The sequence below is a fragment of the Emydura macquarii genome, unplaced genomic scaffold (genome assembly GCF_026122565.2).
Source record: "Emydura macquarii macquarii isolate MOO-44397 ecotype Brisbane River unplaced genomic scaffold, CSIRO-AGI_Emac_v2 contig_480, whole genome shotgun sequence".
In the NCBI taxonomy this organism is placed as follows: Eukaryota; Metazoa; Chordata; order Testudines; family Chelidae; genus Emydura; species Emydura macquarii.
This window is the reverse complement of record NW_027130617.1, coordinates 7,017,702-8,171,134: the sequence shown is the minus strand read 5'-3', so window position 1 is coordinate 8,171,134 and position 1,153,433 is coordinate 7,017,702. Positions and strand designations below refer to the sequence as shown.

The 1,153,433-nt window shown below is 39.2% G+C and overlaps 2 protein-coding genes, 4 long non-coding RNA genes and 1 pseudogene across 26 annotated transcripts; 5 read left to right on the top strand and 2 right to left on the bottom strand.

Annotated features, from left to right (window-relative positions):
- Nucleotides 1–54,714: 54,714 nt before the first annotated feature.
- On the top strand, nucleotides 54,715–95,409 carry LOC137146849 (uncharacterized). Of its 2 annotated transcripts, none has more exons than XR_010918067.1 (3): nucleotides 54,715–54,784; nucleotides 84,599–84,652; nucleotides 94,922–95,409. It is a non-coding gene; the product is annotated as an uncharacterized lncRNA (long non-coding RNA). The 2 variants fall into 2 exon arrangements; XR_010918068.1 differs by lacking the exon at nucleotides 94,922–95,409 and adding an exon at nucleotides 86,808–87,041.
- Nucleotides 95,410–144,236: 48,827 nt separating this feature from the next.
- LOC137146759 (uncharacterized) lies at nucleotides 144,237–250,307 on the top strand. Its single transcript, XR_010918038.1, has 3 exons — nucleotides 144,237–144,314; nucleotides 173,593–173,761; nucleotides 249,772–250,307. It is a non-coding gene; the product is annotated as an uncharacterized lncRNA (long non-coding RNA).
- Nucleotides 250,308–309,184: 58,877 nt separating this feature from the next.
- PTBP2 (polypyrimidine tract binding protein 2) lies at nucleotides 309,185–382,513 on the top strand. Of its 7 annotated transcripts, none has more exons than XM_067538412.1 (14): nucleotides 309,185–309,340; nucleotides 311,104–311,134; nucleotides 334,677–334,752; nucleotides 349,682–349,854; nucleotides 350,381–350,524; nucleotides 354,516–354,680; nucleotides 354,762–354,872; nucleotides 363,768–363,963; nucleotides 377,935–378,089; nucleotides 379,547–379,580; nucleotides 379,999–380,091; nucleotides 380,757–380,973; nucleotides 381,080–381,157; nucleotides 381,313–382,513. In XM_067538412.1, the coding sequence occupies exons 1-14, from the start codon at nucleotides 309,333–309,335 to the stop codon at nucleotides 381,443–381,445; spliced, it is 1,614 nt and encodes a 537-aa protein (XP_067394513.1). In that variant the 5' UTR covers nucleotides 309,185–309,332; the 3' UTR covers nucleotides 381,446–382,513. The 7 variants fall into 7 exon arrangements, with proteins under 7 accessions (XP_067394513.1, XP_067394516.1, XP_067394515.1 ...); XM_067538415.1 differs by having other exon boundaries at nucleotides 309,215–309,340; nucleotides 377,950–378,089; nucleotides 381,316–382,513; XM_067538414.1 differs by having other exon boundaries at nucleotides 309,215–309,340; nucleotides 377,950–378,089.
- A 108,960-nt stretch (nucleotides 382,514–491,473) lies between these two features.
- Nucleotides 491,474–981,693, bottom strand: DPYD (dihydropyrimidine dehydrogenase). 12 transcript variants are annotated; one of them, XM_067538402.1, is made up of 24 exons: nucleotides 959,781–959,862; nucleotides 946,983–947,093; nucleotides 934,112–934,250; nucleotides 911,954–912,036; nucleotides 823,281–823,368; nucleotides 806,901–807,062; nucleotides 788,073–788,269; nucleotides 783,765–783,846; nucleotides 779,150–779,237; nucleotides 737,075–737,182; nucleotides 733,613–733,782; nucleotides 731,382–731,592; nucleotides 718,638–718,822; nucleotides 708,706–708,921; nucleotides 668,945–669,109; nucleotides 638,686–638,754; nucleotides 632,905–632,988; nucleotides 606,810–606,930; nucleotides 602,762–602,881; nucleotides 569,659–569,801; nucleotides 551,537–551,716; nucleotides 511,268–511,411; nucleotides 499,191–499,331; nucleotides 491,474–492,931 (listed from the first exon to the last, which is right to left on the bottom strand). In XM_067538402.1, exons 3-24 carry the CDS (start codon nucleotides 934,151–934,153, stop codon nucleotides 492,761–492,763), a joined length of 2,970 nt encoding a protein of 989 aa, XP_067394503.1. In that variant the 5' UTR covers nucleotides 934,154–934,250; nucleotides 946,983–947,093; nucleotides 959,781–959,862; the 3' UTR covers nucleotides 491,474–492,760. The 12 variants fall into 12 exon arrangements, with proteins under 12 accessions (XP_067394503.1, XP_067394504.1, XP_067394499.1 ...); XM_067538403.1 differs by lacking the exon at nucleotides 934,112–934,250 and adding an exon at nucleotides 913,570–913,616; XM_067538398.1 differs by lacking the exon at nucleotides 934,112–934,250 and adding an exon at nucleotides 956,369–956,443 and having other exon boundaries at nucleotides 959,781–959,830.
- Nucleotides 832,837–869,240, top strand: LOC137146845 (uncharacterized). 2 transcript variants are annotated; one of them, XR_010918063.1, is made up of 3 exons: nucleotides 832,837–832,961; nucleotides 848,546–848,618; nucleotides 869,112–869,240. It is a non-coding gene; the product is annotated as an uncharacterized lncRNA (long non-coding RNA). The 2 variants fall into 2 exon arrangements; XR_010918064.1 differs by lacking the exon at nucleotides 869,112–869,240 and adding an exon at nucleotides 858,965–859,496.
- Nucleotides 906,012–907,304, top strand: LOC137146786 (rabankyrin-5 pseudogene; annotated as a pseudogene).
- Nucleotides 981,694–1,131,683: 149,990 nt separating the features above from the next.
- Nucleotides 1,131,684–1,135,833, bottom strand: LOC137146758 (uncharacterized). 2 transcript variants are annotated; one of them, XR_010918037.1, is made up of 3 exons: nucleotides 1,135,699–1,135,833; nucleotides 1,133,383–1,133,481; nucleotides 1,131,684–1,132,767 (listed from the first exon to the last, which is right to left on the bottom strand). It is a non-coding gene; the product is annotated as an uncharacterized lncRNA (long non-coding RNA). The 2 variants fall into 2 exon arrangements; XR_010918036.1 differs by having other exon boundaries at nucleotides 1,135,685–1,135,815.
- Nucleotides 1,135,834–1,153,433: the final 17,600 nt, after the last annotated feature.

The window sequence follows — 1,153,433 nt, the reverse complement described above, 5'->3', positions numbered from 1 at the left end:
TCATGATTTCACACATGCATACTTACAATATGTCTATTTGGACACTAATGGTCTGATTCTGGTCCTACAGTGGTGTAACTCAGTTGACTTAAATGGAGTTGCTTCTGATTTATGCTAGTGTGAGAGAGATCCGAATCGGATCCTTAATGCAGCTAAAGAATCCCAGAAAGAAGCTGTGTTGATAGACTGAAATAACCATACCATAGGATTCTCAGCTGAATTGGTCTTAAATCTTAAAATGCTTCTAGTATGATCTGAAGGATGAACAAAGGAATCTGTTGCTTATTCTGGTCAAACCAGCTCCTCTCTCCCTACTTAAACTCTATGTGCAAATGGGGCCCGTGCATGGGAATTTTCCTACTCTGTGTTTAAATCCTCTGCCTTAACTTTTCATTAACAAATATTCTGTGCATCTAAGAATCCTTTAGATGTGGCATTGCATCATCTTAACAGAGCTGCTATGGTTCACCCACTCATATTTAGTCAATAGGTAATTCTATTTAGGAAGTATTTATATTTTAATTGTACTGTAGACTTAGACTCCTTTGAAAATGACAGAATTTGGCTTTCACTTGGTTGGGTTGTTTTGTTTTTGTTTTTGAATAACAACAATTTCTGCAAAATTTTTAAAGTTAAATCGTTCTTAGACTACTATAAATAAAATAGTCTGAAATCATGAAAAAATATTTACCCCTCTAGATCATAGTTAATTGAAATAATCCATATTTTACATTTGGGGTTTATTATTGTCCCAGAAAAAAGTTTGTGTCTGAACTATTGATTTATATATCAAGATAAGTCCAATAAAGATGGCTGAATTATAAGCACCATAAAATGAAGACAGCAAAGGACATTTAATTATAACTGTGCTGCCAGTCACCAATATAACAAAAGAAAAAATGCTGACTTACAACACAAAGTTACAGGCCTGATACATTTAGTGTAATAAAGACGTTGTATACACTCAAACTGTATTTGTTTGAAATAATTTGAAAATCTACATTCTCTGTTTTTTCAGGGAAGATTTTTTCTGCGTTATTAACACGCTTAGCAAAAAAGCATAATTTTTCTATGAACCTTTGATTTTGATCATAGGTTAAGAAAAAAACGTCCTCCTTTACAGCAAAAAGATATGTTGCCTTAGAAAACTGATTGTATGAAACAGAAGAATGTATAATTGATGTGTGTGGCTGGATGGATGGTAAAATAACAATACCATCCATTAGAGATGAGAGCTGCAACAACTCAGGCAGTGAGGCAGTATGTATTTTATAGGTCACCTGGGCTCCATTCAGATCTACAGGTTGCTATTCCTTCTCCATACTTGAAAGCATTTAATGGATTATTATAAAAGAAAAAAGATGGTATGCAATAATGGTTTAAATTGAAGCTCTGTGTATATATGTGTGACTTCTAAGTGAGTGCTTCACTTTTAAAATTCTCCCATGGCATACTTGGAAGTTTACCAGAGCATGAAGGAATCAAAACAATGAATTAAGAAGCAGAGTAAAGGACACTGATTAGTGTAAGTCTTTGTTTTCTTTCTTAGTACAGACAAATATAAGTAAGGCGTTCATCAAGAAATAAACTATTCCCTCCATCCCAGAATTATTGTCTGTAACCTTTAAAATATTTTGCAGTTTATACTTGAAGCATCAAAGCAAGAAAAAAGAGGTTTCAGAATTAAACTTAAAGAATCAAGAAATTACAAACTGAAAGCTCATTGATAAAATCATGAAATCAAACAGAGAATACCAGCTTGCCTGGAAAATGCCTATTTCATACCAAAACTAATATAAGCTGTAGGATGGAGAATCTTCTCAGCTTTGTTACTCTTGAGCATAAATGTCATTCCTGCCTTTGATTAGTAGTATTTTACAAATCTAATGGAACATAATTTTACCAGGTTTCCCTAAGTGAAAGCCATAGCATGATTACATAGGCAGTCCCATCTAATTTAGTATAATGCTTACAATATACAAGCAAATGTACTTAGGCATTTCAAATGAAAGATTGTCTGAATGCCATTCAGACAATCAGTGAGCAGTGCACACCCTGCAGGAAGATTTTGCCACAGAGATGTGCATTAAAATAGCTGTTTCCTGCAGCCACAAATAACTTAAAATGAATGCTCCTCTCTGGTATCTAGACGTGAACACAAGCCCAATTGTCCTCTCTTACGTTGGTGTAAGCAGCTCTGAAGACAATGGACTTACACAGGTGAGTTGAAGAGAAGCAGGCACAACTTTTTTTTTCCTACTAAGAAAAGGGCAGCATTATTCTTAAAAATTGGATTTTATCATAATATTAGGTACATCTTATGGCACATCATATAAATAGTGAGATGACCTGTATAATGAATGTTGCATTACCCAATGCAAAATAGTGACACAATGTACCAAACATGAAGACTAAGAGTTGGAATCATCTTTTTTTTTTTTTTTTTTAATTTCACTGGGTTTGTGACTAGATATACGGAGCAATAAAGAGGATATATTATTGCTACTGCAAAGGCTGATCTGAAATCTAAATTTTTCAATTTTTAAAATTAAGCCCATCCAACTGTCTTTGGGTGAACATATGCTTTTGAAAAAATAAAATCCAGAACTAGTTACATGTTGCTATCTAAAGATAGTTTACTTCAGAAATCATATGCTAAATATAATATAAATGCTGAACCTATAAAAAAATTATCTGCACTCCCCTCCACATGAAATGCTAAAATAAAAAAAAGGCTTTACATTGTGTCCTGAAGTTCAGCAGGCTGGACTTTGGTCAGACCAATAAGAGAAGAAATTACAAAGCTGAGGGCCGTTAACCGAAAATGCCCTGCCATCAGAGCATCTAAACATTTGAATCTAGGGACTGTTCATCTGAGTGTGTTGTCCAAACTCAACTGTCATTCTGGGAGAGGACAATTCTCAGGAAACTGGTAGAGCAGGTCAGAAAATGTATTTTCAACGCTGCAAAAAATTTTGAGATTTCAATTTTTTTTCATCCCAAATCAGAACAAAAAGCAAAATTTTCATTTCCCCAAAAATGAAATTCTGCACCAAAAAAAAATGTGTTTCATGTCAATGGCCATTTTTCATTTTGATAAATTCAAAACCTTTCATTAGCTGTTGACCTTTTTAAATTTTTTATAGAAAATAAAGTAAATTTCAAAACTAAAGTAACTTTGAAATGAAGAAACTTGATTTTTTAATCCAAAAATATCTAAATGGGATGTTTTGACTATTTTTTTATACTATTTTTTCATATATTTTTTTAAGAATGGTCACCAAAATTAATGTTTTTTTTTAATTAGTTTTTTTCAAAATGAGGGAAAAGCTTCTGACCAGCTCTAGTAACTAGGAGCCCTTAACTTTTTAAGGCTTTAAAGCATCTCATTACACAGTACAGAACATCACAATATCAAACACCAGTGAATAACAGGCCTCCTTGAAAAAGCAGTATTTAATCTTAGGGCTTGTTTACAACTGAAAACTATTTCAGATTACATTTTTCCCACTTGAATCAGGAATAACTTCTGAAAACAGTGCAACAACACTTTAGGTTTGCTGACTTAAACTACTTCCCATTTTGAATCATTGTGTCCACACATTGCTGCACTTTTTTGAAATAAGCAAACAGCATCCATGGTGTAATGTTCTGCATCTAGGCTCTGTGCATTCTGGGATTTTTCTTGCAGGACACTGTAGGATACCTATTAGAATTCTGGGAGTTGGGGGTCAAACTAATAAATTCCCATGATTCCCCTCCTGATATCCCATCATTTGTCTTTCTTTTGTGAGCCAGCACTACTTTCAAAGTGCTGTCAGGCAGCATAGAGGAAACTCTGTTGAGCACTGTGATCCTGATGTTTATTAATACAAAAAGGTTGATGCACATGCTTTGGCAGTCACAGAGCCAGATGTCTTCAGATGCTTTGGGAGATAGCCACGGCTATGCTGTGGTGATACAGATAAAGGAAGAGGAGGACGAAATGAGCAGTTACTTGTGCATGAACTTTTTCTGGAGCAGCTTCATTCAGTAGCATTGCTTCTGGGATTAGCCAGCTAACACTGTCTAGCAGGACAGGATAGTGATGCAGAACTTGGATGACCAGCACTGGCATCACAACATCAGGATGACAAAAGCCACTTCCCTGGAAATCCGTGCAGAACTCCTCCTGGAGCTGCAGTGTTAGCACAGATACAGAAGCGCTCCCCTTAGTGATGACCACAGGCTTCCCCATGCTATCTGGAAGCTCACCACCCCTGATCACATCTGGTCCAGGCCTAGCCAGTTTGGTGTTGCTGGATCAGCTGTCGGGGTTGTTGTCATGGAGGTGTGCATTACTATCAAGAAGGTGCTGTTGCCTCAGGTCATGAATCCTGGAGGTTATTGATGGATTTCATAGTTAGAGTTCCCAAATTGTATTGGGGCCAATGATGGGACCCATGTGCTTATTCTTTGACCCCGCACCAGGCCTCAGAATTCATCAACAGAAAGGGGTAAATTTTCATGATGCTATGAGGCCTGGTTGAACACCATGGAAGTTCACCAATAGCTATGTAGGCTGGGCTGGAAACCTGAATGATACCAGGATCTTTAGACACTCAGGCCTGTGTTCTGCAGTGAGATATGAAACTTTTGATCCCAGGACCATGATGGACATTAATAGTGGTGTGATGCCTACTGTCATTCTGGAAGACCCAGTTTATGCTTTCCTTCCCTGACTTACGGAACTGTTTACTGGACACTTGAACGGGAGAAAGGACTGTTTAACTATGCCCTGAGTAGCTGCAAAATGACTGTGGAGTGGGCACTTTGAAGTCTGAAGTGAAGATGGTGGTTCCCTCATGATAAGGCTTGAGGATGCTGACCAATATCTGCCAGCTGTGATAGCTGCTTGCTACATTTTGCACAACCTCTGTGATAGCAAGGGAGAAAATGTCTCTGATGAGGGGGAGGTTGGGGTGGAGAGACTTTCTGAACAGATGTTATGAACAGCCAGAAAGGTCGCCTCTGTCAAATATTGCAACTGATCAGTGGCATAGGGTCAGTGATAACATTGTGCCCTTACTTTCAGGCGAGGTTGTAGTTGAAAAGTGTGTGTGTGTGTGTGTGTGTGTGTGTGTGTGAGTTCGTTCACGCACCTTTATGCAAGGATTTTGATTTTTTTCAACCAAGTAGTAAATAGATCTGTAAATAATCTTTTTTTTTAACTACAATATAGGGCAAATTAAAAACTAGTACAAATTAAAAACCAAAAGTGCTGAGCGAATATATATTTGTTTTGAAGCGATAACAAACTTGGGTGGGTGAGTGGAGCCATAGCAATGGAAGGGCCTGTTGCTTATAGTTGTGGGAATTATGAGAGTGTCCCAGTATCCATTGCTCTTTGTGTCTTGGGCTGTGGCGTGGTGAGGGAAAGACCTGTTGGAGAAATGGTTCTCCATTCACTTCCTCGTAGAGGATGACTGAGTAGTTTAAATGCCCTGTGAGTGTGGAGTATTCAATGGTTCATTAGCAATACATGCTCTTTGTTCCCTGCTTAAGTTTTTCTGATGAATTCAAGCCATATACTAGGGGCTAGATTCTGATTTCATTTACACTGGTGTAAATCCAGAATAACCACGTGAAAGTCAATGAAGTTGCTGTGGATTTACAAAGGCATAACTGAGATTAAACTCTGATCTATATGTATGCAGACAAGTACAATGCAGTAACCATGATTGGTCTGGAGTCAAAGTGACAGCAGTTGCAAGTACTTTCATGAGAGCCACTATTAGGGAAACCATTTCCTTTATTTTCATGTGTTCAGAATTGCTGTCATCTGCATTGCAACAATGCAGACAGCAGATTGAATCCTGTTCTACTAGATCAGGGGTGGCCAACCTGTGGCTTGCGAACTGCATGCAGCTCTTTGGTCATACAAATGCGTCTCCCCGCATTGTATGGGGCGCCAAAAAGTTTTTACTTTCAAATGTGAAATTGACCAGCTGCCGCTGAAATTGACGGATCAGCACGAATTTTCGGCAGAGGGTAAGGTAAATGTGGCTCTTTGCGGTATATATAGCTATTTTGGGGCTCTTTGTCTCTGACTGGTTGGCACCCCTGTACTAGGTGGACTATTTATTTCTGTTCTCTGAGCACATATTGGAATAGTAAGTGCAATGACAGAAATAATTAACAGATGTTAGCATAAACTCAAAGACTTGTCTTCACTAGCAGATTTTTTCTAAAGTTTTCCACCAGTTCAGCTCCAGAGGTGATACCCTAATGTTGCTACCACTGCTAAGATGCCAGGAACTGCTAGTGCTTTAACCACTGTCTTCTACATCTGTTCTGAACAGACTTAGGCAAGCATGATTATGGGAGCCATTGGTGCCTTAGCTAGGACTCTCACCATTTTCTACCACCTCTGGAGCTGAATTTGTGTTCACAACAATATTTGGATACAATCCTTAGGCTCATTCTTTTCTTATATTGCTGCCTGCCACATCTCAGTTATTTTGCCAAATTTGGGCCTATGAACCATATCTTTTTCCTTTCTAGATAATATCTTCGTGTTTAAATATTTATTTCTCTATACCCTAAGCAGAGATGAGCCAATCAGCCCAGATGAAGCAAACACCAAAACACACCTTATCCCAGATATCAGACTGAAGCTTTTTTGTGATTTGAAAAAGTTCAGCTAACTTTTTTTCTCTCCTGATTGTTCAGTTGCTAAAGATGAAGTCAAGAGTGTTACTGCTGATTTACAGTGGTGTAACTGAGATCAGAATCAGGCCACCATAGTACATACAGAGGTACTGCTAGGCATTTGACTGCACCTACACCAGACCCTTTTCATAATTCAGTATAGTTAACACTATATTTATTAAACATAACCAAAAAACTTATTTTTTCCAAGGTATGAGGAGATCAGTATCAGAGCACAGAGGAATTACATAACAATGAAAATAGTCTCAATCATTTCATCTTAAAAAACACAATAACTGTCATTCTAGACATAATCCAATGCTCATTGAAATAAATAGGAAGTCTCTTAGTTGACCTCAGCGGGCTTTGGATCCAGCCCTGTATTCCCAAAAATATTTTGTTCTGTTTCCACATATGAATTAACAGAATCTATTTCAGGAATGTGAAAAATTCAAATCTATGATTTATAATCCAGATAAATTTACAATCTCCATTAGTATCGGACTGGTAAATGGCTTGCTTCTCTAGTTGATTCATTAGTTAGTTTTTCACTTGGGAGCCTCAAGTACTGTAAATTCCAGAGCTAATCTTTAACTAACCCTAAAAACTTCTCTTCTAATTAGTAATGAGGGAAACTCAAAAGCTTTATTGATTTTTAGTAGCCATCCATCTTCAATGTATGCTTCCGAAGTTCAGGATAGTACCACACTTTCCCCTTTTAGACTTCACCTTTTCCCTCATGCAATCTTCTTCTCAAACTGGGTCTGATTCTGTGAGGTACCAAATGTCTTCAACACCCATTCAAGTGAATGGGAAATGAGATTGTTCACATCATAAGATGCTCTCAGGAACTTGACAATACGTGTCAATAGACATCTAGCTGCTTTCTAACCCCTGAAAGAGAAGTTAAAATAACTAGGTATGGTATTTTAAAGGTATGATTATGACTAATCTTTTTTCAGTGAACCAGCTTCTTACTAGTTAATTTTCTATCACATAAATTAGTGTGCTTTGTTTTGATTTCATGCTTCCTGTTGCATGTTGTGTCCTTGTAAACAGTGTGAATAAATGCAATATTGTATTTCTCTTTGAATGCACAATATGCTTGAGGAAACTCTTTGTTCAAGCATTTCTTGAGACATGATGCTAAACATAAGATCTATCATGGACATCCACATCCACAGTAGTTGGATAAATAGGAATGTTGGAATCACAGCGCCAGAAATAAGGGAAACAATTTATTCCAGGGCAAGCTAGGGAATCTGTGCCTCTTTGGTACAACTTTGGGTGCCTTTGTTCACACCATGGCCCTGGTCCATAGGCTATTGAAAACAATGGAGAGTCACCCATTGACTCCAGTGGGATGTAGATCAAACCCCATATGTTTGAGTGCTGAATAGATGTCTTGCAGCAAAATTGAGACAATTTCTATAATGTCAGATATTAATATTGCATCCCTGTTCTGTGCCTTTCCAAACTCCTTTATGCTCCCTTTAGAGCCAAAGCTGGATGCAGAAGTCACCTGAGTTCAACATCTGTATACTAAGCATAGAGATAGTTATCAAGGAATTATTTTTTTAGCAGTTATACCACATGCATATAAAGTGTTTGGAACACTCTGTTTCTACATGAAAGTCCTCTTCTGTGAAAGGCTTTACTGAATAGTATTTGTCTGAAATTTTCTACTTTGAACTGCAAAAGAGCAAAAGATGAAACTCATCTGCTGTGGTTTACCTCAAACCTTAAAAGATTCCCACTATTAATTATCTCAGGACCTATTCCTTTGTCTCTATTTCATAATTATAAAATTGTCCAGAAACTGGACACTAGACTATATAGATTCCTTGGTCTGCTCCTCTTTGACAATTTCCATAATGATATCAAACATATTTGACCAGTAGGCAGAGGGGAGGTGATAAAAACAATTTCTTTGCAGATTGTAAGCTAATTTACTCTTTTTCCTTACTCAGTTCTTGAAAGATACGCAGAAAAAAACTATTCAAATGGGGAAAAAACTCCTTTTTCTAATTATTTCCATTATTTTTTCAATAAAAAAGTCCACTCAGTCAATATGGGTCCATGCTGTGGTCTCTACTATTCCTCCAAGCCAGATATGTCTCTTTGGAAAAAAATATCCCTCTACTTGAATGCAAAGTTTCCTGATCACTTGGTTGTTGTGACAGTAGCAAATTTTAATTATTATATCACAGGTATAACTTATTTTGGTCCAGTCCTGTCAGGTTCAAATGTGTGTTGGACTTGTGGGATAAACTAGAACAAATTGCAGAGTTTCACAGACCTCTGCATAGCACCTGCCATTGTGAATTATCTCCCCGAAGACAGCAAATCCTCACAGCTGCAACAGGGATTCTCTTTTCAGAGGCTGAGAATCCAAAAGAGCAACTGAGATGGGGTCAGTATATGTGAATGGTTCAGGCTGCTGTGGCATTCTACACTGAGGCATGACTCAAAGTCTTGAAGAATACGAATTTTTCCATAGACTTCAGTGGGTTTAAGATCATTGGGAAATTTTCTGGAAAAACTGAGATTTTCTCACAGAAAAGGGCAAATCATTCTGATTAATTTGTCTGATCTGCTTTAGGTATAAACCCTCATGGTTCAGTGTATAAAACAGCCCCTTGATGGGGTTGGGAATAAAGTTCCTCTATGAGCAGAATTTTCTGTAAATGTCCATTCTGAGAGTTTCTTGCATCTTTCTTTGAAGTTTGTGGTACTGGCCATGGGTGAGAAATAGGATACTGGACTAGAGGGGTCACTGGTCTGATCCATATGGCAGTTCCCATGTTCCTATATAAAAGGGAATTTCTTATTTTCATTTTTACTGGTGCTATTTAAAATCCCTCTTCTGTATTTATTGCTATCCAGCAAATGCATATCAACCGCAGCAAGTCTTCCTGCTAGTCACTGAACAAACCTCCAGAAAAAGCTGACTGAATAGGGAAATGCTTCCTTAGAGTGCTAACAACTACATAGAGAGAGGATTTTAACACAGCTACAACACATTTGCCTTCAGTTATACCCATTTGACCCCACTAAATTCAGTGAGGTTGTATTCGTGTAACTGAGGACAGAATTTAGCCCCTATATACTAGAAAGAAGAAAGAAAAGAATATGATCAAGAAAAAAGGAACGTGCCACAGGTATAGGGCAAATTCAACTTAGACCCTTTTTAGTTTCTTTTGAATGTGCTCTTTTTGAGGCCATTTTTTACTACCTTCCATGCCTTTCTGGGTGGAACCCCACAATTCTACCACTCTTAGATTGGGGCTTGGTCTACATTGGTTGCAGATTTCGGCAGCAGTCAATGGGAGATACGCAAAGTACAGTACAGTACGTACAGTACAGCTATGTAAAGTAACTTGCATATCTCCCGTCGACCTACTAATGTCTACTTACTGTGGCGTCTCCACTGCACTGCGCTGATGGGAAATGCCCTCCTGTCAAAGCAGCGCTATGCTACTTGCCGGGGTGGATTTACGGAGTCGACTTCTGGGTTCGATTGAGCGAGTCTTTACTGTTGCTCAATCAAGTCCCGCAAAATTGATCCTGCACTGCTGGCTGTGCCGCCGGCAGTGTAGACATAGTCTGAGCCTCTGGGCTGCAGCCCCCTCTGTTTTCCAACAGTGATAACATGACATAACTGTGTCTGTCTGGCACTTGTACACATTTTTCCTCCATGAGCCTCTGACAGTATCTGATTAAAGTGACTCAAACAGCTGCTTCAAAACAAAATATTATTTAGTTGCCCAATTGTACATGGCACACAGAACACAGGGTAAAAACAGTAAAGTTCTGTATACATATTTTCCCATATTTAAACCTTAATCTTTTCTTGCAAACTTTGGTAAGTTCCATTCAGCCCAGTTATGTCCGTCTCAGAGAGACTGCTTGCTGCAGTTTCTGGTTATCTATCAGAGACTCATCTCTAGCCCCTGCTGATACAGCAGTGGTTTAGCATCCCCTTTGATCAAACGTGGAAAAGGTAGACCTTGTTATCCTGGCTGGATCCAGGCAGGGGCATTCCTTAATTAATAGTTCCCTCATTTTCCTCTTAAGGAGTGTTATCTCTATCATTGCTTTGTTTCCTGTTTATTTTCCCCTCAGCAGTCTCCTTTGAATCTAACCCAATGCAGTCAGGCAGGATAACATCAAACTAATAAACTAAGATGCTTATGACATTTACAAAAATAATACACAACTCCCTCATTCTCCACAGAAGAGCAAAATGGAAAGGAATAGTTAGCAGAGAAAAAAAAGAAGGGAAAAGGGGGACAGAGGAAGAAAGGGAAGGGAAAGGAGAAGACGAGTACAGAGGATAGAAGAAACCTTGCATACGTTTTGGCAGTGCAAGGTAAGGGGAACATTTGGGAGATCAGCCAAAATTCTAGTCAGTCAGTCAGTCAGTCAGTCACTTGTGTGTCTATATTTAATAGTTGTGAGTGAGCTTTTTAAAATCTGGATCCTCTAGTGTAAGTAGGCATAACTCCATTAACTTCAGTGGTGCTGTACCAGTTTACACTAGCTGATGAGCTGGCCCTTGAGTTGTTATACTGTAATTTATGGGGTGGTGTGATAGTACATAATGTGTACTTAGCTGGCAAAGGAGTGTGAGTGAATAATTTCACAATAATTCATTCTCCAGAATATTTTTTGGTTAATTAAAAATACTGTATGTATGTGCGAGCGAGAGGGAGTGTGTGTGTGTGTGTGTATGTAATATAAAAGACATTTTATGCAGTTTCATCATCCTCAAGAACATTTAACAAAGTTCTTCCATTAGGATTGGGTGAACATGCTGATTGACTTGGTATTTTCTGTTTGTTTTCTTTATTCCTATGCAATAGTGGTAATGCATACCACAAACTCTAGAACAGTGGTTCTTCAACTTTTTTAATTGTGTGGATCAAATCATAAAAAACACTTTTCAGGACCACCCTGCTTGGTTCTCAAAATCTTTCCATTTGACAACTACCACAAAGACCTCTACAACTCATTGGCATTTCACAGACCATAGGTCGAGAACTTCTATTCTAGAATAAAATGGACTTTCTATCTGTGGTAGATAGTGATATGCTGTAGACATAGAGTGGTGGCATCATACAATCTCTCGTGATGTGTCACTCATTCTTATGATGGGTAATGTATTTCTCTAATTATTTTAAAATAATGGCTCATGGACACAATAATTCACTGCAACATCCCAAATATATTATGGAATACTGAGATTTCTCCCTATTAAGGATGAATTTGTCACCATTAGACCAGGATAATTTCCTATAATTTTTTTACTTTTGGGCAATATACATTTTAGGGGGAGGGATGTTTCTCTTTAACAGTTTCCAAAACATCACCAAAAGATATGTGATGTGAGCAGGCAGCATAGGAGACTCCTTCCATGATCACACCAACTTTGAAAAGATAGAGGCTAATAGAGCATTAGATCTGCTGGGAGCAGCAGCAAAGCCAGAGAAGGAATTCAGTCACAAAGCAGAATTAGCAACTAAGATCAATAAATTGTATGCCTCAAACAGAAGTACTGGCCAAAGAAAGCTATGATGGACAAACAGCAGGGCCTAGAACAAATAAAAAGCTATAAAATAAATTTGGCTCTGAGGCTACTAAGCAGAAAACAGTAGAGAGCAGTATGGAGCCATCTTTGACACAGGAGGCCAGCTGACGAAAGCTAGGCATCCCAAAGTATAACACAGAGGCCCATATGCTGATGGAAGTCCAGATTTCGTGTTCTCTTTGGGCCTGCTTTCTATTACCTTGTATAGGGAGCAGGGCCAATCTTGCAAGAAAATGCACACAGTAGTCAATAGTGTTACGATTTTTCAGGTATCTCTACTTTCATTCTCCTTAAAGCCTAGAGCTGTATCTTGTTTGAGGGAATATTTTTTGTCAGCTGGGAACAGCTTTGTGAGGACACTAAGTATGTTTGGTTTCATTTAGATTCTGTAAAGGATATATTAATCAACGTTCCATTGCCTCAAATCCACACAAGTTCAGTCTGAAACTGACTATACACTGTGTGTTCATTGTGGTATAGCTGCCCATTCTCCTTTTGGTGTCTGGTTTGTTTTTGGGATCCTCTCGTACTCCTGATCTGTTTTGCTGGATTTTAATCTAATTGAAGTAAAGATGGAGAACTATTTAAAAAGATTAAATATAACATTGCTTTTTGAGGACAAAAATTGTCTCTTTTGGCACTTTACTATTGTCAGTAGATATCTGTGCCTTATTTTAATTAAAAGGTATGAAAGAAATTAGCCAGAACAGTGTCTGTAAATGAAACCCTCATCCTGTCTTTGTTAATCATTATCATAAGGTAATGCTGGCCTTCCAGAATGATTAGCCCTAGTCACTCAATATCAGTCACAGAATTGTGTATTTTTCTGATAATCAGATCTTAATTTGAACAGGTATATAATATGAAAAGAATGTGAACATTTAAACATGGGAATCGATGTTTCTCATACTTATGCTGGGCCCTTCTCTCATGCAGCATTTATTGTTCTGCACCATGTCATTAAGGAGCAGGACAGCAGTTTTCTGGGCCTGAAGTTGAAATGCAGAAACCTTTAACTAACAATCAGGATTTCTCCTTTCTTAGAATGAGTTAAAAGGTCATCCATTACTTAAGGCCACCTCTGTCAAATTAGCACTAGTCTTCTTCCATCCCTGCATCAAGTGAGTTTTTAGAATAAAACCGATCTTCTCCTAAGGCACATACCCCTGGGCATTAAAGAAAGATGCTGTGATATTCGGTATCAAAAAGGTTAAATTCATAGGATTATATGTAAACATTCATTTTACCCTGGCTAACCTGTAAAGATTTCATTTTGCTTCATTTATCTTCTCTCTTACCCTATGCTAAACAATCCCTGGCTTCGATGAAAGAATCATGTCTCCATTCATTTCCTATCTTGCTGAATTGCCTTCGCATTTCCTATCATCTGCACATAATCCTATTCTCTCCATTATTGTCTTAATACCAAGTACAGCACAAGATAATGGATAGGCACTGTAATAACAGTGTGGCCTGTAGGAGCCCCTCGAGGGAAATATCTTTGACGCCGGTTGAATATTAATGTATCCCAGGTCCCTGATCTTCCTCTTTCACTTCATCTCCTGTTTTCTAAACTACATAATGACTTTCATATACATGACAAAAGCATTAGAACAGAAAAAGACTCATTGATGAGCAGCAGGGCTGTGTGATATTAAGAAGCACTATTCTCAGTTCTTTGTATGATTTTTGACCACCATCAGAGACTGTGTACGCAGGTAATTTCTGATTTGAATGATACAGGCATAAAGAAACATTATCATACTCTGTTAATCCAAATGCCCATCACAGGCTCTGCATGAAAATAAATTAAAATGTAATTCTTCAATAATGCATCTGTCTACAGGATGATTTTCGGCAGATTAAAAACAAACAACTTGATATCACTTAGAATAGCTGGTGGATTGTTTCTGAGAAGCTTAATCATCAACAGATTATGAATGGAACAGTAAATCAAAGCAGGGTATGTTAAACCATGTAGATTGTGTTGTAGCTACAATTTATTGTACATAATTTTTTAATAAACAAGAGAGAATTGATTTTTGTGAGCATAAACATTGAATCCTATGAGAATTTAGCTTCTATTATTGAAAAGGAATGGGAATGGTGTTATGCAATAGCAATAGCAATAATCTTTCATTCCTTTTAGAAGAAACAGAAGTTTGTTTCCTGTGGCTTTGCCTTTTAGGCAGTATTACCCCCTTTTCATTGTTCTTTATTTTCTGTTTTGACAGAACCCCCTTCTTTTGCCATTGGCAGCTGTTAACAAGAACGAATTCTAGCACAGAAAGTGGCAGGTAGGACATTTTTTCTGGAGCCTGTACACCAGGATTGTTTAGAAGGTTGGCCAAGTAGGGAGTAGCCAAAAATCTCCCCTCTTTTCAGAAATAAAATTAACAAGCTTGCTTACCCATGTGAATTCTCTTAATTAATTTCTAAATATGGAGGGCTACTTGCAAACTTCACCAGTTGCTTGTGTGCATGATGGGTTTAATTTTTTTAGTGAACCTCATGACATGCAGGGTTCTTTAGAAATCATGCCTGCCTGCCTGATGTCAGCAGAATTAGAATCAACACAGCTTTTGACCATCAATCATTATAGATAATATCTGAAGAGAAATGATTTCAAATAGAGGCAGCCAAGAAAAGAATACAGGGGATGCAGAGGAGTATCAGAGGGGAGAGAAGAGTCTGGGAGACCTTAGATCAAAAGCAAATAAATGGCACTTAAAAGTAACAATAAGATAAATTTTGGGGTGAATGGCAGAGTCAGTGGTGTAAAAGTTTGTTTGAAAAGGCAGATTTACCAAAACACAGACAGGCATGAATAGAGAAAATGCACAGGCATTCTGTGCCTCAAGAAAGGATTGCAGCTTTTTTCCCATTCATTGGTAAATTCCATATCTCCCAGTGAATAGATGCGGCCTAAGTACCTTTCCTTTTCAGGACCCTATTAATTAGTGCTAGATCCTAACTCAAGCTAGAAAGGGGCAGTTGTGGGGCCAAGAAAATGCCACATCAAGGAAAGTGACTGAAGCCATACTAAAAAGAAATCTGCCCCAAGAGGAAAAGAGGAGACAGTCTGTCTATTCCTGTGCCGACATTGTTTTGTTTTTATGCTTTCACTTTATTTAAAGATAATTAATTTGATTTTTTTAGTTCTTATGTTGTTCTATTTTGAAAATGTGTGGTGTTGAGGAGTAGTCTAATATTAGATTATAATGTTCCTGCATTTTAAACCATGCTCACAAAGAGAAAAAGAATTAATATGCAGCTGCAAGGCATTGCACTGTACCTCGAAGATCAGAAGCTGTCCCTTTAAAACACAGTGTTGCCAAATCCTGTTGCTTTCATTATAAATGTGATGTTTTTATTTCACATGTGTTTGCTTGCCAAGTAAAAGTGACATCCTTTGTAACCCTGGTAGCGTGGGAGCCCAGTCTAAGATATTGTAAACAAGAAGGTGGGGGAGGGAGGAGAGAGAAAACTCACTTTACTATTTTTAAAACTCACTCAAAAATTGTGGGGTCTAAATTTAGAACATTTCTCTAAAAGCTTTGAGATCAGTTTCCAGTTGTCCCTTTAAAAAAGCAAGTCCTGGGCTACTGCTTGTATTATTCTTATTTTTTATACATTAGTTTAATTTCAGGTTTGACCTTTTGCTTTTTTTTTATTATAAAAAAAATAAAGTCACTTTGAAACAAAACAAAAACAAAAGGTCACTTTGAAACAAAACTAGAACTTTTGTTTGAAAAATGTCCAAATGAAACATTTTGACAATTTCAAAACTTTTTTCAATTTATTTTTTTTAAATCAGGAGATTCACGGAAACCTTTCAGATGAACAGTTTTTGACAGATCAGTATTTTCTGATTAAAAAAAATAGGTTTTTTGTCAGAAAATTTCCGACCAGCTCTAGTCCGAACATCTTTCAGGGCCAGGGAAAAGCCCACATGGTGGTGGTTGCTGCTGGAGTCGCTGTGTGTGGCAGTAATGGTCATGGTGGTTATGATCTATTACTCATCAATAGGATGAGTGTGCTGCTGCCCAAAGAAGGCTGCCACATTGAGTAAATTGCACAGTGAAAAGAAATGCCCAAGAGGGGTAGCATGGAATTGTATGAATAGCTTATTTCTGGGACCCAGAATGTAGACATTTCCTTCGAGCTGAGGAAAATTCCTGTTTCCTGCTATAACAATTTTGCAACTTTACCAGATGCTGTGGTGACCCAGGAACCTCTTGATGCCAGTTGGCAGAGGGCATAATGGGGACATAAGGAATTTCCTGTGCCTGTTATGTAGACTGTTGTTCGTCAAAGAGTGTCATGTGAGGTCTTTAATAAAAACCGGTATCACACTGGTCATCATGATAATTGTGAAATGTATGTACAGATACTATGTAAGGAGTTTATATAAAAATATATTATTTTTATACTGGAAATTATATTCTTAAAGTATGAACTTGGGGGTTGGTTACCAGGAAAGGTGAAAAGCAGGTTTTTCTCCAGGCAAGAGATGTTTATCCATCTATCTGTTTGCATGTAAATTGAGTGTTGTCTGGTTTACAATGGGCAGCCATCAGCTTTCTAAGTCAATGCTAATGAAAAACTGGCTGGAGACTTCAGAGGAAATGTACAGGAAGAGGTAAACTTTGGGAGAGGGGAGAACAGTATCTTGAGGTACCCATCCAAAGTTTGTTCTGGTGTATTTAGGGGGCAAAAAGGACACCCTGGTATGCTGTACCTGGGAAATAAGCAGACAGGAGTTTGCTTCATTAGAAAGGGATTTCACCCAGGCTTGGTTGAAAACACTGGAGAGAATTTTGGGTGAGATAAGCTTCTTTAACTAGGAGGATAACTTGTTAATTAAGTTTAGTCTCTAGAAATGTGTTATGATTTTGTTTCATATGTAACCATTTGTTCCCAATATTCTTACTCACTGTCACTTGAATTTCTGTTCTTTGATAATAGTTATTCTTGTTTTCACTATAAATATATCTAAATGTGTATGTTTAGCAGAGCTGTATCCAAAGGTGTAATTGATAGGGCATGCTGTACTGTTCCTTTGGGAACAGCAGACCTGGTAATTCTGGGACTGTCCAGTGAAAGAGGGGCTGGACACTACAGAGAACGCTCAGCAGAATCAAGGGTCGGTGTGTGCCTATTGCTAACCTGTACGGAATGCGTGTGGCCTATGGAGGCCTGGAAGGTAGTGCTTGTGTTGCTAGAAGCTGATGGTTTCAGGGAGCCGATGAACAGTAAGGGCAGGTGGTGGTGAGGCGCCTCACAACGCTTGGTATTGTGATGCTTCCTATCAACAGTTGCTTTAGTCCACACATTCACTTCTCATCACTTTCATTTCAGTTTACCATGGACCGTGAATGTGAGCAGAAGGGTTGGGAAGAAACTCCTTGCACGTGTTGCGTGTGTGTTCAGAGGCCTGGCACAACTTGGCTCTTACTGTTTCATTTGTACATACTATATTTACTCCACCCATATTATTACTATTAATTCTTATTTGTAGCATGGTAGCACATAAAGACCCCAGGTAAGATAGAGGCCCCAGTACGTTAGATTTGCACAAGTGCATAGTAAGACACATTCCCTGTCACAAGGAGCTTACAATATAGATAGACAAGACAGCAAAGGATAATCTCTCAGGGTAGACTGGGCCCTTTAAGGAGGAACTGGTGCAGCCCACCTGAGCCTCATTAACAGCCCTGATAGAGGGTATCTGGTGTCCTTAAAGAGCCAATGGGAACAGGAAATGCAAAAGAAGCTGTGCTGAAGTGATGCTGCAGAGTGTTTAGAGGGCTCTTGCAGGCTGCTGGAGAGCCTGAGTTTTCAGTGACTAAAAGATGTGCGAGACAGCAGGGTTAGGGGCCAGCCAGAGAGTGGTACTATTTGGGTTCTGGGACGTGGTGGTTCCAGACGTGGTAGAAGGGAGGTATATAAGCCCTAGAATGATCAGGGCCTTGTTCCCTGTGGACTGAGGGGAGGTTACTATAGGTTAATGAGAACACCTGGAGCCAATTAAGACTTTCCAGGACCCGATAAAAATCCCTGCTCCAGCCAGGCAGTGGGTGAGAGGAAAGAGAGCTGGTGGGAGTGTTGGAGGACTGCAGTGATTGATGGAAAGACCAAAGAACCAGCTGAAGGAGAACGCTGGGAGGGAGGCTTCCCTGCCAAACCCCTGGCTCAAAGGTGCAGAGGCCTGAGGAAAGAGGAGCCTGCCAAAAGGGGGGGAATGGGAATGAGAGACTCCCCCAGGCAGGCAGACTGGAAGAGACCCTGACCAAGAAGAGAGGGGTAGGGAATCCCAGAATCTGAAAGGGCAGAGGGGGAAAGTTGCACATAGCTGCTATTAATAGGGCTCTTGGGTTGGGACCTAGAGTAGAGGGCATGCCTGGATCTCTTTCCCCTCCCCCTTCTCCCCACTGGGCATTACCAGAAAGACCAACACACAGAAACAGGAGCAACGGGTGGCGCCCTGACTGTCCACAAGAAGGAAAAGCAGAGCCAGCAATTTGCCACAGACTCCACCCAGGTAGGACTGGGAGTGGCCTGCCAAAAGCAAGGGATGACTCCAGCTGGGAAGGCTTAGGAGTGGCCCAAGAGGAGGATTCTCATCTGGGAGAAGCCCCAGAACAGAGTGGTGTATATTAATAAACTACATCTGTTTCAAGGATTCTGGATTGGTGGAGTTTATTTAAGGAGGCCTAGAGAGGGGAAACTGAGGCAAAGTGTTGCAGAACTACCCCAGGCTATGAGAGGATGCTTGAGTGGTAGCTGTCCTGTCACAGGAAGTACAAAAAAAAATCCTTATTTTACAGATTGGAAACTGAGGGACAGAGATATGAGGGCCCCAATCCTGAAAACAGTTGCATATGTGCTTAACTTTATGCATATGAATAGCCCCTTTGAAGCTAGTGGAACTACTCGAGGAAAGTAAAGCGTGTCCATAACTGTTTCCAGGATAGGAGCATAAATGACAAGCCAAGATAACACAAAGGCTGTGGCAGAATCAGAAACTGGACCTATGCCTATGAATCCCAGTCTAGTGTATTAACCACAACAGTACTCTTCCTAGTATGCATGCTAGACCAGCTTTAATATCAATTAGAAATAGATCTATAGGCTTTTGCTTTGGGCTCCAGTACATGTCCTCCCTCCCCGCCTGAAGGAGGGGCATTTGGTTGGACTGCAGGGAGAATGTACTGTTCCTGGAAGGGAAATGTGGAGGAGCAGTGCCTGTGCCTGAAAAATGCCTTCCTCTGACCGCATTGGGTCTGGGGACTGTTGCAGATGGCCAAGAGGGAGGGGAAAGACGAGCATCTGCTGGAGCCGCTCTCCTTGGGTTTTGCTGCATGCTTTTGGACAACCAGGGCAGAAGGGTGGTAGTGGATTGGCTCCCATGCCCCACCACTGATAGTTTACATATTTCTCTGCACTGCCCCAGGCTCTTACCATTTCCCCTCCCTGTAGCTACAGATAGGAAGCTGTTTCCAGGATACTGTGGGTCTCACTGATCACCTGATTTTCAGGACTGGGAAGAAATTTTTCTCTTGGGCCAAAATGGCTGAGGTCCAGTGGATTTTTTTTCACCTCCCTGGCAGCCTTGTGGAGGCACATCTAGGATAAAGAAAACTAGGCCTTAGAAGCCTAATATTAAAAGAAAATATAGGGAAATGTAGTTGTCACAACTTGTTGCCTGTGTCCAGTGTGGATAAAGGTGAAAAGTGTCAGCTTCCAGAGGTAAATGATATCTGGGATTTTAGCTGATCGACCTTGTATCTATAACAAGGGAGGCCTGAAGTCTTCTGAAACAGAGGCTCCCTGGGCATCCTTTACCCTCTCGTTCCTCCCAGAGGTGTGGGGAGAGTTAGAGGACTCAGAAGTGAGCTGAGTCCTAGGAGTAGACCAGGGAAGGGGAGGGCTCGGCCGCCAAGTTATCAGTTATGTGGTGTGAGCCCTGTAATGTGACACTGTACCTGGTATGTGAGATGGGTGGGCATATGTTGCCCCCATGTAATGTTGTGTTAATATAGTTGCAGCTTGCCACTTAAAATCCATTCCAGTGTCTGTCTTTCATTCACCTGCATGTCCTGAAAAAACGGCCAGTGTCGCAGATGATGATGATGTCACCTATGCTATGGTCAAACACGCTAACAGTCAGTCTACATAGAACTTTCAGAAATCTTCTATCAATTTCTCTCTCTCTCAACTGTACTATTCTGACTTGTTAATTATTAGATTTTTTTCAATTTACTTATCCATCTACAATATTTTGTCCATAATATTCTTTTTAATCACAATGACTAAGTCATTGTCAACTGAACTGGGAAGGTATCAGTGACTCTGGCACATCATATTTTGCCTACTATGTCTGATGTACAGCAGAAAGATCTTTTACATGGACTTCTAACAATTAAGATGACGCTTTGCTGTTCAGAAATGGTTTTATGAATTAAAACAACGTCAGTTTAAAAGCATTTGGTCAGATATTTAAAAAAAAAAAAAAAAGATTAGATTCTGAATTATATAGTTGAAATAGCAATTCTTTATGAGAAGTGAAACAAATTTTAATATGCATTGCTAGACCTTGTTTAGCAGTTACTGTGCCTCTTCTTTTGTAAAGACAGTAGCTAGCAGTAAAAAGCTAAATAAATCATATGGTTAGTTTACCTAAACTTTTCTCTCTGTTTAAATTAGGGTGCTTTTTACTGTTGCTTTTAATTGAATAAGCTCTCTGAAATGATTTGCTACCTATATTTAAATATATTCCCACAGGGGATAACAATCAAGTCCTTTTCAAGTATATACTGTAGAAATTTGAAATCAATTGCTGATCTTAATCCAGACATTACTAATTTCACGTTTGTATGTAAACACGATGGCCAGATCCTCCTAGCAGAAAATAACAAAATGGAGCTCAGTTTGGAAAAATGCAAACTAATACATTAGGGAAAATAATCTGAAAGACATTCAAGAAGAGGGAGAAACCTAGGAAACAAATACTGCTGAAATAGACCTATGGCTAAAAATGGCCAACAAATGAAACATGAATTCAATGCAATATGGCTACAAAAGTTTTGGGCTGAGTACAGAAAGGCGTGTTGTCATGGAGCATGGGGTAGCTCTGTAAGCTTTTGGTATCATTGCACCTGGAAATCTTGGAAAATGAGCCAATGCATTACTAGAAACAAGTGATAAACTGCAGAGGGTTCAGGAAGGAGCAAGAAATTTGTGACTGGTGGGAAAGATGAATAAAGTGAGATTAAAATAACTAAAGTGATCATTGCTTAAAAAGTCAACCTTTGTTGATGGATATCATATAGTTTCCTTAGTTATTTCTAATTCTAAGTATAGGGAAAAACTGCTGTGGTATCTGAGATTGGTTGCTACTGGCAGGTATTGACATCTTTGAATGGTGCTGATTGTAAATTTGTCTACATTGGCTAAGCTGTATTTAAGGGAGACAGTACACAAGTCAAACATTTTGAAATCCTTAGATAACAAGGACAGAGAGTTTCTGCTGTTCAGTGGGGTACATGGACTTTACCGGGAATAATGCAATGTAATTATCGAGACCCTATGCTGAGTATGTATTGTGCTGTGGAATAGTCTCCCAAGAGAAACTGTGGAATCCCAATCACTTGGAAATTTTAAAACTAGAGGTGAGATAACTAGACTTGACACAACATTGAAAAAATGGTTTGTAGGAAATAATCATGCATCTGCAGGACATAGACAGGATGATTTGATATATCCTCTGAATGATATGATCATATGTGCTTCTTGGGTCCAGAAGGCATGTATAGTCATAGAATCAGTGGATCTGAAATATGGAAAACAATGGGCTTCAAATTCTATGCAGTTTTTGGGAACAGAAGGTAGGTATGCATAATCATTGAATCAACAGGCTTTAAATTCTGGACTGGTATGTAAATGACAACATGTTCAGTGAAGCGCATACATGTGGAGCCACCAAACATGCTATTGTACAGTACAAAAACTGCTCAGGTACACAGATGGTTGAAGTAATGTAAGTTTTGATTTATTGCTGCTGCTGCATTAATAGGCCTCCCTTGCTTGTTCATAGTTTATGCATATTTGGATTGTACAATGATAGTCAGATACTGTAGAAAGCTGTTAAATAGTTTGTTTATGAGCAGCTTAACGAATAGTTTGATTTATTAGGCGTGATTCCTGATTGATTTCCCTCCTCCTCCCCACTTGTTTTCTGAGATTTTATGGGAAACAAATGATTCAATTCTAGATCCTTTGGGGATTTTGCCCCTGCATGTATATGTTTAAGAAGACTATAAATGTTAAGAAGACTATATCCTCTGTGTTGTACAGCAGATACATATTAATTTACACCCCCGCCCCTCAGTTTCCTGACCTGTTTCAGTCTTTGTTTGTTTAAGTTGCTTACTAGAGATAAACACTTGGATAACATATTGGGAGTGAAACTGCTTATGGTGACTCCCCACTATAATGCAAACTCTCCTAGGCACAATATTGTTCCTGTTTCCAAGGCTTTTGTATATAACCAGCATTCTCAAAGGTTCTTGTTTAGTGAACTCATTTCTGCAGTCGTCATATCAACCTTCCATTCTCTCAGAAATGCTGATGGACAGAAAGCTCTCCCTTCAGACAGTGATGCAGGAACATTAATTATTGTACTACTTTTAAATTCCTAACCTGGAACTTTATAACTTTCTCTTTAATGGACTTCTATGTTGTGCTATTTGGAGATTAAAGGGAATTCAAAAAACTCTACCAGAATTTTCTGTCTGGTACACATCTCCACACTCACATTCATGTTGTTCTCAAATCAATCCGTAGACTCCCTCCTGGTAAAGCTTCAGGTTCTTTTTAAAAATGTGATTGGTCTCTTTAGAAGGTTCAACATCTCCTTAATCCCACCATCGAATTAACCCTGCTGATACTGTTAGTATTTTTGTAATGAAATGTAAAGATAAATAAAACTGTGCAATTTGTCCTTTTCAGAATTTCGGTACAGCTGAACTGACATGCAAAATTGTACCAGCCCTCATGTTGTCAAGAGATGTCCTAAAAAAGCTTTTATCCCTCATTATCATCTGGAACAATGGCTATGTCTCTAAATAATTTTAGGCAAACAGAAATGTGTGATTCTTGGCTAAAAAGGAGGACATCTTATGCGGCATACGCTTCTCAGAAATATGAACTCTTGTCTTCATGTTTAATGCCCTGCTGTTTACAAGCCTGAGATCCTCTTGTAAACATACACTTCCTCGCTGTGCCCTTGAACATCTTCAGAATTTAACACTGTACTATTCATGAACATGAATACTATATTCTTGCCTTTGTCAGCATTCAGTGCCCTGCTGTTCCTGTCTCTTAAAATAAACTCCCTTTTTTCATGTAAAAACCATGAGGCCTGACTATAATTCTTGTACTGCTGCCCTTCCCAAAAGAATCTTTCATTTTGCCCCATATAACTTTCATAGCTAACACATTCTTTTTTCAGAAATTCAGAATATAAATACTCTTATAGCACATCTCCTAAATCAATGAAGTACTGCACACAGTAGTTAAACCTTCATGAAAAAAAAAATCACTGTCAAGCAGGCTTTGAACAATAGCTATAAACTAGATGGAGAGAAATTTGAAACTATGGATAATTTATTACCTACATAGCTCTAACTACTGTACCACTCACCAGTAACTATGAGAAACCTCCTTTTAATGTTTTTTTTCTTTTAGTGGGGAAGCATTTATGTAAAAAAAAAAAAAAAAAAAAAGTTGACCATGAGACCATAAAAGAAGCAATGTATACATTTGTAAAATGCCTGTTTTTAAAACAAGGGACTAAACTATAATCTCAATAACCAAATGGACACGGTATCTGGAGAGACAGCATTCCCAAAGGCAAAAGCTGCAAGGGAATTATTTTCAGATCAAAATTGCCCTTAAATAATTCAGATTGCCTGCTTTTAGAAGACAGCTGGTCTGCTAAAAGCAAGTACTAATTTTTGGAGTTTCATACTGCGTTTGCTGTGTGTTGTGTTGTCCCAGTATGCTGCTATAGCATGTTGTGGCAGATTGTGTTGCACTATCTTTCAGGTAATATTCTCACCCTTACTTGAAGTGGTTATCTACCACATAATGAAAGCAATGAAGGAAGTAGAGGAAGATGTTAGTCAAGTAGCTAGCCACTTAGTGGTTCTTATTGTGGTTCTTTAACTTTTAAAAAGTATTTGGGGCATCTCTGTTTTATGCACCCAGCTGGTAGGTCCAGAATCTATGGAACTTGCCAATGTGACATATGCTGACATTCACAAAGGTGGGGGGAGAGTAAAAGGATCTGATTTTAGTAGCCATAATATCATTCTTTTCTTTGTTTATCACAGATAACATTTGTGGAGAATCAGCATACAAAAAACTTCTGCTTTTGCAAAATGAAATATCAAATCAAGTAGAAAAATCTCAATGAATTAATAGAGAGGAGTTGAAACTACTCTCTGACCCATTCTCAAATTGATGCTCTTATCATTAAATAGAAACTAGCCATTATTTCTCATACAATAAAAAAAAAAAGCCTATGGTGTCCTTAAGTGCCCAAATCAAGGGACTATTAGCACGATATATTTGTTGAGCTCAGTTGTGGAAGTACAGAATGAGGAATGTTTGCTCAAGTAGCCAGAACCCGAACTTTATAGGGTTAATTCATGGAAGTTAGTCACTGTCTTGACTAGGGATGGTGTGAAATTGCTCTGCCCTGGAGAGAGCTCTGGAGATGTTGAACTCTTCCAGCTTCCCAGCGTGCAAGGGGACAAGGAAAGATGCACCATTCTGTTTCTTCCACATGCCTAGCTAGCTCCACTAGCTGTTATGCAGTGGGGAAGGACTGTGTCTATGATTCCCCTTAGCCTCTTCATGGGACACATGAAGGAGAATAGGCTCCTTGTCTTCGCCTTCACTCCTATGCATTGGTACTATGTCATTAGGATATGGATGCAGGAATGCCTCTTATGAATTATGACTCATAGACTTTAAGGCCAGAAGGGACCATTACGATCATCTAGTCTGACCTCCTGCACAACACAGGCCACAGAACTTCACCCTCCACTCCTGTAATAGACCCCTAATGTATGACTGAGTTACAGGACATTATGTGATTGGTTTGGCTATAGACTGGCTACACATCATATTTTATCTTTGTCTCTCTGTACATACATCATGTGTAGGGAATTTAAACATCTCTCCTGTAACCGTAACCTAATAGCACTGAATCCTACAGAAATCAAGGGTGTAAACATCCTGCTCATTCCAGTGCTGATGTAGATCATGTATTTAAGAAGTGTTTATTTTAAATACATCTGTGGCAATTTTCAAACTAAAATATCTTGAGCCATCTGAACCATTTTTTTCAATATTCTAAAAGCCTAGATAACACAGCTGCTGAACCTGTAAAACTTTGCTTTTGAAAACTCGCATTTTTAGTCTTCTCCTGCTGATCTTGGCAAAAAGAAGAGCATTTGAAAGAGAACTCATTCTTTCTAAAGCTCTGTTTCTCAGAATAGATTAAATAATCATAAAAACTTCCATGTGCAGACTAGCTGTCTGTGTACTGCGCTTCAGACAAATTACATTAACTTGGCCAAAATGTTGCAATCTGGTTTCTTAATGGGAATGCTGGTGACAAAAGTGTAAATTGTGAAAAAGTTTGTCTTTATTACAGCAGTCAATGAATATGCTGAAGGAGTTCTTACTGCCCATACATGGTACTAAAGACATCTGCTGACAATGTGTGAATAACTCATTTTTTGGTTCACTGGAAGTTCTGAAAAGTTTGGGCTGAAATTAAACTGAAATTTTTCAGAATTTTTGGCGAATTAAAAAATCATAAACAGTTGGGTTTTTTTTCTTTGTTTTTTGTGTGTGGATTGAACAAAATATTTCATGCAAAATTAAATACTTTATTTCAGGGATTTAAAACCTTTTTTTAATAAAAACAGAAGAAATGAAGGACTAGATTCAGAAAATTCCCTGGAGCAGGGACTTAAGCTCAGGTCTCCCTATTCCCAGGGGAGTGTCCTAACTACTAGGCTGTAAGGTGTTCTTGGGAGGCTCTCTCAAGCTCTGCTGTTGGAGCTGTTCCACTTGGTAGAAATAATTAAATATTAATTAGGCCAGAGGGAGAGTGAGAGTGACTCTAGTTTATAGCCTGGTGGTAAAAAGAAAAAAAAAATCAGAAATGTCAAAACTAAACTTCTGATTTTTTCCCCTGAGTAACATGAGTTGCTGAAATCAGCATGAATTTGTGAAATGTTTCAGTCAACCTGAATTTGCATTTTGGGGGTGGGGTGTGGCAACTAAAATTTTGGTTGAAAAATTTTGCCCAACTCTATTTATAATAGTTTTTGCCCCCCTATGGATATGTGATTACTGCTCCATTTTTCTGCTATACACTATATTCCAGCCTTTTTCTTCCTTCTAGCACTGCTTGTGGCAGAAACTTGCACATCCAAAGATGAGCCCCTTAGGTCCGAATCACGCACCATGGAAGTTAATGCAAGTTTTATCATAGTCTTTAAAGTATGTGTCTTAGACAGTCATGCAAATTCTTTACCCTTAGTTATCTCTGTGATTCTGGTACAAGAAGGTAGCTACCAAACTCAGATCTTCCATGTAGCTATTCACAAAAATTTTACAATAGGCCACTGGACTACTGTCTTCAGCTGGATCATTTCAAATTCCCATGAAATTCCTAGAAAAGCAACTTAACTTTCAACTTGCAAAATTTTTTCATTAATTTCAATGACCCAGATAAGCATACTGTCTGTAAACTTTTTATGTTGATACTACACATGTATTACTGACATTTGGTATTAGTGGAAGAAATCATAATCTCACTTGGATTAAAATGTTGGACAAGGTCAGGAGCAGGGGCCATTATAATTTTCCACAGGTGTGTTGTTAATCGCTTTTATCAAAAGAAAACACTTAGCTAAAATGGAAATTTAATATAAAAGCTATACTAGAGGCAAAATACAACTTTTTATATTACCATTTATATTTTAACACACAGTTTACTAAAAGGAATATAATATCTCTATGTACGCAAACATATGCATATGATATGGATACTCTTTTCTGTGGTTTAGCTGAGTAACCAAATAAATTACTGCTTTATGTTGAAAATGAAAATGGAATGAATCTCAGCTAGGCATTTGGGTAAGGTGAATTTTCCCACCTCAAAGTTATATTTTCACTTTCAGTAAAGAGCAACACACTGTAACCTCACTTACAGCATAAATGATTGCAATGAAAGAGTGTGTTATTTGAAGGACCTTATGAATCCAGAAATAGAGAGAAGAGAATGGTTTGATAAGTAAACTTTCTGTGCACCAGTCTGGCCTAGCTGGGTTGAATAGAGTGAAAGAAATGTTTTACAGATTGTAACAGAGTAATGCTGAAGCAGCTATGCATCTGTATCTCTTGCTGACCTCGAATAATTCATGAACTGAAGTATATTGCTACTCAAGTTTGTCAATACAATTTTAAAATGGGGGAAAGAGTAAATAATTTATTTGAAGATTATAACAAGGTCATCTTAAATACTTAATCAGAATGGCATTTGGTGGGATTGCATCTTGCTCCTTAGGCCAAGCATTCCCTTCAGTGTTACTGACTGCAGATCCATTCTGATGCAGACCATGTTTATTGGAAGGTGAGAGATGAATACATGCATTATAGCATGAGAGTTCTTAGAATGAATAATACAACCCAAGTAGAGTAATCCTGGCTATGTCACATTACACTGATGAAATCATGGACATTCTAAGTGCAGAGCCCTGACCCTGTTAACAGAATTTAGCTCAAATTTGTCTGTCACACTTACTTTCTCTGATGCACTTTTCTTTGTGAGCCTGAATGTGAAAAAAAGTGTTTGTCTGTAAATGACCTTTTTATGGTAGGTTTGCCCTGTATTTCAGTTTAAAGCAGAGGTTGAAAGCTTAATAAATTGTATTGAAGATATTTGTCTCCTACTGAGGAAGCATAGAGTGAGCTGGAATCAGAATTCTCATCCTGTTCTTATCAAGTACAAACAGGAACTTTTCCCAACTATGTCAGATTCTTCAAGGGCTAGCATCATTGAATAAAAAAAATGAGTGTTTTGGGAGTGTAGGTGCCCAAAAGCCATTACATGCTTACAGTAGGTGCTGGTTGGGAACTTGTGACAGGTTTCATTTCAGTTGAAAGTAAGTTCATCTCTAGACATATCTTAAAACATAAGCCTCTCTTATGAGTTACCACTTTCTTGATCCTTTACTGAAAACCTAATGTTACAATTTTGATTTAAAAAACAAATAAACAAATAATTGATTCAGCAAACATATGATTTATTTACTTGACTTGGCACCTGTGCTATTTTTTTTCTCCTGTGTAAAATTTGTGTTTTCAGCCAAGTGTTTTGTTTTGCTTAATTTCTTCTAAGGGTAAGTAGTAACTAACAGAGAATGTCTGCATGGTGAATCGTCTCTTTTTCATGCAATCTTCAAATTATATAACTTCTTATGCCATGACATCTCAAAGAACTTCACAAAAATGTGACAATTTAGTAATGCAGTCTGTGACACTAATGCATGGAAAAAAAGGGAAAACAGGAAGTTTCAGTTTAAATATCAAGAATGGTTGCATCACTGGGTAGAGAGATCTAGAAACAAGCTTCTAAATTATGAAAGTAGCTCAATAACACAGTGTGATATAGTTAGATCCTGCTGAGGCAAGTAGGGCAAACTTCTTGTTTTAAAAAAATCAAACACAAACTGTGCTAGAATAGAGTAGCTAAAAATAAGAATCTGAAACTTTCCAGCTTACATTAATGTTACTACAATGCTTTAAACTATTACTGTGTTATAAAAATATTGTTATAAGGGTCAAGAGATCTTAGAGTATTTTAGCATTTTGTACGAGTTGTAGTCTTTGATGTTAACTTTGCATGCAGGGAGAGAAGCTAAAAGGCATAGAAGAATCTAAATGGGACAAATCAAAGGAATGAATAAGACTATCCACATAAGTTAGACAGAATTGGGGACAGATGGAGACCAGTGTTTAAAGAAGAGCTAGTAAGATGAGTAATGAATGGGGCTGGATCATTCAGATATTCTAGACCTATATTTAAAGGTCAAGGGGATAGGTAGTTCTTGTTTTATGTATGAACCTTGATACGCCAGTATCTAAAACTGTATCAGAATGAGTAAATCTGGATGCAGCGATGGAACAAAGCAAGTGGTGATGTCAGCTAGATTAATGGTAAAAGCAGGAAAGTGGGATTTCCTAATTGTCTGTTTTTCTAGGGCAGAAGATAGACACATTCTACAGTGGGAGGCAGGATATTATCATTATATCTACTGATCACTTACTGTGCATGATAGGAGTACTAAAGGCCACTACAGAAGCATGTCTAATGACATACTTGTTAAATAGATGAAAAACAATTTCTAATATCTCTTGAGCACTAACACTGGATAACTACTAGAGCTGGTCAGAAAATTTTAATCAAAACAGTTTTCTGTCAGAAAAAGTTTTGACAAAATTGAAATTTTTCATAAAATTGTATCAATTTCAAACAAATTTTGTTTGGAAAAAATTGTTTTGTTTTTTTTTAAACAAAATGTCCCATTTTGACAATTTCAGAATGAAAAGTTTTGATTTTTTTAATTTCAAAATGAATTTTCACTTCAAAATGTATTTTAGACATAAAATTTTTTAAAGGGGTTGAAATTGAAATAAATTGGTCCAAAATGAAATATTGATAAAAATTTCATGAAAAAATTCAAAATTTTGGCTTTCCATCCCGATTCAGGATGGATTTTGTTTTTAAATGTCAGCATCACAGAATGGAAAACCTGTTTTCTGACCAATTCTAACAGCTACTGTTCTTTGCCCATTTAGGGATTTCATGAAAAACATGCAGGATTAGTCAATGTACTAAAACACTCCAACATTCCAGAAAACAGGCTGAACCTGAAAAGAGGCTTGCCAGGCCGATGTCAGTGCCACCCAACTTAGGTTTAGAAGCTTATCTGAAGAACTCGAGAGAAAAGAGAACTCCGGCTTCAGGTGTTACACCTCTCCTTTGTCTCTGATAGCTGTTGCTGTTTCAGAACCTCTGAAGGTACTGTATGAAGTCATGTCTGCAGCCAATGAAAAGGGAAAGGACACACCTTAAAGACGAAGAAAATGAAGATCCCAAGAAGAAGCACAGTATATTTACTAGACAGCCTACAGAAAGAGTCAGAATAATCATTTTAACAAGTTTGACAGGTCCAGTTGTCTGTGCAGTCCACCATTTAAAACTGTGTTTCTGATAGAAATATGTTAGAAACATAGAAATAGATATTATAGAAAATTTCCATGGTTCTGGAAAGGTGTTTCTGTAGCTAAAAAAGGCGGGATGTCCTGGAATACTCTTAGAGTTAATTTTATGGATCTTTCCAAACCTGGTGGTAGTGCAACCCATCGTTGTAGAAATGATTATGTGGGTTACTTCCAGGGCATTGTTAGTGAAGCATGCATCTTTGTTGTCATCTCACTTGCTTATCTGTGCTCCTGCTTGCACTATACAGTGCAACACTGAAAGCAAGAAAGGCATCTTACATTTGAAAGTGAGGGGAGATGAAGAGGGTTTGGACTACTGGAGCAGTAGGCCAGGCTGCATTACTTATTATAAATTCCAAATGCAAGAGTAAAGCAAAGTTTCTGTGCAGAAAAGTACATCTGATCTCAACAGTCCTCGAGTATAGCCAGCAGCGCAGACAGTCAAGAGGCTACAGAAAGAATAAATAGGGAGCTACCTTTAAGCAAAGTGAGCTTTGCTACATACTCTCATTTCCAACCTATGCCTCTGACTCCCCTGGATATCTAGCACACTCCTTTGTAGTTATGAGTTGTGGCTCTGGTACAGGAGCACATTTTGGAGGAGACGTTTGCATACATAAGGTTCCCAGGAACAGGGGGAAGCAATGCCAAGTTGGTACTGAAGAGAAATAACATCTTCCAATCTTTATTTTGCTCTTTGTTAATTTGCTCTTCAGGAAAGTGAAATTTGCTCCTGACAAGACCTAGTCCTAAGGCTAGAACTGAAGCACATTCTTACTGGAATGGGATGTACAGCATAGGATATTATTGATAAGGAGTTGCACACAGAATGCAAAATATTAGGTACTGAAGTACTCTGTTTACTGAGATGCTGACATCATTCCAGGACATAATTCATGGCATAGAAGATGTTATACAGAGTTCCCTGAAAGATGCACTAAAATATGTACGGGAATAATTATGTGGTGAGGTGAAACAAATACTAACCTTGACCTCCAACACTATTCTGTACCACCTCTATGCTGAGAGAAAATTATAAGCTTTTTATAAGGTAATAAGAGAAAACCGAACAAAAGCAAATAGAATTCTGGCTTATCTGCCTCTGGCCTCTTCACTCACACAAGCATGTGCTGTGCAGGAGAAGTAGGAGATGAGGAGGGAGCGAGGTGAGAAGGATTTTGATTGTTGGGGGAGGAGGTATTATAGAGCAGGAGACAAAATGATGAAAACCATGCTCCCAACATGATTTATGATTAAATAAAAAAAAAAAAAAAAAAAAAAAAGGAAAATCCTCTGTTTCAGGCATAAGGAATGCATTAAATGAATGTTTAAGGGGTGAAGTTATAGGATGCAGAAGACAGAAAAGAGTAAATAAAATCTATAATATTCCTTGCAGGTTTTTACACATATTGTATAAATAAAATGTAGCAGACTTTCTAGTAGGGCTTCAGGATATTGTTGCTAGGGGACAAGCATACAGAATAATAAATGCAGATCAGCATTACTGTAAAGTCTTATGAAACAAAAGGGATGATAACTTTTCTTTCCTTAAAAAAATTATTAGAGGAAAGGTGTCAAAAAGTCTACAGGAAGATCCAAGATTTCCGGTGAAGAACTGTTGGCTCCTTGAACTAGTTGATGTAGGTTGATGGCAGGACCCTGACCTTGAACTCTTATTCATGGGAATAATGTCTGAGAAGTCAAATCATATACAGAACTTGTAGGATAGTAGAGAAGCAAACTGTTTCCACCATTTTAGATACAATACTGATACATATGTTTAGAAGTACCTAACACAAATGGATAGGCATTAGTGGCTCCCTCCACTGCAATGCACTTGCATTAACTTTTGTTCCCCACCCTTTAGGGAAGAGACAGGAAAAGTACTAAATAGATAACAGAAATTATACCATGATGATGCCAAATTTTATGAAGAGAAGATACACAAGGAACAAATATATATGTATGAAGTCTAGAAAAGGAAAGGCTTGGTACCTTAAAGGTACTGTGAAATGTGAAAGTAAAAATGGAATTATTCCCAGACTGCCAAGAGATATGGGAAAAGCATTATTCAAAAGAGATGAGACTAGCAGGAATCTATTCTCCAGATGTGGTTTCTTTTTGAAGTTGTGGGCTTTATTGTGGATAGGTTTTGGAACATTTTGATAAGGTGCAACATGAAGTCTTGGAAATATTTGTGAAAAACCATTTCACAATAATGTGCTGGAAGGCTCTTGTTAATCCCTTGATCAAACTCCACTGCTAGATTGGTGAGAGGTGTAGGGTGACTTTCCTACTTTTAGTGGAATTTAACCCTTCTCTGGATAATGCTAAATCATCCTTGGTGGGGATGACTCATCTTGGGACGTGGAGCATAAAAATACTTTTGAAGTGCAGATTTGTAACGTGAATTTTGTAAGGTGTATAATACATGGTATTTATGCAAAGTTTGGGGGAGCTTCTATTATGCTGGGAAGCACTTCCTAAAATCCATCAGATCTGTCATGCTTAGTTAAGGACTCCACAGAGCCCATAAATTACTTATAATAACTAATTCTGATGTAGTCAAAAGCCACCATTTTCATAAAGACAAAAATCACTCCAATGTGATATTAGCAGACCGTGCCACTTTGGAATTATGATGAGCCAAAACAGTTAGGAAAGATGTTTTAAATAGTAAAGTCAAATCACCTCATTTAAAGAAAAATGCTCCAATCTCCCAAACACCAAAATTTCAATAAAAATTTTATCGTGCCCTAAAATCATTCATGTAGTATTTCAGGCAGATGACATTAGTTTTGGTGAGTGTGTGTGAATGAGACAAAATGAGGCTCATAAAGGAAAGTAAAAATCAGGTTTTCTTAATAAAGTTGTAACTGGAGTTAGTAGATTCTGAACCATGCCATATGACGGGTTAACCTTTTGTAAACCAGACCAATTTTATACCATTAGGGTCAGGAAATAAAGACCAGTCTCTTACCATCACTTCTGGGGACCACACTTTTACTGCAAAAATTTTAGAAAAGACGTTAGAAATAAATGAATCCATCTAGTGGATTTTTCCATCACCAATACTTCGTCTATATTGTAATTAAATACTAATGATCAAGGGCCATATGCTCCATTCTACCTGTAATGCATGGAGGGAAGCAGAATGGCTCTAGTCTCACAGAGGAGAGTGAGATTGGGGTGCCTGAACAGGAGGAAAAGTTCATTAGGTAATGTTTCCCTCAGACTGCATAGCAACTTCTTTGCCCTTTATAACAACTATGCAGGAATTCTGCTTCATCATGCAGCAGGTATGGGAGGTGCTAGTGGGAGAGTTAAGTAAATAGGAAAACTGACGTTCAGTGTATGCAGTATGTTTCCCTCTTAAAGCAGTGACACTTATGATGTATTTGTATCAGTAACCTCTTCAGAGATTTCAGATATCCCAGAGTATTTGGTGGTAGAGTCCCTGACATTGGCAGCATGGCAGACTAAAAGGAGACCTCATTATAGTCTGAAATCTGCTGGTTCTTCCTTGTGTATTCCCATGAGTGTTGGTTATGTGTCAGAAACCAGGCCACGTTGCTTCCTGCTGCACATAGCCTATTAGTCCTGGGTAGATGATGTCTCAGACTGGTAGCTCTTCAAAGGCCATGCTGCTTGGGAGATCTGCTCTCCATCTCTACTTATGTTTGAGGCAGGCAGGAGAGCATATGGTCCCTAATTCTACCCTCAGATCCTGTATATAATTGATATGAACTTCAGGCCAATGGGAACTGTGTGTGTGAATGCATGATTTGGTTCTAAATATTTTTACAAGTTTGCACTCTAGCCTACTCTTTCTCTGCCACTGCCCCATGCTGGGACCACCAACTGCTCTGTCCTCCCCCTTCACTTTCATTCCTCTCTGCAGGGGTCTTCCTTGCCTTATCTGACACTCCCATGAAGGTGTTCCCTGTTACTCTTTCTATCTTCACTCCCCATTTAGAGGTTCTATTCTATTCTATTCTATTCAGGTTCTTAGGCCACTTCCATTGCTCTAAGCCTCTCTGTTTTTTCCTCCTACTTTGCACTCCCTTCATATGTTCTCAGGTAGGGGGTTCTCTACTCCTCCATACTCTTTCTTCCATTCAGGTTTCTTTAGTGCTTTTATTCTTCTACCTCTTTAGACTCTTTCCCTCTTCGCCACCCCACATGCAGTAGTGTTCTGTGGCAGCTGGTCTGGGTCTGAGACTGGCAGTGGCAGATGGCCCTGAAGCAGACACAGCTTCTCTGGCAGTGAGTGGGTCTGTTTCCTCATGGCTTCTCCAGCTTTCTCTCACAGCCCTCCAGTGTTGGGTGGGAGAAGATGGCTCCTTTCATGGAAACATCCTCAGCAGCAGAGTCTAGTAAAAGCTCTAGTCCAAGCTTTGAGACATCCTGGTTGGACCACTGCTGACAGGATCACATGCCTACCCAGCTCTCTGTGCACTGCTGGGAGAGTACAGTGAACACAGTTTGGTAACTGCTCCAGCACGCTTAATCTGGCAAGGAAACAGTGTGATCAAAACAGCCAATGCCTGATAATGTCATCCACCTGTTTCATGAGTACATTTATTCCTCTGGTGGAAATGAATTCTGGCACCTTTTGTATAGAGACTATGCTGCATCAGAAATCTCAGAGAAGAAGGCTGGTGTTGTCATTCTGATAAATCCGCCACATATATACTTGTGGTGGGGGAGGGGTCATTAAGGTGGATATTTGTGAAAATGACAGTTTGCTGTGATAACTGTGATAGCCTTTCACTGCCTGCCTTGTGTTCTTGTGTTACATGGTAATTTTCCAATAGTATGAGAAACTAGTTTAGTGACTCCTGATATATACGCTGTTTTGAACTTCTGTGTGTTTGAGATGCATGATACAAAATATATCACATGGTTTAAGACATTGCATTTGGAATATAATTGTCCCCTCTTTAGTTCTAGCTTTCTAGTGAAACTAAGTGTTAAATTTTGTGTTGTTATTCATGTTATACATCTCTTTATCATACTTGTCAGTAAAAACCGGTAGACACAGAGCTGTGGCATTTACTCACAGAACTACAGCTACTAGTGGTTGGCAAAGTAGCAGTGTAAAAATAATTTGCATTAGAGCTAATAACATAAGTCTGCTGGAAGAGACTCCAAAATCTGTTAAACAAACCAATAATAATGGTTGTTAATTACATGGGTATTTTAGTCAGAATAACTGGTTTTCATCTGAAGTTTAGAGTAATGTATTTGTGGACTGTAGTACTGTACCCACAATTTTAATTTAATATACTATACAGTGCTTTCCGTTAAATGTCAACATTTGTCAATGGTTTCACCACCCTGGTGTTTGAGACATTGCATTTCTCCCATACTAGGAATGGGAAAATAACTGTAGTTTCTCACACTGGACTGTAGTAACTTTTGTTAAATGCTGACTCTTTTATTGTGACCACTGTAGGTGTCCCTTTGGAGAATAAGCTGTTTTCTTAATCTCCAGTGTTTAAATGTCTTTTCAGAAACCTTTCAGGTGTAGCTTACATTTAGGGAAGAAATTTTAAAGGGTGGACCACTGCACCGCTTGAAAAGCTAATGCCAAAACTATATTCTTGATTCCACCCCATTGTGAGCTTAATTTACCTTCCATAGGATAGTAGCTTCTTCAAAATAAAAATGTCAGAACTGGGGAGGAAAATATCCCACAAAACCCAGAAGTCTTTATAATGTATGCTCATTGTAAGACCATAACATGGAAAGCATGAATACATTGTTTTCTCATAGGTGAACATGCACATTATTTTCACGTACAGTACATTCTTGCAGTTTTTATGTGATGATAGAGATTGATTGGCACATGTAATATTATTGACAAGTAAATAACATCTTTTTTACAGAATCCCTGACAATACAAGGATTCTGAGTAGGATTATTATAGAGAAAAAGTGAACAGCATTTACATTTACTGTGAGCTATACAAGAAACAACGAATCAGTCCATACTAAGTTCATTTAGCCATATTTTACATCTCCTAGAACTGGAATTCTGTAGCCTACAAAACAATTTATATTTTATCTGTACCATCTAATTAATTAAATGGCCCCAGAGTACCAGACTCACAAATCTCGTTAATAGCTGAATACTGAAATAAAGGCTGTTCACCCCTACTAGAATAATATTTGCATATCCCCACCTGTGATGGGTAATAAGTACCTGCCACAAATCAGAATTATGAATTTTGTACGCCTAACAAAACCGCAGGGGAAATTATACCTCAGACATTCCATAATAATTGCAGCTAAGCTGTTTAGTGCCATCCATTTATTCTGCCTGAAGTGTTTAAAGCAGCAACAGTTGTAAATGAATTCAGGCACACATTTAAGAGAAAATGTTTTTAAAAGTTTTTCTGTCTTTCCATGTGTAATTATCTTTATAGAATATTTAGCGTGAGTTAGAATTCACTCACATTTAAACTTGTAAATGAAAAAATAATATTTTTAAAGTACATTTTGTAGGAATGCTGTTTAATTTTGTTAATGAAATCTAGGAAACAACTAAGGCCACAGTTACCATGTTGGTTCCCTAGAACGGGTGATACAGTATATCAATAAGCAGAGCTAGTGGTTTGATTTTTGCATTGCTTCTTTCCCCAATATCCCAAATTCCAGTGTGGGGAATTAAATGTAAAATCTTGCACAAAGATATACTGCAGTGTAGATATTCTTTCATAGGCCAGGGAATTGGGACAGTAGAGTAGGCTGCAGAAGTTGCCTCTGGCTTGTTTATTTTCATGACAGGAGAGGCAGCCATGTTTGTGAAAGGAAACTGAATGAAAGAGCTATAAAATGCAAGTGGTTTATGTTATATACACATAATAATACAGGATGTTACATTTATATAGTAACCCAAAGGGTCCCAAAGCACTTTATAAAGCATGGGCCCTATTCTGCAATCCTTATTAAGACTAAAAACTCAGACTGAGGAATTGGGTCTGTACTTTGTAAAGTGCTTTGGATACCCTTTGGATTCAAAGTGCTGTATCAATGTATGACATAACTATATTTGTGTGTGTGTGTATACGGCATATGTGATGGGGCGTTGCTGTGTGAATGATTCATTGAAAGGTGAAAGACCACTTCTGGAGGTGATCCAAAGGGCTTTAAGTAAAATGATGGTTAAATTGTTCACAAACAGTCCTTTGAAGCCCTGAAAAACTGTTGGACTCCTGCTGCTTTTTTCCCCTCCCCAATGTTTGGCTTAGTATATGGGCCTGATCATAGAAAAATAATACAATTTAGCTGTGTTTACATACCAGGAAGTGATTTGATTAATAAGTAGACCTACTAAGTCAATTTGGTACTACCAGAGATGGTCCTGAACTACACAGCTTGGATCTGGATCCAAACTTCTCAAATTTCTGAAGCTTTTGGACCTATGGTTTTGAGTTGGGACTACCTCTATCTCCACTGTGACGTGGGCTAGCTTTCAGAGCTGTGCCAATCATGACTGTCAACTCTCTCTCTCTTTTTTGGCCAGGATTTACCCTGGTTATTGAAGTTAATCCCAGCAGTTGACAACTGCAACCAGAATCCTGGCAGCTATCTGAGCTTCCTGAGGTTTATTTGTTTTTGGTTTTTTTAATAAAAAGAGCCCCCCAAATAACCCATCATGTTGTCCTCCCACCATTAGGGAATCTCTACTGCACAAGAAGCCAGCTGCTGAATGTTTCCCTCCTTTTAGCCCTCCCTGCCACATCTGCTCTGTGAGCCCAGAGCGGAGTGGAGCAGAAAGCAGCTTAGAGCTGAGGCAAGGAGGAAAGGACCAGCCTTCTGCTTCCTGGCCAGTACAGTAACATTGGCAACATCAACCCAGCCTCTCTTTCCTGCCTTCCCAGAATCAACAACTCTCAACCACAAGCTTGAGAGGAGGGGGTACAAATGGAGGGGAAAATGGGGGTTTCAAAGGAGAGTAACATGACCCCCTGTGTTTCAAGGAAATAAAGAAAACCCATGTAAATAAGGGACAGCATTGTACTGTGTATCCTTTGAAGCTAGAGATATGTGAAGAACTGATTTCTTTTGTATTTGCTGGAAATTCTGAAAAAAGCCAAAAAAAATACCATTTCAGACTTTTTGAAATATTTGGCAAATGTTTCATTGAGTTTTTGAGTGCTTTTATGTTTGTTTTTTGTAAGAAAAAAAAAATTGAAGGAAAATTTTGAAATGAAATTTTTAAATCAAAGTCAAAACCTTGTTTTTAAAATATTGAAATGAAATGGTTTAACTTTTATTTCATTTATTTTTTACAAGAACAATTCAATGAAACCCACATGAATTTGTTGAACATTTCAGTGTCACCGAATCTATATTTTTTGCTGAAAAATGGTTTGGCTGAAAAATTCCACCCAGCTCCATTTATTGCGTGAAATCACACATTTATTCAGTATCACAGCATGCAATCCTTTGCAAGTCTTGTTATATTAGATGGTGGTGGTTTTTTTTTTAAATTCAGCTTCAGCTTTAAAATTAATACATGAAAATTTCTGCTTTCATTTTTTTATAAAGCTTCTAGCCCCCATGGTTGCAGAGAAAAGCATTTAAGCACTCTAAATCTTACAGGATCAGCAGGCAAATAAAAAGGACCCGCATTGTTTTAATTGTGTAAATCTTATGATTTTCAGAGGTCTGACTCATGATTTTTGTATGCTTGGGGTTGGCAGTGCTAATGATTCCCATTAAAATATAGGACTGGCAGTCATTCTGGGCAAGAAGGAAATGGAGAGAGAGTCCATTTCCCCAGCCAGGAAAGACAGAAGAAGTTTCCCCCTCCCACCACAGCAAGGGAGGGAAAGAGAGAAAAGGGGAGATGTCCTGTTCTACACTCAAGGAAGGAGAGAGGCAACAGAAAATGCAGGAGATGGGGAAATAGGTCTATTTCTCCTTTAGGGGTCACAAATCACTAAGCCTCCCTCAAGAAACCAACCATAGGAAGAAGAACCTTTTGAAAAAGATTTTGTGTGGGATGTTCATCAGTTTGGATAAACATTCAAACTTCTCAAGCATCAAGGACTTTTTAAGGACTTGGATTAATATATTCACAAAACAGGTGATGAAAAATTCAGTAAAATACATGACACAGTCCTCCAACAGCTGGGGGGATCTAGTGGAGAATTATTCCTGGAAACATACTGGCGACTATCGCTGAGTTCTCCTGACAACACACATTCTCTTCGGAAAAAACAGCACCATGAAAATGAAGTTCCTATTCCTATAAATTTCCACATTTGTATGCTAAGAGTGTAGCAATCATTTTTACTAGTATTCTAGCAAAGGATTTAAAATAATAATTAGGATTTATGAGTTCAAAAGGATGCAGTGAGTCACAAGGAAGTGATTAAGGCAATGTCTGCACTGATGGTGGTAAAATCGCTGCTGTCAGATCGAGTTATCTGGATCGACCGAGTGGTCAGGGAAGACCGGTTCAGTGGATCCAGAAGTCGATGTACTAAAACCACATCCTCAAGTAGCGTAGCACTGTGTCGATGGGCATGCGGTTCCCATCGGCACAGTGCAGTGAAGACAGCGCGCAGAAGATAAACACAGAAGTCGTTGGGAGTTACGCATTTTCTTTGCTTACTTTGCGTAACTCCCATCGACTGCCACTGAATCGCCGAGGTAAGCGTACACCAAGCCTAAGTCAGGTTGTCTGTGTCTTTCTAAGATGAGATCAGTGAGTCTGTGGGTTTTAAAAAGATATTTTATAGTCTATTACCATGATTAAAAGAAGTTTGAAATCACATTTTATATTTGTAAAGGACTAACAGGCAAGGTCCCTATGGATTGTCATATGCTCATAGACTTTAAGGCTAGATGGGACCAACATAATCATCTAGTCTGATTTCCTGCAAATTGCAGGCCACAGAATCTCACCCATCCCTTCCTATAATCGACCCATAACCCGTGGCTGAGTTATTGAAGTCCTTAAATAATGATTTAAAGACTTCAAGTTACAGAGAATCCCCCATTTACACTGGTTTAAACCAGCAAGAGACTCTTGTCTCATGCTACAGAGGAAGGAGAAACCCATCCCAGAGTTTTTGCCAATCTGACCTGGGAGAAAATTCCTTCCTAACCCCAAATATGGTGATCAATTAGGCTCTCAGCATATGGACAAGACCCACCAGCCAGACACTAAAGAGGATTCTTCCCCAGGTAACTCAGAGCTCTCCCCATCTAGTACCCCGTCTCTGGCCATTGAGGATTTTTGGTGCTAGCAATCGAAGATGGGCCACATGCCATTATAGGCAGTATCATCATACCATTCCCTCCAAAAAAGTATAAAACTCAGAGTTGAAACCAGTTAGGTTTTTTGCTACCCTGGGAAGACTATTCCAGAACTTTACTCCTCTAATGGTTAGAAACCTTCATCTAATTTCAAGTCTGAACTTATTGATAGCCAGTTTATATCCATTTGTTCTTGTGTCAATATTGGAGTTTAATTTAAATAACTCCTCTCCCTCCCTGGTATTTCTCCTTCTGATGTATTTGTATAAAGCTATCATATCTCCCCTCAGCCTTCATTTGGTTAGGCTCAACAAGCCAAGCTCCTTGAGTCTCCTTTCATAAAGTAGGTTTTCTATTCCTCTGGTCATCCTAGTAGCCCTTCTCTGGACCTGTTCCAGTTTGAATTAATCTTTCTTAAATATGGAAGACCAGAATTGCACACAGTATTCCAGATGAGGTCTCAACAGTGTTTTGTATAATGGGAATAACACTTCCCCGTCTCTACTGGAAGCATGTCAGCTGATGCATCCTAGCATTGCATTAGCCTTTTTCATAACCACATCACATTGGTGGCTCATAGTCATCCTGTGATCAACCAATACATCCTGGTTTTTCTCCTCCTCTGTTGCTTCCAACTGATACATCCCCAGATTATAGCAAAAACTCTTGTTCTTAATCCCCAAGTGCATGGTCTTGTATTTTGCAAGAATAATTTAATCCCATTTGTATTACTCTAGTTTTCAAGGTCCTCCAGATCATATTGTATGATATTCCGGTCCTCCTCCGTATTGGCAATACCTCCCAACTTTGTGTCATCAACAAATTTTATTAGCACACTCCTACCTTGTGTGCTGATTCTGAATGAAAATGTTAACTAAGATTGGTCCCAAGACAGGTTCTTCAGGAACTCCACTAGTAACCTCGCTGCAGCCTGACATTTCACTTTTCAGTATGACCTGTTGTAGTCTCCCCTTTAACCGGTTCCTCAACCACTTTTCAATTCTGACATTAATCCCCATCTTCTCCAATTTAACTAATAATTTCCCTTGTGGAACTGTATCAAATGCCTTACTGAAATTGAGGTAGATTAGATCTACTGCATTTCCTTTCTCTAAAGAATCAGTTATCTTCTCAAAGAAAGAGAACAGTTTGGTCTTGCACAATGTACTTTTGTAAAAACCATGTTGTATTTTTTCCCATTTACCTCTATGTCCTTAACTATTTTCTCTTTCAAAATTTGTTCCAGGACCTTGCACATAATTGAGATCAAACTAATGGGCCTGTAGTTTCCCGGATCACTTTTTTCCTCCCATTCTTAAAAATAGGAGCTATATTAGCAATTCTCCAGTCATAAGGTATGACCCCCGAGTTTACAGTTTCATTAAAATTCCTTGCCATTGGACTTGTAATATCATGTACCAGTTCCTTTAATATTCTTGGATGGAGATTATCTGGGCTCCCTGATTTGTTCCCATTAACCTGTTTGAATCTGACTTTCATCTTCAGTGTGGTAATTTCTACTTCCGTATCCTAATTTCCATTAGCCACGCTGCCACTGTCCCTTCTCATTAGCTTTATTAAAAACTGAGGCAAGTATTCTTTTAGGTGTTGACAATTGAGGCATGGCCCATTAACCTCCATCCCACCATCAGTGTGTAGCGGTCCCACTTCTTCTTTCCTTGTTTTCTTTTTATTTATATGCTATAGAACATTTTACTAATGGTTTTAATTTCCTTTGCAGGGTCCAACTCTGCTTGTCTTTTGGAAGTTCTCACTTTATCTCAACACTTTCTGAACTCCAGGAGGTAGCTTTCCATGCTGATCCTTCCCTTATAGGCTTTCTGCTTTCTCTTAATAACTTGTTTGAAATCCTCGTTCATGCAGTTTGGTCTGCAACCCTTCCCGACAAATTTTTCCCCTTGCTTGAGATGCATGCTTCAGCTAGTTTTCTGCAACTTTGACTTGAAGTAATTCCAAGTCTCTTCCACAATCAGATCCTAGAGTTCTTCAGTCCACTCCTCTTCCCTAACTGATTCCCTTAATTTTTTAATGTTTACCCTTTTGAAATCAAGGACCCTACTTACAGATCTATTTTTGTTTATCCTTCCATTTAATTTAAACTCAATGAGTTTAAATCACTCAAACCAAGACTATCCTCTACAACCAGTTCTTCTATGAAATCCTTGCTACTTAATCTACTACTTAATACTTGCTACTTAATACTAAATCTAAAATGGCATCACCTCTTGTTGATTTGGTGACAATTTGGCGAAGAAACGTGTCAGCTATCACATCCAGGATTATTTGGGCCCTACCATTATTAGTAGCACTTGTTGTCCAAACAAGATCTGGAAAATTAATGTCTCCCATAATTGCACAATTCCCAGTGGTATTTATTTCATTAAAATATTAGAGGTCTCTATCCATATCCAGATTGGATCCTGGGGGTCTTTAGCATACCCCAAGCACTATCACAGTAGAGTCTCTGGTAACTTTCTTCCCCAAAGCAATTTTGACCCAAACAGATTCTGTTTTATCCATTCCATCAATTCTAATTTCTTTACAGTCTACCTTATCATTACTACACAATGCTACTCCACCACCTTCACCTTTTATTTCTGTCTTTCCTGAACAACAAATAGCTTTCAATACCTGGGCTTCAGTCATGGCTATTCTTCAACTATATTTCTGCTATCCTGATAATATCTGGCTTCAGTATCTGCACCCGTAGTTCTAGTTCCTCCATTTTGTTACCCAGGCTCCTTGCATTGATGTACAGACATCTTAGTTGTTTCTGCTCAGCTTTGCCCAGATTCCTCACCTGATTAGCTACAGTCATACTACTGCTAGTATCGCTTACCTGACTATTAGTCATTGGTATTGGCACTTTCTTTCTTGATGTCCATTCACCTACCCTCTGTTCCTTTCTCCATTGTTGTATCCTCTTGTCTTACTTGATTTTCCTCCCGCTCAATGTTAGCATCAGGCATGGATATTACAGGAGCATCTCCCAACCGTCTCTCCTGAATTCCTAGTTTAAATTTCTTTTAATCAATTGTGCCAACCTCCAGTCCAGAAATCTATTTCTCTCCCTATTCAGAAGGAGACCATCCCGTGAGAACAGTCCTCTGTAAATGCCTCTCAGGGGTCGAACATCTCAAAGCCCTTCTTATAGCACCATTGCCTGAGCCATCTATTGATCATCATAATTTTGTCTCACCTTCACTTTCCTCCTCTTGAGATAGGTAGAATCCACTCAAGATCACCTAAGGCTCTATTTCTTTAAGCATCTTTTCCAGTCTGGCATATTCTCCAGTGAGAATCTAGCTGTATCATTTGTTCCAACATGACGGACAATCAATGGATTCTTTCTGCTCCCATTAGGATCCTCTTCAGCCTCAGGTTCACATCCTGTAACTTAGCTCCTGACAGACAGCACATCCTTCTGTTCTTCAGATCAGCTCTGGTTACAGGTCTGTCTGTCTGTTCTTAGTAGGGAGTCCCAATCACGTAGACCTGCCTCTTCCTGGTGTTGGTGTGATTCTCCAGCCTTTCCCCTTCTGTTCTTTCTGGCTACAAGTTCTCTTGTCTTTTGTTCTCACTTGAAATCTTCTGCGAATCATCCTCTGTCTTCCTGGGGCTCTGAACTCTGTCTATCTCCATTGACTCTCCCCCTCTTTTTGTAGGACTAGTCACTTTTCTCTTCTTCCTTTCCCTCCCACCTTACTGCCTGCTGTGCCCCTCCTTCATTTTCCAACTCAAACTGTTCCTGAGCCCTGTTTCTCCCTCCCTAATTAGTCTTTTCCTCTGCCTAGTTCTCAGTCTAATGTTTCCACCGGCCACTTTCCTTATCCAGCAGTCTATCCTCACCGTTGTCTAGTTCAACTTGCATCTGCAAGTCTTGAGTTTTCCTTTCAGCCTCCTCTTGCCTTTCCTTCCTCATCTGCTCAGATCCCCTTTGAAACTCAACCAGTTTCTACCTGTGTCTCCTAACCTCAGCTATTTTCTTCCATCAGCTCTATCAGGCAGCATTTCATACAAACAATGCACTTTTCAGTACCCACTCCAGAATACCATATATGCTGCAGCTACAACATGCAGTCATCTTCTTTGTGTCTTCCATTCCTTGTGTCACTACCACTGCTGCCTCTGTAGCTGTCATAGTCTTCCCTCCAAGCTCCTGTCAAGGAGAAAAAAGAAAAAAAGCACATGTACACACAAAACAAAAAACAGAATACCACTCTCTCCCGCCCCCAAATTCCCCTTACAAACTCTCCTCAAAATCACCTGTTTTCAGCTCTGCTCCGCTGTTTTCAGCTGCCTCCTGTGCTGCTGTTCCACTTTGCTACATAAATGACTATGAAAACCAAACCATAATCTCATGCTAATTTAGATATTTGCCCAGGGCAATAAAGAAGGCCTTTATTGCAACTAGATTTCATGAAAAAAGTTATATTTTTATCTTGGAATACTACAGTATAGTACAGTATACGGGTACTGTAGCCTGGAAAACAATTACTCTGAAAAATTCTTAGGGGTCATGGGAGATAACTAACCGAACATAAGGTTCTAGTGCAATGCTATAGCTAAGGCTATGTCTATACTTGCGTGTTTCCCTGGGTATTTGTCTGTGTACTGCTAGCACATGTCCCATACCTGCACAGAATGTCCATATATGCTGGGCTGGGAATGGGTATATGCTGTGCATGGGTATACTTGCATCCACATTGTCACTTTTTCGGTATGCAATGGTAGTGCTGCCATTTCAGGGATGGTATCCCAGAGCCCTTTGTGTCATCTCCTTATTGCATGTTGCTGGCACTGTATATTACCTTCATACATTTGATGTTGAAAGTTGCTGGTCATCTCTCCCTTATGCCAAACTGCATTGAAGACATGGAGCAAGTCCATTATTGTGGTTCTGCCTCTTCTACTGCTTGCAGGACAAATGTTCATGTGATCCAGTACTGGATACTGGATGGAATGGGTTCAGAAAAATCTGGGATGCCAGAGGTGGCTGGCTGACAGGGCAAATGAAAATCCACTGGGGTCACATGGAACACATGAGTTGAATGCCAGGATTGCAATGATATGGGTGCATCATTGCATCTGGTTCTGGACAACAAGCATGGAGTAGTGGGACCACATCATCTTCGTACTTGGGATGGTGACCAGTGGCTGCAGAACTTCTGAACGAGGAAGCATTGTGTGAGCAGCTTGCACCAACCTTCCAGTGTCAGATCACTTGATTTCTGAAAACCATTCCAGTACAGAAGGGGTGGCCATTGCCCTTTGGAAGCTGGCAACACTTGACGGCTACTGTTGGGTGGTGGTTGTAGTTTTGCCATGCTATCAGTATTGTAATGTACACATGGGTGGTCGCCATAACTGAAGTCCCTGAAATTATAGCAGGATATCAGAGGATGGGATTTCCAAACGGTGCAGGGCCATCAATGGAACACACATCCCAATACTTTGTCAATTGAAATGGGCCAGTGAATACGTGAAAGGTTACTATTCACTCATCCTCCAAGGCTTAGTGGACGATAAGAGTCAGATCATGAACATCAACATTGGACACATGGGAAAAGTCCATGGTGCTCAGGAGGTTGGTATTGTACCACAGGAGAAGGGACTTCGTTCCCTAGAAACGACGTGGCTCTGTGTGGTGTTTCTGTCCCAGCAGTTATTTTGGGGGACTCTGCATAACCACTCCTAATTTGGCTTATGAAGTTATACCTTGACATTGCCAACCCAAGAAAAAGGGAATTCAGCTATAGACTTGGTAGCTGCAGAATGATGGTGTACTGTCTGGAAGCTCATTGGTGATGCTTGCAGACCCATCTGGATGCTAATGTAGCCAACATGGTTCACATCATTGTGGCATGGTGTGTCTTGCACAACATATGTGAAGCTAAAGGGGAACACTTCCACAGCAAATGGCAGATCTGGTTTTCAAAGCCTGTACTGGCAACTGGAGACCACCCATGTGCACACTGCTCCTGTTTCCTGGCAGTCCAGGGAAAAGTATGATGCAATTTGCTTGCACATTATGGATCAGACGTGTGGAGCCACAAGGTGACACAGGATTGTGCCAAGAGACATTATTTGATACTGTGGTGCTGCATGGAAAAGCTCAATAGAGCGTTGCGACGTACAGTACCTCCATGTGTTTTAATCCCCTGAGCTAAAGTTAATGTACTAACTGAACGCACACAATTGAGTGAGGGCCCTCAAGGTTAATACCTTCAGCTGTGGTTTTGTGATGCGGACTGTGTATATGCATTTTAATGTCATTGATGAGCAATAAGTTCCAGAGGGGTGGCCATGTTAGTCTGTATACAGCAAAAACAACAAGAGTCCTGTAGCACCTTAAAGACTAACAAATTTCTGCAGGCATAAGCTTTCGTTGGCTGCATTTGCATTTCGTCTTCCATCTGACAAAGTGGGTTGCAGCCCAAGAAAGCTTATGCCCGCAGGAAATTGTTAGTTTTTAAGGTGCTACAGGACTCTCATTGTCTTTAATGATCAGCCATGTTTCTGTTATACGTTAACAGCTCTGTTTCAGGATGCTTTATGGGGAGCATTTAAGATTGCTAAAGTAATTTTAAAAATAGTTCTTTAAGGTTTTGGTAGGGACTTCACAGATTCCTTCTTCACAATGTTTTCTGACATTGTTGCTCACAATGCTTATTAGGTGCTATGCACGATCGCTTTCCTGGCATGAGTACTCCCAGGATTGCAAGTGGGGACTGTTTGATGGGGGTGAGGGGTTGTAAAAGCACTGTTCAGTGTCATTTATCTTCACTGTTAATTTAGGTTTGTTTCCTTTGTCTCTATTGTCTAAGTTGTTAACAGAGCCATAAAGACACTTCAGTTAACTTGCTCTTCTGGTTTTTCATTCTGGTGCTTCAGACAGCAATAATTATTCCACAGCTTAGTTCATTTGTCATGAACCCTGCTCTGTGTGTGTGTGTGTGTGTGTGTGTGTGTGTGTGTGCGCGACAGCAGGAAATTCACAGCTGGGGTGGGACAGAATTCGTTGCATTTCTTTGGCACTACACATTTACAGAAATCAGTCATGGGCTGTGAATCCTGCTGACCCATCACAAACACATGGGAAATATAAGGGTGATCTTGCTCTGAAAGCAAGGCACACACACAAATGAAATGAACAGTAATGTTTATTTACAGACATGCAATGAACATAGAAGTAAAACAGTTTGTGACAGGAATAAATGAACAGAAACCCTGGACAAATTCCCTGAGAATTGGTCAAACATTACTGTCTGTGGACATGTCTCCCTGCCTTTCCCACCCCAACTGCAGAATATTGTCAGGGTGGGGGCAGAAACATGGATGTTTTGGGGGCCAAACACAGCCTGGAGTACAGAGGCTGGATCAAGCTCATTGTTCCCCTCCTGCATGCTCTTTGGGAGTGTTGGTGTTGTTCCTCTGCAAGGGGTTTTGGGTGTCAGTGTAGGATGTTGTATTGGGTGTCCAGCATGCTCTTCCCTGGCAAGGTGTGTGTGTGGGAGGATTCACCACCTCAGCAGCAGCCTGGCTGGCAGCTGGAGGATGAGGAGTAGAGGGATGATGATGAGGAGGGGAGAAACTGCCTGTTCCTGGAGAGGAGTGCTGGACAGGTGCCAAAATCATTCTGCAAGCAGTTGTGCCAGTGACTGCCTGAATGCTCAGTCCCATTCCCTCTGGGCATATTCCTGCTTCATGAATCAGTTCATCAGTGCCTCCTTCTGCCTCAGAGCGTGAACTTCCCATGCCCTAAGGAACTGCTCCTGACAGTTTCTATCAGTGCCAATGAGCAGGTCCTCCATCTTCCTCTGTTATCTCTGCAGTGCTGTTCCTACCCCATAGGCAGAGTTGTTTCCCTATTGGTACTGGAATTCCCTGGCAAATCATAAACAAGGTTAGCATTATATTTTATTTCTCCTTTGAAGGAACCTAAGAAATCCCTCAACATAATGTAACTGTGCTGACAAAGGCCACAGTGTTGATGCTGTGTAGCATCCCAGGAATGCTACTGTTACAACTTCCTTCCTTTAGACTACTTTTGCGATCCACGAGAAAGGAGCTGAGGGTAAAAATGTTATGATACCTACAAAACTGTTGTTACAGTGCACCAAGGGACCAGTTGGGATGGGGTTCAGTTCCTTTCAGGGATTATGTTACTAGTTGCCTATTTCTTCTTTAAAGACTGGCCATCACTTGGAGAACAGAGCAGTGTTCAAGGTACCAGAGTGGAAAAGAGAAGTGGCTGTTTAGGCCTGTGGAGGACACTGGTCACCTATGCCAGACAGATTTTTCTGCTAATTGTCAGGCCTCTACATATTGCTGAACAGGGGGATTAGGGGAGCTACAAATGTTCCCATGGAAGAGGAACAGAGTACCACCGAAATGTCCACCCACCCTCTAGCATCCCCACCTCACCAGAAATTCTGGCCCCTGTGTCCACCAAATAGCATTAAAAGTAGTAGGGAAACAGTTGCAGCACAAGTGTATTTTCTTCCTGGAACTTATGGATTAATGCTGCAAGCCAGTTGCCTCTCCATTGCCGAGGGACACAACATGGTGTGTGTGCCACTGCTGGAACGGATGCGTCCCCTACCCCTGCTTCTCTTGGCTTCTGTAGAGTGGCTGGCTCAGCATGGGAAGGGACCAGACACCACGCACTGGGAAGAGCAATAAACATTTGAAATGGTCACAGGGAGAAAGGACTGTTAGGATGTTCCTCGGATAATCAGATGGTTCCCTTTTCCTTCCCAGATCTAGATGGGCCCATACACAAGCAACCAAACACCTCCCAGCCCCCTTCTGCATGGCTACTGTTCATCATTAGTAGGAAAGGTAAGGGCAGGGAGAGAGGAGTAATGCTGGGTCTTTGCACAAGTGTCATAAAACTGTTCTTTTTCCATACCCAGGTGCTTTCAGAACCCACCTCTCCCTCCCTTCCTTCCTATCCTCCCAGTCCATATTGCCCAGGAACTATTGCTTCCAAAGTGTTTGCCAAGAAATGTACACATGGGCACAGTGGTTGCTCATTAGTAAAGTTATAACTTCTGCTAATTTATTTACAGTGGTCATGGGATTTCAATAAAATCATTGATTTACAGCCATATCTTGCTTGGGGTCCCTGTTGGGGTGAAGCAGAGGTGAAGAGGGTTGTGGGGAGCTGGCTTCAGGTATGTATTATTGGAGTAAGAGGGGATATTCCTGGGGAATGCAGTGGTGTATTGTAACTTGGGTTCTGGTTCCTGTAGTGGCTCAGGGTTGTCCTCCGGGGATTCCTCAACTGGGTCCACTGGGTAGAGGTGCAGAATCACATGCTCCTCTTTCTCTGAGTCTCCCAGGCTTCCTCCAGGACTTCCTCTGAGGTATTTGGTGCCTTCTCACCCTTCTTGTCATTGATGTCTTATCGTTTGGTGAGGCCAACCGGGGTGGTGGTCATGAGTGACCTCAGGGTATGTATTTGCAGCCTTGGAGGACACCCAGTCCAACTCATGATAATATGAGCATGTGCGAAGTCCCCTCCTGGAGCAGTTGTTAGTGTCCTTTGCCCTCTGGTATGGGAGCCTCAGTTGCTTCATGTGCTTCAGGCACGAGGACAGAGTCTGGTGAAGCCCTGCCTCCTCCAGCTTCCATGAAATGTCCAAGTACAGGTGCATATTGCTGCTGATCTGGGCGAAGTTGTGGAGGATGGTGTACTCTAACCACACATTGATCAGCACCCGCGTGTGACCAGGAAGTAGCTCTTGGAACATGATCCATGGTCACCTGTGCTGATCAAGAGAGTTCATGGGAGAACTGATCTGAAGTGCGCAGTGCAGGTCACTGATACTGCTGGCAATGGGTCAGGGACCTTTATACCTTTTGCGGCCTAAAGGAATCAATGCATTGTAAGCATGGCCCTTGAGGACTATCGCTACCGATGACCTGGTACAGAACCCTTGACACGATCCACACTGAACTATAGAACATGTGTAGGGCCATGCCATAGCAGAAGTGTGTATATACCCACACCCTTCATGCATGCTAGCATTCACTCTGTGCGTTCTACTTGAAGAACATGCTTCAGATGTGGACAATAGGAGGGTTATGGCACAATGACGCACATGTAAATATGTACAGGTCCATGTGTAAATGTAGTCAACAGGGTAAACATGAACCTTGGATGTATTAATAGGGAGATATCAATATCAAATAGGAGTAATGAGGCTGTATTCCATATTAGTGGGATACTTTGTCCAGTTCAGGGGTCCCCATTTCAAAAAAGATATTGAAATATTGAATGAACTTCAGAAAACAGTTACAAGAATTATGAGATCTGGAAACCATGCCTTATAGTGAGACTAAAGATGCTCAATCTATTTAATTTATCCAAGAGAAGGTTTAGGGGTAGCTTGATCATGCTATACTAGTACCTAAATGGGAAGGAGATTTTTGGTCATAGATGGGTCTTTAATCTAGCATTAAAAGCCATGATAAGATCTGAAGACTGGAAGCTGAAGCTAAGCAAATTCATACTAGAAATAAGGCACACATTTTTAACAGTGAGGGTAACCATTGGAACAATTTATCTAAGAATGTGATGAATTCTCCATCACTTGAATTCTTTAAATCAAGACTGGATTGCATTTTAAAATACATTTAATAGCTCAAACTGAAGTTATGGGCTTGATGCAGAAAGTATAGGGTGAGGCTCTTTGGCCTGTATTATACAGGAAGTCAGATGATGATAACAGCCCTTTTTTGCCTTACGTTCTATGAATATACTATACTATTCAGTAAACTTTTCTTCTACAGTGAACAAATTAAAGATTATTGCAAGAGAAAATGGATACCAGTTAATACTTCGAAATTTATATTTGTGATACTGATGGGATGTAACCCTTTCACACCATCTCTTAAAGTGTTTAAAGGAGCTGGAGAGCTCAATAAGTGCATCCAATTACACCTAGAGGAGGGGCAAGGATGAATTTGGGATGAGACCCCACTGGGAAGGGCTGTGTGGCTAATATAAGTGTAGGCCTTCAGGCTAAAGAAGAGGGAGAGGTCCAGGGGGAAAGTAGGCCTTGGGAGCTTCTCCCTTGAGGGGAAGCTCTGGAAAAGGCACAAGAAAGCTGGGTTGTAGAGCAAAGGGGCAAGGTTTGGAAAGCGGGGCTTGGGGAAAAGGCCTGGACTAAAATGGAAAAAAACAGCAGGAAGGAGCTTGTACCTGCCTATCATGATCCATGGAACTAGAGTCAGAGAGAGTGTTATTGACTGGACACCAGGTATGAAGGGAATGTGCAGAGTTAGGCTGGAAGCAACTCAGCTGGATGTACAGAACTGTGTGCATGATTTAATAAAACTCCATGTGGTCAACTCAACTTGCATTCAGAGTCCCTGTTTGCAAATGAAATACCCTGAGGCTGCCACTGCAGGGAGTGAGCAGGTTGGGGGGGTGGGGGGGGAGGAGACTCCTAAACCAGGCCTGGAAGAAAACTCTAGGGAAGATGCCTGGAGGGCCAATGGTTTGGAGAAGTCCCTGAGACGTAGCACTGTGTGATAGTGAGGAGGAACTCTGCCGAGCTTGGGAGAGTGGTGAAGTATGTGCAGAGGATTGAACTGGAGAAGGATAGAAGAGCTTTGGTTCCTTTGTGTGTGGATATCATTACCCTGGAAGGGATGAACTTAAATTGTGAGTTGGTTGTGGGGGCTGGGTCCTGGGAGGAGGAACCACTGAAAGACTAGAGCTGCTATCACTAAGGGGTGAGGCCATGAGGAGGTGCTCTGGTGGTGAGTCCCCTGCCTGCCTCCCTTCAATGATTATTAAAATAACTTGTGAAAAGGAGGATTTATGAATTAAGACAACTTGGGATCATCCCATTTGTGCCTTGGAAAATTATTTGCCAGTGGCTCCTTGTGATGATTATAGCTGTGATTCAGCAAAGTTTTAGATTTTAAAAAACATTCCCAGTTCAGCAGCCATCTGTAGACCCCTTTGCAGCGTGGTTTGTCCTTCCTATGCACACAGTGCCCCTCAACATTTGATATTTTATTTTTCAGTTTTCTTCTAATGGACAGTAGAAAAAAATGCCGATCCCTTAAGCTTTAAGGCTTAAAGCAAAAGTTTTAGAAAGTTATAAGCAGCAAAAAACAGGTTAAAATGGAAATAGTTATGCAGTCGTCTCCAGAGCAGCTACTCTTGCAATAATGCAAACCAGCTAAATGTTGTACAGCATTAGCAACACTATTATACACATTTTATCCCATTTCCTGCTGTATTGGTATCAGCTTGTCTCTGCCCGGAAGGCAGATCAGAAGCTGATGTTAGTGTTTTTTCCATATACTATTATGCAGACGATAATCTCTGATTGATGAGGTCATGCCCTGCTACCTACAAAGAAACACATGTCCCCCTCTTAGAGTTAAACCTAAGGCTGCACTTGGCAATCAGTCAGCAATTACTGGTAATAACTAGCAGGATTTTGTTATGCTTAATTTTTTCTTTCTTTTTTTTTTGGTAAACCTCCTAAGGATTTCTGCTTATGCTTTCAATCTATGAACTTTTTCATGTTTCAGCTTATGCTATATTTTAATAGTTGTGATAAAGAGACTATTTTCTCCTTTACCATGCACCTCCTACTGATATTGTCATTTTTGTTCAAGCTTATGCAGTCCACGTTTCATTTAAACCACCCCCTCCTCCAAATCTAGTCATTCTTTCATTCTTATAAGATAGTAAAAGGCAATATTGCTTTGATGAAATTTGGCAGGTAAGAGGATCTAGCTGAATCATCTCAAACCCCTGGAGTTTTGGGCTTCTAGCTATTATAGCTGATCAGCTATGAGTATTCAAAAATTGGTCCTTTGTTTGCACTAAATCTCTGAGCCATCTGTAGCATGCAGAAGCCACAGCTCTCTATAGTTCAAAATGAATATTTAAAAGTTCAGTCTAAGTTTTTATTTGTAGCTTTTTAAAATCTTTTTATCCCATCTGTTTTGTCTGAGTGGTTATGTTAGACATTACTACAGTCAGCTCAGAGTCTAGAGTTTGACACACATCCGATTTTTCCTTTTTTTTTTAAACATAGTTTACACAAAAATAATCAGGAGCTAGACAGATGCCTGTATTGACCATTATTAATAGCCAGTTTTATTTTTTTTAGATTGATATTCTACTAATAGAATTAGTTGGACAGTGAGTAGCTGCAGACAACTGGATCCCCTCCTTTCAGTCCTATGCTATGTTCCTGGAGTCCTAGCACAGACATAATTTCCAGGATTGGGAGAAAGAAGTACTAAGGACTTGTCTACTCTGGGGCCGCCAGGAAAATTAATCCAAATTAACTAAAGGTATGAATTTGAAGTGGATTAGTTAAACCACATTAAATCCCTGTATGGACACTGTTGAGAATTAAAGTGAACTGAATTCAGTTCAGTTTAAACCCAATTCAGGCCACTTTAGTTCTGAATGAGGGTGTTCACACAAAGGTTTAATGAGATTTAACTGATCCAGCTCAAATTCACTTTTAATTAACTTGGATTAACTTTCCTGGATGCCCTTTTGTAGACAAGCCCTAAGTGTTATTAGTTCAGTGTGGCTGAGACAGAGAGAGAGGGAGGGGAACTGTCATAGGGTTGCTGGCCCCAGTAATTGAAGTAGATTCAGCATCCCTGGGTGACAGCAAGTGCTCTCATTTGGCCAGTTAAGGGGGTAGGGCAACACCTGAGACCTATAAAGTATCAGAAAGAAACTGTGAATCAGGATTGCCTAGGACGGTCTGGAGAGACCCACTGAGTGCGATTGTTCCTGGGAGTCAATGCAGACTGGTTCAGTGAGAAGGGACAGGTGAGTTTAGGGAAGTCCCAAAAGAAAGCAGAAGGTGGTTCCTCGGAGAAGAGTGAAGGCCGGTGAGCAACAAGGGAGGTTTGTTGGTTGGCATAAAGAAACAGAACTGGAGAGGGCTCAAGACAAAAGGAGGGAATTACCTGTTAGTTCTAAACTGGAGCCAAGGTAAGCAGTGGAGAAGTTTATGTGCTGACATCTCTTGGGCCAGAGGAGCAGTAAGTGGGCCAGGGGGAGTGAGGGATCCTCTCAACAGAGATGCTGCGCTCCAGTTGGAAAGGCTGGGGTGGATGTCCTGGTACGAGGACAGGTAAGGAGTGAGAGTGCCCAAGCATCAGTGTATGATCTGGGGGACATCATGGGATGAGATGTCTTGAGCTTTAATGACTGCTTGCACTGGGGTGAGACGTGAACTATGTTTGGGGCTTTTGGTCGGGACTCGGTGAACTCTACTGTTTGGTAATCAGTTGGCCCCAAGGAAGCAAATTATTTAAGCAAGAGAGCCTGAGGTGGATTCATTGGAGACTCTGAAAGGGGAAACTGAGAGAGGCCCTGCTTGTTATGCTGCAGCCTGTGTCAGGGCAGCACTCCACATGAGGCTATCCTGTGACAGGAATCTTCACAACACCAAATCTGGCTTGAGTCTCCACTGCAAACTTGTTACTGTAGGTAAAATCAATGGACAAAACTACCCAACTTTACGAGCAGCTACATGTGTATGGGTGCAGCTTAAATACTATTTAAGAAGCAGCCTACTGACTCGGGCTTTGCATCTCTGTTCTTGCATTCTTTAGTTTGTGTCATGGCCCTACAGAGCTGCAAACTGATTCCTCCATCCTTCTCCAGTCCTGGGCAGGATGTAGCCTTCTGGTAAGGATGGGAATGGGGTGAAGTGCAGCACCAGAATAAACAAAATGACAAAAATCATCGAGAAGGCAAAACTAAAGTACAGAGGGGGGGAAAAAGCAAGTATGCTAGGAGGTGGCACAGGGAGCTGGATGACACTCACATGCCAGTTTATCACAAAGGGGCCCAAGAGAGAAGAGTGGGGTGGCTTGATTTTTATATAGTGTGTGTAGAAAATAGAAAAAATGAATAGGCAACAGCAAGTTTATTCAAAGCACCCACTCATAAAATAGTAATTCAGTCTTGAGTTTATTGTATATACTATCATCGCCAGCTTGAGTCGGATTCAAAATTTAATTAAAAAAGCACCTCAGAGCAAGCTAGTTGCTTTCCTCTCTGGGTTTGACGGTCCAGTTAAAGGCATCTATTGTGATAAGTGCTTGTAAGAACAGGAGCTTCGTACTCCTCTTCATGATAGCTGGATGCTCCTCCTTTATTAAAGCATTCCTCCATTCTGGTAAATCATTCCTCCTCTGCTTTCATTGTGTGTCCTGTCTTTGGTTGTGGTGGAATGTTTATTGGATTCCTGATGTGTAAATGAATCACTAACCGTAATGGACGTATTCTCCTGAATAAGTTATTACCCAACCTCCCTTCCCCCCCCCAAAGAAATCCTTGCCTGGAAAAATGACCTAAATAATCTCTTCTGTGGTAACTATTTATAAGATGTCCATTTAAAAAATGTTGTTTTCTTCATAGCCTTGAGTGCACAGTCTGAAATTTCAGCAAGATATACCATGTGGGGGTTGGGGAAACTCTCTGTCCCAACAGGGTATTAAAATGTCACACACAAATTGTAAATTTACCAAGTAAGATGCCTCCTGATAGCCAATATTTTTGTCTGAGCTTAAATTGATGAGGACCGAGATACTGGTTATAAAACGTGATGGCAATACTGTAGGCATGTAAAGCCAACCATTTCATTTCTCTTCCCCATGCTCCAAACTAAATACAAAGTCTTCTTGGCTGATCAGAAGTACATTCCTTAGTCACTACTGAAATCATTGGTAGTAACTGGAGTATTGGAGCCTATAAATCCGGCAGACTGTATTCTTAACAGCATATTTTCTACATTTGTAGTATGACTAAAATGAGAGGAGCAAGGAGAAAACTGTTCCAGGTTATCATGCCGGAATTCTTCAGTAGAGTAAAATATATGTTTTTGTTTTATATTATATGTATCTATTGTATTTAATAATAAATTAAAATATTCTTACTGCTTGGATCTCATACTGTAGCTTCTAGGAGCTTGTACAGCAGTAAATGAGATTAAGCTGTAACACAAGTACCCAAAGCCTGTATGTTATGTAGCTTGACATGATTAGGCCTAAGGCCTTGGTGGTAGGCTTGCATAATGAAATGACCTATGAGTGACCTTAATCACCAGATTAAGCACATTGATAAACAAGCTGATTTGTGAGACACTGCAGAGCATGGGTTTGCAGAATTTTCAGGTATTTGGGGGGCTGTTGCTATGGCATAGGCGCTAAGCATTGACCACAATAGTGGTGGCACGGTAACCAATTGACTTATGTGCTGAATGATTGATACAAATGTTGAGTTAATGTAACCTATAGTAATTGAGGGGGGGACAACCCTAACAGTTAGTAAGGCTCAGAAGCTTAGATAAGGCAAGAAGGTTGGAGTAAACATGAATACGTATATATCCTAAGGGGCATTTCGCATATCCCTGAATAAAAGGGCTTCCCTACAGTTCAGACCTGTAGGGAACGTCAGAATGAAGAACATGTACTGAGGTCTGTGGCTCCGTCCCATCTCACTTACTCCAGGTTCCCCACCATGGAGTAAGTAATGCCATTGCTGGACATTGTGTATTGTCATGCTCTCCTTTGTTCTGTAGCAGCAGGTATACTTTTGCTTATTGTGATAATACATTTAGTGTGTTTTGAAGCCTGTATCACCTCTCTGTATCCCATGGGTTTGATTCAAGTAATAATTTTGATACTATAGCCAGTCTGCAACTGAAACTCCTCAGACTACCACATGTTCAATTCTAATCAATATAGATTAGGCTACAAGACTCAAACTGAGGCAGAAAGCTCTTGTATATAGATACTACCTTTCTAACTTTCTGGAAGGATGCTTGCTGATAGGTGCTACTTGGACAATTTACTGCTTCCTAAGTAGGGGGATGTGTGTTCATTTCTTTTCATGCTAGCTCTTCATAATGTGGGCTGGTTGCTTCAGCAATCTTCAGTCTCTTATATGAAATTCTACAATCTCCACTCTCCTTTTCACTAATCTACTATGTGTTTCTATAATATTATTCCATCTGCTCTTTAATGATGAAGCTATTATTTTTGCTGAATTGAAATAAACCAGGGCTGGATTAGTAATTGTTGCTGGTAGTAATACCTCAGTCAGGATCAGAGGCAGAGTTCTGGAACTCTATAGGAATCATTGCTGAATGAGCATTCACAATATATAGAAGTAGGCAAAGAGGTCTGTTTGAGTGGAGTATTTCACATCTTACTGGGAGACATGAGTCCAGCAGCAGCAGATATACCTAACATACTGACATACCTAATGTAGAGAAAAGGTAAACCAGATTTTTCTAGAAAACAATTAGTTTCTCCAGAAAATTATTTTCTAAATTATTTCCATAACTTTTCCATAGTTATTCTTTCCAAAAATCTCTCTTGAAAATCAGAACTGGATTTCATCTACAGCCTTTGACGCTTCTTTCTCTTAAGTTTATTAGATCCAGGCAACGTAAAGCAGATCTGCCAAAATAATCATATATAGGCACTTATTAATTGCAACTTCTTCCGACCTGTCAGCTAACCCCATTCTAAATGAGAGTGCCAACTTCCTGCTAATGTTTCATAACCTTATTTTAATTCTGAAGTCTGATCTAAAGCCAAGAGGAGTATTATCAGTGACTTCAATGATTTCTGGATCAAGCCCAGAGGGCTTAGCTCAGTCAATGCCTTACGCAGAATTTACCTAGTCAAAACACCAATTGAAGGAAATAGAGAATTTTGCCTGAGTAAGGCCTTCAGATTTATGCCCACATAATGTAAAATAAAAATGTAGCAAACATGTTAAGACTATTTTCTCTTAAAATGCAGAAGTTTATCTTCCCAGAGGCAGAGCTCATGTGCCAGCATTGATCTATGATGTGCATCACATCATCAGCAGAGATCATTCTCTGAATGATTGGTATGAGCAAAAAATAACAGCAAATAAGTTAGAAATATCTAACTGGATGCCTTATACCTCATGTAGAATTTCCACATCCTGTTTTTAACAGCTCATTTCATCTTCATCCTCTCTCCTTGATGCCCAGGTTTGTCTCCACTAGAACTTTTTACCTTGAATGGCATGCCAGTTAACTTGGGGTAACTAACACCTTTGTAAAGGCTAATATGAATACACCCCCAAATGTTTGTTCCAGATTACATTGGGTGTAAAATACAGGGAAAAAAAGGTAGTGGTTTTTTTAAAACCATGGGTTGGCTAACACATGGTTGGTGAGGCTTTATCTATACTGTACTGATAATGTGGATGATGGGCACTCAGGCCTGGGTTAGCCTAGTCCAAAGAAGAGCATCCCCGCTGCAAAACCCTACCTGTGTTGTGTGTTCACTGTGCTCCTCTGTGTGTGTTTGAGGGCATGTCCCATGGTTCTCAGTGCTTAGATTCTCTGAATTAGTTGTGTCAATTGTAGGAGAACTTCTGTCCTTGGGGAGAATTTTGGGAAGGGTGCTGCAGAACGGTTCACACTCGAGTGATTTTTAGTTTGCATCCTCATTACAAAGTGGGTAGGTTCCAGATTGAGTTAAAGTGGAGCCCATGCCCCCAGGTGAATCAACTAGCGTGGTCTTAAAGTGCCTCCAAACCCAGGTCAGAGGGGTGTGTGTATGTGGATGGTTAGTGGAGTTAAGGCTTAAACCTGGATAAAAGCCTGGATTAACTGTGTGGTGTAGACATACCATAACAGGAGGTTAAACTACAACTGTCTTGTCTACGCTAGTATTTTAACAGTTATCACCTGCTAGCTAACATGGTTAAATACCTTTTCTCATAGTGAAGACAAGTTGTAGTTTACCCAAAAAATCCCATGTAGACAATCCTGTGTGTTCATTAGGAGAAAGCTAATTCATTACACAGCTTTCCGCCCCCCCTCCCCCAATGAAAACAAGACTTGTGTCCTCACCAACTCTCAGCTTTGCACTTTTTACGTTAGTCCCTGTGTATTTCTCATGCACTAAATGCTAAGCATTCTGTCTTTCAACTCCCTTCTTCAAATCTACTTTTAGTGCTATATGAAAAATAAACAATAAATACAAGCAGTCATTCTATTTATTAGGGGCAATAAGCACCTACCACTTGGGACCAAATTCTGCCCTTGCAAGCACCACAGGTTCAGTTGAGCTCAGTGAGAATCTATGTTCATAATTAGCTTCAAAGGGTTTTTGTTTTTTGTTTAAATTATGGATCACCTTTCAGATGGGGAGCACCCAAATCAATCACATTTTAGGAATCTCTATTTTTTTTTTGTCATCAGTAACTATACACTGAACAATGAGAAGATAAATAAAACAATATAACATGTATCTTTAGTGTTTTCTATAAGGGTTACACCTTGTTAGTCTTTTGCATGGATATGTGGAGTAAATTTTTAATTTAAATTTGTAAAATATAAGATAGAAAATATTTAGGGAATGATGAATAAGTGATAATTCAACCTTTAGTTTTCTTTCCTTTGGGTAATTAGGGAAGCAAATGAAAAAGAATAATTTATGGATTAAAAGAGGAATGAAATCTATTTTTCTAGTCAGTGCTTTCTTAAGAAAAAGACTTTCAGAATACTGTTTAATAAGAAATTAGGGCCTGATACAGTTATGCAAACTCTGTCTTTTGTTGCAAAAAAGAGGCAATTTAAGCATGGTTTTGTGACACATTCAGGTGAAATCACATTAATTTCACCATTGCAAAAAATAGTTTTTTCACCTAGAGATTTGTGAGTACAAAATTTCACTAAGTGAGTCCTGGACTTTGCAGCTTTAACTCTGATGAAAATGTAAACACAAAACTGATACAAGTTTCTTTTTCTTTGATGAATTTAAAAGCCTGTAGGTTCTTACTATGCTACCATACTTCTTGAAGACCTCTTCTCCTCTCCCCCCCCACAACTCCCTCTTGAGCAGCAAGGTTTCTTGAAGCATCCCTGTTGTCACCTAGCAGTCCCCAGTGATGCCTTTTTCCTCAATAAATACATATTTTTTAAAACTAGTGCTTTGTAAAACTCCCTTCCTATAACGTATGTGGCTTGTATGTTTCAAATCTTTGTTGAATGAAAAAAAATTGAATCCTTTCACTGTAAATAAAAGGTTGTTTATTTCCTAGACATTATTCATTTTCATCTTCACTATCTGCCTTACAGCATGGCAAAATACTTGGACAAAATCCTCCACCATTGTACATTTGTAAAATGATTGTTGTTTTTCAGCAGTGCAGGATTTGTTTCATGTAGTTCTTCTGTTCAGTGGTGCACTTAGGGACATAAATATAAGTTTGTCTCTAGCCCACGGCTTTCAGAAATGGAACTTTAAAACTAGGTTCCTAAAGTCATATTTAGGCACCTAAAATGGCCTGACTTTCAAAAATGCTGAGCACCTAATGGTTTCCATTTAGGTCAATGCGATCTATGCTACCCATGCTACTGCAGCTATGTTGCTATTTATACTTGAGATAGGTCGAGTAGGTGTATTTGACCGAGGGAATCATACAGCTAATTCATAGTGTAGATGTAGCCACACACGTTCTCCCTCTCTCCCTTTTTTATCTCTTATTCCAGGGACAAGCAAATAATGATGATATTTTACCACAGGTATGTCTTGGGTGGTGTTATACTCCACTTACTTCAGTGCAAATCAGATGAAGTTTGTGAAAATGTTAATACTTGATATCTACATAAACCAAGTGTTTGAAAGTGTATCAATGGCAAAATCATGCCTGAACATACAACTTTAATACATCCGTGAACACTGCCACATAATTTCTGTAGCACAGCCATGATAAATTAAGCCTCCTTGATGTAGAATTACATCACAGAATACATGGAATACTTCATTATAATCATAGTTTTCCTTCAGAATCAGTCAGATGAAACCTTGCAGTATTGACACAGAGGCATGTGCTTGATCCTTTCTGTATGGTATTACATATAAAATAGAATGAATGAGCACTCAAGTCAGAAGTTAGCCAAACCTTGCATGACCATGTAGCAACCAAGAGTGCCAAATTAAAGTATTTAAAAAATGATGAGTTAGGCCCCCAAAGATAATGAAATATTTTAAAATGATGCATTTAGGGTTCTTTTTTATATACCTTCTGGTTTTTGAGCTTTTTTCTGCAGCCATAATTAAAGCTGAGATTCTCATGTAATTATATGATTCCAGGAGCTGGGGTTTTAAGAAAAACACAAAATATGGCAAGACTTGTGACTACATTGTAAGAGTGGGCAACACTGAACAACAGTAGTGAGAAATGGCTTCCTTCACTTCCATCTGCACTGCCTGGATTGGGAGCAGGAGCAGCATTTCAGGGAGCACGCCCAGGAATGAGGATGCAGACATGTGCCTCTCCTGCTTGCTGTATCTTACCGTACTGGGGAGCTTGAGACATAGCTGAGAAGGGGGACTGAAGAGACAATGGCCATTCCCACAGAAGATCAGAGCAATTGCTAGTGATTCTGTAGTCTTGAGTGTTTGCGGGGCTGATGTAAACTCAATCCACTGAAGCATACAGCCTACTTACATGGGCTGCATATTCATGAGGACCCGCCTCATGCAAATTACCTGGTATAACTCCTATTGTCACAATACTAATTCTAAAGATTTTGGTGCATCTTTCGCTGTCAAATGGGACTAAGTTTTTTAGACGCAAACTGCCTATCTTTACAGCAAGCACTGCTGTCACTGGTGGTTGGTAATTAGGGGCAAATGGGACTCAGTCCCCTCTATTTAAATTGCCTTTTATTCCTGTAAACAAACACAAACTCTTGGTGGCACATGCCTTTCTAACCTCCATTCTCTTCATCAGCACACCAGAGAGAACAGCAGGGGGAGGGAGGTTATGGCAGCCAGCCTCTAGCCCTTCAGTGCAGTACCATTAGCTTTAGAGGTGGAAGGGACTGGCAACATCTAGCAGCTTCAGTACAACAGCACTACAGAGCGCAGCTAGGGAACGAAGGATCAGGCAGGGCAGTGGAGGTCAAAAAGCACTTCCCTCCATTCAACATACAGAGTAGGGCTGGAAAGCTGTACATGCTGAAGGCAGTCTTTTTAGTCCCTTACTGGGTTAAACTGTATTTGTTCCAAGTGTGAGGGCATGCATAGCCTCACTATAGGGCTCTCCCTCACCCTAGGGGCAGTACCAGGAACCCCAGATGGGAAAACTGAGGCAGGAAGGGGGAAATCATTGGTGGATTTTATTTGGGAGATCAGAAATGGTTTTGTGTATGTGAAGGGGTGGGGGTCAGAAATATTCTTTCCAGGTGTTGGGTGGGGTATCTGATTGCCTGCCTCAGATCCATCCCTCGTTTTGGGTACATGCTATCACTGGTTACAAGAAGTTTAAAAGTTTCCACAGAAGGGAAATATGAATGACTCTGAGGAAGCATGTATTAAGCCTCAGAGTAGCAAAATCAGTTCTGTATGAGAAGCTGCTTTTTTTAAATGGATTTTTAAGGAGAGCCGCTTAAATTTTTGACAACTTTTTTCCGTGGGAAAATGCCATTTAATCAAAATTAAAATGTTTAGTGGAAGCCTATTGCTTTTGACAAATATGTTGGAAAGGTTTCTCAGATCCATGATGGAATTTCTGGAGATGGGGAAGGGAGAGACCCCTCACCCCAGAATAGCCAGCCTTGTAGTTAGGGCACTCATATGATGTGTGTGTGGGAGACAGGTTCAAGTCCCTGTTTGAAGTCAGACAGCAGGGACTTAAACCTGGGTCTCCCATTCCAAGGTTCTGTTTCATAGATTCCAAGGCTAGAAGGGACCACTGTGACCATCCTGTCTGACTTACTGTCTAACACAGGCCATAGAACTTCCCAAAATAATTCCTAGAACATGTATTTTAGAAACACATCCAATCTTGATATTAAAAGTTCAGCGACTGGAGAATCCACCATGATCATTGGTAAATTGTTCAAATGCTTAATTACTCTTACAGTTAAAAATTTACTTCATTTCCCGTCTGAATTTGTCTACCTTCAACTTCCTTCCATTGGCTCATGTTATACCTTTCTCTGCTCGACTGAATGAAGAACCCATTATTAAATATTTATTCCCAATGTAGGTACTTATAGACTGTAATCAAGTCATCCGTTAAGTCTCTCTTTGTTAAGCTAAATAGATAGACTCAAGCTCAATCACTATAAGGCATGTTTTTTCTAATCCTTTAATTATTCTTGTGGCTCTTCTCTGAACCCACTCCAAATTATCAACATTCTTCTTGAAAAAAAGTTTAGTTCTGGAACAAAACCAAATTGCAAAATTTTTCATGAATCAGAATTGCTGTTTTCCAGCCAGTCTGAATTCTGAACTGCAGCTCATGATTTTATTTACTGAACTTTCTCTTTAGTAAAAACAACCAGAGTCCTGTAGCACCTTAAAGACTAACAAATTTCTGCGGGCATAAGCTTTCATGAGCTGAAACGCACTTCGTCAGATGCATGAAGTGGAAATCACAGATAAGAGGGGTGTGTGTGTGTGTGTGTGTGTGTGTGTGTGTATCTATATATGTATATATATATACATCCAAGGGTAAGAAACATAACAATGGGGAGGGTAGGTGTTAGCAAAGTCCATTCAGTTAGAGTAGATGAGGCCTATTCACAACTATTGATTAGAAGGTGAGAATGTGTGAACAGTGACAATTACTTCTTGTAATGAGAGAACCATTCCAAGTCCCTGTTCAGACCCAGTTTGATTGTGTCAAGTTTGCATGAGAGTTCCAGCTCTGCAGTTTCTCGCTGAAGTCTGTTTCTGAAGTTTTTTTTTGTAGAAGTATGGCAACTTTCAAGTCAGCTACAGAGTGTCCTGGGAGATTGAAGTGCTCTCCTACTGGTTTTATGGATGTTACCATTTTTTATGTCTGATTTGTGTCCATTTATTCTTTTGTGTAGTGACAGTCCAGTTTGGCCAATGTACATGGCAGAGGGGCATTGCTGGCACATGATGGCATATATTACATTAGTAGATGTGCAGGTGAATGAGCTCCTGATGGTGTGGCTGATGTGGTTAGGATCTGTGATGGTGTCACTAGAGTCAATGTGCAGACAGAGTTGGCAATGGGGTTTGTTGCAAGGATAGGTTCTTGGGTTAGTGTTCTTGTTGTATGGTGTATGGTTGCTGGTGAGTATTTGCTTCAGGTTGGGGTACTATCTGTAAGCAAGGATAGGCCTGCCTTCCATGACTTGAGCGAGTGAGGAATCATCTTCTAGAATAGGTTGTAGATCCTTAATGATGTGTTGGAGAGATTTTAGCTGGGGGTTGTAGGTGATGGCCAGTGGTGTTCTGTTGTTTTCTTTGTTGGGTCTGTCCTGTAGTAGGTGACTTCTGGGTACCCATCCGGCTCTGTCAATTTGTTTCTTCATCTCTCCTGGTGGGTATTGTAATTTTAAGAATGTTTTATGGACCTCCTGTAGGTGTTTGCCTCTGTCTGAGGGATCAGAGCAAATCCGGTTGTATCTTAGGGCTTGGCTGTAGACAATGGATCGTGTAATGTGTCTGGGGTGGAAGCTGGAGGTATGAAGGTATGTGTTGCGGTCAGTTGGTTTTCAGTATAGGTGGTATTAATGTGACCATCCCTTATTTGTATTTTAATGTCCAGGAAGTGGATTTCTTGTGTGGACTGGTCCAGGCTGAGGTTGATGGTGGGGTGGAAATTATTGAAATCCCGATGGAATTCTTCGAGGGACTCTTTCCCGTGGGTCCAGATGATGAAAATGTCATCAATGTAGCATAGGTAAAGAAGAGGTGCTTGAGGACAAGTTTCAAGGAAGTGATGTTCTAGGTCAGCCATAAAAATGTTGGCATACTGTGGGGCCATGCAGGTGCCCATAACTGTGCCACTGACTTGAAGGTATAGATTGTCTCCAAATCTGAAGTAATTGTGGGTCAGGACAAAGTCACAAAATTCACTACCAGGTGTTCCATATCATCATCAGGGAAAATGTTCTTGATGACTTGTAGACCATCTTTGTGGGGAATGTTGGTGTACAGAGCTTCTACATCCATAGTGGCTAGGATGGTGTTTTCTGGGAGATCACCAATGGATTATAGTTTTCTTAGGAAGTCAGTGGTATCACAAAAATAGCTAGGAATGCTGGTGGCATAGGGCCTGAGGAGAGAGTCCACCTAGCCTGACAATCCTGCTGTGAGAGTACCAATGCCTGAGATGATGGGGCGTCCAGGATTCTTGGGTTTGTGGATCTTGGGTAGTAGATAGAATAACCCTGGTCGGGGCTCAGGAGGTGTGTCCATGTAGATTTGTTCCTGTGTTTCTTTAGGGAGTTTCTTAAGTAGATGTTGTAGTTTCTTTTGGTATTCCTCAGTGGGATCGGATGGTAGTGGCTTGTAGTGTTGGAGAGCTGTCTGGCAGCCTCCTGTTCGTAATCCGAACTATTCATGATGACTACAGCACCTCCTTTGTCAGACTCTTTGATTATAATGTCAGAGTTGTTATTGAGGCTGTGGATGGCGTTGCGTTCCGCATGGCTGAGGTTATGGGGCATGTGATGTTGCTTGTCTACAATCTCAGCTTTTGCACATCAGCGGAAACACTCTATGTAAAAGTCTAGTCTGTTGTTTCGATCATCTGGAGGAGTCCATGCAGAATTCTTCTTCTTGTAGCGTTGATAGGAAGGTATCTGTGGGTTAGTGTGGTGTTCAGTGGTGTAGTGGAAATATTCCTTGAGTTGGAGATGGTGGAGAGTATGATTCCAGGTCACCGCAGAACTGTATCATGTGGGTGGGAGTGGTGGGACAGAAAGAGAGTCCCTGACACAAGACAGACTCTTCTGCTGGGTTAAATGTATAGCTGGATAGATTTACACTTGCCCCCCCCCGCCCATTGTTATGTTTCTTATCCTTGAATGTATATATATACCTCTTACTTGTGATTTCCACTTCATGCATCTGACGAAGTGGGTTGCAGCCCACAAAACCTTATGCCCGCAGAAATTTGTTAGTCTTTAAGGTGCTACAGGACTCTCATTGTTTTTGCTGTATACAGACTAACACGGCTACCTGTCTGGAACTTTTCTCTTTAGTGGTGTTTACAATAGCTAGATCACCATAGCCACAGTTCAAATGAAGTTCAGCTTCTCTTTGGAAGAGAATAAATGGCAGAGAATTCTGGGATCGATTTTATTTGTTTGTCATATTCACTGATTGATCATGAAAATAACTGGTTTAAGGTGTTGTGATTTACACAGAGAGGTTTATGAAACCCCAGATGACAAGCACATTCAAATATTTAGTTGTTTTTATAAATATGAAGAGATTTTTAGTCTACATAATTACTGAACTTCTTGGATTTCACAGGGCTGTATGTGTGTACTTTCTAAACGTTTAGAATGGCAAATGTCATTAAAACATTTGCCAACATGTCCACTGTGTCTTTTTAGTAGACCTTCAACATTATTCATTCAAATCTCCCTGCATTTGCATGCATCACCTCGACTACATGGCTTTAATGCTGTTGTCTGTTTTGTTCTGCTGTCAAGAATTCAGCTATCGTGTCTTCACTGAAGTATTTCTATATTACAGCTCTGAGGTCAGGTCTGCTTTATACGCTCAAGAATGAGCTCTAGGACTTGGGGAAAAAAATCTATTCTACATTAGCTAATTTTTCGCGTCTGTGGCACCTTGGTGAAGAGTAGTCAACACAGTTTAACAATACATTGTGCAACAATAAATATTTTATTGGGTATATGATCTGCACAATTCACAAGTTTGATTTTTCTGTGGGAGTCTGAATTTGTAATATTTGGTGAATGCACACTTTTAATATACTGTTCTAAAATCACTATGATACAAATGACCTGCTCTTTAATAAAAGCTGTAGACATTATCTTCATTTTATCCTACACTCAAACTCTAATAAAACTATTTTATTGGGGTTGGGGGAGAGGTGATTGAAGCAAGAAATATCACTGAGATTTCATTAGTAAATAGGACATTATCCTGGGAACAATGGATAATTCACATTTGTAAATTATAGCATATTCTTTTCACACACAAGGTAACTTTAAGAAGGTTTTTAATCTCTCTGGGTTTGTACATGTTTTTGTATGTATGTATTTAATGTATGTGTTTTGAATTGGACTGTATTTTACATTTTACTCTGTTAGAATTAATTATGTCATTTACTTGGTATCCAAGTTTGCAGTTACTGTACTTCCTAGAAGGAGTAATAAAAAAAGAAAATTTGTTTACTTTCACTCCACAATTTTTTTAACCTAGTTTGCATTCATGGCTTGATATATAGGGAATGAGGGCTGGAAATTTGTTTCATGCTTCAATATAGCAATAGTTCAGGTTTTTACTGTTGAACACTCATGGAGGCTATATGTGATCCAGGAGACAAATGTTTCCTTCCTCATGCTAGAGATCTATCACAGGATGTCTAGGATGTGAAGGAAGCTGGAGGAGAGAAAAAGGGATCAGAAGCACTACTAGCTGCTATGGGTTGCAGGCCCCCTCAGACTCTAGGACACTAGCCTGAGCTGGGATTTAGACCTTTTTCTGACTATAAGTTTGGTCACTCTGACTCAAGGCTCTGAGGTATGGGCCTTATGAACTGTATTAAGTGGTTCCTTCCCCGTCCTGTCACCTAGGGGAGGGAGAGAAAGAGAGCCAGCAGTCAGCCTGCCTTTTAGAACAATAAGAGAAATAGAAACTCTGACTGCCAGTGTCAATTTAGAGGCAACCTTAAAGGCAATGTTGTCTTTTTGGTAGTGTTATTTTTGTTTGGTTTGGCCTCCACCACTTCTCAGTTCCTATATAGCTGCAAAATTCCCAGCTGTTCAGAACAATTAGCTGTTTACCCGAGTAGACATGACCATATTTGCTGTTGACAAAATAGCTTTCCTGGCTCCTGTAATGAAGAACTTTAATTTCACTCCTTTAAATGTCATCCTCCTTCCTAGTGCCTGTCTTTTGCATCTCTTCCTTTCTCAAAAACACTAGATCAAGTAACTTCACTGAAAATAAACAGTTCTTGATGTTTCATTAACTTCCTCTTCCATTTTTGTGTGCTTAGTGACTAGAACATCCTTAAAACTACTTTAAAGACAATGCCTTTCCTGCCGTGTAGGCTTTCTCTTGATAGTTAGAATTAAAGACATTTTCTCCCATGAATCCCTCTGCCATTTATTCCCCTCTTCCTCCTTTCTTTTTGGCTTTTTCTCCTCTTCTCCATTCTTTTTTTCCCTGTTCTTCCCTCCTAGTGAAGGAAATATAGTATGACTGTACTGAGCTGCCCCTCGCTTATCAGTAAACTCACCTTTCGGAAAGATCCACCTTTTCTCAGTGTTTGAAGTTGGTAAGAGTTAGCCTTGTCATCCTTCATAAGATCCCCCTTATTGACTATACCTCCATGGTTGACTGCTGGATTGTACAGAATGAGTTGTGTTGCAAAGACAAGAAATGCAGTACTGACTCTGTGCTTGAACAATTGGAAAAGAGAATTCAGAATCCCAAAAGACTCTGAGTGATCAATCAATTCTGAATAAGTGAACTTCTTGCCTTGGGATAAGGGCAATAACAAGTTAGATCCTCGGCCATATCTCATGGATAGCCCTGTCACCTAGAAAGTATACAATAAAAAGGTAATTATATCTGATATAAAAGAAAGAAGGTCATTGTCAAATTAGAATAAACACAACATAGCAGTAAACCAACCATCTATAAAACCAACACTCAGACAAGCTTGCCCATAAAGAATGGTTCTCAATTTTATGTAAAATAGATTTTATTTCAAACACCCCTCTTCCAAAGTCACTTAATGAAATGAGTGTTGTGGGTTTGAGTTTTGTAGACTAATGTGGCAACATTACAGTGCACTGTTATGACATAAGGATGCTTAGGGCTCAGCATTAATAGGTGAATTGTGCTGATGATGTTCTTTGCTGAAGGAGTCCATTAGCTGATCACTGTTTGCAGGATACGGTTGGCTTCATGGAGAGGCTATCCGCAGAATAGAAGGAGGCGATCATGTGCTCTAGCCCCATACTCTGCTTTTTAACTATGCACATGTACATCCACAGAGTACGCAGTTTGCATCACAGTTGGAAAAAGGAGGCAGTGCAAACAAACATCATCCCATTATCTTCAGGTTTTGACAACTGTTGCAGTTAAACACCAAATCCATACCAGAGTGAATTTAGGTTCACCTAGACTTTTTATATACAGAAAGTGATTCTCAGGGTCACACTTGCTCACAATAAAATGATCTTGCATACAGTATATTTTTTTCTGTGATAGAAATTTCACTACTGTATCACATAGAATCTGTTTTCTCAAGCAATGGAAGCGCATACATGAATCAAAACAGTAATATGTTTGTTTCTGTTGCTGTCATCATGGTATATTGACATAAACTAACTTTGGACACTGATACAACAAAGCATTTAAACAAGTCCTAATCTTTAAGTATGTGAGGTAATCCCATTGATTTCAGTAGGATTTAAATCCTTTGCTCGATTGAGGTGATGATGTAGAAATACTCGGTTAATCAAAAACAATAGTTCCAGGTCAGTAGATATACGTAATCATTCACTTCTGTTTCTGAATTGAAAAGTCCCAGATTATTATTTTCTCTCACATAGGTGTTCTACTTGTCTGATAAGTATCTTGTTTGTACTTGAGTTTGATAGCTAGCTACTTAAAACCCAGGCCTAGATTTTTAAAGGTATTTAGGTGTTGCGGTGCTCTGTGTTTCAACGCCAAAGTGATTTAGGTCTCTAAATCCCATTTTTCAAAGAGGGGTTTAGGTACTTGAGTCTAAATCCCTTAACTGTCAATGAAATTTAGTCTCCTAAATGCCTACATCTCTTTTGAAAATGAGATTTAGGTTTCCAAATTAGTTAGGCATTGCAAGAATGAGTGAAGCACTGCCTCCATACCATTTAAAACCCTGGACCCCAGTTTTTTATGTAGTGAGATGGAATAGGAGAGGTCAGAATCATCCACAATTCTTTCAAAGAAAAAGGCGGTGTGCCAATGCAGCCAGAAAAACATTCTCTATAACATGCCAGACAGTGACAGCCACTGCTCTGACTTCTGCAATAAATCTCATTGATACACAATTGGTGCAATGGGTTGTAAAATACAGTGCAATTTATGGAATCATAGAATATTAGAGTTGGAGGGGACCTCAGGAGGTCATCTAGTCCAACCCCCTGCTCAAAGCAGGACTAACCTCAGCTATATCATCCCAACTAGGGCTTTGTCAAGCCTCAGCTTAAAAACCTCTAAGGATGGAGATTCCACCACCTCCCTAGGTAACCTATTCCAGTGCTTCACCACCCTCCTAGTAAAAACCTTTTTCCTAATGTCCAACCTAGACCTCCCGCCCTGCAACTTGAGACCGTTGCTCCTTGTTCTGTCATCTGCCACCACCGAGAACAGCCTAGCCCCATCCTCCCTGGAACCCCCTTTCAGGTAGTTAAAGGCCACTATCAAATCCCCCTCACTCTTCTCTTCTGCAGACTAAACAAGCCCAGTTCCCTCAGCCTCTCCTCATAAGTCCTGTGCTCCAGCCCCCTAATCATTTTTGTTGCCCTCCGCTGCACTCTCTCCAACTTGTCCACATCCTTTTTGTAGTGGGGGGCCCAAAACTGGACACAATATTCTAAATGCGGCCTCACCAATGCCGAATAGAGGGGAATAATCACTTCCCGTGACCTGCTGGCAATGCCCCTCCTAATGCAGCCCAATATGCCATTAGCCTTCTTGACAACCAGGGCACACTGCTGACTCATATCCAGCTTTTTATCCACCATTACCCCCAGGTCCCTTTCTGCAGAGCTGCTGCCCAGTTCGTCGGTCCCCAGTCTATAGCTGTGCATGGGATTCTTCCTTCCTAAGTGGAGGACTCTGCACTTATCTTTGTTGAACCTCATTAGATTTCTTTTGGCCCAATCCTCCAGTTTGTTTAGGTCACTCTGTATCCTATCCCTACCTTGCAGGGTATCTACCACTCCCCCCAGCTTAGTGTCATCCGCAAACTTGCTGAGGGTGCAATCTACCCCATCCTCCAGATCATTAATAAAGATGTTGAACAAAACCGGCCCCAGGACCGACCCCTGGGGAACTCCGCTTGTGACCGGTTGCCAGCTAGACATGGAGCCATTGATCACTACTCGTTGAGCCCTATGCCCTAGCCAGTTCTCTATCCATTTTATAGTCCATTCATCCAACCCATACTTCTTTAACTTGCCGATAAGAATACCATGAGAGACCGTATCAAAAGCTATTTTTACAATTTTTTATTTTTTTGTGTTAATGTGGTGACTAGGAACTCTGATGAAGGATCAGGACTCCGGGGACTAGGCTCCATACAGACCAAGGAGCGCACACTCTGTACAACAGAGAAGATGCCATATAGGTGGATGAAACAGACAAACTGAATGGAGTGGCAGGGGAGGAAGAAGTAACAATAAAATGAACAGAGTTAGCAGAAAAGCAGAAGTCACAGATCATTGCTTGGAACTGAATTGGCTAGAGATAATACAGTGACTCTGCATTATCAATGCTACTACATTATCAATGCCTATGCATCAAAGTATTAATTAGAAGAGAGGTAGAGACCAGGCAAAGATGGCCTTTCTAAACAAACACTAATTAAGATAAATTATATTCACAATAAATAGTTTTTTAGGCCTTGACTTTGAAGCAATCAATCAGCTGTTGGTCTTGGTTCTTTAGAATTTTGTTCAGGGGAGAAAGAAGGCTGAACTGTCCATCCTTGTCATTAAAATAAATAGATACAGGTTAATATAACAAATGTTCTATGATCTGGATAACCCGTTTTTAGCAAGTGGCTGGATGATATTGACAACGAGTTGTTCAGCAAAAAGTGTTCTTTGGATGTCCAGAAACATCGTGTAGCATTAGAATTAGTGGTAGAAATGGAGCAGGATGCAAATATTGAGATAGCAGGGAACCTAGGAAGGAATGTGACTATTTATTCCTTTTTCAATTTTTTCCCTTTTTCAGGTTAATTTTCTTTATAAAACTATTAACCCATGGCAATTAACCAGCATGATGAGATTTCAGCCAAATAATAAAACTAAAAAAGGACAGTTGCAAAACACAAGCTTATTCTGGTACAGTAGATTGGTGTGCAGACACAGAATCTAAGGCAGCTCATTAAGATGTAGTGGATGGTCCCTAGATATTATAGTATATTCAGACCAAACATATTTTGCTTCAGTTCTCTTTTTAATTAGGAACTTAAAGATAAATAATTTTTCTCTTTGCTGTGTAATAACAATCAGGGGCAGGCAATGCCCTGAGTGCCTTGCCCTAAATATTATAGCTCTAAATGTTCAAACAAACACTGTTTCCTCTTTCTTTCGATTTGTTAACTTAAGATGAATGACTCTGCTGTCATAGCCTGTCAGTGCCATGCAATGAAAATGAAATCAGTGGCAGTGGCCTATGTGCTCAACCACTCAGTCTATCTAGCCTTAGACATTAGAACAGAAACTTCAATACAAAAATAATTCCTATTCATTAACTTTCTAGAGCCTCTTGTCATTGTGGAATCACTGCAGCAAGTTGAAAATGATGTATGAAAGGAATAATTCTGCCTACCTAGTGCAGAGAGGTTGGGGAAGGAGACCATGCTTAGCAATCATTGCTATGCTGATTCTAGCAATGTTTAGTGCAGTCTCTGAGAGGCAAACTCATCAACACCAGAAGATTCAGGCACAAGAAGAAAACTAATTATTTTTAAGAGTGTGTTTGTTTGTTACTTTGCTCATTTTATCCAGCACGGCTTTCCCTAACCAGAGTTATAGCTTTTACTTGGGCAGCGGACTACATGTATTTGTTTAAAGTTTTGTTATAGTTTAGGGATCTCTTTGATTTTACAGCATAAGAGACCTTGTTTTTCCCCTAATCTCAAAATGGCTGCCTGAAGAGCCAGGAAACCATAGAGCGGTCTTTCCTGTACTATCATTGGAACATACACTGTAGTCCAGGCTAAGTCCATTTAGATGGTGGGTAGGTAGTCAAATATCTAATCACCGATAAATGGCTACCTCCATATTTAGGTGCTGACATGTTTAAGAACCATATACATTGGGGGGTGGGGACTTGTCTACCCTGAGAAGTTAATGCATGGGTAAGCTAGGATGTGAATTTAAAGTGCCCTAGCTATTCTGCACTAGCTACCCATGTGAACACTCTTACTGAGCACTAAGTGTGTCCTCAGGCAGTTTAGTTTAAGGCACTTCGGGCTTGTCTACCCAACCCCATTGTTCAGACTAGGGGTGTGCGAATTGCAGCGTGCCACAGTGCTGTGCTGTAACTCTCCAGTGTGGATGCTGCTAGTGCGAACTAACAGATACGTAGTTCGTATTAATGTAGTCCTGTCTGAAGTTCCTAAGGCATAGTGTTTAGGACATCAGGATCCCATGGAGCTACAGTGTAGCATTGAAACTTCTTCAGCCTCCTCAGACTCCTAGATTATTCAATTTTTTTGTAATGTGCTTTTACTTATGTGATTTTAAGGTCAGGCTTTTGTAATTTATGCACTATTTAACGATTATATTGTTAATACTTATATACAGACTAGTGAGCAGAAGCAGATTGTTTTTCCTTTTAAGTTTGTTTTGAACAAATGTAAGTAGTTTTTTTCATCTCCACCTCTATTTCTATATCATATTTTAATTTACTGTGATGCTCAGTATTTCTTCAGCAAAGGTAACCAACCTCAGAAACAATTACCTTACACTGCTTTACTTACAAACTGCAACTCCTTTATTACATTTAGTATGATATCTAATACGTTTTTGATGTTTTCACACAAATGTACTCAATTGCTGAAGACTAAATTTTCAAAACTATAATGAGATGCTGCTTTTTTGTCCTTTCTTTCTCTGAAAATGTTTAAACACAGCCACAAACCAAACAAGCCCAAACTCCACTATGTTGCAGCCTCCAGCGCTATACCTCCTGTTCAAACAAAACTCTTGTTTTCCTTTTTGATCTTCAGAAATCTACCATCAGAATTTTTCAAACACTGCAATGCATTAAACACTACAGCAGATGGTGCTTTTTGATGATGTCTTTCTACATGAAGCAACATTTTGTAGTGTATGCTGCATTATCAAAAAATCAAACATGTAATTATGCAAATATGTATGCCTTTATAATAATCAAGTTTTATTGTAAATGGTTGATGCACATCAATTTGATCCTGTAGTGCTGCTTTAAGTGCAGTTTAAGTGGCTTTTCAGTGTACCCAGAGGCAACACAAATGCATCTCTGGAATATTAATAAAATCCTGAATCTCTGAGACACCAACTGGTATAGCATTGCTTATCCTGATTGAAACTAAATGCTAATCCTTTCCTTTTATTTAAAAAAAAATCCCCTTTGTTATTTAAAACACTGATATTAGTGTGATATGAAGGGCCATTTTATTTCAAATTGTATTGTAATGTAGTTGTTAAAATAATGCCTAATCATACTATATTCAGTTTCCACAATGTAAATTTGATGAGACATGAATCCAATAATTTTACAGCCATGAATATACTGATGTATTTTAACATGTCCAGTTTTTCTAATTCTGTAATCTTATATAGCAAATATCTGTGTTCAGGTTTCAATCTTGGATGCTGTAGTCTTCTAAGTAGCTGATTCCTGAATGTTCGGTAGAGATGGGTTTGACTATAAAATTTGTGAAGCTTAATATTTCCGAAAAGATTTTTTTTCAATCAGGATTTCAACATCCATAATGAAGCACAAACTTTATTACTGGTCTGATCTGGCTTTTACACGTTGGGTGTCATTACACCAGTGAAGTTAATCATCTCGCTAATGCACATGCACACATTCTGTTGTGGTTAAACTAAGCAGATGGACTGAGGATACTGATAATCCATGATTATAAATTCTGTTTTGCTTTTTTGTTCCTCATGATGTGAAAGGCAGGATACAAAAGGAACAGATTATGTTGCTTGTGAGGGGAAGTAATAGCTCTATAATGTCCCTCTTCTCCTTCCAGTTCCTTTAGGCTGGATGTTTGCTTTGTTTATTGGGTTTGCTATAAATAGAGGCTCTGTTTGCCTGTATCCCTTCTTCATAAAGTAAAGCATGTCTGTACTCCTTTCCTTATGTTCTCCTGGCTTTCCCCAGACCTCTCCAGAGTTAATTTTTTGTATCCTCTGTGCAGCTTGATTTCCCTTTATTTTGAATTTCTTCTTTTGATTTACCTTTCCTTCAGTCTAATTCTCTCACTTCCCTTAACTGATAATTTCACTTCATAGTGCTCACTCCTGTGTTTCTACCCTTTGTCCCCGCCTTGTCTTTTCTCAACACTATTTTTAGCTCACTCTTTTGTGTGTTGCAACCATCTCCACTTTTTCCTGTGAAATATTTTCTTCCTTCTTTTCCATTCTTCTCTTCCCTCCGCTTTAGCAGCTGTTTTCCAAACCCTTTTCCTAGTTTTCCCATTTAGTTTCTTAATCTTGCCCCAAATGTTGTTCTTCCTCACCTACTTCCCTCTCTCTTTCCTTTACCATATCTCTGTCTTCATTCTCCCTGTTGTTCATTTCCCCCCGTTTGTCTCCATTCACAGTCATTTGAAATATTGCAGGAATTAACTGCCTTTATGAAATTTTATTGACATTGCTGTGAGAACAGCTACTGTCATGATATTTTCACTGCCAAGTCATCCCCTGGACCCAGAGGATAAGAATTTCTTAAGGCATCAAAACATAGCTTTAGAATTCACCCAGAATATTGACAAGCAAGGTCTCAACACAAAAATCCAAACGATGATGTCTGGAGTCACTTTCTCATTTTCCATAGAATTGGCAAGATCTAGTGGCATTCTCTTTCAAAAAGAGAGGATTTCCCCATCCCTAATTAGCACCCTTGTGTATTGGGACATCGAAACTGTGAAGACAAAAGGTATTTGCATCTGAGCATACACGAGGCCCAAACAATTTATAGATATAGTTTTCTATATTTAATATATAAAATCACAGAAACGTTGATTTTTACAGTGAAATGCCATGGTAATCAAATCCTGAAGCAATAAACTGGCTTCTCATACCAAATGGATAGATGACTGTGGGAGGTCAGATTTGATTGGGGGAAAAAAATTAGGGAAAAACCTACTTTCAGGAGACTAAAAACAAAAGAATACTTCCAATGAAATTTAAAAACTATGTAAATAATAGAAACCACTTTTGCAAGTATAAGTTGCCCCTCTCCTTCAAACACTGTAATCTTTCTTCTAGTCTGTGCCATCTAGAATGTGAAATTTACTTATTAATCTCTTTTAAAGGAAGAAAACTGCACAAACTGAAGCTGAAGGAAATGCACAAACATCTCAAAGTTAAAACTAAACTCAATTTTTAAGATAGAAATTTTAAAAATTTCAAGTATTTTTAATAAGGGTAACAAACTTGATTTAGAAAAATACATGCATTAATATCTGATAGCATCCCTTTAAATGTATATCTTGTATATCCATAGTATTAAAGCAAATAAGCTGCTTGACTAACCTTGTTTGATTATGCAGAGAAGAAATCATCTAGATGTTTGAAACTCAACGAGTGAGTGGCTTTTATCAGTACTCTAAATCTGTTTGTATCAGAAAAATCAATAGTACCACTGCCTTTTGATTGTGTTTAATATGTAAATACCAAACAATATCCTGCTCAGCTTCTGATTTAATTTCAGCCTCTGTGGCATTTCAAGCTCGGTATAAGGATAAAAAATAATAGTAATATAATCCACATCCAATGCCTTGATTTCAGTAGCAAAGCAAATCGTGCGATCACATACTTTCTGAAAGTTTTTTCATAAAGATTTCTTCTGTATCAGAGAATGCTACAAATGCAATTCACCTAGGTCTTATGGGTGACAAAGCTTTAATTAGCAGCCTATAGTTTTCTAATGTGATTTTGCACTTCTAAAAACAGCAACAGAGATCAAGATATACTTTCATAAATGCCAGTTTTAATTACATTACTGATGGTTTGTAGGCTTCTAGGCTTTCCATGTAACTTTCTGAAAAATATGTTGATACGTGAAGGAGATGAGGTCTGAAACATTTAAAAATTGTAAATGTTATCTGGTCAACTGTCTTTAAATAAGAGGATGATGTACAGAATTTCATAAAATGTCTTCATTTTCATACTACAAATCCATGACCATATAACAGCAAATAAACCATATAGAAAGTAATGCTCAGTAATTGCCTGGTGCTTTGTTCTATACATGAAAACATCTGATTAGAGAGGTTGCTAGCAATTTGCCAGAGATTTGCATGCAAGCAAATTCAGACAAAAAATTGGGTTTACTACTTCCAACTTTTTGCATGGTATATAGATCATAGTATCCCATGATTACATTTTAAAATAAATTTCTCCCACTTCACCCACCAACCCAACTACTCTGATGGTCCACCTTTCATCCTGCCTTGACAGATTCCAACACTTTGGATTGTATTTTTTTGAAAGAATAAGATTTAGAGAAATTCAGTTTCTTTAGAGATTACATATCCAGAACTCTGGATCCTGACCCATCCTCATTCTGATTTTCAGGAAAGTTCTAATATGAATTTCACAATTTGGACCCCATCACTAAGTGTAATATTTCACAACAAACTATTCTGATAATTTCTGAACATACCTTCAAATGAGATTCAATTATCAAAATAATGGTTTCATTTACATGCTATAGATTCTACCATTTGCAAATATACCACTATTCTTGGGGTGATGCATCCATATCCAAGTCTGAAGCAATAGCCACACAAGTGCATATACTTTATGTGGTAGGTCTTACTCTGAAATAAAGCCTCTATGTTGAAAATAAAATAATAATTTTTGGAAAACAAAGCTATATTAACAGCAGTATTGGATTTTTTTCCTAGCAAACTGTACCAAGTCCCACCATTTGCCTTCTATCTTGAAATTTCTCAATACAGAGGTGAAATATAGGCCTGCATTATATTTTATTCCTTGTTTTCTATTTCTTTTTAAAATATACAGTATAAAAAAGGAAATTCAAAAAACCTCACTTATTGAAGATTCTGACTCTGTCTGATTGTGGATTTAATAAATGTCAAAAAACAAGAAGAAAACTGGAAGACTCTCATCACCCCCAAAAGCAGAAAACATCAAATTCAAGTGCCATCAATACTCTAAACTGAACTCCATCCTCTGAACAAACATGAGCCTTTATTCATCCCTAAGGAAGAGATGGGGTTTTCTGTGTAGCCTAAAGGTCTACAGATTCTGGCTTGCTTTCTTTTTAAAGCAAGTGTAACATTTACGTTGTCAGCAACTGCCCCTCTTTTTAAATAGAGGAGCTCCAGCTTGAGTTCTGCTGGTTGCAACTGTGGCAGTATTGCACAGTGAAGAAGGTGGTCTCTCAAATAGATGGGTTCCAAGATCTGTAGGTCTTTATAAGTGAAATTTGACACCTTAAATTTCACAATGAGACAGACAAATTTACAGCACCCACTTTAGTGTTAGCTAGAGAAATAATATTTTAATGTTTCTTATAAATGCTGTCTTTCCAGGAAGGTTTTTCTTTTGGTTTTGTCATTTGATCTGTTTAATTTTTTTCCTCCAATCATCCATGAGGGACAAAAAACATAGTATGTGATTTATGAAACCAATCACAACTAACACAGTTCATTTAGTAAGCCAGAGAATAAATAAAATTTGTAAGAAGCAATTGAATCATTTTGAAAGAATCCACTGTCTGTTCTATGGACAGAAAAATGTGGTGAATAAGACCCTGATCCTGCTAGTGGCTTTGTATGAGTGGACTCCTGTGACTTCAGGAAGCCCCATTGACATCAGTGGCATTCCTCAGGGGCACAGGGTTCCAGCTACATGGACCAGGTCATGGGATTGGGGCTTCAGTTCTGATTAGAAGCATGTATAATGTTCAGATCTTCTAGTTTAGGGTTTGGTTATGAATCTGAAATTGAGTTTCCTTGTGTGTTTGAATAAATCCAAGCTGAGTTTCAATGGACTCTCCTTCACATGAATGCTGGGGAAGGATTTGTGTTTCTCGGTAAGAGCCAGGTAAAACTTGGTCTTTTGGGTGACACTTTTGTATTTTCTGGTTTTAATCTGACACTTAGGTGGCATGAAGCCATATTTTCCAATATTGCAGAATTTCTCGTAGTTCCAGTGTACTGTGTTTTGTCTGCTAAAGATTCAGTTAGACTGTGTTAACATTTTTGTGGTTGGTGCACAGGTCTTTTCCAAACTAAGTACAGGGACAGTAGTGTATTGTACTTTACAACAGGACCAAAGAATATACCTACCTTAGGGTAGTGAGGCTAGCTAGAACTGACAATCAAACGTTAAATAATTAAATTGTTTTAGCTATTAATTGTAAGTGAGTTGTTTTAATTACACTTTAATAATGCCATGCCCTTTATAACCCAAATTAATGTTTTCTGTGTCTCTGTTTTTGAAGTACGTGTCAGTTTAATTAAACTATTAATGGTAGACAGATTTTTAAGTACTTTATATTCTTCATTAAATTGTATCTGTTCAACAAGCATAAACAGGAAAATAGACTTAGGAGCAGATTCACGTTCTGCCTGATGAATCATTCATCATCAGATAAGATGATGAGGCTTGTTTGTTTTTCTGTATGCTCCCAGTGATAAACAAATACACTTTTTTGTACTATAATAGTCATTGGGGGGGGGGGGGGAAAGACTGCTCATTTTGAATATTATCAACAGGCCTGAAAACTGTTGGTTGTGTTTATGGTAAAGCCAATTAACAGACTGCTGTCTTCAGGGTCTGAGGTCGTTCAGACAGTCCATTTTTGTTTGAGGTGCTTGTTAGTGAAATATTTTTGTGGCCTGAGATATGATACTCTCAGGGCAGTGTGACTGTGGGAATGATGAGTATTTTTGTTAGCCTTGCTGTGTTGCCTAATTGCAACTAGGATCTATTAAGATGTATTTGATTTGGCAGAAATTTATACTTTGTAAAGCAAACATTGAACAAAGCAGAAACCTCAGCTGGATTCAACTCAAGAGAACTAATCAATAATTATTCTTTGAAGATTAAAAAGGGGTGGAAGTGTGATGAGTTCATTCCTTCTCCAGTGATGAGATCATTCCTTCTCCAGTGATGAGATGTGCAAATTATAACAAGCGTACAATTGGCGAACACACCAAAATTGGGAAACAGGGAAGTGAGACTTCATTTATAAGAGACATGTATACATGCCATTGTATAGAATATAGACAGTCAAAGCTGTGTCATGTTATAACGGAGACAACTATGTCCTTCCTTTTGTATGGCAGATCAATCAATAGCTGGGCATGTGATCTTGTTCACTATTATGTTAGTAATGAAACCCTCGTGTGATGTGACAACTGTAGAATAACATTTGGTCACAAAGCTGGTGTTAACAAGCACAACTGGCACCCTGGTTAGACTGATTTCTGGTCTACTTTCACAGATTGTCGATAAATGCACTAAACAACAGGCTGCTTTCTTTGAGAACAAGTTATATTAAGTCATCATACACTTGGCAATGGAGCTATTGTACCATACTCTTTCTTTTTTATTAGAGTAGGGCAAAGTGGAGAGAGACATTTCTTTTGTGACAAATGAAATCACATTTCCTAATAGAAACTTTGCATTCGTTGTGCAGTGATCATATAATTACCTTTCCAACAGACAAATTCTGATGCACTTTACAGGCAGACAGTTAGATGCAAATGCTCTTCCTATAACCTCCAATATTCTTTTGTCTGATAGAGCAACATCTGCTGCAGAGAGTACTCTGTGGCCTGTTTATACTCTCCAGAAGCACTACACCACAAGTGGAATAAATATTGTCTGGAGGTAAAATGAGATTTTGGAAGCTCTCCACATATTGTCCAGGGACACATGCTTGATCACATTCAATAACTGTATAATTTATTACATTAAACAAAATGTCCAAATTCAGCCTTTTATTGGACCAACTTCTGTTGGTGAGAGAAACAAGGTGGGACCGGTGTATCTACAACTATAAGGCATACAAATTCAGTTTTGTTATATGCAACTCTCCATTCAGATGAGAATTGTGCCCAGTTCCATGCTGTATACCCAGCATGTTCTATCTCACCCTCCTTATGAAAATACTTGAAAGCTAGATTACGGCTTGGTCAACGGACCTGTGCAGGGGAGTAAGAACCTCCAACTTATCCAGGCTACCTGGACCTTGGGTCTGTGCATGTAGGAAGCAAGTAGGTGTGGAGGGATAGAGCCAAAATCCCAGCCATCTCCTATCTCCTATTCACTGATAAGTAGAAGATAGAGCCAGCTGGTGTTTGGGGTGTCATAGCTGGCATAGTATGTAGACTAACAGCAAATCATCCCCTGTCTCTTGATACCCTGCTCCCACTCTGGAGCAAGAAGGAATCAGGAGAGGAGTCGCAACTCGGTGGCATGTGTCTGTCACAACATTTCTTAGGGCTACTTTTGGGGGGCTTCAACTTTTACGTCACTCTTTATTCAGAGCTGTGCCTAAAGTAGAAATCCAGCACTAAATAGTTCCTCAAGAATTCTTGCTGACATCTCTTGAACAAAGAGTATCTATTGAATCATGGTGCCATAGCTGACAGACCAAAATGAAAACTAACTTCAAAATATCATTTTGACCATGGAAAAATGATCTGCTCTCCAAAACAAGGGCATCCCCATCAGCCTTGACAAACATCCCATTATGCAAGGCCTAACCTTGGTCAACCTGATTGCTGACCGAGTTTCCAGACACAGTATGGCTTCCTGATTTTTTTCCTCTGATTGTCCCTTTCCAAAAATAATTTACAATTTAGAAAATAGAAGAACCCTCAAATATAAGTTGGCATTCTGTCAATCTGCTGTTTTAAAAAATGAGAGTTGTCAATGTGGGAAATTATGATAAAGGAGACGCATCAGAGTAGAACTGGCCAGAATTTTTTTATCATAGAAAATTTTGAGAAAACATTAAAAAATGTTATTTTGAAAATTTCTATGGACAATATTTCTTTTCATTGAAAAACTGAAAACCAAAAACTTCTGACTGAAATCCAAAAGCTATTGATTTGGAAACTTTTTTTATTCAGAAGTTTTTAATTAAAATGAAACATTTCAACATTCCTGAATGAAAAGATTTCATTTTGGTCTACACATCTGTCCTGTTTGCTTTGAGCTAGTCCCATTTCACATTAAGAAACTGTTAACACGTGTCAGCAGGGTGCACATGGACAGTTAGCCTGCAGCAGGGTAGTGTGAGGTAGAGTCACACCCAATGGTGCTGCAGTCTAATTGTTTGTGTAGACAAGCCCTAAGTTTCTCCAGAAAGATGGAATGGTGCACAATGCCTAAATTAATTTTGTGGAAGAAGATAACGCAAGAAAATGAACTGGAATAGGCTGAGAAACACAAAAGATGTAAAAGGCTATGCTTTCTTAAAAAAAAAAGAAAAAAAAATCTCCATAACAAACCTCACAACTTTCACATGCAGAAAAAGTTTGCTTCGGTTTGTATTTTGCTCAAAGCATGTTTCAAAAGTTGTGCTATGCAGGGAATCTAAGATTTCAATATATGTGTTTAAGTCAAACATATTGATCTAGAAGGAGAGTGTTCTTGAATCATAAGCTTGCTAGCTTACTCAGTAAGGCACCGTTCAAGAGTAGAAGAGCTTGTTTTTAACCAGTTTATCAAATATTGATTTCGAGATGAGGATTTCTCTGTACGAGAAGCTGAGCGAGGATTACTAATGCCTCTTGCCTCTACACCACTCAAAACTTTCCATGCTGTAACTCTTAAAAGATTAGTTTCACTATCAATACATGTGCTGCTTTGATAAATGCATTGGCAGAATTCATTGGAGAGGGCTATTTTTAATTCCTATGTTTCATCTCCTCCCCTTCTTCTTAATTGTAGCCTCCTGGGGAGAAAGAATGACTTTCTTTGAGCAGACGTGCATGATACTCCAGGGGACTGGTTGGTAGAGAAGCTATAGCTTCATAAGATCAGAGAGCAGGTGTATTGCAAATTGTGTAGTCTTGGTATATTGGTCATAGGAATTCTCTATGAATGCTTGAGCTTTGCTGGATCATAAAGAAGACATGGATTACGTAGCTTCATCAGTTCATTTATAGACACTTAGTAGGAGAACTGTAGTTTGAGGATCAAGTTAGCAGTCATGCCCTGAATTAGTTTAACTGTGTCAGTTGTAAGAATTGTGTTTGAATGCGACAGCTCCATGAGGACACAACCTAGGACCTTTTCCTGCAAGCTGCTGAGCACTGTCAACTCCCATGAACTTTAGTGGAAATTGATGGGGCCAGAGCAACTTGCAAGAGAATCAGGCCCTTAAGGAATTGCTGGTTATAAAGGCCACTGGAATTAACAAGCTCTCTAAATGTAATTTGCAATCTTACCTGGCTTCATTATCACTATATCATTATAACCCTATTTCTCCTTTGTCGTTGTGTGTATATATAACTTCGGGACTTGAACAGATAATGAAGCAGATAATCAAACAATCAGTTTGTAAGCACCTAGAAGAAAATAAGGTGATAAGTAAAAGTCAACATGGATTTGTCAAGAATAAATCATATCAAATATCAAATCAACCTAATATCTTTCTGTGACAGGGTAACAAGCCTTGTGGATGAAGAGAAGCAGTAGATAGATATGTCTCAACTTTGGTAAGCCTTTTAATACTATCTTACATGACTATCCCATAAACAAACTAAAGAAATATAGCATAGCCGAACCTACTATAAGATGTGTGTACAGCTGGTTGGAAAAACATATTCAGAGTAGTTATCAATGGCTCAGTCAATCAAGGTGGTAGGGCATATCAAGTGGAGCATTTCAGGGCTTGGTCGTGGGTCCGGTTCTATTCAATATCTTCATAAATGATTTGGATAATGGCATAGAGAGTACACTTATAAAGTTTGTGGACAATACCAAGTTGGAAGGGGTTGAAAGTGCTTTGGAAGACAGAATTAGAATTCAAAACGATCTTGACAAACCGGAGAAATGGTCTAAAATAAATCAGATGAAATTCTGTAAGGACAAATGCAGAGTACTGCACTTAGGAAGGAATAATCAATTGCACAAATACAAGGTGGGAAATGACTGCCTGGGAAAGAGTACTGCAGAAAAGGATTGAGGAGTGGTAGTGGATCACAAACTAAATATGAGTCAACAATGTAATACTTAAAAATAAAAAACATTCTGGGATGTATTAGCAGGAGTGTTGTAAGCAGACATGAATAGTAATTCTTCTACACTACTCAGCACTGATAAGGCTTCAGCTGGAGTATTGTGTCCAGTTCAGGGCATCACACTTTGGGAAAGATGTGGACAAATTGGATAAAGCTCACAAGAGAGCAACAAACATTATTAAAAGTCTAGAAAACATGATCTAGGAGGAAAGATTGAAATAATTTGGTTTGTTTAGCCTGGAGAAGACTGAGGGGGGACATAACTCTTCAAGGACATAAAAGGTTGCTTATAAAGAGGAGGGTAATAAATTGTTCTCCTTAACCACTGAGGACACGAGAAGAAATAATGGGCTTAAATTGCAGCAAGAGAGATTTAGGGTAAACATTCGGAAAAACTTCCTAACTATAAGGGTACTTAAGTACTGGAACAAATTATTGAGGTAGGTTGTGGAATCTCCATTGTTGAGGTTTTTAAGAACAGGTTAGACAAACACCTGTTAGGGATGGTCTAGATAATACTGAGTCCTGCCTCAGTGCAGGGGACTGGACTAGATGACCTATCAAGGTCCCTTTCAGTCATACATTTCTGTGATTCTATTATTTCATTTTTTCTATGAAAAACTTTATAGGAGAGCTTGGCCAAGAATAATATGCCCATTATCATTTTGAGTTCTACAGAGACACAGCAATTTAACTATTTGGCCATTTTGCTGGTTTGTGTTTTTGTTTTTAAATTTTATTTATTTATTTAACATGATTTGTTTGGGTTCATGGCTCTGAGAAGCACAACACAATTTTTTCCATGGCTTAAATCTATTGACGAAAGGCTCAGATATATTGCTGATGTGGTAGCAAGACTGTTCAGCTGTCAATGGAGTTCCTAAGGGATGAATCTTCTGTGCTGGAGGGTGGAAATCAGAAAATAAAATCCTAGTTGCCACAGCAGACTGGGTTCAAGCAACAGTAGCTGTGGTAAATAATAAGTGTGATCAAATAACACAGAAGATGGATGGTTGGCCAGAGCAAATGTGAAAGAATTATACATTTGGAGGAACAATCTGTGCAATCTGAGAGGAGATGGAGAAACTCGACAAGCAGTTGCTTTTTCTTCTAGACTCATTTTGTACATCAGTCTTTTGAAGAGACACTACCACAGAAATTACTTTGTTACAGGATGGCTGTGTGGCGTGTTTCTAGCTATACGGCTAGAAAATATTGCATTCAGTTATATATATTTATAGAGGTGCAAAGTACAGTGTGTACAAATAGGTTTTGTGGGGACAAGGAGCATACCAAATTATTTATTTGATAAGAATATATATTGAATTCTAAATGGGTTTAAAATATTTTCATAGGTAAGATTAAAATGTATTTCTACTTCAACAGTAAAATTGCTGTTGATTTTTGAGAAATGAAAAGAGCAAAGTGCAATTATGAACAGAGATGTGTCTTTATAAATGCCATCCCGGCATTTTGTGTTTGTTTTTCCATCAGTTACTTCATATCAGATTTGTTCAATTTACAAGTCAACATAATCTTTTCTTAGTGCCTTCCCTGCAGCTCAACCTAGTTTCTGAAAATTAAGCTTAGTTGTTTATGAATTGCATTTTACTTCATCACCAATCTTCAGGAAAATATACACATTCTGGAATCAGAATAAAGCTGCCAATGTTGGTGACGTCGCATGAGGCAGGATATGCTACATCTTACTGTTCCAAACCTATGCTCGCTCTTCTGTGCTGAAAAAAAATAAAAACGTACGTTTGTTAGCAAGCTGAACAGGTATGACTCACAAGACACAGCCCAATCCCCTATTGATTCATGTGCTGAACTCCCATTAACATTAATGAGTGTTATGGAAATTTTATTGATGAGAGAACAAATGCTTTAAGACGTAGATAAGAGTAGTAACAAGTTGACATTTGTATAGAGTCACTTTTCTGACTGTAACAATCAAGTAATTGAAGTTTAGACTCTCTGAAAATAAAAACTGAATAATGTGTTTATATTAATAGCTGGTAAAATGTAGTGAGGAACATTCACTCTTTTATAGAAGGAGATAGTCAGTACCTCTGTTTGGGAGAACAAGATGCCGTCATCTCTCCAATGAGTGGTTGTTAGACTTACGCTCAATAAAACATCTCTTGACCCCAACTCTCTCTCTAATCATCTCCCAGCTTTCATCTTTCCTGAGGGGAAGGTTAGTGAGAAAATTGTCTTGAGGGAAGCTCTGTCATTATCTGGAGTCCTCTGATTTCCTTGACTCCTTTTAGTCTGATTTCTTTTTTAAGCCTCCATGGGCATGAAAAGTGGATGATGTGGGCCTGGTTGGTCAGTGATCTCTTTCTAGTGACACAGATGATGCTGACTCTTTAGGTTTTTCAGCTCTTTTTCATCATGATCAGCTCTTTTAGACCATGTAATCTAGATCTATTCAGGTGGTTGGAGACAGTTACACAGTTAATGTGGCTCAGCTCGTTCTACTCCAGAATGGTGTTAGCAGGGGCATATTGCACTGAGGACTGTTTCACGTGGGATACTGAAATGTCACCCCCCTGTCCAGTGTGCATGTGGGAGACCATTTAGGCTCCAGTGCTATCAATAGGCTGATGACTGTTAGTAGTCATACTAGTATTACATTAGCACCTAGGAAATCTGGAAGCTGCCATTCCTCAGGGTCTCAGTCAGCTAGGTGCTTTACAAATAAACAGTGGGCACCAGCCCTGCCCCAGAGAACTCACAGTCTAGGCCATAACACTTAGCTCTTTAGTTCTTACTCATCAGATATGTACAGTACAATTTATCTGTTTTCCCAATTTTTCCCCAAGATTGGGATGAGTGAGGTAATGTCTGAATTTCCATCCAAATCAAGTTGACTGGATGAGGAAACTACCCACAGAAGATGGCAGCTCAGCTGAGGGATTCATAATGCAGGGTCGCTGAGGAACAGAAGCAGACTGATTTCCAGGTAGCAGCAGGAGCCAAGAGTACTCTCCCCACCCCCAATGGATCTTGATAGAAATGTTATAACCTTCTTTTAGCTGTAGTCCTGGCTGAAGTCCCCCATCCTTTGTCACCCCACATTAGATTATTTCAAGATGCTCTATTTAGGACCACTTCTGAGGAACAATTAGAACTCTCCGCCAGCAGAGAGTGATGCTACACACTTCAGTAGTGTCTCTTGCATGGAACACATTATTCCTGCGCTCCATAGACTGACTGCAATGGCTTCCAATCTTTTTCCAGGTTTACTTCAAGGGGTTGAGTTTTTTATCTATAAATCCCTTTACAGTTAGGGTCTAGTCAGGCCTTGGTTAAAGAATCGGCATCATAGGCCATGTGTAACCTTTGGGTGAGCTAGAATTTACTTCACAGACCTTCTCCAGTACCTAAAAAACCCCAACTCCCATAAAAAAAAAAAAAAGCACATGGAGTCTCAGAATTCAGTCACTTAGGATTTTCAGCAAGGATTGCATAGGGTCAGCTTGCCCACAACCAAGAACAAAAGGAATGAATTTAATTTTTAAATACCGACTTTATAAAATCTTATAATGATAAACAAACAAAATAGCAGCTTAATTTCTGCAACATAAGGCTACTTTATAATCCACATTACATTATCTTCACAGTTATACATAAGCATAAATAAAGAAAAATTAAATCTAAACAGGTCAGTTCTCACAGAAACACAGTGAGAATAACTCAGAGTTCCCAAAAGCTTAAGTTGAGTTCACCTGAATCTCAGTTACAGTGTTTGATCATGAAAATCTATACAGTCTGCTGAGTCAAAAGCACTACAACAGTATCTCCTCTCCTCTTGCAGGTAGAAACCTCCAACTGGAATCCATGCAGACTCTTCCTCCTCCTTTGCTGAAATTACTTAGTTAGCTAGTCAGCTAACTAATTAACCAAACACTCAGATTAAGTATATAAATAAAAAAAGGTTACATGAAAAATACAAAACTGAGAATAGCAAAATATAAATGACTTTCCCTATCATCCTATTTAAATAAGAGAAAAGTTGGTGAATCATACTCATTGGTTGAGGCAATTTAAATAAAACCATTTGGCTAAAACTAAATCACATTCCAAATATACAATTAAAATAAAAGAAATTAGTTTTATCTCCCGATTTCCCCTTTCTTTGATGAATACTGCCAGGGCTTCTCTGTTAAGGGTTAACAGCATCACTAATCTGCTGCAAAATGCTTCTAGGGTGGGCAGCGGGGGAGAAAGCAGCCTGCTTCCTACTCCTGTAGCTCAGCTTCTCCCAGCCCCCAAGGGACACATGGCCTTTTGTAAAGCAGCTGCCCTGACTACTTGTTCTTGATGGAGTCTGAGTCCAGCTACAGGGGACCTACTGAGCAGAAACTTCTGGATGTGGAGTGCTAACTGCATTTGCCTAGCAGCAATGACCCAGGCACCGCTCATTCCTACCCCACTCTCTTCTCTATAGATCTCTTAGAGATATCTCCCTGTTTGCATGTGTAATCCATGTGCTTTAGGACCTGACCTCCTGCAGTCATATGATTCCATCGGACTCTAACCTTTTATTTAAAAACTAACTTTTTACACCTTGTTGTGAATAAAATGTGACTTAATTGTAACCAATGTGGTGCCGAGTCTGCAGAGAGCCTGAAACAATAGCTCTAGGAGAGGTGAATTTCCCAATATATCTCAAAAGGGTGTTGTTTTCTATGATGAACGGCTAGAGGATCCCCCTGCCAATCTGCACCCCTACAGAGGACAGTGTGTGTGCACCAGCTGCAGGGGTAAGCATTGCAAAGCCTCCCTGCTATCACTTCTGCCTCTTTGGGAAATAGAAGGGGACTCCTGCTGCTTTCCCACCCCCTTCCAAGGGGCCCTCTGTCACTCATGATGGGTGAGGGGGAAGCGAACCCTTATGCCCTTCTGAGGGGAAGGGAGTGACCTTGCCACTCCAAGTGGGAGGCAGGGCCATGGCATAGGGGAGAAGCTGTGGGGCAGAGCTATGGAAGAGTCCTGTGTCTTGGTATGCCTAAGGCTGCCAATTACTTTAATCTGGGTCTTGGTCCAGCCTTTTTTTCCAGAGTTCCTCACTTCCTATGTTCCATCCCAAGAGTTGAGATCAATTGGGGTGCTCTCATTGACAATCCCTAGATATGTCTGGTGTGGGGAAGAGAGGGAGCACTGAATAGCCCATTCTCCACAGAGTGTCCTTGCCTCTGAAACTTGCTTCCTACATTCTTCTGATCCAGCCTGAGTTACATGACCTTCTTTGCAATTAGCAAGGCCTGGCTACTTACTCAGTCTTTTCTCCTGTGGGGTTGTCTTCCTGGCATGTTCCAGACATTGTGTCAATTTAGTTACGTTTTAATTTCTGTCATGTTCATAATTGTACTCATGTGCCAAGAGATCAGCATAGATAGCTTGATAAACTGAAAAAGCTAACAGCAAATCTAATCAAGTGAACATCCTTTGGTTTTGATGGCTTTACTTCTCCTTGTTTCAAGCCCAGGAGGCGGCCTTAAAGCTGATGAAAAGATAAATTCAATTACACTTAAAACTCACTTTGGCTGTTAGTACTCATACTGCCCTTACCTAGCTTTGCCATCCATCCTATTGCAATCGTTTAAATTTGCCCCAATAGTAGTTTGCCTATTAGCTTTGCTAATGAATTTACTAGTGCAAAAGTCCACTTGCAGGGCTATCCTAAACATAGTGAATGTAATTATTTAGCACAAAACCAGGGCAGCATCTCTTTCTCTCTTGACAAGAATAATTCTTTATTCTCTCATTAGCCATGTGCTTTGGTCTCAGTAAACCAGTTATTGACCTACTCTTTTAAGGAGCTTCACTCTAAATGCTGTTTCCCTTATTTAACTCAGACAAGTTCCTATAATTTCTCCTCACTGTGCAGTACTAGCATGTGAAAAGTAACCATTGTTCATTTGTTGTGAGGAAAAGTAGAAGACAGGAAGCTATTCTTAGATGCTCGGCCTCCTGAGCCCGGCTTGCTTTTCCCTGGTTATAATGGATACAAAACTGTATGGGGCTTAGTAGACATCATGTAAACGCTATAGGAAATCTGAGCCAATGAATCATGGAGACAGACCCCTACTGAGTACTGTGTGTCTGAACAGACTGCAGATAGAAAACCGCTTAAGCAAGTGGCTTTCATATGACAAGACTAAAAAAAATTAGAAATGAATAGAGAAATATTTGACTCAAATTTTTAGTCATCTTAGAATAACAGAGTACAACTGAGCTGTGATACATAAACCACTAATTACTCTCAATACACTGAAGGCCTATATAGAATTTTTTGTATGTGCATAGCTTCTGTCACTATTTACTTTTTAAAAGTCCCATCACATTGGTTTTTATGTCAGTAAGATGTGACAAGACTCAGTAAGATGAGACTTGCATAGCGTAATATGAAACAATATCATATTATGTGTTAGAAATTAGAAGAAAGCTACAGGGTTAAATCCAGAGCCTTGCCCTCCCTTCTGAATATAAAATGAGTTAAAATCAAGTGGCCCTATTCTTCCTTCTTAGGAGATGCGTAACTCACACTGAATCTCTGGAGTGGGGAGGGCAGGGCTCTCTATCTACAGGCAAGCTAATTTCTTTAATAGAAAAGCTTTTAGGGTAAGTGTTTGCTAGCAGAAAGTTTACTTTGCAAGATGCTGGTATTTTTCCACTTCTCCTAGGTAGATTCAGGAAATAAATGCTTTATTTAAATTTTAGCATTTGTCTGTAGGAATGTAATAGTGCTGCAAAAAGTTAATAATAAACATCTCACCTTGGGGAAACTTTGTTAACATTTTTATTATATCTTTTGTTTGAATAATGATGCTTTAATATATCTCTTTCTTGACTGCGATTCCCAGAGTCCTTATAAGAGTAATTTGGCTTGACAGCTGAAGAATTCTAAGCTAAAGGAGAGACAAATTAGGAAGGAGTCTTTTGGGGGGAAAACAAGATGGAATGAACTACTAAGTATGGTGTGAAGAGTTCAGAGGTACAAGCTTCATCTTGAGATTCAGGAATTTCTGTGGCCCAATTCTGCAGTCTTATCTATGATGGCAGACCAATGGACCCAATTGTTTTCCATGGGACCCCAAGCAGGCACAAGGCTCTGCTCATGTGTCTCAGGTGGTAGGATCAGGACTTATATTCATATCCACAATTCATGCACACTTTGTGTAACTCCATTGAGATCAATGAAAATATGCCAGTGTAAAACTGGTGTACTAAAGCAGTGAGACAAGCCCAATATTTCTCAGATTAGCCCGAGGTAACAGGGAGGCTTGCCTATAAGGACTAGAGGGCTTAAGGTTAGCCAACCCTGATTATGTTGGAGGCACACTTGAGTTGGATCAGGTGATTCCACTATAAGACCACACTTACCTTCACAGATCCAAAACACACCAAGAAATTTGTTATCAACAGCCACGCACTCAGATACCACAGAACATCCTGTATCTTGGCAAGGGGTTAGACTAGATGACTCTTACAGTTTCTTCTAGCCCTATGGTTCTATGATTCTAAGAGTAGCAGTGAAGGGGTGGAGGTGTGTTGCTTGCTGAGATTGCCAGAGGCAGAAGGGTTGGCAGTAAGTTGAGAAAAAGAGACCCCAAAGGACAGAACCTAACTCCAGCATGATAATGGTTGTGTTGCTTTCAGTGTTGGGTGAATGAATGAATAATGACTAAAAGCCTTGCCAGATGGGTCTGTGAGACTATTTATTTGGTGTGAATGCAATGGGAAAACCCTGAAAAGGGGAGAAATTGTTAGCAGGTCACCATAGAGTGACGTCAGGCTATATGGGGGTGCATAGGCAGCAAGTGACCACACTATGCTGGAAAACTGCACTTCTCCCCCACCCTTCCCAAAAGCCAACCAAAATCTTATAAAACAAAACAACCCCTCGTAAGATTTTGCTATAGAAGATGCTAGAAATTCGCCCTTGCAGTGTGTTGAATGTCTCTCAGAAGAGAGAATTTGTTCTAGATGCCATCACTTCTCTGCTATATCACTGAGACTTATTTGAGATTGGAGCAATGCCAAGGCTATGCTGCACAGCCCCTTCCCCTACCAAAGTGAATGTTAGATCTTGATTTCAAAATGGTAAAAGACATCACGTTTTTCCAGTTTACCTAGATATTTCTGGATCACTTTGTTGCTTTCTGCAAATCCAAGCTAGTAAGTTAATGTGAAATGCATCTGTAAGTATAGAAAATAAGACAACTGCCTTTCTTAAATTCCATCCCCATATTTCTTCCTACCTCTAATAGTCATTGATTTTTGATGGGAAATGATTTGGCACTGAAATATTATATCATAAATTGAAAGAAGATGATTAATAAATCTCATTTCTTGCCAAGTGTTCCAGTTATATAGTCAATAATTAAAACTTACAGTTTAGTTTTTAGATATTTGTTACAAATAATCATATTTGAGGCCAGTTTAAATTTAGACAGAGAATCCTATTAATAAACCATTCTTTTCTAGGATTGTTCCTAACTGTAGGTTTACATAGATTTATTCAGTTACCTTTTAAACTGGAAATCAGAGATAAGGATCCAATATGACATTGTAATAAAACTGAATATCCCTATATTATGTATAATATATTTGATGCTTTCACAGTTAGATAATAGATAAGTGAAGAATGATGCAAAACATGGTGTGTTTGATATGAGACAGCTATACACTTTGAGCTTAGTTTTGCCTATGCAGAGGTAGAACTGTGCTGGGTCTGGGAAGAAGTGCATTACCCAAGACTTTTAGTTGAAAATTGAACAAAAATATTTAAGGTAGCTGTGAGATACATGCCTATATAGAACTGCACAATGCCATTTTTACAGTCACTTTTTAGATTAGAGCTTCGCTTTAAGATGGATTTGGGCTGTGGCTTCCTCTTTATTCTTGACTTCAACTAGCCTCATTAGGCCATTTAAAAAAAAAAGGCACTTCTACGATATTTTGTAGACTTTTGATTACAGGATTTTTAAATGACCTCCAAGAAGCCCTTACTTATTGCAGCTTGTTGAGACTTTCGGGAACTTATAACTAGAGTTATTATTTTTACTATTATTGTTTACTGGTAAAGAGGTATCAAGACTGAGGCCCCAATGTACTAGGGAACACATAGAAAGACATTGGCCCTGCCACAAAGATCTTATAATCTACCAGTTAGCAAAACAACGGGAAGGAAAGGGAGAGGAGGGACAAAGGAAACGGTGATTTCACAGGCTCGTTCTGAGTACAACTTGATAGGTTTGAAAACATTTTTTTCTTCAATGTAAATACATAAATAAATGTAAACCCCTAATGCTCCTCAGACTAAGATGCTAATTTTGAAGTATTGCAACAGAAGTGGTCTTGAGGTGAAAATTGAAGGCGGAGCCAAAATCATGATATTGTATGAAATATAAATAATTAAGAGTCTGTAAATGAATGTGACTTATTTTGCTCCAGTATTCATCAAACAGAAAGGAGAATCTGTCTCAGCATGCTGTAAGATTATCATTAATTTTTAATAGCACTAATGTTTATTAGTGACAGATGATTGATTTTAAGTGCCTCGTGAATAATAAATAATGATGTGAATTTCTGGTGTCCGCCTTAGATTTGTATGCAAGGCCAGTGGGAGTAACATTGCATCAGTTCCTAGACATATGCTATACTATAAGCTTTAAGACTTCTCACATTTTAGTACTAAGAAACTTGCAATGATTTTTTACCCTTTCTTAGGTCACATAGATTGTTCTGAAGCCTCAGGATGATGGGAAGTTCATCACCGCTCCTTTGGCTAATCCAGGACTGCTGGAAGGTGCATTATTCACTCTAAGGCCTTGTTGCATTTCATAACACTTAAACACCTGTGTCCATCAAACAGAACACACAGGATCTCAGCCAGAGCTGTTCTTGACTTTGTAATTTCATTGACTGACAGTTTAATATCTATTTATTTTCACATCTGACTCCAGTAGAGACAGGCTGGCATCCTGAATGTCAGGCTATTATGCTGACAACTGTGTTTTTTCATTATTTTAGGGAGGAAAAAAAGGTTCTTCATAAGTAAAGAGTTCTTTTCAAGCACAGTAACTATAATAAAGACCAAATTATAGTTCATATATAATTGGCAGTAACTAGTGATAGGTTACCTATATATATTTATATGAGAGAGGGGGCATACAATTTTAGCTTTACTAGTAAACTAACTCTTTCTTCTACTCTGAAATGAGATGTATAATTATATTATTTAAATAGCTGAAACAGCTGCCATTACTATAGTATTTTATAAACAGTGTTTTCTTTGATGAAATTAAATGTTTTAGAATAGAGTTTCTTATTTTGATCAAGTCTTGTTCAGCCTCTAAACAGAAATAAGTCATTTTGCTCCATCAAGATTCTGGAATATTGAAACTACTTAAGAAAATTTTTCAAGAAAAGTAAAATATAAATAAAATCTTTAACCAAGGCTGTGATGGAATTCAGAAAGAGGAAAGCGGAGTGTAAAAATGCTTTCACACTGGGCACTGGCCAAAAATGATGATTCTGGTATAATGTTCTCCAGATGCTAGGGGGCTAAACCAGTTCAAAACTGCAGTTGCTTATATACTGTCTTTTACTCCATACCCTATAAACAGAAAATTGTTTTTAGTTCAGTGAGTTGTGATTAGTATTGTAATTATTCCAACTCACCAGAACTTCTTAGATAGACTTTGTGGATTCTCTTATTATAGCAAAAACTGGTAACTGTGTATAGCACTCACTTACATGGTGCACCCACTAGACAACGGCCTTATTATACACAGTTGCACAGACCTACTTCATTCCCTGAAATATTGTATTACACCGGATAAGAAAGAAATCAACATCTCTTTGTAAAACACTTTGAGATACTTGGAGTATGAAATACAAATTCCACTCTGTTCAGAAAATAATTATTCACAAAATTAACAGCTTTACCTTTGTAGTGTATCTCCATGGAATCATATTAACTTCAGTCTGGCTTCTTAGCAATTACAATGTAATTACTATAATTAATTTTTAAGAGTCCTGCACTGCATAGTTTTGGAGAGTTTATGCTCTAGTCTTCACTAGTAAATCATAGGGGTCAGATCCCAGTGCCTGCATAGCCTGGCTATATGAGAATTTGAACTGAGTGCAGGGTAGTACAAAGATATGCTGGGCGGAGGGGAGGACGTGAGGAGCAGGATCTTTCCTCTCTACTTGGGTGCAGAGCTCAGAGCATAATGACCTATAAGGCAGCCCACTATATTTTATGTTGGGCTAGTGTATCTGTGTAGGTGTGGATGAATTCGCCACTCATTACCCCTTCCATTGCTCCTGCCTCAACCCAAATCCCCCCCTTCGTCTGCTCTCTCTGTGCCTGGGCTGTCCCCAAACAGTGCAGCTTTGCACTTTGCTCTTACTACTTTCAGTGCCTTATAGCACTGAATAAATAAAGAGGCTTTAGCCCAGAAAATGCCACAGAGAACTTTGGACTTTTCATTCTACTTTTCTGTAATGTCTCATTGCCTCCATCAGAATTACACTAATTACACAAGAGGATACCGTCAGAGGAGACCTCTCAAAACCAGAGGTGATGTAGTTTACAAACTGTTGCAATACAAATGAAAGATCTTATGAGTTAGCTTTTTGCATCAACTTGGATAATGTATGTGTTTTTTCTAGCTCTGTTTTTATCCTTTTGCACTTCATCTGAGAGACTGTAAGGCAAAGAAGTTTCCTTGCACGCTGAAAACATTTAGGAGCAGATTTTCTGTGTCATTTAGGCACCTAAAGATGCAGATAGGCACTTAGTGGGATTTTCACATTTGCATCTGTAAGTGCTTAAATACCTTTAAAAATCTGGCCTTTGCTGTGCTAAGGCATTATTTGAATTCAGTGCAGTCTGCTATACAAGTAAGTGAAGGGGCAACATTTTGACTACTGGTGAATGATTGGTTGGTGCTTTGAGTATGTTTAGCATATTGTCAAAAGTGTAGCAAGGACAAATGGGAATCTTACATGATCATAATGTTTCTACATATATACACAAAAAATAGAACATGATTTTAAAAGCTAATGCAATTTTCTAATATAATAACATCTTTAATAACAATATGATTTCTCTGCAGAGATATAAACAAACAGAATGCAAAATGAGAATACCATAAAATAGATGCTTTATTTCTAGGATTTGAAGTACACTTGCCTTGAAACATATACCAACTTTAAATAATCACCAATAATGCAATACAGAAGTTTAGTTTCCTTTGTTACATGGATATAATGTATTGTGTAATTCTCTTATTACCAAAATAATTTATAACATGTTTCATATTTCTGTAGCCACATGTAATATCTGACCTAGAATTTACCATCACTGATTACGGAGATCTAGAAATGGGAATGAAATGGTGGAATTTATTTATGTGAATTGGAAGCTGGAGTACTGATAAAGTGAACATTTACAGGAGGGATGTTCACTGGCATTAGATGTTATAGTCATCTCATGCATTTTACTGGAGTCTATTGCTTATATTTTGCATATAGGTAGCTGCTAGCTGAATTGAAATGAACTGTAATAAAAATTAAACTTAAAAATTAAGTTTGTCTCCTTTACAATACAAATAGGCAAAATAGTTCAGCTAACATAAGAGCTAACCTGAACCTATACCCAAAGCTCCAAGTAAATTAGAACTAAAATATTGTTTGGATTTAAAGAAATAATATAGGTTTTATTGATGTAATTTGTATTATCTTTTCTTCTAATTACTTAATTAATTCATTCTTCTTGTGTGCCTTTGCCTTTCCTCATTTCAGATGATATTAGAAAACACTGGCATTCTCACAAATGACTTTTCTCATACAATTTTCAGTCTAGTTTGTTTGTTCATGTATTTATTGATGCATGTGTGTATTTCTTTTAATCGGTATTAAATTTGTTGACTTCTAAATGATCGACCCCTTGTTCTTTCATTCTGAGAAAGGATAAACAGGTGTGCTTCAATGAATTTTTTTCCACACAATTCATTATTTTGCATGTCTTGATTATGTCCCAAGTTATCATCTCCTCTATATACTAAGGGCTAGATCCTTCTCTGGAGCTATACAGATTTACACTAACTCAAGAGCTGGCACTAATATTTTTAACATTTCCTCATATGGAAACATTTCTAAGCCTCTCATATTGTTTTTCCTATGTCCACCATTTACACTATCCTGCTCTGTCTCTCGACTCATCCTGTCCCATAGCCCAGTGTTTCCCAACAACCAGTCTGTGGACCAGTCCATGTCCGCATTCTCACCGGTCACTGAGATTTCCTTCACACAGAATATTAATATTTTTTTAAAAATTTGGTACTTGCATTTTACATTACTGTGTTCATTCAATTATTTTTTAACATTAATCATAATACATAAATCAACAGACTGGCTTGACATTGGTTGTCATGGTGCTGATATGCAAAGCATGGTCATGGCGCATTTGTTGAAAGGAAGTAGTTAGCGGTGAGCAAAATTTAAGTTCTTGCAAAAACATTTACTTTGCTTTGACAAGGACATTATCTGTTTAGCTGTTACCTCTGGATTGATTTCCTACTCCACCCTCCACCTCCCTGAACTAACAAAAGTTCAGAAAAACATAATAGAGATGAGAGTGACTCTGAACATGATAAGGAAGAAGGGTTAGAAAAGAAAAGGAAGCAGTTTGGCCTTCAATTGAAAATACAATTAGTCTTACATTAAGTATGGTTTTGTTGCAAGTGAGGATGTAGAATGCCCAAAACCTGTTTGTGTGGTGTGTGGCATGACTCTGAGCAATGACGCTATGAAAGCATCAAAAATGATTTGACACCCTGAAACCAAACATCCAAATTTAAAAGAAAAGCCAGTGGAATTCTTCCAACGGCAGCAAGATGAAGTGAAGAGGTAAAAGAAACTATTGCACACTGCTGTAACATCAAATGAAGGTATGTTAAAAGCATCATAGCTGCTGTTCCTACGCATAGCTAAATGGAAATTGCCATTTACAGTTGGTGAAGAACTAATCATTCCTTCAGTAACAGATGCCTGTCGCAAAGTCTTTGGTTATGCGGCTGCCAAAAAAGTGAGATGCATTTCACTGTCAAATGATACTGTCTCATGTCAAATCACTGATTATTGCAGAAGATATCAAAGCTCAGTTGATAGAAAGGGCGAGAGCATCAAGCTGGTTTGCAATTCAATTGGACACTTCTAATGCAGCAGTTCTTACTTTTTATGTGCACTATGTCTATGAAGGTGCATTTCACAAAGATCTACTTTACTGTGAAGAACTGCCACAAAACACAATAGGTGCTAAAATCTTCCGGGTCCTATATAAATATGAGACAGGACATGGACTTCAGTGGGACTGCTGCATTGGAATTTGCACTGATGGAATGGCTGCAGTGACAGGCAGACATTAAGGTGTAGGGGCAAGAATGATGGAAGTTGCACCGACTGTTCAAGCAGCACACTGCTTTATTCACTGAGAGGTCTTGGCAGTCAAGTCTCCAGAGATTAATGAAGTCCTTGGTATAGTTGTTGAAATTGTGAATTTTGTGAAAGCAAATGGTCTCAATTCTTGCATCCTTGCTACAATGTGTGAAGAAATGGGGTTTGAACACCATAACTTACTTTTACATGCTGAAGTGTGGTGGTTATCCTGTGGCAAAATATTAAACAATGTGTGAATTGCGTTGTGAACTTGAAGCCTTTCTATCTCAAAAGAAGTCTCCTCTGGCAGCATACTTTCAGGATTTACAATGGCATGCCAAACGTGCATATTTGGCAGATATATTTGATCACTTCAATCAGCTCCATCTCTCTATGCCGGGAAGTATGTCAAGTGTCTTGGTATTGACTGACGATATCACAGCCTTTTTAAAAAAAAAAAAAAAAAGGTCTGTCGCAACTGTTATGACATGTTCCCATCTTTTGCATTTCTGGCTATTGATGACAGTAAAGTTGTGTATCCGCCTCCTCTCCTATGTGAAATAATTACATCCCATCTAAAATCAACTCTCTAAAAGTTCAAGGACTAGTTTCCCATCAGACTCTGATCCATGGAAAGGAAAGCAATGGAGTGGTGGCCCTGTGTTGGTAAGCAAGTAAGAAATTCTTTGCATGCAGATAATACAAAAAAGAAATGCCTGGCAATACTGAAAAACAGCAAGAAATACCAGTGAAACACTGTGGTTTTTTTTTTTGCGAGGGGGCTTGGTTTTTTCCCCATCTCAAGCGATCCATGACAGTTTAGGAAGAGAGCAAGCTGGTCCCTGGTATCAAAAAGGTTGAGAAACATTGCCATAAGCCACCCTGGGTATAACCCAGCTCGCTATGCCATCCAGTCTTAATTCTTTCCAGTCCCTACATAGACTTTCTCTTGATTTTAAGCACAGACTCACATTTCCTGGCTCTTTGCAGGTTCAGCATCTCCTACTGTCCTCCTTCCTTCCCAGCAGATGGATGGGATAGTTGGTCAAGGACATATGTTTCTAATAAGTTGAATAGAACATCAGTGTGGAAGCTGAAGTCCCTGAATACCAGTGCGTGGAATTTTAAGGAGAGAACAATTATTTTTGCCTTTCACTTTCACTGAGTGATCCCTTATGTTCTGCTTGATTAAGGACCAGAGAATTTGGCCCCTCATATGAAATATTTATTATACCTACCTTTACTACAGTATCTATGACCCACCTTGCCACATGCTATGGAATAATTCTGATGCTCCCGTTCTTTTATTTCACAGATGATCAAAATAGTGTGCCACAGATGTTCCCCTTATTGTTAAAAAGTGCAGTTTGATGTCATTTATCAGGCTGAATGTCCTTTTACCTTACACAAGGCAGGTTTAAATCTTGAACAGGGCACATAGTTCAAACTTGTCTCGAGCCTAGTAAGAAAGTAATTACTCAGTTAGTGAGAAAGATCCTAATATCATTACCGAATAATCTGAATGCCCAAGAAATGGCTGGCTATTATTTTAAATGGTTTCAAAATACATTTAAAAAAAATCTTAAATTCAAATCCATAAGGAAATAATCCAGGTTATCATAAAAAGTGTTCTGAGATAATCCTATATGTCAGAAGTAGATGTCATTCTGCTAAACTAAAAGGGACAACAATATTGAATACTGAAGGTCAGTTAAGGTGGTATGTTGGTTTTAGGTACTACTATTAAAGATCCAACTGTATTACCGTTACATAACATTGTCCCACCAAACCCTGTAAAAACTGCGACAGCAAAGCATGTCTGTTGCACACACACTCTGCTTTGTCTCCATAATTCTGAGATCTTTGATTCTTCCTTCTTTTTTTGTGTAACAATTTCTCTGAATAACACTAGATCTTCGCTCTGCTTCTGCCACAGTGCATCCAAAAGAGTCATATGTTACAATTGCTGTCAATGCTGTGAACTAGAAAGAACCTCGCATTTCTGCCTCCCACATATGACATAAGCTACTTTGCAAACAATTGTTTAATAGTTTTGAATTGCTTAGGAAATTGGTAGCTGATTCCATTTGTATAAAAGGCAAGCTGCTATTGTAATTGCACAATATGCTTCACACTATTATAATGTTTTCTTTGTTTTTCAATGAAATGCAATTTCTCTCTGTCCATCCATCCATCCATGACCTAATGGTATAAATGTTCTACAGACTGGACTCATTCGTTTAGGAGCAAATATTGCCCCTCTCTCTCTAGCTGCAGAGGCTCCTCCTGCAGCGGGATCAGTGTGGGAGGTGATGGCGTGGGGCTGAATTCCTGGGGGGTAGGTGGCATGTATACATACTGTTGTGGCACAGAGCTGAGATTTGCAGTGATGCGCTGTTAGCTGCAGGGGTTGGTGTAAGTGAGTATGGAACTATGGGAGGAGGAGGTAGGAGGGTTCACTGCTATGGAAAATGTCCTCCTTTTTCACCACATGTGTAATAGAGGAGGGTGTTAAGGCTCTATGGCCTGGAGGAGGATTCTACCCCCACAGTCCTCTGTTAAACTATTTGTTGTATAGCCCGGTACTTGAGCTGTGTGCTGCCTGCGTAGATTTGGCCCTTAATAACAGAGCCACCTACTCACAGATGTTAACAAATAGTAGTAGTAAAAGAATGCACATTAAAAGCAGCTAGCCAAGATTTAATTTAGAAGTCTGCATGAAATCAATGCAAACTTTAAAGAAGAGATGAGGGGTAGTTTAGCAGATTTTGCTCTTTTAGTGTATCCATGCTCAAACCAAGTGTATATGTTGTTCTTTTCTATTCATTTTCAAGCCAAACTTTATTTCCAATAGATCGAATAAAAGAGGGTCAACTGCTATTCCTGTCTAGAATTTGCAGACTGGTTTTAGGATAGGGTTCCCTTTAAGGTATGCACCTGTGTAGCTACATGCATCCTTAGAAGGCTCTGCCCTATGCTCTTCTAGTGGCGCTCCCCTTGCTGTACCAGCTATAATCTCAGAGCTTGGAGAATGAAGGAAGCAGGTGAAAGCTACAGCTTCCTGCTCTGCCTGAAATTTGGCAGGCCTGGGGAAAGCATGCCGTGTGTGAAGATTCTGATGGCATTCTCCCATGATTTAGAGGGGGAATAAACATCCTGTGCCCTACCTTTAGGTGCAGGACTGGGAAAATCATCCTGCTCCCCCCTCCAATCTGCAAGGTTGAATTATTATTGATCTTTTAAGGAGAGGGAAGTAGGGAGCAGAGGCAAAGTGGCCCAGACACTACTGCTGGGGTTTTTTTAAGTGGGGGAGGAAGGGAACAGAGTGGTCTATGTGCTGCTTCTATTTTCTCAGGAACAGAGGTAGGAGCCAGGGAGAAAACCAACCCCGGGGTGCTGTTCTTTTTTCAGAATGGGAAGGGGAGCTAGAAAGCAAAACTGACCCGGGAGCTCTTTTTAGCCAAGGTGCAAGGAAGGTAGTCAGGAATGAGCCTGTGTACAAGGCTACATGTGGAGGGGTTGGTCGAATGTGTGAGTGGATGCATGGGTGCATGGAGAACTAAGTCTCTTGAGTGCTCAGAAGAATCCTTTTTGCATTTACTGCATCTGTCTCCTATGGCTTCTCTTTGGTGAGGAATGTTACCAAATGCAACTTTTTGGTTGTAAAAATGATAGAAGAACTGCATGCAGATTTTCAGAGTGAGTTTTAAGATAAAACCAGTTATTTGTCTGTGAAAATGGCCTTATCTTTGTTAAACAACTGTGGGGGAGAAAAATCATGGAAAATCTGCAGAATATTTCTCTTTTCCAGAATCAGAGGAAAAATATAATTTTATGCAAATTGTGTGAATGATTTTGCACAAATTACAGTCTCGCTGGAGCAGAGGTGTCCAACTGTGAAGTTTCTCACTAGTACGGAAATGGAAAATTTACCACTTGTGGTGACTGTAAAGATAGACGTAATGGAATATTAGTATTGAAGTAACTACAGTAATGCCTGTGTTGAGCATGCTCAGAGGCTCAATGTAAACTAGATGTTTCTAGAAGCCTGAGCAGAATCAGGCCAAAATTTGAGCTGCAGTTTAGCTGACTTGAACAACACCCTAATGTCAGTGCAGGCAGTCACAGGAGAATCACCCAAATGTATGAGGAACCTCATCAATCAGCATGATTTCTTTCCCATCACCCTCCTGGCTGCTGGTAAGGAGGGAATGGCTGGGTAAAGGGGGCATTTCTGCAGTTCTCTCCATACCTGTGATTTCTGATGCCATGTTGGCCCCTTGGTACCATTATTAGCTGGCTAGATTAGAGCTCCCTAAGGGAACTGGTCTGGTAGACCTCCAGCCCAGGAGTAGATTAGCACATAGCTACAGCCAAGGATTTGGGCCTCAGCTGAGTTCAGTACTCGGACACTTAATAAATGAGCCATGTACTCGCTCCAACGCACCTGCTTCCCCAGTCCTTGCTGAACTTTTTAGTAGTAAATTCTGCTGGTCAAAAGGTCCGTTCCTGTTACCCACTACAATGTTAATAACAGATTCTCTGACAGCAGCAGGACAGTCTGGTACTGCAGGTAGCTGGAAGGGCAGATTGATTGGAATGAAGTTCCCCCTAGCCTCTTTTTTTATAATCTAGAGTGGCCTAGAAATGCAATGCCCAGGCCTAGAGCTAACAGGCTACTAATGAAACCTACCTTTTAATTGAAAATATAACTCATGAAATTGCAGCGTGTCCAGCTGAATTTTACTTTTCTGCCAAATGGAAATAAAAACAAAGTAATTCAATTTTCTGGTTCTCTTAATGCTGTGAAATTTCTCACAAGCTCTATGTAAATGTTGTAATGGTCTCTCACACAAGTTAAGTAAGTCAAAATACTAAATATGTCTTCTTTATGGCTGGAGGGGCTCTTTTCAGAAAATCTTAACTTTCTTTCTCTGGCATTTGGATGAAAATCCCAAACATACAAACACTTAAATTGAGAATTTACATCTCTCCTTTCTGGAGAACCCTGGCTCTTTTTGAATGAAATGTTTTCAAAATGCTGTTTTCCATGCTGAATGTTTTCTCCCCTCAGTCAGGGCCACTGATGATTTCACTAGCCTAAAGTTAGACTTACCTCACACACACTGAAGTAAGATTGTGTAATGGCCATGAAATGAGCCAAGTGTTCCTTTCCTTTCAGCACTTTTGTTGGTTCCCATGACTGAAGCAGTTTCTTCCCTGATAGTTTTGTGGTCTAATGTTAAGGCAGTTTTAGAGCTTAGTCTTCCTTAGAAGCCACATGGGGGCATCAGGGCTGTAGTAAGCTTAAAAACTGAAGTTTGCAAGCTCCAACAGGAGCTTCTTTGTAGCCTATGTGAATATTTTATGAAAGTATTTATTTTGAATCACATGATGATGAGACATAGGCCTAGATTAATAACAAAAGAATTTTTTTTCACAGAAAAGAATTTTTATTTATCAATTTCCAAATCTTTATTAATAGTTGAGCAAAAAGTGATTAAGTACGACAGTGTAGAAATACCTAACAGACAGGCTGGGCTGTTGATGGAATCCCAAACTTTTTTTAAAAAATAAACAAATGCAAAGCCCATCCATATGACCTATTGGAAGTGTGTTACAACGCTCTGAAGAAGGTCAGGATTTGATTGCTAGCATCTCCTTTCCTGGACTAGTAATCTGCTTGAGAGTACTATGTGCTTTGCTTTCAGGTGGAGGGCAGTGCTTCACATCCCTTTTACAGTGAAACTTTTGGTTGATCAAGGAGTGGCTGTTGCACAGTTCCTTCAGGGGAAAGAGGACAGTGAGGTGGTGGTGGTGTGGCAGTATTTCAGGTTGCTATCCGGGATGCAAGGGATACCTTGCATTAAGAAAACATTTAAAAACTGAAAGATTGTCTCTCTACCCATTATCCCTTTTATAAATATTTGGCATCATGCACTCTAAATGTGATACAAGGGATATGAGTAGAAGAGTTGAAATGCTTTTATTAGTAAAATATCAGCTTTATATAATATATATTCAAAAGCAGATACTCATTTAAAGGGGATATTTAATATAACACTGTTCGTTTTTTAAATTTTCTTATACATCTTACCACTATCTGAGGCAATGCTCCAGTGACTACTGAAATATAATAGCTGCTTTCTTTCTCAGTACACAATTTGACAGCATTTATTCTTTCCTTCAGTGAACATAATTACTTCACATATGGAACCTGTGATAGCCTACAGGCATATGAGAGAAACCAGAATCATACAATCTGTCCCCTTTGTGAGCTTAATTTACATTCACAAGTGTCATTTTAATAGTGCTGGCAACATGTAGGATAAAAATTACAGGTCAGCTGCAGCATGTCACAGGGAACTGTGCTTAAGTCAATAACATGGTATTATTACATTCTGGATAATTTTACAAGGAAGATCTCACAGGAGGAATTTGACCCCTATTTCTTAGTTTTCTGCTTTTTGGTTTTCCCCATAAAGTAATTCATTTAGAAATGAATGTTGCAGAGCTGCAAACATACTAACGGTTTGTCTGCAGCATATATTTGTACTGTGTACCATATCCTTGAGTATAACTTTGTAACATCATTTATGGTCAGAGTGCAGTTGGCATGTTTTAAAGTTTGCATTGTTAACTCTTACAAATGTTTTTTGTTCTGATTCATGCAATCAAAATACTAAAACTTATAGCCTTCTGCCCTTTAATTTTGCTCAGTTGACAGAGAGAGAGGTTTTAGAATATTGTGTTACTGACCCTTTTCAGGCTGGCTAACGTAGCACAATACCAGACGCTTTACAGTGTCTTGTAAAAAAGAAAATTGGTGTGAGAGACTGGGAGAGAGGCTGTGTGTACAAGTATACAAATAGTATGCAATTTCCCCTTCCAGCACCAACAATATAAGTAGAGATGCATCAAATGGGCTGTTTAACTGCAGGTGAAAATGTCCATATTTGGATGTAACGTCTTGGATACTGCCACCAAGCCAAAGTTATTTCTGGTTACAATTGAAAGTAAATCTGAAAAATATTGATATATTATGGAATATTTTCTCAGAAAAGTAATCTATTACTGATTACTAAATAATAAGTCATGACCTCAAAAGGTTCCAAAATCTGTTTTGAAAAGCACCCAGAAGTTCATATGCTTAACCAAGGTATTTCCAGTCTTCAGACCTTTTTGTGTATATGTGCGTAAAAACACACACACAACCATTCACTTTCTCTATCCAGCATTCATTACTTTCCTCTCTGCAATGAGCACCTCTTACTTGCCATAAATTTTTGTTTATTCTAATAGAACAAATTATTCTAATAGCTCACATTTTTTATTATTTGTGTCCATTTCACCAAAAATGTGCGTCATTGAGTGAAAAACTAGGATGATTACAAGTGAAGATTATTATGTTGCACATAATTTCTGCCTAACTCCACTTAGCGTCCTACGCTTATAAAGACTGCAACAAAATAGGAGTAGAGGGGGTGATGTTTCATGTGTATATTAGTAAGACCATTGCTGGAATACTGTGTCCCATTAAAGGATGCTGAAAAATTGGACATGACTGATTTGAGTACTAGAACATGTGTCTTAAAATCAGCGGCAGGTCAATCTACTTAGGTCATCAAAAACTATTGTCTATAAGTACCTATATGGAGAGAATATTTCTGATATTAATGAACTTTTTAATGTTGTAGATCAAATGCCAATGGGTGGAATTTGAAATTAGACAAATTCAAATTGGAAATAAAATGCAAATATTAAGTCTATAGAACAGATTAGCATGGGAAGTAGCAGATTATCCATCATTCATTCTTGATTGAAAGACGTCAATGTCTTTCTAAAAGATATGGTTTAGTTCAGCCAGAAGTAATGGGTTTGATGCAGGAATTCTGTGTGAAATTCTATAGTCTGTGTTATGCAGGAGGTCAGACTAATCAGAATGGTCCCTTCTTAATTTTAAATCCATAGAGACAAATCCTGAAGACTTTATTCAACTTTTTATTAGGAAAACTCCCATTTGAGTCAATGGAAGTTTTCCTGAAAGAGGGCCTGCAAGATTTGGCCTAAGAAAGAAAATAACATTCCAAAAAACTTTTATCTTAAGCAGTTTTCAGTTTTCATAGAATCATAGGACTGGAAGGGACTTTGAGAGGTCATCTAGTCCAGTCCCCTGAATTTATGCAAGGACTAAGTGTTATCTAGACCATCCCTGACAGATGTTTGTCTAACCTGCTCTTAAAAATCTCCAATGATAGAGATTCCACAACCTCCGTAGGCAATTTATTCCAGTGCTTAACTACACTGACAATTTGGGAAAAACTTCCTATGTCCAACCTAAACAGTCCTTGCTGAAGTTTAAGCCTGTTGTTTCTTGTCCTATCTTCAGAGGTTAAGGAGAATTTTTCTCCCTCTTCCTTGTAACAACTTTTTATGTACTTGAAAACAGTTATCATGTCCCCTCTCAGTTTTCTCTTCTCCAGACTAAACAAACTCAGTGTTTTAGTTTTTCCCTCATAGGTCATGTTTTCTATTTCTTTAATCATGTTTGTTGCTTGCAGTTTTGCATTTACCTGTTAGGCTTTCAAGCATGTAATAATTTGTCAGGAAGCAAAAGATATGGAAAGCGGAGTGATGATATTCTTTCTGTCCCTAGAATATGATTCTCTTTTAATTTGTGGTAAAATGTCAGTCACTGGGGAACGGAGCAATGTATGTGCAAGTATAAACCTAGTCATGACTCTTAATAGGCATCTGAAGAATCTTACTGGAAAGCATCCAAGGTGGATTTTAAAACAAAGGTGATACTGCCATAGCAACACCACATTCACTGGGATACCCCATGGATACACTATTCTCAGACTCCAAAAATAATACAATATTTGCCTGTAGAATGAGAATGCTCTTTGTGGGTTTTTTTTCACAAAAATTGACAGTCATGGTCATGTTCCTACGGGACTGATGTTCCTACCTCTGAAAACATCTCACAGTTGGCACATCATCCCTGACAGAAGCTTCAGTGGCAAGCAATTGAATGAGCCACAGACCAAACTGCCTTCTCAGATCTAGACCTGGACCCTCCCCCTCAGCCCTGGTGCTGATTCCTTCTTGTCAGGTACAAAGCACATTGTTATGGTGCTCTGTGGATGCTTTCACTGCTGCCTGTTCTGCGGAGACATGTTGTGGAGGTCTTCAGTCTCCAATGCTGTCAAGAAGGTATCACTTTTCATAAACACTAAATTCATTTAAAAAAAACAAAGTTTATCCATGAAAAGTGCACAGACTTCTGTATTAATGTAGAACTAAGCAAACAATTCCAAAGCCAAAGCAAAATTGACAACTTTTAGGCATGTTGCTTGTTCCCATCGGCAATGGAATTACAGTATATTAAATGACACCATTCCATCAGTCAACTGGGAGGATGTAATTGGGAAGCCAGCTAGTTTAATCAAAGACTTCTAAAGCTCAGGAGTCACCAAGTGTTTCTGCCAGGCATTGAGGTGTTAAATAAACCTTTTATATTTTCTGCTGTTTAGTGCCCATAAAAAGTGCCAGACTGGAAACCAAAGTCTGGTGTATATCATAGACTCATAGACTTTAAGGTCAGAAAGGACCATTATGATCATCTAATCTGACCTCCTGCACAACGCAGGCATATCCACATAAATACATTCCTCAGCCCTGTTGAGGATGGATCACCTCTGTGGGTGAGCATGGCTTGCCTTTCGTGTCCATTCAATGGCTTTGTTCTCTGCTGAGACTGCTAAATGACTAGATGCTGCTCTGCTGGCAATTAGTACCTGTTTGGCTGAGGTTTTTGTGAAGTAGATGGATGCTTATCTGCCAGGAAGTAGACTGAGACCACCAACTGATTTCAGATTAGCTACTGGACAGCTATGGGGGGCGAAGGGGGTAATGACTTTCATTCACAACCGACCTGGATCAGATTAGAATCTATGATAGGGTTTGAACATAATCTGTCATTTTTGCTTTTAACCCCTTTCCCCACCCACCCCCCAACCCCAGAAATAAATAAACCTAGTGAAATTTTGTACAGCTGAGTTTTTCTTGAGTCAAAGGAAAATCCTGCACTAGACTGGGAATTGGCAAATCGGCCCTTGACTTGCCTGACAACAATTGCTACTGTTTCTTTATATTGTCCACAATCCATCATGCCCTCAGAATACATGTTGTTCACTGTTTTGGTGTCATTATCACAGACAAAAGTTCAGCTGATTAGTTCAGCCAGTCTTCCATGCCTCACATATGGAAAGTCAAATAAAGAAAAACCAACAGATTATATATGTGCCTTTTTCATGTATCACTCAGAGGATGAAGCTGAAGAGAGATGGTGGGTAATGTGACTTTAAAGTAGATGAAGTGTTTTTTGTTTTTTTTCTCCCAAACTGTCATTTAATATTATTTCTCCTCCTTCTCTCTTAAAAAAAGACATCTGATCTGATTTGTCCATAAATACAATATCAAACACCTCCTCTATGCCTTAGATGTAAAGCACAGCTGTATATGTGGCACTGCTGATTCATCTGTAGAATGCTCTGCATGTCAGTTGTTTTACACAGTGTGGGTTAGCAGAGGAATCTACTAGAGAGAAAGGCAGAGTCTACAGCATAATTAAAAGGATTTTTGCCTTCCCACTGTTCTCCGTTATCTAGTCTTCTTGTTATGTTTCCTCTGGTTTTTCATCTTCCTGAAATGAAAGTTTACAGTTTTGGGGGCAGAACATCAGACAGTTTTTAAAGTGCTAATTGCCTGAAGATTGTTCACAAATATTTTGTTGCTATTAGCAGGTGAAATGGTTTTGACTCCAGTGACTCAAGGGACATCTTCAGCAGCCTGTTAGCTCTCGTGACATATTTTACTGAGGGCATATTAGTGATACTCCAATATCATTGCTCCTTGCTTTGCAAGTGCCCAATGGACTATTTTGTTTTAAAAGATTGCTCTGGTTCCTATACTTACGGTTGACTTTGTGTATGTATGATTGAGTGCATGTATATGTGTATGCTTGTGTGTATATAGGTATGAGAGAGAGCAAGAGATTGGAAGAATCCTCATAATAGCTTGCTCTAATTTTGGGGGTTTCCTTTGTGTCTTATAAAATAAAACCTTTACCTGTGTCTGCACGCTTATAAAATTCTAGCTTTGTTTATACATGAAACAGTTTTTAAGGCCTTTTAAGAAAAGGTGTGCAGTACATCTATCTGTCCTTAACTACAGCTTCACAAAATATTTCTCTGAATTAAAAAAAAAAAAAAAAAAAAAAAAGTTAATAGCAGCAATCCTGCACATACACAGCTTCCCCTTCCTATTTTCACACACATTTCTACCTTGCCCTCTCATTCCCCACACCCATATATACCCAGTCCCTTCCATTTGCTCGTGCTTATTCATATACATTCATCTATACACTCATTCCACTCAACCTTTTTCACCACATCCACTCAAACACATACCCACACTGAACCCTACTTTCACCCACCCAGTTGCACATCATCCTGTGTGTGTGCTAACACACACGCACACACCCTGCACTCAGCTACCCAGTCCCATTTCTCCATGCTTACATCGACCCCCCTACAATTTTACTTTGGCATTCACACCCATATGCTGCCTACTGTTGTCCGTGGGCTTGCATGTGGTGACATAGTAACACACACAACTGCTCAGGCATCAAGTCCCCATTAACTCAGCTATTCTCTCATTCATTATCAGTCACTCACCCACCTATCCTTTGTCACCCATGTTCTTGCATATGCCACATCCACACATAACCATGCCCACATTCTGCCCAGGGGACTGGTGGGGAGAGAGGGGTTCTTCGGCTTTTATAGGCAGGATCACTGGAAACCCCATTCATAGTCCTTGTTTATCTATGTCTGTCTGTAGCAGTGTGTCTCAGATGTGGCCGCATGGGACCACCAGTGGATTTTTTTGTGTGGCCATGCCTCCAAAGCATGGGCGGAGATTGGTGAGGGCAAAGTAGCACGCCTCCCCCCATCCACCTCCCCCTCCCTCCCCCCGCAGCACCCAACTGTTGCTCCTGAATAGCTATTACCAATGGCAGAGATGTGCTGCCTTGGTGTTGGCACTGGTGCCGCCAGCAGGGATTGGCGCCCCGAACCGCACAGCTTCCTTGGTGGTTGTGGACAGCACCTCTGGAGACACGTGGGGCTGGTGTGCATGGCACAGGAAGCAGCTCTTGTCAGTGGAGGCAACTGCAGTGTTCGGTTGCCAGGGCACTTCCCGGGGAGCTCCCGCCCAGCCAGGGCCCAGGGAGCCTGGGACTCCACAGGCGGCCAGGCAGTTCCTGACCCACCTTCCCTGCTGTGGGCTCTTGCTGAAGGACTGCAGGAGGCAGGGACAGAGAGATGGGTTTGTCAGAGTGGACACCTGCACTCTGAGGCCACCAAAAAATTTGTTGAGACCCCCGGTCTATAGCATGGTCCCCATAATAGTATCTGAGGATTTTCCCTTGGTAGTCCATTGGGTAGGGAGCGAATGACACAATGGAAGAAAGAGCTATGGCAGAAATTAATGTTTGGGGGCAGCTGTGGGGTGTTGTGGGGTCCAACAGAAACCAAGAATTGATTCTTGGCGGTGCAGAGCTGACTCAAGGCACAAAGTTCAGCTCTTAAGATTCCTGAGCCAGCCAGGCCCAGTACAGACTTGCTAAGTGACTCCTGGAATACAGATGCAAAGGTAGTTGCTTGAGCATATCAGGGCAGAATTCTGGTCCTTCTTGGTTGCCAAGTGGCATCACTTCTAGTGTGGGGCCCTCAAGTCCTTTGCAATTTTTAATTAATATTTATTTCTTTAATATTTTACTGTTGCTGCTCTTAAGAGCCACCTCTCATAGTGGGCAGTGTCAGACTCCACCTGGATTTCAAATGTTGCCCTGGTGTGTAATTTGGCTGGAGTGAGAAAGACATAGTAACCTTAGACAATTTTACAAAAAATGTTAAAAGGAGCCATTTTGAAGGCCTTTTTACCAAAAGTAATTGTTTAAAGGTTTTCAGAACAGACAATGTATGTGAACTGCATGTAAACCTAGATGTTTGAAAGCAGGAGGATTTGTTTCTTTGAGGAGAAATTAAAAATATCCACCTTTATGATGGAATGCTGACTGCAATGAGACTGTCATTTCCCCATCATATTGAGAGAGTTTTCTGGCTTTAATTAGAAGGAGGAAGAGGACATTGAACCCTTCATAAGGCATATGTTTATACAATGAGTTCAATGGGAGTTGAAGATGCTCTGCACCTCCCAGAATCAGGCCCATAATCTTTTTTTTTTAATCTGTAGATCATAATCCAAAATGAAGGCAAAGTCACTTACCTAAAAGGGGAGGAGGATCCTTACTTTAGATGGGAAAACATGCATATTCATTATAAAACAAAACAAAAATAGTTTGGCCAAAAAAAAGAGAGTAGCTTATGTTAGGGCCACCTGGGAGCCCTTTGTGTGAGTTTTGGCCATTTACTCTTCAATAAAACATGAATGCTTACCATAGCAACCACAGAAGCACATGGTACATATGCTACCTCTGAGACACAGAATGCTTTAATAAAGACAGACACTCACTGAAGAAAGCCTAACAAACACGTGGACTTTTACAGTGTTTTACCAGAAAACAATCTTTCTGGAAGAAACATTTATGTTTTCCTAGTAACTGTTTAATAGTTAACACAATATGCCATAATACTTCCTTTGTTTCTGTACACGTGTGCTGTTGGAAATAGAGTTGTTTGACTAGAATGAGCATGGTGAATGGCTATATTGCAGGCAGAGAAGCAGTGCTGATGGGGATTCAGTCATATTACTCTTTTGTTAGTGCAGTGGGACTAGAGGAAGTAAGCTTTGTTGAGTAAAACTCACTATCCGTAATGGTTCTGGGCAAAACCAGATATTAGCCTATTTGCATATTTTTATTTCTGTGCTGTGAATGCCTTCCTTGACCTTCCCATCATTGTGCTAGGCATAGTATTTACTTAATTTATTTTTATCTTGTGTACTGTGTGTGCGCGCGCGCGCACACACACACACACACACACACACACACACACACTGCAACTCCCTGCCACGGAAGAATCTTGTAATTGTAAGTAGGTATTTTTGAACTGAGCCCTTTAGATTTATCCATTTAACCCTTATAGGTCAGCAGACAATTTTGCAACAGATTATTTTTTGCTAAATCCCAGGGCTAAATTCAGTGGAATTTAATCTATTTACGCCATGAATGAATTTGGCCCATTTTCCTACTTAAAAAAAAGAAACATTGCCCAACACTTCACAATAATTAGAAATTTGAATTTAGAATGCTACTAGAACTGCCTACTACTAAGACTCCCCTCTGCTATGTAAAATTTCAAACAAAATATTTATTGTGAATGTATCCAATTAATCATGTATATTAATTACAATTGTCAAGTATTATTCATCTGTTATAAAACAAATTCTTTACTCAAGAATCATACCAAAATAACATTATTTTTCAAACAGAAGTAACTTAAATTGAAATAAGACCCTCTAATACCACCATCTGTACAAGTAAATTACTTTCAGAGTAATTAAATATGCATATCTGGGCTGTGTATTGTGCAGATGAACCAAGTTTTATTGAGGCAATATGTTTATAAATCCCTTAGGTATTAAAGATGAAGAATCAATGCCATTTTGTATTCATACAACCATGAATAAGAAAAAAAATGCTTTTTTGGCTGTTGCATAATTTTTAGGAATGTATATTTTTATTAACTTTTCCTTATTAATTAATATCTTTGGCAAATAGCAAATATGTTCACCATATCTATTATTCTGACATTTCACAGAGACTTAGAGCTCCATAAGATATTTTAATGTTGTATGTATGTCTGAATTTATGACCGTGACACACTTGCTTATCTTCTGCAGGTTCCCAGGAAACAGAGCAATGCTGTGAATCCGATATCATTACATTGACTGAATTCATTATTGTTGGACTCGCCCCTCCATGAAATAGCACTATACAGCCAACTGCAATTCATGGTCACAGACCTTTATTGGATCATCAGGGTTTATAGTCCATAACAAATACAAATACAGAAAGAAACAATAATATGATAAATCTGATCTACTATTCCACGTTGAGATTTTGTCTCTGTCATGTATGCCAGAGTATATGATTGACTGACTACCCTTTGTTAAGGGGCAGCTTGTGCCCTGCAAATGGAGCAGTCATTTAGGATTTAGAAAATTGTGAAGCACGTGCTGACTAACAGAAGCAGGGCCTCAATAGAAAGTACTGTTGGTTATGGCTTTAACTGAACATTAGTTGCTGTTACACCTATTACAACATCACTGAGGTTTTTCTGGTTCCTAGAGGTGTGTGGCAGGTGAACTGGGACCACTAAACACTACTGAAACATTCAGCTAAACAAAGCTGGCAGCAGGAGTTCTGTTTTCCAAGCTGAATAATCTAGCCAATTTTTCAGGCAAAGTTATCTTAAAAGAAAGTCAAAATGTCTATATTTGGACATTATAATCCATTCTTTAAGGAGACAAGATGGCCATTTATATGCCTACCATACAATAACAGTCAAATTGAGCATGGAAATGCAGGATTTGGCCAATCCATATTTGCAAATTAGTCTCTCATAGTTCACATAAAGCTTGCGCTTTAAATATTGCAAAATGTACATCTATTAAGCATATAACTTCTTATGATATCAGCAACAAACACAGGGCAATAGCTCAGTTTTTGATGTCTCTTTATATTTAAACCCAAAGCAAAATTAAAAGATGATCTCAAACACACAGGTGAAGGGGCTGCATTTCTGTGGTTTAAACCTTGTACTCATATAAGTGAATCTGCATGGAGGTGTCATTTAAGATCAGCTGGTTAGTTTCCCAGGTGGAAACTTGACCAGACCTGCAGTGTGGAAAGTTAAAGAGGGAGGGGGAGAGTTGCATTCCCAGGAGCACAGGCATGGGCCCCTCTTCTAGAAGAAGAAGATGGGAGTTGATTGGCCCCCACCGCCCTCATTAATTTAGTCTTCTTCCCAGGCTTTTTTCTCCCCTTATCTGTCCAACCCTTCCTCCCAGTAGTTGTAATGGAGGAGCTGAGTTTTTAAGATGCTTCATGTCTGACTGATCATCCATTTTGAGATCAGGAAGAACTTTTGTCCTGTTGGGGCCAAATTGACAGAGACCCAGTGGTTTTTTTTCCTTCCCTGCAGAATCATGGAAGCATAGCAGGTCAAATAGTAATAGGACTCAGAAATTAATATTAGTAATTTGTAAAAATGTTGTTTTTAATTCATTGCAATGGGTGGCTGATGTCTGCTTTTAGGCCAAAAAGGCCTGCTCTCAGAGGTAAAAGAAACCTGGGGCCTGTGGGAGAAGGGGAAAACTGAAGTTTTCACAGACCAAGGTTCTCCTCTGATACTCTTTATCCTGTGTAGGTGAGAGGATTCAGTGAATTGAATCGTAGGAGTAGGCTGAAGAGAGTCTTCCCTGAGTTATGGGTTGTACAGTGTGAGCCCTATAACCGCTGCCCAATACCTACTTAAATGTCTGGTATGTGACAGACAGTGGAGGCAGGCCATAAAGCTGTGTGAATAGCTGATTTTTCCAGTCACTGGAAGGTCTACCTGTTTAGGTCTAATGGAAACTGAAATTTTTCAGACGTTTCAACTAATCAAAAAAGTTGGGAAAATGTAGTTTCAGTTGAAACAAAACATTTAGTTCAACCCAAAACTAAATGTTTTGTGTTTGGACATTTTAAATCCTTTTAAATAAATCCCCTTGTGAATCTAGCTCAAAAAATCAAACACTTCATTTTGATAATGTTGATCTGTTTAGACACTTCTGGAATTTTTTTCATTTTGACCAAAACGGTTTGCCAGAACTGACACCAATTTGCAAAATGTTTAGTCAAAAGAAGTTTTAGCCAAAAACTATTTCCCAGTTGTAGTATAAAGTCCCTCCCCAGTGTTTAGTTAATAAAGTTGTAGCCTACTGCTTAAATCCATGCCTGTGTCTGTCTTCATTCACCTGCGTATCCTGGCCAGTGTGCTGCTGCTTTTATGCACTATGGCTTACTTTAGAAGGCAAGCAGTGATGCATGCCTACGTAGCCAAGAGCAGGACTATGATTTTTTTCTAAAATTTACACTACAGCAAATTTATTCCAAGTTTGGGACAACAGAGTGCATCATCTGGTATAATTAGGTTTGGCAGAATTTGATTTTTATTTTTTATTATTTTGGCAAATATCCATGATTATTTTAAAGTTTTTTTTATTTCATTGATTTAAATTTTCACAGTTCTGGGAAATTATGGGAGGGATCATATAATAATTTAATGACTGTAGACATTGAGATTCAAAGTTAAACTTTATAACCGTTTAAACACAAATTGTCAGCATCGTATGTCAAAATATACAAAGAAAATAGCTTTAAATCAAACTCTAGTAAGTTCTCAAGCAGCATTTTTCTTTCTTTGCTTATCTGTAAATTTTGATTAATATCAATGGAAATATTTGTTCTGGTGTGTGTGTGTGTGTGTGTGTGTGTGTGTGTGTGTGTGTGTGTGTGTGTGTGTGTGTGTGTGTGTGTGTGTGTGTGTGTGTGTGTGTGTATAATTTTTTTCAACAATTGTCGATAAAAATTGAATCCTTCCAAGCCTACGTATAATGTAGCAATACGATGAAAGGTCCATGTACTTTCAAGCACGGTTTATGTTAGAGATGGTCACACTCACCTATGTCTGTCTGGTTACTAATTTACAGCCCTAATTCCTTTTACACAAACACCCTATGACCTGGGGGTTTCAACTCTTAGCCAACTGATTCCCTAAGATTTGCATCTCTGTGAATGACCTTTAGCTATACTGTGCTGCTGAACCTCACCAGCTCCTGCCTGGCCTGCAAAGCATGGCACCTCTATGTGCTTTACTTCAAAAGCTTGTCTGCTGTAGCTGTCACCAGACTTTCTCACCAAGGAGGGTTTCACAGTATGCAGGGAAAAACAGCACATATTAATACATCTGTTTTCTCTTGCAGGATCAGTGGGTGTGAAGAAAATCTGGAGGGCACATGGATTTGGAAGGGAGTATGAAGCTTTTCATCCCCTGAGGTACTGGCTTTTTGGCAGGAGGTAGTGTGCACAAGCTCATAGGGCCCTATATAGGCCATGTACTATAGACTTCTACAGGACTCACTAGTAGAGATGAATGTTGAGATCAAGGTGTGTGGTTTGTCTCATTATAGGTGTAACCCCCTCTGAATATATATTATTCTAAGATTCTAGGGGACTCAGCGTGGACTATAGCAGTAATGACTACAGAGGCTCAGGACTCCGTTTCTTAGATTGCCTAGAGTCCAGGATGGCACTAGAACAGGTTGGAAGCTACTACCAGACTCAATCATCAGCCAGAATTCAGACACAAAAATGGTTCGGTTTTACTTTTGGTTTTGGTTGTGTTGGAATGGAGCAGAGAGAGAGAAACATCACAGACTGGGATGTCCCCGTTAAACTTCCCATACCTACCCAAAGAGAAACTTTGAATTCTGTTGATGGTTACTGGGTTGTTGAAGGATGTTAGCCCAGCAGAGTCTAGCAGCCCAGGAGGCTGAGGAGTGATTCCAGGTGAGTCTAACAAGAACCATCCTAATGGCTATAGTGACCATAACATAATAAAATATTAACATCCCTGGCAGAAAGGGGGGCACACCAAAGCAGCCCAACATGGTAGCATTTAATTTCAGAAAGGGGAACCACACAAAAACAAGGAAGTTAGTTAAACAGAAATTAAAAAGCACAGTACCAAAAGTGAAATCCCTGTAAGCTGCATGGAAACTTTTTAAAAACACCATAATATAGGCTCAATTTAACTGTATACCCCAAATTAAAAAACACAGAGCACTAAAAAAGTGCCACTATAGTGAAACAACAAAGTAAAAGAAACAGCTAGAGGCAAAAAAGTGGAAGTTAAATCCTATTGAGGAAAATGGAAAGGAGCATAAACTCTGGCAAGTGAAGTGTAAAAATATAACTAGGAAGGCCAAAAAAAGAATTTGAAGAGCAGCTAGCTAAAGACTCAAAGTAACAGCAATTTTTTTTAAGTACATCAGAAGCAGGAAGCCTGCTAAACAACCAGAGGGGCCACTCGATGATTGAGATGCTAAAGGAGCACTCAAGGCCATTGTGGAGAACTAAATGAATTCCTTGCGTCAGTCGATCTTCCCAGCTGAGGATATGAGGGAGATTCCCCACACCTAAGCCATTCTTTTTAGATGACAAAACTGAAGAACTGTTCCTGATTGAGGTGTCATTAGAGGAGGTTTTGGAACAAATTGATAAATTGAACAGTAATAAGTCACCGAGACCAGATGGTATTCACCCAAGAGTTCTGAAGGAACTCAAATGTGAAATTGCAAAACTACTAACTGGTATGTAACCTATCATTTAAATCAGCTTCTGTACAAGATGACTGGAGGATAGCTAATGTTTTTTTTAAAGGACTCCAGAGGCTATCCTGGCAGTTACAGACCGGTAAGCCTAATTTCAGTACCAGGCAAATTAAAGAATAGAATTATTAAACACATAGATGAACATGATTTGTTGGGAACAGTCAACGTGGTTTTTGTAAAGTGAAATCATGCCTCACCAATCTACTAGAATTCTTTGAGAGGGTCAACAAACATGTGGACAAGAATGATCCAGGGGATATAGTATACTTAGATTTTTAGAAAGCATTTGACAAGTTCCCTCATCAAAGGTTCTTAAGCAAATTAAGCTGTCTTGGGATAAGGGTGAAGGTCCTCTCCTATATCAGTAATTGGTTAAAAGATAGGAAACAAAGTGTAGGAATAAATGGTCAGTTTTCAGAATGGAGAGAGGTACATAGGGATGTCTCCCAGCAGGTTGTACTGAGACCAGTACTGTTCAACATATTCATATATAGAACTCAGGACCCATACCTCTGGGTTGAGGGGAGAAGCTGCTCCAAGAAGCAAGCAACAGCGAGAAGGCTTAAGCCACACTTCAGGGCTGTGGTCACATGGGGACAAGGGACCAGCAGTGAAATTCAGAGCTGGATACAGATGCAGATTCTGAATGCATGCATACACATGCTCCTGGTGCAAAATATATGTATATATTAGGGGAGTTCAGACGCAGTGTTTTGGTTCAAGTCCATGCTATTGTTAAAACATTCATAAATCAACATTGTTGGTGCTGTTGCATGATTTCCATTAATTGTGTCATCCAGGGAAAATACATATGGAAATGACATTACATCACAGGTCGTTCATTGGGTATCCTGTGTTATGTTAGGGGTACTCGAGTTCTCTCAGATCTATAAGCACTATCTCCCATTTATACTTTATTTTCCCCTATCTAGTTTCCAGGTACTTAGACAAAATTGAGTAAAAAAGCCTACACCTGAAAACCTTTACAGTGCTTTTAAAGCTTTAAAAGCTTTTTTGCTGAAAAGGTGCCTATTTTCTTATCATTTTTTTTCTGGAAAAAAACATGATTTGAGGTTCCTTTTAGGCAGCTGCATTTCATTGTGATACATTATGCCAGGGCACATCAGTCACACACAGATTTTATGGAGGGAAAAAATGCCCTTTTCAGATGGCCCCACTCACCCCAACCTTTGAAATGTGGAGGTTTTACAAAAAAACCCTACTTACCAAAAGCATTATGATACTCAAACTCTATGACTGTATATTCCTCGATTACATAAATATTACTATTTAAGGAGGAATATAGAACTTAATGTGGAGAATTTTAGTCATTCTGAAAAAACCCCGTTTTTCACCTTTACCGGTGTATTTTGATTTTTGATTTTTTTTGTATTGTTTTGTTAGCAAAATGGTCCTATTTCTTAGGGTTACCATAAGAGGAAAAACAGGCTGAATGTAAATGAAAATGCGGTGCCTAAATGAAAGTGGGCTTCAGGTGTCACATAAGAAGCACTGTACATTTCCATTTTCTCTGATCCTCCACCACGCATAAGATTTCACCTCTTCACCTTTGAACAGATTGCACTAACTTTGATCTTTAGTTTTGTTCAACTCCAAGGAAGAAGCTGCTTGAAACATGTTATCATTTAGATGTTCGGTTTTTTTAAAAAAAAGATGATTGAAAGCTGTGCCCTGGACTAAAAGCTGTAGATTTTTTTATTTGAAGATGGGCTTTGAAGCTAATGCATTATCAAGAGCTGTTTCTGTATGTAACAAAACACAGATGTTTAATTATTTTAATTGGCTTTTTAACACTGAATTCCATTTTATTCAAACATTTATCTGCAGTAATGCTGTATTTAAAATATTTTGCCCTTTCTCTGTTTTTGTTCAGACTTCTTTGCTTATGTACTAAGGCTGCTATTTGAACCATATTAATAGCATGATATTAATTCATGATACTGGCATTTAATCTATTATTATAATTGTTATCTAAGCCAAACAATTTCTTAATTTTTCTTCAAGATCTGGGAACAGGTAACAGGACAAAGTGTGAAGTATGAGATTGTCAAGAAGTCACTCTTAAAATAGCAAAAATACAGATAATGCCAAAATAGAGCGATCCACTCAGTCATTGCCATAGCTGTTGTTATGCTACTGCAAGCCAAATATTCACCTGAATGTTTAGGTATTTTAAATCACAGGAGGTATTGTTTGCAGACATTCCTCCTATCTCTCGTTGCAGAGTGGCTGCCAGAGTCCAGGGTTCTCAGAAAGTTGTGATTCAAGATGAGTTCTAAGAGCGGGCAAAGGTTTGAGATTGTGTTCGGGAAGATTATTTTATTCTAAATTGGTTTACCCAAAATGCTCTCTCTGGCCTTGTAGTGAGGCAGAGTGGCCTCCCTCCAGACTCCAGAGTGAGGGACCACTACCCACCCTGCCTCTCCCAAACCTGCCCCGCCTTCCCTCACTGGAAGAAGCCAGTCGGGACAGGAAGTATAAAGGGAGGGCCCTGTAGCTCAGCTGGAGCTGGAACAGGGAAGGAAGTGGACAACTATTAGGAAGCCAAGCTCCCTGGCGGGATCCCAGCGTAGGCATAGTTTGACTTGTATATTTGAGGGGACTGGGAGGGAGGATGAGCAGCAACTCCAGGTGCTCCTTGCCTGCGGGTCAGTTTCCCACATGGGCTGTGCTGTCAGGCAACAGGAGCTGCTCTTCTGCCCTCCCCTTATGCAGACCATGTGGGGGAAACAGGCCAGCAGGCACAGAGCTCCTGGCATCACCACCTGCCCTGTGCTCCCCACCCACCGAACATACCTGTGCGGGGAGGAATCAGGGTTAAGGGAGAAATCTGGGGGCCGCCCCCACACATCGCCTCTGCCATGTAGCCAATTTGGGGGAGGAGGAATGTCCCCCATACTGCCCTCAGTCTCCGCCCCTGGATCATGGACCAGCAGCTGAGCAGACCAGAGCCCTACTGACCAAAGAGGTGGAGGGCTCCAAGGAGTTGCTGGAAAGGATGCCACCTGACTGTGAAACAGCGAGATGGAGCTTGGTGCCAATGGAGCAACGCAGGCAAAGTTGGGCAGGAAGTAGCCCAGGAGAACCGGACTTCAGTCTGGTTGTACTGATGGAAAGTGAGGCAATATGTTTTTGTTTCCCTGCTGACCCAGTGGTGGACCACCTGCCACTAACAGGGACCTGGGCTGGGACCCAATGGAGTAGGGTGGGCCAGATCCCCCTATCCCTCTTGCCATTCCCCCCACATACACCTGGGGTTGGCCGCGCACTTTTCCTATGCCAGAAGGTCTGTACCTGTTGATCGCTATTTTCCCCAGCCAAGAAGCTGCAGGCTATAGACTGCTTGTCGCTCTGTCCCAGTCAGTGAGCCTGACTATTGTTGCCTGCAGTAGTGAGGCAGAGTGTCCTCCCTTCTCGTGTGACAGTGAGGGACTCCTACAGACGCATTCCGTCCTTTTCTTCTCTGAGTCTACCACCAAGAGCACCTATTTTGAGGTTGATTATGGTACTAAGGATGCCCATCACTACTGTTAGTCAGTTGGCAGATGCTGTCACTAACTTCCAAAGTCGCCATTCTGTGACCTCTGACAATGTTTTCTCAGGTGAGGGGTTCTTCCCTTGCAATTCACTTCCCTTGGCAGCTGTTAAATCCAGATTAATAGTCACATTTAATTTTGTTTAGCATTTGATTCCTCTTGTTTTGTTCTTAGCTTTGCTTTGCAAACAGATTATCTCCCCAGTGACCGATCATAAGACGTCTGAAGTTTGTTTTTCCCTTAAAGTTTGTATCATAAAGATTGTTACCTCAAAAAAAATGTAAGACTCAAATGACAGAAATTAGGAATTGCAGAGAATTAATAAGAGAAGCAAAGGGACACACAGATAAATTTATGGTCAGCAGATTTGAGGACAAAAAGGAGGAGGTTTTTAAAATATATTAGGAACAAAAAGAATCCTGACAATAGTATTGGTCTATTACTAGATGGAAATGGTAGAATTATCAATAATAATGGAGAAAAGGGAAAAGTGTTCAATAAATATTTCTGTTATCTATTTAGGGGGAAAAAACAGATGCTATGGTCTCCTCGTATGGTAATGATACTACCCATTCCACTAATATCTGTGGAATGTTAAACAAACACTATGAAAGTCAGACATTTTTAAATCAGCAGGCCCAGATAAACTTGCATCCAAGAGTTTTAAAAGAGTTGGCTGAGGAGCTTGCTGGACGATTAGTGTTGATTTTCAATAAGTCTTGGAGTACTGAGGAGAAGACTGGAAGAAACCTCCATTTGCAAATTTTTAAAAAGGGTTAACAGGACGATCTGGGTAATTATAGGCCTTTGAGCCTGACATTGATCCTAGGCCAGATAATGAAGCAGCTCCTACAGGTCTTGCTAAAGAATTAAAGGATAATGTAATTAATGCAAATCAACATGGGTTTATGGAAAACTCATCCTGTCAAAATAGCTTGATATCTTTATTTATGATGAGATTACAAAGTTTGGTTGATAAAAGTAATAGTGTTGACATAATATATTCAGAAGTCTGTAAAGCATTTGACTTGGTACCACACAACATTTGATTTAAAAAACTAAAATGAGAAATAAAAATAAAAATTGGCTAAAACATAGGTCTCAAAATCTATGTTAAATGGGGAAGCACAATCAAGTGTGTGTGTTTCTAGTGGGATCCTGCAGAGACTGGTTCTTGGCCCTACACTATTTAACATTTTTATGAATGACCTGAAAGAAAACATAACATCACCACTGATAAAGTTTGCGGATAATACAAAAATTTAAAGAGTTGTCAATAATGATGAGGACAGGTCACTGATTTAGAGTGATCTGGATCACTTGGTAAACTGGGTGCAAGGAACCAATATGCGTTTCAATATGACTAAACATAAATGTATACATCTAGGAACAAAAATGTAGGCCATTCATATGGGATGGGGGAATGTATCTTGGGAAGCAGTGACTCTACAAAAGATTTGGGGTTTGTGATGGCTAGTCTGCTGAATATGAGCTCCCAATGTTATCATGTGGTCAAAAGAGCTAATCAGATCCTGGGATGCATAAATGGAATCTCAAGTAAGAGTAGAGATGTTATTTTACCTCTGTATTTGAGACTGGTACAACCGTTGCTGGAATACCATGTCCAGTTCTGGTGCCTGCTATTCAAGAAGGATGTTGTTAAATTGGAGAGGGTTCTGAGAAGCGTGCCGAGAATGACTTAAAGGATTTAAAAACATGCCTTATAGTGATAAACTCAAAGTTTAACTTAACAAAGAGAAGGCTAAGGGGTGACTTGTTTACATTTTATAAATACCTACATGTGAAACAAATATTTGATAGTGGGCTCTTCAATCTACCAGAGAAAGGTATAACATGATACCATGGCTGGAAGTTGAAGCTAGACAAATTCAGAATGGAAAGAAGGCATACATTTTTGACAGTGAGAGTAACTAATCATTGGAAGAACTTACAAAGGGTCGTGGTGGATTCTTTATCACTGACAATTTTTAAATCAAGATTGGATGCTTTTCTAAAAGATATGCTTTAGGAATTATCTTGGGGGAAATTCTATGGCTTGTGTTAAATTGGAAGTCAGACTAGATGATCACATTGGTCGCTTCTGGACTTCTATGGTTTCATGAAAAAAGTCATTAAAAGAAACGATGGTCTGCATATCATATCTAGACTGAATTTGTGGAAAATCTATTCTACATAGACATCATTCATGTTATTACTTATGGGAATAAGAAAAATCTTACTTTCCTCAAGCACCCGTCTTCTTCCCAGGAATCCCTGTTTTCCCTTGATCCTTTTTCAGGACACCATGCCAGAGAATAAAGTGTCTCATTTCATCCTTCCCTCCCCAACCTTAGTCTGCCTGGATACCATCAGTTATACTTTTGGTACTTGATCTGTTTTCCCCCATTCCCATCTCCACTTCCAAAGGTATTTGCATAGATAAGCTCTCTCTGAAGGATCTGATGATGTCTTGTCTTATGCCCAAATCTATTTAAGACTGGGTTTGCTGCTTTGCATAAACAGGTTAGGTCCTGTTTTTCCTATTCCACTGTTATAATCTCACAAGTTATTTTGAAAATGTGCTTTCTGTCTTCCAGTCCCATCTTCCCATCTTGTTTCCTCTCATCAATGAGCCACACTTGTGAACTGCTTCCATGCTGACCAACTTCTTTTGGTGTCTGATCCATTTATACACAGTTGTTCATTATTCATCTATCTGCTTTAGATCCACAATGCCTGGTGGCAAGAGCTACCAGCAGGTTTCAACTGGCTAGTAGCAGATTTCAAAAATCAGATTGCCTTCTGGGATGAGGTATTGGCAGTGCAAGATTTTGTCAGCTGCAATAGAAACCAGTGTGTTTATGATGGAATTTCAAGATCTCTCACGGAGCAAGAGCCACTAACCAGAGTCAAGAGAAAATCAGAGCATAGGGGATGACCTACAGGAGGACAAAATAGGTCTTAGAGGCCATCAAATAATTGTCAATTTTGTGAGTAAATAGACCACATTATGAGAGACTGCCCTCGTGCATGTCTGCAATATTTAAAGGACATAACCTTGGTGCCCAGCATTATGTCCAGAAATGACCTTGGAAGCTAGTGAGAACACGGCTGCCACATCCAAAACCTCGGGTCCCAAAGAATGCCTCTCAAGTGTCATGACCTGTTCAGAGATGTGAAGCCTGACCCACTCTGGTTGGCAGCACAGATAGATCTATGACCAGGCAGAGCTAACAGAGCACCAGGCAGTGGCTTCAGCATCTGACTCTGCAGCCTGATAAAACCAGCCTGGTTCTTGTGAAATGTTTTCTGATGGGAAATCCCTCCAGGAAGTACAACTGGTGCCATTCAGAGATTTAGCAACAGTGACAAATATCCTAAAATTCATGAGGTTTTTGATTTTTTGTCCACATACAGGGCTAGCATCTATTGGGCAACATGAGTCATTCCACCCCAATTAAATAAGCAACATTAGCACAACATTAACCACACAACATAAATTAGCACAACATACATGTATTTTAAATAATAAATTAAAATACTTTGGAATATTACATAAAATAATTTACATAAATAATAAAAATACATAAAATATTACATAAAATAAAATACATTGGAATACTGAATTAAAATACTTTGGAATATTAATTTCCCCATGTACACATGATTTAAATATGAATGTATATGCAAGGATCCACTTTAAGAAAATAGAGCATATTTTGGCACTTGGTGATCATATTCCCATAACATATTTCCTTTAAAACACTATTATCCATAATTTTAAGAGTAGTTGGTAGTTGAAAGCTGTCCTTATTGTTACACTAAGGAAGTGAAATCTACACTTGTTAGACTCTTATTTCATCCTGTTTCCCATATTCTCACCTTTTTGGCCCCTCTAACTCTCATGCCTGTAATGAACTCCATTTAGCTTCCCTGCAGTAGGACCTTGTCTTTATTAATCACTGACCCAGCAGCATGAAGCTGCACAGGAGACCAGGTTACATTTTTTTCCCCCTGGGTTTTCTACTTACTTCAGCAGTTATAACTTCTAAGAAACTGCAGAACAAACAAGTAAAAAAGATCAGGGAAATAGCTTGAAAAATAATGTTTAAAAGATGTCTGATTCATTGTACTCAACTTTCCACTAGCTGCCAACTACTGACTGACAGGTGAATTCTTAGGAAAAAGTTAATGAGATGAGATCTTTAGATATTGATTGTCCAATGCTATGTTCTCATTGACCAGTTAGTCTTTTTTGCTGTTTCAATAGCTGTGGACAAACTTCTAATGACGAACAGCGGAGACCTCATGACTGAAATCACATTTAAAGTAAGTGGAAATTACTACACCTTGGTCTAACATGTAGCAGAGTAGCTGCCCCCACCCAGTCCTGCTGTGTGTCAAAGCCTTTTTCTCTACAAATGCTTTGCTCCACAAAAGAAAAGCTAACAGGTTCCTGTTATCTTGATGTCACCTTTTTTTTTTTTTTCTTTTTTAGCAAATGATTCCTTCTCTTAAAAGCTCAAGTTTGTTTCCTTTCTTTAAGAACTGTTATTCCTGGCATTGTGATTCACAGAAAAATTCTATTGAGTTCTTTGGTTCAAAGTACAAAATATGCTCTGTGGTTTATTTTGTACCCCAACATATTCTAAATTGGCAATACATATAATAGTGAAAATGGCTGCAAATTCTATAGGGCTTGATCTTGCAAGTGCTGAGTACCCTGGCCCCAAGCTATGATTCAGGAAGGCACTTAAGTGTGTGCATAACTTTAAGCATGTCCAATTCAAATAAAGGGGACTACTCGTGTGCATAAAAGTACCTGCATGCTTATGTGTTTTGCTGGATCAGGCTAGCAGATTGAGCCCTTAACAAAGGCTGTAAAGAGAGAAAATAAAATAAAACTAGAGTCACTCCTGGTTACTCAAACACAATCCAGCTTTTAAAAAGCTGCTTTTGATAATTAGACATTTTGTGTACTACAGCAAGACGTGAATTATAAAAATGCTAATAATAATGTAATTCAGTCAGGGTACCCTTGAAATTAGACCTCTTACTGAAAGGTTGCACTGTATAATGATAGTACTCTGCCATTTGTTTCACACATTTAACACTTCAGAATGGGATTTTTTTTTTAAATAAACAACCACCCCAAAACTACCAGATGTTCCAGTGACCCTGAATGTCGACTTTAAAAGAAGACACAGTAGGATATTATGCCAAGGTCAACTGCACAAATTAATCTGTATTATTCTGCTGTCACATTCTACCTCATACTACATGTGAACAAGACCTAGGGCTTTTGCATTGTTAGGGTGCAAGTATTTTTCTACGGGGGAGGTGGGGAGAGGGATGGCTTTCAGGGTAGAGGTTTTGAACCCACTGCCACTAACTAGGGTTATCAGATAGCAAGTGTGAAATATTGGGATGGGGGTGGAGGGTAATAAGCACCTATATAAGACAAAGCCCCGAATATTGGGACTGTCCATATAAAATCCAGACACCTGGTCACTATACCACTAACCTTCAACTCACCCTGAAGTAATTAGATTCTTGCTTGAGTAATTTGAATGAAAAATGCAGCATTTTTATTGGGGTTGGGGAATGGGAATTAACACACTAGTAGAAATACACTGGTAGAAGTAGAAAGAAGAGTGGTCTTGACAGTAAAATACAAGAAAATTTGGCTGTTAATTACATCTCTTCAGCATTTAATGATTTAAACAAACAAACCTGCTCTGTATATTTGTATTCATTGTACTTTTATGTTTACTTAAATATTAGTGACCAATGAGACCCGAGTCATTGTTTACAAACAATTTCAAGTGATAGTTTACTCAAAATAGTCTTTTTTTGTCTCATTATAAATCCATTCTTTTTCCTGCTCCTTCACTTCTGAGTTGCAGCTGCAAAGATTGCAGGATGTCAGTGTCCCCAAAATTGAACCTGTGATTTGTTTTTCATTGATTTATGGGCTTGTAGTCAATAGACTTTATAAAGGAAAGTATCAGACTAAGCAATCAATCAAAGATAAGCAGATTCCTGTCCTTTAAAAGCATTTCACCCCAATAAGAGAGGGCCTCATTCATCTTTTGCAAGCACTCTTGCAGCTTGTAATTGAGAAAGAACTCATTGCTGTCGACAGGCAGTTTTGCTACAAAACTAGTGTTGCATCTGAGCTGAGATTTTTAAAATTCATGACATTGGAGCCTTCACTGCCATATCATTTGCAATCTCTAAAATGTTAAGCTTTCTCTTTGCATAATTATTGCCAGTTATTTCTCTCTGTACTGTGTTTTCAAGGAAATATTGCTGTTTTAAACTCCATAGGTATGGATTGTAGTTCTGTAAAATTAGTATTTATCATCTTTTATCAGTCTACAAAACAAAACATAAAAGATTTTGTTCCCATTTGTTCTTGTAGTAGCTTCTGAATTTTCCCTGCAAATAAGGCAAATGTTATCATGCATGTTTTGCTGTTAGTAGCACAGATGGTGTGCATATGCAGATTGGTGATTTTCTAATCCATATAGTGGCACTTGGGAATATATGTAAGTATTGTAATAATGCATTAGTCAGGAGTGATGTTATAACACACTGAGATCATACACATAAATCTAAGACATCATGTCTAGACACTCCAGGGAAGATGGCCTGCCATGGGTTAGAGGAGGCATTAAGGAAGTGCAATATTTCAAATATGATGGGAATATAATGCAATTTGCAGACTTTAATAAAACCATTGGGGAATTAATTTCAGTAAGGGTACGTTCTATCCAAAAAATCTTATTCTTAGTTTGCTTCATGGATAATCAGAATGAGAAACGCTTTACCTGTTATCTCAGGCATAAACACAGTATGATATCTGTAAATTGTGCTAGATCTTTAATGTGCTGAATATGAAAATAATTCCTTTATAGGTAGTGCTTTTGCCATATAAACCTGCATTATGCAAACAATGCACAGACAGAGTAAACCTTGGGGATTCAGAATTTGAAGAGTTTACAAATTAATCTCATAAGTGTTGGTTTGAGCATGCTCAGAGTGCCCTCAGCTGTAAAACCTGACCAACTGAATCTGCAAAGTTTTAATTAGTAGCTTTTTTATAATAAAATATTAAATTAAGATGTTGAATTTATACTTGTTTTGCATATGTATTTCCTTTCTGCTGAAAAGTTATAAATTTTTTTTTAAACTCCCTTCGCTATGTTGGCTGACTGACTATTTTGCTGTCTGTATATTTCTTGGCATATAATTTTAATCAACCAACCTGTGTTTAAATTTTTGCCAGTTGATAGCTACTGCTAGCAATTGATAGCTAGCTGCAAACTTGCAGTACCATTCCAGCAATGCTGTGATAAAAATGTCAATTTAAACCTGGCCAAGGATGACAATCATAAGTATTTTCAGTAGAGAACTCAAATGGAATATATAACACGAGAACAAAGTTTGCTTTTGGCCTGTGAATATATGTAGGAATTTAAGAGATTCTTATAATAGTAGTCCTATCAGTTAGATCCCCACTTAAAGGTTGTCTTCAGTAATAGCTCCATCAACCCAGCCATCCCATATCATTGGAAAGTCTGACAGAGAGCCTTTAACACACCTGAAGATTTTCAATGAAAATTAACTCTGTAGCCATACATACCTGGTCATAATACCCAGGGCCATCCCTACAGGGGTACGGGGCCCATAGCAAACCACACTGTGTGGGCCTCCCACCCAGTCCCAGCGCGAAGTTGGGACCCTGGCGGCAGCCACCTGCCTCTTGCCCGGTCCAGCGTGGCCCCCCAAAGTACGGGGCCCGGGGCAGTCACCCCCATTTGCCCTACCCTAGGAACAGCTCTGATAATACCCAAGGGAAATTTGTGGAACCCCTCCCGCCCACCATATGGTTATTTCTGGAGAGACTTTATTAGGCCTTGTTTTAGATGTGGCTGCTTAGGTGTTTCTTACCAATATCTTAAGTGCATTCACACATCAGTCTGAATGATATTTTTACTCAACCCATAACGAGGTTTCATCCATCTCATAACCAATGAGTACCAAGGATCTAGAGAGTGGAATACTTTGGAACCTAAGTCTGAATATTAGAGGCTTAATGATATATTAGGTTTTTAAATGTGCACGTGTTTCATTGGAGGGATATCACTGGAAGCGGAGAGGTTGTGCTGGGAACCCAGACCAACAGCAGAGCCATGGGGCCTCCACATGGATAGCTATGGCTTCCTGTTAATTTCCTAGGTTGGTACCATGGCTTTTTCATAGGTGGACCTATTCCCTCCTCTCCCCCAAATTATAATGCAGGAGAACCAGCATGAGGGGATTCTCTTGGATATTTCCTCGTTCTAAGCCCTCCTGTGGCCTTTACTATGGGAAGGGCAATTTGGCTCTTTATTATCGTATTTACCCTCTTTTTTTGTCTCTTCCTTCCATCCATCCAAATTCTATCAATCTATTCTTCTTCTTTACTTTGTTATATATTCATTTCTGTAGCTCTCATCATCACAGTAACTTTGGCTTCCATAGCATGTTAAGGATCATTCTTTAAACTTACTTTTGCTGTCAAGGCCAGAAATGTTTATCTCAAAAAGCCTTTTTCTTTCCATCTTGCCTTATATTGGCACTAGACGTTTGCTGAAATCTTTATTCCACCTATGTTGTACATTGCCTCTTTTATGGTCTTCCTAATTTCTTATTTCCAAAAATTAAGACTCCAGAAGGTCTGAAATTTAATCTTCAGTATTAAAAAACAAACAGCAAACTTGTTATTTTTGGGATGTATTGCTTATATCAATTTTTGTAAAGGAACTGCACCACTGATTGAATTCCATTAAATATGATCATTAGCATTTGCCATAAATGCAATAAGAACCAAATCCTGAACTCAGCTTCTACCATGAGTAGCCTGCCCAGGCTCTGGACACATGTAAGGTCAGGGAGAGGAATCCTCTTCCCCATGGAGGCCTCTTCAGTCTAATACCTAGTAGTTTCTATCTATCAGATGGCCTCTTGCAAAGATAAGAAAATCCGTGAAGCAGTAGATCCTGCAGTCAGCCCATACCTCCCACCCACTTCACACTTTTTCTCCCAGAGAGATTGCACACAGTTTGGCTGTGTGCCACGCAGATGGTTCTTCCTTTTCATCATTTCCTTCTGAATCCAGCCCTCTCGACCTTGAGCAGTAGAATCAGACTAGTTCCATTGCCAGGGGCTTTCCACGGAGGAACTGACATGGAGTGGGGGCTGAATTTGCCCCTCTCCCTGATGGTGATGTATCCAAATATGTTCTGGATCAAAGGCAGTGTATGGGCCAGATTTTCCTCTCATGGTGTAAATCAGGAATATCCCCATTGGGGCCAATGGCATTTCACCCATGTAAACATGGTGTAAGTGAGAGAAGACTCAAGCTCATCATAAATCAGTGCAATGTAAATGTGCATAATGAGTTGGAAGATATTGCCACCGTGCCCATTATCTCCTTCCCTTTGGGTCAACTGCCATTGTGCAATTAGCCCCCGATGGGAATACAGCTTTCTTAATCATTTCTGAGACTTTAGTTCAAGTTTTTTCCATACCCTAATCATGAGGAATGCAGAAAAGCTAAATGAATTACATTGTACTCCTGCAGACATCCTCCTATAGACCCAGAAAGCCAGACCTTAACCTTGCACTTTGTCTCTTGACTGATTAGATGAACTGGAGTCTTATTGTAGCTTGCAAACCTAGAGCTTTTCCATGATGGCAGTACTATGTATCTGAGCTCACCAGTGCCTTACACATGTTGTCAATTTGCTTTATCTGTTTTAAGAAGCTAGACATTTTAGAGCTGCTATCACATCTTATAAATAATATTGATTCTGCTCAGGCTCACTATTTAATTCCACATCAGCTCACCTTGTTTATCAAATACCCTACTTAGGAAACTCAAGACATGATTCTCTACTTCCTTATATCACTTTTATATTGTGTAAATGTAAAACTGATGTAACTAGTGGGGAATCAGGCCTTCTGAATATAAATGACATCTAAATTGCTACATTAAAATAATTTTCAAATGTTTGGATTCAACTGCCAAATATAGAAAATCAAAGTAAAAGCTGAATCTAAGTCCATATCTTATCTCAGATATTGCAGATAATATAGGACAATATAATATGAATATGGACTACTAGGAAAGCCTGAAATAATGTCATGTAAGTTGCAATATGTAGGCTGAAAATAGAAAATTAACAATGAATTTTCTGCCAAAGCTCTGAATAAACTGGCATTTTAATTCTGGTTTGCTCCTTAGGATAATTTTATTTTATTTTCAGAAATGTTTTTTCAGAAAAACGAATACAATTTAAAAATAATTGTTTAAAACAGCAGTTTTAGGTGATCAGATAAATATATTCTAGACAAAGCTGTTCATAGACGTTTGCCTACTGATGGACTGCAGTGGCTTTAAGCAGATATGGTTATGTCAAAATTCATGGTTTTTCTGTTTTTTAGACATCCTTCCTGCACCAGTGTTGGTACACAAAGTGGAACACAGTCTCTTCCATTCCTCTGTCATTTTCTGCTGCTTCCTTTTGGAAGAGCTTTTAAAACCATGTAATTTACTCACTGGATTTCACTGGTTTCTAGGATGTTACAGTTCAGTGTCTTAACACAAATATTGGTAAGTTTTAATACACATTTTCCTGAACTTTCTTTTGAAATCCATAAGAAGTATAAAGATTGTGGTACAATGATATTGTGTTCTGAAATGAACAATAATGTTAGAAAATAAGGGGACACAATTAAAAGCTAAGGTCAATGTTCCATACTTCACTTGCTCCATTATGTCCAAGTGACATTATATTACATTATATATGAGTAGCTCAATTCTCAAAAGTTAGTGCCAAAACCAAAATCCTGTGTTTTCCAATGAGGCAACATTTTAAACACATTCCCATGTCCAACCCCATATTTAGAAGCTGTAATCAGCCTTTGGGTTTTACTGTAAATTCTTATTTTATGTGCTTAAATGTCACTTTGAGCTCTGAATTTGAGATTTGGGGATGCTATTACAGCAAATCTGTTTGAAATATAGGCGTTGTGTGAAATGTCTGAAATTAGACCTTGTATGGTGTAGTATACAATTGACTCATTTATATGTGCAGATGCAACAATGAAAGTTAAGAGGTTGCTTTTTAAATCTGTGGTATATTATATAAATAATAAGAAGAATGCAATTGTTAGCCTCAATATTGAATTTTCAAGCTTTTGTAGATTTGTGTAACATTTACATGTAACTTTAAAAAAATTCATTAATTACCTTCACATTTTAGCAAAATCAAAATATCATGTTGCTCAATTACATTTTATGTAGGGAGGAAACACTGAATAACAGTTATAAGAAGGTGAGCCTGTGGATTCTTAAGGAAATTATGAGGAAAATTAATTATGGAAATTAGATTTTATAATTTTTCCTTCAAAATCGGTCTCATATCATGGCGGTAACACTTGCTTTTCTTTCATATACATAGTGTATTTTCTATAGAAACTAGACAGAAAATATTCACTTTTTTGCTTTTCAAGGGATGCCCATAAGAATTTGTGGTAGGCATCTAAATGTGGAGGTAAGTAATAAACAGGTATTGACTTCTGTTGAGATCAATATTGAGATTTGTTGACCTAAAGAGGTTAAAATTGACTGAAGAGTGGGGCAGTAAATCTTGTAATTGACCAAAAAGCAGAAGTCAATATATGTATTATTATACACATTTTTCTTTTGGTGGAGATAATAGGGGTGGAGTGGTTTTAAAACTTTAAATTTATATGGCCATGATAGGTGTATTTTTTGTTATTTAGCCAAGTGATATAGAATTCCTGGATTTTAAAAAAAATTATAGCTGCACAAATCATGTTGTAGAATTAAAGCTCATATCAGCCGTCTAATCAGAAGACCTTATTTTCATTGTTTTATAAACACAGCTATAAAAGATTTTCATCAGATTAATATTTGACATATAAGATCTCTATGTAGCAGTCATTTTTACCTAAGAATAGTGAAGGAAGGAATTTGGGGATGGAGGGGGAAAAACTGTTTTGAGTTTTAAAGACTAAAGGGAAAAAAACAGATTTATGTATTTTTAAGGTACAATTTGATGCTCATATAATTCAAAATTGCAAAATGTTGTTAAACTTTTGCAAACCACTTTCACTCTAGGTCTGTCTTTGTTTTTCTACAAAGCAAGGAGTTCCTTGATTTTATAAAATGTTGGTAATGCAAAAGTATATGTTCAGTTCTTTCAAGCATTATTAACATTGTCAGGCTTGGTATGCTTCCATTCTAAACATATTTTGGTCTGCATGCTGTATTTTAGTTTGTGTGCTTGAATTGACTATCCATCCATATTTTAGATCACCCATTAAATTTAAATTCTGTCTGCTCACATTTTAGTCAATGCATTAGTCCATTGAGTGAAATATCACTCATGGAGTATGCTTTTAAAAACTGGAGAAAACTGAAACCTAACACCCTGAAAAACATTTAAAAAACCCTAAAAGAATGTCAACATTGTGATTTAGAATCATAAAAGCCACAATTAAGATAGAACATGAGCAATTTCTAATACTACACGACACCTCCTTGCCCAGCTTTCCAATGCATCTATTGTGCCTCACTGTTGGAGAACACACTGTATGGCTCACATACAGTAGACACCTCAAGGTTCTTGGACGATACCATCAACAGTGCCCCGAAAGATCTTCTGAATCAAGTGGAATGACCAATGCACCAACATCAGTGTTCTGTCCCAAGTCAAAGTCTGCAGCATTGAAGCTATGGTCATCCATCACCAAGTGCATTGGACTGGTCCTATTCTTCAAATGCCAAAAAGTCGACTCCCAAAGCAGGTCATGGCTAATGTTCAAGCAGCGAGCAATAAAAGTACTTCAAAGACACCCTCAAAGCCAACATGAAGAAGTGCAATATTGATATAAACTCGTAGGAAAACCAAACCCTCAATCGACCAAAAGGGAAAAGAACTTTGTGGCAAGGATGCCAGTATTTTGAGATTAAATAGAGACAACAGGAAATCAGCAAAGGAGGAAAGAATGCATCACAGCCCGACTTCACAATCCAGATCCTTTCCTTCCATTGGAAAATGTCTGTCCCAACTGTGACAAGGTATGTGGATCCCAGATAGGTCTCATTAGCCACCTGTGGATTCACTAGCAATAACCGACTATTATTTTATTGGAAGACAATCATCCTTGAACTCTGAGGGATCACTGACAATATATTTCTTTCTTTCAGTGGTTTTAGATTTTTGGCTAGTGAGTTACATTTACACCTACTTGTGTCTTTGCTACCAACAACCATGCTCCAATTTAACAATTTTAAAAATTTTACTTCAAACTCCTTTCCTCCATTCTCCCTGATCCTTTTATCATTCTTCTGTGGTCTATTCAAATACTCTCACCAAAATCCTGTTCCTTATCCATTATTCAAACTATGTCACCCACATCTGAAGGTCTAATGCAAAACCCATTGCAGTCAGTGTAAAGACTCTCACTGACTTTAGATATCTCTAAAGTCCTAACACCCTCCTTGCTTAGTATATCACATTGAAACTGCTTCTACTCTCATTCAAGGCCCCTGCCTACATCTTTGACCTCATCCTGTCTCCTGCCATGTTTCTCCCCACTTCCTCTGCTTCTCCAGTAAGAATGACACTAACCACAATCCTACATCATATTAATTTGCAGTTTCCTTTTTCATTCTTCTAGTGAGAGCTGGACCTGAATTCACAAATTTCGGTGCCCCCCAAAATACATTTTTGGGAGAATTAACTATTCTCCAAAAGAAATTTGCCAAACTCTACATAGGGGTCCTAATAAGCAAGCAGGGTTTAAATGGCAGTTATGATCATTTATATATTTGTTGTTGAGGTGCGGTACAGGACCGATCAAGAATACAGGAAATAATTCACTTTACACTCCTGAGAAACATCATCATCACTCATGCCTACATAATACCCCAAAGAGTTTTCTTATTGATTCCAATAATGTATCTGATGAAATGATGAAATATCCTGGTTTGAGCAGGAAAATCGGACACTGAATGAAGTAACTTGGAATCCAAATATAGACAGCCAAATTCTTGCAATGTTCCAACTTGTCTTATCCTTATCAGCCACTCCAGCATCTTCTCAAAAATCTGTTGAAACATTTGGAGGCAGAATACTATGAAATTGCTCTTTTGAAGCACAACCCATTCTGGGAACACGCTGAATTTTCAGAAACCATAGTACTTTGCTGTGTTATTGCTCACCTTGCCACATTTCCCTTCTTTTGTGTTTGCTAAATTCTTATGTCAGTTTAAAATATTCTAATAACTTTTGATGATCAAAATCTTCCAGGGTCACAAAATTATTCTCCAGCCTACTGAAGCTTCATGTGACTCTTCCGTAAAGACAATTTCCAGCCTCCCCCTTTGCCATGCACATGCTATTAAACAACATACATTTAACTAGATTCATTGCAATCTGTCTTATTAGTTGGCATGAGGGTGGTGATGGGGCTGATAGCATCTCAAATATATAGTCATGATGTTGAAGTGATGTATCTCATCCTGCTCTTATTGACTTCAATTGGAGCAGGCCCATGGATATTGAGTGATTGTTAAAAACGGTAAGTGATAATTCTCAGATCCTGTGTCTAAACTCTCACATGTGATTGTTACGGAAAATCAGCTGCAGTTAGTTTTATGAACTGCTTAAATGACTTCATTTCCTGTGATGGTCTCCATGTATAAATGTATTCTCAACAAGTGAGCTGTAAAATTAGCTTTGTGAAGTAAACAAGGAAATGCTACCTTCAACAATGTGCTTTTCTTCAAAACCAGAGTAGCGCATTCTGTCTCATGCTGACTGAGACATACCTCATTGACTTGGATGTAGTATTTAAGTAAAGTATTTGCAAGATAATATATTGGCTTATCTGAGCTGCTAAAAAGTGGATTGAATGTTTCATCTTAAAATAACAAATGGTTTCCAGTTGGAAAATAGTAAATCTGTGACTTCTCCAGGAGTACAGCATGTTACCTTTTCTGATCATGATGAGTTATTTGGGCTTGCAAATGGGATATTATATGATACAATGTCATATAGTGCCATCTAGACATATTAAATATACTTTTTAAAAGTGCTGCTGTGGTCTGTGCCAGTGTTAGTGTTAAAATGTCTATAGTGTTCTTGAACCAGCAAATCTCATAATCAGTCAGTCAATCATAATTCTATTCTGTAGTTTTTGATATCAAAGATTTTTTGACTGCTGCAAAATTTTTGGTTGAGTTAGGGATATAAATAACTGATAATAGTCTCTCCATTGTTTACTTCTCACATCAGAAGTGGTTGACAATAGAACAGTATTGAACAAGGAAAAATCAAACTGCTTAACTAACTCACTTACAAAAGGGTGTGGGAATAGTGAAATTGTGCATATGGGAATATTTCCAGCTTTATTAAGCTTGTAAGTCTAAAGAAAGCTTTGTTAAAGTCAGTGGAGGATGCTAGAGAGAAGAATTAGAAGAACACCAATGAAAACAGATTTCAGCTGTTCCTTGAGCTTCATGGGGAAGGCGGTGCTTTAAATTTTTTCTAAAGCACAGAGTGCACCTGTGGCACTATGTATAATACTACATAGTTATGAGAATATTGTTTTGAATTTTCTCTCTGACTGCAGCCCAGTCTACCTTTTAATAAAGCTGCTAGCATGTGACCTGCCATGTGCACTGCTTAGTGGTGGCACATATTCATCAGTGCCTGGATGGCATGTGCGTGTTTGATTCTGTACTTGTTAACCATAAACTACTTGTCCAGTGTATCACTCAGTTATATGCAGGGAGAAAGAAACTCACTAAAAATCCTCCCATAAAACAAGGTCAGTGCTCAAGCCAGATCATCTTTCTTTTCCTCCCACACTTGCAGTCTCTGTTGTATTCAATAGTACTGTTTAGGGTCCTAGCTCTCCGCTCGCTGTTGCTCAGATGTATTTAAAAGAGGATTTCAAATGGCTGGTTTTTGTTGTTTAATCCTTGCTCCACTCCCCTTGCCCCACAAGCTCATGAGCTTGCTGGTTCACCAGAATTAACAATTGAGTTAACATTTGCACCTCTAGTTAATAGTAATTATGGCCTGTGCCTTTGAGATATGAATGATCCGTTCAATTCAGACATTTGAAATTAAAGTGAAGTTACCAGTGACTTATTACATTGAATTGGGGCAAACAGAAAAGTGTGGAAGGTGCCTACATATAATAATCAGAAAATATTGACCTTTGCTGGGGTCAAGATCACAATTTATTAGCTGGAGAGGTAAATATTGACTGAAACTTTGGACAGCTGCCTCCTCTTTCCCCCATTTTTTTTTTTTTTTTACAGCCCAGTGAAGATTGCAGAGAATTTGCTCGATAACTCAGTTGCCATGTAATGAGTTAGAGACCCATTTTTGCATTTTGCCTGCACTTTATGCTCATTTTTTGTTATGGCCCTCCTGAGAGCAGAGACTCAGAGTATGTACACACTGACAGAGGCAAATTTGCCACCGTCAGATCGATTTATCCAGAATGATTAAGTGAAGTGAAGACCCGCTCAATTGATCCAGAAGTCGATTTAGTAAAACCACCTCCCCAAAAAGAGTAGCGCTGCGTTGATGGGTACGCATTTCCTGTTGGCGCAGCATAGTGGAGACGGTGCGCAGAAGAGGATTTAGGAAGTCTACGTAACTTATGCAAGCTATTCCACATAGCTTGAGTAACTCCCATTGACTGCCCCCAGATTTCACTGTAAGTATAGACATTTTAGAGGGACATTTTAGAGGGATATTTAAAATAATGCTAATTATTGGGGTTTTTAAAAATTGATTCTGCTCTTTGGAAGCCACAAACCTTTTACTGAAATAGTTTTCTGATCCTAAAGCCTTTTAACAGACTATTCCAACCTCAAACTGACTGTACACATTTCTTTACTTTCCCTCACACTCTTTCGGACATCTAAGAATCCATTTTGTACTATTTAAAGATACCATGGTATTTCAACAGCTCTCAGAAGGATTTCCTCAGAAGTGGTGACTCCTTGTGCCACTGACACCCTTTTCATTCCTGAGAAAGGGTTTTTCAGTTGAATTATTCACCATCCTCAGAGAGCTTTATTTGGCTAGAATTGACATCTCAACACTATCCTGCTATTCTGTCTGGAAAAACTAGGATTTGTCAGATTTTACTCTATCTAACAGCTGTTTCATTCTGCTGATGGGCTCTGACATATTCAGCAACATCAGGTGGTAGTAAATAGGCTCCTTTTGTAGTATAGGTTTTCTAATCATTAAACAAACCATTGTATTTCTTGAGCAAACCCAGCTTCTTACAGTTGGGGTTAAATTTAAATACTGATTATCTAATTATATATTTCAAAACACAAAAAAACCTTCTACCAGAGAAAGTGTGTGTTATTGCTAAGAAACAAGTTTTGGGCTCCCAAGGTATTTGTGATCCTATTCTTTACAGCCTGCCTGATTGCTCTGATTTAGGATTAATTCCCAATTCCAGGTATTCTGAGACGTTTCTGAATTAGTCGTATGTAAAAACTTATTGCTGCAGCTTTAGCATTTAATTTTTTAAAGAAGATTTGTTTCCCTTATCTGCTCTTGTTACTAATATTTTTATGATATTGCAATGATGATGTGCTCAGTGTTTTACAGACAGACTAAAGAAAATGATCCCTGCCCCAGTGAGCTTGGGATATCCAGTAATTCAGAAATAGATAACATTGTTCAGACACAAAGCATACCTGAGCACCATCCCTAAGCAACCAGCCCAAGCTAATGCCAACATTTTACAATGTTCAATTAACCTGGATTCATAACCGCCTCTCCAGCACGACCAGAGATTATTCAGACATGGGTCTAGGTCCAGCTGCACTCTTTTGCTGTGGGCTTCAGTGCCTTTTCTCATATTTAATTTCTCTGGGTCAGATCAGGACCTTCTGACACATACACATATCTCCCACTTTCCACTTGGAAGGAAGGGCCTGTCAGCCATCTCTGTAGCATATCCCTCCTTCAGTACCCAGTGCAAAAGCCAGCATAAAGTTAGTACAATCACAGGCTACAGTAACTTTGCACTGAAGCCCCCTCCTTCGGGAGGATTCTGGAGGCAGCTGTCAGAGAAGCCACAGCAGGCTCAGAACTGCTGTGGAAATACAGGGCCTCCTGCATGTATGGCCCTGTGCCACACCCATCACAACATATGTGGGATCTGTGGGCCAGCCACCTGCCTTCTTTCATGTCAGGGAGTGATCAGGTACTCCGTTGTAACTGTCTTTTCCCCCTCTATGGGTATGGCAACCCAGCAATTAAAACCCCCCAGCTGGTCTGGGCCAGCTGACTCGGGCTCATGAGGCTCAGGCTAAGGGGCTGTTTAATTGTGGTATGGAAGTCCAGGCTTGAGCTGGAGCCTGGGCTCTAGGAGCCTCTGAGGTGGGGGACATAGCATAAGGTCTACACCACAATTTAACAGCTCCGCAGCTTGAGCCCCATGAGCCTCAATCAGCTGGGGTTATTTAATTGCAGTGTAGACATATGCTCTGTCTGAGTCTCGGCTAGTTCTACATTCATTTCTATTCAATGTTTTCCCTCTCCTTTTCTCATTATTCTTCCCCCATTTCCTTAGATGACAGGCTTTTTTTCCTTTTCTTGTGTCCTTGAAGTGTGGCAATTGTGGTGGAATCTCCATCGTTAGAGGTTTTTAAGGTGTGGCTTGACAAAGCTCTGGCTGGAATGATTTAGTTGGGGTTGGTCCTGCTTTGAGCAGGGGGTTCAACTAGATGACCTCCTGAGGTCCCTTCCAACTGTAATCTTCTATGATTGGTTTTTAGTTTCTGAATATACCCTTATAAATTTTTTTTTTTTTTTTTTTGCTGTTAAAGGCCTCTTTTCCAAGGGACAGTGCTGAAGTGCAGTAGGGTCCTATGTATTTTTAAACATTACAAAATAACTGAAGCTTTTAGCATGCCAAGATTACTTACTGAGAATCAAAAATACTCTTCTAAAGCAATTTCTAGATTATGCTGGAAAATCCACTGATGAGCAGAGGCACAGAAAAGTATCAGTAGCAAATTCTCATAGTTAAAGAGTAAAGTCATAGATAATTCCCATCATCTATATGTACCAGGAGGACATAACTCTTTAGTTCAGATATATGTTATAATCTTGCTGTGCTTTGAAAACCACAAAACATAATAACTTAAACTGATTATGGAATTAAGGTTTCCCTGTCTAGAAAATGTTTTAATCATTTTACAGAACTGGAGCTTTCATTTCAGTGTAGCTACAATTTAGGAAAAGAGAGATTAAGTTTCACACTGAATATTTAAAAGGGATTAAATCTGTCTAGCATAGTGCCGTGTATATGACCTGATCCAAAGACTCCCATTGACTTCAATGGGCTTTGGATGAGGCTCATATAACACTTTTTGATTTGGGTTTAGAGCAGGGTAAAAATGCTAAAGGAAATGAGTTTGAAGGATTTAGCACAGTTCCCAATGGACACAAGAATCTACATCACAAAAGTGTTGTATGGGCCTGATCCAAAGCACATTGAAGTCAGTGGCAGTCTTTGGATCAGGTCATATATGCTGCACACAACTTGACATAATTTAAAATGATTGGCAGCTTTAGGAGAGACCAAGCAAAGCTCCAGACTGGAGACTATGTATGATTATTTAAAATTGTCCTTTGCCTCAATCTCTTCCACAAGTAAAATCTCATCCATTTGGGGTTCTAGTTTGAATAATAGCATGTAAGAGCTACAACAATCTACCTTCTATTCTGAATGCCAAATTGCACCCCTGCCAATTTAACAAATGCATTCACTGTATTTAAGTTTAAATGGTTCACCTTCCTTTGCTCCCTACCTGTCAGCTGCAGGGTTCTCCCCCCATCCCTTCCTCTATGGTCCAGCATTAAAGAGTTTTAAACAAGGTAAGGGCTTTGTTATACAGACACCTCAGCCTTCTTACACTGGCATGGCAAACACACCATGAAAAAATCTTTTAAACATTTTATTAAAGATACAGAAAAGAAGTAAAAACCAGTTAAAGCATTTGAATGCAAAATATTAAGTAAGGCTTTCATTTAAACAACATCTCTTCCTTTTCCCTTCAGCTGTAGCGTATTTGGGGCAGGGGGAGGGGAAATGGCTTTGTTTGACAGTCTCTTCGATATTAATAACTGTCCTTTATTGGGGGAGGTTGGGGGAGAAAAGTTGGTCTGGAGCTATTTTTATTGCTGCTGCTGTTAAAAGTCTGATCCTGTTTCCTAGAAGACAAACACACCCAAGAGGGGAGAGAAAAGAATAGCCAAGGGACAAAATGCAGCTTCTGTCTTTGGTGTTGATTCTCACTTGCAACCTCACTACTGGAGAGAAACAGGCACAGCACATAGATTATTAGCCACTCTGAGTTCTGGCAAACTTGTATCAGCATAAGGTGGTTTAGGGCACTGCTTTTAGTGGCCTCTCTGATCACCAGCTTCCAGCAGTGGTTGGCCAGCTAAGCCAGGTTCTTATTAGACAGAAGGTAAAAGGAGAGGGTTAGAAAAAAGAAGAAATAAGATGGGGAAAGAAAAGGACAACTGTGTGTGTGAGGGGAGGAAGGCAACAAAGTGTCACATCATCCTAAGTGTTCAGGATTCAGCCAGAGCCAGTGGAGGTGGCAAGGTCCCTTTCTCTGGTGCCATCAGCTTAACGTATGTCTCAAGATGATGAAGGCCTAGTATCACCATATATCCTGGGGTGCCAGGAGATGGTGGGGGTGGCAGCAAAGATGGTAAAGCTCACTTCTTCTCCTTCATTTCAGTCAGCAATTGTTGCATTTTCTTAATTCCCATTCCCCCCCCCCATCTTTTCTCGTAAAGACTCCAAAAGGGAGTAAAGTGAGGAACAGCCCCTCCCCTTATTATTTTGTTCACCAGTTAGGCCTCATTTCTGACACACTAATTTTGGTTTATTGATTTCTGGTGCCCCATTTATCTTGTTTACCAGCTTTGCTCTTAACACAGTCCTTTAATTATAGTATATCAGTAGGCCTATTTGTTTGGACTAATTTAGTCTTTCTATATCACTTTTCACCTTTTCTTGTCAACATTTATTGTTATAGATTATTATGATTTAACTTCTACTCATTTCTTACAGTTGTGTTTACAATTAGGGTGAATCTGTCAGCCCCATTATTACAATAGATCATGCTCTCCCCATGCTGCCTCCTCTTAGAGTTCAGCAGCCAGGTTGTCTTTGTGGGGAAAAAAAAATCCAGTCCCTACCACCACAGCTCTGACAGGGTGCTGTTAGCAGCTATAAAGAGAGTCCCTTTTAAGAGCCAGTACCTGGTCACATGCAGGGCACTGGCTAGTTAGAGTGGGAGGGAGTTAAGTAGTCTGATTATGTTTGGAAGGTTAGTGAGGATTGCTTGCACCTGTCAGTGTCTGAGTTAATGAGGTAATTAATGCACCAGCTGGATAGCTCAGAGAAGCAAGCAAGCAGTATAGAAAGCTGAGTCAGGGAGCAGGAGAGAGGCCCCTTTTATCTGCTGCTATATTTTGTTGTACCTGGAACATAAGGTAAGAAATACTAATGAAGACACTTGGTGAAGGTACCTGGCGGCGTGCATGTGTTTAATCACCAGAAGGGCATACTAGCCAGGGTTTCCAGAGCTGGAGGTAGAATCTGTTTAGGCAGCTGAATAGATTTGGTTGGTTATTTGTGGCATGGAGCTCAGGTGGCCTGGGAAGTTGGCTTTAAATATCTATCATACATAATAATTAATCCAGTTTTATATGTCACATCACAAGTGATTTAATAATTATAATTTATTTGCCTTTGGAAATTCCATTTAGATGCATCATCTGATTTTCAGCAAGGTCCTGCACATTTTTACCTTAGCTTCCAGCCGGGTTGAATGATATATAAAGAGGTCATGACTCTGAAGTCATGCCACAAATCAGGGTTCAGCCTGGATTAGAGCCTCATCTGCTGTAAACTGTCATAGCTCTCCTAAAGCCAACAGTCATGAACACTTATCCCAACTGAAGATCTGCCCAAGATTCTGCAGTTCCCCATTTATTGTTATTCCAACCACTAGACCATCACACCACTTCCTCTAATTTTAGAGATTTATTGAAAATAGGGAGATTTTATTCTAACAAATGTGCTCCAGCCACTGCTTCAAAAGCTGCCTGAAGATTTTACTCTGTCTCTCTCTCGCACACACACACTCACTCGATACACAACTGTGATGGGGTACAACCTGGACTGGGGGACCACTGAGCCCTCCAAACCCACCAGCCTTGGTTGTCTCTCACACTGTAATGCTGATGTCAAGCTCCAAGCCTCTGACAGGCACTGCACTTACACAGCTATTCACAGGCAGGGACACACCCAACTAAGTTATATAGGTGATCTCCCAGCCATTCATGAGCCATCAATAGAGAGGCTTAAGGCAATTTTCCCCCAGCTCCACAGTCTTGCACCCCAGAAACATAGTCTTGCACTGCTCAACTCCTAAGTTTGCCACTTTTTCATAGGAAAGTGGACATGCACCAGCCTTTGTAACCTGAGCTGAGGTACCCTAAGCACTTCAACCAAAACCACACTGTTTGAGATAAAATATAAAGCAAATGTATTAACTACAGAAAGCTATATTTTAAGTCATTATAAGTAGCAGGCATAAAGATCAAAGTTGGTTACCTAGGAAATAAAAATAAAGATACAGTCTAAATTCTAACTTAGACTAAGCAAGATTTGAATCAAACAGTCTCTTGCCCTAACAGATAGTACAGGCAGCTTACAGTTCCTCAGTACACAATCTGGGCTCCCTTCCAGCCTGGGACCAATCTCCCTAGTTCAATGTCTTTGTCTTTCATCTGATCTTCCAGATGTTGGGGGGGAGGGGAGTAGAGAGTCCCAGTGATGTCATTGCAACTCTTTTATACTTTCTTCCAGCTGCTAGAAAGATCCTTGTGGGCTAGTCTGCCCGCAAAGCATACATGCCTTCTCTGAGGAGTCCCTGGAAGAGTGGATCTTTTTGATGAGCCATTAACACCTGTCTGGCTCATCAACCTCACAATATATTTAGTAACAGACATAGCAATACTTCATAACCTCACACACAATGATAGTACGTACAGTCCAACAGGACATTACCTCATAAGGTATGCTTTGTACAAAATATATCATAATCATATGACAGTGGTGAATATGGGGGTTTCTGGGTATTACTTGGAGTTAGAGTGTGTCACAAACCCCCCGTCCAGACAATTTAGTTTAATTTAAATTTAGATTTTGCCCTAGCCAAATAGTGATGTGCCCTGTATTTTTTACTGGCAGATTATGATTTACTAACTCCATTCTGGGGGTTAAAGAGTGCATGACCTTTCTCCATATTAATATTTAAAGCTTACCTTGCACATGAAATCAGACGCTGACACAAATCTCACAGGACTAAAAGGTTTCTAACCTTTCGAAGAAGCAATGCCATATTGAAATATGTATTACTAAATTCAAAACAGAATATGTAACAAATGTCCCACTAGTAGATATCAGAGTTTGCCAATTTCATTATATGCAAGCAGTTTCACAAAAATCTATTTTTAAAGTGAATTGCAGTACCATGAAAGCCAACACTTGACATCATAGCAAAGGCCAACAGCATAACATGAGGCACTGCAGCAACAAGAGTAATTTTGCCACTCTGCCCTATGTGGAAGAGCCATTTAGTGCCCTTTTCAAAGTAATACATAGATTTCGCTCTTTTTAAAAGGTGAGTGTTTACTTATTTTTTTTTTTTTTTACAAATGCAATTTACAATTATTAAGGAACCAGGTGATTTTGTTTTTGCAATTGTACCAGCTTAACATGGGAACACCTCGCAACTAACACAGTTGACGAAAAAGAGACCAGAATTATTTAATAGAAAACCAAATTGTTGATCCTGTTGAAGTGTAGTACTAATCTGAATGCATTTACTTTTCACAATTTAGCCATGCATGCAACTTGTCACTATAAAAAGACATTGTTTAAACCAAAATGATCTGTTGATCAACATTTGCAAAGCTTTTCTGCATATATCTAAGCATTACACTTGAATTAAAAAATGTAGTTGGCTAAGAGTAGGGGGTGACCACTCAGTTTCACATCCCATTTTGGGTGTACTCAGACCCTCAGTTTGAGCATGGTGTTAGTTCTTCATCCTGCTAAAGGTCTAATTTTGGGCTAAATTTTGAGTGTTCCATAGAACTCTTTTCAGTTCTGTTCTTTGGGGAATGCAATGGCAAACAAGTATAGACTTGGCATAATTCAATTTTTATTTTTTATAATTTTGATGGATGATATTGATGTTTATTTTAAAGCATTTACATTTTTATGTATTTAAGTTTTCATAGGAGAAATTATAGGAGAATCAGACAACAGTGTATGTGTGTGAGGTCAAATAGTAATTATTTAATTACAGTAGATGTTGAGATTTTAAAAAAATTAAAGCTTTATAATGGTTAAAACAGAAATTGTCATCACATGTCAAAATATACCAAGTAAACATCCTTAAAGCAAACTAATAAATTCTCAAGGAGAATTTTTTTTTTACTTTGCCTATCTCAGTTTTGATTTTCATAGAGTGTGTGTGTGTGTGTGTGTGTGTGTGTGTGTGTGTGTGTGTGTGTGTGTGTGTGTGGTGAAATCAACGTTTGTTGACATTTACCGGTAATAATGTAATCCTTTCAAGCTGAGTTTTACAGCATGACCTGAAGATGGCAATGGAATGAATTTTCCTTTTCTCTCTTGCATTGGAGTTCCAGAATCTCTGGTCTGCAGCTGAGTAGGCTTTACCTCTTGTTCTCTTGAGTCTGTACTAGAGTTATGATTTAATGCATTTTGCCTGATGGTTATGGAGGGTGACTGAAACAGAGGTGGCCATTGGCCTATGAACGCTTTGTATATCAGTACCAGAACTTCAGATTGAATCTGCTAGTGGGCAGGAAGCCAGCAGACTGCAGAGCATTGCTGTGATATGTTGTGTCTTGTCCATTCCACTTCTGAAAGTGATGTAACAGTTGTAGTTCTTTCATAAGTTTCTGGTCTAGGCCAAGATAAAGGGAGTTATTGTAGTCCAGCCTTTAGGTGCTGAATGCATGAACTACTGTGGTCAAATCATTGTCTGATGAAAGAAATGGATGGAATATTCTTTCAAGGTGGGTGAGGTGAAGAAATTCTTTTAGTGATGACAGCTTTTTGGTTCTCTAAATGTCAGTGGTAAGTCATTCCAACATGATGCCAATGCTGCATATGTTTGGAAGGAGCCCACCATGTTACTTTGACATACAAGACATTTTGACTTAAGAGTAATATTGCAACTGTAGTAGTGATATGGAGCCTATCAAGATGTCCCTCAGAATCACAGATATTGACCATGACAGTCTGTTGTATTCCCCAGCTGTTAGCCAAGAGCCAGAATTCTGGTAACCTCTGATCACGCTCTGACTGCTCTTCATCCTGCCATATATATATATATATATATAGTAGCTGTCAAAAGAAGGAGGATATAGGGACTGCTCTTTGGGAACTCTGAAGGCCATGTCAGAGTTGGCAGTGAAGGGGGAAATAAAGTACAATAGAAATATTTATAGCTTCTGATTAGTCAGCAATGACAAGGGAACCACAAAGGTATGGATGTTTTTGCTTTCATTGCAGTTCTATACACTTTGACTGTCTCTGTTAGACTGGTTTTACAATCAGCTAACAAAGAATTTTCCTCTAAATCTGTAACTACTGGTGCTTCTTCTAAGATTCCTGTGGAAACTATATTTACTGCAATTCAGTCTCTACAAACAAGATTTGATCCATTTGATTCTAAGTCAGATGCTGTTTCACTTAGCATGACTAATTTAAATTAAATCTCAGAAATTTAAATCTCAAAAGGTTTTAGTGAGTCACAAGCACAACTTGAGAGCATGAAATCACTCAGAAGAGTAATGATTAAAGACAACATAATACTATAGAGAGAACTTGAGAATCTGAAACTTTTTGCAAAGTCATACAAAATTCATATTTTAGGTATTCCTGAAAACATAAATGGGACTGAACTAACTGATAAGCTTTCTGGTCTACTGGTTTTGATCCTCCTATTCATATTTTAGATTTTTTCATATTCCCATTAAGTCCCCCTAAATATTCTTTTGATTCAGTGCCCTGAACCAGGATGCTCATGACTTCTTTAGGATCTACACTTGATCATGAATGATTCATAAATTGAGCTTGGAAAACTAAGGTGAACATCTCTTTCAATGCTGAGAGAGTGAACCTCTTTCTTAACACTAACTAAACAATTCCAACAAGAAGAAAGATCTTTCCAACAAGAAGAAACACTCAGAATTTCAGATTCTTCTATCTGTTAGGTTTCCAGCTAAACTCAGATTCATTAAGAAATTACGAGATTATTTAGATATCTGGGTGAAATCTTTCAGAGAAACTTTTTGTCATAGAAAAGTGCAGATTTGTTGACATTGAAATGTTTCATTACTTTATGTTGGTTTTGCCAAACTGTTCCTGTCAAAAACACTTAAGTAACAAAAATTCTGAAAAAGTCTAAACATTTTGTTTTGACTTTTTCAAAATGAAACTTTTTTTTTTTTTGATTGAAATGACTTTTTGTTTTGAAATTTCCTTCAAATTTATTTTAAAAAACTCAAAACATTTAAAATGCTCAAAATCAAAATGAAAAATTTTTGTTTCAGGTCAGATGAAATGTTCAGTTCAATCTGAAATGGATTTTTTTTTTTTTTTTTTTTAACTTTTGAGTTTGCTGAAAATTTTGAAAAATTTCTATTTTGGTTTAACTCAAAATGGTTTTTCACCCAATTTTTTTAAATTCACAGTGAACTGAAAAATGAATGATTTGCACAGTTCTAATTCTTTATCTTATAAACATGATCAGATTAATAATTTATTGTTATCCTGATTACACAAGGACAGCTGACTATATTAGAATAAATTGTGAAAGCAGCAGTGGATTCAGATGTTTGGGCAAAATGGACTGCACAATATTTCTTCTGTTTAATTATTAAAAGTAAATTTTGAAGGGAGAGGTTTTTATGGCATTCTTATCATAGTGGAAAGTATATAAACCAGAGAATTGGGATATTGGTAACTGTCGCCTTCCTTCTTGACTCTCCAAGCTCCGTCACCATGCCTCGGGAGAAAGAAAGGCCTTGATAATTATTACCTTTCCTTTGTAAAATATAGGTAAACCTATAGTTACTGGGGTTCTTGTTTGTGGAACATTATTGTGTATGTTTATACAGATGGTGCTTCATACCTCAGTTTGTATAACGGGCATAATTATACATATGTACCTCCTTTGTAAAATGCTCTGAGATCTACAGATGAAAAGTGCTATAAAAGAACTAGGTATGATGATGATGATGCATCTTGTTTTATGCTTTTATACACAATTTAGAGTATATAAACATGGTAGGAGGAGGAAGGAGATATGGTTACAATGGAGAAAGGTCAGCACAGAATGAAGAAGTAGATACTAGACCCAGGATTCCCCTTTGGCCATTCCCCATCTCCTGTGCTAGCACTGCACGGAGAGATTTTACAATTTCTCTTTTAAATGGAAGGTAGGGTGAGAGACAGCATATGGGGATAGCTGTTGAGATAATAAAATACAATAAATACCAGTATAACAAGATGAAATATGTATTGGCTTGTAGAGCAGACATTGATCGTTGTTTGATCCTCTGCAAAAGGCGGTTTAAACATAACCAGTAAATTTAAAGTCAAAGCACATGCTTTTCTTTCTAACCACTTTCTTTTGCCTGAAAAATCTTGATCTCATAGTTAAACTGTGAGAAATGCTGGGGGGAAGTATTTTCAAATGAGGGCAACCAGGGTCTCTGTCTCGTAGGACCAAGATTTTAACTGAGCTTGTGTTAATTACAGTTGCACTTACTGTTAGGCCAGCTCCACGCTGAGTTAAGGTCTTCGGTCTTTTATCTAACCCTTCCTTTTCCTCTGTTTGTTCTTCAGATAGGATGATAGGAACCCCTACAGTATGCAAATGTATGATGCATTCTTGTTTCTTTAGACATAAAAGATTTTTTTTAAAAAAAGGCTTGTTGAAGATATGGCAATAAAGATGTAAATCTTCAGAAACAGCAAAACTACACTTACTTTGGCTCTTCACAAATGAGGCATGGCTTTTATAAAGAGGAGTTTGTTAGGAAACCCACGGAGAGCAGAGTTTCCGTAATAATTTGCCAGAAAAAAAAATCTGTAACACATGTCACTGTATTTTCTTCAGAACTGCAATCCTCATGGGACCAAAGTCTTTACTACTTAATCACTGCAGTAATTAGAGATGATATTGGTGAATGTTAGTTGAACATTGTGTCACTTTAAATGTTAAAGAACTTTCACATTATTTTCCATTTCCTTCATTCAATATTCTCATCTGTCCACTGTCTGATTAGATACTAACAGAGCTGACCTTTCCTCTGATGCCTGGTTGGCTTTGCTGTGTGTGTGTTAAAAGCTGCATTGGGTTGCACTGATATAAGGAGAGAGTAAATTACAATATTTATTATTTTTACAATGATTTTTCAAAAAACTAATATAGTGATTAGTACACAAGATATATTATGTAAAACAAAACATTGAGAACCATACAAAGAATTCCACTGACATAACATACAATGCCTTGAAACCTGCAAGATTTATATGGGATGTATTACATTGTGGGATCAATGATCGGAACTACAGTAATATAAATAATGATGAGCCATTAAAACATGCTAAAAATCCATACACACAGATATGATTAAAGCATGTTTGAGGGAAGTAAACATCTGTAAATCCAGAATAATTTAACTAAATTCTGGGATCTGACTAATTTATAATTCAGGGAAAGATACAGAGAACCCCTGATTCTGAGCACCCTGAGGGGATGCTCTAACTTAACATACTGTGACCTCCTATGGGCCCTGGGAAGCAGAGAATAGCTGTAGTGTTCTGCAGTTCAGCCATGCCCTCTCCTATACATATGCTCTGCTCTGACCACTCCTCCTTTCAAACTCAGAGCATGGTTGGTGTAGAGAGCCCTTATTTCAAGTCTGTAATAACCAGGGAGGCTCCCCGTACAAGGGGTATTCTCAGGAGTTGGTTTTTGCCCCCTTTATGCTGCAAATGCAGCATAAAGATGCCTTAGTGCTCTGTAGCTGAGAGTAAAGAAGGCAACCAAGTGGCTAGTCAAAAGCAAAAATCATTGCAAACCACTGTCAAAAGAGTTCTTTTTAAATATAATCTTTTCACATATATTATGTTTGTCTGCTTCCCTACATTTCAGATCCCTGCTTGTCAACCTTTTAGCTACTATGTAAAATAGGTGCAAAATAAGCCTGACAGAAGTGGCTGTAAAACTGAAATTTAAGTATGCAAATATCATTCACTTGCCTAGTATCAAATAGCACAAACTTCTTTAAATGACTTATCAGAGACAGCAGTACACAATGGAAGATCTCTATGGCTATTCATTTAGGCTGAGTTTTGTCCTTTTACACTTTTGATCTTAATCTTTATTTTTCAAAACATCAACTCAAAGTTTTTTTTGTGAGTGTTGCTTTCTTGAATAGCCTTTGATGAAGAGATGGAGCCTTTCAAAGGTTAGATCTAGACAGCAGAGCAATGGCACAGCTGTGATGCATTCCCCCCCTCCCCTGACCTTACATGGCTTAGAGTCCTTCTTGATGTTCATATTGTTGAAACTGGCTGAACTGTCTCTCAGGATCTGCTTTGGTCTTTGCCAAAAAGCAGCTTTAAATTCCATTCCTTGCCCTTAGATTCATTTCTTGCAGATTGAAACAGAAAATCAGTGGGATCTAAAGTTCACCTTAAATGACAAGTTTTATGACTAAAGACCTCTTTTGAGAAAATGTGACAGGTTATAATGGCTTTTGAAGTGCTTCAAAAAGAGGGAAATATACAATGTTACATGCCAAGAATGAAAAATAAAACATACTTATTAGCATCATAAGTACTAACAGCAATTATGCTTCTAAATACTTACTCCACTTTAAACAAATCTTTGCTTTGAGTCATGCACATTATATTGCTAAAAGATAACATAATAATTTTGGGTCAATTATAGCTGATTTACTGTTGTTTGATTTTAAAAAGTATGAAATCTGAAAGGTGCACACTAAAAACATCAGCAAAATAGAAGCACATGTACCAGCCTGTGTTAATTGTTGTTTATATTATGGTAGTACCAAAGGGCTCCAGTCAGGGATTGAAGTTCCATTATGGTAGGCATAGTACAAACACTTCTTAATGAGAAACTCCCTGCCCAAAAGAGTTTATAGTCTAGATTATGATCATAGTTGTGCAGTGTAACTATTCTGCAATTCACTGGCATTCTACGTTAGTTTACATGCAGACATACTGTGTGTGACAAAGATCTGGTTACTGTACAGTAATGATACAATAATCAATTTTATAACTGACACTCTGGCTTTGTTAGGGAAGTAATAATACCAACACACATGTACCAATTCCTGATTTTTCTCAAATATGAGAAATGCACACACAAGGTCTAACTGAAAGGAGGAAAATCAAAACTAATGCGTTATAGAAACCAATAAAACTTGCCAAAATAGCTTTCCTATGCAGAATAGTATTAAAGTTTTAAGGTCTGAAATCTGTAACATACTGTAGATGTCCCCATTGCCATAGTATCTGGGTAACTCACAATCTTTAATGTACTTATCCTCACGATATCCTTATAAGGTAGCAAAGTGCTATTATCTCTTTTTTGCAGATGGGAATCCAGGCACAGAGAAGCTAAGTGACTTGTCCAAGGTCACACAGGAAATCTCTAATGGAGCAGAGACTTGAACCCAAGTGCTTTTGAGAGTGTTTCACCTTCCTCTGCAACACGGTGTGTGGGTTATTTGCCAGGATTATCTGGGTATACCTCATTTAATCATTCCCCTGCCATTGCATAGGGCCTTGATCACTGGTACACCTCTGTCCGTCCTATTCTCTTCCTGTGGCACATGACAGTCTAGTCTCCTGTGGGCTGTAATATTTCCATCTAATTTTGGTTGTGGGTTAGTGTGCAGGTGCTGGGTAGTGTTGGTGGCCTATTATATATAGGAGGTCAGTGTAAACCTTTGGGCATTACTCCCACCCAATTGGAGCCCCTGGACTCACCCAGTTATCAACACTGGATGGATCCAGCACAGGTCTCCCTGTCTTGGTTCTTGCAATGGACCCCACCCTTTTTGGGCCTCCTTATATTTCGTTACTGTTGGGGATCAAAAGGAAAACAAATATTCCACTGCAATTGAGAATGAAATCTCCCTGGTGCCAACTCACAAGAGAAACAGCCTGTGGTATCTCCGTTCTTCAGGAATACCCGTGTAGTATTTTTACAAGTGCCCTCCTGCTGGGTAGCCGAATCAGGTTTTCCCTGTCAGGTTTACCTGGGAAGTTTTCTGCACTCCTCATGTGGTTGGAGAGTCGTGATCTTCAGTATGGGAGTCCCTCCTGCTGCTTCAGGAGTCACTCCAGCCACTTGTGGCTCACGGGTGCCTTCCCCCTTTGCTGACTGCAACTTCCTCTTTATTTAAAGGCCTCCTTCCTGTCATGCATGTTTGGCAGGGTGGAAGAGTGGGGCTACCTTGGCACACAGAGCTCTCTAGCCCCTTCCCTATCAGTATCAGTACCTCATCACAGTCAGATTAGATGATCTAGTGGTCTCTTCAGGCCTTACACTTTATGATTCCTAAATTCTAGGCTAGTGTCCTCTACTTGGCCAGCCAATGTACCATTGAGAGTTTCCTTTCCAATGGTGTACAGCTCCTATTTTGAGACTTGGAGGGTCCCAGAGATACCAGGCCTTGAACCTGTTACTGTTGCTGGACTGAATGTTGCTGGTGACAAGAAAGGATAATTTAGAGGAAAAATTCCACAACTTGTGTTTTACATTTTCCTCCAATATTAGGTCTTCGTAGATTTTAAAACCAGGATACAAAACTATGCACAAAAATCTCAAAAATGATGGACAAGCAACAACACATTATAAAAGAACCTGTTTATCTTTCCATTTGGTTAACCTAAAAAAAGAAGAAGAAACTTAGTTTGGATAACTTGTAACAATGGCATTCCTTCAATATAATACTCTTGTCATTTTTTATTAATCTTTATAATTGATACTAATCTCATACTGCAATTTGTAAAAATCTCTCTCCAAATTCTGTTATATTTGTATTTCCATGGATACAAATAAGGAATACATTTTTAAACAGGTTTTGCTATACAAAGTCCGAAAGGCTCAGCTATTTAAACTCAGTTTCGCCTTATAATTGGTCACTGATTAATTAACAAAATATTTTCCCCAAAATATCCCTGCGCCCACGTTGTGAAGTATGCAGCCATGGCACGTAGCAACATTGAAATAAAATGTACCTTTAAATTTACTATGGTGACATATTTTATTCTTGTTATTCTTGCAGCTGTGATAAAATAATACCCAAAGAAGTTAGTTTGCTATTTACACAGCTTGTCTCTTACTTTAGGAGTAAAGACTTGCAGTAGGCCAATCAGATTATATCTGTCATAGTGTCACACAGCTTTATAGTCTCAACCTCTGGAGAACCTAATTACTTAAGTATTTCTTGAATAAATTTAAGAAACAGTCACAGTCCATTTGTAAAAGAACATCTATTACCTCTGGTGTAAAATGCTTTGCCAGAGGTTGGGATAATAAAAGCCGCATGAATGTCAATCCTATTACTAAATGGCCAGGAGACAGTCTATATGGGATGTACTTAAAAAATAAAATAAAAAAAAGTATAAGGAAAAACCTGAATGGCTAAAAAACTGGATCAACATGGAAAGACCTTGTGACTAGATGTGCACTCTGAGAAGTTTGCCTGAACACTTGTTGTTGCATTTTAGAGAAAACTTGAGTTCAAACCTTAAACTGGGGCTGCGCCTTCAGGTTTCAGAAGCTGCCAAAAATAGTGGTAATTGCGTAAAGCTGAATATCTTGGTATTTTTATTTGTGTTTGGTTTTCACAGGTTTTAATGACTCTGAGACCAATTTTTATGGGCAATATAAAAAGAGGTCTGGTCTTCTCATGCTATTTACATCATCTAGGAACTGAAACATTACGAGAAGACTAGCTCTCACATTATTTTACAATGTGTCTTTCAAAAAAGCCAGTGAAAAACTTATATGCACATAGCATGCAGAGTCACATTCTGCTCTGATATACATCCTTTGTAAACCCATTGGGATGCATAGGGTATACACAGAATTTGGTCTTGGTACAAATTGGTACGAGGCCCCAACCAACAGCTTTGTCTAAAACTTTGTTCCATTTGAATTCGGATAGCAGGAGGAATTACATATCATATATTAAGAACTAAATTCTGGACAGTAGTATACATCCTGAGTACTGGGTAATACTCTGTTCTATTGGGCAGAGAAAACCCTCCTCATCACATCCACTGAAGTTTTGTGCTGGATTTGGTAAAGTAATCCTACGTTTTTTCAGTTTCAATACAGTCCAATTGTGAAGTTTGGGGCACCAGGTTAAAAATGAGCCTTGTAAGAGAAGAGACAAAACTGTTAATTGAATCTCCATTGTTATAGATATTATGTTATTTCTTATATTGCAATGCTCTCCATCTCTTTCTAATCCCATGATGTAATTTATCCTGGCCTGTGAAAAAACACATCCTTTTCTCATCTGAAATAAGTAACCTTTATGTCTCTCTGAGACCTCAAATTCCTTCTTTCCCCCAAAAAACAAAGCATTTGGTTTCTCCAAGGAAAGGAAAAAACAATTGAAATATACTCTACTTTCATATGGTCATTTTTAAGTATTATTCTTGCTGTTGTCAAAGAAATTCCAGCGTGTTGGAAAAAAACACAGACTATAAAAATAAGCTTTACTTTTTAAATCTGTGTCATAGTAAATTGTCATGGAGTTTTGTAAAAATATAAAATTGCCATATTTTCTTCAGAAAAATATAATCACTGGTGAGAGAGGTCTCTTACACTACTTTCTCAATTTCGGCCTGTGGTACCAGACCAAAGGAGAACCACAAAAGTGTAAATGTTTATCTGTTAAAGCAGCTAACCCCCCACCCTAAATACTCTAAGTATTTTAAATGTACCTTACATTAAATTATAATGTAATCTAAGTGAAACAGTTCCTAGACATGTTTTAGGTTTTGAAACACAGATTAAGGTGGACATATGAGATTCAACTAAAATTACTAACCAAAAGAGTGATTCTTTGGAGTGGTCTATTTCCCCTAAGTTGGAGTCATGCATGCAGAAATAGAGGGACTTATGTATCCAGAGCACAGGTTCAAGTACAGCACAGGTGAAAGCTGCTACCAATTGTTTTGTGCCCTATGGCTATGTAAAATGAGTTTGTGCCCTCGGTCCAGTTCCCTATGTCTAGTTCATAAATACCATCACCACAACTGTCCCCCTTGTTGGCAGTCTTAGCAGAGAGGTCAAGGACTGAATGGATATGGAGACTGAGTTATCTTCTCAGTCCTTTGATGGACTTTCCTAGATCTGTCTCTGTTACCATAGTTTCCATTTTGTTCTCTAGATAAGAAAAAGAAACATTTTAGTCTGTAGTTCACAGAGGCCTTGATCAGTCAATTGACATAGGTTCCCTGCCTGCAGTGAGATTTAAGGGAGTGAGAACTGACTATGCGGAGGCCTGTAGCGTGGAGGTAAAAATCAGTCTTTTTTATTTTTGTGCTTGCTTTTTAGGCTTGTCTCTCTTGCTTGGTAACTGCTGTGCATTATAGTCACACATGAGGAAAAGGACACATTTAATGCAGTTAGACAAGATCTCAGGATACGGTGTATAATTCTTGGCTCATTTCAGAAGCTTGCAGTTTTTTTCTCCATTAATGTGCCTATTAAGCTTCACCCCTTTTTCTGCAGCATCTTTAGACAGTGTCCCACTAACGATAGCTTTCCCCCTTCTCCCTGGGCTCGCAATTCAACTAAAATTTCAGGGCAGCAAGGACGATATCTTTCCTTTACCAATGCATAAAGGCATCATGTGCAGTTAAAACCAAATAATAATAACCCTTCTGTACAACCAATGGCTGACTTCAACATTATTGGTTTTGGTTTTTTTAAAGATCCATAACTGTCTTAAAATCACTGTTCCCTCCAGCACCAGAAAGGCTATAAAAATTTCAGGGAGAAGCCTTTACTGTCTATCACTACTTCCTATTTTATTGTCAGTGGCGATTTCAATTCATTTTATTTCTGTCAGTGTCATTTCAACTTCTCTCCTCAGCTCAGTCTATATTGTGGCCAGAATTCAGTAGTAATGCAGTTATATAAAAGGAGCAGAAACAGAGAATATTATTTTTATTTTAATAAATAGGTACCAAAAAGCCCATCTGCCAAAATCCAGTGCAACAAAAATTGTTAAAAGACAGCATGTGTTTTCTCTTAACCTATTTGCTGTCCTCTGCTCAAAGGGTAGGGAACCCTATTTATTTTCTGTCCAGAAGAGATGTTTTAACTTCCATACAGAGCATGACAGAGCATGACTACTCATGATTTAATTTCTTCACTTTCATATCCATTCCAGAATTATACAATGATTCTCACAGAAATGTAGGGCTGGAAGGGAATTTGAGAGATCATCTCGTTCCAGCCCACCGCACTGCATCAGTACCAAGTATACGTAAGCCATCCCCGACAAGTGTTCATCTAACCTGTTCTTAAAAACCTCCAATGAAGGGGATTCCACAGTCTCCCTTGACAACCTATTCCTGTGCTTAACTATCCTTATAGTTTGAAAGTTTTTCCTAGTATCTAACCTAAATCTCCCTTGCTGCAGATTAAGCTGATTACTGCTTGTTCTACCTTCAGTGGAATGGAGAACAATTGATCACTATAATAGCCCTAAACATATCTGAAGACTGTTATCAGGTCTCCCACTCAGTCTTCTTTTCTTAAAACTAAACATGCCCAGATTTTGTAACATCTCCTCATAGCTCAGGTTTTCTAAACTTTTTATCATTTTTGTTGTCTCCTCTGGACTCTCTCCAATTTGTCCACATCTTTCGTAAAGTGTGGTGCCCAGAATTGGACATAATACTTAATCTGAGGCCACAATACTTAATAGGAGTATTATACTCATAATACTTAATATGAGTGCAGAGTAGAGTGGGACAATTACCTTCCATGTCTTACACAGGACAATCCTGTAAATACACCCCAGAATGAAGTTAGCCTTTTTCATAACTGCATCAAATTGTTGGCTCATACTCAATTTGTGAGCCACTCTAACCCTTGGCTAACATGACTAACCCATCTTGTTTTAATGTACTTCTAGATTGATTTTTATATGTTAATGTTTGGGACAAAGTAAATGACAGCAAAAAAGTTTAGTTGCCCACATAAAATCAAAAGGCCTGAGCCTATTCTCAGGTATGTATGTGAGGCAACCATTGAAGTCAACAGGAAACCATGTGTGTATATGCAATGGCAAAATTTCAGCTACCAGTCACGCCACAGCCAATGGTACTAACCAAAATGTTTGCCCTCTGGCTAATCTAATAATCTGTCATTTAAATAATGACCCTGAGAACCACATTCTCTCTAGGACATAATCAGTTTCCAATCCTACCTGTCTAGAAACAATGATTCAAGTTGGTGCAATTACTCAGAAGAAAAGAGACATCCTCATCCTTTCAAGAATTCTAACAGACTGATATATGGAGGTGAAGTGAATGGATGAGAGTAAGACAAGGATCAATGACTCTTTGAGGTTTCCTTACTTGTTTCTATAGAGATGAAAAATGTGTAGTATGAACTGCTAACACACGGCTTCTTGCATTTTACCCTTCCATTTCCTATCAACTAAATCAATGTGCAGCAGATATCCTGCTGGGACTACAACCCCATCCTTAAATTCTGTTCCTGTGGCCTAACCCACAGGATCAAATAGGCTTCATCTTGCTCTTTCCCTTGAGGATTTTCTGCCTACCTAGAGAAGATTCCTTAACACTTTCAATACTTGCCTTCCAATTTTCCAGTTCAACGCAGCAACATAATGGACCTGAAAGGGACTGTCTTAAACTCTGTCTTCTCTCTGAGTTTTTCACAGCTCCCCTTATCCAGACCCTGTACCTGGCTCCTTGCAGGCTACAGGCTACGTTTTGTGCTCCTGTTACTTTCTGGTTCTTTACCATTAGTTCTGTTTCTCCTTAGCTTCTTGGCCTCTCTTCCCATCTATAGCTTAATACAATGGGCCACAGGAGACCCCTCTCATCACAATTTACAGCTCTTACGTCTACCTTGCATATGGTATGAAGAACTTGCCCTCTTAGTATGTGGCTTTTCTCGTTTTGTGTTATAGCACTGCTAAGAGCTCATCCTAATCACCTTGATTAACTAGGCTACATTAAAAGCTGTGTAATACCTATACTTCTACAAGTATAACTAAGACCTCGACTAATTAATATTAATTAACCTTAATTATCTAACCTCACAAACCAAGGAAATGGGGCTACTGTGATCCCATGGCTAACACTGCTAGGTATTATATACTTCACTGAATATGCTATTTTACTGAATAGACTCTATATTGCTGTTACTGAGCTCCCTGTGCATTGTACCTAATTTTTGACATGTGGGAAATGTAGAACCTTATAGTGTGTGTTGTAAAAGCCTTGAGTTATTCACTCTTGTTTCTGTGTTTCTGATACTGTTCCAAGAGTGCTGTGTCTCACCCTGAACCGTGATAAGACTTCTCTCTCTTAGGACCGGCTTTAGCCGTGAGCAATGCAACCAGCTGATTTGAGCTCTGTGTCGTGCAGGGAGACTTCATTCAGATGCAACACACTGGCCAGACTGTCCCCTGTTTCCAACTCTGGGAACTCTCTGCCTGATTTCCCAGTCTAGTGAAACATACCAGAGAGGAAGGCAAGTCACCCCTCGGCTCAATCCCACCATTCAGCAGCAGAATTGGGGAGGCAGCTCTACAGTGTTTTCACCTAATCTCCCTTCACCCTGTAATAGGACTGGGAGGGCAGCACCTTTCTGTCCAGTAGGACAGTAGGAAAATAGGGAAATGTGATCTGGATGAAATTACTATAAGGTGGGTGCACAACTAGTTGAAAGATCATACTCAAAGAGCAGTTATCAAAGGTTTGCTGTCAAACTGTGAGGGCATATCTAATGGGATCCCAAAAGGGTCAGCCCTGGGTCTATTATTATTCAATATTTCATTAATTGCTTGGATAATGAAGAGGAGAGTATGCTTATGAAATCTGTAGATGACACCGAATTGGGAGGCGTTGCAAGCACTTTGGAGGACAAGATTAGAATTCAAAATTACCTTGACAAATTGGAGACTTGATCTGAAATAAACAAGATGAAATTCAATAAAGACAAGTGCGAAGTACTGCACTTAGGAAGGAAAAATCAAATGCATAACTGCAAAGTGGGAAATAACTGGCTAGATGGTAGTACTGCTGATCTGGGGTTCATAGTGGATCGCAGATTGTATAAGTCAACAATGTGATACAGCTGTGAAAAAGGCTAATATGTTCCAGGGTGTATAAACTGGAGTTTCATATGTAAGACATGGGAGGGAACGGTCCTGCTCTACTTGGCAATGGTGAGGCCTCAGCTAGAGTATTGTGTTCAGTTCTGAATCCACACTTTAGGAAAGATGTGGTCCAACTGGAGAGAGTCCAGAGGAGAGCAATAAAAATGATAAAAGATTTAGAAAACTTGGCCTATGAGGAAAGATTAAAAAAACTGGGCATGTTTAATCTCGAGAAAAGAAGGCTGAGGGGGATCTGATAAGTCTTCAGATATGTTAAGGGTTGTTATAAAGAAGAGGGTGATCAGTTGTTCTCCATTTTCACTGAGGGTAGGACAAAAGGTAATGGTCTTAATCTGCAACAAGGAAGATTTTGGTTAGATATTAGGAAAAACTTTCTAATGAAAAGATAATTCAGCTCTGGACTAGGCTTCCACCAGAGGCTGTGGGATTTCCATCACTGGAGGATTTTAAGAACAGGTTAGACAAGCACCTGTCAGGGATGGTCAAGGTATATTTGGTCCCGCCTCAGCACAAGGCACTGGACTTGGTGAGCTTTCTAAGTGCCTTCCATCCCTATATTTCTATGATTCTATGAAAAGAGGTAGGCAGCTCCCAGCTTGATTTCCTCTCCTCTTCCCCAACCTCCCCAGATCATAAAAGCTGCCCCTGCTCTTTCCCATACAAGATCCCCTATATGGATATTTTGGCACATTGACAGGAAAGGAGAGAACTCTTTTGTTGGCTCTGAGAGCTCCCTCTGCTGAGCTGTCACCTACTGATAGCAGAGAACTTTAGTTTGAGTTGTCATTATAATTTCTTTAATGTAGACAGTATGTTCCCCGTCTTGCAGTGGGACCTGTTTACAAATGCATTGGGAAACAGGTGATCACACAATTGTCCCCAGGATGGTTAAACCACAATTTAGTATTAGTCTTGTCTGGGCCTAATTTTGTTTAGCCATGTCCCCAAACCCAGCAAAAACCCTTGTACGACCTCCTCCATGCCAGTACAACTGTATTTGTAATTTGTAATGGACACTTTAAAGTGGGGTTTCATTTCCTTTTCTTGCTATATCTTTTTAAAGGGTCCTTTTTGGCTTTAAAATTTGTGAATCTGTTAGTCACTTCGGGCCATTTAGGAACTGATTTTCCTCTCACTTCCACAGTTTTGCACCACTGACTTTGATGTATAATTCCACTGATTTCCAATGAGTTGCTTCTGGTGTTTCTCTACTAGTGTAAGCGTATGTTTACCATGCGGAGTGAAGTTGATTTATTTTAAATCGACTTTCACCTGCAGAATTTTAGAAGTTGCAGGAGCTTGACCACACCACGCTCATTGCGTCGGGGTATTGCGTCCCCACTAGCTGCGCTTGAGTTGAAAATCAAAGCCGTGCACCGTGGGTAGCTATCCCACAGTGTAACTAGATGCAGAGGCTTTTGGGAAGGTTGCCATCCTCCCATGATGCAACATGCTCCCTCCCCCTCCCTTCTTGTCCCAAACAAATGGATAAATGTTGTTTTTGCATCGTTTTTCTAAACCCTTCCGTCTGTGCCATACGCATGCCGTTGCCGGAGAGGCATGGAACACGCTCAGCTCTGCACTATCATTGTGAGTGTCACAAACACCTCACAACTTATCCTGCAGTACTTTCAAGGCCGAGACAGGAGCCACAGTGTGGAAAATTGTGATGTTACTGAGGCTGCCCTGCTACAAGTCATAGAGAGAAACAATTCCCATTTGCTGAAGGCTGTCATGCAGCATCTTTAGTGAGTGGAGTGCCTGTTCTGGTCACAGGAAACAAGTACTGACTGGTGGGACCACATCGTTACAAAGGTGTGGGATGATGAGCAGTGACTGAAGAACTTTCATATGTGAAAGGCAACTTTCCTTGACCATTGCGCAGAGCTGTCCCCAGCCCTGAAGCGCATGAATACTTGCTTGAGACCTTCTCTGATAGCGGAGAAGCAAGTGGCCATTGCTCTGTGGAAGCTAGCAACTCCAGACTGCTACTAGTCTGTTGGGAATGAATTCGGAGTCGGTAAATCAACCGTGGGAGCTGCTGTGATGCAAGTGTGCAGGGCGATTAATAGACTTCTGCTAAGAAGGGTAGTGACGTTGGGAAATGGGCAGGGCATAGTGGATGGATTTGCCACAATGGGGTTCCTAAACTGGGGGGAGGGGCAATAGATGGCACTCATATCCCTATCTTAGTACCGGACCACCTTTTCACAGAGTACATAAGCCAGAAGGGATACTTCTCAATGGTGTTGCAGGCCCTTGTGGATCACAGGAGATGTTTCACCGACATCAGTGTGGGGTGGTCTGGATGGTGCATGATGTGTGCATCTTTAAGAACTCAGGGTTGTTCTCTAACATGCAGGCGGGCACTTTCTTCCCTGACCAAAAAATAAATATTGGTGATGTTGAAATGCCAATGGTGATCCTGGGGGATCCTACCTACCCCTCATTCCCCTGGCTAATGAAGCCATTCACTGGGCACCTGGACCGCAAGAAGGAGCATTTCAATAATAGGCTCAGTAAGTGCGGAATGGTGGAATGTGCATTTGGCTGCTTAAAGGCAAGATGGCACAGCTTGCTCACTAGGTTAGACCTAGTGAATGGAACATCCCAACTGTTATCTCTGCCTGCTGTGTACTCCACAACGTTTGTGAAACAAAGGGTGAAAAGTTCCCCTAGGGTTGGGTTGTGCAGGCTAATAGGCTGGCCACTAATTTTGAGCAGCCAGATTCCAGTGCTATGCTAAGAGCCACCCACAGAGCTCTGCGCCTCAGGGAAACATTGAAAACCTATTTTTGGAATGAACCGTAGTAATGTATGTCTCAGTCTGTGCCTTCCGTTCCCATCCCCCACCCTTGCACCATCGGGTCCCCTCCCCTTCTTTTCCTGCCAGCAATCCCCAGGCTCCCCATGAATAAAGAGAAATATTTTTTAAAGCAGTAAAGTTTTATTGGTGATCAGTTACAGGAGGAGTGGGGGTGAGGGGAGAAAGATAATTTAACCTTCTCTTAAGGCTGCTTGGTCAGCCAGTGCAAAGTGTGAGTGCAAACAGTAAATCATGCACATTCCTAGTTCTTAAAGGGGCCATCGTCTCTTTCAGTGTGCCTCCACTGGCGTGGAGTGCAGTATGTACTGCACCCTGCTCAACCTCCTCCTAGAGCACTTGGGGGTGGGGGCTGGGAAACAGCTTGTTGGCTGAGTGTTTTGCAGGGGCTGCAGAGGGAGTCTGTCCTGTCACTGCTCTTCCTGGAGCTCTACCAGACTCCTCAACGTATCAGACTTATCCCTCATAATACACAACATTTCCTGTTGCGTTGCACGCTCCTGCTCCTGTGCTGATTTTTCTGTGTTCCATGTCCATGTTTAGTTTTTCTAACAAGGACATCCTCCAGGCTCTGAGCTCTGTGTCAGCAGCCGCGGAGGTGTTCATTAGTTCATTGAACATGCCATCCTGATTTATCCTCCCCTTTCCCCCCCTTCCTAATTTGGAAAAGGCGCTTTGTGGGAGTGAAAGCTGGGGAGAAGGCCGAGGTGTCCACAGTAAGGAAAACAAAGCACAAAGTTGCCATCATTAGCTAACCCCATGGAGTAAAAGAAATGTAATAATGTAGAAAGAGCTCCCTTTCATATTCACAAGGCAGAGCCAGACCTGCATACCAATCTACCTATCACACGGATAGGAGTGCCGTTCCAGACATGGTAAGTAAGGGAACTTTGCATCCATTACAGGGAAGTCTGTATAGCACTAAATTCCCCAATCCACACATAACCAAGGAGAAGGATCATTGGGCTCCCATTTACCATCCCAAAGACTGGTTTGGGAGGAGGTGATGAAAAAGGATTGGAGGAGGGTGTGGGTGAAGTGTCGCTGGAGAGGAAAAAAAAAAAAAAGGGGGCACCAGTTCCTGGACCCTTAACGCCCATGCCAACAATATCATAGTTGGGAATTGTCTGGGTAGGGGCCCAGGGACACTTGTGTAAACTTGCACCATCTTCCCTAGGTGACCATGTGTGATATCAGTCTCCTGAGGGTAATACAGGTGGAAAGGGAAGATCTCCTGCAAGCATTGGGGTACAGGCCTGGCCCTTATGCTGCTATGCTATGTTCCACAATGATGCCTGTTCATTTAATAGCAGAGTGGCAGGGAAAAGTGTCCTACCTTGGTGAAAGAAATAAGGCTGCTCTCCCCAGAAACCTTCAGCAAAGGATTGCAGAGTTCCTACATGAAAGTTTCCTGGAGATATCCACAGAGGATTCTCGGAGCATCTCTGTACACATAAATAGTCTGTTCAGGGCGTAACCCTCAGCTGAAGTTTTCCAACCCCCAGGAAGCCCATCCCCACAAAAACACAAACTCCTTTTTCCCCAAAATGAAGAAGCTGGACTGGGGACATGACGACAGAAATGTGATTTGCTATACACACTCACCAGATGTGCCTTCCCCGGCATCTCGGTCTGTAACGCTGTCCTGTTCCTGACTGTGCTGCTCTGGGGCAACTAACAGGTCCTGGCTCTCTGGGAGAATGGATATCCGGCTCTTCTGCCCCCTGTTCTCATCCTCCTCATCCACAGAGTCCTCCTCATTCACCCTGGACTAGGATTCTTTGGAGCTATCAATGCTGCGTGGTGGTACAGGGGTGGGGTCACCGCTGAGAATTGCATTCCGCTCCTCATAAAAGCAGCATGTCTTTTTTGATGAGCCAGAATGAGTGTTCACCTCCCTCATTTTCTGATATGCTTGCTCTTTTGGTTTTAACGCAGCACTGCTGCGTGTCCCTGTTGTGGCCCTTCTCCACCATACCATGCAATATCTCCTCATAGATATCTAAATTTCTTTTGCTGGCTCGGAGCTGAGCTATAACAGACTCTTCTCCCCACAAGCTGATGAGATCCAAGACCTCAGGTCGACTCCAGGCTGGAGTGTGTTTGGGGCATGAAGTCGCCATGAGCAGTTCAGCTACAAAGCTCTCTCCACACTGACCAAACGGGAAATGGGAATTTAAAATTTCCCAGGGCTTGAGGGGAGAAGCTATTTCCTGTTTATGTGGCCATAGTGCAGCAGAGTGTGAATGTCCAGCGTGGTCACAACAGAGAATTATGGGATACCTCCTGGAGGCCAATAATGTCGATTTACATTGCGCTGTGCCTACACTGATGGTCGTTTGACCTATAGAATTTGACTTCAGTGCTACGGCACTTGTGGAGGTGGTTTTATTAAGTTGAATTTTATCACGATTTAGGTCAGCGGAACTGACATGGCAGTGGATAAGCATACTTTAGGTGGTCGACATAAGCTGTGTTATGTCGACCTCCATTGTCAGTTAGACCAGGTCTAAGTTAACTACTATTGCAAATATAAGGGAACATCCTCATGTTAATATTCTCTGCCTCTCCTCTTCCCCCCCCCTCCCCCGCTATTACAATGTCTAGAGGTTTACAAGTTTTACATTTGGATTTGACTTCTTTCTAGTCATATTTTCATTACTGAAGAAAAGTGACAGCACTCAAGATTGTACATTCTTTTCCATGTCCAAACCATTCTCTTTCTGCATTGCTGCTTATTAGTAATGCCGATGGTCTGGGAAGTGCTAACCTGTATCTGGTTTCCTTAGCTTTTATCAACCATAAAAGGGGCACAAGTATAGTATGAGGCTCATAGTGATTTGTTTCCTAAGTGCAGCATGTTCTAAAGTGCCCAGTAATGTACAATATATGGAAAATGTCAATATCTGTTCAAATATATAGAATGCTACAACGTGCCGGAACCTTACACAGAAAAAACGAGGACTTTTTTTTATATTCAGTTTCCTAGGTGCCAAATTTCCTTGGTTTTCCCCCTTAGGTTTTTCAGTCTGTTATTGCAGTATGTCACAAAACAAACTTCAGGCATTCTGCTGGCTCCTTTCCCCAGTTTCATGTGATATAGGAGAGCAATTCACTGACCTCTCACCCTCATGGAAGGACCTGTCAGGGACTTTCCCCAGGCTCACGTTTTTGGTTCAAGAACAAGTTACAAAAATAAGAGTTCCTGGAGGGTTTTAAAACCTATTTTCTTGTTATCTAGGGTTCTGTTAAAGCTTTCCTGTTAAGAAGCTTATAGTAATATAAATAACCTACAGAAAAACTGGCCCTCAATCTGCTTCTATAAATTCCTACAGGTCCATGGGTTGCAGGAATTGGATATTGCAACCACCAGCACCTGCAGGCTTCTGAGTTAGAGATAACTATCAGACAATTCTCTCCTATCAAAAATACTCTCTTGTATTCAAAATGGAGATTGGAGAGGGGGGAAAAGGGAAGAGATGAATCAAAGAAGTGCATTCAGAGCAGAGAAAGGGATCAGGTGTCCTACCTGGAGTATGGGTGAGGAAAGAGGCCTCTGGGTCTCATAAATCCAGTAGCTGAACTACAGCTAGCCTTTTCCCCCACAGTGCCAATAACTGGTTTAGTGAGTTCCTTGGCTGCACTTCTTTCCTCGTTATAAAATGTACACTTCTTCCCTCCAGTTTGTGAAGGTCCAGGCCATCACTTTATCTTCTGGGGCCACTTTAGCAGAAGTAGAAGCCATTTTAGTAACAGCAGCTTTGCAGACCATGTGGTATTTCTCCTATTTGTTTGGCTTTGTACTGTGTACCGCTTTTAGGCTGATGGCACTGGAGCACCACTGTCAGGATGCGCTGTATACTGCAGCGTTATACCACTCTGGCTTTCAGAGGTGCTCGGGAAATAATGAGCAAAAACTAATTAAGAAAAATGAAGTACAGTAAGTTCAGCGAGTTGCATCGGAGTGTGAAATGGATCCATTGTAAAAGAAAATAAAACATGGTACAGTGGCATCGCAGGAGCTCCAAATTCTTAAAGGGATACTGTCAGATTTCCAAGATACCAGAGAACAAATATACACACAGGACTTGTTAAAATGTCTGGAATATTATGAATCATATTTATCACTGTAGTTCCTTGCCCAGCCAGGATCAGGGCCCCATTGTGTTGGGCACAGACTAAGAGAGAGTCTCTGCCCTCCCTGAAGGGCTTAGAATCTAAATAGACAAAACAGACAAATGGTAAGGGAAAAGGATATAGCATAGGAACAGAGCAATCAATGTGGTGGTAACGCACATGGTGATTTTTGGGAGGAAGGGGGTTAATTAGGAAGGTTGAGCAGAACAGAGCAGGTGAGAAGGGGAAAGGTATGAGGGGCAGTTGTGGAGTGAGGCTGGGATGAAAAGGGTTAGAGCAAACAGCCAATCAGTACAGAACAGAGAAAGGGCACAGAATAATTGGGCAGGCTGAAAAAATACCCTACATGTTATATCCAGAATGCGTATAATGTTACAAATATTACCAATTCTCATATTGGGGGAAAATACCAATATTTTAAAAAATGTGTTCTGTACACTATAAATAAAATAAAATCTTGGCACCCAATCCTGCAGTCAGAACAGCATTTACCCATTTGGACTGTCAGTGGTGCTTTTTCTGACAAAATAATGAGCATGAGATGGTTATCACTGAAAGAAACTTTTGCTAGGAAATCATTATTGACCACTCACTACTTGGTAAATACTAACATGAACAAGGATCAGGGTGTTTTTTCAGGTCCCTTTAGCAAAGCAGAGTGGACACATTCTAGTGGAGAAAAATCCTATTCCATTGACGCCTGAGGTATTTAGGTATATTTAACTTATTTTTAAAGATGTTTTTTTTTTTTTTTTTTGGCAGGGTAAAGTGTTGTTGGTTTTGACTGCATTCTCTCCCAAAACTGTTGTTTGTCTGTCTTTCCTGTCATATTCATTTGGTACATTGCCTTGCTCCAGAAGGTGATTGTGGAAGTTGAATATCTAGGCCAGAAAGGTGTATTTAAGACTCTGCAAACGATATACACTACTGCCATCTTAATACATATATATAGGGGCTTGTATCACTTTTGTTTAAATTTGTATTTAGAGCTCAATCCAGCTCCTGTTAGAATCAATGGAGAAACTCCCATTGATTTGAAAAAGGACTGGATCAAGTCATTGGGGCTTTGAAAACAAGAAACGCTGGGTTTGCAAAATACAAAAAGGGACAAAATAGCAATGGAAAATCTTCAGTCTTTTGAAGCTTGCCCTGACTAGCTCTTTTCCGTGTTGCCATACCTTCTGAGAGGTCTGCAACCTGCTTCCTGGGATCCTCACTCTGCTCCTGTGTAGTAAGAGGAAAGAATGCTACATTGTAGGATTGGGAAATGCTGGTCCTGCTAACTGGATGGGGGAGTTTTCAGTTTTGAAGCTGGACAGCTCCATGAATGTCAGGACAGAAGTTTACCCTGTAAAAAGATTAATTTTGGCTGAATACACTGAGCATAATGGCTCTAACAGACTCATTCTGCTATGGATGACATAGGATATTGCATGGAAAAAGTATGTGGGGGCTCCTTGCCTCTCAATTATTCAGCTGCTCAACGTGCGCAAAGTCTGTTTTTACTCCATTTTCACTAAAAAAAATAAATGGACTGTTTATCTGTACAGAGTGCTCAGAGAACTGAAATAGAATATATTGGTCTCTAACAGTATTTTATTCATCCAAAATTCTTAAAGCCTGTCTGTTCAACTTCACTTTTTTGTTTTTTTAAAAAAGCCATTTTAAATTGCAGCATTCTAAAAATAAAAGGAAGTGCACACTAAAATAGGTCAATTTCCTCTTTTCCTCGCAATGCTAGAATTTATAAAAGATTCAAATGAATTGTAGTCAAATTGCGTTAAAAATAAAGCCCTGAAAACAATATTCACGTTGGGCTATCTGATAGATCATATGGAAGTAGCTGAATTACAAATCTAGGAAAAATATTTTTGAATGGAAAATACTAACAACTTCCTATTATAAATGCTGGGAAAAGGGCATCTTGAATACTTAACAGTAGATACAATCAGGACAGGCAGAGGAACTCAAAAATGAAATACGTCCCCAATAATAGGATTGGTACAAGAATAATGTGTTTTCTTTGCATCTAAAATCTTGATGCCAACTTGTCTTGGTTTTAGTGGGGTTCTTTCTACACCCCAACTTTTGAAACAAATTACTTTTATCAGGAACACTAGCTGATACTTCACTGTTAAAATGCTTGCTAGAAATATCTAACACCTGCAGAGAAAATTATCTCTAAAGGTTAACACAGTGAGGCTCATACATAAAATGTCAAAGGACAGCTCCCATCTTCCCGTCCTCCTCTCTCCCCCTCCCCCTCAAAAAAAAAAAAATCACCCAGAGGCTGTCAGAGACGGTAATCAAAGCTTTTAAGTACTAGGGGCGCGACCAGACTTCAGCAGCACTCACTGGTGTTAGAGCTGCACAGTGTGTGCTGTGCTTCTGCAAATGTGAGAAGCAGAGCTGTGAGAGCTTGTACAAACCATCTAACAGGCAGGATCCTCTTTCTTTCAAAATAATCCTCTCCGAACTCTCCAAGACAGCCAGACTAAGATGGGCTCAATTTAAATCAATGGATGATTTGAGGGTGGAAAATTGAGGGCACAAAAAATTAGTTCCTAAAGCTTTGGTAACCTCATATCAGTTGTACTGTATTGTATTCTCTCACACTCATAATTATTCTTTCTTTTCCTAATAAGAGAGAGGTGTAGTAACAAACCAGTCATTAATCAACTAATCCCAGTCATTGTAATATGTAGGCACTAGACTATCAAGCCAGAAAGTCAGGGGAGATCAGAGATACTCTAAGACTTATGTGCACGTTGGATTTTTTCACTATATTGCTGCCTTTTATTCTGAATGGATACTATACACATAACATCACAAACAGCATCAGAAACCATGGGCCTTCCTAAAAACCATTGTGCATGAATCTACTCACATCAATAGTCCCACTGAACTAAATGCATTGCTCATGTGTGTAAGTGTTTGCTGGATCAGGCTCTATTTCAGTAGCCACGAGAGCAGTAAGGAAGATTCTCCCCCTTTACTGCAAAGAATATCAGTCATTCTCCACATTGTTTTTCACTTATGACTGTTTGTTACTTACAAATGTTCCCAGCTGCATTCCATATGTAGGCTGGAGAAACTGCCACAGATGCTATATAATCAAGACAGGCCACATGTTTGATTTCTCTTCCAGTCATCTGAACCTCACAGTTACTCTACATTACAGAATGATGGAGCCTGAACTTTTGAATGGACTCCCACATAGGGTTACAAACTCCTTGCCTTGTCTGAAACGTGGAAAAGAAACTCTAAGGTGCTGAGCACACACGTTAGTCCTCACTAAATAGAGTCCCACACAAAGAATATACGGTGGTAATATCCCTTCATGATGGTGGATTCTGGCATCTCTCTCTCACAGACACTCACATTCACACACACGCTAGGGCACCACACTAGTCATCTACTATATTGTTTACATCGGAACTAGAAGGAAATGAGTCATTAGAATAAACCTCAGAGCAACTGAAGTGCCTAACATGCAGCGGTACAGTGGTTCTTTTGTATGACAGATGTGCTTTTTTCATTGTCAAATGTAGCACATACTATAAAACATCCACCATTCTCAGGGCAGAAATCCATCTTTTTTTTAACATCCTGTCTACTGGTATTTCTCAGAAGACTGATAGGCCTGGTTTTGCTTGCTTTTTGTTTTGTTTTTTTCTGTTATCTGATGTGGCCTCTTACCTTGGTTACTAAACTTGCCACCAGTGCCCAACAAAGCCTCAGACCTACACAATGATTAGATGGTATAGCAATAGTCTCTGTTTTCCTGTTGTGCGTGCCCTAGTGTACCTGTATGTGGCCTTGAATCACACAAGGGGAAGTCTTTCTCTGTCAGTCTGGAATTTCCTATCTCAGTTTGTGCTTGACTAGATTTTTTTCCTATATGAATTCTACAGCCTTTCATTTAGTGACTTTCATTTAGTGACTTTAATTTTAACAGAGGATGTTAGTAAAGTGTTGCTCCTTAAGAAAATCATATACTGTATAAGTCAATGTGCAACTCATGCCACATGTGTTCATTTTTCTCCCTCACATTTTTATATCACTGGGTCCATTGTCAGTGATGGAGATACCTTCGGAGAGAAGTGAGACCTTTTATCTGTTTTTTAAGCTTTGATAATACGTTGACTTTTATAGAACCTTTGGTTAAAAACTGCACACAGAGCCCAAGTCTTGTACACCTTTTCTGTTATTTCCAGTGGCTGAAAGCCATATATTGGGATGTTTGATCTTTTTATCCATATGTCCTATCAGTTTTCATGTTAATGCGGTTATAGCTGCGCTCTCTCAGCTGACTTTATTCAGTTTGCCATGTATTGCACAGGTGCAGCATTGTGACAACTGCGAAAAATGTCTCCAATGATATATTAAACTCTGGTGCCATGACATGCAAAATCATTTAAGGCTCCTATTGTTCAGCAAAATGCATAACAGGAAACCACCGGCCTTAGGGTCATAAGAGCTGGATTTTGGGGCCCATCAAGCCCCTCCAGCCCAGTTTTGGAGGGCCCACAAATGTAAAGTTGATTCTCAGCTTTCATTTTGTTACAAATCAAGTTTCTATCCCTCTATCAGCTTAACAATATCAATTGATATAAATCAGTGTAAACCCATCACTGGGGTTGATGGTTTGTTACTGTTTTTTCCTAAAGATAAAGAGTTATCTTACCTGATGGACTGTTTATAAAATCAGAGGCTACAAGTCCCACCCTTTTTTGAGAAGACCCCAAATCTGTTTGTGGCTGTGAAGTGCAATGCTGCCTGATTGCCACTGATGGCTTTATGGCTGCCACATGCTTCCTCCCAGCTGGCTTCCGGTAGCAGAATCAGTTGTTCTCTGAACATTCAGTGTGTTGGCTGGCCACAAAAAGGGGCAACTTGATAACATGAGAGGCTGCATGGTCTACTGGACAAAGCCCAGGAATGAGAGTTAGGTTTTTCTGTACTGCTATCATAGTTCTGACATATATTCCCTCATGGTTTTGTAAGTTACGTGATTTTTCTGCCTTAGTTCTCCCCAACTGTGAAATAGAGGTGAGGATAAATCCATGAATATTTTTGAGATGGTCAGATACTACAGTAATAAGGGCATATAAGAACCAACCTAGTCAGACCTCTGTGCTATCTCCTGTTCTTAAGGTGTTGGGGAGTTAAATTGGCTTGTGTAGACACTATCTTTTCTCTAAGATCATAGCATTGTAAGGCTTCATATCTGTTTTTATTCCTTTACAGTGCTTTCTACGTTAACCATGAAACCAGAAACACCACTATATTGATCAAGCCAAAGATATTATAGAGCATCCGGGTGATGGATGGAGGATAAAAATACAAATACTACCTGCCATACTGGGCCTCTGCACTGACTCAACTTCAAGTTTTAAGCTCAACTGACAAACCTTGTGTAAGTGTTATTGTATTTGTAGTGTTTGTGAAAGGTGTTGGTTTAATAGCCCTGGAGATCCAAGACCTATAAGCAAAGAACAGCTAAGTAGGACCAGCAGCTTGGTGCCTCAAGCTTGATGTGGAAGGATTATCTTTAGGAGTGAGATGATAGTTCGGATTCCAAACACTGGAGGTTTTTAAGAACACATTAGACGAACAGCTGTCAGGAATGGTCTAGTTATTACGTAGTCCTACCTGGAGTGTAGGGGACTAGACTAGAATAGATGACCTATTGAGGTCCCTTCCAGTCTTGCACTTCTGAGTCTATACCTCTCTGCTGAAACTGTCAGCAAAAGTACTGATTAAGGCTATCTGTGGGTGGTGGGTCTTTTGGTGCAGACTTTGCCAAATGGACTAGATCACTAACTCATTTCTCATAGGCTTCCCACCAGCTTTTGCATAGTAATTACTCCCATTCATTATTGACCTGGGCCAAAGTTGAGCTATGGCTGGAGCCCCAGCCCAGGGAGACGGATTCAGGAAAGCAGGTGTGGGTGGATTTTGGCTCAGGTTCTCAAGCCCACCTGGCCTCCTAGGCTTGTGATCCCGCGCTGCTACATCCACACTCCTATTTTTAGTGCTCTAGTTTGAGCCCGCTATTGTCTAGCCAAGTTGGGATGCATGCTCCCAGTTGCAGTGTAGACATATCCTTAGAGGGAAAAGGCTTTATATCATATGGATGGGGTTTGCAGAGGAGCCAAATGAACACACAGCAGCTAAACTTGCAGCACTGTTAAAGCTTTTTGGGTCATTCCCACTAATACACAAATAACCCATCACCATCAATATTTTCTGCAAGGGTAAACTGTGATGGCTAAGATTTAAAACCAAGCTAACAAAAAAAGCCTAAGAACAACTCTAAAATGCTAGGTGGGACTATTTCCAATCCAAAAAGCAATGCTTGTGCTGGCTGGAGGTCCTATGATAGCAGAAGCGTCACAGGCGAGATAAACCCTATCAGAAATAAGCATACACACAGCAGGCCTCTAAAATAGACAAGTTTTAAAGGTCAGAATTATTAAAGGACATTAATTAGCAATCAGATTAGGCTCAAACTGCCTTAGCAAATTTAGACACTATATATGGCCACATGCTGAAGAGGGTGCAGCCAGCAGAAACATATTTGGACACTTTAAAACAAAATGTGTCCTGCTCAGAACAAAGCTTGAAAAATATAATGAGAAAACAGTGCGACTTCCCACAGATTGGACATGGTGAGGGCAGTAAATAAGCTACTGCAGAACAAGATTCTAGTTAACCAGATGAGAGCAAATCAACTCAAAATCTTAGGCTCCCTATCAGGGAAGGAATGAGAAGATGGGGAATCCTTTTCTGAACAAAGGCTACAGAGTTAGATAAAAGAGGAGTTCCTACGATGAGAGAAGGCTACCAAAACAGAGAATGAATACAGGTTTATTCAGTTCCTGATCTGAAATCCACTGAAGACAATGGGGGTCCTTCTGCTGGATTGAGTGGGCTCTGGATTTGGCCATTAGGAAGCCCAGTAAGGTAGTATTTTCTGCCATGGATTTCAGGCATAGAGATAGGATCTTGAAACTGACCAACACAAAGGAGAGAGAAGTTAGAACAGAAACAGTATACTGATTTCCCCAGTTCTCAGACGAAGTGCACAATCTAAGAGCATTGAAGCCTCTTAGGCCAGAACGTTTCGTCGTTGGGTCAGATATGCTTTGAGATCTATTCTGCTATAGGGACTAGGGAAATGCCTGCTCAAATTGGTAATATATTACCTTTTGACAAGATAATAGAAAGTTATTGGGGGAAACTGATCCACCTATATACATTGTTTTAAGTTTCCTGCGTTATTAGAGGTGGGACTGGAGAATTCAGAGATGAATCTGGATATAACACCCCAAATTCTGAAAGTGTATAAATGTATGGGTTTTGGCTTGGTGTATTATATATATAATATATATATATATATATATATATATATATATATATATATATAAAGGTTGTCTGTAAAATTTGGATCTGAATTTGGATTTGAATTCTAACCCCTGACCCTGCCACAAGCTGAGGATCCAATTGTTAGATTTCTTGTCTCTCTCATTGTGATTCTTTCCCCCAGTGCTGGGCCTCAGTAGGTTAAGCAGTGCATTTCGCATTCTACATATACAGTACAAAGACTTTACTGAGCGGGATTAGCCAAGAGCCTTTAATTTGTGAGTGTTTTCTTATGCTACATATGAGAGACTGATGTAAAAACAATACAAAAAAGAAAAATAATAGCTATAGTGGGGTATGTCTGTTACCTTGTGAATGGCTAGCAAAAAAAAAAAAAATCCAAAAGAGCACATATTCTAGAAACAGAGAATCCCCAGCCCAAAGTCAAATGTATTTAATATCTCAGCTATGGATTTCAATTGGACTGGCTCAACATCCAATGATTAAAAACAGCATCAGAGTTCTATTTTTGATGGAGTCCTGTAGATTGAGGTGAGAACTCTCCAAAGATTATCTGATGAGTGCCAGCTTTTAATGAATCCCATTTGTCTTTCTTTATTAAGTCTGCTATTATCCCTGTTTAGTCTTGTCACCAGCCCATTAGCTAGAATTTTCATAGCAGTTTAGAAGAGAAATTAGCCTATGAGAGCAGCACTCATCATTAGTCAGTTTGCAGTTTATTTAATATAGTTTATAGTTTATGAATTCAAGAAATTGTAGCCTCCTATATGGAAATGAATAACTACTCCATACAGTTAAATATTTAGGGCAAAATAAGGATGTTGCATTCAAAGGAGAACGTGTAGACATAACACTGTATTGCTAATATATATGCAGCTACATGGCTACTCCAATGAATCTTCATATCTACAAGCGCAGCTATTTCAAGCCTATAATTTGGGATCAGGAGCTTCTTTAGTAATAAGTAGATCTGGGTGAAATTTTTTTGGCTAATATTTTTTCGTTGAAGAATGCAGTTTCGGGTTGACTGACACTGTACATGAATTGAAGTAAAATTTGGCAAATTGTTTCAGGTGAAAAAAAGGGGGTGTGGAACTCCAAAAAAGTCAAAACAGTTTGTTTTGATATTTTCAAAATGCAATGTTTCAGCTTTTCATTTCAAAACAATATTTCATTTCAAAGTGTAGCACCATTAAACTAAAAAATCAAAATAAAACAAAAGGGTAAAAAAAAACAAAACTGAAAATGAAACAAAATGTTTAGTTTTAGGAAAAACAAAATGTTATGTTCAATCCAAAATTAATTTAAAAAAAAAAATTCTTCAGTTTGGCAGCTTGAACCAAAAAGTCAGTTATTCACCCCGTTCTAGTTAGTAATAAGTGAATCTCGAGAAGTTTAGCATCCAATTTCAATAGGATAAGCATCCAAAAATGAGTCTAGACTGCTGAGTCAGAGTATTTAGATACCCCAGAGGTGGTTAAACATCATGCAAATGGGTTAGGTATAAATCCTTAGAGCAGGGTTTGCAAAATGGCTTGGTTTTGTCCAAATTGAAAATACTGTGCGAAGAGCCTCTCTTATGATGGCTAGGTATTTCCACTTCCTTTCCAATCCCAAAATAGCAGGCGTGGAGCTGTATGAAACACACTCTTAAAATGACATACCAGCATTTTTCAGACTTCCAAAAAACGTCCGTTCTGTCTCTTTGCTGAGAGAGGATTTGGGCAGTGGCCATTAACCTTGCAGAGCTGTACAACCACTTCATCAATGAATGGAGTCTCAGAGATCCATGAATTAACCATGATGTGATGCTCTGGCATTGCTTTGTGATGATCAGCATGACTTCACCATGTGTTGATGTAACACTGTGATGCAAATATTTGGACACCACATCATGATTATTTTGTGCTATCCATTCAACACCGTCTCTCTTTCTCTCTCTCCCTCTCTCTCTCTCTCTCTCTCTCTTCCCCTCCCCCATTGCTTACCCTACCCTAGTTGATAGGCAGGAATGTGGCATTTCTCTTCTTCCACCTTCTTTTCTACAGCTGCTGAGATAGAGAACTAAGGAGAGATCTGGATAACTCCATTCTGTTTGCTTAGTGCTCCCACATCAACTTGCATGTGAGGAACAATGTGAGGAACCCTCCTGTGATCACAACAAGCACCGCTCCAATCACATCTTTGGTTTTACAAGAGCCTCAATAGATGCCCAGAAGAGTTTCTTGCAGCTCCAGGACCACAGGGTATCCATTAGGTAATCAGGGTTGATTAAACTGACTGAGATATGAGGGATAGCCATCCCCTCTCCCTCCCCAGTGTTCGGTAGGATTGCAAGGAGACGAGCTTCCTATCCAAATTCAGCTCCCTCTTGAATTTTCTGGATAATTTGTTAAACTTGAAACCTACTATGTTAGCCTTCTCATTAAGGATAATTTAAATGAAGTAAATTCGTCTCCTGCAAACTGCATCTTTCTAAAAAAACTCCGTAGTTTTCCTGTATTTTCCTTCTAGCTCAGACACCTTTTTCTTTTCTTTCAGGAGTATGTATTATGACCTCTTCACCCTCTGCCCCTTCAACCACTCAACAGCATGAGTCTCTAACAAGGTTAGGGGCAACCAACAATTTAAAACTACTCTCAGCTATGGCTGAAAAGTCTATTGTAGATGCAACCTTGAGTTTTAATTCTTTAAAGGGCAGCTGCTTTCTTACCACCCACGCAACTGCTAGAATTTCTGGCTGTAAATGTGTCTGGACTTCCCAGCTGCCTTGGGAATGTTTTATTCTGCCCATCTAGAAGATGTATACTTTAGTAAAATTCTATAGCTCATGTAACATGCTATTTACATTGGTGATAATGAGGATTGTGATCAAATTGGAGCTGGAAAATTTAATCAATCTAATTCCAGGTTGTTCTTCCTGCTATTTTACTAGAATACACAAGAGGCTGCTGAAAGCCAGCATTTGTTTTGGGATATAAACTAATGCTCTGTTTTAGAAAATGCTCTTTAAGGGCTGTAGAATGTTAAATAAAGCTGATCAAGGTCTGTCCTAAGTTGACATAAATTAAAGACAAAGTATATGTAAAGGAATGTTAACTCTTTGTGGTTTGTTCGAATTAGGATGATGATAATTGAAAATTGCCATTGGATAATATTTTGGTGGTATCTCTTTCAAGTGCCTAGTGATCAGAAATCCACAGTACAAAAAAATCCCACCATACTGGGCATTGATGCCTATGATTTGACAGCTCTGGAAATTAAAGTTATCTATGAAAAGAACTGATATGACAGCCTGGCAGCATGCCTCAGTCTTGGAGGGCTACATTTCAGGGGTGAATGTAGTACAGTACCCACATGCAGTCTGGTCCCTCTTCTAAATGTGCAAGCAGGGTGCCAATTGCGATGATATGGACATGCCCAACAGGAGTGGACTGAGACCACCAACTAATTTCACAACTGATTACTGAACAGTATTGCTCAGATGATAACTTTGGGGAACTGCTAACCTGGGCCAAATATAAACCAGTTAGATGTGAAAAGCCACATATACTTTTTACCAGTTGTCTGAGACATACAGTCTCCATCTGCTAATAATAGATATCAGTATTTTTTTTCATCTTGCAAATATTTGTTCAAATGATTAGGCTGTTGTTCAGTACAATTGGCTTTATTGTGGTCATTAGTTCTCATTTTCCACTCAGGGATTCATTAAATCCTATCTTGGAGCCCCAGGATCATTGTGCCTCCATTCATCTGCCTTCACTAGTCCTTTTCTTCACTGGCCTCCACGAGCTCCCTCTGGTGTCCATTAATGCTACAACTAGAATCATCTGATGAGACACTAGAAAACAATGCCAGGCACGCCTTCTGTCCTCCCCCATTGAATCCAATACAAGGGACTGAAAGGGGTATAAATTGGGGCAGAATTTGTCTCATTTATTATTTATATTACTGGAATTCCTAGAGGTCCCAGTTAGAAATCAGGGTTGCACTGTGGCTGGCACTGTACAAACAAACAGGGCAATCCCACATCACCTGTAGCACAGCTGGGCATGGAAATGAGTTTCTTGGACATATATGGGGCGGGTTCCAAATCTCTGATCTTACTTCTAGGTAGGCTCTCTTTGTTTGACGATTTTAAGAGGAATTCATAGACTTTAAAATCTGTTATTTTTTTTGACAAGGGATATTGAATTCTAGTTTATCAAAGCAGACAGAAGAAGACTTGATGATTGATAGATAGATAAAAGATCCAGATGCAGAGCTATACTAAAGGTTTGATGGTCCCTAGGCACATATTTGTGATCTCTGTCCTATTCATTTTGAAAATGAGACACATGCAAAAATGACATGCATTTTAGAAGACTTTGTAGTATATTATTATCTAATATAAAAATCAGCTAATGAAATGCAGCTAAATGAAAATAGCTCAGGATATTAATTAGAAACAAAATATATGTTCTCTTTATGACACTAATCAACAGTATCTGTGAAGAGACAACAACGATAGTACAGCATGATTAGCATTAAGAATACTTTGAAATATTTTATGCACCAGTTCTGCAATTATAGCTACGTAGGCTGACTCCTCTGCCAGTTCAGCCCCTTCTTCCTACCCAAATCCTTTTCATCTTGAAAAAAGTCCCATTTCTCAGAGGCCTGTTATAAGGCCGCTTGGTATGGACCTTTGACTGATTAGCCAGTTATACGGCAAGGTCTCTTTATGCTGCCACAGAAGCAAGAAAAATTAAAAAGTAAATCATGGTTAATGTACTGCAGTAAATAACACAATGTGGTTTTCCAGCTACCCTCATAAGCCACCAGAAAACTTTCTGAAAAGCAAAGAAACCTTCCACTCTTTGAATGGTTTCCCTTTCAACGGTATTGTGCAATTATGCCTCTTCAGAGGAAGTTAATTTGTAAGCAGAATATCAATAATTTATAAGAGTATTAAGGGTATTGATCATACAAGGGTAGAAACAGTATGCTTGATTTTTCTTCAATCCATAAACAAAACCTTTACTCTTCAAATATAAGGCAAGCATAGTATGGTTTAAATACATGTTTAGCAATTGTTTTCCTATTTAAAGTGCAATCATTCATCACTGAACTAGTGGTAACTTAAGAGCTTTGCTGGGATTGAAATACAAGCATTTAAAATAAACGACTCTTCCTCCTACTCTTGGCTTCACACCTTCCATCATGCTATCCCCTGAGCTTTGGAAAAGCCTCCCACATCCCATGCATTGAACACTCACTTTCTCCTCCTTCAAATGCCTCTGAAAAACCCAATTCTTTTCAGACGCGTCTAAAGTTGATTCCAGTAACTATGACCTTCACCCAGCAATAAACTCTGTGCATATGGACCCCTACTGAAGACAATAGATTCCATGCATAGGTGGAACTCATTGCAGTGTTAGTGCCTTGCTTTCCTCACCTGCTCATGCCCAAACCATTTCCCCCATTAGAGATAGACCCAGACCTTCAAAGACATACAGATATGTTTAACTGTAGACCTTGCGAGTTGTCTTATTGAAGTCAATGATGATCTGAGTGTGTGTAGGGGTCTGCCTATGTAGAGCTCATTGCACTGTTGAGGCATTAGTCTCTTCACCTTCCTGAACTGTTCCCCCAGGTTGGCAGAGTAGTCTGACGAAGGCCTTGATCCTCTGCGTCCTCAGGGCAGTATCGAGCCTTTAAATTGTAGGATCTTTGGGGCAGGGAGGGACATCGTCTTTTTTGCAAATGTACACAAAGCAATTCACATTTGTCTCTTCCTGTGCCAGAGCAGAGGCAAGAATTATATAAGTCAGGGGAAATAAATGATTGGTGAATAATTTTATTAATCAGATTCCTTCTGGAACACCGATCTCATTATTTGTTTGCCAGACAAGCTTCTACTAAATCTATTCACAATTAAAAAACTAAAACAAAAAAAAAGCAAGCAAATAGTATTGAACTGAACCATAATTAGGGCAGCTGAGAAAGCCTTGTATAATTAGCTGGGCTTATTCCTGATAGTTGGAATTTGTTTTCTACATGTAATGGGGCAATAGCAGTGGTAAAGCTAAGAACCTTTGATTTCCACAGTTTAATAATGAATGGTCCAATCTTGCCATGTTTACTTGTGTGAGTAAGAAATACTTATTTTAACAGAGCCATTGAAGACAATAGGGATTGCTCATGTGAGCTAGGATTACTCACAGGTGGAGGCTTTGCCGGATCAGGTCTATTAGTGTAGAAATAAATGTCCACTCATACCTTTAAAAATATGGAATTTGGGGGGTTAGTTTCCTCTGTTCACCTTGAGATTTGAGGCCTACCACACTATTATTCTATCTGCAAGATTAAGGAATACTTGCTAAGGCTAGTGGTATATAGTCTGTATCCTTGGCTATGGTAGCAAACACCACATAGGTGCTTGTATTTTTCTGGATGTAAAATCAGAGGCTACAACTGAAAATAGAGCTTTATGTATGGTTGAACTAATCACTTGTGTTATCAATGGCCATGCAATCAGCTTTTGCTTCTAAACAAATGTTTTTTCATAGACTCATAGATTCGAAGTCCAGAAAGGTCCATTGTGATCATCTAGTCGGACTGCCTGTATAACACAGGTCCTAGAAATTCCCAAAAATAATTCCTAGAGCATGTCTTTTACAAAACAAACAATCTTGATTTAAAAATGGTCAGTTATGGAGAATTCACTATGAACCTTTGTAAACTGCTCCAATGGTTAATAACCCTCACTGTTGAAAATTTATGCCTTGTGTCCAGTCTGAATTTGTCTAGCTTCAACTTCCAGCCATTGGATTGTATTATCCCTATTACTAAACATGTGTTCCCCATGTAGATACTTATAGACTGTAATTAAGTCGCCCCTTTATCTTCTCTTTAAGCTAAATTTATTGAGCTCTTTGAGTCTGCCACTCTAAGGCATGGTTTTTAATCCTTTAATCATTTTCAAGGCTCTTCTCTGAGTGCTGTCCAATTTTATCAACATCCTTTTTGAACTGTGGGCACCAGAACTGGACACAGTATTCCAGCAGCAGTCGTACCAGTGCCAAATATAGAGGTAAAATAATCATACTACTCCTACTTGAGATTCCCTTGTTTATATATCTTGGGATTGCATTAGCTCTTTTGGTCATAGCATCACATTGGGAGCACTTTTTTTAGCTGCACTCAGTTTACTAAGTGATCCAGATCACTCTGAATCGGTGACCTGTCCTCTTCATTATAAACCACTCCCCCAGTTTTTGTGTCCTCTTCAAACTTTATCAGTGGCGATGTTATGTTTTCTTCTAGGTCACTTATAATAGTGTAGGGCCAAGAACCTATCCTTGCAGGACCCCACTGGAAACACACTTGTTCAATGATCATTCACCATTTACAATTAGATTTTGAGACCTATGTGTTAGCCTGTTTTCAATCCATGTAATGTGTGCCATATTAATTTTATATCATTTTAGTTGTGTTTGTTTTTTTTTTAAAACAGAATATCATGCTGTACCAAATCAAACGCCTTACAGAAGTCTAGGTATATTATGACCTCACTATTACCTTTATCAACCTAACTTTGCAATCTCTTCAAAAAAGATATCAAGTTAATTTGACAGGAACTATGTTCTATAACCCCATGTTGATTTGAATTACCCTCCTTTAATTTCAAACTGAACAATAAAGAGCTGCAAATCTACACAACAACAAAAAGCTTTGCATGTGACCTCTGAAGCCCGAGACTTCAGGTTATGGCACAGCTTTATAATGAGTGTGCGTGCCTTAGAGTGCTGTACAACCATTGCCATACTGAGTAAGTGATTATAACTGAAGTATCAAGAACTAGGTGCTCCAAAGGGGGAAGCACAGTGTGGACCACAAACAGCTAACATGTTTTAAACACAATTGCTCCTGCTAGTCTAGGTGTAAAGCACTGTTTAAAATCATGTTCAGTAAATTGTGTTTGCTAATATCTTTTAAAATGCTACCTAGTTTCCTAGTGTAAATATGGCCTTATTTTGTTACTTTTGACTTCTCCCTAAAACTTTCTCCCACCTCACTCTCTCCATGCAAGATCTTGCCAACTCTTTCAAGTCCACTATTGAAAGTCTATAGACAACCCCATACAGAACAGAGATTTCTGCAAACAGGAAGTGACTCACACAAAGTGGGGACTAGAGCTAAGGGTTTGCCCATAGACATCCTGCCTATTTATTTTTGTAGTTAATAAACTTCTATAGGCTATAGAATATTGCTGCTTGCGGAAGTATCATAACAAATGGTGATTATAAAAATATCATGTGGCCCCCCGTTTACATGTGGCCACCTTGTTGCTTTTCTGTGAAAGAAATTGGAAAAGACTGGGAAGGTAATGCTGTAAATATGAGAGAGAGCAAGTGATTTTTGTTTGCAGAATATCACCATTTCACCCCTTCTTCCAGTTTAGTTTCTGTTTAGGTGACTACTTTTAGAAAGCAGTGTGTGAGAAGGATACCTACAAATGATATTTCCTCCTGCCTCAGATACCCCCCCATTCTTCATACAGATGTGGCAATAAACCCCAGAATATGGTTTCTTTGGAAAGAGGCATTTGCTAGAGCACTAATTCTAATTGCAAGAGAACTAATATCTGCTCTTATCTAGGAAAATAATAACTGTGTTACAACTTGAGGTTGTTTTGGGTTCATTATGAAGCTGTATGAAAGAGCATGAGGGTTAAACAGGTTCAATGCTAATTAATACCTGCACGTCTAAGGAAGTAGCTCTATGCTCCTGGGGTTAGGCAGTGTGTGAGAAGAACAATAAACAGGGAGCTCTCTGCAGATTGTTTCAGGACTGAAGCAGAGAAGGAGTCATATAAACTGTAGGGAAAAAAGCTTCAATCCTGTTCCTCTCTAAGTCAATGGGCATTTTGCCATTGACTTCAATGGGAGCAGGATGAAGTGGCAGATGCTCCTCTCATTTTACAGCAATATAATTAACAACATAATTTGGCCCTAGAACGTCAAAGTTTAGGAAAAGTTGCCACACTAGGTCTTCAGCATGAGTTGCTCACTCATGAAAGAACTTGCATCATCTCGCTTTGCATTCAGGCTAGAAATCACAGAACAAAAGCTACAAGAATGTCTTGACTAACACCCTCCACGGTCCCCCCCCCCCCACCTCTCTCTGGGAATGATTTCTCTTCATCAGCTCAGTTCATTTGGGTCATTGTAATTGATCATTCCAGAGTCTGTTCAAGAAGTCTAAGTTTACATGAAGCGCCAAGTTTTAACAATATTTGGAAAATGAGTTCCCAGGATTACTCTTCTCCAAATATTAAATATGGAAGGAAGTGCTCGCTGATGCCCTAATAATCAGCCTTCTCTTCATAATGTTCAAGAATCAACTGAACAATCATCTTTGCTCATTTTATTACTGTTAAAAATTTTCTAATTATTTTAATCATTGCTGTATTACTTGCAGCTTTCTTTAAAGTTTAGTCAATAAGAAGATTAAAATATAAATGCCATTAAATGTGCTTTAAATATCAGGCCCATTGAAATACTTCCAGGTTCTGTATCCTCTTAAAAAATAATCCCCATTCAAAATAGAGAGGAAATGTCATTCATATGAGTTTCTTCTAAATTTAAGCTCTGATTATACAAGGAATTATGTACAGTAGCTTTAGAAATCTGATAATTAAAAAATACACACACAACACCAGATCCTTTTATTTATGACATTTGAAACTCCATCACATTGAGGAAAGTTTTCATCATTGTACCTTGTGCTGCAAGCCTCACTTTTAAGATTTTACTGGGTAACATCATACAAACTGATAGTCCTATAAATATATATAATATATATAAATATGAACTTGAATTCAATCAAGCTGTTATTTGAAGGTTGTGGGACGATGGTCTGGGAGTATCTTGATTCTCAGTTTAAGGGACTGGGATGTAGGTAGTTTAGTCTACTGGCCACTGCTGGGCTGGGGTCCACACATCAAATACAGTAGTTGGTGAGCAGGGGTCAGAGGAATCACTATAGCTGGGTTCAATAAGTAAGAGTCGTGGTCAGAGACCAGAGATAAAGCCAGACTAAAGTCAGGAAGTAAGAGTCAGGCTAGTGTCAGAGACTAGAGATCAAGAGACGAGATGAGTTCTGGAGTCTCAGCAGGCCTGAAGTCTGTGTGGTTGCCCAGGCAACTTCCTGGGCTATCCTCCAGGGTTAAATAGTGTTCTTGGACAATCAGTGGGCCACAGGGAGGGTACTGTCACTCAGGTGCTTTGGGCGATACTTCCTGTGGTGCCTATTCTCCACAGTGCTCCCTGGCTGGGGCGCTGCATGGCCTGCTGGTGGCACTGTGGGAATATTAGCCATCCCAGGTTCTGCAGGACCCGGCTTCTGCTTCCTGCATCCTTACTCTCAGGCCTTCCTCCCCACAACTTTGAAAGTGAGGAAATAACAATATGTGTTCTTATAGAACTTTACATCTTCACAAGATTGTAGAAACATCAGTTAGTTGAATTCTCACAACGTTGGTGTATGGAGGGACAAGTGCTGTTATCATTTTATAGGTGGGGAAACAGAACTTGGAGGAGGAAATGATCCATACCTGACCCCAAGTAAATGAACAGCAAAATTCCAAAGGTCTTAGATGGGAGCAGGAGCAGGCCCTAAATGACTTGCGCAAGGCCACACAGCATATCAGTGTCCATACTAGGAGAATGAAGTGGATTTGATTCCTGTCTACACTAATGCCATGTAAATGGGCTTTAGGGCCAGATTCACAAGGAGGTCTTGAGCACCTAAGTCCAACATTTAGGCACTACAGGCATTCAAAAAGCCCCCATTCAGCTGCCACCTAATCCTGTAGGTGTCTTAATTCCCTAAGCACTTAAGTTTTCCTTAGTAACATCCCCTAGGTACTAAAATTTCTGCTGATGGACATGCAACCAACTGCCTGAATCCTAACACCTCGCATCTTAACTCACACCTAAACCCCAGCAGATTCACAAAGTAGGGTACCCCCATCCATCTCACCTACAGGGCCTGATCTGGGAGAGGTGCGCAGAGGCAGTCTTGCAACACGTCGACCAGATGAGGCCCCCACACAATATCCAGCAGTGGAGTGGAGATAGATCCTGCCCTTGGCCTAGAGATAGGCACCTAACTCTCTCTGACGGGGCAAGGCCTCGGCTTTTCCTCCTGGCTGGCTTAGGTAGCTCCCCGCTCAGTGTGCTGGCTTCTGTGAATTCCTTTTTCAGGCATCTATCTCTCCCCATATGTTATATAGGGAGCCTGGACACCTAACTTGTAGTTGTGAATTTCACTTGGAGGGAGAACACCTAAAAGTTAGGCACTACAAAGCCCAACCTAAGTCCCCCTTGTGAAACTGGCTCTTAGTGTAAATGAGACTCAGTGCCAGGAGTTCCTGTGGCCCAGTTCTGTGCTTGCTTCATTAGACCACAGTGCTTCCCCACTGAAGTTAGTGATGAGTTTTGTAGATCTAAGGTGTTTCAAGCCAGTCACCTAGATATGCCAGGTACAAAATTGGTTTGGAGAGTTTTTGGGACTCTTTTTCCAGGTTCCATGCTCTTAGTATCAGCCCTTTCATAGACAAAACCTGGAAGAGCCTCAGTGGTAAATCTAAAAGGTTCATCTAAACAATAGTGTTTGTGGTGTTCAGTGCTTAAAGTGCTTGCAAGAACTCTGCTTTAGTCTGTGTCTGGTTTCAATTGGCTGTGCATAACAATTAAAACTTCACAGTGTCCCACCCAGACTCTGTGTCTGGGAAGCTCAGCCCTTAAAGGCATAGTCTCTAATATCACTGTGTGTGTAATGAGGATCTGCCATTGTGGCTCCTGAGATACTGTCCAGTTCAGGAAAATTACCAAATAAAATCAAAGAAATTCCAGATATACATGTTTAAATTAGTAGAATAGCTCTTCCAGAGAAACAGATCATGCAGGGGAAACTTCTGCAGTGCTCCAGCGTGTGTCGCTCACATTCCAGTATGGGGCTGCAAAGCAGCACTTCAGGGATGATGCCCACACTTCACTGAATGGCTCAGCTTTCACAGCAGAAAACTGAAGAGTACTTTGATATATGCTCTAAGTAGGCAGAGTATGTCTGTGAGATATCAAGCTCATTACCACCAGAAAGAAAAAGTTTCCCATCAGGACCAGTGAAGGTTGGTCCCACGATTGCAAATAGTATATCTGCAGGCCCACTAGGTGCTGTGCAGAAGGCAGGCAGCAAGAGGATAGACTTTGAGAAAAGTGCCCATTCCATCGTACTGTAAAACAGGGACCAGTAATGGGAAGGAGGATGGCAGGGATGGCATACGGTTTGGGGAAGAGAAGGAAAAAATAGTCATAGCTTAACAACTGCATGAAGGGTTATGATATGAATACAGGGCGGACTGTGACCCAGGGCCTCTTGATGCCAACTGGCAGAGGGCCCAGGGGTGCATAATGTTACAGGGAGCCTCTGTGTCTGGTATTTACATTCTAGTTTGCTGAAGTGTGCCGTGTAAGGTTCCTATTGAAAGCCTGTGTCACACCGGTCTTCATAATCTTTGCAAAATATATGTGCAGAGAATATGTAAGGAAATATATGTATTGGAAATCATGTTCTTAAGGTTTTGTAGTTAAAAGCAGGTCACCCAGCGGTAGCATGCCTTAAGTCAGATTCTACCAGACAGGAGATGGGAATACTTATTTCCTTAGCTGACCACTGTGTGTTGCATGTCTTACAATGGAAGTTGCTTTGCATACTGAAGGCAAGTCTACACTTAAAATGCTGCATTGGCACAGCTGCGCCACTGTAGCGCTTTAATGAAGACACTCTATGCCGACGGGACAGAGCTCTCCCATCAGCATAATGAATTTACCTCCCTGCAAGACAGTAGCTGTGTTGGCAAGAGATGCTCTGCCATCGACACAGCTCTGTCTGCGGGGAAGTGGGGTTAGCTTGGTATAAATATGTCACTTGGGTGGATTTTTCACATCCCTGAACGATGTAGTTATACTGATATAGATCAGTAGTGTAGACCAGACCCAAATCAAATGCTAATGAAGAGATTGAGGGGACTTCAGAAGGAAAAGGAACAGGAAGAGGAAAACACCTGGGAGCAGGTGTGGGTTGGGCAATGACCCTGTTTTACAGATGAAGATCAAAGGACTGGTTTAGTATATCTAGAAAGATGCCCTGGCACCATTCATCAAGGAGAGGCAGGCTGCCAGTGTGCTTGGACTCATGACAAGAGGGTCAGGCACAGACAAACCTTCTTCATGCTAAGGGCAGGTGGTAGCCTCACAACTCTGGATGTCTGTGCGAAGCATCACTGGGATTGAATCACATGCTGGATAATTTGAAATGAAGAGAATTGTACAGGCTTGGTTGAAAGAAGGGAGCATTCATGAGTAAGGAGTTTCAGTTACAGTTTGCAGACATTTCTGCACTTCTGGATGCATCTCCTAAATAAAATGAGCCTCTGATCCTTTCTAAGGTTCACCTATCACTAGGTCTGGGCCCAGGTTTTCAGAATACAACCCCAGTGCACACAGTGTGTTAACCTATTGTGCCATCTAGCTTCTTCCCTGGCTTTTGTTTAGGTGGCTAATCCAAAGTGTCCAGACTGGGGGGGAGGGCGGGGAGGGGAGAGAGAGAGAGAGAGAGAGTGTGTGTATGTGTGAGAGAGTGAGTCTCTTTGGCTTATCTCTAATGGAAAGACACAAGTGGTTACATACAGTCGGCCCCTGATAAAAATTGATTTTGGACTATACCATAAATGTGCATTGAAGTTATGAGTTAGTGGGAAAAACTGATGCGAACACATTTAGGACAGAAGCTTTCAAAGCAGGACAGGAGAATTCTCATTCCAAAAACAAGTGACATGCATCTATTCTTTCTCCACTTGGCTAAGCAACAGCAGGAATGTTTCCTACTAAACAGCCTCATTAACATAAGCATAACTACAGGGTAAATTTTCAAGCTCATTCCAAGTGAATTCAAAGGGGGGAGGGAATATTCTTTTAATATGCGCAATTCATGCAGACAATGATATGAAGCTAATTCATTTCATCATATTATCACCATATCATATTAACTTAAAAGAAATAATAATGCAACATGGAAATGTTTGCATATTAGAGACAACTCTCATTGTACCCTATTAGCACCATATTGTATTAGTATTGCATTAGGCTATTATGCTCCAGTGCTAAAATGATGAAATCCCACTGTGAAAACTGATATTGAATTCTTGTAATGTTTCAGAACCATTTTTAGCACTGCATATAAATAATTCATGGCAGCAGATCTAATGAATTGATGGGGGAAAAAAATCCCTTGACATTCTGAGAGTATTTATGAATGTAAAGTCATGAACAGGATTTTTTTTTTTTTTTTAGTGGAGATGGGCTGGGACTGAAATACCTGGCTTATCACCATCCCCTGCTTATGCAGTAGACATATAGCACTGGGGCGGGCAGCCATGTTTGTATGTTAACCCTGCAAATGCGGTGTCTTAAAGGCGGCTGTGTCACAATGTTGGCCGACGTGTTGATCATACACTATTGTGCAGTATTTCCTGGTTGATCTCCATGAAGCATTAGAACATGGTGGCAGAGTAAGCAAAAGCCCAGCATATGCAAGTGCTTTGGAATATCTCTGGATTCTGAGGTACTTGTCTGGATCAACTCTAGATTTTAGCTTGTTTTCTGAAAATGAGATTGTATGATTTTTCCATTGTTTGTCTGAGAAGCACCTTTGTCTTTCAAAACCACCTGACTGTTGATTGTCTTTAAGGAACCTCTGAATTAGAAAGCATTTGGCTATGTGTACAAAGAGAGGAAGTGGTTATGGTGAAGTGCAGAGTAAGAGCAGATGACTGGCTTTCAGTTGTCTGCATGGCAGATTTATGGTTACTTTGCTCCTTTGTTATAAGACTCTGGGGGGTCACTCTGCTTATGCTTGAAGTCCTTCATGTCTCACTTTTAGTTGCCTGCTTCAGTGTCAGATCCCACAATCTATTCTAGACCATATGTCCAAGCTGCATCACCTTTAAAAGCTGCAGAACTGGAGAGTAATCAACTGGCTATTAAAACTCACTTGAACCCTAAAAGTCAGCTTCCTTTTTTTTTAAGGTGTGAGAATTTACAGCCAAATTCTACTCTAAGATACGCTGGTGCAAACCTAGAGTAACACTGTTGACTTCAATGGAGTTACTACAGATTTATATCTGCATGAGAGCAGAATTTGGCCCATTGTTTCAGTAGCTTTTGGAAATTCAGCAGAGTATCAGTTTGATGTCAGGGCACGTAGTAAGCTTAGGTGGACAAGCTCCTCTGAGATTATGAGCACTATATCAAAATGTTTTTTTAACCATTCCCCATGTTTACTCTTCTTCATTACAAGCCTGAATGCACCCAATAAGCTTCCACAAAAGATCAAGGAAGCAAGCTTAGGAAAAACATTTGCCCATATACACATCAGATAATGATTTTTGCAGAAAATGTCTATAAAAATCAGTGGGAGTCATGTGGTATGCATGAGTTTGAACATTTATGGGCTAAATTTTCATCACTGAGTCACAGGACATTTTTGGTTTCACAAGAGTGGGGGAGTCTCTGCATCATGGCCATATTCATAGCATTTCTTTATTTTGAGTGGAAGAGGAATTGGTGAAATAGTCTTGAGATCCCAGTAATGATTAAACCAGAGAAAGAGTATATTAGGGAGATGCACAATTTAAAAACACACCATGATCTATTTACAGAATTTACCATTTGTTTTCTTTAGGTTGGGTTGGGAAGGGGATCCAGGAGAGAGAAGGACTACAGTAAAATTTTGGGAAAATATTTGATTTCCCTATGCTCACCTCCCCCCCCGTTTTAATTTTTTTACCTTTTTTTCTCCAGAAGATATTGCTACAGCTGCTGCAGCAGATGCTATCACAGCTCTACTTAGTTCTCAGTTTTCATGTCCAAAACCTGTACATTTTGCAAAATATCTCAGTGTTTCCAAATGATTCCCAAGATGAGACTGATATTTGCCAGCAGAACACATGGGTTTCTTTAGTGAATCAGAAAAATTTAACCTCTGCTAGTTGAAAGGACAACTTTTCATATATTAAAACTTGCTATTGTGTTTCTGCATGGGGGAACATATTTTGGAGAGGAAAGTATTTTATTGGTGATGAGTCTTTTGTGCTGAGCTCCAGAGGGTAAAATGTAATGACAGTATCCATCATGGTACTAATTCACTTTGGACTGAGTTGCTCATGTTTGGGGAGGTTTTACTAGGATTACGTGAATAGTTTGGCAAAAAGGCCAACCCAGATCCAGTGTGGTGAGTTTGAGTTGGCCAAACTGAACATTGCATCACACACCATGCCATAGTGCTTTCAGAGAGTCCACTACTGGAGCATGAGGAGGAAGTCAGCTGTTTCCCCAGAGACAGATCAAAGGATTGCATGCTGGTCTCAGAGCTTCTCAGAGCACTGGTTCCTAAGCTAGAACCACAATGGGATAGTATTTGCCTCATGACATGAAGACCATCACACATGGACAAAATTTGGGTTTGGTAGAATTTTAACTTTTAACCCAAATTTGATCCAGCTTCTCTCAGTTTGGCCCTCCCTAATTGTCACTCGTGAGGTCACGTGTACTTTGTTAGAGAAAATAATTTGAATGCTGGCTGGAGTAAAGATATAAGATGGCATAAAAGACACTTCAGAGAGGATAAAATACAATGAGCCAAACGTAGACTTTATATCTATTTGTAATTTATGTACGAGAGGTAATTTTCTCTGTGGTGCTATGTAGTTTTAATGCAGACTTCAGTATTTGTGTGATCTACATAAAAAAAGTAATGGGTGTGTTGAATTTTGGAGTATGACCCAACATTGGATATTCTCCTGAGTGACAGCATTAGATTTCACTGAATTATTTTTTATTAATCTTGATGGGAAATAGACCCTAAACAGATGAAACAAAATTAGGATCAGGGTGGACTGGTTCTGGACACTATTTGTTCTGTCCAACCAATGAGTTCTTTTAAAGGATTCTACCTTTGTGATTTACTAAATTTGTTTATAGAGCTGGAAAATACAGGTCAGTACAACCTAATTTTTTTCCCTGTTGCTATTTTTCATGGATAGTTAGTGTGAATTATTTTGGGTGAGTATGACAATAATTACTCATGAATAATTACATAACTATAAATCTCAAACTTGCTTATTTTTAGCAAATAAATTTTAAATCCCCTAAGTATTTACTATCATAATTAGGTATCATTGAATATAATGTCATGATGGGAATGCTAGTTATTAATGAATACTCTACTGTATTTTTTTAAGTGTGAATTTATTGCTGGAGAAAGGTGCCAGATTGGTGTTTTGGGAATGAAAATCCTCTAGTTAGACACAGAACTGGTGACAGCAGTGCAAACTTCCATACATTATTCTACCAGTGTGCTTCAACCCTGACCCATGAGAACACCATAAAGGCCTAGTCTACATTTAAAACTTAGTTCAACATAGCTACAGTTCTCAGGGGTGTGAAAAATCCCCACCCATGAGCTCTATAGCTATACTGTCCTAACCAACAGTGTAGATATACTGAGATTGATGGAAGAATGCTTCTGTTGACATAGCTACCGTCAATCGGGGAAGTGGTATTCCTACAGCAATGGTTAAACCCCTTCTGTCACTGTAGACTGTGTCTACACTACAGGGCTATGCTGGCATAGCTATGGTGCCACAGCTAGGCCGCTACAGTCCTTGTAGTGTAAACATGGCTAAAGAGTGAGAGAGTGGTTCAACTTCAGCTACATTCAGTCTTTTGTGCCTCTGACTAGATTGCCAACAAGAGTACCTCCTGGGGTGGGTTTTGCATACATATCTCCTGGGACCTGAAATAATATCATAGATTGATTTCACATAGGCCACAAAGCAACTATCAGATGGTAATCTGATCACCATGACCCTGGGCTGGATTTGAATGGTCCAATAGTGAAAGGCTTTGTATTCCACTCCCAGTTTCCAGAGCCATGCAGTTCTTCAGTACTGTATAGCAGCATTTTCTAAACATTTCAAAGCTGAACTCCCACTTCAGGAAGATAAAACTGGTTGCACCCTTTGCCATCTTTCCATGGGGAAATTTGCCTTCCATGACCTCCTTGCTATTCCCTAGTGGGCACAACCTACACTTGGGGAAATGCTGCTGTACATTATTAACTAATGATTAACAACTGTTTGATTACAGTTTTGGCAATAATTTCATACAGACATTTAATATGAAGTATTATTGCAAGCAAAAACATTTCAATGCTGGAAGTATTTTTGAAATTTTAGACATTTTAAAAACAACCCTTCCAATTGCATACAGGAATTCAAGCAGTGATCTGTATTATGACAGTATATTTTACCTGTGTCTAAATTTCCCTGTCTATTACCCCTCCCCCCCAACACAAACTAATTAACATAGAGTTTAGAGGCTAGATTTTGGTGCAATTCAGGAAGAGGTTGAGCAAAGACGGTTTTACACTACCATCACACTCACATGATTATAATATGGCTCCTAGTGTAAGTTAGAGCAGCCCCAGATCCTGCTCTAACTTGTGTCAGCCTCTCTACAGTTGTCTGTGTGCTGCTCTGCATCTGAGAATCCCTGTGACTTTGAGCACTATGAGCATGCTCCCTCCCACCCCTTGCCCTGCTCCCAGAGCCTGCAAGGCGTACTGACTACATCTGCTAACATCTTTTATGTTGTTGGGAAGCATGGGGGGAAGGAACTGGGGCCAAAATCCAGGCCTAGGTTGCTAGACTTCAAGGAAATTAGCAGTTAAATTGTGCAGCAATCCATCTATACTCTTAACCTTTCATGTCAAATCACTTTTCAAAACTTTAGCCTTCACTACTTGTGTCTGTTATTTACCACTATGTTTACCAGAATCAAAATCTGAAAATATACAAGATTCAAGATGTCCACATCCATATGAATTATTATTTTGTCTTTTAATAATTAAATGTCTCTTACAAAACAGATGAATTTGACTAACAAATCTCTTGGAGGAGCACTACGTGACTTCAGCAAACCATTTATCCCTTTCTAATTGTCGTGGGGTTCTCTAAAATTCTTGTCGGTTCAGCTCCAGCTTATAGAAATGAGCCAGATCCAGATCCAAACCTCCCCAGAACATCAGGGACTTGGATCCAGTGTTCTGGCATAAACCCATTTCTAAGTAACAGCATGAGGAGAAGTGCAGCTTCAGCTCAGGACTTGCTACATAGCAACATGGAGACGGGAGGGGAACTATAGCATAGCAACCAAGAAAACAGCAGAAGCAAGTGCTTCAGCCTTAGAGACAAGTGACAAAGCTTAGTAAAAGAATTGTCGCTGCCTCTTTTAGATGGGAAGAAACAGTATAATTCTGAAGGAGTTGCGAAAATCGAGGTTATAGAGAGAATAGTTTAAATGACAAGCCAAAGAAGTTTGGGTTTTGGAAACACAGGCAGCTGGGTCAAGAGGATCCAGAAATCTGAAATATTCTGGATCGTCTTTGGTTTAGTTGTGGAAAGAGAAGATTATCATCTCAGTTTCCTGTTCTGTAGTATGGGCGATACATAGGATGATATTCCAAATGCAGCTAGATTTCACTAACCTGAAGGAATTTTTGATGCTTCCTTTGTTGAGCACACAAAAGGGCAAAATTTAACAGAAGACCTACCATCTTAAGCAGGAAGCAACAAGACTAGTGCCAGGTCATGGGGCACGCACAAAACCGGTTTGTGGGAGATCGAGGATTCTATTGTGGGGGTAGAGAACAAGAGCAGAATCAGCAAGACCTCAAGCCATGCCTGGCAGCAATGTCCAGGAAGAGGTGCAGTGCAGGAAATGTCATAAAATAGGACCACAATGAATCAGCATGAAGGCTACGAAGAACTGTTGGAGCTGTCTAGTTGGGAGTGCTACTAACGGAGGGAGCAGGGATACCATCAAAGGAACAATCTCGTGGTACACATAATAGACCAACAGTAAGTGGACAAAACCTTGAATTTAAAGTGGACACTGGAACAGCTGTTAGAGCAATTTCAGAAAAGAACTGCAAGGATGGGGCTTTGCAAATATCCTTCACCTGTCCAGTAACTATGCATTGGCTGCTGGTGGCCAGTTCATAAGAATGCTAGAGAAAGGAGGGAATCAGCCTTCACAAATAGGACATGTAATAAAGGGTTTTGTAACACCACTCCTAGGGTTGCAAGAGATACATGGCCTGCACCTACAAGTCTTGGGAAGCTGTATAACATCTTTGATTAAAAAAAAAAAGGGAACAATACAGAAAGTAGAGCCACAAGTTATTACTGGCACTGCAGCACAAAATAATGCTCCTGTCCTGCTTTCATTGAGCTCAATGGCAAAGCTCCCCTTGATTTTAACCCTGCCAAGCTTTGCTCTCATTCAGCACCACAATACATCCATACATCCCAGGTGGGAAAAGCCAGAGAAGAAATCAAGAGAATGGACAGTACTCTGGTCATTTCCCAAAGAGAGGACCCCACCAAGAAATACAGCAAAGTCCGCTGGTAAGGTCTGGCACTTGCACAGCTTAACAGACACATGCACAGAGAGTGCATCCTGCATTTGGCCAGATATGAGCTGCATTGTCAAATTACAGTCAAACCTTGCTCATTTGTACCAATGACTGGGGACCCTCTGAGAATTACTACATTTTATCAAATTATGAGAAATTTGAGCATTAGTGACTAGCACACTTTTTGGCACTCAGAAATAATTAATGCCCTTTATTCACTTATTTTGAGTAGGGAAGTTTTTTTTTAAAAAAGTAAGATAAATCTAGTTTGTACTGTAGCGTGTTTTGTAAAAATAAGAATTGCTGTTAATCTAGCCTTCTGTTATTAAATCTTTGCTAAGAGATAGGGAGGGAGAGTTGGAGTGACTTTTATTTTTTAAAATGCAAACTATAAAAAGCATGGATTGGTGAGGTTCCACTGTAGTCCCAAAACTAGCTGACTCAGCAGGCTTTTGGCAAATCCCTTCTGCAAAAGAGAGAATATCAGTAACTTCATTTGTCAGCCTGTTAAGGATATGTTGTTTTAACCAACGCTCATTTGGCATAATATCAGCTCTGGAAATTTTTCAAAAGCGAAATCTCTCAAATCATGACAAGATTATCCTTGCTACTGAAGATATCCCAGACATGGAAGGGACCAGACTGAATGTTTATTATTTTTAAAATGCTCCCAGTGGGCTTGGCACTGATGTACCTCCTTTAACATGACCTTACAATGAATGAGCAAGAAAAATTTGGGGAAAAGGAGATCATATCTGTAGGTCAAAAGTTCAGCAAATATGAGATTTGAGCCTAAGCCAGGCAAATTCAAAGCAAAGCTGATCTCCAAGTATAAAAGGGGATAATTATTATTACTCTAATTGCCTTTTTGATTCTGATGACTATAAAGACAAAGGTTTGGGTCAGTTTATCCCATGGTACCCTCCATGCTGATAACAATTTGCCCTGCCCTGCATATAGGCAATTGTTTCCTATATTAAAACAAGTGATCTGATGTTCCAGTAGCAGTGCTTAACAGATACCTATATCTGACCAGAAGCAGCTTGTAAATCTATAATTAATTATCATAATTTAAACAGACTGCGAAAGAAACTGGAGCCTTTTTGAATAAACATAATTGTCAGTATAGCAAGACCCCTGCATTACAAATTCCACCATGATTGCTACTGCAGACATGGCATTAGACTAGTATCATTTTGTCAATTAACCTTTTTCAATTCATAGTTTATTATAACCTAGAAGAATCCATTTGTAAAGACTTTTTTTACATGACTCTTGCCACTTTAAACACTTACTACTTGCTCTTTACCCTTTGAACATATCTGGTTATTCTTGCCTAGCATAATGTATAACCCGAGGTCACAAAGCTAGAACAAACCCTTTTAATTTATGGAGGGTTTCATGTTAGCCTACTATTATGAAGATGGCAAAATACCCTAAATTTCTTGACAATCACATCAGGCTAGCTCAAGACACAAAAATACCTGTGATCTGTGGCCAACAACTTTACCATCATTTAAGTTTTAATTTCATGACCAGCAGTGCCCCCACTTTTCCTGGCTATTCAATAATAATAAAAAAATAATCATAGCCCATGATAATGCTCTGAATAATTATTCTGTAATAACTGAAAAACACCACATCAAACTCACTATCTCCCAAAATATTTTTCTTTCCTCACTACACTTTACTATCAATAAAAGGCACAGACACTAATTGATTACAAATAATAATGTGATGAGATTTTTGGCTACTACAGTTGTTTACACTATACTTAGAAATTTCCATATTAATGTTTTTCCACTGAAAGAGACAAAGAATACTGCCTATTTTAAAACTGGTATAATGTCACAAAAACTATTCCCTGGATTCTAAATATATTTTAAAAATAAAACTTCATTGCTCAGGGGATAAAAGCAATGCTTCCTATTTACGGAGGACCTACATAAAAACAATATTTTGTGGTCAACTCCTCTCTTTATTGGCTTTGAAGCAGCAGTCAGCTAGCAATACAACTTTCTCTTGCTGTGCTGACAATGAGTCCAGTGTGCAAAAAAGAAATTAAACAAAAAAAGACATTTTAATTTCAAGGTTCACTGGAAAAAACATGAAAAAAAAAATCAATGTTTGCCAAATAGAAAGACAAACTCAGAAGGGAAATAAAAAATGTATTTACAAGATTCAGAGGGCTTTATAAATAATGGGGAGTTCAAAAAAATATTTGTCAGTCTTAGCTCTGGATATCTGTGTAAAATTTGGTTATTCAAGTATGATACAATGACATCAAGAAAACCCAATTATATTGTTAACACTTTCATATTTATTAGAAAAATTATAATTATGATTCTAGTCACTAATGTGCATGAATTTAGAATGAATGGGACTGAAGGTTTTGAAATGCCCTACTCAGGTCATATTGCTTGTGACTTTCTCTTCCTTACAAATTCTCAGTCTTTCACTCTTCTTTTATTCCCTCTCTCAGACTAGGCAACCCTTCTTTTAAAATCCTTCTCCTATCTGGAAAAAAAACTCTTTTCCTCCCCCTGTTCCTCATGATGCTTTCTAAGTACAGCAAAATCCTTGCAAGGTACAATGCAAAACTTCTGAATACAAAAAACAATGGCCAGGTCTAGAGCTGGACGGTGAACTGCGTTTTTTGTTTGGATACTTTTCACTCTGAATCATAAGCACATAAGCCTAAGGAATTGGGTGATGTGTGCTTTAGAACTGCTGATAGATCAGTGAGATAGAATCAATTTTGTACACCGCTACTTTGTGGTTCCCACTTTGGTATCGAATCTCTATGTGTGGATGCCACTGTGAGAGGTCCTGGATTCCTCCGAGGCTAAACAGTTTATTTTATTATTACTATACAGCAGCACACGTGTGCCTGGTGCTTTACAGATAAATCAGGAGACAAGGTTCTGATGAGTTTAGAATCTCTCTTATATAGACAACACAACAAAATTGACATCATTTCTGGAGGCAGAGTGGGGTCACCTGACAGCATAGCTGTCCCTTGATAAATTTGCCAGAGAATGATTCCACTCCTTGGCCACCCCTGCTATGCCTCTAGAATAATTACTGAGCATATCCCGGGAGAGGTGGGCATTTTGCTTTGGTATGTGCCTTACGACTAGTTATTTAATATTGGTTCATTTCCAGTCCTGGTATATGGTATGTGTGGGTTTTTTCAGTTCTAGGGCCACTGTTTGTTTTTAAAATAGGGATGGAAGACTGGCTTTTCTGAACAACACTCCTAAGAGCTTGTGCTAGCATCCTGCTGTTCTGATGTTTTCCATATGGGGGCATGAGTGCCACTGGACACTGCAACTACAGCACCAGCAGTGTAATTCTCAGGCTCAGTCTCAGTGACTTGGGAGGGCTTTACAAAGCTAGACAGGTAGCAGCAACTGATTTATTTCTCTTTTCTTGTTATTTTTCTCTCCAATTGGTCACTAAGTTATTAACCACAAACAGAGAGAAAAGATAAAAATCCAGACATTTCGATAATGAGATGAAAATGTCTCTCAATGTCAGGGGTTTTCCACTATACCGCATAGATAACCATGTAAAGCTTTCTCTTGCACAGAGAAAATCATTGTCATTGAGAGAGTGCAGCCAATGAACCTTTTGGGACCAATTTTCTATTTATGACATTCTGGCTTCTGTTAGGCAGCTACTATAAGGAAAGCCTGAAGAGAGAGCTCAAGCTTCACCTATCCATTATATCCCCTCCCCCCAAAAACCGAACAACTCACGTGATGTAAATTTCACAACAATGGGTAGTTCTAAATAACTTTGGTATTTAGTATTTTATCTAAATTAAAAACCTAATTTCCATCTGGGTTTTTAGTGAGCCCCAATTTGGTCTAGAAGGGAAAGGGAAGGCAAGAAAAGCAGAGAGAGAACAATAACTGATTGCTTTTGTTGTGAAATGTATGATCTCCCTTCCTTTTGGAAGGGAGGTGCATAAGGTCAGGGATGGAGCTATTGTTTCTTCGGTGCCATCTGGAGCTTCCAAAATCTGAACAATGCCTGTGATCACAAAACAAATATGCACACAAAACAATTCCTCCAAATTAACCACCAATATTTTTAATTGGAGTCTCCAAACACATGGTCCTCCTCTTGCAAACCCTTATGTGAATATATAGACCCCGTGAAGGCGACTGACTAATCGTGTGAGTCAAAGTTTGCAGGATCAGGTCCCTATATGCCATTATAATTGGAAAGCCTTTCTCCCTATTTGTCTTTTGACCTTTAGATACCAGAGTAATCTATAACAATGTTTATCATTTATGTTTTGTGTCCAACATTCAAAGCATTTTATAAACTTTAGCCATTTAATTCTCACAACAAGTCTGTGTGATAGTATTATTGTCTTAATTTTACAGATGGGGAAAAGTGGGACAAAGAAATTAAGAATCATCCAAAACCAGAATGGAATTTGGTGTGAGATCTGGGATTAGAACTCAGGATTTTACAGCCACTAGGCTATATTTCCCTCTTCCCTCCCTGCTATCAGAATCACAGTATAGATTTCCCTTCTTCTGGGCTTCTTATGACGTTTGCAGACATTGGGCTCGATCTGCTGAATGGTATATAAAAACATTTACAAATTCTGCCAAGTTGCCTCAACTATATTGTACTCGCCTCATCATTGCAGACTGTGCTTGTATGTTATAGAATTTGTCAGTGTTTTTGGTACTATTCAGTTGTTCTGCAACTATTCTGGGAAGATTTTAAAACTTGCAGGGAGAATGGCTCAGATCCTCAGCTTATGTCAATTATCATGGCTCCATTGACTTTAATGGAGCTATGCTGATTTACACCAGCTGAAGATCTAGCCAGATGTCTGCCAATATGATAAGCAGTGAATGAAGTGTCAATTGATAAGGCTGTAATCACAATTTTGGGAGAGGAAAAACCACTGTATAAGAGGATTTTCAATGCAATAAATTAAGCTAAATGAAGCTGCCACATTGAATGGTGGCATAAAGCCATGGTTGCTGGCATGATATAACATTATCACATAATAGGTGAACATGACATGTACAGTAGGTGTTGATTTCCTCTCTCAAAATTGTGATTACAGCCTTAACTACTGACACTTCATTCACTGCCAGTTCCTCAGCTCCCTTCTCCCATGCTGACAAGAAATAGCAGGTCACCTAAAATTGTAGGCCTGGGAAGGATCATGTGAACATGCTGAACACACTGATGATGATTAATTGGTTTCCTTAGCAACTGAGAATTCTGAGATTATATCCCCTTGATTATTGGTCTGCTCGGTGCTAATGTGAATAGTGGAGAGGAACCAAAGTGGAAGTGTAGCATCCATTAGCTGCTTGCACCCAAAGAATACCCACCCTCAGCAGGCTACCCAGCCCACAACAATGAGACGGTGCTCTTTAAAACTCTTGCCTAATAACCACACAACCCTCCTTTTGTGAAAAAGCAGGCAAGAGCCTTTATTATACTGAAAGAGTTTGAATCAATATATGTAATTCAAATAATGCCAGCTCCTATTCATGGGGAAACACCCTCTCCACTGATATTATGCTGCCTTGTTAACATTCGGGGCCTGATTCTCCACTGCCTAACACTTTATGTAGTCATTTACACGTGTGCAAAATGGGAGTACAAGGTTACCCCATTAGAATTCTCCCTGCACTTACACCAGTGGTAGCAATATACATCCATTTTGCACTCACTTTGCATAGCTGTAAATGAGTACACAAGGTGCAAGGCATTAGCAGAGCAGTTCTGTGGGAGTTTGGGGTGACCAAGGAATGCAGGATGAGGCCCTAGATGTAACAAAATAATGTCAGTTTCTTTTCCTCAAAGCCACCAAGTAGCATTCACCTTCAATATTCTGCCTTCTCTTCACATGCAGGAAATGCCACTGAGATCAAAGGGAGTCCCTCACATGTAGGGAAAGCAGAATATGAGAGCTGAATACCTCAGATCCTTTCTATAAGAAAATGTCCATAGGTCTGTAAGTAAAAAGATGTTAATATCAGGCTTCTAAGGGATTATTATACACAGTGAGAGGTGCACATGTCTGTTATTAAAACAATACTTAAAAATAAAATTTTAAATCTGAGAGTTTAGTACACTTAGCTTTGTACACTTTGCTTACAGTTATGGTGCACTGTGAAAGGAAGGTATTTTGCATATAGAACCATTATAACAAGTCTACTGATCATATTTTACTCGTTCATGCAACATACAGCTGAAGCCTACCGCTAGCACTTGGACACAATGTAGGAGACTACTCATTTCAAAGTAAGCCTTATAACTTTGTTCTCTTACAAGCGGTTTCTTTCCCCCTCCACTTTTTACTGATTTCTGTGCATGCTCATAACTTATCAATAATGAACTAGATTCTACCTGCGTTTACACCCTTTTTCACTTCACTGAGACCCATGGGGGTAACTGAGGTCAGCATTAGTCCCATTGTCCTTCATCTATTTCACCATATATTTTTTTGTCAAGTATACTTCCTCTAAAACATAGATACATAAAGACAAAACTTCAGGTTATCAGAGAAGCCATTTTCCTGCACTCCTCTGACTGCAGTGTTGCTGATACAGGTGGAAGTGAAGGCAATGGCACTCTGTGGGAATCACTTACACAGGCTGAAAGAAATATCAGATGGGCTTATCGCTGAACATATTGAGCAAAAGGAGCTTGCTGACTAAGCAGAAGAAGCTTCAATTCAACACCAAACATTATGTTCATGTTTCCTTTTTTAGTTTAGCTTTTACTACTGCTTAGTGTGAGTGTTGCTTACTCAATCAATACTATCGGGTGAGTCACTTACAGTCAGGAGCAGCGGCACAGGAGCCAGCAAACACAGCTGAAAACAGGGGAGTTTGAGTGGGAGTTCTGTTGAAGAAGAAGAGAGGAGGCAAGCCCCTGTTCCTTAAGGGCAGTGAGTGAGTTCTTGGGGGGGTGGGAGGAGGTTCGGTTTGCAGAAGCTGGTACAGGGCAGTATTCTGTGAGGGAGGCAGGCTCTTTGACACAGTAGAGCCCAGATTAGGGGGCTGGGCTTCCCTGATTAGAGGGTTTATAAAAGCAGTGAAGCAGCCAGCTATCAAACAGACCTGAAAACGGAGGGTTGAGTGGGAGTTTGTACGGGGAGTTTGGGGGAAAGGGTGCGTGGTGTGCTGGTTTGGCTTTGGTATTGGTTTGAGGATTTTTTTTGATGTTTTGCTTTTCTTGACAGAAGTTTAGGCAGGAAGGGTATGACAAATACAGAGGCAGCAGTGGTAGTGACTCAAGGAATGGAAGAGACAATGAAGATGACCAGCTGTGGAAACTGTGGGATGTACCTTACCCTGGAGTGGGTACCCAAAAAGAGCTTTGTTTGTATGAAGTTTCACCTGATAGAGCTGATGGAAGAGAAGATACAAGGCTTGGAGATGCAGGTGGAAACTATGGTTGAGTTTTGAAGGGAATTCTAGATGCTGGAGGGCAGGGCCCCCACCTGGGTGGTGGGGAAGGGTACACTTTACCACAGCTCGGAGGCCCTGGGGGGCCTGGCCCAGGCTGAAATCCCCATTACCATGAGGAAAAAAATTTTCATGACTCATGAGATTGTATATATGGGATGATGGATTGTGGTATGTGTGCGGGAGGGGGTCCGTGTTAGAAGTTTGTACTGGGTCCAAAAAAATTATGCTTGGGCCCTGATGGAGGGAAGGCAAGAGGAGGCTGAAGGGAAAAGTCAAAACTCACAGATGCAAGCTGGACTGGAAAACTACGAGGGCAGACAGCTGGCGGAGGAAAGTGGCCAGTGGAAGCATGTGACTAAGAGAACAAGGCACAGGAAAAGACCAGATAATGAAGGAGAAACAGAGTTCAGAAACAGGCTGGCTGAGTTGTAAAATGAAGAAGGGGCACTGCAGGCAATAACAGAATGTAGGAAGGCAAGAAAGAAAAAAGGAGTGGCTAGTCCTTTTCACCTTCCTCTGCAGCATGGGACACAGGTCACTTGCTGGTGGATTCTCTGTTCCTTGAAGTATTTAAATCATTATTTGAGGACTTCAATAACTCATAAGTCATAGGTTATGAGGTCTATTACAGGGGTGGGTGAAGTTCTGTGGCTTGCATTGTGCAGGAGGTCAGACGAAATGTTCATAATGGTCCCTTCTGACCGTATGGTCTATGAGTCTATAAGAGGAGAAGAGTCAATGGAGATAGCCAATGTTCAGAGCCCCAGGAAGACAGAGGATGACCCACAGAAGCTTGCAAGTGAGAACAAAAGACAAGAGGACTTGAAGCCAGAAAGAACAGGAGGAAGGCTGGAGACCCATACCAACACTGGGAAGAGGAAGGTCTATGTGATTGGTGACTCCCTACTAAGAAGAACAGACAGGCCCGTCACCAGAGCTGATCTGGAGAACAGAAGGATGTGCTGTGTGTTAGGAGCTAAGTTATGGGATGTAGACTGGAGGCTGAAGGGGAACCTAATGGGAGCAGGAAAGAATCCACTGATTGTCCTTCAAATGGGAACAATTAATACAGCTAGATTCTCACTAGAACTCATCAAGGGAGACTATGTCAGGCTGGGGAAGATGCTTAAAGAAATGGAGGCTCAGGTGATCGTCAATGGGATTCTACCTGTCCCTAGAGAAGGAGAATGAAAGCAAAACAAGATTATGATGATCAATAGATGGCTCAAGTAGTGGTGCTAAAAGGAGGGCATTGGAATGTTTGACCCCTGGGAGGACTGTTCTCATGAGATGGACTCCACCTGAGTAGGAAGGGAAACAGACTTCTGGGATGGAGGTTGGCACAACTGATTAAAAGAGCTTTAAACTAGGAACTTGGGGGAGATGGTTGGGAGATGCTCCTATAATCTCCACACCTGATTCTAATATTGACTGGGAAGAAAATCAAGAAAGAGTGAATATAGCAATGGAGAAGGGAAGAGCAGTGGGTAGAAGAATGGATATTAAGAAGAAAGGTAGTGCCAATATCAATGACACTAACAGTCAGGTAGGTGATACTGGCAGTAGAATGACTATACCTAATTAGGTGAAATCTGGATGAAGCCAAGCAGAAACAACTAAGATGTTTGCACACCAATACAAGGGGCCTGAGTAAAAAAATGGAGGAACTAGAACTACTAGTGCAGGAAGTGAAACAAGATTTTATAGGGCGTGAGACAGCAGGACTAGGAGGCAGCTGGAGCGTGATCGAAGGGAGATATACAAGCCCTAGAATGATCAGGGCCCTGTTCCCTGCGGACTAAGAAAGGATTACAACAAGGGCAATTGGGAGCAGCTGAGGCCAATTAAGGCCTGGCCAGGTGACTGATAAAAACCCCTGCTCCAGACAGACAAAAGAGCAAGCTGGAGGTAGAGTATGAGGAGTGCTGTGATTGACTGGAGAAGAATTTTGAGAAAGGTACAGGGACCAGGTGGGAGGGAAACTTGCTCAAGCAGAGCAGAGATACCTGCAGGCACAGAGGCCTGAGAGAAGAGACCCTGCCCAGGAAGAGAGTGGGCAGGGAACAAGGAGCTGAAGGAGCACAGTGGGAAGTAGCCCAGGGGAAAGAATTGCAGCCTCGGACACAGTCAGCAGAGCATAGCTGCTATTCACAGGGCCCCTGGGCTAGGACCCAGAGAAGTTGGCGGGCCTGGGTCTCTTCCTCCTCCCCTCCCCACGGGACATTACTAGAGGGGCCCCGAGGATAACTGATGGCATCCTGACCCACCACAAGGAGGAACGCATGAGACCCACTGGAGCACAGCTGGCAGTTTGCCACAAGGAATAACAGAAACATGGTGGAATAGTAGTCATGACTGGAGTACAGATATTGAAGGGTGTGTGCTCCTTTAGGAAAGACAGAAATAAAGGGAAAGGTAATTGGAGTAGCATTGTATATTAATGATGACATAGACTGTAAAGAAATTAGAAATGGTGGATTGGATAAAACAGTCTGGGCCAAAATCACTTTGGGGAAGAAAGTTATCAGAGACTCCACTGAGATAGTGCTTGGGGTATGCTACAGATCCCCAGGATCTGATATGGATATGGCTAAAGATTTCTGTAATGTTTTTAATAAAATAAATACTACTGGGAATTGTGTAATTATGAGAGACTTTAACTTCCCAGTTATAGATCGGAGAAGTGCTACTAACAATAGTAGGACCCAGATTTTCCTGGATGTGCTAGCTGACAGATTTCTTCAACAAATAGTTGCCAAACCTACAGTAGTTGCATAGTGAAAACCACATAGAAGAAATGGTTGTAGGGGACAACGTTGGTTCGAGTGATCATGAGCTAATTCAGTTTAAACTAAATGGAAGGATAAACAAAAATAGGTCTGCAACTAGGGTTCTTGATTTCCAAACAGCAAACTTCAAGAAACTAAGGGAATTCGTTAGGGAAGTGAACTGGATGGAAGAACTCAAGGATCCGAATGTAGAGGAGGCTTGGACTTACTTTAAATCAAAGTTGCAGAAGCTAGCTGAAGACTGCATCCCAAGCAAGGGGGAAAAAATTATAGGGAAGGGTTGCAGCCCAAACTGGATAAGCGAGCATCTCAAACAGGTGATTAAGATAAAGCAGAAAGCCTACAGGCATGGAAGATGGGAAGGATCAGCAAGGAAAGCAATTTCTTGGAGTGTAGGGGGAAAGTAAAAACTGCAAAAAGCCAAATAGAGTTGGACCTTGCAAAGGAAACCAATAGTAAAAGGTTCTGCAGCCAAGCAAATAAAAAGACAACCAGGAAAGAAGTGGGACTGCTATGCATTGAGAATGGGATGGAGATTAAAGATAATCTAGAAGAGCCAACACCTAAACAAATTATTTGCCTTAGTTTTGAATAAGGATAATGAGGAGTTTAGGGCAGTGGCAGGGTGACTAATGGAAGTGAGGATATGGAAGTAGAAATTACCACATCCGAGATGGAAATGAAACCCAAACAGCTTAATGGGACTAAATCAGGGGACCCGGATAATCTCCGTTCAAGAATATTAAAGGAACCGGAACATGAAACTGCAAACCCTATGACTGGAGAATTGCTAATATAGTACCCATTTTTAAGAAAGGGGAAAAAGAAATCTGTGAAATTACAGGTCTGTTAGTTTGACCTCAATTATATGCAAGGTCTTGGAACAAATTTTGAAAGAGAAAGTAGTTAAGAACATAGAGGTTCACGGTAATTGGGATAAAATACAACATGGTTTTGCAAAAGGTAAATCATGCCAGACCAATCTTTGTTGTTTGACAAGATAACTGAATCTTTAGAAAAAGGAAATGCAGTAGATCTAATCTACATGGATTTCAGTAAGGCATTTGATACAGTTCTACATGGGAAATTATTGGTTCAGATGGGGATTAATATGGGAACTGAAAAGTGGATAAGGAAGTTGTTAAAGAAGAGACTACAAGGGGTCATAGTGACAGGTGAACTCTCAGGCTGAAGGGAGGTTACCAGTGGAGTTCCTCAGGGATCAGTCTTGGAACCAATCTTATTTAACATTTTTATTAATTAACTTGGCACAAAAAGTGGGAGTATGCTAATAAAATCTGTGAAAGACACAAAGTTGAGATGTTTAGCCAATATGGAGGAGAATTGGAATATACTAGGTCTGGATGACCTTGAAAACTAGAGTAATATAAATGGGATGAAATTATTTATGCAAAGTGCAAGGTCATGCAGTGAGGGACTAACAACAAGAATTTTTGCTATAAGCTGGAAATTTATCAGTTGGAAGCCACAGAGGATGAGGAAGACCTGGATGTATTGGTTGATCACACATTGATTATGAGCTACTAATGTGATGTGGCTGTGAAAAAGGCTAATGCTATCTTAGGATGCATCAGGCTAGGTATTTCCAGTAGAGATAGGGAAGTGTTCGTACCATTATACAAAACACTGGTGATACCTCATCTGGAATAGTGTGTGCAATTCTGAAATTCTTCTATGTTTAAGAAAGATTAATTCAAACTGGAACAGGTCCAGAGAAGAGCTACTAGGATGATCAGAAAAATGGAAATCCTACCTTGTGAGAGGAGACTCAAAGAGCTTGGCTTGTTGAGCCTAACCAAACGAAGTCTGAAGGGAGATATGATTGCTCTGTTTAAATACATCAGAGGGATAAATACCAGGGAGGGAGAGGAGTTATTTAAGTTAACAACATTGACACAAGAACAAATGAATATAAACTGGCCATCAACAAATTTAGGCTTTAAATTAGATAAAGGTTTCTAACCATCAGAGGAATAAACTTATGGAACAGCCTTCCGGGGGAGCAAAACACCTAGCTGGCTTCAAGACTAAGCTTAATAAGTTTATGGAAGGGATAGCATGATGGAACTGCTTCTACTCACATGTAGGTGATCTGCAACTGCTAGTAGCAAATATCCCAAATGGCTGGTGATGGGATGCTAGATGGGGAGGGCTCTGAGTTACTACAGAGAATTCTTTCCTGGGTAGCAGGCTGCTGGGTCTAGCCAAAATGCTCAGGGTCCAACTGACCACCATATTTGAGGTTGGGAAGGAATTTTCCCCCATGTCAGATTGGCAGAGAGACTGGAGTTGTTTTGTTTGTTGTTTTTTTTGGCTTCCTCTGCAGCATGGGGCATGAGTCAGTTGCAAGTTTAAACTACTGTACCTGGTGAATTCTCTGTAACTTGAAGTCTTTAAATCATAACTTGAGGACTTCATTGACTCAGCCTTAGTTTAGGGGTCTATTACAGGTGTGGATGGATGAGGTTCTGTGGCTTGCAATGTGCAGGAGGTCAGACTAGATGATCATGATGGTCCCTTCTGGCTTTAAAGTCTATGAATCTATGAGAAGTTTGGTTGGGTGTTTTGTTCTGAGGAAAAGCCAAAAGTACTTAACACTGACTAATAATTACTGACCCCACTGACACACATTTTTGCCATTATGGACGAGGTTATTTATATTCACATTTTCACATTCTCCTTGAGAAACAAATAGTACTGCCATCTTCACTCCTACCCAGTAAGATTTCTACATAAAAATGGCCAGCTACTATGTTGTAGAGATGTCACTACTACTGCTGTGGACCTTCCTCTATTATCTCAGAATCAAATTATGGACCAGATCATTCTCACATCCCCTGAGTCTCACTACCCAGGCCCAGAGGAGACTCTCCACACACGGATCCCTTCCCCACTGCACAGGAGGAGGTAGATTTGTGTGGAGAAGCCATCTACATCCATGGCATATCCGGCCCTCTGGATCCCATGAAGAAGCCTTGTAGACACTGCAGAGAGAGGGATAGAAACTGGTAGGGCAGAAGGGGCACTAGGATAGTATCCATTGCCCTGAACCTCCAGCTATGAAAAGATACTCTGAGAAGAATAATGTAACAGTTTCAGGTAACTGCATCTGCATTTCCCCCTCTGTGGTCCCTTAGGGGCACTCACTTAGAGGTTTCTGGCGCCCAGTCATAACCTCTCCTGAGTGGAGACCTGTGTCTCACTTCCTTCTGAGCCAGGATTCTAAGACTGCACAGCTTCCTGATCTACACTGTGATATCCCCAGCAAGCCAGTCTGCCTAAAAGACTAGCACCTGTGTTTTGCTTTCTCTCTGAGGGCTATGACCAGTGTATTGCTAGCACTTACAAACATATTTATTGTTAGGGTAAAAGCAGTGCAGAAAGTATATAAAAACAATAAAAGAAGCTACACACGTGCTGAAAAGCTTATCAGAGGTCACCCCAACTCCAACATAGGGCTCTGATAAGTGTCAGTCCTTCAAATCCCACAATTGGGTTTTCCCTGTGGTTACAAGTTCATATCAGTCCTTAGATCAGGAACCACAACAAAGACCCCAAGTTGGTTTAAGCTCAGACTGTTTATCCAAAAATCCTTTCTTTGTTGGTCTTTGGAGAATTCAGTTTCAACCAGAATATGTGAATTTCCCCTGGAGATGGCATCTCTCGGGAGGTGTTACAACCTGAGTTATTTGCCTTAAACATTCCTTACTAGTTTCACTCCCTGAAGGAGATATAGAAACCTTCTCTGCCATGGAGTGCATACGGTCCCTGGCCTACAATGATACATAATTGCAATGGACTGGACTAGATGACCTCACTAGGTCCCTTCCAATCCAACAAATCTATGATTCTATCATACGAACTTAATACATGATTGTCTTCCAAATATACTGCAGGAAGTTGCCCATCTGTCACTGATAAAACTATATAATTTTTTCTGCTGAGTTCCCTACCGCAGATGTGAGGCAAGCTCCAGTGGAGCTCTACTGTGAGGGAGCCAACCTCCTTCAGGAGCCCAGAGATGGTGCAAGAGGAAAAAGTGGCTTGCCTTGGCCTCTTGTAGATTCTTGTAGATCTGCTAGCATGGAGGCAGGCCCCCTATCCTTATCCATAGATTCTGGAAAGTCCATACTGCCAGAGATTTCCTCCTTTCTGCAGGAGGGTATATTCTGGGCCTCTGTGTGCTACATACTAGATGTAGAGGGCTCATTACTGATCCTATAATCATGTGGAAATTTCAGCTATTTTTCTGAGTATCCATTTTTGTATCAACACATTTCTGCTCAAGGTACTCATCAGTAAACTATGTCTGAGCTCAAAACCATGCAGCCCTACTGTCCAAAGGAAAATTCTACACTCATGTCAAAGAAATTAGTTGAATTATTCCTACTTTCCTCTTACAGCTGCATGGAGTAGCGGGGTGAAGTCAAATCATGGCAACAGTTCCAAGTATATTATAAACCCAACACAAATGGCCTTAGACGCTTCACAAATTGAACTCTCATATGCACTTACTGATATAGTGCCACCATATTACAGGTGTTAAAGTGGTCTCTATAGGCCATGCACACAAAATAATATCTTTAACTGCTATCAAAACCAGCTCTGTTTCATTATATGGTGTTATAATGTCATAATAGTGAATAACTAAATAACAGCAATCCACTCTTAGCTGGGCATTTCTATACTTTAGATTTGCAACTATTGTTTTTTAGAAATGGTTTAGGAATACTGGTTTTGAAACCGGGCATTTTTGCACAGACTTCCTAAATGTTACTTGTGTTTGGGCCTCCCTTATTTAAAGATATAATAATTTGTATGTGGTTTTCAGATTATTAAACAAAGTATTTTAATTATAGAGTGTACTATGCAGCCACATTAATTTACACCAGAAAATAATCTGTAAACCAGTCCTATTCCTTCAAGAATTAAGGAACAACTAAGGTGGCTATTGGCCATGGGATTGTCTAATTCTCCCCCTCCCAAGAGATCTTTTAAAAAAATGAATAAACAACTATCAGATAAAAACATATTTACCTGATGCAAACATCAGCAGGAACACTGCTGTTTGTGAATGCTCTTCTAAGACCGTCTATTCCTTCTGTTTCCAGGCACGGCATAAACAAAGAACTAGTGGCTTGGATAGATTCTTTTTGTCAAATATATTCCAACCCTTTTAATGTGCACGCTTAAGACCCCTAGATCAGCCCTTAAGAAGCTTCTCCCAACCAGAGACAGAAAAAGAACTGAGGTGTTCAGTGAGTTCAGTGCCCTTTAAGCAGGGATTTGATGTCAACAAGCTTTGTTGTTTGTATGTTTTTGTCTCCATCTGCTGGTCAGAGATCTCATTATCCATTCTTTGTGTTGCAGTACAGTAGAAAGAACCGCAGGGTTAGGAACTGACTGGTCAACCACACACTTCATTTAGAACCAAAGTACACAATCTGGCAGCAGCAGAATAAAAAAATGTTCAGATGTAAACTTTTGAAAGAACAACCATAACATTTTGTTCAGTATTCAGAACATTTCAGCGTTATGAACAACCTCCATTCCTGAGGTGTTCATAACTCTGAGATTCTACTCTATTTGAACAGCGAAGAAAACAAAATTTCAATATTATTTTTCAAACACTTCACAGACTTACTGTTGCTGCCTTTTTAAACTCTTTCTAGTTTACAAAGGAAAAAGGCTTAAACTCAATTATATGAAACTAACTAGCTATATTTGAAATATTGATTACATTCGTCTTCTGAAATATGGTAACAGGGTATTACTGGATTCTGTATGCATGTTTATGCTCCTCTGTAATGTTTGATTAATGTGCACCTAATCCTTCTTTCTGCTAATAGACCTTAATATTTCTTACCGAGAGATGGATTATCAGACCACTAGTACAAGTGGTTTAGAGAAGTCCATTTATAATGCAGCATCTTCAGCTACTGTGTCTTCAGCAAGTAATTCTTGACCTAGAAAGCTGTTTCACTAAAAATGACTAATTTTGCCAATTTGATTTTTTTGCTTTGAATGTTTTTCAGATGGCAAGCTAATCTATCCTAAAAGACTTATTTTATATTTTATAATATTAGCAAAACATAAATGGCAACTAAACAAGGAAAACCCTTAAAAATCTGAACTCTATTTGCCTGATACTTTGAATTTAGAAATGCAAATGATGTATTGGCAAAACATCAGAGTACTTGACTGATCCATGCTTCTCTTTGTTGCAGAAAATAGATGCTATTTACATGTCTTTTTCTTTGGGTTTCTATTTTTCTTTCAGAGTTGCCTATAACATGCCTTCCCTAATTTTCATAACTTTCTATATAAAATTGTTTTGAACCATATAACTTTTCATAATTTCTCAAAGTTGCTTATCTAAAAAATTCTGCTAATGATCTATATAATAAGATTCCAGGATTGTCACTCTGAAGCTGTGTCAGTATGAAATGATGGAAACAGTTACAAGCATGGTTGAAGGCTCTTTTTGTTCAGCATGTCACCAGAGTCAATCATCACTGGTATTCATAGTCTGTTACCCTCCATTTTTTAAGTTCTTAGCCATTTTGATTTAAGAATTACAACTGAATTACAGCGTAAGGCATGTATCAATGCTACACAAAGAGTCCAAGACTGTTGTGATATCAGATATCAGCCAATCACCACCCTTACTGTACAGCTAATTTCCATGCAAAAATTTCATTGGTTGTGTGATGGAGATAGCATAGATGATAGATTATTTGGCCCAACTACTACACCTGAGAGACCCAATGGGCTTTCAGCTACTAGCAAAAAGTAATTGTCACAGTCCATGGGTAAACTGCCCCTGCTGAAACCCTGTTCTAGTCCCCTCAGTGCACCCCTTTCAAGTGGCAGGCCTGTGTCTATACTTCTCTGTGGCATGGAATCCTGTAATCCAGCCACTCTCTGAGTGGGTCTCTTATTAGTCAGTCATGTTATTTAGTAGACCCAATAGGCTTGGTACCTTCCACAGTTTTTCTCCAGGAGCCTGTGGACAGTAACAACATGCCTTGACATTGACAGAGCTCCTCCAAACCAAAGAATGATTTATTTTGCCAAAAGGTACACATTGCTTAAAGAAGTGGATTTAAAATAACGGACCTATATCCATATTTTCTTACCCATGCCTGGCATTCACCTCGAGCCCGGAGGGTAGACCTGACTTAGCCTTGTTGCCTCTCTGTTCTCCCTGGGCACCATGTTACAGCTTGTTGCTGCAGACCCCTGCCTCCCAGGCAGTCTCTATCCGTGCATCAGTCTCATAGCAGGCCACCTCTCCCCCCATCTTTGTAGAGCAAATTTTTAACAGACAATTGTCTTTTGATCTCCAGATTCTCAGCCTTGGCAAACAGCCCTGTTGCCAGGGTTGGGGCTGAGGGAGTCCCTCTTCACAGCTATAAACCTGGCTATTGTGTTGGAGGAGATGTGCCTTATCTAGGACATTGTTTTGCCTTTCATGACTGGTTTGTTTAGCAATTTCTTTTGATCTAACTATGCATTCAGACAAGCAAAAAATCATGCCAAAACTGAGGGGAATATGCTATTTATAAAAAAAAATACAAACATTTCTGAAGTTTTCACAGTAATAACAACAGTTATCCTTTGTCTGTCATGTCTATGTAGGCCCTGATCCTGCAATTTACTGCATGTAAGTCTAGGGGTCTCCTGCACTGAGTCAATTTCAGGCTCAGGGTCTTAAAAGTTAAGCTTTTAGGAGCAGGGACTTTTCTTAGTTTGTTTTGTACAGCACAATGGGCCCCCCCCAACTCAGCTGGGGCCACTAGACGCTACCATGAGCTAAACAAATAATTTATAACAATGGGATTACAACTGCATTCATTTGGCAGGAAAGCTGCTGTGAATTAGCTTGCTCCATAATAACTTCCCTTATGCAAAATGGTATATTTGATTATACTTTAAAGGGTTTAAAGTTGACAGGCTATAAGTACAACGCTCTTACTCACACAATCATCAGTAATTTGGACTCTCAGGAATGCTATATTTGTCAAGTACCTTGTATAAATATTTGTGTCCAAATTCTGCCCTCCAAGCTGCACATGAAAAAAATTACAATTTTGGCATACCCATCCAGAGACACTTTAAAAGGATCTGATAGAGAAATTGGGTGCCCTGCAATCTCAGAAAATCAGACCCCAAGTTGTGCGCCCAAAAACTGAGGCACCCAAAATTACTGGCCATTTTTGAAAATGTAGGCCATGACTCCCATTGAGTCCATTGGCATTTGTGCATGAAGGCAGAATTTAGCCCTTTGGTTTTACTGTGGTTTCAGCTTCAACCCACATTGCATGAGAATGACAGTCTTTTCAATATTAGATGTATATTTTTCAAGTAAATGACATTTACGAAGGTAGTAATATGTATGTGGCATCTGTCAGCTTCGACAGTTAGGAGATTTTTAAATGCACTTTTGTATATCTGCAGCATATTGACCTATGTTTCCTTAAGAATTACAACTCTCTAAACTGTTTTGATTCTATTCCTACCCAGGCCTGGATTTTTTTCTCACAGAGCTCCCACAAGCTCTCTAACTATACCTCTACACTGAGAAAGTGGCTAAGCTTTTATTCACACTTCCTCTCCCAGCAGGCTTTGTGGTAGTCCTGTGACCTTGGAGGAAGCAAGGTACTGGTCAAATAGGGAGCTGAACTTCCTTCAAGGTCATAGAACTACCACAAAGCCTGCTGGGAGAGGAAGTGTGAATAAAAGCTTAGCCATTTTCTCAGTGTAGAGGTATAGTTAGAGAGCTTGTGGGAGCTCTGTGAGGAAAAAGATCCGGGCCTGGGTAGGATCTATGATGGGATTCCTGTTGAAGGGGAACTGAGAGAGAAACCAGTGGGAGGGGCTAGAAAGTTGGCCAGCCAAGTTAAGAAACAACCCTACCTGTAGGGTAAGAGTGAAGTAGAATATTGACCCTGGAACAGAAAGCTACTTCTTTGCATTGAGCTTGGGTAAAGAGAGAAACTAGCTAGTTACTCTACATCTCAGCACTAATTACCTGAAGGTAGTGAGTGGAAAATCCAAGTGGCAAAAGGAGTGAAGAAACTTGTTTGGACTGTCTGCTCACCCTGGAAGGGGAGGAGCTTTTGTTTTTGATTGGAGGTCAAAGACACCAAGCTACCGGTGACTACATGAAGTGAAGAGAAGCTCATACCTGGTAAGAGAATAAGTAAGTACACATGTCAGAGGGCCACATTAGCAATTTATCTGGAGTCCAAGGGCTGCAATTAATTTGAATGTAATTAATTATCTAGTGCCAGAGCATTCTCCTAAATGGAAAAATTATGTAGGGACAGGAGGCTCCAGGTGGTTCTACTAAGGAAGCACTCCATCTGATCATACCAACAAAATGCACTTTTCCTTTTGATGACTAAGAGGTGTGTGCAAACCCCGAAACCTTGTCATGTAGCCCTATCAAACCCAACTCTTTGTGTTAATGCTCTAATTTGTAAAACTCCCCAGGACAGGTGCATTCTCTAAAGGTTTGTGTTATGAAGCACTTTTGGAAAGAATAAATTAATGGGCCATATCCTGAGCTGGTATAAATCTGAGTAGCCCTGTTGATGTTATTGCTACCTGACCAGCTGAGGTTCTATCACACTCTTTGCAGAAGAGGAAGGACAGTTGTTAGTATACAAAGGGTTGGGTACAACATAAAAAAAAATCAGTTTGCAGTTCATGAATGCTATGGAATGTGGTATTGAGGATTGTGTCCCATCCTGTTCCCTATGCTGAAAGCTGCACTACAAATAGGATGTAATTATCTAGGAAATCTGGTGTCTTTTAAAAAGGCATGTACGCAATAAAAATATTCATCAACTTCATCTTGCTACCATGTTCCAGATTATTAGAGGTGGAGAGAAAATACGAGACAAACAGTACAGATAAGGAAGCTTTGAAATACCTAGACTTCCCTTACAGGAAATGTTAACTTAAAATTCATACTTTTAAAAAAAATTATCCCTTTTTATTGTGTAACTAATAACACCTTGATTGAAACCTGGTTTGTTTGGAGGAAAGGAGGCTTTGCTGTGGCATCCCTCCACTCTGGTGATTTCTGGCTGCTGTATAGGGCTATTAACATGCAGTGAAAGTCAGAGGAATCCATGGAGAATTAGATCCACCCCATTCTCAACTATGCTAAGCACCATTGGGTGCAGCTGAGGATCTGGGCCATGATGTCTAAAACAAATGTCACTAAGTCCCAGCTTTTATAATATTATCAAACATTGTCCTATTTCCCATTTTGGACTCGGTGGTGGTGTGTGGGGTTCTTTTGTTGTTGTTTTTGTTTTTTAAATTCAGTCTTTCTGGCCACGCAAAAAAAAACAACCTGTTCCAGGGTATAGCATCACGACAGCACAAATTTAGGGTCGGTGTGAACAACAACTAATTAACAAGAGTAGACAGCACCCACTGAGGAAATAACTTGACCAGTCGATAACATATCAAAAGCAAAGTCCCTGTAAGGGAAACACAGCTCTGGTAAATTGTATTGATTTCAAGGTTTGCTTTTATGTGACAACATCTCTTGATAGCCAGCAAAGTTTCAGGAAATGCTTGAAAAAATTCAAATCTCGTGAGTTAAACTACAGCCCAGATGTAAATAGTGGAGTGACAGAGAAATGTAAAAGGTTTCATCCTTTATTCTCACTTTATCTCTTACCATTTTTGTTCTGAGCTTGGATTCAATGGGCTGGATCCTGCTGTCATTCATGCTCCACTAGTCCTGTTAGAACCATGGGCATCAGTGGGAGCAGGAACTGGTTTAAGAAGCCTAAATAATATTTTAAGGGAGTAAAACAATCAACGCCTCTAATGTGTGACGAAGAGCAGGTGAGGGACAGTGACACCGACAGCATTGCCGTAGCAAGCAAATGGACGTAGTGGAGTATAAGGTTCTCTAGCTGCATGGAACAGTGGACACCTCAGCCCTGAAGAAGCCAAGTTCTTTGCCTGGGAATAACATATTATAAAAATGGGAATGTGTGGCGGTTTCTTGTCTCTTCCATCCATACTGATCTTTGCCACTTAGTTTGGCTTTAGAAAAAACTTCTGCAGTCCTATATCCCTAGGATGGATTGTGTCACTTCTCACAGATTAAGAAGGATTGGACTAGGTCAGTGCTTTGGATAACATAAGGCCTGCTCACCTAAGGATATTTTAAACTCTTTCTGAGGCATGCTTATTTAATTGCCTTCATTTGGTTATTCTCCATGGTTGTGAGAAGGTTATGGTCAGAATAATCAACATCTGACATGAGAGAGAGAGAGAGTCATTTGGAAAATGATATGGTGAGGACTGACATCTGCATATACATACAATATGAGTGTCCTCCTATCAAGAACGTAAGGGTTGCATCCTCAACTCATGTTCTGGCTCTGTTGCTGAGGCAGTGCAAAGCCACTGAAAAGATGTAAAAAAGGGACAGTTAAGGATTTCCCCCTGATGCTCATTTCCCCACCTCATGTAGCTTCTGCAGCCCTGAGGCTGCTCCAAGTTATATCAGGGCCATTTGGCTCCCCCGCCATCAGACCAAGATCAGGGAAGCAGATTTCCATTCTGCTCTCCTAAATTGTGCCTCATGTAAAAAAAAATATAGTGATTCTAGACTTGGGCCTCAACAAATAGTCTGATAATAGGTCCATCTTTCACTCTAATCAGCCATGTTCTGCAGTTCCTCCTCTAAAGTGTGGCTACTAGTAGAAGGGCACCATTATCACAGGGAGCCCTGTGAAAGGGCTTATGTAACAAATCCAACTTCTCACTTGGAAACTACTTTTAAGTGACAATGAAATATTAGCAGTACAGAATTCTCTTGCATACTGGTGTCTGAAATGAAAAGTATGGCTTATAATCTGTCAATCATTTAAGGTGTTCTCAGTCCAGTGTTTATTCAGAAATCAGTTTTGGTGCAGCTGGAAATGTTGTTACCAATTGATGAACAAGTCTGAATGCTGAAAATAAAGAATGTCATTCTTCAAGGAAAAGAGGGAGACTCTTCATCCGGTAGATGCTGCCACTGCTACAGTTGCTATTATAGCTTCTGACACTGATAGTGATGAGTGGTGTGTAATGTCAGTAAAAGATGAGAGGCTATACAACAAAGTGAAAAGGAATCTTCTGAACATGAATCCCATGACACCCCAGTAGCACTTAATAGCCACGACTTTCCTGGCTAAATATAGGTTTAAAGGGCCAGGCATTGTATCAATTAAATTATTACCCAACTAGTAAATAAACTCAACAGCTTGTTAATTAGTAGGATGTTTTTATTATATTGACTCTCTAGTAATGTCTCAAATTAATTTTCATTTTCAGTAAGTGCATTTCCTCACTTGAGGTTTTATTTTTTCCTTCAGTTAAATATAGTAGACATTTAGAGAGAATAATTTATGGCTGGACTAGGGGTGGAATGGAATACAATGATGTTCTCGGCAGTAATACTGCATTTTGGGCATCCTGGTAGTAAGATCAAGCTGCGGGTTTTCAAGTGCAGTTATAATCTTCCACTATAAATGGGGGTTGTATTTTAAGGTTTAATTCCCACTACCAATATATCCCTGGTGCATGTCTCCCAGGGATAGTGCAATAATGGAAGATACCCAGAAAAACACTAGTGCAGACAAGGCCCCTGATGGAATGAAAAGCCTGCAATTGTGTATTCTCTGCACAGTCTGAGCCTGGGGATTCACCACTGCCACAACTCCTTATAAATAACTACTTTAACCTAATAGGAGATAAAGCACCTGTCCACCTTGTTCTATGTAAATGTTGCTATTTAGAATTTAGTGTATGCATCTGTCCAATTTTTAGAACAGCACTCATCTTAGTGGTTATAGCCTGAACATGGCAATACAGGGAAGATGCATTGACAGTGCATCTGATACAACTTGTTTAAGAAATTTATTTTATTTTTTCTTTTGCTCAGCGAAGAAAACTGACCCAGGTCCTTCCAATTTTAGCACTGCAAATAAAAGTAAGGATTAGCATTTTGCATTGTCTTGGACGTTGTCTGGTGCTTCACAACTGTGCAAAGTTTAAAATAGTACCGCCATTATAAATAATTACCAAATTCTGGTCTGGTAGAGCTCTACACCCACTTGATGCAAGTGTTAATGACTACACAAGGTTCAGGGCAGTGGAGAACCAGTTCCAAGATTTTTTTTTTAATCCTGAAAACAAAGTAAATTGCTATTCCTCACTTCACCCTCTCTTTGAAAGCCTAAATTCTAAATCAAAACAAGCTTCAGTAATATACCTAGGTATAAGTATGGATAAGAAGTACCAAACTCTTTCTGTGCAGAAGGCCAGATTGCATTCATTAGAGTAAATGAACTGGGCTTCAAAAGTGGGGCAAAAAACTACATTCAGTTCAGAATGGAAGTCCCACTGATAGCCACTGGGGAGTTCTATAGAATACTGAGTGTGGACTATAGGCTTCTATGCAGTAACTAAATCCCCCTGATGGCAACATTGATTTGTCTGATTAAGGACTAAGAAATGATGCATGATATTTTAGGGGAACCACTGTTTCTGCCTTATTTCTCTTCTTTTCCTACATGTTTCTTTGTTTCTCTCCTCCTTTGAGATCTGCATTTATCTATGTAGTGTATGTAGCTACAATTCTGTTCTGTGTACTGCACCTTTAAATACAAGAAGTCTCCACATTATCATTGATGTGGTGTCCCCAAAACCAACACACTACTTTTTCATTAAGCTGATTTTTCTCTCATGTTGTTGTCCTTAAGCTACAATAAACCTAGAGTGAAAGTATATATATTTGGGGTGTTTGAGTGTGGAAAACATAATACTCTTCTCTTCTTTTCTGTTGGATCTCTCCGTGGACTCCTCCTGTCCCACTGTTTCAGTCTGCTTGCAGACAAAGCAGACAGCCCCAGCTCGGCTCACATTCTCAGAGGGTTTTTTTTTCACCATCCAAAAAGCATTTTTTCTAAAAGTGAATCTTTAATTCTGCAGCATCTGTCACAAGGACTGGATTAATATATCACCCAGGTAGGTATATATTACCCAGGTAGGGAGTGTCACCTGTGCTATAGGCTCTTTGATTTGCTGAGGGAGGGAGTGTGACTCTTGGCTCCTTAATGTTACCACAGTGTTGTCCTACAGAACTCTGATGCATGGAAACAATGAAACACGTGCTCCATATATGTTTAAATGCAGAGACCACAATTTTATTAAAACACTTAATCGGTGGGGACCATTTCCCCCAACTATCTGTCAGGGCTGTTCCAGTGCAGATTTTAGTTGTGCACTAGTGGCCCCAGGCTCACAAATGTGAGAGTGATTATGAGGGCAGTTCCCCCTCTAAATCTTCAGGCCAATCCATGGCCCCTGGGTGGAAGCCAGAAGCTCAACCCATTGGTCTAATCAGTGCCGATGGTAGAAGAGATGAGCGGGAGCCCCATATTGTGTGAGACATGGAGACATACTCCCTCCTTGTACAATGTTGCTGATTACAGAGACCTCCCATCAGAACCTCTCTAGCCCACCAATCCATACTGGAACACAGGAGTTGCAACAGGCGTTGTAATTTAATCCCCCCCAAATCAGACTCGGAGCTGCCAGATAGAAAGTGGGACAGATGCACACAGCCATTTTCTAGTTTTGCCATCTGGTGAAAAAAAATCCCTTCCAGCCCCCAAACAAACTCTAATGACCAGCCTAGCCCCTGATGTTATGAGATGCATCTCATTCGGTATGGTTGGGCAGGAACAGAGCCAAACTGGCTACTCACCAGCAGCAAAAGCAAGCAGAAGTCACCCCCTTCTCCCATGCTGGCAGTGAGAGCCAATCAGCTAGCCCCTCACAGCCCTGCTATCCAATGGCAGCGGAAGTGAGAGAAGCAGAAGTCTTGCTTCAGTAATTGGAGCCATTTGGGAGGGAAGGGAAGGAACAAGAAAGGATCAGTATCCTTTGAGCCAGCAGTGACAGGCAACATGACTTCCTGGCTTCTCTGGACTGATTCCAAATTCCTGTATTTTTCTACCTTTTCCCCCTCCCCTTACATTATTGACCTTAGCCTAAGACTATTATTTTTTTGTATTAGTTTAACTAAAGAAAACTTTTTCTTTAGCTTTCCATGGAGCAGTCTCTACTAGTGCTTCACTGTATAATTAGACTAACACCTCACATGGTAATCCCATGACCATTGCTTGCTTCTCTTCTTATTTACCCTGGAACTGTAGGGCTATATGTATCTATAAATGACATCCCATAGTAACTATTCACCTATCTGTGGTCCCTTGTCTGATATACATTTGTGAGATCTGCATATGTCCACTTTGGAATGGACTATATTGTGATTTCAGAACTGTCATCATCTGGTTCTTTGGCAACCATATTAAGTTAATGGATTTCTTGGACACATTTGAGATCTATTAATTGGAAATATGAGACCAAAGTTTTCAGACATGGTTGCTGAAAGTTAGGCACTTAGATCCATTGTTAGAGACTCAAATAAAAGTGTCTTGCTGCTTTCCAGAAGTGATAACTGTTCATGGCTCCGTTAATGGTTTTCTGCAGCTTTGCCTCTAGAAATGCAAAAACGCTTATCCTTTTCAACTTGCCCCCATCCTTTCACCAGGGTAAATACTCAGACATAAAGGCCAGGATATTATTTCACTGCTGTGAGGGACAGTGGAGCACTCTTACTTTTGCAAAGCTTCAAAGAAGAGGGTCGTCTCTCTGAAAAGAGAGAGCGATCAGTTACAGAATTGATTCTCCATCGTGAAACACAAAGTGCTCCCAACTTTGACTCTCTGTCGTGCGCTTGATAACTTAGGCTACACCAGGCCCTGCTCAGTTTCTGCAGTTTTGAATAGATGTCAGGCAAATGATTTTTTTTTTTTATCATAGTCTTCAGGACTCTGGCCTGACTTGTAACCTAGGCCTTGTCTTCACTGCAAACTTAACTCAAGTTCTAACTTGGGTGTTGGTCTTAGCTTGAGTAGTGTCCACACACAAAAAACCTTAACATGAATGTGGTGATGCTTTTACTAAAGCTGGTCAGAAAAATTCCAACAAAACATTTTTACTGAAATTTGCCTTTTTGTCAATCTAAATGTTTTGTGGAAATGGTTTGATTTCAGTGAAGTTCATTGGAGCCTGGGTTTTGAGGCAGCCTGCCAGGCAAATTGCTTCAGGTTTGGTTCAGCAGGGTTTCCAGGGCATGTAGTTCTGAGCTGCCCATCAGATGGGCACGCCGGAACCAGTTTTCCATTCCTTTTAACAGAAAACTTAAAAAAAAAAAAAAAAAATTGGTTTCTTGTTTCAAATCATAACAAAACCAAATTTTGAAATAACATCTAAATTCTCTGCATAACCAAATTACCTTGCTCCATGCCTCCCCTCATGAGTCTTGGGCTCAGTGGGTGGGGCTAAGGCTGAGTCTCCCAGAGCTTCTAACACTTGCTAGCCATTCAGGCTGTTCCCTGTCATCAACGCCAACCCTTTGGGAAGTGAGAAACTGAGGAAGCTGGGCTACAGAATTCAGAATTGCTAGCAGGCGGAGGATGGAAGGAGAAGCAGCTGAAAAGTGCTTTGCCTTGCTTGAAGGGAAGATGACACTTGAAGACAAGGAGCCACGAAGGTGCTGGAGAGAGCTAGGATGAGGGGGAAGTGAGAATGGATGCATTGTGGGTAGAGGGAATGGAAAGGCTTGGAGGTAACAAATGGATAGATAAATAGACAGATTGAGAAGGAATGTAGGTAGCCTGGGAGGAGAGGAGAATTGATTGATGGGCTTGGGGGATTCATGGAGCATGATACCCACTTTAGTATTGTGCAAATTCTATTCAGATGTCCATGCAATCCTCTTCTCCCCCATTTTTGGTGAGTTCATGAGAAGGTCTGCCCAGAACTCTGAGTGGCAGCTACCTCCAAAATAACTCTGTTGCTTGAAAGACACGAGCTTGAAGCTGTCATCAGTTTTGGGGCCTTGGGGCCTGACTCAGCACCACTGAAGTCAATGGGAGCTTTGCTATTGGCTTAACTGGGAGCCAAACCAGGCCCTCAAATAGGAAATTGTGTGTAAATGTGTCTCATAGTTAATCCAGCCATTTTAAGATAGGGGTTAACATGCTCAAGGCTGGGGTTGATGCAGAGCACAAACGATGTGAGGAGTACCTTCTCTAAATGTGGGCTGCACGCTATTTAAATGTGCCTTATTCACAACAGCACTGTCCAAACGCAGGCCAGCCAACTTTGATTTAAGCTCTTTTGCTTTAACCTGCACAATTCTCTGAGGGTTGCCATCAGCTGTCCCAGATTTCAAGACTACACTGTCAGCAAGCAGAGCATAAAGGTACCCATCCTGCACAAGCCGCTTGTATACTGGCTCTTCTTCAGCTACCGACCTATCCATGGATCCATCAGCAAGCCCAATAATAAACTTTGTTTGTAGTATTCTTGTAGCCATGTTGGTAGCAAGATAGGAGAGACAAGGCAGGTGAGGTAATATCTTTCATTGGACAGAAGTTGGTACAATAAAAGATATTAGCTCACCTACCTTGTCTCTCTAATAATAAACAGCGAGGTCTACATCTGAAGATGCCTCCCTTGGCCAGTGTGGGTAAGGTCATGTTTTGACCTGCAAGTTCCAGAATACTGTTGTTCCTTCCCTGAGTGGAAGCAGATTTTGGGCCCTTGGGCTTCTCAGTTTGGGTCAGAAATGTGTTTGTTTACAAAATGTACATAAGCCTGTTTCTTCAAACTGTACACAGGCAACTTTCCCTTGTAGAAACCTCAGATCTGGCATCATGGCTTGTCTGTCCTCAGAAGCAGCTGCCTTGGGCCTCTGTCTAGGAGCTCCACAGCAAGCAAGCAAAATTCCAAACAAATTCTTTGTCTTCTCTTTCCGGGGAAACAGTCCATGAGCTTTACACTTAGGAGACCCCTCTAGCTCAAAGCCCCTTCTCTGGGATCACATGGCCTTCAAAGGAGAGCCAGGGTTTCAAACTCCTTTCGTGCAGCTGCTTTGCTACCACAGAACCTCAGAGCTTTAATTGCCAAACAATTCCACACAATCATCTTAATGACCCTTAAGGTACAAGCCGCTAGCACCTCTCTGGTGTAACAGCATTCAAAAATATTTCAAACATAAAACATGTAAGGGGTTGAATTAATCACAACAATTCAACAAAAATAGTAATGAAAAGTTTCAACATTCGCAACTTCGTCTCTCACCCTTGCTTCTCCCTCACCAATCTCCATGCTTTCTGCATGAGCATGAGCTTGAGCATTGTTAAACAAGCTGGAAAACTTTTGGATCATCTCATGTTTACATTTAATGGACCCATGCAGTAACAGGAGTTTCTTGTGAAAGTGACCCCGTTCTGTTTCCATGTGACCAGGAGAACCAATTGTGAAGGTCTCGTCCATTTACAAGAAGACCCCTTAGTAACACACTTTCAAAAAATGAGAGTGGGAGATTAAATTCATAACTTTGCTAGGCACTAAAAATCAATAAGGAAACTGGATTTGTGGCTCATTACAACAATCTGTAAACCCTTCACCCTCCTTTCTCCTACGGTTGCAGACGTGTTAACTGCCCATTTAATCTTGAATGGTCTCTTGCAACATGTGTTCATTTCTTTTGCTTAACATTCTGTTCTACCTTGTATTTAGTTGTGACACTCTCTGAGTACTTTTCCCAAACCTGAAGAAGAGCTCTGTAAGCTCAGAAGCTTGTCTCTTTCAACCACAGAAGTTGGTCCAATAAAAGCTTTTACCTCATCCTTTTGCTTTATGTAAATTACACAAAATAGTCTGTCCTTCTGGTATGAAGCCCATGCATAGTTAGCTTTTCTGGAAGTGTGGAAAATGATATTTGGGTCTAAGCACATGTCTATACCAGAAATGCTTGCTGGTACAGTAAGCTCAGTTAGGGGTGTGGATTTTTACAACACTGTCTATATTTGGGTTTTTGACAACCTAGAGATGTCATTAAAAATAATCACACCCCTAACTGACACTTTTATAGTAGCAAAAGCCCTAGTCTCAATGCAGTTATGCCAGCAAAAAAAGTGCCTTTGCCAATATATCGGTGCAGTGCCAACCTTATAATATAGCTGTACTGACAAACCTTTTCTAGTCTAAACCTAACCTATGTGCTCATTTCTTTTCATAATTGTCTGTGCTTTATGTTTAATTGGCTAGGACCTTCAGTATCACCTTTGCTGCTTCAGGCAGGTGGGAGTGGAGGGATTTATCCCCCCCCCCCCCAAAAAAGTGATCTGATTCCCTTCTCCCCCACCCCCCATTTTTTTAATCAGCTAACTTTATCTGTATACAGTATTTTTCTATAAATGTGCTTAAAAATTAGCGTATAAGTCAATGACTGACATGCAAACTAAACAGCAGCAGCAGTTAAGTTTGCAATTGTGAGGCTGTAAAAAGTATTTAGGAGACCATCTCCTTCCTAAAATTGAATTAAGTTTTGTTTTGCATCAACACATAACAAACTACAATTTAGCTTATTACAAGGCCTATTTTGGCTTGGTTGGTAAATTTAAACTTCTATTTACTTTTCTATGTCCCTCTACTCCCGAACGCCTTTTGAATTGCCCAGCTGCAGTCTTATAGTTTACAAGTCATATTCTCCTTTGGAAGATAAAATCAAAGTCGCTAAGTTTGCAAAGCTCTAAAATTTGCTAAACAGCCCATTTTGGGTTGGTTGGAAAATGAAACTGTTGCTTGTTTTCCTGGCAACAGCAATGCTTTGGGGAACTACTTTGCTGCAAAATCTCCATTCCCTAGTCACTATAGACCTCTGTATACATAACTCGTTCAAACTGAAGCTCAGCCTCTTGTATGCTCAGCAGCACACTTAGGCCTTGTCTACAACATGCTTTGCTGGGATTGGTATGCCAGCATAGCTAAATTGACTGAGCCCATTAGTATAGATGCCAACAGAAGAAATGTCACCTCCCCAAATGACATTAGCTATGTCAACAAAAGGACTCTTTTGTCAGCATAGCTATGTCTACACTGGGGATTCTGCTGACATAACTATGTGAGCTAGGGGCGTGGGGTTTTTTTTTTCCTCACACCCCTGACCAACACAGCTATGCCAACAAAATTTAGTTGTAGTGTAGATTATTTAGCCTTATTCTTTGGTCCCATACCTTTCCCCTGAGACATTACTTATGTAGCTAGATCCACTCTCCTCTCCTTTGACAGGCAGCTCTGACCTATTGCTCTGCTGAGCCTCTTCTTTCCCCTACTTCTTTGCTTCCTACTCAACCCCTCCAGCCAGCCTCCTCTCTGCTAGTATAACTCATGCTTTTAGCTCTGGAGGTCCCCAGTTCAGTCCCTGGCCTGCTGGCTAGGAGGGCATCCATCACACCAGCAAAGTGCTACTGTGCCTGATGTTAGACATGCTCCCAGTAGGCGTGAAACTTGCCACTTTTTCTAGGCCAGATAGTAGCATTCTACTTGCCCTGGATTTCTGGACAAAGGAATCTTACAATCCTGGGAGGCAGGGTGGTGCCACCTGGAGTGTTAGCGAGGTTCACCTCATACATTTTAAAGAGGATGGGTCTGTAAAAAGTCAGGGGCAGCATTTAGCAATCAGAACTAGAGTAGAAAGGACTCTGGGAAAATGACTGGGTTTGAGAGGAGGGGTTGAGGTGATTCTCTGTCAGTTGACTGGAAATACCCCTGTTTTAGACCCTTTCTTTAGAGAGGGGCTGAAATAAGCTCTGATATTTGTTTGGCCCTTAACGGAACAGGACACTTTTATTTATTTTTCTGTTTTCCAGTAAAGCACATAACCAATGTATTTAAACTCTGCCTAGATGTGGAGAATCTTTTTCTGATTCTGACCAGTCTGTCACAGTTATGCACAATAGAGTCCTATAAACAGACCCTATGAAATTTGACTTTGCTGTCCTATGGTATCCCAGCATTCGAAACAGAACAAATGTTCTCCTGAAATACTATCTGCTGATCTTACCAGTATGTCAAAACATACAGGTCGGGAGCACTTAGTCATAAAATAAAGATGTATGTGTTAATTTCCAACTGGTAGTTTGGTAGCCTATAAAATTGAAAAACTGTATCATTATCTGAGCTTTCTTTACATCATTTTTATATTGAACAAACATGGCATACTAAATTTACAAAGTGAGATGGGGAAACAAGGGCTATAATTCCCATTAAAAACCCTCACAGTGGCAGGAAGTGCGTGTCTAATCCTCCACGTTTTGTGCTGAACCTGTACCCATCTCTGAGCGTGACTGCTGGAAAGCTACAAAGAATTCAATCTTCCCTATGAATCCTTAGGGCATAATTTAAGGAAACGGGGTCGTGTGTTGGACATTGTGTCTTATGTGATGGTGTCATTATCTCTTATGTATTAGCAGGCTACTAGTGCTGACATCTAATTAGCAACAAGAAACTGATTAACTCTCAATAGGGTCAAGGGAGAGAACTAAAATAGATCTTGATGTGAGCAATTAGGTCTTATTAAATAAATTAAAATACTTGTGAATCTAAGCTCATTCTAGCAACTGCACTGTACTGCACACTGATGGTAGAAACAATGATAAAATTCAAATAGTGGATGCAACACTACATTAACAGCAGCATAATCAAAATAGATAACATAAAAAAAACACTTGAGCTATGTCAAATGGACAATATATCCTCCAAAATATATGCATTCATTAGGAAAAAATTGCATTCAAATATAAGTAAAATAAATGGTTTGTTCAGATTCCTTATTCCTGCAATTGGGATGTTCCAGACTATGGAAATTTAAGTATATAAAAGATGTTTAAACACACGCTCATAATATGTTAAATATTTATGCTTATTGTTTCTCTCTTGCAAACTAGTTTGCACAGCTCATAGATAGCAAATCAGATAACTATGGAGCAGTCAGCCAGTAATATGTTTTTATGTGCCACCATTGGCCAATTAATTTCTCTCCTATTTTTAATAGGGCAGAAGAAGGTTATTCACTCTATGACAGTGTCATGTAAAATGCACCTTTCTATGCTATTAAAGCCAGTGCATTCAATCAAGCCTAATCTGTATGTGATTCCCCTACATATATTGTAGTAAGGGGTTGTCTTTTAATGAATTACTAGATCTCCAGATTTCTCTATGAAGATGAGTAACCCATATTCCTTTCTCATATATTCTCGGTGTGGAGCATTTGTTAATTGAGTTCATTTCAATGCTAACCCTATGAAATTCAGACTCCTCTAACTTAGTGAGGTGAGTTCATGCCAGATTCCTAAAGACATAATCAAATTTCAAAAAGTTTGGCATCTGGTTTGGTTAAGCACCAAAAGTTTGGATGCATTATCACAAGTTAATTTAAAGTTATGGAGTTTCCTCCATTTCACTTCCCTCTGACTTGCTGCACAAGACTCCCTCTACTCCTCTATTGTTCCTGTTCCTGGGATTTAAAAACCCACGTTGGACTCAGATATAGAAATTGAAAGGAAACTGCAAATTTTCTTTAAATTTTAAAGGCACAATTTTGTAGTGGCCTCTGTAATTCACAAGCACATGTTGTGGATGCATCCCATTTGTAAGCAGAAAGCCTGTGTTTTAACACACAGTTTGTGTAGACATAGTTACCCTATTTCTGTTCATGAATGCCTGTTGCTGTGACAATGTAGTCTTTAGCAATCAGACAGCTGCAAGTGCATCCTTTCTGGAGCCTTGCAGGAAATGTGGGCCTTCAAAAGGAACCATTTTAAAAACTGCTTGGCTAAAGGAAAGGCTTGCTACTCTCCGGAGTGAGAGTGCCTAATGGAGAGGGCAACATGGTGGCACACCTTCTCCTCTAGTAGGATGACCAGATGTCCCAATTTTATAGGGACAGTCCCAATATTTGGGGGATTTTCTTACATAGACGCTTATTACCCTCTACCCTCTGTCCTGATTTTTCACACTTGCTATCTGGTCACCCTGTCCTCTAGTAGCTTTTGAGCATGACCTAGCAGAAGGAATACTGGCTCACTCTATCGCTGGAAGGAAGAAAAGTCCAGCCAGCCTCCCTTCAAACCCCAAATATGTGACTAGAGGATGGAAAGACTGCCCGACCTTTCTCCGAACCTTGTGATTAGATTTTGAGAAGGGGCCACCTGCCTCCTCCTCCAAGCTCTGTGATGAGGCAGAAGGTGCGTGCCAAGGCATCTCTGGGTTGTGCAAGCCTCAGCTAAACTAGACTGCCCTTTGCAAGGGTGTCCCACTGCTGGAGGAGGAAGGAATATTTTATTAATCCTCTTTCCCTCCAAGAGGCGTTCCTACTGCAGGTCAGATTTGGAATGAAGCCTGCCTGACCCACTAAACCCAGTTTATGAGCCGGTTCTTTTGGGGGTTCATTTGAATGCTTGTCAAAGTTGCAAAAAGTGGGGAAATTCCTGTTTTAAGCAAACCAGCTCACTTAGTTACTATCTTGAAAATACTTCTTATGAGGATAACCATATAAGAAATGCTCTATGCTATCATTTGAAGGGATCAGCTAACACACGCAGCATTAAAGCAATGAGAAATTTGCCTCGGTACCTAGCATTAAAACACTTGGTTCTTAGAGCATGACTTGAAAAAGTTGTCATAAACACTAACTAACAAATGCAAAGCAGCTTTCAAGATGACTTTTGTTATAGGCATATTCCTGAACTATTCATCTGTGTTAAATGCATTTTGCCTTGAATCATATGTCATGTTGCCAGAAAAGAGTTGTTTCCATGCCAACTTGTTTGCAACATGGGGGGAAAAAAATCAAAGCTACTAACATCTGCAAGATGTCGGTAGTGATATAAGCCACTTGCAATGAAAAACACGGGACTGCAGACGGTTTTGCCAAATAGACACTATATATAGGGTCGAATATAATAAACTAATCACTAATGACCATTTCCATTCCTCTTTTGGCTGTAGTCTTGATCTAATCTCCTTGCCAGAAAAGGTTTGCAGCAAAAGAAACATCAATAACCTTCAAGTGCGATTCTCTTCCTGTAAAGCAGGAATTACTGACCTTTTTTTTTTTTACTCAAGCCCTTACAAAAGCCACTTAATTTAAAACACATAAGAAGAACTAGTGTAAGAAACTGCTGCTTTGCTTGCCATATTTCCTTTCAATACTTGCTTTGGCCAGGTCTCCTTTTATAAAGACCCTATTCATCAACAAGATTAATGAGACCTGGTGTCTGAAGCTGTGGATTCCATTTCATATCCACTACTACCTCCACATTCCCTTTTTTCATATAAAATAGGATTGTTCATTTATTACCTAAGTATTATGAAATGCCACGGGCTACAGCTCTGAAGCTTGAACAGTTCAAATATCTAGGTATATTTAATTCTGAGATTATCAAGGAGCTGTTGTATTGCTAGTGCAATTAGAGGCAGCAGGAGTCTTTTGGCTTGAAGGTGTTAAAACATTTCTAATGTTCAAAACCTTCCTAAAACACAAAGGTAAAAATCCCTTATATTTATAGAGTACTGTTTGTGCTTAACTTGGAGGCTGCACATGATATATGCTGTGTATATCTCCCTATAATAACATACTATTGCAGTTGCTAGTAGCGTTAAATTTAGTTCAAACAGTTTACATTATAGATCCTTGTTTTCACATGCTCCTGTCTTTCCAAAACATCCAACTTTGGGGATGAAATTGTCCATGCTTTTGGAAAGTATAAGCAATATTGCTTCAGCTATTCTTAAGTGTAGAAGAGTGCATCTGTGTGACTGCTAAATACCACACTAATACCAATACCAGTACTAATACTAATACTAAATAACATAGGCATTCATGAACATAAATAGGGTAACTATATGTCTACACAAACTATGTGTTGCAACATGGCTTTCTGCTTACAAATGGGATGTATCCACAACATTTGCTTTGTGAATTAGAGGCCATTACAAAAGGAAAACCATTTGAAATATATATTTTCGAACAGGGCTACAGAACAAACTGTTGAAGTTTGAAACTGTGCATATGGAGTTTATGGTTTGTGAACTTTTAGCAATGCTCAAGGAAGCCCTGCTACTTTTCTGACGCCAGTACTCTCTTTAGGCACAGCCTCACAGACATACAGTAGGGGCTATTGCTGGAGCAATTTGCATTAGGACTTAGTTCTCAAATTGTCCTCTGTGAAGCACTCGCTTGTCATGGATAGCTGACATGGTAATATGGTGCTGGCCCTTCTAGTTGTTTCCAAAGGGTAAACTTCATTAAAGAACACTGAGTTTTCTGAATATAGCTTACCCATGAAAACAATTACTATCATTTCCACAGAGGTGGTATGTGATCGTGAGTGGGAGGGAAGTTGGTTCATGAGACTATTCTGTGCAGAAGAGTGATTTGAAATATCTCATTGAAACACCTGTGGACAAATCCTCTCAAAAGAAGAGGCCCTTCACATCAAAGACAGGGAAACCTTTGTGGTGGGGGTGGGGAGGGCAAATCATAAAACTTTTTAGGGTGTGCCCATAAGTTTGGCTGCATTTCATAATCTAAGAATTGAAAATTTCTGATTTAAAGAAGTTTTGCTGTCTTACTTTGTGATATTTGTATCCATACAATGTAAATTGGAGATTTTTGTCCTTTTAACCTGCCTGTGTTAATCCAGTTTGCAAAAAGCTGTCTCCAGCTAACCAGTACAGGAGCAAAGGTGGACACTGATTTTTACTTCACATTATTCACTTCATTGAGGTTTGAATTTCAGATCACAGCTGGGATCATAAAAAATGCTTGCATAATTACAGTAAAAGATATCTAAAGGGAAATGAAATGCTGTAATCCTTGTTATACAAGGGTAAAGGTGTGAAATACGGAAGGTAAGCTTCCAACAGCAATAGCCATGTTTCGCATATTTATTATTTTATATTTTTGTTTGGTAAAATGTGCAGCTTAATATAGATCACTCATGTTTTAAAATATATACCATAATATATTGAACACTGTCTCAGCTGAAGGGTCATCATCAACATTAAAAAAAAGAGCACACTTCCGTATGAAATGTACTACTGTTACAAGCAACACCTAAGATTACTATAATTCAAAGCGATTAGAGGGAAAGTTATTTTCTGCAGGTTTTTTAAAGTATATTTAAAATAGTAGGGTCAGTCAATTCCTCTTCCTTTTTTTCATATCGGGCTCCATGAAGGAGGAGAGAAACATCTTTGGAAACAGGACAATGTGAGTGTAAAGCCATAGAGACTGTTATAGTGGGACTCAAAAACCTGAAACTATTTTTAATTCAATTTTTGAAATTAATTTGATTTCAAGTTGATGCTCTTACTCTGATGTTAATGTTGGAACCATAATCTGGCACTTCCTGATTGTTCTTCTATTTCTCTTTTCTTTATTGTGGGGGGACGACTGTGTTTTATGTACAATTACTAATATTACAAAGAAATAGTCTGATCTTGAATAGCTGGGTGTATTTTAAATTGTCAGTGTTAAGACAGTAACTGAGAGAAGATTTTTATAAAAGGGTTAAATAAAATGTCAGTTCAAAGTGATAAGCTGCCTTGAGGATGTGGGGAATGGTCCATAAGTTGAATGTTTTACTCATTACTGCCTCACTTGCTTATAATAGTGGTGTGTGCCAAGCTCTTCATCTTTTGATCATTCAGTCCCGAATAAGGAGTAAGGGGGGGGGAGGTCAGGTCACTGGAATGACTGCTCAGAATGGTAACCTTTCAGCAATAAGACTCAAAGTAGTCGTCGTGAGATCATTGATCTTGTTGCACCGTTAGGCACCCTTAGGACGTGAATGAGCACATAGCCTACTGCAAAGGTCCATCATGTCATGTTGTTGCCCCTTCACAATTCATGTTTAATTTAGTTTTTGATTCCCTTTCCACCAAATTTCCGGGAAAATTTTGTTGCCATTATCAAAATTAGCTTTGATCACATACTGTGATATTATATTTCCATCTATGTGGACACCCCACCACCACCCACACATGTTCAAATGAATCCAGAGGTTGCCAGCTATTTGCACTAACTGGCTCCATGCCCACCCTCGCTTGCGCCTACCTCTCCCAACCTTCCTTGGTTGTGACACTGCAAGCGTGAGGATCTGACAGACTGGTTCTTCTCTAATGAACCATAAGAGGATAGCCAGCTTAAGAAGCTGCTGCCATAACGGAGTGGCAAGCTTCATTTGTCAGGCAAACCTGCCCCCTCCCTGCCCTCTTCATACCCCCTGTTGTTAATAATACCTAGCTCTTATATAGTGCTTTTCATCAGTAGAACTCAAAGCACTTTATAAAGGAGAGTGGTATCATTACTACCATTTTACAAATGGGGAAACTGAGGCACAGAGCGGGGGAGTGACTTGCCCAAGGTCACCCAGGAGGCCAGTGGCAGAGCCTGAATCCAGTCTTCTGATTCCCAGTCTAGTGCAATATTGCCTACACTGGGATATGGTTGGAGGCAGCAGAAAGTGGGGAACACTTGTAGGTAAAGCTACCTGAAAAGTGGAAAGCCTGTTCCTCTGCTGCAAAGCAGGGGGATTTGTATACGAGAAACCTGCTGTGGTTCCCCAGAGCGTATTGATTTGAGTGGGCTTCAGATTGGGCCCAACCCCCACTCTGACACATCCTACCAGACCAACCTGGGACTCCCACTGCTGAAACTCCTTTTGTTCAAGGGGTGGAGCATATAGGAAGTAATGGAGAGGGGCTAACAAGGGCTGGAGCAAGGGAATCTGGGATAGGGGCTGGGGAGCTAGGAGCCGGGAAGAATAGCCAGAGAGACAGCACTGGACGTAAGAATGGCCATACTGCGCCAGACCAATGGTCCATCTTGCATAGTGTTCTGTCTTCCAACATTGGCCAATGTCAGATGCTTCAGAAGGAGTGACCAGAACCAGGCAATTTATTGAGTGATCCTTCCCTCTTGTCCAGTCCCAGTTCCTGGATGGAGAACACAAATTGTCCTTGAAGATGCACTGCTCTCTTAGCCTCTGTGGCTAAAAAAAAGGATTACTTATGGCAAATGAGCTAATTATTGGCTTGATTTTTTTTCAAAGGTGCCGAACCTGCTGTAAGAACTGGAGTGAATTAATTGTCATCTTAAAGGTCACAAAACCATTATAACATGTAGGAAAATTTCAAAGATGTTTGACTGTGTCCTTAAAAAAAAAAAAAAAAAAAAAAAAAAAAAAAAAATCTTGAGCCACGTCAGTGAAGCTTGTCCGGACAGGATAGATGGCTTTAAACCCCTTGATCATGTGGTCGTGCAGTAGTTGGGTTGGTTCATGGAATAAATTAGAGTAGTGTCAGGTCTGCCCAGGACCCCAATGGCCGTTCTGTCAGCTGGGGACCAGCAGCACTGTGCTCCTTTTCTTTTGGACATTCTTTCTGTGCCAGGGACAAGGATAACGGGGTAAGATCACCTGGAAACATTTCACTTCTGGTTATGTCTTCAGCGTTTTGCCTCATTTGAACTCCTAATGCCATTACTAGATCTGTATGTCATGCTGTACAGATGTCCACAGCTTGCTGTGCTGGGAGAATCATTTATCCTTCATCTCGTTCATGACAAAACTTTTCATCCAAATTTGAAAACTAAATTGCTGATATTGCTGGTTAATGTGGGGCAATTTAAATTTACATATTGATTGGCCATTTAATCTCTTCATCTCTCTGTTATTTCTTTAATTATATCTAGGGTTTTGATTTTATGCAGTAGTCTACCAGGCTATATACTAGGTTGGATAATGTCTAGATCTGTGGCTCTCAACCTTTCCAGAGTACTGCACCCTTTCAGGAGTTTGAGTTGTCTTGTGTACCCCAAGTTTCACCTCACTTAAAAACTACTTGCTTCAAAATCAGACATAAAAATAAAAAAGTGTCACAGCACACCATTACTGAAAAATTGCTTCCTTTTTCATTTTGCCTGTACCAAATTTTTAGTTTGTACGACTTTACTAGGGCTTGTTTTTATTCAGCCTGTTGTAGAACTAGGCAAATATTTAGATGAGTTGATGTACCCCCGGAAGATCTCTGCGAACCAGGGGTATGGTTGAGAACCACTAGTCTAGAGATTCTTATTAGTGGACACTGTTCTATGGATGATTCTGAAAGAAAATAATTGTTTGCTTGACCACAGTTACTCCATTTTGTTTTTAGTGTTCTGCTTTCTGTTGAAATTACCCTCCCGCTCCTCTTCAATATATTTATGGTGCTTCTCCCTGCCAAGGTCAGAGAGAAAGATTAACAGAAGAAATGAGGAGCCAGCGATAAGTATTTTTTGTTTTCTCTTCAATTTAGAGAAATTGTCTAGACACTGTTGATAGATAAGTTGAAATCTTTTGCCCTTATTTTTTATGTTATGCATATGTTTATAGTTAGAAGAAGTAGAAAGTGTAACGTTAATAGTAATAACAATAATAATCTGAGTGTACCAATAAGCATTAAGAATTTATGCATATGTAATTTCTTTGTTTGTGTTTGTATAAATATGCAAGAGAGCATGCCTTCGGGGTCTCACACTGACCACTTGTTGGGAAGTGTCCGACCTCTGCAGAAATAAAAACTTGGAGACTGCCCAACTACCTGCGTGGATCTCTTTTCTATCTGGTGCAGGGTAAACGAACCTCATTTGGAATATTTTTCCAACAATTCTGGCGACTCCGAGCCGGGACTCGGCCTTGCAAACCGACCCTGAGTTCCTGCGCCAGCCAACGCCCTAGCCGGCAATAGGGTGAGTTCACCCAGAGGGCTTTTGGACGGGGTTTGGAACTCGAGGGAAGGCTGTAAAGCAGTTGAGACCCTTTGTAGTCTCACAGTCTCCAAGGGATTCAGGTACCTGTATGTTTTGTGTTGTGTCTGTCAGGTTTTCTTAGGAGATTCCAAAATGGGCACCCTAGCACTGTCCTTGACAGTGGCCACGCGCTGGGCCTAAGGGCTATTTAGCGCGGAAGTTCTGGGTGGCACAAGGTTTTTGTGCACGAATCTCCTCAGTTTTTATCTGTTTTGTCTAGGACCAATTACTGGGTCCCTCTCTGGTCTCTCTGGATCAAAGAGACCATAGCTTATTTTATTCTGTCACTTTGGTTTTGTAGAATCCTCCAGAGGTGTGTTTTTTTAAAGAGATAAGCGCATCCCCAATTGTTCTGTGCACAAGTCGTCCACGAGGTATGAACGGGAGAAATAAGTGCTAGTTTAATTACTAGGATAAGGGCTCGGATCAGGTTCACTGACCTGTCCTTAAGAGGACAAAAGCCGAGGCTGTGTTGACACAGAGAGTGTGTGTGTGTGTGGAGTGATAGTGTTGTGGACGGGAAATGGGGCTCGGAGGAAGTAAAAAAATCCCCGAGGACAGTCCCTTAGGGACGGTGTTAGCAGCATGGGCTGCGGGTAATTTACCGGTACTAAAAGGAATGAAGAAAACTCGAGTCCTAAAACTAAATACAGAATGGCAGAAATATTATTACAAGGATGTCCAAATTTGGCCCACCTATGGTACCTTTGATTATTGCAAGCTACAACAACTAAGACATAAGCTAGAAGAAAAAGCCCCGAGGCAGATGGATTATTGGTATTGCTGGGCACATCTCTCTACTGGAGCTTGCCCTGTAACGACAATGCCTGCAGTGAAGGGGGAAACTCCACCCCCTTATATTCCAAGCTCTTTGTTATTGAAAAGCCGACAGGAGGAACCACCTGAGCCTTTGTATCCCCTTTTTTCCCCCTAATGCCTCCCTACCAGCTATAGTTCAACCAACTCCGGCCTCACAAGATAGCAGACCTGCCGCAGGAGGGACAGTCACCCCCTCCCTTTTGAATTGTTGGAAAAATATTCCAAATGAGGTTCGTTTACCCTGCACCAGATAGAAAAGAGATCCACGCAGGTAGTTGGGCAGTCTCCAAGTTTTTATTTCTGCAGAGGTCGGACACTTCCCAACAAGTGGTCAGTGTGAGACCCCGAAGGCATGCTCTCTTGCATATTTATACAAACACAAACAAAGAAATTACATATGCATAAATTCTTAATGCTTATTGGTACACTCAGATTATTATTGTTATTACTATTAACGTTACACTTTCTACTTCTTCTAACTATAAACATATGCATAACATAAAAAATAAGGGCAAAAGATTTCAACTTATCTATCAACAGTGTCTAGACAATTTCTCTAAATTGAAGAGAAAACAAAAAATACTTATCGCTGGCTCCTCATTTCTTCTGTTAATTTTTCTCTCTGACCTTGGCAGGGAGAAGCACCATAAACATATTGAAGAGGAGCGGGAGGGTAATTTCAACAGAAAGCAGAACACTAAAAACAAAATGGAGTAACTGTGGTCAAGCAAACAATTATTTTCTTTCAATTCTATACTAGTTAAGCTCACACGTTCAGTTCATTACCTGATTTCAGGACAACTTTCTTTTCCACAATGTATAAGCACCTTCTATGACCATCACTAGCTTGAATTTAGTGATTATTAATCAGAACTGTGTCTTGAGCTATTATTGGAATTTTGGAAACTTCTTCATCATTCCAGGCTTTTGTTTGGGGGATTTTAGGCTTGCACCTGAACTGAATACCTTCCAATATATTTTAGCTCTTGGTAAGATATTTTTTAGTTTTGACTGAGTATTTTTTTCTCTAATTCTGAATTTATTTTTTTATTTTAGCCACAATTTTCAAGGTCTTTGATTTATTGGTATTTTTGCTTCTGATAATTGCTGCATCCTTTATTGTTTTTATAAGAATGACAGACATTGACAATTTCTCCTTTGATGATCCTGGGATTGTAACAATCTGAAAATTAGCACACTTCAGTTCTGACAGCAGGCTCAGCACCTTTGAAAATGCATTTTGTATTCAAACCATTTGAACATGTTGTTCTGAATTTGCTGTGCTTTCAGATGCAAGATTTAAGAAGATCCTTTTCTGGGATTTCAAGCTGATCATTCAAATGAAATGGTTTTAAAGTTGTAAATTGGTCATTTAGAGTGAAACTGAAGGTGTTTTTATATGAGATCAATCAATAAAATTGATGACAATTATTCTCTTTGGGCTTTCAAGGTTCCACAAGTTAGTTATTCTGCACTTATGTTCCTATAGGTTCCTTTTAGATGCTTTGTGAGGAGAAATTATTCATTTCATGTTCACCATCATAATGTGCATATACCTCAAGGTTTAATATTGTGCATCTTGCTCTTTTCACTACCTATTGGTGCTGTTTGTTATGTCCTGGCATACACACGGAGAAATTAGATAAAAACATAAAATACGCTCGTTGAAAGGTTGTAATATAACACTACTTTTATTTGTAGAATTCGGAACAATAGCACATAGGAACCAAAAAACCAGAAACAAAGAAGACTGCTCCCTAAGATAGAGAGGCACAACTCACCCCACCTCATTCTAGGCTGGCTGGCTGCAAACTGACTGCTACTAGGCCCAGACTGCATGCTTCCTTCTTGCAGGCTAAGACGTTCCGCAGAGAGGAAGAAAACCCCCAGAGCATTAAAAGTGAAAGCTTACTGTTTTCAATACACCACACTGTTGCTGAATCTGAGATTTACTTACTGCTGTTGGCTGAAGATGTCAGGAACAGGATTTAAGTCTTGACATGAGATAATACCTGTAATCAGATCTCTCTCTTTTAAGATCATATCTTATGATGAATGTGTTAAGATTTTCATTGCACATGGACAAGATTAGAATTTTTTCCTGATTCCAATGGCCAGAATTAGCATTCAAATCCTGACTCTCACTTCATTATTATAAATAAAATCCTGATCCAACCTCCCTTCTCTTCATGGGTTTGGATTGGGCCCTTAATTAGACATTGAAAAGTCATTTTTAGTTCTGATTTGTCTCTTAGTGCTGATATTGTGATATTAGCAACAGCACATAGTACAGTTATTAGCAGTCTAATCTTTCAAAGGAATATTTGAATGTGAATACAGTTTGATCCTGTAATTCTTTCATTGAACTCTTGTAACAGTTTCTTTTGGCTCATCTTCCTGATTCTTCCATTACTTATTCTTCTCTTACTTATAATCTTCGTGCTTCTCAAGTGGCTCATCTAAAATTTTGTTCATCTCATAATATTGTGCTCCACCGTTAGGGCCCAATTTTCAAGAGCACAGCACCGACAACTGGGGCCAGATTTTCAAAAGAGCTCAGCTACCATTTAGGCACCTTTGTTATGGTTATTTATTTATTTGTGGTAACACCCACAATGTGCTAGATGCTTTCCAAACACTTAAGCACAGTCCCTGCTCCCAGAAGCTTACAAACAAACACGCTCAGCAGCTGCCACTTAGCTCTTATCTAAGTGCCTAAATGGTAGATGAGGGCACTCAACACTTTTGCTGGAAGTTGTTTGGCACCTTGCAGAATGGAATTAGTACTGAGCACAGTTCTGCTCCACCTACCTTAATTAAATAACAAAACAACCTTTGTGTGGTTGGTCAAGACCGGTTTAACTTATGATAAAAGTAATGTATTGGATAAGTTGAACGAATATAATCCATTTAGGTTGTACTCAAAATCATGAGTAATCATGTAATCATGAACAGTTACATAGTTATTTTTGTATTAAATAATTGCCCCTCCTAGGTGTACTGCTTAGTTAAATAAGGGTGTGTCTGCATGTACTCTATCCTTAGACAAATGGGATATTTGCCTGTGCAAATGGTAGAATAGATAATGCTCTTGTTTTTGCAGAAGTTTCATCACAATACCAAATAGCATTGTCCTGCAGGGATACAAAAAGCACTGACTTTGCTTCAATCATGTAAAATAAGCATTATGTAATTATGCTGCCTTTTGTCTCTAAATCAGCAGTAAACGCTGTGCACTTTCCAGCTGTAAATAGAAATATATCTGCTTTGATTTCTCCCAAACTTTGCATAATTGCTTTGATCTTTATCATGAATTACATTTCAACACACATTAAATTTCATGGTCTAGGTTGTCAGTTTAAAATTTAGGTTTTGGGCATAGATAGTAGACAAAATCAGAGGAACAGGATCAGAATATATTCTGCATTACAGTAGCTGGTCTAAATAGCAGCACTGCTGATGTACATTGCATCTAGAGAGAGATCACATTTTGTATTGCTTTGCTTTTGAAATAGGCTTTATAAATGCCATTTTTGTAACAGCTTGGGATAATCTGTGTTGCATTTTAATACACAAAATATACCATTTTATAAGCATGTTTACTGGTGTTAAATGGTTTCAACAGAAGCTGCAGTGCAAACTGGGACTGTGCGACAAAATGCAAATATATAAAACCTAACTCAACCTCTCTAGTAAAAAGTGATATTATATAATATGATGTACTCAGAATAAAGGATTCATTTTTAGAGCGTGGATATTAAGTTTAAAAAGCCCAACACACATACTTCTTTGTAAAGTTTAGCCTGGTCATCAAGAGCTTTATATGAGGCCATTAATACTAAAAAGAAGAAAACTACTGTCAAGATATTGCAATAAAGGACTAAATTGAAAGTAGAACAGGAGAGTCTTATTGCTACACAGTGCCAATTATATTACCACATTGTTTCTTCACTGCAAGACTGATAAGAATCTACAAGTGCCTAGAGCCCAAAGGACTTTAACATGTCTGGTGAAAATTGGAAATCAATAGGAGTCTATAATCGCAAGCAAACTGCATCATTTTCATTGGGGTGAAAGATGACAGGCTTCACATTGACGCCATAGAAACTGTTACACAGAATGTATTTGTGGAAGCTTTCTTCTCAACATGAGCAATACATCACTACAGCACAATACAAGCACCTGTTTTCTTATTAAAGGATCTCTTAGTGAAGTAAACAAATGACTTGCCTTTTTAACAACAAAGGCCAACATGTTTATTGGCCTTTCCATTAAAAAAAAAATGAATATTTTGTAGGTTAAGATGAAAAGAGGAGATTCATTTTTTGAATTTGGAGTCTGTATTTATTGGCAATCCTTCTGAATGGGCTAATGTTGTTTAGTTTTGTCAGTATACTACAAATTCCTCTCAATTCTAGCTTGAAACAAACTCCATCTCCAAAGCTGAGAGGTAATTCAGTCTCCAGGGTTATTCAATATGGGCTTTTGCTTAAGCAATGGCTGCCAATTCAATGTGACAACGAGAATCACTATCCACTAGGGGCCAAACTAAAACCACTAAACATTTGATTTCATTGCTGAAGGCATTTTATTCTCTGTCCCCTAGTTGGAATTACACATATATTTATTTTTCCTTGATTTTGAGCCCATTACGTGACATATTCAATTCCACACTGTCCTTGAGCTTTCTACATTTTACACTGCAACTAAAAGCTACAGTTCTGTTGTTCTATAAAAATATGCAGTAATTATGAATACTGAGCTTGGCTATGACCATAGGGCAGGCAGACAGGATGCTAAAAGTCAGCCTACTGACAAACATAACAAAGATGTCAGTTTCCAGACTTGGGAAAACAAACAGGATCAGTTGAAGGATTTGAAAATATTTACCAAAAAAAAAAAAAAAAAAAAAAAAAAAAGTGGCTTGCGACATTGCAAAAATAAATCTGATCCACCCATTCTGTTGAGGTGGGGATTATGGGTGCATGATGACCACTCTCAGCAGAAGTTAGTCTATTGAGGGCCTGATTCAAAGCCCATTTAAGTCAACAGAAAGACTCACTAATTGAGATGCTTCTCCTGTAGTCTTTTTGGTAAAATATACTTATTTTGGCCTGAATTTTCAGAAACTTCCACTAATTAGGCCCTGTTGTACTAAGTGTTGTATAAACACATTGTAAGAGACAGTCCCTGAAAAAACTTCAGAAGTGACTTTGAGGTGCTAGATTCAGAGAGGAACTTAGGAGCCTAACTTCCTTGCTATGTGTTGACGTCCAACATTAAGGCTTCATTGACATTCACAACCCCATTGCTCAGCTACTGCCTAACCCCATGGATGCCTAAATTCCCTAGGCACCTAAATTTCCACTGATAGTTATGCACAAAACTGTCTAAGTTCTGATGCCACCCCTCAGCTAATGAGTTACTTCATACCTTAGCTTACACCTAAACCGTGTGGGATTCAAAAACTTGGTCTTCTTTGCCTATCTCTCCTAAGGGGCCTGATCCAGTAGACATGCTCTGAGCATGCCTACCTTACACAAAAGACACCTGGGCCAAGCCTTTGTTGAGGGGGGGTGGGTGGATGTGCCAGTTTCCCCAATAGGCCAGTGGTTAGAGCGCTCACTTTGGATGTGGGATACCAGATGTGGGATATCAGATTGGGATATCACTTTGGATGTGGGATATCAGATTTGAATCCCTGATTTTGAAGCAGGGACTTATGCTCAGGAAGTAGAGTATACTGGGACAGGTCTCTCCTGTTGAAGCTGGGACTAAAACCTGTTTCTCCCACATCCCAGGCAAGTGCCCTAACCACTGGGCTTTTGGCTGTACCGAGGTGGGTCTGTCTTTTTGTGAGACAGGCTTTTTATCTGGGCCAGCCTGAATTCCAGGCGAGGGCTCACAGCTGAGAATCATGTTTACAGGGAAGCACCTCTGTTTGGCCCAAAATTAGGAGCCTAATTACCTTGGAGGGCCCGGCCTTCTCCTTAGCATTTCCTATTGGCTACTTTAGGCAGCTCCTTTCTGACTTCTTTGAATCACTTTCTTAGGTATCTAACTCTCCCCAGACAATGCATGGGGACCCTGGGTGCCTAATTCATGACTGTGAAGTCCACTGATTTGGCAGGGCACTTAAGTCCCTTCTGTGAATCCAGCTCGTAGCAGACTAAGTCTTATTGGAAAAAAATTGATGTGATGTAGGAGTGAAGTCACTTAGATGCTACTGAAAATGTTATGCCCATCCTGAAGATTTTACAAATGAAATAAAGGAGATGGACAAAGTGTGGGAAAATGTTATGGATGGAGAACTGAACACAGAGTGAGGAAGTGATTAGCTCACAACCCCTTACTGGCTCTCCTATTACTTGTAAATAATGAATAATAATATCCCCCAAAATAAGGGTGAACCAAACTTGGGGTTTCATGAAACTATTCACCTATCACTTTTTGTATTATCTGAATGGTCCTATGTGCTGTCAAACTATTTAATTCCAACTTGTTCTATTTATTTTATTCTAGCTGGAATTAATTAATATCTAACAGGAAGACTGTGGAAGACCAGGGAATTGAACTGATGGGAAGCATAGTCTAGGGCATTAGCAGCAAGACCAGCCAATCTCCGTAATAACTGTAATTCTTTTATTTTTTTTTGCAAATTGCAATTCTTGAAGGCTACCACTGAACTAAAATCAGGTGTACTGTTATGACGGGGTGAGTATTTTGTTTCTGATGTTATAATTCCACCACACAACAATGGGAGTTTATAGCAGCAGCAAAGAGTTGGAAGTCAGTGCTGTGAGCCTGCTCTGACCCATTGTCTTTTGCCAGCATATCATAGAGCACAGAGCCTCTTGTGATGGTTACAAGGCACCCACAAACTCCCTGTCACCAAGGGGCTTACAGCCAGCCCTAAGGAGCAGCCCACATTGGCTCAATGAGGTACAATTTGTACCTTCATGGTCCAGCAGGGTTACTAGAGCACATGAAGAGGGTCACTCATTGTTAGGGCATTTTCTTATGCCAGACATGTTTTACTAACCTATCTATTTCAGTGGGAGATTAGTATGAGCAACGTCTGCCTGATTTGACACAATAGGGAAAAACGTTCAAATTTCTTTTTCTGCTGGCAAATGGAAAATACTTTTACTTCACAAGAGCTGTTTTCTTGTGGAAATCCATAAAAGCATATAATTTTAAACCCACAGTCTTAGTCTAAAAGGTGCACTATGTATTTCAACTTGTAATGACATCCTAATGACATCAGTGGTGACTGAATCCTCTGAAAGTCTTTATGGAATGGTTACAACATCAGGGAAAATAAGGACTTAAGTTTAGTTGGAACAAACAGGAGAAATGTTTCAAGTTAAATGGATTTAGTAAAGTTAGTTTTACTCTGGGCGGGTGATAGTTCCGAATAATGGAATTCTGCCAATATAATTGTCCAGATGTTGTGGACCTGTATCTAGAGGTTATTCCATAATAAGATATTTTAGGTAATCATTGATCTAGTTTGTATCCGCAGCAGGTTTTGGTCACAGACAAATTCACCCAGAGCAATTTGGTAAATCTCCTGTATACCCATCATACAAAAACAGGGATTAATAAATTTATCTTGTAAAACAATGCAGTCCATCTCTGAATTGCAAGCAAAAGTTATAGATTAGCTATTATGTATGCCAAGTAGGTTGTAAATGAATTCCTTATGCTATTAAAATTCTAGTCTATTATCACCTACCACTTTGAAGGCTATAGATAGTCTGATGTTGGTAGTGCAATCAGCTACCAACTGGATTTGCTGTAAGCAGCTGAGAAGTGAATTCTTCAGCAGAGAAATTCCACCTCAGGGCGGAGAAGAAGTTTTTTAACTTGCAAACACTTCAAGAAATCCAGTAGAGGTATTTGGAGAAACCCCTTAGTCCATGATCCATAAAACTATCATAAAAGTCAAAATGACTGTTGCAGCACAGATTGGAGTTGTAGTTTAGCTAAAATGTTGATGATAATGGATCTATTATTCAGATGTGCACAGGACTAATAGGTAATCATGTTGCATATTTGATGCATTCTGCACTATGTTCTAATTCCACACTAAAAAAGACCTATAAGAGGAGAAACACTAGCAGCCTGCCAAATATAAATAAATAAATAAAAATCCAGCATTTTAAACTCCTAAATGTATGTGACATATATTTATAGGTTAACAGTACCTTTGAGGACATAAAACTGTCAGTGATTAACTGTATATTTATTTTCTACAAGAGCTGTTATAAAATTCACACATTTCTTATCTCCTAAATTATAATTAATCTGCTTGTGTGCATTGCCCATCCCAAGACTTCTGCTGTACAACACTGGCATTTCTCATTAAAATGAATCCTGGAGGCACTTTGTTATTGTTTAGACTGTGAGAACTACTGACTTTTTTCCACTATATGTGTTTTATAAATGTAAAATGTGAAAGAATAACACATTAATAATACATTTTACATCACAAAAATATTGCTGAATGGCACTTGTATAAGACACATCCTCTTTTAAATCTTTATGTTACGAAGATATGTCCTAGAAGGAGAGACAGTATAATCTAGAAGTCAATTGATCCTCTTATGTGCAATTCTGTTGTGCCTTTCAACAGTGCTTTAGGGGGTTATAGCAATAGCATTCTAATTGAGAAGGCTGGGATTAACACAACTTTCTATTCTCTCTTTGTTTATTAAAATGCTGCCTTCAGTAAAAAAACATTTGTATGTCTTTTATGCATCTCTTCCCTCATGTCACAGACAATTATTTATTAAAATAAACCCTGTCAGGAGAATTGGCTGTATCAGGAGTAGAGTAGTGAAATGATAATCTAATAAACCTCTACCAAGGATGCTCTTGTCAGATGATAGGTTGAGAAAACCATTAGATCTATTTTTCCACACTTTATCAACTAATTCCTAAATTCAAGTGCAGTTTTGCTAAGAACATAAAAACAGGCTTTAGTCATTCCATTAGGATAGTCTCTCTTTCTGTTCATTGATCAGAGAGTTGATAATGTCAGCACTGCTCTACATATAAGCCTGTAGCAGTTCTGCAATATTTACACAATGAGGAGGATTATGGTTAGTGAAGCTGCTGATAGTTGTCTAAAATCAGCTGTCACATGAGTGAAATGAACAGCATATTACATGTTGTACACGTTGGGAAAATTTGCTCTCCTCCCCCCACTACTACATCAGTTTTATTTAGGTGCCTCTTGCATGAATCTCTTGATATCAGCATTTTCCTCCTTGTGTTCAGACTGGTGATGCTGCTACTACCATGTACACAATATGTAGCCTATACATAAACACATTAAGCAACATCTTGGCATAATAAATACTGGGATTCACAAGAGATGCATGAACATTCCAGTCTTGTATTTGGCCATTTGTTTACATTTCTAGACATGTATTTTGGTCACATCAGATATTCTTCAGGAGGCTGGCCAATAGGAGTGTTAAAATTTTATATGGAATAGAAAACTTTAAAATTTAGAAAGCATTTTCTGATAGGATTATTTAGTTTGGAGTGGACTGTTATCTCAGAATAAATGAGAAACAGCTGGAGTAGCTGAATGAAACTCATGAGACAATTTTGGCTTTGAACCCAAAGTGGTGGGAATATTATACAAATGGGTATAGTTTTATTGACTCAATTTGATGGAGGCTTCCTTCAAAGCTATAATGCAGGGCTAATTCCCTGCTTATTTGATAAGTCTCCACAAGGAAATATATTTTCAACTGTCTTTGAGTGTTAATGATGTCCACAAACAATACACTTGATAAAACAAAAATGTCCTGTTCCAGTTGTGTAATAAGTTCCTATTGCTAATAGTTGGCAGGCTGGGTTTTGTTTTGTTTTTTCTTTTTAAATCCTATGCAATTCGGGGATTGACAAATACGGATAATTGACAAAACTGTGTCAAAATTCCCTGCAATGGGATTCTAAAATATGTAGTCTGCTTGCTTTCAAATGAAAGCTAACATCCTCTTCAATCATTCAGAATGGAATACAGTGTAATCCTGAACTTTGTTAGTGATTAAAGATTGGTTCGATCACTTTGAGCATCAATTTCTTCATGTGATAATGTGATATCCTCTTAAAATAACTAGCAAACCATTTGCCTCCCCAAACCATGCTGCCTGAGCAGAGGAGGCATGCTGTTTACTAGGTAAAGTGTCACCTGTACATACCTTAAACCACATGGACACCAGTTTATAAAGCAAAATATAATGAATTCCCTTTTTAAGGGATAAATGATCAGTGGAAAATCAAATTCTTCAGTTCAGTTTCCAAAAAGAAGAAAATATCCTTGAACTATTAATTAAAAAGAAGCAAAAAAAAGAGAAAAAAAAAGAAAAATTGGTCACATCCCAAACAGTTACTCAAATATAAACGTCTGGAACCTTTTAGCAGATTAGACTCTAATCCTTCCTCCCTAAAGTGGAAATGTTATTTGATTAAGGCTAATTAGGACTGGATTTCTGACACAGTATTAATTTAGAATGTAGTTTCCTAAAGGGTGAAGAAGGTGCCAACATGGAAACAACTGTTTTATTCTCATTATTAAAAATAGAAACAAGGAGAGGAGTTCTAAATTTAGCACTGAAACTGTCTGTTGAATTGAATTTGCCTTCAAAAGCAAGATTAAACATTTAGAGTAAGTAGGCTGTTTCTGCAATGAATGAGCTGGAAAATCAATATCCTTCAATAAGCTTTTGCCCTGCGTGAATAGAGCCTGATCACAACTGCCTGGTTTTAGTTAAAACCTGCTCTTTAGCAACTTCCGCTTTGAGAGTAAGGCTAATAATTGAAATGAGATACCACTATGCTCCAAAATACAAATTTAACGACATAGAATGTTCCTGAATTCAGAGAGCAATCTACAACAATATTCTTCTTAAATTATAGAATACACAAAGCATTTCAGTAATAAGTTTAATGCCTCAGTGTTTTGACGTTAGAGAAATATTCAGTTTTGTGAACTTTTACTAACCAATAAGACAAATATGAATGAAGCTACTGCACTTTAATATTACATAATCTGGCTAATGGGAAGTAAGTCATTCTTAGTGTACCATAATTCTCTTATTCTTGCAAGCCACATTTCTATAGATAGGTATTTGGTTTTGAATGAAATACATTCGTTAGGTTAGGATGCCAGGATTTTAAAGTTATTCTATCTTTGATTAATTTCTGTAAACATTCATTCATTGACTACTGATGTGGGCTGGATATATACCATTTACTTGCATCTGAAAGACTCTGATCCCATTACAAATTTCCAGAACTCTTTATGATCCATGTTGTTTATTTTAAATCATTTTATCTGACTTCTCCATTAGCAAGGTAGATGGAGGTCTGTGTGCTGGTCACCTGAGTTCTTGAATTCTGCTTATGTCACAAGTGAAAATGAGTTTGATTGCTTCAATGGAGACTAGGATGAAACTTATCATACAAATGCCATGCAGTTAGGCATGGCTGGCAGTCTTCTGCTCAAGAAAGGCCAAAGACTGAAGTAGCAGAGATGTTGGTGGTTAGAATCAAGGTGCATTGGGAAAAACTGTGGGACAGTTTACATCACCTAAACCTGCGTGCACTATGAGGCTGCTCCTGCTTATACTGCAGTCATTGGAAAAAAAACTCCCATTGGCTTTCAAGTTGCATGAGCCAGACATAGTGCCTGATCCTGCTAGTTCCATTAGCACTGAAAACACTGACAGAATTTTTTTTAAAATAACAAAAGGAAAAGGATCCTGTCTTATTAGTTGGAAAAAAAGATGATGTGCTGGTAGTTTATAAAGGAATGAGAGATCACCAAAGTGGCTTCATCCAGGACTAGCTAACCTAGGTCCTATCTGAGCAACATTGATGTACCCAGTGATTTCCTGATTTTCTTATTCACATGGTATGAACTCAAAATGCTTTTTGTTTTATGCAGGTTGTCATGTATTTGAAGTGTTTTACAGACATTAAAATTTCCACTTATTTCTAGAAAAGACAAATTTCATCACGGTCAAAGAGTGTTAATTTTAAAATGTCACTACATGTAATTCTGCATTGCACTTCTATACAACTTACAATACTAAGATTCTCTATCTACCACATTTATTTTTCAGCTCCCCAAATTAAGACAATCTATACAGAAATGTTCATTTATTAGCAACTGGTGTTTGACAGTTTATTTCATGTAAGCCTCCAGCTTTCCTTGGCAAGCTTATTTGCATAATGTGTTATTATGTCTAAATGGAAAACTAAATGCCTCCATGTGGTCTTTAAATGACAAGTGCTTGTCAGCTTCATGCAATATTCAGAAGTAATAGATCCAAATCACAACAGCACTCACTGAGATGTTAAAAAAAAAACTTGTTGTGTATCCTTCCTTGACAAATTTACACTTTGGTACAGAATTGTCAATTAGAGTTTCTATGTGTTAAACAGTTCAGTTCAACTGTGAAGGAATTTACTGTAGTTTTATTTTGCAGTAATCTGAGTAATTACAATTCACACTGCTATTTATTTCTTTCAGAAAATCAGCTCAGGGAATAATCTTCAGATGACCTTGGCAAGATATACCCAAGAATTTATGCTTTAATTATTTTTGAAATATGAATGCTCTATGACAATGATTATGAGATCCCTGGAATATTTCTTATGAAGTTCACATTTTAAATAGTCCTTCGGTTTGAAATTTAAAATGTACACATCTATGTATTGAACTGTGCTTTCTTAAAATAGAAAACTGGCATGTTTGTATATTGTTTCAGGTTACTAAGGGTTTCATAAATAAAAGAACTAAGAATCAATACTAATGTCATCTCTATTGCACATGCTTCCTGGGTCTCTACAGAGTATTAACAACTCTCATAAAGTCCTGTCTTAAACTTCCCCATGTACTAAGCACATTGTAAATCCTGAAGTGGATTCCTTAAGGGTTGTCTTTTTGGTTGTTCTAAAATCTGAGGTGGGGGGATCTGTTGTGTTGATACGGGAGGTTTAAGGTTTTCTAGGGAGATGTTAATGAAGTTGTTTGTTCACTGTTACAATACTAAACAGTTAAGTGTGTTCCAGGATTTTGTGTCAAGTTATTGCCACTTTATTCTCATCTTAACAACCACCATTTTTTAAAAAATTCTTTATTAAAGATACAGAAAAAGAAGACAAACAGTTAAACATTTGAAATGTAAAGTATTAAGTAAGGCTTTCAATTTAATGGTATTCCTCATTCCCTTTTCCTTTTATTGTGCAGCATCTTTTGTAGGGAAAACCTGCTGTAGGCTGTTTTAGATGGTATTAAAGATGATAATGGGACATTAATTTGGGATGCAAACAGTTTGGTGTCAAAACCTTTGCAGACCGCTTCCATCCCTCTTCGATTTATTACTGCTTTTCTGTCCTTGTTGTTCAACAACCTTTAACAGACCAATAAGCGCATATTCCCAGTCCTCATTAGTGAAGTTCGACATGCAGTTCACCAAATGAAGGAAGGAAAAGCCCAAGGAAAAGACTTGTTGACAACCAAAATGATAAGAGCTGGAGGCCAAGACCTCTGGGAAATCCTTTCTCAGAGGTTTAGCAGCTACTTGGAAATGCAAAAGATACCATCTAGCTGGAAGGAGTCTAACACCATTTTGCTGCACAAGAAGGGCGACCATGAAGATCTAAAGAACTATTGTCCAATTTGCCTGCTCTTACAAGTCTACAAACTATTCACTAAAATAATAACAAACTGACTCTCACAAAGACTGGATGAGCAGCAACCAAGAAAGCAGGCAGGTTTTTGAAGGAATTGCAGAACAATAGACCATATCTTCACTATACGGCAACTATTGGAGCACTCAAGGGAATACAAATTCCCTTTATGCATTGCCTTCATCGACTATGAAAAAGCATTTGACAGCGTTGAGATCAATGCAGTGCTGAAAGCTATTGCAGAGCAGGGCATCAGCATAAATTACATCAAATGATTATAGGAAGCAAACTCTGACTGTACTATGGATATAACTTTGTTTGACACTCCCCTCCACATCCCAGTCAAAAAAGGTGTGAAGGAAGGAGACACAGTTTCATTGAAACTCTTCACAGCATGCCTTGAAATGATGACTGGCTGACTGGCTCTGTGGATGTGGGGAAAGTGGTGGATGTGATATACCTTGACTTTAGCAAAGCTTTTGATACGGTCTCTCACAGTATTCTTATCAGCAAGTTAAAGAAGTATGGGTTGGATGAATGGACTATAAAATGGATAGAGAACTGGCTAGAGCATAGGGCTCAACGAGTAGTGATCAATGGCTCCATGTCTAGCTGGCAGCCGGTCACAAGCGGAGTGCCCCAGGGGTCGGTCCTGGGGCCGGTTTTGTTCAACATCTTCATCAATGATCTGGAGGATGGGGTAGATTGCACCCCCAGCAAGTTTGCAGATGACACTAAGCTGGGGGGAGTGATAGATACCCTGGAAGGTAGGGATAGGATACAGAAGGACCTAAACAAACTGGAGGATTGGGCCAAAAGAAATCTGATGAGGTTCAACAAGGACAAGTGCAGAGTCCTGCACTTAGGACGGAAGAATCCCATGCACAGCTACAGACTGGGGATCGACGAGCTAGGCAGCAGTTCTGCAGAAAAGGACCTGGGGGTTACAGTGGATAAGAAGCTGGATATGAGTCAGCAGTGTGCCCTGGTTGCCAAGAAGGCTAATAGCATATTGGGCTGCATTAGTAGGAGCATTGCCAGCAGATCGCGGGAAGTGATTATTCCCCTCTATTCGGCATTGGTGTGGATGCATTTGGAGTATTGTGTCCAGTTTTGGGCCCCCCAACACAAAAAGGATGTGGACAAGTTGGAGAGAGTCCAGCGGAGGGCAACAAAAATGATTAGGGGGCTGGAGCACAAGACTTATGAGGAGAGGCTGAGGGAACTAGGCTTGTTTAGTCTGCAGAAGAGAAGAATGAGGGGGGATTTGATAGCAGCCTTTAACTACCTGAAAGGGGGTTCCAGGGAGGATGGAGCTAGGCTGTTCTCAGTGGTGGTAGATGACAGAACAAGGAGCAACGGTCTCAAGTTGCAGTGGGGGAGGTCTAGGTTGGACATTAGGAAAAAGTTTTTCACTAGGAGGGTGGTGAAGCACTGGAATGGGTTACCTAGGGAGGTGGTGGAATCTCCATCCTTACAGGTTTTTAAGCTGCGGCTTGACAAAGCCCTGGATGGGATGATTTAGCTGGGGTTGGTCCTGCTTTGAACAGGGGGTTGGACTAGATGACCTCCTGAGGTCCCTTCCAACTCTAATATTCTATGATTCTATAATGAGGCGGATGAACTGGAAGGGTGAAATGACCGTCAACTGACAGCAGTTAAATCATTTCAGATTTGCAGACAGTATCGTATTGATTGCCGAATACACTCAAACTACACAAAATTCTGCAAGAACTCAACACAAAAAGCAGTGAAGTCGGACTGAAAATGAACCGCTCCAAAATGAAATTTATGTGGTCTGATGCCCTGCCAAAAGCCCAATAAGAATTAAGGGAGAACAAATACAAGAAGTTGAACAATACATCTACTTGGGCCAAGAAATTAATATGTGCTACGACCAGGAAGGCGAACTCTCACAAAGAAAGGAAGCTGGTTGGTGCACATTTAATTTTATCAAGGATGTCCTCCAAGGAAAAATCAATAAGGCAACATGCACCAACCTCTTCAACTCAACAGTACTGCCAGCTGTACAGCAGCGAAACATGGGCGCTGATGAAGATAGTGGAACAACAACTGACCATCACAGAGAGGGCAATGGAGAGAAGGATTCTGGGTATTTCAATCTGCGACTGAATCCCCAATGAAGTCATCAGACTGCTCAATGGAGTGCAGGATGCTGTTGCTGAAAGCAGATGCAATAAAATGTGATGAGCTGGGCATAAAGCTAGGCTCACTGACAATCAATGGACTGCAGCTGTCGCCGAGTGGTACCCACGGGAATTGAAACAACCACTCAGCTGACCTCCAAAGAGATGGGAAGACTTTGTTGTGAAAAGACATGGCCACACATGGAGAAGGAAGGCCAAGATAAAAGAAGAATAGAACACATATTGTTATCAGCGCAATCTATATGAGGGCTGAAGGACCAATCGATCAAGGTGATTAAAGATGATACTATCTGTTATTTTGGGCAGAGTGAAAATGCTAGTTAAGATGATCTGGAGATTATCTAGAGCAGTTGTTGCTGAAGTCTGATCCTCTTTTCTCCAAGACAAAACAAAAGAAACACACAAAAAGGGAGGAAAATAGAATAGCAAAGAGGGAGAATGCAGCTTTATCTCTGATGCTAATTTTCCCTTACAACCTTGCTGCTGGAGAATGGTCTTATCAGCCATTCCAAGACCTAGTAAACTTGTACCAATGTATTGGGCTGTTATGGTGCTGCTTTTGCTTCCTCTTTGGTCATAGGCTCACAGCAGTGTTGCAAAGATGGAGTTGTCCTGGCTGGCTCATGGAATATAAAATAAGGTGGGGGGCCTTTCTTATATGGGGGGTTACTAAATGGGAGGGGTTGGTGACAACAGGAACCTAAGTGTTGTTCAGGATTTGGCCAAAGCCGGTGTAAGGGGTGATGTCAACAGTTCCTTCTTTCTTGCCTAGTCTGGTCAGGATGCCTTTCAGGATCAGGATGCCAAAGGCCTATTGGAGTCATGGAGGATTCCAGGGTCCCAGGAGATGGTGGGGATGTCAGTCATGATGGTAAAGCTTGCTGCGTCCAGTCTATGTGTCACTTCTCTTCCATTTAGTGATCCTCAGCTAAACAATCTCCAGGAAAGGATCACAGCCTAATCTCATTAACATAAACCATTCATGTCACATTTTGGTGCTTTCATTTATGAATATTTTCTCTCATTCCCCTGTCTATTGCAAATCCTTTTAACCTAAGCAGTCCACTTTGTATCCAACTGTTTGTCTTTAACTTTCCCTGACGTTTCTGAACAATTTTATGTAACAGACTAACTTTGGGCAACTTAGGGAACAGGCCTCTGCACAACAAATCTTACAGTGACAACCAATCCCTCTTTTTTTAGCATAAAGAAAACCTGACTTCTGATCATGAGATGTGCAGTAGTTGTGGAAATGAATTGGTTGCCTTTCTATTTGTAGAGGTTATTGTTGTGCATGATCATCAGGAGCATGGTTTGAGACATGACTCAGACTGAGCAAGGTGCCCAGTTGTAATATACTAAAAGAGACTGTGAAGACACAGGAGTTGCTATTTTGTGGAAGCTCAGCTTTCTACTCATATGTTCTGCATTTTGTGTAAATCTTGAAGGCTGAAAATGTGTATTGTCACCTTTTTTCTCAGCGAGAATCAGTCCAAATCTTTTCATCTGTCCTCAAATATTAGAATCTTAAGGCTGAGTACCGTGTTGGTTGACCTAATCTGCACCCTCTCTCTTGTCTAAGATGGATGTTTGAGATGACAGTTAATTTTCAGGACAAGCAAGGCAATGTTGACAAGACACCAGAAAAGTCACCCAAACCCCAATGGATAGAGCTCTTTCAGATGCTGCATTCATTCTGTACATTAACTTGTGGTAGAAAATTAAATTTGATGGTTTCATCAACTTGTTAACCCCAACCCTTTCCTTGCATAAGCATGGTCCAGTCCATTCCTTGATAGGAGACTCTGCGTTTGAAAATTCTCATTGTTCAGGGTAAAATGTGTCTCTTCTTCATTTGTTCTAAAGTCTTGTTCATGAATCTGGAAGTGGTCTTCCCAAGAAACCAAAACTGATTAGTTTCTGGGGTTTCTTATTTTCATGTGAGTTTTTTTCCTGCTTTCTAATGTCACTGTTCTCATTTTTTATACATATTCCTTATTCATATGCTAACACCCTGTGGAAATAAGTCTTTTACTTTGTAAAGCTTTCATTAGGAGAGTTCTTTAATGGGATCAAAAACAACTTGAACCCTCACTGGTAACTTTCCAGTGATCGTTTGCATACTACACAATTCACCTTCACTAGTAAAAACACCGTTCTCACCATTCAAAAAGCTCTGATGCAAAAACTGCCTGTTGCACAGTACAATTAATAGCAATAAGGGCATGTCTACAATGCATCCGGGAGCAAGCCTCCCAATGGTATGTCAAAAAAGTCTACGCAGCTATTTTTAGCACGCCAACTTGAGCCCCAGTAATGCAAATCTGTGACCCAGACTGGGATGCTCAACCCCAGAGGCAGTGTAAGACAAACACTAAGTCTTCATGTACAATGTTTTCATTAAAAGGCTGAATAAAGATCAGGACTGAAAGGCAACAGAGTGTGATAGCATGTGAATTCCTGAGGATTTGCAGAAACAGGCACAGATTCTGTGCTTGATTCTGCAGTGCATTGCTGGAAACCAAGTGACGGTTGGTGAGCTGAGTGTTTTTTGGAACAAGAGCTGAGGTTTTTTAAAAAACTGGTTGGTGATCTATTTAACAAGCTTCGTTTGGCAGCTCTGTGTCAAGGTTAGGAACACAGCCAGAGGTTTCTGAATTATTGTTAATGAGGGGCAGACCTGAATCTGGTATAACAGTGAATCCACTGAAAAGGAAGACTGCAAACAGGCAATTCCCTGAGGGAGTTCAGAGAGGCAATATAAAATAATGGAATGGTTCAGCAGTTTTATTAAAAAAGTCTTGTGTTGTGACTACTCCAGGGTATTTCACCAAAAACTCCAGCCAGTGCTACCAGTGATTTAATTGTACCAGTTCTAAATCTAAATCTACTTGCATCCTTAGTGAAGACAATGCAGCAAATTAAACCCATATTTATTGTTTCTGTCAACCCAAATCTGTGGTTTTTTGGCAAAAAAAAAAAAAAGCTTTTGTATGAAAACTTTCATCCAGCTCTAGGTCAGCTATTCCAATGACCACTAACTTCCCAAAGGCCTTCTCTCTTCTGGCTCCTAAGGACACATGAAGTGGATAAGTAGATGACTTAGACCCCAACCCTGCAATGAGCACCACAAAGACTGGGGCCCCTGCACATTTTCTATTTGAAATCAATAGGGCTCCAGGCTGGCTCAGGTATCCGCTCACACAGAACACATTACAGCTGAGGGCCTTAGCCAGTATCTTGTAGCCCTGGAAGAAGCAGGTTTTCAGGAGTGATATAAATAAAGAGAGGGCTATGGCTTTTTGAAACAGCTCAGGAAGGGCATTCGATCATTCATTACTCTCCTGCTCAGAAAGCTTCAGTTACTCAGTCAAGGAATAGAAACTATACAATCACACACCACAAATAGCATGCAGCCAAAATGTACAGCTAACCAAACAATTTGTTCCCATAAAGTATTCAGTGAACACTTTGTGAAAACAAACACATTAATAAAAAATCCAAGACTGGTTAGCGAATAATTCATAACCAGGCAATAAGGATTCAGTTTGTGGGAGAATTTATTCACAATAAATAATTCAAGCTGCTCTAGCTAACTATACACTAACTTCTGTGAACGGATATAAAAATTGAAGTCCAGGACTTTATATTTAGTAATGCACTCCAAGTGATGGCTTAAATCACCTCTTTGGCTGTGGTTTTTCAAAATAATTAACAGCCTCAAGTTCTTATGTTGTCTATCTTTCTGTGTTTTTTTTAAAAAGTTTGTTCAAAAAATAAAAAATAAATTAAGAGTTATAGTTTCATCTCAATGTGCAATGATTTATATGTGCAACTCCCTGTGCATCAAAATGAGAATAAACCCCCTGGTGTCTAAAACTATGTACAGTTACATTAGAAAGCTTTTTATTTCTGTTAATCTGTTGAAAGAATAGATTTAATTATCTGAAGAGCTTGCAATCAGAATAGATCTTAAGGTAAAAGAAAAGTGCCTAGCAGTATGAAATTTTAAAAGCATTATTATTAATTTTTTATTCTATTCCAGAAAAGGGATTAAAAAAAAAAAAAAAGCTTCACCCTTCTTATGATAACCTTATTTAAGATTCATTATGCATGTAGAACTCTCAACGATGGATGCAACATTTAAGGAAACCATGTTGAGTTTCAGTAGTTTATAAAGTCCAGTGATATTAAAATGAAATGGGACCCTCAAGCCAGCTTTGTGGGGGGCAATTATGACACATTACTGTGTGAATCACACACTGTGATTAAACTGATAGGAGGTACTCAGCATTAGCACTTGCTTTGAAAGGGGCACTGATTACCATTTGTACTATGCATTTTGGTAATCAGAACTCATTATAGAAAATACTACATTAACTGCACAAATATCCTCTTAGCTTCACTAAATTTACTGATTCCCCCCACAACTAACGTTATGCATGTGAGTAAATAAAAACCTTTTCCTATATGGTTTTAGTGCTTGATCAGGTACTTACCACACCAAATCAGTGTTCTGTCAGAGGAGAGCAGGACCATTGTTTTACAGAACAAATACTTTAAAATATCTCCTATCTAATTTTTTGACTTTCATTTTCAGATTGGCTGCAACCACACTTTATAAATCATCAGTCACTTGCGATTTATAAAAATAGCCATCCGAGAGGATAAAACTAACAAGAAGTGGCAACAGCCACTTTAGAACTCCGGACTTATTTCTACTAAATTGCTGATGATCAGGTTTCTGGAATTCATTTTGTGGAGGAATCTTAAGATTCGATTTCCATGTAAAGCATTAATGGGCATGTAGTCTGCAGACACTACATTTTCTGACATATTTTGACACCTAGAACTATGGGTAATTTTAGGTATTTGGAGATAACTATTGTATGCAGGCCTTAATTTTACAGCAGCATTTTTGTCATTGACCTCCAAATGTATTTTTACACATGTGCATGTGCACAGGCATGCATGCACACACACAGCTATTTTTACTCAAATCTCTGTATGATCACATCATGCCACTGTGCCAGAGTGCAGAGCCATAGCACTGGAGCCAGAACTCTGATCACTGTAATTCCAATTAGTTACCTAAGAGCACACCTGACTATGGGAACTGCACCCAATTGAGAGACTGGGCCGAGCTGAAGGGTTTTAAAGGCTAATTAACTCATTAGCTCAGATGGTACGAAAGGCACAGAAAGGCAGTATAAATGGGAGGAAAAGAGGAGGACACGTTTGTAGAGTCAGAGCTGTGAGTGTTAGTTCCCCTTCTTGCCTCAGGAGTTAGGGACTCCATATTACTGTTGGGATAAGGCTGCATAGACTGTAAAGGTAGCGGAAAAGAATGCTGTAAATAAATGGCATGAGATCTTTTACCAGAAGAAGAAACTAAGCTATTTGTGGGCTAGAAGGAAGGTATAGGACAGTCCATCCTGCCACGGGGGGGCTTTTCTGGGATCTTAGCTGGTGTGAGGGTTTGGTGGCTTGGACAATGGAGGAACCTCTGCAATGGCTTGTAAAACAACAGGAGGAGCTGCTGAAGACTCTGCAAAGCTTCTAGCAGTCCTACCCCCAGGTGAGGCAGGCCTTGCTCACCAGGCAGGCTGAGCAACAGAAGAGCCTGCAGGACTTCATAGGAGAACAAGCCGACATGCAGCAGCTTTTACAGCAGTTGGCAAGTGCTGCAGTGGGTAATTGCAACTGGGCACAGATCATGGGAATCTGTAAGATGGGCCCTGCAACTGACCCTGCCACATTCCTGGTCAATTTTGAGAGGGTGGCTATGGATGCAGGCTGGGACAGGGCAACCTCCGCACTGTGACTAGCCCCTTATTTGACTAGGGATCTCAAGTAACGTGTGTGTGTGCCTGAATGATGAGCAGCCCAGACATGAAGGGGGTCAAGGCAGCCATCCTAAATCAAGTCAGTCTCTCCAGTGAGAAATACTGACAAAAACTCTGAGGTGCGAGGTTGACTGGCATGGTGTGGCCCTGGGCCTTTGATCAAAAGTTGAAAGATTGGCTGAGGCCAGACACTCAAATGGTGTGGGAGATAATGAATGCTCTGGTGCTGGAACAGTTCCTTCAGGGCCTCCCTGAGACTATATGAGTGTGGAGTAGATAGCATCAACCTGCCACTATGGATACCTCTGTAAAATGATGGATGAGTTCATGAAGATTGCTCTCCCCAAGCAAGAGGGCTGACCCTATAAAGGGTCAAAAGTTTGGGGAACCCACAGCCACCAAGGGCAAGAGGGCAGAAGAAAGAGCCCAGAAGAGCTCCAGCTGAGGCTCAATCAACACACATTTCCAGTGTGGACATCAGGGATACATGAAAGACTGCCCATACACGGAATGTAGTTTTGCTAAGTTTTGCAGCTAGGTTGGACTGCATGAAAGGCCAAAGGAAAGCAGTTGTCCACCATTGCAGTAATGGGGGGAAGGAAACGCCCAAGAGGCCTGGTAGACATGCCTTCACTTGCTTTCTGGTCTGGAGGGAATTGGTGAAACCCCAATGATTCCAGGGTCAAGTGTAAGACTAGAGTATCCATGAGGATAAAAAGCACTGTCCTGTGGCAGAGGTACCCCTGGAAATCCAGGGGAGGTTTAATTGGAAATGCATTGGGGTAGTGGAGAGACTACCCCTACTTACACTGATCGGAGACCCTGCCCATTGGAAGTGGGGAGGGAGGAAAGGTGGTGTTGGGAACTCCAGATGGAGAAACAGAAAACTTGAGTAGGAAATGGAGCAGGCAGGGGGAAATCAAACTGGTGGGGGCAACTTTAGAAACCCTAGATAGAGCCTACTCAGCTGAAAGGGGAAGAAAGAGTCTACCAAGAAATTGAGCAGGAGGGTATAGACAACTTGAGATCCTTAGACATTGGGATCCATGGAAACCTTCACAATGCAGCCCCAAAGGAAAAGAAGCCAAGGTATGGCTGGGAGAACCCAAGGACCTGAGCAATCTGGGGAAGTGTCCTCAATCTAACACCAGATACAATGGGAGAATAGGGAGAGCAGTTTCCCATGGTGTGATGACTTGTGGGATGAAATGGAGCTGTGGGGGTAGCCTCTGCTCACTGAGTGTGATTTCTGTGGGTAGAAAATGAGTGGGCACCACAGTGACTTAGATGATCACCCCAGGGACTGAGCCTCCACCCTGAAGGGCTTAGAGCATAGGGAAAGAAAAAGCTGACGGTCAGGTAAGGTGCAGGATATGTGACGGAGTGCTCGGTAACAGCTGCTGAGCTAGCAGTCTGATCACTCTATTTCCTATTTGTCAGGTGTGTTTGGGGGACTGACTGTGAGAACTGCTCCTGTACAAAAGGCACAGGAAGCCAGTATGAAGGGGCGGGGGGGTGAGGAAAGCGGTGAGGGAAGAGAGAGAAGCAGGCTTGTAGAGTCAGAATCATAAGTGACTCCTCCTGTTCTTGCCTAAGGAGCTGACAGTTACGTGTTACTGTTGGAAAGAAGCTGTGCAGTCCATTAAGTTGGTAGAAAAGAACACTGTAAATTGCATGAGGCATCTTAACAGAAGAAGATTTCCAAGCCATTTGTGGGCTAGACAGTAGGTAGAGGCAAGTCCACCCTGTTGCAGCCACCCACCAGCATTATATTCTATCATTGACTTTGTGACCCATCCATGCCACCTGAAAATTCCAAGGTCAGGGCAGGCTACAAAAGGAGAGCAGATTCTCCCAACACTGGTGGGTGACACTGAAGTCAGACTTCCCAACCAGCCACAGACAGTGCTTCTGATTCCCCACACTGGTTATCAAGAAGCTAAAATAAAAATATACACAGCCCCCTTTACTGCATTTCACTCTCTGGCTCCCAAACTGCAAGCAGCTTGTGGTACCTGAGGGATATAGAAGTGAGTTATTAAAGTTGGCTCATGATGGTCCCTTTGCAGGACATCGGGACATAGAAAAAACTTGTGACAGGCTGAAGCAAAACTTCTGTGGCCTCATATGTGTGACACAGTGAGGAATTACTGCAGAAGCTGTGATTTGTGTCAGAAGCGCAAGAGTTTGAAGGTCCCAAAAGGGCACCCCTACAGTCTTTGCCCATTATTGAGGAGGTGTTTGCCAGAGTGTCTGTGGATATTTTGGGGCCGCTCCCTAAACCTTCCAGAAATGGGAAAAAGTACATTTGGTGTTGATGGATTTTGCCACCAGGTACCCTGATGCTGTAACTTTATCTAAAGTTGCGGCTGAGACAGTGGCCACCACTCTGTTTACTATTTTTAGCAAAGTGGGTTTTCCCAAGGAAAACTTGTCAGACTGTGGTGCCAATGTTATGTCAGTTGTATTTAAGCAGCTATGGGAAATGTGTGGGGTAAGTCATCTAAAAGCTGCCCCTTACCATCCAGAGACTAATGGTTTGGTAGAAAGATTTTAATGGGACATTGAAGTCTATGCTAAAGATGTATGTGGACAGACACCAGAATGACTGGGATGGCTTGTTGCCTTATTTGCTGTATGCATACAGGAGTGTACCCCAAGAGTCTATAGGGTTTGCTCCTTTTGAGCTGCTTTACAGGAAGCAGGTCAGGGGACCCCTGGATCTGATTCGTGATTCCTGGGAGGGTAATGTAGAGGTGACAGAACAGCCAGTGGTGGAATATGTGTTACAGTTTAAAGAGAACTTGCAAGACATGATGGGTCTGGTTCAGCAGAACCTTAAAAGAAGTCAGGGTGTTCAGAAGGCTTGGTATGACAAGCATGCTGAGGAAAGAGCTTTTGAAATTGGGGATCTGGTGCTTGTACTAATTCCAGTGAGGAAAAATAAAATGCAGGATATCTGAGACAGACCGTATGAGGTTGTAGAAAGGATTAATGAAGTTACCTATAATGTCAGAAAGCCCCATGGAAGAGGAGCTAGGCAACTGGTTCATGCTAACAGACTGAAAGTTTATTGTGAAAGGGGAGGCAACTGTCAATATGATTTGTTGTGCTGATGAAGGAACATTGTCTGTCCTTTTGCTGCAGAAAGCAAAGGAGAAACTCCACTGGAGAGCATTGCGTTTGGGAAAGGTTTGGATCTTGCCCAGAAACAGAAGATGGTAGCCCTGTTAAAGCACCACAGGCAAGCATTCTCTTAACTGACAAGATTGTGCATTCCATTCAAACCACAGGACTCCATCCAATGCCAAGCAGAGCATATCGGGCCAAGGGGGAAATGCAAAAACAAATCCAGGAGGAGGTAGCAAGCATGTTGGAAATGAGGGTAATTACTAAATCAAACAATCCCTGGGCTTCTTGTAGGCCCCAGCACTATGAGCACTGTGATGTAGGCCTGAACCAGAGCAGGTCCGGACCGTGGATACATATTTGAAACTTAAGGGTTAATCCTCACACTGAGAAGGGACAAAACTAGGCATTATAGATAGGGATGTTCCAGACACATTGATTGTTTGTTCATGCCACCCCAGGCTCCACTATGATAATTGACTGCTTGAATATATGAGTGGGACACATCCTGCCTAAACATTTTGGGATTTAACATTTATGACACATTGGGGCCCTGTTTGTAAACATCTAGGTATGAATGTTTGGGAACATCCTGAAATCTAATTGTGATAATTTACAAGTGAAGGTTAGTGCCCAGTGAGTATCAGGAATGTGGTTGATGTTGTAAATCATAGGGCAATGAGAGGGCAAATAAGATTTCTTTTATTTCCTTTTAGTAAAATTGGTATTAAAATTGGTGTAGGTATAAGGATTTATTATGTTAGTAAGTAAGTATAAGATAATGTACCAATGTAATGGGATAAGAATGTAATGATTTTTGGTAAGTATGAATGAGGAGTGAATGCAGTCTGAGTCTGCTGAGATAAGACAGCGAGGAAGTAATTGCTGAGGTAATGGTTCTCAGTCTCCAAGGGCAGGAGGGAGAGAAGATGCTTTTGTTTAAAGAACTTTTACAACCCAGATGGCTGAAGATCAAGATAACTCCCCTGTTTTCTGGGGTTAACACCCAAGGACAGGAACAAGACAAAGTGTGAAACAGGAATGAAAGAAGAATGGGAAAGCTGTCACACTTGCAATATCAAACGTCATTGACGATTACATCAAACAAGGAGACTGTCTGACCTGGCAAGATCCATAACCCGAATGGGGATGTATAAGTATAAAAATGGGGTGAAGAAACCTAGACTTTGGGCTTGTTCTGCAAACCCCAAGGAGCATCGTGTCATGACCGACAGTGCCTGGCTCCATCCTTGTGTCTGAGTCATCTGGCCAGTGATTCAGCTCGAGCAGCACAGAGGCTGGTAATTATATCCCTCCTGCAGAACTGTGTGTGTGTGTGTGTGTGTGTGTGTGTGTGCATGTAAATGTGTTTTAGGCAATTGCTTTTTCAAATATTTTCTGTATTCATAATAAACGTGGTATACTGCCTTATCCCCTGAATAAGATCCTGTTGTTTATTTCATAAGTGTAACATTATCCCATTGTAATGGTGCCCAAGAAGGATAAAACCTTGAAGTTTTGTGTAGATTACAGAAAGCTGAATGCAATCATGCCACCTGATCCATACCCCACACCCTGCATAGAAGATTTATTGGAACTGTTGGGGGGGTGCAAAATTCATAAGCACACTAGATCTAACTCGGGGATATTGGGAAATACCCTTAGACGCTGATGCCCAGGAAAAATGTGCTTTCATAGTAGATTCTGGTCAATATGAATTCAAGGTTCTGCCATTTGGACTAAAAAATTCTAGAGCTACCTTCATGAGGCTCATTAATGAGGTTTTGGATGGGTTACAACCTTTGCCAGAGCCTATATAGATGACTTGGCTATTTTCAGCAATTCTTGGAGAGATCACTTGTACCATATGAGAGTTGTGTTACAAAGGTTCAGAGAGGCCAACCTAACTGTCAAAGTCTCCAAGTGCATATTAGGAGCTGCAAAAGTATCATACCTGGGACACAGGGTAGGCAGTGGTCTAGTACGCCCTGATCCTTTAAAAGTAGAAGACATAAAGGGCTGGCCTGAGCCTAAGACAAAGAAGCAGGTCCAATCCTTTATTGGGCTGGCCCATTATTATCGCAGGTTTGTAAAGGGGTTTAGTGACATCGTAGCCCCCATAACAGACCTTACCAAAAAAGGAAATCCGGACAAGGTAAAGTGGACTGAGGCCTGTGAACAGGGCTTCCAAAGAACAAAAGAAGCCTTATCTAAAGAGCCTGTATTGTCACTGAATGACACTATGTTACTATAGAGAAAGAAAGCTATGCAATTGTCTGGGCTGTAAAGCAACTTCAACCCTATTTGTATAACAGGAAGTTTACTGTGTTCAACGATCATGCTCCATTAGTATGGTTACACAAAGCCAAAGGAACAAATTCTAGGCTACTCCATTGGACTTTGGCCTTACAGGAATTTGATATGAACATATTTCACATCAAGGGCAAAGAGAATCTTTTAGCTGATGCCTTGTCAAGACTGGTGGACCCTTGAGGTGTATTTAGGAGCTCTGATTACTCCCTTCTACACTGATCTCGCATTGGGGGTGTGACGGCCTAAAACAGCCAAGCAACTTACAAGTTGCAGGGCCCAACTCTGACCTTTCAAGGTATATTATAGGAAAATACAATGGTAGTGAAGGTAATTCCTTAGAAGTAGACTAGAGCTTTGATATGCAAATGTATTGTTGATAGTTATTTGATGTTATTTACATATCTCTTGTTAGAGGTTAGCAAGGTAGATAAACTGCTTTCCTGTCTGTCACTGTTCTATTGATTAAGAGTTCAAAAGGAATATATGAAAATTTAGATGGAACTTTGAATATAACAATACTATTGTTTGTATTTCTCTTTGAAGTTTAAGTAGTAAACACTTGTGAACGGTTTGTAAATGGCCAATGACTTTATGCTAAAGTAACTAGTTACTAGTTAGCTCAGGACATGGGAGATGATACTTCAGAGTCCCAAGTAATCATCTATTAATTGTTCAAAGAGATACCTACTGTCAAGAAAGTATCGATCAGCTTGCATGGATCTATAAAAAACTCTAGTGGACTGATCCTTTTATCTCAAATCTGTCCAAGCGTGTCAGGGAAAGTTTGGATCGCAAGATTGAGATCCCAGCACCAGCCTGGAATCACCCTGCTAATTCTCATGGGAAAATTTGAACAAACTTAGCACATGGACTATTTAGTCTTCCTTCCTCTGGATCAATTCATCTATAACTGAAGCTGTGAATCAAAGGACCGGATGAGTCATCCTTTGAGTCACAGCTTCAGTTATAGATGAACTGAAGCTCCACATTTCTACTAGAAACCTGATGTATATGGACTTTCCAATAATCTGTATGTATGTGATTGCTTTAATCATTTAACAATTCCCTTCTGGTTTGTTTCTTTCCTTTTAAAATAAACCTTTAGTTTTGGTTACTAAAGGATTGGCTGTCAGCATGGTATTTTCGGTAAGATCCAAACTTACATTGATCTGGTAATGTGGCTGACCCTTTGGGGTCAGGAGAACCTTTTTGGTAAAGAACAGAGATTTTTACATAACTTATCTCTTTACTGGACCTAGGGGCTGATTGGGAACCAGAGACTGAAATGCAGTAAAGGGGGCTGTGTATATTTTTATTTTAGCTTCTTGATAACCAGTGTGGGGAATCAGAAGCACTGTTTGTGGCTGGTTGGGAAGTCTGACTTCAGTGTCACCCACCAGTGTTGGGAGAATCTGCTCTCCGTTTGCAGCCTGCCCTGACTTTGGCATTTTCAGGTGGCTACTCTAGGCATGGACGGGTCACAGACTTATTTTATAATTAAATGTGCAAAATTAAAACACCGACAAAAAGGAATGAGAGATGAAAAAATAAACTAGCTGCCCATTCATAATTTTTTTGGTAATCTATAATCTAAAGTAAGTGCAACTCTAGTCCTAAAATGCCTCTGGCAGGTGGGTACAAACTGAATGCCTTAAAGATGCAAACTCATCATCACTATATTTGATCATCTTCTCTGGTTCATCCTGCCATATCATTTTGATTGCTTAACATAAGGTATAATATCAAGTACTAAAGCAGTTACAAGAATTATACTTCATTCTAAAGTGCATTAGGCAAGCCAAAATTAAGGGACATAACTAACAATAAATATATCCAGGAGAAAATGTTTTAACTCCTATATTTCCACCAGCATCAACTAACTTGGCATTCATTCAAGTGCTAGGTATAGGTGTGAGCATACTAGCCTTCCCCACACAGCCCATCCAATAACTTCAAGAAGCGAAGCCAGATTCTCCTCTCAGTTACCGCTGATCTAAGTCCAACCCCATTGCAGTCAACAAAGTTATAGCAAGGAAAATGAGTCAGCATTTGTATTGTTTTGATCTTCCATAGATTTTCCTCTTCAAATGGAGATTGTACCAACTTCTAATTAAAAGCACCCATTCATCTATTGTTATAGAAGGGTCATAATTTTACTGATAAATCCCCCCGGCTTTTATTGAACTTCTTATCAAAATTTGTGATTGCCTATATTGAATAAAATCTCCTACAATACCTGTAGGTAGGACAGTTATTAGAGGAAACATGGACTAGTGGCTAAAGCATAAGTCTGGGAATCAGCAGAACGGAGGGGGAGGGGTTAATTTTTGTATGGTCTTGGGCACTTAATTTCCTCTTTCTTCAGCTGCCTCATCTGTGAAGTGGGGATGATTCTCTAACTCCTGGACTATGGTAAAAATTAATCCATCAATGTTTGTAAAGTTCTTAGGGATACCTCTTGGAGAAGTGGTAGGGAAGTGCTAACTATTTATTTAAATTACCCCCTTATTAGTTCCCAAACCCAAGTTGCTGAGGCTTGAATCAAAATTTCATTCATTCACTTTACATTCAAAGAAGCTGTAACCAGTCAAAATCTGCATGTTGTCCCAATTTCTCCCAACTAGTGAAATTTTACTTGGCCAGGTTTATACCTCACAACCCTTCTTTAACAGATGGAGCCAGATTCAGCACTGATTTACATCCTGTGCAATTCCACTGAGGTCAGCAGAGAGCTTGGCCCATGGCACATATATAAAATCCAAAACCGGTAGTAAAAAATCATAATACAGCAAAGTTGGAGAAGTACAATTTGAAATTAATACATCGGGCTTGATTTTGAATAAGATTAGGCATGCAATTGTGACTAATTTGTGTGCCTAATTATCATGACTGTGTGCAAATTAAGTAATTATGCAGGCAAATAACCATAATTAGTTTTATACATAATTATTCAATTACCATGTACAATGACTGTAACTGGGTGTGCAAATTAAACATGCAATTGTTCATGCTTGTTCAGCAGACATTTGTGTGCCTAATCTTTTAAAAAATCACACCCATCTTATTTTTTTCTCATTTCCCTTCCATTGCATGAGTGTTCTCTTATTACAAGAGTTTACTAGCAATGCTATTACTATGGAACTTGGCAGCACTTTCAACTGAGCCTCCCTATGGTTGGTGGTTTTTAACTTTCGTCCTCAAAATATCTTTCAAAGGCTGATGGACATGACTCATGTTAATTCTTAGGACAGATTCCATTTTTAATTGGGTGGGGAATTAAGGTGTCTTGAAATATATTCAGTCACTTTTTTCAAACATGAAAATTTCCCCCCACACACACTCTACTTAAGAACCTATCCAAGTGCCTCTTTGTGCTCAGATAACTCAAAATGATTTGGGATTACAACATGAGACTTTCCATGTTCATAGTCCTCAGAGAAGAAAGAATGCTTGTAACAAGGCGCTGTGGCCTTCCTTGACCCAAGGAAGGGTGGCGACGCCCTCACTGGACAGAACCAGGCCTGGCAGGCCAAGCCACACAGAAGCAGAGGTGCAGAGCCAGGGCCAGGGAGGGAAGTATAAAAGTCAGGCCCAGCAGATCAGTCAGGAGGAAGCTGCTGTCGGAGGCAGACGTTGTCTTCCCAGAGGCTGCGGTTTAGGCCTGACCCAGGCCCTGTGGCCTGAGCCCAGGGAAGGGTCGCAACGGCACTGGCTGGACCATGCCACCAGCCTACATGTGGTGGAGAATGAAGGCAGCCAACCCCTGACAAAAGGGGGACTGCCCGCTTGGATAATCCATTGACCCTCAACGCCAGTGACCAGCCGGGCAATGGACTTCGACGAGTTTATGAAGTGGTGGACCGACCAGGGTCTTGGGGGCCCAGCAACAGGACAGTACGTACAGCAGCTAGGGGTCCTACTGCCCAAACTGGCAGGCCCAGATGAACCCCGGGGTCAATCCCCGCAAGCGACCCCGCCCCAACTATGTCTCACGAAGTTGGGACCCAATGACGACCCAGAGGCCTTCCTGACCACCTTCGAATGGGTAGCCTCCGCCACAGGCTGGGCCCCAGACCAATGGGCAGTCCTTCTGGCCCCCTACCTGATGGGGGTTCCCCAGGCGGCCTACTGGGCCCTGGCCGATGACAAAGCACACGATTATCAGGCCGTGAAGTCTGCCATTCTGGATGCTCTGGACATCAGCCCTGAGACCTTCCAGAGTTGGTTCTGGGAGAATACGTACCCCCTTGGTGGTGCTGGAGCTCAAGAACGCTTGCTGGCGATGGTTCCAGCCAGTGCAGCACTCCGCACCTGCCATGACGGAGCAGGTGGTGCTAGAGCAATTCGTACACATTCTGCCTCCCCAGGGCAAAACTTGGGTGATGAGGCATTGCCCCACCACTCTGGCCAGGGCCGTACGGCTGATGGAGGACTTCTTGGCTGTTGAGAGACCGGCCGCTCCAACTGGACCCTGGTGGACGAGCTCTGGGGTGACGGCCCTGCACCCAGCTTCACAGATGACACAGCCCCACCAGACCCAGGAACCAGGCTGTAGTTGGCTCAGGCCCACGCAACCCGTGGAATCCCTGGGGCCCCAGGGGTGACTGGCCCGGACCCTCATGGCCTGCCCCGGGATGGCCTCCAGAAGCACGGGCCCCTGTTTTATATGCAGCCAAATGGGACACCTGTGGCACCAGTGCCCAACGATGGACTGCACCTTCGGCCTGATCTACGCCAGAGTGGGGCAAGCCCAGGGCCCGACTACCCTGAAAGTGACAATTACCGTCAGCATTGTGGGGCGACACCTGGAAGCTCTTGTCGACTCGGGGTGTGGCCAAACCCTCATTATGAGGGGGCTGGTCCCCAAGGATGGGTGGGTTTTCAGGCAGGTTGGCCTGCGTCCATGGGGATCTAAAATTCTATCCTACACTTTTGCTACCCCTGACCATTGGACAGGTCACTCGGGTGCTTCCCATGGGGCTCGCACACCATCTCCCGTACCCCGTTATTTTGGGCCGGGACTGGCTGGACTTTGCGGGGGTCCTCCAGAGGGTAGGCTGAGGAGCCTCAGGTGAGGGGACCCCAGAGGGAGAGGGCCCCAATGGCTAGGAGCCACCCCCCGTAGATGACCGGTTGGGTCCCGCCCCTGGATCCCCCCGGAGAGACGGGGACCCCAGCAGAAGAGGGTCTGCCGCAGGAATGTACCCGACCGACCCAAGGGAGCCGGGGGAGGACTTCTGAAGGGACTAGCAGGAAGAACCCACCCTCAGCCGCACCTATGACCAACTGGCTGCAGTGGACGAGGTGGCCACCGACCCCCAACGGGCGACCCAGTGGCCATGGTTTGAACTTCACCACGACCGAATATACCATGTGGAGCGGGATGCCCGGCCGCGGACCCACCACGCCCAGTTGGTGTGCCCTGCATCTATTGAAGGGCTGTGCTGAGACTGGCCCACGATATTCCTGCCATGGGCCACCTGGGCCTCGACAAGATGCTGGCCCGACTACTGGCCTGGTTTTATTGGCCCAGGGTATACCAGGAAGTCTGGTACTACTGTGCCTCCTGCCTGGCATGTCAATTAGCAGCTCCATCTGAGATTCTGCGGGCCCCTCTAGTGTCCCTCCCACTGATCGGAACACCCTTCAAAAGGGTGGCTATCAACCTCGTGGGACTGCTGGAGTGGAGTGTAGCCGGGTACTGCTACTCCCTCATCCTAATGGACTACTCCACTCGCTTCCCAGAGGTGATCCCCTTGAAGAACACAACCGCCCAAACCATCATGGGGTAGCTCGTTAAGGTTTTCGCCAGGGTGGGGCTACCCAAAGAGCTTCTCACAGACCAGGGAAACAATTTCACCTCCCAGCTGTTCCAGGAGGTATGTGAGGTCCTCGGGATCAGGAAACTACAGACCTCCATATACCACCCGTAGACTGATGGGCTGGTCGAGAGGTTTAACTAGACTCTGAAACACATGCTCCGGAATTTCCCCCTGGAGGATCTGCGGAGGTGGGACCAGCTGATCCCACCCCTACTCTTAGCTTTCTGGTAAGTTCTGCAGGCCTCTACCCAGTTCTCACCTTTTGAACTGATGTATGGCCGACAGCCCAGAGGGATCCTCGTTCTAATGCGGGAGTAATGGGAGCAGGCCCCTTCACTCATGCAGGGGCTGCTACAGTATGTCCTGGACCTGTGAAAGCACCTTCAACGGGCAGGGACTCTAGCCCAGGAAAGGCTGCAAACTGCCCAAGCCACCCAGGCCTGGACATACAATCAGGGTGTGCGCACCCGCTCCTTTGAACCAGGGGATCGGATCCTCGTGCTACTCCCCTCCGCCGAGTCCAAACTCCTTGCCCGATGGCAGGGGCCGTACAAGGTCATTCGCCAGGTCGGCCCGGTAAACTACGAGGTCAGACAACCCAACCGGTGGAAGAAGAAGCAGGTGTACCACACTAACCTGCTGAAGCCATGGGTCTGTTCATCAACCTTCACCTGCTGGATCTGGATCTGGGATCACAGATATCCAAATGGGAAGACCCCAGGGAGTTCCAGTTGGGCGCCAAACTATAAGACGCCCAGAGGCAACAGGCGAAACGGGTTGGTGGAGACTTTTGCCACCACATTTACCACCACCCCCGGAAAAACCAACCGGGTGTACCATGCCATCCAGTTTTGCCCCACTGAGGTGGTTCGGACCGGTGCAAGATCACCCCCCCCCCCACCATCTACAGGCTGCAGTAGAAGAGGAGGTTTGTGTGATGTTGAAACTTGGGGTGATAGAACCTTCCGCCAGCAAATGGCGAAGCCCCATTGTGCTGGTCCCAAAACTCGATGGGTCCTGTCGATTTTGTATCAACGGTCGGCGTAACAACATCATCTCCAAGTTCGACGCCTACCCCATGCCGTGGATCGATGAACTACTCGATTAGCTTGGAGAAGCCCAATACTTTACCACGCTTGACCTCAAAAAGGGGTATAGGCAAATCCCCCTGGATGACAGCTCGAAGGAGAAGACCGCGTTCACAACCCCCAGTGGGCTGTACCAATTTGTAAGAATCCCTTTTGGACTTCATGGGGCACCTGCGACCTTCCAGCAGCTGATGGACCAACTCCTGGGCCCCCATGTAAACTAGGCCACCACCTACCTGGATGACGTAGTCATATATAGGCACCTCTGGAGTGACCACCTGAAGCAGGTGGCTGCCGTCCTGGGGACTTTGCGAAATGCGGGGCTAACAGCGAACCCGCAAAAATACTGCATAGGGTAGCGGGAGACCACCTACCTCGGGTATAACCCTAGGCCGGGGGACTCTGAGGCCCCTGGTCAGGAAGGTACAAGCTCTGCAAGACTGGCAGACCAAGCTACCAAGAAGCAGGTGAGGCAATTCGTGGGGTTGGCCGGATACTATCGGCGCTTTGTACCGGACTTTGCCACCATTGCCGCGTCCCTCACAGACCGGCTGAGGAAGGACCAGCCACTCCAAGTCCGGTGGACCCCGGAGTGTGATCAGGCTCTTACGGCCTTGAAGAAACAAGCTGCGAGCCTGTTCTCTACAGCCCTGACTTCAACCGCACCTTCGTGGTTCAATCGGACCTCTCGCCTGTCGGATTGGGGGCCATTCTCATCTAGAATTTTGATGGAGAAGAGCACCCCATTCTGTATATTAGCTGCAAACTATTTCCGTGAGAGCAGAAATACGTGACCATCAGGAAAGAGGTGCTGGCCGTGAAGTGGGCACTGGACACCCTTCGGTATTACCTCCTCGGCAGCCCGTTTGTGGTAATCACGGACCACAAACCCCTCGGCTGGCTCCACCAAATGAAGGAGACTAAGGCCCGGATCATGCGCTGGTACCTCGCCCTACAACTCTTCGCCTTTAAGGTCCAACATTGGGCCAGAAAAGAGCACGCGAACGCAGATGCCTTGTCCTGCTTAGGGGAAGGGGAGCAGGCCAGCCCGGGAGACCGGGAGCTGGACTTGAGGAGAGGGTGTGTAACAAGGCGCTGTGGCCTTCCTTGGAGCCTGGGCTCGAGGAAGGGTCGCGACATCCCTGCTGGACAGAACCAGGCCCTGCAGGCCAAGCCACCTGGAAGCAGAGGGGTGGAGCCAGGGCCAGGGAAGGAAGTATAAAAGGCAGGCCTAGCAGCTCAGTCAGGGGGAAGCTGCCGCTGGAGGCAAATGTGTCTTCCCAGAGGCTGCAGTCTAGACCTAACCAGGCCCTGCGGCTGTTTAGCGCAACTGCTCAGCCGACCGGAGCCTCCAAAGCCTGCCCAAATTGCCGAGTGACTGGAAAGGGCTGACAGACCCTAGTGACTGGGTAGGGCTGCTGGACCCTGGGAGCAGCTACCCGAGCCCGCTGGGTGGGAGAAACCCCCTAAGACCGGCCCTGACCTGGAGGAGCTGCCTGACGTGAAGGACCCACCAGAGTGCACCGAACCCCATGGACTGGGGGAACCCCTGGGGCCCTGTGACCTGGAGGAGCTACCCTCCATGGACGACCCGGAGGAGTTTCCGGACCTGCCACCAGTTGACAATGAGGGACTCACAGGACGTCCGCTTGCCACCTCCCCCAGCGACCCAGAGGGAGCTACGTGGATGCAGGTACCCGGGGATTGGGTGGGAGGAAGTAGCCCAGGGATAGCCGACCAGAGAGTGGCTGAGGGTGACTGAGTCAGTTAACGTGTTGTGGCTGGATCCCTGCTGACATAGTGGCAAAACATTTGCCACTGATAGGACCTTGGGCTGGGATGCAGTGAAGTCGGGTGGGCCTGCGTCCCCCTCCCCTCTTCCCTAACCACCCCGGGAGTGCTTGGCATCCTCTACACTGCTGGCCAGAGGACCCCGAGCTTTGCCAGACCCACCTGACTGTAAGGCTGGGGGCTACAGACAACTATACCTTCCCCGCCCGCTTGAGGGCCAGGGGCTATTGATTGATGCATCAGCCCTGCCCGGCTTGAGGGCCGGGGGCTGCAACCTGCTTACGTGCCCTGCCCGCTTGAGGGCTGTGGGCTATTGACTCCTTCGCCAGCCCTGCCCAGCCTGAGGATCGGGGGCAACAGACTGCTTGCCTGCCCCGCCCTGCCTGCAGGCTGGGGACGCCAGACTACTCACCACTACCCCGCCCTGTTTGAGGGCCGGGAGCCATAGGACCTAAGTACTTTCCAGCCCCGCTTGTGAGCCAGGGGCTTAAAACTCCCTTGCCTGCCCGCCCTGTCTGACGGCTGGGAGCAATAGACTACTGGTCCATCCCACCTGTTGGAAGGCCAGGAGCCACAGACCTGTTACCAGCCCTGCCCTCCATGAGGGCCAGGGGGCTACAGATTGCCAGGGAAGCCCGCCCTGCCTGGGGGCCGGGGCTACAGACTCATAAACAAGGAGCTTATTTCCCTCGGCAAAAGGTGCTGTGGCCTTCCTCGGAGCCTGGACCCGAGGAAGGGTCGCGATGCCGCTGGCTGGACCGTGCCACCAGCCTACAATGCTAAACTTAGGAAATAAAGTTAATAAAGAAACCTAGTGCACAGGACATGCCTATCATGTTATGGGTTCAATTTGCAAAACTGCTCAGTATTGGCTTAATTCTGCTCCAATTGAAGTTAGTGGTAAAACTTCCATTGGCTTCAATAAGAGCAGAGTTAAGCCATTGCTGAGTGCGTTTGAAAGTCATACCCTCTTTGCCTGACTGTATTAAGGCCCTGATTCAGGAAACACGCATGTGTTTAACTTCAAGCACCGGAACTTAAGTCTTACTGAAGTCAGTGGGATGTAAGCATGCGCTTATGTGCTTTCCTGATTAAAGATGCTTTCCTGAATCTTCAGCACCACTTCCTAAAACACCTCAATGTTCCTCAGTGGTTTCCCATGATCAATGTACTGGCACACCCGCTTTAGCTTGTGTTTAGTTTCTGGGTTCCATTATTACACAATTGAAAAACATGCAATCCCTGCTTTAAATTTATAAGATATTAGGAATGCTCTCCCTAGAAAGTTTAGCTATTTTATGAAAAAGCTATCCCTTTGCTTCTTGAAATTATCAGAATAGATAGAATATGTGTGTGTGTGTGTGTGTGTGTGTGTACATATGTGTTTTAAACAGAATAATTTTGAATTATAACCTCTGGAAGAGGATAATTTTGAACTATCTATAAATGAAAATAATTGGATTGAGTTCCTACATAGTAATATGGACACTGAATTTGAAGTGGAGAGAGAAATCGCTAATTATAAACAATAAAACATTGGAAGTTGTCATTTTACACTTTTGCTGACTTTACAGAGCTGCAGCTGCCTTATGGAAAGCTTTGCTAGACACTTTATTGTGGTGAAACAATTCTGCTTATACAGCCTATGTTTTCCATATTTCTTTATCCTTATTCTGTGTAAGCGCAGACATTTGCATTAAAAAAGTGTCTTTGTTTCTTAAGAGTTCATCTGCTTTGCTGCTTATCATGCACATGCTGAGAAAATGAGAACAGTGACAATCCACATTTCCCTCAGGTTAAGAATGCCCTCTGCCATAATAAACAGGAGCAACCTGGTGATCATATCTGACCTAGTGCACCGCCTCCTCCTTATTGAGACAGATTCAGTCAAAGATGTTGCGCAAGATTGACAGGGTATGACCTTGGGGAAACTCAGGAGAATTCAGGACAAATTGGAATTCTAAGTAATTTATTTGGAGTTAAAAATATTACTCCAGCTGTTCATAAAAATCTTCCCTCAGAAGAGAGGTCCTTACACCAACATTGGAAGGATTAATCTCCAATAAATAAATAAAAAAAATCACTGATAGCATTAGATTAAAATATAATGATTTATTAGGGATGGATATTACAATTGTATACTTACAGGGGAACCTCTTCTCCATGATCTTTGTGCTAGGAACCCAGACTTTGATAAAATTCTACTACTGATTGCTGGGCAGTATTTCTTTTTAGTTGAGAACATTGTACTGAATAAAGAACTATTAAGTTAATATTATTTGTGTTGTGGTAGTGTCGTAAGTGCTGTCAACACTTAAGACTTAGCCCATGTCCCAAAGAACATACAGGCTAAGATTGAATTCAATCTAATGTACCAGTTGTAAATAACAAGTGCATATTTTTTTTAAACTGACACTGAGTCTGATTTTTCAGCGATTATAAGCGCTTGCACAATTGCAATTGAAATCAATGAGAACAGCTGTTGCTCATTATCTCAGGCACCCTGAATTTAGCACTTGCGTAGCCCAAAGCATATCTTCAAAGTGTTTTAACTATTTTTCACAACAACTGTGTGAGTCAGATAAGTACTATTTCCATTATACAGAGGGGGCTGCACTGGAGCAACTTCAGCTCTGGCTTAAGCAGATTCAATGCCTATTGAGGTTAGTAGGTGCTGCATTTGTTTAAGACAGAGCAGAATTTGGTCTACAGAGATTACATGACTGACCCATGGTCACACAGCTCATTAGTTGTAGATCTAGGGCTTGAACCTTATCTTTGAGTGTTTGTATTAACACCATTGTATTGTTGTTTAATACTTGGCCCACTACTACTGCTTCTAATGCAACCCACAAGAGATGTGTGACTCCATGTAACAGGCTGGCAGTATCCCTGAGCTGCTTGGACACTTTCAGGAAGCATTCCAGATGCCAGGCAGAGATATCCAAAGTTATTTTGGATAACGCTGAAAGATTTATGGAAAACTAGCCAATTACTACATCTCTGCTATCACTTTGGACTTACAAACTTGGACTCACTTGTTAACATATTTTACCCTCTTTAATCTCTCTAACGCTCATTCTTTTTTCTGAGTTAATAAATCTTTAGTTAGTTTACTAGAGAAATTGGCTGCCAGCATTGTTTCTGGTGTGAGATTCTGGGGTAAATCACCGATCCTTTGGGATTGGGAGTAACATATTGGGAGGTGATTTTTGGTTTTAATAACCTTTCAGCACAAAATCTAGTTTGTCTGAGAGGCTTTAGAATGGTGGAGAGGAAGGTAGCTAGAAATACAAATGCCGTGTGCTAAATAATAAAATTTAAGGGTTAAAATATCATTTAATCTCAATTTTATATGCATACACACACCATGTTAGTATCTATCAAGTGGGTTACCTAAGTTCTGCATTTCTTGATCTGTGAATGTAAATGACTCTGAATGCATAAAACACAGATTCTATGTATATAAATGGTAGTGCATGCTCAAAACTAAAGATCATTCTGAAATGTTAGCCCTCAAATCCTAGTAAGGTGTAATGACACATAGTACACAATTATATTTACCAATAAACAAAATATTTTCATTAAAGCAATCTCCGCAACTGGAAAAATGGAGATTTTGTGCGTGAAAATGACTTTACTTTTATGTTTGTTTGCATTCTCTGAAAATTGAGTCTGTGGCATTAAAACAGTTAAAAGAAAACAATTTGCTCATCCCAGAGGTCTTATTTCAAATGGCAGTGCCAAATGAGCTTTCATGTGTATTCCTGATTTCACCTGTGCTGGGGAGGACTTCTGCAATTTGGAAATGTGAGTCTGCAAGTCACTTGTGGCCAAATGTGAATGTGCAGCACTCCCAGCCATGTAGTTCAACTGCTTGTAAGATATATGGAGGGGCAGAGAAAAAGGCATCTTGGCCCTTGAACCATAGAGGTGCTCTGGGGAAGATACTTCAGCCATGTAGTAGGAGTAGTTATTGAGGGCTCTTCTTAACCCCACACAGCAATATAGAGATCTCAGGAATCTGCATATCCTCTATCCCTTACTCTTGTAGGGAACATAGGCCATATTTGGATTTAAGCCTCAGAAACTTTAGTTGGCCAAATGATCAATGAAAGTTAGCAGCATTAAAAGATGTTTGAAGCAGCTTTCTGACTTGTAGACCAATGGATATTAGAGTAAGGTCATCTATTTGCCCTAATCTCTGCCTCCATTCCTCAGAGTTGCTTTACTACTGTCCTCATTAGTAAATGAGGAATTGCAGGAATGGGTGGATGTGCAAATGTGAGGAGTCATTAATTATATTTAAATAATGACAATACAGATATCTTGGGCCTAAGGAGAAGCTTGTCTACCAGCTCCTTCTCACATGGTACACTCTTGTATCCTGTTTTTGAGAGACATCTGTGAATTGTTACAAGACACACACAGCTAATTTAGAATCATCAATGTGACTTCAAGATGCCAGATCAGTGACTCTCATCAAATTATAGCTACCAGGCTTTTAACACCTAATTGATCTTTGAGGATATCAGGGTGTCTACTGAGGAGGAGCAAGGGGAAACTGATCCCTACAAAAGCCCCTAATTATGGAATTGATGTGTCTTTGCATTGATGACAACACCCAAAGTTGTATCCTGCTCTCTTCTCTCGGCCAGCCACCTAAAGAAGGAGAGGTGACCGACTCTGATCATTGGCTAAGCCAAGCCTGAAGTCTACAGCTCTGAGAGAAGAAACCAAGCTTTCCTCCCCCATGTGAAAAGCTGAAGTGCATCCTATCATTGATAGCAATGCTGGTAAATACCAACTGAGCTCCAAACTAAGACCATGTTCAAATTACATGAGCTAAGACGTTTAGGAGGTGAAAATCCTTCTGTAGACCAATTTGAGGACATTAAAATTGCTCCAAAACCTATTAGTGCAAGAGGTCATCTGTCTATCACTAACTGTTCCCCAAAGGAGACACTCGCACAGAAGCTTATTGGTGGTTCACTACTCTGTGTCTGCAACACTTGTCAGGCCTGACATAATCACTACATCTAACATACAGTTGTCATAATCAGTGTCTAAAAGGTGTCAAGGAAGGTATCATATACAAACTGGTAATACAGTGGTCCTGAAATTGTATGGGGTGAGTACAAAGTTTTAAACATGCTAAAATTATGTTCTTAAAATGTGTCTGGCAAGCCTCATCTGCCGGAGATACAAGAATGTGCATTTGTGTGTCTGACCAGCCTGGCAGTCAGGCAGAGATAATGATAATAGCTTTGTTTACCTTATACATAAATGTATCAAGCTAACAAGCTGGGCAGAAGGTAGCAGGAGAGAGAAACTGTCTGGGCTTACTAAAAAAATTACATCTCAAAGTTTTACCAGACTATAAGAAGGGGAGAGAACCTCAAAATTATCCTTCACCTGAAGAGTCAAAGAAGCCCAGTGCTTTGAGCTCCATGTGTTGGGTCTTGGCTAAAGATCTAGCCAGCCACGCTGAAAGACTCTGGTGAGAAACTTCTTTGAAGGAAGGCTCTAATTTGTAGAATTGTGGTCTTTGAAGCATATTTTACTTTTGGTAACTATTTCTAACCTTATTTCTTATACTTGGTATCACTTAAATCTATGACCTTTTGTTAATAAACGTGTGGTTTTTTGTTTGTTTTTTTTACCATAAAACCAACTCAATGCTTTGAGTGAAATGGATGGCATGTCCACCCCAGTTGCGCTAATATGGTATTGTTTCTTTAAAGGAGCAGCAAACATGATAAGGTTTTGTAGTTGCTGCAGTAAGAGGGGCTGAGCACTGGAGCACTGCAGAGAAAGACATCTCCGAGGAACTCAGGAATTGGGGGACAGAGGGGATTATTACCTGTAGGGCAAGGTTTTAACTGGCAGAGTCCTGAAGATTTGTTGGCAAGGCACACAAGCAGGTGTGTCAGCTCCCTGACATGCAGCTTAGCAGCAACAAAGCTCTCACTTGCTGAGGCTGAGAGGGTAACACAGTGGGGACTTCAGCAGATTGTCACAAACACTAAACCCTTAAATCTGTTGTCTAAACAATAAGATCTCTAGGTTAAATGAGTGTTCTAAAGTTGTTATAACTTGGGATTCTGGAAATCCTTTTGAATCTGTGTAAAACTGCCAGAAAGATGGAGGCATTGTGTTTAAGTGGGGAGGGAAAATAGACTAGATAAGCTTCACTGTCCACATAAATTGCATCAAACTTTTGTTTAAGGGACAGAGCAGCCAAAATATGACATTACCCGGAAAGTCTTTTAAGAGCTGTACTTTCTCAAAACCAAATGCAAGGAATAGTCTCTGCCTCTAGCAGACTCTCAGCTAAATGCTTAAATGGATTCTCCCCTTAAACAATTCACGTAAGGGCTTACAGGAAGGTTAACTTGTTTGCCATGTGATTTAATTTCCAATTGTAGTAACTGAAGAGCCAGATACATTGAACTATTGACTTATTGATTATATTTAAATTATAACCTTGATTTCACTATTGCATTGTATTATTGTAAACTAGGTTAAACTTGTAAGTTAGTTTAACTCAGACATATTTTGCTTAAACTCATATTTGCTTTGTAACTGCTTCCTTAATATTTTAATTTACAAAAGTTACACTGAACTGGTTTCTCTCTCAAAACTTCAGTGCAGACAAAGTAACCTACACTGAGAAAAGGTGAAATCTTTAAAGATCATTCATGAGCCCATCCTATATTTTAACTACTTAGACATCCTATTATCTGTTCACGTTGCTCCTATCTGCTCCCTGTGTGCTGCCATTCTGAGAGCCTGATGCCATGTTATGCAGGAGTCATGCACCAGCAGCTTGTATCCCCCAGTACCTCTTTCAACTTGAGCAGCATAGTTCCACAGTGCATGCAATGAAGGGGCTTTCTGTAGCCATGTAGTTGACAGCAACATTTCCCTGTTCTACAGTTTCTCTGTCTGTAAAGTGGGAGGAAATCCTCTTTACCTACCTCAGAGATATGGTGAGACTTAATTAGGGTTTTACTAAATGCTTTGAGATCCTTGGATGAAAGGCACTGGAGAAGTGCAAAGCAACATTATTAGTAGTTATTCATTTATTGTATTTTTATTTTATTTGATCAAATATTGGAATTTATTTGCTCTGACATGGAAGAGGGGCTGATCTGATATTAAAAACTATTTGGAGTACAAGAAACTTGGGAATTGCTAGTTATACATTTCAGGTCAGGTCTACACAAAAAAATTATGTCTGTTTGACCTACTATGGTAGGTCGGGGTGTGAAAAATCCATAGCCCTGAGCAGCATAGTTAAGCCAACCTAAGACCCCATTGCTTGATCGATGGAAGAATTCTTCCGTCAACTTAACTGCTGCCTTTCGGAGGTGGCTTAACTACACTGACGGGAATCCTTCTCATCAGCACATATAGTGTCTACACTGACACACCACAGAAGCGCAACTGTGCTGCAGTAGCATTTTAAATGTAGACAAATTCCTAGTCCTCAAATATTTCACCCACTGATATGAAATCTGCTATGTGGATTGGATGGTTGCATCTGGTTCTAGGATTTGTTTCCTGTTATCAGACTTTACTATCCTTCTATATTTGTCTACAAAATGCCCTTAAATATCTTAATAAATTTCCTGTATAACTGTAACATGTAACTTTTCAATTGATGATCTACAGATACCTGCACATCTACTAATGTAATATATGCCATCATGTGCAAGCAATGCCCCTCTGCCATGTACATTGGCCAAACCAGACTGTCACTACGCAAAAGAATAAATCAACACAAATCAGACATAAAAAATGGTAACATCCATAAACCAGTCGGAGAGCACTTCAATCTCCCAGGACACTTTGTAGCTGACTTGAAAGTTGCCATACTTCTATAAAAAAACTTCAAAAACAGACTTCAAAGAGAAACTGCAGAGCTGGAACTCATCTGCAAACTTGACACAATCAACTGGGTCTGAATAGGGACTTGGAATGGTTATCTCATTACAAGCAGTAATTGTCATTGTTCACACATTCTCACCTCCTAATCAATGGTTGTAAATACGCCTCAACTACTCTAACTGAATGGACTTTGCTTATACCTACCTTCCCCATTGTTGTTCCTTACCCTTAGATGTATATATATACCTCCTATCTGATTTCTATTCCTTACATCTGACGAAGTGGGTTACAGCCCACGAAAGCTTATGCCTGCAGAAATTAAATTTGTTAGTCTTTAAAGTGCTACAGGACTCTTGTTTTTGGTTTTGGTTTTTTTTTTAATGAACAGTAAGCATTTGTTGGCCAGTGGTTTAGAAAAGATTTACTTTGCTCTGAGAGCATTTAGAAGGGATCATTTGACTGGATTATAGAAAGTGAGTGTAGTAAATAAAATATGATCCCAAATATCTCACATTTAAAAGTCAAAAAAGGAAAGAAACTTCTTTAGCCTGTAAAGATGTGGTAGCTGTACAATGAACCACTTTAGGAAATGAGTAGTTATTTAAATGGTCATATTAAATTACACTGATTTCCAAACCACTGATTTCAATAGTGCTACATCAGTGTACACCAGATGGCAATTGCCCCTGTGTCTTTAAATTTACCAGCAAAACAGCTGCTTCTTATCTAACATAACATTACTAGGAATGAGTGAACTGTAAATAAAAGTATCCCAAACCCTCATCCATCAGCTAAATCGTGTCCCATGTCTTTGGTGGATGACGTGTACAGAGAGCAATGCAAATACTGGATTTGAGTCACTATCACAACTCTTGAATTGATCAGTTGTGGAGCTCCTATGCCAAAAGTAAGGTAAAGGATGTACTTGGGTTACAATAAGAGGGTGGTACACTGCAGCCTATTGCATATTTTCTTTCTGCATTTATATGAAACAAAGTACATTAGCAGTGAATGACATCCTGTTATAGAATTTTTAGAAGTAATATAATTAGTATTGGCATGTCATAGTAGGAACCAGAAACTTGATAATCTATTTGTTAGCATATCAAATACCCTAGAAGAGTTCAACATTCTATTCAGAACCTTGCAACATTTTCTTGAGATAATGTATCCTTGGTGATTGAAATGTGCTCTTCTGGTACATAGTATTAAATCAAGGTACTGGGAATGAATGTTTGTTACTTTTATTAAATATCAGGCATTTACAGAGATACAGGAGAATAGATGTGATCACAGGGAAGGAACTCACCTATGAACTTTTCTCCCATGTTTCTTCAAACTCCCATTGCTAACAGGTATTGTACAAAATCAGAATTCTACTACTTCCATTTTTGTCTTGAACAAATGCATCAATTGTACTCAAATTGTAATCAAATGCAATGCATCAATTGTACTCAAACTTTGTGACTATGTACTTAAAAGATGACCAGGAACTTTTCATTTGGATCAGCCCATAGGCCCAGAGGACAGTCAGCTCAGCACTGCATTCAGATATATGGAAGTGTTTTCATCTGCATGTGAGCAAAGTTCTAGGTAGAAACCATGTTAAATTGCTAAAGGCAAACAAAGCTACTTTGTTAGGTAATCCTTTAGGTGGTCTTTACCTTTTTTTTTTTTTTGATCTGATATTTGCACTGGGGTAAGGCAATAGAAAACCCATAATGAGAGCATCAATGGAATATTTTATATCTATCTATCTATCTATCTATAGATAGATAGATTTGTGTGTGTGTGTGTGTGTGTGTGTGTGTGTGTATATATATATATATATATATATATACACACACTTAAAAAGAACTCTTAAACACACACAAAAAAAAAATCTAAGAGTTCTTTTTAAGTCTTCCATGCTTGTAAATGAGAGATTTATTGCTGTGATAAAGGAAAGGGGCATGAGCTAATGCACTATGGAACATAGCACTAAAATAAGCATACAACACTGCTTCAGAAAGTTTGTTAAAAGAAACAATGTTTATTGAACACAGTATTTGGGGTTTTGTTGTCTCAGGAGCAAATCCTGTTCCTTTTCTCTTAGGTGTAGACGATCACAGACCCTAAAGCCACGGCAGTTCTGCTAGGAGGTGTGTGTGTGTGGAGGATTTCAGGAGCCTGTAAATGGAAAATGAACCTCATGTATTCTACAAAACCACCTCTACGGGAGGCCTTGCATCACAGTGTGCAGTGATTCTTGGGGCCAGCAGGGATCTATCACTGGAGTACTCTGCAGAACGGATCAACAGCTTGGGGGGAAGAATTCCTCCTCTGCACAGTTCCCAGCTCAGCTATTTGGCATAAGTGTGGGACTAGGATTGGTCCTCAGTGAGCTGTAATGTCATTATGGTGGCTGGTAAGTGGAAATTTGCACACAGAATTAAAGTGAGGAATCTATGGGCAGGGAGCCCTGTGTGACTTCAGTTATCTGATTAGCTTCCTGAGATTCTGAGAGGTTGGGGAAGATTTGTCAAATGGAGATGGGGATAGCAGGAAACAGAGAGGAATAAGAAACCTTAGCTGGGTCTGGCTAAACTAGTTCTAGTTCATCTAGTTCAATCTAGCTCATTACTGGAGGATTACTTAATGGATTAAGGATCCCTATAATGGATCTCAGTTTGCTTAACTCCCACTTATATTAGTGGAAGTTCCACGTCATCTGAAGAATTAGGTGTTTGTGTTTAAAAAAAAAAAGAAAAAAGAAATCTGATTACATGTAGGATTAATTCCAGTGTTTTACATTAGTTAGCTGCTACCAATACCCTCTTCTACTTGGTATTAAGTATTAATGGGCAGAATTTATAGTAGTCTTTTTTTTATTGCAGACAGTTTCAGAGGAGTAACAAAATTAATTTTGTGATCAATCCACAGTCATGACTAAGTCATGAGACTTAGTTGACCTTTTGCATTGATTTTGTTCACTATAAAAATTGACTAATTAGGGATCTGCACATTAACATTTTTTGGTATTAGTCCAATTACCAACTTTAGTTAGTTAAGATCATAATATAGCACCTACCTGATCCCTAGGCAGTGTACAATATTAAAAGCACAAGATAAATGTCCTTCAGGCAGTTAAAATACAAATACCAGGAAGAATACAAATAATTTACTGTTATGAATAGCAACTGCAATACTGTCAGTATAGAATGCAGATCATATTGTAAAATGTTACTGTTTTCCATTTTAGTGATACATCAAATTATTCACTAATTACTGTTAATATATTGCATGTTTAACAATTATTTATTTACTTAAAATATGCACACGGTGCTTAGCAAATAATGAATAATGCTGGTACTTTACTGCACGATGTCAGCTCTTAATTAATAATAGTAATAGATAAAAATAAAGCACTGATTAATACACAATATGCAATGATCAGTATTTTAAGTTGGTCAAAGCTTGGGCTCTCAGAAGACAATCACAATAGCTCTGTGAGGATTCAGCGCTATTTTTTATAAAGCATGCATAGCTGACTATCAGTTATCCATATCCAAATACACAATTCCAACCTCTGGGCATGTGAGTATGTTAGATGCACGAGTCCACTCAACAAGCTCACTGAATAAGTTCATAGATAGGCAGATTTGTGATGTATGGTGGCAATTCAGATGATATAATCCTCAGTGCATAGCACATTCACAAGCACTGAACCTGACACTGTACTGAGCAATATCAAATCCAGAGTGGCAGTGGGATACAACAACATTTCACCAGAATCCCTGAAACACCTTGGAACCAATGCCCATCAATGGTTATCCAAATTCCTGACATAGTTTGTCAATGAGGGTAATCTGCCAAGGATCTGGAAAATGTCAAAAGTGATTGCCCTTCTAAAACCCGAAAAGGGCCCCCACAATGCAGCAATCTACTGACCAATTTCTCTGTTTCATCTTCAAAATCCTATTCTCCAGCATATATCTCCAGAGGTGGAGGCAACTCTCAGTGTCAACAACGTTGGCTTCTGGAAAGGTTGAAGCACATGCAACCAAGTCCTAGCCTTGCTACATATATAGAAAACAGATTTCAAAATAGGTGCTGTCTTGCATCTGACAGCGGCCTACAATACAGTATAACATACTGGTCTTCTGGTAAAACTGTCGAGCTCTCCCAGCATGGATGGTGGACATTGAACTTCCACTTCATGACAGGCATTTTCAGATACACGTAGGAGATAGAACAAGTATATTGAGAAGACAATCCAACAGCTTACCCCAAGACTGTGCTTGCACCCACCCTGTTCAATCTTTACACAAATGACCTGTCACTGACTCAGTCACACAAGTTTATCTGTGCAGATGACATCTGCTGTGGTACCCAGTCATGCTCTTTCACTGAATTGGAGAACGTCTTGAATGCCAACCTGGCCAAGTTGGCAGATGACCATAGCAGTTGATGCTTCCAACCAAGTGTGACCAAAATGGTTTCGAGCATCTTCCACCTCTACAAAGCAAGTGTTAAACATGAGTTAGACATCTTCCTCTACATAGAATGACTGACTGAAATACAAGGCATAACTGATCTATATTGGCGTCACACTGGACCACTCTGACTTACCGTGACCATCTAAAAAGACTGCTGCCAAAGTCAGGACCAGGAATAAACTAATCAGTAAATTAGTCAGTTTGACATGGGGAGCAGCCACACAGGCACTTCATGCATCGGCTCTGGCTCTTTGCTATTTATTGCTCAGCAGAATATTGTGTGCCTACGTGGTGTAGTTTGCCTCACACTAACCTGGTCGATGTCAAATTGAACTCTACCATGTGCATCATCACAAGCATACTGCGCCCCAGTCCTATTTCATGGCTGCCAGTTCTGAGCAACATAACTTCTCCACATATTCATTGCATATTCATTCCACACTAGTGGAAAAGCTATGTGCCAATCCAGGTTTCCCACTGTACATGGACATCTTCCATCACCTGAGAGCATGACTTACATAAAGGCATCAATTGTGGTCTCAACTGCCAGATCAGAATCTGTCAGCAGCATGATAAGTGTTCTTCCTTGTCGCTGATCTGACCGCTGGGACTAGACCTGCCATGTCACATTTGGACTCTGCTGAACAGGTTCCAATCTGGCCAAGGAATATGCACAGTCATCCTCTTCACATGGGGTCTGTGCAGTGACCCACTTTGTCAATATGGTCTCCGTCAGTCAATGGTGCATGTTGTTGACGCATGTCAACCAACCAGACTTCATGGTGGCCTTAGGGCTCTTCATTCTCCTGATGAAGCTGCTCTTGGGTGGCTCAGCAAGCACTGCAAACACTGGAAGACGAAGATGATGTCCATGCTATGCTCGATGACTACTGTGGGGCTCTGCAGGAGCAGGGCTTTTGTTTGTACTGTTATTTTTATAAGTATCATTTACATGGATACTATTGGTGAATGCTTCCATTAAAAAAGGGAAAATTAACATATAAAGAATTTACTATTCAACCAAGTGCACAAGGTTTTACAGAGTGATATCTTTTTCTAATCAAAATGAAGAAAATAGTCAGTTTTGCTGGAAGCAAATGCCAATTTAGTTGGTTTTTATTATAAACAACTTACAGTACATGTGCATTTTTGGCATGGAAATTGCTCTTTTTTAAGATCCTTCACTAATAATATGAAAGTGTGTTTATGAAGTCTGTAAATGATTTCTATGATAAGATTTTTTTTTAAATGGGTTGGAATGTTGAATTAAGATCTGGAGAAATGCTTGAGGTGTAGTTGTAACAAACTTACAAATGATACATCATTAACACTATCAGAAAAATTAATTTTAGTTTCCATCAAAGTAGTCTTATATGGCTTTGAAGTGGTAACCATGAGGTACTTTTATATTACAGTTTATTGTCTTGAATACTGAAGGACAGATTCTCTGCTTCTGATATGGCTGTTTTGTACTCAGGTACCAGCATAGCCTGGCTCTACAGATGGATGAAAGGTGTGACGAGTACTTCTTGTGTCTTGCTGATCTTGGGCAGTTATGCCGCAGGGGAACTGGCCTCCACTGAGCTGCTGCAGGATCAGGGGACTGCAGAAGTGAGCTTTGAATACACATTGTCTATATTTTTGGTTGTAGCTGAGTATCCTGCTTTTAAAATTATAACACTAAAGAATGTTTAACCAGTGATACCTGAAGACATAATGCACACCAGATGAATCAAGTCAAAATCTGATCCATGTTATGTGTAAATCAAAAAGGTAAGACTGAGACAGCAGGCTGCATGCAGTCATTAACTTAATGATACAGCAAATCAAAGCTCTACGGAGGTATTTTAGATTCAGTAATTAATACAGGATTTTTTACACTTATTTGCCCTCAAATTTAGGGGCAGATTCTGCTAAACTTGTTCACATTTTAGATGGCTTCAGATATGATGTGTTCTCTCCCATCTGATCCAAGGCCTATTATGCCTCCAAAATACCAGCCAAATAGATCCAGGGTCTTAAGTCTGTCCATAGCCTCTGCTGGGTCTTAATGATCTCTTGTACTATTAGTTCATACTTGTGACTCCATGTGTTGTGATGATTCTGATCTGGGGAACCCCAGATATTTTGAGAAATCTACTCTTCCACTGACCAGTTGTGTGACCTTGAGCTAATCTCTTCAGTTTCTTATATTCCTCATCTGTAAAATAGTGGTAATAATACCTACCTTCCTTCGTAAAGTGCCTTGAGATCTATAGATGAAAAGTACTACATCAGAGATAAATATTATTTATTATTATATTTAATTATGGAAACAAAAAGGATACTTAAGTTTTCTGTTGATGAAATTTTGCTAAGATATATGGCTACTGTGGTTCCCTCTCGATTAAAGGATATCCATGATATTGCAAGTAAACCGGGAACTTGTGATACTGAAGAAGACAGGGATTAGTTGCTTGCTGAATATTCAGTGTGCCAGACTGCAGGTACTGATGCATCCCCCATTGCAGCAAATGAATGACAACAACATATTTTGAGTTATTGGAGCAGCATTCTTAAGCTGTGCTGTAGAACAGATGTATTGCCTCTCTTCAGGAGATTGATGAGAATTCTGCTGTGACTGCCATACTCCAGTGCAGAGCACTGGAGGGCATTTAGCATGTTGAGAAAGGTCAAAGCAAGACTACATCAGTCTCTGAACCTAAAAACTCAGAACTCTTTGCTACCTATTAAGATGAGTGAAGAAAAGCTGTATTTTGATATGCAACATCCCAAAGACTTGCTTGAGGCAGAAAAGAAATTTACTGCTACTTAAAATAAGGAGCACTTGTACTTGCTTTGAGAGATCGAGTTTGAAGACAACAGTAGAGTAGTGTCAAGCTGCCTTTTTTTGGCAAGAATGACTTCCTCAACAAATTGAGGAATTCAGTAATGAAGCTCTTATAGCAAAAATGCATATACTTGCTTTACTTTATGAATTGGTAAAGAATTTGACAGTTTAAAATTAAGCATTGTGGATGCAGGATGAAATAATACTTACATTTAATGAAAAGTATTATAGCATGATGTGCGCACACTCTATAAAAGAGGTATCCTGCATTTTTAAAGGCTGGTGCGTCACATCACTCCAGCTGGTACCTGGGGGGTATGACAATACACGTGTATGCAGAAGATCGCAAGAAGTCTGAAAAAGAACCTTTGGTGTTGTGGGGGAGGGCAACACAAATGAAGCAATATTGCATCTTGAAATATATGGTTAGATTGCTTGACATCAGTGTGAGACAGTGTGCTGGACTGGGAGTCAGGATACGTGCATTCAAGGGTCAGCTCTATTATTCACTTGTTATGTGACCTTGGGCAAACCACTGCAACTATCTGTGCCTTTGTGTACCCTCCCATGCTTTTTCTCTCTTGTGTTTAAATTGTAAGATCTTCAGGGGAGAGACTACCACTATGTTTTGAACAGGGCCTAGCACAATAAGGCCCAGATCTTCACTGGAACCTCAGCTGTTAGTTTAAAATGAATGATAAATAATTAACACTTCTGCCCTCCCTTTCACATTATTTTAAGTATTTTTGTTACAAACCACTAGCTGATTTTGTCTACTTAATTTATACACGCTAGCTTTCTTGTCTTTTTTTCCCCACACAATTTAAGGACCCCCTTCTAAGCCTCAACTTCAGTACCTTTGGTGCAATCCAGCTCCTTAAATCCCAAATAGTGCACTACTAAACTTCTGTAGTGTTTGAAATCATGAGAAGGCAAACCAAGTGTGTATCTATCTAATCTACATTTAATATATATTACAGACAAAAATACTTAATTTAAGAAAAAAGGAAATTCCTGAATTAAGGTTGCTTGTGTCACCTTAATTTGACCCGCTTGTGCATTATGATTCAGTCTTTAATTTCATGATCACACTTTTTTTTCTTTAATTCAGTGCACAAGGTGGATGGTGCTCAGGGAATGAAACAAGATTGTGCACAAAGGATATGATATGATCCTGCTCTCATTTAAATCAGTAGCAAAACTCACTCCTTGTCAAACTCCTTAATCTTCAGCAATAGAGTCATCTCAATCTGCTTCTCATTGCTGTCTGAGTGCTAGCAGGGGGAGCCATTTCTTGTGTACTGCATCTCAGCAGCCCCAGCAGTGGGAAGGAGCAATTGGAGGGAAATGGTGCCAGATTCTGCAGCCATGGCTAGACCATGGTCAGTGCAGACAGTATCTTCAAAGAATTTAGCAGCCAAACTCTAACAAGGCTCTGCTGACAATGCACAAACAGTTTTTTTGGGTTTTTTTCCAATGGCTTATAACTTGGTGAGTATATTTTCACTGGGATAGGAAAGGCATATCCCTGACATGAGGGTGACCTGTCCCCCCCGCCAAATTTTAAGACCTTGCTCCAAAGCTTGGAGGCCTTAGAGCTTCTTGAACAGTTAAGAATTTTTTTTAATATAAGCAAAATAATGTATTTTTCCTGACCTCATTCAATGAAACAGCTGAACTGCTTCTACTGGAAGGAAAAAAACAAAAACAAAACAGTTTGAGACACACGCTGAATGGAAAATAGTTAGTTTGAAAAAAATTATAAGCAACTGAAAACAGGAGATTATAATGGAAAATGTCAGGCAATCTAGCTATAGATGATGCTCTCTGCACTGACTATAATAAGGCTATATCACCCTTTCCCATGGAGAAACCTGTGGGAGACACAATATCAGTCAGAAAATGCTACAAATTTAAAGTTGTGAAGACAGGTCCTCAGCTCATGTATACTGAAGTAGCTCCCTTGAACCCTTGCTGACTAACCTTCCATGGCATCATCCTTAGCTGGTATATCTGTTCACCAGCTCTCCCCTCCCTATATGGTCAGAAATCCTACCCCTGCAAACCACAGCCTCAGCTGTGTACTGGTTGCACAGTGGGACTTCTGTGGTGTTGGGGTCTTAGGCTCCCTTCCCCCTTCTGGTCCTTCTTGGGCAGCGTTGGGCCATATTTTACATTTTTAATTTTGTCTGAGAAGTGCAGTATATCAACTTCATACTGTATTCACATTACAAACAATGTTAGAGAATCACCAAGGCATGAATTAATGTAATTAAACATCTGAATAGAAAGGCAGGTCTCCAACTGCATACATTTGCCCTTCACTGTGGCCTTAATCAAGGCTTTATGTACTCTGCAGCAAGGTGGACCTAAAGTCAGCAGCAAGTTCCCTGGGTTCTTCGCACTCTGATAAAAATTTGGTAGTAGCTTCAGATAAATATATAAATGGAGACTTATCACAGTTAAATATGACAAGATATAAGACAATCAGTAGATTAGGCCCTGTAATACAGTTAAATATTGGCATGCTTAATTTTTCAGCATTAGCTCTCCATTTAGTTGAGTAGGGCAGGTCACACCTCTCAGACAACTATGGTTTCAAGGTGTCTGAAAACCTAGCAATGAATTTTTCAAAGTTATCTTCCAACCCATGAAGATTGGAAAAATATTTTCACGTGAAGCTGAGATTCTTGAATACAATTCTGCTACAAGGGGTAGAGTTGGTAGCAAATTCTATGGCTACATGTGAAACCCTGCATATTACTCTTGCAAAAAGGCTTTCTTTTAAATCACACCAGTAAGAATGTAAGTTTCTTTTCATAAATTTCTCCAAGCAATGCAAATTTTTATAGCTATATAAATTAAACTAAAAATCTGGCCATATTCTGTTAGGAGAGAAACCAGTTACAATTGTTTCCATTCCAGTAATGTTGAGTGTATTGTCCTCTAATGGTCCCAACAGAGAACTGGAGATTCAGACTCCTGCACTCTGTTCCCTGCTCTGCCACTGTATGGCTTTGTTCTGTGACCTTGGGTAAGTCATCTAACTCTTCTGTAGCTCAAAGTGTCACCTTAAAATGCATGTAATAGTTACATCTCTTACCAGGTACTTGTGAGACTTAATTTATGCTGGTATAGCATTCTGTGATCCTGAAAGGTGCTAGTGACAAATACATGTCTGTATTATAACATTTCTTGTGGAAACTCTTCATAAAGGACACAGTATTGCACATAGAGTTTCACTGTACTTATCTCAGTACCATACGCTTTAGCTTAATAGTTGTATTAGTTTGCCTTGAAAAAACAAACAAAAAAAATCCCCAAAACCAGTTTCCAATACATTAATATTATGAGCTTGTTAACACTGGCAAAATCCAGCCTTGTTATAAATGCATCATTAGATGAAGAATAATGGAGTCAACAAATGAGAGTGAGGAGTATGGAATTATGTGAAAATTACTCCTGAAACTATTGCTGGCTTTGCAGTTTTGTAATTCAACATCTACATTATTACATGATGGCATTAACTGTGGGTTTGACAGTTCTGCACAAAGGGAGTCACATCTGAATCCAAGAGTGAGGAAATTTGTGCAGCAACTATAGAACATCTTCAAGGAGTAGACCTGCCCCTGAATATTGCAATGATAGCATAAGACTTTCTTCTCTTTGTTCGACAGTGCAGAAAGCATGCCACCTGCTGATCGACAGCCTGTTATGAATTGAGATGTCATGCTTTCAGTTGCTAATGATATACCTGATATACTCATTGTCAGAGAAGTATCTACTTGTTGATAGGTATTGACATGGTTATATTCCCAATAAACAAAGTCTTCAAGCCTCAGAGCCATTGGTCCCTAAGCTATATTCCTGGAATGGATCTCGATCTCGATCACATCTTGGAACATGGATACAACCATTTATGAAAATTGGTGTAAGATAGCGGGGTAGAGAGGAGCAATGGGTAACTTTAGAATCATGAAAGAAGGGTTTGGGCTAAAGGGATAGAGACATAATCCAGGCTGTATATCACACTCTGTACACTTGTTCATGTTTGGAATAGCATGGAGCTGCATTGCCTCAGGTGTGCGAGTTTGTGCCTCAGAATACACAATCATTCCCTAAGCTCACCTCTCCATCATCAATGGTCCTGCCTCTTCCCAGCCCCTATGGTTGATTATGCGCGAGAAGCAAGGCAAATAATCCTCCTGTGATCCTTCTTTCCCCTTGAATACTTGTGTAAGGGCCAGGACAATCTAATGCTTATATAAGGACTGAAGCAACATTTTGGCTTGGTGTGACAGGATAATGATCTCTATCTGAAAGGTTTAGTGGTGAGAATGTGGTTTATTCTATGCTGTTAAGTCATACCCTACATTTGATATTCCCTAAATCAAACAAACTAATTAGGGTCTACAATGTCAATGTGAGTGTGTCATTATAGCCTAAAAGATACAGAGGTGATATTTACTTGAATGAAGAAGCCATTTTCCATTATAGTCCAGTCTGAGTTCAGTTGCATGGCAAGGGTTGTGTGGTTTAACAGACCTGGATTTTAACTATGTTGCAAGCAGCTATTTATTTGTCTAATCTTTGCTGTGACAGGTAATTGCTACATTTTCTGAATGTACATCAATCTGTTTTGAGTTTACATACTGGAAAAGGACAATGAGACACTAAATGACATGCTGCCATTAATTCTCCCAAGTTTGCACAGAAACAGTTAATAATACAAATAACTGAGTTACTATTGATCTTCAGCTATATCAGTTGTCCTTTAACCAGCTATGGATTACATATATTATCCTCAGTTATAAGCTGTATTCAGTAGTGCTGGAACAATTTGTATAATGGGGGTGCTGAAAGCCATTGAACCAAATTGCAAACTCTGTTTATTATGGAATCCACTTCAAGCCAGGGAATACTGCAGCACCCCCTGCATCCTTAGTTCCAGCATCTATGGCTGTACTTGTCTTTGACTCAGCAAACTGAAGGCCACCATGAGGAATGAAAAACACACTTGCTCTAGCTGTAGATATAACAAATAATGGTTTTTAAGAGCAAAATTTCCATTCAACATACAGAAGAATATTTGTGTCTTCAGAGACATTCAGAATATTCTACTTCTAAAACACCTTCTGACAAGGAATGTCTAGGAAAATTACTATAGTGCCCTTGATCTGTACCCCTTCCTTTGACATAAGTGGCATTTGTGTCTGAAGCAATGATCTTAAATTATAGCTAATATATCATGCAAATTCAATGGCGTACAAAGAATTATTAGATAGGAAAAGACATTTAATTATGGAGTGCTCTAATATGCTGTTGAAACCTAATAACCTAGCATGCAATGGAAGTCTCTGCTTCTACATGTAATGCTGGAATGATCAATGATTTAGGCATTTACAAGATGGGAGTATGAGGAAATGTTCTAAATTTGCCACATCTGGCCTTAATGAAACAGGAGCTGAAAGGATATTACCCTGTCAGTTTAAGGGTATGTCTATACTAGAAATGCTACAGCAGCACAGATAAAGGACACTGACTTCCCCATCCTCAGGGAACGTTTTACTTTGCTGGGAATGTTTAGGGAAGGAAAAACTCATTGACTTTGGCTTTCCTGGCTAAGAGGGTTAAGGGACATGGGAGATGACCAGGAAGGGACATTTACACACTGGGAGATGATCACAGATCACAGGTGTTTTAGGGATTCTTAGCTGCATGGAGTGGGTGGATAGGTCTGATCTTTGAGAGAGTGGCAGGACGGATATTGATTGATCCATTTTGAGTAGTTGAAGTGATGTTTGGGGAATTTCTTTAATTGGGGGGGGGGAGGAAATAGACCCCCAATTTTGGGGGTGTGGGTGACTTGTGAAGATATTCTCAGGATGAGCACTGAAATATTTTTATTGATATTTTGAGAAGAGGATCTTGAAATGGTATAAAATAGGTGGCGTAACTTGCACTAAAACTCCCTATTCAGGTTCTCAGAGGAGCTGACTACATCTGTTCAGAGAGTGAGGGCTTATAGTGGAATTGGTAGTCCTAATGGGTTTTAGAAATCTGGATTTAATTGTTCGTGATTTCAGAGAGGAAAAAATACACACATCTCTTTACTGTTGTACCAGCAATTTAAAATAGTTGAAGTTGTTTTTTCCAGAACATAAAACCAGACCACAGTTTAATCCTAAGGGTCAAAATACCCCCATACCTTAAGGTACACACTTGGGATAGATTTTGTCTCCTATTAGAGCTGGTTTGGAATATTTTAGCAAAATGGTTTTTCACTGGAAAACATTGATTTGTTGAAACTAAAACTTTTTCTGGGAATATATTGATTTTGATGAAATATTAGTTGGGCAAGATTACTCAGGTTCAGGATCGAGGGTGTGTGTGTGAGCGAGTACCCCCTACCCCAGAATAGCAAATACATTGGTTAGGTTAAGACACTCACTTTGCCTATGAGAGATTTGGGTTCAGATCCCTGGTCTGAAAAGTCTAGAATTTATCCCAATGTGGAATGAGTTGTTTTGGGGTTTTTTTAAAGCTTCACAGGATGAGAAAATTGTTTTCTGTTCAATTCTGTCTCCTATATCCACACAATGGATTTTTTCTTCAGTGTGGACATTCTAGTGATGGGAAAGTGATATATACCAGCATATAGAAACTGAGACATGCTGTGCAGACTTGAGTGGAAAATTGTGCCCCAAATCACTTGTATTGTAGAGTACAAGAATGTTTAAAGTCAGACCCTATGTGACTATTGTTACTCAATCAAGCAAGTGGTAAGATGTTGATTTTCTTTTTTAATGGAATACACTGTACATTTCCCACTATTTATATATATATATTTAATGATTTATATGATGGTTACATACTAAAGTGAGGGGAGCATTAGAAATACCAGAAAGAGTAAGAAATATTGTGGTATTTAATAAGTGCCCCTTGTGCATATTAGCATATGAAAGTTTATTAATTGTCTTTATTTGGTACCATTAGGTTCCCACAACCAGGACAAATAAGTAGTTAGTCAATATATTATTTTCAAGATGCACATAGCTAGGAGGGTAAAATACCCACTCAAGTATATTTTATCTTTTGATTTCTGAGGGGGTTTTTTTTCACTTCAAAAAAGCTTTGTCTCTCCAAACGGTGTCAGACTTTGAGTTTCCCTACAGAATGTTTTAGCTTGCCATGGCTTTTAGGGTTGCCTCAAGTCACTGACATTTACAGCTACACAGTAATCAGAAAACACTTTTTAAACAACAGCCATGACAAACTTCCCTTTATTACTCAAATAGACGTTTCAAGAGAACTAATCATTAAAGCCAAAATTGTTTAAAGTTATACAGTGTATAATGATGTGTTTTAAATGTGGCTTTTATAAAAGTTATTTAAATAAAAATCCTCGCTTCATTGTCACACCTGTGCTTTTTAGATGACATCTAGGAAGTGAATCCAAGGGGTTCCTGTTTCTTGTCCAACTCAGTTTGGTAGAATTGGGCAGGAGACAGTTTTCCTATCCCAGGAAACTATTCAAGATTTCAAAAAAAATTTCCCTTTGCAAATCAGGATGAAAAGTTGAAATCTCAAATGTTCATGAACCAGCAAACCAAATAAAAAAAATTGGCTTGGGTCAATTGAAATATTTTTGTTTTGATTTTGGAACGTTTCATTTTGATTTTGGCCAACTTTTATAATTATAATTGGCTCAAATTTTGAAACAGTTTTTTTGAACAGGGAAACAAATTTTTCATATTTTAAAAATGTCAAAATATCCTACTTTGTGAATTTAAAAACTTTTTCCAAAAATTTGAACTGAAATTCAACCTTTTCCTGAGAAGGTTCTGATGAACACTTGATGGCTTGTCAAAAAATTCCTGACCAACTTTACTCTATGGCCTTCATCTCTAATATTTTTTTAAATCTAGATACCCCTTTTAAAACATCTATGAGTGCTAAGTAACCTACCATGTAATGGAAAACTTTGGTGGCAGAACACTTTTCCATCACATATTATTTATTTACCATTTTATTTTAATAACTTTGCTCTGATGTTGACAAGCACTTTAAATCTCTGCTTTACTGAGAGAGGGTGATAGGGATAATCACTTTTCCAGAAGTGACATGACTAGGGTAATTTTTGTTGAAGAATGCACAATATTAAGGAAATTCAGCCTCAAAATTTGGGGAAGATTTATGGCTTTAAAAGTTTTCACATTGAAAAAATTTCACCTTCAGAGATCCCCCTTTGAGGATTTTCACACACAAAAGTGATGCCTCCTTTGAAAATAGTCATGTTCAAAAATAGCCCCATTGCTTGGGTATCTTTGAAGCTTCTTTCTCCCCCCTACCCACATAAATGATTTCCCATTTGAATATTTTCACACTGCTGAAAGGTGTCCATTTGAAATGGATGCTTTTTGATAATTTACAGAAAAACTTGTAAGAGTTCATAAAATAAGTCATGTAAACCAAACCCAACCGCTCCTCTCCCCAACTTGCTGTCACAAGGCAGCTTGCTAAGAACTTTGCCACGCCCATGGGGTACATCTACACTGGAATAAAAGACCCACCGCATAGCCTTGGCTGGCCTAGATCAGCTGACGGGCTCAGGCTGCCAGGCTAAAAATTGTTGTGAAGGTGTTGGGCTCAGGTTGGAGCCTCAGCTCTGGGAACCTCTCCATTTGCAAGGTCCCAGAGCTTGGACTCCAGCCTGATCCTGAATGCCTACACAGCAGTTTTATAGTACTGCAGCTTGAACCCACTGAGCCTGAGTCAGCTGCCACAGGCTAGCTGCAGGTGTTGAATTTTTCTGTAAACATACCCTCAGTCTTAGGAACATTTATTGTTTAAAAATAAATGCAGGATATGTCTATTCTGCACTGCAGGGCAAACTACAGTGGTGCAAATTGCAGAGTGCACCAAATTGTGCTCTAGCTGCCCCATGCAAATGCTGCTAGCATAAACTAAACTTGTTTACATTACATTGCATCCTCTTTCAATAGGACTACATTGAAGTAAATTAGGTATATTTTAGTTTGCACCAGCAGCATCCACAGAAAGCAATTAAAGTGCACCATGCTAGTGCATGCTGAAGTTCACACCCCCATAGGCCAAACTGCAGAGTGGTGTAGGTAAGCTTAAAGAAACAAACAATTCCTCAGCTCACCCTTTACAACTTGGTATCTCACTCCTCCCTTCCCAGGAGACTCTGGCAATCTGCTGCGTACAGTTTCCTCTCCCCGCCCAGTGCTCCCTCATGAGGGTGCCCTCTAATCGTTTTATAGCCCAGGTGCAGCCGTTCCCCTTAATTAGCCCAACTGATAGCACCTGTTCGGGGCAGGAGGGGCTGGACCTACTTCATTTCCTGGGCCCAGCCACCCTGTGACACTCTCCAAAAAACTTAACAGTGGTGGTACCTACTATAAGTGAAGCAGAGCTAGTAGAAATTAACATTGGAAGGAACATTTTCACAATAAGGTTTCTGGGAAGCTGTGTAAACGTGTTTCCCAAAATCAAAGAGTTGAAGAGAAGAGGATATCAGTCAGTGATGTGACATTTTAAGGATTACCATAGAAAAGCTTTTTTTTAAAAAAATCTTTAATAATCTAAAAGTTATGGGGTGAAAGCCTGGTCTCACTGAAGTTAATGACAAAATTTCCATTAGTTTCAGTGGGGCTAGGATTTTATTCCAGGTCTTCAAAATAAGAATGTTTGAAGCTGATGTGCTTTCTTTGATTTATACAGTGTGGTATATATAACTTTTATTTACTGTTTTATTATGGGGATTTTTTTTACTGCTGCTGAACCCACTGCTAGTTTTTTTTTAGGACATTGGTACCAACACAGTGAAGATAACATATGCATTTTTACTAATTACAATTAATAACATTTGTAAAAATAAGCGACCTTGAGGCCTTAAAGCCTTTTATTGCATTTCATGAAGGTTTTGCATGTAGGGTAATACAACTGCCCAGGTCTCAAATTCTAAAAACAAGGTATTAGTCTTAGTAAATGAAATAGTGTTTCAAATAGTGAGTTCTTCCCCCAGATCGTTTCTATGCAGAGTCCTTGGGACCATTCTAAATTTTTCAGTTTAAAAAGAAATATTTTATGAGACTTTTTGCTGAATCTTTTCAACTTGCCATTTAAAAAAGAATCACTGTGTACTTTCTTATTGCAATGTAAGAATACAACATCTATGGAAGATATTGCTTTGACATTAAACAATCTGATTTTTGAAAATAAGACCACTGTATCAAAATTAAAAAAAAAAAGACAAAATGTTGTCGCCAAATCTATGCCAGTGGGGCTCCTTTCACTCTCAGGGTCATGCTGTGTGGGCACAGGGTTAGAGTGTGACCCCCCCTTACATTGGTATGTGGGGTACTTGGCTGTGGGTTCAGGGGTGTAGGAGTCCACCAAGTTAAGGCGCCAGGTTACCTGCAATATGGGGTGGCAAACCGCAATATACTGACTAATAGACTGACTGGCTCCAACAGTAAAAGACAGACAATTCTTGCAATACTGGGATACGTTTACAATGACTAAATAAGATTAAAAACTATGCTTAAACATAATTTAAGATCACTTCTGGTCAACTGGCACTCTATTATTATTTGACCAGCCCAACCACAATGGAACAACCATGCTCTATATGAAGTAGTGATCCAGACCACGTAATTTTTTTAAAACAATTTTTCAATACAATTTTTCCCTCTTCAGGCTAGAGAGTCAAACTATATTCAAACTCAGTTGGGCTATAACTAAGTGATAAATCCAGTCCTTCCAACTATGTAGACAGACTTTGTTATGCTTGCTTTGATGCCATTACATATCAGCTGCCTTTTGTAGTGTTAATTTTATACTGCTAAATCCAGGCCACCACTTAACAAGACATCATGAAGATAGGAGGCTCTACAGGCTGTGTTAGTTTAGGAAATGGAGAAAAAGGAAGGGTTTCTACTCAGTGTCCTGTAGCCTCAACAAAGAATCAATTTTGCATTCAGTACAATGGACTCCTGTCTCTTCTCTAACATAATAGAACATAACACAGTGTAGAAACAACTTTCAAATCCAACTTGGGCTAGATTTCAACCATAGATGCAAGAATCTTTTCCACTACCCCTCTGCTGAGACATTGTTTCTTCTGATAGGGACAAAACAAACACTGTGGATTAAAATATGTATGTGGTTGATTTCACCAGTTACAGATGTTCTGTGGGACCCCCTGATCTTGGGGCCCGAGTCATTGGTGTGTAATATTTGACACAAAAAGTAAACTCAACTCCAGGCCTGAGGAAGGCAAATGTGCACATAAACAATTATGATGGGAAAAAGGTGTGTATCTTCAGGAAAATAAAGTTTTAGGTGGAATGCATTTGAAGCAAGAGGGGAGGTAGGCAGCCAGCCAGCCAAATAATCTGGGTGTTAAAGCTGGACCTCTTAACCCATGCGGAGTCTTGCTAAGGTGCAGTGTGTGCTAAATCACATGTTCAGGCATTTGAGATGGTAGAGAACAGCAGCACACTTCCAGAGAATAATCTTTCTGTTTTTTTCGGGGAGACTTTCCTTGCTAGAAATAAAACGCCAGAGAATAGCCTGTAGGACTCAGCATTGTCATCTTTAATTCCATTGCACTAGATCCAGAACTTCTGATATGAACTTAAAAAGGAGACCTTTATGTGGGGGTACCATCTGTCAGAACTACTCTGGCAGCTGCCAACTTCAGTTCAATAAAGCAAGGCAAAATAAACCAGGCTACTGGAAACAAAATGTTGCTGAAGGACATTGTTTATAGGCTCACAAAATACTGACTATCTGTTAATAGTAGACAGGACTTAACCACACGGCAACTAGGGAATTTTATAAAACCCTAGTTGGTAACAATTGATGATTTAGGACTGAATAATACAGTTTAGAGGAAGAAAGATGGGTGAACTGAATGGACTACCTCTAAACTAATATTCAGAAGTTTCATTGTATAGAATGAATATTTTTTTTTAAATTCCATATGAGGCAACATTAGGAGGATTGGAGCTAGCTAGTTTAGAAAGGAGAGACAAATGAGAAGTGGTATATTAAAGGTATATAAAATAGTGAATAACATAGAGATGGAAGTCTTAAGTGTTGCTATTTATCCTTTCTCCAAACCCAAGAAAAATAAAACAACCAATGAAGCTAAAAGGAAATAAATATATGACTGATAAAAGGAAATGATTTTTATACAGATAATCATTTTGTGGAAGAGAGTTCCACAGGTTATTATTGAGTCAATGAGATTAGCATGAGGAATCAGATGTTTATATGAATAATAATTTATAAGAATATCCACAGTTACTTCAGGTAGAATAAACATGGATAAAGAATATAAATCCTCAATCTTCAAAACTTTAAATCAGGATTAGGAAGAAATTTTCCCCAGAGGCATTTTACTACATAATAACATATTATGGGGATTTTATACCTTCTTTTGAAACATCTGATACTGGATACCATTAGATGCAGGACACGAGACTAGATAGGCCATTGGTTTGATTTGGTATTGCAGTTCATATTCAGTGTTCCTAAGATATATCCAGAGTAGAATAGTGCACAGCTTTGATTTGGAGGAAAGAAACTTGAGCTTGATGAAGCGGGAAAATAGAAGCCAATGAAGGGATACAAAGAGGGGAATGACATAGCGTAAGTAGGAGAAAAAGATTGTTTTGGCAGCGATATCTTGGAAGGACTAGAGGGCAGCAAAGTGAGAAAGCCAAAGGGGCATATGCTACCGTGGCTCAGAAAAGAGATGATGAAGGCATTATTTTTATTTAGTTTGTGACAACTCCCAATATGTGCGAGGTGATTTTCAAACAGTTTTAAAAGGCAAAGATGGATGAAGAGTGAGAGAGAAGAGTGAGTTAAAAGTTTGTATGTATACCCCTTTTACAAGATTATGATACATTTTGTACAAAGTATGCCTTATGAGGTATCATTTGAAAACTTATAATTTGCTGATCATAATTATCTTGGTAAAATATGAATGGCAACGTTGTATGTAAAGTTCTAAGATTCTACTGCATGATATTACTAAGACATGTTCCAAGTCTGGAGAGCAGCCACAAACTAGTTCCCTAGAGACTAAAGGCTAGTCAACATCTCAGCCAGGTGTCAACACAATAAAATAGACAATCAGCTGGTTAAGTGGCAATTCTTTGCAGGAAAGAGGATGGGGTGATAAAGAAATAGCTAGGGGTTCCATCCACACAGACTTTCTATCTCCTGAACCTCAGCTGGAGATGATTCTCAAAGAAGAGAAAGAGTTATAAGAAAGGAGACCAGATGCCGCAAATGATTCCTCCCTTTTTCTCTACCCATAGCATCCATAACACATGAAGAACAAATAAAAGAGCATTGGACTGGAGGAGGGATCCTGACTGAAGGAGATTCAGCCACTAAAACTGCTGAAACTTGTGGTGAGAGAGACTTTGCTTTGAATTCACTTAGCTTGTTAAGTTAGGTATTAGTTTTATTTTACTTTTATTTTTTTGTAACCAATTCTGACTTTTATTCCTCATTACTGGCAATCACTTAAAATCTATCTTTCTGTAGTTAATAATCTTGTTTTATTGATTTATTTAATTTAGTGTGTTTGGACTGAAGTGTTAGAGAAACTTCATTTGGGATAACAGGATTGTGCATATCATTTTCTATTAATAAAATGACAGCCTTGATATGGTCTCTTTTTGTCCAGGAAAGAGCTGGGCAGTACAAGACGTACATTTCTGGGGAAAGTCTGAGACTGGGAATTTGCTGGTGTTGCTCTGCAGTGTAATTCAAGAGTGGCAGGCTATAGCACTCAGATACTATAACCAGGGTTGTTTTAAGACCTTCGTAGGCCCTAGGCACACTTGCCTTTGTAGGCCCCCCCAACCGAAATAACTAATTTGATTTTAAGCTATTAATAAATAGTTTTTAAAATAAATACAAAAAATTATATATGCATTTTTTTTCGTAGGCCCTGAAAGTTTCATAGGCCCTAGGCACTGTGCCTATTGTGCCTAATAGATAATACTGCCCTGACTATAACTGGGACTAACTTACGTGCTGGAGGCTGTGTATGAGGAGACCAGGAGTGGTAGCTCTCACACTGAAGCAGTGTAAGAGGCACCCCAGGATGGACACAGCTGTTCATCGGTCCAGATTGCACCCTGGGTAATGTCACAAACACTGTACAAACAAAGTGATAAGGAGGACACTAGGCCACATTTTATTAGGTACACATTTGGTTGTTGATGTCTTCCTCCACCCCCCCCCCCACCTTTAGAGTTAAACACAATGGGTGAAATCCTCATGCCACTGAAGTCAATGGGAGTTTTGCCATTGATTTCAGTGGGGCTAGGATTTTACTCAGTAAATTCACCTTCCTTTATCTTCTCTCCACCATTCATCACAATTGCCTTCCCACCCACCACAGCAATCTGAAACTTCAATTCCAGTGCCCTCATGCTGTTCATTTTCAACATTCAACCTCTTTCCTTCACACAGATGAGCATTTAAGCCACAGGATAAATAAATGAAATAAATAATAGATGACTTAACCAGCTAGTTGCTTATAGGTGCCATGAAAGAAGTGGGTCTTCAGGAGGATTTAAATGAGGAAAGAGTAATGGCTTTGCAAACCAGCTCTGGAAGGGTGACCATAAGCACGCAAAGAAGAAAGTGTATACATGGCTATTGGAGAAGTAGAAACGAAGCTTTGAAGATGGCATTGAAGAGAGCAGAGAAGACAAGTACAGTGATGAGAGAAGGACAGATATGAAAGGCTGGCAGGGACAAAGACTTTAACAATTGGAATGAAAAGGATGGATTTTACAGATATTATAAAACGAAAACCCTAGAAAATGTGACAACAGAATTGACTGGAGACAGGAGGGAAGGGGAGGAGTCAAACTGAAACCAAGTTGGAAGTGCTAATGACAGATGAAGCCTACAGAAACAAGAAGTAATGCACACTGTAAAAACATGCCCTGCATTTTTTGGAATGTTTATATTAAATATTACATCTCTGACGTTCGTGGGCTACTTCCAAGAATTAGCACTTTTGTCTCTAATATGTGCAATAAGTAGGTAATGCTATAGGAATATGTTCTACCTTTTTATTGACATGGGGAAAAATGTTGATGGATATAAGGGAAAAAAATTCTAGATTGGTGGTGGTCACAGAGCAACTGCAGATGGTGCGGCACCTCTTCTGACCCCGAGAAATGACCATTGACTAGTGGGATCACATTATAATACAGCTTTCAGATGACAAGCAGTGGCTGTCAAACCTTTGGATGTGAAAGACCACATTCCTGAACCTGTGTGTTGAGCTCGCCCCAGACCTCCTGCACAGGGACACCAGAATGAGAGGTGCATTGACAAGTGAATGGCAATGCAAACTTCCAGAGGGTGAACACTGGAAGGACTGTGATTCTTGGCAATGTGCAACAAAGAGTGAATGGATTTGGAGCAATGCACTGCACTGGGGTAGTACATGGAACGCATATCTCCATTTTTGGCACCAACCCACCTTGCTACTGAGTACATCAACAGAAAGGGTTACTTTTCTGTGATTATGCAAGTGCTAGTGGGTTACTGAGGATGTTTCTCTGATATCAATGTGGGATGGGCAGGGAAGGTGCATGATGCTTGGATCTTTAAGAACACATGACTACAGAAAGCTGCAAGTAAAGATATTCTTTCCTGATCAGCGGATTAACACTGGTGATGTGGAAATACCAATGGTGATTCTGGGGCTATTCAGCCTATCCCTTGCTCCCATCACTCTTGCTGCTGTCCACTAGCCATTTGGATTGCACCAAGAAAAGATTTAACTACTAGTTCAGTAGGTGAAGAATGACTGTGCAATATGCCGTTGGTAGACGGAAGGGATGCTGGTGTTGTTTACTCATTAGATTAAATCTCAGTCAGAAAAACATCCCAATGGTTATAGCTGCCTGTTATGTGCTGCATATCTGTGAGGCAAAGAGGGGACGTTACCTCCAGCAGAGAGGTGGAGCAGTTGTCTGATCAGTCTGAACAGCCAGACATCAGGCTATTAGAAGAAGTCAATGTAGAGCATTGAGGGATGCTTTAAAGACTTATTGTCATAGTCAGCCACAGTTATGTTCTCTAGTGTTTGTCTTGTGTAATTTAAATAATGTATTTTTTGGTTTTTGCCTGCTGGTATCTATTCTGTTGTGCCTGCTGTCAATTATAAATACTGCTGGGCCTGGGGCTTTGCCAGCTGCTATGAATTGTGTGATGCTTGCTGTACATTTAGAAATATGGCTGGGTGTTTTCCTGATGCTATGAATTCTCTGGTGCCTGGTGTGCATTTATAAATCCTGTTTGATTTGACTGCCACTGTGCATTCTGTAATATTTGTTGTGAATGAATAAAGATACTTTGATTCTCCAAAAATACCTTAACAAGTGCAAAAATTCAATGCACAAAATCAGAGTGCAAATAAACACTCATAATGTTATACAACTTTTAACAACTTAACGGACTGAAACTTTTAAAATTCAGCATAGTTCATTTTTGCTGCAAATATACCAATTTGTGATTTTCACAGGTCAGCATATGTGAAGCTGTGGTTTTCCTTATTGCACCTAGCATGGAGTGGGAGGGGTTAGAATCTGTTTCATGATGCCACGTGGTATGTTGGGTGTGCAGGGTGCAATGACCATGGAGTTCTCCATGAAATTCAAAGGCTGAGTCCAGGATTTTTGGATACAGGTCAACAGACTGCAGCATTTGGGTTTGCTGCCTGAATAGACCCATTATGCCCTCATGAATTTTCTATTCCTTGTCCTGCTGGGACTCCCAGGTCTTTTGCTTGTCTTCCCTGTCTTTCTCAATGCTCTCCATCATACTGACCCTTCAAGCCTTTTATTCCTGGTCTGATGCAGCATTAGCCTGTAGGATCTTGCAGAATATATCATGCCTCCTCTTTCTCCTCCTCATCAGGGTGAGGCATTCTGTAGGTATGAGGGGGCACCTTTGAGGCTGCCACACCAGAAGTTGCTTATAAAAACAGACACATATGCCATTAGATTTACAGTCACAATTAAAAAGGAAAAATAAATTTCAAAACTCCCTTCCCTTATTCCCATAAATACTCTTAATAAAAAATGCTTATAGACACTTCAGCTTTGGACTGCCTTGGCACAGCACTGCTCTCCAGCGCCAACCATGGTGAGTAAAGCCTGGCAGGAGTGGGGTGGGTGGTAGATTTTCTGTTGTATGAAGTTATAACATTCCGGACTCTGTTCGATGGGCACAAGTACAGGGCAATGGCAGTGAATATTGGCATTATTTTTCACAAGCAATGGTGATTTGGCTATATCATACCTGAGGGTCACAAAGGCACAGCAAATCCAGCTGGTACTGGCACCCCGAAGCTGCCCAGGCTCATATGCCACTAGCCTGTTGGCTGAGATGCTGCCAGCCACACTCATTGCAGAGTGGCGTGGGAAAGTGTCCTATCATGGAGAAAGAAATAAGGCCGCTATCCCTAGAAACCTTTCCGAGAGGATTGTGGAATAGCTCCATGAAAGTTTCAAGATTTCTCAGCAGATGCTGAGTCTTTCTGTTTGTTCTACCTCTAAATGAGCACAGGACACTGAATCAAGGTGATTTGTGTAATCCAACTGCCCTGTCTTGGCTGTCCCAACTTTTCTGCAAATGGGACAAATGCCAACTTTTTAAAAAAAAGTGGGGTGTGGAGGAACGTGGTGGAGGAGCAAGTGGCTCTGACAGGGAGCAGGCAGGGCTCAGACGAGCAGCAATGCCAATCCAATGCCAGCTCCAGGCACCAGTGGGGGGCAGGCAGGCGGGGCATGAGTGAACGACGACGCCAGCCCCGCGCAGGGGCGGGAGTAGGCACAGCTTTGGTGAGCAGCGACGCCAGCTCTGTGCTGGGAGAGGGGAGGGTTCGGGCTAGCCCCACGCAGTGTCCTGTTTTCCCTATGGGAAATATGGTCACCCTACTCCTTCGAGGTATCCACAGTGATCCATGGAATGCTGGTTCATGGAATGTTTGGTTGGCATGCAGTTCATTGTAAAAGCAGCAGGTCTGTGGGGCAGCATTAGATTTCCTGTTGCTCTCTTTGTGGTATCCATGGTGAAGGTCCTTCACATTCACGTGAAACTGCTGCTGATCCCTATTGTACACCTTAGCCTGCATCCTCTATGCGATCTACTGATAGATATCCTTGTTTCTAGGGCTATTCTATAGCTGTGCTTGCACAGCCTCTTCTCTCCACAGGTTGAGGAAATCCCGTTCTTCCTGCCTGCTCCAGGCAAGAGTGGATCTATTGAGAGAGAGAGAGAGAGAGAGAGAGTGTGTAGAGCCATTGCTGGGTGGACACAATCACAAAGGCGAGCTGCTAAGTGTGTTCACCAAGGTGGGCAACCAGGAAAGGTTTTTTTTGTTTTTTTTTAAAAAGAGTTTTTAAAGATCGGGGGGAAGGCTTCCAGTATATGTGACCCCTCAATTATGGAGTTTTAAATTATGAGCAGAGTGGTCATTGTCGTGAGGACTGGGGCATTGTGGGATAGTAGCTGGAGGGCTGATCAGGGCTCTATGCTGTTCAGGGAAATGGTTTTACTGTGTGACCATAACAGGACCTGTATGCTAGTCACAAACAAATTTGAATGTGGACATATGCATAAATAGATTGATGCAAGACAATTTACGTCAACCTAACTTTGTTGTGTAGACCAGGCATAAGGTTCCCAGTTTTTATGGGCATTAAATACAAACAAAAGCCTGTTGTCTGGCAAAGGAAGGAGGCTTTGTCATATTTTTCTGGCATTGAAATTCAGCCAGATTAAGTAATTTTTCAATCATTTCCATGAAAGACCCCCTGTAGACCTACACTACTCTAAAAATGTTAAAACCGCCAATAATTTTAATTTGACATTGCTAATGATTCTATCCTCCAGGTGTTTTCCTGAAACCAATATTGCCTACTCCAAACATGCCAAAAGCATGAGGCAGGACCCAAGAAATCATGAGATTGACTTAAAAATTATGAGAATATTTTTTTAACAAAATGCTTGTTGAGTTCTTTTTATTTTCCTTCTGGTTTTTGAGCGTTTATGTTGCCCTTGGGTCACGTTTAAGCTTTTCTCCATAACCACAAATTCTAGAAACTTATTTTTTTCAAAGAAACAAAAGATGAGATTCTCCCATAATCAGCTGTCTCCAGAAGCGCTGGATTTAAGTAAAACATCAAATATTGCAAGATTTATGATAAAAATAGAGAGTTTGCAACGTTGTGAAACCAGACACACTACTTAATGGCCTTGTAGTGTAATATACCTAGTTTAGATTTAGGCCCCAATACTGCAATGTACAACATGCAGAACTGCTGTGGCCATGAGTCCCAAGGACTTCAGTAGGATTATTGGCCAATAAGGCTAATGCCTCTTGGTGGTGCACCAGTTCACCTGCACATTGTACAATACAGGATTTAGCAGGCCTTAAATTGTACGTTCATCTTAATACCAATTGAAGTATGATATTTGTTGTCAGTTTTGCCACTCGTATAGGGAAGTAAGAGTCATTGTATGCAATCTTTCATTGCTTGGGGGAGGAGGGGAACAACATATATATATATATATATATCATGCTTGGGGGCAGGGCCCCCACGGGAGGGGGGAGGAGAGAGAAGGTACACTTTACTGGGGCCTGGAGGCTGCAACCCCCATGGTTACGTGTGTGGGAGGGGCCCTGTGTTACAAGTTTGTACTGGGCTCAAAAAAATTATGCTTGGACCCTGCTTGGAGGTTTTGCTTTTTTGTTCATCAGGTGTCTTAACAGTGGTTTATATCTATGGCTAACTGCACTAGCTGCAATGATGATTATATTGAATGCAGTAATATGTGTACCTTTTCATTGTTCATGTTTCAGGGCGTAAGCATTATATTGATTTATCAATTTTAAACAGGAAGAATTTCTTTCCTCTCTCCTAAGGAATATTGCACAATTAGGTGCATTAGGAGTGGGTTATAATTTCCTTTGAAGCACACTGTACCGGCCATTGTGAGAGGCAGGATACTAGAGAAGACAGACTCTTGATTCTCATAGATGCTAAGGTCAGAAGGGATCAAATATGATCATCTAGTCTGACCTCCTGCACAACGCAGGCCACAGAACCTCGCCCATCCACTCTTGTAATAGACCCCTGACCTATGACTGAGTTATTAAAGTCTTCAAATCATGGTTTTCAGGTACAGAGAATCCACCAGGAAGTGACCCATGCCCCATGCTGCAGAGAAAGGCGAAAACTCCCCAGGGCCTTTGCCAGTCTGCCTTGGGGGAAAATTCCTTCCGGACCCCAATGGCAGTTCCCCTGCAAAATTTTCCATTACAAGAGGAGAAAGACTTGATCTGCTCCCTCTCTGGTCCCAGAAATGAACAAGGTGTGTGCCCCCAAGTTTGGACAGGCTCTTCCTGCAACAAGTGAAGCCTGGCAACAGGGCTGGAGCCTGGCCTATCCAATCCGACTCCCCGTGCCACAGATCTGGAACGTTTCTCTCTTCCCAGGCTCAGCCTGGCAGCAGGGCTGAGGAGTCTCTGCCCAGCTAAAGGAGCCAGGCTTTGAGGGAAGCAGTCAAAGAATTTCCCTCCAAGGAGCAGGCCTCCAGTCAGCAGGGCTAGGAAACTGAATGTGAGGTGGGCCTAGGAGCGGGCCCTGGGCGCAGAACTACTGGGAACCTCGCTGCTCTCCTTGGGGAGGGGTCCAGGGAGGGGAAGTTTGGCTTTGACCGAGGCCGGTGGGGTAACGCAGACGTTCAGCAAGGTTGCTACTGAGCATGCGCAGAGCACACGGGCATGCTCCGTGACAACGCGGGAGCCCAATCTGATGGGGAGCAGAGCCTGGCGCTCGGCAACCTTCGGCGGTTTCCGTGCGGGCCCGGCCGCCATTTTCTCGCTGCCTCTCTCCGCTCGCTGCCTGCGCGGCTCCCTACCCTACTCGCCAGCGCTTTGTCCTGTTCGGCGATGGACGGGTGAGTAACGGGGCGGCGGGGCGGGCAGGGCTCCGCGTCACTCGGGGCTCGCTCCCCGCCCCGTGGGTGTCGGAGGGAAGCAGGGAGTCCCGCACAACCCCCTGAATAACGGGGATGAGCGCCTGGGTCCTCCCTGCGGGGCTGCAGCTGGCGGCCGACTGGGGCCCAGTGAGGACGGGGGCGGGCTTGAGCCTCGGTATAACGAGGGCTCAGCTTCAGGGCCGGGGCGCGGGGTCCGTCCCTTTCTCATCCAGGGCTGTGGGAGCTCTTACTTAGCGCCCTCTTCATCCTGTAGCCCTGCAAATGGGGGGCTGCCCCATCCCTTCCCTCTTACCCCGCGCTTCCCCTCGTTTGTGGGGTTCGGGGAAAGGCTCTGAACAAGACCCCTGCTTGTTTTGGAGATCGCCAGAGAGGAGGAGGAGGAGCAGCAGGAGGAGGTGGAGGAAGCAGATGTCAAGCTCTTTTGTTTTCAATAGCTGTTTAATAGCCTCTGGCTTTTTTTTAATTTAAGGTAGAAAGATGCCTTTGTGTATGCTGGAGACAGGCAGTAAAAGCCCAAGGAGGGAAGGGTTTGCAGGCGTGAGCCATATGGGACAGCAAGGGCCTTAATTCCTGGCAGGGAGCTTGGGTGGGTAGTTTTAACAAGGCCCTCTTTTCATTGGGGCTGGGAAACGCTGCTGGTGTTTACAGCCTCAGCATAAACAACTTGTACTTGTGCTGCATCTTACTGCCCCAGAATGCATTTAACTTGCCTCCCTCTTTTGAGACCAACTAAACAATCTCTTGTGTAAGTGTTAAACATATTGGTAATGTGATTTTTAAAATCTTTTATGGTTGTTTGTCATCATAATTTTGGTGTTACAAATCCTGTCTAAAAAGTCAACCTTTTGTGCCATCCACAAATTGATACCCATGGAAATGGCATGCTTTCCTTATCACATGCTTTTAACATTTTATGATGTTTTGTGTTAACTTGGGTATCTTGGCTATATTCTGTTTTGGGTTAATTTCTTCCTATCCAGGGCTAGATCCTGCAAATAGATCTGCATAGGGTGCCATTTGCAGGATCTAGCCTCCAATGGATTCAACATGTTCAGTTCAGAAATAGTATTCATCACTTTCTGCCCTAAACTGTTCTGTAGGATTGCCGTTAAAGGGGTGGACAAAAAGGTAATCTCACATACTACACCTATCCTTCAATCCTCCTATTCTTACCCTATCCATGATCCCACAAAGCCCAGAGACCTCCTCTTCAGACTCTTTCTGACATTGGCCAAAATGGCCATCTGTCAGACTAGGTGGACGAGGTTGGATGGGGTGAGTTTTCTAACTGTGGGTCCTATTTCCTTTCACTTATTAAGTCCTGTGTCCAGACAGGGTTCCTTTGGGTAGTGTTCACTGACAATGGACAACTTTTTGTAGCTGTGGGTTCTCTCAAGGATTCTCTGTTCAGTGTCCCTTCTGGATAGCTTTTATTTTGAGCCTTTGATCCTACTCCCATTTCTGTTTTGTTTTTCCATTGACCTCTCTCCTCTGTTGAGGGGGGTGTCTTTGCTCTTTTAATTGGCAGAGCCACCATAGGGTTCTGCCTATTACATGGGGATCAGGCTGGCACTATGCACAATTACTAAAGTTAGTTAAAATGTGTTAAAAGAATTCAGTTTTGTGGGGAAATCATACTTATTTTGAGGGTCAGTCTGTGGATTAAAAAAGTCTGATTTACGTTTATTACTATTAAAGAAGGTTTCTTATTTTCTTTACAGCATTGTCACTGATGTTGCAGTTGGCGTGAAGGTAGGATGTGAATCTAGCTGATAAATGGGCAACCTATTAATTCCATATATGTTAATTTGTGGAGTTCAAGTGTGATGCAAGATTTTAATAAGTGATTTTCAGCTGACATTTTGTCATCAAGATATGCTTTAATAAATAGAAAACTTTAAGTTGAAGGCTGACTAGAAAAAAGAGAATCTATTATAATTATCAAGATCAGTCACGTGGGTGGCAGATTAATATAGTGATATAAATTTATTCTAAAGGTTATTCCAACAGATTTATTCTCTCAGAAATAATGTTTGGGAAACATTCTGTTCTCATTGCTGTCTGATTACCTTAAAAGCTGATTTCTCTTTCTCCTCGCTACCTGCAAACAACTCCAGATGAGGTCAACGAGAGTTGAATACCCGTAATGGGAGCAGAATATGGGAAAAAAAGTTCTGCCCTGCAAATCTGAGAGCAGAAGTTTGCTGGGGTCTTTTTAATTTTGTTCCCTCCTCCCCCCCCTCCACATTGGTACATTTCTTATAAGTGGAGAACTTTCGTATAGTTAATTTTAGTTAGCCTTCTGATTCTTTCACTCCTGAAGTGAATTTTGCCTTCATGTATTAGATCAGTACTTTGTAGGAGCTGTATGAGACAAAAATATAGTTAACATGAAGGGAACAATAGCACAGGGCTAGTCTTGAACTATACAGATAAACATGTTGCTACAGGTGCACAATTTATGAACAGATGAGAGCATTTTCTAGTGTATATAATATTTGTTTAAGAGCATATTTGGGATTATGGAAGTGAACACAGGGAAAATTCTTTCATTATGAAGTAGACTCTTGAAATTAGCACTCCATAAAATAAAGTTTTGGCGGCATTAGAAACAACTAAATCACACAATTTTAACACTTTAACCCCTTTCAATATCAGGCTCTTAAGATGCCCTGACTTATGTGTAATTAAATAATTCCTGTTAAATCATGTATTGATTGAGAGGATTGTGCAAATTCTGTTAGAGATCTTTTGTTTTACATCTGGGGGTACCTACAGGCAACACTTTCCTTCATTGTAAGACCATCCCATTCTTAGAATTCTCAGTTGTTGTTTATGTTGATAAGTGTAAGTGTTGATGTGACATGTTCAGAGCAAATTGAAGTCACTTACCTGAAGTGTACTGTATTTTAAAATAAATGTGAAATTCCCAGATAACCTGTTTATGAAATGTAAACATTTCAGTGGCTTATTTATTTTGTTTATCTAATTATGGACGAAGTAGTGTCATGAGTCTAAGCAAGAGAGGCAAGCGACAGCAGTCATAAAGGGAGGAGCCTTTAGAGAACAAGCCTCAATAAATTAGGTCAGAAATCTAGAGCAATATAGAGTCAGGGAAATGCTCAGGGGAACCTGATAATGTTAAAGAGGCATGCACCTCACCATTTTTTCTTGAAGATAGACTTTATGGTATGTGTTTTTAAAGGGAAAAGACATCTATTTGCATGGAAAGGGAAAATACGGAATAAGAGCTAGTCTTTGAAGCAAGCAATTACAGGCTGGTAAGCCTAACTTCTGTACCAGGCAAATTGGTTGAAATTGTAGTAAAGAACAGAGTTATCAGAAACATAGCTGAAAGTGATATGTTGGGGAAGAGTCAACATGGCTTTTGTAGAGGGAAATATTGCCTCAGTAACATATTAGAATACTTTAAGTGGGTCAACAAACATGGACAAGGGTGAACCAATGAATATAATGTACTTGCCCTTTCAGAAAGTCTTTGACAAGGTCCCTCATCAAAAGCTCTTAAAATAAACTAAGCAGTCATTGGACAAGAGGGAAGGTCCTTTCATGGATCAGTAAGTGGTTAAAAGACAGGATACAAAGGGTAGGAGTAAATGGTCAGTTTTCAGAATGGAGAGAGGTAAATAGAGATGTCCCCCAGTTGTCTATATTGGGAGCAGTACTGTCAAAATGATATTGAATGATCTGGAAAAAGGGGTAAACAGTGAGATTGGAAAGTTTGTAGATGATATAAAATCACTCAAGATAGTTAAATCCAAAGCAGATTGTGAAGAGTTACAAAGGGATCTCACAAAACTGACTGGGTAGCAAAATGTCCGATGAAGTTCAGTGTTGGTAAACGCAAACTAATATATATTGGAAAATATAATCGCAACTATATATACAAAATGATGGGATTTACATTAGTTGTTACCACTCGAAAGAGATATTGGAGTCACTGGTTAATTCTCTGAAAACATCTGCTGGATGTGCATCAGCAGTCAAAAAAGCCAGGAACATTTGGAACAATTAAGAAAGGGGTAGATAATAAGACAGTAAATATCATAATGCCACAATATAAATCCATGTTATGCCCACAAATATTGTGTGCAGTTCTGATCGCCCCATCTTGGAAAAGGTTTATTAGAAATGGAAAAGGTACAGAGAAGGACAACAAAAATGATTAGGGGGCATGCAACAACTTCCATATTGGGGATATTAAAAAGACTGGGACTGTTCTTCTTTAAAAAGAGGTGATTAAAAGGGGAAATATGATAGAGGTCTATAAAATCATGAATGGTATGGAAAAAGTGAATGAGGAAATGCTATTTACACTTTTACATGACACAGGAACCTAGGGTCACCCAATGAAATTAATAGGCATCAGGTTTAGAACAAACATAAGGAAGTGCTTCTTCACATAACAGTCAACTTCTGAAACTTTGTTGCCAGGGGATGTTGTGAAGGCCAAAAGTATAACTGGGTTTAAAAGAGAATTAGATAAATTTATGGAGGTTAAGTACATCAGTGACTATTAGCCAAGATGGTGCGGGATGCATCCCATTTCTTGGGTTGTCTCTAAGCTTCTGACTGCCAGAAGCTGGGATGGGATGGATCACTCTATAATTGTCATGTTCTCTTCACTCCTTTTGAAGCATCTGGCATTTGTCACTGTCAGAAGACAGGATACTGGGTTAGATAGATTTATTGGTCTGACCCAATATGGCCATTCTTACGTTTTGATAAGTGAGCCAGACTAAGGCCATATCTACACTACAAATTTATGTTAAGTCAAATTACGTCAGCATACAGCTGCTGCAGTTAGTACATCGCTTGTGTATATGCATACTTGGCTCTTTGTGTTGGCAATGTGAGTACTCACTAGGAGTGCTTGTGTCAGTGCTCAGTGCAGTGCACCATGGGTAGGCATCCCACTGTACAACTTGCACTGTCCAGCTTGATAACTTTTGGCAATGCATGTTGGGGCCAAAATGAGTAGTAGTTTGGGAGCATGGGTCAACATCCCATGCAGCTGTCTCCAACCCATAATTGTATCTGTATCCCATAATTTTTGCACCTTTTTTAAAAATCCCACAAGTCTGTTATCTCTGACAGAAGCATGAAACCTGCACAGCTCTGCACTATTGTCATGACCATTGCAGGCACAGGGTGCATGATCCTGTAGTATTTGCAGAGCCTCAGGAAGAACCGAATAAGGGGGGAACATGATGATTCCTTGGAGGACGGATGGCTGTGGTACATAATGTGAAGCAATTCAGGGTTGTTCATGGAGCAGCTAGAGATGGTGGAGCGCCACTTCAGGGCCTGAGAAACAAGCACTGACTGATGGGATCGCATCGTAATGCAGATGTGGGATGATGAGCAGTAGTTGCAGAACTTCTGGATATACAAGGTCATGTTCCTGGATATATGCATTGAGTTTACCGCAGCCCTCCAGTGCAGAGCAACAAAATGAGATCTACACAGACAGTGGAGAAGCAAGTGGCCCTCGCACTGTAGAAACTTGCAACACGGATTTCTACGGTCAGTCAAGAATCAATTTGAAGTTGTGAAAATCACCTTGGGGGCTGTTGTCCTGCAAGTGTACAGAGCCATTGCCTCCTGCTATGCAGGATTGTGACTGCAGTGTGCAGGACATAGTGGATGGCTTTGTAGCTGTGGGGTTCCTGGACTATGGTGGAGTAGTAGATGGCATGCATATCCCAATTTTAGTACCAGACCACATTGCCACTGAGTACATCAACAGAAAGTATTACTTTTCTGTGGTTATACAAGCATTGGTGGATCACCAGGGACACTTCACTGACATTACTGTGGGCTGCTCTGGGAAGGCGTGTGATGCTCACATCTTTAAGAACACAAGACTGTTCAGAAAGCTGTAAGTGGGGACTTACTTTCCCTATTGGCGGATTATCGTTGGCAATCGTGAAATGCCAATAGTGATCCTAGGCCACCCAGCCTACTCTTGGCTTATGAAGCCATACACGGGCCATCTCGACAGCACCAAGGAATGATTTAGCTATCAGCTCAGCAGGTGCAGAATGATAGTTGAATGTGCATTTGGTCACTTGAAGGGTCACTGATGTTGCCTACTCACAAGATTGTGGGAGAAAAATATCCTGATGGTTACAGCTGCCTGCTGTGTCCTGCATAATATCTGTGAAGCAAAAGAGAAAAAGTTTCTGCCAGGGTTGGAGGTAGGGATATAAAACATCAAATGGTTAACCGGAAAATATTGGTCTTACCGTTTAGTGCAGTAGATGTTACCTAATGTGCACATAATAGACACTGCAGCAGTATCAGCAAATATGTAGCAATTGTGCTGTGAGAATTGGATTTTAACTTGTCATATTTTCTGTGGGCCTTGTTTCTTGGCCTATATATTTTTCTACATTTCATAGTGTATGTATTGTGAAACTAGGTTCCGCTCCCTCATTGTTAGGACCATTATGGGACCATTATCAGAATTTTTGGTAACTACTTTTCCAGAGCATTAAACAGCACGCACACAACCACAGTTTGAAGATGAAGTGATTAAAAAGAAGGAGGAATGCCTGGAATTATTTCACAAAAATAACAGAAGACACCGTTAAATGTAAATTGTGCAATACAGAATTGAGGTATGCAAACAGCACCGGCGCAATGCTGAACCATTTGGAGCTGAAACATCCCTCTGTTTCATGTGAAAAAGAAAGCAAAAATCAAACACTGACAGTGTTTTTTCCTGCAGTTAAGAAAATGCAACACACAACGTGCCAAAAAACTAATGGAGTTGTTGTGCACCATAGAATCATGGAAGATTTGAGTTGGAAGGGGCCTCAGGAGGTCATCAAAGCAGGACCAACCCAACTAAATCATCCCAGCTAGGGCTTTGTCAAGCCAGGCCTTAAAAACCTCCAAGGATGGAGATTCCACCTCCCTAGGTAACCCGTTCCAGTGCTTCACCACCCTCCTAGTGAAAAAGGTTTCCTAATATCCAACCTAGACCTCCCTCATCGCTACTTGAGACCATTGCTCCTAGTTTTGTCGTCTACTACCAATGAGAACAGCCTAGCTCCATTGTCCCTGGAACTCCCTTTCAGGTAGTTAAAGGCTGCTATCAAATCCCCCCTCATTCATCTCTTCTGAAGACTAAACAAGCCTAGTTCTCTCAGCCTCTCTTCATAAGTCATGTGCTCCGCCTCCTAATAATTTTAATTGCGCTTCGCTGGACTCTTTCCAACTTGTCCACATCCTTTCGGGGGGGGGGGGGGGGGGGCAAAACTGGACACAGTACTCCAAATGAGGCCTCACCAGTGCTGAATGGAGGGGAATAATCACTTCCCTCAATCTGCTGGCAGTGCTCCTACTAATGCAGCCTAGTATGCCGTTGGCCTTTTTGGCAATAAGGGCATACTGTTGATTCTTGTCCACTGTAACCCCCAGGTCCTTTTCTGAAGAACTGCTGCCTAGCCAGTTGGTCCCCAGGATCACTGGAGATATGCTGCCTATAAATGTCATTGAGGAGGGTACAGGTTTTTGTGCATTGATGAATTTTGTAGAACCTGAATACCGTGATCCTGTGAGACAGATTGTAACCTCACAACTAGAGAAGTGCTCTGAAGACACTGAAGTCTCTCCAGGAAAAATTGGAAAAAGCCATTCAAGTAGCTTTCACCACCGACTGCTAGACAGTATTAACTACAAAAAGCTACATGACTATCACTTGCCATTAGATTGAAAATTGGAAGCTTTGATCCGCAGATGTACAAACCAAAAGTATGGCAGAACGACATACAGCGGAAAACCTTACTGAAAAATTAAACATTATAGTGGAAAGATGGGGTCTGGCAGGCAGTGTCTTAGAGTGTGTGCATGATAATGCAAGCAACATTGTGCTCGCCAACACACAGAGGTATGTTACATGAAAATCTGTTAATTGTTTTGCTCGTACTTTGCAGCTATCCATAAATGATGGTTTTTCTTCAAGTAGTGTGGATCGTGCTGTTGCAGATGCAAGTAGACTAGTTGCACGCGTCCATCACAGCATCGTGGCTGCAAAAGGACTCGAAAGAAAACAAACACAGCTTCAGGTTAAGTGACACCATCTGATCCAGTTGTGTAACACTCACTGGAATTCGATATGACATGTTCGATAGACTCAGTGACCAAAGGTGAGCTATAACAGCTGTGCTTTCAGATAGCTCTGTAACAAAACAATCTGATACCCAAACACTTCAGCTGCAAGAGCACTGGCAATTAATAGAGGATATTTTAACACTACTTTCCACTTTAAAATGTGTTACAACTGGCATGTCTGCTGAACAGTCAGTTTCAGTTTCAAATATTTATCCAATTTGCAACAGTCTTCTCCAAACTCACTTCAGGAGCGAAGACCCTGTCAAAAATGGAAAAGTTGCTGATTTCAAGGCTGCTGTTTGTTGCTCTCTGGAGCAGTGTATGAAACCTAACTATCTTGCCATAACTGCCAAATCTGCGCATATTGCTTCCTTGTTAGATGCGTGCCATAAACATGTGGTTTCTTTCACCTGTCCTACAGATTGCTACTAAATCAAAGCTTCTGCAGCTTGCATCAATATTAGAACTAGAAGAACCTCAGAATGCTGTGGCTGAACCAAGAAGTGCTGAACTGGATGAGCCAAAGATAGAGCCAGCATTGAAAAAAATGCATGAAATTGAGAAGAGTGCAATAATAATGCTTTTAGGTGAAGATTATACCAAAAAGGAGAATGGAGTAGAAAATGAACTGGAAAATTACTTCAGGGAACCTTGTCCTTCATTGGAATGCAGTCCATTGGAGTGGTGGGAAGTCAATGTACTGCGTTTTCAAAGGCTTGCAAAACTGGCAAAGAGTTACCTGTGCATTCCAGGATCGTCTGTGCCTGCAGAACGTGTGTTTTCCAACGTTGGCCTTACTGTTAATTGTCTGCACACTAGACTGATGTTACAGCATGTAAACATGTTAATTTTTCTTAACAAAAATTATCAGTGGAGTTGAAATACGGCATTTTTTAAATTTGATTCTTGTGAACTGGACTGACTTTTTTGTTTGTAATTGGACTTTTTGGATGGCTCAAGGGTATTATGTAAAAAGTTAAACAAAACGGCCTCTGAAAATGACTTTTTGCAATAATTTTTTTGAAAGGCATTAATAATATTTGACGATAATATGTGAGAAGTTGCTACAGTTAGTTATTCCTGCAGATTTACCCATTTTTTTCATCCTCGGTGAGTATAATTTAAACTATTTTAAAGCTGAAAGGAAGGAATGTATCAGTATTTTTGGGTCATTGAAAAATGGGTCTACATAAGACTCTGTTTTTGTTGTTACTAAAGACACTTGACAAATATGTGGGTGTGGGGCAGATTGTAAACTTGTTAATGATTAAATGTTTAACCAATCTAATTTTAGCAGTTTAAACAGTACTTTTTTAAACGATGTTTTACATCCTTAGTTGGGGGCAGATGTGGAGCGGCTGCTGAATTTGAAAAGGGCTATTAGAAGAGCTCAGCACTGAGCTATATGGCTCAGGGAGGCTTTGAAAGACAGTTTTAACAGTGAGTGGAGTAATGTGTGGTGGTGGTGTGCTCTATCTGGCCCTGCTCTTTTGTGGCTTGGTAGGAATTGCATGGTGATTGCTATACATGTAGGAATATGACATTGCCAATACACCTATTAATTTTGTTTGACTATTCCTATGAGTTGTGTGATACAATACAATAACAGGTATTGTTTTCCAAATTGCTGAGCATTCAGTAGCATGTATTGTGAACTAATAAAAATGAATTATGTTCCAAATAATATAATTGTTTTCCTTCCCTAAGTGTAGCACCTTACATTTGACTTTGTTGAATTTCATTTTGTTGTAGCTCAGTTCTCCAATTTTATCAAGATCCCTTTGAATTTTAGCTCTATCCTCAAAAGTGTTTGCACCCCCTCCAGCTTTGTGTCATCTGAAAATTTGATCAGCAAGCGCTCTGTTTCTACATCTGGGTAATTAATAAAGATGTTAAATAACACTGGACCCAAAACAGATTCCTGTGGAACCCCTCTCAAGACCTCCATATTTTGGTGTCATTCTATTAATAGTTACTCATTGTTTGTGGTCTTTTAGCCAGTTATGTATCCGCTTAATGGTAGCTCCTCCGACCCTGCATTTCTCCAGCTTACTTACCAGAATGTCATGTGGGATTGTGTGAAAAGCCATGCTAAAGTCCAGGTATATTATGTCCACTGCATTCCCCATCCATCAAACCAGTTGCCCTGTCAAAGAAGGAAATCAAATGGGTTTGGCATGATTTGTTCTTAGTAAATTCATGCTGGCTGCTAATGATCTTCATTCTCTCAGATGTCGAGGTCAGGCTGACTGGTGTATAGTTCCTCAGCTCGTCCTTTTTCCTCTTTTTCATGATGGACACTGCATTAGCCCTTCTCCAATCTTCCAGGACCTCTCCTGTCATCCACGAGTTTACGAATATTATTGCCAGAGGCGTCGAGATTTCTTCAGCTAATTCCTTCAGCATCCTGGAGTGAATAGCATCAAGCCCCTCTGACATGAATTAAGTCAGATTAGTCAGCAGATCTTTGATGTTCTTCACTTATCCTCATCTGCATCCTTTCCCCTTTGTCAATGGTAACTTTGCGAGTTGTTGGATCACATTATTTTTGTGAGAAGACAAGCAAAGTAGGCATTGAGCAGCTCTGCCTTTCTATTATCTTACATTACCAGATCACCTTCTCCATTGAGCAGCGGACGCACACTATCACTGAACTTTCTTTTAGTCTGACATATTTGTAGAATGCCTTCTTGTTGTGTCTATGATGTGTATTGCCAGCTACAATTCCGTCTTTGCCCTTGCTTTCCTGATTGTCTCTACGCACTCATGCTATTCCAATGTATACTTCATTAGTGACATGCCCCTCCTTCCATTTCCTGTATGTATCCCTTTTGGTTTTTAGATAGCTAAAAAGCTCCTTGTGTAGCCACATTGGCCTCCTGTGGCTCTTCTTATATTTTCTCTGCATAGGAGTAACTTGATGTTGAGCCTCTAATATTATATCTTTTAGGAACTGCCAGCCCCCCTTTGACTCCTTTTTCTTCTTAATTGGTCTATCCATGGACCTTGCATACTATTTCTCTGAATTGGTTGAAATCTGTCTTTCTGAAGTCCAGTGTCCTCGTTTTGCTCTTCTCACGTCCTCCTTTCCTTAGCATCTTTAATTCTATCAAGTTCCTCCCAAGTTCCCAACCACCTTCATGTTTGCAACTGATTCATCTCTGTTGGTCAACACCCAATCCAACATGGATGACCCCTTAATTGTTTCCTCAACTTTCTGAATCAGAAAGTTGTCCCCCCTACACATGCTAAGAACTTGCAGGACATATTATGTTTTGCTGTAATAGTTTTTCAACAGATGATATCTGCAAAGTTAAAATCCCCTATTAATACTAGCTCATGTGTGTTAGCTAATCTTGTTACCTACTTGTACATCTACTTCTCTTCTTGATTTGGTGGTCTACAATAGACCCCCACTGTAACATCACTATTGTTCTTTTCCCTTTTTATCCTCATCTAGAGACTCTTAGTATATCTGCTGCTTATTTCCTCTTGGACTTCCAAGGAAGTGCATAAATTCTTGACATACAACACAGTGTCTTCTCCTTTTTTTCCCATACCTGTCCTTCTGGAACAAGCTATATCCCTCAGTGCAGGTACTCCGGTCATGGGAGTTGTCCCACCAAATCTCTAGTGCCAAGTCAGTCATAATTTTCTTCATATACCATGACTTCTAGTTCATCCTGCTTGTTCTCTATATTCCTTGTATTGGTATACAGGCATCAAAGATATTTTGCAGCCTGCCCTTTTGCTTTTCTTTTTGCCTCTTCAATGCAGTTGTGGTTTCTAGTCCCTTCTCCAGAATTTAGCCCTTTCCCCTTCATTACTTGAACTTCGATGTGCATTGGCCGGGTTTTTGTCACTTAGTTTTAAGCTCTCACCATGTCAAAGAAGCTTTTCCCAGTAGTTGATAAATGGAGCTTATCCCAGCATAATAATCTTCTTTCCTGGAAGATCATCTTGTTGTCAAAGAAGCCAGAACCCTCTCACCTACATATGTGTAGCCGTGCATTTGCTTCCATGATTCAACGGTCATTACCTGGTCTTTTCCTTCAACAGTGAGGATGGACGAGAACACCACTTGCACCCCAAACTCTTTTATTGTCCTTTCCAATTCTAAACAACAAAGAGGTGGTTAGATGTGAAAAGGCATTTTAAAAATTGACAGTGAAATCCTACTGAGGAAAATGGAAGCATAAACTATGGCAACTCAAATGTAAATGTAGAATTAGACAGGCCAAGAAAGAATTTGAAGAGCAACTAGTAAAAGACGCAAACTAACTGCATACATTTTTTTCAACTAGTTCAAAAGTAGGAAGCCCGCCAAACAATCAGGGTGCTAACGGAGTACTCAAGGAAGACTAGGCAGTCATGGAGAAGCTACATGAATTCTTTGCATTGGTCTTCACTGCAGAGGATGTTAGGGAGATTCCCACACCTGAGCCATTCTTTTTAGGTGGTAAATCTGAGGAATTGTCCCAAATTGAGGTTGTCAGTAAAGGAGGTTTTGGAACAAACTGATACATTAAATAGTAATAAGTCACCAGGGACAGTTGATATTCACCCAGAAGTTCTGAAGGAACTCAAATATGAAATTGTAGAACTATGGATGGTGGTATATAACCTGTCGCTTAAATCAGTCTCTGTATTAGGAGGATACTTAATATAATGCTGATTTAAAAAAAAAAAAAAGACTCCAGAAGTGATCCTGGCAATTAGAAGTTACTTAGTGTAACTTCGGAACCTGGCAAATGGGTTGACACTGTAATAAAGAACAAAATTATCAGACACTTAGATGAACATGGTATGCTGGTGAAAAATCCACATGGCTTTTGTAAAGTGAAGTCGTGCCTCACCAATCTATTAGAATTCTTTGATGGGGGTCAATAAACGTATGGGCATGGGTAAAGCAGAGGATATAGTGTGCTTGCCTTTTCAGAAAGTCTTTGATAGGTCCCGTACCAAAGGCTCTTAAGCCAAATAAGGCATCATCGGATAAGACAGAAGGTCCTCTCATGGAACAGTTACTATTGATTAAAAAGATAGGAATACATGGTCAGTTTTCAGTGGAGAGAGGTCGATAGCATGGAGCAGTGCTGTTCAACATATTCGTAAAAGATATGGAAAAGGGGGTTAACAAAATGGTGGCAAAGTTTGTAGACAATACAGAATTACACAAGGCCTTGTCTACACCACAAAACTGTTGACTAAATTTTTATCTCCATACAGCCACTACAGTTATTAAATCTTTTGTATTTTTACATTGGCTCATTATGTCAGTGATGTGTGTTCTCACTAGGAGTGCTTGTATCAATTGTATTGTTAGTATGGGGCATTGTGGGATGGCTCCTGAAAGCCAGTAACAGTCAATGTAAGCAACGCAGAGTCTGCACTAATACTGCATAGACCTAATTAAATTGACCATGATTATGCACCACTCAAGGAGGTGGTGTTATTAAATTGACCTATGTTGGCCAGAGTCAAATTTAAGTGAAGACACTTCCCTAGCTAGGTCGACACAAAGCAGCTTATGTCAACCTAAAAGTGTAGTATAGACCAGGCTGAAAGTAGTTAAGTCCAAAGCTGACTGTAAATAGATACAAAGAAAGGAATCTCACAAAACTGGAACGCCAGGTAGCAAAATGGAAGATGAAATTCAGTGTTGATGAATGCAAACTGGAAAACAATCCCAGATATACATATAAAACGATGAGGTCTGAATTAGCTATTACCACTCAAGAAAGAGATCTTGGAATCATTGTGGATAGTTCTCTGAAAACATCTTCTCTATGTGCATCTGCAGTAAAAACTAACAGACTATTATGAACCATTAGGAAAGGGATAGATTCTGACAGAAAATATCATAATGCCATTATATACATCCATGGTACGCCAACACCTTGAATACTGCATGCAGTTCAGTTATCCCATCTCAAAAAAGATATATTAGAAGTGGACAAGGTATAGAAAAGGGCAACAAAAATTATTAGGGGTATGGGGCAACTTCCATGAGAAGAGACTAAAAAGACTGGGACTGTTCATCGTCGAAAAGATGATGGGTGGGAGAGAGGGGAGGGTTATGGTAGAGGTCTATGGAAATCATGAATGGCGTGGAGAAAATAAACAAGGAAATGTTATTTATTCTGTCACATAACACAAGAACCAGGGGTCACTCAGTGAAAGTAATAGGTAGAAGGTTTAAAACAACCAATTATTTCTTCACACAACACATAGTCAACCTCTGGAACTTATTGCCTGGGGATATTGTGAAGGCTAAAAGTGTAACTAGGTTAAAAAAAGAATTAGATGGGTTCACAGAGGATAGGTCCATCAATGGCTATTAGAGAAGATGGTCAGGGACATAACCCCATGCTCTAGGTGTCCCTAAGCCTCTGGCTGCCAGAAGGTGGGAGTGGATGATGGGATGGATCACTCAATAATTGCCCTGTTCTGCTCACTCCCTCTGAAGCATCTGGCATCAGCCACTATCAGAAGACAGGACAGTGGGTTAGATGGACCGTCGGTCTGATCCAGCCATTCTTATGTTCCTATTAACTTAAGTTATAAACCATGTAGTGTATCTTTTTTGTGACACATGTATATTTACACACACTCTTCTCATATGGAAGTTGTTCCATAGGCTTGATCATCTTTGTTGCTCTTCTGTGAACTTTTTCCAGATACATTGTATCCTTTTTGAGATGTGGCGACCAGAACTGAACACACTAATCGTATGTACACACCATAGATTGATATAGTGGCATGATATTTTCAGTCTTATTTTCTATCCCTTTCCTAAGAATCTGTTAGCTTTTTTGACCACTGCTGCACATTGAACTGAAATTTTCAGAGAACTAGTGACAATGACAAGGGTGCGGTCCTGGTGGGGGAGGAGAAAGAGAGAATTGAGCAACAATATGGAGGGACAGGGTTTTTTCAAATACTGGCCAATATTGTGTTTCAAGCCCCATTTCCTGGAGGAAAATGAGGCACGAACCACTTGACCATTATGAACTACCACAAACATTCTGATCAAGGGGAAAATACTTTGGGTATTTTGTGGGTTCAAACTCCTTCTTTCTTCCCTTGGATTCACCATGTGAATAGAGCACTCATTATTTATTCTAGTGAGCTGTCAGAAGACACAGTTTAGTAATGACATCTTTGAGGAATTTTTTTTTTTACTACCTCCTTCCGTGTTCCTTTTTAATTTTTTTTCCTTTCTGTTTCACTTCTTCTCCACTGCCATCTTTCCTAATCTTCTGTATTTGGTAAATATTAATTTGAAGAGGAGGAAGGAAAAGATAGGTTATGGGATTGTTTTCCTCTGTCACGTTGGCTTTGACAGACATCAGCGCTCAGTAACGATTGCTTGACAGAGCATATGCTGTGTGTGTTTCAGTAGAATGTTTAAAAAATATTACTTATGTTGATCATTTTATAAGCCTTTAAAAGTTGTTGCAGTTTAGAATATTGGGCTACCACTTGGTAGCCTGTGTGCAACAGACATACAGGAGTAATACAGATGGATTAAGTGGAGAACAGACCGTTTTTGCTTGGAGGGTAGGAGGATGGGAGGGTCCTGATAGAGACTTTCGTCATACGTCTAGGTTAGTACCTTTTTTATGTACTTGGGGGTTCCCTTATTTTGAGCAAACAGAAGTCTTCTCAAAGCCAGCTGGGTATAGACTTTTCATTAATATCTTTTGAACTAGTATTATGTTAAATTCTTCCTTTTCTTCAAATAATATCTGTAAATGGGGGGGGGGAGAGCAATCTTTTTTTCATAGAACCCTAACAGAATTTTTTTTAGTGATGATTTAGGGAAAAATAAAAGTTAAAATATTAAAAGCTTTGTTCATAGTATATATTGGTTGAATAAATATTTTGTGTTCTTTGGTGTATCTCAGAGGATTATTTTCTACTGTTATGTTGGTCACGATAGTGATGTATTTAAAGATACTTTTATGTACCGTACTGTGTAGCAACAAGAAAGTATAAAATAGGCTTTCTGCACAAAAAGGAAATTAGAATGAAGTATCTTCTAAGTAGTAGTGTAGCACAACCATTGTGTAGGGAGGAGCCAACAGTTATTTCAAATTTTTTTTAAACTGAAAACACTCAGTTTGTTAGTCTTCCTGGAGTCTTTTCAAAATTAACTTTTTGGCATTTATTTTGCTTTTAAATGGTGGTTTCATATTTGATCTTAGAGCAATTTGAGTAGTTTATTCTTTATATGTAAGTTTGATTTTCTTGAAAGATTTTCCTTTCTTGAAATACTTAGTCGAGAACAAATGCCTCTGTGTAGATGATGCACAATACACATGTGAGACTTAAGGAAACCTAAAATCATGAGAAAGAGGAAGAATGTGGATGAATTTAGTAGGCTATATCAAATAAGAGAAAACTCTGTATGGAAGATTATCCCATCCCATCACTGCCAAGTGTTCTTTGACATCTAGTACTTGATTCTTTGCAGGTAGATACCTCTCCTGCTTTATTCAAGAGGGGGGAGGGGGGAAAATACATCTAACAAACAAGTTTGGGGGTGGTAGGAGAAGGGAGAAAACTGTTGACTTTTCCCCAGCAGCTAAAACTTCAAGTATGATTGTCTAAAAGGTAAACTTGTTTGTCCCAATTTTCAGGGGGTGACCACATTTTGTCAGTTAAATAAAAACTAAATTTTTGCTGCTATCATGGTCTAAAGGCACTTCTTGCAGTCTATTTGTTTTGGAACTTTAAAAAAAAATTGTTTAGTTTTCAACAAATGTTTGTAAGCAAAGATTGATTTGTAGATTAAATAGCCTGGCATCAGCATCTTTAAGTTTGCAGTTGCAAGACTGGAAAAAGACAGAGAAAGAACATCTTCTTTCTACAATCAGATCAAACTGTGCTTTGCAGCAAATGCAGTGGCTAAATTTTCAAGGCTCTGAAGACTGCCACGGAGCCTACTCTGGACTTGGTTGAAAATTAAATTTGATTATCTTCTGGCAAAGGTCTTCTTGGCTGTAACTGAAGGACCAAATCAGTCTGTCCCCTTCCAGGCACCACAGACCTCTAACAAGAGTACTAACAGATGGCATATTCAAATTGAGTTTCTGCCTCAGGCGTGCTCTGCAATGCATTCCTCCCTGGTCCCCACTGCCTCTGCCAATGTATTACAACTTAGTTATGGCTGGCATAAAATGTGGCTTCCCACTTTTAAGCTGACGATGGCGGAAGGGAATGTATTATCCCAGAGATTCAATCAAAGTGCCTTCATATTTGCATCTATATGCTTAAAGTTGTGGGGCTCTGGCTGTTTGAGAAACTGCTTCAGCCTACTATCTCTTATGGAAGTTGAGATTGGAAGTGTTCAAGCTAATAGTCAGGAGGTGTAAGTGTGTTGGCATGTGTTCTTAGCAGTGGTTTGGTTCTTGACTCTGCAACTTTTCTTCTGGTCTGACAGACCCCAAGTTGACTGATCTGCAGGGTACAGTACAAGACACATCTCCTTCAGGTGCATACATGAATATATATTCAAATATACACATTGTGGTTTAAGTTTTCAAAAGCTGTCTGAGTGGTTAAAAACAAATTACAGCAATGCATTATCAGTTGCTGGTGGAATATGGAGTTGTTGGTCTGGTCTATACACAGTTCTTGTCCTGATTTAACTAAATTAGTATTTAAATCACTACAAAAACTTTTGTCTCTATGGTGGTGGTGATGTGGCAGAGATGAAACCAGGGCTTTTTGTAGCATACCTATGAACCTGCATGAAATTTCTCTTGGACTGTCGATGGGAAGAGAGTGTGTATGGATGTAGCTCATATTCCTGGAGCCCTGGTCTTGGCTACTAATATCTAGTGATATTATGTTGCTGTACAAAGTGAATCGGCTTCCAAAGTGCTGCTACTTATTGTTGGAGCAGATCTGGGGTTGTTGCTGTTTGAGGTCAGTGTGAAAGGTCAGATGTCTATACATAAGTGCACTTTCTTTTCACTAAATAAGCATTAACAAAATATATGCCTGCTATATTTCAATAAAAATGATGAATAAAAATAAAATAAAATAAAATAAAAATGATGAATATGCTAACCCACCTCCCGCTACTCCCCCAAATATGCTAACTCAGGCTGATAGTGTTTCATCTCTGGAACCAATGGGTTTTTTAATGCCTGAAGACTCTTTAGGTTTGCAAGAAGCCTACTCTGAAGAAGAATGGCTCTAGTTAGAGGATTGGCAGTCATTGATTATTTCGAACACTTCTGAATGCTGCTACTCTTCCACCATACTGCTAGTTTTCAGTTGTCTCCAGATGCTATTAGAAGCTAAGGGTATGTCTACAGTGCAATAAAAAACCTGTGGCACCAAGTCTTAGAGCCTGGTTAATTGACTTGCGCTTGCGGTACTCAGGCTGCATAACTAAAAATTGCAGAGAAGACATTTTGGCTTCAGTCCAAGACTAGGCAGCCACAATGCAACTTTTAGCCTTGCAGCCGGAGCCCTGTGAGCCCGAATCCGCTGACTCGGGTCAGCTGTTGCTCTGTTGTGGGTCTTTTATTGCAATGTAGACCTACCCTGAGTGTTTCACAGTGGTGTTGTGTTTCTTTACATCTTTAGCTTTCCGCGTTCTGGCTTGACATAGTCTCATCCTCAGGGTATATATAACGGTGGTAAATGTACAATGTAAATAGAGCTACCTATTTACATTTTTCTGCTTTTTTTTTTTTTTATAACAAAATAAGTGTCCTATTCTTTATTTAAAATAGACTTGTATCATTGGTAAATCAAAATCTCTCACAAGAGGTTACAGATTTTCTGTTTTTAATTATGATATCCCCCTCTACCAGATTGTAATTAAAAAACTGTTTGGATATTAATTGTATTACAATATAGTAGATGATAACTCTGACTTTTACCACCATGTTTGAAATAAAGAGGGATTCACTTGTTGACTGTTTTTATTAATACCATTCACTTTGTTTTATTTATTTTCATTGTCAGAGGAGACTGCGGATTTGTGTGATGCTTTTAATAAGCCTTCTTTAACCTAAACAAAACTATTACATTAAGTACAATCATGACTTTAAAAGTGTTTCTCTACTTAAGAGTTAATAAAAAATTGGGCAGAGAACTGATGGGTATCTATTTTTAGACTTTCAGAAAGCTTTTGACATGTCCTTACGAGGCAGTTAATAAAACTTGATAGCTACCAAGTTTTGTTAAGTCCAGTAACAGATTTTAAAAATGTTTGAGAATTGGCTGCTTATTTCTATGTTTTGCTTCTTAGACATGGAAAGAGATTTGTACCAGAGTTAAAATACGTTAATCTGGAGATGTGGGAAAAATAGTTGTCAATAGACTTTTGCCAGCCTTAATGATTTCTTGAATAAACTTGGAGGGATTTTGATGACTAATGTCCTGATAAAACGAGAAAGGTGTGTAATGTAACCTGTGACATTCAGATTAGACACATTTTCAAATAAAGCATGTTGGAACGAACAATTATGTTCCAACCATTATGTTGGAATGAACTAATTATGCTAATTAAAGCAAAGATCTAGACACTGTGGCTACACTGCTTTTTCTTCCTCCTTTCCTATAGTTTTGTCCTATTTATTTTGAAAGAACAAAAAGATTTTATTGTATTTGTTATGCAGTGATATTATACACTGTTAAACATTCCCTACATTCTACTTTTTTAATTTCTGTATTTTAGGTTTACAGTACATGAAGCAATTTGTGCTTACTAAGTTTGTAAATTGCTTTTGGAATTTGCATGTTGAAGGCCTAAGTTGACTCTTGAATGGTTTTTTTTTTTTTTTTGCTTTTGAAAATGTGGTCCTGCATGTGGAATCCCACAATGTCACTTTTACACAGCTGCTTTTCTGGTTCGAACCACACGTTAAATATTTTTCTTCATATCTCTGGTGAAAGCTGTAGTTGAGGGGGACAGGATGAGATAGGAAGGACAAAACTAAGCTTGCAGGCATAAGTGAGGATCATTTAAAAGAGCCTGGGTCTAATAGCTTCCATACTTAAGTTGTTGTAAACTAATAGTTCAGCAAGTAGTTTGTTCTGTAAAGAATCTTTCCTTCCTGGGGTAAAAAATACGTAGGGTTAGTGTTCTGGCTTTTACTTAAAACGGATCAGGATTCCATGATTTTTAATAGTTGCCGCTTTGCGTAGGCTGAAATAGCATCCATCTTTCCAAAACAAAAAAATAATGAGAAGCAAGGGAAGGAAAGCCAAAATTGCATGCACTTAGATCCAGCACTGGTAGAGCTGTGGCCTGTGTATCATCAATGTTCAAGCATGAGAATGAGCAGGTAATTGCCCTCAAATGAAGCATTGAAAACAGAACCTGAGAACTTCATCTGAACATATCTAGGTCAGTGCAATGAGTAGCATGGGGAATGCCCTTTGGATGCTAGGGAAGGACTGTTTCTTCCAACCAAACTCAAGTCTTAAATATGCGGGGCTGTTATGTTATAGGGCATTTTTAAAAAAAGAAACCAGAAAAACTGTTTTCTCAAGCAGATGTGCATACTCTGTTTAATTAGAGGTAAAAATAACTGAGATTTTTTTGGTGATAGCTGCCATCACTAGTTACTTTTGTCCATCGCAAACAGAAGTAAAATATCCCTCAGTGGAAATATTTTGCATGTAAATAGGTTGTTTAAAATTAAATGTGTGCTTATTCATGAAATATTGCTTAACCACATACTTATAAAATGCAGTGAAGTTACTTCTAAATGTTTGTAAGCTAATGTCTATGCTAATTTTATATCAACTTAAGATACAGTAGTTTCTTGAGGGAAGTAAGTGAAATTCACGCATTTAGCTTATGTACTGCACCACTGACAGTTTTCCTCTTGTTTTTATGAGTTTCAACATCCATTTTATTGTTCCCTAGACAACTGTTCCTTACTTTCATCAGCAGTGTACATGGAACTTGAGCAAATATGAGAGATGTGGGGTGGGATTTTCAAAGAATTCAGTATTAACATAACTCAGCTCCCATGAAAATCAATGATATAACTCCCTGATTTCATTGGGAACAGAGGTAGGCCAGTTTTGAGTACTTTTGAAAATTTTCTCTTATAGATTATATAGAAAAAAGCAGTCAGTAACAAAGGTTGGGATGTTGAACAGCTGTCTGAAGCAGAATCCTGTATTGATAACAGAGGTGCTGCTGTGAGGATGGGCGTGGAAGTGCTTCAGAGAACTCTCTACTGTGTCACCCTCTAGGGTTGCTCTGTCCAAGATTACAGCCTTTATGTTCACCTGGACCCCACAATGTCACGGTCACAAAAATCACATTCTTCCACCTTTGACTGGCTAGAAAACTGTACCCTTCTCTCACCTCCTCTGGTACGTTTGGACTTATTCCTGGTGATCCACGTTTGTGATCCTCATCCTTGACACCCAGTCTTAAGAAACTTTCAGTTGGTTCAGAACACAGCAATGCAAGCTGCCTAAAGTACATCACCTCTTGATCTTCCATCGTCATTGGCTCCCTCTGGAATACTGGGTCTAATTCAAGTTTTCTGTCCTTATCTTTGAAACTCTCAATTGGATTGGCTTAAATTAGTTGAAGACCCACCTCACCCTGCATGGTTATGCCTTTCTAAAGCATCTGGAACTGTGGAGCTATCTTCCGCAAGTGTGAAAATTGTAAGTGCACTAGACAGAACTTTCTCAGCAAATGAATTATGATCCGGGAACTCATTTGGAAGGTAGTGGGATGACCACAAATCTCATCATCTTCGGAGCAGAATGCAAATCCTACTCTTTGGCTTAGCCATCCCTCAAACAACTATCCCCTCTCCTGCCTGCTCCCTGAAGTCCAGTCTCTGCTGAATGGAAGTAAGAGAGAGGAATGAATCTTTGTGTGTGCTTTATAATGTCGGAAGCACTCAGACCCCACGATAATGGGGATGTCATAGGAACTGAGATTCTTACTCTAGCCATGTAGCATTGTCTTTAGTCTAGAATAGTGGCTCTCAACCTTTCCAGACTACTGTACCTCTTTCAGGAGTCTGATTTGTCTTGCGGACCCAAGTTTTACCTCACTTAAAAACTACTTGTTTACAAAATCAGACAAACATGCAAAAGTGTCATAGCACACTATTACTGAAAAATGGCTGACTTTCTCATTTTTACTGTATAATTATAAAATAAATCAATTGGAATATAAATATTGTACGTACTTTTCAGTGGATAGTATATAGACCAATAAAACAAGTCATTCTATGAAATTTTAGTTTACACTGACTTCGCTAGTGCTTTTTATGTAGTCTGTTGTAAAACTAAGCAAATATCTAGATGAGCTGATGTATTCCCTGGAAGACCTCTGCGTACCCTAGGAGTATGTGTGCCCGTTGGTTGAGAACCACTGGTCTAGAAGACTAGCAACTTTAAGAGAACTCATCGAGAATTAGTGATATTCATATGACAGATTCTAAAGTTATTGCATCCAATTCTGTATTTCAATCTCTATATAGATATACGTCACCTGTTTTTGTAGTTTTAAATGGTCCATGAAGAATAATTTCATTTGAATGATATACAAGGAGTTGTAACTGAGCTGATATTCATTAAGGATAAATTGCTACAAACATCTAATAAGGCAAGAAAATTCATCATGTCACTGATACAGTCACATAAGAACATACAGTACACTAAACACTAAAATGCTTGGTTATTTAATAAACTATAGGATATGGCAAATAACCATGGATTTAATTTAGAAATATTTTCTGTACCTCATGGTGAACTGGAAGAAGAGCTCACTTGTTTTCTTATGGGATCTCATACATACAAGAATCTGGGCTGTGAAGAATTTAGGTTGATCAGAATAAAACAAGGACAGGAGGGTTATTGGACTTTATACAACATGAAAGAACACCCTGTTTTGTTTTGTTTTGTTTTTTTTGATTATGTTCTGGAAAAAAACTAAATTTGTAGAAGTTTCATTTCATAAAACACAACTTCGTATTTCGTAAGTATAATTATCAAACATAAAACAACCCATTTTGGAAAATTAAGGCATTCTCTAAGAAACCCAAAAGCACAACTGAATGGCCAGTCTACTAAAGAGTTAGGCCTGCTATTTATTTTTTTAAATCTTGTGGGTTAGCAATTTGCCATTTTAGTTGTTTTTTTTCCTGGATGTAATTTGACAAAACCAATCTTAGTATACTAAAAACACTCCTGATTGATGGTGAGCTGACTTCAGAAAAGTGCTGGTAATTTTTAAACTGTCATTTTAAAAATTCAATCAACCTGTCTTCCATGATTTTACTTCCATAATTTTTCTGTCAAACTGTGATGCTATTTCCAAATATTGGGTTAGAAATCTACATCTTCAAAGAGAAAGAACATTGCCATGAGTTCCGTCTTCTACATTTCTTCATCTTTGTGTTTGAGAAGTCATGAAGGCTGAATAATGGAAAGGTTTCGTAGCATTTCTGAATTGCCTTTCAGTTTTGTCTGTTTTAAGTTCATTCTTTTGATCTAATTAAAAATGATTTCCTCTGACAGTGACAAGACTCATTGCTGTTTTTTAATTAAATTTAAAGTCACATCATGTTGCCAATTTGAACCCCAAAATGTGTAGAGTAGAATCTAGAATCAAAAAGGGTATGAGGCAAACTAAAATATTCAGGAATAGTCTATGTAAATAAGCTTCAGAACTAGTGCTAAAAACTGAATAAGCTTATGGCTTGCTGTATTGTCTAGGATGTTGTGGGTTTTAGTTATGGGATACTTCAAAATGTGTTATATAGTCTCATATTTCTATTCCTGTGCATGTGTGTATATAATATATACACTAATATTACAGTGAGGGCTTGATTAAATGCATCCTGCAACTGTGCCACTTAGGATTGAGATATCCTCAAATTAGTTTAGTATGTATTTATGATTTAGAATGAAGTACTATCCAAAACATAAAAGGGTGCTTTTCAAACAGAGGTAGATAATGCCTGCCTCAAGGACAGAACAGTTTGAAAAGTCTTGATTATAATACAGATTTTGTAAGTAAAGCAGTTTGTGGTCAGTACTCAAAATGGAAACATAAGTTCCATGCAAAGTAATATTGGTGATTCAGCAACTGGCACTCATACGTTTTAGTAATGGCCCAGGTTAGTATTCAGGGCATTGGTGCTATTGGAGATACCTTTGAATTAACACATAAAATTGAGTTCCTAACCTTTTGTGGACATAAAAAATCCAGTAGCATATTAATGATGTCCTGCAAAGGAGAGGAGGTTTGTGCCCTTTTTAATTCATTTTGACTTATGAAGAAAGCCTAAAAGATTTTAAAAAACAAAACAAAAACACCCCTTACTTGTTTTACATTAGGCATCTGAGTGTTTTCTATCCTGGGAGGAAGTGAAGCCTGAGTACTGAGAGGGTAGTATACTTTTTTAAGTATTTAGACTGCCTCAGACTTATTTAACACCTATTTAACTCAAACACTTGGGGGAAAAAGGTCCCTCTTTAAGGTTTCAACACCAGCTCTCTTCTGGTAGCTGCATTCTCCACTGGAGTCGTCTAAAAAGAAGACTAAGAGAGAATAGCTTTGACGTTCTTCATATTTTTAGAGCTTAAACCAAAAAGAAAATCCATCTTCCAACCAAAAAAAAAAAAAAAAGGTTTTTGTTTTTCAGGGCTTCTTTATATATTATAAAGAAGTGCAAAACAACAATGTCTTCTATGCCTATGCACTCTTTCTAAAAGGAGTGTTAGCCCTAGCATTTTGGTCAAATTCTAATTTCAGTATTTGCCTGGATTTCTTCTGTAGTTTCAGTGGATAAAATATTTTTAACTTCTTATTCTAAAATATTTTGTACGACTGTTGTTTACTGTTGAACAGCACTTGCTGTCCCCTGGAGGCCACATTTCAGCTGTCGGTGAAGTAATTGTGTATGTGGAATTATTTGAATTGAGAGATGCTATGTAAATATACCGTATTATCTAGATTTCAATTTTTTTATTGACTGTCACCTTTTTGAAAAGGGAGAATCTGCCAAATCTTAATTATGTAATGTTCATTTAAAGCTCTCCTAAGGGATATGCCCTGTCAAACTGATATTTTTTGTATCAACATTAAAGATGACAAAAATAGAGGAAAAAACTCTTACTGTCTCTTTCTTTTTAGAGAGGATCTGACGAACTTCTTTCAGGCAGTGTACTCAATAGCCCGAACTCTAACATGAGCAGCATGGTAGTTACTGGTAAGTGTTGCCCTTTCAAAGGAAAAATCTATCATTTAATCTCAGAATCATTTCCTGTTTACAAGGGAAAAATAGTAAAAGTAAAATAATAAAAGTAGAATCCATCCTACTGTACAAGAATAAATTGTTGACATGCACCAGATTTTAACAGCCCTGTATCTACATTGAAACACTCAAAATATTTGAGATGAGTAAACCATTTAAATTAATGGAAATTTACAGATGATTAAACAGTTCTTTGAGCTGGGGAACTGGACGGGACATGAAAGAAATTACATTTTTTAATATGGAGTGAGTTATACAATTCTCTTCAAATTAAGGAGTGATACACAGCAGGCAATGGTTAGCAGGACCCACCATAGGAGTTTAATTTTATCATGAGTAGACATCCACTTGTCAGTGCATCCCTGCTGGATTAGCCTGCTCAGTTCACAGCAGTGGAGTAACTTTAAGAATTACTAATATTCTAATAACTCCTCAGCTAGATTGCCACAGCACTAGACTCTGATCCTAGTTCACGGCTTTAGTATGGAAGCAGCTTTAGGCTCGCAGCAGCACTTCAATGCAGTTCATGTTAGTGTTCCCATGTCGAACTGCTGGGGACTCCAAATAAATTGGCTTTTCAGTAATTGGAATCTGTTCACCTTTCTTTTACAACTTCCTTATAACTCTTTCACAATGTCAAAGGAGCTTTGCTCAGCCTGCTGTTTTTGCACACCTACCACTTACGGTCTTTCTCTTCAAATGGCAAAGTGGTCTAGTTCATACCTCTAGTCTGTCAGTGGGCCATCTAAATAATTGTAGTTAAGAAGCCCTCGCTCACTACTTTACTGTGCTTGGTGAATTCTCCACAGCAGTGCAGCAGGGTGGTTTAGTAGCTTCTACTACCAATGGACCATATCAGTGGTAATCCTGCAATATAAAGGTTGCACTTTCCTCCCTGAGTGCTAATGACAGTGGCATAGCTTTAAAAGCAGTACAGAGAGCTTATAAATCATTTTAGATAACAGGAAGGTTTCTGAAAACCAGTGCTTCTACCCAGCTCTCCTAGTTTCCTCTTTGCTTCTGGAGGATGTTCCTATTTCATTTCTAGGTATCCTTGGAGACAGTGCTACTTTAACAGTATGTTTGAGTTAGAAAGGGTTCTGACTTGCTATCTTTTCTTTATAGTTTTTTTCATCTTCTGGGCAAAACTATGATTCCTCCTCTCCCAACCCCAAACTTTCCTTGTGTTTCTAAGGAAAACATGCAGGCCATCAGGAATAAATCCAAATTATTTAATCAAAGATAAGATTCTAAACAAAACAGCAGTATTACTGTCAGGTTGTCCTGCTACATTACAGTTAATGTTACCTTTCAAGTGAGCTAATATTAAAACACAAATTTGAGGGAACTAAATTAGTTTAAATTTGACTGCAATATGAAAATGTTTCTTTGTTCTCAAAAATTGATCCTTCCTCCGAAACCCTTACAAGGGCCACCAGTTGGTTGTGAAAGACTTTAAGTTATTCAAATGGAACCAGTACACTCACGGTCTTTGTTAAAAAAATATTAATTCACCATACCATTAGGCTTTTAAAAAAATTAAAGATCAAGATTTTAAAAAGTGATTTGGGTATCCCACTTGAAACACCTGGTAAGGGCTCTGTTTTCAAATGGTGTTTTGACACTTAGTGAAAATCAGATCCTTTCAAGGTAGGCATTCAGAATCACTAGTCACTTTTGAAAAATTTTGGCCCATACTTTTATTTTACAGTCAAACTAGCCACAAATTGCAATGAACTGAATAATCTCAATCTGAGCTCTTCTATTATAGCCCAGATCAGTTGCCTATTCTAAATGTAATGTAGTAGTAAATATTGGACAAAGAGGCAGGAAATCAAAAAGAAATATAAGAATCCCCAACAAAGATGCTGTTGAATGCAGTAATATAATTCATGTCATTTGATGGGGACTTTTTTGAAAATATCCTTGGAGAAGACTTTCAGGAATTCATCAGAACGTAACCTGTTTTCTCAATCCTGCTCTCTTATGAGTAAAGCCCTCTTATCTTGTGATGTTGCAGAAATTGTGGATTCCGCAACATTAGATTTCCACCACAGTTTTGACTGCGGGAGCCCCTGCTCTCAGTCCCAGGTGGCAGACAGTGGGAGTGCCCACTCTCAGCCCTGGGCAGCTGAAAGCAGAAATTCGTGGAAAAGTAATAATGGATTTTATTACTGCAAATAATAAGGTCCATTATTACTTTTCCACAATTTTCCATGGCTTGTCCGCAACTCAGCTGCAATTTTTTGACTGTCATCCCGCAATTCAAGTAGGGTCTTACTTATGGGACATAAGCCTCTGAACAGAAAATATTGACTAACTCCCACATCTTGCCTGGTGAAATCTAACGGACAATCCTTCTGGCTGTATCCAGAGCAGGGAATATTTTTCCAACTTTGCAAGTGAGAGGTCCGTACAGAGTCTTCTTCCACAACTGATAATGTTAAATAGTCAACTAAGGAGTAATTAAGCCTAAAAGGGGAACCAAACTTCTTTTTTCACTTTCTTGACCAGGTCTACTTAAGGTAGATGGGTTCTAAATGTCATTTTAAAATGTATTATAGGTCAATAGACTAATAGGTTCCCCTCTAATCTTCCTTCTGGCCTCTTTCCAATATTTGTATTTTATATATATTTAACTGTATGGACATGAGTCAGAGTTTGCTGTTACACTCAAAGCTTCATTACTGTGAAGTCCTAATAAAGAGAGGAGATAATCCTTGATCATTTTATTTATAAAGAGAGCATGATTTAAAACATTAACTACTCCAGAAAACACTCGAGAAATGGCTCTACTTCACTCTTTTACACTTTGTAATTTCCAAGAATCCTAACTTCTCTTTCCCATTAGTTCTGGTCTTAATTTTCTACTATTCCTGAGAAACAAGGTGTATTTATGACCTTGTCACGTCCGTCATCAGATTACATAATGCTGTCCAAGATGATGTCTTCATGGAAGAGAAGGAAGAGAGCAATTTACATTTCTGTAACCATGATGTGACCTATTGGTGAAAATGCACCTGAAAGCAATTTATCTTCACACAGCATAAATCATCTACCTACCAGTAGCATGGCCCCAACAGTGATTTGTAATGAAGTGCTTTTGGTGTTTAAAGCCTTCTTTCTTTGCTCTCTGGTCCTATAGCTTGTAAAGCATTCAAAAACACTTTTGTAAAAATAATAAATAATTGCACACAAAAAAGCAAGGTACCCGTTGTTTCACTTAAACTTGTGTCATATATATATATATTTTTTTGTCTGGACCAAGTATTGTGTTTTCAAGAGGTAAAATTGAAGATATGCACTCTTTTAGTTGATAGAGTGTTCAACTTGGTTATTATCCCACCAAGTAAACTCCACTGAGAGAAATTCCTAAATACTAAGTTTTTGGGTTGGGATTTTCAAAAGATCCTAAGTGAAATAGGCATCCAGCTCCCATTGAATTCAGTGGGAGTTGAGCACCAGATTCTCCTAGTCTCTTGAAAATCCCAGTCATAATTTTCCTCTTTAAGTAGACGGTGAATGATATGAAAGATAGACATCTTTTCTTTCATTTAAGGATCTCTGTACATGTGCCTTTTTCTCTCATTTTCTCTTGTTGCCTGGGTGACTTGCAAGAAGAATTACAGATACTTTACCTCATTTTATTTTGCATCATTATTGATCGCACAGCCCATCGTTATCCAGGATCATGAAGACAGGTGTGTGGAAAAACTTCAACATTTTGCTCTGACCTTGTCAGGTTGAAACTAATAGTTTAGAATCTGAGAGAACGGAGCCATAAACAATTCCGCTTAAACAGTGCTTAAATCTCAAAAACTCTGCAACCAGAACAGACAAGAGGATTTGGAGTATTTGGCTTCCCAAGTACACAGACCATAGACTTTAAATAAAACTCTGTAATTATTTGTTCCTTTCAGAAAGGAGCTCATCCTCAATTTCCAAAAGTCCAGATTGCTTTATTCCATGTTAATTCTAGTATCAATACTTTTATACCTTCTTCTGCACGCTTGCATCTCCCATTTCCTCAGAACTATGTGGTGCTAGGGTTCTGTCCTCAACCCCAGAGGTGTTTGAATTTCACTTAAGATACATATTTATATCAGAATTAATTTTTACAAGTGATTTGTGAATCTTTTAGGTGAAAAGCACATAACATTTGAGAAGAAAATCCCAGACACTAGAATAGATTGTTTTAAAGATGAAGATGAACTATGAATTGACGTAACAATCCCTAAGTTTGCTGAAAAGTAGTTTTGTCTTTATTTATTTGAGATTAAAGTTCAGGGTTTTGAATTTTTCTAGCAATAGTTGATGATATCATTTACACCTATAGTTGCACTTTGTTTAAATTCTCTTGTCAAAAACACAGATAAAAACTATAGGAGTAAGTGTTCTCCTTCATCATTTCTGAAGCTTGTGTAAAATTCCATTTTTGTTTCCTGTCTCACACTGGTCAGGGATAGAACTCTTTGGAGAGAATGAGCTGCCTTCCAGAGTTTATGAAATCATCCTTTTTATATTGATATATGGCAGATATTGACTCACTGAAAGGTATTCCAAGCTAAGAGACATTAAATGGGACTCTATAATACTCTATGAAATGGACTGAAATGGAAACAAGAAAATGTTAGAATTTTATCTCAATTCTGGGTATTCTGCAGGGCACCAAAATCGTCCAGGTCATAAGATCTCCGCTAACTGGTCTTAAACAGGTGTCTCTAAAAATACACTTCCCTACGCTTTTCACTAGGCAACTAAGCTAGGCAGATGTTGCATGTCCAGTGAATTCTTTCTTAGCTATGTACTTTTCATTTGGCAACTATGGAATAGGGAAACATGCATCTCCTTGGCGATGTGCTATTTCTGTGCCAAATTTAATCTTTTAAAGCTTTATTCCTTTCAACTATAGGGCTGCTCACTAAAAATTGCAGGAATATTTTTATGTATGGAAAAGTATATCTGTTTTCTATCTCCTTGTACTTGGAAACAGCCAAACTGTATTTGCTGAACTCTGCAAAATCTTACTCCCCCTCCCCCCAATCTTCTGTTTTCCCTCACATCCCCCCCCCCCCAAAAAAAAAAAAAAGAAAAATCATCTGTGGGGCACAGACAAAGAATGTAAAATTTCAGCCTGCGTGGTTAAAGTTCCTGAAAGTTGAGTGACTGGAAACTAAGGGTTAGAGTGGAAACAGTTATCCAACTTCAGCTGTAGCAGCTGCTGCTGCTCCTATAATCCAGTGTAGAAAACTCCATCAGTGCATAACATCTAACAGTATTAAACCCACTATACTTTGGGATTTTAACAATCCAGGTGTCTGTGGTAACTTTGTCTCATTACATATTTGATAGAACTAATTTGATAGATATTTAATTGCGTTCACAAAACTCTTAGTAATGTGACATACAAGTGATCATGTATGTCTTAAAATACAGTTTAACAATGCTAATTTGACATCCTTTGTTAAGAAGAGGTGCATTGTTATAAATTGATGAATTAATTTATATGTCCTCTTTTTTATAAAGCCATAGCTAAACTGACAGTGGTTAACAATAAAATGTATAAATACAGGTACTTGAGTACAGGTACAAGTACTTGAGTAACTAAGTTCACAAATCAGAATTTGTAATAGTATCTGCTGGACGTTTAAAAATAATTATTACCTATGCTAAGTTTTGGTGATATATTGGCCTGTTTATCATTATGTAGTAATAATGTAACTTGACATTGATGATCTTGGCTTTGATATAATTGTCATATAGATGTGCTTTGTATACATGTGTATACATAATGTACACATAATGCTTACAAGCAAAAACTTTGTTTAAAAATAAGCTTTACTCCTGAAAATGTGTTTTCAGTGGAATCTAGCTAAAACATCAAGACTAAAGACATCTAGCTAAAACATAACTTTGTTTACGAAACCTTATATAACTTCAGAAGACAAAAACATAAGCAGTAAATCTGGAAATGAATAGTTAAGTGATTTAGTCAGTTCCCCACTCTTGATAATGCTACTTAACTCATCTTTATCCCTCCTAACTTATATTGCACACTTAATTATGATCTCTTACATTGTAAAAATATATATAAAGTTAAAAATTCCTATATTAATAGTATCGTATTCAAAGGACTCATTTCCAATTCATTATAACATTAACATGTCCACCATTACTCACTACAAAAATCCCTACATGCTAGGTACTACACAGAATATAGTTAAAAATACAGATTTATAACCTTTGTTAGTGTGTTTGTAAAATGCGTGTGCTTGGCTAGACCACATTTACCTCCTTGAGCCAGGAATACCTTACATTCCACTGATGTCTAGTAAACACTTGTCACTGGCCATGTCTTCTAGGAACTGGTCTACAAACCCACTTCAAGTTGTTTTTTTAGATCAATTGGTAGAAGTCTATACTGTGGATTTGAAGATGTGGGGTCAAACCCTGTTGGTGATATATGCTGGAAAAAATAGTCTCTAATAATATGATTGCATACTATTATTATGCATATTCGTAAGAGATCAGACTTAAGGTTATATGGGTAACCTTAATTTTGGCATTTCCCAACTTTGAGTGCTTGACTTTGCAATCTTAATATTCTTAACATATTTTTAGTATGTAATATATGCATGAGATCCCCTCTACTTAGCATTTATTTGGAAACAAGTGTAGAAGGATATGTTCTGTGCATCACAAGTAGGTGGATTATCTGTGCCCTGGCTTTCTCTGTTCCTCTCTTAACATCTGGTGAATTGCTCAATAAGACAGTTTTCCTATTTTATATAATTTATTAACAAACTAAAATGAATAATCACAATTATGTAATATTAAACAAATCAAATTAGTCTAATTGTTAATTAAAGAATACCAAATAGGATAACAGTTCCTTGTAACTCTTTTAGTTTGGTAAAATGGCAGTCTTTGTTTAGCTGTCAGTCAGAAAATAGGAGGATCTTTCCACTCTTAGTCCCAATTTATATTATTTTATGTTCCAGTCAAATGGCTCATACAGTGAAAGTCAAATCACTTTTATGTTAAACTTAAAACAGTTATGATAAAGAGAACAGTTAATCGGGATTTAAGCACATTCTCTTAACCCATTAAGGCTGGGTTGAGGGCACCAGGGGCCACAGGCAGGGGCTAAAATGGGCTGTGGCTATGGGGTGGGGCCTGGAATAGAAGGCGGGGCAGAGCAGGGCTGGGTGGTGCTCTCTCCCTGTCCCCAATCAGGGCTGGTCCAGGCCCTGCGCACACTCCTGAATGTTCCTCTGTGCCCCCATGGGTGGGACCTCTACTTTAGGATATTGCTAATGGTCTATGGAGATCAGCAGTTTGAATCCACTCTGGCTCTGTAACAACTGAAAGTTACCATCTAATGGTTTTTGGGGTGGTCTGTGTTCCAACTCCTAAATCATAGACTCATCATCCCTATGCTTTTCACTTGCAGTCAGATGAACCAGCAACTGCATGGGCCATGGAACCTGAACTAGCATAGTTACCTGTAAAGACAGTACCCCCCAGATCAGGTTGAGGCATGTAGCAGGGCGGTGTATATGGGAAGCTTACCTTGCTGCTGTGCGGTAGAAAAGCAGAGGACTAAGCACTGATCTGCGCTACAGAGTTAGGTTGATATAATGCAGCTTGCATCAGCCTAGCTCTGTAGGCGTCTACACTAAAATGTAGCTTCCACTGATGTAACTAACCCACTACACTGACTTAACTCCACCTCTGTGAGAGGTGTAGCACTTAGGTCCATGTAGTTCGGTCAACATGGTGTCAGTTTGGATGCTGTGTTGCTTACATTGATCGTTGCTGCCTTTCAGAAACTCCCACAATGCCCCATGCTGACAGTTAAATCAGTCCAAGCGCTTCTGGTAAGGATGCACACTGCTGACACAAGGAATGCATTGCGTACATGCCAAAGCAATTTAATTACTGCAGTGTTGTATGTCGACGTAACTTAGGTCGACTTAATTTTGTAGTGTAGACTTGCCTTTAGTTTAGTAGGCTGGAAACTTGTAGCGATGCTAAAACTGTATACATTTTTTAAGCTGAAGTTTATGGTTATATGCATAATATTTGTAAATACATCAATTATTTAATGGACTGATTTACAGGAAATGTTCATGTGACCATGACTAAGTGTCCCTAATTTCCTCCCCCAAAATGTGGCAACCCAAAATGTCAGATGACTCTAAAAAGCACGTGTACATTATGGAGGTGACTGTAGTGACTCCATAATGAAGGTTACAATGAGATTTGAAATTGTAGGGGAGATTAAATCCATTTTCTTATACGTTTGGAAAATATATGTCACTACTAAGTTTTTTCAACACTGCTTCCTAGGTTTAAGGTTGAATTTTCAGGAAAGTTAGAAGTAAATCTGTTCACTACTAGCTCATCCATTCAGTAGTTCAAGTTAGCAATCAAAAATTATTTCTTTTTGAAATTTAGACTTGCAGTCTCAGCTCGTTTTCAGTTTCCTCTAAGTCAGTGGTTCCAATCCTTTCTTTGCCATGGCATACCTTGAGTTCTAGGGGCCCTTCCCCCCACCACTGTCCATCGGCTGCAGGAGGAAAGGGGATGGGCAGAGGAACTGACCTGTTGCACTCACAGGAGGGGAGGGGGGAAAGAGGAAGATGGAGCTGTGATTGGTTGCTCCACCCATGGAAGAGGTGAGATAGACAGCCAATGAGAAGGCAGGTTCCCCCTTTGTTCTCACATGTAGTTTTAAAAAAAATTCCACTGCACACCTGTTCAAGCCTGGTGGCACACTAGTGTGCTGCGACATGCCATTTGGGAAACACCGCTCTAAGTATGGTAGTAATTGTCTGAGATATATTTAAAACTTCAGTATCTATCCATGTATCTCTTTTAGATATAGACTAATTTTATTTAACTAATAGATATTAGCACTGTTTAATTTGAGATTGAAAACTTATAATACATTTTATGGTTTTAATCATTGGCAGTTACTTTAATTACGTGTAATGCATTTTCACTAGTGACTTTTTTTCTATATCTTATTGTCAAACAGTAAAAATTCAGTTTTTATGTAAATAGCATATTCTTTAGGATATCTTTTGAAGATTTCTGTGTGCAGTATTAATATAAAAATTCCTCTCCACAGTGCCTCATTCTGGGAACCTAATAATACTTGGGATAAATCCTATTACCAGTCTCAGGGTCTTTATCAGATCTATTAAAATTAATCATCCATATTTGTAAATTAAATATTCCAGCATATTTCCTATTTTAACAGGGTCATTTAATTGTGAATCCAGTATAATACAGATGTTTATAACTTAGTGACTGACAGAATTAATTTTCATGTTTCCATTTAGCTGAAATTGTGAATCTCAAATTTCATCCGAAATTTGACTTTTGTCCTTTCTGTGTGAGAAGGTCATTTGGGTTAATTTGAGTTCACCAGTTGTATTTATCAGATTTTAGCCAATGAGTTGATATCAACGGTAGATCTTAGTGCATATGTACAAGGGAATTATAGTTAAGATTGATGTGGTGAATTGTAACTCTTTTCCTCAAGAGAAACAAAAGGTGAAAGTAATGTGTTTTTTTCATAGACGTGTATTCTCCCAGTGCATAAACCTTGTCCAAAGCCACACTGAAGTTTCTATGGACCTAGATATGGAAGCTGTGGAAATATGGGTGAGGGAATTGCAAGGCGTTCACTGCAGGAGGAAGAAAAATAAAATGTTTGTTATAGTGGGTCATTTGTAATGCATCACAACATAGCAAGGAGACATACAATTTTTAAAATTTAATTTTCAGGTTAAATCTTCAATTACATCTCAGTTTTTCACAGTAATGTTAAATTAAGTTGTCATAAGAAAGTTTTACAGATGGATTACATTTTTGTCTAACATAGGTTGTTTTGACCTCAGAACACTTACAAATTGGATTTTTTTTAATGCTTCAACCAAAAAGGAAAAGTGACAATTCATGCAAGTAAGACTCTCCTCTTTACAATTTCCTCTCCCCCATTCACCAAATTTAGCTATTTCAAACATGAAGTTGACCCATTGTTCATTACTTGTTGTCATTCTGGACTTTGGAATTTGTTGTTTTCTTTCTAAAGCAGCTCTGACTGTCTGAGTTGGCACCAGGATGATCTCTGCAGCTTGTATGATTAAGAGCCACATATTCCTGATGATTTGTCATCTGTTGGTTGCATTTAACATGGGTTTTATTGAGGATGTATATACTTTTCTTTTTTTTGGATCTGGTCCCTGACCCTGCTGGTTGTTTAAAAGAAAGCTAAGTGGCTGTGTTCCCCTATATAGGAATTATCAATACCTTGCTGAAGGAGTAAAAGGTCCTGATAATTCTTAAACATACAACTTCAAGAACTCTTTATGCTAAATAAACAGAACCCTTCTAATCTTTGGGAGGAGATTAAGCCCTAAGGAACCTTATGCATCTAATAGGGTTAAAATAGTAGCAATATGTAGAACACTCATCAGCCTCTAAGTTGTTGCTGTTTATTCTGCATCATGGAGTTCTGCGTATAGATTTGGAAAAGTGATGCCAGTACTTTTCCAAGTGAGAAATCACATCAGTATATTGTTGGCTATTGTAGAAATTGCTTTTAACTAGAAGACTAAATGGTATGTAGCTGAATATTGAGTACATTTTATCTAGAGAGTGTTTTTGGGATTCTTTCCCATCAAAGATGAGTCTTTAAAGATGTGATTTGTTTGGAATTGGCAACGGGGATTCCTAAACAAATAATTCAGTTTAGTAACAGTGATCATTCTAATGGTGTTGGCTTTTCCACAGTGAGTTGCCGATATTTTTCCTTATGAACATTAATTTTTGTCTTGGCCAGAAAGTAGCAGTGGGGAAAGGGGGTTAAATTGATCAGACTTTTCAGAGGTGAAAGTTAGGTTCAGTGGTAATACAGACCAGTAGCAGTCAGCAACTTAAATTGCCAAATACTATCATTATAATTTTTGGCAGAATCGAGACACTGACATTTCCCATTACTTGCCTCTATTTACTTTTTAGCCTGTTGCATCAGGGAAGACCTTTTTTGCTGGCCGATTGTTTCCTTAAACCTATCTGTGATTGAGATGAGCCATTTAATAATAGCTTGTTGTTGGTCTTTGAGTATCTTTTAATCTACACCAGTGATTCTCAACCAGGGGTACACAGAGGTCTTCCAGAGGGTGCATCAGTTCATCTAGATATTTGCCTAGTTGTACAACAGGCTACAAAGAAAGCTCTAGTGAAGTCAGTGCAAACTAAAATTCATACAGACAATGACTTGTTTATACAGCTCTATATACTATACACTGAAATATAAGTACAATATTTATATTCTAATTGATTTATTTTATAATTATATGGTAAAAATGAGAAAGTCAGCAATTTTCCAGTAATAGTGTGCCGTGACACTTTTTTATTTTTATGTCTGGTTTTATAAGTAAGTAGTTTTTAAATGAGGTGAAACTTGGGATATGCAAGACAAATCTGACTCTTGAAAGGGATACGGTAGTCTGGAAAGGTTGAGAACTACTGATCTATACAAATGTTGATTATGTAGGTACACTGTTGTTAAGATGATCAAACATTTTCTAACAGAAATTGAATTCACCTTCCGACTGCTTTGAACAACATCTGTTTTTTCATGTATTAAAATGGGGTCATCATTCCCTTTTTCTACAAGACATCATTAAACTTTATCTCCTGTGAGAAGTATCATTTAAGATGGTATGTGAGAGACCATTCAGAGTAAGGTGGAGAGGTTTCATTCAGTGCCAAATGATAACAGTTTTGAAAACAGAATAAATTTCATCTTTTCAAACTCTAACATTTTTATTGTGAAAGTTCACTTTAATATATACTTTCTAAAAATTTATAAAGGGAAGTGTTACTCAATTGGCTCACTAGCTTGGTATAAGACTTGCATGTGGTTTCTGCTGGCTGGGAAAGAGAGAGGGCAAAGGCAACACATCGCGCTTTCTGTTAAGCAGGTGGCATCAGAACTTGTGAGAAACTGCACGTCTTATCTGTTGTTGGAGCTCCATACTTTTCCATGAGATGTTGGGTAGACTGCTTTCTCTTGTTACATGCAACGCACTGCTCATTTAATGAGCTGAGGTGGAGACAGCCATCCATTTCTCACTCTGAACCACAAATTAAAAGGAATTTCTGTATGTTTTCATTTAAACAATCAGCAGCCTCTGATTTCTCACAGAGTATCTATGCAAAGGTAAAATGACCAGAACAAAAGGACGTTGTTATACTCACAGTTCTAGATATAACTCTAATATCAAACAACTTCAAAGACTGGGGAGGGAAATAATCATTTGAGAGGCTAGAAGTTTGTATTTAAGGTTTGAAATCTAATCTTAAATTTACCCCTCCATCTCCACAAGTTCAATATAAATTAATATTTAAAACATGCAGAAAATGAATGTTAATATAAAACCATAATGTTTCCTTTAATACAGTGTGAACTGCCCTATTCTTTTCAATGGGTGCTAACTCAGATTCCAGTAATAGTAGTTTAAATGTCAGCATTGTTAACAATGTTACTGCTTATTAAAATATGTAAGAAAGGAGAAAATACGTATGAAAATCTGAGTGATTACTTAACATCAAGCTTATTCATTCTACTGCTAACTAATTTAAGGGTACTTGAGGTTGTTTGGTATTTTAAAAAAAAAGTTTCCACTTATCTGTAACAAATATAAAACAATCATTGTTAAGTAATACTATAGGAAACTTGAAAATCTTCTTCCACTTTAAATAAAGTATTTTTATGCAAACATTTCTTAACGTTCCATGTTGAATATACTTTATTCTTTAAATAAAAATGTAAAGATGTATTTTAAGATGTAGCTTAATTTAATAAAAAATCTAAATTATTAGTATGGTCTTAACACATGACAGGACTGAAAGGAGCACAATTGTTTTCCTGAAACTGAGAAATTTGAGAAATATTTATTAATGTAGATCAACAATTTGATATTTCAGCAAAACTGAATACTTGGCACATAACACACATGAAGTCAAATGATACTTCCTGAAATTAACACTTTCCTTAAAAGATTTTGAGCCTTAGAAACCCACGTTACAACAAGTGTAGCAGCTACTCCCTACTGTTTACACCGAGAGAGCCTCTTTATAGATTGGCACAGAGTCCATCCATGGTGCATAAACCCCATCTCTCAGAGAGTCAAAATAGCTTTTGTTAACCCAATCAGGAAACTGGAGTCAATAGTGCATACTCATGACCAATCATCATGTAACAATGTAGCTTGATTTTTTTAAATTTTATTTTATTTTTTTATTTTTTGCATTTTTATTAGTGAATGTCTTTTATGCTAAATTTTCATAGAGAAACAAATACCAAAAAGACATTGGGTGGGAATACATAGGGGCCAGGAAAGGTAATTTTATGCATCTATATGATGGAAACAACTGAAGAGAATTAGGGTTCAATTTATAACCAAACATTGCAAATTCTTGGCTGTCTATTAACCAATAACCTATTGGTGATAATTGTGGGGTTTCTTAGCAGAAATAGTCATGCTCAAAGAAGCGAAGGGTACTGGAGCTTAGGGTTCCAGCCCAGGCCCGAAAGTCTACATGATGAAGAAACAGCCCCTGTGAGCCCGAGTCGGCTGGCACATGCCCCGGTTTTTCTTTGCTCTGTAGACATATACCCTAAGAGGTCTGGGGCAAAGCATCCACTTCCATGTGGATTCTCCCTTCCTGCTCCATCAGTGGAGGTGCCACTACTGGAATACTGCATCCAGTTCTGCTGTTTACATTTTAAAAAGGATGTTGAAAAATTGAAGCGGGTGCAGAGAAGAGACAGAAACAATTTGAGGCCTGGAAAAGTGTCTTAGGGTGAGAGACTTAAACTCAATCTGGAAATGTATCGTAAAGAAAATGAGAGATGATATGAGGAGTGGGTGGGTAAGGTTCTATGCAGGAAATCAGACTAGATGATCATGATGGTCTCTTTTGACCCTTGAGTCTATGATTAGTGTATGAGTATCTTCACAAGGAGAATATAGAGTACTAGAGGGCTTTTTAATGTGGCTGAGAAGGGCATAACATGAACCAATGTCTGGAAATTAAAGCCAGACAAATTCAAATTAGAAATAAGGTACACATTTTTAATAGTGGAGGTGATTAATCATTGGAACAAACTAACAAATGTAATGGTGGGTTCTCCAGTTCTTCATGGTTTTTAAATCGAGACTCAATGTCTTTATGCGTTAGTGAAATACGAGTTATTGAGCTCAATATAGAGGTATATGAATGAAATTCTATGGTCATTTTATACATGAGAGCAGACTAGAAAGCCTAATGGTTCCTTCTGATCTAAATATATTAATTTATTGCTGTAGTTATGACTGAGTGGGTATCGCCACCACTCTGAAGTCTTAAAGGTGGAGGACTTCTCCATTCTCTCCCCTTTATGGAATTCACCAACAAAAACTCTTTATTACGCAGGCTGGGATCTGAGAGAATTTTGATATAAGTTCCTGCCTATCAATTTATCGTGTTTTTACACAGTATCAAAGTGAAATTAACTGGACTTTTTTATCAGTTACATAGAATTTTCTCTAGTCCTCTGATATCACCTTTGTTTTCCATGAACTTTGTCATGTGACCTCTAGCAATTCCAAATTTTCATCTGCTTGTTAGTTCCTTTGGAATCTTAGATAAATGTTAAATGGCTTTGCTGACATGAATGAGAGGAGAGGGTGCACATGATGACTTGAATATTTAGTCTCAAGTACAAAGTGCATCTTATTTGAAAAGTTTGCCTGTGTAGATGTTTTCTAAAATATTACTGACTTGTACATATGAAATGGAGTTTAAAAATGTCTTTCAGCTAATGGTAATGACAACAAGAAATTCAAAACAGAGGATAAAATGGATGGGGCTCCTTCTCGTGTTCTTCATATCAGGAAATTGCCTGGTGAAGTGACAGAAACAGAAGTTATTGCATTAGGCTTACCTTTTGGCAAGGTAACCAACATCCTGATGCTAAAAGGAAAAAATCAGGTATTCTTCTTGTTTTGGTATTCCATTTATAGTACAATGATTAAGTATTTTCTAGTTCGAAAATATACTGGTAAAATGTTATTGAGATTAATCCTGATGTAATGGTAAATAATTAAGATGGAAAGCCTTGTATTCTTTCAGTTTATACTCCTCTGCCGTGAACTTCATACTATTTCTAGTACATTTTATGTTAGAAAGTAGTGACGGGCTAACAGTTCAGAGCAGATTACACTCAAAAAATTTGTCTTCCAAGCTAAACATTTAGGCCAACCTCTTCAAAGTTATAATTTTACTTGCACAAACACCAGTTTGCTAAAAAGGGCAGACGTAAAATGTCTTTATTTGCCAACTACAGACCCATTTCAAAGAGGTGTGGTTTTTTTGGGTTTTTTTTTTTTTTTGGCAAAACATGAAAAACTAGAAATCTTATCAAATCCCAGCATTATCTGAATGTTTTATTCTAGCAATACAAAGTCTAAATAATGTGTAAATACTACTTTTTTTTTTTTTAATTCTTACATTATAGGCTTTTTTGGAGCTGGCAACGGAAGAAGCAGCTATCACTATGGTTAATTATTATTCTGCTGTGACACCTCATCTTCGTAACCAGCCCATCTATATTCAGTACTCTAATCATAAAGAACTAAAGACTGATAATACACTAAACCAGGTATGTTTACTCTTATGGAGTATAACAAATGTATACAATAGCAAATGAAGCATAGCATATATTCATAGCTACATAGTATATAGTTGAATGTATTTTTGTATAAACTGAACTTCATTTATAATAACTACAGTTCATTGTGTTTTTAGAAAGGACATGGAGTTTGGAATTCTGCATGTTGCACTTACATGTCAAATTTTCATTAATGTATTTCATTGTTAATTGTTTCTGACTTAATTTGAATTTTTTTCTTAAAATAAGCCTTAATCTTGGTTCTTGGTTTAGAAGTTACATGACTAAAACTTTAAATTTCTTGGTTCTGGCTTTTGAGAGTTCAGTACCATATAGAATTGCCTCAACCCTATTCACTAATGCAGAGTCTGACTCCTAGTGCTTTGAATCATAATTCAATAGCATTGATAAGTTTATTTGGTCTGCTCTTCTCACAGCACAGTTGCAAAAAAAAAATGCATTAATGATCATCCTGGGAAAAAAATGTATTCAATAACTGAGAATTTTGTTTGATCTTGGATATGTGTAGAACCTATTATTCTTTCAAAACAGGCGTAATACACATTTTTAATAGAACAGGAAAGCTGTTTCAAAGATAACATAGCAGGAGCAGTAAAGGTCTTCCTAGTATTTGAGGTTGCTGTATCCTACAAAGAATAGAGAAAAGAAGCATTGACCCTTCACAGGTTAAATGCTAATATCTTCGTGTTCATTTCTTGTGTTCCTTCTCGATCAGACTAATGCTGTCTTTTGTGTCAATCTACAGTTCCTGTTACTCTTGTGTCATATTTAGGTCCTTTCTGGTATAACAGTGTGTTAATGGCAAATTACTTCTTTATTACCTTTTTAAGAGAAGTTTTCTGGAAACTTCCCTGCTTGACATTTTTGCTTTCTGCTAAAATTAAGTTCATCATTGATTTCCCTATCTGGCACTACAAGCATACTAGATCTTCTGGAGCTCTGAATAGTCTCCTGTCTCTTAAAGAAATATTTTACACTGTAAGTTTAAAAAGTGCCAGCTGTAAGAAAAGGTACTTAAAGGTAAATAGAATTAAATTTGTAAAAGGGAATTAAAAGACATACCATCAGCATGGGCAATAAGTGGTGGGTGCATGTACTGCCTTAAACTATAGGAATACTATGAGGCGTGTACTTTCTTCTAATTTTCTTTGAGGTACTGTGGCAATGTCTTGCCCGCTTCAGCCAACCGTCTTCTCTGATGTGATGTCCTCAGCCTTTAGACAGTATCCTTGCTATAATACCACCTTAGTTTTAGCACTAAGTTGGCTCAGTCTTGCAAGCATCCTTATTTTAACTATTTTTTATTTATAGTAAATTAATTGACAGTACAATGGAGTAAATATTCTGTGACATCACCAGTGTGTTGGAGCAATATACAGAGCAGGAGCCAATTGGTTATGATGGAGATGGACATTGTAGTACTGTTAGGAAAACTAAAAGAGATTTGTTGGAGAGTCATGTGCAGAATATCCTATTAAGTCTGGTCAGCTGGGGCATAATTTTTTTACCTATATTTATAGGTTACATTTGAAAGCTGCTGCAGTTTCATTTTTTAAATTGTCCTTTTCTTACATTTGAGACAGATAAATGCAAAGGAAATAAGAGGGTAAATAGATTAAGTGCAAAGATGGAGGAAAGTACAAGTGGCTAAGCTAAAGGGACAAGAGAGGGAGCTGTAATTAGAAAAGATGAACTACCTTAAACAGCCAAGTTTCTGAATTTTGAAAGTAAAAACAAGTTGCATTTATTACTGTAATTTTCCCATGATTAATACTCAACAAGATGATTATCTTTGAAAAAGTCTAATCACAATGGGTTTATGCCTGAATAAAATTTTTTTTAAAGGAGTCATTTGAATATTTCATGTCATTTTAATAATTTTGTAAAGATATTTTGTCTTAAAAGACATGTAAACACAGCAATAAAATAACATTAAAGTTCAGATTTAAAACAAACATTTTTTACCTTATGTGCTGCAGTACCTAGGCATAAACTAGGTGAGTTAAGAACAGAATGACTGCCATAACTCTGAATCTCCTTGATTGTCGGTTTGTCAGAATAAAATGTTTTAATATAGACTTGGTATTTTTATAGGCTTATGTATTATGATGTTTCTAGGATCATAAGGTGAAATAGTCAGATGCAGTAGAATATTATGAAACTTTAAAAGAAATCAATTTTATGTTATACTTCATAAGTTAAATATGCGGCTGATTTTACCTCTTCCAACATTACATTTTCTCAGATAGCTTCAAAAATAGTGTCATTTCTATAAAAATATTAAAAATTAAACTGAACTTTTTCCTCCCCCAAAACCATCCATTGCTCTTGTAATTTCTATGCTGTAGGCTTATTCAAATATTCATGCAGGCTGATATGCAGCCTGATTGACTTTAATGGAATTAAATATGAGGAATAAGAATGCACTAAAGAAAGTGTTTTGCAGACTCCAATGTAGAAAGGCAAAGCTTACAAATCCTTACTCACTTGAGTAGTCCTGATATCATCTTCATTAGGATCACTTGTGTGAGTAAGGTATTGCAAATTCTGGTACTAAGGTTGTACAAGGCAAACTTCTTCTCAGATTACCCTAAAGCATACATTTTAATTGGTACTATTTGTGTAAACATTGGAGAGAAGACTGAAATAATGAAGTAACTCAACCATATGTTTGCGTGGCTTAAAAGTGATGTGTATTTAAAAAGAAATGAACATTGTCTTCAAAATACCTTTGTCAGAGTAGCATTAACTTACATGAATACAGTAAACTTTTCCAAGTAGTGTTCAACAGGTCTTTTTTTCTTACTTTTCTTATTACTTAATTCGTTTCAGTGTGAGGAATATCATGTAAGTTTTGGGGTCGGCAGTTGTCATGTCTCTGGTAATACCTTTAGAATATGTAATGTGCATTCAGAAGGTGATGATTGATTATGATGTTTACTTGGCATGCACACTTTTTTCTCCTGTTGTGTATTTTTACCTCTTAAAGGTACTGTAATAAAACGTGAAATTAAAACCTTCTTTTTTGCATTTTTTCCTCAGAAAATCACCTAACCCTTTTAAAATTGGATCTTTTTTGCAATAGAAATAGTTATGTAGACGTGTGTGCTCGTGTTGTTACTCTTTGATTATCCTAGGAATTTTTAAAACTGCTTGTTGTTTTAAGAAACTTCTGGGATTTTTATTTTTTTAAAGAGGTTGGATAATACAGACTGCAAGCAGTTTGCTTATCAGTGACAATTTCATTCTGATTGCGCTCAGTTACTGTGTATTATTTCATTAAAACACAAACTAGAATATTTTGAAGTACCGTGCCTGCATTATCTCTATCAGAACCTTTTGCTTAATATTTCACTATTAATTTTGTTAACTCTAATATGAGTATTGGAAATATTATTTTTTTAAAAAACTTTGTTATTCCATAAATTATATTATGATTCTGTAGGGGTTGGGTTTTTTGTTTTTTTTTGCTGCTGCTCCTGTTTTTTTGTTTTACTGCTCATTGTAACCTGTGGAAATGAAGATTCTTCTGAATCCCCAAAAAGCTCACTTTTGTCCTAGTAGTAGAGTGCCATACTTGCTGCTAGAAAGGCCAGATATTGGCTTTCATTTGCCACTTCCTATTGTACAGTAAGAATCAATCATTATTTTCAGCATTACTGCCTTCTCCTTTGGAGGTAGATTATGGTGGTTTCCATTATATTACCCTAATTTGGCACTGCATGTTACTGTCTAGATCTAGTAGATGGAGTAATTTTGCTGCCATATCACTGAAGGAATATCTCAAATGTTTTCCGGTCTTTTGTTGTCAGCAGATGTATTTTTAAAGAGATGAACTTTTATTGTGCCAAAGGTAATTAGATATTTATTAGTAGTAAAAATAAGAAAATAGCTATAATCTTCTGAGCCTTCTTTTCTTGAAATACTTTTTTTGTAATACATACTTTTTCTTTTTATTTAGAGGGCTCAAGCTGTTCTTCAGGCAGTGACAGCGGTACAGACAACAAATACTCCCATAAGTGGAACTACTGTTAGTGAGAGTGCAGTGACTCCAGCTCAGAGTCCAGTACTTAGAATTATTATTGACAACATGTACTACCCTGTAACCCTTGATGTTCTTCACCAAGTAAGCCAGTTATCTTTGTAACTTTAGTTTATATAATTTGTAATGATTTGTGTACATATAGCCTTTTGTTGTTTTTGACAGATATTCTCTAAATTTGGTGCTGTATTGAAGATAATCACATTCACAAAGAATAACCAATTTCAAGCTTTACTGCAATATGGTGATCCAGTAAATGCACAGCAAGCAAAATTGGTAAGTACAAAACTTTTTTGGGGCTAGTGACTTATCCTGTGGTGATGGAATTATTATTATTTGTGCAGGGTATTACCATGACACTGATTTAACCATAAATTACTTTATTAAATCTAAAGGCCAAATGGTATTTATACAATTGCTCTAAATATGCCTAATAAGCCTAAATAATAAACAATTTACTAAATCCAAACAGTAATAAAACATTTATAAGCATTTGATCAAGATATTTACAAACAGGCCAAACCCAGGAGTGCTTAGTCCCATATTGGTTGGTTCCAACGTGGTCAGGCTGGTATAAGCAATGTACCCTTAAAGACTTTACTTTTTTATCCCCTTCAACAAACGAGTAATCTCATTGCCAATTACTGACTTCAGCTAAAAACTAGTTTGAGACATTTCATCCTTTGTTCTAGGCTTAATCTATACAACCTCCTTTCTTCCCGAGTCCTCTCCCTCCCCCTTCTTGCTGACCAGCAGTTTTTCCATTCCACCTGGGTTCATGTAGGCTTTAAAACTGGTATGCAGTGTGAGAAAGTTTATGCTGGCTCCTTATAAGACAGATTCCTTTTGTCTTATTTAAAATCATCTACAGTCTCCCCTATCTGTCAGAGGCTTTCTTTTTAGAAACTTCCCCATATCTTATTGGATATTCTTTGAATCAGACATCCTCCCTACTTCATTCCTTCTGGCCTTAGAACTTAGTATTTTCAAGGCTTTGTTCTACTTGCTAGCCTTTCTTTACAACACACATATTTCCATAACCAAACTTAAGCTAACGCTGATTTTTTAATTTCTTACTTATCCTACGTGTGGTTTACAAGAGATATTTGAAAAATGTGTTGTTATAACACACTGCTAATCTTAAAAATGTCCTAAACTCTTCCACTGTTTTTTAGTGAGTAATCTTTTTCATACAGAGATAAAGTATACTCTAATAGTTGTTGTTTTGTGTGTTGTGGTAGCACCTATAGGGTACAAGCAGATATCATGATCTCATTGTGTAAGTAAAATGAATGAGTACAGTTTTTAGTGTTAAGATATTGGGTTAAAAAAATTCTTTAAAAAGTCAGACTCTGACTTGAGCAACACAGACTGTGCCAGCTGACTTGAAAATTGACTGGAAAGGAGACAAAAGAGAACAAGAAATGACTTGTCCCCATTTAAATACATTTGAAGTAAGACTGTGTGACTAAGCCTTCTAAAAAGCTAGTGGGCTGCATGGGGGTCAGTTGAAAAGCATGATGAAATAGTGAAGTTGTTAAATGATTTTTCCATCATTCTTACTATAGAAGATAATGGGAAATTAATTTTCCAGTGGCACACTTCAAAGGAAATGAGAATGTGACCTTAACAGAAATTGAAGACTTAGTAAGGAAGTTAAAGAGCAATTTGAAAAACTCAAGTGATGTAAGTACTTGGAAGAGATGGTATTTATCTGAGTGTTGTGAAGAAAATAGTGAGATATTGACAAGGATGCGTGCTATGAAGCCTCTGGCCCTATGGAACTTCAGTCAGCAAAAGTAGTGAAAAATGCATTCCTCTACCACTTGTTTTTCAGGAAAATATCATTTCCTCTTGAAATAGGCTCTGACTATGCTGATCTATATTTTTATCACCACTTCTGGATTGGATCATTGTAACTCATGGTATCTGCAATTGAAGTGAAGATAGGTTGCTGCATTCTGCACAAATTTGCACTATTTCTGGGTAGGGGAAAAGAACACCGAAACAATGAGGCTCTGATGCACTCTAAGCTGTCATGCCTCTTCTAGAGGAAGGCATCTAGACCTGGCAGATGCCTTTCAAATGCTGACATGCACAAGGGGATACTTTGCAGTCACAACAATTATTTTAGGGGATATCGACATTATAGTTAGTTACCCAAGACTAGTCCATGTCTGCTGATTTGGGCTTGTGGGGCTTGGGCTAAGGGGTTGTTTGTTTGCATGTAGACATTTGGGCTGTGGCGGGAGCCTGGGTTCTGGGACCCTTCACAGAAGGAGGGCCCCAAACCTCAGACTCCAGCCCAAGCCCAAATGTCTACACCACAGTTAAACAGTCCCTTAGCCTGAGCCCAAGTCAGTGGCATAGGCCAGCTTAGAGTATCTAATTGCCATGTAGACATACCCTTAGAATCATTGACAAACTACACTGCCAATTCTATGTATTGACATTGAGACTGGTATGAGTATTCCTTATTTTAGTGACAGTAGTTTGGGCCTACTTGGAGCCAGCTTGGAGTGCAGATGTCTCCCATTCTGGAAGATGGGCTAATTCAAGGATACTGCCATGTAAGAGCCCCAAAAATAGTTTGTCAACACCAGCATTTGACATACCTATCAGTACCCTTAAGTCCAGGGTGTCCACCAGAGACAGTTTGAGGACATCATTAGTTTAGTAAAGAAGATTTGTCATAGCTGGTCATCTGAACCATACTTTTGAGTGTTATGGTTGTCCCTAACTGTAATCATAATACTTGTGACATTACCAAATGGACAACATCATTAAAACCTAAAATCCTAGTGGAAGCAAATTCTACAGGGAGATTCCCATTGTATCTAAGTGATAACTTCACAGCAACTCTATGGATATTCTGCTGCTAGGACTAGACTTTCAGTTTTAACTAACATAATTTTTATAATGTATAAGATTTATTATCATCCTGGAACGGTCTAAGGATTTTCATATATTTCGAATCCTAAAAGGTGATCTTTTTTTAAATAGGCTATTATTTCTGTATAAACAAGCAGGGAGCTCTGGATTGCAACTCCTGTGTCAGAAAGCCTAGTAGGTGCCAGAAGCAGGCTTTGTCTTGGATTTCCCATTTTCCTGGAGAAGAACATGTGCTACAAGTAGTCCCTGGATCAACGAATAGCATATCCATATTCTCCATATGGTACCAGTAGATGACCATATATGCCAGGATGCCATCTCCATGCAGTGAATGTGGATGCTGCTGTATGTTTATGCATCTGTACCTCTGCTCTCCAGCAATACCAGCAAAGATCCTGGCCAGCCTCAGAAGAGTCAAGATTTCAGTATTCTTGAAGGTGCCTTACACTTTTCTAAGCGCCTTACAGTTTTTGTATCTGCTGCAGGTAGTCCGTCAAATAATTCTGGCCACAAGTGATCATTTAGAATCAGGTCATCTTGTTCTCTTTGACTGTCTCACTTCTGGCAAAAAGGAACTCCTGAAGTAAAATATTCTTGAGTTATGTGCTTCAAGTCATTCTTACTCTTTCAGGTGGTGTCAGAAGGATTTACAGTTCTAGGTTGCAAAGACAAACAGGCACATGTGGATGCTTTTAAATGCCCTCCATAAGTGCCTGTCCACCATTGTATGTCTTTCTGGATTAAAGACTAATTGCATTTCTCTTAATTTGACAACTATTTCTGCCTACTGTAAACTAGTTGAAGATAAATCTCTCTGCAAGCCATAGTCATCAGATTCATATGAGGCTTGACACATTTGAGACCTCCCCCATTTTGTGGTATGTTACTGTAGTTTGGACATAGCTAATGATTGTTCATTTTGAGCCACCTTGCTACCTGTGAGCTCAAGATATTTATTTTTTATGTGGGTAAGGTAAGCTTTCAGCTGTAATGACTGGATCTACCTTATATCACATTTCAAGAGATACAATTGGTATAACTAATTCATCTAAGATTTTTTCCAAAGAAGGTGAATGGATTCCTCCCTGTTGAACCAATCATACTCCTGGCCCTTTTTTCTGTCTTTGCATGTCTGTTTTAGTGAGGTCTTTCTCCCCAAACCAACATTAGAAGGGTTTGGGGATTCTTCGTGTAGCAGACAGAATTTCTATCACAAGAAGTACCGTATCTAAATGGCTGGCAGATTGTATTGCCTGTTGCTATCACCTGACAGGCCTGCAGCCCAGTCCTTTCACAGTTTGTACAATGTGAGGCAGGGCAGTGTCTGATGCCAGTCTGAGTCTGTTTTAATTTGACACATGCAAAGCAGCCAAATGGCAGCAGCCATCACACAAAGCATTGTTGCCTAGATTCAACTTCAGTGGTTGAAGTTTCTGTTTGGTCCCTCAGTGCTAATGAGCCAATGCCCAAACTCTGTCACCCTCTCTGTTTTGTTTCTCTTCAGGCTTCTCATATTTGAATTGGCCAGTTTTTGAAAGATTGAGTATTGGTCGCTTGTCTCTTTCTGTGCACTGCCTGTTTACAGTATTAATTCTTTTATTTTGAGACATCTTTTGATTCAGAGTGAGAATCCTATGGGGATAATAACTTTCTAAAGAAAAGACAAATATAGTATATATAGATCATTGGGGTATTTTTAAGAAAAAAGTTTTAGCATTTTTTTGTGGTTTATTTTTAAAATTGTGACTAGTTTGAGGGGTCCTGATTTATCCTCCACAATTAGAGAAATGACTAGAAGATTCTAGGAACTGTGGTAATGGCAGTTTGTTGGACCAAGATCAGTGAGAAGGGCTTAGGTGGATAGTCCTGCTGCTACCACTACAGCCTCTGGATTCAAAAGCTTGTTCTTTGGGGAATTCTGCCCTGTCTTGTGCTGGGAGCAGAAGATCCAAGAGTAAGAATTCTGTGAAATAATAGTTTCAAAAAAGCAGATTTTCAGGTGAGTAATTTTCATTGTTAATATCCATTGTGCTATCAGTCTAAATAAGAATTTAAAATGAGCCCATTCTTTGCTTACAGGAAAATTTCAATGCATAATTGCTTCAACTAGTTATAAAAAATTAAGTGTAATTAAAGAAACAGGCATCAGTCAACTGGGCTATCATCTGACATAGATTTTGATACAGTATTTGAATTTAGCTTCCATATTTGTATGCAGGATAATTTGTATTTAATAGAATGACTTATTAATTACATATTGGTTTAATATGAGTTATACTCTTATTTCCTACATAATTTTTTCCAAAAAAATTAATAAAACTTAATCAGCTGTGAAAACATCCACCATTATTCTCCTGTATTAAGGTCTTTAATTAGAGCTTCTTTAGTCATGAGATTTGTTGCTGGGACATACAGAAAAATAGGTCTTACTAAGAATTTTCACAACCACTGACATTCAGTGAGAAATTAACACTGATGTGGCTTTCTTTAAAAATTAAAAATGCATATAGATGTAAAGTGTTTTAGTGTTCTAAAAGGCCTGATACATGCATCAACTCCATTTGGAATTATCAAGAACAATAATTAGAAAATACATAGTTCTTTGAATAGATGCAGCCGAGTATTCCACTCAGATGCGTGTGCACCCAGCACATGGGAGCTGGAGAAATTTGCCTAGCAGTACCTATAGAGGGGCAGTGCTCATGTCTTGTGGCCATAGCCCCTTCCCTGGCTGAGGCAGCACCACCCCGACCCTCTCGGTTCTTTCTCACCAAACCTTTCTAAACCATTTAGGAAAATGACTCAACTCTCCGTGTCGGTGGCAGATGGGATGAAGGGCCTTCCAGTTTCTTCTCAAAGAATCTTTTCATGGATCACGTCATGCATCAGGGCCTGTTATGATTAGGTGAAGATACCAGCCCCAGCACTGACAGCTCACTCTACAAGGGCGCAGCGTCTTCAGCAGCATTCGTAGCTCAGGTCCCAATCCAGGACATTTGTAGGGCCGCAACGTGGTTGTTCATTCACACCTTCATGGCACAATACACCATTACTCAGCAGTGAGACGATGCGGCTGTTGGTAGAGCGGTGCTACAATCTGCAATGCATTGAACTCCGACCCCTCCTTCCCCGGGTCTGCTTGGGAGTCACCCACGTGGAATCAAGATTAGCAAGCACTCAAGGAAGAAAAGACAGTTACTAATCTCCTGTAGCTGTTGTTCTTCGAGATGTGTTGCTCCTGTCTATTCCAAGACCACCTGCCTATCCCTAAGTCGAAGTCTGCCGGCAAGAAGGAACTGAGAATGGGGGTGTTGGCAGGACCCTATATAGGGCACCATGAAGGCACCAATCCAGGGGGCTCCAGAGACGATCCTATGGATACCACTAGGGGAAAAACCTTCTAGTGACTGTGCATGCAGCGTGCGCACACCTACTTGGAATGGACATGAACAACAGCGATATCAGCGTTTCATCTCCCTATTCATAGAAGTTCAGTCTTTGTCAGTGCCAGGGTAGCAAGAGTTTTAAAAGGACTTCTTCATCTTCATCCTCCAGTCTGAGAGCTGGTTCCTGTGGAATCTTAGCAAGCTCTTAGTGGCTTTAGTGAGGCCTCTGTTCGAACCTCTGCATCTTGTCTGTTTCTGCTTTGTGTCAGAAGATTTAAGTTCCTGGTAGTGATAACATCCGCAAAGAGAGTCTGTGAGTTGCAGGTGCTAATGGCAGAGCCTCCTTATACACAATTCTCTAAGCACAAAGTAATTTATGACCACACCTGAAATTTTTGTCTGAAGTGGTTTCTCCGTTTCATTTGAATCAGGCATTTTATCTGTTATTTCTGAAGCCACATTCATCTCCAGAGGAGCAGCATCTTCATACATGAGATGTCAGGTGATGTCTAGCTTTGTATCAGGATAGGATTAAACCATTTCTTGCCTCTTCTCATCTGTTTGTGTCATATGCAGATCATATGGGGTGAGCGGTTTCTTCATGGGTGATCTCTAAATGGTTAACATCCTGTATCAACACTGCCTATGAAAAAAAACTTTGGATATGCCTCCTCAGAGGGTGCAAGCTTATTTGATGAGTGCACAGGCAAAGTCAATAGCATTCCTCAGTGCCGTTTCAATATTGGACATTTGCAGGGCAGCTACATGTTCATTCATATATACATTTATGAACCATTCACCTGTCATGCTGTCTGGAGTGGCTCACCTCTGTGAGTGACTTTTTTCTGACCTTGTCAGAAAACAAGGACAGACACCCTAAACTGGTAGTATATTCTATAATTAGATTTCACCAACCCAGTAACAAATGTGAACTCCTGGATCACTATAACAGTCTTACCATGGAGTCACAGACTGTTACCTTAGTCTCTCCATCCTATCTTGCTACCCAGGCAAACTGAACTTTGTGATAAAAGGTTGTCTAAACCTAAGATTACACCACATCCAGTTTCTCCCAGTCCCAAGAGACCAGTCACTCACCTTAGATCAATTTGTACTCCAGACCTTACACCAAAGACAATGCTGGCAGTCAATCCTGTAGTAAACTAACTATAGGTTTATTAGTAAGAAAAAAGAATGAAAGCTCTGAACGGTTAAAGCAGGTAAAATATTACAACAGACAAATTTCTCAGTTTGTAACTCCAAATGGTGGCAGTGATGTAATAGACTACCAGTTTCCCAAAAGTTTCAGGGCTACCCAGAATAACGCTAGGGATCCTCTGTCGTCTTGTTCAGTTATACTGCCCTGTTAGAATCCAAGCAGTCTGGAGATACAGGCTCGTTCTTTGAATCCATATTTATATCCTCTTCTCACAGAAGACAAGCTGACAGTCTCTCTATCCACATGGGCCTTTCCTTTGATGACGGTAGGTGAGAAATGCATTTAGACTTGACTTCTGACCTTATAAATAATGGCCACTTGCTTGAAATAACATTTTCTGTTAAAGCCCTTAAGCTCTTCATTAGCATTTCACAAGATTTCTTTAATGGGTAATTTTGTTGCAAGCATATTTACCATGGAAATATTTGCTATTACATTATGACAAGAATAGATAAGTGAAAACAATACCAGTAACAGTCCATTAGTTTTCATGAAGTTTAAACATCTGAATACACACTTACTTACTTTGATCTATCCTAATAGCAAGTAAATTGGTCTGGATATACTCTTACATCTAACAATTGCTTTTGATCTATACTAACACACAAGTAAACTGGCTTGTGGCCCTGATCTGACCTGGTTTGCCAGCGTTACAACACTGTTACCACATCTTCCAGGACAGATGCAGGCTTTGTTAGGGCAGTCCTGCAGTACTTGTTTAGGAAGATTCTGAGCCCCACTTTCTAGGGTGGGAACTGCTTCTGAGTCACCTAAATGGAATACATGGCCGTATCTACTCAAAGAAGAAGAAATGGTTAAAGATGTGTTGCAGGTGTATATTCCAGGACCCATTCTACATCCCCTCTGCATTTGAGTCTAGTTTCTGGGCATTCGGTGCAAAGGAACTGATGGAAGTTGAGATGGTGCCGCCTTGTATAAATGGGGAGGGACTGTGGCCACAAGGCATTAACATTACCTACAGGTACTGCCATGCAAAATTTCTCCAGCTCTGGTGTGCTGGGTGCTTACACACTTAAGTGGAGTACACAGCTGCATCACATCTCAAACCACAGTAACAGCAAGTAACCATTTGTTTTTAAAAATTGTCTTAAAATAAATGTAGCAGATCTCTTTTTTGTCATCGAAGTGTTGATGCTGCTCTTGTTTAACAATAGAACAAAAACCATTCCACTAAAACACTACAAATACTGTGTTCCTCCAGATAACCACTTTTTAATATATGATGTTTGACATCTTTTTACATATTATTCTAATGCCTTCTGTTAGTTGTCTCTTTCTCTAAAAAGAATGCTTCACCGTGGTTTTAACTTTTGAAAACTTTACAGTATATCTGCATTAAAGATGAGTTAAATACCAAGTATCACAGATTGATACAGTAGATCTGACAAACTAGTCTCCCAGGTTTTACTGCACTATAATGTTACTATAAATATCCAGGTATTTTGTTTTGCAAAAATTTTCTAGGTAAGGGAAATTAAAACGCTTCCAAGGATGATCTTTAATGAGCTGCATAAAGTATTTGATCTTTATTGGTTTTAAATTACATCATTTTAGTTTAAATGGACAAATAAGTGTGTGCTCTTTTTTAATCAAACTTCAGCAGTTGTGATCAAGCTATATTGTATATTATTAAATACATTTTTCCTCTTTCAGGCATTAGATGGTCAAAATATTTATAATGCTTGCTGTACCCTTCGGATTGATTTTTCTAAACTTGTGAATTTAAATGTGAAGTACAACAATGATAAAAGTAGGGACTATACTCGACCTGATCTTCCATCTGGTGATGGGCAACCAGCATTGGACCCAGCTATTGCTGCAGCATTTGCAAAGGAGACTTCACTTTTAGGTATGATTTTAATTTTCAAAACACTTCCCCTCCCCATTCCCAATTCATCAGATCAAATGAAGGCTTTTTATTATTATTAACCATTGTAATTATTTGATGTTTATATTATGGTAGAGCCCAGAGATCTCAGTTAGGGTTGTTTCCAGTTGTGCTGTGCATTGTAGTAAAACAGACAGTTTCTGCCCCTACAAGCTTACTATATAAATAGATGAGAGAGAGAAACAGTAATAGGGCAATATCATAAATATACACAATATCAAAAGTTGTTGTTGAGCTACTTACATTTTTTAATTTCCCCAAACGATCTTTCCTTTTGTTCTGGTGTCTGTCAACCTGTTCCACCATTGGTGACCTAAAGTATTTTCCTTTCACCCTGCCCCCACTTCATGGTGAAATCTTTGGTACTTGATTTTGGTCCTGTAAACATAATGGAAACTTCTCTATTGATGTCAGCAGGAACAGGATCTGAGTCTTTATTGGCAGGTCATAGAATTTTGGCTTGCTTTCACGTTTGCGGTGTCCATTTTTTTCAACTAAGAAAGATGACACATTGCTTTGAGGAAGAAGTATCATCCTGTAACTTCCGTTTAAAAAACAAAACAAAACAAAAAAACACCAAAGAAATAGAAGAATAGATGACAAAAAGGAGACCATGTCTACAAAGAAATTCCATCTTAGCACTTTTTCATAATTACTGCATTTTTCCTTCATATAGATCAGCATTCTTATCTCTAGTGCTCTGCTATGTGAACTCAAGAGCTGATAAGATATTAGAACCTATCAGAAGAAACAACTGAGATTCCCTGAGCAGTGCATAGATAACCATGTCATAGCCTCTAACAATGTGGCTGTTGGTGGAGGTAATGCATTCAGTACTTAGTGTACTTTTGCTTTGAGAGAGAAATTTTTGAATACACTGTCTTTTTGTTTTATTATTTTAATTTGGTATCAACCCTGTAAATTTCACAAATACATAATCTAGTAAACTTTACCCAATTCCTGTTCTGAGTGTCCTTCATATTTCAGATGTTTTAGGGTTCATTTTTTAAGCAAAGTTCAGATTGGATTTAGAGATTTTTTTTCCAAGACCCAATTACCTGCGCTGTGTTCATTATCTTACCCACTTATTGTCTGTTTCTTTTGGAGTTGGGAAACTAGAAGGAAGGATCAACCATTCATGTAAAGTGCTGCATTCTGTTTTGACAGCCAGTAAATTGCTTTTTGAAGTACTTGATCATAAGCATAGCAGGCAGCACTGCCTATTCTTAAGTTTTCCTAACACTTCTGATTTCAGTTGCTCTGACCCTGTTTTCAGTTGCTTATAACTTGGCCAAACTTCAGTGATTTGGTCTGAAAATTTCTATGCCAGATGTCTGCCTCAGGCTGAACATTTTTGAAAAATTTCAACCAAGTCATTTCTGAGAAAAGGTTAGAGGAAAAAACATTTATTTTCCCATTGTTAAAAAATTCTGGTGGCTTTTTCTTTGAAAAAGGTTAATGCTCCCCATGTTTTAGAGCAGGGATTTTGAAATTTGAAACGGAATGTCTTTGTGTCAGGAATGTGCCTTTTGTCATTACTGTGAAAATCCACCCAAATTTGGGCACATTGTGAGCCTTTGTAAAATCACAGTTCACACATGTTCAGAGACTTCTTAGATTTTAGCTGTTATAAAGAGTCTTCCTACACTGAGCATGCTCCAGCCTGGGGATGAGTGGGTCTTTCCCTGCAGTTGCAACTCTAGGCTGCTGTGAACCGTGCCAGGTCCTGGTCTGGGTCCCTGAACTGATGGTAGGAAGCTATACTGTCAGTGTCCCCCTTTATGGGTCCAGGCAGTGTGGAATAAGAAGCTGTCTGATTCAAATGCCATAGACCAAAGAGCTGGACCTGTGAGGGGTGGGAGGAACATAGACTGGAATGAGAAACCTGGAGGCAAGAGTGTGGGAGACTGAGATTGGACAAAGAGCCAATGGAGGGAGAGTGGGACTGGGAGCCAGTGGGGATTGGGGAATGTGAGTGGGGGAGTCAGAGGAGAGAGATTGGATGAGGGAGGCGGGGAGCTGGGACTGATTAGATTGGAGAGTGGGAACAAAGAGCTGAGGGTTGAAGCGGGGGAACTAGGAGTGGCTGGGTGGGGAGACTGGGACCATGACAGACTGGAGGGATGATACAAGGATTTGCTGGGCAACAAAACTGGGGCTAGGATAAGAAGCTTGATGAGTGGAGCCAGGGACTAGCAAGGTGAGGTGAATGAGACTGGGATGAGGAGCCGGGGATATGGAAGAGACAGGACTAGGACAAGGCCAGGCTAGGGAGGATTGGGCAGAAGGATTCTCACTTCAGGGAATAGGTAAAAGCTGTACGCTCTAGTAAACAATCTCTTTCAGAACCTGGAATGGAACCAAGGACTCCTGAATCTCTCCATTCCTCTGTTGTCAGCAAATATTTGATTACCCACTAGTAAAGTGTGTGTCTTGTTCCCCTGTAGTGTTAATCCACATATCACATAGAGAAGGACAGTCTATTACTAATATCAGTTATTCTTTTTGCTCAAGAAGCTAACTCTGTTGATAATCCATTTCGGTATCATGTATTTTCAATTTGCTTTAAAAAAAAAAAAAAAAAACTAGCAAATTATGCACACAGAACTCTGCTAAAAGAACATTATTAGGGTTGCAAAGGCAAAGCACTCAGAAGTTAGGAAATGCCAGAATTAAGCTTGTCTGTGCAGCCTTAATTTGTACCCTTTGTGTACATGCATATCATGCAGTTTTTAATTATATGATCACATACTATTTTTTCCATAGAATTTCTGTCTTATTTCATGTACATGATGGACCTGATCTGGGATGAATCAGGGCTGTGTAGTAAAAGAGATTGTCTCTAGAATCTCTGCCACATTTGTTTAAGGTGTATAATGAATGAAGTAGGGGATTGCAGGAACAAAGAGGATGGTTAAGGCAGTTGAATGCTGCCCTAGACAATTGGTTTATATCTCTTCCTCTGCTTCAGAGTTCCTAGGTGATGCTGGGCAAGTTGTTTAAATCTTTCTTTTCACAGGTGGTCAGTAATTGCGTGTTCCTCATTTTCTGGGTGCCTACTTGAGACCCTAGGATCTGATTTACATAGATCCTGAGCACTGACACCTGCAATTAAAGTTATTGGGGACTGTACTTTGAAAATATAAAGCACTTATGAATGCTAAATTCTCTGAAAAAATCAGGTTCTAGGTGTCTCAAATTGGGCACCCAAAATTAGTGAATACTTTTTATTTTAATTTCTCTCTGCTTCAGTTCTCCATAGGCAATATGGGGATAATACCTCTCATCTCACAGGCTGTAATGAAAATAATGAGAAGCACTCAGATGCTATAGTAATGAGCACCCTAGAAAAGCCCAGGAGGAAATTAATACTGTCTTTAGAGCAGGGTTTAATTAGTGTGCAGTAAAGAAGGCATGAGGCCACACAGTGAACAATGAGGAGAAATCAAAATATTGAAGCTGCGCTTTGTGTGAGCACCATCCATCCTGTGCACTGAATGAGGCATTGAGGTAGTCCTGTTTCAAAAAAGACTGTTAATGCAAACTAGATACTTTTAGTTCCTGCCATTATGGTCTATACGGGACAGTTAGAATGCAACACGTTAGAGTGTTCGACAGTTCACACCCTGGGAGACTGGACTGCAGCACCATGTAGACAAACCCAAACACAATCTTTTTAAATGTGACCTGAATGTTAATAAATAGTGGTGTCTCTTTGAATCTGTAGACAGGCCTCTTTAGTGTCTGAGCTGTGTATATCTTTCCCAAGCAGTAGGAGAATGAAATTGATATGATATGGGTCATTTTCATTATGGCTATTCAGAATTTTCTGAGCGGCAATGAAACTAACTCTGCTTGGCAAGGGTAACAGAGCAGCAGCTGAGATGCTTAAATTCTTCCTACAGGATCTTGTTACTGGCACTCCCCTTACTCTGTATTTGTATCTGCCTTTGGTGATGAGTTTTAGTCCTCTATTGGGTGTCTGGTAAATTTTTCAAGCCCTGGTTATTGCCCTTCACTTCTCCACTTCTGAAAGATAAATCTTATTAGACTAGGATAGAAAATGCTGTTTAATGACAAAATTATTTTAAAAAATTAACTTTAAAAAGAATTAGTTTTCCAACTTTATTTTAATAGGAAAACATGAATAGAACGTAAGAACATGATAAATTTCCCTTCCCATCATCTATTTCATGAGTATGGAGATTTATATAATCTATTTTCCCCCCTAAAAATGTTAATTTTGTTGGATAGATCACTGGATTGGGACTCAGGACTCCTGGGTTCAGTTCCTGGCTTTGTTGCTGGCCATCTGAATGACTTTGGGGAAAGACACTTCCCCTTCCTGCACCTCAGTTTCCCTGTTTATAGCATGGGGGTAATGATACAGACTTCCTTTGTAAAGTGCTTTGAGATCTACAAGTAAAAAGTGCTATATAAGATCTAGGTTTTATTATTAATATAATTATACAAATAAGCAAGGTGCTTTATAGAATATACAAAAACAAGGTTCCCATCTGAGGAACTTACAATGTAAGTACACACAATACAAGTGACTTAAAAAATAAAGTGGGTGTTAGGATAGAACAGTGATCACAAGGTTGATTAAGTGGCTATGTGTGCAGTTTGATGAGTAGCATTTTTGTAAGGATACTTGAGGCTGAAATAGAAAGGAGAAAAAATAAATTAAAAGAATGTGGGAGATGATGGGTAAGGTGAAGGGGATGGGAAAACATGGTGGACAGAGATAACATTAATACTGTACCAGTGATCTTTCCTCTCTTTGGTCTATCATCTCATTTCTCTTCCTCTCTTCTTTTTTTAAACATTTTATTTCTCTAATGATCGTAATCGAATCTTGGATGGTTCTTGCTGTACTGCCTATGTTGAATATCACCGGGAAAGGCTATTTGGTTAATAGTTTGTGTAGCTTCTGTCAAGGGCAGCATGGCATTGTGTTTATAAAAATGAAGGAATAACTGCACTGGATTGAGCCAGGTATAGTGTAGGCCGGTACAGTCAAAGCTTCTCCATACTGCTGTACAAATGTACCTTAGTTCTGACCTGCAACACTCATGTTAATGTACTCTTAGGTCTTTTTTATTTTGTTTTTAGAAGAGATAGTAAACTGCTTTATATGTACAAATAGAAGCTAGGATGAAATCACCAAAGTCTGATAGGAAAAATAAGGGCTCAATTCTATCCTCTGATGCACTGGCTCATGTTAATAAATATTTGAGAATTATCACAAGATCAGTTACTGATTTTACAAGAGAAGTTGTAATTCATAACCACATGTTGAATGTAAGGCTTGAGCCCTAATAGTCACTTTTTCAAGAGTTAATTACAGTTTTAGCAATCTGACTAGCATTAAAGTCTAGGAATAGATAATCTAAAACTGTACAAGTGGAAAACCTTTGTATCACTCTACATCTGGTTTTACTAGGATATTGATAAGCTGTTTCTTTCTTGGGAATGTGATTTTTTTTATTTATTATTTGTATTACACTAGTGCCTAGAGGACTGAGATTGAGGTTCTGTTGTACTAGGTATAGTACAAACACATATTGAGATATAATCCTTGCCCCAAACAGATAAATCTGTAAGTATAGAAGGCAGACCAAACACATGGGAAACTGAAGTACAGAGAGATTGAGTTTACACTAGGTCACTAAGGAAGTCTGAAAGATCTGAAAACTGAACCCAGAACTTTTGAATACCAGTCTAGTATACCACAAGGCTATCCCTACTCTCATGTTTTTAGCCTAATATAAACAATGTTTCTTTTCTATTTTACAAGGTTTTAATTTCTTTAATAATTCTAAGTTCTCACAAAAAATTTACAGTTTACAAATACTGCTCATCATGCAATATAGATGTACATTTAAAAACATTGATGTGCTATGCCCAAGCATCCGTTAGCAAAAAGAGTTGATAAGATTGCATCTCTAGCAGCAAAAAACAAAAAAATCCCCCCTGAAATGTGTTATCTGAAAATCTAGAAAATTAAGTACAGCTATTGACCAAATTCATGAATGCAGGGTCACCATGTTGAAATATGTTAAGATTTGAAATAGTTAACAGCAAACCTCCAAATCATAGGCTCCATATCATGTATATTAGTCAGTTGACTAATTCCCAGTGTACCATACTACAAATTGATGATGTTTTTATCAAATAATGTTTTTTACCTGTTAATTCAGAATAGCCAGTTGTAAATATCTACAGGACAAGGATCACTTTTTTCCTTAGATGTGTAATTTCCCTGAACCTTCTAACTGATGAGGTCTCTGTGCTATGTAATCAGTTAGAAACCTGACATCCAAAAAGATAATCCTGGTCCTGACAGATGATTACTCATTCATAGACTACATTCTCAGCTATGAAGGAACAAGGTGATCAGAAATCCTTGAGATTGTAAATTGGACATTTTTTTTAATGAGCCTTTTATCTTTTGAAAGAATGAAAACTCATTAATGGACAGAATGGTGTGCTTTCAGGTGAATTGTCAAAAGCAATAGTTGATTCTTTGGAGTGGCATGTGTTTTTTTACATCGTGTGAAAATAATTAAATAGGGAAAATCCTCTATACAGGGAAAACCACTGGCTGTGTTCTGTTATGTAAGCAGTTTTATCTGATCAACCTCGGTGTATTCTATATTCCAAGATAAAAACTGGAGTTAAGGTTTATTATATATACTAATGTAAGTATAAAGTATTACAGTGATGTTATGATTTATCCTCCATACAAGTATTACAAACCCTGAATATTCAATTAAGGTTAAATTTAAAAGAAATTCAGACGTTGAAACACACTGTAAAGGCATCCAAGCAACCCTTAACTCCACCCTGTAATGATGCTGTGCAATAACTATACAGTTATAACTAGTGAATAATAGTGTTTGTAGTCTCAGGTTAGATTAAACTGATTTTTTTAAAGACATTGTTTTTCGTTATTGGTAGCATTACAGGGGCAGCATTCCTTAATTGATTTTCATACTTAAACTTTTTTGGCATTTTTTTTTATGGGTAACCTTAACTCTAAATATTCTGGATTTGTAATGTTTGTTTGGGGAATAATCTGGACATCCCAGTAATGTTTTCAACCATTAAATTACTATATGTGCTCTCAACCTTAACTCCAGTTTAACATATTTATTTGGTAGCTTCCTTTGTATTTAATTAAAATGTTCCATTATAAACACTAAACAAGAATCCCAAAGAGAATGTTACCATGTGATATTTCTAATTATTTGAAGATGTATATTCTAAACCTTAACTTTATTTCAACTTTTAGGGCGATTGTTCTCTAACACCCAAGTTCCACATTTTGCTTCCATGCTCACACACCACTCCCCCCCCTCACTAATGTCCTTCACATTTCTGTGTTCACATCCAACCAGGGTTCCCCTTCCTAACCTTCCTGTCAGGTGAATATGGTTCAGTGAATATTTATTGAAAATCATTTTCATTTTTGTATAACTTGATTTCTTAAACAAGGACTAAAGAATGAATTTCTGCAGAGAATTTCACTAAGAACTGACTGGATAGGGTTCCATCGTCTACATGGAAGGCAGTTTGGCTTCATTTCCATTGTTACCAATAGGACTTGGTGGCCATTTTGAAAGAGGGCACTGTTAGTCTCACTCCACTGAAAAGAATAATAGATAGCAACCATTTTGAAAGAGGGTATTTTTTATGTAATTATCCATCATAGAATAGCAGCATTCCCCCCCAGTTAATCCTAAAAGAAAACCCTTTTCAGTTATAACCAATTTCAGTGAGTTTTACATTTGAAGAATCTGCAGTATTTTGTTATTGACTTTTAAAAAAATCTGTTAGTGCTAAATTTCTGTTTCCATTATTTTAAATATTAACTCTGATTAATTGATTTAGTTGTAAATGCTCTTAAATTCCTTCTGTATTCAGAGAGTAAGTGCTCTGAGTTTGAAAGGTTTTACTGTGTTTTAGCTTAATTTTATAGATGACATTTTAGTGGCTGTGACACCACTGGGAAATGAAGTCTTTTGTTTATCCAAGAAAGAAAGCTCAAACAGCTCTTTGCTTTGCAAGTGTTGCACGCTTGCTCCACATTACCTCAGCTTTGACTCTGATCTGGGTCAAATAAATGTGAAAGGGTAATTTTACTGTGTGTCTATTCTAGTTATAGCACTTCTGGCAAGACTGCTAAAAATGGTTTGATTATGATTGTTTACTTTATTTGAAAAGCTGTCCAGTAGGGATTGGACTGATAACTGCTTACCTACCCAGGCCAGATTTGAACCAGGGCAAGAGGGTGAATTTGTATTCCATTTCCAATGCCGCACATCATCCAGTCTCTAATTTATTCTTACTATATATTTATTTCCCTTTTTCCTCTAGTCTGTGGCTATCTCTTGTGCCAATTTTACACAATAAAAGAAAAGATAAGGTGTTTCTTTTATTGATTGGATCTAAATCATTAATAGGGACAAATTTCTAGCATTTCATTCTCCATTTATAGAAATCATTAAAAGATAGTCACCTTTTTAGAAAGAACTTGCTTATATCCTATATACTGATTCATTTATCCTGCTCCCTGTTTGAGTTGTAATTCCATTTTATTCCCCAGAAACCTAGATCTTTTTTAGATTGAAAAAGAATTAATCATTAGAAGCTATGATGTGCTATGTATGTCCCCTGAGACACATGCTTTAATTGTTTCCATCTGAGGGGTTCTAAACTTTATAATACAAGCTTTACTAGTCAGCTCTTGAAAGTGCATGCGTGAGGATACGAGACATAAGAATGTGGATCTTTAGAGGGTGTAACCTTTGGAGAACTACTTCAGGTCTTGGTAAGATGTTTCTTTATATTCTGCTTTACTATACTAACTGTTAAGAAAATTATAAAATGCAGTTGTACATTATTTTTAATGTAGTACACAGAAGCCCCAGTCTGGATAAGAACTGTACATTTAAGGTGTGTTGGAAAACACACAAAAATCATTTCTAATTAGAATCATGGTTATATATCATTTCTAAGAGGGGAAATGGTCCTTCAGTAGTGTTGGGGAGCTTTTAATTAGTAAGAACATTTAGATTAATATTGGTAGTTTTAGTTTGCTTCTGCTTATTCTTCCTTCGAAGGTACTGATATCTTAAATTATTACCTCAGCAAAAAAATGATAACACAGCAAGGCATTTTGACATGAACCAATGGATATTCAATAGTAGGAGATAGAAAACCAAAAAAGAGAGATGCAGCTACATATTACTATATACATTAAAAATTGCATGCCTGTGTATATAGGGCATAAAGGAAGACATTTTGGTGTGTGTTAAAGGTTTTCCAGCATGAATTAGGAATGGCTGCCTTGTGCAAATGGCAAAGCTATAAGGTAAGTTATGAAGTAATTACAGAAGAAAGTCAGTAAAACCTTCCTATCACGCCATCATGAACATCACTGTGTAGTCTGTGGATAGAACAAGGGATACAGAAATAATATTTTAAGACTGTTAAAAAATATTGGGACTATTTTTTTTTATCCCTTTACCTATAAATATCAGTCACTATGTTTCTAGTTGTAGAGGGCTGAGAGAAGAAAACCTCTAAAAATGGCCTGAAATAGCTTTTCTGTGCCTAAAAATGTTACTATTTCAGAACCTTTCAGAACTAGAAGTGAGTGCTAAGTCTCAGTGGTATAAAGCCACTATTTCTAGCTCCTGCAGTGGTTCTTTACTGTCGTGGCATTTTCATAGATAAAAACGGCCTACCTTTACATTCTGGCAGGTTTCTACCACTTCACATGGAAAAAGTTGTGTAGTAGGCACATGGTATTTTCCATGTTCCCCTTTGTCTTGTGCATGTTTACCGAATTTTTAATATGCAGTTAATCTATGTATATGTGTGCATATCTGACCTTCTATAACTATACTTCCGGACCTTACTAAAAACAGACATGAAAAATGGGTATGTGCAATATAAAAATCTGTCTTCATTTTTTATGTCTGAATTAAATTCTTTCATAATATGTTTCCCACGGTGCAAGTTTTATACATTGCTCTATTTCCTCTTCTCTACATCACAAAAATCTGAAATATTAATATAATTCAAAAGTACACTAATCAACTACTACTATGTAGCTAGCAAGGAGAGCAATTTTATTATTTTATGGCTCTCACAAAAATGTACTGACCGTCACAATACGGCAAGTAGTAAAAACATTTAGAAACAAATTATATATTTGAAGCCCAGAGTCATTCTCCTCCCTGTCTGCCTCCCCCCCTCCCACCCATCATGGACCTACATTACTTTAGTCTTGAATTAGTTGTCCAGTGGAATGCACCTTCAAATTGCACGATGGGATATATGTATTTTGCTCTCTAAACACTGGTGTGCATTTGTTGGGTTTGCCAATTGTGAAGTAGGGGATAGGACAGGGAATGTTGCAAAGGAGACCAGGATAATGTAAAAATGTGTGTAATTTGCAGAAAAGACCAAATTTGTCATTTCTTCCCTGTAAAATATGTAAATAAACTAATAAAATATTAACACAATTCAGAGCTGCTTGTACACAATTTAACTCGTGCATCTATCACTGGCCCCACATATTAACTAGAGGAATTACTTAGTTTTTGATTAACAAACGATCTCTCCTGAAATTTCACCCACCTTTACAATTACTGATCCTAACTCTGTCTTTTCAGCATAAAAAGGTAACATTTTATCATTTTTATATTTAAACTTTTTTCTAAAATAAGATTTTATTTAAAAATTGTTTGTGAGTGCTTTTTCTCTTTATAATACAATTCTACTCTGAAATATGACACTGTTTTTGATGGGACAGAAAGTAGCGTTATGGGATTCCAAGCATGCATCAATGACTTCCAGCACACATTTTATCATCTCACAAGCAAAGAGATGTTTTTTCTAACTGTCTGTCATATAAACTTGTATGGAAGTTATGTTCTTTCTGACTTGTACCACTGGGAGGTGTGGGGGTTCATTTTTTCTTCCATGGGATAGGTGAAAAATTGGAGGTATTGAATAGTGTTAAATATTTTGGATATAAAATAATTTTTCATTTACCTCAGCCTCTTTATTGGCTGGTTCTGTTGTTCTAATACAAAACCTAATATCTGTGCATTTATTCTGTGATATGACAGCAGAACATAGCTAGTTCAGGGGAAATTAGTTAAATGCTGAGTGCCACTCTGTCCTTTACTATTCTTTACTTTTACTTTAATTATAATTTTTGGAAAACTTAGGCACATCACTTTTACATTTAATTTATTTTTCTCTTATTTATTAATAAATATTTATATAGCAGTATAAATTTGCATGGAGGTCAACAGTGGAAAAGATAGTGAAATGTGGATTTTGAGGAATATAGGAATTGCTGTGCTGGGCCATCCATGGTCTATCTAATCCAGTATACTTTCTCTGACAGCAACCAGTACTACATTTTAATGGAAGATATAGACAGCTCTTATTATGGACAATTATACAATAATGTGCTTGGGAGGGAAGTTTTTTTTTGTTTATATCATGAAGCTTGTTTGTCCCTGTACACATATTTAGCCTCTCTAACATAACTGGGTGTTCTTGTTATCCATAAAAATGTCTAATCCCTCGTTGGATCCCACGAAGCTCTATGCATTGTGCTAAAAGACAAAGCATTTTTGTTACCTTTTAATTTTATTGGATCAGAGCTCGACAAACCCTGGGCACCAGGTCGCCATGGCGCCTAGAAATTTAAGTCTAGCGTCTAGTATTTTTCCGGGTTGAGCGGCCACTGCACTCCGGCCAGGCCGCCACTGCGCCCATGTGGCAGGACTGGGAGGGGGGAGCGCAGCGGCTGCCGCGTTCCAGCCAGGGCGCCCCACCACTGGGCCCACATTGTGGGATAGGGGTGGGAGAAAGGGGCGGGGCCAGGTGAGGAGAGCAGCTGCTGCGCTCCAGCGGCAGGGTGTCTGGCTCCTTAATTTTTGGGCTGACTCCTAGCTCCAAAACAAATTTGTCGAGCCCTATATTAGATGCCCCCTTCCACTTTTTCTTGAGTTACCAGAGGAACTAAATAGGATTACCCAGTAGAACTTCTCAAGAGCATTCATTATTTTGTATACCTGTGTTACGACCATTGGAGACTAGTATCTTTTAACACTCTTCTATTGTGGAAATCCTTTCACGTCATTAATTTAATTGCTCTTCTCTGAACCCTTCTGTATCTGTTTTGACATGGAATGACCAGAGCTGAGCATGCTTTCCAAAGGAGAATGTAACTTTGATTTATGTAATGCCATTAAAATATTTTCAGTATTAAACTCTATCCCCTAACATTTTTTGTTTTAATTGTTTGTTTTGGGTTTGTTTTGTTTTTTTAACCACCACTGCATAATAGTTACTGGATATCCCACTCCCTCAAATAAATTATTATATACTTAGCTAGTCCTTTTGTCCAGGATACTAAAATCTCCATGTAATTATCTGCCATAAATTCTCCCATGATTAATAATGTGGAGCATGAAAATGTTACTTCTTTGTGTGAAATAAACTTTGTAACCACACTTATTTACACCTCTCCATTTTTCTTCCTGCTGCAGTATCTATTTTTAGTAGTGTTGGGAAATATTTTCTTCTATTATTGACAAGTACAGTCACAATTAGCTGCTCAATATTTACTCACTATCTGTGATTGGAGAATTCTTCTGCCATTCCCTTATTTTTATTTTTAAACAAAATTAACTCCTGATGGGAAGAAAGGAGAAATATTCAGTTCTCAGCTGCAAAGCAAAGATGTATATTTTGATGTGTTAGTGGGCTCTACTGGTCAGGGTTACACAGTCCTGAGTTAAGTTTTCATTAATATCCTGATCCATGCATCAAAATACAGCATAGTAAAATCTGGAAGGCCTAATATAGTAGTGGAAAATAGCATGCAATAGAATAAAGTAATAAATAATTGGAACAATTATAATTTTTGTGCTAGTCATCACTTTATTTGTTGGAGACTAAATAAAATGTACTTGTACAAATAAAATTAGCGCTGCTAATTTACCTGTAATATGTAGTGCAGGCATAATATAGGGGCACAACTTCACAGGATGGTGGGGAAGGCATCTATCCTAGGGACAGAGTATGCTCACTATTTACCCTAGAGATTCCACTGGGTAAACCCAGCATAAATTAGCACAACTCTTCTACCATGCCTTTGCCACTTTGGAGTTAAAGTGCAGGTGGCCAATGGCAGCAAGGTTCCTGAACAAATGTTGTTAGGAGGCAGAGGTCTAGGGAGAAGCCCCACTATGGAGCCGTCTCCCTGGACTGAATGGTCCTGCTTCTTCATGGCTGGAACTTTTTTCCCCCACTGAGCCTAAAGCTATGGGAAATATGTAGGCTCCTCTATTTGCTTTGCTTTGCAAGACTGTAACCTAGCCTAAAGCATCAAGTTGAAGTGAAAAGGGTAACTAATACCAAAGAGCAATATAAAGGAAATATAATGGTGAGGACAACTTGCATTAATATTTAGTTTCACTGAGTTGACTGGTGTATTCAGGCAACAGGATGAATTAAACATCAAAAGGTTTTCTTCAGGTCATTTTGATAAACCAGATACTGTAGATAATAATATTTGGGAGGATTTTGCTTTAATCTAGAAAATAAGAGCTATATGTGTAGTTCACAAGAACTGAATTTGGTTGAAAACAAAAATGGTCTTCAGAGAAGTGAAATGGCATAAAAAGTGCTTTAAAGCCCCTCCCACCTCCAAAAGTGAGAACCCCCTTTTGTCTCCTGATATTTATTACTGATCCATTTCACTAAGCATTGGAAAATATGAATAGTGGAATGACTTGTTTTGTAGTGTAATCTATACAGCATTTTTACTTCTAATTTAGATATTTTTAAACGACTTGTGTGTGTTTCGTAAAATATGCTTTATTTTAAAATTAGGGCTTCCTGTTGCAGCTGTTCCAGGAGCGCTGAGTCCTTTGGCCATTCCGAATGCTGCTGCTGCAGCAGCTGCTGCTGCTGCTGGGCGAGTGGGTATGCCTGGAGTCTCAGCTGGTGGCAATACAGTCCTGCTGGTTAGCAATTTAAATGAAGAGGTCAGTGAAACCATTAACACTTTTTTTTCCCTTTTTTTTACCACACTTCATTTGTGAATGTTTTCATTTTTTTGCACTTGCTTCTCTTTTCACTTGCATACTTTAAGATCAAAGTATTTTTCTTGTTTTTTGTGTAATTCTGTAAATTAATTTTGAAATTGTAAACTTCATATATTTTCTATTGTAGTTAAATACTTTTGTTTTCCTAGGTAGCTAACAACTTAAAATATCCTTTGATATTCAGCTACCTATTTTTCCTAAGAAAAATATGGTAAATACTGCATGTTTGGCTTTCAATTTTTAATTTAAATATTTTCACAAAAACAGCAACATGTATAGATTATATTTTGTGTAAAGTAGAAGTGTTTTTCTTTTCTAATTATTTGTTGCTTCATTTCATGCTTACATGTCACTGCATTTTTAAAATCTTAATTTATGTGAACTACTCTAACACATTTTTCTTTGAAGGTTCTCCCAAAGATCTTGACGAGGCACTCTTCCAGTCTCTCTTAGTAATTTTTTCTTTGCAGTTATTATTCATTTGTCTTCAAAACAAATTTTTTTCTCCTTAATACTGTATCTTTCTTGCTAACTCTAAAATCTAAGGGGTTTTATTTAGTTTTGCATTTTTACTGTTTTGTACATTTATTTTGATTGCTGTGAAAGCTGGTATGAAATGTGGGAAGTTTGATGTGCCAGTTTGTCTAGTTGCAATACTTGTTTCATTTTTAACTGGCCTCTGTTAATATGATTCATTAAGCTTATTTATCATTTGTTACTATTTTCTCATTCAGTCTTGCATGTTAAAATGTTTGGATCAGAGTGCCATTTTGAAAGATTTTTGCCTGCATTTCATACCCAGCCATGCTTATGCAGTTAAATTTCAGAGTTTAAAATCTCTATTGCATGCTTTTTTTTCATGTTGAGATGAAATGCTGTAATTTATTCTTTGATATGGATGTACTTTACCCATATTTGTCTTGGGTGACTACATTTTACTCAGTTTTTTCTTGTACAGTACATAAACCAACCATTTTCTGACCAAATTCCTGCATTTCCTATGTACTGACCTATATTTTATTTTTTTTTTTTGTTCCCCACTTCTTTTTTCTTCTGCATTGCTGTTTCCCTTCCCCATTTCATCCTTCTCCCTTTGTGTTCACCTTCCCTTTCCTTGTCTTTCCCCAAATTCCCATACCCTCCCCTGTCTTATCCTTTATTTTCCTTGTCCTTGTCTATGTTCCCTGTCTTCATTCCCTATGTTCATGCTTCTGTGCTTGAACAAAATGTGTTCCTCGGACCAACTTGCCCCAATTAACCGCCTTGAACCATGATCCATGACCACCTCACCATTCTGCGGGAACCACCCTTCGTTATGGATGATCTGTTCATCTCCGCTCTTCCTCGACTCTTCTCTCTTCTTGTCTTACGCTGCTTGCTCTTCTCTCCTTCTAAAGATGGTTACGCCCCAAAGTCTGTTTACCCTCTTCGGTATGTTATTGTTAGCACTATACTTTTATTATTGATTTAATTTTTGTTTCACCTTAATTCTTATTTGTAGCTAGCACTTTTGGCTTAAAGTTGAATAGTAAATCTTTTGCTTATTTTTCTTTTGCTGTTAAAAACTCTCCATAGACACAAGATTTTTTTTTAATGCATGCTAATATATTTTGCATGGTCTTTAATTTAATATCATTCACATAGCTTTTGAGGGTTTATCGAAAATTTATTCTTTTCAAAATTCACTATTCAAAATCTTGATCTTCTTTATTCATTTGTGTGAATGTACAGATTGAATGAGTGATCTTGTTGATGTTTGAATGTTTCATTGATATGTCAAAATGTGCTGTTTAGTTGATTAGACTTAAAATTAATTTTTCTTTTGGATTACCTCTCTGACTCTGAAAAGGTGTTTATGGGGATGTGCAGCGTGTGAAGATTTTATACAATAAGAAAGACAGTGCTCTTATACAGATGGCAGATGGGAACCAATCACAGCTGGGTAAGATTAGATTTTGTTTATGCCTCATTTAAATCTGTACATTTAAGTATTTGAAATCATGCTGTGGAAAATCAAATGAACATGTACATGTTTCAGTCTACTTTTATTCTAGTTTTTCTCAGATCCCAAACTGTCCATGAAAGATGAAAACTTATTACATCAACTCATTTTGTATTCCAAAAAGTGTATGTGTAGGTGCTGCTTTATATGAACAGAATAGTAGTGTTGTTGGAGGAGAAAGGTGTTTGCTTAGTTTAGAAATAAACATTGGCTCAAAATTCTACATCAATTTGCTACTACACCAAAACATACCAGCACAATAGCACACGCAAAAAAAAAAGATAAATAAATCAGAGAATAGAAATTTTGTCATAATAGTAGGTAGTGATGTGTGTGTTGGTTAGTGTCATGGTAGTCTTTTTCACCTGAAATAAATTATTTGGAAAATTCAAATAATGTAACAGGGTTATCTTTGCACATTTGATTTACTGAATACATGGCTAAACATAGCAGTGCAGTTTTGAAAACCTTACAAACTAACTTTGAAATGAAATTATTTTTCTAGTTTGCGGTGTTGACTGAAATCAGTTATTTAATGAAAGAATATGACATCTTTGCAGGGTTTTGAAATGTAACACTGCATTTAGTAAATTTGTCTTTTTCAGCCATGAGTCATCTTAATGGACAAAAAATGTATGGAAAGATTATTCGAGTTACCCTTTCCAAGCATCAGACAGTACAGCTACCTCGTGAGGGACTTGATGACCAAGGGCTAACTAAAGATTTTGGTAATTCACCTCTGCATCGTTTCAAGAAACCTGGCTCAAAAAATTTTCAGAATATATTCCCTCCATCTGCAACTCTTCACTTGTCTAATATTCCGTAAGTGTTATATATGACAATAAGGCAGTGGGATTCACGTTAGCCATAAAATACCAGATCCACTAATAATTCATTCTTGTATGTTTTTTGTTTTTCGCTTTTCTAGACCATCAGTAGCAGAAGATGATCTGCGCACACTGTTTGCTAACACTGGAGGCACTGTGAAAGCATTTAAATTTTTTCAGTAAGCAAGTATTCCTTGAATCCTTATGTTTTAACATTGACATAATACATTTTAACAGCATGTCTTGAAAAAAACACTCTTCTGGAGAGGGGAGAAGGGCTTTTGGGCCCTTATTTAGTATTGTTTGAGTTCCTGATATTGTTGTTTTGTTTCAGAAGAGATCACAAGATGGCACTTCTTCAGATGTCAACAGTGGAAGAAGCTATTCAGGCTTTGATTGATCTGCATAATTACAATCTTGGAGAAAATCACCATCTGAGAGTTTCTTTCTCCAAATCAACAATTTAAAATGGGAGATTAAAAAAATGAAGGTGTATCGCATTGTTCAGTGTCATCACCTATTGACTGTTCAGGAAAGTGGGGACCAGAGTTTGACTTCTGTCTTTCATGCTGTTATCATTCCTTGGTTGTTTAAAAAAAAAAATTCATAAGGAAAAAAAAAGCAGTGATATTAACTGTTGGTTATTCATCTGTTGTTTAGAGAAACATCATTTTGTTTAAAAGGGTTTCAAGTTAAGCCCACAGTTTTTCAAGTTAGTTGACATACGTGCCTTAAAAAGGAAAACTAGTGTTGCTAGAATTGCATTTGCTAGTAAAATTAATTTGGTTGTCTGGGGCACAGTGTTACATGAGAATTAAAATATATTTAGGCAGGGGTGTGTAAAAAGGTTAAGTTTTTTGTTTCTCCTGCTTGGAACTTATTTTTGTTACTTACTGGGTTGTCATGTACCTTTCATTTTAATCAGATAAGATACATTACTTTGAAAGATTAAAACACAGCATATTTGATTTTTGCTACTTTAACTTTTTTTGTAAATGGCCTTCTATATTTCTTTATTCTGGTCTAGATTCAGTTATGAATGTAGGCATTATAGATAATTAACCAGTTACAGAATATTAATTTCTTAAAGGAGAAAAAAGTGGTTTCTGTGATTTTTGAACCTCAAGTGGAAAGCATTGTGGAATCTTAACCTTTTTGTACACACTTTTGTGGGACGTATCATATAAATGTCAGCACTAAGTAATGTCTTGTTTGTGGTTGAATATTTTTCGTAGATGTTTTTGAAGTTGACATGACTTATGTGCATTTAAATATATATTGCCATCTTTAGTTTGTAATTAAGATTTGGAATATGGTTGTGGATTTCTGAGCATGTGCAGACTGGTCTAGCTAGTTCAGGAACTGGTGCATGTATTTTGTAAAGATGAAGAAAGTGTACTGCAAACACTTGCAGGAAGGTTAATTTTGTGGCAGTTTTTTAAAACTGACAACCAGGTGGGACCAAAGTTTATGTGCCTTTAGTCTTAATTTACCTTGCATTGTAATATTCAGTTTTAATAAATCTCTTCAAAATATTTTGTATTTAGAAATTGATCTGACTTTACTATAAACATGGCTCAGAATCTACAGATCAAATTAATTTGAAAACAATTCTTCTGTCAATCTGAACTATTTAATCTGATTCTGTTTAAATGACCAATACTTTTTGAAATTGATGTACTTAGTTTCAAGATTCATAGATTCTGTTATCTATGTAGAAAAAAGGTCATGTATATTTTCTATTAGTTAAGTTTTTACATCTTTAGAAATGTAAAATTCAGTATAGTTTGAAAGCGGCACAATTAAAAAATAATTTTCTAACAAAGTTGGGAGGTTTGACAGTTGTTTAATTTCATTTTGTGTGTACTCTGCTTACCTCTGTAGCATGCTCAATAAACACTTCTGTAGCTCTGTATTCACCTTTTCTGTCTTTCTCTGCTGCCTTTTCTCTCTCTTCTTTGTTTTCCACTCCCACTGTGCTTCTGAATTCATGTTTATTCTCTGCCAGGGTGGGAAAAGAATAATCAAAGTAATAATTTTACAATTGTATGGCTTTATACCATAAGTAAATCTGAGGCTGTGAAAATAATCAGCTCTTTATATTTAGAAAGACAGTAACCGCTTTGGAGGAGTATGTATATATTACACATTTCCCACCCTGTTATAACCTACTGCTTTAAAGACAACTTTTATTGTAGCTTGTTAGTGCTATCTTTCTCTCTCTCTTTCTGTTTTTAAGTAGATTTATGCACTAGTAGATCTCTCAGGTTTGCCATGCTATCTTGCTGCAATTTCATCTTCCATCTTTTGTGTCTGCTAAAGATTTTCTACTGATCATAAAATATTCTCATGGGTTTAAAAAAAGTAACCAAGTTGCTAAAGCAAATATTAGACCAGTGGACCATGTTATACATGCTGATTTTTCACCTGTTCTGAAAAACATTCAAGAAAATTCTTTTGGCAAGTTTGCACATTATTTTAAATTGATTTTCCTCAGCATAATAAATACGTTAATTTCTTTAGGTTAAAGATAGCTACACACAGTCCCATTTAAAGAATAACTGTATAATTCTGAAGGGCTGTATTGGTAAAAGCTATCAAGGTTCAAAACATTTTTCTGTCACTTCTCCAATACAGCTATTGTAAGTTTATTGATGTCAGATTACTTTGTGACCTGGCGTCTGCTCTTTAGGTTGGCTGTATAATCAATAAATACCTGTCAAATATTTAAAGGCTTCCACATAACCTAGAGGGGTTGCATTAGTCTCCACTGTACTAAATAAAAATGCATTGAATTGAAATCTGCACTGTCAGAAACATGCCTAAGTATGTCTCTGGAGTTATGCTTAGGATATTACAGTCATCACCCAGACTGAACTATAAGTAAAATCATTTCAGCTGTGTATGGAGCTTCATGAACCAATTTAAAAACTCTTTTGCCTACTTGCATATTACAAAGTCTAAATTACATGCTCATTATAGACTAAAGTCCTTCACTTATACCAGCATGATGTCCCCTGTATTTTTACAAGCAGAATTCTAATTAATTAGTTTATGACAGCATCCGGAACTAATAAGTTACGAGATTTTGACTAAATTTGTCTTCTGAATGCATGTTAAAATGTGCTCAACTGTATCTGAGGAGAAATATTAATTGAAAGTTACCATTCCTAGTATATAGCTCTTACTGAACTATTTATACTTTGAACCATCTGTATCAGATAGCATGTACAGTGAAAGCTGTGTGTATAATATAGACATAATTTTACAACATGTGCATCTGGTAGGATGTTTACAAATTTAGGACTGTTTTTATTTGTTTAACTGAACATTGCCAAACCTGTTGTTCTAAAAAGAGATAGCTATAATTATTTTCTCAGGTTGTAAAGTTCTGTTACCAAAACTCAAGCAGAAAGGATTGTATATTGAATTCTCTTTGTTATAAACCCATTAACACTCATTATGAGGTTATGTTTATATACATTTAAATTAAAAATGATGGTCTTATAAATGCCATGAAGGTGTCTTCTATGAACTTACAAAGAAAATCACTGTTCAGTTATTGAATAACTTGAACTCTCTAATAATAGACATGATAGACAACTGCAAGTTTATTAATTATAGAAATATAATTCTGGTGACAATTTCTGTAATTGGGAAGATTATAATGATCAAAACAACTCCTCTTCACAGCATTATGCAAAAAAAGTTTATAAACTGCCCTACTGTAAAGAATGAAAAGTAAAGAGATTTGTTTAGATAATGCATGGATTAAGTGTCCGAACTGCTGGAAGACTGAGCTGATATTACCTTTCTGACATTATTATCTAAATAATATAAAGTCAGCTGTCTAGCTTTATTCATGAATAAGCCAGTAAGGTTTGCTGATGCATCTTTTGTTGATAATTTGAAAAATCAACATTCATATTTTAGACATGTAAACTATACTAAACATATAAAGAGGTTTGAATAAATTTTCAAACAATATAAAAGATGGCATTTTAGGTAGCTCAAGGACTTTTCTGTGTAGATTATTTGATTTCTCCATCATTTGGAGAGGAGCTAGATTAATTTGCTAAACAACATTGGATTTGGAAAAATGAATCCAAAAGGGGTTTCTTAACTAGTTATTTGTCCAGTAGTGCAAATACTATGAATTTATGTATGAACTTAAAAAAAAAAAAAAATCTGACCACCAAAAATCATGGCAATCTTACTCCCTTTAAATACAGATTTTCATCATGCTTCAGTGATGTTATTTACACTGATTTTATAATGTGCAGTACTAACACATACCGTCACTCTTCAGGGGAAGTGACTGGTCTCATTTGTTTTGTAAATTGCCATGTACATTTTTGCTGCTATATAAATTTTTAATAACAGATTGAGGTTTAACTGGGTAAAGACATTACAGTGTTACATTACAAAGCAGCACTAGTTTAAGAAATAAATAAAAACTCCCTTGTTCTTAATCTGAATTAACTATATGGATACAAATTTTTTCAAATAATTGAGGATCTAGAAGTCACAACTATCAGGTTGAAGTACAGATCTTTGAGAAGTAGTACCAAACATATAACCAAACATTTGAAAAAGGTACTCTTGGTCATCAGTTCCAACAGCTGCTAAATATTCAGGCCAAAATGTTGAATCTCTTGGACAAAAGAAGGTGAATTGTCTCAATAACAGAATCCCATCCCCCATTAATTTTGCCTTGCCCATCAGGGCTTTCACTCAATCCAGCAAACCTCTCTTTATTTTTGTCCAGGTACTGGGAAAAAGGAGATTGCGCCATCTGACTAATAAAAATTAGACAGAGCTGTATTTCATCAGCATACTCAGACTGCTGCAGCCCAAATTTTCATATAACTCTCCCAGTAGGTTCACATACATGTTAAGATGAAACAGCCTTACTGAAACAAATGTGAGAGTTTTTTGGGCCCTTTCTGTCCATTCGGTATAACTGGTTCTACGGATTCGCTGCTTCATAACAAGCTTGATGTCACAACGACCTCACAGAGGCTTCTGAACAGCCAGAAACATGACAACGCTGCTGTTATATGAATGTCCAGATCTTTTGAGCATCCTCGAGCAATGTCTATGATGCTGTCCAAATAGTTGGCAGCTGCCATCTGCATAATGTCCTGTCCTGACAGGTTTATACTGAACTGGTTGTAATTCAGAGCTGGAGGTTGTTAGATGGTAATGGCCAGGGACTTAGTTTTATCTGGATAAATAGCCAGACCAAAGTGTGCTGCTTCTTGTCCAACCAGATAGGCTGTCAGTTGAAGTGATTCACCAAATTGAGCCAACAAGGCAAAGTCTCCACTGCATGTGAAATCTTAGTGCAGAATAATGTTCAGCTTGAAAGCACCGACAACTGCGCCCTCAAGCTTATCCACCAGTCAATGCTGATATTGAACAAGGATGGTGACAAAACACAGCCTTGCTAAGCTTCTGTGGGTATAGGAAACTATGCCATGCATGTACCATTATAGAGCTTTTCTATCAATGACGTTATCTTCTCAGGAATGCTGAGATGCCTTATCAGATCCCCCCCCCCCCCCCCGCCCCACACACACACACACACACACACACACACACGAGCCTGACAAAAGCTTATAAAAAGTACTGTGCATGGCTTATTAAATTTATCCATCTTCTCAAAAAGCTGTCTCAAGGTAAATATCTACTCAACAGTGCAACGACCAGCTCTAAAGCCACATTGAGTATCCTGGCCTTTGCCACAAAATGCATTATTGATTTTGAGACATTAACAAAGAAGTGAAGACTTTCCCTGGAACTGACAATAGTGTAATACCCTCTATAATTATTACATTCAGCCTTTATCACCCTTTTTCAACAGATGCAGAATAACCCCTTTCTTCCAGTCATAAGGGATGACATTAGTATGCCAGATGGTCTGGAAGAGCCTATTCTGTCATGGAACAACAAAACTCTCACATGTCTTCAGCAACTCCGGGGTAATGTTCCTAAACCCTGGTGCCATTCCAGACTTCATCTTATGGACTCTGATCCAGATCTCCTCTTGGTTGAAGGAAGGTGCCTTTAGTGAAACTTCATGCCCCACTTCATGTGGAGGAGGCACATTGAGTGTCTTAAAATTGATAGTCTCATAAATGCAACTGATCCAGCAAACTGTTGCTGATGCTGCCATCTTGATTCTTTATGAGACAAGTTGGTCTCACCTTCCCTGCAAGCATCACCAAGCTGAATAAAGGGTATGGAGACCATGTCTGTCAGCAGCCATTGTAAACTGACTGCCTCATTAGATCACTAGGATTCCTAATCTTGCTTGCACAATGACTTGATGGCATTCGGAAGTCAAACCCAGTCAGCATTTGCTTTTGCTCTCAACAAACGTCCTAGAAGACTTAAATTGATGCCTTTCTTTTTTCTTTAAGCTCCAACTGCTGTGAGCATCTCAGTGATCCATGGATGACATTTGAAGCCCCAGTATTGAGCTGGCAGCAGTCAGCACTGATGACTTGAAACAACACATTTCCACGTCAGATTATGGAGTGAGATTTCAGACTTTAACGCTTCAGTGGCCTTAAGCAGTTCAGAACAGAAAGTCTGATAACTTGGTTGTAATAAGAGCTCTCAGTTAAATCATACTGATTTCTGATAAATCATACTGATAAATCAGACTGACTGTCTTTGAAGACAAAGGTGCCTTTTGCCTTCCAGGATTGATATGCTCACATCGTGAGGATGTTTACACTGATTCCAACCATCTGTGACAGTCTTCTCAACTGTTCTTATACCTGAAAAGGCTAAGAATTTATCTTCCATTGAGGCAAAAATGACAAATGAAACCTTGCAAAAGAGCCATTCTTCTGTCCTGTATGTTTATGGCAAATTTATAATGGGTGCTGGAACATTTGAATGTTGTCTGAAACAGCTAACACAATCCTCATCAAGCAGATGAAAAGCCTGAACATTGAAATCTGTGCTTTTAGATAAAATGGACCTAGCCAGGAAGCGGTGAGAAGAAAGTTGAGGATAGTATGTTTTTGTTCTCATGGCACCTAGATAGGTCACTTCAGCAAGGGGTAGCTGTTGTACTTTGATCCAATGTCCAATTGGAATTGTAGGGATGGCTGGTGACTAATCATCAACTTATCAGTGTCAGATTCTGTAGCAGCTGTAACATTGCATTATATGGTCACATCAACAGCAAGGCCAATGCAGTTAATTTTTATCAGCAACTGCAGTCAGTCTTTAATGAAAGATGTCATTGTAATCCTGGGCAAGTTTAATGCACAGGTTGGAAAGGATAATGACACTTGGGTGAGTATGTTCAGGGAGTTTGGTATTGGGCAGAAGAACAGGAATAGGCAGCAACTGCTGGAATTTGCTGCTGCCAATGACATGATTGCTGATCGCTCTTGTGTCATCTGGAGGTTCACAAGCAGACCCGATACAGCCCAGATGATTTCACCAGGACTGTAGTTGATCCTGTCCTCATTAACCATCAGTTGCAGTCAACAGTCATGGATATACTACTTCACAGATGTGCTGAACTTCACACTGACTGCATTTCCATGAACAAAAGTGTGCCTCTTGACTTCAGAGACAGCCAATTGATAAGCAGAAATTAGTCCAGTCAATGGTGGATTACTCAAAATATATTTTTTATTTTTTAAAAATGTCTTTACCTCTCTCAGTAAATCCAGAGTACCATAGTTCTTCTAGCCCTCAAATTATTTTTGGATAGCCAAGAAACTGATCACTGGCACTGAGGGAACTCCACTCTCTAGAAACTGGAGTGGTTTAGCATACAATTAACCACTCCATCCGAGATTTGAAGAGTAATATACGGATAATCTAGTACGCGCATTCTATCACTGTGATAGACAAACAAGCATTAGGTTCTGAGAGCAGAGGCTTGCTGTCAAGGCATGCCAAATCTTGCAGGCAAAGTAATTTTCTTTCCCTGGCTACCATGCATATTGTTAGGGTTCTTAAATCTAGAGGGAACTGTCTGAGCTAGAGCAATATGTATGTAGGGGAATAAGAAAGGCAATTATCAATATACCTCTTAACTTTCCACAAATGGTGAGCACAGTAGATGAAGTGGTAGTCTCTTACCTCTGCAGCTGTTTAGACCATGGCCTCAGTCATCAAAATATCCAGAAAAATTTTATTCCCAAATTGTCCTCTGCTTTGTAATTAGAAAGTTATACTTTGGATCTGTTTCCTGTTCCCATATAAAAGAATATAACTAATGGTTTCCCATAGGGGTATGTCCGGGGTCCTGTACTATTCAATATTTTCATTAACTGCTTAGATAATAGACTGGAGAATATGCTTATAAAATTTGCAGATGACACCAAGCAGAGAAGGGTTGCAATCACTTTCAAGGATAGCATTAGAATTCAAAACCACCTTATTAAATTAGAGAATTGGTCTGAAATCAACAAGATGAAATAAAAATAAGTGCAAAATATTACACTTCAGAAGGAAAAATCAAATGCAGAACTACAAAATGTGGGGAATAACTGATTAGGGAGTAGTACTGCTGAAAAGGATCTGGGGATTGCAGTGGATCACAAATTGAACATGAGACAACAATATGAAGCAGTTGAATAAAAGAAAAAATATTCTGGGATATACTAACAGGAGTGTTGTACACGGGTAATTGTCCTGCTCTACTTGGTACTGATGAGGTCTCAGCTGGAGTACTGTGTCCAGTTCTGGTAGCCATACCAGAATGTGTAGTTTGTAAATCATTTTCAAAAAAACATCCAAAAGGCCAGAGAGTCACACTTAAAGCTGTTCCTGATGGAGAAGTCTGAGGGGGAAGTGTAAGATTCAGAAATTCACCCACCGGAAGTTATTCCTGCTCCTTTAAAATTTCACTCTTTGTGCTCTTCATCCACATGAGAAGTCACTTCAGGGGTTCAGAAATCAAAGAGCTCATTCATCACCTAAGAGTTCAAAGACAATCTCAGATACCTTTGAAGCAGAAGTTACCTCTCCTATTTGTGGGGGGAAAAGAGCACAGCTCCATGAGTGTTTCTTGGCACTCCCCATATCTGGTACCGAGCAAGAGAAAACTTGTGTCATCATGGTAGAATCTGCTGACTCTGCAGCACCACATGCAACACTGATCCCTGTACTTATCCTACACCAAGCAAAAACATTTGCTTCTGAACAGTCATTGGTACTGATGACTATGGTACAGTGTCTCATCTCATATTCTGCAGTACCAACAAGAACTTCTGCGGCGCCATCATTTACTTTGGCACAACTCACCTGGTACTGCTTCCTATAATACCAGTGCTTACCAGTATCAATAATCTATGGGGTTTCCTTTACTACCCTGGTGGATTTTTATCACTCCAGAACAACAGAGACTCCACTCTTAGATGTGTCTGTCAGCAATCTTGAAATTCACCTTGGCACCAGGACCTCATTATGAAGATGTCTCCATCTAGGACCCAAGCCTGAGCATCAGAGGTTCTTCCTCTCACTTCCTAGGGAGGACATTGTTCCAGAGGATCAGCAGCTGCTAAATGAAGATGAGGAGATGGTGCTGACGGGACCTCCTCTCGCTCCTTTAGCTCTTTTATCCTCTCCAGATGAAGCAGCCCCTGCCATAGTCAATATTTTAAGGCATTTCAGTACCTCCCCATAAGGATGGCAGACATTTTGGAAATCCCTCTAGAACTGGTTCAAGAGACATCATACAAACTCTCTGATATTCTCCATCCAGTCTCTCACATACATGTTGCAATGTCTATAAATAAGGGAAGGACTAACTCCATCTTCAATCCCCGTACTGAAGTGTGCAGAGAACATAGTATCAGGTCCATCTATGGGATTTGAGTATTTTAACTCATCCTATACAGAGATTTTTAGTGGTGAGAGTTATCAATGAGAAAACAAGAGTGCTTGGACCATCTAGATCTATTCTGAAAGACAAGGTATCGAAAAGACTGGATCTTTTTGGTGGAAAAAACTACTCCTTGGTTAGTTGCTAGTCAGGATAGCGAACTATCAGGCTATGATAGACAAATATGACTTCAGTGGAATGGAGGGGCATAATTTATGCACACGATTCCAGGAAAGCTTAAAGTGGAGTTTAAATTAATCCATTTGGAAGGGCAATTAGATGCCCGATCATCTCTGCAGGCAGGTCTGGTTACTGCAGACATGAGAGTATGATCAATGCTGATACGGGTTACAATGAGAAGGACCTCATGGTTGTCCACATCTGGATTACCTAAAGAGTTGCAAACAGTTGAGGATTTACCCTTTAATGGATAAGATCTCTTAGGGCAAAGACTGATGTGACTTTGCATTTGCAAAACTACTCAAGAACAACCCTTTAGTCTTCGGGTTTGTACAAATTATCATTTAGGAAGAAATATTTTAAACCTCAACCCCAAGACAGTAATTAATCTCCATCCTCTTACTTTTTACCATCAGAAACTGAATGATCCTTTACAGAGAAGATATTGGAAGGACAGAATAGGTCATACTGGTGGGGGAGTAGCACTATATGTGAAAGAAGTGTAGAGTCAACTGAATTAAAAATCTTAAATGAACCAAACTGTGCCATAGAATCTCAATGGATAGTAATTCCATGTTTGAATAATAAGAATATAGCAGTAGGGTTCTACTATCGACCACCTGACCAGGATGGTGATAGTGACTGTGAAATGCGCAGGGAGATTAGAGAGGCTATGAAAATTAAACTTGGCAATAATGGGGGATTTCAGCTATCCCCGTATTGATTGGGTACATTTCACCTCAGTACGGAATGCAGAGCTAAAGTTTCTTGACACCGTAAATATCTGCTTCTTGGAGCAGCTAGTCCTGGAATCTACCAGAGGAGAGGTAATTCTTGATTTAGTCCTAAGTGGAGCACAGGATCTGGTCCAAGAGTGAATATAGCTGAACCGCCTGGTAATAGTGACCATAACATAATAAAATTTAACATCTGGGGGGGATGACAACATCAAAGCAACGCACCACAGTAGCATTTAATTTCAGAAAGGGAAAGTACACGAAAATGAGGAAGTTAGTGAAACAGAAATTAAATGGTGCAATGTCAAAAGTAAAATTCTTGCAAGCTTCATGGAAACTTTTTAAAGACACCATAATAGAGGCTCAATTTAAATGTATACTCCAAATTAAAAAACATAGTAAAAGCACCAAAAAAGTGCAACCATAGCTAAACAACAAAATAAAAGAAGCAATAGAGGCAATAAGGCATCCTTTTAAAAGTGGAAGTTAAATACTATTGAGGAAAATAGAAAGGAGTATAAACTCTGGCAAATGAAGTGTAAAAATATAATTAGGAAGGCCAAAAGAGAATTTGAAGAACAACTAGCCAGAGACTCAAAAAGTAATAGCAAATTTTTGTTAAGTATATCAGAAGCAAGAAGCCTGCTAAACAACCAATGGGGCCACTGGATGATAGAGAGATGCTAAAGGAGCACTTAAGAAAGCTAAGGCTATTGTGGAGAAACTAAATGAATTCTTTGCATTGGTCTTCATGGCAGAGTATATGAGGGAGATTCCCAAACCTGATTCTTTTTAGGTGACAAATCTGAGGAATTTTATAAATCCATGGTATACCCACATCTTGACTACTGTGTGTAGATGTGGTCATCCCAACTCAAAAAAGATATATTGGAATTGGAAAAGGTAAAGAGAAGGGCAATAAAAATGATTTGGAGTGTAGAACAGCTTCCATATGAGGCGAGATTAATAAGACCGGGACTTTCCAGCTTCGAAAAGAGATGACTAAAGGGGGATATGATAGAGGTCTATAAAATCATGACTGGTGTGGAAAAAGTAAATAAGGACTTGTTATTTACTCCTCATAAAACAAGAACTAGGGGTCACTCAATGAAATTAATAGGCTGCAGGTTTAAAACAAACAAAAGGAAGAATTTCTTCACACAATGCACAGTCAACCTGTGGAACTCTTTGCCAAAGGCTGTTGTGAAGGCTAGGACTATAACAGGATTCAAAAAGAAACTAGATAAATTCATGGAGGCTAGGTCCGTCAATGGCTATTAGCCGGGATGGGTAGGGATGCAAAGCCAAGCTTGGAAGTGTCCCCCTAGTCTCTGTTTGCTAGACGCTGGGAATGGATAACTGGGGCTGGATCATTTGATGATTTCCTGTTCTGTTCATTCCCTCTGAAGCACTTGGCATTGGCCACTTTCAGAAGACAGGATACTGGACAGATGGACCATTGGTCTGACCTAGTATGGTCATTCTTATGGTAATTGGGCCGCTGGCACCAATTTAAATCCACCGTGTATGACTAAGAAAGGAAATGTCTGGACCTGTTTGGAAGGAAGGCATATTCAGCAGCCAGCCTCCAGTTCCACGTAGCAAATTACCAAGCCTTGCTGGCAAAATATGACTATCAAAATTATATGGAATTAAGTTCCTTTATTGAACAGCTTCCAGAATTCCACAAAGATCAGTTCAAGGCCATAATCAACGAGGATCAATTGGTGGCTAAAATGTCTCTTCAATCTGCATTACACGCAGCTGACATGGCAGCACGTTCTATTTCCATGGCCACTGTTATGAGACAAGCTTCGTGACTGCATTCATCTGGCTTCCCTAAAGAGGTCCAAACCATGGTGGAGGACCTTCCTTTTGAATGGATGGAAGTTATTCACCAAGAAGATCAATGTTCTTCACATGTTGAACAATTTGTGGGAGACTCTTCAGAGCCTGGGGATATATATATACATGCTGGCCTACAAGAGAAAACACAGCCCTTAGCCACCGTTTGAGCCCCAGTCATCAAAATACATGTCTCAGTATTCACCATAAAGAGACTATGAAACACAGAGGAAGAAACAGAGGTTCTCTAGGCAAAAGCAATTGGGACCCCAACCAACTGCATCTCAACCATTCACATAGAAGCGTCAGTTTTGACAGGGTGGTTGAAGTGCCAATAGAACACTCTTCTTGCCACTTCTTCATGCTGGAAGACCTCACCCGTCCTTTCGCAGACTGCCTTACCCTGTTCTGCAGCACCTGGGAATGAATAACCTCTGACAAGTGGGTACTGGAGATTATCCAGAATGGATATGCTATCAATTTCTTCCCTCCCAACTCCCACACACCCTTCCCCATCCCTCTTAAGGGACCCTCCTCACAAGAATCTACTAAGTCAAGAGGTAAATCACCTCATCAGCGTAGGAGCTATAGAACCTGTGTCCATACAGCTCAAAAGGCAAAGGCTTCTACTCTCACTACTTCCTGATACCAAAGAAAACGGGAGGTTGAAGACCCCACACTGGTCCTCAGAGGACTCTACAAATATGTCAAAGTGCAGAAATTCAAGATGGTCACCGTATCAACAATCATTCCAGCACTAGAGGAAAGAGACTGGTTCTTGGCCCTGGACCTTCAAGATGCATACTTCCATATTTCCATCATACCGAGACACATGCGTTACTTCAGATTCATGCTGGGCCAGGACTACTACCAGTATAGGGTACTCCCTTTTGGCCACTCATTGGTCCCATATTCCCCAAGGTCCTTTAGGTAGTGGTGGCCCACTTACGCTCTCAAGGCATCGTGATTTGCCCTTACCTGGATGATTGCCTTCTCCGAGCACGGTGCTTCACAAAGGTCCAATGAGTCACTCTGGCCACATGGGATCTGTTTCTGAATCTGGGCCTACAGATCACTGAACAAAAATAAATCTTAACACCGGTACAGGCTAGAATTCATAGGAGCTGATCTCAACTTCACTGAGGCAAAAGTGCTCCTACCACATCATAAATTGCTCAGTCTCTCCTCGTTGATAGAGACAGTATGAACCAGCCCACAAATTTTGGTCAGACATTGCCTCCAGCTTCTGGGGCACATTAGTTATTGCTCATGCCAAATTACATAGGAGTTACCTCCAAGCATGGTTCAGTTCAATTTACAGGCCAAACAGAGACAACAGAAACAAACTTGTATCAATGCCTACTAGGATCAAGCGATTCTTGGACTGGTGGAAGGACCAGGCAAATTTCCATATGGGAATCCCATTTGCTCAGTTTTCCCTACTCCTGACCACATCAGTGCATCCCGCATAGGGTGGGGTGCTCATCTCCATGGTCAGACAACGCAGAGCAGATGGTCTCCAACAGAGACATGCCTTCACATCAACTTGCTTGAGCTCAGAGCAGTGAGATATGCATGTGCTCACTTCCTCCCACTGATCAAAGACATGCACACAAGGGTCATGACAGACAACATGGCCTACGTGTATTACGCAAAGTGGCAGGAAGGTGTCTCTGGTATCTCTGGAAGCTCTTCAGGTCTCATTCTCCGTGCATAGAGGCACTAAAACTATGGAACTGATGCATCTTCAAAACATCCTCATATCAGCGGCCTACCTACTGGAATACACAACACGATGGCTGACAGTCTCAGCTGCAAGTTCCCACAAAGCCATGAATGGGAGATATAGTCAGTGATACTTCACAAAATATTCTGACAGTGGGGGACACCGGTAATAGAGCAGTCTGAAGTGTCATCTCTGAAATAGTATAAGGTGACAACCTAGTTTATCTCACAACTTTTATATAATACTATGAGCTGGACATTTCTGCATTCCAGGATGCCTCATTTTGAGCACATGGCCCTTAAAGCAGCACTTTGGGTACTGTTTGGACATCTTCTAATTGTGCTGAATGCCTGTCATAGCACCTTTAGAAAAGAAACCTACACCAAGGAAAAATTACTCATTAGTAATTCTGCTTGCCATAATCTGCTCTTCTTCTGTTCTCCATCTCACCTTTCTCCCTTGAGAGGAAAGGTGCTGCTCCTATTCTATTCTTGCTTTATTTTCAATTCTTCTCTCTGCATGCATCTCTGGAAGCTCTTCAGTTGGAGGGAAGAGAGGAGACTGATTAGGGTTTATATAAATAAGGGAGAGATCTCACAACAAACAGTATTACCAGTAAGTAATTTTCTCTTAGCCATCCTTCCTTCAAGTAACCACCCTAAATTCTGAAGTTTGGTCTGACTGTTGAAAATTCCTTCTGGTTAGGCTGCTGTAGATGGAAATTGGAACATTTCTTTGTTTTTTTCCTCCAAGTCCCTCAATCCAAGCGGAGGCATTCCCGTTTGAGTTAATACTATCTGAGTATTTCCTTATGTATGGTGCATTTTTTTAATGGATTTTTTAGTCAGTAAGTTTTGCACTGACCAGAAACATCCATCCATCCCCTCTGAGAAATGTCATAAAAACTCAACTTCTTTCCTTTCACTATCAGCTCATAATAGTACTTACGTCAAAAGGCTGAACTAGCATACAGAGGATTTTGAAAAATTAAATTAACAGATTTGATTTTTGCCAATACCAATTTAATACTTAAATAAAACTTGTAATATTGAAACACCAGTAGTAGAACAAAAAATAGGAAAACCTTAAATGCAAAGTGAGGGATTGTACATACATAGCACAAATATTACGACTACACCCTAAAGAATGTCCATACATATATCAGAATGTAACTATACAGCAAGATCAAAGAGATGTCAAGTTTTAGAAGTTACAACAGGAGCTCTCAAGGCTGTTATTTAATCTGTTTTGTACCAGTTAATCATAAACATCCAAGAAGGCTGTCCAAATATTATAGGAGGGCCTTGATACTGTTATTGCATTGAAATCTAAACCTTTCAAGAGGGACAGGTTCACTCAAGACAGTTAATAAATTCCAGGGCCAGAAGGGACCACTGTAATAATCTAGTCCTAGAACGTATTTTTTTTTTTTTTAATTCCCATCTTGATTTAAACATTGTCAGTGATGGTGAATGCACCACAGCCCTTGGTAAATTTGTTCTAGTGGTTAATGACTCTCCCCAGTTTATCAACATCCTTCTTGAATTGTGGGCACCAGAATTGGATCCAGGATTCCAGCAGTGGTCACACCAGTGCCAAATCTAGAGGTAAAATAACCGGTCACCCCTACTCAAGATCTACTGCATCTCAGGATCGCATCAGGGTTTTGTTTTTTTTTTGTTTGTTTTTTTTTTGGACCCAGTATCACACTGGAAGCTTATGTTCAGCTGATGATCCACCATGACTCCCAAATCTTTTTCAGTGTTACTGCTTCCCAGGATGGAGTCCCTCATTCTGTTCCTAGAGGTATATGTTTATATTAAGCCAAATTAAAACATTGTTTGTCTGCACACAGTTTACCAAGCTATCTCGATTTAGTGAGCTATCCCCTTAATTATTTACCACGGCCCCAATTTTGTATCCTCTGCAAACTTTATTAGTGATGATTTTATGTTTTCTTTTGGGTCACTAATAAAAATATTATAGCATAGGGCCAAGAACCAATCCCTTCAGGACTCCACTAGCAACACACCCGATTGATAATGATTCCTCATTTAAAATTAGATTAAGACCTATCAGCCAATTTTTAATCCATTTAATGTGTGACATGTTAATTTTATATAGTTCTAGTTTTTAAATTGAAATGACATGCAATACCAAGTCAAACACCTTACAGAAACCTAAGAATATTACATCAATACTATTACCTTTATCAACCAAATTTGTAATCTCATAAAAAAATCAAGTTAGTTTGACAGGATCTATTTTCTATTAGTTGATTTCCATTAGTTACATTATCTTCCTTTAATTCTTTATTAATCAAGACCTGTATCCTGTATTATCTTACCCAGGATCAATCTCAGGCTAATGCCTATAATTATCTGGGTTACCCTGGTTACCCTTTTTAAAAATTGGCACATTAGTTTACAACAGAGACTATAATTCACTGTAGAACATTTCTACTTCAAGTCCAGTTTGGTTGGTTGGTTAGTTCCTTTGTACTAGACTTGCTATTATCCTTAACAACTTCGCATGACTCAAGAATAACTATGGATTCCCTATTAAGAATTAGACTGTCTAGCACCTCAGAAAGCATTGGTAGCTTGATAATTTGCAAACATCCAATGTCCCTCTTATGTAACTACTCAGTTATACCTAGCGGCACTCTTTGTTGCTTAAAAATCCTAATTTTTGTTTCTTTATTTTTAATTTTATTTCAAATTTTAGTTCTTCGTCATTTTTTTTTCCAGTCAGGAGGGCCTATGGGGCCCTATGGGGCCCTGTCTAGTGTAGGAGGAACCTATGCCAAGGTTCCCAGGTTTCAAACTTTCCTCAGGCTGCAGAAAGGCTATGCCTCTCAGTGACCCTTATGCACTGTCTAAAGTGTTTGGGTAAGGAATGTGGTAGAGATGAATGCTTCGTTTGTTGTGGGTTCAAGACCAGAACAAACAAGCTGAGGGAGGAGCATTTCCATTACATCTTGGTGGAGGCTGCCCTTCGACTCTCATCAGCATTGTCCATATAGGTGTCACTGTGTTTGCAACATTATGAAATTTCCGTTTTTTCAGATTGCTTGTTTAAAACTACACACACAGAAACTGTATCAAAATTGAATTGCCCATTATACGTTGAAGGAGAAACACTGTTTTTAAAGTGACCGATTCAAAAATCCAGGGAATACTTGTTATATTTAGGTGAATATTTAGAAATTTAAACAATATTGCCAATCACACATCTTGTATAAAAATCTAAATAAATGCTATGTTGTACATATACAAAGAACCTCCTAGTAAGAACTGTTCTTGATCACTGAGTGCTAGTTTTGGCATTGTTTCTACAAAGATGCTCAAACTGTCCTTCAGCTGTATACCACTGCTTCTGTACAGGTTTCCTGGCTTGTTAACTGAGCTTTCTTCATGTACTACTCATTATTCAGGAAAAAAATAAGCACCTTTGCTCTTTTTTTCCTCTTTGAAAGTTTCTAGACTCTTTTCCAGAATCTGTATCTTAGTCTTCCTAGTTTAGATCCCGTATGAATGATGGTAGTAACTTTGGAGTAGAAACCAAAGTTACCAATAGTGTTGAATGAAGGGAATCATTATGTAGTGAGCCTTATCAGCAGCTACAGATTGCTATGGCACTTGTACCCAGGCAGGAAATCCAGGAACACTTGTCTGTACAGTTCTCAACAACAAGTTGTTGTTTACTGTTATTTAAAAAGGCTCCAGTATCTCTGCTTGTGTTATAATACCAAGTTGGCAATAGCTATTACTCCCTAACATAGATAGAACAACAGAGAAAAGAGCTCCAATGCATATTTCTGTGAGGAAGGATATGATTGGATGCAAATACTTTCCAAATTCTTCTAGCTGGCTTGAAAGCAGACCAGTCTCTTAGCTGAAAGCAGTATTTACATCATTGCAAAAGTTCTGCATCTGCTATAACTCTTCTAAAAACATTTTTTTTGGTTTTGTTTTTGGAAGTTTTTAAAAAATGTATGTGATATTTCAGGCAAAACAATAAAACTAAAAGGCTCAGATGGATCTGCCTAATTCTAAGACCAACTGCCAATTTCTCCTTGCCCTCTAGAACATTCTGTTTCAGTTTCTTTCTGACCACATTCAGCTGAGGATCTGCTCCCCATCAGAGCTGCATCCATTTAGGCCAGTTCCAGCCTCCACTCCCCACTACAGATTTTGGTTTCCGTTTGGACAGTGTTTCTATATCCTTTGATTTGATCTTTTCCCATATAGTTTTCCAATGATCCTCACAGCCCCATTTTCCTTCAGTGCTTACAGTTGCGTGACTGAAGTCATCTTTGAGCTGTCTGTCCTTTTTTGAGGGAGGGAAGAATTCTCAGCCACTGCAGCTCACAAGGGTCATTGGTCTCATCATTTTCTTCAAGCATTGAAAATCCATAGTGCATTCAGCATGTCAGCATCCATAGTGCACTCAGCATGTCAGCATGTGAGCCTCAGTGCTTTGCCAGCAGGAATCGCCTTTTCATCATGCTGTGTTTTCAGGGTCTCAGTGCTTAAAGTATTATGTTTCATGTCAAAATTATTCACCTTCATCATGAGATTCTGTTTCTATTTTCTTGTCTTCTCTTCTAGATATGACTGAAATCTGTTCCGTGGTGAAGTCCTTAGTTTATTTCTTTGTTCCACAGAAGGTGTGCAGATTCCCATTAGCTCCCTTCAACAACTGCTTGATAATCAACTGGGTCATGCTGGGGAACACTTCTATCTTGCTTTCAAGAAATATGAGCTGTTTCTCCCACCAGTATCTTTTCACGTTGAAATTACTAGAACATGACGACTTTCAAATTATCCTGTCACTTAGAACTGAAAACATCCTCAGATCCTTTTGAGTTTAGTCACTTAAGTAACCTGAGGGTTATGTTAGATGAGCTTTTCCATTCTTAGTTAACTCAACTCCTGACTCATCTTTGAATGTGAATGCGCTAGTGCTGTCCAGTTGTTACTGCATTAGTATGTATCTAACTGCAAGAATTCAAACAAATGCTATTCTTAAGTGCAGTGAAAGAAAGAGTGTAACAGACCTTCTGTGTAACCCTATAGGTGAAACCCAGTTTTCACATTTTAGTGTAATATATCTGTCCCTGAGCAAGTCCTCAGTACATGTCTGTCCATCAGGGATTGTCAGTATTTGAGAATTTGTTTCATCACCTTTTGCACTAAGAGTTGTATCAAAAACAAAAGAACCCACTGGTATTGTCAGAAAGACTGGACATATTTACTGATATTTAATAGTTAATTTAATTTGCAGCAGAATCAGAAAAATATTGACATATTTCTACAAATGTTTTTGGGGTACTTTGAGGAAATGCTCTATTGCTATTCCCTTCTTGACGCCATTCCCACGTGGTAAATGAGAATTATTTTCATATTGGAACCTAGATTCCATTTGTCAAACTGGGTTGACATTGACATCTATGCTAAATAGAGACTTTTCCCCTCACAAAGGATTTTCCTCTTCTGAACTATTTGTCTGTGGCAAGAATGTTCTTATGGGCTCTTAAACTGGTCATTTGCCTCCAGTTTTTATGTCTGGTATAGTCAAGTCTGCCATACAGTCTAAGGTTTGAATTTTTGCTAACACAGTGGAATATATTTCTTTTTACAGAACTAGTTTGCAGTAAACACCTTACACTGCTCTCATTTTCAGGACTATTTAGCTCTGCCTCTGACTGTTCAATATCTCCCTCAACTCTCTAACCAGTTTTTGTAGATGAGGATTTTTAAAATGTCTACATTTCTCTGAGATATATGAAACTGTCTGTACAAATGATTAGAGAAATCTAGAGATTTGTGTAGACGCTCCTTGTGCTTTTTAGTCTTCAAGAGTGGGACTCCATTTAGTCCAGGGGATCTTTAGAGAAGAGATAATTATCTGTAATTCTCCATCTTGGGAGATATAATTTGACTGGATTCTTAGTCGGAGTTGGGGATGACATAACATTTCAGTGACTTTTTCTTTTCCTGATGGCCCCATCTTGCCATATACATATTCTTTTTGTGTTTATTATATTTAAAATTTGCTGCCTGCTCATCAAGGAATTGAAACAGAAAGTTCCATAGGGCCCTGAGGCACTGGCAGTTGATCTTAGAGTGAAGCTGGTGTTGCGTGTCTCTCAAAAGGTCAAACATCTGATAGCTGGGAAAGTTTGGGCCTGTCTTTTACTAGGCAGCTGAGACTAAGAAGAAGGAATCTAGTCAAACAAGGTCTTTGGAGAAGCAAAATTACAGATAGATAACTGTCCCATGCAGAATAAAACTGTTTATTATTATTATTATTATTTATGTATTTGTATTACGATAGTGCTTAGATTGCTAGTTGTGCACCAGGTCCCCATAGTAATCTACATACCACTCTTGTAGACAAGTGACACAGGAGCTAAATTCCATTTTCATAAGTTATTTAGGAGCTTAAATCCCATCAAATCCCTTTTAATGAGACTTAAATCTTTTCTGAAAATGGGATTTAGATGAGTAAGTAATGCTTTAAAAAATTTTACCGTTAGTCAGTAAATAAAAAAAAAAAAGTTTAGAAGTAGGTCCAGGTATTACACCTGTTCCTGAAACCCTCTGTTAATTTTTATGGTTATTACAATGTTTTAAAATATTTTTATCTTCCCTGCTGTTCTGGGACTGAATGATTTATGCTTTGTAAAGTTCACTGATACCCTGATGAACTTCCTAAGGATGTGGGAGCCCTTGATACTGTTAGGAAATTTGCCAAATTATTATGTAAGTCATATCATCTCTTTATTACTGAATGCTGAGTCTCTGTCAGCATTACCTTACACAGAAATCCGCTCTGTCATGTCAAAACCAACCTTGCAAGAAGACAAAAAGTTGACCAAGATGATGATGATGTTGAGCAGCTTCCAAGGAAGTGTAGCCAAGAGAGTAGTGTGTACACACACAATTTCTGCAAAAATACTCCAATAATTATTTGTGGATGCCCTGGCATCTGTGAGCTTTCCATGTAGATCCTGAGACAGCTCTTGGTTTGGAGGGTGAAACACTCCAACCACTTTGTGGGAAGGCAGCGGGTATTAGGGCCACATAATTTTCTGCTCAAGTTCATCCAACTTGACTTTTTTATCCCCCTTATGTCTGTTAAAATTCAAAAATAAGTTATTTGTAAATTGGCTTTGTAAGGCAACATTATGGAAATTATCTGAATATCATTGCTAAGCCAGGTGAGCCATTTAAAAATGCAAATAACTTAAGATACCATGAATTTAGCTGATGAAGAGCAAACTGTTGATTGATTTATTAGAATCTTTTGCTGATTAGTAATTGCCTCAAATATTATTTTTGAGATTTAAGCTATCATGTTTTTAATACATGATCTGAACATATTTCTGTATATCTATAAAAATCTATAATAAGCATTTTTACTTTATTAGTTCCAACCTTCCAGCAGATAACAGAAGGCCAGTTGCTGAGCATTTTTTGTTTTATAGACACTATTTGGATTTGCTACTTTGTTGATATTGTTGATGACTTGATTTATATAATGTGTCAGTTTCATGGACTTCCTTCAGTTTTGGATTTTTTTCTCCTGGACTTTGAATTTTGAGGCATTGGGACATCAAAATGCCCTGCAGAGTTGCTAACTTACAGCCTCACATCTTGACTTTACAATTATATTAATCAATATGGCAAAGGGAATAATCCTAAAGTTGGAAGATTTGAATCTCAACTTTGCCTCAAATTTGATTATGGTTTTCAGGGTAAATATTCTACACTCAAGGGCCTATAAGAGCTGCTAGAAGTTAACCCCATTTACAATTTAACAACAATAGAAATATTCAGGTTCCCCCTAAAAAGTCATCAAAGGTACATCAAAACATTGGGAGTGTCTACAGATAGAGCAGTGTTTTAGCTCTCTTCTTCATAATTTACCCATGGTGTCGGGGGGAAGGCAGAATAATGGATTGCTAGTAAACCTGATTGCCATTTCTAATACGGCTGCCTCCTTGAACATAATACTTTTTGATAACCGTGTTTTAGTATCCCAAGTATGTGATCATCAGTACAGTGATGCTGAAAAATGACCATTCTATGGGCATGGTACTACTAAAACTGCTGCAGTTATACAAATTGCTAAAGAGAGGTCAGAAGCAATGCACTTAATACTTGTAAAGTTATTAGTTACATAATTGGATTTTAGAGTCTTTAATTCATAACAACTGCCTGTTTCTTAGAAATGAGTATTATCTTTCTTAGGCAAAATGCAAGTATTCAATTTCTAATAAATCCAAAATTTAAAGACCCCACTCTCTCTGATGATGTCCTTTCTCCTTAATAATTTATTTTATATGACTTGTCTGTACACAAAATTGTATCACTTTAATTATACCACTATAAGTACAAACCCCTCGTGCTGATGCAGTTACACTATTATAAAGGTGCTTTATACTGATATCTATTCCCCTACAAAAAGTAGAATAAGCTATTCCAGTGTAAGACACATTTATACTGAAGTAACTGCATCCACACTAAGGGTATTACTGATTACAATTTTTTTGGTTAAAAAAAAATTGCACTCCTAATCAAAATAGTTATGCCAGTATAAAAACTGTGTAGACTAGATCAGTTTACCACATGGCATGTGTTGTGAACATGAACTTGATGTTGTATTCATCCCAAAAGGGAACTAAGAAGGTTATGAACATATGATATTGGGATTATAATATAAATTTTAGTATAATCTGAACTGCTACATTCATTAACTGCAAATGTGGTAAACATAATTAAGAAACAAAATGAATACACTGGTTAGTGTATTGCCCACCTATCACAGAGATTAAAGTACCATGATTTTCCAAATGTCTTTTAAAATTGTGTATAGATTCTCCATTCCTGCCTCTACACTTGATATTGGGGAAGTCCATTAGGACAGTGCCATTTTAGGCAAGACAGTGCTCTTCTACCAGCAATAGGACAAAGCAGTAGGTAGTGTCAATGCAGTATTGTGTCCTGAACAAACACACACATATAAAAATTGTCATTAAGACTGCATCATCATTGATGTACACAAGGGGGCTAAATTAAAGTTGCACGAGTAACCTCATTCTGGCATTACCTAACTTTTGAGTGTTTGACTTTGCAACTGTAACTTTAACTTTGTTTTTTCTTTGTAATTTCCTACATCTTTTAAAAAGTAAAAGGAAACAGATAGAAATTCCATCATGTAGAACCATATTTCATCATTTGCATAAGTCATCACCGGGGTGGATTCACAGCACAGAACTCTATAACTTGAGCTAAAGGAGTAATTGGTAACAATAGTAAGCTGTTATCCTCTGTGGACCAGCCACTAGAGAAGAACATGACACATACTTTGCCAGTGGTTTATACAACTTTTTACTAGAGAGCAGAGAAATGTTTGGAATCCTAACTGCACAAAATCCTGATTTCTGTTCCCGGCTTGGGGAGAGAGGGAAATGAAATGGAATGAGTCCTAATACTTACAGAGAGCACAGACAAGTGTTTTAGATTTGCCACATTCATTCTGAAATGCAGTGAAATCAAGGGAATGAGAATTCCCATATCAGAGATTTGGATTCTTCTCCCAACCCTGCCAGAAGTGACTTTGAGCAATCTCTCTGACCTCGTTTGTAAAATGAGTGAATGATACTTGCTTATCTCCTAAGGCAAGGGCATGGCATATTGCTCAATAGCAAGGGCTGTGAAGTGCACAGACTAGAACTTCTAGTTTCCCCTTGTCTCCCAAGAAGTGCATCTTCCCCGAAATCAAAAAGGTGGGGTGGCAGCTTCTGGTGCTGCTATATTCTCTGTTCAGAGCTCTGTGCCTACCATGCCTGAGGCTCATTTGGTGGCTAGAAGCATGCTCAGTGCAGATGGCATTTAGTCAGATCTCTTCTGAGTGAAGCATGCTCAGTGCAGATGGAATTTGCGGAGATTTTTAGTAGCTAGCTTCTAACAAGCTCTACTGAGCATGACAAATTTGAACTTGAAATAAGACACAGTTTCCTAGCAGTGAGGGTATTTAAACATTGGAACAACTTGATGGTGATAAGGTGGATTTATTATCACTTGGCGTCTTTAAAATAAGATTAGATATCTTTCTTAAAGATATGCTTTAATCCAGTTTTGAGCTAGATATTCTTGATGGTCCTTTCTGGCCTTGGAATCTATGAATCCCAAATTCATCTCTTTCCTTCATGGGCCATAGGGTAAACGGGATAGCCGGCAGTGCCCTCAACATGCTCAGAACACTTGCAGCTCTGCATTAAGACTGATAACTGTTATCAAATATCATGTATCAGGGCTTCAGCCAGTCCCCTGAAGGGGTCAGAAAGGAATATTTTTCTCTGATGCTCGGTTGGCCAGATATATTCTGGGTTTTTTTTACTTCCTTTGAAGCATCAGAGATTGGCCATAGTTGGAGACAGGACATGGACAGATGGACTAGTGTTCTGAGGTGGCATAGGGAAGTTGCTTTAATTAATCCGGCTGGTGTGTCTTGCTCTCACACTCAAGGTCAAACTGATTGCCAGATTTGGGTTTGTGAAGGAATTTTCCCTAGGTCAAATTGGCAGAAAACCCTTAGGGGCTTTTCACCTTCCTTTGCTTCGGAGCATGGATTGCCTGATGTTATGCACAATTAGAGTGAAATCCTCACTTCACTGAAGTCAATGAAAGTTTTGCCTTTGACTTAAATAGAGCCAGGATTTCATCCAAAGTTTGGCAAAGTTTTGAAAACTAAACACAGTGGAGCTTATAATAGAAATTGTTAGGCCACTGTAAGTATAGTTGGTGTTACTACCACCTCTTCTTATACTAATTGCACACAATTCTAACAAGTTGTTCACACGCTTTTATTTTCCTTACTTCCATTCAGCTAGAATCTTGAAATTTGGAGAACTCACAATGGGCTCTGGAAAACAGAAATGTCCCCAAGTTAACTGGGATTTCTGACAAGTTTTAATGTGTTAGAAAAGATCATAATTCATTTTATTGGCCTTCTATCAATCAAGAGTCCTTACATTTCTATTAGCTGTAATAATATACAAAAGTTATCACAGTGTCTTCCATGAGGCAGTCATCTTAATGATGAGGCCTCCTAATTTGGAGCAGTTCAATTTAGCAGATTCCACCACATTAATTTCCATATTAGTGCATGTAGATATCCTATACATCCGGACAGGATTCTTACTGAGTCTTTGCTCCTTAGGATACTGTCATGACTCCCCTAGCTCAGAGGGAACTCTTGAGGATAGCAATAGTGCTGGTTTTTTATCACATTCATGACCAATTACATCTGTACTGATTGAAGAAAATGCAAACAAAGTGCTAGACACCAGTTTATTAGTTAGGGTAGAACACAACATATTTTTCTGTGCGATTAGCTTATGCTATACAGTAAATTTGCTTTGTTCCCCAACTCTTTCTTGCTGCTTCAGCCTCCTTTGTATTCCCACTGCTGCTTCTCTTGTTCCCAGCAGGAAATTTCCTGGCTCTTTACAGTTTTTCAGATCTCTTGTTGCTGCTTCTTTAGGCTCTTTAGTTTTCTTTCCTGTTTTTTATTTCTATACTAATGTGTTAGTTCTTTATTAATAATCCTTATAGGAATGATGCTTATTCTCCACCACTCGCTCCTCACCACTGTTCTTTTATCTGTTCTCTTCTGTCCAATATTATGTCTAAGTTTACCAGTCTTTTGGGGCAGTGACAGTCTCAGAGCCATAGTTTCTTTTCTATGATCTCAGAAGTGCCTACCACACTGTAAGCACCATATAAGTTATAATACTCATACAAGATTAAAACATTTTTTAGGTCTTTGCCCAGGTCTGCAATGTATGCAGTTGCAACGAGAGAGACATGGACTCATAGCCTTATCAGTAACTCAAATTTCTTGGTCAATTTTCACCATTTCAAATCAACCACCTATTAAATAAAACACTTCATTTTAAAATGAATTTTACTTTTTTAAAGAAACTGCATGAATTTCCTTATAAAACAGTTTTTAATGCAAGATATCTTTCCTGAATTCTTCCTGTTGTGCTCCAAGAAGCATGAGTTCATGTTTATGGACTATGTCACAAATGTTAGCATAATTTAAACAGGGTGTGGCATAATTAGTAAGAGAAAACACTGTAGTACAGTCCTGGCTAACCAGTTCCAATTGAATGCATGTACACTCCCAGTTTCATTAACTGAGTTTAAAGATAATTTAAAAAAGATAAAAAGAAAGGGGAAGCGAAATAAAATATCTGCACAAGATTATCCTATTTGTTCATTGCCATTGCAGCTATAGGACCAGATCCTCAGCTGCTTTAATGGTCTGCCTATAGTTGTAGATCTAATCCTTCGTGCATAGTCACATCTGTGATTCATACTGGTGGTAATAATGTTTTAGTAGTACCCTCTGTGGGAGGTGAATGAGAATGAATCTCTTGCTGGACAACTGATTGGGACATTGTTTCATCAGTCAGAAGCATGCCAGTCACCAGATTTGTCCATTTAGCCCCAGAGGATATGAATAAAATGATAGTATCTGTAGGCAGGAAGTAATTCTGGTTCCCAACTGGTGATCACCTTACCCTTTCCACCTTCCCGTTTGACTTTGGTTGTGATGTTGAGGGCAAGCACGTTCTATTTTCTTGTTGGCATGGTTGTTTTGTGCAAGTTGTAGTGCTTTTTAATATGTTTAGAATTTTAACTGATCACTAGTTTGGAGGATAGGAAAATTACTCTGTAGTTGTGATACTATATGGGGTAGGATTCACTTTTCCACCTGTGAGATTCTCACACTTTTCTTATGCCTTTTTTGGCTTCTAGGACATGCAGGCCTGTTGGGGAGTTTGTGATGCTGCTTTCTTTGGAATTTTGAGTTCCTATCTTTCTAGTTTAGTAATGTATACTGCACTTATTACCATGGTATCTGAGCAACTCTGTTTGGCAGGAGTTCTTTGTTATATAGGTGCATTTTTGCTACAGTTTTTGCCAACCAAAACATTGGATAAGTGGAACATGGTATATAGTAAGTGTTTAGATGTAGGGAGGGCTTTAGTATCAAGTACAAGTTTAAGATACGCATCTGAGTCCATTTTTTTGCAGGGGAAGAAAGCTGGTTTGGGGATTTTGGGTTCGGGCTGAATCCCATTGGTTCAGAATTCATTTGAAACCCCTTTAGTTTGAAGTCTAATAGAGCCATGGAAGGAAGGATGGAACATCATTCAGTAGGTTTTGTTCCCGGGTTAACAACTATTGGGCTTTCTGTCTTGGTTAACTATTGAAAATAAAAGTTGTATGCTTCACCTAGATGATGCAGTGTCATTATGAATTAACCTCATAGTGGCAGCATCCATATGTTTTATTTAATAAAACAAGTCAATATATTATTGTATTCCTAGTCATGCCATGTCTACACTGCAACGTTTGGTCAATGCAAATTACGTTGGCATACATCTGCTGACTTCTACATATGGCTCAGGCACGCACACACTGAGTACTTGTATTGGCACAGCACATACTCACTACAAGTGCTTGTGTCGATATAATATGTGATGCACTGTGGGTAGGCAGCCCAGTGTATCCTGCGCTACTGTCTGACTCCAGGCTTTGTGGAATATCAGCAATTAACCCTGGGAGTTCTGAGAGCTAGGGGTCAAATTGTCACCATCTCTCTTTCTCTGTCCAATCATGCTTTCCACATCCCATAATTTTCACATTTAAAAAAAAAAAAAACTCCCACAGTCCTGTTCACTGCTTTTTGGCCTGTCCCATCTCTCTGTCAGAAGCCTGGACTCTGCAGCTCAGCACGATTCTCATGAACATAGCTAGTACAAGACACATGATTTACCTTTATTTGCAGAACATGAAAAAGTGCTCGTATACCCAGGTTTGCGATGAGGAACATGAATAGATGTTCAAACACAATAGCTGTATGCTGCTAGAGACAGTGAAGAAAATGCCAGGTTGCTGCACATATTCATGGAGCCGCTCCACTTATGGGCCCGAGAAATGGACACTGATTGATGGGATCACATCATAATGTAGGTTTGCGATGATGAGCATTGGCTGCAGAACCTAAATGCTGCATTCCTGGATATGTGTGCTGAACTCACCCCAGATCTCCAGTACAGGGACACCAGAATGGGAGCTGCACTGACAGTGGAAAAGCAAGTGGAAATCATGCTCTGGAAACTTACAATATCATATTGCTCTTGGTCAGTGCGTAATCTGTTTGGAGTTGAAAAATCCACAAGGGTGGCCATTGTCATCCAAGTGTGTGAATCCACCTTCCATTACACAGGACTGCAACTCTGGGAAAGGTACAGGCAATAGTGGATGGATTTGCAGCATTGGGGTTCCTGAACTGTAGTGGGGCAATAGAAGGCATGAATATCCCTAGTTTGGTGCCAGCCCACCTTGCTATTGAGTACATTAACAGAAACATATATTTTTCCATGGTAATGCAAGCACTAGTGGTCTCTCCCTCAGATGCCTGTGAAATGTCCACAGTTGTCTGTGGAGTGCTGGGGGGTGGGGGCATGTGGGGTGCTGGTATGGTCACTGACAAGTATGCCATGCAGTTTGTTGTAAAAGCAGCAGGTCTGCAGGACAGCCCCAGCCCTCCTTCACCTTCTGGTATCTCTACTGAAGTTCCTTCGCTTTCACATGGCACTTCTGCTCATCCCTGTCATCCCACTGTTTCAGCATCCTCTGTGCAATCTGCAAACAGATGTTGATATTTCTATGGCTGTTGCATAGATGTGCTTGCACAGCCTCTTCTCTCCACAGGCCTAGTAGATCCAAGACATCTTGCTTGCTTCGGGCAGGAGCATGTCTAAACCTGTGCACTTGGAGCCAGCAGGGCAATCAGGAAAAGGCATTTAAAAAACATGCAGGGTGTTTTAATGGGGAGAGGACGGGGGTTTCCAGTCTCTGAGCCTTGGGCAATAGAGTTCAAAATTGTGACTGGACTGACCACTGTCACAGGGACAGGGGCATTGAGGGACAGTTGCCTGAGGACTGTTAGCGTTGATGCAGTCATTTAGTGTCTACACTTGCACTGCGTTAAACTAAGTAGGTAGACTGTGACTGTGGTGTCACTCCGGGAATTGGTGTTATTGCATCACTCTAATGGGGCACTTATGTTGTCAGGAGACAAATTTTGTTATAGTCACATTCACAACTAGGTTAATGCAAGCTGACTCATATCGACCTAACTTTATACTGTAGGCCAGGCCTTAGAATATCTTCCTTATGGGATCCATATTAATATAAACTCATCTTCTTAGCAAAAGAAAAAATATTCTCTCTCCGCAAAGTTAGCTCCTCACCATGAGCAAATTAAAGAAATTACAGTGATGGAAAAGCTCACAGAATCCATGAAAATAGAAAAGGAATTGAAAATGCCTCCATGTGCCGCAGAAGTGAGAATAAAGGTGACAAACAGAATGAGACCCATTATGACACATACCCTTTATATGCTATCCATTCAACCACTGACCCAAGACCAACACCCTGCATTCTGTTACAAAAGTATAGTCACAGTTCCACCCTCTGGAGGTCTAAGCACACAACATCTTTGAACCTGAAGAAGTAGACTGAAAATTCACTAAACAAATTAAAGACTGGAGATAAAGAGCTGAACTCAGGCAAATCTATTTTATGCAAAGGGTAATAAACATGGAATAAGTTACCAGGGAAAGCAATTGGAACTAATAGAACAAATGATTTCTAGAGACATCTTGATTAGTGTGTGGAGAACAGAAGCCAAAGGGCAATTGTAAAGACTGGTGGAAAAGCAGAAGGCAAGAATTAAGCTATGTGAAGTAAGGGCAGGCATGATGAATTAGGTGGCATTTTCCTGTATCTATCACTGATTGTTATGACACAACGTTTTAGATAATAAAATAACATTTTGACAAAACTGAGGATGGAACAGGCCCTGTGTATCAGCCAAAATTAAAGGGACAGGATACAGAATGATCTTTTGCAGCTATGGCTCAATCCCAAATTCCAATCTGAGGGAGAGGCAGGAAACTCATTTTCATATATTTCTTCATTGTGCCTGGCTCTTGCCCTGGCCTTGCCTCTCCTCATCCCTGAGAGACCTTCCTCTTCCTTCACTTCATCTAATACTGGTTCCCTATCCCTGAGACACTTCTGCTTCACTGGCCTTTTCATCCCCCAGGGTGATCATCTGCACTTCAAGGGAATAAAGAAAAACTACAAACAAATACAGCACAAAGCTTACTTTTGAAGCATTGTGTCAAAATATTTTATTCATGGTAGAGATCTGTACATTTGTTTGATAGTATATATGATCTCTTGTGTGATTGTTGAAAACTATCTCATGCTTTTTTACTGGATGCAGGTCTGAAGCACAAAATAAAGATGTCCTTAAAATGGGATGGGTTGTTACCCTGAAACCAAGACTAGGTTCCTAACCCCACTCCTCTCCAATTACTGCTTCTTCTTTCATCTTGTCCCAAGAGACTCCTAGAAACCCTTCCCCATGGTTACTCCTTTTCCCTTTCAAACTAATTGATGTGTGTTTATATTCTCCAACCCAACTCCACCTATTGCTGCTTCCTTCACAAGAGAGAACCCGTGAGGAGGTGCCAAGTAGTGAGCTGACCCCTTCACAACAACTCACAGTCACTTTCATCCTCCTCATTCAAATTCCACCCTCTGCAGCTTTGAGTGACACTGACTCAAAACCAGTGTCACTTTCTTGTCATTCACAGACACTCCCTCCCACATATACCTGCTCCATGCCACTGCGTGCTCTTGAGCACAAGGCAGCAATGCTGAAGCAACTTAGGCTTCTCGGCCCTGTAGCAAAATGGCTGCACTAGGGAGTGGACAGCGGACTGTTCTCTGGTGCTTTAAGGTGCCCCTCTCTCTCTTCCAGCCAGAAGACTCGATGGAGGGGACGAGGTGAGCCTTACCTGTACCTGGGGTGGGGAGTCCAGCACAGACCCTTGTGACAGAGGTTTCTAGGTGGTGTGGGCTGAGAGTAGGAGAGAGCTAGGTAAAAGGGAGGGAAGGTGCTTGAGGCAGTTTGTGCCTTGCAGAGTGGCTGCATAGCCTGAAGACATATGTGGGAGGGTACTAGAGGATGCTGTGGACCAGCTGGGGCCTGTTCTTCTATTTGAATGTTAGCAATGTTGGGGGCTGGCTACCTGTGCATGCTGAATAGTGCACTGGCTAATTGGTACTATACAGGATGTAGATTTGTAATGTTACACTGATAGTTGGCATGGTTTTTATTTTATTCCTTTAAAATACTTAAAAACAAGACAAGAAGCATTTAAGAGACAGAGAGATTGTTGTTTTACTTGGTAATGTTGCAAGTGGGATGGGGAAAAGTGGAAAACATACAGTACACTGTAATCCTAGAGGCCTGATGGAATTTGCCACAGAAAGAACATAATGTGACCACGGAGGAAGGTCTTGTGAAAACAAAACCACAACTGCCTGAGCTCATTTCTCACAACAAGCAGATGGATGGAGTTTGGATTTTCTTTTGATTTTTAGTAAAGAATTTGACATGTCAACACAGAAAACTTACTGAGATAAGAAGAATGTATAGTTTGAATTATCAGTAGAAATGATGAATTAATGAAGAGGCAAAAGGATGAACAGTTGTGGTACATTGAATTGTGAAGCTGTGCCAAGTAGGGTTCTTAAAGGCTTGTTTCGGGGGCTGTATTATTCAGCACATTCATTAATGATCTTGAAGGGAAGGTTAATTTGATATTGATCAGATTTACAAATGGCAAAACTATAAGTAAGCATGATTCATTAAAAACACTGAGGGGAGGTGGTAGTTTCATAGACATTGAACAAAACTGAAATGAGGTTTAATGTAAAGAAGGGCAAGATAGTTGTAAAGATAATGGGCAAGTAGATATATTCAGGACAGAATAATTGGCAACACCACTACAGATTAGGGGAGCACTATTTAGAAAACAGTTTGAGAGAGAGATTTGGGGATAATGGTAAATAGTCATCTGACTATCGCTGCATAGTATGATGCCACTGCAAGAAATGTCCATGCTTTTCTGAGCTGTGTAGTTAAGATTACAGCTGGAATACTGATACATGCTGGTAAGTACAATATTTTTGCCCCTTTCCTGAGGAGAAGTAGATTTTGGGACCTTGCAGGTCAGTTTCCCGTTTGGATCAGAAATGGACACACAGTCAGAGTACTAGTGAAATTTGTTTGTTCACGGAATGTACACACGTCCTGTTTCCTTTAACAGAAGTGGTGACATACTGCACACAAGTCTCGCTTACAGAAACCTCAGATAAAGCAATATCACTTATAAGGAATGATTATGGAAATGGAACTTAATGGCATATGGGGAAGAAGGTTATGATAACTATACAAATATTTAAACAACTTAAAAGAGGGGAAAGGACTATTTACATTGGATACTATGAAATTATGAAACTATGGATTAAAGGGGAATTTTAACGTGGAAATTAGGAAAAACTGTCTTATGAGAAGTACAATAAAAGGGTAATCCTATAACTGAATCATGGGACGACCCCTGCACTGGTATGGAGCCCATCAAAGTCAATGAGGCTGTATGCGAATTTAGTAGTTGTTCCATGCTAAGCTCATTGCAAGGTCAGGGGCCTAGTTACTAATTCATAGTGTTTCACACAGATGAAAGGAAATATAATATAATATTGAATCAAGGACAGTAGTGTGATGGAAAATATATGCATATATACTTGAACAGCTAAGTAATTGCTCATGGTTACTATCAGAAGTTCTTATGCAATGTAATAATTTTTGCCTGAATAATGGCATATTGTTTATGGTTCTCTTTGTCATTTGAATACACAAATCTTCTTGTTGACGCTGTTATTTTAACTAATTAAACAGGGTTTAATTTTCTCATTTTCTGTTCATTAACACAGCAATGGTCTCTGCAACTAAAAGGAAAATCTAGGTGACAATCTTATTTTGCCAGTGTCTAGACAGATACATTGAACAGAGTTGTTAATATTACTTTGAAAATGGATACTATTACAAATGCCTGACTAAAAGTTATTCAGTTTTTTGTGTGCTTGTCCATACATATTTGACACCTTAGTGCACATGCACTCCATGCTCTCGAGATCAGATTTTCTTGGCAAGTGGTGTTTGTTGAGACTGTACCTGTGCCTTGATTGTCCTCGCACCCCTGCCTCCCAAAGGCATAAAAGTCAGAGCAGACCCAACAGCTACCCAGTTTCTTCTCACTGGCCACAGCTGTGAGATCTGAGAGAACAGTGTTCCTGGCTCTTGCACTGGTGAACTTTAACCAAACGTTTTTTGTGTAGTATACTAGTTAGGATAATCTGTTTAACAGGCTTCTATTCGGGTAAATTTTTTTCTCTTTTTTTGTTCATTCAGTCTCACGTATCTCCTGGTTTTATATATGGTCATTCCTGTGAGGCAGCTATACTCCTCACTGATGGATATTCAAAATACCTAGCTAGGGTAAGAAGTGCTTATATAGCCTATCACAACATAGGGGGAAATGGAACGAACAAACATTTTCACTTATTGAAGATTACAGTGCATATCCTACTTGTGTTGTGGTTTTTGGTTTTTTTTGCTCTGTCTCACGAATCGTGCAAATCATCCCAATCTCATTAAAATAACCTTTTCCCCCCAAGGTTTTGGGACATATCCTCGGCTGGTTTAAATAAGTGTGGTTCCACTGATCTGGTCCTAAATGCATGTTCTCCAAATATTCATCTCCCAGAATTATATATGTGTATTAAAATCATGAGTCTCTAGCCACTTTCCATCAGCATGACAAAGCAAAGGAAGATTTCTTCTTGTTGGCTGCTTTCCCTAATGAACTTAGCACCACTGACTACACTAATGTGGCTATTACAGGCTCTTCCAACAATAAGAAGGTTTTATTTAAACAGAAAACACCACAGGATCTGAATATACAAGTTATGTGTGATGCCAGTAACAACATCATCATTAATGTAGTCGTCAAGTAGAAATGGTCCAGCCATGATACTTACACACTGCAGCTGTTTCAGACTATCCAACTAATCAAGACATTCTACCTGGAACAGTGGTTTTTGCAGGTTCCTAGCTAGAGTAATAATAGGGTTACATTTTCAAACACTAGCATATTGCCCCCTTTTCTGCTAGGGCCTGAGCACTTCTGAAAAGTACTGAGACTTTCAACTCCTATTGTCTTTAAGAAGTACTCAGCACCTTAAAGGCCTGAGCCAATAATTTTCAGTGTGGGAAAAGACACTGCTTAGCTGAGCCAAATGAACTTTTTGTAGCTGCAAATTTAACCCTTTTTCTGATCACAAGTTCTGAGAAGACTGTGGCTTTTATGAACGCGTTCAGTATTCAGAATTTTTGGAAGACTGGTTTATGCAAATAGATTTTGGCCAATGGATATCTCACAAACTGTTTGTCGTGACTGTTGCTTTGAGTATTTGCTATTTATAATTCACTATTCACTCTTGCTTAAAACAACAAAACAAAACAACCAACCAACCAAAAAGCTTTTGTCTTCTCTTCTTGATAAATTTCACAGACTACTCCTTGCAGTGGGCATTCTTACCAAGGCTACCTCTACAGCTGGAGGTGGGGTGTGTGTTCCCAGCTCATGTAGATATATCCAAGCCAGCTCTGCTCGATCTATTGTGCTAAAAATATCAGTGTAGCATAGGGAGCTGGCTTGGGATAGCTGCCTCAGTATGTATCCGGGAAGGCTGGGCAGATAAATACTTGGGTGGCTAGCTTGAGCCACCACCCATGCTACCCTGGCTACATTGATATTTTTAGCACACTAGCTAGAGGAGAGCTAGCATGAGTACATCTACATACCTGGGAATCACACCCCCATCTCCAAGCATAGATGTAGCCTTTATGTATTCTGTATTTCAACTGGTTCATTGACTTCCAAGAGCAGAGGGTGACATGACTTGTGTAAATTTCTTCATGAGAGATGCAGGCACTATGTGAAACATAACTAATGGATGACATAGGATTCTGTTGCCACTGAACTGCAAGGAGTAGTCTGTGAAATTTATCAAGAAGAGCAGACAGTCAATTTATTCAAAACAGCACACTTTTCTGAGCAGAGTCTGCCATTGAAGAAGTACGTGGGGTTGTGATGACAGAATATCACACTCCTAGTATGGTGGTATCCATGTTAGCAGTGTCCCCTGGCCTTGTTATGGACACCTAAATAGACCCATTCTCTTGCTACTGCCACCTTTCTCCTTCCTTGCATCTGTTGATTGATCAGTGCGGGGTGGGGGAAAACAAATGAGACAGCAGGGGGATGTATGCTGGGGGAATCCAGCATCTCCACTCTTTCCTCGTCTCTCCCTACTCATTCCCTCTGTGCCCTGATATGCACAGCTCATTAAGCCCTCCGTTCCACAGAGGGTATGCAATCCCTCACTGTACTATGTGGGATCTCTAAATCTGGCCCCCCTGTTGTATAAAAGAATTGTACTGATTCCACTAGGGGGCTTTTCACAGTTCCATATTAGGAATAAAATTTGCATGAAAAAACAAAATGTGCTCCTTTCCCTACACTTCAGGTGCATTGTTGTCTTCTCCCAGCGGCCTGTTTTTAAGGACAATAATAGAAATACTAGTAGGGGAAAAAGAAAGCAATTTCCCATTCTTCCCCTTGAGGTGAGCTGTATAAAAATGGGCTTATTTTGTTAGAGTTCAGCATAAGTGCTTTTCAATATACGAGATATACTTTTGCACAGATCCAATGTACTCCACCAAATCAACCTCCCACTCAATTCAATTAATGTTTTCCCCCCTGTGTCTAAGAAAACTACAGGGAGCTAGGTTTGGGTATAAAAACACAGAATGTAAGATTAAATAGTCTATAGAGATTATCAAAGGAGAGTCTATTTTAATAACCTCCTCTGATTGCTGTGCATGAGACGTGGAAGTAGGGGGGGTTTAATCTCAATGCAGGTGCCTGGGCAATTATAATCAGAATTGAGCAGGAATATTGGTCAATAGGATCTGCACTACTCAGGCTAGTGAGAGGACTGTAACAGGAATTAAGTCTCAGGACTTTAGGGAAGGAAACCATCTGAAAAGAATAATCAACCACATTGGTATGGAGTCTCAAATTCAGAGAGAGAACTGTTTTTAACAAAAAACAGCAGTAAATTCATAGAGACCTAGATTATCGTTATGTAGGCAGGAAAGAAATGTTTGATTCCATCCTCATTATTGTTTTGTTTAGTTAATTTTTACTTTGTCTTTGTGATATTTATAGCAGGTGCCAATGTGAAAGGAAAGAAGCTGTTCAGTCTATCCTTCCTCATACTCAGCATTGATTCCTATAAATTGGTGCAGCATACAGAAAAGGTTTCATTAATTTTAGACAGGTCATGGGTTGTGGAAACACATAGGGTGTTAATTGAAAATATCAGTCTGCAGGTCTTTCTCCTTTTTAATTTCGCACGCTAAAAGCTGGATGAGTTTTTCTTTTTTGTCACATAATGCATGTCTAGTGTGGTTTTTTTTTTTTTTAATTAAATTTGGGCTGCTGAGTGGTTGAGGCATTACATAGAAACCTGTCTTAAAGCTTTTGATTGTTTGGCCTTTTTTTCATGCCCACATCTTCTATGTATGTTATTTAGGATGAAAAGATTAAATGTGAGTAATTTAGGTTCAGCTGTCCAACCTATTAAAATCCTGGTTTGTGAGGAAAGCCTAATAGGAAACCCATAAACCTCATAAAGAACTCTCGAGTATCATGTAATTTTATAAGAAAAAAGCAGTTACTTCTCTGTTTTACAGATTTCACTAACTTAACACTCACCTTCCTTTGGGTTCAAACTGATTTACTGTTCCTTAAGTAACTGGAGCGGAATGAGAGATTCAGTAATGGAAGAAAAGTATTTACAGCTTTGTGCTCTATGCTTAATATATGTTGAGATAAATAAAAGCATTATGTGTTAGGATTGTGAGTACCACTGGGAAAATAATAGAGATTTCAGTGCACTGGTGGCTCCAAAAAAGTGAGAGAGAGAGAGAAAAAAAATTGTTTGGGTTGGATCAACATTTCACACTGATTTAGAGCAATTTTTAAAGTTTTTGATTCTTTTAAATTTGAAGGAAGTTTCTAAACAACAATTTCATTTTGAATAAAAAATTAAAACATTTCATTTTAGAAATTTCAAAACAAAAAATTTCATCTTTGGAATTTTTGTTGTTCAACACAATTTGCAAAACTATCATGACTTTGGGAAATATTTTCATGTTATCAAAAAATTTTACCCAGTTGTAACAGGGAGCAGTAATAGCATTGAATATTCTGTCTGAGTAGTTAGTCTTGCCATGGGAGAGTTTAAGACCTTATGTGCCCAATCTTGTGAAGTACTGAATATCACAAAGCAGTGTTTTCAATTTATATAACGTTCATAAAAGATGCAGAACAAAAATGGGGCTATCATTCTGCCCATATCTGAAACTCCTATTAAAGCATGAATTCAATTGAAACTTGCCTAGACACAGCTACATATGTCAGATGTTCTTTTGCATAAATACACTGCAGCAAATAACCTCTTCTGGTGCCAAATTGTGTAGTCCTTACTCAGTGAAAATGCCTAATGATATTAATGTAAGCTTTGACTAAGAACTGCAGGATTTAGTTCTTGATGCACAGAAGAGGGAAAATGACATTAGCACAAGTCAATTCTTTAGAAAGGCAGTCAATAAAGAGCACTGTCTCATTCTACTGCTCCCATGACTGAAACAAAGTCATTTAAATTAGCATTCACACTCATGGAAATATTTTTGCATTATTGCATTAGTTGACCAGCTATTGTATTTAGCATTTTAAAGTTTCAAAGCAATGTACATGCATCAACTAAGTTAGGACACTCTTGTTGCCAAAGTAGTTTTCTGCAAAGCTAAGTTATTTTCCCAAACAGTTTGCCAAAGATAATGTATCTTTTATATCAGTCATTAATCACAACTGTAGTTCTTCATAATTCAAACTATGGTGCTTTCACACTGAAGAACTAAATGTTCAGTGCATAGTGTTTTGAATACCTTTAGTCATTATTTGGTTAAATTTAACTTAGTCACAGGACAAGGTACGTTTACTTCAGATTGCTATTTCTATTAAAACATTGTGTTCCAAACAGTTGACAAATAATCTGCTCAACATGTATAAAATCATGTATCAAATAACAGAACACCACATTGGACCTGATCCTGAACAGCTGCTCAAGAGTAATTCTCTGAGAGCCTCTCTGCATTCCTACTGTGGGATTGTGTCTCATGGTTGTGGGCAGGTGAAACCCTCTTTCAAAGCCATATCTGGTGGCAGATGCTTGAGTGCCTTTACATTGCATCTTACATCCGATGCCTGGGTCTATGTATTGGAATGCACCTCCACAGCTGCCTCCATTTCTTCACCACAGAGAGCCAGTTGTGGCTTAGGTTACACCTAGTTTGGGGTTTAGTTTTTTTCTCCTACTTTTATGCAGTTCTTTCTTTATTGGGTGTTTGTTAGTATACTTAGTAGTATAGTTAGGTCGAGTATTTTATTTCTTCTCATATTCCCTCAGAACCCTCACAGTTTTTCCTTGGCATTGGGAATATGTCAGCCATTGACCCTAAGAAAGTTTCAAGAAGTGCCCATCATGTTTGGCTTCCAAAATTGAATCTGTACGTTCATGGACTACTCTTTCTACGCAACTCATGCTCTTCCACACAATGCAGGACTTTCACACCATGGACTGGATGAGAATGGCAGCTCAGACTGCAAGCCCATCTCAGTACAGACAATTCACTGAGTTCCACAGCCTGTTTGGAATGGCCTGCTTCCTTGTTGAGACCCAAGAAACATATGCTAGTTCTGGGTTTGGCAGTAATATCCCCCAGGCTGTCCTTGTTTTAAGACCTGGATTGCTTCTGCCTGCCATTGTGCATTGTAGTCAATGACACCTATTAAGGTTTTGGTACGTAGGCCAGTTCATGTGCCTTTAAGTAACTCTCTAGTGTTGCGTACTTTGGCAGCAACCCCACATCCACTTCTATAGCTCCTGGTAAGGAGTCTTCTTTGTTTACCCTGTCACTGGCTCCAAATTCAGGTCTCAGCAGAGACGCTGGGTTCTTCTGGTCTCCAAAAGCTCCTCCTGTCCCCTTCCCCTCAACACAGAGGTAAAGAAAAACCACAAGCAACCTGGTGTTGAGGAGCTTTTTAAAAAGAAGGGGAAGCAGCACATTAACACCTGTACCTGGTTTGGTGTGGGAGACCACAGGGCCAGAAACTGCAGGATAGTGTCTTCAGTGCTGGCATAGAAATGCCAGGGCCAAGCCTCTTTGTGCTAGCATTTCCCACAGAGAACCCCTCAAATCCCATTTGCCCCCCCATGTTTGGGTACCAGGTCCCCAGAGAAAATCCTGGCCTCTCCTTTGAAGACCTTCTCCTTCAGCCCTGAGCATTCCCTCATCCCTTGCAGCTAGAGTCACACCATTCCCTTAGTGGTATCTGGAGTGGGCTTTAAGGGTCCCACTGCCAGGAGACTATCCCATAAGTGAAGGCCCAGAAGCATCTCTTAAAGAACAACAGTCGTGGGTAAGGACCCTCTCTTTCTGCTTGCAGTCATGAGTCACATATGCATAAGGGTTGCAAGATCTGGCCCCAAATATATATAGAGAGAAACTGAGAGAACTATTAATATTCTGATATGAAAGCAACCTAATTATCAATCTGAATTCAAATCTAGATGCTACCTCTTTAGCTTAAAATTAGCATCAATCCTGTGGAATTCTTAAACAAGCTATTAAGAAATTACCATATTATTAAATAAATAAAGGATTTTTTTTATGATCCTGCTTTCAGGATCAAGACACAAAGTCTCGGGCAGTGAGTAAACAAAAGCAGGGCTGAATAAAGACTTAGGTTCTGCAGACTGATCCCTAGAGCCCCAGCTCTTGGAGTCCTTTCGATTACATCAGACTCAGCTTTCATTTAAAAAAAAAAAAAAAAAAAAAAAAGCAAGTTTCTAGCCTTGACGCTTATCATGAAAATCTTAGTAACCAGTGCTGAGACACCTGCTTGAATCTGCAGAGGGCTGAAATAGTAGCTCTCGGGGGGTTGAACGGCTCTGTTTATCTCAATGGGTTGTTAAAATCAAGACCCAATGCTCTGGGATTGTGTGTATGTGACTGGAGGGGAAGTGGGCAGGGCCAACCCATATGCATACCAGGACTGACATACCCTGGCTTGTGGAATAAGTAATGGAACCCTTCCTTGTTGCTCTTGAGAGATGAGGAGACCCTCTTGCCAATGCAGAGGGAGACAAAGGGGACCTATGCTATTGCCCCTGCCTCTGTGGCCCTCCCAAGTAGGAAGTAGGGTCCCAATGGGACCCTGCGTCATGGTGTGCATAGGACCCGAGCCTGCCTTAAACTGATTTTGAATAGAAGCTAATTTAGAGTAATTTTCACTTTAAAACAATTCTGAGATTTACTGAGTTCTCTCTTCCAAATAATTTTGGCTACAACTTCCTGAGGTCAGTTATTTCAGGACTTTTCCTCTAAATCAGGAATTTCCCTTTTTATTAACATTCCAAAACTCAGTTTTAGAATAGCATCTTTGTTTACTGTTGTGACAATTCAGATGATGCTCCCATTTTGGTTGGTTCATATCCTGCTAGAGGATCCAGAGACAATATATATATATTTTTAATACTATGCTAAACTGAAATCCCTCTGCAATGAGAGAATGTGTACTCTTGTTTTTCATCAGTAGTATTATTAAGAGTAGGTGGAAACACTCCTATGTCTGCTAAATCATCTCAATTCAGTTGAGGTGCAATCCAATTCCCACTGAAGTCAAGGATGTATTTCCACTGATTTCAGAGGGATCTGTCTCAGGCTGTGCTCATGGTTGTGCTCATACAAATGCTAACTTTGCATGTGGACCATAAAATTCAAGATAGTGGCATGACCTGTAAAGTTCTATCATTTAGGCCATGAAGATCCAATAAATACCTCCTCCTTGGTGAAACTGAGGCTCTTCTGCTAACAATCCCCAGGCTAGCTTGATGGAAGGTCTTCAACAGTCCCTGTCTAAAGAGCTCACAGTTTAATCAGCTTGACCTCTTCAAACCCAAAGAAGATACTAGGGATGCACAGGTGTAATTGAAGGCATAGTTCAATCTACAGAACCTTTATGACTAGCAATGATCTACAAGAAGGATAGAAACCCAGCTTGACTGTCATAGCTCAGACTGAGTTTTCAGGCATGGTAGGTTTAAAAAAAGATGTTTTAAATTGAGTAAATTTTATATAGAAATAATTGAGGGACAATGAACATGAAACTCTAGCTTTGTAGTCACTTGTTTAGAGTAGAATCAGGATTTAAAATGTATTAGTTCATTCTGAATACATTTCATCCCTTTACATATCAAAGTATCTGAAAGGAAAGGCAGGAATTAATGCTTTTATTCAAAATGAACAAGCAAATTATAACTGAACTATTGTTATTACTGAATATCAATCAACAGTGGCTGTGTGGTAATAATGTGCATACCATGCTGTTTTTGTAATACAGCTTTGTAGTAATTATATTCGCAAACAAAGTAACAGATTTAAATATATTTTGTTTTTGTATTCTAGTTTATCAGCATAGTTATTATTCTGGGCTTGTCTTCTCTGGGATGTTAGCCACTGATGTAGTTATACTGGTACAAGTCCCTAGTGTAGATGTGGTGCACTGGTGAAAAGAGATTCTTGCACTGGTTTCAAACTGGGATAAGTTGTACCCATTCAAATAATTTCTTACACTTGTGCAGTATGTTTACACTAGGATTTTACAGCTATGCAACATTGGTGCACCTGTGTTACTGTCTAGAAACCTCATAGCCCAACCCACTGTCTGGGTCTTTAAAATGCTTTATGTGAACAGTTAGATAAGTAGTCCTCCCTCTCAAAAGAGGTCTGAGTTTTGTTTATTAAGTCAGGCTTTTGAGTCTACAGCTCTGTGTCCTTAGCGAGTTTACTTTATTAAATCCTTAAAACTCCTCTCTGAGCTCTAAAGATCTGATCCTTCACATCAGTGCTTAATTTGTAATGAAAGCGGTACCAGAGCTCAAGCAATATTTTTACTTTCTTCACTGATGCAGCAAGTCCAGAGGTGCTGGGGTTCTGAATTGCCAAGCCTATTAAGCACTGCTTTACTGACACGACTAGGGTGGCAATCACTCCTGTGCAGCTGGCCAGCACAAGGCACATTCACAGTTGGCTAGCACTGGCCCAGTCACACCAGCGCAAGTTACAATGATGCCATTCTATGGTAGAATGAAGGAAATGGTGACGGAGAAAAAAAGAGCCCACAAGGATGGCTGCAATAAACTATTCTTGAGAAATGTAAACTCTGATCAACAAGCTGTCCTGACTTCACATGTGAGATTGTCAGAGTGAATCAAAATCCTTGCTGCTAAATTGCAGAGCAGTGAGGAAACTGAGACTGCTCCAAGTGAAGAAGCTAACCAAGCTGTTTAAGTCCTAAAATGGCATTCAGAACAAAACCCTGGCTGCATTCTTCGTGCAGCTGTAAACGTCTGTGCAGGCATGAGTTGTGAGCAGTACATTCCTGGAAGATGACAGGAAGGAGTTTATCCAGGAATGGAGCCAGATATTGTTTAAAAATTAAAGTTGCCAAAAACAACTTTAAATTTCTGCAATGTTTGATATCATCCGATTTGTTTCAAACCTAACCACCTAGAACAAGAGTTATTAAAAAAAATCTCAGTCCTATATTTGTGCTATCTGAGTCCACGTAAGGCAGCGAAAGCCCTGAAAACTGAAGAACAGTTTTAGTGAATACATAAAGCACTAAAAAAATTAGGGTTTGACCCTGAAACGTCTTACTCAGGCTAGTAATCTCTCTCTCGGGATTCAGTGGGACTCTTGTGTGAGGTGGGAAGATTGGTGGTTAGGTACTGGATTTCACCCATGCACCCTGGACACATATTAGTGGTGCATAAAGCTAGTTGCTGGGTTCATGCTATTTCTGTATTCTTTGCTGTTCTGGAAATTGGGGAGTGGATTGCAGAGGCAGCCCTGATAGGATGATTGGGCAGAGCTAAGTTTCCCCCCCCCCCCACTTTTTCTCTGGTTCACTCTGGATGGAAGGGCTTAGGGGCCAGGTAGAATTAAGACCAAGGCTCATCTACCCACAGCCTGATGTAGCCAGTTTCACAGGTGACAGAGCAGTGTCAAATCTATCATTGAAGGATGGGCAGGGCAACTGTGGGTTTGCACTGGAAGGATTCATTGCACCGTTGCTACATTAGGGCTTGGCTTCAGTGGATCCCGAATAATACTCTCTTACTAGTCCTGCATTATGCAGAGTAACACATTAGCGATGACACTATGGTGAGTCTTGATCAGTGTGTGTGGGGAAAAGCCACCCCTCCCCCTTCACACACTCCTCTGTGAAGTAGATGTAGGCAGTAGACTACCTCCAGGAAATTAGAATGGGTTTGGTCCAGCTGGTTCCAGTTAACCACAGTGGGCGTGGTCTGGAGTCTATATAAATCAGGCCAAGTCCATCCCCCGCCCCCTTTGGGCCCGACAGTCAACTCCAGGAAGGGTATGTTTCCTGAAGGAGGGCCTGGTGAAAGCTAGGAGTGTGGAGACTGACAAGTAACCCAGGAAAGCCAGAGGAGAGCCCAGGAGCAGGATGGAAAAGAGTACTGGAGAATGGGATGTGTCCTTGGAGAGAGAGGTTCTAAATCAGGAAATGTTTGGCCACAGGCTGCTCCTGCCTGCCTTTGAAGACTTTAACTTTGATTTCTTGAAAGGGAAAAGAAGTCTGCATGCTCCATGCTTCTCAACGGCAATTTGAAATGATTAGCTTTGGATCTGAAAGTAAAGTGGGTATAAAACTCTAGTAACATAAATACTGATATAGCTTTGTTTTAAGAACTTTTATGTTCTATGGCTTCCTTTTTCTCCCTTTCCTCCCTTTCATTCTTGTTGTGGTCAGGTCATCCTGGCCTACCCCAGAATAATCTGATCGAGGGTCAGGGCAACCCCTCCTGTGGTGTAGGTACCAGCTTTGTGTGTAGATACGTAATACCTCAAGAATGCTAGGGGTTGCAATTAGAGCTGCTAGGGAATTTTCAGAATAAACTGGGTTTGCATCAGAAAATGCTGATTTGTTGAAACTGAAATTTTTGTGATCCAGGATATATGAGAGAGAGAGAGTCAGCCAGTTCAAGCTAGCCACTGACCCACCAACCCCAGAATACCCAATATCCTGGTGGCTAGGGCACTCACCTGGTATATGGGAAACCAGAGTTCAAGTCCCTGATCTGCTAGATTCAGACCAGGGGAAGAAAAAGGACTGACTTTTCCACTGTCTTGCACTTTGTATACCATTTCAATGTGACATGTTACCACTGGTTTATGTGAGAGACTTCTAATCTGGTATCATTTTACACTCACTTTTCATTCCCTTGGCACAAACAAAAAATGACTGAACATAAGTGCAAGGCTGTGGAAAATCTGACCCAATAAACCAAGGCTCTCTTTCTTCCTTTTCTAAATTCAGTTTTTGTTTGATTTCTCTCCTGCTCCCTGACATTGTTTAATTTCAGGAGGAGCCGGGATCTGTGTTTTATTCTCTCCTTGCAGGCTGTCAATAAAGAGTGGAATAGGTTTCGTTACCTGGTATAACTGGTGGAGAGTGTGTCTCAGGCAGACATGTTTGTGCCTTGTAATTTTGCTACCATGCAGTTAACTTTTTATCAAACCAACCGTTTTTAGATATTCTAGAGTAACGTGACCTTCTATGATTTCCTTTAGGATAAGGACTTGGTGGATAAAGTGTGGGAGGAGGATCCTTGGAGCTCATCACTTACAATAGAGGTAGTGGGACTAAATTCCTCTTCTTATCTGTGTGGGAAGTATTACAAAATTACTTACTTCCCACAGATTAGTGATTTAATACTGTGGTGGGGGGGGGGGGGGGTGTTAAATAATACACATTTAAATAAACTTTAAATCACATGAAATGCTTCTCCCAAACTTCATTATTTAAATAATGTATGAAACAAATTCTATCTTTTAAACAAACAGCAGGCTTCCATCATATCAAGTTTTGTTTGCAACTGCATCTTCTATTGCATTTAGGATTTTTAACTTTTTGCTACTTTCTTCCCCCCAAAAAATAAATGAAAATAAGGGTAGGCTTTGATTCTGTAGCCTCATTTTGGCAGGTAAATAGAAAGTTGAGTGGGCTGATCATGCACTCCCCATCTGTCAGTTCCATCACTGTTAACATGTGCTTAAAGGAAAATTGCAGTTATTTTGTTCAGCACTGCTTTGTGAAAGTTCATATGGCAAGAAATGGCTTCCTACCATATGGGAACTATGAAATGTTTCATAATAAAGATTTTATTTACAATAAACATCCAGTACTGTATATTGGTAATAGTTATCTTTTGTGGGAAAAGTGATGGGTTAATTTGGACTTGAAATAGGTGCACAGTGGCCAGAATTTTCAATAGGCGACTAATATAAGAGAGAGACACACATTTCAGCACTCAAATAGCATGAATTTTCAGAAGTGCTGAGTGTTCCGCATTTCATGTAATGAGTGGTAAAGAAAGCCATCTGCGGTGCCTGAATTTTGTTGGTCATCAAAAATCCAAGAACTACGCCATGTTCCTGGGGATCATCTACTAACGCCTTCTCTATTAACAAATGATTTACATAAGTATTGACACATCTTATTTGTAGAACACTTGTTTAACAATGAACACTCACAACTGTTGTTGAAGTCTGTATGAATTTAGATGCCTAGCTTTAGACACACAAGTTAAAAATGTTGACCAGTGAACATCAGTTTGTGTTCGTCAGTATCACTAATTTAACAACGACAAGAATATATATATATATATATATATATATAAAAATATATATTCAAACTTCTCCCATTAAACGAATACAATACACCTAAAGCTACCAGTGTAGGCTGGCACAGTGGACAGCTGACCATCACAAATGAGTGGTTTTTAATATTATCTAAACGAGTGTCTAAAGTACATTAGTAGTAGATTTAAACTTTTAAAACAGCTTGATATTTAAAGCTTTTTAAAGGCTTATGGTGACTTAAATCGCTACCTTGGCCAGTTTTAGCATTTGTACTGGGCTTGTGAAACAATTTATTTTTGTCTTCCCATTGAATTCAGTGGCAGATGGACCGGGCTCTTGGTCTCCATAGATATAACAAGACACATCCTTTTCAAGTCCATTATCTCTATGTTCTTTTCTTTTAATTACAAAGGATTGTGATAGTATTGGAAGAACCAACTGGAGTTCTTGTATGTGTGTAAAATATAAAATTTGGTGACTTAATTTTATAATCGTAATATTTCTTTGGATTCTGAATTGAAATAACTTCCAGGACTAGGAAAAAGGAGACATTCAATATCTTGTTATTTAAGAATACTTTTTTCCCAGTAATCAATATCTAAATAACTGGTATTGTTTCAATGTTTTCCCCTTTAAAACATAGATCACGCAATGCTGCTAACCCATACATCTTCCCTGTCAAATATTTAATTTATTGTGCTGTTCATTTATAGCATGAAACTAGAGACCTATTGGTTGGCAAAAGAGGATGGATGGCTTCTTTACTGTGTCCTTACACAGCTGACAGGAGATGGACAATATTCATTTCCAAACTGCTAGTAAATCCTAGATGGATCACAAGGTCTTTGTACTAACTTGAATAACTATTGCAAGGCATTTACAAAGGGTTTCTTACCTGTTTGACAGTCACTTATCTCATTCACTGTAGTTAGACTGATCATTGAGAAAGCAAGTTAAAGAAAGAGGAATGATATCCCTTCCCAGCATAGATTTTTAAATAAATGTCAGTATTACAAGTGTCTCTTATGATATTTCCTTTACCATTCTATTGTAGAACTTCTTTTCAAGTTTAGTAGTTCATATGAGTGGACTGTGGAAAGAGACTTCATGGACTGATAGCACATGGCTGAAAACTTTTTATATCAGAACAGGTTTATGTTGGTAGCTTGTGATGTTGGATCCGTTAGTGGAAAAAGGAATCTCTGCTCATGGCATCCCGTCTTTCTCTTCTAAAGTTTACATGCCTCAAATAATAACTGAGTCTAGCTAGAAAATTCTTGTTTAATGGTAACAGTTCAACACCTAAAGTGCTCCACTTCACTTACCAGCCATTTGCTTGAGGGAGAATGGTCATTTATGCTGAGTTAAAACAAATGACTGAGAAGAGGCCCGCCTTTTTATTTTTAAATTGCTACCATAAGTGAGAAGGTTCTCCTAGATGGGCAGGGTAAGTTTAGTATTGAATAAGCTAAACTATGATCTTTACCTGCTGCTAACTGCCTGTTAACATAACTTTATGCTTCAGGTTTGTCTACCTACTTTCAGATGTCAGCAACCACAATGAAAAGAATATTCAGTCTTAAAAAGTCTGTTTTAAATTGATGTCTTAAATCCAAAAGAGCAAAGTAAGGAAATTCAGAGTTAAAGTTGAAAATCCCTAGTGACTCTTGGCCTTAACTTGTAGCACAGTGTGAAAAAGAATCAAAGTGAAATGATCTAAATACAGTCAAGGTGCTGGTCTGCATTGGCTGCCTAAGCTCAAATGTTCTTTTTGCAAAAATCTCATTATTGCTGCCATGTACAATTTGTGACGCTAATATTTTTAGAAACGTGTGACTTTTTTTAAGCCCCCAGTGTCTACAGGTAAACTCCAAAGATACTAGATCTACTGCACTGAGCTGCAAAATGACCATGCCAGAAAATTAATGTTTCCAATCCTAAAAGATTGAAAATGAGAATTCAGATAATGAAGTATCACTTTCCAAAAAGACATTCGGTCATACGGAAATGCCCTATGGTTATGAAATGTGGGTATTAAAATATTGACTAGCTGCTTGTGTGTTAGAGGAAATACTTTTGGGCATTTGACATTGTCCAGATTCCTACTTGATTTTTTGCAACACAGGCTGTTACTGACATTATTATTTATCATTATTTTTACAGTACCCAAAAGTGAGCCAGCTGCTTGACAGAATAAATAGTCATGGTCCCTGTCCCAAATAGTTCACAATCTAAACTTGGATGTGATGTGATGAGTCATGAGTAACAGTATTGTCTACAGCGGTCCTTCCTCCACTCCCCATGTTGGTTGCACAAGACTTTCCCCCTCTTTCTCATTTCACAGGGCATCAACAATCATTTCTATGCTCACAAATCTGCCTCTCCACTTCTCACCTGTCTACTTGCATTATATCCTGTCTGTCTGGCATCTAATCCTAGATGTCTTGCCATCAACTCAATTTAACATGGCCAGATTTGGTGTTTCTGCCCAAACCCTCATCAGCTCCTGCATTGTCTGTCACTGTTGGCAACAACACCATGCATGCTGTCACTTAAGCAAATAACCTGGGTTATCTTTGACCCTGCTCTCCCCCTGACTCTTGCCAGCTTCTTTAATAAGAATAATTCTAAGAATTGATTATTTCCATCTGTAATGCTAAAATTCTCTGCAGGCCCTCATTACTACTTGAACCTGATTACTGCAACCTTCTCTCAGGCCTCCTTGTCAATGTCACACTCCATCATTCTGCTCACAATGCAGCAGGTGCCTGTCCTCTGACCAAGTCATCCTCTGGGATGGCTTTTCCACAAGATCAAATTAAAATTTCTCATCTTCACCTTGAAGGATCTTCGCAACACTGTCTCTCCTGACTTATCTGTTCTGTTCTTTTATCCCATTGGTCCCTTCCTCCCAACTACTCCATCAATGATGTCTCTCCCACAAACATCTCTGCACATTCTTCAACTCCTTTATACATGGAAAGTCTTCCCTGAACAAGTCTGCAAGGTCACTGCCTTCTTCCATCACATATTTTCAAGGTACACTTCTACCATGATGCCTATAAGAAATCAGCCAGTTAAAAGTGAATAAGCACAGGGCTTCTTGGAGATGGTTGAAAACAACAGCTTTGACTGGGTTTATCTATGCAATGCATTAGTTTGCACCAGTGGAGAGTAAATTTTAATCTGTACTGGTATGTCATGCACTAACTGACTCATGTGGATCCTGCTGGCATGCACTAAAAGTTCCCTAATGTGCATTAACATAGCTGTAGCTGAGATAAACTCTAGTCCCTTCGGACTACATTAACAAGCACAAGGGAACTTTTAGTGCATGCCAGCAGGATCCACACAGGCCAGTTGGGGTGCAACATGCTAGTAAGCACTGAATTTACACCCCACTGGTGTGGATTAATGCACTGTGTAGAACATACAGGGCTTGTCTAACCTACTCCTACTCTTTTTTTTCTTTTTTCTTTTTTCTTTTAAATGCATTTTTCATAAACATTTGGTGAATAACTCGTGACCGGCTGTAGGCATGGCACACTTAGATGCTGAGGGTGTGCTTCTGCCAAAAGGAGTGTGTGACAATACAGAAGATGCACAAGAGTTCAAATGCTTAAATGATGCATGCCTTGGTAATGACCACGTGATAGTAGTCATCAGCAAGGATAGAACTATTGATCTCAACCTTGACCTTCAACTGGTAGTACCAGAACAATTTTGATCCTCTGATCCTCCACCAGAAGGGAACACATTTAGCAACTTTGTTACATGTATAATTAATTATATCATGTTGAACCTCGGGGTAGATATCTTAACAGTTCTGTTAGAATAAATTGCCATCTTTTGCTTTCATGTTACATTCATACTCTGATGTCCATTGGGTTTAGTTCAAAAATACACTTTAGGAAAATACCAACTAACTTTGTCTACATCTGGTTTGTGTATGTGCATACACTATAAATAAACCGATATTAGCAAAGAATATCCCAGAAGCAATAGTATTGATAAGTGCCTTTAGTTAGTGCTTAATAATTTTCTTCAGAGTTTCACATGTTGTATGTAAGAAGCAAAGATTAGAGGGAAAACAATATATAAGCTTCTTACAAATTAAATGAAATTTTTGTGTGACTGTGTCTTAATAAACAGAAGCTGGCTAAGCCCCATTTCTTTTATCTGCACAAAATGAGTTCCATTTCAATCAATAAACCCAATAGCAAAGAGTAAGCACTTGTAAGACTACAGCTGCAAATGTCAAATATAGTAACTGGTTAGGAATGCATTGACAGAAACCAGATTTATGCACATGTTTTAGCGAAAAGTGAATTCTCATAGTAATTGACATTGACCACGGAGATCATATTCAAAACTAACACACAAAATTATTGATTTCCTTGAAATAAGGAATGCTTTTATTCTAAAAACTCATTCATTGCTAGGTAATGAGGTGAAATCATCCAACCAGAGTAGGGCTCTTAAATGAAATTACACAGCTCAAACAGCATAGAGTTCTTTGTATATTCAAAGTTGATGCTCTGTATCACAGGTGGAGCATGTGTAATGGGTTAAGTGGGAGGGCACATATTATGTATAATTCTAATCCACTATCCTTTTCGCCATAGCCTAGCCTACTTCTCTGCAGAAGCACAGTCTAGAGGTCAGTCTATTCAGGACTCTAATTTCTTTATTAAAAAAGTATCACACAGTTAAATGGCCAAGAATGCCATACAACTTATTAAGAAATAACATGTATATATAAAATCTGCAACCTGTGTGTGGAGTACTTGCAAAAACTCTTCTGAAACCACTATTATGGTAACTCTACTGATGTGCTCCCACACAGATTTCCCCACTTGTTGCTGTTACATAGCTTTTAGCACCAGGTATACCTTACTCTACACCCTCCCACTCTCATTGCCCTCCAATCTGTTTGCATAGATCACGTCAGTCTCTGCAGTGTGGCATCAGTATTTTGTCTGTCACGTGGCCTCCTCAGGAGAAGGCCAGCCCCCCTCCAAAGTCTCAAAAATCTCTGCTAAGATTTCACATCAGGCAGCTATTCCAATGCTGGAGTCAACAGTTGACCAACTCCTCAGGTTCCAGTAAGACAGAGTCTGGATCCAAAGTAATACAGGCTCTAGAATGCAGCTCTCAAAGACACATCTTTGTCCTGCATTGTTCAGCCAGTGAGCGCCCAAGGCTGTCACCAAGGGCCTATATTTATAACCTTTCCCTACTTAGCTCAGATGATGGATGTGTGGAATCTACTAGAATGCTTGCCCTTGATGGAAACCCTCTGCACAGCTTCTGAGACATTTCCTGAGTATGCCTAGTATAATCACATCCCTTCCTCTAGATAACACTGGGACCTTTTAAATGCTCCACCCTGTTCTCTGCACATGTACAGAGAGGCAGAGGATTCAGCAAAAATCTGTCTTCTTCCCACTGTTTCTTTAGACTTAAACTGCTACAGTACAAGCATGTGGGCTACACAAGCATAGAATCACAGAAAGGCAGGGCTGGAAGAGCTCAAGAGGTCATCACATCCAGCCCCCCTGCGCTGAGGCAGAATAAAGTAAACCTACACCATCCCTGAACAGGTTGGACAAATGCCTGTCTTTGAAAGCCTCCAATGATGAGGATTCCATGACCTCTCTTGAATTCTGGAGCTTAGCTACCCTTATAAAATCTTAGGAAATGTAGGACTGGAAGGGACCTCATTAGGTCATTGAGTCCAGTCCTTTGAACTCAAGGCTGAACTATATAATAACTGGACCATTCCTGACAGGTGTTTGTCTAACCTGTTCTTAAAAACCTCCTTCCACAACCTCCCTTAAGTCTAAAGTTTTTCTCTAATATCTAACTGAAACCGCCCTTACGCCCATTAATACTTGTCTTACCTTCAGTGGAGATGGAGAACAATTGATCACTGTCCTCTTTATAACAGCTCTTAACATATTTGGAGACTAGCAGGTCCCCCATCAGTCATCTTTTTTTTCTCAAGACAACATGCCTAGTTTTTTAAAGCTTCCCTTCATAGGTCAGGTTTGCTAAACCTTTTAAACATTTTTTGTTGCTGTCCTCTAGACTGTCTCTAATTTGTCCGCATCTTTCTTAAAGTGTGGCATCTGGAATTGGACACAGTGCTCTAGCTGAGGCCTCACCAGTGCTGAACAGAGTGGGACAGTTGCCTCCCATGTCTTGCATATGACACTCCTGTTAATACACCCCAGAATATTAGCCTTTTTCACAGGTGCATCTTATTGCTGACTCATATGTAATTTGTGGTCTACTATAGCCCCCCCATATTCCTTTCAGCTGTACTACTGCCTAGCCAGCTATTCTGCATTTTGTAGCTGTGCATTTGATTTTTTTCCCCCTTTCCTAAACGTAGTACTTTGCACTTGTCTGCATTGAATTTCATCTTGTTAATGAATTCTCCAATTTGTCAAGGTCATTTGGAGGACAGGATTAGAATTCAAAGGTGCTTGCAATCCCTCCCACTTTGGTGTCATCTGCAAATTTTATAAGCATACTCTCTCTTCCATTATCCATGTCATTAATGAAAATATTGAATTGTACTAGGCCTAGGAATGACTCCTGTCAGACCCTTCTAGATACGCTTCCCCATTTGACAGCAAACCATTGATAACTACTCTGAGTACAGTCTTTCAACCAGCTGTGCACCCACCTTATAGTAATTTCATCTACACCACCTCTTCCTAGTTTACTTATGAGAATATTACGTGGGACTATGTTAAACATTTTATTAAAATCAAGATGTGTCATATCTACTGCTTCTCCCACATTCACTAGGCCGGTAACCCTGACAAAGAAAGACATTAGGTTGATGTCACATGATTTATTCTTTACTAATCCATGCTGGCTACTCCTTATAACCCTATTATCCTCTAGGTACTTACAAACTGATTGTTTAATAGTTTGTTCCAGTATCTTTCTAGGTATCAAAGTTAGGCTGACTGGTCTATAATTCCCCCAGTCCTCTTTGCTCTCTTTTCAAATATAGCTTCTATGTTTGCCCTTCTCCAGTCCTCTGGAACCTCACCTGTCCTCCAGGAGTTCTCAAAGATAGCTTCAGCTAGTTTTTTAAGTACCCTAGGGTGAATTTCATCAGGCCTTGCCAACTTGAATATATCTAACTTATTTTTATATTTTTTAACCTGTTCTTCCCTGTTTTGGCTTGCCTTCTTTCCCTCTTTTTGTTAATAACCATTTTAGTGAAGACTGAACCAAAGAGACATTAAACACATCAGCCTTTTTGATGTCATCAGTTATTAGATCTCCTATCCAACTAAGTAGGGGACCTACACTTTCCTTTGTCTTTCTCTTGCTCATGTACTTAAAGAACCTCTTCTTATTACCTTATGTCCCTTGCTAGGTGTACCTTATTTTGTTCCTTACTGTTTCTGATTTTCCCCCTACATGTTGAGCAATTCATTCATATTTCCACTTTTTGTAGGATTCCTTTTTTATCTTCAGGTTCAGGTAATTAAAGTGCTCCTGATGGAGCCATATTGGCCTTATATTCTTCCTGTCTTTTCCTTCACATTAGAATAGTTTGTTGTTGTCTTTAATATCATCTCCTGGAGAAACTGCCAGCTCTCTTGAAATCCTTTATCTCTTAGATTTTCTTCCAATGGGACCTACTACCAGTTCTGAGTTTGTTAAAGTCTGTTTCTTTGAAGTCCATTGTCCTTAGTCTGTTGCTCTCCTTCCTTTCCTTAGAATCATAAAATCAATCAGTTCATGATCACTTTCACCCAAATTGCCTTCCCTGTTCAAATTTGCAACCATTCCTCCCTGTTGGTCAGAACTGAATCTAATATGTCTGTATCCCTAGTTACTTTCTTCACCTTCTGAGACCAAAAAGTTGCCCCAATATATTACAAAAACTTATTGGAAATTTTGTTTTGCTGTATTACTTTTCCAACAGATATCTGTCCAACAGATATCTGTTCCAACAGTTCAAGTCCTCCATTACTACCAGGTCTTATATCTTATTTGTTCTAGAATTAACTCATCCATCCCTTTTTCCTGATTTATTGGCCTATGGCAGACCACTATCATTTTCCCTCTTTTATCTCTGCCCAGAGACTATCAATTGGACTGCCTCTCACTTCCTTTTGGACCTCAGAACAAGAGTACAAATATTTGATTGTATAATGCAAAACATAAAAAAGGAGGATGTGTTGCAACTTATTCTTCCAGTCTTTTAAAAACAATGCATTGAGCTAAACAGTATATAGCTGAAAGAGATCCACAAGGGCTAATATTTAAAATCAATGTCAACTTGTCAAACGTTTTTAAAAATTTCAGTGTTCTTTTCTCCCCTTCATGCACTTGATAAACATAACTCTGGTAGTGGAGCCATGTTGATTTATATGAGGTTGAGGATCTTGCTGAATGATGTAATATGGCTCTTTTAATATTAGTAAAAGAGGAGAAAGGATTGAAGGAATAAACATCCTCAAAAGATCAACTATTGTAGAAAGCTGACCTGATAAAGGTATAAATCTCCCAAAGGGATATATTCTGGATGTAGTCTTCACTCGTCTCATGCTGTTGGAACCCTACAACTCACATTATCGTGAGGGAGAACCATAGAGCTAAAAGCTGGGACTGATGCATTAGGTTCAGAGGGGGTAAAATGAGCTGGGACCACCCCTCACCTTTTGCATCCTGATCTATGCATGGGAACCTTCCCATACTATAAATATACTCTACATAACCCTCCCATACTGGGCACTATGATGCAGGTGGTGTCTTCCTTCCTCCCTTCTCCCCCACCATTTGACCTTGGGGGCGAAATTACAGTGAGAAGCCAGCCATAGACTCTAGCAGGTAGGAAGAGAAGCAGCCAAAGCAAGGACTTCTGGACATTCCAATCAAAACCGTAGACATTTCTGACTTCCTTTATCCTGGGCTGATTGGCTGTTTGATTGGTACCCCTTCGTCTTTCTCAGTCTCATCACGTAAGTTTCACTCTACATCTCCTCCTGTCCTGTCTCCTCTCACCTCTTTTCCCTTTTCCTTCCATTTAACTGTGCTCCTTCCCCACATTCCCCCCAAAATGGAATTTGACATTTGTTGCCATCATATTATTCACTCTAAGTATTCTACCCTCACCTTGTACCTGCCTTGTCTATTTAGTTTGTAAGCTCTTTGGGGGAAGTGACTGTCTCGTTACAGTGCTTAGCTCAGTGAGGGTCCTTAGGCACTACCATATAAACATGATTAATAATAATGGTGTATACATCAAGAAAACTACTAAAGAAACCACCCCTCTCAGACAAAGGCTTATGCTACAAGGCTACTGTGAAGTATCCCTGTCCTGTAGGTGCTGCACCCATAAAGTCCTACCCCTTACTTGAGGAAATTTCTAAGACCCTTTTAGAGCATTAGCAGGCAGAGTTGGGAGTTGAGAAAACAGTTGGTGTGATGGAGTATGTACACTACGCAGGGAATGAAAGGGTTAATGTGAGCCTGAGAACCCACTTGGTTGCTCCTAGAGGGTTGACATGTCCAATTAAAGAATCACAGTGGGGAAGGAGCTGTGTGGTTTGTATAAAGAAAGAAACCCTGGAGAAGAAAAAAGGTGCAGAGAGTGAGTAAGCGAAGAACTCTGCAGTCACTCTCTGGGTACTAGAGAGCAGATATGCTGTGGAGGAAGTTGGCACTGGAATCCTTTTGTGAGAAGAGAAGTCTGGTAAGAGGCTAGGAGAGATATGGAGCAAGGTCTGCTGGTGAACTCGGTACAAAAGCAGGGTCTGAACTTCCTGAGAGCACACCCTGGGCGGTGTTCAGTTGAGGAAATGTGTAAGAGAGACTTAAAAGGGATGAAATGCCAAGCCTGAGGGTTATGTGGTGGTGGTGGTGTAGCTATGTTGGTCCCAGGGTATTAGAGACACAAGGTGGGTTAGGTAAAATATCTTTTATTGGACCAGGTGATGTTGGTGAGAGAGAGAAGCTTTCACAGAGCTGCTCTTCAAGTCTGAGGAGGACAGAAGCTGGGTTATGTTGTACTCTTGTTTTGGAATTTTTTGTTGTGGGAATTCCAAGGGGGAATTAGAGGCTGTGGGAGAGGCCTGGGTAGGAAGAAATCCAAGGTGGTGGAAGCCAGCGGTTGGTGGAGGCCGGACCACTTGCTGAGAGAGTCGTGAGCTACCAGTAGGCCTCTGCCTCACTGTGTTCAACTTCTGTCTCACCACATAGACACACTTTTTTGCTGTAAAAGTTGCCTACGTTTTTTTCCTCTGGACGTGCACTCTATTGCCTCAGTTAGGCATCCAGACACTCGTCTCATGCATAAGCCCCTGTGTGATCTGCAAACCAGGTCAATATCAGCATTGCCCCGCCTACTTTGCTTTAAGGGCCCAATTTGGTAGGTGTCTTCACACAAAACAGTCAGGTGGGAGATCTCCCTTATAATCCTTGGTTAGTGAACACACCTGTGGGAGACCCTGTTCAATTCCCACCTTTGCCTAATGAAAAGAAATTTGAACATGGATTTCCCATCTCTCGTATGAGTGCCCTAACTGTTGGATTATGTGAGACCCTCACTTCAGAATATCATTCTCTCCCATTGAAATTGTTCCACTTTATATTAAATATTAAATGGACTAGAGAGTGACTGAGAATTGCTCTCTAGTTCACTGGTTAGGACACTCACTCGCCTAAGAAGTGCGGAACCCTCCTCACATTTCTCCTCCTCAGAGAGGGGAATTGATCTAGGGTTTCCCTCATCCTGGTTGAGTGCTGTAACCCCTGGGGCGAAGATTATAAAGGAGGCTCCTTCTCTCCCCCTTCCCACCCAACGAGTTGTGTGGAGTTAAGCATGCAGTGAGGCCATTCTTGCAAGAAATGGCTTAGGTGCCTGACTCCAGGAGAGGGGTCCCGGCTGTGGATTATGAACAGAGATAGGTGCTTCCATTTAGTCTGGACTAAGGTGCCTAACTCCTTGCAAGGTGTGGTGTTTGGAATACACCCCTCTCATCAGCATCTCCTGTTGGCTAGCTTAGGCAACCTCCTGCCTACCTTGTTAGTTCTTGTGGATCCTATTCTTGGGTGCCTCTCTGTCCCCATGCATTGTAAAGGGAGCCTAGGCACCTAATTCAGGGTTTGTGGATTCTAGTGGGTGGATAGGCACCTAAAAGTTAGGCAGCGTAATATTCCACATTGCAATGCCTAAGTAACTGTGTGCATCAGGGCCAAAGAACCCAATGTTGTAGAGTCCTGACTGCTTGCTTCTAAGTAACCTCAACTTTGAATAAAATCAATGAGAGTTCAGGGCACTTCTCAGAAGGAATCAGGGCCAGATTTGCAAAGGTATTTAGGCACCCAGTCAGATTTCTCAAAGGCAGATGGGACTCAGCAACATGCAGAATCTGAGACAAACTAGCATTTAGGTTTGAAAATGAAAAATATGTTCTGGTTCCACAATATCAATTAAAAGTTGAGGATACATTTAGGATTAGCTTCATTTTCAAAACGAACAAGCTTGGGGAAGATGCTCATCTATTTTCAAGTCAACATTTAGTGAGTTCTGATCTACTAAATAAGGGCATAAAATACTTTATATGAAGCCTTTCTATCTGACCTACAGAGAAAAAGTGTTAATAAGCAGCAATCAATCCATCAGCCAACAAATGGTTTTATTTTCACTGAGTGCAGATCCGACGCTTAAAGGGGAAATGGATAATTAAGACTTCATGTTTCAAAATATTAAATATTGATTTGTAGACATTTAGCAGCAGGCATACAGCTCTCTTGAGGGATGGCAGCAACTGTCGAAAAGATTATAAAAGGTTTTAGCTCTCCTTGCAGAATTTAGCATTTATTTTTTATTTAAAATGTATGAAATGAGAGTAAAATAGATCAGGAAGTAACGTCTATTTCAGAGCCGATGTCATTGTTGCCCTGTGCAGCTACTCGGAGTCAAAATGGATATGTCTTTTTAGGTTTGTATTGGCTTTTGGTTTATTGAAGTGTCAGAAGGTTTATAAGCTCTTCAACTCCAGTTTTGATTGTTTTATCCAACTACTGTCACTTCTTATCAGTATTAAAGGCAGAAATCAAATAGATTGACCCATGGGAGGTGGAGTTTGAAACATACGCTAAACTCTCTTCTATCTCTGTTATAAACCATGCCACCTCGGTTAGTGACAAAATATCCACAACAAGGTAATGAGGGGAGTTTTATATTGGTCTAATTAGCTTATGATAAAGAAAGGCATTTTCTCATTTTACTAGTCTGTTTTTTTACCTGCTCTGTCTTCCCTTCATGGCTAAGAAAAATTGTTGAAAGTTATTCTTGAAAGCCTCAGTTAGTCCATAAAATTTTCAGCCTCCTAAGAGTTTCCAGAATTAAAACATGCTTTGTGTGTCTCTGAAGTGCTATAGTACAGCCCCATAATGGAGTCATTTGGAAGTTGCCTATGTTGACACTAAAGGAAAAATCAACATTCAGGAAGAAAGGTGAACTTTCAAAATGGCTCAATATTTAGTAGAAGAGCTGGAGACCATGAGTCCATTCATCTGGAACCCCATTCCATGTTGACTAGTCTGCCAAAATGGCAAGACAACGCTGAGTAAAATGGCAGATTTGCTAACTGTGTACATTGATGGCTCCATTGATTAAAATCTTTGGAAGAATGAACAGCTCATGCTTTTTTGTTCAAGGTAAAATTTAGTTCTTTAGCAAGTTTTTTTTTATAGAGTTTTGTGTGCTAGATATTGAGTCATTTTCTGTCTATTTTGTTTTAACAGGTATATTCAATTTAGGGCCTAAGAGAGACATTTTTTGTGCTTCACAATTAGCTGTTTTTATGTTGATCAGATCCATTTCTGAATGTGTCCTAGCATATGCAGAATCAAGTTAAATGTAAGCAAAATGTATTTTACCATTTGATCAGTTTATTAGAATTTTAAAAATACATTTTACTGTACCAACAATAATAGTATGTAGGAGAAAGGGAGGGGAAATGACATAAATCATTTGAGTAAATGGTGTGTGTGTGTGTGTGTGTGTGTGTGTGTGTGTGTGTGTGTGTGTGTGAGAGAGAGAGAGAGAAGTAATGGTGACAGAACAGCACCTTTTAGCATTATTGTGATAAATCATAAAAGATGATGCTCCTTTAAAAAAAAAAAGGGGGGGGGGATGATGATTATTGGAAACTTGATTATTTAATACTTGCACCAAAATGGAAAACTGACTGAGACGCCAGTGAATTAAGGTTCAAATGAAACATTAAGCAATGTCTACACTGTAAGTAAATAATTTTAAAAAGGCAAGACACCAATTTCTAAGAAAAACAGAGGCAGCACAATTAGAAGTAAATACTTAAATCTTGGTTAAAAACAGTTATAAAAACAAGAGATGTCATGACAGAAGCATTGCAATACTGTAAGCAGGAAAGTGCTAGGGTGAGGTGTTTGAAATGATGAGTTCTACAACTGTTGTATTGTTGATGCCATGTGAAGTCATATAACTTTTGTCCATTTCAGTCTGGCTGTAGGTCCAGTTGTGTAGAGCTTATTCTAGGTTCTGCATCATTTTCATGTTCAAGTTCTCATTGCAAGTTTTGTTAGGTACTGTGGTGTACAGCTTTTTTTTTTTTTTTTTTTTTTTTTTTTTTTTTTTTTTTAAAGCTGTGGTGTTTTGTGTTTTGTGTTTTTTTTTTTTATTTGTGCTTAGACTGAAATCCTGAGGTCCTTTTATTCACTCCTCATTTGGGTATTGGCTTAAATGACATCTGTGAGAGAGATGACCTTTAGCTAAAAGCTTGTTGGATGGGCACATTTTATAAACTAAAATAAAGGGGCTTGGTCCTGTGGGAAAACTGAGGTTGCAAGGCAGTGGGGGATGTTGTGCTTTGTGCCTCTCAGAGGTATATCTACAACTCATATGACCAGCGTTTGTGAGTTTATCTGTTTCTATTATACACAGAATCCAAGAAAATCTCCAGAACATGTGACCAAGTTCATATTTCTGCCTTCTCTGAGAAGAAAATGTTAGCTTCCCCCCTAAGACCTGCGGGATGATCATGTGATTAAATATGAATCTGCATTCCTTTTCTGACACGTCTGAAATGCTAAGTGGTGTATTCAGAAGATAATGCACCCTGAAGAGGGGAGAATATGGCACATTTAATAATGTATACTTCATTTACAGTTTGGAGTGTTATCCAACTACTGAGGATGACACTTCTTCCAGTCATAATACTGATATATACAGAGTTTTAACTACATTTTTAAATAGAACTGAATGATACATTCAAAATAATTCATGGAGAGGAAATAGATGTATTTCAGCATGGGAGAATATTTATGCATTATTTAATAGCAATAATGTTTGAATTTATACATTATGCAAATGTCATAATCAGGAAAATGAAAACTTGGGCTGCTACATCTTTAAACTTACCATTAGGTACTTATTTGTGCATAACATTTAATACTGAACAAGTTATCTGAGTTTAATAGAGTATTTTTTTTTAAATGACAAATTCCTGATTGCTACCTTAATGCTGTTTGATAAATTTATAGACAAGTGTAAGGGTCTTTAATGATGATTTTAAATAAAATCCATTTTTGAAGCTGTCATTTGAGGTCTTTACACACTGTTCACATGTTGTGTTCTGATTCCTCCTCTCAGAGGCAAAAGAAATGGACCTAAACTGTAGCTTTTCACAGCCATGCTGTAGTTTGTTAAAATGTCAACAAACATGTGGCAAAGCCATCAAAACTAGCAGACCCTACCATATAAAACTTAAGCAGATTCCCCACTCTTTTATCTATAAAAATACTTTTTTGTTCTCCTTCAGGAGAGGAAGGATGGTCCAGTGGTTAAGGAACTAGTGTAGGGCTTTCTAGACATTCCTTTCTCCACCACAGGCTTCCTGTGTGACCTTTGGCAAGTCACCTAGCCTCCATGCCTCGATTTCCCCTTCTGTGTAATAGCCCGACCCTACATCATAGGGTTGTTGTGAGGATAAATCCATTAAAGATTATGATGTTCTCAAATGCTACAGTGATGGTGTGGCTACATAAGTAGCTTAGTCTGTGTGAAGCTCCCATATCAAGCCCATCCTGCTTTGGAATCCTATCTGCTCAGATCTATACTTAAGTAAATTAAAGTGCATTTCACTGCAATATTTTGGCACCACATTTTCTATGTAACAACTTAGTGTGTATTTTTTGTAGCTAGTGTAACACAGTTACTCTGCTGGCTGGGTCTGTGTTGGTCATTCACAGACGGCCCCAGAGGGGAAAGCCTCCAACCTGGAAAGTAACCCTTGTCGTCTTTCCTTCTGTGCTAACATACAAGGGTCATGCAACAGTACTGTTTCTTTTTCTGGCTCTTCCATTCCTTCTCACTTCCTTCTCTTTTCCTCAGTCTTTGTTTTCCCCTATGACTGACTTTGTCTTAATTACTCCTGTAACCTTTCCATTCTAGCTGTGCACTGACTTGTATGTCCCTCATAACCACAGTGTCTGAGTGCCTTGCACACAATGAAATCCTCCTCACATAGCCCCCTCTAAAGTCAAGGATTGTTTTTCTCAGCGTATAGGTGGGGAATTGAGGCACAGAGACTCAGAAACTTGCCCAAGGTGATGTAGGAAATCTGAGGTACAGTTGGGCATTGAATGGTCACACTGACATGGTACCACCTTTGACCTTTTACCCTTAATTCCCATCCCCCTAAGGAGTGCCAGGCGAGGAGTGGGAATTGACAGTGCTTGTGAAGTGAAAGAAAAGCTGGTGTGTGTGGGGTGCCACCTCTATTCTCCCCTTTGCCTCTTAAAGACAAAGTTCTCTGAACCCACACCCACAGCGAAGCATACCTACCTAACCTCAGGGTTTAAGCCAAGAGCCAGGTGTTTGTGTGATCTCTCAGGTCCTTACAGGAAAGCTTAAGATCTCTATGCTGCAGTTGCAAAAATGGTATTGCATAGAATGCAGGAAGAACACAGAGGTGGGTCCTACTATATAAACAGTTATTGAGCTTTTAAGTCTGAAGGGGATTGTATTTTTCCTGATTAAAAAAAACCCTTCATTTGTCTTTGGTCCACTTCTTCTTTGTCCATATGGCAAATAGAAATTTTGGGGATAGCAGTGCAGGAAGGAGCCAAGTTTAAAATCTCAGGCTTTCCAATTTCCTGTTGCAGGCAAATATACTCTGGAGGGAATGGGCGATGGGGAGGGGATGATCTTGCTGTAATTGAAGCAGCTTAGGCCACACCTCATCATCTCCCATCAGGTACTGCTCCTGTTTCACCTACTAACAGGAAGGCTAGGAGCCCAAGAAACTCCACCATTGAGATACCATCTCTGTCTGCTTCTCCCACTTCAAATTGCCTTGTCTGACTCCTCAATTCCCCAGCTGAGAAATAAAGATAATAGCGAATTGAATGTGTGTTCTTAGCAGCAGAGGAGGAGGAGCTGGATTTCCCCCTTACTGTAATCCCTGCAATCAGCACAGCTCTCTTCTATCTACGTTCAGTGTGAATATCTATGTCACAAAACCTATGTGGCACTAATTAGCATCCCTGTTGCACGTATCAGAGAGAAGAAGAAGCAAATGAGCAGAGACCCAGCGATCTTCTTAATTTCTAGAGGTGGCCCATTAGTGTCAGGAGGCAAATTAATGTGGCAGTGGAAGGAAACTTGCACTCCTATTCCCTGTTGTACCAGTTGTGTGGGTAAAAGAATAATCATAGGTGCCATCAATCCAGAACTTCTTGTAATCACCAAATTCACCTAGCTGCTGAGAAACTCAGGATATGCTGTCTTATTGTGACACTGGCACTTGAACAAATTTTGGGCACACACCAATTTGAAATCAGTCCACAGCCTGGCATTTCAACTCTGCATGATTACCTTTTATGGTAAAGTGACTGTAACACTGCTTCCCCTCCTTCCCCCCCCCCCCCCCTCTATCATGAAAACTGTTCCAATGCTTCCTCCTATAAAAATCTCTCTTAACAAGAAGGTATAATTCAACCACTATAATATGCACCAGGCTGAAAACTGGAATGCAAGAGTTCATCCTAGAAACATATCTGCAAAGAATGCTGCTAATTTTCAGAGTACAAAATAATGCTTAAACTCATGTTTGAATATTAACTGCTCTTTACAGCATTTTAGGCCCGGATTCTGGCATCAATAATCATAGCTGTGATAAGGCTGATGCAAAAGAGAGAGACAGCAGAATGTCTCTGGGGATACAGAGTGTACAATAGCATATGTATCAGCCATGGCCCATGAGCTGGTGTAAATGTGCGAGGCAGGACTGTAAAGCTAGGTGTCATGTTACTGGAATGGAGGTTTTATGCAAATGAGATGTAGAGTTATGGAAGTGGTTCTACTAATGCCTGTTGATGAAAAGCCATTGTTACAAGCCTATAATAATTCAATGTTAATGCCTATGTCTGAAGACTGTGGAAGACATCTAATATTTTTATTTTTACTTAAATGACCATCTCTGTTTAGCAAGCAAAACAATAACCAAAGGATAACTAAGGTAAGTTGATCTTAAGGTGGATTTGCATGTTTGCAGAAACCAAAGTCAGTAGCTTTGAGTAGCTCAGTCACTGGTGCTTAACTGACAAGACAAGTTTCAATCCTTGGAACTTCTGTTTCTCTCCAAGTTGGGCACAACCTACCGGTTAGGACAAGACCAGGGCACCTCAGGCAGGAAACCTTAAACAAACCTGGAAATTGTTAAAAGGGCAGCCCTGATGAAGAGATGGGGAGAGGTTGGGTCTGCAGAAAGCAAAGACATGCATCTACAGCAGTAGGAGTATCTGGGATAAGTTGAACTTGCCTAATTCTTCAAGGAAATGCTAAGCTTTCACACAACATGAATGTAGGCCTCTGTGGTGCTTTTAACCTGCTTCTCTGACTGCTGTTTTCCTATGAATAAATAAATAAAACTTCCTTTTGAAGGAGCAGTCTAGTGTCACTGCATTTTCCCACTGATCACTGTTCCCTAAAGGAAATCTCTGGCAAGTGACAAACACAGCTGAGCCTGCTAAGAAAATACAGTTGGTAAACAGAGGTGCTGGAGACTCAAGTCTAAAATGGGGTGTATTGTGTAATTCCAATTTGAGAAGTGCAGACAATTGAGCACCTAGGAAAGGGTGCCAACAGAAAATAGAGGTCATAAGTATGGCTAGCCCTGAACTGTGACATCATATTAAACAGCTGATCAAGCCCAGTGTTAACCAGATGTTTTTGAAGCCTGGGTAAACTCAGAATGAGTCGTGTGTTTGTGCAGTTAATAAAGCAATGTCCCTTTCTGATAAGTCATATTGCACAGGGATGAAAGTAATAGCTTTTTATAGAAACAGGGTTCAGTTGAAATTGCCCTAACAACCTACAGGACTTCATAGATAATTATAGCGTTTCTGTTGGATTTTTTTTTTTTTTTTTTTTTGCACAAGCATATAGAATTCCTGAGTGTAAAACAAATCACATATCACATGTTTAGGGCCCCTGGAAATCCTAATACTTTCCAATGTCACTCAGAGGGTTTCATCCAAAACCCACTGAATTCCTTGGAAAGGCCCCCAATTGGAGAGGTGCCCAGAAAGCACAAGAAATAAGTTTCTGACTGTCCTTTCACTGGTGGTAGAGCTTACCTGTGCAAAAAGCAGCTGGTATCTGTCCCTAAGAGGGCATTAATGATCCATAATACTTGTATTACCCCTATGAAAACTTGCATTGACTGTAGAAAGACTCCCATGTCAACCATGTTATGGACATTATAACACTTGCTTACAGTGCACTGTTTCAGCATACTCTAGTTTTTATTCTTTTGCATACTATGATAATACATGATTTTTTTAAACAAATCCTATTTCATGGTGATGAAATGGTATCTTACAGTCTCTTAGAAACATATGACAATGTTTCTACTGGGAATGTATAATGTATAAATTCTCTAGATTGTGAAGAAAGTGATATTTCAACTATTTAAACGTTTCAACTTCAATTAGGCAAGTTGCTGGATCTATAACAAGTTTTCTTAACTGTTTTGTTATATGGCTACTGTAAACTTGCTGCCAATTCCCTTGGGTTTTAATTAGATACACTTCCCTATAATATGCAAATGTCTGGGCTCTCAAGAACAGGATTATAGAGTTGGTTTGTTAATTGATCATTCCTTCAGAACAATCTATTTGTCTTCCATTCGTGGAAAACACTGGCATTTTCCATTACCCCCTTCCCCCCCCCCCAAACCCACCACTAGCTGGCGCTTGCTACTTTAATAAATGCAGATATTAGATAGGTGTATGGTGTTAGGCAGAAGGTCACAATGATGTTAAATTTGCTGCTGAGCAAAGGACCAGAGTGTAAATGAAAGCGCAAAAGCTGGGAAATGGGAATGTGCAAGTGCAAATAATGTATTAATTATTGAAAGCTAAGGGACTGAAAATTCCTATTTAGTCATGACATCTTCATTTTCATGCTGACTGACAGTATTTCAGATATTTTTATTTTAATGAAAGGTTCCCCCCAAGATAGTACTTCAATCTTCAGTAAAACTGTCAATAGTTATTTTTCATCTTCATTCATTTTCTTTATCTTCATATAGTGTAGGTGCTGAATAGGGGAGGGAATGGGGAGGAAAGAATCCATTTACTTTGTAAAATACAATAGTAGAGGCAGACTATGCTAGAGAAAAGAGGTGGCTTTTCTCCTTCTCCAACAAAGACACCATACAGAAGTGCACAAAAAAAGTTTAGGATTACTAGTGATTCGTGGAAGTGAAGATATAATAAGATATAATCTTATTAGTCCAGAGTCCACTTCTGCCACCATTAGGCTATGTCTACACATTGAGCTGGAGACATAATTTCCTTCTTCAGGTGGTATGCCTACTTGGATGGGTATGTACTCAGGGCAGCTAGACCTTTCAGCCCCTCATGCCACTGCGGCTACACTTCTACTTTTAGCATGCTAACTTCAGCAGTTAGCGTGAATATATCTCCTTCAGCTCAAAATTATACCTTCCAGCTCCAGTGTAGACTAGTCCTTAGTCCTGTTGAGTAGCACTTAATAGACACAAGTAGCCACAATCATTTTAAGGTGGCTACTTTTGAGTGAGATGCTACTCAAAGTGAGTAAAGGTGGCAGAATTTGGCCCCGAATCAACAGACTCAATAGTCCATGCTGTGCAAACACTATGTAAAATCTAAGAAGAGCAAGAAGGGCCTTAATATTTAAATAAATTAGGGTAGGGAAATCCTTGTAATATAAAACTATGCTGCCTAATCTTCCCTGAAGATTAGACCTAATCAATAGTTATGAACAAAAGTTTATCAAGGGTAAATGAGGCTTGGACCCACCAAAATGTCAGGAGCGTCCCAAAAAAACTCCCACACTCTTCGTTCCCAAGCTGCCACTCCCTTCTAGTGTTTTTTACCTTTAGATGGACATGTGTCCTTCTCTTCTTAAGTCCTTGAACCACCCTCATAATGAGGCAGCACAGTGGGCCCCAGTCAACGATCAGCAGCGATCAGGACCTCCTATGTATGTACTTACATGGCCCTCATCACTGAGGTATCATTCCCTTCCCATATAATCAACAACAAAAAATTTCTGTTCCACTTCTCTGCCTAAAGAAGATTTTTTTCTTCTTTTTGCTTCTTGTGCCTCTCCTCTTCCTCCCCACCTTGTCCCCCAAAAATGTGTGCAGAAACATGAAGAGCTTACTGAGAGAAAATCAAGCCAAAGAGGTGAACTAGTACTGGGGATGCTTAGTGTATGAGAAGGAAAGTCTGGGCCAATAGAGGGCTTGTGGGAGGAAGCACTGAGGGAAGAGAGCTAAGGATAGACTAAAGAGGAAAACTATTTTAAATTGCATCAGCTGCTCAGTAGGAATTCCCTTTAGGCTTAGTCAATGCTGGTGTATGTTGTGCTCTTGGACAGTGGATCCAGTTCATGACAGTTTGGTAGAGAGAGAATTTCAGCTATCACAACATGCCCCATGACATAACCCAGTTTAGAAGTTGCCATATGCCAATGCCAATATTAACGTAAAATTTGACTTTTGGCTATTGTAAATCCATTGTGTACAGAACATGTATCTGAAATTAAAAATGCCTTATGTGCTGCTTAATGGCTATGTCCCATTATTCTTCCCAAGAATAAAACTTTATCAGAATACTCCTGCTCACTCAAGCTAGTCTCCGTAGCAACAGGACTGTACACCTGTAATCTACAGACATAAACTGCTGGAACCTCAGAATGAGACATGCCTCATCCTCTCATACAAAGGACAGTTATTTCCTATATATCGATATCAAGTCATATTTTTATGAATGTTTGTTGCCTGTAGCATAAAGAGCTATTTTCTTATTAGTTCACATATACATTTAATATCAAGTTCAATATGTAAACAAAATGTTACTTTACAGCTTTAAGATATTGGCATAAATAACATTTTTGTCCACAAGGAAGACTTTACCGTGCAAACTTTATACAAAAATGTTGAAGAAAATATGCTTAATGAAACAAATGTAATTTTAAATCTTTAACTCCCTCATCCTTACACTGCATTACCGAAAAGAGAAGATTTGTGTAAATGGCAGCCTGCTAATTGGGCATCATTTAAAAAAATGAATATTACAACTGCACATTGAATCACTTAAATATTATTTTAATGGTAAACTAGAAGTAATGATACACCCTTTGGCCACACAATACTGCAAATGGCACTGCTGCTCACACCATAACTGTTAATGAAATTGAACTCACCAATAAGAAACAAATGGATACATTTTGAAGAAATCTGAAATTATTTCCTCAGGTCATTCATAAGACAGATCACTGCATGCAAACATCTCCCTGTGCTAGGAAAGAGAAAACATAATAGTTCACTAATGCACGGGATATTAGACTGTAATCTTTCTACGTTTATTGGCTTGTTTAAAAGAAAGCAAAATTCAACATAGAACTTTACTTGAAACAGATGTGTATACAAACCATATAGTTAAGACTACTTATCTTAACTGTATCACATTAGCAGCAAAGCATATAAATGAATCAGCTGTTCCCATGCTGTAGTGTTTGTATATTCTTGTCTCTACTTTCATAAATGTCCTATCTCCCCCTCTTAACTTGATATTTACCATTCCTGAATGCAGGGCCAGGTAAAGGCAAAAAGTGAAATACAATAGAAAGACTTCTGCATATTTTCAAAGCTGATGGCTGCAGGCTGCAGAATTTTTAATACCTTCTTGACACAACGTGGTTGGGGTTGTTTTTTTTGTTTTGTTTTGTTTTTTGCTTTTATTATAAACTTAATTTCTGTATCAGTGAGCTTAGTGTGTTTTCTTCCAAAGCAAAATATCTCATCCATGTTCAGCAAGTGGACGGACAAAGTGGTTTAAAATAAAAGCAGCCAGGGTCTGGTGACTCATCCTAATGCTAACTGCATTCGTCAAGGTACTTCAACAGCACATGATACCTGGCTGAAAAGAGAAGGGAAATATCAACTTATTGGTGATTTAAAGGCAGGACAAGCATTAGTCATGTTTCTTCTTTTCTTTAAGTCAAATTGGTTCCAGGTTTTCTTCTAAGAAAAATCTGCCCTATAAAGAGGCTAATAGTCCGCTTAAGGCAGAACATAGTACTGGTAGCTTATGCAGACCAATTTCAGGGATACTAACAGCATTATTGATTGTCATTGAGCTTATTAGAATCAGTGTAATATGCACTTTTCTATACTAGATTGTATTTGCTTTTCATTATGAAATCTCATTACATTAACGAGACATGGAAACAAGTTATGCAAGTAAAAGATTTGGCAGAATACCTTAGGGAAGTTGCTGTACATCTGTGAAAATACACTTTGGAGATATCATTCAAAGACTGAATATTGTAGGTAAATTCTGCTTTCATGTGCTAGTGAAAATCCAGCATAATTTCACTGATGTCAGTTGAGTTATTCCAGTTGTACACTACTGTAATTGAGAGCAGAATTTGGTCCTGTCTTTTTTAATGATATTCACACTTTCAGCATTATGAACAGATTCTTTACCAGGAATTAAAAATATCAATTGTTGATTTATTAGCAGTCCGGATGGAACATGATATAACACAAAGAGTGTGAGAGATAATGTAGTGATTCCAGACGGCTTAAAGGAACGAACACACTATATTGATCAAGACTCCCGGGAATGAAAAAACAGACACAGAGATAGATTTAAGCTGCAGGCCCCAATTTGATTATCCCTGGGGATGGGGAGTAATGTATCTCCTCTCACATACCAAGCATTTAAATGGGACCAATCTGGTATTACAAGATGCTCATCATGTAATAAATAACGTGGGTAGACCCTCGTCAGTTGATGCCTAGGCCTCAGTTCACTTTTGAATGCTCTCCGTGAGAGGATAGAGAGTACTAAAGGGAAGAATAGTCTGTGAAGGCTTCATGTCTCTCCTTCTCCATACAGGCACAAGGTCCACTAGTGAAATCCTGGGTCTCATTTACCTCTGGGAGCTCTCCCTTTTTAGCTTTTTATCTGCATTGGATACTCATCATGGGGGACACCAGCACTTAGCTTGGTCTTTCTGCCCCACCCAAACAACCTGATAGCTATTTCCTGCCAAATCCAATCCTTAAGGTTCCCTAGCCACTGTCAGCCCCAGTATCTGAGAAGTGGGACTTCATGAAGTTCCTCAAGGAAGAACCTACTGGCTATCCCTATGTGTCATTGACATCAGCCCTTGGAATAGTCCCCAGCTCTCTTCTACTTTTCCTTCCTATCCTACTTTCAGGAGGAAGAACAAGAAAGGAGGTTTAACAAGTTATCCAACCACCCTGCCCCTTCAGGGCCCACTCTAACATATTGAAGGGGAATCCTATGGGCACCCCAGTTCAGAGCATCCCCACAGTGTATATATAGACTTTCTGGCTCCCACATGTAAAGGAAAGTCTCCATCTCTTCCCCATTTTTCTGCCCCTTGCAGCTCTAGGGTGGGATAGGAGGGGGAACTTGGCCAGAGTAACAACAATCCTGTGAACTCCTCCACCTGCTCCTCCCAGAGCCCAGTCATTCACACCAGGCCAAGGAGAGACCTCAGCCAAGGGGATCACTACTTCTGTCTGGACTGCTGGCCCTAGGTTGTGTGTGCTGTTACTCTGCCTCTGTGGGTGACTTCCAGCTAGTCCTTAGTGGGGTCCCTGCTGATCACCCAGATACCCCTGAGGAACCCCAATACCACCTACAGGTATCAGCCATTTGTGTAGGTTCATTACACTCATAAAACTCCTGCATGCCTGGCAGGTTTTAAAGGGGTGAGCATGATAGCTAATTAGTTCCTCCATTTTCCACCCTGCACACACAGCCAGCTGGTCAATGGGAGGCAGAGAAAACCCTCTCCTCCATGCCCAGATATAGGGGAAGGGGTCCTGCTCTCATTCTCCCCCACGTCACCTGCCACACAGGAGTTTGGGTATAATTCCTTTAGTCTGACTAAATATCTCCCTTCTCTGATGTTGGGGAAGCTCATTTTATATGGCTGAGAAACGCTAAAACTAATGAGTAACTGATAGCTGTGAAAAACATAGCAAATACCATTGTTACCAATTTTTGTCATCATCAGTTGGTTTTGTTTGTTTTTCTAATTACAAGTCAGGAGATATTTTGTGTGTGTGTGTGTGTGTGTGGGGGGGGGGGGTTCTTAGAGTCCCATTTTTTAGAATCAAATGATGTGAAAACTCAGCTTTCATTCTAACTCTTATCCTTGCAGAGAAATTTCAAAACATGAACCCGAATGTCTCAGAAACCAGAAGGCAAATAAAAAAGAAGCTTAAATGTATTATATGTAAATCTCATGATTTTTAAGCCAAAGTAATGATTTTTGGTGGATCCATTTCACTATTTTTGAATGTTGGGTTTCAGTATTGACAATCTCCTGAGCTTTGTTATCTATACTTGTTGAATAGGAGCCTCAATCTTCCCTACGCTTTTTGAATTTCTTTGACATGTTTCTTTTATGGTATAGTGTAACATTATAATTTTTTTGATGGAGAAGGCAATTTACAGTGTAGCCTGGCTGTTCTGTGTTTGCTCTAAGCAACAAGCTTCTGGATTAAAGAACCAAGAAAAGTACTTTGAGAAGAAGTCTGAACAATTTTAGGGGTTTCCTGCTGCCAGACCCTGTAAATTTAGTATAATCTAATACTTAGAATCATCTAACCATTACACAAAAATTAGCAGAAGGCAAGAAAAAAGTTGCAATTATTTTGTATTGAGACAATTACAGTATGAATTTAAGATACAATGAAGTTACTACCTTCCTGGTCATGAAATTTAACCTCTGTATCATTTTAAAATGACAATTAATATCCATGGTCATTTGTAGTGCTGTGCAATATGTAATTTTTCAGGAGCGCACTACTAGTTCCTACACTCCCTGCTTGGTCAGAATTCACATATACTCTATGAAACCATTGGCAATGTAGCTAACTCTCATAATTTAATCACAAATCTTTCCAGTAATTGGGTTTTTTTTTAACGGCCTGGTTCTTGGAATGATGTGGTTTCAGCTTTTCATTTTAAAAAGGAAGAGCTTGTCTAACCATGAAAGTTACTGTGGAGTAAGACAGGGTGTGATTTTTAAAGTGGATTAACTATTTCTGATTAACTCCCTGCATGGATGCTCTTATTCTGAATTAGTTTAATCCTCTTCCAAAGTGCGTTAAGATAAACAGAGACGAGGAACCCTTATTCTGGATTAAGAGCATCCACACGGGAGGTTAATCAGCAATAGTAAATCAGAAATAGCTATTTTGGAATAACAGCCCTCAATTTCTTGCCCGCACAGTTGTGGAGAAAAGCATGAAAACACGAGCCCTGCATCACTCAGAAACCTGAAGGCAAATAAAGACCCCAAAATGTATTTAGTTTAAAAATCATGAGTTTTTAATCTCATAATATTGATTTTGATTTTGAATGCTTTAGAGTTGCGATATTATCTAGGCAATAGACCCTGGTGGATGCCCTGTTTATTCAAATATATAAATTACATACGTGCATACCCACACAATAAGGCTCTCTTCTGTTGTGCTTGCTATAGGCTAGCCACTTGCTGATGCCTCCCTGTTATCTCCATTTGTGCAGACTGAAGGACTGGATGAACCAGGTGGCAAACAGTAGAGGAATCAGATGGCTTTCCCCTTCTTATTAAGGTCATTACAAGTTAAAAGGTCATTGTAACTTACTTTTACAAATGGGATTGGATTCTTTGTTCAAGTGTGCTGAATTTGATTCCAAACTGCCCCCTTTTTAGCTTGCGTGTGTAAATTTAACTCTTCTATAAGGTGTTGGATTGACAGTGTGTTGGATACAGAAGTTCTCTTTTTTTCCCCATCGAATCCTTTCAGCACAGGCAGTGGCAGTGGGAACTTTTCTTCCACCATTCCTATGATGGTCCTGAGCCCTTATTTGCAGGGACCATTCTTGAGTGAGATGATAGTCTAGTCTCCTCTCTCATTTAATCCTTAATATTCCTGCTATGAGGCTGACAAGGTGCCAAATAAGGTGGTTGGTTTTATGATGTGGATGCTTTCCCACTATGAACTGGACTGAGACCACTAACTTATTTCACAGATCCACATTTAAAAACGCATATCTGAGGGACGCCCCAAACCTCTTACACTATGATTAAAACTGCAACTCAGAGCTTTCAAATTGCACAATGTATTAGGGTCTTGTATTATTTCCTTACAGCTCATTTCAAGAGTGGGTCCTGGTCCACACTGCCAGCGAAATTCGGCAGCAGTCGACGGGAGATATGCAAACTACATAGAGTAGCTTGGGTATCTCCCATCGACTTCCTAACTTCTGATTACCACGTCCTCCCCACTATGCTGCGCCGACTGGAAAAGCAGTCGAAGCAGCGTTACTCTTTTTGTGGGGGTGGATTAACTTGGTTGACGTCCTGATCGATTGAGCGGCTCTCCACTTCCACTCAGTTGATCCCGTTGAATCGATCTGGCATCATCGGCTGTGCCACTGTCAGTGTGCACATGGTGTATGATGTGGGGAGGAGGGAGAAAACTTCTGGCTACATTGCTGTTCTAGAAGGAACAAATGGATACCTCCTAGGAAAATCTTTCACGTGTCTCCAAAAAAAGTAGTAAGAGCAGCTGGGTAATGTTTAGATTCTTTGTTATAATTAGGGAGACCAGATGTCCTAATTGTATAGGGACAGTCCTGATATTCAGGGCTTTGTCTTATATAGGCACCCATTAGCCTCCATCCCCTGTCCTGATTTTTCACACTAGCTATCTGGTCACCCTAGTTATAATTCTTGTTTATTTCTGCAAATGGCACTTAAACACAACCCTATTCCTAGAAGTACATTTAAAAAAAACCCCAATAATATAGTGACACTAAATATACTCTTCACATTGTGGTACTATGGTGCCGTCTTTTAACAGTATAGTAGATTAATCAAAAGCACCTAGTCCAAGTGATAAAAATTTTCTGTCAGGCTTTGCTGACCAAGTGAACACAATTAGCAAGACACATCCAGTAGAGAATGTACTGCAAATGCTGTTATTCATTGACTTTCAATTAAAAATATAAGAACTACACATCAAATGAAAGGAGAGCTGTGCCCTGGTGATCCTCAGACAGATTTATGACTAATGTACCGCAGGAGAGATTTTACTCTAAGTGCAGGTGAGTTGTTCATTCAGAATGCAGCTTTAGAATTAAGTTAATTGAGTGATGAGGTCAAAAGAAGATTCCTTCTTGCCAAAAAACAAACAAACAAACGAAAAACTCCCTTAAATGGACTTAGCTAATCAAGGCAGTATTAACAGGTGTTATGGGTTATTGGGTTTTTGTTTAATAACAGTCTGAAATAACTTAAATGGTAACATAATAACCTTATTCTGTCTTATTTGATTTTAAAATCAGAACATTTCCCCCTTAGTACAGTTAATAGGGTCAAGTCTATGAGTCTGTGCTGGTTACCATGCCTTCAGTCATGTGGAATTCAAACAGCCATTATAATTTGTTTCTAAACAGATCAAGAGCTATTTACCATCTCAATGTTTTGTGCACAGCTGGGTGTCTGGCAAATGTCCAATATCCATTAACATTTAAAAATTAGTCCCATAATGCATCTTTTCCATGGCTTGAGGAGTATACACACTGACACATGTTGGGAACCAATTATACTTGCACCACCATTAGTCTGGCTGCATTCAACTTCCCAGTAAATGAGGGCTAATTTAGTTTCCAGAATGTTGTATCTTAAATTCGTACAATGACCTTAGAGAGAGCCTAAGATTTAAAGTGAAAGAAAATGCTCAGAAAGAATAATGCTGTTTTTTTCCCCTGGAACATAACAGCACATTATTATGACTGTTTCCAGTTCCTGTGCCTGTCTCTCAAAAACAGATTCCTCTAATTCAGTACTTCTAAAATTCATGAGCAGAGTTTGTTTGAGAACAAATCAGATTAATAGAGTAAACTAACCACCCCACTTCCTCTGATCAGGGCAGCTAATGGAAATTATTATGTTAGCAAAAAAATTAAGGCTTGTCTCTAGCTGCTCTAACTCCTTGGGTTACTATGTTCTATTTGTCCTACATGCTGGAAAGGAATAAATACTGACTTTTACGACGAGTGTTAGTTCTCTTCTTAGGAAACATAACAACACTGTACAAGCAAAAAACCAAGCTGCCAATTATAGTTCTGAAGAGGTTGAATGGAAACCGAGAAATTCAAAAGTACTTTCTGAGAAGTATTATCCTGAAACTGCTGCTGCCTTGAAAAATTCCCTTTGATAATATCAGAGGTGCAATGGGGAGTCTAGCTTCGCTGCTAAGGTAATGAGGACAGAAGGGTGGTTTTTGTTTTTGTTTTCCTCCTTCCTTCTTTTCCTTGCTATGTGTCAGCTCAGCTCTCAGCAATCAGGATCCAGACTGATTGCCAGCTGCTGCTGCTGCCTCTGCTGCAACATACTGTACAAAGCTTATCTTAGCTCACTTAGTCTATGTCATGCTGTTTAATAAAGCTAATTTGCTCACTCAGAATGCTATCTATGCCACAGGATTTTAGAATTCAGAAAGGGTTTTAAAATTTTGCACTAAATTCAACAGAGCTGTTTAGAAAGAGCTTACACAAACTTGAGGACAGAAGTCATTTTCAAAATATCCACCAAGCAATACAGCAAAGCATGCATTAGGCAGTAGAGGGCCAGATTCTGCTTCCTGGCACACCAGTGAATGTGTAGAATTAATGATCCACCTTGTTTGGTCATTTAAACTGAGTTAGCAGAGGGGCACTGTTTTCTGTCAGGATGAAGGTTTCATATATGGTGTTAATAGACAAGTCACTTTGCTACACAAATACAAATCAGAGCTTCCTTTTGTGAAGTATTCCTTTAAAGCATGATAGCTCCATTCTTTTATGGATTTTTATGCAAAAACTAGTTTTAATTGAAATGGCTTATTCCTTGAAGGGTGCTTTTTTGGAAGGGTTCATTGTATAGTCTGATATTTTCAGATATTTTTTCTACTATATTTCTCTCAAAATATTTGAATCTTTGTTCAGATCACAGCATGTAGAAAAAACCCTTTTTGTAATCTGTCCAGCAACAATACATTTTCATGCATCATTGGCACTACAATGCTTCATTTAGTGTATTGATTAACATTCCTGTTGTATTAGGACTCGTTGGTTTCTCATACCTTTTTATTGTTTGGGGAGTTCAAATATTGACCTCTAAATTTACAGTACATAGAAGATTAGGCAGTAATAGACTAAATTAATAAAGAAGATGCCTAGCAACACATCTATCACTTTAGAATAGTGACCATTTTTGTATTTCTAAAGTATACAACCACTACTACAGTCTGTGGGCCACATCCTACAATCAATCCCATTGAAGTCTGAATAACATTTGTGAGGCAGATACCACCTCGCTTGTTTGTTTGGGTATTTTGTTTTGTTTTTTTACGTGTAAATGGGAGGAGGGCGAAGATAAAATTCTTCCTTCTTCTATGTCTTGACAGTCTATTTTGGTTTTCATTTAGTGAATTTAACAAAATAAAAGTGGAGCCAATTTTAATTTTTTAATTACAGTCAGTAGCTTATGTTCAGACTAATATATGGTGTTAATTAAAGAAAATATAGTGACAATCCTGAAAGATAAATGCATTTCTTCAGTTTAATTATTTAGTTTCCCGCTAAAGGACAGCTCTGCAAAGGTCAATGATCTTTCAGGATATCCTGGAAGAAGTGAACAATTAGCTTGATTTTTTTCCTGTTGAATATGGAACTTGTGACACACTATGCAATTTATTTAAAAAAAAAAAAAAAGCCTCTGAAAGCATATTCTAATCTAATCTCTTACTGCAGGCAAAAGTTAGTGGAGTAATCAATCCATGTTATGGAACTCAGGTTATCTGTCTGTCTTGATAAACAACAATCATGGCTTCAAAACATGAAAAGAAATGTCTCTCATGGTAAGAAATGAAGGATAACAGAATTCAGTTTGAACCTTAAGAAAAACTCCATTTGATTTTTTTTTTAAAGAAACTAAACCAAAGAACTCAAATTTGACTACAGTAACTGGTGACAAACATGGTAATTTTAGCTAATCAAGAAAGAGCATATACATCTGTGTCCTAGATGTTGAAGCTGAAGTAGGGACAAAATTGAGTTAAAATACATACTACTCAGCGATTTATTACAAAAACGAGGGTTCAGTTAAAAAAGGAGAAGGCTAGGAAGCTACTTTCTCCAACAACTGAAAACAATCTTCCATTTCTATGTGAAATCAATAAATATATTGTCTCCAGTTGCCCAACTCTGCACAAAAGATTGTGACAGGAAAGCAGTGGCACTAGAAACCACACAGAAACGGAGTTAAATGAGTGAAAGACACTCTGTACTGAAGCAAGAATAGGCATGGTTTGCTTAGTTTGTTATCACCTACATAAGGCCTGTCACAAAACCATTGCCATCTTGAACCATCACTGTGATAGTCTGTGACCAGTCCAGGAAGTGAACCCCTGATCCACGCTCGGAAGCAGTGGTAGGAACCAAAAATGGATCTCAAAGAGAAGCGCAGGAGGCATACAGAAAACAGCTGTCTGTTAACCACATCTTCTAATCATATCACCTCTGGTTTAGCAGCACCACTTTGTTAAAAAATTGTCCAAAAACAGATTGCATGTCCTTCAGCAAATTCTTGTTCCTTGTTCATGAATTGCAAATATTCAAAATTTGTTCCAGATGGGTTACTTTCATAAGTCAGGTGGCAGTGCTGCTGTTTCCTGGTTAAATGATTTATGTAACTTGCCAACAGTGTGAATTTCACATGGCATATTAGGATGTGAAGTTTTAAATGCACATTCTTTGTTGACTTATTGTAGAATTCAAAATTTAGCATGAGAGCTAAAAATGTGGTTTTCATATGAAACTTGTCTTCATGTGGGATAAGTGTGCAAATGTTTGAAAGAGGCAAACATTCAGTCAAATTGAAATTTGCTTTCAAATTGTAACAAATCTTCAATCACATTTGTTTTGCACTATTCTCCCAACTATAAAATGAATTGATTTATTTCTTATTTTTGAAGGATGAGACACAGTAGGCAAGTAGGTGTAGCTGAGTAGAAGAGTAAGTGTAGGCAGCTTTAAAGACTTTAGGAAGACAAAGTAAGGAGGAAAGAAATCCTATGGAATAAAAAAGGCAGAGCAGAGAAGCAGATGGTCCCATGAGACTCAAAGAAACATTTGCAAGGAGAATAAAATACAGCAGAAGCCATTTTAATATTCTATATTCATAAGAGCCCAAACCAACTCTCATTGACTTGAATGGGAGATGGATTTTGCTCGTCATGCAAAACTAGTCTAAATGCTTGCAGCATTCTTTTAGCACATTTTGTGAATATAAACATAGCGTTTGGGGAGAGAACTGAATATTACTTTCTTGGGGCTTGTCTCCTCTGAGAAAGTAATAAATGTGGTGCATGTGTTTTGTGTGGAATAATTGCCACCTTGCATTCTCTTAACAAATTCTCAGCCTTTATGTAAAGGAAGAAGATTCTCTGGAGTTTAACACTCAGCAGAACAGTCTAACCAGCTTAGAAGCTAGCAGGCTTTTCAATACAGCTCCCTCTTCTGCATTAGACACAGGTGCAAGCTGGAACATTAGTTTAATAACCCAGGCACTTGGTATTCTAATTATCCACATGGAATAGAAACAAATAACTAATCCTTTAGATGCTGGATTAAAATATAAGTCTGCAAATTACATGTACTGACAGTACGTCTTCAAGAATGGACAATTCACTTTATTATTGTGGTAAATGCTTACAGGTTACTACCCCATTGTGCTAGGCACAGGGCACATGCATAACAAAGACAATCCCTTCACCACAATCTAAATAATTAAAAAAAAATTTGTATTTGAGGTCCATAAATTCTTTACCAAATATAATGGTAGGGAAAAGCATTGTGTGAATTAACACACAGCATGCTGCCACTTCTGACTAGAGATAAGACAGGAAAACAGGCTACTGGATTCTAAACTTTGAGCTCAGAACAAGGTCCAAATTTTGTAGTTTGGTGCAAGCAATAAGGGGCCCAAACAAAAACTTCTAAGTTGAATGTGGGGTTGTAGTATAGTCGGACACACTCTCTTCTATGATATCACGCTCCTTTTCTGAGCTCACCAGGCAGGAGCAACTGCAGGATCTGTCTACTTGGGCAGCTGGGTACAAATTACATTATTTACAACCAAGTTCTGACTCTCCTGTACTATGAGGATCGACACAGAAGAAAGTTTGAGATGAACTATCAAGGTTTCCATATCTCTGCTCCTACGCCACTCATCCCTTGTGAATGTTACAGCTGCAAAACAACCTGTCTCTGCCTCAAAGAGCAGATACAATATTAGCTAAGTAGAATATTATTGCTCTATGCAGCTGTGGTTCTGGATATGAAGATGTAATTAAGTGACACTGCAGAGCTATACGTGCTTACCTGGCTCAGCAGAGCCTTGAGGAAGTCTGTGTACCATCTTGAAACTTCTTTTTTTGAGATATCTATACAAGTGGTGTGTAAAGTGAATGAGATCATCCCTTCCCTTTGTTTCATGCAGGAACACTTTGATGTACCTGATGTGGTTACAAGGCATTTAGTGGACAGCATGTTAGTCACAATGAAAGATGACCCCAGCACACAGTACAATAAAAACTCGGAGTACCACATGCTCACTATATTTTTTTTAGATCCCACATTCAAAGACACCTATCTGCTATTCTCACAGGGTGAGACTGACCTGGAATGCTACAGACAGAGTCTCAAGGATAAGGCTGTTAACTGCATGTTAGATGATTAGAGAAGAGAAAGAGAACCTCTTCCTTTGGTGCTAAAGGTCAGGTAGTGAGGAGTGTGGCCAAAGCTGAAAAACAGTCCAAAAATAAGAGAAGTTGATCCCCACTAGTGTTATCGACTCCTCTCTTCTTAGCACAACATTTTTCCACAAGCTTCATGGCCTCCCTTTGTTCAGTCACTCTGGGATTTGTTCCCAGATTCCTGAATAAGTTGGAAGACCACTCGACAGGCCTAAAGGGACTTGACCTGCATCTTATTTTGAATTGTTTTCCTTTACAAAGAGAGCTTAGTGCCTGTGAATGGTGCTGGTTTGTTATCCTGGGAGCTGAAGCCTTTTATTTATTCATAGCACAAGTACACAAAGGCAGCAGTGGCTCAAGCTTCTCCACACTATGCTGCCAGTAGGCTGAAAACCTGATGGAGAGGAACCACCATTCAAACCTCTACCTTTCTGCTTAGATTGCTAAAAGGAATGCCAGTGGTCATAGTGGGTTTTTGTGATGTGGTCCCCTGACTTGAAATGGCAAAGTACACCTTGCAGAGTGATGAATGCTGCAATAGCGGGATCAGAGAAAGGCATGTTCACCACTGAGCTCTGATTATTTTATCTCCCCTTACCAAAATATGATTTATTCTCCTTCAGTTTTCCAGGGCTGCTGATGGGCATAGTTCGCTCCCCACCTCTAATTCCAAGGAACTGACATTCCAAAAAATGGACAACTTTCCCCTGAGCATGATTTTCCTCATTGCAGTTACTCACTTCAGTCAATCAATTACCCTTAATAGTTCATTAAGTAGTGACTACTGTAGAAGTTATGGTGGTCTAAAAATCAGTCTACTAGACAATCTCACAGCATGGCGCACTCAAAGTGGAAGTCTGATTTAATGCTGGGTGCTGTCTATAGCTGGCATCACACAGCACCTCTGTTGTCAGGTTGCTTAGCCACTTGTTTTACAGCTAACACAATTGTGCAGGAAAGGCCCAGAATTCCTTATTCTTATTGTTTGTTAATGAATAGCTTTGCTTATGATAAAATACGGCTTGGTGGTGGCTGCAACAGCATTAGTCCCTAGGAGGGGGTCCATGGGCTCAAGTTTTGTTTCTATCAATGATTGGTCTCTTATTAACGCTTAGCAGTATAGTAGTACCAAGAGGCCTCAGCCAGGTTGGGGGTCCTTTGGTGGTAGGCACAATGGATAAACCTATAATAAAAAGACAGTGCCCATCCCAAAGAGTTTAAAAAGACCAGATAACATAGGTGGGTGGAACGAACAAGTGAGGGGAAGAGGGAAGGAGGATGAGGTAACAAGGATAGCACCATGTTTCAGGTCTCCCCTTTTTACCCTCCCTTTCTCTTCTGTATTTAGTAGGGAGAGATTTCAAAGGCATAAAGGGCAGTCAGGCCCCTGATTCCCATTGAAGGTCAGTGAGAGAGCTGGGGTCCTAAATGTCCTTTGTGCCTTTGAACATCTCCTAATGTTGTGATTAGATCAAGAAAATAGGTGATGGACTCCAGGTTCCTGGGCGGAAGTAGTTATTTTTAGTGGTATTGGCATTCTTCTTACTTCTTTAATTTATTTTCCTCACTGCATATTATAGAGTGTTCTTTCTGATTTTCCCCATTTCCCTACCTTTCTACTTTCTTTCCCATGAATTTAAATAAGTACGTTTAAAAACAACTCATTGGAGTTTTAGTAAATGTCTCCAAATGCTACAAATTATATGATCTTTTTTTTCATTTCTTGATTTTGGTCTGACTCTCCCTCCTCCCTGTGAAAATTATCCATTCCACTGAAAATATAATGCAAAGCAAAACCTGGCATTTTTGTTGACCAATAATGACAAAACTATTTTGAAAGCATGCAAAAAGTGGGAGAAAATATAACATGTTGTGATGAAAGAACAAAGATGCAGGGAAAATATAGAATATGCAGGGAATGTGTACCTGGGAATCTCTCACATGACTAGAGTGTATTACCAACAAGCCAGAGCTATACATCCTGTGAGCTGCTGACAATGTACTGGGGAGAGTGGGTGATGGCTGTTTATAAACTGTTCATCTCAATTGGTGCGTATCTACAGTCTATCTAAGAAAGCGTGAAAGGGAAACATTAACAAGAACCGCTGAGGTGGCAAAATAGATGTAGTGAGGCAGGCTTCACCATGTGAGTGAAGGAGGTGAACGCTTCAGGATGTAGCGGCTGGGAGCCTGCTAAAAGGTTAACTCACACTCTTAAGTCATAAATGTATGTGTGCATCATAGATTAATATGTGAACCACTTCTAAGCATTTGCTCGGGTATTTGGAAGCACAGAGCTGAAACTTTCAGAGCCAGACTAGTCTTCAGTAGAACACTATTAATTGCCCTGAACAAGGGACTATTCACAAGGAAAACAAATCTCTAGCCTGTTTCCTGTCATACGTGAGAGGCAACTCATATAGTACTTTACAAGTCAAAGCACATAATAGTAAGCAAATAGGAGCCTTGTCAGGTTCAATGTGAATCAAGTTTACCAAAGCAAAGGCAGCTGAATTTTCATGCAAGCAGCTGCATTATCAGCCATTGCTATTTCTGACATGTCAGAATGGCAGAAATTATTAATAAAAAAAATTTCAATGCATCAGAAAATACTGTAGCAATTTATCTCATCGTTGACAGACTTTTGCAAGGAAGTAACTTTGTCCCCATAGTGGGCAAAATTCTCTAGGAAATAATACGAAGAGCTTCACTGTTGTCAACTGTACAAATGAACTAAGGAATGAAAACAATAAAAGATGGATTTTTATATGGACACATGCCCTTTTATTTGAATGAAAGTTCATGGGACCTAAAGTTGTATCCAAATAGAAAAATAACCCAGGAATTCTAATCTAGCATTGACTGGACCTGTCAGATTTTCTCTTAATGAGGCTCAGATCTGAGGACAGGGACGGAAAAAAATGGGCAGTGTGATAATGTATACAGTACAATAATTGGATCAAGCTGAGGCAGAGGTGGTCCTTAATGTCAGCAGAAGGTACAGATGAAAGGGCTGTCACTTGCAAATTGTTTGCAGCATTTCAGTTTTCTTTATATAACTTATCTTTGTGGATTTTTAATAGAAGAAAATATGCATATTTCTTCAGAAATTATAACAGTACAAAGGTGTGATAGTATTCAGTAAAATATTACTAACACTAAATTAGACAATAATATAAAGAGGAAAGAAAATAAGGATGAGCAAGCCAAAAAGAAATTAATTGAATACACGAACAGAAGAAAGGCAAGAATAACAGTAATAATACATATATAGGTTTCAGTCCTGTAGTCTGTACTCAATCCTTACTCACTTATTTCAATAAGAGTTTTTCCTGAATATATAGTGACGGATCGGGCCCATTATTTATTTACAAAAGAGAAGTCCTTATACACATAATATTCTATATATTGCTCTCTCATATCAAGACATTTCAGTTTATGTGATCCATTCTTTCATGTTAGGTTTCTTGATTTTGTATGATGGGTGGCCAGTTTTCACTTCTGTAAATTCCATTCACAGGGGTGCCTCCACAAGCAAAAAATATGTATTAATCGCTCCACTGGGGTGTGAGCATCAGCAATACAGTCCTGATTCTCAGATGAGTGTACAAATTGTAGAGGGCGTCTACTGTAGGGTATGTAATGGTCATGACTGTGGCAGTTTGTTTAGTGTATCAAATTGGAATCATGACAAAAATAGGAGCCATGTATGTTTTTAGATCATTTTCCGCATTGAACTTTAAGTTTATTGGCATTCTAGACAAATTGGTGAACAAATAATTTATATAAGAATGCCTAATCTTATTTTTAATAGATATTATGTTATCTAGCAATGACTGAAGGAGGCCTCATCACCAAATTCACTTAACTTTTGAAAACAGTCTTTTATGCGTAAATGTGTCCAAATATAAGTGCTATTCAAATCTGTAATTGAACAAAACCGACAAAATTACCTCAGCATTCACGTTCAATATTTGAATAATTCTCTTCTGCAGCCACAAAGGATATTTTCTTTCTAGTTATTGGACGTTCCTTGAAACTTCTACATGGAGATGCTATATCGAAGTGCCATATATTGATCATGGCTGCCAGTGTCCATTGGAATCAGTGAACATGGTCCTTTGGACATGTACAGAGTTTTTTGTTGACCATGTTAATGGATTCTGATGCAGGATCTGTGGCCCAAGTTTGCACCGTGAGAATATTCACACAGCACTGAGTATAATTCCAAGTATATCTTAGCATACACTTAGTGCAGTGTAAAACTGGAAGCATTTCTCTGGGGCCAGCCTTTTCTTTGGTTATCATACAGTCCTTGTCAGGAATCTGCAAAGAATATTCCCAGGACACCACAGAGGCCAGTATAATTGTGTAAATCCATGTTGGTTAGTAAATTACTCTAAGGACAAGATTCCCCATGGATGCTGCTGATCATTTAAGATTTAAAAAAAAAAAATCACCAGTTTATCTTTGACTTCTGTATAATGTAACAGGACAGACTACCCCTTTAAAGGCCAGGAGGCCTGGGTAGCAGCTGGCACTGTTTTGGAGGGAAGCCAGACGGACAGCATTTAGCAATTGGTTTGATTCCCAGTTAGAGGATATAAATGAAGGCCCCCATGTCATGAGGCTGGTGGAGAGTTGCAGAGGGCTGGGAGTGCACACTCTTGAGGTGATTCAGAAGGCTGTGAGAGGGCAAAAAAGCCCTTAGGACCTGCCTAGGCTGGAGGAAAGTCCAGTACATTAAGCTCCTGGAAGCCAGAGGGCTCCACCATCGGAACTCAAACACAAGACAGTTGCTATTTGTTATTGTTCCAGTCCTCCATCCTCCCCACCCCAAACCCAACATACACACACGCTTTGTGTATGTTTGTGGGTTAAAGAATAAACTAAACATTGAAGAAAGGGCTACAGACTGCATTGGGCATGGTCAACTGTCTGTCCCAGCAAATCAGATCCACCAGCCTACACCAATGTTCTGTATTGGCTATGGAGGCTATTTCAGTTAGGTGTGTGACCTTTGTAATGATATACTGGTACAACCCCTAGTGTGGATGCAGTTATATCAATATAAAGGTGCTTTATTCACATATAATTTATTCTTCTTCCTGTAGTGGAATAGCTTAACCACTATAAGCACTTTTATACTGATATAACTGTCCATAATGTGGGGGAAGGTGTTCACTGCTGTAGCTCTACCGGTGTTGTTAAAACAGTACAACCTTTTAGTGTAGACAAAGCCTAGGAGCATTTGCTTTGCTTTTCTTGTATGTGAAACTTTCCAAAAAATATCTTGCATGTTTTACATTTTTCAGAATTTCTTAGTTAAAGGCCAATCCAGTTGAGATGTGTCCATAAATCACACAACACATTTTTGGTGATTTTTTTTTTCAAAAGGCCCCTACCCCTTGTAACGAACACCCAAAATTAAGGACCAGCCCAGCCCCTTATGTATTACATAATTTATTGACAGCCCCTAGCATAACTTCACGATCCATTACATCACATTGTTTAAAAAGTCTCCAGTATTTTACTGATAGCTCTTTCATTCATAACTGGAAACAAGTGAGAGTCCTCTATTAAAAGAAAAATACAAACCAGGTGGCCATTTTTAATGTACACAATGTTCTCCTGGATTCTAGCCTCAGTGATGCAGTAACTGACATGTAAACACATTATTTCTCATTCCTGCTTCATTGATATCAATGGGGGTGATAACTTTTTGACTTGTTAGCACCTTTCATGTTGCTCCTTCTTCCCTTCCATCTAGAAAAATGGGTCTGAAATGTGGACAAGACTGTCATGCCACCTGTTGGGGACATTAGCATCCCTGAGCCATTGCCATGCTTTATTACTTAACTACGTATGAAATGTATAACCAGAATGCGGCTATTTCTGTGCGCACTTCATGCATTACCCTTGCTTCACACAATTATCTTCCAGACACAACAAAGGAAGTAAATGCTCTATTTCATGTCAGTGTGGAGGCACGTCATCCCTAGAAGTATATGCATTTGAAACAATATGGTCTGCATCACTGACAAAAGATAAGACTTTTTAAGGCATAGGCAGGTTTGTTGTCATACTCAGTACTTCAAGTGAAGAGGGGAATCCAGGAACAACAATCATTTCCTTTAAATTAAAAGAAAAAACAAGCTTTTCTCATGTTTCTTTGAACAAGAAAGAAATTATGCTGGGAAGGATAAGGGTCAGAAAGAAAGCCATTGATCTGAAGATCTGACTGAGCCTGTTCTGTACTTGCCAATCTAACTCCAATTACTCTTAACTTATCATATTTGTGCCCTTTGCTCTGATCATCAGTCTAGACTTTATGTACAACTTTATGCAAATCCCACTACATTTTTCTTCTAGTTTACAGCTCTGATTGTACATCCTGAGGATAAGTGAGCAACCATACCCAGAAGTTTACAAACTGGGGGAGCCTGCACTATGTCTATTAAAATGTCGGGAGATATTCCAGATAATATTTTTGTCTTTATATTTTCCTTTTAGTTCTGACAGCCATCCACATGATCTTCACTTGATTGATATATTTTAAGCCCACAGACACACCAACAGGCAGAGTGCTAGTGTTACAAGAATGATGCAAGCTTCTGTCACAGCCAAACCTTGTCAATGGCGGCCTTTGTTTCGCCATTTATAAAGTTTTTATTTCCCTCTGGTTTCTCTTCCTACTTGGGTATAAAATCCAGAAAACCATTGCTAATTAATGTGTAGTTGTGTTTCATGCAGATTCATTCACTTTACTGTAACAGCTAATAAGTGGAGACTGCATAAAGTTGTCAGCATTTACACAGAAAGTCTTAGCAAACCTTACTTCACCCTCATTAAATTGCCATATATTCCAGTCTCTCTCATATGATTTTTCTTCAAATCTGTCCAGTATGCTAAGTTGAATACAACACTGCAGCTGAAGGCCAGAAAGGGAAAACAAAAATGCTTTCTCCCACTTATATTTGTCAGTTATCACTATATCTTCCTTAATTCAATGGAAATCCCTTAATTCCCTGCTCATTTTGAGGAGAAGAGATGGCTGAACCTCAAACTATTGCATTTTAGAGTAGAAATTAAATTTCTTAGCAAAGAAAATATTTAGCCACGGTGATTGCTAACTGGTTTGCTTCTACTAAAAATTTGTTAGAACTGCAAATTATAGCTAGATTCACAGACGCTAGAAGAGATACCTCTGATTTTTTAACCCAGTCTTGCATACATTGAACAGATGATTAGAACAGTAAATGATGGTGGTTTACATGTCATGTTCCTATTTGTATAAAAACAACCTTTTTGGTCAGTTATCTAATGATTTTACATTGATGCTTACTAACTGTAGCATCTCTCCTAGATATATCACCTACATGCTGGGCTCTTTTGAAATGTCTAAAATAGGATCCTTGATGTATTCATACTTACTTACTCACTCTCAGATTGCCCAGAACAAAACAACTGAAGTACATATGATCTGACTACACAACTCTGAACAATCCTATCTTAGGTGATAGTGTTAGCATATAGCATCATTAAACGTCTACCTTCAAGTTTTCTAGTATGAGGTTAGAGAGAAGTTACTTATTAGCTGTACACAATTCATATTCATATTTCACTAGTAATTACAGAAATGCCCTTCGTAGGGCAGCCCTTCGTATTCTGGGGGCATAAGATGTGAAGTGTTGCAAGAAAACGCCCTATTGCTGTCAAAATTGCTTTGATCTCCATAGCATTAAGATTGATAAAACTCACTTTTGAGATTAACACATTTGAGCTCTCCCTGATTTTAATTTCATGCAATGGTTGAGCATATTCCAGGAAATTATGGCACTGTAATACAGTAGTTAAGTTTGCAATGGCTGAAAAAGGTCAAGGGAAACAATTGCACAAATGAAAAAAGTCTTAAAGATGAGGGATGAGAACATTTGTAATTGTAAGGGTCACGAAGTAAAGAGGTGGTACTATAGCATTTTTTGTTCGATCGATAGCCAGAGTTACATTATGCAGATTGTAAGGGACATCTCCCGGTTGAGGCTGCTTACCATGCTTGAGGAAAGAGGGGTGCGCACTGTGCACCAAGTATTAGGTGCATACATTGCTCCCCTAGGTGTGCCAGTCCTGCTGCGTGGATCTGTGTAGAAATAGGGAAGGCCTTCTCCCAGGACTGGGCCATTTCTGCTTACAGAGCTGTTATTGTTATATGCCTTTGTGTGAGATGTGTAAAGGGAAGGCTGTGTCTTACGTGTCACCTCCTTCTCACCCTATGCCCATGAAAGAGGAGATCACAGACTAACTCTTAGCAAGGGAAGGATGATGTTGCACAAGTATTGCTTGACCCTTGATTATCTTGTGACCTCTCATTGTGTACTCTCATTGGCCATAGTGGGCAAAGTGCAAGATTTGGACTCCAGTGTGAAAGAGGCAAAAATGAAAAATAACTATAAAGATCTTTGTGGTTGAACTAATAAGGGAACATATAAAGCTTGTTATGCTGTAAGTGAATAAATTGCAGTGTTGGGCCTCACTTAGGTAAAATGCCCAATGATATTAGACAAGTTTTCTCTGAAGAAGCATCTGAGTTTAGATATTACAACTAAATGACATTTTAGAAATAGTGATAGCTACATTTCTAGAAGTAAGCCACTTAAGACAAGTAATTCATCATTACCAGTTAGATGATTAACAATACAGACGAAGTGATCAGTTCTGATTTTAGATACTGTGGTGTGTATTGCCATGTATCTTTGTAAACACAGTAGCCATTCATCAGGACGGAGAAATTCTAGAAGTTGTGCATTGCTTGTTTGGTCAATAGCAGAATGAAAGCTAGCTATGAAGGAACTAACAAGTTTTATATACCTTTTTCATAGGCAATGCTAGAAATACCAAAACTATATCTTAAAATCAGATGAAATCCCCTGAGATTGAGCATTTTCTCTTAAAATTGTTCAACAAGAAATCATTCAAAAAGCTCATTTTTGTTTCCTTGGCAATATGAAATAATTCAATGAAAGCACAACAGTAGATTGACTTCACAGCTTCCTCTTAGCGAGCTAATGAAAATATTTTCAAGGAGTCTAACTTCTTGTGTTGCTTATGAAAACAACAATGAGCAGTATGCTAGAGAAGCGGATTGTTTTGTTGAATATTTAAGATGGTGGAGTGGGTTATGATTCAACAACCTTGTGAAATGGGAGACCTGCTTTCTGGCATCCATTGAGAACATGATGGCATCCATGATAACATGGGATGACAAGAACTTGGCATCCACCTTGCGTGCTGGAAAAGTACAATTTAAAGCCATGTGGGGAAGAGTATATTCCCATGTCTGGGAGAGGAATCAATGAACTTCTGGGTCAGATTCAGCAAAAGCCACACCCAAGAAGCCACACCCACACCGAAGCAAAGCAGGAAGGCCATTTTTTGGGGGATACTGAGGTCTCAGGCTTCCAGACACATGGAATGTGAAAGTATTTCCAAAAGCATGGGGATATACTGGAAGCCATTCCCAGGGTGGGGGGGCTGTCCATAAATTACGGAAAACATTTTTGATGATTTTTAAAGACACACCTACCCCCTTGTAATGAAAGAAACATGACAAATGAAGGGCCCAGCAATCTCCTAATGCATTACATAATTTATGGCCAGCTCCAGACCAGGCCAAACATTTAGGTCCACAACCTGCCTGAGGAGCATTCGGTAGGTCGAGGTCTATATTGGAATTCAGGCCATATCTGGAATAATCATTTTTCTAATGGATTCAAAAGACATTGGGGACTTGATGGTGGGATTCAAGGGTCCCTGGACTTAAAGTATAGTTCTACCATAACTAGGGATATTGAGAAATTGCCTGGGATTGTGGCACATTCAGTGATATTACTGATTTGCAATTCAGAGTTCCTCATTTTACAAAATAAATTTATTTCTGCTCCCCCCCCGCAACTTCTCATCCACCATACATCTGATTAGTTAAACTGATTTATTTCCATCTTTCACATCATCAACAGTAATAAAGGCTCTGCTAGTCAGATTGACACTTGTGCCTCCCCATCAATTGTCTTCAAATTATCAACTACAGATGTGCATAACCACTCACCCCTAATGGGATTACACTGGGGAGCAGTCATGGGGTGAAATTTTCCCTTCTAAAAAGAGAACAAAGCAGTAATTTGGCCCAGAATAGAGCATAAATACAAGAAATGTTGTCTCCTTTCTGCTGCAGCTGTTCTTCCGGGCCAGGGCCGTGAACAAATTAGGCTTGGAAGGAATGGGGACCCACTTATACTGCTTGGGTTTACTTCTCTCATCTTTCACTCTATTTTCCTATAAGGGGAAAAGAAAGAGGACAATAGGATTAGCAGGGAGAGAGGTGCCTGCTGCTTTGTGATTCAAGCATGAAGAAGGCGATGAAGTTCCATGTCCTATATACCATTTCTGCTTCACAGATCTTTGCTTTCAGCTTCGTGAGTGGTAGAACCATAATTCTATCTGTAAGGGCCGTTGCCAGGTAGGATGAGAGACAAGAGGCATATGGCAAAAATAAAATTATCCATGTTGTAAAAAGAGATGTGACAAAGGAGTTTGTCTGGAATTATTATTATTATTTGGGAGACAACTGAAAAGTACAATTTCCCTGCAGGACCTGCAGCGAGGAATTTTGCAGGCTGTATAATCTTGCAGGGAACCAAGGAGGCCTCTATTACAAAGCATTACTTCCTGCTGAGTGTGTCCTATATCCTGTAGGAATGCTTTGCCCTTTTCCGCTGTCTTCAGCTGTGAGCGTATTTTGTAAATTACTGCTGTCTGATTCATCTGGAGTTTAGTTCAGGCAAACTATGTTTGTGATGAAAGCCTCTGAACCAAATTTCTGTTTAACTAGATTCAACTTACTTGTGACAAGGGATGTAGTTTCCAGAGTAAACCAACACAGGTGTTTTAAGAGGGCCCTGGAGGTAGTAAAGGACAATATGCAACATAATCTTGTTTTTTCCTTCCTCTAGACACTGGCACAGTTCTACCTTTTAGATACATGGATGCAATTCAAACTGAAATTGGGCCTCCCATTGGAGCTGCATCTGTATGCCTGAGAGCAGAATTGATCCCACCAAGTATAATGTCCTATCTCCTTTTTTCATCACAAGAGGATGTGGCTTATGAAAAACATTGTTTACTTTTGCAGTTACAGGCACACCAGTTTAGGAGGAGGGGTTTGTTAAACCGATGTTGGGAAATCTGTAGCTTTGAATTTGTTACTAGTTTCATAGAGTCTTTGTGATAATCTGAACATGAATGTTCAATGGTGCTTGACTTTTCAGTATAGCTGAGCTGTTCATTTCGCAGCAAAATCTGACAGGAACAAAGAAGGAATAAGATATAAGAATGAAAATTCCGAAAGGTTGTGGATTGCTGGTATAATTTGGTATGAAAGGGTTGTACTGTTTAATTTTGTTTTTGATGTGAGATAAGAGGAAAATTATCATTCGAAAGTACTGCAAGAGATTTGTAATAATGATGGCTAAATATTGGCTAAATGTACTAATACTTAATCTATTGCACTATTAACATAAATTGTCACACAGATTTTTAAAAATTGTGAATTCACTTCTTATTTTCTCAATGCCATAAAAGGAGGAGGTGGCCAGCTTAACTATTTTATGGATTTATTCCATTATTTGTTTGTATTGTAGTAGTGACAAGAGGCTCCAATGCAGTTGGAAACCCATTGAGTTAGGTGCTGTACAAACATATTAAAAGATGGCCCCTGCTCCAAAGGTTTAACATCTCAGGCCTTGGCCCTGAAATAAGCTTTGTAATGTTAGATTCCTGAGCCCATACAGAATCCCATTACCCTCTGCAGTGCTCCAGACAGGTAGAGGGTCCCTTCACATGAAGCTTATTGCAGGATTGGGGCCCATAGTTTTAAGACAAGATGTCATAGGTGAAAGAAACCAGTAAACTGGAATTCTGTGTTAATAGGGAAAAACCATAACTAATTTTAAATATAACTGTGTTCATGGATGAAGCTGTACATTAAAAATTAGTATTATTAATATGATTTAACTTGTGCTTTTTGAAAATCTTTTGCCTAATAAATCATGCTCAGTCAGTTTTAGCTCACAACATGGGAGCTTTAGAGTTAACATTTACAATTTTGTAAAAGAAGTCATGAAATTATTCTTTTAAAATCTGTACTGGAGTTCATCACCTGTTAGGTGCCTGGGCTGGTGGGTAGTGTATTCAAGTGGAAATGCCTTGGGGCTCCAGACTGGGGAGGCAAGAGTTAAAGGAGAGAGTTCATAAACGGCTGGGGCTCATTAATCCCCCTGAAGCCTAGCCTGTAATATTTACAAAGACAACGTTGGCTGTTATGGGTGTGGGAAGCAGTCCTGGGTGGCCAGACTGGGGAAAGGTTTAGTTCTCAGGAAGAATACTTTTGAGAAATTTTGTATGCAGTGTTGTTATAGCCGTGTCGGGCCCAGGAGATTAGAGAGACAAGATGGGTGAGGTAATATCTTTTATTGGACCAGCTGCTGTTGGTGAGAGAGATAAGTTGGTCCAATAAAAAATATTACCTCACGCACCTTGTCTCATTAGGCGATTTTGTTTTTCCTTTGTTTGACAATAGAAAGGCTTTATCCTAAGCAACTGAAGGAAGCCTGAGGAGACTGAGGAGGAAGTGAGCAGGTCAGGAATCCAGGGGGCTGATGGCCAGCATGCCTGTGTGAAATAGCCTACTAGTTAAGGCACTCACCTGGGATGTGGGAGTACTGGGTTCAAGGTGCTGCTGCAAATCAGGCAGAGCACAGATTTGAACGTAGGTGTTCCACATCCTGGGTGAGGGGGCCTAACCACTGAGCTATTAGCTATAACAGGATGGAGAGCTCTGTCTTTTTACAAGACAGTGGACTTGGTTTAAACCCAGGTTAGTAGCTGAGAATTCCAACCTGAGATAAGTATCTCAGCCTCCCTGTGGATCTGGGCCCTAAGCCCCACCCTTTCCTTCTGCATTTCATTCCTGGTTAGTTGAGACAGCTCCTGTCTCAAATTGCTGGCTTCTGTGCATCCCTTTCTTAGATGACCAGCTCTCTCCATGCAATGCTTGGGGATCCTGGGCCCCTAACTTGGGGCTGTGAATTCCTCTAGGTGGCAGGACACTTAGGGGTTAGGCATTGTAATTCCCTTTGTGAAACTAGCCCATGGTATGCAACAGGAATTCCATTGCAAAATGGGTCTTAGGTAGCAAATCTTCGAAGGGTTGGATTGTGTGGGGAGGAGGGAAGAGGGAGTTAATAGCATTGTCCTATGAACAGTATGTCTGGTAAATAAGATTATCTATAATGAGATTATCCTTGGACAGGATAAACCACTGATGAGTTCATGTGAATCTGAGGCAATCCCAAAATAATTGTGGTAACAGGTGGGAAACTGAAGTAATGTGAAGCAGTTTTGACTCCTAGTAAACAAGGGACTCTTCTTACATTAAAAGACAGCTACAGTAGACAAAAGGGAGGACATCAGTAATGCATTTGGTTGGAGGCACTTGATGGGAATGGACATAACATGCATCAAAGAATTGTCTCTGGTGAGAGTTAAGTATTACGTTACAGATGAATGTGCTTGTGAGACACTTCTGTGATATTCCTAACAATGGCAGATTGTTCTCTGGCTTTTACCATAGCAGCTAATTGGTCTTTATTAATAGAAGATGCATGATTATGTTGGGTTTTGCCAGCATAGTCATCAAGCTGTGAACAGCATGAATGCAGGGCACTGTGGTGCCCCCTCCTGTGAATAATTTAAAATCATATACTGACCAGCTACTGTGGACTGTTGACAGCTGCTATGCCTGGCGGTCAATGTCTCAGAAAACATCTTTCTGGTTAACAGCAGGTCTAGGAATGTTCAGATTAGATTTTTATGAAATACATAATGTAGCGTTAAAAAACACAGACAGAATACAATGGGCCATATTCTGGGATTCTGCTGTTCTGAGGCTAGCTGAGATTCTTGTCCAGTATAGATTAATGAGGAAAATACTGATGTAATTAGTCTTTCTTAAACACTGAAGAGTAAGGCAGTTCAGTAACTGGTTGGAAGGAGGTAGGATTGCTTTGTGTTTAAAACACAAGGATGATTTCTAACCTTGTCTCTGCTACAGACTTCCTGTGTGACCTTGGACAAGTCACTTGGCTTTAATTTCCTCATCTGCAAAATGAAAATAATATGTTTTTAATTCTACCTTTTGGGGTTGTGCGATGCCTAATTCATTAATGTTTGGAGAAAGCATTCAGATTTCATCAGGACAGAGGTATGGCAATGAACATTCTGATTATTACTTCATCATGCTATGGTCAGGCATTGATGACATCAGTTTATTATGGGAAAGAACACTGAAATTCTTGCACTGATTAGGCCAAACTATAGTAGTTAAAGACACAGGGCCTTATCTTCCACATGTAGGAATGCATAACTCCCATTGAAGTCAGTAGATATCCATCGTGCATAGGAAAACTAGACAGTCAGTTTTCAGTCTTTGCTCTTGTATTTGTAGATAAAAGTCATCACTACACATGGGTTAATTCTTCCCTCAGTTACAGCTGTGCAACTCCTGAGCGTTTAGTGATATTGCATAGGTGTAATTGAAGGCAGAATTTGCCCATAGTGTAGGATTACAGTAAAGAAGACGTATCTGGCACTGATATGATGTTCGTTTCATGCCAATGACATATTATTCATACATCCGAAGAGCCTCCCTTGGGAATGTGTCTCCCATGAGCCTTTTATCCCTGTTGCAGTCTATGGAGCACTCATAGAAGCCAGAATTATTTACTTTTTAACGAACAGCATTTACATTCCTGCCAGTGCAGCATTCTAGCTTTTTTTTTATTTTGTTCCTAACTTTCTGGTCCAAATATCAGTATAGTTCATGGTCTTTCAGATATTCAAAATCAAAAGCCACATTAGCGTGTTTTTTAAAATTAAATATTAAGATTATTCTGCTTTCTGTAATCTTTAAATCTTCTTCACACAATCAACCCATTTAAATTCTGATTTTAACAGAAGAAAAGTGTAACCTGAAAATTGTTTCACCCAGCCTAGATCCTCTTTTTCTATTGCTTTTTACTAGTCACAAGTACTTCAACTATGAAGTTAGCATCAGACTGGAATTACATTGCCTGCTTACATTTTATAAAGATCTGCATTAAGGGGGAAAAGCAAGTACTACACTAGAAATACTTTTCTTTTCTTTTCTTTTCCATTTCATATTTTGTGGTATGTTTTAAAAGATAAATTTTACAAACTGGCTCAGCATAAAAAGTATTAGCATGAAAGATTTTAAGGCTATGTAGAGAGATATATTACAGGGTTCACATTATGAAAAGCCTCGTGCCATATAAAAATTTACAGTATATTGCAGACTTCAGAATTAAGCAAAACACATCAAACTCAGTGTGTGCAAAGAATGAAGAAATTCATTTAGTATTTAAGGCCAGAGGGGACCATTATGATTACTTAGTCTGAACTCATGCATAACATGGGCTACAAAATTGCAGCCACGTAATTCCTGCATCAAGCCTAGTAACTGGTGGAGATTGTTTGCTTGAATTGCATCTAAAATCCAAAGTTTAGATAAAGACCAGGTGAAACAGTTCTCTGTATGAATCTGTTACTATGTTAATTGAGAGTTAGAGTAAGAAAAGGAATATTAGTATTTGCTGTATTTCTCTTTCTCAGAAATCCCAATCACTGGTCTCTCAATTCAGCACTTCACTTGTTGGTTAGTTCCCATTCTCTTCAAATGTTGTTATGTCACAGAGGGAACATTAGCCTTGAAATAATTAGTAAGGCAATTTGGCACTCACTCTGCACATTACATCTAGCAGTTGCACACACACTTATCCATAGAAATCAGCTGGTTCATACTAAGAATGAGTTTAATAATGGAATCTGATTTGATGCTGAGTCTACCATCCTAGATCATTCATAGTTAAGATTCCTTTCTTTTGGTGATGGAGACTTCTCCTAGAACAGGTAAGGTAAATGAAGCCTCTTCCTAACAACAAAATGCTTTGGACTTTCCCAAGGACTATGGACTTAACATTTGTTCAAAGTCTATATAGCGCACGTGCTCATTGATATTTACAATCCAAGGAGAATGATAGCATCAAACTGATGTATTTCACATGTACAAAAATCTCAGACCGTAGTGAAGGCACAGTACAGTACATCAAATTCAATGTATTAACATGTTAGATTTAAATCAATGGACACATTTTATTTTAAAAAACAGTAATCATATAGAACCATGCAAGTCCTTTAGCTGATTAGTAATTGCCATTTGTGCTATTCTTAAAAGCATATCCTACCATAAGGAATTGTGTGGCATCACAGTGGGAGGCACTCTGACTAAAGGATGCCCCTGGTGCATAGAGTACTTGCTGCCACACCCCTTTAGACAAATGGTAGGAAAGGGAGGAGTGAGATAGAGTAGTATAGTTTCACTTCCTTTCCCTGGCATGGGTAAGCAGCATGCCCACACATTTCCCTCTCCTCCTTGCCTGATGTGGGGAGAGATCTACCTCCTGTTTCAGTCTGCTTTTATGCCTTTATGGGGGTGTGGCCTCTTCCCCTGTTTGCCAGGCTCATTCTATGGATCTATGCATGGAAAAGTCTTCAGCTCAGGAAACTCCAACTAGTATAGATGGCTGTAACAAGTCTTCTCAGCAACACAGGCTATTGTGAGCTCCCCCAAACCTGTTCTCCATTCTCCTTGTTGGCTTCTATAGAATTTCAAATCAATTTCAAGGTCTCGGTCCTTATCTTCAAAGCACTCAATGGCCTGGTATCTAAAAGATCACCTAAAGCTCTGGGCTAGAGACTTTGGTTAATAATGCTGCTCCTTTGGCACAACGGAACTCTCTATAATAAGGGTAAAGCTTGACTGTATAGGAAACAGAACATTCTCAGGGGCCAATCCGAGACTATGGCATGAACTGCCCCGGGAATACAGTATGATCACAAATCTCACCACTTTCCACGCTGAGGGTAGGGCTACACTTACAGCTCTGTGTAGAGTACAGACAGTGCACACCCAACTAGCCCAGGTAGAAGTAGCAGTGTAGACAGTAAAACACAGGTTAGGTGAGTAGAGTACACACCCGCCAGAGCTCTAGAGTTTATACCTTAAATGGCTACCTCATGCCCAAGCAATGTATCACACGTCTATTTTTAGCAGAGTAGTGTCCTGCGCCCTCCCTCCATCAGAGCTGTTCCCTGCCACGTAGCTACACACTGCTGTGTGATGCAGCCTGCCTTACACCACCATGTGTAGCTAAATATCCTCTACACACCACTACAGCTAAGCCCTAAGTGCAAGTTGCATTGCTTTGACTTTAACATAAACCCATAGCAGCACATGTACCTACAAAAAAACCCCAACCACAGACAAACCAAAACAAGACACTCCCCTGCACACCTCTCAGGTGGAGAGAGAAGAGGCGAATAAACAGCATGTGAGAGATGTCAGTCATGCACTATGGAAGGTGCTCACATAGCACAGTGATGAGCGATGGTATAAGAACCTGAAGCGACTATAATAGGTAGAGCTCTACTGCCTCACTGCTCACTCCGGCATCCTATGGGCTGCTGCACATGATGACTAGAAAGAATCTGTCCCTAACTGTATTTTTGGGGCAGTGTCTAAGTTGCATTCTAACCCCTTTGAACAACTTCAGTGTAACAAAGGGGCCAGAAACCAGCCAGGTACCCACTAGCATTGGGTAGGCCCCAACTAGTGCACCCTACTTCCCTGCAATTTCTGCTGCAGGAGCTGTGACCGTCTCTCTCCACTGAGCTCTAGCTGGTGGCATTAATATTTTAGAGTACCACCTAGGCTGTACTAAAGCGGGCCCATGTAGACCAGGCTCCAGAATCAGAGCTGCAAATGGTCCCCTCTGGCCCACCTACAGCTTCCTTAGCCACAGCTAGTGGAAGCTCAGTAGCTAGCTCATTATTACCATGAATTAATAACAAGTCAATGTTGCCAGTCATGAAGTTAATGCATAGTGCATAAGTTATGTGGTGTAACAATTGTTAGAATGTAGAGGGAAAAAAGCGAGTAAACAAATATTTCTACACAGTGGCATTTAGCTGGAGCCATCTGTGATGTAGATCCTTAGCGTTTGAGAGCGCAATTTAAATCCTGGATATGCTAGACGGCTCAGGCATTCTCATTGCGAAGGTGGGCTTTGTCATTAACAATAACTTGTGGCTCTTAATAATACCATGTCTTATGTGACAGCCCCATCTTTTTGCTTGTGGTATAGTGTTATCCCATACCTAACTGTGGTAAGATGTTACATGGTGCCATCTTTTTGGTGCATGGGTCTAACTCATACTGTGTTATCATCATGAGAACTAGGCCTTATAGTAAACCTTACTTATAATGTTATTTGGATGGTTCATGGACAAGTTTCCTTTACATTAATCTTTTCTCTGATAATTTAAGACAGTCTTTCATGGCTTTAAAGACGAGGCAACCACCCCGTTGGATTAAACCATCACCGTGCATCTGACGAAGTGGGTTACACCCCATGAAAGCTTATACCTGCAGAAATTTGTTAGTCTTTAAGGTGCTACAGGTCTCTCATTATTTTTGCTGTATACAGACTAACACAGCTACCACTCTGGAACATTACACATGAGTAATTCCAACTCTCTGCATGGGGGAAGGGTGAAGTGTAGCTGTCAATCTTGCAGTGATGAGGCTTGCTTTAACTGTAGTGTGATTAACACACACCTGATGCTGGTGCATGAGGGCATATGGAGTTTGTAATGGTACTAAGTTATAAACATTCATTGAATGGTGGTTTATCCTAATTGTAATACTTTAGTATTGGCAGCTTTTAACTCCCACCAGATTTCTAATTCCCATAATGTTTATGACTGCCAAATTAGGCCATCTGTAAACACTAAAACTTGAGACGCTCACCAAATTCATAGTGTTAATATTTTTAAAAATAAGTTTGATCATCTGCAGCTTTATGAAGGAGGAAATCATCATATAATTATATGCCTCCTCCCTGTACATGCCTTATTCCAGCCTTTCATCCTTGCCCATGGCTTAATAACTACCTTGCCACACCAAGTTAAATTTGTGCCTGTGCCTTTGTGAAAACATGTTTTGGCAAATGGGGTAAAAAAGTCTAATACAGCCTTTTGTACCCCAAAAGGATACAGGGGAACTGACAGAGTAGGAGCAGCTCACCACTATTACTGAATCATTCTGTTTATTTCATATAGTTCTACTGAATTAAAATCACATTTAAATTAAAAATCAGGGAGGAAGCACACATGGATTGCTGCAGTGAACTCATATAAAAGTCAGTGTATTTAATGAAGGGAACTCTACTGTATGCAAATGTGTAGAACTGCAAGATGAGGTTTGCAAAATCTGCAGTACAGTTTTGCATGTCAACTTTCTGGTTGTGACTAGATGCACCAAATGCACACACAGAATTAAAAAAAAAAAAAAAAAGTCAGCTGTGTGGGTTCCACGTTTTATTTTAATGAGCTACAGTGACTAGCGCTGCATTATTCACGACTCGTGACTAAGCCACCAATAAATTATAGCAGCGACTGTAGTGAGTGCAAATAAATTGTAGATACCACTCTTGCAATACATGGATTTTACTGATTCCAAGGACAAGAAGAGTCTTGTACTTTAAAAGCTGTCTTTATTTTGTAATGACAACTAAAACTTGTACTGCTTTTCTACAATGGCGTCATGCATTGTTTCAGTGCAACAGTGGTGGAGGATATGGTATGCAAATTTTAGGTGCCTCAAAGCAGCATTTCCATACAAATACTACTGTTGTAACTGCAGCTTCAGCAGATGCTCTATGTATGTAACAAAAAACTAATATTCCAACAAACTAATATAACAAACATCATGCTAAAAACTAAATAAAGTATCATCTCTTGCGACTGAAGTATGTTTACTTTCACTTGGCTTTGTCTTCCACTTATAAATAATGCAGACACTGACTCGTGAAAATGACTCATGGTGCTCTCTCTATACTGCAACCTGAAAATTCCCATCCCTGTTCTGTATGTTCCAGAGATTCTAGTGGATCTGAGTACAACTGATTGGAAAATGGGGGAAAAAAATCCCATTAATATTTTTGTTAAAAATTTCAAAAATTGAAAATGTCCATCTAGCTCTAATTATGGGCTGCTCTATGGGAAAGCAAGGGCAAAGGGGAAATGTGCCTTTGGACCTGGAAGTTGTGAGGTTTATGGTTATTCTTAATTCTTAATGGCAATGAAATCCAAGGTCTTGGGCCTGCAGCTGAGAAAGCTCTGTAGCCCATGCCCATGAGCCTGACCACTGAGGTAGATATTTCCATTGTTCCTGAACAGTAGAACTCTCAATGATGGCTAAGGGCTCATCAGAGGAGAATTGGTGACACTAATAGATGCTCCCTAGTGATCAATGGAGAAAGGACAAATATCTGTATCTAAGTTCTTAAAACTTTCCCCCACAGTCAACAAGGATGTGCTCTCTCCGAGATCCATGTTGCTAAATCGATATGCTGTCCGTTCTGCTGCATTCTGAACCAATTGCAATGTATTTAGAGTGGTTGTTTTCAAGCCAAAGTATTTTGCACTGCAATAATCTAGCCTGGAGGTAATGAATGTATGCATAGCAGAGGCCATCCAGACAACCTAGAGTGTAATTTACTAGTTGGTCACATAAGGTAGAGTGTGTATGTTGTAACCAATGATATGTGAGACTCCAATGTCAGTGAGAAGTCTAGAGAATCCCTAGGGTGCAGACTGTGAGGACTTCAAAAGATGTCCCATGAGGACATTATTTACTAGTGAAGATATTGTAATGGCAGAAAGGTCTTGAAAGAAATTCCCTTTTGCTGCAAACAATAAACCCTATTTTATTTGGAGTTAATTTCAGGCTACACGTCTTCATGTATTTGTTGATCTATGCACACAGTGGGATAGATGGATAATGGCAGTGTTCACATGTGCATAAATAATTAACAATGTTGAGTATCTTTTCCATGTTGGTGCTATTTGAAACCATAGAGAGAAACAATTTAAATCAGTGGCAGCATGTAAATATTGAATAGGACTTGAGAGAGCACTGGTTCCTAAAATACTCCATAAATGAAGGCTCTTGGGGCAAAATGGGTTCATTTCCATCCTATGGGTGTGATCCTCTAGAAGGTATTCAGCCCATTTCACAGATTCCCTCACTCCCTGCCACGTCTCTTCAGAAGGACAGCAATATCCAATGATTTTCCATGGTGACTGCGGTGGCTCATTTTAGGAGTATAAGTACAGATTTTTGTCTTTTTTATCCATGGATCACAGGAGAACATCCATCAGTACTATTGACACTGGTTCTCCTTCACAACCTGGCTTGAAGACTAATAGGGAAAGGTCTATGTTATTTGCTGTGGACAGATGTATTAGGAGATGCTCAATTAACTTCTTTTAAAAGGAGGATTTGACATTGGACTTTAGTTAACAAGCATCTAGGATTGGTATGAAATATGTAACTCTATAAGGAATGTATTACAGATAGATACATGTAAGCCTGTTTGTTTGCTTAAGATTCCTTTCAGAAATGTTCAACCCCAGTTTAAGTGATAAGGACCTGATTCATTTCCTGCTGAAATTCTAAAATATAGTCACTTTATCTATAGTTGCAGTCAATCTGGCTGGAGTGCATATGTAAAAACAGTAACAGTTTTTTCCCCCTTGTTTAGTAGGTAACCAATTTTATTTTGTTAACTGAATAATATTTGAAATTTTAATTATTCCTCTATAAATTATTTTTTCCCAATATACAGTGTTGGCCACTAGAAAGCTGGAATAGGAAATAATAACTACTATATCTCTGATACCAATGTGTGCTAATGGCTGGTAAATTTTGAGTACTAAATAAGGAATGTTACAGTATCACTGATATTGTAGTATAGTATAATTGTAAGGCCTCATCCATATTATAGATAACCAGGATAAAGCCAGACATCTGAATATAGAAACACATCTTTTCACATTTAGAGACTCAACAGCATGTATGCTATCATAACCTGAAGGTTACACTTTTCATTCATTACAAAAAGACTGCTGTAGACCACAGTGGAATAAGGTATTCAAATATTTATGTAACATTGGTGATAAAATGTCAGCAGTAATATAAACATTTGGACTGCAGTGTACCACTCAAATCTTAGGACTGACAGCAAAATAGTTAACAAGTGTTGGAATTCCTGACACATTAGGGATACACACTTTCTTTAGACAATTAGTTAATAGCTATAAGCTAGGCAATATCTTACTTCATGCATTAAATTACTTGTGACTGAAACAATTAGAAAATCCAAACAATTAGTAAGATATTGCATGTGGTAGCCTTACTGAAAATTGACAAAAGTTCTTCCCAAGCTCCACGCTCTTTGGATTTAGTGAAACGCTGCCCTCTTGTGCAGGAAAGGGAAGCAACTCCAAGAATATCATTTCCTGGCATAATGATAGAATTTGTCAACAAATGCAAATTTGGGGCCCGATTCTGCAAATCCTTACTCACCTGAGCAGTCCCATGGTCTTTGATGATGCTACTTTAACATTGATTTTTACTATTTTTTAATGGGAAATATGATTTACTTAGTTCTTTTAAAGAGCCTCACACACAAGCATCAAATTCAAGACCTCAGTTACTCAAGAGCTCAGAGACTGGCTTTGCATTGTTTGTGAAGTGCCTAGCACAAGGCAGGCTCAGTCCTTAACTGGGATATTTAGGTACTATCTCAATGCAAAGTAAGAAAAATAATAATTAATTGCTACCAAGGCATTCGGAAGCAACATGCCAGAACTAATAGGAAAAGCTTTCTTTCATATAGTTAGTTATCAAACATTAAAATACAACTATGACATCATTCTTACACATCCTTTTATTAAATGAATTAAGTTTAGAAGTCATCGGTATTACGCAAGAAGTAAGTACAAAAGATTTGCAACAAAAGGTGAAATAAAATCATATTTATACTTACATCGCTCATTACATATTCGAAGTGCTGTATGCACATTAATCAACCATCAGAATGTTCCTGTGAGGCAGGTAAGCAAGTATTGTACCTCCATTTTCCAGAATGGCAAAAGGTGGCTGAGAAGTTGAGACTTCCAGAGGCCCACAAACTGAGGTCAGTGGCAGCTGCATTACTTAGTACACAAGCTTTCTCCCTCATCAGTCCTGTCCTTTTAACTGGTGCACCGCTCTTATGAAATACTATGAATTTTTAAACCCTTCTTTCAAATACAATTATTTTTCATCACATTCAGACCAGGAGAGTTTCAACACAATCATTTCCCTCCCTCCCCCCCCCAAATAAAAATGACTTGCCCTTATTCATTGAATGTGTCTAAAGTGGATGATTACCAGTTAATTTTAAATTTTTTAACAATGCTTAGTAGTTCAATAGCTGTAACAAAAGATAGAAAAGACTAGATGTGTCACCATGTAGAGTGATTACAACACTATGTGTAAAAGTAACATTTAAGTGTAGATCACAGTTAGCGATTCTGAGTTCTTTATTCATCGCTACAGAGCAGATCTTCTGTTGGTGTAAATTGTCATATTGCCAATGACTCTGTCCCTGAATTCACAAGCCTACCATTGCCAGACTGGGACGTACTCAGTTTACTATTTCAAAAGGCCAGAAAACAGCATTTTGCAATATTAGATGCAAATAAGTCCTCTGTTACTAAGTGGCTGGAAGGATGCCGTCACTGTACATTGACCAACATAAGGCAGTGAGAAAATTTGGCGCTGGTGCTTTTTCTATCATTCTGAGCATTTGTGTTAAGGTTCTTGTGCCACTGGTTGCAATGCATCCTTCACCCTGCCAGCTTCATTATTATGCACATTCTCCTACTGAGTTTCTGGACATGTCTTACATAACCCAGTGTTTTGGGCGGAATCAGTTAAAATGTAATTCCAGTGGCAATGCCAGAATATGTGAATTATCTAGATTCCACGAGCACTTGTAGATTATATAATTTATACATTCTCTCAAACGCAAATGAATGAACAGTTCCATAGCAGCCAATATGCTCGCGTGCTATTACTTTTAAACTTTGAATGAAAGGATTTAGCCTTTGAAGTTAGTTAACTCATTTTTCAAAAATCAGTTTACACATCTGCTGTTTCCAGTAAAACTTCAGTTTCATATTACTAACTTAGCACTAGATTAGCAAAAATAAACTCTAACACAGTTGTCATGGTTATGGGCATGACCTTGGCAATAATGATAAATTTCAAATTAAATTCTTCCTATGAATCTTGCATTGAAAGAGGTTTTTGGAAGGACAACAAAATAATGGCTCAGATCCTGCACTGCACTGGGTGTCTGCTTTCTTTAGAGCAGCCTTTAAGTTGCTCAAATTTACACTGGAGGCCCAGACAAGCTCAGGGATGTTCCAGGAGTGGGGTACGGCAAAGGAGAGAATGAGGTCACTTTTGCACCTGAGCTGCGCTGTGCACATATCCATCAGAACTAAGGATTCCGCCCCAAAAATGTACCAGTATAAATGGAACTTCTTGAGTAGAGAGGATAAATGTAAACATGCAATGACTCCCCACATTGTATAGTGCAGCAGTGGCTTTCTGTTCACAGGTGCACCTTTTTTAAATTAACGTTTTCTTGCAATAGGAAATTTGCTCTCATTCACCATCACAAACTGTGGGCAGAAGTAGGAGCACATTAATAGTGTGTATCATTGTGCCTGCTTTTAAAATGATGGTTTAGCAACATTTTGGGTAACTCACATTGATGAGGGCACCATTTAGCATTTACAGTAGAACACATCTTGCCAGTCTTAACGCAAAAGCTGATCAGAAACAAGTGATTTTCATTAATATATGCAATTGTTGTTTTTTTATGAGGTTAAATGACTGTTTTCCTGCTTTCAGAGGTTGCTGGTGCTGAAGTCTGTTTCCCTACTCAGGGGACACTTAACAGAAGCCAGCCAATGAAACCAAGGTAAATTTAATTATAAAATATATAGCTTTTTTTTCTTTTTTCTTTTAAAAATATCCACAACCTTTTGAAGCACTGAGAAATATTTGGGGGTAAAGAGAGAAGGGACACAAATGCACCAAGTGTTTTGAAATCTGAATGTAGATTATCCAGGAATGTAAAAATGAATGAAGGTTTTTTATTCTATTATATTAATGAAATGGTTAATTCTGTTGCCATAGCAACAAAGAACAGTCATGATAAAAAGCTAAAGGTCTATACATAATGCCTGATACAAGGTCTCTCTAATGCTAAAGCTGATTTCCTTAGCTACAATAGAAGTGCTATGTGTTTTCAATATCATCTTAAGATTGCACATCAAATCCTCTAGCTAATCCAATAAATAGACCAGTAGTATAAAATGGAATATATGTTTGTACATCGTAAACCTCATGAAAGAGGTTTACCTGTGCACAATCTTCGGAAAGAATCTGGAGCATAGAGAGAGGGGCTCTTAAAAAAAAGGGAAGAAAAAAAAGACTCTTTTGAATGTGAAGGTAAATCAGAAAATATGCTAGAATAGAAAAATACTGCAATTATCATAGGCACATGTCAAATCACTGGAAAGGTAGCTGAACTATTTATTAAGAAATAATTGAACTTAAAACCTTATAAGGTGTCTCACATTAACAAAGGTAAGACTTTATTTTCTTGTTCACTTATATTTTGGAAAGGCAAGGTAGTAGACCCAATTATTTAAAAAACTCCCAAATGCTAAAAAATGGAAGTACCATATTTTATGATAAAAACTGGAATAAAATGTGTTTTCAGAAAACCCTTTTCACTTGGCATCTTCAGCCATAAAAAGAAAACCCTCTGCTTCTTCAGTAGCGTGTGTGTGTGTGTGTGTGTGTGTGTGTGTGTGTGTGTGGGGGGGGGGGGGGGGGGCTCTTAATTATTGCTTGAGATCCAGAGATGCATTAAGGAAAAATAGTGATTTCTACTTCTCTTTTCATTTCTTGATCCTGTGCGGTGCTTAGGAAGGAAGTAAATGGAATTTGAGGACAGTCAGCATCTTGCAGCACTGAGCCTTCTGCTCACGATGCAACGTTAGACCAAAATGGAAGATCAGTTACATCCTTGGCACTTCCTCCTTCTTCAGCTATAATAAGATTTGTCAAACTCCAAATCAGTCTAAATTTTCATAAAACAAAAGAGAATATTACATCCCTTTTATGAGAAACTGCATATGTTGACTCCAATCACAGAAATCAGATGTATAAAATTCTGCACCTAGCACCCTCATAATCAAAGTGGATGATTTTATCTTCAGGCCATCTAATTTGCATAATAATGTCAGCTCATTTCCTGTGAAACATTAACTTTCAGCGATTGGATATTATGTCTTCAGTTACCAGGCCCAAACCTGTCTCCAGTAAGTGCAAGTAAAAGCTGTGATTACAACTAGTCTCAAGAATAGAAGGGTGACAAAAATGTTCCTTTAGGCTGCTGATGAGTTCTAGTTGTTCATGTATAAATCTCATAGGCAATTACATGTGTGGGTCATCCAAAGGAGAAATTTTTCATGGACTGCTTATTTCTAGAGTGAAATGTAACAATAGATCTCTCAGGTTTGAAGGAGGAATTCTGAGGACTAGGTTGAACAATTTCAAGCTTTAATGCCGTTGAAAACAAACATACTTTGTTTAAACGTATTACAAATCAATTGCTGCTGCTGTTTTTAATGAACATGCATTTGAAAAGCATGAAATTACATTTGTTCTGGACCCAGTTCCAGGCTGCGATTGTGTTTTACATAGTACCTCACAAGTGGGGTATGGCACATTGGTGACTTTAATCCACTATTTGTTGGTGTTGCACTGTGCCAGTCTAATCCCCTGGCATAAGTAGAACAGCCAAAGGGCAGTTCTAACTTAACCCAGCTTTTTATGGCCCTAAGGGACCATTATAGCAGCCACAAGGCAGGGGAACCACACCTATGGTCCTTTGCCCCCCAACCATGGGGTTGAGCTGGAAGAAGCTCTTACGCTATCTCTGTGTCTACCTGATGCTGGAGCTTGCTGTGCTGTGCTGAATTTGCTAGAGTTGCTTTTTACTTCCATAGTGACACACAAAACCCCAATGAAGTCAAGGGTTTGTTAATGTTTTTGAGAGATCTTCCATAAATGGAGAAATTAGCTTTTCCAACTGCTATTGCAGGGATGCTGGACCAATTTGTATAGTGGGGGTGCTGAGAGCCATTGAACCAAACTGTAAATCTTGTGTATGATGGAAACCACTTCAAGCCAGCACATTTAATTCCAGCACCGATGCTAGAATGGAAAGGGGATCTCCTCTTGAAATCCAGGGGTAAATCTAAAGTTTTTTAATTGCTATTGCCCAGCGAGGGTACATAGAATCCTTTACAATGAAAACTTTACAATGAAGAGAAGGCTGTATTTTGTCACCATACCTTTATTTTGCTTAAACTAGAATCCTTTGTATTCATCATTTTTATTTTGTTTAGGGACCTTATTCCCAAGAAAGTAATCTGCTTTCACTTGCTGAGGAAAAACTGCAACTTCATTGCACTGCAAAAACTGTAAATTTTACTCCAGTGTCACAAAAAAAGTTAGCACAGCAGAATGAGGACTCAAAATGGTGTTGCTATATTATCAGGCAAAGACAGCATGGACATTTGTAAGAGAACTTGCATACAAACCAGAGGATGGATTAATTGTTTTTTCAAAGGACTTAAATGTACAGTACACACTTTCTTCAGAAAAAAGAGAAAATGGTAACAGTGAAGACAAAGCAACCCAGATGGCCTATAAGCAGACTAATTATATGAAAGACCCAGAAGCAACTCTAAAGTTACCAATCCAGCTGCCTAGAGTGGGTGCCAGGTTGCCAGATGTTGCCGATGAAAACATATCTTCCACAGTTCATCAAAGAAGTACAGCAGCATGGCAAAGTAAAACTGCTGCCAATAAAATAAATATTTTATCTATAAAGACTATTTTGTATGGGGAACTATGTTGAAAACATAAAATATTAACAAAATGTCCAGCCCCCATGTTACAGTACATAAAAAAGAAGCAGAAAGATGTAACATACAGAGTAGTTTGTCATTCTAATTAGCTATATTTACATGTCCCGTGGCACTCTATAAGCATAATCTTGGGCTGCGTTAGGCCAGATCTTTTGCTGCACCCACGGGGAGGTAAGGATGGGAAAAGTGGTGTGTGGCTGGTATGAGGCTCAATCTGGCAAGCCCCAGCTGCCATAGAAGCCCATTGGGTGCACAGACAGGCACCACACATAAGAGGAGGCTAAAGACTGCTCTGGAACCAGCTACTTAGAGCAGAAATGATTTCATTCTGGCAGACCCTTGACTGGTCGAAGAACTGGTGACCGAGCCCAATCCCTGTTACATTCTGTAACCAGGCTTACGTGCTGGAATAGATGGTGTAGTGCAGTGATTCCAAAAAAGGGCATGCTGTTTTTGTTCCCCTTCTACACAGTGTTATGGATGAAAAGGGACATCAACAAGACTTCCTCTGATAAGTCATTACGGCTGCACAGTACATGCACATTAGCCTCATCATAATCAAAATATGTCAGTCATGATCTCTATGCATAAAAGTCTGTTTTTAATTTTGTTGGCAGATCAAACCAATATTTAATTTAAACACATGAAGACCTTTTTCCTCTCTAAATGCCATTTAATTCTTCAGAAAGCCGTTTTTTTGTCAATCCTATATCTTGAAAATATTGTATTAGCTCATCTTAGTGAATAAAAAAAGCAAACTCCCATATAGTGCCAATGAACCTACATGAGTGCATTGGGATTCACACAGACAGATTTGGCAGCTATTCTACAGATTTCTTTGACTGCAATACATATATTGAACTTGGAGCTCTCTCCCTGTTCAGGAATATGATGTGAATAAGAATGTGTTAGTACAGCAGACAGGGATAAGATTTGTAATTTAATTTGTCAGATATGGTTTACAGTATTTTATCAGGATAGTCAAAGGGACTCCTTATCTTGGTGTTAGTCAAGAATCTGACTCATACATATTTCCTTAAACATGCAAATAAATCATTGCACTATAAGAGCGCAATTTACACCTAACATTGTTGAAAATTCATAGGCCTGGCTACAACACTTGCAATGTGAGTTGGAGTCTTTTTTTTTTTTTGTTTCCCTAGTTCATTTAACAAGGCCAATGATACCCTAAAACATGAAAAGGCCTGTAAGTTGAAGGACTTTGTCCTTTGGCATGACTTTGCTAAACTAGCTGCCAGTTCATATATTTTTCCTTATCCCAAAGGCCAATCAGCAAGAAACTTAGGAGCTCCCTGTGTTGCCCTCTCTATGGATTCTTGTAACTTAGGGGCCCTACCTGATTTGCCATTGACTGTCAAAGTTAGAATGTATTTATTAATTAATTAATGCATTTGGAACTATATTACCTAAGATTGTTGATATAACAAGCGGGGGGAAAAAAACCACTCAACTGGAAGACCTTTCTTACCCTCCCCAGTAAACCAATTGTAGTTTTGATTGTGTTAGATACATCATTTCTTCATGATGTATGGGTGTTACCTCCCAAAGTTTACTTGATAGCTGTTCAAGCGCAGAGGTGTATCAGCTGGCCTATCCTGCCTAATGCTGTATTGTAGCAAAAGCTTGGATTTTGTCTGATACATATATGATTAAATTTTTGCTAGTATGCCATCTGCTTATATACATGTTATGATACTTTTAGCTGGTCTCTTATAGTGCCATATTTACCAAATGTGACAGTCTCCAGTAGAGTAGCGAAGTCAAGTATGGCAAAGAAATGGATGTATTAGTATGTTGCACTGTACAGTGAGAAAGTGTAGCACCCCAAGCAGGTCTGTGTGCCTTCTGATATCCCTGAGAGAAGTTACAGAATGAAAATAGCCTCAATATAGCCTGGAACAACATGTCCATCATTTCAGACATCTCCTAACCATGATCATAAGATGGTAGTTGCAGAGGTTTTGAATACCATTTTTAGCCATCCCTTATGCAAGCACACACTCGTCAACCAGCTTCTTGACTGAAGAAAATTCAGAGGATTTATGTATAGAATCTCAAGACCTATCTCCTCCTATTATGATCCCAACAGATGAAGTTTGTTCTCATGGTGTAATTTCTTCAGCTGAGGTATGGATAAGATGATATTATGGGATATAGAGGCCCAAAGTCTCCAACATAATTACATGTAAATATTTGCTAAGCAACACAAACATTTGTTACCATCTCAATGTGCAAATAGTGAAAAGAGACAGGAAGGCGCGAGAGAAAGCTTTTCGTTGAGTCACTAAAACCCATACCTGCCAAAGGGTCAAATCAAGTAAGAGTGAGCTGTCAAAAAGATAGTGCTGGAGTAGAGGAGATACAGGGTAAATTAAAAAGAGCTAGACAGGCAAAATGTGTGTGTGTGGGTGGAGGAAGAGGAGGAGCCAGAGGATGGAAAAGAAGGATGAGGATAAAGGAGGAAAGAGAGATTTTTGAGAGGGGTGAGGAGCATCTAACTTGGCACCCTAAACAGTTAATGAGAGTTGTGTATGTAAAGTAACTCAGACATTTTGAAGGGAATTTTAGAGATCACAAAAGACCATCTGACAGCAAACTTAAAATGCAAGAAAATCTGTTTGGGAAATGAATATATATATATATAAAACCAATCTGCTTAATGCTATTTATTTATAATTAGGCATACATTTATAAATCGAAGAACAGAAAATACTGAAATGTGTATAATCAAAGGTTACGAATTTTCCTGATCACATACTTAACTGAACAGATACATCATTTATTATTATGAAAGTGATGGCTTTATATTCAGACATGGGTAACTGAGGGAAAATAACCCAGTACATTTACCATAGAAGCTACATCTATGCTGTGAGCTAGGGGTGGGATTCCCAGCTCACCTACACGTGCTTGACTAGCTCTCATCAAGCTAGCCTGAGTATAAAAATAGCCACCATAGTACAGAGAGTGGAGGCACAGCTCATGCTTGCTTGATGGAAGGTAGCATGAATGTGTGTACTCGAGCTGGAAATCATACCCCTAACTCATAGTGTAGAAATAGCCATAGTGAGAGAGGTAACAGTCCATTCTCAAGTGATGAGACCTTTGAACTATAGTTGCTGAAGCATTAATTGGCACAATTAAAAAGTTATTTATTTAGTGTATATCCACGCCGGAACAAAGGTGCTAATAACCAGAAACGAAGTAACACCTGGATTTTGTAATAAATTTAAACCATTTTAAGAAAGGTGCTGTGATTGTTCACTAGAGGAAAAATAATCTAGACACCAATACAAGTCACAAATGTGAACAACGCAATATAGGTCAATGGTTAGAAAATGTATTTTTAAAAGAGTCTAATGTGAAGTTGAATTGAGGAAGCACTAAGGGAATATGATACCGTACTCTGTAGCAATAGAAAGTGATTAATCTAGTTTGGAAATGCTATTTTAAAGCTCCTTTCACTTCTTTTCATAGAAAAATAGCATCCAACATTGCTTTGGTTGCATAGTATGTAGTTAATTACAAATTCAAATAAAAATTAAATGTGATGTTTAATTACAAAAGTCTCTTTGGAAACAATTTGCTTATATGTTGAATTATAGTTAGTTAAAATGCTCACTTAATTATGTTTAGAAATAGAAACTCTGTAAAGATTAAACATCATATACAGCAATTTGGAAACGGGGGCATCAAATGCAAAAGAAAAGGTTGTGCTTCACATAATGGACAACTGACAGTGGACAACTGACAAATTAACTGCTGCTTTTCTGAAGTCCAAGAAAATAGGTTACCTTAACATAATCAGTGGAAAAACACAGCCATTTTTATAAGGGCTATCAACATTATGTATATTAATAGTTAAATTTTAAAGTACTAATTGGAAAGCAAATCTATAGCATCAAAGAACTGTAAAGTTCATATTAACTGATGGACTGATTGTCTCAACACATTGGGTTCACAGCTAAGGGCAGGCCTCTCTTTGGTTCATAAGGCGTTGTCCTGGAAACCATTTTGATGCAGTCAATAATAGGGCAGACACTGAGACACAGATTGCAGCCTGTACAACTATCCGTAATAGTGGGCAGGTGGGTTTCTGGATCAAACTGTATAGCCTGCAAAAGAGAAATAAATAGTATTGATGTCACTTATGAAAAGGTCAAAAATAGCTCCGTTTTAGTATCTGCATTTTCTGTACTACAGTACTGTACTTCAGGATGTATTTGTATGATACTGCACTGTAGTTACAGCAACAGTTTAAATGCCAGGAAAAAAAAACATTAAAAACTTTAAAATTAAAAAAAAAAACTTTAAAATTAGAACTATAGGGCCAAATTACTCCCTGATGAAAGCCCTACATTATAAATTGAGTTCCACCATGGATGAATATGGCCCACATGGTTTAAACTTCCATTGAGACATTTCCATTTCCTTCATGGGAGGAAAATCTTTCAGAACACAGCAATTCACCAGGTTTATTGGTACAGAAGAGATATTCAGATCAATTGGACTCTACATGAGGCCGACTACAAACACCATCATGTGTTCTTTTGACTTTTATTATCTGAAAGGTGCAAACAATCTAATTTAATAAAAACTAGTGATGAATGGCATATGCTTTGTCACATGTAAATCATTTTATTTGCAAGCCTTAGAAAGCTAAAAGGGAAAGCTATCTGGGGTCGGAGCAGACTGGACTGCTTAGTCTCTGAAGTTTTCAAGGACTGTGCCCTCATTAATAATTAGTGTGAAAATATTTTTAATATGAAGTCATAATTGTAGTCTCAATAAGTCACCTGTAAAATACCAGTTTAAAAAACAAAATCAGCCAACTTCATACTCTTTCATGTTTAAGGAACAAACTTTGTGGAGTGAAAAGAAACAAACAAAAATGTTGGCTATGTAAATTAGTGGGAGTTTTAGAATTGCAGGATCAGGTGCTAAATTTGTTTATCTACAAAGAAGTGGTATAAAAAACCATGCTAGAAATAACACAATGCACAAAAGTGCATTCAATTCAAATCCACATCAATGGCCAGAGCCATTGAATCAGACCCACATCCGCTCCTTGTATAAATTTGTCCTTAAAAAAAACTTCATTCCTCCATAAAGCTCACAAATAGTAACCTCTGGGGATCACGTGAGTAGTATATTTGAAGCAAAGTTTGGAGAGAATAATACTGTTTATAGAAAGAAAGAAAAAAAACTTTCTCCCCAGAGTGTTTCAACCACCACTGCATTACAATACCCCAATCACTACAGTGAACAGCAACATAATAAAATGTCATTTTAACATATATTTATTGGAGTTGGTTGGAAATTTTCTGATGGGATGTTTTCTGTTGGAAAATACTGCTTCGTTAAATCAAAATGTTTTGTGGAAAATTCTGATTTCAATGAAATTTCATCAGGAATGCCATTTCTGGCCAAAATAAGAGAGGGCAAGAGCAGAATTTTTCATCTCAGATCACTCTGAATCAGGCACAGCAGGGACTAACTGCTGCAGCTACTGAGTCTAGCTCTATCTTGCTTTGTGTAAGGTCTTGTTTTGGTCCTGATACAGAAAGAAAACCCCAACATCTGAAACCTCAAAATCTTTTGTGAAACAGAATTGTTGTTTACTTGCCAGCCCTAATATTTGTCTTCTAGGTTAAAATGCTATTTTAATAGAAATACAAACAAACACAATTATGTAGAAAAGATTTCCAGAGCAGGAAGCTTTGTACAGGCGGAGAGCTAAAATGGACAGTTCAGGGAATTCCAGGTTAAGGTTTCCCTTACAACTTTCCTTCTTCTCTTGCAATGCTTGAATGGTAAGATCTTTTGATGTATGATAATTGGGGTTCTCCTGATGTGGCTACTTTGTTGTGTGGAAGCTTTTTCCTCATCTACTGTAAAGGCATTAATTGAAGGAGACTTATGGGGCATAAGACTTAAACAGGCACTTACCTTCGTGCCCTGGGAGTAGGTACATTGACTTCAATGAGATTACTGTCACTGTGTAAAGTGAAACGTGTGCAGGCCTTTGCAGGATTGGGAACTTGGCGAGCTTCTCCTCAACCACTTGCAGGAGTGTTTGGCAGGAAAGAGAGTATTTGTTTCCTTCCGAAATCACAGGCGGTGTGATTAGGAGTTCTGCTCCAGCAGCAGTGCTGCCTGTTTTTAATATGGCCTTCTCTGGGCCTTCCCAAGCTCTGACACTCCAAAACATAAGAGAGTTGAGGTTTCCTAATGTTTATTTTGGTGGTCCACTAGTAAAAAGGCTCATGAATACTAGTAGCAGCAGGCTGACACGTCACTATCCAAGTTATCCGGAGTGTGTACAAGGGGGGACGATAAGCAGGGGCATCACCCCCCTCTCAATAATTACTGGGGGCACAGAACTCCTCTGGATAGGGTGACCAGATGTCCCAATTTTATAGGGACAGCTCTGATAGTCTGTGCTTTTTCTTATATTGGCACCCATTACCCCTCACCCCCATCCCGATTTTTCTCACTTGCTATCTGGTCACTCCATCTCCGGCCCTGGGGCTGAAGGGGGAAGCGGAGTGGCGAGTGAGCTCCTGCCAAGGCTGGGGTGGGTCCTGCGGGGGCCGGGGCGGGAGGGAGGAGCGGGAAGGAAGAGCGTGCTCCTCCCCTGGATGTGGGGTCAAAAGGGGTCAAATTTAAATTCCTATGCACACCCTTGCAAAGTATTAACTGAACCAATCTGAACCTCCAAGTTCTGGCCTGGTTTGAGAGACAAATAAGGTTTTTGCCTGTTATTTTAGCAGGCCTGGTTCCTCTATCTCTAATGTCAATGCATTCCTTGAAGGGGATAGTTTACGATGAGGCGGCAATGACTGATTCAGAACTTTCTGATTCCTTTGTGCTCAACTTCACATTAATTACCCCCTTTTTGCTGTAGTCATACAAAGTGATTCTCTAGTCTCTGCAGAGACTAAAATATGGGTGTGTCCAACAAGCTAGAAATGTTGGAAACACAAACATCTGCACTCAGCAGAAGATGAGTTGGGGAGGTTTTTTTAATGTTTGATCCCTTTGCAAGTAAGAGATTGGAAAAAACATTTTTCACATCAAGAAAAACTTGGGGGGGGAGGGAGGATGCTTTCTTCCTCTTTTTTGTTGTTGTTGCTACTGCTGGGTTTTTTTAAAAGTTATATCAAAGCAAGTTGCATCAGATGTGAAATCAACTCTTACCTCTCTAAGGGCTGCTTCCTCCCCTTAGGTGGGAAATCTTACTTCAGCTGAGGATCTGACCCAGGTCTCTACCTTAAATCAGTCATAGAGAGTGCCTTCTTCTATGCATTGCTCACCTGTGCTCTTGCAGCATTGTGGGTTTGGTGGTATTCTACCACTGATTTCTACCACAATCACTTAGCCACAGCTATCTGTTGTGTAGAAAGGTCTTTATATTTTGTATTAATTTGGCCCATGGAACCTGTAGTTTCGGCAGGTGTTTTAAACTAATTCTTCCAGGTTAGCCCATGGAAGATTGTTTGGGATATCTACCATTACTATAAATATGGTACTTTCTACAGCAAGGGTTCTCAACCAGGGCTACACAGAGGTCTTCCAGTTTAACAACAGGCTACATAAAAAGCACTAACAAAGTAGTACAAACTAAGACCCTGTCTACACTTACCTCCGGAATTCAGCGGCAGTCGACAGGAATTATGCAAGCTATGCAAAAAACTTGCGTAACTCCCATCGACTTTTCTGCTCTTCTTCTGTGCGCCGTCTTCACTGCACTGCTCTGACGGGAACCGCGTTCCCATCGACGCAGCGCTATGCCACTTGTGAAGGTGGTCTTGGTACGCTGATTTCTGGATCGACTGAACAGGACTTCACTGACCACTCAGTTGATCCAGAGCAATCGATCTGATGGCAGCGACTTTGCCACCGTCAATGTAGCCGTAGCCTAAAATTTCTTCCAGATAATGACTTGTTTATACTGCTCTATATAGTATACACTGAAATGTAAATACAATATTTATATTCCAGTGGATTTATTTTATAATTATATGGTAAAAATGAAAAAGAAAGCAGTGTTTCAGTAGTAGGGTGCTGTGACACTTTTGTATTTTTATGTCTGATTTTGTAAGCAAGTAGATTTTAAATGAGGTGAAACTTGGGGCGCACAGAACAAATCAGACTCCCAAAAGGATTACAGTAGTCTGGAAAGGTGAAGAGTCACTGTTCTACAGTAAAATCTGCAAACACTTGCCATTGTAAGGTCTAGTATTTTATACTGTTACTGTAGACTATTGTAGAAATTTTTTATAAGGATATCACCAGTAATAATTTTTTGTAACAAAGGTACAGTTATTGTGGGTCTTTCTTGTCCTCTGTGTCCCACAGAATCCTATCAATATTGTTTGCTGCTTGGTTTTTTGCTTTCTATGCATTAACCCCTTTTTTGGGGAGAAATGCCTCCATGAGGTTAGCCAGACTGTTTCCTGTGAGTGATTCATTTTCCAGAAATCTCTGCTATCTAAATGAACTTTAAAAACTGCATGCTTGGTGACTGCAGGTGCTGAAGATAGCTGGCAAAATACAGGCTAACCTTTACCAGACTTGCAGTCTGATCTGCCTGCGCCAACTGAGTGAAAACTCACACCTCTCCAGCCTGCAAACTGCCAGCTGCCAATGGACATGCTGCCAGTGATAGCTGTGTAAGAGGAAAACAAGAGCGGCCCTGTGTGTGTTTAGTAATCTGGGATTTGTTGTCCAGTATGTGTCCATGTTTTTCTGTTTGTGTCAGGACCCAGAGGACCTGTAATGTCCTTACATGGAGTGCGTAAAGGAATTATCATGGTTTAATTGCTTTATTTACCAAATTAATTTTTGATTGAAAATGACAAAAATGACTTTTTGAATTTGAATTTTGAAACTTCATTTGCATTTACAACATTTAAATAATTTCCTATTGGGATAATGTTTGCTAATAAAAGAGCTTAGGGTAGTTGCACTTGAGTTGGGCGAAAGCTTAGCTCTCAGGACTTTACAGTGACTCTCTCATTACTATCACATGGTTTGGTGAACTGAAAGGAGATTTGAACCAAGCAACTGTGCTCTATAGAGCTTGACCCTGCAGTGGAGCAGAGGAATGTGGTGAGAGCTTTGTGATTTATGATCCAATAAGTGAAGACAACTAAGGGGAGAAGGCCCTGCAGGCTGGTTGGCCTGGAGGAACGCTGAGCATCATTGTTAGAAAAATTAGGCTACTGCCATAGAACAGTCTGGGCTTAGATTAAACATTAATTTTCTCTGATCAGTTTTTTTTAAAGTGCCTGGCTTTGCCCCAGATTAATTGTTGTGGTAAGTGAGTGTACAAAGACAGGTTTATTTCTCTTACTATATTCAGTTAAAAAAATCAGTTTTACAACCAAACATACTAAATTCAAAATAAACTATAAGCGACTATAAAATTGTTGCATAGTTAAAATACAGCCTCCTATACTCGGTGGGTAGAAGCCACGAAAATTAATGCTGAAAGGAATATTGACTTTCACAGGGATTCTAGTGGATCCTATTTTGAGAGAACAGGTCACCTAAAATGGCAGAGCCTGGTTCTACTATCTTCCTATCAGATGAGTAAGTTCCTCAAAATCCTACAGATGTGCAATTGTAGAGCAAGGAGTATTTCACAGAATTAACAGTGAATTTCACAGAAATATATGTTACTGTACATGGTAGAATTCAAGGAATATATCATTTGCTTTGTACAGTTCTCCCAGCTCAAAACATATGCTGGGTGCAATGATTTCTGGGCCTATACACCTACTGGGCCTTCTCTAATTCCTGTGGAAGTTAATCTATCATTTTGGAATGTATATTCACATAGAAATGGAACCTTTCCTAAATCAGGGCTGATTCAAGTTTAGATTTTTAAACAGCTATCTGGCAGTGACCATATTTTCTTTCTTACCACTGCCATGTCGCTTTGAGAGGGGCGAATCCTGCCCCCCCTTCCTTAGTTACTTGAAGACCTTTGAAGAATGGAATTTGCAGCAGTCCATACTGGGTCCTCCTTTATTTCCTTCCCATCAAAAACAAAAAACCAAAACAAAGCAAAACAAGAAACTCCTGAATGCGGAGATGTCATAGAGATAACTTCTGAGGGACTCAAAGAGACTCCAAGAGATGTTGCAACCAAAAAAGCCCACACTGACTGGTGCTTGGACAATTCCTACAAATGGATCAGTCAAGGTTCTCTCAGTACAGCTTGAAAGCATGCTGATGTTAAAAATCCAATATGTTATATACAGCTGTTTTTGCCACATGCTCGTTAACAGAAGGTGGATTCTTTCTGTCTCAGCTACAGAAAGATAAGTCATCGTATCTTTGTGCTAATTACAGTTGTGTTCTTACCTGGTAGCCAGAATCATTACAGGTCATGTAGCATTTGCCACAGTTGATACACATTTCCTTGTCAATCAGAGCCACGACTTGCTCTGCGTTGCTAAGCTCACCATATGCTCCAATATACTGCAGCACTTTTCCAATTACATCCTAGAGGGGAAAAAAATGAATCATTTAGAAGATACCCAAGTTTTGTTTTTGGGTTTTTTATGGCCACGTAAGAGCACTTGACAGGATTTTAACATGGGAGTTTCTTGCAGACACTATGGCAGTGTATACAGTTTTTAAAATAAATGTTCAAATTTGCCAAGTTTCACACTTCCTATTTCATACAATGTAGATAAAGGGTATTGAATGCATATAAAATTAAACTGCAGCCAGATCTAAAAATGTGCGTTTGTCCAGAAAGAGACTATGCATTTTAGCACTTGATTTCAAATGTGCTATTTAATTAACTTATGCTTAGTCACCATTGTGTAGCATTACAGGGAACAAAATGGGACATAAAAGAGAAGTGACATGACACATACAATCTGGTTGTCCTTGGTCACTTTTCATTAGCACAGATTGAAGAACTCACTGCAGGAAAAGAAAGGGGCATCATTAGAGACAAAGAGAATAGCCATTGCTTTTCTCTCCTTAGAAAGACAAGCACATGGCTTGAGAATCAGCTCTTTATTGCAAAATTACAATACAGGGGTCTCATCCTGGAAATCATTATTCAAGGGAACAATCCTTTTTGAGTTCAAGAGGACTACCTGTATGAATGGATATTTGCAGATCCCTAAATACTTGCTGAATAACACAAAATGCATGCAGTTATACTTAGAGCAGGCTAAAAGTGACATTTCAAGTTCATCTCTCTTAATGAACAAAAAGTAGAAAACATTAATGTAAATGAGTACACCACTTTGTGCTTCCTGTGTGTTGTGCTTGTCATCTGTAGACCTCTTAGCACTTTAGTAGAGGGGTAAGCATTATGTTCCCATTTTACATATACACATAGATACAGATACACATAGAGGGTCAGTGACATGTCCATGATCACAGTGAGTCAATAGCAGAGAGGGGAATAGAACTTGTCTCTAGGGATTAATTTAACTGACCATGGACAGTCTCCAAAGAAAACATTCTAATATAGTATGTGACAGTGATGGTCTTTGGGTTTTTCTCATATGATGCAGAACATTCCCATGCCATTGTTCTTTTTTGTTTGTTCATTCATCAGCTTAACCTGAACATTGCTTGACACGTGAAGCACACAAGACATTTCAGCAATAATGAAAAACAGTTGTCATTGTTTTATAAAGCATAGCAGAACACAATGTTCAGTGATACTCAGGTTTGCTACCTTTGTGCTCCTTCCCTGCAGTAATCGTGCAGATAATCCACACAGTGAGGGGCAGGGAGACTCCTTACTCTGTCTGTGATTGGGGACATGGTCGCCGGGTTAATAACTATGCCATTCCACTGCCAAAACCCTCCCGTGAGGAAGTTGTAGCAGCTGCACACAGCACTATCAGTAGTGGATGGGCTGCAGTAGCATCGGAGGAACTGCTGCATAGATTGCTCCATAACATCCCTGGTGGAAACATTCTAGCACAAAGGTCATTGCAGAGGGTGACCTGAGTTCACCCTTTACAAGCAAATGGGGTCATTTGCTATCTTGCCCTGAATCAATATACACAATCAATTGTGCCCGAAGCAAATGGGAAGTATTCCCTTTCTCAAATCCTCTCTGCACAAAAGAAGAATGTGTATTTTATATATATATTAAAAGAGTATTCTACAGTGCTTGTATTAAAAAGCTGCTTTTTATATATATGGTTATTTTATATATAAAATATAGTTACTCTATATTCCAAGCACAGGGAAAACTGGTATCTCAGATGTTAGCATATGCTGAATTTCTAATGCACTACATTTTTAATTTATTTGGGCATAAGCTTTCGTGGGCAGAAACCCACTTCGTCGGATATTTTTAGTGTGTGTACTGGTGTTGGCAGGGAAATAATGTTATTGTGATATTAGCATCATGGACAGTGATCTTGGGGAAAAATATAACTGAATTCAACCAAAAAATGAAATCAATGAAACTCTCAACTTTTCCCCTGGGACAAGGCAGCCTCTTGTATATACCTCTGACTTACTAAGCCATGCTGCATTGTCAGCTTTGCTAGAAAGCATTGACCGGAAGTTGTTGATTATGGAAATTCACTTTGTGTGGAACACACTGAGTTTCAGATTGCAATTTACGCTGGTATAAGCTATTTAACTTCCTGCTTTCTGAATGTGGTGGGATTGAACAATAGTTCTGTCAATGTGTAAATTGCCTGGATATTATGCAAAGGTGCTTTCTAATTTGACTTTTAACAAAGGACCAGAGGTTGCGGAATCTATTACAATAATTTTAAAGATTTTACATAATTAAGACAAATTTGGACTAAATAAATGAAAGTTGTATGACACTAAGGTAAATTTTACCTTTTCTTCAAAAATATGCATTACTCAAAGTACTAGCTAGATCTCTGTGTGTTATAGAAGCAGCAGCACTCAATTTCTAGTAATTTTCCATAATGGATTACTGGATTACTGTGATTATCATTATTGGTTGGATCCAAGCCAACTGAAAACCTCCCCAGGTCAAGCTCAATATGCAAAACAGACAACTTCTGTTAAAAAATGAAAGCTTCAAACAGTTTAGGGATCATCTGCATGATCAACATTTCTGATTTAAAATTCTCCGCTTTTTCCTCTTATATCCTGCATGTTTAACTTAGAGAAAAGAGAGTGTATGCATTTTCCAGGTTGCTAACGAATTCCGTTTTGGAATCTTGTAGACACCAAGAAATCTGATTGCAAAATTCAGATCCATGCTTCCTGCAGAGTACATGTGGACTTCTTTATATTATACCTGTCAAGTTTTAAATATATGTCTTAGTGTAATCAATGATCCATATTAGATATCCTGTGATCTCTTCATTGGCTAATAGAGGCAAAATCCTCCAGTGAGAGTCATGAATCCACATGGTGTCTCTGGGTACTAGATTTTACATCTTGATTTTTGAGTTTGTTGAAATTATGTAAAATCAGCGTATCATATAAGTGATGCCGTTTTCCATTGACTGCTCGTTGTCAATAAGTATCTACATAAGGAGATTTCCAATAATAGAAGGTCCTAGCAGACAAAGGTATAGCAAGGTCTAGTAGCTGGAAGCAGAAGCTAAACAAATTCAAACTAGGGCACACATTTTACAGTGAGCATAATTAACCTGCAACAATTTACCTAGAGATGTGGTGGATTCTTCTAACACGGGAAGTCTTTAAATCAAGATTGGATTTCTTTTTAAAAGCTATGTCCTAGCTCAAGAAGCATTTATGGACTTGATGCAAGAACTACTTTTTGTAATTTTATGGGCTGTGTTATGCAGCAGGTCAGATTAGATAATCATCATGGTCCCTTCTGGCCTCAAACTCAATGAATGGAGAGTGTTAGGAGCACTAGGCATTCCCATAAGCATATGGAATAAATTAAGTTTAAGGAATCTTCTCCAGAGATGACAATTAAAATGGTGTGTGTTATGCTAAGTTTTCCAACTTTTAGCAAACTCTCATGCTTCTTCTTATGGCATGCATGAAGACACCTGCTTGGGAATCTAGCATCCCAAATAAGGAGGAGGAGATGTTTACCACAGTATGCTGTGCCAAACATATACATATTACAAACTATAAAGTTGTGGTGGCTCCTAAATATTGTGAAAATGAATTTTAAACTGTTGAATGGTTCTTTTTAAAAAAAAAAAAATCAGTGCCATCTTCAAAGCAAGATCTTTGTCTTTATTTAGCTGTAAAGTGCCATGTATAATATTTATATGAGTAAAGAAACAATAATAATACTTACATGATGTTTTACAGGTGTATTGTTTTACAACGTCTCAAGATACTGCAGAGCTCTTTGCTTGGATCAAAAAGTAAATGTTTGGAACAAAATAGTACAGCAGGAAATAGTTGGCTTTTTTTGTTTAAAGTGCAGTTTCACTCCAAAAAGTGACTCTCTAAAGCGGCACCAAGGGGCTCCATGTTTATTGTATCTCAATGGCCTCCAGATTAAATTTGCTCAGTTTACAGTATGATGATGTTTTTGCTAATTACCAGCCCTGAAAACACAGAGCTGGTTCTGAAAGTCAAGCTGTGTTCTTTCTGGCTTGTGCACTGCCACCAGCCATAAAATGCTGCAAGCTAAATTCTGTCCTTAATTATACCTATGCAATCCCACTGGTTTTGAATTCTTCCCTCAGTTTCACCTGTGCAGCCCTGTTCTCATCAATAGGAATGTACAGGTGTAACTGAGAGCAGAATTTGGTCCTGCAACTGCAATTAATTAGCAATTCTGTTGCTTAAAAGTGAATCAGAGTAGAATCCATTAGCTTTATTGACTTCCTGGTGCTAACAAAGTGTAAAAACAGTTACAATTCATTTTGTCACAAAAGTAAATAGATATGATTTTGACTATACACAAGGAGCAGCTCTGTTGAGTAAGATGGTGTTGTTTTTACACTGTGACTTTTATTATTATAACTACATTTTAAATGGTAACTTGTCAAGTGTTTAAAGATGATTAGCTTTTCATTAGCCATAATAGGAAAACTGTATTTTAAAATAAAATTCACAGTTCAAGCTTGGTTTACTGTTGTGATTGATGACTGGTTGTCTCTCTTTCTCACTTGTTTGACATCGATTACATTGTACAACAGAATATGCCCAAGAGATGGGGGACATAAATTAAAATAAATCCTTTTATTACAGGACAGTGCACAATACTAGTATTATTTTTGCTAGATGAAATCCAAATGGAGCACATATGCCTGTCGTCTTATTGTTCATTTTAAGACCTGAAGAGCCATTTTGGCATATTACACAAGTAAATGAAAGGTTCACTGGCTAGAAACTTTGAGCAAACACAAGTAAACAGCTATAAAGAGTAGTGGGACAAAGAGCAAAATGTGCAAGGCTGGTGGGTGCTAAATTAGTATAAAAGAAAAATAAAGTTCTCTCTCATGAGAGGAATAGCTTCCTACTCTATGAAAAGGCTGACCAGGTTCTCAAATCTGTGAGACGGATGGGATGATGGGATGGGATGGGATGATGAAGTAAAGACTGAAGAAAATGATTCTACATCAAGCAGTTACTATGTTGATAATACATTCTTACATTTATATAGCAACATTTATCCTGAGAGATCCCAAATAAGTTATTTGTTTCTGTATTGGCATTTGTGTAGTTCTCATTATTACAGCATCTGAGTGCTTTACAACCTATACATCCATAGATTAAAAGACTCAGTGACTCCACAGGAGTCCTGCTATTAGGGAATAATGGGAGCAATTAAAGAGAATAAGGACACTGCTGAGAAGCTAAATGATTTACATTCGTCTTCACCACAAAAGAGGCTACTCTTTCTGATAATAAAAGTGAGCTGCTGTCAGAGCCAGAGGTATCAAAAGAGAACCTGGAACAAACTGATAAATGAAAGAGGAACTGGACATCAGGACCACAAGGCTACACCAGAGAGTTCTGCTGGGTGGGCTCGAAAAGCGGCTGAGCTGCTAACAAAAACATACAATCTTGTGAAAAGCAGCTACTAGACTGAATGATAGCAAATGTTATATCTGTCTTTTAAAAAAAGGGCTGCTCTGTGATTTACAAACCTGTAAGCTTTACTTTGGTAAAGCAAGTCAATCGGTTGAAACGCTAACACGACAGAGAATTAAAACAAACAAAAAAAGCCAACAACTTAGAAGCACGTGATATGACAGACACAAGTGACTATGGTTTGCTAAAAGAAAATTGTGCTTCTCTAATCTATTAGAATTCTTTGAGCATGCCAACAAAATAGTGAATAAAGGAGAAGGAGTTGACAACTTTTATTTGAATTTTCAGAAAGTCTGTCACAGGTATTATTATGGAAACTACAGAGCCCTGGGGTTGGCTTAGAATCTTGCTATAAGATAGAAAATAAAGAGTGGGAATAAAACGATCCATTTTCAAAATGGCAAAAGGGTAACACAATGGGGTACTGCAAAGTTTTTTTCTAGGATTGGTGGTGGCAAAATCTGCATTGCTTTTAGATTAGACAATATTAGAGAAGCCCTAAAGGACTTCAGATGTACCTTACAAAACTAGATGAATGGGCATCATAATGGCAGGTGAAATTCAATGTTGGCAAAAGCTAATAATGCACATCAGAATGAATAATCTGAACTACTCGTGTCAATTAAGATATTATAATTTTACTGAAGCCACTCAGAAAAATGAGTTGAGCATCAATGCAGACAGCTTAAGAAAACCTTTGTTCAGTATGTCATAATGCTCAACAAAATGTTAGGATACATAGAGAATAGAACAGAATAGAATAGAAGAAAACACCAGTATTACAGTATTACTAGTATTACAATTATACTATTGTATAAATCAATGGTAAACAAGGCTTTAGAACAATGTGTTCAGTTCCACTACTCGCATCTTTAAAAAGTTATGGAAGAAATACAGTGGATTCAGAGACAGGAAATGAAAGGTATTATAGCTGTGGAAAAATTATATGCAGAGAACAAAATGTAAAATTGATAAAAATACTTTTTAAAAACACAATTTACTTATGGAACTCGTTGCAACAAGATATTATTGAAATCAATGTCTTAATAGGATTCAGAAGAGGGTTAGATAAAACCTGGATAAGGAGAACATCCAGAATTACATTTGTTTAAGAAGGGATATAAATCCTCATGCTTTAGGGCATAGATCTGATAAGGGTTAGAAAGAAACTTCCACTTGGCAGTTTGTTCCATAATTATCCACTATGGTTTTTATTGCATCTCCCTCTGAAGTACTGTTGAAGACAGGATACTGGACTAGATGAACCACTGGTCTGATCTACTTGTCTGATCCAGCATGACTATTTCTCTGGTCCTCATTCTCTCTCTCTATGTATGTATGACTCACTTCATTCACTAATATAATACAGCCATCTCTGGCTGCTGTTAAAAAAGCACACAACAACACTGCACAATGTTTTGAGTCGGGAGATGAATACCATATCAAATTAAAACTATGGGGTGGGGGAGCGAAGAGGGGCATTTTGGATGGCAGAATGTAAATACTCTGTATTAGAATTTGGCCTAGAAATCAGATAACAACACCACTTCTTTTACATGGGATCCTTGAATGATCACAAGGAATCATTCCATTTTTAGTCACAGCAGCACAGTGTCCAAACACCATTCGAGGGCACTGGTTTAATATCAGCAGAGAGGAAAGAATAACATTATTGAATCATACATGGCACTCTAGGTGGGGATAGAGGGCCTTCCATCCATGTACTGATCTAATTCAAACTTGCTTAGATTGAACTGAGATTCCTTTCTCAGATGTTATATAGCAAGGATATGGGGGTCCTCAAGGACAGCAGCATGACAGAAGGTGCAGAGAAGTCACTGCTTTAATCCTTGTTGGAACAAATATGTGGAGACTAGAGACTCAAAGTCCGTAAACCATGTTTGAAGAATTACAAATCAGTATGAAGCAAAAATCGTAACGTTATGTATAGCTTCCCCTGAAATACTAACAGCTTTGTGTTCACGATGAGGTAGTGATGGCAGATGCAGAACTTGGATGTATGGTTAAAAAGCAGTTCAGACAAGAATCATGTAGGTTTGTGGGGCACTAGGTGTCTTTTTACAACAGCTGGAGCATAATGGTTGTGCTAGTTGAGAGAATAAACAAAGTTGTGTCAGAATTTAAACTAGTGGACTGGGTAATCTATACAGAGAGGCTAGGAGAGGAAAGGAGGAACAAACTAATAAACAGATGGGAGGTTGGAGAGGAAATAATATTAAGCAGTGAAATAGATAACATAGGCCCTCAAGGAAACAAAAGGAATGAAGTTATGAGAAAAACTAAAGAAATTTAATGGGGTGGGGTGGGATGGGATAAAGTAATAAAGAGGTAACCTGGGGTAGGCGGGGGAGTAGCTATGGTATCTGCATATAAATGCAACACTGGAAATAGGGGAGCCAACAGACCAGTATATGCACAGAGGGAATTTTGAGATTAAAGTTGTAACTGAAACAAGGTGAGAAAAAACAAATCAAAAGAGACTGAATATTAAAGGAGTAAGTTGTAGATTGTAAAAGGTTTGAGAGAATGAAAGGGGGAGCCATACACTTACAATAGCTATTGGACAAACATAGAAGGGTTTTTAAACCTAAAGGAGGGAAGTTTCTGGCTACAGACTGAATTTAACCAAATGCCAAAATTAACAAATCACCAAACCCAGGCAATGGCAGATGAGTGAATTCTAACCCTGTGCAGCTGCTACAAAGCAAGTTCTACTGGCCGCCACTCCCACAAGTTCTAATCTGGGGACAGAGCAAGAGATTTGCAGCTGGACGAAGTAAAAACAACAGGCAATGCACTCAGGTATGACCAGCTCCCATGTCATTTACAGCTTTCTGGATAATCCTCACCTCCTTACATTTCTCCAGATATGCAGCCAGGGCAAAACATAAGACTTATGTGCTCACATTGACCTAACCCTCTTAAAAATTGGACATCCACATTCTGCACCAGCTGAAGTGTCTAATTAGGGCATGTCCACACTACAGCCCTAAGTCGACCTCTGTTAGGTCGACTTACAGCCACCACAGTATCCTCCTTCTGTCAGGAGTGCCTCCACTGATTGAAGAGGGGCAGTGTGGGGAGCTGAGAGCCTTCCACGCAGCTACCCGCCGGAGCTCAGCTTCCAGTCCTAGCCAGAAGTGGAGGAGCAGCCACCCAGGCATCTCGCTTCCCACACCCAGCTGACCGGGCTTCTTGCCTCCCTGCTTCCAGTTGGGGGGGCAGGGTAGGGGACTCGTTGCCCAGGCTTCTTGCCTCCCTGAGTGGGGAGCCTCTGGGCAGCAGCCTGGCTAGGAGCTGGGAGGCAGGGGCAGCGGGCTGTAGCTGCCCAGCTTTCTTGTCAATTTCATAGCTTCAACAGGGAGCCCTAAAATTGACAAGACAGTCAACAGCTGATGTAAGTAATGCAGTGTTTACATAGACACTGCAGCGCCTTAACTACACCGACATAACTCCAACTCCATGAGAGGCATAAGGCTTATGATGTTGGTGTAATAGGGCACTTACATCAGCAACACAAGGCTGTAGTGTGTACACTGACATAATTAGGTTGATGTAATCTGCCTTATATCAACCTAACTGTGTAGAAGAGACCAGGACTAACTGGTCTTCAAAGATAGCCCTAAGTCCAGTGCATTGCACTATTCCAGCCTGAAAGTAACAAAGTTTAGCTTATTCCTCTGCCGATGGCATCAGCAAAGACTACACCAGAAGAACACCATGTTCTGAGCACAACTTGGTGGATCTAGAGTTTAATGATTCTAAGTGTAAATAGTTCTCAGATAGGCTTGTGACAGTCTGTCTGGCTCTGAGGACAGTGTTGGAGCAGGAGCTCTCTTTTTGGTTGAGTTTCATTTGGTCTCAATGTTGGATGTTCTGAATGTACGTGGTAAGCTTTCTGTGAAAAATCCTGTGGCCAGAGCATGCATGTACTCTTGATGAAAACAGCTTTCCCAAAGAGAGGAATTAAGAAACTGCCTAACAACCTGTAGCAAAGGGGAGATGGGTGGTGTGTTGAGCAGCCGCCTGTTTGCTAATATTTTCATCAGTTTTGGCCCCATTTGAAACATTCCCATTTCAGGGATGGTCACTGAGAAGGTTGTGGTGAACCACCTTTGGAGATACATACGTTCTTTTAATTTCTTGGATTTTTAAAAACCTGGATTTAGACCTAGATATGGCAAAGGCACCAATTTATTTGGTTGATGAGCTCTCTATGGAAATGTCATAATTTATCCAAAGTCTTTAAAAACAACTTTTCTTTTTCTGGGGTTAATTTTCCTTTCTCTTGCGGTTAGTCTCTTCTCTACTAGTCTCCTAGTACTTGCTTCTTTTTCTTTTGTACCCAGAAGGTGGGCCTGGTAAATTACTGAGCCCAGCACAGGTGCTCCCCATCCTTTAACTCTTCCCTTTCTGCTTCTACCGCCCACCCCCCCAAAGGAAAGCCTACAGGGGTTTAAACTGAGGCTGCCAAGGCTTCTCTTCTTCTGGGACCCAGCTGTAGTGCATCCCATCACAAGAAGGTATGTTGTGAACAATCAGAAAGCACATACGTGAGCACATAGAAAATTTGAATATTGTTAGGGCTGGATATTTTTTAAAAGAGGACAGAGTTTAAGTCTTAGCTTCAGTGGGAATTTTACCTGACTAAGGACTGTAAATTTGGATCTTTTCTGCAGTATATTTCAACCTACTTCCTGGTCTTCTGTTATGTTCGGTTATCTTCTATTTTTTATTACTAAATTTCTGGGTTTGTCTTCCTATTTCTTCCTCAGATATTTGTTCACACATCCAAACTTTTCTGTCTTTGTTCTTTTCCCTGTCTCTTTTTATGTCTGTCCTTTTTCTTCCACTAAACTTTTTTTTAGCCCATTTGGTTTATTTATTTCTGGTTAGTTTTAGGCTTTATCTGTAGTAGAAGCTGTCTCATTGAAAATGCAGTTGGGTTTTTTCATTACATCAATACTTTCTCTACAAACAGAATAAAACTGTAAAACTTCTGAGGGTCAAACAGTCTTTGAAAATGTTCAACCTTTCTTTTAAAAAAATTCTCTCTCTATTCTTTGGACTTTTCATATACATAAGAGAAAAAAGCTCAGCTCCTTAGAATAAAAACTGATTGCACTGTCAGCATGATGTACACCAAAATAATGAAACCAAAGAAGAAGTGGAGGTCAACAGAGCTGTGCAACCTGCAGAAGTCTCAAAATTATCCTTGTTTTGTCTTCTAGCTGTGTTGGTACATTCTGAACATTGTGTGTGTTTGCAAACTTTCAGTAAAAGCTTTTCCCTCTCTCTGCATAGTTATAAATGTTATTAAACCACCATCGGTGGTGTATTTCAAATTCAAGCTCCATTTGCTGGGATAGTTCTCACAGACCAGGTCACACGATGAACGTCATGTCGTCTTTGTCCTTGATTGACTGAAAGTCTCCTACGTGATCTGGAGAGTTGGTAGAAGACATTTTAATTTTGTATCCGAGAGGGAGGCTGCACTTATTTGAAGTGATAGAGATTTTTTTTCTTGTTAACCCTGGAGTGAGTCTGAATGTAATATGAAGGTGCCTTAGAACACTTACCTGCTATAACTTCCCTGCTGGAAATATTGGCTGCTGTGTCATTATCATGGTGGGAAAGGAGCAGGGAGAGCTTTGCTATATGGGAATGAATGTTAGGCTGTGACACAGGAGATCTGAGAGTAGTTAAGGCTTTATTTGGATTCTGTTGCTGACTCACTGTGTGACTTCGGAGAAATCACTTAGGCCAACATTTTCAAGATTTACGTATTAGGGTGACCGGATAGCAAGTGTGAAAAATTGAGATGGGGAGATAATAGGTGCCTGTATAAAAAAAGCCTCCAATGTCAGGACTTTGCCTATAAAATTGGGAGGTCTGGTCACCCTAATAGGTAACCAACTTGAAAACCTAGGACCTGATTTTTACACATGCTGAGCACCTGCTATTTCCATTGAAATTAATGAGAGATGTGAGTACATAACACCTATAAAAATTGAGACCTAGGTGTCTCAAATTGAGCAACCAAAAATGGAGCCATCCAGAATTAACGGAGACCTTTGAACATTTTTACCTTAAATGTATTATTCAAAATGCCATTTCGTCCCCACATGCACTTTTATTGATTTGCTGCCCAGACGTCTGTTGAACTGGACAAGTGTCATTAGGAAGAAGAACACACACTTCGACATGTGAAACACAAATTTTTCCCCATCAGCTTTGTTTAAAAGCTGAGAGAGCCTGCATAGATAGTTGGTTTGCCTCTTTCTTGACACTCTACATAACGTTGCATAACAAGCTTACAAACACAGTAACAACGCAAACAGCTAATAATGATTGTTTGCATCCGCAGTGTGGTGGCTGATCACTTATTAAATATATTTATTTAATTTTGTTACCTTGACTGCTGGAATGGGCTTCTTGGGAACAAAATGCTTTTTCTCAGGCAGTACAACAGTTGTGGTTTGCTGTTTCAGTTTAATCTTGTTCACAGCTATTATCTTTTTGCGCTGCTCAAGGTAAGGCCCAAAACTGGGCAGTTTCTAAATTGAAAACGAGAAAAGATGCTACTTAGCAAGTATATAAAACACATGAATAAATATTATATTAACAATGGGCCAAATCCCAAGGCCTTGGTGAGCGTTGACTCATTTCTTATTCAGGAAGACTTACGTTGAAGTTGATGAGATTGTGACTGAGTAAGAAATGAATAAAACTGACACATATAACTTCAGGATCTGACCTCAAAACAATAACATAGTTTGAATATTAAAACATAATACACTGTGACAAAAAACAGCTGTATTGCAGGAAGCATTCAACAATCATCTCCTCTTCTCTCATGGTATATTTATATTGTACATATATAAATATTGATCACCTTGTATAAATAATTCAAACTCAACTTTATTCTTACAGTACATAGAAGGATATGTATTTTTTATATATATATATTATGTAATCATAAAAGTAAGTAAAGATCAGCCTAGGAAACTCCACCATTGTTCAGTATTACACCCACTGTGATACCCTATTACGCTAACTATAGTTTTAAAGCTACATGGACTTAATAAAGCACACACAGATCCTTGCAATATGACGCCTAGACGTTACCTGGGGCTGCTGGAGTAATGCTAACAAGTGCCAAATGAACACGAAGATTTAATTTTATTCATTTCATAATTCTACCTCTACACACAGTCCTCACTCTCTTTTAAATCCTTTCATGTCTGGGTTTAATTAGACAAATACTGCTGGTGGAAAACATCACTGAATGCCAAAATGTGTTGTCTTAGCCAACAACCTAGAGCTGGTTCAAGTTTCAGAAGATTACTAAAAACCCTCTCACCCATTAAAAAAAGCCCATTTGTCTAGATGGTGTAGGTTTGGAAAACTATTGCTTACTAAGTCACCATGACCTCGTAAGTTGCTGGGAATTAAAAATGATTGAAAACCCTGGTTCCTAGTTATGAAACAGAATGAGGCCTGGGAAAACTAGGTTTTATTACTATTATTATTTGACAGCATTTAAATTGAGTGAATAAACTAAGCTCAGAGCCTAGTCTAAGTGCAATTATATTACAGTAATTAGTATTTAGTAGCAGGGGATAAATATCCTAGATTGTTATCGTTAGCATTAATTCATTGTAATAATTTCAACACATCAAGCATGTCCAACTGGAAACAATGTCATCACAATACATTTAAAGGGACAATGTCAACATGAATTATTAAAATAAATTCTTAAAAAACATTCCAATCTCTGATACAGTACCTTTTTGGCAGTATCGTCTGAATATTTTAAAAAAATACTTTAATTAAAAATAATACTAACAATTATGCTACTATTCTGCTGATATTTATAAGGAAAAAGTCTTCACTTGTAATTATTCCCACACAGGATTTCCATTCTTGGGACTTCAGCTTCCAAGAGTGACAAAACGTGGACCGCCCCTAGCTGTTAGTTTTTTGGCACTTTGAGTCTGCCAACTGGCAGTTTTGCATAGATGTAGTTTTTGTTCTCCTGGTACCTTTTCATTTCTCAAGTGTCCTCTTAAAGATCCCAACTAGTAAATCACATGTGTGAATTCGTCAGAATTCAGGAGATGGTGATCATCTCAAGAATGGAAATAAATTTAGGTTCGACAGCTATATACCCCCCAATAAAACACCAAGTCTAACTTTGAGGGAAGAGGGGTGGAAAATGTGTGTGGTGGCCTCAAAGAAGCAGAATTATAGATAAGTAATTTCCTTCTTTACAGATGCATAAACACAGGAGTACCATTCTTGGAGAGTAAAAATGTTGAGGAATGTCTCACAATTAACTTGTAAAAACTCCTGCAAGCAAAAGTAAGAACAGAAGTAGTATATACCAAGGTAAAATAAGGCATGTTAAAAAAAGAGGCATCCTGAACAAATAATGTAGGGAAAGGGAGAGTTTGCATCCTTCCCATCTAAACAATAGACTCCAAAACTCACAGGGAGATCCCCTATTCTTTGGAATGAATATGTGGCTGTTTGTAAATTGAAAAGACCCAAGGCTGATACTATAGCCTCAGTAGTGCAAATGATGACAGACGTTTTTCTTGCAGGATTGTCAGGCTGTATCAGCTAGAAAAGAACTATGGCCATCAATACATTTTTGACACAATCTTGAGCTGGCGTCTGATTAGTATCCAGAAGGAATTTAAGGAGTTGGTTTTGACCTATATACCTGTATAAATGATGTAGTACCTATGTAACTGAGAGTCTGCCTCTCCCCCAGATACTACTGATGCAATGGTGGTGCTGAAGCTAAAACCCCATGAATTAAAAAGGAAGGGGAAACATTTTTGGGAAGGACTTGTGATTCTTCCTTTGCATAGTTAGGGAATGAATTTTCAGACTTTCAGGGCATGTTGTAAGTCTAATTTATTTTATCAGGTTGGCAGGCTCAGTGATGGATATTTCTTGCACTGGTGATGGATGGCTGCTAAAATTAGATCATCTTTGGGGATGATGGGCAAATCTTTGTGCTGTGGATCTTGATCCTTTACTTTTGAATATTTTTAATGTTTGCACAAGCTCCTATGGCTTAAAGACAGGACCAGTGAGAATAAATTTTAAAATATAAAGTATAAATATATAAATTTTGTTGAAAAGCAGAAAGTCCACAATTTGTGTTATAAAGGTACAAATTAGAGAAGTGTAAATTATTGAGGCAATAGATCTTTCTTCATCAAAGAAATTCACAAATCAGATTTGACATGGAAAGTTTCCAACATTACAATTTACATAGTTGCTGAGTAGAATATATTGTGGCCATTTTGCAATAGGTCTAACTTCACTGGTGCTATGAGGATGGTTCTGCTGATGTGTTAAATATTAAAAGGAAAAATGGTCATTTCTGCTTAGGTCCTGTGGTAACTCACAAACAGACAAACCAAATTTTATCAGACATGATTTATGATTGATTTATTTTCAGTGAGCAAGGGACAATTTCCATCTCAAAATGATTTTTGTTAATATTCTGAGAGTAAAGTTACTGTTTCTACAGAAACCGTTTCTTTAACTATAAATAATATCTGCCTTTGTAAACTCAGGAACTCAGGAAGGGGTTTATAGAGGGTTTCCCTTACAAACAGTCTACAGCCAGAGAGTTGATAAGACTGCTGATTTTTCATTGCTTTCATTTCAGACAGCTTGGCTTGGAATGCTGTGTGAGGCGGTATGCAATTTTTTTATTGAACTGAATTATTAGATAAGCTAAAAGAGGAGCTGTATTAGTAGCTACTAGACAGCTAGATATTTAAGATGGTGGTTTCATTAAAAGTTATCACATCACTTAGAGGGGAGATTTTGAAAAGAACACAAGAAATTTAGGAACTCAAGTCTCATTGAAAGCACAGTCACTTAGTCTTGTGCTCCTAAATCCCTTGGGTGCTTTTGAAATCTCTCCCACAATTTCTTAAATATATGTTTTGAGATACTTCTTTAAATTTCCAATTATCACACCATCATTAACCTCCTTACAGAGCAGAATGTTTGCACAGAAAAAAAGATTCAATGTGACTATTTGTATTGTTTCATGGGTATGCAGGCACTGGACTTAACAGATCAGTCAGAACATATAGCTGCTCTGTACATAGTTCATTTATTTCTGTTCTAGGGAGTAACAGCAGCAGCGGGGGCAAAAATAGAACAGTGGAAGATGTTTAAAGTCTCAGTTTATTATTGTCGTACAGTAAGATTTGTAACTGCCACCCAAAAGAAGGCGCTTGAAGCATCATGCTGTATATTTTTAAAGAAAGGAAAAACTTCTTGTTAAAGACTTCCAGAAGTTGCATTATAAATGATGAACTGTACAAATCTCTAGCAGCACTGTGGTTTTTGTTTCAGTAGTTTCTCCAGGGATTCATCATTGATGAATTTGTTCTTTCCAGAGAGGCTAAATCCTGTTCATTTAAAGATAACGGTATCTCCCACGAAAACTGTCTTCATCCAGATATAAAAAGCATTATACTGCCAATAGAGAACTGACAATATAATGAATCAACAATGAAACCTTAAGCCAGCAAAGCTTTAAGGTGAATAAGTTTGTTTTGATTATAATGTATTCCTGGCTCAATCTAAAGGTAATCAAGCATATTATGAACTAGAAAAAGTGCTTGTTCCCTAATAGTAAAAGGCAGCAGTTAGCTTCCATTTCAAATTGCCATGACATTCATGAGAGAAGCAGCAAGTAGCCTAAATGGAGACACCACGGTCTAGGGGACAAAGCACTAGACTGGGAGTCAGAAGACCCAGATTTTATTCCCAACTCTGTCATTGACCCACTGCATGACCTTGGGCAAATCACTTCACCTCTTTGTGATTCTACGTCTTGTCTGTTTTGATTATAGGCTCATAAAGGTAGAGACTGTCTCTTACTATGTGCATGTACAGTACCTCACACAATGGGGCCCAGAATTCAGTTGGGACCTCTAGGTAACACCATGATACAAATAAAAATAACCACATTTTAAAGAACTGCAGTGGATCTGGTACATTTATAGTGGTATAATATGGTACTCATATTTTCTTAACATAATTATTTTTCAGTGTTCTTTTTATTTTCATAAATAGGGTTCTAATAGGGAACATTAGATGAAAGATCTCACATTTATATAAGTAGTTTGTAAAGAATACCAACATCTGGTGATTTAGGGGGAGGAGGGATCAGTCAGTCAGTCATGAGGCATAGATCTTTATACAACCTTTTTCCGTCATGACTGAAGACATTTTCCATGTCAGACATAGCTTCATTATTTATCCAATTTCCATTACATTTGGGTCTTGCTCTTAGATATGCAGACACACAGCCATTCATTTTGTAAATTCTCCCTGTGCACTTATAAGTTCTAAATGACTTTACATGATTCATAGTGATGTATCTTCATGTATCTGGAAGCAGAATTGAAATCAAATTGTCTTATTAAGTATATTTTACATTTTTCAAGTGTACACATTTCTGCTGCATATAGCAAAACTGGTGAGAAAGAACATGAAAGACCAAAGAATAAAAGCATGACATCTGCTGAAACTCTAGAATAGCAGAAACAGTCCATATGGTTTAAGAGAGAAAAAATGTATTATGTAGGAATGGTAGTGACCACTATAGGAACACGGTCCCACATACTTTGCAATTACATAGCTATGCAAATGGCTATATAACTCTTCTCTCTGTAACGTCGCCACATAAATCACTGGCAGCTCTCTATAAATCAATGAAAATGCTACCTTCTCTGGTTCTTGATTTTCTTTCTCTGTCAAATTGCTTTGCTGCCTGCCTGTTTCTTTGTTGAGTGCTTTCCCTCACTAAGTCCTCTGCTCCCACAATGCAGTCCTTAAAAAGATGGAAAGGGAAGGAGAAAAGGGAAATTCTGCTTCACCCATGAGCTCTGCAAGGAAAACACTGAGATGGCCAACCCACCTGGCCACCTTCTTACCGGCAGGGGTTGAACTGATCTTGACTGCGTTGTGTCCACAAACACCTATCTTATCTGTGGACCTGTGAAAGAAAAGGATTTCCCTCCTTTGATTCTTAGCAGGTCTGCAACTATGAAGGTTTCTGCCTGGCTTTGGGAGCTTAGGAGAAAGGAAGCTGGGGGAGGAAAGCTAAGAAAGTTGGAGCTATGGAGATTCTTGACCAGATAGGGCAGCTTTGGGGAGAGGGGTACTAGAGGAACAGAAGTTAGAAAAGGCTGTAGGTGAGTAAACATGGAGTAGCAGGATCTGGTAGCCATGGGAGCAATTTAAAATTCAACTAGTTAGGCAGCTGCCACCACCAGGGGATTCATTAAAATTTAAATCAGGCTTGTGTGGATCACAGCACAAGGTTTTTAAGATTGTCTATCTCCCACTTGATCATGTGGAAAACCGTATGCTAGGTGCACAAATTTTTCCCAGTGAACTTAGTTTCAGTTTTATTGTTCCTCCAGCAGCTTCTGAAAACCCTCAAGATTGTTTTCTTCAAGGCAATGTGTGTTTAAGATGGCTGCATAAATCTAGAGTCCTTACCACATGATTTAAGTCTAACATATTGCATAATCTGGACCTTGACTATAATTAAGGCTGCATAATATTTTCCATTCTAACCCCATTTCCAGACTCCCAATTTTCAAAAACATTTACCCTTCATGCTAAAATTTTCCTGGATTGGCGTCTGCCTGAAGATGATTTTCTTCCTCGTGAAAATGTGAGAAAACTGGTTTCATTATTTCTGAGGAGGAAGAACATGAAAACAGACATCTCCCAGCAGTCTTGTGATGTTTTTGGAAGAAGTCGTAATGCCAAAAGTGCTCCGGGTAGAAAGTTGTAATTTGTCACAGGAAGAGTGGTCATTGAGGTGAGCTATCTTTGAGAGTTCTAGTGAAAAGTGGTTTTGTTTGGTTTGCGTTCTAAGCCTCTGAAAATTGCATATTGTGCACACACAGAACATTTTGCATTTTCTTGCTAAACTCATAAAGTGCGCAACTAATGAACATCAAATATCAATGAACACAGAGAAAATAAAACTGATAATATTAATTCTTTTTATTTTGGACTAGATGCTCTAGGCCCTTTTGTGTCACTCTGGTAGTATTCATGGGCCATCGGATGGCTGAATTACCCCATCTGGGAACTTCCATAGCATAGAGAAGTCATCCACCTGGCATAAGAGTTTGTACAGAGTCAGCATTGCCAGCTCCTACGATCCTCCCCATGCCTTAACCCAGCATAGGAAATGTGCAGGAGGCAAGTCAAGGAGTCATGGCAGGAGCATGCTACTCTCCAGCAGTCTCCAGCTGACAGACAGTGCTTTGGGCCCACAATCAGGTGCTAGAGATTAGATTCCCAAAGCCGCTGTAAGCCATGTCTGGGCCAGGGCCAATGCAGTGGCTGCAAACAGCTCTTTTGTAGCTCCTTAACCCCTGCCATGCCAAGCAGATACTGGGCATAGCAGGGAATTTGTCCCTTTGAATTCAGTAGTTTACATGTTCTCACTGCTCTGTTTCTCTGCGCTGAATCTTCACTGAGACTACTCTCTTCCTGGAAGAAGAAATTAAGAAAAGGTATTCTGTAATTCTTTACATAGTATTAAACTGCCTTTGTTATTTTTTTATTCATTGAATTTTCTCTTAGTATTTTAGTTTTAGCTGCTTTATCATCATTCCTTTCCATATACCAAACAACTGGCTCCTCAAATGTTTGTTTCTTATAACCTCTATTCTCTGCATGGATTTTTTTTTCTGTTTTCTAAACCAGTATTTCTCATCCTTTTTGATACCAGGAACCAGCTTGCTGCCTTCCTAAACTATGTCAGGCTGATCTCAGGAACCGGAGCCGGTCCACGTATCAGTTGTTGAGATACACTGCTCTATACTATTCTGCTTGTTCTCCAAACTTTGTTTATCACAAGCGGGTGAGCTCATCCCCATCTGCCCTAATTCTGAGACCTGGACACAAGACGAAGTGATGCATTAATATGTATTTTAAGAAACCGCATTACCATGGTCTCATGATGATGTATATAGCACCACTTTTGTGCATGGGTGCTTTAACCACTATTTTAAATAATGACTGCATACAATTATTCTTTTTTATGCCATTCTTCAATCAGTGCCAGCATTTTCTCCATCAGTTAGACATTGCTAGCAAGTTATTCTCACTCTTGTGACTCAGCTGTTAGGTTTTTACGCCACCTTATATTGAGAAAAGTGAACAATTTTAGGATTGCTGCCTGCTGTAGTGCTGCAAAATCTTTGTGTTCCACAGCATAAAGTTTCTCAAGCATGAAATATTCATAAGACAAAAAAGGAGTGAACATAGCAAACTTCTATGCTTACAATCAAAAGCTTTAATAACATGGATGCAAAAGTAAGTGTTACCTTCGGGAGGGTGGCAGGGGGGAGAAAAAGATAAAGATTTGAGCATATTACTGTGCTACTTCATGAACATCTGGCAATCTGTCATTTAATAGACAACAACATCTTCTCTAAACAGAAGAGACTTGAATTCATCAGGGATTCCTGTAGTACAGTATGTGCTTAACTTAAGTACCTGCTTTCTGTGATTTCCATAGATTATCATATTCATGACACTGTGGAGTGAAAGCATTCTTCTCACTCTCTAACCAGAACATGAAAAAGAAATTAAAATATTGGCAGGCACTTTGTCTCTAGTTTGTTGGACATGTAAGAAAAGGACTTTCCACCCATTTATGCTAATGAAATTCTGTCAGCTAAGCAGCATTGAAACAAAGATGACAGCAGAATGTCTATTAATAAATACCTGACAGGCTAGCAAATACAACTGTATTCAAGTGGTTTCCTTCAATAAACACAGATCAACTGTGCCTTAGACTTGGGAAAGCTTTGTGCAAATACCAGTTTATAATTTATTTTTACTTTAAAAAAATCCATTAACCCAGTATTCACATTTTTTGGATGGATACATACTACAGATGCACTCACGGTTACGTGCTGGTGAAATCTATGTGGTGAACTGCACTGCCATATAAAAAACTAATTATTATACACTACCTACTTACCACTTTGGCCATTAATCCCGATGCTCACATACCACAGTGATGGGCAACCTTATAAAAACCAAACACTGCCCTGACTTTACTCTTCCCTTTCTGAGGCAAAATTTACTGAGGAGTTGGTAGTTTATTAACTCCAGTAGCATCTAATATCTGAGAGTATCCTGGGCCCTTTCCAAACAGGTTTCAGACCAATACACTGTAAGAAAGTGGTAATCAGAATAGAAAATCTCTTTATATTTATTGGCAAAAGACACACATCCATGTTAATACTGACAGATATATTTGTAGCACTGTCAATCATGAAATTTCCTTTTCTTTGTTTGGTCCATAATAAGTGGGATCCAACAGATTTGGTTAGCTGTTAGCAGCTTTAATTTCCCCTGAAAAATAATCATGAGAACATACTTCCATTTTAGTTCCAGAAGAATGAACTCCTGTAAGGCTCAATGCTGGCACCAATTTTGTCATGCACTCAACAATGATCTACTTAACACCATCTCCCGGCAGTTCATGTACGCCAATGATATTTGCTATAGAGCTCCTCAACCTGAACCAAATCCAGTGGGACCTGATTACATTTGGGTCAGGTTGGAAAACAACCCTATCCTCTTGGACTCAGGTTGAGTTGCCTCTGGTAACTTTTCCTGCCTGTGAGGTTGATACGGCAGCTGCCTGGCTCCAAATCATTCCCAAAGATCTGCACGTGGGTGGGGGTGGGGAGGTCGGCCATGGGGGAGAGTTGACTTTGATGCATCATAATGCCCTGTCCCTGGATCCAATGATCCACACTGCACGATCATGAATCTGTGTGGAGGCAGGACTGGGGAGAGATCAGTCCTTGGTTCCAGAAATCTCAGGAGAATCCATACAAAAGTTAATACAATTTCAAAATGAATTAACTTTTGCATGGAGAGCCTCCTACAGGAGAAACCTTGTCATTATGGCTCCACCAGAACCATTCTGTCAGGGGAGCAAGAGGACTGAGGCAGTGGAGAGCATCCATATAGATGTCCCTGGGCCTCTGGAGGACCATTCCATGTGGCTTTGACTACACTAGGCAAAAAAACCATGGCTGACAGGGGTGTCAGAAGCAGCTGGACTATTGCTGAACATGGTTCAACTACAAAGGTAGCTAAGGACAATCTATGTTCAGTGGCAGAAATGTTCCCTGGTGTAGACAAGTCTCGTATGTGGTTGAGCGGGGGAATATATCCTTGCCACTTTAAAGAACACTCATATGGAAACTCCACTAGGAGAACATGGCAGCGTCTCCTCTTCCATGAGTGTGTGGGGGTTGTTTTTTGCATAGGGGAATGATCAGACACAGATTATTATGGATTTGTTGACATTGTAAACAGCAAACCACCTCAGTACATTTAAAATTAAACTCCACTTTTTCCTGGTAGAGTGTAGATCATTTATATATATATATATACATAAATAAATATAAAATACTAATAGATTACTTAAATGCAAACCATTGCTAATAATTCCTAAGTAAACCTTCTTCCACTTCAGAATCATTGTAATCCATCTCTTATGCTGTATAAACTGCAGTACTTATCCTGCTTACTGCACAGGCTATAATGCTGCTCCTTATTCATCTCTCATACACAGTAATCCTTCTACCTCTACTTTACAGATTTCTAATTTAAATGTAAAATATTCACCGCCAGACAAAAGAGTCCTAGTGTAAACAACAACTCTTGTGGTTAAGACTGAGGCACCTGCCATTGTCTTTTAAAGTCTTTAAAGTACAAACTAGTCAATACCATGATTTTAATCATCAGTTGATTATCTGACCTCATCTACATTTTATGTTAACAGTCTTTCAGAAATAAGCCCTAAGAATGACGTTTAGTGGTGAGTCCTACAATCCTCATTCAGTCAGAAATCCCACTGAAGTCAGTGGGAGCAGAGCTGAGAAAAGACAAACATTTTCCCACAATTTTTATACTGTTATTGTTAGTTTCAGTTGGGCAATTTTATACCTTTGGTATCCTGGGAAAATTGACATAATTGGTTATTTTGATAAATATCAAAAATATGAACTGTTGAAGCTATCATTTGCTTGGCCTCTGCAATTCTTTGCTAGGAACTATCCTTATTTTAACTATAAAATGACCAATTTTTTAGCAAGAAGAAGAAAATGTTCAGAGAAACAAACCCATCTTCAAGTTCATTATACATTTTAAAAACCTCAGATATTGAAGTTTTGCCTTTCATTGACAAATTATTTCCTACACCTCCAAATGAGAGTTTAATTGAAGAGAGGAGTGGATTAAGGCAGCAGGATTTGAAGTAACACCCAGGAGCCCAGTTTGGGACCTGAAGCCCATTGTACAAACAGAACTAAAAGGCTGACTATTCCTTCATTCTGTTGCACAGAGTAAAGCTGTTACTTTCTTGACAGCTGATGAGCGAGTCATTGGATATCAATAGCAATACTTTTGACATCTTCAATTTTATCTAAATAAAAGTTATTGGGATAAAGGTGTAGTAAGAAGTGAGAGCTTAAGGCCTGTAAAACAGGCTAAGGCCTAAATGGAAAAAGCCAAGTGAACAGAAGTATAAGGGGTCACTCAAGTTAACTGAAATTGGCACAGGAAAGTGCTGATACTGCAAGATTGTAAGACTGCCAAAATATGACTAAAATATGTAGCAGGTATAGGAGGTACCAAGATACTAACTCTCTGAAATGACACTTTTATGGATAGAAATGATACATGGAGTGGTGTTGCCCAAATCAGCCAATCAACAGAAAAAGGTGGTATTAGACTACATCAAGAGGTGGCAACTACCTACGTCAAAGGGGGCAGAACGAAAGTGTATGTAACAGTGTATAAAAGAGAGTGTCAGAGGGAATACCGGCATCCAGTCTAGGAGATAACGGAAAGTCCCGCCGTTGGGCTGAGGCCATTGTAATGCCGCCTGTGTAAAACTGACCCAGAAATACTCTATAAGTCATTTCTCATTGTGCCGCACGCAATAAACCTGTCCTGGGTGCCTTCGTTGCTCAGCTAATCTGTGGTCGTGTTGACTCATTCGATCGTGAGAGCCGTCTCCTGATCAGAGCTGGGACAGCATCTACACAGGGACACATGCACGCAGCCTACACTGATAAACATCAGTGACTAACACACCGACTACCACAAAAGACACTGACTTGTATCCCCTTTATCCTGGTCTAAAATAGTTGAGTTCAGTAAAATTATCCTTGATTTATACCAACAAGAGGAGACTCAGGCCTATTTACTTCATTGGGGATGCACAGAACGTCTGTCATTTCAAAGTCTGGCAATTCTCTTCAGCCCATCTTACCATATTCTGATATAAGACAATTTTCTGTCAGTCCAGGTCATATGCATCTTTTTACACATTTTTCTAAAAAAGTATATTATGGTGCTAATCAGAGTTCCGAAGGGCATGTCCCCCTCCAGCAATTTATGGGGAAAGCAGCAGCTGGGTTTAAAGAAGAAGCAGATAGCCTTTTCGGATAAGGTTGCCTTACTGCGGAATTCAAACGTTCAAATGTGGCTGAATGTGAGTTAACACTGTGGTCAGTCAGGACAAGTTACTCTATTTAATTGTTTTGTATTGTTAATTACAAATACCAGAAAAAAGATTCTTTTCAGTATTTTGTAATTATCAAAGGTGCTTCTAAATAGATAAATTTAGAAATATTATATACAAAGCTATTTAAATGCAATATTTTACTTTCTTCTTTTAAGTACTTTAGACTACCATATGTGCAATTTCAGCTAAATGTTGAGGAGATTTATTCATGGGTAAACATTCTTTTTTTTTTTTAATAGTGTTTAGTGTGTAAGGGTAAAGAATAATTCATTTAACAGATTTATTCATATAAGGAGTCCCTAATAAATTCTGCATGAGAGTCAAATGCATTGGTGCACAGCACATTAGTTTTATTAAAAGATAAATTATTGACTATTCGTTTAAAACTGAATGTGGTTTATTTGTACATTAGTAGCTATTGCAACACCAAATACATGTTTTTATGCCTATTCTATATAAATCAGATATCCATTTTTATTGACAATACAATTTAGGTTACGTATCAGCCTTTTATTATAAATCTCTAGTTTTTCATGGATTATAAATTTGCAAGGAAGAAAGGAAAAAAAAATAAATCCAGGATATAGTTTACAGAACTACTTTGCCTCATATGGAACTTTCACTACTAGCTCACTATGGGATGAATGTGGACCATGAAAGCCAATGAAGAGATTTAATGTGCTTTCACTGCATTCTGCCACCTGGGGCATATCCCAGACCTTCCTTCATGGATTTAGAGGAGCCAGGCAGAGGACAACACTGTTGTACTGTTATATGGTTCTGCTGCGTTGAGAGGGGAAGAATGCTAAAATTGGAGACATTCTGCAAGGAGGGAGTGTGGACCCCCTTTGTTTATTGTGGAGCCCAAGTCTACAGGATCTCACTGTGCCACATCACAAGGAGTAAGAACGGGACCAGTGGATCCCTGGTTCAGTGACCCATTTGCTTCTGCAGCAAGGAATTTGTAGATGCTATTGGAGGCCTAATGATCTAATGGACTGCACTTCCATTGTGCTCAGAATTCCTCATCAATATGCCTACAGCAAACATGGCTGCCTCTACACCTGAATCCTCTGCCCACTGAGCTCCATCTTCTCACTCACTCCCCTCCCTCCTCTTTGCCTTTGAGGAAGACATACTCCTCTGCTCTCCCTCTAAAGGAATGTCTATGCTGGAGGTGGAAGTGTAGTTTCCAGCTCAGGCAGATGTATCATGTTAGCTCTTGAATTAGCATGCTAAAAAGAGTAGTGTTGCTGAGGTGATGCAGGTGGCGAGACAGGCTAGCCACCCAGTGATGCTGGGTGGAATATGAATGACCAGTCATAATACTATTGATATCAATATTTCAAAATTACTATAATTAATCTGAAATATGCCATGTCAGGTACCAATGGAAAGGGTAGAATTTCTATGTATGTATCAGCATTGTAATATGTATGAAATATCTGTATCCAAACACTTGTGCTGTGTTTCTGGGTGATACTCAGCAGCAGCACGAAACCTGCTTAATGGCTCATTGAGGGAAGTCAAAGGTACTGTGAATCCAATGAAAGAACCCAGGGGCTACTCCTTAAGTCACCAGGGCATGTAAGGACATGCCTACGGACATGGGACTTTGAGACTTTTCCATGCCATGTGTTGTGTGGCTGTGTTTGGGGCAAGCTACATGGAAAAGGGACATAAAAGGCAGCTGCACCATCCTCATCTTGTCTGCATTCCTGCCTCCGGATCAACTCATCTACAATTGAAGCTATGAAACAAAGACCCAATGAAACTGAGATACATCCAGGTATTGGATGTACTCCAGAGGAACTGTACAAGCCCGCAAGCTCCACAATTCTGCTGAGAATCTGATATACATGGACTTTAATGTCACTTGTATATATCTGATTGCTTTGACCATTTAACATTTCTCTCCTCATTTGTTTCTTTCGTTTTACAATTAACCCTTAGTTTTAGTTACTAAAGGATTGGTTGGCAGCATGACATTTTGGGTAAGATCCAAACTGATATCAATTTGGCAATATGGCTGACCCTTTGGGGTCAGGAAAACACTTCGGTAAAGGGAATAGATTGTTAAATAACTTATCTCTTTACTGGACCTAGTTGCTGACTGGGAGCCAGAGACTGAAATGTAGTAATGGGGGCTGTGTAATATTTTTGTTTTAGCTTCTTGATAACCAGTGTAGGGAATCAGAACACTGTTTGTAACTGGTTGGGAAATCTAATTGAAGTGTTAGCTACCAGTTTGGGAGAATCTGCTCTCCTTTTTGCAGCCTGCCCTGACCTTGGCATTTTCAGGTGGGCTACCCTAAGCACGGACAGGTCATGCACTCCAAGTACACTCTCCTCTGAAACCCTAAATACATAAGCGGGGCAATTAGGCTGTCCCATGGCCACACTGCTATTTTTAGCACACTAGCTTGATCAGAGCTAGTGTGGGTATGCCTACTTGAGCTGGAAATTACCCTCCAGCTCTAATGAACAGAGAGCATAATTGTAAATCCTTTTTTGATTAACCTGTATTTAGGCTGAGATTTTCAAAGGATCCTGAGAGACTAAGGTGCCCAAATATCAATATCAATGGGAGTTGGGCACCTAAATCTCTTGGGATCCTTTGAAATTTTCCATTTTAATATGTCATGTTGGGTTGGGCGACAGCCTGGGGAGGGCATGTTTGTTATGGGCATAAGGATAGGGAGTTAGGATCCCTCATAGTGCCAATCAGAGTTAAGTCCTTCAGAATCTGAGATTTGCTAAACTCCTTGGCATCAAAGCCTGCATGCTTTACTTAACTTCCTCGGTGTTTCTATGGCCAGCACCACCATACTGTTTGAATGACTTCCCAGGGAAATAGAAATGACTATTCCTCACTTTTTACAGAATCATAGAAATGAAGACCAGGAAGGGACCTTGAGAAGTTAATCATGTCCAATCTTCTATGCTGAGGCAGGACCAAATAAAGCTAGGCCATCTGACAGCTGTTTGTCCAACCTAATCTTAAAAACCTCCAGTGCTGAGGATTCAAAAACTTCCCTTGGAAGCCTATTCCGGAGCTTAATTGCCCTTATAGTTAGAAGGTTTTTCCTAATACCTAACCTAAATCTCTCTTGCTGCACATGAAACTCATTACTTCTTGTCCTACCTTCAGTGGACATGGAGAACAATAGATCACAATCCTTTTTATTACAGCCCTTTACTTCTGTGAAGACTGTTACCAAGTCCCTCCTCAGTCTTCTTTTCTCAGTTGTTTTAACCTTTCCTCATAGGTCAGGTTTTCTAAACCTTTTATTCTTTTTCTAGCTCTCTTCTGGACTCGCTCGAATTTGTCCACATCTTCCCTAAAGTGTGGCACGCAGAATTGGACACATAACTCCAGCTGAGCCTCATTTGTCCTCCTCTTATTGTAGGAGAAACCATTTGATTAGCTTGGTGTGCACATGTATGTATGGATGGAATAGCTAAGGAAAGGAGTTTTGCATTTAGTACTGACAGTGGTGATGTGTACGACCATTTTTATCTCTTGTGGGCATGAATTCTATAGTCTGGGTCCAACTTCGGAGCACCCTCTACGCCCTCTGAATGCAAATATAAAAGGATAACCATTGTGATTAGCTGCTGGACAGTTCTCTTTTAGGTCATCTTTTCAGTTCTTACTGCATTTTGTTTGCTATAAAACTGCACACAAAATGCCATCTTGGTTCAGTTAAACTTCTTAAAACTTTTAAACAGAACTAAAGAGAAATAAGTAATCTACAAACCATTTAAAATAAACATTGTATAAAACTTCTCATGAATAAAATAACCATAACTCATTATAAAAATTATATCTTCACTAAACCCATGCAATTTTTTTCTGCATTGCCATCTAGTAATGTTGAGATGCCAATGCTTAATACCAAAGTGACAGATACTATATAAAAGGCTAAGATAAACACAAAAGTGCATATTAGAATCAAGCTTTCAGATCTTTCACAGAACCTCTCTAGAATACCTAGTTATTTATATAGTAACCAAAGAGTTACTAACTTCTAGAAGTGACATTACAACAACCGTATTTCTAACATCCTAATTTGATTTGATTTTCACAGAAGACAGTCAGTCAAAGAACTAGACTTTCAAAAATTTAACAAGCAAATCATGTCAGAAAATATGTATAACATGCACACATCTGTGTGCATTCCAGAAAAGTAACATTTTCAATTATTAAAATAGCTGTATGATGAGTTTTGAATATTTTATTAGTTGACTTTGCAGATTTGTGTATGCAGTTATGCTTGTATGTAAACAGTCTCAGTTTCTCCATTTTTAGAATGCTATAGTATTAGGAGATTCTTTTAGCCACTGGGCATGCACTTTAAGTATAAGCAATTAACATACATAAACATTTGCTTTCTACATTGCTTTGCAATCTGTGCTCATTGAAGTATTTCACGCAATCAATAGCTGAATGCATGAAGCAGAAAACAATATATATGTATAGGAAAAATAATTTCATTCCTGATCCTGCAAATACTGACTCATGGGCTGAAGTTTAAACAAGTACGTACCTCAATTGATTTCAATGGGACTACTCATATGCTTAAGATTCAGCACCCGTGTAAGAGTCTGGAGGATCAGGGCCTTAGGTCTCAATGGTAGAATACTAAGTTTAGCCCTCAGGTGCATGCATGGCTCCTCCTGACTGCATTACAGGAGTTATATTTGCACACTGAAAAGCAGAATTGAGGCCAGAGTGTACATTTTTTTATATTGTTTAAAAGAACAGACGTCTTCAGCTTGTCTGCATTCAAATAGCTTCTAAATAATATACTTTATTTTGGATGAGTGATCATAGGAGTCCTGCAGCGCTTGTATATTCAAAAACATGGTATTTTAAATCACATCTTCATTTAAATTGTAAAAACTGAAATGATTTTTATTTCTTTAGGTAATTTATCTTTTTGAGGTTGTGCCAGATATTTATAGCGATTCAATCTACATCTTCTGTAAAATTCATCCCATGGCCACTGCAGCTGTAAGAAGAAAAGGAAAACAAATTCGCTACTTCTCCTGAGAACATCATCTCTAAGTTAATGCTGAGTACAATAAAACTACTTCTATAAAGACCACAGATGATGTAATTTATATCTCTACAGGTGATACATGTCTTCTGTGTGTCTGACTTTTTTTTTTTTTTTTTACATCTTACAGAGATCCTACTGTTAAGGTATAAGTATATAATTTAGGTTTGTATAAGTATTTAGGCATCTGAATCTGCCTGAGATGGTATTCTGAGCCTACTTCTGGGGCTCAAGTGCTGGCCTGAAAGCTGAAGTCACTAAGGGCTGGTTCACACTGACCACGCAATTCGGCGGCAGTCGACGGGAGTTCCGCAAACTACACAGAGTAGTTTGCGTAACTGACACTGACTGCTCTGCTTCCCTTCTGTGCGCTATTCTCACTGCGCTGAGCCAACAGAAACAGCGTTTCTACTTTAGGGGGTGGACTTACTCAGTCGACTTCCTGATCAATTGAGCAGGTCTCACTGACTGCTCAATCAATCAAGAAAGATCGATCTGGTGGTGGCCATTTTGTCGCCATCAGTCTGAACATAGCCTAAGATACACGTTAGCAAAGATACAGTGTGTTCCTTTTGCCTACCTGCAATTAGATGGGTTTTTTTTTATTACTGTGGAAAAGATAAGGGATGTAGTTAAAATGTTTTGAGGCGTAGTGAAGGTGTGATATATGAATGCACAAATGAGAGAAAGCTCTGACTCCTCTTCAAGACAGACGCCAGAACAAGGCCAAGCAACCAGCTGGGAAAGCAAGGGAGGTAAAGGAAGATATTAAAAAGAAACAAACATAGGGCCAGAAACTGACCATGGCCAAGATGTGACCCTGCTCCCTGCCACTCTCATGGAGTATAAAAGGGGTTGTATTAAAGCCCCCAGATCCAGACCCCACCCAGAATGGAACATGACCATATATTGGAAGGGGTGGTACCGGGGGGGGGGGGGGGGGAGGAGGGAGCTACAGGTATAATTCAGGCTATCAAAGAGGAGGAGAGGGGGTTTTGTTGGCGTATGGAACCATGGTCAGGTAAATAGGGAGTTCCACGGGCATATTAGAACTATGATGGGGGAAGGGAACTCTATCAGCATATAAAAAAATAAGCCCAACTGGTGTGACAGGCTTGGAGCTACGGTTATGGTTTTAAGCTTGTGAGTGTAACCCCCAATAAACCTTTCTGGGTTTGGATGCGTTATTCTTTCACACCTTATTATTGTAGAAAGTCTTATGTATACCTTGGAAGCACTTTGATGTTGGAATGAGAGGCTTTTTTATGACAAAAGGAAACTGACTTGTACTTGGCTTTTCTGGTGGTGATGTGTTTTGAGAGTGTTTCGATACGCAAGGATGGCTTGATGTATATTTGTTTTTTGCACCTCTCTTTAGTAGGGTCTTAGCAGTTTTAACTGCTGATTCAGCGATGCCATTTAACTAGCTGGTGATGAAGTGATATGATGGAATTCCCTTTACCAGGTAAATTGCACAAACTCACTGCAAGTAAACTGGGGTCCAATGTCTGAAACTACAGACTTTGGGATACCATGCTTGCTGAGATGTTTCATTGCTTTGTCTACAATGGTCACTGCAGTAGGTTCTGATAGTTCATCTAGTTCCAAGAAGTCTGAATAGGAGTCTACAATAATGAGGTAATTTATGTAGTTTGCAGTGAAAAGGTCCATTCCCCCTTTGCTCCAAGATCTTTTGGGGATTCTGTACATTTTATTTCTTTTTTCTACTTAGCCTGTATTACAACTGCTCACCAGGTCTCACATATCCTTGGTCATGTCTGATCAGTATACAATGTCTCTGGCTTTCCGGATATATGCTTCTAATGCCAGAATGGCTGCAATGTATCCTTGAGAAAATTTCCATCTCAATGATCTGGGTATTATGATTCAACTGTCTTTATATAAGATGTTATCTTGGATGCTGATCTCATCTTGATAATTCCAGTATTAGGGAAGCAAGATAGGGATTCTCTTCTGGCATTTGGGCATTCAGACAGAATGATGGATGTGAACACTTGTAGATCTTTGTTTTGCATTTTATTTCAGATTATTTGTAGCAGTTGGCTTGAAAATGGCACATAACCAACTTTGTTGATGCTTTTATGTCCTTTTGTGTTTTCTGTATTTCTGTCAAATTCAGGATCTCATAGTCTTGTTTAGTTACTGTACTTTCATGCTGCAATGCTGCTCTGGATAATGAATCAATATATACATCTCAGTCCCTTCTTGTAGTGCACATCTAAGTTGCAGTTTCAGTAGCATGCCCTGAAGGCATTTTGGGATCACTAGCTGTTGCTTTTTAAAATTGCTCACTGATGGTTTACGGTTGCTTTCTTTTTGAATGGTTTCCTATCCTTGAACACATTGGTCAATGACTCTTCACATGCAAATAGCATTGCAAGACATTCCTTTTCAATTTGGGCACATGTTTGTTCCTTTGAAGATGGTGATCTTGATATGAAAGCTCGCAGGACCTAGTAATTGCCAGTTTAAAAACAGTCTGAAACACAGCTTCCACTAGATGTGTGGATACAGCTAGTTGCTATACAGTATAATACTCAGATGGATTCTTTGGACCTGTGGGTCAGTCTTCCATTTGTCAATATTATGACATCTCTCTGAGTCCAAAGCACCCTGAATTCCTCAGCAAGAGGTGCTAATAAGCTAAGAGCTCTATTTCTATTAGCTTCTTGCAAGCTCTGTATCTCTTTATCAGGAATTTCATCTGAAAGAGGTACAACTTGTATTCAAATAGCCTTTACCTCTTCTGTGGCCTGGTCCTCAAATTCAGCCACCTCTTTGTCCTCTAGCCATACTGACATCCCACCTTCTCACAGCATCGCCAGGATAGAACACTGGAATCAGCCCCTGTCTGTTGGTGGATCTGGAAGATGTCTCTTCAGCCACCCAGTCATAGTTCCCTCTGGAGTTTTTAATTGTACAATCCAATGGGATGAAGCACAACCAGTTCTTAACAACAACTCTGACCTATAATGGAAGGTGTGGTGGAACTAATCCTAGTTCTCACAACCTACCAATAGCTCTCTTCTGGTAGCACAGTAACCATGTCCCCCCTGAAGAAGGGACCAGCTATAATAGCTTACCCATTTGTTCACTATCACAGAGGTAATGAGACAACAGGGTAGCATGACTGGTACAATGTCTATGGTGACACGCTGGTCAGATCGAGGAGAAGCAAGCACAAATGACTTGACTAGGACATCTTTGGATGATGTATGGCTTTTCACAGTTCAGCTGAACTAATGGCATTCCTCTATTCTCTGCAAATTAGTGCTAGGACTGTACAAAGACTTGACTACAAAATCAGTTGTACTTCCTCAGATGAATCTCAGCGAGGTCAAACAAATCTTACCCAGGATTTATTAGAAGGTGGGCTCTTTGTAGCTTGCACTATATGATGTTTAGATAGGCCAGGTAACTTCAGGGTCAAGTGCAACTTGCAAGTAAATCTCGGGAACTGAAGAACACCATTCACACCAATGAGCTTAGACTATCATAAAGAAGCTTGGCAGAATTAGATTTTTATAGTTTTCTATTTTTACTGGATAATATTGAAGTTTATTTTTAAGCTTTTTTATTTTTATCAGTTTAAATTTTCACAGTTGTGGGAAATTATGGGAGGGGCAGTCAGACAATAATTATTTAGTGACAGTTGACACAGATTACCAAAATTAAAGCTTTATAACCATTAATACAACTTGTCAACATCACAATGAAAGTAAATATCCTTAAATCAAACTGTAATAAGTTCTCAAGCAGCATTTTGCTTACTTTGTCTATCTGTAAATTTAGATTATTATCAATTAAAATATTTTGTCATCTACTCCATAAATATGGGGAATGGACATCCCCAGCAGCAGCACTCTCGTAGTTTTCATCTAGGAATTTTTTTTTCCACTAAGATATTTCGTTTTGGTTGGGGATGGAGGTGAGCGTGTACGCTTGCCAGGCCAACCTCAAAACACCTGCAGAGGGAAGCTTCTTTGCTTCTTAACTAACATGGTTATTTGTTTTCCTAAAGAATCCCTTCCACGGGTCTTTATAAAAACATAAATAAATTGTATCGCTTCAATTGATGAACTTTCCTATTGTATTAATTAATTTAATATATTAGAAAGAAATTGTTTTCCAGATGACAGCTGTGGGGACTGTATATCCATAAAACAATACCGACTTTTGGTCACTACCATCTTTGTCCTAATCTGAACTAGTGACTTACATCACATCCAGTTCTGCTAGTCTGATTGTATCTCTGGTATTTTAAATTGAATTGGTTATTTTTGATGAGGAAAAGATGGGTTATATGAGCTATGTTTTCCTAGAAATAACTAAAAGATTGCAAAAAAATAAATATCAGGAAGCAGTTTCATATTTTTTTTTCACACAAATAAAACTAGATAATTTCTTCAATACACAGCAACAAATACTTAAGCTTCCTTTAAAAACCATAGTTAAAAACTGAACTCAAATACTTTCATTTTCTTTATACTAAACAAGATTTCTAGCTCTTCAAGACTGTTACATTAAAAAAGAAAGCAAATGCAATAAAGGTATTTGTGCCTAACATTTTAATTCAGTGTTCAATAATTCCCATTTCTTTGCATTATTTTTGCTTTATTATACTTTTATAATACTTAAATATATCCATAAAACTTTACAATCCTTTTCCAATGGCATATGGTGTGTGTTGTGAAGAGAAACATGTTTATGACCTGAAAGATGTGAAGAAAATTTAAAGTAGGATAGGGACAGTTGACTGTGGTTATGTGCTGAGGATATAGTGTATCAGTCCCTATCTACCTAAATCCTGGCTCTTCTATTTCATCGTGAAATGGGACTGTAGAAATATACTACATCATACCAGATGATATAACTTTTTGGTGTCTCATGTGTCTCTGCAAATCACCCTGTATATTTAATCATGTATTTAAAAATATTAATAAACTGAGTAAATACTCCTTCCACAGAGATGTGGCACTAAACATTCAACTTGTCTAGCTATTAAGATTGCCTTTGTCACAACTTGGTCTAGCCCCACTGTCTGGATGGACATCAGTCTGTTGTGAGAAGAGACAACTGCTGAATCCCCATTTGCAGCTAATTTTCTCATGCTTGAGTAGGTTCTGGTCACTGTTTCTAGCTGTGGATCTCTCAAGCACACTTGCAGGTGCAGACCCCATTTCGGACACCCTTCTTGGACAGTGGGACCCCACAATCTGGCCGCCATAACCCTGGAACAAGTGTCTCCTGAGATCCCTCCTTGCTTAGGCATGTGCCCCCACCCCCTCACACACTCTCCTGAGTCCACCTGGCTGTGGGAGCTCTGGTTCCAGTTACATCCTTCAAGGACAACATGGAAGTAAAGTAAGGAAACACAAGCCTTGCAAAGGACATTCTTATATACACACACTTTACTCCTAAAAAGCACAAGAGTGTTACAAATCATTGGAAAACAAAAATCTCTGAACATAAGTCCCCCTTAGTCTGACCTTATTCCCTGCCTCTGTGAGTTCTCAGTTTGGTTTGATTTTTTTAAGCCCCAGGCAGTCCTTCTGGCCATCTTTACCTTCCTGTCTTCTTTTATCAGTGAAATGGCCTGTTTTGCATGGAGGGCATTCCTCTTTTTAAAAGAGCCTCTGACACCTTTCTAGTTCTTGTATTTCACCAGTGAATTTCCAGATTCCAACAGCCACATTTGGTAGACTTTTGGGCCAAAAGTCATTCAAAGTCTATGACCCTTAGTAGCAAACCCATTATTCTATTGAAAGTAGTACCACTGGATGGTGATGATCCCTGATCGCTCTGTCAGTCGGCAAGACATAGTCTGTGCACCAAATGTCAAGTTCCTGCTACACAATGAATCATCAAAGCCACACTGAAAGTTACATTCAAAATGGAGCTTGAACTATAACAGGGTGTTCACATAATCAAAATGAAATCAAAATAAATTGACACAGATATATCATCACACTATGCAATTAAAAATGTGGGTGTAACTAGGATGGAGACAGTTCCATTACAATGGATGTAGAGAAACAGTCTTGCACGCCTTCTGCAGTATGATGGTTAACATTTCTCTGACTGTCATTAAAATTGTTACAGATTCCTTTGCAAATAATTAGAGCTATAGAGTCTCAGGTACTTCATTGATGAACACCAGAGAATAAAATAATTAATTATATGAAAAAAATGTAAACATAAGCTTTCTCCTCCATCCGCTTTGTCCCGCTAGTTAAGCTACATGCCAGGGGCAGGCACAGAAGTCGGCCTACATCCTATGTTTTGCAGGGTCAAAGCCGAAGTTATGAGAAGTTCGCTATTAGAATGATTGCAGTCATTCAAGTGAATGATTATGACTTCTTTGTAGACAGACCAGGGATGGATGATGTGTGAGGAATTAATTAAAACTCTGGTCCATATTATTTAGAATGGTAGCTCAGAAAGACCCTGAGGATGCGTTTTAAAAATGTTGGTGATGAGGGAGCCACTCAGACTACATTTATTTATTTATTTTGAATCCTTCTTTTCAGAAGTTTCTCATGTTTACACTGGTGTCAGACTGGGACATAGACAGTCAGACCTAGTGGTCAGAGAAGTGGTAGTCAGGCCCAGTGGTCAGGAGCCAGAGAAGAAGTCAGAGTTGGGATTCAAGAAAGGATCAGGGGTGGGGCATAGAAGCAGGGATCTGAAACAAGGTGGGAGGGTAGTAGCCAGAAGCAGGACAGGAAGGCAGGACTCAGGCGAGAAGGCAATGTAGCAGCCAGCCAAGCATTTACTTAGTTGCTCAAACAATTTCTTGTGCCTCCTTCTGGTTTAAATAGAGTCTGCCAATTGGAGAGTCTCCTCCTTCATGTACAGCGCCTATAATGAGCTAGGGTCCACAAGCCCTCACTCCCACCAGCGCTGGGTGCTGGCTGCAATCTGAGGACTGCCTGGGACCCACGGTCAAGACCCATAACCACCAATAACTGATTTAAAAGATGGCAAATGAATTGGTCACAGTTTTCAGGGGGTGAATTTTTGGTTAAAAAAAAGAAAATGTAGATAATTTGAGCTTATAGACCTTTGCGATTTTAAAGTGTTTTTCTTGTTTCCATGGAAAATTTTAAAGTGGACAATTAACAATTTCACAAGCATTAAGGGCTTGATCCAAACAAAGTTCATTATAACCAAAAAAAAAAAAAAAAAAAAAAGATTCCCATTAGCTTCAAGGAGTTTCAGTCAGGCTCTTGATCCTGAAACTGCAAAAGATGTGTTGTAGATTTTAACATTTTAAATGAAAGGGTAAGTGCTCATTCATAAAAATAACTACTTTCACATTATCTTTCCTTTGATTTTAGATACAATGCTACATACCACAGTGATATGTGCCACATATAAATTATATTAGACAGTAACCAGAGTTCAGCTATTGTACATTGAACTCAAAGGCCTCAATTCTAACGATTTGAAAAAAATGTGTTGTTGATTGCAATGGACCACTTCTGTGTTTCTCATGAATCCAGGTGCCATGTGTGTTGATTTTTAAGAAAAAATACTTTATTGATTTTTGTGTATAATAAATCAGCAACTTGGAAAAACTGGCATTGCATAGAAAAATGCATTAATTATTCCAAGCTGTCAAAAAGGAATGAAACAAAATAATAAATGAGAGAATACATGGTATGACATATCCTGACCAATTATGTACGGGTTATACAATGAAGATCTGCAACATGAAGAGTAAAATAAAAGATATGGTATACAAAAAAAAAAAAAAATGGATCTACTTCATTAAAATTTGTCTGCAGAACTGAACTGACAGGCAAACAAAGTCTCAACTATTTGTAGTATTAGAGCCACCATCTTAATAATAGCTAAGTTAGGTGTCTTTTAACATCAACCGTCCGACTACCCAAGTGCAATTAGCGTGAATGAGATTCCAGGAAATCAATAAAGTCTTGCCAGACCCTTTCAAACCGTGACAGAGCCCTGATGTGTCCCTTAGTAGCAGATTATAGGTTGATGGCATTTACTCTCTGGAACAACCCAAACTAGATTCCACAAGCTTAATGAATTCTGTATGGTATGAATAGGTCAGTAGGGTGTAGGATCTTTTCTCAACTCCCTCATATAGAAATGGAGTACCCAATATTTTGTGTTAGTAACTTTCAGTGGTTCGGGGCATTGGCCCTTGGGCAATGTGTGAATAATATGTGGTGGAAAGGATAGAAACTTTTTAGTAAATTTGTCCATCACAACTCAAAGTATTGCTCAGGAACTGAAACTAGTGGTTGTCTCAACAATGTATGAAAATATACAAAAACTTTAAATACATTTACTATGGAAGAAAAAGTAAGTGGGTGGGAGAAGGAATGGAGAAACTTAAAGATCCTGAATTATGGTAGACTACTATTACAAAGTGCAGCAGAATAAAGCAGTTTTAAAAGGATGGCAAAGGCCAACAGTAGTAGAAGCCATAAAAGCAACATTTTTATGAGGAATTTGCATTGCATGTTGGCAGCCTTGAATTCAGACATCAACCCTGCTGATCTTATAATACAGTACATGGTCTTCAATGTTTCAATGGCACATGATAAATAGATAATGTTAGCATACTATAGGATGTACACTAGGAAAAATTGGAACTTCTGGAACAGTAGCCACTATAGGTCATAAAAATCAGACACAAAAAACACACACACACACATAGAATGATGCTTTATATATACATATATATATATATATAATTGTCATATATATAGTGTGAAGGATAACTTTGTGTGTGTATGTATATAAAATGTATGTATTTTAGCTCTTTTAATCTTTCCCCATACATCAATCCCTCTAGCTCCCTGATGCAGCTACACACAACCCCACATTTGAGATTGTGCTTAAAGGCTGACATTACTCCTAAAAGAGCTAAGGTATGTTATAGTTAAGATAATTAACTTTTAAAACACATTTATAATTGTTTCTGTGACAGTCAAAGCCTAATTAACTATTAAGAGAACACTGAACAGAAATCAACAAAAAAGGAATATCGAGGACAACAGATTTTTAGGTTTAAAATTCATCTTTCTTCTGGTGCCTATGATCTATAGCACAAGAATAGTTAAAAACTTACCTTATACTGAACACAGATGCTATTCAATATTTTGTCTGAAACCAAAAGTTTAGTATGATAGTACTCTTTCCAGTACTGCAAATATACATGAGTAACTTTATACCTGTGCCTAGTCCCATTCAACTCACTGGGAACACTCATATGCACTAAGGCAACATTTATCAATACCTACCTGTAAATAAGGAGGAGGAACCATTTATTATTCTTATACATATTTCTATACCATCTGCATATTTTTAGGACATAGAATCTATTCATACAAGGCTATGTCTTGTATAATATCTGGCATCTTTAAGTGCTTAACAAATACTAAGATGGTGATGGGCATCTTAGAAATACATATCATTAAAAATTAGTCTTATCATTAACAGGTTACTACTGTAGGTAGACGTCTTATATACAGTACAACATCAGTTTCTCATGTTAGTCATTATGTCTTAAATATTTAAAAGCACTACCGCCCTTTTGGGGGTGAAATTTGCATGATCAAAATCTGCACTTACAAAGGATTATTTTTCCATTAGTTGCTTGCACAAATTTTAGTACTTGAACTTTAGACAATTAGTTAACAATCATTACAGATCTGGGCTCTATTAAAATGTGTTACCCAAAGGAGAAAGATTCTATATCTATTAAAAATCCATTGAGTGTTTCAGTCTTCTAAAAACTATTTTTTGGTGTAAATCAAATTCCCAATATGGCATTGGCCAAAATATGTTATTTTTCCTCTTAGCTTTTTGCAAAACAGATAAAGATCCAAAAATTTTGAGAGTTTCACCTGGCAAGGAAAATATTTGTGCATAAATGTTGAACGTTGCTAGAGAAAGGGGAGAGAGAGACTTGCTCTCAATGAATATGAAAAATGTGCCCTCGTCTGCCATTGAGGAAAATTCTTCCACCAGCAACTGCTGACTGATTGCTATGAAGAATGCTTTATCATCACGATCCAGACACCCTTTAATGTGGTGATTATTATTCCTGTCATGACCCTCTGGTCATCAAACCACAGTGTTTTTTGTCATGAAACAACTATCCAATAAAGAATAATCTAGGAATAAGCCTGTACCATAGTATCTTCTACCTGCTTATGCTCACAGTAGGAATAGGAAAATCTCTCCCTTTCTATGAGCTATAAGCTGTTCTAACCCACTTTGGAAAATAGTAGTATTTCTTTAATTTTGTGGCACAACCGGTTTTTTACCTTGCGCCACAACTTGAAAAGAGCAACACTTATTTCCAAAGAAACTAAAAGCACGAAGAGGTAGTAACAAATGTTAAGTGACATAACAGAACACATAACTATATGGTAGCTATCCATACTCCTGCATATTTCCAGAGTAAAGTTGATAAGAACACATAGTCTGTGTGTTGGAACAATTTTACTCCCATTTGAATTTTGTATTGTCTTCAATACAACCAATGTCAGGCCCTAAATTCTGGTGTTATTCTTGTTTCAGAAACCGTGGCAAACAAGCCTCAATTGTACAAAGCCCCACAAATGGCATATATTTAGCTCGCAGCATTAGCTTTATTTTAATTATTGTGCACTAGAATAATGCTGAATACCTCATTATCCAACCATTTCATAATTTTAAATGTCCTAATTCTATCAGTGTCCATATTAACATTATTCAACTATGACATTCCAGAGCAAATTAAATGTATTGTTTACTTTTTGAAATCATATTTCTGTTTTAGAAAGGAACAAGATTATGTACACACATATGGGAAATGTTGCACCAAAAGCACCCAGGAAAAATAAAGTCAATGCAAATATTTTGCAGACTGGAAAAGATATGTTTGAAATACTGGCCATGTAGTCAATATTTTTTCTTATCATTTTCATGTCTGTCTATCAATCAATCAATCATTTTGGTTGCCATCTTTATGCAGACAACCTAAAATAAAGATTATTTTGAATTGTTTTATCTTAACTAACCCTAAGTAACAAATAAAACTATAGCGACTAAGAATTTAATACTGTTAAGGAATGATGATACATACAAAGATGTTATGTGTGGCACTGGGGAGGTAAAGGGGGTAAGTGTGCATGGTTAATAGGAAAAGATGTCAAAAAAATGAAGCATAATAATAGTGCAATTTATCCTTGCTAAACGTATTGCAGTGTGCTATAATTAAATATGAAAACCTAAATTTATCTCTATGTTCGGCTGTCATTAATTTAACAGGGAGTGCACATGTTCTAATCTAATGGCTGATTTTTTTTCTCCATGTGCAGCATATTAAAATGTATATTAGCCTCAAGGTGCATAAACACAAAATAATAGACCAAAGGTTTTGGCCTGTGGAGAAAAAAATCCATGCTCAAATGCCGTCAAGTAGCTGGTGATGCAGGGGAGACACTCACTTAGCCTCATTAAGCCAAAGCTCTCTTTTGCTTGTCTTTTGTTCTGCATGACAGCAGCCTCTTTGTTGTATAATAATTCATTCCAAGTTCGTTCCAAGCTACTGAAACTGGTGAACTGTGGCCATTTTAATGAGAAGTATTGGTGGTATGCATAATCTGGAAGCCACGTGGACCAGGCAATCACAAAGCACTGCAGCCAGCAAAATGAGATACTGTCGAAATCACAAATTTGTCAAGTTGTTTTTGGACAGGGTATTATAATAAGCATTAAAATATGCATCCTATTACTCCACATCTGCCAGTCAAAGATCACTGTAATGAATGCATGCTGCAGGGTATGACCAGGCCGTTTTTCTAAGTAAAACAAACTGCAGAGTACAAAAAAATTATGTATTTTTGGCAGTGCCTGACTTTTTTTTTTTTAATTTTTTTTTTTTTAAATCTTTTGCATCAGGAGTTGGATTATCCTGGCATGATGTCCATTACCAGCAGTGAATGTTGTAAAACCAACACAGCCAAGAAGTTAACATGGATACATTGTTTTTTAATGGCCACATTTAGTGACTGAGAATACAAACACTACACTCAGTGCTTATAGCAAATTTAGCATACTGTATATATAAAACCCACAAAGATTAAACCATTTTAAATCCACTCTAGTAATCCTAGTTCTTTTGTTTTATCTATTTCTTCTGCAAATGGCTTAGCTGTTAGGGATGATACATTTTATATTACAACCTCCGATTTCCGTAAGAAGTGACACTATAGAGAAGCACAACATAAACTTCCATAATAGTCTAGTTAGGAAAAAAATTAATGTTACAGAAGCATGGTTTTAACCATTCTTTTAGCCCTAGGACTGCTCATAACTGTTTCTGGTTTGGCAATTGCTGGGAAAGTTCACCAAGGGCAACAAGTCTGGTAAGCTCTAGTTGCTCAAAGTTGTCCATCAACAACTTTAGGTCCTGATTGCCTTTGGTAATGCCCCACAGCAGTTCCATCAGAGCTAGTGAACAGAGGCAGCTAACAGAGGAGTTTTGCAAGGGAGTTTAGAGGGTGAGTGAGAGAGTGATGGGGGGGGGGGTAGATACACTTCATTAACATTCTGTAAACTAAAATCAATACCCTCTCCCCCCCCCCCAAACAAAAAACAAAACAAAAAAACTACAATAAAATAAAGAGCTTCAGGCATAAAAAGAGAATGCAGGCAGAAGTCCAGCAACAGAGTGGGGGCTATCCAGTTTATTGCACTGAATGCAACATGTATGATTACCTGCCCTATGAGCGGGTGACATGCATATTCAGTGCAAGTAGCTCCTGGCCCACAGAGACCACCTACAGGATTTGGAGACCAGAGTGGCTGACCTGGAGGAACTAAAGGAGACAGAGAGGTACAAAGATGAGACTTTGCATGACACAGTAGAATGGTCTCACCCCGTTCTACTGTGTTTACTGACAGTCTCTGTACTGTTGAGGAGGATGAAAGTCTCAGGGAAGGAGAATATCAAACCGGAGCAGAGGGAAATGATCCCATAGTTGGGACCCTTCTTCCAGATGATGTCATGCTATCCTCTTGCACTGATGATACCTTTCTAGGGAGGCAACTCCAGTTATTAGGAAGACAGGTAATAATAATGGGGGACTCGATCATTAGAACAGAGATAGCTGGGTTTGTGATGACTGGGAGAACTGCATGGTTACTTGCCTGCTGGGTGTGAAGATTGTGGATCTCTTGAGACATGGAGACAGACTTGTGTGTAGTGCTTGGAAGAAGCCGGTGATTATGGTACATGTAGATACCAATGACATAGGGAAGGGTAGGAGAGACGTCCTGGAGGCCAAATTTTGGCTGCTAGGTAAGAGACAGAAGTCCAGGACCTTCATGGTAGCATTCTCTGAAATGCAGGGCCAGTTAGACAGGCAGAACTGCAGGGTCTCAATGCGTGGATGAGACGATGGTGTTGGGAGGAAGGTTTTAGATTTATTAAGAAATGGGGAACCTTTTGGGAAAGGGGAGCCTATACAGGAAGGATGGGCTCCATCTAAGCCAAAATGGAACCAGATTGCAGGCACATAAAATTAAAAGGGTCGCAGAGCAGTTTTTGAACTAAGGGCGGGAAGAAAGCTGATAAGGGCGGAGGAGCATGTGGTTCAGACAAAGACATTCCTTAGGAGAGGAGCTATTAGTGGAGATTCTCTATATCCTAGTAAGGAGGAGAGGATGGAAGAGGTCAAAATATGGGTAGGATCTGATGAGAAACAATCAAATGAAAAAGAGTCCCATTCAATTATATCACATAATGGCAGACAGCTAAAAAGTGACAATTTTATAAATGCTAGAAGTCTAAATACTAAGAAGAGTGAACTTGAGTGCCTCGTATTAAATGAGGATACTGATATAATAGGTATTACAGACACTTGTGGGATGAGGATAATCAATGGGACACAGTAAAACCAGGGTACAAAATACATCGGAAGGACAGAATTGGTTGTACTAGTGGGGAAGTGGCACTATATGTGAAAGAAAGCATAGAGTCAAATGAAATAAAAATCTGAAATTAACCAAACTGTGCCACAGAATCTCTATGGACAGTAATTTCATGTTTGAATAATAAGAATATAGCAGTAGAGATATACTACTGACTACCTGACCAGGATGGTGAAAGTGTCTGTGAAATGCTCAGGGAGATAATGGGGGATTTAAATTATTCCCATATTGACTGGGTACATGTCACCTCAGGATGGGATGCAGAGATAAAGATTCTTGACACCTTAAATGACTGCTTCTTGGAGCACTTAGCTGTGGAATCAACAAGAGGAGAGGCAATTCTTGATTTAGTCTTAAGCGGAGCACGGGATCTGGTCCAAGAAGTGAATATAGCTGAACCGCTTGGTAATAATGACCATAACATAATAAAATGTAACATCCCTCATGGGGGACGTGGGGGGGGGGGGGGAGGAGAGAGAACAAAACAGCCCACCACAGGGGAACTACACAAAAATGAGGAAGTTAGTTAAGCAGAAATTAAAATGTACAGTGCCAGAAATGAAATCCCTGCAAGCTATATGGAAACTTTTTAAAGACAGCATAAAAGAGGCTCAACTGAAATGTATACCCAAAATTAAAAAATAAAGTAAGAGGACCAAAAAAGTGCCATCATAACTAAACAACAAAGTAAAAGTTAGAGGAAAAAATACATCCTTTAAAAAGTGGAAGTTACATACGATTGAGGAAAATAGAAAGGAGCATAAACTTTGGCAAGTGAAATGTAAAAATATGAATAGGAAGGCCAAAAAAAAATTTGAGAACAGCTGCTAAAGTCTCAAAAAGTAACAGCAAATTTTTTTTGACTTCATCAAAAGCAGGAAGCCTGCTAAACAACTAATGGGGCCACTGGATGATAGAGATACAAAAGAAGCACTCAAGGAAGATAAGGCTATTGCAGAGAAACTAAATGAATTCTTTGCATCGGTTTTCACGGCTGAGGATATGAGGGAGATTCCCAAACCTTAGCCATTCTTTTTAGGGGACAAATCTGAGGAACTGTCCTAGATTGAGGTCTCATGAGAGGAGGTTTTGGAACAAACTGATACATTAAAAGTAATAAGTCACGAGGACCAGATATTCACCCAAGAGTTCTGGAGGAACTCAAATATGAAATTATAGAACTACTATGATGTGGGACATCAGTTAAATCAGCTACTGTACCAGATAGCTAATGTACAGGATAGCTAATGTGATGCCAATTTTTTAAAAAGTCTCTAGAGGTGATCCCAGCAATTACAGGTCAGTAAGCCTCATTTCAGTACTAGGCAAATTGTTTAAACTATAGTAAAGAACAGAATTATCAGACACATGGATGAATATGATTTGTTGGGGGGAAGAGTCAACATGGTTTTTGTAAAGGGAAATCATGCCTCACCAATCTACTAGAAGTTTTTGAGGGGGTCATCAAGCATGCGGACAAGAATGATCCAGTGGATATAATGTAGTTAAGATTTTCAGAAAGCCTTTGACAAGGTCCCTCACAAAAGATTCTTAAGCAAAGTAAGCGGTCATGGGATAAGAGGGAAAATCCTCTCCTGGATCAGTAACTGGTTAAAAGATAGGAAACAAAGGGTAGGAGTAAATAGTCAGTTTTCAGAAGGCAGAGAGGTAAATAGTGGTGTCCCCCTGGGGTCTGTATTGGGACCAGTACTGTTCAGTATATTCAGAAATGTACAGGAAAAAAAGGGGTAAACAATGAGGAGGCAAAATTTGCAAATGATACAAAATTACTCAAGATAGTTAAGTCCAAAGCACACTGTGAAGAGTTACAAGGGATCTCAAAAATTGGGTGACTGGGCAACAAAATAGCAGATGAAATTCAGTGTTGATAAATGCAAAGTAATGCACTTTGGAAAACATAATCCCAACTATACATATTAAACGATGGGCTCTAAATTAGCTGTTACTACTCAAAGAAGATCTTGGAGTCATTGTGGCTAGTTCTCTGAAAACATCCACTAAATGTACAGCAGCAGTCAAAAAAGCTAACAGAATGTTGGGAATCATTAGGAAAGGGACAGACAATGACAGAAAATATCATATTGCCTCTTTATAAATCCATGGGATGCCCACATCTTGAATATTGCATGCAGATCTTATTGATTCATATCAAAAAAGATATATTGGAATTGGAAAAGATACAGAAAAGGACAACTAAGATGATTAGAGTATGGAAAAGCTTCCATACGAGAAGAAATTAATAAGACTGGGACTTTTCAGCTTGGAAAAGGGGGGATATGATAGATGTCTATAAAATCATAACTGGTGTGGAGAAACTAATTAAGGAATTGTTATTTACTCCTTCTCATAACACAAAAACTAGGGGTCACTCAATGAAATTAATAGGCAGCAGGTTTAAAACTAACAAAAGAAAGTATTTCTTCACACAACACACAGCTTGTGGAACTCCTTTCCAGAGGATGTTGTGACGGCCAAAACTATAACAGGGTTAAAAAGAAAACTAGATAAGTTCATGGAGGATAAGTCAATCGATGGCTAATAGCCAGGATAGTCAGGGATTGCTGTTTGCCAGAGGCTGGGAATGGCTGATGGGATGAATCACTTGATGATTACCTGTTCTATTCATGCCCTCTGAAGCACCTGGCATTGACCACTGTCAGAAGACAGGATACTGGGCTAGATGGACCATTGGTCTGACCCGGTATGGCTGTTTTATGTTCTTATGTTATATTCTTAAGCTACAAGTTTGTGGAAGGTTCTCCCTATTTCAAGGAAGGAGTGTGAAGCAGAGGAGGAGGGGGAAGCAGTACCTTTTTCTATTGATCATGAATATCACATTAAACATTTTGTAGCACCTCCTTGGCTCTGTCCAGCCCAATAACCATATATGAAAATAACAAATGGAAATTACAATGGGAAGCCACCATAATATGTTAATACAAGAGTGGATTTTTCCTTGATTAGTAATTAGCCTACATTTATGAGGGTCTAGAGCTGGCTGACAGAGCCCTATTTCAGAGGTAAAGGATCAGTAATATAAAAAAGGAGTCATGCAGCTCAAAGTTCAATCTTTCTTTGCCCACCACGCAGAAGCAGTGATAGGGTACAGGGAGAAATTTCTCCATCAGCACTCACAGAAACATTTTGTTTAGTCTTGCTGTTGATCAGCCAGGCCATGAGCCAGCTTGTCTTCTCATTCCTGGCTAGGAAAGTTAGTCCTGCCTCCATTGGGCTGCATGTTCCTTGTGAAGTAGGGGAAACAAGGAGCTAATGTGCATGGGTTCTTTTCTCCATGGGGAGTTCAGAAATTTACCACTGCGTTTTTGTGTTGTTTGATCTGAGGCATCCCTATGAGGCTGACCTATCCTTCTCATATAAAACTAGTAGTGTTCCCAAACATTAGGGGTGAAATCTTAGACCTGCTGAATTCAGTGGGAATTTTGCTCCTATCAAGACTTAAATGGGCCCAAGATTTTGCCTGTATCATATAATACTGCATGTTTGGGGGTGATTTCATAAAATACAACTTTTTAAAAAAAAATAGGGGAATGTTTTGAATAATTTCTATACAATATAGTATTTTTATATAAGAACTTTTTAAATGTGCCTGCCATGAGGGTAGAATTCACCAGCCTTCTGCAGTTCAGAAGACAGAGCCTTTAGGTTTTATGCTGTATTTGATAGGCACAGAGATTTTAACTTTAATGGGAGAGCCATGTATTCAAAGAACAGACTAGATGCTTAATATTTTTACTTTAGGATGCTGAGAATTTTCCTGGATCACGCACCAGATGGAGCCTTCAATATTCTGGAACATTATTATCTCTCATATACTTGCAGATGGAGACCACCTACTATTGACATGCTTTTATAATAAACTTTCTTCAAATCTCCTTTTAGCACTGTCCTAATTGATGAGGCTTTAAAATAAAAATCAATCTGTTCTGCCTTACAAATACTTATTAAACAAAATGTATTTATCTTACTCATTTCTTTAGAGAGACTTCTAGAACTCTCACCTTTGGATGATATTTGCTCAAACAAACTTTGGTTTTGGCAAAGTTTCTAAATGCTGGATCCAAACTGGTGTAAGTTCCTTGTGTGTTTAATATCTTTTACAAAGCCCATACTTGCCAACTGAATATGCAGGCTTATTTAACTATTTAGCATATATGCAGGTCACTATGTGAAGTATGATTTTTACATTTTATGTTGATATTACGTGAAACAACTCTAAAGACACTATAACACTTTTGTTACCACCAGCTGACACCAATGTATTTCTTGGACATAATTACTTCATGTCTCTGGAGTAAGATCAGTATGCAACTAATGACAGATTCCTGGAAGAAACAGACAGAATGAGACAGTGACTACACATATGAGATCAAATTATGCCTATGGGGAGTACTGTATCCTGCCTAGATACCTATGAGAACACACTTACGTTAATTACTCTTTTCCTACACCTTCTGGGAAAATGCAGGAAGTATTTTAAAATACAATTCTCTTAATTTTGGATGATAGAGACATATAATTATATGTAGACATATATATCTGTTTTTGCAGCCTTAGTAATAACTTTGGCTTGTGAAATAACATTGTTCATCTTATCCATCAGTATGAATGGGTCATGTACCTGATCAAAATGCCTGAAGTCATTCAAGATAGATATGCTTTTACAAAGATTTTTTTTCCTAGAGGGAGTCAGTAGGAAAGATCTGTGATGTGATCATTACTACCCTTTCCTCTCACATCGGTGTCTGTTATTTGCAAGATGAGATTATATCTGAGACAACACCAAGTTGATTTATCTCTTGCATTTATACGATATATTGGTGGTAATGGAAAACTGACTCAGGGGTCATCTTAATAACAGTTGTTTGTGCCAAGGCCTCAAGTATTTGGATCTTAAACAACCCATCAGAAAAAGAAAAAGTGAGCCTGAAAAGTACAGAGGTAAAAGATTAACTTTGTCTTCCTCTTCTAGTCTGATAGAAGTCCTATGCCATCACTTCCTTTGCAGTGGTCATGGATAAAAGTATATCCACCATGAAGAAGAAGAGTTTAAATTGCTGGGGCTATGTTTAACGGTATCAGAAGCTTACAGGTCACTGAATAAAGCAGACACCATAAACATTTAAAATTTACCAAAGCTTACCCTCTTGCCTGGGGATTTCTATGGGGCACAACCCAAACCCTACCCCAAGACCTCCACAGCCACAACCCAGATCCTATCCAGGGAGCATTATTGGCCCCACCCTAACCCAAGCTCAGGGAGTCTCACTGTCTGAATCCTAGTCCTAGGACCTCTAAAGACTATAGCACTAACGTTAACCATTGGGAGCCTCACCAGCCCGAACCTCAATCCTAACCCTAGCCCAGGGATAATCACCAGCTCCAACCCTAAACTTAGAGCTAGAAGCCTTACATAGTCTGGGGATCGCCACAGTGTGGGGATCCCCAACCCTAATCCTAGTGTGGGGCACCACACCAGCCCCAACCATAACCCAGCCAGGGGACCTCTATAGGCCACAAACCTAAACCTAACCCAAGTTCGGGAAGCCTTACTGGGCACAACACAAACACTATCCCAGGGACTCTTCAGGGCTCAACCCTAACCCTTGCCATGGAGCATTGCTAAGCCCATCCTCACTCAGGGAGCCTGCCATCCTGAATCCTAATCCTAAAATCTCGACAGATCTTAACACTAACTTTAAACCTTGGGAGACATACTGGGCCCATTCCTAACTCTAGACTGTGAAGCCTTGCCAGCCCAAATCCTAACCCTAGCCTGGGGAGCCTTCCCGGTCCCAACTCTTAACATTGCTTGAGTACTTCTACAGCCCCATTAAAATATTTGCTTACCACACCATGGTATTTATATTTAGCAAAGTATTTCTGGTTTTCTCTATATTTAGACCAAGAAATACCATGATTAATTTAACTAATGGGGTGATCATTGTGGACACTATTATAATGTGGACTCTCAAAGCAGCTCCAGTTCAGTGTCATGAGTATCTCTTACAAGGAGGTAGGCATCCATCATTTTACTGATGTCAGCTAGTACTAGGGGATCCTAGGGCAATAACCTGCTAGTAGACCAATTGCTTTGACCAGAACTTGATGGAAGAAATGGATTACCAATAGCACAGGGAATTATTGTTGATGCCAACATTGAAAATCAGACTGTGGTATTATCTATTTCAGTAAACAAACGTATCTAGCTAGCATAAAGGCTTGAGTCTACACAAGCATAAATCTACTTCTGTCAGATGTAGGACCTGCCCTAACTCTAAAAAGTACACCAGTGTGATCTTATTGTTGAAAACTATACCTATTTCTAGTTGTTTCTCAATGGTCTCCATGCCTGTCCAGGGGACAGATCCCCTATTCCCACTGAAGGCAATAGGATTTTTGTCTAAATGGAAAAATTGGAGGAGTAAATGGAGGAGTATCAGCCCCTTACATTTTTACATTTACTGTATAATAAATTGGACCATTTTTATTACTAGTAGCATATATAATATTCAAAATACTGTCAACTGTTTCTTTTTTATCTCTTTTACAGGGACCTAGTGAATGAATTAGCTTTCAGGTTCCATTAAAAACAAGATACTCTTTATAAATATTTGTAAACCAGAATACAGGATTTTGGCTGTCATCTTTTTATTATATGATACCCTTACATAGCTTTTGTGCTAGTAAGAATTTCTACAGTATATCTGTCACCCCCCTCCTTGTTTTTTTTATTTGATTTAGAGAGGGAACCAGATGAACATGCTATATCAGCTACTAAACATGGTAAGTATGGGGCTATTTGGATTTGAATGCATATGAACCTATAGTGCTTAGCTGAATTTGTTAGGCACAGTACATGGAACCTAATACTGATGATAACTTATGAAGGTAAGAACACTGATTCCTATAATATTGCAAACTTAGTTTATGATCACATAATTAGTTACACTAATAACACTACTTAGGCACAGTCTTGCTAATTATGATATTATAAATATTAATTATATCAAGCCTTTGTGGTTGATTCCCTCTAGTAGAGTCATTCATCATGGTATTTCCCTTATACCCACGCTGCCTTATTTTTCTTCCTTTTTCTCTTATTTGTTCATTACTGGATGTCCAGTCACCATGAACTTGGGATTGAAATATACAATTATCTCTTTAATGGTTCAGCCTGAATAAACTTTGCATTTTGTCATCGGGTAGCAAAGGTCCAATGATATAATTTTGTATTAAGGGCAATCAAATACAAAATCATTTATAATCTGTATCTCTTGTTCCTTGTAAATGTCTACCAGAGCCAGCCAAACTAGATTACATAGGACTTTGTTTTTATTCTTTTTCATGTGACCTGTTTCAAGTTAAGATTCCTTTTAATTATTAAATGATTCTTTAAAGCATCTTTTCTTACTACCTTTTTAAAGTTAGTTCTTGATGTAGTGACAAGCTGAAAAGACTAAGAATTGTAATTTTTTTCCTTCTCATTCAGAAGGATGAGAAAAATGTCTTCTGACAATAGCTGTCTATTTAATATAATAAAAAGGTAATACTAAGATAGAATACTGAATATTGTTTTAGGGGAAGAATTGTTAACATCACTGTATTATACAAAATGTAAAATGTAGTGTGTATTTCTCTGATGATATCTGTTAAATAGAGAAAGTTGGAACATGACCTTTTGAGCTGGGGTTTAACCACATAAACTTAAGCAGCTGAAAGGAAATTGATTAGAATGTTTTTAAACACTAGTATTCAGAGCTTTCAGAATAGGATATTCTTTTCCACAGAAAGATAACATTATAATTTTCAGAGCTTCACAGAGAACCTAAATAAATAAATAAAATAAATAAATAAATCACTAACCTCCTACTGATAAGAACTCTAGTCATCAGCAATGATAAGCAAAGATTTGGAGGCATTTGACACCCCACATCCTATTCTTTTGTAATTCTTTACAACATTTTCAACAGGGTTATATTAGACTTTTAGAAGAATAATCAATAGGCATGATGCATAAACTGAAACCACGCTTCAAAGTGATCCCCTCTAGTACCTTGAAACAAAGAGACAGATTCACTGTAGTGCAGAGATTTTGCTTGGTGCAATGGGGAGGAGAGTGCCATTAGGGAGCCAGTTTTATCTCCCTGATTCTGAGCATGAAAGAAGAACAGTCTCAGGGCTGCTGCAATCCATACCAGCTGGCAAGAGCTGGCAATGGGACTGCTAGAGCAAAGAAGAAGAAAGATCTGGCGGTTAGGAAAATAGCTTAGAAGCTCAGAGACCTGGATTCAAGTCCCTGCTCTACCACAGACTTCTAGTGTGCCCTCAGGCAAGTTACTTTGTCCCTCTATGCCTCAGTTTCCACCCTGTAAAATCGGATAATAGCACTTCCCTACCTCAGATGTTCTAAAGATAAATACATTAGAGATTATGAAGTGCTCAGATACTGTGGTAACGAGACTGATGGAACACAGCAGGTAAGCTGGCCCTGTGCCAGCTAAAAGCTCCCTCGTGCTGGAAGAATCCTCAGATGGCAGCCCCATTTGCTTCTGGGGCCCTTTGCACCACCAGAGTGGTGCAAAAGGGTGGGAATATATTACAGAGTCTGACCCAAAATCCATCATGCAAATCTGAATAAAAAGTACAATAAAGAGACTCTTTCTATTATTTTTAAATATAGAATGTAAAGATAAACAGTAAGTCATGCTACTGTCAATGAAGTGGTGACATCACGTCAATAGTAACATGAAAGCATGATATCAAGTCAGCAGTAAAATGACATCACAAGTTGGCTGGTGATTATTCAGAAGAGGACAAAAGACCTTATACCAACTAATTTGGATGGCAATGGTGGTAAAATATGGCCATTGGGATAAAAAGCATAACTCATCATATGAGACTATGCTTGAAGCCAGAAACTCATATCATTAGACAGGAAAATCAGTGTAACTTCATACCTTTCCAATCAGATCAGCAATTCTGGGTACTGGCTTTCCTTTCTGATGGCACATGGTAGCAGGGCTCTGTCCATCCCAATCTTGAAGCTCCTCAATGCTTTTCAGATAAAGTAGGGCTCTCAGTCCTGTGCAGTAGTCCTCAATCACAGTGAAATCTTGATTCTGTACTGCACTGCACACCTACAAAACACACATCCAGCAATCAGCAACAAATTTCCATTGGTGCATGTGAGAGTACACACTTGATTTGAATTTACTGATGTTCAGTGGCCTTAAATGCAACTGGATGATGAATATCCGAAGAAATGGAAATCAAGAATTCAAGCTGATAACTAGTTCTTTCGTCCCTGTGTCACCAAAGCCCACCCGTGTAGATCTGGAGCATGAATTCTCAACCCAGACACAGAGAGGCCCACCCAAGCAAGTGGGAGAAGGACTCCCCAGACAGGACGTGCCATCCAGGAAAAGAATACTTAAAGCCCCTCTCCCTGTATTAATATTATAATTTGCATGGTGGTGGCACTAGAGGTCAGGAGTCCATTGTGCTTTGCACTCTACAAACACAGAACAAAGAGATGGTCCCTGCTCTGAAGTCCTTACAGACAACAGGTAGAAACAACAGAAAGAAGCCCTTATCACCAATACCTGAAACCTTTTCCATCTCTGGTAAGCCCAACTCATGGCTATCAGGCCAATTTAAAACTCTAACCAACCACAGCAACCCTGGAAATGAAGTGACGACTGTGACATATTGCACCACCCCATGATCACCCTTATAGTGTAATTGCATATTGTTTAATGCAAAGTATGTTACGTAAGATGTTTCTGGAATGCTCATGACGTAATGAACATTATTGTTATAGTAATACGTTTGTTGCAGTGTCATGTGTATGGTTATGAGGCTTCATGATGTGATATGCCCAAAGATGTGTCTCATGACATAAAGCATATCCAAACAAGACTCTCTGAGCAGAGGAGCAGTTCACACCTCACTAAGGAATGCATAAAACAAACCCAACTCTGCAGTATTCCAAGAACAAAAGACTGGCCTAGGTATCAACAAAGGATCAAAGGGACTCTCAAGTGGGCTAACCCCCTTTTTCCTTGGCCAGCTTGGAGCCACGATAAGGTACTGCTCACTGACTCAAGACATGGATGAACCCATACAAGGAAATTATTTGACCTGAAGGGGGAAACGAAGCCCCAGAGGGGCAAAGGAACATTTTAAAAAGGGGAGATATTTTGCTGTTCTCTCTCTCTTCCAGCTCCATCTACAAACACCACCAAGCAACTGAAGTGCTGATCATAGGGGGAGAGCCCGGCTGAAGGCAGACCAGCCAGCCTGTGGTGAGAATCATCTGAGTTTGTAAGGTTGCTGAAAATGTTAAGCTTAGTTTAGAATGCATTTTGCTTTTTGTTTTCTCTTGATCATATCTGACTTGTTTTCCTCTGACTTATAATCACTTAAAATCTTTCTGTACTTAATAAATGTGTTTGTTTGTTTTATCTAATGCAGTGCATTTGGTTTAAGGTGTGACAGAGACTCCATTTGAAGGGAGAAGGCTGGTGCATATCTATTTCTTTGTTAAATTGACGAAATGATTATGAGCTTGCAGTGTCCAGTGGGCAGCGCTGAACATTGTAAGACAGAAGTTCCTAGGGTTGCATCTGGGACTGGGGGATATTGACTGGGGTCATTCTGTTGCATGATCTAAAGAGTGGCTTGCCAGAAGCACTCGCTCACTCAGTTGTGAGCAAGTTGCTTACTGGAAGCTGTGTGTGATCTTCCCAGGAGTGGGAGTTCACATAGCAAAGCAGAGTAAGATGGGCTCTAAGAGTGGGGAACTTGGGTGAGACAGCAATTCACTAGTCCAGATTGCAGAGGGGAACATTACAACAACACTTGACCAAACAACCCCATGACTGTTCTATTGACTGTCTCTAAGGGCTCAAGCTGTAATTCACTCATCAGTGACTGGACTGTCTGATGGGCACCAACTGTCAGAAGGCCTAGCTGAGATAGCCTAGGAAGCCAAAAGCCCAAATTCATCTATGAAAAATCTTCCAAAGACATCAAACATGGCAATAAGTATTATCTGATACCAACTTCAGAAATCCCAACCAGAGCACTGAAATGAATTTGGGGCACCTCCAACGGGCTCCATGAGCCAAGTTAAGTTAACACAGGCTAGGTTTACATTGGCGGCAGCAAAATCGCCATCGCCAGATTGATCTTTCAGGATCGATTGAGCAGTCAGTGAGACCCACTCAATTGATCAGAAAGTCGACTGAGTAAGTCCACCCCCTCAAGTAGCATAGCGCTGAGTCGATGGGAACACTGTTCCCGTCGGCTCAGTGCAGTGTGAACAGCGCGCAGAAGGGAAGCTGAGCAGTCGACGTCAGTTACGCAAACTACTCTGCGTAGTTTGCGTAACTCACGTTGACTGCCACCGAATCATGTGGTCAGTGTGAACCAGCCCACAGACACCGCCCAAAACCAACCAGCCAAAACGGAGATGGGGAAAAGCCTCCAGCCGTATCAATGATACCTGCCTAAAGTGTTAATAATTCCTGCCCAAAAGTCCCTAGTATTGCCAACCACAAGTGGCCAAATCATGAACCCAAAACCATGAGAGTTTTTTAAAAATGGGATTATTTTCATTTGTCTTCTGTTTTTTTGAGCCTTTAGGGTTCACATTTAAAGGTCTTTTCTGCAACCATGTGAAAATATAAAACCTGAGATCCTCACTTAATCACTGGATTCTAGGAACTGGGGCTTCAAAAATAAACACAAATAAACCCCAAACATTGTGAGGCTGGCAATACAATTGAAATTTTTTGCAATCTTGGGGCAGTAAAGGAATGTCTGCACTGCAAAAAAAACCCAACAAAAAAACAGACCCATAGCAGTGAGTCTCAGAACACAAATCTACAGACTTGGGCTTGTGCTATGGCACTATAAATAGCCATGCAGATGTTCCAGACTGGGCTGGAGTTCCGGCTCTGAAGCCCACGGAGAGGAAGGGCTTCAGAGCCCAAGCTCCAGCCTGAGCCAGACAATCTATATGGCTATTTTTAGTGCTGTAGCGCGAGCGAGAGTCTGTAGACTGGGCTCTGCTGCACTGTGGCATGAGTTTCTTGTTTTTGTTTTTTTGCATTGTAGACATACCTAAGTCTCTGTCTCTAAAGATCTCCAACCACTTGGCATGAGTACTCTAAATTGCTAGCCCTTACTGAGTGGCCCCCTTCCAATTTATATGAGGAACACGAGGGCAAGGAGTCAGCTGAAGTATCCAATGAAGGTGAAGGAAGTATTGTGAAGGGGAAAGAAGTTCAATCCATATTGTACCCTTTTAAGGGGGAATCACCAATTTGCCTGCCCTACAAACTGCAGACACATTAGGTAAATCTCTAGAAAGACTATCAGACACCAGGCTAAGTCAGTGTTTTCAGTGACTGATAGAGCTTTTATTCCTATGTGGATATCGAAAAAGCAGTAGTACTCATGCATAAGAATGGCATGTAACAAATAATATGATGAAATGGTCACCTACTTTCAGACATTATAAACACACACCGATGCCTCTAAAATTTAATAAGATACACTGGATAACTGATTTCACCACTTAGGGGGGAAAAAAAAAGACCCAGGTAACATATCAGTATTTTACTCATGGTTTCACAAACTAATGCAAGCTGCAGTTCAGAAGAAGAAAGGTACATTTAAAAATATTGTACACTACAGCTTTGCAGGAAAAAAAGGGAATAACTATAAAATATGCACAAGAACATTTCCTATGCAGCCCATTTACATTACACAAAATCTGTTTCTCTAGAGAAACAGTGTGAGCATTAATTAGGTCTGTTATGCCTTCCATAGACTTAGAGATTTTTTTTTTCAGAGCAATTATAGAGAACATCATAATAATTTCCTCCACAGGTTATTTAACTGAAAACTCAACTGATGCTTTATTTAAACCTCTTTGTTCACTAAAGGATTCTATTTTTTTTAGCATATGGGTAACACTTTTATTAGCTATTCTTAAAAAAAATATTAAAAATGTAAGAAAATAAAGTTAAAAGGCATGCTATGTCATGTCATTTAAAAATGTTCAGATTCTGTTGTTGAATTCCTGAAATATTTTGACAGGATGTGTACATATGAGATACACAGGAGAATACCTGTTATAACCTTATAAATAGAGAGGATTTTACTGTTTTTCATGTTATGGAGCAATATTATGAACTGAAATCATCTAAGAATGTGCGGAAGATTATATCCATCTAAAAATCCTAAGGGGGGTTCTGATAATTGGGCCTCTAAATTTACTTTTAATTGTGAGCTCAACCGTAAAAAAAAAAAAAAAGTAAAAGTTCATAAAATGTCATAATAATCTACAACAAAAATGTTGATCAGAAAAGCGGAATTAGTCTAAACAAAAAGCCTAGAGATACAACTCAAGGACTGTGTTGAGATCATGCCTGAGAATGTGGGTCCGTAAATTAATAAACCAAAACTGGTGTGTCGGAAACTAGGCCTAACTGGTGGACAAAATAATGAGGGATGGGGCTATTACACTCACTATTCCCTCTGTAGATTCTTAAAGAAAGAGACTTGGAGAGGGAAGGAGGGAAATAAGAGGAACAGACTGAGGCTACTGAAGCAAGTTTCACCATCATGGCTGCCACCCTAATCATCTCTTGGAATCCTGGCCCTTCGTCATCCTAATCCTGGGAGATGTCCTGACCAGACTGTGCTAAACAGAGGGACCTAGATAATATCACCATTTCTACTGGCGCGAGTTGATTCCCAAACTCATCCTGAGATTAAATGGGATTCGACTTTAACAAAAACAGCAGCAGCAGCAAGAAGATCCAGCTCATCTGAACTAACTTCTTCTCTTTTACCCACGAAGACAGTTATTACCATCTTTGTTACCATCTAAGAGTCTGTCAAACAAGCATTTTCCCTTCTAAAACTCTCTCCTGCTAAAACGAAAGGGAACAAGGGATGTTGTTATAATGAAAGTCTTACTTAACACTTCAAATGCTTTAACACTTTTTCCTTCTTTTCTGTATTGTTAATAAAAGGTTAAAAGGATTTTTAAAGGTGTGTTTGCCATGGTAGTAAGTAGGCTGAGTTCTGTGAATACCGAACCTTGTTTAATGTTGGACAGTGACTGGGCTACGTTAACAACTTTGGCCCATTTACTCCATCTAAATTAATACAACAGAGTCCAGTTCTGAGCTCTGATGTATGGGCATTAATCTACTTGGCTTCAGTGGGAATGACTGGCACATGTGAAGGCAGAACATAGTCCTTCAAAAATAAATGAAGTCATGTCACTGAAGAAAATTGTCATTAGAAATACCAAGTCTTAGGACCCAAATCAGCAAGACACTTAAACACGTCTCTATATTTAAGGACTTTTTAAGTACTTTGCTAAAATGGGTCCTTAGGATCATAGAGCCCAATGTTGCAGAAAATTACTAACAAGCCACTGACTTTGTTGTATTCAAAAACATGTACTTGTGGCTTAAGCTCTTGGAACAAAGGAGGTTTTGCTGAAGATCAAACAAATACTGAGATATAAATATATGCAAAAAATACATAAATAATTCTGCAGTGTTTGTGACCAGTCCCAAAGTATTACAAAACTATCTTAGGAAACAAAGCTATAAAACAAAACTATCTTAGGAAATAACTATTACATGACCATATTTTTATTTTGGGGATAACGGTATCATCTACAAAGCAACGATCTGATCTTGTAAAATGCTTAGTGTCTTCTACAAGGAGCTGAACACACTGCATTCATTCCCACTGACTGCAATGGGAGCAGAAGGTATTCAGCTGTTTGCAGAGCTGAGTCCCAGATGAGCTTTTCTTTTCGTATTTTATCTTGCTGGTGTGAACGGAAGAAAAATCAAGCAAGGACAATACTAAAAATGGGAGAATGCAAATCATTTGTTTACTAATACCTCCTATTTGATATCACATTTGCAGCACAAATGTCTTAACAAATGGGCTTTACATAGGTGTAGGCAAGAACACCTCTTATAAACAATTCAGTGGCTGTTGCCAGAAAGTGGCTGGCAGGATGGCCAACAGTATAGTATGGAACCAAAAATAAAACAAACAGTGCACTTTGTTCACAGCTGTAGCTCCCTTCTGTGCTATGTTGTCCCTACCAATCAAAATAATGGATGCTCACTTCACCTAATACTCCAAATCAAACCCCTAAAAATAACTATTCCACAGCTGCATAATCTTACAGACCCTGCCAACACAGACCTATATTAACATTTCACATTACTATTGGCTCATGTTGTCACCAGCAACCTTTAAGTAGAATGCAGTCTTACACTTCAAAATGGGGCATAATCTGTTCTCTCTGTGAACACTATAATATACACATGGAGATGCCAACTCTCCCACATTTGGAGGGGGCTGATTTTTTTTTTGACCTTTGGTCTCAAATTAATTTTGTCAGAACATCAAAATGTTCCTAATTCCTGGAAAGTTACTTTTTTCATGCCTACAATGGTAACTGAGTTAATATTAGTCTCATTTTAGCACACAGTCCTGGCCCTACTGCATAGGCAGACTGTGTAGGGCAGCACAATTGATATTTCTCCCAGACAGATAGGAGCTTCCTTCTCACAGCTGAGCCCTCCCACTTTTATTTTCCTTCCTCCCTTTTCCCTGAGCCAGTGCTCTTCCACTTCCACTACCTTTGCATCATGATGGAGAAAGACAGACAGCATAACAGCATGGGGAGGGACTGTGCTTGCAATCGTTTACACACACAAATACATATATTGAGTCATTTTATCTCAGATAACCTAAGAATACATCCTAAGGGCTTGATCCTGAGCTGCATAATGCATGGGTAACTCATTCAGTGAAATGCACTTTGTATGATTTAACTGGGGAATGTGCCTGTGGAATGCATCACAGGATTCAGCTCTGTGAAACTGCAAGTGTGAGACACACACATACATTGCAGGAGCCCTAGTTATCTACAGTATAAGAAATTACCTCCCTACTATATGGATAAATGAGCCTCGATATAGCCATATAGCTTTGTCAAAGGGATCTGGAAAAAGCTCAGCAGTGAGCTAGAGTGAATGTCTCAGCAGAGTTCTTTTTATTACTTGTTACGTGTTTGTTTTAATAATTTGCTTTTATTTGACACGTTTTTATTCACATTCCATATTTCATACAAAATTATATAAATAACGTGTATTTATTACATCAGTGAAAATGAAACTTTACAAGTGGCCTGCTGGGTTTTTATAATCATCATTACAAAACACAGTAGGGCCAAATTCTGAAGACTTTACCCATGCACATTTCTCAATGGCTTCACTGGAGTTTGCCGAGAGTGATTGCTTTCGAAGGCAATGGTGGAAATACCCACAAATCAGCGTGTCATGTTTTGTTTTGTTCTCTGCAGAGAAAGTTGTAGGGCTGCCTTAAACTTGGTGTATCCGGTAGGATCGATGGGGGGCTAGAGCCATCCATGTAAAACCCCTGTGCCTCCGTACTGAACTAGGCTGATAGAATAGCCCCTACCAGCTCACTAGCAGCACAGCTCCATTTACAGGATTCTCCAGGTGGTGAACACCTTCTTGGGATAAGTGGCAGGGGAGGAGAGCACTATTTGGAAAAGACATTTCAGCCAGGAGATGTATTATCTTTTTCATATAATTTCTGCGGAGCTGGATGGGGAATATGCGTATCTCTTTATAGTCTCAATCCTGTTCCTCTCTCTCCTTACCCTGGATTTTCAGTCTTCACCTTCCCCACCCTGGTGGAGTCTGGAGGATATGGAGAAGCTTCTGCAGAATCCAGGGTGGTGGTGGAAGAGATGGTGCCATTGAGGCAGCAGTGCACTTTAGCCCCACACCTTCAATTGCCTCCCTGCCCTGTATTTCCCCACACAATTCTTAACTAGGGAGATGCAGAAAATCTGGCCCTATATGTTCTATTACATTCTTAATTTTCAAGTGGTGTAAATATTCTTGAAATAATTAGATCTGTGGGGAAAAAATGCCTGAGTGCTGAGTATCATCAAGGCAATGTTTCCAGTTCTCCATCATGATCAGTCCTGGTTAGCAGTAGCACTCTTATTTCAACCTGTCTTAAATCTTTATCATTAGTGTATTCACATCATTCACAGCTTGGTAGTAGCAGAGACACAATTTTATTTTTCCTTCCATCAAAAAATATATGCTCTTCTTTCAGCTGGAAAATGGGCACAAAATAATAGTAATTTTAATGAAAAGGGATGCATGAGGCAGGCAGACTGGTAGTGGAGATACACAGTCAGGTAAGGAGATTGATGGGTATATATTTGTATATGCACATGCAAATCACAAAGGTTGACTGTTCTACCATATTAGTTTTCATTTGTTGTAGCTGTACAACATCAAAAGCCCTGATGTCCCTATCTATTGCATTTAGTGGTAATGTAACAGACTACCAAAGAAATCAAAGTGAGAGTTTCTAAGTAGTTTCCTGGCAATTGAGACAGCAGCTCTTTCATCTGCACTGTAACTGTGGCAGTGCATTGATTTAAACTCCTTCTGAGATCTCAAATGCTTTTATATTCTTAGGCCTTTCTGGCAGCTACTTTTTCCCCCAAGTGATAAAATTCTAGCATTTAGCAGAATGCCATCTTGCTTCCCCCAAAAGGAAGAGACTTATTTCAGCTTTTGCTATTAAACTGCACAAGATCTCTAAATAAAATAGCCCTCGAAATGCCATCCTATTAGAAAATTAGCCTTTGACTTCACACATTCTAATATTCTGACTGTAGCAATGGGATAAACAACAAAAACTCCTCTCAAATACCTTTGAAAGGTTCTGCAATGGATAAACAGTTTTGCTTTTATATTAATTTGGATGAATTTGCTTTGAAATGTTCCTCACTGATATGCCCAGAAGGTAAGGAAGAGAGATACTTAGCCTCTTTGATTTTTTATTATATTATGTATCTAATTTTAAAGGTATTTATCATCATTTAATGCAATTTTTTTCATTATAAATTCTTCATGAGAACTGTTAAATATATACATCTACTTTTTTGTTGGAGAAGTATTTATGAATCACAGTAGGCTATTTCTTTTTCAAGGTACAGTTGAGGTCACTGTCTTTTTGTTTAGTTTCTATTGGCTTAGGTTATATTGAAAAAAAACTGAACTACATAAAAGCAATACAAGGTGCTTCATGAAGGGACGTAGCCAAGCCTTGCCAGATAATAGGTGTGATCTAATATCCCTAAGAAAATGACTAAATTTATGACGGGTAAAAGTGCAATTTAAATCTCAGTAATGCTAACATATTTTTAATAACTGTATCCTGTGTAGCTAATAGCAGATAGCTACTCAACTCTGTGAAGAATATTCTCTGTTACATAGTAAAAAGTGCTGCATAACCATTGTATATGAAGATGAATAAGTCTATTTTGCAGTTTCAAAGCAGTGATTTACATGAACACAGAATCTTCAAAGAATTAGCAAATCAAAACCAAAACCAGCACATCCAGCATCCCTAGTCTATTTCAGCACCGTCTAATAATGGGAGAGGGATCTGAGAAGAGTGTAAGCATCCAAATATAATCTCCTAGGGCAAAGGTTCTCCAACTGTCATCTTTAGACCACTAGTAGTCTGCAGATGGTGGTCCTTGGAGAGCGCTCTTGTCACATAATTCTGGCTCCTCCTCCTTTATAGCTATCAATTAAATTACGACAGCAAAACATACATTGTATACTTTCCTAAAATTACTTCTCTGTATAAGTAATTGCTGTAGCTGCCTGAAAGATATTGCATGATTATGAGAATGAGGGGAGGTGGTGTATGAGACAATGTGGTTCACACTAAATAAGTTTGAGAACTTCTCTTCTAAAAGGACAAGTTCATGACTGAGAAAAATCTTCTTAAGTGTTGATAAAATATAGATGGAATGATTTGATTTATTCACATTAGCTGCTAAGTGACTCTAGGGATGTAGGGGAGCAGATGGGATGCTATTTATCAAGGCTTGGGAATGCAGTATCAAGATGCATCAGATGGAGCTGGATGAGAGTTGTTAGCCTTCTTTTGAATGTTACAACTGAACAAAGCTACATAAATGTTTGTCCATTTAGGTTCTGAGTAAGCGGCATGGACAGATCAAATTCTGGGAGAGTTGTGCTGATCTGCAGATTAAAAAGGCATGCTCTGCATTACTTTCATATGAGACTATAGTATTCTGTTAGTTCTAGGAGCCATAGAGTCAACCCCCATACAATATATGGCCACATGCAGGACTTTACAATCACAACCATCCACTTAGGAAACAAATATGATTTCACATATTTCCATTACGGCTCTGAGCAATAATCTCATGATCAGTCACCCATAATGAACAATGCCATTGTATTGTAGGTGCTATGCAATCTGAAGGAGATACTTGTAGGCAGACAAGCTAAAAGCCTGTGTGTAAAAGGGCCAAGCACATGTGTAGGTCTACCCACTTTAACTTCATCATATACATGTGGAATATAACTTCATATTGCAGGTTGTTTATGCTCTATCCTGTGCCAAAGAGCAGGAAAATATTGTTGAGGGAAATGAAATCGCCCAACCTTCCTAGTTGGATTTCAGCAGCTAGTGCAGCATCAGATTCATAGCTGTGTCATACAATAGTTACAGGTCCATTGGCCCTATTCTCCTGACCTGTCTTCTCAAGTCCTCCAAAGCCATGTTTCCTCTTCATTAAGCTCCCTAATCCTGGCAGCTTGATGTTGAAAGACAGATCCCGGTTATTCTGAAATAGTCAGTAACCTTTCTAAAACCCAGTTTGCTTTCTACCTCAAAGATCAGATTCAAACAGATGGATAAATTAATTATGTATTATTATTATTATTGGTCAATGAAACAAAAAACAACGGTAGAAAGTCAGGAATTCCATCACTTCTGGACTTTTCTCTGGATGCACTTTCTTTGCCCTAAGACTCAGCACTATAAAAGGACAGATGTCAGTAATGAACACCATCCTTAACGCATGAGCAGACACAGGTTCAAGTAGCTGCTCCGCCTGATTCAGAGAAAAGGTTTTCATCCCAGACCATTCTGACCAGGCAATGAAAGGATCTGAAACCTGACTCTGCTACATGCTAGGCAAGTGCCCTAGCCACTAGGCTACAGAGAAAGTGTCTCTCTCTCACCCACATGAATAACCTGAGAACCTGATGAAATATTCAGTGAAGCAGATATACGTTTCACGGAAATTGTGGTTTCAACAGCATGGCATTTTTCTATGGAAAGAAATTTCATTGAAAAAATTTCCAGCTGGCTCTAATGAGCATCTTCTCTTGAGGCACATCCTCATGTGGCCTGATTTTTGAAAGCTGCAAGTCTATCAAAACCAACCAGCAAACCAATTTTCCCATCTTCGGACCTCAATTTAGTCCAGCAATGATTAACCTCTCATCCTTGTGAGCCTTTCCCTTCAGTAGTGTTTTATTTTATTTCAGCTAAAATTGCTTCCATCCTTTATCAGCCTGGCTGTAGGAATTTGTGAACTAGCTACTATTCCAGTTGAAGAATGAAATTCATGTGAATAAAGCAGTTCTGACCCTCTGAGGCCTATGATAAAAACTCACTTTCACACTTCCCAAGAGATTTTTCTTTCCCCTTTCACTGCTCAAATACTAAATATCAGAAGGAAAAGCAATGGCATAACCTGGATGTTGAGAGAAGTTAAAACCTTCCTTAAAGATACTGCCAGTTTCAGAAAATCTGTTTCTCTGTTTGTTTCCTTCTAATTCTAATTCCTTCATTTAATTGCATGGATAAAAGGACCTCTGTCAGCATGGATGAAGAGCTGTATTAGGGAGGCCTATGATGCTACAAGAAAACCTAGGCATCAAGGATCGCTCTTCTAGATTATTTGCTTCTTCCTGGGAAGAAGATTTTACTATAACTGAGGAAATTTGCAGACCAGCCACTAAATCATGTAGTCAAACTGTTCAGCATTATACAGAGTTATCACTCAACTAGAAGGTGCTCTTCACAGTGGCCCCAGTGTAAGTCTATGTGTGAGGCTCAGCGCTATGCTTCATAATTACAAGCTCACACACTTCTGTGTCTTACTCTCCCTTTTTTCCTTTCACTGCTTGCTATTTCCCAGCAGTAAAAGATCAGTGGAGCTGCCATGGAAAGAATGGTAAGTTTTTTACATGCACTGGCATCTCCATGAATATTCCATTCCCTGGTCTCTCTAGAGTCTCTCAGAGAGGTGCAGATTTCTGCATTCTCCCTTCGCTGTGATTATTTGTTTTATGACTTACTGTTGTGAATACAAGAGCAAAAATAGCAAACATTTGAAACCCCACTATTTTGCTCTTCAAAAGCTGGTTTATTCACACAATAAGAACTATGCTGCTGTTATAAAAATCCCTCAGTTAAAGGCCTCAGTAATACAATTGCTGGAAAAAACCTCTGTCAATTTGAGTCCTGGAGCCCAACAGCTTCTGGCTACCAATTAACAGTGCCAATGAGTGCCAAGGGGCAGACCTTTACCAGAAAGCCAAATCTTCCTTGTTTGAGAGAGTTTATCTCAGGAGCCAACAGCAGAAATGTCCTTGCTGGTCTTCAGTGTCATGACCAAATATAAGGAAAGAGGCAGTTTTTCCAGTCATCAAATCCCTGACCATTTGGGGCTTTATGCATTGAATCAACTCCTTGAATTTGATGTAAGTAGCCAGTGCAGAGCGTGGGGCAGTTTGACAGTCACAGCGGCCAGCCTCACTTACCAGCAGATTGCTTTTTTCATTGTATGTTCCTGCACATAGCAGGAAGGGAGTTCAGGCGGTATTGTTATCCCATGTGTGGGCTAAGCATATCATGGATCACAGTGTGAGGAGGACAGAAGCTTCCTGAAGGAAGATAAAAAACCCCCTCTGGGACAGATGGGTGTGGAGTGGACAAGCAAGGTGGGGGAGTGGGTGGAACCTTGACTCGGTCTCCACCAGTGTGCTGACGGGTGCATCCGAGCTGGCACAGAGGGGAAAGCAGTAAGACCGGTATAGGGCTGACTCAGTTTACTTCCTTCTCGTAGCAAGAGGACTATATTGTGACTTTCTGAGTCTCAATCTGGAGCAGAATGTGGTGCCTCTTAGCCAAGGCTTTGTGGCAAAGCCACAGTCTAGTTCTTAGGAGGTAGACAACAGAAGCACTAGCATTCCGGGTGGCCTACAGAAACACCCCTAAACAGAGTATTTCAGAAATCCAGCTTGGAGATGACAGACATGCATGACCATGGCCTACATATTTTATAACAATCTAAAAAGTTGTTTGAAAAGAACCATTATTCTTTTCAAGTTTAGCAACTAAATATTAAAGATTTACTAAAAATATGCCATGCAAGGGTGTGCAGGAGCCTCTACCATGAAAAATGCATACTGCAGAAAGTAACCTCTTTGTTCTACCCCTTTTTTGTTACATCCGCTAGAACTAATGACTGCAGAATCTCTTTCAACAAAAGGTCATTTATGTCAATGGACAGAACACAGAGGATCAGATCACCTGCGGTAATTGCAAATTAATGCTCTACTGCTAATGCATTAACTACATAATACTGATCTACAATTGAATCGGACAAGCTACTGTGAAGTAATTTTTGCTTTAGTATTTTTGTACTTTTATTACTTTTCTCACAATACATTTTCTCTTTCTACTAGAATTTTCTATAATTGTCTCCATTTTTAGTTTCCCACAGTGTAATGACTTCTGCAAAAGCATGTCTGTTCCTCAAGCACCTTTCAAACAATCTACCAAACCATTGACATGACATGGTAAAGTACACATAATGCAAGAGACACACAAAAACAGATGAAAAATCTTATTTTTATAAATCAAAGCTTTAGGAAAAAGCTCACTTAAAAGGGAAAAAAAGTTACTTCAATGACACTGCACTCTCTAACAAACCTACAGTAAGAGACCAAACCTCAAAATGATGCAGTCAAAATTCAGTGAGAGCTTTGGATATGCAAGAAATGCAGGACCAGACACGTGGATAACGTAGTTACTTATGTTTATTTCATTTTTATGTTGAAAAAAATAGGGACACTCCGATATGCTATGACAAAGTACAGTACTAAGAGATCAGAGGTGGAAGCACATTTTATTTCATTAAATAAAAAATAAATGCTCTTTCCAACCATTCCTGAAACTACACAAACTGAAAGAGCTATCTGTTTAATTGTTTTATATCTTTTTACTCCCCGATAATAATGTATAATCCCCTTGGGGTTTAGAGAACATGGCCCCTTTAAAACTTCTTCCTGATGGGGAGGAAGTGCTGGTTGTTTCAGTGGCGTGGAGAAAGGGCGAACAACAGGTGTGTGTCTCTGTAGATCCAGACAAAAGGGCTACAGAAGCAGATCCTCATATAGTGAAGCTGCCGAGAACGTGCCCAAAGCCTGGGAGGGATGGAGCAGCTGATGGGATGCCTCAGGACAGGAACCTGTTTTCCCCACCCTCTTCTACTTGTTCCTTTAGACGGGAAATTTCTAAGGTCTTGTCTGCACACAAATTTGTGCCAGTTTTTACTGAAGGTGTGTTTTTAAACTGATTTCGTTAATTGGTTCAAACTCCTGGGTAGACAATATCATTGTGGTTTAAGAGTAGATTATATCAATTTAGCTTAAATTAATTCCTTGCTGACTTCAGCTAAGCTGAAATAAGCCACTCAAAGTAAAATAAGCGTCTACACAAGGTTTTGCACTCATTTATCTATATCAGTTTTTAAATGGTTTAAGTTAAACCAGGGCAACTTTCTTGCATAAAGAAACACTAAGGGCTTGTCTACACTTACCTCCAAGATTCAGCAGCAGTCGACCGGAGTTACGCAAGCTACACAAAAAATTTGCGTAACTCCCGTCGACTTCTCTGCTTCTGTTCTGCATGCCGTCTTCACTGCACTGCACTGACGGGAACCACGTTCCCGTCGACGCAGCGCTATGCCACTTGAGAAGGTGGTCTTAATACATCGATTCCTGGATCGACTGAGCGGGTCTTCACTGACCGCTCAGTCGATCCAGAGAAATCGATCTGACGGCAGCGAATTTGCTGCCGTCAGTGAAGATGTAGCCTAAGAGGAGAAAGGAGGACTTGTCATTGTCTCTACGGAGGAAATGATTCTGGAAATACCTGAGCTTTGCAATGTTCTCTAAAGACGGTGTCCAGCCTAGTGTTCTATGACACACAGCTCCATACTGAATCAATTTAATCAGCCAATACTTAATTAGTATTCAAAAATTATTCTGAGCTTTCTAGGTTCAGCAAGCGATTTTTCAATTGTCACCCCAGAAGCAGTACCCATTCCACTTTCTCTGTATTTAGTTACATTTTAGAACTCTCCATTATCTTCAGGGACATGTCTACAACAAGGAAAAAAATACAAGCCCCATACCCCTACACAACCTGTATTAAGGAAAAGTCCATAATTCTACATTAGTGAACTTTCAACCATCCTGAATCAAAGTCCTTCTGAGACTTAAGTACAATGGAAACATTGTACATTCTACTATATATAGTTAGAGTTATATAACTTTTCAACAGAAATCCTCAGAGACTCAATGAAAAAACTGTAGAACGTTATTTATACTTCTGATCTAGGTTCGGTTCTAATTAGTGGCCATAAATAAAATGAATGTGTAGTTCTGAAAACACTCCCTTGTTGATCATACTTTTGTTGTAGACAAATATTGTACTAGAAGTAGCATCGTGTGTCTGGGGAGCGGGGTATAGAACTGAAGGAGCACTGAGACTGTTACCCAAACAAACCTCTCCCTGGTTTTATGGGAAAAGGAGAGTCTGAAATAACTTAATAGAAGTTTAAAAATTAATACATGCAATTAATAAAGCAGAAAGACACAGCAAGTTACAGGATAATCTTGTGTTCCCTTCTGCCTGTTTGCTGGGCAGTCAGGACTGGCTGTCAAGGCATGTGCATCACCTACTGCTGCTTCTGTCCAAAAGAGCAGCAGCTTCCCAATAGTAACTGTAGTGTCAGACCTGCAATGCCAGATCCCACCGACTCTTAGTACTTACTGTATGACTCTTCAGGGATCAAGCAAATAACCTCACCAATAAGTTTGCCCAGGATTTTCTCTCCACCAAAGCAAACCTGGGACTAGCCTTTTCCGTCACTGTAGCTATCCAATAAGGCCAGCCACACACTGGATCTAATTTTCAGTGCCAAAGGAGGTATTGGGAATGAAGGCACCATCGTCATGTTGTAGTCTGACTATTGCCTCCTCCAGACACAAGTTTCCCCCATCGTTTAGATGCAAGGCACACTATGTGATCCTTCCCTGATTACTTATGGAACTTGCAGGCTTCCAAAGATACATGGCATAAAAGACTAGTTTCCACCCTAACACCAGGGGGTTGATGTCCTGGTGAAAGAAATGCTATGACCACCTACTATCCACAACAACTGTCGTTCTTCTCTGCATATTACTATGGTCTTCAGACAGCTGCTCAGTGCAGGCAAGAGGCTGAAGTGCCAATGCACCTTCTAGAAACCATACTAACAATACCTCCTGTTAATGAAAAATCAGCCACCCATACTAAAGCATGCCTAGTGCTGAAGAAAACATCATCCAATGCAACCAATCACTGCAAACAATCTAACATCCCATTCCTTAACCATGGACTGTGATGCCAACAACATGTAAAGGATAAACAGCTCTGCATCTTTTGTCACTCAAAACAAATGCTTGAGGGAGATTGGAGGCTGGATGAAGAACAGTTATTTCAAATTGAATCCAGGTGGGACTAAAGTAAAGCCAATTGGAATTCTTTTCAGTGCTGTACAAGACACTGGAGGAAAAACTCCCTGTTTCAATGAGTTCCAGAGGGGTAGCTGTGTTAGTCTGTATATACAAAAACAACGAGAGTTCTGTAGCACTTTCAAGACTAACAAATTTAATTTCTGCAGGCATAAGCTTTCGTGGGCTGTAACCCACTTCGACAGATAACCCAGGAACATACTCCTGCAATAAACCCCATTGCCAGCTCTGCCCACACATCGACTCTAGTGACACCATCACACGTCCTAACCACATCAGCCACACCATAAGAAGCTTACACACCTGCACATATATGTTATATATGCCATCATGTGCCAGCAATGCCCCTCTGCCGTGTACATTGGCCAAACTGGACTGACACTACGCAAAAGAATAAATGGATACCAATCAGACATAAAAAACGGTAACATCCATAAACCAATGGGAGAGCACTTCAACCTCCTAGGACACTCTGTAGCTGATTTGAAAGTTGCTATACTTCTACAAAAAAACTTCAAAAACAGACTTCAAAGAGAAACTGTAGAATTGGAACTCATCTGCAAACTTGACACAATCAAACTGGGTCTGAATAGGGACTTGGAATGGTTATCTCATTACAAGAAGTAATTGTCACTGTTCACACATTCTCACCTTCTCATCAATGGATGTGAATAGGCCTCAACTACTCTAACTGAATGGACTTTGCTTATATCTAACTTCCCCATTGTTGTTCCTTAACCTTAGATGTATATATACCCCCAATCTGATTTCTATTCCTTACATCTGACGAAGTGGGTTACAGCCCATGAAAGCTTATGCCTGCAGAAATTAAATTTGTAAATCTTTAAAGTGCTACAGAACTCCCGTTGTTTTTGCTGTTTCAAAGAGCTTACACTGGGCAAGACAAAAACTGAAAACACAGGATGCATCAAGAAGCACAAATGTATTAACTTCATTTGCTTGACAAGGGAAAGTGATTTAATTTGGAAACTTTCTAGGCTAGAAGGAAAGGTACTACTTCACACTTAAGAAGCTAGCCTTTTCCCAGGGCAGTACAATAGATTACGGGGCATTCACTCAATCACCAAACACCTAAAGTGAATGGCTCCTAGCAATGAGCATGGAGCTAACAATAGAACATTTGTCCCAATGGATCAATTATGTTAATGTGTCTTTTTTTCCTACTTTGAGATGAAATCTTTAGTTTTAAGATAAATTACAGTTCTGTGATAAATTACTAAGTATAATTTTTAAAGGAAAAAAACGAATACCTGTAGAACAGAAGCACCACTGTGAAGAAATTGCAGCCCACTCTCAGCTGAATCAATTCCTCCTGTTGCTAAGATGGGAAATCCTGGAAGAGCACGAGCTATAGCAGATACTGCTCGCAGGGCTATGGGCCTGATAGCACTTCCTAAAGAAAATCAAAATACAATGTTAGCATGGTGGAATACTCAGCACTTATATATGATGTGTGCATGCCCATCCTAGGATGGCGGTGTTGTACTAGACAAAGCACTACTATCAAGAACTAATATCTACAAATATATTAATTTGTAAATTGACATGTATCAGGTTTTGAATAGCATTATTATTTCATGTAAAAGTGTTATGAACGTGGGTGTAATAACCCTAAAACTGCAGATAGAAACACTTGTATATTTAATTGGATAAAACATAAAAATTGACTCAAACATTTAAGCATCTGTTTTAAAAGAACAAGGAACAATATAATTAGAAACAGAAAACAATTCCACACAGTGCAGTATAGACGTATAGCTCTAAATCTCCACATAAGGTGTAAGGCTGCTGGTATGAACAGAGATATTGCGCCAATAACAAAATCTGAATCAAACATTTTGTTTAAAATTGCCATTCCAAATGCACTTTGACATTTTGGATATTATTTAATACCTATCCCCTATGGATACATTCAAGGATGCTGGTACCCCTTTAAGAAGCCCAACTTTTATCAGATTATTCCCTATAGTTGCATGATACTACTCACAGGAGCAAACTTACTCACGTGCATACATGTTTGCAGGATTGGGGCCTCAATTTTCAAAGTGGTACATGGGATTGGCCACTCAATTTCTTGGGACATTTAAGGGAATCATGATAATACCCTAGTGCACTGCTTAGCCAATTGATTTCATTTTGTTTAACATGTATTGATGTTACATGAATATTAATATACCCATAAGAATACAGAATACTACACAGTAAATGATGCTTGTTGGTATAGAGTCAGCAATCTATATTTTTAGACTATTTGGGATGCATTTAGACTACTCAAAAATGTTATATGAAAATATTCAGTTAATTTAGAATAAAAGTACAGTGTGTTACAGTGGTGTCTTGCAGTAGTGCAAGGACTGTACATGGCACTGGCAAACAGTACAGGGAAGAATATTTCACTAATAAGGAGATTAACTAGGGCATCTGTCTAAAGTAGGGGGAAAAAGGCAGTTTTTCAATTGAGGTAGGTAACTTGAGGTAAGTAATATGATATGAAACATCCTTGAATACCTTGTGCAGACATGATGTAACACTTTTACAATTGTATTAGCTGGTCATGGTGCAACCAAGAGTCCCCATTTGATCTCTTTGGGGCAAAGGATCAAGGGAGGCAAACAGTAATAAAGATGAGTGGGGGCAGAAGAAGTGGGAGGACCGAGGAATTGTAGGAGAATGAAGAGGGACGAGGAAGGAAAGAGGCATGACTGGAGGCAGGATGTTGCAAGGACCTCCCCACACTCTCCTCTGTTTATACCATTGTCCTCACTTCATTCAGTGAGGAACTGGTTTCTCTTTCATCACAGAGAGGTTTGATTGTTGTTGTCTCTTTACCCTTTTGTGTGATTCTGTTTCTAAAAGAGACATTTTGTAGTCTGGATTTTTAATCTGCTGAAGGGATATTCTTCGGCAATTTTTCATTTTCAACAAATATATTTATTTGTGTAACCGGGGGAGAGGAGGAGTCCCCCCACCACTGAATGCAGCACACGCACTCTCCCCTCACTCTACTATCCATCTGAAAGTAAAAATCGTAACACATGCATACTAGAGCACTAGGTAACTGCCCTGCTAGAGAGCTCCATAAAGGACCTACTGTCAAACTAGCACTCTGCTGTCTAGACAGCTGTCCCTGCTTTTCAATGCCTCACACATTTTTTTTTAAAACAATGGTCATCTCTGGTGTGGCAACTACCAACAGTATGTTGGTATCTGTTTGCTGCTATCACAGCACACCTGGTCTGGCAGACAGAGTGAATGAGGAGTACAGCTCAGCACATCAGCACAAGGTCTAGGGACTGTCAGTTTGTCTTAAACAGGAAAACTAGTTTTCCAGCAAAATTTTTCATTTTAAAAAGGACGTTGTTTGCCAAGGTAGTTTTTCCCAACAGAAAATTGAAAATTTGGTTTGCTTTAACCATTTCAAAACCCCTCTTTCTTCAGCGCAGGTTGCCTCCAGCAAAACGTCACCTCCTCCTAAGAAACCACGGATACAGGAAACACTGGACTTCACAAACAGGCTTACTGACAAGTCTGTCCTGTCAACACATTACAGAATCAGCATCCAAATGCCTAAATAAGTTGTCTCTATTGACATCTGCTCCTCATTCAGCGCATGAATTATCTTCTTGGGTTATGTCATCTTCAGCTGCTTCAGCACTGATCCCACCTCATTATTTACCAACCCTGACATTTTCTCCCACCTCCAATGACTGAACTGTTTTTTACATCTCATCAACTGCTCGTTGAGGACCAGCATTCCCACCACCTGATAAGTCTGCCTTGTTAATGCATGAGTACAAGGCATGTTGGATGTTCTTGAATATCTGAATTATTGATCAAGAATATGAGGTGTTCTGCTCCATGCATAGGTACTATTTTTGCACTGAAGTTATACCTTGCTCCATCAATGCTAGAGAGACTACAAAGAAAAATGATATCTTCACCATAAACACTTTTAATAGTATGAATAGACAACTTAGCCCAATGTGCAGAAGAGAGTTTTCGGCCAGTCCTGGTGTGTCTTTTTTGGGTGGCTGAATGATGGTTCACAAAAGTTGGGAATTTTAATGAAAACCTGGTACAGAACCTAAGCAAAGACCACAGCAAAACAATCACAAAAAGAGCAGATAGCTGGCACAGAACTTTCTAGTGGGCACTAGTGGTGTGATATTTACCGTCAATTAAGCCAGATCAATCATAATGAGACCGAAAGGAACAGAAAGATTACCTGTAAAATGATACAATGAATACTTTGCCCAGCACCATTGCGGAGATGGTGGTCAAGTCTTAGAGAATGACTCAGTTCAGAACGATGGCATCATGAAATACATTTTTTCATGCATTTGTTTATTAAGCCCTCTAAAGTGTGGCCCAAAGATATACATTACACAAGCAAAACCATTTAGAAGTCAGCTGATCAAGAAACAAGGACACAAAAGTTTGCTTGAACAATTCAAATTCTGTGAGCAAGGCTGCAAATGAACATAAGAAACGCCATACTAGTTTTAAACGTTGATCCATCTAGTCCAAAATCCAGTCTCTGACACTGGCCAGAAACAGATGCTTCAGAGAAAGATACAAATAACCCAGAAGTAAGCTAGAATGAAATAATTTACCCATGGGGAAATTTTTTCCTAACCCACATCAGTTAAAGGCTGGCTTATGCCTCGAGGCATGAAGGTTTATTTCCCTTCTATGTTTTAAAATATGCATGTGACTCTGGATGTTCCCATTTTCCATATAAATATCCTGTCAAACACTTGACATCAATGATAACTCGTGGCAATGAGTTCCACAGAATTCCACTTTATGTGAAAAAATGTCCTTTTTATCTGTTTTAAATTTTCAGCCTTTCTATTTAAATGAATGTCCCTTTGAACAACAGACATGGGGAGGGGTGCGGGGAAGGAGTGCCCATTTGTTAAGGAGCTTGCACAATGAAATAATCAGAAAGGACTTCCTTCTGCTTAATGAAATCAGTGGTTGACTGCAGCAGGAAAGTGACTGAGCTGCAAACTGTGTAGATCTCACTGGATTTATAGGTTGAAGCTTTGACGGAGCTAGTGTAATGAATGGATATTTTTCTGGAGCTCAGACACTCATTTCCATTGAGTTACCAGTTGTCTTTATATCCACTGTGCAAGTTGTTGTTTAAATTTGGTAATCAGTAAATCTAGTGATAATTGTTTGCGTACAACGGCAAAGGAACAATATTCATCAATAACCCAGCTAAAAGAGCAACAAAATCACGTTAACACGGCTCCTAATGACAGTAAATAAATGGCTCTGATGACACTCAAAGGGTTGATTGACATGTGTGCTATTGTTATTCCAACAATTTTTTCTTAATATTCTGGAGGGCATAAAAGGAACACACCAGGAGGTGTAAACATTTTCCTTCACACTTTATCATGTTACTCAAAGCACATGGAAGCCTTCTTGTGTTGCAGAAAAAGTGTCAAGTCTGGAACACAGTGCACCATAATTGACTGACTTGTGGCAAAAAACCATACTGTGTTTTGAAATACTGAAACAGAAAAATAAGGAATAAATAAATAAAGAGTGAATTCAATAAATATTTGCAAAAGCAAAACAAATGGGCAGTGATGGTCTAGAGTTTCATTTTCATGTGAATGTCAAGGGAGGAGAAATTATAATTGGTCTCATTACAGAAATGTATATTGGCTTCTTGATGAAGAAGGAGAGATATAGGAAGTCTGTAGGGAAGCACATATAACTCCAGTCTTCCAACAGGCTTTATGGCAGAGTCATGATGTAATGTAAAGAAAAACTCTAAACCTACTGACAGGCAAGTGGAAATACAAACGAACAAAAACCAATCACTAATGTTTCATAGAATAGAAAATCAAATGGAATTAAGAAAACTAACTGGTCCCAATCCAGCAACATGTTTCAGCACTTGGGACTTCAATGAGATTACTCACATGCTTAAAGTTTAGCATATGACTAAATGATTTGATGTATTGGGGTTTATAATTCCAGTAAGTTGTTGTTAGTAGCTGAGAAAGTTGCTAGCACAATACTCCTTTGATAGCAACATGACAGCTGTTATCAAGGGCTGGATGGGGTATGCCATACAGCTTACTGCAAAATAATGAACTACTAGGTCAGATATGCAAAGCCCATTTATCCAGGCCTCAAGCACAGGACCAAGATTTGAGCATGAGAGAGAGAAATAGATGTATGTTCTGGAGATGACATTCTATTGCATGTTGAAAACCCCTCTTTTTTTAGTATTTCATTAAAATATAATACAACCTGCTATTATTTAAAGACAAACAATGAAAAAAAAATTAACTATCTATTTATTTTTCTGCTGTATAATTAGGGCTTGTACTTTGTTTCTGATTTTAAAGAAAAGTCATAGTTTTCATTATTAAAACAGATTGAAGTAAAAAAAAATGCAGCATAATAAAATGTATCAAGTGTCACAGACATTATTTTGTACACCAAATAATCCCCTCCCCCTATTTAGTGCAAAAAACGAGAACTGTGCTTCTGCTGTGATAACAGGGAACGGATATCAACATACTGGTGATCGTTGCCATACCACAGATGATCTTTGTTTAGCAAAAAAAAAAAAAAAAAAAGGACTGGTCTCCTGGGAGGATGGAGACTTCACCTCTCTTGGAGGAATTAAGGTGCTTGCCAAGAGTTTACTGGTCTGGTTCTTGGTGTCACTGGGGCTCCTATGCTCTGTTAGGTGTTCTGTCAGGTGTTCTGTCTTGCTAAGTGTGGAGTTTCTTCAGCTCTGAAGTTATGGGGAGCTGAAGGCATTTGGAATAACCAAATATTGCTATGCCCCTTGCAGGATTGAGCATGTAAGGCCAGACCCAATGCACTTTGAGTTCAATAAAAAGGACTCCTGTTGATGTCCAGGACGTCCCAAGCAACGTAATTTCATCTGGAAGCTCTGATAGTTCTCAGTCAAATTGGTTCAATTGTTCACCATCACATCTACCCACCCATGTGAAAAAAAGCTGTATCTCTCAGAAATAATGGATACAAGGCTTGATACACATTTACACTCTAAGGCCCTTATACTGCCAGAGTTGTGAAAAATGGCCAAAGTCCATCCACTTTATACTGCCAGAGGGACTGTAAAGTGGTCTTAGTGTAAACAAGAATCAGCCCCCACCCCTCCCAAAAAAACCCAAAAACCAACCAAACAGGTCAGTCTGAGAGTTCCTATCTCCTGTGACAAAAATGGCAATGTTTTACACAAATATAATTATTTGTAATTTTCCATATATTTATTTTTATACCATATAATTTGAATCTTGAACTATACATTTGGCCTTTTTAATTCAGCTATCTACACTAGCCAAAGAAACAGACAAACAAGAAAACTTATAATATCTATCATACGGCAGCTTGAACAACACTGAAATTAGGTCATAATTCTACCTAGTGTTCTTTGTATGTCAATGTAAAATTTAGTTCTAATTTATTTATGTTACAGTAATTACACTGTGTATCTTCTTTACAAATGTAAATTCAGATTTGTACTACGGTAGACTTAATTTTACAGAAAAAATAAGCAGCTGATACTAAGCATTCAAATTATTTGCAACGAATAACAAATATTTTCGAAGATTGTGCTGCTATGAAAAGAAAAAACAAAAAACTAATCACCACCTTTCTCTCCCTGTACATATACATATATATTCTAGCAAGCTGATTGACACTGTTATCTTCCCAACAGCTAAGTTAATAAAACCAGGGAAGGAAAAATAAAGAGAGAGTGCATGCGAAAGAGCAAATATCAGAGTTGGGGGAAAAAAGGTAGAATGGGAATAGATCTAGGAAAGTTCACCATTCAGTTACTGTAAATAATCAGTTCCTGTAAATATTGACAGAATGAGAAAGTTTGAAGATTTGATAAAAACAAATAAAGGAAATCTAATCTGATCTAAAAGGAACATTCTGTACATGCTTGTATTGTATAATATTGATATTTGGAGGAAACTTCATATACATAATCCATATTAAAAAAAACCCAGACAAATGTACAAGACAAGATATTTGCATCAATTCATTATTTGTCATAATTATTCTATATGTTCTTTCTCTCTCCCTCCTGTAGGTGGCCACCATAAACTACACTTATCAAATAACTCATTAGCAGGGTTTTCAATAGTCATATCTAGATAATTAGCAATTTATTTAAATAACCAATTTCTGTGGAAATAATTGCCATGGAATGCCCTGAACCTACTTTTTATAAACTATAATAAAAGTGTTAAAATAATCCCTGACATTTGCAAATGCCATTAGTTCACCTTTCCTTTTGATAGTGCTATGGCATTATGTTTAAACAATTACCCGATAATGCAGCAGTTTAATGAAACAGTGCAGCAAGCACATCCTTCAAAATGGCCAGTGAATGCATTTATATGCAGAAGAAAATTCAGTGAACAGACATGTCTGAAGAGAAATATGAAATACAGCTACTATAAAACCCCAGAATGAAAGCTATTAGTACCATATAATGCTCGAAGTAGTAGTAAACAGATAATGCACCAAAATGTCATGTTCAAGATGTATGTGGCCTCTAGTTTAGGGGTATAATTCAGAATCTGACTTATCAAGGAACCTGGACAACTCTTCTACCAAGTGGTACCTGTCTCTTCCAGAATCAGTTTGGTCCTTCACTAATTTATATAATAGCTATTTGCTAAATTTACTAATAAATTATTTACTGATCCTAAATCTTGTTAACAAATAACAATAGCTCTTGATTTTGCAATTTAACCCATATGGCATTTTAGTAAACCATGGGTTCTCCAAAACGAAGAAGGGCCCCGAGTATTTCCATTCAAAACTTGTAATTAGATGTTCATTTCTCAGAAAGAATATTTAAGGTAATATTTGCTTTATAATCTATGTCAAATGGGTGCCTGATAATTAGCCACCATCTTTAAAGCAATGGCTGACTGTATTTGGTTTTAATTATTGTATTTCAATGGTGAAATCTCAGCCCAATTGAAGTCAAAATTCCCTTTGACTTCAATGAGGACAGGATTTTACCCCAAGACTTCAGAACTAGGGCTACCACTCTGCCAGATTTAGGACAATGTCTGGGTCACACATTTTTGTTCCCAGCTAATGAAGACATTGGCCAGTTACGTCCATCAGACTGGATGGGAATAAATGAGGGATCTACATTTTCTTTGCTAATTGCTTGTCTTTTATTTTGCCAGGTGTCAAAAGGCTGTCCTTCAGGATTTTAATATTTTGAGTCCATTCTGTGTATGTCTGTGAACAATAATTTATAATAACAATAACAATAATTATTTTGCCCTGCTTTCCATCTCAAAAAAAAAAATACAGGAAATGGTGGCATCAATTATGATTAAAAAAAAAAAAAAAAGAGAGAGAGAGAGAGAGAAAATGTGGCCTTTTCAGTTTTCCCCCCTTCTTGAATTACTAGTGATGTTTATTTATGAACTTTCAGTTGTAAAGTTCATAAAATCACCAGAGTTCTTATTCAATAAATGTTTAGTTGTCATAGGAGATTTCTTTAAATTAACAAATGTTAGATTTGGGGAGTAGAGAGAAAAGGAAAATTTTTCTTATCTGTAAATGTTATTTCCCGTGTGGACAAAATCAGTTTCTAACTTGGTAGGTTTTCACTTACATCACACTTGAAAAGAGAGGAAGAAACAATAGGGTTGCTGGATTTTGGGATGCTCATGCAAGCTGGTTTGAGGCTGCTCCTAATGTCACCAGCCATGAATGTCACAGTATTTACTATCACACATACTTACAATCTGGGAAGTATGAGTGACCCAGTGAGAATAAAACTGATTAAACTGGTCAAGCTCAGGTAAAGGGAAAATCTTTTATCCAGAAAGGCAGGTAGGTCTTTGGGGTAGGAACCTTCTTTTACTTTGTCTTTCGTGGCACCTACCAGAATGAGGCCCTGATCCTGATCGTAGCTACTAGATGTTAAAATAATACAATTAAAAAGGTAATCATCACTGAGATAAACTCCCAAAATAGCACTAAGGGAGGGAACATCTGAGGAATACCCTGTTCATCAGAGAAACACCATTTATAGATGCCTTACAAGATATTCTCCCAAATGGACTAGGTCGGTTTCTAATTAGATAGGTTCTGTACAGCATTGACTCAACAAAAGGGTGGATTACTTCTCCAGAACACAAAGCAGACAGATGCTATTCCTTATGAAGCCCAAAATTGCATCTGCAGATATCCACAGAGCTAAACACATTTGTATGTCTAAACTTGGAGCTGAGGGTGTGATTTCCAGCTCCTGTAGACATAGTGCCACTAGCAGTTACTGACCTAGTGTGCTAAAATTAGTAGCGTAGTCAGGGAGTGGCAAGTGGTGGGACACAGGCTAACCGTCCTATGTACAAAGCTGGCTGAATCCCATGGGTACATGCTTGGCACAGCCAGCCTGTGCAACCATTCACCACTGCTTGTGCTATTCTGATTATACTATTATGTTTAGTGTGCTAGCTTGTTGAGAGCTAGTGCAAGTATGTCTAGATGAACTGGGAATCACACTCCCAGCCCTACGTGTAGACAGATTTTTGCTAATCACACAGCAGCTTGCAGGTTGGCTCTAGGGAAGCAATGCCTTTGTTAACCTGGGAGGTGGCACTAGATACATCAGAATGGGCTAACTCCCTAATGGACAATGCCTACTCTAGGCAATATGGCTTCAGTTCAAAAAAGTGTGTGTGTCTAAATTCATCCCTATTCAATCAAATATTTCAGCACATGCTTAACTCTAAGCATACAGTGGGACTTAACCCTGGCTGTGTCCAAGAGCTTGGTGGAACAGTGCAGGAGTGCAGAACTGGGACTTTTAAGTCACCAACATTCATTTCAAATGTTAATGCTGCTGAGAACATCTATGAGAACTCCTAATGGTGATAACGTTGGTGGTGTTCAAAAGGCTTTAGGTATACATATTTTTATACCATTTTATCTAGGACTGCATTATCTAGGACTGCTCCCAGCTGTATGGTGAACAACCCTATACATTCAACTGAAAATAGAAGAAATAAGACCTAAAAAGCTCAGAAAGCTCAAATACAGGGTTTCTTTCTGTACTAATATACCCAAATATCAGAGTTTTCAGGCTCATCTGTTGTATGTATCTATTATCCAGATGTATCTGTTATCTATTATTGTATGTATCTATGTATCCAGTAGCTAGTGGTTCAATAATTTGACATCATAATAAAATAAAACAAAAAACAAACACACTCCACCAGCAAAAGCCTATTGATCAGGTAGGAAGGCAAGAATACAAAACTATTGTGGGACAAATGATCCTATTTAACTTGAATGGATCGTGTTTGCCAATGTACCAATGTAAAAATATGTATACTCAGTAGATAGATATATTTCCATATTCACATATACATAAAACAGAGTGGATGACACATCCCCTGATAAAACCTGTTATTTCAACACTTCAAGTGAAAAGTGTTAAAATAAATGGCTCATCACATACAAGTGTTAAAATAAATGTTTATTTCAACACTATGCGTGTCATATCCATGTATTTCAACACATGCCATTTCTCAAGACTCACACAACCAAGAATAGGAGAGATATAGCTAACACGGGACAATGGGAAAAAAAGTCTCTGTGGTAAATGGTTATTAGGAAGCTCTTTACAAATCAGCATAATAAGCAATAAGTGGGAGATACCTACCATGAAAGTACTGGGAATCTGTATGTGCTTGTAAGCTCTCACCAGCCCAGGAAATAACCAGTACCACATGTGAGTCCATTTAAAGAGCATACTTCAGGGTCCAATTTACTGTCCAAACACACAAAACTCTTGAGTAAAACAAAGCAAAGCAATCTCCTGACCAACACAGGATGCAGATCCAAGAGGGTTTCCCCTTGACCCTCTCAACCCTGGGAAACAGAACAGAACACAACATATGCTTCCCTTATGGCCTCTGCTGAGTCATGTTACAGGCAAGTAGCCCTTAACCCTTTCCTGGCTGTTTTTATCTCATCACAGTGCTGTTTTATTGAGACTCCATAAAGGTATTTATTCAGATTTTCTCTTCATTCATTTCATGGGGGTGGGAGGCGAGGCAGACTTGGTTCACATTGAACTGTGCAAAATTTTCATTTAAAACAGAAAACTGAAACCAGGCAAAAATCATTTTGTCTCAAATTCAGAAACTAACTTGAAATTCAGGCCAGATTAACAAATTTTTCAATGTTCCAGGAACCTGGGCTCATTTATGGCTTGAGGTATGGAAAGATGATGGCTTTTACCATGGCCTGGATTCAAAATCAGGCAAAACGTGGCAGCGTTTGACTTTCATTTTGAGATTTCTTAGTTGAAACAAAGTAAAACTAAGCAGGTGTTGATTCACATAAACCAGAACCAAAATAAATCTTGTATGCTCCCTGGAGACAAACTGGCATTTCACTGTAGTGATAATCCAGGGCTTGAATTGTGCAATGTTGGGGAAACAGCTGGGTTCCCACCAACCCAGTTGAAAACTGGATTTTTAGGTGTTCTGGCCCAGCCCCAGCTTCCAAGACTGGTATCTATTTTATTTTTTAGGCCTAGATCCTTCTCTGGTTTGGAAGCAGCAGCTCTCAAACCACAGGCTTATCCAGAATTTAGGGTGCTGATTTGGCAGCTAGCTCTCTTTCTGCCTCCTTTCAGGAGAAGAGAGCAAAGTGCTAAAAGAACCAACGCTCTCATTTGGCCATGTGGCTGCTCAGCGTTATTGGACCGCCTTTGTTCCAAATGCAGAGAAAAGAGACGCCACTGACTTCTTCCTGCCCACATGGCACAAAAGTATCTCTCCTTTGCATTTGCTAAAGAACCATCACAGTGTTCCCTGTGTCCTTTTCAGAGGAGTCACTACAGATGCTGTCTGGACTAGAAATGCTGTCCCATAGCTCTCACTTCCTACACTACAAATGACAGCAATACTAGAGATCTGCACTCTGAAGACCTACCACGGCGGTTTCCAGGATACCTGGGAAAACAGGTATACAGGCTTGCAGGAAAAATAAACCACCTGTGATATGATCCAATAGATTCTTCTTCTAGACATCCTCGCTATTCCTCCCACCCTGCAAGAGGGTCTAGAAGTCCTCTTCACTCTCAGATCTATATCAGGTTTCAAAAAGAAAAGTACTAGGATTTTTTAAATCATAGCAAGCTCTTCCACGTACTAAAAGCTGTGCATTTTAATTTGAAATTATGCACACAAACATGCACATGAACAGAAAGAAGAGGGTCACAAAAACCTCTCCACCAGATGCAGAAAACAGTTCCTAGTAGTTTCAATTCAAACAGCCTGAGACAATGAGCTCCCTGCACATTAAGCGGTGGGGGCCATTGTCTGGCTTGTAAAAAAGGTCTGGGGCCCTTTAAAGGTTGGCATGCCAGAGTGACTGGCTGATGCAACTTCACCCTAGGTCAGCCAGGGGATGCTGACCCATTTCTCCCTGACCCCAAGTGATTGGAAGAAGAGACCAGAGGCTAGTTAGGTCCACTCAAGTGCAGGAAAAGCCCTCCTTTACCCGGACCAGGCAGAGCAGTACCTACCTTCCCAACCAGGGAAGTGATTAAATACCAGGTTGTGTCTTTATCTGCTGCCGGCATTGTGGTAGCTACTCCTTTCTTGGGGAGCTGGGAAGAAATGTTTTCCTCCGCACCAGACTGGCCAAGGTGAGGTGGGGTTTTTGCCATCCCCACAGAAGGTTGGGAGCTTAGATGGGGCAAACATGAAGTGGAGGTTAGGCTATGATGTCACAGCTCATTATGTAAGCAGGTACACTGCAGGAAAGGGATAGAGTGATCAGATAAAATGGACTGGAAAAGGAGTTAAGGGAGGTATTCTTTAAAGGAGTGGAAATGGGGGAGAGAGTGTTTTGTGTTACTATGACTGATATGGCAAGGAGCCAACCCCCCCCTTTTATAGCCCCCCTTAATCCTCATTTGAGGGGTGAGAGTGGCGAGGTCCCAGCAGTGAGTTGGCTGGGGACCAGGATGGGTAAAGGGGGAGGGCTAAAGGCAGTCCCGCCTCCCTGGGTATATGTAAATGATTATGGAATTACCTGCACTGTATGCTTTTATCTGCTGGGTACTTCCATTCATTTAAGAACAAAGTTGTGGTCGTATTACACCACATCCGTTTTCTCCTGTTGTCCTTCCAGCATAGCCGGACAATGGGAGTGCAGCATGCCCTCACTTTTGCATAGTGTCTTTTTGGAAACAATCTGTGTAAACAGCAGAGGCAGGCAGAAGCAACTAGATAGCAAGAAAATATGCAAAAACCTTAGGGAGCCACCCCAGGGTATTATTTATTGATAGCTTGTAAACCCATGCAACTGAGGGATAGGCCTTTTGAAACCGCTAACAACCAAGGGGAGAAAACTGCACAGATTCTGGCGAGAGGGCTGTGGCCTGTGGAGGGCAAAGATCTTGTTTTGTGGACTGTTTATTTTGTTGGACTTTTGTTTATCTGGGAGAGACGAGCTGTTTATTGGTTTGGGTGGAGGGCTAACCTAAATTAAGTTGCCCAAAAGCGAGGAGAGACTCTGGCAGCAATACAGTCTGACAGTGAGAAGGAGGACTGGTGCTGATCAGTGGCTGTGCTTGAGGAATGAAAAATGAGACCCTGCCTCTGCAACCTACAAACAAATTCACTATCTCAAGCCAAGCCACTGTACAGTTGCAGACTCTCTATATACATACATCTCTCTCGGTATATATAGTATATAGTTATCTTCCACCAGTGTCACCTTTGGCAGATAAAATACCATAATCATTTTATAGCTGAATGGTGTACAATGCAATGAAAGTTCTTCACTGGAAAAAAATACTATGTTTTGCACCCTTTTACTTTCTTCAGCAGAAATTAGTTCCAGAAAGATGAGGTATCATCATTCCTCTGGAGGCATTGTAGGATATAAGATTGGTCCTCAGAAGTTGGCAACATGTAATAAATGTTCTTTATTCGTAAACATCAATCAGTTTCAAGAATGGCAGTTGCTTGCAGAATGGTAATAATAGAAATATTCAGCTAATATCTACCACAGGCATTAAAACACTGAATAACAGATGGGAAGTGTTCTTGTATAACACTCTCTCATAATCATGGTTTTATAACTAGACACATCAGTTTCTAAATATTTAGTTCCTTACATTTCTTTATTTTTGTAATGAAATTTACATGACAGCATTTAGTTGTTTTGGCTATTTTTGTTTTTGTTTAAAACTAAACCAAGAGACAGCTGGTACCTCTGTCTTTAATTAAAATTGGGTATTATATCTAAAGATGGCAATTACTCAGAATGAGTTGTTTCTCTAAAGTAATAAGAATACAACATATAATCTAAATCCGCGTTTCTCAACCTTTTTTTTCCCCGAGTACCACTCGGGAAAAAAAGGGGGGGGGACTTGCGGCGGTGGCGGGGGCACGTTACATGGGTGGAACAATGCCCTCCGCCAAAACCCGTCCGCCATTTGCCCCTTTTCGGTGGCAGAGTTTCGCAGGGGTGGGTAGGAGGGCACTTCCGGCGGCGGATTCGGCAGCGCGGTACGGCTCGCGTACCACCCAGCCTTCTCCGGAATACCACCAGTGGTACGCGTACCACCGGTTGAGAACTGCTGGTCTAAATCAATGAAAAAAAACCAACGTGTTGAAAGTCTCGTGCCATATTTTTAGCTGAGTATTTAGTTAGCAGAAGGGTATTGGGTAATATCCTAATGGAAAGTAGAATAGTGGCATGACTGAGCTACTTAATATACTAGAGAGTCAAGGTGGGTGAGGTAATAGCTTTTATTAGTCAGCAGTGTGAAAGAACCTTACTCTTCATTTTTTCTGAACTGTAAAAGCTCTGGATATTTAATAAAGGATAATAAGTAATACAAGTTTATATTTACATCAGTCCCACTTATGACCAACCTTAAACCATGGTCAACATGACACCGTTGATTTCAAGATGGAACCTTATGGTTGTATTTTGATTCTGGCTTTTGTATTAATGACAGTTATAACAGGATTAATAGGCTTAAGGACTCAATTGTTTAATTTATTCAGAAGCAACACAAAGGGATGCAGGAGAATTCCAGTGTACTGCTCCATCTGATCATTTTAATAGTTATCCAATGAGGGCATCTCAGAGGGTGAGTCAGGAACTTAATTTTTGTACATATTCAGTCCTCTGCCCTCCATGAAAGAAAAGCTGACAAAATACAAAACAGCCCCTAACAGTCTTCCGTGCATTTCTTCTTTGAAACACCGTTCACTGTTCAAAACTGAGCTGAATTAACTCAAACCAATGGGCCCACCAAGAAAATGCCCATTTGATTTGAATCTTTATCTTTAGAACATTTATCAATGCTACTGTAATAATGCCAGCAATACTTGGCCTTTACATAACAACTTTTGATATCAGAGGATATCAAAACATTTTACAAAGGTAGTAGAACCCCATATTACAAAAGAGGAGAATGAGGCACAAAAGGAAAGAGCCAGGGGCATACAGCCCAGATCTCTCTGTGCTCTTGCCCAGAAATCACAATGCCATCTGCCCCTCAAAGGGGCCAGTATTTAATTAATAGTGAAATATACCATGCTTGTTATTGTGGAAAGCAGTAAATCCATGAAAAATGGTAAACTGCTGCCAAAACACTGCACCCATTCACTCACCAGATACTAGTCATATAATTTTTATTTCCATTGTTTAAGTGACTTCTTCTACCTCCTTAATATGCCCAGCACTAGACATGGGCTGAGCTACAAAAGGCAGGTGTAGATTTTGAGTCCCCAAAAGCTTGGATCTAGGATTTTGATTTAGCCCATTATAAAGACAAATATGAAAATCAGATCTAGATCTGAACCTGCATTTGGATTACAACCCTTCTGTCAAATTTGTTGGTGTTCTCTGATATGATGGTTCAGTTTAGGGGTCAAGTCCAACTCTGCTTTGTGGCACTTAGCTATTTTGTATTCAATGTACTTTAAGAGCACAGCAATCTTCTTCACATGCCTTCAGGATACTTCTTGTGAATAAGCTCAAGTGGCTGCTGTTTCCAAGTAAATTACACACTAAGGGTCTGATCCTGTAAACTGAACCCGATGGGTGGATGCTTATGTCCACTCAGAACCCACTGAAGTCATTGGTCTGCCTGTGCAGATCAACTTAAAGAATCAGAGCATTAATGTGCTCACTCATGGATCCTTTACATATCTTTCTTTCTTTCAATCTAAAATGAAAGATATTCATACTGAAAGCACCACTTTGTTTTAGCCTATGGAAGGTATCTTTGGACAAAAGCAAGTTGCTTCCTTTTTCTTGTTGGACAGGTAGTACGAGAAGGAATTCTGCATATTATTTAAAAAAAACCTTATATCAAAATATAACAGGCAAAATTTGCATCAACAACCATTGACATATTTTGTATGGAATGTTCAAAGAGGAAGACTCACAAAAACACAAATGTTTAATGTGAAATGCTAACACATCTGTTCGGCATGGTAAAGCCAGCATTTAATCCAATACACCACAGAGCCTAGACAAGTGCATTTTTGGAATCAAAACAAATATTGCTAATTTAAGAAAACACAATGAAGCACACACACAATATCGTACGTTACACAATACATCTGGTAATCAATTTAGTTTATCCCTCAAATTTCTTAGGAGCCCAAATAGGCTTAAATTCTTTACTCAGAAATTTAACAAGTAAACTGTAAGCTTTATAAATAGGATGCATTTACAATTAGAAAAAATAACCATTTGTGGTATTTTTACCGACATAATACAAATACAAATTAATCTCCTTAATTATATCCTGTAATGAATTTATGTCTAAGCTTAGCTTTTGACCAATGTCTTTCAGAGACTGATAGTTTGGGATGTGGTTGTCATAATAGTACAAAAGATGAATAATATTCATAAGCCCTTCTACGTCTAATAGTTACTTTTTTATGCTGGGAAGTTTGAAATTATGTGGATTTTATGCCACTATTTGCTTCTTCATATACTGTATGATACTAAAGATGCTATCTATCTTCAGTATACAAGCAGCCTTGGAAGTGTTTTATTCTCAAATCACATTAATTCATGGTTACAGCATTTAAGATACAGTGAAAATCCCTAATTCAAGTGGACAGTATCACCTATAAAGCCAAAATAAATGGAGTAGGATAATAGTTTTCAGACTTGGGTTACAGTGTCAATGCAGAGACTTGAGCTGTGTTAATTCAGCAAGCTTGATCTTGCTTGCCAGAGCATGCCTGTCAATATTTAGCTCCCAGGGAGCATGTCACGAGTCTTTACGAAAACTAGCTTAAATACAAAATACTATAGCAGCTGCTGTGATCCTTTTTCTAACGCTGAGATTAAACTGCTGAAATTTGTTTTGAGCTTCTAAAACCAGGAAACGTGTTTTCCATACATCTACTGTAACAAGAATATGAGAAATAGCATTAAGGGATTGAAAATGCTGTTATTAGGGTTTATTAAAATATAGAAAAGTACCAGATATTTTACATGAACACATTGCAGGTATTTTTATATCAGGCATGTAAATTCCACTTTGACTTTTTTCTCTCTGACATGAGATTAGAAAACGGACAAAGTTAGAATCAGCTGCTTCGATGCTTTCAGAAAAAGTTTGTAATGCAGCTGAGTCACAGGAGCCCCCAAAATTGTCTAAAATGTAATGATCAAGCTTCATGTCCACCAGTCTGAGGAGACCTGCATGCCGAAGCTGCTTATCAATACATCAGATTTTGAGCATGTCCCTTTTCCCTTTAGGACTTCTGCCTGTAAGTCTCTCTAAACACCAAGAAAATGTTGCCAATCTCTATCGGGGCAGCTGGGAGCAGACTTGGAGGATCTGCCAGGAACAAAGGTGTCCTGGTGGGGAAGGAGGCACTCCAGAGCAGCTCAGCCATACAGATGGAGAAAACAGTGGGAAAGCACTAGTGCATCTATGCCTTCACCTGACAGACCCTGCTGCGGTTTGTCAGAGAGGAGTCCTACTGATGTGATCTACAGAGGACTTCCAGAGCTTTACACACGTTTTGGGGGAGGGGAGAGAAGATAAGGGAGAAGACACCTTCCCTGATGACCTTCTTAGACACATAAAACTATTAGGCAAATCAGTAAGCAGGCTGCTGGCCCAGCATACTCTCAGACATGCAAAGCAGCAGCCTATCATAACCACCAGTGAACATGGTTATGAAAGGAATCTCAGCCCTAGTAATATGCTAGAGGGAACTCATGGGAGCTCCTTGTTAAAATTCCATCAACAAGCTGAAGGGAGGGTTGGTGTGATTTCCTCCTCTTTGGGTGCCTGCCAGAGATTGATCCTCTGATGTAGTTTTATGAGCCACAAGGATAAAAGTAATCTCTTCACTCTTGGCATGAACCAGATTGTACCAACTATCACGTATTTTAAAGACATTTCCTGCAGGAGGATGCCACCAGGTGCTGTTGTGAGGTCTTTTCCCATCCCCACTTTCAGATCACCTCTTTGGTAGGCATTGAGGAAGCCATTTAGTTTAAAAAAGAAAGCAACTATGCAGATTCCCCAATATCTTTCCCCAAGAATGTACACTCCTGGCACACACAGATTCTCAAAAACTACAGAGGGAACACCCAGCCCCCGCTCCCCTAATAAAAATACAGGCAGCAAAATATTGGGCAACTGTCCACAAATCAGAGGAAATACTGCCAGGGCTGGCACATTCAACAGTCATGCATCTTATGTGGCAGCTACAGTGTAAGTGCGGTAGTCAGTATTCAGGCATGACAGTTACTGTGATGAGTTCACCACAGACAGATCATGGACTAATAATCAGCCATGTTTTCCCAATCCAGTGAGTCATGCCTACAGGACCTTGAAGCACATAAGCATGGCTGTTCACAACTGAACAATGTGTTGTGTTTTTACCAATTCACATGATTGTTGAATGTAAATTAAGGCTGCCGCTCCTTTCGGTAATCTGCCTTTTGGGTTTGTTAGATAGTAAAAAGCTCCACTGCAACAGTGGAATGTCTTAACTTTGCTGAGATTGGTATGGTACTGTACAAACCAAGTAATTGTATTTCCTGATCTCATACCTTTCCCCATTTGCCTTCTGTACATACCACAGTCACCTAGGAGCATGACTCAAACTCTGAAGTATCTAGTTACAACAGGGCACCAACCTTAATGATGTTCACTTGCTCCCTCTGTGACTCAATAATGGTGGTTTAATCCGTAACTGAGAGTGTCCTTGTGGATTTAAAGCCGGGTCTTTTAACATTGACGTTTATACCGTGTATAATATTAACGGGGGAAGACTCTTACAATTACCTGGGAATGTCGATGTTGCAAATGAGTGATTAACTGGCAAACAGAATTACTACAGCAGTTTTCCTATAGGATTTTTGTATGTATTTATTGCTTTTAAGTAGGATGTTTATGCAGCTCATTTTGTACAATATTGTTTTTTGCAAGATATATCACATTTTAAAATGCAGATGTGTTGGTTGACTAATATATATTAGTTCCATTTATTTGAAAATTTGCAAGGCCAAAAAAAATGCCCTTGTAGTTGTGAAATACTGTAGTAAACATTTTTGGTGATAACTCATCAGTGATGAGGTAACGTGCAATGAAATACAAATCCAAGACCTAGTTCTCATAGAACAAATCAGCCTATTTTTCCCCTTCTGTATTTTATGCTTGCAGTGTTAGGATTTGCTCACCAGTCAAGTAGGATATTAAAAAACACAGAATGTTAGCAGGATTAGCCAAATAAAAATGTGCTCACTAGGCTGAATTCACAACAAATCACAGCTAACTCAGGCTGTGGAAATTATAAAGATGATTCACAAGAGTGCTGGGATAGAAGGTGGGAACAGAAGCAGAGGAAACACTTCCTCACAGTATTTAACTTTCTTCCCCCTACAAGAATCTCAACACCCTCTTCCCTCTCTCTCTCTTTTTACTAAGCCTCTGTAGAAGAGCCACTCACTAGCTGGTGCATCCCCATGTCACTGGGTGTTGCATAGTAGGCTGTCTTTCTTTGACACCCCTTGCTGTTCTGGCCCTGGCTCCCTCTTTTTGTGACTCAGCTCTCCAGCTAGGCCACATTCAATCTCACCCCTTCCAGGGTATCAATGTCCCATACAACTCTAAAAATCAACGCAGTGTCTTCTACCCATCCTAAGTTCCTCTGCAGTCCCACTCTTCTTTCAGTTTCCCAGGCTTCCCCCAGAATCTCCCAACCAAATATAGAAAACCCCTGACAAACCAAACTCAACTACAGCAACCATTGCCCATCTGGGCTTGAGTTTTCAATCCCACTGGGTTCCGCCAGCTCTCTATTCCTTTTGGAGAGACAAACACACAGAGCTATTTCCTTGGAATCTTTCCCCTTTCCCACGGCCAACCACCATGGCTACCTCCCCTCCTACAGCCTCCCTACAGTTCCTGTCTGGGAGTGAGGGAACTCTCACTCTCTTTTTCCTGGGCTTCTCTGTCCTGGGCCCCTCTCCTAGACCATTCCCTGTACCTTTCACTTCCTTCCTTAATGAAGAAGACCCAACTGTTCCCTAGCTGTGTCTTATAACAAATTAAATCGACACAATCTTCAGGTGCAGCAAGATGGGCCAACTGAACTCTCAGACTCCTGTCAATCCTTTGTTCACCTGTATGGATTTAAACATCCCTTCCAGGGCCCAAGCATAATTTTTTTGGGTACAAACTTGTAACACCTACCCCCCTCCCACACACACACCACAATCCCTCATCCCATACATACATTCTCATGAGCCATGAAAAACGTTTTCATGGTAATGGGGGTTGCAGCCTGAGCCGGGCCGCCCAGATGTAAAATGAAACCTGGGTTTGAAAGTGGAGCTTGGCAAAATGTTTTGACCAATACCTTTATTGAAGTGAAAAAGAATGCAGATTGAGCAACAGTGGTGTTGGTATTGATTTAATCAAATGTTTTCTGGTGAAAACAAGACAACTTTTTTTTTTTTAATAGAAATATTTCAATTTATATTTCATTTTGACTTTTTACAAATAAGACTTCAATCTTTTGATTCAAAATTACTCTTTGTTTGATTTCCTTTAATGTTATTTAAAAAATTTAAATATTACAAAATTCTTGAAATAAGAAAGAACATTTTATTTTGGCTCAAACAATATATATATTGTTTTTACTTTTCACTTACCTAGTTTTTTTACATTTATTTTTTCAGTTGTTTTCTCAACCTGAAATGAGATTCTTCTTCCAATTTTTTGGACTTGCCAGGAACTGAAAAAATCTGTTATTTGCCACGCTCCCGTTTAAAGTTTGTCCAGGTGATTTTTCCTAGAATACATATATGATTCACAAACCCTTTCATAAATCCCTAGTGCTGGGTTTGTTAGAGGGTGGTTTTTGTTTTTTGTTTTTAATGTGAAATTCCTGGGCCCTCTTTTGTGTGCAGATGGTGTTAGGAACCCAAGAGAGGGAACCCAAGCTGACTCGCAGCTGCCTGAATTGCTAGAGCAATCACAACTTCCTTCCCAGTCACTGGCCAGCTGCCTGCTGATGAGCTGTTTCACCATTGTGTTGCCAAATTCATCCTCAAGCTGTAAAGAGGCTAGGTCAGTGGAGGATCCAGCTGAGTAGCTGGCACATTGGTTCCAGAAGAAGATGGGACATGTTCTCAACAAGGGCAGCATCCTGGGAATGGAGACTAAAGCCAATATATGGTGGTCCAGCGTCCCCCATCCCTCAGAAGTGCAGCTGCCCCCTGTGACTGACTGTGGATGGGAAGGAATGAGAAGAGGCACCTCTGAATTATAAAATGCTTAATTCTTTACCCTTAACTCTGACTTTCCTGGCTCCTTTTCATTTTTCAGTTCTTCGCTTACTGCAATGTGTGGTGGTGGTTTTTTTGTTTTGCTTTTTGTCAAAGTAACAGCTATCACTTTATAATCTTAACTGCATCCGAAAGCATCTCTATCGGAGAATGTCCTTTAAATGATTTCTTTGAAGAAATGTAAGAACTTGCTATAGATCTTTCTGGTGAAGAGAGACTATGTATTACTCTGAATATAAATGTGATCAAAACAAACACATGCAATTCAATGAAATACTAGAAATCAGTATTTGAAATGAAATACTGCCCTGGAAGAGACTGGGATCTAACTGACCCACAGCAGGTCAGCACTCAGGAGTTTTTAAATCTGCTAGTACAGCTATACACCAGTGTTGTTTACAAATACTGCAACGTCCCTGACCTTGTTGGTCAAGTTAGAAAACATTTATGCTGTGAACAACAGGTAAAGTTTATAAGCTCCATGGGAGACAATAAACCATTCTCATTAACTCTACCACAAGGTCTCATGTGGAACTCAAAGTCAGCAGAAAGGTCACATGCAGGTCTGATGAAGTCAGCAGCAAAGGATCTTGTAATATCTACATCTGAGTTCAATCACACCTAGACCGTGTCTCCTGGGCCAGCTCCTCCCTCTCCTTCTTACATCAAAGCTCAGTGAATTCTCAAACCCTGTCTTCTGGCAAAGCTCCATCATCTACTGACAAAGGCTTGCAACAACGCATAGTCAGCAAACCCTTGAAGACCACCTGACTAAACTACCTCTCAAAATGCTCATCTGACCATAGCACCATGACACCAGTTCCAGCCACTTACACGTACTACTTCATAAGCAGTCCCTGCTCTCATAACAACAGCTTGGGCTCTCCTGCACTGAAATAACAGCCCTTCACGGTGGTTTGTTTTTTTTTATCTGCAAGATTGAATTCCCCTTACTCCTGAATGCCTATTGTAAGGCTATGTACCCCATTTCCAACTGCCAACACATACTGTGCATCTGTTTAACTGTCCCTCTTTCCTTGCAGTGAATAAAATAATGAATAATAATAATAAAATGTATTGTATTTTGTATTACCTACCACAGGATAAAGGCAGGAGGCCAGACCCATACCTGGTTCTAGCTCTTATGACTGCTATGGAGACTGGACAGTTGATTAGCATTCCATAGCACCCCTAATCAAGGAAAGGCAGCCTGTGAGGTCATAGTGCACTCTGTGTCCTCAAAGTTTAGGCCTACTTCCCCATAGTGAAAATCCATCCCATAGATCCAATCTCTCCCCCCCCCCCCATTCTCCAATTGTGCAGCAGCCCTTCAACCTCCTCCTTTACTCTTCTCCCTCTCCTGTTGGCTTAGGCAATCCCACCAGTCTTCACTTAATCTAAGTCCCCCAGTACTCACTCTATATTTGGACATAATTCCTATTTAGTTAAGTGGGATTCCGGAAGGAGTAAGGTGTGAAAAATTTGACCTGAAGATTGACATATACCTACCATATATATCTTATGAGGTGCCAAAATTTGGTACAAAACAAACTATACAGCAGCCTTTACCACAGCTTTTCATTGTTTGAAATTCTTTATATTTTGCTTTCACGGCCATATTATAATTATTATATATTATTATTATAGTATAAAAATACTTAAATATCAGGTGATTTTCCAAAAATAATAATTGTGTTAGACACTTAAAATGGTTACATCATGTAGGCTGACCTCAAAAGTGAACTGCAATAGAAGTGTTATTTGATTTGTAACCCTTCTGCCAGGTGGCGTTGGCAGCAATAAGGGCCAGGTTCAATTAGACGGGATTCTTTTTGACAATATAACATATAACTAGGTCGAGCCCCCACCCAGTAATCTGGGAAAATTACACACTACCTCCAGGCTCTCAAAGAAGCAATACTTCCCCTCTCGCAGGCACTGAGTTTGTTATGGAAAAAAACCCAGCACTAAATTGGGAAAACACCACAAGCATGATTAAAAAACACATGACCATGAGCAAAATACCTATCCTAGAGGATATTCAACAGTGCCCTTTTGCTCAGTCTCTCACCTTGTGGTGTGAAAGTCCAATAAACAAATGTCCCTTTAACACGCCACTCCCCTTTCCTTCCTGCTCACCCCACTCACAGTTGTTGTCCTTGGTCAGCAATGACCCGGGGTTAGAGATGCATTCGTATGAGTTCATCTCCCACCCCAAGAGGGAGGCATCGAGCAACATCTCAGCTGCTGCCGCCACACTGTTCACTCTGCGTTTTGGCCCACTGCTACCAGCCACTCCACCGTCTCAATCCACTGCCAGTTCCTCAACCATTGTTCACTCTGCCACCTGCGGCTCTGCTGTTGTTCCCTCTGCCACTGGCTGCTCTGTCATCAGCCACTCCACCCTCATTCACTCCGCCGCTGGCTGCTCCATCATCATTCACTCCACCGCTGCCCTCCCTACTACAGTCTCTGGGATATCTAGAGGTCCCATTCAGTGATTTCAGCTGTTGCAGGGGAGGGAGAGACTCACTGCTAATCAGTGATTTCAGCTCTAGTGATCCACAACAAAAGACTCAATTGAGTCTCATCAGCTCTGTCATTACACAATGGAGAAGGGTGTGTGTGTGTCAAATGGTGTCCTTAGGCAGAACTCACAATACCAGCTAGAAACACCTATCACCACCCTCTGTCATCGCCACTAGGCTTTGGCACCCCTACCCTGCTTAGTGAGCACAGTTCAGTTGAGGGTGAAACCTTCAGTCAGGGCAAGCCAAGCATAGTTCTGATCCCCTTGATTCACACAACAGGGATAACAACACTGTATTACACCTGTACCCAATAACAAAGTGACTTGCAATCCAACTCCAGCCAAAAGTGATCCTTTGGGCAAAGCAGTTCCATCATGCTGCGCACCTAGTCAGAGTGGCTGTGTGTATACAGACAAGGTCTTATCCCCCAGCTCATCACTAGATGTCCGGACAGAGCTCATTTAGACACCGCTTACAGATTAAAATTTTTATAGCTTTCAGCATTATTACTAGTAAAAAACTGATCCAAGAACTGATTGAAGGATTTTTTGTGTGTGCTTGTTTAAAATTAAAAGTGCCTTATAATCAAAAAATATAAGAGAAAGGTTAATTCTCCACTGGACCCGTTGTGCTTTCTCAGAATGCTAACCATGCTGCCATAACCAATACCGATGGTCCCCAGGCCCACCAGTGGGCAGCGATAAGAGGGGCAATTGCCCAAGGGCCCAGTGCTTGAAAAGGGCCTAGGCTGATGGGAGAATAGATACATATCCTCCTCTCCTCCACACCTTCTCCTTCCCCCGAGGCCCCTGCCGCTTGTGCTCTCCACCCATTCCCTGAGCCGAGGTTATTTATTATGCACCATGCAGGTTCCCGGGCAGCTGAAGAGGTAGTATCTGCTACTCAGCTTCCCAGGTTCATCAGTAATCTCCCTGGGGAGTCCAAGGGACCCTGGGAAGCTGAGCAGCAGATACCGGCTCCTCAGCTGCTCAGGAACCTGCATGGCACATAATAAATAAGTACAAACTTTCAGAGGAAGTCCACTCAGACCTTAGCCATCCCTTTTTAGGGGGGCCATTGACTGTTCTGCCCTGGGGCTTGGAATTGCTGTCATGGTCCTGATGGTCCCAATCCTGTTCCTGGTACTGGGAGCAGGATTAGTCCTATACTTAGCCAACAATGCAGTTCACATCTTGTATGTTTATGTCTATTCACCACTGTAAACAGTTTTGCAATAAATAAATAAACAAACAAAGAAACACATTTTCTTTATCCATTTCCTCCCTCTCTTTTTTCCAACAGAGAAGACTGACAAATATTTGAAAAAAATAAGGAGATTCACACAAGAACTGGGATAAAGTTATACAATGTCATTGTGATGTCTACGTTGTTATATGCTTCTGAAACTTGGCAAATGTTAGAAGCCTACAACAGGAAACTTAATACATTCCATCAGAGATGCATGCATAGAATGCTAAGTGTCTGCTGGTGAGGTAAAGTAACTAATGCTGATGTATTACACAAGACTGGCCAATAGGCTGTAGAGGAAGAAGGCAGATGTACTTTTTAAATGTAGTATGGATGTAAACCAATGTGTATTTCTAGACGAGCCCTCTTTTTTGGATACCACTTGGTGGAATACTGAAAAGAGGAGGACAACAAGTGACACATAAGAAAACCATTAAGAAAGATGTCACTATCATGGAAGCAGATTTTAATGGAGTAAGAAATGTGGCACTAGACTGATAGAAATGTAAACACAGGGTTGAGGTGGAAACACTGGGTTGCCTCATGAATCACAAGGCATGAAAGTATCTAATAATAATAATTTTCTTCAAAAGACTAGTTACACCCATAAATTGTCCTTGCTAACTGTAGAAAATGTAAAATGTTATGACTGTCTGCACTAATCATGTCAAATGCTAAATTCTGTTTTATGAGGAAACCTGGTGCAATGTATTCCACTGTTTTAACTGTGATGCCATTTTGACCCAAATTATAACTAAATGCATTATTGCATTGCACTGCACTGCTGGATAGAGTAGGCCATAGTCATTCTCTTTTCATACCGTATATGAAAGTGCCTGAAAAAAATGTATCATTTCAGCCAAAATGACTTTTTGTCTTTGCCTCTAGTAGGGGATTACTACTATAATCAATGTAATGTGGTCCCTCAGTGGATAACTGTTTATTTAAAAAAACAACTGTAATTTGAAAATGAAATATTGTCACTGGAGACATATATAAACTTTGATGTAAACAATGATAACTACATGGTTTTCAACAACAGTAGCATGCACATTAATCTCATCATGTGCTTTTAAAATGGCAGTATATAGTCAAGCACTGTTATTTGCTGCACCTTTAAAAAACTATGTTGTAAAGAGAAGCAATAGTTAATGCCGACTGGATAGTTTTCTAGGTGTTTGGAACTAATACATTGCTTTTCAGTCTGAAAGCAATGCTGGATGTTTCTCTCTGATGGTTGGGGGATTCAGACCAACTAACAGATAAATTTGGTGAAGAATCTCATTCTAGTCATGCCCTCCTTTCCTAATTTCCCTTTTCACTGTTTTGTCTTCTTTGCCTGTTCCTCAGGGAACTGAGTGATTGATAGCCTAATTCAATGACTGTATTACAGCTGCCTCAACTTGGACTCTTTTCGTTATCATTAGCAGTTAGCCTATGGTTAAATTCACAGCTCACTGCTTGGTACAGCCCCTGAGATTTAAGGGTCTGGCCTTTAGAAAATATTTAACATAAAACTGAAATCTTGACATACTGAGAAATCAGTTCTCCGTAAGGCTTCTTTAATTAATCCAATGTACTGTACCATTGTTCTATATGAGACTGTGACATGGTGAACTGTTACTGAAATTCTCAGTATTTTTTCAAAGTACAGTAGATATGCATGAATATGTGAAAATATAAATTCAGTCTGTAACAATGATACAAGCCAAACTAAGTTTGCTTTCAGAGTAAAGATTTTTGTATTAATTTCAAGCTTGGAATGAAGTATTTGAAATCAACAGAAGGAGGAAATATTGCCATATTTTAATGCTTTATCCAAAAACTCATGCTTCACTTTTAATAGAAGATTAGTTTAGTTCTTCAATAGATAAATTGAATTAGTTTTTTTAAAACTTTGATTAAGAAAAACATGTTATATTTATTAAGTGGTTTTGTCTCTGTAAATATACTAGAAAATATTAAAAGTGGAAAGAAAAAGATGCTTAGTTGTCTGACCTTATCTGCAGAATAATACTTATTTTTAAAATAGCTATGGAAAGGATGTAGACCTTGATCGACGTTGTAAACCTTTGCCCTAGTTCCAGTCAGTCGATGAGTTGCAAGCTTCTATGAAAATGGCAGCTGAGTCCCAGATGAAAAATTATGCATCTCATAAACTGCTATTCTGCTGAAATGTCAAGCTACTGCAGGTCTGTACCTCAAACTCAGCACTTGGCATTTCCTTCTGTCTGCTTTGTTGCCATGAAGCAAACATGAACAGTGAGGATTTGTGTAGGGCAGGTACCAGGCGAGCTCACTGTCAAAAATCTATTATTAGGGCTCTGATCTCTTTCGCACAGACCAGTGACGGCAGTACACTGAAAGAAATCAGGCTGCAGCAAAGACATAATGGAAAAAAGAGAATTCTTTGTGAATCTGTATGTAATATATGTAAATGAGACTTTAATGGCTGAGCTACACTTAACAGAAATAATAACCCCAAATTAAACCTGTAATATATATTTATTCTGTACTCCTATTCTACACTGTTCTCTAAATATATTTTAAAATATACTCTTGAATGTGTTTTATTTATGCTAACCTAAGTGCATGTATGTATATTATTTATTTCCAGTGATAGACAGATTTCCATTAATATCTATTGATCAAAATCAGCACCATGCAGTCACTGAGAAATTACGAAAGTGAAAGCTCGTTTTTTTTCAGATTTTATTTTAATGATGTGTCATTGACTTAAAATAAAAAATAGCACTTATTACTATACCTTCAACTTTCTCCCCTTCAATTGGATTTATACATGTAAATAGATTAGAATATATGTTCCTATTAATAATGCCAATTATTTCATAGAATGTGTAACACCCTCTGTTTCTTTAAAAGACACAATTGCTGTATGACAGTGTTTTTCATAAAAAAGAGAAAATTCCACTAAATTACTTGAAAGGTAACTAAAATTAACTACCCTTGCTGAATTGTAACAATTATAAGTTCTCACGTCTAATAACTAAACCTACCATAGATACGTTTCTTCCAAGATTTCTTGATGGGCAGCCTTAGTTCTTATGAGAAAAAAATTACTGTAAAGGTGCTCCAACGCTATAATTTTCTCATTGTCCCTTGCACGATAAGGTATTTTTCATCGAACACAAATAAACATACATTTTAGTACACTATATTATATTCACATAAAACATTATAGTAACCTTTATAAAATACTGTAGTGTTCTACAGTAATGGCCCAAAGCAATAGCACTATTATAAGATGTGTTTGGGCCATTACTGTAGAATACTGTCAGAATTATTATCACACTAACATTAAGGAGTACATATTTGGCACATTGTGTAGGGATTTAGCTTTGTAACTACTTTTAACGGAAGTATTTCCTGAAGTCCAGAGCATGGTGTTTTAAATTTATCCCTAAGGACCTGGCATGAAGGGGGCTGGAGGGGGAAGCCAGGGAACTCAAAAGTTAATTCTTAACCCACTCCATATTGCCTATAATAGGTATGCTGTACTTTTATAAAGTGGTAGATTTACAAAACATATCTGGATTAGGTCAACAGAATGTGAAATCTAATGACAAAATTTCAAATTTTTTTTAGTTTAAAGTTAAGTTTAAAAAGAAAAACACCCAACACCTCAGTGAGAGACCTTGCAGCTTATTCTAGTACCTATAAAACACGCAATTTTCACATTATTCAATATTTACATAGTAGGCTGCAGCATCTTTTTCAGAGCCAGCCGTAACTATTTCTTGTGCAAATACACATAATTACTACTAACTTTAAAAAAAAAAAATTAATATTGCACATGTACAGGAAGCACAAACAGTGAAATGCTTAAAAAATGCCTTAGAGAAGCAAACTATAGTCCTGATCCTGCAAGGACACATGCTCATCTTAATGCATGAGAGTAGTTCCATTGTTTAACTGCTTGCAGGATCAAGACCTAGATCTCAGTATTGTTCCCTCATAGGAAAAACTCCCCTCCACTAAACATAGGCAGCTCTGACCAGTACAGTTGCACTGTGTTAGGGACCCCAGGGTCCTCACTTAAGGAAGCGGACAAATACATGGATCCACCAAATATTATTCTTTCTCTATAAAGGAGACGCATGAGACAATGGGAATACTGCAGACTTAGGGTAGTGTTGTGGTTGCATAGTAGCAATGGTGTTTTGCTGCAGCCTGGGGGGACAGATTCTTTCCCCTGGAACTCCACAGATCTCTCCAGCATGCAGCCCAGTTACTGTATTTCATCTGTGAGCTGGGTTTAGGAGTAGTATCCAGTGTCAAAGTAATCAAATTAATAATATAGTACAATGGGAGAAACAACAATGCTTACCGAAGTTCAGAAATTTAAAGCAGGTTAAATAACACTTAAAACAGGACACTATTTTCCAATTCAGCACCTGAATTAACACTGAATATAAGAACTCCAATTTGAATTGTATTTTCAGAGGAACGTTATTAAACTGCTGTCTCTGGAAACAAATTTCAAAAGATGACAGAAGCACATCTCTGAGACTACCCTGTAATTCCAGGGAGTGAATTCTATAAACAGCTGTTTTGATTGGCCCTTTTATTCCTTTTAAAGAAATCAAAGGAAAATATTTTCCACACCCTAATTCTTTAATGGGGATTTAAAAATATAGTTTCTTTCAAATGGGATCTTTCCCGTGAAAGGAAGGGTAATTAGAGCCCTTCCAGATGCAGTCACTTCTGTAAAAGGAAGAGAAAGGAAGAGATATCCAAGTGGGAGCAGTTCATAAAAGAAGCTTCTGTAGTTAATACCAGGGTCAGGGCACATCCTTAATCCTCTATATAGGAAGTCCATTTCTTGGGAAAGGCTTGAACTGGAAAAGTCAGGCTACATATGGATAAGGGCATTGACAGATTTTACCATTCACCCTGTAATGTAGGCTTTTATTAAACTCACTATATTACACTTGGAATGTATACTCTGTATAAAATGTATAATTTAGAGCTAATTCCATTGGAATAATGTATTCCATTCAGTAATGTAAGAATAGTAAAACAACAGAGAATGGCATGATGCCCATGCTTAGAACAACTTCTGTACTAACACAGAAAAAACTACTGGACATATTATATTACGCTGTACATCCCTGTTGAGGGGGAACCCTCCGTTTCCATAAGCCCATTTCAAACTAGACTAAACAAAACACAGAGCAATCTACTGCAGGGGCTAACCCTGCATTGGCAGAGAGATAATCTAGATTACCACAAGGTAGGATCTTTTCATCTCTAATATCTAGGATCTACACAGCTTCTCCAGAACTATAGTGTACATTCCACTGTGCTTGGGACTTTCTAAAAAGGCAGTAACCACACAAGTATTTTCCTTTTTAAATCTTGTAAAGAAAAGGGACCAAATTCACCAATGACTCTGCCTTACATCAAAGATAAATTTTAGCCCAAAAATATGATCTGATGTTTCCTTCTACTTTTGGAAGAGCAAGAAAAATCTATATGGCTGCATAGAATGTAAAAGAAAATAATATAAACCAAGCCTATAGGCATGTAAGTGGTCTTATCTCCATTTAACAGACAGGGAAACTAAAGCATGGAAAGGTCAAGTGTCTTGCTTTGGGCCACACAACAGGACCGTGGTGAAGCTCCTAGGAATAGAACTCAAGACGTCTGCATCCCAGTTTCTTGCTCTAACAACTAGACACACTCCCTCTGTTGTTTGTGTTCCTATTAAGAAAGTTGGTTAGCTCTCTTTTGAATTATTTTAGCACTTTCATATATTTGTATATCATTAGGCCCTGGTCCTGCAATTCACAGATATAACGCTATGTCTATACAGAAGCCTTCTGATTTTATTGGGGCTCCATGGCATTCCTGCATACAGTAAGTTGGATGACTGGGGCCTCACTGATGTTATTTATAGTCCAGGGAACTTTATTGATTTGTCTGTAGAGGTGCACTCTCAAAGCATACCCACAGAGCCTGGGCTGAGTGCTTTATTTTTTTTTTAAATAAAGACACTGAGGTTGGTTCTATAAGTGTAAGACTGCATCCCACACCACTCATCTTCTATTTCTTTTAATATGTGTGTAGCTTCAGAAAGAAAAAAACTTGTTTTGTTTGTGTTTTTAAGCTCAAAACCCAAGCCTCTCCCTGGCTGGGATCTGTTATGATACCAAAAGTGAATTTTTACAGCAGAATTATAAATCATGAAAATATGGAAATGCTGAGAAGCTCTTAGGTACAGCTGAGCATTCAGGTGCTGCTATAATTTACACTATATACATGTTTTAAAATTTGTGACATAAAGGACATACTTTTCATAACGCAGTAATTTTATGGTTTTATTAGATTGACTTATGGTAGGAAGGAATATTCAGAAATTGCAGCTTAAATGAGAAAATGGGAATAGTGTTAGTTATATAAAATACTACTGCAATAGTTCTTATATTAATTTTTAATGCACAGCACCCACTGTGACCTCCTTTATTCTTTTGCTGTCAACATGGCAGCCTCGAAAAATTGAAATGAGCTGACAGAAAGCCTAGTGAGTACTACAACCCTAACATTGTGTATCTGCTCTCTCTCTCCTGCATCTTCCATTCTGCATATCAATAATATTTTAATGCTTTGTTTGACAGTCTCTATGAAATAATCATTATGCAATAAGCAGATTTTTTTTTTTTAATCTTTGTACTGTAGTATGGTGGTGTCCCTTGAAAACTTCTGGATGTTATTTAGATATCTGACGCAGCAAGGCTATTTACCACTGTACATGATTAGTACACATTAAAGTCAATTTTAAAAAAACAACAACCTATTGTCTTTGCCGCTTTCTCTATGTTCTCAAAGTATAATACAACTGCATGAAATGAAGCATTTTTTGTCTGTCCAATCTCCTCCAAATAATTTTTTTGGACTGATTCAACAGTGCTTTTCTTGAACAGTGGGATGCTATTACATTATGTATATTTACCACTTTCTCTATCACTATGGAGACTAATCTTCATACCAGTACAGTCAAGAAGCTCACAGCATTGTCTTTGCAGGACCCAGCTCATGTTGTCACAGCGACAGCGTGCACAGGGTCAAAAGATTAATATATTAGTGAGTCTAGGTACTGAATTGGAGTATAAAACTTTTTATTGCTGATTTTAAAATCAAATCCTGAATCATTACACATAAATATTGTATACACAAGTGTTAAAAAGGAACAGGATATATAAATATGCATATATTTACTAAATGTGATATATTGTTTTTTCATGATGGAAAAAAAAGAAAAGGATTTATCATCAGCAGGTGGATTTCAGTGTGGTAGGAGAAAGGTTCAGCCTACGATACACATACTGCAATTGGAATGTTTATATTTTCCCCTTACAATGCCCTTTCATTAGCCTCTGTCTAACATGTGGCCTGACAATTGTGACAGAATGAAAAATTCTAAGAAAACTGTGGGTCACAAGAGAAGAGATTTTCCTCCCTTTCTAGTGACCTTATCGCAGTGTTTTACCATTAAGGAAAGGGCAACACAAGAGTCTTCACACTCAATCTGTTCCATCTGTCATGACTATTAGAAACATTGACCGTCAGTGAGCTTTAAGAACGCAGCACTACTGCAAACATGATATTCTAGTCCACTACAAGGACCTCCTGATGTTTTGTCAGCCTCCAAGGAAGCATTATGGATCAAAAAGGCAACACTTACCAGACACGCCACCATATGTGGTCTTCTTTTCTCCACCAACTGCAGGCCAAGGTGTGCAGTCTGCTTTCAGTCCCATCAGTCCTGACACAGTGTTAGTGGCAGTAACACCATCTGCACCACCTGTGAAATGAAACATTCATTTTCTGTTTAATACCTTGTACAAGTACAACAGAGGAAAATAAATATAGAAATAGTAAACTTGTTAGATATTTAGGCCCAGATCCTCATCTGAGGCCAAAGAACAGAGTGCAAATCAGTAGGGGGTATGAAAGGGGGCTTTAAAACTAATCCTGGGCTGGCTAGGTATTGAGCTAATCCCCTAGTATAAGTAAGACCAGCCTGAAGGAAACTTGCATCAGTTGCAAGGATCTTAAGGGGCTGATAAGCAAAGGGACTCCTAAGGCAGATCGCTCTTCTCCTAGGCTATGCTCCTTAAGCTGGGTGAGAGAAAATATTTGCCATACTAGCTCTACAGCACTGGAGACCCGAGTCTGGAAAATCTAACAAGCAGAGTCCGTTGGCCCACACATGCGCAGTAATTCATCTCATGCTCCCGATTGAGGGCATAAGAGGAAATGTGGGCCAATGCCTCTTTAGTTCCTCCTCTTACCACAAATCCAGAAGGATTTGAAGCAGAGGGGATGGAGGGCAGTTAGTGGAATACAGATAGACTCCACACAACTCGAAGAACTTCTAGTTAGAGATAAGCAAGCTCCATTTCTTCTTTGAGTGCTGGTTCCTACATGTGTTCCACAACTGGGTGATAGACAAGGAGTATTCAGACTAAAGGGGGGTGCGAGGATGCTGGTGAGGAAGATGCTTTTAGTACTGCAGTCCCACAGCTGCATCCCCAGTGGAGGTTTGAACTAGCACATAATGTTCAGTGAGAGTATGAATGGAACTCCAGGTAGCCACCTGCCTATGTCCAGCAATGGTAATTCGTGCAGTGGTGCTGTCCAGGCAGTTATGCTCTGATGGAATGTGCCTCTGCTTCGCCAAGTGGAGGGATATGAGATAATTGGTAGTACGTGATGATGCACCTAGAAAGCCATTTAGAGATCCTCTGAGAGGATATAGCATGTCCTCACAACCTCTCTATTATAGAGAGAAATACACAAGAAGAATTTCTGATAGATTTGGTCCTCTGCAGGTAAAATGCTAAGGGAATGGAGCTTCCTCTTTTTAACAAAGGCACAGGGTTTCAGGAAGAAAACAAGTAAGCGAATAGATTAGTTGACACAAAATTCTGAAATAATCTTGGGGAGGAATTTAGGATGCAATCGAAGAAAGACTTTTTCCTTGTGAAAAACAGCATATGGTGAGTCTGCTATGAGGGCTCTTGCCCACCCATCTGGCCGAGGAAAGAAGAATGAGACCACTAAGAATCAGACCTTCATAGGTCAGACATGAAGCATGTCACCAAGGGTTCAAGTGGTGGGTGCTGGTAGTACGAGGTGGTGGTCCCAGTGAGATGTAGGTTTGATGGTGGTGGAAACACACTGATCACAGCAAGATGTCCTGCAGTGAGCCAATGGAAAGACCTAAGTTCTTTGAAAACTGAAGGTAATCCAAAATTAATGGGATTCCTGAAGACTTTTGAGACTGTTGCCTGCCTGCCTACTCTGAGCCCACATAGAAAAATAGTTTCATGTAGATAGGTAGCAGGTTCTAGTCGAGATGTTTCTACTTTGAGTATAGATAGCTTGGATGGATGCCAAGCATTCTAGTACCCATCCAAACAACAGGCTGTGAGGTGCAGTGGGTCTGGATTGGGGTGTCTGATTCTTCCCCCTTCCTGAGTAAACTGATCTGGGAAGGGGTGGATCCTCAGAGAAGGATGAATTGACATCCTCAGAGCTCCATGAATCCAAACTGCCTGGACCAGTGGAGAGCTAGGAGGATCACCCTGTCCTGGTGGATCTTTCTCAAGATCTATGGTAATAGGGGTATAGGAGGGAAGGCATGTATGATATCGCTCGACCATAATAACAGAAGAGCATTGCCCTGGGAGCCGTGACCCATAGCTCCTCTGGAGTGGTACAAGGGAAGTGTTCATTTGGGAGGTGAAGAAATCCCACCGAGTTGTTCCCCACAAAGTGAATATCTCACTCAGGGTAGAGTTGTGTATCACCCACTTGTGATCTGCAAAGAAGTGTCAGTTCAGGTTGTATGCTAAGGAGTTTTGGGCACTAGAAGGTAAGTGGCTCAGTTAGTGATGTGGTTTCCGATGCACCAGTTCCAAAGCCTGACTGCTTCTAAGCAAAAGGGAATAGTTTCAGTAGACTGATGTGCAGTCCAGCTTCATGCGGGATCCAAGTATCTTGTACAGTGTGACTGTGCAGGTGAGCACCCCAAACCATAAGGGATGATCTCTTATGATGGTGACTGTGTGGGCAAGAGGTGGCAAAGAGGACACCCACTCTTACTCGATCCTGATTCAACCAACCAGTAAGAAAGGTGATAACTCTGGTGGGAACAAATCTGCGATGATGCGATCCCTTTCTGGTGAGTAGACCAATCACAGCCAGGCTTGTAGGCAGAGAAGATGAAGCCTAGTAAATGGCGTCACATATGTGTATAATGTCAGACTCACCTACCAGAAGTCAATCTTCGAAAAACAGGAAAACTGTATAGCCCTGACATCTCATTTGGGCTGTCATTAAGAGAAAACTTTCCTGAATACGCTGAGTGCTGTCATCTCTTAAAAGAGGAGGACTCTGAATAGAAATGCTCCTGACCCACTGGAAACTGAAGGACGGGTGAATATCTATATGGAAATAAGCATGTTTCATGTTGAGAGCTACAAACCACATCCCCTCTTGTTGGGAAGGGATTATTGATGCTAGTATAACCATCCCGAACTTTGACTTTTCAATAAAAATGTTCAGTTGTGAAAGATCCAGTGCCTTTACTCTCAAGGGAAGCCTGGGAAGAAGAGTAGTGGTCTTGGCAGCTATAGGCTCTGGTCTTGAACTCCTGATCGGAGGGACGCTGCTCTTCTGATGGGGCTGATGTACAGGCGCATCTCCCTGACTCGGATCAGAGTGAGGCCTCATAGCCTTCTCCGTAAGGTGTTTTTTCCACCATAAACTCATGAGCTTAGATTAAGAAGAGTGACAAAAGCTGCACTTTGCAGCAATACTCGTGCCTCCAAACAGTAGAGACAGCGTTGGTGTGCTTGTCACTCACCGAAAAGGAGCAGGGGGAAGAGAGACAGTTCTTGAATCTTGGGACTCCAGGCATAGTCCCAGACTGTGGGGAGTCCCTGGTACAGAGAACAAAAACGATCTATACTAATTATACTAAGAACTCTAACTATGACAGTATGAACTATAAGCTATTTACAAATTTATTTGCAATAAAACCTGGAGAAACCTGTGGACACAAGAATTCCAACTCAGGCCATGCTGCTGTAGCAAGGAACTGGAGAGGTGTCGGCTCACACTGAAGCCCGAGGTGAACTACTGCACATATGTGGACCAAAGGACACCGCTTGCTAGAATTTCTGGACTCAGGCGCATGGCATGCAAGCGCACCCACATGTGGAATACACATAGAGACCAGCACTTAAAGAAACCATTAAGGTTGCACAAAGAGTGATGCAGTGAAACTATTAATTGGGCCTAACTAACTGAATTTCCTATCTTTTTGAACAAATTGTATTTACCAGAATGGAGCATTCTGATAACTGAAAAAATGGATATAAAAACACCCTAAAATTTGATCTTATCCCAAAATGCTACATATTGGTAAATAAAATTTGGCTATATTATATATATAAAATTATGATTATAGATATCCCCAACTGGTCTACTTTCCAGATAGATAGATAGATGCTTACTGTACAGAATTCACTTTATATGTTAATAAACAAGACTACACAGAGAGCAAAATCATATAGACAACCTTTAAAAGCAAACGCTATGCTTACTCTAAATATTTTAAGCCATCTGTTTTCATACTGGCTTTTATTAATATTTGTTACTACTTTGAGCAATAAAGTTGCAAATCTCTATAACTGTATAGTACATGCATTTGGGTTTGTTACCTTCTTGGGCAGCCACTGCAATTTTCACAATATCAGTGACATTTGGGGTCAGCTTGGCAAAGAAAGGAATCTGAACAGCTTGTCTAACCCAACGGCAGATGTTACGGACTAGCTCTGGATTCTGTTCAAATAGGGCAGATAAATATAGGACATAATTAAAAGTAATATGATCAAAATGTATAGAAGTGCAATAGCAAAACTTTCTGACAATCTGCTGGACTGTGGTTTTCTGAAATTATGCTTCACAAATGCACCTTGTCTCATTAGTTAACTTAGGCTAACAGAGAAGAAGTGAACTGCAAATCAATTACAGAAGAGTTGGATCACATAAAACAAAGAAAAAGAAATCTTTACCAAGAGACAAAGATAGCATAAAATGTTCAATTGTCAGTGGGATAAAAGAAAACTTCAGGCAACAAGGAATTTATTTAATGCATTATTATAAAGATTATCTTTTTGCTATATAGTGTCCCATTCCATGTAAAATATACTGTAAATAATCACTGTAATATGAAATAACATCATCCTGAACCTATCAGCACCTATGGATTTCACATTTCTACACACTCCATTAATTCAGAATATAGATAAGAATGGCAAAAAGTTTAATGAAAAATCAAAATCTTTTCTTTCAAAACTAGAAATAGAAATCTTCAGGTTTTGGCTTCTTATGATTGCCAGGCTCAATTCAGTAGTGGTAGTGTTGATTCTGGTCTACTCTATGCAGTAAGTGTGGGTGGGTTTTTGGCTTATTTGGTTTTTAAATATAACATTTAGTGCAAGCTTTTTCCCCCTGACATTAACTGATAATGCTTTTTAATAAGTTACCCTAAAATCTGCAAGTCATAATTGACTTTGCTAATCTGATCTAGATAAATTAGTGTTTTCAGAAAAACTAAAAGGTGCTGTTACAAGATGCAGTATAAACTTGTTACCTTTGGATAGTCTAATTGCAACCCTGGCTATTGTTAACATCTACTAATTCTTTATTTTTAGCACAGATAATTAATTCTGCCATATATAAAAAGATTCTTCTCATTTGGATATTAATGGGAATAGTCAGATATGCTACACTGTCATTGCTATGAAAATATAATGTGCTTAAGCTGAGGCTATGTTCTAAAGTTCAGTTGATTTTGAAGATGTCAGTTTAACAAATCTTGGCCTCATGCATAGGAAAAATTTGCCACTGCTTTTTTCAGTTCTTGAACAATTAAAAGTAAACATTAAAACAATATATACAGTGTATCTACACAGCATACAATGCATTTTCATGAACAAAAAAATCCTGAGACTTAGCTCTACAAATTCCAACTAATAAAAGTGGTGATTTACCCTGAACATGCAACTTTCATGCAATATTTATAACAGCTGCATTGGATTATGAAAGCAGTTGCATTTTTGTGACTTTCATTTCTCAGTTATGAATTTCCTTGGGTCCAGTGAAGAAATGAGAGAACGTCTAGAAGATTTGAATTGTGCATCTTTTATATTAATTCTTTCCCTTAGACATTCTGACAATAATGTAAAAGATGTTTGCACTATATAATTCATAATGATGGCCTATTAATGCTTGCCATCCCTCCATAAAAGTATTGTATCACTCTAACACACTTAAGCTTTTAAACATATATCAGTTCTTTTAATCTACCTTGAACAGATCATTATATCTATGTTTACCTCATTAAAATTTGCTGATGTGTTTTTTTGTAATAAATATTCATGTCACCTTCTTTTGGTTAACCTGGGATTTTTAGAAAGTTCTAAATAAGAACAGTTACATGCTACTCCTATGTCTAGATTTAGATGTTGGAATTTGAATTATTTCTATTAGATCCACAGAATTAAACATCCACCCTACATGGTCTGATTGATGTATTTTAATGGCATTTATTAAATACTCAGATTCCAGAATCTAAACTTTCATTTAAAAAAAATTAAAAGGGAGATTTCAGCCCACCTGGTTGTAAAGATAACCTTCCAAATGAACTGTGCATAAATTGATACCCTCTTGTCTTTCTTAGTCTGCTGATAGCTTGAAACATTAACACTGTGAACTCCCCATCCCTCAGTATGGGGTCTGGATGTTAAACCTAAATTCCAGTGATGACACTTTAGTGTCAGCATGAATAATTTAATTAATAGACTATGGAAGGGGATAGCAGTGAAACCTATGAAGACCAGGAACTGGGAGTTACTGCAAGGAAGGAAAAGCAGATGGGAGAAAAGAGGAGACGTAAAAACAGAGGAAAGGAAGAAAGACGAGAAGGAAAGAGGAGGAACAAAGTGGAGAGGTAGTAGTAGTCCTCACAGTGCAGATGTTTGACCAAGGGAGCGCAGGAGCCATGGCAGAGTATGCCAGTGGTGTAAGTTAGAGCTGCCCTTGTGCAACTCTAATTGCATCAGAGCCAGGGAGCTCTGTATCCCTTTTCAGTAACCATAAAAGTACAGGTAATATATCAGGTAATGTATTAGGAAAACAATTTGAATGCTGAAGTGAAAGTTGGCAGTGTGTAATTTTTCCACTGCTATCCCCCTAAATCACTGTTAGAATACTAACTGAGAGTAGAAAATATTAACGTAAATTTTTGCAATGAGGTTTTTTGGGTTTTTTAAAGAAAAATGAGAAAAATAAACAAACAATGAAAGCAAAAGTAAACACCAGATTTATGGCATGATATAGTCACTTATGCAAAATTCAGCTCAGCTCAAATCTACACAACTAATTAGGATTTGCATGAAATGTCAGTTTTGGAATTAGGTAAATGTTGGCAAATTTGTTGCCCCTCCCCTCATCTAGTTAAATATGTTGCATTAGTTTGTCCATTAAAGAGACACCCAATTTGGATAAGATTGGTTTTGCTGGACAATCAGGCAAGTAAAATTCCAATAAAAGAAAAAAGAAGCAACATGAAAAATCTCAAAATTTATCCGAGAGCAAATTCTTCACCCTTGCTTCCCTCTAATACTTATCGTGGCATGTATGAACAGCTAAGAGATCTCACATTTGTTTATTTCAATGTGAGATCCTTAAATGTTCACAAGAGTGATGGTGCAAATAAACTTACACATTATTATAAACCAGAGTCCAGCAAAACACTTAGTTACTTGCTTAAATTTAAGCATATGAGTAGTCTCATTGTCTTTCATGGGATTACTCCTATGCTTAAAGTTAATCACATGCTTAAATGAACTGTGGACTAAACACATTATGGGCCATATCCCCCTGGCACAGCCTGAAAATCAAGCTATGGACTGGGGAGATCCTGTGTTCCACCACCACATGGTAGAATGGCCAACTGATCCATGTAGTTGTGGCTTCACCATCTCCAAGCCCTGCCTGCTCCTCCTCTGATCTATCGCCAGCATCTTCTCTCCCTTGTTTTTGTCATCCCTGATGTCTTTCCCCTCTTCCCTCTGCCAACCCAGCACTTTCCCTTTAGTCTCTGCCTCTAGCTCTCACCTCTTGGCTCTCAGTATTTTTCCACTCATCCCTTCACCTGTGCCTTACTGAATGCCAACCAGCTCCATTGTCCTATACACTGCACTCACACTCACAATCCAGCATGAACTCCCTACACAGCATGTCTGAGTTGTGCTGCCTCCTGCTGGATTCCCTGTGCATCTGAGGAAGCTGCATACAGACGGCTGCTGCATAAAAATGTGCTTTATCTCTTCTACAGGCAACAGACCTGCTTTCAAGGGCACCTCCAGTCACAATCCTCCAACTACCCAGGGGACAGACAGCCTGCATCCACCCAGAATATAATATTTAGTGCTTTCTTCTTTCATTAAGAAAAAATAATGTGCTTCTGTGTGAACCTCGTCATTTTCTTACTCTTACTTTCACACCGAGGTCTTGGTATGTGCCTTGAATCTCATTATGTTTTATACAACCCATCTCACATTTGGGCTGAGAACAAACTATACCAAGTTCAGCCTAAAAGGACATATTTTGAGAAAGAGTCAAATAATTAAAAATAAGGATTGAAAGTATAAAGCTCACTAAATGAGTTCATTGAGTCTTGCTGGTTTTTATATGGTGAATAAAAAGTTTACCACCATCTGAAAAACAGTTTAAGAATTTCAGATTTTTCTGGAAATTGACCATTGTTACCCAGAGAATAATGTGAGTAGTCCCATCAATTTCCAGGTACTAAAAACTGGATTTAAATGAGACAACACACTTGCTCAAGTTAGACACCTATTTAAGTACTTCGCTGATTTGCTTTACCTAGTGTCAGTAAATACGAACCTCAATTTACAACCTCTACCTATCAATTCTTAGCAGAAAATGCCTGGATTTATACAACATTCAAAAAATAGGCACATAACCTGTAAAAAAGAAGATATCTTGAGGCACTCAAATTAAATTAAAAAATTATCTTTTTATCTAAGAATAACTGCGTAACTAGTAACACAGCACAAATCTCTCCTTTATCCCAAATCACTTTGTGAAAGTGCCTGCAGCCTGTATTTTTGATAAAACAGTTGACTCTTGTGTGAGGATTTTTTTAATACTGCTTGGTATGCAAAATGTTATTAAGCTTTAAAAACAGATGGATATTTACATTTGCAAATTGAGCAACACAAGCCACCTAAAATATTGCTATGTTTAATCAGGTTAAAGGATCTCAGTGCTTTTCATTCACAGTCAACCACATTGCTATAAATAATTTTGTACCATATTACAAATAACTAGCTTTGTCAAAGATCTCTTATTAATGACCATTCAGTACATATATTATCTTAAATATGTAGCATACCTTTATTTTGTGTGCATCAATCCAAGGGAATAAATGGATGATCCTCTGGACTACAAGAATCATTGTTTATATGTGGTTGGTAGCGCACAGCATACATCTGTTATGTTTTTAACAAGCATCCTGTATAGGAGTGATGATTTTGGGAACCTGTACAACTTCTGAATTCTGGCTAGTATTATGAAGTCATTACTATAAAAATTGCTGTATCATTGAATGCTTCTATATAAATGTTGGATCCACCATTGTTGATGGAGATATGAACAAGTCTCTGCTAGACCAGGGACAATTGTTGGTCATTAGTCCTTAAACGGTCGCCTATTCAGGTGGAAACACCTGAATGACAATGGGTTGAATGCGGCTGGGAGCAGCTACTTCTCCCCAGCTTCTCTACAAGGAGGGGGAAATGGAGAGAGTTGAAAATCTCACAAAAGAACAAAGGAACAGAGGTTCCAAAGCAGAGGTTTAAAAGAACTCAGAGGGGGAATGCTAAAGTGAGAGAGACAGAAAGTTTTGGGAAAGAGATGGGCACACTTTCATAGTGTAGGGAGGGCCAGGGTAGCTGCCAGACCTACCAAAGTCAAAGCAAGCTGACCTAGAGACAGAGAGATAAGGCAGTTCCATGGTTGAAAAATATACAAGCCATATTCTGCAGAAGAAGGACCCTAAACACCTCCAGAGGACACTGACACCAGCCCAAATTGTACCCTGGAGATCTGAGGAAACTAAGGCAGGAAAATGCATGCAGGGGTTATTTTTGTATAAATCTGTGTATTTCTGGTGATAGGAAGTGAAAAACAATGGTGATTTAGAATCCTATGCAAAAACTGCATGTGTATTATCTGTTTTGTCTGTTACATGCTGTTGAAGAGTTCACCTGTGCTCTTAGAGCATCCACACAGCTAGAGTTGTGGGAGAGAGTGTGTTTAAGCTATGGGGGAATCTGAGGGATCAGCACTCGGTAGCTGGATTGCAGGAGCAGCAGCTCTCAGAGACTCTACACTCCAACAGGGTGCCTAGAGACCGCAAGCCAGGGACAAACTGTTCCAACTCTGGAGGCTTAAAGCAGATGGGCAGTAGTGAGATGGGTCTCCTCACAGTAGTCTGGTTTGTGTCCAGATGAGGAGCTCAACTAGACTGGTAACAATAGTTGAAACCTTGATGAAATCATTAACCATCTGAAGCATAGTATTGATGTATGTGTTGATCTTGAGGATATGTGGGGATTTAATTTACTGAATACATATCAGTAGATTTGCTATCTTCATTTTCTTACTCTAATATTGCTTGTTTATTCCAAAGGCACAGGATATTGTAATATTACAGACAGTGAGAGATCATGGGCCTTGAATCTGGTCCCCAGACAGCATCCAGGTCATGACTACCCCCCAGCAGCTCACCTGAGTAATCAGGAAAGGACCCCTGCCTGTTCCTGGTCCGTCTTCCTATCCCAGACAACCATCTACTCCCAGTTCCTGCTGTCCTGCTCTGTTCACAATCCCTGGCTCCTACATCTTATCTCTGATGCAGTCTTTGGCTCTGATCTGGCCTGACACCTCACTTTGTCTCTGGCTCTTACCTTCAGCTTGGTATCTGACACTGCATCTGGCTCTGCCCCCTGGTTTCACACCTGACGTTCTCCTCAGTTTTGACCCTTGGCTGTGACCACTGGGCCTGATTTCTGCTCTAACCACTAGACTTGACCACCCATGGCCCAGTCATTGCACAGACATTGTCTTTTATTCCCCCTAATCAGTAGTACCCAGACTCTTTTATTTTACCTTTACCATGTGATCATCTCCTTTCCTACCCCACCCCCCAAAAAAGGTTGCAGAGCAGTTTTTTCTCTGGCAACTCTACCCATTGGCGATAAGAAGTTCAGGATTAGAAGCTCCTTCCACCCCAAGTCTATAATGAATATGCAGGGAAAATGAATTCTGTAGTTAGTTCAGAAGTTAACACAAGAAGTTCTCCACTGATTCCATATGGAGATATGGGGAGAGCAGACCAGCCTTCCCTGTTTCACAGGTATTCATATGGCCCTTATTACCATAGTATCTGAATATGTCACAGTCATTAATGGACTTCATTCATAACAGCCCTATGGGGTAGAGAAGTGCTATTATCCCTGTTTTATACATGGGGGAAACTGAGACTCCGAAAGATTCAGTGATTTGCCCAAGGTCAAACAGGAAATCTGTAGCTGTGTTGGGAACTGAATCCAAATTTCCTACATCCCAGTCCAGAGCCATAAACCACAAGACCATCTTCTGTGACTACTTATCAGAGATGATAAACTCTCAGCAGAGAAAATATTTTTATTATGAAGTTTGAGCAGAAGCTTTACAGTGTACTTGAGTAATAGGAATAGGATCAAAAGATAAATATTTTATGACTACAAGTGCTTTTTACAGCCAGACAAATGCATTTTGGAAAAATCTAGAAGGCATTTCATATACATTTGCCATTTTAAAATGAGACATGATATTTGTCAGAAAACTAGAAGCCACGACAGTAATTTTCCCAAGAATTTCAGAAAGAAGCCATGCTACTCAATACAATACATTAGCTGATCTTGCCTAATTACAATTACATAAAATGGACCAAACTTTTCAGTCTTCAGTCAGTCCTTAATTACTTTAATGGAAGCAGTTTTGCCTGCATAAGGACAGCAGGATTTGGACCACTGCAATTACAGAAAGTGCAGAAGTGACTCTTCTGCCAGCCAAAATCCTGAATGTAGTTACTCAGTATTGCGTACTTCTAAAGAAACACAAGAATTGTCACACTGGATCATGCCACACTGGATCATTTAAACCCATAATCCTGTTTCTGGTAACGGTCAGTTCCAGAGAAAGGTGCAAGACACCATGTAGGAGATCTGCATAAGAGGAACTTCCTTCCTAACTCTTATCCATTAGTAGTTGTCTTATGCTCTGAAGTGCAAGGTTTCAGACTTTAAAATGTTTTTAGCTTATCTAATGTAACTGTCAATATCATTCGTATTATTCTCTAATTCTTTTTTGAGTACCACAAAGCTCTTCCATTCATGGATATCTTATGCCAATGAGTTTTACAGGTTAATCATGCAATGTGTGTATGTATAATCATGAAGTATATATCATGCAGTATATATATATATATAAATCCCTTAAAGAGTTTTACATTTTGCCTTTCAATTTCATTGTGTCCCTTCTCCTTATATTATTTTTATTACAGGTAAGTTAAGACGGTTTTGGAATTACCACTTATCATGATTACAGGGTGAGCTGCGCATTACACCCTTTTTAGTCCCTCTTGACTTCACCCTGTGGTGACAGGTTCTGCCACCTCCAACCCTCTCTGAGTGGAACCACACAGTCCTTCCACCCCTGGACTGTGTCTCTAGGGTGTGTCCCTGTGTCTACTGTTTACCAACCATGATGCACAAGAGGACCAACTATGTTTGGCACTTGTAAACACTTCTCTACTGGGAGTTGATGACAGTGGCTGATTAAAATGACTCAAAACCAACTCCTACAAAAACACAGCATTATCTATTCACTCCAAAAGTCAATTGCACTGAGAGCATTGGGTAAAAACAATAAAGGTCTATAAGCAAATTTCCTTCACCTAAATCTTAATCTTTCCTTGCAAGCTTTGTAAATTCCATTCAGCCCAGTTATCTACATATCTAGGCTGAGAGAAGCAGACTGACCTGTACATTTTCTCCCTCCTGAGAGTCACTGTTTCCCTCCAGGGCAGTGGCTGACAGCCCACTCAACACCCTGTTCTTCCATAAGGCTCAGCTTATTTAAGGTTTAGCATCCCCTATCTTCCTTGGTTTGGCCTGGAAAGAGTAAACTTTGCCAGCCCAGTTGGAGCCAGGACGGGGTTATTTCCTAATTGCTTCACCATTTTTCCTCCACAAACCTTTGGTATGCTCTATGATAGTATCTTATCTTTGCAATCTCCTTTGATTTAACTTTATGCAGACAGACAGTCTAATATCACACAAGTAAACTGAGGAGCACATGATATTTATAAAATATAATGCATATAACTCTCTCATTCTGGATAGTAAATAAGTTTCACTAAGTAGTGTGGGTTCCTTTAGGACAAGGAAGAATGGCTTGTATGGCACAAGATAGGGAAACATCAAGATACAGCCCGAGAAAGTGAGACTTAACACAGCCAGTGTCCCAGTAGCTCCATGGATGGAGTGTTTGCAAGACTGGGCTTTTACATTTTAATTTTAGAAATTTATTTACCTGACTCTACAAAATACAACAACCTAGGATGGAGCATGTCGATGAGGAAATTTAGAGGAGGCCCATCAGGCCTAGACACTCCCTCTCTTCTAGTGACTTCCTCTAAGCACAACACAATAAAGAGACTGTTCTTGGCCTTGCTTTATTGTCCCTGTTAGAGGTGAACAAGGGGAACTGCAGCAACTCCCGTACCCCAGGTGGGGTGGGGGAAGTCAGGATTAGGGGGAAGTCAGGATGAGGATCCATATAAGGAAACTTGGAAGATGGAGGGATACCCATTTCCCATAGACTCCCCCTTCATTCAAGCAGCTCCATGACAGTTACTACTGGAGAACGTCTGGGGTTTGTTTGCTCCCTCTTCCACAGTGTACCAAGCCAACAGGATTTATTGGTCTAGTGTGTAACCAACTTACCTAGTGTAGGGTGCTACAACACTTCTTCCCTTCAGATAAACCAAGGTTAGGATATAGCCTTTAAAACATTGGGATTTTATGAGTTAACATTGTAAAGTTTCATGGCATCTGCATTTGATGAGCCACTCTCTTGCCCTTGCTTCCAACATATCACAAGAAAAGCAAAAGTGTTCACTTTAAATCATTGCAAATTGATGCCTTCCGAGTCTCTTCCCTGTATCCAAGTTTTGCTTTTCAGATTACTATTCCTTTTTTCCATGTGATATACAAAAAAATAATCTCTCCTCCTTCCGCCTCTGGGATGTCCAAAATTACCTTCATAAAACTGAATCTGCCTACATTTCATAGTACCTAATTACAGAGTTGCAGTTAATCACTACTGCAAAAGAGACATCATTTGTGAATCTTACTATATCCTTTTATCCCAGCAAGGGGCTTTTTAGTTTATGCACTTGTCCCATTTCAAACTTAATTAAAACTAACAATTTATTTAAAGCCTGTCAAATTAAGGGAAAAATTTCCCAGGGTGAGAGACAAATAGCCCTCTCCTTATATTCTGAATAAAATATTTCCTCATTTCTCAGGAAATTTGACAGTGAGAATTCAGTCAACATCTTCCACCAACCACAGCTGTCAAAAGAGACAGCAAAGGGGGGAGCTTAACCTAATACAGGAGTGATAGTATGCAGTTATACACGTAGTTATTTATGAATGTTGGGTAAAATCTTCTAAAGTGTCCAAGGCCTAGGCTCCTCAAAAGGCAGTTAGATGCCTAAAACCCAGTAAAATCAATGGGAGTTAAGTGACAAAATGCCCTTCTGCATGCAGAAAATTGCAGGCTCAAATTTAGAAGGAGATTTTTGAAAATGTGTACTTTATATTTGAAAATTTATGTCCCCCCCTCAGCCTTCTTTTCTTTAGACTAAACAGGCCCTATTCTTTCAATCTTTTCTCATTTGTTTTCTAGAACTCTTATTGTAATTGCTGCTCTCCTCTGAACGCTCTCCAATTTCACCACGTTTCTTAACATGTGGTGGCCAGAACTGAACACAATGCTCAAAATGGGGCCTCACTAGCGCAGAGTACAGCAGAACAATTACCTCATACGTCTTACATGTGACACTCCTGTTAATACAGCCTCCTGTATAAAATGGCTATTCTGAATTTAAAAAAATATATTACACATTTCTTATTTACACAAAGACTATACTATTTAGAGCTCATGCCCATATAAACTCTGATTAAAACAAGAGAGGCTTGCCTGAGTAAGGAATGAGTAAAATGTGAACAGTCGCCTCGGGATTTAGCCCTATAATTCTTATTCTCTTACTTACCCTATAAAAACTAAGGAAGAGACCAGATTCTAGCTTTGTTCTCAGTCTTAAAAGAAATAAAGCCTCAACCTGTAGGTAAAGCTGTAAGCAAGGTGTCATGACTTGAGCAGGTGTTCTTCAGATCAGTCACTTTTAAGTTCCATTCTGTGGAGCCTAATGGAGATGGATTACCCCTTTTTCCAATCATACCAACTGTCGTTGGACAGAATCAAGTCACTTTGGATTAGGGCCATGCTTTTTGTCATGGCTAAGTTGAAATGTCAAAGCTTTGAGTCCCATTCTATATTGGAAGAAATAACAGTGGCTGTTGAGATATTGCCAGCACTGGACAGTGCTGGTATTCAGAAACAAACTGTGAATGCATATAGTTTATTTAGAGACTTTATAACAATACTCAGCTCCAGTACAAATCTTCAACTGAAAATCCAGTGGAGCATTGAAAAAAATACTGTTCTGTAAATTCATAAAAGATGATAGAACACAGGATTTCTGAATAAACTTCAGTTCACGCACATCCCCATCTCCTATCCTCTTAATTTCATTCAATTTTGTATATACTAACTCCTTTTAGTTTGCCCTCTTTCCAGAACAACTAATTTAATTTCTGGCAGGTACCAGAAATAAAAGTCTGATTCACTATAATATTTCATTTTATAATTAATAATTTTAATATAAGTCATCTTGAAAAAGTTTATTTTGATCCCCTCTCTTCTGTTGGTTTTCAAACAGCTTTTTAGTAGGGTTTGATAAATATTGTGTCTACCATCTTTCTCCATTACAATTTGAACAATTTAAACTAGATAAAAAATTACTACTGCATTTTTTTTTACTTGCGCACAATATTGCAGCTTGCATAATAGAAAACTGCTAACAGTTAAAAAAAAACATATCAGACTATGCTTCAAATTTTTAATGTATCTCATCTAATAGCTGCCAATATTAACACAGGTCAGTATCCAAACTCAAGAATATATTTATCAAAGTGATGCGTGGGAACTCTACTTTGGATTCCTTGTTACCAGGATTTGTGCACAAAACTCTTACATATTGCTTTGAAAATGTACCATTTAAAGACTGGAAAGATAATCAACTTGAAGACAAGGTCAAAAAATCAGCAGGAAAGTTTTGACTGACCAATATACAAAAGTCTAAAATATAGATTTGTGCTGGGAGTTGAAACAACAGTAAGGGTTGTCAGTAGCAAAACAACAGTGGCTCAAAAGGTTTTAAGTTGTCTTTATTTAGTCGCCTTTGCAATTACTCCTTTTTTCAGCTCATGTAAAGGCTTTACTGTCTTGGATTTTTTTCCTCCCCACCATGAGGATAAGGACAGTTCAATTTATTTTGATGACAGAGCCTTGCTTCTGCATAAATAGTGAAACCAGCTGCATTTCTTTAGCCCAGATTTGGCTTTTTTAATTTAAAAATATGAAAAACCCCAACCACAGCACTTTTTATAAAACAAACTACATTTTAAAATGCACTGCATTTCCTTAATCTTGAATAGAAGGTTTTTTAAATTGCCATAGCCATCTTCCATGCATTGGGAAAGGCTTTCTTTTGTTTGACTGTGATAGATCAGGTAGAACTGGCAACTACCATTTACTGCTATTGATTTCACTCAACATTAAAGGACCAAAATTCAACCATTATTCTCTTCAATTGTCACAACAAAGGTTAATAATAGTTGAATTTTGGGCTGTAAGAGTGAAGCAAAGATTGACAGATGAAATTAGCAAACTGTTTCATTCAGAGATGGAGTCAATACTCAGGTCTAAATATTCCAAGTTCAAAAATTGAAATAATGCATTAAAATGTTTATAAACTTTCAGGTGTGAGTGGAAAGAATTATTCATCAACAATATCAGAACATTTAAGGTGATGGCTAATAAAAAAGACATTTCTCCCCTCACAGAACAACATATTTTATCTTGGTTTTTTCTATATGACCAAAATAATGCTTCTCGTATCACTGTAAAAAAGTGGTATACAGCATGATTAAACAATATTTCAACTCTTTAGTTCATGCAGAGGTTACCTGCTAGAGGGCATAAAGGTTTGATTAGGTTTATGTCGTACATGAGAAATTTTAAAGGAAAGCATACAACACTCTTTTAATATATGAGCACAGTAGCTACAAATAGCTTTTTCTTGTAGTCAGGTAGGCAATTTCTTAGTCCCTTTACTATAAATAAATAGGTAGAATATAACAGGTACTTCAGGAAATGATAAATCTTTCAAGCTCCAGAGGCAAATTAAAGAATTTAAAGTCTATGTATTGACTAGAATTTCCCACATCTTTTAAAAATAGTCATTATTTACATCTTTATTTAGTTTGGATACACTGTAAATGATCTGTTTTCAAATTAATTTCACTAACCATAGCATGAGTTAAGATAAAATGCAAAGATAAAGCTGGAGCCTATTCCAGAAAATTCAGACATGGGCAGTGAAGAGGCTAGTGAGTGCACTATTAAGTCATACTTACTCACAGTACCCACTGTTGGCATACAAACAAAATCTGTAGTAAGTAACTGGTATTAAGATAATGTGTACTGTGGCATTAACCTTTATTCGCTAACTTCTACCTTGTGTCAGGATGAAAGATTTTAAGTTGTTGAACTTTACATATCCTTATGCTTGTTGTTGATCACATCCTTTCTAAGAAATCTTGTATATAGGGTACCATAGGTATTAACTCCAATGCTTTACCCAAAGCTTGCACCACATATCTGAAGCAAGGCAGGCATAAAGAGTATGTTGTGATCGTTAAAAAACATTGTAACTAGGTAGTCTACTGAAATGGAACATCTCCTGAATTTTCTACACTTAATTATTATTAAGACTTTCGGAATATTAGAGGGCGACTGCAAGAGAGAGCAAATTGTCAGAAGCTTTTAAGAAAGCTGTGCTTTCCCTTCTGCTTTGTGAAACCCTCACTTCCTGTACACTCTGAGATAGTTTCTAAGATGACAAAATTCTCATTAAAAATCCAAACCCTTCTCATGTTCTTTTTAACTGGGCTAGCATCACTGATATTTTGGTCGGACTGACCTTCACTAAGCCTTCTATCATTCATATGGGCAATTCCTGCTGAAGTGTCTATAATCAGGGTACAAATAAAGGGATCTTTATCACTTTATCATCTTTCACACATGCATGAACTTTAAGAAGACACTGTCACAATTAAGGTTCTAAGAAAATCCATTCATAGAGAATGTTTTCCGCAGGCAAACAAAATGTTACCACACACAAACACAGGTAAATGCCCTAACAACAACTATAATGTGATTTTAAAATTTTCAACATGATGGTTAACATTAATATGCTATCTATATTCCACCTTTATGTTTTGTTTTGAGTAATTCAGATAAAAAGCCTACAAACCACTAACAATGACAATGTTGTCAAACTTCAATTTAAAATGACAGAATAATGCTGTGATAATGAATTTATTAAACTTTACATCTTGATTCATTTCTTCTAGTGTGGGTGAAAATCAAAATTCTTAAGGCCAGTTAACAACTAACTATCTTACCTCCTTATTAAGTATTGTCTCCACCTACATGATATGAAATGTATACTTTATGAGCACTCATTTCACAAAAATGACATTTCTATTGAGAGGAAGAGGATGGAGGGAATGATACATTTTAAAAATGACACCTCACCACTCTCAAATACAATAACAACTGATAAGGACCTGGATCCAAGCATGATAGTTTGGTGGTCAAGGTCTGTCTAGTAGTGAAAATACAGTGAGTTTTGCTTGATCTCATAGGATTTTCAGTTAACTATATCAGGAATCAGTTGTTATGGGGATTATTTTAAGAGCAGGTCAAAAATGGGATTCCAAAGAGGAGGGAAGGAAACAGTAATGAGAACAGACACATTAAAGGAACACAAGGAGGAAGAGAAACAAGCAAAGAGAAAACAAACAGGTGAAAAGACAAGACATAGTAATAGGGGAAAATGGAATATATGTGGTAAGAATCCACAACCAGAATCAAGTCATTGGATTAAATGGACCACTGATATATTCTAGCTACTATCGTAATTCCTGTGTTCCTAGAAAGAAAGAGAGGAGATCAGAGAAAGCAACAGAGGAAAAAAAACGAGTTAATGGAAATTGAAGCATCGCAGGCAAGGGAGACCAAGATGACACAGAAGCACAAAGGCATGGAAAGTAATAGAGGCAAAGTAGTAAAAATAGAAACCGAGAAAACAGAGTAAGACAAGTAGATAAGGAAATAATAGAATAAGAGAAACAGTAAGCTACATCCAGAATGTATGAAGAAAAGGAAGATCAAGAATGAGGTTTTCGAAGGTGTCCAGGGGATTTTTTGCATGTCCAATTACATTGATACTCATAATTATTCAAATAAATTAACAGGAATCAGGTGCCCAAATCCCTCAGGCAGCTCTGAAAATCTCAGTCCACACTTGTGTCCGCACAAGGTGACGGGAAGGAATGCAGTGTGCTCTAAAATACGTTGTTTCAGAGCACATACACGAGGGTGCAAGCAGAAAAGCAGCCATGGGGCAGCTGGACTCACCCTGATGTGATCCTGCAAGGCTGTGATAGCTTCAGAAGTTTCACAGGGAAGAGGTGAATTAAGAGGGCATGGGGATGGAGCGGAATTCTATTAGAGAAATGGCAGAAGGAGTGAGGAAGTTGTTGGGAGCCCTCAGGGAATGATGGAAGATGTCAGTTCAGAGGGAGTGGAATGGATTTGTTTAACAAAACAAACTGAATTTTTGGCTTTAGTGAAAAGACAAGCATTACAAAAAATGTGTTATTTTAGACATTTTATTTTGTACCAGTTGCTCTATTGTTTGGACAGCCTTTAGCATTAGTCTATAAGGAGTCTAAAACAGTTTTCTTGATGACGTTTTTCTCAATGAAGGGTCCATGGACCTGCACCAGTCACTGAGATCTCCCTGGCACAGTATAGGAAGCCGGTGCCTGGTATCAAAAAGGTTGAGAAACACTGATCCTCTAGATGTTGTACCAAAAGCAAATTGCACATCCATGGCTGCTGCACTCATGCAGTAGAACTGACATGATCCTTCTAGGGCACCTACCTGCTGGCCAGTCATTTTAGGTGTTGATCTAACTTTTGCCTACACTTTGGAGCAGTCACATGGATAGGCATGTGGCACAAATACAGCACTATGATTATCACTGACAAGCATACAGCAGTTCCTGAAGAACACAGACTCCTATTGCAGGGAACAAAAAAATGTAATGGAGATTCTCGGACACTGCCTGAAATGGGGGAACTTGCAAAATAAATGTTCGCTTTTCATTGCTAAGACACTTTGGTTGAGAATACTAATGTTTTAACAAGGAACTACCAGTTCTAATCCTTGATACAGTGCCTAATAATTAAGAAGTTACTTCTCTCGAAGTACTTATAGAACCTCCTTCACTGGAGTGCTTGGGCACCTTCCAAGACTGTAAAGTTGAAAACAACAATAATCTCTTTCTCTCGTCCTTCCTTCTCAGCCTACAGGAGAAACTACTTCAATGAGTTTAAAGGTCTGCATGTATGTTTTGTGTTAGAAAGAGAGGCATTTTGAACAGGTTGTAGCCATTCTCCTCATGTATTATAAATACTGACCATAAAACACTGCTGAATTTAGTATACAAATTCTCTGCTGGTATAAACTGGCACTGCTTCACTGACTACAGTGGTGGTGCACTAACTTTCCCCAGGAGAGTATTTGGCCTAGTGTGTCTTCCTTTAATTCACAGACTAAAGAAAATCAAGTAGTAAGGGAGAATGAGAGCACACACAGCCCTGCCTGCCTCCTCCCCTACACTAAACAAGGATAAAATAGGTAATACAAGTGAAAAATGAGACACAGAACTTCTGTAAAAATAACAGAAAATATTCCTAGTGCTGCCGCGGTGCATTCCTATTGTTCTTTGCATAATTTGCTGCAATAACCGATACAGAAGTGAAGAGATAGAACTAATACTGCATGGAGGGCTGAATTAACTATGCTAAACCAACCTAGCATTGTAGGGTGAAAGAGTGCTACACAAGCAGACATATAATCACATTCTGTTTGGGGGACCATCTATTTCAAATAGTTCACAGCTCCTTGCTGGCATAGCTGCAGTAAATTATTTTGCTATGCTGTGCACCCCAATTAAGAAGCAGACCCATCATTTCTATTTCCAAGGGGAGAGTGGTGTAAATCTAAGTGTGTCACATAGCTAGTTTTCATCTCTGTAGAGTAATCCGTGGCTTTCTTTGTGCAGATTTCCACACTTTTGGATAAGGAAATGCAGGCTTTGAAGAAAGCCACTTAACTGCCCTTCTAATTGTAGGCAATATATCATAAACACAGCTAGCAGAGGAGGCAGTGGTAAGTGGTGTTTAAGTAAATTAAAATAAAGATAAGAAAAGTTTTTCAAAAGCAAGCTCTTTTTAGATAGGGTCTAAATAGTTAAATAGCCATTTAAATGGCTGTGATCTGGGTTTTGGTGCTCACAGTACAAATGTACATTTATGCCAATAATCCACTCCCCCCAAAAACAAAACCGTAGAGCTGAATTTGCAAGATGTACATGTCATATATGGGAGGGCAGGCAGTAAGGATTATTTGCTGAGAAATATTCATAAAAAACTTTCATTAACTTTTAAATGTCTATCGCACACTGTTTATGCTTCTGCATACAATAAATGAATCATCCTTTAAAAATAAAATTTAGAATAATACTATACTATATGTTCACAGAGGTTGACCAAATGTATCTGTTTTCTCTGAACTTTTGAAAAAGCTCACTTATATCCCCTCACTATACCGACTACTTCTTCCCAAATTACCAGAATATTTATGCTTCTTTTTGTCTCCTAATCCTCCCATTTCTCTGGTATGAACATTACTAAATTTCTAGCCAAGAGTTATTGCAAAGCAAACTCTTCTGCTCTTTTTTTCCCTCCTCATTAGGCTACTGAGAAACATCAAAACTTTTGAAGACCTTGGATGTGAATTGTCACAGACCATCTTGTTGTTAAGTTTGCTAGTAGATGTGACATTAAACATGTTGGATTTTGGTTTAATCTGAACAACAACAAAAAAATCTTCTAAGGGACTGAACATCAAACCTAGGTTATCAGATCAATCACCTAATGTAACTGTTTGCTCCTCTTTCTGAGAATAACTGAAGATAAAGCAAGACTTTTTTGGAATAAACATGTAGAGCTTAAAACTGTGAAATACATGTTTTTTCAATCACAATAATGTAATGTTCTTTTCAGGAAGATGATTTAGCAAAGAATCTGAAAGTGTTTTGGCATGCTTCCAAAAGTACAGACTCTTTATTCTGAAAAGGAAAAGTCTGTAGTGAAATCTTATCAGCAATCAGTGATAATACGGGAAACACAATGCCTAACTTTAACAACGTCTTCTGGATTGAAATGTAAGCACTTTCACTTTCAGTGCTTAGTTGGGTTTATATAATTTGTATAAATTGTTGCCAAACTATCATTACTACAGTACTGAACTATAATGAATGATGAAAATGGGAAAAATAATGTAGTTTTAAAAATGCTGTGTACCAGGTGGTCTATATATTTATTATTATATAAACATTGAAGGGCAACATTAATACTGTAATGAGGAAGTCAGTACAGGAGCATTACTTAATTAGTGATGAAGTTTCTGTTGACATTCTTAACAGCATTACCGGACTCCAATACATTTGCAAACTTATATAAAATAAAAACTTCATTACCATTAACCTGTGTTAATAAATTAAATTGAAATTTGATACAGAACCTGCTTTAAGTAACATGTTGGCAGCAATACAGATGCCTCTTAAAATTACCCTCTGGTCAACTACACTATTTACATGTCAGAATGTCTTTACTGATTTCTCGGAATGAACATCATATAAAAAACTGAGCGTCACAATGCGGCATAAAACAAACAGCCATTTTTGGCCCAAACTCCTCTCCTTCTTCTCTGAATAAACCTGGAATTCTTAAAATTTACTGAGGTGATTGAGGGTGGGCAATAAACAGGGCAGAGGAAAACCAGAACTGATTCCCCGATTTCTAGACATGCCCCATTTCCCACAAATTGTACAGATCAAAATGAGAAGCAAAAGCAGACAGTCTGATGTAATATTTAAGAAATAAAACATACCAACTTTTATCACATTAAAGACAGCTAAAATACATATTTACTTTCCTAGCATTAACTTGCCATATAAGCAAACAACTGCTATAGTTAACCAGGAATGTTATGCAATAATGAATGAAAAGGAAGGAAATCCATAAGACAATCTCTCTGTTGAGATGTGGCCCATGCGATGAAGAAAGTTTGAGACCCCCTGATTGACTGCATAAACAGGATAGCGATTCTGACTCAAGCCCCACCTCTTTGTTTTCCCTGAGACTATCCCAGCTCCCTTTTAAGATTCATTCTCAGGCCTTGTTTACACTAAAAAGTTTTGTCGGCTGTAGTTTTTCGGTGATAAAAAACATTATAATTACAGTGCTCATGCCCGTCCACGCAGCACTCATCCACACTTGGTGCAGTAATATTGACAGTGAGAGCAGTACATCGCGGGCAGCTATCCCACCATGCAAGTTGGCAGTTTCTGCCACTAGGAATTCTGGGATGAGGGAGAGGAGCATGGAGCAACAATGGGTGCTAGCTCAATGTTCCATGGTGCATTGCATTTCTGTGCCATCAATCATTGCATTGCTGGCAAAGAGTCACGCCATTTTTTCAACAGCTCCCTGCCGTTTACTAGCACCCGTCACCTCTATCTGAAAAGATGGATCTTGCATTACTCTCCACTGTTGCTTTCAGCATTCTGAACACATAGCTGCTGGTCATGCAGTACATCATGAGCTCCAAATCGGAACAGGAATCCGATGAGCCTGACCTGCTGAGTGACATACAAACACCACAGCATTACTGTTGTCATTCATGGAGCATCTGCATACGGTGAGACAAGCACTGAGTGGTGGGATCACATTGTTATGCAAGTCTGGGATGACGAGCAGTGGCTACAAAACTTTCAAATGTGCAAAGCTACCTTCATGGAACTCTGTGCGGAGCTGGCTCCTGCCCTGTGGCGCGAAGACACCAGAATGGGAGCTGCCCTCTTGGTGGAGAAGTGTGTGGCAATCACTGTGTGGAAGCTGGCAACTCCAGACTGCTACCAGTCAGTCACTAATCAGTTTGGAGTCGGCAAGTCCACCACTGGAGCTGTGTTATTGCAACTGTGCAGGGCCATTAATTGCACTCTGTTGCAAAGGACTGTGACTCTGGGCAATGTGTGTGAAATAGTGGATGGATTCACAGCAATGGGATTCCCTAACTGTGGCAGAGCAATAGATGGCACCCATATACCAATATTGGCACCAGACCATCTTCCAATGGAATACATCAATAGGAAGGGGGTACTTCTCTATGGTACTCCAGGTGCTTGTGGATCACCATGGGTGTTACACTGACATCAACACGCGTTGGTCAGGAAACATGCATGATACTCGTATCTTCAGGAACACTGGCCTATACCGGAAGCCAGAAGCAGAGACTTTTCTTCCAGACGAAAAGATTCCAAAAGGAGATGTTGAGACCCATTGTGATCCTGGGAGACCCAGTCTACCCACTAATGCCATGGCTCATGAAGCCTTACACAGGCAACCTGGACAGCAGCAAGGAGCACTTCAATAACAGGCTGAGCAAGTGCTGAATGATTGTTGAATTGCATTTGGCAGGTTAAAGGCATGCTGGAGATGCCTTTATGGAGGGCTAAACTTAAATAAGGACAATATTCCTGTGGTTATAGCTGCCTGCTGTGTGCTCCATAATTTATGTGAAGCTAAGGGCGAGAGGTTTACTCCTGGGTGGACCACAGAGGCAGATCACCTTGCATCTGAATATGAGCAGCCAGATGCCATGCATATTAGGGGGGTGCAACGAGGTGCCATATGGATCAGGGAGGCATTGAGGGCCCATATTGACAATGAGAACCCATCAGGTGTTTTTTGAAACTGCACTGTGACATTCTATGGTCACTACACAGCTGTATATGTGTGTTGGTGATAGGTGCACATATCACGTTCAATACATAAATAAAGAGTGCTTCTTGTTCTGAGAGCTTACTTTTATTATTAAACACAAAGCAGCACACAACACAAACAAATCCTAGAAGGGGGAAAGAAGTGTGGGGCAGTGCCAGCTATGATAGCTGTCGGTCTCATAACTGTCAGAGGGGGTGGAATAAAGGGAGTAGCGAGATGGTCCATGACTTTGGTGGGAAACTGTAGTGGGAGTTGGTGGAATGCAGGGGAAGAAGTTCTGTTGCGGCTGAAGGGAGGGGGGCCGAGCTTGCATGAATTGTGTCTGCAATGACACTATTGTCTTTAGAAGCTCTGTCTGTGCCTCCACGGCCTTGATCACGCGCTCATGGCCAGCTAAAATTCTCTTCTGGTTTTCCTTCCACTCCTGTCTTTCCATCTTCTGAGATTCTGACATCAATTGTCTCTATGCCTTTCTCTCTCTTTTGGACATGTCAGAGGACAGGAGGAGTTCCTGGAACATCTCCTCTTTGCTTCTCTGGGGTTGCTTCCTTATCAGTTGTAGGAGGTCCGCTGGTGTAGGGGCCTTGGCTGCGAAGGTAACATCTGTATAAGAACAAGAAACAATGAACAAAACCATTATTGTGAGTGCCCTAACAGTACAAATGAATCACTGTGAAACACACCTCATTCTCACTGTCCCCCTGTGCAGAGTAAAGCTCCTTGATCAGCCTGAGAATGGTGAGTTGGGGGGCGGTACGACCATATTAGTAGGTCTAGGTTCTGGGTGGGTGCTTGCTTGGGGCATAAATGCAGGTACATAGGGAAAACAAATTTCAAATTGTGCCACCATTCTCCACAGGCAGGGGCCATAGAACCAGATATCTCGCTACTTAGAGTCAGCAAGGATGCTAGAATGCATCTCCTCCATGCAAGCAGCTTCAAACCGGGTCCCTATGCTGCACAACTGTGCGCTCCTTTGGTTCCCGCTCAAGGGATTGCCAATAAGCATGGGAAAGTGACCTACAATGGGGGAAGAAACACAGCTGCTCTGCCCAGGAATCTGAGGTAGAGAATCGGGGAGTACCTCCAAGAAAGTTTCCTAGAGATCACTCCGAAGAATATGCACGAAATCTCAACATGCATTAATATGCTTCTCAGCCGTACTGCCTAGATGCGCAAGGGAACAGAAAAGCACATGCAAACCCAGCCACTCCTGTGCATTTCTATCCCTTCAAGTACCTGTATGTTTTAGCCAAGCTAAGGACCCCCATATCTCCAGTACACAAGCAGCATCAGCTTCCAAACACTTACCAGAGCTCCCCTCTCCTGCATCCTGTGCACCTGAGCTGAAGGGCTGGGGCTGGCTGTCGCCTTCTGGGATTGAGAACAGCTCCTGACTCCCAACTTCAGCAACCAAATTGTTCCCCTGCTCCGGGTCATCCTCCAGCTCCACTTCCTCATCGAGGACCTCTTCGTTGGGGTTCAGTCCAGTATCCGGTGGCACTGGGTCATGGAGGTGTCTATGGGTGTCTTGGGGGTGGATGTGGGGTCGCTGCTGAGGATGGATTCCACCTCTTTGTAGAAGCGGCAGCTCATTGGCTCTGCACCAAAGCAACGGTTTGCCTCCCTGGCCTTGTGGTAGCTCTGCCGCAGCTCCTTGATTTTAGCTCAGGACTGCAGTGTCTCCTGGCCATAGCCCTTCTCCACCATGGCACGAGAAATCTAGCCATAGGAATCAAAGTTTCTTCGGCTAGAGTGGAGCTGGGACTGCAAGGCAGATTCCCCGCAAATGCTGACCAGGTCAAAATGCTGACCAGGTCCAGCAGCTCTGGTGTGCTCCAAGTGGGAGAGCATTTGCTGCGTGGAGCTGGCATGGCCAGCTGGGAAGATGAGATGCAAGTTCTCCATGTCTATCACGACTGTAAAGGGGGAGAGACGGGTGGCTGCAGAGCAGTGGAGTGCAAACCGATATCCAGAGTGGTCAGGATTTGAATTGTGGAACATTTCCGGAGGCCGTTTACTGTGACATAAACATATAACATTATCTACACTGATGATTTGTTGCTAAAAGTTTGTCGCAAAAAGCTCCATGCTCTCGTCGAGGTGGTTTTGTTTTGTTAACAAAAGGGTCATTTCAGTATGTACACCAGGATTGTTTTGTCAACAAAAGATTACTTTTGTTGACAAAACTCTCTAGTGTAGACCAGGCCTCACTTGGCTCATCTGTATTCACTTAATTCCCAGCACGGCGTGCCTCTGAAAATGCATATTGGGATTTAACTTAGAATACCCCATGGCACTATATGGCTTGATATAGTGTCCCCCATGGACACCACATGGGAAGGTTATATTTTGGATATGAGACCCCATAAATGGATCATTGAAAAACTGTGAACCTTATCACAATAGTCCTTACTTCAGCAAACTTCATTGGAAAGCAATAAAAATTTGCCTGAGTTAGGTCCAAAACACTGAGGAGGAACTTCAAAATTTTGTTTTGTATATATTTTTTTGGTCTAAAGAACTTAAATTGTGTTCTGGTCTCTCTCAGCTGCTGCTCCGAGGTAGTTAAATAAAGATAAAATATATATTTAAATGAGAGTAGTAATATTAAACGTTAAAAAGAATATCCATATTGTAAGGAGAACAGAGAAATGCTATTATTATACAAACATATATGTATATGCAATGTAATCTTTTTGGTTTACAGAGCCAAACTCCTTTGAGGGGTGTCACAAATCCACATGATAGCCATGAGTGCTCAAATTTTGCATTTGGTTCTCTGATTTTACTGTAGTTGAAAGATATGTAAAAGCTCATGTAGGCAGACAGCTCCCTACTGACTACACTTCTAAGTAGCTTCACATGCATACATTATTCCAGCCAGCTAAGGTTGGAAGTAACTTATGCTCAAAAAATGAGCTTGAAATCTGTCTATTTCTGCTTCCATGGGAAGCCCTTCAGGGTTCTCTTTGACCAAATGACACCCCTTTATGAGACTACGGAATGACACATTGAGACAATCCACAAATGAATAACTTTTTCCCATATTGAGATATGCAATTCAGATTTGAAGACAGAATTTGGCTAATCAACTAGTCAGAGATGGTTATTGCAGATGTTTGTTATTGCTTTTGACCAAATACTCCTTGTAAAAACACCTATAATAGCTGTTATTGTTTTGCTGTGGTAGTGTTGGAGCCTTTTATAAATTTTCATCTCTCTTTTTTTGGATCAAGGGTTTAAAATGAAACTTTGCAGTTAACTTGCCCCATTGTACTTCGTTTCTGGATTGTTTTAGCTTCAGCTGAAGATGCAGGGGTAAATTAGAGCCATCCACTGGATTTGCACTCCACCTCCCACTATATATATAAAATCAATAAAAATTACATTAGATAAACATTAAAGTGGCAAAGTCAAGCACTCAAAAATTAGGAAATGCCAGACTTGCTGTGGCAGAGGCAACCTTTGTTCAGATCTCTTGAGCATATGCATTATGATAGTTTTTAATGACATACTATTTTTCCCACAGTACTCCTGCCTGCATGCAGCTCAGGCGGCTTCCTTCTCCACACTGCCTGAGAGTCAGCAGGTGACAAACTGAGAGCACAGGAGAGATTGTTGCTCTGCTCTCAGTTCTGGCGGCTAGTGTTATAGAAGCCTGCAGCAATGATTGCAGATAAAAACCAGGTCTACACTTACCTTGAAATTCAGCAGCAGTCGATGGGAGTTGTCTACGTAACTCTACATAGCTTGCGTAACTCCCGTCAACATCATAACTCCTCTTCTATGAGGCATCTTCACTGCGCTGTGCAAATGGGAAATGCTTTCCTGTCAACGCAGCACTACGCCACTTGAGGGAGTAGGTTCAATGCGTCGACTTCCAGATTGATTGAGCTTGTCTTCACTGACTGCTCAGTCAATCCGGCTAGATTGATCTGACGGCGGCAAATTTGCCACTGCCCATGAAGACATACCCCTAGCCCTGCTCGGCCCCCATAGTTCTTGGCTGGAGCACACTCAGTTCAGAAGGAATCTTTGGAGAATTTAGAGGCAAAAACTCTAAAATGTCCCTACTAAGCATGTACAAACTGAGATTTTTCAAAGACTTATAACTGGGCCAAATTTGAGCAGTTTTCCCAGAAAAGAGCATAGGTACATTTTTTTCACAAAACAAGCCTCTACCCCCACCCCTCACCACATTTCAAGCTCTTGCTCTAACACATGGAGATGGTAGAGCTTCTCAACAAAATGGATATGTTGGTTTTTTTTAAACTTAGGCAAAACAACTTATTTCCCCCTAATTTCACTTTCAAAAACCACTGAAACAGTTTGCTGAAAATTTCTAAAATAATTCTGCTTGACACAAAAAAACTGACAAGGAAAATTTCAGCCCACTTGGTTAAATTTTTGGCAAGTTTATAAGTAGCTTTGGTAGAATTTTTTAAAATTATTTTGATGGCTAATATCAAAATCAGGAAATAATGCAGGAGACAGACAATAGTTCTTTTATGACAGATGTTGAAATGCAAAAAGTTAAAGTTTTATAACTCTTAAGACACAAATTGTAAACATGACATGTCAAAATATTCCAAGCATGTATCCTTAAATCAAACTCTAATGAATTCTCAAGCAGCATTTTTCTTACTTTGCCTATCTATAAATTTTGATTATTGATGGAAACATTTTTTTAATCTTTTTGTGTGTGTATGGTGAAATTGATACTTACCAACATTTACTGATAAAAATGTAATCCTTCCAATTCTAGTTATAAATTACTGAAAGCATGGTTTTATAATGGAAAGTGTTGGACAACCTTAGCGCTAGGTAATACTACCAGCCCCACCTATAATAAATATAGTTTAATTTTTTTTTTTGCAATTTCCAACACACAGTTAAGGAATTAGGATCATATGCTAAGAATCGTACAATACTATTTGTGTTGTGTTCCCTTTACCACAAAACCACTCTGAATTTAAACAGTTTGTACTGTGTCATTCCAAAACATGTTCATCAACATTAATTAATAAGACCACTGAAAACCAGAAAATTCTCAGAACTTTGCAAACTGTATTTTTGTCCTCAATAAAACTAAATACTCTAATCTCAGCTTTTATCATTTCCACTTTTTAAGCAGTCTAAATATTTAAACAAGGTAGACCTAAAAATCTCAAGACAGTAATCTTCTCCATGTCTTTGCCCCCTGAGGTATAACTATCAATGCACTAGCACAGCTTTGCTGAACAGTCATGAAAGAGATAGCTGTTAAAATCTTACCTGCCCACAGGCCAGGCCCATGCCTCTCTCCCCCATGCCATGAGGACAAGATAAATTTAACTCCAGAGCATCTGCATCAGAAGCCTGTAAGACATGCACACACACATGCACATTTAAAGTTAACCCTAAATATTATACTCTTATATTAAAGTACTTTTGGAACTTGACACAGATCATTCATGTAAAATTAAGGGTTTGTTTTTTTTCTGCCAATCTTTTTTCATTTGGTGTTTAATTATAAATAAATATAAGGCAGAGTTGAGCCAGAGATGTTTGGAAATATCTATCAGTCACTTAAGGGGAGAGACCATTAAGAGAGTATTGTAGTTTTCTAAGGGAAAAATTAGAAATTCAAAGTAAAGATTAAACTTATAAAGGAAAATACAGTAAATATTTTACAAAAATATAAATAGAAAGTTTACCTATTTTTTAAAATTGTTTACTCATGTTAAAAAGTGATTTTTATTTTTCAAATTTTCAGATTGCTGGGCTCAGAAAAATGGGTGGGATATTGGAATATTTCTTTATGAGAGTGGGACAAAATCAGAAGTGGCTCTGGTATTATGAAAACCACAAAAGCTGTATGAAAAAGATTCTAATAAACCAGATTTTTACATTTGAATCAGACTCAAGATGCATATATTCAAAGATGAAAGCTAATAAATAAGACAGTTTGTAGGGTGCCTTTTACACCAAGTTCAAAACAATTTTTATTTATACAAGTGTATCAGCATGGAAAGCGTACACCTCAGAGAGTTTGGCTTGACTCAGATAACAAACACTCTAACATTTGGATGCTTGTCTGAAGACTATTGAAGCCTCTTGGGCCTGCAAAATTAGTTAGGAAACTGTGTGATAAGAGGTTTCCTTGTGGCATTTCAATACTTCTGCTGCTGTTCCCAGCTGGAACCTGGACATGAAGTGGAATGAGAGGATGCATAATAATGAAAATAAAGTTAACCAAACTTCAAATGCTCAAAAACATTGTGTTTAAGTTTGTGATGTACTGAAATTCAGGAGAGAGCTCTTATTTTATCTTAACCAGTTTGCCCATCTGTATGACTAACTAAAACTGAAGAGGGAGTAAAGGATCCATCATGATTAAATGAGCCATGCCCAGAAGAACTTTATTCAAACTCAGCAAGAGAAACTTGTGGTTTCCTGGTGAGTGATCACACAGAGTGTAGAGGAGTCACAATTCTCAAAAATGAAATCCATTATCTTCAGCTGAAGAAATTATTTATGCAGTTCAGTCTCCACATCTCAGAACCTCTGCTCAGGTGCTGATAACTGCAGGAAGACTGTTAGGAAAACTTCATTTTCACTTGTTCAACTCAGTACTGTACAGCTTCTTTGCAGAAGAATTTTGAACATTTGTCCACATGCAGAACATCATTGCTAAAGTGGTTCTCTGTATTTGCCACCCATGTGGCTGTTTGAGATTCACAGGGAGATTAATAGCTTTTAACTCTGATTTTATGGCACAGGGATACCTTAGCCCTAGAGCAGATTGTAACAAACAAAACATACTATTACATTATTGTGCTTCACTTCCTACTGTGTGGCTACCATACTGAGCCTTATTGTGCACTACTTGCACATTGCCAGATGTTGTGAGAGATGTGGTATATCCTTTTCCAGTCATGTGAAATGCTGTCAGCTTCCTAGCCTGCATCTCCATCACAGAAGCCCCTTAGATTTTGGGAGGAGCAGTTCTGAACACCTGTCTCCTCCTCAAGGAAAAGGTATATGGTGAGAGGCCATGCAGAACCAACCAAAATCCCCAGGGAATGAACACATTCAGATAGCAGTAGAAGATTTAAGATGGTCATCCCCCCCCCCTTTAAAAATCAAAATGTAGGGCATTGGAGCCCTGTGACGGCTGAAGAATAGGTAAGGACTCTGGGAGGGGTAGGAATATGGTCCCTTAGTCTTTGTTGAAAGTGAGCCTACAATTAGTGTAGGACAACCTTAAACACGCCTCTTAGCCTGAGCCATTTGAAGTTATATGTTCAACAAACAAATAGTAAATAACATCACTGTGACCCTGGATTCCCCTATGTTCACATGTTGCACATTACTGTAATGACTTTTGCACAAAATATGCTTTGTGAGATGATATTTTAAAACTAGTAACACACTGGTCAATGATATCATTGTAAAACGTGTAACAATGGTACATGTGAAATTATGTATACTCACTAATATTATGCTTTAAAATCTGTGACTAAAAGGTGTTTAAACCAGGCACATCATAGGGGGTTGATAAACAGGTTTTCTCCAGACAAAGGAAAGAGGCCAAAAAGCGGTGGCCCAAATTTAATGGGCAATCATTTGTATTGGAGAAAGAGATAGTTTGCATAGTAGCATCTACCAGTGGGGGAGGAACCAGCATGAAGCCTTACCTTCCAGACCTCATGGCTCCTTTACTCAGCATGAACTAATTAACTTTATCTGGGGTACACTTCAAAGGTTCAGAGAACTATAAACAGAGGGGAGTGAACCCCTAGATTACCTTTCACTTTAAGGAGACCAAGGAACCAAGGGATTTGATCTCTGTGATGGGTCCTGGCCAGGCCAGCAAGTAAAAAGCTGGAAAGAAACTTGATTGAGAGAAAAACCATCTTGAACAAAGTCTGTACCTTGCTAGACTATGTTTTATACTTTTAGATGCGTGTTTTATTTTTATTTGCTTGTTACCACTTCTACCTTTATTTCTTCTACTTGGGATCTCTTAATCCATGCTCTGTTCTTAATAAACTTGTTTTTCTTCCATTATAAATCATCAGTGCTGGCGAAATTCAGTGAAGTGTGTACTTTTAGTAAACTGACAGGTTGGAGTGTTATACTATCTCTTTAGAGGTAGCAAACCTAATACTACTTCTGCGAGAATCCAGTGAGGAGAACTCGACTCTGCAGGAAAATGATGTGGGGCAAACTTGGGGCTTGAAAGGTAGTAAGGTCAGCCTCCATGGAATATCCAAGGGGGCAAAGCCAGGGTGATGCTCGTGGGCTGCTGGCTGGCTGTTGGGGTCAGATTTCTGAACCAAAGTTGCACAGTCAGAAGATGGCCAGGGTTGCCTGGCAAGCACTAACTGAACCCCTTACTGGCCTGGGTAAACCCCCAAATGTCTCAATCACTAAAATGGTCATCTGTTTATAAAGATTATACATGGTTCATGTTTTGTGTTGGTGTGGAGAGGTGTTAAGTAGCTCAGTTTGCAACCTTTTATCTATGCCTCAAACCTGGTAATCTTGAAAATTTGGTTGGAATGAACATCTATAAACATTGAAATGATGGTTAAACTAAATTTATGCATAATCTGTTCATCAGAAAAAGCTGATCTCTACTTACATTGATTAATGGGAAGATACTTAAAGAGTTTTAGAAGGAATATACACTAGAAAGACGAAAACATGGGAAAAATCACCAAGTGATCTTTATAATAAACTACAAGGAAATAAAAAGGCCAGACACTATTTAAAGAATGTTCTTCTTTAAAATAAATCAACCAACTTCGCTATTTGAGTTGATATTGCAAAATGTCCCAAATGAGACACTAACCACCACACATTTAGACAAGAAGCCAGAAAGAGGTTCAGTGGTTCCTGGTACACACAGATAGCTCCTGTGCTCCAAAGACTAATCATGAAAGTTAGCAGTAAATATTTCCGTTCTGCAGAAGCGGATTATGTAATTGTGTACTCTGTGTAGCTGCTTGCACCAGGGCATAGTGTTTGTTGTTGACCTCAAAAACAAAAATAATTAAAAGAGTCAAGAACAAGAAGGAGCCAATGCATGGCCCACATATTTAAGAAAAAGAATATTTTCAAAAATAAGGTAATTAACAAAAGTTAAAAAGAAAAAAATACTGACAGATCTGACAAAAACATTCCATCTTTGCCTCATCAGGTTATTCTGGCACAGAGCCCAGGACACAGTATCCATCCCTTTGTCTTGTACTTGGCCAAAATTATCATTTTGTTTTGAATTTACATTTTTTTCTTATTGAACTGGAGTAACTTTTGCCTGCTGTGTGGCATGGTTCAGCAGATTTGAAGGAGCGTGATCATGGGAAAAGCTATCCATCATTTTTATGAGCCTTCCACTTCCTAGTCAGCTCTGAAACTTGTGACTATGGTGCTGTTGTTACCTTTGTTATTGGCTTCCATGACAAGCTGACCTTTAGCATGAATAGGTTGGCCTCCTGTGGAGACAGAATTCACAACCTTTTGGGGCTTATCCACCCTGGAAGGCCACATTTATTATTTTCTGAATAGGGTGTTAAATTCGGTACAGAAATATTACTATATTTTATTATTTGATTCTGAGTGTCCATAAAATACTAGGTGCTTTCCAAGATGCAGAGATTAAGAATTACTTTGACAGTGTAAGTTACATCACACATTACAAAATATATTTATCCAACTATTCCATCCTTTCCAAAGTGCTACTGCAAATAAAACTGCAAGTTCAAAATGTCTTTTCTTCCCAAATTGATAGCAATTATAGATTAAAAGAACACTAAGCATTTTTGTTTTATAGAAAAGAAGAGAAGAGAAGCAAGCAGCATGATAAAGCCATTCATCATAGTCAGTTTAAAAGTGGTAAAGCTCATGTCAAGCATGGATTCTGCAAAAGATTTCATGGTCAATTAAGTAAATACAGGTATAAAATGGACCTAGTGTTGAAGATCACAAAGCCAATTACTGATAATGTTTAATTTCACTTCCCTAAATCCCCAAAGTGATTTCCCCCCCCCCCCCGATAGGTTTAAAATGACCAAAGAAAATAGAGAAGCATCTTTCCGGATCACTCTAAGACACTTAGAAGGCTTTGTGAAGAAAGACCAATTATATACGTATATAAATATATGCATATATATATACACATATATGCGCACATGCATGCACACACATGCACTCTGCCAATTATTTACATGTGTGGTATTTATAATGTAATTAATTCTGAACTAAAGCTAACAATAATTACTAGCTAATTAGTTTTTCTTCACAAAGGGCATGAAAAATTCTAACACTGATTTGGAAATACACCTCTCTATTTCCTGTGGACACTGTAAATCTATGAGTAAAAAAATCCATTTCATATTTTAAAAATAAGCTGTCTTAATCAAGTATTTCTTATGATATTCACCATGGACATAGGTATTTTAATAGCTTTTTTCCTTCAAATTGAAATACAAATTTCAGGTGTATGGTTGGTTGTTTGCATTTATGCAAGATTGGATTTATATTACAGAAAACCCGCTGACTGCTATTATATACAGTGGCTTTCTCTGCTATCATTTTTGCAAGTCTGTATTAAAACTAGAATAGCATTAAATGAGCCTTTTATACTTTAAATATTCAAGAGTTTTATATTCAAAATTTCTTCTGGTGCTGTCAAACTAGTGTGCCTGTAGGCAAGGTAAGATCAAGTTAGGCTCTCAAAGGTAGAATTAAATTTTATCAGGGCATTCATCATAATATACAGTTTGCTTAAAATGCAAATAAAAAGTATGTGGATTCAGAGACTAAAGGCTTTTCAGGTAGTGTGTAAAAATCCAAGGGACCGCTTTTATGGAATAGATTTTCTTTAAATTTACATTTCCATGATTTTAATGAAAATACAGAATAAACAAATTATGATGGACATGCTTTAAATTTTCATTTTTCACTTTGAATCTATTACGTCTGTAGAGTTTCTTATTGCAGGTCTTTATTTAAGAAGAATAAAAACAAGACAAAAGAGGTGAGGAAATATATTAAAGGAACCATTACCTCAGCCATTTTTGAAAGTTCAGTCCAGTCATCTTTGTTGTAGCTGCACATGATACTAGCAATTACAATCTAAAAAAAATATATATACAATAATTTGTAGGCTGCTGTGTATCTGAATTATATCTACTATATATAGTAACACATCATTCTATTGTTCTTCCAAACATTAACAATTATCATGCTGTATTTGTGGTCAAAATCATTGGAGGCAAAAATGATGCAAAGAGATATAAACGTTTTCAGCATTAAAAAACAATTATTCAGCAAAGCTTGCAATATTACATAACCTTAATTGTACAGGAATTTACATTCTCATCAACACACAGGGGCCAATTCTGTTCCCAATCAATGAGACCGGAAGCAGGTATCTAAGCACAGTATCTAACAAGTACATTAGAGAATCGAGATGTTTGCTGGTACAAAACTAAAATTTTAATAGTTTATTATTACTTACTATTTGTATAGTGCCAACAGTATTCTAGGCACTTTACAGATAGGTAAGAAGACATGTCTCAGCTCCAAAGAGTTAACAATTTAGATTGATGACACAGAAACACAAGACTCCCATTGACATTAATGAAGTCAGGATTTCTCGCGGGGGGATGTAACACTGACATTTGCTGTATATCTGTAGCTCCACCGAGTCAGGATCTTCTAATCTCTAGTTTAATCCTCCCATAAAGGAAGGACAAGGGATAGCAGGCCTTTTGGAGGAAGTTTATTTTAATGAGGGAATGGCAGAGTAGGAAAGTGTGTTCAATGGGATTACTCATGCATAAAGTTACAAAAGTGGTTAAGTCTTTGCAGGCATGGGGTCTAATTTATTGTTCACTTTCACCTCTTGGCAATTTTCAGTGCTATTGTTTTCAGGTTTCTCCTAGTCCCTCAAATATTCACATTATTTTCCCCTGAAGATGATTTAACTTTCATTTTTCCAAGGTGAATTTAATTTGTTATTTTCTGGCCACTGTTACAATCTCTCAAGGTCCCTGTGTGCTCTTTCTCTTTCTTCCCTGTAGCTCTCAGCACCTCTCACTGTTTATATCTTTGCATGCCATTAAGTGCTGTTTATCCCAGCTTCCAGATCATTAAAGTTTTTAAATAAAACTGGATCGAACACGATTCCTCTGATACTCCAGCTAGATATCCCCACACAAACTCAGTACATTGCTAGTATGGGCCTTCGGCCAATTTCCAATTCATGTGACTCTATCCAGTGAATTGAGACTAGAAGAGAGCATCTGCCCTGGGCCTAACAGAGACTGCCAAACCTTAGGAGACTCCACCATATACTTTGAGGAACATCAGAAGAATGAGGGTGTCATATTTTCTGCTAGCATAAATAACTGAAGTCACTGGAATTACACCAGCAAAGAATTTAGCCAAGGGGATCCTACAGACAGCAGAAAAGAAGGGGGAAGTTAGAAAGAAAAACTAGCATTGACGGGAAAGATGGCATAAGAGTTAAAAGGTCCACTGAGGCAGGATTAGTCAGATAAATTATTTAAGGTAACAGGACAGTAGTGCACTATTCTGTGTACAAAAGGATAGCCATAGACATTAAAGGAGATACTTTTGTATTTTTTAATCTTTAAGACAGTTTCAGATGTAGTTTGGTTCAGTGGTAGGATTGATGTTTGGTCTGGATCTTTAATTGATCTCACTTTGGCCATCTCTATTTGTATCAGGGATGAGAATATCCTCTCGATTCTATGGGCAAAATCCTTCCATCAGCAAGAGCTATCCTGAAGAGGTTTTCTTACTCATTTATGTGAAGGGGAAGTTTAAAAATGGTCTTTCATAACAATCCCCTTCTGTACAAATTTGTTGGTTAGAAAATATGTGGAAGATGAGATATTTAAGCTCTAAAGGGAAATGGTGGGGAGGAGAACCAATGAGCATGGAAACAGGGAAAATAAGAGGAGGGTTACCCAAAAAAACAGCTTACCTGCCAAAAGTAGTTTCATGCTTTTATAACAATAAAGATATGTGAAGTATAAATCTCTTTTTCCACAACAAAAGCAAAAAATTCACTACTCCAAAGACTTGTTTATGTTTGCTTGTTTCGTGAAATAAAATATTTTGAAATATTATACATCTCCTATTAATATATTAAAATATCTCTCTCTATTTGAATACCTACTAGCATACACATAAAAACAAACAATTTCTCAATTACAGTCACCGTTGGCTTGCTTTATTGCACTCCTTAAAGTACACAAGAAGAAGAATATGTCAATTCTGTAGATGATATTCTTTTATAATACTTTTTTTTTTTTAAATGCAAAATCTTTATACAGTTACAGGACATGAAGTTCTATGGTCTGTATTATTCCGGAGGTCAGACTAGATGATCACAATTGTTCCTTCTGGTCTTGAAATCTAGAACTCTATCCCATAAGCATTTAAGTTACCTTGGAATATTCAAGATGACTTCAGTGCTTATAAAACAAACAAACAACAACAAATAATATTTTTATCAAGGCAGGATTTTTAATTAAATATCCAAGACCATCAAAAGTTAAAGCCCAAATATAATTTGTCCATTGTGCTAATGATCATACTTCATTATGAAAACTAAGTTTAGGAAAGTATGTATATATCAAGAAACTGAAGGGTAAAGAAGTATTTAAAATGCTACGCTGGCTGGATGCTGGCTGAGAACCCATGTCTTGTGAAATTTCCAGTTTCTGGAAGCTAAATAAGACAGAAAGCTACCCTGGCAACATGAGAGGTTTTTTTACATTCTGGAGTCACAGTGTGAAATACCGTGGAAATCTAGGCAACAATTCAACTTCAAGACAATCTTTTATTTTTTATCAGGGAAAAGCTGTAGAGCAACAAAGGTAAACAAGTATAATATAAGTAGCTGAGTTAGATTTCATCATGTTATTAATGAAATCTGAAAATTCTACTGGGAGTATACAAAGGAGAAGGAACAAGATATGTGATATTTCAAAGAGGTGTTAATTAAGAAAACATGTTTATTAAATATTGATTAAGTTAGTATTCACATTTAAAATTAAGTATGTATGTGTGTCTGAAGTAGTGGTTGATGGTAACAATAATATTGTTGAAAGCAGATTTGCATTTTCACTGTAAATGTTCATGTGAAAAATATGATGAAAAAATTTTAAAAATAGTATTTTTGTTTTATTCTCTATTTTTCCTAATGCTTTCTTACAACTTGAAATTAAAACTGATTTTCCTATTACAAGCCTAATCCTCCACTTTTGCAAATAGTCCTTGCTCAAGTAACTACTCCCTCTGCTGTGACTGGGACTAATAATGTGAGGGCTACTCTTGTAGGTAACTATTTATCCTTTTTCATTTGATAAACATTGCTTTTTCTGCATTTCTAATGGAGCACAAGCCAAAATTGCTCAATTTGTTTACATCTTTCTTTTGTTCATCAGCATCAATGATACTAGTGCAGCTCTGGGAACAAAGTTCATTACTTAACATGTGCTCTTTCTACTAGCTTTTTAACAAAAAAGCCTGGGTAGTTAGGCTAATTTCACTCAATATCAACAACAAAATCATGTGTTGATGGCCAAGTAGAACACTTTAGTGATGTCATAGGTATGTATCAACTCCTTACAACACAGAGCTGGGAATTTATCAAGAAAATGCAGAGTAAAACCCATACACTTATTCTATACAATGGATGGAAAATAAGGTAAGTGAGAAGGACAAAGAGTAAAAATCATTCTCTCCATTTTTTAGAGTAAAATAATGTACTCATTAACTGTAAATGTCTCGGCCCTCTCCTCTATTACAGCACTCTATAGACTACTGGCCTCTAAAATGCCAGTTTGAAAAAGTATCTGAACCTGCAGAGCCATTTCCCACATATGTAACCTTAGAATTTAAGCATCCAGTGATCATTTTAAAAAATGCTGTGAAGCTAGTGTGACGTGCAGCCTAGAACCTGTCTCCCAAGGACCAACTCGGAATGAATTTTTATATTTGACTCCTGTTAGGAGTCTGGAAAATGGAATTTATAATGGAAACACAGACAAAACTTTAATTACGATTATTTGAACAATGGTTTTGAGAAAAATCTGAGGCTAAGTCTTGCTCACTTTACTAACAAGGAGTATATTGACTGACAAATAGAGCATGCAATAAAGCTACTACTAAAATGTAACACCTGGTAAATGATTGCAGGCTAAATTGTAACTTTACCATAAACCCTGAATAAGGGGCAGCATGCGGTTGTGCTGACTCAGAATTGGACTAGGGAACCGTCACGACTGTATCATAATCTGGTTCCTGGTTCACCCCTTGCTCCAAAACAAAAGTGTCAGCTCTGTACCTGGCACAGATTGCTTTCCTCTTTGCACCAGCTAACTACATTGGCCAATGTGTATGTGTGCGCGTGTGGAGGATGTAGTGTGGCCTACTCCCCTCACACCCATGCTGGAGGAGGGACGAGTGGCCCCACAGACATTGCTTTCCCCCTCACTGTTCTCCATGATACAAGGAGCCCAGGCAGAGGAGTATATGGGCTCCTCACTCTCTAAGCGGGCATACAGGGTGAGTGACAATCTCCCCCTGTGCTTACAAGGATGAACAATGACTAATAACAAGGCTATGAACTTAAACTAGATTGCATCTTTAGAACAGTCTGCATTATGTAAAGGATTTGCTTGATTATTCATGTCACAAAAGGCCCTGAAAGTAAACTTTTTTTGGGGGGAGGGGGCGAGGGGGGGGTGGAAACTATAATCTGCCATTCAGATCAGGAATTGTAAAAAGGAATAGTAGGTACTTTAGCTCCAGTATAAAACCCCACATTTTGCACAGTTCTGTTACAAATGCATTAGTAGTTGTTTTATTTAAAAGAACGATGACAAGGTACTTCTTTTAATCCTTAAAATATATTTTTCTTATTGTTTATAATAACCCCCTGAAAGCTTGAAACAGAAAATCTCTTTCCCCGGTGAATGTTTTTTCCCTTCCATTATGCATATGTGAATGCATCAGGATTTTTAATTTTTATGTAAAAGTAACACTGAAATATTTGTTTTGACGTTGCCTTTCTTCCCCCTAACACACAGAATTCATTATAAAGACTTTCAAAACAAAAAGGAAAAAAAGATGGGACTTATTTTGGGTCTGCCCATCATGACCATTTCTATTTAAAATGAGACAATTGTAAAGCTTTATCTGGAGTATTCAAGAGATGGGTTTAGTTCACACAATTTGTCCAGTTACTGCTCTGGAAGGAAGAGAGGAACCTCACAGATTCAAAGGTTCTGATGGATTTTTGGACTTGGATTTTAAGATGAATATTGTCAATCCATATATATTTTTGTTTGTTTTTTTTAATTCTTCCTATATTCAATACAGTAGCAATCTATCTACCCAACTGCAATAATCATACTTCTGATTCTCCCTATGCTAGCCCCCATCCTTTTTCTCTTCCCAGGCTATTCTTCCAATCCTATATACATTATCCCATTACTAAAGAAACAACAGCCACCCTCTACCCATATTTGATTTTTCTTCATTCCCTTTCCTTTTTATCCTTAGGATTAACCTAAGTTTTATGAAAGTCCTCCACCAAATTCCATTTAAATACTGCTGCTGGTTTTAACCTGTGCTATCACCCCATACTCTGCACCAAACAATGCATTCTGAAGTACTTTTGAAAATCTCCATGAACTGCAGGATCATTGCAGCAACAGAAAGAAAGGGTGGGCATTTTTAAGTTCTACTGAAAGCTGTAAAACTAGGATGGAGTTGCAAGGAGGCAGAGAGATCAGGTTTGTAAGAGTTGCCTATTTGAAAAGGAGAGTTCATTAACTTGGCTAAGATATGGAAGAAGAAGAACGGCTGGGTAGGCAGGGAGAGCAGAGATTGGTAGATAGAAAAATATGTAATGTGTTTATGAGGTTATTCTGAATTTATCTAAACTTCAGAAATTAATTGCATTTGATTTGGATAGATAGGAAGAGCACAATCTGGGAAAGTCTCTATTAGTTCCAAACTATTTTTCCCATCCTAAATCCATACAACATAAACCTCAAACTATTTTTGCTGGGACCCTCTTTACTTCAGGCTGTGAACCCCCCTCCCCCCCAAAAAGTGATGACCCCCTCCCATGCCATGCCACCCTTACCAGCATGCATGGGGGCTGACTGCTCACGACCACTCCCCTCCCTCTGAATAACCTCGCGACCCCGTTTGAGAACACCTGGCTTAGACCCTGCCTAGACAGGTTTAGTTTGCAAGAATCATGCCAACCATTGCCAAAGGGAACTCCTTTATTTTGAAGACTTGACCCTGTGAGAAGAAGAATAGAAAACTGCAGGAATAGGCTTTCTAAACTATTAACAAAAATCATAGGCTGGGCTATCTGTCACAAAGCAGAGGGGAAAATGGGGTGCTGTTTATCACCCAGGAAGGCATGGTAGGACATTGCAAAGTGCTGTCAGATGGATCTTAATCTCATAGAGTGAAATTCACCACCACACAGAGGCCAGAACAAGGACTATGTGGCACTCAAATCCAACCTTTGCCCTGTTTTACCCAGACGCAGTAAACACCCCCATATATCTAATACATTTCACTAAAGCATTTATAATTGCATAAAGATGAGGCCTGTTCAACGAAAATAGTTTATCACAGGCTATATTTTTCAGTTATTACAAACAAATGCCACAGTCTTTGCTTAAAAACAAAAAAAGCCAATTGAAGTTTGTTACGATTTTGTATCTGATAAAAGAGTGAATGCAAGCTGCAGGCCTTAGGACATATTCTGCCCTAAACTGTGGCACTTTAATGTGGCTCCAGTGGCATAAAGTCACGGCAAAGGGGGTGCAGGTTACTTCGGTTGTAGAGAGCTGACATAAAGACTTTATGCTAGCCCACCTCTTTACCCTCATGTCTAGGGAGCATGCCAGTAGCCATTCTTTGCCAGCCATTCTTTGCTCATGGAGGGAAACTACAAGTTAGTGCAACTCAGAACACCCCCTATTTACTCTAAATTGCACCAAGGACCAGGGCCAGAATTGCCATGTTGAAAAAGTGTTATAATGATGTGACTGGAGTAGTGCCCCCTTGTGGACTTTCCAGGTGCTCTGATGAGATGATGGATCTCCACAGGAGGAGGAAATCTCTCTCTCTCGTGTCCACTGTGGTGGGCTCTGGTCCACTAGCTAATTGTCCATTCTGTCCTATCCTCTTCTGGGAGGTTGGAGGGGCTTAACCCTAAAATGTTCTAAAACAAAAAGCAAACCCAACTCAATAATGGGCCACCCACCACCCTCCTGTGAGACATCCCTACCCTTTCCTTCAGGCTCAGGTCCCAAACAATCTCTTGTTTGTGTGTCACTTGCTCCTTGAGGTCTAACTGCTCCTCCTCAGTGGATGCTCTAGCTAGCAGGCCCATATCTCCACAACTCAGCAAGCAAAACTCACTTCAGGCAAAGATATAGAGTTCTATCTTCCTTCCCGGCAGTCAGCCCTGAATTTAGCCAGGCTCTCTCCTGTTATTCCCCCTGCAGGCTTGGCACTGGCTGCAGGCATACCAGAGGTGTAGCTAGCTGGGCCCATATGCTCTCCTTATCCCCTTCTCTGCTGGTGTGGGGCCTCTGTGCCCCACCATAGGTGCCTTAAAGCCATTTTTCCCCTATGAATTTGGCCCATTAAATTCAAGGGTTTTTTCTCCCAAGCTGCTTTGTGCTCTTCAGGAATAGCCCATCACTTTGGGTGGGTGAGGGTGTACTAATCAAGTTGGAAAGAACGTGTCATGTATTAGTAATTCTGCAAAGATTTGTCAAACTATCATGCTGCTTCCTATTATTATGTCTGATTTGTACTATGGGAGCATCTAAGAGTACCAGTCATAGACCAGAATCCCTTTGTGCTAGGTGCTGTACAAACATAGAACAAAAGGACAGACCCTGGCCTAAGGAACTTACATTCAAAACATACAGCAAGAGGCAAAAAGGGAATAGACAGACAAGTGGGAGAGAAAAATGAAACAATGAGACAATAAATAATTGGAGTTTCCCACTCCAAAATCATTAATTTGGATAATTTTTTATAATCTCCACCTTGCCTCTTCATGAGACATCAGGCTTTTAGAGTCCCATCTGTTTCCATCTGGTGTAGACAATTCTTTTGTGCACAGCTGCATGGAATTTTACAATCTGAATTGTTAGTTCAGAGAATAAAAAGGATTCCAACATGCATCTCACCAGAAAGAATATTTTGTTTATAATAAATATTACACACGCACACACTTAAACATGTAGTAGTGAAAATATTCAGCACATAAGAGACATGGTCTTGTAAACTACTTTGAGAAGCCACTTAAACTGTGTTGCCTTGTAGACCTGTCCAGCTTTTTATTTTACTTTGCTTTTTCATTGCAGTTTTTGAGTTGTTGCAGAACTGAAATAAAAATAAGCTTCTTATTAAAAACTACCTAGAATAGCAAATCCCATGCAATAAGAGAGTTAACAATTGTAAACCCTGTCATGTCTCTGAGAAGCAGAGGAATTATCTTGTTATCAATTTAATAATGGAACATTGAAGTAAATGATGCCATCCACTGACACCAGTAACACTCTCTCTCCTGGGAAATTCATGTCTGTAGGAACTGTCAATCTAGATGGATATGGACATATTAAACATTGTACCTTCAGTCCATAAATCTATTCTTTCTATGCTGCCTTAATAAAAAGATTCTGCATGGTGATAAAGACAAGCAATGCAGAATGTCTTGACATTACTGACCTATAGTCCTCCAATTTAAAAAAAAAAAAAATCTTTGAGAGAATGGATATTAAATAATTTAACAATCTCTAACTTTCTCTAGTTTTTCCTCATATCATGCATTTAAAATATCTTCAAGAAATTTTATGTCAATGAAGTTTGAATAATTACATAAGGATACGTATTACAGTGGTGACTAATACTGTATTTATTATCCAGCTGTCTTTGTTTAGAAACTTATCTGCTTCCAGTCCTATATTCACTTTGCTGCTTTATATCTTTTCCACTGTTTTTTTTTCAAACTGAAGTGGAAATAAGATACAGGATAGCTTTAAAAAAAAAAAAAAAAAGGGGAGGAGGGGAGGCAATATATTCCAGCAAACAAATAAACCTAAAATATTTTTAAGCACAAAAATGGGATCTTTTGTTCGCAGGGGAAAGAACACCAATAGGAATGGAAAACAACAAAAAGGGCTGCTTCTGAGGGTAAACTGAAATGTTTCTTTTCAAAGCAGGAAAAAAATGGGTCCTGTGACATTGTTCTGTTATGATGACTCCAGTTCTATTACATCAAATGACTGATGTAGATTTAATCAGATTGCTGGATGGATGTCAATGAGGTAGACTGGAATATAACTCCAAATTAAGGCACATAGTCGCTAAGATCCAATGTAAGTCCTCAGGCAAATAAAAACTGGGAGTTGGAGACAAGCCAATTTCTCAATAAAATAATAAAATGTTGTTGCTTTGGCTGAAACAGGAAGCTAAACAGACCACATTTGATGAGCTGTCACCTGATATAATAGACCAGCAGCTTGATTTCCAGAGATGCTCTGCACCCACAATTCCCCTTGAAATCAGTCAGAGTTGTGGGAGCTCTGCACAAATGAGGAAGGCTCCAAGTCACAAGTTCTATGTAGTGCCTATTGTAGACACCATAGTGATGGGTGCAAGTCATAGAATCATACCAGTGAATAAATCTGGCAGCCACAGCAACACAGAAATCCAGTGAATATCTACACAGAACTGGGTGGAAAATTATACTTTTTTCCTGTGGAAAATATTGTCTGTTGAAAACCTGAAAAAATTATCTAAAACCCATACATTTTCAGCCAAAAACAAATGTGTTAGAGGAAAAAAGACACAATCTGTGAAAACTTCTGTTTAATCAAAAACCCAGTTTTCCATCAAAAAAAATTCAAGAGAAAAATTTTAATCAGCCTTACTAATGTCAAATACAAATGAAAAGAAACTGAAGGGCCAAAACAAAGACACTCAGACACAACTATATCTCCTCTCTCTCGGGGCCCTCATTAATGAACACATTTTGCAGGACTGAAAAAAAGGCCACCAAGTACAAGTCTCCAGATGCAGATATCTAATGAAGGCAAAATCAGCACCTGTAGAGAAAGCTTTAGGGACAAAGGAAAGCTGTAGGTGAACAGAAAAGCCAGGGTCATTATATGGGGGAGGTCTCAAGAGGTTCATCAATTCAGATAAACTCCTCAAAGTCTAGAGGCTCATATAAATCTTCTGAAAAGTTATCTGAGGACAGCAAACTGGCCTGGAAATTCAACAAAATCTTTGGGATTTTATATTTAGGGTAAGGATGAAAATGACAAATGAATAACCTCTCTTTCCTCCAGCCTTTTTGGTACTCAACAAAAACAAAAACATACGTGAAATTAAATAAATATTAATGAGGAGAAAATATAAAATCTAAACAAGATTAACTCTGGGAGGGAAGTGAAGGTTTAGGACTATTCTTAGATAAGTGGTTTACTCATCTAGGTAAGCTAATCATTGCTGGGAGTTTCCAATTCCTCCAGGATGCTGCAAAGTTTGTAACACCCATCAGGAGCACCTTTTGGGCAGTGACACTATCAAGAGGAAGCAAGGGAGGCCAATGTGCGATCAAAATTGCTTATGGAAAGAGATTATATCTGGTTTTACAATATTTCAGACACAAGCGGTACCCTGCAGCTAAAAGTTACCAAGAAGATGCTGACACTTTTATTGATTCTTAAGACACATATGGAAAGACAAAGTAGAGAAGAGGTAGCGCAAGTTAGTTGGTTTTTCCCCCAATACGGATTTTTCAACCTCTATCTATCTACCTATCGATCGTACTAACACAGCTTCCATTACTGTAGTGTCTGAGTGCCTCAGTCTTAACTCCTCTCCATTTCAACGTAACATTTATTTTACAGATGGGGAACTGAGGCACAGAGATACAAAATGACTTGACAAGGTTGCACAAAAACTTTACGCAAGTCATTTTGAAATGGGAGAGGTGTATTCAGTGATAGATCCTAAACATCAGAGGCACTGGCACTTGGAGAGAGAGTGAATGTAGCCACTTATTTTTCCATTTATATATAGTGGGTAGTTAATGGTGGAACACTGATTTACACCACAGAGGATCTGGCCCCATGTTGCCTGGTAGCCATGACTATGGAAGGAGCAACACAATGGCCAAACTCTTTTACATGGAGTGCACTTAATATCATTCTTTATACTACTGTATCTCTAACTCTTTCTGCCCCGCCACCCCTTGCCACAGGCCCTGAGACAGATCTCACGATTGCTCTCTCTCCCTCTTCATATGTTCTTTTTTCCCCTCATTTTTCTCTTCCATTTCTCTCTCTTCCCCCATCCCCTTCCCCGGTTCCCATCTCTCTCTCTCTATCTTCACCTTGCTGTGTTCCTCTTGCTGTCTCCTCTGTTCTCCTGTCCCCTCCACACTCACAAGTCTCATCTGCTTTGCCCACTGCCTCTGAGCACAGCTGATCAAGTCTCTTTTTTGTCAATCAAATTCATTGCAAATGATGGCATTTTTCCCCCACTGAATAATCCTTTGGGGGTTTTCGCCCCTCCTCTGTTATTGAGTCAGCTCTACATATGCAGTTCCGTGGTGTACTCCCTTTCCTCTCCTTTCCATCCCCAGGAAATCTATCCTACCCTTCTTCCTTTTATCCTCTGTCTCTCTTCATCACACCTGAAGTCCCATGATAGGCAGAGGGGAAAGGGGTATCCCAGAGGAGAGGGAGAAAGGAGAAATATGTCTATGCCCCATCTTTTATTCTTCACCTTGTCCCATTACACATCAGTAGAGTGCTACAGCAGGGATTGGGAGGGATGAGTGAGTCGGTGACATAGGATTGCTTCTCCTCTACCCAGTCACTCTCTCTGTCTCCACGCCCAGCTCCTTGCATCACTCTCCTCGCTGTGATGCAGTGAAGGGCACTGAGAGGGAAGTTAAGCAGGCATTGGGTATGGAGTAAAGTCCAGGACAGGAGGAAAGACTGTGTTGTGTGCCTGAAGATAATACACCGTAAGACACTGAAAACCGCCTTCGCCAAAGATGGATACTCCATCAGAGAAGTAGATCACAGCATGGAATGGGCTACCCAAATACCCCAAGAGAACCTGCTTCAATATAGAAATAAAATCTTCTCCAACCACACACCCCTACTTGTCACCTACCTCCCTACAGTGGAACTCATGTGGGGTATCATCAAGCAACTACAACACATACTTGATGGGGACCCCATCTGAAAGAAATATTTCCTGAACCCCCCACTTCTGACCTTTAAACAGCCCCCCTACCACTCCATCAGAAGCAAGCTCCCCACAGACCAAACTACAGCAACTCAAAGCAGCACCAGAACCTGCTAGAACAACAGATGCAAAACCTGAAGACATATCTCCACTGCTACAATGTTCAACACCTCCCACAACACATCTTTCAAGATCCATGGATCCTGCACATGCCTATCACAACATGTGGTGTACCTCATCCCATGCCCTAAATGCCCTAATAACAACGATGTGGGTGAAACCAGACAGTCACGGCACACTCAAATGAACTCACACAGGAAAACGATAAAAGACAAACACACCCTATCACCTGTGGGTGAACATTTTTCACAAAGCCATCACTCTATATCTGACCTATCAGTCCTCATCCTCAAAGGAAACCTACATAGCAGTTTCAAAAGACGAACCTGGGACTGGGAGCTTCAATTCATTACTCGGCGAGATGCTAAAAATCATGGACTGAAAAGAGACACTAGATTTATAGCTTGTTACAACAATCTGTAACTCACTAATGCCTTCTTTTTGTTCTCTGATTGTAGAGGTGTTAATTAGCCACTATACCTCGAATGGTCACTTCTAAGGTGTGCTAACTGCTTATGCTAAACGCCATGCACCTTATGTTCCACCTTGCATTTTTCTGTGACACTGGGAGTACCTTTCCTAGACCTGAAGAAGAGTTCTGTGTGGCTTGAAAGCTTGTCTTTCTCACCAACAGAAGTTGGTCCAATAAATATATTACCTCATCCACCTTGTCTGTCTGAAGATAAGGCAGAAGAGCTGGTTCCTACTGATCTGTGGACCAAATTGCAGAGGTTGAGGAGGACTTTTAGTCTTTAACCCAGAACACAAGACAGGCTTCTGCAAACAGTCCCGAGATCCTTAAAACAGTGTTTCTCAACCTTTTAAGTAGAAAGTACTCCAACTTCTGAAAATTGTAGTAAGTACCCCAACACTCAATTTTCCACTCTGAGAAATACAATCTTTTCCCCCTTTACCGCTGGACGACTATTTCTCGTAAAGCAGGAGGGTTCTGAGTTCTGCAGTGCTGTGTGGCTGTGACAGATCACAAAACGCCCTGCTGTTTCTCCTCTCCTTCCTCCTCCCCTTCCTCCATATAGGAGCAAAGGTCAACACCAGCCAATCACTATGGCCTGATGGCGGGGTCACGTGGTGTTCTCCTCACACAGACGGGAACTTGTGAGGTATGATTAGGCAGTAGCGGCCCACCAGAGTGGATAGCAGCGCTCCCCATGGCCGTCCCTAAGGGGGTTAAGGTCTGGGGCAAATCACACTGTGTGGGCCTCTCTGAACATTTTTATACTGGTGAAATCTGGGGCTGTCATAGTTGTCAGTTTCACTGCTCATCTAGAGCAGTGAAATTGACAAGTAAGCCTTCGGGTAGAGCCTGGCCCCAGGACTGGGCAAGCCGCTGGGCTCTCCGCCTGGCTTTCTGGGCACCGGGCTTTGAACCAGGGAGGGGAGCTGCCACCTGGGCAAGTTGCAGGCAGCTGCTGCCTGGCTGCCAGCCCAGAAGGTGGGCGATTGCCACCTGCTCTGAGCTGGGGCGGAGAAGGCTTCCATGCAGGCTGAGACCTGGGGATGTGGCAGGCAGCAGGCAGCTGCTGCCCATCTTCAAGCAAGGGCGTGGGAGGCTGTCTCTCAGCTCAGAGCCAGGACGCGGGTGGCAGCCACCCATCTGTGAGCTCAGCTCGCAAGGCACAGGAGGCTGCTGCCGGGCTCCCAACTGGGAGCTGGGATCGGGCGGGACATGGGTGGCTGCCGCCTGGCTTCCCAAAAAGCCAGCAACTGCTGCCCAAGCTGGCAGCTGCCGTCTGGCGTCCCATGAAGCCAGTGGCTGCTGTCTACTTCTCAGCTAGGAGGTGGGACCAGGTGGGAAGCTGGTGGCTGCCGCCCACCTCCTGCAGAAGCCGGTGGCTGCTGCCCACCTCCCTTCACTGGGTTTTTCACTGCAAATCCCCCACCTGTGTCTCGGGTACCCCCAGGGGTACGCATACCACAGGTTGAGAAACTATGCCTTAAAAGACCATTTGATTGGCATGTTTGTTTTGGAGCTCTGTGTAACTTGAAAGCTTGTCTCTTTCACCACAGAAGTTCGTCCAATAAAAGATATTACCTCATCCACCTCGTCCCATTAGAGGAAATGTGCTATTCAATGCATCCATCCTGAAAAATAGGAAATCCACTACAGGTCACATAGCATTTTAAGGCTCTGGGATGGCTTTATTAAACTTAAAGACTACAACAATTACTTCACATCCCAATGCCATAGATTTCCCTACCTTCAACAGTTATTCTTATACATCTTTGCTTTTAGGTCACAATATAGGAAAGCATGCACTGTGATGGGAGTACTCATGTACTTAAAGCTAAGTAAGTGCTTTTCTGAACTGAGACCTAAAAACACAAGTGAAAGTAAGCAATATAAGTCAAGACAGAACATACATTGACCAGGTCTGGCCATAGCTAACTGAATGCTTACTGTATGTACAGAAATAATAACAGCTAAAATGGACACACTTACTTTTGATGTGATCATCATTCTTTTAAATCAATGGGTTCTTATCCTTTCACAAAAGGATTCTGAAATTACAAACTCTACCACTTTGACTTCACTGAATGACACTCCCTACAGAAAAAGGAAGAGTGCTCACTTTCGCCATCAATTCCGTTCCATAATCTATACCGCAACTTCCCACTGCCCTACCTCACAAACAAAATGATTCATACCATGTTTCCCCACTAGTGTTAAGTAATGAAAATGACTGGGAATCACAATTTCAATCATGACATACTTTTTGTGGATAGCAGAATTAATACCCAGCCTTAAAAAAGAAGTCGAAATTCAAATTTTCTCAGGTATTGCAACTACTAACGATGCCCAACTGTTTCAAGCTACCTGATCTGCTATTGCCTGAAGGACAGCACTGTAGGAAGATGATGCAGAATTCCAGACTTTCTCAAATCTGTAGCAAGCAGGCCTGCTTTAGGTCCCTGAGTAAACTGGTAGTTATGACATTTTTAGTGTCTAGTATCGACTGCCTGCATGTATCAGCATCAGTTTTTGTTCTCAAGAAATCATTTTTGTAATGTTCTTTTAAAGTAATTTTAGTACTTAACACTTCACGGTTTCCTCTAAGTCTTGGTCAAATGGCCATACAGCAATATCAGACGGATTTTATTAGGTTCCAGAAATGAAGAGACAACACTGAAGAAAATTAAGCATGAAACAGGATATAAAACTACTGATGAGTGAATGTGGTGGTGTCTAAGTTTTTGTGAACCTTGAAAGCTTTTTTGGATTCATACCATTAAAAAAAACAAACAAACTCAAGTTCTGCAAAATTTTTCTTCCTATAACTCAGGATTTTCTTCAAGAGCAATTAAATTGAAAATAGTTTCCTAACTAAAGAGAAGCCTATGCTTTTTACTAGGGAGAGAAGAACTACATCCTCAAAAAAATAGGCTGGCTCAAATGGGTGAACTGCATAAGATACATACTGGTTTTTTATTTCTTCATTGAACGTTTTTTCTCTGTATTTCCTCCTCCACACACTCTCTTAAGTGGGACAAAAACCCAATGAGTCATGTAGCACTGTGTTCAAATCCCAAGATGGTAGGACTTCAACATTCCCTTCTGAGATATACGATATGAAAATCTTGTGAGTGGGTAACTTTATTTTTGCATACAGACATTCTAATTTCCTTAAGTAGCTAGCTGTTATGTATGATGACCCAAACACTCTTGGCTGCACTCCAAAAGCAAATAAGACACAAAATTAAGAGCAGGGAGCCGGCAGTTCCCTTCAGACAAATCTCTTCTCCCTGACTGTAAGCCCACTTCTTGTTAATGTTTTATGGAAGCAAACCAGTGAACGTTCACAAACTGATAAAGATCCTACAATTTTCACTAAATATGTTATCCATCTAACTGTAAATCCAACTTGTTCAGAATTACTGATGTGTTATCAGACATTTTCCTAAATGAAAACTTTAATTAAATAGTTTATGGGACTATGTTCTAGTTAGAATGAAAAAGATGCGAGACTAATCACCAACCAGTAGAGAAGAGGTTTTAGCACCGTCCCAGTTACTGGCAGACATTCAGCCAAAAGGGTAAGTAAACTGAGAATATACACCAGGTCAGATCCTAGCCTACTTTAGAGCAGTTTTGAGACCTTCCCCCTAAGAGCAAAGCCATCCAGAAACTGGTGTAACCAGCCACTGAAGGATTCCCTCACAGCATATGGGGATTATCCAGTGCTCTACACTATGCTTCTCCCACCCACTCCGTTACGTGTGGCTAACACAGAGGCCATGGCTGGGATGTCCTTATGGCCCAGCGATTCCCCGACAACAATAACAGACCTGTGAACTTGTTGGCAACTGGCAAAATTTATAACAGTCATTAGGCTGCTCTAAAATCTCCGAAGGGACCAGATCAGTGAAAATCACCCACTCACTGGGGGTGTGTGGAAAAGCCAACTTTGCAGTCTCTTTCTGAGCTGACCAACTGCTACTTGGACACAGATTGGGATCTGGGCCATTCTGATAGAACAGGGTCTCCCATATATTGTTCAACTGTCTCTTGCACTTTCTAGGAGTCCAGGGCTTGCTTAAAATGGAGTACTTCAGGTATACTCAGCTTTTAATATGGTGCTGGAGCCCAGGGAGGTGACAGGATTTGGCTCAGAGTAAAGCTCCAGTAGCCTTATGCACCTAGAAAAAAATGGTTTGATTTTCAAAGGGGTTGAGAAGACCAGCTCCCACTGAAATCATCTCTAGATAATCAACCCCTTGCTAATGAGTCCATTTCTATTTAGGTGCCTAAATACGGATTTAGGAACTGACCTTGAGGCACCCAGATTTCAAAACTGTGACCCCACTTAACTTACCGTATAAATTAACACAAATCAGTGTGAAGTGTTAGTTTTCCACTACAACCACTAAGAATACAGAAAATAATTTCATGTGAAATAGAATAGGAGACCTAGAAGGTAAAAATGTGAAATAGCTGGATGTAAAACCTAAATCTCTGCAACTTCCTTGTAGGGAACAATGTCTGTGAGAATGACATGTATAGTGGCAGAGGACAGGGCAAAAGAGAACTTGCTAATGTTATCAACTATACAGTTTTATATTTGAACAAAGAATGAATAAACTTCTACTTGCGGCTGATGTGAAAAGGAGCCTTTCAAATATTCTCTTGAATTTAAGCCTCTAGGAAAGAAAGGTGTTTAGTGGTTTTTTGTTTTTAATTAAAGCAGGCACTCCCCCTTCTCTGTAATTGTACATACTGAACCAGGAGAACAGATTTCAAGACCCTGTGTAGAAATGAGGGGCTCCTCTTTTGGGACAAACTGATATTGCTGAGGAGGTATAATTTGTTAACTCCAGTCAGAATATACAAAGACTTGGGGTGTGTGTGTAAAACAGGGGAATTAAGATCTGGGAACACCTGAAGTACAGCCAAGCTTGGCAAAAAAGGCTAGGCAGGAGTTTATGATAGCAATTGTTAAATCTGATTTATTAATAAAGCCAAATTATGGGTATATTAGTAATATATAGTCGGGGTATGAGCTGTTCAGAGCATAGTGGGAATTGTACCTGTTTATTCATACTCTGCTCAGTGGAAAAGGTAGAAAAATATTCAAAAAAGTAATTGTCTCAGAATCTCCCACTCCCACATATGACAGGGAGTTTTGGATTTTAGATCTTCACATAAATCCCAATCCAGGAAAGCATCTCTATTCAGGAAAGCATGTAAATGTGGGATTAAATCCAAATGAAGTCAATGGTTCTAAAGTGCTGGTTTGCAGAGTGATGGATTAAAGTATGGGTTTAAGGCCTCGTCTACACTAGAAAAGGTTTTCAAGCAAACGCACCTAATGTAGACACATCTCAAAAGAGCTCGCCAGTACATCTTATACCAGTTCCCTGAATGAAATAAACTATACTAGTAAAAGAATTCTTTTTCTGGAATAACTGTCTACACTAGGGCTTATGCCAGCATAGCTATGTCAAACTGAATGTAATTTTTTCACATTCCTAACCAACATAGCTATGCCAGCAAAATTTAAATCTAGATTAAGTCTCAATATTTTCCTTAATGAGGGACACAGACTATCACTACTGAAATTAAGTACAGAATATAGACAGATACTTTTTGCCATCTGAGTGTAACTTTGATTTTTATTATTATAATAATATAAATTGTACTTAAAGAGAAAAAATGAATTATGTAAATCATATGCACTCAGAGGCTTCTAAAAGATTAGCAGTCAGTTCTGATATACTATTTTAAAGCTATTGTACATTTTAGAAAGTCTAATTTTGAAATTTGCTTAATTGACTGTAACAAACAGAATGGAAATGGGGAAGAAATATTTGGTGGATAAATGCTTTGCACAGGTAATAAGGCTGGCAGAATTTCATCATTTTTAAGAACGGTTCAATGGGTTGTTTTAAGACTTTAGTTTTTGATGGATCATTGGCTATTAACAGTTTTAAAAACCATAAAATTTAACCATTTTGTTTTTTTACTTCTTAACATTGCCACAAGGTCATTTGTACCTCACATGGCAACATCTACAACCTAACATTAAAACAATAATGATCAAGAAGCAGGCCATTTCTTAGGGATTAATGACTGGCGGGGAGGAGTTGATGGCCTGAGGCACTGCCGAGGGCCATTGACCCCAGCCAGTTTATACAGGGCATTTCTAGAAAGAATTAATGCTCTGTTTGTTAGCCAATCAGACTGCTGGAATCATTTCTCAACATTCCATTGGACATATAATGACTTACAAAATTCAGAAGATGGTTATTTTTTAAAAAGTGCCTATGTCTGCTCTTGCTAAATCATACAGTCTCTAAAGAAAAATGACAAAAGGAGAGTTCTACCTTAATAAATAACATGAATAAAATATGCAATTCATCATGTCATTATCAATAATTCATCATTAGAATCAGGAACAACTTTTTTTAGTACATTAGTGTGTATATTTTTAGAGCATTTCCCTTATCAGCACTCATTCTAAAAGGCTGTTCATCTGTTTCTTCAAAAAGGAATTTTTAGCAGTGGCAATAGCTAAAGGTAATGTGGGCACTAAACTAGCTTCAGCTGACTCTGGCCATTAAGGGGTTTGTCTTTTTCCAATAATCAAGTACAGCTCTCTGCTTGTTTTCCAGGAGAGGACTTGTGGAGTATTCCAGAAACTGCTTTAATTTTCTCCTAGCTCTCACCCTGAGGCAAAAATTTTAAAGATCCTCTTGTAGTTTTCATAAAATTGTCCTCTTCTAACAGGATCAATAACTTACACTCTCAACCAAAAGAATTCTTCCTTGTGTAAGTACAAATTTCCCATCTGCCTTATTGCAACCTACCATGGCTTATCATTTGTCAAACTCAGCTGCAAAAGTAAAGCAAACAAAATAAGTTGTGACTTTATAAAATGCATGAAAATAATTTAGTTCTGCACTAACACAGTTTGACTGGTTGTTCAACAAAACAATAGTTTTCAAATCCAAATCATGAAAGATCTCACCACACTTCTCCTCAAGGTCCTCATTTGTCACCAGAAACACTGTGCACTTGATGCAGATTTACTTCTAGAAACTTCATTGTATTTACTATTGGGGTAACATTCTCAGTTTACAAATTGCAACTTCAGATAGAAGACATATGTTCTCTTGAAATTCAATTTCCTCCCACAACCATTTGAATTTAGTGGCATTAGAGTCTCTGCTGATGTTAAGCTATCACTGTTCTACCAGATTAGTAATAAAATCCTTTTTATGAAAAAATATAAAGATACTGTGACAATGACCAGCTGCAAAGTGTGTTCATTTGGGACCAGATTTTCAGCAGGGTTCCTTAACTTTGTTTGCAAATATTGTAGGAACACTTAGAGAGACCTATTGAAAATGAGGCCTTTCAGATTTTAGCAGACTTGAGGAGAACATTTTCATTAACAATATGAAGCCTCGTCAGCACATCACCTTCTAAATTGGTGGCAAGGACCCCATAATTGATTCAATTTGAATGTAATGTTGATGTCATAATACAGCACAGGCAGTGTGGTCCAATGACTAGGGCACCTTGACCACAAGTCAGGAGAATTGGTTCTATTGCTATTGCTAATACTAAGGGCTCATCTACACAGAGAAATTTACCAGCAAAATTATACCAGTATAGTTCAACTATGTAATCTGAGGCAAGTCACTTCATCTCTCTGTGCCTCTTTTCTCCCTCTAACCATTTGATTGTCTCACGTATTTAGACAGTAAGCTCTTTAGAGCAGAGATTGTATCTTATATGTTTATACAGTGCGTAAAATAATGGGTCCTTGATCTCAGTTGGGGCCCACTAAGTGCTACTGTAATGCAAAAACTAACAGCAGCAAAAAATGTGAGGTTAGCCTCTTAAGCGCAGCTGGGGGAGGAGGGTAGGCCGGGGAAGGATTATTTTCTCTCTCAACTAAATGTTTTCATTTACAAAAAAGCTACAGAGAAAGTGAATTTTGTTTACTGGCTATTCTAAAAATAGTTCTGTGTTTGCTGGATGCTTAAAATGAAAATGTCATAGTAACAACAACAAAATTAATAGACCACTCTCTGTTCAAAGTAATACTATCAACATGAAATATTAAAATAAAATAATATATTGAAAGACATTTCCTCTTATTTTTTAAAAACTAGAGGTGGGTCCCCACTGAAGCTTCCACTCTAAACATCTAAACTTCAACCAATTTAAAATCTAAAGCCAATTTTTGTAGCTCCCATTCTCATCTCTTTTAATATTTAGATTATAAGAGAAACCTGAATCCTTCATTTTTTTTTTCTTTTCCTCAAGGCAGAAATGATGAGAAAATATCTTTAAAATCCTTGCCACAGAACTTCTCTCCTTAGATAGAAAAATGAGAACTCAAATGCATAATACGGTAACATTTCTGCCAATCTTAAACCAGCCTCTGCTGTTATGACCCATTTTTCAACATACAACTAGTTATGCCTGCAAAAGTGCACAGGCACCACCTGCAGATGTGTGTGCAAATCAGATTTCTAGTTGTACAACTCCTTAATTTCCACAAAGAAATAGTCACCCTGCTAGCCTGGATGGAGATTTGGTGGATTCAGGAGTAATTGAGTGGGAGGAGGGTGAAATTTCAGCTCCCATCTGGTGGGCAATAAAGTTTTCTGCCAGTCAGGTAGCCATTTTGGGCTTCTTGCCAATGAGGTAGCCATTTTGGGCTTCTTGTTTCAGCCCTACCCTTCCTTCTCCTAAACAAGCATATGCTGGATCTCACATGATGCCTGAGGCTAGGCTGATTGCCAGTTTTGGGGCATGGAAGAGATTGCTCCCATATGACAAAACTGACAAACAGCTCTGCATCTTTTTCCACCTTCCACCTAGCATCTGGAGGCCTGGTTTTGGAGGGTTTATATTACAATTGTCACAATGTTGGGAGCTTTTTAGTGCTGTTTGTGGGTAGGTGTGTTATTTGCTATGGGGCAGGAGGGACACTTGCCACCGACCTTGGTTCTCCCTTTCCCCCCATGACTTTTAGATAGCTGCACAGGATGGCAGATTTATTCTCGCCACCCCTCTAACAGAGGGGCAGCCAGGTCAAATTTGAGTGCTGTTGTGACCTCATACACCAGGTCACAATGCCACTGACTGGTGTATCTCTCCTAGTTGAGGTGGGTGGGTGGGTGGGGGGGGGGGGGGGGGGGGTCGTCAGGATTCTTGGTTCCTGTCAGGATCCATTGGAAGGCCTTTGTGTGTAGAAGGAACATGGCTTCACTCAACCTCAGAGACATTAGTGCCACTATGGAGCAGCACTAGAATAACCATGTCAGTTAGTTTGGGGTGATAATGTCAGCTTGGTAGGAGTTTGTAGCCTCTCCATTTAACCATGTTATGGTATCCGTGTCTCTTTGTTTCTGTGCCCACATCCCCAGGTGTTTTGGTGTACAAAACACAAGCACCCACTCATGCAAGGGCAATCAATTGCATATGCACAAGGAGAGCAGACACAAACAGAGGGCAGATGGGGCTGGGTTCATAATTTGGCCTTCATTTTCTATGCATGTGCACCCAGCAACAAGGAATGTACTGTAAATTTGTCCCTCTACAATTAAATGTGTTCCAAATAGTTTCAAATCAACCCAACAAGGGAAAATGAGCTACCCCAGTGCCACCTGACCAACCATGGTGATCACCTGGCTACTATATTTATTGGTATCAGAAAACAAAAGCAACCCACACACTGCATGGCTCCCATCAGGGGCAAAAAAGCCTTAGTGATGCCTTCAAAGTTCAACTTACTTTTGTCTGTAGGGCTGTTAAAAGGTTAGACTGAACCATGACAACCAAAAATCTAACAGAACTACCATCAGCCTCTGCACATTTTCACAATGGTGATTGTCAGCATTCTCTCAGCTTTAGCCATATCTGCTGAATCCCCACAACAGCAATGCTAAGAGGAACGTTCTGCAGATAATTCATTTTCAATTTAAGAAAAAAAAAAAAGCATATTTCTCTATATTGTATGTTCCTCGCAGCCTGGCTACTGGAGGCTTGTTGAAGTCAGGCCCGGTGCTAGGCATATTCCAAATGTGGGGCTATGCAAGACCCTCTATTCTGGGAAGCCAGGCCTTTTCAGCACTCCCATGCAGCATGCACACAGAACCATCTACAAACAGCCACTGACTTGGCAAATATATCCTTGTCCAACTGTAAATGATGGAATCCTCCTGATCATTGTCCCTTCCTGCCCCAAGAGTTATTTAAGCACAGCCATGTGCTCCTGCACACCCACTCACCTGTATTCCCACATCCTCTGGAATCATATAGACAGCATCTACATATTTTAAAGTGTCTTAATAAAAAAGCAAATTCTTACATCACAGAATAAATCTCAACCATACCTAACACTTTTCTGTTGCTATCTCAATGTTTGCCTCCTTACATCAGAACAATCTGTATATCATACAAGGCTAATGGCACCATTCCAAAATACAGTACAATTTTTTTTTAAATCCATGCTACAAAGAAGTCAATCATTTGTCTGAAATCCAGTGATTTGCTGATCTCTCTTTCTATTGACAGCATGGCTAGTTCTGACAAGTGTTCTTGGGACATACGGTAGTTGAACAAAAATATGTCTTCATCTCCTCCAGTTTTGAAAAACTGTTTTTTGATGAGGCAACTGTCACAGGACTGTCAGCAATATTTTGAGGGCAGTACATACGTTAGAATAAGCATTAGAAAGACCAGATTATTAAATTTATTTCTGATATTTTTGTATGTTTCTTAGACCAACACAAGAACCCAAATGGTATTTGTGTTCATTGAAGATCCCCAACAGTTCCCCATCAATTTTCAATACACAATCTGATGTAGTATTCAAAAATATTTAAATCCTGAATTTTCCTTCTGCATCTATTCAAGACTTTCCCTCACATCCATAATTTTCCAGACATGTTGCTTATCTCACATGGATTTCTGTCAGAGCTGCAATGACTGACAAGTTTTTCTGCAAGCTCTTTCACATCATTAAGGACCCCTTCAAAAGTCCTTTTCTGCACTGCTGTGGCCTCTAGCATGTACTCTGGACAAACTGTTTGCTACATCAGTTTGCACATAGAGATTGTGCATGTCTTTTATCTCCAGCAGATACGATTAAGAGATTTAAGAAAGTAGAGGAGATTATTTTATCCACTATAAAAAAAGTGTGCCTTGTACTTTCTAACAAAGCCAGAAATGCATGTGGTACATCACTGTAATATCACCCCAAAGCAGTTACACTTTCAATGTATACTCCCACACTGTGTCAGAGAGGTTGATTTTAATGAGAGACTCTAAAAACTCCCATCAGCTACTGGATGATGTAAACACACACACATGCTGGAGGAGTCCAAAAAAATAATTTAATGTAAACAGAAGATTTAATAACATAGATCAGAAGGTGTAAATTGTACCAACCAAGAACTACATTAAATGCTTTTTTGTCTATACACCTTTGCTGATGTTCATTCATGTTAATACCATCATATCCTTGCTCTCTGTAGTCACTGAAGGCAATCTCATGATTGCAATCTTCCAGAAGGACTGTGGAGATTTCCCTGTATTACTGGCAGATGAGCAGCACACCAAAGACGCAGTGCTGCCAAGTATGTTCAGCAATCTCAAGCACAATTGATAGGCCCATGACAGCTAACATCAGGAATGTGAGCATAACATTTTTGCACAAAATCCTCTTGCATGGTTTATAATCTTCTTTGACGTTCCTCAGTAAGACAGTCACTCTATGGATACATTAAATTCTGAATACCTTTGTGAGGTAATGGTGTCAACATTCAAAATCCCAATATTGTCCATCAGGTTCTAACAGATAAGTGTTTTATTCGACTTACAGGGGATCCGTTCTTCCAGTTCTTAAATAGAATGCTGGGACTCCAGGTAGTGTTGGAACAGAGACTTTATTTGGCCTCTTTCCTAATGATCACTTCACATGCAGCCTCTTTTCATTCACTTGCATTATTAATACTCACTTCTCCTCTCAAATATATGTATTTGAAGCTCCCAACTGATAATTTTGGTTTTCAGATCTCTCTTCCTTCACTTTTCTCTGACCAACACTAGATTTATACAGTCTCCATCAGGCCAACTTTTATCTCTGAGACCTATGCACTGATAAGGTTTCAAAATTGTATTAATTCAGACTCACTCCTTTTCTACTCAATACTATTTGAAAAAACAAATTGCTCCATCTTTGCCAATTATTGAGTGGTCACGGCCTAGTACTAAGGAACAGAGGTTGTCTGTTTAGGGTATATTCTCCCCATTAATGAGTGTACAGTGTGATAAATCCTTAAGTGCTAGATGCTATATGTGGACAAAAATGAGAAAAATTTTAAAAACCTGAACAGGTTCATAACTAAAATCCTTAGCCAACATTGCAGTGACATTTGATGTCAGAAAGCCTCTTAATCTTTCAATTCAAGTAATGTGACAAGATAAGCAGGTGGTCCATTCAAACAAGCGACATCTTATAAAATGGGAGGGAGGCCATAAATACAAATAGGTATAATGAACTTTTACACGTAGAACGTCAGTGACTAAAGTGACACTGTCTTGGGACCTGCGTTTTTAAAAACTGCCTCAGTTGAGGTTCTAATGATGAATGATGCTACATAATACTTTCTGCCTTTAAATGGCCACAACTAGGTTTTGAATTAACACCTCACTGATATGAATGAGGCACTAGTGGGACAGCATTTACAGAATTGTTCCTGTTGACTCACTGGCAAGAGTATTCTGCAAAGCTATGGGTATGTCTACAGAGCAATTAAACATTTATGGCTGGCCCACATCAGTTGACTTGGGCTTGTGATACTCATGCTACAGGATTGTAAATTTGCTGTGCAGATGTGGAAACTCCCCACTCACAGGGTCCCAGGCCCAGGCTCCAGACCAAGCCCAAATGTCTATACTGAAATTTTCAGCCCCACAGGCAAAGTCAGTTGACACAGGCCAGGAACAGATATTTAATAACTTTGTGGATATACCCTATGTTAACAGAAGACCAAAGCACTGAGGTACATTGGGAAAGGTGACAGGATAAAATTAACTGAAGCTAGAAGTTTGCATGAAATCAAATTTCTTAGCAGATGTGCCCGTACTTTCATTTCTGCCTTTCAAAGAATAAACAAACAGTTTGGATATTGTACAAATTCAGGAAAAAATAAACCCCACATAGCCACAGTTTTGCTGGTGCTACATGGAGAACCTATGACACAAACTCCTTCTGCTAGATCAAAATAATTCATTCTTGTGTTATCCCATGCGACTGAACCACTAATGTTTCATAACATTAAAACCCACTGGATGTAGTTCAGAGAGAGGAAACCCCTCAGACTGTTCCTCCTCCAGTATTCCATCACAGGGATTGGGTTTGCCTCCCCCAGAAACAAGCTGTGGGGCCAGACCCAAGCCCCTGCAGATCAGCCAAAGGCCAGTGTCACATACCACAACAGTCGATGCAACTGCATCAACTCCGATTCCTGGCACCCCTCATTCTCTCCTGCCTCCAGGTGGCATGGCTTCAATAGACCCAGGCAACCATGGCCTCCCCTGGCTGCAGCTTCCCTCAGGATCCACTTAAAGGAGGTTCCCATTAATATAGTAGGCTCCATAGAATTCAGGGACAAGAGAAACAGCCACCAGAAACGGGGACAGAGAAAGTGTCTAGAGACCATGTATCTCAGGGGGTGGAAAGCACGTGTGAGAGAGCCAAGGGCAATGGCATTCCTTCCTTCCCTTCAAATGTCCCTTCTCCTCCCGCATCATCAGGTTGGGGTGAGAGGGAAGAGCCTGTACAAGGGATCTGCAAACTTAGCCAAGCTTAGAGGCAAATATATTATTAGCTGTGACTTCATTGCTAAGCTCTGCCCACAGGTCTTATTTTGCACAAAGCCCTGGAAAACCCAATACTAGCCCGAGCCAAAGCTGGGATAATTTTCGCAATTTCCTTTTCACTGTAGATGACTTTCACCCTAATGGCAACTGGAAGAATGCTAGTGAGGGCTGACTTTCCAGGGAGTTAATGCTTATCCCTGTGTTTAGTTCATATTCTCCTTGTCTGAAATAGAAATTTTGCCTAAAACTATCTGTATTACAAAGCAAAAGTAATCACATATCAATTCTGGTTTGTTTTTACTATTTATTATAGCAAGATAATTTTCTTTATTGTAAATCACTTTTGTGTCCTCATCTCTGCTTTGCTTTCTTTTGAGCGGATAATGTCATTCTTCGCTTGTTATTAAGTTCACTCAAACAATGCTCAGAAAGGTGTTTTTTTTTTTAAATAAAAAAAAAACCACCACCACCACAACACATCTAATTTAAAGCACTTTTTTAGAGGAATGAACAGTATTGTAGAAAAACAATTTCTGCAAGCTGTAATTATACAGAGCATTTCATAAGAAGCATCAAGAGATTTCTATTCAGTGAACAAAAAAACTGTTCTCAGTTAGCAATGAATTTGCCATTATAATGATTATGGTTCTGAGTTTAATTCATGGACAAATTTTTAAAAATTGCCTGTGAGCAAAGCAGGATTATGCTGCTAGAGGCTACTTTTTGCATATCCACATGTAATGTAAACAACCTCTAAGATTCCATAAAAGTCAAGCAGGGTTAGAATGCCAAAGCAAAATTCATGTTCTAAAAGTAATAACTCCTACAGTAGGGATTGGTTTAGGAAAAGTTAATCCTCAAAATTGGCTGGTTGGGCCCATATTAATATAGTTGCTAGCTCTTAGAAGCTCCACAATTTTCTTAAACTAAAGAGTTGCAGATGCTACTAATTCTGAATTGGTCTCACCCACAAAATGCTGTAATATACATTCTGTGAAACCTGCAAAATGATGCCTTTCCCAGAGGTAGAATCATAAATTCTGCCTCACCAAATCATTGTGTACAGTACTCAGAATGGTGTTCAAGGACTCAAATTAAGGGTATTTATTAAAATCAAAATTATAAAATTAAGAAAATTATCTTCACATTCACATTCACCTTTTATTCGTCCCATTGGGCCTTCGTAATGCAAGAATCCCAGCAGAGTAGCAAATCTTCCACATGTAGCAATATCTAGGTCAAATGGGACATTTGCTGTGCATTTAACTACAACTACTTGATTCATGATGTTCTAACACTTTTTTTTCTTGCAGTTGCCTGTATTCAAGCTCCAGCAATGAGAACTGAGAATGGGAAGAAAGTACAATAAAAGCAAAGGATGGGGGCCAGATGGCAGGAAAACTATATATTGTTTGCTTTAAAGAAACAGAATAATACAAATACAGTGAGCAGGAGGAAGTACAAACAAGAAAAAAGTGTTAGCCTGTTTAAAAGGTATATTTAAATATGTAGAAACTTGTTCTTATATTTCTGGTTTCATGGAAGGTTCAATATATTTGTAGACAAATATTTCCTCTCTCTCTCTGTTCCTGTAAACTCTAGATAGATGAACTCGATTACATTATAGTTTATTCTTTGACTTGCTGGTGTTCTCTCTGTTCCTTATTTCCACACATTACAATGAAGCTTCATCTGAGGCAAACTATTAGTACTCAATGGTCAAGGCATTTATTTCTGCCAGCGCATGGATTAATTAATCCTGGCTTCAGTGATTTCTTTCCTGGTAGCAGATGGCAGAGGAGATGGGGGTATGGGTATACAAGAGAAAAGAAAGTGTGTCCTAAAAATGGTTCCAATGCATTGAATGCCATTACCTAAAATTCTAACGTTCCTCTAAGTTAAATGAGTTCCTGTTCTGAAGCTGGAAGAGCAGGGCCTTGAACCTGGGTCTCGGAAATCCCACGTGAGTGCACTAAGCCCTACAGAGTCAGTCTTTCTCCTGTAGCTTCTCCCTGTCCTTAATTGGAGCTGTTCCACTATCTATAAATAATAAAATATTCACTATGCCAGAGAAAGGTTGACTGACTCTATAGCCCTGTGACTGGGCACTCACCAAGGATATGGGAGACCCACTTTGAAGTCCCTGCTCTGCTGGAATCTGAGCAGAAACTTGAACCTAAATCTCCCACATCCCTAGTGAGTGCCTTAGCTACCAGACTATTGGCTATTCTGAGGTCTCTCTCTCTCATGAAAAATTCTGAAAGGTCTCTGAAGTGCTTGCAAAATGGAAATTTTGTTTACTTGGGAAGCCCTAGCAGTAGAGCTTGTTTGTGGTATAACTATGTCCCCACAATGGGTTGTACTGATTGCTAAAATTTTGCTAAAAAATATTTCATCCCTGACAGAAAATGTTATTCTGGTACATTTTCTGTGTGTAGATCAGGCCTAAGTTTATGGGACCTAAATCACCTACTCAGTCTTGATTAAAGGGTCTAGGCATTTCACAGATCATTCTGAGAATATGTATCTTCTGACCTAACATGATGACTGGTTATTCTTAGGGATAAGTAGTTCTATCTGGTTGGGTGGGTGGTGTTTTCTTAACCAACACTCAGCTCCCTTATCTCACTCAGTTACACAAAGTTGAGTTATTGACAATCTACAGTCAGTCTGTCACAGGTTATTCTCTGCAGATACTTAAAACTAATTCTTGACTGGAGTGCATACTTATAAGGACTTGTATCAAGTGATGAGTGAATGACAATAAAAATAAGATGAAGTACTGTTAGTATGGGAGTCACTCTGTTAATTGTTTTAATCCTCTAACTATGTTAAATGTGAATTAGAAGTACACAGAAGACTGAGCAGAATCAGACTGAGCTAAATGCTTGTGAAGGGAGAAATCCATTCCGTCTACATAAATCTTGATTTTTCAGGCTCTGTAAAGTTGGGGGGCAGATTGCGTGGGGAGGTCATTTTCACTGTGAACCTAGCACAGGATGCTTAGCTGATGCGCAGCCTTCTCACAAATACTATTCTAATAGCCTAGAATAGAGGGCTGCACCCCATCCATGCCAGCTTCACGGGGCATTGGGGCTACTGGAACTCTCCTTGTATGTCCCCCAAAATGGCACTCTGGGCAGGGTTGGTGTTGGAGACACTTTAGTGCACAGACTCCCCACACCATCACTCACACGAGTGCAAAATCAGTCCAACAAAACAAGTATTAATGCTTCTCTTTTTTCATATGTTTGTGTTGTGTCTGTGTAGCATCCTTTTAGCCAAGTTTGCTATTGTGGAGATTGTTTTGCTGAGCTCTTAGGTATTTTTTGACTTTTTATTTTGTTTTTTGTAATCTGTTTTTACATCAGCAAAGCTATTGGGAGATTCTTTAATAAAATATATTACATACATGAATATTTATGAATCCACAAACTGGACGTTTTTCATAAACATACAGTATTCCAATATTTGAGCTGTACTCACCTGGTTGGGAAAGTCAGCCTTCAGTTCAGTAATACTTTTACACCAATATTCTGCAGTTTTCTCACTGATAAGTTCGATATTTAGGAAAGAGCCTTGACCCGGGCCATACATGGGGCCTGAAGTAATTCCACGTATAATTCTTGGAGAAACATTGGTTACAATGTCCTGTTAAAACACAGTAAAAAAGCTTTCAGATTAACTTTAAAAAGTAAAAAAAAAAAAAACCACATTCCTAGTGAGCCTGTATATAGTATATATGCTACAATGTGTTAATGAAAGGGAAACCATCCACTTAAAACACACATTTAAAACATTTCCATCCAAAATGTTATATGTACTTTTGTTGCAAGTAACATCTAAGATTAGAGACTGGAGTAAAAAAAAGTTGTTGCTTTTCCAGTTTGATTGCTTTGTGCATTCCAGAGCACTTTGTGGATATGTAATCCACTGGTAAGTTGCAGGTCTCCCCCCCCCATGCTGATCACAGAAGACATGAGTTGTTACATGCATTCATCAGTGAGTTACACAGTCAGTTTCACGGTTTCCTCTGTATTAGACAGTTGTCCCTTTTATCTGTGAATTATCCATGTGCACAAAATTGAAGAATCTGGTCCTAAGGATGAAACTGACTAATTAGGCTCTATTGTTGGGAGTGAGAATGGAATCCATTCCTCAAAGACAGGAGCAGCTTGGAAACACTATTCTAGCGTACAGATTGCAATAGTGACTGGTAATTTTCTGCATCCCTTATCTGGGTGTATGGGGTTGTTGCAGCTCTGCAATTATGGATCCAATGGCCTTGCCTCTAGACTGCTCACAAAAGCCCCTCTGTACTCCAGCTATGTTCCCCTCTGCAGCATTCAGGAGGGGTAGCCACCGTGGTATGCAGTGGGGCTTGCACAGGTCTTTTGTGAGCTAATGAATTCCCCCAATACACAGTATGGGTTTGAAGCAGTGGTTCCCAACCTGTGGCCCGCGGGGTCTTTCAGAGAGGCCTGCGGCTCCCTTCCCACTGGCTGCAGAAAAGAGCTGCTGCAGCTGGTGCAGACTCCTTGCTGCAGCGGGAGATCAGCGCTTCCATCCCCCCGGGCTTTAGCAGGGAGCACAGCAAAGTGCTTTGCCTGGGTCCTTAGATGCTGGGTCCCTGCTGGTGCCAGAGGAAGGGGAGCACTGATCTCCTGTCCCCCTGGCTGCAGAAGGGAACCGCTGCCTAGGACCCAGGTGGAGTGCACAGTTCCCCTGCTGCAACCAGAAGGATGGGAGATCAGTGCTCCCCTCCCCCGAGTCCAGCAGAGAGCAAAGCGCTCTGCCTGGGTCCCTAGATGTTGGGTCCCTGCTGGATCCAGAGGGAGGGGAGCACTAATCTCCCATCCCCCTGGCTGCAGAAGGGAGCTGCTGCCTAGGGACCCAGTGGAGCGCATAGTTTTCCTGCTGTAGCCTGGGGGACAGGAGATCCTCCTTGCTGAACTCCTTCCCTCTGGCTGCAGTGGGCGGAGGGGACCTGCTGGCAGAGACTGGTGGCCCCTCAGGGCTGTAAAAATCATATTTGTGGTCCTCAAGACAAAAAGATTGGGAACCACTGGTTTGAAGAGAATTTACATTCATTATATTTATGCCAGATCACTGTGGTATTGCAGATATGAGACTGGAATGCCTTTTGTTTTTTATGTCCTACATCTTTAAATTTCTCTCTGTGTCGCAAGTTCAAAAGCCATTTTGTTCTCAGAGTTACCGCAGCCTGTGAAAGAGGAAACACACTCACTGAGCTCTCAATCAGGACAACTTTATTTATGTTCTCTATTGTTGTTTTTCCTCAGTTTAGACTGGAAGTATATATTTTGCTCTTTGAGTGCTAACTCACCACTATAAGCTATTTAACAGATATGAGAAAATCCAAAGGATCATTTAAACAATATGTTTTGGTTTTAAAGTAGGAGCTACTTCTGACTGTACAGGAAAACTTTCATGTAGGCCCCAATCCTGCAACTGCATTTGCATGGGCAGAGCCCTGCATCCCATTGAAGGCAAATCCTGAATCTCATGCTCCATTGAAGTCAAAGAGGGTCTATGTGAGAAAAAGTGATCCAGGCATTTGAAGAAATCCCTGGGTATTAGCAGTACCAGTACATCAGACTTCAACATCCTAATGATGGGGAAAGACAGACAGACAGACAGACAAACAAAGAGTAGCTACAAATTCAAATCCAATGTTGTAAAACATCATTTTTTTTTCATCAGATTAATATAAGATTATCACACCATTTCATAATGAACGTAAACAAATAAAAATTAACTTGTTTGTTAGAAATAATTAAGCTACAATTCACAACTGCATTATATCTGTATTAACAAAGATCTGTAATATTCTGACATTATTTAAAATTAAAGAGAAATATAGATGGAAAAATGTTTCTTTTGCCAATTTTTAATTAAAAATAATTTTGAATAAAGGTCAATTGGTTAAGGAGTTATCAGAATTATTTAAGTACCCCTCCTCACCATCTTGTCACTTTTAGTGAGATAACATGAACCCCCATTAGTACATAGCAATTAAGGTCAATTTACATATTTTAATTAAGAACCATCCCCTATAAAACAATTAGGGTAATAGGCATACTAACTGGATTTCATAACATTTGGACGTTTTTCCAACTAGATAGACAGGAAACCTTAATTAGCATTAATTAGTGCTTATCTGCATATGTTTGATAAGGCATACCCTTGCCACAAAAGATTATTTATTCCTGAATCTGCCAAACGCTAGAGTTGCAGAGGATAAAAGGACTTTTCTTCACATTGTATGTAAATTTCTTGTAATTTTCATTTTCATTTTTTTTTTTACATTTGAATCATTTCTCTCTCTCTCTCTCTATGTATGTTAAAATATTTTGGGTAAATATGTATATTCACATGCACAGAAATCATACCAAGTAGTTTGCACCAGTTAATCTATTACTATTCCTATAATCATCCTGTAATCTCAGAAGAAAATCCATTCAGTCTTCCAACTATTATAGTATTTTTGCTTATATTGCAAAGATGTATTTCACTTAACACCTCAGCTTCACTTTCACTAAGAATTGTCCATTGAATCTCCTGAACATGAGTGAGACAAAAACAGGACTGCAAATATTGTGATTAATGCAGAGATATCATGGTAGTTTAGAGCTGGTATGCATTATATTTTCCTCTCCCTTGCCCCATCCCTTGAGCATTAGTAATACTTTTCATTGTCTTCCTATGAAATTACTTCACAAATGCCTGTGCTTGATCTCAGCACAGGAAGCTACACATACACAGACTTGCCAGCCACCTGCCTCAATGGGTGGGAGAACTTGATAAGGCCAGCGGTGAAAAGGGGACTGCCCCAGCAGTAAGGGAAGGAGATACTCATTGAGGGACATAAAATAGCTCCTTCCCATTTTTGGAGTCCCTGTCACCCATTGGCCAATGCGGTGTTAGGGAGGAGTGTGGATTGGCTAGCATTCCCTAGCTCTCAGGATTTAACCTGGAGCAGGAGCATTTGGAGCCCCTTTCAGCTCCATTCCATCAGCTCCATTCTACCAATCCTGAGCTAATAAGGGGAATGTGGCCTGATATAGGCTGTGGGTCTAGCCAATTGCCTATTTGAATGTCAGGAAATCACTTTTTCCTCCCATGGGCCAATTGGCAGAGGACCAGGGAATTTTTTGCCTGCCTTACAGCACCTTCAAGTCACAGTGGGTTAGGTAGGAATGTGCTTGGTACTTAACCAAGATGCTTAGTTGAGTTGTTAATTCATTGCAACTTGTGGGTGAGTGGAAAGCATGGCTGGGAAATCAGAGTGACAAAGGCAAATACAATGGTCCACACGACAATTGCTTGTTTCTAGTGGAAATCTTGCAAACCATTACAGATTTCAGGCTTAGAAAAACAATCTTCCTCAGTGGACTCCAACAAGACACATTAGGTGGAGAAGCTAAAACAAGCCAAGAGAAAGACAGTAGACTGGCTGCAAATAGGATCAGTTTGTGTGGCAGGAATTTCTCAGCTACAGAATCAACAGGGCTACACAAAAGGGAGGCTCTTTACCTCTCAGAAATGACATCAGCAAGACCACACATTTCCTTAAATGGAGTTCATCATATTGCCAAGGAGAGCAGTGTTTCATACGTGAAAACACCAACATCGCTTAACATTTTCCCCCACCCTCTTTCTGCTTGTGAACACAGGTGCATACTGGAACCTTGACACAGTGCTAGGTTTGGGGATTCCGATTTGTACTTATTAACTTTTTTTTTTTAATGGAAACAGTAAATGGAGCTGGTTCCAGTGTCTTGTCCAAGGTCCATATGCTCCAGCCTACCCTGGAGCAAACATTCTGCAGCCAAATCCCTGAATTCTGAAGTACTCGGATATAATGGTCCATGAATTCTGAGACAACTTGATTAAACTTAAAAAACCTGTAAGTTTTCAAAGAAAACATCAATGAATTAAATTTAAAAAATCATGCAACCAGTATATCAGCCCATGTCTTATTTTACTATATGAATAGCTTATTGTACATTGTTCCACATTTTTGGTTACTGATTGCTCTAGATTTTTGTATTATCAAGGTATAATTACGTTACATAGTTGTTGTTTTAGGCTGTCTATGGACTCAGAAAGACAACACTTCATCTATGGAGTTCACAGTTTTATCTTCACAACCATGTGTCCTAGAAACTTTTTTTTTTTTTTTTTTTTTTTAAATAAAAGCTGGAGTAAAATTTTGTGGCAAGAAGTTGGTTGGGGGTGAATTCTGTAGCTACAGAATACCTGGGACCCCCACAAAAGGTATCTAACGTCATACCCTAATCTCATGCCTCTTCAGTGCATGTAGTTATATTGTGCAAACATATTGGAAATAAAACTTCTTTATGAATTTTGCTTATTTGACAAGTTTAAATCAGACCTCTGATACCTTTGTATTAATTTGCAGAAGGTACTGGCCTCCACATACTTTGCTTTTAGGCACTATTTGTAAAAGAATATCTTAGCTAAAGAGTGTTAATAAACAGCTAAAACAATTTTTAAAAATGCTTAATGGAACCAATATTAAACAAATATATTCAGGATATGAAAACAAAAAGGTAAGAATTCACCATACACTTTTACAAATAAATTAATTTCAGCTTGTTATGCATGTATTCATCACTGAAAAACAGATGTTTTGCATTACAAATGTTCACAGACAAATGAAGGTCTTGGATAAGAATTTTGTTTTTTCTAAATACATTGAATCACATTATAAAAAGGTACTATAATATATTATTTCCTCACTCTAGGTTGCTTCTGAAAGGTGCTGAGAAGTCACAGCCCTCACTGGTTATGAGGGATGTTGAAGGAATTCAGTATATTGCAGCATTGGGCCCCCGAGCCAATAGAAGGAGTTAAGTGCTCAAAACTAAGCTTTTCTCAAGTTTAGAATATGAAGTAAAATTGTGTTTGGTGAACGATGTGACCTTGGCGAGTTTCTTTTCATTGGTAAGTATAACGGGGTGCCACCCACCGCTCTTGCGCCTCTTTCTGGTTAGTCTGGCGAATTAGCTCTGCAGATCCCAGGGCTTTATTAACCCTTTCCAGGCTAGTGTAGGGTAGCCGCCCCATCACAGTAAGAGAAAAAAAGATTTAACCAAACGATCATATTACTACCTTTTAAAAAGTTAGTTTATTTGACCTTTCTTTCATCCAGGGAGCTACAGTTTTATGTTCACTAAGTGGATAGGTTTCAAAATGTTACTGTGGTTCCTACTTACTAAATGTCAGGACAGGAACTAAGATAGCCACAATGGCCTCACTGTGAACAGGAGGATAAATCTACATAAATATCTTGTTAAACTACTGTATGTAAAAATATCTAAGCACAATGTAATTGTAGGCAAAATTAGCACAGACAATCAATTGTGGTGGAAAAGAACAGGCCTCCTATTCCCAGAATATTAAATTGAATACAGTACCACCTCTATTATTCAAATATCAGGAGTAGCATCTCAGAAAATCTAGAGGAATTTAGGCAAATTATGCTGAATTCCTCTTCCCCAGGTTCTATAATGTCTATGGGAAAATAAATCACATGAAATGCATTGTGATCTCTTGCTTTCATTTGCTTAAAGCAGGAGAGTCTTGATCTTTCCAATGGCATAGGATAGTTTTTTAAAAGGTATAAAACCAGCCTTAGTTACAATGACCCTCTTTGAAAAAGGAGTACTATACACTTTTGCAGTTAGAAAAAATAATTTTCAGACTTTCAGTTACAAGACAATTTTGGTAACAATGGCAAACAGAAATTTCTTTGCCAAATATTTGGAGAACTTGAAACTCATTCACTTTTAAAAGTGGGACATGATGTAAGTAGTGAACCCTCGACCATGGCATGGGTTGGGAGTGTCAAAGTGATCCTTGTTATAACTGAATGATAAACAGCTTGAAACAACTCTAACATTCATGCTTCATTTGAAGCAGAATCAAATAAGTGCATAATGAAACAAAATGTTGATGTGTCTTTTCATGTCAGCCTTCATTGCCCACTTGTTAAATTTTCAAACAAACACCTTTGTGCTTTCTCCTATGCTACCCCTCATGCTGATGAAGTGCTCCCAAAAAACATCTGCAAAACTACCTCATGATCCACCTTCAAAATCTTCTCAAAACTCTCCTTTGCTGACACAAAACTTGACAACAGTTAAGCTGCTGGAGTACTGAGACCACAAACCATCATGCCAAGCAATGTTGTCTCATTCTTTCCTTGTACGCCCCCATCTGTGTGTATCTGATGTCTCTTATCTAATACTTAGACTGTAAATTCTTTGGAGCAGGGCAGGTCTTTTCTGGTGGTGGTTGTTCTGTATTTGTGTTGTGCAAGGGGCCCTGGTCCATGACTAGGGATCTTCAGTGCTATTATAAATAAATAAATAAAAATTAAAAATGTCTATTGATGTCTGCTTGATAGGTGTTTTCAAAAGAGAGTCAGTTGTGTACCATGGGTCTCTGGCAGATGCCGGTGCTCAGGGGCCAACACTTACATTTGTGCTCCCACCTGTTGGCGGCAGCAACGGCAGCACCATGCGGGGGGGAAGGGTCTACGGACCCGTTCCCCACTTTTCACCACGCCCTCCCCTGTTGTGGGAGCGGCAGGGAGCGGGAGTAACAGGGGCAGATGTTCTCGGGCCACCTGATGGCAGGGGGGCGGGGCGTGACATGACAGGTTCTGCTCCGGAACCCCACCTTTGGCTGCCTGGCTCCTGCGCATCCAGGGTCCCTGCAGCTCCCTCCTTGCGCCCAGTGCAGGGGTAGAGGGGCCGGGAGGACACTTGCTTCCCCCACAGCGGGAGCCCTCGGCTGCTGGCAGGCCTGAGCTGGGGACGGAGCGGCTGCCGGGGATGTTAAAGCCCAGCTGCCCGGCCACCTCCAACACCGGTGGGTGGAGGGTGGCGGTTCCTCCTCCGAGGGCCTGTTTGGCACCCCCCCAGGCTGGCGCCCGGGGGCATGACTCCCTTCTCCTCTCCGCCTCAAGTTTGCCATGGAAGAGAGTTAATTTGCTTAGGCATTTTTCACATTTTCTAACTTGACAGAACATCATAAATTTGAGTGTCTCTAAATAATCTGAATGTCTGAATTCAGTATGAGCAGTGTTTGTATGTCCCGCAGAGCACCCCACTAAGCTGTTCCGAGCAGCATTCAGTTGAATTACCATTTAAAAAAATCCAAAACTTTACTTTATCAACATATGTAGAGGACATATGTATCTTGTTTGTCTTCATTTAACCAAGATATCTCTCTGATAAGAAAGATCAAGCTTTCCAAATCAATAAGTAGTGTGGGAGGCTGCAGCCCAGAAGCGGGCAGGAGGGAATGATGTATTAGGAATTTGGAGAAAAAGTGCTGAAGCATTGATCTTGCTGGAAAGAGGAATGATTATGGTAAAAGTGAGAAGTCTAGTTATCCTATATTTGGAAAATTTTCTGCCATGTGTCATTATTCCTTGAAGATTTAACCAGGAAAAAGATATAAACATTTCAATATTTATTCTGTGGACATCTAACTTCGCTCCCAAAAAAGTGCCTATCATTGTTATTTGCTTAGCATACCATTTCAATGTCTACTGTAATTTTTAGATAACAGGAAATCTCAACCAGCAACTAATGATTAAGATAGCACAAGGTCAGAATCATTAGAGAATCAGGCGAGATTAGAGTACAAGAAAAGTGTTTTGAACTATACTAAGATATTCTCCTGGGACAATTTCATCTCCATTCAAACGCCTCTGATTTGGGTTGAAGCCAATGCAGTTTGGCCCAAACTATGGAGAGTCCATAGGACAGCAACAAAATGATAAAAGGTTTAGAAAACCAGATCTATGAGGAAAGGCTAAAAAACGGGATTGTTTTGTTTCTAGAAAAGAAGACTGAGGGGAACCTGATAACAAGTATTCAAATATGTTAAGAGCTTTTATAAAGAGGATGGTGATCAATTGTTCTCCATGCTGACTGAAGATAGGGGAAAAAGTGATGGGCTTAATTTGCAGCAAGGGAGATTTAGATTAGATATTAAGAATTTTTTTCTAATTGTAAGTATAGTTTAGTACTGAAATAGTTTACCAAGGGAGATTGTGGAATCCCAGTCCTTATAGGCTTTTAAGAACAGATTAGACCAACACCTGTCAGGGTTGGTCTAGGTATAATTGATCCTGCGTCAGCACGAGGGGGGGATGGACTAGATGACTTTTTCAAGGTCCCTTCCAGCCCTACGTTTATATGATTCATAATAGATTTCAACTTCCCTTTCCAAGGGTTTCTTCTCTAGCCATCTAGCTCCCTCCAGACTCCTTCCAAGGCCCTTAAATTGACAGAATGTCAACAACTCTTGCTTCTTCCTAATTTCTTATTGTTATGAGGGAAGAGAGCTGTTTATATACCTTGGCTCCCTTACCCAGCTTGCCTTGCTATGGTAGCCTACAATTCTTAGCAGCTCTGGGATTACAGTTCCAAACACATTCCTTAGCACTGGACAGAGTTCAAGCAGGGTAGTGCTGGATTCAAAGGCTACCTGCAATTGGTATCTCTTCGTGAGGATACAAGAGAATCATATAATTCCATCGACCTGTGCTTGGTTTGTATTATTTATTATTTTGTATGTTAAAAAAAGATTCCCCATGCGGATGTCATCCCATTAAATAAACAGAGATCTATGAAATGGACTTATATGCTATAACATATCCTTTAAAGGCCTATGGGGTAGAATAAACTGCATCAATACCAAACATGACCATAAGAGAATTTTTAATTTTTTTTTTTCATTTTTTGCAGTTGCTCTAAGGCATTGAAGTGGTGTGTGCCATTAATGTGTCTTTAAACAAATTAATAAAAAATAATGTTTAATTAAGGAGATATCTAAATTATATTCATAACTCAAACAAATTTGTATGCAAATGTAACAACTAATCTCCACAGGCTATTACAAATGCTTGAACTGAGAACTTCCACTAAAGGAGTAACCCTTTAGCTGGCAGAAGCAGTAGGCTCTTATCTGGGCAAGCCACTAGAGGAGGACATGTAATACAAGCTAAATGGGTGGTTTACCAAACAAACAATTCGTTGTATTTGGTTGTTTTTCTTGGTTCTTCGTTTCCCCACGTTCTTTGGGGCAGAACCTTTGTGTTATTACACCACCTCGCATAATGCAGATGTGTGCCAATGTGTGTGTGTGTGTGGGGGGGGGGGGGGGGGGGGGGATCAAAGCTGTCAAAGAAAAGAGATTAAAAAAATGGAATTACTGGTCCGTAACTGAGAAAACAAACTCCTTTAAAATGTGTGGTGAAGAATGTGTGTTCCATAGAATGAAAGCTCAGAATAAAAGAAAATCATACAAGAACCAGAAAAATCCATATCCTTGGCTGCCTTGATCTGTGGCAGAAAATTACTCTATTGCCTTTGCTAAAAAATAAACAATAAAACCAAAACTGAACAAACAATACTTGTGAAACTTACACCCATTAATTAGAGGAAGAACCATACAATCTGATTACCTAAACGTCTTTTAAATGGCGGTAAATTGTGAGGTGTTTTTTTTAAAATCAACAATAAAAGTAAAATAAATCTAGAAGAAGAAAAATGTGCATGCACTTTTTTTAGTTTCTAGCTGAGTGATACATTTAAAAGAAAAAGTTAAATTGAATCTACAGGATTCTTTTTTCATTGTCACACAAAATTACATTCTCTCAAGAAGACGTAGGAAAAAAATTAAAGAAAACTAAAAATGTAAGTTAAGTAGTAGCAAAATTTAAAAATTAAAAGACCAACTTACAATATTTTCTCTCTCCTATGTCTGATACGCTTATTCAGTTATATTCTTCTAGACATTAGGACATAAAGATGCTTGTAGTGTAATTACTAAACATCATTTTTAAAACGTATTATGTCCTACAGCACTTAGCCTTGACAAACAATTACTAGATATCACATTCAACAGAATAGAAAAAGCAATCTATCACAAGGTTAAAATTAGTTTTCGAACAATAGATGCTTTCAAAGCAATTCTGAACTCTAAACTGCTTTATATCAGTTTCTTCTGTTGGGGGAAAAAAGAAGGAAAGAAAGAAAAAACAAAAACAAAAAAATAAAGCACATTTGAAAAATGTCCTTCTACATAGCCACATATTTTATAAAATCTGTGACGGAGTTTTACATGGTATAACATATGATGAAACTTGTTATTAAACTGCATTTTAGTCCAAAATTTCACCCACAGAAGAAAGGAGGAATGGACCTATAATTCTTAAACTTAAACGATGATAACTGCTTTACAGCACCCACTCGTGTGTAGTTCTGCATTGCACTATAGACAGAACTCCTATAGCTTCAAGTTCTGAGTTGATAAACCACATGACCAACAATCAATTGGTCAAACCCACTGATGAAATATAATAGTCAGTAATTCTTTCAAATCACCATTTTCTTTTTAGTAAAAAGAACACACACACAAAAACCAACCAACAATAAAACATCCCAAATTCTACGAGGAAAGTGTATGGCTAACTGACAATCTATTTCTCTGGATTTTAAAAACAAAACTTACAGACTGATTCTTTACTCCAAGTGTAAATCCTGTTATAATGGATTCCAATACTTGTAGACTAATATCTTTGGAATTGTCTCCAAAGATGGTCCAGTAATATCTTCAATTGATCAATGAAATAAAAAGTAATGCTATCATTCCAATGCAACTGGCATATAATACGACACACAATAACAGAAACATTCAATATAGAGCTGGTTGTGAACTGTTTGTCAAAATGTTTTTAATGGAAAATGTGGTTTTTGCAAAATGTAAATTTTCCATGAGAAAAGATTTTCCACTTTGTTTCAGATTGGTTCAATGATAAGCTCACCAAGATGCTGCAATGCCCCATTCTTTCCTATAGGCTGCATTCTGCATCTCCCAGGACACACCACAGTAATATGACTCATGATGGCACTATAGCACATCATAGAAAATACATTTTGGCCAGGAAACCTGGCCCACAGAAGAGAATGTAGTTCAGGTGTTTCATGTCCCCAAGTCCCATGAAGCACTGTTGTGGTTCAGGTGGACACAGATGAACACTGACCTAACTTGAAACATTTTGTTTACCTTTATGTCAACAAACTGAAATGAAACATTTAGATTTGGAAATGATGAAACATTTCATTTCAACATTTCCTAATTGCAGTTTTTGGAAATTTTTATTTCCTCAAAATGTTCCAATACCTTGCCCTTTTTTTGTCCTGATTCACGACAAAAACAAACGTCAAAATATAGGAATTTCCTGCAAGATGGAAATTCCATTGTATGACCAGCAAAGCGGAATAAGATCTCTCTCAACAATTTATCAGAAAAAAACCCAGAGACACATATAAATCTCCTAAATGGCTCCTGAATCATGAGGCTAAAACAATATATCTATGCAGCCAAAATGACAAGATAGTCCATGCTGAACAAGGTGACTGAGGATACAATCAGCAGTGCCATATCTATTTATGCCATGTCACAAAGTCAGTTGCCTCCAACATGTACAATAAATCCCTGGTGCATGGGGTTTCAAGTGATCTCAGTTGCAGGAGCATGCTCTCACCTATGGACACACATGGCAAACATCAAGTCAATATGGACAAAGATTTACAATTGATTGAATTCAATGGGTTCAATAATTTGTCAAGATTTGCTCTGAACATAGACCTCTAATATAGGGGCACACCTGAGAAGTGTGAGTGAGCAAATGTTTTCGGATTCTGTTTCAAGTATCAATGTGATCAGATATTACAGCTACTTGCGCACTTATGCACTTGCCTTGACCAGTTGTTTGTGAAGAGAAAGAGTCCACCTTAGGCTCTGAATGAGCATATAGAATCGGAGAGATTTCTGTTGAGACCTCAGCAGTACAGCAGCTTTGGTTTGGTTCCTCAACTCTGAAAAATGAGAGCTTGGAAACTGCTTCAAAGCTGCTGTTTGGGTCTGCTAAGTGAGCTTTGTGCAAAAGTGGATAATGAACAATGCAGCCTTGACTGGGTAGGGGTAACATTGCTTATTTCTGAAACTTCTGAGGACTTCAACCTCAAGATTTCCCATGCTGACTCTGAACAGGACTTATGAGCTGCTTTAGTGTAGACTAGTCTGGTGTATTCTCACTTTGAGCTGATTGCTTGAGGCAACATTTTCTGGCAGATCTTGCTTCCAGAGAAGTCTCAGTACCCCTGAGACTCCACATATATTGAATGTAACTATCAGTGGGAGATGTCATCTGATCATGCTCTGGGCAGTGCTTCCATCTCCCTAGTTACTTCCCCTGTTGTCTGTAAAAAGATGACCCAGAAACAATACCAGAAAAGAAAAATCAGATACATAAAAAGAAAGAGACTTAGAAAGAAAAAGAAAGAAGAAAAAAAAAAGCCTGTGAGATATATAGCCTTGATGTGCATCAAACAAAGCAGGATCCAAGTGTAGGGATTTATTATATCTTTTACCTTTTGGAAATTCATTGAAATATAAATTGTTCTGACTTCTTGGGATGATTTCTTAACTCATTATCATAACCATTATCAACAATTATCCACAAAATATTACTTAACAAAAAGCTGAAAAGTTAATTGTTTAGATATTTTTGGCTGCTACTGAAATTCAGCATTCAATTTCACTGAAAATCAAAGATAGCCAGCTAATTGTTCCTGACACGAATATCAGCCATAGAAAACACAGAACTCTGTGAATCAGTCATCAACAGATTGATAAGATTGTGTTTACAATAAATCTAAATGCTACAATAATACCAACAGTAACTGTTATACTCTTCTAATGTCTTGAAACTGAGTAACAATTCAGTCTTAATCAATTACAAGTTGTGGTTTTAGTATTACCATGAAAGATCTATCTGTATAGCTTGTATTAAAGTAAACTCCATTCCTGTACCTCATTACATAACCTAAAATATGGACAAGCAATAGAAGAAAAGTGAGTAATTCATGATGATAACCTTGAGCAGATGCTCAAATGGGGACATCAATATGAGATTGGATTCTATTATCTTGATGCACAGAAATAGGTTGCAGGGTTAGTCTTTAGTGTGCTGGTGGAATGTGATTAAATAGAACTGTAAATATTGATATTAATTGCATATTTTGATTTGTATCCCAAAATGTGATTTCTGTACTTGCATTCTAAAACACTGCTTACTGCCTTTAGCGGGAATGACTTTTGACTGCCAATGAGAGAAGTCCAGACACATATGTGGAAGGGTGGAGGGCAAGCCCCCAACACCTTCAGTTCTCTTCGTTGCCATTGGCGGGGTGGGGCCAACTAACTGGCTAGTGTGTGCCCCTCCCCCTTGCCTATCTGAGCTAAGCCTGGACTTTGCAAATGCTGCCTTCCCTTCCCCTACTGTAGATTAGGAGTTGTGCCACACAGGATGATGTGGGTCTGACCGATTGCCTGTCTTTAAAGGGTCAGGAAGAAATTTTTCCCATTGGGCCAAACTGGCATGTATCCTGGTGGGTTTTTTCACCCTCCCCACAGTCTTTTGTTGGCAGAATTGGGTTAGAAGCAATAGGATCTGAGGTTTTATTATGATTTCTGACTTGTCACAACTTATGGCTGGTATCCAGTGTGGGGAAAAGGATAAAAGTGTCAGCTCCCAGAGGTAAATGAGACCTGGAATTGCGCAGTTGGGCCTTGCAATCATGGGGGAGGGAGAAGCTTGAAGTCTTTGTGGACTGAGGTTCCCCCTACGCAGCCTTGTGGCCTCTATCACTCCACGCTGCCTCAGGCAGGGAAAATGGGAGGCGAGATTTCACAGTGGAACTGAGTCCATGGAGAAGACCAGAGAGGGTCTATCCTGAGTTAATGTAGTTTATGGTAAAAGCCCTGTAACCAACACTGGAAGCAATTATATGCCAGATACGTGAGAACTGGGGCAGACCATCTAGTGGCCCTCCCCAAATTAACTTGAATAAACTTGCAGCCTGTAGTTAAACCCATGTGCATCTGTCAATTATTCACCTGCTTGTCCTGGTCAAGGGGGTCTGTCAGTTTCAATCCTCATCCCTACAGTGGGGAGACTGTCACCAAACCAGTGATCACAACTCATTGAGACTGAATGGGTCTAACCACCCAACAATGGAACAGACATCATGGGAGCATACCCCTGAATAGATCCTGATGGACATTCCTGCTGACTGGAAAAATACAGCATGGATAAAGTGAGTCAAAGAAAACCAGACTCTGGGCATCCCAAAGTTCTGCTGCCACTGCGGGTCATCCCAGGTCTCTTGCACTACCCTGTCCCACAAGTCACTTCTAGATGTCAGATACCAAAAGCAGTTCTCCACTGAATGGAGCTGTTCTAGGAAAAGAGCTACGAGATGTGTCTGTTCAATGTCAGCCCTCCTTAAATGGTGCCCTCATAGCCCTGGTTCTGTACTCATTGCACAGCTGTCAACACACTTGCAGGATCCTGTTTATATTTATCACCATGGGAATCCCAGCATTAGCCAAAGACCTTCACGATGCCTGCCTGACAGCACTTGCTTTGAAAACAGTGCTGGCTTGCAGACACAAGAAGGATGAAGAGGAATCATGGGAATTTTTCCATTTGACCCCAAATCCCACAATTCCATCACCTTCCCCTCAGAATCCCACAATGCACAGCATGCAAAATCCCAGAATCTGTACAGACCAGCATAAGAAAATGCATCGTGGGATGTCTGAACAGAATGCTGAGCACTGACTGCAAAACAGCGCTGCAGTGTGTGGCAGCATAGATGCAAGGCAATATTTACCTGATCACAGAACAACGTTGAGGATGTACAACTGGATAAAGAAACTCACATAACCAAGTGGGGATAAAGAAACTCACACAACCAAGTGGGGAAGAACACCAGAATATGCCATGATGACCAGGGGGAGGGCAAGGGCATCACAGGAGAGTATAGGCTTGCTAATCAGAATAATGCAGTGCAGTAATAGCTGTGTCAATCCTGAAGAAGAGTTCTATGTGGCTCAAAACCTCATCTCTCTCATGAACAGAAGTTTGTCCAATAAAAGATATTACCTCAACCACCTTGTCTCATTCAGAATGTAAACTGGTTCTGTACCCTTCCTTAATTTAAAAGGAAAGCCTATCCAACTTATCTTGTAATTGAGTAAAATTAGATAGGACTCATTATGAGTGCAGGATATTTGTGGTTTTAAAATAATTTTTCTCTAATATTCTATTCCAATTGCTCAGTAAACTCTTTGTTTTAACAAGGCTGCTGGTGTATAGCACTGACCTTGATTGCTGGAGGAATGAAACACAGGCATCTGAAAACCAGTCTGATACAAGAGTGATAAGCAAATGCTACACATACAGCAGAGTACAATTCTGGTCTAAGAGTAGGAGAGTCATGAGGTTCCACCCGGAGACAGTTAAAGACAAGAGGCCTAACTTGATAGGCTAGCCAAGGGACAGAGAACGAGCTAGCTCTGTAATTCTGACAAGTAAATAATTGGAATGGTAACTGATTAGCAATGAGAAAAATGTGTTTTCTTTAAAGGATATGTACATAATATCCAAAATTTAGCAGTCAACATATTGATGTGGAAATTAGGGGTGGGGAAATCAAGCCTAAGAGCTATAATATCAGTGAATTAAACATCAAAATTCATACTTAAAAAAACCAAAAGGGGCAACTATTTATGTAAGAGACAATACTTCATGTATTAGCAAAGCTCCTGTCATCAACTCTGGACACCTGTATGAGGCTCACTTATTGCCTAATTAAATATTAACACATCTTGATCCAATCTGTGGCATAATTTTAATTACTGTGTTCTCTTAGGAAAGCCATATAATCAATGTTTTTATAGCTGTTCCTAGAGGCTGTTTTGTAAAACCCCATTAGTAAATTGTGATCCATCACTAAAATATTTTCCTCCAGATTTCTATTGGTAAATCAACTCCATTACATTACTCCAGGGGAGAAGGGTTAAGAGAAGCAAAGCAAGAAGCAAAAGTCTAAAATCTAAATTAAAAATCTTGAAAAAACCACAACCCTATTTAAAATTTTGTTAAAATCATAGCACATAAAGAATCAATGTTGGGGATTTACATACACTCTAAAACATGACCAATTATTATCTTTAAATATGTGAATAATCCAAAATATTTTTATTGATGGATTAAGCAATTAAACAGCTAATCATCATTATCTTCTGGAGCATACATTTATTTAATTTTTCTGCTGGGGATGATTTGCAAATATCAAGGAATGTTTTATAGATACCTGCAGCATTTTCTCTTCCCACTAAGGATTAAGAATGTTTACAGTCTATAATCATAGATTAGTATTATTACATATTTAGGGTGAGAAACATGAGTAAAAGATATAAATTCAGTTTGGGAATGTACTTAAATTGAAAATTTAAGCACATGCCAATGTAGCTCACTACATGTTAAACCAGATCCAGTTACAGATAATGAGGTCTTGATCTGACTTTTGGGAAGGTAGGAGGGCTGCTGTAGCAGAGGAAATATTTTTTTCCATGTTCCCATAATAAAGTCCTAGTCACTAAACTTCCAATTTGATATCACAAGTTTTTCAATTATCTTTGTGTGTTTTAAGTACCTTTCTTCTGTCCTTAGTAAGGCAAAATTCCTACTGAAGCCAAAGAGAGTTTTGCCTGGGAAAGGACTGCAAGATTGGGCCATTTATCAGTACTGTTCTTTGAATCTGATTACATACAGGGCTACATATTTAACATAATTGTGGAAAATATAAACTATGCAAATGTCAATCCCACCTAATTTGATTCTTGATCCTAATCCAGCATGTCTACATTCTGTAAGAGAGTCAAACCATTTTAATTCAATACTTACTGTTACAGAGGATTTTTTTGATCTTGGCTAGAGGCCTCATCTACTTAAAAATCCATTAAATAAACCAATGTTTTCCCTTATGTATTGGTTAGCGCAACATGCACACACAAAAAAACAGTACTGTCCACAAAATGGCCTGTCTTTATTTTGTTTCGTTTTAATAATGATGTAAAAATTAAAGCAGTTGATATAACAATCACAGTAGATCTAATCTAACATGATAAATCAATAATTAGTTATCAGAAGAGAGAAAATTATGAACATTTGCGAGTGAAAGATAAAGACCCTTTGTAGTTATTTTTCTATGAAGCAATTTGTAAAAGCTTTTAAATCATATTTCACACACTTTGAAATAAATGAATGTTCTAACTGTAATCGTTGTTCTCCTAATAACCGTACCAGGGGCTCTTAATCACTCATCATCTTGAAAACAGGATTATGGGGGCAAATTCAACCCTCACCTTTATGGCCAGAGGCCCATAAGGCAGTGGAACTAGTGCAGCTCTGCTGCATAAAGCTGGGCAGGGTGTGTGGTGGCTGCACAGTATGTGTAATGCTTAGAGTCTAGCTCTGTGGAAGATGGGCTGGGCGTGGATGCGGTTCACCAGGGAAGGGTGGCAGCACCTGGATAGCCAGCTCTGCTCCTCTGTCCCTGTGCCTAAGAAACTTTAGGACCAAGGAGAGCTCTGCAGGGAGCAGGATTTCTTTTCTCAGTCTCAATGCAGAGATGTCCTACCTGTTGGGCTGAAACTGGGTGTCCAGATTTGACTATTAATACATAAGTTAACCTTGTTTGCACATTTTTTAATGTAAGTATAAGATGGGAATCTATATACATAAGTTTTGAAAAATACTGGAATTTATATACACAGGAATTTCCATGCAAAACGCCCACCCAGATTCTCAGTTTCATCTAATATGCACATATAATATCTAATGGTCCGAAAGGAGATGCTGGAGTTCTCTTATCCTGTGTCTAGTTTTCTCTTAGCTCAGCCCCCAGTGTAGTTTAGGCTATCCTTAAGACTTCTGTAGACTATACTAACTGGCTGTTGCCCTGAGCTGCTGGTAACCCATCAAGGGCCACTGAGGCCACACCCCCAATTCGCTCCCATATACCAGTCATGCAGGAAGCAGCCACATCCGCAGAGAATTGCCCAGGGGAAATCCTGGCTCCATTGTAGTCAATGGAAAATTCTCATTGATTTTAATATGGCCAGGATTTCACTAACCCCAGGCCTATAGAATCTCCAGATCAGCCAGGTTTACAGCTCTTTTGTTGTCAGTCCAGCAGAAAGGGCTGGTCCAGGAATCTGGACCATTATGTATTTGGTTAAAAAGATGGCCAGCTCAAAATTAAGTTCTTTATAAAGAAATATTTGGAATGTACTCTTGTTAGGGTTTTCCATGTATTGTTATAATTTTAGTGAACATTTCGTTAATTGCTTTACTGCACATATGGCTTATATTCCATGAGTCTCATTTTAAAAGCTTAGATAAGAGCTATACATGCAAAACATGTCTTTTACTCTTATGCACTCTTAAAATATCTACCTATATATGTTTACTGAATATTGAATTATTCTAAGACTCTATTGTCACCATGATTTCTAAAACAGTAAAGACAAAATTTGATCCTCAGTGCATGGCATGTTAGAACAGGGTATAGGGAACCTCTTCCCTCAACATGGCAGGAGAGCTGGATTCCAAGCATAGCTCTTCACAGAGCACTGGTCAAGGAAGCAGATATAACCCTGGCTGGTAAAAGTGCGACTCAGCAAACTTGGTCTGCTGGCTTGGGCTCCTGCCCCATCTACATTTATTGTGGTCAACAGCACACAGATAAGGCTGCATTCTTCTCCTTTTTGAAGCAATCAACTTAACTGCAGGATGTGGCCAACTCCACCTCCCATAGACATATTTCCCTGATCCAGAGGAGGGCTTACACTGCCTTTTGAGTCAGTTTAAGTTTAAACAAAAAATGACTTTTGTAGACTGTTATCGACATGGTGAAGTATATTTTTCCCCAAAACAACACTTGGCAAATTCTTTAGTCAGCAATAATGGAGCCTCTGGAGTTATCACTGGGTCTGTAAGCCAATCAGTTCTTAAATGGGCAGCTTTAGGTCACATCTTTCTGTGAATCGTCTTCGTGTATTTAAATTACATATATGCTGAAAATGATATTCCTAATTTCAGAACTTGTTTGGAAACTCCTTTAATATAATAACCACTTTCTTTGCTGCACTTATAGAACCCACTGCCACCTTTGAAGAGAAAAAATACTTTGTATTTTAAATGTGTGTCATCCTGCTACTTTGTGATAATTTTTATCACAAAGACAATGCAACATGTACCTAATTGGGCCCCATCCTGCAATCAATCCATATTCAAAACTCCCTTTAACTTCCATATGCATTTCACACACAGAATGATTGCATGACCAGACCCCTTGTGAGGTAATGCAATTTTTAAAAGTAGTTTTTTCCCCACAAGTAGAAGCATGCTGAGAATAGCAAACTACCTTCACAGTACACATACTACTATCAGTAATCTTGCTCCTTGTCAAAATATTTCTGATACAAATGTGAGTGCTGATGGTGGTGTGACACTTGGAAAAGGACTTTTTTATCTCTCTGCAGCCATTCTACTCCATGTTAATATAATACAAATTGTTTGTGAACATATATGCAAATCTCCATTTTTAAGAAAAATAATACACCACAGTCTATGCCATAAACTCACCTTCTCTTCATTAGATATCACTTTGAATATTTAACCAACTATATGGGTAACAGAGCATTTTTCTATTCTAAATCATCAATACTTGAATATCAAGATCTGCTTTCTTTTTTAAGTGAAGATAAGTTACCACATTAAAAATAAATGAGCTATTTTTTGTCAGTTGATTGGACACTGAATACACATAATAAATCACCAGGAGTTTTATATGCTAGTCTATGTGCTAATCTCCAGCATCACTTTTATCTATTGCCTGTGTGATTCTGAAGACAATAAAATATTTTATCTGATCATCTGAAGAAACTCAAAAGACTGAAATGTCTTTGAAATACACAGGCATTTGTATATCAAATTACCTCTGAAACCCCCCGACCAGAGTAACTCTTACACAATCCATTTGAAATACAGCTTCAATATTCAAAAAAATCAATAATTTAAACCACAGGTTGAACATTTTTACTGCTTCCACTGCAGACTGTCATTTTTCGAAATGAAAATGCTAATGGCACCAAAGGGGAAAGCTCCAGTCAGGAGAGATGCATGAATACAAGCATGGATTGGCTAAAAATGCTGGTTTGATCTCTTCACATTCCCCCAATCGCCCATGTAGGACAAAACATCTTAAAATCAACAACTTTCATTTTAGCACTTGTAAGAAATGTGCTTCTTTTTTGTACTTGATATTTTTGTTAAATATATCAGGACATTTCATAGTAAACTTGAATACTGAATATGAGTAATACATTTTGAAGTCATATTATTAACTTGCATTCTTTTTGCATGATCTATAATGTTAACATGTGAAAATATTGGCTAGAGCACTTTTCCCATGTATAGTAAAGTCTGCTTGTGTTATGCTCATGAAGCAGTCAAAAGTATGCATTATAAATACACAGCAATCCAATGCATGCTGCATAAATACACATCACCTATGACAATGCTCACTTTGCAAAGTGTGTGTGGCCCAATACATGTTATATGAAATTGGCATGACCAAGATGAGTACAGCCATGATGAAAGAAATGACAGGCAAAAATCAGATTGAGAGGGTAAACAAAGCAGATCTGTCCAGACTAGGAAGAACTGAAAGAGAAAGTCACATTGGGGATAAGGGGTCGAGAATGGGAGGGAGCAAAGTCACTTGTGGATGTTGTCTGAATAAAAATGGTCAATCCAATGCATGTATTGCAAAGTCAGATATACTTTCTACATAGCCTGAAAAGTGGCTGTTGCTACTGGGCAATGCTTCAACTTTATTAGAAACCTAAGGAAATTCCAAGGGACAAACTTTGTTAGTTGCTTTAGAGAAATAATCTATTACTTTCTCAATCAAAAATATCTCGAAGAGAAAGCTATTTTATGAATATATTCAAGGGTTAGCCTGGAAATTCCAAGGTATGATTTCATTTTGGAGAACTAAATAACACATTTAATAGTATGCAGATAGCCAGGTAAGGTCAGCTAAACAACTTAACTTTTTCCTTTAGCACTGCCATCCTTAACAATCATAAACTCCATTGACAACCTAGTCCAGCCATTACACAAGGTAACCTACCTAATGACCATAAACAATAATTCATTAAAATTTCAATATGAAAAATTGCTACAAACAGAACTTTTCATTTAGAAAATTTCAGAACAGTATGTTTCAACAATTTTGAAATTTTCTTTAAAAAAAAAGCCAAACAAACAAACAAACAAAAAAACCTCCCAAACCCTGAAATGGGAAATTGATCAAAACCAGCTCTTTCCCATCAACACTTTTGTTTTGATAACCCAGCATTTCCCAGTGAAAAAAAAGATTGTACCAGAAAATTCCTGACCAGCTCTGTTGAATACCTTATTCTCAAATCACAGTGGTTGCAAAGATGCCAGCCTTCATTACAGCCCACGAAAAAGATGTATTTTAACAATTTGTGAATGGCCAAACAACATACTGAGGGCAGTGATTCCTGCTGGTCCCAAAGACTCCATGTACGAGTCATGAGACACAGAATTGGAGTATATCCACAAATCTCCTTGGCAAAGATCATGATATATATACACCATATATATCATGATATACCTTTACAGAAAGAACAAATTTTCCCTTGGTGACAGAGTATCTTTTTAATACTGAAGACTTATGAATAGGAAACTAGTTATAAAATTGAAGCTCTGTGGTTTATATTTTTTATACTTTTTAATACTTCTCCCCCAATTGTACAACCAGATAGTCTTCTCCAAATGTAAGTTTAAACTGGAAAATGAAAAGTTAATGATGTCACAAGGGCAGAGTTAAGATTGCTTGTGTAAACATAGCTTTGTATTTGCATAATTTTAATTGTTTAGGGATTTTATTGTAAAGTTAAGCTTTACTTGATATTTTCAGGTTAAAGTTGCTTTATAGTTTCATAGAATTCATGGCCAGAAGGGAACATGAGGCCGTCTGGATCACCTAGTGTGACCTCCATTAAATTTCACCCATTTACCTCTATATTCAGACCAATAACCTGGGTTAGTATTTTAGACCTGAATTTCTTGAGAAATCAATAAAATTCTAAAAGACATTTTGGTTGAAATAACTGATAGATTTGTTTAATTTTACCTCCCGGTACATGAAGGGGTTTTTTTTAGCCTGAGAATAAGTAATGTAATATTTATGTTCATTAAGAAATATGAAATGCATGCACCAAATACAGATGTGGACTCTAATATTCTGCTTACCCTGATGTCGAGAACTTTTCTGGACATCAGTGGAAGATCTATGAATGTACATAGAGCAGTTCATCACAGTTAAAATATGCCATGAGAATCAGAGATGAGAATTTTATTTATTGAGATTAGTATTAAATACATACAAAAATGCCCATCACAGATTCTGGGCACCCTTGACAAACTCTTAAAAGTACAATTCATACATAAGGGAGTCATCAACTGACCTACCAAAAGCACTCTGGCAGCAACATAACTATAAACTAAATTTAATAATAACTCTCATCAGTAAACCCCCCACCAGAATCCCAACTTCACCCTTTCTAACCCACCTGAGGACTAAGGAAAAAAGATGAACCTTTCATGTTCTGAAGGTTAAGCTACTCAGGTTGTTATGGACCAAGGGGAAGGAATAAGAGCTCCAAAGGTGAGGGGCCATATGGTAATTCCCTCCAGCAGCCCCTTCTCTTTTGCACCAGTGGACCTTTAGCACAGTGCATCTACTAACTGCAATGTGGCAGTAAGGAGAAAGATGGTCTTTTAGATAAGAAGGTTATTTAGGGCTTTATAGGTAAAACAAAAATAAAACTCTAAGATCAACCTGGACCCCAAGTAGGAGGCCAGTGCAGAAAAGAGCACGTGGCTTCAATATGCTTACAAACTGACACACTATTGAACAAGTGGGCCACCAGATTCTTCACCAGCTGCTGTTCCTGGATAGACATAAGAAGAAGCCCTCATTAGTAGTCTAATCTTGAAATAACAAATGCACAGATGACTGTTCTCAGGTCTGAATCCAAAAGAAATAGGTGTAGTTTTCTGGCTGTGAAAAGCTGAAAAAGCCATCCTAGCTGAGGCTGTTACCTGATCTTCTAATAGCAGTTTGGCGTCTAATCACATCTCTAGATTGACACACATCCTAGTCCAGGGGTTCTCAAATTTTTTTTGCTGGGACCCCCTCTGAAAATATTTCAGGCTGTGATGACCCCCAAGAAAGTGATCAACCCCCCCATAGTATTCCAACCCCCCCCCACCACACATCCTAATTTTTAACCAGGCCACCCTTACTTCTACGCTGCTGCTGGGGCCGGTGCTGCATTCAGAGCACATGGTCAACAGCTGCTGCTCTCCAGCCACCCAGCTCTGAGGGGCTCTGGCTATCAGCCATGCATGGAGTGGACAGCCAGAGACACGGCATGCGCAGAGGCTGGCAGCTCGCAAGCCTTCCATAATAACCTTGCGACCCGTAGAGTGGTCCCGACTCCCAGTTTGAGAACCCTTGTCCTAGTCAAAGGGGCTGATATTCACAACTGGTTGACATACCCGTTCAGTCAAAGGGGCTGATATTTCTCCTGCCACATCTTCTAGATGTTTCTCTCAACTAAACAGCATCACCTCTGTCATGTCTGGATTGGCATTTCACCCAGCTTGCTTTCTGCTACACCCTAGTCTTCCCCAAACACTGAGTAATACATGGACTTCTTCAGCTGAATCAGCTAAAAGGTATGATGAGTTTTGGCATGTTAAAAACATTTCAACCAATGTCTCTTTACTTAATCCTTCCAGTACCCTCATATATTCATTAAACAAGAGGGGTTTTGTTAACCGAGTATGTTAACCTTCAGAACATGCTGCAAGGTTCATCTTTTTCCTTAGTCCTCAGGGGGTTTGGGAAAAGGGTGAAGTTGGGATTCTGGTGTGAGGTTTGCTGATGGACTTTATTATTAAATGGAAACCTACAGAACCCCACAGCAGGCCACTGGCAAAGAGAAGAAGCAGTTACCCAACACTGTCAGCTGAGAACAACAGTTGGCTATGCTATTTATAGATGAGGTATAGTTTGAAAGGAGACAGGTGAGGCACTTTGGGAAGGGATGATGCATTGGGGGAAAATTTGTTAATTGGTACATGGGAAATGTTTTTGCTTTTAATCTAAATAACTTAAGTGCATAGACAATATGGTGATGAGTGCTTTATAACTGCTGGTAAAAATACGAATAATTTTAGCGACCGTTTATAGAGAAATTATGAGTTATTTCACACTTTGTAGGAGCAGCAATTCAACTACAAAAAACTTTTTTTTGTTATTTCAAGACTTTGATGTTGTGGTTGGGTTTTGTATCTTAGACTGAAAAATAATAAATGACCTATATTACATGAATTACCAGCTTCATCTTTCTCAGTCTTCTCATGATTTATTAAATCATGGTTCATTCTAGAATGTGCCAAAAGTTCCTTTTGAAAGATGAAAAAAAAGGAACAATTATCCTCTGAACACTTATTCTCTGTCTTCAGAAAGTGAAATGCATTAGCAACACCTTCATTTGGTGCTACACTATAAAGCCTGAATTTTTCTTAAAGTGGAAGATTTTTCATATGAATCCCACCCCCAAAAAAGTTTTGGACAAAAGTTTTTGCCGAGTTCTATTGGTTCCTTTCCTGTTTGAGAAGCCCTTCATCTTGGAAGGTCTATTCATATTTGTAAGTCAAATTTTATCCCATTCCCAATCTCAAATTCATTTTTCCTTAATTTTTCATGGGAAGTATTCCTTCAGTATAAGAAGCTATTTTTTAATCTTTCACAGTAGAAAGAAGTAGCTCACACTGCCAGTCTGCCATCAGAGTTCAGAAACTGAAAGCACACATTGCAATCATTGTATTTACTCTCATTTTCTATTTAAAATTTTTTTTCTTTTTGGATTTGCCAGTGAACCATGTCTAGAAACCAATCCTCATCATATGCTATATTAAGAATTGGTTAAAATATACAGTTCACAATTTTTTGAGAATAATTAAAAATACATACATTAAAAGGATTTTCAGTTTTAAAGAGTTACCAACTTTTATGGCCTGCTGGTGTGCCCTTATCAAGACCCTTGGGATTGTATCAAAGAATGAATTATCTCTCTGCTTTTATACAAAGATTCAGACCATCTATTTCAACTATCATCCTCTACTGTGCAAATATTGACAAAAGTGGAAAACTACATGCATCATCTCCTCAAAGGAAAGGAGTTGCTAGCCACCTAGATTAGCTGTGTGGAGTGCTGAGGGTGGCTATCTGGATCCACGGGAATTCTCCCATTGCTCCATTATTTTGTTCAACTATTTTTGCAAGGAAAAAATTATACAGAATTCCATAGTTTTGAAAGGGGAGCTTGCAATAGAGACTCACAAGACTAGCTGGGCATATTCAGGGAGAGAGAAGTAACAGTCACAGAATGGAAAGGGTTTAGAGGAATGACACAATCCCTTACATTAAAAACATTAGGGTCTTTTTCAGCTTGATTATTACACTTTGGTCTTTTTTTTGCAAGGTGGAAGGTAACATATAACTCATGGTTTTGATTGAAGAAAAGTCACTAGTCTCACCAACCATGTTAAATTCTGAATTTGTTCTATTACTCTATGACACATACTGAAGAGTAAACCACCCCACTGCTCCAGAAAGAGAAAGATTTTTCATATGAATTATTATATACAGTGTATATGCAAAAAATGAATAGATGAGGACCCCTCAAGATCACATTTAATATCTGTGACTATGAAATGATTACCAGGTATGCTCAATTTTACTAAATAGAAATAATAAACAAATATTCTGAAATATATATATATATATATATATATATATATATAATTTAATTTAGAATGTTTATGTTTTCTGCATTTATTTCCATGATGCCTAATGAAGGGTTTTATTTGTTTGGTTTTTTGCTAATACATAAGACTAAATTAAAGCTGTGCACTGCATTAGGGTCCAATCTTGCATGGTGTCAAGGCCCTGATTCAGCAAAGCACTTAAGCATGTGCTTAACTTTAAGCATGTCAGTACTCCTATTTATTTATTGGAACTCACAGGCTTAAAGTAAAAGACAGGCTTTAAATGCTTTTTAAATGCTTTTTTCTAAGTTGGGGGCTTCAAGTTAGCATATACAATTCAGCCCTGAAGAAGATTCCTACTGATTTCCACGGGCTTTGGATAAGGCCAAATAAAGCACTATATGAGCAAATCCACTGCCACTGGAACCCTAATTAAAGGGGCAATGGAGCCAGCTGAGTGAGCCTGCAGGGACTGGGCTAACGAGGAGCAGCTGGGAGGCTTCTTAGAAAGGCCCTATAAAGGCTCTCAGGAAGGATCTGAGGGGGCTGACCAGAGGCTCACTGAAGAGAGGAAGAAGGAGCAGTAGGTGGAAGGGGCCAGAGGCCAGTCTGAGAGGGAGAAACCACAGTTGGAGAAGAGCTGTCCTGATCTGAGGCTGTGTGGACCCTGGCCTGAGACTGTACCTGTAAATAGTTGGTGATTGGAAGAAAAGCCTGTAAATAAAGAGCACTAGTGGGAGCACAAAGCTGCATCTGTATGTGGCTTGTGGGGGAAGAAGCCCAGAGCAGACAGGGGCAGAGATGACCCCTTTACAGTTTGCCATAGCACTTTGACTGGAATTTTGAAATCTAGTTTTTTCAAAAATAAAAAATATTGCATAACCGTAGTACTAAAATCTCAACAGAATGCTGCTAGGATGGAATCTGGACTGTTTAATTAATCATACTATGTTTATGCATAGCTCATACACATTTAATTTAGAGCATCATGCTATGCTTTTATTCTATCATACATAAGGCTATGTACAAAGATAATGCTTGATAAGGATACTTAATATCATACATAGCATGATGCTTGGTAAGAATACTTATCATTTCTAACTTTAACAACAGGTATTCACTAGAAGCAGAGCATCATGAGAAATCATATTCTCATGTAAATAAACATAATAAGATATATTATAATAATGCAATAATAATCTGAACATGTCTATTTAAATGGTGTAGTTTTACTCTATTGGTTGACCCCTCAACTTTTTATTATAATAATACGTCACAGAATGTGAATACACTTGCATAGCAGTGTAACTACAGTATATTTTTGCATTTATTATGATTCTTAACTAACATCATTTTAAGAAAAGCCCAATAAAAGTGCACATTGTACATTTTTATATATAACCTCATACATTGATAAAACACAAAAACAGAAAGCCACTAATATTTCCTAAAATTATAAACTTAAGCCTTATTTTATTCAGCGCTTCCAGAGCTTTTAGATACATTTCTTAATTTGCCCATTGCCATATAGCTGTAGAAGGCTAACAAAACACTCAGTGTTCACATGACAACTCTTGTTGACAACCCTTGTTCAAATGCATCCTTATTCTGTCATCTACTGGCAGTGTGCTTTCTAGTCATGTTCTCTGCCAGTCCTTACCAGTTTGCCAATTACACAAGCTGCTTCCCAGACATCAGACAAAAATTCCACAAGACTGCTGTGCAAGCGTACCCTAATTAACCATCAGCTTAATTAGACAATTTACTGTGTAATTAGCAGGCAATTAGTCAACACCTCTCAGATCTTATTGACTGCTGTGACAGCTTTCCCTACTTTGCACATTCCAATACACAACCACCACCATGTTTCTAGCACTCTCAAACCCCTGTACAACAGAATTCTGGACAAAAAAGTGAATAATATTACATAACTAGAAAAAAAATCAATATGTAGCTTGTCCATTTATTGAACTGTTTACCAGCTTGAATTTTTTAGTACTAGAAAGCCACCTGCTGAAATAAGAAACTAAGGAAACATTATGTCTTTTTTACTTATAGCATGTTTTAGTGTGATAATTTCATGTAAAACTCTTTATAGCGCACTGAATTATAGCAGAAGCCAGACAAACAGAAGTGATGGCAGTAATTTATAAAAAAAAATACATGATAAAACATACTTACACAATTTACTGCAGATTAAGTATACAACAAAGAGTTATAGTGAAAATTTCCTGGTAGATGATATCTAAATAGGTAGCTAAGTTAGTTTTGTAGCTACTGTTTCATACTCTGAATTGCAAGTATGTATTTTGTAGTTAGATTACCTCAAAGTCAATCAATCGTTATATACTGGACGATAACACAATATCAGTATAAGCAAAATGGAAATAAATGGAACAAAAACGAGAAGGTGTTACACATAAGAATGTAAAATTGTATTGTATGTCCTTATATTGTATAATTTGGGAAGCTGTATGTGTAATAAAACACAACCAAAAGGCACATGTTAAGGGAATATTAAGGTTGTTTTTTCCTTCTTCTATGGATTATAAATTGTATTGTGCAATTAGCTATGACTATAGTATTTTCAGTGAGTGCTCTGAAGATGGTGTAAGGGACGTACATATTTACCTCCCATTACCATTAACTGTGGGATTTACACACACAAATTCCATACACATTGACAGAGTCCATGATTACATTTATTATATTTTATCAAAATATTAACATAAAGTGGAAAATGTGGATTGAAGATTGGTGGGAAGTGTTGTTTAGAATGAACTAATACAAAACATTATTTTTGCAATAGTTGTTTTAACATAAGCAGTGCTTCAGGTCTTTTAAAATATGGGACTTCATTCTGCTTTCCTGCTTAATGACAATCAGGAGTAAAATCACTAAAGCCAGTGAAGTTATATCAGTGTAAAAGCAGTGTAAGGTATAGGAAAGTCAGACCCTTGCTCTCCTATATTCATTGCTGGCACATCTGATATTAAACACAGGGTTGGTCTCCATAGGGACATTCAGGAAAATTAATCTTAATTAACTGAAGGTATGAATTAAAAGTGGATTATTTAAAATGCATTAAACCCCTATGTGGACACTCTCATTCAGAATTAAAGAGGTCTTAATTTGGTTTAGCCTAATTCACTTTGGAAATTACTAAGAGTTAAGAGGAATGACATAAATTTGTATGAAAGCATCTTGTCTACACACAGAAGCTACACTGACTTCAATAAAATTGGTGTGAAAACTGATTTAGTTAAACCACTGTAAACCCCTGCAAATCCCTGCATGGATACATGTGTATATCAGTTTAAAACTAGGTACATCTGTTTAGCTTATGCCTGTAAATTTACCAATGCAAGTTAAACCAATATACACCAGGTTTACTTTGAGTTAAATGTACCCACACAGGGTTTTGCACCAGTGTTAATAAATCAGTTTAAAATCACAACGTTAGCTAAATTGGCCCAATATTCCAGCGGGCACGATCTGCTCCATTGTGTGGAATGTAGTGTACATTCAACTAGGGGGCACAGGTTTTCTCTCTATAATGTACCTCCTGGGATAGGCAAGGAAGTACTCAGACTGCCCATGGATATGGTAGTCTGGAAGTGGCTGGATGAAACAAGGAAAACTTGAGTAGCTGAGTATGCAGAGGAGACTATGGCTAACAGCAACATCTAGGCCATCTCCTTTGTCACACAAGTCAATTATTTTTCCTTCCTTTCTGTGGACAGAAGAGAGAATAAAGATGTGCAGGGTTACATAGTAACACAACAGAAGCATTAAAATAAAACAGATCAAAAGAGAGGGGAAAACATATAAATATACTGGGGGGAAAATATGGCATGGAAAAAAATAATTCAACAAAAAGGAGGCCAATATCTTGACATTATAAATTATTTAAAAATTAACATTAATGCTAAAATTATACAAAGTAAAAATACAATTTTAGTCCCTAACCATGGAGAGACTTATACAAGTGCTTAACTTTGTCAATGGAACTACTCACTTGTCTAAAGTTAAGCAAGTGCATAAGCATCTGCAGGATTGGGGATTTGATTAGGACATGAAAATGTGGATGTGTAAAAATGATGGAAAAACCACCCTCAACAAACTAGTGAAAAAGCAGGGTGAATACAATGATTAAAAAAAGTTTGGGGAGAACTTCTGTATCTTGTAATGGACCATATAAATCTTGGCTGAAACAACAGACACAAGGGCTCTGATAAAAGGCAGAATGGTAACTCCAAAGGCAAAGCTTAAATGGGTTGTGATATGAAAAACTCTCTATGCCAATATAGACAGAGAAACAACAAACAATTTAACAAAATGTTGACCTGAGAAAGAAAAATAAAATAAAGTCTGAATTTCAGAAGTGAGCTCTGTCACTTTCTAACTTATGTAGATCCCGTGTTTTTAATTGAAATCCCTTGTGGTAGAAAGTTATTTTGGATTTTGTCAGGATTGCTGTAAGTCTCTTTAGAGGATATGAATTTACTGTAGCTGATCAACCCTGAACTGCAAAATTTAATATGAGTATGTCACACTTGTGTTTTCAAGATACTGGGCCTACGGTGACCAGACATCCTGATATAGGGTCTTTATCTTATATATGCAACTATGCCTCCCCCCGCCCCCCAAAAATTTATCCCAATTTTCACACTTGCCATCTGGTCACCCTAACTGAGATTTATATTCAGAAGCACTGAGAACTCCAGATTAAGTCAACCGGAGCTGTGGATGCTCAGTGCTTCTGTAAATCAGACCTACTGGAACCATGTTAGAAAAAACTTGGCATACACTTTAGGAAGAATGTTATTTTGTACAAAAGTAAGACAAGAATATGCAGCTTGTTTAATTTGAGATTATTTATAAAAAAGGAAGCTGTTAGGAAATACTTGGGACATTTAACTAAGATTTAGCTAATTGTAAAGATTTACAGGTGTTTCTAATGCAACTGATAATTATTAAATTACATTTATAGTGAACATTTTCCCTTTCTGGCATATCATATATTATATAAGCCAGATCACCGCACTATTACTCACATGAAACTCCTACTGAAATCATTGGGAGTATTTAGTGTAGGTATATGGCAGGATTGGACCCTATGTATTGATGACGTGTTTAACAGAACATTCAGTACTAGATTCTCATAACAATGGTTTTACAGGGATGTACTTCCATGGACTTTACTGGAGTAGTTCCTGATTTACACCAGTGTAAGTGAGAGCAGAATCAGTCTCATTCAAATGTATGAACTCATCTGATTAGAATGCAATATTACTTGTAAACTGCCAAAAAGTGTCCAAGATTAAAGTTTAAGGGTCAAATTTAGACTTTGTGTGAGTGAATGAAACTCTGTTTGTTGAATTTGGCCCATTGGCCTTAACCACTGATTAAGTAAAAGAAAATCCATAACCTAAAAAGCATTTTTCAAAACTAAATAATTGAAGAAACTGTTCACAAAATATAAAAATATAGACAATTTGCCACTGAGAGCCAGCTTTGCTTGCAGCTTGAGGAGGTCATCTTTATGCCAGGCATTTGGGCTTTCTGGGTCAAAACCTGGGAAAAAGAAAAATGTGCTCAAAAGGCACAAGGCTGAGGGATTGAATCTTCAGTCCCAATTTACAGTAACCAGAACACAGGTTTAGGCTTATGCTGCTGCGTCAGGTTAAGTAGGGGTAGAAAGGAGAATAGGGTATGCAGCCTGGCATCCCACCCTTTGTACGAATCTGGTCTTGTAGAGCTATGACGTGTACAGATTCACTGACCACAAGCCTGACATGCCATATTCCATTTGCTGTTCCATTGCAGAGCTACCAGGAGTTGTGTACCTTTCTATGGGAGTAGCAGAGTTCCTCTCCATAAGTTTTGTACTGTGTGCATCCCATTGCAAAAGAAATGCAGCATTTCTGCTGTATTTAATGGCATGGGGCAAGAGAAAGTGACAGCATTTGTCCAGCAGTTGGAAGATATTTTGAAATCATCAGGAAATGACTATTTGGGTTCCTAAATGTAAATGCCATCATAAGAAATCCCTTCTACAAATGGGGATTTTTTAAAAGGCTTCTGAATTCTGCTTTTTTTTTTTTTTTTTAAAACAAACATATTCCACTATCTTCAGCACTTCAAAATGGTAGGCAACATAATCTGACTTGTTAATGGTAAAAATTATCCTTTAAAAACATGGAACAATAATCATCTCCACTGTAAATCCATTGACTTCAAGGAGTAGGTTCAATTTTTACACCTGCTCAGTGAGGAAGACTTCAAGTGGAATTACACCACGGATGAATTTAGGCCTCTCTCCCCCGCTTTTGATTTAATCAATTAATTTATTTTAAGTACTCAATACACTAAATATTGGGGATAGATTCCCTGACCCCTCTACTCCCATTGTGCTGCTGCAGCTATGCAAGATATAGGCGACATCTTACATCCCAGTGTGAGGGAGTCCCTACTGGGTCTAGAGCTGGCACAGCTGGCCTTTATGCCATGCCCCAGCACCCTCTGGTCTCACAGAAATAGTGGGGAGAAGGCGTGGCACTGGCCAGAATGCTGGGCACTCTGGCATGCCTCATTTGGCATGCTATCTTTGGGGCAGTTAAAGCTGTCAGAGTTAAGAAAAGCCTCTAATGTGCTTTAAAAAGCAAGCCTCTGCACTACTGTCAATTCTTCTAGGGCTGGGGTAAAACAAGGCATAGCAGAGAATTTGCCCCTTAAACTGATCAATACCAGAGAAATGGGCTACTGAAAGACTACATGAAAGACTTTTTTTTTCTGCCTTTTGCTCAGGTTTACAGCATGAACGCCTTCTCTTTGTATTTGAGTAACATTTCTCTATTTAAATATACATATTAAAAAGAATCTTTTAGAAATAGTGGGTTTTTTTAAAATAACTGCATATTATTTTATGTCCCCATGATAATTTTTACTTCATCTGTTAATCTTTGCTATACTTTAAGTATCTAAATCTAAAATCAGTCAGCCATATAATGTGATATTCCGTATTGCAACTCTCTTCAAATTCACAGTTTTCAGAGTCATTTGAGCATTTGTAAAACAATAAATAATTCAAGTCACAAGCAAGCTGTGTGTGCTAAGAAATCCTGTAAAATGCTCATTTTTTTGTTCAAGAATGTAGTTAATAAAAGTTGTCTTTGATGTTATTTAGTAGAAAGGAAAACCGTCTTTTTTATATTTGACATTAACAATCTGATCATTTGTCTCCCCAAAGAAAGCCCATACATGGCACACAATAAAGAATAGTAATATTTCTGTTTACTGAGATATCAACTGGCATTTCGCAGCTAGTCAATGGCCTATCTTCGCTACAGCATACTAGACCTCAATCTGGCATCTACAAATGTCAAGAGCATATAAAAAAAATTATAGGATGAAAATCAAAAGCATCTTCTAAATTCCTAAAAAGGAAACATAGTTCACCTAAACATATTTACTGCAGAAATCAATGCAATATTCAGCTGTCAATCTAGAAAAACAACGAGGGAGTGATGCTGTCAGTAGGACAGGATAATAAAATTTCAAGCAGATGTTCAGGCAGGGCTCTAATTCTCGCTGAACTCCCTTGGTAAGCATTTAATTTCTTTATCATATGCAAGCTAGGCAAATTGTACTTCATCAAAACTGTATTGTGAAATATTAATATTTCATATTATAGCAAAACTCCATAGAATAACCTTTGTCATATTAAGAACATCAGAATTTCAAATGTCAAGGTTCTGCATTTTAATACATCTTAAATAGCTTTCTGGCTTGGCACCATACATTATAACTACTTTATTCTAAATTACTGTGTTGAAATATCGTTCAAAAATATATTTTTAACATAGGTTCACTTCAGTGAAGTACTAACATTATGGAAAACAATGTGTCACTGTACTACAATTTTACCACCTATAATTATAAAGAGAGGTACATGCAGTACAAATGTACACTTATTCAACTGGCTGAAGCATGCAATTAGCGTGTTGTAATAACAGCATGCAGAAATGTAGCATTTTGGGGTAAATTAACTAACGCACAATATACAATAACTTCATTTAGATATGGTTTGTGAAATATGTTACTATGTATTGTACACACATATATTACTGACTAAAAACTTTCTTGCAATATAATGTTTTAGTTGAAATTTAATTTACTTTTAATCAGAAATCTGTTTTTAAAACTGGCAAAGCACCTGCAGCAAACAAAGTGAAAAAACATTGGAGATTTAGAATGAAGTTAGTCTACACATTTATTTCTGCTAGTACTCCTAATAAAGGCAACTGCTTCTAGGTTATTGAAAGCGACAGCATCACAAATCAATGCATGTCACAACAGAGTAAAGACAGATGTCTCTGATTAATCAGAATTAAATTTTTACAAGTGAAGGAAGATTCTAAAAATCAAAGCTAACATTTCTGCCATTCCATTTATGTTTCTCTCTTGCTCCTTTAGTTATACCATGAAGCGAGGAAACCATCACTACCACCACAACTGAATCTACAATTTAAAAAATTACAATGTTGATACAAATTCTTCAACAGCATATTTTAAAAAACAAACTCTCTCAGAGACAGAACAGTGGATGCCTCTTAACTTTCCATTTAAAATAATAAATTTAAGAATAGGCTTCTATAAACTTTCCTATTACAGATTTTGATTTAAGAGAAAGTCCATTTCTATGTATGGTATAATATCCAGACAAATAAACAAAAAATCTCCAATGTATTATTTTAAGAATTATATTAAGAATTGTCACCAGATGTTACTCTTTTTAATAAGGTAAGAGATTTCTCCCACTGCAGGTAGCTTTCTGTTTTTCAGAAATGGTTCTGAAAGTAGTAAATATAGGTAAATGTATTTTAAATAGGCTTACTTTTACTGAATCCTTTATGTGAGTTTTATTTTAGCTTATCCTTCCCTCTACCTTTTTTCCCCCTAAGTTCTTACCAACAGAAAATACACATATCTTTGCAGCAGAGACACTCTGAATAAGACAAAAATACTATTTCAACCATAAAAGTGTTGGCTATTGATACCTCAGGGAGGGAAGGAAGTTGGGGGAAAAAAGGAGGAGGAGGAAATGTGTGTGTTCAATAGGGCATATTTATTCTCTATTGTTTTCCCTGCCTAGTGAAAATCTGCTTTAGAATTAGTGATCCCTATTTCTTTAAAAGATCAGAGCAACTTGATATTAATTAGTACAGATGACATATATATATTTTGATTTTGCAAACAAAAAATCCACAAATTTTACATATATCTATCACATAATGCAATAGTTTATATTTTACAGTAGCATGTATTTAAGCACAAATGTTCTTAGAGAATTTCAGATATAATTTACATTAGATCTTCTGTATGTTACAATTATAAAGCAATACTGCACAAGAACACACCCTCTCAAGCACATAGGGCTGAATTCTACACAACACAGATAGAAGGCCCATGGCACAGTGGAACTACTGTGGCTCTGCTGCACAGGGTGTGTGTGTGGGGGGGGGCAGTATTTGGGGAGAAGCCTAATGCTATGTGACATGGAGTAGTGCTGCAGCTCTCTGTGGCAGCATGGAATGCTGTAGAGGAGAGGTAAGAACAGCTCGAGGTTTGGAGAAACAGAAGCATGATCTGTGGCACCATAACTGCAGATCTTCTGGCCAAAAATCCTTGGATCAGAGGGGGTACAAAAACCTTGGCTGACTGCTACTGGTTGCAGGCGTGGTTGCCCTGGTGTTCTAGAATGGAATTCTGGCCAAAAAAAAAAATAAAAAATAAAAAAATACACCCATTCTAATGGGCTGCCAAAGGCTTGAACGGCCACATTTATTGGTGTGGCCTGTCTGGAGACACATTGGCCTTATGCAAGTGTCAAACCAAAAGGAAAAGAAGCAGCAGCAGCACCCCATCCTGAGGAGTTGATGAGCTGTTTGCCGGGGAAGGAAAGCTTACATAAATTGAGAGTCTTGCCTTCTAAGTGACTCAAGTCTTCATCCTGGCTCCTGCCTTGTCCCTCTTTCTGGGGCTGAGGCTCCAGATGCAGTTGTACTCTGCTTCTTACATCTCTCTCACTGTCATCCTGTTCTTCTCTCTGACAACACTCCAATGGCATTAAATAGTCACCACTGAGAAGTACATAGATCTTGGAAGAGGGAGCCATTTCTGCTGCTGCAGAGCTCTCCATCGCCAGAGAGGCTATTTATGCTTGACTCTTTAGGGTATTTCTACACAACAATTAAACACCCATGGCTGGCTGGCCTGGCTTATCTGACTTAGGCTCATGGGACTCAGGATGCGGGGCCGTAAAATTGCTGGGAACACGTTCATGCTTGGCCTGGAGCCCGAACTCTGGGACTCTGCAAAGTGGGAGGGTCCAAGAACCTGGGCTCCAGCCCAAGCCTGAATGTCTACACTCTAATTTTTAGCCTCACAGCCTGAGCCCTGCAAGTCTGAGTCAGATGACCAGGGCCAGCTATGGCTTGTCACTTTTATTCCAGTGTAGACTCACTTTACTGTATATAAAAATGAACATCATGAGGTTGAGCCTGCACAAGTGCAGAGTGTTGCATGTAAGTGCAAGGTAAAGCTGATGAGCAGGATGGTGTATTGTGGGAAACCCAATCTAACATTAATGCTGTATTGTTCAGCAGCCATCAAATTACTCAGGCACACAAGCATGAAATGCCACCAAGAGAGGATCACGTAACGAAGTGTTTCATTTGCTTTCTGAAGATAATGCTTAAGCTCATGTCTCCTTAGACATGCCAACACTCCCCCCCACCAGCCAATCCATTATTGTCCAGCATGTATAAAAGTATGTAAGTTGCTGCACAAAGTCAAGTTTGAGTTTCCACTCCGTGCGGAGCACGAACACACAGTTTTACTTGTGTCCACACATAACCTCCACTTACATTTGTACTTCAGGCCAAAAGTCTCTAGCTTCCTTCTGAGCATCGCACAGGATTTATGTCCGTATAAATCAGAAGCTAACTAAACAAACAGATCAAAGTACATTACACTTACCTATATTATTCAAAACCATCTTCTGATTATTTGTTCCAGTGTTAAACAGATAGAGAACAGTCTTTGTGTAATACTCATTGTTGAAGTAAGAACTGTTGCACCTCACTGAACCTTGTCTTCCCACTTAAAATATTTTAGTAGTATAATAGTATTAACATTTTGTTGTTTACTTAAATATAAATAATTGCCTTTATTTTTGCACCTGACATCCCAGTATGTCAAAGCACGTCACAAACTTTAAGGATCAACACCTCTAGGAAGTGGTTTACTGTAAAGAATGTAATGAAAATGAAAAGCACTTCAGTCAGCACTTGGGTGGGACATGACAATTGTTCTATAGCACATAATCATGCTACTCCAGAGCTTAGGGCCAGAAATGAAGAATACTCTATCCAAATAAGACTTCCAGGGAAATTTACCTAGGCACATTGTAATCATCCAAGTTTGAATGTGTCAACGGCACTGTGCTCAACCTAGTGCCATATAGTGAAAGGCCAACACCAGTTCCTGTAACGTGTGTTCTTCCAAAGAAGCCTACCCAAATACTAATCAAGTCTACATCTGCTGACCTTATGAGATCTGATATAATCAAGTGCAAGGTAGCATGGCTGTAGGCATCACAGCAATGTATCTGATTAATAAACAATTTTCAGTATTGGCTATATCCTGCCACCAACCTAAGCACTGAATTAACTGAAATTAACTGAGTTCTGTGCAAATACTGATGGCAGGATATGATTCAGTTAAACCTCTTCCCTTAAAATATTTCAGTAAGAAACATTTCTACTTGTGTTTTACTCCACAGACCAGTTCTTGATGTCCATTACTCTGGTGCAAATCCAGAGTAGCAATGACTTCTGTGGAGTTACTTCATACTGGTTGTAGGATTGAGATAAGATTTTGACTGCACGTATTTTGTAATGTAGCATGATAGGACTCAGTCATTGGTCCTCTCCTCTTCTCACTTTACACCCTCTCCGGGTAATCTCATTCACTCACATTACTTCAACTATCATCTCTACAGAGATGCCTCACAAATATGCCTCTTTCCTCTCGATATGTCCCCATCCATCCAGTTTTACATCTCAGCTGTCTCACTGCCACCTTCTCCTGGATGTCTCATTGCCACAGCAAATGTAACATCACCAAAGCTGAGTTCCTTATCTTCCCTCCCAAGCCCTCTTCAAGTCCATCCTATTCTCTGTTGCTTTGCAACACCACAACCACATTCGATAGTATTTAGTCCTGCAACTTCTTCTTTGACTTCTCCATCTTCCTTTCTCCACACAGTCAAGTCATGTCCAAAACCTCTTGCCTCTTCCTCCAAAACATTTCTAAGATTTGTCCTTTTCTTTAAGTGTTTACAGTTAAAATTCTTGCTCAGTCCCTCAGCTTCCCATCTTGATTGCTGCAATCTCCTCCTTCTCCTGGGCTAACACCCATGGTACCCACTACCAATTTGTACAAAATACTGCTATTAAGGTCAACTTCCTTGGCCATCACTCTCTCATCTCACACTAGCTCCTGCTGTCCTACTGCATCATATTCAAGCTTCTTGTCCTTGCATTCCAGACCCTCAGTGAAACCCTGCTCTTCCCTATCTTTCTGCCCTTGTCTTATATTTCTACCATTCCCTTCACTCCCCAGTGATTCCAACCTCTGCATAGATACATACATACATAAATCCACTCTCACACAATCATTTCCTTGGCTTCATCCTGATAGTCCTTACATGTGGAAAGGTCTTTGTGAGCTGTTCAAAGCCCACTCTCTCTCTCAATTCAAATCTGTCCTAAAAATCCATTTCCACTATGATTCCTACAAGAAACTAGCTGACTAGTAATGGAAAGGCTGGGGGTTAAATAGGGATAGTCTATATGTATTATCTGCAAAATAGAAAAAAAACTTATGTTATCAAACATTGTTTTATCAAAAGGAGGCAATCCTCCCCTTGGATTGCTTTACAATACCCTCTCCTGCTATACTTTGTCTAGCTGTTCATTTTGTCTCTTTTATATTGGGAACGTTTTGGAACGGAATCTGTATCTTGTTTGGACTCTACAGCACTTAGCACTGGATGGGTACTATCAGACACAAATAAATATGAGTAGTAATAGTAATAGTAGCCTTGGAAAAGTAGGTAGAATAGTAATAGAATCCTAAAAGCTTTTTAGCTGACTGGATCTATTACTTATATTCTCAAAACATTTAGATCATAATTAAAACATACCATGAAATTACTAAGTCTTAAATATGTCTTAAAATATTTCCTTACCTTATCGAGGGAGAATGTTTTTGTCAGAGCAAATCCCCATCCTGCTTCAAATGCTCTTCGAATCATTGGGGAACCAGTAGTTGGAGTTGCACTGGCAAGACCGAAAGGATTTGGAAACTTCAGCCCAGCCATTTCTACACTGATGTCTACTAAATCAATAGGAGTATAGAAGAGAGGTAACTCTGGAGTAGTAGAAACTGCAGCACCATACAAAGACTGTAAAAACAAATATATAAAACAAATATTTTTGTCATCTGAATTTCATAGAATTTCTTGTGAGGGAAAAAAATCACTCAGACACTTAAAATACTCTAATATTTTACGGTTGCAGTGATGAAAACTGACAAATATTTAGCTGGCAATAGGCAAAATTACTCATATAAAACCAATTAAATAAAATAACTTTGTTAAAACAAGTTACAATGAAACACATATACTTACAGTTTTATCAAAGACAACCCGAGTTAATGTTCCAATGGCACTGTTAACTGAGTTTTGTGAAGCCTAGACATTGTAGTATTGAATAAAGGTAAGCAATGGGACCGAGCAAGTGAGTTTTCTATTATAGGTCACAATGCTGCAAAGATTTATGCCCCTTAAAGTTTAATTGAAGTCAGTGTAACAATTCACAGTGTGTGAATTAAATATGTGAGCAAGTCTTTGCAGAATCAAGGCCACAGTCTTATGCCTACATTTATTTTCTTTCATAAGTAAAAAATCTTTGCTCCCCAGTAATTTTAAAATAGATCTCTATTTTTTAAAACTGGTGTAAGTCTTGTTTCTAGCAACTACACAGGATTTGCATTTTAATTATTAATGTTCTCACATTTTTTAAAACACAGCAGGGTAGAAGAGTTAATATACTGTTTCCAAAATGACAACTAGCAACAGCTCAGCCTCTGCAGTGGTTAGGATATTGGGGACTCAATGCTGCAAACTATACTCATTGAAAGAGGTCTTCTTTAGAATCCCTAGGACTATTCACATGAATAAGTGATTCAGTATTGGGACTAACTGTATCATGAGAAACAACTGTTGCTTAGATACACTAAAAGAGGGAAGAATCCAGTAATCATAAAGAGTGAAAGTGTTCCACATGCTGTATCACTTAGCAACCTGCCATCACTGGCTTAGCATTCATCCAGGTTCCTACAAATGTTTTTTTTACGGTGTGTACCAAGCCTATCTGATAGGACTACTGTAGCAAAGTACTACTCGATGTGAGTATTGTGTGGGTGTCCAAATCAGGCCCTAATTCTGGATTGGTAGCTAGTAACTGGACCAAAGAAGAGCAAACACAATATAAACGTTGTAATTATGTTTCCTAACAATTTTAAAGATGATATTACAGCCACTTCAGGTTTTTGTTTGTTTGTTTTTTAAAGAGGAAACATGCATATGAATGCGTGCATTTGTCAATAAAAAAAAACAAAAGGAATTTTTGCACATGGACTCATTGCACATTTGATTCCCCAGAACTAACTCAATCAATCATCACGTAGCTGGTTCTTGACTATCAAGTGAATAATGCCCATTTAAAAACAATGCAAAAATCTGATTATCCATAATCACTTTGAAAGTGTCCTTACAGCGCAGCAGTCCTTCAGAACCAACCAGATCAGTGGCTTTGCTTCACAATGCTTAGGGCATTACATGTGTGTTCTTTTTTCTTAAGCATCGCAAATGCAATGAGCAGGCAGGGGGATTGGCCTTTGGAGAAGGAACACCCTAAAGAGCATAGGAGTTGCATGGGAGGACACTGAACAGAATCCTATCTAGTTCATGACGGTTGGAATTACGGGCTTTGCCACTACGGGTATATCTACACTGCAATTAAAAACCCACAGTTGGCCCATGTCAACTGACTCAAGCTCATGGGGCTGAGGCTAAGGGACTGTTTAGTTGTGGTGTAGATGTTTGGGTTCAGGCTGCAGACCGGGCTCTAGGATCCTGTGAGTAGGGTCCTCGTGCGCAGGCTGCAGCAAGTCAGTTGCAGATGTCTAATTGCAGTGTAAACATACCCTGAGAACCTCGAGTTTGAGTCAGTAAAATCAGAGAAAAAAGGGGTGTGGTTCTCAACTCCTTGAGAAGCACACCAATAAATAAATAAATAAATAAATAAATAATCACCTGTGCAGGAATGGGGATGATACTCCAGTAATCTGTAAAGTCTTCTAACCCTTGAGTTACTACTGCCCTTTGTTTTGTTTTTAAATCCCATTTTTTTCTTGTGCATGCTACTATAGGGCTGGGGAGGGAATGAGAACTACTAGAGATTTTTTCACAGAGTTTAAATTAGAGAAAGATTTGACCCAGAACCTCAAAATTCATTCCCTTCTTCCCAAATTTAGAAGCTGGATTCAAATCACTTGCCCCTATGCATTTTGGTCCCAGGTAGGGTCCAAATCCAGAAGTAGCTTGTGTTCCACATTTTGGGCCGGATTCTTGGCTTGTGTAACTCCACTGAAGTTAATGGAGCTATGCCAACAGAAAATTTGGACCTGTGGCTGTGATCCAAAATGGCAGAAATCTACTGAGAAAAAGCCATTTTGGACCAAATTCCCCTTTTGCAGAGATCTTTTCTGGGTAGTGCCCTTAACATTGCTAACCACACCAAAGAGAGGAAGAGGAAGATGGAATTATTGCACTATTCTCTTCCATACAGGCCACTCAGTGCATCCTAGATGTTATGCTCCCTGGGGCTCTGAGGGGGTGTCTACACTGCAATTAGAAACCCACAGCTGACCTGTGCCACCTTACTCAGCCTAGCAGGGCTCAGGCTAAGGGGCTGTTTAATTTCAGTGTAGACGTTTGGGCTCAGGTTGCAGCCTGAGTTCTAGGACCCTGGCACCTCACAGGGTCCTGGAGCCCAGACTCCAACCTGAGCCCGAACGTCTACACGGCAACTAAACAGCCCCTTATCCCAAGCCCCGCAAGCCTGATTCAGTTGGTATGGGCCAGCAGCGGGTTTTTAATTGTAGCATAGACATATCCTGAGAGGCAATGTGCCTGCCTGAGACACAGCGCTTTGCAGAGCGCCTCCTGGGGAACTCCAGAGTTCTACTGCCCCAAACTCAGGGCCATGACTTCAAGGCACAATTGTGATGTATTATTTGCATATCTGAGTAACCAGCTGCAGTTTTTCTTTGCTGTTATTCATCACAAAAAAGTTGGATAGCTCAGAGATTTGATAATAGTATGTACAACCTTTCACCCCAAGGTCACAGGCTGAAATCTGGTGCAGGTCAGGAGTGACTGAAATTCATTACCATCACCTAGGTCTCAGGTGGCCTGTGTACTCAGTGCAGTTTTCACTGGACAAGATGTTCATATTGATGCAAGTGAAGGACAGAAGCTGGGTGTATAAACAATACATAGCAAACTATACATACCAAAGTGAAGGACAAATGCTTAGCGTATAAAATATGCATAGCAAACAAAGGAGGAAAGAAAACAAAGGAGTTAATGGGAAGTGGTGGTACTGGAAGAGCCAAAGCAGCAGTTAAAAACAAGCAATATATTCAGGACTAGATTATGATGAAACTATCTGTTCTCAGGAAAGGGTCGTATATAGTAAACTTATGCTTTTTTCCTTTCTGTGAACAGACTACAGTTATTTATTAATGCTTTGGTTGTTCAAAATTGTTCAAATGTAATGTGTAAATACATTTATGCATGTGGACTGCTCACAAACTGCTCAATCTTTATATGCCTGAAAATATTCGTTATTCGAAATTCAGTATTTGATTAGTTGCTTAAGCTACATGGTCCTGTTTCTGTTTCCTGGCTGGATGACCTAATCTTAAAAAGCTACTTACATGTCCACACAAAATTAATTTTGTTAGAAATGAATCTTACCTAAAGGCCCCAAATGGGCTTTCTGTGATTTTGTATAAATGAAACTTGGCTTGTGCAAGATAAAAAACTCTCTAATAAAAGGAATTTGGATACGCAAATTGAACATGCCCATGTAAAAACAGGAAAGTTTCTTTATGTGCTGCCATGCAAACCAGTTGGTTACCAGGGTTTCTAACCATCCACTGAAACACTTCCAGGCTTAGGCACTTTTCCCCCTGACATTAGGATTCTGCATATTCTCTACACCCTTGGTAAACTGCCCTCAGAGAGAAAAGATGTGATTCCATCTAGATGCAAAAACGCAGTAACTCCACCAGAAGCTGCCTACTCCTTGTGCCTCGCTCCCTGTTAATTAGGGTCACTGCTGTCTGTTTTGTCATAGTGGTTTGGAAACCTCTTTTATAGCCTGAATATCTCCAACAACCTGATACTACATTTCCACATCTCTGATGATTGCTGCCCTACGAGGAGGTGTCCAAGATGGGTCTTTCATCTCAAGAGGCTGGCATGGATGGTGACAAGAATTAGGGAATCCAGGAGAGTAAATCAAATGATGAAATATGCACTGCTGTAAGATAAGGCTGAGAGTTCAACAGTCAGTAGCTATGCTTCCTTGCAGATTTGTCTTCCCCTCTTCTTGTTACCCTTCTTTTTGCTCTTTATTTTTTTGTTTGTTTTGCTTTTCTCAACCTCTCTTTTCAGCACAATGCTCATAAAGGAATTAAATTTACTAAGTCATGATGTGTTACTTGCGCACAAAGCGAAACATTTTCAATAAATTAAAATGTTTTATAGGTTCCTAAAAGAAAAAAAATAAGCTTTATAATGAAGGATTGACCTGACACTGCAAACAAAGAAACGGGAAAAGAAAACCTGTAGACAAGAGTTTATTTATAATAATACTTTCCCTGATTTTACAAAAAGAAGATGAAAATTCTTGCCACATACTTCTCTAGTTTGTTGTCAACAAGTTGAGCTCACAATAGTGGAAATTCAGATTCCTGGTTACCCAGTCTCCATGGTTCTTTGAAAAGCATGGCAAAATCTTCAAACATTTTGCATTCAGTGGTCTTCTCTCTTCTGATCTGTATACTCCTGCAGACAAGAGAGTGTGCTCTGTAGTGAAGAGCACAGAGCCGGGAGACAGGAAGACCCTGCATTTAAAACTGGCTCTGCCACGGATTCGCTGTGTGGCCTTGGGCAAGTAACTTCATCTTTCTGACTCTGTTTCCCTAGTTGTGGGTGACTATACTTGACCACCTACCTCACAGCATTATTGTATATAGTCAAGATCTCTATAGTGCCGTCAGAACACTGAAAAAATGCTAAGTTTCATCACCATCATTCTTTTCCTGAGAGCCTTCTCCTCTGCAGCTCCTGAGGCCTGGAAGAGTTTTCCTGAACCTTTCCACTTCATTGACTCTCTAATTTAAATCTCATCTGAAAACAAGTCTATTCTTCCTTGCCCGTGCTCACTCTCTCTCCTATTAGTCATTATTTAACTGTGTAATTCTCTTATTTACAGTCAGTCACCAAAACATTTTGTATGAAAAATACTATTCAAATTAAAATTGTATTGAATTGCAGTGTACTATCCCTTGCCTCTGGATCCTTTAAGGAACTTTAATAGGCTTTGAAAATATGCACTTATTCATTCTAAAATTACATATTTGTGGAAGCACAATAGGAGAAGTCCTATACTGCAGTGATAGGAATTAACACCATACTCTTACCCCTTTTGACTCAATCAGTTACCCAGTGTTTGAGGTCATGGGGGTTGTTTCCTTTAGAAGAAGAAATTGATGACGGAGTCAGATATTTCTTCACTGCAATCTTATTTTTTTACAAAGTATGTACAGTCTTATTTTCCTAAATACAGTAGGAATCAACAACAGGAGGTGTTTTGGCCACAGTCTAAGCCTCTTTCCTGGCAGCACCACCTAAAAAGCTTTTTCTCAGGCTTGGTTTACACTGCTAGCGGCGTCGATGGTTGATACGTAAGTTATGTACTGAAACTTGCGTATCTCCCATTGACTTACTAATTTTCACTTGCAGTGGCGTCTTCGCTGCTCTGCGTCGACAAGAAACGCCCCCTAATCGATGTGATTGATCCTGCTGCATCAATCCATGGAGCCTGATGCAGCACCCAGAGTGTAGACATACCCCCAGAGTTTTTCTAGCTGTCTCCTTGACTTTCTGCTTCTTTCTACCAGCTTCCTGGCTATTTCTGACACATACACAGGCAGACATGCAGCTAAAATCAAATAAATCCCCAGCCACCTTCTGTTTACATTCAGTCTAGTCTTTGGGAGGTGGCATTTTAGTCCCTAGGGCAGTGTTTTCCAATGTTTTGATTAACATTAAACAAAGGGGGAATTTAATTGTTCCCTCATTTAGCCTGAATAGAAGGTGGCTAGCTTTGCCAACAGCTTCAAAGACAAGCCTGAGGAAATGGCCAGTCTTCATAAAAGAAATAAAGACCGGGCTCACTAGATATAAAGCCCACGTTATATAATTATTTATTCCATGGGGATGTGGGAGGAGGGGCAGATTTGCTTTAAGTAGTACAATACCAGTGCCATTTAAATGATAATGGGCCAGATCCTCAAGGAATTGTAATTTACACCAGCGGAGGATCTGGCCCCCCATTATTTGTTAAGAGCACAAACTAGCTTAAAGTCTACTCTAACAGACAGATGGGGACACAGGACACATTAAGTGGCTCAGAGGAAGGAAAAATAATCATTAGTAGCTATACACTCATTGTGAACAACACCAGAGGATTGAATCTTTAGGAGGGATTTGAATCAGGAGAGGATGGTGAGTTGGCAAACAGATGCAAGAAGGGCATTCCACGTGTAAGGAGGGCAAGGAAAGAGGCAGTGTGATCAGATGATAAAATGTAGCTTCAATGCTGGTGCAACTGGCAAAGCAAGGTGGGAGGGGAGAACACTGTAAGAATTGAGACCTTCTGAGGGCAAGAATGAGAAATTAAAACACTGAGGAACTAGGTAATGCAAGATATCAAACCACTCCTGCATGCCTGCTCCATGTGCCTTGTAGAAAGACCATTTCTCTTCTGCCTCAAGGATAGGGATGAAGGTTATATAGGGAATAACAGCCCATGTTGCTGCTCTTTAAATTGGGCGAAGGCCTGAACCATTACATTACCAAGACTAAGCCCTGCTCTACACTACAAACTTATATCAGTATAACTATATTGCTCTGGGGTATGGAAAATCCACTCTCCTGAGCAACGCAGTTATACCACCCTAACTTCTAGTGTAGACAGCACTATGTTGACGAGAGGGCTTCTTCCGTCAGCATAACTACCACTTCTTGGGGAGGTGGAGAAGCTCTCTTATTGGCATACGTGGTGTTTTCACTAACCCACTGTAAGTATATGCAAGCCCTAAATAAATTGGCAAAATTAAGCATGTAAAAGACTACATGTTCAAAATTTAGGCCTGAAAAAATGGTCTGAATGGTGGACAGCCTGGTGAAGTGGGCTACTTCTGCTTGGATCTTTATCTTCCTCTATCTTTGAATTACACTGATTCTCTTTAGAATGTATAGCAAAGTTCTAATGGAACAATCAGACTAGGAAGGGACAAAAGTACTTCCATCCTCAGTTTTGCTTTGTCTGGTCTTGTTTACAAAGGCCATAAAGATACAAAGTGCAGCGAAGCCCATGCTCTGCAAGCTGGTGGAAGAATGCTGAGCAGCAAGGAATGTTTGATCTGTTACTGATGGAGAATGTCCATTGTGAGATCAGCCAAGACGCTTCTGTAAATAATTCCTAGTTTTGAACATAAGGCATTCCCTTTGGAGAGCCCTTGACTCTGGAAATCATACTTCTCTTGAATGCGTGCCAGAGTTTGAATGATTTGAGCTTCAGGGCACATGTAAGGCCCATCTGTTTGCTCAGCCTTTTTCCTGAACTAGACAGAGATGTGAGGATTGTACTGTTTAAAGGAAACATCAAGCAATTAACTTGGATGCTGTTTTTAATTTCACTTTTTATTGTGGTCTAGAATTGTTTGGATTATTTTGGAGAGGTCTTTTGATGCTGCCAAGTGCTGACTGCACGCTATTTATATTTTTACTGGTTTTAGTACAGTCAGTGGCGTGGGAAATGGGCACATATTTTTATAAATACAAATAGATGCATTGTACACAAAATAGCTGAAACCTAAAATGTGTCTTTTTATTAAATCAAACACTAAGACTGTGAAGAAATTGTCAGCCTTACAATCCTACAGTTGAGAGAAAGTCAGTCTATTTCATGAGGGTATTTTTACCTAAAGCAGGGGAGAATTCAGCAGCTAGCTCAACACAGAAGAATTCTTTACATATGTAGGGCATTGTGTTCTGGCTCTAAATCACAAGTCCCCTAAAAATGAAGTCCCTCATCCTGTTACTAAAATTGCAACTGGTGCAAATACTGGTAAAGTAACTGCCAAATTATAGTCTTCACTACCACAGCAGCCAGATTTTACAGGGACTGTACATCCAAATAAATGCCTCTTGGCTACCCATTCATCTAGCAGCTGGAAAGATGACACTTGACATTTGGAAACTTTCCTGTGAAGATTGCTGCAAGGCTTTCCCATTAGCTTCCTGGTGAGACTGTAAGGTCGAATAAACTGCCTCAAAACTTGCAAAGGGTAACTGAAGCACTCTAATACCAAATCCGTTTGATTTAAAATTCTAAATTCTCAGGCCACAACTTTTCAGACTTCCTCTAAAATGCTCAGTATATTTCAATATTCTGAATGCTTTACAGGAAGAAAAAATGCCTTTTGATGGGAATGCAGTGTTATAAGAGATGCTCTGAGAGATGCATGTTTTTATGAGACGTTGGAGAGAGGAGAGAGGGAAGAGATACCTCCACTAGGGTCACAAAGTTACCCAACAAATGTACTCACACATCAAAGCTTAGAATGTTGAACACTAAGTATTGATTACAAACACTGCTTCAGAGTAAGCAAAAGAAAAATACGTAACAATAGTAAAAACAAGTTTCCAGCCATGAAGTATTTTTATAAAGCCACATCAGATCCAAGTAACATGAAGTTGCACAACACACAGTCTCACAGGCTTTGAGCAGATAGGTGGGGGACAAAGGAATTGCACTGCTGCAACCTCAGTTATTCAAATCCATTTTTCTTGGAAAACATTTTCTTCTCTGTTTGTTCTAAAGAATTCCTCATACTACGAACATGTTTTTATCAGCTTCCTTTCCACACAAGGGCTAAGGTCTCTGGTCTGCTATGGTCCCTCTGCACCTGATATAAGACTATAACTTGTTCACTATGCCTGCTTTTATATTAGAGCAGGGGGAGAGAAGAGCAGATCACAGCTCTCACTCTGTATCATCTCTACAGCAGATGAAGGGGAAATGCTTAGGCACCTGGTTGCTCAAAATTAAACCGATTAAACCTCACTTCTTTGCATCGTCTTTCTCCATGAATTAGGTCTTCAATTTGCCTTGCTCGTGTGGCCCCAATATCAGATTTGTCTGAGCTGGACTGCAATCATTTGGGGTGTGTGTGTGTGTGTATTTTGTGAAGCATTGGTACACTTGCACTCTAAAAATAATAGTACCTTTCCCAGATAACAGTGACAATATTTAATTTATACTTTTTGTGCTGTTCAGAGGTTTTTTTGTTTTTTTTTTAAATATTGTTGGGCTTCCCCCGCGCCATTCCCCAAATCAAATTTTTGCATATCCTGAATATCGTGGAGGAAGCCTGGTGCATCTTTGGGTGGAACTCGGAATTGGAGAGGAGAAGAATGCTATTAAGATTTAAACATTTAAAAAAAAATCTCGTTTCAACATATCACAGCCATTTTTGTTATTATATGCCTATCATTTTAATGATCTAATCTAACAGATTTGTAATGCACCAATTCACATAGTAACTAGGTGCCAGTTACTTAAAACCTGTGTATTTAATTCTAGAAATCCATGGCAATCTTTTCAATAACCAAAAAAAGCAAGCCAATAAATGTGTGTTTGAAAACAGATATCAACTTGCAGCTGGAAAGGGAGACTACTTTTAAAGACCCACCTGTATGTATCTGTGCATATACCAGGAAGCTTGTTTTCCATCATTCACTGACTCCACTGTAGTGTTAGCTATGCCTCCAATGTCACCACCTGCAAAAACCCATGGTTCACTGGTTTGCATGGTCTCTGGATCCACTTCAGGAAGACCCCATCTATTAAACTTGATAGGATTCATGGCCTCTTTTACTGTATTTAAGTGAAAGATAAAAAGATATTAAGTAGATGATCTGGAGATTTTCTTAAAATAGATTTACTAAGCAATTGTTGCTACAATCCAGTGTATATAGACAATGATAAAAATGAGAAATAAAACATTTTGTTTTAAAAAGTTGGCCACTTATGCTAGAGATGAGAATCATTGTTACAGTCTGTGTTCCTGTGTTTCTACTTTGACTTCCAGTAGAGTTAATGCAGAAGTGTATTTACTATGGGGACTCACATTCATATGGAATGAATATACAACAATCATCACACTAGAAACCATTTCTCACGTCTGCTAAGCTAGGCACGTGCAACAGGTAATTAATTGTACAGGAATATCATGAGGTGAAGAAAGAGGAGGTGTTGACTGTGCCCGAACCAGAAGGAACAAACTGACTCTGATATGCTGTTGGTCACTTCCTGAGCATGAACTATAAATCCGGCAAGTTGCAAAGAATGAGATTTACACAAGTACTGAGTACTGGTCTTCCTCACCCCCCACTGACATCATTGAGAGTTTTACCATTAATATCAATGGATGCAGAGTTAGGCTAATATTGTGCACTTTTGAAAAGCCTGCCCCTAATCACCACTGGTGAACAATGGGCATTCTCACCTTCTTTTATCCTACATCATCCATCCATCCTCATTTGTCTATCCACATTGTACCCAAAAACCTTTCTCCTTCCCAGGCCAACAAACATATACTCTTGACAATTTTCAAAGTTGCTGCCCTCCCAGCCTCTGACTCATGTCCCCTTAATGCAGACAGAGCAATGAAATGATGACAGAAATATGGATGGATTTTAAGTGGCAGGCTGCAGCTTTTATTAAACTTAAACACAGGGGAGCCCAATACCCAGAGCCTCCAATACCAGGCATTTAATTGGTTCTAGTGTGGGGGTTACAGGGTTCTTATCATATAACCCAAAACTTGGGGCAGATTCTCCTCAACCCACCCCATGAGGAGGATAGAGGTGCAGAAGCTCAGGGACCTCAGCCTGTGATAGCCAAAAGATCTGACCTCGGCCCACAAGGTCCCCCTATATCATGAGCCCAAGACCCATCACAAGCTTCCCAGGTATTTTACCCTCCAGGAACTGTTCATTTTATCCTTTTAACTGCACAGGAAACTGACCGCAAGTTGTGAAAAATTAACAACTCAACCAAGCATCTCAGTCAGGTACTAAGTGAGTTCCTGCTTAACCCACCGTTTCTTGAAAGTGCTGCTCAGTCCTCTGCCAATTGGCCCATAGGAGAAAAAATTCCTTCCTGACCCCCGAACGGGTGATCACAGCATCTGTCAGGATGTATTCCCATTCCTAGCTCAGAGTGGGTAGGGCGGGGCTCCTGAAATGGAGCTGAAAAAGGTTCCTCAGGGCCTTCACCCCAGGTTAAATTTTGGGAGCTGGGAAATGCTGCCTAATCAGCACCCTTCTCCCCTACTGTCCTACGGATGCCAGAGACTCCAAGGGGTGGGGAAGATCTATCTGGCATCCCTCAGTAAGTGTCTCCCTCCCTTGCTGCTGAGGCTGTCCCTTTTCACCATCAGGTCCCTCAAGTTCCCTCACCTGCTAAGTCAGGCGGGTGGCATTTTTGAGGTTTAGAACAGGAAAAAAATGGTTTTCCACATCTGCCCTTCTAATAGTTCCTTCAGCTCTTCAATATTTACACATAACTATGATCTTCCCTCACAACAGAAACGACCCTCTGCCATTTTTAGAAAGGTAATTATTAGGGCGTCTAAAAAATTTTCAAACAAAACATTTTTCCATCAGAACAAGCTGTTTCATTTAAACTGAAACATCCCTTAGGAATATGATGGTTTGGATAAAATTCTGTTTCTGATATTTTTTTATATAAAAAAGTAATTTAATAAGGTTAAAATAACCCTCTCAACATTTTCAGAATGAAATGTTTCAAATTTTCATTTCAGAATGAGTTTTAGGGTTGAGATTTTTTTATTTTTATGCTATCAAAATAAAAAAATAGCAAGTCAAAATCAAAATGAAATGTTTCATTGACTCAAAACAATTTTTCCCAGGAATTTTGTTTTGTGGGAAATTTTGAAATTCTTTGTTTTCATTTCTGTTCAAAAACCCACCAGATTTTGAAATTGCAGAATTTCCCACATGGCTGTAACATGTAGTTCTGTTTATCTTTTTATCTTAGACATTTATATGGCCCCATTATCAAAGTGTCACCCTGACACCTCCCAATCTTCATTTCACAATCTTAAAGTTATTTATTCTCACAATACTCCTCTGAAGTACAAATATACCCATTTTATAACTGGGGAATGTGAAACAAAAAAGAATTGCCCTTGGTCACATTGGAAGTCCGTGATGGAGAAGCAAACTGAACCAGAGCCCCCCCAAGATCCTGGCTAGCACTCTAATCACTTGATCATTCTTCCTTTTCTGTGAAACTATAAATCATATTTTTATTTTAGGAAAAGCAGGAATACGATAATTAAAAAAATCTCTATAAACATGGTGTCAGCCACTGACCACCTGCCTTGGGAGAAGATGTCAGGAAAAGGGAAGGGAGGGGGAATTGTATTCTGGAGACCACATTTTAAAATAGGAATGTTACAATGTTAACAACAGAATGGGAAGCTGAAGTGCTTGATTCACCACGGTGTTACTCCAGTTTTATGCCATTGCAATTTAAATGGAGTTACACTGGTGGAAATCTGGAATAATGCAGTGGTGAATCGGACCCCCAAATGTAAATTACATACTGTTAAAACACTTACAGAGAAATTATTTTATCCTCTTTTCTTATGGAACATTATACAGGAAAGATATATTCAATTCTCTTATTTGTAACAAAATATAATATAAACATATATACACACACAACAGATGGACAGATAATGTACATAAAGCAGGAGCTGAAATGCGCAGAAGAACATAATACTACTTTTTGTACTGCATGGACTAGTACACATGGGACATGAATAAAAGTAATAAAATAACAAAACCTAAGATCATCTCTCCACCATAAATTAAAAATCATCTTTCTTAATACAAAACAAATTTTTACTCTGTAGTATTTTCCTACTTTAATTTTGAATTAGCTTCTTTATAAATACAAAGACATTTTAATGTGGATTTATAATGAAGAAAAATTTTCAAATAAATACTTGTATCAAATCTTGATGCCAGGTATCAAAATGAGTTATTTTTATATAGCTTTAACTGTATTGTGACACCCAGTTTCTGCAATAAAATGCAGTTTAGAATTGCAGTGTTCCTCAGGGACATATCACTAGCAGATGCAGATTGCCAAGGTCAATTAAACTGATGTAGCTGTGCTGTCATATATGTAAAAGAGAAACCGGCTAGCATATGACAAGAATATTTCTCAGTATTTATAGGAAAACGTCAAATATGTGTTGTGTTTTTACTTGAGATGGGCCTAAGTGGGTTATTTTGGCTTGGCAAAACCTCAGTCAGATTTTGTCTGCCAAAACCAAAAACACCTGTAGTTGTAGGTTTGGATTTAGAGATTTTAGCAAGAGGTTGGATTCTACATTTTGCTCTGCTCATTTGCAATGTTGCCAAGTTAACACGATCCCCTTCCTCACGTAAATAATTCTTACCCTCCTCTTAGAACTATAATGGGAATCAAATAAAAAAGCATACAACCCCAGACTCAACATTAGGAATCTACTCAGTGCATAGGAGCAGTTGGCCCACGTACTGTATGCTGCATTGCCAAAACATGCAGTAAACCAAACCCAGACATTACCAAAGTACATGCAGAAGCATGTGGTTAACATCTTCTAACACTGCTAAAACATAGACATATGGGAGTCAGCCACCAGCATGAATATATGAGAGCAAGCTCTTTAGTATTGCCCCAATATATGTTCAAGCATGCAAGCAAGCACCTAGCAGGCCTATGGCCCTTTTTGCATATCCCCTCCCAACTTCCTCTTTAGGCCCAATCCTACACCCAGCCCTTTCAGAATCAAAAACTCTCTGGGGATGTGGAGCTAATTGGGAGCAGGTGGAGGAGAGAACAGGTGGAGAGTATCTCATTGTGTGAGTGCTGAGTACATTCAGAGGCAAAATACTATACTGGGAAAAAAAGATAAAAGTACAATATATATTGTTACGTATTTCTTTTCACTCTTCACATACCTAGGACCCAGATCCAAAGTGCTTTTTGCAACTGGCTTAGATCCAAAATCACTGGCAGCAGTTTGGATTCAGTATCCCACATTATAACACACTCAAAATTAAATGGTACCAGTATGGGCCTCTATCTAGGTATAAAACATCATTAAACTTTGAATGTTAAACTAGGACATTGGTGTTTACAAAGAATACCATTAAAAAAAAAGGCAATTATTCTGCATGTTTAGCAGCTATTTTTTAAAGTGAAATACCGTGTCACGTTTCAGCACCAGAAGTGGTTGGTCTATTTTAAATACTTACTGATTGCAAAAAATACATTTTTGGTTGCACTTGGCAAAAAAATATCTAAAGCCTGGACACTCCTAGTAGCTGAATACAAAATAACCTGAGAGATGTTTTATTTCAAAATATTTAAACCATCAGAATATCAAACCAAACATAACCTTCAGACGGAGACATTTTGTTAAACTCTGAAAATGAGGTTTCATAAGGAAAATGCAGATAGATCCTTAACTGTCTTGGGAATACTTGAGTAACATTTGGGGGTGACACATCAAAGGGAAAAGCCCAAGTATCTAGTACTTAAGAACTCAGGTAGGACATATCTGGGGAGACTTGGGACTGGAAGGGCTGTGGTGTCCTCAGGCAAGGAGCAACTAGGCAGGTGGAAGCCAGAGTGAGCCTTTGTGCTTATGGGCAGGCTACTGGGTATCAGGGATCCGAGCCATAGGAACACAATATTAAGACATTGCAAGGTTCAGGGCAGGGGGTGACAGAACCCCTTCCTGATCTGTGTGATCCCCAAAATATCACAAAGACCTTAAGTCTTTAAAGACTGATGTACCCTTCGTGAGTACCCTCATTCCCCCTTACAAAGGGAGGGTGAGAGGATTCAGAGGCGAGCTGAATCCTTGGAGATGGGCCCAACTCACACTGCTCTGGACCAAATTAAATGCCTCAGTTTTTGTTTTGTTTGTGTGTGTTTGTGGTTTAACCACTCCTTTTAAAGTTAAAAAAGTTCTCTCCTTTCACTTTAAAATCCATCCCCGTGTCTGTTTTTCATTCTTCTGCTATTCTGATCATATATTGGTATATAATTTGAAGGGATCCTTCTGGATGAAAGTCAGCATACAACTGAATTATTCTATTGTCATCAAGTGACACTAGCACAAAGAACACAGAAAGGGAAAGCATTTAATGTATATTCCACATGTGCTGTATTCACAGTGCAAATAAGCACAAACAGAAAGGCAGCAGCAAATGATACCACTTGCAAAAACAATATTATTAAAATAAGTGAATGCTGAAAAAATATTTTAATTAACAAAACAAATCGAATGGAAAAGATTCCTCAAATAAAGCTTTAAAAGTGAGCCTGTGTGTGTTTGACTGCCATGACTAATTATGTTGCCATGTAATGTGTGTTCAATTTGGGCTTATTTAAATAGCAGAAATGCTCATTAGCTGCAGTATATCTGTGAAGCTTCAGTAAACAGTTTAATGGTTTTTATGTTTAACCATTTTCATAAGTTCCTGTAATTTTGGCTTTAGAAGCTCATTAATGTTATTTTTGATACCCATCTTACAGACTTCTTTTACTGTGAAAGGGCAGCAAGTACTTTAGTACAATCTGAAAATACAGTAACTCAGTTAATCATATGTGTAAAAATATAGCTACATGTAAAGAGCGTGATTCACTGCTAATACAATCTACACTGTAGGCTGCAGAAGCAATAAATCTGCCACACGCAACGATACAAGCACATTCCGCCTACCATCCCTAGCCAATTGTGGACTGAACTGGCCTGCATCAGCTTCGCAAGGCTGGTGGGAATGTGTCCTCACTTGCTGGGAAATGTGCTGGTTCATCCTCTAAGCAGCCCCCACCAGCAAAACTCCTATGGATGCCCTGCTGTAAAATTAACGGCAACATTTCTGCTATTGTCCCTCCACCAGTACAGAGGTCCTGCAGAAAAGGGGTGTACACCTTCCCATTACAGGGGTGCAGAACGCCCAGAACCTGAATTGCTTTTAGTTAAATAGTTTTAGTATTGGTCATAGGGCTATTCTTGGATATATAATTTTAGTGACTCTGTTTCAGGCTGGAACTATAAGTATACTTGAATAAACTAATTTACTGAAACTTCCCATTATTTTGGACAAAAATATAGTCCAAATGATATCAGTAGCTGAACTCCCATAGACTTAAATGGGACTAGGATTTGAACTCTTTGGAAGTTATGATTTTACTCTGCCCACACTGTACTTTTCTGTAGATAGAGACTTTACTGTCCAAGCCTGCAAATCTGACATCCTTCCTGAGGGCTAAATTATTTTTTTAAAAATACACTCCAAAAGTGGGCAACTTTTTTGCCTCTGAATTATACTGTCTACAAAACATCAGTGGGGACCCAGGACAAAGACCTGCTAATACCAATCATTCAGAAATTGTAAAACTGTAAATATGGGGACCTCAGGAACCGAGATGTGAACTGTATTTTGCAAATGTTCTGTCTAACATTGCTCTTTTCTCTGCACCCTCATAGCTTAATACACCGTTTTAGAATGGTATGGAATTGAAAATAAATAGTTTCTTTTCCCTTTTAAAAAATAATTTGTATGCTATCTCCCCCAGCCCATGCTAGTTACCACTTTATAAAAAACCCCAGCAAAATCAGGTGCAGATCCTAGATCCTGCCAATAAGGCTTATGGCATTTATGTTTATTTGTTTGGTTAGGAAAAATTCAAACACAACATTGGATACCTTTACATTTCTAAAACAAAAAATGAGGGAAATATCATTTTCCACATGTTGTCCTATATTATATATAAGTGAAGAATATAATACATGCAATCTTAGGGACTGATGGCAAACCTAAGGTTTATCACACAGCTCCAGATTAAGAACATATGTGATGTCACAACTACTGGTGAAAGCTGGCAAATAATAACAAGCTGCTCAGAACAATTATTCATAAAGGGGAAAAAACTTGTTCTTGGTCAGTTAATGGGGAAAAGAAAAATAATTACAGGACAAATGTTGTCCTTCATAGGCATTGTCTAAGGCAACCCTGTAGCGATGCTATGCTGGACTCAAAATAGTTTTACAACTGCTATCTGTCCTACCCTCTTTTGAACAATCCCAAAGAAACAGGAAGCATTATCTGCATGAAAATTCTCCATATTATCAGGCTGTCCCCAATCATTTTTTTCACTGGAAAGAAAAGCAATGCCCTGTAGGGCAAATATAAATCAACTGCATAAATTATTTGGGACAAATTTAAATCATTGATGTCCGCGGAGTTATGCCAGGGGTTATTTTGGCTCATTGTGCTTAGATAAACATGTTTTGTCTACAGAAGTTCTGAAATATGATGCTTAGACAAAAATAAAAGTAAAAGCAAGACAACAGAACATTATGGTTATCTGCTATTTCACATCATTGTGCCAAAGTATACGATTCCAGCAAATACGCTACACAAGATTTTGCTAGTTTATAGCTAATTGTAACAAAGATGGAACTGTAAGATATTTTTCGCTGTAAATACTATATTACTTGCTTTCTTCATTTATATTTGGATGTTTGTATTATTTATTTTCATTTGTTAAAGAAGAACATATATTTCATACCAAGAAATTGGATTCAGCTACCTGGAGTGTGGGAATGGCTCCTTTCCACTCCTGCCTCCTAAACAGAAATTTGAACGAAACTAGCATCACCGACGCCATCCTCCTGCATTAGCTCTGCCCTACATTTGTGGCAAACATATTATTTTCTCTTCATAATATTTTCCCCCCAGAACTGAGGGGAAAATTTGCAGCCCCAAACTGTTGCTGTCCCTTCTCTTTCAAGAAAAAAAGTAGTTGTGTGAGGCCGGAGCCTTAAAATCAACTAGTCTGATGTTTAATAGCATATGGAGACTATATGCAGGACCTGAAAGTGTTAAGAGATACATGTTAACACAAGGGATTATGTTCTTATTTATAGGGCAGACTGCAGTTTGGAATTGTTCCAGAGGCTACTCTTGTAATTCACTCGCATGTTTTAGGCTCCAAAATGGCAAGACAGGAAAGCAGGGAGAGTCAGCGAAAGTGCAAAGTTCCCCAGAGGCTGTTTATTTTCTTCAGACCCAATCAGAAAATTGTTTCCTGGCCCGGGCGTGCTGCTCAGGAGAAATGCATACTGTGCCTGCAAAAAAAGTCCTTTCTCCAAAACAAACAAGCAAAAAAACCATCAAATGCCAATATTTCTCCTCTTCAAGAATCAAGTATAAGTAACAACCTGATTTTAACTGGTTTCACCTGTGGTGCTTAGTTTTTTATTACAGTTCCATAAGGCAGCTATCCAGCTCTCTCAGTTAACAGCTTCCCAAGCACATAATGGACTTTGCAGTTCTACTAAGGTTTTGTGAAAAAATCTAAAGTGTATTTCTCTAAGCCCCAAAAGGCAAATAAAGTACATACCAGAACATTTAAAAATGTAATAGCATTCATTGTATTTTAACAAAATATGAAACAGCAAATATCTCCCTATGAGCATGAGGAAACTGAACTGTAAAATAACTAGTTACTCTGCAAGAATAAGAAATATCATCATGACAATAATAGACTGACAGAGCCTTTCCATCTTAAGTTCCATTCCTATTCAGGGCAGCAGATAATAATGTGCTTACATCCCACTGAGCGGAACTTTAAGCATGTGCTTCAGAGTCCTGTCTCGAGAAAATGACTTTCTGAATCAGGGCTTAAGTCCTCTCTTCATTCATTTTTAAACTTTCGATGTGCCGAGGTTTTAGGTGCTCAGTGAGCATGCATGCATTGGATTGGCTTCAAGACTGCTGGTTAATGAAGAATTTAAGCAACTGAAAATGACATCACATGCCCACAATAAATAGTAATTTATTTTCATAATTTGTATTCATTTTTAACTTTTCCAGTGTGTGAACCAAATTTCTGCACTCAGCTTGCTATACCAGCAAGAGTATCCACAGCTGACACATTACGTGAAACTGAGATATGTCGCCTATCCCAAGGAAAAAGACTCATTCCACAATCTGCCTGAATTATGACTTTGTTCCTCTCAAGCTACAGCATGTTGCTGTACAGAACTCATAAATAGGTAATTTAACAGGCAAATGGGCATTACGTTGTCCTTCTTCTGAAAGGGTTATAAATAGTGGTAGTGTAATTCACTGGTAAGCATGTATTACAGGTCTCCCTCTGTACAAATCCACAAAGGATATGATTTGTAACAGCCATCAGCTATAGAGCTTTGGTTCAAACTGTAGCAGCTCATGCTTTTAGCTCTGGATGTCCCTGATTCAAACCTCAGTCTACGACTACACTGACGGCAGCAAAGTCGCCGCGGTCAGATCGACTTCTCTGGATCAACTGAGCGATCAGTGAAGACCTGCTCAGTCGATCCAGAAATTTATGTATTAAGACCACCTTCTCAAGTGGCGTAGTGCTGCATTGATGGGAATCGCATTCAGTGAAGTGAAGTCGGCGTGCAGAAGAGAAGCAGAGAAGTCGACGGGAGTTACACACGTTTTTTGCATAGCTTGCCTAACTCCGGTCAACTGCCGCCAAATCCTGGAGGTAAGCATAGACAAGCCCTCTGTGTGTCAGCCAAGATGTCAACTGTCACATTAGGCCCAATCAGCCCATCAAGTTAAAGCTCTTAGCTGAAGCAAGACAGAGTGGGGATACCTATAGACAAGGTAGAGTAGCACCTTTTAGCCTGGCACCCAGGAATCAACACAATTTGTCACTGACACAGGCATCATGTTTGATTTACCCCAAGGAGTTTGAGAAAACTTTCCCAAAAACCTTCTAACAGCAAGAAGTAATGAGGGATTTTAAATGGATTTTTTTAGAAATATTTTCTAATTAAAGTTAACTCCAGCAAGACAGTGGCTCATGACTCCATTAAAAATTCAAACCCTATCTTTTCTTTATACTTCCTTGGTGAGATTGATTGCTAAGCCATAAGCAACACAGATACTAAATGCTTTATATGACAGCATATCCCCAAGTGGAAGGGTTGTTTCCCCTCACAGAGTCCTCAGAATCCCACCTGCTTCTTATTTACTCTTTTGACCAGAAGATAACTGCACAACAAGAGGTTGCACAGAATGAGTATCACTGTGAGCAGTGCAGATGTAATTTTCTTGTAGATAGCACAGCTTGAATTAAATGATCAAAAATCATTGGTAATGTACCCAATAAGTGAACACCTATAAATTAAATTTACAGATTCCTCAAAGGAATGGCTTTGCTCCCTTTCTTTTATTTTAATAGAGAATCTAAAATTTGTAAACATTGTAAACATTTAAAACATTGTAAAAAATTGTAAACATTGTTCCTTAGTATCTCTATTAGTGAATGGGAAGTACTAGATATCTCATTTGTATGAGAGACAGATCCATTGATATCTGTCAGCAACATTCTGGAATTCTTAAAATGTTCTTATAGATCCTCTCCATTACTTAATGTTTTGTCTTTCTTGCGAAGCTCAGTAAAATCATCTTATTCTACCAACTGTTCTAGAAAACGCAATATCATGTCTTTATTTCTCTTCAAAAGAATATCAGTGTGGTGCATTTACAGAAAAAGCAGAGGTAAAAATGTTCTTCTGCATTTTATATAGAACTGCAAGACCAACACATATATTGCTAGGCTCAGCTTGAATGGTTTTGGATTTACTATTTGTCTGTGACTGAGAAGATCCAGAAGTCTTAACCATGTTACGAGGTTTTGAGCTGTATTTTGTATTATTCAATATATCTTTAGAGTTATATCTAAGAGACCCAAAGTCTCTGAGGTCAGTGTGGTACTAGTAGAATTTCCAAAACTTCTTCTGGCCTTGTCCTCTGAAGCACTTTAAAGTAGCAAATGGGAGTAGGACATAGTACGAGTCAGGCCATCCATCCCAAAATTCCATGATGACATGTTAAGGAGTAATTTCCTGATATTAGTACACACTAATGTGTACAGGTCCATCTCTGGGACTCCCAAAATCTAGATTACCTTTATGAATACCTCCCAGTTCAGGCTCAGTTAATTGTGGTCTCTCTCTCTTCTACTGAGTCAGATGGCTTTGGCATTTAATATGCCATTGATGTCCGATGCTTTTAAAGAGCTTAGAATCCTGTCAATCTGTTCAAAGAGAAGCCAAGCTTCTCCCATAGTTTTTAGCTTCTGATTTTTCAGCCTCCAGTCCATCAGGAATTCATATGTGAGACAGTCTGGGACCCTGCTCACTCTTGAGCAATACAGAGGCCTTCCAACCATCCATCCAGCTCATCACAGCAGCCCCATGTTGCTACAGTAGTCCTTAAGGAATAATCAAGGTCAGAAAAAAAGAAAATGGCACCATACTACTGCAAATGTCTATTATAGATGCAACATTTGTGAGGAGTATCTGGATCTGGAGTTTTGGGTCAGGCCCATCTTTACTTTCAGTATATCTTTAGAGTTATATCTGCTTAGTTTGCTAATGTCAAGATGAAGACTATAGAGCCTACATAAGCTGTGGATAGGTAAGCTGTATTAATTTCTTCTTGCATTAAGAAAAGAATTGCCCATTTATGCTCTGCTTTCACATTCCTTCTTTATCAGTGATGTATGAAGCAGTCAGAACACACCTTGATTTTCAGAAAACAAGTTGAATTTACAGTTATGGCACCTAGTATATTTTACATTTTCTCTTGCAGTCCGAATTAATTTAACAAGGAAGTTACTTATATGGAATAAGTACCTAAATCTGTGGGGTGTTGGGGGAAAAAAAGGGAAGTTGCAATGGCTAAGCACCATTTAAGATTAAGCCTTAAAATGGAATGCTGTAATGTCATTCATTAAAGTATCACTTTTGCAAAATTAACTGCACTTGGAAGGGTAGGTGATCTGCAAATATCTCATGGTTAAGTACCACACTGATTGGTGCCTTAGAAATACCAAAGACTGAATTTTGGATAGATCTCTTTTACTTGGTTATAATTTAGGCACCATGTTGCATGGTAATATTCTTACACATTCTCACACTCCACTCCATATCTTGCATCAAAGGCTCCTTGTTTTTCAGGTGACTAGTGATTTTGAGTACTCAACTTGGGACACCGTAAAAGGCACTGATCATCACAAGGCAAGTGTTCAACACTTTCTAAAAGCTGGGTCTCTTTGAAACGTCTGAAGTTGGGCAACCAAAAACCGAGGCACCCAAATCAAATTACTTATCACTTTTGAACATTAAGACCTAGGAGCCCAACGCCACCCTCCTGCAACCCTTTGCACAATTGTAATTGAGGTCAACATTTAGGAGAAGAAAGCCAATGGTCCCAAACTGTAAATTGTAATAGTAATAAAATAATAAGAGGCTGTTACAGCTGAGCATTACCTTTAGGGTTACCTAAAACTGAACCAAAGGCACTGATCACCACATCTGTCCTCAAACGGACAATCTGATCCACATCTTCATTCCAGTTTCCAGCTTCGACTTGCTCAGTTCGAACAAATTCCATAGCAACAATTTGTCCACTTTTCACTACAACCTTCCGAGGCGAGAGGAAAGGCAGAAATTCACACTTTTCCTCTTTTGCAAGTTCCATCTGTGGAAAAAGAAAAGAGTCATATAAAGATAATTATTTCTTCATATAAAGGTTTTGATTCATGATTCTTGCATATATTCCATATTTAGCAGAAGATTTCTGTGTAGGGCAATAGCCTATTCTTGATACTTACTCCAAAGTCTCCAATGATATTGAGTGGATCAACATGTCCATCTATCAAACTGGAACTTTATTCCTCTGATGGTTAGAAACCTTCGTCTAATTTCAAGCCTAAACTTGTTGATGGTCAGTTAATATCCATTTATTTTTATGCCACTCAGTGCTCATCCATATTGGCAATACCTCCCAATTCTGCATCATACTCCCTCTTTTTGTGCCAAGGTCATAAATGAAAATATTAAATAATATTGGCTCCAAGAGCGATCCCTAAGGAAATCCACTGGTAACCTCGCTCCAGCCTGACTGTTCACCTTTCAGTATTACTGACAATAGTCTCTCCTTTAACCAGTTCCTTACCCACCACCTTTTGATCTTGTATTAATCACCATCTTCTCCAATTTAACTAATAATTCCCCATGTGGAACTGTATCAAATGCTTTACTGAAATCCAGGTAGTTTAGATCAACTACATTTCCTTTATCTAGAAAATTGATTATCTTCTGGCACCATCTACCTTTTGTAAAACCTTGTTGTATTTTATCCCACTTACTGTTTACCTCTATGTCTTTAATTACTCTCTCTTTCATAATTTGTTCTAGAAACCATGCAACTGAGGCCAATTAATGAGCCTATAGTTTTCTGGATCACTTTTTCCCCCTTTCTAAAATATAGCTTCTATATTTGCAATTCTCCAGCTAGTATTTGGCCCTACATGATTATAAGACAAATATCTCTTCCATACTTGTTATAGTCTACAGCATTTCAGCATCTGGCAGTATTTGCTCGGTTAGGGGCAATTTTTAGTTTATTAATTTCTAATGTGTAGTGTGATTTAGTTAATAGATATAATTACAGATTTTATGAATGACAACTTTAACTGAAATACAACTATTTGTACGCGCGCACACACACACACACAGAGATCACGGAAGTCTGAATATTGATGAGCTGAAAAACAGATCAACATATGAATTACATTTTATCTGAATAAACTTTTTTTTTTTTTTTAAAAGAATTTTTCCCCAACTTGAGCATTTGCTTTATGGCAAAGGAAAATAAATGTAAGTTATGCACCTCGATAAATTACATTTCTTATTGTGCACCTTCATCCTCTTTGTGTAACTATTAGGTCTCCAAAGATGTACACCTTCTCTTCAAAAGGCAGGACCATTTCCACATAAATTCCATGACTGAGGTGCATTACATGTGCCACATAACTTATAGCCATATAAGACCATCAAAATCTAATAATTGAAGATGAATGAAAAAGGTTTCAAAATAAAAAATGTTTATCAAAATTAAGGTAAGCATAGAAATATATGCTGAATGCCATTGCTCACCAGACTTTGGTAGGCTTTTAGCACATAAATAATTTTAACTAATCCTTTTACAAGTCTTTGTAAGTTCCCAGCAGTTATCAGGGTCACTGAGATTCATTATATCCCAGAATTGCACCTTTTTGGGACATCAGAGATTCTTGAAAGTCGCTAGTAATACTAGAATAGCTCATAACAATTCAGGTATGCCTCATCATTTGATCTCTGGGTGCATAGGTGTGTTTAAACATTTATTCACATTTTATAAACATTTCTATCATAGTTTCAAATGAAGGACCAACATTTGCCCTCATAAACACAAGTGGCAACTTATATTGACTTTACAGAGAATTGCACAAGCTTAAGTGAGGGCATAACCTGACACAGAGACAACATAAAATGAGCCTCAGACTTTGTCTAAACATTACAAATTTCAATTCTATTTTGATGAGTGCAACTTCTAATAACAGTGTTTTAAGTGCCTTGCACAATTTGGGCCCTGTATAAACAACGATAATCAGTGTTCCATCTCATAAAACTGGCCTTGTTACTATTACAAAAATGTTCTGGTTGTTCAATTTTACCTCCTCGGGGACAGCCCTGATATTAGTGAATCCCTTTCTGAAGACCACAAATACACGACGAGCTCCACAGCGTAAAGCAGATGTTGCACAGTCAAAAGCAGTGTCTCCTGCTCCAAGTACAATCGCAGTTCCTTGTATCAATGGCAATGGAGAGTGACAGGCACACATTCCTGAATGATGAAAAGAAAACCCCATTCTCAAGTAGAGAAACCACTGAATGACAACTCAAAAGATACTTGTACTCAAAGCAGTGTAAAATTGCATCTTGCAGTTTCCAAGCATGGAGTGTCACTATCAAATTATTCTGTTTCATTGAAAGACATTTTTATTCCCACTTTTAAGATATGCTCATATACATAATTTCATAGTCAGTACCTTTAGCAGCACTGCCTGCCCATCATGGAGGGATATAAACTACAATGCGTTTTTAAGAATGTAAGCCCTGTCATACTGGATTCAACCAATTTAAAGTTGTCAAATTCAAAAATTAAACTTTTGACTACTTTCATCAGATTCATTATTCTTCTGAGTAAAAACCATTTTTATAGTTTATAAAGAGTAGAACTCTGTATTCTTCTAACAGCTTTTGCTTTGTTTATTGATCAATATGATAATTTAATAATATTGGTCTCTTAGACACACAAATTAAGTCATTTTTATATAAGACTCTGAATGCATCCTGATTATGGCATGGTTCTCAGAAGCCATTCCCTATGACAACTGAACATGATGCAGTATGATTATTATTCTTACAATAATTTCTTGGGGATCTTGTTCTGAAAGAAGTGTTTAATTTGTATTGGTTTTCTACAGACTTTATTTACAAAAAAGAACAAAGAGATTATGACTTTCTAAGTATTCATTATCCAGAGTGCTCTATTTGATGATTCACTTATAAGAGATTCTTAAGTAAAACTAAAATGCATGTGCTCCATATATTGGATTTCACTTTAACATCAGTTTAAATGTAGCTAACTGCTGATTAAACAAATTGCTGTAATTTTTTAAAATTATACCATAAATAATATAAAGGCATAATCTCAATGAGTTGGTGATAGTTTCATTCAGAAGAGTTTGTGTTGAACATATAACCAGTGCTCTGTAACTCTTAACTTTGTGCTACACCAGTCATGAATTTTCACAGCAAGGGTGCGGAAGCATAAGTATCAATTTCTTTCAAGAAAATAATTCTTTAAATTTACAAAAGAAAAACGAAGATATCCTGATCCCCAAAACCCTCTCCACTTGGAAAATGTACCATAGACTGCAAGACCCAGTCATATTTGCATATGTGTATGGCATGGGGCTTCCATCACTTAGCTACATCTATTTCCTTCTAAAATAATTTAAGGCCAGGGTGAATTCAGTCCCATGAAAGGTGGTGGATTGACAGCAATGGAAAGCAAACTACTTTATTTGATCAAAGAACAAGCACAATATGGGAGATGACAGTGTAAGGCATGCCTAAGACACCATTCCAACATGCCTAGAAAGACCACTTGAAATGAGGAAGAAGTTTAGTCACAACGTCGTTCAGATCGTGGTTTCTCTCCTGCAAATGACTCCACATGGGTGCAGGGATCTGTCCACACAAAATGACTTGTAGGAGTAGGGCCTAAAAGTTAATGGGTCTACCCACACATTTAAGGTTAGGCACATGTATAAATCTTTGCAGGATTGAGGCCTTAAATGGGGTGTGTATATGTAGATATTTATATTTTGCACACATTTATTTTAATGTGGAGACCTATTTCTTGGAACCAATTTGAGGAATATAAATTTCATAAGCAATGGAGCTGAAAATTGAAGGAGTGCGTAGGTGGAGTATTGCAAATGGGGAGAAAATATATATATTTGTGGGGAAGTCTAATCATTGGGGAATTGTTATCTTGGAAATAAGAAGAAAAAATATTGTACTAGGTGACTACTATTTTCGAATTCTGTGTTTTAAATAGCTTGAGGTATTTAGAGCCTTAGACAGGCACCAGAAAAAGCAATGTATATAAAATAGACACATTTATTAATATAAGATACCAAATACCTAGATAGTATTGATGAAAGTATTTTATAGTGATCTGAGAAACTAGTCTGTTTTCTCCAAGTTTATACTTAGCCTTTTTAGACTAAATCTATTAAAATTCATGTTATCTTCCAGCAAATACAATATGCTCCCTCAGTGAGATACAGCATTTTTAATGGATGTGAATCCCAATCTTGCAAACATGCATGCATGTAAGTAACTTTAAGAATACAATTGGTCCCACTGAGTTCTGTATTGTATTTTATAATATAAATCTGTGTATTTTATAACTGTTTCAAGGTGGTGGTTTTTATTTTTTGTATGGGTTTGGTTTTTTTTTAAATCAAGAAATGTTTTTTAGCTTTATGGTTCTTTATCAGATCTGTTTTTAACCAGGTATTTCTTCCCAACAATTTCCTTGCTTCCATCCCTGTTCCCATTTTTGTTTCTAAATTTATTTTCAGTTTAAGATAGTGGAGAAAAGTAACCTATTTAACATAGCAGATGAGGAATGGAATAGAGAAAGAATAAATCTTTCCTTCAGCAACACTTCTACTTTGTAGTAAAAGGTGTTAACATAGAATTTCACTTTTAAAATCAGAAAATAAAATCCCTGCAACAGATCCATTTGTGCAAGATGCTGTGTGGGAAACTGTGCTAAGTAAGCAGGCAGCCACATTTAACATCATGTAAAGTTTTGGAATGGTCTTCAGGTGCAGTTCCATATAGAGCACATTGAAGTGATCCATTCTGTAGCTGATGATGGCATAACTATTGTATACAGATTGCACTGAATATAAGCCTGGATAGTTAAATATAGAAATTACCATTTGCCTAACAAACTGAGTGTTATATACGAATATACCCAGTCAAGCAGTATTTGTTTTTATTTTTAAAGAGGACCATTCTTAATTTATAAGACGGAATAACAAAAATCATAACCTATGTAGACTAATGTTTCTGAACTTTTTTTTTTTAGACTGGCAACCCCCTATTCAACTTCAGAAGTTTTCATGACTACCTTATGTTTAGTAGAAAAGTGAATAAAACTGTAACAGTGATGATCATTATAATCCTTATAATTTTTCCTAATATAATTTAATTTAAATTCATAAATATTTATAATTTATTATATAATTTATAATCTCTTCATATATATACACATACACACAAACACATTTCTTTTTCTTTATTGTAGAATTGTAATAAAGTTGTCAGTGACTTGCAGCCTTCCTGTTTGTTTTTCATCATCCTTTTGAGGGTTGCGACACATTGGTTGAGAAAAATGATCTAAACCATACATTCTTCTGCATCTGCATCTGCCTTTTTATTGGATGTACCACTGTACAAGTGTCTGTGTTCTGTGCAATTCCACTAAGTACTAATATATTGCTAACCCTCTGCTGAATACGTTTAAAATGATATATAGTATACATACGCACCTGGTTTACTTGCTTTTGCTACTAGTGGTAGGAAGTCTTTAGATGTGTAGAAACCTTGATCCATTCTCAGTCCTTGGAATATACCATCTTTGTTTGGCTCTGGTAAACCTAATACATATAATTTTTAAGCAGATCATTAAGAAAATTTCAAAGACTAAAAAACAAGAGAAGCAGGACAAACATTCTGAAAAACATCCAAAATACCAATAGCCTTACCAAACCACCATGCCATGGAACTATTTTTTTGAAAATAACACAATGCTAACCAGTTTAATCAATTAGGAAGGGGCATAAGTACCAAAATTGCATATCTACCTTACCTGTGGGCGTTAGTACACAATCATCATTGGCTGGTCTTGATATTTTTCTGGAACACACAAGTCCTTATTGGCCAATATTTATTTATGGCTATTAATATCATGCATTTGTACAGCAACAGTATGCGATATGGTAGAGAGACATCATAATTAAACTGAAGTATTGGAAAGGATGTCTTTCCATTTCTGTGCAGAATTTTGGGTAGCAGAGAAAATGGATTAGAGGACATAGGCATTAGGAAGTTATTTTTCATCCATACTGAATGAAATAACATGACATTTTCAACAAAAGTCTTGGCTTTTGTATTTAAAGAGGAAACACTTAGATTAACAAAATATTCTCTAATACATTAACTTTTAAAATCATTAGATAATTGATGTATGTAGTAATTGTGAAATAATTAGTAAATACATAGCATAGAAAATTCCAACAAAACATTTTTTCATTCATAAATACTGACTCAACCTTTATAGGATACAATAGCTATCATCCTCCAGTCATCTGGTACAGAGGCTGATCTGAGCAATATGCTGCACACCATAGTTAGTAGTTCTGCAATATCGTATCTGAGTTCCTTCAGAACTCTGGAGTGAATACCATCTGGTCCTGGTGACTTCTTATTGTTTAATTTATCAATTTGTTCCAAAACCTCCTTTAATGACATCTCAGTCAGGGACAGTTTATCAGAGGTTACCAAAAAGAATGGCTCGGGCATGGGATTGTCCCTCACATCCTCTGCGGTGAAGACCACTGCAAAGAATTCATTGCCTTGTCTTCTGCTTGTGCTCCTTTAGCATCTCAATCATCCAGTGGCCCCCGATTGTTTGGCAGGCTTCCTGCTTTTAATGTACTTACCAAAAAATTTGATAACTTTTTGTGTCTTTTGCTAGTTGCTCTTCAAATTCTTTTTTGGCCTGCCTAATTATACTTTTATATTTGACATACCAGAGTTTATGCTCATTTCTATTTTCCTCAGCAGGATTTGACTTACAATTTTTGAGGGATTTCTTTTTGTCTCTAACTGCCCCTCTTACTGTGTTGTTTAGCCATGGTGGCATTATTTTGGTCCTCCTCCTATGCTTTTTTTTTATTGCGCGTATACATTTAGTCTGAACCTCTATTTTGGTGTTTTAAAAAGTTTCTATGCAGCTTGTAGGCATTTCATTCTTGAGATTGTTCCTTTTAATTTCCATTTAGCTTCCACATTTTTCTGCAGTTCCCCTTTTTGAAGTTAAATGCTGCTGTGGTGGGTTTCTTTGGGATTCCCACCCCTGCAAGAATGTTAAATGTAATTACATTATGGTCACTATTGCCAAGTTGTCCAGCTGTTCTCATCTCTTGGACCAGACACTGTGTGACACTTAGGACTAAATAAAGAATTGCCCTCCCCATGTGGGTTCCAGGACTAGCTGCTCCAAGAAGCAGTCATTAATGCTGTCTAGAAATTTGATCTCTGCATCCCGTCTTGAGGTGACATGTTCCCAGTCAATATGAAGGTAATTGAAATTCCCCATTACTATTGGGTTTTCAGTTTTTGGAGCCTCTCTAATCTCCCTGAGCATTTCACAATCTCCAGCACCATCCTGGTCAGGTGGTCGGTAGCATATTACTACTGCTATACTCTTATTTTTCAAGCATGGAATCTCTATCCATAAAGAAATCTAAGAAATCCTAAAGAGAAATTAGGCCTATTACTGAATTAGGAGTAAGATTACAACAATGATTTGTATATGGCTGAACTACTCAACTACTTTTTAAAATCAGCTTTTAACAAGAAAAATGAAGAGGATAAGCATGTAGAATCAGAAAGTAATTAATACAAAGACCCAGGTCCTGCACTGTAACTAAGGAGTCCTCACTGAAGCTTTGTGGGATGGGAGGGCGCAAAGCTAACTTTAACTTCATCTTTGTACTCCTTCAGTTCTGTGGTTGTCTGAACAATAGGCTGATCCCCTGGCTTATGCGGGAGATACTGGTTGTCTATGAGATACCAGCGACACCTCCTGTGTCAACAACAAAGTCGAGAGAATCCTATTGGGTGAATCCTTTTCTGGTTAAGTTAAACTGGCTTCAGGGAAGCTTCTTGCCAATGAAGCTGCACAAAGATGCCCCATCATATTGGACAATCAAAGCCTAATGTTGCCATATCTCATGGTTTTATTGTGAATCATAATATCTTGTGTTTTTCTTAGAGCTAGAGATCCTGGATTCAAATGATTACTTGACAATTTTAGCTTTCATTAAAAAAAAAAGTAATCACTTGTAATAAGTTTCTTGAAACATGACCTGAATGAACTCAAATTCTCAGAAACTAGAAGAAAAATAAAAAGACTCATGATCTTTTTTTAAGGCATGATTCCTGGTTTTTGAACACTTGTGGCTGGAAATACTGCATGTCTATAGCTGGATGTTGAGAAAATCAGATAAGGAATGACTTGTGCAAACTCAGTGTATATACACATTAGAACCCCTGAACATTGTACTTCCCCTGGAAGTAAGGACATTCGCTAATGGACAATGAATAACGGACAGGCTGAAGTGCTGTCAGTTAACTGGTGTATATTTATTAAGAGTATGCAAAATATGAATATGAAAAGGATCAAAAAATTGTACAGATTGTGACTGTTCCTTTCTCCCTTGCCATTCATATGTTGTTTTATCATTCTAAGATGGATACTACAAGAAGCAGCCCTACAGCACTGTGCTTTCCTCTCTCTAACACTTAATGCTTAAGCCTCTGCTCAAAAGGCTGAGCAGAGAGTTGAGAGAGAGAGAGAGAGAGTTGAGTCACTGTGTCTACTGGGTTTTACACCACCAGAGGCCATGTTCCAGCCTCAATCCGTGTGCAAAATTCTCATTGACATTAGCATGAGTTCCAGTTAGTGAATTAAAGTATATAGCCTTAATCTATCTCCCCCACCTTCAAAAATAAAAACAATATTCCCCCAAACCAAAAGAACTCTCATTCCTTTTTACCAGTGCAGTCTCTCTCTGACTGAGCTTGATTCTACTCCTATTAAAGTTAGTGACATAATTCCCACTGATCTTAAGAGGAGCAGAATCAGGCCAAAAGTCTAATGCTAATGGGCCAGATTCATTGCTGGTCTAACACCACTGAAACCAATGGAGCTGGATCAAGGATGAATTTGGTCCAAGAGTTTTTATGCTGACTACTGTGATAACAAAAAAGAATACTAGGTATCTACTGATTAGCATCTATTTACTGTTATTTGTATGGGATGCATTTTCATTTCACAGCCAGATCCAGGAAAAACAAAATTTATAATATTTAGATTTGAAGATTTCCCCTTATGTGCACACATGACAACATACGGCTGGCACGGTTACAAGCCTTTTCCTTTGCTTTCACAATGGCTGTACTGGATTTTAATATACAAACTTTCTAATTGGTGTTTGCCATTGTAAAGATTGCAGCTATTTTTATTAAACAAGAAAGAGATCAAGTGCCATCAAGTACTTCGCACAGCCAGTAGCCACCCATGAGAGAGACAAAATATGGAGAGAGAAAGAGAGAGATACAAGAACCAATACCCATCCTGCAGAGATAGCCTTCAGTAATAAACTGCCACCCAACAGAAACACACTTCAGAGAAAGATCAAATATTGATAAATAGCCAGTAGCCACCCAGAGACACAATTTGGAGAAAAACAGTTACATGGGAGAAATACAGTTTAGAGCAAAACAGTCACACAAGACTGTTTTTGGGGGGAAAAAAAGAGTCATCAATGATAGATACAATTTAGGATAAAGTAACTATCCAGGAGAGAGAGGGTGTGGAGACCCTATCCACCCAGAGGAAATACCCTTTGAAGATACATTAAAGCGATCCTTTATAAAGAGACTGACAGAACGTGCTCAAATACAGACGCACAGTAGCCAGCAACCACCCAAAAATATACACTTTGGAATGACATAAACGACAGAGGCTCTAGTCAGCATATTCTCTCCTCTCAAAATCCACCTAACAAGACATCAAAGAGATCTCTTTCAGTATTTGGTGTTCCCTGAAACAATCATTCATCTCCTAATTTCCTGCCCATAACATATACCAAATCATAACAATAGCTTAGACATTTCCCTTCAGTGCACTGAGGAACATTCCTTCTACAGGAGCTTCTAGAGGCAACCACAGTTGCCAGTGGTAACAGTTGGGTGGGGATAGGGGATTAGGAGTCATAAAAGCACTGTTCAGTGTCCGGTATCTTCAATATTATTTTATTTTAATTTCCTTTGTATTGTCACTTAAATTATTAACAAAGATGTTTCAGTTAAATTTTCCTCTGTTTTTCATTGTTGTGCTTTGGACAGCAACAGTTATTTCACTATTTACTTTATTGTCAAGAACCCTTTTTTAATTAAAAAGAATTAGGAAATTAATGGGAGGAGGGAAAGGTTTGTGGGAGGAATGCAATTGTTTGCATATCCATCTTTTTCTTCTTTAAAGGCTGGCCCTTACTTGGAGAATGTAGTTTTGGAACTACTGGAATGGAAAAGAGAAGTGGCTTTCCAGCACTGTGGATGACACCCTGTGCCAGAGCAATGTTTTCGCTAACAGTGACTCTTCTACATAATGCTGAGTGGAGGGGTTTGGTGAGCTACTAAACTGGACCAAACATATTTGCCCTGCCCTTAAATGTGAAGAACCAGCTGGAATTTCTGCTATACCAAAAATTTGCTGAATTATTCTTACAGGACTGGATGGCAATTTGAGAAGACACATGACAGACACCAAGGACTGGGAAGGTAAAACATTTGAAAGGTCACAGTGCGAATGGACCACTCTGACTTTCCTTGGACTAACAAATAGTTCCCTTTCCCTTCTTGGAAGTAGGTGGGCCTGCACACCAACCACCCCACCCCTCTTCCACATAGCTCCCTTTCATAAGGGGAAGGAAAAGATAGAGGCTGGGAGAGGGGTGGTGTTGGGTTTATGTACAACCATAAATGTCATTAAACTGTTCTTTCCCTACCCTGGCCCTTTAAAAATCTATTTCCCTCCCTCCTTCTCTCCCTTTTGCCTCTATTTTGTGTGGCCCAGGGACTGCCACAGTCAGTGCAGGCCGAGAAATGCACAGATACAAGGGCACAGTGACTGATTGTTAATCTCTGTTATAGCTTTTGCTAAATGCTTTACAGTGGTTCATGGGATTTCAATCAAATCATCGATTAGCAGCTGTACCTTGCTCAGGGACCAAGTCAAGGTGGAACATGGGTGTGGTGGGTTGACAGGCCCAGCTTCGGGCCAAGTATTACTAGAGCCAGAGGGGATATTTCCAGGGACTATGGGGTGTATTGTAATTTACCAACTTCAGATTCCAGTTCCTGCCACGGCTTGCGGGCCTCCTCAAATTACTTTTTGGAGGGGGGATGGGAAGGTCTTCCTCAACTGGGTCTGCCGGGTAGAGGTACTGAATACTGAGCAACATACTCCTCTTCCTCCAGCTCTCTCCTGGCTTCCTCCGAGGTCTCCATGGTGTTGCCTTCCTGCACCTCATCTGTGTCCTGTCATATGATGAGGCTGGAGGGGTCAAGGAGGGGGTTGTGTCTGAATTCAGACTCAGTACTCATGGCCATGGAGAGCACCCAGTTCATGTCGTCGAAGCAAGTGCATGCGCTAGATCCCCTCCTGGAGTAACTGTCTGAGTCTTTCACTCTCTGGCCTGATGTGATCCATGTGCTCCCAGCGCTGGGATGGAGTCTGGTGAATGACTGTCTCCTCCAGCCTCCGTGAAATCTCCTGGTATAGGAGACTGTTCCTGCTGGTATGGGCAAGGTTGTGGAGAACAGGTTACTCTGAAAACACATTGATCAGCACCCAGATGTGCTCCAGAGCCCAGGCAGCAGCTTTTGAAGCACGCTCCATGTTTGCCGTTGCTGATCAATACAGTTCATGGGAGAACTGAAAGTGCTCAGCCCTGGTTGCTGGGAATGGGAGATCAGGAAACTTTGGGTAACGGTTAGGCAGCCAAGGGATCAATGCATTGTGGGACTGATGCTGGAAGACTATTGACACCCGTGACCTGATACGTGCCCCTTGCCACCATCCACACTGCACTGGATACAGGATAATGCCACAGCAGAGGTATGTAGCCACACCCCTCGCACATGCTAGCTTTCACACACTAGGCTGTCCTTCTGGAACTTTTTTCAGGGATTCAGATGTGGACAGTAGGGGGACTATGGCACAACAACGCACATGTAACCATAACATGTAAGTGTAGATGAACCCTCATCCAGGTCTTTAAAAAAAAATGCTGCTGCTACTGCCCAGGCCTGGGAGGAAAACTAAAAGGGAGTGGAGGTTGGGGAGAAGAGGTACAGTATACATCTCTCTCCCACTCTGATTTAATTCACTCTCACCTTCTGAGCCTGCACTCATTGTTTGGGTTACTTAAATCTGGTATTTTTGGAGGTGTTTGGTACATTTACAGGTGTCAATGAACTTCTCAATCAGTTTTAATAAGTGACATACAAAATAAGCCTTATTCCAGGCTAAGGGTCAAATATAAACCAAAACTTGAGCTAGAGTTAAAGTTGTAAATATGTATCAATAACCTAAGGGGAGATTTTTTTTTTTTTTTTTTTTTGGTTAATCAAAACATGGAGAAATTAGAAAATTTAGGTTATATTTTAAAAAAACATAAACCACTGGTAAGTAAGTAAATGTAGAGTTAAGAAGCCTCAGACAAGACGAACTCTGCTCTTGCATTTCTGCTTCCTCACTTCAGACAGAGTTATTGCTGTCACAAGGTAGGGATACAGAGCTATTATTATATACGAGCCCCAAACTAATGGCTATTTTTTATTAAAAAGTTGAATCAATTCTTTAAGTACAAAATGGAACTCAGCTATGGAGCAGCACCTTAATAATTCTAGATATGGCTGGTAATACTGCCTGTTAGTGGGGTTGCCCAAAACTTCCTATTATAAGTTCCTGTTTTCAGTTGCTTATAAGTGCCAAATGTTGACAATTTGGGCTGAAATTTTCCATGCTAGGTTTTTGCCTCAGAATGAATTATATTTGGAACATTTCAGGCAAAATTTAGTCTTTTCTGAGAATGAGGCTAGGGAAAAAATACATTGATTTGCCCACGCTAAAAATTCTGTGAACATTTACTTTGAAACATGTTAGCACCCCCATTCTCTGGAGCAGGACTTGAACTCTGACAGGATGTGGCCTTTGTGTCAGGATAATCAACCCAGATTTGGCCACATTATAAAGCCTCTGAAAAATTGCAACTTCTATATAGTCATCTTGGATTTTAGCAGTTAAATCTCCAAAGATTCCATCCTCACCATCACTGTTCTGCCCTTCTTACAATGATTTATTAGGCTAGATGAATAAAGGACATACTGGGCATCTAATGGGGAGCATCCATTTCCCTAATTTTTCTGCTGAAAAGAGCCTTTTTTAATTAATCAAAGATACCTATGTTTCTACTCTGCCCTTAACTTTTCATACATTGAGTGCTCACATTGGCCTCTCATACTTCCATATCAAATATTTCAGATATACACCTCTGGTTGATAAAGTTCTCAGTTTGCCTGGAAATTAACAGACACAGGTACTACTGTATGATCACAAAAGCATAACGGCAAAGGTGAATGACAGAGAAGAATATATATATTTAAACCTCTGTTCCCATAAGCATCCTTTATTATTCTTGAACGCTCAACTCCTCTTCAACATGTCTGGGTTGTGGTCAGGGGAAAAGGAGATAAAAAATCTATGCACAAAATCTGTTTTATTCTATTTCACTGTGCAAATTGTATTACAAGTTTTAAGTACATTAAAGTATTTCCTTGAAAGATAACATTAAAACAGTAGCTTTTCATAACTGTCAAACTTACAGTTTTCCATGAACATAAGATCCATATCTGTATTCAGTATCATGTGCTCAACCTATTTGTTTACATCAGCTTGTGATAAATAGGATTAAGAACTAATAATTTTGCTGTCAATCCATCAACGTTAAACAATGATTTAGGTCTGAACTGTACTAAAATGCATTATGCTACTGCTTACTCCAACTATAGAACACTGCTGATTATACTAATGCACTATTAAAATTCATGCTAACACAACCACTAGAATAATATTAAACAGAAAGTCAATGGTATCTAAAGAGTTACTCACTACATTTTTAAAGGCTTAATCCTGAGATATGCAACTCTCAATAAAAGTTGCGGGTTCTCTGCATCTCTCAAGGTCAGGCCATTAGAGATTAGTGCATTAGTAAATACTTTTCAGGCTTATATTTTTAGAGGAACTTTCGCTTTTCTGCTGGAGAACGCTTTTTTATAGTGGCAGCTTTGTTACTTCCTGTTGTGCAGTTCAATAGAGTACGTTTTTAGGTGGCTGATTTTTTTTTTTTTTGTTTGTTATGTATGTTGATGGAGATAAGTGTTTTAATTACTTTTTTAATGTCTATGCTTTTGTATTTTTCTCCTCTCCCCCTTTTATTTCCTGCTGTTGAGATTACTGCCTCATCTCCACAGCAGGTGGCTCTTTCAAATTTGTTTTCTTTGTGAGCCTGGTAGATTTATTTTGTAATATAACTGCTTCTTTTTACTGTTTTTTATTAATGATTTCTTTACTCCGGGATAGGGTATGCTTGCACAGTCCAAAAGACTAATTCCTTAATGATAGCTGGGCGCTTTGCTAATAAAAAATAAATAGAAAAGTGGGGGGAGGGGAGCGAAATCACTACAAGGCACCTGGGTTACAGAGGGACTACTTAGATAGAGTTGTGGTGGGGCATTCCCTATCCTCCCCACTTCTCTGCTTCATTCCAGATGGGAGAGCAGTGCACGGGGAGGCCGAGCAGAGTCCCTCATGCCAGGTGGAGCTGAACGCCTCACAGTGTGCTGGGGGCTGGGACCCGTCCTCGTAACCTGTCTCCATGGGCTCTCCATGTTAATGCCCAAGTGCTGAACTGTAGCATGTGGGCATTGGCAACACTGAAGCTTGTTGTGTGGCAGCTGCTGCCTGAGCCCAACAAACCTTGGGGGGAGGTGCTTTCCTAAATCAGTGCCTTTCTCAGTGCATGGTCATGAAGGATTGGCATAGACAAAATATAACTGTGAGGATGACTATATCAGACAACTAGGCAGGATGGGAGTTCTCTGTACCTTGGTCAGTTTCATCAGAAAGGCTGACAAAGTACAGACCTAGAACTTTAAACATTTTGTGTAAATGGAAATTAATACTGGAAGTTGTTACAGGTTTCCCTGAAGAATCAAGACTGTTTCTCCATCAATAGCTGCCTGTTTGTCCTGTGTTGGTAATTTTATTGTAGTAAATCTATATGAAACGTTATTAAAATATAGGAGATAATCACAACAAATGTTCCTGAAATAGACTAATTTTTACATTTTATCTTCAAAAATCCAAGAGCACCCAGGTCTAAGTGGCCCCTGCTGAAAGTTGCTCCCTCCACCCCTGTTGATATCTGAAACAGCGCCACTGTTGGGTTAGTATTTTCTTATGCTCAAGTCAGAATGCATGTATTGTAGAGTATGTGAAGCAAGATGTTATACGTTTATTCATGAGAACTAGTGTAGAATTAGTGTTAAAGCGAACTCTAAGTTGTAAGTTAAATAGTGATATTTAGATTGAGGGCTCTTTCTTTCAAAGTCTGCATAAGTACTAATCTAATTTTTAAGGTTTATAGGACTCATGCAAAAACTATTATTAAACTTGAACCAGAAACTTGAATCTGGACCCCTTTGAATTTCATTTCAGTGGCAACAGATCTGAATTCCCCAAGCCAAATATGTCCCTACAATTTTGTTTCTGGACTGGATCAAAATTCCAGCAGAGCTTCTAGTTCGGTTCTAGTTCAGATGTGGCCAACATTTCACAGGAGCAGACTCATCAGAAACTAGAGGTGGGTGAAGCAGACAACATGTGTTATGTTTGTGTTACAGTTTGAAGTTAAAGCAAATCAGGGCTCAGGTTCAGGTTTAGATTCAACACCACTGAATTCTCATGAGCTGCCATGGAAAATTAGGACACAATGTTGGAAATCTTCTAAGAAAATCTTGATCTCACAAGAATTCCTCTGTTATGGACTGAAATGTCACAAAGACAGCTCATAACATTTCAGCACCATCAAACCGAAAACTAACCCCCCAGTCTTAATTTGCCTTCAAATATATCCTTGCATAAATCTCATCAAGATACAAATCTAACATGGCCTCCACAGCCCACCTCTAGTTTTGGTCTTTTTTTTTTTTTTTTTTTGTGGGGGGGGGGGGGGAAGAGGGGGGTATTAACTCCACTAATGTCAACATATTGGACCTGGGCCGGCAGTTGGAACTTTGCCTGAATAACACAGTGTGAATTAAGGAAACTTTAGGAAACCTTAAAAAATAACATTGGAAGGCAAGAGGATCGGGCAAGATTTTCAAAAGTGATTCTGTGATTTTGAATACTTTCATTTTTGGGTGTCCAGTTGGACACTTTAAAGGGCCCTGATTTTCAGGAAGTGTTGATCACATGTCCTCTAAAAATCAGGCCCCTTTAAGATGTCTTAAACTTGACCTCCCAAAAAACTGAAGCATTCAATCACTAGACATTTTGAAAATATTGTTCTTCAGTCTGAAGAAGGGATCTCCGGCCTGAAATAGTCACAGACATAGTCTCCCTACAATACATGGATCTTCTCAAGTGAAATGCTGATGTTTAATGTTACATGTGTTTGAAGTAAGGGTCAAGTCAAGGATGCTAGTAAGTTAAAGAGTAGGCTCTGAAAAAGGGCTTGCTGGAACAGAAAGAGTTCTATGAAGTAAGCCTCATTCACACTTAATGATGAATGCAAGACTCTGCCTACCTTCCCTCTGGGTTCTATTCTGCCTAGTATTGTTTATGGCAGGACTAAAAGAGCTGAAATAGTTTGCTGAATCTAAGACTTCTACAAATTATAATGCAGAGTAATTGAAGAAATATCTGCTCTAAAAAAATAAAGTGGAAGATTACTGCAAACTTTTCTTATGTTATCTTGGCAAAGTTTGTTATAATAGCTACAAATCGGAAAAGGTCACAAGGGAAAATGAGTTTAGCGATCTCAGCTTGGGGTCCTGATGTAAGCATGTGCATTTCCACTGAATTTCACCCCAATTATTCTAGGGTTTAATTTTATTTTTAGTCCCTTTTGGATAGTTGGTCATTTCACACAATCTGGCACAAGCTGTCACCATGGAGGAGCTTGTAGGCATAGCATAGGTCTCCAGTTAAAGATCTGAGACACCAAAGCTGTTGTGTTTCTTTCTCTCACCCCAATAAATACACCAAAGGAAAGATATGGTACGCTTCCTGTTGTTCAGTAAATGGTACATAGGTGAGGTAGGCGCAGGCAAAATAAAATCAATCCCTTGGGGACTGTCTTTCAGCAGCCTAGAGACAAACCCAAGACCATGCACCAAATGCTCTGGAGGGAATCACATCCATGCCCCTTTGGCAGGAAGATTTGATGTGGCATGGCAAATCTGAACATGTATGGGGTGAAATTAAAGTATATAAAATACGGGTGGGGATGGGGATTCAGGAGTAGCATTCCCTTCAAAAGCAGGGGGATGGAAATCAGGAAGAGCAAACACTAGAAAAAAAATCCAACTTCTTTTTATTGCAGGCTAATCTGCTTCAAAACAGCATACCAATGCACCATTTCTAATTTATAGGGATTCACTGTGGCACATGAAAGTGATCTAAATGAATGGGAATCTGCATAGGGAACAATCCAGCAAGGAGATAAAATAATACCCGTTATGTGAAGTGTTGGTATGACAAAATTTGAATAAAATCTTTAAAAGCTGAATCAATATAATTCACATACAGTAAATGTACTGGGAGGTGAGTAAAATCAATGCAAGCCTCTGGAAAATACATTCACACAGAAAAAAGTTTTAGAAAAAAAGTCACGTGTATTCAGTTGGTAACAGAAAGAAAAGCTATTAACATCAATGTTCTTCACTCTGCTGAGAAGCAAAGATTGAAAGTCAATAGTGGCAACTCTGTATTAGTGACATTTATTATGAATGGTCGTATTTTGGAATAATATTATGGGTCAGGTCCTCCGCTGGTGTAAATCGACAAAGCTTCCCTGAAGTAAATGGAACGACACCAATTTATACCAGGTCTGAAGGTCTGACCCTATACATGTAATACAGTATTGATAGACCACTTGATTAATATTTAAAGCATACCAAGTGTAACATTTATTGATATTCATAATGTTCTTTAATTCTATATTTCTTTTCTTAAAGTAACTGGAGTAGAATAACTGAGAATGGCAAAAAATGCCTAAATTTTGTAATATTCATTTTCGCTCCACTTGGATTATGATTTGTTATTCTGTGTGAGTTACACAGTGTCATAAAACACTACGTACATAGGGCAACATATAACCAATGAGCCAAATTATCTATGACTTTGCACCTTATATAGTCAATCACATTTGTGTAAAGTGTTTGTAAAATGCTAACAACCTGATGAGAGAATCAGGCCCACTAAATATTAATTGTGGATAGCATGATCTCTTACACCACTCCCAGTTTATACCTACTTTGACATGTTTGAATAGGCATTCATCTCACTGAAACCTGGGGCATGTTCTGGACCTAATTTCTCAAATGGGACAGTGGTATCCAACTTTATTTTGACCTTGAGCTATAAAAGTGCAATATTTTTAAGTGCTACTGCATATCACTAGAATCTTATATCTGGAATTTAAATACAGGAAGCAAATAGTTTTTTTCTAGTTCTTTGGAAACTTAGTAAAACATATAATACTGGTGTTTACCTTAAATCTTGAGAATATTAATATAGCAGTTTTGTCCACATGAAAGATTAAAAAGCATACTCTAAAGACTGGTAGGTAATAATTATTCACATATTGTTCCCCCTATGCTGTATTTCCAAATTTATGTAAACCATCTCTACATATACTAAAAATGGTGCCTTGTAAAAAGATTTCTAAGCACTATTAATTTGTCTACAGCTCAGATTTAGGACTAGTGCATTCTGATGAAAGGGTAATAATTAAAGTCTCCCCCACCTCTTCTTCTACAGCACATCATTTGACCTATGATAAAACAACCTCTCAAGTTTTCATTCATCATTTTTACCTGAAGGGCTTTTCCAGCTCACACAAAAATATATCTCCTTTTGTCAGGTTTAAACTATACCTATCCCAACTGCTATGAGGGCTCATAGCTCTCATCCCTCAAAAATTGCCAAATAGCATCAAGCAACATAACCTCCCCAGCCTCCGATGACCTGTGCAATCAATAATATTTGTAACCTGTATGAGCAGTTAAGTAGAAGAGAAGCCATGCACTGTCCTCGTTAACCACATTGAGCTGTAATACTACAGCCTGCTCCCTTGTGTCTCTTATGATCAATTTTAATCTTTGGACCAAGAATAAAAGAATGCAGACCCCTGTTTCTAAATTCATCTCAAAAGGATGTTATAGATTGTATGTCTGCAGAGAGAACGAAAGATTTAATTCAACCAGCAGTTCAAGGAAAGAATATATTTAAACTATCATTCCTCCTCATTACCCTCAGTGCTGGTTGGGTCTTCATTTGACAGTACTAAACACAGAAAAATACACATGCAATGGGTTAAAAAAAGCTCTCTGTTAAAATACTATCAGGTAACAGTTATTCATGAGAGTGGCCGTTGATGCCGCTACAGGTATGTTTGTGTCAGTATTTCTATTATACAGTCACTTTGTTTACAAGTTTATGAATTGACTGCTAGTATTCATTCCAGGTGGAAAATAAACAAACAAATCCCACAAATTATAAAAGTTAATCTGTCATTTTTAAATTAAACAATTATTATGAAAAAATATATATCTGGTTGTTGGCACTCATAACACAAAAATGGTTTTGTTTAAAAGAAAATAAGTTTGTCAACCAAATAGTCCAAAACATGGATAACGGTGTCTGAATGCAAGACATAAGACAAGTCGCTACGGAAAATTACTGTTACACTGAAGGCACTGTCTGGATCTGTCAAGGAAATAGGTTATACATTACCAGTGTTATAACTATATATTTATAGGATGTGCAATAATGGCTCCTTAACAGTTACAAACTTTGGATCATCTATCAAAACATTACATGAGAATTTACTTTGTTGTTCAACTTTTTAAAATAACATTACAAGGACTCTTTCAACATGTTTAGTTCCTAACATCTTCTATCAATTAAGACAAATTGCATACAGAATCTTTATATATGGCAGGGGAATAATAAGCTTCATTAGCACAGGCTTTATTTTCCCACATTGTCACATACTATGTATCAGTATGGGCAACACTGTCACAAAAATGACATTCTTGTAACAATCTAGTGGGAACCAGTGGGGCCCCAGTTCAAGAAACCATCCTTATTCAGAAAAAGCACCCTTAGTATGTTTGTGCGCTTTTTTCGATTTGGGGCCTGAGGTATGACATACTACACAGAGAGACAGAAGCTGTCAAACAAAGAACAGATATAGAATAGATATTGCACATGCATCAATGTACTTTCATATATAGGACATAATGGTGCAATATCACACCTTGCGGCTAATCCTCTTCTGGCTGAAGTCAATGACAAAAACTCCAGTTATGGAGTTTTTCTTAAGTCTTTCCCTTCTTCCACAGTTGGAAGGTGAATGCTAGATCTTATTCCCTGTCTGAACACTACTGTGCCTTTTGTTTATGGCAATATATTGTGTATAATGTAGAAAATGTTATTTTCCCTTAAAGAACAAATGTTCTAGGATCATTTGTTGATTACAATATTTTGTATTATTCCTCTGGTGCTTCATACATGGTTGGCCTCAGACAGGGTTCTAGAACAAGGCACTCCAAACCAAATGAACACCCAACATGGGCATAACTACTGGCTGAACACTAACCAGGTGGAAGACAATGCAGATTCCTCAGCCAAATATTCAGCACTCATAATTCAGGGGAACATTGACATTTAAAACTAGTAACCTGCAGGTATGAAGAAATCTGCTGGGAGATCCACAGACAGATCTCCTTAAGAGTTCATTCTTTTTGTAGGCTCCAGGTATGTCTACACTGGCGGAGCTGCATCGGGCTCCATGGATCAATGCAGTGGGATTGATTGAGCAGGCAGTGGAGACCTGCACAATCGATCCTGGGAAGTGCCCTCCGGCTGACGCAGTAAATCCACCCTCCTGAAATGAGTAACGCTGTGTCAACCGAAGGGCATTTCCTGTCGATGCAGCGCAGTGGAGACACTGAAGTAAGGGAATGTTAGTAAGACAATGGGAGATACGCAAGTTACAGTACGTAGCTTGCATATCTTTTGTTGACATCATCGGCAGTGTAGACCAGGCCTGAGTCAAATACTCAGAGTATTTATGCTTCCCTTGATGCACATGTGTAACCCACGTTAATGTTAATGGAAGTTACATGCAACCATCAAGGGGAGAATAGACTTAATAGAATTAATGCATATTTTTGTATTCGGTATTGTACAGCAATAAGATTCATTCTCTGTGAGTTTCTCATAACAAAAACAAGAAGCATCTAAATCAATAAATAGAAAATCAAGTTACAAGGTCCCAACAGGTCCTTTTAACAAGGATTTCTCTCTGAAATGTTCATGCTTGTCTATTGCTGATGCTTTTAATCCTTTCACACCAGTGGGTCTAACGTACTTGCCATTAGCACTAATGTAAAATGAATGAACATTTTACACCAGGATATCCATTCCCCCCAAAGTAAGCTTTAGGAATGTAAATTATTTTCCCCAGGTGGCAGAAAAACTACACAAGTTATTCATTTAAAAATTATTAGCATATAAAATCATTATTATCTCTGCAGTTAATGTACAGTTCTCTGACAACCTTTTCGACCATTACAATTAAGAAAGGCAGCATCCTTAATGAAGATACAAAACATATTGTTTATTAAATAGCAAATTATATCTTTAATTAACTTTAAATGTTATATCTGATGAAAAATTTCATAAATCTCAAGACAAATAATGTCAGATATAGAGTATACATTTTGTTCCTCTATGGATCCTAAACAGCATTTTTAATTTGCTTATAAGTTTCCATTGTTTGTAAAGGTACTCCTCAAATTACTTTCCAGTACCCAAGCACAAAGCTTGTAGCATAAATTAAAAGCAGCTTTTAGTTTCTCTTTTTTCTTTTCTTTTCTTTCTTTTTAAAACAAAAAACAAATTTAGCTTTCATGAAATGCAAGTAATTGGTAGTTCTAGTAAATGCAACCTTTTTATTAATCCACAGGGGGTAAGAATTCAGTTTTCCATTGGTGGCTAAAAATCAGTTTTATTAGAATGAAGACGACATTTTGGATTAACTGTAATCTTTTATATCCTGGTCTTTTTCTTCAGCAAAGGTATAAAATTGCTCAGAATTATCAAGGGTTTTTATGATACAGTTTAATGTCTATTAAAACGTATTGAGCTAAACTTAAACATTCTGTGATAGATAAACAAGATGGACTGGAAACAAAAATCTCTGTGTCCTGATACAATGCTCTTTGATCATAGAGATTGCTCAATATTGGGGCCCAATCCTTTGAAGTGCTGAAAGTGCTTAAAGCACAATAAACTTAATGAAATGGTAACATGCTCAGCAATTCACAGGATCAGGTCCTGCATGAAAGAATACATGCTCAGGGTCAAATCCAGTTGCTACTGAAGCAAATGGTAAAACTCCCATGGATTTCAGTCGGAGAAGGATTTAGCCATAAGAGTTTTATTTATACATTATTATTATTATTTGTATTACCACAGCACTTAGGAACCCCCACCATGGACCAAGACTGACCACATTGTGTCAGGCATTATGCAAACACTAATACAGAGAAGGATTGGGATATCATACAGGAAGATATGAATGACATTGTAAACTGGAGTAATAGAAATAGGATGAAATTTAATAGTTGAATTGCAAGGTCATGCAGTTAGGGACTAATAACAAGAATTTCTTCTACAAGCTGGGGATGCATCAGTTGGAAGTGACGGAGGAGGAGAAGGACCTGGGCGTATTGGTTGAACACAGGATGACTATGAGTCGCCACTGGTGAGTCTTGCCCACATGCTCAGGGTTTAACTGATTGCCATATTTGGGATCGGGAAGGAATTCTCCCCAGGGCAGATTGAGGGTTCTGAAGGTTTTTTGCCTTCCTCTGTAGCATGGGGCAAGGCTCACTTGCTGGTGGATTCTCTGTACCCTAAAGTCTTAAAACCATGATTTGAGGACTTTAATAACTCATGAATAACTCATGGTCATGAAAAAAGCTAACGTAGTCCTATGATGCATCAGACGAGGTATTTAGGGATAAGGTGATGTTAGTACCGTTATACAAGGTGCTGGTGAGACCTCATCTGGAATACTGTGTGCAGTTCTGGTCCCCCATGTTTAAGAAAGATTAATTCAATCTGGAACAGGTGCAGAGAAGGGCTACTAGGATGATCTGTGGAATGGAAAACCTGCCTTATGAGAGGAGACTCAAAGAGCTTGGCTTGTTTAGCCTAACCAAAAGGTTGAGAGGAGATATGATTGCTCTCTATAAATACATCAGCGGGATAAATACCAGGGAGGGAGAGGAATTATTTAAGTCCAGCGCTAATGTGGACACAAGAACTAATGGATACAAACTGGCCATCAGGAAGTTTAGACTTGAAATTAGACGAAGGTTTCTAACCATCAGAGGAGTGAAGTTCTGGAATAGTCTTCCAAATGGAGCAGTGGGGACAAAAAACATAGGTGGCTTCAAATCTGAGCTTGATAAATTTATGGAGGGGTTAGTATGATGGGACAACCTAGTTTGGCAATTGACTGATCTTTGACTACTGGTGGTAGATATATCAATGGCCTGTGAAGGGATATTAGATGGGGTGGGTTCTGAGTTACTACAGAGAATTCTTTCTTGGGTATCTGGATGGTGAGTCTTGCCCACATGCTCAGGGTTTAACTGATTGCTATATTTGGGATCGGGAAGGAATTTTCCCCAGGGCAGAATGCCAAAGGCTCTGGGTTTTTTTTTGCCTTCCTCTATAGCATGGGGCAGGGTTCACTTGCTGGTGGATTCTCTGTACCTTAAAGTCTTTAAACCATGATTTGAGGACTTTAATAACTCAGTCATAGGTTAGAGGTTTATTACAGGAGTGGGTGGGTGAGGTTCTGTGCCCTGCAATGTGCAGGAGATTAGACTATATGATCCTATAGGTTCCTTCTGACCTTAGATTCTATGGGTCTATGAGCTGATTTTGTCCTATATGTTGGTATGGCAGCAAACCAAGTAGGAGGCTTCACTTTGTATGTAGAGTTTTGAGGCAGATTTTATAGTAAATAGCTATGCTTTTCAGTGTTCAAGCTAAAACAGCACACGGTCATTAGTCTTCTCCTACAGATCATGTCTCTCAATGCCACTGGTTGTTAACATTTAGGATTTTTCAGAGGAACAGTACTTTTGATTTTTTTTTACTTGCGGAATCCCTGTCACCGATCAGTGGGCAACAAAAGAGCCATCTCAATTAGTGACATTTTAGAACCATAAATGTCTGAAACTGAATCAACAAAGTGTTCATAAGCAAATAAATGTTTGATTTAAACATGAGGGGACTGCAGTTCTCATTCAGACAACACATCTGGCCTGAGGACACTACAAGCACAAAATGAGAGTTTGTGCACAATTATTTCACATGAGATGCAGGAGGCATTTAGCTATAAAGATTATTAATTTACTGGCACTTAATGTGTGCTACATAAGCACTTTACAGACAAACAGAAGGACAGTGTTGCTTGAGGGGCTTACCATCTAGGCACATGTATATTCAAAGGGGTTGAGCATGAGACGAAGGATGAAAGATGATTATCCCAGATATGCATAAAGAGAGAAAAAGATACAAGGAATGTAGTTTAATTAGGCTGCAACTTCATTGGTTTACCACATCTGGGACCTACACAATGGCAGCTGCCCACTCCCAGTCCACTGCTGGGATCCCACTGCCCTCCCCTGGTAGGAAGATTAATGAGCTGAGGCAAGGGGGTTGTCTCTTCACTGTACTGACATTAGGAGCTCTAATTCTGTTCCTCAGCTTCTTAAGAGGATGCCTTCCACTAAGTCTACTTCCAATTTTAGTTTGTCTGGGATGCAGACCCCCTATGGTTCAAGTACCTTCACTATACACCTGCCACCAGGAGATGCCAGCAATTAGCTTGGCTGCCTCCCCAACTTTATTTAGATAGGGCTTTGTGATTTACATATCTGCATTGGGGTGGAGGGAAGATCTGACATCCTGACTCTCAATGTCCAAATAAAAAAAAACACATCTAAGGGCTGGCAAGGTGAGTCATGGTACTACAAGAGTTGGGGTGCGGGGAGGCTGGAATTTGGCCCAATCAAAGAACAACAGACATGTGGGGACTGCTGGTGCCAAGCCACTATTTCCTCACTGGGAAAGGAATTACCGCAGAATAGGAAATCTCAGTTCATGGCAATACCAAAGAACATGTATTGCTGAGGTTCCTTTGAAGAAGTAGGATCTCATTTGTTCAGGAGTGGATTTGTGGCATCCACAGCACGGTTTGGAAAAGGAGCCTAACAAGTTATGCCTTACAATGAAGGCATCCAAATGCATAAAGGGTATGGAGATCTCTGTCAGGAAGTATATTTCAGTGGTATATATGTGCTAAACTCTTCTTGTTTATCCTCTCCTTCAGGACATAGGAGCTGGTGACGATGTGCAACAAGTGTAACAAGGCAACCTGACCCTATAAGGCCAGGAAGCCTTGGGCCAGCCAGACCTGGTTAATTAGCTGCCTCCCACTTTGAGGTGGTGGAACTGATCGGCTCAGGAATTAGCCTGATGAAAGGGCCTCATAAAAAGAACAGAGAAGACTCAGTGAGAGAACTAGAGGGAACAGGTTGGGCTCCTTTGGAAAGCTCTGAGGGTAGAGTCTGCAGAAAGAGGAAACACCAGTGAGTGGCAGACTGCAAAAGGGACTCCAGGGAAAGCACCCTGGAAGTCTGCGCTCTGTAACAGAGCAGGGAAAGGCATAAATGTAGTCCATAACTGGCTGAGAACTGAGCCCAGAAGGTGGGCTGAAGGGTAGCCCAAAAGGGACAAAAGAATTATGTGTCTGGACATTTGTTTGGATTTTTGTTACCGCAAAAGGGGTTTAATTTGTTTAGTGACTTTGCCTTGTTTAGCCCTGATCAAGACCACCTCTCTAACAGCCTTACTAAACCTTGATACCAAGGTTCTGCTAATCCAGTATCCTCCTGCAAAGTGTGCTGCTCAATAAACAACTCAAATTAGCCTGTGATGTCAATGTACCCACGACACCAAGAACTGTAGTGTCAAATTCTGAGAAGGCTTTCCCATGTCCTCAAGTGGAGTTCAGTGAAGTCCTTCACACTTTCAATACATGCTGGAATGTTCAAGGTGCTTGGAGCACTGCATTAAGACAAAACTGCTCAAGAAGCAAGGTTCCAGAGGTCTAGCCATGCCTAAAAGTGCTCCTTGCTGGTTTCCAGGAGCAACTCTCAAATTCTGCCCACCTCATACTCTGAGTGACTGGAAGAACAGGCAGTTACCAACATGGACCACTTCAGCTTTCAGGCCTAACTCTCATTCAATCCTCCCTTTAAAAAAAAACCAACCTATTGCACTGCTTCAGATGTGGTCCAAAACTCAATAAATCCTCCATCTCTTAATAATAAATTTGCTCTGCCATGACTGAGAAGACAGTCAATTGCCAAGTGCAAGAGTACCGCTCGGGGTGTGAAAATGAAGATGGTCATGCAAATTAATCTTCTTGGATGTCTCAGCCCTCCTAGCCAACTCCCACAAGCCTACCAGTTTACAAACAGTGAGGCTCTTCTGTTGCCTCCTCACAGCTTTTCTATCTGATGTTTCAGGCATGAGAAGGGGACTCTGGTTTATATATCCTCCTCCAGATGTACAACTGCCAATGGCTTAGCTGAGCACCATCGGCCAGCACGCCAGCTGTATAAGGGAGGTGAAAAGCTATTAAAAAGAAACATCAAGAGGACTGAAAGAAAATAAAGAACAGACTTTATTTCAGGTTGGTTTGTTTGAAAGATGTTTTACAACCTTTGGACCAAATTTCTCATGTTATATTAAAAAGGAAAGCAATGTTTTGAAATGGCACAGAAGGAGAATCTCAGAACTTGTAAAATTCAGAAGGGAGGTAATAAGAATACTATAACATATTTTATAGGTAACATAATTGCCAATATTTTGGATAATAAAAACCCTTGAAATTAAGATCTGAATTAGACAAATATAGTCACAGGGCTGTGCTTCAAAAATCTCACTCATGCTTGATTTTCATCTAAAAGTGAAGTCAAGAGTGAATAACCATAAGCCTATGTAACTCTTCTCCAGTTAGAATAACTAATATAAGGGAGTGAAATGAAAAGAGCTGGCAATGCATTTCCCCCCCAGCACATCAAGCAGGTTTTCATAAGGAAGCAGTGGTCATCAATCACTACCTCATTACCAACCTGTCATCTGGGCTTAGGCTAAATGTATTCTGGCTTGCTGCCATACTAAATGTTCAATGAAACATCCTTAAGGCTCTCTACAAGTTCAGCTGAAGTCGCACATGCTATACATCAAAGAGGAACATTAGTGTTATCATAGCTTTATAAATAGTGCCATTCTGGCAATGTACTCCTGTGTTCTAGTGCTATCTACCATTCCCAATATTATACTGGTTAAGTAAACAATCTTGCTGTCTTGTGTTAAGTTTATTTAGTGATAAATGCATGTATAGATAATTAGTCATACTGTTATAGATATACTTCCATCACTGCTGAAGAACAAACGTGAGCAAAAGTAGCATAGTATTTTAAAGCACGACATCATAAAGTTATTCCTGAAATGTTTGTTCATAATGCATGCATATTATAATTTATTACCCAGAATTTATGTTTTTGCTTTGCCAGAAAATCCTGATGATAGTAATGTAACCCCAAATATCAGTCTTTCAAAAATCATATTAATTTAAATATTGGCCTATTGTACAATTGTGGGAATGTAACAGTAGCTGAGACTGTGTCAGCATTTCTGATACAAGGTGAAAAGACTGCAATTACTTGCTCTTGGGCATAGTCCTTACTTTTGTAAGTAATTCCACTGACTTCATTGAGAATACTCACATAAGTGAGGTCACTGAAGTGCATATATGCTTGCAGAATAAAGTCCTACATCTATTTTATTGTCAGATTTTAAAATGTCAGTAAAAATATGTCCTGAGAATAAATCAGTTTGGCCATTGTAAAAATATTCTAATGTGAAAAAGCAGTTCAGGAAGCTTGTTGCACTCTTATAATTTAAAACAACCACAACTTTGATTTAAAATATTCAACTTGGCATGTCATTAGGTCATAACGTTGTATAATTAAAATGTGAAAAGTGGCTCCAACATGTGTTCAGTCACAATTTTTCCAAATTATTTTAAATATACAGCAGACAGACTGAGATGAGTGCTGATCAGTAGGCTCAGCTTGTTCTGCTAAAGACACACCCCTGACAGCAGCTCACTTCCTTAGCCTGTGGGGATGAATACAGCACCAGCTGAAGTCTCCCATGATGGGGGAGTAGGGGAGTGGGGGAAGGAAGAAATTTGATCCTGTCAGACTCCTCCCGATTTCTGTGGAAGAAGAAGGAAAACACACACACCAGAGAAGATCTCCCTGTCTCATGGGGAGGGAGAGAAAAGAATCTTCACAATCTTTGCAAGGATCACAGGATAAGAATCTGATGGCATCAGGATTGTCTCATTCTATGGAAATGATGAGGAAAGGGATTCCTGCCAGGGCATGCCTTTCACATTCCCATAATGAGTTTTGCTGCTGGCTGGTTGAGTCTCACACCTAGAACAAGGTCTGGGTGAAAAAAGGAAATAAAGAAGCATAACTGTAGACTCAATTTGGCCTTTTAACTTTGAATTACCTGTCTTCTGCTAGCCTGCACCACTAACTTCAGACTCCACAATGCCTTTAGGGCACAGTCTACATGGGGGTGGGGAGGCAGTGTATATCTCCAGCAAGAGATCCATGAACCGCTGATCTCAAAGCGGCCACAAGCCCTTGGAGGTCTGCTACCCCACTTTTAAGGAATGTACAGTGCCCACTTTCCTTTGCACCCAGTCAGCACTTCTGGTACTGTGTGACGGCGGCCTCCTCCCTCGTTCTGGAAAAACTAGTACCAGTGATGATACTAACGTCACATAAACTTTGCAGTCAGGGGAACAGAAGGACCACATTGTGCTTATGAGTGCAAGGATGAGACACACTCTTTGTTCCCTCCTATTTCTGCATGCATACAGGGATGGGCACAATCTTGTTCTTAATGATGTTATAATAATACAGAGTTTAAACTCTGTGTAGCTTTAATTTAGATTCTTTATAGTGATCTTAGATGTGATGGCATTGCACAGATTTTTTTTCAAAAAGGTACTAAAACACAGGTGTGCTAAACAATGAATGCCATGTTTGCAAGTCCCATCAGAGACTCACAAAACCAAGATCTTCTTTTCACAGGGCCACAGGACTCAACATTTATATGCCTAACTGTCCCAACCTGATCCTATCTTAGGTACTTGTTACAAAAAGTTAACAAGCCTGAGTTCAGTGGGAAGGTGTAGTCATTAAGAACAATAAAAATAGACATTTAAGGCCCCATCAATTGAATAAAATAGGTCTAGAATTTTTTTTTCTTAAGTGTTTGAAATTGAAACATTTTTGAATTTATGGTAGCATTTATTAAGACCCCAAAATTATTTACTATAAAAGTGTTTTTATGCTTCATTTATTTCATCTACTAAGTGCAACAAGGTGGTTTGTTATTTTTGGTTGTTTTTTTGGTTAAAGAAAAACAAAATTGTTACCTCAACAGTGAGTACTATGTGCAAGCAGGTTGTGATGAACTGTGTCTATCACAGAGATAAAACCAGAGATTACTTTGACTCACAAAAGCCCCATTTAAAATAAATATAACATTCTCTTCTCCCTTTAGGCTCTAAACCTGCCACATGAGCTGACCCTAAATTCCATGGAGCCCCACTGACTTTAATGGGGCTCCTTGCAGACAAAGGGCCCTCCCACGTGCTTCTCTTCTTCTCCTGCACATTGACTCCCAGACTGCAGGTAGAGTATTTGGACTCTGGAGGTCTAGCAAGATCCAAAGCCATTGACCCCTTCCTGCAGAACCATGCCTTCACACCCTTTATATTTAAACCAAAGACCTGTTAGCACATTATTAGACCTGTTAGCTGATGCAGAATCACAAAAGGAAAGAGGTGGACTTGGAGGTATAGAAACCCCAGTCAGTTAGGCCTTTAAAGGTTAAATCTGGAAGCCAGTGCAGATCCTGAATTCAAGAAACACTAAGCACTTTAAATACATGACTTAATTGAATCCAATACCACATTATGAGATAGGCAAAGTATTATTATATTAGTGTTACATACAACTGAGACAGAGAGGTTAAGTGACTTGCCTGAAGTCACAAAGTGAGTAAGTGACAGAGTTAGCAATAAAATCCAAGATTCTCCTAAGCATAAATAATTATAAAAGGAGAGAATAAAATCTATGTAAAAGTTAAGTATTATAATCATTTCTTTCTTTCTTCAGACTGAACTACAATTTTCCTAGCTCTGAGCCTTAACCCCTACATGAGATCGTTTCTGACATAGCAACTGTGGCTATCTTAAGCCTGATATGGCCCCACCTCTGTTCTTCTAATTTGGGAGCAGACCCTCAGACCAACAACTTCTTCTGGGCCACTTTGGCACCATAACAATTCTTGACACTCCACAGTTACTGCTATGTTAAAATCATCCCAGGATACTTAAGGAACTAGCTAAAACAATTTTGGAATGGTTAGCAATTATTTTTGCAAACTCCTGGAGGACAGGTAAGAAAAGCAAACAATACCTATCTTCAAAAAGGGGGAAAAACATAGGACTTGGAGAACAATAGACCAGTCAGTCTAACTTCAATAACCAGAAAGATATTGGAACAAATTATTAAATAATCAATTTGTAAGCAACTAGAGGATAATAGAGATATAAGCAATAGCCAATATGGATTTTTCAAGAACAAATCATGCTAAAACAACTTTCCTTCTTTGACAGGTTTACTAGCCTACTGGATAAAGGAAAGCAGAAGAAGTGATATACGTTGATTTTAGTAATGCTTTTGATAGTCCTATGTGACATTTTCATAAGCAAACTAAGGAAATGTGATCTTGATAAAATTCTTATAAGGTGAGTGCAAAACTGGTTGAAAGACTATACTCCAATAGTAGTTATTACTGATTCGCTGTCAGACTGGGAGGATGCATACAGTTGGGTTCCACAAGGGACTGGTACTTTTAAATATTTTCATTAATGATTTGGATGATGGAGTGGGAGAGTATGCTCATAAAATTTGCAGATGACACCAAACTGGAAGAGTTTGCAAGTAAGACAGAATTATATATCAAAACAACCTTGACAAATTAGAGAATTAGTCTGAAATCAACAAAAACAAGAGCAAAGTTCTACACTTAGGGAGCAAAAAATTAAATACAGAACAACAAATGGGGAATAACTGGCTAGGCAGTAGTAGAGCTGAAAAGAATCTGAGGTTATAGTGAGATCACAATTTAAAAATGAATCAACAGTGTAATACAGCTGTGAAAAAGGCTAATGCCATTTTGGGGTGTATTAATAGGAGCACTGCATGTAAGACACTGGACGTAATTGTCTTGCTCTGCTCAGCAAGGTATTAGCTGGAGTACTGTGTCCAATTCTGGGCACCATACTTTAGGAAAGAGGCGCATAAACTGGAGAGAGTCCAGAGGACAGCAACAAAAATGATAAAAGATAAGAAAACCTGACCTGTCAGGAAATGTCCAGTTTTTTTGACATGTTTAGTTTTGAGTAAAGAAGACTGAGGGGGGAATATGATAACAGTCTTCAAACATACAGTATTTTTTCCAATTTCTAATTACTTGTTTTCTTAAAATAAATTGAGAATAAGCAACTACATTAGTGAAACAGTAGGAGTTAAATTACACAAAAGTCAGGACAACTGGAGTTAAGGTTCCTTTAATCTCTTCTTTTGTACGCATGCACTGCTTTAGGGAACTTCATTAGTTGATCTCCCAACTTATCCACAGTAAAGCCCTGTAAACATCTAAAGAAAAAGGTGCCACATAAATATAAATCAGTATAAAATTAAACTTATAGCTATTAGTATAATCTTCCTGGTGGAGCAGGTATATCACTTGCATTATATCATAATGTATTATTTGTCAGGAAATAAGGTAGTGTACACACATCACAATAATGGGCCTGATTCTCACTTCTTACTCACGTCAATTTAATACCACCATAAATCTATTGGCTTGAGTGAACCTCTGATTTATATGAGTTTTAGAGGAGACTCAGGCCCCATCTGTCATATATCATATGGCAGGCACAGTGTGCTGTAAGATAGGATTCCACAGCAACCTTTACTCTAAATCTGAATTTTCCTGATTTCAACCTTAACATTGCATCAGTGCAGTTTCTCCCTTTTGATATATTCTAAAAAGACAATACTTCTGTCCATATGTGTAATTTCAATAGTTGTATATAACGCAAAATATGAACATTTAAGAGAAGTTACACCACATTAAGTTTAACCCTCATTTCTGTCTTGGATGATAGATGCAAGAATTCCAACTGAGTTGATTTTATGAACCAGTTAAATGATTTGTATTCAGAACAACATTAAAAATCCCCATGACAAAGTGTACTTGAGCAAAAATATTCTGCTTGTGACACATCCTTTACAAGTAATGTGTTTTCATTTTTCACATGTTGCATCTCATTTATTTTATTCAGGCACACATAGTTAAATCCGCAAGATATGGCAAGCTTCCAATACCTGTGAAATAATAAATCATTTCTTACAGATGTTTTCACCCGCTGCAAGGCTGATGCTCATTAATCAAACATTATCAGTTTCTATAAGTGCCCGGTGCTAAACAGGAAAGGCACTTCATTTTGAGTTTTGACTTTTATTCACTGGTTAGTCCCTGACCCTTACTACTACTAGATGCTTGTTAGAAATATGGAAACCCCTACTGTGCAGGAGATTTTACTACAAGGAATTCTAAAGTGTGTTATAGAATTTTTCTCCTGGATTTAAAAGGAACAAAATCAGACTAGTCTTCTAAAATGCAATAAGATTCATTTCAAATCTTTCTTCTCCGTCATGTAAGTAATATATAAACATGTAAGCAAAAATATATTCTGTCACATTTGAAATGCTGTAGTAATTCTATATTAGACACTATGGAAGATCTCTCTTTTTCCATTTTAAATTATTAAAACTTCATTTCTGAAAAGAGTAACCTATACCCTTATGAACATAATCCTTTCAGAACACAAAGAACATGGAACAATGGAAGCAAGAAGATATCAGATTTATTATCATCATCGTTTGCAAGCAGTTAGAAATGTATAGATTATTGTTCCCTTAAAATCCCATTTAGCTTGAATTTCCTGTTAATTTGTTATTTTGACCTTAGCACATAATTTTGCAAATTTTGGGCTAAAAGTTAAGTATGGGTGGGCAGCATAAAGTGGACGAGGTGAAGGATGGAGGATCATACAACAGCAGGAAATAGGTTGAATCCCTTAATAATAATAATACCACCACTTAGCTTTTCTACAGTGCTTTATCAATAGATGGTAAGTATTACTATTCCCATTTTACAGATGGGGAAACTGAGGCAAAGAGAAGTGAAATGACTTGCTCAAAGTCACACAGCAGGCCAGTGGCAGCAATCAGGCTAGAACCCAGGTCTCTCAAGTGCCAGGCTACTGCTTTGTCCACTAGGAGATTTTTTTTTTAAAAACAAGTGAAGAATTTTTTTAAACTAAGTAATCTGATTTCTGAACTACAAAGCAACACACTTCTTTCTTTAATTCTTTTTTTAAATAAGAGTTTGGTTTGCATATTCCCTAGTTTTTGTAATGAGCACCAAAAGTTTTAAATGAGGCTGGTATTTATGTTCCACAGGAGGAGACTTCTGTTCCTACAGATCTTATGAGGCCAATCAAATAGGGCTTCATTCCTGCAGACTGTAGAAAGTATCCAGAAGTGGTTGGGATAGGGGCAGTTTCTACTTCTCAGTAGGATAAAGGACAAAGTCAATGCCTGGAGAGACTTTTATTTACATTGAAGACTAAGAGTCCAATTCTTCACTGGATCTGGGCAGACTCCTGCAGCACGTGGAGTTACCTATTAGGTAAATTTTCAGAACACCATGGCTGAAACCTTGGATCTAACTGGATTCCATGACTTCAGTGGAGCCATGATTTCATCTGATAAATATTATACAAAACGTTTTAAAGTTAGACATCCCAGAAAAAATCTACTTCCAGAAAAATCATCCCAAATTCCATATGCCAAATCTCCTTGTTTTTTTTTTTTGGGTTTTTTTTTTTTTTTTTTAAAGAGGTAGAGGCTTTTAAAAATCAGATTTATTATGTGAAGCCAGCTTCATCCTCAACTAAAGAACGACCCCTACTTTAATACAATGCATCCAAACAGGTGCTTTTCTGAACACCTCTTAATGCATACATTAAATCCTACATTTGACTGTCTCATAGTCCCTGGCACAGAAAGGTTGCCAGTTAAGGTTCCAGTCTTCCATACATATGCAAAACTCCCACTGCCATCAATAGGTGAGAACTCATGGCCTAGGGGGAATAAGGTTAAGGCGGCTTTCAGATACCTTTGTGCCCTCATGATTTTTAGCTGCGCCAGGAGTTGGAGTAGTGCTGTGTTTAATTTTGACATAACTACCTCCCTCCTACTCTAGCACACCACCCCCATGCCTTAGGCGCTGGGCTGTAGAAGGGGATCCTCCGAAGTAGGCATGTGGGCATCTTCCTTAATTTCTTCACAAAGGGGAATTCTATGCTCCCTTTTACAGCCCCACCGCTCAGCAAAAAAGGGTATGTGGAGGAGAATCTCACCCAATGGGGGTATTACATGATTACAGAATTGACCCCTAATTTGATATGTTGAAACACTTAGAAAGAAAACTAATCCAGAACATGCTCTCACAATGCACTGTAGCAGGGATGTGCCTTAAAAATGTCTTGCCAGCTCATCCAGTACAAAATTTATCAATTTTCCCCTTAGTAACTATGCTAAAACTATGCTTAAAACACATCACACTGATAAGCCTCAAACACAATGAAACGTGTATACAATAGCTGTTTTGGCCCTAGTGGACAAGAAATGTGGAAACCTTTTGCAAGAATCTCTATGTTTTGCTTTCTCAAAGCTCTTTTCCTTGGTGTTTTGGAGATTCAGATAGTCTTCTCTCAGAGCTTTCGCTTTTGTTTTTCTTCACCAAAAATGGTATTTGCTCTTGGCCATGACCACAATGTAAATCGTCTGCTTCTTAATAAAGGTACAGAATAGTCAGACTTGAGTCACTTATACATTCAAATAATGGATGGGACTGAGGCATGTTTTTCAAGTGCTAAATGCTACACTAATGATAAAATTGTGATTTTTATGTATTTATTTTACACAGTATAGGCTCTTCCCCCACAAAAATTCCAATTTACTGGAGAAAAGAGATATACGTTTTGAATTATTGAGACATGATCTTTGACAATGGCTAAAGATGTCCTTTCAAAAATAATGAAAAGATACTGAAATTCCACTAGTCACCAAACTATTAGAATCTATTTTAAAATACACAACATATGTAAATAAACCACCATCTGTCGTCATTATATTCACAACTACAATAAATTATTTCTAACAAAGAAACTACAAATCTACATTAATAATCAATTATACTGTTGTTCTTACATGATTGAGACATGAGTGAGCAAAAACGCAACTTTTTTTACTACACTGGAAAAAAATCAGACATTTACTATCTAAGTTACTTAGAAAGTAGGTGGTTTGTTGTAACTAATAAGCTTCAGCACAATTATAAAAGCAACATTAAAGACTAATTTACTGAATCTTGTTGACCCTTTCATTCTTATCACTGAATTTTTTTCTGTGAAACTCTAATCACCAAAGACCATTAATTAGATGGAACTTTGAACAACTACCATGCTGAACTGCTGATACCTATATGCACTTTCTATAATGGTCCATGTTTAAGTTGCTACATTTCTAGCACAAATCTATTGTATAAAAATAATTCTACGTAAAGAAATAAGGACTATGTGATATCATATTTTAAAAATTTGAACAGTGAAAATGGACTTCTTATTTATCATCTGGACTTTATGTGTTTGCAGAAGAGAAAAGAACAAACAAAAGCCAAAAATTTTCCTGTAAAAGAAAAAATGGCAAAGGACAAAAAACTTGGAAACGATTTGTTACAGAAGCATGTAATTTGTTAATGATTATTTGAACACTGATTATTTAGTATACTTATTTTTGTCTACCAATTTTCTTCAGTGTTTTTAAAAATAAAATTTAGAATACATTTTTTTAATTTTAGTTTTAACGCCATGAAAATACTAACAGCATGACTAGATTCAGAAACAATGTAAACACCACTGTATACAATGACTGATAGTTACTAAACATCAGCCAAGACATCCCAGCCATCACTTGGAACACCCCTGCAATTCCAGGAATGGGCCACTGCTCAGCCCAAGTCCATTGTGCTAAATTATGGAATGGGTTAGTAATGTGGTAAAATGTGCATGGAGGATCACCAAAACCATTTTATTTCTGAGGAATGCCAAACTTGGTCCAAAGCCTATAGATTAATACAGCAAACCACTGCACTGCCCATGCCCATAGAAATATTTGTATGTGCACATTAAAGGATTTCTCCTAAAGGATTTACCATGCAGTATTTTCCCTTTATGCATATTTTTAAAAATTGATATACTGCAGTTTGATTAATACATGTATTTTACAAGATGCCAATTACCTTCCTAGTTTAAAAAAAAAATACACCAAAAAACCCAATCTTGGCAGAAAAAGTTAGTCACTCATACTAAAATGTGAAGAAAGACTTTAAAACAAGATCTAACATGACAAAGTGACAACTGACTCAGAGGCTTGAATAATTTCTATTAAATCAAAGTGCCAACTATAGCAGCAAAAATATTTACATAGCTTAATAGGAACATTTACCATATTGTTTTAGTACTTGAATGTTTCTTTGCACATATTTGTTGCCAGTCTCATTAAAACTACAATAGACTGTTGACACACTGTGCCCTGGCTACATTGGCATGTACTCCCCATAGCCTTTAGTGCTGTTCTTTTAAAAAGACTGTTACACTGTATCAACACTGAAAAAGTATTGGATAGGAAAACTAGAAATACTAATGGACTTGAAAAGCCTTGTAATTGATTTGTGCCTGAACCAGGCAGCAGGGATTTCCTATGGCATAGGAAACTTGCCGTAGACAGTGGAAGGCATAAGTCAGTGCATGTTGTGCTCTGGCCATCCCAGGCTACTGTAACAGCCAGAGGCTCCTCCAAGTTACATAAAGGGCCAAAACTGTCCATCCCCTCCCAGCATGGCCAGGGATCAGGAGTTTCTGCAAAGCAACTTATGAGAAGGGGCCAGATGGAGCAGAAAATTTAGCAAGAAAACTCATCAAAGTTCACGTAAGAAGCTTCTTTTTGAGAGAGGAGGTTGGGAGCCCATGAAGTTCACTAGGATGAAGTCTCACAACCTCACAGACTGTAGAGTTTGCAGGGAAGCAGCCATCCTGCAGGGACAGCTGGGGCTCCACATGGTTCTGTCCCTTACTCTAGCCCTGGCTACACTGGCCATCGGGAGCTCTTGCTGCTTCACATGACATAAAGCAAGGGGAAAAGACAGCCAAAATAGCTTTCCTATACCGATTCCTAAAAGTCCTTGCACAACTACAAAAAATTCACCTCACAAATCTGAGTTTTATCTAACCTGTCAATTCAGCCCAAGAAGTGGCTACTCCCTTACTGAGTACGGAGCGAAAGGAATCTGAAGTCTGAATGATTACATGTATAAAGACACAAATTTATACAGGAAGACTTTGTGGAACTTTATTCATTAACATGAAAAAGACCTGCCATTTTCTCACCAATAATTGGCATTAAATGTCAAGTGAGATTTTGGTACATTTCCCATTTCTGTACAGTCTCAAAAAAATCCAACAAATCTAGTTTTCTGAGTAGCCTCGGGGGTAAAACAAAATGAAGGGGAGAAGAGAATAGGCATTTCTGGACCCATTGTTTAAATTTTGTATTGTGTCAGCCCTCATATGCTATAAGGTTGCACACATTTCAAAAAGTATGTGGATGCATTAAACATATACTGGGCAAAATGCAGCACTGCTATAAAAAAGCAAAAAACTCAGTGCAAATCAATGGAATTGCACCAATTTGTATCAGGATTGTATTTTACCCACTTTATGGATATTTATTAATTCAGATCCTTAACAGGGAAATTAAAAATTGACAGTATAACTAATGCCCAATTTATTTAAAAAAGAAACCTGGTATGTAGCTGTATGACCCATAGGGAATTAACATTTGAAAGCATCATGCAACTAAATTAGGGTGGCCACCCATCCCGAATTGGGCGGGACAGTCTCGAAATGCAGAGTTCAAATCCTGGTCCCATGCTGAAAGACTTCAGGACAACACTTGTCCTGGATTCCCTGCAGCACCACTCCGTGCCTGCCCGAGGCTCAGGACCCTACTCCTTCTCTCCCTCCACCTGCCTTGGGTAGCGTGCCACGGGGGGAGTGGGGACACAGACCAGGGGCTGCTCTCAGGCACCCCAGCCCCCCACCTAGTCCAGGGCAGGTGGAGCATTGGGAGCTCCCCACAGCAACCCGGGCACCATGGGTGGCTCTTACCACAGCCTGGCTCCGGCTTTTGGCCTAGCCAGGGGGCAGGGCCTCAGGGAAGAGGAGGAGCAAGGGTAGAACCATGGAGGGGGCAGGGCTCCTGCATGTGTCTTGCTTTTGCCTTTTGAAAAGCTGGTCACCCTAAACCAAACAGAGTCATGTTTTCTCTGTATGACAGTCAGATGATCACAGCTAAATTCAAATGTTCCTTCTTAGCTAAATATTGGACACAAAGCAAACTTCTCCAGGTGCACATCAGAGCTTTAAAGAAGTCAGACACACAATGACCTTACATCTAACACTTCCACCTTAGTCAATCTTTATCTCTTCTTTATACAATTTTTCAAGTATAAAAATATTTTAACAATTTCTTGACTGAATTCTAAAAAATGTGGTTAAAATGTATTAAGTAAAATGAATCGTCTAATGTTGTTGTAACTGTGTTGCTCCCAGTTACAGTAGGTGAGGTAATATCTTTTATTGGACCAACTTCTGTCACCCATCTTGTCTCTAAGAATTTTCTAAGGTATTCATACATTTAACTGCTTCAAACCATATGAGCCAAATGTAAACGTAAAATTGATTTTCACATTGCATTTAGATGTGCATGTTCTTTCAGAAAGCAGGTCAGCACCTTAGAAATAGATAAGAGAGAGTTTTGTGAAACATCTGAAATAGAGATTGTTACGCTAAATAGTTTCGTGGTAGGACAGATACGTAAATAAGAGCATGAAAATCTGTGTAATTTGCAAGTGAATAGGTTAAGGATGCCCAAGGGCAGATTTTTAGTATTTTCTGGAAGTGTCCTAAAATTATTAATAATAAATAAGCGATTTTGTGCATCTGAGCCCAAAAAGCTTCCCCTGCTAGCATTTCTGATATGTATTAAGAAGGCTCCACTAATATCAAGAGGAGCAGTGTAGAATCAGAAGAGCAGATGCCACTAGCAGAAAAAAGATTCCTTGAAAATAAGAATTCCTTTTTTTTTTTTTTTGATGAAAAGAGACAAAAATTGCTGTTCTCTACAAATAAACTCATGTTGCATTGAAAAAGAAGTGCACAGATCTCCTTTTCTAATACAATTCCTTTGTTTTGAGGAGACTTTTAAAAATGTTTTGATTCGAATATTGTACAAGGACAGAATATCAACTATGTCGAGGGTGTACAGTTTATTGTATTAGAACTGATTTATGGTCAGTTTTGTTTACAGAGGCGCAGTCACAATATTGTAATGCCCCTCACATCACAATAGTGAAAATAAAAATTAACTCCATGTGGAAGGAATTTGGAAATAGAATATGACTTAGATTGCACTAGGGAGAAATTCTACTCACTTCCACAGGGCCCACACTCAGGTTCAATGTATTCCTTGAGCTCAGTGGTGCACATAGGCTTATCTGAGGCTCTGCACTGGGGCCGGAAAAGGGTCCTTTTAGGTTAAGTGTACAGTCTTGTGTGTGGGAATTCCTCTGTTAATGCATAATGCAAATGCAACTCCTTTTTGACACAGCCCATGATGGAGAGATTACTTTAATTTAAATAGTATTTAATAGATAAATCACTCCACTTCCACGTGGATTTTATGGGAATATCAATGGTCACTTTGTTCTAGCTGCTCTCTGATAACAATGAAGTTGTATATTTCCATTCACATCCAGGTTATGTCTAAATCCTGCCATTGCTTCCTTCACAACATTCCTCTTTGTTCAGAGAGCTAAAACTCTCATCTGTGCCCTCATGTCCAAGTCTTGATTATTTCAGCCTCATCATCTTTGGCCTTCGTGCAGCCCTCCTAACCCCCACAACTAAAACAATCTTCCTGGATTTTAATCTCTCATTGGCTCCTCATTCTGCATCTGGTAACACAAACTCCAAGCCTGATTCGCCATGGCTCTGCACCTTGTGTTGTCATTTACACCACTCTATAGTGGGGAAAACAGCCTTTCCTGGTCCCCCTTTCCATGCTGTGCATATTTCAACCCTCTTTTCTTGTCTGATCTTGTCTCCTAGTCAATTGCCCTATGCCCCTTCTGCTGCACCATGATGCTAGCCTTAATACCCAATTGATCTGTTTCTCCCACAGATCTCTCTTTTTTCATGTCACTTTCTATATGAAGAGCTGAGCTGGCCCATGAGATCGCTATCATCTTCATTAAAATCCTTCCAAAAACTCCTTTCTTCTGTGAAGCCTATAGCAAGTGACTTATGATATTGTTTATCTACAGCTGTCATCAAAACTAACCAGAACCAGCAAGCTGGACAAGTTTTATCTTGACTAACCAGGTGATCATAGCCCTATTAGCTTCACTTGTCCTGGCATCACCCCATCCCTATAATTTTTTTCTCCCTCACTCACTGTGCCATATCTGAAATTTAGACTTAGTTCTGGGGCGGGAGGGGCAGGGGGGGCGGCATACTTTTTGGTGCTATAAAACAACAACACAAAATAAAGATATAGAATCAAGAACAAACATGGGAAACATTTCTTTAGCCAGCAGAGTATAATGGCTTAATCCTGCAAGGGGCACAGCATTTTTGTCCTCGAATCCAGCAAAGCACCTAAGAGAACAGAGCCCTAAGTGATGATGCACTGAGATGCCAAGTAGCAGCATCTGCCATTTTTTTTAAGACAGCCACCAATGGGAAAGGCCTGGAAACAATTTCAAATGAAACTGGCTCCAGTACTGTTCTCTTTGAAGGTGACAAGTTTAGTAGCAAGTGAAGGGGAAAGGGACAAATTCCAAAGAGCAAAGGAAAAGTTAAAAATAGAATGAAGTGAGAAAGGAAAACAATTTTACATGCTATTTTTTCCCCTCCATAAATCTGTGTGCTGGCCATGGGCCTGTGCACCTCATATGTGGATATTATGTCCTCCAAATTTAGTTTATGAATCAGGAGCAAGATGCACAATTTCTTTCTGTAGCACAAGCAAAATGAACATCTGTTCACTTTTTGCCACGTAAGTTTGTATTTGTGTGGGTGGGTGTGAACAGAGCTCTTGATGTGTAATATTCTTCCCATCTGCACACCAGGTGGCACTGCATAGTTAATCAGAAGATAATAACAGGCATGAGGAGATTACTTACTTTTTGGGGATAAGATAGTAAATCAATCTCACAACTTTTAAAAAATGAGGTGCATCAGTGCTTGGATTTTTAATTTCTTTTTGGTGTGTAATTTTGTTCGATCAATGAGATTATTTGATGACACCATTGTTGTAATGCTATGTTAATTAACAATGAATGACTGCAATTACTGCAGAGGTTCTGTACATGAGGTATTTGATTTATTCCCTTTGATATACTGATTTAACCCTTGTGGGTAGGACATACTATACAGTATAAAGGGCTCTCTCTCGGATTTATTTTGTATGCTCATGTAAAACATTAACTAATTTTGCATTAAATGATATAGCCTCTGGGGAATCTAGAATGGTATAACAGATGCTATAGCAATCCAATATCACAGTATAGAGGAAGAGATAGTGCTCTTTTACAAATCAAATATTAAGTGTTTCTAAGTGCAATTCAATATCATACTGCGTGTAAAACTAACAAAACTCATATGAAATTAGAGATGGAAAACACCCTGTTACATAAAGAATTATCCACCCTCATGCAACTACAGGAGTGATTGCTTGCTACTGTATATTTTATAATGTTTTCTCCAGTCAAATTGTAAAAGACTCAAGCAATGGAATGCCAATTATCTGCTGACCATGGGTCTCCATGATACTTATACATGGCAGCTACTGATTTAAGATTTTTCTTGTAAGGGCCAAATTAATTTGTAAACTGGATCACACAAATTCTGCTTGTGCATCTCTTTGCATAAGCAGAACCTGCCCTATGCAGGTAACTGAGTCTTACTATCTGGTTTTGATGGGTAAATAACAGCATAATATCATGCATAAATTCAGAGGCTCATTGGCAAACTTAAAATCTAAACCCAAAAGTTCAACTGAGAGATTTAATTCATCTTGGTTAGGTTTTTAAAACAATAGAGGAAATGTGACAAGTTAAACCCATGGCTAGCAGACAGTTTGAGTTTCAAAATTGCATTTGTATGCGTTCACTGCTAGCCATGTGTTTCTAATGGCTTAATTGCCATTTTTAAACACTTATTAAACTACAATGCCAAAAGCTTTAGAAATCAAGCATTTAGCTACATGGAAGTGAAAAGCAACAACCACTGAGGGTGAGTAAGCACAATGGAAACCTGCCATATTGATTTAAATTGCTCCTCCCTCCCTTTCCCCTGCTGCTACATTCCTGTCCTGTGCAGAAACTGTCAATTGTACCAATTTCTATGGCCATTTTTTGTTATGCACAAATGGGAACTCTGATGTGACCCCAAAATAAACTTTTATTACTGAATTGAGGCATGGCGTGAATTCAGCTATCCAAGGGCAGAGAGCCATAATTCACTATCAATTTGCCCTTCTGAATTATACCTTTCAGTAAAACACATAAGGTGATGTGTCCCTCCAGACTCTGCTAAGCAGAGATCGCTGTGCAAAGAAAACTGAAAGTGGGCTTCCAGGGCCACATAAGAGGCAGAGACAAAGCAAGCAACTCACTGAATCCTCCAGAAACAACAAGACCATAGTGTTAAGCTAAAACTCAGTCCAGATAATGTGATAATGGTAGGTTGAAGGAAGTAACTGTAATACGTGGGAAGGCTAATATCTCCTTTGATTGATAGTGTGTGCCTGCCATTTGTTACCTGGGCATGCAATCTGGGGGTTGTGTTGGATCCCCATCCACTGTTGGATGATCACATTGCAGTGTCCAAGACTGCTTTTTGCCTGCTTGCTTTCTCTTGGCTACAGACCATGCTATGGTAATGTATGCCTTTCGCACCTCATGCTTCCTATGAATTATTACACCACCCTCTATGTGGGCTATATCTTATCTTGAAAATTAAGCAGGTGCAGAATGCAGCAGCTCGTACATTAAGTGATAAATCTTGGAGGCAGCATATATTATCAATGCTCCATGACACATACTGGCTGTCAATTAGTTTCTGGGTACAGTTTATGGTGTTTGTTTTACCCTATAAACATCTAAATGCTATCGGATCTGCCGACTTGTGAGACTACCTCTTCTTATGGCAGTGTGTCACAGCTGTGATCAACAGAGGACTTCAGGCTTGATTCTTTCCATTATAAAAGGAAAGGAGCTGCTGATAAACCATTTTCTGTAAGTGTTCCTTTCCGACAACCTGAAATTGCTCAAATTTGCTGCCAGGAAACACTGCAAGGCTTGTCTGTTTGAGTGGCGATTGGTGGAGGGCTGAAACAGAGGATGACAAGATTTTTTTGATTGAAAAACATGGTGTGGGTTTTAATGTGTACTGGTCATATGACTAATGGTCAGCTGATAGGTGACAGGGTTCAGAGGAAGAACTGCTTCCTGCTCTGGTCAAAAACTACTTTGTAGCTCCAAAGTTCTTTTGCTTTTAAACGTATGCAAAGAATGCCCAGAGCTTTTGGATGGGTTCCCTTTTGCATGGAGTTAGCACAAGACCCAATTTTAAAGTTATTAAATAAATAAATGGAGAAGTTGTGATCTCTGCCCCCATATAGAAGCCTCACCAAATGCTTGCTAATATTAATCATACAACCTTAAATACACCTTGTACAATGCCCACTTTCCACATGTGCACTCCCCTCCTCACCCAGATCCATTTCAGCCTCTATTCCATGACACAGTCCTCTTCCTGATGCAAAATTCCAGCCATGTGATGTTCAGGGTTATCCAGGCAATGTCAGCTTCCACCTGCCTCGGAGACATTTGTCCCCACGTGGATGTATACTTGCCCCATAAATCATCTGGATGCTTTTTCATTCCTACATCTATGTGATAACCACACCTCTAAGTTCTTCCTCACTCCCAAAAGACGTCCCTTCAAAGGTCCTACTGCTCTGTGAAAAACCTAGCCTCCTGTACTGCTTCATCCCACCAAGGCATCCATCTTCTTTCAACCATCCATGCCCTTTTACTTCCATTCCTATAGTAGAGAAAATTGAGAATAGCCTGGAATTATTCTACTAAATAACTGGTCTTTTCAGTTGCTTAAAAAAACCTGTATTTGATGCAAATAACTTTTCTTTACAAATTTTGCTTCCAACATTCAAGTTAATGGTCCAACCATGAGCTTGTGGGTTTTCCCCTCTAATAAAAGCTTATTTAATAGACTAAGAAGACCAACAGAAAAAAAAACAATGCTCAGAATCAACTAGTATAAAGATCTTTAGTGGTGAGCATAACGAATGCTCTTTTGTGCTATTATACAGCAGATCTAGACACACTGTGGGCTCAGTACTCATTTGCCCACCCATCTTCCTCCATGCATGCTCAGGATTTAAGTGGACTATGGACACTAGTGTTCACTGAGCACAAAAAAGAAGGTGCTGGCTAGAGCTTCAGGCAGCACTCCACAAGGGGGCATGACAAGTTGGCTTGGGGGCATAGTCAAAGACTCATTCCTTCGTGCATGTCTGCCAGCCTCTGGCAGCAAGAGTTGGTGGGCACTCAAAGTCCCTTTCACCAGCCCATGTATGGAGTGTTATACACTCTGTTCCCCTTCTGTTTCTTAATGCATTCTGCTTACATGCAGCCTAGGCAAGTGCACAGTACCTCTGCTTGTCTACTAGAATGCTGCATCTGCTCATTTACCCTGCACTTCCCACAGAAGTAAAACCACTATTTGGTCCCATGTATGTATTTCTGAGACATAAAGTGTCTATATTTACAATAAATTTAAATGTCCTTATTTATAAAATGCTGTATGCCAGGATAACTTTAGAGAGTGTAAGCAAGGAAACTCTCTGTCTTGCGACAGAGATCCAGCCTTTCTACAGGTAAAATACACAGTAATGACAATGAAGTTTTCAAATGTTTGAATAATTCTATGTTGTAATAGCTAACAATGCTGATAGTTTGTCCTAGCTATTAGATGTTGAGAAAACAAATGCTCATTTATGCATTTCCCTCCTAACTTCTGGGATTTTAAAAAGCAAAGAGTTAGCAGAGGGAGAGTCAGATTGATGAAAACAAGAAAGAAGATAACCTGGCACGCTGCCCTGTGTACAATTATACAGAAATATGACCTCATGGAAATTCCTACGCATGGAAGGTCTCTAACAATGAGAGGATTTAGGATTATATAAATCACAATGGTCGGTAGTATAATCACATGAGAGAATGAACCTGCAAAGCTTATTACACTGAATACCCAGATGGTAAACAACAATTGTCGCTGTACTAAGAATTACATCTCTGTAATCAATAATAGGAAGGAACAGTTGGACAACTTGTTTCCTATTATGTTCACTTAGGCAACGTTTAGATCAATAAAGAGCATTAAGCCTCACACCAACTGTAGACAGTATATGTTCAACATGCCTATCATATGTTAGTGATGGGCCCTCCTGTACTCCAAAATACTTTTAGCATATCAGATAATCTAATCTAATCTAATATATTAAATAGATGTAATGGCTGAAACATCAGATGGGTATTTTTATAATGGAAGTGTTGATGAAATTATTATTTTAGTTTAAGTAGAATTTAAAGCCAACTTATTTTGTAAAAGCCAACCTCCACCATAATTAAAGTTTGGCTCTGGTCTAGCTGAAGGATAGTAGATTCTTCTTATAGGGAAAGAAAAAGTAATAAAGCACATCATCATTGGTTTACCTATTCACTAGCTAATTATCTGGGTATAGTAAACTGTTCACAAAAATTCAAAGTTGTGCTTGCATATGCCTCAGGCCAGAATGGCAATTATTGCTAGTAACCGTCAATACATTCACTTTTGAAACTTTTCACTGAACAATAAATAAAGCTGATCAAACTAAGTTTCCAAAGGTCTTGTTGAACTATTATGTGAATGTTTAAGTTTATATTTAAACAAGTTAAAATACCCCCCTCCAAATTAAACTAAGAAAATACCCACTGCAATGGTACACCGACTCTCTTTCCAACTTTCAAAATGAAAGAATAAAGGTAATTGCAAAGCTTCTCCTCCATCAGTAAGGAAAACGGAAACAGTGGAAAGCATTGCTTTCAGTTATTTAACTTTGTAGTTCAAAAGTCACCTCATGGGAAGCAAATGAACTCTCTTGGTAAGCTCTAATGAAGTATATCCATCTATTTTTCAAAAAAGTACACAACATCAAACTGAGAAAATCTGTAAGTTGTTTTGTTCCTAGTTTTATTATTTATTACATACATATGTAATACAGCTGTACACAGTGTTCAGATAAGTCATTTGTATATATTGGAGAAGAATTTCAGTACTTTCAAAGTTCATGAAAGATGTTGGAAATTGGTGTCTGTTAGCAACTGATATAGTACGAGCTGTAGCAGTGCAAGCTTCTTGATTCTACTATACCAATGTCTTTCAACCCTGATCTACACAGAGCCCCTCTAAGGTACAATAGGTTAGGTCTGTCCATAACACTGTTTAATCTTTGGTCTCTGTTTAGACTTCCAGACACAGTGCCATTTAGTGCCAATTGTTACGGAGTTTTTTATTATATGCTCACCTGTCCACTGTGAACCAGACCAAATTATTTCACATTAACCACTGAATTGCCATCAGGCAGCAACAGCTTGCAGTAACTATCAGGAAGAGACAGACTCAAACCAGTCAAATAGAGGAGAGAATTTTTTTCTTACCACATCATTTACACTGAAAATGTTTAAACTTGTCTTACTAAGATACTGAAATACAGCCCATTTATTGGCAGATAATCATTCACATTTTCAGCAAAACAAAATATAGGGCATGGGGCATTCCTACCTATTCCAATAAAGACTGCTTTGTAGCCATCTTCTTTCAAGGTGTTAAGTGTCATTCCATCTATTCCAAGGCCTTTACCACAAACTATCTAAAAGAAAACATTATAAAGATGTATTAAGTAATTTGAAATTGATAATTAAAAATTGGTGTAATTTCTATCCTCTTACTGCGATCTGAAAAAGTTTCATAATGATCAATTAATAAAAAAATATTTTTTCAAGCTAGATTTACAGGGTCAGATCCTCAGGTCTGGTCAATCTAATCTTAGTGCATGACCAGTTGGGTAGGGGGCAAAAAATGTCTAAAAGTCACCTTTGTATTCCCCTGGTAGTCGGGGGTAGCCAGAGGTAATTTTGGTTCCTGGCATCACAGCAGCCAGCAACAAGCAAGCAAGCAAAAAAAAGAAAAAAACACCTGTGCATGGAACACAACAGCACAGCAAAGCAGCAGTTTTAAATGGCTGTATTTGATACGGGTTTGGTAATGAAATATCCCTGTATGAAGGATTTAAGAAACCTAATCTGGGAGCAAGGCACCAGTCTAGGGAATGTGCAGCAAGTGGAACAGTCATCCCAGCACATTAATCAGGAAAAAGTCTTGGGGTTACTGTGAAAATATCACTGATGCTACTAGTCTATTGCATATAGGTAAAGAAAAAGGTACTAGATAGGATTAACAGCATGTCAGAATATCAACAAATAATGTGATTCTGTACAGCATAAAGCATTTGTTCAACCCCTATCTATACTACATGTCACTGTACCAAAAGAAGGGTAATATAGCTTCACTAAGGGTGCAGCAAAGGGCAGACAGCTCAGATTCTGCAATTGGGCATTTTACATTAAGAAGCCTCACTTAGGATGACCAGATAGCAAGTGTGAAAAATCGGGACAGAGGTTGCAGGGTAATAGGCACCTAGATAAGAAGTAGCCCGAAATATCAGGACTGTCCCTATAAAATTGGGACATCTGGTCACTTTAGCCCCACTCAAGTCAATGGTGCTCTTTGTGGGTATAAGGGCCCACCTATGCAGATTCAACTACAGGATTGGGACTAGGATTGACGAATCTTTATTCTTTGGAAAAGTTAAAGGGTTGGTCCTGCTTTGAGCAGGGGGTTGGATTAGATGACTGCCTGAGGTCCCTTCTAGCCCTAATCTTCTATGATTCTATGACTGTACTTATTATCAAGGGAAAACATAAGAATTCAAAGGAACATAATAGAGATTTTCAAAATTATGAATACGATTAATAATTTGAGTTTGTAATTGCATTTATTTAATCATATTTCTCCTATATGATCAGCGGTGCTCTGAGCCATGCCTGGGCACTCTTTTTATTGGCTGGAACGAATCAAAATATGTAAAAAGTAGGAATAAATGCAGATGAATATATTTCACTGGTAGCAGGTTCACAAAGAGTAATAAATAAAATCAACCAGCATTTACAAAGCACTGCTCATTGTTAGATCTCAAGGAACTTTACAAAAGACAAGTTATCATATTCCCCATTTTCCAGATGAGGAAACTAAGGCACAGACTGGGGAAGTCATTTGTTCAAGGTCACACATCCAGTCTTCCGAAAAACCATTATTAGCAACCAAGCCTCCTTACTCCTACTCCTCTGCTCTGTACATGACTATGCTACCTGAGGAGCATGATCTAAAACTTATCTTAATAAAACAAAACAATTACTGCAGAAAGGGTGGAGGAAAAGAGGATAAATGGGTTAAAGAGAATCCTAGGCTTGCTTCCAGAGAAGAGAATGGTTTGAGGGATTGATTTGTTACACTGGTATAGGTCTATTGAAATCAGCAGAATTATTTTGGATGTATACCAGCAGAAGTAAGGGCAAAATTTGGCTCTTTTGGAATTAAAAAAAAATAAAATCCTAGAGTGTTCAGGTCTCCATCCTAAATGGCACAACAGAGCTTATGCAGCCTTCATTCCTAGAACCTCCTAGAGGGACTGCATCTCCATGCATGCTGTGGATGATGACTTGTGTGGCAGAGCTCACAAGGAAATGCATACAATTCCTGTCAAAGGTGGGGATGTCAGAGTAGCATCCAGAGGATCTACACAGAGCATGAATACATAAAGGAAAACCAGATCTAAAAGGAGAGCAGCAGGTTCAATAGAACATCTGCCCTAGACCTTACTTCCTTTTGGTGGTTAGTATTTCTTATTCCAGCTCCCTCTAACTTTCAGTGTTTCTTTCAGAACAACCCATAATTTTAGATTGTTGTGCATTGTACTATATTCCCTATTCTCACGTTTTTGCTCCACTTTTCATGCCCTTCAGTGCAACAAAACTTACTAGAGACTCTAGCCATTAGATTCAATGTATGTCTATTATATTGCCTTCATTTAAGATTTAAGTATTTCCATGTGGCCCTTTCAGATTAAAACAGTCAGTTTGGTCCTCCAGATTGAATTTTGCTTAAACAGGAAGGGAACAATTGTAAATACATGCATGGTTGTTTCTGATTTGGTTTTTTTTAAAATCATTTTCATTGTTATTCCCACACTTGTGATGTTCCGTTATATAAATACTTCTTATAATGCTGCCTCTCTCATTCTTATTTAATTTACCCATATTCCCTTTTAGAAATTTATGAAGATGTGTCTTCCCCATCCCTGAAAAAAAATGGAGTATGGAAAAGATGATATACTTTATTTAGGACTGGCTCTTTCTTATTTTCTCTTTTTATAGATTAGGCATAATTTATATTATCAAATGTTAAAGCTGTGTGTAGTTGTGATCCCTTTCAGAATGTAGATTGTATATTCAACGAGTACAAAATGCAACCTATAAATTATTATACATTTTACTCTATTATGTACATATATTATGAAACCTAATAAGGGAATTTAAACTTCAATACTAATTTTATGTGAGGATTTGCAATACTCTTAAGGCCCAGTCCTGTAACCTTTATCTATCTGAGTAATTCTTACTGCTGTAAACAGAATTACGCGCATAAATAAGTAATATATAGCATTTATACAGTATAGCACTTTTCATCAAAGATCTCAAAATGACTTACACAAAGGTAGATACAACAATCCCATTTTACAGAGGCTCTAGAGTGAAATTCTGTGCTGCACCTCTAAGTAGCACAGTACAGAACTCGCACCTCAGGAGAAGGGAGTGGCCATGTTGGTTTTAAGCCACCTTTGCAGCCTCTCAATTTTGTCCTGCTTCAAAACTCCTGGAGTAACAGACAGCCCTAGGAGCTGGTCTAAATTATGCAGCCTGTCCACAGCTGCCTATGAGCCACAGCACTGTGTGAAATCTCCGCAATGCTATATTTCTGTGGCCCCTCTCTGACACCCCTGCCTTCAGCTTTGTCTCTAGCATGCCCTCTAGTATGCTCTCTGTGTCACAGTTTGTGAGGGCAGCCTTATGGCTATCTCCCACAGTTCCTGAACCAGGGTAATCTCCTCCTGACAAGGCTTTTATGCTATGTCTACACTATAGCAAGGAGCGTGGGTCCTAACCCAGGTAGACAAACATGTGCCAGCTCTCCTTGACCTAGCACACTAAAACTAGCAGCATAGACATAGCTGCATGGATAGCAGCATGGGCTAAGCCAGCTGAGTACAATGCATCTGACCTCCACCCATACTGTAATGCCCACACAGCTATTTTTACTGTGCTACTCGAATGGAGCTAGCATAGATCTGTCTACCCGAGCAGGAAGGGATGCTCCCAGCCATAGTCTGTAGACTAACCTTACAGTCCCTTTATATTGCTCCAAGCCTTTTACTGAGCAGAGAGGTGTTGAAGGGGATGAGGTTCTCATCCTAGGTCTCATGATTCACAGTCTGCTGCTCTATCTACTGGACCAAGATAGAAGACTATGAGTAAGGATTACTTATATGATTCTTATACAACCTTAATCAGTTAAAAAGTTATCATTAGCTAGTCTTCCGTGTAAGCCTGAGAGATGCTCCTCATACACAATTTCTGTTAAAATGAGTGGGAGTTGTATATAATATATACATCTCCAGAGCAAGCACTGAATGAAAATAAAACAACATTCCCATTATCTAAAAATAAACAAGAAGCGTTGTTTGTTTAATAAAATACAGCCAGTGCAAAACTATTACTTTCCAAGAAGTTGAATTACTGATATTGTTTGTAAAAGATCATGTTACTCCTTTGTTAATCTGATGCATGTAATAAGTAAAATAAACATCAATGTGAGATTGCATTACAAACCATTAAAAGAAAACTGAGGTGAGGAAGAAGTATTAAATACGAATGTATTAAGTAGTACCAAGCATGCATGAAAACAACTTGATTAAAGAAATCAAATCATTCCAATAGCTACATTGAACCCCTAAAGCAATTTAGGAATTTGTTTCTTACAGAGAATTAATCACATGCAGGCATGCCAGATGAGAACTATTGATTGCCCTTTTCCAAACTAGTGGCATTCAGACAGCAGACAGACAAATGCCCTGAGCAAGAGGAAGCATCTTTCTGCCTCTGCCTAGTATAGCTTTTAATTGTTCTTTACTAATGTGCATGACATTTTGCTGTTAATCTTTGACAGAGCTCTTGCTCCTTTTTCTTTGAGCTATACATAGGCAGATTATAGTTTTCATTACCTTTACTCCAAGGTCCTTCATAAGCTCAACTTCGAAATTCACTACATCATACGGCAAACGGAATTGAGGGATTTCAGACGTACTAGAAAAAAGTAAAAGAGATTGTGAAACAATTGACAGCTATTAAAGAGCCAGGATTTACAGTGCAAATCTTGTAAATGTTTTGCCTGTACAAAGATAATTTTCAAGTATTTAACAGAAATGTGAAGGAACATGACTCATCTAATTAAAGAGATTCAGTATGACAAACCAAAATCATTCACCTCAAAATAGGAAACAAAAATTATTTTCTTTTTTATCCTTTTTTCTTTTTGCATAAGCCCTTTTACTTGTTAACAAGAATTCTAAATCCTGTTTAACTTTGTCCAGTGCTGTTTAGTGCATCTCTCTGTTAGTCAGTCACTATAACCGCTTTGATAAAGGAACTAAGAGGTCGTTCAGTTTCACTGGACCTTCTCAGAGAAGCATAACGACATTCCTACACCTTCTACAGTAACAATATCTAAAGAGAACTACTTTTGCTTTTTATAGAGTAAACATCAATGTCATAACAGGTTGTAATCATCAATGGCTAATCCTTCTCTATATTTATAATTATGTTCTACACTGAATGTGCCAACCTAACAGAGAGAGATTCTAGACACAAATGATGGAGTTACCCAATAATGAATAGTTAAACTCCCGGGGTTTTTTTTGTTTTTTTTTTAAGTTGGATGTCTAAATTATTTTTCCCCGCGCCATTTTCTAGTCAATGCTAGGCACATTTCACCCTCTAGTTATAATCTACAAATTCTCTTACATTCTTCTACAGTTGTACAAAGTCAGTAATTTGAAATAGGGTTTTATTCTATGATCACATTACTTTTAAAATTAATGTATATTCTTACACACTTTTTTTTTCTTGGGGGCAGAGGAAGGAGGAAACAATGAGGTGTTCAAGTCTTAATCGACCTAGTACCACAGATTTAATGCCCCAGGAGATATTAATATATAGGAACAGATACTCAGATGGTATAACTCAGCATTGACTTTGCTGGAACTACCCCAGTTTACAGCAGATAACAATCTTGCCCATAAATTCTAGTGAAGGCCATCAGATAACCTAATTTTAATATCTTGATTCAGTAAAAATAAAATGACAACATCCAGAAAGTGAAAGACACTCCTAAGGTTTCTGGAAATCTAATCTCTTTGCCAAAATTAATATAGTTATAATAACAAAGCACTGATACAAAGCGATTTGCAGCAACTCCATTTTCCATGTTGTTATTGACCACTCCAGCCCCTTTACATCCAACTCTGACACATTGGCAGGTTTTATTTATTTTAAGGCTTGCCAACTATAAATACATAGCAAAAAAAGTTGCCTTTGCAACTTTCTTTTATAGTTTCAAATACTGATCATCTTGAGGCTCTTCTGCCCAGCATGTAACTAAAAGCATTCTATATTTCAAACACAATGTATGTATGTGTCATGACAATGCAACTTTCATCTATCTCAATGAGAAAAGTTTGGGCCAAGATAAAGGATAACAAAATACAGATTCAATTAAGAAATCTGTTAAAATAAAAATATCCTATTTATCAAACCACAAATTCTTTCATTTTCTCAAATATGAGGCCCAGGATATCACTGGTAGTATTAAGTAGCTGTCCCTATTCCCTAGATTATTTTCCTTAATTCCTTTAAAAAGCGGGGTAGAGGTGTGTGTGAGTGAGAGCGTGTGTAAGGGAGATCAATACTGTTGCACTTCAACGTTACAGAAATTGGAATCGTCTGCTGTCTTTCTCCAAAGTAAATATTCTTCAAACTAGCTAAAACCTGATATACATGGGAAGGAACAATATGGTCAGAAAAAAAAACCAAAAAAAGAAAAACAATACTGTGTCTATAAGGCAATTGATTCCAAAAACAAAACTAATTTGGTCTTTTTAGCTATTTTGAATGATATACAAAGTAACTTAAATAATAAGTGGGCAGTTGAACTTGTTAAAAAAAAAGTTATTAGCAATATACCGTGGCTGCAGTTATGGATGACATCTCTCTCTTAGATCAACTTCCCTTCTAATACAGTGTCAAAGCGAGAGCAAAAGTAGTTAAGGCCTTGTTCTGTCTTTATTCCAGATGTGGAACTTCTATTAAATGTCAATGGGTGTTTTGCACAAAGAATGAGAATAAACCCTGGCCATTATTTAGGGCCTTGTGATCTTCCAGAATGGAAAGTGGGAAGGGAGATCACAAACCACATGAGAATGGTTGACTCCTGAAGTAAGGCTTTTTGGAAGTGGGCATGGTGTCAATGAAATTTAAATTTAATTCACTTAGAAATGTAATGGATGGGCACAAACTAAAGTTCACATTGCTCAGATTATGTAGGCATTGATATACATTTAACATAACTGAAGAAAGGATGACTGTTCCTGTAAAATAATAACAAAGTTGCAGCACTGAGCACAAAGTAAGTGTGAATTGTCACAGGATGAAAGGATTGTGTGGGAAACAGCCTCTCTTTTAAGTGACTAAGTTGACTTTCAATAAAATATTTTTTTAAAACACAACATGCTACTTCATTAAGTGGGCAGATACGTCTTGCACAAAATCTGCAATCCCCCACGGCAGATGATGTTAGTAAAATGAGTCTGTGTGGTGAAGTGTCTATAACACAATCAGCTAAATTAACACTTCTGATAATTAGGCAGAACAGTTTATCCTTGCTTAACTCTCTGTAACCTCCAGGGACTAAGTATTTGACATTAATGGATCAAATTCATTATTGGTGTCAATTCCATTGACTTAAGAGGTGTTGCACCAGGAACAGATTTTGTCCTTTTTTTCCTAGAGTGTGATTTTTTTTTTCAATGTGTGATATTTTATTTTTGTTTTCACATTACATTTACCTAGTATTTAAATTCTAAAATATATTAACACACATTTAGAGGTGACACCAGACTCGGAAGACATCAACACAATTACAGTGAGAAATATAGTGGGAGAAATTCTTCCCTCGGTGTAGAAGACCTGTAACCATACTTTCTGTGGGGTGACGACCTAAGTGATGTTCCAGTGGTACAGAAAGGTTGCAGAGCTGCCTTGCACCCTGGCTGAGGAAGTGGATTCTATCCTTCTATTGTACAGTTAGCTGCAAAAATCCCATTTACTTGGAGTTTGTAGATGGTTGGGGAAATCAGGTGTGAATTTGACCCTTATAAAATGATTTATTGAAGTTGTAAACACAGGTTTCAATGCAACTGTAAGTGATGATTCCTTTGAGTTTATTTGCATCTATACTTGCACAGGGAACTTCATAGAACCATTCTAAAATTAGATATTTCCAACATGTTAACATAATTTAAAAGCATTTTTAAACAAATCTATTTGTTATTGCACATAGTAGAGCAAGGATCACAGCAATTCATCATCCTTTAAATATAACTTTTAGATTTAGAGGAAGGTGTTCATGACTACATTTTTTAAAGGATTCACCCTGGTATCACCTGGTAATACCTGTGAATATGGCAGCTTTGTATTTTACAGAGCAGACTAAAAGTGGGTAGTGAACATCCATCCAATATATCTCAGAATTACTCTACAGAAGTGGCTACTCATGACTGGCAGAAATAAATGAAGATATTCTTTGTGCTGGATTACTGTTTAAAATGAAAAGAGATGTGACCTTCTTCTTCTTAAAATAAGCAGCCAGAGTGGGCCTGATTCTTTGCTCTTTCAACTGGTGTAGCAGAGTGAAGAATCAGCCCACATAGCATGTGATATTCCAATACAATTAAAGTCTGAAACCCTGTACATTGTTGTTTATTAATGCAATAAATGACCCATTAGAATAGTTAACCTCCTGTACAGTATACCCAGTTTTTGTGTTTGCTTCTTTAGTACCTGAGCAAAGCTTATATAAATGCACTGCTCAAGGATTTGCATACACTGATACTGATACAATTGTCCAACCTCAGTTGGCCAAAGCATGTATGCCCTTTTGAGAAGATAGATCTTAATTCCAATTCTTTTCATATCTCCATGGCAAAACAAAAAAAGCTGCAGATGTGAAAAGTAGCACTCATATATTAGTCTACTTTTTAACAGAATTTGACTCTTTACAGTCACTGAACTTGAACAGGAATTTTCAAACATATGTACAACTAAGGACAATATTTAACATTAATGAGGAATGATTTTTTTTTTTAAGTGAAACTTTAAAATCTAAATTTTCCGTTATCTCCCCTGAGTTTCCGGTTTGACCAGTATTTCAAATGCTTCCCGGCACCACAGGAAACATTCATTTGCCCAGTTTTTACCTTAAGCCACCAATGTACTCCTCCTTTTCAAATATGGTGATGTTTGAGTAGCCTAATCGAGCCAAAAAAGAAGCACAACTTATACTTGCAGGCCCAGCACCAAAGAGAGCTATCTTCATATGGTAGGCTTCAGGTATCTCTGCTAGGGGAGGTAAGGAAGGGCTTCTAATCTGAGGAATATTCATAGCTTTGAATACCTGAAAAGCAATACATTTAAGAAGTTATATTCTGTACAATGACAATCCCAGTATTGAAACTTTACTACAAATAGCTTTAAAATGCTGAGCACAATGGAGTTTTCTGCTAGTATTATTACAATTATGTATTTATTTCAGTTAATTAAAATAACCTACCATTATACAAACACATACAAACATTCGATTGCATCCATGTCCAGGAAAACGGATTTCTTACAGAAAATCTTCCATTGCACAACAAATAAATTCCTCCCCCTACCCTTAATTTACTAATCAATTGTGCATAGTGGAAAGGGTACTCCCCTAGCTCCCTTCACTGTTCATGCACCAGTACAGCTCAGGGCAGGATTTAGTTACCAAAGAATATTTATCTCTATATGGCAAACACTACTGCAGAACGTTTTATAATATACTGGTAATCTCCCTTGGCCCCTACCCTATGTATCCTTTCATGTTACAGTGGCACGGTGTTCTCGGTTTTAATTTCTTTAGGGAATTCTTTTTGGTTTTTACCAAGCTACTAATCTGAGGTGAGATCCTCAGATGGTATAAACCATCATAGCTCCATTGGCACCTTAAGTGGGTCTGACATGACCATAAAAGGAGACATTATTAGAGAAATTAGCAAACATGCTCAAGCAGGCATCACTTATTTTTCTTTTATAATATCCAACTCATAATAGCAATAAGACACCATGCATGAAATATTTCTTTATTTCATGTCTCAAGAGACCAAATCACTGGGCCTTCAGCCCGATGCTTTACACTTCCAACAAAATTGTACAACAATAGAAACTGAAACACCTGGAATTGCTCTGCTTGCATGAGTAATTACCAAGTAGGGGAACCCAAGATACTGATATTATGTTCACAAATAAATATAGCCTGCATTGATGAAAAGCCTGAACAGAGTCCCACAGCTACTTTAGGATTGAGATTTATGGAAAACGAAATTCAGGAATGGAGAAAATCCCCATCTAAGAAGAGCACTGCAAAAAACAAAAGATGTGGAGCCCTTTAAAGATTGAGGTACCTCCTTCAGAACAGGAGTCAGATTAGCCTTATTATTAGAGAAGAAAGATGTTGTGAGGTTAATGCAATAGACTGAAACCCAAGATCTAACTCTACCACAGATTTTCTGTGTGAACCTTGGACAAGTAACATAGGCTCAGATTTCAAAAGGTATTTAGATACTGAGATGGGGTGTATAAATCCCACACTGGGAAACAAAGGGTTAAGGGATTATTTTTTGGGCCCAGCCAACCCTGCCCTGCCACACCTGCACCAAATGCTCCATCTGGTGGAGCATGTAAAAGAGAGAGAGAAGCAGCTCATCTTGGCAGCAGAACTGGAAGAAAGCAGACCTGCAGCCTTCAGCTCCAGCAGTGCAATGCAGAGCAGAACAGAGGCATGCCTACAGTCTCTGGCAAAGCTGCCCCAACAGGTCCCTTCCTGAGGGAAGGGAGGACCCACCCCAGAAATAATCAGAGAAAGGGAAGTATCTCCCCCTCTCTCTCACCAGTGGACCCTAGACACTGGTAATCCCCTCCCTACAATCCACCTGCCGGTCACATATTGCGGCCTGGACCACTAGGCCATTTTTCCCTACCAAACCCCAAGGGGGGGGGGGGGGGGGGACATTACAGATACCTAAAGAAGCAGACTGGCACCGAGTGGTTTTTTCAAATGCTCCTATGTACATAACCTCTATTGATTTTAATGGGAGTTAGGTGCTTCAGAAAATCCCATGGGGTGCTTATCTGCTTCTCTAGGTACCTAAATAACTCTAGATATTTAGGCTTCAGAACCAGATTGTCAAAGATGATAAATGATTTGGGGGGCCTTAATTTTGGGGTCTCTAATTTGGGACACCATAACCGGGCCTTATTTTCCAGAGGTCAGGTGAGAATTTTCTCTAATATTTTTATTAATCCTGCAGTTTATTAAAACTGCAGTTTTTCTCTGTACTCTGCATTTGCTACCCAGTTTATGTGTGGGGGAAAGCATTAAGTCTGCTCTTGGGGCAGCACAGGAGAGATGAGGATGTGTGTCATCTTGCTATCTGGGGCTCAACAAATGGTTGTTAAGGAACTGGCTGGAACTTGCTGAAAGAGACCCATATCAATGCAGAATCCAAAAAAGACCATGGGAAGCACCAATGACCAGATCATTCACAGCTAGCAATCAACAATCAAGAGAAAGGAGGTTTTCCCCCCACCTCTCAGCAATAGAGACCAGCTAGAGAACAAAGGACAGAGAGGTGATCTGCAAACAGGGAAAAAGTGGGCTTCTGAAAAAGGCTGGCTGCTTTCACCTGGGACTGACAAAAGGGTCAGAGAGAGACTGAAGTGATACTGGATCCATTACAGCTCAGCTGATGGATGGTTCTGGCTTGGCCAGTCAATGTCTTAACTGTCATTTCTGTATGCTAACCTAAGGACTTCCAAGGTTGTGTTCCAGTTGACTAAAAAACCCTATTGCAGAGGTAGTCCAGTATTTTTTGTCAGGGTCCAAATTTCTTGGTCAAGGTATACTCAAGGTCCAGACTCCAGAGAAAATTTAAAAAAAAATAACAAAAATGATAATAAGAAGTAAATAAATATTTCAGGGCCCATTCAAAAGTGGTCTGCCTATTGATTACCCCTGCTCTACTGTTTTGAAAACTTTGTCACACTGCAAATTCTTGTTATGGAGCATTAGTCCCAGGGGAGTGTACAAGCCTATGCTAAGGAGCCTCTCTCACTTCAACTCCCTGGGCAGAGCTCACACTAAAGCAGGAGTGCTTGAGCCCAGAGGCTCAGTCTGAGGCAGTGAGGCTGTGTGGCCTACCTTGAAGGAAGAGTGGGTCCCTGTGGGGTCTGGCATACTGACAGGATTCCTCCAAGAGACTTTTTAAAGCTGGGGCATAGCACTGAGCCTGTGGATTGGTGACAAAACCCACTAGCTCTTTTAACTGCCTAAGTTATGTTTTCAGTTATTTCTTTACAACAAAAAACATCACAGAGTTTGTTCAAGCTTTGCATTTTTAAACAGTTTAAATCAGATACAGAGAGAGGAGATTATTGTTGAAATATTCCAGATTCATTAGGCTAGATTCTGCCTGGCCCTTGAAATGGCCAGAGTAACAGCAGGAAGAAAGCTCCTCTCTGTCTTCTGTAGACCATGTAAGGAAAGGGCAGAATTGCAGCCCCTGACTGGTTTCCATATAGAATCCTGCCTTTGTTAGCTAGTGCATATGGGGAAGGGAGTTATAGTCCCATTTAATCTCTGGCATTTCTGAGGCATTGTGAACCCCAGAAGTATATCTTGGTACCAGCACTGCAGTCTCATACATTTGGAAGAGGTGCAACAGTGTGTGCTGCCAATGAAAATTCTCAGTACACCACACTAGAGAGAGCCCTGGGAATCACTCTGCCTCTCTAAAGGAGAATACTTTTCAGTACATTTCCCAGGGGCAGTACAGCACCACATAACTCACAATGCATGGCTGTGCCCTACAGGCACTCTCTAGCCCTTTATAAATGTATACCGTTAATAAACTCATTACCATAACTGTGGACGACATGTAGCACATGCTCTTCAGAAATGGGGACGTGCATATTCTTTTCAAGTTAAACTTTGGCACAATTGACTTATGAACTGAAAATTTCATTTATGGCTTGAATAAATTTTCATTTTCTTCATACTAACTTGAGAACTCTCAGGTAGGTAAACCAATGATTAAAAAACTAAAATTTTTACCAGCCTTTGTAAATTGGCATTGCATTTTAACAAACTGCAAGAAGCAAGAGAGAGATAATTGTTTAAAAAAGAATCATTTATATCTGACAACTCATACAATATGGGAGGGTTTAATGTGGTTATTAATGGATTTCACAGGCTGAAAAGCTTACATTGTACTGTGAAACTAGACTGTGATAACTAAAATGGAACAGGATTTTTATAAAATGTGTCCTTTGTTAAATTCATATAGATGGAGGAAGCAGCTTGCATGATATTACATTTCCATTACTTTTTATATTTTAAAGACACATGCACTTGTATTAAAATGCTAGTCAGCAATATAAATTATGTACCTAGCATATATTAATGTATAAATTATGCAGTATGTATATACAAATATTATTAAAGTAAACTATTTTAAAATACATTGTTCAGCAAATAGAAGCACTAACTGAAATGGTATAGAATTACATAAGACTCATAATCTAACCAATTGTTATAGTAAATGGGGGGATTCTAGTATTACTGTAATGTTAAGGTTGAGAAATCAAGCAATCATGCAGGAAATTCTAAAAGTTAAGGCAGAATGCTCAAGCTTAATTCTGTCTCCTTGTGCATAAAACTCTCTTTATACAGTGGAGCCTGCTATATCTTGCCATCTAGAGTTCAATGTGAGTTTTGCATTTTAAGGCTGTCAAGACCCATAGTGTGAAAACTGCAAATTGCTTCAGTGCATTTCAAAAAGACTTTCACTCATTTTACAGTGAAGTTTCACTACATTATAATTCAAGAGATTAAATTCACTGGGTTCCACTGTGCAAATCCTATTGGAAGGTAATTATTTCTGCATACCAAGTAAGTGTAAAATACCACCTTACATGTGAATACCATCTCCCCCTCTTCCTCTTCCCTGACCATGGGCAAGTTATAAAGAAAGTTTACCACTGCCTTGGAGAAGAGAGATAAAGGGCAATCCTTAATGCCTGGCACTACATCCATAGGGATTGTGACAAGGAACCAGTCTGGGATAGCTGCTCTGCTGGGTGTAAAAATATGGTCTTCTGGAATCCCATACTTACATCACATACAACAATACCCCTAAATTGTTCAGGTATTTTTTAGTGAGGCATGGTACAGCAACCATTGATTCCAACAGGATTGCCAAGTATGTCAATCTTTGCACCAATCCCTGTGTTTTATGGGGGTTCTGGCCACTGATGCTCTCATGTGCATTATCATCTACTGAAATGTTCTTACTAGTTATGGATTCTCCCATACCACATCTATCTCCCACGAAGATAGTGGGATCATCCAGATAGTGAAGCAAATGCCACAAGTTCATTCCCATAGTAACTGCCCACTCCAGCGTTGTGCTAAATTGGACCCCCTCTGCCTCAGACCTTAATCATGCCTATGTTAGCTTCAAATGAGGTTAAAGGTTCAAATATAAATTGTATATATATATAAATACACACACACACCATCATCAACTGAGGAACCTCTAGGAGTAAATAAATGGTAATAAGCCTAAACCCTCCTTTAGCCTTTTGAGGCACCATCCTCCAGCAAGCTAGCTGTACCTCCAGAACTTGCAGTTTGAAAAAGGCCCAACCACTCTTTTAGCTGATACTTCTCTTGATTTTTAAAACTTTCTCTAATCCATTAACTGATTCTAATTTTTCAATTACTGATATTTGATTTTATTTTTTAAATATGCAAGCTTTTGTGATGTGACCAAACTGGTCTAAAATCCCTCCCATAAATAATACTCATCATCCTAATGGGGAAAGTCCCACAGCCAGGTTCTGAATACTTCTAATTTAGTTGGAGACGGGGTTTTGCAGAACCACCACTTCTGACCCAGCTCTAGCATAGGTATGGGGCACCTGATGATCATACTGCTTTTTCCAGTCAGGAATTTCCTCTTTCCCTCACAACTCCAACAAACGCCATCCTGGCAACCACACTCTTTATGGAGAATTAAAACACTTTTCCTTCTTTAATGCAATTCAGCCATAGGTCGTGGTCTTCTCTTCCTACAGCAAACTCTAATCCTCCACTGCCCCAAACCTGCCAAAGGTTACGCAATAGGATAAGAATTCAGGTATCCTAACCACTGGGCCATATTGCCTCCTTATCCATGTATTTCAAAAGGGCCACACTTCAACTTGAGGATCTTTTCATGCATTACTTTTGTGTATATATAAAAGGCTGTGAAACAATTCTCTAATGTGCTTTTCAGCTTGAGATTTCTGGGTTGTCCTGTTCTTTCTGCTCCTTTTTACCATTTTCTTCCCTCTGGAAAGGGTGAAATTATCCACATATTTTCCCTTCCAAAATTTCCATGACAGCTTCACCTCAAGGGCGCTATCCATTCCTGTCCATGGTCTCATGGTATCTAGAGCCACTATGCTTTGGAGGAAGGACTTTAAATTTGGCAGAGAAGTGGCCTTGGTGTGAGGAATATATCTTTTGCTGTCCACATGAAAATCTGCCCAAATTCAGCAAGTTATAAGCTTTTGAAAAACTGCAGTTTGCACATGCTCTGTAGTGATTTATTAGATCTTCCACAAAGATTCCATCTTCATTGGGCATGCTCCAATCCAGGGCTGCAAGGGGCTAAGCAGGATTTTCCCTGCAATCGCAGCTTCTGGTTTCTCTATGCCATGCTGGGTCTGGGCCTAGGCCTTGGAATTGAGAACAGGGAGCCTATTTTTCCTGTGATCTCACTGTCCCATCTAACCCTGTTCCATCTTCAGAGCAGGGTTTGAACAGTATGCAGCATAGGGCCAGAAACTGAACAATGAGGATAAAACAAAATATTGAATAACTCACTAAGTGAGCACTGTCATATTGTTCTCTAAATGAGCACAGTTCCTGCGGGAAAAAATAGTATGTGATCATATATCTAAAGATGATAGCATAATGCACAACACAAGGTGGCTGAATTAAGGTTGCACAGCTAACTTACATTTTGGCATTTCCGAACTTTTGAGTGCTTGACTTTGCAACCTTAATAAAACTATTTTAATGTAGGTTTCTGGGTGTACTAGAATATAAACTGAATATTCTTCATATTCAACTCCCCTTACAGCATACACACACACTACAGATTCTAATATACAGTTCAGTTAAGGTTTCTGTGTTAATTTATGACTCAAAGGAGTGTTTATTTTATGCAAATTTTGAGTAATTTTCTAGTTGTCTATTATATTTTATCAGTTGAAAAATTAATTCACTTAATTTTAATGTATTTTAGTACAAATTGTTTCTATGTCACTATTTTCAATCCACAGAATGCTCTTTGGATTAACAGCAGTAATGTTGTGAACTGCAAATCTGCATAAGGCAGCTCATTTTATCTCTAGATTTACTAGTTAGCTTCTCAGCAACACATCTGAGACATAACCCAACCAAGTGTTGGGAAAAACCCCACCAATAATTCTTCACATAAACTACTGTAATGGGACATCTAGTCCAGTATCCTGTCTTTCAACAGGGGCCAGTACCAGAGGAGTCTGAGGGAATGAACACAACAGGGCAATTTATCACATCCCATGTCGTGTCCCAGATTCTGGCAGTCAGAGGTTTAGGGACACGCAGAGTACGTGGTTACATCCCTGATCTTGGCTAATAGTCGTTGATGGAACTATCCTCCATGAACATATCTAATTTTTTTTGGAAAGCAGTTATACTTGTTTACCTTCACAATATCCATCGGCAATGAGCTCCACAGGTTGACAGTGGACAGTGTAAAGAAGTACTTCCTTTCGTTTGTTTAAAACTTACTGCCTATCAATGTAATTCAGTTCTTGAGTTATGTGAAGGAGTAAACAACACTTCTTTATTCACTTTCTCTGTACCATTCATGATTTTATAGACCTCTATCATATCCCCCTTTAGTCATCTCTTTTTAAACTGAACAGTCCCAGTCTTTTTAATCTCACTCATATTCCACCCCCTTAAATCAGTTTAATTGCCCTTCTCTGTACTTCTTCCAATTTTAAAATATTTTTTTTGAGAATGGGTGACCAGAACTACACATGTGGGCATACCATGGATTTATTTAGTGGCATTATGATACTTTCTGTTTTATTATCTATCCCTTCCTAGTGGCTGCTAATACTCAGTTAGCGTTTTTGACTGCAACTGCACATTGAGCAAGTGTTTTCAGAGAACTATTTACATTGACTCAAATATTTCTTTCTTGAGTGGTAACAGCTAATTTAGAACCCATCATTTTATAGGTATAGTTGGGATTATGTTTTCCAATGTGCATTATTTTGCATTTACCAACACTGAATTTCATCTACCACTTTCTTCCCCAGTGACTCAGTTTTGTGAGATCCCTTTGTAACTCTTTGCAGTCAGCTTTGGACTTTACTATTTTGAGTAATTTTGTATCTTCTGCAAACTTTGCCACTTCACTGTTCACCCTTTTTTCCAAATCATTTATGCATATGTTAAACAGCACTGGTCCCAGTATAGATCTTTGGGGGACCCAGCTGTTTACCTCTCTCCACTGTGAAAACAGACCATTTAGTCCTATCCTTTGTTTCCTACCTTTTAACCAGTTACTGATCCATGAAAGGACCTTCCCTCTCACCTCATGACTGCCTACTTTGCTTAAAAGACTTTGATAAGGGACTTTTTCAAAGGCTTTCTGAAAGTTCAAGTACACTTTATCCACTGGATCACCCTTGTCCACATATGTTGACAACCACAAATAATTCTAATAGATTGGTGAGGCATGATTTCCCTTTACAAAAGCTGTGTTGACTCTTCCCCAAGATACCATGTTAATGTGTGTGTGATAATTCTGTTCTTTACTATTCTTTCAACCAATTTGCCTGGTACTGAAGTTAGGCTTACTGGTCTGTCATTGTCATGATCACATCTGAATCCTTTTTTAAAAAATTGGCATCACATTAGCTATCCTCCAGTCATGTGGTACAGAAGCTGATTTAAGTGACAGGTTACATACCACAGTTAGTAGTTCTGCCATTTCATATTTGAGTTCCTTCAGAACTCTTGGGTGAATACCATCTGTTTAATTCCTCATTTTGTTCCAAGAGCACCTTAACTGATACCTTATTCTGTGAGTGTTCCTCCGATTTGTCCCCTGAAAGGAATGGCTGAGATGTGGGAATCTTCCTCACATCCTTTGCAGTGAAGATCTATGCAAAGAATTAATTTAGCTTCTCCACAATGGCTTGTCTTTCTTGAATGCTCCTTTACTAACTCAATTGTCCAGTAACCCCACTGATTGTTGGGGCGGGCTTCCTACTTCGGATGCAATTAAAAAAATTGTTGCTGTTAGTTGTTGTTCCTTCCGCTAGTTGCTTTTCAAATTCCTTTTTGGCCTGCCTAATTACACTTTTATACTAGACATGCCAGAGTTTATGCTCCTTTCTATTTACCTCAGCAGGATCTGATTTCCAATTTTTGAAAGATTTCTTTTTGTCTCTAACCATATCTTTTACTCTACTTAGCCATGGTGTTTGGTTTGGTGGTTTTGGTATTTTTCTTGGTCCTCCTCCTGTTTTTTGTTGTTGTTGCTTAAAATTTGGTTATAACATATAGTTTGAGTCTCTAATACAGTGTTTTTAAAAAAATTCCATACAGCTTGCAGGCATTTCACTCACTATTGTTCCTTTTAATTTCCATTTAACTAGCTTCCTCATTTTTTTTTTTTGCAGTTTCCCTTTTTGAAGTTAAATGCTACTGTGGTAGGTTTCTTTGGTATTTCCCCTCTTGAAGAATGTTAAATTTAATTACATTATGGTTGCTACTATTGAGTGGTTCAGCTATATTCATCTCAGACTAAATCTTGTGCTCCATTTAGATCAAAAATTGCCTTTCCCCATGTGGTCTCCAGGAATAGCTGCTTCAAGAAGCAGTCCTTAATGGTATCTAGAAATTTTATCTCTGCATTCTGTCCTGAGGTGGCATGTACCCAATTAATATGGAGATAGTTGAAATCTCCCATATTATTGAGTTTTCTATTTTTATAGCTCTTTTAATCCCCCAGACCATTTCACAATCACCATCACCATCCTGATCACATAATCAGCAGTATATTCCTACTGCTTTATTATTCAAGTATGGAATTTCTATCCTTAGCGATTTTATGGTACTGTTCGATTCATTTATTGTTTTTACTTTGACTGTTTTATTTCATAAAAAGTGCCACTCCCTCACAAGCATGACCTATTCTGTCACTCCTATATATTTTGTACCCTTGTACTACTATAGCCCATTGATTATCATCATTCCACCAGGCACTCAGATTCATCCATTTTAGTATTTAGACTTCTTGCAGTTGTATACAAGCACTCATAAAATTCATCCATATTTAGTTGTCTGCTTTCATTTAATGTAATTGAATGGGATTCTTTTTCATTTGACTGTTCCTCTTCATTTCCTACCTGTACTTTGACAACTTCTATCCTCTCCTCTTTACTAGGATATATGGTATTGCCTTAATAAATCCTCCCCAAGGGATGTCTCTCTCCAAACCTGTCAGTTTTCCCCCAGCCCTTACTTTAAAAACTCCTTTACGGTCTTTTTAATTTTACATGCCAGCAATCTGGTTCCCTTTTGTTTTAGGTGGATCCCATTCTTCCTGTACAAGGTCCTCCTTTCCTAAAAAGTTCTCCAATTCCTAATAAACCTAAATACCTCCTCTGAACACCATCATCTTATAAACACATTGTGAGACCATGAAGTTCTGCCTAACTGGCCCTGCATATGGAACTGGGAGCATCTGACAGAATGTTATCATGAGAGTCATGGACTTTAATCACTTACTTAGCAGCCTAAATTTGGCTTCCAGGACTTCTATCCTACCTTTCTCTCTGTCACTGGTACCTATATGTACAGAACCACTGTCTCCTCACTAGGACTGCACATAAATAATAAAATACCCAGCTAGTTTTTAAAAATGGAACCCATACAGTCTAATAAAGATTTTACACTCTATTGTATTACAAAGGAAAACAAGACATCTACAATTATTTTCTTGAATTTGAAAGTTAGTAAACTATTTCTTAGGCACCTTAAGAACAATATCTTTCAGCAACAAAATCCATACAAGTATGGGTGGGGAAATCAAAGTCAGACCATTGGTATTGCAGTGTTTATAAATTCTATTGGCTTTACCAAGCCAATCCTGTAAGTCTCTTTTTCTGGAGTTAATTGGCTAGATACCTACTGAAACCAGCTGTTATCCTTATCTGTGGCCTCCTGAACTCCATAGTGTCCTTAACTGAATCTCTAGAAGCTGGATAAGCTGTTTATACCACACTAAGCTCTTAGTGTGATTTAAAAAAAAACAAAACCTACTTTAAGCCCTTAGAGCAGTTTAGGGGAAACTATGGTTCAAGTCTCAATTAAATCTACAAAATAAGCCAAATTTAACAATTCTCACTTCAGACACTTCTGAGTTGTCTGAACACCATATTCCTTAGTGGAAAGTATGGAAGATTTTTTCCCGCATGCGTGCATAATTCAGAGATGGCTAGACAATTTTGCTCTAATTTATCTTTGGACTGAGACCAATAGTTTTTTTGGGTAAGTTATGGAAAAGTGGGGATAGAATGGAAATTGGATCTCAACATTAAACTACAGCTGGAGCTCTGATAACCCTGGACAGAGACTGTAGTATATAATAGATTGGATTCAGAATTGGGGGCCCCTCATACACGTATACAGCAGCACATCTTCTGAGAAGATTAGCAGGCTTATTTAATGACCCTCCCTCAGATTCATGACCACCCGTTCAGCAACAAAAGGATTGATTCCAAAAATCTGTGAAAAGGAAAGGGGGCACTTGAAAGATTTCCATTGTTAGTAAGTAACTTAAGCTTCAATTTCACCATCATGTAATGCAAATTTCGGGAGCCTAAAACGTAGTACCATACTAAGACACCTTGACTGAAAGGTGTTTAAAACTGTACTTTTTTAACACTTCATTATGGGTAACATGATACCAACCAGCTATTAGAGCAGACTACAGCTAGTTTAGCTTGAAACGTTTTAGCACGCTTCATATTACTGAATTATTCCAATATTATTCAGTTAGTAGCTCAGCAATTGACAATAAATATATTTTCCAGGCAATAGAGCCAGTAAATTTTAAGAGCTGATTGTCCTATCCTCAGACATTCCCATACATTTCCACAGGAGCTTGTCTGAATGAATACTGTAAGTTAAAGCACATTATTAAGGTGTATTTTAACATATTATTAAAGTAAAAATAAGCATGAGGATTAATTTTAATTAAATAAAATATTAAGCCAAGTACAGGTATTTGTAGTCTTTCTGAAGTTGTAGAATTTTATTCTCACTCAAGTAATTTAATTTACCAGCAATGTACAATCCAGGAAATAAAGGCTTTTCTGTAGACCATATATATGAGCAACGGCTGAAAACTGACTAATTTTTTTCCCACCAGCAAGAAATTAAATCACTAATCCTGTACACATTTATAAACATAAGTAAGCATTGACGAAATTGAGGCCTAAAGTCTCACACAAAGACTACTCAAATTCTGTAAGCCTAAATAATATTTAGCAAACATATACTGCTTATCTTCAAAGCATTTTACAAATGTTAACAATCTCAACTTTGTCAGGTAGTTAACTGAATATTGTTATACCTGTTTTATGAGCTGGTTAACTGAGGCTATGTTCACACTGCAGCGCTAATTCGAATTAGCTTAAATCGACTTTCAGCAGCCGATTTAAAGAAATAGCAGCAGACTGTTCTCACTATGCTATTTGAGCTGTTCTCTTGCATTCACACATTCCAGCCTTAAGTCGAATTAGAAAGCAGTGCAATCTGGGTAGCTATCCCACAGTGCAACTACCGACGGAGGCTGTGGCATCGTCCCAGGATGCATCGCTGCTTCCCCCACCCTCTCCCAAACAAACAGGAAAAGGATTTTTGAGCCAGTTTTTTTGCTCCCTGATTTTGCCATTGCTTTTTACGGCTTAGCATGGGGTACTTGAGAAAAAGGGCAAGAAGGTGAAGCAGCCGTGGCTGCCCTGCTTCAAGACATCCAGCAGAACAATTCCCAATTGCTGCAGGCAATGAATGAGTGATGCATTAGTGATTTCTGTCCCTGTATGTTGCTAACCTTTTCTCATGCACCCCCCTCTGTATTTTGCTTGCCTTTTCTCATCCACCCAGCACCCCCCAGTTTGTTGCTTGCCAGATCTGTGCCCGGCTAATCCCTCATGAACAAGATTTTCTTTAATAAAGAAATGTTTTGAAAAGATGCAAAATTTTATTTTTGAACAGTTATGTCTTGGATGAAGGGGTGGGGGGAAGGGTTCCTGCACTCTTTCCAGGGGTAGGGTAAGGTGTTTAGTTTCTTCCTTTTCCTAATCTGAGACAGTCTGTGTGCAGCACTGACTAATGGTTGGGCCACTGGCGAGGTGTCTTCAGAATGAAAACAAAACAAGATAGCCACAGCCAAATTAGTGAACAACAATATACATATGTAAGATTTTGAACTAATGATGCTTGGACACAATGTAGACACAGGTTTTTAAAGTTAGGAAGAATGTATCTATTGATCAATTTCAGCAATGATGGTGTGACACAATGTTGCCTCTAGTTTGTGTATTGACGAGTAAGAAGAGACATGTTTCAGTTGTCATAAATTATGATTTTATACAATGTAGCAAGTGACTTTCTAATGCAGACCTCATGGAATGCTGGGGGTAATCGGCTGGCATCACAAATACACGAAGACAGGATCCGTTTTCTTTTTTTTCTTTTTTTTCTTTTGGGAGGGGGAGGTGGGGGGGGGATTTCTCTGCCTGCAGTCCAAAGAAAAGCGGAGAGCTATTGGGAACTGATTAGGGTGAGGGGGGTGATTTCTCAGCTTGCATTCCAAACACACATAGATAGCAAAAACGGGGGTTGTGAGGGAGTTGGATTTGTCTTCTTGCATTCAACACACACACAGAAGGGATCGGGATGGGGGGTGAGGGGGGGTTGCTTTCTCTGTTTGCATTCAACACACACACATGCACAGGATCGGGGGGGGGGGGGGGCGTGGGGTTTCTCTGGTTGCATTCCAAACCCTCACAGGTAGAAAGATGAGGGTTGTGGGGCTATTGGATTTCTCTGCTTGCATTCAACACACACACAGAGACTGGAACGAAGAAAGAGAACTCAGCAGATGTCCCTTCCCTAGCATGCCTTTCCCCCTCCCAAACAAACAGGAAAATAAAATCTTCCCGGGGCTTGAGGGGAGGGGACTTTACCTGCTATTGTGACCACAGAGCACCACAGATTGATTGGCCAGAGAAGTGAAAATGGAACATAATGGGATACATTCTGGAGGTGGTTAATTAATTCGAATTAAGCTCAATTGCATTCACACAAACACTAATTCGAATTTACAAAGTCGATTTAGGTGCTACGCCACTTGCAGAGGTGGTCTTATTAAATCGATTTTACTGGCACCTTAAGTCGACTTAACAGTGGTGACAGTGTGAACGTTGGAGTACTTAAATTGATATAGGAGACTTTAAATCGACATAAGTCCACAATGTGAACCAGCCCTGAGATAAAGGGTGAAATCCCAGCCCCATTGAAGTCAATACCAAAACTCCCATTGACTTCACTGGAGCCAGAATTTCATCCAGAGAGTTCAAGGGACTTGTCCAAAAACTCAGAGGGAGTCTGTCTCAGTGTTGGATTGAGAAATCTTAAATTCCTGGATCCACATCCTGTGCTGAGGCACTAAACCTTGCCTATCAGCACAAATAAGCTACACAACTCTATATTTTACTCAGATTTTTAGACTTCAATTTGATTTCCGATTAAGAATGAAAGCAATTCTTACTGATATCTTAAAGATAAATGGTTTTATCAAGACCAAAAAAATTAATGGAGACTAATGCTCAGTTCTCATTCTGATAGTAACCTCAGGTGACGTAAGTATCAGAATAGCAATCTAGTTTCCCTGTGAACACTTAAAGTTAGAGAAGCCACTATCAAATCTCTCTAATAGTAACTACCCTCAAATAACTTGCCTCTAGGAAAATGTTCCATTAAATCTCCTTTCCCAATTGCTTCTTGCTGTAATAACAAGCAGAAGATATCCTTAAAGAGGGACAAAGCCTCTGTGGGGTAAAGGACATGAGAGTCAGGGCAGAACATGGTCCAGATGGTATTTAAATATGGAAATAATCCACCTTTTGTTTAGCTTTGGCTGTTCCATTCAGATTAATTCATAGGAATAGTGAACATTTAATTTTAAACTCAGTAACATCAATCTAGAAATATATTTGTTAGACTACTTATGAACACATCAATAAATAGCAGTCCAATAAATTGCACTACACTTTTGATCCAAGCTTACAAAATGTACTTAAATGTTGAGAAAAAAGTAAATGTTAGTACATTCTGTGTGTTTCATATTCATACAGCTCTACCAGTATTTACTGTCTCGATACTCTACAGTGCAGTTCCACATAATTTGGATTCCAAGAAATAGAAATCTTTCATGATTTTAAAAGCAAGTGGGTAAGTTGGGGAGTGTGTGTGTGTGTGGGGGAAACGCGAGGGAGGAATTAAGGGAGAGAGAGAGATTAATATAATATTGACCTGTACAGCAAAAGGTCTAACCTGATTGCTTGACACTCCCGTCATTTATCATAGTGAATTTTTACTTCATACTGTTCTCTAACTGCAACTGAAACCTTGGTAACGGCACACAACATACACATTCTATATCACAAATACAAAGAGTATAACAGAAAATGTCAGTTTAACATTTAACTATAAGGATTTAGTGTCTCTCTTTTTTTTAAATTATAATATGTTTTTAAAATGAGGCAAACAGTTACAAAGGTGTGGACAGGAATAAGGAAAGTGTAGTAGGTAGGAGTAGGTACCATATTTTGTGTTCTGAAATATGCAAGACAAATATTTTACAATTAATGAGTTTTATCTCAGTATGAACAGATTAGTCAGATTAGTACAGAAAAACAAAAGGGACATAGCTCATACCCATGTATTTTTCCATTTTAACTTGCATTCCTGCTTTACTGCAAATTTGTCTTCATCTCAGATAACTGAATAGTGTGCCTTTTTATTATTACTTTATCTTGTAATGAATCACATATATTATCCTTAGATTAATTCCATGCAAATATTTGTTAAAAATGGTTTTAAGCATAATGTAGTTTTTAGTAAACAAGACCCACAGCAAGAAAAAAATTTTACACAGTACATGAGAAGCACCATAGATGCACAGCTCACATTAATACCACCACACCACCACATGTTGCATGTCTAAATTGCACAATTTGCTAAGTATTCATGTAAATAAACTTATGCACACACTTAATAGTTTGCGGAATCAGGGATCATTGTGTTACTTGTAATAATTTAAGATTCTTTAAAGTACTTGTAGTGTTGCATGTACTGATTTTTTTTTTTTTTTTTTTTTAACAATTTCAGTTACACAGAATTGTTAGTACTGATAATTCTTTCTATTGAATAAGCTGAATAACTTACTTCCAAGATTTCAAAAACTAAAATACTAAAGAGGTCTTCTGTCTTACCTAGTAGAAATTAATATGTCAGCGCTAAAATCAATATTTATTATAAATATGACTGCATACTATTGCTACTTATGATTACTATATTATATACAAAGACATCAAAACCAACAAACTGCAATAAATCTAAAATCTTATTAAGGTATAAGTACCAACCATAGATATATTTTCAGATTGCTATAAATATAGAAATTGTATGTAGAAAAAACAATACAAAAAGTTGCATTTCAATAAATTTTAAAATTACTATGCAGAATTGCACAGCATCACCTTACTGTGTTAAGGCTCTAGATACTAATACATCATTTTAAACAAACTTAAAACACTGTGATGAAAGCCATTCCGAGCTATTCATTCTGTCCTGCAGTTTTACCATCAATCATTGTGCCAGCACTGAGCTTTTTTTAATAGATTTCTAAAGATTTTTGAAGAAGAATGGCAGATATTTAGCAAAATCTATCAAGCCATAATTCCCTCCTATTAATCATGGCATTAAGACTAAAGAGAAAGACAAATCAAATTTTAACAGATATACTTGCATTTGGTTTCTAAACAGTAATATTTCACTATTATATCTATCATATACTTGACAAGTGTTTAATCTATTTCTTTTATGTAAGCCTTATGTCTTGCAGCAAATGTTACATTTTTACATATATGGGCCAGGGCTGTTAAAGAGCTGATTATATTGTCCCTTAACTGTTATGATCCAATCATTCAATACAAAAGATAAGACAAAAAGTTACTGACACCTGTTGGCTGTCATTCATCTAGTCCCTAAATGAGCAGTCTGGTCCAAGCCCTCCTGATACCACTCTAGCAGGCCCAAACCTTAACTGGTTCAAAGTGTCTGTTGCTTTGGGAGCAAAAGAGAAAGGAGGTTCAAAGCAGAACACAGAGGGATCACAGAGGGATTTCAGAAAATCATGACATGTCTTAGCAGGAGCATGAAAGGACGTGTGCAGATGGGTCAAGGGAGTAGAAGGGGTACATAGGCCAGAGACCTTTGAAGATAGATCCTTTGGCCATAAACAGTGCAAAGGGGACATGCCGCCTATGAGCTGTACTAAAGGCAAAGCCTGGCCATGCAGATACAGAACCAGATGCTTCTGGGAGAGTGGGGGTGCGGGGGGAGATTCCATCCTTCGACCTATGGGACGGCCTTTCTCAGGCTTTATGGAGGGGACCTAAATTTCACCCTGTATTTATAAATATGGTCCATTAAATGGATCATCATATATAAAAGATCGTGACTGATTCTGTAACCATGAGATAATTATGAAATATACAGATGTTAATATAAAGTGTGTAAAAAAATAATATAAGCACACATTATTCATACAGCGCCACAACCTCTCTTCTTTGTGCAAAGCCAAATATGCAGATCTTGCACAAATGAACAGAAGAGATAGAATCCTCCATATTATAGGAGGCTATGAATCTGACACAGCCTCTCTATGGCTACTCCAGAAGCTCATTGGATAGAGTAGCATCTGCAACCCTTTTCCTTCCTCTCAATGGAAAATCTGGATTGTGGATACATGCAATCACAAATCCACTAGTCGTGCCCCTTATCCTAGGCAGCCTTATGCAGGCTCTTTGAAATTAAACACCTCCCCCCACTGCAAAGTAGAAATTCACTACTTTTGCTGCCTTTTGGGCTTTATATGCCCATGTGGAAGAGTTAGGGAGTGGCACAATAAAATAGGTTTTAGCCCTTAATAAGTTCATATATTTGCAATGTAAAGTCATTCCAATAATTAAATAAAATAAATAATATACATATAGGACAATGACTTTAAAAACATATTTAAATTAAGAAATTTCTTAACCTTGCTTCTAATAGCACCTTAAATAATTTAAAAATGAAAAATTGTTAAATCTGGTTTCCTCTCTATGAAAAAATCCCCGAGTGTGGTGGTGTAGTGAGTCAAACCTCACTCCAGGACTTTCGCTGTGCCATTGCAGTGTCCACATGGGATGTTACAGGATGGCAAGCTGGTGCACTGTAGAATCACAGCCTGGTTTGCCATACAGAAACCTGCTGTGTAGACAAGCCCAAATTTTAAATTGTTTTCTTTATTACAACTGGTTCTCACTATTTTCTTATGAAATACTTTATCGTGAACATTATTTTCAATAACTAAATTACTGAATGTGCTTCAAGAAAAGTGCTAGTTATTTTAATCCATTATATTTTTACTTTAGCAATACAGCATATTCAGACATGTTGGATTGAATCAAATCACCAATAAGAAATTTAATCATTAAAAAATTCTTTAGTGCATATGTAAAAATACCAGCCATCTGTATGTCTTACATACCTCAGTAGCAAACTGCTGCAATCCACCAATATTAATTGGTCCCTCCTCTGTGGCATATAAATTGCATCCACCTACACAAAGATCTGAGGTTGGACATACCATTCCGCATGTCAGGCCCAGTGGGTTGTCAGAAAGAATCATTTTGGCAGCTCCGTAGTAGTTCTGCATGGAAAAAAAAAAAAAAAAGAGTCACATAACAGGGAAGCAAATAGTCAAGAGAGGAGATCCAAAATGTTGTTCCTTTTATGTGACTAGTAGAATAACACTGTGCACCTCTGATAAAATTGAAAGACACAAATTTATCATATGTGTATTACCAAGCATTGTTAAAAGGTACCAGGGACAAATTATGATTGTATCTCATTGTATGGCAGGCTAAGAATATTTCAATTATTTCTTTTTTTATTACCAAAATATTCTGATTTGTTTTATGTGGATTCTCAGTTATTTTTCTAGGGGTGTGTAGTGGATTTACAGTTTTATTTTTAAAATAACATGCTGTACATATTACAATCCAGTAAATGCTCTCTCTATTCCGAAATCAATTATGCAGCTGCCTAACAGATGTTATAACTGCAGCTCCAAGTTCTCTCTCCATTCACTTACCCACCAATAAAATAAAATAATCAAGAAGATCCCAGGAAACATTTATGTGTACCAGAGGTTCCCCTAAAGACTACCACTGATCATGGGAAGATTAAATTCACCATTACGTAGGGGGCCAACACAAGGCTCAAGCACAAAGTGGCATGGAGGGCTTGTGCTGGCAAACGCAAATGGGAGTGAACTCCATTCCAAACCTCTCCAAACTATGAACAACTGAGAGAAGAAAGAAGGGTCTCATTTTCCATCTCCTCCAGCCACCTCTTCCACATCTCATTCTCCAGTAACTTTTTAATGAGAGCTGTGTTCAGAGCTGGTCTGTCGCTGCACTGCTTTATGCCAGGGAGTGACTCTCCCAACCAGGATAACTAGCTCAGAAGACTCAGAAGCTGTAGAGCCAGTGGGAGGTGAAGAGTTCATTGACTGGTGCTCCTTCATAGCGCAGAGCTGGAAAGTTTTATTTTCAACCTTTATGTTTAGTAAGGAAAGACACATGCAATGTGCATCTTCAAAGAGAACAATATCCCACACAGTGTGAAACTCAAATAGTGAACATGCAGAGCAATTTCAAGATTTGATTATGTGACAAAATGGTGGGTTACAAAAAAAGTCATATACGGTTGGAAAGGTTCTAATTGACCAAGAGGCATATAAAGGGCTGGGCATAATGGTCAGAGGTTCGACCAGATGATACAGCCAGGGACAGTGAGTTCCAGCAGGGCTCCAACATTTAAGAAACAGTTTTGTAGAAGTAGTTGGGCCTTTCTTCTACATGTGGTGTAGGCATGTGGCCATCCCATGACTGCACAGATCACAAAGCCACGCATATATTTTCAAGGGGCTTGCTCCTAAATTACTAAATCAATTCGAAGTTCTAGTCTTGGGCAAACAGAAAAAAATGGGTTTATTAAGTGAGTCATTTGTGAAGGGCCTTAAACTGTTTTGTCTGTGGTGACAGGTAAGTGAGATATTGGGCCTGATTCTCATTTATATTGTCCACTTTTCAATGCTCTGGCAACGTAAAGGGGGCCTGGCAGTGGGTGTTAATTAAACTGATTAGAAATGTAATTTACACCCACTTTATAGCTCCTTTAATTCTGCCAGAGCAGTGTAGCAGATATTCATGTAATTGATAATCTGGCACACTGAGTTCAATATTGGTTAATTGAATGGTTTCCTTGTTTCTCTGAAAAAGGACCACTCAGGGCCAAATTGTTGGGCATTGGTCTTCAGAATTGAAATACAAGCTACCTTTCATTACTTCCGAATTTTGTTTTGCTTCACATTTTGTCAGGTTTCTTCATATGGGGGGAATAAAAGAGGGTTGTGTCCAGGACTGTTATCTTTGTTGATTTCAACTTTGATACAAAGAAAAGAATTACACTAACTGAATGCAACTTCATTGAAGAAAGATAATTAAGGATTCATATATTTTTGAAGCCTCATAATTAAAAGTGGTGCATACAGATCATTAACATCTTTAGTTTATCATATTAACTATTTCTTCTTTAAGAATCATAGGCTGGGGCAATTTTCACAATATTTTATTTTAAGACAGAATATAATTAAATATAAAATAGTTAAAACATTTTCACATTGTGTTTCAGTGGCAACCTCCTTTGAAATCTCTATTATGTAATTTCAAGCATGTTGATTGTTTGCTGTGTTATCGAATTATGATCTTGATGAAATTTAAGCTGAGGCCCATTACTTATTGATTTGATATGCAGCCATTACATACCTTTATATATAGGCTATTACAATATGAGTACTGTGAGATATGCAGCACACATCACAATGCCAAGTAGTAAAACAATATACACAATGTACAAAACACTTTGTAGTGTTAACATTTTTAAGTGAGTGTAGTGATCAATAAAAAGGCACCAAACTGACGAAGCTAGAGATCAAATTGTGCTATTTATCCACATTACAAGCACACCAAAAGCAGCAGTATTGCAAGCTTTCCACACAGCTTCAACAACATGTCTTCAACCTGGTATTAAAGGGATCACCTCTAGAAGTGAAAGGGGAGTTCAGGTTCAATATTCACTCACTCAGCCTCTCTGTTTAGACTGACAACAAGATAGCCAATTAGTGTCAATTCTACTGGTGGCAATTCTGTAATGAGGAAATATGTCTATTCGGAAACAATGCGGTATGAGCATCATAGGCAGTGCTGCCTAGTGGATGGAGTAGTGGACTGGAACACAGGAAACCTGTATTCTTTTCCCAGCTCTGCAACAAGCCTGCTGGGTGATCTTGGGCAAACCACTTCACTTCTCTATGCCTCGGGTTTCCTCATATTTGAAATCTGGATAAGGGCCTCCACTCTAATAAGAGCTAGTTATACTTTTATTAGTATAAGTCGTTTTACAGCATGTAATTAATGGGTAGCAGACGGTAACTTTCAGGGTGAAATTCCGGTAATCTTCCTAAGTGAGTTGGCCAAGCAACTTCAAGCTTTGAATTTGCTCTTAGTCTGTTCTGAGCTGTACTTTATTTGAACTGGTAATCTAAGTGAAAAGCTCTCATATTCCATTACCAATCTGGACCCCATTTTTGTTGTACAATAAAATATTTACAAGTTTTCTGTATTGTATTGAACTATAATATAGATAAGTATTTTTTCTAACAACATTTTTCTAAAATAATTGCTATGTTTCAGATAAGCTACCATATTTTTCAACCAGTAGCTGCACCAAACCCTGATTTCTGATCCTATCCAAATTCACCCATTATGAGCAGCTAACTAGCCCAATTGGAGAATTTTATTGGGATGTTATACAGATCCTGCCGCTATAAGCTGTGTGTTCAGGAGACCTATGATGTTTCTCATAATTGTGCATAACTGCTATATGCTGAAACAGCAACTTTATTCCAGAATTGAAATTTTAGGACAACACAAGGTAATTTGTCCTAAGGCAGGATATAGTATGAATAAAAGACATTTTAGAAATATGAAAAATTCAGAATTATAGATGGGAGTTAGGTGATTTGGAGTTTTCCCACACACTTTTTCATTTGATTTACTAATTATATTAGTGCTTGCTTGTTGAAGACCAATTGAGCTACTTTATAGGCATTCAGATACTAATTGTCAACTACAAACACTGCAGGAAAGAGGGGGAAATCTTTCCAACAGGAAAAATGCTTTGCAGCTCTGTGATGGTTTTGTTTTTGTTTGTGTATTTATCCCTTCTTTGCTATACTGATTTCTCATGTACATGCCAGACATCATTATAAAGAATGCATTATTCTAAACTTTGACAAAAACTAATAAGGAGAGGAAGTATAATCTAGTATTTAATATCCTGCTGCAAATTATAGTACTACTGTACTACAACAATAATCCATTGGGCATATGGCAGAGACAAATTAACAAATAATAAATAAGAATACTTTGCACTTATATGTCACCATCCATCTGAAGATCTTGAAGTGCTTTGTGGTGAGAGCCTTTAAAATCTTGACAATTTAAATTCAGATAAATAAATAGATAGTAACCTCAGTATCTTGAATCTTCTTCGATATTTCTTATGTAAGGAAAGTACCTTTAATATTGAAAATAATGACATTATCGAACTGCAAACACTTATTTAGCACTCATTGCAACTCCCAATTAAGTTAATGGGCGTCTTAATCATATTGATATAACACAGTAACAATTATTTTACAGAGCCCAAGGGTGTGCTAGATCCCTTACAAAACAGGTAAGGCGATATGACCCCTACCCGGAGGAGCTTATGTACTAATATCAGACATGATGCCACAAAGAGTAACTAGACGGTGCAATTGGGGGGGAGGCGCTGGTGACTCAGCAAAGGCTATTGTACAACATAAAACAAATATAATTTAGAAGTAAAATAGTTCAGGATATTTTTTAAATAGATAAAAATAAAGAAGCAGATGACTCAGTCCGCTAATTCTTTTAGATGTCAGGGAGGAATCAGGTCTAGAATTTGAATGCTTTTGAGATTGTTTTATTTAAATGCAATAAATGCCTCCTCATGCCTTGGTTCATAAAATACCTTTTCCTAGACACTTCCACAGAAAGAAATTAATCTAACTGGATAGGATGTTTTTTGATTTCCTTCATCAAAATGTCAATAAATACACATTGGTAAGGGAGAGAACAGAAACAAGCCTTAAACAGACATCAATAATCAGTCGAATGCAGGCAGAGGAGGATCTCCACATGTATCACTTGGAAGCATTACATAATTTGCATGCAAATGAGATTTTTTTTTTTTTTACTTGAGAAAACCTATTAAAACATGTAGGATCAATACTGTGAGACGAAAAGAAATTGCATTTATTATCAGGAAATGCTCACAGCATCTATTCATTCATCTAATTTAAGCGCACTTCATATAAATTTCACATAGGTCATGACTTTTTGATATTGTAGTTTTCTCAAATATAACAAAGTGGCTCCAGGATTGTATTCTGTAAAAAAAGAATGAAAGCACTAGCTTACCCAGGATGTGGGGATGGGGTGAAGTGAAAGCAGAAAGGTAGGAAGAGGAGCAGGGGGCAGGGAAGGGAGAATGGAGGAGAAAGAACAAACAGTGTTCAGTCTTTTTTGTCTCTTGGTAGAATGTTTAAAAATGGACAGTTACAAAACAAAATTTCCAAGAAAATTACTTTCACGTCCTGTCCACTCTTACCTATGTTTTCTTAATATTTTACAAAAATCAAGATGTGTTGGGTCAAATGTTGTTGTTTAAAATGATTTAAGGAACAACAATTGAAAAATGTATATTGATACAGAAGTGTTCAGTTATGTATCAGCAAGCTTCTAACATCTTTATATCTATACAAATCAGTTCACATTTGAATAAACTAACCTTCCTATTTTTTTCAAAAGTAGAATGAACAAAACAGAAGAGTGACTTATCAAATATCATATATTTTCTGTATTACAATGCTGGTAATATTTAATCAATCCAGAAAACTTTCACATCATTTGACTTATGTCATCATAACAGGACTGTAATTTCACACAGTGTCACTATCTTTTTCTGAAAAAGAAGGGAAGGAATATCTTGTACTGTCATTTTGTTCTTTGTAGTCTAGAATGTGAGAGATTCCTTAATTGACATAGTGTCATCGCAACAGTCTATTCCACATAATTATGCTATGGCAACTGAAACCAGCTGTCAGCCATTCCATTACACTAAGTACAAATAGACATCTCAAGAAAAGTCACTGTTTCAAGTACATCAATTTAACACCATTACTACTTTTCTTTTAAATGTTTTTGTACTTAGTGACTTGAAATATATAGAGATTAAGAAAGAAAACTGAATAAAACTGTACTTTCATATACATGGAGCCCCATGAATTTTTCTTCAAATATTGTAAAGCATAATTCTGTGCAATTATTACCAATCTTATAGCAGCTTAAGACTTTTTTTTACAATCTACTAATTGTATTAACAGCATCACATTTATACTATTTTACATCTGAATTCTGACTCGTGATTTTTATAAGACATTCCCATGATATGCTGATATGTCCCTTCTCGTGTTATCCAAAGTACATTGGGAGTGGGGGAGGAGTTATTCTATTCTCTACACACCTCTCCCAATCCTGTTTCTTTCTCTTTCCCATCTCCCTTTCAACCTCATCCAGCCTGCCTCTCACTCACATTCTCTGTCCCTGCTCCCCCACTATTTCCTGTCTCCCATTTACCCTTATATACATTTGCACCCTTATTTTTCCTCACTTTCCATTTATAAGATCCTATCCCTAACATTTTCCCTATTTTTTAATCCCTCAGCCTCCTGCACTATACCTATACCCTATAGCCCTCAGTCTTCCTTCTTCAACTGCACATTCCCCCCATCTCTCTGTCTCTTCCATGCAATCTACATTCCCCATCCTCTTTAGTCTCTTCTTACCCTACACATCCCCCTAAATCGCTTGTTTGCATACTAAATCCCTCTGCATCCTTTCAGTCTACTCTGGCACTTCTTCAGACTCCCTTATGCTCAACACATTCCTCTACCTCTTCACAGTTTCCTGCCCAGCCTCCTATCCATAAACCATGAATGGCAACCATCTTTCCTGGAGGCAGCTAGTTTTTGGTCTTGCTAAAAATAATGGGATTTGATAACTATCTTTGCTAAGGGAAGACTTACTTCTACATGGGAAATGGTGGCCATGTTTAAATTAATGGAAGATGGAGGCTCTTTAGAATAAGGGAAAATTTGCAAGCTTGAAGGCAGGAAACAAAATCCTGGGAAACTATAATAAAAACTACTAAATATTGTTAGACTTGAGATAAAATTATGAGAGTAAGCCAAACTGGGTTTTGTTGTGACAGACAAGGGTGACTTTGAGCAATATTGCCCATTCAAGGGCATAACATTACAAATATATTTCTGCATCACTGATCTATAATGGCTGACTGTCACTCATCTAAGTATCACTGAAAATGGTATCCCTCCCCTCTATTCCTGAAAACCTCGGCTGATAAGCCCTCTTTGTGAATTAAGCAGCACACACAGCCCAGCAAGGTATCTCCACCAAGTGTCTTTACTGGTGTTTATGCTCCAGGTACAGCTTAACATAGCAGCAATTAAGTGGAGTGCATTCCTGATGCCTGCTCAGCCTTTTATCTGCTTGCTTTCTTCTAAGAGCCATCTAGAAGCTAATTACCTCATTAGCTCCCTACAGGTGCAAGTGATCCCTTGCACCCTTCCAAAATACAAACTACCTAAGTCCCTCCTACTCTAACTACACCCAGTGCCCTTCTACCAGGTTCTAATTCACCAGGATGCTGGTTTCCAAAGGGCTCAATTTATAGCATCCTGTCAGAGTCACACAACACAGGGCAGTATTCACTGACTTGTATGGCTAAAGCCATTCACAGGAATCTACAGCACCAGTACTGTCTTGTCAGAACAACTGGTAGATCCTGAAGGTGCCAGACAATGAGACGCTCTGAGACTGTCTCCACTGCACAGATGGAAGGCAGGCAGACTAAGCAATTGTTGGACAGGATGGTAAGTAGGGTTGGGGCACATCAGGGAATTGATTGTGACTCCTTGATTTCTGAGGCCCCAGCAATGCCTAGAGTTGCTTCTGGGCAGCAGTAAAATCCCACTGCTATAAGGTCTTTTAATGGATCCTACCCCAGTGGACGACTGCTGTTGTGTAGGTCCATTCTGCCATGCCCCCTTTCCTGCCTCAACAAACTGGGATAGGGGAGATGGGGCAGAGGCATAGGGCGCAAACTTGCTGGCTGACTCCAAAATCCTGAAACCACTCTTGCAAAAATATCAAACACAAGAAAAAGAAAAAGAAAAAAAAATCTCTCCTATAGCATATCTTTGCTTGTATCTTTGAAGATTTAATTCTAAATGGAAAGATGAAGAAAACATGACACCCTTAAGCTTCAGAACAGTTTTTTTTTCAAAATGCAGCAACTACATGTTAAACAGCATAGTTAAATGTAAATGGCCTCCAAAGAGCAGTTTAGAGAGAATACTTGATTGTTATCTTTTAAAAAAACAAGATACGTTTTAAAAATACACTAATATTCACAGTATGGTGAATCTAAATTTGTGTCTCACCTATTGAGGGATTCAATTGCAAACAACAGTCTGTACAAAGGCTACTGAGTAATGCTGACTGGGAAGACACAAGAGAATAGATTGTACCTTTGGAAAGTAGATCTGTAATCTAGTTTGTATGAAAAGGAAGAATGGAAGTTTTGGTATAAACTCTGCTGAATCAGAGAAGCCTGACACAATACAGTGCAAGTGACATCCTTTTCTCAAAGAAGCCCAAGGCTCATTGAGCCTAGCAATTCAATTACCCTCTCAACCCAGGAAGAACCCAACCCCCCCCCCCCCCTCCTGAGCTGAGGTCTACTGGTAGAGCAAGTTGGAACAGTCTACATTGTACATGGCCTGTAAATATCTAAAAAGCCTCAGGCTTTAGAGAACAAGAATCCCTGACCTTTTATGATTGCTACAGTAGTTTTTTCCAACAAAACATACTATATAGAATGGAGCCCTTAAATAGCTGACAAAAGAATATGTTTTCAGTATGCAACTGTTTAAACAGCTTATACTTATAATAAAACCAGTATAAATGAAAACCTGAGTGCCATACTACTCACTAATTAGTGAGAGAATATGGACGCAATGAAGTATAGTACAATTTAGGACATGTCTACACTACAGCTGCTACAGCAGGAGCATTACAGTGCGCCAGCCATGTCGCCGTAGTGTGGATGCTGCCTATATCAATAGAAGAGGTTTTCCCATCAGTGCAGTTAATCCACCTCTCCAAGAAGTGGTAGCTAAGTCAACAAAAGAATCCTTCCATCAACCTAGCTATGTCTACACCAGGGGTTAGGTTGACCTAACTACAGTGCTCAGGGCCTGAAAATTTTCACAGCCCTGAGTGATGTAACTAGGGCAATCTAATATTTAAATGTAGATCAGGCCTGTAAGTATGTTACATTTTAGCTTAACAAAAAGAAGGTCAAGGGGTGACTTAATTACAATTCACAAGTATCTACATGGGATATTCAATATAGCAGAGAAAAGTATAACAAGATCCTATGGCTGAAAGCTGAAGCTAGACAAATTTAGTCTGGAAATAAGGCATTCATGTTTAACAGAGCGGGTAATTAAACCATTGGAACAACTTACCACGCGTTATGGTGGATTCTCCATCACTAAAATATCGTCATCTAAAATATACACTCTAGGAATTATTTTGGGGAAGTTCTATGGCCTATGTTACAGAGAATGTCAAACTAGATGATTACAACAGTCCCTTCTGGCGTTGGAATCCATGAAGCCTTCCTTCTTCCTGCACATCACTGTTTTGAGATTTAAGCCAGTCTGGAAATTCTCTTAACTACAGTTTTGTCTGCAAATCTAACCAGCTCTGGGGTTTCCCCCAGGTGAGAGAGTAAGACTGTCCATTGGGTTAGGGCGAGGAAATTGCTAGGCTAGCAGCAGGGAGATTCTAATTCTCTGCGCTCTGCTGCTCAGCCCCATTGCCTCGACTTGTTCCTGAGCACATCAGTTTGTTTCATTTTGGAGTGGGGGTTTCTTTGAACAATTAATGTTCATTTTTATTGACATTACACCTGTAACACTGATATACTCATAGACTCTAAGGTCAGAAGGGATCAATATGATCATCTAGTGTGACCTCCTGCACAATGCAGGCCACAGAACCTCACCCACTCACTCCTGTAATAAATCTCTAACCTATGACTGAGTTATTGTTCAAATCATGGTTTAAAGACTAAGTTACAGAGACTCCACCAGCAAGTGAGCCATGCCCCATGCTACAGAAGAAAGCAAAAACCCCCCAATCTGCCCTGGGGGAAAACTCCTTCCCGACCCCAAATATGGTGATCAGTTAAACCATGACGATTAGACACCTGTGTCTAATTTCAACTCTAGATTTCCGGATGGCCAGTTTTGTGTACCCACTGGCACTGAATTTAAATAATTCCTCTCCCTCTCTGGTATTTATTCCTCTGATGTATTTATAGAGAGCAATCATATCTCCCCTCATCCTTCTTTTGGTTAGGCTAAACAAACCAACCTCTCTGAATCTCCTCTCACAAGGCAGGTTTTCCATTCTGCGGATCATCCTAGTAGCCCTTCTCTGCACCTGTTCCACTTTGAATTCTTCTTTCTTAAACATGGGGGACCAGAACTGCACAGAGAATTCCAGATGAGGTCTCACCAGCGCCTTGTATAACGATACCAATACCTCCCTATCTCTACTGGAAATACCTCGTCTGATGCATCCTAGGACCGCATTAGCTTTTTTCATGGCTGCATCACATTGGCAGCTCATAGTCATCCTGTGATCAACCAATATGCCCAGGTCCCCCTCCTCCTCTGTCACTTCCAAATGATGCATCCCCAGCTTATAGCAGAAATTCTTGTAAATAGTCTCTAAGTGCATGACCTTACACTTTCCACTATTACATTTCATCCTATTTCTATTACTCCAATTTACAAGGTCAGCCAGATCTTCCTGTATGATATCCCGATCCTTCTCTGTATTGGCAATACCTCCCAACTTTGTGTCATCTGCAAACTTTGTTAGCACATTTCCACTTTTTGACCCAAGGTCAGTAATAAAAAGGATAAATAAAATTGGTCCCAAGACTGATCCCTGAGGAACTCCACTAGTATCCTCCCTTCAGCCTGACAGTTCACCTTTCAGTATGACACGTTCCTTATCCACCTTTCAATTTTCATATTAATTCCCATCTTTTCCAATTTAACTAATAATTCCCCACGTGGAACCATATCAAATGCCTTATTTAAATCTAGGTAAATTGGATCCACTGCATTCCCTTTGTCTAAAAAATCTGTTATCTTCTCAAAAAAAGGAGATCACATTGGTCTGGCATGATCTACGTTTTGTAAAGCCATGTTGTATTTTATCCCAATTACCATTAACCTCAATGTCTTTAACTACTTTCTCTTTCAAAATTATTTCCAAGACCTTTCATACTACTACTACATACGGTACAGAACCTGAGTTTACAGATTCATTAAAATCCTTGCTAATGGACTTGCAATTTCATGTGCTAGTTCCTTTAATATTTTTGGATGGTGATTAACCGCCTCCCCCGATTTAGTCCCATTAAGATGTTCGAGTTTGGCTTCTACCTCGGATGTGGTAATTTCTGCCTCCATATCCTCATTCCCATTAGCCACCCTACCACTATCCCCAAGCTCATCATTAGCCTCATTAAAAACGGAGGCAAAGTATTTGTTTTGACATTCAGCCATGCCTAGATTATCCTTAACCTCCACCCCTTACAACCAGTTCTTCTAAGAGGTCCTTACTACTCACCAATACCAAATCCACAATGGCATCCCCTCTTGTTGGTTCAGTAACTATCTGGTGAAGGAATCTGTCAGCTATCACATCCAGGAAAATCTGGGCCCTATTTTTACTACTCGCACTTGTCCTCCAGTCTATAATAGGGAAGTTAAAGTCTCCCATAACCACACAGTTCCCAGTAGTATTTACTTCATAAAAAGCCTGAAAGAGGTCGCTATCCATGTCCAAATCAGATCCCGGTCGTCTGTAGCACACCCCAAGCACTATCCCAGGGGAAACTCTAGTAGTTTTCTTCCCCAACATGATGTTTACCCAAACAGACTGTCTTATCAATTCCATCACTTCTAATTTCTTTACAGTCTACCTCATCATTGATATACAATGCTACTCCACCACCTCTGCCTTTATATCTTTCCTGAACAGAACATACCCTTCAATACTTGTACACCAGTACTATTCCACCATGTTTCTGTTATCCCTATAATATCTGGTTTCACTTTCTCTACCAGTAGCTCTAGTTCCTCCATTTTGTTACCCAGGCTCCTTGCACTGGTATACAAACATCTTAATTTTTGCTATTTGGCTTTGTTCACGTTCCTTACCTCATTTGGCACAGTCATTCTACTACCAATATCGCCTATTAGACTGGTATCTACATTATCCTTCCTCTTAATATCCATTCTGCTCCCCACTGCTGTGTCCTTTCTTACTTCATTTGCCTCCCTCTCAATGCTAAAATCCGATGTTGAGATTACCTGGGCATCTCCCAACCATCTCCCCCAATTCCCTAGTTTAAAGCTCTCAATCAGTTGTGCAAGCCTCCATCCTACAAGTGCATTTCCCTCCCCACTCAGGTGAAGTCCATCCCAAGAGAACAGTCCTCTGTCCATGAATGCCTCCCAGTGACCATACATCCCAAAATCTTCCATACAGTGCCACTGCCTGAGCCATCTGTTGATCATCAGAATCTCTCACACTTTTGTCCTCCTCCTCTAGGGAGGGGCAGAATCCCACTGAAGATCACCTGAGCCTCGATTTCCTTAAGAGTCTTCCCCAGCCTGGCATAGTCTCCTTTGATATGTTCCAGCGAGAATCTAGCTGTATCATTTGTATCCACATGAAGGACAATCAGTGGATTCTTTCCCACTGCCGTTAGGATCCTCTTCAGCCTCAGATCCACATCCCGTATTTTAGCACCCGGCAGACAGCACACCCTTTTGTTCTCTGGATCAGCTCTGGTTACAGGCCTGTCTGTTCTTCTCAGCAGGGAGACCCCAATCACGTAGACCTGCCTTTTCCTGGTAACGGTGCGATTCTCCGGCCTATCCTCTGTTCTTTCTGGTTGCAAGTCATCTCGTCTACTATTCTTCTTTGCTATCCTCTGTAACCATTCCTGTATGCTTCTGGGGCTCTTTTTTGGTGGTATCTCCAGTGGCTCATCCACTCTTTGTATGAGACTAGCTGCTCTTCTCTTCTTTCTTGCCCTCCCATCTTCACTAGCCACCTGCTAGGCCCCTTCTTCATTTTCCAACTCCGCAAACCTGTTTCTGAACTCTATTTCTCTTTCACTGGCTGGTCTTTTCCTCTGCTGGGTTCTTGCAGTCACATGCTTCCACTGGCCACTTTCCTCACCCAGCATTCTCCCCTCAGAGTTCGTTGGTCCTGCTTCCATTTGCAGGTCCGGGTTTTTCCATTCAGCCTCCGCATTCCTTTGCTCCATCATCTGCTCGAATCCCCTTCTAAACTCAACCAGAGTTTCCACCTGCATCTCCAACCCTCAAATATTTTCTTCCATCAGTTCTATGAGGCAGCACTTTATACAAATGAAGCTCTTTTGAGGTACCCCCTCCAGGATCGTGTACATCCCGCAGCTTCCACATCCAGTCATCTTCACTGTCTCTTCCACTGCTTGAGTGACTACCACTACCGCCTCTGTATTTGTCAAATCCTTTCCCCCTACTTCTTGTCAGTAAGAGAGACAAAAACAAAAAACCCATCAAAACAACCCTCAAAGAGCACCCCAACAATACCAGAACATTGCACACTCCCTCCCCAAACTCCCCTTACAAACTCCCATTTTCAGCTGTGTTTGCTGGCTCCTGTGCCGCTGCAGCTGGGCCGCTGTCTGATTGAGTGGCCGCCTTTATAGGCCCCCTAATTAGGGAAGCATTCACGCAGCTAGGCAACTTTAGATTTCCTCCACACAGGTTAGGGTAAAAGGGAGTAACATAAGACTGTATGTAACTTTATTCTGGGAATTGAACACTGAGATGCAGAGCTCATTTTACATACACAATAAATGACTATATATCCTTGTCCTAACATTTTGGCCAGCACAATAAGGGAAGAGTAAGTACTAATATTTTTTTTAGGCCATTGTTGTGCCAAGGCGTTCAACATTATTTTCAGTCTTGTCACATTTTTCGGGCACCAGCAACAGGTAAAAACTATTGTTGAGCCCCTCTCTGTAAAAGTTACTGCTTGTGAAGGAAGACTATAGTTATGGATATGGAGGGACCCTAAGAGCTAGGCAAGTCAGATTATAACTATATGGTAGTAATTGCTGAGTAATTTGAGGTTTTAGATTTTCCCTTTAGGAACACTGAAGCTCTTTATAGAATGGCTGCCTTATGCAATTATTTTTTCTAAAGCAGAACTTCCTGATGAAGTAGAAACTGGTCAAATTACTCACACTGGCCAAACCACAGACTGTCTGAGTACCTGCAGGTCTCATGACAGCTTTGAGAGATGCGTCATAAAACAACTACACTGAACTAGGTGTTGAGGAAAATAGCCCATCTATATAGACTATACATGACTGATGAAATCCCAGCCCTATTTGAAATCAATAGGAGTCTTCCCACTGATTTCAATTGGGTCAGGATTTTAACCAACACCATTAAAATCAGACCCTTAATATTATCTCAACATGCCTGTAACAGGATGCAGTCCTAGAACATCTCCACGCCTCATGGCACTGAAGTCATTCTGCCTCAGTTTGCCCTTCTCAGTGATGGTTCTCTGGGCCTTAAGCATAGCTCAATTGCTGAGGTAATGAAATGACTATGATAATAAAAGTCCAAAGAAAAACACTCTTTCTAACCTGAGGCCCATCCATGCTGGGCAAAAGCCCTTCTTCTGAGGGGCTGTCCTGTAATTCTAGCAGGCTTTACTCAGCACTCAATTTCCAGGTTCCCCTCGAAATAGGGTAATCCTGCTCTCCTTCCTGGAGCTGTGCTTCACTTCTGACAGACATTCTCAAGCCCTACGTCTCCATTGTACCTCACAGCCTTTCCCTGAATTTCTCTCATGGTTCCTTTTAGACAGAATTCAGAGCAGGGCTTCATCATGCTCAGGAAGTAGTCCCCTGACTCACACCTGGTCCCAGCTAGGTTCTGCTAATTCTTTCTGAACACCTATTCTTAAAAAGGCCATGCCTTGGTGCCCATCGCCCTTGAAGGGGAGAAACTACTCTCCTACAGCGCTTCCATATTGAAATTTGCTTTAGGTTTTAGGATACTATAATGTAGCAGAAAGGGAAGTCAGCAAATCCATTATAGCTTTGTATCCTCTCTGTTCAGAGCTTCTCTGTTTCAAAACATTTTAAGAATGCATTAAGAAGTAAACTGCCTCAAAGTAGTACAGTACCAATGGAAGCAGATGCCTGGCATTCATAAAAATGAAGCCTGCATTGACATAAGAGATTATAATAGAGCAGTCTATATGCAGATGCTGGACACAATGCTACAATCATCATTAACCATGTTAACATGTAATAATGTTATAAACGACATACATCTTAATAACTCCCTTTGTCCCAATGTTTCTTGTCAATATGTAGAACTTACTGTGAGCATTTCAGCTCATATAATATGCAACGTGTAATAAAAACAACTTGGCTGTTAACTCACCCATAGTGTGGCTGCTAGCTTACTCTCAATGAATAAATGAGACCCACTTTTCTCTCATTTTACCTATGGGGACCGAAGCACCCCTGCACTGGCAGGATGTGTGTGTTTGAGACTAGTAGCAGGAGATGGGGCCAGCTGCTTCTGTAAACCTCTCACCCAGAACAGCCTCAAGCCATCCCAGTAGTCCCCAAGCTTGGATGGGAGACAGCAAATGAAGCTTCACCAAAAGACTTAAAACGAGTTTTTAAAAGGTAAGTGGTGACTAGGAATTGTTCAGAATTAGAATGTCCCTCACAGCCTGATTAATGCACACATATATTTTCATGTTAGCTGTGCAGTTATCTTTAACATTTGTATTTTTGACTGTTAAAAGGCACTTAACATATCTTCAGGCAATAGAAAGTATCCTTTTCTCCACTAACAGGATATCATCTGGAAACACTCAACCTTATTACAGTGGATTCTATTTATTATTGTAGTAGTTTATTAATATTACTAAGTTTTGTAAATAAATAATGATAAAGCTTCTTTACTTGAACCATAGTAACAAAAAACATTCATCCCTGAGATGAGCACCTGCATGCGAAGTGTCAGCCCAAAAAATTTTTAATAAGAACATTATAATCATTTCCTGAAAAGATTTATTCTCTAATGGGAAAAAAAATAATCTCCTGTATCTACAGTGGTTCAGTCAGGTAACAATACAGTGAATTCATTACACTGAAGTGTTTAGTTTTGTCAATATTATTAATTGATTAAATCCAACCAAAACAAATACATGAAAGAAAAATAAATCTGCTGAAGAAACAGATTTACTGTACAGATTTACAATATTGCCAAAGAACAATATCAGAAAGAATAATTAAAAATTAAGAAGAATCTATTAAATATCATGCCTGTTTTAAACATTATTTTATTAGCGTCTACAGAGATAAGGATTGTAATTCAATCACACAAAGAGAAATGCAAGCAACTGATGTTCTTGTGTTTCATTTATGACTGTGAACCTGCTTTTACCTTGTTTGCAATACTTGTGATAAATGATTTGATGTCTAGATTAGTTGGGCAGCTCTTCTGACAGGGGGCATCTGCACATTTTAAGCACCTAAGAAAAAAATTAAAAGGAGTTAAGGAGACAAACAGTACAAATACTGCCAGTAGCATAAGCTTTTTCATGTACACAAGACCAAAGTTGATAACTCTAAAAAAATAATACTTTACATTTCTTAGAGACTTCCATATAAGGATTTCAAAGTACTTTGTAAACATTATTGAATTAAGTCTCACAACACTGTAGTGAGATAAGTTTTGTCATACCCATATTGAAGCACAGAGTTGATAAACAAATAGCCTAAAGCCACACAAGAAGGCTGTGATGAGCCAAAAAGAGAACTTTCATCTCTCTCTAGTTGGGAGTTTTAGCCAGAAGAGCATCCTTCTTCTATAACAAGCAGATCCATAAAATCCACTATTCTGAATGTGCAATCTATAGCTATATTACATACACAAATACATTAAAAGAGTATTAAGACTGAAAAGTTAAGCACTCAAAAGATAGGAAATGCCACAATTTATATTACCCATTGAACATCATTTGGGCGCCCTTGTGCTATGCATTACATGATAGTCTTATTATATAATCATATTATTTTTTCATTGGATCTGTCTTCAGGATGGATGATGCTCACTGAATGTGTGGCTGTGACGGTACACAGAATATCCCCCCAGGGTGCCACATGGACCTGGGGTACCACTGAGCCCTCTGTCTGACCAGCCTGGGCTCCTTCTCACACTGTGATGCTGTGACAAGCCACAATCCTTTTGGCAGGTGCTGCACTTACACAACCTTCCACATGCAGGGACCACACCCAGTTTAGTTCAATGAATGCTTTCCCCAGCCACTCATGAACCAATAACAGAGAAGCTCCAGTCAGATCCCCATCTCAGAAACCCCAGGACTGTACCATCTTGCTCTGGTCAAAAGCCTGATCAGTGAAGTTTATTGTCCATTCTGCCCTTACCTCAAAGTGGAAGAGGCATGCAACTGCTTTTGTTACTGAGCTGAGTTTGCTTAAACACTTCACTAACACTGAACACACTGGTGAAGATAAAACATTAAACAAGTTTATTAATGACAGAAAAATAGATTTTAGATTTTAGAATAATAGAAGATTAGGGGTGGAAGGGACCATATAGTCCAACCCTCTGCTCAAAGCAGGACCAACCCCCAACTAAATCATTCCAGCCAAACCTTTGTCAAGGCACACCTTAAAAACCTTTAAGGATGGACATTCTACCACCTCCCTAGATAACCCATTCCAGTGCTTCACCACCCTCCAAGTGAAAATGTTTTTCCTAATATCCAAAGTAGACCTCCCCCACTGCAATTTGAGACCATTGCTCTTAGTTCTGTCATCTACCACCACTGAGAACAGTCTAGCTCCATCATCCTTGGAACCTCCTTTCAGGTAGTTGAAGGCTGCTATCAACCCCCCCCCACCCTCACCATTCTTCTCATCTGCAGACTAAACCAGCCTAGTTCTGTCAGCCTATTCTCATAAGTCATGTGCTCCAGCCCCCTAATCATTTTTGTTCTCCTCCTCTGGACTCTATCCAATTTGTCCACATCCTTTCTGTAGTGGGGAGCCCAAAACTGGACACAATACTCCAAATGAGGCCTCACCAGTGCCGAATAGAGAGGAATAATCACTTCTCTTGATCTGTTGGCAAAGTGATTATAAATTGCAAATATAGAGAGACTAGAAATAATTACCAAAGGAAAAATAAAAATAATCTAAATTCTAACAGGATTTGAATCTAGAAATGTCTCACCCTGAGAAATGGTACAAGCAGTTTCTTAAATGCAGACTGGCCAGCCTTTCCTGCCTGGGATTCCCCTCCTCCTTTTAAAGTCGTTTCATCTTCCAGATGATCCTTTGATCCTTCGGATGCTCATCTGAAGGAGTGTGAAGCCCAGTAATGATGTCACTCCCCACTCTTATAGCTACTTCCAACTTGCTGGAAGGTCCATGCATGTAACATGGGGGCTGCTCTACATCAGTCAATCAGTACTCCATTGTGAAGGTACTCCCTACAGTGAAGTCTTCACTGTAAATGATTCCTGGCAGTGAATTCTTTCCTTGATGGCCCATTAGCATGTCTGGCCACTTCATTGTTGTACTTGAAAAGCTAGTTTAGGTAGTAGCATTTACAAAAATACTTTAAAACTTCACATATAATGATAGCCCATGCAATTCGATGAGATATTAATGTTTAGCAGATAAAGACTTTTAAAATAATACCAAACAAGGCATACTTGTACAGAACATATCACCATTATATGACATCGGTGAATATGGGGTTTCTGGAGTGTTGTTTTCAGAAACAGAGTGTCACAGTAGCTATTTGATATTTCTCTTCATTTATATTCCTCATGATTTTATTCTTCATTATTCAATCCGTGGGCAGAGGCCTTATTTAGTAAATATCATTCAAACCCTGCTCTGAAGAGAATTATTAATTTAGTCATGGGCCTTTCTATGGTATTCATCCCTACAGTATCTACTTCACAATCTGAAAATATTTATTTTTCCTTGACCTGGTTCTATAATAAATTCTTCTGTGACCTTACGCAACGTCTGTGTATCTCAGCTTCCCCAACTGTAAATGTCATGACTCTTATATCATGAATCTCAATTATTTAATGAAGTTCTATAGGTATAACTGAGTATAAATTTTGACAATTGAATAATCAGATATGTAGAGTTCTATGATACTTTTATAGGAAAGATGATAAACAAAAACAATTCATGATTCATATGGTTCACCCTGTTTTGCTCCAAGGAAGAAGAATGGCTGGTAAATATTGGAGTCTCTTATTTCATGCAATACAATTACTTTAACGTAAGTGTAGGATTTAGACAAAAGGATGAATTTTTACATTTAAAAACTGTGGGTCATTACAATCTGTGACAGGACAGAATAGCCAATGTACAGATTAATAGATGTGTTTATTAAGTATCTTTACCAAATAATTTTTTATTATTATTATTGAGTTGCTTCAAAAATAACAGCTGTTGAAAACCATCAGGTATTAATGAAGCAGGGCAATGCAAACCTGAATTGTAGCTGTCGGGTGGGTGCCATGAATATGCCAGTAGACTCACTCTGATAATAATACCGTCTTCCAGTTCTCTGAGTGCTCTGCAGACTAAAGTGCATCAGGCTGCCATTAATCCCACTTATCACTCTGACAGCTCAGTAATTACACTACTGCTATAGTCAGGTACTGTAGTCCTAATAAAATTTCAGCCACGGCGTAGAATTCATGCTGGTGAGATGTTTTATTAAACTTGGGGGGTTGATCATCAAGTGACATTAGTGTTGACCTATTTTTCTATTTGACAATAAATTATCCTTTGACCATGCCATAATAGATATTATAGAGTGCATTTACTGTACCAAACAGCAAAGGTACTGCATTCCAATGAGCTAGGCAAATGGCGTAAATAAAATAGTAAAAATGCAAGCCAGAATATTATTACCTAAATTGTTGTAAGTGACTGATACTGTGAAAAATCACAGACACGGTATTGTACTTAGGGGAATATGCTAACAACTGCTGCAAACCTCATTATTACATATATTTTCCCATATAAATTAATGGCAAAGATGACACTTGTTTTTTACCTTGCCTCTTTTGAAATCCCCTTTTACCTTTCAAAGCTACTCTATTTGGTTTAAAATGCACTGTAAGCAACAAAATAAGTAAATAAAAGTTCTCCAATCCACTCATTACAACTAATGAATTTAAATGTAGAAGAATACATTAACATTTTAAAATAAAGCAACAAAATGTCCTTAATTGATTTATTAGTGGTAATATCTGTCCTAGAGTAAGCAAAAATTTAAATCCATATCCATATTTACATATTTATATTTAGCCATATCTAAATCACACATTTAAATTAACATACTTACATCTTAGTAACAATAAAATACAACAAACTCTTCCAGTTATCAATATATGTTAAACACTTTCTCCTTTCGTCTGTCCTTGGAACAACAATTAGATCATTGAGAAATGCATGAACATTTTATGAGACTGTATCTTTTTAAAAGAACAGGGGTTATTCACTATGGGCAATTATTCTGAGAGCCAGCCCAAACCCTATGTACAGCTTAACCAACATCAAAGCCCTATTTTGAGAACTTAAATGGCCTTCCATACTAGAGAGAGTTTCACCCATGGTAACATGTATGTAGGATGTTTCATAAGAAGGGGCAAGGCAGAAGACATGAAAATATTCATGTATATTCATTGAAAAGTTGCAGTCCCAAAGGAAGCAACGCACCCAACTCAAAGAGAAGAGAACGCTTTGTGTTGCTACCACAACAACTGGACAGTAGATATCACATATGCATTTTAAACATAAATGTACTCCAAAACCTAATCATTAACCCCACTGCCATTTTCATTCTCACTTTTCAAGTAGGCACAGATATACTAATTGTCCTGTATGTCAAAAGCTGGGTATAAAACTTCTATATAAGTAAACCATATTTGTAAAATATTTACACAAGAGAATGTCATGTATAGTTTTATCTAGTGTTATAGAATCATAGAAATGTAGGACTGAAAGGGACTTTAGAAGTCATCAAGTCCAACCCCTTGAGCTGAAGCAGGATCAAGTAAACCTAAGCGGACCCTGACAGGTGTTTGTCCAATTTGTTCTTAAAAACCTTTGAGGATGGGAATTCAACTACATCCTTTGGAAGCCTATTCCAGAGTATAACTGCCCTTATAGTTTTAAAATTTTTCCTAATATCAAACGTAAATCTCCCTTGCTGCAGATTAAGTCCATTACTCTTTGTCCTATCTTCAGTGGACAGTGAACAATTGAGCACAGTCCTCTTTATATGTGAAGACTATTACCAGAGGTTCATGTAGTCTACATTTCTCAAAACTAAACATGACCAGTTTTTAACGTTTCTCCAGAGGGCAGGTTTTCTAAATCTTTTATCATTTTTGTTGCTGTAATCTGGACTCTTCAATTTGTGCACAACTTTCCTAAAGTGTGGTGCCCAGAATTAAACACAATGCTGCAGCTGAGGCCTCATCAGTACTGAATACAGTGGGACTCCAGTCTCTTACATACAGCACTCCTGTTAATATACCCCAAAAAGATATTACCCTTTTTCACCACTACACATCATTAGCTCATATTCAATTTGTGATCCCTATAACCACCACATCCTCTTCAGCAGTATTACCACCTAGCTAGTTATTCCCCATTTTGCAGCTGTGCATTTTATTTTTTCCTTCTTAAGTGAAGTACTTTGCACTTCTCTTTACTGAACTTCATCTTATTCAGTTCAGACCAATTCTCCAATTAGTCAAGGACATTTTGAACTCTAATTCTGTCCTTCAAAATGCTTGCAACTTGGTGTCATCTGCAAATTTTATATGTATATCCTCCACTCCATTATCAAAATCATTAATATGAAACTATTGAATAGCACCAGACCCTGGACAGCCCTGTGGGACCTCACTATATATGCCATCCCAGTTTGTCAGAAAACCATTGATAACTACTATTTGAGTAAGGTATTACAACCAGTTGTGCACCTACCATACTGTAAATTAATCTAGACTGCATTTCCTTAGTTTGCCCATGAGACTCTCACGTGGCATTGTCAAAAGCTTTACTAAAATAAAAATAAATCATGTCTACTGCTTCCCTTAATCCACTAAGCCAGTAACCCTGTCAAAGAAGGAAATTAGGTTGGTTTGGCATGATTTGTTCTTGACAAATCCATGCTGGCTATTTCTTATAATCCTATTATCTTTTAGGTGCTTACAAATTCATTGTTTAATAATTTGTTCCAGTATCTTTCCGGGTATCAAAATTAGGCTGAATAATTCCCCTTTTTACAGATAGTTGCCCTTCTTCAATCCTCTGGGACTTCTCCCATCCTCCATGAGGTCTCCAAGATAAATGCTTTGGATATTTCTGTTTTTTGTTCTAGAAATGCCTCATCCACCTCCTCATCCTGATTTGCTGGTCAATAGTAGACCCCCTTCCATGACATTATCTCTATTTTATACCCCTTTTATTTTTACCCAGAGACTTTCAACTGGTCTGCCTCCTACCTCCTTTTAGCTCTCAGAAGAAGTATATATCTTCTTGATATATAATGCAACACCTCCTCCCCTTTTTATCCTGCCTGTCCTTCATAAATAAGCTATATTTCTCTATACCAATATTTCAGTCATAATACTTATCCCACCAAGTGTCTGTGATACCAATTAAGTCATAATTTAGCTTACAGACTAATACTTCCAGTTCTTCCTGTTTATTCCCCATACTTCTTGCATTTGTGTATAGACACCTAAAACACTGAGCAGATTCCCCCACTCATTTCCTTCATCTTGCTATTGTTGACCCTATTGTTATTGTTGACCTCTTACAACATCTATATTTTATGCTTTCCTGTGGGCTTTTGTCACCTGCCCTGTTGAACCTAGTTTAAAGTTCTCTTCACAGGGTTGTCAAGTCAGTGCAGGAAGATGCTCTTCCCCTTCTTGATCAGGTGAACCTCATCTCTTCCCAGGAGACCTTCTTCCTAGAACAGCATACCATGGTTGAGGAAGCCTAAGCCCTCCCATCAACACTGACTGCACAACTATGCATTCATCTCCAGGTACATGTGTCCCTGCCTGGGCCCTTACCCTCAGCTGGTACGATGAACAAGAACACAACCTGCACCCTTGTTCCTAGACTCTGTGGTCACTACTGATCTGCTCAGAGCCAGACTTGGCACTATCATTAGTGCCCCACATGGGATAGAGGTCAGAGGGACAGATAAGCCTCAGCAACCTCTCTCTAACATCTTGGACATGGGCTCCAGATAACCAGTGCACCTCTCGGGGCACCACATCATGTAACTGTAATGACAAATGCTCATCTGTTCCACCATAATACATATGCAAAAATTTAGACTTTCAATATTTAGATGGGTCAGTTATTATATGTGTACACACACATACCCACGTCCACACAGGTTAATGTGGCTATTCTGCATTTGCATCAGCTCAGGCTCTAGTCCACTATCTTTTAGAGAAATGTAAGCTACTCATTCATCTCAAAAGAACATTCACTCTGACGCCTAACCATGACAACTTTATATGTCAGCATTCTTCCTCAGAACTCTGAGTGTCTGGGACCACTTTCTGAACTCTAAACAAGAGAGAAGAAATATGGTGATACCTTATACCTCATATGGTGAATTGAGATACCAAAGGACAGCAATAGTGGGGAGAGATCGCTTCACTGCTGAGTTCCCTAAGAGAAACAAGCTGCCATGGGGTTTCCCAACTAAGGTCCAGGAGGGAAAATAAAGCAAAAAAACCCAGCAACAATAAAAACCACACCATGTCTTCCCTCTGCAGTCTTATCCTTTGGCTTTTAAGAGCTGTTCTTGTGGCTTTCTGCACACTATCTGTTTTCCTCCCCTCTTACTGTTCCTCTAAGAGCAACAGGTGTGATCCTAATCAGGTACCTGTGGAGAGAGAAGAGGATCTGCTGCTGCAATTCTTTCCCACACATCCATATATACACACAGGCCTAAATGCAGAGGAGGCAGGATACACTGCTGACACCTTGAAAAGGGAAAGGAAAGGGATTTGCTGCAGCTCCCAAGCCCAACTCATGGCAAAGAGGATCCTCTGCTTTTACCTATAGCAGAAGCTTACTCCTTGGGGCCTGTGATGAAATAAGGGTGGGACTGAGGTAGGGAGTGGGAACAGTAAGGAGTAGCTCTTTACCCATACAGAACTCCACAGCTCTTCTACACTCCCGAGAATGTGCAGCTGTCCTGCACACTATTACCCTTCATCCAGTCAGTCTCCACTCCTTCTTGTAGGTGTGCATCTGCCTCCTCTGTCTAACGCATGCTGGAGGATCCATGTCATGGTGGGGAAGGGGAGGAGTTTGCTCCTTTGATCTCTCTTCTCACTTATTTGTTACAAGGTGGTCAGAGGGAGAAGAAGTGGAGGGAGGCAACCATCAGGAGCAAAGACAAACAAGAATTTGCAAGCTGAAAATAGAAGAGGTAACGATGCTGAGGATCTCTCTGCTGCCAAGAGATAAACAATGCAGTGATTATAAGGGGGGAAAATCCTCCTCAGTGCTAGGAATTGGTCTTGGTAGACTGCAAAAGTGAGTTGGGAACAACCTTCCTGTTCCCTCCCCATAGCAATGGCCCTGGAAACAGGGTTATTTTTGAGCAGTTGCTCCAAGACCATGCTTAAATGAGCCATATAGAAATGGAACCTAAATCTCTGCCTCCTCCCATGCGTCTTCCTTCCTCCTTTCCCTCTGCTGGCTCCATCAAACTCTGCCTGACCACCTTTTTATTCTTCCTCCGTCCATTTCGCCTCTGTATCCCTCTTGAGATCTATGAACTTCTATATCCCCTTGGATAGTACTTGGCTCTCTCCCCACTTCCTGCAGTCTCTTTTCTCAACTCAGCTGGGATCCCGCTCTTTCTTCACAGAGTATCTTCCCCACCTTCCTTAAAATCTCTCCTTCATTGTACAGTGTTCCCCTTTCTCTTTCTCTCCCCTGAAACTCTTCCTTTTTCACATGTGGTTACCCTCTTCGCAACTGTGGAATCCCACCCTGTCTCTCTTGCCTCTCAGTGGTCTCTTTTCTTCTTTCACCTATCTCTACTCTTAACCATTCCTAGGGTTTCAATCCATGTCTCAACCCAGTCTAACCCATTGAGACTCCCTCCTTCCCTCACTATTCTCTACCTCCATGATCTCACCCTCTTTCTTCCTGCCACCTGGAATCCCTTAATATCCTGCTTCCACTCCCAGATACACTATCCTTCTGAATTAGCACTCCACAGCCCTCACAGTTCCCTTCGCCCCAACTCCTTCTACCCACCAACACCCTTCCACATCTCTGCCCTAGTTCCTCCTACCCTCATGTCCTCCCAAGGCTCTGGCGAACTCTGGAGCTAATTCTCCCCAGCAACATCTCCTATACCTGCCTGGCTCTGTCTGCTCTGGATCCATGCTCAGACTAGAGGAGGGGGTAGAAAGAGCCTGCTGCCTCACAGCCATTACTGCTGGCAGGAGGAGTGAAGTGAAGTGCTGAGACTTTCTCTCAAAACCCTGCTCAGTGCTGGAAATTCAGCCTGGGGAAGCTACATGGAGTGCATTGGGAGGCAGTACTCCAAACACCTCCCCATGATGATAGGTCTGGTCCTAGCCAAATTCCATAATAGGTAATTACATTCTGCCTCTTTAAATTTCTCCTGCCATTTCATTCAGATGCAGTATTATTTTTCACTTCTTATCTCACCCTGTAGTGTACTGTTGCAGTACAGTCTCAAAGACTACCATGTTTCACCCTCTTCACTTTATATGGAGTGTACATCAATTCTTTCCTTTTACTTCTGTAAAGTAATTTGCAATGCTTCAGAATGAGAAATGCTATAGAAATGAATTTAAAAAGAAAATCAGTGTGGATAAGGCATTTTGTAGCAAGTAGCATGGATATCATGTCAATGCTGAAAAGAAGCAGTATCCTTCAGATGCATCAGAAATCACTGCTACTATTTTTCTCAAATATAATCCAAGTCATATCCATTGTGTTATGGTTTCTCACAGATGGTGTTTGTAAACAGGTAGGTAAAATAAACAGTTTAAATTTCTATTAGTAAATATGCTATATGTGGCCTAATAAGTAAATCAATAATATTGTCATAATGATGTTTTTAGTATGACCACTGCTGAAATCCATGTTTAGTATCTTTCTTCCTCTGTCCCTTCCTCCTCCACACCTCCCTCCCTCCACTCTCTGATTCCCTCTTTTGAAGTTTTAGGAGGGTGATTTTATTAGAGTGTTGATTTTAATCTAGATTTTGGTTTTGGTAATCTATTTATAATATATTGCTCTACAGCACCCTGAGTTACTTAGCTTTATAAATAAAATTATGATAATAATATGTCTCAAATAAAAAATGCTACCTATGTGGAGGAATATAATCCACTCAGTTTATGTACCTGTGTCTTCCAGTGAATGTCACAAACCTACATGCTGCCCCCCTTCAGTGTTAGATTTTGCATTTGAAGGGATGAGGTATACAATTCCTTACAAGGATGTACAAACTCTTGTACTCACATGAGTACTCAGATGAATTTCCTTTTGCCAACCTGTGTATGCCCTCTTACGTGCAGTTATGATTCTATCTCAGGGCTCTATAATTTAGTCAAAAAGTGAGTGAGAGATCTACTATTTCAGGTTGTACATTTTTCTATTGCTGAGGGCATGCTCAAATGACAACACAGATTCACTACCAGATTGATATGCTACAAGTTTAATTGAATTGCAATGCAGTTGGCTTAGAACATATGAAAATGACATAACTCTACTGAAATACAATTACAGAGAAACTCACGTATATCTAAGGACTGGAAATCGAAGATGCTCTGTAAACGATGGGGCTTTGGTCGCCAATCTCCCACATTTTCTTTTATTGTTAAAACTGCTGGAAAGATCTACTGTTCTCTTCAGCACAGTTGGTTCAACTAAATGGTTTTTAGTCAGAAATTCAGATTCATCTAAACAAAAACTTTTATGGGAATGTACCAGTTTCAATTAAATGCTTGTCGGGAAAGGTTTCTCAGGTCCAGGATGGAATTTCTGGAATGGGGAAGGGGAGAGAGACACATTCCATCCCAGGATAGACAAGTGGTTAGTCACCATAGATGAGGAAATACATGCTCTGCCTAATTCTCACCAAAGACTTGAACCTGTGTCTCAAATCCCAGATTACTGTCCTAATCACTACCTATATGGTCTGGGTGTTTCTCTCTCTCTGGTCCAATAAGTTTTTATTTATTTATACAAAATGGAACAGCTCCAACAGAAGAGACAGAGGCAGATTCTATAGACCAGTGTAGGGGATCCATTTTGGATGTGAGAAATCCAAGTTCAAGACCCGGTTGTGTATAAGGCAGAGAAAGAACTTGAACCTGGGTCTCCCTAAGCACCTTGTTAACTCTTGTGGGTTTGCTTGTTCACTTGCTCTCTTCTTCTTCTCCCTCCCTCCATCGCATAGACCAGGATGGTGATGGTGGCTGTGAAATGTTCAGGGAGATTAGAGAAGCTATAAAAACAGAAAACCCAAAAATAATGAGGGATTTCAATTAATCCCATATTGACTGGATATGTGTCACCTCATGACAGCATGCAGAGATAAAATTTCTAGACACTATTAATAACTGCTTCTTGGTGCAACTAGTCCTGGAACCCACCAGGGGACAGGCAATTCTTGATTTAGTCCTAAGTGGAGCACAGGATCTAGTCCAAGAGGTGGATATAGCTGAACCGCTCAATATTAGTACCATAATGTAATTAAATTTAACATTCTTGTAGGGAGGGAAATACCAGAGAAACCCACCATAGTGACATTTAACTTCAAAAAAGGGGAACAATACAAAAATGAGGAAACTAGTTACATGGAAATTAGAAGGGAACAGTAACAAGAGTGAAATGCCTACAAGCTGCATAGAAACTTTTTAAAACACCAAAATAGAAGCTCAAACTGAAAGTATACCCCAAATTTAAAAATTTCATTATAGATAAACAGAGTAAAACAGGCAGTTAGAAGCAAATAAATAAATCAATCCTTTTAAAAAGGCATCAAACCCTACTGGGGAAAAGAGAAATTACAAACTTGGGCAAGTGAAATGTAAACATATAATTAGGCAGGCCAAAAAAAAATCAATAGATATAGAAGAGCAACTAGCAAAAGGCACAAAAAAGAACCAAACAATTTTTTAAAGTACATCAGAAGTAGGAAGCCCGCCAAACAATTAGTGGGGTCACTGAATGATCAAGGTGCTACAAAAGCACTCATGGAAGACAAGGCTGTGGAAGAATCTAAATGAATTCTTTGCATCAGTCTTCACCACAAGCTATTTTTTTTAGGTGACAAATCTGAGGAAATGTCACATATTAAGATGTCAATAGAGGAGGCTTTGCAACCAATTGATAAATTAAACAATAATAAGACACCAGGACCAGATGACCCACCTGGATATTCTGAAGAACTCATATATGAAACCACCGAACTACCAACTCATCACTTATATCAGCTTCTGTACCAGGGGACTGGAGGAAAGCTAATGTTATGCAGATTTTTTTTTAAAAGACACTAAAGACAATCCTGGCAATTCACAGTCAGAAGCTTAGCTTCAATAACAGGCAGGTGGTTGAAACTACAGTGAAGAATAGAATTATTAGACACGTAGATGAAAATGATATCTTGGGTAAGAGCCAACACTGTTTTTGTAAAGGGAAATCATGCCTCTCCAATCTACTAGACTTCTGTGTGGTTTTTGAACAAATGTGGACAAGGGTGCTCCAATGGATATAGTGTACTTGGACATACAGAAAGTCTTTGACAAGGTCTCTCACAAAAGCCTTTTCAGCACAGTAAGAGTGATGAAATAAGTAAGAAGGTCCTCTCATGAATCAATAAGTGAATACAAGACAGGAAACAAATGCTAGGACAAAAATGGTCAGTTTTCACAGTGGAAAGAGGTAAATAGCAGGGTCCTCCAAGGATCTGTACTGGAACTAATGCTTCTCAACATATTCCTAAATGATCTGGGAAAAGGGGTGAACAGTGAAGTGGCAAAGTTTGCAGAGGATACAAAATTACTCCAGATAGTTAAATCCAAAGCTGACTCTGAAGAGTTACAAAGAGATCTCACAAAACTGGGTGACCAGGCAACAAAATGGCAGATGAAATTCAACATTGATGAATGCAAAGTGATGCACATTGAAAGCATAATTGCACCTATACTTACAAAAGGATGGGGTCTAAATGGGTTGTTACCATGCAAAAAAGATCTTAGAGTCATTGTGGATAATTCTCTGAAAACGTTAGCTTTTTTTGATTGCTGCTGCACATTGAGCAAACAGCATGTTAGGATCCATTAGAAAAGGGATAGATAATATCTTAAAGCCATTATATCCTTGCTACGCCCACATGTATGTGCAGTTCTGTTCATCCCGTCACAAAAAAAGATGCAATTAGAATTGGGAAAAGTACAGAGAAGAGGAACAAAAAATATTAAGGATATGGAACTGCTTCCATAGGAGGAGAGATGAAAAAGACTGGGAGTGTTCAGCTTAAAAAGACTGGGACTGTTCAGAAAAGAGACAACTAAAGGGAGAAATGATAGAGGTCTACAAAATCATGAATGGTGTGGAGAAAGTGAATAAAGAAGTATTAGTTACCCCTTCACGTAGCACAAGAAGGGGTCATCCAATGAAATTAATAGGCAGTGGGTTTAAAACAAACAAAAGGAAGTACTTACAATGCACAGCCAGCCTGTGGAACTCATTGCCAGAGGATGTTGTGAAGTCCAAAAGTATAACTGGGATCAAATAAGTATTAGGTAAGTTCATGGAAGATAGATCTATCAATAGCTATTAGCTTGGATAGGCAGGGATCCAACCCCATGCTCTGGGTGTCTCTAAACCTCTGACTGCTAGAAGCCGGGACTGGATGATAGGGGATGGATCACTCGATAATTGCCCTGTTCTGCTCATTCCCTCTGAAGCATCTGGGACTGGCTCCTTCAGAAGAGAGGATACTGTACAAGATGGACCATTTTTTTGACTCAGCATCACCATTCTTATGTTCTTAATATAAACTTTTTAAAAATATACTAACAGTATACCACATCTGATTTTGATTTAAACTTTAGATATGATTTAAAATATTTTAACAACTTTTGAAGGTTAATCTGTTACTGATCTGAAAATAGTGCCATAAGAGGTACTACTAAACTCTATACTCTGTAGAACTACTATTTCTAGCTACCTTGAGAACACATTCTATGTATATTTTGAGTGTTACATCTAACCTGATTATACTCTCATAATACACTCACACACTCACACTGTAGAACATACTAGTAATTAAGAATGAAGTGTTATTGAGTTAGAAATCAAGGTGTACTCTTATAAAGCTCGACGTACATCACTTTCCATCTCTCAGACCAAGCATTTATGGTTCAACCACACCAAGCTTTATCGAGTTTTTTTAAACCAGTATATTGATGATCACCACAATAGTGGTCCTCCCTCACATAGGAGACAACTGTTACACAACGTTCAATATACAAATTCTCTATAGACAGAACGTGTTGACAGACATGACAGTTTTTATTATAGCTTTGCTAGCACACAATCATCCTTTTTTCACCTGGACTATTCTCCCAGCAGTGTTACGACTTTTATCAAGGATCATTTCTATACTACTTAGGAGTGAAGACATTTATATGTGGCATGATCCATATGTTGCATAAATTATCTTTTCAAAATTTGAAACACCTGTTGTCTGCTTATCTTAATGTCAGTGAAACTACTTAAGGACTCAATTCAGAAAAAAAGAATTGCTCTTCTGCAAGTTAAGTCACAAACACTCTTCTGTATTGGAAAACCTGTATCTTTTATGCCTTACTTGCAAAAAATATTGTTCTGTACAATATGCCATTAACGTCTGTAGCTTAAATTGAGTCTCTCTATTTATGCAGAAAGTATTATTTAATACTAACATTTAGTGGGAAAAGATCCATCAGTTTAACACTAATGAATTATGATAAAGTTTAAAGTAAACAAAATCTATAAATCGAAATTTTTATATAATGGCCTCAGTTAAGGTTTAAAAATACTGGAGGGATGGATTTCCTTATTACAGAGGACACAAAGACTATACATGAAGACTTGATGCTCAGTATTGCAACTCATGCACACCATTCCTTCCATTCAAATGGCTGAATTAGAGATTTACATAAAGATTACTGTAAAGGCTGAGAGGCTGTAGCAGCAGGCTAAAATAATGTTTCATTTTGTATTTGAGCACAAAATTCACAGAGAAATCACCAACCAGATGTCTTCTAGCAGCTGATTCAGCGGTGGACAAATCTTCTAGAGGAGATCATGCTAAAATAGAATATAACCACTTTCATAACATACTAGAAACCTCTTCTCTTTCATAAAACATTCCCATCACTATCAGCATGTTGATAGCATTAGGGAGAACAAGGTAGTAAGACCGAAGAACAGGAATCTTGCAGATTCCTCAGCATGCAGATTCAAGTTTTTGGGAAAGCACTTAGACAGGCACTATAGAGAAAACACAGATGCATGTTTGCTACTTGTCTGAGGTCCTAGAAGGGATGGGAGAATGATTGCCTAAGAAAACTTCAAGGTTCCTGGCCAGGATTCTATGTGGAGAGACAAAGGCTAGCCAGAATAACCATAAAACAGCTGGAGTCCATTAGCCTCCCAGGAAGCCAATTTGGAGCACATAAAAGAAAATGCAAGTTAAACAGCAGGGGTCTAAGATAAGGTGGTGGTCTTCTCACAGAAGTACATTCCTAACTTTCAACATATACCTGCTTTCTTTGCAATCTGTTTAAAGCCTTTCATCTTCAGAGCAGAAAGAGTGTTTGCTTGCAATATATTTAATTTAACCTTCTGTTGTAATTATTGGGCCTAAATATTTACTTTAATTATAAGCTCAACTGTGAAACATATATGAAAATTTATAAAATGTCACAACAACTTGTAACTTTTTGCCTGCCTGGGAATTAACCATGGAAAATAGGCCAAGTTGTTTTCAATAATGAATGCTATGAAAAAGTGCAAGAAAACCAGACAGAGAGACTGAATTAATCCAAAAAAACAAAAAGGCCTACTGATAAGATTCAAAGACTAGGTTGAACTTAGACCTCATAAAGAAGAAGAAATGGGTCCAGAAATTAATGGACCAAAATTAGTGTGATGGATATTAGGCTCAATTCATGGACAAAATAATGAGGGGGTGCAGTATGCTGCCCATTTCCCCCCTTTTGGGGTTATTAAAAAGAGACTTTGAAAAAAAAAAATCTCATCTCAGTGCTGCTCATCGCATTCATCTCAGCCCATCTCAATTGCCCAGTTCATCTTGACTCATCTCATGTCACTCTCCCCAACCTCAAGAGAGAGGGAGCAGAGCAGAACAAAAGATTTTCTTCCCATGAGGAAGGCCATCAGGCATTGCTTGTTTAAAGAGCTTTGTTTTTCCATCTATGAATCCTGAAAGTTGTCATATTACCATGACATCCAGTCCTTAGTCCATCAGCGGAGATCCTAATTTCCAGCAGCACATAAGATCTTGTTCTGTCTTTCTTCCCCCTTTTGCGTTACTTTCTGCCTCGCTTCTTTCCTCCTATCCTTTCATGGGAATCCTGAAAGTAACTGCACTGAATCATCACAGCAAGATGAGATGGTCACAACCCCACCCTGTCTAAGGAGAAAGGACCCAAACAAATGACATCCTGACTGGAATGTGATCCTGGCTCCAAGGAACAGTGTCATGGCTGACCTGCCAGCCTAAGCCATCCCATTCATAACTGCCCAGTTACCAGTGTTTCAAGAAAATCGACAAAAACCATATTTCCCTCACCTTTTCTATCTTTCCTCCACCTTGTGTCTGCCTGTTTGTTTAAAACAGGAGAAGTGAATACCCTTCACACATCAGGACAGTAACATTAATCTTTTCCTTTTCATCAATTTTGACAATGAAAATAAGAGACTTAGTTTGCCTCCACAGCAAGAGGGACTTTAATAGATTTTCATTACAATGGTTTTACATAATGACTCAATTTCAGTTTCAATATAAATGTTTGTCTTAATTTCTTGGGGTTTTTTTTGTGTTTATGACTAATCAGGACACTGTCAACGTTAGAATAAATACTTTTGGGTGTTCGTCAAGAAATCGAGTAAACCAGAGCCTATGTAGAACCCTCCCTCCATCCCGAAACCTACATACCTTGCTTTAACATGCACAGTGAAAGATTTTATAACACTTTTTATCTCTTTTTACCTTTGAGATCAATACAACATTCTTTAGGAAGAGGAAAGAGGTTTTAATCCCATTTGAAGATTTTACTCTTACTTTGCCCCAATGATGGTTAGAGAAGTATAGGATTTGCTTTATCAGAGAGAGGGGAAAGAGTCTTGGAGAGGAAGGAAAGTTTGGAGGAACAAACCCAGACTATTGCCTCAAGTCACAGAATCATAGAGGTGTTCGACTGGAAAGGACCTCGAGAGGTCATCTACTCTAGTCCCCTGAACTCAAGGTAGGGCTAAATAACTACACCATTCCTGGAAGGTATTTGTCTAACCTGTTCTTAAAAACCTCCTATAATGAAGATTCCACAACGTCCCTAGGCAACTTGTTCACCCTACAACCAGTTAGGAAGATTTTCCTAATGTCCAACCTAAACCTCCCTTAAGCCCATTGCTTTTTGTCCTATCCTCAGAGGTTAATGAGAACAATTTTCTCTCCTTCTTCTTGTAACACCTTTTATATACTTGAAAACTGCTATGCCCCCCTTCAGTCTTCTCATCTCCACACTAAATAAATCTGATTTTTTTTCAATCTTTCCTCATAGATCAGGTTTTCTAGACCTTTAATCATTTTTTTTTGTGCTCTCCTCTGCACTTTCTCCAATTTGTCCACATCTTTCCTGGAATATTGCACCCAGAACTGGGCACAATACTCCAGTTGAGGCCTTATCAGCGTGGAGTACAGTGGAAGAATTATTTCTCATTTCTTGCTTACAACACTCCTGCTAATACACCCAGAATGAGGTTTGCTTTTTTTGCAACATTTTTTTGCACATTTAGCTTGTGATGCATTTATAACTCCCACATCCCTTTTCACAATACTCCTTCATAGGCAGTCATTTCCCTTTTTGTGGGCAATAGATTATTCCTTTCTAAATAGAGTACTTTGCATTTGTCCTTATTGAATTTCATCCCATTTACTTCAGACCATTTCTCCAGTTTGGCCAGGTCATTTTAAATTTTAATCCTATCCTCCAAAACACTTGCAAACCTTCCCAGCTTGGTGTCATTCACAAACTTTATAAGTATACTCTGTATTCCATTATCTAAATCATTTATGAAGTTATTGATCAGAACTGTACCCAGAACCAATCTCTGCAGGATCACACTCAATATGCCCTTCCAGCTTGCCTGTGAACCACTGATAGCTACTCTTAATGGTTTTCCAATCAGTTATGCACTCATCTTATAACAGCGACATCTAGGTTCCATTTCCCTAGTTTTTAATGAGAAGGTCATGCAAGACAATATCAAAAGCCTTGGTAAAGTCAAGATATACTACAACTACTGCTTCTCCCCATCCACAATGCATGTTACCCTGTCAAAGAAAGTTATTAGGTTGGTCTGACATGATTTATTCTAGACAAATCCATGCTGAATGTTATTTATCACCTTTTATCTTCTAGGTGTTTGCAAATTGATTGCTTCATTATTTACTCCATTATCTTTCCAGGTACTGAACTTAAGCTGACTGGTTTGTAATTCTCTGGGTTGTTCTTATTCCTCTTTTTTATATATTGGCACTATATTTGCCCTCTTCCAGTACTCTGGAATCTCTCCAAAGAAATTCATGGAAGACAGAAGATAATCACTAATGGTTCAGAAATTTCCTCCATTAGTTCCCTGAAAATTCTAGGATGTATTTCATAAGACCCTGGAGACTTGAAGACATCTAAATTGCCGAAGACATTTTAAAATTGTTCTTTCCTTATTTCAGCCTCATATCTTACCTCATTTTCACCGGCATTCACTATGTTAGATGTCCAATCACTATTAACCTTTTTGGTGAAAACTGAAACAAGAGAGTCATTTAGCAGTTCTGCCATTTCCACATTTTAAGTTATTGTCTTTCCCCCATCACTGAGTAATGGACTACCCTGTCCTTGGGCTTCCTCTTACTTCTAATGTATTTGTAGAATGTTTTCTTGCTATCCTTTATGACTCAAGCTAGTTTAATCTCATTTTGTGTCTTGGCCTTTCTAATTTTGTCCCTATATCCCTAGATTCCAAGTCCTAGAATCCAAAGTGCAAGGTGGGTTAGTTCCCTTCTCTCTCCCTTCCCCTATGACAGTGCATAATGTCTACAATATTTAACATCTATGTGTACCTGCTCACATTTTCTGTTTGTTCTACTGAATGCTTTGAATGGTTCTAAATATACTAGAAGGTGAAGGCCATGAAGGACAGGACAAATGGTCGATCTATATAGAGATGGGTTGTATAGTTAGGATAGCCTCCATCTCAGTAGAAGGGGCTCCCATCTTTTAGGGAACATGTTGGTAAGACTAGTCAGGAGAGTATTTAACAACGAAAGAAGGAGAATAAAATGAGCACTCATTTAACACAAAAATTAAGTTGCTGAGAAAAATTAATACAGGCACCATTGGACTTGAAGAGAAGAAATCTATGAATTGCCTATATTCCAATGCTTGGAGCCTGTGTAATAAAAGAAAGACATTGGACGTACTCACTTCTGTGCATAAATTGGACCTCGTTGGTATTATTGAAACCGGGTAGGGTGCTTTCCAGGATTGGAATGTTCAAATCACTAGTTAACCTTTTAGGTGAGTATAAAGCAGGCAAAAGTGGAGGGAAAGTGGCACTCTATGTCAAAAATGGCATTACCTGTTTTTGATTCACTGACAACCTGAGAACAAATGATCGCAAATATTCATGTATCAATATCCTAACAGATAAAGCAAAAAATGGGGTACTAGTTGGTGTCTGCTACAGACTGCCAAATCACACTAGTGAACAGGATGACTGGCTTCTTAAGTGCCTCTCGAGTACATGTAAGAGAAAAGCATCAGCATCACGGAATATTTCAATCTGAGTCACGTGCTGGACACATCTCAGTACTAAAAGTTCCTTGGAATGTCTAAAAGCTATGAAAATTCACAATTCAAAAAATATTCCACTGAATATGTGGAATTGTATATTAGACCACAACATGATAGTTATAATTTCCATTCCAACAGTAACTCAGGAGGATGTTAAACAGCAGCTACTAAAGTCAGACATTTTTGAATCAGCAGATCTGGATAATCCAAGAGTTTTAAAAGAGCTGGTGAAACAGCTCTCGGGACCATTACTGTTTATTTTCAAAAAGTCTTGAACTTTAGGGAAGTTCCAGAGGACCAGAAGTAAAGTAATGTTGTGCCAATATTTTAAAAGGGTAGACAGGACAATCCAGCTAATTATCAGCCTGACATCAATCTCAGGTGAAAATAATGGAATGTTTGAGATTGTACTTCATTAATAAAAAGTTGAAGAGTAATGTAATTAATGTCAATCAACATGGATTTATAGAAAAAAACTTGTCAAATTAACTTGATATCATTTTTGAGTAAGTCAAAAAACTTAAGCTATTTAGTTTTACAAAAAGAAGAAAAGCTTAAGGAATGACTTTATGAGTCTACAAGTACCTACACAGGGAACAGAAATTTGATAATAGAGGACTCTTCATTCTAGCACACAAAGGTATAACAAGATCCAGTGGCTAGAAGGTGAAGCTAGACAAATTCAAACTAAACGCAAGGCATAACATTTTACATTAGCATAATTTCCCATTGGAACAACTTAACCAGGGTTGTGGTTGATTTTCCATCACTGGACATTTTAAAGTAGAGATTTGGATGTTTTTCTAAAATATATGCTATAGTTCAGCCACCACTATTAGACTTCAAGCAAGAATAAATTCAGGAACATCTTGTGCTATTCAGTAGGTAAAAGTAATCCCTTATGGCCTTAAAATCCATGTATCTATTAAATGCCCTGCTATGAACTCATGCTATCAATACAGATGCTCTCCTTAAGCCACTGCCACATTGCCAATATGCCTCAGCTCAATCAGCTCAGGGTGAGAGCTAAGGGAAATATGTACAGCAAACCACTCCCTTAGACAAAGTTCGCCTTTTTAAATACATGAAATTGGAGGGATTTTGTCAAACTGGAGGAATGATAGGAATAATTGGGAGAAAAATATTTATCATCTGGAGTGAAAACTCCTCTCATTCAAATTCACACTTTAAGTGAGGTGGTAGCAATACTGCCCCTAAAAAACACATTATCTGATAGGCTAGGCAGAGGGCTGGGAATCAGGCACTTTTTACTGGCTGTCCTGAACAGTACTTTGCATTTATATGGTATTCTCTAAACATCTGAGGAACCTTTACTGAAAATACCGAGCCTTCTTCTGATTAGAACAAGGTTAGCTAATTTGAGCTCCTCAACTTGTCTTTTCTACTGTGATGTGACATATGGTGAGGGAGAAGCCTCTGAAGAACCCAGAATCTAAGCCATTGGGGCCTTTACAAGTTAAAAACAAAACCTGAAAAAGGACACAATCAAACTGGAAGCTAATAAAGACCATGGAGTACTTCTCCATGGTGAAAAGTTCCAGAGGGGTAGCCGTGTTAGTCTGTAAACAGCAAAAACAACGAGAGTCCTGTAACAAATTTAATTTCTTCAGATGACTAAGTGGGTTACAGCCCACCAAAGCTCATGCCTGAAGAAATTAAATTTGTTAGTGTTTAAAGTGCTACAGGACTCTTCTTGTTTTTTCTCCATGGTGAGTGGCACTAAGCAATCCAACAGATGAATTCATGAGGTTTAAAGGGTAGCCTTGTGTAGAATGTACTGCAGTAATACATTTTGGAGTGGACAAAGGCAATTACTACAGGGAGACCTGTGTCTGAAAGGAAGGGTCACAATCTCTTGGTCAGATTTGGAGCAAGAAAAGTGTTTGTGGCCAGTGATGCCACCTGTGCCTCAAAAAGGTACAATCAGACTTTCAGATTTATCCCTCAGGTTCACAAAGCCACGTTCATGTTTTTCAATCAATAGAGCAGATATTTTTGCCACTTCTGAATGGTACTCCCAATCAACCAGTACTATCTGGATGTTAGCTGTGTTAAGTCTCAGCCAGTGTGTCCTCATCCAAGAATCAATCTGCAAGGTGCTGAGCACTCTGGACCACAACGGCAAATCACTTACCCGTGCTTTAACACGTGTTGGCCCCACTGACTTGAACTGGACTGTGCACATGCTTGAAGCTAAGCCTATGACAGAGATTTGCTGGACCAACCCAGACTGCTGAACATCTGGCAGGATTGAGTTCCTAGGACACAAATTAGTAGTCCATTACCCCTCCCCATTTTAAATTACAGCCATTAAATATTTCAGAATGTAATTCTACTTTTGGGCATCTTCCACAGGAGGAGATCCAAAAGTGGGATAAATTATAATATTCACATATTTCATTTCTAAATTGCTTTCCTCTCGATAACAACATGTGTAACAGCAAGTTGTTCCATTTTCTTGCACAAAGAAAGGATGTTGCCTATGACATGTTACCTAATGCACAGTAAGACACTAAGTTAACATTTCATTTATGGGGCTCAGATAGGAAGATCTAAACATAAAAGAAAATATGATTGCTATATTTTTTCTAAATTTCTAACACTGCAAATTCCACACAATTTACACATTTAATCACAGCAAAAGAACATGTCTGTCTTTACGATAGCTGAGAATCAGAAATAGATGGCATTTTCATTTATGCTTTGACATTTGTGCTAGTGTTAAAGTAAATTATTTGGCCTGGCTTTTCTGTCTTAAATTTATTCAAAAAGCCACGATTCAAAATAGGTATCCCCCTATACAAATTAAAAAAACATTATGACACAACAATAGAAATAACATGGGTAAACTGCAGAGGTCAGCACAGAGAATCAGGAACCTCCAATAAATTCCATAATAGTAGTAATGTAATAGTTCAATCAGATGTTTACAAACTCCAGAAAAGTTAATCTCCATGCACCAAAAAATAAGCTGAATGATCACTATACATTTGCATGATCAAGATTTTGCTATAAACATCTTCAGTGATGTTTTAATCCTTGAATAAATATTGCAGTATATATCCACAGGGAGCAATCCAGATATGGGCATTTAAATCAATGCATAATTTAAATTTCATTTTAAAATTTCATTTTAAAACTCAAAAAACAAAACATGTAATTAATATGGAGTACTTTAAGGCTCACAAATACACAAATACGAATCATTCTGACCTATGATCAAACAGAATTAGAACCTGAGCCTTTTGAGTAAAAGGGTAGTACAATGAAGCCATTGCAACACCTATTCCTTCTTCATCATTGTTTAAATTATCCAAAGTAGAAATAAACTTCATATTTGCAAAGTGCTTAATAGCCAGAATGTATAATATATTTGGTCAACCTTTCCAGCATTACAAACTAGAAGTTATTTTAAAGTTTCTCTGACAGGGAGATGGTCTAGTTGACCTAATAGATCTATTCAACCTCTAACGTCCACTATTCTGCCAGTTATGACCTTCAAAATGGCAAATTTATGTCTGCTTATCTATCTGCAGTTGAGGTTTCCCACAAAGATGAGCATACTCTACAAAATTTATGTATTTACAGAATTAGAGAATTCACAAAACTAGTTAAGTATGTTTTCCCTGTCATTTAAACCCATGGTTTTTTTTCCCCAATGAAGATTGCGTTAAGAGAAAAAAAAGCTAATGGAAAGAGACACCTCTGATACACATTAAAGATTAAAGAACACAGCCCAGAAACAGTACAATCGGGTGCTGTATGGAGGGAAACCTAGATTTTCAAATATTGTTGTCAAAAGGTAGGCTGCTAAATCCATACTTAGGTACCTAAATAAAGGATCTGATTTCCAAAAGTACTAATGACTTAGCAATTCCCATAAACTTAAAAATAGATGAAGATTCAAGAGAAGAGAACCATTTTATCTCAACAAATGTGGGAGGGAGATGACGTAGACAGGGACTTTCAACATCTAGTAGGTAACTGGAACATGTTGAGCGGAACTATGATTTTATATAACTATGACTTTATTATAAGAAAATCTTAAAACACCTTAATATATTTGGAAAGGGAGAGAAAAGGATTTTTTAATGGTTTTTAAAACTCAATATAAAAACACAATGTATCTGTCTCACTATTTTACCCATTGAAGTTGCTGATATAACAAAGAAAATATTTTCTGACGTGTCTCAACTGGTAAGTATTGTCATGAATATGTTAAAGGGGGATAGGTTTTTACAAAAAATCCAACTCAGAGGAATTTTAAGACTGAGTAATAAAAACATTAATCTTTTCTATCTTCCCTGGTTCATTGATAAATCACTCTACTGAATATGTGGCATTATACTACTTTTTATATACACCTATTGTCAGACTTATGTGGGACATAGAAATCCAAGGACTGTAAATATAGTGCAGCTGAAAAGTATACTTTTCCTATTTCCCAAAGGCATGGCCTTTTAAAAATCATGTTGGGAAGATTTAAATGTTTCTGTTTAGTAGTTCAGTCACTTTTGCTCCAAAAGAGCAGATGTCTGCCTTCTGGCTATTCTTTTTTTTATGTAGTTATTTGAAAACAATTAAAGAAAAAAGTTATAGTTGATTATATAGCACATATAGTTTAACAGGCCAGATTCTGCACTCCTAGCTCAGGCAGAATTCCCACAGACATCAAGTTTGAAGAAACTTTGAGAAAGGCATGAGGGATAAGGTCATCAGTATATAATTCATGCCACTACTTCTGCTTACCATTGATGGTTGATAACGTCACAATCCTCCCTGGTTCCCAGGCCTATAACCTCAGGTTATCTTTGCTCTTTTCTACACAAGAGGTACTAGAGTTTGATCAATGCCTTGATGACTTCTAGCAGGTTCAAGCCTGAGGCTTTGTAGACTGCTGTGAAGCAGCTGGTGATCCACCTGATGACAGTGTCCTTAGCCCCCTTAATCCTTAATAGTGCAGGTGATAGGCTATGAAACAGGTTTGAGACTTCAGGTACTACATTATTCTCTCTAGATACTACTTCAGTGCCCTTTATGGATATTTAGAGAATGCCAATGTTGGTATACTGCCTGCATGCCAAAAGGAGAACATGATTGCTTGCAACTTGTGCCATACAAAGGATGACTTTCAGTAAAAGATTTGTAGTAGTTTTAGGAAGACTCTATCCACACATACAATTCAGCATTGTTTTTAAATGGACAAGGTGTTTGGTTCCCCCAGGATTCTTGCTTGACTGATGGCTATTAGGAATGTTCTCTTAAATCTCAGGAAAAAAGGAAATCTAACCCATTAGTTTTTACTCTAAACCCCAATGTTTAAATCTTAAACGAAGTCTGGAGAATGCCATGTCTGTAGATAATGTTTTTGAGGTATGGAGCTGTTCTTTTTCCTGATAGGCCTGACTTGTGCCCTTTATTTCCCTCTCAGCAGCCCGACTGCTACGTTCAGTTTTGATGGATCTAAGTGTATGTTTGGGCCTTGTTTGAGAATGTTGATCCTGGTAAGTTCATGTATCTTCCTCTTTTCTATTTCTGTAAAGATGAATCTTCTTGTCCGGTATGCTACTATCAAAACCACAGATGCCTTTTGCGATTTGATCTTTCGTACCCCCTTAGAGAGAAGTGGGAGCAGTGAGAATGGAGAGAAGAGTTAGGACCAGCAGTGGTTTTGTGGTATTTTATCTTAGAATGGCACATCTGTATCTTGGGGTTGTATCAAGAAGTGAACAGGCCACTCATGTGTGCGTCCTAGATCTTCAGCTATCTTGATGCATCCTTCAACTGCTGCTTAACCATGCTGCTCTTCCACTGAGCGATTCCCTTACATGGACTGATTTTAGTGAGGGTAGGCTTTTACATGACTATTTGAATAGGAACTAAGACTCCTTTCATGAAAGATCTGCTTCTGGTCCACTCTGCCACTTGCCTGCTCACCTAAGGGTCAGCTGTGATGTTGTGATGGCAGACAATATGTGCCTTTCCATCAATGTTCTGTAGGGAGCTAGGCTTAGAAGGGCCAGTCTCATTGTCCTGAACTCAAGCCAGCTGTTATTGTTCAGGGTTACATGCATCTCTTTCAGATATTTCTAATGCAACCATCAGTAGGTACCAGTTTTGTGCTTCTATTGGAATAATGCCCAGTTGTGAGCCTTGCATATGTGTTGACTCTTTTTCCAAATGGTACTGGGAGATGTGCCCATGTTATCATAGGGAAGAGGGGAAGGGATTGGTTGCTCAATTGATGAGTCCCAATTTTCTCTCATCAATCTCTGCAAAGATGCCATCTGCCTCCTGATTGAATCTCCTGGAATGACCATCTCCAGATAATGGAGATTCATGGATATCATTGAAGTTTAGACAGGATAGATTAGATCAGACTCCTGATACAGATATTTACAAATTTAGTGGTGTCTATCAGCACTCCTTGGTGTATTAAACTAGGTTCGATGGGGGACGGAGACCTAAGCCTGAAGGTAAGTGGAGAAGTGGGACACCACAAGGAAGCAGAAGGAGGAGGATGCAGCAGGGGAGGCCTCCTGATTCATACTGAGAAAGTAGGGCAATTGGCTAGTTATCTCAAGTGTCTATACACAAATGCAAGAAGCCTGGGAAACAAGCAGGAGGAATTGGAAGTCCTGGCACAGTCAAGAAACTATGACATGATTGGAATAACAGAGACTTGGTGGAGTAACTCGCATGACTAGAGCACTGTCATGGAGGGTATAAACTGTTCAGGAAGGACAGGCGGGGCGAAAGGGTGGAGGAGTTGCACTGTATGTAAGAGACCACTTTGATTGCTCTGAGCTTCAGTATGAAACTGGAGATAAGCCAGTTGAGAATCTCTGGGTTAAACTTAGAAGCAAGAACAATAAGGGTGATGTCATGGTGGGTGTCTGTTACAGACCAGGAGGACGAGGTAGATGAGGCTTTCTTCAGTCAACTAGGGAAAGTTTCCAGTTCACAGGACCTGATTCTCATGGGGGACTTCAATCACCCTGACATCTGCTGGAAGAGCAATACAGCAGAGCACAAAAAATCCAGGAAGTTTTTGGAGAGTGTTGCAAACAACTTCCTGGTGCAAGTGCTGGAGAAACCAACTAGGGGATGTGCTTCTCTTGACATGCTGCTCACAAACAGGGAAGATTTGGTAGGGGAAGTAGAAGTGGGTGGCAACCTAGGCAGCAGTGACCATGAGATGGTCGAGTTCAGAATCCTAACAAAAGGAAGAAAGGAGAACAGCAGGATGCGGACCATGGACTTCAGAAAAGCAGACTTTGACTCCCTCAGGGAGCTGATGAGCAGGATCCCCTGGGAAGCTAACATGAGGGGGAAAGGAATCCAAGAGAGCTGGCTGTATTTTAAAGAAACCTTATTGAAGGCACAGGAACAAACCATCCCGATGTGCAGAAAGAATAGCAAATATGGTAGTCATCCAGCTTGGCTTAACAAAGATGGCTTTGGTGAACTTATACACAAAAAAGAAGCTTACAAGAAGTGGAAGCTTGGTCAGATGACTAGGGAGGAGTATAAAAATGCTGCTCAAACATGCAGGAATGAAATCAGGAAGGCCAAAGCACAATTGGAGTTGCAGCTAGCAAGGGACGTGAAGGGGAACAAGAAGGGTTTCTACAGGTATGTTACCAACAAGAGGAAGATTAGGGAAAGTGTGGGCCCCTTACACAATGGGGGAGGCAACCTAGTGACGGAGGATGTGGAGAAAGCTGAGGTACTCAATGCCTTTTTTGCCTCTGTCTTCACAGACAAGGTCAGCTCCCAGACTACTGCACTGGACGGCACAGAATGGGAAGGAGGTGAAAATCCCGCAGTGCTGAAGGAACAGGTCCAAGACTATTTAGAAAGACTGGACACACACAAGTCTATGGGGCCAAATGCAATGCACCCGAGGGTGCTGAGAAAGTTGGCTGATGTGATTTCAGAGCCATTGGCTATTATCTTTGAAAGCTGTGGCAATTGGGGGAGGAAAAAAGCAAATATAGTGCCCACCTTCAGGAAAGGGAGGAAAGAGGATCCAGGGAACTACAGACCGGTTAGCCTCACCTCAATTCCTGGAAAAATCATGGAGCAGGTCCTCAAGGAATCTATTTTAAGGCACTTGGAAGAGAGGAAGGTGATCAGGAACAGTCAACATGGATTCACCAAGGGAAAGTCATGCCTGACCAACCTGATTGCTTTCTATGAAGAAGTGACTGGCTCTGTGGATGTGGGGAAAGCGGTGGATGTGATATACCTTGACTTTAGCAAAGCTTTTGATACGGTCTCTCACAGTATTCTTATCAGCAAGCTAAAGAAGTATGGTTGGATGAATGGACTATAAAATGGATAGAGAACTGGCTAGAGCATAGGGCTCAATGAGTAGTGATCAATGGCTCCATGTCTAGCTGGCAGCCGGTCACAAGCGGAGTGCCCCAGGGGTCGGCCCTGGGGCTGGTTTTGTTCAACATCTTCATTAGTGATCTGGAAGATGGGGTAGACTGCACCCTAAGCAAGTTTGCAGATGACACTAAGCTAAGGGGAGTGGTAGATACCCTGGAAGGTAGGGATAGGATACAGAAGGACCTAAACAAACTGGAGGATTGGGCCAAAAGAAATCTGATGAGGTTCAACAAGGACAAGCGCAGAGTCCTGCACTCAGGACGGAAGAATCCCATACACAGCTACAGACTGGGGACCGATGAGCTAGGCAGCAATTCTGCAGAAAAGGACCTGGGGGGTAACAGTGGATAAGAAGCTGGATATGAGTCAGCAGTGTGCCCTGGTTGCCAAGAAGGCTAATAGAATTGAGCTGCATCAGTAGGAGCATTGCCAGCAGATCGCGGGAAGTGATTATTCCCCTCTATTCGGCATTGGTGAGGCTGCATTTGGAGTATTGTGTCCAGTTGTGGGCCCCCCCACTACAAAGGATGTGGACAAGTTGGAGAGAGTGAAGCGGAGGGCAACAAAAATGATTAGGGGGCTGGAGCACAAGACTTATGAGGAGAGGCTGAAGGAACAAGGCTTGTTTAGTCTGCAGAAGAGAAGAATGAGGGGGGATTTGATAGCAGCCTTTAAGTACCTGAAAGGGAGTTCCAGTGAGGATGTAGCTAGGCTGTTGTCAGTGGTGGCAGATGACAGAACAAGGAGCAACCGTCTCAATTTGCAGTGGGGGAGGTGTAGGTTGGACATTAGGAAAAAGTTTTTTCACTAGGAAGGTGGTGAAGCACTGGAATGGGTTACTTAGGGAGGTGGTGGAATCTCCATATTTAGAGGTTTTTAAGCTGTGGCTTGACAAAACCCTTGCTGGGATTATTTAGCTGAGGTTAGTTCTGCTTTGAGCAGGGGGTTGGACTGGATGACCTCCTGAGGTCCCTTCCAACTCTATGATTCTATTAGGGGCTAATGGGGAATGCATCTGCACTTTTTCTGTTTTATTATGGGGCTGTGGGTCTTTAGATTATTGACTGTGGATGACAGTGTTAAATCTTATTGCCTTCTGGATGTTCCCTGGTATGCTTATTTGCTTTAAGAGCACATGATCCCAAGATGTACAGCTAACATCATGAATAGTGCTGGGTGGGAAATAGTTTTCCTGTCTCATAAACATTTTCAAGATTTTGACTTTTTTTCCTCAATTGTACCAAAAAGTTGAAATCTCTAAATAAATAAATACAATTGAATTAAAAAAATCAGTCTGGCTCAATTGAAACATTATGACCATTTTATTTTTCAACACTTTTACTTTAATTTCTTACATTTCCAAATTAACAATAATTTTGAACCATAAAACCAGAATTTTCCATTAGAAAATGTCAAACAAATATTTTAACAATTTCATAATTTTTTTAGGTCAAAACTGACCTTTACCTATAGAATCTTTTGATGAACCAGCATTTCTCAGTTGGGGGGAGGGGGAAAACATTTTATTGAAAAACTCCCAACCAGCTCTTGCACAAATGTCTTCATGCAGAGAAGTATATCTTTATTTTGGACTCCCACTATGGCAAAATCTCCAGTATTTTCTATGACCACGGTTACTGGTATGTTTCAAAATGCTTGAAAATATTGACCAATATAGAAGTGACCAGAAACTATAGAGTTTCCATCCTGAGTCTTAGGGTATGTTCACACTGCAATTAAACACTGCGGTTGGCCCAAACCAGCTGACTCAGGCTCATGGGGCTTAGTCTATGCAACTGTTTAGCTGAAATGGAGATGTTCATGCGCCGGCTGGAGCCCAGACTCTGGGACCCATGCAGGGCTCCAGAGCTCAGGCTCCAGCACTAGTGTCTATATTGCAATTAAACAGCCCCTTAGCCTGAGCCCCATAAGCCCAAGTCAGCCGGCATGGATCAGCAGCAGTGTTTAATTGCAGACCAGACACACTATGAAAAAAAATTAAAATATATCCAAAGGAACACTTCATTTTACAGTAGTGGAGCCACTGCTCAAAGTGGAAAGTTCAGTTTGATGGTTTGAAACGTACTGTGTGCACATATGGACCTTTTGACAGGAATTCAAGGAAACAGACTCTGCTCACAATTTTTAATACCCACTTGACCAAAATAGCAAGGTCTCATTCAAACTGGAAGATGGGATATTCTGCCAATAGTCACAAAGTTCTGTCTCTTTCTACAGCAATCACTAGTGGAGGTTGGGTGGTAAAATCTGTTCTTTGTCTTCCTCTCCTTCAGTTTCTTGTCTATGGCTTAACTCTTGTAAGCTCAGGGGGAAAGTTTCAAAGGCACAAATGGGAAACTGGCACACAGCTCCCATTGGAAAAAAGAAATCAATGTAATTTGGAAGCCTAATTCCCATTAGTTCCTTTGAACCTCTCTCCCCAAACCATTTCTGGTGTGTTTAGCTTGCTGAAACACAAGAGAAGAGTTCAGTAGTTTTTAAAGGGAATTGTCTTCTTCAGTGCTTAGCCAAATGGTCATCAAGCAGTGATTGTTCGACATTTGGTCTATTCCTTGTCGGCCGCCAGGGCTTAACGGGCCAAGATTCCAATGTTGGAACAGAATTGATTCACCCATGTAATAGGGGGTCTGTCTCTGGGCTGCCTCCACCCCGGTTGGATGATACAAACCACCCAAAGAATGGCATTCACTGGAACATCTTGTGGCATTCTCGCGACATGTCCAAAAAGCGTAAAACACTGTCTATGGACAATAACCCCAGTAATCTGTAGACTGGAGTGACCATAAACATCTATATTACAAATGAAGTCATTCCACTTTATGCTCAATATATGACGTTGGCATTTTGTGTGGAAAGCCTCCAGCTTTGCCCAACCTGAGCAGCATAATGTCCACATTTCACAACTATACAACAATACAGAGAGTATATAGCTCGAAAAGATCCTGAACTTGGTTGTCATACCGAGATGGTGATGGCTCCATATTCGTTGTAAATGACCCATTGCAGACACTGCAATGCCAATTCGGTGGAAAGCCTCCTTATGAAAGTTGGAAGAACTCATGAATGGAACTGGAATGCTGCATTATGAAGTCCATTGCCTGACAAAAAAGTGCTGGGGCCAAGACACAGCCCTGCCTGACACCAGACATTGATTTAAAAGGTGCCGACATCTGATTCCCCAGACATACCTTGGCAGTAGTTCCATTATGCAGCTCACTAATCAAGTTCAGCAGAGTGGTTGGAACACCCACACCCTTTAAGGCCTTCCATAGTGTGACTGGGCCAACTGAATCAAATGCAGCCTTATGATCATCATATGCTATGTGCAGGGGCTTCTTGAAGTCACAGTGTATCTCCAACAACAAGCAGAGGGCCAAAATGGCATCTAATGTGGACCTGTTCCTCGTAAAAGCCTGACTGTCGGGGGAAACACTTGCAATGTAGCAGGGGCTCCAAACATGCCAGCAGAACATGTGCGAACACATTCTCTGGTACGGACAACAAGGTGATCAGCCTGTAGCTCTGACATTTGCTGTGCGATCCCTTGCCCTTATAAAGCCTCCTTTGAGGCAGATGGCAAGGTTCCAGTTCTCCACACCAGGCAAAAAAATGGCCAGAAGTGATTCCACTACAGAGTCAACAGCACATTTTAGCAGTTTTGGGGGACGCCATCAGCACCGGCTGAGGTCCGTTTTTCAGTTTGCAGATGGCACACTTCACTTCATCCAGTGTTGGTGCATCAGTACAAACATCTGGGTCCAAAACTACAGGGGCTGCCAAATTGCCCAGCTCTGTACAAGCGGCAGCTGGAGGGTGGTTTGGGGTGCTGGGATAATTCATTTTAAAGAGAATGCAAATGCATAAATGTTTTCCTAATGCTAAAAATAATTATAATAAAAATTTGCACACTACATAAAAGATGTGGTGGGCTTCTCTCACTTCCCAGCAAGGAGGTGAGGATACTATTGTAGTGAGCTGTCCTATTAACAACACTTCATTATCTTTACACTGTCCAAATAGATTAAGTACATTATGTGATGCATTATTCTTGGGGGTTTATTGTGTTTGTTCACTTACTTTCTAATTTGCACAATTCAGCACTTCATAACAGGGTCTCTCTGTCATTAGTGAAAATTAGTAAACTTCTACTACATAATTAAAATGTGGATTAAATTTGTACTTAATATTACATGTTTGCCTTTGCATGAAGACAAAAGATTTTTGCATGGTAAAATGTGATTAGAATTCTCATTTGGAATCTGGAAATAATTCTAGATTAGCTCACGTTCATCTTTTTCTGGGTCACATTGGTGACTTCACTATTCCCATCACCAGTATTTCTAATGCACAAGATTGGGAATTATGCTCTCTGTGAATTACTGCTGTTGGTACCATCTAAATAGTTTTCTTTCCAAATATTACTCAAATTAAAGTCATTTTTATAAAATACTTTCATTAGATGAATCGAATTTTACCCCTATTCCAGTATTGCTATCCATCTTCTCATTTTCTCTAGCTTTTACATCTGTTACATACTGCATTCCTCATAAATCACTATTTGCAGGTAAACCCTAAATGGGGCAGTTTTAAACATGTCTAATTAGAATTTTTTTAAAAACCTTGTTTTTCCTCAATTCAAATCATTGTTCCAGACTAGCCTGCAATACTAGTGTGCAGTAATGACACTGCTAGTTCAGTTCCTGCCTCAGAGCTTACAACGGTCCCCCCTCCCCCAGCACATAGCACAAGTCCATGACTGGGACTTCCAGTTGCTACTGCAATGCTTTTATTATGATTTATTATTTGTAAAGTGTAAGGCCCAATGTATTTGTTCTGTTTCATCACTAAAGTCATTTGAACTACTATAAATTATTTTATTATTTAACTCTCACTTAATATTATAAAACTAAAATAAAATTCATATAAGGTTCTAGAATTTTCAGTGTTCCTCCTATTGCATAGTATTGAGTTTCTATCTGAAGCAAAAGATATGGAAACAATTTAGCAGGCATCAATCAATTATATGTGACAAATGCCCTCAGGTACACCACCTTTTTGCATAGTCAGTTCATAATAGCTCATGCTAATATCTACTAAATACTTTATTAATTTACCATGAATATAAAGTATGACATTATCATCATACTCTTGGAGAAATAAGAGATTGAAATACTGACACAGTGTGTCCAAAGGGTGAAGAAAGAGGAGGAGGAGGAGAAAGAAATGTTGAGCAGGGGAGATAGAGAAAAAAGAAACAGGAAGAGCTCAGTACATTAGCCAGTCTAGGAACTTAGGCCCCTCAGCCTACTTGCAGAGTACTGAGGCACGATGGACTCAAATTCTGCAGCAAGGGATCCTCAATGCCACTGAAATGTTAATTAGATTAATTTATTGATTCTCTCTCCCTCCCTCTCCCTCTCCCCCTTCCCCCCAAAAAAATTTGCCAAGTCTTCTCCAGAGGTGCAATAATATATTTTATAGAACCCCTAGGTACTCTCGAGTGATATTCCAAACCACATAATATTTCACATTATGTTTTATGAAAGTAAATGAATTATTTCAATAGCATTGCTCTGCATTCTAAAGAGTAAATGCATAGTGTATAGGTCTTCTTCGAACTCCTATATCTTCAGCAACTTTAGAACTACTACCTCTGTAATAATGCCCTACCTAATTTTTCTTGCTGACTTGAAAATTTCCATTCTTTTTCTGGAGACCAAAAGAGTTTCTTGTGAAGGATCTTTACACATGGCAGAAATAAGCAAAAGGTAGCTTTACTATCATCTCTTAAAAATATATCAGATTGAAATCAGCTTTTTCTTCCCTCTTACTAAGACCAACATTAACTGATAAAAATGTAATCCTTCCAAGCCTAATCATAAAGGAAGATAGCATCTGCCCAAAGTGTATAGTTATGAATTTCTTTCAATCCTGCTATTTTAAAAACCACGATAAATGGCCATTTTTGCTAATGTTACCCATATTCACACAGTGTGGCTCTCTGTCCCTCCTCTAGTGGTAGTCTCCATACATAGGCCTGGTCTACACTGGCGACTTAGATTGACTTAAAGTCACTTAAGTCGACTTAATTACACCCACATCTACACTGGCACCACTCTTAATTCGAATTAAGGTGCCGGTAAAATCGACTTAATAAGAACACCTCTGCAAGTGGCATATCACCTAATTCAAATTTGGTAAATTGATTTAATGTCAGTGTAGATGCAACGGAGCTTAAATCGAACTAATTGACCTCTGGAATGTATCCCATAATGCCCGTTTTGACTGCTCTGGAAAGTCGGGCTTGCTGCTCTGTGGTCATGCTAGCAGGAGAAGTCCCCTCCCCTCAAGCCCTGGGAAGATTTGAATTTTCATTTCCTGTGCTGCCAGCGTGGAGAGAGCTTTGTCATGGTTCTCTGCATGGCTACTGCAAAGCCCAAATGTGCTCCAGCATGGAGTTGACCAGAGGTCTTAGACCTCATCAGGCTGTGGGGCGAGGAGTCCATTCTGGCTCAGCTCAGAGCCAGAAAAAGAAATCTGGACATTTATGGAAAGATATCCCAAGGCATGCTGAAGAAGGGACACCAGAGGGATGCTCAGCAGTGCCGTGTGAATATCAAGGAGCTGCGCCAGTTGTATCAGAAAGCCAGGGAAGCTAACAGTCGCTCTGGCTCCTCACCCAAAAAATGCAGATTCTATGATGAGGCGCATGCAATTCTCGGTGGGGATCCCACCATGGTGCCTCTATGCAGCATTGATACCTCCGGTAGCTCACAGTCCATGATCAACCATGAGGACTCCGTGGATGAGGAGGAAGCTGAGGAGAGCAGGGTGCAGGAGAGCGGGGTGTCCGTTCTCCCAGAAAGTCAGGACTTATTCCTGACCCCCGAGCAGTCCACCAGCACACAGGACAGCACAAATGATCCTGGGGAAGGCACATCTGGTGAGTTTTCTTTCTTATTAGCATTTCTGTCCTTGTACATTGGGGGGAAGGGGAGAGGGGCATGAAAGAGATCTCAGGCATTTCGTTGCCTGTACTGGGTGGTTACCCAGGGATCATTTTTTTAATGTGATGAGAAATGCTACGTTTATCGTCAGTTGATATCTCATGGAAAATTTAATGTATGTAACCTGTTATCCCCTGAAAACCTTTTCAGGGGAGGGCTGCCTTGTTCTTCCCTCCACGGTAGGATTCTTCTCTGCAATCAAGGTAGCCAGCATCATGGCTTCCTGTGTTTTAAGCATAGCCTCCCCCCCCCCCCCCCCACCACGCCATCCGCAGTTCCTCTCAGTCAGGGTTTAAAGTACAAGCAGAGAGAGGAAATCATTTGCTACATTGTATCACAGGGCCATTATCAAAATTCATACATTTGTATCATTTTCTTCACTATGCTAACTGTGGCTACCTTGTTATTTTTCTTTCATTCTGTAGACACTTCAGCAGTGGATCGACCCTTAAAAAATGCTGCAGACACACTGTCTCAGACTAGAAAAAGGAAAAAAAAAAAGCCAAGATGACACATTTAGGGAGCTCATGAACACCTCAGCAGCCGCAGAGACAAAGCAAAGAGCGAGGTGGCTGAGCTTGTCACAGAATATGGACATGGACAAGGAAAGTAGCCGAGAAATGATGGAGCAAGATCGCAGTACCATGCAGGAAATGCTGTGAATTAAGTGGGACCAGTCAGACGTGCTCCGATGGCTTGTGGAGCTTCAGGAAGAGCAGAGGCATGACAGAGTCCTGCTGCAGCCCCTCCATAATGCTTCTCAACCGAGTGCTTTGCCCCCCTTCCCCGCCCCCAAGAGGTCTCAGAGGAGATTGTCCAGGATGCAGTACGTGCTCTCCTCCACCCCGGTGGAGGTGAGCAGAAAGCTGCGGCGGCCACGCTAACTGTTGGACAGCAAGCTACCACCGTACCCACTGAGACAGTGAATGAACCCTCTGCCCCCACTTCACCCATGACTTGAATGTTAAGAAATAAAGTTTTGCATCATTCCAAAACATTTCTTTATTAAATCATATCTTGTTTAGGAGGGATTTGTCAGGCACAGATATGGAAGGGGGGTGGGTGGAGGATCATCAAAGGCATATAACATACAGGAACAGAAATCACTCCTGCATCTCATTGCAGAACCTGGTTTTCAAAGCTTCCCTAAAGCAAAGCACTCCGCGGTTAGCACTCACCATAGTGCTGGCAGGTGGCTGCTCATAATTGGCGGCCAGTCTTTCTGCCTCCACAGCCCAACCCTGGGGAAACCTTTCCCCCTTCCCTTCACACACATTATGAAGAACACAGCAAGCAGATATCACAGAAGGGAGGTACTTCTCATTCATGTCAAGCCTAGTGAGGAGACTCCTCCATCTACCCTTTAAATGCCCAAAGGCACATTTTACAACCATTCTGCAACTGCTTAACCTCTTATTAAAACACTCCTTGTCAAGGTGACTGGTGTACAGCTTCATTAGCCAAGGGAGCAAGGGGTAAGCAGGATCCCCCAGGATCACTATGGGCATTTCCACACCCCGATGTGAATTTTTTGGTCAAGGAAGAAAGTGCCAGCCTGCATCTTATGGAACAGCCCCGAGTTACGAAATACACGAGCATCATGCACCTTCCCAGACCACCCCACATAGATGTCTGTGAAACGACGCCTGTGATCCACAAGCCCCTGCAGGACCATGGAAAAGTACCCCTTGCAGTTTATGTACTCGGCCACTAGGTGTGCAGGCGCTAAGACAGGGATGTACATCCCATCAATAGCCCCCTTGCAGTTTGGGAAGCCCATCGTGGCAAACCCCTCAACTATGTCCTGCACATTTCCCAAAGTCACTAGCCTTCATAGCAGAAGTCTATTTATGGCACTGCACACTTGATTCACGGCTATGCCCACTGTAGATTTACCAAGTCCAAATTGATTCCCAACCAAGTGGTAACAATCGGGGGTTGCCAGCTTCCACAGAACAATGGCCACTCTCTTCTCCACCATCATAGCTTGTCTCAAGCAAGTGTTCACGCGCTTCAGAGACAGGGCCAGCTCCGAGCACAGTTCAAGGATAGTTGCCTTTCGCATATGAAAGTTTTGCAGTCACTGATCATCATCCCACAGCTGCATAACGATGCGGTCCTACCAGTCTGTGTTTCTTTCCCTGCACCAGAACCTGCACTCCACGGACTGCAGATGACACGTTACAGCCTGTAGCAATCGGGAATTGTTCTGCTCAATGGCTTGTAGCAGGGTAGCTTTGGTGGCATCAGTGTAGTGTCTTCTTCTCCGTCTTGTTCTATTTCTAAAATAATCGATGATAATCCACGATATATTTGTCACGCTCACAATTATAGTGCAGAGTTGAGCTGGATCCATGTCTCTGCAGCAATGGCGATTGCGGGGAGTATAAAAAACCGCACGAAAATACTTTTCCTGTTTGTGGTGCGGGGGAAGGGTAGGGGAAGCAGCGTTGCATCCTGGGATGAAGACACTCGTCCCAACAGCCACCGTGGCTAGCTGCACTGTGGGATAGCTATGCATATTACACTGCTTTCTAATTCAAATTAAGGCTGGTCAGTGTGAATGCAAGAGACCAGCACAAACACCATAGTGTGTACACTCTGCTGTGATTTCTAAAAATCGCCTGCTGAAAGTTGAAGTAAACAAAGTCGACATCCCACAGCGGAGTAGACATAGCCTGAGATTTATGAGTTCTCTAGCTTAAGCAGTGGAGGGCTTATACTTTTTAGAAAGAGAGGTCCCAGATTAAATCCCTGAGGAAGACAACATCCACATGCATAACAATCCAAATATTTTCAACACAGTTCAAGTCTACACTCTTAGTTGTTCTTGGCCAAGCTCATGATATTAGTCCATGAGGCTGGAGCCCTACAGGTGTAATTCTAATAGCTAAGATCATGAAGGCCATTGCCAGTACCATGTGTTTAATTATTTAGGCATTTCACATTAGTGATGAAATGGCCAGCTTATGTTCAATTTTTATTCATTAACTTCTTGGCTACTGCCTAGCATACAGTACATTGGGTGCCATTAGAAAAAAAAATACCATATCACATTATTGACATCACCACAACATTGATTATATTTAAGATTCATGCAATAGCAAAATATATATACCCAGGGTTCAAGTGTAGACAAATTGCAATATTCTCTAGCCTGATACAAAAGCTCCAAAAGAGGTAGCTGCCATACAGTGCAAAATTCTGAAATACACATTGCCTACAGAGGTTGTGGAATCTCCATCATTGAAGATTTTTAAGGCAAACACCAGTCAGGTATGGTCTAGATAATGCCTGGTCCTGCCATAAGTGCAGGGGACTGGACTAGATGACCTCAGAAGGTCCCTTCTAGGTCATACAATTCTATGATTCTAAGTGTTCAGTTTTCAATGTAAAATGACTTTAGATCAACTCATCTATAACTGTATCTATTTATCTTAGGTACTTATGTAGCCCCCATTACCATATTATTACAGTGCCTTACCATTTTTTCTAAGTGCATACATCTTCGCATCATCCCCGTCAGTAGGGCAATGGAGACACAGAAAGGCTAAGTGAGTTGGCCAACTCCCAGCGTGTTTGTGGCACAGCAGGTAACTGACCCAAATTCTCCTAGCTTGCTATCTATGTATTATCTTTCTTCTCTCAATCATCCAGTTATCTTATTTATTTTCATAGTTCATTCAATAAAAGCTTACTAAAAACTTAACGTTTAAAATAAATAAATCACCTGAGTCTGCTGCAGAATTTCAAGCCTGCTGCATAAACTAGGAGTGAAATCCTGATCTCACTGATGTCAAAGGATTGACATTGACTTCAGCAGAGCCAGGATTTCATCCAGGGTTACATTTTTTCCCTACTTTTTACTTCAGTTAGAGCTGCAGAGTACATACAACTCACAGTGAGCTGGATTCTATTCTGACTCATATAATTGTCAACAAAGTTGTTAACTTTCAATTAAAAAATCTTTATTACTGGTACTGATTCAAAAGCAAGGAAAAAATACAACTTCTCTTTCAGATCCTTGGCGAATTCTGGAAGGCTAGGTTTTAGTAGACATATTTTTAGAAAAGATAACCAACTTATAAATGGAGCAAAATAAATATGGAAGCCACTGAGACATAAATATGAAATCCCATGATGCAATTTTTAAAATGATTATACTCTGTAAAGTGATGTTTTAATAATTTGAAGTAACATCAATTTTTATGCTTTTGATATTGTGCACAGTTGTGAATGAACATTGACTAGAATACCAAAGTAATCATATTGACTTTAATACCTTCATGAGAACAAATTATATACAGTAGCTAGAAAATCAGCTATATTTCTTTGACATCAAAGAAGTTGCTTTCTGGAATAAGAGTTTACAATATGGAACCAAACACACCATGTTTCAAGCTCTGCTAGAGACAGATGTGGTCCAAACTATACGCATATAATGATATTAGGCAATCAAATAATTTTCCTATTTAAGATGATACTGGTGCAATTTTTTAAGAGTGCTCCAAATAATCTCTATGTATGTTACATTCTCTAACACGTTAGTAAGTTTATATTGGGCACTAGTGCTAAGAATCTCTGTTAAATCTTGTACAAAACATATGTTGGATAACTCCTACTGTTCAAGGAAACTAAATCATGGTATTCAGCATTTTTCATTTAAAAAACCCCAAAATCTTATTTGTCTGATCCTATGGACCTAGTGAGAACAGACTATATTCCAGGAAATACAGATCATGTTTGAAATTATTGGTACTAAAGAAAAACTGATAGCTTGGCTTAAAAAAAAAAAAATCAGTTCACAGGACATCCTCCTCCATTGCATCTAAGTGAAACACAATTTTTTCAGTAAACATGGACCGCCTTTTAAACTGATGACAAATGCTACAGTTGTGTTTTAAAAGTATCTCTTCCTTAATGATTTTCCTTATCAATTTGATAGGCAGTCCCATTAGACCTAAGTACCCAATTCACAATCTCCCTGGTTTTAGTATCTAATAGATGCCCTGTCAAACTGATAAGGAAAGCATTAAGGTGCAATATGGTAGGCATACATGCTAGCTCATAGCATTACATAGCCATTATCTTTTACAGCTGCTTCCTTTATCATTCTAAGGATTCCAAAAAGACTAGATAGAACTAAAGAAGGTTTAAACTATTATTAATTTACTGCCTTCAAAATATCTTGAGTAAAATGTAACGATTTATATATTGTGATTAGTACACAATGGTAAGTTTTAATTGTAAATATTGTATCAAAATGAATTGGATCAGAAAGTGCTAGGATGCATTTTAATGTTTTCTTTAGACAGAAGTCGAAACAGGGAATTCACTGGGTATCTAAATTACTCTATCAGCAACACAGCAAAACAACAGTCCAATTTTCCAATTGTATCCAATGTTTCCAATATTCTGAGGTACTTTCAGTTTGATTTGAATTTAGGTAACTTCTTTGCTTGTTTTAGAATACTGATTAATAAGGTTGCAAATTTTCTCATAAATAAAATGAATCATTTAATGTCAACACTTTATTACAAATTATTACAGTGATTTCTTTGGTATTCATTGTGTGCTGTAGAAGAAATCATAAGGATATTTCATGTTGAAAAATGTTATGATAGAAGTTAGCAAGCATGTACACATTTCTTTACAGTAGGATACACAGATCAAATGATTTATTTTTATTGGGGCTGGCACAATCAGTGTTAAAAGAAATAGCAGTGCTATCTAGGAGCTGCAAATAAACAACTTTGAAAAGGCACTATGCAGAAAGAAACTTTACATGTCCACCTGTCCTCCATTGGATCCATCTGTTTTGTGTTTTCCTACAGCATGCAACACAGAAATCTAGGCTTGACCATGGTATCTAATAATTCCATTGAATACTTCTGGAGGCCCTCCAAAGGGTTGGGGGGGAGCAATTTCCTTCCTGAAGTACAAGTGGAATTTAAATGCTTCTAAAGCACTTTAAGCCCAAAATGGGTTAGTTGAACAGGGAGGGATTCTGGACTGATGGAGCTAATACAAAATGCCTGTTCTTGCAAAGTTAGTCAACAGATCTGGATCCGTACACTCAGAGTGAGGGGAAGGCTGTGTATTTCTTGCATAGCAACTCCTCATGCTTCCAGCCATCAGTCCCTTTTCTAAGCTGCAATGGAGAATATTAAAAATATTTCCAGCTCTGTGGAGAAAGTAGGTGGGCGAGGGGCAAATTTTATAACATATTGTACCAACTGAAACATAAATTACAGGTAAGCACTTTAATCAAATTTCCACACCTAAAATAAAACCTCCAAAAATTTCTCTATAAAAGACTAAGTAGTAGCAAAAGGTTTCTACAAAATGCAAAGTGGAAGATACAGAATACTACACACACACTACACTACATATATGAACAGATATATTAAAATGAGAGTGCAATATATGCAAGTAAAAAAATCCATGGTGATAGTAAAACAAAGATTTTTACTGGCATGAGTTTTGAATGGCATTACTCATCAGTGCCAAGAAAATGTGTATCCCACAACAATACCAGGTATTCTCTGTCTGTCACACATTAAAGAAAGCTATTTTCAAAATGCTTGAGAGCATTTTTAACTTTTGTTTAGGGCTGTATCCCTGCTGCTGCAATGCTAGGTGGCTTAGTTACCAGTGGATAAAGCCTCAGCTGATGTAAATGGACATAGCTACACTGAAGTCTATGGAGCTGGAAACAAACGGCCAGTTCCTCTGTCCCATCTCCTTCAGTTCAGCATTGCTTCCTACATTTTCTAGCTTTTAATCTAGTCATGTTGGTAAAGGATGATCTTGAGGTAGGCACAAGACTGGGATTCAAGAAGTCTGGGTTCCAATTTCTGGCTCTGCCACTTACTGCCTTTGTGTGACTTTGATGTCCATGTCTGTATTATGGGGATAATAGTACAGCTGTACCTTAAAAAATGCACTCCTGTTTGCTTTAATACGTTGATGAAGGGAGCCTCAGGAAAACTAAACAGAGGGGGTTTTCCCTTTTTTTTTTTTTAAAAAGATCTTTTCATCTCCCTCCAATTTGTCAATATCTGCCTTGATATGACCCACTCGAAAGTAAAACACAGTATTTCATATGGGGTCACACAAAAATCTCATTTGTCTTTCCCCATCGAATTGCATAGATTCTTGACTAATTTTCCATCCACTATAACCCCTAAATCTCATTCAGCATTACTACTTCCCAGGTTTCTCCCCAACTGGATATTTGTATTTCAGAATACTATTTCCCCATATATATTAGTTGGAAATTTGCCAGGTTAAATCACACTTTAGTTCTACCCTTGTTTCCAATCTCTGTAGGTTATTTCTATTTCTTTATCCTCAATACTGTCCCGAACTCCTTCAATTTAAGCAAACATCGTAAATGTGCTTTTCCCCCTGCCTCCTCCAAGTCATCTATGTAGATATTAAATGAGATCAGACCTAAAACACCACTAAACATCTTTCCTATAATTAAACATTGCCCATTTTATTTACATTTATCTTTAATGATAACAAGTAATAAGGACCTCATTTTTATATTTCATCTGAAAAATCTGTTTCCAAAAGTATCACTAAAATATCAATGAAAAATATTATCTAGGTCATGCCTGTGATACATTTATTAATTATACCATTGTTACCTTATTGCAGATCCAATAATAAGGTTTATTTTCCTTTTCTGCAATTTATTATATTTTCTTATATAAATTATGCAGCTATAAAATATTTTGGGTATCTTACATTAATTTTTCTTAAATACTTCATTCTGTTTTATTAATGGTGAAGACATTTACATTCATGCAAGAAAAATATTCTGCGTTGGCCAAATATATATTTAAATTTGAGACTAAAAAGGTTTGTACGTCTTTAAAGGTGAACTGAAAAACATGTTACTTGCTAATAGCAAGACCTCACAAGTTCAGAATTCTGAGTCTAAAAGCAGCACAAAGGGCTGAATTGATAGTACTTTTAGACTTCCATAATTTCACCTGTTGCCAAAGAAACACAGAACTCTAAATTTAAAGTCCTGGCTGGTAAGCAAATAACAAATTCAGCCATTTTGTTTTCTAGTATACTTGAAATGTAAGTGTTTCTGAATTGAGAATCTTAGGAAAAATTAGGAATCTTTAGGAAAATTTAGGATATAGATAATTTAGTTAAGAAGATTAATTTTGTCGCTGATTTATACAAATCTTTTAAATCAAATTAATTGCCATATTACTACTAACAGGATATCAATGGAGTTCCTTGCACAGATGTGTTCAATTAATTGCTGAATTAAATCCATATGTAATTCTGAATTTCAGAGTTTGGTGAACCTGTTCATTTAAGATCCAAAATAATGGCATACATGCTCAGGATTGAATGGTCTCATTATCGTTGGGGCTAAATAGTTTTAGTTTTCAGTTCATTTACCCTAATCACTACATAAGCTACATGTGCTTGTTGACTTTCCGTTATTTTTGTATTGTGTATTCTAATTCCTTTAATGTTCATGAGATCTCTAAGCAAATGTGCAAAATTCTAACACAACTATTAGGAGAGAGTACAAAGAAAAGGCTTTTCCCCAGGCATCCTTCTCTGTCAGAGAAAAAGCTTGGGAAAACAGAGGATGCTTTCAGCATGCCCTGAAGGTCATCAGACTCAGATGTTGGCTGACCAAGGTGTAATGTGATCATAGTCCCCTTCCACTTTAACAAAGATCTTCTGAATTTAGTGCCTAAAATGAGGACAGCTGTTGCATCATCAGCTTCTGTATCAAACAAGGAGAGAAGTGATTTTTTTTTTTTAAAGGTAGCCACCAACTATTATGTGATTTGTAAGTAAAACACTTTACATGCTACCCAAAAATTGACAGGAAGCCTATTCAGATCACAGAGCATAGGTATAGTGTGCAAGGAAAACTGATTAATAAGTACCAGATCTATTCTCATTCCGCACAAGCTTCAGTTTCTAAGTGATCTTAAAGCAGAACCCCATGCAGTAACTCTACCTCAAGGTGCCAAAGGAGAAGAATACACACCTCGCCACAGGTATGTAAACGTAATATAAAATAAAATCTGTAAAAGCTGCTAACAAACAAAAAGAAATTGGTCATAAGGTTAGAACTGAATGATTATTGCCTGTGAATAAAATGTATTTTGCTCTCCAACACTTCACTGAGTAGTTTTATCAATGCATTTAGTATGAGCTAATGTCTATCTGTCATTTGCATCTCTTTATAATCCACAGAATCCATGGCCAGAAGGGGATGGGAGTGTAACAGGGTGATTGCATTTTATCCCAGTTTTGGTTCTTACTAAACCTGTGGCCAGGCAGCTCTGCAGGTGGTCTGCAAATGGGAAACCCTGAGAAAGGTTTGGTGGCAGAGCCCTGGAGGGTAGGGCATCCAGTTAGCCACCGCCCCAGATACACTTGACAAAATATATCACCAGTTGTACCTAAGCAGGAATTGTCTGCATGGAAATAGGAATGTGGTGTCACAGCTGGCCAAAATGCAGGTTCACATTAGTTCTCCTTTTGCAGCATCAATTCTACACCTTCTTTAATAAACATAAATTGACTATCTGAAAGAGTAAGCAAATAATGAAGCAAAATATGAGAATTAGAGCTAACTATGCACAAAATAAAATTGTCATTTTTCAGCCAGGCAATATACAATAGCAAAGGAACACAGAGTCTTAACTTTTTTCAATAAGGAAAATTGACCAAAGGAAAACATGCTTCTGCAGTTTACCCAATTTTTGGCCAATGAATTTAAATATGGCAAACATCCCTTCCCCCATCCCAGCTGTTTCCTGAGTTAATTTATACAAAAATATTTTAAACGATTTTAGGAACAGGGTTTGAAATACTGAACATTCTAAGAAAAAATATTTGTACTTTCTGCCTAGTGAAGCTAAGCAGGACAAATGCTTTCCCCCCTCAGCTATGTGCGCCAATAAAATGAAATGACAGCCCCCCTTCACACCCTCAGACAGTTTATGCCATTGAGGCAGATAATATTTGAGGTATCTAAGTGGAGTCCTTTGGCATTTACGGTGCAACTGATGGGAGCTCATCCAGCTAGATCCCAGAGTTCTTATCTGTGTCCCTCTTAATTAGTCCCTGTCACTTTCGTGCTCTCGTCATTCTATGTCAGTTCCACAGAAGCAGTTCTGAACTGATTTTACATGTATTAATTTAATATGCTTTACATGTTTGGCCACAATATGTTCATTTTTATAAGGAACACCAAATTTAATAACTAGACTGATATAAAAATGTAATATAATCAGGAAAGTGAGCAAATGCTACAGAAATAGCCATGGAAATATTTCACTTAAGAGATTTTGGGCTCCTACACACTACCCCCTAGAAAAATCAAAGAGTTTCTCTCTCTTTTAAAACTCAAGGGGAAAAAAAAGCAAAACCTCACATATGCCCAAGTACATGCTGTTCGGATTAATTACTGTTTTGTTGTTATACTACCCAAGTTTTAAATCAACAGAATTCTACTCCTCTGCAGATTGCAATGGTGACATCTGTAAAAGTTAGTGTTGTTTTTAACTCCTCCAGGCATTCCAGCACCTGGAGAAGCTACAGGGAAGGAATCGTGGATCCTTCTTGAAATTACAGCTGCAGCTGTCAACTCAGAAAGAAGTATATTCTGACTTATACCTGCAACCAGCATTGTACAGACTTTTCTTCTGTCCTCTCAAGTACATTCTACCAAAAGCACTAGAAAATCATACAATTAACCACATGGCAAAAGAATATCATCATGCACTGGACTGACATAGCTCAGAGCTTCTAAGACTTATCAGATCCAGGCCCTGATCCTGAAAAAACGTATTTGATTAAGTTAACATTCTGTAGGTAGTCCACTGACTTCAACAGGATCACTCAGCATGTGCAGTTAAGGGCATGCATAAGTCTTTGCAGAACTGGAGCTCTAGTTTTCCCATTTTTAGCTTTGTTGTCTCATCTCCCTCCCACTCCTATTCCCATTAATTTTAAATATTTGAACAGCATTACTATATTATTAAAAGAGAAAAAGTACAGTAATGTAGAACATGAAGTCATAAAAACCTCAGTCTTTGTGCTTGTTACATTAATTGTTTTTGATATTTCTGTGTCAATTTAGCTATCTGGACTTTGATATAGCCTCTGACACGTTAACATAAATCACAGGATAAAGGATAAAAAATACTTTTTGTAAAACATCTCATTTTTATTTTCCCCCTTTATCATGGAAGTACAACTACCTAGTGATCAGAATAGTTTATTATTTTTCACTTCTTGCTCAAAAGTTTTCTAAGACACTCAACCTACAGTAAAAGTAATTTTCCCTTCTCCAACCTCACCTTGCAGAACACTGACAGCTTTAACAATCTCACTAACTCACTTTGCTTTGTAGTTTGTGGGTCTTCTGTTCTCTCTTCTTCTCCCTCCCATCAGATATATGATGATGTTGGTTTTCTAGATATAGGCCTCAGGGTCTGATCTTCTTCCCACTGAAGTCAATAGCAACTCTCCCATTAATTTTAGTGGGGCAGGATCAAGCCACTATACATCAGTCCATATGTATTCAGCAAAGTACTTAATCATGTGTCTGAAGTTAAGTATGCACTTAAGTCCCATTGACTTGCATGAGACCTATTCAAATACTTAAAGTTAACCAGGTGAATAATGGTTTTACTGAATAGGGATGGACTCAAACATAAGTTTAAGTGCTTTGTTTTAAGTGCAAGCCCTAATGAAGATGTACTGGTGTAAAAGGTAGCTTATACTGCTACAGCTCATCCCAGTTTGAATCCAGAGTAAATCACACCAGTGCAACCAACAGTTTATATGACTGCAGCGGATCCATACTAGGCATTTATGCTACTACAGGTATTTCAGTGTAGCTACACTAGTGAAAAAACCCTCGCATAGACAAGTGTTTGGACCCCTTGCCAACTTACAGAGCATATCATGAACAGTACAAGAAATTAGAGTAGCATAATTATTCAGACTGACCCTAAAAATCCATAATTTTGTGGGAATGTCATTAATGACAGGCAGCAAACCTATTTCCTCCAGGCGAGGTTCCTGCCAGATTTTTCAGCAGGTAACTATAACCCCAAATTATTTAAATAAAGTCTTGATATGAAGTGGCAGAAAAGAGCAGATGCAAAGAGCTGTCTTACTATTTCTGGTGTTTTCTTTTTTAAATTAAAATTATTCAGATCCTTTTTACGGCCCCAATGCTGCAGTGAGCTACGTGCAAGATCTAAGAGTCAGTCCTTTACCTGAGAATACTTAAAAGTAAAAAGGAAATGTAATCGTGTTTGCATTTAACAAAATAATACTGGAGTGCTATGAAATAAATCACATAGGGTTGCCTGATGACGGGTTTTCAAAAAAAAAAAAAAAAAAAAAAATAAGGAACCTGGCACTGCCCAGTCAGCGCCTTTGCCACCGGGAGGCGGGAAGAGAAGTAGCTGCTGCTGGAGCCTGGAGGAACTGCTCTGCTTAGCAACTGCTGCTCTTCCAGCCCCCAGGCTGAAAAAGAAGTGGCTGGCTCACAGACCGGGCTCCAAACTAAGGTACTAGCAGTACTGCTGCCATCCAGGGGGGATCCTGTCTGCCCCCCACACACCCTGTTGTGCCCCGATTTCCCCACGCCAACCCTCACTCTGGGGACTGACCCCTGCTATGCTCCATTTGGGTATGCAGGCAGGCTCCATGTCAGCTCCTCCCAGCCCAGCTCTGCAGGTGGCAGAGGTGAATCCTAGAGATTGGGGGAGTAAGGGAGGAGACAGGCGGAGCAGGGCAGGGGTGTTCGGTCTTCAGCAGTTAGAAAGTTGGCAACCCTAAGGCCTTGTCTACACTGGCGATGGCGGTCGACGTAACGTCACTTAAGTCAATCTCTGAAAGCCTGCGTCTACACTGGTACAGCAGTCCAGTAGACTTAACACGCGGCAACACTCGATGTAATAAAACCACCTCCGCAAGTGGTGTAGTGCCTAATTCGATTTTATTGGTTCGATTTTTGCTTCTGTATAGACAAAGCATAATGTAATTCGATGTTCATGACCTCCGGGAGGTATCCCACAATGCCCCATTGTGACCGCTCTGGACATTTGCACTCTGCTGTTACATGGTCACACTACCCGGAAATGGCCCTTCCCCTCATGTCCTAGGGAAAATTTCAATTTTCATTTCCTGTCAGGACAGCATGGAGGGAGCTTGTAGCTGAACTCCTCATGGCTACTGCAAGGCCCAAACGCGCTCCAGCATTGAGTCGACCAGAGGTCTTAGATCTCATCGGTCTTTGGGGCAAGGAGTCCGTTATGGCTCAGCTCAGAGCCAACAAAAGAAATTTGGACATTTACGGGACGATAACCCAGGGCGTGTTGGAGAAGGGGCACAACAGGGACACGCAGCAGTGCCCCGTGAAGATCAAGGAACCATGACAGGCATATCAAAAGGTCAGGGAAGCTAACAGCCATTCTGGGTCCTCGCCCAAAAAATGCTGCTTCTACGAGGAGCTGCATGCCATTCTTGGAAGGGACCCCACCATGGGGCCGCCATGAAGCATCTGCTCCATCCCACTCCAGGAACAATGATGAGGACTCCGTGGATGAGGAGGAGAATGAGGAGAGCAGGGTGCAGGAGAGCAGAGTGTCCCTTCTTCCAGACAGTCAGGACCTATTCCTGACCCCAGAGCAGACCAGCAGGACAGCACTAATGATTCCAGGGAAGGCACATCTGGTGAGGTTTTTTTTCTTCTTAGCAGTTATGTTCTTTTTTAAGGGGTTGGGGGGAAGAGGAAAGGGGATTTCAGTGGTTTAGCGTACTGTCTTGGGTGGCTACTCCCGGAACAGATTATTTATGTGCAGAGATATGCTCTGAGAATCATCAGTTGATATCTCAAGGAAACTTTCATGTAGGTAATCTGTTATCCTTTTCAAAAGGTTTCGGGGCAGGGCAGCCTTGTTCCTCCCTCCCAGGTAGGATACTTCGCCGCGCCACGCTGCAATCAAGGGAACCGGAATCATGGCGGAACACAGCATAGCGGCATAAGGGCCAGGCCCATACCCTGCTGCATGCAGCAAATCTTCACTTTCCTCGTGCATTACCCTCCGGAGACTGATATCACTCTTGGTCACCTAGGGAAGATGGCGCATGATTATACCCCATTGTATTGTCCCACTAAAAAGTCACTTTATTTGGCTATGGGTTCAAACGATACTATTAACCGCTCCCTCCCCACCCGCACGCTAAAGCAGAGTAGTGCCCCTAGCTTAACATCTCTGCAACTGCACAGACAGCCGACCCTTCAGGAATGTGCGGAATGGAATGAGGGTCTGTCTTACCCTTGTGCACAGCAAGGGGAGTTTTTTTTTTTTTTATATATATTGTTGCATTTCTTTCAATTCCCTCTCTATGCTAACAATGGCAACATTGTGCATGTCTTTTCGTTCTGTAGACACCTCGGTCTTGGCCCAGCCCACTCGAACTGCTGCAGAAAGACTATCGCAGGTTGGGGGGGAGGGGGGAAGGGAGACGACATGTTTGAAGAGCTCATGAAGCCTACGCGGCCACAAAGACGGACCTCCGAGCATGGCGGATGACCTCGTCCCAGAACATGGACATGGACAGGGAGAGTCGAAAAGCGATGCTGGAGCATGATTGCAGTACCACGCATGAGATGCTGTGAATCATGTGGTACCAGGCAGACATGCTCTGGCAGCTTGTGGAGCTTCAGAGTTCCGCTGCAGCCCCTCCATAACGCTCCTCAGCCTATGGCTTTGCTGCCCTCATCCTCCCGCACCGGTCTCGGAGGAGAATGGCCAGGCTGCAGTATGTGGTGAACTCCACCCTAGTGGAGGTGAGCAGAAAGCAGCGGTGGCCCCGCTAACAGCTGGCCTGCAAGCAATCACACAACCATCGGAGACTGTGAATGAACACTAGCCTCCTGCACCCACCAACTTGAATGTTCATAAATAAAAGTTTGCATCGTTTCAAAACATGTTTCTTTATTAATTCATATCTTGCTTGGGAGGGATTTGGAGGGTACTGACATCCATGGTAGGAGGGATTTAAAGCAAAGGCATATAACTTACAGGAACAGAAATCATTATTGCATCTCATTGCAGAACCTGGTTTTCAATGCTTTCCTAATGCAAAGCGCTACATGGTTAGCTCTCAGCGTATTGCTGGCATCTGGCTGCTCATAATTGGCGGCCAGTCGTTCTGCCTCCACAGCCCAACCCAGGGGGAACCTTTCCCCTTTCGCTTCACACACATTATGAAGAACACAGCACGCAGATACCACTGAGGGGATGTTCTTTTCACTCATGCCTAGCCTAGTGAGGAGACGTCACCATCTGGCCTTTAAACGCCCAAACGCACATTCAACAACCATTCTGCAAGTGCTTAGCCTGTTATTAAAAACGCTCCTTGTTGCTGCCAAGGTGCCTGGTGTACTGCTTCATTAGCCAAGGGAGCAAGGAGTAAGCAGAATCCTCCAGGATCACTATTGGCATTTCAACACCCCCAATGTGAATTTTTTGGTCTGGGAAGAAAGTGACCGCCTGCATGTTAGAGAACAGCCCCAAGTTCCGAAATATGCACGCATCATGCACCTTTCCAGACTGTTGATTCTGGACACTTTGTGATCAGTGTGGATACCAGTGAGACACGGTACGCCCAATTTGCAGATCAATAAGATTTAATGTGCAAGGTTTTCTATAAATATACTAGTTAGATACAAAGCCTAAAACTAACTACAATATATCATGCTCACTAAGCCTGGAGAGCTAAGCAGTTACTCAGAAGGCTGTAAACAGGAACGGCTTTCTTCAGGTGCCCCGCCAGGGAGACAGTGGATCCTATGGTCCAACGGGCAGCACCTCCCACGGAGTCAGGTGTTTATGGAGTGCCCCCCTTTGTCTAAGTGGTGACTACTTATACCCTTCCATAAACAACTTTCACCTAATTATCTCTTTCATGATCATATATGCTAATTACCAACATTGGGTTTCCACCCTTAACTATATTCCATTCTCACCATGATAATTGGGGTCGTCAAAACAACATCTGGTGATAGGAGGGGCAGAGTAAAAGTGTGCCCCTTGGCAATAAAACAGTGTACCCCAGACATTCAAGGATAACTTGTTCCCATCACCGTTATCTATGTGCAGCTGCAAGCAGACAGTATCTGTATTTTGTCTTATTATGTGCTGTGATATGCAGAAACTGAGACATCTATAAGGTTATTCAGTCTCTGCCAACTGAAAGATGTCATGCTACAGGGGTCAGAATAGCCAAGCAAGCAACTTAATGCTATGCTAAGCCTCTAGTTCAGTGGTCAAGCAACTCAAATTGTACTGGGCCTCCAACACAGACCACCCCACATAGATATCTGTAAAACAACCCGTGATCCACAAGGGTCTGTAGGACCATGAAAAAGTACCCCTTGAGGTTTATGTACTCAATCGAGAGGTGGGCAGGCACTAAGATAGGGATGTGTGTGCCATCAATGGCCCCCCCACAGTTTGGGAACCCCATCATGGCAAACCTGTCCACTACGCCCTGCACATTTCCCAAAATCACTAGCCTTCATAGCAGAAGTCTATTAATGGCCTTGCACACTTGAATCATGGCAGCTCCCACTGTAGATTTACCGACTCCAAAGTGATTCCTGACTGAGTGGTAACAGTCAGGGGTTGCCAGCTTCCACAGAGCGATGGCCACTCTCTTCTCCACCATCAGAGCTTCTCTCAAGTGAGTATTCACACGCTTCAGGGACTGGGCCAGCTCTGAGCAAAGTTCAAGGAAAGTGGCCTTTCGCATACGAAAGTTTTGCAGCCACCGGTCATCACCCCACAGCTGCATAATGATTCGGTCCCACTGGTCTGTACTTGTTTCCCGGGACCAGAACCATTGCTCCACGGACTGCAGATGATGCGTTATGGCCTGCAGCAATCAGGAATTGTTCCGTTCAATAGCTTGTAGCAGGGCAGCATCAATGGCATAGCGGTTATCTGTGCTTCCGGGTCTCGCTCTTCTTTGAAAATACTCAATGATAAGCCGAGATGTATTTGTGATGCTCACAGTAATAGTGCAGAGTTGAGCTGACTCCATGTATCCACAGCAATGGCAAGCGCACGACAAACAAGCGGCGTGAAAATCGGTTTCCTGTTTGTTTGGGGAAGGAAGGGCAGGGGAAGGAGCATTGCATCATGGGACGATGAATCTCGTCCCAGCAGCCACCACAGATAGTTGCACTGTGGGATAGCTACCCACAGTGGACTGCTTTGACTGCCGATACAATCATGGCGAGTGTGGATGCATGAGCCCGGCGCAAGGAGCGTGGCATGGACACGATCCAGCGACTTCTAAAAAATCAGCAAATGAAAGTCGACTTTAAGTAAGTCAGCTTCACTCTGCAGTATAGACATACCCTAAGAAGCTTCGCAATGCATCCCAAATCCACTCCAATTCCAGCACAGTCTACCATATCCCACAACAGTTAATGATGCAATCTGGTTGGAACATGCTACCACAAGGAGAGACAATTCTCTCTCTGTTTTCCATAGTATACTGTTGATACTACTGCAAACATTTTGTCAGCATTTCCCTTGTGTTACTGTAAATGCTCTACAATCTATGAATAAGCACAATATAAACATTAAGAGTATTTGCATTAGTAAACATGATTTTTTGTCAATTTTTTTTTAAATATATTTTTAACTCAATCTTGGGTTGCTCCAATGAAAATGGAGAAAAGAAAAAAAGGATTCCAAACTGCTGTTTTGCAGCAAATAGTCCCGGTGAGTTTTGGGAATTGTTTTATCCCAGGGAGAGATAAGGCACAGGTGTCAAACTCAGTCTGTGGAGAGGCTCAAATTTCAGTTGCAATATTGGTCAAAGGGTTTAATTTGATGACAACTTATTACCTTCAATACAGTGGGATTTCCCACTGATGTCAATGGGAAGTTTGCATCAAAAACGGGAATAAAATATGGATTTTATGTATTCATGAATTTAGTTATTTTTTATTTGTTTAGTGACTTATTGTTGCATACAACGTAACTCAGTGGGGAAATATGTTCCCCAAGGAACACGTTCTGCACTTAGTTTCTCCCCCTCTCATTCGTATTTGTACAACAAATATGTTTTTTTCTGAATTTCTTTTCCTGAGGCTGTTTCCAGTCCCTGCCCCTCTGTAGCTTTCACTTCCACTCCTTGCTCCATAATATCTGCTGGAATTATTAGCAATTAAATAGATAATAATAATAATGCTTATATTGAAGTGTCATCATCAGGCTTTAAAGTTAAAATCCAAATGAGATTAATGGGGACGGAGAGCTTCACAACTCTCAGAGCCATTGTTTCAGGCTGAATGAAGAATTGGGAAAACACTGGTTCATATTTCAAATGTTACCTTGGCAGCCATGAAGGCTGGAAACATTAGCTTCTCCCAAACCCCCTTTTTAAAAAAACTGAAAGATTAGAACGTACAGAATCTGAATGCGTCACATGGGCCACATAAATATATCACACAGTCAGATAATTGACATCCCTGGTGTAAAGTGACCCATTATAGCTCTCCAAACTACAGACCAACATTTTGAGAAATGATTAATTTTGCTGTGGTCAGTGGCCTTTAAAGAGGCCATCGCAGATCCACAGGATCAGTGCTATGCCCCAGCTTTCAAACAGTCACTTGGAGAAACCCCTTCAATCTGCCAGACCTCCAGGCTCCAGCACTCGTGCTTCAAACAGTGAGCTCTGCCCAATAAGTCCAATTGAGACAGATTCCTAGTAAGAGAGCTGTACACTTTTCAGGGACTAACGCACCTCAGCAAGTACTTGCAGTAACACCAAACAGCATTTTAAACCCTACTCTGTTTTGATTAGTCAGCTAGAATGCAGCATCATAAATCCTTTGGTTAACACAGAGAAATGAAGTCTAAAGCTCAGTCCTTTCTGGTCAAGCCAGCACGATCTCCAGCCAAGCTATAGTGGATTCCATTTTAGGCCCAGTCCCTCTCTGACCTCTTAGAAAGTCCCAGGGGAGAGCAGGCAGCTTCTTCCAGAAGCCCAAACTTCATCGCATGCCTATCACCTCTCAATCCTTTGTCTCCAGGCAAGACCATACTGAGTTGACAACCCTATCTGCTGGAGCTTCCCATTGTTGAGTGTCAACTGTTCAATTCTTAGGCCTTCCATTGTCCCTCTGGACCCCCTGTTGACCTGAGTCAATTTCAACCAGTAGCTCAATGACCCTATTCATGGTGGCCCAGGCAGCAAGGCAATAGCCCCTCTTTATGTCCTGCACTCCCCTTAAGAGCAGAGCTAACCCTTTTTCCTCCAGTGGGTAGCAATGCAAAGTACAGAGGGAAACTGAGGCACACCTAGGAGTCATAAAAATATTACAGAAAATTCCCACTTTGTCTCAGACACATGTACTCCCATCAAAGATGGAAGACCCACTCTTTCTATAAAGAAATAGAAAACCGCCAGTCATACAAACAATCAGGACAATTCTTTATTGGAATTCTTATATCCTTACATGATACCTCATCCTATCTAGCTGGTAAAATGCCTTGGGACAAATGATTGCTGCTGCTGAACTAGTAATAGTCACTTGTCATCTGACAGGAAGACACTCCCAAGCAAATGTCCAATGCAATCCCTAGTTGAAGGTGATACTGGGATTATGTTAAATAGCTCCTATCGCAAAATCTTCTCTCTCTGGTAGTTCAGCATAGACATGTCTCTACCTAGAACAAATTTTTTGAAGCATAAATTGTTAGTAGGGTTACAATTTACAAGACAGACCTAAACTGAAATTGCTAAATGAAAAATGAATTGGGACATTGGTGTAGGTCTCAAAGAACCAGAGTATACAACAATAAGGCCTCAGTCTGATTTAGTATGAGAGAATACAACTCCATCTTGAAGTGTTGGGTCAGCGAGGTAAGTGTTTGTTTGGATTCTTTGGGCCAAATTCAGAAGTGAAAATAAGTGAGTCAAAGCTGGTCTAATTTATATGCTAAGGAAGCTGCAAAAAGGTGCAATCTGTATTTTAAGACTCTGTTAGATTCCCACCCACTTTTTTTTTTTTTTTTTTTTTTTTTTTTTTTTTTTTTTTTTTTAAATACGCTTCCACACTCCTGCTTTACCTTCTGCACTCCTCTCTTGAGGACTCTCAGGATTTAAGTCACTGTGACAGGAAACACAAGTTGCATGTGGGTAGGAATCTAATGGAGTTTGAGTCCAAGGGAATCTAGAAATCAAACTGGAATGATTTACTACTTCTTCCAGCTCACCTATGCCATTTAGACCCACTTATCTTGAGAACTTCACAACAGCTGTACTGAATGAACAAGTTTCACAGTGGTGATACCCCAGTATCAAAACTGCTGTTCCTTAGTTAAGCAAAGTGGGAAATGGCGTTATAGAGTTCACAATTCCACACCTACATATCAGGCCAGACTAGTTCAACTCCACTAATTGATTTGCCCCTTATTTCAGGGTTTCAGTGATAGCAATGGGCCATTAGGGGATCTCACCATCTAAATCTAACAACATTTAGTTCCATAACATTTCCTTGATCAGACCTTCATTATCTCGTGTTTCAATTGCTGTATCCCAATTTTGTTGACCATCCTGACATCCACCATCTCCCATTCACAATCCATTCAAAATGCAACTGCTAAGATTGTCTTTCTGAATATGTCATTATCATTCCCTTTTAATCATTCCATTGTGTGAAATTCAAGTTTCTGGTCCTCATCTTCCAAAGCCCTTCGCAATTTTGTACCTACTTATTTATCTGCTATTGTCTGTTGTGTCACCCTCTGCCCTGTCCAACGATGCCAGCCAAAAATGCCCATTTGTGGGCATAGCTAATATATTCAACTGTTACTACTTTTAGCAATGTACTGTAACTGATCTTATTACTATCATCCTTATCCTCTCTCTGCACTCTATTTTTTATGTGACAGTCTGTGAATCTCTTACTCACAGTAAGTTACTCATGAGTCACTACTCACCCATATACCCTCATTGAAGTCAATGGGACTCCTCACATGATTAACTGCACACCAGCGTGTGTAAAGGATCCAAAATCTGACTCCGGTTTGTTACACTCACTTGTTGCATTTTGTTTCAAATTAGACTGGAAGCTTTAGGGGGTGGAGACCTACAATGGAGCCCACATACTGATTTGGGCTTTATCCTAATGCAAATATGTAATAGAAATTGATAACAAAACTATCTATTAATTAATACTTAATTGCTTAAATATATTTAGTTTTGATCTTATAACATGTGGGAACACATTCTTTTATTAACCACCTTTCTGTAAGTTGGTCAACTTAAAATAAAGTTTTTCTTTAAAATAAATACCCTCTGCTTTCCAAGTAGCCGTCAGGCAGCAAAAATCTTTCATTTTTCGAATCTATTGATTTGAACAATACATATATTCTGTTGAACAGATTGATAGTATTTAAAAGCATTTTTGAAGAAAAAGGTCAAAATGGACATTTCCAAGGATGCAATCTAGATGCTGCATTCAAGAGACATATCTATATCTATTTAGTATGAAATGAAGCACTTTTACACATTGTTTTGATGCTATGTATGGTACATTATTCATTCTGAGGAAATACTTAGAATAGTATTTTACAAAATGGAAGGAAATAACTACTTGCACATACATCTGTGATTCAAAGCCTTCATTTAAGCAATGATACCCATCCATCACCAGTGTCCCATGCTGCATGCTTTTTTATAGCAGTTCTTTAGATATAATGAGAGAACCTAAATATGCAATGTGTTTATAGCACATCAGACATTCACTAGCATTCATTAATAGATATCTGCAGCTATCAGAGGAAGAGAGATGACGTTTCTTTGGAGGCCAGTGCAGACTGAGTGCAATGATGGGTGCCCAATGTGCCCTTTAAATCTTAGGTCATCATGCCTCAGTAAAAAAGAATCAAGGACTGATTCAGTATCTGCTTCCATAAGAATAATTTTCTAGACATTTTTAAAGAAAAGAATTAAATGACTTTACATTTATGATAATAAATAATACTACTAATAAATCTGCTGCCAAAGTATTTCTTCTAGATACTTGCAACGTTTAAGTTATAATTTATTGCTAATATTGCTGCTAACTTCCTGCCCAACTTAATTTTTCCTCCCAGTTGGCAACCTCTGATTAGACGCACTTGGCAGTTAAAAGAAGGTCATAATCTCATGGAATTTGATGTTAAAACAACAAAAAACACATGATCTCCAAATATCAGGGGTGTCCACAATCTACAATTAGGAGTTACAATGCAAGAAATCCACGCAAATGTACATCCCATCCATGTAAGTGTCTTTTTATTTCAGTGAGGCATAGAGATAAAACATGCTTAGTTTGATCTGAATTACTGTACTGTTCTTGTTAAAAGCCACCATCTGTCAGAGATTATCCTATTTTACACAGAGGGAACATGCATTAATTATTAATCCTATTCCTCATAGAAATGTACTCACACAAGATCAGGACCATCCTCAGCATGACAGAAGTATTAGCGTTCTTAGCAGGTAGCCTCTAGATGGAACTTGGAATGGATCCCTAGAGTGCGCTCAACAAATGAGCTGTTTCAGGGCCAGCTTGCTGGCCGTATGGTAGGGCTCTGTACTGTCACACAGGAAACAAAGGTTGAATCCCCAGGAGCAGAGTCGGATGCTGTGAGACATCACAAATAAGGTGTACTACGGAGGCAGTACACTCTGGGGCTTGACCCTGCAAGGGCTGAGCGCTCTGGCCCGATCCAGCAAAGTATTTCAGCACATGCTTAAGTTTAAATATTGTGTACTTATGTCACCTTCAGTGGGATTTTTTTCAGACTAAAATTTAAATTAAATTTGTGATTAAATGCTTTCTTGGATTGAGCCAAAGTGCTCAGCACCTTGCAGGATCACAACCTTCATGGCTGGTGTGAGAGGGAACACACTGCTAATACACCCAGATTTGGAGTGGCAGATCTGTCCTGCCCTCCCATAATGAGATCTTGAGGATGGATGAGTTAAGTAGAGATGATTAAGGGGCCTTCAGGGCTCTACAACGGGCTATGAAAAAGGGTCCATTTTCCAAAGAAAGTTTCTTGGTTACATTTCATTTTCCCTATAACACTGGTAACATGCAGATTATTGATTTTTACTTTGTTTACATGTTCCTTGAATTTACATTGCATGACTCTGTCTTCCAGGGTGGATTGATTTAAATCAAAACGATTTAAAGCACCAATTTTAATCATGTACTTCAGTTATTTTCCCAAAGAAAGGTTGATTGTCATTGGCTGGTAGCTATTAAGACGTTGATTTGCAACCAAGGCTACGTCTACACTGCACGCCTCTTTCAGCAGCATGGAGAGTATGAATTTGAGTAGCCCCCCAGCATGGCTTTAAGTAGGAGTGTAGTTGGTGAGACATGGTGACAAACATGCCTGAAGGGTGTGGGTATGTACCCGAATACATACCCTTCATAGCTCTCTACTTGCCCATGCTGTGCTTTCCCAACTATGCTGCTATTTTTAGTAATGTAGCATCCCGCTGCCTCTCAGATCTAGTAGATCTCATCCATAAAATCTAGTTTTTATTCATCAACGGAAACGAGAAAACATCTTTCCTATTTTTTTCAACTCCCAGTTGGTTTCTTAACTTTGAATAACTTAATCATTGAACACAACTAGTTGAATAAACCTAAACAAAGAAAAATATGCCTCCTGAACCTGCAGAAAGAGACTATTACTGTCGAAAGTTGGTCTAGCCTTCAACAAACTCTGGTTCCAGGTGCTTAGCCAGTGACTTACACTACTTCAGTGGTTTTGTCTTTATAACTTGCAGCAAACATGTACTGCTTAATATTATTTTTTGTATTTAATTTAAATTATTGTAATAGATTGTAATAAGTTTAGGCCTTAACAGTTTGTCAATTTCAAATTTAAGTTAAATAGGCTTATTTTAAGAACATTAACTTGAATTTAATTTAAATAATAAAATCAGATTTAAATTTTAAAAAATCAGATTTAAAAAACTTCCATTTTTATCTCCCCTGCTGCCTTTGGTTCAACACAATTACCATTAAGCTTGGCATCATGGGCTAAAGGTCAAATTTCCCAAATTATCCTTGCTGCATTCCGCTTTTTAATATTTCAGTGGGAAAAACAGTAGAGCAAGACTACTGAGCAAAGTAAAGCCTCACAGAAAAGGCCTATGTTTTAGAGATTGCTAATTTAAGGCTACAGCACAGATTACTAGAGTGTATTTTGCACAATGGCATCCATCTGTAATAAAGCTCCTGTCTTACACTTCACGAAAAGCAAAAACAAAATTTTACAGAATTCCCAAGGAGAAGTAAAATAAGAGTAGCCAACTCTACAAGAAATCATCCCTGAAAAATGCAAGGACCAGTTAGGTACAGAGATCCCAAAACTATGTTCTATCCGCTGCTTTCACATGTTTCCCTGTGATTGAGTGTATATACCCAACATCTAATAGGGCACAAAAGGGGTTAAAGTCCTTCACTGAGAGAACTGGAGAATGTCTGCTCTGCCAAACCCTGGAAAAATTGTCTGAGCTGCCAAGCATGGAAGGATGGCACTCCAGTTGGAACTCATTAAGGAGAAAGTATACAGGAGGGGATCCAGCTAGTAATTTACTGTGGGGACAGAAGTGACATGAACATCTTTCTACACTGACCTGTAAAAATATATTAGCTTTGAAGCCAATGAACAGAAAATAACCAACCTTGCCAGAAAGAAGATGAGTTATTTGGTTTTTTGTTTGTTTGTTTTTAATTTAGCTTGATTTGGTACGGATTCTATAAACTTTGCACTGGATAATAGGAACTATTTATATTCTTTGGAGCAAAGGAACATTATTTATTTATTTTCAGTGCTTTGCATAAAGAGACCATAGTTTTACTGTCCAAAAACCAGAGAGCCATGGTTTTTAATCTGGTAAATAGAGATGGTTGTGCATAAAGCCCTAAAGACATTTCTCCTGGGTAGAACATTAAAGAAAACCATTTTTCCATTTGTGCTGATATCCATTTGTTTCCGGGGAGCCTGGATTGTGATATATTGGAGGAGGCATGTCAGACTCCCATGTTAAAAGTTTGTCATCAGTCAGGCTGAAAGGTTGTTGTAATGATTTCCCTAATTCTCATGCAGCTCACCCTCTCTCTGGATACAGCTAAACCATCCCTGACAGAGATAACTTTATCCACAGACTCAGAAAATTTTTCTGAAGACCAACATTTGGTCTGTGTTAAACACCATATTGTACCAAGAACCAAGTATGTAAAAACAAAAATCCTAGGTGAAGATATTCCATGTTGCCTCAACACTCCTAAAAAGAGATTTTACCTTCCCTAACACACACAATTATATTACCAATATACTCAACATATTTCAGGTACCAAGTGCACACATTTGCAGCAAATGTACGTAACATGGGTTTGCTTGCCAACTAAGGTTGCCTTCCTTCTTGGATACAGTTATGAAAAAGTGCTTTTGTTCAAATGGGAAAACAAATTATTATATTCTCCCATTCTCCCAGCCCTCCTTGTCAGCAAGCACATGCACCCTTGGGGCCCAGCATTTATTGTAGGAAAAGAGGGAATAGCAGCATATGAGCTTCCTTTTTAAATATTGGCACAACAGCACTGGATGCAGAGCCATCTCAACCCAAATGTCTCCCGTGGCACTATCCATAATCTGGTAAGCAGTTGAATCACTCAGCCCTAAAACAGCTTCTCACACTCTTCATCCACTGGAAGGAATCAGAGCTCTGCCTGAGCTTCAGCTGTGCCCCTGCTAAGCACCATGTCCATTCACTAGCCAGATGTAAATTATGGGAGGGAGTAGCAGATCTGCCTTGCCTAACACTGCACAACATCTCCAGCAGTTTCTCTACAGCAAGGGAAGGAAAGAAGCTGAATACACCAGACAGGTCACCTCCACCCCCCTCAGTCAGTGAATTCTTGGAAAGAAGTAGTCATAGTAGCAAACCCCCATCAGTAGCTTCTTCTGTAACACACTGAAGGGGAAAGTGTGAAGGCAAGCAACTGAATATTGACAAAATGTACAAATGCTTATACAGAAATGTTAGAAGTCTAAATACTAAGATACATGAACTAGAGTGCCTGGCATTAAATGAGGATATTGATATAATAGTCAATGTGGAAACTTAGTGGAATGAGGATAATCAATGGTACATAGTAATACTAGGGTACAAAATATATAGGAACAACAGAGTAGGTCACGTGGGTGGGGGAGTGACACAATATATGTGAAAGAAAATATGGAGTCAAAAAAGTAAAAATATTAAATGAATCAAACTGTACCACAGAATCTCTACGGATAAAAATTCCCTGCTTGAAGAATGAGAATATAGCAGCAGAAATATACTATCGACCACCTGATCAGAATGGTGACAGCAATTGTGAAACACTCTGGGAGATTAGAGAGGCTACTAAGGCAGAAAACACAACTATTCCCATATTGACTGGGAACATGTCACTTCAGGATGGGATGCAGAGATAAAATTTCTAGACACCATTAATGACTGCTTCTTGGAGCAGCTTGTCCTGGAACCCACAAAGGGAGAGGCAATTCTTGAGTTAGTCCTAAGTGGAACATGTACACCCCAAATACAAAAAACAGGACTGGAACAAAAAAAAAAAATGCCCCAAGGCCAAAGAGCACAGAAAAAGAAGCAGCAAAAGGCAAAAGGGCATCCTTTAAAAATTGGAGTCAAATCCTACTGAGGAAAATAGAAATAAACTATGGCAAGTCAAGTGAAAAAGGATAATAAGGTTAAAAAAAATGCGAGTAGCAACTAGCTAAAGATGAAAAAAAATGCTGTTCGCTTTTGTAAATACATCAGAAGCAGAAAGCCTGCCAAACAATCAATGAGGCCACTGGACAATAGAGGTGCTAAAGGAGCACTCAAGGAGGACAACACCATTGACAAGAAGCTGAATGAATTCTTTGCATCAGCCTTCACTGCAGAGACTATGGGGAAGATTTCCACACCTCAGCCATTCTTTTTAGGTGACAAATCAGAGGAACTTACCTTAACTGAGGTGTTATTAAAGGTGGATCTGGAACAAATTGACAAATTGAACAGAAATAAGTCACCAGGATCAGATGGTATCCACCCAAGAGTTCTGAAGGAACTTAAATATGAAACTGCAGAACTACTGTAGTATGTAACCCATCCCTTAATCAGTTTCCGTACCAGAGAACTGGAGGAAAGCTAATGTCATATGGATTTTTTTTTAAAAAGGCACTAAAGGCAATCCTGGCAGTTGGAGGCTGGAAACTTAACTTCAGTACCAGTCACTCAGTTGAAATTATAGTAAAGAACAGAATTAACAGACACATAGATGATCATGATATCTTGGGGAAAAGTCAACATTGTTTTGTAAAGGGAAATCATGCCTCACCAATCTATTAGAATGTTTTGATGGAATCAGCCAGTATGTGGATAAGAGTGATCAAATTGATATAGCGGACTTGGTCTTTCAGAAAGCATTTGACAAGGTCCCACACCAAAGGCTCTTAAGCAAAGTAAGAATCATGAGATAGGAAGAAGTTCCTCTCATGGGTCAGTAAGTGAATAAAAGATAGGAAACAATGGCTAGGACATAATGGTCAGTTTTCACAACAGAGAGAGATAAATAGCGGGATCCCCCAGAGATTTTTATCGGAACTAGTGCTGCTCAACATATTTCTAAATTATTTGGAAAAAGGGGTGAACAGTGAGGTGGCAAAATTTGCAGATGGCACAAAATTACTAGAGACAGTCATCTTTGGATTTAACTGTGAAAAATTACAAAGGGATCTCACAAAACTGAGCAACAAAATTGCAAATGAAACTCAATGCCGATAAATGCAAAGTCATGCACATTGGAAAACATAATCCTACCTATACATACAAAAATTATGGGGTATAAATTGGCTATTATCACTCAAAAAAGAGATCTTAGAGTCATCATGGACGGTTCATTGAAAACATCCGCTCAATGTGCAGAGGTAGTGAAAAGAGCTAACAGAATGTTAGGATCCATTAGGAAAGGGATAAACAATAAGACAGAAAATATCATAATGCCACTATATAAATCTATGGTATGCCCCTGCCTTGAATACTGTTTGCAGTTCTGATCGCCCCATCTCAAAAAAAAGATTTATTAGAATTGGAAAAAGTACAGAGAAGGGCAACAAATGGATATAGAACATCTTCCATATGAGGAGAGATTAAAAAGAATGGGACTGACTCAGCTTGGAAAAGAGACGACACAAAAGGGGGATATGATAGAAGTCTGTAAAATCATGAGTGGTATGGTGAATGTGAATAAGGAAGTGTTATTTACCCCTTCACAAAACAGAAGAACCAGGGTTCACCCAATGAAATTAATATGCAGCGGGTTTAAAACAAACAAACGGAAGTACTTCTTCACACAATACAGTCAACCTGTGGAACTTGTTGCCAGGGGATGTTGTATAGGCCAAAACTATAACTTGGTTAAAAAAAGAATTAGATAAATTCATGGAGAATAGGTCCATCAACACACTCTGGGTGTCCCTAAATGACTGCCAGAAGGCAGTACTGGATGGATCTCTGTATAAATTGCCCTGTTTTGTTCATTACCCTGAAGTGTCTGGCATCTGCCACTATCAGAAGACAGGATACAGGGCTAGATGGACCATTGGTCTGACTCTATATGGCCATTCTTACAACTCCAGACTGCTCGAAGGAAGCCTTAGGCCTTCCCCAGCTAAACCTTATTCAATAAGGCCAGATAAGGGAGGGAGCAGTTTCAGAGACCATGTCTTCTACACAGCACTGCTACAGCAAAACTGATTTAGCAGATGAGTGAAGCAAAGGAAAGCAGAAGTATGGAGTACAGGCAGAGGAAAAGGCAGAAAGGTGTATTAGAGGGGGAAGCAGAGGGTGCAGGAATACTAAGCAGCAGAAGGGAGAAGAAAAAAACAAGGGAGGTAGAGGAAAGGAAAAGAAAACCCCAAGGAATTAGAAGAGAAGTTATAGGAGGATGTAAGTGTGGGATAAGTAACATGGGGAGTGGATTCCAAGGTCATAGGGAAATGATGCAAATGGCTTCATTTTAAGACTAGGACAGTAAGGATTGTGTCTGAGTTTCTTTCCACTTCAGAATCAAGTAGCTATCACTATTAATTGGTGTGGTAGCTGAAAATACAGAAATGCAACTTCCCATCCCATTCTCATTCCTACCACCACCAACCACCACTCAGATTAAAACGAAATTAAAGCCTTGCCGTTTTAAAACAGTCCACATACACCACGGACAATGCAGAACCAACACTACTATAATAGTGACAATTTTGTTAACCGCTAAGAATCTTTTAAAGTAATAAATAATCATAAAACCTAGATAGTAATTCAAGTAGCACCTTCATTTTTAAAGATATTATTCACTTCAGTTTAAATGTTACTCCACAGATAACCACCAATTACTTAGACCATCAATTTTTGGACTAATAAACTACAGTTTTATATTAATATAACCCAATCTATAAAACATTTCAATGTCAACTCCCTTAAAAAAAACACCCTTCTTGTAGCTACTCATATACAAGGAGGGTGATCAAATAAAAAAAACATCATTACCCAGAGGCCTCACAGAGAAAAACCACTTTGATGGGATCCAAGAAGGGACCATTCAGGCTTGTGAGACCAACAAACAAAATCCAGGCCTATGCACCACTTGAGAGTCTTGCCAGACCCGAAAAGTAGAAAAGGTTCTCGCAGTACTGCAATGACTCACTCAATTCTCCTCTTTTCTAGCACTTGGATAATGATGAGCAATTCCAGCAGCTCCCAACCTTTACGACCTGCCTGTCTCAAGGCTGATTAGCACTTGTTTGAATAGCCTCAATAACACCCAATGACTGCAGCTGGTATTCCAGAACTTGTTAAAAAGAACAGTTAAAGAAATTTCTCACAAATGAATCCTATCTGGGTTAAACATATTGTGTCAGAGCAATAAATCTTGCCTCAGAATTCTACATCTAGTAGGTAGATCAACAAAAGAAAAAATTGGCAAATTTTTGAAGGTGTGTCCCACAAATTTTTTATTAATAGCCATACAATTTAATAGCTCCTCTCACATTGGAACTACTTTAATTGTAGCAGAACCAATTTTTTAAAAGTGACAAATATATGGCAAACAAGACCCATTCTATGAAGCCCTCCCACCACTGTCCAGCTTTTTCTATCATTTGTTATTTATGACCTGGACACTGAGTGAGCCAGTAATTTTTTATTATTATTATTCTTTGCACTATATGTTGCCACTGAGTTTCAGAATCCAGATACATGTGGTATTGATGCACTTCTTCAGCCCGAACAGTGGGCAGGATCTACTCATCCAAAACATAAGACAATGATAGGAGAGAACCATAATGTCTCTGTACTAGAGACAATCTCAGAGATAGACTGCTCAAAATGCAAGAACAGCTACCGCTTTTAATAATTTATCTTTAAACACAGCACATAAATCCAAAAGAGAATCTGAGGAGAATCATTGAGGAGAATTGATTTTTTTCTTTTGTATTTATGCACTAAAATTCAGTATTTCCACTGAGGACACAAAACATCACTCTGTAAACAATGTGATTATATGGGCATTTTCTTTTTTGACATTTGTTTTGGAGAAATTGCCTGAATAAATTCTATTAGTCTGAAAAACATGGATAACAACATGTGTTGGAACAGTAAGTCATCGTGGTTATTTTCTCTATGTTCACCCATCATTAGGATGTTATTTCCACTCTTTCAACAATTCTACCAGATTCTTACCAATCTCAAGTAGACAATATTCATGCAATTCATTCATGCTACAAAATATACAATTATATTTTCAGACATGACAATAAATCTGTGACGCTCAAATCCAGGTGATGCTACAGTGATAGGCACTTTTAGAAATGCTCTGAGACACAGTGTGTTCACTTCAAAATGCTGTTTGCATTTATTCCTCTACAAATCGATTCTCACAGAAACACACTTATCTAGCGTTCTGTGCATTTCAGTCTAAGAAACATAAATAGGGCCAGGTGGGAAGGGATTTTCCATTTCATGGGAAAGCTGAAATTCCAAAAATGTTTCCATTCTGAAACTGAACAAAAAAATGTTGACATTGCCTATAAAACAAAATTCCAGAAAAGGTATTGTTTGGGGTTGATGAAAATGTTTAGTTTCAGTAAAATCAAAATGTTTCATCTGGATTTAAAACTGTTTTTTTTAATTGTATAACGTCTAAAATAAAAATGAAAATGGAAATGAAATGTAGTTTTGAAATGGAAAAAAAAATCAAAATGTTCTTTTCCAGAAAGGCTGAAACAGTAAAATGTATTAGAACACTTCGGTCTAGGTGGCAATCGTGTATCCTCTGCTTTCTCCATATATCCTTTGAAAGAGATGAGCTGCCCAGCACATATGTGCTTATGCCTGGACTGCTAATCAACCAATTATTTAATCAGAGGTCACAGTCATCATTGCCCATTCTTTTCATACTGTTGTATCCATGTGAATGTGTAATGCAGAGTTACACAGTGCCCCATGCACAGGACGAGGAGCAACAACTCAATCCAGCCCCAGTGATGAATGTGTCTTCCCATCACTATGTAAAAAAGTTTAAGGTTGTTGAATTTCTTACTCTTTGTTGGTAGAAGGCCGTGGCACAAACAGCAGCCTCAATGAAATGGCATTGAACAATCTCAAAAGAGTCCTTTAATAAGAACAACTTTTCCAAGGTTTTCCTTTCTGCTGCTATTTGAGTGTTTCTTTGCAGGGAATAGCACAAGGCAGCCTTTTGTTCTTTCTAGCGTGTTCACACTGGAAATAACTGAAAAACAGCAGATACTTGTTTTTTCTGTTAATTTAGCCTCTGATTTGCTTCCTATTCAGATTGACATATGATTCACACCAGACGTTTGTTTCACAAAAAATTGTGGAGGTGCATTTTTTAAAAGCATGTTCATCTTTAGACTCAAATTCATTCAGAGATTTCTCTGAAGTACAAAGTACTAAGCCAGAAAAGGAAAGCACATCCCATCCTAGAGGGATGACATGAGTTATTTGCATAGTTGCCACAAAAGTAATAATTACACTGTTACACCCTGGGAACAATGGTAATTTCACAGTAGCTCATGTTGCTGTTATCACCCTATATCCTGATAACTGTGAAATTAATTTGTGGCACCACTGTATGTGTCAGCCATAAGCTGTTCCCTAGGTAACATTATGCTACTATAGAGAAGGAATGTTTGGCAGTAAAATGGGTAGCAGCAAACTGATTATACAAGAAAAAAAAGCTTCTCTATATATACACAAATAACTTGGCAATCAGTGAAGATGAGGAAAAGAATCTATTGCTTTCTAAGAAGGGAGTTTATGCTATTAACTGACCATTATCCATTGACTGGAATAATTCAAATGTAAAACAAAGTGAGCAAATTACCATATTTTATTTAGTGTGGAAGCCCCATTGTTTTAAAAGGCAGCCAAGAAGCAGCACAAAAAATGCTGAACACTTTTCTTTTATTCCCATCTAGTCATTTTGCAAATTAACTATTAAATGACTATTTTGAATATAAAAGCAAATTCCTATATTTATTACAACAAAAGTCACATTTTAAAGTGATAAAAATGCAGATGTCACAGCCTTCCCATTGCTAGACACTTACCAGACAGCTGCAGATGGGATCCAAACACTGAACCCCATCTGCCTTTAGCTTGTTTGGGCTGGGCAGAGCTTATGCCCTGTCTCCTGGCTTTGGGTCCCTAGGCATGCACTCCAGGTGAAGACCTGATATCTGACACTCCTCCAGGCAGTGATGACCCCACAGCCCAATTTTCCTAGCCTTGAAACTAGTACCATCTCTCCCAAGCCTGCCCTAGCAGCTCTTACACCTGCAGTGGGATTCTAGGGAATGTAAGAGCCTTCTAGATTACTATTTTTCTCCTCACATGCATGTGATAGTAAAAGCCAACAGAGACAGAGACATTATACAGGATTCTAAAACATCATTATTCTTTATCTCGTGCTATCTAAGATCAACACAAAATACTGAACATACCTACATGCATTTCCCTGCCTTAGGTTCCTCGCCACCCTGGAAAGTTCTTTGGGTTTGGATAGACTTCTCTGTGGATATCCAGGATCCTTCCCCTGCACCTTATGGTTTCTCTTCAGAATCATGGTCAGGTCACTTTCTTTGGCCTTGGCTGTTCTCATAGTTGAAATGGATCCCACCTGCTGCAGAGCCTGCCTGTCTTTCCACTCTCCAGAAAAAAACATTCCTGCCTGTGTCTCAGTGAGTCTCTTGAGTTTATACATCCCCCTACCAACAACTGATTTCTTTGTCCTCCTGCTGTGGATTTTCCATTCTCCCTGTCTGCTGAGCTGGAGTAACTTGCTTCTCTGCTCAGGCAACCTCCTTAGCATACCCATTGTCCCAAAATGCTTCCATCTGAATAAGAAACCACTAAAGGTCTAACAATCCACCATTGTATCTGGTCTGGTAGAGAGCTGCTACAGCTCCTGTCAGCAAATGGTGGATTCCACATCCACATAGAGGCATTAATTCCATGGTACAAGTATTTCATAAAAAACAGAACTCATAAGTTGTACAGACAGATTCCCCAAATCATCACAACAGGTTACATTTTCTCAACAGAATTCTAATTTTTTACTGTCATCATATAGAGAGAAACTTTGATACTTCAGCACTGTTCATGAAGACCAGAAAGAAGTTCTACACTAAATATTCTGCCATACCACACACAAAAACTGTTACACATTTTTGTCAAAAATTGTGTATGCCAAGCTTTGTAGCTAAGGATTGGCATAATAGTCCACCTAGTAATGTTTCCCATCTCCAACAGTGTCCTATAACTATATGACTTAGTGGTGGATAAAAAACTCATAACACACCTAACAGAAACTTGTTACCAACCAGAATAGTACTTGGGGATTCAATGAAAACAGCTCTCTCTAATCCATCAACCTGGAAGACATGAGTCACATTTAAACTTCTAAACTACAGAACCCTTTTCCCCCACCCCCCAACATCCTATCCTTTACCAAAAGCTGCATAAATTTAACGCCAGGTAATGAACTTCCCAGCTATGTCCAAAGATACATTTCAGCATATTTAGTAAATAAAGAAGAACAGAAAGGAGGGGGGGGAGGGAAATCAGGATTTAGCATTCCATCCTCAGCACCCGTACCATAATATAGCTAAATAAGAGGCAATATTGCTCATCATGAGCTGCCATCTTATTGTTTATATAGAGCTATAAACGTGCAGAGTGGGTTACTGACATAAGAGATGCCATCACTGCCCCAAAGACATTAGAAAGTTAAAGTTCAGTCATGTAATTTGTTGAGGACCTGCTGGCAGGTGCCTACTTATTGGGCAATGAGGGCACTAAAGGGCAGAGGAGGGTACCGAACACCTCTATCAGACTCTCAGCACCTTGCGGGATCATTCCCTTTATAAAGGCACAATATGACTAGAATCAGTAAAATTGGTAGCAACAGTAAGAGTGACACTCGTGGAAGAACCAAAAATAAGATCATTCATTAGTTCATTAGTTAGTGAGCAAGTATCTGTCTATCAAAGGTCCTTTGTTTGTTTTTAAAGGCACCTTATGTTAGCACAGTTTAACAGGTAGTAACATCTCCTTAAAAAAACCATCAGCAAAGCACTTACTTCAAGAAACATATCCCTAAATGGAATCCCTGTAAAGGGAGTCAGTGGTGGGAGCAAAATCTTGGTTAGTAATAGGTAGGAATACCAAATTGAAATAAAACTTTTCTATTGTTCTATTGGGTATCACTCACAGAGTTGAATTTGCAAGGCAGTGTGATAAAGAAAAGGTAGGTACTATTATTCATGTCAAGTTAGGACACATTTTATTCCTCTTTATCCTAGAGCTTGCCTCTCTGAAACCCAGGTAGCTAAGGCTATGTTTAGATCAGTGTGTGAGGAAGCTGTTGAAACAACAGCAGCATTTCTTATAAATACAGATTCAGTAGGGTTTTATTCCTGAGAAAAAGCAACATCTCAATGTCAATGCTAGTCATCAAAGCAAAGCAAGGTGTTGAGCAGACACTCTGATCCACTATATCCAGGGATGAGCATGTTTTGTCACTCTGTGGTTTGGATCTTTATCTCTGACTGATCTTCCTTTTGTGATTGATACCACAAGATATTGCCCCAAGAACTCCTGAGACAGACAGACAGACAATGTTCAAATATCCTTTTTCAATCCAAAACAAAGCTTTTAGAGCTTTAAAAGCAGCCCTGGTGATCTTAAGCCAGCTTTCAGAGTCCCAAAAGGGGATAATCTAGTATTTTTCATTAAACACAGGCACATGCTATACTAAAATTATACATTGCTCAGAGGTATACCTTGGCCACCCCATAATGAATAAGATCATTGACTCTACACACCCAGGAACTGCACCTGTCCCCATTCTCTCAACATTCATAAGCATTTCTTCTTTACCCTTTTGTAATTATGGGACCTATTTTTTAATCAAAGCCCTCCAGGCTCCTTAAACCCACACATGAAATCTACATCAGTGCTTCAGGGCCCCATGAGGGCCTCTGTACAGGTTTCAGGAGGTCTGCTAAAATAAACCAGAGAGCAAAGCTGTCATTAGACTCGATGGGGCCCTGGCTTTTAATCTACAGGATATGTAGAAAAAAAACTGTAGTGGCAGGGGTGGGACATGGAGTTTTATAGCATGCTGGGGGCCCTCAGGAAGAAAAAGGTTGAGAACCCCTGCTCTACATAATATCTGCAGGCAAACCTACTGCGTTAACTAGATGTGCTACCTGAGCCTCTCTGGTTTGATTGCTGTGATCTTGCCACTGTTAAAGTATTCCTCAAGGGAATTATCACCATTGCATAGTGATCCCCCATTAATATTTCATCTGCAAGTTTCCTGCTGTGTTATTCTGTTACGGACTCTTTATTCTCATGCATCTCACGCATCCGACGAAGTGGGTTTCTGCCCACGAAAGCTTATGCCCAAATAAATTTGTTAGTTTAAGGTGCCACAGGACTCTTGTTCTTTATTCTCAGTTTGCATTCAGCAGTCATTTTCTTCTACCTACATGGCATTGCTTTTGGCTCAGAGAGTCTGGGCCAACCTTATTTGGCTGGTATCATAACCCCTGCATATGCACCAGCCTCTCTTCACGTCTTTATTTTCTTTTGTATGCTCTTCAGGTGTCAATGCTGAAAAATGCATAAATCAGCTGGAACATACTTCTCAGAAACGTGTTGCAGGTGACAAGCTGCCTTCCCTGCAATGATGTTAAAGGCATCCAGAAAAGCTTTCTTCAAAAAAGATGTAAACGTATTATTTAAGATTCCTGGAAGGCGATGAAAACGCATAGCAATTGCTGCTCCTATTTTAAGCCCAAACCTGCTGTCACTGGCAACATTTCTGTGGCTATGAGGCATTACCTATTTTTAAAAGGTTGATTAACCCTGACCAGGTTAACCGTGACAGGACATTTAACATATGATGGTTGTTTAGTGATCTACTTGAAACCGATGGTGTCAGTACTATTTAAGGTAGATACGTTTTTGCATAAAAAGATCCATTACAGATATTAGCATTATCCTCATTGGCAATCTCAGTAAAGAGGTGAAGGATTAATTTTATGTAGTCCCTGAACTATTTTTAATGTTCCCTATGGTATGGGTCTTCAAAGTCAGATTTGAAGCACACATTTGGCAGGATAGCATGCATAGTTTATAAGGACACTTCCCATGCTGTACTTTATTTGCTGAGAGACAATTTTACTTTCTGAAAAGCACAAAATCCAACACAAAATTAATATATATATATATATATATTTAAAAAAAAAAGGAGGAGATGTGCCCAGCAACTTTAATTTTAAAACTTTTCAGGGAAAGGTTCTGTATCTATAGGCAACCAGTTAAAGATGAAGAGGGGACCAATGGCAAGATTCTCTAGTTTGACCCAGCAGGCAAAGGTAAGTGAAAAACCTGCTTCGTTACCTTGTCTCCCCTGGACCTATCCTACCTGGCTATTGATTGACTAATTATGCTATTAAAATGCTGGGATCAAGCACCTTCAAAGTCCTCAGAACCCAGGGAAAGGGCATTATATTCTCTTCATATTTTACCTCTTATTATTTCTAGTATCTCCAGGATTTTATTTCAAAATTTGATGAATACCTGTTTCATCCCACAACCTTGTTGGTTCCAGACAATCAGTTTCACAAAAATAAGGTGTAGAGAGAAAAGAAAATGCACACTGAAGTTCTATCCAGTTAGAAACAGTATTCAATAACCAAACCTTTTGTGGTGTTAGAGCATAGCGTTACATATAGGCCTGTTAAAGTTTCTAGAGAAAATCATTACTTACTTAAAATTAAGATATGAAATCCTTGCCATAAAATGAAATCAAAGATATAAGATACAAATCTCATTTATGCAACTGAGGTTATTAGCCTATATATGAAGTCTTTAAAATAACTTCCATTTGCACTTAAATTCTAACTGCAGATTTGATGCATTATCTAGAAAGAAGGCCACATTTCCTGCTGTGCTAAACTTACTGAAACATATAGAAAAACAGCATTGCTGTGTTATTTCCCTGTTTTACTACTTTGTAATTGGACCACACTACAGGAATGATACTTCTTTGTAACATAACATTGAGTTACCATGATAATTCTGTGGTTTCATGCCCTCAGAATAAAGTCATCTAGAATTACTGTTTTATATCAAGGATAAAAAGAGTATGACAGAAAGAAAAGCATTGATCAGAAGTCTGTTTTCAAAGCTCTGTTCGTGATTATAATTTTTTTAATAAAAAAGGAAAATTCACATTTCTTTACACTGTTGCATTTATGATAGCTGGAGCATGTAGCAGCACCTACAGTAAAGGTTGCCTACACCTTTCCATTCTAACAACAAGATTCTCACTTATTCTTCTGCCTAGGCATGTAGGGTAAGAGGACATAAGATCAATAGCAGGTCAGAGGACAAAACAGCCTCACTGAGGCAACTATTCTCCCTTCTGCAAACCTGGGCAGGCAGTGGACAGGAAGAAACAGGGAAGAGGTAGAGACATGGCTCTGCCCCAATCCCATATGCAGGAGCCAGCACAGCATAGCTGATGTGGAAGGCAAAAATCAATGCCAGGTAAAAAGCTGGCAAAGTTTACTTGTTTCCTGAAGCAAAGAGTGGGGAAAACAGGGACCAAATTGTGATGGGGTGTATGTCCACACTGCAAAATAAGGTATGTTCTTAACTCAGGTGTGCTAACCAGCATTAAGATAACCCAGTTTAAAATAGCAATGAAGACATGGCATTTGGCTTTTAACTCGGTTTAGCAACTTGAGTTAAAGGCTATATGGGTATGTCTGTACTGCAGCTGGAAGTGAGCCTCACAGCCCAGGCAGAGAGAATCATGCTAGCAGGGATCCTTCTAGAGCACTAAAAATAGCTGTGTGTGGATATTGTAGCACTGGCAGAGGCTCAGGCTGGCCATCCCAGCTCAGGCCCATAGGGTAGGGTGTATCTGAGCTGGGGTAGTTAGCCCAAGTCCCAGCCAGTGCTGCAAAGTCCACACAGCTATTTTTAATGCACTAGCGTGAGCCGCACTAACACAAGTCATCTATCCAGGGAAGAGGCTCTCTCCCAGATGCAGTGTCAACATAACCTTAAGGGTAGCCAGAAGGTTGAAATTGTGCTTCTAACCAGAGTTAAAAGCCAAGTTGTAGTGTCTTTGCAGTCTATTTTAACCGGAGTTAACTAACATGGGTTAGCTAAAGGACTGAAGAGGGACAAGAGCAAGCAGAACTAGCAACTGGCAAATTCATTACAGAAATAGTAATTATAAAACATTGGTCTCTAACCATACACAGAGGAGATGTTAAGACAGCTGTAAGTAATGAGGTTTATGAAATACGTAACATGACACTCCAGGTGAGTTGGTGGTAGTGGAGATTGAACCCAGGACTTCTCTACTTAAAAGCATGAGCTTCTAATTGATGAACTAAAACAACCAGCTCTGTTAGCCAGAACTGTAGCAGGCTCATCAACCTCTGCACATGGCTCAGCCACCATTAGAGGAGGACAGAACACCACACTGAGTGTGAGGGCGTTATATATATATTCATTGTCAAACCATCTGCAACTGCGTGAACTGCCACATGGGGGGAGGGGAAAAAAACCTTGATTCCAATTAAAACAGTTCCCCCTGAGGATGCTGGGAGTGGGAGAGGTCTGAGGGGTCTATATAAGCCAGACACAGTCATCTTGGAAAAAGAGGAGCAGCAGCGGCAATGCTCATGAAGCCTGCAGGCTGAAAAAGTGCCCGTAGGAAACAGTTCCACAGAGAAGCAGAAGGGGAAATCACCCTCGGAAAAATGAACTGAGTTTGGGAAGAGATGAGCACAGGCTGGGGCCTTCCTCCTAGGAAACTGTGGACTTGCCTATGAGGTAAAAGAACTTATAGGGAAAAGGGATGAACGACTTTGCGTGGAGATGATGATAAGCTAAATACTGATACATCCATTCTATAAGTACTCCTACATTCTTTCTGGCTGCCGGGAGGTAAAGGATGCCTTTCTGCAGTGATCAGGTCTTTCTGGCCCACCAGGCAACAGCATGGTCACATTTGAAGCTGTGGGATTTTGGATTTAGTCAGAGAATCAAGTCACCTTAGTGATTATCCGCTGAACCCCCTGGGGCTGGTGAGAATCTATTGGTTCACTCTATTCAAACCTCCAAAACATGAAATTAGATTTTCAAACCTAAAAAGCCATGGGTAGGTTGTATGGGGAATAAAATACACAATTGAAAGCAACTGTGAACTCTACACAAATATTTTCAAACAAAATGGGCTGTGTAACTAAAAGAGCTAAAGGAACTAAAAGTCCTGCTAGTCCATATTGCATATTGCTTTAACTATCTAGATCTCTTATCTCTGACTATTAATTGTACCTGAAAGCAAATCTAAGAAATACTTAAAGTGCCTAACTTCATTTTAGAAAATAATAAAGGGAGATAGACAGAGGGCTCTCAACTTGCTTTAGTGTGTTTTTTCTACTCTAACAATTTGCATGTCTAACAAACAAGCTACTGAAATGTATGACTGCACCAATGTATGTCTTTTTTGGAGTCTTTGTGATAAGCCATCTGCTACAGCAGTTATCAAAACTTTCTTTTGTTATCAACATCAGACATTGTCACCTGTGGTTTGATTAAAAGCAAAAATTTTGACTCTTATCCAATGTAGTTTTTTTTAATTTAAATCAATATAGAGTTCAAAAAGCATGAAGACTCTCCCTCCCAAACTGCAAGACAAGTTCTTCTGTCTCCACTCCAAGATATTTTGTTATTAATTACACATGCACACAGAAGTCAATGATTTGCTTACAAACACCTGGACCAGATCCTGAAGATTATACTCAGTCATTGTAATAGGCACAACCACAAGTGAGAGGAACTCATTCCCATACCAGCTTTTGATCATCCTGTTCTTGCCATCTTCAGCTTGAGTGCAGGTATAATGCATCTTTACTCCTACTCACCCTGCCTCATTTTTTAAAAATGTATGATTCAGATCCCATGGAAGACTTGAAAAAATTAAGGCCTGGATCATGCCCCTAAGAGCCATACATGGAAATTAATAAAATATTTAATACATTTCCATGAAACAGCTTCTCAGAACTAGAGTAACTTATTGTTACTAATACAGTGCTATAGCTACCAGCAGCAGCACTATAATGAAGGTTGAACACGGCAATTCTGTTCTTGCTGAACCTCTGTTTTCAGTTTCTTAAACATAATACAGAGTTTAAATAGAAATATGTTAGATTGCACTTTTATCAAAAATAAAAATATTGCTGCCTCTAATATTCACAGAAAATTACTAGCCTACATAAGCCCATATCCTGGATTCCTAAACCACACTATTATTTACACTCATATATATATATATATATATAATGCTGTCACACCTTGGTGTTTACAAGAATTTTACAGGTCCTGAAAGATGTCTAATGAGCTAAACTGATTATTTTGAGAACTTTGAAGAGACCTTAATAAACATTTCTAAAATTTGCCAAAGCTGTCACATCTCCACCTGTCAACAGCACAAGTATTGCATTTCATTGCTAATTACAATAATATCAATATGCAGTATTCTTGTAGCCATGTCAGACCCAGGATATTAGAGAGACAAGGTGGGTGAGATAATATCTTTTATTGGACCAACTTCAGTTGGTGAGAGAGACAACAGCTTGTCTCTCTCACCAACAGAAGTTGGTCCAATAAATGATATTACCTCACCCACTTTGTCTGAATAATATCAATGGCATCATAAACAAAATATAATCTAGTTTTTCCTGCAAGTGATGCTGATATTGCTTTTTTTTTTAAACTGGAAATCTTACTAGGTCTTCCTGAAACGGTTTATATGAAACATCTTTCAAATAAGGAAAATATTATTGTACATAACCACGATTAGTAATGATAACATGGGATTAAAATGCACATTTTAAAACTGAATATTTTTAAATTAATAAAATGTAGTATTTAGATTATATTTTCCTCTTAGATGCTTTAATTCCTTAGGTATCCTATAAGTGGAATTCAGTTCTTCGATACAAAGCTATTATACATCTGAATTGCGAAGTGAGATGCACTTCGCTGTGATATTCTACAGAACTCAATAGAAATTTATAACCTCGAGTCCTGATCATGTACTGTACATCACCTTAGGTCAGTGAAAATTACAATCTCCCTAAACTCCCCTGATCCTCCTCACTATGGTATTCCATAAGGAGTCAGGCTTATTCTCTGATTTACCTCTCCAGCTCGAGGCAAATTAAAATTCCCAAATGAAAAATCAGAAGTTATATAGTATATCTTGGACAACATGGGTGCAACACATATAAGCCTATATAAGCTTATAAGACCATATAAACTGGGAAAACAGTTCAACATCAAAATTTCCTGTCAAGGTATTAGAAAGTAGGCTACTTTGTTGAAGATCAATCTCACAATCAAGCTCAAAACAAGACAGTTTATGGTTTTCTTGATTTATATTTTAATTATATATAAAGGCAGTGCAATCACTTTCTAAAGCACTGGAGATAAACATTGTGGGAATACAATGACAAGATACTCACTGTGAGTTATACTACAACTAGAAACCATGTGCTCTCCATATTTCAAAACTATGCTGATAGTTTTTCCGAAATTGCAAATCAAATATTAAGTACTCTAATTTATTCTTATAATAACTAGCAGTTTAAGCAGTATATAAAGGTGCAACGCAAGGTCTGATCTCTATTGAAGAACACATATTACTAGAAGTCAAACAATTTAATGGTGCAGGTCCACTTTATGCTCTAGGATGCTTTCAGCAACTGTACAGTGCCATAACCTGACCCAGCTCTGCTTTCTGGACACACACCATTTTGTTGTGATACAGTTCAAAATCTGAATTCCATGTGCTTGTAAGACTCCTGTGTCTGGAATCACTGGAGCCTGTGACTCGTCACTGTTCCCGGTTGTGGATCTCTCAGGTGCACTCCCAGGTGCAGACCCCCTTGTCTTACTCCCTTCTTGGGCAGTCGACCCTGCAGTATAGGCACCTACAACCTGGAACCAGTGTCTCAGCCCTCCCAAACCCCTAGTAGCTTAGACATGCTCACCCAGAGTCCATCTGACTGTGGGAGCCCTAGTTTTATAGTTAAACATGAGAGTAAAGCAACCAGCACAGGGTTAGCTAAGAAATTTCATAGCCACCAAGACTTTACTCTTAAAAAGCCCATGAAAGTTATAGATCTATGGAAAATAACCCACAGTCCCCCTGGTCTGATCTAACCCTGTTTGAGTATCCTGGTCAGCATCGTCAGGCTTTACTCTCTAGAAAGTTCTGCTTACCAGTGGTAATCGAATGGCCTCCTCATTTAGAAATGAGGCCACATTTTATAACAGTCTGTCCCCTACCCCTATTGATTTCTGTGCAGATGGTCCAGTGCCCCAAGGGTTTGCACTGGTTATTGACAGTCCTTCAAAGTCAATGGCTCTGATGGTAGAAAACCTATTGTTCCAATAGGGAAGAGTCATTCAGGCTGATGGCTCTCTCGTTGTTAGCCCCTCTTGGAGGCATTCCGCAATCTAGCATGAATACACACTATCTAGAATAGAATGACCTTGTAAAGATTAGACAACCCAACATCACGGTTCCAAAACAGAGTGAGGGTCACAGTGAAGGTTACAATCACAAAATGATTTTCTCAAAACAATATGGAGTTCACAATTTGACCCCAACTGTCACAAACAGTATTTCTTCCTCCTTGTTTTGTAATACACTTAAGGTATAGTACTACCAACAGTTCCAAAGTGCTTCCAATGTACTCTAGCTATTCCTATACTGGGCATATAAAATACCATACAAAATATAATTGGCTAGGCATGCATGTTCAGCACCATTCATAAATTGCCATATGTTACTAATTACTATGAGTAAAAGTTACGTAAAATTATCATAATCAAGTTACGTCTATAAACACTGGAAATTCTAAGGAAAGTATGACCTCATCTTAATTTCATGGAAGAAACAGAGTAACATTTAGAACTGAGTACATTTCAACACAGCAGATGATAAAAACACAGCACAATCTTCAAACTGAAAGTCGTTTCCAAATGATGGATCCAACTTACCAAGGCCAAGATTTTGAAAAGTGAACAGTGATTTTTGGTCCCACTGTTTTTTTGGGTGCCGAACTTGAGATATTTTAAAGGAGCCTGAATTTCCTTTTCTTGAGTTACTATACTCATACCAGGAGGTATGATAGTTACAATTAGGAAAGAGGAAATAAAACAACTTTCAATAAATCCATGGGAAAGACCACTTATTTCTCCCAAGTCAAGAAATGTCCCAAGCAGCAACTGAACAACAGCTAAAATTGTAAACAATGTTCATGGATAGAAATAGAGGGATGAAGGAGGATGACAACAATGATAAATATCATATTAGCAAGTAATTGTTCATTGTCATATCATTCCTGTTGGGGAAATTAAAACTAAACACTGGCAAGATATCAGGGAAGGATGGGAATGCTTTTCTCTGGGGTATTTTATTGATTCAGACCTTGTAGAACCACCTAAAAAGGAAATCCAACATCTGCTGGAGAAGGCAAACCAAGACCCTCTAAAGTAACACCACTTATCAAATATACCCCAGATTCTAAACTACATTTAAAGAAAATTGATTATTACTAGCCCCTGGACAAAGGGGTGCCAAGACAACAGCAAGAACAGAATCAGTCCCTGTCGATTATGGCCCTAGCAAAGTGAGGTAGTCGACAAGTGTAGTCTCACATTCACACTCTTCTTATAAGGGACATGTGTGTCAAAAATCCATTACATGATTAATTCCATTCCATCCAGTCCATTTCCCCCCCCCCCCTCTAGCTCTTACAGGTAGTGGTGGAAATAGATCTATCCTCTCTTCTCAAGAATATGTACAGTTCAAGTTTGAATATCTTTGTACAGAACTACAGAAAAGGATTTAGTGAAGTCCATGCCAGGTATCCAAAAATTAATGGTTTTATTCTCTACTTACGAAACTTCTAATCATACTCAGTCAATCTCCCCAAGAAACGACCTATCGGTATAACAATACCATTCACAAAAGGAGGAGATAGATTCATCTAAAATTAGGATACATAAATTTATGTCAGTCTAGCCACTTTTGCTTCCTCACGGCTTGCTGACAAACAATTTTGTCCTTGGTGGTAAGATAAAAAACACATGCAGCCCTTCAGAGAAATCTCATGGGATACTGATTGGACAAATAGTGTCTCTATGTTCTTTACTTTTGGACAGAGAAAGTCTACATGAAATGTAATGCCCAACTGAATATTACTTATGCAGTGCCCAAAAATTTATTAGAGCCTTTTAAGATATATGAAGAGCTTACATTTAAAATAATAACCGACACATAGAGGGAATGAAAGGAATGCAGCACAAGACCTTCTGTCATTCTGCCCTGTCCCCCCAAAATTCTTTCCTTTCTGAATTTTAAACTGGATTTTATTATAAATTCTTGCCCCCTAAGCCTCTGTTTGCTATTTTTCTTTTAACCTTAGCCTGATTGATTTTGATTTTCCTTCTCATTAAGCCCATAATCATCATCATCAAGAGTGCTCTAACTTGTACATCCAAAAGCACATCAGCACTCCTCGCCCTCCACAACTCATGCTCCTCCACATGCCCCCTCTGATAAGGTTGCAGGGGACAGCATAGAGCAAACAGGAATTTTGACGTAGCAGTTAAGATATTTTGCAAGGTTCTATGCTCTTCCAGGATAGCACAAAGAAGCTTTACCGAGGACCAAGATTTGTCTCTTGTATAGTGGATCTATTTTAAGATCAAATCGAGGCTTATTTAAGAGAAGTTTAATGTTCTTTTACATAAACATTATGTATATGTCTATGCTGTTGTTTCTGACAAGTTACTGTATAAAATACCAAACAAGATTAGAGTAATACATACTCAAAACATCTAAACCATTAGTTTTTCCACTTGTAAAACATGGATTCAAAAACTAATTTCCTTTTATGGTTTACTTAAACTTTTCAATTACATTAAAATATGTTAGTATATCCACAATGGTGTATTTATTAACAAGATTAACAAAACATTATAATCATACCAGCACTTCAATTATGTGTACTTAAAATTAAACCAAATTCTCACAGTACCAATCTTTATACCCTGAACAACGTTATCTATTTGCAGCTCATTATCTTCTTCATGATCTAGGTCTAAAATAAAATGCAAATTAAAACTAGGAGCAGTTCCTAGGCTTTAGTATTATATATATTCTCTGATTTTTTAAAAATATTTTACATATATACTTAACCTTATATATAATATCTTATATAATTTTACACACACAGACACACACACACACACACACACACACACACACCCAAGAAATGTGGTTTTCATTTCATTTTTATTTTAAGTATTTAAATTATTAATGGAAATATACTGAAAATGTAAGTATATTTTCTGTAGAGTTGCAGAAGCTAAACTAAACTAAAGCATGCAAGATCAGTTATCACCCACACAAACAAATGACACGTTCACTGCTCGGAAACCAAGAGAGGAGAAGTAGCATGCAGTTGGAACAAACACTATAATGCACAGAATAGGGAATTATGAACTGGAATAAGATATTTATTGGAATATGGAATATAAGAGCACTATATCAGGCTGGTGCACTTTTGGTAATGATGCATGAGTAGAAAAGATATGAATGAGAAATAATTGGTCTATGTGAAATGAGATGGGAAGGCACAGGAGAATTCTATCATAATGAACACAGGAACTGACACAGGGAAAAGAAGGCGGTGGACACCAGGACAAAGTCACATTAGTGCTAAAACTGAAGGCAAACCAGGATCTGATGGCATTTAATCCAATATCTCCTTATATGCTGAAAACGCGATTTAGAATCACGTCCAGTTCAGTCACAATAGTACAAATATATACACTGACCTCAGCAGCGCCCAAGAAATCTTATATCTACAGAAAGCAATACAAGCAAGATAAGACATTATTGGTGATGGGAAATTTTAATGCAAAAGTAGGATTGGACTGGAATTCTTAGGCTGCAGCAAAAGGCACATTTGGACTCGGTGAAGAAAACAAAGATGAAAAAGGCTACTAAATGTCTGCCTAAGTAACAACGTGGTGCTGACAAACATGGTATTTCAACAAAGAAAGTTGCAGAGGAAGTAGACTTGTATATCACCTGATCAGCAAACAAAGAACACGATAGACTTTGTACTCGTGAATAGCAGATGGAAATCAAGTATGTTGTACAGATCATTTGTGGTCAATAGTGGATTTTAAATTAGTCCTGGCACCAGTGAGATTGAGCCTGAGAACAACCAAAGAAGTGCCAAGAATTAAGACCTATGACATGGACAAACTGAAAGAGCCAGAAATCAAGAAACAATACAAAGAAACCATGTGGAAAAAACATCACATCTCTGGTGAAAGAAGAAATGGATGTTGACGAGGTATGGAACAATGTAAAAAAAAAAAAAAAAAAAAAAAAAAAAAAAAACGGGGGGGGGGGGATTAAAACAGCATCTGAACTAGTGTTGAGCTACAAGGACAAAAAGAAGAAACCATGCTGACTCTAGGAGGAGATTCAGGGTCCTGGCCCAGCATGGAAGGGATGGGTCAGGTCTTCCATTCTTGCAAGAGTGCTTGATCAAAGAGGTCCTGGGAGGATGGTTCCCATGAGAGGTGCAAGTGGTTGGACCCAACATGGTGGAAGAGTAAGTGGCCAAGTTGGAAAAGCACCTAATGCTTTTCTGCCAGGAATACGCAAAGCTCCAGAGGCAACTAGCTGCTACAGAGAGGAGACACACTCTGTTGGCTGGCCAGTGTAAAAAGAATGACAGTGACTCCTTCAGTCAACTTCTCACCATTGTAGCTGATCTCTATGAGCAGGATCAGTATAGTGATCTGAAGATAAAGGTTAAGGACAAGCATATCAGTGCTCAGAGCCCACAGTGAGACTTAGTCTAGTCAACCTTGTGTCGACTGAGGAACTGGATCTGTCAGATGCTGACCCCCAGGTGACCGTGGCAATGCTGTACTGAATCTACACAGATGAGCTAGAGCTGATAGAAGATGATGTATTCTTGACAGAACTGATTAAATTAGTTAATCAGTTTCAACTACAGCTTCATAGGGAAAGGTGTGAAAAAAGAAGTCATGTCACTAGTAAACATCAGGAACTACATTTGTTTCCAGACTGCAAAGAGCTCAATATTAGCATTTTAATGAACTACTATGCTGAAATAATTGCTAGTTATTGGGATGATTTGTGGAAAGAAGACTTCAGCAACGTGAGTGCTCAACTGTAATTGTACAAAATGTTCAAATCCAAGACTTGATCCTTTGCATAAAACTATTAAAGTGAAGAGGAAAGACAGTTTTCCTATATCATCTTGAAATGGATTTACAGCTGTCTGGAAAATTCGATTAACTGGATCACAATGTAGGCCTTGCTTTAGATCTAGCCATCTCTCTCTCTCTCAAAGACTGGAAAACATTGCAACCACACGGGTCAATGACAAAGCCGATGTGGATATGGTGGGCAAGAAAGGCTGGAGACTGGTACACAAAGTCATCTAGAGAGAAGATAAGTTTGATGCCAATTTTCTCATTAAAAATGGTGCCCATGTGAATGCTGCTACACTAGGAGACTGCTCTGCACCTTGTGGCATCATACAGCCAGGTGTGATGACACAGATTGCAGAGTCCCTCTTATAGGCTGGAGCCAATCCACACATACAAGACTTCTAAGGAAGGACCCCATTATATCAACATCAATCAACTGTTGTCATGAACGATGCTCTATTCAATCAGTTTCTCCAGTGCAAACAACTAGACTTAGAACTGAAGGATCATGAGGGATGCACAGCTGAAATGCAGGTCAGTATTTCACAGCATCTGACCTGCCTCAGTACAGGAACCAGAGAAATCAAACCGAGAGTGAAAAGTGATAGAAATTGGACAAAGAAACAAAGTAGAAAGAGGAAGAATATGTGAAGAGAAATGCAACACAGGAGTTCTCTGATCTTGTTATAAAACTAAGTGGGACACACGAGTTGAAGATTTTTGCAGTGAAAGACAGGCAGGGGCAAATAACTGAGGATGACTAAGCAAAGAATAAATTATGGAGGAAAAAAACTCGAAGAGCTGTATAATGTGCAGAACACAGTAAATGAAATAGTCCTGGAAAAGCTTCCCCGTACAAACGAGGGAGAAGAGCTGTGAGAATGCTAAGCAGTAAAGATCTCGATAGAAAGTTTGAAAAAGAAAAAAGGATGTGACAACATAACTGCAGAGCTGCTGCAAACAGGCAACGAACACACAGTAAAGGTGATCCACAAGCTATTTAACAAGTTTTACAAAGACGAGCAAGTGCTGGGTGAATGGGGGAAAGTGATGATAGTAGTGATCTATAAAGAATGAGTAAGAAAAACAGATGAATCACCTTATTGAGCATGCCAGGAAAAGGATTCATATTCCTAAGGAGAAGGAAGAGGTATATGGAAGTGGCACTTGCAGAGGAACAGGCTTGATTCAAGACGAAATACAATACATCAGCTATTTGTGATAAGACAGATATTGGAAAAGTACATGAAACACAACTAAACTTATTTGTACTTTATACATTTCATACAGGCTTTTAATAGCATTAGGCAGAAAAGGATTATAGAAGGCCTTACGAAAGTATGGCAACCCTCCAAATTGATCAAGATGTTCAAACACCCCTACAGCAAGTTCAAGAGTGTAGTGAGAGTACACAAGAAGCTAACAGAATGGTTCCCAATGACCAGAGGAGACAAGGATGCATGTTATTGGCAGATTTGTTCAACTTAGTACTGGAAACCATAGCTATAGCACTGAGCGATGAAACAGGAAGAATCATGTTATGTGGGAAGACAGTGGATAATCTTGGATTCACAGGACAATAGTGACCTCATAGCATTGACCAAGGAGGATTTACAGAGATCTACTGACAAAATAGACCAGGAAAGCAGAAAATTTGGACAGAAGATCAGTTCATAGAAGACAAAAATTATGGCAACTGGAAGACAAAAAGAAGAAGTAAAAATCCAACCTGGAGACAAAGAATTAGAACAAGTAGAAACATTTGTGTACCTGGGAAGACTGGTATAGAAGAACGGGAATTATGAAGAGGACATAAGAAGAAGAACCAGACTAGCTGGTATAGCATTTGGAAAACTCAGTAAGATCTGGAAGGCTAAAGACATTTAAAAAAAATGAAAATCGACATATCTGAGACAACTGTCATATTGCTGTACAGGCAGAATGTTGGAATATGAAGAAAGCCGATGAATGAAAGATATTGACTGCAGAAATGAGGTGGCTGAGGGAAATAATGAGAGTTTCAAGACATCAAAACATAAAAAATGAAATGAGAAGACAGCTGTTACAGAAAATCCAAAATAGACTATTGTGATGACTTGGACATGTGTCAAGAATGGACCTGGGAATGATATCATACATGGCAATACATACCAAAGTGCAAGGAACTAGAAGACAGAAAGACCAACGATGCATTGGCAGACATGGTGTAGAATGACAGAATAAAAAGGTTTAAGGAATAATGAAACCATGAACCTGGTCCAAGACAGAAAGTGATGGAAATGCTTCATTCAGCCCCATCATCTCTGCTGAGCTGGGACAGGTATCAAAGAGAAGACAACTGAGATCCTCTTTATGCAAAGTACAGTGATATTCCTATTCTATGAACATGTTTAAAACTATGTTAAATTTAAGCGTTTTTCCCCCCCAAAAAAGACAGATAAAATGGGAGGTCTTGTTCCAAACTGTGACACTGGGGAGAAACGTTCATTGTGGCCAGTATCTGGTAGGCCACCAGTGACATTCTGGGAAATCGGAGTAAATTTGGGCAAACTTCCCACTAAACTGAGGGCTCATCCACATGTATCTACCTATCTAACTAGGTTTATTGGTTGGTTTGTTTTACCATACCTACACAATTTGAGTCCCTTTGTGTAGCCCCTCTCCATACACTTTTCCCAAACATGCGATCACAAATGTAGATGAAGTCCTGAGTTGAATCATCCACTCAGAAATATACAATATCTTTGCCAATATATATCTTTGTTCTCTCAGGGCCTGTTCCTAAGTCCTTAGATGTCAAAAGGAGTCTTTTCACTGATCTGACTCTCAAAGATGTATTAGGATAATTATACGTGACTAATTTGCTCCTGGAGCTTGATCCTGCAACACTGAAGTCAAAAGAAGCTTTATCATTGGCTTCACTGGGTACAAGATCAGGCAAGATACTCAACTATCCCAAAAATAAGAGTGGTTCTCAAAAGCATGAGAAGTTTTAGTCCTATGCAGCAAGCTATTTGGATACTCCCATCAAAAATCAAATGTTGCTGTGGCACACTTCACAGGAACAAGATTTTTTCCTCCTGTTTAATTGCTGGAATAAAAGGTGTGTAGGAGTATTGTCCATACAGAACTTTTTGACTACTTATCATTTTGCACATCTCTCAGTTTTATCCGAGATCCAAAACAGAAAATTAAACAGTCAGGGATGTGTATATCTTTGTGGCACTTCTGACGACTGTGCTGCCCTAAAACAATGCATGTATTCTACACATCCACATATACAGTTTATTCACTTGTGACAGAGTTAACTTCATATGAACACCTATTCAAGTATAATCAAGTGAAACTTGCTAATACAAGTTAGAAGTGTTTTATACACTAGTGTTTATACACTAGTGTTTATACACTAACAACACAAGAAAATTCAGTGGAATGGAGGCTGGTTACAAATGAAAAAGACGATTGTGATATATGATGTGTGTCACGTCTCTCAGTAGAATAAAAGGCATTTCCCAGTCTTGCTTGTCCACCGAGAGATGAGATAACTGAAAAGGAAGTTTCTGGAAGGTCTTAAATCACTTTGATTATTCTAAGTGTACCTGGCACATAGAGCAACGCACACCTCCAAAACTGCCCCTTCTATCAGGTATACTACCTTTGAAACTCTGTCATTCATTGGCCATAGAATTTTGACCATGGGAGAGACCATGTGGTAGAATCCAACAGCAAACTTTGCTGAGCCACATGCCACAAAATGTTGCCACTGTAATGGTGAAATGTTGTAACACAGACTGTTAGAAAGAGACGGTCTTCTTGAAATCTAGTCTGTTTAAAAGAAAGTATTGAAAAGTAGTTTAACTTGCCACACCAGTCCCCCAAGTCACTTTTGCATGTTTAGTATTGTTTTCTCTCTGCTGTTGCAGTGTGAAAGACCCTCACAAACAGAGGTAACAGACTGGCTATACAGATGCAAGACCAAACATGACTACACACAAACTGTTCTCAAATGCACAAAGAAAAGAAAAGCCAAATAATAATTTATCCAATCTTTCAACTGCAGTAATCTCTACTGTTACATGGAACAGCAAAAAGTGACAAATATTCAGATAGAAGTGGATTTGTTGTTCAAGTAGTAAGAGCCTTCAAAACAGCCAGGATTGTATTTCATGTGTGAACACTCTTGCAAACAGCTATTTACACTGTTGTTCATGGGAAGCAACAACACCACGAACATGACTGCAGATAAAAATTTTCTCACCTGAATATTCATAAATTTAAAAGGGATTATGAATACTAACCAAATTAATTGGTGGCATGGGTTTGCAAGAGGACTCAGACATTTTTTGTTGAATTTGCCCAAATCTTAAAATTGCTCTTCGATATCAAATAGAAATTAAATTAAGTGGAGTCTGCATTACAACATATTTTTCCATTCCCTGTTAAGATTTTCTTTTTACTACCCTACTTTCAGTGTGCAACTTCAATTTAAGCTCACTTGCTGGCACATAACTTCTATCATCATTTACATTGCCTCTGAAATTGGCCAAATTAGTTTTCAAAGGATAAAAGATATTTTAGAAACCATGTACCCAATACTGTTAGCTTTAGTCACATTGAGTAGTCCCTTGCTTTGTGCCCAGTACAAATGACTTTAATTGGACTACTCCTGGAGCAAGGCACTATACAACGGGAGTAAGGATGGCAGAATTAGGTCCATTCATTGAGCAATTATAATTTATTTTAAAAAGTCTTAAGCATAATGCTAGATAGGGAATGTACACAATAAAGAAAGCTACAGTATAATTTTTTTTAAAAAAGGATTATTCTTAGTTTGCAAGATTGAAACCATTCATTTTTTTAAAATACAGTAATATAGTCCTGTTAAAGTCTAATAGAAAAAGAAAGTACACAAGCCACTATATATAGAAAGTTAAATACAAATTAGGAGCAAATATAGGCTCATTCAAAGTACCACTGTACAATTTCTTTAACACTTACACAATTTAGCCGAACAATATTTTCATTCAGATGCACAGTTCAGTATAAATATAAAACAAGGTACCCCTTAAGCATTTTAAGTAACAAATTAAACATTTACGTTTTTTACTGTGCAGTGAGGCTTAACATTTATGCGGCTTCAAAACCAAAGTACAGCCTCAAGGGATGCCTCTCCACTGACAAATTAATACCTTAGAGAATAGAGCTGAATGGTGGCAATGAACTCATTTGTTCCCCCAATAATGAAGAATGACTCTTTCTTTACCACATCTGTGACTGTTGCTATGGTGACCCAGACTTACCTCATTGCTTCTCGAAGTGCCCCACGTTCACTAAGAGTTGTATGCTTGATGTCATCAAAATTATTTTCTAGTGTCTCACAGCTCTGCAATAAATGGAAGAATCCACATTAGACTCTTAAGCAGCATTCTAGAACCATAAATTATATTCACTGGAGTGCAAACAAAACTGATTTATATTGTTTATATATTCACACAAATTATGCATTCTGTTTTAATTGCATAAAAGTCATTAAAAGCGACACTGTGAATTCAACAACAAAGTAAGAACAAAAGCTTATGATATGGTTGTCATGGAAATCCTTTATCAGTGTGCTATATAAAATTTTCTTCTGTATCAATTTTATGAAGGAATAACACGTGTTCTTTTGCAGTAGAAAAGGTTGCAAAACTACTGTCAGATATGGTAGGAAAACTTATATACATGTGGCAAAGTGGAAATACAATAAGATGAATTTAGAAATCATAATCTATAATATAAATTCTGTACAAATGAAACATTCAGCATAACATGAAGAGATAAATAATCCTAAATTCTATGAGTTTCAAAATATTGCTGTAAACTTGAACTGGTCTGTTTATAAAGATATCATATCCGCTGATTGATATATTTTTCTAAACTGAAGTAGTAAAGACTCCAATATTTCCAAAGGAAAAGACTCTGCTAATTTCATTTGAATGAAATTTGAATACTAATTTTGTGAGAATAAAAGAAATTAAAGAAAAAAATTATAGCAAAATAGGCTTCTCCTTATATAATCTGTTAATTCTTAGCTAACATGTAGAAGCTCCACTAATCAGAGTTCTGTCCCCTTTTCCCACTCCAAATTCCTAATGGAACAATAGGCCTGAATCTCTATTGCCATGCACCTTCTGAAGTCATTTATATCTGTGCAAAATTAGTGCCTTCTAGGAGATATAACATTACGTTTTAGAGAAATACAACTAATTTACTATTATACAATTACTATTATAAATCCACACTTATAATTGCTAAAGTAACATGCTCATCAGAATCAAAATTCAGCTTACACAAACCAATTCACATTTTGAATTTAATTTACATTTTATTCTTCTTTTACATGTATTTTATCATCTTTTATAATATTTAGATGAATTTTACAATGCACATCTTAAAAGATAAAAAGGATAAATGGATCATATGTACATAATAGCCCTCTCTCTTCTGTCAACACATTTTACATTTTCATAACGAAGTCCAATCTATGGCTATTGCAATTATTACTTACAACTTGCAAGAAAGAAAAAAAATACTATTGAATCTTCTGTATTTAACTTTATTAAAAAGGTCTTATTAGCTTGTCTAGCTAATATAAAAATTAGTCTTTTACTTTTAAATACTACAGAAATTAATACACAGCATTAAACGGCTTACTGTACATTCAATGAAAAACACAATTTTCATATCAGTAAAAATAACGTGAAGTAAATTTACATGTGAAAAGAGCTTTGTCCATGTCATCTCTTTTTTAAAAAGCCATTTAAAAAACACTGCATGCTACCATAAACCTCCCACGATGGTCATTGATTAAGTTTTTCCTCACATGCAATACAATCAGTACCCCTTTGTATAGTAAAATCCTTCTCACCACACTCACTTGGTCAAGGAGACTATTCATGTCAGTAAGGCAAGCAGGATTTAGCCCTATAAGAAAATATTTCTTTATTTAGATTTGTGGGCATTGATCTTCGAGCTGTAAACACATATATGGACAGGTAAATCATATAAAATACATCTGACAAATTCAATCTGGTAATGCCAGTATTTCATAGAAATGTAGGGCTGAAGGAGGTCATTTAGTCTATCCCCCAGTGCTGAGGCTGGATTAAGAATACCCAAACTCTCTGTGTCACATGTGTGTGTAACCTGTACTTAAAAATCTCCAACAATAGTGATTCTATACAAGCACTCCTAATACACCAAAACCCAAGAATAGAGCTGGAGGAATAATTGATAATTCTTTTGATCTGAACCAAAATATTTTCTTCTGATTTTCACCTTTATATTTATTTTTAAAAAATCAGAAAGGAAATTTCAACACAAAAAGCCATTTCAAATGAAAGAATCCAAATGTTTAAAAAATGTCAAAACAAAATCTTTTTTTTCAGATTTTTTTTTTTTTTAAGTTTCTTTGGTTGGTTGGTTTTTCCTTTTTACTGAAACACTTTAGCTTCATGTACACAAATTCACAAAATGTTTTGGTTGACCAAATCTGCATTTTTTGCCAATAAAAGTTTTGGGCAACAAATTTTGTCCAGATCTACTCAAGATTAAACCCCTCTTTCACAACCAAATCAAACCTTCTACTTCTCCAAAAAAGCTGGTGGTAAGAGACAGGATTTGGGGCATGTCTTGAAACTCAATGGCCACAAGCTCCATTGCTCAAAGTGAAGAAGGAAGACAAGTTCAAGAGCAGAGGGCCCTTCATTGAGAATACCCGGCTTCCAGACATAGTTGGACACCATCTAGGAACTATGAGCTTGAGTGTCTGAGATGACACCTACAATTGATATAAAATATGAGCAGACACACAAAGGAAGCAAACCACCAGATTCTGCTCTAGTTGGTCAACGTAGAGCACACTGCATTAATTTAGCTGCAGGGTAACAAAGATAAGTCCACATTCAAAAAAAAAAAAGGTGGGGGGGGGGGCTGCAATCTTCTAGCTTAGCAAAAATAATAAGCCGCCTTGACCACTACTATCTGGACGTCCAAGAGTAGCCAAGGGATCAACAATTCACCCAATTTACAGACCTAGAGCAATAAATGCAAACTCCTTCGTTTGACAGGGAAGATCTTACTCCTGCCATTTCCATCAATTGATTTCAGCAAACGTTATCTTGATCTTTCCCACTTTGAGTTTCAGCCAACTAGCTTTCATCCAAGGCCCAATCTTGGCTAGACACTGGAATTGCCATCAACTTCACCATGAAGAGCAGATAAACTAGAGATATGTATGTGAATTAGGACCAGCATCCCATATCACTTAATTATCTCCCCCTGTGGCCTCATATACATGAATGGGGACAGAACACAGCAGTATACCTCAGGAGAGAGCTCTAGGGTCAGCAGAGCAATCACCCAACACAATCCCCTGAGTCCTCTCAGAGAAAACAGAATGGAGCCACTCAACAGTCACTCAGTTCACACCTATCAAGGTGATCTTATGTACCATTATGGTGTATAGAAGAATCAGCATGGACACTTGATTTCTTTAACCATCTCTGGGAGGAGATCACTGACCCACAAGATCAGTACAGTCTTTTATCATCATATATAAAGCCTTTCCACACCCCTTGACAACACATACAAGCATAAGACCTCAAAAACACTTTATTCAGGCTCAGATAGGACTTTCACTGCCAACACTCTTACAGCTATTTAATATCCCCTTTTCAGGGGAGAATGGCAATTGTGTATGGTTTGCAACTAACACTCCTAATTAGTGGGATTCAATAACCAAAGTAACTTTAATCAAAGCCCTGAATTTTCTGGATATCCATGAAGTACACAAAAAAGGGCACTCAACCCAAGTAACCTTGTCCACGTGTATGTGGGGATCAAAAATGGGAATCCTTGGTCTGTAGCAGCTGTGGTGAAACCAAGCTGTATATGGGCAGAAGGAGCAACAGCAGGCTGTTGCTTCCACACAAAAATGTTTATAGAGCACCTGCCCACTGGCCACTCACTACCTTCAAGTTTGGGTTCCAATGATTCCAAAGACGAAAGTAAATAAAAATTAAAAAAGTCAGCTTTTGGCTGAGCTCAAACATAGAAAATTTCAGCCAACAACATCACTTGAGAAATCCCTTGAGCATATGAAAAAGGGGGTTCTAACACAAGCCTGATAATGCTCTTTACTACAGCACCAGCAAATGCCATAACTTTGACAAACCGTGATCAGGATGAATTGTACATTCAGAAGTCTAAAAAAACCAGGGAGTTAAAATTCACTACTGCATATATTAATAAAGGCTAGATTAATATAAAATATTTTGCATAGGACAGTCATTTTTTTTGGTCCACAACACTGTAAAGACTTAAATATAATAAGTAATTAAACTCCCAGGTGTAAGGGTTTCAGCAGCAATTATGTAGAAAATGTAACTACAGACAATGAAAATAGTTGGCTTTGTTGGCTTTCTACCAAGTTATTCCTCATGAGTCTAGATAAAGTCTAAAAGTTTCAACTGTGATGGAAGAATTATATAGTATTTTATATTTTAGTTCTGTTAACAGTCATATAGTGCTGTATGATACCAAATGAAACAACACCCCAAAGAGGTTTATAATAGCAAAGCAAATATGAGTAGACATGATTGAAGTCAAAATTAAATGAAACAAGGTCATTAGAAGTTGCGCTATTGTTCATAAACCAAAAGGAAATGAAAGCTTAAAATGTATTTTTAAAAAATTCTAACAAACCACTCCAAATAAAAGGTTAGGTTTCAGGTTCTGTATTAGTCCTGAACTAAAGCATACTGTATCAAAATGGAAAAAAAGGCCCCTGAGATTCAAGAACTAATTTACACAGGGACTAAACTGAAGCTATTAAATTTCATCCTGTTTCTCTAAAAATAAAAATAATAACAAACATATTTAAATAAACCTATCATCACATATTAATTATGAAAAATATAAAAGCTCACTGTTCTATAGTAGTTCTTTATGACTACACAGGTTACTACAGAAGGACTAAATATAAGAAATTGAATACAAAGAGAATATTACAATATCACCACTGGAAAAAAATAATCGCCCTCCTCACAGCCCCAAGAGCTGCCAATGACTGCAAGGGGCAGGTGATTGTCCTAGTCTCAACACAGAAAATCCCTATCCTTTAGACTCACTGAACCTGGGCATCACCTGATGGCTTCCCCAGTTCACTTATGGAGCCTGAATCTATTCCATGGGGACCACAGGAAGGAAGGCACATCATGGGAACAAAGCAAAGGAAAGCGATGAAAGCGCCTGTACAGTGAGGGACGAAGAGGAAGGATGGACATGGAAGAAGAAGGGAGATTATTTAAAAAACCCCACATACTAACATGACCTGTACCTAGCATAACCATTAACATTTTGCTTATATATTTGTCTATTGTAATTTGTCTGTCTTGTCTTTATAGATTGTAAACTCTTTTGGGCAGTGACCGTGTCTTCCTGATCTATGTTTGCACCATATCTAGCACATTTTTAAGTAATAAATAACAATAGACACTTCAGATCTGGACACAAACTTCACCATATAGGACTCTCTCTCTAACAGGCTGAACAAGGCCAATGACTCCAAAAACCTTCAAACATGGAGGACATTCAGACTCTCCCATATTAGACCCCTGCCTGCTAATAAGGGTTAAATTAATGAGATGGCTTACATTAAGTGTAAGAATCACTTGAGTGTATTGATTAATTATTTGAGTGTTAGGGTTGTGATGGAAGCCAAGTCTTACCTTCAAAAATGTCTTTTTACCCCTTCAACAGCCTAGTGCTTTTGTAAAGGGGTCTGTACTTCATGGTGGAGTCCTGCCTTTTCCTTGGTTAGGATTACAAAGGTGATTCTTTATTCAACCTCCTAGGCACAGGCAGAATCCTGAAGTACCTCCTGACTCTGAAGCTCACACACCCATGCTGCCTAGTGTGATCACACAATCTCCCTAAGTCACAGCAAGGACTGCTACTACATTACATCATGGAGGGCTTAGGAGTCAGTTTTGACAAGATCATTATCCCGTAACCCAAGCTAAACCATCTTGTGAGCTACTACTGGCCAAGGAACTGATCCAACTCCCATTGAAATTAGTTGCAAATCTCTCATTGACTCAAACAAGAGCAGGATCATGCTCTAAGCCACTTTCTGGTAGTTTAACTGTATCCTGAAATACTTTACATAAGAATTTCAAAGATATCAGTATTACAGATAAGGTCTTATACACATTTCTAGGTAGTTGGAAAAAAATCTTTTGATCTGACAATAGCTGTAAGACTTATTCTAAAGCGGCCTGTATCACTGAAGTTGAGTAGATATCTTATCCTATTTGACATGCTGCAAATCAAAAGCTTTTCTTAAAGTACTCTCTACCTTTTTGTGAAGAGTTTCTTCAGGTGGAAATACAGTTGTCCAGTGGGACTGCTGAATTCTTATAGTTAAGTGGTAGAGCATTATTTTAGGAAATATTATCACTTTCTTTAGAAAGATTAAGCTTCCTCCAAATATTTATGGAAGCAAATCTTCAATGTTTACTGAGGAAAGCCTCCCACTAATATCACTGGAAATGTTGCTTGAGTAAAGGCTGCAGGCAATGTACAGTGATTCCTGCCTCTAAAAAATTAGCAGCTCTAAACTCTGGAACTTAAATTTTCTGTTGTTGCTGAGGCTAGAGCAAGATGTTACAAAGAGTACACTTTCACACCCTAACACCCACCTTTAAAAAAAAAAAAAAGTACATAAATGTGCTTTCAGCCACAAATATAATGTTCTTTAGATTTGACAAGTGGGGATTTTTAATATTTTTTTCATTAAAGGCCAGATCTCAAGATAACTGAAGTCAATGGAAATCTTTCATTCCCTTCAATTAGCATTAGATCTGACAAATGACATCGGTGTAAAGACTAAAACAAGTCTTATACATTAACTATTCCTTATTTTAAAATCCAAAAGCCTGCTTCAGTGGCAATTGGTAAATAATTTTCGATATTCAGAGTTAAAAAGTACCAAATATACAGACAGGGTCATTTGTTTTCAAAAGTTGCCTGGCTTCGTAGGGAAGAGAAATTAGATTTGTTCCAAGTGTAGGTATTGCTTCAATGGTGAAATCATTGCATAAGTGGGGTTAGTTGCTGTGCTCCAGAGGTTTATTTCTTTTCAATGACAATAAAAATGTTCCGCATGTTCATGCTGTTTTATGATTTTTTTTCTTTGCCCACTTTACCCCCAACAGGCACATCTCAAAGAACATTTCTATGAATAAATATCTTACATTAAAAGAACAAGTTTGGAGTCAATAGTGTTTTTTTTTTCATTTTTGCCTTTATTTTCTAGCAGTTCTTGGGATGACAACTGGACCTTTCCCTTTCTTAAATCAGAAGAAACCTCAGCAGCAAAGTCTAACCATGCCTCTCTGTTCCATAGCAGAAGAAGAGACAGTGCATTTGCATGAATGAACAATTTTGCCACTTGAGAACCCCCCTTTAAAGCAAAATACTCTGGATGCTAAGTTACAAATCAACACTTGATTCTCTCCCTCTCTTTTGCTCTGTTTGTTATCATAGGGAACAATGAGTTTTCTATTCTTGTGTTATATCAGACAGAACCAATGACAGAAATGGGACCAAGAGACTGAATTGCAATTTAGATTTCAACCACTGGATTTCAACATCCTATCCTTACTTTCAAAGATTTGAAATTAGGGACCTTAGTTTGTGGCTCACCTGCTTATATCAGTCTTGAGCAGGACATAAAATCGGGATCCCAGAAAAAAATTGATTTAGACTTCCACACAAAAACTTGTAAGCACTTTCAGAAAGTTTCTGGCCAGAATTTTCAGAAGGAAAACATTCAAAGCCTGATTTTCCAAATGGCTCAAATCCCACGTAGGAACCAAAATAAGTGGCCAGATTTTCAGAAGAGCTCAGTGGTTAGGTACTGAGCTCTTTTGAGAATCTACCCATGGACGTTACAATGACAGCTGCTGGGTGCTGTGTGGTTTTAAAAACCTGGCCCTTATTTAGATCCTAAATGGGACTTACACTCTTTGGGAAACCAGCCCTACTTGTGGGTGCTGAGAACTTGGAAATTTGACCCCGAGCTTATTTGAAAATCTGTCTTTACATTGCCAAACCCCTTGTTTCATGAAGTTATTGCCCGAGTCACCTAATTACTATTGGTATAACACCCAAGGCTGAGCAAGGCTGAATCTTAGTCACTTTGGAAGTGTTTTGATTTCTTGCCTCGTAATATTTAGCTTTCACACCAGAAAAATCACTGTACAAACATTAATTAGTTAATCCTCACTTCATCTTTGAAGTAGATAAGTATAATCCCAATTATACAGTGAGGGGAACTAAAGCACCGAGAGACTATGTGACTTGCTCCAGGCTACCCAAAAAGTCAGTGGCACAGCCAAGATTAGAACTCAGGAAATGTTTTCCAATTCCCAGTCCCATGCTCATTTCAGAATGATCACTGCACACTTTTAAAGCAGAACAGGAAGCTAAACTAGTGCCAAAATTCCTCTCTCGTGGGGGGGGGGGAGGTGGGCAATCTTCCCTCAGATGACAGAGAATACTCAGTATATATAGGATTAATACTTCTAAAATGTTAGCATTGGTAGGGCAACTTTACATTTTCTGAGCCACGTCCCCTTCCATAGCAATGTGTATGGAAAGAGAGGAGTGACATGAATAGATCTGCTGCACAAAGTGAGAGAACGTTGCTCTACAGCATTGTTCTGAGTCTGCGTGCCAGGCCTGACGTTACAAAGTGAATCAGACATGTCAATAAAGTGATAAAGAGCACTGGAAAACCTACATCTGTCCCTTCCACCTCCCGTCCCTCCCTTGGTGCTATTCTGCAGTTTTCTCCAGAATTTTAACAATCTTGAGTCTGCTATCCATGCTGTCAATGGCCATGTAATGGAATGCTAAGCCCCATCCAGATTGGAATTTAAGCCACTCATCATAAGAAACTTGCTAACATTGTTTTCTGCAGAAGTTACTGAAGTTTGCAGGCTGGAAAAGGGGAAGAACTTCATTTGATCCCTCCCATCTGATCAAAACCCACATCCTCTTTTCCTCTGTGTAAGGAGGCATCACAGCTAGTATGGCATGTGGGGAACCTTGCAGTAATTCAATGTGGCGTTTCACCATTGTCCAGGGCAGAGTTTTTTAGAGCTCTTCTCAAAAAAAGCTGCTCTTTTCATTTCCCCTCCACCACTTCTAAAACATAGGAATATACAGATTTCTCTGTTTAGGTTCTAGTCTTGTCCAAATGCAAATTATTCATTTTAATCATAGACAAAGGTGTTTCCAACAACATAAAATAGACATGATCCAAAGCCCACTGAAGCCAAAACGAATTTTTCCATTAATTGTGGATCAGGCCCTATTAGAGTTTCTTTTCAGACACTTACTGAAGATCCTCAGCTTCCAATGTAGATTCAATATCTTTGCAAATCAGGCAAGAGATGTCCCAAATTGGGCTCCAAAAAAAAAAAAAAAAAGGCAAACAAAAACAATCCATGGGGAAGCAATATCAGCGAACATGAAAATTTGGGCCATACTCTTAAGAGGCAGTGGGCTTCTGAGGATGATTTTATAATGAATATGGAGTATGTATTTCCTTATTGATCTGCTTACTGGTATATAAAATAGTAGCACTGATAATCACTTGTTATTCTGGGAAATCTCTGAATTATTTAATCAGTAAAAAAAACTTTAGAAATAACTGCCTTGTGTTTTATAAACCCAAAGCAAAATTATAACAGGAATTTAAACTGTAATATATTGCTGCAAGGATAATTATTAAGGGAAAACACAGCTGACATTTTCTGATTTATGCACACAATCAGAGATGGAGTCCAAGGACTGTGACATAATTATCTTCATGCTAACAATTTTTGTAAATCTCTTGACAGAATTTTAGCTAATTTTAAAATGCCTTCTGAAGATTAGCACTTAAAATTGTTGGGGAAAATAGCACAATTTATTAGCAAGGGTATAATTGTAAACCTTCCAAATACTCATTGTGAATATCATTTAGACAGTAACTCCTGCTTTAGCAGCTGGTATATAAGACTCCAGTTTATGGAATCTTGAAACAACAGAGAGTGGAATCTAATTAAACAGGATTACATGCCAAACAAAAATTATTAAAAACAGACTAATAGACAATTGTTATGAATTTAGAAATCTGCCAACTTCCTTTGATATGAACTTATGTAACTGTTAAAAGAAAAGCTTTATTCCTATAAAACCTAAACACTCTTAGTTGACTTTTTCTTTTCTTTTCTTTTTTTTCTTGACTTGGAACAGATTGCATTTCTACAATGAAACAACACAAAAAGCTAAATGATGCCATTGATCTTCTTTCAGAGATTAAGCATCCATCTGCTATTGGATAAAATGAGTAAAATATATATTTTTCATTTATTGTAGTGTTTTTTCTATGATTCATTAAAATTACCCAGTTATATTTCTATATAGGTAAACCCCTAGAACTTTGTGAGAGTAACATAAATTAGATCACACAAATGCCATTTGCTAAAGGGTTACCTACCATCCATTTGCTTCATCCATAAAATACGCTTTTTTTAATTAAAAAAAGTTTTTTATACATATTATAAAACTGTACATTATGCACAATACAGACCTACTAAATTCCTCCCTATTTGCTATGACTCCTTCTTCTGGTATGCTCTCAAGGGGTTCTTATTCCAAAGAGGGGAGTAGAGGAAGCTTAAAATGATATATGACCAGCTGTTCACTAAGAAAAGAAATCCAACTATTTTTTTTAAGTGTACGTATTCCTATTATCTTGAGAAAGACTCTCTTTAGCCCTAGGGTGTTTACATAACATTTGACACTACAGCATTCATAATATAGGAACATTTGTTATACAGCAATCTTCACATTACTTCATACATTCACTCTGGCCAATTGGGTTCTTTAAATGATTTTGAACATTCTACAGTAGCCATCTATATAAAAATATGTTTATTAATATCTCAACAATAGCACATATTCTTCCAATAGAAAAGGAGTCTAAGTTTTAGTAATAAATAAAAGTCAATACAAGAAAGTGTGTTAACTAGGATCCTCGATGGTAATCAGTGCCTCATTAGCCTAACAGCATTAGTTTATTCACTCAGTATTCCAGAAAAATATTCCCTTTAATGTTCTGTGACATTGTACATATATGAACATGAATCAAGTAACTCATTCTTAATGTCTTCCACATAAACACAGGGTGCCCTGAAAGCCAGAGTATTGATTGAATTGTATTGATGTGAGAATGCTTTAGTGAAAGCTGTTTTCGAACTCTACAGAAGTTTTAGAAATGTTTTTAATAATAATGTGTTAATTTGTCATCAGTGCTGCCAACATAACTGGAAATTTCTAACTGGTGGGAAAGTACTTCAGATGATTCTTAATTTATTTTAAAAAAAAAGTAAGACATACAGGAATTCCTTAAACCTAAAAGGCAAGGAATTAAATCAGAAGGTAAATTAATTAAAAATAATAAATAAAACCATACACTATAATTTACAGTAATTAAAGTCACAAAAACCCTTCCAATTTCAGTTGAGACAGCATTCTGCTAACTTTTCTGTCAGTGTGGTCCATGTGCAAATTTCAAATGGTAAATTCATAAAATGGTTCACATTTGCACAAGTGCAGAATATCTTCCTTCCATTCAAACTGTTGCCAGAGCAGATGCAGACACCATGTGTTTCAGCTGGGGAACAACGTATCTGATAATATTGATACAGTGAAGAGAAGAAAGACAAGTCTGAAAGAAGCAGTGACACAAAGCACACAGTATAACAAATAAGAGAGTAGAAAATCAAAGAACCCAAGAGAGAAGAACAAAAACTTGTAGAAAATGTGGAAGACGGCAAAGCAAAATATCCAGCAAAAGAGGCAGAGAGGACAAGAGATGCCACTAAATAGAATGCCTACTGCCCTGCAGCGTCAGAGGTGGAGAAGCTTTGTCTGAGCCAGCAGGGGAAAGAAAACCCTTAGGTCCTCCTTCAAGGATTGAGCTCACCCCGCCCCTTCTCCCCACCCCCATCTTTTTCCTCCCCTCCTCATGGCACACAGCTTGTTTCTGGGCTTGGGGAGGGGAGTCCTTCGCCACTTCACTGGATAGAAGGATGCAGCAGCAGCCCAGTATCTCCTGTGCGTGTTAAGGGAAGTTTTAAGTCCTTTCCCCTGAGATGCCAATTTACAACTGGGAATAACAGCTCAACCTTCCTTTTGGGATTAAAATACGACCAGTCTTTTAGACTTTGCTGTGAGCATTTTGCTAGTCATTGACTTTTGGGGACTAGAAAGGAATTTTACCCTCACTTTCAGATTAGCCTGAGCAGGGAGTGGTTTTTCCACCTCCTTCTCAGCAGCCAGTGGGTAGGCTGGGTGGTAAAATGTTGCAATTTGGTAAGTGCCCATGGGAGTAATTATTCAGCAGGGGTCCAGTTCTCTGATGAACCAGAATCAGAAGTGAATTATGAGGAGGCATCTCCTAAAGAAGGTGGTGAATGCAGTCGGGGCTCCCAATGTCCGGTACAGCAAGGTGGCCACGCCCTTCTCCCCATACTCCTCAAACTCTCAGATGAGGGCAGGACGATGGGGTCCCAGCAATGGTGCTGGAACCAGGTTAAAGGTTTACAAGGGGTTGGGCTGAGAGCAGCAGTACAAATTACTGAGGGAAGGCTCACCTACACCAGATGAGTTTTTGCCAGATAGTTTACCATGTCTATTAAATTGATAGAATTACAGCCTCATTAAACCACTGTCCTGGTGTCTTGTTTTCCTTCCAGTGGCATCTGGGACAGTAATATGCAGGTCACCAGGCACAGTGGAAATAACGCAGCTGGGAGTACTTCTGATGATGCCATATGCCTAGAAGACATTATCTTCAATAGACTGGACAGTTAAAAGCTTCAACGAGAGCAAGAGAAAGATTTCCTTCTGAGAATTCCCTTGATTTATTAAATCCTCCAGCCAACATGTCCAAGCACCCCTTAGATATTGAAAGACTAAGAACTTTAGGAGTTTAACTCCACACGTTTAAGTGCAAACTCCTAGTAACCACTGCATGTGATCCCACCACAGCTGATGTGCAGCCAAAGCTTTACTAAACTGCATGTGACGGAGGCACTCCAAAGACTCACTGTGGAAACAACAGATTAAATAGAATTACTATTACAGCATCCACCCGCTCAAGTGCTCAAAACTCTATGCGGGAGAATAAAAGCAAACTCACACTGTGTAACATAAAATATCACCCTGTATAAAAACTCAGCTATAATCTGTGCACTTAACTGCTTACTCATTTGTGTACTCTCCTGTAATCATCCCTTGGAAACAAACGATTACAAATGAATAAATTACCGCATAAACACAAATGAAGAGGTCCAATCTGAAAAAGGGTCTAAAAGGGAAATTAATAGATGGCCATCACTGGTAGGTCTAAACACATATGTGAAAGGGAAACAACAAAGCTTTACAGTGCTTTTGAAAACAGAGGAGGGATGAAATTAGATGGATTTTAGTTGGGCGCTAGGTCCACACCACAGGACTCACACCACAGCAAAAGCAAGATCACCTGTTGACTTCAGGTACATTGGTGGAATCCTTAAATAGCGGGTGAACCCAAATACTTGTTAGTACGCGGCTGAAGAAGGAAGCTCTGGCCAACACTCTTTAAGGTCTTTAAAACTTAGAAGTGCTCATTTAAAATCTGCCACTTCATAAATAGCCAATACAAAGAACATAAAACTGGAAAACAGGGTTACTTGCCAGTAACTGCTGTTCTTCGAGATGTGCTGCTCATGTCCATTCCACTATAGGTGAGTGCACGCCACCATGCACGGTTCCCAGAACTTATTTCCCCTTAGCAGACACCGTAGGGCCAGCTCTGGTGCTCCCTGGAGTCCCACGCACATGCCGCGGTATATGAGGCACCACCGGTCCTACGCCCCCTCCGTCCCTTCTTTCTGCCAACTCTGGCAGCGGGGACGCAGGGTGGGTTGTGGAATGGATATGAGCAACACATCTCGAAGAACATCAGTTACTGGTAAGTAACCTTGTTTTCTTCTTTGAGTTATTGCTCATGTCCATACCACTATAGGTGACTAACAAACAATACCTTGGAGGTTGGTAGGAGTTACCGGTGAGTTGCCCTCAGCACGGCTCTGTCAAATCCCATGTCCTCTCTCGCCTGCTGGACGATGGCGTAGTGGGACGTGAAGGTATGCACTGACGACCAGGTGGTGGCTTTGCAGATGTCCTGCAGGGGTACTCTCTCCAGGAAGGCTGTAGACAAGGCTTGAGCTCTGGTTGAGTGCGCTGTGATGGTTCCTGGAAGTGGCACACTCGCCTGCTTGTAGCAGAACTTGATGCATGATGTAATCCACGAGGAGTTGCGCTGGGTGGAGACAGGTGAGCCAGATACATGATCTATGTAGAAGGTTTCCTGCTGCCCAGCAGGACTTGTTGGACCTGCACCGAGCAGGCTCTCTCTCCCTCCGTCAGCCACAGAGCCTCCAGGCCGTGAGGTGCAGGGAGTCCAGGTCTGGGTGCAACAGGCGACCAGGGTCCTGGGAGAGAAGGTCGTGCCACCTCAGGAGCTCCATCTACAGGGCGATCAAGAGGTCCAGCAGCATGCTGAACCAGTGCTGTCTCGGCCAGGCTGGAGCAATGAGTATAATATCCACCCTGTCCCTCTTTATTTTCAGTCGGACTTTGGGCAGGAGCAGAATGGGCGGGAACGCATACATGAGGGTCCCCGTCCAGTTGATGAGGAACACTTCGGAAATTGACCTGGTCTCACGACCCCAGAGCGAGCAGAATCTCGGGCACATCACGTTCCAGGCTGACGTGAATAGGTCCAGTTGGGGAACACCCCACTTCTGGAGGATCATAATCACTACCTCCGGGTGCAGCAACCAGTCGTAGCGGGGTAGAAATGACCTGCTGAGGCGATCTGCTTCGTCGTTCCTCACTCCCGGGAGATGAGAAGCAGTCAAGTGGAAGTCATGCCTCAGGGCAAAGTCCCACAGATGGGTAGTTTCCTTGCAGAGAGCCGAGGAGCACGCCCCTCCCTGCCCGTTTATATAAAACATAGTTGCGGTGTTGTCCATCAGCACTTGCACCACTCTGCCTGTCAGGAATCGGAGGAACACCCTGCAGGCCAGGCGAATAGCCCTAAGCTCCTTCATGTTGATGTGCAGGCGCCTATCCTCCCCCGACCAGAGCCCCTGAGTGCTCAGGTTGGTGCTGATGGGGGCTCCCCATCCCACATCCGAGGCATCGGAGATGACAGCGACCAACGGGACCAGTTCCCTGAAAGGAACACCCTTCAACAGTGCCCTGGGAGACCTCCACCAGTCTAGGGAGGCTAGGATGGGTGGAGGAACTGTGACCACCCAATTCAGTGGGTGTCTGCTCGGCACATATACCAAGGCCAACCATTCCTGAATCGGCCTGAGCCTCAGGCGAGCTAGTCTCACTCCTCATATGCAGGCTGCCATGTGACCTAACAGATGTAGGCAGTGCCTGGCTGTTGTCGTGGGGCATTGGTGCAGCTGGGAGATGATAGAAACCATTTCCTCGAAACGTGGCTGAGGCAGGAAGGTTCTGGCCTGGGAAGCGTATAGGGTGGTCCCAATGAATTCTGTGCATTGCACTGGGGTTAGTGTGGACTTCTGCTTGTTTATGAGCAGTCCCAGCCTGCTGCACGTGGAGCAAGTGAGGATCACGCTCTCCTGCACTTGGGACCTGGATCTGCCCCTGATCAGCCAATCATCCAAGTAAGGGAAGATTTGCACACACTTTCACCTCAGGTGGGCCGCCACTACCACCATGCATTTGGTGAACACTGTTGGAGCTGAAGATAGGCCAAAGGGCAGGCTGTAAATTGATAGTGGGAGCCAGCCACCATGAAGTGGAGGAAGTGCCTGTGCCTGGGAAGGATGGACACATGAAAGTATGGGTCCTTGAGGTCGAGGGTGGCATACCAGTCTCCTGGATCCAGGGAAGAAATTACAGAGGCTAGGGAAACCATGCAAACCCTGCATCGTTTGACATATTTGTTTAGATGACTGTAACACGGGGTCCGGTCCGACTCCACGGTTGTGGTCCTTCCTCGGGCCCAGGCTTGGAGGAAGGCCATGCACCTTCCTTCAAGGGGATCATTAGCATCTGGAATGAGTCTATCGCCCTGGCCCTTGGCAGGGTGAGCGAGCAAGCAGTGTCCTCTAGTCAGGAGAGCAGGGGACGGTAATCACTCCCTGGGTGGCGAGGACAAGGGGGAGGGGAGGAGGATGCAGGCCCACCCGACTCCACTGGGTCCCAACCCAGGGCCCAAGCAGTGGCAAAGGCGTTGCCACTGAGTCGGCAGGACTCCCACCACAACACGCCGATGGGCCTTGCCCCATCTCAGCTACGGCTATGGCTGTCCCTGGGCCACTTCCTCCCCATATCCCCAGGTACCTGTTTCTGCTGGGTCCTCGGGGTAGCTGGGGTACACGGCCCGGGGTAGACTCGCCAGTCCCTCCTCGTCCACAGGTGGTAAGGTGGGGAGTTCCTCTGCGAGGGGCAGCTCCTCCAGGTCACAGGGCTTGGGGGATGGCTCAGCCTCAGGCAGCTCCTCCAGGTCCTGTCCCGTATCTGGGGGCTCGGCGTCAGGCAGCTCTTCCAGGTCGGGTCCGGCCTCAGGGGGAGAGGGGGGGAAATCTCCCAGCCCTCAGGCTCAGGGCACTCAGTCCAGTCTCCGGGATCTAGGGGCCTGGCTCAGTCCTTTGGGCCTGTAGGCCTAGGCCAGTCTAGAGGGCCCGGGGGCCCTATCCAACCCTTAGGGGTTGGTCGCTTGGGCTGCTCCCAGGGTCTTCGCTCCGGGAGGAACTCGCTTGGGGCAGTGGCCCAGCCTGGCCCGGTTCAGGCCTTTGCTGCAGCCGGCGAGATGGCGCGTCTGCCTCCGGCGGCAGCTTGTCTCTCTCTGAGCTGTGGGGCCTGCTTTTTATACTCTCAGCCCTGGCTGAGGCTCCACCCCTCTGTTGCTGGATTGATCGGCCAGCAGGACCTATCACCAGCTGGCCTCCCGGTTGCCAGGCAGACTGGGCTGCCGGCCCTTTCACTGTCCGGGCCCGCGGTTGTGGTCCTTTCTCGGGCCCAGGCTCGGAGGAAGGCCACTGCACCTTCCTATAGGGTCCCTCCATGGGGTCCGACTCCTCATCCGAGAAGTGTCTATGGGTCTTCTTCTGTACCGGGGGCACAGACTGCACCCCCGCTGACAGGGTGGATTCGGGCCCCGGTCCCATCTGGATGCCGCCTGCGGCCCAATAAGGCCATTGTTGCAGCCATTGTTCCTGGGGCCAAACCAGGGCTGACCGTGCCACCTGCTGTGATGCCTTGTAGGGGTGCTGGCTGTCCCAATGACTATCCTCCTTGTAGGACCCTGAGCCACTAGACTGGCGGTGCCATGGCCATCCTCGGTCCTGGGTGCCGTGCTGTGCCAGGGATCGTCCTCTTGACGCCTCCAACGTGGGGTGGAGTGGTGCCGACGGACGGAAGCACGCTCCGAAGAGCTCTCAGTACCCGAGCGCCGTCTTGGTACCGAGGACTTGCGGTACCGCTTGCCCCTTGGCGATCGAGACCTGTGCCACTCCAAACTCTGCAGTGCCGAGCCTGACTATGGCAACCGGGTTCCGCATAGAGTCCTCCGACAGTGACCGGATTCTACACCACCTCGGTGCGAGCGAACTTCTCGGTGCCGGGGAGCTGAAGCAGGTGTCGTCTGAGAACCGCCTGGCGGACCTCGACCAGTGCTGCCTCTTGGCCTGCGCTGTCTCCAGAGCCGGAGACTGACGTTGGCACTGAGAGGGAGACTCCGTACCGAATCTCTTCTTTTTCGGCACCGGGGATGTTGCTCGGTGCCGAGTTGAGGCCAGTGCCAGCGGTGCACTCTGTACCGAAGTGACGCTCAGTGCGGAGGTCGAGCAGGACGGCTCGAACATCAGGCGGCGCGCTGCCTCCATGAGCAGGGCTTTTAATTGGATCTTTTGGTCCTTCTGAGTCCACAGTTTAAAAACCCTGCATATCTTACACTTGTCTTTCCTGTGCTCTTCCCTGAAGCACTTAAGGCACCGATCGCAGGGGTCGTTGAGCAGGAAAGCCTTCCTGCAGGAGGCACACGGCTTAAATCCAGGCGACTGGGGCATGGCCCGGCTGCTTTAAATCCCTCAGGGACTTCTTATCTAAATACACTTAACACTACTTAACTACTTAAAACTAACTGAAGTACTTCAAAAAACTAAGAGTTCAAACAAGGGGAATAGTACTTGTAGAGCGCAAGGGTAGTTCCAGCAACCGTCACAGGCAGAAGGAAGGAACTGAGGGGGCGTATACCGCGGCACGTGTGCCCGACTCCAGGGGGCACCAGAGCCAGTCCTATGGGGTCTGCCAAGGGGAAAAAAGGTTCCGGGAACCGTGCACGATAGTGTGCTCTCACCTATAGAGGAATAGACATGAGCAATCACTCGAAGAAGAATATGGTGATTGTGATAGTTCAAATCAGCGAGGGTTCAGGTTGCTGCATATGATGAAGCAAGCCTACCGAGACAACAATAGAGGCAGACTTACAATAGACTGCTTTAAAGAGGAGCCTACAAGGACAGCAACTGGGGGTGAGTTGAGAACAGCATGGGAAACAGGTGAGTGCAGAGCGACAGGGTCTCTGCACAGATAGCTTTGTAGGATCCACAAATTTTGGAGTCAAAACACCCTTCCCATTGTACAGGAGGGGAGGGCATATCTTGCCCCCTTTTATCCCAATGGAACAATCCAGGGAGTTCTCTGCAAGAGCCACTCCCCTTCCTGGAATATACGATGCAGTAACTGGCAAAGAAAGCAGGGTGCCCCTGATGTGGGAATAGGGCATTATGCAGTTCAGTCCAACACAAAGAAAATTAAGATACCAGAAAATTCTCCTTGTAAAAATGGAAACAAACAATCATGTGAGGCAACATATGAAATTATAATACTAAGGCACTTTCCAAGAACTGAGTGAAGTGCTGAGAAAGCACACTGTAGATTGACTTCTATCCTGAAATAGCACACAAGCGGAGCAGCAGTCTCGTGGCACAACAGACGACTCAGAGAGCAATTAAACAAATTTCCTCCTGTGATAATTGAGGATGCTTACCATAGGTCAAACCAAATATAAAATAAAATAAGACTGTTCTCAAAGGAATTACATAAAAGTAGTAAGTGAACTTGGAAAGTGCCTGGCAGAGTCAAAGGCACAAGAGCTAGGACTATGAAAAATATTTTTTCCCAGTGCAACTGAAATGCAGCTTCTCTGCCCCCAAAACCAGATGAAGTCAGTTTTTACTGAGGATAAGCTCAGCCAATCAGGAAAACAAAGCTACCATGAAACTTGCCTCTACTGGCTGTAAGAAGAACTCGGACAAACTGAAAAAGGCTGCAGAGAATGAAGGCCACTCCCTATGTGAGGATCCTGTGGGCTGCGGTAAAACTACCACTTGCATTTTATACCAGATTTTGCCACCACTGCCATTCCTCCCAGGAAACTGAAGGAAGAGAATTGTGACTTTCAGTGCTCTGAATCTTGTGAAAAAGCTATAGGCTCCATAAACAAACGTCACCAAAATGCTACCCAAATCTCATATTTTGATTCATATTATAGAATCATAGAAATGTAGGGCCAGAAGGGACCTCAAAACGTCAACAAGTCCAGGCCCCAGCACTGATGCAGGACCAAGTAAACCTAGACCATCCCTGACAGATGTTTGTCCGACTTGTTCCTAAAAACCTCCAATAATAGGGATTCCATGGCCTTCCTTGGAGACCTATTCTAGAGTTTAACTACCCTTATAATTGGAAAGCTTTTCCTAATATCTAACCTAAATCTCCCTTGCTACAAATTAATCCCATTAATTCTTGTTTTACCTTCAATGGACATAGAGAACAATTGATCACCATCCTCTTCATAACAGCCTTTAACATATATGAAGACTTATCAGATCCCCCACTCAGTCTCCCCTTTTCAAGAAAAAAGGCCCAGATTTTTTAAGCTCAGGTTTTCTAAACCTTTTATTATTTTTGTTGTTGTCCTCTAGACTCTCTCCAATTTATCCACATCTTACTAAAGTGTGCTGCCCATAACTGGACACACAACTCCAGAGAGGCCTCACCAGCCAAGTAGAGTGGGACAATTTCCTCCCAGGTCTCACATAAAACACTCAGGTTAATATCATTAGTGCATTAACTGTTTTCACAACTGCATCTCATTGCTGACTCATTCAATTTTTGATCCGTTATAATCCCCAGACCCTTTTCAGCAGTACTACCACATTTCAGTTTTGTAGTGGAGCATCTGATTTTTCCTTCCTCGGTGCACTGCTTTTGCACCTGTCTCTGTTGAATTTCTTATTGATTTCAGACCAATTCTCTCATTTTTCAAGGTTATTTTGAATTTTAATTCTGTCCTCTAACATGCCTGAAACATTTCCCATCTTGGTGTCATCTGCAAATTTTATAAGCACACTCTCCACTCCATTATCCAAGTCATTAATGAAAAAGTATTGAATAGTACCCGACCAGGACAGACCTCTGTGGAACGCCACTAAATATCCCCTCCCAGTTTGACAACGAATCACTGATAACTACTTTTAAAAGTACAGTCTTTCAACCAGTTGTGTACCCCCAATAGTAATTTCATCTATACCACATTTCTCTAATTTTCTTATGAGAACATCATGTGGGGCTGTATCAAAAGCCTTATTAAAATCAAGATATATCACGTCTACTGTTTCCTCCTTGTTTGATAAGCCAGTAACCCCATCCAAGAAGAAAATTAGGTTGGTCTGGCACGATGTGATCTTGATAAATCCATGATAGCTAGTCCTTATAACCCTATTATTCCCAAGGTGCTTACAAATTGATTTTTTAAATAATTTGTTCCAGTATTTTTCCATGTGTGACACTGAAATAATTGTGAACAGTATCTCAGTACATTCAGGAGGTCACCTTATGGCAGAATAAACCCACCAGAAGATGACCGTTTTAGACTATGGCTCTTGTGTGGGCCCCCAAACACCTTCACATGTATTTGCATAGTGCAAGACCATCAAATGTTTCATGCTTCATTTGGGAAAATCAAAACAAAGCAGCCAATCTCCAATGAAAGAAGTGGTTTGCTGCTCTAATGGCATAACTTCAAACCACTGTACTATCTGGGAAATAGAACAGACTCTAGCAGACTGTCACATTTGAGGAAGATGAAAAAGGTGTTTGCATCAGATCCCTTATTTTGTTGCTGTAATAAAGTGTTTACATATTACTGAATGAAGGAAGACTTCATTGTCTCATTCAATAACACCAGATGAGACGGAAGAGTGTCACAGATGCAAAACGCAAATGGTATTTTTCAGCGTCACTGTGCCTTGATCCATTTATGTATTTTAGGCTTTCCTTGTGCTCACATTAACATCAGCCAGAAACCTCACAGCATAAGTTGGAGTGAGTCCACAAGTCACATACTTTGGAAAAGAATATAGACTATGATTTCTCACATATTTCCAACTTCTATATGAGATAAGAGGACAAGCCCTTTTGACTGAGATTTTCAAAGCATTCTAGGGGATTTAGATACATCTTCCATTAATTTCACTCTACAACGGATAGTCTAGGAACAAGTTTCTGCCATTTTTGCAGAAGAGCTTTGAAAATAAACTGCACATATCAAGGTTAGAGGACTATAGCTATATATGTTCTTATACAGTGTTCATCACTGTAGCATCTGAGATCTTGTTTTAACATACCACAGCAAATGTGCAGTAACTCAAGAACCTCATTGTCTCTATGGCATACAAGATATCCAGAAAAGACCAAAAAGAACATTAAATTAGAATACAGTTACAAGAAAAAGAAGAAAAGCTGGCAAAGGGAGAAAAAAAATCACATGCTCAGTACAATCTACATGATGTACAATACACTTCTTCATCTTACTAAATATATTTTGCTCCTGTGAATCCTTTTTCAGAAGATCAGAGGCATAGGTTATTTTTATGACTGTACTGCTTACAAAATCTTAGACCATATGTTGATCACCTAATTATAAATAAAGAATATATTTCAATCAAAATTAAAGGAAAAAAAGAAAATAATTAGTTTTCAATAAGCATAATGTTCTTTGTATAGGATATTATGGATCTCTAATAAATTTTAAGAATTTTACAGTATAAATCCAGAGGAAAAGGAAAAAAATCAACTTATTTCTCTTTTTTTAAATGAGACGCAACTTAAAAATAAGAATTTTACTGTGTGTAGCACAAACAGCGGAGAGGAAAGGTGGTTAGATCATTGGTCTGGGATGTGGGAGATCCAGATTCAATTACCTGCACTATCACGAACTTCCTGCATGATCCTGGGCAAGTCATTTAGCTTCTCTGTGCCTCAGTTCCTCTTTTGTAAAACAGGGATGATAATGCTTGGTGATGCTACCTCACAGAGGTCCCAAGGAGGAGATGGGCATAACTGCAATAAAACCAGTCACTGAAACATCAGGAAATGATGCTCCTATGATCAAAATGATCCTGGGATATACACATATTGAGTAAAAAAAAAGGTTTTATATGGTGACTTTCATAATAAACGAATCCAAAGCTCTTAACATAGCAAATGATACTGCCAGTAATAGTAGTACGGGAACCCAGCTGTAATGATGCTTTTTGCTTACACCCAGCCTTGAGCATTAGAAACCACAAAAGACCTCAATTTAATGTGCCAGCTGAGGGGAAAGGATATCTAACAAAGCAGAACCTTAGTTCTGATGATTATACTTGCTTGCTAGCTTTGTCTTCCTATTTACTGCCTTATTGGCATGGTCTTCACTCCCATTGGGAGTGTCCAGGGTCTTGCCCTGAAGATCCCTCCTCTCCAACACACTCCTGCTTTGGGGGCCCAGCAATATTGCATTCCCCATGAGTGCACTGCCTTTTAAACTTTTTTTAAACTGTGGTAGAACAGACCCCAAGGGGTACAATCGCACAACAGGAGGCACTCCAGCTACTCCCAAGGCAAGAACTCCACGGCAATTGTCAAGCAAGCCAGGAAAATTAGGTTATTATATTCAAGAATAGAAGCCTGAAGCATGGTTCCTAAACATGAATTTAGGCATCTAAATAAGTGGCCAGTGTGCTGCAGAAAAAGTCCTTCAGGAAGTGTACAGATGCCACATTACCTGTACACTCTCCATGCAGACTTTGGTTGCCTATGTCACTTCCTGAAGGGGAGCAGTGACCATGGCTATACCACAGAGCTCACACTGTAGTGCTGTTAACGCAGCCACTCTACGACAATGGGGAGAGGCCTCTTCCATTGACTTACAGTCACTAAGGGAAGCGTAGTACTGTACAGTTGACTACTACAGCCTGCGCTTAGATGGGTGAAACTTATGTCGCTCAGGGGGAGTGGCTTATTCACACCCCTGAGCAACATAACTTATACCCACTTAAGCTGTAGTGTGTACGCAGCCAGAAAGAAAAGAGCCCAGGACAGGGTAGCTGCAAGCAGCAGCTGCATGGAGCAATAAGAACTTTTGTTTATCTTATTTCTGTACATAGTTTCCGTTCTCAACAAATGGTCTATCTTGAAACCAGTCTGTTCATAGAGTAAGGTATTACAGCCAGATCTTCAGAAGTGCTGAGAACTCAGTCATTCCCCTGGACCCCAAAGGGAGCCAGTGGTGCTCAGCATTTTGAAATCTAGACCAGTCTCCAATCTGTATTTTTCGGTTAAATTTCCTGTTTAACAAAATGCTTATGCAATAGGTCTCCGAGATTCTAAAACAGATTTGTATGGTATTAGATAGTATTATCTGAGAAATAGGATGCAATCTTGAAATTAAAGGATCATAATGGATATGCACAAGCATCTGAGTTAAGGTCGCACATTAAATCTTAACTTGTACATTTTCCAAAACTCAAGACCTAAAGCTCTGACCTTGCAAATATTTACATATGTGCTTATCTTTAAGTATAAGAGCAGTCCCATTATCTTCAATGGGATCATTAGCTTGTTTGTAGTTTCAGTGCCTACATTTGCATCCTGAACAATGCACTCATGGTTTGTTTTGATTTTTTTTTTTACTTAAATCCAATGTTATTTGAATAGTGGGATGTATATTAATTTTTAGAAGTGTCCCCCATTGATTTAGGTGCCTTAGTCCCATAGTTTTATGCTCCTAAATCACTCAGTTTTGAATTTTACCCTAAAATCTTCAGAATAATTCTACAGAAACCTAAAACTCTTACTATATATAACCTTTTGTAGCAAACACTGGAACTATTAGCCATTCCCCAATGCCTAAAAGATGTTACAATATTACAGAGGACTGAGCAGAGCAATTAAAAACAGCAATCATTATTCGCTTAAAACAATATTTCCAAATTTTTGTTTTTTCCTCTCCAAGCCCTTCTCATTTGCAAGTGTCTAATTCTTATAAAACAGTGCCCCAAATTTCCGTTGTGTTCATTTTATTTGCACTTTCCATTTAAAATTTTTCTTCAGTAGTGCCCTATCTTTTCTTTTTTCATTTTATTGCTTGAGTTTTTTCTCCTGTTCTCTCTCTCTTTGTTTCTTTCTTTCTCCCTTATTCTTCACTAATTATTTCATGTCTCCTGGTTCTTTCCATTTTATAAATGTGTCATGACTTCTTATTTATTTAGTTAGTTATTGCATTCCTTTATTCTGCTTCTGCAGCTTTCTGATTTCTATGTGCTTGCCTAACTATTACCCAAATGGCTCCAAGCAGGACATTCTCAAATTGAAGAATAAATAAATTAAAAGAAAAATACTATCTGTGGTAGTGTGATGTTGCCTAGCAACACTGTGAGCCTCTCCACATCTTTTCTAGAGCTCTGGTGGTAAGGATGCTTTTCAGAATTATTGCTACAAATGTATGCAAGGATCTTATTCGCATTTTTTGTCTGTTCATTGACAAATGCACACGAAGATCTAAATGGCAAAATGGTGAATGCTACAAAGCAAGCATCAGGAACTAGGCTTCCCTACCAGGCACAATAGATCATAATCCATTCTTTGGCGCAGAATCCCCTGCCTCATGACATGCTCTATAAAGCACGAGGTAACTAAGTTAGTTAAATAAAACGAAAATATTTTTTCTTTTGCAATTCAAGCACTTGTGAGTTACTAAAAAAATCTCCATTGACAACTGGGTTTACAGAGATAAAATTGTCAATTAGACATTCAAAATAAGCATTCTTTTTCTTCCAAACTTCTTTCTAAAGGCTTTAATCTACATAAAAAGCAACAAACACTCTCCAATTACTATAAAATGGAATAAAGTACAAGCAGCTTTGTGAAGCCTTGAAAGTGTAATGGGATTATCAAAGAAATTGTGTTTGTTCCTAAAGCATTTGGACCAAATCCTGAGAGATGCGAAACATCTGCAACTCCCTCGGACTTCAGATGTGATAAAAGTGGAAGATTCAGTAAACCCCAATTTAAAAAATAAACCAGTTTGCTAAGCAAAGTTTATTGGTGCCAACAGCACTTATGCAGCTCAGCAACAAACTAATATATGATTTTATAAGTTAATTTGTATGATCCCCTAGAGTGAGACATTTATGCTTGATCCCTTATTTTCAAACAATATAAAACATTTTATTCTAGCTCAAGAGAACAGATGCTAAACTCATGTCAGATTTGCTCCCCTCTCTGGCAGGAATGACGGAATCCTTGAGGAAGCCAATGACAGCCTTGCCTGGAGAAAGGAATCTTCATGTTCTTTGGATGAGAATGGGTTTGCCGGTAGGGCCATAGGAGACAAATACATCTAAGAAATCAGGAGTTAAGGAAAAATAAAATAATGAAGGTAAGGCCTGGTCTACAATAGAAAATTGTGTCATCTTAACTACGGCATCCAGTGTGTGAAAAATCCACACCCTTGAGAGGCATAGCTAAGCCGACCTAACCCCCAGTGTAGACAGTGCTAGGCTGACAGAAGAATTCTTCTATCCATCTAGCTATTGCCTCATGGGGAGGTGGATTACCTATGCTAATGGGAGAGCCCCTCCCATCGGCATAGGTAGTGTCTACTGAAGCACTACAGCAGTGCAGATACAGCAGTGCAGCTAGGGAAATTTTTGTAAGGAACCCGTGCAGAGGGAAAGATGCTCACCTACATGCACCAAATATCAAATGCCCCAAAATTAGCATTATTGCTTTGAATATTTGTGGGGGGAGGAGGAGGGAAGTCAGCAGGAAAGCAATGTGATGTTTCTCTCACAGAGTATCAGTGAAATGCGACACGTATATGCAACATAACAATCTTTAAGAAACCGCTTGATAGCAGTAACGTATTACTGAGAGAGGAATATCTTTTACTGGACCGACTTCTGTTGGTGAGAGACACAAGCTTTTGAGCTACACAGAGCTCTTCTTCAGATCTGGGAAAGGTACTCAAGAGTGTCACAACTAAAAACAAGGTGCAACAAATTGTTTAGTATAAGTAGTTAACACATATTCTGAGACCATCCAACATTAAGTGGCCATTTAACACCTCTACAGTCACAGGACAAAAAGGGAAGTCTGTGGATTACTGATTGCTGTAAACAACCATAAATCCAGTGCCTTTATCAAGACCACAATTTTTAGTGTCTAGCAAAGCTATGAATTTAAGCTCTCAAATTCACCTTTTGAAGGTGTTGGGCACCTTTGAGGACCAGGACTGAGAGGTCAGATATGGAGTAATTGTTTTGTGAAAAGCACTTGCCCACAGATGATATAGTGTTTTTGTCTGATCATTTTTCTGTGTGAGTTGACTTGACAGCATAGAGAATGTCTGGTTTCACCCACATAGTTGTTACTGGGGCATTTACTGCACTGGATGAGGTATACCACATGTTATACGTATGTGTAGGACCCATGGATCCTGAAAGGTGTGTTGTTGGGGAATTGATCATTGTAGCAGCGCAGATATTTCTGCAGTTTTGCATCTGTTAAAGTTTGGTGCTGCTTTGAGTTGGTTTTCCCATTTTAGAGAATGGCTGTCGCCAGTGGTTCTCTCCACTGATTTGTGGGGAACTTGCTGCTGCTGCTGAAGTTGGGGGAATGTCTGAAAAAGGCCAGAAGAGAGGGTTCAGGAAAGGATTTCTTTCAGGATATGGTCCCCATCAAGCAAGGATAGTGCTACTAAAGAATTAAATACTTAAGAAGGGGTAAGATGCTGCTGGTAGGAGAGCACGCTAAAACATTGGTTCTTAGATGGTATAACACAATACAGAAGAAACATTCAGGTTGCAAAGCCAAAGCACTCAAAAGTTAGGAAATGCCAATTAAGATTGCCTGTTCAATCATAATCTGATCTGCTTGTGCATATGCATTATATACATTCAGTCTCTTGTTACATGATCACATACTATTTTTTCTACAGAACCCCTACCTTAGTTAGGGCACAGAATGTAAAGTGCTTACTTAAATGAGCAGCTTTCAATAATTTTGTTTTCTCCTCACTGTTCATAGCATGGCCTTTATTTCTGCACATTGTTCAAACCCTGCTGTGAGGAAAGAATTATTAATTTCTTCTTGGGCTTTTGTTCCCCAGTATAGTATTGGAGTGTTTCACAAATATTAATTTATTTCCATTACACCACTGTTAGAGGAGAGGGTATTACCTTCAATTTACAGAATGAGGAACTGAGGTACATAGAGATTAAGGTTGAAAAAAATCAGGACAGGGGGTGGGGGCAATAGGTGCCTATCTAAGACAAAGCCCCGAATACTGGGACTGTTTCTATAAAATTGGGACATCTGGTCACCGTAGATTAAAGTCAAATGTATCCACTAGTTGTAGGTGCCCAGTATGGGACACTTAAGGCTTGGTTTTTCAGAATACTTAGCATTATATAGCACTTCATATGTTCAAAACTCAGCTCCTACTAACTTCAGTTACTGCTGTGAGTGCTCCACACTTCTGCAGATCAGACTACAGGGTCACAAGTCAAACACACAGAAAATGAAGAACAGACAATCTGTGACCACCTGTGAAAAACTGGATGTAAGTGACTTGCTCAGTATCGCATACAAATTCTGTGGAAAGAGAATCCAATTCTCCAGTGTAGCATTCAACTGCCGTAACCATGAGACCTTCCTTTCTCTTCCTGAAATCCTGTGCCTCATTCACTACATACCTTCCAATTTCTGCAACAAATGAAGTAAGGATCCAAAAGACAGCACCCTCCTTCACTAAACAAGCCTGATTTATTCCCAGAGCAGGTCCATCCAAAAATGTAGACTATGTAAAGACTATGTAATTAGAGACTGTATCACAATGCATACACACCAGTACGACAAATTAAGGTTGCACAGGAAACCTTAATTCTGGCATTTCCCAACTTTTCAGTGCTTGACTTTGTAACTTTTATAACGTTCTCAACTCAGTTTGTGTGTTGTAATTTCCTATTGTAATTTAAAAAAGCAAACTGGAAAAACAGAAAATCCATCATGTGGCATCACATTGCCACATGGATTATCAGCAGGAGTGGAACCTTTACATCCACCTCACAGAACTCTGCTACTTGAGTTAGCAGAGTAACCAATAATAATAGTAGGTTGTCATCCTCTAAGAGGACCAGCACGAGAGAGAGATGGGACACTTCGCCATCAGGTATCACAGATATTTGCTGACAGCAAAGGAATGTTGAAAACTCAGGAATCTTGGGTTCCACTCCAGGCTCTGGAGGAGAGTGTGCTCTAGTGGTCTCAGAATCTATTGCCTATTTCTCACAAGGTTGACCTGTTCTGATACACACCGGCCTCCTTGTCCCAGTCCCATTCTCCCCACCGAGCCAATCCAAGTCCCCACTTCACAGGCTCCTCACCTTAGCCTCAGTCTTCTTACTTCACCAGTTTCAGTTCCCACTCTCTTGGCTCCTCATCCAATATTTCCTTCTCCTCAACCCTAGCCTCCAGTTGCCACTCCTACCAAACTGGAACCTGGGTCTTATGGGAAATGTTGGCCAACCTTAATTATAGGCAATGCCACTTGTGCAAGAGGCAGTCATCTTTTCTTACTTCAGGCCAGCGACCACAAGCAAGCAATACTGTACACACATACTTCTGAAGAGTATTAAGACTTCAGCAAATACAGAGGAAGCTAATAGTTAGGTGTGAAGAATGGCTTAACCTTTGGTTCTCTCTGTACTGTGATCTGACCAACTCTAATAAAGGGATAAATATTAGTCACGCTTTTTTAAGGTATGGGATTCGTTCATACTATGTGTCAGATGACGTACATTGTCTTCATTTGATTTTTCTCCTTATTTCTTTTGTGAATAGACATATGGGAACATTTGACCAAACCAAAAGCCCAGATTGGGATGACCCTAACTTTGGGAGAAAATAGGAAATACGGGCCTGCATCTGAATTTTTTAGGCTCACCCCACTCTCTAAAATGGGAGAAACCCAATGTCAAATCTGAACACTCCTGAATATTTCCATAGGAGGCTGAGATAGTTTCAAAATCCAGGTCAGGGTCATAGTAGGCCAGAAACAACCTCATTATTATTATTATTATTATTTAAAATATAAAGAAGCCAGACCCCAGAAAGCTTCCCTCCTTCCCCAGCCAAGAGAACTTTTTATTTCATTCTGTGCCAACAGTCAGCAAAAAAAGTATCCAGAGTCTCAGACTATTTCAGACTCCTTTGGGAGGTATTCACCACTGAGTCAATATGAAGCAAATGACTGGAAAACTAAACTGATAAAGCAAGTGGGATTTATTCACCTGGATCTTTCAGAAGATGCTGTCAGAGCTGCCTCAAATCTCTCAGAGGCTCTTTCTATCTTGTGGAAAAAGGGGAGTATATAATCTGTGCCCTATTTCCAAACATGGCTTGCTAGAAGGTAGGACTATTAATGTTCCCCAACCTGTGCAGCTCTCCTAACTCTCAATGAGACTGACTGGAACTGCCGGTAGCCAGCCTTACTAATCCCTCACTACTGCTTAGGTTAAGGCAGACATTGCAACTGTTCCAATACCCTACAACTATGTGCGTGCTCTGCATCAAGAGGGGCTCACAAGGGAAGGAAAAAGCTCCTTATGCCCTCACATCCTTAGCACACATTAAAAGAACCAGACACAATGTGACCATTAGGACATAACAATGTACTTATAGCTCTACAACAGACGAGTAACACTAGGGAAGGGGTTAACCTGCAGCAGGCAGGCAGATTTTGTAATAGCTGACAAATTTTGATGGTTATGTCTTAAGGACAAATTCAAACTAAGATAAATAGAAGACAAGTGCTATAACGTGTATCTTATAGAAACGGCTGGTGTAAATCATATACAGATCTAATGTAAGTCACAGTCACACTTAAATAACAATAGAAAGCACAGTGTCTGCTACCTATACAAAGAAATGTAAAGTAATTAGTTTGTCTGAAAAATGCATGAGTTGGAATTTGTTAAATGATTAAACTGGCACATTTTAAGTCCCTATAAATATTTAATTATTGATACTGTGAGTAAAGATAAGATCTCTTGATGTTACTTTTCAACTCTTACTGATATTCAAAGTAATCTATGTTTTATTCATGTAAATATTTTGTACAAACAGTCAATCACCAGTAAAAAAAATTCTCAAATTCCCTAATCACTCCAATAGATCCTAATGTAATATTTTCCACATTTGGGAATCTGAGCATTTTATTTAAGGAAATCAATCTGGCCATGATGAATACCAGGTGAAAGAATACCATGATGAAAACACAGCCTGAGCAGATATCAGTTCGAAGAATCAGATGTCAAAGTGCTCCCTCTAATGTCCCTTAATCATCACACCGATTAGAGGCTGAATAGTGATGTGTTTAAAAGACTATTGCCATCGTATACCTATTCATACTACTAGCATTCCATGTATGTTCCACCGATTAGTGTTTGAATAGGGTAGCGATTAGACAAACATCTGTTATTATACACCTATTCAGAAAAGAGCTAAACTTGCATATTTTATACATATGCAATGGAGACCAAATAAATATTTAGTGAAGGTAAACTATAGGTTTAAATTATAAAGATAATTGAGCTGATTTCCTTTAATAAGTGCTCTCTATTTTGCAATATTTAGGAATATTTTTATAAATATACTAATATTTCATTAACATGGAATTTGGAGCCCATCAAATTATTCACTACAAATAATTTATCCAATAAGTTTCCTATTCTCAAGTTATCCATAAACAGACTTTGATATTTATTTGTAACTTGAACAATTTATATTTCAGGCCATCAGTTACTCGTGAACAATGTACTTTCTGATGGTATCTGATTGGTCACTAATGTAGCATGGTGTTTTTCCAGGTTCCTGACTGGATAACAAATATTTAAGAGAGGAAAGAAACAACATATAGCTGAAAATGGATAGTCATTTCTACCCTTGTTTTCATGCGTACATAGAAATTTGTATAAATAGCAGTCATTCCTCAAACATTTGTGTTAATAAAAATTCATTTGTGCAAATTTTCACAAACAATTAGAGACACAAAGTGAAAAGCTGTTTGGCATTTGAACAAATATTTATTAGTACTGTTTTGAGGTATAGAGACAAAGGCTATGGCAAACAACAACCCGATTTAAAATTTATTTCTATCTTCTTGCCTTTTCCTTTTGTTGGATTATTTCCAACTTTTCTATCTGAAGCAATTCCTAATGTTGCTCTATTGGTACATTAAAAAGTGTATATGCAGTTTCAAGCGGTGTTTGAGAAGAAATGCTGAATTGATGGTTTGGGCTTATATCCTCTTCCTCATCAAAACCCCTCCTCAATATTCACAAGCCTCCTTCAGCTTAGAGCACAGAATTTCCTGTCCCACTGAATTCAGATTTCTCCAGTGAGTAATAAATAATATTTTTAAAAGGTAGGGTTAAAAAAAGTCTTCATTTACACCTGTGCACCTCTCTCAATCCAGTAGGGTTAGACAAGTCTAAATGAGGGCAGAAATTGGTTAATAGATACTGAAATGTTAAATGACTACTAATATACACCCAACAGAATAAAGTACGCAAATCTGGTGCAGTATTTTCTCAGAGTAAGAAGCCTTTCTCACAAGAAAATATGAGGTACCCAGACCAATCCTGTGAACAAAAATGTCCCTATAGCTCCTCAATGGGGCACACAGATCTCAAATTAGTGTCACAACTCATGTCCATCATACAGTTTTGTCTACTATTAATTCAAAGACAGTAACGCAACCAAAACCCCAGCCTAAATTTCTTCCTCAATCATGGCTGTTTTTAGGATGACTGCCAGAACCGCCTCTGTCCTCCCTCTGACTCAAAGAAACACTTGCCTTGTACGTCCTGGTTGGAAATGGTTGGTTCCACCCGCTATCATGACACATCAGAACTACCTGAATCTTTACTACTGGAATTTATCACTTGAATCTAGGGTTACTCAGCAAAGGAGCCCTATCCAAGTTCTTAAAATCTGTGAGCTGTTTTACAAATCCCAATGAACTATTTCCCCTATAGTTTCTATGGGACGTTGACTGACTTCCATCTACTGATAGAAATAAACATAACCTGGTTGCCTGACATAGTAAACAAACCACAATACTCACTTTAAGCACAAGGAACCTTCTTTAAGGAGAATACATTTTAGCTTTTTCAGTGATTGGAAGGATATTAACATTTATTTTCTACTTTCAGGAAGCCATTTAAATGGGCAACCAAAAAATGCCTCAGAGCAGACTAGGAGTTAAAATTTAGCTTGTGTGATTATTCTGAGGAAACATACAAGTCTGCCATCTGGAAGCATTTTAGACATTACAAAGTCACTGTGTGCATGCCTCAGCAGATGCAGCTTTTGTTCAGAGTTTTGAGGGCTGTTAATTTAATTAGTTTTGTATTTTCATACACCCACCTTTCCTCCATTGGTAATTCTACACTGTCCCTAGCAGTATAACTTGATGAGAATCTGATGCGAAGGGCCAAATTCTGACCTAATGTAAACGCAAACAGGTGCAATTACCATGGACTTCAAATAGAGTTAAACCTGCATAGAAACAGGTCAGATTTGGGTCAACCACAGGATGACCATGAGCCACCAATGTGATGTGGTTATGAAAAAGGTAAATGAGATCCTAGGATATATTAGGCAAGGCATTTCCTGTAGCAATAGAGAAGTATTAATGCCATTGTACTTGTAAGGCATCATTTAGAATACCATGTACAGTTCTGGTCACCCATGCTCACAAAAGATTAATTTAAACCAGAACAGGTGTAGAGAAGACCTATTAGGATGATCAGGGCAATGGAAGGCCTCTCTTAGGAAAGGAGATTGGATGAGATTGGCTTGTTTTGTCCAGCAAAAAGAAGGCTGAGAGGGATATGATTGCTCTCTATAAATACATTAGGGGGTAAATACCAAGAAGGATGAAGAGCTATTTATGCTAAAGGATAATGGTGCCATATAAACAAATGGATATAAACTCGTCAAACAAATTCAGGCTGAAAATTAGAAGATGGGATTCCAGAGGGATTCTGGAACAGCCTCCCAAAAGGAATAGTGGGGGCAAACAACTTAATTAGTTTTGAGAGAGAACTGGACAAATGTATGGGTGTGATTGTCTGACACGGTTGCTTGTGATGGGATGGGGGCAGGGTTCAACAGCTGCTAGGCTTGCTTTCAGTTTTTTTCTTATGTCCCTAAAACTCATACTTCAGGATGTCAGCTGGGATGAGGAAGGGATTTTTCTCCCTTCCCAATGTATTCTGGGAGGTTTTTGGATTTTTTAAAATCTCTTTCCTTTGAAGCGTCAAGGATGGCCACAGCTGGAGATGGGGTACTACTGGGTAGGGTGGGCCTGAGGTGGGTCTGAGGTGGCACCAAACAGTCTCTCCCTCTCAAGCGCTTGGCTGGCAGGTTCTTTCTTACATGCTCAGGGTCTAACTGATGCTACCATATTGAGGTCAGGATGGCATTTTCTCCTAGGTCGCACTGACAGTGACCATTGGGCTTTTTCGCCGTCCTCTGCAGCGTGTGGGTGAAGGTCACTTGCCAGAATTCTCTGGGTACATATCACTTAATCATTTCCCGGTCACTGCAGAGGCTTCAAGCACTAGGGCACTTCGGTCCCTCCTAGGCTTTGACTGTGGCACGTAATAGTCTAGTCTCCTATGGGTTGTAATACCTTTTAGTTGTTGGGTTTAGCATGTGAGTGCTGGGCAGTGTTGGTGGCTTGTGATATACTAAAGTTCAGACTAGATGATCTAGTGGCCTCTTCTAGCCTCAAGCTCTTTGACTGAGAATTTTACCTGCAAAATCAATCAATCCCCATGCCTTCCAATGCTTGTTTGTGGACGGTAGCTTCCATACTTTAAGAAGGTTAGTAGAGGGTTGGACAATTCTATACTCTTCCCTTTATGTTAAAAAAACAAAACAAAAAAAAACAAAACAAAACTATAGGTGGTGTTCTGGAGCCTAGAAAGACAGAGGCATTACCAGTGACTTTTTGAACCTTACTAACTCCATTTAACTGAATACCAGATAAAGTTTTTGTTTGCTTGTTTGTTTGTGTGGGGGAGGGAGTGAGACAGGAGGGACTGTATGCGGAGGGTTGCTTGTCTTTTAGGACAGTTACACAAAGCTGTGAAAAGGAAAAATGTTTAACAAAGTTTTAAAAAATAGGGATTATTTTCTGGATAGAAAAAGCAAAACTCCCTTCAAATTTTGTACTGGCGTTTTAAAAATTTGCCTCATTTATGAACTAAAAAAACAGGGAATTTCTAGCTAACAACCACACAGTAGAAGTGCCACACATTAACAGGCACATCCATTTTTAAAATAAGAGCATACACACTGGTTACAACTAAGGCTTTGATCACGCAATGAGCAACATGTGGGCAGACTCCTGTGCCTGTACAGAGTCCCATTGAACTCAAAGGGTCTTTAACACAGGAGCAGTATCCTTCTCTTCCCCAGAATCCAACTGCAGGAATGAGGAGTAGGATTATGTAAAAGGCTCACCTAGAACCCTGAAAGGCTGCAAAATTACATGATGTCTAAGATTCTGTTTCAACTTCAATCACCTACCCAGGTCCCCAAATGTTTAATGGATCTGGGGCTGATGATGTTGGGGCTGCTTAACGATGTGGGAAACCAAATTCTGAACTTCCTGACTTTTTCCAACCTTAACAATGAATTAACATTTTCCAGATCTATAATAAGTGTGGTACTCACTGAACAGCTCTTATCAGCATTCCTTTTCCAATGTTTCTTCTCTTGTTTCTTTGCTGCACTTGAATGAAGAGTTGCATGAGTTTGTATATGGGGATTTAAAGCCAGAATATTCTGTAGAAAGAAAAGAATATTTTAAAATTCAGATTAAAAAGCTCAAAAAGCTAATAAAAATTTTTAAAATGTAGTGTTCAACTGATCCCACATAACCAAAGCACAAATGAATGTTCTACAACAATGTTAAAAGAGAGAGACAATAAAAAACAGGACTCTGTTAACAGATCAACTTGAAATGAATTTGTTTAGATTTTTTTCATCTCCTAGTTTATACATTCTAGATTTTGAGAATTTGAGGTACTGCTGCATCTAATTAAACCAAAACAATATGACATCTAGTGGCAGCTCTAATCTGAATTTGTAAGAGATTCTATTGCCATATGCTTCTTACCTACAATATATACCCACACCATGTAATTCTTTTCCATTATATTGCTCTAGGTAAAACTACATTTTGAGAATAAAAGACCACACAGTGTTGCTTCATCGTTTCCACTCCCTAGGAACATGCTTCTATGTCCTAGTGAACAAGCTATACATTGTAAATTAATGCCGTCTCTTTCAATAGATTTTCCCGTGGTATTGGACAAATAAATATTTGGAACATAGAAATAAAAATCTTCCTTGATCATTTCAAGACTGCTCTCAAAAACAAACACAGACAATTAATTTAGTCACAGTTCTTCCAGTGACTAGTGTTAATGCATCTGTGAATTTCATAAACTTTTGTCAACGGACCCCTCAGACCCATGCCAATGGTTACGTGCTTTTGTCAATGGACCCCTCATACCTCGACCAATGGCTACCATACCAAGTTGAGAGGAATTACAAATGCTTTGGAGGATAGGATTCAAATTTTAAATGATCTGGACAAACTGGAGAAATGGTCTGAAGTAAATAGGATGAAATTCAATACAGAGAAATGCAAAGTACTCCACTTAGGAAGGAACAATCAGCTGCACACCTACAAAATGGGAAACAACTGCCTAGGAAGAGTACTGCAGAAAGGGATCTGGAGTCATAGTGGATCACAAGCTAAATATGAGTCAATAGTGTAACACTGTTGCTAAAAAAAAGCAAACATTCTGGGATGTATTATCAGGACTGTTGTAAGCAACACTCATGAAGTAATTCTTCCATTCTACTCCACGCTGATTAGGCCTCAACTGGAGTACTGTGTCCAGTTCTGGGTGCCATGTTTCAGGAAAGATGTGGACAAATTGGAGAAAGTCCAGAGAAGAGCAACAAAAATTATCAAAAGTCTAGTAAACATGATCTATGAAGGAAGATTGAAAAATATTGGGTTTGTTTAGTCTGGAGAAAAGACTGGGGGAGCGGGGGGGACATGATAACAGTTTTCAACTATATAAATGGTAGCTACAAGGAGAAAGGAGAACAATTGTTCTTATTAACCTCGGAGGATAGGACAAGAAGCAATGGACAAATTGCAGCAAGGGCAGTTTAAGGTTGGAAATCAGGAAAAACTTCCCAACTGTCAGAGTGGTTAAGCACTAGAATAAATTGCCTTGGGTGGTTGTGGAATCTCCATCAGTGGAGATTTTTAAGAGGAGGTTAGAGCTGAGAATTGATCCGCGTCTAATCCATTTAGCCACATTACCTTTCAGAATGCCAATTTGACATTCTTGTCTGCCCTTTTGATAACCATTGCTCTTACTACTAGATTGTACTGCTCTCCTGGAGCATGTGGATTCCCAACACTCTATTGCCATCTAGCATAGAGTTATGTCACACATTTGCAAAGTGTGTATGTTGCCCTCCACTAGCTGAACCACACAGAGAATAAGAGCCTACTAATATTCTCAGTTAGCCCTTTTTTTTCAATTGTCAAAATGGATGGTGTGTATTTGAAGGACACAGATTCAAACGCTACTGATGACTCTAGGGGGGAATATTGCTGATTGCATCCATTGGAATTTTAGTTTTTTCAGTTTTCCTTAAAAAGAAACACATACACAACTCCAACTCCATATTTCTCCACCCTGGGGAATGAGATGTGTGTATATTGCTACTGTAGATGTTGAAGACGTGTGGGGCTCAGAATGGAAGTGGTGAATGTGACATAAGGGGAAACACAGAAATACAGAGACCTTGACAGGACATTGTTAAGGGGTTGTGTCAGTGTTCCCTTTAGGAAGACTTAATTGCTTTATAACAGAGTTTTCTATGTGGATTTTGGGTGGATTTTTCCCCTCTTCATATATAGGGCTCATATACTAATTTCATATACTAATCAAATTGCACTAATTTACTCCTCAATAAAATGTAAGATCTTCACCAAACTCAAAATCCTTGCTGCAGACAGACACACAAATTATAGTAATTTCTTTCTTTTTTAAAAATAAGTTACAAAGAGATTAAGTCAAGAATTTCAATTTTCAAAAGTATCCAAGCAATTTGGGAGCCTAAATCCCATTTTCAAAAGTGATTTAGAATCTTAAATCCCATTGACTTTCAGTAATTCACTTTTGAAAATAGAATTTAGGAGCCTAAATTGCTCAGATATTTTTGAAAATTTTATCCCACATCTTTTATAGTTGTGTGACCGTATTCTTGGCTATGAATATTACAATTATCTCAGACAGCTCTGAAATGAGTTACACATTTCCAGTAATATACTGTAACAGATGTACCCCTCTGAGTATAGATCCATTTGATTTAAATCTTGGAACAAATGGTGGGCTAAACCAACAAAGGAAGAATCCGAATATGTTTATTCCTGTTGGAATTCTGCAACAGTACTATGGCTCCAAATACAACAGTTGCAGAATCCAGCAAGAGTACACAGTACAGTATGTTCTAGAATTCATGCAGAAACTAAGTCTGGCATAGAATATAGCTACCACACATTTTGAAAAAAGGGTTTATGGCATTAGGTGCCTAAATAACATAAGTCCCTTTTTAGATTATATGAAGACAAGTCATCATATGCTTTTTGAATAACAGCAGAAAATTTATGATACATTTAGTGTTATACAAATTGTTCTAGTTATTAACATTAAAAATAGGGTATCGGTATAACTATAGTTTCATTATGATTTATGGTTGTGAAATTGCTCTGAAACAAAATTTGCTATACAAAAGCACCCTGTAGAATAGTACTTAGATCTCATATTGATGGAGAAAAGAAACATTCTCATACAGGTTTAACATGAGGAGGAAAACATCCATAAACCTCTCCCCTTATAAATGCACTGACAGGAGAATATATACACTCAATTTAATATCGCACACACCCTTTTCAAATCAAAAAGGCAGGCTGATGATTTCCTGATAGCAAAAATGTATATATTTTTAATTTTACTGGAATTAAAAAACAATGCATCAGTTTGACTTTGCTGCACCAAAGAAATCAAGTCAGCTGCAAATCTGTGTAGGGTTAATAGGATAGTCTCCCCAAAACTATCAATATTGGGGCTTCCCTGACTTTGCTGTCAAGTAATTTGCTAAAAGCTGTGTGGTTTGCACAAACCTCACAACAAAAACAAAAAACTGAAATGCAACCTATCCAATATACCTAAACTTGAAGATCACCATATAACAATAGAGAACACAGAGACACCACCAGCACATCACACATTCTTTCATAGTTTCTGTGGATTAATGAACAGAACAACTCCACAGTGCCCTGCTGACTTCCTTTAAAACTCACTTTTTATTTTTTTAATGGGAGAGGGGACCACGAACAACAATCCATGTCAGTGATATCCTTTGCATCTTGCATGCACACAGTGAGTGCTTTACAAAAGGCTAGATTATTATACTATGTGAAGGATATTTGTTGGGTTCCCAGAGACCTTTTTTACTTGGTTTCCAAAAACTCAGTTCAACTCCAGTCTTAGGTTTCTTAATTTGGCATACAACAAAACTTCACTGACTTGATCAGATTTTGGAGTAGGGTGTGGTTATAGGGTGCATCACAAATTTAAAGTTACACAGCAAACCAAAAAAAAAGTTAAAACTTTGTAAAAGCATTGAGACACCAGAAGGCTTAACTAACAAATTTAAGACTTCTAGGAGATGTTGCCTGTTGCCCAAAGAGTGTCTGGGTTAGCTTTGCAATTTTGAATGAAAGATTTGGATGGATTTTTAATGGAATTTTAAAAAAAAAATATTTTACAAATACTTATTAAATAGGTGTGTGTGCGATTTTTAATTTTCCAGTTTTTGGCTATGTTGTAAACAGTTTATTACAAGAGACCAAATAAATATTTTAAACTTGCATGGCTTAGCCTTGGCAGCTGATCCCTTGATTTTTTTTTAAATGGTTTTATACTTCTGAAATTTTCCTTTTGTTAATTGCAAGTTATGAGCAGATGACACACTTGAGTTTAAACTTTTTTTTTTTTTTAATATTTAAGTTTTGAATACATTTTGATTTTGTGTGTGTTTTATACAAGCAAGATAACTTTTTTGGCCTGAGTTCTAATAATTGTTGTATTTTAGCAATGTTTTGTTCAACTGCTGTTTATTTAAGTTTGTATTACAGTTATTTGAGATTTTAGTAAACTTGCTGCTACACAACATTTTTGACAGGCAAATTTTAAAAACTTAGCACTACAATTTATTTATTAATTTTTGCGTGTGCCCATCATTTAGTTTACATCCTTACTAGTATGTGTGGAAGCAGTTAAGCCATATAGAAATAGCTAATATTTTTAAGTGATTTTAACTAAATTGTTTATAATTGAACAATGTAAATTAGATTGTTTTCATGTTTGCAGCAGCCAGTACAATTGATTATTTATAGACACATTTATCAGGAAAGGCCCATGTTTTTGAATGTCTGTAAATCCTTTGAGAAAAAGCACAGTGGTGTATTTGTCACCACTTGACCTCTGCTTTGGATAATTTGTTTGATTATTAAGGATTTCACAGGCATGGCTACACTGAATTTTACTGCCATAACTAGGTTTTATTGTTAAATTAAACATTTTAAAACCCTTCACTGTTCTTTTTTTAAAACATTTTACTACCCCATTTAGTCTCCACTGAGCTCTGTAGTGTTAATTTGTGTAAAAACGTCTCAACTGTACATACCTTCGTAAAATTACTTGAGTGTTCTAATGTTTAATAAAAGACTTTTCAAGACCTTACTAGCTAATACATTTTAGGACTGTAACTCTTATTTTTTGGAACATGGCTTTTTTTAAACTGACCTTTTTTGGGGGGGGAAAGGGGGGCAGCTTTAAGCTTATCTTTTAGGGCTTTTGCACTTCTTTAACTTAGTATGCTTTGCCTGCAAAGCTGTATCACTACATTCAGTTCTAAGGACAGCTGCTTTTTACTTTAGATATATATATGAAAAGTTTATCCTTGACCTTTTAGGTATTTTTTGTTTTTGTTTTTTACAACTTTGATTTGCTCTTTATGCTTTTTTCATTTCTTAAGGTGGCAATTTTTATTTGTAAAGTTTTAGCCACCAGAGGTAATCCTTGTAAGGCTTCGATCTGCTTTCCTCCCCTTAGAATAAAGCAAAAACAACCTTGGTACTATTTTTTCCATGGCTGCCAAAGGTCTTTCACCCAAAAAAAAAAAGTTTCAGTGGCATTCAATGGACCTCTGACATGCTCTGCGAAGAAATTTTTTTTTTTTTTTTTTTTTTTTTAAATACCACCATTTGGAGTTTCTTTTTCACCCAGTCCCAGTCTCCCTTTAACATGTCTCTGGGGAGTCTGTAGGGCCAACCCTTAGATTTAAACCACTTCTTCAGAGTGGCAATAATTTTCTCATATTTAAATCCTTTTAAACCTTTCCAATGCCATTTCCATTAATGCTAGGTTGTTACCACCCTTATACTAAGGGCTCTATATGTTACCGGTCCCAGACAAGCAGATCCGAGTCACAGAACCACTATGTTGGGGGGCAGGGGCTTTCCCAAATGCCTATTCAACTTGGTTCCCCAAGAATTCAATTCAACTCCAGTCTCATCACTCAGGTTCTTTTATTTGGCAGACAGCAAACCTACACTGAGTTGATCAGACTCAAGCATATGGGGGGGGGAGGGGGGGACGGACGGGACGGGACTATAGGGCACACCACATATCCAAAGTTACATGGCAAACCTCTTCCTTTATTACATTGCATTTACTATACATTGCATTACATGTTTCAGGATTGGCTCAGTTACTTCGTAGGAACCAATTCTTGTACAAGCATACTCTGTCCATGCACAACTTACTCTTTACCTCCACTTTATGTTCCTGACTTCTCTTGTCCATTGTAAATGATTCCCTGGATGTTCTCCCTTATCTTAGCTAATACAGACATTCTGTTTCCAGCCTGCTGATCCAGTTACCTCCCTAATCCTGTCTCCCAAGAAATGAGGTCTCACCCATGTCCAATTACTCATGTCAAGCCATTATTAAAAAACACTTTCATTTTCTAACGCATCTTTTCTATATGGGAATATATTCATTATAAATCACATATATTGATTTAGATTGCAAAGTTCTAAAATGTAATAAACTGCTCATATCTAATGTACAAGAGAATAAGTGATATAATGCTGGCTAAGATTTTTTAAATTGATAACTTTTTGATAAATGGTTATGTTGATCTTTGTAAGCACTGTAATGTAACTTTTGAGACTAAAGCAAGCAAGCTATTAATTAAATGTTCATTGCTACACAACTTCTACTTTAACCACTGATTAAAAAGTATACAAAGTATAAAATGTTGGACTAATCTATACGGTTTATGAAAATGTGAGGACAGTGAAACATGATACGTTATGGTGAACAATTTATCAATAATTTGATTTAATAATCCAAAATTTAAAATTATTTAAATGTAGTCATTCTGAACAGGAATTCCTGGTTCCCAGTCTCCTATTCAATCACTCAGAGAAGCAATATTTTCAAGTAAGTTGAACAGAAGATTTGATAAATCAGGAATTGCAGAGGTCCAATACAGGTGTTTGACCTTAGTTAAGTCACTTAGTCATTCTGTATCTTACTTTCCCCTATCTGTAAAATGGATGTTACACAAATTTGCAACTAACCTAAACCTCATCCCAAACTACTCCAGTCTCATCAAGACACCCTCAGACAAAGTCACAGAGTGCTGTGGCAATTAATTGTTTACTTAACTGTCTATTCAGCACTGTAAAATATAAAGCTGCTGAAGTGCTAAGGGTTATTGTAGATGTTCTAATGGCAACAGGATGCCCACCTTGTTTGCCAAGGTGAGTATTTGATGAGACTGGCAGGAGACACACACACTTGAGCTACTTCTTCGCTGGCAGTGTTTGAATGCCCTGGGTGTCTTTTCTCCTCTATCTGGTCAGCAGTGAGAGACCCCAAACCATGGGATAGGGGAGATGAAGGCTGGGTGGGCCCTGCCCCTTTGTTGAACTCTGAATTCCTCGACCAAAGAAGAGGACACTACAGGGGATTCTGGCACAGCCACGTCCTTTGTGTATGGCTAGACTGAGACTAAGGGTAGCCTACCCCCTTTTGCATTCGGCTTTGGAGAATGCCAATACTACACTGTGCCACTTACCACTATGATTTTTATTGGTTTCAGACTGTGTTTATATTAAGTTGCAGCCACTTTTTGACCATGTCAATGAGTAGCTGTATCACGTTAACTGTTGCATCTACATCACTGATGAAACAATGTTCTTCTAGACTCTCTTCTAAAACCTATATGCTTTTCCTTCTCTACAGGCCAAATGCCAACCATAGTGTAAACAGGCACAATCCCATCAACTTTAAGCAGCTTCCAGTTTTAGCTTACATGATATCTAGACTTAGAATTAGGCCTGTTTGTTGATCGATATCTGGTCCAGTTCAATGTGTCCCATCTTTCTGCCATTGCTGATGCAATTCTCTCCTAAAAACCTACCTTTTGTCTACAATCTAAGATAGCTTTTGATTGATTCTCTTTACATTTTTAGATGTTTTGATATGGAGCATCTTCCACACTTAGCACCACAAATAGTACTGCACTGCAGAATACCATTAGTAAAGTCATCTTAGAAAACCCATTCTGGTAGTCAGGCTTGGTCTATGGAAACTAACAGGAGGTATCCCCAATTAAAAATTTGAAAAAAAAGATCAAACAAAACCTAGCCTGGTTTGCTTGATATAAAATAAAGGCCCTCTTAGAATGAGTGCAACGTCTGGGATGTTGTAATCAGCAGGAAAAAACTTAGTCCTCTGGTTCCTCTGACCAGCTCTCTTTCAAAGGAAACCGGTTAACGGTTAACACTTAAGACTATGTAAGTATTACACTCAGTTACAAAAGAACAACTCCCACTGAAATCAATGACAGTTACACTGGTCTAACAGTAGAAATTGTGCCTTAATATTCAGCAACTCTTCTTACTATTGGCAGATTAAAAATAGATTAATGAGTACTCAGTGTGTAGAAAGTCACTATCAGACAGCAATGTTTCCACCATGTGGTGCAATACTACCGCAGTATTTATGGAGCACCTAAAACAATGTATTCATAGTTCTGGATTCTTCTTAATATCCTCTCTACTTCAGACCCTACAGGAAACCAGAATGTCACTGGACAAATTCATCACAGGCATAAGAAGGTACAACTCCACTGAAGTCACTGGAAATGCAACCATTTATACAAGTAGTAAACTCAATTCCATGGGTTATTTTGTTTGTTTATAAATGTTGTACAAAAACATGCTAACTAGTTCAGTCACTACAGACATATGGTACATTGCATCTTACTCCTATTGCCTGACAGAACATCCTTAGCTAAACAGCTTTAAATGTACCAATTAAGATTTGCTAGTAAGATAGGGGAAGCATGTGAAGAGCAATTTAGCCCACCCCATTCCATTTATCTACCCAATTTCCTTAAAAAAGGAGTTCTATTATCTCTCACAACACGTAACATTAAATGTATTGCAAGGTACTTATCTTTACCATTGAGCGTAATGGGAACATTTTTACCATTTCCCTAAAACTAGTGAGCATTCTAAACAGTTAATTTCAGTACTGTATGAGTGTTGATATATTCTGAGAAACAAGTACCTGAGGGTCCCCCTCAATGACATTTTTCCACTTCATTGGAACTTGAAACTAATTTAATAATCAAATACTAGTCATCCAAAGGAAAAATAATAAATCAGATTAGGAATATTTGTTTTGGGGAGATCCAAAGACACACAATGCTCTTCAACAGTTTAGCCCTTCCCAGCATCCTTCCATCCTCCCCACAGGAAAAAAAAAAGTTACAATGCCTGTGGGAGGGAAAGGAAAAAGACTGTCTTCATTAATCAACCTCAAATTTAAAAACTGCATGATTTAAAATAGCATTTTACCTTACACATCCAATCACTCAACTGATTTACAGATGTAGAATAATGCAGACATAGAAGCCATGAGCCATATACTGCCCTCAGTCCCCATGGACAATTCCTATGGATAGAAAATAAAAGTTTCACTATAAGATGAGGAGTGAGGAAACAATCTGGTCTCACGGGAAGTCATAATCCAGGAAGAAAAAATAAGATTTAAAAAAACACAACTATGAAACCATGCAATTATCAGTATAGTCTTCTGGCGGTGACTGATTCATAATTCAAGCAATGTGGGTAAGTCCAGGTGATGGCTTTGCAAATTTCTACATTAAGAAACATATTTTCTTCCCAGGAGAAAACTATTCCTATGTTGGAATATGTGATGGTTACTTTTTGGAGGATCACATCTTACTTCAAATATATATCTCCCTAATGAAGGCCGAACATCTAAAGAGAAGGCATCTTTTCCATTTTTTGTTTCTATCTGCAGCTACCTAACCTCAGACTGTAGTGTTTTAAAACCTAAAAAATGAACAAGGAACTCTGTTGTTGATAGGGCATCTTGTGGTAAGTACATTACAACAGTGCCCTAGTGTGTGTATTGACTGCCTGTTGGTATTAAGATGGCATTTAAGTATTATATTTTTACATAAAAGCCCTGATGGTTTGGAACTTGCCCATTTGACAAGCCACCTCTCCATGTTTGAGGATGCTGCAGTTGCAATTACTTGCTTAAAATGAAATCTTGGCCACTTGTGAAAAATATCATAGGCTTTTTAATGGCACAAGAGTAGATTGTGTTAGCCCCACTGAATTCTGTCACTATTCCAAGTATGTAATTGCATTCTGCTTACCTACAGTTTCACTCATATATGGTAATCTTCACTTCCTATGGTTTCTATGCATTCATTAAGACCTGCCACCTTTTATCACAGAAGTGATGGGTGAGGCCATTCCTTCACCCAGCAACTAATGCTTTAGGATACTTGAAAGAAAGACACTATACACATTTCAGTCATTAAGTACTCTCTAGTTTACCACAATATTGAGCCAATCCATTGACATGCTAAAAGGTTTATTCCTATGAATATTACCATACATTTAGAAAGTAACCAGATTCTTTTCACGTGGCAATAATACTGTCCTATAACAACATAGATTCTTTATTCTGAAGGATCCCAAAATACTCCGCAAACATGTCTAAATGTCAGCCTTCTCAAATCAAACTCTCAAAACTCAGGAAATTCCAGAAGTTATGATGTTCCAACAACATTAACTAATGATGTTGTATAACATAAAATGTAGATTAAAAGTTAATACATTATGATTTATATTTCACAAAGAAAACAAGATTACACGATACTATAGAACCAGCATATGTGCATATGGCAGCAAGACCTGGATCACCGACAGCGGGCATGAGAGAATGCTAAAACACTTTCCACACCCACTGTCTTTGCTGCAGTCTACAATCAAGTGGGAAAGCAAAGCTCCTGATACAAATGTACTTGCAAAATTGCCAATTCTAATCACTATTCGCAAACACAGACATCTCTGTTGGCTTGTCATCTGCACTGGATGGATAATAGCACATTCCAAAGGATTTCCTGTATGGAGAACTTGAGGATGCTCCAAGGCCATTTGGCCACCCTAAGCACAAATTCAAGGAATTTGCAGGAGGGACTTCAAAACTTTCAACATCGACACTGGAAGCTAAGAAGATGCAGCTAGCAACAGCTTACACTGGAAGACTGCACCGCACCAGTGAGTGAAAGAGGCTGAGAAGAGGTGGTTGAGAGAGCAAAGCACAGCAGACCTGACGCACTAATAGTGCATCAGTTTCATCTTCTGGCCCTTTGCTCATACCTGCATTATCTGTGACAAGGACTGTTGCTCAGAAATTGGACTTTTCAGCAACTCACAATGCTGAACACATAGTAGCACAAAACATAGTAACTGAACTGCTTTGTCACCTACAGCATCTTTTCAAGATGGACGGTTACCTTTCAAGCACATGTGCAACATGGCCAGATTATGTTGTTAGCCTAATCTTAGCTTTTGGAAACTCCTGACTGAGTGCTTGATTTCTCAACCTTAACACAGCATTAATGCTAGGGGTTTTTTGCATTTAAATTCTCTCAGATTTACAAATGCAAGGTGATGAGAAGGGAATTGAAAAAACAACAAAACAGGATATTTGTCTTGCAGATATTACAAACACTACTGGCAAAAGACAATGGAGTTTTTACTGGTAAATTCCTTGAAACAAAGGTATTGAGCAGGACATCTCTTAAAAGGCAGCTGATCTTAACAAAAGCTTCCTTGACCAGGACCTATGCAAACTAAGGTCCTTATCCAGCAAACACTTACACATTCTTTATTTTAAAAATGAAAGCTCTCCCATTGAATTCCATAGGACTGTTCACATGTTAACATTAAGCACATGCATGTTTGCAGGACTGGGGTCAAAACCGCTTAAACAAATTCAAACCTATTGGACTATAGAATGGAGTACCAAAATCTGACCCTTCTGTGAGGACATCATGCCCTGCCACTAGACCCCATTTTAAAAAACTGTTTTCACATGTCAGCTCTCACTGTATATTTAAAGTCACAGGGTAATTAAATTAGGGTTAATATATCAAATTCATCCAAGGAATAAACAAAACAAAATTCTCATAGACAAGAGATTAATCTGGCATTAGGTATTCATTTTACTGGCCAAAAATTCAGTTTAGCTTGCCTATTAAAAATAAATACTACTGCAAATGCATTTACAATTTTAACTCACATTTCTAGAAAACTGACAACTATAAATGTTAGATTAAATATGTTTACATTTTAAAAAGTAGTAATTTATCTTTTAAACCATGCAGCTTTTTGTCACCAAAAACTATTGATGACAGTCTCTGATCACATCAAAGATGAACAGAAAAGGATGAAGAGGTGGCAGCCTTAACTCCAAATTTCTTGACTGTTGTGAAAAATGGTGATCTTAATTTTTAATCAAAGAACCTATTTAAACCCTCAAACTCTATGTTGACAGCATATACTTGTGTAATAGGACTTGAACTTCTGGTCTCCACTCTCTCACATTTTTCTATTCAAGAATCCCTTGTCATCAAGTTGTAGGACTTCTATGTTGCACAAGGAACACACAAGAGCTTTGTAACTGCTTGCTAACTCATAGGTAAAGTTATTTTTGAATTTTTACCAGCAGTAAAACAAAGGATTTTCTTACATGTGCATTTACATCTTACTTTTATCTTTCTGCAGTATATTATATTTCAAGAGGAAATACAGATCAAAACAGAAACCAAATTCTGTTGTCTTGGCAGTAAATTTTTTCAACCAATACCACAACTGTGCACTGCTTTTCTTTAAACTGGGAGTAAGTCATAGAATCCCCTCCTCGCAAACAGCCAAACTGCACTGATTAAAGTGCCCATACTTACAAAAAATTACTGGCACTTCCTTAACCCAAAAGCAAACTTGTGTTGAAGATGAGGAAAAGTAAACGTTCTACTGACTTTGTTTGTGAGAGGAATTGTTAGTTAGTGTTGTATTAAGTTTAATCATCAGCAAAATTAGTGGAACTTTGACCGAGCAAAGCAACATTCTGAGAACTTGTTAAAGGTGATTTCCAACATCCAATAAATAAATCTCATCCACAAACCACCCACAGTGACAAAATGCATACCGTGGGTCTAGAACATGAAGTGCTGGAAAAACAGATTGCATAATCATTTGGACTCTGTTCCAAGAACATGCCAAATGTCCATCAGCATACAATTTTAAATCCCTTGGTGTTCCATAAAAAGTCCCAGACTAAACTGAGGGGGAAAAAAAAACAAAAAACAAAACAAAACTTTCCAATGGTGTGACTGAAGCACAAACATAAAAATGACAATAGTATATATTTAATATGATGCAAAAGCAACACATAATTCATTATCAATTATGACTTAGAGAAGATACACTGCTTTGTTTTTATTTTCTTTGGGAGCTGTAGATACATTCAGCAGACCCTGATCATAAATGGGATAAGAGCCACAGGTAGGAGGGGAAAGGAAAACAAAAACAGAGAGGTGGATTTGTTAATCATAACACATTAGAAGTAAGGGTTCAATGTTCATAATTATGTATCAAAATATTCTCAAATATTTGAGAATTAAAAAACAGAACACGGACTAGCTGTAAAGAGCTAAATACGACAGCCAAACTACACAGGGTAAGAGGGGACTGCATCCAAGTTTTACTTTTACTGTTTCACTGTCTCTTTGTTAGAGTCATGAAGAAGTAATCTCTAAATTTCATTGCTTCAAATTATGTGACATCGCAGCCTACTCTCTGCTAAAGAGGTCATAAGCATCACAGATCAGCAGTGGAGCAGAGTCAGCTGTGGGTAACAAAAGGTAATTCTCCTGTTTTTCCCCATATTCAGCAATTTCAAAATATAAACCTTATGATTATAAATGAGTTCTGATTATATGTACGTGGGGGAGAGTTTGGTATAATGGTTTTACTGGCAAAAATTGGGTTGGTCACATTACAGATAAATCATCCAAAACAAATGCCAATAGAATATTCCCCAAGGTGCCAGTATCTCCTCAGTTCTGCAAACTGGGGTGCTTTTCACGCTGCTGAGCTGTAAGAGCGACCACTCCTGGCCTGTTCTCACACAGCCTTCAGTATATAAATTCCTCCCAGCTATACTGTAAGAGTGCTTCAGCCAGCCAGCCAGCCTTGAATTATACTGCAGAGAGACACCAGCAAATTCCCAGTCTCAGACCTTCTCCCAGAAATGTGTCTTGTACTGCCCAGTTCTTTCCTTCTGAACAATACATACTCATTGAACATCCACATTCATTAATAGAAAATGATATGCACATATCCTTTTATCTCAAATGAAGTTTTCCAAACACTTCAATCCAAACACACTGACTTAGATAAAACAAGTTTATTAACTACAGAAAGATAGATTTTAAGGGATTACAAGTCATGGGTCACAAATGTCTAGAATATGTAGTTAGAAGAAAATAAAAGGTAAAACACAACTAATAGCTTTTAACAAGCTAAATGAATTCAAAGCAAAAGGGTCTCTCTCACTACATGTTCTTTCGCAGTCTTACTGGCTAGATGCCTTTCAGCCAGGACCCTCTCCCAGTGCAGTGCTCCTTTCCTTGTCCTTCAGCATTGTCAATGACATGGGCAGAGAGAAAGGGAGGAAAGAGGCCCCTGTTCCTCATTTTTATCTCTCTTCCTTCTCTTTGAAAATCATCATCTCCAGCTAAGAGACAAAATCTGTTTGCCATGATGTAAATTTCTCACTCACACCCTTCTTCCTGTCAGAAGAAGAATGGCTGCTTAACCAAGTGATAGTCCATTTGATTTTGACGATGCTTGGCTGAGGCATCAGTTTGCTTTTTGTCTCTGAGGAACCAGTTTATGCCTGCTTTTCGAAAACCTGGGGCATGTCTTAATAAAATCATACAGCAGAATCTTATAACTTTACATACTATATTCCCACACATTTTACCAGGACAATAATGTTCAGCAAATTATGAGTTTTCAAATAATACCTCTCATGGCATACTTTGTACAAAATGTATCATAGTCTTGTAAAAAGGGTGAACACAGGAGTAGAGGCTGCCAGGCCCAATAAAAGCTTTACACCACCACATTTTATATTCTGTCACATTTTTACATAAAATGTGATTTAGAAATGCTTTAGAGGTTTTCTGATCTGGCTTTGTTTAAGTGTACTTCTACTATTTTTCATAGTTTCTACCTGCAAAACCAGGATGCCTTTGTGCCATGAGACCTCAGACAGTGACAATACTTTAGATCATTTGTAGAAACTACTAAAAATGTATTTAAAAACAGTTCTATTTGAAACCGAACATATTAATTTTAAATTCTGGGGTTTCTAGTCCTGGCAAGTTATGAGTTAAGGTCCAGACTTTTAAAGGTAGTTAAGTGCCTAACTCTCACTGAAATCTATTAGAAAGAAAGCATTCACAGCTCTCTAACTAAATCAAGCTCTCATCCCTAACTCTTTAGGTTGCAACCTATCACACACTCAGGACAGAATATTACCAGACCCAGGACTCAGACCAGGTCATTTTGGTTGTATTGTGATTCAGACAGAACAAGGATCACAGTGTGGCATGTGTGGTTACAACAGAAGTAATATTTTTAATAAGAATACACTAGAAGTGATACAGATGGACAGGACCCAGAAGACTTGCCAAATAAAGATTTAAGTGCCTTTCAGCACTCCACCTTGTGTTAGCTTCAGAATCTGAAGAGTCCAGTGAAGTTTAACTCACACTCTAGTGTGGACCAGAACAAACTATCTGAGCTTCTTAGTCTGATGAAAGTCATTCTTCCTAATATTCACTGGATCTCTAGTAACACACTCTGATTTTCTCTTCTGAAAATTATTCTCTTCTCTTCAGCACTAAACGTCACTTTTTTCTTCTTACTCTCCAATTCTACGCTTAACCTTTTTCTTCGTAATTAAAATTAATCCAGTCCCTTTTCAGCTTCGGACTTTAGGCTTGTTCTCAACAACCTGTTTCAGCTTGGAAAGAGATTGCCTGTCCTCTCTCTTCTCTTTGGCATTATTTTGTTCATCGAAATTTCTAGAATAATATGACCACTTACACCAGCTTCCTCTACATTACCTATCCATCATAAAAAAGTTTCCATGGCAGTTTAAAAGCTGTTGTTATACACTTGTCCTCATCTTGTGTAAGCTTTGGGCCTGTAGAAAGGAAGCACATTCTTTCTGATTTAAGAAGTAGCAGTGTTAAAGTTCTCCAGTGACCTGAACTTTGGTTTAAACCTAAATTGGCACTAAAATCTTCGCTGGGAGCCCACAATTTGTGCCTAAATTAAGACTAGCAGATTACCTTCCTCTCTCCTCCCTCCAAAATACTGAAGATTTTGAACTACAGCCATTAATAAAAAGATTTGTTAAGGCTGAAATTAGACCTTGAGGTTAACTACAACTACATATGCAAATAACAGTAGCTATCATCTTTTGCCAAGGTCCACATATCAGTTAGCTTGCAAAATATGTTGCCACTAATACTTGGGCTCAAAATGGTGAGTCAAGATAGAGCAGCAGACCTGAGCTCTCTGCTAAACCAAACATTTAATGTCAAGTTTTATACTCCTCCCTCTCCTCCCCAAACTAATAAATGCAGGTGAGTTGCTTTGAAACAAATTATTGGTTGCCTCGTGGGATGGTTTTCCTTTAACCTTAAAAAATGATGGGACTGCTGCACCCCATCACACAAAGCCATAATGCTCTCTTCGGCATTTCCTTTGTTGTTACATTGGAAGTGCTGATACAAATCAGTCTGTTTTATTATAAATAATACTGATGCAAATGACTAAAACACTTCATGAAGTCAACATTTCAAGATTAGTTTATGGATTGAAGCAAAGACTTCTTTTATTTCTAAGGCAACATTCCATGAGCTCAGTATTTAAAGTCATGCTTTTTCCAATGTCGCTGTCACTGAAATATTCTTCATTTCAAAAGTTATCAGGAAATTATCACTATTCATTTTCAATACAAAGCCTCTTACATTTCAGCTGTCATTTTCCAAAAGCCATGCTGCAAATGGTATTTCTAAGCAGAGTTCAGTTGCAGTGTAATAAGTAATAATTTCATCAATTAGCAGCATTCAGCATCCACTGAGAGTTCTCTCACTCTTTTACTCACAGAATCCTTTGAGGAAGGAGCATACTATAAAGATCCATTTATCCTTCAACGTTTTTCATAAATGTGGCATACATCTTAGAAAACAATTGGTTATTATTCTCTCTCTCAATTTAAATAACTGTAATAACTTCCAGGTGTAAAACCTCTTTTTGTACTTCATTTTTTAACTCCTATTATAGCTCCACACTTTTAATAATCTATTCTAATGTTTCCACCTATTTTTGCACATGTATTCAGGACTTTTCCATAGATGCTATGCACAACTGGCTAGAGCACATTTAGTTCTATTGTTAGAACACATTAGAATCTGGTTTCAGATAATGCCCTTCATAATCAAGGTAGTGCCAAGCAATTTATAATAAGCTAGATGCTAATATAGACATTAGAAGTGCAGTGACTATACAGAAAAATGTAGCAACTTGTCTACTACAGCCCCTCTTCCCTCTAGAGTCCTCCTTGTCTGTATTAGTCCATTTCCCCTCATCATCTAAGTCATGTACAGGTTTCCATCCCTTTATTTGGAGACTGGAAAGGCTTCCCCTCAGAGCACAACATAATGCTCCTTGATCAGCCAAAGGGATTGTTGTTGAGCAATACGGGGTACTTCCTCCCCTCCAAGGACTGGGAACGCAGAGTGTGTATCACAACCAGACCGGGTAAGCAACGTCTTACCCCCCGCCGAAAAAACTACCGGGGTCCTTTTCGGTGGCTGCTCACGTCACATTTCGGTTTTGTTGAGCCCTGCATTAGGGTGTGCCTGGGCACATGCAGCAAACCCCGTGCACACACCTATGACCCGACCCTCCCATTCTAGAAAGCAATAGTGCAGAATTAGGTCTCCTACTCAGCAAACAAAAGAATTGCAACTAAATCAGTCACATTTTATTGTGGTAAAGAACATAAATCATGACACAACATAGCATCTTTACTCCTATTGGATAGGCGCTAGAAGAATTCAGAAGAAGCTTCGTTTTAATGGGACCCTTAATCGAGGTGTTATCCTTACTCACAAAAGTACATCTACTGAAGCCAGTGAGACTGCTTGCATGAGTTAAGCTTTGCTGGGTTAGGCCGTAAAAGAGAATAAGACACTGAGCCAAACTTTCAAACACAGCCTCCAATTTTACACTGCCATTCCTACATGTTCAAAGTTGCCATCAAAGTGTGCATGAAAACACAAATTTATAGATGCCAATATAAAAAGTCCGTTTGGTTGCCTGGACACTAACTGCCTGAATTGTGTGTGTCATTGCTTTTTTAACTTGAAATTTAAATTTTGGATTGTACCATGACTGCCTACCACGCATGACCACCATTCCCTAACTCCATTTAAGATGAAAGGCTTGGGTTTTGTCTCTCTTTTAATTGGCTTTCAACTCAAAGCAAAAACAGGCATGCCTGTCCCCTCCCTGATTGCACAAACAGGCAGAAAGTAGAATCGGAAAGCTGTTTCTCCAAGCTAGAACTGCCTTCATCTTAAATCCCAGATACTTTCAAAACATCAAAGAGCAAATGTCATGGCCCTTACTGAAAGTAAAACATACTCTGGCTTGAACGGAGCTCGAAGTTGACATCCTAAGGACTCCATGTTTTTATTTCTTTCAAATTCATAAACAAACCAACACGGTTTTTAAATAAGCAATCCTGCAGAAACTGTATATGTATATTCCCAAGGCAGCTGCTTAAAAAAAACAAAACATTTTAATTAATGTTTTTACATCATTTCAGAAAAGTTAGATCTCCAAAAGGCATGGAAATATTGGAATGGCTAAGCCAGCTCAAACCAATGGTCCATCTGGTATTCTCTCTCTGACAATGGCCAGTACCAGATGCTTCACAAGGAGATCCAAGAATCCCGACAGTGGACAATTATAGAATCACCTGACTCCAGTTAATGATTGGCTTACTCCATATACCACAGCACAAAAACCTTCATTAATGTGTGTCCTAGATATGGGATGACCTCTTAAAATTTTATTTGAGGTTACAAAGAGAACTGAACACCATTTTTTGGTGTTCTTTGTACACCAAAGATATGGAAGTATTTCTCACCATCACAAACCTGATCATGATTATGCAGTGAGGATAGGTTGAAATAGGAGTATGTTGTTTACAGTTTATGTTCCAGTACTAAGTGGTGCAAAACATGAACTGCCTCATGCTACCCAAGATCCGTGGTGATCACTCGAGACCCTAGGGAATCAGAAAGGCTGTTTATTACAGCCCTGGCTACAGCATATCACAGGTTTAATCTACCTCCTGTTTAATATGAAGTCCAAGTCCAATAGCCCATCCATTATTACCCCAAGCCCCTCCCACAAATACTCTTTAGCAGTTTGGAATATATAAACTATATCTCAGGATTCTCCACCTTCATGGGACAACCTTTCCTACTGTCATGTCAGAGCAGCTGGTTGTGGGTGGGGATGGGGAAAGTTGTGCACTGGGTTTTGAGCTATTTGGCTGGGGATCCCCACAAAATAGCTTCACAGGGGCCTGAGTCATTTGAACTCCTTCCATATGCAGTCAAAACTATATCCCTTTAGGGGTAGGCCTAGACTAGAGTATGTGGTCCCATTGTAATTTGAGCTAAATTAGGTCTTCACTACAGAGATAATTTGAGTCACTTACACTTGAATTGCCCCTCTCCAGTTAACCTAGCTCAAGAGCAGCCACAGTGTGGAGTCACACTGGAATTACTGTGCCCTGGAGACCCTGGGGGCACATCCATGGTTCTTAATGCTGCATTAAGCTGAACCCTCTATGAATTTTTTTCTGAATGACTTGTGGGAGAACTTATTGTCCTTCCTGGGCACATGCTGGGAAGCGCGAGAAGGCATTGGAGGATTAGCAGCAGTCAAGTGATGCCAGCCTACATCCACTTTACAGAGTGGTCATGGTGAATAGCTGACTAGTTGTACTTGCTTGAGTTCTAGCATATAACCCCTCTCAGGTCGGCCAAATCCAGTCAACGCAACTGAGTTTTGTGTATGGACAGGAATCAAAAGGGCAACATTTGAATTAAAACTCAGTTTAAGTTTGCAATATATACAAGCCCCTAGAATTAACTGCCAGTTAATTCTAGTTACCTAACATTTTTGTAAATGATAATCTAGACACTCCATGAATGTTTGTAGCTGCTCCTAAGCCAAGGAAACCATTGACAGACCCAAAGAGCTACTGACTGATTTCCCTGCTATGTGTTATCTACAAGCTGATGGAGAGACTGGAAAGGGAAGAAAGCCCATTCATGTGGATCGGGGATGACACACCACAGCTGATCTCTCAACAGCCTTTTGCTAGAGCAGCTCATGCACTCTTGCACAAGAGCAATACTTGCATCTTACTATGAACAGACAATCAGCACCACAAGGGACCTGAAAACTATTTCATTGCGGAGTAGAAACATCGGTGGGAAAGAGTCTAACACAATAGTAAATTCTGGACTCCTGCCTCCTTATCCAGTTGATTGTAGATCCTAAACCAGGATGAATAGGCTACTCTCTGGTTCATCCAAGTTGTTGCAACTATGCCCCAGCTTGGCATGGTTTCCTCCCAGGCTGTGACTGCAGCAGTGTTGCAGACAACAATATATGGTGGAAGAGTGCCCAACCTGACATCTGAATGGCAGTTTACAATGCCTTACCGCCCTTGATACACAGGCCCTCCTCTGATTACAGAACCCAGACACAAAAGAGCTGAATGTTTGTGGTTTACCTTACACTAAACCCTAGGGTAAACCAAACACATTCATGGATTATCTGTAGCCTATCAACTGAAATTATGGTATGGCCAAAACCTGCCCAGATAAACCTAAGAGCCTTTGCCCCCTTAAAAAAAACAAAAACCCTTTTATTCTAAATATGTTTGCTAACTTGTGTAATTTCCATGTGGAACAGCTAACACATTAGAATACAATCTGCCCTACCAACACGTCTTTTAAAGCATGTTAGTTAAAATAAATGTTAGGCAACATGTTTTCAAAATACTTTCTAACCTAGTATGAACAGGCCCCACGTTACTTGCTTTTGTATTTAACCCCAGCTTGCTTATCTAGAACTGTGTTTGTATCTCTGTGGATAGAATTCCCCAGTCGATTCAGTATTTTAAGTCAATAACAAAAAAGGTTTAAGGCCATGCTTTTGGTTATGATATAAACTGACAAAAAAAGGAAAGAATTAAAGGTTAAATTTGCCACTCTGACCTGAAATTCTCTCTTTTGCCAGGTTATAATATACATGTCTATTCTGAAGGCAAAAGTGACTTTTTTTTTTTGGTTTTTTCCACTGACAACTATTTATTTCACCACCACTGCCCATGGACACCATATATTTTTGGATATTGTTAGTTTCTTGGTTTTTCCCTACTGAGTCAGAGCATCATGTTTGTCCTGGATATAGGTAGGTAGGGCAAAGATCTCCTCAGATCTGCACAGCAGGATTTCCACAGATACTTCATAAATGGAAGAAGTTCTCCATATGTAATGACAGGAGAGTACCAGCAGAGAGCTGTGCCTTGAGATGAGAAGAGAATTGTGCCCTTAGTTAACAAATGATCTCAACTGAAAATGAAAGGACTTTGAATATCATATCCACACAAATTCCACCTGCTGAGCTTATGACAAGACATTCATGGCGAAAGGTTTCCTAGTCCTACGTTTGATTTCCTCACAAAACCACATACTCCCCTAAATCATATATGAAGGGACAAATTCTGCCCTTCTATGGAGCAGTGCTCAGTTGACAACAAAGCATGTAACAGTGCAGTGATGTAATAAAAAGGAATAGAAATTGTATGCTAATAAGGGGAGGGAGGTTGCTAGGCAACCAGGGAGGAAGAGAAAGCAGTTTTTGATTTGAACTCTGTGTTGTCAAAGGGTTAGTATAGTCAGAACAGTGCACGTTTAATCCAGCTTGTCTGCAGTCATCATTAATTCAGCTCCGACGTCCTGAACATTTTAGGCAGAGGTATCATTACAAGCAGAGAAGTGTCAGTTGTGCCTGAGTCACAGGGCAAGATGGCATAGGACAGTTGCGTGGAGAATAAAAATTGCTGCCCGTTTGAAGAGCAGCAGCATGTGCCTTTGGCTACCACATACAGTACACTACACCATGCATGTAAACTAGTTCATGGGGGAGGAGAGAAATGGCCATGCACCACTGGGTCCAAGCAGATCATACTGTCCTCTCTTTATACTTTATTGAAGGCTGTATAGATGTTCTACCTACAAGAGTGCAGATGTTACAAGGGTGCAGATTTTCACCATTCCTATGGATTTCTAACACCTGTATAAATATGGCACTTTACAAATTAAGGCCCTGTCTATACTGCATATACAATGATGTTGAGGAACTTGGTTATTAAGTTAAAATATGGTTGTTCCTAAACTAGGTTCCCTGTTGAATTCATTGTGCCAGCTCTTGCGATGTTTTCACCAGTCTCATCAGATTCTGGGTTTTTCATAAAGCCCTAGCTCTTGAAGGCATGTGCTTTGGTGAAAATCTTTTTTAAAAAAAATAAAGAAAGCAAAGTGGTTTCTAGCTCTCACTGGTTGCAGAGAAAAGCTTAAAAATGTGACTCAAGTGTGTCTTAAAGTCTCAGAAACCAGAAGGAAAGTTAAAAGCACCCAAAAGGTTTTTTGTTTTTGTTTTTTTTTTTTTAAAGTAATCTCATGACTTTGTGGGACTTGACTCCATGTTTTGAATATTTGGGGTTAGCAATACTGTATTTGTAGTGGAGCCAAGATCCTATAGGCCTGGGACTTAACTCACCCCCATATTAAACTAGCCTTTACCAGCCATGGGTGAAACTCAGGGATTTCACCAATTTAAGAAATTAAGAAAAAAATGCTGCTAACACCCCCACATCAGAAATGCCCCTAACGAGTTATAACACCAAGGGTTGTGAAGTAGAAACACCCAGTTGCTGGGAAGTTTGGAGGAGGGGGGCAGGGTTACCTAATTTACCATTTGCTGGGTCTTTTTGTAAGATAAATTCTGACCAGAGAATTTATGCTGACCATCTGCACAAACATGTCGACAAAAAAAAAAAAAAAAAAAAAAAGGTCATAAATAAGTTACAAATTGGGCATAAGAGATAAAATGTAAGAAAAGACTTGAGCAGGGGGAAAAAACATAGGTGCCAGTGCGTGACTGGTTAAATTTTGTTAGCTTAAGATATTGGATAATGTGGTAGGTTTAGTAGAGTTAAAGGAGGTAGCTAGTTTAACCTATATAATGTAAATAGAAAACAATGCTTTTTGAAAACCATTGCTGGACTGCAGTTCAACATCAAGCTGATAGAACTCTGCCCCTTCTACAGGGCTATGATGTGCAGAGGCATCACCAGCACCCCCAGACAAGTGGATCCTGACTGGCCATCAGGTGAAATTTGTCTGTATATCGCAACTAGTGGGCATAACAGATTTGCTTGGCATATGTATTCTGTGTGTGTGTTGCTAAGAAAGACATATTACAGCTGTGTAAGGTTCTTTCACTGGGAAAAGATTCTGAACACCCGTAAAGCCCTGAGCCCCAGGGGTAGGGGTGGGTGTTTAAGGTGACCAGGTTTCCCTCTGAGCCCCGTGGATAAGGGTAGGTGCCCTACACACCAAGCCCTTGGTAGGGTAAGGGTAAATTAACCATGTCATGCCTTACACCCTCCGTAGGGTATAGGTGAGATGCCTTAGATTTTTGCAGGTAACAATCCAAAAGTGCATATAACTCTCTGGAGATGCAACTACACTGAGATAAAAGACCTACAGCATGGCCACTGCCCACGGGGCTTGGGCTGTGGGGCTATAAAATTGCAGTGTAGAGGTTGAAGCCTGGGTTCTGAGGCTCTGCGAGTGGGAGGGATCTCAGATCTGGACTCAGACACTTGGTGCTGCAGGTTTATTGCAATGTAGATGTACCCCAGATGTCAACAGAAGTTGCATACATAAAATGATAGAGAGAGAAAGGAAGGACAGAATATGCCTCAAAATGAAGGGCTTTCCCATCCTATCAATCATTCAGGGCTTCAGCCTGGTGTCTGAGCCACCATTTTGTTGACATGTTTCTGGGAAATAATGAAGGCCCTGATCCTGCAAATACTCATGTACATGCTTAGCTTTAACCTTGCATGTTTGCAGGATCAAGACCTACTTCTGAAATAGTTCATATTTTCTCAACATAGTGGTTAATTTTTTCCTTAAAATAAAAGATAACTTATTATACATCTTCTGTATAATAGAATTAGTTGTTGGAAGATGTGACGAGACACCTCAATATTAATGCAAAAAATAAAAATGATTATTACAAACTTTTCTGCATCTTTACTGCTTACGATACAGCTACAAGTGTGTTATAGCCAGGAGGCTTGAAAATATAACAATACATATTATGTTGAGCTAGTTATGTCACAAATGTTCAAATTAATCAAAGAAATTCCAGTAGGTTTCTGCTTTTTGATGCCCAAGGACAAACAAATGTCAAGAATATAACCTCACCTCGGCCATAAAACAATGTTTATTACCCCAATAGTGCATACACAAACTTTGCTTTAATTTTCTATGCCAATTTCTTTTATACAACATTTTGAAAAATGGATATAAGCTTGGTTGTGACTGGTCCTTTGTACAGAATATTTAATAGGAGTTTTAATTGTAAAGACTGAAACTGGTAAACTATTTGGTCAAGAGGACTTCAAAGATAAGTAACACTGAAGACCCTTATCAAATCATAAAACCCGGTGTAAAAAGGGCCTGTACCAGCCACATCTTCTTTTCCAATAAAACCTCTAGTTCTGTCTTTAAAACTCCAAGAAAAACATGTTTAGTTGGAAGTCTCTTGTTTTTTTCTTAAGTGTTGAAATGGCAAACACCTTCATGAAATGCATACTTGCAAATGCGTGTTTCCTAACCAGTGAGCCATGGCACACTGGTGTGCCATCAGGCCTGAGCAGATGTGCCACAGAATTTTTTGAAAAACTACTTGAGTTCTGGATCGGCTCATGAATATTCAGAGTTCATTTAGAGACTACATATAGTGGTGTGCCTCAAAATAATTAAAGGTATCAAGGTGTGTCACAGCAGAGAAAAGGTTGGGAACCAAATACAAAGCTCCTAATATCGCTGCTATGTAAACGGTAAACTGCTTTATGTAACAACGTGGAATCTAAATGACCTTGATAAACCAATTACTAATGTAAGAAGCAATGTAAATATAGCATATTTAGATTAATAGGGAATTGACTGATTAATTAATTACTAGCAAAGCTCAAACCACCCATCATCCAAACTCAGCAAAACAAGAATCATCCCTCCAAAAACTGTTAAAGAATCCACAACTTCTTTAAATTAAATAGCTAAAATGTTTCTAAGAGTTATTTAATTTAAAAATACTTTTTGGAGAACTAAACTGTTATATAAAAGAACTGAGGTGTTTGGACTTTCCAAAACCAGAATTTCAATTCCAGCTGAACTCTAATAAAATTGAACAAATCTCAGAAAATGGACAATTAAAAAAGAAAGGTAAAACCGTAAACTTAAAACTGCTCAGAGAATCTCCACTGCACAGATGAGGGAAATATAACTGTCAAGAAAGAATTAGAACCATAATGCATATATGATTTAACAAACTACACATTCATAAGATGAAGATGTTCTCAACGACAACCCATGTGGGTACAGAGCCAATGAAAGGGCGATAGCAACCAACTTTAAATCTAAAGCCTGAAAAAGGTGCACTTTCCTTATTAATTTCATGGAAATAGGACGGAGAAGGATATAAAAATCTCTGAAAAGTAAGCACCCCACACACACATATCCTAATCTGTCTTGGAAAAAACAGCAAATACTCATTAACTTACCCTGTCCATGTCTACCCAGCACGCTGCCACATCAGCACAGACACAGAAAAGACTCAAGAAGAAACCAACCCAAAGAAAACCTCCCAAAGACTTCAAGATGGATTATTGAGAGAAAGATAACAGAACACTATCAAGGGACTAGTTTTCAAAACTCTTGTAACTATTTTGTTGGAATATTGAAATGCGATTGTAACAAACTATCAATTTATCAGTTTCTCCTGTTAACCACCAAATGGAGAAGAGACAAGGGATAAGCTTTGGCAAACAGAGAAATAGTGGGATTTAATTTAAGATTCTTGATATTCATCGTTCGTCTGTCTCAAGACAGCTCATGGATTCTTCTTTTTAATTTCATAGGATTTAATTAAAAATGCTTATTTTGCACAATTATGCCTTGCCTGGTTACTAATAATTACCAGTAAGCTTCACCTTTCCTTAAAGGAAACTCTAGCCTATTTATACACTGTTTTAATTATCTGAGGATATACCAAGACTGGAAGGGTATTCACACCCTACACTTTGCTGCAGTGACACTGGTTCAAAATTAGTATTGTGAGGTATCATTTGAAAATTACCACCACACTGGTTATTAATATCATTGTAAAATGCATGTATCCAGTTTATGAATTCTCTCTATGTGACATTACTAGAACATGTTAAAGACCAGACAGTCCAACCTAGGTAAAAGTGATGAACAGGTCTGTCCTAGACAAAAGAATGCAGGTTTACCTCAACTTATATATTAGCAATAAACAAAGCCACTGAGCTAAACCAGCAGGGTATAGCCTAATCCTGAACTCATGTGACAGGAAATTTACATGGTTTCTGCACCCCAGAGATACACAAGAGACTGAATCCCCAGGAGGCCTTCCTGACTTGTAAGAAAAAAAGATGTCCCTTTGGGGATATAAGAAAGACAAAGACTCCATCTTTGTCCTTCACCTTAGGATACAAAGGAATCAAGTGATTTGGTCTGTGATGAGCCAGTAAAAGCTAGAAAGGATACTGATGGTTTTCTCTCACCCACTTGAGCAGAGACTGGATCTTCCTAGAGTAAGTTTTAATCTTTTAGATGTGTTTCACTTTTATTTGATTCTAACCATTTCTACTTTGATCACTGCTACTTCGTATCACTTAACCTACGCCCTCGTTAATAAACTTGTTTATTTTTACTATAAACCAACTCAGTGTTATGCTTGAAGAGCAGGGTGTATTTATTGTTATATTAATAAGCTAATGTACTGACTCTTTAGAAAAGCAGCAAACTTAATATCTTCTGTGAATGAACAGTAATGGGTCTGTGCATTGCAGAAAAACATCTCTGAGAAACTCAAGGGCTGGAGTTCACAGATTGCTGGCCAAAACCTGCTGGTAAAAATGGCTCCCAGCTTTGGGTGGATTTATGATAATTTTGGGAAATAAGACCTTGGTCTCAACTGACCTAGAGAAAAGTGCCCCACCAAAGGTGGCTCCACTCTCAAGTGTGTAATCTCTGTTAAAAACTCTCCATAGAAAAACATATAGAAGAGCTTGTAATAGAAATTGCCAGTTTATCATTGTGTTCAGTTATTAGCATTGCTGTGTTTAATGTTTTCTTTTTCTGTCTTTAATAATAAAATAGCCATGGTTAATCATTGTGATTGTTTTTCTGGGTCTCAATCATGGTGTCCTGCAAGGTACATAAAAGAACCCCTGTGACTAAATTAGTGCAAGTCATGCTCCTGAATTGGTAATAAGAGAAACAGCTAGTAAGAGCTGGCCTCCCATTTCTTGTTTCTCTGGACTAAATAATTTCAGTAATTTTTAAAATAAAATTACTTGGCATCCAACAATTTTAAATTACTCCTTTCAACCCCACAAAATTTAAAAACTCATTCAAAATAGAAACAAGTGTGGACTATAATCTTGCCTGATCTTTTACTAATCACACTATAATTATTGTTCTGTTCAGCTAAGAGTTTAGTACACTCAAAACAAAACACCTCTAAATGGGAACCCATAAAGCAAATGGGTAAACAGGAAATTTCATTTCCTTGCTGATCATTCATCACATGACCCTAGGTAGACATGGTTAATTATATGGCAACAGTGTTACTGGCCGCATTGGTGCTCAGAAATACAAGTAATTTGAAGCCACAACTTCAAAATAAACACTACAACTTAAAGTGCTATTTTAACATACATCTTCAAACAACTTGCAGGTATTTTAAACATTCAGAGAAGTTGGAACAAGAGGATTTTTGGAATTAAAAAAAAATCAATCTGGATCAAAGGTGGCATAAATTTATTTACATAACCTTTGCCATGCTTTAAAAGCAAGAAAAGGACATTCAGCACAGCAGGTCTGGTCTCCCTTTTTGTATTATCTTAATTCACCTTTCCCGTGTTTTCACACTATGCTTCCATCTCCCAACATTTGGCCTACTTCTCCTATAGAGGATGCTGTACTTTCAAGCCACCTCCGTTTCTTTAATGCCCTCTTTCACTACTCCAGTTTATTGTGTTCTGGGAGCTGTGGACATACAAAGTGAAATTTGCTGCACTCTTTCATAAACTGCATTTTGCAGTGCCCAGTCCACTCACGCACAGAACCAGAGAAAAGCACAAACTTTTTGTCAGCTCAGCTGCTCTGTAATGCATTCACCAGACTATAAAATGCATGTAAGAGGTTAGGGGTCACATTGTACTGTATGCACACACAAGCAGGAGGAGCCTGGTACAAGAAGCACCCCTCCTTCCCTGTATACTGGAGCTAGTCACAATTGTAGTCGTAGAGTTCTGAATGCATTGACTGCTCTCTCTGCTGGTCCATGACCCATTCTCCCTTCACACCAGCCTTCAAAGAACAGTATATGCTGCAACCCTGAAGGAGCACACTTCCAGGAGGAACATGCCTCCTGCGAACCAAGTAGCTCTAAGACCCTCCACAGTGCCCTTACTACAGCCTGTGCTTATTAGACAAAATCTGGCCCTTATCAAGTTCCACTTTGCACGTGTACTACATACACAGTACTGCTGGCCAAAATGGATTGCATTACTATGGATGAGAAGGCTTCTTACAGGGTCAGCACGGATCAAGGACTTAATTAAATGTGTCAACATGGAGGAAGGCAAACTATCTGTGACAAGAGGAAAAAATGTCAAAAAGTTGATGTAGTCTGGGGCATCTTTCAAAAGTACCTTGTAACTGACATGTTATTCATTTTATTATGAATGGGCTAAACCAGAGACAGGGACATAAATCAAATGAAAGTGCAGCTAGAAATACAACATGATGATGTAATAAATGCAGACGTCTTATTAGTATTAACAGTAAGACAAATGAAGCCAAGGATGGTTTACATGTATACCGAATTAAAAAAAAAAAGTTATGGGGAAAAGAAATGCTTCACATTCTTACCATCTCTGGCTGATGAAACTAAATAAAATAAAAGGAAGGTTTATAAGACAGTTTCGGTGCTATTAATGCACACTGCATCATATATGCAAATGATTACATGAGAAATGTACATGAGCAAATAACTCCCAGGTAGCCACTTTAGAGCATAGTCGACTCAGGGTTTTAGTCCTTCACACCTTTCAACTCATTCCCAGAAGTCAAACATCAGCATGGATGTTAGGAAATAGCTGAGAGAGCAGTCTAGGCATTCACCTTGTCCTCTAGTCAGTAATCATTAGTCCCCCACGGCCCGGCTCCAACATGTAGACAGCAAGTATGTGTCTGTCACAGGGGAGGGGTACTATTATTATACAGGATTGCGTTATTAAGCTTGGGTAAATGTGTCTTTGTGCTTTGATGGAAGACAAGATTAATGTTTATAATACAGACTTATGTATTCTATGTTTCCTATACACATACCCACACCCGTCCTTATGGACACTAATCTCGACATCAGGGAATTCAGGAAGATAGCAAACACCCAATTCTGTGGCGGTGAAATGCCTCTGGGGATTGGCTTGGAGATCACTGTTTGGTCAGAAGAAGACATGAATGTTAATTGTATAACTCTATGAAGCTGGGAAACCCACTGAGGTTGAGTTAGAATCCATTAAGCAAGTGGTTGCTTTTTAGATTAGAGCTTTTGTATGGAGAAAGAAATAGACAGGGTCCCATGGTGTTATGCTGGATACTTGGTAGGTTTATATTTTTGTAAAGGGTCCTGTGGAAAAAACACAGTAGGTAAATCAAATAAAATGTGATGAAAGACTATTACAATGCATACGCTCAAGGGCAACCTTAGTTTTGTATTTCCTAAATTCTGAGTTCTTGATTTGACAGTCTTAACATTCTTTTAATCTATTTTTAAATGTAATTTTCTTTTTAAATAAACAGCAAAAATGCATCATATATGCAAAGATAACATGGGCATTGAGCAGGAGAGGAATGGATGTGCCTCCTCTTTCAGCAGGGACTCAACCGATTTACCCTTGCAGATTCTCTCACCTTGGGCTCAAAGAACTCACAAAGAAAGGCTGAAGTGTATAGGAGCCCATCATTTCATTTTAACTGTATTGTTCCTAACATTACTCTCAAAAGTTTAATATAATAGACTCTTATAATGGAGGTTACCAATCATAAATTTCTTTGTTCCCGTTGAGTCTGTATCCTGAACTTTGGTACATGCATCTTTTATGGTCCACTGAGTATAGGGGAGGGGATGAGGCGGCGCCATATTTGACTTGTGACATTGGTGTCTTATGGGATTTCAACCACTCAAGAAGACTTTTGGGATACAGTCTTGAAGTTTGCTACATTCATTCATTAGCGCCCATGGATTGCAGGGGAAAAACATTCAACATATAGGTTATTAAGAGACCAAGCTAACAAGTTTTTAAAAGTCAAACTAGTCATGTTGGGTATAAAGTATGCAACTGACAGAGATTAAGGTCTTGTAAAAAAATCACACGTTCCATTTCTCAGAGTTCAGCCAAGAAAATTATCAGATGCAACCAAGTTCACTGCAAGTACAAATGTCAATAGTCTTGCTGATCCAAGAGCAGGATTTCTGACAACTACATTTAGTGAGATGCAGGTTTCCTACTCCAACCACACAATATATTTTTATAGAAAAAACTTCCTATGGCCTTTTCCCCAGAAGACACCAAGATATTAAAAGAAAAATAATCAGGTATTACAATTAGACTACCATTAACCACGGAAATTTATTTTGGAGACAAATCACACATAGACTAAATTTAGTCAGCCACATGGGCAAAGGGTAATTCATTTTGTTAAAAGATTACCTTCCTTTTTTGACTGATCTGAATAAATGTTTTTTTTTTTTTTTTAAATAAAGTACCACCCCCCCCCCCAAAGTTTAAACATTTTACCTGAAAGTGAGATAGACACAAGTCTCTTTCAAAGTAGCTTCCCAAATGCACCCGCACAAATTATTTGATGTGGTGTGAAATCAACATATGACCATTCAATGATCTTTTGAAGTTGAAGCTTCTGAGTTACATTTCTCATAACAATGTGAAACAAAATGCAAGATGTGCGAAGTTTTTCAATCAAGAAAGTGATTAAAGACAGAGTGCTGCAAACCCCATACTGCTACAGAGTCCAACGTTTACTTTTTTGTTGTTATAATGTAAACTTTGGTGCTTTTGAAGGACAGTGCCTTAACCGCTGTAGTGGACCCTATGGGTAGTTTCAATTTCATGGTAATATTATTCCATGATGTTCTAGAAGGACTGCTTCCAACAGTTTATTCTCCAGGCCAGCTGAGTGTTTCACCTGTCCTGAGACTGTCAACTGCCCTTGTGGACTGTGGTGAGAACTGTGATCCAAATACCAAGTTAGCTAGGAAATGGGATGAACACAAAAGCCTCACTCCAAAAGGACCTCTGAATTGCTGTTTGAGAACATCTAGTCACTACTGACCTGACAGTGGATCTGAACCAGTGACCTGGAGGTGGATTATTAATCCTTTGATGAGGCATGCAGACATACCCTTCACAACCTATATTTTCAGTCCTGAAATAGGATACCGTGAAAATCTGCATGTCAAGCTGAAAGATGTGAGATTTTAAAAACCTGAAGTTGGAATGGGATCACTGAATACTTCAGTAAATTTTCCAAGCAGTTGAAACAGTTCTGGTGTGCACAGTTCAAGAATATTGATAAACTGGAGAGGGTTCAGTGAAGAGCCATGAGAATAATTAAAGGATTAGAAAACATGCCTTATGGTTATAGATTGAGCTCCTTGAGTCTTTTTTAGCTTAACAAAGAAAAGGTTAAGGGGTTGTTTGATCACAGTTTCTAAGTACCTACGCAGGGAGCAAATATTTAATGATGGGCTCTTCAATCTAGTAGAGAAGCTTGTAACCAGATCCAAAGCTAGAAGCTGAAGTTAGACAAATTCAGACTGGAAATAAGGCATAAACTTTTAACAGTGAGGGTAATTAACCCACTGAAACAATTCACCAAGGATTATGGTGGATTCTCTATCATTGACAACTATTAAATCAAGATTTATTTTTTTCTAAGAATTATTTTGGGGAAGGTTCCATGGCCAGTGTTATACAGAAGACCAGGTTAGATGATCATAAGGGTCTCTTCTGGCCTTGGAATTTACAAATAATACCAGTTGTGATGTGTATTGGGATAAAAAAATGCCTGCGGTTGCATCCATGCAACTGCTGCTGAAATCTATGGGATTGCACAAATGTAACTAAAGACAGACCTTACCCCCATTATACTTGATTTACCCCAGAATAAAGATTTATGAGTTGAGGGAAGAGGGTCTACCTCAGGGCCAGACCCAAAGCTCCCAGACCAACCCGTAGCACAGCAAATCACACTGAACTTTGAGCAGCAGTTAAAAAGCTCTTTTTGCTTGGGAGTAGGTCCTGGAAGGAGATTCACAGAATGTGAGCCACTCTTGTGGAATATTTCTATCAACTGGATAGCCAGTGAGATCTATGGAGCAGTTCAGTTCTCTGAAAGCAGGGAGGGAGGAAGAGAAGCTTGAAAGTCCATGTCTCCCTGCCAAGCTCTCACAGCTTCAGGAGTATTTTTGGGTCCACTGGTCTACTCAGAGACAGCACAGCAGGACCTTCTGGAGAGTACAATGAGTGGTCCAGAAAATGGTCCAGTCCTACTGAAGACCTTCCTACAGACCCTCAGCTCCTGTACATAGGCAAAAAGGAAAGCCTGGGAACATTTAAAAAGTCTTCAGTGCAAAAGAGGAGACCAGGAGGGAAAAGGAAGGTGTTTCTGAAGTTCTAGTCTCCAGAGGAGTGTTCAGTTGAGGACCTTGGGGAAGCAGTTTACTACTGACATAAGGTGGTTTGGAATGGTCTGTCCGTTTGCTTGCAGGTGAAGAACAAAAGCTAAAAAAAAGGAAAACTGAAACGGGCTAGGATGGGAGGGAAGAACAGGAGAGAGGTAGGATCTGTGAAAATGCCCTCCTGAATTTCCAACTCCTTCCCCAAAATGCCTTACTGCATTCATTTACCATGACCCTCAGCCAAGCTGCCCAGCCCCTCCCAGAGGGCAAGAGACCCACTCCCTTGGAAAGAGGGCTGTGGTGTTGGCTGTGCCTCTCACTGGCCCATTTCCCGGCGGACCGACCCTCCCACACTTCACTTTTAGGAGTGTCATTCATGTAAACTGTCCACAGCTTGGGATCTCTGGGCTGGGACCCAGATCCGGGGAGCCAATTTCACCAGCCTAAGGGTACCCCAGGGTAAGGGGAAGAAGCAGGGGCGCTGGAACAGTTTTGTATAGCTGAGAGCCATTGAACCCAACTGTGTACTAGGGAAGCCACTTCAAGCCAGGGGGTGGCACCCCTGGCTCCAGCACCTGGGAGAGGAAAGGGAGGGAGGCTGAATTACTCTACAGCCGCGGCTCAGCAAACCTGTTTCCGTTGCTAGAACTGGGGCTCGCCCCTTCTCGGGGCTGATTAACCCTCCCCGGCTCCACTGCCCCCCGGGCGAGCGGCGTGCGTAGCCCAGGGCGCCGCGGACACCAATGCACTGAAAGGGGAAGCTGCCCTTGCCACTGACCGCCCCTTCAGTGCAGCAGGAGCCCCCCCGTCCCGCCGCCTGCGCGCAGCCCCGCCGTGCCCCACCCCACGCGGGTACCTCAATGTCCACCGGGTCCCGACTGAGCGCGCGGGCCATGGTGTCCGCCTCAGCCCGGTCCTTCTCCTGAGCCGCAGGGGTCACCCCTGGGCAGAGCGGCGGGCGAACCCAGTACCGCCCCGGGGCTGCTGACGTGGCTGCAGCCGCGACCTCTCCCTCCCGCCAGCCAGCAGCGGGGGCGGCTCTTGGCACGGCTGGGATCTCCCGGCCCGGCCGCGAGTGGGGGGTGAGAGCGCAGCTGGGGCCGCGGGTACGGCGGAGGGAGTAAGCGTGGGAAAGGCAGCTGACCAAACTCCGTTCTTTAATGCGAATTAACAGCGCTGCACACGCAGGTGGGGCCCGAGACGGGGGGGGGAGGCGGAGCCGCCGCCTCTAGGCATCGAGGTTTCCTGGGGGGCCGGCTCCTGAGCTTCTAAACGTTCCACCGCTGCCCTCTAAACACCTTCGCCCTGGGATTATTCACGCTCCATGCGGGCAGCTGTCCCTGCTAAACCTGAGCAGATAAGGTGGGCGAGATACGGGACCCTCTTCACGTAATCACCTCACCCACCTTCGTGCTCTGCGAGCCTGGGCCCAGAGGGCTGCACCACCACCGCATGTACACCTTGACACGAGCACACTTTTACAAAGTTCCCTGGCTGTTGGCAAAACAGAGAGCCAATGCTGGCACAAGCTTTTAACCGAGACTTCCCCATAACCGCCATCGGACCCAACAATATTGTCAAGCTCAGCCACTACGACAACTTTAGCAATTAGGCAGGACACAAAATACACAACCCCTTGGACATGCAATAGGGGGTGGAGGCTCCTTGCAACTCTGTGATTGGAGTGAAGCAATCTGGTCCTTGGTATATTAGCAGCTTTTATATCCCTGATAATAACTAGGCAGCCTGTGTTCATCTGAATTGCTCTGATTTTACGTTGTCTCTTACACTACCTCAATCCTATGAAAATAAAGTGTCCTATCTTTACGTACATCAACCCTATGAAGATAATGCGTTGGTTGTAAGTTGCTTTAATTACTGCTGAGGCTGATGACGTTCACACTACCCTCCTTGGGTCAGTGGTCCACACCAGAAGCACTTCCACTGAACTGAGAAAGGCAGCATGAGAAACTGAGCCCTGGTCCACACTCACCTGGCAATTCGGAGGCAGTAGACGGGAGTTAAGCAAACTAGGCAGAGTAGCTTGCATAACTCACATCTGACTGCTGTGCTTCCCTTCTGCCTGCTGTCTACACTGCACTCTGCCCAGGGTGCAAAGCTTAGCTTCTTGAGGGGGTGGTTTTACTCAGTTGACTTCCTGATCCATTGAGCAGGTCTACACTGACCGCTCAATTGATCCAGAAAGATCGATCTGGCGGCAGCAAATTTGCTGCGGTCAGTATAGACATGGCCTGAGAGCCCAGACTCTCAGCTCCTTTGGCAGCTCCCTCCTGGGAGCCTGGCTGCCTCCTTCCCCCTCAGGTCCCCTTTCCCTGGAGGAGTGGGGTTCAGCAGAGCCATGAAATTGACAAGAATGATAACCCATGTAAGGAATGTAGTGTGTACACTGATACCACATTGCCCTAACATAATCCCCAGGACTCTCACTGAGGTGGTTATATATGTCAGCATAACAGGAGAGCTACATCAATGGGAGGAGCATTTCACCTCCATTGTTTTGTCAACAAAAGCCGACTTTTGTCGACAAAACTGTAGAGTAGACCAGGCTTTACAGGACAAAGGTTAAAGAGGAGGAACTTTTTTCTTCAATTCTACTTGCTTTTTACAAAGGGATAAGTATATACATCTTCTGGAGATTCATGGCACTTGAGGGGTTATTTATTCCCCCCTTCTTACCCATTCTCTCCCTTGAATGTCTCATGAGAGTTTGCCTTTTATAGGGCAAAAAATTACAATGCAGTGAAAAATCTTATTTCCTTGCATAGGAACAGTTTGAGATTTCCCATGTAGACTTAGTTTCTTGCCACCTACAGCATTAGGCTTCTGTTGCTCTTTGCTCTTTTCTAGGTAAGGCATAGGCATACATTAAAGCAGTAAAGCAATGTGCCTAAGGCCTGTAAATCAATAGCTTAGCTAAACAAGGCATAAAGTCCAAAAGCCTTCACATATGCACTTAACCAGGAGTAACCCCAGATCATAAGAGAATACTGTAGCAACTAAACTGCTAACACACAATCACAAGATTTTAGTTTATAGCAGATTGGGATATTTTAAGCTAAGAACATCCACAAATGTCTGACCACAAGAGTGCCATGGTAACAGACATATATTCTAATACTCCTGAAGTAAAAGGCTGTGTAACCCAAGGGAGAAGGGCAGCCCAACATTAGAAGAGTGAGGAAATACAAATAAGGAAAAGGGAAGAAACTCCTACTGAGCATGCATTAGGCATAGCAGCATCAGCATAACACATTATGAAAGTTCTATCCCAGCCTGTGTGCTTAGGAGGGGGGAAAAGATGTTGCTCTTGTGTGATGTTAGGATGAGGAAGATAATAGCTAACATTTCAGGTTGTTCTGCAAGGGATGGTACAAGTATATGGATGGGCAGCTGTACATTCAGTACTATCTCTACCTACCTTGCTGCATTGGAGTGTTTGTGATGCTGCTAACTGTATTAACAAAACTATTACAAATACAGAAGGTTTTTTCTAAGTGTGAGTATTGCAACCAGGCACTTTAGTGTTCCCAAATAAACAGTAATTCTAATACTGGGCCTGATCTTGGGCCAAGAACTTATCTAACCTCAGTGTTAACTGGGAATTTATAAATAATCAATATAACTAATACACAAGCCAAGGATCAGGTAACAGATTTCATTCCTGAATAGGGACTCCAAAGGGCGCACAGGGGTGACACCTGTGGCTTACACCCAGGATAGGCTTAGCTTACCTTTGGTAAAAATCTAAATTAAAATCCACATCTCTTTCTTAGAGTTTGGTCATTGTCACAAACACTAACTCCCCAGAGTATGGGACTTCCTCTTCTTTTTCTCTGGTCCTGTTCCTCTTTTCTGCTTCTAGTATATTACTTCTGTGTTGGTTTGGTTTTTTTAGCAGCCCAACTTTGTAATAGATGGAGGGATATGCCCTCCCAGGAATAATCTGTGTCACACACCCTTCTACCCACTACCCCACTGGAGGAGCATGCAAGACCTTGACCTTTGGACTCACTTGGCATGTCAGAGACAGGTGTGATGCTGGCTGGATTGGGAGGGGGGCATTTATTATATTATTTAACATCAATATGTCAAATTCATAATAATTCATATGAGATATACTGTGTCAGGTACCATTAGAAAGGCTGTAATGTGCTAAGTAAGATGATAATGTTTATGTTCATGTGTTATATGTGTAATGGAAGCTATGGATATATTTGTATCTATATTTCAATTTGTACTGTGTTTCTGGGTGACACCCCAGATAGGATGGTTGCAGCACTAGCCTGCTTAATGGTCCATTAAAGAAATTCACAGGTACAATGGGCCCAGGGGAGAAGCCAGGGATATACCTGATGAGTCACCAGGACTTACTCATGGGACCCTGGACTCCATCTTATTCCTGCAAATTTCCACAAGCAGCATGGCAAAGGCCAAAGGACATAAAAGGCAGCTGCACCACATCCATTTTGTCTTCAGTCACCAGTCTTCACCTACCTCTGGATCAACTCATCTACAACTGAACTGAACTTAAGCTATGAAACAAAGGACTGAGACCCATCCAGGTAGTGGATGTACACCAGAGGGACTATACAAGCCTGCAAACTCCACATTTCTACTGGAAACCTGATGTAAATGGACTTTCTAATTATTTGTATGCATGTGATTGCTTTGATCATTTAACGCTTCTCTTCTGGTTTGTTTCTTTCTGTTTATAATTAACCTTTAGTTTCAGTTACTAAAGGCTTGGCTGGCAGCATGGTATTTTGGGTAAGATCCAAACTTATATTGATCTGGTAATGTGGCTGACTCTTGGGGGTTAGGAGAACCTTTTTGGTAAAGAGCATAGAGTTTTAAATAACTCATCTCTTTACTGGACCTAGTGGCTGATTGGGAGCCAGAGACTGAAATGCTTTAAAGGGGGTTGTGTATATTTTTATTTTGGCTTCTTAATAACCAGTGTGGGGAATCAGAAGCACTGATGGTGGCTGGTTGGGAAGTTTGACTTCAGTGTCACCCACCAGTGTTGGGAGAACCTACTCTCCTTTTGCAGCCTGCCCTGACCTTAGCATTTTCACGTGGCTACTCTAGGCACTGATGGGCCACAACAGGATCACCTTGTGGATCACCAGCTGTCTTCCCAGCTCTAGGTCTCCATAGACACTATTATTGTGGGAGTGGGCATGTGGGATTATATGGGAATTGGGATGTCAGCCTTATTGCACCCTTGTTACAGTCTCATTTGGTGTTACTGACTAGTCATGTGTTCAGAATCTCACAGGAAGGGGATTCCATGCTGTTTGGGGTATATAGACATGTAAAAGGGGGTCTAGTAAGTTGAACTGTGTTATGAGAATAAGTAAAAAGTGTCTCAGGTTGAATAAGCAGCAGCATCAGGACCTGGTGACCAACTGTTTGAGGTGGCTGGAGCTGATTTTATTTTAGCTGACAATAGGACATAGTAATTTGGAATCTGTCCAGATATGTGACTAGACTGGCAGAGTTTAGCAAAGTCTTACAACTCCTCTGGCTTGCAAGCCTGAGTCATCATGGAGAGACCTTGCAAGCTTGTACCTACCTGTCATTGCACCCTGTAGGGCCCAACAAGGTAACTAGCCCCTGGGCCAGTAGACAGCACACTAGCTGACAAGGGAAGGGAGGGAAGCTACCCCCAACATTCTGCAGTTTATCTCTGGATGTATGCACCCTCTTACAGGGACCAGCTTAGCCTTTGGGACTATTTAGGCTATGTACTCACTGACAGTGGCAAATTCACCACCGTCAGATAGATTTTTCCAGATGGATTGAGCGGCAGTGAAGACACGCTCAATTGATCCAGATGTTGATCTATTAAAACCACCTCCAAAAAAAGTGTACCACTGTGTCGACAGGAATGCATTTCCCCTCGGTGCAGCACAGTGAAGAGGGCCTGCTAAAGGAAAATAAAGTCAACGGGAGTTACACAAGCTACTCTGCATAGCTTGCATAACTCCCATCGACTGCTGCCAAATTTTGCGGGCAGTGTAGACCTGCCCTTAGAGTGGAGTAATTGTTGAAACCTGTTAACTAGGTAAGGGGTTTACCGTTTTGGGATGACACCTCCACATTAATTGCTAAGTATCGTACTGACTTAGAATTTAGCAAGTGAAGAGTCAGCCAAGACTTCTGGTGACTCAGCCGTGGTTGCCTGAAACTCTGCAGAGTAGTTTTGTACTAATACCTCCTTCGTGATCCTTAGTGTGTATTTTTACAAATGGAACATAGCCATGCATTTTTAATCACCCTAATCCAGGCGCTGTGATGTAGCAGATGTTTAATGCAATAGTCGGGGGTACAGGAGGCTATGTCATAAGTGCCACAGGCAGCTAATGCACCCCAAAGCAAAGTCCAGTAGACTAAATCAAATATGGTTAAACAAGTAAGTATGGTAGGCCCAAAGGAAAAGAAAACTCCACTTACCAGCAAATATAGAATACTTAGTTCCCCACACGTCTTAATTACAAGGTCTCTGCATTTTGTAACCCGTGGAAAAGTGCCTGTAAACTGCCAGGCCAACAAAGGTCTGGGTTTTTAGTTCGTAATTCCTAAATAATCTTCAGCAACAAAAGCTAACAGGAAAAAAAAATCACTAAGGTTCTTTGGCAAGTAGCCGACATGTTGCCAAAGAGAAAGTGTTTCTTGGGCACTCTGTTTAAAAAAAAGGGAAGCCGGAGAAGCAAATTGCTTCTAATCTAAATTTGGCTGAATTAAGTTAGAGTTGATGACCCATAAAATATCTAATTAAATATATTTTAAAAATCTACAAATATTAGAAAAATAAGGTTCAGCATCCTTTTAGACAGGGCTATGCCTAATATAAATGTTAAAAGGTAACTTCATAAACAGAAGTAGGGTAAAAGTAAACCCCACTGGCTATCCCTCTAACCTGTAAGGTACAGCCTGGGGAGAAATAGGGAAAGAAGAAAAGTTAAAACCCTTAGGTAAAATTAAATTATTTATATTGTTCTGTTGCCTGAATTTGCCAAATTGCAACCACAAAATATACTGGGTTCAAACTTTCAGTTGTTAATGAACTTATTCTTGATTTAACTAATCAGTTGTGCATCATTATCCCCAAAACAGGTATCAAGTTAGTTGAGATTCCAAACACACCTAACGTGGCCATGATAAATGAAGCCAGCAACATATAATCCGTTTCACACAGAAATTATTCTTTTAATGAACTATTGAATCCTCTAACAAAGTGTAGCAGTCTCCGCTACCCACATCATAAGTCAAGGTTACTACTTTACTTTGAATCAGGTCCTATAATGTTCAACTTAATTCTTGCAATTTTTCCTTTATATTTCCTAAATAAGCAAGCCACATGTTAATATTTTGCAACCCACATGTGTTTTATAATAGGATGTGATGAGAAGAAAAAAAACTCATCTCTAGTTCCTAACTAAACTAACTTATTTTGGTAGGCAAACCAAGGACAATTAATTATTTTAACCCTGAGGTTTCCTGGACCTGCACTAAACAGCAATATTTATTCCATTGGTTATGGTTTGTTTTGGGTATTTAATTCCTTGTTTTCTGATATGTTTTATTTTTCATGTTAATACAATAACAATGTTAACATTATATACTTAGTTATATGTTTTATGTCACATGACAATTTGGGAAGTTTGTTGCAACAATATTTATGTACAACGGTATAAAAATATTAGTAAAACGATTTTTACCACATTATTTCATTATAATTAGTCTATAGCCACCATTAGTGTATTATTTTACTGTGGTGTAACTTTTTTGGGGTACAAATGTCAAATATAGGGTATATTTACCTTAATTAGTATTTAGTGTATAATTTTATATAGTTTTGATTTGGGTTTTGTCAAGGAATGTGGCCCGTTTGGTAGGACCCAGATTAAAATTCAGAAGTTGATTAAGCAAGCCACTGCAATATTATTGTAGAATTAATAACCACATTACAGCCATAATGTTTTAATAGAACAGTATGTATTGTTTGGTTCTGTGTTATGAATTATTTAACAATCAATGCAGATATAAAAGGAAAAAAATCGGTTTTCAGCTAAGGTAACTTGGTATTGGGGCAATCATCACGATCACCACCTGACCCAGGGGCAGGAGGAGTGGAGTTTGTGTATGCTGTGTACAATATACAGGAATATAATTTGTTAACTTTTGGGGGGGGCATGCAATGCCCTTATAATTTGTGTGTCACACTGGTATTTTTGAGGGTTCACCACTCAGACGGTTTACCCCTCAAGTATGTAAAAACAGTTGCCCATCGGCCTAGTTAACCCCTTTGTTTTCAAGGTAAAAGATCATTGTGAAGGTACAATGCACCCTTTAAGATAAGTTCCAGAGGGGTAGCCGTGTTAGTCTGTTTTTACCAAAACAGCGAGAGTCCTGTGTCACCTTAAAGATTAACATTTATTTGGGCATCAGCTTTCGTGGGCAGAAACCCACTTCGTCGGAGTCATGTGTTGCCAGTTCATGCATTCGATGAAGTGGGTTTCTGCCCACGAAAGCGTGTGTCCAAATAAATGTGTTAGTCTTTAAGGTGAGACAGGACTCTCCCTGTTTTTCTTTAAGATAAGTTAGTTGCCAAAAAGAAATCTAGGTGTTGTGATGTAAACAGGCTCTCACATTTATGAGCAAGCCTGTCACTCCCATTCAATTTCTTTGATTAAGGGAAGGCAAAAAGACTTAATCCCTAATTTCAAGTCCTGTATTTTTCAAAGTGGGTAAAAGCTTTTCACTTAAAGGTTAACATACCAGAAGCTTAACAGTGGCAGAAAACAGATGTTTTCTAGCTGAGAGCTTTGATAAAAAAAGGCACCCCACTTTATTGGTTATGTATTTCAAAATCATTTATAATATAGTTTAACAAAAGTTCCACTTCCTTTATCACCCACATGTTTGGGGATAGTGAAAAGAATCAAATTAAAAGCTGGTAAATGCCCATGACATCAATTCCCACAGGGTTGTACTAGGAAGGGGACAAGTCTTTGCAGGTATCCAAACAACAATTTAAGATCCTCAGAGGAGACGTCAGTCAAGAGTGGCTCACACCACAATGTAGCAGGCAGCACTTTTCCTCCACCACAGCAGCCTTAATATCCTGATAGTTGGTTTACTGAGACACCTGGCCACTCAAATATAAATACAGACTCTTGCCTTCCAGTATTAGACTTTCATGGGGAGGAAAGAGAGAAAATAGACTTTCATGTAAAACTCCAAATAGTGTGAACTCTAACGCTGTTGTAACAATGGTCTGGAGCCAATGGCAGCAGTCCACAGCTAGAATGCCTTTTTGTGCACTGGTGTCATCCCTGGAACAGTATGATCTCATCCCCAGATGGCAGTTTATTCAATTTGGGGAAGACTAATAAACTTGATGCTGTCCCACATTTTGGTTATCACCTAGACCAACTGTATCAGTTTATATATTTGAAAAAATATATATATACTTAAAAGGGGTCCCCATAGTTAAATCAGTTCCCCCATTCCAGTAGTGTAGTCAAGGGAGCCAACCCCTAGTAAGCCCTATCAAATTATAAAGAGTATAATAGGTGGAAGTGACCTTTCGCTAAAAGCATGTCACCCACGGTAACCGGAAAGAGGTCTTTCACCTAAATCAATAACTCTGGGATGGGAGTTGGCTACACCAATACCAGGATTGTTAGTCAATCGGGTTCAATGTAGGCACATGCCTATTGTGTTAAATTTGTTAATGTGGCATAAATGGGTGAATTTAATTCTTATAAATACAACATGGTGGCTTCTTTTTCTCAGTGCTCCTTGTGGATAGGATTACTGCTTGTCAGCAGTGAGTACAGCATGGCATAAGCGATTTGCTCTGCAAATGGTAAATGTGTTATCATCATCACTAATATCCTAAAACTTTTAAAATAAGGAAGGGTCCCACTTTTAATCAAGGATGAGCAGTTGCTGAAATTGTTTAAATGCCTGTCAAAATTTGTCATTAGGAGCCATTGGAGAACTTGGGCCTGACACCACACCCTAATCAAGATTCTTATTTCGAGTTGCATGGTGGCAAAATCCTTGTCTTCTATCCCCAGTCGCTTTGTCTGAATTCAATCCAGATAAGGATACATTCAAACAATTGGCATCTGTCCACTCAGTAGGTCACCTTGAAGACAACATCAGTGTACCACTTGTGGTAGCAAATCACCAGAAGACACAAACAGGGAAAATTCTACTAATGGTCTATTGGTCTGAAAAGGGGCATCAGTACATTTGCAGATACAATAGGATTGAGATGGACACCATTCTGTGGTCAAAAGAAAGGGTACCAACAGATCCAGTTGTCATGTCCTACCAAGCCAAGTACGACTCTTATGAAAAGACCTATGGTGGAGACTGCCAATACAGTGTAGTGACCAACCATCATAGGTACTTTATGGTCAACTGGAGTGCAAGGTTGCAAACTGAAAATTTGTTATACCCCAAAAGCACCTATTGACTGAGCATGTGGCAATTGCCTCTGTATCCATTATCTGTGTTGTGTTGTGTTATGTGAAAACCAGAAGTTTAAATAAAGGGTAAGGCCCTAAATTTAGGTGATAATGTTTGTTAATCATCTCCTCAAGCAGAGGAGGGAGGGGAAGACTTGTAGCCTATAGGTATTTGCTAGATAAGGCATAGGCACAAGTTAAGGCAATAAAAACAGTGTGCCTACAGGTCCATAAGACAATAGCTTAGCTAAACAAGGCATAAGGCCCGAAAGCATTTGCATATGCACTTAACCAGGAGAAATCCCACATCATAAGAGCAGTTTAGTCATTACAGCATTCTAACAGGTAACCACATTTTAGTTTATAGTAGATTGGGATACTTTAAGTTAGGAACATCTACAGATGTCTGACCACAAGAGAGTGCCATGGTAATGGACATATATTCTAATATACTCGACGAAAAAGGCCTAGTAACCTATGGGAGAAGAATGTCATCCCAACATTAGTAGGGTGAGGAAATACAAATAAGGGGAAAAACCCCCATTGACTATGCATTAGGCATAGCAGCATCAGTACAACACATTATGAAGGTTGTGCACCTTCCCAGTCTATGCCTTTGGGGAGGGGAGAAGTGATGTAGCTCTTGGGGGACACCAGGATGAGGAAGATAATGCCTAACATTTCAAGTTGTTCTGCAAGGGATGGTGGAAGTATATGGATATGCAGAAATAGTACTGAATGTACATCTACCTACTTTGCTACACTGCAGTGTTTGTGACTGCTAACTGTATTAATAAAATTATTACAAATACAGAAGGCTTTTCCTAAGTGTGAGTGCTGCAATGGTACCACGTCGGTGTTCCCAACTAATTCTAATACTGGGCCTGATCTTGCAACAAGAACATATCAAACCTCAATGATAATTTGGAACTCTGAAGTGATTAATATATATATATAATTAATTCAGAATCCATAGATCAGGCAACATAGAATCAGAACGGGATGGGACCTCAAGAGGTCTTCTAGTTCAGTCCTCTGCACTCAGGATAGGACCAAGCATTATCTAGAACATGAAAGCTCTATTTTCTTGGTCTCTTTATTCCCTGTTTCAGCAGTATCACATGACAATACTTGCTGATTACAATCATCTAAACCAATTACAGCAAAGCAGATAGTGTTGGCACAAAAAATCAGAAGCATTATCATTCATACTGCTATTTATCTTCAACATTCAGAAGCATTTCATTAATACTGACACTTAACTGGCTGAGGGTCTCTTGTTCCACCTCTTGCAATGTTTTCCAGTTCTATTTATGCCTGATCTACAAGAAGTGGGACAGCATCAGTATCTTGGCTGTGGACATACATCCACCCTACAATTAGTTTTCCTAATGAATTTTCTCACACCTATGGAGTTAGTAGATTGTAAAATTTGTGCACAGTCTATTATTTGTAAGATTCATACACTTCTGAGGGAGCTGGTAGCAACCCCTATATTTAAAATTGTTTAACTTTTTAAAAATTGAGAAGTACTAACACCTCCTTCCTAGTGTGTCCATCTTGCACAGTGAGGTTACATGTATAGCCTGAAATTTGGCATTTCGTAACTTTGGACTGCAAAGTCACGCACTCAAGTAACTTTTTAATATAGGTTTTGTTTTGTTTTTTTAAGGTGGTGAGTTAACACTAAGTGGGCCAAATTCAGTGGTAGGTCCCAGAAATTCTGGAGGGAGTCAAATTTGGTACAATTTACACATTCTTCTGGGTGCTTCAGTATTTCTCCCTCAGATTTACTTGCTCCCCATACTCCTTATCTCTAAATTTGCCCACTGAGTGCCACATAAAAAAGCCTAAGGTAGTGTAACTGACAGAGGAACCAAAAGAGGAGAGTAGAAAGAAAAACAGCTAACTCAAGGTTATTCCTGTCGGCACAGTGCAGTGAAGACGGTGCGCAGAACAGAAGCAGAGAAGTCGACGGGAGTTATGCAAGTTTTTTGCATAGCTTGCGTAACTCCAGTTGTCTGCCGCTGAATCTCCGAGGTAAATGAAGACAAGCCCTCAGTGTATGGAAGGTTAGTTCACTATAGTCTTGCACCCAGCTTGCTGTGCAGTAACATTTCATCTAGACAAACTCTGTTACCTTTGCTAACCAATACATATGGGAGTCCATGTAAGTGAAAAGGAGCCTCAACTTACCCCACCTTATATCTCACCTCTGCATTTTGCCCATTGTAGCTAGTTTACTTTGCATTTAATAGAATTAAAACAAAATTAAAGTAAAAGTTATGATACATCCATTTATAGCTCTCTTGCAATGGGTCAGAATATCTTTACTTCGAAGTCAACTTCATGCCTTATATCCACTGCTGACATGACACAGGAATGTGGGTGTATATCCTTATTTCACATATTGTGTGCTGGGTAACAGAAGTGGACTCCACGTTTCTAAAATTAATCTTAAAGAGCTAGTTAATCATGGGCAGAGGTGCCCCAACTGCAGCTAGCACGGAGGCCAATGCATACAGACTGGTGCCTTCTTCCCTCCTACAACCTGTGAACCACCCTCCCACTTCTATGCAGGTTGCTACAGTTCTATGAATGTAGCATTGAACCAAATCTCCCCCTCCCCCTGTCATCTGCACATGACATTTTAGATGAAAAAGATACAATCCCATTTTCCCTGCCATGATTTCCCTTCTTAAGAAGTGTTCTCATGCCCAAGGCTGTGTCTCTGTTATTGCTGGCAGTTTTATGTGCTCAATTGTCTATCTAGTTATATGGCATGGTAGGCAAAATATTTTTAGTATGAAAAATGATCCAACCAAATTTAATGTAGAGATATAGAGTATATTGTGTTCTGCTATAAGTAACTGCTTGGTTGCGGGTGGGAGGAGGAGGGGCGGGGGAAGAGTAATATAACTCCTTTACTTTACTAGGGACACCTTATTTTTGAGATCTGCAACTTTTGCTGCCTCCATCATCCATACTCACTGCTACAGAGAGCATTTACATTGAGCTGCACACGTCAACACTGAAGTTCAATATGGGACTTCACCTATAAATGGAATTATTGTTGAAAAATATCACCAAGAACTGTGATTTGCTCTGAAGGGCCTATTGGAATGATATTGGTTCTGAAAGCTCCAGGGAGTTAATCATGTGCTACTGGGATTTCTTTGTTCACATAAGACCATGGACTATAGAATCTAGATTGACATTGGAGAGTTCACCCTGTGTAGGGCAAGTCTCCAGCAGAGCTGTTTGCTCCAGTGTCACCGCCAACTCTGCTGCTTCCTGTGCGGGAAACCGTCCCCATGCTGGTGTCAACAGTGGGAGACAGAATGAGCAGGCTGGGGGGAAGCCTCAATATTAATGCAAAATTAAACATTGTTTTAATTTACTCCTGATAGCATTACATATTGAACATGTCTCCACTTACAAAATTGGAAGAACTATTTCTACATACTGTATATACATGGTGCTTGGAGAATAGCAGCTTATATTTGATTTTAGTTGCTTGTCTTATTTAATGAAATATTCAGCATAATTAAAGAAATTTAGAAATTTTCCACTTTTCCCTAATATGCGACAAGCACAAGAAGCTTCAAGGAGATTACCTCCTCCTTGTCCATATATGTGTACTTATAACCTCCAGGTCCAATTGCAGATTGTGGAATGCAGTTTTATAGCTTCCATTTTGTTGCAACATTCTATAAAGTTTATTTCACGTAATATGAGTTATTGTGATTTGTGCTTGTATAGAGTGTTTGGGAAGAACTTTTAATTGGGAATTGGGGGTAAAGCTACTGCAGATTGCCTTTTTACCAAATGTTTCCTATAATTACAAACACACAACAGGAGAGACCTTCAAAGAGCCAGCCTCCTCCCTGTTGTTAATAAATATGGCTATATTGTTTTTCTAGGATCTCAAACCAAAGGCATGTATAGAATCTAATTTGTCAAGGCCACAAAAAGCTGAGCCAGGGGCCTTCTGCTTCCCTCTTCACACAAAGACAGACTTCAGTTTTAAACTAAAACCAAAGAATTCTAGGAAGATTCTTATTAGAAAGATGTATAAAAGGGGAATACATTTTGGTCTTCATGTCATTTTAAGGAAAACATGTTTAGTTGGGAAATGTTCTGTGGAAGACGTTTATTTATTCCTTAAGTTCTTTGAACTGTTTATTTGTAAATGTTTATTTAAATACATGCCTCATAATAAGTTCCTGATACCATTGCCATCTAAATGTAAGATGTTTTATGTATTAACATATCACTGGTTACTAGATTAAATCCCCATAAAGTATAGAATATTGTAATTATTGGGGAACTTGTTATCTGATAGTCCTTAAAGGGAACAAGAACCATCTCTCCACAAATTGTTAAGACAGTCTGAGGGCTATCTAAGCCAAGACTAAGAATTATATAAGTTTAAAAAGACAAAGTAAAATACAAAAGATGTTTATATAAAGTAACGATATTTGGACTTATTGGAAACAAATTTTCAACTCCTATTAAACCCTAAAGGAATATCTCAGATAATGGGCTAAATACCGGAGTTAAAAACTGTAAGGAATGTTGTGCTGTTCCATCCACAAGAACAAAGAAATACCACCCTGTTGAATATGTAATCTCTTTGCACATACATGGGCTGAAGATGTTATCAGGACTATTCCATAAAACTTCTAAGCCAATGAAAGGGTGACAAATATTTAAATCTAGCCAAGCCTAAAGGAATATGTCTCACCTCCCTCCAGTAAAGCGATGAAAGGAATAGAGTATAAATCTCTGAATTAAGCAAGCAGCACACACTTCTCCCATCTCTTTACTTCCAGCAGCATTCCCGTTTCCCTTTTATCTCAGCCTATTCATCTCATCTCTTTCAAGCAAGCAAACAGGAGCAAGACAAAGAAGCCACAATAAAGCATTAAGCAGCAACCAAAAATTCTTATGCAGTCATCATCCTTTGGGATAAAGCACAACTGGTGCAGCCCATTCTCTGAACTACACAGATGAAGTTATGCTCTGCTTTTTGCAGTTTGTTACTTTTCCACACTCTGTGCATATGGCACAGGTCTAGCCTTCAGGAATAGCTTTGCCAGGCACAACTGGCCTCACTGTTACGCCTGTTACCAAACTCATGTCTGTACTAAATACAGCTCTGCATTTTTCTTTCTATTTCCCCACTCTGTCATGTGACATACCACACTTCAATCCAATTTAAGCTCACAAAGCCAGGTTCTGCCCATCGGTGCGGGGCCATGTCCTTCAATTACAATTAATTTAAACAATTAACGGATACATTTATAAATTACAGTGACAGGGAGGCTGCTTAATACTTCCATCTGACCTTTATGTAATTCTGTAAAAACACATTTATATACCCCTTCAGAAACCAAAAATACTTCCTGCAGTGAAACTTACAGACTTGGCCACTCCTGTATCTAGTTCCATTTTCAATATTACATCATTTACCTTTACAATACCATAAGATGGGGGAACGGGACAATATGTCTGTTCATTTTCCCTCAAGTACTAATCTCACAGATCCTTTCATCCAGGGGACAACCTGCTGCAGAGCCCAACTCTTCCTCCAGTCACGTAACTAGTTCAGTGACTACTTGTAGACACGGATAGCTTCCTCTTGGCATGCTGCAGTGCACTGTGGTAAGCTGGGGTGGTGTTCCCTCATACTGCTCTTTTTACTGCAGTGCATTAAAGCAACACCGTTTCTGATAAACAGCAGAAACATGGCTCCCGCCATTTTGTTTGGATCCAGTGAGACGTACTGACCTGTGTCATCATCCTCTTCACCCGGCTACTGATGCCCTTCTTCCCAGACACACCACCTTGAGGTCAGTTTATTTTCAAATTTTGGCACCTCTCTCTTTTTTGTAGCTTCAAACAGACCAGTATGCACAGCTCCCTCTAGTGGCAGTTCCTTGTTGTATAAAACATTCAGCTACAACTTAATTCATGGCAATTTACTGCAAAAGCAAGTTGGTTTGGTTTACTGCAGAAGACTACCAAGTTCTTGTGGTAAACAATTTTTTTTTTTAAAAGCATGATAAATATAATTTTACCCATCAGGGTTAGGAAAACAGCCCATTTGTTTATCAGTATTTTCTATAACATTTTTATGAAAGCACTGCTTAAATCTAAGTAAGTTGCAAAAACCTCCCTCTTTTATTGAACTGGAAACCGTCCATATTGCCACATGCAGCCATTTTATATTTACTCTTAAAAAATTCCATTCTTGTCACTAGTTCTCTGGTATGTAAATAAACATAAAATATTGTTTCTTGACAGTTGAACATAACCTTACTTTATTTCTTAGATCCAGAACCTTAACATACATGAATCAGAGAGAAAGAAAGCAGGCTGCTCCCAAGGCAGAGGTGCAAAACTCACATTTTGCTTCAGGCTGGCTCTTCCTGTGCAGACTGACTGCAAAAAGTTCAGATTGCATGTTTCCTGACACAGCCCCCTAATCTGAAAGCAGGGCCAGGAAACCCCTTACAAACTTAAATTGATACCTTATAAATGTAACAGAGTTTTCAATACACTACAAAATTAGTTCTAAAGTTTTCTGGTAACAATTTGAGTGGGATATTGAAATGTAAGTGAGGTACAGTTTTAAAATAATGAACAGCTTCTCCTGCTAAACAGGAAAATGGTTTAGACTATGTATTTCTGGAAAGGACACATACACTAACCTTGATAAAGAAATAGATTTAATTTGATTTTAAGATTCTTAGTGTTCATTATTTCAAGACAGTTACATGAATGACTCCTTTCGTGTAACTGAATTTAAATATTTTTCTTTGGTTTCATAAGGATTAGTTAAGATCACTTACCTTTGCCTATTTATAAACAGTTTCAGTTATTCATGTTAACTGAAAAACAGGACTTTCCAACCTTTAAACAAGATTCCTTTACCCATCCAGTTTTCATCCTCTATGACACAATAAACCAGGATTTACTAATTTTGAAAAGAATATACCTTTGAGCTTGACTCTACTTTAAATGAGTGCTTCCACCAAAGGTAGGCCCACTCCAAAGCGTATTCTATGTTGAAAGCTCTCTACAGCGAGACATACAGCAGATTGTAAGAGAAGGAACCAGGTTTTATTATTTGTGTTTTGCTTAATTTCTCTCTTTAAGAATAAGATAGTCATACTTAATTGTGATTTTACTTGTGGTGTCTAAAGCATGACAAAGATCCCCAAGTAACTAAGTGGGAGTCACATCCTCAATGGGCATTGAGAGGCAGTTAAGATTTGGTCTACTATTTCTTGTTTCTCTAGTCTATACATTTTTAGTGATCTTTGGAATACAGTTGTTTGGCACAACTTAAAACAACCTTTCTACCCTACATGAGGGGCGGTAGCTATACTTGATTTCTAATGGCATAAGACCCCTGAAGGGTTGAAAAATCAAGGAGCTGTATCTGATCCCTTCACAGATCTTCTCTATGAGTTTAAACTATCATAAAATAGTGGCAATTTGAAAAATCTAACAGTCAGTATTTGCCTCAAAATGGTGAACAAGTAGTAGTGTGACTCCTGTCTCCCACTAATCCCAACAAGTAATGAAATCCTTGTGCATCTTCTCATAAATTTAGGAGTAAGGATCTGATTTAAATTTCTATTAGCAAAGAAATTAAATGTTCAGGCTAAATCTGCATTGCTAATCTTCCCCTTTACAACTGGATTTTGCAGTGGTCTCCAGAGAAGGTAGCTATGCAGAATAATCCACTACATCCTGCAGTACATAAGCACAATAGGGTTTATTGTGGGTGGAACTATAAATTCTTCTTTTTGCGAGGAGGCAGGATGGTAAATTCAAACCCTTGCCATTACTTTAACATAGCTTTTGTGCTTTACAATTCCATATCCAAATAAAAAAATAAATCACATAAAATGGCCACCTTGTGAGTTTTGATAAGTATCCAAATGCATTTTAAACTAAAATGAACTGCTCTTTAGTGAGTCCACTAATTTATTCCAACCATCTGTAGTGGTGTAAACAAAAGCTTGTCTCCAAAAATGCTTCATATTTTAGATATAGCATGGACTAAAAATTTCAATGTGATCATCATGAACAAAAAAACGAGGCAAGAGAACCCACATATTTTCACACTACAAAATCTTGGACAATGGTCATCACAACTCAGAGGTATTAAAAAACAAAGCATTCTTCTGGCTTAGTATAATGTTTTCTATTTAAATGCCACCAAATGTTTCTCTAAGATATTCTGGTAGGTGGAAAGATTTGGCACTCAATTCTTTTCTGTCCATGGTAATAACATATTTTAGGCAAATACTATGTTACTGAGCTTGAGAGTTTAAGTCTAAGTACTAGGTTCATTCTGCTTGTATTTACTAACTAGGAAACTTTCCTCCATGCACACCACTGTCAAATTATCTATCCGTCCTACCCTCCAACACACTGTGCTCACTATGTTGCTAGAATACAGGTAGAGAAGCTATATAGCACACGTGTGTAAACAGAAACATGCCTGCAAGGCCTGATTTTTAAAAGTACTGAGCACCTGCAAATCCTGTTGATGTACATGGGAGTTGCGGAAAGTGAGCATCCTTGCAAATCAGCCTCAATGTATTGTATATATATATGAAAAATACATTGGGCCTTGTTTCAGAGATGCTTAAGAATAACCCAATTATGTTGGGCCAAGTCCCTTCTGTGGATTTTTCTCCATGTGAGAGTCAGGTTACCATTTCAAGTCACTGACTTACCACATCAGGAGTGACATAGTTTTACCTCCTCAACACCTTCCATTGCCTTCCAAATTGACCAATTCCTGACCTCTATAGGAAGAGTCTCATGGATTTTGGAAACATCGTGAACGGCTGGTCCATTCATATGAAGACTGAGTGCTTCTGTGCTACTTCCACAGCCCCTATGGCAACATGCCTCCCCTCCAAGGACTTGCATGAGCTCCACGGTGGGAGCTGGTTTCAAAATGTGTAGGAATGAGAGTATGTTAGAGAATGGAAGCCTTATCTGATAAGTAAAGTGTTTCGAGTGACCTGCTGCTGTGAAGACTGGCCACCCAACACCTCCACCCCCATGATTATGGCGTATGGTGCCCCAACCATGCAGAACATGATTCCATTAAGTTATGATCTAGTTTTGTTCAGGTAAATATTCAGAAGTGACTCCCTGCCTAGCTCATGGCTGCCCAGAATAAGCTACCTGTATCTTCAGATCCAGAGGGAAGTACACAGGAAGGTCAGAGAGAGATCAGGATCTGAAAGAGGCCAACACCTCAGATACTGTACACAACAGATCACTATATATGTGCCCTGTGAATCTTCAGGTGGAAATTCTGCAGTTTTACTCTGCTCCACAGAACTTAAAAAAAATAAAAATAAAAAACAGGGCCTGAACTGGTTGTTTATATTATTTAGAAAAAATAGCGCTGGTACTCTGCAACCAGAGCTCAATTGAACTGGACTTTGACAGCCTTGTAAACAGTTCACAAGATAAGAGCTCTTGACAAACAAAAAATGTCATTTACAGTAGGTTACTCTCTCTCTCTGATTACCAGACAGCCATCACTTAACAAGTTTTCTGCTTTTAAATTGTTCCCCCCCATTTTTTCCCCCATCCAATTTCTTGATCTGAGAGAGAACAGAAATGCAATTGGCTCCTTAATTTATAATATTCCTTTATAGTTGCAGTTCTGGATGTAATGAAGATATAAAGAGTGAAGTCCCCATATGATTTTTTCATGAATTGAGACCTCAGCCTTACACTAAGATAATGACCAGATTAGTTTTAGCTTAAGAAAGGAGACAAGGGTAAAGTTTTCTACTAAAAGCATTTAAATAAATTAGCTATTGCAGTCACTTGGGATTCTTATATTAAGATCATAATTACGTAACAACCCCCCCCCCCCGGAAATTAGCGTGTAATATCTACTAATATGGCAAAGTAGTTCTGTAGACGGGGTTTACTCACAAAATATCTTAATTATAATAATAATGACAAAGTTACTTCATCTGATCTTGTAATAAGAGCATTTTCCTTCACGATCCCTGGCATTAGCCTGTGAGATATTCTTCTCACAGAACTGTGTTTACAGTGACCTTGCTCAAAATATAGACCTGTTCTCTTGATTAGAGGTGACAAGATTTACATGTGGTATAGTTCTTCAGTTGTGTCTGAGCACATTATACATTAAAATACATTTTTGAACTTGGAGTTACTGCAGTACACAAAAATTACAATTTCCTTTTTCTTGGAAAAGAAATACATACTGGCTTTTTATTAAAATGGTATCTATGCATCATCTACCTTTACCATTTCTCCTTGAAAATGGAATAAATAGAACTTTAAGAGTTTTTTTTCTATGAACTCTTTGTATGACTACGTAGCACTTATGAACTACCTTCATATGCAGACTTCCATTAATTTGCAAATATGTTTTCATTGGGCTGTGAATCTGGCAATTCTAGCCATATACACAATGCAAAGTGCTGCTTCTAATTTAACAGTTAATACATAGTTTATAAGTGGGAAGTTAAAAATATCTTTAGGTCTGGAACCGGGCCTTTCTGTGAATCTGTATAGTACCTAGCACAATAGGGCCCTGATCCTGAATGGGCCTGCTGGATGCTATCAAAGCAAGTAGATACAGATAAGTACAATAATTAATATTTAGTAGGCCAGGCAATGAGACATTTCTGGAAAAAGCCTTTAGGACAAAAAAATGCTCTGCTCCTTAATTTAGGACTACATAAGTTATTGCTGGTTGCAAAACCATAGACTGCTGAGAGAGGAGCATGTTGGATGGAAATTAAAGAAGCTAGCCTTCCCCTATGTGTGAGCAAGGGAAAGCAAAGCAAGTAGAACATAAGTGGAAGTGCTAAAAAAAGTGGATGCAGGGCCATATTTTTAGAGGTATTTAGGTACATAAGAATGCAGATAAGCTCTTAACCAATACAAGTTGGGCACCTGAACTGCTTTGGCACTGTAGAGGGCACCTAGTGGAATTTCAGCATTTTTGAGAACCTAATTACCTTTGATAATCTGGTCCATAGTGGTTCCACTGCAGGCCTACCTCTGTGCATATTAATTCCATTTGAGAATCTTGCAGGAATTTTGAAGAAAGATGGGGTGGAGATAGGAAGGGGGAAGGGTAGAGGAATAGCCACTATCCATGGAATGCTTCCCTAGGAAATGTAGTGCTGCTAGAATCAACTTAACTCTCCATTCCTGCTAGCTGCAATGGAAGAAGATGAGAGCAGAGCTCGTTCAGAGTCCTCTGGCATGCACAGACTCTAAAATAAGAATATGCACACCTGAAGTGGACATTAAAAATGAAGTTACACATACATAGGTGCATATGTATGGTGGGTGAAATGTCAATCATCATTAGTAAAAAACCACAAAACCTATTGTAGTAGAAGCCAACATGCATGCACACAAAGCATTTAAAATGCTTATAATTTGCTCTAATCAAAACAGATTTTCAGACAAAAGGCTGATTTATGACCTAGGATGGAATCCAAAGGGACTTGGACATTGCAACACTGAGCACCATGGTGCCTAACTTTTAGACACCTAGAAACACCCCCCTCCACACACACACACACACACACACACAGTGTGATCCACAAAGCCGAGTTAGGCACCCAGGTCCCCCATACAATGAATGGGGAGCAGAAGGTACCTAGGAATGCAATTCACAAGAGCCAGTCCGCTAGGCAGGGAGTCACTTAAGCTAGCCAATGCGATACACTGATGTGCTAAGGCCTGCCTATGTCTCAGAGATATGTGCCTCAATCTAGGCTACAGGGAGGTGCCTAGCTCTGCTAGTGATCCACAAAAGCAAACTCCTCTCCTCTCCTAGCTTATGTGCCTACATAATTTATTGCAGGAATTAATTAAGCACCTGCCTTCCTCCTCACTAAAATGACTAGAGAAGGAAGAGGTGATGCCCTGCCCACCTTATAACTTTTAGCTCAATATTTAATGTTCTCATTTGGGATGTGAGAGACCCAAGTTCAATTCCATCCTCCCCCTGACTGAGGGGGGGAAAAACCCTGTTCAAATATTTCAACCTCCTAGGTGACGTGGGCTACAGGATATTTCTGATATGGGGCTCTCTCAGGCTCTCCTGTTGAAGCTGTTTCACTGTGAAATAAAGAAAGTAATTGGGTCAGAGGGTAGGGTGGAAATGGCTCTGTAGTCCAGTGCTTAGGCCACCCACCTGAGAACAGAAAATACTAGGTCAACTCCCCCTTCTCCAATCACTCTATTTATCCACAGTGGAACAGCTTCAACAGGAGAAATTGAGGGAGCCCCACATCAGAATATGCAATAGCTCAGTGGTTAGAGCTCTCAGAAGTGTTCTAATCCTCTCCCCTTCTGCCAGGGAGGGAGGAATTGAACCTGTCTCCCCCACATCTCAGGTGATTACACTAATCACTGAGCTAAAAGTCTTAAGGTAGGCATCCCTTCTCTGGCCAGATTTTGAATGGAGCATCTACCAGATCAGGCCCCTTGGGAGAGTTAGGTCACTGAACACCTGTCTTCCCCTCATTCATGAATCACTCTGGGGCTTAGGTGTCTGGATGCCTAGAGCAAGGAAGCAGTCCAAATGATCAGAGGAAACTTTGGCACCTTGGGACTTCTTACTTTGGAGGAAAAAAACCAACTTCAGTTCAGAGTGAGTTGAGGTACCTGCAGAGTTCAGTTGGAGTTGTGTATTGCAATGGGGGGCATTTAGGTTCCTAAATAGCTTTGTAGATTCCACCCCTAGAGATGACGTTTCTACCCAAACAAATAGGGCATTAGAGCTGTTCTAAGGTGACCATGTACTGGCGATAATTCAAGAATTTTTTCAGTTCTCTTCCTACACTAAAATGATTGAAGCATTTTTTAATCACACTTTTCCTAGAGCAAAAAAGAAAAATTTATGATCAAAACAAATATGGGAAACATCAGCCTGAAAGGTCAAAGTTAAACAGAATTAGAAGTATCTAGAAAAGGCCCATTGGACTCTTAGCCTTATCCATAGCTATCCTAGGGACTTTACCTATAATTGAGAGCAGCATTTGACTATACATCTCAGGTGCACAACTGCTGCTGATGTCAATAGGAGCTGAGAGCAGAATTTAATGCTGAGCCTTTTAAAAAAGGTTTCTATTTGTTTTTTGATATCAAAACAAAAAACCTCCCTCCTCCCCAGCTGTCAGGAAATATTTTCTCTCTTAGGACAAAGAAGAGTTAATATTCTAACAAGGGAAACCTATTCCAACTGTTAGGGTCTCTGTGCTGTCTGCATGCTGGAAATACGCATTTTGCTTAGTAATCAGAGTTTAATTGCTGTTCAAGAAAATCTTTGTGACTAAACCCACTGAAAAATGTTAAAACATGCAAGATGAATAAGGCTATGCTCTCTGATGTGCATATGTAACTCCTATTAATACTAATAAACAGTTGCCATGAAGAGGAAAATATATATTATGTTTTAAACTACATTTTTATAATACCTTATGGAAATTCACATTTTGAACCAACCTAAGCAATTTCCTTACGCACTGAATTTTTCAATCAAGTCACAGCAATTCGAATACATTCATCTGAATCCAGCATTTGAGGAGCATGAAAAACTGGAATCTAAACAGCAGCCTCTTTTTGACAGGACCAGCTGGAGTTCTATTTCTAATTTGCTGCAAAGAATTAAGTGATTGAACCCCATACCCTAGAGTATTTGGCAGAAGTCAACTGATTCTCACAGTTCCATCACTTGAAAAGTTGCCCCCTAATTTTCTCAGTTTATCATTAATTTCTACTTCTGAGGAGGCTAAATAGTAGGTGTCTCAAAGAAATACTTCATGCTTTTACTATGTCACAATTATGACTGATTTTAAAGACATAGGAAGGGGAGCATTTTAGTAATACTCGATCACTCCAAGGGCTCGCAACAGGACATGAAGCTTTTCACCTTTCGGTCATCAATTCCAATCTAGTCCTGGTGGTGGCTACCGATTGATGGGTGGTCAAGACCCTAGTTGATATTTCATTCCAGTCCCTAGTGGGCAAGTATCCACACATGATAGAAACCTGTCCTATCACTGAACAGGGGAAAGCAGAAATAAGTAACAAGTCATTATTGTTATTTCACTCTTTCCCAATAATTAACATAATATGAATTTACCTGTGAAGGAAGATAGTAAAGCACCTTCACAACAAATAGGTCCTGAGTGGTCTGGTTCCCAGAAAGCAAATGGGAAAAGTAGAAGGACAAAATCTGAAAGAGGTTTTCCATAGAGCAGCTTTAGGAAAAGTTTCTGATTAGCTTACTGTGACTTAGGTGACTCTTACCTGGTAAGGAGGGAGCTTCTCTCTGTTAGGCTGGCTATAAGCCAGCTGACCTCTTTTCACCCAAGTTCTACAAAAGCTGATCAGGTAGAACATGCGGGAAGTGAAAGAAAGCGGTTAAAAGATATACCTATAAATGTCATTCAGCTACATTCAAATACTATTCAAAGGACAAGGATAACGAGGTGCTTTCCCAATGGAAGATTGGATAACTGATGCTCCTGTATATAATAGCAATATTTATTCTCCAAGTGTGTGTCTCCTTGGTATACTAACAGTCTATCAAACTGATCATCTAGTCTATTGGATGGTTTTGACTAAGTTTCATGAGCCCATTGCACCACGTCATAAGAACTATCATTATAATTGGCAATAATTACCACCTTTGTTGGCAGTCTCAGCAGAGACACTAAGCATGGAGTAAGTAGGAGAAATGAACTCCTGCAGGAGGTGCCTGCAAAACAGGACTGAAACACATGAATGGGGAAACTTTGAGTGAACTGCTTTCATCCCAGCTTTTCCTAGTGATAGTCAGTAGGACAAGCCAGCTTGTATCATCATTTCCTCTTCAGTTTAATTAATTGAACAAGAGCTCACTACATCAAGCAATGCTGAGTCAAGGTGATTAGAAAATCCTCCCTAGCCACACTTCCCCCCCCCCCCAAAAAAAAAAAAAAAAGTACTCATGCCTCAATGCTATGCCTCCAATCTTCTTTAATTCTCATTGTTCCACACCATTTCCTCAAATTCCCTATGTTGTCTCATCTTCCATTAAGTCCTATGCAGAATATCAGTCCAGCCAACCACAACATTTGCAAATAGAACTTTTACATGAGAGCAAGTCCCTCGTTAAAAAAACAATAAAAATTGCTTTATCAGCCACACACTGCATGAAAGGGGCTGTCATAAGAAGATCCCAACTGGCACGAACAAAATCAAGATCTACTATTGCCACACCATTCCTTTTTGCACCATGCACTGTGTCTCAGCCAGTGCTGGATCTAAGCCAAGCAATAACTGCATAGTGTTTCTGAAGCTGTCAAGCTCATTTCACAAAGACGTGCCAGCAAAATAATGTGATTTTTGCTCTTACATTCCATGTCCAATTTATCCAAAAGCTCCCTTTCCCAGATCTGTAGGAATGATCACCTCTCACAATGACAGGTCCTAAACCTCCCGGATTTAGGCTGCCAAACTGCATAATAATCTCCTGTTATGACAGCCGGAGCCTTGTTGCTAGAATGATTGCCCCAGTCCTCCATAAATATACTTTAAAAATCACTAGAATATCCTCCATATTCCTTGAAATGTTTCAAGCACCCATATACTGCTAAAGCAATTTATTTTTATTCTTAATTTTTCAAGAAGTGACATGATCAAAAACATACAATATTACACTCACTGCAAATTAGAGTCTGTATCATTGCTGCTGGGCATATTTAATATAATCAAAGAAGAGCACAGTATGAGAAACTTTCCATAGTCATAGAAGGAATCAATAATGGCCACATAACTAAAGCTATTATAAACAAATGAAGCAATGCACCATTGGGAAGATTCTTAGCTAGTGTAAATTGTCACAGTCCCACTGAAGTCAATGGAGCTATGACAATTTATACCAACTGAGAATATGCGCTCATTTCTGCACTTGATCCAGGTTATAAGAGTGACTGCCCGAACTGTTTGTTGTGTCTATTTGTTGTCTCATCTTATCCTCAGATTGTAAACTCTGTGCCAACACAGAACAGAGAGGGCCTTGATGTATTACTGGGACCCATAATGATTCCATAATAAATAATATAATTTGCTTTAGGCCTGATTCTGCAACCCTTACTTGTGTTGAATATATTAATAGGCCACCTAGTAAGTGCTACTCATTAGGAATACAGGCTGTGATCATACAAGATGTAGTGAAGTATCTTCAGTGGGAGTAGAAATTTCCCAGGGTCAGTGGGATTTGAGGATTCTCAACATCTTACAGGGCTGAGCACTAACTGTGTTGCTTTAAAAAAAAGAGTTTCTTTTAGATCTGCATTTTCAGTTCATGCTACTTCCACAACAAAATGAAGTGGGGGTGAAGTGGTAATATTTGTGAATGTAATTCTAGACTGGAGCTGTATGCAAAAGAGAAATTAATATATGAATATTGTAGGGTCTACATGTACTGATGATTTGTTATACACCTTTTAAAAATGGGAATCGGGATTTGAACAATGACTTTATAGGTCTAATTCCTTTGTCTAATGTATTAGAGGAAAATATGATTTGCAATTATAAGATTTCATAGCCTTTTTAATTTTAAATATTTTATAATTAGGGCAGTGTCTATGGATTATGATTTTTAATATTGAAATCAATGTTAATTTAGTCATTTCTACGATCAACCAACTGTAAACAAATTTATATTTTACCACGAAGGTAACAATGAACCATTAATTTAAAAATTGAAAACCTGTATACTTATGAATTTGTATTTCCCTCATGCACATGGCTGAAAGGATTTTTTCAAAGCATATCTAATACTGTAGAAGATCTGTCTAGGTGTTTAATGATAATTAGCTACAAAATTAACCAGCTAGAAATGTTATTCATCAAAACACCATTAAGTCTTGGAAAGACTGAGAAACTCTACAATGGAGTGTTTGCAAACATGGACAACTTGGTTGCATTAGGTTTGAATGACAGAGTATTGATTAAAGTCTCTGTAAATTAAGTTTTTCCGTTTAAAAAGGTAAACCAGAGCTGGTTGTGTGTCTATTACAAGAGATTATTTAGGGTCAGATTCTCCTCTGCGTTAGGGTTGCTTCATGCTGCTCCACTATAACTTCCCACAGGAAGATCACACTGGTTTACTGGCTATGATGCCAACCTATCCCTGAAGTCATTGTAAGGTGCCTGGCAGCAATGGGGTGTGACTGGGCTTCCTGCTGGTGCCAACCAGAGATTCCCCTGATACTATGACCACCCATTGGGTCCCACTGGCAACTAAAAGCCTGAGAGCTTCACTAAGTTACACTGGGGGAGTGGACTGGCACACAGCCAGCTCAGGATCAGAAAACTCAGCCACAGATCAAGACTTTAGTTTTCTGTACACGATAAGATATCCCATTTAAAGCATGATGGATTTATGTGCGGTAAAACTCTAGTATCATTCATTTTTCTGTAAACACAAGAAAAACATAGAACATCAATGGTTTACTTCAGATTTATTTTTAGCAAGTTTTTTCATGGTAGGGAAGGGTGCTGTACCGGCAGCCGTCAATGCACAGAAGAGGTGAAATGCAGGCTCCTTGAAGTGAATGGGAGTTTTGCCATTAACTTTAGTGGGGCCAAGATTTCACTCGACGTGTACTACACAGACGGTAGTAGTAAATCCAGGACTGGGGTCTGGTGAGTAAGAAGCCAGTCTCCAGGCCTGTTCAATCCTATTCAAAAGGCTGCCAACAATGATTCCTATTTGTGAGGTAAATGGATGTCCACTAATAGCTGTACTGAGACTACCAACTTTGTTTATAGGACATCAGACTCTTAAGAGTGAACTTCTAACCTGGTGTAAGAGGTAAAAAACAGCAGTAACAGAATACGGGCCTGATTCTACACCTGCTAACTTCACTAGAGGCCTGATCGAACCTTATGTAGAGAACCGAAGACTGAAAATGTATTTTTAAATATTTGAAATTCCATCCACCCCACTGCTTATTGGCCACATATGAAGTTCAAGGCCTTGTGCTTCCTCTGCAACTGACGATGACAACACTAAACCACAGAAGCGCAGTACAGTGCTCAGAATTCAAATGCATCTAAGCTAGATTTCGTCCACAGTAACCTCAGTTCATGTTTAGGAATCTAAGTAATTGGCCTCATTTTCAGAGATGCTGAGCAGCTCCAGTTTCCACTTTCACTTCTGTTTCTGAGTTAGGATTTTAAGAACTTTTTATTTTAGGTTTTTACAAGAGATTTGCATCCCAGCTTTAAGACTTTGATGTCTGAAGCAGAATAAATTAGTCTCAAGACTCATCAGCAACATTAAGCCATCACCATCTACCTGATCTCTGCATCTGACGAAGTGGGTTTCTGCCAACCAAAGCTTATGCCCAAATAAATTTTAGTCTTAAAGGTGCCACAGAACTCTCATTGTTTTGCTGAAAACAGATTAACATGGCTACCCCTATGGAACTATTTGATCTCTGTCCACCTCAGATTGACAGAGCTGTGACAGGTTTCTCAGAAATACAGATAAACACTTACGTGTGCATTTATATTTTAAACTCTTTTCTTTTCCAAGACTTAGTTATGGTCTGTCATGCCCCCCTTTCTCCATCCTGCCCCAGCTTTTCCTTTTTGTGTTTGTTTAGTTTTCCTTTTTTCACCCCTCTACCCCAATGCTTTTAAATGCCAGAGTAGCACCTTTGCACCCTTTGCTACCTGTGCTCTTCTCTCCATCTCTCCTTTACTCTTTTCCCATTGTTCTGCTGTTCCTTCGCTGCCTCCATTCTTATCTTTCTTGATGCTCTCTTGCCACTTGTTCTTCTGACACTTTGAAGTCTTTCCCTTAGATGCCTTGCCCTGATATTCAGCATAATTACTTTCTCTCTCCTATTCATCTTTCATTCAATCTTCTTGGTTTCCACCATAATAAATGAGCTTGCCCCCAATGGGTAAGTAAACATGATTGGGGGAAAAAAAAGATACCTTGTGCAAGTGGTGCCTAAGGTGAACTGTGTGTTTTTGTATATATAAACTTCATCTAGTTTTGTGATTTTTTTGAAAGCATTATTTATGCTCTTGCTAGTAAATAACAGTCTGCAGGGCATAAAGGAAGACTACTGTATTTAAAATGTTTAAAGATATTAAAGAAAAGAACCATTACTTTCTGTCTGATGGGTCCTGTATCTCCTGGGATGCACTACATCTGTGATGAGTGGTAGTCAGGCTTCTGTTTGGAGATAGCCAAGAGCCAAAGTAAGTCTTGAGCAAATATCCTTCTGAAAGAGAAGGTCTGGAAATAACAAAATTAATCCAGCCACAATGCAGGATGGATTAGCGGTTCCTTCTAGTCAGGATGATACTAGTTAGCCTCTCGATTTTCAGATACTTAGAAGAGGGAACATGCAAGCAGGGGATAATATAGATTTTCCTTTCTTTTTGTTTGCCACAATGGAAAAACATTAAGAAATGTTTCATGCATATCAAATTACTTTTATCTACATTGCATTTCATGATGTATGTCACTTCCCATTACATAATAGAGTGCTGCAACAAGGTGTGATGTTAACACAATGTCACACTAAACAACATCTTCACTCCATGGGGAGGTATAGCTCTAAGTGCTAAGCTGCTGATAAAATATACATGCTCTAAAAACTAGGAGGATATGCAGATGTCTAATCTATACAAATTAACATGTTTCTCATTACTCCATGCACAGAGACCCTGTGAAATAGTCCTCCATTCATTAAAATGAAAAGTAAAGTTATTAGTAAGTGAAGGAACAAGCTTAACAGGCCAGACACTCCCTAATCCATAGCCTACTACAGAAACCCCACCCACTTCCCATAGCACCCTATGTCAACTGAGCCTTTATATAAATCAGGTGCTCATCAGGCAATCACCTGACCCCTTCCCAGCTGGATGTGCTAATGCCCCTCTACCAGGCCCAAACACCTGTTTTTAAAGGGGATTCTCTTCAGAACAGGTCTGTCTGTCCCCAGGCTCTCTGGCCCTTAAAGAGACAGGCTACCCTTTTATAGCATACTTAAATATTTTGTTGAATCAGGGTCTAAACCCCCTGACCAGAAACACCACTGCTAATTTAACTCTAGCCCTTTTCTCAGCAGAGACTATGAATTGTGCCATATATGTGAGTGTTTTTAGGTGGCCTGAATGCTATGATGAACCCAACAAACTCATTGTTTGTTAGCCTTCATATTGCAGCTTTCCTCTGCATCCCTGTTGGAGATCTGACTCTCCCAGGATTTTTGCTGTGTAGTCTCTTTAAGTGAAAGTTTATTTTGACTTTCTATGCAAAGCAGAGCAGAAAGTCATCCTAACAAACACAGTAGATTATGGATGTGACAAAGCACAATGTAGATCAAAACAGTTTTAATCATTACCCCCTGTTTTAATTACTACTTGACACATTATCTCTATTGTCCTTCTACAAGTATCCTTTTTGAATTAAATATTAAAGACGAGTCACAGCTGAAAATATATGCAGTCTACAAAGAAAATGACTTTGAACTATTTAAAATGATTTATTGTCCACATTTCTTTATGAATATTTATTTGCCATAACAAAAGCAATTTATTGAAGAGAAAACATGAGGCCCAGTTAACTGAACATTTGCATACCCTATTGGTTAAAAAAGGGAAGGAAAAATGAAATGCTAAAATCATGCTAATTTTATATTTTTTCTGTTTACAGTAGTTAATTTAAAATATTGCATGTGGGCTGAAAGCACAGGTCAGGTCTCTTAGGAATTCGGAGACTGAAAAGGACATATAAATGGCCTACAAATAAGTGTTTCAATCTCATATGTTTTCATTCAGAAAGACATAGATGTTCTAACACATGTTCATGTGTATTGTTAAGTCTTGGATAGAGCCTATCCATTTGCTTCCAAAATACTCCAAATGGTTATTACAGCTTGACATTTTCAACAAAAATATGTGGTATTGGTCCTGATCCTGCAAGGAATTTAAACTGTGAGGTTGTTTTTTTTTTTTAATAAAAGCTTTATTTGTAAACTAATAGTACAGTACATATTGTATTTGAACAGGGTGAATTTAAAATGTAATAATACTAGATTAAGGATGGTTATGTGATTAAAACAAAGATCTTGGACTTGTCGCTTAACCTCTCTGAGCCTCAATTTCCTCCTCTGTGAAGCTGGAATAATAATAATAATAATCCCCTACCTGAAAGCAGGTTGTGAGACTAATTCATTAACATTTGCAAATAACTTTTTGATTCTCAAATGGAATGTACTCTAGAAGTGCAAAGTATTATTATAATTTACTCTCTATGACTACTTAGTTTTGCAACAGGGAAAGACACACAATATATTGCTCTCTCTGATTTGTTTAAATATCGCATTCAAAAATTCTAGCTTTTAAGTTTTCCTAGTAGTCACTAACAGGCACATTGCATTATTTGTAGTTTATGTTCAGGTTAACTCCCATGTCTTCTTTGAACTTCTGCTTTCAGAATGTTTCACTAGTAATTAGTTCTCATGCGACTCTGTGCTGCAAAGGATAGTGCCTTAGCCTTCAAGAGGGTGAAATGATTCAGAGGTACTGGCTTTGCATCCTGGAAGAGTTACAGTTCTCTTTAACAGTGATGGTAATTAACAATAGGAACAATTTATCAAGGGTTGTGGTGGATTTTTCATTCCTGGCAATTTTGAAATCAAGATTGTGTGTTTTAGGAAGAGATACACCGTAGTTCAAACAGGAACTAATTCAGGGAAGTTCTATGGCCTGTATTATGTCGGAAGTCAGACTAAGTCATCACAGTGGTCCCTTCTGGCCTTATAGTCTCTGAAACAAGATAATCCTGTGAGCTGAATATTATTACACTTACTGTGCATATGAGTAAACTAAGTCACAGACAGTGTTTACATTGTCCAAAGTCACAGGTGGTATTAGAGCCGGGAATAGGCCCCAGGAATTGTGGCTCTGAGTCCTATGCTCTAAAATTGGATACACAGTTTTGAAACACATCATCTTATATTCTGAAGTATTCTTTAGTTATTCATAATTGGAAATTTACTGCAGACAAAATGCCTGCAAAATTCCTGGGTAACACAAAACTTTCTACTTCTGGTAATCTACCAGATCCTCAATTTACTTGCAAAAGCATAACAGTTATTCACAAGTGAAGCTATCCGGATGCATTTCCTCTGGTTATTATCTGCTGGATAGCTAGACTTTAATGGCTAAAATCTATATCTACTCAACATAAAAACTACTGGATATGATACTGGTATCTTGTGGTTCCAATCAGCCTCCTGGTATTATAGTAGTACTTTTATTTAACTGTATTTCTACTGAGCTCAGTCTGCTAGAGTTATGCTAGTTATTTTACATGGCATCTGCATTGTATATTGTGATAATTGAAAAGTCAACACCACCCTGAGGCAGCATCACAATGGGATGGGAGTAGTCAGTGGCATAACTCAGAAGAACAAGACAGGCAGGGAACAACAGAGGGGAGCCACTGGCAACAACTGAATGCATTTGCACAGCAGTCAGGTTGAATCAGTATTGTAGAAAGCTGGATAGCCCATGGAGAAAGACATACCAAGGCATTCAGTACTGGCAACAACCAAATAAAGCAGTGCAGCAGTCAGAGAGAATCCAAACTCGGGATCTGATAACACCATATGATGTCATGGTGCAGGATAAGTGAGGTGTCACTATCTGTAAATAGCTTTGTCACATACAAACAGTATCACATACTTGTGATCCATTTGCTGGATAGTTTCCATTGCTTTGAGGGTTATTAAATACAAAGCCAATAGCAAGGTGCTCAGTTTATCTTTTTCTAAAGAATATTTCAGAAACACAACATATATTGGTAACTGGCAATTATTTGACTATTCCAGCTAAGAACCAAATGTAATTATTTAAATTAAATGGCTAGCTTGGGACAAAGATCTTTCCCATTAGCTGCAGTGGAAAGAGAAATGGCCACAGATATGGTAAATGGGAGTGGTATGAAGAAATGAAATATTTCTTACCTGCACTGTCAACACTTTTTCTAGAAATTCCTTCTTGCAACCCCAATCAAACTTAATTAGCATGTGGCATCTTTTCATGTGGCCAGAGTATGATCCTTGTGTCCTGACATGCTGTCACAAGGGCAGGTGATTTTCTCCACAAAGCAGGCAGATAGGTCTTTAAAATGGCAGGTGCTTGGTTCTGGAACTGAGTGGACAGATGTCTAAGCTAACAAGTCAATTCAAATGTACAATAATTGACCCTACTTGGTGCAGCAATGCTACTGGGACCTGGACCCTCATTACAGATTAGTAGAGTATATCTTTATAAGGGTGATTTGGTAAAGGGAGAGAGGAAGAATTGTCTAGTTCAGGGTATCTTAACTTGTGGGGACATGACCTGAAATGGATCCTTAGAGATAAATTGCTAAGTCATACCCTACTGGTTGGGAATCTCCCCTCTACAAAAAATCAGTAATATCACACAAGACTTTACCAAGTAGAAGCCAAGTCAGGAAAGGGAGGAGCAGCGCATTTCCTCCCTTCTTTCTGCCTACTCCCTGTTTCTCCCCTTACTGTTCCCTAACAACCCCTGTAGGAGCTCCTCAGACCTCCTCTACACCCTTCTGTGTGAGTGCACTATTTGTAGTACTCACACTCCTGTGCAAGTTTACTAGTTGTAGTGCTAAGGCAAGCAGTTCTAGGCCCACCCATAAATAAAAGCCTGCCCTGTCAATCAAGGAGGAGGAACCATTGGACCCAGGCTACCTGTGTGAGTGTAGGGGTTAAGTGACAAGCTTCTTATTGCTGTCCATCCCACTAGATCCACCCTGCACACTGAGTGCATGCCCCCATCCCAACTTCTACACCCATCCTCTATCTGGCACTTAAAGTAATCCATGTTTCTTGCTGTGATGCCAGTCTCTCAGACTTTTGAAGGGCTGTGTGATTTGAGTATATAACAGTAAAAGAAACCTGCAGGTGGTTTTTATGTCCTGGGTGGAAAGGGGTTGAATATCAGGCAAATATTTGAATAAATGGCAAATGCCTGGGACTGAGATCTAGTATTCCTGGCTTGTGTCCCTGGCTCAATGTGACTTTTTAGAAGTAAGGAAAGTATTTTTTGCCTCAGTTTAGCTATCTGTAACATGGGTCTAATAATGCATATTTCCTGCTCCTGGTACTGTATTAATTAATTATTGTTTGTAAAGTTCTTGGAAATTCTCAAATAATAGGAGTTATGCTTGCAAAGTATTGTCACTATTAATGATAAAATAATACAGATATATGCTTAAACTTCTTTTCCCCTCTCATTTTATCTTTTAATTTCTTTTATTCTTCTTTTTCTATCTTCTCTGCAACATATGGGGAGTCATCAGTATTCATATTATTGAAGGAAACTTATTTACAAAACCAGTTCAGTGGTAGGGCATATTACTTAAATAATCCAAGATAAATACTTTTAATTAAGTAAATTTCCTATACAATTCACTATGGACAATCCCATCATAATGGCCATTGCTTCTGCACACTAAATCTTAATCTTCACTAACTTCAAATGAACTTCGTACATCTCCTATACGCAATGTATGCTTCTTGTAATATTTCCATTATAAAGCTGTCAGCCTTTATATTCAGCAATATGACAACAGATCTATGGCTAACAAATTTTACTGCCAGTCAAAATTCTTATCAGATATGTATATGAGATCAGATCCATCCTGTCATATTATTTTCCATTTTTATTAAAAAGTTAAATTGGAATTATTATAAGTTCTCTCTTCAAGTTCTTTAATAAAAAAAAAAAAACTATAGTTAAAATCTGATGAGATTTCCTGGAAGCATTTTTTGAAGGTTGTAACAACAATAAAGCCAGCAGACCCAGTGCAGCAAAAATAAGTATTTACTGAGCAAGAAATGAATGCTTCTTTCCAGTTATTTAAATCATTTTACAGGATATTCGTTTTCTAAATCTATATCTTAAAAAAACCAATGTAACCAATGCCTTCTCCACTGATTTTTGAGGACATCACAATTTGCAAGTACTTTTTTCTTGTGACACCACAATCCTTATTGGCTGTTCAGTTGTTCTGTGTATTCCGTATTAGGGCCAAATTCTGCTGCTTCTACTTATTCTGGGTATCACTGTACTTGGTCTAATTGAAAACAGTGGAGTGAGGTATGACTAAATGTGAGTAAATATAGCAGAGTTTGGCTCTGAGAATTCAATGGAATATTAAATTGTGTCACCTGGAGAATCACCAAGGTCCAATGAAAAAGGCACTGGACTGGGAGTCAAGAGACCTGAATTCTATTCCTATTTTTGCCACTGACCTACTGTGTGATCTTGGAGAAATCACATAATCTCTCTGTGCCTCCATTTTCCCTCTCTCCTTTTGTCTGTCTTGTATCTATTAAGGTTATAAGATGTTCAGGACTGAGACCAGCTCCCACTGTATGTTTGTGCAGTTCCTTGCACAGTAGGGTTCCAGTCTCAGTTTGGGCCTCTAGTTGCTATCATAATAGAAACAAATGAATTATTATTATTTTATTAAAAATAATAACAATAATGGATCAATTTCTGTAGTAGGATCTTAATGGGGGAAAGGCCTTTCCTTTTAAGAGTTTTCATCCTTTAGCAAAGTTCTCTCTTTCCTTTCTCAGCTGGAATTGAGAGGCTGGCTTTATAAATCAGACAAAACTTATAATATAAACAGGAACCCAGATCTTTGATTATACTGAGTACTATCTTGTTTTTGATTTACCCTCTCTGCAGTAAGGGACCCAACACGATTAAGCAAAGGAATGATAGAATTGTATAGTATATGTCAGGATAGGAAAAAGATATTTTGCATCTAACTAGTATATGATCAGCAACAACACAATGAAAACCCCGAAGAAAAATATTTGAATATACAATAAACAAGCCACCCTGCTGCCTCATATTACATTGTTGCCTCTCTTGTTCAGACTACTGTAGCAAATGCTGTTGTAACCAGCAATATCTTTATTTTAGAAACCTGTCATACGTCTTTTAATTATGTGAATATTTTTTAAGATGTGTGCACATATTCTGTTACCCAACAACCTTGCCAGCAATGCCAGCAGCCTTTTTGATTTTGGTGGAAGAATTCCTCCACCGAAATCTCCCAAATTGTAGAGCTGTACGGGATGTTTCTCCGAGATGTTAAAAACACCGCTGTTTTACTTAATAACAATACTTAGCTCCCATGTAGCACTTGAAATCTCAAAGCACTTCACAAAGATGGACAGGTGTCTTTATCCTCATTTAAAACTGAGGTGTTAGAGAAATGTAGTGACTTGCACAAGGTCACACAACAAGTCCATTGCAGAGCAGAAATACAGCTGAGGCTTTTTAAGTTCACGTTCTGTGGTTTACCTGCTGCTGCTTTTTGCTTTTATCACATTATCACACACTGTACTGTGCCATTGCAACAGAATCACAGGCAGTGGTCACAATACAGCAATGTGCTTTAATGATGGTAAATGTAGATACCACAACAAACAGTGCAGCTAAGTATCCCAATTTTTGAGTTAGATCTTGACATGTGATATTTATCAACTTCTCTCATGTCTCTGGTCATTTCTGGGTCTGGTCTCACTAACTAGACATTCTCTGCATCATATGATGAAATCCTGTGCTAAAATTCAGATGATAGGGGCTGCTGGCAGCTTTCCATCTTTGATGGAAAGAGCAATTCTATAATAAGCCTATGATGAAAAACCCATGAATTGACTGAGTACCACATTGCCATGGCAACAATGTAATGTTAATGAAATTGTGACAGTTTATGGAACTTTATAAAATGGGCTGCCTAAAAGAAGGAATCTTACTGGTCACCAAATATTTCAAACCATGGTAAGACTAATATAACCACATGCACTGTGACTTGTTAGCGTAATTTTAAATACATGTATTTTTGTAAGAGCAACAGCACCCTATAAGAAATTAAATTAAACTCTTTTGAGTGCTTGATGGCACATAGACTTCAGCCTCGTGCCCCTCCATGTCCAATGGCTAAGAAGTATGAATGTTTCTAAAAAGTCAGACCTGATCTTTTCAAATTTGTCTGAGGTCCCTCTTCTCCAAAACAATACCCACTCTTTAGCTGCCAGGTCAGCCAAGTTGCTGTGCCAGGTTTTTATCCCTGGAGACAGTCTGCTCTTCCATCTAAAGTAATGTGAGTCATTTGGCTACAAGTACTGCTCTAGAGAACCAAGCTTTCTGTGAGCTGATTAATTCCTAGCAGATGGAAGCCGAGATGTTGCTCTCCTTTCCCCTCCCTGTCCCCTTCCTTTCCTTTTTTGTTTCTCCCCTATTTTTGGGGGTAGGTTGGGGGAAAATTCAATTATATATATATAGAGAGAGAGAGATATAATAGATGAAGATTTCCTGGCACAGCCACACATCTCGTCATATGTTTGTTATTTGCTTGTTTAATTAATTACAGAAACCCTTAAAATAGACTAAGAGGGCATTTTATCACTTTATGTATAATGATCACTGCTGGATAGGGCTGGTTGAAACTTTTTGTATGGAAACTTTTTCCATCAAAAATGCTCTTTTGTCAAAATCCAAATGTTTCGCAGACGTACCAATTATGACAAAATTTTCAATTGAGAAAGGTTTTGTTGTTAGCAGCAGCTGTTATCCCTGTGTCCCTCTCCCTTCACCCCCTATCTTCAGGCACATTCTACCTGTCATCAGGGTGTGACACAGGAAAAAAGAGCAGCGAGAAGCTGTGAGGGACCCGGGAAAAGGGGTGGTGATAATTCCTGAACTAGCATAGTCCCTTCTGCAGGAAATTCTGAGGTCAATATTTCATTTTGATCTGGAATAGAACAAACTGTGAACAAACCACTCAGAATTTGCCATGGGATAGAAATTCCCTTTCCAGGTCATCTTTCTCTCTTGTCAATTTTGGTTCTATACTTTTTTTCACAGCAAACCTTTCTTCATTGTTTTCACCTTGGAAATAAAGGGTAAAATTCATTTCATCCCCATAGAGCCAATATTATGGGACTTAATATAAATCATAAAGCCAGAGCCAGCAGGTGAAGCAGTAAGCAGTGAAGTCATTGAGGGCTGGGGATGTGAAGTCCAACTCTTTTCAAACTGGAGCCAGGGCATGGGGCTACGGCACAGCCTTCCATAGCAATCACTGCTCCATCCCATGAGCCGGAATTATGGCTGCAATCTGTCAGGTTACTCATGTTGAGGCCACTGTATTTACACAATTGTGAAAGTTGGGGAACCTCCCCCTTTCTATCTCTGACCTGCTGTTCACACTGTCCTTTGTGGAGTTGGGCAGAGGCCACTCCACAAATTACAGGCTCCCCTCACTGGGGTGAATTGCATCCAAAATATATATGGATAAAGATAATAATAATATTACCTAGCTCATATATAGTAGCTTTTCACACATAGACCTTAAAGCTTTTTAAAAGGAGGGCAATGTTATTATCCCCATTTTACAGATCAGGAAACTGAGGCACAGGGAGGGAAGTGACTTGCCCAAGGTCACTCAGCAAAGCAGGGGCAGAACCAGAAATTGACCTCACATCTTCTGAATCCCAGTCCAGTGCTCTATCCCCTAAGAGCTCCATCTTCATTCTATAAAACTTGCTTCTGATTTTGAATCTATACTAGACCGTAAGTAAAGATAAATATTGAAAATGTCCACAGCAGTAAACTGTGAACTAATCTGAAAAAAACCAGTATCTTGTTCCACCTTCCACCCCAAAATGAAGTATTCAACTTGGATATGTGTACTCTTCACATGACAGTCAGGGAATTCCACTCCAGAAGTCTGAAAGCACAAATAAATATTTAACAATAATAATATTGAGATATTAAGTAATACGTAACATATTTTAATATTACACCAATTGGTAACAGCTGGCTCCAAAACCTATAAAAGTCAATGTGAATCTTTCCATTAACATTAAAGGCTTGGATCAGTCCTTACTATGGGTTCTTTTAAAAAGCTGAAATATTTTGGAGGAGTTAGAAAAGGAAGACATCAATAAAGCTTTGTTATCTCTGAGGCTTCTGGGAAAGCTGTGCACTGAATTTGTGAGTTGATAAAAATAATTTAACTTAATATCTATTTTGCATTGGATGACAGTTTTATTAAGCAGAACCAATAACCAGCATTATTCGGGATCATAACTAGCTCATTAGAAACGGTCTCATTTTCCCTAATTTTAATCTAACTCTTAGACTAAGCCTTTCTGGAGTTGCTAAAATGGTTATAGTTAGGTGTTTTAACAATTTAAACACTATGGAATTGTAAGTCTTCAGAAAGTTAAGTGCAGTATTGCTATATGCTTGCTATTAAAATATTGCTAATGTCAGAGCTTTTGCAAGACATTTAAGTGAAGTTTCAGACAGTCCAATTTAGGAATTACAGCAGCACCTTTAATTGCTTATTGTCTTTGATGTAACATTTCTATGCCCTTGTTTCATAAAATGTAAATGATGATGAATTGTTGCTTTATTCCCAAGTCTGCATATATACCCCTTAAAAAAGTACATGGTAAAGCATCTTGCCAAGGGCACTGATGAGTAAAATCTGACAAGAAGAAATATTTCTCAGACATCCAGTGACGGAGATGAAGACACCAATCATGTTAAATTATCCTCTAATGAAAACATGATGCAAACTGTGGCATCTAAGCAGATGTTAGCAGGATATTATAGATGCTAAACCTCACCTAATAGGCTTAATCTATGGATCATTCTCAATGACCAAAGCAATGAAACTAGCATGCATTCTCTGAATGTACTATAGTTAACATATAGGAAGTAAGGAGTGTATATTTACCAATGCATTTTGGGGATAGATCTAGCTGTGCTAAGGCTTAATGCCCTTTGGTGTACCTTAAACAATCCTAAAAGCACCTTGGGTTGTGTGTCACATACTTCCACTGAGATCATAACAGCAATGTAGAATAACTCCTTGGCCTGAAATTTCAAAGGTGCCTCCATCTTCTCTTTAAATAAGCACCTGCAACTTTTTAAATGCACAAACAGCACTAGTTGCTTAACTACTTGATTTGTTCATGATAGCGCTGCTTACATTTGCAGATTTTGGGGGTTGCAAATTTAGATGCTATTTTTAAATGCAGGACCCATAAAAAAAGAAAAGAAAAGAACCCCACATGAACCTTTTAATATTGACAAACAGTCTTTACAGATTAACATGTAATAAATTAACGTTCTAAAGGCTTTGTTTACCATATGATGTTACTGTATGTAGCTGAGCCACAAAAATAACTTTTTATTTTTTATTATTTAATATTCCCCAAAACGCCTCCAGAACAGTACAAAAGGTCAGCTTCTCTTATGAGAGCATTCTGTTTATGAAATCTTTTCTCTTTGAAATTCTGATCCTTTTTCTATTCAGCCACAATATTATTTACTCAGCTATCAGAATGTACAGTGCAGTGGTGAAAAGCATTAATAGTACTTTTATCAAAAGATAATTTGATGGTCTGTAAGTATATTTTACTATCACAATGGTTCCAGCCATTATGGTTCCATTTGCAATATCTTATGTCATTCATGCTATCCGTATATTGGTTTCACAATATATGTTTACCTACATGTTACAAACACGGTGTGGTGTGTGGCTGTACCACTTTGTCCTGTGATCTCATCAGATTCCGCAAGCCAGGCTAGGTCAGTAATTGGCTGGGACACCTATGATGAACCCGTAGGTTCTGTGAGAAGTAGTGCTGGTGGTGATTCAGTAGGTGACACTACTGTCTGAGTCGGTACTACTGGGCCAATGCATCAGCATTGTATTATAGCAAACTAGTCTTGCTGGAGTTGCTGATTTTCAGATAAGACATAAAGCTGAGGGTCGAGTCTAATGAGGACATTAAAAATTCCATGTTACTTTTCACAAATATTACCCCCTAGGGTTCTCATCAAATTCTGACTGGGACAATTACATTCTAGCTGCTTGAATATCCCAGGTAATCCCAGTTGTATAAGGCAATATTCTCTTCACTCCCTAAACTGTTGCATGATGTTTCTGCCCACTGTTAAACCACTACTCGGTTTCACCCAGATGTACCCGCATTTCAGTGGTGGATGATGTGATTCCTGTTCAGAGTTTATAAAGTGGCTTGGGGATCCTTCAGGGTGAAAAACATGACATAATACAACATGCTGGGAGAGAGTTAGGATTTAACCCAGCATAGACTCTGGTGGAGGTGAGGGGGTGAGGGGAATAGTCTGCCCAACGACAAGGATGTACTGGTGCAATGCCTCACTTATACCATGGAGGTGATAAAGGACCAGTGCAATACAAAAAGTGGGTGGCACTAGCTGTAAAGAGGGTCTAGTTAGAGCACCCATATTCAGGGCTTCTCCTTAGTGACTCCCACTGATTAAACTTCTTTGGAAGCCTGGTGGAAATTAAAGCTGCCACATCTCTGGTTGGGACTGTGATGTGTGGAGGCAGCAATAATATCACTTACCCTGTGTGGAGATGAATCACTCTAGAGGAGCACAAAGGGCTTAACACACAAAATACACACAGGTGTATTTTAAACCTTCCCATACCACTGTGCTAGATTCATTGTTATTCATTATTTGATGCAGAGAAAATGAAGGTTGAGTGAGTGGTTTATAAAATTGATATAAGGGCTCAGTCCTCATTTGGGGTAGCTGAAGCATGGGGGGAAAGTGGCTTTAAACCACTTTTCTGCTCCCCTGATCCTGAGCCAGCCAGGGGGCTGAAAGAAACCCCAGCACAATATAGAGAAGCTTCTGGGTGACAGGGATATTAATATGTAAAAGCATGACAGTCAGGAGAGAACAAAGGAGAGCTGGCCTTACTGTGGGTGATGTGGAGATGCTAATGTGGGGTGATAAAACACAAAGGTGGACAGTGAATACAATTATTGTGTGGATATGCCTTGGTAAATTCTAAAAAATGGAACAGGAAAAAGCAGGAAGTGAAGCTGTCTAAAACATAGAATAGAATCCTGAATGGGTTTGGGATATCGGCAATAAATATGGCATGCACAATACCAGGGAACGTCACTTTTGGATGAGATAAGAAGCCAGGCACGTCAAATAACCCTGTGAATCAGGTTTAGAGGGACATGATCCAGTACACATGACTCCTAAGCTTGTGTGTCTTTGCAAGGCTGACCTTCGTAAAGGTGAGAAGTTAATCTCTAAAACTGTATTATATTTGTTATTCTCTCTAGGTAAACTTTGGGCCAGATCCTTGGATGCAAAAGCGCCACTGAGGCTAAGAGAACTATGCAGCTGAGGAGCTCGCCTGTCCCACAGACACATGGGATCACCTCTGCCTACTGATGAGAACAGAGATTTAGAGGCACAAGGTAACAGACAGCTCTTGTGAACTGGGCTTATTCTTAAGACTGTCAAAACATGTCTATGTCACAATTGTAAAGTGCGATCAATTTTACCCCTAAAAATGCTGTGTGAAGAAACGACTGTACTAGAATTAAAATACTCAAACAGATATAATGTCAGGAATTCCAATCTCCTTGTGGAATGGCTCTTTGGTTGAGCTCCTCTTTGCATAACACTCCTGCACAAACCAACACCATTTACCTCTGTGAGAAACATGGCTTAGCTACAAAGAGAATAATAGATGGGCTGCATTGATGTATTCAGAAATAATAATGCTGATGGTTTCTCCTTTCTCTTCTGATACATGATGTCACTGGACTTCAAGATTATTTTCTCCTCTGAGTCACTTCAGCTAAATGTTTTTGTAGTTTTAAGACTATATGAATTCAAGAACAGAATTATATTATATTGGAAATGTTGAAATTATCCCTCCCCATAACAACAAAGCAATTATTTTGTTTTCTGAGAGAAAACTAATATGAAATTGTCATCTGTAAAATTGAGATGAAGATTTGTAAGGCACTTTGAGATCTATTGATGAAAAGTGCAATGTATGAGCTAGGTGTTATTATTATCAAATGCAGTTAATTGGCACTGGCAGCTCATCCAGTACTAGAAAACAGTGCACACGGTAACAATATAATCAGTCAGCTTTATTAGAACAAAAGTGGAAATTGCAAGATTAGGGCGAAGCATACTATACCTCTCATGTGCAAAATAACACTATAATCATACACAGTAGCATGGGAACACATCTCACTCAGTACACATTAGATAAAATATATAACAGGAACATTCACATGACAGTGTACAAATCCTTTACTATCTTCCTCATGAACACACAGGAGAATGAGCTTCACCGTTAACACATCCTTTAGACAGTCAATGTTGCAAATGAATATTATATAATCAATTGAGACACACCATTGGTTACAGTCACTTCAAAGGCCTCTGGACATCAATCATTAACAGAAATACATATAGAAAAGTCATTGTCCACACCTGAAAAAAATTACTCATATATAATGAGTCTCTTTAAAGTGAGACCCAGAAGGTTGGATATCTCCCAGCTCTCTGTAGTCTTGCTATAGTGCATTTCCTACATGGAAGTTTAATTAAGATTACAAGGCCTCACAACGACACATCTGTAGACAAGCAAGACAATGGATGGCACTGCATTTATTGCTAAAAATATGATGTGGGCTTAGATCATTCTAGGGCATGTGACATGCAAGTTATTGACTGAAAATGTATTGACACAACTGATAGTGGTTTGTGATATTTCAGTTGGAATATTATATGCCAACAGATAGCTGTGAACAGCAAAAGATAACAAGATGGCATAGAACAATTGCATTCCAGATGTGATGTGTTCTTTTCTCTTCACTGATATCAATGCCACATACTTCAAATGCAGCACAAAAAACGTCATAATGATTATATGATCTGTCATAATTTAGACATGGTGTATAAAAGTGGTTCACAGGCCACCATTGCGGTTTGACCTCTCATTTTGGATGTTGATGTACAGTTATTTTTATTCTCTGTGTCTGAGAGACCAAGGTATTCACATAAAAGGTAGATGTCTGGACATTTTTTGAGTGCTGCTGTAAAGCATATGGGCACATTTTCTTGTACTATCAAAAGGGACATATGGGACCTGGATTCCATCTTTCACACGCATGGGATCTCGGAGAACATACCACCTGGTGATAATTGGTATGATGTTCTTGACTGCTAATGTTTGCTTCCAGACTTTAATAGTGATGGATTTAGCAAGGATGGTCAAGTGGTGAGAGTGCTAGCCAGGGAGTTGGCAGATCTGGGTTAAATTCTCTACCCTGCCAGAGACACTCTCTGTGCCCTTGCGCTAGTCACTTAGCTTCTCTGTGCCTCACCTCTTTGTCTGAAAAATTGGGATAATAGTTATTTTCTCTATTACAGAATATAAACATTAAAGATTGTGAGCTATCACAGTCATGGGACCCATGCAGTGTCATTAAAACCCTTTGCCTTCCTGTCTCTGAGGTAGAAGATCTTTTCTGCAAGACATTTCCCTGATTCACATATATTCTGAGGCAAAAGAATTTGTATTAGAAGTGTAGTCAGCTAAACAGATCTCTTTTTGTTCACAAGGCCTCCTTTTGAAATTTGTTACGCCAATGCCAATGTCTGCAAGCTGCATAAACCCTTGTTTGTAGAAAGAAAAGCTGTGAAAAAGGTACTTTTCTTTATTGTATGGAAGATCAGCCATTTTATCTCAGGGTCATATATGAGTATACGGCCCTTGGTCTGGATCTTCCATGTCTGATCACCTCCAAACCATATCCCTGATGTGCAAACATTATGCTAAACAGCAATAGACTTTAAATACTCACTTTTAACTTCCTAGTCCAACCTGCAGCAATAAACTAGTATGTTCACTTTAGATCTGTTACATGAACTATAATTTAAGCAGTTAGTAGTGTTTGGATGAAAAGATATATTAGTTGTGATTACAAAAAATCTCATGCTTACCTCGAAGGCAGGTTCTGACACAATGTGTTTATACAATTCTGCAATAAACGGTAAGGCTGCTGTGGGTAGGCCAGCAGCTTGCTAAAATGTTGCATATAGGGCTAAATTGTCAAAGGGTGGAGGTCTGGTTAGTGCAACAGTACAGATGCATTAGTGAATGCAATTAACTCTGTTGGGTGTGTAAATCAAGTAGCCGGGCATGGTAATTTGACCTCACAAAAGCAGTTGCACGTTTGCACAAAGCTATTTACACATAGCCCCCTCTCCATTTAAAAAAATTGGTCCAAAATGGTTATTTAGGCAGTCTGTGCACTAAGTAATATATTATCATCAAACACCTTTTAAAAGCTTTTAAAAAAATCAGGCAGAACAATAAGACCGAAGTAAAACAAAACGTGGTTACAATGTTTGATTTTCCTTTAAAAGTATTTCTGCTTGATTTAAAACAAAATGGAGATGAGGAAAATGTAGAAGGAATTAAAGTTGGCTCATTGAAGGAAGGCATCCTAGGGCTTGTCTACACTATCCCACAGTCAGGCTATGGTGGTGTGAATAGCCGTGTGTGCCAATGTGCTGGGTCTAACTCCCCTGTATGGACCATGCAGAGTGAACTAAAAGGTCCCTAGTTGGCATTAATGTAGTTTTCTTCAAACAGGACTACACTGATGTGAACTAGGAATCCTTTGGTTTGTGCCTGTCTCATCCATGTGGGGAAGTTACAGTGCAGCACTTTGGTGTGATTTGATGCCCCTGCCCTGTAACCTGAACTGCAGGGCAATGTAGACAAGGAGTTAGTTTGATGTAGTTGGTTTAGATTGTAAACACTTTGGGGCAGGGATCTTGTCTTCATACATGCCTGACAAACACTTAACACATGGTTCGTACCATATAACAGTAATAATATAATAGGAATTGATGAATAATTAATAGTGAATTAATAATAAATAACTAAGACATTCATCTGACTCTCTATGATCTTTGCTTCATCCCTATAGTCCATATTTTTTAAACTTATTACTTCTCTCAATTTTTTTATTTCACTGACCATTCCAATATTCGACTGATCCCTCACTGCTTGGTTCTCAAAATGTTTTATCCTCCAGACCACGAGGTAGGATTCCGCGGACCACAGTCTGACAGCCACTATTCTTACTTACTAATAAAGTAGGTTAAAATACCATTAACGTTCTGACTTGAACTTTAAAATGCCATGAAATTCAGAGTTAAGGCTACGCCTTGCATTCTTGGTTTATACAATTGTACCTAAGCACTGCTAGAAGAATAGTAAGCAAGTTCACAGAGAGTCTTAGCAACTGAAATATGCAGACACTTTGGCATGATGAAAATAGAGAGCATATTCCTGCAGGACTGATTCAGGCCAAACTCAAATTGGCTTCACTGAGAATCTGACCGCCATCAAGACTAAAGGATGAGGCATTGTCTGAGAAACCTTTAGCTCTGAATTTCTCTAATGGCTTTAAGTCAATCTCTTACATACTATTGGGTCTGATGTTATAGCTGCTCCATACAGAATTGTTATTGAATTGTGTGGGGAATGGATGCAGGAACAAGCCCATTAAAATTTATTTTGTAAGTTTATATCTAGTAACCTCAACATTAGGGCTGAAAATTTCAGAGATCTTTTAGGAATCCATCATTTAGCGATGTGGACCAGTACTTTACTGTCCACTTTTACTGTACCTAAAAGGACCATATCAGGTTTTTTAAGACCAGAATTGAATACAACATTCAATTGTTATCAGCTGATGAAGAAAAAGTGAAAAAAGATAAAATCATGGCATTTTCAAATTTCAAGTAAGGTATTTTTTAAAAGTTGTATAGTTTACAAAAAAGGAAAATGTATACATAAAACAATATTTGAGACTATTCTTTTGAACCATTTAATCCTTGATATTAGAGAAATTGATGTCTATGTATCATATCAATATACAGGCAGCAGACATCCATAACCCATGGATTGTTGGCATGATGTATCACTGAGGTCTATTGTGGCAAATGTTTGCATTTTTAAGTTAATATTGAGTGTGCTATATTTTCAGGGAAAATTGCATATGATAAATCCTTATTATTAAATATTGAAAGACATAGCTCTGTATTATAGACTGACATTTTTCAATGGTTTATTTTATAGGCAAGCGCTTCCACATTTTAACACCACCAAAAGTCTCCAAAACCACAAACCTCATTGGTTCTTTTGCCTAGATTTTTAAATTTTTTTGTTTTTAAAGGCCAAATGTAAATAAATGAGATTTGGAAGGGAAACAGTTTGGGGGCTGAGCAGAAGGCTAAGAAAAAACCCGCCTTAAGAATTGAGACTTAAAAAATTATAATGGAATTGCTTAAGCAGCCCACAGCCACATTAGTGAGAGCTGCTCTCATGATGAATGTCTACGCATGACGTAAACCTCATTTCTAGTGATGGTGGTTTAGTAACTTCTAACAGAAGTGTGGGTATTACGTTTTTCACTGATTTCTAACAGCACAATCTGTATCCTTCATTGACACCCATCCATTTCATGTGGTTATTGGCTTTCAACAAATCTAATTAGAAGGTATAATGACCCAGAATTTTTCCACTGATTGATGTGAATCGATGTTACATTAATTCATCAAGATTACAAATCATGTTGCAGTGCATATCATTCCACTTTTGCTGCATCATGACATGAGGCTTATAATATTCACTCTGGGGCCTATAATGTGCCTGGTATCCATTTCTTGGATAAATAATTTAAGAAATTGTTGAGAAATCATATCTAATTATGAGGATCTGCGCTCAATAAGTGCCCTTTGATTTGAATTGTATTTGTATTTTGATGGGTATTGATTTTATGAGTTGGAGAGATGAATAATACATTTTACCTTTCTCCACTGTTCAGAGCAATATGCTGAGAGAAGTAATGAAGGAACACTGTTTTGATGGTAACAATGTCACTGGAGACCACAGCAAACCTTCCATAGAAAAACCCATGGAAAAGTTACAGGAACTCCTAAATCAGAGGCAGAGTGGTCTAGTCAATACAGCATTTATCAGTCAGGAGACATTGATTCTATCACTTGCTCTGCAGCTGATTTCTTGTGTCAGCCCTGGGTAAGTCATGTAATCCTTGAATGCCTCTGTTATCCCAATAGTAAAATGGGGATTAAAATGCCCACCTTTGAAAAGGACTTTGAAATCTACAGACGAAAAGGGGTATATAAATGTTAGTCATTATTATTAAAATTCTGCATACATCTATTGATGGAGTTTCTAAGCAATGGTCAGTGAGATTGCGGCATGAGGTAAGATTTGCCTTCCTGTGGAATAGATACAGGGAGTGTGGTCTCCTGCCTCTCAAATGTCCCAAGATCCATGGTGAAATCTTATAGGTCAGGGCAAAAAAAAGCAGGGAGGGGGCATTCACACAGAGGACTAGACCTCTCTACTGGTTCCTGAATCCTCTCTTCCTGGCAGGGTAAGTCCTCTATTTTCTATTTGCTATTCATGGTGTGCGAGCAGTCTCCTAAATCATATGATTTGCTTCTCCTGCCTGATTGGATGGCAAACTTTTAAGTCGGGGAATGATGAGTAATGCAGAGTGAATAGTGAACAGTGAGTCCTCTTGATTGAGCAGGTATGTCCTTGTTCACTTTTGAAGGCTGGTATCCTTACAAAGAACAGTCACTCCACGAACATTCATGTGAATATTTCTGAATAAGGAAGAACAAAGGGGCAAAACCACAGTGGAAATGAACAACAGTTTGGAATTCAAATAGATGTTTATGAATGCTGTTTTTCAGCATCCAACCAGCTGTAACAAATACAAAGCACATGAGATAGTGATCATTAAAGAAAGGCATAAAAAGCTTTATTTTTCACCCAATATGCCATCTCTGATTAGAAAGGAAAACAGTAGGCTCCATTGTGCAATACAATAAATCATGGCATCAAAGTGCCCTCTTAGTTGCAGGCAAGTTCTACCAGTCACAAGGAGAAAGACAATGAAAATACAATAAATTGAAATAGTAATTTTTCAACACTGTGTAAATACTATAGACATTTTTAATTCAAAGATAAGCAGGATCAGCAGCAGTGAAAGCTGTAGGTTTGCTGAATATCAATGGGAAAACTGTAAAATGTATTCTCCCTAAACGAAGCTGAAAGACCAAATGAGCAAAGACATTCTGCTCAAAACTGAGAGATTTCTTTTAATATGTCTCCGAGTCAGCAGGCTTAATATTTTGTTCTTTTTATTATCTCTGACTCACTTTTACTGCAATATGTGCTGAAATATCTGGTTTAGTAGGTGCTGTACTTTGCATATAAAGGTCACTTCGTGGTCTTGTGAAAAATAGAAAAGATATTTAAGCAATTCTAATTATTATTTGAATACGCATCCTTAAAAAAAATCCCAGAGTACATAGTTGGGAGTCAAGACCTTAAGCCCTGCAATGGAAGGATCAGTTTCATGTTGAAGAACAGAGGATTCAGTATGCATTCTAGTCCTCAGTCTCTCATGGGGGAAGATTTAAATAATGTATGGTGGATTTCTTTGTGATGTGTTACCTTTTTTGGTTAGCATTTTAAATTTTTTAAAGAAGTACAACCTATATTTTAAGGGCCATATTCATATTTTAAAAATCTTGACTGTTATGTAGTTTGTCCGCCTATCCAGTCAGATTTCACTGTCAGCCAATTCAGAGAAATTGAGGATGGTTAACATGTTGATGAGGTGTTTTAGAACATGTAGCTGCATCCATAAGAATGTACCTGTTTGAACATCTTTTTTTTTTTCCTCATTAAACATTCATCTGAGGAATTTTTCTGGGAGCTTCATTCAGTAAAGTAGCACTAGTCACTTTTTGGTTCCCAAAGTAGCAACAAAATGGAGGCTCAGAGGGGAAAACATATCAGATAGACTCATTCTTCTTTCAGTCAAATGTAACAATTTGCCTGCTGTGTTATCTTTTTAACAACCGGAGAAGTATTAATTATGCAGAATGTATTTTACAAAGGAATAAACATAGGTGATGCGCTTGCTTTCTACAAAACATTCTTTCCTTTTCAAACAAAGTAAAATGTAAGTATAATGAGTTTTGTTTGAAAAAGGTGCGTGATATCTCATGGGTAGCCTATATAGCAAGGTCTTGCTCCCATTCAAGTCAACAGGAGGACCACATACATTACCACAATAACTGTATTGAATGCTGAAATGCTCCATGACTCCCAAATATTTTCAGTGAGCTTTGGCCAGTCTGATCCTCTGCAACCGCTGGCTTATAAATGTTTTATGTGATTTTCTTCAATAAATACATATATTTTGCCTTTTGAATCTCTGACTCTTCCAGCCCAGTTGTGAGCTGCATGTCTTTTAGAATCTTAATGGAGAAATAGCAACATGCAACTGAAAAATAAATGTTTTTAATGACTTGGGAAAGTACATATTTCACCAAGAAAGTATGCTTTAAAGTAAAATACAAGCTCCTGAAGCATCTAAATCCTCCACCTTTTCTGCAGTGCATGCTATAGCTATTGACATACTGTTGGTTTTATATGTCCCACGTTGTATGAATTATTACTGTCATTCAACATTTTAGACTCCTAGTTTCATAGCCTACAGCAACACTTACTGTTAGCTGTTGTGACTATATCAGACCTCTGGCAATGCCTGTTATTGATCAAGCACTGTTCAATGTTTGCCTGCTAAGTAATGCAAGAATGTGCTAATTTTCTAAAACATAAAACCCACAAGTTACTGTGTTTGTGATTTCCAGTCCTTTCAGAGACTTCAAGCTTTAACCATAGCTCGCAAAATGCCTCTGAACCTGCACTTCCCCATCTGAAACAAAATTGAGGGTTGAATTAAGAGTTTTAGGTACTTTAAAAGAAAATATATTGTGCACTACTGAATAAAATTAAAACATCAGACATCACTAATTAACTTTATACATAAGAAAGTTATTAGTAAATACATATTGGAAGTGAACCAAATGTCCTAATGAAATGGACAGTCATGGTATCCAACTGTTTGTGATAATCTTAGCTTGAAATTTATTATTGTTCTTCTTTAAAAAATTACCCAGCTAAACAGAATAATATAGGGATTCCAATAGCAGGACAAAGGGACAAAGGGATTTATATTTATAGGTTTCCAGAAAATGAAAATATATTGATTCTTGTTTGGATTAAGTTCCTAGAAGCTGGCAGGAACATGGGTTTGTCTGAGTGATAATAGAGGTGCTATAAATCACAAAGCTCCAGAGGAACATGACCAGTAAATGCCTAAGGGCTCAGTCCTCCTGAAAGCACTTACTGCTGGGGTAATGCTTCAGGGTCTGATCCAAAGCCTTCTGAAATCAAAGTAGAAATGACATTGAGGTTTAGATCAGGCGTCTGAGCACTGTGTCCACTAAGTGGTTGCTGGTTTGAGCCCTAATTGTGGTGGAATAGTTTCATTCTCTTTTTCTCCTTTCCCTGCCTCCCTTTCATTCTCTACCCCTCCTATCTATCTCTCTTTCTTCCTTCCAGCGCTGTCTCCTTCGGCTTTCATTTCCCCACCCCACCTTCCTCTTAGCAGCAGTAGCCTCAGCAGGCTTCAAAGAAGCAGCAGCTCCTGCTGCTCAGCTAAGGGGAGCAGGACTTGTGAAGGCTTCCTTTCTGAAACCTGCTTCGGCTCAGTCCATTGCCATGATGGAAGGAAAATAGAACGAAGTAAAGAAGAGAGTGTAAAAGAAGAGATGAAGGGAAGAGAGGGACGGAATGGGGTTTTAATGTGGAAATACAGACAGACACCCTAAGCAAAAGCAGGATTTTTTTCTTGTGTCTCTACTTTCTAAAAATTCCCAGCAATAGATGCAGACATGGGAACCTGTCCTCAGTATTTTTATCTTTACTACTTCTTTAGTTTGCACTTCATTTTTTTTATTGTACAACAGTATTGTATGGACTCTTTTGTTTTGGAACCACTTTTAGGCAGATTAATGTTTTTTAAATTTATGGGGGGGCCAGATCCTTGTCTGGGGTAAATTAATTGGCATACAGGCCCACTGATGCCAATGGAGCTACGTCACTTTGCCAGATCCTAGGATTTAGATGTGTCAGGTCTATTTATTTTGTTCAATAAGACATTCTGGGCTAGAATGTGATCTAACAATCTGCTCTGAGTAAGGAGTAGCATGACCCAACAGACCAGGGAATGAACTGTGAGTCAGAGTAACAGTTCATTTCATGGTTCCCCGGTTGCTCCAGAACCAGTATCAGATTGCTTCCCCTCAGTGCCAGCTGAGTTGCACAGGTGCAGGAGCCGTAAACAGTCTTCTGTTCCTGCCCTTCCCCATCCTGTGAGCCATGGGGCACCTTATGCCCCCTGTCAGTGTGTGTGAGACAAATTATGATCTTGAGAAGAGTTCACTTGTATACTCAAGAATGAGTTTTCATCAGCCAATGCCTGTTCACTTTGGGTGTGTTGACCCATGACTTGTGCATTAGCCCATCCAGGTTGTGTTTACATTGGTGAGTGTGCACACGCTGTTGTGCCCTATTGCTTACACATATCTTTCTATATGTTACTGTTACAACTAGAATATACTGAGGGTATGACATTTATCTTAATGAGGCTGAGGCAACTTCATCACTAGTCAGGGCATAGCTTGGAGAGGGCAGTGACCAGGGAGAGGGTCCCAGTCTTGCCCTCCTTCAACACATGATCAATCGCTGCTAAGTGGAAATTTCTCTTACAGTGGAGAAGTGACTCAAACTCTATAGCCAGTTTTTCAGTGTGTGGATCAACTTCTGCCTTCAGATTGACCAAAACTCCGTGGGAATTGTGTCCATGAAACTCAGAGGAGAATTTGAACTACTGAGTCTTTGTGTTAATTAGAGAGGCAAATGGCAAACCACACAGTTTATGTCTGATTTGCAGGCCTTCCCCTTAAAGACCGACCCAGCACTCTCAGCTCCTGCTAGACCTGGAAAAGAGACTGTAGGCCAGATTATCTCCTGCACTGAGATTGTCTTGGCACAGGGAAAAAGTGTGTGGTGGCCATCAGGAAGCCAGTTATGATTCTCAAGCCACAGCTGCTTGTGGCCCCAGCTCTAACATACACGTGAGCAGCCTAGAAGATGCTTTAATTTATACTAGCTGGCTATGGGGTCCTAAGAGATCATATATCAGATGAGAAATGGTGGAGCGCAGCTGCACTCCTCTCCCAACATGTCCCCTTTCTCTCCCCTGACATGCTCTTATACCAGACCTGGGGAGATGTCTAGTTTAGGATCCAGTATTACATCAGCTGAAATTCCCACCCACACCAGTGGAATTCTTAGCAGAGCTGCTACTGCCAGATTCCAACTGTTTTCTGCTGTCTTACCCTGTGGTTTTCAACCTGTGGTCCACAGACCCCTGGGGGGTCCACAGACTATGTCTTAGGGGTCCATGAAAGGCTGTCATTATTATAGAACAGTGGTTTTCAACCTGTGGTCTGTGGACTCTGGGGGTCTGAAGACTATGTCTAAGATTTCCATTCCATTCTCCTTCATTAGAAATTTTTTAGGGGTCTGCAAATGAAAAAAGGTTAAAAACCATGGTCTAAGCAATGCAATGGGACCAGAACAGGTGGGAACTATCTGATTTTCTGCGTTAGGAAATGAACTTGGATCTTGGTATGCCAATTCAGAGAGCATTACAGTGAATGCATTAGTGATCACATGTTCTGATCATTTACTGGTTTTGGATTAAAATAAGTGGTTAAAAATGTTATCTTTTCTCATCTTTGCTTTGATCATCTTGTGTCCCAGGATTTATGTGTGGCATCCCAGCGGGGAAGACACCTTGATGGTTTAAATATTTCTGTGCCCGTTACCTAACCATGATTCACGTACAAAGCCTCTAGTGTGGTTTGAACTGGCGCATTCGCTAGGGTTTGCGGACTGTCAAGCCTTTTTGGCTCTAATTCTTGAGACAATACAGAGCTTCCGACCTGATATCTTCAGAGAGTGTCAAACAGCCATGAACATAATTATTGTTACCATGATCCTTGCTTCCCACTTCAGAGCAGAAAGCTATCACTCTCCCTTGAAGAGCTTTTAAGTGCTCCAGTGGTCTCTCTTAAGGGACTCTTCCTGTAGATGCCCCAGTACTCTAAAGTATAACACAAGGGCTAGATTAAAGTAAACGAATTAACTGCTGAGACAGTATCTCCCTCTAGTCTTCCCATCTCTCCTTATCCCTTCTCTCACTGTCTCCTTCTCCTGCTTCTCTTCTCCCTCCTTCCTCATTGTTATTTGTTATTGACATTGAGTCCCAATCAGCTCTGCATTTCCTTGACACCTGCCCTTGGAAGCTCTGGCTCATGTACTCTTGCCTTTACATATGAAAACTAACTGGGTGGGTTGCTGCCACTATTACAATAATAAAGTTGCTAGAACTGTCACAATCCATTGTAACAGAAAATCACACCTCTTTAAATTGTTTGTCTAGTCTTTAGTACTGATTGATGTACACTGCCACACCTTTGCATTGATAACGTTCCTGGGAGCCACCAGATGAAGCTATCACAGAGTGTTATAAATTCTGTTTATCTGAATACATAAGCAATTAGTTCTTGGGGGAATGCTTATCATCAGCTGTAATGCATTTCTGTTAAGATGGTGATCATATCACTAATGAAGACTTTATTTTGCCCAGTCTCTCTCTCTCTTTAACTCTCTTTAGGGGGTAGGGCTGCTCCTACAAACAAACTACATGGCACCAAAATGTTATGTCATGATTGCCACCTGTCCTGCTTATTCTCAGATCGTCCCATTTGTTTTAGGAAGCTGTCCTGGAAAATCTCTAAGTCTCCCTGGACAACAAAAGTCCTGGGTTTTGTCAGTGACACCCCTGTTGATGCCCCCACTGGCAGAACGGAGAGCAGAAGCCTGCGGGGGCTGGGGTGGGATGAGGAAACAGTGCCCTGGTTGCGGGGGGCAGATAGATGTCCTAATATTTTGTACTACAGAGGGCAGATGTCCCAGTCTTTTGTACCTCAGAGTTGGCAACCTGGGGCAGGGTTTACTCAACAATAGAAGTGTTTAGCTTCTGGGCCAGTTTAAGATTGATGGCAATGTCCATTGGTATTAATGTAGTCAGGCTAGCTTACCAAATTACTTAGAGCCTCTTAGGCTGCCTTCTCTCAACAAGGAATCAATATCCTGCCTAGAAAAAAATCTCTCGGGTAAGTTGACTTTTATGAAAGCACTGTTGGCTTGTCTACACAGCCCTTCAGTGAGACCTAGGGAGGTGTGAATTGCAGAGTGAACAAAGGGTTGAGCTGTAATTGCCCCATGTAGACCCTGCTAGCATGAACTAAAAGGTGCCTGATTCCCATTACTATACTCCCATTTCAAACAGGACTACACTAATGCTAACTAGTTTTAGTTCACGCTAGCAGGAGACAGCTACATGGGACAGTTACAACACACCATGTTAGTGGGTGCTGCAGTTCACGCCCCTAACTCTGCACTGCAGGGCTGTTTAAACAAGCCCTCAGCTACTTCTTGGACTGTGGCACTCTGGAAGAAGGAGAAATTCTCTGCAAACTCTTTTGCATTCCCTCGACCTGGGAGCTATGACAACTAGTTGTCACCAATTCTCTGTCTGATGACCTCCTATTTCAGGTATACCTTTGATGAAGCTTTCAACAGAGTGAGCTTAATTTTTGTATAACCCCATATGAAATAAGACAAGTGAGGCCACATCCAGCTCTCTTTTCACCTCCAACCAGGAACTGCTTGACTGTCTGATGTGTACTGAATTAATTGCCATGGGCAGTACAGTACTCAGCACTGACACCACTGGGGCAAAACAAGTACTCTTTGGGCGGCAGGTGGCTTGTTCTGTTTCATGAAGCAGATGCACTGGCTCTTCTTATGCTTGTAAGACCTAGCAGCCTTTGTGTTCATGCCTGTCTTTCATGTGCAATATATAAAGGCTGCTGGGCTGCGCAAGCCAGGCATCAAGCAAAGAAATAGAATCAAAATAAAAGTTAACAAGCTGGGAGTAGAGAAAGGCAGTAGAGAAGCAAGGGAATGTAATCACTGCTGCAGCTTATTGTTGCCAGAGTCTAATGGACCCACAAACTGGGAATGAGGATGGTCTGTGTGTGAGGCATGAGGCCTCTGGCACCCTGCAGAGGCAGCTGGATAGGTTGCATAGGCCTACCGCCTTGGCTTTGGATGAGCCAATCACAGTATGTATTGAGAGGGCTGATAGTCCCAAAGCTCCAGTAAAAAGTAGTTAATGTAGTTTATGTGTCTGTACAGCTTACTCAGACTCGAGGCTGGTGGGTCATCGGGTTAAATCCGATCTTTGTAGTTCTCCAAATCCCCAATGTTGTGTCTTTTGGAAACTGCTGTGCTTTGGAAGCCAGACACAAAGGGCCTAACTGTGCTCTATTGTTCTATTGACCTCAGTGGAGTTACTGCTGATTTACACCAGTGTAAGTGAGAAGAAAATCAGGTCTACAGTACTTTGCAGTGAATCCGAATTTCAATACAATGAGATTAAAATATACACCAGTGCAACAGACACTGGAGCCCAGCAAATATTTCTGATAATTACATTTATTTATTTATTTATTTATTCTAACAGGGAAGATTAAAACTATCTACTATCTGTATGTCTATCTGAGACAATAATCAATTGTTAATTATTTTAATAATTTTTAATTTTGTTATGCATGTAGATTATATTTAAAATACTTTTTAAAATACTTTTTAAAAGCCAAGCTATTTTTTTCCAGTTAGGTAAAATAGAATTAGCCGTCATCCGAAATCTTGTATACAAAATTTTAGCCTGAAGAAAATGTTTTGTAGCTCAGATTAAAAATCCTTGAAAATAGATGGAAACACTTAAAAGGCCCTTCAATTATATATAGCATGAAGTATACTGCTGTTATTCCACACATACATGTTAATTGTGAAATAAAAGGCTATAAATACATAAGAGATTTGTTTGTTCGCGTTTGAGGATAGGACAGTCATGTGATACCATGACAAGTCATAAAAGCAAAAACCAAATAGTTTATGATGACACATGAAAACTATTTACAGATGTGCTGCTATCGTTCAGGATCCTTCCTTTTTTTTTTTTTTTTTTTTAATTTGAAACATTATCCTACTCAGCTTAAAATGGAAAAGAGAAAATATTCCATTTTATTCCTTTGTCCTCATCCAACTGCTATTTGTTCTTCTCTTTGTTTCCATCTCTGTCTATCCAACTCCTTCATTTCTCATCATAGCTTCCTTAGCTTCCTGTTATTTCTGCTTTCAATCAATTTGTGTTAAACTATCCCTGTTGTAGATGACACTCTACTTTATTTCTCTGTTCCTGCTGCTCAGTCAGAAGCAGACTCGGTGGTGCCATCCTAACGAATGAAGGTTATTTAAGAATGGCTCAAACCCTTTTAAAAACTAATGGCTCAATCCTAGCTCAGGCCAAAAGCCCAGGATGGGTCACTGTAATATATTGCTAACATAGAAATGCTATTGATGTGCCTGTCTTGGTGGTTTAAGACATGTCTTCACACTTGTTATTTGTTATTAAAATATTATTACTTAATTCAGCCTTCCTTTGACCTCAACATATGCTAACAATGCAGGAAATACTTTGGATTCTGTTCTGTGTTTTGAACATCTGTAGATATCATTTCCTTTTATAATCTTCAGATTATTTCCCAAATTCAGACACTGATTTCACAACCTCACACTGCAGCTCATGCTTTTTGCTGCTGCTGCTTCCTTTTTTCAACACCCTCAGCTTTGATGATTATAATATCTTGTTTTATGGCCTTCCCAGAAAATTCTTTATAGGCTCAAGCTTGTGCAAAAAGCTGCTTCTAAAACGTTAATGCTCACAAAGTGGACTTTGGTATGTTACTCGAGTCCTTAGAGAATTACACTGGCTCCCTGTTAAACATAAAATTGATTTTAAAATTGCTTTGATGACTTGGAAAGCGATGCACAAATTGGGATCAGTGTGTTTATCAGAGCTGCTGTCTTTGTGTGAGCTTAGTTGATGTTTGAGATGGTCAGAAAACAGCCTCGTGGTTATTTCAAAAGACAAGTTAAAGGTTGATGGAACACATGCTTTTAGTTCTTGTTCACCCCAAATCTGGAATTCACTCTTGCCAGTTTAGGAAATGCTGAGTCAATAAATTCATTCAAATCTGGTCTTAAATCTTGTCTTTTTAACTCAGGCTTATTTTTATTGATTGAGCTCTCCTTGCACTTTCTGTTTTTATGGTAAAGCTCTTTGGGTTGCTTTTTCACAAGGACACTTTTTTAGCTTACTCTGTATTGAACTTTGTTTAGTCTTCAGCTTTTATAATGTAGTAAGGTGTGGTACAGAAACATTAGTTTCAATCATTTATAGCGGAAGTTCTAAGGAAGCACAACGAGAGCAAAAATATTCTATAAACACTGTAAAAAATAATCCAGAAACTACAGGCTTTTGTAGAGACGTATTGATTTTAGTCAGCCATATCCCGCTGGCAGTTTGTATTAAAACACTGGACACATATTGTACATTGTAAAGCTCGCTCCTCTAAATCACAGTAACCTGTAAATTTTATGACTGTAAATCTCAGATAGTTCAGTATAACTAACTGGTGTTATACTGATGGACATCCAATTATTAAAATCAAAAGGGCATACCATCCAGAAAGTGGTCAGGTAACACATTTGTTTCATCTTCCGTGTTGTTTTTGTAAACTATAAACTTGTTGAAATTTAACAAGGAAACAGGGCTTACTTATGTAGCAAATATCTCTCGGGGTTGGGCGAATATGTACAAACAGCTAGTCATGATCATGCAAAGCACCAGTTGTAAATAGTTTTTTCTAAAATTCTCAAAGTCACTTCCTATTCTTGCAACTTGCCCCTAAAGTCCAGTCTGAGGTGTAGAGCCAAGAATTAAATAAAAATACAGTTTACTAATTTCAGTATTGAGTTTGTCTATTCTTGCTGTTCCTTTGCTTTTTTTCAATTTCTCTATTACCTTCTCTCTTTCTTGTCTCCTCTTTCACATTTTCATTTATCTCCACTTTTTCCTCTTGCCTCTTTTCTACTGTTTTCTCTTCACCCTTTGTTATTTCCTGTACTCTTCATCTGTGCTTCTCCCCCTCCTCTACCTCATTTTTCTTTTCTCAAGTCCCTTATTCCTTTCCCTAATGTTGCATCTCCCTCTGTATCTCTCTGTACCTCCATGACAAGGGAGTCAGGCAACAGTGTAATTTATTTCACCACTCTGCAATATACCTAGAGCTGGACGAATAACAAAAATAGTGATTTGTCAAATATTTTATTTGAAAAAATGTCACAAGATGCTTTAGGCACCTGCTCCAAAGCCCTCTGAAATCAGTGGGAATCTTTCCATTGATATAATGTACTTTGGACCAGGCTTCAAATGTATTATTCAAGTAATATATTAATGAAAGATTCATCTGGCTCTATAAGATGGTGAAATGCTAAGAACAATATTTCTTTAAAGAAATCTACAAAATTAATTCCATTATTTTATTAATATTATTTGTCTAGCTCTGTATTTATCACATGAATCTATCAATCTATCTATTCACATGTGCAAATACACTCTATTGAGACCAAAATAGATCAATTAATCTATTTACTAGGGTGCATTTTTCTGAATATTTTGTGATGCAAAAAGGTCTCAGTTTTCCACTTTTGAATCACAGTCCATCACTGAAGAAAGTGCAGAGCTCCGCAGCTCTAGCGAGAACTCCCACAAAAACATTCACTCTGTCCATATCACATCTTTAATACTATGTAGTATTTTATATCTGAGATTCAATGCAAGAAGCACAGTCCCAAATTCAATGATGTTTGGAGAACAACATTCAGAAGCAGGAAATTACAAGCACACTGACAGGTTTTTAAGTGTTGTTTAAAGCACAGATTATGTTCTTTGTCACCCAACTCCTTTGTCTGGGAAGCAGCATGGTGCTAATAAATCTAAAGTTTATTTTGAGATTAATATCAAGGACTGCAAAATACAGAGGAATTTATAAACCTTTGTATTTTATAATTGTTTCTACACAGGACTGAAATGTTGAATCACACTGAAATCTTTTTTTTTTTCCTGTGAGGAGCATCAGAATTTTAAGTAGCATCATTTCCTCTACTCAGTGCCTGATATATAATCTCCAATGATCACTATTCTGGATTCTGGTTAGATTTGAAGGGCCTGATTCTTCTCTCACTTAGACCAGTGGAAATGAGGAGTAAAGGCACTTACATAAGTAGAATTATACCATTGTGAAACCAGTATAAATGAGATCTGAATCAGACCTGAGATACCTAGTTCTCATTCAGCTATCTACAAGAAGATGTTTGGGACACATTATTGTAAGTGTTCTTGGTATTTCATTTAAGGAGGTAATAGTCATGGTTTAAAAATCTTGCAATACCCAGATTTATCAGTATTCAAATCTGCTACACAATTAAGATTTGTTTTTTATTGATTTACGTTATAGCACAAAATACTTTGCTCTGAGCGGTCAGTCAGATAGTTTCATGAATCATTATCAAAACATTAGGGAGTTGCATTTACAATGTACCGCAATCCATTTTAATAAAAAAAAACCAGACCTTTCTGCAATGTACATTTTTTTCTTCCTATTCTGTTTCCAAGTAATTTGGAAGAAATGTTTAAACAATTACGTTGCCTGAATCCTGCTTGTAAGCTTGGTGCTAAATGGAGAAGGGGATGCGGGTTATCAAAAACGAATCAAGATAGAGGACAAATATGAATTCCTTGGCTCAACAAATATATTACACCTATCCTCCGCCACCCACATGTCAATCTGGTTGTACAGACTTTTTCTGAGAGGGTGAGTTAAATAAGGGCTGGGAATGGCTCATGGATACTGTTTGGCAGAATGACTTTGTGAATATTGAGCTGTAAGTTTATGGCTGTTTTGTTTTGGTTTTTTTTCCAGATAATGTTCAGAAGACTGTAGCTTTTTAATGCAATCGGGAAATCAATAAATAACAATAAAATAAATATCAGGATCATAGTTGGTTGCATAAAAAGGAAGATGCTGATTTGCTGATGCTTTGACTTGGTGCCTTCTCTTTTATACCTTTTAATGACTTTCAGCTCTCTTCCTTTAAGCCAAGACAAATGTTTTTTTTGTAAAAATTGTCCTTAGATTGGGACAGTTAACATTTATCATTGAAAATAATTCATTGACTCTCTCAACTACCTTACAGTAAAACTCCCTTTAATTACACAGGATATTTGACACATATGCAAGAGAAATCCTGTGACCAAATGCACAATGGGCCAGTTTGTGCTATTAGGATATAGCCCTGGGTAAGGGAAATGGTCAGCCCCACTGCCCCAAGTAGTTCTATAAGACATTACTTCAAAGCTCCCAGGAACCAGGAAGGTGCTGCTTTCAAAGCACAATTGACGCTTTTTTCTGTGGCTGGCCACCATGTAAATGGGAAGGCGTGGGTATGACCATGCTGTCTCCTTGTCCCTTTTGGAAAGTATAGAGCCAATGGGGGCACCAGCCTTGAACAAGAGCATGCAAGAGCAGCTATACTGGCTGTCCCCTGTGCATTTCTTGTAGCCTCCCCTTGGCACGCCAACTCAGGGCCATCTCAGTCTGGCCTTATGACACGATAACGTTACAATTCCAAACCAAAAATTATGTTAACTTTATTCAGATTGCAAAGCCTGGTGCTCAGAAGTTACGAGACATGTTGCCTTAGCTCTACCCATCTTGTGCATAGCTTTATGCCTCTGTCTTTCATCCCACGATCACGTAGTTAATCACATGCTTACACGTTGTTGTTTTCATTAAAAGATGGGGTTTTGTTGGTCAATCTCCATACTCCACTGATCCTGTCCACCCCAACACCAAAATTCTACGTATGCTCTCGTACAAGGATCCCCCACCTACTCCTGAATTCTATGGTGCACAAAGCAGGGGGCACACCAGTGCTGTATTTGACATGCAATATATGCACGCTAGGTCTTGCACCATTTTATCTGCAGTCGGGATACTATACATTGCAGCAGTCCAGTAAATTGAAGGGGCTAGTTATTTAATTACACCAGCAGTATGTACTACCTATGTAGGGTTAGGCTATAGTATCTGAGTGACAAAATGGCAAAGACTTTGAAAATACTAAAATAGAATTTGTTCTTTTGTTTCTTTAATTCTAGCACTTGTTATTTAACCCTAATTTTTTCCTTCCTCAGATCCTATTTTCCGGCTCTGAATGAAGTCCATGATTTGTTATACTGTTATTTCTTTGCCAGGGTACTGTATTTTATACACCTTGCTGGCAGTAGGAGCATTATTCATTTCCCCAAGGGGCAGCACCCCAGTGTCTCAAGCACAGTAAGGAGTCACCTTTTGTGGAGGCAAGAGGTGTCACAAAAAAATCCCAGGACCCAACCCACATTAGGAGAGGGGAGAAGCCGTTCCAGGTAGCAAGCACCAGGGAAGAGGCATGACCCAAACCTTAGGGCAGAGGGTCCATCAATATTAACATATTTCCTCTATGTCTGAGGGAACAGATACAGAACAGCAAAAATCAGTGTGACTCCTTGCTTGTTCACCTAGGCACTGGGTGAAGATGCTACAGCCAGAAACACAGGCTTTGCCAGGAGTAGGGGTGGTAGACAATTCGCCGCCGGAGACAGGGATTTTTAATTTGAAACACCAGAGAAGATGCAATGTGGTAGGATGTAGAGCTGCATATTTATAATTATTTTCACCCCCTGTATCACCACTATAGCTGGAGTGGCTTGGCCGAAAGCCTCCATATAAGAGATTGAAGAAGATGCTGAACCATGTAATTATATCGCAAAAAGCACAAACATCAAGTCTATACAGCCTCTTCACCTATCAGATCATTCTATGCATGCTGGGCCAACTTCCAAGCTCACTTATACCCCTGTTAGTCAGTGGAGTTACTCCTGAGTTTCAGCAGCATACCTGAGATCAGAACCTGGTTTGATAAAAATATCTAATAAAAAAATAATATTCATGAGACACATTTAATCTATTCTAACAAATAATATTTTTCAAGGGTAAAAATCCTTGTTTCAGCTGCTTGCTTGCCTGTCTGCCTGTTTTTTCTGTGCTGCTTTGCTTCTGATGCTACCACTCTCTCTTTGTCCACATCAGGTATTTAAGGACTATACGCTCCCTTCCTTAACGCAAACGTGTGCAAGTAGAGAAATGACGTAAACATGTTAATGGTTTCTTTCAGACATTCTACCATATGCTCCCTTTGGTAGAGCCATAGCATGCCCTCTGAAGGAGAGGGAGGGTCTGGGAAAGGATATCCCTGCATTGGCTATGCTGCCTCCCTCTAGTGAAAGGCTGCCCCCCTCTGGAGAAAGGCTGCCCCAAGTCCCGGTGAATCCCCAGGAGTCCATGGGTGGCCAAGTGCATTGGTGTGGTCGTCCTGTAGTTCCCCACTGACTTTGACTCCTGGCAGCACTCCCCATCCCAGCATGGCTTCATTGGGACACACCCTTGATATGGCTGCCAGGGATGTGCGGAAAAGATCATACAGACCCCCAGTCTGCAACGTCATATCTGCGGATTCTGTATGGGAGCAGAGTAGGGATGATGTATCCTGGCCCCACCATCAGTCTCCATCACCTCTCCAGAGTAGACCACAGAGATAAGGAATCCAATGAAGAAAGGTTGGTGTTGCAGAGACAGAGCATCCCACTTCCACAGACACACTGTATAGGAGCAGGGAGTTCTCGTTCCCCTCCAGGTGTGGATCTCAGGAACAATCTCACTGGAAAAGGATCAGTAGTTGCTTGGAAAGGCCAAGAAATATGTGGCGCCAAAGACGCACACAGAGGCCAAAGAGTCTATGGAAGAAACAGGTTCAAGTATGATGGATCTCTGTGTGTTTGTGCTGTTCTCATGGACTCCCTGGTTCTGTGTTCTTTCCAGCAACCTTCCTGTTCTCAGATGACACAGCTGCCTCCTCACCATGCTTCCATTTTACTCTGCCTTGACAACTTGAATTTATGAGACCTCTCCGATGGGGTTCACAGAGCACATGGGTAATGCAATGTGTTGCCCAATGCAATGTCTTGTTTATTCCAATCCTGACCCAGGATTTTATTTTTGCAATGCAAATATACAGCTATTCCATCATGGACACCTATGTGATTAAAGCATTTTTCTGCAAGGGGTGGATTTTGATGTCGAGATCTGCGAAATAGGGATAATCTTGCCTACAAAATGTATGTGCTGGAGACCCTCTTTCCCTGCCCAGATAGAAAAAAAATTGCCCCTGCCTGTTTTCTAACACCCTTTCCCCATAATTGAGTGGCCCACAAACCTCCACTATGATTAATGGCAGCCCCTGGTATTTGTTAGCAATTTATTTTCAGTTATTCTGACAATTCTGAACAGTTACTCCATTATTTTCCAGCTGGTTTTTTGATGCCAATCATGCAACTGTTCACAGTATATACCATCAAAGGAATCATTTTTGTTCCTGCCCCCAATGAAGAACCAGGTAGCCTGAATCTTTGTTTGTATTTATCTGGCAAGACTCCTCCAATGCTGCCAGTGATTTGGGCCAAATTAGATTTGTGGACCTTGATGGTGCTAGGCAATAATGGCACCAATTCTACTGAGTAAGAAATAAATGTAAACTGACTAAACAAATCACTCTGCTCATTTTTGTGCAGAGCCTTGGGCATTTCAAAAGGTTTCCAAAAGAGCCACAATTGCTCATGTCAAGGTCTGAGCCCTGTAGAACCAAAAACATAATTAGTTCCAAAAGTAGATGGCCCCTTCAGTAGCTATAAAGAAGTGCTGCCATTATTCACCCTCCCAGGATCTTTGTCTTCTTCTCAGCTTCCCCTAGTACCTGATGTGAAAGCCACAAGTGCAGGAGAACGTTGTTGGGTGAGGATGCCTTATCAACCTTTCCTCACCAAACAGACTATGTAAACTGCCCTGCAGAATACCTCTGTCATGTCATGAGTTCACCCCCATCTTAGATTCAGTGTGAAGCTGTAAAGGGTCGATGTCTGCCCTCTTCCTTATCTCTAGTGCAGGTGCTGTGTTGAGATAAACTTGGAGATAAAGATGGGGTGAGAGGGGGCAATGCTTTGGCTGTTTAGTGACATCATAATAGACCACAAAGGATCAACACTGGGGCTGCTCTAAATTGTACCACGAAGTAAACCTAGGCCTGAATTAGTCACAAAGGTAGCTTTTCTAGTGCAGGAACATGACTAAGGGAGAATCCAGCCCCCTGTGAATCCTACCTGCACACACGCTGCCGTTTCTACAGTGTCAATCAAACAGATACGCCATGGCTGATATTTCTTTTGCAGCTGCAATTGATGGTTTTACTGAGCTATTGTCCAGAAAAGAGAGACACCTGGAAAATAGCATTATATCAGTATTGGAAACCGGTGATATCCCTGAGCAACCCCAAGGGCCTGCTGCTTATTCCTGTGCTATGGGATGAACGGTTAGAAACCAAAATAAGCTAGAGCTAAAGAATTTGCAATGGCTGTATGTGGTAATTATAGCAGCAGCAGCAGCAGTCCTAGTGACAGTCCAGATTCAGAGGGCCAGTTTCTCTACTGGCACAGCTGATGGCATAAACTGACACTTGTCTTGCCTGTGGCAATTTACACTAGCACAGAATCTGGCCCAGTGACCTCAGAACAGCAACCCTGAGCTGAGCTCTCGTATAAAGTTGAGGAACTGAAGGAAGAAATGCATGAAAGGAGGTAGAAACCGAGTTCATTCCTATTCTCCTAATGGAAAGAGTCCTCTCATGCTACAGAGGCATTATTTCCAAGTTGGCACATAGCAGATACCTATTTACAGTGGGCCTTATCCTGCCACCTTTAATCAGGTGGCATAATACCTTATTCTGCAAATAGTCCCACTGAAATCACCACTGTTCTCCAGCAGCACCTGCTGCTCTCAGAAGAAATCTCTACCTGGGTTCTGGTGGCACCTGAAAAGTTAGTGCCTCCATCACGACACCTGCAGTGAGAGCCTTAGTTATGTAATCTCTACAACAGTTGGACAATGGCGAGAAGAATGGAGACTACTGGATGACTCTCAGAATTATCAGTGCTTTCCTCCCCGTGCCCAAACTAGCAAAAAGAGTGTAATGCAGTGGACGCACTGCCTGTAGTACCTGTACATAAAGAGTGCTAAGGATTGGTTCCAGGCTTATCTCAGCTCACACATGTATTTCAAATGTAGACTCAATTTGCTACTGTTACTATACTATGAATAGTATCTTAATCTGGGTATAGTCCCATTAATTTCTGAATGAAGTCCTATTTTTTTTCTGTTTACTTTGGGTGAAGAAAGGTGACACGTGAGAACAGTTCAGGCTTCTTCAAGTACTGAGCCTGTGGTGAAGATGGCATATCAATGCAAGATTACTACTCTGTCTCTACAAGAAATATGAGTAGTTCTCACCCCAAAAATCCAACAGATATAATACCAAATACCTTTTACACCACACAGTTTGTATGCCTCTGCTAGGGCAGCTGCAGAACATGTGAAAAGGAAGGTGGTTGCTTTACTTAATACAAATAGTGAAGGGTGTGTGAAGGAGTCCATTCATTAAAGAAAAAGGGAGAGATTTTTACCTGATGTAAATTAGTGTAGCTCCATTGGAACCAGTAGAGCTATGCCAGCTTACACCAGCTCAGGATCTGGCTCAAAGTTTTCTGAATGATTAATAACCATATCTTTTTTCTTTCCACTGCTTTCTTTTTATCACCATTATATCACTTTTGCTGTTTGGCACTGAGAATGTTCATGGGGCAATACTCTGATCTAAACTCCAGCACTCATTTTGAGGAAATTAATACATGGCACTTTAGCAACACTTAACAGGTCTGATTTCAACTGGAAGATGACACTAACTTTCTTCCATGTAGATACAATAAAATTGCTCACTGTAATCTATAGCTGTTGTGTTGTTGTGCTGTTAGCCAGCAGAACCTCCACACATTTCATGTTGGCTCACTGTTGTGTGTGAATTTGACTTATCCAACCCCTCACTTTATGGCTGACCAAATGTTGGGATTTCTTTCAACATTTAGGGTCAGATCCTCTTTTGGCATAGCTGCACTGACTTCATGACCCCCAGATTACACCAGTTGAAGAGCTGGCCTCAAGTAAAGAACTCTTAAAATGTCTCCTATCCACTTTCTCCCTCATTATTATTTTTTAAATTCTCCTTTGGCTATGATTAAACTTTCCATAGACATACAAGCCTGGTAAGCATTGTTTTAATTTTAAACAAAAAATAATCTCTCTCTCTCTCCTCCAGGTGGGATTTCCCAAGATCAGACAAGTTCAGTCTTTTCATAAAATGCATGGATGGAGGAAGCTGTGTTTAAATTATCATTTAGTGATGTGAAGATTTAATTTCATGGTGGAATTAAGGTTGACATTTCCTTTTTATTTACACAACACCAAGGGTTAATAAGGTTACTATAAACTTTGCTAGCTCAACAATAGAGTATTTCAGGATTACTGCAAAACTGGATTTTAACTCTTTTAATCCCATTATTGTTGGTAACCTTATCAACGTTGGACTCCATAATGGAGTATGTAGAGAAACCCTACAAGTGTACAGCTCATTTATGCTTGCTGAAAGAAGAGCTGGACAGTTGTTCGGTTGGTGCCTGCAGTGAGTTTCACAGTTTGTGGTGAGGCTGCAATTTTGATTTGCCAAGAAAAACATTGATCCAGTGGCATATATTGATGGGGCAATGCATGGTTGCTCTAATTTCCTCCTCTGGTGGGGCAACTGCTCCTAGAATCAGATCACTATTCTGGCAAGTTAAGATACAGAAACTTACTGCTAATTGCATGTTTACAATTTCCAACCTGTTTGCAGGCACCAACAATCTCACTGCATCCTCTTGAGTGCACCAAGACATACTGGCTGGCAGTAGTTTGCTAAAGGTTCCAGACTGGCTATATTAATTGCTGTTAACTTAATTTTTGTGTATTGGGTAGAAGCTTTAATTAGCTATGTTAAGGATTTAAATGATCCTTCTATTAATTTAAAGGCATAGCATCCTTAGTTATGTGCTGTCACAAATCTCTATAATATACTTTGTATGGAAACACAAATTGGAGGAAGTTTATTTATGAGATGCCAAATAAAATAAGGATAGATTTTGGTAAAATTCACACCAGAAAATTAAGGGCTATGTCTTGCCTTTGAAATAAAATAAACCATCTAACAAGGTGGGTTTTGCTCACTTTTAGCACTTTTCACTGAGCACTTAATTAGACAGAAAGAATAAACAAAACTTCTTGCAAGGTATTATTGTATCAACCTACTCAGGTTTTATATAATACATATTTGTTTTACAATACGGCTTTGAAAAAATGCCATTTATTTAGAAAACACACAAAAGATGGTATGACATCAAACAACTATGCTCCAGACTTTCAGTGGAGATGCCCTATTTTACACCAGTGTGGGAATTGGCCCTATCTTTCTAAAGTTTATGCATCAGCCTGCTTATGTGAATGTTTTCAGTTAGGCCCCATTTCATGAGAATGTTTCAACATGCACTTAACTTAAGCATGCACTTTAATCTTATTGAAGTAAATTGGACTTAAGCACTTGCCTAGGTAAAGCATGTGTTTAAGTGCTTTGCTGAGTAAGGATGAATTATTGAGTCAAGGCCCCCAAAACCATCATATCTGTATATTTTATTAGAATGCCACAATTAGAATGCCACAAATGTCACATTTTGGGCGTTCTCTGCGTTTTCTATAGTTTCTACAGCGCTGGTATCATGATACCAAAACTGGGCCATAGACTGACATTAGTTTTTAAGCAGAATTCTCCCCTGAAGCACAGTGTTGGCATCTTTGATTGGCAATCTTAAAAAGATGCTTAGAATTTACATAGACGTGGAATCTGAATTACCCTGTCACCCTAAAATTGTTCCCTCCATCCAGAATGGAAGTGCATTCATGAGATAGTGTGGAAAAACTTCTTATTCTGCACCTATTCTGTATATAAACAGAGGCTACCAAACTCCAGATATGTCAGTGTGTTGCCTGTCACAAGAAATAAATTACCTTAAAACAAAACAAAGAGGGGAAAAAAAGTCATGGAGATTGCTGGATTTGTATTCAAAATTGGTTTAAAATAAGGAAAATGCATTTATAGGCTAGGCTAATTCCCAATGGACGTTTGTTCACTTTACAACACTACCATACAATTTGGCTCCCTATGCCATAAATGGCAGCCTCTATTTATGTGAAATTGCCAGAACTGAAACAGCAGAGCTGCTTTAAGTCAAGATTCCAGGTTTTTTGGCAGAACTGAGTGAGAAGCTGGCATGGTGCATACCCATACTATGTCTTGTTCCTCCAGAGATCGCTGCCAGTCTCCCATTTTTATGAGAAAGCCAGTTAATCATATTCATTTTAAAATAAGTGAGGGGGGGAGGGGGGTGGATGGAAATCACAGGAATGTGTTTTTCTTTTTCCTTAACCCATTTTTACTCTTCATTTAGCAACAATCATATTGGGAAAAAAAGAAGCCATGTTGTTCTCTTTATAGGACCCAAAACTTATGCACGGATACTTGCAGCAGGACTGCAGTGATACAACAATAGTCTGTGAGTCACTGACCTGTAGCTTCAGGTGATGTGCTACTAAAGCCTGGGAAGTATCCAAGAAGAATCACAAACAACATTGGCATTGTGTCCCTTCGTCTGAAAACATTTCTGTTGTCTTAATGTGATAATTTTGTCTGCATATGACATACTACACTGGGATTGATTCTAAACACAGATATGCATCAGAACATAATCCATAAATACCCACTAGTGAGCCTATTTACCTAAAATCTATAATGACTTTTCCAAGGTACAGCATGATGCACATCTCTATGTCTGAGATTACAACCCCATTTTTAGAAATCTGATTTTAAAGTCAGGATCATAATTCAGGCCATGTTTAAGGTGCCTGAATGTGTTATTTGGTATGGTTTATAAACCACCGAGCACCCTGAAGCTCTTAAAAGTCGGGCTACTTTTAGATGCCTAAATATGAATTTAGGAGCTGAACTTCAGGTCTCAGATTATTAAAATCTTGATTTAAATGGCTAATATCAGATCAAATGTGACACCCTCTTTTCAGTCATGTAGTAACTTCTCCCTTTTCTCATTGAGTCCTAAAAATACCTACCAATTTACTCCCCCTTCAACATTTCCTTAGCATGACCATGAACCTCCAGCCCAGGAGGGCTGCGCCTTTGCAGCCCAGTCTTAACTGGCTATATGGGTGCTGTGGAGCAATGTGTGTTGCTCAGAAGAAAATACTATGGGGGAAAATGTAAGTGTATGAAAACGTGAGGGGTATAGGAAAGATGGATACAAAGAAACTCCAAGAAGATAATGGACTGAAAACATAAATTGACGTTAAAGCTAAATTATTCTCTCACATACAGTGAAGAAAATCTAGAATGAATCCATTTTCCCCAATGGAGCTAGTTTGGATTTACTCTGATGTGAGAGCAGATTTTGTCCCTAAAATAAGAAAACACAAACAAGCATTAAAAAGCAGTTCCTTTATGCAAAGGATAACGAATGTGTGGAACTAACGACCAAAGGCAGCAATAAAGATGACATCTCTGAACATATTCCACAAGGAATTGGATATGCACATTAAAGGATAAAGGATATAAATACTAGCTAAAGTAAATAGGCAGATGGAAGGATGAACTCATACAGTTATATGTCCTAAATTGCTGCTACAATGCTCTCTCCAACCTTCAGCATACTGGTTTGATTTCTCACTTTTTATATTACATATAGTTATATTCTAAAGAGATTTGGCCAATTTCCACCCAATTTATAATATAACAAGTGGAGGATCTTGATTCTTCTCATTTACATAAAAAGTATATTATCTAAAATGGATTGGAAAAAAGATAGCTTTCAAGCGTATGGGCAAGATGCACAAGTCCCACCGAATTAAAAATAAAAAGGATATAGCACAAAAGTGCCTTTTAGGGAACTGTTTCTAGGCTTATTTTTGAAATGCCAAATTTATTATTAAAATTTCCTAGCTGAGTGACTTTTCATTGTCCTAATAGTGCGCATGTTAAAGCTGCACCTAACTGCAATCATTTCAGTATTCATGACAGAGACTTATGCAGCCAATAGTCCAAACTAACACTGGACTTGGCTTTATTACAGCAGCAATCTTTATCATAGGTAAAAATGAAATGTTACTGATCAAAGTCTCCAGTGTATTAGACAAAAGATTTTGGTGAACATCAGGCTATTTATGTCCTCTCATTCCATGGTGCTTCTTGAACATGTATTTTTCTCTTGGCAAATGCAATCAAAATTTCATTTTCTATTTAGGTTCAGCAGGTCACTTATTGAGTACTAGAATTTTTTCCTGCAAATCCATATTATTTGGTTGGATTTCCCCTTCAGAACATCAGTGTCTTAATAGGTAGCATGTATTGATATTTTTTACCATAGATTTGTCTTTTGAGCACTGAAATTGATTGTCCTTCTCTTGGCATGTTAGGCACTGTAGTGTGTCTCTTTTTCCCATTGCCTGAATATTTGCCATGGAGCTAAGAACAGAAGATATGGAGGCAGGTACAGGTAGGGGTCCCTTACACAGCTATGCATGAACTCAGTCATTTCCAGAGTTCAATATGGAGATAGATGTTGTCTCATTATTGATGCATATTATATGAACTGTTTGGTTGACTGCGAGGCTTGCCTACTTTCCTTCTATGGTTGAAAGGAGGCATCCAAGCCTGTATTTGAAATCTGTGCACATGTCTGTCAAACCACATGGGGATGAATATTTTGCACTCTTGTTTCTTGAGTGGCATATAGCCATTGCAGCTACATTGGATCTATGGGAGTAAAAAGTATATATAACTTTAAAAAAAATAAATTCTTGTAGAAATCCAATGCTTTTGCTCTAATTTTGCTATCCCTTTCAAAGTCTCTAGGACAGATCCCAGCCTGGTATAAATGACATAGCTCCTCTGACTTCAGGAGACCTGCACCTTTACACTAATGGATTGTCTGGCCACTTATTTAAAAATAAAAATTCTTAGAGGATGGAGTATGGTTCTAACCTCTTGACCCTCACTACTGTTGCTGTAGTATGTTGACTGCAAGTTAAGTTCTATTTGCTCAGCTACAAGTTTGATACTGAACTGCGTAATACAAAGTCAGCCTGTCGATATTTTAGAACGCCATGCCTCACACTTCTGAGCAGCAAACGGCCCATCACTAAGAAGGCCAAGCCTTGTCAGCATGAGCTGCTGATTTCTATTAAATAAAATTCTGACCTAATCGCTAGCTCTGGAATTAATCTCAGAAGAGAGGTTTTAATAGGAAAAAAGCAGAGCTATTATGTTGAGCCAATATGAAGGGCCAATATTTAAGTTTTGCAACAAATACATATGTGAAATATTCTAAATATAATGTGGTAATAGTTAAAGTCCAAAAGCTCAAGCTAAATGTTTTTGGGTGTTTTTTGCCTTCCTGGCTATTCCAGATCAAATTCTATCCTGCTTCCTTTCTATTTCTGTTAAACACCCATTGAATCAAGGAAACTATTAGCATGAGTAAAAAGAGCAGGATAGGCTCACTGAAACCATGGCTAAATGTTCATATAGACATGAAAAATCTACTTTCAAGGAGACCTGTAAAAAAATGAAGTTTTTGTTTGTGCCCTTTTGCCCACACTCTTTTTGATGCATAAAGGAGAACTGATTTTTTTTGGTCTTGTGTCAACATTAGAATATCAGGGTTTGTATATACAGGTTTTATAGAAAAACTCTAGGAATGATTGAAGACCTAGTGTTTTATGACATCACAAGAGACAAGACACTGAAACACGAACTGTTGAGAGGGGAAATGATTTTTAGTCAATCTGTGTAAAAACCTTTGTTTTTCATTTGTTTTATTAATCCCTATTTAACTCAGATTTTGAAAAATGTGGGAGAAAAGCTCTTGTTCTTGAAGATTCAAAAATATCTGCTTCTTCTATTGATAAATAGATATAAATATTCTTCTATTGATAAATAGTCCGATAAAACTCCCACTACATTTCTCTAGTATTCCCCACCAAGTCCTCTAGGAAAAACAGGGAATTTAATGTTCCTGACTTTTCTAAAATAAAATGCAAACGGATAATAACCCTTTCAGGCCTTTTGTAAATATCACAAAAGATGGGGGGAAGGCATAAGCACATTTTTTTTCCTTTGCAGGTCACCTTTAACTACCTTAGTAGGGAGTAAAAACTGTTACCTCAATAAAATGGCAGCTGCTGAACTGTATAATTATAGATTTTGAGGAAAGGTTGTTCTACATTATGGTTGAAGAACTCATGTGCTTAGAATAACCATACGAATTACCTTTTTAAAGTAAAAGTATTAAAAATTTTGTATCAAAAGGGTGTAATGTATTAATGAATCAAGCCTCATGGCTCTTATCTGTTGCCATTTGTCTTTTAAAAAAAATCTATAATGTGATAATGATATTGATGCACTTTTAAAATATGAATTTTCCATTAACCAGTAACTTCTTGGTAAGATAATTTGAATCTTTACAAAGACATTGCCATTTGTTAATGTGATATAAGTCATATGAGATCTACAGTTTTTAAGATGCAATGAGATGCTTCCTTTTGGTAACAGACTGTACATTTAAATAATGTTCAGTTCTAATTCAGGATATTACTGTATCTCCCATTAAAGAAAACCAATCCCACAGTGATCATTTTGCCATTGATTTTCAGTTATTTAAAAGACTGGTTTGAACTCCAGAGATTAATGAATTTTGTGGTATTTTCCCATCTTATGAAGAGAACTGTTAATATTACAAACAAAGGTTATTTTTCAGCATTTTTTAATATTAAAGAAAATTCAGCTTGAGTATTTCAACATTGATTCAATACCTAATGTTTAATAATTTGAAAGGGGGTATACATTACATATAAATTCAGATAAACTAATACAAAACAATATTAGGGTGGTAACTGACCTTGAAATAGATAAAAGATTAAGGTGGACACAAGTTTGTACAGTACATCTGAAATACACTCACGTTGAGAGAGTTACTTGGAAACTTTAAAAAGCCAGTAATAACCCTACTTCTTTCTAATGACACAAAATATCAGAGAAATACCAGAGTCATTTCAATTTCATAGAATCATATTACAGAACGTAGAGATGGGAAAGACCGCCAGAATTCAATCTCCCTGACGATGTAGGATGATTGTTCCCTGCAATACCTTTTCCAGTAGTTTGGCCAATCTAGTTTTAAATTTCCAAGTCAAGGGGCTTCCCCGTGAAGACTATTTCACTGCTTTATATAGTCTCCCATTGGCTAAAATGGGAGCAGGACTGGGCCCACTCAGAGGAAGTTTTTCTTGATATCCATCTTGAATTTTCCCTTTTTTAATTTCATCCCAGGAGTCCCAGACATACCCTCATGAACTTTCCTAAAAAACCCTCTCTCCATCCTAGCGTTGGAATCTTGTCTACTTATACCTTCCATTTATACCTTTGGCTGCCTTACTTTTTCCTAATTAATCAGACCCTCCACCCCTTAGATTATTTTTTCTGTTCTTTTTTCAACTGATGCCAACTGGTCACTATCTTTCTGGAAATGTAATCCCCAGACTGAATGTAATAATCCAAGTGAGGTCACACACACACAGCTGTCTCATGATTTTTCCTCTCTATTCTATGATACAATATCTCTGCACATGCAGCCCCAAATGTCATTAATGGTTTTTGCTGCCATATCACTTTGCAAAGTAATGTCTAATTTGCTCTCCACTATCACCCCTAGACCTCTTACGACTTTACATTTCTCCAGGATTCTCTCTCCCATTGAATACTTGTATTTCAGGCTATTTCTCCAGAGTTGGTATGAGCTCTGATTTTTTCAAATCTGAGTCCTTTTGTTATTTTCCACTATTACTCTAATTTCTCTAGGGTCCTCTGTATTATTGTTTCATTTCATATCTATGAACGCTAGTTATATGATAAAATGTACAACAGACCAATGAGACATTTGAGTTTTGAATAACTTTGGTTTTTAAATCATCAATATTAAAGGAATGTAAGGTTTGGAAGAAATTCTCTAATAAATGTTTCCATATTTAAATGTTTGAGGGGATAAAGGTTGAAGCCTGTATCATTTTGTGATGATTAGTAATTGGTTTTATGGTTATGTTTTTTTCAACCAAATGGTAGTGGATAGTATAATAGCTAAAAGTAAGAAATCTCCTTTTTTTGCTTTAAAATAAAATGTTACATTTTAAAAATACGTGAGACAAAAGCCCATTGGATAATTGTATACAATGCTTATAAAATACATAAAATTCCAACTGTATAGCTATACAATAATGTGAGATTGAAATATAAAGGAAAAGACCAGTTTGCTTAGTCCACATGAAGCACAGTTAAAGGTGCAGAGGGATAGATGACAGATTATGTGTGTTTCTTTAAGAAAATTATCTGAATCTTAGCAGTCACTTGGACTGGCAAAAAGTGCAATTAATTGCTATAGAAATAACTTGAGCATAAAATCTGAAAGGCTGGTGCCTGTTTGTACATTTTATGCAAACTCAAAATACCCTTTGAAATCAGTGAGGTGCTTGGATTGGTCCCAAAGGAAAAAATCCTGCCCATCCTGAAGCAACCAGGCTATAGTGCTGTACTTCGTGGTACGGCCCTTGTTTTTGACAAATTCGCATGTGGAAATAGCAGGAGGCTATTGAACACAGATCACAGTCTAATATTGCAGTCCTTGCTGAGGTCAGTGGGAATTTAGCCTATGCTGGGACTGTGAGAGTGGGACATTTTTTGTTTACATTAGACTTATGGCAGCAAGATCCATGTTTCCATATGTTTGCCTCACTGTAAATTGTATTTACATGTATCTGAGAGTTGTCTGTTATGGGAAAGAGTACATGAACTCAGATAGAAGTGCACACCAATTAATTTAGGTCCTGAGCCTGCAAACACTTACTACTAGGGGCAGTGTTTGCAACTGTGAGTAGACCTATGCAGGGTTTTTCTTTGACTGCAATGGGAAATAGAAATTAATTCTCCTCTCTTTACTAAAGCAAATCTGCTCTTGGGACCTATTCTGCTTTCATTTGCCCCTATGCAATTTCAGCAGGGTTGCACAGACTGAATGGCCCATTCCTACAAAGGGTTGAGCAGTCTCACTTCCTGTTGAAATCAGTGGGAGTTGAGATTATCCAGCATCTCTCAGCCCTTTGCAGAATCAGACTTTTAAATCAAGATAGTGTTTGATTGTTTTTATGGACTTCTTCCTAAAACCAGTTACGTTTACAACAGAAGGCACTGATCCTTCAAAGACTTACACATGAGTAACTTTAGACACACATTAGTCCTATTGATGACTCGTGTGTAAAGTTACTCGTATATGCAAGTCTTTACAGGATTAAAGTGCTTACAAAACAGATTAAACATTCAGTGGTCAGGATTCACTTTGATGTAAAACTAGTGAAATAAATGCTGTAAATCTTGTTAAAAACTCTTTGAACTAGGTAGGACCCAATGAAGTCAATTGGTGTTTTGCCATTGATTTGACTGGCAAGATTGGGCCCTAAAGGCACTTAGTATGCACACCTTAGTCTTAATGGTGTGTTACTTGGAAGTCAAGCCTAGCTGATTTTCATGAGTTTGGATGTACATGCATGTTAGATCCCAGAAGTTACTAGTGAAACTCAAAGGTTATTTCTTTAAGAAGGCTGTTGAGAAATGCAATTCTAGCAGCCTTCATGCTATTGAGCATTTAAACTACATTTTCCAGCTAGTTTTGGTGACCACACCTAATATTTCTCTGATCAGACCTTATGTTTCTGCTGTTATTAAGCACATTACATAGCAATCCTCAAAAGATGTTAGAGGAAAGAAATCTACAATCATCAAAATATTAATTTAGACAATGACAAAGAGTACATGCATTAAAAATGCATCAGCTCTATCCATAAGGCATTATTCAGCAGAAACAGCTAATCATGTTAAACAGAAAGTAGCTATAAGAAACAAAGTGTAAAGAGATATTTTGCTAAGCTTATATTTATAAGTAAAAGTCCAATCTTTACTGCACAAGATACTTCACCAAAACAAAAAAAAGCAAACAAAACCACAGCCTTTGTGTGATGAAAGGAGAACTCACGATAATACTTTAAGTCATGACTCAAGGGACAATGTCATCTAAAAGCTTAGATCAGAGGAAGGTTTGTAATACAAACCTGGCGTTTCAACTGCTGTTCTTGCAGCAATTATGAACATCCGTGTGTTACAGTGCTAAAACTGACTATGATTTGCAACTGAGCTTGGTAGCTTTCTGCGTGACTTTTTAAAGTGCAATTTAACGTTATTTCTGCAGCCGCTGAACACAGGAAACTACAAGGAAAAACTCTGCTTTCAAGTGGTCTTAGAGAAACGAAATGATCACAGTGCTATTATCAAAGAAATGTCTAAAGAATAACAGATCTACATATGTCTATGTAACAATGAGCAACCCTCCCTCTATTGAAGGGTAAGATTCCTTTGGCAGTTTGAAATAATTAAGCAGAACATAGATGGTCTTTCAACTGCCTTGCAAGAGAGAGAGAGAAATTCTCCATGAACCCCACCTTGCATGCGCAAATTCATTACCACTCAAATCTTGACTGTCGATGCTAAAATAATCATAATAAAAACTGAGTATATGGATGAATCCATCCTAAAAAAAATCCTATTTCATCACCACACTTCTGTGGTCGCCTTAAAATGGCTTCTAATCTAATTCACTTAGGTCTGAAGTCTGAGCTCACATTTACACAAGGGTAGCATCAAAAAGTGGAATTGTCTCTGTGTTTGAAGAGGGATCGGAAAGGAAAAAAAGTATTGGTGGTTTATGCCCGGCTTCCCACTGTTCCCAGTTGAAAAAGTAAAAAAGCGTGTGGATGAGTGCGCGTGCGTGTGTGTCTAATGTCTGTGTCTAGTGTATAGGAAGGCGGGGGGAGAGAGATTGAAGGTGAGAGGTATGGATGCCATGTCTTTAATTTCCAATCTGATGACTGCATTTGAAAGGCGAACCCAACTTCCACCCAGCACTTTAGCTGCTAAGCTATGTTGGATGGCATAAGTGGAACGAGTGCATCTGCTTTATAACAACAAAGGTGGGACATAGTTTGGACAAAAGAGGGAAGTTTAGCCCTGCAGCCTATTTTTTTTAAAACATCATCCCGTCTGCCACTAGTATTTCAGGAGTGCACAGTACATTGTATTCCATACACTTCCTGGGACAAGGACCCTACATGAACCTTCCCCTTCTGTGTAGTCAACAGGGATCTCTCTGCCTACAGAGATCAAACGGTCAGCCCCTCTGTGGCTGTGATACCCTCTCGGGCACTTCAGGGCCACAAACTATAAACCACGAATTTAGGAGCTGGGTGGTAGAAGCTGGACTTTTGACTGACTAAAGGAGGAAAACATGAGCTGTAGCAGCACGGCGATTTATGTTACTGTCACCTACAGCATAAATGCTAATATTGGGCGACAAGGACTTCACAACTTAGCAGGGCGCCACTAGTAAAGAAAAAAAGCGCATTTTAGCTATATTAACCCTTTGCACGCCCGGCTGCAGTTGAGTAAAAACTGCTCATTGCTCCACCGTAAGACACTACCGACACTCCGCCGGTGTCCACACCTGTATCCAGCGGACTAGAACATGCAACGTGAAAATCTGGAGCAGGACTGACCCGTGGGGAATGGCAGCCGATGCAAAGAGGGTATTTCCCGAAGAAAAAGAGCTAATCCCCAAGAGAAATCAGCCACTTGTGATTTAAGATTTTAATTTCCTCACTCTCCTCCCAAAGCTATTCGATCTTCGCTGTTTCATATTATTGTAAAAAAAAAAAAAAAAGAAGCTCTTAAAGTGGAAAAGACGTCCGCACTGCTACAGTGCTGCATCCTGCTGGAAATGTCTGTGTGAGTGTGGAGAAAGGCTATTGACGTTGAATAATCATTCTCGATCAATCGCTACTACAAGGTCGCGCAGATTGTGTGGTTCAGTAAAATAGGGTTTGCTACGATTTCCTTTAGATTTAGATGTCCTGCCTGCAGTGATTCTTTTCTGCCATTCCTCTAAGAATCTCCTCTAACGAGCCCTTACTGCAGGTTTTGTAGTGCGGTGTGATTGGAAATGAACTTTCCTCAGCACGATCGCAGAAGTATCAAGATGGACAGAACACCTTCCTTTCCTTTCCTTTCCTTTCCTGGGTTCTCTCTAAAAAGGCGAGGCAGCTTTTTCTTTACAAACACAAAACAAAGCCAAGGTGGTGACTCTTGTGCTATCACCAGGGAAAGCTCCTTCCAAAGTGTACCTGCCTCCGTTTCTCTGCCCCGAGTGACCTACAGAAAAGTCTCATTTTAGTCTAGAGAATGTGTTGTGAACTGGAGAGACAATGGCAAGAACAAGTGACGGGCCAGCAAGAAAGTTGGGGTCAGAGAAGCAAGTCTATGGGGGGGGGGGGGGAAACCTACGTGAAACTCTCCCCTTTAGATCTTAGCAAAACTCCAAACGGGAAACAACCCCTCCCTACCCCCCAAAAAGACACTGGAAGGCAAAGCTTTGCCTTCTTGTGTCTGCTTATTGCTTCTTAATATTACATTGCCCCAAAGAGCTTTGGTTCTGGCTCTGGGCGGTGGTCGCAGAGGAGGGCCACAGGCCTCCTGGGGAATACCAGCAATTTGCAGTGTTAAAAAGAGGGTTGGAAGGCGGTGCCTTGACTTGGAGGCGGTTTTTCTATAAAAGTTTGCCCTGTTCTTATCTGCAAAGAGTTAGCGAAAGCTGGCTCTTGCTGACAACTTGGGCTAGGGGATTCATCCGCTGAATTAAGGGGGAAAGATTAAGTGAGGAAATGAGAGAGATCAGAAAATACTCTGAGACTGGGAAGATTGAACTCAACAGCAAACTCCCCGTCCATCTCTCCTTTGCGTATGTGTGCGCGATGTCTATCTGTACCGAGATGAGCAGGTGTCACGTCTTTAGGTGACTTTGAGTAGCTCCCCTTTAGAGGAGATCCTGGCCCCTGAGTTCCCCAATGATCCCTGCCACCTATATCTTTTCGCTGCAGGCCAGGAGATCTCCCTGGGGTGTCTATTTTTCTCCTCTGCGTTCCTTGCACAGCGGAGATCTGAAGAAATACTTGGGGGGCTGCAGTGGCACTCGCTGGGGTGTTAGGTGTGGCCCCGTGTGGCTTAGTGCCAAATCCAGGCCTCCAGCAGGAGAGGGGGCTTTTTGTCTTTTCTTTGCTCAGCTGTGAGCGGGGCTTCTCTGAACCAGTAGGGAGGATTAGGGCGAGAAACGTGCCTCTTCCCCCGGGCGGAATGCAGGCAACTGTGGGGGGCGCGGGGCGGTCCCAGAGCTCGGGAGAGCTGCCCGGCCCCACACCCAGTCGAGTGCAGCCCTGGGGGAAGCTGGGTGAGCCCCTGTTGTGGGGATTCTCTTACATCACGGGCCCAATCCCCTGGAGGAACGAGCCCCGTTCGACTGCCAGGATCAGGCCCTCTGAAGGAGGCTAAGAAACCTGCTGAAGGAACAGGCTCGACACGTTAAAAGGCGCTGGCAGGGCGGGCGGGAAGCGGAGACCGATGCCCTGCGAGCTGAATGTGCACAGGCCATCTCGTGCCTAGGCCGCCGGCTTAGCACCTGGACGGTGTCAGACCCACCCTGGGAATAAACCGCTCACCGGCAAACAAGGGCTCGCCCAGACCCAGCTTGGTGACGCGCTGCCTAGGTCGGTGTCTGCTCTGCACGCTAGAGATCGGGCTCCCCTGCTCTCCTGCCCGGCGGGAGTCAGCACAACAGCGGATTCAGGGTGTAGATAGAGGACAGCGGAAGTCTCCATCCCACGTCCCCTGCGCACCCAAACCGGCCACTGAAACCAATGAAATCTCCAGTGGAAGCCAACGGGAGGTGTGCTTGCGCAGGAGTCGCGGGATAGGGCCCCATCTGAGTGCGTCTAAAAGGCGTCCAAGCCCTGTCCGCCAGCCCTCTCGACCTGCCCGCCATCACCGTGGGACCAGCCAGGCAGCTCCCTACAGACCCCTTGGCAACAATGAAAGCAACAGATTACAAAGCAGATCTCAGGGGACTCCCCTTTGCTCCCCCGGGTCTAGGTCGCGGTGTCCCCCTCAGGCAGGTTTTCTCTCCGCCCTGCCTGTCCCAGAGCCGTAGCCTGCGCTCTGCCCTCTGCCAAAATCAAGAAAGGCCCCCCTCAGTATTGCACGGCACTGATGGGGGGAGGAGGGGGAGAAGCGCACGAGGACAAAGGTCAGAGTCACCCTCTCCCCCCCCCCCGGCTCGGCACTCTCCCAGACAGACAAGGCGTGGCCCCTGCAGCCCCCCCACACTCACACGCTGCTGGGGGACTAGTCTACGGACGCAGAAGACTAGACCCATCACCAGCATCTCCTACCCCTGCAGTGTACATAGCAATAGCATCCCTAGGCTGGCGGAGCAACCCCGGAGATCACCTAGTCACAGACACAGAGAGAGACATACCAAAGTGTAGGAAAAGATCAAAAAAGGGGCTACCTTGGCAACTACAGTAGATTAGGAGCGAGCTGCTGGGCTGGGGGCGGCCGCTGCCTGCCTGCCGCGGGTACTCTCCTCGACTACGCGTATTCTTAAGCAATAACAACGTAATCCGTATTATCCACCCAAGAATACCCGTCACCGAAGAGAGTCAGAAAGCTGCTGCTGCTCCTGCTGCTGCTGCTGCTGCTGGAACTGCTGCACCGGGGCAATAAATCCATAACTATATTTCCCCTACAGAGGAAGGAGAAGGAGAATCCAGAGTGGCCGAGTGATCCCGTCCCATTATCCAAGGGCTGCTGTACTTCCAGTCCTGTAAAGGGAGAAGCGATCATTTAATACACACGCCTGCATCCCCCCTGCTGTACTGCTGCCTTACTGGAGCGGGCAGGATCTTGTAGACAAGGTGAGAAGGCAATAAATAAATAAGAAAAAGTAAGGTTGAGTGTACCTGGTGATTTCCTGATTTCTTCCTCTGTGCTTGCCTGGCATCCTATTCCCATCTGTGTGCTCCAGCAATTCTCTCTGGGAGCTTGGAATAGATGTCACTCACAGCAACAGATTCCTGTAAAAGAGATGCACAGTTCAGCAAACAAATAGTACCAATCTGTTTGCTTAGGTGGCTTTGGGGGAACTCAGATAAAGAAGCAGCTACGCCTGAGAGAATTTCATCTGTGCCTTTGGAAATTCATCTTACAAGTCCTGACACACACTCCCCCATTGTATCACCCAATAAATAAATACACACATACATAAATTAAGGAAGTAAATAAAAGCCTGAGAGCTCTCTAAGATATGAGGCACTTCTTCCTTTCAGGCCCTGTCTGATGCGCTAACATCTAAGATGAAAAATACTTCGCAGTATGAAATCATTCAACTTCATTACATCCCTGTGCCTGAAAAGAGGAGACTATCTGGCACTCGTTGAATCGACAAGCTGGTTCCGTTTGAATGGGTTAGGCATCGTTGTACGGTATCCTAATGTGTGATAACACCGTCACCGTTCTAATATGCACCTTTCGTGCATTACGGTGCAACTGTGACACCTCCTCATCTCTACATTCCTGCAAACGTTTTCAAAGGCGAATCGTAAAAGTTATTCCCAAATTGTGCCTGAGATTCTGACTGTCAGAGGCAGTGGTTCTGTCAATGTTCTCTTATCAACATGGCTCTTGGAGGGGGGCTTTGTTTCATGATCTTGCTGCGGATACTGTGATAATAAAGGTTTATTGTTCATCTACTGAATAGAAAGGATATCTGCAACGTCATGGCACAATATACTTTGCATTTCAATTAGGAAGTTCCCAATTTTGTTTCACCTTAGCTCTTAATATTAAGAACAGCGTCCATGTGGAAAAGGAGGCGACTCCGAAACATGGCAATACAGTTTTGCAAATTGTGTGGGTACTATACACTTCTTCAACCACAAGTTATTATGCAGCATGCATGGCTCTTACTATCTAGTGTGTTCTGTAACTGACCAGCTTGTTGATCCGATTGCAACTGAAATTCATATAAAACGTTTCCATTTATTCCAGATTCCTTCTTTAACATTCTCTCTTGGCTTTCCTGACATGCTTCCTACAAACACATGCAAGAGGCTAGCGGTTTTTTTCTGTGGGTATATGTATATTGTTACACAGACCGTTTACTGAATGAATGATTAAAAATAATAATAATAATAATAATAAAAATGAAAATTACTTTGGTAGCTAAATGAAAACACAATTTCCATTCACTCTCCTATACTTTAATCTCATTTCGAGGGACTTTCTAATATGCCTTGAACACGGGAGGCTTTGAGGTTGCATTTTAAATGGCAGATAGAAAATAAATAATAAACAAATGATCTTTTTTCCTACTGTCAGATTGAAGGCTACCTGACCGATTGTTCTGGTATTCGAGCTAAAATAACTGATGCAGCGGGTTTCGTCCAAGTTCAACAAAAGCCTTTTGAGAAAGTAAAATACCCTTGTTCATGAAGAAACATTTCAGAGAGTTAAAGCCGGTCTAACAGTCTTTGAAATTCGAATAAAGACACAACTGAAACCCTCGCCACCACAAATGCATCAATGAGTAAACTGACGTCCAAACTTTTTAAAAAATATAATCCTTGCACAAGAGAAGACCCGTGCAAGGAGAATAATGTATAGCTGCACCTATGAGATTGCTCTCTCTCCCTCTCTCTCGCTGAGAAATATGCTTTAGCACCCCTCCCCACGAATAAAGATCCTTCCTAAACTTGAGCATGCAGTGCCCCTGTTTATCCCTCCAAAGCCTCGATTGCCTTGCTCGGCCCCCCTCTTGTACAGCACCTACCAAAATGGTTGAACGCATTCAGCACCCGGAGCCCGTGGACAGTTCCGTCCTTGGAGGTTCCCAGCAGCACCAGCAACGCAAGTGAAAGCTCCGAGCCCTAAGCAAAGCTGTAGCTGCTTCAGTGGGGCAGCCTGACTTACGAGAACACCATTTCCTACGAGACCACTGCCTCTGGGTGCATATTCAATTCAAACCTCCTTAAACTGTCGGATCTCTCCCCACCCCACCCGTGCCCTCCCTTCCCCTCCCCCCCCCCACGCCGGTACACACACACACACAACTCAACACACCAGGAATAAAAATCCCCTGCCATAGCTGGGGTTTTGCTGATCAACTCACACCTTTGCACACTGTGGCTGCCCTTAGCGGAGCTCGCCTCGCTGTTAAGTACCTTTGTTCCTGGATTCTTGAAAGCCATGTTTAGTCGAATCTACCTCCCTACTTCCCCGCCGTAATAATCGGAGGGGTCGAAGCCCCCCCATTCCCCCCCCCCAGTCAATGCACCTTGAAATATACCAGGAAGACGCCGCTTAAAATACCATTGCGATTACGGGGGGAAATGGGGGGAATTTAACAATTAAGCAATCGGGAATGGGGCTTTACGCCGAGCTCCAGAGCTGCCAGGTTTTGCCAATGGAGAGCGAAATTCCGGGAAGGGGGGCGATATCGATCAATAGGGAGACACGATGTCTCTGGGTGCGGAATATTATTGTGAATTAGGGGGTGCGCGGGCAACGGGAGGGGGAGAAAGGAAATGTTTCTCCTTGTTAAAATGCTGCCTCCTTTAAAAATCTCTGCTATTTCGCTCCGAGCCACATACCCAAGTATCTGCCACAAATCCACCTCTCTTGAGGCGCTTACCCTTTAAATCCAGGTTTCAAGCAGAACTCCAACTGTGTGTAAAACCAGGGAGTCATCTGATGTGTGATGGGGAATAGGCTCTGGACAGCAGAACGCCGCTTTCTCTCCTGGTGCCGGATTCCTGTGCTAACAAACCCTGGGAAAGAAGCCCGGCGCCTCTGGCTGGCCGTGCCCAGTTGCCTTCACACATCGGCGGCTGCTGGTGCTTTCCAAGTCCCCGGCGATCGCCTTTCAGATGATGTGGGCTTCCAGAAAAGGAGTCGGAGAGAGAGAGGAGAAAAAAAATCGCCTAATGCAATCAAATCGATCTGATCTACACCATCTGTCGCCTGCCACTACATACAAACGTTAAAATAGGAAAACTGGAGACCCTGACAGCTCACGAAGGTTGGTCTGCAGAGTTCATTTTTAGCAGAGCATAATTGGGTATGGACAGCGTACAGTTACCAAAGCTGCTGTTAACCATCCAGTAGTGGATCCCAAACATGCTAATGGTGGATTAATTGAGGAAGACCTGACGTGCAAGCTTCATAGTCTCTTATTCATGACTTCCCAATGGGAAAGGACCAATGCCGTGTGGGACTATGGTAACATACAGTCAAAAAGCTGCTAAGAAAATGGCTCTGTGTTCATAGCACCTCTCTCTGATAACAAACATATGTCGACCAGAGCCGTTTAGCAGGATGGGGGAAATGAAATTTTCTTGACCGGGGTTAGCAATTCCCATCGCTTGCACTTAAAGAAAAGTAAAATACAGCCTGTAAATCTAAAAAGCTTTAACGTGTTTGTCTCAGGATTCTCATCTAGGAGAGCAGAACCCTTCTGTTCAACTGGGGGATAAAAAAAAATCTATTACTTCTCACTGTGATCAAAGTACATCCATAGCAAGCATCTAAAAATGCAGCGATGCTATTTTCATCAGGACTGACGCAAGGTCGTTTTAATGCCAGGAACCCTTTTGACTTTTTCCTATGGGAATGGCTTTTGGGCAAGACATTTCCGATCACTGAAATTTGACATAATCTCAGTTAAATATGATTTTTGAGGGGGGGGGGGGGGGAGGAAGATGGTGTGTGTGAATGTGTTCAGATCTACAAACACTTGCTGCCAACACTCCGATTTGCTTGCAGTTTCTAGTCCTTCCTGACTATTTAAATATATATATATATATATAGAAAGAGAGAGCGAGATGAAGAGAATATATGCCCCACCGGTTTTTCTTTTCTTGTCTCTAATAAATACAACACTAACAAGGAAAAAAATGTTGCCACTGCCCAGGACAAACCAGAGGGTTTAAAAAAATTATTTTAAACGTAAAGCAAATACATTTTTGGATGCATTTCTTTGAGGAAGAATGTAGAGGGGGAAATAAAATATAATGCAAATAAGATGATTGCTGTCCACATGCTTAGTGCTGAAAGGGGAAAATGAACGCTCTAGAAGCTTAGACAATGGCACATGTGCAGCGGAGTCATTAGCAATGAATCACTTAGTGATTTTATTCTCATTGTATAGAGTCTACACGTCTCTCCTGTCAATCGTTGGATCATTAGGAAGGCTCCTGTTAATTTCCACCTTTCCCATATAATCAGCAGATAATAAATAAATATGTAAATAAATAATCATCCGAATGTCTGAATGTAAATGTTCCAGTAAACAATTAATGTTTAGGGTAATTCTGGAGTTAAGTGCATGTATCTTCTGGAAGTTTGTGTTAATCTCTTTAGAATAAACCTAACAATTATGAATTAGATTAGCCTTGGAAATGTAGCCTAAAGACAAATCAAACAATTTACCCAATCTTTTGTTTCAGCATACATTAATTAAGCACTACTGCCTACTACACAGCAATCTTGGGTCACAGCCACAGATCCAAGCCTAAAATGCCTTTATTATCATTTGCGTCCAACGATTGCCCTCTGCAGGTCAGGTTCCAAGTCCTAGGCAAACCTATTGCACACCCGAAAGAAACGTATGGCAATCGCGTTATTTTAGACTTTGTCCCAATATTGAATGAGTCAACTTTTTCGGGTTACATTTGTTTCCACTGGGGCTTTTACAGATTGTAAATCAGGGGAACCGTGTTTTAAGGGTAGGTGCTCTCTGGAAGAACTGCGTTAGGTGGGAGATTTGTTAATATATAGCATCTGTGTGCTTTAAATCTTATGCCCTCCTTTCACTTCTCGCCATGGAACCAGAAAAAAGTCAAGGGGCCATTTTTGAACCTTGTTTTCGTAGTATAGGACAAGAAAGCTCTCTGGGCAAATTCCTGCTGCTGCTTTCTTCTCTGGGTATCTCAGGAAAATGTGGACATTAAACACAGCGTCAGATTCTTCCTAACGTCAAGGAGCACTACTTCCGACTATCCGAGTGTGACTGGGAACTTTCTCCCTACTAAAACTAACGTTTGTCAGACCCACTCGCAGAGAATTCGCTTGGCAAACCAGGCCAGTTACTAAATCAGCCATTCTTACTTCAGAGTGGACAGCATAGAACTGCCTAAACAACAGATCTCGCCTCCCAGCCAGCCAAAGAGGAACGTTCATTGCCTCTTGATAAGAGATCACTTCAGATTTCTGTAGGGGAATTTCTATAATTTTTGATTCGCTGTCAGGTCTGATTTCCGCAGTGATTGTTCGCTGTTCTTCAAACATGTATTCCCCATCAGAACAGAGCACTCAATCAATGGCGTGCAGAATGCCCGGCTAGAGTCAAAGGGAATGCAAAAGCAGTCTAATTATTAATTGCTAAGCTAAAGATAATTTAATAGCATTTCTCCTGTATAAAGATCAGTGGTGGGATAACAAGACTTCCCCCCCTTACTGTCATGTTTGAACAAATGGCTACAATACAATTCAGAAATAACAAAAATATTGACACTCAGTGCCAGGATTTTTTAAAAAAATTACCACTGTCTCCATAAACTCTGAGTGACAACATTAGGTGAGAAGCAGAGCATAACGATGTCATCACAGCGCAGCAGGCCACTGGCTGAAAAGAGTCCAACTGTGACCCTGAACCCTAAAAACAAATGGCAGCTTATTATCTTTTATATTACGATCTCTTTTAGAAGCATCGAGTTATGTGTCACAAAGGAGCTGGGAAATTATGCGACGATTACAAGAATAGAATCGTGGCCAAGGCGCAGACAGTGTAGGGAGAGAATTCCTCCATGTTAGAGAGTTTTGAATGCTACGTTTGCCTCTTGTCTTGGAGAAATCTTTATTTATCCTATACAGGAAGGAAGATGTCCCCTGTGGCTTCACATATTAAGTACTGAAAAGGTGCATTGCTACTGGGCGGATCGCCCTGCGTCTGACTTAATGAAATGCAAATATTAGTCCCTCCACACAATCCGTGCTCTCTGATGTAAACATCTGATGAAGTTTGCTCCTATGTTCTGGGCGTATGCCGGACAGGCAATAGTTCCATAGCCTCCTAACACTGTAAGTCTAATTCACTCCAAAAACCAATGTTCGCACATGCGTCTTCCTTCTTCTATGGCATTTTGACCAGGAGAACAGAGCACCGAAGTGGAATAAAATGCTGCCTGGTTAGGAACTTTCGCTAGTCACCAAGCGCAACAAGCCTTTGGCCTGCGAAGCTGTACATTTCAGGGTTGCTTCCTTCCATAGCCATTTGGTGACGGTTCACATTCAAACCGGATCATTGTGTGTACTGAATGTTCTGCTCTGACTGGGCGGTGTGTGCGCGCCCGCGCGCTTTAATCACCAGCTTTGCAGCTCTTCAGAGCTGTATTTTCAAACGCAAGGGACAGAAGCTGCTTCATAAAAATGCACCCTCCGCACAGATGGTTCAGACAAACCGGCGGAGAGACGCTCATTAAAGCGCTGTAAATGCCTTTCGTTTGCTGCCGCTGAGGGAAGTCGTGTGGCTCCATAACAGCTAATGATCTTAAAACGGGGAGCTCTTCTGGAGAATGGACGCAGCCCGTGCGCATCTCCCGAGGCAGGCCACATGTTCAGAGATGCAGACTGTGCATGGCACGTTAGCCCAGCGCGTCCCCGCCGGTGGGGGCGGGGGGAAGGCCACCCAGCTCTGTTGATGCCCCTCTCCTCCAAGTACCCTTCAGACCCGGGACGGAGAGGCAGCTCAGAGTGATGGACGGCGCAGGGACGAGCTCATTGAAATGCAGCGCACGGAGCCGATAAAGGGCAATGCTTAAGACCCATCGTAGGTTCCCTTGGAGCAGGCCGTCCAGCGCTAAGGGGCCAGAGCATCGCTTTAGTGGAGGGGACCCACGGGCTTGGGGTTTTCTGTGGGTAAAAGCAAACGCTGCTGGCAGCAGAAGCAAAGGGCAAGTCACGGATCAGGGCTGCCTAGCCGTGCTCCACCATTGTGCGGCGGCCTCTCTAGCTAGCACACACGCCTGTGCGCGCGCGCGCACACACACAGACACAGACAGACGGACGGACACGTCCTTCTGTTCTTCTCCCACACGTGCGCGCGCGTTAGTCAGCTCAGCGGTGTGTGCTTTGTAACACCGCCCCTCCCCCCCCGCCCCCCGCGGACGGTCAGCCTCTGAACCGAGCGGGGATTCACAGGGCGCCGGAGCCAAGTTCTGGGCAGTGAAGAGGGCACGTGGCGCCGGGCCAGCGGCCCTGCAGAGCGGAGCGCCGCGCGCGAGGCAGGCGCCGATCAGTGCGGGCAGCGACGCCTGTTCGGCGCCGATTGTTAGCACCCGCCGGCGGCCGGCCGCCCTCTCCCCTCCCCTCCCCTCCCCAGCCTGAGCCGAGCCCAAGCTTGAATCCTTTAGGCGGAGCGCAGGAGCCCCCTGCTGGCCAGAGGGGAGGAAGCGCAGAGGCGCGAACCTTCCCCGCCGAGCGGAGTGCTCGCAGAGCTCCCGGCTCCCCGCTACCGAGCCGAGGGGGGGAGGGGCGCAGCCTGGAAAACCGTCTTTGCCCCTCTGCCTTGGGCGGAGCTGGGCTGGGTCAGTCTGCTCTTGCGGGCCAGTCAGTGGCCCACAGCCACCCGCCCGGCTTGATGCTCCTGTTTCTGGAAGCATTAGTCATTGCAATGGGGAACGTTCACCGGGCTCCTTTCACACTCTCGGCCCTAGGTGGGGGGAGGCTGGATTCCGGACAGTGTTTTGCTCGAACAGATCTCCCCACCTTCGAGTCCTCCTTGCATACAAGCTAGCAGTGGGCTAGAGTTTAAACCATCCATCCGGCCGCTGTCCAAGGTCTCAGACCTCTCGGGATCCCCCTGCCCCAGATGTTTCCAGGAGAAGTCTAAAGGGGGCAGCACATATACCGCAGCAAACCAGTTCTGTGTCTTTGGAAAGCGGAGTGATACAAACTGGATTGCAGTTGAAAGTTGATTTAAACCCGAGCTAAGCGATTTGCTTCCCATGACAGGTTGTATTGTTCAGCAAAGGTTCTTGGAAAGTTCCTTACTTTTCACTCAAACCTTGAAATGTGATTATGCATTAATGTGACTTTATGTCTGTTGCCTGTGGCTGTTTACTGAAAGAGACGCACTCCGGTGCACAGGGAAACGAAAATGCACAGAGAAGGGGGCAGCCCCTCCCGGTTCAAAGAGACAGACCAAACAATAGTGACCAGTTGTAGTCGAGTACCAGAATGGGTGAATATATTAGATCCATCCTGTATATTATGACTCTTGCCACTGGAAGTTGCACTGTTCCCATCCACACTTCACTGTCTTTTGAGACAGAAAAAAAGATACAATCCAAAATCGTTATAAAACAGCAACAACACAAGAAATAATCATTATACGCAAGCCCCCTTTCTCTCCCCCCAAGCTTCGCTGAAGGATCTGATGTCTGTAAGCCATGTATGCGATACACGTCAGTGGAGCAATTGTCTTCTGTGGGGGAAGTGGCCTGCCTGCTGGAATCATGAAGCTATGCAGAGTGCCTTTTTTCTTTGGTGAATTAAAGACTTATGAACCCTGACAAAAGACTGAAATGACTTCAGCAGTTTTAGCTGAAAGCATGTACAGATACGGCTAAAACACACTGCCTCAGCATAACCTCTCTGATTCCTCCTGCCATTAAGGTGATTCAGCAGTCACTTCTCTGCTGGGTATTGTTCATAAAGAATTCGAGAATCAACCCTAGTTTGACAAATTTAATCATGCCTTGCCACACTGTAGCAGTGAATGAAAACCCAAAACGGTCAAAAACAGGGATCCTTGAGTGGCTAAACATAAATGATATAAATATATGGAATGTTAATTGATTAAAGGTTTTGAGTGGCTAATTATCCTCCCAATGTCTTTACCTATATTGCCAAATTCAGCTGGATTGTTGAGTGGTCATGTTCAGGGTATAACTTTCAGATAACTGTTCAGATCCTCACTCTGTAAACTGGGTTTTCAAAAAGACCCTGAATTGTACTGCCTTTCAGTTGGGTTGACAATTACAAGGTCTTATAGTCATTTGCAATCAGTTGGACGTGATGCTTGCGGTTTGTAACTTTGCAAAATATTGATGTATATGTATATGATCTTTTAGAGAAGAAGGATGGTCTTGTGTTTAAGGCAGTGGGACTGGAACCTAAGAAATCTAGGTTAGAATGCCCACCTCTGTTTTATAATCATATAATTCATATAATCTCTCTAATGCCTCATTTCCTCATATTCAAAATGTTGATAATAATACTCCTTTCTCTGCCTTGTTTATATTATATGCTCTCAGGCTAAAGAGTGTCTCTTATTAAGTGTAGATATAGCACCCAAAACAATGAAACATCAAACTCATTTGTCATTTTTAGGCACTACAATTAAAATATAATAACCACTAAAGTTCATATTAAACTCTGTTAAGGTAATGTCTAGCCTAAAAGCCATTAGTCAGTAAACACTGCTGGAAGTGAATTTCCACCCTTCATTCACCTGGGTATAGTGAGGGTTTTCAGTTCAAGCAGTATGTAATAAAAATGTTCTGAGGTCCTTTGCATAGGAACATATTATAATCTCTGCAGTCATTAGAAGTCTCAAACATATTTAAGGACAAAGTTTAAGTCTTACCTCTGATTTTCCAGTTTTTGTTTGGTTGAAGCCAGCTTCTTTGCTGTTATTATTTTGCATATATTTTTAAAAATCACTTTTACTCTGAGATATTTTTTTTGCCAACTTTCATTCCAAATGACATTCTTTGGCCAAACAATACATTTCTGAAACTAGACTAAAAATGGAAATGTCGAGAGCTCCTTAGCTACAGCCAGCACTGGTAGGTGCTGTTAATCTAATAAATTCTATCATTGTCCTTTGCCATCCAACTTTGGGGTTTTGAGACTGAAAGCAGAAATAGAGAGCACAGAATGGAGTTGAGGCAAAGCGACAATATTTATGGGAGTAATTATCGCAGAGAAAAACCGAAAAAAAATATGATTACAGCAAATTGTAACTCTCTCAGATATGTTTTCATTAGAAATAGCTCAGCTGAGACTGAGCCAAAATGAACAATAGACTGGGAGTGTCAGACGCTGATTCTCAGGAGGCTGATATAAGCAGACCCTTTGAGCAGATCAGGCTCCAGCTCCAGCATATTAGATATCTGGGTGTTCAACATCCTGCCTTTCCTTGTTGGCAGTTTTCTGAAGTGGCACTAACCAAATGAGATCCTGGCTACTCTCCGATCAGAAAATGTTGAAAACGACCACTGGGGCTAAGGTGTTACCCCTACAGGCTGCTGTGATAGAGAAAATCATCCTACAGTGCAGTAGTGATTGACTTTCCAAAATGAGAGAGACACTTCCTTATCAGTTGTGGAGAGACAAGGCCACTGAACAGCCACTAAATGAGACTCAGACAGTATAGCATTACCATGTAAACAGAGTAATGTGACCTCACAATTTGATAGGACACAACAATGAAAATACAGCACAATGTTAGTACATTTGTCACTCTTTACTGACAATCCATTTGTCACAGCTGTTTCCCTCCTGGCTTCTTGATCTTCTTGACCCTCATTTCCTTCCTGGCCTCTTGATGGCTCTGGTCCATTTGATCACCTTGCCTCACATGTGCCATGCCATTTTAGGGGGCGTTCCTATAATCAGCACAGATTCATAGATTTGTGCTTTGTGTGAGATCAGGCAGAATGATGAGCTCTCTGATCAGACCATGGTGTCTAGTAGAAAAATATACTGCACCCTAAAGAGCTGCATGTAGCTCTAGTGAGAAACTGAATATTACAAGTTGAGTGCCAGTGCATTAAATTATATGAAAGGGAGGTGCTATCCTGTGGAATTGTTTGGAAGGAGATAATTCCATCTAAGGAAAGCAATTGGATGAAAACCCTCACCCTCAAAAAAGGGTGAATTGTTTCCGGGAACCAAGGCAACATCAAATCCCACCTTTAGGAATAGAGGAGGTAAGAACGTGCTTTGGGCAGACAGTTGTGAATAAGGCTGAGAAGTAAGTCTGCTGCAGGCTCTCTGCATGAGGGTGAACGTTACCCATTATGAATAAACTAAGTTTTATGAAATAATTTTTCAATACTGGTATCCATGATCTATTATCTTACATGCTTTGCCTGGCTAATATTTTACAACTGACATGCATCTGTTTATAGAATCTATAGCCAATATTGTTTGAAAACAAATGAATCACAAAATAAAGTAATGAATTATTATTATTTTTAAGTGTGCCCTCCTTTTGATGGATTAGATGCATCTAAGAAATTCTGCAGGCAGCTTGAGAGCTCTGTAGGTGTTGTTGCTGCTCTAAATCTGTCTGTGAGAAGAATTATAAATGGTATTTACCTTTTAATTAAACAAAGCATCTTGCAAATTAAACACATGCTCTTGCACATCAAAATTTAGTTAGCATCCCTTTTTATTGTGCGTCCTATGGTACCATAGCAGTATACTGAGTTTACAGCCAATACATGAACTCACACTGTTTGTTCCCTCCTCCTCTGTACTTTGTGCACTATATATTAGATTTTTTTCACTTCCAAGGAAAACATTTTGTAATTTACTTTTAATAATTAAGCAGCTGTCCTGCTTACTGATCTTTTCTGCTTAAAATGTGGAAATGTATCAGTGTGTCGTGGAATGGTAAAGAAGCAGTTTTGGACATTTTCTGACATATGTCTTATTATCTTATGTAGGAAATTTGACAGTGAATGATAGAACACCTTAGAGGGATTTAAGAGGAAGATAAAGGCAGCAAGGTTTCACATGAATGTAGAGTCTAGTTCCTAATAGCTACATATGTTTTAACATGCATTGTAGTAATTTGACATTTATAATTCACTGTAGTGCTGAGTCTCTGTCATTTTCTTACTGTCAAGATTTCCACATTTGGAAATAAATGTCCTTCCTAATTACTATATGTATTTGAACTCCAGCATTCAGTTCCCTCCCCCCCACTTCCTTATAATACAGTCATGCATTTTGTCTGGTTCATATGAACAAGTGCCTTTAGTGAAATATATGTAATTCAAGCATATCTGTCCAAAGCATGTTCTTCTATCTTTTCTTCCTTTGCTGTGAATCTACTTTTTTAACTCCATCCATAAATTCTATTTGCAAATACATGGAAATAAATTAATTCATGACAGAATGAAACTAAAACAATTAAGAAATTATACCAGTGCAATATCAGACAGAATGCAACTTTATCAATCAATAGCACTGTATACAGTGCAATGCAAGGCGTATAGTGCCTTTCACACAAAGAACTAAAACACTTGACACATTTTTGCTTCACGCTACCCTGATAAACTGGGTAAGTATTATTATATCTGTTTCACAGTTGGAAAAACTGGGCATAGATAAACCAAGGGACTTGTCCAGGTTACATAGCGAATCGGTCAGAAAGCTACAACTGGAATGCAGGAGTCCTGGGGCCTGATCTGAAACCATTGGAATCAGTGAAAAGACTTCATGGTTTTGGATTAGCCTCTCAATTCCAGTTCTCACCTCTAGCCACTTTATCACAGTTGCACATGAGCAACTGACATGCTAGTGCACTATTACCTGATATTCTATTTTGTTGTTTAATGTATTTGAGATTTAATATAGTTGAAATGAAACCCTTCAAGTAGAAGGTTGTCACAGGGTAAATGCCTCCTGCTTTGAAAAGATGCACTTTAGAACAATGGTTTCATGGTGCTAAATGAATGCTGAGATGAGAAGTTATTTACAGGAGCTGTTGGAAACTTTATGGTCCCATTGTATTACTTATTTTTGAAGTTGGAGACATTTAAATGGTTTTATTGATATTGAATCATTGTATTAAGTAAATGAAAGGCAAATCAATTGTTGCTGATGCAGAGTGATAGTTATCCAGTGCACCTTTATTAAAAAAGATACCTCCAGAATTCTTTCAAAAGAGGCTATTCCTGATTTTCAGCTGATCAGAAATTAATTAAATAATTAATAAATGTATCTACAGCCATTTTTAATGTTTCCTAAGCTTTTAATTGAGACCATAAAGTTACTTTGAGAAGAAACCATAGACCAATATGCTAAAAGAAACATGAGGCAAACAGGAAATAAAAGCATATTTTAGAATTAATAACTATTTCTAAAAGGACAAAGAAATATGAACCTGGGTGTCTACCCAGTATTCATGATGGCAGATTCAAGTACTGAAATTGTTGTGACAAAAGTCTATGTGCACAGTTCTGGAAGTAGTTTCTGGAAGTCAGAATTGCTGTGCTGTGATTGGTAATGGAGCTTTTTGCTCCATCTTTATCTCATTTAGAAAACCATATCTCATGTTGTCTTGTTTAAACGTTTCACAGTTTAACTGGATAGGATTTTCAATTGTGAAGAAAATCTGTATTAGCCAACAACTTTCACAAATATTGATCATTACTTCCGCTGATGTGTAAAATGTATCTTGGCTGCAGAGGTGAATTTCTCTTCAGGTTTTTTCCCTTTTATAGTCTGACTATTGATCTTCCTGGTTCCACTTGGTTTACTCAAGAGTAATGCAAGAAATGAAGAAACTTAACTCTTTCTCAGAACTGTCTAGCCTGTGCAACATTTTTGCAAATGACTTCTGTGGAGATGACAATAAGTGCCACACTTTGGGTTTAGTTTTTCTTATTACTTCAAATTTTATTCTAAAAATACTTTGGGCAGCAGGTATTACAAAATAAACTGATAAAAGCTGCTCTGATAATATAAGTAAAATCAAACAGCATGTAAATCTTTATATGTATAGCAGAGGGGCCAAGTGATTCAACTAATTACTCATTTTCAAACCAACATAATGTTTGGGAACGTATTTTGTATTTTTATGCTAAATATATTTTGTTTATAGTCTTTAATCCATAAGAGCCAAAGTCTGAAATCCTTATTTTACATTCATCTCTTACTCAGGCAAAATTCCTGTGGACTTCAATGAGAGTTTTGAGTGAGTAAAAACTCAGTAAGGATTTCAGAATTTGCCTGCTGGTGAGGGGCAGCTCTGTAAACAACATAACTAAGGGGATTTCCAAGACCCCTTCCACAGCACCTGAATTTGTTAGTTGGAATTCTACTAAAACATGAGAAAAACTGTATATTGCCATAGTTACACTTAAAGGAAAACATGACACAGTATTAAGGAAATGGCTAAAAGACTACAACTTTATTGTAAGAGTTCAGGTAATACAATAATGAATGTGAACAGTCTTTACAGCAATAGGAACATGCAGTTTTTCTGTCAAATGGACAAGTTCTTGCAGCAAATTAAAATCAAGTGATCTCCAAGGCACTCTGCATTGTCCTCTCTGTTAGGCCATTGATATCCTGGACCTGGCCATGTGAGCTAGACCATGTGCCAGGGACACTACAAGCCAGCCTTCCTCCTGTGTCCCCACCATCCTCCACTGGTAGTTTCCTCAAGCAGTCTGTGGATTGGGATAAGACTCCCTTACACCACCAAGCAGATGGGGAGTCAAAGGCCAGCCACCAATTGCAGTTTAAATCAGTTCCACAATTTACTCTCCTGTAAGGGCTAGCTGCTTGCACACAGACAAAAACAGGACATGACATGGGTACACAATGATGGCCAAGTTTTTCAAACTTGGGTGCCTACAGATTGTTCTGCATAATGGTGAATTTCACTCTCATTGTACTCGCTAATATTTACAACACTGCAAGAGAGTTCACTGTTATGAATGCATTTATTTCCACGCATGATTTATATTTTCTATTTTCTGATCCTATTACTTCCAAATCAGCTATGAGAATGTATATTTCAAGAATAGAAGATAAATATGAGACAACCACACCTCATTAAACATTCTATATGCATGCAGAATTGGGAAGTTGGGGATTCCTTGGTGTCATTCTCAGCAGATTTGCAAAAAATAAAACACAGAATCATTTCAATATATTCAGAAACAGTGCAAACAAAATTATATAAATCTCAAGTGTTTCCTTTTACCTGCCCTCCTTACTCAGCTTCCAGCAACTTCTTCTGACATTTATCAGAGGATGTAGTAACTAGAAAATAGATGGGGGGGTATGTGCATACAGGAAATTTTGCTTGCACAAGAACTGTGGGATTGGGCATCTTCCCTCTTCCTTAGAAAATAATTACCAAATAGGGGCTTGTTGTTTTAGGGTAGGATTCTTGCCTCAGGATCAAGAGGTCATATCCTGGACAAGCCCTCACTGCTATTATAAAAACTGTGCTACATTTATAGAAGAAGAATGGTCTTGTGCTTAAAGCACTAGCCTGGAAGTTAGGGCTTGTCTACACAAACAATTAGTTTGTGGCAAGCTGGAGTGTGAAGCTACCCTGCTCTAGACTGCTGTGGTTTAACTGTTCATGTGCACCCTGCTGACAGCACTACCAGTTTGCTAGAGTACTCTGAGCTAGTCTCTTTTCCAAGTGGACTAGATCAAAGCACTCTAATGAACTGTTAATGTGTGTCAGCAGGGTCCCCATGGACAATTAATCCATGGCAGGCTAGTGCATCATAGATTCACACTCCATCTTTCTGCCAACCAAATGTTCATGTAGACAAATCCTTAGATTATTTTAGTTTAATTCCCAGCTCTGCTACCCACTCACCGGATGACTTTGTATCATTCACTTAATTTCTCTGTGCATCAAATCCACATTTATAAAACGGTGATAATTCCACTCCCTCCCTACCATCCTTTGTCTATCAGACTGCACGCTCTTTGGAGTGGGGACTATAGGTTTGCACAGCATTTAGCACAACAGGGCCCCATTCTAAGCAATACTGTAATTCAAATAATAATAAAAGTGTTAGAACAGGGAAAGGGACTCCTTTGCATTTTATCATTGGTGGGCCACTTCCAGTTCCTCTTCTTTTCTTCTTTCCACCTCCAATGGAAGGTGGAATGGGAGGAGGGAACCAGGCACCAACTGGCAGAAGGCACAGGGATTCATGAGGGTGACAGGGATCCTCTGGGTTTGGTAGCTACGTATTAGTTGACCAGAGTGTCATGTAAGGTCTCTGCTGAAAGCCTGTGTCAAACTGATCTTCATAATCATTGTGAACCTTATGTACAGATAATACATAAAGAGTTGTGTGTGTGTCTGTACACACACACACACACACACACACACACACACACACACACATACTGAAAATTGTGTTCTTAAGGTATGTAAGACAGGTCATCAGAAGGTAATGAACAGGTTCTGTTCAGACAGGGGATAGGATACACTTATCTGCCTGTCTGATCATTGAGTATTGTGTGTCTTGCAAGGAAGTCTATTTGCATATGGCATCATCACCTAATCATGATTATCAAGAGAACAAGAGATCACAAAACCTACAGGCAGGAACACAGGCAGGAACACACAGAGTCCAGTTTATGACTAAGATCAAAGAATTAATCTGGTATATCTGGAGAATACAAGGAGACACCCAATATCTTGCCTAAGAAGTACCCTGACAGTGGGCTTGCTTCATGAACAGAAGATCACAGCCAAGCCTGGCTATAATAGACCGGAAGGTCTATGCATATAAAAGTGGCGTGTGTTAAACTGAACTGGCTTCTAAGGTGCAACTGGTAAGCTGTCTTGTACTCTTCCTTTGGGAACAGTGGGTCTGATAATTCTGTGAACATCCAGTGGATCAGAGGCTGGACACTGCAAGGGGATTATCAGTTACACACCAACCCTGGAGTCCTTTATTGCTCCCTGCAGAGGGACCGCAGAACCTGTGTGGGTTGAAAGGGAAATACCTGTGCGGCCTGTGGCTGAGGATGTCAAGGAGCTGACCCCTGGCAGAAACAGACAAGGCTTCCTCAGGCTAAGGTCAGATGGTAGTGAGGTGTCTCACACCGCTGGGTACTCCCAGTAAATGTTTTAGGAGGTTCTCTTTCCACAGCAAGGATCAAGAGAGGAAAATAAAAAGAATATTGTAATGGGTTTATCTTAGTTTCATACTTCAGGATGCACATGTGTTCAGCCGAAATAAGGATTCAGTTGCCTTGCTAGAACTTTTTGCAATAGTTTTCTTAAGAAAGGAGTGAAATTGAAAGAGAAGACTTTGTCATGGTCTTCAGTAAGAAGGAAAGTTGGAGCAACATCTCCCAGGCCCAGCCATACTAACTACTGAGCAAAACAACAAGTGGTAGTCAGAAGTGCTATGTTACAAAGACATCATGACAATTTAGAATTTGAAACAGTGAAGCACGCAAGTCCAAATCAATAGATAATGCAGAGTTTGGAGAGAAGACAGCAGTGACAGGAAGCATCTGTGCTCTCTAGTAGCCTCAACAATGAACTTCAATATTAAAAAACATACTGCCACTTCTCTGAAGCACTGATGCCTCTAAAGCAGACACGAGAGGCTAAAGTTTGCAGTCCTTATTCTGGTAAACTCCCATTGCTTGAATAAAGATAGCAAAATTTGGCCCTCTACTATTAAGAACGCTGCTAATAATTTGAAATACAATTTCTCATTAGCTTTAACTCTTTGCAGTCACAGTGGCGGCATGCTGAATCTGTAGCAGCAGTCAGGATTTGCCAATGCTGAAACATATTCAAGTTCCCTGTAATGTGTAGACACAATCCCAAATTCTCTCCATTACCATTACAAGCTATTTACCTCTACATCAGCCTTCCAGGTTCCATCGTATTAGGCAGGCTAGTGATATCGAGTCAGTATATATCAAAACTCAAGCATCTTTGTCAACAACAATACTACTAATAATGCTGGAAGTAGTACTACTAATTAATTAAAGTACTAATTAATTAAAGTACTACTACTAATTAACTTTATATAATCCTTTCCTTTCAAGAAAAGTTTTTATCCAAATCACTTGGCCATATGAATGAAGTAAAAGTAAATGATGCAGATGAAAACTAATAAACTGGGGGAGGTGGATAGCCATGCAGAGGATAAATCTCAGTTAATGATCACAGAATTCAGTTATTTAAAGCCCCCTTTTACTCAATGCAAGACAAGTTTAAGAAAATAAACACACAGTTCAGTTCTTTCCAGTATTTTTTTGAATATAACTTGAGCTCTGGATTCTCCAGCTGAATTATACAGAACAAGAGTAGCTGGAAGCCTGAAGCCAAATTTAAGTTAGGTGCAGTTTTGTGCAGAAATTAGGGGTCTGATCCAGTGCCCATTAAAGTCTATGGAAAGATTCCCACTGACATCAGTGGGAGTTGGATTGGGCCCAGATCGAGGACTACTGAAGAATCTGTTTTCACTTGCCTTGAACACAAAGAGTTGCACATCAGTGTGCTAGCTCTTCAGAAAAAACATTAACAAAAAGCTACCATTGTATTGCATTTTCCCACAGCATAAAAAAACCTCACACGTGCTCACATCACACGTCCTTCACTTTTTGCTTTCTCTTTTGTCCCCACTCAAATGTGCTTTCTATCTTTTTCAAAAACAAAAAAGGATACATCAGGTTTTAAAAAAATGATCACAGCTAATGAAAGACAAAGCAATATAGTTTATGTTAAATCAACTTTGTGATGAGGGATGAATACAACTTGTACTAGATTTTTTCCTTGAAAATTATTAAAAATCATAGCTCAAAGGTATGAGTGCTTCTTTAAGAAAGGTACTTATGTTATCCCCAAAATAGCACCAGTGCCATGTGATGTTTCAGTTGCCATGGTTACCACAAATTTGTTATTTAATAGCAAAGAAAATAGATGCATAAAACATGCTAATTGTAACTGGTACAAATCTTTCTAAATGTTTTATATGAATATGCATGTGTGTTTGATGCATAAGGAATTAGGAATGGCCTTTCTCTAATAATTCTGCAAGTTTTTAGAGTATTTTTCTACCTGACTTGCCAAGTACAGTGTATTACAGCACAGAGAAAAAGAAGATTGAAAAATTGAAGATGGGGTAATTTATATAAAACAGTGCAGTTGTCTGTTTAAAAAGCTTGAGATTCCTGGAGACCAAAGATGTTTTTAAATCTATTGAATCTTTGTACTTTTAAAAGACTTTTGATGCATTTGGTTTGTTCTTTTCTCTTCTCTTTTCCTGTATGGAAAAGGCTTCAATTCTGAATTGAAATCTCTGAGAAACAATTCTAAAACTGTTTTAAGTGAAGCTGCATATTATCAAATTGATATGTTAATATGAATGGAATAATTGGCTTCCCTACAAAGTACTGTACACCAATCATAACTGCTAAAAGAGCTATTGCTGAAGATCGATATATACCCATGTACTTTGTGCAGTGTGAGACTCCGAGCACAACATTGAAGACTAGATTGTGCTTTTGGCGTAGCACCCATGGTAAGGGGCTGTAAAAAGACACAGTTTCTCCCAGGGCTCTCCAGTTTTGCAGTGAGGGAATATGGTGATGTTATGGGGGATGGCCAGAGTCATGTCTCTGACTGTCTCCTGCCCAATCTCTGCCCAGTTACTCCCAGAGAGAAGCATCTTTCCCGAGTATTGGAGCTGTAATACTTGGCAGTCCTAATGTGGTCTGCAGAAAGGGGCAGGGAGGAATCCTTACTTTCTACAATGCCCTTGCATGGCTGTGCTGGAAAGGGTCTTGATCTACCTCTATATTAAAAAAAACATGACTGTGAGTTTTTGTGAAAGAACAACTAACACACGGCAGATATTGGACAGCTGCAGGATGCTTGCATTGGCAGAGCAAGCACTGACTGAACAATTCTCATTTCATAGTGTACATGGGTCAGTGTTTCACACCCCCAATAGCCCAGTGTTGGCTAGAATTGGATACTCGTGTCTGGAGAGGTGGCTTTCTATGCCTTCCTGATGAAAGGAAGATGATCTTGTGCCTTTGGGGAAGCAATATCATAAGATGGTCTTTGCCACACTCTTGCATTGCTGCTGAAAATTCCATCACTCTTGCTGAGACAAGGTGGGTGAGGTAACATCTTTTATTGGACCAACTTCTGTTGGTGAGAGAGACAAGCTTTTGAGCTTACAGAGCGTTCTTCAGGTCAACACGGCTACCACAACATGGCATCACTCTTGCTGTCATTTGGACTTAAGTCCTATTTCTTTTAAAGGCATTTATTTCTTCTTTTATGATGCTACGCTGACAGAGTTAAGGTCACATGCATGTGTTGTGTTCCCAAGTGATCACATTAAGCAATATGGATCATCCAGTTAGTCATTTATTTATAGCACATTTTTTTCACTTTCACACCCAAAGTACATGGTAGTTGGTTGCTATATTTCAGACACTGCCATGTGTCAGGAATATTGACTGGAAAACCTTCTATGCAGCTTGCTGTCACACAGCTATTGATATCAGCTGTAACAAGATAAGATGTTATAGCCTCATAATTCTGTTTGATGCAAGATAATCTTTGATCTTTTACTATCTTGAGAATATTATAATATATACTTAGTTTGATAAATAATATCCTTTCACCAGTGTCAAGGCAAGTGCAAGTTAAATTGGTGATGGTTGAACAACTAGCATTGTAGCTGGAAAAGTTTAAAGTTTTTCTCTTGTTTGCAGGGAGGTTTGGTGGCTTCCCAGCAATGAGCTGGAGACCAGCTGTGCAGGGGTGGGGGCTGACAGCAAGGTGAAAACAATTTCTTCATCAGGTGAAAACAATTAAGGAAGGAACAATGATGTGGAGTGTGTGAGTTATTGCTGGATAGTCCCCAAATGAATGAATAAAATTGCAGCCTAATTAAACCACATCCTTTGTATCTTGTCAGTCTTCCTAAATGTCCAGAACAACAACTTAATTCATAAGTAGGCTTTTGCAGGCCATATGCATGATTATGCACACTTTCACCCATGAAAGAAGGCATAGTGACAGTGCTGGGAAATGAATTCCTCTAACAAAAAGGTGTAAGGTGGACAATGAGAATGCAAGATGCCCAACATTGACCCACAAACGTGTCTTACATCTCTTAGGGCCATATCTTGTGGTGAGAGGGCAATTCAGTTTTGGGGTACTCTCTTGAGGCTGCCTACAAAGGTGGTAAATTAAAATCAGTTGGTCAATTAGTCAATATTTTTAAAAATTAAAGTTTTTTGAAAAAAATGATAAAATTGACCAAAGATCAGCACCACACACACATATGCTAAGGTAAGTGGCTACTGATTCATTCATATAATAGTTCATGAAATATTTAACTCAGATGGAAGAATATGTGTCATCAGAAAATGAGATGCTTAAAGTCAGGGACTCAGCAGTACACTCAGTGAAGTTTTCTTTACCAATCATATGCTACTATACACAGTGGGATTAGCCTTCAACTTCATAATCCTTCTCCACTTTGCACTGGCATTAAATGCTTGAGCAGATTACCTGTACTAATTACTAATATCTCTTCCAGTTCAGGAGGCAATGCTGTCGTGCTCCATTGTGTAAAGTGCGATAACATTTATGGCTAACCTTTCTGAAAAAATAATTTCCACACATCAATGAAAAATATCATCTTGATTTTAAACCAAACCAAAACATCATATGATCTGATTTTCAATCATATATACGATAGTCACTTACAAATAGAGGAGTAGAAGTGGGAAATGTCAGAAGGGTTAGCATGCACCAGACGTATCCTTTCCTTTACCATTATTTACTTGCCTCCTGATGGTTTGCTATTCCTCTGTTCTCTCCTGATCAATCTTTTATACCACATGTATTGCCTCCAGTGGAATTATAGTAGTCTGGCTTTCTAGTCTCAGGTACAGCTAATTTATGTTATTACATACAATGGGTTTATCAGAGCCATCTTAGAGTGACTGATGTATTGGCATCTGTTTTTAGTTTCAAGGAAATGAAGAGGGTAATCTGCCAATTCCGTACGAAGATTTTCTGTGGCAAGAATGGGGGGCAACTTGAAGGCCATGATTGTTTTCCATGTAAATGGCTGTTTTGGTTTGTGTTTACATGATTATCTGTAATTGATTTGTATGCCTAACTACAACTGCCTCAAGCTGTTTTTAATTATTTTGTTCTCAACACAATACTGGGAATTATCCATACCCAGAATCACATGCTACTTTAGAAAGAAGCAGCCATAAACTGAAGTGAATGGGAAGGTTTTTAATGGGAGATTTAAATGGAGTCAGAGAAAATCTACACTTGGATTCCTAGCTAAAGTAGATATGCTCACACTAGATCTCATGGAGCCAGTTATTCCCTGCAGCTACTATGGAAGTTGCCACAGGGCTGGACAGAGTATAATCAGGGAGTTGTGATCAGATCCTTTTCAGAAAAGCTCGGGCACAGTGAAACCACAACTTCCTGCTACTTAATGACTCATATTTTGCAGTTAAATTACAAGACAAAACTGAGTATATTGTCTAGTTATTGGAGCAGAGAGGTGGGCATCTGGAGTCCTCTCATCTTCAATTCTCTGCCCTGCCACTACTTGCTTTATCAATTAGGACAAGTCACTTAACCTCTCTGTGCCTCAGGTGAACCTTCTGTAAAATGAATATACCACTACTTATATACCTCACAGGGTTCTTGTGAGGATCAGTAAATTAGGGTCCAATCCTAAAAGGTGTGGAGGGGTCTTACATTAATTCTGAGTTCAGTGCACACAAGATGTACACAGCACCTTTGCATCATCAGGCCTTTACCGGTTTTTAATTTGCCTTGGGTTTCTTGAATGAAAGCCATTAAACAAGTGAAAAAGTATTATTCTTAATCATCAGTATAAAGACAATTACTTAGCTGTAAATGCTCCTCCAAAGGACATTAGCATTACAGTGGAACTTTCACTTAAAAACTGGTGACAATGGGCATATTTTAACAGTGATAATGTAAAGCCTGTCCTGGCTAATACTGGGAGCATACTACTCTGTTCTATTGGATAACAGTAGGAGCTTCCTTAGTTTGCATGGTGACTGAAGACCTGAGAAGTGTGATAATATGAACCCCCTGTGAACTTGCATTTGAATGCTATACAGTATCTTTATTAATGAGCTATTTTACATTTTATCAGCTGTTATCATTAGCAACCTCTGTGAAGAATCAGGAGGTCAGGGTGACCAGCATCTCTTGGGACTGGGCCCTTTACATATGGACTACATGGCTAATCAAAATCTTTATGAACTTGGAAATAAGATGTTAATCATTGCAAAGTAGTCAAGCAGATATACATATACACCAGCCATTTGTGGTTAGAATTATGGTAGTGACCAAATGCTCCCCTGTGTTCACATCCTACACACTTATTGTAATAATCCTTGTACAAAATATGCCTTGTAAGATATCGTTTGAAAACTAACACATGTATTGCATTACTGATCAATAATATCATGGTGAAATGTATGTAACAACATTAAATGTAAAGTTATGAATTTCCCCTGTATGTTGTTGTTAGTGCATGCTCAAACCCACGTAGCCCTGACCACACAGAAGGTGTTAAGCAGGCCTATCCTAAACAAAGAAATGTATGTTTACCTTCATTTACATATAAATAGTAAACATGGGACAGGGAGAGGGGATAAACCGGTTTCTCAAAGACAAAGAATAAGCTGACATCTACAGCCAGGTGTCATCAAAATTGATTGGCAATCACTGGTCAAGTGGCCATTCTTTAGCAATGAAAGGGGGCAGAAAAAAATTGATCTGCATTTTAGCAAGCAACAACAAAGAATCTCTTTCATCATGAGATTCCATGTCTCTGTCCTCACAGTTGGAAGGAATTTTATCTATTTATTTTAATCCTCAGGCAAATGCTTTTCAAAGGGTGACTGGACTATAAAAGCAATGGGCAAAAACACCCAGGTTCTCTCTTTTTCTCTTTCACTATCTCTTTCTCTCTTTCAGCTAAGAAGACAAAGGAACCAGACTTTTGACTTTGGGAGGGATCCTGACATGAAAATTCAGTTAACAATGTTGCTGGGAACATGTGATAAGGATTTTACCTTGAACCAAATCTTTAGCTACTAGAAACTTTTTATCTTTATTTGTCTTGTACCCTTTTCTGACTTCAATGCCTTATATTTGTACTCACTTAAAACCTATCTCCTTGTAGTTAAATAAACTTGTTTCATTTTTAATCTAAACTAATCCACAGTTTTATTTAAACTGAGCAGTTTGGTAACTCCATTTAAAGTACCAGGCTGTTGGATATCAACCCCTTATAGGGGCAGTGGACCTCTAATATCTGAATTGTCCAGGAGCGGGCTGGACAGTGCAGAACATGTTCTGGAGAAAATCCAGGACACAGGGAGTGGGATGGGGTCATCCTGTAAGTAGTAACCAGAGTTGATGGAAGCCAGAGTGTGGCTGGTGCATTGCTGACAGGCTGCTAGGGTCAGAGTTGCTGGACTAGGACTGAAGCTATACACAGACATTCAGGGTTTGACCTGCATGCTGTTTGCCTGTTTATCAGTGGTCCAGTTTGTGTGCAACAACAACAAAGCACTGTGAGGCACCCAAGGTTGCAGAGCAGGTGATGACATAACTCCTCAGTGGTCTGGATTGCACCTTGGAATGTGACAGTGGTGTAGTCAAAACAGGTTTTATACATATTATGCATTTTAACTGAGATTTACTCTTTAAGCAGTGGTGTAACATCTTTAAGAGAGTCTCAAATGTGATGGCTGGGACCAGTCAAAGAAAAGTTACAGTTTGTTTTATGTTTGCTTATTTCAGGTAAGGAGAATAGAAATAGCAAGGCATAATATGAGTGCCAGCAAAGCCACTGTAAAGCTAGAGCTGGCCAGGCTGGAGAAAGAACAAAAAGACAAAGAGTGTGAATATCAAAAGTGGCAAGCAGACATGAAAACCAAGGTTGCAGGGCTGATGCTGACATAACCTCTTATTGGTCTGGACTGTACCATGGAACGTGACAATAGTACCATGGAAAAACATGTATGGAACATTATGGGAAAATGTAACTATTATTAAACTAATATAATATTCATTAACAGTCTGATTTTGAACCAGTTTAAATATTTGAACTTTTTGATCATGGAGCTGAGATGAATAACTTTTGAGAGGCTTATTCTGATGGATGAAATAGTCTATGGATTTTATCAAGAGAGAGAGCACAGATGGAGATAATGTATTTGTATGACCTTTATTTAGCTCTGAATCCTTCCTGTGCCATCAGAAGTTGCTGAGGGCACGAACAAGATTCTGCCATCCATGGGCCGTCCTTTACCCATCCCCTATGTTGTTAAATCCCATACATTTTCCCTTTATACCAGATAAAATCAAATATGTTACCGCCATCTGCACTATGCTATATATGTTAACAACATTATGAGTGGAAAGATACATAGACAGTATTGGTTTACAAGAAATCATCATTAGTTTCCACACAGTTATAGGTTTTCATAGGCTTTTTAACCTTTTAAATAATAATTAAAATAGCAGCTATGACACTATTTTTTATATCCTTGAAAGTATCACATTTTAAAAATAACTATTAAGAATGAAATAAATGTTGCTGTATCAACAATCATGTAAGGAGAAATAAAAGGGGAAATAAAATAATTTGTAGTGTGAACAGAAGTTTGTGTGCCTGATTCACCACTTCATTATTCCAACATTGTGTTGGTAAAACTCCATTGATTGCACTGGAGTACTAGTTTTCCTAACTGGTTGAGGTCAGGCTGTTAATTATGTAGTTCCACTATGATTCTCACTGGCAACTAGGACTTTGGAATATCTGATCCTCTCTTAGTGAGACTTTTTTCTGGAAGAAGTGGTCCTTTTCACCTACTGGTAGTCTGGCAGTCACATTCTTGCTAATCTTAGCTTCATGGTATCAGGCAACGTGGTGATGATAATTCCCTTCCCTTCTTCTGGAGACGGTTGTCTTACCTGTTATGAGAAATCCCTTTTTTAACCACCAGTCAGAAACCTGTCTGATCAGTTTCATTTATTGAGTAAAGTAAGTAAATTCCTTACAGCAAAGCAAAGCTAACCTCCATACACTGTAGTACAGAATTCATATGATCAATAAACACTAGCGGTATTGGAAGTAGATTTTTGCAGGACATAAAAGAGTTTGGTCTCAGCCAAGTATTGTTTTCTCTTTTATGTAGCTAGGCTAATAGCGGGGTAGATAGCATCTTTACAATCATATTTCAATCACTACTCTAATTTACAGCAATAACAAGCTGATATGAGGCTCATTCAAATGAGAGGAACTGAGGGTCTTCATAGCACAAGGTTAGAAAACACAATATTAAACAGGATTTAAAATCTCAATGTTGCTATCCTATCACCAGAACTCGATTCTAAGGACTGGGAATCTGATCTGTAAGCATTGTTTAAAGGGCACTCAGACAAAAGAGAGATGACTAATATTTTCTGAAATGCCACCTTGGATGTATTTTAACTGTTCAGCTTGGATTCAAAATATTGCTTAGTTGTATAAAAATAAAAAAATTGCATTATAGGTAAAAAGAGATTAGCTAAAGGGATACTATCAAATAGCTTAGGTAAATTTTGGAACTACATTATCTTAAACATTCAACAATGTCTTGAGCAATTTTCTCTGAATTGCCAATAAATATTATTCATATTTTTGTTTCTAAATCCATCCCTCTGCCACTGATAATTTTAAAGTAATAACATTTTTTATGTAGGACCTATAATGTTTTGTGCTTACTGAAGCAGAATTTCCAGAGGGAGCATATGTAATTCACAAACCCTATTCTCATAGTTGTGTTGACATAATTGAGAAGGCTGGTGCATATATAACAAAGTAAATAAAATCAAGGTATGTTAGTTTGTTTCATAATAAGCAAATGGAAGCTAAGTGGAAAAGCACAAACTCAGCAAGGTCCTAAGAAGGTATTAAAAAGACAGTAGAAGAAAATAGAAATGTATAGCCATGGAGACTAAATTATATTATTTAAAAAGAACTAGTCAGTCAGTATCTCTTTAACATGATGAGAGAAGCACTTGAAAGAGAGAGAGAACTAATCTTGGGCAACCCAATTTAAATTTGTATTGGAACAAAGATGATGAGATTACATAATTATATATGGAAAAAGATGACACAATACTACTAAAATGATGAGATAACATGGGATAAATGGTATTTTTGGGTGTGGAATAAGGACTCAGTATGGTTTTATGATAATGATGATTTATACATACAGCACCAGAGGTGCACGTGACATGGATAAAAAAAATGATAGGTCCCTGTCCCTGTGAGTTCACAGTCTACATTAATACAACCTGGAAGAAATAATAAAGAGAGGCTTGCTAAAATAGTATCACCTGGCAGAAAGTAAGCACTTCTTCACTCTGCAGCCAATATTCTGAGCATTACAAAATTTAAAACAACTTATGACGTAGCTGTTTCAAAAATGAGGGACTAGCCACACTGATTAGACCCAGGCTCTAGTCACTGCTTATGGCCTCTGACTTAGTTTCCCTACCCAACAAATGTCACAACATTGCTAATCTCAGTAGTGGACATGCCTGCTGTTCAAATTTTGGTTCCTCTGGAATAACAACACTGTAGAATGGTTTAAATTACTATGAAAAGATCAGTAACAATAACGAGTGCTTAATTACACGTACACTGTGAGAATGTCACGGATGCTTATAGAATTACCATTTATTTTGAAGCTGCTTAACTAAATAAACAGCTTCCAAAGTTATCCATGCTATTGTTATGTATTATTAATTATTATGACCTGCGTAATAGTAGTGAGTTGGAGTCCCAGTCATAGAACAGGACCCTGTACTGTAGAAACATAGAAGAGCTTCTGCCCCAAGAAGCTTTCAATCTAAGTATAAGACAAGAGACAAAAGATGGCTTCAGACCCTGTTTTGTGGAACAGAGTAACATGGCCTGACTATTGAGAACAACAAATGCACTTTAATTTTTACTTTTTTCCTTCATCTTCAGACTCACAGCTAGAAAGATGGTTATCTTTTTCCCTTTCAAAGTCAATGTTTTATTATTCCAAATGCATACAGAATCCACTCCTTAGCTCAGATCTTCCTTAAGATTGCAACCATAGGATTGTTACATATGGATCACTTGGTTTATTATTGGGTGAGTTAGCATGAATGGGGTCATGTATTCTAGCAAATCCAAAAGAGCACATCCATTTTCTCATATAACCTTTGGGCTTTTTGTCTTTAAGAGACCCACTGTAATACCAAAAATCCTTAACGAGTCTTGGCCTTCACTTTGTCTTCTAAAAGATCAGATTTTTAGTTTTGAAATTCATTGCATTTGAATAACTCCCTTTAAATAATGGCTCAACTTGTTTGTGCTTCCAGGGCATGATTATGAGCTCACTGAGACCAATTTTCTGCAATTGTGACTCCACTGACTGCAGTGGAGTTCCTTTTGATTTACACCAGTGTAAATGTGATCAGAATGGGGGCAACAGTAGACTTTTCTCAGCCTATTAATATCTCTCTCTGTGTAGACCATCCACATTGCTCTATGTGTTTCCCTTTCCATCACCATCAGTTCAGAGTATGCTGGGTCAGCTTTGTCCTCTAAGAAGCTTATTATGAAGTTTCTTTAATTTGCCGTTCACAGATTCCAGTACAAATCGAAAGGCCCTGATTTGCAAGGTGCTCAGCACCCCAGTGAAGTCAATAGGAATTGAGAAAGACAGTACAGCATTCCATGGGATTGGGCACTTACAGAGCTAGCTGTCTTTGCCACGGTTGGTGGAGAAGAGGTCTGGGCCAAGATATCTGTGGTATATGCGTCCCTTGAAGAAATCTTCCATGGTAATTTTATTTTTCCCTTTCTGGCAATTTTTAAAAAAGTTTCCCTCGCTGCTTGCAAGTCACACTGCAAAAATTCACAACTAATGCATTTTTGTATCAAATAAAATAACTAACTAAATGATGTGTTCCAAGTGGAAATCTTTAAATTTTATCCTTGAAAGTTTGAGTGTAGGATTTACTACTCTCAGGTTACATATGTCATTATCTCCTTTATGTTTGGAATCACTTTCAAAAAGAATATAGAGGTTATGTTGGCATTATCATAATCAATTCTGTCAGTATATTATTGGATTTGCTTGAATTTCCGTACAGCATCATTTCTTATTGTTGTTTTAAATCTTCTTGGATATTGTGCAACCTACATAGTATATCTTATGATTTTTATCATCCATTTAGCTAACCTGAACAAATGAGATTACTAAATGATGGTAAAACTATCCATGAACTTTTCCTGAACTAGAATAAAATACAGTGCAATTTATTTAGAATAATGTAATGACTAGGAGGTCTATACAAGTGCAAATTAATTTAAAAATATGTCAGAAGAAATCAGGTCAGGGCCAAATGATAGTGGAAATGAAACTGGACAAAATTCTGATGCTACCAAAAATACAGTTCTACATGTGGTTTAGCCTTCCCAGTCCTTTATAAAACTGCTCAGCTGATACACAGGTATGTTTAAATCATGTCTACATCTTATAGGCTTCAGTGCAGTATTGGCAATAAAAAGGAATAAGATGCTTAATGGTGTGTGATACTTCCTACAAACTACAGTCTCTCTCTCCTTTTTTATCTTACTCTTTGCGATATAACTTTAGTTCTTCTTTTTCCCCACACACCTGACATCTCTCTTATTAACAAGGGGTTCTGCTCGCCCCACTAGAAAATATGATTAACTCCCATGTCAGACCTGCTCAAATGCAGGATGATCATCTCACCCTCTTTTGTCTATATCCTGAAGAGAGTTTAAACCCTAATATCAATGCACAGATGTGATTGTTCCAGGGGATGCCACTAGTATTAAAGCAATGTACCTCCAAAACATTTATATTAAGCTGTAATTCCTCTTAATAATTGTGTGCTGGTGACATAAGCAACATATTCCAGGTTCACTCTTGCGGTTTATGTCTCTGGAATTTCTTGATGGAATTATCACTTCAGATAAAGTGCGGGCTTCCTTATTCATGATATATAATATCATGTAATGTGTGTCATTAATAAAATGACAAAATAAAACTTGAATTACCATTCTGGAATGTGGTTTACTGGATCATCAATATATTTCTTGGGCTATTGGAGTCATTCAGCTTTTGAAGTCATGGCTCACAACATGCCCAATGTATTATTAATGTTGCAGAAAAAGCACACCCTGTTGTGTCTTAATGCTAGAGCATAAGATGTCTGAAAAAGTAAACAGCTATGTAAGGAAATACTGACTGGTGACTGTTACAGAGATGAATGGAGGAACATTACAGTTCTGTTTCATTCATTGTATCTGTTTGTAACCAGTTTGGATGATCCATCAGTAACTTTTTTCTTTTTAAATTCTGCAGATGCATTTTTTTAAACATTTCTCAACATTTATAAAACCCCATTGTTCGGTATGGTGTTTTACATGAAAGTAAATAAACCGTTCCTGCCCCGAGGAGCTTACAGTTATTGTTAATGAGTGCCATACATGTGCATGGTGCTTGGCAGACCAATAGATGTGGCTATCTATTCCCAGAGATATTGCAAGCTAAGCCCATATCCTGTAGAATTGGGTCTTACACAGATAATTGGTGGTGGGTTAAGGACAGTGACTTTATGAATTTTTTGGTCTGTATAAGGGGCAAAACGGGAGAAAGAGTGGAGATGCTTGTGTGTGGCATGGATTAATGAGCAAAGATGGTTGGGAATATTGGTGGATTGAAGGCAGAGATAATAGATCAGATAGGCAGGGTGGGTAAGTCATTAAATGTCCTAACAGAAAGGACAAGAAGCTTATATCTGGCGGGGTGAGAAAGGGGAGCCAGTTGAGGGACATATTATAATGACAAGCAAGGGAAATGATTTTTGGCAGTGGTGCGCTGAATTGATTTGAGGGGGACAAAGTTGCAGTAGTCAAGGCTAGAGGAGAGGAAGTTACAATTGCTCAGACATTAAATGCTAAGAGTCTGGATAAGAGCTTCAGCAGTCTGGAAGAAAAGCCTGGAACTTGGAGATGTTATGAAGGAAGAGGAAACCAAGGTTTAAACAGTTCAAGGAGTAAAATGTGTAGCAAGTAGACAGCCTATATTCCAACCCATATTGTTGGAATTGTTGAAAGAATTATTAAACCAATATTTTCCTTGGTTTATGCATTCTGCAGTTTTCCAGTATAATCATATATGTTCTGTGATAAAATACATAATGATTAACATAAAATTCACACTTGTTGTCAGTATATTTGTTTCAAGGACATCTCAGCACATCTGCATACATGAAACAGTTGTTCAAAATATTGCAGCTAAAACAGATAAGGCTCTGAATGATTTTATTATCTTTCATGAGGAGTAGTTAGGGCTGTATCCTTCAGGAGCAGGGTAACAAGTAGGCTGCTCATGAGAAGCCATGGAACAGACTCTCAGGTGCCAGGACTCTGTATACAGATGAAGAGCTATTTCTGTTGACTTACAAGACCAGACAAGTCCTATTAGCTCCAACTCAAGAATATGAATATCTCTGTGAGTCTGGAGGAACTAGGGTGGCGGCAGAGGGTCTTGCAGGGAGAAACTGGAGGAATAACTTGAGCTCAGGAGACAGCTTCATCTGAAGTTTATGTTTTGTTGTTATTTCAGTTAACAGTAGCAATCCCCTGGAATAAGTTCCTGGAAGGATCTGAGTTTGGACACTAACCCAGTATTGTTTTTGCGCTGTGTGAAGTGTGGGGTGAGGTCTCTGTTTACAATCTCTGTTAGGTTGATCTATTACAATACACTTTATGTAGGACTAACCCTAAAGACCACACAGCAACTTTAGCTAGTACAGAATGAAGCTGATCATTTTCTAAATGAGTAAAGCATACGGGGCAGGGATTCTCATTTACCACATATTAGCACCTAGCACTATGGGGTAGCCTCACTGAGGCATTTAAAGTGCTTTAACAATATAAGTGTTAATCATCATCATCACAAAGATGTTTCATGCTCTTTGCAAGTTTCCCATCCAGTTATGGAATGACTTCCAGGTCTTGGTCCTCATCTTCAAAATCGTCACTGAATCAGGATCTAGCAACTGTACCTCACTGGTTCAACTCTCTGCTTCTAGCAACAGGGATGTTGCATCTGAAATGCTCAAAGGCCCTCAGCTGTTGAGCATCCTGCTGCTAGAGATCAAGCTGTTTTCAGGTCTTTCCACCTTCACAGTGTGATGACTGCCATTGTGGCTGACACAGGGAACTGGAGACCTCCTGAGCTAAATGACTGATTCTACACAGTTTGAGTTAAAGAGCCAGGCTCTGCAATGCAGCCTGTAACAGACTCACATCCTCTGTGGATTGGGTGCAGAGGGGCAGGGGAGAAGACAAGCAGCACATACCGAACAGTGGGTTGCAAAAGCACAATGTAAAGACATGCCTCTTTAAGCAGGACTTCCACAATAAACATAAGAATAAGAATGGCCATGCTGGGTCAGACCAGTGGCTCATCTAATCCAATATTCTGTCTTCTAACAGTGGCAGGTGCCTGATGCTTCAGAGGGAATGAACAGAACAGGCAATTTATTGATATTCCATCCCCTGTCAGCCAGTCCCAACTTCTGGCAATCAGAGGTTTAGGGACACCCAGAGCATGCAGTTGCATCCCTGACCATCTTGGCTAATAGCCATTGATGGACCTATTCTCTATGAACTTATCTAATTCTTTTTTGAACCCAGTTATAATTTTGGCCTTCAAAACATCCCCTGACAAGGAATTCCAGTGGTTGACTGTACACAGTATGAAGAAGTACTTCTTATGTTGGTTTTAAACCTGCTGCCTCGGTGATCCCTGGTTCTTGTGTTATATGAAGGGATATATTACACTTCCTTATTCACTTTCTCCACACTGTTCATGATTTATAGACCTCTATCATATCTCCCCTCAGTCATCTCTTTTCCAAGCTGAACAGTCCCAGTCTTTATAATCTTTCCTCATATGGAATTTGTTTCATACTCTTAAATCATTGTTGTTGCTCTTCTCTGTACCTTTTCCATTTCTAATATGCCTTTTTTGAGATGAGACAACCAGTACTACACAAGTATTCAAGATACCATGGATTTATATAGTGGCATGTTGACATTTTCTGTCTTATTAGCTATCCCTTTCCTAATGGTTCCTAAGATTCAGTTAGCTTTTTTGAAAGCCACTACACATTGAGTGAATGTTTTCAGAGAACTATCCACCATGACTCTAAGATCTCTTTCTTGAGTGATAACAGCTAATTTAGATGCCATTATTTTGTATATATAGATGGTATGATGTTTTCAAAGTGCATTACTTTGCATTTTCATTTTCATCAACATCGAATTTCATCTGCCATTTTGCTGCCCAGTCAACCCTGTTTTGTGAGATCCCTTTGTAAAGCTTCACAGTCTGCTTTGGACATAACTATCTTGAGTAATTTTGTATCATCTTCAAACTTTGCCACCTCACTGATTATCCCTTTTTCCAGATCATTTATGAATATATTGAACACAACTGGTACCATTACAGTTTCTACAGGGACCCCACTATTTACTTCTCTCCATGATGAAAACTGATACTTTATTCCTACCCTTTGTTTCCTATCCTTTATCCAGTTACTGATCCATGATAGGACCTTCCATCTTATCCTATGACTGCTTACTATGCTTAAGAGCCTTTGGTGAGGGACCTTGTCAAAGGCTTTCTAAAAGTCCAAGTGCAATATATCCATGGATCACCCTGATCCACAGGTTTGTTGACCTCCTCAAAAACCTCTAATAGATTAGCAAGGCATGATTTCCTTTTGCAAAAGCTGTGTTGATTGTTTGTCAACACACTGTGTTCATCTATGTGTCTGATAATTCTGTTCTTTACTATAATTTCATCTAATTTGCCTGGTACTGAAGTTAGATTTACTGGACTGTAATGGCCAGGTTTGCCACTGATTTTTTTTTTAAATCAGCTTTATTTTAGTTATCCTCTAATCATCTGGTACAGAGGCTGCCAAAGGAAGTCTGCCAAAACGTTTCCCTTCATAATCAACACCCAAGAATGAGCTTTAACATGTCTAAGGTGAATGCTGCCGCAGTTAAACAATAATATTTTGATGTTGTAACTGGATGCCACAATGATGGGAGCATTAGAAATTCACAGACAGATTGCTCTTACTCATTGTTCTAGGCATGTTTGTTGCTTGGTGAAATGGACTGCAGGACTGAGTTAAAATAAGAGACAAGAGTCAATAATGTATATATTACTAATTTATAGCTGTTTGCAAAGGAAAAGCAGCAAAATTATTCACTGTGTATCATACAGTAGAACTTGATTCTGCCACCTTTACTCTCTCTGATTAGCACCTTACTCATGGGCCAGATGGTGATATCCTTGTTCATATCGAGGAGTACATCTTACTCCTTAATAGTTTCATTGATTTCAGTGGTACTAATTGAGGAGTAAAATACTACTTAGTCTGAGCAAAGGTATCAATCTGGCCCTGTGTGAGCAGCCCAACTAGTTTTGGTATCATCAGCTTGTGATCTACCACATTGCAAGGGACACCATGCAGTTGCTCTGCACCTGGAGTCACCTGGGAGGAAGACCATGACTTAGGAAGTCAGAATCTCCTTCCCAGCATGCCCACAGTTCCAGGGAATGTCTATGCCCTGTCACAACACACGCTCCATCTGTGACTATGCTGCTGGGTGCATTTGGAGGGGTGTGTGGAGTCAAAGCTCTGCCTACTTCGTACTACTTCCCCCTCCTTGCACAGGTGGATGGGAAGGAATGGGGATGTAGCAGCTCTTCAGAGACTGTTGCCTCTGCACACAGGAAGCAGTGGTATGGCGTAATTTACATCCCTTCTATTCTGTTGGTTAGGCCACAGTCTGGCCCTTTAATAGTAAATTGCTACTTAAGAGTAGGCCCTTAGGAGGTGAAATTCTTCGATCTTTGCAATGTGTTTATGTATCATTATGTCCTGTTCTCTGTGAAATTCATAACTCTTCCCTTTTTCCATGTTGCAGCACAACTTTAGGAGGATCTTATATTTCATTTAACTTCTTCACCCACATATAGGGTGAGATTTTCAGAGTTGTCTAGGAAATCTCTGCCATAAGTATAACTAATAATAGGCAGCCGCCCATAACTTTTAAGTTACTAGGACACATTGCAAAGTTCACTAAACTTAAAGAATGACAGGTGATCAATATGTTAAGCAATTAGTATCAAATATACAGCAAATGATGCATAATATCATTGATGAAAAATGTGATATTTAGGCAGAATGTAGATTGATGCCAGACAATGCTCTTTACTGTGTGAAATAATCAAGTAAAATACTTGATGGATGTATTATATAGTCTATTTACATAAGTTGGATTCAATACACTTACAAGATATTTGCATCAGAAACATATCTATAGTCAACCAATGGGAAAGAATACATGATTTGACCAACATGCTTATACATTAATAATATTACTTGGCAATCTGATGTTTCAAGACCCAGGGTGAATTACTTATTAAAAACCCATATACTGCTATCTGTCTTTATCTTTCTTTCTGTGTGAGCCATAATGGCTCTGATTGTTTTCAAAATTACATTTGGACAGGATATGACTGTTACATGAAACCTCTCAAACCAATATAATTTCCCTCTCTCATAAAATACATTATACTGGTGGGTGCATTGAGCCAAATCATTAATGAAAGAAGCTTAACCTAACCTTTGTGCTTCTGGACTAGCAGTTACAGCAAGCTTACATTTTAAAAATTGCTTAAAAAGTGAAATTGACATGATTACAAATATTTATATTAAATTCACTTATTTTCTTAGAGATTTCTCTCAGCATCCCCATTTTTAATGGTTAGCAAGTTACAGGAGGCTTAGTTACTGTGTAGGACAAAGGAAATGTTCTCAGTTTAACATTATTTATAAATGCAGACCAAGGATAAATTAGCTGCATGAGGTCAAATTAAGCAAGGTCTGTTTTAAAACTTGAATCCAGAATACATGATAAACGATACGTGCTTGTTTTGAGAAAAGGAGAGCTGATGGCAAATGTAAGTAAAATCTAAAGACAGATTCTTCATAGAGAGTGATAACTATGGACCCATTTCAGGAAGATACCTAAGCATATGCCTAGCTTTAAGCGTGCTCATCTAATAACAGACAAATAAAACCCACCAATCCCTTCCTCCTCTAAAAAGCCAAAACCTCATCGGAGTCCCACTGAAAGAACAAACAGTATGATATGGGTGAAAAACACTGCCCTGTAAAGGGTGTTAATAATCTTATCTCCAGGGTGTGAGTTCAACAAGTCGTACCTCTCCATTGCAGACAGCTGCACCCATAAGTGGTGGTTTGCTTGCAACTGGTCCTGCAGCTCATTCAACTCTCACTAGTGGCTCCACGTAGCTGCATGTGCACAGCAGCTCCACACCCTGGGACCTTGCCTCAGCTGGCATGCTAAACCTCGTGAGGGTAGCTAGGCGCTGCAACTGCTAGTGAAGGGCACATCTGGCCCTCCATGCACATGCCAAGGCATCGCAGTCGAACACTTGGCAAATATTAGACCATAGAAATCAAATAAGGAATGGAAAAGACTTCATTTGTCCTTACCATTGTTGCTGAGATGACAGATGGGAATCAAAGAAGAAGAATCTCATCTTCCTCAAGTTTCCAAATCAACCAAACTCCAATCTCTCCCTGCCCCTTCCCTTGACTCTCTTATCACAGGGCAAGAATTTCTCCCCCTCTTCAAAAAGGAGACACCATCTTCACACTCATGAGAGGCAAGATCAGACACCAACCAAGAGCTCAGAGAAGAGATATCTAGAGATTCCAAGAATGAGATGGTAGTAGGAACTGTTTTCCTGGAAGAAAAATGTGTGTCATTAATTGTATGTACAACCTGGCAAGTGTACTCAATAATGATAGCCTTGCCATAAGAAGTGCCATCTCCTCTGCTCCCAATTGTTTTGGGGAGGGTAAATGTGACGCTGGCTGGATTGAGGGGGAAGGGGCATTTATTATATTTTTTAACATCAATACATCAGAATCAGAATAATTCATGTGAGATATGCCTGTCAGGTACCGTAAGAAAGGCTATAATGTGCTAAGTAAGATGATGATGTTTATGTTCATGTATTATAGGTGTAATGGAAAGTATGGATATCTATATTTTATCTGTATTTCATATTGTATTGTGTTTCTGGGCGACACCCCAGACAGGATGGCTGCAGCACTAGCCTGCCAAATGGCCCATTAAGGAAACTCACAGGTACAATGGGCCCAGGGGGAGAAGCCAGGGATATACCTGATGAGTCACCAGGACTTACTCATGTGACCCTAGACTCCATCTTATTCCTGTAAATTTCCACAAGCAGCATGGCAAAGGCCAAAGGACATAAAAGGCAGCTGCACCACATCCATTTTGTCTTTCAGTCTTCGGTCTACCTCTGGATCAACTCATCTACAAGTGAACTGAAGCTGTGAAACAAAGAACTGAGACCCATCCAGGTACTGGATGTACATCAGAGTGACTATACAAGCCTGCAAACTCCACAATTCTACTAGAAACCTGATATATATGGACTGCCCAGTTATTTGTATGTATGTGCTTGCTTTAATCCTTTAACACTTCTTTTATAGTTTGTTTCTTTCTTTTTATAATAAACCTTTAGTTTTGGTTACTAAAGGATTGGCTGGCAGTGTGGTATTTTGGGTAAGATCCAAACTTATATTGATCTGGTACTGTGGCTGACCATTTGAGGTCAGGAGAAACCTTTTTGGTAAAGAGCATAGAGTTTTAAATAACTGGTCTCTTTACTGGACCTAGAGGCTGATTGGGAGCCAGAGACTGAAATGCAGTGAAGGGGGCTGTATATATTTTTATTTTGGCTTCTTGATAACCAGTGTGGGGAATCAGAAGCACTGTTTGTGGCTGGTCGGGAAGTCTGACTTCAGTGTCACCCATCAGAGTTGGGAGAATCTGCCCTCCTTTTACAGCCTGCCCTGACCTTGACATTTTCAGGTGGCTACCCTAGGCACGGACAGGTCACAGTAAACATCACAGGAGAAAGTTTATTTCTTTTCTTCCTCTTCCACTCCTACTAGGCAACTACTATCCTTTACCTCTATCACTTGTTATTCCTGAAAATCTCAGAACATGAGATATATTGTCGATTTATGCACACATGAAATCAGGTTGTCTGATCACATAACAGACAAGATAGATTAAGGTAATGTTGAGGGTCCATGTTCTTGATAAATTGCAAAAAATATTAGCGTGTAGAGCTGCAAGTCTACCACCACAGATACAAGTTTATAGTAGATAAACCACTGGAGTTTTGGCATAGCACTTCACCTCCTACATCATCAGGCACAAAAAGTGTGCCATACAACCTTTGGGATGAAATCTCATCCAGGAAAACCCGATCTTGGAGTGCCTGGATAAAGATGCTGTCTCACAGAATGTGGTGGGATGCTGCTGAGTGTTTGAGTGGCATTATATATTTAAATTTCTTGTGGGATTAGCTACTTAACACCTAATTACAAAATAATAATAAAATAATAAATCAATCAAATAAAATAAAAAATACGGCACGAAAACTTTATTGAGGAATTGAAAAAGCATAAGAGGGGTATTCCAATACTAAGGATCTACTCCATAAAAATATAATTGACTCAATATTACACAACCATATCTACTGACTTGGAAAGTCTCTGTGTAAAATTCACTTCAAACTCATGGGGAGTGGGGCCATGGTACCTTTAAGCCATCTCTGCACCATCCTGATCTGGACTGCTACAAGGGCTGGAGAGAACTCTGAGGTAACTTAAACAATCCTGAGGACCAGTCTTAGTTACAGCAGCTTTCCAGGGCTCCCCTATAGGCTGCTGTGTTTGGCCAGAATCTCTTTTGTGCTGTGAGTGATAAGCCAGCCCCCAACCCACCTCATCCTTCCCTAGCACCACTTTAGCCTACCCTCTACATCATGACTTATGAGGGGGCCCTTGGAAGGCAGTCTTATGGCTTTCTTCTTCAGTGACTGCCCCACAGGAATTCCCCCCTGGCTATATCCAGCACTTTATGCCAGTCCAGATTTTTTTCACCTGGCAGGAAGTGGCTAAAGTATCAGTGAGGATCTCAGCCTCTGTCCATACAAAACTACAGAACAGTCCCTACTGTTGTGCAGCTGTCCTGGAAAAAAGAAATAGAAGCATTTTACCATTCTATAATGAAAAGATTACTTAATTTGAAGGCAAAATCCATAGTTGATTTCAACCTAAAATGATCTGCAATACATCTGAAGAAAGAACTTTTGGAATCCCCCCACCTGTAATTACAGGCTTGATGGGATGAAAATTCCCTACTTGATGGGTAGGAGACTTTTGAAATGCATTTAAGATCTGTTTCTGCAACTTACACTAATAGCATTAACCTACCCTGGATAGGTTGTCTTCAGTGTGGACTGCACATGGAACCTCAGGATTTAAAACCATCAGTCTTTGCTACTTGAATGAATGAACCAGTTTCCGTAGCTCCAAGCCTGTGGCTGAATCACAAAGCAGCCACATCTGGAGCACCTCCTGAGGCAGCTGCATCCTGACATCTGCATTTCCATAAGTTTCTCTCCTTCATTGCCCTCAGAAATAGCTCAAATGGCCTTTCTGAATACAAATGGCCCTTGTGGGGGTAATTTATTACAAAAGAAAGCTCTGTGCATATAAACTAATCCTAACAAACAAGATCCAACACTGAATCTCATATCCATAGTCCAGTTCCTCACCATGCCCCACTTCTCTAGTACTGCTCTGGCATCCCTCACCACACCTCACTTCCAGCCCTCTCTGCTCCTCTGACAGCAGCTCTCCAGCTCTGAGAACCAGCAGACATTTCCCTCAGCTGCTCTCAGTCTTCAGCTCTTTCCAGCCTTCTCTGGACATGGTTGTCTGTCTGAGGAAGGTCAGCAGGCTAGCCCCTCCACTGGCTTCCTCGCTCTCAGACCTTTTCAGTGGGGGCTCAAGAAGGTCCACAGGCTCCTAGCTCTCCACCCTTTTCAGCCTCCCAGCACTGGCTCTCTGTCTCAGGACAGTGAGCAAAGAAGTCTCTCCACCAGCCTCCCAGCCAATTCCTCCCGCTTTCCAGGGAGGACCTGCAGAGTTTTCCATTCCCCACAGACTCTATCTACCCCAAGCCGCTCCCAGCTGCTTCTTTGCTCCGCCAGTCTGGGCTCACAAGACTCTCTCTCTCACCAGATCTGTCTCCTTTCATAGTGTCTCTGATCCTCTATAGCCTCAGGTGCTGACCCGACCTCTTAATTGGCCACACTTGTTTTGGCACAGGGGAGCTTGACCTGTTTCATTTACAGGTGCTAGCCACCCTGTGACAGTGGCCTAGCCACTAGAGGGGGACAAAGAGCACCACTATGTCAGCATGGTTACATACCTATTAAATGCAGGATCATGACTTTATAGACTGTCTAAAAATTAAAGCAGTGCTGGGGAGTATGGGAAGATGGGGAAACAGAAGTCAGATCAAAATGAGTAGATGCTCAACACTACAAAGCGATCCACACAAGTAGATCATTGTGACCATCTCTGAAGCACTAGGCATCACCTAGTGACGTTATTGTTGAACTTCTCCCCTCTTTTAGAGCCCTTACTTGTCATGTTATGGTGAGCTTGACTGTTGACTCTTCTGAGTTGGGACCATTTTTGGATGCACAATAAATAAACAAATAATAATAATAAATGATGTTCTTCTAAGAGATCCCTCTGTTTTTGCCTCTAGCAAGGGAGATGTGCATGCTGCTAAGAGAAAGATACTAGAAGTGGTATAGCAAATATTTTCTTTGTTAAACAGGAACCAACTCAAAATTTATAATGCAATGCTGTAGTTAGTGCTGTCAGGCACTTTGGAATGGAAGCTGGCAGTTGTCCTTCCAAATAGTTATTACTTTATGTACAGGCCAGAAGTGGTAAGCTAAGAAATCTTTTTTTATTTGAACTCTTTCCAATTTCATTCAGCAGGCTACTGGCAGACCACTTTTGTGTGTTAATTATTTCTGCCCTGATCGCCTGGCAACACATACCACTGGAGCGACTGTATCACACTTCACCATTTGTTAATGCTTCTGGCTGAACTCAGAAAGAAATTGGAATAAAGAAGATTCTCTTGGAGAAAAAAACTCATGAAGACAGGGGTAGAGAAAGATAGTGGTAGTAAGTTTGGAACTCAATTGTTGCATTCATTAAACTGTATTTTTAGGAAGTCCTAAGAACATAGAACGATACAGTACATTATTACTTGGAAAACATTTGTTGGGTCTGATTCTGAAGTAAGTTAAATTGGTGTAAATCTGGAGTATTTCCAATGAGGTCAGAAGTTAAGGAGAATACTAAGTGCCCGATTATGAAAGATGGCCTTTACATTGATGGCAAGCACAAAGGATAGGATTTAGGCATCTAATTAACGTATTGCCTCCACAAATCAGAGAGTTGATTGGCCAAATCCTAATATTTTGCACCAGCAGCATATTATGGTCAGGTGCCAAAATGACTCAGAAGTCTGCGCAAAGAGATGGACTTATCAATGGCTGTCTCTTTGACACGAGACGCTAGTTTGATAAAAATAAAATTGACACGCTTTGATCATCTTAGTTAGCATCCATCCTATCAAATGGATTATGAACATTTTCTGCCATGAAGAAGCATTTCCATCAGCAAACGGATGTTTTCATTTGGTAGCATTCACAAATCTCAGGGTCTGAAGTTTGCTGCATCCCCTGGGAGATGCTGGTGTAGTAACATACGTACTCTGTAGCTATGTCATATTTTTATAGGTTATACTATTGAAAACCAAGTGTCAGGTCTGTGGGAATTCAGCTGAAGTCAGCATAGTTGTGCTCATTTATGCCAGCAATGAATTTGAATTCAGTCCTGAGTCTTCTTAGAGCAAATTAACTGGAGATTGTTGACCAGATCCTGCAAAGTGCTGAGCACCTATTAAATTATGCTGAAGTATCTGATCTTCCACTGAAGTAAACAGAATGATTTCACATGGTGTTGAACATAATGGACACCATTCTGGATCTGCTAAGGAAGTGACCAGGTCCTGTTGAAACAAATATAAACCTCTGATAGGTTACTTCATAATCCTGTTTGAAGTAGTGGTTACTAGTAAATCATAGAAAGAAGGGGGAAAGACTGATAAGAACATGAACAATTACAAGCCTGCCTTAGTTGGATGGCATTAGAACTCCTAGTTCTGATTATATGTGATATATAAGGGTAGTGAACTGTCAGTTAATCCATAACTAGTATTTAAGGGTCAATTTTTTTCTCCAGCTACATCTCATTGGGGTTACACAGAATGTATCCAAAGGCAGAAGTGATCCTTAAAAGAGACATTGTCACCTATAACAATGATCATTTGCTATATAGTTTTAAAAAAAATCCAGATGAAGCTAAAATTCCTCACTTTTTGAAAATCTGAAGAAAACATGTTATTTTTACTCCTTGCATTAGCTGTGCAGACTTTTCCCCACATAACTATGTGGCTGATGACATTGTAGTGAAAGTGCTCCAAAAGTTAATTGGGAATGTTAAAAAATAGCTTGACAATCCAGAGAGAGCATCACAGCATTATTTCCTCACTTTAGACACTTATATCACAAAATCTCCCGTCTTCATGAAAATAAGCTGGTGTCTCTAGCAGAACTAGAAACATTCTTCCTCCTTTCCCTTCTCTCTTTATATAATGAGTTAATCTAGATAATCAGTGTATGATCACTAATCTTGAATTCATGTGCAGTTGATAGTTAGGAATAGAGGTCAACAAATTATCTGAAAGTATTGACATTAACAGAGGAGCTGTGCAGGAATAAAGGCCTATGTGCATGTGGGTGCATGTGAACTAGGCCATGAAGGTACTAGGTTGAATTAAATACATTTCACCGGAGAAGTGGTCTTGAAATGTTTTCATTGTGTAGACCACATCTTAATACAAATTGTCACATGAGCCATCTCTTCCCCATTTGCACTCATGCAGACCACCTGCTCTCCCATTCACGATCCTTGGTGCAAGCACAGCTATTGCTTCCATGGAAAAGTAGCATTAGGAGAGTATTGAAAGTACTTTCAGTTGTCTTTTAGGATAATGAGCAGCTGGACACAAGCACCTATGACCAACCAACTCTTCACCAACCACCAGTAGGTGCTCTATGTACCACAATTTCAGAACCACAGATTCTTATTATTATGGAAAAACAGAGAGAGTTTTATTCACTGAGGGTATGTCTACACAGCCGGGGCTGCAGGCTGTGGAGACCTGCTCAGTCGATCCTGGAAGTGCTCTCTGGTCAAAGGAATAAATCCACCCCCCTGAAAAGAGTAAGGCTGCGTTGACCAGAGGGCGTCCCATTCTTGGAAACATTTTCAAATGTGCCTCTGAATTTGCACCCCAAATTTTGCATGTGATGCCATTTCCCACACATACAAACCCCACATTTATAATGATGTGACACCCAACCTGTGTTATACATGATTTAACCATATAGACAGAAAGAGTCCCTGTCCTGAAGAATTATACTTTGATGACAACATAGCTCCTTAAACAATTTATGCTTTCAAATGTCATTTTTGTGCACATTAAGTACCTGCTTTTCAGAAGAAATGAGCAAACATGACTCAGCTGCAGTCAATGGGAGCTGCTGATGCTCAGGTCCAAGATTTGCATGTACAGTTTTAGAAGACCATAAGAAGATAGGGGACTGAAAACTATTCCTCATCTCCTGAACAAGCTTGGTGGTAGGTGTTGGTTAAGAAATAAGCTCGTGTTTTAAAAAGAATATTCTCTAATCATGGAATGCTCTTAAATCCTGGGTAAGATTAATCTAAGTCCATTTGGGAAAATATGAAGCATGTTTAATGCCTACCTACCTACGTACTTAAACGGTCCCCATCACCATAGCATCCGAACATCTCCACAATCATTAATAAACTTATCCTCCTATACAACCCCTGTGAGGTATGCAAGTATTAGGCACAGGGAAATTAAGATACCTGCTCAAAGTCACAGAGGAAGTCTGTGACAGAGATAGGAACTGGATTCAGATCAACCAAGTCCCAGTACAATAAATTAGTATTTAGACAAGCCTTCCTCCAACTTTCAGGATCAGAGGATATGAAAACACAAATATGCAAATATTTATATATTGATTCAGAGCTATTTTGTGAACATTTTCTTATTCTTTCTTTCTTCTGGATATTTTTCAGAAACAAGCAAGCAAGCAAGCAAACAACCCAAAACCAAAATCTAATCAACTGCCACACCCCCAACACAATACCTAAATCCCTTATGAGGGTTGTTTTAGAACACAGCTCACACTCCTCTCTGTTTCTCTGCTACACTGAGCTGATTTTTAGGTGGCCTAATGTTTACCAAATAAAATGCTATGTTCACAACAAGACCATGAAGCAGAAAATCCTGAGATTTTGTGGCTCCCATGTGCTTGGAAAAGTCTGGATTTTCTATAATTTTTTTTGCACATCATCCACATTTATTATTATTATTATTATTGCACTGACATGGTGCTGAGTAGTGTACAGAACACAACAGAGACAGTCCTTGCTTTGAGAGTCTTATAATCTAATAGAAGGAAAAAAACCATACATGAGATAGAACACACTTGGTGACCAGGAAGTGGACACATCACATAAGCATGAGTACTGGAGTAACCAAGACAGCCTTACTGGAAAAAGGAGAGATGTGATAGTCACTCCTGGACACTTGTATTACATTTTTAGTCATAATTCTCCCTACTACTCAGAGCTAAACAGGAAAATCCAGGAGGAGTTATTGGTCAGGCAGCAAAAGATGCAAGTCTGATAAGTGAGGTAGAGATTAATTTGTTAAATCTTATAGGTTCTATTGAAGTGAATAGATCTACATCAATTTACACCTATCAAGGACCAGGTCTGTTAGCAGCAGTCTGAAATTATTATTTCTAGATATTAATTTTTATCTAGTACTTATTTCTGTTAACTGTTTCTGTGCATAATTGAACATATACATGGCCAAATCCTAAATATGGATACCTAGTATACCCTATAATCCATGATATGAGCCAAAACGTGATGACTAAATCAATGACAATGTTCTTATTTGCTTCAGTGAAACCAGGATTTGGCCCTATGCACACATTACAAGTTGAGTTAAATGTAAAATTCTAATTGTAAAGACAAACTGTAGGTCAGTCAGTTTTGTACAAACAACTGAAGGATGTTATGGAATCACAAACGACCAGTAAAGTAGTCTTTATCTAATACACCACAATTCAAAAATATAATAAAAACTAAAGTAAATGAACAGTCTTTAAAATGAGTGAATAAACCTATACAGTGCAAATTTCATTGTGTTTAGACATGCAGTAGATGTTCTGATAGTTCTACTTTGATTTCCTTCTCCCCACCTCAGATAGTCTTTTCTTCAGATTGCCTGTGTAAAATGCATAGAGCCCTTAAACAACAGTGTGCAGTGTTCAGCAATCATATCTGTAGGAGTTAATACAGAGGAACAGACTTTGAATAAAGATAAAAATTAGGAAATTGTACTTCTGATCTTGACTTCATCCTCACACATCACTGAACACATTTTAACTCTGTTCATCTTTATTGTACATAAACCAAACACTGAAAAAAACAATCCTCATCCAACTGTCATCTATCATCTCTAATGGCAGGGTAGCTTCTGTTCTAAAGTCACATGTAAAAAAGACCTTCATTTTAATGGTCCAATTCTCTGTGCTTCCCCTTACAATAATATATTCTACAAATGATCACTACTGACAGCGACATACGTTTGTAATAGAATTCCAGCATGATTCTCTAGCTTTTATAATTGACACATGTCTTTTGTTTTTCCTTTACAGGTTATGTAGCTTTGGTTGCTGAGTATTTTTCCCCAAGTACATCCAAAATACATGACTTCATAGTACAGAGCTGGGAGAACTAGTGGCAGCAAATAGTCTATTTGACAACATTAGCCCTTTTGCTGTTTTCAGATTATCCAGGAACAGGCTTTCACATTTTACGAATGTGCTTGTTCTCAGAAATTATTCAGTGAATGTTTTATGCAAACCCATTCCAGCATATAGATTGCTTGCAAATTATTCATGACTACTGCTCAGAACATTCACTATTTGTAATTTGCTGTTGGCTAGAGCTGGTCAGAAAAAGTTGGGTTTCTTTCCCCCATGAAAAATGTTGACTTTTCAGGGAAAAATTGAAAACTGAAATATTTTTATTTGGAAAGGCCACAAGACTTCATCTCCCACAGAAGAGATCTAATAATGGGTTCTTACTCTGCCTCCCATAACACTATTCATTTCTTTGGGAGAGTTGTGTCCCCTTTCTCCTAGACTTTTGTAATTTCTTTCCCCCCTTATTCCATTGCTGTGCTCCCTGGTTTATAGGCTCAGTCTGAGAAAGCTCAAGAACATGTCAGCTGACTCTAGCCAAGGCCCAAACTTACCCCCAGCTGCCTTCTGCACTCCCATCTCTCTCTCAGAGAGACTGATTTTTCCACAGAAATGTCCTATTTAATGTTTTCCATGCAATACCAGACAGACATAAAAATAATACAGCTTTAATTATGACATTTGAATCTTCAGTGGAAATCCACCCAGAAATGTTGAGTGAAGAATAGCCCCTAATCCCACATGACCATGATTTACTGTAAAAGAGCAGTGAACAAGTTACGGATTAGACTTGGTGTGTATAGGAACTGGGTAGTATTCCATTAAATAGTTTGAGATCCCTCTAGTGGTCCTTTCTGGGTTTCTATTGCAGAAGCTACCTGATCCCAATAGAGCAACAAAAGTACATATGTAACTAAGCCTTGTACGTTTGCACAGTTAGTAAACATGGTTATTTAAACCCAACTCTATCTATGTGGTTCCCGCATATTATTAATGTTGTGTAGAGAGAAAAGACACAGCTTTACTACTCACAGTAGTAAAATTAAGCACATGCATAAGTGTTTGCGGGATTGGGAGTTAGGGTTTTATTTATCATGGATAACACTAATATGTGCTCTACTTTGAAGAGAAAGAGAAAAAAGAAAATCATTTTTCTGCTCAGACATTGGGAAAAGTATCCAAGAATATTTAATGTGTGAAAATAGGACTCCAGTGATGCTGTTAAAAATAATGAAATCTAGGGTGCTAAGTACTGTATGTGTTGTTGTACAAGTTAAAACTGCCTGAGGCAGTTTTAATTTATCCATCCAATTTGTCTTTTTAAAACTTTTTAGTGGTACAAAAAATAACAACATCTGTAGCAGTGAAGGAAGGGGGTGGCTATTGCTCTAAGTATAATTGGTTGGGCTGACTCCCTGAGTATTGCACAGCATGCCTACTTGGATTTGAGTGGCATAGGAGACAGGCAGATATGACCATAGGCGTGTTGTGCCCTATTTGCATACTTTTGGAGACCCTGATCCTGTGACTGGCTCTGTGTGGATAGTTGAGCTCTGCTGAAGTCAAAGCAACTCTGCGTGAGTGCAAAGCTTCACCCATGCTGATTTAAGTGCAAAATCAGACCTTTGTTCTCCAACACCAGAGTAGTTACCTGCAGTCCTGAGACCTGAATAGGAGCCTTAGTCCTTCTGACTAGGAGAGCTTTTTTAAAAATTAAAGATGGTTGTTGCATACTTGTGTAAGCAGACCTGGATTGGGGAGAAGTCCAAGTCACATCCACTCTTCTCCCCATACATAGAGCAGCATAGGATTGGCACCTATTTGATATATTATAAAAATAAAAACACCCCTTTTACATGCTTTTTTGAGGGTGGTACAGCCAGAAAGGTCAGTGAGCATAGGAGGTGTGAGTCGATTGTGGTAGGCATGTGCACAGTACAGAGCTGGTAGGCCAGTCTGAGCAACTGGATAGCAATTCCCTTACTCCTCTTGCACTGGCCCTTCCTTATTTTAATGAATATCCTTATTATGAATATCAGTGTCTATGCAAATCATTTTCCAGAATGCTTTTTCTATTGTATATTCTATTTGTATTTCACCTGGAATTTCCTGCCCTAGAAGTGAATTTTTAACATTTTTATTTTTATTTTGCCCTTATAAAGACCCTTTGGTCATGTCAAAATGCTCAAATGTGCCAAATTTTAACAGGCTGCAAACTGTCTGATTCAGGTTCCTCAATCATTTTAATCAATCAGATGCCCTGCTCTTTTCTCAGGGCAAACAATATACAGTGTTATATTAACATTTTCAATAAACTTTAGTTGCTTGCTATACAATACAGTTATTTCCCTGGCTGCGCATCTCACTTCTCCTTTTCTCGTAATTACATTAAACTTGTCATGAAAGGAATGAAATTAAAATAGCTTACAATTATTAAAATTTGAGAGGCAGACATAATGCAAACTTGAATAGACACAAAGAAGTGGCAGCGATAAGAGCACGCTCTTTGGGTGGCTCCAGTTTACACATTTGCCTTCCACATATAGTTACCTGCCCAAACCAGAGGGGGTCAGGTTGTGCCTTGAGAGAAGGGTGTTCTTGGAGTTAAGACAATAGACTGGGAGTCAGGAGACTGGATTCAGTTCCAGACGTTATCATTGGCTTCCTCTTTGACCTTAGGCAAATACCTTAATCACTCTAGGTCTCCACTCCACATCTATAAAATGAGGATCATGATACACTCTCTCTCCTACTTTTGGCCTTTCCTGTCTATTTACCTTCTGAGCTCTCCGGGGCAAGGTCTGTCTCTTACTATCTGCTGTCAAGGAGCTGTCCCTGTGTTTAAGACAGATGGTAAGCATACCTATGTAGTCCCTATGCTGATTATTTCAGGCAGGAGAAGGGTACAGAAGCCTTCCCTTTCTCTTGCTGTACCCCTCTCCTGCCCCTCCTTGCTTCTGCACGGATACAAAAAACAATCTGCCCTTTTATCTGGGAACTTCTATGCATAATTTTTTTTCTGAATCACTCAAGAAATGCAGAGATGTTGGATGAAAAAAGAGGTATTATGTTCCTTTTTCATGTGCTTAGTCAATTTTTAATGAACCGGCCCATAAATATTTTGCTTGCCCTTAGATTCCCAGAAAATATTATTTTAGATTTGCATAATCTTCACTATTTGTGATCTACTGCACTGAACTGCCACTAGTTGTGCTTGATTTAGTACACAGATTAAAGTGAAATAGCTGGGGGGAGAAGCGAAAGTATACACTGTAATAGAATCAACAAATATACCACTGAAAACTGAGCAAGGACTACTGGCAATTCCCCTTTGAAAATAGCACAGGACCTGCTGTGCCAAGCTCTCAGGCATTCTGACAGTGAAAAAGCACACCGATAAATAATGTTTTTAAACATTTAATTAACTGAGGCTATTCTATGCATCCCCTCTAGCTAAGGGAAAGGAAGTGTAAACTCCAGAGGCATCCTCACCATATGATTGTTTAGAGGTCAGAAAGAGAATGTGCTTGAAAAACTTGCCAATGTTAATTTTATATCATACTAAAGATAATAAGAAGACCATAATATTGATAAGCTATCAATTTTTTTTTCTTCTAAACCCACGTTGACACACTGCAATGCTACCAATGGGCTTCTAATTGATAGAATCCAATTAGCATGATTAAGTTGTGTATATTTATTAAAGTATATTTAAGCTAATATCATTTGGGGAAACAAGTTATTCCATTTTAACAAACCTCCCTGTTTCACAATTCAAAGTCAGCAAAATATTTGCAGAGCAATTGAAAACCCACTAAAATTGCCCCATTTATGTTCAGATTTCTTGCAAAATATTTCAATTTATGGATATTCTGACAAAGCTGGGCATGACAATTTTTTTCCACTGCATGTCTGAAATTTCAATGCCACTTTCCATGGTACATTTTGTTTCGGGCTGGATTGGTAGGGGATTTGCTGAGTGTACCCCAGGTGGTCTGCAGATTAAGCAGTAGCCAATTTTTATCTTTTTCTCTGACGGAAGGTCTGTAGTTAGGCTGCTCTGTCTCTGGTATCAAATAACCACGGGGTCTGTACTGTTCTTCTGATTTTTATTAACAGTCTAAGACCTGAGGAAGAGCTCTGTGTGGCTCGAAAGCTCGTCTCTCTCACCAACAGAAGCTGATTCAATTAAAAATATTACCTCATCCACCTGATCTCTCTAAGTACTGTGTTGTCAGTTTGCAGTGTAGCCTGTAGAGAAAGGGCAGCATGTTTTTGCTCAGCCTCTGTAGCTACCCAGAGGAAGATTATGACTCTGAACTGCTCTGGAGACGAAGTAAACTGCATCCGGTCTACACATGGACACCCCTTGACATGTGTCGTAACCATGGCACCAGACATGCTAGGGGAGCGGAATCAAGGTTCCAGCCACTCTCCACCCCCCAACCCTTCCCACCCACTGGCATGAATGGGAAACACAGCTGCTCTGCAGGGATCTACTTCCCCCTCAGCACACAGGCAGCAGTGATACAGTACATTAACACAGGGACGGAAGGGGGTGCCATTACTCCCTCACTGTCCCTTTTGTCAGTGCTCGGACAGGCAGAGATCTGGACCTAACCAACTGGGAAAGGACTATTTCACATTTGTTCATCCCCACACAGTGTCATGTCCTAAACTGAGCAGCCATCCTCTGAAACTGTGCTCTGTTGTGACTGTGCTATTAATACAGGCCTAGGATCTCTGCACTCATTTGTGCACGCATGCAGATCAACCCACTTTTCCACCCATGGAGAGGTGTCATCATCACTGTGGTAATGCCCCAAGAGGTTGTTTTGCAGGGCCAGAAGTGGGGAGCAAGTGGGACACAGGAGGAGACAGCAGGCCAAAGGAACATGGATTGTTCTTTCATCAGCCCTATGGAGGCCAAGCCCTGATCCTGCAACTGAGCCACAAGGATGAATCAGTAATCAGCTGCAGGGATTTGTCCCTGCATAGCAGGCTGCAGAATCAGGGCCTTAGTCAGTGTTCTCTTTCTGCTGCCCCCCCTCTTCACAGTTGGAATCCTTGTTTCAGGGGACATCTCAGGGACCTCAGCCTGAAGGAGCCATGCTATCAAAGATAAACAAGAACATACAACTGCAAGTAGGATCTCACTTGCGAGGCTTCTGTTGCCTCTGTTTAGTTCACCTGATTAACAGCCAGGGATATTATTGCATCTTTCTGTTTCTAAAGGCTGATTTCAACCTTCTTAAAGCAACCTTGCCCACCATACCTTTTCACTGATGGTGTCTGCATTGGCTGACAGATCAAGCAGTAACAGCATTAGCTGGTTTCCTTTTCCTCTCTTTCATGATGATGGTAACTTTGTCCTCGTACACCGCATTATACATCTCATTAACTTCTATTTGTTTTTCCAAGAATTACATTAAAAAAACCAGAAAAAGGACCAATTCCATGCCCTGGACATTTCCTGGGGGGAGGGGGAGACCTGAGAGGAATGAGTTTTGCATGTTTTTGCATTATTTAATTCAAAACCAAAACAAGAAACCCAACCAACCAAAACCCTCAAAGACAACACTCCCCCACCCCCTCAAAAAACACCTCTCCACCCCAAACATAACAAACTGTCCCTAAACTTCACAAAATAGACACAAAATATGGGGGTGTGAAATGACCTAGAATGGAATTTCTGCACCAGTCAAAATTCTGAACTCTATTGCTCCCTCTCCATTTCAATTCAGAATCTAATTTGTCCAAGATTTCTACAGTTCTGAACTTTCCCAAAACAGAAGCAGCAAGCTGCTTCACACCAACTTATACTTGGCCTGTATCCCATCTATCCATAGGCAGCAGATGTAGAATTAAGCTATTGGCACAAGAAACTTTCTGCACATGGCTTCTGTCTAAGTCTTCTTTAGCATCCATGTGCAGGAATAAATGCATGTACTGATGAACTGGAAGGATCCAGTAACCCTTAACAATAACCCAGAAATGAAGGTTTTTGTCAATATGCATTAACCAATAATTCATTTAATTCCTACATCTCAGAACCTGTCTCAAAATTAACTGTCTAAACTCTAAACAACATTTTAATGATTCCTTCCAAATTATATAAATCCTGAAAGATCCAATCATTTTAAATATATTTTTAACCATTTTTATTGCATAGACTTGCAGCTTTATGGATTTTATGCAGACACCAATTGCATTAAAGATGAATTAATTTAAAATACATTTTCCTGCAGGCATGCAGAATTTTTGTTTTTAAATCTTGGCCATGCTACCAGCGCTACAGACATTCTGGGATGGACTGGAGAGCAGATGGGAGCAAACAGAAACAATTGTTTCCACAGTATCTTTTCTGTTGAAAATGATTGGTTAATGAGATTGTGTTTTAATCAGTGAGATAAAGATCATTAATGCACTCGTTAGAATGCAATATTCTTGATGAAAGAGGCAGTGTGTCTAATGGCTAGGGTAGAGTTTTGGAAATACTTTGTTCACTGTATGTTAATCATAGGCAACTCTAGGTTTCAGTCGCCTCCTCTGTAAAATGGGGATACTTCCACTAATGTAAGGCACTTTGACATCATCAAATGTAAGTACTATTTTGCATAAGGTACTATGATTATGCCAATATTCCACTAAGTTTTTCACTCATGCTTTTAAGTGGTATTAAAAAAATCCCTATACACATGAAGCAGAACAAATTCTGCAAACTGTGAAAAATGTGGTTGTAGGGGACTGATAATGTTATTTAGATCTTTCCATTTTTGTGTTTCAAATCCAGTCAAGCCTGGAAATTAAATTAGTATCATCTGGTGGCTCTTGTGAAATGAGTTGGCTGTGCCATTCCATTTTTTGGGTGTCCTCATCACAAAAAAACCATCACTGCAATTGACATCCTTGCTGACAGTCTCAACAAAGCCAAAGATTGGATGAGCATGTATGCTGAACTAGTCTGTTTCCAGAGCTCAGACACCAACACTGTTCTTGGCAGTGTTGTTTTGTGTATTGGCACACAAATGAGCAAAGAGCTGAACTTTGCACACAGACTTGGGAGCAGAGACAGAAATTTTGTACTTTAAATTCTCCTCAGTGAGCTTGTTATGCAGCATTGATTTTCATTTCACTGCTTTTTCATGGCAGATGAAGGGTATGATTCTCAAAATCTTGGTGTTTTACTCCATAAACTGGTGAGATTTCTGACTTTTATTCAACTGAAATTCCAAACCTCAACTATTATGTTGTAGTTATAGATGTGGTCTGTCTAATGGACTAAGTATGGGAGTAGGTTTTAAGAAACTAGAATGATACAAAAACAACATGGCACCCATTAAATGGATTAAAATTGGGTTAATGTATAGGTCTCAAAATGTAATAGTAAATACAAAATCAACATTGACAGGGTATGTTTCTAGGAGGGTCCTGCAGGAATCAGTTCTTGGCCCTATACTATTTAATATTTTTTTCAATGACCTGTAACAAAACATAAAATCTCTACTGATCAAGTCTGCAGGTGACAAAAAGATAGGGAAATGATAAATAACAAAGAAGATACAGCGTGATCTGGATCTCTTGGTTAGCAGGGCTCAAGCAAACATCATGGGTTTTAATATGCCAAGTGTAAAGTTATATATCTAGAAACAAAGAATATAGGGCATGCTTACAGAATGGGAGACTCTATCTTGAGAAGCAGTGACTCTGAAGAAGATTTGGGAGTCATGTTGAATATTCAGCTAAACATGAGTTCCCAGTGCAATGCTGTGTCCAAAAGAGCTTACATGATTCTTGGATGCATAAAGAGAGGAATCTTGAGTAAGAATATGGAGGTTATGTTACTTCTGTATTTGGCACTTGTGTGACTGTTTCTAGAATACTATGACCGCTTCTGATAACTGTTAAAAAATTAACAATAAATAGGAGAGGGTCAGAGAAGAGCTATAGAATGATAAAATGATTGGAAAACATGCCTTACAGTGATAGAATCAAGGAGCTCAATCTGCTTAATGTAACAAAAAGTTGGTTGAGTGACAATTAGAATCTAGAAGTATGTACAAGGAGAAGAGAAATTTAATCATAAAGGGCTCTTCAATCTAGCAGACAAAGGCATGACCAAATCCAATGTCTGGAAGTTGAAGTCAGTGAAATTTTTAAAAGTGAGAGTAATTAAACATTGAAATTATTTACCATGCGTTGTGGTGTATTGTCCACCACTAGAAAACTTTAAATCAAGATTGCATGTTTTTCTAAAAAATCTGTTCTAATTTAAATGGGAATTAATTCAGGGAAGTTTGATGGCCTGTGCTATACAATAGGTCAGACTAGATGATCACAGTGGTTCAGTGAAACTCCCAGTTCTGTAATTGACTCACTGAGTCCAATCTTGGTACCACTGAAGTCAATGGCAAAAAATAGTACTCATCCTACATTGGGAAAATCACTTAACAACTCTGCCTCAACTTTCACCTCTGTAAAACTGGAGCAATACTACTTAACTTCCTCACAAGTGTATTTGTGAAGACTAATTCATATTTACGCCAAGACTGGAGACACATAGTGCTATGTGAAAGCCAAATATTCATATTAGAGTAAAATCAAATATTTTATTAACTTCGGAAGATTGCAATGTATTTAAATGCCGTAATTTTCTGTGTGCTTGTTGTATCTGTTTCCGTACTATGTGAACTTGACACAAATATGTAGTTGAACCAAAATAATATCCATCTCTTATATTGTCAAAAGAAAGGCAATTGATATTTTAATTATTGTATGCATCACATAGAGAGCACAATGATTTGTTTTTGTAATGAAAATAAGTGTAGTAAAGGTTAATGGACTTCTAGTAGTAGAGCTGTGAACTCCTCTATCTAAATACAGGCTAGGTAGATGTGGTACAATAAGGGTAGCTACACTAAGTGCTTCTTCATATAATTGTACTGATGAACTTTCACCTAAATCCATCTTTGTTCAAAGGCCAAAGAACACACAATGTATAGAGTGGCACTACGTATGCAGTAATAATTTAATACAAATGGGCAAAATTAAATTTATAATCCCTTTTGGTCAGTGAGCATGTTAGGACTTCTGGTGTATCCTAATCAAGAACTAATTGCTTTTAGCAACTCTTTTATGACAAATACATTATCACTGCAAATGCAATGAACTTGTGTGAAGAAGCCAGGCATAAAACAAAGTAATGGTTAGTGGTAGCATATGATACATGATATTAGAACGTCTGTTACTGCAACAGCAAAGTACAGATATCAGTATTAGCCCTCCATTTGTAAACAGAGCTAACAAATAATTCACAATGAATAATTTATTTGATTAGTTTAGTTTCTCTCTGCTCAGGAAATATCCATAAGTATATCACGTTCTTCTTCAATGTATTTATTATTCAAATATATTCAGTGAATTTCTTTTAATATTTTTTACTCTAATTAATCAAGAATATTTTAAACTCAAGGCATGCTGCTCAGTTGTGATTGGCTGGATATGTCATGTGGCATTAGTTTTGATTTTTGATTGGTTCAACCCACACACACTTTTGGGTTAAATACGTACACATGCAAATCTAAAATTCAGTTTTCACAAATATTCTTATGTGCATTTTTTGCAATTAACTTGCTGCCAAGAAAACTGTCAGTGAAACTCAGCTACTGTCATGTTTGTAAAAAGCTAAAATTAAAACATGTGGTTTAATATTTGCATAATTTTTTGGATAATTTACCCAGTTCTCTTTAAAAGACCAGATTTTCCTTTAAGGGCCCAACACTGCTTTCTACTAAAACTAGAAAGTTATGTTTTTGAGGCACTGGTGCTAGTCTCCAGGTGGAACATTAGTTTGCCAGTGTTCCTCTGTCCTAACAATCATCTGGGTGTCCAAACATGTATGTCCTCCATGTCTGGAATGGAAACTTCCCAAAAAGAAAGTTAGAGGTTGGCAAAAATTGTCATTGTCTTACGCATCTGCATGAATTAATTTGTGCATTCATTCATTATTCCTATTCTGATTACTGTAAAAAAAGGACCTGAAAGCAATTCAATGAATGTGGAAAAACTGATGTTAGTACAGCAGAACAGACATAATTATGCAACATTTGGATAAAATGAAGAAAATCCCCTTCTCGGGGTTTAGTTTTATTTGCAACCTATGTTATTTTCTATGAACAAGTTCAAAATCAGAGTCTGCAGTCACAAGATATAGCATGCCACATATGTAGCAGAGACCTAAATAGCATGGTATGAGACATACCCATTACAATTATCCAGTGTGTTATCCTGGCTTTTAACATTCATGTGTTTAGATCTGAATGTTCAAATACTAAGCATCAGTCTTGTCTTCAGTCACACCTCTGCATCCCAGCCATTGGTGATGCCGGGTTTGGAATGAAGCAGAATTTGTCCCTAGCTAGATCCAATGGAAACGTAGATATGGAACCCATAACTAGGTACTCATTAGTGGTTTTGTGAAAATGAAAAGAAGAACTTGGTGTGCTTGCTTCAGCCCTGGTTGCATGGAGATCTCTCCCAGAGGGCCATATTTGGTGCTGTAAGTGTGAACAGAAGACTGAATATTTGGCCACAAACTCTAAAATTAAGTATGTGGATCTTCAAAGGATTTAGCACTGAAGAAAGAAGGATTGGGGGCTGCTTGGTAAAATACTTTGTTACAATGTTATGTGGAATTAGCTAGTTAGTTCCTCAGGGTAGGGGCCATTTACAACCTGTCTCAAGGCAAGTACTGTCCCTTACTATGTGTTTGTGTGGTGCTTAGTGCAACGGGCCTCTCATCTCATGTGCGGCTTTTAGTCACTACTATGATGCACTACTGTTGCAAAAAAAAAAAAAAAAAAAGCAAACATTCTGGGAGGTATTAAAGGAGTGTTGTAAGCAAGACTCATGAAGTAATTCTTCCACTCTACTCTGTGCTGATTAGGTCTCAACTGGAGTACTGTGTCCAGTTCTGAGCACCGTATTTCAGACAAAAAATTGAAAAATTGGAGAAAGTTTAGAGAAAAGCAACAAAAATTATTAAAGAAAGGAAGATTGAAAAAATTGGGTTTGTTTAGTCTGCAGAAGAGAAGACTGAGAGGGGATATGGTAACAGTTTTCAAGTACATAAAAGATTGTTACAAGGAGAAGGGAGAAAAATTGCTCTCCTTAGCCTCTGAGGATAAGACAAGAAACAATGGGCTTAAATTGCAACAAGGGTGTTTTCAGTTGGACGTTAAGAAAAACTTTGTAACTGTCAGGGTGGTTAAGCACTGGAATAAATTGCCTAGGTAGTTTGTGGAATCTTGGTCTTTGGAGATTTTTAAGAGCAGGTTAGTCAAACACCTGTCAGCGATGGCCTAGATCAGGGGTGAGCAAACATTTTGGCCTGAGGGCCACATCTGGGTATAGAAATTGTATGGTGGGCCATTAATGCTCTGGGAGCAGCTCCAGTCAGGGTGCCGCTGGGCCCACATGGTGGTAAAAGAGCGGGGGAGGGGAAGGGGTGTGTTGGGAGGAGGGGGGGCTGCCATCGCGCCGCACAGCTTGTTCCGCAACCTTTCTGTGGACCTGTTTGAAGTGGAGGGCCTGATGAAAAGTTCAGATAGGCTGTAAGTGACACTCAGACTGTAGTTTGCCCACGCCTGAACTGGATAATATTTAGTCCTATCAGAGGTGCAGGAGACTGGACAAGATGATCTCTTGAGGTCTCTTCCAGTCCTACAGTTCTGTGAGTCTATAATAACAATAATTATCTGTACTCTGAGGCACTTAACACACTTTTTGCTCACAGTAAAATAATAACAAAAATACACCAACATATTAACTTTGGGGAGAGTTATCTTTTTCTAAAGACAAGCAGGGAGGTTTGCCAGTTAAGTCTTTCAGGCCAATGTGGACTTAATTACAAACATAAACTGATGGACTGGACATAAACCAACTCATTTACTACATTTAGCTACATTTAGCATAGAACAATTTCAATGGTTTAATTTACAAACAATAGTAAGAATTTCTGCTGCAAATCAACAGGTTAGCACAGGTTCTTAAAAATCACTGGTGACATGTTCTTGCATATTTTAAATAAGTGGAAAACACTTTTAAAAATCCAGTTCTGACTCCAAGTATTCCTTCATTTGCTAGTTTACACAAAGATATTAAAGGATGGAACTAACCAGCAATTATGGTAGTAAGAATGACTTCCATCGGAAGCTGGAATAACCAAGAAGATCATGGCTCTCAGGTTCAAATGTAAAAATCCACCTATTCAACCTGCTTTGTCATACCACAACACAGGATATTACTAAGCATTTGGTGGGGGAAAACAGAAATGAACCAAAGTAGAAGTATTATTCTGTTTGTATTTTTCTACTCAGAAAAGTTCTCTGGTACTATGGTGATGAGTATAAAATAAAATCCTAGATGGAAGAAAATGGAATAATGATGAGGGCCATGCTGTTTCATATAGAAAAGACCCAACTTGACTCTTTACTCTTTGGTTGACTTAAACCAACCCTAAAGTGAGTCCTTCTCTAGCTCCATGAAAGTTTCACTTTTTTCACATCATTTTTGATTTTCATGTGCCTATGCTCTCTCCAGTTCTGGCTGCTGTCAGAAGTAGAAACTTCAGTATAGTATTTTTATAAAGCTCTCTTGGATGCAGGTATCCATGATTTCATGACTGGGAATAGGAAGTACAGAAATTTCACAAGAAAGCCTGGCCTCATGAAGTTACCAGCTCGATATAGCTGACTGAAGGAGTACCGAGGGGTTGTATAAGTTTCAGATAAATATCCCAGTTCTTGTGTTCTCACTTCAGCTGCACTGAACCTCTGACCATTTTGAGCTTTGCCCATCATAAGCAAGTATATCTTTAGACCAGACGTGTGCAGGTATGTATGCTTCTGCTTCCCATGAATTTCAGTGGAGTCCCATCTGTGGATTCAAGGATAGAATTTAGTCCTCAGGGATGAGTACCACTGACCTCACTGTGACTTGGTGGGCTTACAGATACATGTGGATCAGGCCCTAAGTTTCCAAAGATGCTTAATTTTAGGGCCTCTGATTGTATTTTTTATGCATCCCAAAATCTCATTGACTAACTGCATTTTTGGACACACAAGGTATGAATTTCTGACGTTGTATAGAATAAGATAATTCACTAATAAGCAAAGCATGCCCTAGAGTGTGCCCAAATGCACACACTACCTATTTCAAACCCTGGGTACCCAACTATGCACAGAAATTAATATCAAGTTTACAAAATATAATTCATGGGAAAGGTTTTGTGGTTGTAACTGCACAATGATCAATGGCCTCAGAATTCATTCTTTTGTATAGTTCCTAAGTAGTTCTTTTTCCTCCATTGAAATAAACAACAGGTTTTTTAAACAAAAGTTAAACAAAAAGTAGCAGGCAAAATGTTCTTTTTACTAATGCTGCAACTAAAATAGGAGCCAGTTTGTTTTCTCCAAATTCTTTGGAAACGCAAAACAGACATCGGGCCACATTCAGATATTTGATATATCCATGGAAATCCTGGGCTATTCCATTGATTTTATATCTGCGTGAGCAAGGCCTGAATCTGACCCATCATCTGCAGTCCTCACTCAAGTAAAATGCCTGTCGACTCCAACAACTGTTGTGGCTGCTTGGCATTGGAAACTCCGAAAACGAGACCACTAATTAAGGAGTCTAAATGTGCCTCTGATTGTTTATTTTCAGGAAGACAACTTTGAACACTATTTTGACTGAAGGATTCGATGCAGCAAGTTGCTGAGCACTTGCTATGAAGAGGCGGTTTTGAACACTTAACCTGTTTAACACAAGTTGTGCCTGGCAGACGGAGAGCTCTTATATTAGTGTTATAAGGACATGAAGAACTCATGGGAAAAGGGCTAGAGCTCATACAAAGGAGTTATCAGACATTGATTTCAATCAGAGTAGAGGTCACTCAACACCTTGCAGGGCTGGACCTTAACCCTGTGCTTTTAAACACTAATAAAAGTTTAAAAGCGTCTTCTCTCTTCTCTCTCATTTTCCCCAGTATGTGTGATGACAGCTTAGGAGATCATTAGGGGTTTCAGAGACAGATTTGGGAGTGTTTTTGTATTTATTTGAAGCGCAAGGTATAATCTGAACATTGGGTTCTCTCTCAGGGAGAAATTCACTGTACCTGCATAAAGAACAAGTATATTGGGGCTCTGTGGGGATGGAGCATGTAGGGGAGAAGGGACATGAGAACAACCCTCCTTCCTTGCCAGGGTGTGAGGCTTCCTCACAGTTCTCACTCCTCCCCACTTTTGTGGCAATTACTTCAGCCTATGGCCTGGAAGAGCAGCCACAGTCTCTCTGGGGCCATTTATGCTGGCCCACCCACACTGCGGCCTTTCTTGCCAGCCAATGCAAGATCAGCATGGAGACCATTTGTGTGCCATATGGGAGTGTGGTTAAACCCCTGCCTAGCAGCTCAGGCTTCAGCCCCCTCACTCCACCTTGGATATATCTCCCTATACAGAGCTTGATTAGCACAAAGGGCCTTAGCCCCACCCTCTGAGCATGGGTCAAAGTCACCCTCTAAAAATATCTGAATAATTCTGCCTTAATAGAGCAGACATGAAGAAGGTATATTTATTATGACTAGAGGTTTTTAAGGCTCAGCTTGACAAAACCCTGCCTAGGATGATTAGGGTGACCAGATGTCCCGATTTTATAGGGAGAGTCTCAATATTCAGGGCTTTTTCTTATATAGGCACCTATTACCCTCCCCCACATACCCGCTGTCCCAATTTTTCACATTTGCTATCTGGTCACCCTAGAGATGAGTTAGTTGGGGTTGGTCCTAGATGACCTCCTGAGATGCCTTCCATCCCTAATCTTCTATGATTCTACGATTAGTGGGCACGACAATATTCTTTACATTCTTACATTCGTTTGTATTTCTTATACTGTTATACATATTGTACTTAATTTGTTTTTGTTTTGTCATGTCACAGGTGGCTGGGTTTTTGATACTGGTATGTTAAATTTGGCAAAGCCTTCATGTAAAGGAAATAGAAAACAAAATGTCTTGCAAAATCACACTTACTCCTCAGTAAATTAATTTTGCAGGAAAGGAAATCAAAATATTGCAAATTGATTACTTTGAAATAAATTACAATTATTTACAAACATCCAAATCTACTAATTTTAGATGTCCAGTTAGACTGAATATGCAAATACTCTTTAAAAACATGGTCATGTCCCTAGAGCTGCCCGCTTATTTCTGGGTTCATATTAGATGCTCAATAGTTTTTAGACTGCTATTGAGACATGCAGTAAATTTTATGATCTTAACCACAGCCTGCTAAAAATATTAAAGAGCATGCCCAATTAGGCTCACAACTGACAGTTTTAGGAATGCAACACTGGCTCATCTTTTTGAAAATTTAGCCTCTAAAGTCTAACAGCTATTTGCTTTCAAAATCAGCTTCCAATTAAGTAACTCTGTAATACCAACCATTAACTAAGGTCCTCTGCCCTATTTTGCCTTTTCTGAGATGAGAACTGCAATGAAACGTCCCTGTTGAACACACGTCCACCCTGTGTGTTTTTAAAAGTGTACTTGTTCAGCTGTCACATTGTTTTGCAGAAGAAAAGTCACTTGATATTGTTACTGACATACTAGTCTACTGTGGCATTTAATATTAGGCTCTATATAACTCACCAGGATGTCAGAACAATCTCTAGTAATCAAAATAAATGGAGAGCCTGCATAATGCATTTGTTAAATCTAAGTAACATGCAGTGAACATCTTAAAAGCGTTTTCCAAGAGAATGTGACTCAGGTGCAGTATTGATTGAGAAGAGAAAGAGATGGTTTTGATTCTGGTATTATAGCAACAAAGAAGGCTTTGATAATGCAACAATCATCTTTTGTTAATTTGCTGCAGTGCAATACAACTAGAATCAATTTTGAATTGCACTACTTTACTGGAAAAAGGGATAATGGCAAAGACAACACAGCTCTGATACAAAGAATAAGCTATGATCTGCTTCAGATATTGTATTACACATAGTGGTAGAAAGATACATACATATATACTTAAACAGTATGCAGAAATCTGCATGCTTTGGAATAAGAGTCATAAGTCTGCATTCCTATTTATTGGGAGATGCAAGAAAATGACACAGCAGTGTGCAGACAGCAATAAGCAGCAAGAAACCTTTAAAGTGGACAAATCTCTCTGCAGGAATATGATAAAATAAATAGTAAATCAGCATGCTTATGTCTTCATTAATATTTGTATTTGAATAAAAATGACAAACAGGAGAGAGAGGGGCTAAATTCACCATCAGCTTAATCCCTTTCTGAAAAATTCTAGGTATTTCACAGAAATTTCAGAGCTTTATTGAAAAATTTTGTCTTCATGGAAAGTTACTCAGAATGATAAAATAGTGATCTTTTTCTGGAAAAACATATTGCTTCATGATTTATCAAATGAAACACAAATCTCAGAGTGACATGATTTGGAGCTGGATTGGTCTCCTGTGGTTGCATCCAGTATATAACATTTCATGGCTTTTCTTAGCAATTCAATAATTTTCTCTTTTGTGGCTAGTTACTGCTGAATGACCCTTTGTGGAATGCAGTCTAAGCTGAACATCAGAACTGTTACTGCCAAAAAAAAAAAAATGCAGGAATTAATTTATTTCAGAGTACAATGTTGAATCACACTGCAGAGCTAAATTGATGCTCATTCGGTCAATTAAACTTGAGCCTGAATAGCCCTGACTTTTTAGGAAGCTCATATCGGATCCAAATTTTACAACTGTCTTCTGTTTCTGTAATGGAACTGTGGCAAGTCCCAGGCCCAGGCCCATGCAGCTTGAGAGAAACTTCACAGAAGTTCCAGATTAAGGGGAAATTTTCTTCTCTGTAATTCCAGGTTTATTCCAACAAACTCCATATAAAATAAAAATAAATACAAACTAACCCCAAACTTCCTACAATCTGTCTGCATTCCACTTATGTGCCAAAATCTTTAAAGCCTAACAAATAGAACATGCTCACTCTGCCCCCACTATTTGGACTGCAACCCCCCCTCTTTCTGCCCTGACTAGAGCCCAGCCTTTTTATAAATTGCTGAGCCCAATTAGGCTCAGCTGCTGCTGCCTGATTACATCAACTCAGAGAGGCACTTCCAGCTTCTGAAAACCTCTGCTGGGATTTAACTCATAAATCCCCATACCATGTATAGTTCAACAAGGCCTCCCATAAGGCACCATTAGGTGACCTTGGACAAATTGCTTCACAGCTCTATGCCTCAGTTTCCCCACCTACAAATTGGAGAGAATGATACTGACCTTTTTTTGTAAAGCACTTGGAAATCTACTTATGAAAAGGACTATATCATAGCTAGGTATTAATATGATTATTGTGCAGGGTTCATTGTAGAAGTGAGTGCCTGGCTTCTGTACAAACCTTTCACACAGCAGTAGTCATAAGCAGCCTAGTAAAAAATCCTGGTGCCCCATAGAACTAAATGGGTTCCATACTAAGTGGGTATCTCAGCAATACAAGAAGAAGACTGTGGTAAATTTATTAGTAAATTGTTCATAATCTGTTTCTGTACCTTTAGTGGATGTATTCTTTGAGCTGAAGCACATGAGCATGCATACCTTTAAACCTGAAAGTATCAAAGACCAATTTTCTTTATATACATAGCTACTTCAGTGTCCTGGTGAGAAAATAAACTGCTACTAAGCACACAAAGGACCCGAATATCAGTTGGAATGTCACTATTAGTGCAATGCATTAAGGAAGATCATTGTAACAAATCAAGTTCTTGAGCGTGACTTTCCCTTTCATGCAGAGAATGGACTGATTCGTTCCCCAAACAATGGAAAATTTCTTGTGGGCTCTGGAACAGATTGCTCTGTTTGCTCCATTACTCACAGATCAGCCTGCCACGTTCAGCAACAAAGGCAGAGGCTAAACTCATCTTATCTGTTGTCCACTACTTATGAAAAGATAATCTAGCTCATAGGAAATGAGATGCGTCAAGCATTTGCTGGTGAAAGTATTTCTCTGTCAGCAAGGATTCAGCTTCAAATATGTCTCATGCTGCTCTGTGGACTACTATTTTAATGCTATGTTGATCCAGCTAGGAATAATTGTAAAGAAGTTACTGAATTTCTTTTACTACCAGAAAAATATACTTAAGCTACACAGTGTGACTGTAACTTGAATTGAGTTAAAGATCTCCATTTGGGCATCTCCACCAATTTACTTGGCTATGTACCAGTCTTTTCTATGACACATGACACCATTTGTCCAGTAGGGAAACTGAATTCTAGGTCTTGAAAGGGGCATATCATAAGAATGTTCTCTGTGCTTGGCATTCCTTCACAGTGTTGTGAGATTGATTGTTCATAAACCTTTTGCCCATCCCACTCTAATCACCAGTGGATCGTTAGCTCCAATTTAAAACTGAATAAAACTGTTTAATACTTAATCTGTTTAATGAAAGCTGTGACTAACACAAGAGCCCTCCCTCTGTGACTTAAGACCTCAAAAGCAAAATGTCTAAGAGGTCATAAAAGGAGTTACCTGAAACTGCAAGCAGAATATTCACAGAAGCTGGCACACCTGGGGACCACAATGTGCCATGTTAGACAGCTTCCTGCTTCCACATTTCAAAACCGTGTCTGTGACTGTTTAAAGAGTGAATGTCAATCTCAAATGCCACGTGCAGTTGCTGAAGTGACTAGACAATATCTTTTCAGGATACTATCTACACACTGGAGATTTCAAATGTCAAATGAAGTCATTTGGCTACTTCACTTAGTGGATGGGTGTAACTCCCCCAACACAGTGGAGATATGGCTGATTATAGGAGAGTTGGACTTGCTCTATTGTCCTACTAAAAACATTTACGGTGAGATTTGGTGACTACAGAAAATTATACATAGAGACTGCCAGAAATCATTCTTCAAAGAATTTGGGAAGTGTGCATAGAAAGGCTGAATGTTTACTGTCAGAAAAGTGAATCTCCCTGAGCCAGATTCTGAATCTCTTACTTAGGTTAAACCTTACATTAATCTGTGAGCAGTCTCATGGTAATCAATGCTGCTGCTCACAGAGGAAGGTACTGGTCACTGGGAGTCAGAGCATCATTGTCTGTCTCTGTATGATTTAATCTTATGCTCAATTTCAATAACATGGACATATTGTAATATTGTAATTGTAATTGTAATAATAAAAGAGGAGTGGGTTTTGTAGTGTATCTGTGAGAGGGGGAGTGGGTGTTTGTATTGGTTTGCATTTTTCAGAAGAAACTTCAGATATAATTGTGTTAAAAAATTCAGATGCATTTGTTTTGCTCTCCTGTAACTAAAAATGACTCGACTGATTTGCAACATGGGATCTGAAATGGCTGACGCATGAAAGCTGGAAAATCAGCTTTGATAATGGAATGAATGAGAGAACCTTAATATAGTGGAGACATGTGACCTGTTCCTTATTAGTGCAGTATGACTTGCATAAAAATGTGCCATGAACAACAACAACAAAATAGAAAGAAAAAGGAAGCTCTCAGTAACTGGGAGCCATTATGTCAACTGGAAATAATGGCAACCAGAGGTAAAACTCCCACCTCAACTTGTTAAATCTCTTAAACTGCTGTACGGTAATTTTCTACTAATCCAGGAATCGTATGTCAGCACTGTGTGACATTTTGGCCATACCATTATAATAAATTAAACATGAATTATACTGTATGGTTGTACAATTTAATGTATTTTTGTAGTACTTAATGTAATGTGGTACCAACAGGACCTGAAGCTTTTCTTTCTTTGTTACTTTTTAACAGGGTTTATGTTATTTGGCCATAATCTGCTTTGTCAGATAAGTAGTACTATTTCTTAATCTTCAGACTGAGGCTTGGCCTTCTATAGAAATATATTCTCAGCAGTAGGCACTTTGCTATGCCACAAAACGTACTTAGCTCAGCAGCTGTAGCATTATATGGTACCTATTGGAGTTACGCCAGACTAACCACTTAAGGTTTATAGATTGATAACTATTAGGAACCTGATGAATGACAGGTAGATTGCAGTGTTGGTACCACATACAGGACCTGGGATAGAAGAATCCTACAAGGGTCTGAGTTTCAAATTCATTTAGGGCTGTGATGAACAGCTCTTCTATTTTGTTTATTCATTATATGTGTAGTTTACTGCAGAGCAAAGGGCCCATGTATCACCTGATGAATGCCCACTAAAGTTAGTAGCAGTAGTATTTCCATTATCTTTGTGGTGTGTTGGATCAGGCCTATATGCTGGAATTTTCTAAGAAGCCCACAGCAATTAGGCATCTAAATCTCACAGAAATCCGGTGGGTGCTAGACACACAACTCCCTTAAGCCCATTTGAAAATCCTAGCCATAATGTTCGGTGCCGCCTCTTAAAATGAAATTCCAATGCAAAGTGACTATGTTAAAAAAATCACCTTTTGCTTCCTGCTTGTAGAGAATTCAGAGCCCTATCTGCTCTCTAGATGTTATTGTTTTTACTCCTGTTAGCCCTGCAGGACACAACACAGCGAAGAGAGAGGGAGTTGAATTCTATTCCACCTTTTGTATCTTCAGCAGAATTGTTTACCAAGCTCCTATCAGTTAAACTCGTGTAAGACCATTGAAAGCAATGGAGCTGAACTTGTTTGGTGTGGACACAAGTAACATTAAGTAACTGAGATTAGTCCTTTGTACTGAGCATAAGTAAGTCTCAAGCCTCTTGCACTGAAAATAAGACTGTGGTTGAAGACTCATGGGCTCAAATGCAATCCTTGCTTAGCTACATGCTTTCCTCTTTGACCTTACCTCTGTTAGCTATCATGCAGCAACTCTCATTAATGCAGGGTCAGATTTTCCTCTATTACCCATCTAACTTGTCACTTTTTACCTGGTGTTTATCCATAAACAGTAGTGATGGGCTTAAACTAAACCCAGGGGTCTGGACCTGATTTCACAATGTAGCCCTATCTCCATAGTTTCAGACACTCCAAAACTTGGGGAAGTTGAGGTTCAAATCCAGACTTTGAACTCCATACTTATGTTTGAAAGCATTCACATTTAAGACTTTGGTGTAGGCCATTATAGAGACTTGAAGCATTAATTCTAATTTAGGCTTGATCCTGCAAAGATTTACAAGTGCACTTAAAGTTAAATATGTATGTGTGGTTTTCCAACCTTAGGTCTGGATCTTTGCTCAGGCATAACTCCAGTAAATACAAAAAAAAAAAAAAAAAAAGAATATTGCAATAAAATAAAATAATATAATGGATGGCTTCAATATAAAAAAAAGGTAAATTGGGGCACAAGACAGAAACATGTAAAGTCCCAATATCTCTTGAATTTCCTTATGAAAGAACGTCAGCACTATTTCATTACACCTGCAGCCCAAGAAAAGCTGTGTGACTTTGCTGGTATTAGCTCGTGCTTTGCTTTCCTAATCTTTTTGTTTTCATTGCTGTCAAATAACAGAGAGACAGTGAATTCTAGCCTAAAAGCCAGTTTCCTCTGCTAAAGCAAGTGTTATCCCTAAGGTCAAGGATTGTCTGAATCAATAACACACCAATCTCACTAGTCCCATTTAAATGGTGAGTCAGTTCACATAATCCAACTGTGTGTCAACTGAAGAAGAACGATTTATATAACACTTTGCTGTCGTCTACTTTTTAGAATTTATTAGTTATAAATTATTGGCTATCAGTCTATCATTGCATCTATAGATCTTTATGCACTAGCAAATTTTTTATGTTCAGCTATTTATCAAGTACTTTTTGATACACGCATTAATTTTCAGGCAACATTTAGAAAATATTAACTAGAATTGCTGCATCTACAAAAATTGTAAGCCACTTATTCCATTTCCAATTAACAATTGTATTCCAAAGGCGGAGAAAGCCAACTAAAAAAATCTGCAGCATAGCTCCTTCATAACACAAAATAATTTATCTCAGACAGAATCCTAAATTTAAAAATGAACTCTCTCTACCAAGCAGACAGAATTTCTTTTAATTGCATCCTGTGCTTTAGTAAAATATACCAACATTATACAGGAAAAAATATTATTGTATCGTTACACATGCCGAAGGGCCATAATCGGCAAAATCCCATTCTCTGCTATGTTGGCACACAAAAGCTTGTTCTGCAATGTAAATAGAAAGGCAAGCGCATGTCATAGTACTCAAGAGAGCACCAAGAGTTCAGTACAGCTAACACTGTGGCCTGAATGGCACAAGCTGAAGGGAATGTAATCTGCAAACTAGGGCACTTCTAGAAGCCCAGAGAATAAGAGGATATTCTGCTCTGAGCAGCAAGAACTAACTGGTATGGTAGGCCTGGACAAAGATTCTACTCAGGGGATCATTGCAACTGGTGATCAGCATTAAGTTGTAACAGCAGGATGGCGTTTATATCAGACTTGTGGCTGTCTCCCCACAGTTGTCCTTTTTACACAGCTGCCTCGGGACAGGACAGTATTTTGCCCAACAGCAGGTATGCTACAAGTGGATGTTCTAAATCCCATCAGCTGAATAGAACTTTAAAATTAATAATGAGAGTGATGGGGGGAGAATTTAAAAAAATAATTTAAATAATATTCTGCATACAAAACATTGATCCTGTATGCTTCCTCTGTGCTAGTTTGCATTCAGGTTCATTTCTGTATTTCTTGATTAATTTGTTATTGGACTTAATAGATAAACCAGTGGAATTTGGTGTGTAGACAAGGCCTCAGTATATCCAGTTGTCTAGAGTCTTCCAAGAAAAATAAATTAATGTAAAAATAAGCAGAAAATAAAAATAAAGAAAACAAAGCACCTCTCAGCATTTGTACATCATTCATAAAAAAGGCCCAAAGACACTTTTATTTTTATTTTTCAGGTCATCTTTGGGAGTTGCACAAAAATGATGGTATCAAAGTTTCATTTATTTACATGTTGTTTATCTAAAAGCAGGATAGCTGTTAGCAAATAATAATGATACTCCACAATGCAGTTTACTGCCTGTGACTCCTCCCAATTACTTTGGCATTTTCTAGTGGATTACTACTGTGTCTTGTTATTTTTATACAACATTTGTTCTACAATTGTTTTGAAACACAAATGTGAATTGAGATAACATTACATTGTATCTAGACTCAATGTTCTAATGCAGAAAATTATACACTAGTAGAAGAGTGACTCAGTGAATCAATGGTCTTTACAAACACATTTCAAGTTTGGCCTTCAGCTGACTATGTGTTGCACCTACATTATCAACAGAAACAATGTATGGCAAAGAAAACTAAAACAGTAAACTAAAATAGGGGGAAAAAACTATCCTGCTGGTTTGCATTGTTTTCAGGATTGTTGTGAGCTGGAGACAAAATTTGGGTTACACAATTCTAGAAAGTGAAAGGCTATGGGAGGGAGTAAGCTGTTTTGTAGAGGGGACTTACAATGAGGGCTGACTTTTGAATAGATAGCACTTAAAATGGCATTATCATTTTCACCTGTTGATACTAATGGGAGTTAAATGTGTATATTAAGGGAAAATAAACCTAGCTAGAATTTAGGTCAGACATTACCCAAATGACTACTTGTAGCCTCTTCTTCACGCAAAACACAAAATGGAAAATGACTGCCTAGGAAGAAGTACTGCAGAAAAGAATATGGGGGTCACAGCGGATCACAAATGAAATATGGGTCAACAATGTAATACTGTTGCAAAAGAAAATGAATATCATTCTGGGATGTATTAGCGGGCATGTTGTAAGCAGGACACAAGAAGTAATTCTTCCAAACTACACAGCACTGAGAAGGCTTAAACTGGAGCATTGTGTCCTGTTCTGGGCATCACACTTCAGGAAAGATATGCACAAATTGGAGAAAGTCCAGATGAGAGCAACAAAAATGACGGAAGGTCTAGAAAACATGACCTGTGAGGAAAGAGTGAAACAAATGGGTTTGTTTAGTTTGGAGAAGAGAAGATTGAGGGAGAACATGATAATCTTCAAGTACATAAAAGGTTGTTATAAAGATGGGTGGGATAAATTGATCTCTTTAGCCACTGATGTTAGGACAAGAAGTAATAGTCTTAAACTGCAGCAAGGGACATTTCAGTTAGACATTAGGAAAAACTTCCTAACTATAAAGGTAGGTAAGCATTAGAATAAATTACTTAGGGAGATTGTGGAATCTCCATCATCGGAGGTTTTTACGAACAGGTTAGACAAACACCTGTCACAGAGGATCTAGATAATACATAGTCCTGCCTCAGTGCAGGGGACTGTACCTATTGAGATCCCTTCCAGTCCAACATTTCTATGATTCTATGATTTTTTATGTTTTATGGTGGCACAAAATACACAGTTGATTAACCAAATACAATCAAGTTATCTCTTATATCTAGTACCTGTACAATAATTCTGATTATGTTTTATTAGTTTTAGCCACTGGTCAGCTAGTGGATTATCATTAGAATAGTCATTGAAGTAGTCATACTATCCAGAAGAGCAGAGGGTACAGTTGGTCAATATCTTCAAATTAAATACCTGCTTACTTTCTGACTCTGGGCCATGGGAATATTGAATACTTTGCCTTTTTAAGAGACATATTTAACCGGAGATGGGATATTGAGAATGCTTCCTTTTCTGAAAAACAAATTACATAATATTTTCTGTAAATATATGTATGATTTTGTGTTTCTTACAATATAAGAAGATAAAAATGAGTCTTAATAAACAAAATTAATTTTCAAGAGTGTTTTGCCCCCTGGCCTGAGGGTTGAGATCTGCTGGAAAGATGCTATGCACCACTGCCCAAATATTTTGCATCAGCTCTCATAATCAACGCATAAATTACTGCTCCCCTGTCGAAATTTTACCAGCAATGAAATATACTGTGACACCCAGTACCCAGTGGATACAAAAAATGACATTAAATAACATTCAATTACTGTGTGAAACTTGGCACAAACATTGAACCATGTGGATTTTCTATGTTATATGGGATATACAAAATCCACTGGGAGTTTTTTGGCTGTGGTGCTTGTGTATGTGTGTATTTGTGTGTGATCAGTGATCAGATTACTCTCAGCTCCAGATTTTTTGCTAAGTTTTGATTCACGAAGCCCCCCAGGATGAGGTGCTAATTGATAAATGCTATGCTGTAATCTCACAACTGGTGTTGTGGAAATGGTTGTTACATTTAGTGATGCTTTAAAAAATTATCCTCTTTTTATATGAATAATCTTAAAAAATGAGGATGAGAAATACAAAAACTTTAAAATATGTAAGACACCCTCTTTCTAAACAGAAGGTGAAATCTTGGCCTCACTAACATCAATAGTAGTTTTCCCATTGCTGTTAATGGAACCAGGGTTTCACCCAGAATGATTTTCCTTTTGTCAGTGTCCCCAGCTCCATAACAGATTGAAACCCTCAATACAGCACTGAATGTCTTGAAAAATTAAGGTTCTGATCATACTTCTGCTAAAGTCACTGGGAAAAAGTCATGCTGGAAAAAGTGTGGATATGTTTTATCACTTTAGTTTTCATTTTCAGGCACATCTGATTCCTGGGACTGATTTCAAAACCCCGTCCTCTCTTGTCTTAGCTGTAATTTGCCCTCATAAATAGTTGCAGGCATAGTTATTTATGGGCACAAATGAAAATATATAGTTCTCTAATTCCATGACTATTCCAGTATATCAGGTAGGTAGAAGCTTACATATCCTTGTCTGCACCTGTAATAATTGCACCCCAGAATTGGTCCTACAATTATATGCATACATGAAATCATTAGTGGATAATGAGAGTTACAGCCCATTTAAAAATCAGGAAGCCTGTCTGTGATTTGGAAGCAGAAAGGCAAAGATATTTAAACAAACAAAACCGACTCTGGTATTTATTGCCTGATGAGAACCGGAGTATTATGGACTCATCTTGCGATGAGCTCCACATGAATATAGGAGCTCTGCATGGCTCCGACCCACGGAATACCCAGTTAGTTTTTCCAGGGTGATTGGGTAAACACACAAACTTCCAGATGTTTATTCAAGCCAAACAATCAAACCTTCTGAGGTTTGCACATCACCAGTCTGTATATAATGGGATTTGCTGACCTCTTGATATTTTATAATTCCATCACTTAAAAATGTGAATGTGCAGCACTCATGACTTTCTACAAGCACTTTTTTATGGAATGGTTTGGCTCAGCATTTATCATGAATTGTAAGGGAATGCAGTAGGAGAAGGAAGAATTCAGCAGTGATCAATGGACAGGCATACTAAGCGGTTTTAAGTCAGGATCGGTTTAATAGATTTAGAGCTGAATCTCTGAAGGTGTTTTGCATTAAAAGCTTTTAGAGGAAAACCACCTGTTGCTGCTTTCTGTTTTCTGTCTGGGACTTTTAATGAGAGCTGTTAGAAAGGAGTTTTTTTGTAGTTCTACATTATTAGTGTTTGAACAGTGAAACTCAGAAGGTTGCCTGGCTACCTTATGATACAATTGCATTAAAAAAAATCACATGGGCAAATAACATACATTCTGAATTCATGAAAATGTAAGCAAAGATATAATAAAAATAATAACAATAAATGTGGACATATCTTTAGAACACCTTACAAACATTAACAAATTAATCCTCCCAACACCCCTGTGAGATAGGTAAGTAAACCAGGAGTTAATACCCCTATTTTACAAGCAAGACTCTGAAGCAGAGAGGTTAACTGTGTTCTCCTGAGTGAGAGAGGCAAGACTAGAACTGAGAAGTTCCTGGCTCTAAGTCTTGTACTCACTTGACTAACCCATCCCTTTATCATGCGAGGGGTAAAACAGGAATTCCCAACCTACCCCTGCTTCCCTACCAGATACAGAAGATCCCACCAGTGTTAGTTGGGCACAAGACCAGCAGTCTCCCCTTCCCCACTTGACATGGGGAGCTGCAGCTGACAGGAGCCTTTGCAGCCTCTTGAGAACATTGTTCACTCAGCTCTGAAACCTGACTCTGGCTTTTTAATCTCATTTGCTGTATTGCCATGGGGTGATGAACTACCTTCTTCCCACCTCTTTCCTACTGATGCAACATTCCACCTCTCCAACCTCACAGCTGTGCTGGCAGGAAAGTGAAATAGATAGGGACTTTTAAACAGAGAGAACTCAGAATAAATGCAGTTGCTAAATTAGGCATGCTCGCCTTCCCAACCAGTGTGGGATAGTGAGGCAGGATCTGGAATGGGATCCAGACTGTATTGCAACACTCAGCCAATGGGACAGTTCCTTTTAGAGGCAGGCACTCAATGGGTAGTCCTGGTCCCTGCAGCAGGATCCGGGGTTGGCTGGCAGTTGATAACACAAAGCAAGGCAGAAGAGGGTCTCATCATTGATATTTGTTATTCAGATCACATTTTAGTTAGAAAAAAGATATTTGTAACATTCAGATTAGTTTCTATTCCTATCTTAGTCTATTTTAGGACTGTTTATGTTTTGTGAAATAACGTTTTAAAGAACAGCTGAATTCTTTAGAAGCTAGAACATGTAATGTTTTCCTGTTCTATAAACCCAAAGAGAGGTGAACTACAATGGAAAAATTTAGATGTTCTGGCGATAACCAGCCCCTGTACCAGTCTATTTCTAATGTACCATATGAACACACTAGCCACCCTTTCTCTGGTTTGTAAAGCCTACAAAAGCACTTAAATTGGGAATTTAATTTAAAAATAAAAGAGAACAATTATGAGATTATTTTGTCTCAGACTTTACTAACAAATTGAGTTATTACTAGATTTTGCCAACTGCAGATTTGCCCCAGTGTAAGAATGTAAATGAAATTAAAAAGCACTTTAATCTATTCAGAAATCAACACGTTATGGACTGTTTAATAAAGCCTTGCCAGTTTATCAATATTAAGAACCATTATTGGGAGCAGTATGGGGAAGAGTATAAAATCTTGATTTGCAGCCTGCATGACATCATGATGGCTTTGATGGCTGATTAGCTCACAAAACCCACAGATATCACTTGATCCATATGCCATCCTGAGGAACAGAAGGCTAAAAAACAGATGTTTACTATTCATATATCTTGAGGTGTTGTCTATTGTCCAATTAGACAAAAACTAGGATAAGCACATTTTCATGTGTGAGCTTCATACCATACAAGAAATGAAAGGTCAAAGGTAGCAGGCAAAAGCTATTTGCCATTCAGTCCTAATTTACCTTATACATTATTAAATAATCCCCTATGCATTTCCATCTTTGATAATCTTGTGGTATGAAGTGTAAGTCAATGGATAAGCTAATTGCAATAAGCAGAAATGGTATTTAATGCACTGGACACTTTCAAATAGCAAAGTAGTTCTAATTAGTGTTGGTAACTGATGTGACAGCAGTTTACAGAGCATCAGAATAGTTCCTCATTTGTCAAGTGGGTCTGAGGCGTATGGCAGCTTTCTGATCCTCTCCCTTGCCGCAGAACCTGAAAGCACCTTCAAAAAGCTTTCTCTCATTGATCTTTAGTCAGATGCTGACTGAAAGGTAGACGGCTTTGCCAGAAAGAAGATAGATAGATGCTGCACCTGCATGAAAATGTCACTTGCTTAATGAAAAAGGTACTTGTTCTTAACGTCTGTACACACACACACACACAGAGGCATAACAATCACCAATCCAGTGAAGTTATATAAAAGAGTACTTTTTTATTAAGCAAGTGACCTATGTATGTACATGTGTGTTCACTGTAGACTACATATCAAATCATCGGATTGTGTGTGATATGTGTCAGATAGACGTATATATACCTATACATACACATAGAGACATGCACACCCACATTACACACAATCTGATAATATGCCATGGAAACTCAAGATGCATTAATTTCTCCCTTCCAGATTTTTCATTGAATATTAGACGTGCAATGCCACAGATAAAACAAACCATTGTTTCTGAAATGTCATAATTTACTTTCCTTGTCTCTAATTTTTCTTTTACTATATTGACAGTTCAGCTACTCCACCATTCTCTGGGGGCTGGCTGAGTAAATGATGGTGTGTCATATAAAGAGCAAGTATCTGAAGAGTGTACAGTGTCAAGAAAGTTCATAGCAGTTTTCATTGTGTTACACTTGTTTTATAGCCACCATTAAATAATTAAATATTGTGGTCAATTATGGGCTAAACTATGACAATTTACAATGTACCTCAGCTAGAGCACAAGGGCATTAAAAGCATTTTTGAGCTGGGGGCAATTTATTTCTCCTGAAAACTTTAATGCCATTTGTGTAACTCCTCAGCCAAGAGTGCTCTTCTTCCTTTCTTTGTGTGCTGACTGTGAGAGAACAGCACCTCCATAGATGAAGTGTCAGTTCTGGCTGCAGTGGTCCAACTGGAATTTCTGAGATGTGCATTATGTGAATCCTAAACTTGCGGACACTGAAGAGCTCCAGGATGGCAATCTACCAGACAATACATGATCATGTGATATGTCTAGAATTCTCTGGTACAGTGAAAATGAAAGGAAAATGGGAAAGAAGAACAGGTCAAGAATTGCAACAAAAGGCATGGTCTCATTCTGGGACCTCAGGTGCAGGTCTGGTCCCTGCACAACACGGAGCAGGTTAAATGCTATTCTTAGGCCAGCTGCCAACGCCCACAAGGGCTCTTTTGACAGGCAGGAATCAGCTGGGCACAGGGGCATATCAAATACATGTTCTTTTTCCTGGTCATGCCCTTCCCCCCATGATGGGGGCCTTCTAGGGTTTCATAGGAGCTACTACAGTGGCCTTAAAACACCAGAGATTTCCTAGGAGAATCCTCCACTGGCCTCATTTAGGACAAGTTTTTGTCAGCGTGGCATCACTGAATTAGCACAATCAAGATTTAACACGTTCCCTAGCCCATGCAAACACACACACAGTGTGCAATTAGGAAGACATAATCTGGTAGACTTTTAAGCACTTTGTCTGAGCACAGGGGCTCATAATGACATAGTTCATTTTCAGATCTCAGTTACACTTGGGTAAATGTGTAGTAACCCCATGGAAACCAATGGATGTGCACCAATGTATATCACAATCAAAATCTGTTACTCTGTGTACAAAAGTATTGAAATGAGAAAACAATTGGTTAAGCTCCTAGTCAATTCATTTCCCACGGTGTATGTACACAGATATGGAAACTTTGGGGAGAAGGACAATATAGGCTTAATTATCTCTACATTTTACTTCTGAGGCTATGAAAGGCCTGATTCTCAGCTACCATTATGGCACAATAAAAGGGCCCTAAAGTAGGTGCAACTAATTTATGCCTATCTTAAAGCCCTTTTACACTGGCATAGTGGATAAAGTCATCCTACTATAAATGAAAATCAGGCCCCACATCTCTGTGGAGGTGACAATTTCCTCTGTATAATGTGAATGTATTTGTAAATATTAAATAGGATTTGATCAGCTAAAATAATACAATAATTTCATTTCAATAGACTAGGTTAATACTGACAAGTTCCCACCATCTTTTCAAAAGAATAGAGATCACATGGAGGGGATTTTAATCCATACAATATAGATCATAGGGAATATGCAAGAGATTGGGTCAGAACATAAGTCAGAAATAATGTAGCGTGAGCACTAATAGGATAAGCAAGTATAAGCTTTTTATCTGATTAGTGCTTACTTGTCAAATTAGTAAAATGGTTTTGGTTTTTGAGTCTGGAATTAAAGTGTGCATGCCCCAGCTGAATCCGTCATGTGACTTCAAGTGAGGACTCTTCCTTTTCATCTCTTTGCTTCCTGGACTCAGGAACACTATGGTTAGGACACGACCATCTTTGGGTTTTTTCCTGGCAACCTTAGAGTTCAGGTGATCTATGCTTACTTCACCTGGGGTGGGAGGGATTAATAAATGAGAAAATCAAGTTTATTTGACTTAGTCATATACTGTAACTCATCCCTGGGTGAAACATGATTAGTTTGGTATATGTAGTGGATGTGTTCTTAAAGCACAGTGGGTTCTTTGAAGTTTACAAGTTTGTTATGAATTGATTTATTCATGAAATGCTTTGTTTCTATGACAACTTTATTGGTTTGCCTGTGCTCTAAATACAAATATATCCCCCCCTCCCACACACATACAGTCTGAGTAGCTAAATCTGAGAGGAAAGGGTGGTGCCACATGATGGTGGTGATGAAGGGAGCAGGGAAAGCAGGGTCAGGTGATGGCAGATCCTCCAGACCCAGCCAATCCTCCCAAACTTGCCTATTCCCCACCTCTAAACTCCATGAGGGCCAAACCGTGCACCCATTACTCACAACAGTGAGAAACAATTGAAGTCAATGGGGTTATTAAAGGGCCTTAAACAGCAGTGCTCAAACACTTTGTGGGTGCTCAGATACCATGGTGATGGGCATGGTATAAGAACTTGAACAGAATAGCATAAGTGCTCACCAACATGAGTAAGGTCTACACAATCAGGTCCTGAGCATAGAAGCAGCGGAAATACATGTGGAGTTGAGGTTCACAATGCACAGGAATAAGGATTCCTTTACATGGGCCCCAGCAATCTTGCATCCCTACCGCTTTGGCTGCCCCTGGTGCTCTCTGTGCCTGCTGAGGAAAAGCCAGGATTCTGCCCTTGAAGTGCACCATTTTTAAGGAGTTTCTATTCTGGGTACTGAGAGACAATATATAGTATATTGGCTTCAATATGTCTTGCAATAATATTGGATCAAAGGTAAATTATTGTTTTTCTCTTGAAATTTACACATTACTTTCCTAAATCCGTTCCTGAAAATCATATGGCTCTGTTTAGTTTTATGAATTTACCAAATAACTTCTTCTCCTTCTTTTCCTTTATGCCTCTTTTCCTGGTGAGGGTCACAGCAGCAGCATGGAGAGTAGGGAGGACCAGACCTCCCTTTCTTCTACAACAGGTTCCAGCTCCTCCTGGGAGATTCCCAGGCATTCCCAGGCCAGCTGGGAGATATAATCTCACCAGCATGTCCTAGGTTGGTCTCGGGACCTCCTCCCAGTGGTTCGTGCCCAGTATATTTACATTCCACATCCCTAGAGCCAGTTTCCATTGCGGAAGGCCAGTCCATTGTGATCCATACCTCCTGCTGCCATTCTGGCATCACACCCAGCCCTCACCTTTGTCTCGTGGGGGTGAGCCCACAAAATAGGTCATTGTCGCCTTTTTTGGGCTGAGCTCAGCTGGGTTACATAGGTGATCTGGCCACCAGACACTCACACTAACCTAACACCACCTAATACCACCCCTAGGTCTGGCTCCTGGGGGGCAGTCCCAATTCCCTAATCCAGGCAAGATTCACATGGTCATTTTTGGGCCTTCATGAGGGTCTTATATCTGGGGGGAGGTTCCAGACTAAAACCAATCCACTCTATTTACCTAGGGTGACCCTACCAGGACCCTACCAGCACTAAGCTCCAGACAACAGAGCGTGGGGCTCATCGGAACACCCAAGCCCCTCCACCACAAGAAGGTGACAATCCTCGGAGGGGTACCAAATAACTTACATGCATAATTCAGGAATGTGCTTTTCTTCTGGTGTTCAAGGCTTTTAGAAGTAGAAGGTACCATGGAAAAAGAAGCTATGCATCCAGGGAAAGATTTTTTAATGGACTTCACTGTTCTTGCATTTCATTTTTCAAGAATCACTGTAGAATATTAAATAGGACAAAATAACCAAGCCTATTGAAGAAGCTATAAAAGTACACCACTATTTTAACAATTTTTTAGGATACCCTTTTAAAGATCAAACCAAATGTAATGTAGGTGAAATGAGACTTCTTCGCTGGGTGAAATGAGACTTATTCATGTTCATTTTTTATATTTCAGTTATGTTTTCCATGCCTTTTTACTTTTACCCTCTATTTACTTTTTATATCCCTTTTCCTCAGACTGCAGCCTTCTTACTCCCATTGCTGCTCTACCTCAATTATTACTCCTTTATCTTAGAACTTGTCCTTTTGTCATTTGATCCTCTTATTGACTTTTGCTCTCAGATCCTTTTTATGTCTTCCATATGAGTCTCTCTATCCTTTTATCAACTAATGCCTCATACTTTCACAATCATTTTTCTCTAAAAAATGGCTCTCCAGTTTCTTTGGTCACTATAGAGCTGTTATGAATATTAATGGCCTCCTGCAAGGGCTATTATTTGTGATAGAGAATGCTGATCTTAGATCTGTGACTTTTGCTTGCATATGCTAGTATGTCTGCAGTTAGGGTTTGGGTCCCTTTTATCTTTTTCCACAAGATTCCTTTCCTCATTTCCGTCTTTGCCTTTTTTCGAACAGAGTTGGAAACTACAGAAGACCTTTAAATATTTTTTTTCTTACGAGGTAATCGTTCTCGTAGTGGCACAGCATATGGTTCTGATTCTGTACATTCCCTAAAGGCAGTAAGCCATTCAGGTGGTAGTGTGTAATTTGTTTTGTACTGTGGAATTCCTGCCATGCCTATATGTATTTAGAGCACAGGCAAACCAATAAAGTTGTCATAGAAACAAAGCATTTCATGAATAAATCAATTCATAACAAACTTGTAAACTTCAAAGAACCCACTGTGCTTTAAGAACACATCCATTACATATACAAACTAATCATGTTTGTAATGAACAACGTACATGTATTATACATGTCCATTTGTTTTGTCCTGTTGGGCATCTTATAAATATTCTTTAATGCTTTCTTGAACAGTATGTGTCTCTGCAGAGGGTAGGGATGGAATCAGAAGCTAGCATGATAATGCAGCAGCAGGAATTTTTTATTTCTTTTTTGATGTGCAAGTTGGAGGATTTGGGATTCCAAACGATAAACTACTTGTTCTGCAGGCTAGCATGGACTGGAAGAATCAGTGTGGTAAAGTTTTGATCATGTTCAACATGGGAGGACTCTATCCACTGTTCATGTAACTAGGAAAAAATACAAAGCAGATGGAAGCATGATAATAGAAGTGTACAAAAATATAGAGGAGAGTTAACAAGCAGGATACAGAGTAGAGGCGGAGAAAATTCTGCCTTAATTTACTCCAATACAATCTCACTGAAATAAATGCAGCCCCCTGGATGTAGCTGATGGCAGAATCTAGCATAATATGATACTGATATTTCACTGTTTTCCATCTTTTCCACCTTAAGTAGTCACTTAAATTTATGCAAAGAGGGTACAAAATGCTACCAGCTCATAATGGTAGTATTTTAGACTTGGTATATACTGATGGCAAAATATGCAGAGTAGCTTGTGTAACTCCTGTCAACTTCATAATTTCCATTTAGCGCGCCATCTCCACTGCACTGCGCCGATGGGAAATGCGTACCCATCGATGCAGCGCTACCCGTTTTTTGGAGGCGGTTTAAATAGATTGACTTCCGGATCGATTGAGCAGGTCTTCACTTCTGCTCAATCGATCCAGATAGCTCAATCTGACAGTGGTGAATTTGCTGACGTCAGTGTAGACATACCCTTAGATTCAATTTGCAGAAGTGTAAAGGACTACACAAGACACAGGGCAGTGGATGATCTGGTTCTATGGTTTTTGTGTTGTGTCAGTCCTCTTAAGTCTCTGAGAAATTCCTAAAATATGTTTAGTAGGTACAATTTAAAGTTTTTTATTTGAATTAGCTTGACCAGTATTTTGTAAATGTGTAGGACATAATCCAAAACCCACTGAAATCGGTGGAAAGGCTGCCATTGACTTCAATGGGCTTTCGATTAGGTCCATAATGAGGAATAACTCTAGAACCAATAGCATCTTAGGGGCCAACTGTTTCACCCTTATGTGCAATGAACAACATTTCACTATACATATAATCCCATTGATTTCAATCGGACAATTTATGTAGTAAGGTGCTACTCACTGTGAGTTAGTATAGCACAAATGGCCCATTAACTATGATAAAAAGGCAAAAGACTACTTTTTAACTACACTTACTATACATTTACCCATTAGTGAGAGGAAGAAGAACAAAGCATAACCTATAAAACAATAATAGTATAGACAAAGAAGATAAATAATATTCATGACTGAAATAGAAAGTTCAAATACTGTATGAATGTCATTATCTGTCACAGAATCAATACTGAATGATTTGATATTTAGCTTAAAACACTCTGAATTGAACAACAGCCACGTCACAGCTGCTGGATTTACAGTGTATCTAGTATATAATATCATAACTTGCAATTTCAACAGAAATATGGTGTATAGCAGTTCTAGTGGATAGTCAAGTATATAATGGCTAATTTTAATCTGTGGTCCATGAAGGTGGATATTAAGATTTTGGTAAAGGCTTCACTGCTTTCACACATCATTTTAAAGGGGAATGGCAGAGCAAAAATTAAAACTGAGCTAATCACGGGAATACTACACATTTTAAAACTCTCTTTTCCTTTTAAAAAAAACTTGTATGTGCTGTCCTTAATGATTCAATGAAGATATCCTATCACAGCTACTGGTGATTGCATGGGTCATAATGATACTTCTAGTATTTATGATGTCACATACTGGGATATTTTCATTTAACCAGAAAATTCAAAGAGAGATTCATAGAGGGAAAAAAAGATCTTAAAACAATCTCTATACTTGGGTATGCAATACAGAATTCAGTCTACATTTTTGTATGTTTGCAGTGTTATATGTTGGTCCCAGGATATGAGAGAGACAAGATGGGTGAGGTAATATCTTTGAATGGATTAACTTCTGTTGGCAGAAGAAACAAGCTTTTGAGATGCACAGAGCGCTTCTTCAGGTCTACATTTTTGTATTGCAGTTTAAATTATTTTTAAATGGTCACCGTATATAAGGCAAGAAATCTATGTCCGTGAAGATGGACTAAATGTATAGGTAGAATGCAGCAAAACTCTGAAGCGTAAACCATTTGCTCTTGTATTTACAAGCACTTATTTTATCTATGTACATTACAGGGATGTTGTTTCCATATAATAATGCATTATCCAATAATTAGTTTCATTTGTGGAATCAAATCAAGATTCTTTACATTACTGCTCGGTAATATTCTTCTCAAACAATCCTCTCTCCTGGCTCCTCTGATTATTTTATGACTCCTCTTGCTTCTTGTCAATACAGATTAAAGGTAACACATACTGCTGGGAACAAACACAATTTTCCAGCAGCAGTATTTTGTTTTCCTTAATAATTAACAATTGCTGCTGACTAACCTTCCTGTATAAAATGTGCCCCTTACTGAAAAGGAGTGGACGCAGGTTAGAACATCTCACTTGGGATATCAAAATAAGAAGTGTGATTAAAGCATTAAAGATTTAGAAGTTGACGTTAAGGGATGAAAGGTGGAATTACAGTAAATATAAAACTGTTCAACATTAAATGGAATGTGTTGCATTTGAAACAGTCTTTCAAAGTGCTAACATTTCAGCATTAATTATTAATAGACTCTGACAGCTCATTTTTAATTTGAGTCTAATGACAAGGTTCCTTAAGCGATAAATACAACACAGAAGCTCACTGGGTCTGTGCATCTTTTTTAAGGCCATTTACGTTTCTGAGGCCTTAACCTGGGAAGACTTCATAAAAAATAAACCTATTTTAAGAATGTAACCAGAATGCTGGAGAGATTTTGCAATATTTTATTGTATTCCTTATATCAGAATTCTGTTTAATAAGGCTCCTTCCTTGCCTCGGCCCTTCCCCCTGCCCCTTTGCCTTCTATTTAATGGGGTACATATGACCTTCTCCTACCCCATTCTGCACATGAAAGCAGATGGAATTCAAGTTTGGTGGACCTCTGCTGGGCAGCCCAGGAGGGATGCAAGTCACTGCATACAGCCATAATGGAGATAGGCCTCCTTGGTCTTTTCCACCAGGGATGGGAGGAGCTGAATGTGAGGGTGAGCTGTTGGCTGCCGAATAGTCCCTGGCTAGCCCTGTTGGCGATCTGAGGAAGTATCTTATTGGGAGTTCTTGTCCCCTGATGCAGCAGAAATTCCTATGAAGCTGTCTCTACAGCTGCTAGTTCCTGACTCAAATCCCTGGAAGTCAAAGGGAATGTGTCTACTGACTACACTGGACTTTGGATGAGAGGCTAATAGGCAGGTCTAGAGATTCTACCAATGGCAGAATGGCTCTTGCTGGAGCCTTCTTGACAGATGGATCGGAGATGGAACAGGAGTATCCCTTCTTCTGTCTCCATGCATCCATGGACTCCCTTCCCTCCAAATCCTGTTGACTGGTGATTCTGGGAGGCTGAGCCCCTGTCCAATCTATACTCTCACAATCCATAGCACTTCAGGGATCATTTTGCAGCACCTTTGCTTCCCTCCCCCATTCCTGGGGCTTTCACCATAGGAAAGGGATGATCCAGATTCTAAGTGTCTTAATAATGAACTATGAGTTTGGAAATTCTACTCTTGCATGGTACATCTTTCTCTCTCTCACTTTCCCAAACCCCAACCCCATCCAGTCTCTCTCTCTCCTGCACCCCCAGGAATTCCATAGCCATACACCACTGCTTAGCCTACCTGCTACCATTTCTTTGGATGGCTTGAGGCTAAGAAAATTGTCTCTCATGATTCCTCACACCTATTGGATTTAAAAGGGACAGTATTGTAAATGGAGAGCATCCCTCAATCTGTCTGGACATTTCAAACTCAAAAAGTTTAAGCAGATTTCAGATACCCTAAGGAAGATTTCATAGTGTTATTACAAATATTTCCATTAACATTCCCCTGTTTACACTATACTACATCTTTGTTGAAGATATTTATGAGACAGTCAATGATAAAAAAATCAAACTGGGCATTTAAAAGCACAGGACCTTTCTCTTATTTATTTATTTATATTCATATCCCGCTATAGCCCGTATATTGGCATCTTGAGATGCTTACTGTGCAGGAGATGATTCAACAACAACTAATGGTAGAGGTACTTCTCAAAGACTGACAACAAGTAAAATTTATGGGACTAAGTCTCCTCTCATTTACACTGGTTACATCAGCGCAGTCACTCATGATTAATGCTGGAGTAAGTGGGATCAGAATTAGGCCCTATCGCTAAGTGATGACATGGAAAAAGGAGATAGAATTTATCTGGTGATTATTGATGCGTGAACTTGACAGGTTTGGAAATTGTGGCCTGCTAGAGAAAAAACATTCAGAAGTTTGGATGTATATTTTTTTAAGCCTCTTAGGGTCTGCAGAGTGGGGCTACAAATCTCAGGAGAAGAGACATTCTCATGGCTTTTCCACACTTTGGATTCTGGATTCAGCTGGGGATGTGCAGAAACTAATAAAAAGGGGAGAAAGGCAATCTAACTGAACATTTTCAAATCACAAAAAATGTTCAGTAGAGGTTTCCTTGGAGTTTTGGGCAAAGGTTTCAAGAGCACATGGATGTAGTGGAAGAGAAAGTGTGTCTAATCTTTTTAAAAAATAGCCAGACATCTGAGTGATAGGCCAAAATGTACAATGACCCATCATTACATTTCTTAAAAATCATGTTGGCAGGTGAAATCTATCCAGATAGCTTCCTCCCAAACACTCTCTGATCAGTGGGGACTTAATTTAGACAATTATGAACTCATTGGAACATTTTCTCCAATATCAAACAGTACAGAATCCGGTCCTAAGTCATCATGATAGGGTAAGTTCACTATAATATTAAGTAAACCAGACAAAGTCAAACCAAACAGATAAGGTGTCATCAGCAAGATTTTTAAATATAATCATCTTAGTTCCAGAGACATTTTCTTCAATTATTCTATTTCCTCCAGCAATCACATAGCTGAAGTACAGTCCTAGAACACCAAGGCTTTCCTTTATCTGTAAGATCCTCCAGGCCTACAGAGCCAGCACAGGGGCTCATACACAAGTCTTATCTCTGCTTCCAGTACAGCATGGCAGAGGGAGCATTGATGGAGAAAAGGGGGCTTTGACCGTGCCTCACTGATCATCAGGTGCATTTTCAACCCCTTTGCATATTAGCAAGACTGAGAGCCCTCATATAAGCGGGCTGCATTTTCACGTACCCTGTCACTTAACCTGCTCTGAGCAAGGTGAGGTGGCATGTGCTTGAAAGATTGATGGCAGCTTGCAGCCCATCTGCAATAGGGATCCCAAAGTACTCTTACAGCCCTGGCTAAGTCCTCCAGTGGATGGCCATCAGTCTGCTGTTTTGGACTCAACCTTCCAATCCCACATGCTTTCAAGCCAACTGGGTCTGGCAGATTCCAGTTGCTATCTCTAACTGTAGGCCTCTAAGGCACACACCTGTGTGCAGAATCCCTGTCTGCGCCTCCTCCCTCCCCCCCCCTGCCTCTTTAATTTGTGGGACTTCACAGTCCATCTGCCCTCGACTCTGAGACAGTGCTGAATCTCCAAAGTCTCCCCAGTCACCTATGCATGCTTCTCTCAGAGCCTCACCCTCAGATGAACTATAGTTCAGCTCTTCAGGAAAAACATGGCTGTTAAAGTGAAAAAACATAGGCTTTGCAGAGGCACACTCTTCACTCTTGGACAGTGCATGAGAGTTACAAATTGAGGTAAAACAACAAACTCCTGAATGGTAGGATAAACCTACCAGGTCAACAAGATCTGTCCCTTGAAACTATGACATGATTTTACTTATTACTTTACTGATGTCAACCTTTATAGGTTTGGTTTCATTGTCTCGTTTTCTTAATATTGTAGTTCTGTACCACAGGAATTCTTTGCTAGAAGTGCCACATAGAAAGCATTAAAGCTAGAGCGTGGCTTTGAGAAAGTCAGTTAATTAAGATATGTTATATTGCACTTTTTGTATAGTTGTGGACTTAGAGCTCCCTTCAGTTCCTCTTCTAAATATGCAGCTCTTCTAACATAACTCATATAAAATTGATATGTTAGAGCTCACCTTTCTCCAACATTGGTGAAAATGCAGATTGTACCTACACTTGCAAGATTTGGTGTCTCTGGATTCATTAATAATATATTTCAGTAAGAAAATATTTCTACTTCTTTGTTGAAATGTCTCGCAAAGGATATTGCCAAATATGATGTTACTTAACTAGTGAACACCTGTACTCTGTCAAATTGAACAGTGGAACTGTGAAAAGCTTTACAAAACTAAATAGCTAAATTCATTTAAAATGAACATTTCAAGCCTTTTATTCTTCCAATATTAATGAGGATTGTTTGGCACTTACTGATTACTAGAGGTGTGTGAAGTATTCCTAATGAAATATAAAACTATTCAAAAGCCGAGTTTTTTGACATTCCATTTTGAACACAAAATTAGGCCCATTTTTGTGAGAGAAAAAAATCACCAGGTTATACACTGTTTCTAGTAGCTTATTAAGAAAATGTATAATCAGAAGAATGATTTTCTATCTGCTACTTGATTTGGTGAAGCAATCACTGCCTGACCTTTGTAACTTGAGTCATGAGTTTACTCTTTCATCCCAACACTATCCCAAGACTGTTATCTGAAAAGATTCACTAGGGAGGGAAAAGTGTGTTCTGACCTTGAGTTAGCTGATCCCAGTGAAAACAAGGCAGCTTGTAGTTTTCACACGAGTCAGCAGGTCGAGATAAAGATTATAGGGGAGCCTAGACACGCTTCAGTGGTCTTGCTCTTAAGAGCTGAAATCTTTTGAAAATTTGGACCCCAGTAACTTATACAAATTGGAGTTATTAAATGAGTGTAAACAAATATTGGAATGTTGCTTAGAACAATTAAAGTCAGGGAAGCAAGAGCCGATGGTTCTGCATGAGCTCTGGCGCATGAACATGTTACCAGAGCCCACGTTAGAACCCTGAAGCACACCCATAAGGGCTTCTAAACTAGTGATACATATGCCAAAATAGCTGCTTGAGTGTGGTCCAGCAAACATTTCACGTCTGACCTTTTCTCCCTTGTTCCTACCCTTGCAACATGTGTAAGAATACTGTCTGTAAATAGAAAAACTGGTGGCTATGCACAGCAAAAAGGAATGGCAAACTCTACTTCCCTGGGATGTCTGTCTCAGAAGCTGTAACAATCCTCAAGGCAGATACTTGAGCATGTTCCCTGCTTTTCTACTTTACAGAATGCAAGCAGCCCAGTCAGTCCTTTGTTGGTACTAACATGTTTCTCCCTATCTGAGGGTTCAGTAAATAGCAGGAGCACATAAGCCCATGGGAAGCAATGCTTTATTTTCATGAAGATGTATTTATTAATAATACATTGAGGAGCAGAAATACAGAAAATATGAAGCAGAAGAAATGTATCTAGATTTTTCTTTTATTTTTTTGGAGGCTGAAAACTCCATTCTCTAATGCTTCTGTGAATATTTCAGGACAACTTCCATGGAGTTATACTGTCAATCAGTTACACCAGGGATGAACTGAGCTTCCTTGGGTACATATATATTTAAACATATAGGGTCCAGGTACGCAGCCTATATAAATTGGGGCAGCTCCATTGAAGTCAATAGAACTTCTCTGGTTTACTTAAGCTGAGGATCTAGCCCATACAATTTTGATATACATGGTATTACTTTTCACCTTATGGTACATTATATGGGCAGGATTATTGGATTCACTGAGCACTTCAGGTCCTCTGTGCTTTAAGAGGACACAGCCCCAGCAATCTGAATCCCACACTGTCACTGTTAGTCATATATATGAAGGTCCATTTCTGAAATGGTGCTGAGATCTTAATTTAAAAAAGAGAGATATTAGGTGGATTATCATTGAATGCCTTTGCAGAGATTTAATGTTTCAGAGTGGGCTATCAAGGGGATAAGGGTGGGAGCTTCAACCATAAAGGGTGGCATCGAAGACAATACCAAGTAGGAGGAAGGAGGATACAAATGAGATGTCTGGGGCACTTGGCAGTTGATTAGGCAACAGAACAGGAAATAGGAAGAAATTAAAGAAGATATGGAGAAAAAGGAGGGAAGAAGGAGAAAGAAATAAAATACGGCATTGTGTTTGTCAGCTTGGGTGACAAGGAAAGGGATAGAGTTGTCCTCAGTGATGGAGGAGGAGGGAATGGCAAGAGTTTGGGATGAAAAACAGAAAGTTCAGTTTCCGCCATGAAGAGGTGCTGAGAGTACTGGGACATCAAGGTGGAGATATCAGGGATGCAGCCAAAGATGTGAAACTGGAGAGGTGGAGTGAGGTCAGGAGGAAATAAGTAGACTTGGCAGTCATCAATATAGAAATGGTACAGGTAGGCATGGCAGCAGGTTTGGTCACCTGAGGGGAGCGTGTAGAGAGAACCAGGCTGTAAAGAGACAAGGCCATAGAGTGCGAGAGAGGAGGAGGAACTGTCCAGGGTGAAGCTGAATATGACAAAGAATGAGATGAGGAGAACCAAGAAAGTCCAAAGTAAATGCAAACATTTGCATGTTAAATGAATCGCCTGTGCACTTGTTACTGGAGGCAGAGTACAGTTTCACTAAATGTTATGGACCAGATACTCAGCTGGCATAAATCAGTGTAGCTCCATTGAAGACAGTGAGGATCTGGCCCCACTTTCTAATCGAATTCATTCCCAGTGGCACCTCCCAAATGTGGCTATGCTCCTTTTGTCCTATCCTCAAGTGTTCTGCTACCTCCAGCCTAAAATATTATATATATCATGTGCCCAGGTGCGCATAGACTAGGCCCTGTCTCCAGCGTATGAGAAGCAAATATACAGAAGCAGAAATTGCGTACAAGGTGGTGGTTACTGGGTGGGAAGGGGGTGGGCAGAAGAGAGAAACTAAAGGGGCTTTGTTTGTTACCGTTGTTCAGCACAATTATTTACTGTGTAATATAGCAAAGTTTACCATGTAACTTCATCGTAAAACTCCCTGATTTACTATGCAACACAGTAGAGCTTATCATCCTGTAACTATTATCTGGAAAAGTCTTGGCACAAGCTTGGGATAGGGTTTTACAGACCATTAATGATGACTGACAGGTTCATTTCAAATGAGCGATAGAAGAGGAAGTTCACTGTACAAAACTGTCATGCTCTGCATGTGATATTCAAATATTTTGAGGGCTGCACAAATGCTTCAAATAGCGAAAGAATTACAGCACAAGCACAGATATTATATGTAGCCACAATGGGCTAGATTACAATACATTCTTCTTGTGATTTATATTTTGTTTATAGGAACAACTTGCATATTTTTCATGGACTATTTTAATTAGAATATTTAAGGGAAAACTACATTTTTTTCCCTTTCAGACTGGACTATCAAAGATAAGTGGAATCCTCCATCTTTGAACATAATTATGAGATAGTAAACTTTATTTTAAAAGTCCATTGGGTTAAATAAAATATTGTCATGAGGTCACAAATCTGTAGTTTTGAAGGCTGTTGACACACAATGTAAACTGGGTGTCTGATGAACCTATAGTCTCATAGAACTGGATACTAAAATATATGTAAATAGCATTTGGCTAACTGTGCATTTCATTTCTTCCCCGAAGCTTTAATTGTGTTGGACTAACTGTAGCACACATGAAACTTTGATAACTGTGATGAAACGCTGATCTTTATAAACCCAGGCTCTTAAAGGGCTCTGTCAATAAAATTTGATTTATGTGCCGTTTCCAATTGGCACAGCAGCAGATGGCGCCCGAACCTCTAGAAAAGGTGATGCATGTATGCTGCATATGTGATGTGTCAGAGGGTTTGGATGAGCCTCCTGCTAGTGTCCAGATTTATTTAAACGCTGTAGGAATCAAAATAACACTTGCCCTTTTGTACCAAAAAGGGGCTGGACGAAAATGTCATAGGAAATATGAAGACTCTTTGCAGGATACTAGAGGAGCAAAGCTAGAGCAAGACAGAGCATCCTGCAGCTAAACTGCTCATCGCAAGGCTCATCACCCATCTTAGAATATTAAATGCAACATAAGTAAATAACTGAATGCCTGCTTAAATATTCTGTAGGAAACAAACAGCTACTTATAAATGCTAAAAATAGTAATGTAGATGTGGGAACATGGCTTGGGCGTTTAGAGAGACGTGTAAAGAATATACCCTAGGGTTCAGGAATGTAGGACATTCTACACTACTCACCTAAACTATGCCTCACCATCAACACTGCTATTTCTATCCATGCTAGCTGGGCATGCAGTGTCTATGGTCTACACAGCACAGCAAGTGGTAGACGTGCCTCCAGAGACAAAGAGATTAGTACTTTTAGTTTCAGTTTTGAGCTTGGAACTCTTAAGAGAGAGCTTCTGAGACAGAAGCAGAACAGCTCAGGGAGTCTCTGATTAATTCCCGCTCTCCACAAAGGGAATCTTTGAACTGCTGTAGGAAAGTTGCACAGATCAGGCAATTCCAGCCCTGTGGAGACAAGTGTCCAGAATGACAGAGCTCTGACCCAGCACTGGTTATATAGTGCCAGCCAAGACCTCCACAGGATTCCAGACCAGAGAGCCAGAGGAGGAGCCTGCCCCACCAAGGGGAGAAGACCCTGTAAGAGAGCCCTTTTTATTTTAGTTTAAGCTGGCCAGTACTCATCCAGACTCATCCTCAGTTTACCAGCCCTGCGAAGGGGTCAGGGAGGGAGCTGGTGGTTGGAGAGAGTCATGAGTGTTGGGAGGTAGAGAATTTGTTAATTTGTTGATATTTTAGTACTTATT

Bases quoted from the DNA above. Each gene is read 5' to 3' on its own strand.
- DPYD (XM_067538398.1), bottom strand. From the start codon at position 956,434: ATGGGGACTGAGGGCAGTATATGGCTCATGGCTTCTATGTCTGCATTA. The intron at 602,882-606,809 runs GTAACAAACCCA...TTCATTTCACAG, and splicing joins TGCAGTGGCTGCCCAAGAAG to GTGGTGCAGATGGTGTTACT. The intron at 569,802-602,761 runs GTAAGTGTTGCC...GATTTTCTTTAG, and splicing joins CACATATGGTGGCGTGTCTG to GAAGTGCTATCAGGCCCATA.
- PTBP2 (XM_067538412.1), top strand. The intron at 350,525-354,515 runs GTATGTTTACTC...CTTTTTATTTAG, and splicing joins CTGATAATACACTAAACCAG to AGGGCTCAAGCTGTTCTTCA. The intron at 380,974-381,079 runs GTAAGTGTTATA...TCGCTTTTCTAG, and splicing joins CTTCACTTGTCTAATATTCC to ACCATCAGTAGCAGAAGATG.